The sequence below is a fragment of the Schistocerca piceifrons genome, chromosome 1, assembly GCF_021461385.2.
Source record: "Schistocerca piceifrons isolate TAMUIC-IGC-003096 chromosome 1, iqSchPice1.1, whole genome shotgun sequence".
In the NCBI taxonomy this organism is placed as follows: domain Eukaryota; kingdom Metazoa; phylum Arthropoda; class Insecta; order Orthoptera; family Acrididae; genus Schistocerca; species Schistocerca piceifrons.
Genome location: NC_060138.1, coordinates 745,514,281 through 746,489,455, shown reverse-complemented (window position 1 = coordinate 746,489,455; position 975,175 = coordinate 745,514,281). Strand labels below are relative to the sequence as shown.

General features: G+C 42.8%; 1 protein-coding gene and 1 non-coding gene across 8 annotated transcripts; both read right to left on the bottom strand.

Moving 5' to 3' along the window:
- Positions 1 to 1,562: 1,562 nt before the first annotated feature.
- LOC124711768 (ankyrin repeat domain-containing protein SOWAHA) lies at positions 1,563 to 626,354 on the bottom strand. Of its 7 annotated transcripts, none has more exons than XR_007005524.1 (17): positions 626,181 to 626,354; positions 604,344 to 604,405; positions 599,942 to 600,367; positions 594,138 to 594,260; positions 484,322 to 484,360; positions 480,921 to 481,019; positions 224,403 to 224,414; positions 220,264 to 220,269; positions 56,153 to 56,242; positions 52,851 to 52,856; positions 48,314 to 48,386; positions 46,062 to 46,154; positions 43,256 to 43,280; positions 35,782 to 35,808; positions 35,025 to 35,167; positions 12,220 to 12,238; positions 2,369 to 2,494 (listed from the first exon to the last, which is right to left on the bottom strand). XR_007005524.1 is itself a non-coding variant. In XM_047241997.1 (16 exons), exons 1-15 carry the CDS (start codon positions 626,305 to 626,307, stop codon positions 12,230 to 12,232), a joined length of 1,344 nt encoding a protein of 447 aa, XP_047097953.1. In that variant the 5' UTR covers positions 626,308 to 626,354; the 3' UTR covers positions 2,359 to 2,494; positions 12,220 to 12,229. The 7 variants fall into 7 exon arrangements, 4 of the variants coding, with proteins under 4 accessions (XP_047097941.1, XP_047097948.1, XP_047097953.1 ...); XR_007005523.1 differs by having other exon boundaries at positions 2,380 to 2,494; positions 12,220 to 12,247; XM_047241997.1 differs by lacking the exon at positions 43,256 to 43,280 and having other exon boundaries at positions 2,359 to 2,494; positions 12,220 to 12,247.
- Trnas-cga lies at positions 515,364 to 515,436 on the bottom strand. Its single transcript has one exon. It is a non-coding gene; the product is annotated as a tRNA-Ser (tRNA).
- Positions 626,355 to 975,175: the final 348,821 nt, after the last annotated feature.

Below are 975,175 nucleotides of genomic sequence, written 5' to 3'. Positions count from 1 at the left end.
ATTTACAATCAAAAGGTGCAGGAACATTTTTTAAGAAATTAATAGTCAGTAGTGCAAGTCTGCTGGGCAATTACTCAGAAATTACAGTTCAGAAACATAGTTGTAAGAAATTTTAGAATTCTTCATTAATTAACAATGTCATAAAGATTTCTTAATTGAACCTCTTTAACTGCTGATTATTCTCTTAATAATAATTTTTTTTTCCTCCATTGGCCCCATGGCCGGTACGATGTAAAGTATGACATTATTCAGGAATGTTTGTAGTCCAATTTAGCTGCTACAATTTTTATTTAGCTTGTGACATTATTTTCACTCTGAGCTTGTTTCGACTTACTGTCAATATCAAGTGTTGCGTCTAGTTCTTATGAGACACAAAATGTCCTGGAGCTTTCATGTATTGATAGAAATCAATATGTGTGTGTGTCAGCTTGTGAGTCTATTTTTGACATTTGCGTCTGACAGTCGCTGCTCAAGAAAACACCATAGGAGCAGTGACTGTCAGATGCAAATGTCAAAAACAGACTTGTAAACTGACACACTTATACTGGTTTCTATAAACATATAAAAGTTCCAGGATGTTTTGTGCATCACAAGAACTAGACACAACACTTGAAACAAGCTTGTAGTATAAATAACTGAAGTTAAATAAAATTGTTGCAGCTAAAAATATTCCTGAATAATAGGTTTGTATTGCAATGTGCTATAGCTGTGTTTAAATTATTTTATGATGATGCTAGTCAAAATAATTATATAGCATGCCCAGAAAACTAAGATAAGAAAATTACAAGGAAAAAAAAAAAATTAAAAAAAAAGACACCCTACAATGTACATAAGCTAGGAGGGATGCCACCCACAATGTTTATCCTTCTTCAGATCAACTCCATACCACTAGAGGCACTGTTATGTGTCTGTATTTCCCTCTTTTTAACATGGGAGTTGAGATTCTCTTTTCTTATCATTCTGTGGTAGATACCAGGGCATGTAGAAATCGGGGGAAAGGAATTTAGCAGATACAGTAGCCAAGCAGGTACCCACAACACTTACAGGTACACTGTTTACCATCTACCTCTAAGCAGTGTCCTCAGACTTTAAGCAAAGGACCATGCTTCAACGGGATAAAATGTGGTGAAGGTTGAGTAATAAGAAGCTGCAGTCAATGTAACCTGACACTTTCTTTTGGTCAGAAAAGTGATATTAAATGCCCTTAACATACCTCTAATCTGCACTCTGGCTTTTTAACATGGTACCTATTCATGTACTCATGTATGGGAAACCAAAAATCTGCAGCACTTATGATGTATAGACATCTGTACACATTTTACATGAGTGAGTGCACATAGTCTGCCCAAGTGAGAGCAGTCCATAATTGGCTTAGGCCTATTATTTTTTAGGTTACAGCACACAGTCAGTGATGTGATTATCACATTTTATTTGACTTCTCAGTATTCGCAAGGTGTGTTGGAAAGTATGGATTCAGGCAATATTAAATTACAACATTTTAGTCATTTAACTGAAATTTCAGTACATATGTATATTAAAATAAAATTTTGAACTGTAAGTTGTTAAAAAAACTTATTTTATTTAATTCACAATGTTACATTAATTTCTACAGTAAACCATCAGTCATACTCTACACAGTACAATTATTGAGATTCACATGTGTTTACTGCCATCAACTAAATCATTGAGTAATGTACAACATTTCTCACATAAAAATAAATTCTAACTATTAATTACCATGTACGCGAAAAGAACTGAACAGTTTATTTCCTTTTCTATCTTTCCTACATGTTTCTAAAAACTAGAACTGAACGCTGACGAGAAAAAGTTTACTTCAGGACAATATATCACAAAGAAAACAACTTATCGAGACAATTACTTCTAAGACTAAATTATAGCACTGCAGTAAAATGATTTACATTGACATTAAATTGACTTTAATGCTGAATTTAGGACAAAATTCAGGACAATTTTACAAAGAGATGAAGCAAAACTGATAACACAGAAACTATTGTACAAAAGTAAAAATACTGTAGGTTGATAACAGCTTTTATCAAACATACAACATATCTGTAAAAATACAAAAATAATACTCATAATTTTATAATAAATATAAAAAAACTTAAAGGAAAGAAAGCAATACATCAAACTGAACACCACTACATCAATATTATAGAAACTGGTTCCACAATACTAAAATGTTTTAAAAATACTTTGGGACTGGAGCGGCACAAAAACAAGCAAGCCAACACTAGTCAATCTCTCATGGATGAAATTCACAACACATTCATCAAACAGTGCCTTGCCAATTATTGCCAAAGCCACATGCCGTGTCAGAGTCTGAATCCTGCCCTGGCTCACTGTTTGCAGTGCGAGACTGACTTGGAGGTGTACTTGGTGTGCTGTAGCTACCAGTAAAGTCAGCAGCACCGTGTCGAGAGCGACGTTTCTTCAGTGGTGCTGCCTTTGGTGGTGGCATTCGGCGACGGTCAACCTGAAAAATGTTGCAATTTGTTGAGGGTAACCAATGATACAAAAAACTTTATTAAACTAACAACATATCAGTGTTTCATTATGGTGGAATAATTGCTATTTTTCTAAGGAAATTTCTTGTCAATTATTTAATTATACAATTTAGAGACATTAATGATCTGTAACTGAAGGGAATGCAAAAGAACCCATATATTTTCTCATAATACATTACAAAATTTGTGTATGTCCTATCATCATGCAACCACCACCAGCATTATAGAGCACAATGAGTTATTTAAAAGTAATAATTCATCTTCTTAGCAATTCACTGTATTATTTCAATTGACATGTTCTATATTACTGGTAGACTACTTGTACCACATGTAATCAACAGGTGGGGGGAAACAACCTATGGTGTCTGAATGCTACATATATGCCACTGAAGACCATTCATGTGACATCACATAATGCCATAATGCATTTTCTGACAGAAAAAATCAAAGAAGGAAAATGAGATCGTGAACTCTTTCTGAAAGAATGCTCAGAGTTACCTCCACCAAGGTGCATTATTATGAATATTATTGTGAAGTGGAAAACTCATGCAAATACTAAACCCAATCATTTCATGTTAGACCAGAAAAATTAACTGATATTGATCACTCTGAAACACAATTCACAAACAAATTGGCAGACATCTTTATCAGCTACCAGTGGACTTCACAGAAGCTCAAGTACAGAAGTCAGAAGAGAACAGTCCATGAAACCGTGATAAAATTAGATTTTCATGGTTAGGCTGCTGCCCATAAACCACTTTTTCACTGGACTGAATGTGCAGATTTACTTTGAATGGTGTAAATAATGCCATCAGCAATCTATGGCACCAGAGTAGGATTTTTATTGCAGTGATGAGTCTTAGTATATAATGTGACATTCACTTACCTTCAGCAGACTGATATGTGGCACACAGACAAACATAACAGAACATAGTATTAACTAGCTTTTGACCTCTGGCTTTTCTTCTGGCGTAAAGTAAACACTTTCACACACACAACCACGCAGACACCTGAACGCCGACAATCATCCAAACGCACACCACCACAGCAGCAATAAAAAACAGTGTTGCTGCAGTGACAGTAGTGTGCATTTGGGTGTCTGTAGTTATGTACGTGAATGAGTGTACTTTCATCCAGAAGGAAAGTCAGATCTCAAAAGCTAGTTAATAGTGTACTGTTATGTAGGCCACATATCAGTCTGCTAAAGGTGAGTGATTGCCTTTCCTCTATTTTACCTACTGTTCCAGCCTAGAATTCCATTATTGTAATGTGACATTCAGATGGACAAGTTTGAATGTGGTGTGCGAGGTCTGTTCAAAAAATTCCGGAATACTTGTAATTTCGCACCAATGGTATATTGGAGCAAAATGCGGTTGGCATCTCTGCACACTTCTGTGTTTAATGTCTATCAGTTATTGTTCAGTGCTGTAATGAGTAGAACATTGTGTCACACAGTTTGCAAATTTCGAGATGACCAAGTTACAGGAGCAACAAGTCTGCATTAAATTTTGCACGAAACTCAAGAAAACCTTTACAGAGACACACCAAATAATGCAGGAAGCCTACAGTGATGAGTGCTTAAGCCATACTCGCTGTTTTGAATGGTTCACACAGTTTAAATATGGCCAGATGGATGTTAAAAATGACCCTCATTCAGGACGCCCTTCAATGTCTACCAATCATGCTCATGTCAGAAACGTCAACAAAATTGTGCATGCCAATCGAAGACTGGGTGTCCAAGGGGTTGCAGAAAAATGTAGCATTACAGTTGGATCATGTCATGAATTCCTGACACAGCAAGCTGGAATGTATTGTGTTGCCACCCAAGTTCACCCCACAGCTCATGAGTCAAGACCAGAAAGATCTTCACCTTGCAATCTGTGAAGAGTTTTTGGATCGTGCAAATGGGACGATGTTCCTTAAGAGAATCATAACTGGTGATGGCACATGGGTCAACAGTTATGACATTGAGACCAAGGTTAAATCTCCACAATGGTTCGGGAAAGGTTCTCCAAGACCAAAATAAGCTCATCAGGTCAGGTCAAATGTCAAAGCCATGCTGATAGTTTTGTTTGACTTTGAAGGATTAGTTCATCATGACTTCATGCCACATGGACAAACTGTTAATCAATGATACTATCGGGATGTGTTACAACGACTGTGAGAAAATGTGAGAATGGCCTGAAATGAGATGAGACAGTTCATGGTTACTGCATCACAATAACGCACCTGCACATTCATCTTTGTTGGTGCATGACTAATGCACAGAAACGTAATCACTGTGCTGCCTCATAGTCCATATCCTCCAAAATTGGCCCCTGTGGACTTTTTCTTAATTTCCACAATTGAAAACCCCGTTGAAAGGATGAAGATTTACAATGACAGGTAAGATAGAAGAAAATTTGCAGGTGGCACCTCACACGATCCAACAAGAGGTGTACCAAGACTGGTTTTGCAAGTGGAAACGGCATTGGGAGAAGTGTATCAATTGTGGAGGAGAGTATTTTGAAGGAGACCATGCACAGTAAGTTAAAGGTAAGCACAGAAAAATTTTGTGGACAAAGTTCTGGAATTTTTTGAACGGACTCATACGGTTGTTACTGTTTTTACCTGGGAGTGTATGTTGGCAGTGCAACAAGGCGGCAGTAGCTAATGGTGTGAATCTATTCTTCTTGTACAGAATACACCAGTAGCTTTGATGAGTGGTTAAATAAGTACAGGTGTTAATGAAAACATATTACACAATAGCATGCTTTACAACCTTTTTTTTTTATCAGCAATATAATGGTCTTGTCCATATCCATAAAGCAAGAACCACTGCACTGTGAATAAGAAAATTACTGAACTGCCCTGTTCAATGTCATGTGCATTTCACCTTTGAAATATCCTGCAGTTCATCCTATGACACACTTGCACTATTCCATTTCTTCACATTTGGGTGGCGTTACAGTACCATGATTGGCTACATGCTGTAAATAGGAGGAAACATCCATGCACCGCATAACACTTCATGCATCACCAATGATCAGTATTTTGCTCTAAAAAAATACAATAATTTGTAGCAGAATATAAGTTGTAGCATAAAAACCTGGGACTTGGTAAATTGCTTTACCAATTGGATATCTTTTTGTCTCTGGTGCATTCTGTCATTTATAATTAGCTTCACTTTTCTCTTTTGTCTGCCACATCTATTTTGAGGAAATTTCTTTGACAAATCACACATATTTTTTCTCTCTTAAAAATATTTTTGTTTCTTTGCATTTCTCAGATGTTTAAATATTCCAAGTGCACATGTATCCTGTGACACTACTTGTGAGACTTTAGGACTGCTTTAATTTTGTTTCTTGTTCCAGCTGCTTACTGCATTGTTTCATAGTATATTAATGATCTCATTGGAGGGTGCAGACAACCATAATATTTCCAAAGATTATAGCTGAAAGTCATAATCTAATACATGTACTCAAAAGAACTTCACAAGTGCTTGCTGAATAACTTCTAGCATTATAGTTATTTGTTTAAAGCAGATCTTACTTTGACTTCATCAAGCTCTCATAGTTTCTCCATACATTCCTATTCTAGTGATTATGTTGTGTCAAACCACATCATCTGGAGACTGAACATTTGATTCATGTCAACATATTTCCTTTGCAACTTTGCTCCTGATTATTTTGGACTGTACATGCAATAAAAAATGTCTGTATCATGTTGAAAATGTTCTAGCAGTCAAATGTTCATAAGAACATCTTCCAAGAAATACTGCAATATTCCCTGCAGTGCAGTCATATATGTGTTGAACATTATTAGTTCTATAAGAAGCTATCGACTAATAAAAGAGGCACAAAAAAACCTGGCTACATAATGATGCCAATCTGAGGAATCTCTTAAAAGTAATTTTTGATCCAATCTTTAATGAAAAGGCCCAATGAGCAAATAGCAATACTGATTCTGTTTTGCTAATATCTGTTACAAATTTAACAATACTGTGCTATCTATGACTCAAAAAGAATGATACACTCTAAAAGATGATATTTACTTCTATTTGTGGACAATACTGTAACACAATCATCAGCAAAATTCACCCCCAAAATGCATTTAATATCAAAGATTGATAAATCTGCTCTGTAATGATGTTTGCAATGTGCTGGAAAAAGAATATTCCCAGTCACAATCATTTAATATTCAGTACATGTGACTTTTATCAATTCACACCAACTGCTTCAAGTAAATCGATTCTTATTGTAATACATAAGCAGATTTACAAAACATATGACTGACAGGATCAAGTACTAATGTATATAAACTGTAGAAACAGTTCTACATCTACACCTATATTCTACAAACCACAGTGAGGTACATGGCTGAGGCTCCGTCCCCCTGTACCAGTTATTTGGGTTTCTTCCTGTTTCAATCACATGTGGTGCACAAGAAAACTGATTGTTTGAAAGCCTCGGTACATGTAGCAGTTATTCTAATCTTATCCTCACGATCCCTATGTGAGCAATAGGTAGGGGAGTGTAGTACATTCCCAGAATCAACAGTTAAAGCTGGTTCTTGAAACATTGTTGATAGACTTTATCAGGATAGTTTACATCTATCTTCAAGACTCTGCCAGTCCAAATTCTTCAGTATCTCTCTGATGCTCTACCATGGATCAAACAAACCTGTGACTATCCGAACTGCCCTTCTCTGTATACGTTCAGTATTCCCTTTTAGTCATATTTGGTACAGGTCCCACACACTTGAACAATATTCTAGAACCAGTCACACAAGAGATTTGTAAGCAATCTCCTTTGTAGACCAATTGCACTTCCTGAAAAGTCTACCACCTGCTGTACCCACAACTGAGTCTATGTGATCATTCCAATTCATATCCCTACAAAGTGTTACACGCAGATATTTATATGAGTCGGCTGATTTAAACAGTGACTCACTGATGTTATAGGCATAGGATACCATGGGTCTTTTTTTTCTTTCATTTTGTGAAGTACACAATTTTACATTCCTGAACATTTACAGCAAGCTGCCAATCTTTGCACCACTTTGAAATCTTATCGAGATCTGACTGAATATTTATGCAGCTTCTTTCTGACAGTACTTCATTATAGATAATTGCATCATCTGTAAAAAGTCTGAGGTTTTTATTAACATTGTCTGCAAGGTTGTCACATATAACACGAACAGCAAGGGTCTCAACATGCTTCCCTGGGGCACGCCTGAAGTTATTTCTACAGCTGATAATGACTCTCCATCCAAGATAACATGCTGCTTCCTCCCTAATAAGCAGTCCTGAATCCAATCAAAAATTTCACTAGATTCCACATATGATCATACTTTTGATGTGTAGGTGTGGTACTGAATCAAATGGTTCTCAGAAATCAAGAAATACTGCATCTACCTGATTGCCTTGATCCAAAGCTTTTAATATCTCATGTGAGAAAAGTTCAAGTTGAGTTTCACATGATTGATATTTTTGGAATCCATGATGGTTGGCACTGAGGAGGTCATTCTGTTCAAGATACCTCATTATGTTTGAGCTCAAGATTGTAAAACAAATCAAAGTCAAGGATTTTGGATGGTAGTTTCGTAATCACTTGTACTATCCTTCTTGTAGATGGGTGTGACCAGTGGTTTTTTCTGAGAACTGGGCATGGCTTTTTGTTTGAGATATCTGTGGTAGAATATAGTTAGAAAAGGGGCTAACTCAGCTGCAAAGCCAGTATAGAATCTGATAAGGAATCCATCGAGCCTTGGAGCTTTGTTAAATTTTAATGATTTCAGCTGGTTCTCAACACCACTAACACTAATACTCATTTCATTCATCCTTTCATTGGTACAAGGATTAAATTGGGGCAATACTCCTGTGCTTTCCTTTGTAAAGGAACATTTGAAAATGGAGTAAAGCATTTCAGATTTTGCTTTGCTAACCTCAATTGCAGTTCCTGTCTCATTAACTTGGGCACTTGGGTCCAGTTCACAGACAACAATTTTATATTGACTAGTACTGGCATGGAACTAGAAAACCATGATCAGGCATTGTCAAGTCAATATGCAACATACTCCAATGCTTGTCTTGCATTGGTCACTAGGTTTTGGAGGAAATTATACAGGGTGACATAGAAAAATAGAAGTGGTGAAGTAAAGAAATTGCATTCATAGTAACTGAAACCTACAACTTTTCCATTTACGAAACTTTGATGGCATTTATCATTTTAAAAAAAATTATGTCCTTTAGATCGCGTTCTCCTGTATGAATACATTTGTAAAATCTGCTGTCAAAATTTCTCATTGACTGCTGCAACATCTCAGCTGGGATACTATGAATTACGTCCCAAATTCTCTGTTCTAACTCATCCAGGGTTCTTGGTTGAGTTGTATATACTTTGCTCTTGAGGTGGCCCCACAAGAAAAAATCACAAAAGGATAAATATGGCGATCTAGGGGACCAGGGAATGTTACTGAATCATGAGGTCACATTGTTGCCAAACAATTCTCATGCGTATGTCATTGACTGCCGTGCAGTGTGTGATGTCGCTCCGTCCTGTTGAAATCAGGCTTCTTGAACATTCGGAAAGTTGTTCCGTACAGGTGTAATTAAAGTTTGTAACATCTCCACGTAAAGATCAGCATTGACAGTTATTGTGTTTCCCTGTTCACTTGTGAAAAAATACAGTCTAATAATCCCATGTGGTGAAGCGCCACACCATACTGTCACTTTACTATCATGTAAAGGGCGCTCATGAACTTTGTTATGATTTATGTTTGACCAGTAATGGTAGTTCTGTTTATTAACATAACCCGTGAGATGAAAATGTGCTTTATCTGACATCCATAACTTGTTTAGAAATTCATCGTCATTGTTCATTTTTGTTATCATTTGTTGACAGAATCCTAATCATAACCGGTAATTGTTGACCTTCAATTGCTGCACCATCTGTAGTTTGTATGGATGAAATTTTAAATCAAGATGAAGAATTCTGCAAACACTCTCCCGGGACATTCCAACCACTGCTGCTTGCTTACGAATTGAATGCCATGTGTTCCATAAGACTGACCCACATACAACATCAATGTCCGCTGGACAACGCACATTTCTTGCTCGTCCTGTTCATTTCTTCTTAAGGGTAGATCCAGTCTCTTGAAAGTTTTTTTAATCCAACATTTTATCATCTGTTTCAACAGAATGGCATCATGATGTCCTAAATTAAAACATCGAAACTCCCTCTGTGCCGCTACCAAACTATCATTGTTTTTATAAAATGTTTTTGTGGCTAATGCATGCTGTTGTCTGTTACACAGATCCATGATTACTGAAATTGTGGACAGTTTACTCACTAACTGTCATGAAACTGCAGTGCTGCAACCTGCCCATAGCTGCCACTACTCATTTCAAATATTCCCGTTATTCTGTGTCACCCAGATGTAAATCAGCCAACGATATTAAATATATCTACAAAATTGTTGGAAGATTAAATGCATTTTGGTGTTCAAACTAGTTTAATATTCTTCCAACATCAACGAAAAATTCCAGCTGTTATAATAATAGAACACAGTTTTCTTACAAATGACAATAATGCACTATGAAAACTCCCAGGAAAGAAAAGTGAAGAGGTTCATCTTCAGTTTCTTATGGCTGGAACTATCCCTACACTAAAATATATATTTTAAATATGAAGTTGTCTATTATGTTTAGTGTCTAAATGCTTTCATCACCAGAATCTTGCTGTTATAATTTCATTATTGCTCTTGCTTCAAGGCATTTGCAAGAACAAAGTATTTAATTTCTGGTGGACTGATGGAGTAGTGTGATACAGCTGGATATCTGGTAAAGTCAGCTGTAAGTCTGCACATAATAGCTACGAATTGATGGATGATAGTATCTTGTTATTATCCTCAAAGGCATTGAAAATACTTACGATTACTATTGTCTCAAAAGACAACAAGCAGATGACCATACAAGTTCAAAAATGATAAGAAGAGTCAAACGACATGCCTTTTCATAAATGCACCATTGCTTTCTTATGAACATAGGTGTTAAGGAATTCACTGGAATACTTGCAGCAGGTCAGCAGAGCCAACAAACATCTTTCTAAAGAAGGGCATCAACATCATTTTTCATAACAGCAGACAGTGCACAGTCAACAGTATTAAAACTATTTTCTGTTATTTCCGTAGTGAAGTATTGGCTCATTTAATTACAGTTACGGCCAGTCCATATACAGTTCTATTTGCTTTCAGGACTGAAGAAATGCTTAAAGAGTAATAATAATACAACACTTTAATCTTATATCTTTCCCCCATGTTTTGTCCGACTGCTCCTATAAAGTAGGAGTGAGTGTTCATCGTAGTTGAGGGTATCATCTGGAGTGCCCCAGGGAAGTGTGGTAGGTCCTCTGTTGTTTTCTATCTACATAAATGATCTTTTGGATAGGGTGGATAGCAATGTGTGGCTGTTTACTGATGATTCTGTGGTGTACGGGAAGGTGTCGCCATTGAATGACTTTAGGAGGATACAAGATGGCTTGGACAGGATTTGTGATTGGGGTAAAGAATGGCAGCTAACTCTAAATATAGATAAATGTAAACTAATGCAGATGAATAGGAAAAAGAATCCCGTAATCTTTGAATACTCCATTAGTGACACAGTCACGTCGATTAAATATTTGGACATAACATTGCAGAGCGATATGAAGTGGGATAAGCACATAATGGCAGTTGTGGGGAAGGCGGATGGTCGTCTTCGGTTCATTGGTAGAATTTTGGGAAGATGTGGTTCATCTGTAAAGGAGAGCACTTATGGAATGCTGGTGCGACCTATTCTTGAGTACTGCTCGAGTGTTTGGGATCCCTATCAGGTCGGATTGAGGGAGGACATAGAAGCAATTCAGAGGCAGGCTGCTAGATTTGTTACTGGTAAGTTTGATCATCACGTGAGTGTTATGGGAATGCTTCAGGAACTCAGGTGGGAGTCTCTGGAGAAAAGGAGGCATTCTTTTCATGAATCGCTACTGAGGAAATTTAGAGAACCAGCATTTGAGACTGACTGCAGTAGAATTTTACTGCCGCCAACTTACATTTCGTGGAAAGACCACAAAGATAAGATAAGAGAGATTAGGGCTCGTACAGAGGCATATAAGCAGTCATTTTTCCCTCATTTTGTTTGGGAGTGGAACAGGGAGAGAAGATGCTAGTTGTGGTACGAGGTACCCTCCGCCACGCACCATATGGTGGATTGCGGAGTATGTATGTAGATGTAGTAAGATAACAACACAATACTTCAACACTATACATGTGTATGTCATAAGTTTATTTTTGACATCTATTAAATATGAGCACAGCACTAATAACCCACAACATGTAGAGATGTGAGAACAATAATGAACCACACTACTGATATTAAACACACCAGCAATAATAAATAATCACCAGTCACTCAAAAAAATAAAACATAATGCTACTGTAATATTAATCATACTAACAGTAATAGATAATCATTCAACTTAATTATGGTTCACATCCACTATTTATTCTAAACAATACTAACTTGCCTCATTCTTTAGTTTAAACAATCTCAAAGTCCATTTTTCCTGAAACAATAATCTTTAAGCAGCCACAAACAGCAAAAGTAGGAACAAATTTACTCATGCACAAACTGCTAAGAACAACATGCTATGAAAAATCGTACTTATTGACAGACCTGTCTTCCTTCAGCACCTCTTGGAGATCCATAAGAGGAAAAAAAAAAAAGAATGTATTAGACTGAATGTTAAAATGTTAGACCCCCAACAACTTTATTACAACACAAATTTATAATTAAAATGGTCACAGTACGGTTGTAGGTTGGCTTGCAGCAGGTTTGTTCACATAATGAGCTCCTGGTGACACTGACAATTCACACTGTGTGAAAATATTGCATAATATACCTTATACGGCATGTAGATAAGGTACAATAGTAGGGCTCTTTGGTACACTATAGCTAGTGCAAATTACATCATGTCCACAGTGATCCTAACTTGTTCTCACAGCAAATCTTTACATTTATGTGTAGCTGCTTATGCAAAAGTGTTTTATGATGCCATCACTACACAAGACATGTGCTCTAATCTCACTACATAATATGAGTTACACCTCATGTCAGTAACTTGTAACCAGTATGAGTCAGTAGCTTGTGACCAGTATGATTTATTCCAGATTTCCACACAGAACTGTCAGTGTCTGTCATACAGCACAAGATATATTCATTACACACACACAAATATGTATACATGAAACATCATTAATATTTAAGATCCTCTTTAGGGCACATTTTGAATTATTCTATTGCATAAAATGATTTTTTTCCGAGTCATTTTCATATGGTGTACGTGAACCACCCAGAGACATGCCATCTGCCTGTGCTGGCAATATGTTAAATACTTGTTAACCCATATATGTTATTGTGTCAGTTAGTTTCATGTTTGGTGGATCATTTGTGTGCTTAATCATAATGATGTGAAATGAGTTATTTTGCATTCACATCACACATTCATATGTAAATACACACATTACAAAATTACAAATTCTGCTATGGAATAGAAGGAGTTGACAAAGAGAAACTTTTTCAGTTTGTTTTCAAATTTAACTGTGCTGTCTTCCAAACATTATATATTGAATATAATAGAAAGAAACATTCGACATGGGAAAAATATACTAAAAAAGATGCTGTGACTTACCAAACGAGAAAGCGCTGGTAGATAGACACAATAAAAAACACACACACAAATTTCAAGCTTTCGCAACCCACGGATGCTTCATCAGGAAAGAGGGAAGGAGATGGAAAGACGAAAGGATGTGGGTTTTAAGGGAGAGGGTAAGGACTCATTCCAATCCCGGGAGCGGAATGACTTACCTTAAGGGGAAAAAGGGACAGGTATGCGCGCGTGCACGCACGCGCATGCACGCACGCACGCACACACACACACGCACACACGCGCACACACACACGCACACACACACACGCACGCGCACACACACACGCACACACACACGCACACACACACACACACACACACACACACACACACACACACAGAGACATATGTAAAGGCCTTTACATATGTCTGCTTGTTTCTGTATATGTGCGGACGGATATGTGCGTGTGTTTGAGTGTATACCTGTCCCTTTTTCCCCCTAAGGTAAGTCTTTCCGCTCCCGGGATTGGAATGACTCCTTACCCTCTCCCTTAAAACCCACATCCTTTCATCTTTCCCTCTCCTTCCCTCTTTCCTGATGAAGCAACTGTGGGTTGCAAAAGCTTGAAATTTGTGTGTGTATTTGTGTGTTTTTTATTGTGTCTATCTACCAGCGCTTTCTCGTTTGGTAAGTCACAGCATCTTTTTTAAACATTATATATTATTAGATAAATGATCAAAACATTTGGTGGCAGCATTGTGTGACCCTTTTGTACTAAAGACAATCTTAATGTGGAGTAATTAATTGTACAATGTTAACTTTCATAGATGGAAAAGTCACAATTAATAAAATGTTCCAGGCTATTATGCTATGGTCAAATGGATTTCACATCCAAACCCAATATTTTGTCCTCATCTGCAGAGGACATTTGCAAGGAGGGTTGTAACTTTTTAAGTGTCCGAGTTACGTCCTGGCTCACTACAGACTGCAGCAAGATTCCGATTATGCTTGCTTCCATGCGATGTCACATGAAAAACCGGAACATGGCGGTTATCTATGAGCTCACCCCCCAGAAGATACAAGATTGTCTAAAATTGACCAATGATGCTCGCAAACTGCAGTAATTTATAGGATTCTGTCTAGTTGCGGGGAGGTGTACGTGGGTGCTACAAAAAAGAAGGATCAAAAAATGACAAAGTGCACAAGGGCAACTACAGAAGGAGGGCTGACAGATCAGCTGTTGCAGAACATATTTTGCAGCCTGGAGACCACCACATTCATATTTATAGGAGTCAAGTACTGGCAACCACAACTGGATACCATGAAAGGCTATACAGAGAGGCCACAGACACTGTAAAACACTCCAGAAACACTAACAGGATGGAGTAAGGTGTGAAATTGAATGACATCTGAATTATGGTGCTGAAGAAGGTGCATACCAATCATCCATCATGGGGTGATGAAACAAAAGATGACAGCAATGGCCAACTGTGCTCGAGTATTCAAAACATGTGACATCACACAACTGCATGGAAGCATGCATAAACGACATTTTGCTGCAGTCGGTAGTGAACCAGGGTGTGAATCAGACATTCAAAGAAGCTACAATCCTCCTTGAAAATATACTCCGTAGACTGGGACTGAATGTTGGGTTTAAATGTGAAATCTATTCAAACATTGTATAATAGCCCAAAACATTTCATTACTTGTGGTGTAATTAATGATTTTTTTTTCTTCTGGTATTGTTATTACATACATCATTTTCTTTTTGAACTATAGCGGATTATTTAAAACAAACTTCATGAGAGCACAAATATACTGTGCAGTAGTGGTCAAAATCTGTAACTCTTTCAACATATATTACAAGGTGGCCATAGGTGAGCACCACATATTATTCTTACAGCACATATTTGAGCAATGAACACTTTCCTTCTCAATTTTGACTCACACCAGAACATTATCAAATCACTGATTTCAAGAACCTGCAGAGTCCACTTTTGCTGAAAATTGAGTTACAGGCAGAAATCCATACTCTGCAAGTAGCTGCTCCAGACTGTGCACAAAAACAACCACAGTCATTGAAACTTCCTGGCAGATTAAAACTGTGTCAGACTGAGATTCGAACTCGGGACCTTTGCCTTTCGCAGGCAAGTGCTCTACCAACTGAGCTACCCAAGCACGACTCACGCCCCATCCTCACAGCTTTACTTCTGCCAGTACCTCGTCTCCTACCTTCCAAACTTTACAGAAGCTCTCCTGTGAACCTTGCTGAACTAGCACTCCTGAAAGAAAGGATATTGCAGAGACATGGTTTAGCCACAGCCTGGGGGATGTTTCCAGAATGAGAGCACTTACCTGCGAAAGGCAAAGGTCCCGAGTTCGAGTCTCGGTCCAGCACACAGTTTTAATCTGCCAGGAAGTTTCATATCAGCGCACACTCCACTGCAGAGTGAAAATCTCATTCTGGAAACATCCTCTGGGCTGTGGCTAAGCCACATCTTGGCAATATCCTTTCTTTCACGGTGCTACTTCTGCATGATTCGAAGGAGAGCTTCTGTAAAGTTTGGAAGGTAGGTGATGAGGTACTGGCAGAAGTAAAGCTGTGATGACGGGGCATGAGTCGTGCTTGGGTAGCTCAGTTGGTAGAGCACTTGCCCGCGAGAGGCAAAGGTCCCGAGTTCAAGTCTCGGTCTGGTACACAGTTTTAATCAGCCAGGAAGTTTCATATCAGCGCACACTCCGCTGCAGAGTGAAAATCTCATTCTGGAACCATAGTCATTGTTTCCTGCCATGAAAACAGATGTAGGAAGTTTGAATTGGGCACAGAAACGCCCCAAGTCTGGGACTTCGGTTATTTGTCTTCTCAACTATTGGCACTACAGTAACGTGTGGTACAACTGCACAGAACAAACTGGTATTATTGAGATTGATATTCTTATGAAAATGGACAAAGAGGTTTATACCAACAGTTATGCAAAGAAAAGAGTGAAACATTCATCAGAATACTGAAAAAATATTATGAAGAAAGCTAAAATTCATGGAGAGGAACATGTGTACTATAGAGGCAAAGCAGTTCTGAAAAATATGACAGGAGAAGACTGCAAGAGTCAAAGAGGCTGTCTGAGTATCTTTGCAGAAAACAACAGAACTCTTGCTTTTAACACATTTTCTGAACACGGAATGGAAGACTGACCAGGACCTTTTCCTACAAGGACTGACCAACAGGCGACCGGTCTACCTGACAGGAGGCCCTAGCCACACAGCATTTCATTTCAGTATTTATGCAGTATCTGATGAGAGAGAGAAATGGATTTGTGAACTGTTATGTAATTGGCAGAGACCGAAATATGGAAGGGGTTTATCTAAGAGTGTTAATCCCATGCCACACGAGGAAATTGTCAACATTTCAGATCACATTAGACCATTTTCCATCAAAGTCATTATGGCAACCACACTACCTTCACTGCAAGCTATCTGGAAAAAAAAGAAAGAAAGAAAAGAAACACCATTTTTTATTGGTAAGCATCCTAACCTGCCAGTGAAACATGAGTACTATAATAAGGTTTTTGTGAAAACTTTTAACTTGCTTTTGGAAGATCTAAAGGACACTTTCTGCTGCTGTAAAAAGTTGAAGTTAATCATTAAGTCAAAACACTTAGCGAGCTCACAAAGCGAGCAGCAGTACTGTAGACAATTGTCCATATCAAAAGATCTACGAACTTTTATGATGCTATACAGAATGAGAATAGACAATCAGAAACTGATCCTGGGACTACTGCTTTATATTTTGATCACAAGCTAAATGTTCAACTTCCTCACATCCCTGTGCAAGAACTGTTCTACTTGTGCCAGTTGATTATTTCAGTTTTTTCATACATAATCTACAAAGAAGATCATCTGTTTTTTTTTTTATCTCCATCATGAAGCGAATGTGAAAAAGGACCCTGTGAAGTCTGTACTTTTCTATTAAGCTACGAAAATGTAGTCTCAGATGTGGAAAAATTACTTATGTTTAGCAGTAACTGCCCAGGACAGAACAAACACAGCATAATGATTCACCTGCAGTTAGCTCTCTTGGAGTTAAACTGGTTTTAAATGATAGAACATTTTTACCCTATCCTCAGTCACTCATTAGTATCATGTGATGGGATATTTGGGGTAATAAAAAGAGCTTCAAGAAAGTAGAGAGAATGTACACAATCCAATAATTAATAGAGCTTACAGTAACAGAAAACTGTAATTTCATTGTACACTTGGTGGATGGAAACAGCAGACTTTAGGAAGTGGTGGCCACCAATTCGTAAGATGACTTGCTTTTCTATTGTGACAGTGGGACAAGATATTCCAAGGGGTGACAAACAACACACCACTAAATATTTCAAACTTTCATCATTACCATTATAAATCATCAATACAAGGAGTTGTGGAAGCAATGGAAATCATTAATGGGCTTCAGACCGACAACTTCACCTGGAAACTTGGTCACAGGAAGAAATCACAACTGCCAGATGAAAAGTGATACAATAAAAAATGTGTATGGTTTGTTCCTGACAAGGAAAGTGTATCATCCTTCTGAAATGAAATACTAACTTGGCCTACTGCAGATGTGCAAGAAACGTAGATAGGCCTACTGTACTGTAGATATTGAATACTATTTTGTTCTATTGTATGTTTCTCCTTCTGTGAACAGTATTAATTTGTGAACACAATCAAACATGTTGTATTGCAGTGCTGCGAGAAACAAGAATAGTGTACTGTTTTCAAAATGAAATTAACTAATTTGTTTTTGTACTTCTTAAATTTTTTATCAAAATAGCATGGATTGCAAAAACAACTTAAATCCACAGCCTGAAAATATCTTTTACGCTACAAACAGCATAGCAGGTTGATGTGAAATATTAACAATAAACTTGTTCAGTGCAACTTAATCTTCAGTTTAAGTTTCACCTTGTTCTAACTATTCGTGTAGTAATTGTATAATTATATAAATTTAGTAATTATGTAGTTTTTTTTACATTTCTTAGAATTATGACAATGTGACTTTGGTTGTTTTTGCAATCAGAGACAAAGTGCAAATGTGCATGGACTAAGTTGTTTGAGGAGTTCCAAAATGTGTCTTTTCCAGTTTAAATTGTCATCAAAATAGGGACACCTAAAAGTTAACGTAGTTATTATTCCCTCACCATGTGTTACACTTTGCACTGGAGTAGCACCTCCAGATGTGCAGAAGTGAACATGTTTTGTCTTTTTGAATTTTAGAGGGACAGTATGCAGAAAACCATGCAATAATACTTTTAAGACAGTTATTAATGATCCCTTCTGTTGTCCTTTAAATACTCCCACTCTCATCATGAATTGATCACCGGGATTGATGGCATTCACAATAACAGCACTCAATTCCATGATTGGGATACTGTAGTGAATCTAGTGTACCACCTCAGTCTATGAACTAGCTAAAGATGTACTCGTGATGATGGCCTTCACCTGATGAGCTTCATGCTGCTCACTGCCTACCATCTGCTGATGGAGAAACTGTATGTTTGGAATGATTTCAATAGTTGCATCATCAGCAAAAACAACTAATTCTGCTTGATGATCTTAGCTGGAAGGTTGTTTACAAGCATGAGAAACAACAGTGGGGCTATACTGAGCTTTGTGGAACCCTATAAGTGATTTATCTCCAGTCAGAAGAATCTCCCCTGCTTACATTAGTTGAATTATTAGGTATAATTTTCTTTTTTTACTTATTGTTCAATGGTTCCATAAACCACAGTTTATCCAGGAGAATGTGGTGATCCACACAGTCAGATACCTTACACAGGCCACAAAAATATCAATTGGCAGTATTCTGCTATATAGTGCTTGTTGAATTTGGTGAGTGAATGTGTAAATAGCAATCTGACATGAGTAATTCTTTTGAAATCCAAACTGTGATTTACTTAGGATCTTAATGTTCGTCAGATGGGATACTACTATTAAAAAATATATATATATATATATTTATCAAAAATTTTGGAAAATGATGTCAGTAGTGAAATGGGTCAGTAGTTATTGATATCTTTCGTATCACATTCCTTATTCAGGGGTTTAACAATGCCATACTTCAGTCTCTCTGGAAAAATTCCCTGAGTTAGCGATGTAATACATATTTCAGAAAAGACGGTGCTTATTATATAGTAACAAGTCTTGCATTCTGTCGGAAACACCATCAGTTCCAGATGAGCTTTTATTTTTCAGAGAATATGTAATTAATTTCAGAAGAAGAAGTGGGTGTGACATCCTTACGACAGAAGTTTGTGGAAGTTGCTTATTCAAAATACTTATTTGAATTTTCTCCTGAAATGTTTGTCCCATAATTTTCTACAACATTTAAGAAGTGATTATTAAACATATCTGCCATCTGTGACCAATCATTTACTGCCTTTCTATTTAAATTGATAGAGATGTTATTCTGTTCTGCAAGTTGTTACGCTGCGCTGCGTCTCATTTTACTAAATTCCATACAGCATTAAATCTGTTGTTGCAATTACTGATTTCTGACATAAAGTGCTTGTTCCATGTTTTTCTAATAACATTTATTAGTAATTTTGAATAGATTTGGAGTGCGCAATTACTGCTGATTTTCTGTAAATACTGTATTACTAGCTTTCTATTTGTTTACTAACAAAATGGAAGTGATTAGCAGAAGGCAACATATGGCAATTTAAAACATCATTGTTGAGTCTGCTAGTTGGAAAGGAAGCAAAACTAAAAACTGTCCCTTTGTAGAAAAGATCTGGCTTGAAGATAAAATTCAGAATATCGTAATAGATTGTAGCATCACAATGAAAAAGTATGAATTAATTTTTAATTATTTTAATTAAAGAGGCATTAAAAAATAATTTTCTAAGCTACATTTGGATTCTTTGTGGCAATGTAATGGCAGGGTGACAATTATTGAACTATATGAAAACTCATCAATTAGTTACCTACTATGGTATGCAAACGCTTTATTCAACATGTAATCATCACTACAGATACTCGGATCTGGTTATGACATGTTCGATATGCCTGCCATCATTGGATGTGGCACAGGTGATCAGCAACATTCTGCATGACCCACTGAAGTGCCAGAACACCGATACTGTTGATTGTTGATAACCTCCTGAATGGCTGTTTTCAGCAATGGTTGTGTGGTTATTGCTATACACATTTTCTTTAATATAGCCCCACAAAAAGGAGCCGCATATGTTCTGAATCTGAGAATATGGCAGCCAATGCCCATGCCAGTGGCCTCTGGGTACCACAGAGCCAGAATGCAGTCCCCAAAGTGCTCCTCCAGACATCACTCTTCTTCTTTGATGGGGTCGAGCTCCATCTTACTCAAACCACATCTTATCGAAACCAGGGATGCTTTTCATAATGAGGATGAAATCATCTTCCAAAATCTTCATGTACTGTTCAGTAGTCACCATGCTATTCAGGAATATTGCACTGATTTTTCCATGACCGGATATTGCACCTGTTAAGGGTGAAGGGACTTCTCGATCGCAAAATGCAGAGTCTCACTTCCACACATGTGCCAATTTTGCTTATTGATGAACCCATCCACATGAAAGTGGGCTTTGTTGCTAAACCAAACCATGCATGCGCGCACTAATTCCCATCACGTCCCATGGCCAACCGTGTGGTTCGAACGTCCAAACACAAACTGTTCAGAAGTTATGACGATTTTATTTCACATAGTTCAATAATTGTCATCCTGTATAGATATATTGTGAAGTTTGTGTTTTTATTATTAGTATATTACCATAAAGTACAAGCACGTGTTTTCAGTGATTTATTTGTCAATCATCCCTGCTGTCCCTCTTCTCTTACTTTTCCTTTTATGAATCCCGATGATGGTAATTTTCTATTTCAGTGGATAGTCACATTTGATGGAAGTATTATTCTCAGAGATTGAGACTTGGTATTAATCTATGAGAGTGATGATTTAATGATTAATATAGTTGGACAGATAAAAACTCTACTCACCAAGTGATGGCAGTAGCGAAAACATATAAAAGTTGTGGAAATGTGCAAGTTTTTGGAGCAGTGGCTTCTTCTTCTGACAGGATGGTTGAAGGAGAAGGAAGAGTGATAAAGGACATGGACTGGCTAGGTTTAGCATATGGGGAGAGTTACAGAAAAGTTGCCCTGGACTCTGAGTCAGGGTTGGTTATCATACGGGTTGTGAAGGAATGATCGATTGTTGAGGACTGTACCAGACAAGATTTGAAAACTTGTGGAGTGGTCCTAAGTTGTTTTTTGGAGGAATCAGCATTACCAGGTTTGGATATGATGGCCTGGGAAATCTGCTTTTTAACTAAGCTGGTGGGTAATTACATCCAGTGAAGGCTGAGGTGAGAATGGTTGTGTATTGCTATAAAGAGTTTGCATCTGAACAAATATGTCTGCTCTGAATGTCACAGCTGTATGGGAGGGAACATTTGACATCAAGAGGATGGCAACTGTCAAAATGTAAGTACAACAAGTACTGTTTGTTAGTAGATTTAACACGAACAGAACTGTATAGCCGACCCCCAGTAAGGATGAGGTCAACATCAAGGAAAGTGGCTTGGTATTTGAGGTAGGACCAGGTGAAATTTAATTAGGAGGATGTATTTAAGAGATTTGTTCATAAGTGTAAAGTTGGTTAAGGTGAGCAGGAATAACAATCATAGGTTTGGAATCAGGTGGGCACTGGTTGAAGTAATGATCTGCAGCAGACAGACCACGTACATGGGTAATGTTGTTACAGAGGGAAGACGTCTGATATACAATGTCATTACAGCCCTTTACTTTTTTCCTACATCCCTTGAAAAGAAAAAAGGTAGATTAGAATTCAATGTCCCATTAATGATGAGATCACTTAGAAAAGGCACACAAGCTCACGTTGACAAACAACAGAAAAGGAAATTATTTGTGTCCTTTGCAAAGGAAATATCCTATATTGCAGTATACGGATGGAAATTTGAGTCCTATTTATCCTCAATGTGAGTCCACTGTCCTAACCCACTGAACATCTCATTCAGTGCATTCACTGAGGCACCTTCCATGTGTTTAAAGGGAGAATCTGGACAAATACAAACTAGTAGTAAAGCACTATTTGTTGCGTGTAAGATACTACTACACACCAGTATCAGTTCGTAGGAAAAATGACCTCTATACTATTTCTACAGCTTCTCAGTTATCATAATTGCTTTCACCCACAATGCAAAAGAACAGCATGACCAAGAGTACATAAGCCAAAAGTTAAATATGTAAGAGTATCTTTCACAAATTGTCCCATGAAACATGTGAGGAGGGCAGGTAGTTTGCACAGCAAGTTTGCAAATGGAATGTTTCTGTATGAAGCATACTCTTCTGATTATGAGCAACAAATCAATATTTCACATAAAAAACAATAAACAATAATAATGTTTACATCTGACACTCAAAAAATTGACATGAAATGTTTCAGTGTGAATGACAGTTTCCCAAATTGGATATCCTAATGAAAAGTTGGGGGAGTTGCTTCACACTGAAGTAAGTGTGTTTGTAATCTTGGTATGTTAGACCTAAGTTCTTTTCTTGACTGAAGACAAAACAGAGAACTTTGTTTACTCTATGTGATGGCACAGGTGGGAACAGGATTTCCTAAATGACATATTCCCAAACAACATGACAGGTCTTGTCTAATGTGGACTCCATGTTCACTGAGTCTGATATCCTTTAGAAAAACAGACAATGTTTTGCAAATGTTAAATATGTATGAGCATTAAACATACATTCTAATCTCTTTCTCTCCACCTCTCTCTGCCTTTCTCCTAATCTCCACTCTCTCTGTCCACCTCCTTCTCCTCCCTGTATCTCTCCATCTCCTCCTTTCCCCTCTCCATTTCCATTTCTTCCCACCATCCTACTCCGTCCATCTCTTCTTTCCACTCTCTCTGGCCTTCAGTCTTGTGTATTGTTACTGCCAATGAAAACTTGATTGGGAAATGAAATTACTTAAAATGAGTGGTAAAATCTATTGGAATCATTGGTATAAGGAATATGAGAGACCTCTCCTCCTGCTGAATCTGTGAAGTGAGCGATGTAGCCCTATAATTAGCACACTGGACTCACATTTGGGAGGGCGATGGTTCAAATCTGTGTCCAGCTATCCTGATTTAGGTTTCCTGTGATTTTCCTAAATTGTTCCTGGCAAATACCAGGATGTTTCCTTTGAAAGTGCATGGTCATTTCCTCATTTCCTTCCCCATTTTTCATTCTTTATTCTTGAAACATTCAGAGATTGTGCTCTAATAACTATGTTGTTGACATGACATTAAACCTTAAACTTCCTTGCTTGCTTGGATTTGTGAGAATATTAGATTCAATGACAGTATTTTGTGTAATTTTAATCTGCAAACCAGTACGATTACCAAGTTTCAAATGATTCAGATTCCATAGTAGTATGCCAAATGTAACTCAATAAGCATTAATACAGAATGAAATTTTCACTCTGCAGTGGAGTGTGTGCTGATATGAAACTTCCTGTAGAGCACATGCCTGCATAAAGCAAAGGTCCCAAGTTCGACTTTCAGTCCACCAAACAGTTTTAAACTGCCAGAAAGTTTCAGCATTATTACAACTTCCCTGTTTTCTGTCAACACTGACTGCAAGGAAGAAAACAAAACAGCGCATATTTGTGTATACAATGTTTGTTAAAAATTATACACAACTTAAAATTGACTATGAGAAAGAAAACAAAACTGCACATTTTCACAGCACAGTGTTTTCTTTTTTGCAGTCAATTTTAAAAGAAAAACTTACATTGTTGTATAAGCAAGAATATAAACTATGTCTGCCTGCCTGAATTTTTATTACAGAACTGTGTAAAAATCAGAAGTAATTTGGCCAAGAATGTCACAATTTTTGATAACGATACATACAACCTATGTCTGTCCAAATGTTTCACAGAGTATCATGAGAAATATTGAATTAAATCAGTGAAGAACTTTATGTGACTTTTGCTAGCAACATTACTTCTTTATAAATTATTATAGATACATCAGATTGGTGCACATGTTCGTAGCAATTTTGTTTTGCATGCTGGTATTCTGGTTGCTATGGGTTTATTTATCAATTCTCATTTTTTATTTGTAGTTCACCGCTGCTTGCATATTATCATTTTGCATCTGGAGATAGTGAGTGGAGCTGTGGATGCTAGTAAATGGAGTGCCAAGTGGAGAAATTGGAACATTTACAACATATTCTTCTGTTTGAATTCAATAGAGGGCTGACAGCAACAGAGGAAGCCAGAAACATTTGCGCTATGTATGGGGAAGGTTCAAAAATCAACTGTATGGGCACCAAATGCTATAAGCCAAAATCACAAAAATCAGCAAGTGGCCATATGTGCATCTCTGCTGGCTTGTCATCAATTGGGTTATGAACAACACTGACATTTCCTATCCTGTATCATTACTGGTGACAAGAACTGATGTCTTTATGCTAACAAAAGGAAAAGAAAGGAATGGTTGAGCTCAAACAAAGCAACAACTCCCTGTACAATGACCTGCATGCATCCACTAAAGATAATCTTATGCATCCGGTGGAACAGCGACAATGTGGTGTATTACAAGTTGCTTCACCGAGATATAACCGTTGCTGCCAACGCTTATTGTCAGCAATTGAGATGTCTCACAATCACAATGCAAGAACAACAACCAGGAAGAGTGCATGAAATGATGCTACTTCATGATAATGTCTTCCAACATTCTGCTAGACTGACAAAAACACAATGTATAGGAGTTGGGTTGGGAAGTCATTCCAGACCCATCTTATTTACATGATATTGTGCCCTCAGATTTTCAACTTTTCTGCTCTCTATTGAACAATCTTCATGGAACTGCCATTCCAGATGAAAATGTGTTCCAATCATGGCTTGAAGAGGTCTTTGTCTCAAAACCAGGTGATTTCTACAATTGTTGAATCTAAAATTTACCCCAGTGCGGGCAGACTGTTGTAAATAGTGAAGAACAATATATTATTTATGAATAAAGTCTCTGTTATGTATATCTGTTGTGTTTATCCCAGTACTTATATTCCTTTATATTAAAAAAAGTTGCAACCTGTCTGTCAAAATGTTAATTAGGGTATTGCAGAAAAATATGAATTAATGGTAACAACTTTAAATGATGACTTGTCTTTGTATAGTAGTATAGAATACCAGCTGACCTGCCTCATTTGACAGAAAATATTGTTCATGTATCATTTATCAAACAGTGGAAAGTATGGGTTGCAATATCAACAGTGTTATGAAAAGGGTAGATTGTTACTCATTGTAAAGATGACATGTTGAGTTACAGGCAGGCACAACAAAAAGGTTGTTACATACTGAGCTTTCAGCCAAAACCTTTACATTTACATAAGCAGGCATACCTCACACACACATGACCACTATCTCCAATCACTGCAGCCAAAATGCATCTGTCACACTGAACAAAAACGGCAGTCTGGAGTGGTGCACGGAAAGGGGAGGAATAACAGTGTATGGATGTGAGAGACAAGAGTGCTGTCTGCCGGAGCCTGTGGGGACTAGATGGCAGCAGTAAGAGACTGCTGGACGCAACATTGGGAGGCTGTCAGGGAAAGAAGAGGGGGATGGGGGGAGAAAGGGGAAGTGAAAAAGGAGAGCAGCAGAGAGGGGGAAAAGACCAGCGTGTGCATTGGCAAAGAGTGGCACACAGTAAGTCAGTTGGGAGGAGGTGATATGGCAGAGAGGATGGAATCTGTTGGACAGAGGGTGTGGGATATCACAGGTTGAGGCCAGGATAATTTTGGGAGCGACGATGTGTTGTATGGATAGCCCCAGTCTGCGCATTTCAGAACAACTGGTGGTGGAGGGGAGGATCCACATGTCCTGGGTTGTGAAGCAGCCACTGAAATCAAGCATGTTACATTCAGCTGCATGTTGTGCCACACAGTGTGGTCCACTGTTCTCGGTCAGTCTGGCTGTGGCCATTCATTGTGGTGGACAGATGGTTGATAATCATACTAATATAAAAAGATGTGCACTGATTTCAGCAGAGCTGGTATATCATGGTCCCTTTCACAGGTCACATGGCCTTTGATACGGTAAGATCCACCAGTGACGGGACTGGAATAGGAATTGCTGGGTGGGTGGATTGTGCAGGTCTTACACTTCCAACTTCCACAGGAATATGATCCTTGTGGCATGAGGTTGGGATTGGGAGTGGGACAGGGATAGATTAGGATGTCGCGGAGTTTCTTGGGATTTGTGGTAGGATTGCTTGTGTGTGGGAATATGGCATGGGAAATCTGTTCGTAGACTAAGTCTTGTGATTGTGAGACCCTTAGTGTACTAAGTAAGTGAGTTCTTATCACTGCAGATACAGTTTGGATGGATTTTTTGGTGTGGAAGGGAGGGTAGCTGTCAAATTGGTTGTGCTATTGATGGTTGGTAGTTTAATATGGACAGAGGTGTGGATGGAGCCATCAGAGAGGAGGACATAGACATCTAGGAAGGTGGCATGCTGGGCTGAGGAGGACCACATGAAGCAGATGGGAGAGGTGTTGTGGCTGTGAAGGAATGAGGTGGTGTCTTGGCCCTGAGTCCATGTCACACTTCCGGAAAATAGTGTAAATTTTAAGATGTTTGATTCAAAGCTTTTGCACTACTAGTTTGTTTGCATACACCAGTGTATAGGTACTCTTATTTATCACTAATTTACTTGACTTATTCTACCCAAAGTATTATTTTTATATTGGTTGAATGTAGAATAGTTAGTTCTGGAGTGTGGTAAGATGGGTGCTGCAGTTTTTTCCATTGGGGTAACTATAGTGGCATGGGAATTGGGAAAGTAAATGAGTGTCTTCAGTGGTTTTTAGGACACATGGTAGAGAAAGGAAGATAGTGAAACATGAGGGAAAAATTGCTGCCCTGCAGGCTGGATTAGCCAAGGCTAGGAAAGATCTGGACAGGTTAAGGGGGGAGAAGGGTATAGACACACGTGAAGTGGCAACAAGTAGCTGAAGGAGCTGACTTACAACTACATCTGACACCTTTGTGGTGAATGTGCAAAATAAGTTTGACCTGTTACTTCAGTTAAGAATTAATGACCTTCAGTCACATGTAGGTGTAGACAGGGCACAACAAACATTCAGCAATAAACTGAAAAGTAAGACAGCAGGGAAGTTAGTGAAGAGAAAGAAAGTTTTGCTGTTAGGTAGTTCTCATGTTAGAGGTGTAAGCCACCTTTCGCAGGATGAACTATGATCAGAATACTGGGTCACCATTTTTTTAAAACCTGGTGATAATCTGCAGCACGATTTAGGATCATTTTGCAAAGACTTCACCAGAGGAGACACCATGGTTATAGTAGATTGGCTGAATGCTAGTATCGACAGAGATACTGTATTTACTCGAATCTACGCCACACTTTTTGGTTTTTGTAATCCAAAAAACTGCCTGCGGCTTAGAATCGAGTGCAAAGTAAGCGGAAGTTCTGAAAAATGTTGGTAGGTGCCGTCACAACTAACTTCTGCCGTCGAATATATGTAGCGCTACAAAGGCATGCTTTGCAGGCACAAAGATAAATACTGGTGCCAAAACCTCTGTGTCAGTAAATAAATTTAAAAGGTGGAAGACGAGCTTTTTTCTCAGCCCCGAGTTTCAACCACTGCACTTTCATACAATATCCAACGAAGTAAATACAAATTCTGTATTGTTCATCTTCGAATGTAGCAACATTTCAATGTACTACGAAAATCCGACTGGCAAGACTGTTTGGGATGTTGGTCAATATGGCCAACTCTACGTTCTGATTTTTTTCCTAACTGTGAGAACAGATGGTTGCTAATAGGAACTTTTATGAATTATGAATCACATGCAGTATTGTCTTCACCATAAGAATAATACAAATATAAACATTTTGCCATGTATTCTTTCGAGTTTGCTACTATCTCATTTAAATCCTGTGTGCCTAATAAACTACAAAACTAGAATGAGACAACAGCAAACGAGGAAAAATATACATATCATGTCATGTTTATATTTGTATTATTCTTAGGCCTAATAGTGATACAGTCAGAAATGAAGCACGGCAATTGACTAGATTTTTAAATCTAAGATGACTAATTTCTGTGCAGAATGTAATGTACAGAGGCGTCTGCAAGATTTTCAAATGGAGAAAAGTTTTCGCTAAACTCTCGTTCAGAACATCATCTATTATACGCAGTCTGTTATTTGGTTCTTGTTGATCACTATCGAAGAAAGCAGCAGTGTAAGTGACAACAAATAACAGTCTCTTGCCGTAGTTTCACTAATGAGATGGCTCCTCTTTCTTTTTTTTTAAATTGTAAGCGGAGGTAGCGTGCACAAAAACAAGCCATGCCATGAGCAGCAACAGGCCGTAAACACTCATTATCAGAATGCGACAAACAACTAATGACACAGTACAGTAACACATTTTCAGCTTAGAGTGACGTGAACACCTATAACAAAGAGAACGGCACTTATCACATCAAAGAAAAATAAGCAATCAATTCAAACCAGACGAAGCATGTGGAAAAGGAAGGGTACCCGTATAAATACGGACGGAGCACCTGACGCATAGCAATGGCTACCTGGTAAAGCTTAACTGCTAAGCTTGTGACTCGAACCAAACTACTGTAGCTGTATCGTCATTCATTCGACCTAAATTGTGTCTCATATTACAATGGAGCAACTTTGTTTCGATCTGGAGGTGCGGCCTAAGACTTTTTTTCCCCCTCGAATTTCGAGTCTCAAATTTCAGGTGGGGCTCAGATTTGGGAAATTTTTTTTCCTTGATTTCGAGTCTCATTTTTCAGTTGCGGCTTAGATTCGAGTGAATACGGTAGTGGGTAAAGTATATAGTGTGGCCTGGTAAAGACTGTATCAGCTTTTAGAAACACCAACATACAGTTTGTACCTGTTCTGAGATGCCATGACTGACCTCATTTGTACTCTTTGGTCTGGACAGTTAATCTGCATTTGAAATAGCTGCTTATGTCAGGTGCAGGGCCACATATTGGTGTGGTTCCTGTTGGGTCTGTCAGAAGATAGTATTATACTAGGCATGGCCTCCACCTCAACAGGAAAGAGAAGGGTAAGCTGGCTGGGCTAATAATAGCAGAAAATTTGAAATGGGTGGCACTGTCCCCAAGTCGTAAAATACCAGTGGTTACAGGTGCCAGAGAAGCACCTTTTTTAGGGTACAGACAACAGAAAGAATGAGAGGTTAGGCTTGAAAAAACCTTCAATTTGAGAAAGAAACCAAATAGTATAATCTGGCTTATTGCATCAGCACAAACAGCTTTTGGTTAAAGATTTTCAGCGATCAGTAGAAACTTTATTTCTACACATTTTACCTGTCAGTGTAAAATGCCAGCTATCTTTATTGCAACAAAATACTTGAGAGCTAAGAATTAAAATTAATGAACTACTTATAAGCATCGATAAATTAGAATCATAAAACCCAGGTGGACATAATCTGCCTGTCTGAACATCACATGATCATGATCAGTGTTGTGTTACAGGATTTAGGTTAGAATCGTGGTTTTTCAGATCAGAAATGGAGAAAGGAGTTACCAAATTAATTAGGAATTTTCATAAATTTAAAAACAGAGACATTCATAAGTTTTTCCTAGATCAGTATACAAAAGGAAGTGCGATTGAACTTGAATTTCATAATAAATCCTTCACAATAGTATGTGTACACTGAGCACTTGCAGATAACTTCAATCTATTCATAAATCACCTTGAAGTTATACTGGCCTATTTAACAACAAACAATCAAGAAATTTTAATGTAGATTTTCTTTAAAAAATCTACCAGTAAGAAATTGTTACAGTCAGTAACACTATCAATCAGCTAAACTCCTACTGTAAACTTTCCAACTAGGGTAGCTAATTGCTCACATAAACAAGTATCGATAATATCTTTAGAGAAAGGTCTAACAAACTAAGCTGTATTACAAAACCAACAGTTGATGGCTTCTCAGACCATGAACTGCAGTTCATTTTATTAAATGTTAATACTGAACATTTATATAAAATCTACTGATGTAAATTCACAAGGGCAGTTAGTAAAGCAAAAATTGATAATTTTAGGAGACGCCTCAAAGACATGAACTGGAGTGATGTATGCAGTACTCATTGCATGAATTAAAAATACAACACTTATTATTGAAGTCCTTGCCTCATTTGAATGCAGTTTACCGTAGCCCAATACCAAACCTGATCAAAGCAAAATCTGGAAGAGGCCATGGATTACTCAAGGAATAAAGGTATCTTGTAAAACAGAAAGGAAACTGTATCTGTCTGTCATAAACAGCTCTGATGTTGATGCTGTAGATCATTACAAGACATACTGCAAAATATTAAAGGTAGAAATATGGACATCAAAGCAAATGCATTACCAGAAAAAGATAGTCACATCATATAACAAAGTAAAGACAATGAGGGATATAGTGAAGGAGCAAACTGGTACAATCAAGCATGAAGAGGAGCAGATAGCATTTCAAGTAAATGATACATTGTTAACAGATGTGTGCAGTGTTGCAAAACTTTGTAACAAGAATTTCATAACTGTTACTGAAAAGACGTTGTCAGGTCCAGTAGATACTGCCTTTGAAAATCTCAGACCAGTCATCACAAATAACTTCAGTAATATGACATGACCTTCACTACACCTGTAAAAGTAATGTCAACCTTAAAATCTTTAAAATAAAAAATTCAGTAGTTATGATGAAATATCAACAAAGTTAAGAATGAGATTTTCACTCTGCACATAGGAGATGAGATACTGGCAGAAGTAAAGCTGTGAGACCGGGCGTGAGTCGTGCTTCGGTAGCTCAGATGGTAGAGCACTTGCCCGCGAAAGGCAAAGGTCCCGAGTTCGAGTCTCAGTCGGGCACACAGTTTTAATCTGCCAGGAAGTTTTTAACAAAGTTAAGGCTTGTGAATTTAGTAACATATTCCATTATCTGTGTAATCAGTCATTTATCATTGCAACATTTTTCAAATGGATGAAATGTCTGGAGTAAAGCTGTTGTTTAGGAAAGGAGATAAGGAAATATGTTTAAATTTCCATCTAATTTCATATTTGCTAGCATTCTCAAAAATTTTAGAAAAGCTGATGTACAGTAGGCTTCTTAACCATCTTACAAGAAATATTAGGTAAGATAAGGGAAAGGCACAACCATTCAATTACAGCAGACTTATGTGTGGAGCATAGAAACATATAATGGAAACAAAATTCACACCAGCTTTCGAGCTTTTGCTCGTTTTCTATTAAAAGTACACACAATCACACACACACAACCACCTAAATGTACACGACCACAGCTGCAGTGAGACTGCTGATTATTGATTACTGAGTGCAGCTGCCTGGGCAGGTGGAGGTGGGAGGGCATAGGGAAGGGCACATGAGGTAAGGAGGGGTCAGTGCGATAAAGTGAGGCAGGTCTTTGGACAGATGACTCAGTGAGTGTGCAACAAGATAAAAGGATTTCAGGGGGTAGAGCATAAAACAGATAGAGAGAGGGAAAAAAGGAGGGGGAGGTAAGGGAAAGATTGAAGAAAAGGAAAGGAAGGTGTAGATGAAGAGCAAGACAGAGGTGGGAGAGAGAAAGGGAGAGGGGTATAAAGTATAAAAGGAAAGGGGGGGGGGGGGGAGAGAGAGAGAGAGAGAGAGAGAGAGAGAGAGAGAGAGAGAGAGAGAGAGAGAGAGATTTGGGAGGAGGCAGAGTGGTGGAAGAAAGCAGTTCACATTCTCAATGGGGAAGAAATGTTATGTACTGACAAGGTAAGGTGACACAGTGGGAAATAGGCTAGTGGAGATTTGGGCAAAGGGGATTGTGACAGTACAGAATTTGCTGGAGAGATGACTCCCACTTGCGTAATTTAGGAAAACTTGAGGCAGAAGAGAGTATCCAAACTGTCCACATAGTGAAGCATCTGCTGAAGTCATTTGTGGTGTAGTGTGCAGCATGTTCAGCATCTGGATGGTCAAGCCTGTGGTTTACTACAGTTTGACTGTCACCGTTCATGCAAGTAGACAGTTGGTTAACTGTCAAGCCAACGTAGAATGCCGTGCAATAACTCTACCCTAGTTCATATCTGCTTTCACACTTGGCCTTGCCTTTTACTGTGGGGAAATGTCTATGACTGAACTGTGATAGGAGGCAGTGGGTGAATGTATGGAATAGGTCTGGCACCTGGATCGACTACAAGTTAATGAACCATGGGGTGCAGGGCTGCAATATGGATGAACAATGGTATGCTGTAGGTTGGGTGAGTGGCAGAAGACTATAGTTTCGGTGATGTGGATATAATTTTTTCTCCCTCTCTCACCCTCCCCCCAACCCCCCCCCTCCATAACTCTTTTATGCTCTACCCTCTGAACTCCCCACATCTCGTCGTGTAGCTGCTGAATCATCTGTCAAAAGATTTGCCTCATGCTATGCCAGTTCCTTGTCTCGCATGTCATTCCCTACCCCCTCCTGACTTATATCACTTCAGGCAACTGCTTTCCATAATCGATAATCAATAATCAGTCTTGCTGCAGCAGTAGGGGTGTACATTTTGGAGTCTATGTAGTGGTGTTTGTGATGTGTGTACTTTTACTAGAAAAAGAGCAAGAACTCGAAAACTAGGGTGACTTCTGTTTTCTGTTATGTTTCTCTATGAACCACGCATCAGCCCACTACAGCCAAGTGGTTGCCTTTCCATTATTTTACATATTATTCCAACCAGGAATATTCATTATTATATGACATCAAATAAATGCTGCAAATGTCACAGTTTGGATATCTAAAGGATTCTGATGAAGGTTACCTACAAATACAGTGAGAATGTACTTAATTCATTATACAATAAATAGGCTACTTGTGTATTTTGCAATCTGTCAAAGGCATCTGGCTGTGTAAATAACAAATTAAAATATTATACTGTAACAGGATATGCTGCAAAATGGTTCAAACTTATATCTGTGACAGGAAACAAAATGTGTCATTAAAAAAGGACATGGACTCATCTATCGGGCATCATCTAACTGAGAACTGTTAAAAGTTTGTTTGCAGATGACACAAAAATTTCAATAAATAGCAAATCAAGTATAATCTTAGAAAGATCAGTTAATGAAATTTTTATGGACATAGATAAATTGTTCCTAGTCAATACATCATCATTAAAACCCGAAGAAAAAAACTGACTACAAGAAATTTATAGCTTGTAAGAAGTCTTTCATCTGCATATATCTGAAATATGATGACTAACAGACAGAAGAAGTTGACAGAATTAAATTCTTGGGATTACAGATTGATAATAAATTCAAAATGAGATTTGCTATTTGGGAAGCAAAATAACTGATGATGGTTGAAGTAGGGATGGTATAAAATGTAGACTGGCAATGACAAGAAAAGCATTTCTGAGTATTAGAAATTTGTTAACATTAAGTATAGATTTAAGTGTCAGGAAGACCTTCCTCAAAGTATTTGTATGGTGAGCAGTCATGGTGGTGGTGGTGGTTAGTGTTTAACGTCCCGTCGACAACGAGGTCATGAGAGACGGAGCGCAAGCTCGGGTTAGAGAAGGATTGGGAAGGAAATCGGCCGTGCCCTTTCAAAGGAACCATCCCGGCATTTGCCTGAAATGATTTAGGGAAATCACGGAAAACCTAAATCAGGATGGCCGGAGACGGGAGAGCAGCCATGTATGGAAGTGAAACATGGATGATGAACAGTTCAGACAAGAAGAGAATAGAAGCTATTGAAATGTGGTGCTACAGAAGAATGCTTAAGATTAGATGGGTAGATCAAGTAACTAATGAGGAGGTACTGAACAGAATTGGGGAAAAGAGAAATTTGTGATAAAATCTGACCAGAAGGGATTGGTTGGTAGAACACATTCTGAGGCATCAAGGGATCACAAATCACCAATTTAGTACTGGAGGGAAGTGTGTGGGATAAAAATCATAAGGGAAACCAAGAGACGAATAAGGTAAGTAGTTACTCAGAGATGAAGAGGCTTGCACAGGATAGAGTAGAGCTGAACAAAACCAGTCTTTGGAATGAAGACCACAACAACAACAATAAATTCAAATGGGAGGAGAAAACCACAGAACTGCTGATCTCTATTTGCAATGCGAATGTTGTGAGACACAAGTGATATAAAAATAAAAAAGCTAGTTAGCCGTACTTACTTTTATTTCAAAACATCACAGGAGATTATTTTTTTGGTTAACTCATCTAGGCAAGCTAAAGTTTTCTGTGTCCACAAATGTCTAACAAGAATTATTCAAGGTGTGAACTGAAGAACATCCTGCAAAAGCCTGTTTAGGGAACTAGGGATACTAACGGCTGTTTCCTATATATTTATTACTTACTGAAATTTGTCATTAAAAATAAATCTCTTTTTCTAACCAGCACTGAGTTCGTGGAATAAGTAATAGAAATAAGAATAGTCCTCTCAAAGATATATAGTCACAATACCTGTAAATGGCTTGCATGTAGCCGTATTAATATATTTCTCTTTCTCTCTCTCTCTCTCTCTCTCTCTCTCTCTCTCTCTCTCTCTCTCTCTGACACACACACACACACACACACACACACACACACACACACACACACACACACACACACCGAGGTACAAATGTACTTATGTAAGTACACGTGTGTGCACACATGTGTGATGTTATCTCTATCCTTATGTTATAAGATGAATGGTTGCCTTTACTGTTTCTACAGTTTGATGTGAAGAATTAGTACACTCAATTATACAATACTAAATTTCTCTTACCTGCTGTATATTATCGGCTGAGCCCCAAGTTTTATGTATTTTGTCACTGTTTATTCCTACACCTAAGAAGTTGCTGAATGCTTCAGTTGTTTTCTTCACTCTCACATTCAGTGAACCAATTCTCAAGAATCCTAAGTCCTTTTCTGCAATAAATTTAGAGACATCTGTAGTGAAATATTTGTGAACTCTGACTACTTTATACTAAGTTCCGTCTCTAACAATTTCGTTACCAACTGAAAATTAAACCCTTACCTTCCTTCCTTCCACTATGTCAACAGTATTAACTGAAACACTGAAAAAGATGCAATTTCAAATCACATAAATGTAACCCCTCCCCCTCTCTTCTTTTCCCCCCACCACTCCAAGTTTCACTACTGACTGGGACTCTTACATAATTTTTTTGCATTTATTAACATAGAAAACAAGTTACCCAGTATGGCTGTATCCAATTTCTACAGGATGACTTACTTAAAATAACAGGCAGTTTCACTATTATATAATGCTCCCAAATATAATTATGTCACCACCTTATCATTCATCTTCTGCTAGTCACAATTAAATGTGGCCATGTTCTACTGGCATAATGGCATTAGCTATGGAAGATAATATGAAGCAAGAAAAACTAATTTGTGCAAACACTTTCATGCAAGATATGGAAGGAAGATAAAGGTTAAATTTCCTGTTGTTAACAAGATCATCAGAGGCAGAATGCAAATGAACATAACACGGATAAAAAAGTGAAATGAAAGATACCTACCTGCCTGTTTTTTCCTTGCTTTGATTTCTGCAACAAGAAAAAAGAAAGTTATTTCATGATCAGGACATTACGGTTAGCTAAAATTTGATTAAAAATGGAAAATGCCACCCACCTCAAGAAACAACATGACATCCATGCTTAGGTCACACAAGCTACTACACACAAACATGCCCTATTTAAGTGCAAAAATTGCTGTTAGTAGATTTAAAACACAGATAAACACACCAGTGAACTTATTTGAAAATTCCATTCTATAATCCCATGCAGAAAGTAGTTTTGCAGTTCATATACAGTTGATATTTATGCTGCATGCACCAACATACAATATAAAAACAGAGGGACTGCAAAACACAAAGGATACTGCATTCTTTTAACTACTGCTATCTTCCTCGAATAGATTAAAAAAATATTATTTCAAACCTTTAAATCTGATTCATTATGAAGCATGTTTGTACCAATTAAAAAAAATTAAAAACCTACGAATTTAATCTATACATTTTTATGTTGTGTTTAAAAATAAATTAGAAGTTAACCTTATAGTTGAAGAAAATTATAGCAAATTCCAACTGTTACATCTTTAGAAAACTTTTTAAAAATTAAAACTAAACTCAACTAACAAGTTAAGTTTCATCCTGATCCAGAAATGAACAACAAAGAGAGTATTCTGAGCTTCATCAAAAGGCTGAAAAATGTTTTTATAGTTTGATGGTGAACAAGACTACCAGCAATACAGCTGCCATCCTGTTGAATTTTGTGAATGACAAACTTACTCATATGAATGAACACAGTGGAGAAATGGTTATTAAAATGCACCATTTAAGATGTAGCTTTTGAAGGCTGACACAGTGATCGTATGAAGTTCTGAGTAATAAGTCTATGACTGTCAAGTAATGAGCTAGGCTTATGTTAAGAAATGAGAGAGATAAGGAGGATTCTCAGCTGCATATGCAGTAGCTCACTGAACAGGTCATTTTTACAGAGAGACTGAAATATGCTATTGTTAAACCATGGCTTAAGAAAGGGGATAGGTCTGATGCTAACAACTACCACCCAATCTCACTTCTGACAGCTTTATCCATAATACTTGAAAAAGTAATGTATTCAAGAGAAGCTAACTAACAAAATGTCAATTTGGTTTTAAAAAATGCTATACACGCTTTCACTGATCAAATATTCAATGCTCTGAATAACCGAACATCACCCACTAGGATTTTTTGTGATCTCTCAAAGGCTGGGTGTATCATGAAATTGTTCTAGATAAACTTAAGTATTGTGGTATGAGTAGGACAGTGCACAAACAGTTTAACCTATATTTAGCTAGAAGAATGCAGAAGGTTGAAATTAAGACTACAGATAGTCTGTAAAAATGTGCAGAGTCCTTTAACTGTGGAGGTGGTATCAAGAATGGCGTCCCTCAGGGTTCAGTACTGGGTCCCTTAGTGTTCTCAATATATATTAATGACTTTCCACTCAATACTCATAAAGATGCGAAGCTAGTTCTTTTTGCTGATGATTCAAGTATAGTCAGCACACCCAGCAAACATGATTTAGTTATGGAAATTGTAAATAATGTCTTTCAGAAAATTGTTAAGTGGTTCTCTGCAAGTGGATTCTCACTAAATTTTGAGAAAATGCAGTACATGCAGTTATGTACAGTAAATGGCATAAAACCGTTGACATATACTGACTTTGAACAGAAGTATGTTGCTAAGGCAGAATATTCAAAATTTCTGGGTGCATTGGTGAGACATTGAATTGGAAGAAACACATTGATGATCTGCTGAAATATTTAGGTTCAGTCACTTACGCTGTTGGCGCTATAGCAAATTCTGATAATAAACGTATCAGTAAACTAGCCTACTATGCCTACTTTCATTCACTGCTTTTATATATCTTTATATTTGGGCTAATTCATCATTAAGAGAAAACATATTCATTGCATCAAAGCATGTAAACAGAATAATAGCTGGAGCCCACTCAAAGTCATCTTGCGGTCATTTATTTAAGGAACTCAGGATATTCATAGTACCCTCCACAATACATACATTCATTTATAAAATTTGTTATTAATAACCCATCCGAATTCAAAAATAACAGCAAAGTGCATAGCTACAACACTACAAGAAAGGATGATTTCTGGGTTAAATCTGAATTTGGCGCAAAAAGGTGTGAATTACGCCGCCACAAAAATCTTTGGTCATCTTCCAAATAGAACTAAAAGTCTGACAGTTAGTCGACAAGCATTTAAAAACAAATTAAAAAAAATTCTGAATGATAACTCCTTCTACTCAGTAGATGAATTTTTTGATATGAAGTAGTAATTTAAAATAATAGTAATAATAATAATTATGATATACACTAGGGGAAAAAATTGTATTATGTAAAGAAAACTTTTGTTAAGTTGACATGTTCCACACCATTATGAAATATTGTATTCATGAGCTATGGAAGAAGTATTAATATAATGCAATGAGACCAGACAACAAAGATGTTATTGAATAACTGTACGAGAGGACCAAACTGCTGCATGCTGAGAAATGACTGTTTCATGTATTACATGAAGAGACTGGTACAGGATGGAGCCATCCTCGCTTCCATAGACATTGGTTTGGTACACAAACATGAAGTGGCTATGGCTAAGACAAAGTTGGTTAGGGTGACAATGAATAAGTTTTTGGTAAATTTTAGGAGGGCAGTGGTTTGATGTCAACCATATTGTCTCTTTGTTATTTACATATAATCTTAAGTGATGTTCTTTTGTTGCAATTAAGCTAAATGTATATGCATAAAGGTAATCATTCTTCTGGTCAGTGTCTTTGAATGAAATAGGAAAAAGAGTAATGGGAGGGTTTAAAATAATACCAGTGCCTGTTACTATATATGCTATATGCAATACACATGCTTGCATATGAATATCAACATGTAGACCTACACAGCTATTATTTTAATAAAAATACAGAATGGTTTCATAAATGATTTTTTTAATTTTTATTTTTTATTTTTTGCAAGACGCCTGGTGAACATTATACACTCCTGGAAATTGAAATAAGAACACCGTGAATTCATTGTCCCAGGAAGGGGAAACTTTATTGACACATTCCTGGGGTCAGATACATCACATGATCACACTGACAGAACCACAGGCACATAGACACAGGCAACAGAGCATGCACAATGTCGGCACTAGTACAGTGTATATCCACCTTTCGCAGCAATGCAGGCTGCTATTCTCCCATGGAGACGATCGTAGGGATGCTGGATGTAGTCCTGTGGAACGGCTTGCCATGCCATTTCCACCTGGCGCCTCAGTTGGACCAGCGTTCGTGCTGGACGTGCAGACCGCGTGAGACGACGCTTCATCCAGTCCCAAACATGCTCAATGGGGGACAGATCCGGAGATCTTGCTGGCCAGGGTAGTTGACTTACACCTTCTAGAGCACGTTGGGTGGCACGGGATACATGCAGACGTGCATTGTCCTGTTGGAACAGCAAGTTCCCTTGCCGGTCTAGGAATGGTAGAATGATGGGTTCGATGACGGTTTGGATGTACCGTGCACTATTCAGTGTCCCCTCGACGATCACCAGTGGTGTACGGCCAGTGTAGGAGATTGCTCCCCACACCATGATGCCGGTTGTTGGCCCTGTGTGCCTCGGTCGTATGCAGTCCTGATTGTGGCGCTCACCTGCACGGCGCCAAACACGCATACGACCATCATTGGCACCAAGGCAGAAGCGACTCTCATTGCTGAAGACGACACGTCTCCATTCGTCCCTCCATTCACGCCTGTCGCGACACCACTGGAGGCGGGCTGCACGATGTTGGGGCGTGAGCGGAAGACGGCCTAACGGTGTGCGGGACCGTAGCCCAGCTTCATGGAGACGGTTGCGAATGGTCCTCGCCGATACCCCAGGAGCAACAGTGTCCCTAATTTGCTGGGAAGTGGCGGTGCGGTCCCCTACGGCACTGCGTAGGATCCTACGGTCTTGGCGTGCATCCGTGCGTCGCTGCGGTCCGGTCCCAGGTCGACGGGTACGTGCACCTTCCGCCGACCACTGGCGGCAACATCGATGTACTGTGGAGACCTCACGCCCCACGTGTTGAGCAATTCGGCGGTACGTCCACCCGGCCTCCCGCATGCCCACTATACGTCCTCGCTCAAAGTCCGTCAACTGCACATACGGTTCACGTCCACGCTGTCGCGGCATGCTACCAGTGTTAAAGACTGCGATGGAGCTCCGTATGCCGCGGCAAACTGGCTGACACTGACGGCGGCGGTGCACAAATGCTGCGCAGCTAGCGCCATTCGACGGCCAACACCGCGGTTCCTGGTGTGTCTGCTGTGCCGTGCGTGTGATCATTGCTTGTACAGCCCTCTCGCAGTGTCCGGAGCAAGTATGGTGGGTCTGACACACCGGTGTCAATGTGTTCTTTTTTCCATTTCCAGGAGTGTATATAGTACTATAGCGTGAGAAAATTCCTGAAACTGCATATATATATCTCTCTATGTAAAAGTCTGTCATAGCTTGGAATACAATGAGCCAACAGCAGCTGGTGTAACTTAAGGGGCTCCAGAAAGGCTCAAAATCATGAAAAGTTCAATTTTTACTTTTTTGCGTTTTCTGAATCTGCAGACTATTACCTTTTAATAGATATATAATTTATTCAATTCCGAAGACTACAACTGTTTTTAAATTTTTTTTGAAATGTGTTCTACATGGGCGTGACCCACTGTGGCGCTGTTAAACTGCTGTCAAATGGTGTTATTATTAACGTCTGTGTTCATCAGGTACATTTTAGTGATGTGAGATAAAGTATGTGTTGTGGCTAGCCTGTGATGGTTCAATATATATCGCTGGTGTGATTGTCGATTGTTTCATGTTTATTTATTCTGTCATTATCTCGAAAATATTCGTAGTTAATTCTGTTTCTTGAGTCTCTGTTTTGTTGAAGTATAATAATGAGTAAAAGCAAAGTTATTAGAAATCCTCTGAAGGCTTTTAAGAAAAGGAGAAATGTTGGAAAGCCAAAGGTATGTGTTATTACTGTAAACAATAAAGACGATAACCAAGTGAGTGAACCTAACCTCTCAAGTAAACCTGCCCATAGCAGTCAAAGTGGGAAAGAAAATACTTCACAGAAGAAGCTTGGTTCAATGAGTGAAAACTATGAATGTTTTATGGGTGAATCGGATGTGAATGAAATATTTGATATGTCGGTTCTCAAAGGAATTTTTTCAAACTGTGTAAGATGTATTCATTGTAGTGAAGTTGGTCTGGAACTCTCCATAATAAAGCACGTAGGACTTGCTAGTGAAATCCAACTGAAATGTGATAAGTGTTCATACATGACCACCTTTTGGAACAGTGTTGCAGTAACTGCAACTGAAGAAAATGGTAGCAAAATCTACGAACACAACATTAGATTTGTTTATTCCTTGCGTTCAGTTGGTATGGGTGGTACTGCAGGTGCAATTTTCTGTGGCATCATGAATCTTCCAAATCCCCCAACCAAGTTTACGACCTATAATAAATTAATAGGGTCTAAAGTAGAAGATGTCTGTATAGAATCTATGAAGAACTCTGTGGAAGAGGCAGTAATGGAAAATAATGGTAACAGAGATTTGACTGCAGCGTTCGATGGTACTTGGCATAAACGGGGACACGCATCTCTTCATGGTGTAGTGTCTGCCACCAGTATGTATACAGGGAAAGTTTTAGATGTAGCAGTAATATCAAAGTATTGTAGATGTCCACAAAAATATAAAGGTACACATGAAAATAATTGCAAAGCTAACTATAGTGGCAGTAGTGGAGGAATGGAAGTGGCTGGTGTTGCCAGTATATTCCAGCGTTCTGAGGCGTGTGATGAAGTGTGATATGTTAATTACCTTGGTGACGGTGATTCTAAAAGTTTCAAACACGTTCAAGGACTGAAGCCCTATGGTGATGATGATGGACTGCAGAAATTTGAGTGTATTGGACACGTACAGAAGCGAATGGGAACAAGACTTCGGCGACTGAAAGCTTCGTACAAAAAACAAAAACTCAGTGATGGTAAAGGGTTGGATGGGAAGGGAAGGTTAACTGACAGTGTAATTGACAAAATACAGAACTATTATGGAATGGCTATTAGGCAAAATACACAAAGTGTCGACGAAATGAAGAAGGCTGTTTGGGCTCTTTTTTTTCATACTTCTTCAACCGATGAAAATCCCCAACATAGCTTGTGTCCCAAAGAAGAAGACAGTTGGTGTAAATACAACAAAGGATTGCTAACTGGTGAAGTGTACACTCATAAGCATAGTCTGCCTCATGCAATAATGGAGGTGATAAAACCTATTTTCAGAGACTTAGCAGCACCTGAACTGTTGAAAAAGTGTATTCACGGAAAAACTCAAAACCCCAATGAAAGTGTAAATAGTGTTATATGGTCGAGAATCCCCAAGACTGTATTTGTTGGAATAGAAACACTTCACTTTGGTGTGTATGATGCTGTTGCGACTTTCAATGATGGCAACATTGTAAGGTGCAAGGTATTTAGAAATATGGGAATGAAGATAGGTTCTAATATGGTACGAGCGATGCTTGCTTTAGACAAGGAACGCCTTCGGGCTGCAGACAGGGCTGTAAAGAGTCTAGAAATACAAGCAAGAGTAAACAGGAGGAGGAACAAGAGGAAGCTGGAGGAGGAGTTTGCAGAGGATGAAGATAATCCATCCTATGGACCTGGAATGCACTAAAAAGTTAATCCAATCTTTGTCGCTCGATTCCCAAAACTTTTATTTTCTCATACTAACTACATGTTTTCTAAGGATCTTCCAAACATATTCGTTTCAAACTTTCAGTAAATGTTACACAGTACCTTCTGCATAATTTAACACAGAATTTTTCCAAAAAACTGTATATTTTTGAATATATAAATAAAAAAATTGCAAAAAAATGTTGTGAATTTTCATTACAATTGAAAAAAAAATCATCTTTAATAACTGAACTAAAATTTTGTAAAATCCCTGTGTTAAGTTGTAGCCCATATTCCAATAAATAATCTGTAAAAAGTTCAACTTCCTACCTCAAATACTTTGTGAGGAAAGATGTAATTTATAAGCGTTATTTTAACATTGCAAGTATAGGGCGTTCCGGAGACCCTCAAATGTTACTGCAAATTGGAACTTTTAAATACAGTTGAAAGCAACAGTGTAAGATCATAAAAGACATCAGGTTTTGAGAAAGTACTTCATGTGTTCAACAACCATACATATTTTCCTTTATGTGATCTAAAGCTACATTTAAAATGGTTACCAATTTTTATCCCTTTACCACTCTAATACATTATTAATAAGGTTTGTTAAACATGCCATATTTACAAATAAACATTAGAGAATTATGGAATAATAATTCATGACCTTTGTGCACAAAATCCCACTACAAACACTTACAGAAGAACCGACAACCTTAAGACAAGCAAACTACTTGCCTCATTGTAGCAGCAGCCTTGATTCCTACAACAAAAGAAAAGTGTATAATGTTTGAAAAGTGAGTTGTGATATATCATGCAGCTCCAACGAAAACAGAGTCAAGCAAGTATTAATCAGAATTCATTACATTAAAGAACTACAAGTAAACTGAAAAAGTAGCATAAGTAAAACTGTTCAAGGTAAACATTATTGAACTACAGAAAGCACTACAACAAGAAATGGAAACAATGTGTTTGGAGTAAGGAAGCAGATTGAAGGTTACAGTCTTTTGAAGCAGGTATACCTTGCATTATTTAGTGTATAAAATAAAACATCTGTGTCAAATTAGTTCAACATTATTACACAGGTTTGTGGTAAGTCTAATGGAACATTCTAAAAGCATCATTCTACTTCTTATAAATATAATTTAACCATGCTGCTAAGGATATGTACATTTGTAGGAAACTATAAACATTAAGAATACCTCATTAATTGGAATGCAACTTGGAATAGTTAACACCTGAAACTACACAAAACTACATCCAAAGCAATTACAAAACACTGACTGATCAATGAATTACACATTACCATTACAATTTAATGGGTTAATCAAACTGTGCTAATTATTTTGTATCAAAAATGTTCAATTCTAAGATTTTGTAATAAGATATGGGCTGTACATGAACGACAGTAAAGATACAGAAAAATCACTATTCACTCTCTTCAGTTGAAAACATACAGTACCATACATTTGTTAACTGTACAAGATATCACATAGTTTACATCTATGTAGCATCCGTTTTACAAAATATCCCACAAACATCAAAGCTAGATGTTTTTACATCTACTGAAAACTATCTCATTGGTTACAAAACTTCCTTATAATGCAAAGTATCCCCAAAACAATGCTTAAAATAGACTAGCAGCCTTTTGTAAGTGATATATATACACTTTTTAAAGACTCTGATCTCAAAGCTGGGATTGTGTTTTTCACCATTTTCCTGTATCTGAGTCATATACTAACATTTCAAATCAAGAATCGTCAACACCTACAGGAAAGGCGAAACATACAGAAGCGTGGTTAACTAGGAAACAACTGCTCAGGTCCAGATTCACTCATACAAATCTTCTAAGTGTGTAACTTTATGAGAGTATCAGACTGCTTGTATAGAAAAGTATCTAATCAACAGTGTACATAACAAATTTACAAATGTTTCAGGCAGGTAGTATGTAGCTTTCTATTTAACTAAAATGTAAATGTAAAAATTCCTCAATGATTTTACAGAAGCAGGACATAATTTACTCTTGTAAGTAAATATATGGCTTTTTTGTCAAGGAACAAAGTATCTGACAACATACTTAATTATATGTAAGAAGAAAATAACTGACTGTCCATTCACTAATTGAGGCATTCTCCGGAACAACCACTTAACATCAATCCAAATCAGTCAGTAACTTTTAAATATATCATATCGTATATTTTAAAACACAATATTTCATCTACACTTGACTTGAATTTAGTCCACATTGAGAGTTTGAAATGAATAAAGAAACTATTTCAAACTGTTGGTGCTCTGTATCTTGATCTCAGGATCTTTCAGTTAAGTCGTTGGTCCAGAGTTGGTCCAGCGAACACCTCAATTGCTGTAACAATTAACTATTGGTCATTGTATGGCATATTCTTTACTGCTAAAGAACAAAACAGGCCTTTATGCCCTTACCCGCCATTCCATCTGCCCCATGCCCAATTTCAGTTTAGGTGAATTTACGTACACTGCAATTAGTGTAAAAAGCACTCAGCAGCAAGAGACTAATATGCTTATTGCTCTGTCTGATCTTGCTATAAAGATACACACTTTAAATATACATATAATAATTTTCATTGTTTTATGTTAGTTCTAATAGTGGTTTTTTATGCAGTACTTTGTATGAAATTGAGATTTCCTATTATTTACCTATGAAAAACCACTTAAATCCCATATTTTCAAACAGCACATGACTTTAAGAGGCAGTTTGTATGAACATGATGTTATTTTCTTCAACTTCATTATTCTTCCTTGAACAACTCATCAGAAATACGATCAAGAGAGAGTTTGTACTTTATCAGTTAACACGAATATTGCAAGGAACTAGCAAGAGTATCTTGAAGGAACTGTCCTGCTTTTGATCTGAAAAAAAAGTAGAAAAATCAAGGTGCCAAGGTGTTAATTTAATCTTTATGCCTTTCACCATTTCCCTTGGACACATTTACTGTAATGTAACAATTTTTCACCAGATGGTTTTTCACGAGACCAGCAACTATCCATTCTAAGCATTGTTCTCGACAAAACCAAGCACAATCAATCAATTTTTTGCTACAAATGAGGCTTTATAAAGAAACTAGTTAAAAAACTGCAAAGGAAGTATTAACTGAAATACAGCTGAAGAAACAGTATTAATGATACACTACTGCACATATTGAAGATAAAGTACGTGGAAGCTTACTAAAAAGAAGCTAGTTTTAATATATACTACATTAGTATTCCTCTGCAGAAACATGAAAAGCTTTTACATTGTTGTTAATTGTGTTAAGTTGAAATGTCATTTCTGATTTGCAAAACAAGCTGACCAATATCACACCAGTCCTCACATGCCTATCAGCTGAGAAATGCAGATGTTACTTGTTAGACGATTGCAGTCTGTGTGATCTATAAGCAGGAGAGTTACGCTTAAAAAGAGTGGTTTGGAGTGAGAGCCGAGAACGCCTTGTGGAAGCAAAGCGGAGTCCTAGTCCCTGGTCAGATTCTTCAGGGTTCGCATTACCAGGAGCCTGAGGCAAATACTCACTGCGGAATGTGTCAGCTGACACACTTGTGTCCTGGCTTGCCTGATACTGGCGAGCTTTTCGCCCACTGTAGTCACGTAGATTCTGGTCAGCACCTGGGTAATATGTGCAAGATTAAAAATCTGGTCATTTACACACTAGATACTATCATGACAATATTTATCATATAACTGTGGCTTTTGTTGTTTCTGTACACCTTGTTCTATACAACTTTGTGGGGTGACTGCGTATGGAATTTAGCTTCATTATTTCAGCATTCACAATTAATTCATTATGTACTTATGACAACAATAATTAACAATAAATTCTTTAGAGCATAAATATTAATATTCATTTCATGGAATGATTCTGTGGGGCAACTGCCAGAGGTATTTTCCTGCTAAGGAAACGAGCAATTATTTTGATTAAAGTAGAGACTCGAACATTATGCACAAGTCTCTCCAAAGAGCTTAGAATTTATACATTCATTCTCAAATATATTAATGGAACACTCATCAAAGCTGAAAATCAGTCTGATGTGTCTTCACTTTAAACTCAGTGGTTTTGAAGCAAAAGTCTTCAAGGAATACGCTCTCAGACTTAAGAAACTGGGAATCTTCGTGTACTCAAAAGTTAAATGAAAGTGCGTATTATCCATTCCTTCTATGAGTGCATCATACTTGGTTCTGTAGATTCAGGAAATGTATAGAATTGTTCTGGTTCAGAGGTACCAATGTACCTTCAAAAAAAGCAGAAGCAGATGATTAATGCTCTTAGATAATAACTAATGTACTAGTGCAAGTTTTTAAGTAAGTATTATTAGTATACAAACTGCAGTGGAACAGTACAACTGAAACTGTTCCAATGAAGTGGAATTTCTTCATCTCATAAAAGATGCCACACTAACAGAAAATGCAGAATGAAAAAATCAAATAAAAATGAGGAAAGACAACCACTCACTTGTAGCAGTCTGACATGGATCGTATTGCCACACATGGTAGAACAGACATATTACTAGCTTGTACAATCACAAAGACACAGGAAAGCATTCACCTGTTGCAGATGCTACTGTAGTTGGGTAGCTGTGTGACAGAGTGTACTTAACATAGAAAGAGACTGGCAGCCCAGAAGCTAGTAATGCGTGTCTATGTTGTTACATGTAACTATGCACTACAACATCAAGACTGGTTTACCAGTGAATCGCCTTTCAGTAAAACTTTCTGTGCAGCCTTATGCCAAAGAGGGACTCATCACTGAAGACAATTCTTCTCCAGTTAATGAGATTTCAGGCTGAAGATGTGTCTGGAAACAGCCCAGACAGCGGTGGCATACCAACATAAGTGTCACCTGCCATATGGCCTGACAACCGGGAGTGATGGTGCGGGATGCCATTTCATTTCTTTTGGTTGTCATCCACAGCACCCTTACAGCAAATCAGTACATCGACAATATTCTACAACTCATTTTGTTGCCCATTAAGACAAGTCATCCTAGGCTTAAATTTCATAAGACAATGCCTGTACACACATGAAGAGAGTTTCTACTGCTTGTCTTCATGCTTGCCAAACCCTGCCTTGGCCAACACGGTCACTGCACCTTTCCCCGATTGAGAATGTTTGGTGTAGAGGAGGGCCCTCCAACTCTCTCACAACATCCCTCAGGAGAACATCCAACAATTCTATCAGTAAATGCTATACTGAATAACTGCTTGCATAAGGGCAGCAGTGGACCAACGCATTACTGACCTGCTCAATTTGTGAAGCTCTCTCTCTTGAATAAATCACCCAATTTTCTGAAATTATAATGATTTGTTTGTCTTTACATGCACATAATATCTAATGATTTCTGCCCCATTTGGATAGTTCCTTCATGGTGCTTTTTTTTTGTCTTAGAGTGTATAATAGCATTGTACGAGTAGGAACTCAAGTACTGTACAATGACTACTTCAGCACGACAGAACTGGCTGGAAAAAGAATGAATGCTTATAGTGTGTCTGCATTATGACATTTAGTTGTTTCAACTGAACACCAGTCACATTACTAACAGTGATCATCTGTGAAACTATTAATTGTAGGCAACTAAAAATAGGTAATAAATTTGGACCCAATTTTCTTCTCTGCCCAGGCCTTTTCTCAAGTGACACTAATCAGTTACACTGGAGCCAAATTTAACACTTTCTCAGTTCAACTACAGTAATTATAAAACCGCACATGAAACAATTTTTTGGTGCAAAAATAAAACCCACAAAAAGCTAACTACTAGAGCACAAACTTACCATAAGCATTGACCAGAAGGTTTGCTATTTCTTCATAACCAAACTGTGTTGCTAGGTGTAGAGGAGTGTAGCCCTGCATGTACAAACACATTAAAATTTCAGTTGTATTACATTTACTTAACAGAAGTTACAGAAAACATAAACCCTTATAAGTTATTAACTGAAAAGGAATTCATGCTCAGTTTACCAAAAGATAAGTGCTACTTTCATCGTGCACTTACGCTATATGCACATCATCAGGCACTAAAATTAATTTTCAGGCATGTCAACAGGAAAAGACTAACAAAATATTTAGATACTAGACTATTATTCGTTAGTTTATGTTTGTGCACATGTCAACAATGTCACATCACAGCATGCAAAAGGTAGGTAGGCTGGAGTCTGATGTGTCGTCAACCTCCATTACATCATTGAAGGGCCACTAGTGTAGTTAGACAAGCAGGGCAAGGGAACTGGGTGTGACCTAAAATTTGTCTCAAGCGATTCAGGAAAATTGCGGACTCAGCGTTGTCATGGGAGGGGGTAGGAGGTTTAAATGCTGCTCCTGTGAAATATAAATCAAACAGCTCAATTATGGCACGATCTCACTTCATCCCCGACGATTATTTTGCACAATGGTAGCACAACGACCTCTTACAAAGTGGTGTGTTAATTCTTCCCTTGAGTCTAGATAAGGTTTGGCTTGCAAATTTCACAAATTCCCTAATAAAACACTTTTTACGGTTAGCTTTTATACACTATCTGATTGAAAGTATACAGAAACCTATATGTAATGCAGAACTGACCACTACATGTCACAAGAGGCAGATCTACCAGTATACAAGGAGGTGGGGAGTATTGTGTTGACAGTAGAGAAGCAGCAACAGCTGAAGGGTCTGGGCTACAATTGTTGAGCAGCTCCTCAGACACTTTAGGTGGTGTAGAGAGCGACACCACTGAGCTGTGAATGACTGGATATGAGTGATTCGGAGTGATGAGTCTCTCTCTGTCCTGTGGAAATCCAATGGAATGAAAGGGTTTTGCGGATGCCTGGAGAACGTTACCTGCTATCCTGTGGAATGCCAACGTAAGTACAGAAGAGGTAATTTTCCTGGTCAGGGCGTGGTCCCCCCTTTTTGTGCACTAGAAAACACCATGTGCAGAAGGATACGAACACATTTTGCACCATTGTGTGCTACATACAGTGGACGCTCTGCATCGCGGTGTAGTTTGCTGTCCGGGTTTCGAGAGGGTGCGTTTCTGGATGAGGTATCGAATATATTGCGTTCCCCTACTTATACCTCCCAAGGAGATCACGAATGTAAAATTAGAGAGATTCGAGCGCGCACGGAGGCTTTCCGGCAGTCTTTCTTCCCGCGAACCATACGCGACTGGAACAGGAAAGAGAGGTAATGACACTGGCATGTAAAAAGTGCCCTCCGCCACACACCGTTGGGTGGCTTGCGGAGTATAAATGTAGATGTACCGGGTGATCAGAAAGTCAGTATAAATTTGAAAACTCAATAAACCACGGAATAATGTAGATAGAGAGGTAAAAATTGACACACGCCTAGAATGACATGGGGTTTTATTGGAACCACCCCATATTGCTAGAATCGTGAAAGATCTCTTGCGCGCATCGTTTGGTGATGACCGTGTGCTCAGCTGCCACTTTCGTCATGCTTGGCCTCCCAGGTCCCCAGACCTCAGTCCGTGCAATTATTTGCTTTGGGTTTACCTGAAGTCGCAAGTGTATCGTGATCGACCGACATCTCTAGGGATGCTGAAAGCCAACATCCGACGCCAATGCCTCACCATAACTCCGGACATGCTTTACAGTGCTGTTCACAACATTATTCCTCGACTACAGCTATTGTTGAGGAATGATGGTGGACATACTGAGCATTTCCTGTAAAGAACATCATCTTTGCTTTGTCTTACTTTCTTATGCTAAATATTGCTATTCTGATCAGATGAAGCGCCATCTGTTGGACATTTTTGAACTTTTGTATTTTTTTGGTTCTCATAAAACCCCATGTCATTCCAAGCATGTGTGTCTATTTGTACCTCTCTATCTACAGTATTCCGTGATTTAGTCAGTTTTAAAATTTATACTGACTTTTTGATCACCTGGTAGATGTAGACGAACAGTTTGAGGACAATACCTGTTTGTATTAGTATGACAATGCACTTTCCATCATTAAGAAAGACCTTGAGGCAATTGTTTGTGGACAATACCATTTCTGAAACACACTGCCCATCCCTACCTGACCCAAATGGTCCTCTTTGGGACGAGTTAGAATGTTGACTTCACTCCAGACCGCAGTGTCCAACATCACTAACTTCTCTGTTTTCGGCTCCTGCGGAATGATGGGTTGCCAGTCTTCCAGAGACATTCAACGCCTTATTTGAAAGTGTCCCCAGCCGGTTTCAAGCCGTCATATAAGGCGAACGGGCGGCATAGCTGATATTAATGTCCACTAATACGAGGGCTATCCACAAAGTACATTACGTTTTGTAATTAAAAATAAATGAAGTATTGGAAATTTTTTTTATTATATACAGATGAAAGCCACACTTCAATACTACGTTTCTACATAGTTGCCATTTAAATTAAGGCACTTATCGTAGTGATGGACGAGCTTGGAAATTCCTTCGTCGTAAAATTCGGCCGCCTGCGCCTTCAACCACGTGGTTACCTCTTCTTGAAGCTGTGCGTCGTCATCAAAACGCTGCATAGCCGACCACTTCTTCATTGCTGAGAATAAGTGGAAGTCGTTCGGTGCCAGGTCGGGACTGTACGGCGGATGAGGAAACAACTCCCACTTAAAAGATTCGAGAACTTCACGAGTGGCATTTGCCGTGTGGGCCCGGGAGTTGTGAATCAGCAACATCTTTGAGCCCAACTTTCCCCTGCGCTTGTTTTGTATTGCTCTTCTGAGGTTGTGCAGAGTTTGGCAATACCTTTGAGAGTTTATTGTAGTGCCTCTTTCCAGGAAATCCACAAAAATCGTATTTCTACCGGGTTACTGATTAACCACGTGGTTGAAGGCGCAGGCGGCCGAATTTTACGACGAAGGAATTTCCAAGCTCGTCCATCGCTACGATAAGTGCCTTAATTCAAATGGCAACTACGTAGAAAAGTAGTATTTAAATGTGGCTTTCATCTGTATATAATAAAAAAAATTCCAATACTTTATTTATTTTTAATTCCAATACGTAATGTACTTTGTGGATAGCCCTCGTAAGTGCCCGGATACTTCTGACCAGGCATTGTACACGTAACTTTTTGCCAGGGCAGAAATTGAGCAAGATCATTTTTCCTACGGCGAAAGACTGAACTTTGGACTGTCGTTGTGTCTGGAAACTGCGAGGCTTCCCGCTAGGGAGACGAGGCACATATGGCGGCTGTCCCTATGTCCGCACAGCTCCTCACTTCCTGGGAACAGCCCTGCGCCACAGGAGGGCAGGGTTTCATTTTAAAAGATACACGATTCGCTGCAGTGCGGCCGGTGCCGAATCGCACATGTCGCCCTTAATAAAACGCGGAACAGTCGACCGGCGACAAGGCGGATCGGAACGGGAGGGTTTAGAAATACTGCCAGAAAACGTGACGGCAGCCGCGGGGGCCACCGGTAATCGAAGAGATACAGGGGAGAAGGCGTATGTACGGCGATATTGCTGTTTTTGTACTGCACGATGAGTCAAGGAGAGTGAAGGCGGTAATTGTATCAGACGGAGGGCATGGACTAATGGCGACAGCGGGCATGACAAAAATTCCCTGGGTAACCACCTTGCACGTCACAGGCGGCAAGTTGTTTATCACTGCTCTTTACTCGGTGTTCAGCGTTGACGATGTAAGGCATTATAAATCACATAGCAAAGAGGATTTATATATCGCGTATTATACTGTTATATGAAGTGTTAAAGCAAGCAAAGCATAACAGTTTACACACGAAAGAGAGGAGGAGGAGGAGTGTAATGTTTAATGTCCCGTCGCAACCAGGTCATTAGAGACAGAGCAATAGCTCGGATTAGGGAAGGAAATCGGTCGTGACCTTTCAAAGGCATCATCCCGGCATTTGCCTGGAACGATTTAGGGAAATCACGGAAAACCTAAATCAGGATGGCTGGAGAGGGGTTTGAACCGTCGTCCTCCCGAATGCGAGTCCACTGTGCTGACCACTGCGCCACGTCGCTCGTTAGGAAAGACAACTTGCTTGTATAAGGCGCTAAATATGCATACTCCTTAACCAAAACAGTGAAATACTGAGTATATGAAATATGTGATAGCAGAAAATCAAATCTGCATTTAACTTGGGTCCTGCAGAGACAAACTGTTTAAACTATTTGGCGTAGCCTGCAGCTGTCATTTTTTAATTATTTATTGTACTACTGTACGCTGCTCCCAACCATTTTCATATTTAATTCAACTAAATCACCAGCGCATCATCAAATGCATGCAAAATTTCTTGGAGAGTTGAAATCGCTACCAGGTGAAATACAAGCCACAGCTGCATTAAAAATATCATAAAATGTGAGACTGAATTGCACTTACCCCATTCTGCCGTTTGAGTAAGCCGGACCGACGAGACGTGCGGCAGAAAATAAGGATATATATTAGTAAAATATCTTTCTCTCATTAATCCATTTGCATATTAACATACATTTTTCACAAGCATGCATAATCGCAGATGATGTCCGCACAAAAAATAATACTTATTTGAATGAACAAAATCTGACAAGCAAAGGATGTAGAAAATTGTATAACGAACTAATTTAACAGAGTAACAATTTTTTCTTAATGCAGAGATCTGGGATGTAAGCGAAACTGTTTAACTTTCGTTTTTTTTTTGTTTACACGGTGACGCTAACGTTTCTTGTGCAGCAATAACGCTTTAAAAATTTGCAGCTACTGTACAGACATACTACATACGGTTCATAAAATCAATCTAAGGCTTCAAAACAAAATGACTTTCGTTTTTTCTTAATGCATCCCTCAATGCAGGCCGATGCAGTGAAACCCGTTTCTAGTATTAAGCAGTAGCGCATACTGGGACGCAGGTGAGGAAGGGCAGGCCAGCGCAGCAAACAAGTACTTCGCGACACAATGTGTGCGCTAGTGCGCTTATTGGAAGGCAGTTACCATTGTCGTGCCCAGTCCGCGAGGACACGTGATCTGTAAGCAGCCCTGGTCAGCTGCGAGGCGCTCGCGCAGTAAACTATGTCCCGGACACTGCGCTGCGAAGGCTGAAGCAAGGCACTGTGCTGCCCTGCCCTGTGCCTATTTGCGCTGCTGCATTCACGGCCGTTAGTCACAAAAACCTGCCCTGCTCTGCCCTTCGTTGCCTGCGTCCCGATGTGCGCCTCGCCTGTGCAAAACGTTATGACCACGCCACCGCCGCCCCCCCCCCTTCCCCCCTTTCCGTCACAGATAAAGCTGTGCTGGTGGCCTTACCGGCATGTAACGCCCTAAGTAAAGAGCTTGTCTAAAAGCGATTCGCTGACAAAAGCGACTGTGGAGCTCGATTTCTCGAAAACGCTTTAGAAGTTCGACTCCTGGGGCCGAGAATCTCGGAAACGGTGTAGCTGGTCGGCTGTTTACGTACTAGTGTCGTGAGGATCAATGGAAAGTGTTTGAAGGATGATAAAAGCTTGAGTAGGCGACAAGTTGTTGGCCGTCACCCCTCTATTACAGAACATGCGAAGTGTAAGTCGGCTGCTTGCCTGCTCTGTAAAGCACGATAGGCAGCAATCTATAAGAAGACTGACGACAGTCTACATTGCTGGTACAGGCAGAGGTGCTTCGGAGCACATCATTCAGCGCATATTTGTTGAATTTGGTGCTCCACAGCATGTGTTTCCATTTTGGCCCAACTATTTCGCCAATTACGACTTCGTGGATCATCGATATTCGACCACAGATCAGTGGAAACTTGTCACCTGGTCGAGTGAATCACATGTTTTGTATGGTCCTGTCCAAATACGCCTTCATCCACGTGAACTGCTGCTCGAAGCATGTACCGCGCCACGGACGGAAGCCGGTGGGGCCAGTATTATCCGATCAAGGACATCCACCTGCGTTTTCATGGGGCCTGCGTTACTTACCGAAGGCACCATGGCAGCTGTGGACTGCATCTTGAACACTACTGCAGAACACCTGCAGCCCTTCATTCTTGATGTCACCACAGATGACGATGTCATCTTCCAGTAAGATAACTGACCATGTTGCAAGGCCACAACTGTTCAAATGGTTCAAATGGCTCTCAGCACTATGGGACTCAACTTCTAAGGTCATCAGTCTCCTAGAACTTAGAACTACTTAAACCGAACTAACCTAAGGACATCACACACATCCATGCCCGACGCAAGATTTGAACCTGCGACCGTAGCGGTCGCGCGGTTCCAGACTGTAGCGCCTTTAACCGCTTGACCACCCCGGCCGGCGCCACAACTGTGCTGTAGTTATTAGAGAAGCACGATAGTGAACTATCGTAGATGTCTTGACCAATAAATTCGCATGATTTAAACACAATAGACGAGATCTGGGACGCTAGCGGGTGCCAGCTCCAAGCCCAAAAACCACGGAAACGTAATTATGGAAACTGTGTTACCTGTGCGTGGACATCTGGTGCCGCACACCTCCAGAAATCAACCAACGACTTGTCGAATCCATGCAACGCAGAATCAATGCTGTATTGTGTTTCAGAGGTGTCAAGCAGGTGGTCAAAATGTTTTGGCTTGTCAGCCTATTTTGGGACACTTCGAATGGGCAGAAAGCTCAAAATGCTGACGTTATAGCCTATTTATACTGCTACAATGGCCGCCCTTGAATTTCTTTATGACCTAGCACTAGATGGGGCTATTCACGTGTACCATTACTACCATTTTACAGTTCGTCATTTGTTATTGCTCAAACACTGCCAGCTCAGAAACTGATCGAGTAGTTTGTGTGCAGTGAGCGTTTAAGAAACGCGATGGAAATATTGGAAATTCCACGTAAAGGATTTCGTTGTTTGATGTACGATTTTCGTAAAGGCCTAACTCAACAACAGTGTCTCGATTCGTTTCGTGGCAGGCTCTGAGCACTATGGGACTTAACATCTGAGGTCATCTGTCCCCTAGAACTTTGAACTACTTAAACCTAACTAACCTAAGGACATCACACACGTCCATGCCCGAGGTAGGATTCGAACCTGCGACCGTAGCAGTAACGCGGTTCCGGACTGAAGCGCCTAGAACCGCTCGGCCACACCGGCCGGCGATTCGCTTCGTTCCGTTAGTGGTAATCCATGAGTCAGCTTCAGAAAAGACTGTTTAAAAGTTAGTTTGCGGAGTAAAGTGGGGCTGAGAACAGTTAATGCTGAATGGTACACAATAATGTGTTGGGCACAAGTCATCGATAAAACCATCATTCATTGACAATGCACTTCAAATAATTGATTATTTGACGAATAACAGCACAGAATTAACATTTCATTGCCCGTATTCACCTGATTCGTCGCCTAACGATTTGTTTTTTCCTCGCTTGTGACAAATAAGAGTGAGTGTGCAGGGATCACTTCGCGACGCGGCTGGATGACGCATTATCTTACTCTGTGGAATACTTTTGTGGTCCAGATTTCCCAACACGCTCACACAATTTTGATGTTCCCACTGTAATGTTTTTAGACAGTGACATCTGTGCTTATACATTACAATAAATGACGGAGAAAATTCAATAAATGCCCGGGCCAGACTGGTTATCGCCACCTGAACAACAGTGCCTGACAACAGTAGTTAACGAACAGTCCAGCACGTTGAGGCGCGTCTGCGACACATGACACACAAATGTTAGCATTGTGTCGTAAGATAACTTACGGATCTGGCGTTGACGTCGGCGTGGTAAGTACCGGCCATCATCTTGACGATGTGCGCGTTTCCGTGCTTGGCGCCCCAGTGCAGTGCCGTCTGTAACAAGCATATAAGTCACCTCTTAGAGAAAAGAAACTTCAATATCAATATCAATATCTCTCTCTCTCTCTCTCTCTCTCTCTCTCTCTCTCTCTCTCTCCTCTTTACCTTGCATTACCAAATGAAATATTCCCTGATATCTCAGGATCGTATACATTTTTTTTACTAGCTGCATCACTGTACACGGAAACGGGGAGTCCAGAGTTGGCAGCCGCTGCTGGTGGACAAATGTCGGTGATGTGCCATCCCAATGCGCTCAAACTGTCGTCGGAGTAGATAACACTGCAGTGGCTATGAATCAAACTAAGGGAAATGGCCCTTTCGATACGAAACTCTTTTGTGTAAATTTAGAGAACACATATTCGCAAAACAGGAGAATAAGATAAGAGAGACTATCGAGCGTACAGACGCATACACAGGGTGCTCAATTTATCTAAAGATATTGTGTAAAAGGTATGCGATGTATGCGCTGCCTGCAACAGGCAAGACTTAGGAGAGTCTCTGACCAGAGAGCAGTATGTGGTTAGTTGTTGCTTGTCGCTAGTCGGCATTAGTCTTCAGCAGTCGACAGTAGTCTGCGTGCGTCTTCAGTAGTCGGCGCGTGTTGGCAGTCTGCTCTGGTCGGGACTCTCGAGGATGAGTATTATTGTAGAAGGTAAAGAAGCAGCCTTGCGCATATCTAGTAATGTATGTTAACTGTCATCCAATTTCTTTTAAAAAATGCCCCAATAATAATTTTTATAATATAAAGTAATTTTTTTAAAAAGAAATTGGATGACAGTTAACATACATTACTAGATATGCGCAAGGCTGCTTCTTTACCTTCTACAATAATACTCATCCTCGAGAGTCCCGACCAGAGCAGACTGCCGACACGCGCCGACTACTGAAGACTCACGCAGACTACTGTCGACTACTGAAGACTGCTGAAGACTAATGCCGACTAGCGACAAGCAATAACTAACTACATACTGCTCTCTGGTCAGAGACTCTCCTAAGTCTTGCCTGTTGCAGGCAGCGCATACATCGCATACCTCTTACAATTGAAATATCTCGAAAACTACACATCGGATCCAAAAATTAAAATAGTTAAAATTTGTTCCTCTCGGAGAGACATCTAATACCAAACACGAGTTCCCACCCCTGTGTGTGTGTGTGTGTGTGTGTGTGTGTGTGTGTGTGTGTGTGTGTGTGTGTGTGGTGGGGAGGGGCAACTTTGAAATCGTAAATGGAAGCCCCCAACTTTTTAATGAAGATACGGATTCTACGGAAAATTGCATAAATTTGGCCTGAAACTTTTTTTTTCGTTTCGCGACATATGGTGCTGTAAGTGGAAAAATCAAAATGGGTAGAAAATCGTATGTTTCACAGTGCTATCCAATGACACTTGAACTAATCCCCCACCTCCACGCTGCGAGGAGAGAACGGGCAATTATTTCATAACTATTAATGGGAAACCCTATTCTCAACTTTGTATCCCACGACAAAAGGAAAGGTGCACTGCGATAAGAAAAAGATTCAATCAACACTAAGTCAAAAACTACGTATAGCGTTTCCCACAAACAACGACGTGGACGTACAAGTTTTCGGTTCGCTTTGAGATGATTTACTAATGTGAGTGGCCTCGCCTCTCTCATATCGGAGTGTTTTTTTGTTTCATTTTTTGTTTTTTGTTTTTCGCAATCAGGGTAAGTGTTCAAAAGTTTGATCTTGAACTTCAATACGCTTATTGATCCTTTCTTCAAATGACTGGGCAACCGTCATACTGAAATCACATAATCTGCCGAATGTCCCAGGCACCCTCAAGTATTTTTGGTAGTTCAAGAGTTTCGATATATAATGCTATTTAAAGTGCTTCAATAAAATAAGGACCAATGAGTTTTTTCCCTGTGGTTCCACACCAAACGTTAACGGATCAAGGCCGCTGATGTTCTACTTGTTGTAACCAGTGAGGATTTCCTGAACTGTTGCTACCACCATAATCCGTGAATGTAGACTCAGGTCATTAGCATAGAAATTTGGAGCAGTGCCCATTCACAAAACACTACTCGATTATGAAAATCATCAACATCAAGTTCCTGATGCTGTGAAATGTTATATGGATAATATAACGATGAAATGTACTGACAACACCACCTAGGGGAAACTCTGGAATAGCGCTGTAATTGCAGAGTGCTTACCTGTGGGTTTTATGAGCAGTTGCTAGTACAGCTATTTCATTACCTTCTCCCGTAACATTCTTTCCTTGTTCACTCGACTCAGAGGTAGGCCGGTTCGAATCCTGGTGGTGGATGAAATTTTCACTGCTAGTATTTGGCCTTCAAGGGGAGGAGAGATGGTGGCGTAAAGTTTCTGATCACCGGTTTTTGCGCCAGTGTCTTGTTGATGGCGATTCGTCTGTCGGATGGGGCCGTTAAGCTCGGTGGTCCCATTGTTACTTTTCGAGAGGAACAGGCTATGTGCCACCTTGTTTCATCCCCTCCCTTCTCTCATCATCTCCAACACGAACATGGCATTACACTCCACACTCACCAGTTACAGTCACCTACACTTTAACAGATACACTTCGGCACACAGCTCTCATACTTCGCGGAGGAAAGGTGCCTGCGGACGTGGAGGATAGGTAAAAGCTTTACAATTCAGGCAGCTGAACCTGCCCTTCGAGGTCTCCTAGCGATTCAAGCCATACGACTTTAACGTCGAAAATGGGGTTTCCCATTAAAAGTTGTGAAATAATTGCCTATCCAACCCTCATAGCGTGGAAGGGGAAGGGTGTTAATTCTTGTCATTGGATAGCACTTTGAAACATACGATTTTCTACCAATTTTGATTTTTCCGATTATAGCACTATCAGTCTTTTCGATTACATCGCTATCTGTCACAAAACGAAAAAAAAATTCTATTCAAGCTTATCTATTTTTTCCTTATAATCCGAATCTGCAATAAAAAAAATGGAGGTTCTCATTCAAGATTTTAAACACACACACACACACACACACACACACACACACACACGTACACGCGGGTGGGCTGGGGGTTCGAGTTTGGTGTCACAGTATGTGTACCCCCCTCCCCCCCCCCATTACAAATTGTTTGAATCTGATGTGTGATGTGTAGTTTTCGAGATATTTCAATACCTTCAGATAAATAGAGCAGCCTGTATTTTTCCCCTCACCGAACGCGAACGCAATAGGAAAGAACATACAGACTCAGGCAGTGTACAGGGTGATTCAATTGCCCCTACAGCTGTCGTTTTATGCAGCCCGCAATATTATAGCTGGCTTCCATAAACCACGACCGAGATTTTCATATTCTCTCACTCGTTACCCGCAACTATTAATCTTATAGAAAAAAAAAACGAACAGAATACTTTTGTAGGAAATCTAATGCAGTTAAATTTTCTACTGGGATATGTTTTCGTTAGCGGTCGTAGTTTTCGAGGTATTAAAAAAAAGTACAAAAGTAACTTTCAGTGAGTGGCCCGGCTTAGTCTAGCACTTACAAATTAAGAAACTGGGGTTTGTGTAAATTTTACAATTTTGTGAATTTAACAGCACAAAATAATCAGTCACATCGTTGTATTCGTCAGGCCTTCTACGAAACTTCTGTGCTTGTACGATTAAGATCGGAACGTATTGTCAACATCATTAGTTTTAGCGCAACGTTTACAAAAGTCTTTTTCGATCATTAACCTCAAGGGCACGTGTAGATTAATAATAGCGAAGTAGCCGACTATACTGGTGCCGCACTATCCCAATATATATAGACCAAAAGAGGTCGAATATCGAGAATATTTCGTGTAATCGGGAACTTTGGTACAGTGATAGGTAGAAATCATGATTGGTGAGGAACGAAAGTGAGCGGTGAAGGTGCATTTGAACGTAATTTCTGTAAGTATTTCTTCAACAATTCGAAAACCATGGCCTCCAACTAAAACGTATCCCAGTACAAAATTTAACTAAAATAAATTTCCTACAAAAAGGGCCCTACTCATTTTTCTGTTGGACTAACAGTTTGCGCGTAACAAGCGAGAGAATATAAAATTCTCGCGAGTCGTTTTTGAAGGCCACATATAACATTGCGGGCTGCATAACACGACATCGATAGGGACAGCCGAAACCTCCTGTATATGCATGTGTAGAAAGTTGTTACGCAAACTTCGTATACATTACAGTGACAGAGACTAGAATCTAGGAATCAATGTGTATATCTTTTCTAAGACCGTAACAGTTACTTATGTACCGTAAAATCAAGGATATCGAGAATTGTAGGTCACGATTTGCACGATTTGAATTGGCTATTTAGTGAATCATAATGTCCCACTAATAGTGCGCTGACACGTGTCGTCATCACAGCTATATGTTGGTCGTGTTACACAAGGTAAGTTGTTAGAGCTAACTGCACGCGTCCACAGCTGCAGTATCTCATAACAGACTCCCCTTCGGAGCAGCGGCCGCATGTGCTGCAACAGAGTGGAGGAGCAGCTTTTCATTTTAAAGCGGGGCGCGACGATTTTATTGCAAGGGTTCGCGTCAATTCGTAGCGCGCGACTGTCGTATCACTTTACAGCTGCCAGCCTAGTCTCCCCGTCCCGTCAGCGTCAGCCATCGGCCGATTATGAGTGAGACACGTGACGCGCGCGCAGCCCCCGGGGAGTACGGTGCCAAGTGGCGCGCGATCCACGCCCCACACTACAGGGACGGCTGAAAGGCGGCCAGCCTACTCGCAGGGGAACGGCCGTGCTAGATCACACTGAATATGCCACAAGGTTGTTCGGAATAACAAGGCAAGCATACACCCAAAGGATCACTGATTTTGTTCATCTTTCACACGGCTGTGGTACATACTTAGATGCGACTAACGTCGTTCTAGAACAACGGGCTTTTCAAGCGTGTTAGAGAAAGAGAAGCCTATTAACTACCATACGAGAGCTCCAGCCGTCGAGTATCGCGTTACCGCCACTGGCTAATGCGGCATGCTAGAAGTCTGTCAGTACTGCGTTCGATCTACGTCTTTTTCTCCTTCTAACCTTCCACCAGATACCTGTATCGCTACACCTAATTACCTCTCTTCACGAAGGAATAGTAATAATGGTGGAACGGTGGCCTTATGGGTCACTTAAGCCACAACTGTTATAAAACTTTTGTCGTTTTGAAATAAGGTGTAACTGCAAAAAACCTGTGCCTCAACATTTCCTTTTAGTGTAAATCACGGTTTGTTTCAATCCGACCCGTGGAAGAAATTCGTGCGAGAAAGAGCAAGCAGTTCGCGTTATAAAACCGCACGTGACCCAGGACGCATTTCCGGATATCTCCACCGACACTCGGCTCGCCTCGGGTTTGCAGCTCGTGACGCACACAAATGGAAGTTCTGATACTCTGTGCACGCTGAAAGCCATTTCACCGCGGGTCACGCTCATCTCGTAAGACTTTAAGCAAACGTGACGTCATTTTGATGTCAAACGCTATATTAGCAACTGCAGGAATTGCTATCCACTTTGTGACAAGGAAGTATATAAATATTATTGCTCCTCATTTACTTGCAGCAATTTGAGCGGTCTTCTTAGGTTCCTGTCTAACCACACGCTCGGTAATAAACAGCAAAATATTTGTGAGAAGGAAGAATATGAATTGTAGGTATTGCTGCTTGTTTCAGTCGCAGCAATTAAAGCTGTCGTCTGAGGTTCCTGCCTAACCACAAACACAGGACTCGCGGAATATTTATTTCCTCCTCCGTTCGCTAAACAGTCGGAAACGTAAATAACACCGAATACTGCAGAGAATAGTTTTATTACATTCATAAGAAAGTCCTCGAATGAATTAACAACGCTAAAAAGAAAAAAAAAATGTAGTGGGATGCCAACCTACATCCTTCGACTACGTAAATCACGAAATTATTCACTACGCTAACGCTTGGTCATGTGATTTTAATCTCCTGTCTTGGTTATTACATTATCTCTCGGAGGCCAATATCACTGAATCGTTATTGACTGGCATTTAGCAGTAACGGTGACGTGTTTGCGTTGTATTTACAATGCGTCGTTGCTCTGAAATGGCGTACTGCAAGTTATGATACATAACATCTAAATGTGCCAGAATGGATCATGCGTGTGATGTCAAAATGCCGTCACGTTTACCGAAAGTCTTGAGAGATGAATGTTACCCTTTCGCCACTGCTGGATTTCAACAACAAAGAGAAACACGTTTCCAGACTGACGCGCTGTTGTGGCCCACGTGCTCATGTGCGCGGGAAGAGGTGTAGGAATCAGTGATGACAACACAAACACGTTGTTTACTGCTTACTGCCTGTGTCTGTGTTACGCAATGATACATCGCAAACGTTAGTAGTAGGGCACAATGGTACGAATATTACCCAACACTCGCGATATTTACCGATTTGGCAGAAGGGACCATAACTTGGTGAACAAACTAGTTATGTGTCGTCAGTTCCCCCGTATAATTTCCCATAATAACATTTTAACATGCCTGGCATCCCATCTTCTAAAGGGATAGCGTTCATATCAGTGTGTTACCCCATAAACAAGAAAAGATTTTCCAAGACTTAATATTCGAGCTGTTAAGAAAAGTGTCGGGTAGTATGGGCCGTACAACGATATTTAACTTTTTAAATAAAAAAGGTGTTTTTGAGTTTCACAAACATATGAGGCGCTGAGAACCACGAGTGTCTGAAGCACATCGATTTTAAGGTTGTAGCGTTTCTGTATGCTCGTAACGTCTGTTGATCCTATTGCGAACCAGCTTCATCTATAAGTATAGTCTCACAATATACATAAACATTCGCGCAAAGCAGTCTCACCGATTTTTCGGATATTCATTTCCATAAGGGCTCAACGCAAAAAACACAACTTCGTTGCTCTGCGATGCTCTGCTCCATTGTTATCTAGGTCAACATAATTTAGTGCTTACACCATGTACGTAGCAGTAATGCTTCGTAATCAGAGGTGTATCCGTAGTTTTATCTGAACTTTAAGCCCCAGAATGTGTTTAATGAAGATGTTTTGTGAATTAACATTAATAATAAATACAGTCATGAATAGTAATTAATATTTCGTAACATAAAGTGGGTCAATTATTTTTTCCTAAGAAGTGTGGGATGTTGAGACTAGTTTAAAAAACAATTCAGACCTATAGGACTGGTGGTTAGTTATAAAATTGCTTTTCACAAACGTCTCTTTTTCTCAAAACTTTGTTTCTTTGTTTTGGGTGCCTCGTATTAATCTGTTTATACATCAAAAGTTGGTTAAAGATCCTTTCAACTATTGGATCCGACACAACGAATTAAACTTGTGGACTGAGGTTTTATGTAAGACAGTTCAGGGTGCTTCTTCATGAAACATTTATAGACGCCTTTATCTGCCAATTTCTTTTCTCTCTTAAATCTGTGAGGCAGTTTTAAATTTTCTGCCAAATCGTAGGCCAACTTTTGAAACTCAATCACAGCAAACGGCATTAACTTGGAATCTAAATCTATCATGTGTGCTACAAGAATTTCTTCGTAATTTTCTCCAAACCTTGGTTTGAGAAACTCCATACGAGGTGTCATAGATGTCTAACTAATTTTAATCTCCTCTGTGGTGTATTTCTGGAACAATGAAACTATCGGCGGAAGACCTTTCCTTAATTTCGACTTCCAAAATATCTGAAATCGCTAGATTCGTTGTAGTCTCGGATCACTTCCCTCGAACCTCAGCGCCAGGTTGCTTCTTCAACCTCGGCATTGCGCCCTAAAACAAAAGGTTACTTGCATGGTCCATACCACCCTACTTTAGTAGGACCCATGCTACACAGCAGACACTTCCATTAAAACACGGCGGAAACAGAAACCCGTTTGAGTGAATACGATTTCATTATTACGATACAGACTACTTAAATATTAATACTACTATGATAATATTACTACTTACCTTTAAAAGTATAAACTGATGCTAAAAATTACACCGTTTACCGACTTCGACACTCAGAAATTAGTAAAATTTTCTTGTGACACAAACTCAACAGCTACATCAGTCAAATTCTAGCAATTGGCAAAGTGATGTCTGTGCATGCGTCCCCTACATTGCGGCAAACTCGAGAAATACTACATGGGGCATTCTACTCGCCAGCCCATACAGATGCTGTTCCCTTAATAATCATAATAATTCTGGCACAATCGTGGCGAGGAATAATTAAGATATGATAAAAAATGAATAGTGATGCAGTGATCATTTATTTAGTATACATTCCTGTACCGGCTTTGTAAAAAGTAAACGTACATGAATATATAGACAGACAAATGTTCATTGCATCACGATTCGTTGTTATACCTAGCCACGAACGTACCACTACTACCATCATTGTTATTGTTGATCCATTTCCAAGAAATGTGATTCTTTGTAGCGATACACGTGTGTGGTGAAAGATTAGAAAAAGCGAAAAACACGACATGACTCAAATTCTGTGCGGGCAGCCTCTAAGTCCGTCGTGTTAATGTCGCTGCTTGTCGGGTTCCCGTCCTCGAGCGGTTTTCAACACACTCTTAAGACTTTGAAGCTCGGGTTCTCGAAATATTTTTAGAAGTGCATTGTACCAGAGCAACGTCCGCTACATCAGAGACTGTACTACAAAAGTGCGAAACATATGTTGGATGCATGCTTCCCTTGTGAATAAGAAGTTCACAAGTCTATTCCAAACTGCCAGAAATTAGAGGCCGGGAAAACGAAGCGGCTTCGGTGGTGCGTCTCGTCGAACCAGCTGCAAACAGACCGTGGCTTTCTGCTACGAGGCGAGACTAACGACCACAGGCGCCTGCTCTCATTCGCGCCATGCCTCACTGTTGTTTTCATGTCTCAAATCGTGCCAACGAAAGGCGTGCGAGATGACAATCGCAACGGAGAGATTAATTAACTGTTTCAATTTGTGTGTGTTGTAAACAACGCCAAATATATTACCTCCAGCGTAATCGCTTACTTACAGTCCTTAAAACATAATTTCGCTATTATTCATTCTTCTTCCTTCCTACACAATTTAAGAAGCAGTTTTCTTTTTGTAGGAGTAATATTATCACAAATTACGGAAAATTTAGACAACAGTCGTTTAGAAGTGTCGAAACAGAAAGGGTAAAACCAAGAAGAATTATCCTCCGTCCCCGTTATACGGTCAGTTTTAGTCTTGACGGATTCAAGTAAACACATAGTCAGTAGAAACGGATTTATGCAGCACCTAACTTGTTGAGTTGCTCGACATCGAAACTGGAAATGACACAGTAGTGGAAGAAGTGAGGGAATTCTTATTTCTATTTAGCAAGGTCATACAGCGTGGTCGAAGAAAAGAGGATATCAGAAGTAGACTGCCACGGACAGAAAAAGGTATCTTCAATACAGGAGGTCTAGTGGTATCAGATGTTGAAATAGAACATAAAAGCACGTTCCTGTGTATGTAAGGGTGAAGCACAGCACTGTACGGTAAGTGAAACTGGGAGCATTGGAAATCCGAAGAACAAGAAACCGGAAGCTTTCACATGTGGTACAATCGAAGAATGACAAAAACTAGGTGGACTGATAAACTACCAAATGAAGAAGTTCTTGAAAGAATATGGAGAAAAAGAAGTCTGGAAAACACCAGAAGAAGCGACAGGTTAGTGGGACACCTGCTACGGCTTTCAGGCACTGTTAAACCAGGCGCTGGAAGGAGCAGTGGAACGGAAACATAGCAAGGGCCACACCAAGAATAAAATATGATAAACGGATTACTGTGGATATTGGGTGTAATAGTTACGTACAGATTAAAATATTAGCACAGATGGAGAGCAGCATCAAACCAGTCGAAAAGACTGATGAAAAAACAAAGTACTGTGAGATCGGCTCGTGGGTACACGTAACATTGGTGATAAATCATAATGTAACACCGGAAAGACAGAGACGAAACAAATCTGTCAATATGCACAGGATCTGGAAAAAAATGAAGGTAACACAAATCGTACATACATTACACGCTTAACACGGTGTAGGAAAAGCGTTGGCATTAAAAACACTTTCCAATAGTCTCGGAATCGATAAATGCAGGTCCTGTATGGTTTTGAAGAGAATCGTATACCATCCTTCCCGCAAAACAGTGGCAAGATCAGGTGCAGACGACGGAGGTGGCTAGCGATCAAGCATCCTTCGTCTCCAAAGTGAACCACAAAGTCTCAATACTATTCAGAATATGTGACTAGGAGGGCCAGGGAGATGTGACGATTCATCTTCGCGCTCACCGAACCAGTCGTGGAATGAGGAATGGGGACCCTATCGTCTTGGAATACAGCGTTACCACTGGGGGACAAACGTTATACCATGGGATTGACCTGATAACCAACATGGTCCCATAATATTTGTCAGTAAACTGACCTTGAAGAGTAACCATGGGGCCCAAGGAATACGACGATATGGCTGCCAAATCATCGCCGAACCCCTATCGTGGTTCACTCTTTGAATGTAAACTCGGTCAGACATTGGAAATAGTAAAACAAGACACACCCGACCAAATGACATTGCCACTGCTTCATAGTTTGTAATACGAAAAACTGTTACCTTTTATTTATACATCAATCTAAGGAAAAGATCACTTCGGCTCAAATGCAATGGGAAAATTTGCTGAGGATATGTACCGTTTTCCCACTGTCACTCAGCACCCCAAGTGCTTCTACGCAGTACGTATCCATTATCAATTCGGTCGTTATTGATATTGTGCAATTGCTAGGAGAGTGTGCACTTCATCAAAACGTTTTTTCTGGTGCATGCACTGAAACACGCACATAGACGCATCAGAAAGTATGTTACAAGTGTCGTCTCACGGTATGGCAACTGCGCAACAAGAATGGAATATTGTCAGAATACTGTACATGTGTCGGGTTTTACTGTAGACGTAACTACCGATGACTAGTGCAAAACAGAGCGCGACTGAAATGGCGCGACTAGGGGCAACATACTGCAAGCTGAAGTACACGGGACAGAACAATTCTTGTAGGGGAAAACGTCTAAATTGCACACAGATTGACCTTCAAAATCTGTCGATGTATTGACAATATGCAATGTCACGTCTAGCTGTAGTGAAATGATGGCAACGATTTGATCAAGAAAGGAAGGAAGGAATAGTGGGTTTAATGTCCCGTCGACATCGAGGTTATGGGAGACGGAGCACAAGCTCGGATTATGTCAAGGATGGGAAAGAAAGTCGGCCGTGTCCTTTCAAAGGAACCATCCCGACATTTGCCTGGAGCGATTTAGGAAAATCACGGAAAACCTACCTCTGGATGGCCTAACAATCTAATCAACGCCGCACAGACGTGCGTGATGCTTATCGGCAAGTCCAGATCTTACACCGATTTACATCTTCTCGGCAAGGAAGGAACGTCGGAGGGGGGGGGGGGGGGTGGGAGGAGGGGGGGGGGGTGGAAGAGATACTTTCCAGTGCTGAGGACGTTCGCACAGCGGTTCTCGAATGTCACCGTCACCGAGGAGCAGATTTCTACCGTCTAGAGGAATCGAACGATTGGCAGAACGTTACGACCGTCGTTAACAGAGACTTGGTCACTGTTGGAAAATAGTGTTATATGTCTCTATGTCACCCTGTAGCAGCTTAGTGGGCACTCAATCAAAGTTACTTGGCGTACCATAATACTGCGTAATTTCTTTTCGATGTTGCCTCATAATCCATCATGTACTCGGTAAAATTTTAGCAGTCGCCCCAAAACCTAGAACATACATATGTTAGACTGAAATTGACAAGTGCAACTACTACTATCAACAATAAAATTTCCGCTATCGTAAGGTGAATATCATACTTTCAGAGAAACATGCGAAATATGGGATGGCAGTTGGCGATGAGAAACGCTGAATGATTACGTTAGATGGTCCCACGTTAATCATTACCTACGAAAACGTTACATGTTCCGAGAAGAAACCGTATGCCATACATTACGTAATAATATCGCACTGAAAACCAAAGCCGCGTTTTTTACGAAAGAAAATTGCAACAAATCGCATTTAGCTCATATACTGCCCGCAAGAGGCGCTACGTCTACGACTATTTGAAACTAATTTACAGATCATCTGGAAGAGGCCCTGCCACAGGCGATGTTTATAGTTGGCAACTTTCCACTACGTCCGGACTATACGAAGTTTAGCTCACTTTGTAAGGTTTCTACGTAATTTACATATATGAAAAATACTGAATGTTCGTTTTCAAAAGCTTTCCCCTCGTGTAACGTTTCCTTAAGACATTATATTTAACTGCTGAACAATACTGAGTGTTGGTTGGACCTGTATTGCGCTTGTGAACAGTGTCGTGAAACGAAACTTTAATCATCGTGAAATGTTCAATTTGAAATAATGAAAATGAACCTAATTAAATTAAAAAAAACTGTGTACCCATTGGAAATGAACCTAATTAAATTAAAAAAAACTGTGTACGCATTGGAAACTATTAAACTCAAACTCAATACTGAAGTAATTTGTTAAGTTACGAAACATGAGGTTCAATGTCTGACTTGAAATATCCACATAAAATACTTCTCAACAGTAAAGAAAGATTATTGCCAAAGGAGACTGTACAACATGACTAACAATTACGAAATTCTATCACTACAAAAAAATTACATACATTTAAATCAACTGCGTTATTTGTGAAACTATGAAAACAAAGAGATGAAATTAAAATTAATCATGAATATTATTAGTTATCTAAGGGACAAAGATTTCCTTCAGTTAGCAGTTCTGACAAACTTAATTTCCATTCTTGAGGGTGCAATGATTACCTTGAAATATTCCTTCAAAAATCTTCTCCACCCATACAATCAATAAAATGTCTTTAGAAACAAGTTTTCATTTCCATAATAAAGTATTCCAGATAATTTCTCCCATAATCACACATACCAGCTCTCCTCCTCAGCTGTTCACCACTATGACCCTAGTAAGGATGCCTTAGCGCTGCATAACTCATTAGCGATAAAGGATACCACAGATAACGTTAAATACAGAGACGAGCATCTTACCCTCTACCCGCGCAACGCGCTCATGGGTGAAGCTGAACTATTTACAATGGCAGAAAACATATGAAAACCTTACAGCATGTTGTTGTTGTGGTCTTCAGTCCTGAGAATGGTTTGATGCAGCTCTCCATGCTACTCTATCCTGTGCAAGCTGCCGTGCGGTTAAAGGCGCTGCAGTCTGGAACCGCAAGACCGCTACGGTCGCAGGTTCGAATCCTGCCTCGGGCATGGATGTTTGTGATGTCCTTAGGTTAGTTAGGTTTAACTAGTTCTAAGTTCTAGGGGACTAATGACCTCAGCAGTTGACTCCCATAGTGCTCACAAGGGAACCTCCCCATCGCATCCCCCCCCCCCCCCTCAGATTTAGTTATAAGTTGGCACAGTGGATAGGGCTTCAAAAACTGAACACAGATCAATCGAGAAAACAGGAAGAAGTTGTGTGGAACTATGGAAAAATAAGCAAAATATACTACCTGAGTAGTCCATGTACAACATAGGTAACATCAAGGAGACCTTGAGCTCAGGAGCGCCGTGGTCCCGTGGTTAGCGTGAGCAGCTGCGGAACGATAAGTCCTTAGTTCAAGTCTTCCCTCGAGTGAGAAATTTTTTTTCTTTATTTTCGCAAAGTTATGATCTGTCAGTTTGATCATTGACGTCTCTGTTCACTGTAATAAGTTTAGTGTCTGTGTTTTGCGACCGCACCGCAAAACCGTGCGATTAGTAGACGAAAGGACGTGCCTCTCCAATGGGAACTGAAAACATTTGATCGCAAGGTCATAGGTCAACCGATTTCTCCACAGGAAAACACGTCTGATATATTCTATACGACACTGGTGACGGCTTGTGCGTCACATGACAGGAATATGTTGTCGACCCACGTAACTTGTACACTTGGCGAATGGGTAAAAAGATTCGTCTACCTTGCCCGATTTAGGTTTTCTTGTGGATGTGATAATCATTCCCAAAAAAGTGATGAAAACATAAGAGTTTGTGACATAAACTGAAAATAAAAAATTAAATTTTTCACTCGAGAGAAACCTTGAACCAAGGACCTCTCGCTCCGCAGCTGCTCACGCTAACCACAGGACCACGGCACTGCTGAGCTGATATTGTCCTTAATGTTGCAGATCTTCCACATGGACTACTCAGTTTGTATATTTTGCGTATTTTTTCATAGTTCCACACAACTTCTTCCTGTTTTCTCGATTGATCTGTGTTCAGTTTTTCAAGGCCTATCCACTGTGCCAACTTAAAACTAAATCTGAAGGGGGTGCGATGGGGAGGTTCCCTTGTCAGAGCCATTTGAACCTGTGCAAGCTTCATCATCTCCCAGTACTTACTGCAACCTACATCCTTCTGAATCTGCTTAGTGTATTCATCTCTTGGTCTCCCTCTACGATTTTTACCCTCCACGCTGCCCTCCAATGCTAAATTTGTGATCCCTTGATGCCTCAGAAAATGTCCTACCACGCGATCCCTTCTTCTTGTCAAGTTGTGCCACAAACGTCTCTTCTCCCAAATTCTATTCAATACCGCCTCATTAGTTATGTGATCTACCCATCTAATCTTCAGCATTCTTCTGTAGCACCACATTTCGAAAGCTTCTATTCTCTTCTTGTCCAAACTGGTTATCGACCATGTTTCACTTCCATACATGGCTACACTCCATACAAATACTTTCAGAAACGACTTCCTGACACTTAAATCTATACTCGATGTTAACAAATTTCTCTTCTTCAGAAACGCTTTCCTTGCCATTGCCAGTCTACATTTTATATCCTCTCTACTTCGACCATCATCAGTTATTTTGCTCCCCAAATAGCAATACTCATTTACAACTTTAAGGGTCTCATTTCCTACTCTAATTCCCTCAGCATCACCCGACTTAATTCGACTACATTCCATTATCCTCGTTTTGCTTTTGTTGATGTTCATCTTATATCTTCCTTTCAAGACACTGTCCATTCCGTTCAACTGCTCAACCAAGTCCTTTGCTGTCTCTGACAGAATTACAATGTCATCGGCGAACCTCAAAGTTTATTTCTTCTTACAGCGTACTCAGTAAAATTGTCAGCAGCCGTGTAGATGACAACAAATCACAAAAGTAACGGTGGTCAGATTCCATCCCCACGCATTACATTAAGCATCCGTCTTTATCAGTAGGAGTGAGATGTGTTCCCCACTGCAGCAGAGGCAAGTGATGAAAACATTCTCCCCGACTTTCTTCGTTTGTGTACAAATGTCAGAGGCCATGTGGTGCGTGCGAAGACTTAGCCAGCAGACAGATTCCTTTTCGGAATTAGTGAGCCAGTCATGCGAGGCAGCAAGGAGTCTCGGGGCGGACATAAGCCGCGTGCGTGGGACAGCGCCGGGGCGCGCTGCCCGCGGCGGGACACGGCCGCTCATTAGGGATGAGCCCAGGCCGCGGCTAGACGGCTCTTTAATTACCGCGACATTCGGTTCGTTACGCGGCCGCCGGGCTAATTATCGCGGGACTCCCCTTTCTGCCCGTGACCTCGCGCGCCGAGCCGACCGCGACATTCGGGCCGCACTCGCGAATTACACGCCGAACCCTTTCAGGGCGCGTCCGCAGCTGCCGCGAATATTTCGCACGAGAACGAAGACGTCGAAACGAAACGAGACTCTGATACACACCCGCATAACGACGCTCACCGGCACAACGGTCGGAGGCCTGTGTCAGCATCGCCGCATTTTGGCACGTGCGCGAAAATGGTGCGGTTTGAAGAAAGGGAAACAGGTAGCTGAATGGAGTAGTTCGTGTTCCTAAGAATTTTTTTCTTTTTTTTGCGAGGTGCGGGGATACGAAGGCAAGTAGAATATTTCATGGCCCGGTACAAACATGGCCTTAAATGAAACTTTATTTTTCCAATCGTGGCACACGTTGCAGAATTACATAAATCAGTTATCAACTACACCATCATCATCATCGTCATTTAAGACTGATTATGCCTTTCAGCGTTCAGTCTGGAGCATAGTCCCCCTTATAAAATTCCTCCATGATCCCCTATTCAGTGCTAACATTCGTGCCTCTTCTGATGTTAGGCCTATTACTTCAAAATCATTCTCAACCGAATCCAGGTACCTTCTCTTTGGTCTACCCCGACTCCTCCTGCTGAACCCACGAGTCTCTTGGTAACCTTGGTTCTCCCATGCATGTAATATGACCCCACCATCTAAGCCTATTCCCCTGACTGCTACATCTATAGAGTTCATTCCCAGTTTTTCTTTGATTTCCTCATTGTGGACACCCTCCTGCCATTGTTCCCATCTACTAGTACCTGCAATCATCCTAGCTACTTTCATATCCGTAACCTCAACCTTGTTGATAAGGTAACCTGAATCCACCCAGCTTTCGCTCCCATACAACAAAGATGGTCGAAAGATTGAACGGCGCACAGATCACTTAGTCTTGGTACTGACATCCTTCTTGCAGAAGAGGGTAGATCGTAGCTGAGCGCTCACTGCATTAGCCTTGCTACACCTCGCTTCCAGTTCTTTCACTATGTTGCCATCCTGTGAGAATATGCATCCTAAGTACTTGAAACCGTCCACCTGTTCTAACTTTGTTCCTCCTATTTGGCACTCAATCCGTTTATCTCTCTTTCCCACTGACATTACTTTCGTTTTGGAGATGCTAATCTTCATACCATAGTCCTTACATTTCTGATCTAGCTCTGAAATATTACTTTGCAAACTTTCAATCGAATCTGTCATCACAACTAAGACTGCTTATTTTGTGTTCACATATCTTAATCTCACCCAGCCAGTCTATTGTTTTCAACATATGATCCATAAATAATATGACAGGTTGCAGCCTTGTCTTACCCTTGAAACTACTCTGAACCATGAACTCAATTTAGCGTCAACTCTAACTGCTGCCTGACTATCTATGTAAAGACCTTTAATTGCTTGCAAAACTTTGCCTCCTATTCCATAATTTTGTAGAACAGGCAATAACTTCCTCCTAGGAACCCGGTCATATGCGTTTTCTAGATCTATAAAGCATAGATACAATTCCCTGTTCCACTCGTAACACTTCTCCATTATTTGCCGTAAGCTAAAGATCTGGTCCTGACAACCTCTAAGAGGCCTAAACCCACACTGATTTTCATCCAATTTGTCCTCAACTGATACTCGCACTTTCATTTCAACAATACCTGAGAAGATTTTATCCACAACGCTGATTAAAGAGATACCTCTATAGTTGTTACAATCTTTTCTGTTTCCATGGTTCAAATGGCTCTGAGCACTATGGGACTCAACTGCTGAGGTCATTAGTCCCCTAGAACTTAGAACTAGTTAAACCTAACTAACCTAAGGACATCACAAACATCCATGCCCGAGGCAGGATTCGAACCTGCGACCGTAGCGGTCTTGCGGTTCCAGACTGCAGCGCCTTTAACCGCACGGCCACTTCGGCCGGCTTTTCTGTTTCCATGTTTGAAGGTTAGTGTGATTACTGCTTTCGTCCAGTCTGATGGAACCTGTCCCGACTCCCACGCCATTTCAAGTATCCTGTGAAAGCCATTACATTCACGGAAAAAAATCGGAACACCAAAAAGGGGTTGTGCAACATGAAAGAAAGTTGGCAGGCGTGATTACATCTGAAAGATGACGTATACTCAAATTTCGTGACAGTTGCAACATCGCACTAAGTTTTAAGGAAGTCGTATAATACGGCTACGAGAAACTGGATGTTCTGTCAGCCGTATTGCATGAAGACTTGGCTGGAATGTAGCCACTGCACACGACTGCTGGCAGTGGCCGTCACGATAATGTACAGCCGCAAGAAGACAAGGAAGGCTCCGGACGGCCTCGTGGCTCTACCGACGGGGAGACCGTCCAGGTCTGGCGCCTCCTGCACCAGCAATTTGAGCAGCAGTTGGCACCACAGTGACACAATGAACTGTTACAAATCGGTTACTTCAAGGATGGTTCTGCCTCGATGCCGGTGGTGGCCGTGTGTTGGTTACAAGGAGGCCAGTTGAAGACCTGCACCCAACCTGTCTACATACTGGACATACACCTGGTGCTATGCTCTGAGGTGCGATTTCGTATGAAGCAGAAGCACTTTCGTAGTTACCCCACGCACCCTGACTGCAAATTTGTACGTCAGTCTGGTGATTCGACGGGTTGTGCCGCCATTCATGAAAAACATTCCAGGGGTGTTTGCCAACAAGATAACAGTCGCCCGCCTAACGCTGTTGTAATCCAACATGCTATCAGGAGTGTCGACATGTTTCCTTGATCTGCTCGATCACTGGATCTGTTTCCAATCGAGCACATGTGGGACATCCCCGAAAGATAACTCCAGCGTCATCGACAAACAGTACTAACCGTCGCTGTATTGACCGATCAAATGCTACGGGTATGGAACTCCATCCCACAAACTGACATCCGGCACCTGTACAACACAACACACTGAATGCACGTTTGCATGCTTGAATTCAAGACTCTGTCGGTTACACAGGTTATTAATGCACCAGCACTTCACATTTGCAATGGTTTATCTCTCGCTTACATTAACCTGTGATCTAGCAATGTTAATCACTAAAATATGTTATCTAGAAAAATCTATTCCCGAAATTTCATTAACCCATATTAATTATTTTTTGGTGCTGCGATTTTTTTTCCGACAATGTAGATCTGAAGAACAGCTTCGTAAAAGTACTCCAGTTGTCTGTGTTCAATTGAAAATAATAAATAGGAATATGGTGCTGCCATAAAATTCTTTGCTTTTACCAATTTATTCTCGACTTAATCTCATAAGAGTTTAGTGGACGTTTGTAAAATGTCTCCATCTGTAAGCATTTTCTTTTTTTGTATGCAAGGAAGATTACCATTTAAGGTCTCGTCGACGAGAAGGAGCACGAACTCGGATAGGGAAAGGATGGGATAGGATAGGAAATTGCCCATGTCCTACCGAAGGAGCCTTCCTGGCATTCGCCATAAGCGAAACGAAAGAAAACCATATTCCATATGGCCAGACGGGCATTTGAACCCGAATAGGAGTCTAGTATTTTACTACTCCGCGACCTCGCTCGGAACTTTTCTTAAAGCTGATTCGCGGGGGTATTTTGCTTCTCGAGTAGAAAGTGGTTGGGGAGGGGATTTCACATGAATAGAAGTAGAGCTGAATCTGATCAAGGAAGATATTTCAAAGTCTTAGTATTCAAATTTCCTTCTCCTTTTGCTTCAGCCAAACATTTCCACCGCTGAAACATCCTAACAGAGTAAAACTGTTTGCCTGTCCAAGAGTCGGGACCTTTGACCTTCGCGGGCAAGTGCACTACCAACTGAGCTACCCAATCACGACTCGCGACCCGTCCGCCAGTACCTCTTGTCCTATTTTGGGTACCTCAGTTGGTAGAGCACTTGCTCGTGAAAGGTAAAGGTTCCAGGTTCGATTCCTGGTCTGACACGCAGTTTTAATTTGCCACGCAGTTTCATGTTAGCGCACGTTCCGCTGCACGATGAGTAATTCATTCTGGTTCAAAAATGTTCAAATGTGTGTGAATTCCTGAGGGACCAAGCTGCTGAGGTCATCGGTCCTTAGACTTACACATTACTTAAACTAACTTATCCTAAGAACAACACACACACGCATGCCCGAGGGAAGACTCGAACCTTCGGCGGGAGGAGCCGCGCAGTCCGTTGCATGACGCCTCAAACCGCGCGGCCGCTCCGCGCGGCTTCGTTCTGGTTTTCCATTGTTAATCATCTCTCAATACAAGCTCCAAATTTTTATCTATGACTTTCAGGATTTAAAGGCTTTCTAGCGGCTACCTGAGCATTTTAAAAAGCTACCAATACGTTCATTACGAAAAGACACATTGATTCGAAACACAAATCAAGTGGTCGTTCGATGATTCCACACAGCACTTAGCTTTAATCATCTATTCGAATCGCTACAAAAGATGCTTCTGACTGGGCAGCATGCATGATGGGAGAAGCATCTAATTGACACTTTTCCCCTCCCTGCATCACATTTGATCTGAAGCCGCTGTTAGTTTTCTTCGTATAACTGTTTATCCTAGATAAAATCACTGAGACGGGAGGAAGAATCTCAGGCACTGTGACAGCAAAGCTTTGCAATCTCGTCTTTAGGATTAACGTCGGGCAGCGAAGCTACCGACAATCGTTCGTGTAACGCATTTATGTAAGTGAAAATGAAGGCGTTAATTAGTTACTGATTCACATTTCGTTCACTTCATTTCATGTATTGATAACGATATGTCTTGCCGCTTCCATTCTGCATTTCCCCTGCTACATACATGAACATGAAACCTCGTCAAGACTTACGTACTTTATTTGGAAAATAAGGCACATTATAAGATACTTTTGCAGATAGGGTCGCCATTAGGTACTGCTCTTTTTTTGCGGGAAACTGATCAGTTACTAGACGCTGTGGAAGCAAAGTTATGGAAGGTGGAAGTAAATACTATGTTCATAATATTAGCACGCGATTAGTGCTACAGAACCTCTTCATTTTTTCTACAGCCGTTTGATGCAATCTAGGAGCATTTAGTTTACTTTTTCAGTGTCTGTGAAGCAACGTAATCTAGACGCACAACCACAGAGAACACCATAAGAACACTGGTAAATTTCCTTTAACGAAAGCAATTTCTTTCAATTTGTCATATGACATCAACTACTTTATCGACTGGAAACAACAGTATGCAAGAGCATACAGGACAAGGATCACTTCACATGATTATAAATTACTCGTCTGTTATCAGAAGTAACGAAGGAACGCATTCGTTCATTGCCAATGACAACAAAAACCACAGTAAACTCAGTATCTGAGACCGCTTGAAACTGAGCAACGTCAAATAAACAATACGTAGGGAACAAGGAAATAGCTTTCGTGAAGAAGAAACAGCTCCGCAAAACACTGATAATCAACAACCACAAAAATCTGATACAAACATAGTACCACAATTTTGCAATTTTATTAATGTTAAAGTGGTCTTTAGTGGAAAGGGACGCACGCGAGCACACACTTACACGCATGCGCGCGCGCGCGCACACACGCACACACACACACACACACATTTCGAATAATGAAGGAGATTTTTTGACGAAGTACTCCTTGGGATGTTACATCGGTGTTCTTTTCGACAACCTACGCTCCTGAGAATGTATTAGGCAGCCATCCGGGAAAATGTATATAAATATTTTTAAAAAGTCAAGTAAGGTGTAAAAAATGAGACCGCTCTCTTGGCCTCTTCAGTTGACGGGCTATTAAGCAATGGATTCAAAACATTTGATGACGATTTGCTAAGAAGTATAAACCGGTGATGATACTATTTGTGCCCCCGAAGCTGGGAAGTGCAACAAAAGAATTCCGTTGTCACGGTGTCCCCTTTAGTCAGCATGCCTAATCTGGGTGACTTGTGACTCATCCCTCGTCAGTTTCTTTGGCTTTCTGGTACTCAACTATATCTACGTGAAATTTATTTTCTTTTTTAATTCAGTTAAATTCGTGGTTGCTGATTGGGTGCAGCACGGTTGAACGACGAATACAGTCAGGAACTAGTTAATCATAGACAGTTGTTCAATGCTCTCGATGGATATTTTATATTCTGAAGAAATGGTGGTTGTTTTTGTTATTGTTGTTGTGATAACGAGCGCAAGACAGCACGGTCAGCAATGAATCATTTCCACAACTGCTAAACAGAAGTAATTCACATGGGAGCGCACAAAGAATATCTACTCGAGTAGCAACGCGCAGTTACGTGGCAAATGAGAGATTGGTAATAAAATATTAGTAATTATATATCGATTTACTAAATTTACTGTCACTTGCGCCACTCCCACACCACACAGTTTTAAATGGCTGTTCCCATTGAGAAGACAGCACATTATTACAATATGAAACGAATTTTCTCGCGATAGAGTCCTTGCACTTCTCACCCCATCGGACTCGAACAACAACTCGAGCTTCAGATCGCTTCCTCTGTCGCCATAGTCAAGAGCAACCGACTGTCATGCCCAACTATAGCTGACTAACATACGTCATCGTGGCCTCACGCGTAAGTCAAGGAATCGTGTTAGATATTATATAGCGCCACTCGTTTTCATGCACCACCGAAATTTCAGCAACTGTTCCGGTTCAGAAAAGTTATATTGTTATTTTTACTATATTTTATGGTTTCATAGTCATGATTAGCATGTGTTCTTGGTTTTAAAATGGTGTATTGAAATGTCTATTCAAATTAAACTCGCCTTGGGAAGAGAGATTCCGCCTTCCTTCCCATTTCGTAGCAAGCACGGACATAACGAGAAGAACTGCAACACCACAAGATGTGAAACTCGCCTTGTTTGTGCTTTGTCGCATGGTAATGTGTCGGTAAAGAGCTTGCCTTATTTTTTATTCCTTGCTCTTGAGTCCGTTGAAAGTTGCCGTGTTTGTTTCCAAGTTCGTCCACCAATCTCTCCAGCGTCTCTCCAACTCTGTAGTCGAAACGTTCTCTAGTAACCAGAATGAATAGGAAGAGTAATATTAATGTTCGAGTCTCACCTAATTATTTATCAGAGACGAACATTCGTTTATGTCTTCCTACAATACAACTTTTACTATAGAGTTGTCATACGTAATATTCGCAGTTATAAGTTCCCTTCGTCTTTATAAGAACAAGAACAAAATCGGAGTCATTAACATTATACTCAATAACAGAGATAACAAAAATCAGAGAAAATGCACTGTTAATGTTCGCTTTTCTTATGCGGGAAGTAACGTCTTCGGTTCCTATACCCAGCACAGTATCTGACACAGTTATTTCCGCAATAAAATGTGATATTACAAGGTGTCGTACATTCTGATCTCAACAACCTTTTTGATAACTAAAAACCAGTTGGTCGTTGCTAGGTATATAACTTTTCTTGCATCAACAGAAAATTGTGCTTTTGTGAAGTCTTCGAAAGAAATTGTTGATTTATTAAAAATTCTGTATTTAATGTTCCGTTGGTGATATTTAAAATGTTCTGAAATTGTGCGTACTTATTCTGGTAGAATGCAGTTACTCAGAAGGAAAATTAGAAGTTGCAAGGATCCTAATATTGTCATTATATATGTATAAACGAATTATCAGTTACGATGAGCAGGACTATAAGATTATTCACTGACGACCCTGTTGTGTACAGGAAAGACTGTGACAAAATTTCCTGCTGGTGTGATGAATGACGAAAATGTGAAATGATGCATATAAAAAAGGGCAGGGGCCATATAGTATCTGATTTACAAGATTAGTGTGAACATCTTGACCACATCACATCGTATAACTCATCGTATAAGAAGCGGCACGAATGGGGTGATTACGTAAAATCAGTATTAAGGAACTCGAAAATTGGAAGGATTGTCCGAAAATGCAAGGCAGTAAAGGAAATCAATGAGAAATTTGGAAAGTGGATTAAAGTTGAGGGATATGAAGCAAAAACTTTGAGGTTTGTTCATGACACTGTACTTCTGTCAGAGGGGTCAAAGGACTTGGAAGGACAGTTGAACGGAATGGCTAAGCCTTTAAAACAGTTCTTAACATGAATGTCGACATAAGCAAAATAAGTTAGATAGAATGAAGTCAAGTCGAATCAAATCAGGCGATGCTGAGAGAGTTAGATTATGAAATGAGGTACTAAAAGTACTATGGGACTTAACATCTAAGGTCATCAGTCCCCTAGAACTTAGAACTACTTAAACCTAACGAACCTAAGGACACCACACACATCCATGCCCGAGGCAGGATTCGAACCTGCGACCGTAGCGGGCGCGCCGTTCCAGACTGTAGCGCCTAGAACCGCTCGGCCACTCCGGCCGGCCACTCGAAGAGTGATTAGACAATATTTTGAACTGGAACCCAAGTTCGGAAACGTACCGTTTCCGTGCTACAGCCCTTTGAAAACATGTTTGTTACGTCGGTATGCAACAAGGTAGTCATGGTGGGTGGTCCTTACGTCGGATGGGCTGATATCATTTGACGTCTGTTTTACCTCTCTGACCTGGTTCGAACCTCATTCATGTATAAGTGAGTGTTACAGCAAGATGGTTGAGTACACTTTTGCAGAATAAACCGACATGATCCTTCTGTATGGTGAAGCTCAAGGTAATGGAAGAGGTACTAGTCGCCTTTATCAAGATCTTTTCTTCACAGTTACGAAACGGGTTCGAGAAACGGGTACCTCCACCGTCACCAGGGGTGACTGTGGTGCTGCAAGGAGACGCCGAACACCGCAAGTGGAAGAGGCCGTACTGAATCACGTTGAAGAGAACCCGTCAACGAGTACACGAGCAATTCCTTTGGATATTAATGGGTTGAATTGTAAAACAAGTGGCGCGCTGCGTCACGCCTAATAAATCACTTATAAAAATGGTCGCGTTACCAACCCAGGCATGGATTCCATTTTAAAGTACTATCTATTCATTCCCTTCTACAAGCCCCAAAAGATTGTAACGAGGATTTCCGAACACTCTGCATGAAGTGTAACCTTGTTCAGGTGCAAAACGTGGACGATAAACTATTCAGACAAGAACGAAATAAGAAGGTTTTAAATGTGATGCTACAAAGAGATGCTAAAGATTAAATGAGTACATCGCAACCTGATGAAGAGGTAGTGAACCGAATCGGAGGAAAAAAGAAATTATGGCACAACGTGACTAAAAGAATGGTTCTGATAATAGGGCACTCTGGAAGCATCAAGGAATCGTCACTCTGGTAATGAAGAAAACTGTGGGGCGTAGAAATTGTATAGCAAGATGGCTCAAATGGCTCTGAGCACTATGGGACTTAACATCGGAGGTCATCAGTCCCCTAGAACTTAGAACTACTTAAACCTAACTAACCTAAGGACTTCACACACATCCAAGCCCGAGGCAGGATTCGAACCTGCGACCGTAGCAGTCGCGCGGTTCTGGACTGAAGCGCCTAGAACCGCTCGGCCAACGCGGCCGGCGTAGAGCACGACCAAGGGTTGAACACAGTATGCAAATGGGTGTAGGCTGCAGTAATTACGCAAACATGAAATCGCGCGTACACAAAAAAACTGACGAGACGATCTGCAACGATCACGTATCAAGACTGAAGGCAACAACAACAACAACAACACCGTCATAGTCGAAGAGGACGGCGCGATCATTACGTTGCCGCCATTAAATATCTCGCATAGGGATAGTGAGAATAAAAAGGGAAGTACTGAAAAGCGTACAGAAGCATGCAGACATTCGGTTTTCCGTTCCTCAAAACGGAAATGGAACAGGAAAGAAAACTGATAATAGTAGTCCGAAGGGGTTATTCTAGAAGTCGGTCAAGGAAGGCTGGGCTAATGGGAGGGAGGGGATTGGGAGGAATGGAATATGGCTTAACAACAGGGGAGTTGGGGTCTTCTACCGACAAATTGGTAAAATTTGGTGTTGCTTAAAGTAGTTTTTCATAACTGTTTTGGAGGTCAGGGTAAAAAATGTGTATTAATAAATAAAAAGACGCCTATTTTAAGTTAAATAATATTTATTGGTTTAGGTAGTACGCTATTTGCCGCTCTTATTCTTTTGTTAAAATGTGTTTGTAATACATTGCAACGTATATTGCTACATAATTATTTAAAAAAATGATTGAACCTGTTGGGAGTAATATATTCGCTGATTTCTGAAGTCATTTTATCCAGCGTAATATGATACTCCATGGGGGGGGGGGGGGGGGCTATAGCCCCCATAGCACCCCCCCCCCCCCTTGGTAGTGCGTCACGCACTGTACGTTGAGCTGCACGGTTTATACATAGTTGTAGACGTAGGTAATCGGCCAGCTACCACTGAAAATTTATTGGCAGAGACAGCAGCATTAGCTGAGCTGATCCAGAACAGAGGGAGGTTGGAGCTCCAAATCTCCATTTTATTGGCACAAACAATACCGATTGGGGGGGGGGGGGGGGCGATACCTGGTGCGGGAGGCCGGCGAGAGGACGAGAAGGCGGCGATGCCGGTCCACTAACCGTGTTTCCCCTTTTTCGCAGCGACAGCGCACGTCAGCAACACGCACAGTCGATTAACAAAAACGTGGAGCGAATTTTGTTTAGGCGTCGCGCGCCGGGATCGGCCGTGCCTCCGACTCGGCCCTAAACATTTCAGGGCGCGCGCGGCCGGAGAGCGCGTGCCGCTGTTCGCCTTATAAATATGCATGGCGGGCTGGCAGCGCGCGTGACGGCCGCCGCCGCCCGCGGGACTGCTAAATGACCGTCACACACCCTGTCAAAAAGTCAGGCCCTCCGCCGGCGCGGTAATGGAAAACACACACGAGCGCGCGCCGGCCTCCGCTCGGACAGGCACCGGCGCCGGGCCCCTCCCCCACACACACACGTCAGCTGCAAATTAAGGCCCGAATATGCATGGTACTCTTAATGGAATGTTGCCGGAGGGTTTATCCCCGCCATCGAGCTATGATTTTGTCAAACGCTCCCGTATAGAAAATTTACGCGAATGAATGGAAAATTCGGGTACGAGAGTTTCCGTGTGTATCTGCGCGCTTTGACGAGTTATCGTGTCCTATCGGAGCGTCTCCTCTGAAAGCGGTACTGTTTGCCACTGAAAAGGTGAAAAATGTGCACCCTGTTTACCTCGAAAAATTATTCATCTCTTTCTCGCGGTATACTAGCGACCGTAGTTGGTTATGGCTCTCGGACTATGGCTGTTGGCTGTGGTGCGGGTGTGGAGTGCAGATCTGTGTTGCTCGGGTGCATTTTGTATAACACAAATTGACGCTTTGAAAGGTGTCCATACACGTATCTGCGAGCTTGTCGAAACAAGCATGATCAAGCGTTTTGTAAAATCCCCCCCCCCCCCCCCGTACGAAGTCCAAGTGTTCTTGTGCAAACATCAGTTTATTCTTCGAACATGTGGGTCTTGGACGAAGACGACTTGCCCGATTTGGTCAGTTTTGCCTCCGTGACGCTGGAAGAAGAGAAAAAAAAAAGTGAAAGAGGAGACATGATATGTGTGTGTGTGTGTGTGTGTGTGTGTGTGTGTGTGTGTGTGTGTGTGTGTGTGGGGAGGGGGGGGGGTGGCTAATGCGACGAAAATAAATACAGAATAATACCTCAAACTCCTATTACTCGCATCTTCGATGAGAGAAGCTATAACACCACACGGAAGGCCGACAGCAATGTTAGACTTAACGCGTGCTAATGGGTAGGCTTACATGGAGACTTCTAGCACGCATCTGTTCTTGAGTTTTGAATTATGTACTTGTCTTCCTGCCCAAGCTTAATAAATACCTTCCTTTTACCGTGATGCAGTTCTTTCTAGGAGAATTTGTCTTTTAACAATAATATGTTTGTCTACGATAGACTAAACTGCTTTGTATTGGTTTAAAAGTATAAAATATGCAACATCCTTATTTACATTATTGTAATAGGCTTTCGATTTAATGCTGTTGAAACAAGGCTAGCTTACGTATACTCACATTTCCATGTGTTTGTTAATAATTTGCTACGAGTTACTCAGTATTGTACTTTTACACAGATTGCCTCACAATTGACATTCTAAAAAGTTTTCGATGGCGTTGATTCACTGTCACGCAACACTTTTTAAAGAGTGAACCGACACTTCATGGTGTATTATTGTTTCTCTTTTGTACTATCCAGATTTCGGCTTTTATGCCGTTATCAAGCACAATGTTAAAAGTTAAGGACTTTTACTTCTTAAAGACATTTATTGGCCGTGTTTACATGCTTTGGACTGCCTTAACAGATGTGACTAAATAATGGTCTAACAACTTCTCGCATTGTGCTTGATAATGGCACGAAAGCCGAAATCTGGATAGTACAAAAGATAAATATAAGAATACCGATATGCACACTCAAGCATATTTACCTCGGTACGCTTGTACAAGTTTGCACGACTGAAAATCGATCCAAGCTTTAAGCCCTTTGAAAACCCGAAATATTTACGTAAAATTGGCCTACAGTTGGTCAAATATGTTTGCAAGGAGTGCATCCCATGCATTCTTGTCAAGTTTGCAGTTACATGTGTGGCCTCTTTAGATTGTCTACTGGTCGGAGAAGACGTAAAGTAAATTAAATACTTGAGGTTCGACAGTATTATCTCCATCATAAAGTGTATTATGGATATACCAGTAATTCCTCCTCCTCCCCCTCCCATTCTTCATATCAACTACGTAAGGGAGAATAAGCTTAGAAAAGGTCCAAATTATGTTTAACGTTTTTTGAAAGTTGCTAAGTGCTCTCATTATGAAACATTGAATGATTATTTTCTGGTAGTCTTGGCACTTTGCGCTCCGTTTTATGAAAAGCTAGTTTTCCATGCACCTCCGGCCGGCCGAAGTGGCCGTGCGGTTCTAGGCGCTGCAGTCTGGAACCGGGAGACCGCTACGGTCGCAGGTTCAAATCCTGCCTCGGGCATGGATGTGTGTGATGTCCTTAGGTTAGTTAGGTTTAAGTAGTTCTAAGGCTAGGGGACTAATGACCTCAGAAGTTGAGTCCCATAGTGCTCAGAACCATGCACCTCCGGGTTTATGAGTAATATCTCCTGAATTATGTGTCGCGCAATGATAGAATTTGACAAGTGGATACTGTCCACGAAATGTGTTGCGAATAGAGTTAGTAGTAAAGAAGTGCTAAATTAAAACGTCATGTCTGATGCTTAAGTGTTGCTGCATGGACAGCAAAAACATAGTAAGCGATAAACTTTTTTTCCTTGCATTATTTTGTGGCATGTGTCGTCGAGAAAAAGTTTCGTAGATATTTGAAGTTGTGTGTAAAGTTTGTTGTATGTTGCTAAGTGGTCTCATTCTCAAATACTGGATGAATAAAATCCGGGCAATTTGTGTGTCAAATTACGCTGCATCAAGACATATACACATGCAGTTTCTAAGTGTCTTACAATGTTAAATTTTTAAAATAAGAAAACATCTCTTAATGTGTAGATTTTGAGACCATTTTAAATTTTTAACTTCGGTCAATAATTGCATGAAGCATTGAAAATCAGATTTTTATTGCTCCCTGGAAGCTGTTAGATAGGCAACCTGCAATTGTGCCCCGGGTTAATCGTTTAATAATGTAGACGTCAAGAGAGACTCGACCCCTCAGCCACCGGATGCCTTCTTCCCATATATCACGCAGACTCCAAATCGTTAAAATTGAAGCAGCCATTGGTTTCTTGCACTATCTGGTAGGACGTGTTACAGATCTGGAATAATTACAGTGAATCAGAAGAAAATAACAAGCCACCAACGGAGCCATCGGTACAACTGACGACGTCCAGATGCAATGTCGAATTCATGAGTCCTTGGTGCTAGAGGAAAACAGCAGCTTAGGGAGACTTCTGTCTAAGGGGAACTGTAAGATGTGCAAAATTTAACTTCCTGAATACAGAAGCTTCAGTCTTCCACTATACACCCACATTATAATGTGTGACCTACTAATGCGTGTACAGCAAAGAAGGATATGACGTTCTCCTAGAGGAAGGGAACAGCCAGATACTACTACAAGAACAAACAGAACGAAGGGAAGTATGGCCAGTAAGCTTATCTTCGTATCAGGAGCCGAGTTGTCGTCTGATCAGAAGTAGAGTTTGGAAGAATGGATTACCGGTCATACAGGTGGTGAAATGGCTAATACTGGTGACCTACGTTTGGATCCAAGAGGTTCCTGAAGGCAGTGAGAAAAGGAAACTAGACACAGAGAAGCTCATTCTTCAACAACGTGCGTGTGGTTCTGTGAGGACAGGAGTCTCTTCCACTACAGGCATGACCAATGCACGACGAAAGTATGTCTCTGTTATCTTGGTACAATACTGATTCTCTACGATGCGACCTGCTGCAAATACGTGCAGAGGCTTTACTACTCTGATCATGACAACGCGCCCACACTCTCAGTTCTCATAGTAGCTGTCATGTGAAAGCACGTTTTAGAGGTGGTAACGCGATCGTTCTCTGCGAAGCAGCTCCACTCCAGATCAAACATTGCGACGAATGGACATCATCTCGGTGGAAAACCGTTGGTTCCATTCAATATATCACCACAATATACCAATAACTTCAGACACATACACCACCAACTTGCAGTGATGGACGCAAAAAGGTAATGTTTCCAGTAACTGTCAAGCAGTATGAAAAAAGTAAAAGAATTTATATTTTCTCGATGACGGTAATTCGACTTATAACAACAGATAATTGTTGTTCTTTTATGGAAAAATATTACGAAACACAAACCACGTGGTATCCTGGAAAATATACGAGAATGTTTTATTGTTACAGTTGTTAGTAACATTATCTTATAAGCTTCTAAAAATAATTCGTACTGTGACTACTGTAAATGTAACAAACGGAAAGGCATTTGTTGCATACGTTTGCAAAATTCGACTCTGCGTCGCGCCGGATTAGCCGAGCGGTCTAGGGCGCTGCTGTCATGGACTGTGCGGCTGGTCCCGGCGGAGGTTCGAGTCCTCCCTCGGGCATGGTTGTGTGTGTTTGTCCTTAGGATAATTCAGGTTAAGTAGTGTCTAAGCTTAGGGACTGATGACCTTAGCAGTTAAGTCCCATAAGATTTCACACACATTACAACATTAGACTCTGCGTCACATCTCTACGGCTACGACCAGGATCCCTAAAAGAAGATTTTTCATGTTTATCGGAAAATAAACGAAAAAGAATTGAAAGACGCTAAATCTGGGGGACTGTAAAATTAAACAACTGGATTACATCGACGTGGCCCCGTGCCCACGAATATTTCGAGGAGATGTCAGATGTCTCGAAGGAACGGCCACCGAATGTTAACTGGCAGCGCTTCTGAGGGTCCGTGCTTCACCTATTATGTGCTGCAAAAGAAGTTGATGGTCCAAGCGAGTTAATATTTTGCATCTGTTCCCAGTTTTCAGTAAGCGCCGTTTAAGACTGTAATGGGAATATATTAGTTAAAGCGCACATCGCAGAATAAACATTCAATGTGTCTCTTACAGGTATAAGGAGGAGGTTAACGAGACAATGCAGGGAACTCATGCAGTTTAATCAAGACTTTAAGACGTTCCTGAGGAGGCTGACAGGCCTACGTTGCTGCTTCTAAACTAGGTATACTCCCTTTTGTACACAACTAGATAGTTATTACTGGACGTGGTAGATCTCGAACATAAATTCTGGATCAGGTGACACATAGGGCAAGCTTTATGTCGCAACAAGAAAAAAATCTTTGTTTGCTGGATTAAATAAATAAATACATATATGTTATTTCACTTGGATAAGTGGCGTGGCAGTAGAAGTAAGAATGTATACTAGCGGCAGAAATTCATGTAAAGCGTATTGAAACACTGATAATATAGATTTCTTTTTTTTTTTCACTGTGCTCTTCCATTTGCATTCGATAGGGCTGAAGTCCTGATTCGATGTTGCTCTAATGCGAATACAACGTTCGGAAGCAGCAGTTTCAGTAAGACGAATGAGAATGTTCACTGTGGATACTGGAAATGGCAGATCTCGATTTAAAATTCTAAAAATTCTGTATCAGATGACTCGTAGCGAAAGCTTTGTGACGCAACAAAGCAATAAATCTCTGAATGGTGGTATTACGTCAGTAAAAAATCGCCTGCAAGAATTTACCTTAACTGTCCATCGTCAATATGATACTTTCACACATGGTATCTACAGAAAAGAAAGACGTCTGCAAATGACTCCGTTTCCCTATTACTCGTGGCAAAATACTACAATTAACGCCATATACAAGGCACTTATCGTCGTACAATGCACTGCGAAGCATTGCCTAACTGCCCCAGGAATTATGACAAACAACTTACGGTAGGAAACAACGGAGACGCGGCCTTCTGCGTTCCCTCCGTAAAAGGGAAGGAAGGTTAGAACTTAACGTCGAGTTGATGTTGAAGCCAGAAGAGGCGGAACTCTAGCTCAGCTAGGGAAGCAAGCAGTCTTAACCTGCCTGACGAATCATCCCAACATTCGCTTGAACTGACCACAGAAAACCTACACCTGGAAGGCCAGATGCGAATTTGAACACCTCTCCTTCCGAACATGAGTCCAGTCCATCAACCACTGAGCCGTCACACTCAGTAATTACCCTTTAGTGTCACGTCCGCGTCTTTTACTCTTGCAGTAGTTCTGGTTTTCTTCGATTTCTTTTGCTAACTATCGCTTAACTTACGACTCGAAGGTGAAGTGTTCATTAAATACGCAGAAAATGATGTAAACTGTACAATGGTAAGTCACACAAATTGTAAACAAGATTTTTTTTACAGACATATCAACAACGTGGAGCTGGTATAAGGAGCCACAGACAGACAATCGTTTTCCGAGGCTTATCCCCGAACACAAACGTTTCCTTCTATAGGGAAGACTCAGTCGCAACAAGCGGATGCGGCAACTGCGTCAAGAGCGGACCGACCACGTCACAAACAAAGGTTTATTACAGGGAGAAATCACGATTCTAGGCGCAGCACGAGAAGTAATTAGTGTAGGAAAGAAGCCACAATGGGGTTTAGCAATTAAGAAGCCAGAAGCGCCTATAGGCGGCGGGAGAGGAATACAGTATGAGCGGCGATGGTCCGGAGGCTGGCGGGGCGCGGCCACGCGGCGGGCACGTGGCGCGCGCCACACACCACAATGGGCGCGGCTGCCGCATCCGCCACAGCCCGCCTCAACAAGCGCCGCCGGTTTCTTTCTTTCTGCACAGTGTGTAGTAAATACACGACGTGTTCTGCCAAACATATCGCCCTATTATTTCGCCAACAATTTGTGGTTCTTATAAAGGATTCATCTACAACTACGTCTACAGCACATACATACTCCGAAAGCCACTGTACGGGGCGTGGTGGAGAGTACCTTGTACAACTACTAGTCATTCCCGTTCTTGCTCCTCTCGCACACAGAGCGAGGGAAAAACGACTGTTTATATGCCTCCATACTAGTCCTAATTTCCCGTATCTTCGTGGTTCTTGCGCGAATTGTACATTGACGGCAGTAGACTCATTCTACAGGCAGCTTCAAATGTCGCTTTTCCAAATTTTCTCAACAGTGTTTCGCGAAAAGAACGTCGTCTTCTTTCCACGGAGTCCCATTTGAGTTCACGAAGCATCTCCTTACTACTTGCGTGGTGATCGAGCCTACAGGAACAAATCTAGCAGCACGCCTGTGCGTTGCTTCGATGTCTCATTTTAACCGACCCGATGTGGAACCCAGACACTCGAACAGTACTCAAGAATGGATCGCACTGATATTCTACGTGCGGTATCCTTTACAGATGAGCTTCGTCTTCCTAAAGCTCTCCCAGTAAAACGAAGCCGACCATTCGCTTTCTCTACTACAGTCCTTACGTACTCGTTCATTTCCATTTGCTCTGCAACGTTACGCCTAGATATTTAACCGACGTGAATGTGTCAAGCAGCACACTACTAATACTGTATTCGAAAATTACGAGACTGTTTTTCCTACTCATCTGCATTAACTTACATTTTTCTACGTTTACAACAAGCTGCCATTCATCGTGCCAATTAGAAACTTCGTCTTGTATCCTTCTACAGTCACTCAACGACCACGTTTCCCCGTAACCCACAGCGTCATCAGCAAACAGGCACAGACTGGTGCTCGACCTGTCCGTCAGATCATTTATGTATATGAAGAACAACAGCGATCCTATCCGTGGGGTACTCCTGAAGATATTCTTGTGTCTGATGAACACTCGCCGTCGAGTACAGTGTACTGGGTTCCACTATTTAACAAGTCTTCGAAACACTCTCATATCTGGGAACCTATTCCTTACACTCGTACCTTCGTTAACAGTCTGCAATGTGGCACCGTGTCAAACGCTTTCACGAAATCTAGGAATATGAAATTTGCCTGCTGTCCTTCAGCCGTGGTTCGCAGGATATGTGAGAAAAGGGCACGCTGAGTTTCGCATGAGCGATATCCACGCCGATATGTCGCTAGAATCCCTTCCGTCTCGAGGAAATTTATTATATTCGAACTGAGAAAATGTTAAAGAATTCTGCAGCAAACCGATTTAAAGGCTATAGATGTGTAATTTTTTTCTCTACACCAGGGGTGGCTATTAGCCGGCCGAGGTGGCCGAGCGGTTCTAGGCGCTACAGATTGGAACCGCGCGACCGCTTCGGTCGCAGGTTCGAATCCTGCCTCAGGCATGGATGTGGGCGATGTCCTTAGGTTAGTTAGGTTTAAGTAGTTCTCAGTTCTAGGGGACTGATGACCTCAGAAGTTAAGTCCCATAGTACTCAGATCCATTTGAACCATTTTTGGTGGCTATTACTATGTCCTCCATACGGGAGTCTGGAGTCAAACGATGGAATGTCTGTATGAACCTTCTGCGTCAATAATTTTTTAAACGCAGGATTCAAAACTTCAGCTTTCCTTTTGCTGCCTTCTGTTGTCACCCCAGACTGGTCAACAGGAGACTAGGTAGAAACCTCCACCCACCTGGTGATTTGACACAGGGCCAGAATTTTCTAGAGTTCTCGACATCTTTCGCTAAGGCATCAGAGTGGAAGTTGCTGTACGCTTCGCGTCTCGATCGTTTTATAGACGCACAAATTTCTACTAACTATTGCCTCATCATATGTGCGGCCTTTTTTGAACCGAGAATGCAACCGTATCTGCTTTCTCGGCAATTTCTGAATTTTGTTGTTAATCACTTTCTCGGCATAAACTTATCCAGGACCCGATTTTCAATCCGTTTAAACTTTGTCCGTAATTCCTCTGTGTCCATCATACCAGAACTAAATGTTGTCCATTAATTTTTAAGTGTGGCGCCAACAAGTGCTTGCCCACTCTTTCTAGAAGAAAAACTCTCTTAGCCTTTTTGATGGATTTACTAAATTAAACAACCATCGTCACTATGATGCCATCATCAGCACCGTCGATACGGTTAGGCCAGTTTCAAGTTTACAAGGTCTAAAATATTTCCATTACGTGTGGGCTGCTGAACTACCTGCATAAGACCGTTTTCGTAAAATGCGTTTAAAACTAGTTCACACGACTGCCCGTCCATACCACCTGCAATGAATCCAAAAACGTCCCAGTCTATACTCGATAGGTTAGGTTCGGAATACTACTGCATGATGTGGGTATTTTCGTGCTGCTGAGTGTAGACTCTCTTTGAATGATCACGTTGGAATAGGGTGACTGGTAAAAACTTGCGATGATAAACTTGAGTTCATCTGGACCTGTTACATGCGTCCTATAAATTCACAGTCAGAATAAATTTCGACCTCGATAGGCACAAGGTTTCGATGAGCACAAGTAAGTACGGAGGTGGCATAACTGTTACAAAAGAAGACATAAATCCGGTAGAATCCATGAGAAAACATACCAACTAACGAGGCTAAGTTTAATACCGAATAAGACAATAAATTTTCGCTCATCTCATATATGCGTCCAGCGTAAATACTCTACATTTGGATATCATAATTATGACATTGTTTATTGCTGCGATTTTTTATTTTAAGCACGTTCTGTTAATAATTCTACTGTATGTACATTAAGAGATTAGCATTAGAGAATCCGGTAATTCTTACATGAGAGCGAGCAAAAACATTTCTTTTAGGTCATATTTACAATTTGTCAACGAAAAACTTCAGAGTTAAGGCTAAGCAAGTCCAAGCACCTAAATAATTTCGTAAGTTTTCAAATGCGTTTTCTAAGCTTATAAAGTACTGTCTGTGCGCCATCTATGCCGATTATTGACGACTTTTATTTGATAGTTTCCTGCAAGTTATCAAATTTTTTTCCGCAATAAAAAACGACGTTACAGAGTCTAAAATTTCTCGCTAGTGCGTATTATAACACAATTTTTCATCTACGGCATAGTTTCGAAGCCAAAGAATTGTGAACTACAGATATTTGAGACAAGAGAGGAAGGTTTTCTATGATAAATCGTTTGAGTTCGGTTAGTCACACGTACTTGCCAGTGTTGTTCTACAGCACCCTTGTTTACCGGACAAGTGTGCTTTGATAGCACAGGCAGCTGTGTTTGTGTCGCTGGGGATGTTTACAGTAAGGCTCCACGCTGTCTGCCGCCCACGCGATTGTGGACGTGGACTCTGAACCGAAGGCTATCTGGCTGGCACTTCTCTTAATCTACCAACTCCCCGGTCGCCTCTTGTCGCGCCTATTACCAGTTACGTAGCCAGAGACACGACTTTTTTTCTTTTAAACAGGTTAACACGAATTTTTGGTAGAGTGACTGGTTTCATTTCCTACACTTGGGCATTCAATATTGCCTGAAAAGTGAAGGGCATTCTACTTCCATACATAGCTTTTGCGGTGTTGAAATAAAATCTCCCGTGAAAGCAATCAAGATGTGCCAGTTACGTCATGTTTTTGGCGCATTATTCCATTAGTGGAGGTTGGTTGGTTGGTTGATTGATTGATTTGGGGGAAGCGACGAGACAGCGAGGTCATCGGTCCCATCAGATTAGGGAAAGAAGGGGAAGGAAGTCCGCAGTGCCCTTTCAAAGAAACCATTCCGGTATTTGCCGGAGCGATTTAAGGAAATCACGGAAATCAGAATGTCGGGGCGCAGGTTTGAACAGTCATCGACCCGAATGCAAAGTCCATTGTGCTAACCACTGAGCCATCTCGCTCGGTATCAAGTGGATTTCGCATCTACGTCTTGCTTTGTCAAAACAAAACTTGCGGGTCGCAGAAGAAATTTTTTCTGTTACGATACACATTAAAAATTGCGAAAACGAAACGAAATATAAAATTTTCTCTGCATTTTTGTAACGAAATTAAATGGAGTGAGAATACTTGACCCGAAAAAATTTGTGCTAACGATGATTCGTCTATTACATTTCTTCTGCCCACATCTTCCTGCAACAAGAATTTTTTTTTCTGGAGCTTTTTCTGACTTCCAGCTTGTATAATTTACCTAGTTAACATATCTGGTAGGTCAGGCGGAAATTGGGACGAAATGTAGATAACTCATCGACAGACCAATACATGTTTGACATTGCGTCAATGGTCGGGGGTGATCTGAAGGTTACTCTTGAAGAATCAAGTTTGCCAAGATTGCTTGCAATTATTTTTATTGCCATTAACAGTTTCGACCGGTCTGTGTACGCTGGGACATCAGCACAACATGCTGCAAGTTTTAATTGTGGTATTTCATTTGTGACATGCTGGTGTTCCCTGCCACTTTTTATTACAATTTGACGCAACATCACCATGTGACTTTCAGCGTTGTAAAAATCGTAAAAAGTATGGACATCTAATAATGTTACAAGATCCGATGTGACAACATAGATCTGTCGAAACCGGTAATAATAAAAATAATTACTAGCGATCTTAGCAAACTTGAATCTTCAAGGAATATATTACCGTAAGGAATTAGAAGTTCCTTTTATGAAGCAAATGAATCTGAAACTATATGAAATAAAGCAGAAATTAGGTGAAGAGGTGTTCTCACCGCATGAATCGATGAGCACAGGAAGATCAGAAATAATATTTCTCGACTCAGGATGGGCATTTGGGTTCTGAACGACTAACCTAAATGAGACAAGCAGACGTCCGTTTTAATGCTTGTAACCAATTTTCATTAAAGGACTTGTCGCTTCGCCTTCATCCTTCATTTCTTCTCGTTTTTTCCCTCTTTGGGTGGATAACAAAAGAGTCTATAAATACGAATTCTGCAACAAACTTTTTTCCTCATTTTATGAATTTCTTTCTGCTTTCAGTATTCTAGCGATTATTCCGTAAATCATTCGGATTTGGATGCTGTCACCATTCTTATAACAACCGTAATGATTATGCTTATTCTGGTACAACAAGAACAATGACCGCCATGGAATGTTGCGAGAGAACAACAAAACCATTTGAGGGTAAGGCTCTGAGTTTGTAAAAATCGTATTTGTAAGAAGGGGTCACGTTTCCACGGCAATATACACGCAACAGGGTTCACATTTCGCCGTGTTCAAGTGTACATATCGGATGTCTACAGTTACAAACGGTATGATCCCATTAATACAAATGACAATCTGAAAGTGGATGCGGCGATGTTTATCTCATTCCTAACATAATATTGGCGTTACAAGGAGTGTCTTCAGTCCAGAAATACACAGAAACGAAACTACTGTAAGTTGACAGATGAACTTTTTGTCTCTTCTTTTCGAAGCGTTTTTGTCCCACAGGCAGTGAAGTTATTACAGTAGGACAGCTATCTATCTTCCTTCGACCGAAAAAGGAGAAGAAATTGCCTATCGCTTTGTTGAAGGAAACGCACTGAGCGGTTTAGAACTTCCACAAGAAATTCAATGGAGGTCTCTGGCCTTTAATCTTGTAGACGTTTTCCAACAAATGCGGCATAAAACGCACTTTCCACGTCTTCATGTAATACACAGGAATGAAAACGGTGGCAATAATCTGTTAATAAATCATTCACATGCATTCGAGATTACGTTACTGCAATCATTCGTCCTCGACAGTATTTACAAATTTTATTTACAAGAAAACAAATAAATTCCAAAGAAAGTTAATTGGGCAATGGCCAACCCTTGTGATTTTGAACGAAGCTTGAAGAACGTGCGCATTACTAAAAGAAAAGAAAAACCGTTTCGGGAGGAGTGGAGTACAGCGTCGGGCGCACTAGTCACATGCAGAGTTTCCGGTACCGTGTTGGTTCTGAATAAAAACCAGTCACCAGTATAATGACACTTTTCAGGAAGACGTTATAAGGATCTACGTCCCCGGCGATACTTACTGTTGTCGCACATACAAAATAATAATCGATAACATGTTGGTTTTTACAATGTATTATTGACTCCAGATTGTACCTCAGTAACACGTGAATCACCCTAGGGATAAGGAGGGACTCAGTGCTACATAGCATTCCAAGTAAAGCCTCCAATATTCTAAAAATAGTACAAGATATCGAGAGTTCGAAATAACATTTTCTGCTTGTGATAGCAGGCAAATAAGCAAGTATATTATCAGTAGGGGAATTATTTATAATTCTTATAGCTGAACGATACACATTTTTTACGTAAAAATATTTTACTTTCTTAGGAGCTATTTTCTTCAGAGATCTTGAAGAGAGACCAGTAATGACATAATGCTTGTTACTGTTTGCAGCGAATCTTTTCGCAATAAAAGCGCAGGAATAAGTTAAACTTGAAGGCACAGAATACTAGGAAGTGCAGTTTCCCCTCTATTTCCCCCTAATCATTACAGAACGAGACGGAAAACGCACTGAAGTAGCAGACCTGATCTTCACATTTTGTGTGCATTTAACAAAAAAATTTAAATTCAAATATTTACAAGCTTTATGCCACTTTAACGAATAGCTTCCATTTTTCTTTGAACTTCATTAGAAAAGAAATTCATGGCGGTGAAACTTATGAAGCCATTGTAAAGCAACACACAGCACTGATAATGGAAAAACAAATTAAGCCTGTCTGTGAATAAAGTTTCCTTAAAAAAAGAATAAACTGTTTGATGGATCTTCTTCGCCTATAAAACTGATTAAAGAACTACGGCACCGTTGAGGTTACCGAGGCCTGATCGAACCGAGTACAATGAGTAGCAGAAATGAAAATAGCGATTAACTAAACATCTACATCGAGGACGACGAGGTAAACAAAGTGAAGGAATTTCGGTACCTTGGAAGCAACGTAACACATAGTGGACGAAGCAAGAAAAAGCAGACTAGCACAGGCAAAGAGGGCATTCCTGGTCAACAAAAGGCTTCTATTATCAAAGATTCGCCTTAATTTGTGAAATAAATGTATGGGAAAGAACCTTTGGAAGTGAATCAAGATTATGGGGTAACTGGAAGAGAATCGAAGTGTCTGAAACGACGCGCTACACGAGTATGTTGAAAATTAGATAGACTGGTAGGATAAGATGTGAGGTGGTTCTCCCAAGGATTGCGGAGGAGAGGGGCATATTAAAACCGCTGGCAAGAAGATAGAAGATGATAGGACATGTACTAAGGTAGCAATGGATAACTTGCACTTGTATTAGAGAAAGCTAGGTGAAGACTGAGAATGGAATATATACCAACAGATAGTTGTGAAAGTTGAGCGTAAGTGCTACTATGAGAAGGAGAGGTTGGCACAGGAGAGGAAGTCGAGACGGGCCGTATCAAATCAGTCAGAAGACTGATGATCCAAAAATTCATCATGAGAGAACAGCTTCGGAAGTTATTCTTCCTCCTACATTGGCTTATACAGGCATAACCGTAACAGGAACTCGGGAGAGGGGTTGACGAGTGGAAGTGGCCTGGCGGGAACAGATGGCGCCAGCTATACTCCGAAGCAGTAGCGAACTGTCCGGAGGCGTCCCGGCGGCGGCGGCGGCGGCGGCGGCGAACGGCCCGCGGCCTATCAGCGCCGCCGGAGCCTCCAAGACGCCGTAATGGCCCGACAAGGCATTTACATGCTCGGACACGGAAACTGTATTTAGGCTAACGCGGTACAGACGCGTCGCAGCCCTGTGCAACGTGCACCTGTCCGTCCCTAATGTGAATTACGGCAGCCAGCCTAATGCGTTTCGCGGGACTGTTGTTAACTGCGGAAAACTGTTGAGCCGCCCGCTAAGTGGCCAGCTCCCGGGTTCTGCCTTCGCTGCGCTACTGAAGGCTACACAGTCGCCCGCACTCGCGATGAGGCCTGCCAACCGACTGGACACAGGGCGCATCCGGCGCCGGTGATCACCTTCTGAAAAGTGCTAACACGTGCAAGTGCACTGGCGCTTCACGAGACTCGATGTTCATTCGATTCCATCCCACAGGCAACGTCACGATAACCAGCACTGCGTATATACAGGGATGAACGATAACTCACCTGAAAAAATTTCGGAGCGGACAAACTGCATTTATTTTGATCTCTTTCGCCTATTTATGTGTGAAACTGTGTTGCACTCAAAACATCTGCCAAACAGCGCAAATGTCGGCGGTGTGCGCTGCGTATCATGTCTGAAAACAAGCTTGTCCATTTCACTTGCGGTAAGTGCTGCTGGCAGCAGTAAGGCTCACTTCACTCTTTGCCCTCGAGTTCGCGTTCATTACTGCTGGGTACCGTCTCTGGTTTGTTTCGTCCAGCAGTGTTAGCTGTGCGTTAACAGTGATACACAGCACGGTGGATAGTTTTATTGACGAAACAGCTGACCGTGAATGTGTTCGGTGAATGCAGTGGATCCTTTACACCAAAATATTCAGAGAGGATTCTCGAACAACCTCCGAAATTTCGTCAAGTGATTTCGATTTCACTCTGTACAAACGATACAACAGTGGATCTCTTATAGCAAGCGATGGTACAATAGTTTCCTTGGCGCAATATAGATTCGATGGATTTTAGTACACCTTGCTCTTATTGGTTTCATACATTGTACTTAGAATGGAACATTTTTCTCTTCCTTTATATTGAGAATCATTTCACCTAGACTGTTATGTCGGGACCAAAAATTTAACGCACTATCTTAATCAAGGTACAATTCGCAAGTTTTTACATATAAAATGCTTTTCCTCCTGTAAATATGCATTTAGGTGCCAGAGGAATAAATATACATTCAAGAGGAAGATCGACGGCAGAGAATAGATCCTTTCCGCCAATATTCTGCATTAACATCACAGTCTCTCGGCAATAGTTCACAGAATGGAAACAGCTCTCTCTGTTGATGGTGCTCTATCTGTCGGATGCGGACGTTACCGCGGCAACTTCATTGAACCTTATGGACAGTAGTAGACTACCTATTGGAACGCCATTTCATCCATCTCCCACGATTACTTCTCATGCACTGGAAGCACTTAGTAGAATCGCTACGCTTGACCTATCGATGCCTGAAAACAAGACCTTTCTGTTTTAGTTGTCCACTCAATTAACTCATCGTTAAAGTGGGTTATAATAAGAACGAGAACTCCTTGTAAAAGGGAAGTTACGCCATCATAAACTACGCTACATCTGCATCTGGGCTACAAGACTTTGCTGATGCTCTCACCCGTTTCATCAAATCCGGAGATAAATATTGAAATAAAGTTACAGGCGAGTCTTTTATTGTAGGGGTTTCTGCTGTGCAGGGTGTTTGGAAATTCCCGTTACACACTTCTGGTACTTGTAGAGGGGAGTGAGTAGATAATATTTTGTACTGGAATCCATTTCCGTACTACAGCTATTTGAAAACATGTTGGTAACGCGACCACTTTTACAAGTAATTGATAGCTGTTACCCACAACACCAGTTGTTTCACATTTCCACTCATTAATAGCCAAAGGAATTGCTCGTGTACTCGTTGATGGGTTGTGTTCAACGTGATGCAGTACGGCTTCCTCCATTTCGGATGCGCGGCGTCTCTTTGGAGAACCACAGTCATGACTGCTGGCGGTGAACAACCCTTTCTCGGAGCCGTTGGATAGGTGTGGCGAAAAGGGCATGCGATGGAGTAGGAAGTTGTGTAGAACGACCTTGATACAGGCGACGAGCAGCGCGAGGGACTTTAGTTTATGATACGTATCTATACAAGATAGTCAGAAACAGTCTGAAAAGCTTGAAATAGAGTCGCAGGACAGGTTTTGAGACATAACTGTTCAGGAAAAAATTCGACACGTCGCACCCTTTCCGAATCATTAGCATCGTAGCTAATGCCAGTTGAATTGAACTGTAGCTGGCACAAAAATGCTAAAGTTTTTTATTACAGTCAACTGCGAGCGTTCCTTGTATAGCATTTGCATCTCTGTCTGTGACAACTTCATTAGAATTCAAGCAACTTTAGTTTCCCTTATAAATATATTCCGTTGCCTTATGTGAGAGGAGTGGATGTGAGAACTTTCCTTGATTGAATGTTCGCATTCTGTTTTACCACTGTATCGTGCTTTTCGCCACGTCGTCACTAAACGATCATCCACATTGACGCACGTGACGCAATGCTCGCTTGTGTCCATCTCGGGTAGAACAATACGTTGTCAGTACACAGTGAAATATTTGTAAGCATCACGAAAAACATCAAAACAGTAGAAATGAAAAATCGAGAATATTAAGAAGTTGATTGCACTTCGGAATAGGTACAATGGGACATTGCAATTTCACTTCCAAAAAAGCAGATAAGGTAATGCTGAAAACAAAAATTTCTGAGCCACCTGAGGCTGATAGTTGCACTAACAACAAAAGACGGAGACATGTAAACTAAACAAAGCCGGTTTGTAACTGCACCGAAACACATTTAAGTAAATAATGAAAGTAATTGGTTTTTCATAATAGTGGGTATTGCGCGCACTGGCTTCCAGTGATCCGGAAAACCGGGGAAAATGGAATATGGTCCTGTTCATGCGCTACTGTCGTATCGCTACATTCAACCGAAATGGATGGCAGAACAGAAAACTGGAGACATACTTGAAAATCAGTGAGGAAAAGTGTGTGAACTTAGCAACACAGTAAACTAGTGACGCGCAGGAAGTAGGAAACAGCTCAGGCTGTGCCTTTGTTACGGGCACACACAGACAGTTCAGTTGCGAAGAGCGCAACGGACAAGTTGGTGTCTAGGAGAGGTGGACGGTTAGTGGCTGGCAGTGGAAACCGGTCGCGGACAGAAGGAGCGTGCACCTGGTACGGCTGCCACCTGCTGGGAACTACCCCGCCAAACCGCTCACAGCTCTCTTTACTGATCTCAAAACACATTTATGGACGGTCGTGGCCGAATGAAGCCGAAGAATTCGTAATTAATCTAGAAACTCTCTCTCAACTTTAAATGAAGCTTAAAACCAAAAACCCCTACGTTAGCTCATTACAATTAGCCCGCGGCTGACCTATCAAACACCTATCTCAACATATGCAGTGACTGTCCAACGCACTCATGATAGTATTTTAACGCAGACTATCGATTGATGTTTGAGCTCACTTACTCGGACAGACTGAGTCAGGTTCCACTGTAGAAATTAATAAGTAAGGACAAAATTGGCCCAATACATCTTCACCCAGAAACCTCGGCAGAACTGAAAATGAGCACAAAAGATTTAGCCCATGCTCAGCAGAAAATCAAGGATGATGATCCATGGCCTTTCTGATAATGTTTCGATATGACGGTCGTTTAAATACTAAATATCGCAGCTAGCAGGCGCAACGATGTTGCCCGATTGATATGTTGTCCGTTCTTCACTTGAAAATTATATCCTGCTGTTCGGGCATGTTTCGAATAGTTTGACAATGATATCTTACGAGTGTATATTACGTCGCAACAAAACGCTGAAAACTCTTTTCGGGCCTATTACCGAGTTGCCAAACTACAGAATAAAAAATTTCGCCATGGTGGATCTACTACTTGTTTCTGTGGCAAGATACTGTTCCAAATACAACAGCATTGCCGTAATCTGACGTGAGAAACGTCACGATCATCAGTAGTCTACGACGGGCATAAGTCGTCGTTTCTTTATTTTGTGTTGTTAAGTGTTGATGAGTAATGATTAAGTGTAGGAAATGGTTTACCAGCCATTATTTGCGAAAAAAGGTGTGTGAAAACTGGTAACCAAACCCTAGCTGACTAATGTGTCAGACTTAACTGTTGTTCTGCTAACAGAGATAATACAATAATACAAATTACGAGTAGCATGACAACTGCATATATTTAGTAAAAAGTTCCTTACGGTGATTACGCAGTTAAATCATGTAATCGTATTATTAGATGAACATTACGAAATATTGTCACTGGGTTACGGCAGAGAACATCACGTACGAGGCAAGTCCAGTTACAGTGAACTGAAAAATCACATGTACATAAAATACCACAGTGTACACAGTAAATAACTTACAAGAAATGTGTCTTTTGTTGTAATACAGATACCGCTGATGATGGACAACGCCCGAAACTAGTCTGGTGAAATAAAATACTACCACATAGCAGCTTTTGTCGAACAATTAATTAATAAGATGATATATTTACAATTTCTACAAGCTGCAGAGTACCAAACGTGGAAGACATTCTGGCTAAATTTCCTATCTCGGAGAGAAGTGTCCAAAGAGTAACACCTGAAGCGTAAGTGCTCATTTACTCGGATTTTTATGATAAGTCCTACTACATGTACTTAATTATTCGTGAGGTTACTCTTGTAGCAGTTTACTTAATACACAAAGTTCACTCGGCTTTTATATGACAAGACGCCACAAAAGTGTACCTACATCCATAATTTCTCTATCCTATCAGAACATTCATTTACCACCTATTTCACCTCTAGCAACGTTCGTTGATGTGAAAGATGGCGAGTTGCCATGTTAAATGTACGTCCTCCAACAACTGGCTGAGTGAGTTCAAGGGTGGGAGGAAGGTAACGGCATACCACCTCCATAGGACAAGGCCTACTAAAGCTCTGTCGTGTTCAAACTAACCTTCAGAATTATGACAGCTTTAACTTTTTCAGCCCAACATTATTGTTTGTAAGATTTTACATACCACGATCGATTGTACTCCGGTTTTGTGTTGCTTCTCTCCTTCGTCATTCATTTGTTTGTGTTTCTATGTATTATTACAATCATAAACAGAAAAGAAAGAGAGAGAGAGAGAGAGAGAGAGAGAGAGAGAGAGAGAGAGGAAGGGGGGGGGGGGGGGGGTGAGGAAAAAGAAAGCGAAAGCACCAACCGGAGCGATGCACTTGTCGCTTTCTCAAACACAAACAGCCACGGAAGCCAACCATTTCGTTACTACACCCGAGTACTTCTGGAGCGTATCGGTTTATTCCCGAGAATACTTACACGACACATGATGAAGCATTAATGTTAGTTTGTTTTAACGGTCGTGTAAAGCGGAAGCTAAGCAGCGCTTTGGGAATACAAAGACTTGCACGCGGGTCGACGTGAGAATAGGGAATGAGCGCCTGTACGATAGGGATCTGGCGGGAGCGGTACGGCTATTACAGTTTTACGCCGGGGACGGCAGAGCGTAATTGGCGGCCGATATCTGGAGAGAGGGCCGATTACCGGCAGCTGAGGCGCCTCGCTGCGGGACCAGCTGCCCGCCCTGCCACCTGCGGGTACGCGGTGTGTGTGTGTGTGTGTGTGTGTGTGTGTGTGTGTGTGTGTGTGTGTCGGTATCTCCCCTGTCTTGGATCGACATGCGCCTAGAACTATTCTATTCGAACTGTATGGAACTCACATACACAGCAACAGCTGCTACGTGAACTGCAGCTATTTTACGACCAGGTTCGAACTTTTCAACCTTCTTCAGGCACATCATCACTACACCGTACGCAAGTTCACATTATGGTTTCCAAATAAGTTTATCAAGTCAGTCTGTGTCAAATATCCCGTAAAACCTCATTTGAACAAAATCTTCACGTTAGATGAATGGCATGAACTGTTCAAAGGAATTTGAGTAGTTTATGTCCTTCATTAAGGATAGTGCTTTTTTCCTTCAAGTGGAATTGTAAGCAATTTTTGAGAGAGACTGAATTGATAAACATGTTCGGAACTCATAATGTGAACATGTGTATACTGAGGTACTGTTCTTGCACCTGAAGATGGTCTGAAAGACCGAAACGTTCTAAAATAAAAGCAGTTCACCTAGCATTTGTGGATATGTGTTTTGTACACAAGAGTTTATCAGCTTTGAAGCACTACCTAGCAAAGCCCACCCGACAAGCCGCGCGGTCTAACGCGCTGTTTCCCTAGCGGGAAGGCGTGCCGGTCCCCGGTACGAATCCGTCCAGCGGATTAGTGTCGACGTCCGGTGTGCCGGCCAGCCTGTGGATGGTTTTTAAGGCGGTTTTCCATCTGTCTCGGCGAGTGCGGGCTGGTTCCCATTACTCCGATGACCATGCAGCTCGTTAGAATGAAATTACAATGAAATGAATACCCCTAGCTGCATACGAGTGTAAGTCAATGGGGACAGTTGAAATTGTGTGCCCCGACCGGGACTCGAACCTGGGATCTCCTGCTTACATGGCAAATGCCCTATCCATCTGAGCCACCGAGGACACAGAGGATAGTGCGACTACAGGGACTTATCTCTGGTACGCCTCCCGTGAGACCCACATTCCCAACTTATTGTCCCGCACTATATTCATGGTGCCCTTGCTCATTATACTCATTAGTCGCGGCTTTCTGCCGATTCCGTAAGAGTTCGGGCACTGTTTGTGTATCCGCACAGAAGAAGATGGTCAAATGGCCGGTGAGCCTTATATATATATATATATATATATATATATATATATATATATATATAAAGATGGTATCTGTTCTTTCGGACGTGGGGGGGGGGGGTTTTCACTGGGGGCCTTTGGCACAATAACCCTGGGTTCGGTGTGGGGCAGCGATGGGGTGGGTGGACTGCTGTAGCCTGCTGTGGGGTTGTGAACCACTGAGGGCTGCACCGGGACGAAGCGTCTCCGTCGTTTCTAGGTCGCAAGTTCAATACAAAACACACACACTACCTAGCAAAAAGAAAAAAATCGAGATTCTGATAGTATCCGTAAGGTCGGGCCTGGTGGTCTAGCAGTAAAGCACGTGCTAGCAAACTGAGAAGTCGCTAGATCGATTTTCGGGCGGACCACGGATTTTTCGATCATGACTTTAATCTGGCCTTCAGCTGCTAACAATGTGACAATCACCAGAAACGGCACGTGATTCGCATCACACATTAAACTGTAGGTCCCCTTCCCCGATTGGATAAATGGGATAGATTAGGGACACGGAATTCGCCGAAGTGGCGTCCAATTGAATGACTTGCGCCAGGCCATTGTGTCACACGAAATGATTATTATTGTCATTATCCATCTTACTGACTGGAGGCAGCAGGTGTGAAGTTAATCGTTATAATTATTCAGCATACAGCACACAAATACAAAGAATGTTACCAACAGGTATGCGTTTCGGGAGTACAGCTGCTATCATCGGGTTGTCTGCGTTTAACCTTCAACACACATTTTCAAACCCCTGTGTACGACGGGTTATATGCAGACAGCCAGATGATGGGAAGCTGACTCCTGAACGCGAGGGCATGGATTACATCTCTTATATTCGTGTGTTGTATGTTGGTGGCTTCAACGGTTGACAACCGTGATCATTTATAGTGCGGACACTTTAACGTGGCAGTTTTAGGTGGGGATATTTTGAACTACGTTTCTGTAGGACACAGGTTGAGGTCGGGCTCTGCACTACCTCAGTTACGACACCGCTGACCTTAACAAGGAATTGCGGGATAACCATTACCGAATGCTTTATGAACTCTACTCTGTTTTGTGTTGTAAGTTCTTCGATTTACCCACTTTTTATACTGAACTGAGTGAAGGGGCTAATTTGGATCATCAGTAGGTGTAAGACTCCCATGGCAACAGAAAATATCACAGGTACAGACTGCCAGCCCAGCGCATGGGATGCGGGGCTTTTTCCCCCGTATTGCTCCTGTCCCTGCGGAGATATTAATTAATTCTCCTTTTTTTTTGACGCTCACTGCCGACTACCACATTAAGGTGTACGCACTTGAATACTACAAGCTGTTTCGCGGCAAAGGCCTCAACATGCTTCTAGACTTTAGGGGCATCCAGTAAAGTGGGCTACTGCATACCTCTCACGGCAAACGTTAAGACACTGTTCTGGCGAATCGCGGACACTGTTTCACTTGTAATGTACACTGATCAGCCAGAATATTATGACCACCTACCTAATATCCGGTATGTACACCTTTGGCGCGGATAACAGCGGCGGTGCCTCGTGGCATGGAAGCAACGAGGCCTTGGTAGGACACTGAAGGGAACTGGCACCGCATCTGCACACACAAGTCAACCAATTCCCGTAAATTCCGGGGAGGAGGGCGATGAGCTCTGACGCCACGTTGAGTCACACACCAGATATGTTCTATCGGGTTCAGATGTGGCCAGCACATCAACTGGAACTCGCCACTGTGTTCCTCGAACTATTCCATCACACACCTGGCCTTGTGACACGGCACATTATCTTGCTGAAAAGTGCCACTGCCGTCGGGAAACATGATCGTCGTGAAGAGGTGTACGCGATATGCAACCAGTGTAAGATACTTCTTGCCCGTGACGGTGCCTTGCACGAGCTCCATTGGACCCATGGATGCCTATGTGAATGTCCCCCAGAGCGTAACGGAGCCGCAACCAGCCCGTCTCCGTCCCACGGTACAGGTGTCAAGGAACTGTTCCCCTGGAAGGCAACGGATTCGCGCCCTGCCATTGGCATGATGAAGAAGGTATCGGGATTCACCAGACCACGCAACGCTCTGCCACTGCGCCAACGTCCATTCACATGCCCATTTCAGTCGAAGTTGCCAATGTCGTGGCGTTAACACTGCCACATGTAAGGGTCCGCGACTGCGAAGGTCCATTGTTACGAGTGTTCTGTGCCCCGTGTGTTCAGACACACATGCACTCTGTGCAGCAGTAAAGTCTGATGTTAGTTCTGCCTGTGTTCGCCGCCTGTCTTGTTTTACCAGTCTGCCCAGCCTACGACGTCCAACATCTATAATGAGGGGTGGCTGCCCAACCCGACGACGTCTGGACGTGGTTTCACCTTGGTTTCGGCACTTGCTGCAGACACTCACCACAGCACTTTCCGAACAACCCGGTAAGTCGTGCAGTTTCCGAAATGCTCGTGCCGAGCCTCCGGGCCATCACAATCTGCCCTCGGTCAGACTCAGACGGATCAAGCGCCGTCCCCATTTTACACACGGACAGCACTCTCACTGATACTACATGCACATGTGTCTGATTAGCAACCATTCCTCGCCAATGTGATGCTGCTACCACCTGGACGGCTTTATATCAATAGTAGGCCGGGGACCATAATGTTCTGGCTGATTAGTGGATATTCAGCGACACTCCGTCGTGAGGTCGGCTAATAGCAATGTTGAAGAATCCGTGACTGCGGTGTTGTCACCGCTTTTTTACTGTGTAGCTAAAGAAACAAATGTAAATTAGATAAAAAGTTAGCAGTCAACTGATATCCAAGTCTTACTTCACCTCTCGAACAAACTAAGGAATAACATTGAAGCGTTACAATGCAGTCCTATTACAATAGTAAGAAGATTGAGTTTAACGTCCCGTCGACATCGAGATCATCATCAAAGACGGAGCACAATCTACGATTGTGTCAATGATGGGGAAGGAGATCGGCCGTGCTCTTTCGAGGGAACCATTCCGACATTTGCCTAGAGCGATTTAAGGAAATCACGGAGAACCTAAATCTCGATGACCGGACGCGGGTTTGAACCGTAGTCCTCTCGAATGGGAGTCCAGTGTGCTAATCGCTGAGCCACCTCGCTCGGTTATTACAGCAGTGTAGTAACGTTGCGCTATTTACAGGAATCTTTTTATCAACGCACAGAAAAGAACACTCAATTCCTTTCTCTGGTTGCGAGAACGAGACTTTACTACTCTTCTATGTTTAAATTAGCATCCCCAATTAAACGCATAAAATATTTTCACAAAGCCGATGTATGTTCATCGGAACGCCGTGTGATAAAACAATGCATATTGCTATTGCGTCACGTGACTGTGGATACACAATTTATTTTGGCAATGGACATACCGAAAGTATACAGCACTCCAGCCTGCTGGCATCGGGACACACATAAATAAGAACGACTGCGGAAATAGCTTCGTAACTTGCCTGTCCTCACCAGCAGGATGCAAGCGCGACGGTTTATTTTGTACGAGTTGGTTTACTCCTATTTGGTATGATAAGTGTCGCTATTTTTCTGTTTTCTACCCCTATTATATCTCCTACTACAGCAGTAAATTTTGTTTCATTTTACAGCGTATCTTACGGTGGTCGCAATCTGAAACTAGCCACAACGAACATACCAACGATCCGAATTGAACATTAGCAGAAAACAGACGCACTACGCTGTAGGATGAAATAGTATGGTGCAAGCTAAAGATCAATGAATAAAATAAAATTTGTAAAGAACATATGAAGGGCTAACTGTCTCAATGAAGTATAAAACCAAGGAGAATTTGCAACTGATTGTACATCAGATCTAGTAACTTGTTATTGCCGTGACTACGGCTTTGCAACTTAAAACCTTCTCCTTCGATTTACTCCGGGTAGAGAAATAGGGCATTAAAAGTTTTGAGAAGTACGATTTGAGATATTTGTCTAATTTGCAGTAACTGCGCAGTGCATTCGTACATGTCCCCTTCCAAAATTACGAACATCAATAAGGGTTAGCGCGCTCGTGAATGTGTTAAATAATTTGGCAATGAGAAAATGTCATTCAGAGACGTTTACAATGTAGACGGAGAAGCGAATGCCTTCCACGACAGATCACTGGCGGTGTCAAGACAAGCTCCTTGTCACTATTTCAATAAAATTATTTATCAAAATAATGTCCACGTAATATTCCACTAAAATAATAAGTAGTAGTATCGGTGCGCAAAAAAAAAAAAAATTAAAAAAAAAAACGTTCAAATGGGTCTGAGCACTATGGGACTTAACGTCTGAGGTTATCAGTCCCCTAGACTTAGAACTACTTAAACTTAACTAACCTAAGAACATCACACACATCCATGCCCGAGGCAGGATTCGAACGTGCGACCGTAGCAGCAGCGCGGTTCCGGACTGAAGCGCCTAGAACCGCTCGGCCACAACGGCTGGCTTACAATTACGACCTAATAAAAAACATAATTTAACAGAAGATGCGTAATTTGTGTCATTTATATCTCACAGTACTGCTCCCAGTTTCCGAACTGTTAAACTAATGTCTTCGATTTAAAACGATGTGTGGGCTGCTCAGAGGTGTATCTGATATGTGTATCCTCTCTGACAGTAGGGAAAGTACTTATGAAACAAGAGCAGAACATTAAAATAGGGTGTGTGTGGGGGGGGGGGGGGGGGGGTTCTCGTGTCCCCTTCAGCCCCATATCTAAGTAAACAATCGAAACAAAATTTAATTGTTATGCATATGATTTCCTCCATCCGCTCAGTCACAGCAGCATATGGAATTGATGTTAGAGACGTAACCGCGATGCCTTAGTTGTCTAATGATCGCACTTTAATAATTGTCACCTGTTTCACCAGCCTGGAAATGGAACTTTCCACTAGCGCCTAAGTGTTTATAATTACGACGTATAACTGCTCATAAGCAATGTTGTTTCTGCTCGTCAATGTCTACCCACCAATACTCGTGTCGCACGTATATACATTTTGGGTACTCAGCCAGAAAGGGAACGAACACCATCATCATTCATTAATTCATACTGGAGGCGCAACCGGTTAACGACGTAAACGATGCAGCGACGAGCTGCATAAGAGGCTAGGAAGCCGGCGGGAGCGCGGGTTCGAATCCCGCCCTTATCTGCGCCCAGCATCTGACCGGAGCTGCTATCTGGCGGTCGCATCTAGGCATCTTAATTGATATTCACGATTATTCCGGAGCGGCTGGCAAACATAGCGACGCTGCCGTATAAACAAGTCAATTGGCCGCGAGCTGGGACGGCTACTGTGCACGCAGACTACTGCAGCGTTATCAGATGGGAACCGGCGCTACGATAGGACGGGACGGGACGGGATGGGATGCGGCGCGATACGATAGGAGACGATACGATACGAAACGAGGCGATAGCATCTGGGGGCCGCGACAGCACAATTACTGTCCTCGGCAGCCGGCGAACGGCCGTGCCCCGCGGCTGCCGAACGCTAATTTGGACGGCCGCGTCTCGTGCCTGCCTACCTGCGAGCTCACCCACCCGCATTTCATTACGGCCAACCTCCCATTTTGTACTGTATTATCTTCTCAGCTGCCCTCGTCCACGGATACGTAAAACCTCGGCTCTTTAACACTGCCAAGTACGGCGGCATTAATGAACACTTCACGCGCTAGTCGACTACCGTGTTAACTGTACCATTCTACTGATACGATTACCAAATTTGCCAGACTGAATATTGTGTGAAGTGTAATCAGGGTTTTTGACTTCATCGTCCGTAGAAGACATCACGAGTCATCTGGCCTCGGCTGGTCACGGCGGAGGTTCGAGTCCTCCCTCGGGCATGGGTGTGTATGTTTGTCCTTAGGATAATTTAGGTTAAATAGTGTGTAAGCTTAGAGACTGATGACCTTAGTAGTTAAATCCCATACGATTTACACAACATTTTTTTTCATCTTGCCTCCGTCCCGCTCTACGAGATATCATTGACTTGTAATTTCCTACAAGTAGCGTAATTCTGTTCGACTTCGAAATCAGTAGGTCGATATTTATCAAACTGTACAACTGTCCAACAATGAGTATAGCCACCAAGTGACTATTTTTAGAAAAGGAACAAATCTAACCATCGCATTTCTATTAGCATACAGCTAGCAGAGTTGACACGTGTAGTAGAGAAGACGCACTTTCCGTTTTCATAGTCGCCGCTATCCGGCTGCACAAGTCTGTCAGTAGCGAGTTAGCAGCTGTAGTGGCAGGCGTACTGCAAATTGTGAACTTATACGCAAGTCTTAGAAGCGAATTTTCTCACCGACTGGCTGAGCTAAATGTCTCTCAAATTTCACAAACATAGCGCAGTCAATACATATTACCAAATTTACACGCGCGCGCTTTGGTGTGTGTGTGTGTGTGTGTGTGTGTGTGTGTGTGTGTGTGTGTGTGTTCAAATGGCTCTGAGCACTATGGAACTTGATTGCTGAGGTCATCAGTCCCCTAGAACTTAGAACTACTTAAACCTAACTAACCTAAGGACATCACACACATCCATGCCCGAGGCAGGATTCGAACCTGCGACCGCAGCGGTCGCGCGGTTCCAGACTGTAGCGCCTAGAACCGCTCGGCCACCCCGGCCGGCTGTGTGTGTGTGTGTGTGTGTGTGTGTGTGTGTGTGTGTGTGTGTGTGTGAGAGAGAGAGAGAGAGAGTGTTTTCCACATCTCCTCCTAAACCAGAGGACCGATTTCAACCAAAATCGTACACATATCCCTTACTGTCATGCAACAATCACTGCAGGGGTAAGAACTAACAACCTATCGTAGGTAAGGAGATACGACATCATAAACAATGAGATGAGTGAAAACTACCGCACTGTGCATCACTTTTAAATTTATTACTTCTTTGCTACTGACTCTATTCGCACTTATTTCGTTCATCCATATATGTCGATGAACTTACCTACACAAATATATCATTGTACGACACATAGTTCAAGAGATATGACGTCGTAAACACTGATTTACATGGAAAAACTACGCAACATATATGAAGTTTTAATACATTTATTCTTGACTACTACGACACTCCTACAGTCGAGTTAACTTCAGGAAATCCCTGACACCTGGCAGCGCTTCTGTCAGTTTTAAGTTGTGAAGTACAAATGGCTGTAGGTGAAAACATTCGCCGTCTTTAGAGCAATGAAGAGGCGTGTCATAGGAATGTTTACAAAATCGAGTTGCAGACACGCGAAGCAGCTACGACCACCGTACATAAACTGTCCGAGTTATTACACTGCAAACGAGTCTCTTTTTTCGTTTCTATTAGAAAATTGCTAAAATGAGAACTGGAGCAATACCGGTTTTGTCAGCTAGTATTGTTACATGATGCGTGCGCAAAGGAATTAACGAAAGACCGAATGACGCACGCGATAGATAGGTTAATGGTACTGGCGTGCGGAGTGTTTAATGCTGGTCATCCATTTCTACACTGGAATGGCAATGTGAGTCTTCTTCACAACTGCTTTAAGAAAGTTGCCGCATGAAAGCAGTAGGAGAGAAGACGTAAACCTAGAATGGGTACCAATTTATTGTGCGGCTATTTAGTGCTTATAGTGTAGTACAGTTTGTCTAAATCATCTGTGCTATGCTTGCGGGGTATATACATCATGCCGAACACCTATAATCAGATAACAAATCGAGCATCTTGGAGTGAAATTGGTTTGAGAAATGCGGCTAGCGCTGTAATGACACGGAGGAATTCAATGAAGACGAATGTGTACAATGTCTGGAACCTTTCTCTCAAACTCGATCTACGGCGGACTGATTACAATGTGTAGTGTGTAAATGTTGGTTGCATGAAGACTTTAATTTACAACATTGTGTGTGCCCTTTGTGGAAAATGTGAAAAGAAAAAACAGGAAAAATTACTGTTAAACAAAAGTAGAATAAGACTTCCTGTCTTGTAATTTCTTTGTTTGCTTAGTTACCTATACATGAGCAATTTCATTCTATTTTCACGTTTGTGCAGTTACGACATGCGATAATAATAATTGCTATTCTGATTCCTTCATTGTTTCCACTGGTTTGAAAAGCTTCTTAGGCCAGTTGCAAACCAACAGACTAGACTTGTCTTTATAAGTAAACGGAGCAATTCCAAAATACAATCACGTGGCATCTCTCGCACCCATGTTGCGTCATTTTATCTACCCTAGGAGGAGAATTACAAAATATGGTCTTGTTAGATACTGTTTAAAATCACAATTTCGTTTATACAGGGTGTCCCAGCTACCTTGTCCACCCAAAATATCTCTGGAACAATAACAGCTATTGGAAAACGACTTTCACCGATATCAATCTACGGCTGGGGCCCATGAATGTACATATTTGGAAACATTCTGAAACGAAAGCATATGTGTTTTTTAACACAAACTTATGTTTTTTTTTAAATGGACCTCCTATATTTTTTCTTCAGCAATCCATAGCATGACAAAGCACATACACAATGGCGTTGATTGCATCGCAATATTCCCATTATATCCAGAGATATTGAGACGCGAAGTTGACGCTTGAAACACCCGACATGCGCTGCTAGCGCACGTCCTGAGGCTCAGGCGTGAACCCTATGCTGCCTGTAATCGCGATGTGATTGACATGTGTAATCACACCTCCATACTTATCACGAGGTCCGAAACGAATAATACGGTCTGCTGCCATCAACTCTCATAAGCACATAATGGTTTCCCTCTTGCACGTTTTACGTATCTACGTACACAATATGAACCAGTACCGATCGGTGTACACCCGTCAGGTTGTCTTATTTATCCTGCACACCCAAAATAAGGTTTATCTAACGCGTTATATGACCCATTGTGCCTGTCGCGCAGGGCCTGGCTCTACCTAGCCAAGTGTCCAACGTAGTTCCCACTACTGCCACAGTTACCACTTCGCCTTGTTTATGATTTGCGACCCATGCAAACTCCTGTACCCCACCACCCTCCGAGCATCCCATCTGTTGTTGCTTTGGCGTGCAGTACACCGCTTGCCAGTGTAGTCGTGCATCAGAGTAATCTAGTGACGGCACGGAGGTAGTACACATTGTGAATAAACGTTGTGTTGTGGAACTTATACTGTACAGTATAATGTACACACATGAAGATATGGTAGAAATGCTGCTGATCTATGGAGAATGTACGTTGACGGGAAATACGTTATGAGATTGCTTGTTTGTTGATAGTACTGTTAGCGAACATTATGATTATTAAGTTAATATGTCTGTTTCCTACCCTACTCTACATACCTGTACTGTACCCTGTTGTAGGTGGACGAAATGCTGTTCAGGCAGAACGACTGTACAGAAGACGATTCCCTGACAAGCCATCGCCTTCGCGCCGGATGTTTGGTCGTCTCACATCTCGTCTACGTGAAACGGGAAGCTTAAATCCAAGACCTCGACATCGTCCTAGAACACGCACAGATGAACGTGCTGAAGTTGCTGTGCACGCTACCATAGCTGTGAATCCTCAAATCAGCACACGTCAAATTGAACGTGAAGTTGGTGTGTCGAAATCAAGTGCACAGCGTATTCTTAAACGTCATAAATTTCATCCTTACCATGTTCATTTACACCAGGATCTTCATGGAAATGACTTCCGCAATAGGGTAACATTTTGTCGATGGGCTCAGCAAAAACTTCTGACTAATCCAAATTTTTTTTCAGATGTTCTCTTTGCCGACGAGGCATCATTATCCAACAAAGGAATTGTCAATATGAGGAATATGCATTATTGGTCCGCAGACAATCCAAAATGGCTCCGTCAGGTAGATCATCAACGACCGTGGAAAGTTAATGTTTGGTGTGGGATTATTGGAGATACCATTATCGGACCTTTCTTTATAAATGGCATCGAAAATGGTAGACAATACTCCAGATTTATACGACACAATCTTCCTGTTCTTTTGGACACCGTACCTCTGAACCGGAGAATGGTCATGTGGTATCAGGATGACGGATGCCCTGCACATAACGCCTTACGAGCACGACGACTTCTGAACCGTAAGTTCCCTGGTAGGTGGATTGGACGAGGTGGCCCAGTTAGGTGGCCTGCCCGATCTCCGGACCTTACACCGCTGGATTATTTTCTTTGGGGAGCAGTGAAGGATGCTGTTTACCAACACGAACCAACAGCACCAGAGGACATGAAGCAACGCATTACTGATGCTTGTACAGCCATCAAAGAGGAAACAGTAGCACGAAGTAGGGCATCCTTCATCCGCAGAGTGGCCCTATGTATGCAAGCCAATGGGCATCACTTTGAGCATGAGATGTGAACGCTATGTTTAGTATGTAGTGCTGGTATCACAGTGGAAGTTTCTACAAAGGGCCATTTTACCCAGTGAAGTTAAGAAACATTTGTTTGCAACAATGTCATTTAACGCATTAGATAAACATAACATTGATAATTATGTGATAATAAAACTAATTGGTTAAACATGTTTACATTCATCTTCTATGTCCTACCTGAACTTCCCAAATCAAAACATTTTTACCTAAACAACGGTAAAACTTTTAGTCCACTTGCTCCTTTCACTAAAACCATCAACATGAATTTTGCTATTACGAGTGAATGATTAACTGTCACTTGCGCTAGATCTACAGTAAAGTTTTAACGTTGAACGGCATTACCTTTTTAGTAACGGATTAACGATAAGCGAAGTTAACTTTGTGACTAACGTTGCGGTACACAGATATGTTACAGAATCGCATCACCCCTAGCCAATGGGATAAGTACCTGCTGGAATGTACGACGTTAATGCAGGATGGCAGCAGACCGTATTATTCGTTTCGGACCTCTTGATAAGTGTGGAAGTGTGATTACACATGTCAATCACATCGCGATTACGGGCAGCATGGGGTTCATGACTGAGCCTCAGGACGTGCGCTAGCAGCGCATGTCGGGTGTTTCAAGCGTCAACTTCGCGTCTTAATATCTCGGGATATAATGGGAATATTGCGATGAAATCAACTCCATTGTGTATCTGCTTTGTCATGCTATGGATTGCTGAAGAAAAAATATAGGAGGTCCATTTAAAAAAACATAAGTTTGTGTTAAAAAACACATATGCTTTCGTTTCAGAATGTTTCCATATATGTACATTCATGGGCCCCAGCCGTACATTGATACCGGTGAAAGTCGTTTTGCAATAGCTGTTATTGTTCCAGAGATATTTTGGGTGGACATGATAGCTGGGACACCCTGTTTATTCGCAGAAGCGGTCTTTTTCACAAAGACGAGAAATATGTGTCAAACATCTGGAAAGAATTTATACTTTTATGTATGCACTTGTACGGGGTTAACATAACGTTTCCGCTTTACCCTACATCTTATACAAATTTCACTGCTACGTAGAATTTTTATTCTTTTTCTTATTTCTTTCGCGCTCTGCATTAGAAGAGCGACTGCATATACGCATCTGTGTAAGCTCTTATTTCTTTAATTTTAAAGCGAAATTTATTACGCGGAATAAATGTGTGAGGAACTTAATTAACTTTCCCCTCTCGTAAATTTATGAATAAGGATTCCAGTGTTGCAGAATATTACCCATGTAGCGCGTTCCACTGCAATTTGTTGAGCATTTAAGCAACATATTCGCTTTAACTGAATAATCAGGAAGCTCTTTCGAGAACCATCTCATTCCCTTAATCCAGTTTGATGAACGTTCAGGACTGAAAGGAAATACTTAGGCATTATTAAAGGAAAAAAAAAGTTTCGTCGCCACTGCCAGACTACCTCTGATATCTTCCTGGCTGCAGCCAACCCGTGTAATTTCGCTTTCTGGGTAGGAGTTTCCCTTCTTCACTTCTTCTACTGCCGCGCTTTGATGTGAAGCGAGTTTTACTCTTCTGTCTATTCCTTTCAAAAGATCTTCGAACTCTTCCATAGCTCCGGCCCGGAGGGCTATGTCGTCTGCAAATTTTACTTCTGTTTCTCTTCCGAAATGCTCTTTCACTTACTTCATTGCTTCTTCGACGTACAAGTGAAGCAACAGTAGTGTTAAACTACAAACCTGTCTTACAGTCTTCTTGACACCAACTTGTCTTTCTTGACCTTTCACTTTTACTACTCCAACTCTGTTTTTGTAGATGCAGAACATTCCGTCTGCCTCTGTACTTTTGCTCTGATGTTCTAGAGATTTTGAACACCTTACTCCAACTTGTCGGAGGCTGTTCTAAGTCAACCAGTGCTAGGGAAGGATATGATTTTTTTTCCTCGTTCTGCCTTCTATTACGGAGCGAATTACAGAATTTGCTTTCTGAAGCCAATCTCGTCTTTGTCCAGTAAGTCGTCAACTTTCCTCTTATTCTTCTGGTTATTATTCTGGTCAGCAATTTAGAAACGTGGTTTGTCACACTAATCGCTTGATAGTTTTCGCAAATGCCCGTTTGGAAACGTTATGCTAATGATTTTCTGGGGAGATGACGGCAATCTACACATTCCACAGTTTTTTTTTTCCTTTCTTTTAAGCGTGCAAGGCTGATGAGAGCAATACTCGAGAATCGGTAAAACTGGCGTTCTGTATGTCCACGAGTACGTTGATATCGAATTTAATCGTATGTATGATGCAGCGTAATGTTCACTTTCCATAATTTGTCATTTTACCTGTAACTACGTGAATGACACATTCATTGCTTTACGAAATATGCGATGTATGAGAGTTTTTAGTAAGTTCCATGTCTTCCATGTCATTCGTTTCCTCATGCTACCTGCTCTCGTTTCTTTCCGCTGTGTCTGCACTAAACAGTCAATGCTAAAACATTCATTATCGTGGCGTAAGAAAAAATGCAATGTTTCTACTTTGCTATCGTGCTGTCACGCTACGATTAATAGACAAAGAAGGAAACAGTGAAAGCATAGAGGTATAATGCAGATAAAAGATGTAGTTTAACAGGTTCTGCCAAATCCTTACAGTCACGCAGGGACAAATAAACAATGGGGCGAAAAACAGATTAAAAGTAACGCACGTATCGAGGTTATAATCAGGTGACTCATCTACGCTCGGAATATTCCGAAACGTTGAGAGTCTATTTTGTTTTCTTCACGTGCGTGAGCTGTGAGGTCTTGTCATATGACCCACAATGTCTTGCCATATTATTACTAATTACAGATATAGCAATTTCACGACAGCTTTTCCAATGGGGACTATAGTGATTTCTACGTTTGCATTATCGCTCTTACAGAGACAATTTGTGTGCGTTGATGACCAAGAACATGCACCTTGACGTAGGTCTCTCGGAAGGAAGGTTGGTTTAACGTCCCGTCGAAGCCCAGATCATTAGATACGGAGGACACATTCGATTGGCGAAGGATGGGGAAAGGGTAAGTATAGTAACAGAGCAACAAACTGTCGAGAAGTTTCACATGAAACTACTGAAACCTATCTTTTACAAAAAGAAGTGTACGGCAAAAACTGTATATCACGTACGAGAGTTCCTGAGTGATTCAAGCGTTTCCAAGGTGGCCGAGAAGACGCTGAAGGCGGCTAACGCCCGGGACGCCCTACAACATCAAAAACGGATGAAAATATCGAAAAAGTAGGTAATCTGATTAGACTTGACCATCGGTCGAGTATTAGATCGATTGTAGAAACTGTAGGAACTGACAAAGAATGTTTAAGGCAAATTTTATGTAACCAATGTAGTACGAGAAAAATTTGTGCGAACCTTGTGCCGAAAATACACACGGTCGAACAGAAAGAAGCCCATGAAAATGTTTATACTGACACTCTCAATACAATGAAAATGTTTCTAATTTCTTGGGTAGAATGAAAACACGTGGAGAATCTTGTTTCTTTCACTTATCAACCAGAAATTAAAGCGTCGATCCATGCATTGGAAGGGCTCCACCTCAAAGAGAGCGAAAAAAGCTCGGATGAGGAAATCAAGATACAAAGCCATGATGATTTTTTTTCGATACTCGTGGAATTGTGTATTGTCACTGGGTTGCTAAAGGTTAATTTTTAATCAACATTACTAGCTTGATGTTCTTGCCCGACTCCGTGAGAAAATAATAATAAAAACTACGAGAATTGTGAAAAAACAGATCATGGCTTCATGGGTTCTGCACCAAGAAAACGCACCGTCTCGTACCGCACTGTCTGTTAGGAAGTTTCTATCGAAGTACAGCACCCCAGTGTTAGACCGCCCTGCTTTTCTGACCTAGCACCATATGACTTTTATCTACTCTTCAAGGTCGAATCTACATTAAGAAGAACAAAATTTCAGTCCGCTGAAGCAGTGAAAGAAAAAAACCGTACGCATCATCAAGGAGATTACAGAGCAATACTTGCCATCAACAGAAAATTCGCACAGAGCGTTGCAGGGATAAAGGAGGGAAGTATATTGAAAACAATAACAACTAATTATATACACTATGTGATCAAAAGTATCCGGACACCTGGTTGCAAATGACTTACAAGTTCGAGGCGCCCTCATCGGTCATGGAATTAATATGGTGTTGGCCCACCCTTAGCCTTAATGACAGCTTCCACTCTCACAGGCATACGTTCAATTACTCGGTGCAGACCAGCCCATTACAGGGATGTTATTGTCGTGTAACCACTCCGCCACTGGCCGTGCATTATCAACAGGTGCTCGATCGTGTTGAAAGATGCAACCGCCATTCCTGAATTGGTCTTCAACAGTGGGAAGCAAGAAGGTGCTTAAAACATCAATGTAGGCCTATGCTGTGATAGAGCCACGCAAAACAATAAGGGGTGAAATCACCCTCCATGAAAAACACGACCACACCGTAACACCACCACCTCCGAATTTTACTCTTGGCACTACACACACTGGCAGATGACTGACGTTCACCGGGCATTCGCCATATCCACACCCTGCCATCGGATCGCCACATTGTGTTCCCTGATTCGTCACTCCAGACAACGTTTCTCCACTGTTCAAAGGTCCAATGTTTACGCTCCTTACACCAAGCGAGGCGTCGATTGGCATTTGCCGGCATGATGTGTGGCTTATGAGCAGCCGCTCGACCATGAAATCCGTTTCTTCACCTCCCACCTAACTGTCATAGTACTTGCAGTGGATCCTGATGCAATTTGGAATTCCTGTGTGATGGTCTGGATAGATGTTTGCCTATTACACATTACGACCCTCTTCAATCGTCGGCGGTCTCTGTCAGTCAACAGACGAGGTCGGCCTTTACGCTTTTGTGCTGTACGTGTCCCTTCACGTTTCCACTTCACTATCACATCGGAAACAGTGGACGTAGGGATATTGAAGAGCGTGGAAATCTGGCTTACAGACGTGTGACACATGTGACACTCAATCACCTGCCCACGCTCGAAATCCGTGAGTTCCGCGGAGCGCCCCATTCTGTTCTCTCACGATGTCTAATGACTATTGAGGTTCGCTGATATGGAATACCTGGCAGTAGGATGGTAGCACAATGCACCTAATATGAAAAACGTATGTTTCTGGGGTTGTTCGTATACTTTTGATCAGTTAATGTATATTTATTAAATAGAATGTTTAACACGACAGTCCCAGTATTTTATAGCAACGCCTCGCATTGTGCCACGATCTAAAAAATATGGGCGTGAAGAGAAAGAAATGAACGACTGATATTTACTGGATGAATCGAAGTGAAATATTGTTCACCCGTATAAACGGCACTAGCTCACTGTATTCCGTTCCTATAACAAAAACTAGTTTTCCATACTGGTACCACTGAAACGGCTACTTTCAATCCGGCGATAAATGTAATTAAATACCTACGAAGTAGATCGTCTGCGATTAGATAAGCAGGTGTGTGCCACCGGATAGTACTCCACAAGAGATTCCAAAATAACAGCCCGGAAGGTGGGCTGGGGCGCATATGTTGAGTAGGCCGCCCCTCCGTTAAGACAGCCGGTAGACGTTCGTCTGCCGGGTCACAGAATAACAGGAGCAGACGGCGCGTAAGCAGGTAGCGGCCGCAGCATTACAACGTGTAATCCCGCCGCAGGCCCTTCACAATGCCTCCGTCGGTCAAGATACCGGACTCAGCTCCGTGACACTGCTCTCCAGGGATTTATTTAAGCCCATGGCCTAAAATATGCCTCTTTTTCATTGGTACCGCTACGCCCCTCAAATGGGCAACTAAGCCTTCATCAACGACACACGAAACTGTTGCTCCTTCTCTCGGCTGAGAGTGCACGAGAAACTTCTCTAAAATACTTGTGATACATGGGTGTAGGAAGGAACTGTAAATAGCGCCTATGTGTCCTAGACTTAAGGTCAATAAACAAATTCTGAGCTCCCACTCCCGCCACAAATCCAACTTTCGGATTTCATAATATGATGAATTAATTAAATTGACTGCAGTCCATTCCAGTAGTTTAGTCCCAGGGTTCAACTGCGTTAGGCATTGTGTTATATGTACAAAGTAATAAGTCAAAGCCGGCCGGGGTAGCCGAGCGGTTCTAGGCGCTACAGTCTGGAACCGCGCGACCGCTACGGTCGCAGGTTCGAATCCTGCCTCGGGCATAGATGTGTGTGATGTCCTTAGGTTAGTTAGGTTGAAGTAGTTTTAAGTTCTGGGGGACTGATCACCTCAGAAGTTACGTCCCATAGTGCTCAGAGCCATTTGAAACATTTTTTAATAAGTCAAAACATGTCTCCAAAGAATTAAAATTTTTACGTCAGAACAATTCAAAATCAGATTTCACAATGTCAGCAACCACTGGCTATGTTTTTTGAGCTTTAGCAACGTAAGTTCGGTAAGGAATCCGTAAACTAAAATACTGAGGGTCTCTGATGACCCACCTCAATGTTAACTCCGTCAGAACTGTCAGTCACGTCTCTTACAATATAAGCCCTGCGTCTCCCTACCATTTTAAGTGAAGTGAGGTCACGAAGTATAAATATGTACTTCATTGTGGAGTAAGCTGCATAATGACTATCAACATTTCAATTTATATTAGTTGTAGCATAGAAAGTTCGTCCTTTTTATGTTAAATTAATCGTAATGTACGTTACTGTGATAGCAACAACATTTGTGTCAACTATTCCTCCCACAACTCGTTCTGCTATCTTAGCAAAATAAAAATAAATGTAATTTTTTACGAACTTTAAAACCAGTGTGAAATCATGTGTGAAACGTATTAGCGTAAAAAAATTTTTGCACTGATTTTAAAAATTGGTCTTAGATTTTGTGAGGTCGTAATACTTTCGAAGTTATGGAGAATTTAATATTATGATTAATATTTTATCGACATCAACTCAACTGACACGTCTAGATTACAGCTGTACATGTAAAACATGATATTTTGATCTCTAGCATCAGCTGTGTCAACATTACTTTTGCTAACAGTCGTTTCAATACTGTGTCACAAGTCTTTCGTTAATACATGACACAATTTCGGAATATTCCTCAATTCATCGCAGCAGAATATGGGGTCATAAATTTAACTGCTTTCAACATTCGAAGTTTGGACTTCTTACACGAATCCTAAAATACAGTATCAGGCGGATAGTATGTATCTACAGAATCAGCAAGCAAACAGAAATGTTGTGCTACTGTTATGAACATATCTTATGAATTTAAAAATGAATTTTACGTAATATCAATGTAGGTCAAGGAAAAAGAGTCTGTTGCAACTTGTCGCATTCGAATTTCCTTTAATACTCGATAGGCGACTACGAAATCGTATCACAACTTTAAAACCAGGCGTTATCTTACATAGCATATAAGATTTACTCCCAAAATAACCAGTGTGATCTTGATAAATTATCAGCTTGATGCACAGATTAGGGACTAATATGAAAGGTATAGATATCTAAGAATATTGACGTCAGTATATATAAAAACCAGCTGTGTTGCTGTGGCTCTGTCTGGTGAAATGAAAGAGAAAGAAAAGCGAACACACTAGTTTCTACCATGTATGGGGATTGGGAACACTTCGAATCTCCTTCTGCCCCTGTATCTGTCCGTCTCCTTCTCCCCCCCGCCCCCCGGTCCCTCTTTATCCATCTCCTCTTCCTTCCCCCTCTCTTTGCTCACCTTTTCCTTCCCTTCATCTCTCTCTCCATCTCCTCCACAGCCCGTATCTCTCCCCCTCTCTCTTTCCATAACCTCCTTCCCCCTTTCTATGCTAGTCTTCTCACCCCTTTCTCTCTCCTTTCCCTCCTTCCCCCTCTCCTCTCTCATATATACATTCACTGTACCAGACAGGTATCCCAGTATCTGAGTAACGCATTTCCTCAATAGTGGATTGGTCATGGCGGACCCATTAATTGGTCTGTCAGATCACACGACCTAACCCCATCAGACTTGTTTATGGCGCTAGTTAAAGGGGTATGTGTACGCTACGAAGGTGGGTACATGTGAAAAACTGGCTCGCATCACCGACGCTGTTGCCCGGATTAAACCCCGCTGCGACGATGTTCGATGTGCAACACACCATACCCTCCAACGCACTAACATGTGCACTGAGATGAGTGGGGGAGGGGGTGGCTTCTTGAACGAATATAATAGGATGGATCAGTCATCTGTCCACCACAACGTCTCCACAGCATTTCAGTAAGTTATGTTCACATTTGTCTTCATATTCATTCATGGATGTGTGTAGTCTTCAAGCCGTTCCAGTTGCGTAACGACAGAAACTCGCACACACGTTCAGATAACTTTTTCGGTTTCATGGCCTATATAAATATTAAAAATATATAGCCGATTTCCATCCGAACGTTCATTACAATGTTGTGTAAATATTTGAAGTAAATTGATGAAGAAGTTTCAATTTTTTGCTAATAATGCTTCTCGTTTACACATTAGGTACATAAAACATGTACATATTCCACGGCATTGTTGTGTAAAACTTTCAAAGCAATTGTTGAAGAACTTCTGTAGATATATGATTCTGAAGAAAGGAACATTTACAGTTTTATTTATATAAAGGATGTAGTAACATGTTTGGGTTACATTATTTATGAGTAACAACTGGAACCGGTCATGTTACACAGTTACATGGAAGTGAAAATGAAGTGGCATATGAAATTTAACGATAGCTTAGGCTTGCTTGTCGGCCCAGCAGCTAACGACAATTGTTGAAAGTGGAAAATGAAAGAGCAAAAGTGAGTAACCACTGTCGGAAAATCTTGGTATTTCCTTCTAAATCAGAATTTCTCCGCCTGAATAGGACAGCAGTATTGCTTTCTACGTCAAATACAAGGGGCAGTCAAATTAAAACGAGACAGACGGATAAAAAGGGAGTTAACTGTTTATTATCCGAAAAGTAATCTCCACAACTGTCGATAAATTTATCCCACTATGAGAGAAGATGATCAATGCCTTCACGGAAAAATGTTTGCGGTACCCTACTAAATCATAATTGTACCCAGGCGTGCATATCTTCAAAACTGATGGCGCTAACCTTGAAAAAGGGGTTTCGTTTCCTCTGTGATATCTAACGGTGGCTGAAAGATTTAAGGGTGTCACGGTCTCTGCGGTCCCTAGAATTCTGCTGGGAGACTCCATGGGCGAATCCTGCACTCAGGAAGATGTTTTACACCGCACCGTAAAGGGCTCGAAGGTTGCAGAATTCTGGAAGGAAAAGTCTTCTCCCGGGCCAGAAAATAAAAAAGTAACATTACATTTTAATATTACATACTATTAATGCATTTTGAAACATATTTATACGAACTGCAAGATTCTTGCACTCGTGTTCTTGGCTATGAAGTCATGAGTCAGTCTCAAAAATGTGCAAGGGAACTGTGTGTGGCACCTGCCACTACTTTTGCTTGCTAGAAACGTCGTTTGGGGGTGGGGGTGGGGGGTCCGTCGCATGCACACCTTTCCGTCGCCCGCCCTTTCTTCTCATTTCGCGCGGCGCCAGGTCCTGGAGACCACACGCAGGTGGACAGAGACCTCGCGGGCTGTTAGGCATAAATCAGGCAACATTCGGGCGCCATCTCGCCTCCACAAACAACCCACAAGCGAGCTGATTATAATCTAACCGCATAGTGTCAAACCACCTAATCTCAATCAACGGACACACCAACAAATTTGTTTGAAACTGGTGTTGTTCTACCTCTTTGTTCCCTCAACCTACATAAAAATGTATTGTCAAAATATTACGGTTGAATTAAAACAAATGCTACACTCGCAACTTCTTTTCTTTCTTTTAGTGTTCAACCCTGAGGTTGGTTTGCAGCAGAGCGCCATTCCTCTCTTCTGTCTGCCTTCCTCTTCATTTCCACGTATGTGTTACATCCAAGGTCATTCATGATCTGTTGCATGTATGATACCCTTGGTCGCCCCCGCCGATTCCTTCCCTCAATAGCTCCTTCTGCTATTGTTCCAATGATGTTGTTGTGTCGTAGGATGTGCCCTACAAGTTCCCGTAACTAGTTCAAGGAAAGTAGTTGGCAGAGGATGGGTGCCACAGTTCGACATCTCCTGAGACATCGTGTTAAGTGAGTGACCTATTATAAATATATAGACAAACGTACCCTTATGAAGTACACAGGAAATAAAGGTGTAGTCTATTATTATCCCTTTCTGTTAGCCCGCATCTCGTGGTCGTGCGGTAGCGTTCTCGCTGCCCACGCCCGGGTTCTCGGGTTCGATTCCGGCGGGGTCTAGGATTTTTTCTGCCTCGTGATGGCTGGGTGTTGTGTGCTGTCCTTAGGTTAGTTAGGTTTAAGTAGTTCTAAGTTCTAGGGGACTGATGACCATAGATGTTAAGTCCCATAGTGCTCAGAGCCATTTGAACCATTTGAACCTTTCTGTTAGTTTGCAGCTATGTGCATGTTAAACTGCATCGTTTACTGCAATATGTCCATAATACGGTAGAAAGGAAAGCTGGATAAAAGAAATTAAGATCACTGTTAACGTCCCATTGACGACGAAGTCACTACATACAAATGTTTAAGGTTAACTTAAACAAGAGCGGGAAAGGAGATTAATCATGTCCTAATCAAAGAAACCACGCCAACATTCTCCTTAATAAGTGTAACGAACTAAGAAAAACCCAAATGTCCTGACGGGTGATTTGAATCTGAATTCTCTCGAATTCGTTGACCATTGTGCTACATCATTTGGTCCTTCAAGAGGCTGCCTTGGGTTCTTACAAGAGGGCGTGCTGAAAGGTAAGGCCTCCGATTTTTTTATTCTGTTCTCAATATCGATTGAGTTACGTGGGCCGGCCGGTGTGGCCTTGCGGTTCTAGGCTCTTCAGTCTGAAACCGTGTGACCGCTACGGCCGCAGGTTCGAATCCTGCTTCGGGCATGGATGTGTGTGGTGTCCTTAGGTTACTTAGGTTTAAGTAGTTCTAAGTTCTAGGGGACTGATGACCACAGATGTTAAGTCCCATAGTGCTCAGAGCCATTTCAACCATTTGAGTTACGTGTTATGCATATTGCTCGGTTGACTTTCCCGCTTCGCTAAAGCAAGTTGCAACTTATGCCGCTAGAGGGCTCCTCATTGCAGCGTGCGACATGGCAAAGAAGGAAGAAGGACGGAAGATTGGGATTAACGTCCCGTAGACATCGAGGTTATTAGAGATGGAGCCACAAGCACGAATTGTCTCGAGGACTGCGAAGGAAATCGGCCGTGCCCTTTCACAAGAACCATCCCGGAATGGTAAAGCTAAATTTGGATGGCCTGAAGCGGATCTGAACCATCATCCTCCCGAATTCGAGTCCGGTGGGTAACATGGCGGTGTGTGACTTAATTATTTTGGTGTACTGCGAGAACCTCAGAAAGTCGAAAGCACGAATTCGGAAGAGTTCTTCCACAAGTGGAACACCATCTCCTTCGGCATGACTATGCCAGACCACACACGAGCGCTGTGACACCTGCAGGATTTCGCCACTCGTCCGACCGACTAAATCATTGGATATTAATGCCGCAGAAAACGTCTGACTATTCGCAACAGTGGATGAAACGTAGCAACGTACGAACCCGCAAACTGGTAGGTCTATGGGATTTAATGATCACATCAATAAGTAGCTTCAGCTGGATATGATGTACTGTACATGAATACTCTTGTGGACTTACTTCCTCGCCGAATTGAGGCCATCGTTAGGACAATAGACGGCGTGACACTTCGAGGTGATTAACGTTTTTGTTTGGTGTGCTTATTAGTGAGTAGTATTTAAGCTGAATGTTCTGTTCATTTCTTTCCTGTGGACAAATATAGGACACGACAAGCACACAAATATCCCTGCTTACAAGGGAACCTCCCAATCACACCCCCCTCAGTTTTAGTTATAAGTTGGCACAGTGGATAGGCCTAGAAAAACTGACACAGATCAATCGAGAAAACAGGAAGAAGTTGTGTGGAACTATGAAAAAAATAAGCAAAATACGCAAACTGAGTAGTCCATGCACAAGATAGGGAACAACAAGGAGAGCATGAGCTCAGGAGTGCCGTGGTCCCGTGGTTAGCGTGAGCTTGATTCAAGTCTTCCCTCGAGTGAAATTTTTTATTTTCAATTATCAAAGTTCAGGCACTCACACATAATCAACTTCGCTCTCCAAAATTCCAGGACATGTTCAGATTTGCTTGGACATATGCAGGATTTGACGGTCTACACATGGAAAAATTTGAAAACGTTAAAAACATATGTTTTGACAGGGCACAGGGAAAACTGTGCGACTGTGAAACTGTTGCCTTCATTTGTTGCAGTTTATGTGACAAACTCTTATGTTTTCATCACTTTTTTGGGAGTGATTATCACATCCACAAGAAAACCTAAATCGGGCAAGGCAGAAGAATCTTTTTACCCATTCGCCAAGTGTGGGTTCACAAGATATTCCTGTCATGTGACGCACATGCCGTCACCAGTGTCGTATAGAATATATCAGACGTGTTTTCCTGTGGAGGAATCGGTTGACCTATGACCTTGCGATCGAATGTTTTCGGTTCCCATTGGAGAGGCACGTCCTTTCGTCTACTAATCGCACCGTTTTGCGGTGCGGTCGCAAAACAGACACTAAACTTATTACAGTGAACAGAGACGTCAATGAAGGAACGGACAGATCATAACTTTGCGAAAACAAAGAAAGTAAACTTTTCAGTCGAGGGAAGACTTGAACCAAGGACTTCTCATTCCGCAGCTGCTCACGCTAACCACGGGACCACGGTGCTCCTGAGCTCTCACTCTCCTTGATGTTGCCTATCTTTCACATCGACTACTCAGTTTGTATATTTTGCTTATTTTTTTCATAGTTCCACACAACTTCTTCCTCTTTTCTCGATTGATCTGTGTTCAGTTTTTCAAGGCCTATGCACTGTGCCAACTTATAACTAAATCTGAGGGGAGTGCGATGGGGAGATTCCCTTGTTAGAAACTAAGCTAAGGGCAACTGAGTTAACGAATTTCTGAATCTGAACACCATACACTGGCAGTCAGCAATTCACTGATGTTTGGAGCTTCTACTTGGCCTGCATGTAACGCGATACCCGGCCCCAGAAGCGAGCGGGGTCACTGGGCAGACGGTGGAACAGTCACGAGTCATTTCTGGGGAGGGCAGACGGCGGTGGCGCCAGCGCCGCTTTGAGCGGAGCCGCCGCGCCGCGGGTTTATGGCGGGGCCCCGGAGAACACGGGCCGAGGTTCGCGCGGCGCCCAAAAAGACGAGGCGGCGCGGGCCCACCCCTCGGGTGACACAATTAACCGCTCGGCTGCGCCGCGGCCCGCCCTACCTGCGCGCCTTTTTGTGGCGGCTTCCCATGCGAGGGGCGCGGTTACCTTGACGCGCGTTAAATAATGGACACCTGCCGGCCGCGACTCGATACAGCGCTCCGACCACTCGCCGATTCATCGCCGGGGGACGGCCGCGCTCCCTCATCACTTGTGCAAGCGACACAACTCTTAGAGAGTGGCACCCCGTTATTTTTTTCTGAGGACAGCTACCTTTGATGCCAAATAGAAAACGCCCAGCAAATTGACGCGATACTGATGCGTCCGGTCGGTGGTTCAGGAAGTGAGCGCGTCCAAAATCATCGCTTTTGGTAAATGTCGCGGGAGACTACGTCAGTTTTCAAAATATTGTGGGTAATAATGAACCTATTAAAGACAAGACTATTTTGTTCAGCCACGCATTTGGAATGTGTCACCAAAGTTAATTGTTCAATTTATTATCCTCTATGAACAACTGTTCCTATTTGTATATAGCTATTTAATTAATTTTATCTTACGTAAATAATCTTGCACCGTACTTACATTAAAATAATTCCTCTTGTTTTATTCCTGCACCTAACATTAACATTTTTCATCTCTGGAAATGGAGACACTCTGTGCACCACATACTTTTCTTTGTGCCTAATGATGGCGAACAGTCGAAAACCTGTTTGTGAAATAAATAATAAATATTGTAGAATATTACACCACTGTTGTGTGTGTTTTCATTCATACTGATAACTAACTTCTCTAAATATTTGAAAAGAATTGTTCCATGGCTAGCATTCATGGTGTACAAAGAAGTCCCTCATTTTTTCAACTAGTTTCCTTTCAGGTCAAGACACTTATATCCACCGATTTTCTAGGATTAGGTTACATATTTGTGTTTTGTGTAATCCAACTACGTCTGCAAAACACCAATCTACGAGAACAGTAAAATCATTACGGTGCACAACGTTTTCCAATTGTAAGTTTCCAGACAGAATTCGATGAGTTGACTATCGCGTATGTAGAACAGAATGAACATTTTATTAATTCCTACTTCAAATCTCTCAGTTATCTACAAGGCCTAGGCACATGTATGGGCGCTGTTTACTTTTCTATCAAGGCAATCCGTGCCTTTCGTCATATATTTGTTTCGTAACAACAACTTGTGCAATACTCCAAAGTTATTGTTTTAACTCTGCAAGTTAATAAATGAGGAGAATACCTATTGCATCCCAGGAAACACCGCTGGCCAAAATCTTTCCAACAGATCAAACAGAATGGGTTATTTTTGTGTCGGGGCTGTCGGTAACGGCTGCAAAAATTCAAAATGTCTGAAGGTGAAAGACAACTAGATCTGTACTTCGAAAGCAACATTCCGACAGAGGCGCGTCTGGTCACAGGAAAATAATGAAGCCACATTTTATATTTTGAGAAGAGGGCTGAAGCAAACTTATTTGGGGACTTGTCTGGCGCTAATATGGTACATAATCGCACACAGAACTTTGGCCCTACACTGACAATCTGTTCGATCTGCAGTACTTAAATTACCTGGCCAATGGGTGAAATGATCCGTTCACCAACCAGCGGCCACATAAGAATGCGGAGTGGGATTGGGGTGCAGGCACAGGGCACAGATGTTGCTGGGGGTACAAAGTGACACGGGGCAGAGGTACCAAATCAAAGAATAATTTCGAGTTTCACGTTAATATGATTAGTTTCACAATTAAAATCCAATCCGACAAAAGCAAGAAACGCTCAAGCAAGCAAGAGTTTGTCTCTACTCCATTCCGAAACATACAAAAGGGAGCTATTAGACGAGTAATCAGTGCACAGGAAATGCGGACGTTCACAGAGAGAACACAGCCAATAGTTAGGTAAACAATCCAACGTAAACAATCCAGCGTGCTACCCGACGGAAAGATGCGTACGTCACGTGCTGTCGCATTATTTAGCAGGGAAACAGGTTAGCTGGACCTGAAGACGTACAATAAGCTGTTGCGTACAAAATTTACTATTCTTCATATGATAATCAGCTTTGTTGCTCACCAATCAGACTTTAAAGAAAAATTCTACGTGCAATATCAACATGTTAACTCAAGACAAATAAATTGGTTCCAACCATAACTCGTTTACTTTTATAAAACTTCGCCTTCCCAAGTCTACGTATTTTTGGGTTACGGTTTCTGATTCGCTGTAAGGGTAAATGTAAATCAGACGAAAACATATTGCAGAGCAATCGTAACGGGTAGACGCCATACCCACACGTACGGAGAAACACCAAAGGTAACTCGTCATGCGGCTGTAATCGATCGTTCCTCTCTTTATTCGACATTTCGCATCAGACGAAATCTGTGAATTATCATCAGAAAAAGGGTAAAACACATTCTGGTAGCAAAAATCGCCCACAACTCGCCACTTTGCTGAAAAGTTAGAAACTTCTCGAATTGCATGGGATTCCACATTTTGTGATGTACGTTACTTCACACCTTTCACGCAGATGTTCTTTTCCGACTCCGTCTGAAACATCAGTTTTCTGAAGTGCGGTATTCCCACTGTAAGTTTATCTTATTTTCTTCACTGTTGTCTCGACTTTGTTCACGAAACCAAAATGCTTCATTTCTAGACATATATCTAAGGTATACTATTTTGTTCCCCATTGACTGCTTTCTATAACAAATTTATTCTCGTACCCTGCATGTTCTTCCTAATGTCTTTGTAAGTTTTTCCTCTTGTTCGTGCGCGATAGCTATAGATTTCTTTATTCTGCACGATGAATCGTTGACTATCATACCATACAAGTGAGAGTAGAATATATTCTTTCAGTACATAAACGACGCTAGTGTAAACCGCTGTCATTAATTAATGACTTCCAATTCGTTAACAGCATGCAAATTTTCTTGCACGCATTATTTTTAGTAACAAAGCTAACGCGGAATATACCCCGAATTGTTTAGTTTTCTCTCCCAAATTTGTTTTACCATTTGCGTATTTTCAATGCGTTTCCTGTTGAATACCTTACAAAACTGCAAAATCATGACAACAGATTAGTGATTAATAGCTGAGTGTATGTGAAACTGAAACGAATGAACTTAAATTCCAAGGGAAGGAAAAGAAAACAAGATATTCTTCACAAGAAGCTCACGTTGCTCCAGTGAATCACAGCACTTGGCTGACCACTGAGCCCGTCAAGCACATATCCTAGGGGTGGGTGGTGTGCTCGTGAGTAATGCGTTTCGTGTGTTTCGCCCTGCATTCCCACGGCTTTCGGTTGAGGACGTGTTTCCGGCGCGTAAGGTTTTGTTTCAAACCGCTTCTGAAAAGACGAATCAGAATGCGTCCTACAAACGAGTTTCAACCGACTGACTTGTCCAAAATACCAGGAAGTATATATTTACCGCACGTCAAACTAAATACTATTCCGAAACGGATATCTCGACAACGTGCACTAATCCACATATTTAACCCACAAATGAACTTCTCGTATTACACGGAAGTAAGAAAATTGATCTTTAGTTACTACAACCCCTTTGTCACTTTACCCGACCACTTTTCAGTACTGCAGTCTCAACAAGAAGCCGAAAACAGCACGTCATGAACAGATGCCGAAAGTGACCACACACTTCATCAATTCAACTATGTTGTATAAGCACAGAAGCATACTATTCCTGTGTTAGGATAAATCTTTTATGGCACTTTCAATCCAGGAGAATGACGTCGAGTTAACGGCAGCATTAAAATTGATATAAAGGACATTAACAATCATTGTAGGTTTTTCTTTCAACTGACTGGATAGTGCCTGCAGAAAACAATGTAGAATATTTTGATTCACGGTGGTGGGAAAAAAATGAATAAAAATCCTAAGATGGAGGCGAAACTTAACTAAAACTAGTTTGCGCTCAACGTAAGTTCTTTGCAGTCAAGGAGATCTCAAATCCATTCATTGGATAGTTAACAGCTAATAAACTGGGAATTCCTTACAACATGCGAGTGCAGGTAGATTTGCTTTGTTTTTGCAGACGACACAGTCATATGGTAGGAATAAGATACGAATAAACAACTTGATTGAGAGTGAGAGCCTGAATGGTACAACCATGGACAGCATAAAGCAAGATTATAACATACCACCACCAACCACTGTAGAACACCGGGGAAAAGGCGGAGAACTTTAAATATCAGCAACAATTTTGAGAATAGAGGAATCAGGATAAATGAAAGGCTAAACGCAAGGAAGAGGAAGAACAGAACCGCCTGGTGCATGGCCTGAAATATCTACAGTGAATAAAGCAATGAATTAACGGACAATGATCAGACACAACAAAGTAAGAGTGACCAATCTAAGCCGCTGATATGATGAGAGATTTCAGAAACACTAAAGAAATAGGACAAAAAGAAAAACTCAGAAAGTTGGCGCAAAATGCGTAACAACTGGCGTACTGACCGGATGCTCTCTTCAAATGTGAGTAAATACGTGATAACCAACGGTAGATTTATATTAATTTTGTTTCGGAAATGGGCACAATGCAGTGCATTTGTCAGGGAAGCTGCATAAAACACTTGTGTGAGGTACTATGCAGGACGCGTATGGAGTAAAAGAGAATGTTTCTGTATCTTCGGTCCATACGCGAAGAAATAAAACAGAGTGACAAACATTTCACTGTAAAGTGGCTTATTTATTTGTCCTGTAAGGATTGGGAACTTACGGTCTTCTGTTATAGCCAATCAGTTATTTTAAGTTGCATTCACTGTGGCACACGTGTGCGCTATATAGAGTGAATTAATTAAGCTGTTAACCCCAAATATTTCCAGAACTGTTTAACTCATTGCATTTCTGTTTTCACCGGCACGAATTATATAGACATCCTCACTAAAAGACCTCTTAATATTGCAATATTGATCAGAGATAGAGAGATCATCTTAGTTCTTACAGGAAGAACTACAGCAATTTTTGTTGCTAGTATATTATATCTGCTGCACGTCACGTCCGGTCAAAGCATTGCATAATATATTTAAAACCGCAACATTCTTATCAACCGTTAACAAACACGCCACGATAAATGACTCCTTTCTAACGCCAGATCCTTCAAGGGAAGATCGGTCAGATTAAAAGGGGCATGACTGAGTGGACATATACTCAGGACAGATGTGGATAGAATAGTCAGAAAACTATGGAATATAGGGGGAAGAACGAGAGGAACAAAATGTGTTTCATTAACTGGAGAATTAAGTACGAAGCAGTGAAGAACTGGTGAAATAAATACTATCCAACAGATATATCAGAAGTGGACGGTAGTGATGAAAGAAGAACAGGACAGAGTTTACCACTAGGTGGACAAGGGATACTGCCGACCTACGAGAAACGGCAAAAGAAAAGTAGGGAGAAGATGAAGAGGCTCTGACAGGATAACAGGAGGCGGCCTACTATTCGACAGTCCCATACGGGTCTCTCGGCCGTCTTGAACCATTATTTCAGTGACAAACAGCTACATGATCATGCGGCGAGATAAATTCATAAAATCTTCTAGGACGTAAGAGCCGCGTCAGCTAGTTTCGCCCACGCACTCCTCGGCAATGTCAAATTGAAACTGACCGTATTCTGTCCTATGGTGTCTTCTTCATTTATCAGCATTGCGAGGTGTGTCGACAGTGGCGCTCGGTCCACTGCCAAACGGTACTTTTATCAAACTTCCTGGCAGATTAAAACTGTGTGCCGGACCGAGACTCGAACTCGGGAGCTTTGCCTTTCGCGGGCAAGTGCTTTTGGTAGAGCAAAGGTCCCGAGTTCGAGTCTCGATCCGGCACACAGTTTCAATCTGCCAGGAAGTTTCATATCAGCGCACACTCCGCAGCAGAGTGAAAATCTCATTCTGGTAATTTTATTGCCCCATGTCCGCTTCAGCCACGCGAGTGATGGATAACTTAAGCGCACAGTGTCATAATCTCGACACAATACGACAAGCATTTTGCACCAACTCCTCAAAAGGAAAAATCATATGGACAAAAATTAAGCTTATATTTGATGTAAAGAAATGAAACATTTGAACTGCACAATTCTGCGACGTATTTTGACTGTAGTGCTTAATTTTGCCTATTTTAAAACCTGTGGACGACTTCGTGATCTGACGCAGACTTTTGTGATAAAATATTTATCAGCTGTATTAATGAGAGTGGCTTTATTCCTCCGAGTCGTCAGCGCTGGACAGCGATGCGGCTCACGGAGGAATGCGCCGGCGAGACGGAAACCCCGCCAGTAATTGACAGGGGATAATGGAAATGAGGTGATTAGGGCTGGCCTCGTCGTAATTGGGGGAAAATATGCCGAAGAACTCACGTAAACGAGCAAAGCACCTTATGCAAATATGGATATAATCTCAATTCTCGCTGATGTGCTGCGCATTAAGCAAGCCTTTGTGTAGAATGGCTGGTAGTACGCTTAAATCTCAGGAGTCTACACAAAGTAGCAACGACGAGCACTCTGTAAGATCCTCTATCATACTCACAGCATATGCAACGAATTCCAGATTGCCACTGTCAGTTATTGTACGCATTTCGAGGGACCATCTGGAATTCTGTTAGCGACATATATGTAGTACCCCTCGCAAATGCTACCGTTCTCCAGTAATTCTCCAAGCATAATTTATTTAGCAAACGTGTTCTTTGAATCAGTCAACTATACGATGAAGTTGTCAGTTTGATACATACGGATCACCATCCACCATCTGAAAACCACTGCGTCAAGTACATGGCAAACGCTACACCCAACTGTGGCATTGTTTTGGACTTCTTCCCGTTTCATGCGCCTACGGTGCGCGGGAAGAATGACCGCTTATGCGCATCTGTACGCGCTGTAACTAATCTAAACTTGTCTCCGGGTATATCCTCTGCAGTATGTGGTAAACATTAAATCCATCGCATTCGATCTAAATTCGCCATTCAGGCTGAGGAAAAAAATAAAGAGAATCCTTCGACTACTAAATAGATACTGTCCTGAGTGTTAACGTGCGGATTTTCGACCTCGGTCTGTCTCTCCTTACTCAGTGACGAGTTTAAGAACGATCGAGTGGCAGTGGGCAAACATTTTATAACACTATCTCTTATGCCCTTCAGATGATGAGTATGAATTCTGACAGACAAGGGACAAGACTGAGGCTGTAATTTTACGTATTTACCAAATATTTTCGATTACTGGTGGTCACTTTCAAAGTGGAACCCGTTTGGTTGCACCGCTCAGAATATTTTTAACACACAGTTTTACGCCATGCAGTACATCCGCCGTTTCTTTCATCTGGCGGGGCGTCAGGAAATGTCTATAGTAAACTGCTCGCTCGCTGCCACCAGGTAGATCGATTCTGGTGGAACTTTCGCACCGTAGGGGTACAGTTCACGATCTTTTTTTAAATTTATTTTTTAGCGTTCAGTTACATTAATTCAACTGACTCAAGTAAGTTGTCTCAGGACTTGCTTATATCTGACCTCTGCGTGTAGCATTATCGACCACATCTTATAGTGTTTAATCTAATATGGAAAAATGTTGAGTTGTGTTCCTCGGTAGTGTCTGGTCGCAGCGACGTTCCTATGGCGGCATTCGGGACTGTCAGTAACGTTTCTTGCAGATCTTATTACATGAGGAATTACTGCTGAATATCACTGTAAAATTGGCTAATCGGTGCATCCACTTTTATTCAGCCAGAAAATGATGATAATGTAGAGTGAAGTGTATCATCAGGCCGCAAAACAGCTTAGTCCGAAATAAGTAGTTATCATTCATGTTGGCGCTGCGCTAGAATTACTTTCAATGTTACTGGGAGACAAGATTATTCGAAACCACTTCCTCTGACAGATTGACGCGACTAACATTATGACGAACTCTTAACACAATTTTCTCTAACAGACGGGGTCACTAAGACCCCCACCCCCGCTTTTTATGGAACCTTCATCCACGGCCAGTGCGTAAATGAGTTATAGGTCCTTCGTGGGAACATCTGTCACCTAGACGGCATTTGAACGCGTTCCAAATTCTTAAGTTTCAACAGAGAAGGTGTATCGGGAAGGCGATGTCACTGCTGTCCATATACTCCATTCCATCCTAGCCATCGAGTTCGACAAAGAACATACATTCGTAGCCTAGCGCACCACAAAATTGTCAAGGATGTATTCTATAATGACAACGTTATGCTCAGTACATTAACAGGACATTCCCAGTTTCCTTGACGAGTTTCGCTGATACTAAATATGCATTTCAAAAGGAAATAGCTGGAAATTAAGTCGTTGTAATCTTCACCATAGATAATTGATGGAACTCATCATTTAACAGCCTCGGTGTAGACTCGGTGCGGCTAAATTTGTACGGTTGCTTCTAGGTGTGGGTAACTCAAGCCACTCACCACTGTCACCACTGTCACAGCTGCTTGTACACAGCGGCTCACCTGTGTGTCGCTGGTGCGGATGTGGATGTGATCGATTAGTGCGGGCACATCGACGTTGGGCTTCATTCCTCATGGATGAAGATTTCCTCTGGTGTAAATAAAGTAACGGCTGTGGCCGTTTTACCTGTGTGACTAGTGGCTTCCTGCATCAACGTTACCGCAAGCCCGTGTACTGCGGAGTCGCTGACAATTATCTTGTCTCCAGCCCGTGCATATCAGCTGTAAGGACGACCTTGTCGAATGATTTCTTCCTTTCTTTCCTTCTTTCCTTGCCCTTAAACATTATGTGTGTCTAGTGTTCGTGTCGTGGCGATCAGGTTTACGACAGAAGAAAAAACTGTGTTCATGTCTTTCTGGAAGTTTCAGATTTGCAACGACACGGTCATCAGTGGAACTAAAGCACCTACAGTTCATGAGAAACCAAATGCCAGAGTTTACTGTTACCATCAGAAACACTCGCTCACTGGTGACTCCTCGTGATAGCGACGTCAACCTGAGCAAGCGCACTTGGGTAGAGGGAGCTTTTATTAACACACATTACATAAGCTAAGCATCTAAAGAGTTTCCGTTATCTCGTAGTAGTCGTTCCCTCCTAACGTACACGGTTACCAGAAACCCGCTGAGTCGATGCGCATGACGTTCAGCGTGCCCTAGCGGCGCCCGTTGATTCACGTTCTCGGGCCTTCTTAAATCACCCTTCAATGAAGTAGTGCATGTTATTACTGAACTAGATCCAAATAACATGTCTTAATTCTACAGTAACAGGCTCCTATAACATGTCAATCGAGAAAATTGCACAAATAAATTTCCTAAAAATGAACAGTATGAAAACGTGGATATTTGATAATATAGGTGGATTTTAAAATAAAGTAACACCAGCAAACAAAAAAAACTGTTAATTATTCCATGTATAAAAGCAGATAGCAATAAGAAGTTGCGAACCGACAGGTTCATCTTCAAACGGTTGTTCATATTTATCTCACGTCATATTCACTGATCACATGTCTTCTATTTCCATATTTGGTCAAACTTTCTTGGTATGACAGTGGCTTACAACAAGCACCAATATTAGGAAAAAGATTATCTTATGTGTTGTTTCTAACAGCCGAAATGACAAGGAGGCGGACATTAGTGTTTAACGTCCCGTCGACAACGAAGTCATTAGAGACGGAGCACAAGCTCAGATTAGGGAAAGATGGAGAAGGAAAGGGGCCGTGTCCTTTTGATGCAACCATCCCGGCATTTAGGGAAATCACATAAAGCCTAAATTAGGATGGCCGAATGCGGGTCTGAACCGTCGTCCTCCCGAACGCGGGTCCAATGTGCTAACCACTGCGCTACCCCGCTGAACAACATAAACAAAACTTTATAAGTCAGCAAATGAATTCTTTTGTCCTATTGACATCGAAATAGTTGTGCTGTTTTTGCGGAACTGCTGTCTGATGTTGGGCTGCTTCCTACTGCGCGTAACAACGAGATGGAGTAGACACTTTTCCAACTTCCTTTCTGCAAGAATCCACCTGCACTGTACTATATATTTTTGTTGAACGGTTTTTGTAAACTGGAATCTGAGAATCTACTATAGCTACCGCTATTCTACTGATAACTATTAATACAGTGCAATAAAATGAATACAGTAGTTACCAGTTTCATAGAACACTCTGTACGCTTCACAGCTGTTCTCGCCTTCAGTCCGATGACTCTTTTGATGCAGCTCACCATGCTACGTTGTCCTGTGCAAGTCTCTTCACAGTATATTCATTCCCTGGCCTCCCGCTACAATTGCTACACTCCAAGCCTCCCTCGCCGCGCGGTCTCAGGCGTATTGCCACGATTCTCGCGGCTCCCCCCATCGGAGGTTCGAGTCCTTCCTCGGTCATGGGAGTGTGTGTTGTTCTTAGCGTAAGTTAGTTTAAGTTAGATTAAGTAGTGTGTAAGCCACCCTCCATTACCAAACTAACATTCCTTGAAGACTTAGGATGTCCTACTAAACGCTTCCTTCTTTTAGTCAAATTGTGCCATAAATTTAGTTTTCCCCAAAGTGATTCAGTACCTGCTCATTTGTTATTTTATCTACCCACTTAATCTTCAGCATTCTTCTATAGCACCGTATTACAAACGCTTCCATTCTCTTCTTGTATGAAGTGCTTCTCATCCACATTTCACCTTCGCAAGAGGCTACGCCCTAGATAAATATCTTCAGAAGAAACTTCCTAACATTTAAATTTACATCAGATGTTAACAGATTCCTCTTTTGCGCTATTAGCTCCATATTAATAGTGGCGTTGCAACTTTAATAAAAACATATGTAAGACTCTCTAAACCTTTTACTACTTCCTTGTAACAGTGGAGTTACAGAAGTAGTTACGGGCAATTTTGATTCAGTAGCTCTCGCAATAGAGCATTTGCAATCCCACCGAACAAAGTAAATACGGACGATACATTACACAGATGTTCCCTTAGTCAAACTCACATTGCACGAACGGTGGAAGATCGATGCGTTGCATTATCTTCTTCAAGCAGCTGCAATTGAAGCTCGGATTTTTTAGGAGTTGTTCTGAACGATAGACAGCTGTCACACCAGCGACATAGTAATCGGGAAATGTAAATTCGTGCATAAGCTCTTTTCCTACTTTTGGAGGCCCCCTTCCGTTGTTTGTTCCACACTACCGAGACTCAATCTCTATCCTTCATAGAAAGTCGGTGGATGAGATTCCACGGTGACTAATTTCTTCATCACGATCGTCTCTTAAACCATTTCGTTCTCGCATGGGATTATTACTATTAGTGTAGAGACTGGTAACTTTTACCAAAAAAAGCAATTACCACGTAAACATTAATCATCACATCAGTAATTTTCCTTCGTGGTTTTTATGAGTGTTTAGTTAGTAATATTTTTTTTTCTTTTGCTTATCTCGTCTTTCTTTGCTGGAGGCACTTGATAGACATTTTCAGTTGCTGGATTATAACTTCTTTGTTATTTCTTTGGGGTTGGGGTTGGGTTGTTTGGGGAAGACCAGACAGCGAGGTCATCGGTCTCATCGGATTAGGGAAGGACGGGGAAGGAAGTCGGCCGTGCCCTTTCAGAGGAACCATCCCGGCATTTGGCTGGAGCGATTTAGGGAAATCACGGAAAATCTAAATCAGGATGGCCGGACGCGGGATTGAACCGTCGTCCTCCCGAATGCGAGTCCAGTGTGCTAACCACTGCGCCACCTCGCTCGGTTGTTATTTCTTTTTGGACGAAATATTATTACATAATGAAGACTATAAGCCTTGCAAAAGCTGGTTATACTGAATAGTTCTTTTTTATCGTTTCAAGCTACTGATTGACAATCGATTGAGTCTCCGTTGTTAATGCAACAAAGAAAGATTGCGTTGTTTCTATTTTGCGCTCTATGTCTTAGAAAGTTTATATTCTGCTTTTAAATGATTATATAAACAGTGTGTTTAGTGTCGCATGACCTTGATACGTTTCAAAATCGAGTCACAGCAAGTCGAGTTTACATTTGCTTTTATGTCATAATTTCTGTAGTCTATACGAGTGTGTGCGGCACATAAACAGACTCTCCAAGCAGTTACAATGTCTTTTATTATGACCAACTCAATGCTTAGGGTAGAGTATTACGCTTCACTATAAAAAAGTATAGTATAAATAAGTTACAGTTGCATCTGAAACTGACCACTTAATTCAATGGTATTAGCAGCGTTCATGCTGCCCATTTATTAAACCATGTAACGTGGCTGGTAACGAACTACGAAGAAGGCGAACTGAAGGATATTAACAGATCATTCGAAAATACAACACGGAATAGATCGCACGGACAAACAGTGATTAGTATTTCCCGTGTTTCCCATAGATCTTCCTTTCATTTAGCACCTGTTGTACTCTCGATCACCTTATTTCGGCGTTCCAGTTTGACAAGAGTATGATTATTACATACATGTAGTTGCAGTTCCTCTTGCTTACCACTTCACAAGGGCAATTAAAAACTTTCTTTTTTGTGTCATTTACTTTAAGAAAAAATCGGCTCCTATGATTCGATTGGTAATGTTCAATATGTGTTAAATAATTATGTTTTCAAGACACAGAAGTGTAGACAACGTTGACAGTGATGTAAATAAACTGAATGGATAAAGTTGGATACACACATCGCTAACGCAGTACGCATGTTGAAGCTATCTAAAGTTTCCCCTTTCGCGCTAGCGAGGTAAACCAGTGGTTAAGGCATCTGACTGGCATATATTAGAAATGCCGCTCAAATAAATGTTCTCCCAATCCGATTTAACTTTCCGGCGATACCTCTGAAATGCGGGTGCCAAATTTCGGTATGGTACATTCAATGAACTCTTCCCTACCAGAAACTGATCGCTATCAACAGAGTATTAGACTGTAGCCTTACCTCTTTCCTATATTTTGTTTGTCGGCAGAGATGAAGCTGTTCTTAATAAAATGTCGATACACAGAACAGCAGAGCAGAGGTATCGAAAAACTTTGACTTCAAAATACAAGCTGTGTTCATTCACGCGCGTATCAATGCCCTGGATTAACTACATTGATCGTTATTTTTACAGTTAAAAATTAAATGTACGTGGTGCGTGAATTATCACCTGGGCTGTTGTTTAGGTGGTGCATCATAAACTTTGATACAGTGACACACTGCGGGCCGATGTGGCCGAGCGGTTCTAGGCGCTTCAGTCTGGAACCGCGCGGCCGCTACGGCCGCAGGTTCAAATCCTGCCTCGTGCATGGGTGTTTGTGATGTCGTTATGTGAGTTAGGTTTAAGTAGTTCTAAGTTCTAGGGAACTGATGACCTCAGATGTTAAGTCCCATAGTGCTCAGAGCCATTTGAATAGTGACACACTCTTGTACGGTTTACTTGGGCGGTTACGAGCACTGAAGCAGTTGTACAGACAGGTTGGCAGGTTATTTTTGACAGCAGTTACATTTGCAGCATCACTGAAATACATATACACATAAAAGCGTAAATTTCATTTGGAAGTTCCGTCATTGAAATGTTAGAAAGGTACGCTAACAACTTAAGCTCCGGTGATGCTGTGCTTCGAAATAAACAACAGCGGAGAGTAAGTGCTAATGAGAAGATTATGATGTTGGAGCTAGAGCGCTCAGCGGCTTGATCATCAACGCCCTTATTGCGTATCAACATTTGAATTATAGATCTCGCCGCAAATACTGACACACACACACACACACACACACACACAGCTGCATGGAAAGCTCATATCTTGACCGCAGCTGAAGAATAAACAAATACGGAGCGTCAGACTGAAGCAGCTCGGCCTCCGGCAGGGAGGCGCGCCGGCCGCGGGTCGCCGCCGCCGCCGCCGCCGCCGCCGCCGCCTGGCCCCGCCCCCCGGCCAATAGCGTGGCCGTGTCACTGCGGACGCCGCCTGCCTGTCTCTGCCGGCCGCCGCAAAAACTGCCCGCGCCACGCCGCGCCGCACCGATCACAAGAGCACACGAGTCACCCCCCATATTTCTAGGAAATAGTAGTTTCCCGGTTCGCACTGCACACCTGCTCTTTACGGTAGTCTGTCCATAGCGCAGATCCGACAAGGAGCAGACTAGAGCTGCACTCGCTCTGATCAGTTTTAAGTTTTTTACAGAGCACACAGGATGGCTATCGACCCTTCTCCTTTTAGACCAAAGCAGTTAATACGTCATTAACCCCTTACGAGGGTATCTTCCGCGCGCACTTTTCTGCCTCAGTGGGTAATTTCCGCTAGCGCAATTGCGCTACCTGCCCCTGCTTCTTACTGCATTTTCTAGGCAAGCATTTGGACAGAAATACAAAGTAATCAATACAGGCTGTTCCCGCTATCATTTGGTATTTACTGACATCAAAACAGCTTTACAAAATCAAAACATAACAATGTCCTATTTAAAAATTACTATCTCGTTACCGCACCATTCTTACATTTCGATATATCTGTTAATTATTGAAAAAAAAAAAACACTTTAAATCATATAATTGGTGAAAATTCCTGGCAGATTAAAACTGTGTGCCGGACCGAGACTCGAACTCGGGACTTTGCCTTTCGCGGGCAAGTGCTCTACCAACTGAGCTACCCAAGCACGACTCATGCCCCTTCCTCACAGCTTTAATTCCGCCAGTACCTCGTCTCCTACCTTACAAACTTCACAGAAGCTCTCCTGCAAGGAGACGATTGTGGACACCTCTTCCGTTTGAAAGGTAGGAGACGAGGTACTGGCGGAATTAAAGCTGTCAGGACGGGCCGTGAGTCGTGCTTGGGTAGCTCCATTGGTAGAACACTTGCCCGCGAAAGGCAAAGGTTCCGAGTTTGAGTCTCCGTCCGGCACACAGTTTTAATCTGCCAGGAAGTTTCATCAGCGCACACTCCGCTGTAGAGTGAAAAATTTCATTTTAGAAACTTATAATTGGTAATTCAAAGCAGTGCATTTATGTCCACTAGTGTAAAACATAGAGCAAAACAAAGATCGATCAGGTAAGCTTCATCTGAAAGTGATTTCACAAACCATGAACCTGAGCAGATTTTCATTCATCCACACACTCGGAGCCGACTGAGCGCCTGCAGGAAGCGCAAATATGGCGTTTGCAGTTTATATAGACCGCTTCAGTCTTCTTATCCGACGACTGAGGACACAGGTAACACCTCTTCCGTTTCACTGGACCAAAATTCTGCACTGAAGAACGCGAGGCCTCACTGGGAATTGGGCAACGCAATGACAATCGAACATTTATCTTAGGTTCCTCTGCTCATAGAAAGTATTCTGTTTTGTTGTTTCGCAAACTCGTCAATATCTGATGCATTCAGGTCAGATTATGTATCGTGTTCACTGTTACATTCAGGATCACTTTCGTTGCCAGCTTCAGCATCACTGTCTTCAATAATAGCACCTCGTGTAACCAGTGAGTGAAAAGGGCCTCAAAATCTGGATCTGAAACACCCACTCTATCGTTGTTAGCTATGCCGAGCGATATTTCCGTAATTAATACAAAATACAAAGCGTTTAAAATTACAGAGTTCGTAACGTAAACTGTGTGGTTGGGTCACGTCATACTGCCAGCAACCTATTCTACTTACCAAGACATATTAACAGCAGCTCGCAACAATGACTGATCATTACAAACGCTCATAACGAACTGAACTAAAGCTACTGAGAAGCAGAAGTGCTCAGTACGGAAAATTCCGGCGTCATGCGCATTGAAATGTAGGAGGGGTATCCTCGTACGCCACAAAACCGATTGAGGGTTGAAACATACCTAAAAAAAATTAATACGTCGTTTCTTTCTCAGTCCTAGATGCACTTTTTTCATACATGACTAGTTTCGATCACAGATCTATGTTTCTCTTCAGATCTATGTAACTGTGTCAGCAACCCTCGCGTCCGTATCTAAACCTCACGTCAGAATATGGTATTCTGCGTACATGAAGCACAGCGTGTGAAACCGCCGTAATTAGAACGATAACTCCATGAATGAGACGAGTAACAGCTGATCGCACGGATTTTCCGCACCAAACAACTGCCATCGGCGCATCAGTTAGGGATCATTTGCTCTGAAAACTTAACGTCTGCCCTGGACTACGCTAAGTTGAGCACAGATTGTTGGCGGGCCTATTTTATCAGAGGTTTTCTCTTCTGAATCTTAGTATGGCAAATAACAGTGCCGCGGATGCTGCATCCCTAAAAACACGATTACGGTGGTAGTGCGAATCTTCCTTTCGCAAATGCGCCTAATGTTTGTTTGGAGAAAAATTTTCTCACGCATTTCGAACCAACAATGTTTCAAGAGGGATTATGGCTTTCTCCTGCACTAGATCCTCTTTAAGCTGCTTCACTAGAGTTAAACAACAACTACTGCTAAGACGAAATGCTTTGCAGCCACCATCATTGACACCACTCCACGTCAGACACCAATGGTCAAATGTGAAATCTGTGATACCCCTTAGCCTGTTCTTTCAGCCGCTGGTTTTTTTTTCTGTAGCTTCATCTCGGCAACAAAGACATTCGCGTTGGCTCAAAAATACTGAAGAGTTTAAAGCCACAGTCCGAGAGGCCATTTCTCCGGAAATGATCGCGAATGCAATGAGGAGCTTCCGCGAATTTCTATAGCAATGCAGCACCAATGATGGAAGCCATTTCTCTGATACACTTTTCAAGAAATAAATTTGTGTTCGTCTTCTCGGGAATGACAAAATGTTTGTAAATGTTACCTACACTATCTGATACATAAGTATATGGACACCACTATGTAATGCGGAACTGACCGATAAATAACACGAGAGAAGCGGACCCGCCAATGCACAAGGAGGCAGTGAGTATTGTGTTGTCAACATATAAGCACTAACAGTTGATCGCACGGCAGCATAGTGAATTGGAACATGGTGTAGTCACTGGATGTCACATGAGTGACAAATCCATTAGGCGCATTTCAACCCTTCTAAAGCTGGCCAAGTGCCATCACGTGATTGTGAAGTGGAGAGCGAAGGAAGAACCACAGCTGAACCAAAACAGGGCAGACTTCATGCACTGATAGGAAGTGACCGTCGAGTAATAAGCAGGCTGGTTGTACCAAAATCACAGCTGAAGGACTCACTCAAGAGTCCCAAAGTGCTATCAGTAGTCGAACTAACACAATGAGCGTGCGTATGGAGTTAGAAAGAACAGGGTACAATGATCGAGCAGCTCCCCATAAGCCACATATTTCTGTAGTCAACACTAAGCGACGCTTGAGGTGGTGTAAACACCGGAGCAACTGGAGAGCGGATGACTGGAAACGAGTGATTTGGAGTGATGAACCGTGCTACACCCTGTGGCAATCCGGTGAAAGGGTTTGTGTTTGGCAAATTCTTGGAGAAAGTTACCTGCAATCATGTTCAGTGGCAACAGTGACGTACTGAGTAGATGGTGTTACGGTACGGGGGAGTTATTCATAGTTCGGATGTGGTTCCCTTTTGCGCTTAAGAAATCGCTAAATGCTGAACAATATGAACACATTTTACAGCATTGTACACTGTGTACAGAAGAGGAACTGCTCGGAGATGTATCAGCATGGCAATGATCCCTATCCTAAACCACCATCTAAGAAGCAATGGATGATGGACGATAGCATTTCTGAAATGGATTGGCCTTTGGGAGGAGTTAGAACGTCGACTTCGCAGAGGATCCCAGCGTTCAACATGACTACCTTGTGTAGTTTTAGCTCTTGAGAAAGAACGAGCTGCCAGCTCTCCACAGACATTCAGTCACCTCCTCATTGAAAGCGTCGTCAGCAGAGTTCAAGCCATCATAAAGCCGAAGAGTGGCACACCCCTTATTAATACACGTTAGACGTGGATACTTTTAATCAGATAGTGTACAAGCTACATTGGCGTAAATATACGCAGAAGTTAATAATAACGAAATTAAAATGTACTATTTCCTGTGAGCCACTCCGTATATTTACCTGCGCGGAAGGTGTCATGTTTATGTTTATTACATATTTCCTACAGATAGTTAAATAAAAAGCAATAGAAAGAAGAAGGAATCCCACTGCTAACCTTCGGCCCTGTAAGTTAACTATCAGATCTCTTTTTAGCAAACCGGATCTCTTCTGCAAACCAGATCTCTTCTGCAAACAATGTGTGTGATATCCAGGCGGTATAAAAAAATAAAAACTACGCGGAAAGTAACTGGTTACTTAGGTCTGTACACAGTACTCCGATAATACTTTACGGACTGCATTATCTGCACTCGCAAAACCGAGGCTCTTCTTGATAACACGAGAAGGAGCTAAATCATAATATTCATCCAAATTTAATACTGGTTTACTAGCTTTTGAGAGTGCTGCAAAGAACCAGTTCAGAGGTGAAGTGAGATTGTTAACGCTGCACAGAATGCCATACAGGGCTCGGATATTGAGTATTTCTGAATGCATCAGACAGTAGAAGCCCTCCAATCAATAGGATGGGAATTAACCTTGTTTTGCAAGTCACGTACGGACAGCGACCGTTATCAAAAGACTTTCACAACTATACGAGTTTAGGAAGTTGATTCAAGTCTGACAAGTTTGCCTTATGGACCGTGAATTAACTACATCGTGTAATGGCGAAATTACGAGAGGCGTGAATCGCCTGGACCACGTGGATGAAGAAGTCCTAACTATGAGAGGCACCCACATGCCTTGCTCATACTGTGGCATCAAGCAGTCAGGCCCGCAAGATGAGTGGTCTGCCAAGCGAGTGGATTCATTCTTATTTATCGAGTAACATGAACTCTCGTACTCACAACTACGTTACAAATTATCCTCCTATATGAATAATACGCAACGGAAACACGCATCTGACTATCAATAATTTACAGAACTCTGACTGTTCACTACGCACTGGCAATACCACATTTTCTTTTTTTTTTTTTTTTTTATTTAACGGCTTTTATCAACACGTGGCCATCGCACTGAATATGAGTGGCGCACACATTATAAATTCTGGATATCATGACAACATACAATTCGAAGGAAAAGGCCACCAATCTTTTTCTTTTCACTATCTTATTTATTCCGATAAATTCTCTAGCCTAAACACACAAATTCTATAACCTACAACAACAACACATGAGAAATTCCGCCCAGTGGGCATGGTTTTACATTGGTGAATCTCTATATTATGGTCTCGTAATTATTTAACGCTACAGTGCACTTTCTGGATAGGATGGTGGATCTTTTATTATACCTCACACTTCGACTCTCACAATCATCATAACGAAACTTTCCTCCAGACCGAGCGGTACCGAAGGAACAAGCATAACCCACTAATCTTTTGAAACTACCTTGCTACTCTCCCATGCAAACCACACATACCCAAATTACATGACATACATCACACTACAATATGAAATACAAAACACTAAATAGTCACAACACTATCACTTTCAGCTTTCCCACTTCAATTAATATTTATCCCAGTTTCACACGACACTGCCCCACTTCGTAATTCTACTTTCCTACTATGAACTCTGGAGATATATGCACGTCTTCCTGTGCAATGCAAGCCAAGTGGTGTTGCTGGATAGACGGCCGACTCACCTTGCTTCACTCTCAGAGTTTGAATCTAGCGTCACACGGAATCATATCACGCAAAGTAATATTAAGAACGTATTCTTCACACACGCGAGTCCTCAACTGATACCATGGACGAGTACTTCTCTTTATCTTTTGTCTCATACACAGTTTGAGACTCACACAGTACTCACCACGTGGAAGTACTCGTCTCTAATTTAAAATCTTGCACACGCCATTTCTTAAATATTTCAACTTATGGTACCATGCTATTTCTTAAATATTTCAACTTATTGTACACACGCTAGTAATTCAACTTAAGCACACGGAAGTATTTCAACTTATTGCTACACGTGGTTTCATTGTGACCGTTGGTCATTTCCGAAGACTACTACGATCCCATTAATATTACCTGCCTGACATTTAATTCTCCCCACAAAAGTTCCTGAAATAGAGAAATTATTATTTCAAACTACTCTTAAATATTCCACATGCATACCATGTCTCCACTCTTTTGTCTTTACGGAGCACAACTAAAACAGGTCTTATCAGCACAAGATCCAGCGGCAGAGTGCTGAAACATGGCAGTTCTCTAGGTCATCTCGCACCTATCTCGAGGTGGGGGAAGACCATGCTACCGTATTGGTCAGCCACATTTCAAGCACTCAAAGTTCAGGTAAATTTCATCTCTTTGGTCCCACCAAAGGTGGCCAAAGGATCGACTCAAAGATAATCATATATTCACATTCACTATCTGCGGTTAGCAGACGACCATACATTCATTCATTTCACAGATCTCACCAAACTGGATGTAGGGATTTACTTTGTGGGAGTGCACATGTGATCAATTAAATAAATAAATTGTCATTCTTTCCCACACTGGTATCCGGCTTCGTTGTATTAATTGAAATTGAGTTATTTTACAAAAAAAAGTGTTGTTCTGACAAAAATAATGAAGTATGGTGTACCTATTTTCAATGTCGGGCGGTACTGTACCCTTTCAACTAAACTTCTCTAGCGCCAACTTCACAAAGCATCTTCCCGGGGTTAGTTATTGGTAATGTTCTGGTTCAAAAACTTCACTTTCAAAATCAAACTGAGGTCAAAACGCTAAAAGATGGAGCCTCTACCTGTGTTTACTTCAAAGAAGAAAGTAAAGAGACTGAAAATCTTGACAGTTGGCAACATTTGCCACAGCAAGTCGGTGCGAAGATGTATTCAGTGATCGTAGTGTGTGTGTGTGTGTGTGTGTGTGTGTGTGTGTGTGTGTGTGTGTACGATAAAACAGTGGTTAATTGGTTCCCAATTACTGAAGCTTTGAATCGTTGATGCTATCACAAAGAAAGATGTCACGTTGACCGGTGATTAACCTGTGCACAGGTTCTACTTTTTTTCCGTTCCGGCAGAGTTGAAAGGAGCGATACGGTAACCGTCAACACGGACTCACCAGGCCATCTCTCTTTCCAAGACTTCTGGGGATCGTGATGAAGTCAATTACTATCGTCACCAAGTTCCACAACGGCTTCGCGTCAGTTTAAAATTTGCTGAATTGTCAAAAGAGGATATGGAGCGGGACCTTAGCAGGCTGTGGCTTTAAGGGGTATTAACAGCCAGTGTTGGGAGTGCGAGCCGCGACAGAGAGCATTTTGTTACGGAAGACTGTATTCACATACTAGAGTAATCAGCATTCTGGGTGATAATAGCCGCCAGTTTCATGAAAATTCTTAACTAAGTGCTGATTATGTGATTGCTTCCAGAAACAGATCCATCCTATCCGCCAGCAGAGGATTGTGCAACTGAAGTACTCGGCATGTTTGTGATACTGTCTAATGGAGTCGCAAACCAGAATTCGTGGGTAGTTAACAGTTTCGAACCCAACAGTATAAACTATCGAGGATACAGCCGACAACCGTCGTGGTGACGTCACAGAAGAATGCTTGAGGTTAGTCTACGCAACACGGAGCAAAATCCATTGACCTGCCCGCACAAGTAAGAAGGAACGCTTCTAAGAGCGCATTCGACTAGCTGACGCAGCCATCAGTATCTGATTCTTAGTGGAAACACTAAAATACTAACTGTGTTTCGTTACCATGATGATGCAGATGTGCTATCAAAATATTTTAATCATCATTATAAACTTAAAGTCGCTTTCTTTGGGACCAGAATAAACTCTTGACAACTATGAGCATGTGAATTCTATATAGTTTTCATGTTAGAGTGACAATGCTCCTGCAGTCTTAATGGACAGGTGAAATGGTTCACCTTCACACGAGAAGCTGATGTCCTCGCAGTCCACGAATTGGCCCTCTGAGCAGCAAATATGCACATTATGAACAAGATACGATAATCAGCCCATTTATTGTCTTCTGAGTCACGCAGGCAACAGACTTCTCTCAAAGAATGTGCACTGTAAAATCTCAATTCCAGTGAAACCACGACTGAAGATTGGCAGGGATCGTATTCGCCTTTTAAATAAGACTGTAATAGCAGACAACAATAACAACAACAATTTGTTTGACAATGCGTCAGCTATCATCCACTCATTGACTTTGTGGAAGGTAAGTATATCTAACAAATGGTGTTCACTCTTCTTTTAACAAAACTGTTATCCACGAACGATTTTTCTCGGCAATGCGCCCACGACTGTACTGACACAAATTTAGACGAATCAGTGATCAGATCGATAGAGTACTTAGATGTTTAGATATCGTCAGAAGAGCAGCTTTCGGCCGGGTTAATGTTACCAATGTAGCAAGCAGACCGACTGTGCGTAAACAGAAATGAGCTTTCATAATAAGTTTCTATCGTTCTTGCTTGGGGCATATGTCTAGTTCTTCTAAAAGCTTCTTTCTAAAGACTGCCTATATAGTTTTCATCTTAAAGTCTTCTTGTTTCATATCATCATACAGGATGCACGTTAATAAGACCGATAAACTGGAGGGACGAATTCGTGACTGCAAATGGAGGAACCCTGCGCTAACGAATGACAGTTCCTCTGACCAGGTGCCGTGTGTTCCTCGTTTGTTGCAGGCTGTGTGATCGAAGCAACGTACTGTAAGCAGCAGAATGGTCATGTCGGTAACAGACCTGTGTTTGTGCACGGCCAAGCAGATGGAAATAGCGAGGGGCAGCACAGCTATACCAAATAAATATCCTCTCAGAAACCAACCACATCAAACAACATCTCAAGCCCTTTTTGGGCGTTTGTGTGATCACGAATCCTTTCAGACAGACGAACGTGCAGGGAGGCGGCGGACAGTGCGCACACTAGATTCGGAGAACCAGGTTCTACAGGATATAGAGAAGAACCAGGCAAGTGGCCACTCAACATGAGCACGGTTATGTGTATCCTGTCTGACAATCCCATGGAGGTCACTTTAACATCTGTTGGGACGTAGGTGCGATGCAGCTCTGTACTGTGTTCTGCGATGCTTTAATTTCGTTGCACGCACACCGTCCATTTCCGGACACATGTTCAAAGGACCTTTTTTCCCCAAATTTCAGTCAGGAATCCGTCCCTGCAGTTGTCTGTTCTATTAATTTTCACATTACACATACTTCAAGCGTCACATAATACTTCATATTCAGCAAACTGTCCTTCATAAACGTTACGCATTTCTCATAATTTTCGTATATTCAGACGTAGCCTATATTCCAACGTAGTCTACTTTACCCTACATACCAACGCTAGATAGCGCTCACTTTCCCTTCTCCGGTAGGAAAGATTATCTTGTTTTGGCAATGTATGTTTAATGGTCGACTTACAAAAATGTACTGAGAATTCAACAGAACGTAGCGCAAAATCCGCACACTTGGTACTTCAAACTTCTTTCTGTGCAAAAAGTTGTGAAGGGCATTTTGACAGTGTCATGGTCACAGAGTTTTATTTGCACATTTCGAAGATCATTGATCAATAATTTTATGGCTCAATAATCACCTATTATTTGGTTTAAAGTCACGTGACGAGGCAATTAGTTCACGTTTTTTGTGGCTAACTTTTGTCCTTCGTAAGATGATGGACGTTAAAGAAATCTTATCAGTTACTTTTTAGTGTGATGGCGTTCTTACACACACTTTTTAACCAGTCATTGGGGGGATAAGAGTTTCGCGGTTAATTCTAGGCAGTACGACCTACTTTATGAGTCCCTGGATTGAGTCTTCGCGTTACAACTGTGATGTTGAGTGCGCTTTTATGCGCAGGGCAGAGCATTTCAGGCGTTTATCTTTACGTCTGCCTAATTAAAACGAGTGGCAGTTACCCACTTCAGCGAGGTGCCTTTATTACTGGTTGTCCGCACGCTTGTTTTGTTAGGTTATCTCTTAATGGCGGGCTTGGAGCGGCTGTAAATTATAAGGCCCCTTACGCCCGGTAAAAGGCGAAACCGCAGAACCACCGAGGCAGACCTAACTGCGAAGTGAGACCCTATGCGAAAGTCGTAATTCATTGGTACCCGAGTTTGCTCTGGAATGTATACGTCTATCCGTTTTCATTAATTAGAGACTTCACAATGAATCTGACAACTGTCGCAATCCAATCACAGATGAAAAGAAAGGTGAAAACATCACGGGAAATGAAAAGTACGGAATTAAACAGACAATCTATGAAAATGAAAAAATAGCAAGTCAAAACATAAATAGAACAGAACAAAGTGGATGTATCATAGAAGACAATAGAGCCAATGAGAAATAAATTTCTCTGCACAGGTTCAGATTTAATGTAGGTGTTCAGAATACTTGCGGCTACTGGACATAGTAGCTTCTCGTTGGTTTGGTATGCCTTTGGAATATAGTGCAGACATGTCTTACCACAACAATTTCGGTCCTTTCAGGACGTCTCCTGTTCTCGCTGCGCTGATATACGAAGATACGCAGAGTCGCGTAAGACGCTTGCAGTTGCGGTACTGTTATGCGTATGCTAGAATGGCTGATTTGTTTTGTAAATCCACTTGAGAGCTCTTACGACCGTACTGTCATCCGAAGCACAATGACCATGGATTTCCAACAGAAAAACGACAACCAGCCACGATTCAATAACTCACAAGGGAGGAATTCACGATTCTATAAGTATTTCAGAATTATTAGAGATCTAATGCTTATAAGTGCGAGTTTTAACAAGGTATGATTGCTATATACCATGCTCAATGAACTTACGGTCGAGAAGTCAAAGTTCGATCATTTTGGTGACCATTTAACTACAACAAAATACAAATAAAGTAACAATAAAGCTAACAGTCTTCTCGCACTTGCATGCCAAAGTTACAGAACACGTCCAACAAAACAATCTCACCCGTACAGGGATTACATTCGCATTTCCGTATATGGTGAAACGCCAGCTGAATGGTGACAATGAAAATAAATGCCGGACGACGACTGAAACTCGGATTCCCGCCTTACGGGAGCGGAAGTCTTAACCACTTCGGCTCTCCGAGCACATTCCCTGCAAATACTCAAACTTCCACGTGTCACCGTTTTGTCTACATCCTACACTGGCACAGGTACTGCGAATCCCGTACAGGGCCATATTTTTAGGCGTGAAATACTATAAACAAAGGCAAGAGATTCGCGGTAACTGTGCCAATATAAGATGTAGACAAAACGGCGACACATGGAAGTCTGGGTCTGCACAGGTTGCGTGCTCGGACAGAGGCATCGTTTACAGCGACCACTCGAGTGAAGTGGGAAATCCGAGTTCGAGTCACGGTCCGGTACAAATTTTCATTGTCATCAATCAATAGTGCAGCTGGAGGTATCATATTCGCAAATAATTCTTGTACTTCATTCAGCTGACGATCCTTCGGACACGCAAGTATGTCTGAAGGACATCGCACAGTACGTCGAAACAACATAAGCATTTCAATAGAATAATACAGACTTACCCGTATTGCAACTAAAGAAAAAAAGAAAATTTCCTTTCGTATGAAATGCTAATGAGATAAAACATTGTAATATTTCGTAATTTACATTAGTAAACTTCTTTCATAAAATAGGTCCCCTCCAAGCCAAAGTTCCCTGTGATTTCGGCTTGTGGTACTTGACTAAGGTCACTGAAAATACTTGGCCTTATTGCAGATTACTTTTCCAATTATATAGTATGGTGAAATGCTGGTGTAGCCGAATCAAAACTCTCCCACAGAAACCTCATTTTTAAAATATGAAACTTGTTTCACAATGTTTTTGAAGTTAAATTGTTACTGGAATTGCATAAATAATACACTCGACTTTGAATAATACTCTGCTTTCAAATTACATTCTCAACACACACTTATATTCATTGAGCAATGAACTGCAATCAGAATCAAATCAGCAAAAGCATGCCATGAGAATGCGAATGAGAATTCGAATGTTCAGAGTCTAAATTTTTCGTCACTTATAAATCACTTGTGAAAAAACATTCTCGTCCCGCTATGACGAAGTTTGTATTATGTCTCTACGATTTAGTTTCTCCTTGCTCTTAAATAATCTTTGCCACTGTGCTTGAACATTAACTATACTTCTTCTACGTAACTAAAATCAAAAAACCACGTAAAAAGAAAAGAGGCGCCGTAATCTTTGCTACCCAGAATATTCCAGTCCTTAAAAACAAAGTGAAACAGTTTTTGGCAAATAATTCGTAATCCATCAGCATGAACTGTTACAGAATCAGTATAGTTGGTTTTTAACACGTTTATCACAAAAGAAAGAACGGATATATGCACATGTCGGAAAATTTTCGGTGCCATACACTAAAATAGTCCAAATTACAACATTAAATGCAGTTGATGCCTAGCAGTTACTTGACTCCTCGCTTTTGTCTCTCACGCAAGACGCTTGCTGCGTACAGATAGTAACAGAAGGTTAAGCACATGTGAAAATCTTCACTGGGCAAGCAATTAATTTTCTAAATCTGATCAAAGCTCGAAATAGAGTCTGCGACATTTGCCTCGTCAGTTTGGATAAGAGGATGTTCCTGTAACAGATACAGCGAGAAAATACAATGAAGTGTCAATCTGTGGAAATCTCATTCTATCAAGCACTACCAACTCATATAAAATGTCAGTTCCATGCCGAATTACCTAATTTTGTAACTCAAATGAAAGTTATAAGGGATGTTCAAGCACTCCGTGGTTTTAACCAGGCAATTCCCTTATCTGTTATTTCATCACAAAAGTAAATACTTTCCACAATCAGAAAGCCTCGTTACAAAATTCATTTTCAGAACATTCGAAATGAACAATAATTCTGAAGTTTGGCGGTCACCCTCAAGGAGCTCGGAATTAGAATCTGACCGACGCAATAAAAAGCACCTGTTTCTAGTCCTTAAATCTATAAGTCGTATTCTGTTCTCTGCTTTCGTTGATATGAACACCACTGCCCATACTTATCCACGGCACATATCGCTCAGTTACTTTCACAAACAGTTATATGCAATATCATCATCATTAGGATGCGTTGGTACTTAGAGATTTCCAGAAATTACTTCGGTAAGATCCGTTCGCTTTGATGAACAGTCAGTTAACAGCGGTCTGTCTTCCACAGAAAAGTCTGGTTTCCTGGTGCACTCAATCACTTTAAAGTCTTGGTTAACAAAATGGTATACTATCTGCACCCCATTTCTGTAATGCGTCATGAGAAGTCTGTTCCTTAAATCTGACTAAATTTATTAAATTGCCTGCACGCGAAGATGAGCGAATAACTTACATATAGATGTGCGTCGAAAAATTTACGAGTAGGCATTTCGTGTTCACCATCATTTTTAACCTTCGTTCTGCTATTGGAGGAACTGCTGTAGTTGATCAGGCGTATGCATGATATGGTCTGAAAACTGTGTCGTCTTCTCATGATCTTATTTACCTGTATATGAGAGTCAACCACAAAAAAATTATATTTTTAATAAGGCAGAAGGCAATATTTACGAAGACATTAGAAACCAATCACTTTGTGCTTCCAGAACAGCGCAAACATAAACGAAACCGAGCGACTGCGTGTGTTCACACAGGCCACACGTAGCCCCCGTGACTCGGCATAACACCTGCTGCGTGACAAATTCTCCTGTGACCCTACAAGCCAAACAACCGTGACAAACTGTCGGGCCATGCATGCTAGGACCAAGCGTCGGATCAGCGTCTATCGATATCTGATTGGTATTCCGTTTGGACAAGCTGTCTGCTTGGTTCTCTCCGTTGCGGCAAAGGATGAAAGATTTAAAAAAAAAAACATCGATATATAAAGCAAATAAGGACGCTGGTTAACGTCACGAATACAAAAATTGAGTAAACAACCCACTGAGCTTTTTCCTACACTGTAAGAAGTTGCGCAAGCCATTAAAAAGAAGCATCTAGACAGGTGCTGGGTACCTACATTTAGGACCGTGTTCGCTATGACAGCAGGAAGTGTGAAGCACCAAAGTTGCTTATACTAGATCAACATTACTGACAGTATTTCATAAAAGAATAACTGCATCACACATTTATTTCTTTAGCATTTTTGGTGATTACCACCAATTATACTTGTCATCAAAATGAGTTCCTGCATCTTCAAAAGAGACAGAGGAAAAAGTTTATCATGCCAAAATAAAATATATATATCAGCGGTTTGAATTTACATTCTGTCGTTAAAACCTATTAGCAGTTGCTTCTTGGAATAAGATCAGAGAGAAGGACGTTCCTGCTTGTGAAAAATCCTTTCTTTTCTGTTACCCACTCAACATAATAGCTCATGTCTTTCAACTGATATCAGAGAGAAGGACGTTCCTGCTTGTGAAAAATCCTTTCTTTTGTGTTACCCGCTCAACATAATAGCTCATGCATTTCAACTGATAGAGCACAGTAATCAGTCGTCCTTTTCTTTCAGATTTTTTTAGACAAAACTAGCCTACCTTCATTATAAGGAGTCCTGAACGAACTGTGACAGAAGCCTGCAGAACAAGGGACTGACGTATTAGGCCATGCATTGATACTATGAAATAGTACGTTGATAATGGCTAGGCACTAGCCGAAATCTAGATTTACCTAATAAAACCTGAAAGACGAAAGGACGACTGACTGCTGTACTCTATTATATGAAAGTCATATCACAGACGTTGAGTGCACCCACATTCCTAATGAAAGGTAACCTTGATAAAAGCTCATGTGCTGTATCATCAAGCAATTATGGTCACCACAATTATTTTGTTACCTTACGTGAGTTCTCTAGAATCTTCTATGAATCATCGTCATGATATGTTTATGATGTAGAACGTATTAACAAATTTCCAAAATTAAAACTTTTCTTCGGAAATATGTATACAACCATTCAAGTGAGTGACATTTACTTTCTTCGAAATCTATGCTTTTTCTCTATGGTCAGGAAGAACTTGTCAAAAAGTTTATTGTTAGTATCAAGGGGTATTTAAATTTCACTTCGAATTTTGTATGGCTTATTGACAGAGCAGAGCTATGCTGTGAACAATGATGGTAATTTTTATTCCTAATGTTATTTCCGAAAGCTACTGTGTTTTCTTTTTCCTTCAAAAAAGGTGCGACTAGTTGTCGATGAGATTCTTCGTAAGGAAATAACGAGTCCTATAAAGCAGATGTTAGTATATTTAGGGGCTTCAATATTTCTGTAAATTAGTCTTGGACGTATGCTTCAAATAATTCTTAGCGTAAATATTTGTAGAATCTGTACATACACAACTGCTCCAAGATATTATTTCATGTGAGATTAATGAATGCAAATACAGGATATACACCTTATTGTTTAAGATCGCCAAAATAACTGTTCACTCGAAGAGTAACAGCTGCAGGACATAAGGAGACGTACACTACCTGGTCTCTAATTTGCGTCACACAATTTATTGCCTCGTACAGAACACGTAGAATGACATCATCTAACAGATGATTACTTACGGAATCTGATAAAGCTACACTCTCTCAACTTCCTGTTAGTTAAAAACAAAGTAAATCTCTTAAGAACTAAATTTGCAATGTCATAAAATGGGAGTTTTTCCAAAATACTGTTGTGAATTTCACAAACAAACATCCTGAACAGGTCACACAAAATTAATGGTATTATTATTATTATTATTATTATTATTATTATAGATAACTTAGCTCATTAGAGAAGAGCATGAAGCGTTCTGTCAGGTGAGATATTCTTAAGCGCCACACACTTCTTTCGTCTTCTTACTATACATTTTCTTCCTTTCATCTGGCCAATCTGAAACAGCTTCTTCGCTGGCCGGCTGATCCCGGCGGAGGTTGGAGTCCTCCCTCGGGCATGGGTGTGTGTATTTGTCCTTAGGATAATTTAGGTTAAGTAGTGTGTAAGCTTAGGGACTGATGACCTTAGCAGTTAAGTCCCATAAGATTTCACACACATTTGACACTTTTTCTTCGCTGGTCGTTGAGGCTCAGTTCGAAGCGGGACGCATCACTGAAGACAGTTCTGCTCCAGTCAACGAGATTCCTGGCGAAGACGTGTGTGGAGACGTCCCTGACAGCGGTGGGAAACCAAACTGATTGTCGCCCACCATACGGCCCGAGAAAGAGGAGTGATGGTGTGCGGTGCCACTCCTTTTCATAGCAGGATCCCTTTGGTTGTCATCCGTGGCACCCTTACAGCACAGCGGTACGTCGACGATATTTTTCGCTCTGTTTTGTTGCCCTTCACGGCAACCCATCCTCGGGTTACAATTCAGCAAGATAACGCTCGCCCGCATACAGTGAGTGTTGCTACTGCTTGTCTTCGTGCGTCCCAAACCCTACCATGGCCAGCAAGGTCACCGGATCTCTCCCCAGTTGAAAAGAATTAAGAGCAGCACCCTGCAAACAGCTCGGGATTTTGACGATCTAAGGTGGTAATTGGACAGAATCTGGCGTGATATCCGTCAGAGGACATCTAACAATGCTATCAATCAATGCCAACCCGAATAACTGCTCGCGTAAGACCCAGAGGTGGACCAACGAGTTACTTACTATCTCAATTTGTCAATCTCTTTCTCTTGAATAAATCATCCAAGTTTTCTAAAATCGTAATTATCCCTTTGCTTGCGCATGTACATCACATCTACTGATTTCCGTCTCATTCGGATAATTCCTTAAGTGGTGCAGCATCTTTCAGGTATTTTCTGACTTCGATTATCCACCTCATATTCTTAATGCTTTCTGTGTACTCCAATATCTGTTTAGTCTGTCGGATAACCAGCATGTTCTTGATACCCCAGTAAAATTTCAGTCGACGTTTCTTTATGTCATGTATTATGTTAGCTATCTGTTCGGTCTCTTGTCTGCTCCGCAATCTGTAGACTTATTATTATCATTATCAGGCATTTGACATCCACTCAAAAATAAAGTCCTCCTCTAGAGTTTTCCACGCGTTACGATCATCAGCGTTACGTATCCCTCCTGCTCCTGCACGCTTTTTTAAGTTAATGGTAGTCCTTTAAATTCCTTACTATGTCGCTGCTGTATTGATGAATGACACATTTAATGGAAATGGAACCGGCTCAGCCTTTTGCTTCTGTAGAGGTGCCCAAACTGTAATGGGTACACTGTTCTCATAAAACTGTAAAGAATGATGGGCTGAAATGTCATATTTCGTATCACTTCTACAAGTGTGGTCAAAGAGCCTGTTTGTGATCGAGTATGTCCTCACAGACGAATATATTACCCGTCAAGGCGCTACTATTGTTCGGAAAGTTCACAATTGATACCAAATACCGAAACCACTATTTGCTTCCTCTTTACTTACATATAAAACACTACTGTTCTAATTTTTTCCATAAACGTTCGACAAGTTTCCACAGCACAACTATAAATTGAGATTTCAATTATCTTTGACATAAGTCTCCTTGCAGGCTACAGTGATCTCTTGCAACACGTTCCGATAACGTGTATACATTTCTTCACAAGCGGTTTCATATAGAAATAGTCACATCGAGATATGTATAGAATTCTTACATGTGCCATGGAGAAATTTACACACGACTAACAAATGATTCGATAGATTTAAGAACTTGTTTGCTTCTGATCGAGCAACCGTTCATTTTTTTCATATTAAAACAGTTTTCTATGTTTTAAACACACTATTTTTATGCACTTTTTTGGCTCATCGGTCGTCTGGCAGATCTGATGCGAACTGCCAAGAATCTCTCTCCTGTGCTAGCCTTTCATCTCAGAGTAGCACTTGCACCCAACATTATAAATTACCTATTGGATATATCCCAACTTCCGTCTTCCCCAACAATTTTTGCCCACTGGAATTCCCTCACGTGCCGAGAAAGTTATTCCATGGTGTCTCAAAATATGTCTAATCAACCTGTCAATTCTCTTTGTCAAAGATTTCGACGAGTATTTCCTCCTCGTCGATTCTGTAGAGAACCTCGTGATTCCTTCTCCTATCAATCCACGCAATTTTCAATATCCTTCAACAAGATATCATCTCATACACTTCGATTCTCTTTTTTCTGGTTCATATGCGTAACTATTCCGTATTTCCTCATTGCTTCTGCAATAGCTAACAACTAAACTGAAAACCTTCACATTTAAAATATGGACGAGGGAAAGTCAAACAGTAAAGAGATTTTTGCAATTTCTCGCCGTACGGCTTGGTGATACTGCTAGAATCCAGGGCTGAAGTACTGTCGCCTGCAACGGTTCTATACAACGTGTCACTCTTATTCCCGCGTCAGTCGTCGTATTGTAGAAGACCGTGAAGCACGGCAGCTCCATCGTCGATCTACACCACGGAGGAAATGTGAGGGCAGTGATTCGCTTTTTGTTTGCAGAAGATGTTAAACCTGTCTGGCGAATTTCTTTGTTAAAAAATTTTCTTCCGGCAGAATCAAAAAACCTGTGAAACGTTAGACAAAGTGCGTTGAAATGCAGGGAGGTTATGCAGACAATGTGTGTTTTAACTTTCTATAATTGGAATAAATATACTTTCTTTTAAAAGTCTCTTAGCTTTTCGACTTCTCTTCGTATAAAAACAGGCATATCATTGAGGACGTTAACTGTGTTTTGAATTCTTCGTACATTTAAGAAGACAGGATGATAATTTATTACAGTACTTTAGTGTGCCATGGAAATATATACCCTAAATGTTATTTTTTTTTCGTTTGTATGGATTTTCATTTACCTTTTCTCTCTCATCACTATCAGGTAGAACAAAACAATTGCTGCAAAATACAGATGGGTGCGGAGAACCCCACGGAAGCAACTATTATTTCTTTTACCTTTGCATTCCCAAATTCATGTCAGACTCCTTACATTGCGTAATCTTGTCCTTACACTAGCTAGGCAACACATACGGTGTAAACATTTTGAGTTGATGGGCAAACTTGGTACGGACAAGCATTATGAGAGAAATTGGTAGGAAAGTAGTTGTTAATTGCTAACTTCGTCACTTGCCACTTAATTAGCAGTTTTTGAAAGCTTCATCCACATTCTGCAAGCACATAATTACATTTAGTGAACAAACAGTACACTGTTCTTATCTACGTTTCGTAAGAATTTTACACTGACGTACATGTTAATTACAACTCTGTAAAGACATCAAAAAATGTATAGCAAAAGAGCTTTGTACTGCTCGTTACGCACACTGACAAATCTTCCTACAAACTGGAGTCTGCCGCTGACTTTTAGCTGATGCTGATTGTATCAAGCTCCAAGAAGAGTTGAAGAACAATTACTGAAGTGATGTTGCCGCTGGCATACCCATCATCGTATTTGTCTGAAACAGTTACTCACAAACTGTAGGCATACGATCGCTTATAGCAATGTACCGTCAAGCAATTTGACAAATGTAAAACGACTGGTTCTTCATGGACGTCTGCAAGGAGCGCTTGCGAAGTCTGCTGTTATATTCAAATTGCTACGCGTGGGATAGGATTCTAAGGAAAGGAGATGGTGAGCCGATTGGATCTTACGAGAACTTTTCCCGAAAAGCAACATGAGATCGTCAAGATATATTTCTAATCCCAAGCCATCAACAATGTCATAAGCTGTCACGTGTAAAATATTTCTTATGAAATATGAAACTTCTTTTCCGAAGACTGCTTTGAAGCAGCTCTCCACGCTACTTTATCTTGTGCTAGCCTCACATTCTCCGAATAACTACTGCAACCTACATTCTTTTGAATCTGCTTGTTGTATTCATCTCTTGGTCTCTACAATTTTTAATCCACCCGTCCCGCACACACATTTCCCTCCAGTACTAAATAGCTGATCCTTGATCTTCAGCGTTCTTCTGTAGCACCACATTTCAGAGGCTTCTATTCCATTCTTGTCTAAACTGTTTATCGTCCGTGTACTACTTTCATCCATGGATACACCTCAGAGATATACCTTCAGAAAAGACTTCCTAATAAATCTGTATTCGACGTTAACAAATTTCTTCTTTTCACAAACGCTTTTCTCACCATTGCCAGCTAACATTTCACAATCTCTCTACTTCAGCCATCAGTTATTTTACTGCCCAAACAGCAAAACGCATCTACTACTTTTAGTGTCTCGGTTCCTAATGTAATTCCCTCATCCTCACCTGATTTAATTCGATTACATCCCTTATCCTTGTTTTGTTTTTACTGACGTTCATCTTAGACCCCACTTTCATGATACTATCCAAAAGCTCTTCCAAATTCTTTGCTTCTGTGACGCAATTACAATGTCATCGGCAAACCTCAAAGTTTTTATTTCTTCTACCTGTAGTTTAATCTCTTCTCTAAATTTTCCTTTGGTTTCCTTTACTCCTTGCTCAATACACATTCCCTTCTCAATCACTGCTTCCCTTTCATGCCCTTCGACTCATAATGCTGTCTGGTTTCTGTACAAATTGTCTACCAGTTTTTCCATTCTTCTGTAAAGAATTCGTGTCAGTATTTTGCAACCATGTTTAATAAACAGATTGTTGGGTAACATTCACACGTGTCAGGACCAGCTTTCTTTGGAAAAGGAATTATTACATTCTTCTTGAAGTCTGGGGGTATTTCACTAGACTCATACATCCTGCACACCAGGTGGAATAGTTTTGTCATGACTGGCTCATCCAAGTTTATCACTAGTTCTGATGGAATGTCGTCAGAGGCCTTGTTTCTACTTAGGTTTTTCAGCACTGTCAAATTCTTTCCACTGTATCATATCTCCCATCTCATCTTCGTCAATGTCCTCTTTCCTTTCTAAAGTATTGCCTCCAAGTTCATCTCCCTTGTACAGTCCTCTATATACTCCTTCCACCTTTCAGCTATCCCTTCCTTACTTATTACTAGTTTTCCATCTCATATCTTGATATTTATACAGGTGGTTGGTTCTTTTTTCTCCAAAGATCTCTACAGGCGGCATCTTTTTCCTAGTGATACTTGCTTCTAAATCCTTACATCTGTCCTCTAGCCATTCCTGCTTAGCTATTTTGCATTTCCTATCAGTCTCATTTTTTAGAAGTTTGTATTTCCTTTCACGTTCTTCATTTAGTGCGTTTTTATATTTTCTCTTTTCATCAATTAAATTCAATATCTCTTGTGTTATCCAAGAATTTCTACTAGGCCTGGTCTTTTTACCTGTTTGACTCTCTGCTGCCTTCATTATTTCATCTCACAAAGCTACTCATTCGCCTTCTACTGTATTCCTTTCCTGTTCCAGTGGACCGTTGCCTAACTCTCCCCGAGAAATTTTCTACAATATCTGGTTCTTTCAGTTTATGCAGGTCCGAGCTCCTTAATTTCCTTCCTTTTTACAATTTCTTTATTTTTAATCTATAGTTCTTAATCAATCAATTGGGGTCGGAGTCGACATCTGCCCCTGGAAATGTCTTACAATTTAAAATTTGGTTCCGAAACCTCTGTCTTATCATTATATAATAAATCTGGAATCTTCCGATGTCTCCAGGTCTCTTCCACGTATACAACTTCTTTCATGATTCTTAAACCAGATATTAGAGATGATTAAATTCTGCTGTGTGCAAAACTCTATCAAGTGGCTTGCTCTTTCAGTCCTTTCGCCCGGCCCATATTCACCAACTATTTTTCCTTCTCTTCCCTTTCCTACTGTCGAATTCCAGACGCCCGTCGCAATTAAATTTTCGTCTCTCTTAACTATTTGGAATAATTTATTTTATGTTACCATAGATTTCTTCACTGTCTTCCTCATCTGCGGAGCTAGTTGCCACATAATACAGGGTGTAGCTAAAGTCCGGAAACACTTTCAATTATTTATTGCACAAGAACTAAACACTGTAGAGATGTCATACATATTGCACTTTGAAGAGAAACTATGAAAGTTTTTGTTACAAACATTCGATATGCGAACCATGAGTGATCGGCAGACGTCAATACGGTAATCGAATTCTTGCCATACCCGTCCCAACATGGCATTGTCGACTGGGACGTCCGCTTCTCTTTGCCGGGCGCAAGCAACCCGTCGTAACGAATTTGTTGTGCCAGTGGTAAATGCCTTTCCCTGTTGGTGCCTTCTTCCCGTACTTTGTTCTAAATATCCGTTGAACAGCTGTAGCACACCTGTTTTTGTCGAACACCAACACACAGAAAGCCTGCTCCGCATCTGAACTCACCATGATTGCGACTAGCGCTGACTAACGGCAAATTACCAAACTACGCTACGGCGGTATACACGAAAAAAAAAAAAAAAAAAAAAAAAATGTCAGGGGTTCTCTTCAAAATGACATACGTATGATATCTGTAAAATGTTTGGTTCTTGTTCAAAAAATAACTGAAAGTGTTACCGGACTTATGTAAACTCTGTATTGTACTAATGTGGTGGGTGTTGGCTTCGTGTGTATCTTGGCTACAGTAATGGGTTCACTATGGTGTTCATATTAGCTTATCCGCATTCCCATGTTCTTATTCATTATCACACCTACCTCTGCACTACCCTTACTTGTTTTTGTGTTTATAACCCTACACCCATTTGACAAGAAGTCCTGTTCCTCCAGCCACAGAAATTCACTAATCCCCGCTATATGTAACTTCTATTTTTTTCATTTTCAACATTTTATTCAAAGAGGACTAACAACTTTTTTTAAATATTTCATGAAGCGTTTATTAACAGATCTGTTACAGTTGCAGTACTTGCGTTTGGCAACTCGTTTCGAAACGATTGGTTCATTCTCAAGCCTGACCTATCGAGGGTCTGATCTTAATAGCGAACATCACAGTGGCAATACATGCAATGTATTGCCATGGTGATGATCGTTGTTTAGATCAGGCAGTTTCGGTGCAGCCTCAATAGGTTATGCTTGAGAATGAAACAGGTGGTTCGAAACGGGCCGCCAAACATATGTTCTGCAACTGTGACAGATATTTTTATAATAAACTCTTCATGAAATATCTAGCTTCAACCTATCCAATCCCATTTCTAAATTTTGTAGCCTATTTGCGCGATTAAGGGATCTAACTTCCCTCGGTCCGATCCGTGGAACGCTCGTTTTGTTTCTCCTGGTGATAACATCCTCCAGAACAGTCCGCGCACGGAGATCCAAATGGGGAACTATTTTACCTCCGGATAATTTTACCCAACAGGGTGCCACCTTCTTTTTAACTATACAGTGCAGCTACACGGCCTTGGGAAAAATTACGGCTTGATTTTGTGTACGTTGTATTTCAACTGTTCGCAGTACCAGCACAGCATGGCCATGTTGGTTGAAGTCCTCATCCAGATCGTTGCAAAAAATGGTTCAAATGGCTCTGAGCACTATGGGACTTAACTACTGAGGTCATCAGTCCCCTAGAACTTAGAACTACTTAAATCTAACTAACCTAAGGACATCACACACATCCATGCCCGAGGCAGGATTCGAACCTGCGACCCCAGATCGTTGCCCGTGCACTTAATGAAATGGATGCCGCTTGAACCAAATGTTTGTCAGCCCTCTCAACAGATACCTCTCTGTTGCGGTTGCACTACCGTACGGCTATCTGTTTCGCTGGGCTCGCACGGCACTCCGTCACGGCGAGGTCCATGGGTCATGATTTCACGACCACTACATGAGATGAATCACAACGTGTGACGGTGCGCCTGTGTCAGCCGTCCATAAACGTCTTATAATTCCTGTGGCCTTCGGTCCAAACAGTGGTTTCATGCAGCTCTCCACACTTGTCTATCCTAGACAAGCCTGTTCATTACCGTCCACTACAGCAACCTAAAAACATCCGAACCAGGTCACTGTACTCAAGGCTTAGTTTCGTTACGTTGTAGAAAATATTTCTTTTTTCCCGAGTCAATACCGCTTCGTTAGTTACTCACTTAATCTTTAGCAATCTCCTGTAGCACCACATTTAAAAAGCTTCTATACTCCTCTTGTCTGAACTGCTTTATGGTCCACATTTCACTGTTGTACAAGGCTACACTCCAGAGAAATGGATTCAAAAAAGACTTCCTAACATTACATTTATATTCAATGTTAAGACACTTCTCTTTTTAAGAGATGCATTTCTTGCTATTGGCAGCCAGCATTTTATATTCTCTTTACCTCAGCCGAAGTCATTACTTTGCTATTCAAATAAAAAAACTCATCAAGTACATTTAGTTTGTTTACAAACAACGTCAGGCGTGACCTTCCGATCGGTATAGAACAATCACAACAATAGCAATACACCTGCACGACCTATCGGGATGATACAACACTTTTGTTGATAGATACACACACACACACACACACACACACACACACACACACACACACACACACGCTACGTTATGCGCTATTCTGATTGTGCTTTTGGTGTAGGCACAAAATTACTGTAAGTGCCTACTGTACGGTAATTAATATCTATAAGGTTAATAGTGATTTTATTTAGTAATATCAGATTTTATGGACTTCTAAATTTTTATTATGAAAGGTTTTCTTGTATTTAAAATTAAACACTATTAAGCATGCTCTATGTATTAGCCTCGAATTGTCCGTTTTCATATTTTTTGCTGTGTTTGTTCTTCTCTGTTTCCATGTTTTTATGATACAATTGCATCATCTTATAGGGCGGTGTGCACCTCAAGACTGTCGGTGACAGAGGTTAGCCGCTTGTTTATAAATTCTTTCAGTGACCGTGCAGCACTTGATCCTAACTCTTATGTACTTGTATTAAGCCTGACTGCAACAAACTTGTGTAAATTTTATTGTTTGTGTTGTAGTCTTCTTTTGAAAACCGATTTATTTGCCAAGATCGCTATGTCAACATAGTTACTAATAAATAATTTCGACAGTATGTATTGCCATCTACAAAACAGCTACAACATACAAGCTTTACACCAGTCTGTCGCATGAGGACTATATATTATGCATAACAAAGTCGATGCTTTACAATAACATGGTATGTGTTCTATCATAAAGTATGTACAACTTTGAACATTGATGTAAGCATTGTATGATGTACTTACCACTCCAAATTTTTATGGGTCTGAGGATGGCAATACATATTGCCAAAATTGATAAACCAGTAATTGTGTTTACATAGAGATCTTGGCAAATAAGCTGGTTTTCAACAGAAGACTGCAATACAAAATTACAGAGCGCCTCCTGCACTGACTGATGCTGTCAGGTAACCTTTACCGTTTTGTGAAAAGAGCTCGAGTCACATAAAATGATTTCGTTGTTAAACACTTCAATACTTCTGGTATTGTGGTTGCTGGGAACGGGTATGTCTGAACAGGCAGAGGAATGGGCAGCTGCAGGTCCCATCGCGGGGCGCCGCGGCAAAAAGCAAGCGCCTCGGCTACTGTTGGCTGCACGCGACACCGGTATTAGGCAGGTGTCCTCGCTGTAATTCAATCAGCGACAGCCGGCCCTTCGCTCATTAGCAACTCTGCTTTTTATCATCGGCCTTCCGAAAGAGTTGTTAGTGGGTCTCCGCAGTGGTCATCATACGCCAAGTGGCCGCTCTGGAATACGAAAGCAGCGGAAACACGAGCCTATGTTTTGCGCGACGCTGTTTTTCAGTGTATGCAAACAAACGGCACGAGGCGCATTTCTTTTTCAGCTGCTGAAACAGGAATCCGGGCACATCACTACGCAAGAAACAGACATCTCATCTTTTGAGGGCCAACGTTCTATTACGTTTAAGAAACAGACTATTAATTACTATTAACCACTATTAGAACACAAAAATGAAACGATTATCCCATCTGAGTCAATAGCTGCTCAGAATATAACGGTATTCAAGGATAAAGAAATTAAGTAGTCTAAACGCAGTTTTCTTTCGTCACAAGATAAATCCCACCCTCTTCATAAATCTCACACACTCGCTGCTAGGTGTTGGAAAATTTCTTCATTTCTAGTGCTTCCACTCAGACAATTTTTCGAATAAAAGGGAAGTCCTCATTAACTTTTCACCGCATATACTGCACAACCTGTGGCTCCAAGTCCGGAAACTGACTAGATCACTGATAATTTTGCGCACAGATACAACGTTCTGTAATGTATAAGTCACCTGACTCCAAATAAGAAAATTCGAAATCATGTCTGCTCTCTCCACTCCATTAATGGCTGTTAACTAAAAATTAGCGTTGTACTGTCTATGTAGATTAGTTGTCAACTGTGAACACATAGAACCATACATATCAATAAAATCACGATATGAATTACATCCATTTACCGTGTTTCTGGCTTTGGCAGTGAAAGCTGCTTATTATATTCTCTCCCACTGGTGGATTAAAACTAGGAGCTGCACCAGGAATTGAACCCGGAACATTGCCTTTAAGCATTTACCGACTGAGCTATCTAGCTACGATTCGCGACCCGCGCACGCAGTTTCACTTCTGGCAGTATTTCTTTCTTACTTTCCACCTTCACACAAGGTCGTCTGTTTATCTTGTTGGACTAGGTCTCCTGGAAGAAAAGAGCAGAAATGGCTTAGCCACAAATTGTTTCCAGCATGAATGTCTCATTCCTCAGCTGGGTGTGCACTATTACAGAACGTCATAGCACGTTAAAACTGCGTGCTGGCCGAGAAGAACAATGTAGAGTGCTAGTAACGGTTCGCAAGGTGCTAGGGCGTAACACAACAGCGCACACGCTGCTACAAAATTCATATGAGAACGTAACAAAGACGAAAATTACTATTTAGTTTGAAATCAATACAGCAATTATCAAAACCTTTAACGCTCGGTGTAAGCTACTACACAGCATGAAATATCAACCTCAACTTGTTCAGTTTCATATTTATATGTAATAGGGCTTTCTACTTTTCGAACGACGAATTTGGGGAAAATACTCTTATAATTTGGTTAATACGGTAATACATGCACTTGCCTGCAAATGTTGCAGAGCACTGCGCTTGGCTGGCCCTACTGACCATAATTACTTGGTCGTTATGGATAACAGAAGACATTAGAATGAGATTTTCACTCTGCAGCGGAGTGTGCGCTGTTATGAAACTTCCTGGCAGATTAAAACTGTGTGCCCCACCGAGACTCGAACTCGGGACCTTTGCCTTTCGCGGGCAAGTGCTCTACCAACTGAGCTACCGAAGCACGACTCACGTCCGGTACCCACAGCTTTACTTCTGCCAGTACCTCGTCTCCTACCTTCCAAACTTTACAGAAGCTCTCCCGAGTTCGAGTCTCGGTCGGGCACACAGTTTTAATCTGCCAGGAAGTTTCAACAGAAGACATTGTCTCACAGAAGTATCTGCGCAAACCAACACTCACAGAATATAGAGACAAGCAGATACAGAGAACAGCAAATATAGACACAAGCACAGGTGCTGCAAAATTGCCAAAGAACGCTCAAACAAAGAGGAAGATAGCGTTCAACTCCGCGTCGCCGACAATGTCAACAGAGACGGCGTGTAAGCTCATATTGGATAGGGATGGGACAGAAAATTGCCCACACATTTGGAAACGAACCACTTCGGAATTTCCTTGAAAAGTTTTAGGAAAACAACGGAAAATCCTCATGCTCAGGAGAACTGGCCCTCCAAATGTCAGTCTAATGCCGCAAACACTAGGCCAACTTGCTCTGTTTTGACTGTGGATGTACGACAGGAGATAGTCTCGACTGATGAATTGAGGTACATGCTGGTACGCATGAAAGGAAAAGCAAATAAGACAGGTGAATCTCTCGTGTCATCGAAATACAATTTAGATCAATGGTTGTATTTTTCTGTAAGGATGTTCACCCAAAGTGCACTTACGGTGTAATTTTCCCGAATATATAACGATTTCCGAAGTTCTGGTTAGATTGGAACTTAACAGCACAACTTATATTGCTGGGAGCGAAACAAAATACCAGCTAACTTAATTTACGAAGCATAGGAAATTACGAACGATCGAGTGACTGGCTACCTATTTCCGACTAATGATTTAGTAATCATCATTCATTAAGCAAAGCGTTACCAGCACCAGACAACGGAAAATCCGCCGACACCGTGATCGCACTTTTACCAAAATTTTAGCTAGTATATTGACAAAAAAGAGTCGGCATTGCTCGGCTTTCTAAGGGACTGTTTGTCACTATTATTTCCCACTTCGCTGGAATCAGATTCACCAAAATCAATTTACTCAGTGACAGCGGATGCGCGATTTACTACAGACATGATCTTTCGCTCCGCCAGTAGTCAAAGAGCAGAGCAGCTCATCTGCAGCCTCAGGGTAAACGACGTTTACAAATGTTTTGTGCAGTGAAAAGAACGGATACTGACATGTGTGGACCAATATGGATCTTAGTTTTAAGGCTACCATCAATAACTGAAGATATTCTGTCAGTTCTCAAATCAGTTTCGTTTTCCCCCTCAAAACTCATACCAATTTTCTGGCGGAGCGCAACAGCTAGCCTATAGTAAAATGTTCGTCCACTTCCTCTGAGATGGTCGATCTTGATGGAACGTGTCACGGCGTAAGAGCACCAATACGACACGACACATAGTTCCTCAATAATGTGCGCACTGTGGTGTTTTCTTTATGTGCAAGTAGTTTGCCTGAAATGCTTTGGCAAAACCGCAAAAAAAGTATATCACGATCTTGTAGCTTCCGCTGTGATGGACGGAGTGTGTGTGTGTGTGTGGGGGCGGGGGGGGGGGGGGGTGGCGTCAGCTGGTAATATTTTCATGGCAATTATTACTTTCTACAGAATTTGTCAATCTGACTTGATTACACCAAAATATAACCAAATTAAGGTTAGAGACAAATCACCTGCATGATACTTTAGTTGGACCGGTCCGGCTGATGTGTTTTCATACCTGTTCAGAGTGGATGAGCTGCACATGTTCAGAGGATACAATTACGAATATACTGCACATGAATTCCAGCATTATGAGCCTGAAAATCAGCCTTGTGATTTCGAAACACAGCATGGAGCCATACGAGAAACTGCACAGACGTATTATGTGTTATTAAATTAATAAAAATTTACTTTCTAGAAAACAAATTTTTAGATGTAGTTTCTCAGAATGTCGACGTAGCTGCAACACAGCATTCCGATTCCCGACAGATACGGACACGCACCGAGCGATTCCGAGGAAAAGCTGGATTATTTTAAAGAGATTTGTGGTCCATGAGAAGCATTTTGACAAGAAGAAATTAATAAGAACTGACACTTTTAAAGATTTGTAAGTAAACGAGGAGTCGCACCAACGAGCGCGACGAAAATTACGTCAACGTGCGATTCCATAACCCCTCCCCTCATCTACATCATCATTCAAGGAAACTGAGTAAATCTACGTCTGGGAAAGCTCCAAATGAAAGAAGGCTGCGGGAGGAAAACCTTAGTAAGAGAATTAAAGAACAGTTTGAAGGAATAGCTTTAGTGACATTTGTGAAAATGTAAGTAGCATTGTAGATGACAAGTTGTAGCTTCATGTAATAAATTATTTGTAATTTTCTACAAGTTATCAGTGGAAGGAATTCCAAAAATTCAAACTAGTGTAAGACTTGCAGTAATAAATTTACTGATATTTTACGCCGTTCAGTTGAAATTAAATCAAACGTATAAATAAGAGACAGCCTAATGAAAACGAGACAGATGGGAAAAAATGAGTAAACTCTTTATTATTTCAAAAGTAATAGCCACATCTGTTAACACATTTACCCCAATGTGAGACAATGCGATCAATGCCTTCACGAAAAATGTTTGCGATTGCCTACGGAACCATGACAGTACCCAGGCGTACACCTCTTCATCTGAAGGCTGCCCACTTGTTGACAAGGTTGCTTGGACTGTGCTGTAGGGAAGCCCCTACACATCCTCCGTACAGTCCCTACCTATCCGCACGCGATTTCCATATTTTTGCAGCCCTGTAGAAACACACACAGCCGGCCGGGCGGTTCTAGGCGCTACAGTTTGGAACCGCGCGACCGCTACGATCGCAGGTTCTAATCCTGCCTCGGGCATGGATGTGTGTGATGTCCTTAGGATAGTTAGGTTTAAGTAGTTCTAAGTTCTAGGGAACTGATGACCTTAGAAGTTAAGTCCCATAGCGCTCAGAGCCATTTGAACCATTTTGAAACACGCTCATGGCCGTCTATTTTCCTTCGGGTGAAGAGGTGCACGCCTCATACAACAGCGGTTCAGTAAGCAACAGCACACATTTTTCCATGACGGCGCTGACCACCTTGTCTGACTATTTATGAAATAATGAAAGGTTTACTTACTTTTTACCATCTGTCTCGTTTTCATTTGACTTCACCTCGTACTTTGTTGTCATTTATCTGATAGTAGTTTTATCTCTTGGTTTGCTGATTAGGCACTGTGGTGATAAACAAGCGTAAAATGAAGGGCATACCGGTTTTTAAAAAAAATGACCGTGCACAAAACTAAGTTATTCACAGGGAAGTTGTGTTCACATTGTACATTTTTTCCTACTTTCCATAATTTTTTAGATTTCTCTTCGAGTAATTCCTTCTGGATGTAGAGATTATAGGGATTAATCTGTCGAAGTACTTTATCAGAAATGTTTTATTAGTCAAACCGGACATTTTACAACGTCTTACTGTTTACGCTGAGATAACTAATAATGAAATTCGTGCGATTGCACAGTAACATTAAAAAAACACATTTAATACACGATAAGACGTTGCCACCATCTTTTACTTTTGTTAGGATGGAAAAACTGTTTTTAATGTGTTAGGTATGCGCGTATCGTTCATGCTGCTCTGTACTTTACAGTTGGCAAGAATTTTTATTTTCGTGCATTACAATTTTATTCATTTGTAACATCCATTCTTAGCCATTTAAACGGGAATAGTATTGCTAATTTGATCCTGAGCACATATGTTCATTGTAGCATTACGCTTATGTGTGTAACTACAACACATCCTACCACATATTTGCCTAATATTCCGTTTTCGAGTTTCATAATTATCGCCACTTGCTAAAATTGCATTTGTAGCTACTTACATACGAAAGTATCAGTGATCAGTTCTTGAGTCCATTTGTTAAACGTACAACTGCATGAGTCAGAGAGTAAAGCAGTTTTGTTTTTAACGATCCACGAGACGCCGGCTATGAAAGTTGGGCCATCTTTCTGGCAGCTGCACGATGTCATCACACTGAAGGCTCCGGCTTGTGTAGCGTAGGCAATGGACAGGAGGCGGACAAAAACATGGGAGCAATGCGAGAAATGCTGCTTGAATATAAATGCAGATGCTAGCCAAGCCTGCTGGCGGCGCTGTTGTACGTAACTAAGAAAGGCAGCTGTGCAACGTCCTCAGTACGTTGCCAGTGGCAGTCGTGTCAGAACGGTGTTATGTGTGGTAATGTCGCTGCAAAGTGAATCCCAACGTGGGCATATTGTTCCTGCTGCGTGGGTGCGTGGTGCGTGCTTGCGCAACCAAGGGAGCCGAAGGGTTCGATGTGTCAGCAGGCACCATATCGAAGATTTATATCGCAAACATGAAAGGCCGAGATACGTCATCCGCTGAACTGAGTTCCATAATCAGGGAGTTGTAGGGCGACCTATAATTCCAAAGCCAGTTATCTGTGATGCAAATGCCCGTAACTGGAAAACGTTGTACCGAAGCCATAAAACCTGGACTGCGGAGCAGTAGAAGAAAGTCATTTGGTCGAATGAGTATTGTTTCACACTGTTTCCAAATTCTGTCCGAGTTTAAGTCCCAAGAGTGAAACAAGGCGGTGGTTAAGTGATGATTTGGACAGCCGCAGCGTGGTATTCCACGGGCCCCTTGGTTACCCTGCAAGCCGGTCGCGGGTGCCGAGTGGTTCTAGGCGCTTCAGTCGGGAACCGAGCTGCTGTTACGGTCGCAGGTTCGAATCCTGCCTCGGGCATGGATGTGTGTGATGTCCTTAGGTTGGTTAGATTTAAGTAGTTCTAATTCTAGGGAACTGATGACCTCAGATGTTAAGTCCCATAGTGCTTAGAGCTATTTGAACCATTTATCCTGCAAGTTCGCACTACTGCCAAGGATTATGTGACCATTCTGGCTGGTCAGGTCCACCCCACGGTAAAATCTTTGGCTGACTCTGAGCACTTGGGACTCAACTGCTGAGGTCATTAGTCCCCTAGAACTTAGAACTACTTAAACCTAACTAACCTAAGGACATCACACACATCCATGCCCGAGGCAGGATTCGAACCTGCGACCGTAGCGGTCGCGCGGTTCCAGACTGTAGCGCCAGAACCGCTCGGCCACCAGCGGCCGGCGGTAAAATCTTTGTTTCCCAGCTGTGGAGCAGTGTTTCAGGACGCCAGGGCCCACAGAGAGGTGTGCGTGATCGCTACCCTCCTCCATCACAATGGTTCAAATGGCTCTGAGCACTATGGGACTTAACATCTGAGATCATCAGTCCCCTAGAACTTAGAACTACTTAAACCAAACTAACATAAGGACATCACACACATCCATGCCCGCGGCAGGATTCGAACCTGCGACCGTAGCAGTCGCACGGTTCCAGACTGTAGCGCCTAGAACCGCTCGGCCACACCGGCCGGTCCTCCTCCATCACCGCCACCTGAACGTGTCACTTTTTTGCAAGAATAATGGTATAAGATTCTCCTGACAACCATTCTGAGACGCCTGGAAGTTGTTTTGAATGCCAACGAGTTACCTACACTGTATTAGGCATGGTAATGTGTAGCGCTTTTGGTGTTTCCATGCTCTTCTCCAGCGGTTGTACAATCTTTTTTCCCGCGAACTATACGTGAATTTAAGAGGATGGTGAAGAGGAGGTGAGGTGTGGGGGAGGAGGTTGACAATTTTGGTACACACCGTATCCCCTGCAACACACCATACGATGGCTTGCAGAGTGTAAATGTAAACTTAGAGAGTAGAAAAAACTACGAGAGAGAAAAAGTGGCAATCTAGGTACGTCTGATTTGTACCGTGACATTTAAGCCCACGACCGCCTGTTTACGTGTCTTCTGACGTTTCAGCTACCTGTACAATTTATGAGCACAGGACAGTATGGTTAGATAAAAGGCGAGCTGCGGGAAGGGCGGTCGTGACAATAAATCGCTATCCTTAGCTCTGCCGACTGCCTCTGCTGACTGATCCAACGACAGCGAGGTTGGACGAGTTACGGTGCATCTCGCGTCTATGTGCGTCGTCGTAAAGCTTACGGGAGATGTCGTGAGCTACATGATACCTACTATTATTACAGTGATTATTAGCGATTCCATTGTCTTTAATTCTGACAAGGTACGTCTGATAATTCGAAATTAAAAAGTGTAGTTAGAAGTATCTGTCATATACACTCCTCTAATCATACAAAGCTACCTACGCACATGCTGTAACTGGAAGGAGGTAGAAATGGTGGAGAAACACGTACTACGGTGAAGCTTAAATATTCACTGAACCTGCCAAAACCAGTAAACAAAAGGTTTTGCAGATAGACGTGGAACGTCACGCAGCAGAGGTAACAGGATGGCCCAGCGGACTGGGGACGCGAAGTGCATCAACCCTGCCAGGCCTCCTGGAGTATTGCGCTCTACTGCAGATTCTAGCAAGCCGGCCGGGCCAGGCCGCGAGACACGGACTGGGCGTGCTAGGGCCGACACAACACATCACTATAGCCACCACAAATTGCCGCTGCCAGAATACTGAAGATAGGTGTAACGTACTACTTAGTATTTGGTATTCCCTATTCAGTTGGTCATCACTGTGAGTAATATCTCTGTTCTCCTCCTGAGGCAGGACAGATGGTGCTGAAAGCAGTACGATACTTTGCATTGCTACCAGAGATATATTCAGGAGCGTCCACAAAATCAGTAATTACTATAGTCGTTCGTAGGTGATAGAAGTGTGCTGCTGGCGATTAAAAATGCAACACCGTGAAAGGCAGCACGCAACAAACGTCAAACTACCACGGAGTGCACTACATGCTTGGGTAAGCAAATCATTAGTACGAGGGCTGATCAACAAAGATTGATTTTTCCTGTAGCTTCCGTGATAGTCTCCTGTGTACACCGTGAATTACACTCGTGTCAGTAGGTTGGTAGTAATGCTCTGTTTTGTAGTCGCTCTTTGCATTTCGCAGAGACGCGAGTGGGGCTGTATGACGCAATAAAATTCTGCGTTCGTTTAAATCATACAGCCACTGAAACTTAGGAAGCGTGCGGTGAAGGTGCAGGTGCATTACCTTGTGTAACCAAGTTTAAGTGGTTCAAAGACTTCAAGGAGGCCGACTTGTATATGTTAAGCAAGGGGGTTTGACGTTTCGGCTTCTGCTGTGACTGAAGTCAACATCAACACATCTGCTGTAACTTTCCTGGGGATAGGCGGACAACATTTCTTTAGCTCAGTGAGGTGCTGAGAATTTCATATGGCAGTGTCTTTATGATTATGCATGATCATCTCCATACGACCAGTGTTTGTGCCCGTTGGGTGCCACGTCTGCTGACTCCCGAACAAAAAGCTGTGCGAATGGAGACAAGCCCTGAGTTGTTACGTCTATCTGCAGATAGAGGGAATGTGTTTCTCGAATCGACTATCACCGGTGATGAGTCATATCTGCTTCATTACGATCATGAAAGAAATAGAGCCAGCAAAGAGCGGAAATCGCCAGATTCTCCAACACCAAAAAATCGAAACTTCTTCCACCTGCAGGGAAAGTGATGGTGATAACAGTTTTCTTATTCTCGTGGAACAACTTAACAGCAAGCATTCCCCTTGACACTACTGTTACAGCTGCATATTACAAGTCAGTATTGGTTAATCTGAGGAAGCGCACTGCAAGGAAACGACCAGAACTTTCCCGGAATGGCAGGGGACTTCATCATGTAATGCGTTGTCTCACGTCGCAAACCAAGTCACGTAGTTTATGACTCAATTCAACATTACCTGTGTACCGCATAACCTTATAGCCCCTGTCTTGCACCCTGTCATTCCTTTTTATTCCCATCACTAAAAGAAAAGGTTTAGGGCATTCTGTTTGAAAACTCTGAAGCAGTGCTCAAGAAAAATCAGGCGATTCTCAACGACCTGACAAAGAATGGACTGCACAATGTGCTCGAGGACTATCAGAGAAGCTACGAAAAGTCCAACTAGGAAGGGGTTATTTTGAAAAAGATCTTACAAACATTGCTAAGGAGTAATAAACATCAGTGAAAAAATTAGGCTCAGTCTTTGTTGCTCAGGCCTCGCACAACGGCACAAAGTAGATAGCATTAACATCACCTATAACATTCTGTGCACAGCAGCAGGTCTCTCGTTCAGTAATTGCGTCTGAATGTTAGTTCCTTGTGAGAAAATCATGTTACGCCTCGTGCAAAATGGAGAAACGTCTACCACTGTGTGTCGGAGTTCGACAACGGCACAATCATGGCCTTTAGAGATACTGGTTTATCATTCCGCCATGTTACTGCTCGCGTTGATCGAGATCCCACTACTGTCACGCGAATACGGAATCGATGGGGTCAGGAGAGTGAACCTCAACACCATGTAGGATTTCATGGGCCCCAAGCGACCAGCGCCCGAGAGGGCAAACACATGGTTAGCTCGGCCGTACAGGATCGTAGAGCCACGTCACTTACCTTGGGTCAGGCTTGTTTGTAGCAAGGCTTATCTCCACATGGGCCGTGCGCCTTATGGGATAGAGGAGGAGGAGGAGGAGGAGGAGGAGATGGTGGTGGTGGTTGTGGTGGTGGTAAGTGTTTGATGCACCAACGACATCATTAGAGACGGGGCAAAAATTCAAATTGGGGAAAGAAATCGCCTGTGCCCTTTCAAAGAATCAATGAGCCAACCCGGCATTTGCTTGAAACGATTTGGGAGAATCACTGAAAACCTAAATCGCGATGTGCGGACGCAGATTTGAAGCGTCATCCTCCCGAATGCGAGTCCAGTGTACTAACCACTGCGCCACCTCGCTCGCCACGTATGGGGTAGAATGGACTCTCAAATACGATACCACAGTTGCGGTTTCCCTTGATGCGACACCAGAGATACGTGCGCCAACAGTGATGCCCCTTTTTTTACGAGTCTCAGTTCTACAAAGAGCATCGCGATGGACAAATCCGTGCGTGGGGGATCGAAAGAGAAAAAAATGTTTAGACTAGATTACTGTCTACAAGACGCGATTGTACGAAGAAGCATTGAGTTCACAATGTGATCACCCTTGGTTTTATAGCCAATAATTTGGACAGCAGCCTTACATTTATGACGTGTTAAGCTCACTGGCTGTGCCACATCTTCGAGTTCTCCAAGATACTATCTTCCAATAATCTAATGCAAGACAACGGTGTCCTGTCCTTCCTCGATACGGAGGGTGTTCGGCTGTTGCGCTGACCGGTACCTACTCCAAAACTCTTACCAACGAAAACATATAACCACGGGTTGCCGACAGACTAAGACGCCACCACTTACCAGCTGTCACAATTGATGACCTATGGCATAGAGCTGAAGAAGAGTGGAATGACATACTTAGAACTGTCGCCCGACCTGAGTTCGACTCGATGTGCAGCCTGGTTAGAGCCACCGTTGCTGCCTGACATCGCATCTTGTACATCTTTAAAATCTAGTACAAATTTAATCACGCATCTTCCTTCGGACAATAAGTAGAAGTTGGGTATTTGCTACCCTTTCTGGCCAGCAGTGTTCACATCATTTGCAAACGAACGACAAAGCGCTCATTTGGGTATTCTCAGTGCGTGGCGACGGCAGAAGAGCCAGCAGGTGTATCAGGCAGGCAGGCAGGCAGGGCCCACGTGCGTCGTGGCGACGTGAGCGCCCAGCACGCGGCGTCGTTGCCTCCGGGACACGCGCCTCACGCACGCGCGCCTGCACCGCGCACGCCCGCCGTTGTTTCGCCTCTGCCGCCGGCCGCCCACAATCGTCATCGCAATTAGCCCATTAGCAGACAATACGCGCCAGAAATTCGTATGCCGAGTCATGCCCCCGCTGGCGCCTCTCAAAGTCCGGTGGCCAGCATCCAAAACGTGCTCTGTCCGCCGAAATTTCCGCGGATAGTGTTCGGCAAGGACAGCCTGCCCCTGGGACAATGGGCCTTCTGGCGGCCGCTGACCCAACTGTTCCTGCTGAAGCCCCTCCTTGCATGTCGAGCAGCTCGCGAACAAAAGCTGTTTTCCGCTCGTATCCGTGCTAGGAGAATTTAGGTTTTCAGCTTCCTGTCAACAGTCGAATCATCTGAGTGGTGTCGATGGCAAAGAAGAGAGAGGGGAGAGGGGAGAAAGAAAGAGGGGCTTAACGTCCCATCACAGACGACGTCATTTAGAGACTGAGCAGAAGCTCGGAGTGGGGAAGCAAATCGACTGAAAACCATAGAAAACTTAAAACATTATGGACGAAACCGACCACCTTCATCTTTCCCACTGCCACACTTCGCTCAGAAGAGAGAGAGAGAGAGATTGAAAACATATCCACAAACGCTTTAGCCAAATTAAGAAAGAAATCGTTCTTTGGACACTGCAGCCCAGAGACAGTTAGGATAAAATGTCGCAAGCCACCGCCTCCCAGACGAGCTGCGACCATGGATAAAACTGGCAGTTGCCACCGTACATCATCATAGATCATAGAATTTGGCAGGAAATCAGCTGGGACATTTGTCGTGTTACAAAACGTAGCCACATTGACCATTTGTAAATAATATTTGGAGATATACTGCATACAGTGCTGTATCAAACAATTCTGTAAGTTATTTACGTTCTTCAGAATGAAAGATTACTTCCGTGTAACTAATTTATAAACACCCTATTACCATAAAATGGGACGAATTGTGCTTAGGCGTCACCTATTGTAGCGAAGGAAGAGACCGAATAATGTATCTCTAATAAATGTACCACTCTGTACACTTTTTAATTTGCCCTAATATGTGCAAAAAGTACACGCGAACAAGTGTACAATACCGAAAAACGTGGCAAGTGTCAATGCCGGGTGTCCCAGGAGGAATGGACAATATTCAGGGCTATGATAGGAACAATCATTAAAAAAAAAGACCCTGCTAAACAAGGGCTCTAAATTGCATACCTTGGGACCTATGAGCGCTTCTCCATCTTCGCTACAGTGAAACCCATGTCTTCTACTGAAAAAGTGCTCATAGCTCTTGAGGTATGCACTTTAGAGCCCGTGTTGACTGCACATTTTTTGCTTCTTTTAGTCCATACTATCTTCTCCGAAAATATGGAAAGCAAAGAGCTGCAGTAGAAGATATTTGTTTCATAGTATCGACGATGAAGAAGTGCTCACAGCTCTTAAAGTATGCAATTTAAAGAGCTCATGTTAAATAAACTTTTTGCTTCGAATGATCGTTCCTGCATGGCCCTGAATATTGACCATTCCTCCTCGGACACACTAAATATTCTAGCGCAAAGTGGAACGAAATAACAGTGTCCTGAAAGGGGCGAAATTGTAAAAGTGAGTCATTAAGGAAATGTGAGCGATGTATAGCAGCACTGACTATGTACCGATACTGTTAATACCACATCTATGGCTTTTCTTTCCTAGAATCCGTATTTTCTGCACTGAACACAAGGAAAAACACTATACCGCTTCTACATTTTTCGAAACTATGTCGTAGGTAATGGGTTTTACTTAATATCGTATGACCGAGCGAGGTGGCGCAGTGGTTAGACACTGGACTCGCAATCGGGAGGACGACGGTTTAATCCCGCGTCCGGCCATCCTGATTTAGGTTTTCTGTGATTTCCCTAAATCGCTCCAGGCAAATGCCGAGATGGTTCCTTTCAAAGGGCACGGCCGACTTCCTTCCCCGTCCCTCTTTAACCCGATGAGACCGATGACCTCGCTGTCTGGTCTCCTTCCCCAAAACCACCACCACCACCTTAATATCGTATGATACCTGAGAGTTGAAAACTAACTTCCTTTTCTGTACTGACTTCAAGTTATTTAACTCTACATCTGCGCTAGTCCTCAGAAGTCGACCGTCGCAGTTCCGATACAATTTTCTACATAACGACAAGTTTCTACCAAGAAACCATTCTGCTCTCGCCTGCGCTTCCTACACTTCTCAGCGGAAATAGAAAGCTACGTAATAAATAATATAAATTTGTCTGTTCCTTAGAGTCTTACGATGCAGCAAGGTAAGTAGGTTGAAGTCCGCTGTGGCAACAGAGGAAGAGTGATTTCTTGTATACTGTCACTGTAGTGTTCCCAAATGTGAAACACATTCACTTCAGTTCATTCGTCACATTAAGTTGGCTGCTGCAATCTCAAACACATGTGCATCACCCAGTTTTATTAGCCCGATAAAGGTCATGAAGTATTAATAATATTCGATAGATTCAGCTGCGTCTTCGGAAGTCAGAATTTAATATCCCTTTTGCTTAGGCTGGTGGTTGCGGGTTGTAGCGTGGGATTGAAAATGCTAATGAACAGGATTCAATCCACGTTGATCTTGGGATATTCTTATTCCTTTGCATCTATAAGAAATAGTCTACATTTGTACCGTGGTCCGCCCGCCAATTTTAACTGTAGGTCTCCCTATAACTCTGAGTGGGCTGGTTATCATACTGGAGGATGGCATGTAGTTCATAGCAAATTTTGGGTGATGATAGTTTTGTTTTAGAACACTTAACGGTTCTCACACCAAACAACAATTAAATCTTTAAGTTATATCCACTGCTATGTGGGCATATTCATAAGACCTCCAGTTACTGATTCAGCTCAGCGCTAAAGGAGAAAGCCTATGCAGGAGTTCTTGCGTAATGAGTATTGAAAATTAGAAAAATATAAAACGGCTGCGTGAACTGAACTTAATGCTGTTGACGTGCTACTTAATGAAAGCTTCGTCACGTGATTAACACCAGAAGCATCAAGGCATCGTTGGTGTCACATGCTATGAAATACTGAACTTTAAGTTAGTTCTTTGTTCTGATCAACTATGACATTTTCTATCACAATGTAACTATACACATTTCTGTCTTAGAATGTATCAACTGATCCTCGAATATTCTAGTCATCGCAGTATATAATCTTAGCGAACAAACTGAATACTGTTCCCTTCAGTTTTTTTCTGATTCGTGTTTTCGAGTGTATCACTTAAAACTATTGTATTATAAACTTGGTTCAAACAAAATATGAAATCACCAAAGAGTAGCATCTTTCTCGGCAGAACTCAACGTCTATTCCATTATCACGCAAATTACCGGCGGCCTGCCGGTGTGGCCGAGCGGTTCTAGGCGCTACAATCTGGAACCGCGCGACCGCTACGGTCGCAGGTTCGAATCCTGCCTCGGGCATGGATGTGTGTGATGTCCTTAGGGTAGTTAGGTTTAAGTAGTTCTAAGTTCTAGGGGACATATGACCACAGCAGTTAAGTCCCATAGTGCTCAGAGCCACTTGAACCATTTGAAATTACCGGTATTCGTCGCGTTAAGTTTAATGCGCGTTGTTCCCCTGTGATGTCCCAGATTTAGCAAAAGTGTAAACAACCTTCAAAAATCATCATTTTCTTCGTTTAATTTGGACGAAAATAGAACGTACAGACCAAATTTCAAATATGTAGTACTATTACGCTACAACAAAATTTTTACGGTGTTCCAATATCCCGATAATTCAAATTTAAAACAGTAACTAGCGTAATAATCATTAGAATTTACGATCATTCCCTTAGTGGATCGACTCCAATTCTAGTTAGGCGTCGACACGTTGAAATGCAACGAGGAAGTGGGCGCAGTAACATCCAGTAATTATAGGAGGAGCTCAGTTTCCTGTTTCTATGTCTGCAAAAGAGTCCAAAACTAGGGTTGCTGACAAGTTTCCCCAACTTATAGAAATTTAGTTGTGAATGATTTCAGCACTTGCCCAGATGTGGGGATTGGAATGCAGTTGGAACATGTACGCAATCTGGTGGTCGTTAGTACTTTTCGACAGTTTATTACCTGTCTACGTTCTCATTAATTTATTCTGCTGTGGTTCTTATACGACCGAGACAGAAATTTTAGTTCACGCGAGCACTAACAAATGGTGTTTTTTTTTTTGTAAAAAATCAACATTTCGTTGCAACGGTCACTGGACAAACTCTTGTTCAGACTTAAGTGGAGGAAAAACTGACGAGGGCGTGCTGATGATTACATACCGCGACAGAGTGAAGACGGGAAAAATAGATCAGGGCTCATAGAGTGGGTTTTGAAACCAGTTCCCTCGTCTTCAAATTGCTTCATCCTGTTAAGATAGACGGTGACTAAGTACCTCACGCTATTCGCAATGTACACCAAGCTATAGTGCACGGTAATCCGAGATGTATGATTTGTAGCGATAAACGGAGCACGCCGTCAATTCTATCTTTCTTGTAGACGGACAGGATTTGTTCTTTACTACAGTCGTGGAGTGTATAACCGTAACTGTAACAAATGGGAGCTCCTTGTCCGTAACTGCGGTGTGAACACGCGAATTGCAACAACGCACAAAAACTAGACATTTATTGATAGCCCTTCATGCAACATCGTAACAGCTAAAGTGCACGTTACGAGTTGGCGTGAGGGCGCCGAGAGACACGCACAGGAAATGCTACGCCGGAGCAGTCGTCGGAGAAACAGCCATTCTGGACCGATAATTGCTGTAGCACGGGGACTCGAAATGCGATACACGGCAACACCTGTAGATGCGCGCCCGATACGCCGCAGCTGGTCGCTGGCAAAAAGCAGTCGCGTCGCGCCCGGCCGCTCCGTTACGTCGGCGTCTATTACGCAGAGAACGGTAATAACGGAGCGATAACGCAGACTCGGCATTACGACGAAATATAAATTGCGCGCACGAAACCGGAGGCAGTAATAAGGGCGATTTCATCGAGCTGCGCGACGCACGAGCTAACCGCGGCCCGCGATAAGGCTGGTGTGCGCCCGCATCAACATACAATGGGAAACGACGTTAAAGAGGCTGTCGGTCAGCCGTGAATCATAGCGCGGCACCAACAGCCTCGCAGTAATAAAAGCGTCTCGCCATACAAGCTATACGTGCATTCGAGGCCCACAACATATTCAGAGTCTTTGTTGCATCACAATGAGGAGTAAAGCTTTCCTCCGACAATATGGTCAATGTGGTCGTTGCGATTAGTTTAGGGATGAGCAAAAAATAGCGGTATATCAAAATACCGCCATCATCTAATGATAACATCGATATGTACTGCCGGTATATAAGTTACTGATATATCGATTAATCGATGAGCAACTAAAATGATATTTTTCTTATTTTTCCTCTTTTTCTTGACTCACAGGCACTACAGTTCTCATCGGCAGATTTCTTGCCCATGCCAGCTACTACCAATCTCTGCAATCTAACAGTAAATTCACTGAAGCGCCAAAGAAACTGGTACAGACATGCGATTCCAAATACAGAGATATGTAAACATGTAGAATACGGCGCTGCGGTCGGTAATGCCTATATACGACAAATTTCTGGCGCAGTTCTTACATCGGTTACTGCTGCTACCATGGCAGATTATCAGGACTTAAGAGAGTTTGAACGTGGTGTCAGAGTAGGCGTACGAGCGATAGAAGGCACCATCTCCGAGGTAGCGATGAATTGGGGATATTTCTGTACGACCATTTCACGAGTGTACCGTGAATATCAGGAATCCGGTAAAACATCAAGTCTCCGACATCGCTGCGGCCGGGAAAAGACCCTGCAAGTACGCGACCTACGACGACTGAAGAGAATCGTTCAACGTGACAAGTGCAGCCCTTCCGCAAATTACCAACACTTAGCTCCGACATTATGCACTCACGACGACACAGAACTTTGTTCTGACAACGGCTGGCGGTTGCAACGTATTGAGGACATTGCACAAGTGCCGTCTGTGGTCAAATACAACAGCGCAACCTCATCTGCATTTATCTCCAAGCATGCATTTCTCGCGTTGTATATCCATATGTTTGTCCTAATCCTGTAAGCAGAAAGCGTGAGCGCATGACGGTGTATATCTGCCCGCGTATACACGCATACAGACGGACAAGGACAGGAGCGCACGCGCGTACACACACACACACACACACACACACACACACACACAGAGCCGCAAGCGCGCGTAGGGAAGGGAGAGAAAGAAAATATTACTCACATACTGCATCCCATAAAGTCGCCGTAGTTGCACACAGCAGCATCCCGTGAAATCGCCAACACCGCAAGAAAGGGAGCGCAGTCGGTTGTTTCCCAGGGTATCAGGAAGCCAACATGAAACAAAATAAAGGAAAACATCCGTGAGAAGTCATAGCACTGGAAAAACTGTGACTTACTTATAGGAATAATAAGTAAACGGTTCCGAGTTGCAATTGTAATTTACATACATCAGTCTTGGAACAGTCGTCTCACACAACACATTTTCATCAAGTACCCTCAAACTGAAGCCGTTTTCTATGCATAGTTTTTCACACAGTAACCCGCCAGGTTAGCCAAGAGCGCTAATGCGCTGCTTCCTGGACTCGGGTAGACGCGCCGGCCCCGGACTGAATCCGCCCGGCGGATTAACGATGCCGGTCGGTGTGCCGGCCAGCCTGGATGTGGTTTTTAGGCGGTTTTCCACATCCCGCTAGGTGAATACCGGGCTGGTCCCCATGTCCCGCCTCAATTACACGAGTCGCAGACACTTGAAAAACGTTTGCGCTGTTCCATGGTTTACACTAGACGCAGACAGCTAGGGTATACTACTTCCGCCCCAAGGGGTACGGGGTGGCGACAGGAAGGGCATCCGACCACCCCTTAAATTAACCTTGCCAAATTCAATAGTAACCATGCCGACCCTGCGTAGATGCGGGGCAAGGGCACAAGCAAAAGTATTTATCACACAGTAATGTCTCAGTGAAGGTATCTCGTATAAAAAATACGTTGAAGACACGAGCGACAATCACTCTTTAAACTGATCATTTCTCAACGATATGTCAGTATTGTCGGTGATAGTTCTGGTAGATTATTGACACGAATTTTGGACAGGCAATATTTAGTAATTGGATAAGGCTTGGATACTACTACATAGCGTATACAAATATGATCCCTGATACCCTCCAATAGAAACAATACATTATTCGGCAAAGTCCACGTTTTAAGTACAAGTACTCATGAAAGAATATTCGTGTAACTTGGATGTAACCTAACTTCACACAGGCCACTACAGTAGTTCTAAAGATTGGCTTTACACCCTTTGACAAAGTGAAATTTCAGTACAGACGACTGTCCACCATCCAGTCAGGCAAAAACACATGCAAATAAGATGACAATGATCGAAGACCCTTTCTTTCATTGCAGATTCACGCCATGCCCGAGCTCTTACGGGAGTCGGGGATTGCAACTAAGGGGTTCACTGGTAGGTGACGCTACGCCAGTAGTGTGTAACAGGCCGGGAAATTGCGTCGGAATGGGAGTGTGCCCGGATGACCGAGGGAGTTAATGCGATAGCTCCCGTTAAGCGGGAAATCCAGGTTCTCCAGCACAAAGCGGGAGCGAGCGAGGGTGGAGAGGGAGGGAGAGAGAGAGACTTTAAACACGTCATGTAGCGAAGTGTTTGCAGTGATTTAACACTTTGTAACAAATATTTACCGCGCATATAATGTGTGTGTGTTTTTGTTTTGACGCTCATTTTTTGTCTTGAGTCGCCGTCTTTTCTTCTACATTTTACCTATTATGTCTTCCTTTAGCATCATTCATCAAGATACGATCTCTCATTGAGTAAATTGTGAGCCTCTTATAAGCTAATTTCCTTTTCAAAAAATAGCAAAAAAGTACTGACATTTCCATCTAACACATAAATTTTAAGGTATCATGAATCAATCGCCAGTTTTGTAGCTTTTTGTAATATGACATAGCTCCTATCCTTTCATTTGGTAGAAAACAATCAAAAGATGCTCTGAAGTAACAGAAGCTGGTACAGCAGCACTATGCACAAAGTAGTGATGTTGTTTTGTGTGATTCAAAGTAGCCTCTCTTCACTAGTGCAGTTATATATCTTATACAACTAATGCAGTGTTTAAAAAGTTCAACCAGAGAGTACAATTTCTGTGCCAGTGTTCACGAAACTACAGGTGATGTAAATCTCTGCAATTTTCCTCAGCGACAGACACAACAACATAACAACATTACGCTGCAGATAACTTTTTGTCAGTAGCCTTAAGGAATACCGGATACGTAGCTTTAAAATACACTGATGGTGCGGCAAGCGTCGTATCTCGATTCCAGACTTCTTTCCCGAAACATTCCTTCCCGCAGTGGATACACCGGTTCCCTTGAGATCACCGAAGTTGAGCGCTGCCAGGCGTGGCCGACACTTGGATGGGCCACCATCCAGGCCGCCATGTGCTGTTGCCATTTTCGGGGTGCATTCAGACTCGTGATGCGAATTGAGGAGCTACTCGACCGAGTAGTAGCGGCTTCGGTCAAGAATACCATCATAACGGGCGGGAGAGCGGTGTACTGACCCCACGCCCCTCCTATCCGCGTCCTCCACTGCGGATGACGCGGCGGTCGGATGTTCCCGATGGACCACTTGTGGCCTGTAGACGGAGTGTTTTTTTTCCGAAACATTGCTTGTTGTCGCAGAATGTGTAATGCTACTGTTCTCTTGGGAATTAGTAGTTGCACAACTTACAGCTACGCGACATCTAAAGATGATCGTGATCTTTGAGGATGGTTGCGTAATTAGCTACACCTAGAGTGAGTTACACACGGAAAGAAGTTCATAGAAAATGTCACGAAAACATCTCACGTATTATAACGCAACTTCCATTGCCTTGTGTCGTAACAGCATTCATAGCATGTTTGTTCCACGGCGTTAAGCGAAGAACACGCCGTCGTTCATTCGCCCTATACAACACGCGCTGAACCGGAGAAGGATAACCATTCCCAATCACAGCTAATCCAGGCTCGATACTTCCTTGCAAACTTAAATACCTTCTGTCGATTCACTATCATGAACGTCTATTCAGGTACCGCCCGCCCGCTGCGAAACCTCATATGTAGCGGAGTCCGCCGAACTACTTGTTATTTGGATGGTGAGGTGTTCAGCTGTTGAGTGTCGGTTGGCATTCACTCGCTATTGTAGTTGACTGTCAGTACCAACATCAACGGCATTTGAGGCTCCGTGAGTCCACGGAGAGTGTTCGCAGTAGTGCAGTTAGTCCACTCACACAGAGGCACGGCGAGAGATCGAAAGCTTGACTGGATCAAAAGTACTGCACCTCTTTGCTCGAAAGCCGATGATTACTATATTTTGCAACTTCGATATCTCCTTTTACACACGTTACCACTGAGGAAGACACGTACAGACAGCCAACCAGCCAACGCAAACATCTGCCCATCCAATGCACATCTCCAGGAAACGTATGCGATGCCGTAGCCGTCATATCGAAGAAGTGGTCATAGTAACATGAATGGACATTGTGGTCGTGGATTTCTTGTGTAGGCACTCGATAATGATCCTTCACCCAACAGGTAGCCTATTTCTGTCGTACTGAGTTACCATCTACAGTTCTTCAAGAAACAGCACTTTAGAACCGCCGGAAATGTACAGATATAAGAACTTCTCGTTCGCCGCTGATGGAGAGAAACTGAAACATTTCGCTCGTGTACTGGACGGGGCGGCTACGGCCGCCGGCAGGCGCCCGCATAGGAGGCTCGCGACGCTGGCAGTGGCAGGTAATGAAGGATGATGGTATCGGGAAGGGGACGGTTCTCCGGGGGTGGAGGTCGGTCGTCACTACTCGTCACCGCCGCACGCTAATTCATTCAAATTTATAACGCCAGCCGACTTCCTGCGCTCGGCCCTGGCAAAAACAAACGGTGGTCATTATCGGAGAGGTCCGTGGCGGCTAATGCCGAACGGTGGACCCGGCCGTGCCGCCACCTACTACCCTCCACAGTCCCTGCATGAGCAGTGTAGACTGCAGACACGGCGTTTTCGTGTGCTCTCACCAGACTGATCTACGACACTGGCATTTGCGAATACATCGATGCCCGTTGTACAGTCGCGTGCCCATTAATTTAGGTTGAACCCGACAGTACCATTACAGTGAATGGGAAAGGTGCCGTCTACAAGTCGACTGAAATATTCCACTATGTTCCTTAATCTGATATCAAATGACACATAATGGACTTTTTTTATTTTGAAAAGACTCCACATATCGCAGAGCTCTCTTAGGATCGACCAAAATTAAAAATATCTGTCTGGCTAAAAAAAACCAAAACTGTTTGCCGAAGCGGAACACGAACCAGGAACGTTGCATTTTGCAGACAACGCTCTTGCCAGCTGAGCTATCTAGGGAACGACTCACGGACCGGATAAACAGCTCAAGTTCTGGCAGTATGTTTTTGCTTGTCCCCAACTTCACAGTACCTCTCCTGTATCTCTTGCTGCATTAGCTCTCCCGGAAGAAAGGATATCGCGGAGATGGTGGTGGTTAGTGTTTAACGCCCCGTCGACAGCGAGGTCATTAGAGACGGAGCGCAAGCTCGGGTTAGGGAAGGATTGGGAAGGAGATCGGCCGTGCCCTTTCAAAGGAACCATCTCGGCATTTGCCTGAAACGATTTAGGGAAATCACGGAAAACCTAAATCAGGATGGCTGGAGACGGGATTGAACCGTCGTCCTCCCGAATGCGAGCCCAGTGTGCTAACCACTGCGCCACTTCGCTCGGTATCGCGGAGAAATGGGTTATTTACAGCCCAGTAGTTGTTTACAGAATTAATGTTTCGCAGTACATCGGAATGTGCTCTGTTTTGAAACTCGCTCGCTGATTAAGACAGATTCCAGACCGGAACTCGAGCCTGAGACCATGCCTTTGGACGGGAATGCTCTCCAATTTACTCCGCCATCTGGTAAGGAATCGGCCTCTACTCAATATTAGGCCAATTCCGAAACAACTATAAACGGCACTATATGCAAATGTACATTCCGTAAGATTTTTAATACAATTAATAGACTACAACGGCGCAACAGTTTCCAAATTAGAATTACATTAATACCTTCAGCTGCCAACGGGCGTTGATATTTATCAACGGGGACAGGTGAAAATGTGTGCCCAGACCGTGACTCGAACCCGGGATGTCCTGCTTACATGGAAGACGCTCTATCTATCTGAGCCACCGAGGATACAGAGGACAGCGCGACTGCAGGGAATATCTCGCGCACGCCTCCCGCGAGACCCACATTCTCACCTTGTAAGTCCACACATTACATTCGTAGTGTCCCAAGCAACACATTCATTACTCGTAGAAGACATTCTTACCAAGTCCCGTAAGAGTTCGGGGAATATGTGTACATCCGCACAGAAGGAGGAGGTCATGGCCGGTGTTGCCAGATCTATATACAGACACCATATCCATATAAGCAACAGTTTTCACGTCCTTTCATGTAAACTGACATACTGAGAAAACAGCTGCATTTTTCAATAAGACGGCTCGTCTAAGGATTTTTTTCCATTCTGCATTTGGACTACCAAGGCCCGCCTTCTAATAAGTTTTGTGCGCGCCGTAGTGCTCCACTCAGTCCACTTTAAGCCTGAACCAACGGCCCCTCAGCACGCCGCTCTCATGCTGAGCTGCTGACGCCATGGGTTCCACAGCCCACCCTGCACCACGAGGAGGTGGGGCCTCGTGGATATCTTTTCTCCTCTTTGTTTGTGTAAATGGGATCTGTATTGTACTTATAAAACTATCATACATCATACTGGAAATAGGAAATTATAAAAAAAAATGATTTAAGAAAAATCATAAAAGAGGATCGATAGATTGAATAGTACAGGTCCCTTCACATGCGTTGCCCAGGGAGGAGGTCACGGAAAGTGATCTCGAGCCCCACATCTCAGTGCAGTGCCTCCCGAGGATACGTATTAAGGAATGTTGATCTGAGAGTCTACTTAACTTTAGGTCAGCACTTTACAGGCTCACAGTGGTGCCCAGTACAATAATTGGTTACACTATGTTATACATTCTACATCGTATCTGCATACTCTGTGATTATTGATAAGAGGCCGCGGTGGCCGAGCGGTTCTAGGCGCTTCATTCCGGTACCGCGCGACTGCTACGGTCGCAAGTTCGAATCCTGCCTCGGGCATGGATGTGTGTGATGTCCTTACGTTAGTTAGGTTTAAATAGTTCTAAGTTCTAGGGGACTGATGGCCTCCGATGTTAAGTCCCATAGTGCTCTGAACCATTTGAACCACAAGAGTGTACTTTTATTCTAACTTACACTATCTGTTAAAAAAAAAAAACTACGTTATTATAACAACAGGTTTAACGTCGCGCCTGGTATAATAACGGACGACGATTATATGATGTGTCTTAGGTCTGATCTATGTTTCGTGTTCCTATGTCTGGGTTTTTACGTGTTCTTCTTCGTGTGTTCTGTCTTCTGTGTCGGTGTTGGAGGAGTCCGTAATACTGGAGTCCTCATCTGAGCTAACCCAACCATCTCTCTGACGTCTGCTACGACGCCAGTACGGTCTCACTTGTTTCTAACTGGTGTGTTCCGTCTCGGAGATGTATTGTCCCCATTTGTGTGAGCCCCTGAGTGGGTACGTACTGTTCCTGTTGTGATTACTGTTATTTTTCACCGTGCGTGTGAGTACCGCTCACAGTACAGCACAACGTGTTCAGGGAAGCCATGTTTAAGCAATGGCAGATATCGTCCGCAAAAACCGAGAAAGCGCCGTAGGTGCGCTGGATATCGGCTATGCCCAGTCAGGATATGAACCTTCCCTGATATATGGGAAAAATTGCAGAGCCTACTGTCTTTGTCATTTTGGTCCTACTCCTGCTGCCAGACTTCCAACCCCCAAGTGTTTAGCTGTTTGTGTTCGATGTCTCCCGCAGTTATTTCCCTGATCTTATCATGTCTTCCCTCTTAAGTCAGTAGTACGTGGCCCGATACCTGATCCTTATATCGATCGGGAAGGCCCCAACACCACACAAATCGCCTCTGTTGAGGTAGTGCGGAAAGCTACCGACAGTATCGGGACTCTGGAGTACACTCCTTTGTCCCCGCCTCACTGCTGCCCTCCTGGTCATCAGAGCAAGCATACACTCCTGGAAATTGAAATAAGAACACCGTGAATTCATTGTCCCAGGAAGGGGAAACTTTATTGACACATTCCTGGGGTCAGATACATCACATGATCACACTGACAGAACCACAGGCACATAGACACAGGCAACAGAGCATGCACAATGTTGGCACTAGTACAGTGTATATCCACCTTTCGCAGCAATGCAGGCTGCTATTCTCCCATGGAGACGATCGTAGAGATGCTGGATGTAGTCCTGTGGAACGGCTTGCCATGCCATTTCCACCTGGCGCCTCAGTTGGACCAGCGTTCGTGCTGGACGTGCAGACCGCGTGAGACGACGCTTCATTCAGTCCCAAACATGCTCAATGGGGGACAGATCCGGAGATCTTGCTGGCCAGGGTAGTTGACTTACACCTTCTAGAGCACGTTGGGTGGCACGGGATACATGCGGACGTGCATTGTCCTGTTGGAACAGCAAGTTCCCTTGCCGGTCTAGGAATGGTAGAACGATGGGTTCGATGACGGTTTGGATGTACCGTGCACTATTCAGTGTCCCCTCGACGATCACCAGTGGTGTACGGCCAGTGTAGGAGATCGCTCCCCACACCATGATGCCGAGTGTTGGCCCTGTGTGCCTCGGTCGTATGCAGTCCTGATTGTGGCGCTCACCTGCACGGCGCCAAACACGCATACGACCATCATTGGCACCAAGGCAGAAGCGACTCTCATCGCTGAAGACGACACGTCTCCATTCGTCCCTCCATTCACGCCTGTCGCGACACCACTGGAGGCGGGCTGCACGATGTTGGGGCGTGAGCGGAAGACGGCCTAACGGTGTGCGGGACCGTAGCACAGCTTCATGGAGACGGTTGCGAATGGTCCTCGCCGATACCCCAGGAGCAACAGTGTCCCTAATTTGCTGGGAAGTGGCGGTGCGGTCCCCTACGGCACTGCGTAGAATCCTACGGTGTTGGCGTGCATCCGTGCGTCGCTGCGGTCCGGTCCCAGGTCGACGGGCACGTGCACCTTCCGCCGACCACTGGCGACAACATCGATGTACTGTGGAGACCTCACGCCCCACGTGTTGAGCAATTCGGCGGTACGTCCACCCGGCCTCCCGCATGCCCACTATACGCCCTCGCTCAAAGTCCGTCAACTGCACATACGGTTCACGTCCACGCTGTCGCGGCATGCTACCAGTGTTAAAGACTGCGATGGAGCTCCGTATGCCACGGCAAACTGGCTGACACTGACGGCGGCGGTGCACAAATGCTGCGCAGCTAGCGCCATTCGACGGCCAACACCGCGGTTCCTGGTGTGTCCGCTGTGCCGTGCGTGTGATCATTGCTTGTACAGCCCTCTCGCAGTGTCCAGAGCAAGTATGGTGGGTCTGACACACCGGTGTCAATGTGTTCTTTTTTCCATTTGCAGGAGTGTATGTACCCATTCACTTGTTGCGAAACTGACGCCCAATTCACAGAGTGCAGTGGTATGCTCTGATGTCTTGTGCAGTGTTAATGCGTGCAAGTCCGTAGAGTATTTTATCTGCTTTATCAACTGTTATGTGTACGTGGCGTGCACACTAATCTGAGGATTAGTCTTTCATCCGCGAGGTCTACCCCGTGGTCTACGGGTAGCGTCTTTGACTTGTACTCAAAACATCACTGTTCCTGAATTCGAATCTAACCACTGCTTAAATTTTCAATAAAAAACAGCAGCAATGGCCGCCAAATATTTCCAGCATAGGAAGCGACGCTCGTTCTGCCAACATCATTGTCAAAACGTTCGGAGGAGCGGATGAAGGTTAAGGGAATCTCTTGCCCTTTGGGCGGGAAACTGCCCCTAAAAGTCAGAAGAATCAGTAATGGTCAAATGGATGAGGATGCAGGAGGCAATGGAAACCACTGCATCCAAGGCGCTTAAGGTACATCCACAGAGCATGTGGCCTTTAACTGAAAAAGGGAAATGATGATCTCTCCCTTGGCAAAAGATTCCAGATTAGTCCCCCCTTAGGACCTCCGGGAGGCGACCCCTAAGAGGAAAAGAGACTCTACGAGTCGGCGTGTGGAATGTCAGACGTTGGAAGGTGGTAGGGGAGCTAAAAATGCAAAACGGGGAACGATACAGTCGTGGTCAGTGAAGCGATAATCAAAGAAGATTTCTGGTCAGAATAATATGGAATAATATCAACAGCAGCAGAAAACGTATAACAGAAGTAGGATCCACTATGAATAGGAGGGCAGGGCAGAGCGTGAGTTACTGTGATAGGGTTGTGCTCATCTGAGTCGACAGTAAACGAACGCCGACAGCAATAGTTCAGGTATACATGCTGACGTCGCAACCAGCTAATGACGAGATAGGGAAGGTATATGTGGATAATGAACAGGTAATTCAATATGTAAAGACAGATGGAAATCTAATCGTCATTGGCGATTGGAATGCGGTGGTAGGGGAAGGAGTAGAAGAAAGGATTACGGGAGAATATGGTCTTCTTGGTAGGAATGACAGGGGAGAAAGAAAAATTGAGTTCCGCAATATATTTCAGCTAGTAACAGCGTATACTGTTCCAAGCATGACAAGAGTGCACCCGGAAAAGGCCCGGAGACAATGGAAAATTCCACCCGGATTACATCATCGTCAGACACGTATTCCGAAACCAGATATTGGATTTTAAGGTGTACCCAGGTGCAGATATACACTCAGATCACAATATAGTACTGATGAAAAGTACACCGAAGTTTAACAGAAACGCCTGAAAGAATCAATGGTGAAGGAAGTGGCATTCTATAGTACTGAGGAATTATGAGACGCGTTTGAAGTTGGATGAAGACGTGGATACTCTGATAAGGAAAATAACAGTACGCAATTCAGTTGAAGAGGAGTGGAATCTCTAAAAAGAGCAATAACAGATGATGGACAGACAAACATAAGTACAAGGAAGATAAAGAAACCTTGGGTAACAGGAGAAATACTTCAAAGACGAAAGAATAAAAATGTTCCCAGAAAGACAAGAATACAGAAATATAAATCACTTAATAATGAAATAAATCGGAAGTACTGGGAAGCCAAGGCGAAAGGACTGTAGAAAAAGTATGAATAAGTCGCAAAAGAAAAGTTCGTCGGAAGGACTTATCATCACACAGAAAGTCAAAACAAGTTTCGGTGAAATTAACAGCAAGGGTAGCAACATTACGACTGCAATGAGAATCTCACTCTTAAGTGCAGAGGACAGAGGGACAGGTCGTAATTTCTAAAATCATTGGGGGAAGTGGCAACCAAACGACTACTCAAGCTGAAGTCTAAGGTATGAGACAGGGGACATACCATCATAATTTCGGAAAAATATCGTTCACACAACGGGAGGACGCAGGCAGCAAGGGCAATTAAATGCGTGAGCTATCGCACAGTCAGCATTAACAGCTCATGCATCCAAGTTGCTGACAAGAATAACGCATTGAAGAATGGAAAGGCCATGGTCTTTGGCGGGGCAGGATGCAAGCTCGGTTTGCGAAGACTTTTTATGGAGGGCGGGGGCGGCGGCAACTCCTCGCTGTCGCTGTGTAAGGAGTTGACTCATTAGATGTGAGATAAAGACACAAGGGAAGATTATATATGGAATGACTCGATGAATGTTTCACCAATACACTTGCATACAGCAGGAGCCCGACATTAATTCAGCCGTGTCCTCGTTTAGAAACAGGCTGAGGTATCTGTGTAGTAATTTATCGTAATTTTTTAATAATGATTTTCGTTATGATACCATTTTATAAAGATGACAAGTCAAGTTCTGGTGGAGGCAGAACAACGGCAAAGAGAAAGAATTCTTTTCAGCAGAAAAACATAGGATGAGAAATTGCCAGCACTTCGATTTTCAGGTCACACATCCAAACAATGTGGCTGTGGACTAGCTTCGTGAGTATAATACACTGCAATGCACAACTGCACTGCAGCTTCCTGTGTGCTTCGCTGAAATGTGAATGTGTGTTGGGTAGTGAACTACTACACCATAAATGCCCGCATATTCACAGTTACATTGAACCTCAAAAGCAACGCTGTGATAACCGACACCCATCAAGGCTGTACGGCACACCTACATTACGAATAACAATTTTACATTACATGTTCATGTCAACGTCAATGTCATTATAAACGAGTAACCAGGAAGCGATAATTGGGGAAGGCATCAGTCTTATTAATGGAGTCACCCCGATATTCACAGAGAGATTTAGGGAAACGTATGTATACAATAAATCAGAATAATCGGACGGGGATAGTAACTTTGTTCTTAGAGAATCGACGGCATGGAAACAGCTAATCATCATAGTTCACAGAGACTTAATGAAATGGAAAATTCATGCAAAAAAAAGAATAGCTTGTAAAAGCGTTACATTACTTACTCTTAAAAAAGCTGGCAGAGACCCAATGACATGAAAAATTCATAAGAAAAGACGAGTAGCTTCTAAAAAAGCTAGATTACTTACTCTCAAAAATGCATTAAAAACAAGAAAAAGGAACCACCAAGAGCCTAATTGCAGTAACGTGGTTACCACCGAGTTTGGGAAAGTACATGAAGCCCAGTAGATTTTCTCACCTAGCGCAGCCGCAGGAAGTATGAAGAAGAGCAGCTCTTTAGTGACTGTTAGCTCGCTTAGAAAGTTAACAGTCAAGTCAGCGCAACGACGAGAGCTATGTCCAACTTCTTTCTTCACCTGGCCATAGAGAAGCTGAATGCTGCGTTTCATTATCCGCATTCGGTACAACTGCAAAACAACACGAACGCCGCCACGCATAACAAATTTGTACGAGTGGTCGCCAAGCGAAGTTTTCAACGTATAAAGGGTGCATTCCACAGAACCATTTCCACTACTGCAAAGAATACGAGGTAATCTACTTTTACATTCTCTGAGAGTCCCGACGGTGCTGTTGTGTTTGATTTATGCAAGGAAACGAGAATAAAGTGTTATGTGGGAGCACGTAATGCACAAATTAAGAAAAAAAACACATTTTATTTATGGTGGTCCATATTATTAACACGCTGTCTCGTGTGTACATTTCTGCAACACTATATAAATTTGAAGCAGAAAATATTATGCAGCGACTGAAAGAAACTGCCTTACAAACGAGTGAAATTTAATTGTATTTGTTGCGAAAATCTGAAAACTGAATGTTGGCTTAAAATACATCTTTCGATCCTGACTATATAAAACCGATTTTATGCTTACATTTAATCTATCACTGAGGAGGCGGAAAAACGAACCAGAGATTTGTTTCAAACCGGGAAAGAATTGTGTATGAAAATGAGTAAATCATGTATACGGACGCTCGATCCACGCAACGGCAACAACGACAACAAGGAAAATAAAGCAAGAAACTCCAGTGAAAGTGACAAGTTGTAAGGGCAACTGGGAAGAAAGTCGAAGGAAAAATTTATACAATGCGATGTGCAGTTAGAAAAAGAATCTTAGGCAAAGAGTGAAGGCTTATAACAAGCAAATACAGCAACGTTACTTGAATCTAAAAAGAAAATTTCAAGAACGTAGCAACAGAAATAAGTAACACCGAAACAATTTTCAAAAGCAAGGAATCGACGAGTGAAGCTTAAATTTAAATCGAAACGTTCTCATTCATTAAGCTCTGTACCTGGCGCAGTATTAGACGTAAAAATCATTAGTTGCAGGGAATAGAGCAAGTAAAGTGTCACATATAACTGTGGAATAGTTCTGTTTATAGAAATTTCTACAATAATCGTGTTCTACATCTTTGTGCATTCTCTGAGATCCACTGTGAAGTGCGTGGCGAAGTGTACTTGTTGCGTGTTGCATCTTACAGTTCCTTCCCGTTCTGATCATGGATTGAGCATGAGAAAAATGACCGCTAGTGTGACACTTTCCTAATGTTATATGTGTATGTTTCGTTCAAATGGGTACTCTCGAACTCAGTACCTTCGTACAACTCTCTACCTCTACGATATGCCTGTCCGACGCGGACAGTTTAAGCCAAGAACTTGCAAATTTGATGGTTGTTTTGGTTGTTTTTAAGGAAACTGGATACTCTGAGAATTAGAATCGTCGGGCTATGACGTTTGGACCATCCCCGGAGGTGCACGAAGGGAGCGTAGGTCGGTGGCCTTTATTCCTCATGCTGGAGGCATATCGTTTACGACTGGAAGAATTTTAAGAATTTTTAACATTAAGAATGTATTCCGTCCATCTTCCAAGATTAGGGCAACTACTCGGCTCTGTGAAATACGATTTGGGGCTTAGGAAGCCTGGCATATATAAAATTCCTTGTCAACATGGGAAGGCTGATATCGGCGATTCATTTCGCACAGCTAAGGACAGGCGCGTTGAACATCGCGGTACCAGAACACTGCTTAAACGAGGGATACGGGATGAAATCTGACGAAACTGTAGTAGTTGCCAACACTTCCGGTTTTTGGAACAGTGTTTATAAAGAGGCAATTGAAATTAGGTTGGCGGGTAAATTGATTAATAGAGAAAATGGGTTTCCTCGTAACGGGACGTGGAACTATGGACTACTCCGTATCAAAACTGAACGTTCTTCGATGCAACCGTTCCGAGTGTTCGAAACTAGTCTCTGAGTGCGATATATCGTTGCCGCAGTATTCTACAAAGGGCGGCGCCAACTGTCCAGTCTTGGAGGGCAGCAACTGCGATGGGCGGCGCACGCGCCGTGTACGGTACGGAGGCCTATATAGGACGTCGATTTGCAGCCTTGGCATCAGTTCTCAGCGGGACTCAGCAGCAGAAGGCGCGTTCTCTCTTCTTTGCATGACATCCACGTTCACACACGATCTGACGGCATGGAATTTTTACCTTTGGGGGTTCATAAAGGTCAAGTGCATGTGCCTCCGCAGCCAACTGATCTACCCTACTTTAGAAAAATTACTCCAGACACGCTAATCAAGGTTTGGGAAGAACTCGCCTATCGACTCGATATGTGAAGAGTGGTGCTTACATTGAACACTTGTAAGAAAAACTGAATTGTTCTTTCATTTTATGTATTATTTATAATTATAAGTTGAATGTAATAAATGCTACAAAGTCTTAAAGCCCGTATCTTCATTTTAAAACACCCTGTACGTATCTTTAGTACTGTATACCAGAGCTGAAACACTATCAAAGCAACAGGTGGAAGATGGTGGCTCTATACTGAAGAAGAAAAAGTGTAATTCCTACGCTGCAGCGGTTCTGGCAATGTTTTGCAGGATGTAGGAGAACTGCAATCTTTTATTCGCGAATATCTTGATCGCATTTGGTGGATTTATTACAATCATTCATCCACGGAATGAGATCAAAACATTTCAGAATAAATGATTGTATTTCAAATAGATCGTGTGTGCCTGTTTCACAACGTCAAATTTAAATGAAGCAGTACTTTTCCTAACGGTTATCTTGAAGGACACAAAACAGTAACCGATGAACTGACAAACATAGCACCCGTCTGAACCCAATGGATTGAAAATACCTGAGAATAGATGTAGACTGCAAAAGATAAAAGTTTCTCTTTCGGGCGAAGCACCATTCACTTTGTCACGAAGGTTATTTGATAATGAAAAATCCAAGGAAATCGAAAAACATAAAGTTTTTAGTTCAAAAACACAGTCTTAGACATCAGGCCAAGAAATTTCCTCCTTATCGCCGTACAGGCAACAGAGGCGGACTGGAACGAACACCTGTGTGCACGTAGAAAAGTGGGTAGTTTTTTCTTATATAGCAGCCAGTGTAGTGTTCCTTGTGCGTTTCGAGATACAGAGGCAGCTGCATCTACCTGCCACTTCCGCAACGATCAACATGTGAACATTCACCCGTAGAAATTTGCACACAGCGGGCCGTATCATATACGGCATCACGACTGATGGTACCCTGCCGGTAAGTAACGTAAAGATATTAAAGATTAGCCGCACACCTTAAAAGGATCGAGACGCACCAAAATGGCATCCGCTAACATCCGGATTAAAGATAATGCACCTGAGAAATGATGTCCTCATAAGGCGCGACACAATTACCTCCTGCAATAACAGTGTCTGTGCATGTATTTTCAGAAGCAGGTGCTCGCTTATCAGGTGACCACAAAAGCAGATCGTGTAATTTAGCGAGAAATTCCGGATGCGTGTTCGTGGGTAATGTTCACGCGGCCCGTATTGCATACGTATGAAGCAGGGGGAGATACGGCAGCACGTGGGTGTTCCACAAGCGCATGCGCCAAGTAGAAGGCATCTCTACAGCTCACGTTTGCTTCGACAACGCTTTGCTCTAGTGCGAAAGAAGGCCACACGCTGACGCAAAGTCGAAATTTTGTCTGAACGGTGGCGCAAAGTTTACTTTCGCGGAGAGAAACGTGCCGTTTGAATAACACACGAATTGTCCTCTTATGAATTTTGAAGCTCATTACTTTAGATTTAGTGGTCACTTAATGATTGGTTACGTAAGTGTCAACATTCTCAATCTGCTGTCACCCAGTGATGTTTCGGTATGGCTGTATCATCATCACTTTTTCTTTTATTGTTCTAACAACAAAGTGATGTTGCGAAACCAACGAAACACGCGTAAGTGGAGAAATGAACATTGTGTTGCTCAAGGTGGTGACTTCAGAGTACTTTGACCATAAGAATTACATTAAAAATTAGTGGAAGGAGAGTAGAAGGAGCTATTTGCTTATTCTGAGTCACATATTCCTGCAAATGCAGAATTACAAATCAATATTTTTGCGTCAACTACAAGAATCCATGAATCTTTCGACGTTTGTAACAGTAGCCAATATTTTATGGATTGCCACTTTTCACTTCATTAAAAAATTAACTGCAGTATCAAAATGACAAAGCGCACGCCGATTCATCTAATATTGTGATTTCATAGGGTATGTCTCACCCGCGGTTGGTTTGCGATTTCACGTAGATACATGCTTCGGTGGTTCTTCAACTTTGTCCCGTCAACTTAATTCATCTATGAAAATTTAGAAGGAATTTCTACAGTTCCGTAAATATGACTCCAAATTTATAGAATGTAACTAACGCATTTTAAATGAAGTACGGGCTTACTGTGTAGGTGCTTGTGGGCAAACTGAAATAGAAAATGAAATGCGTAATACATACACTACCCCTCACCTTTAACGTCGCCATCAACATTTATACTGGTAACTGTTCTCATCCAGTAAGCCGCTGAGGATTGTTCGGAATATAACCATACTGAAGAAGAGTCTCTATCCTACTTTCTCATTTCCACGTAAAATCTCTTTTCACTGCTGGGATTCCCAAAAGTCAGTCTCTTTACAAATTAAAACTAACCGTAGCTTTGGAGTTTAATATTACATAATTACGTACTGATATATCAGAGGAGGCGACACGTAATAATTATTATGATGCCTTATAGTTTTTTTTCTTTTTTTCAAGTTATATATATATTATATATTTCTCATATATATACATATGATATATATATATATATATAATATATTTCAAGTTATATATATCTGCTAACCTGCAGGATCATCCTCTTAGGCCTACAAACAAGCGAGAATGTAATAGCTCTGTTGAGAATTAATACCGAGATTCGTTTATGGTAGTCTGCAAATGTCATTCCGTTGAGTGTGATTAAAATAAACGAATGAGTTTTATCTCTTGTAATATCTCTCATGTGCTGTTGAAGTGTAACTCCAGTGAAAGCATTCTAATCAATGGGTTTTGGTATCCAATGCAGAGCCTCCATATCCGCTGATGCAGATGAAAGGCATTTTAGGAGGTACGTCTAATCTGAAATGCTAAGGTACATACACAAGTATTACACTGAACACTAATGTATGGTCTGAGAAGCAGCTGTCTTCACTCTCCCTCCAATTACATCACTCATTGTGGCTAATCGAGATCGACAGGTGCGCGCATCCATCATAACCAGTCGCCTTAAAGTAATGACTATTCTGTCAAAACCGGTTTAACCCGAGTCGCGCTCAGTGAACAGCTTCCCAATAAAGAAACTTGCCAACAAAGAATTGAAAATCGAGCCAAAGATATTCATCATTGTAGCTGATAAGTGCATCTCGAAGATTAAAAAAGTGTAGAACTACTATAGCGTGAAATATCCGCACGTGACTGATAGGTCGAAGTCGCTTTCTCCATGTATGGGCCGACTGAGAGAAATAAATTTATAATGTATTATGGGTATAACACATTTACACGTACCCTTCGGAAGACAGTTATCCAACTTTAATTAATCGATGGAAAGTGTGAAACAACTAGTGCACGAAAGCACTGTAGCTTAGCTTAGTATTCATCTAGATTACGTGCAATTCAGCTCCCCACTCTACTGTTCAAAGTTGAACGTTTCGCAGAAAGTCCTTTAGATATATTCGAGAACGTCAGGACGATGACGATGATTACGACGACGAATTTAGGGTGCTCGAAGGCATGGTTATCGGCGGCATTGTCAAACATGAATGTTCAAATTTAGTGAAAAGCACAGAGTCTTCATTTAAAAGCAATTTTCCTGTGAAAATGTTGCACAGACACGTAACAGCATTATAGGGAACGTCTCGCCGCGTCAAAACTTGAGTACCCTCGTGACACCCTGCACCAACACCGACACCAACACCTATTCTATTGCTGTCACAGGTTGGCGTCGCTCCACGGCGCGATTCTATGGGAAAGGAAGGTAACAAGACTATCTGTATTTGGGAGGGAAGTGTAAACATGTGTTCATCATCAGTTTTATTAAGGAGCAGACGGTTAACGTTACATAAAGAAAAACACCGGTTGCCGACGAAGTAAGAATAAGATCTATTATTTAAATTCTTGGTATTACGTCCGTATGACCCTCATATTTTAAAAAGTAATAAATAAAGTTTACAGTAAAAGGTGAAGCTAGGAAGAAGTGAAAGACAAAATAATACCACAGAGTAACGAGAGTGGCTGATCACATGATTAAAAATGGATAAGAATTTTTTGAACACTGTCCTCAGGCAGATACATCGATTAATTAAATTATACTGAAGTTCTTTCACTAACACAGTCTAGATCGCATGTAAGCTGCATATATTTCATTTGGTGACCGGTGTCAGTTCCTTCAGAAGTTGTTGTGGTCTTCAGTCCTGAGACTGGTTTGATGCAGCTCTCCATGATACTCTATCCTGTGCAAGCTTCTTCATCTCCCAGTACCTACTGCAACATAAATCCTTCTGAATCTGCTTAGTGTATTCATCTCTTGGTCTCCCTCTACGATTTCTACCCTCCACGCTGCCCTCCAATGCTAAATTTGTGATCCCTTGATGCCTCAAAACATGTCCTACCAACCGGTCCCTTCTTTTTGTCAAGTTGTGCCACAAACTCCTCTTCTCCCCAATTCTATTCAATACCTCCTCATTAGTTATGTGATCTACCCATCTAATCTTCAGCATTCTTCTGTAGCACCACATTTCGAAAGCTTCTATTCTCTTCTTGTACAAACTATTTATCATCCGTGTTTCACTTCCATACATGGCTACACTCCATACAAATACTTTCAGAAACGACTTCCTGAAACTTAAATCTATACTCGATGTTAACAAATTTCTCTTCTTTAGAAACGCTTTCCTTGCCATTCCAGTCTACATTTTATATCCTCTCTACTTCGACCATCATCAGTTATTTTGCTCCCCAAATAGCAAAACTCTTTTACTACTTTAAGCGTCTCATTTCCTAATCTAATCCCCTCAGCATCACCTGATTTAATTCGACTACATTCCATTATCCTCGTTTTGCTTTTGTTGATGCCTTCAGAAGTAAAATAACATATATAGCATGCAGAAGCCATTTATTTTCTCTTATTTTCTTCTATGGTTGTATTCATTCCTCGACTACTTACAAAACGTAATAATCTTGTTTACAGACTAAAAAAATGGTCTGATGATTGTCTTATAAGAGACGGAAACCGGTCACCAAATAAATACGAGGGAGAGTCATATGAAAACCTTACATATCTTTTTAAATATTATTTATTGTGCAAAAGTGGTACAAAGCTGTATCACTTTTCAACATAATCTCCCCCACGCTTAATGCAAGTCCTCCAGCGCTTACAAAGTGCATAAACTCCTTTAGAAAAAAATTCTTTTGGTAGTCCGCGCAACCACTCATGCACCGCGTGGCGTACCTCTTCATCAGAACGGAACTTCTTTCCTCCCAGAGCGTCTTTGAGTGGTCCAAACATATGGAAGTCACTTGGGGCAAGATCTGGTGAGTATGGTGGATGAGGAAGACACTCAAAATGCAGGTCTGTGATTGTTGCAACTTTTGTACGGGCAGTGTGGGCCCTGGCATTGTCATGTTGCAAAAGGATACCTGCTAACAGCAATCCCCGTCGCTTTGATTTGATTGCAGGCCGTAGATGATTTTTTTTAGGAGATCTGTGTATGTTGCACTGGTGACAGTGGTCCCTCTAGACATGGAATGCTTCAAAATGACGCCTTTTTCGTCCCAAAAGAGAGTCAGTATAACCTTCCCTGCTGATGGTACTGCTCGAAACTTCTTTGGTTTTGGTGATGAGGAATGGTGCCATTCCTTGCTCGCTCGCTTCGTTTCCAGTTGGTGGAAGTGAACCCAGGTTTCGTCCCAAGTAACGATTCTTGCAAGGAAGCCATCACCTTCTCGTTCAAAGCGCCAAAGAAGTTCTTCACAAGCATCAACACGTCGTTCTCTCATTTCAGGAGTCAGGTGCCGTGGCACCCAACTTGCAGACACTTTGTGAACCTGGAGCGTATCATGCACAATGTGGTGTGACTAATCTGTAAACATGCTGCAATGTCATTTAGTGTCACTCGGCGGTTTTCCTTCACTATGTCTTCAACTGCTGCAATGTTCTGTGGAGTCACAACTCGTTGTGCCTGACCTGGACGAGAAGCATCTTCCACTGAAGTCACACCATTTGCGAACTTCCTACTCCATTCGTAGACTTGCTGCTGTGACAAACATACATCACCGTGCTGAACCTTCATTCGTCGATGAATTTCGTATAGGTTTCACACCTTCGCTACGCAAAAACCGAATAACAGAACGCTGCGCTACGGTCGCAGGTTCGAATCCTGCTTCGGGCATGGATGTGTGTGATGTCCTTAGATTAGTTAGGTTTAAGTAGTTCTAAGTTCTAGGGGACTGATGACCTCAGCTGTTAAGTCCCATAGTGCTCAGAGCCATTTGAACCATTTTTTTGAACACAACGCTGTTCTTCCCTGGTGCAAGTCGCAAGTGGGGCGGCCATCTTTACACTGATACTGAGACGGTATGTGTGCATCTGCACTATGCTGCCACCTACAGACCATTCTGCACGCTGTTTGTGGAACGCTTACCAACTTACAGGATAACGGTGCGAAATATCTATTTGTTATTACAAATTTAAGGTTTTCAGTTGACTCACCCACGTAAATAAATAAAGGCGACACACCAAGAAGGAATAACCCGAATGGGACAGAAATCGGTAGGCGTGATGTACGTGTACAGACAAACAAATGATTAACAAAATGGCTCTGAGCACTATGGGACTTAACATCTGTGGTCATCAGTCCCCTAGAACTTAGAACTACTTAAACCTAACTAACCTAAGGACATCACACACATCCATGCCCGAGGCAGGATTCGAACCTGCGATCGCAGCAGTCGCGCGGTTCCGGACTGAGCGCCTAGAACCGCTAGACCACCACGGCCGGCAATGATTAACATTTCAGAAAAATCGAATGATTTATTCAAGAGAAAGAGCTTCAAGCATCGAGTAAGTCAATAATGCGTGGCTCCACCTGTGGTTCTTGTGCAATCCGTTATTCGGCTTGGCACTGACTGATAGGGTTCCTGGCTGTCCTCCTGAGGCATATCGTGCCAAATTCTATCCTACTGGCGCTTTAGATCGTCACAAGCGCGAGTTAGTTGGAGGGTCCTGCCAATAATGCTCCAATCGTTCTCAAATGGGGACACATCTGGCGAACTTGCTGGCCAAGGTAAGGTTTGGCAAGCACGAAGACAAGCAGCAGAAACTCTGGCGGTGTGCGGGTGGGCATTGTCTTGCTGGAATGTAAGTCCAGGATGGCTAGCCATGAAGAGCAACGAAACGAGGCGTAGAATATCGTCGACGTACCACTGAGCTGTAAGGGTGCTGCGGATGACAACCAAAAGTGTGCTGCTATTAAAAGCAATGGCAGCACAGACCGCCACTCCTGGTTATCGGGCCGTATCGTGGGCGGCAGTCAGGTTGGTATTCCATCGCTACCTGGGGTGTCTCCTGATACGTTTTCGCTGGTGATCAGGGCTAATCACTGAAGAGAGTTCTACTCCAGTCAATGAGATTCCAGCCCGAAGACGTGTGTGGTGATGGCCGGGAGAGTGGAAATAAATTTCAAATGATTGAAGGGAGTGCTGGTAAATCGAAGATAGTCAAATTTATCACAGTTCTTTGATACAGTTACTGGAGAGGACTGATCTAAATCGAAAGATAGCACACGTTGTCAGCATTATAGCTCCCGCTGAAACAGAGAAATTTCTTAATCATTGCTCAGATTTAGGTCCTGGTTTGAATCCTTCTAGCCACTACACACGGTGTCATCAGTTATGCCCGATATATACACAGAATAGACACTGTGAGCACAGAACTTTAAAATTTCTGGAAATCACTCGCATAAACAACATATTCAAGAGAACAAATATGAGTACCAAGCAGAAATGACAGTACCTGAGATAGGATTGAGCCTCGTGGGACGAGCTTAAGATGGTGCAGATTCGGAAGTGCAAGGAAATATGTGTACTTGACGATCGCAAAGAAGTCTGTTAATGCCAAGCTTTCTGTAATGTCACGCATCTAATTTAATTCGCGAAGTGTGTTCTGTAAAAGAAACAGAAAGGGGAAGGTGAAATGGGCCTAACTGTAGTAGCCGGCAGAGAATCAATGTTCATCTGTATGTCGATCTCAGATTCCGGCGTAGTGACCTGGCGTCCCATGCAAGAAACCATGTCGGAGCAGAAAGTATATCACTGACAAGGCGGCTCCAAACGACATAAAGAATAACAAGGCTCCAGGAATCAGTTTTAGGCTGCGTATAACGCTTTTTATGAGGTCGGACCATAAATTCACATACTGACATACCCTAATAACCATTTCCCTGTGATTTTATTAGGGCCTAATGGCCTCATAAATCTAAAGCCCGCCGTCGCAGACAGGGATTAAAAAGGCTGCCGAAGAGCCCCACAAAGGGCGCTTCCGTTTTTGCGGATTGGGTGACGGATTCCCGGGCTCTGTCGGACACGCGACGCGCGTGCGCAACGACGGCTGTCCGCGACGCAAAACAAGTGCGGCGGCGGTGACTGCAGGCGGCTACTATTAGCTCGTCCCACGGCGGCACACATTTTTTGGTGCGACCGCCCACAGACTATTCTCATCATTACTACCCTTGCGATGTCTACTCATTGGAACGCTCGTACGTCGCAACATGCAAAACGATATACCCGTGCCGCATTACCGACTGATAGCCGCATTGTATGCAAGCTTGAATAGTGGCTGCATTGACAAAGATGTAAACACAGTAACAGAAGATGCCCCAAAATTTAACTTACAATGTAAGGTTGATTGATGATATCTCGGAGTCGTCGGTATTAAGTAAACCTAAATGGATTGTTAAAGACAGTGTTCAAGTAAACAAACGAATTTCTTGTTGGTCACTTCCATTTTCTACTCAACAGCCAAAGAATTACCAGTGGAAAAATGCTCCTATCGGAGCACAAAAAAGGCAAATACGCTCCTGTTGAAAAGACTGACTGAAAAGTGGGGCACCAGCTGCTTCACTCACCTTCTTCAGTATCTTTAAAAAATTTCTTAAAAATTTTGGCATGTGAACATATTCGCGCTATTTTTAACATGCACCTCACCCCTTACTCGCAAAAGCTCCCCTGTCTGTAACCTGCTCAAACCCACCAGTCGACCGCTGTTACGTCTCTCATACCCACCACTCTCACTAACCCTTTCTCACTCACTCATTCAGCCCAACTCACTGTCATTATCTCTTTAGGGTCTCTCTACCTGTCACAGTCTACTGTATCACACCCACAGTCTCCTTCCTCCATCACTACTACTACTACTACTACTACTACTACTACTGTCTCATTTCACTGTCACTCTATCCCTCTTGATCCTCTTACTGTTACTATCTCAGTCATTGCTTCCCACTGCTACTGTCTCTTCTCACTGTCACTATCTCTTCTTCTTCGTTGTCATTGTCACATATTCTATCGCTCATTATCACTAGCTCTCGCCCACTTCCACTTTTCCTTCTATTTCTCTCCCACTGCTACTGTCTCCTTCACTCTTTTCCTAGCACTGTTCTGTCACTGTCAAGTATGTTCCACTGCTATTGTGGCTCTTTCTATACCACAACGGCTGTCTAATAACTTCCAGCATTTATTACTTTTCTGTTTCCTTCCCACTGTCACTGTCTCCTCCTTTCTCGGTATAAAAAGGTACGAATATGTTCACACGTCAAAATTTTTGGGAAAATTTTTCAAAGTGCCGAGGAAGGTACAAATAGGCAACTGATACCCCACTTTCAGTCAGAGTCTTTTAAACTGGAGCATATTCCTCTTTTTGTGCTCCAATAGGAACATTTTTCCCGCTGGTTTTCTTCTTTTCCCTGCAACGACAAAGCATGCCACTCATATTATAAGAACTTAGAGGTCAGTAAAATTTTGACAGTTTATTTGTTTGAAATAGAAATAACACAAAGCTAATTTTACAACTCAGATCAGATTTAATGTGCAGAAAAATATTACATCTGCTCCAGTACTACAACATGGGGTTCCTACAACCCTTCTGATGATAATGGAGACACTTTAAATCATATTTCTCCGTGCTACACCACTTTATAAACGACGTTTTCGCCAAACACTGGATATTACGCGCGCTACTTACGTGTACAACTAGGGTAACTTTGAACCTCCGTAACTCGGAAACAAATGAAGATATCAAGAACATTTTCAAGGTCACACGAGATCCGGATCTCGAATGTATCGTAAAAATTATGGTCATGCGCATACTGTCTTGGCACACGAGACTAGTTTTTGGTACTGAAAAACGAAGTTTTTGAGGTTTTTCTCGACAGCGGATAAGGATTTTTTTGAAAACGGGAAGATGGCATTTCTAGATAAATGCCTTGAGAGTATACCCTTAAAATTTAAGCAATTTTCTGCCGTTAGTTATTTAGATATCCGCTGCTGACAGCGAAAACAGGATGAAAAAGCTTTTTTCGCATTTTCTCAGGAGCCGCCCATGAACCAAATGGTGTCTACGTAAGTCCCTCTACGCGCACTGTAGACCACATCTGTTGCAAACAGAACCAACTGATTTCCTCCATTTGCCTCGGCTGGTGGAAGTGTGTAATACTCAAATCGTGACCCTGTACTGTAGGATGGGTACAGTAAGGTGGTCCCTCTGTTGGGTATGCAAATCGTCCTTAGCCCAAGGGCTATTCAACCCTAGGTATAAGCCCCGGAAAAATCCCGTTTCTATGTTCGGCGGTTTGGAACATATTTGTAGCGCATGCTGTTGCACTGGTAGCGATGTAGCAGTGCAATAGAGCCTGATAGTATTGAGGGGTAATTACAAAATAATAACGATCCGACAATAATAATGCTATTGACTTCCTTGCTATTACCCTGCAGTTGCGCTTGCACTGTTGTCAACTATTTGCAAACCATATTATTTCACTGTGTATAAATGAAATGGTATATTAATTCACTTTTGCTGAAATGATAGACTGTGAAAACGAGATTTCATTACAGAGGTAAGAATGGAGTGGTTATCTTTTCTCCCTTTATATTCTTAAAATTACCTCCTTAAATAACAAACACAAATAGATAATTTGTCAATCAGTATATATTTAATACCTTTTTTTTTCTTTTGTGATTAACAACATGCTTTAATTTCTTCCTCCTTGAACTGTACTTGTGCCTGCCACGTGGCTTAGTTATGATGCTCCAACCTTTGGTGGCGAGTTTGTGAAATTGAACTGATTAGTGAGCAAATCAGCTCTCGTACTTGTCTATTAGAAAAAGTGAACTCTTCTCCGCTGTTACAGAAATTCCGATACAATGCCGCCAACTTTCAAAAAATAAAATATCGAGCCCATTTTATTTACGGACTTTATCGTGCAGTAACTAAAGCACTAACTATAGAAAGAAAGGAAAGGTAAGAACTAAAGCTCCTTTTGTGTGACTTTATTACAAAGAGAAAACTCAAAACGTTTTACAAAGTGTACTGAAATTTTGACTTGAGAAAAAAGAAAACTACAATAAATGACTTTAAATTGAAAACTAGCTAATCATCGTCTACTGTTGATAATCAGAAGAAGAAAGGAAAGAAATGAAGCTTAGAACTAGTCAGTGAACGGTCACAGAAGAGCTAATAGAAGAAAAAAAGGATACAGTGAAAAATTAACTTTATTCACTGTGTTTAGGCGATTTCGCCTAATAATTGTCTCGTTTGAGACAATAAATGAAATAATACTTCAGTTCCGTATTAACGGAAATTCCCAAAAGTGCTCCGTGGCTTCGATATACTTCAACAATTCATTAACCATATACGACAATGGGAAAAAAACTCAACGTGCTAACAATCAAGGACAATACACCTTCCTACTTTGTCTATTGCGAATGCAGCGGTTTATCAATGGAAAATATTGAACGTCATATGTCATTTCTGCTGCAATTATGTTTTAATATAAATCTGATATTATCGGAAATTATTAATATTTTTTAATTTATTAGACTTTGCTGTTTCCTATTTTATCTGGAGACTTATCAACTTTCTGCAGTTAGGCATCTGCATGTCGAAGCATGTAATCATCTTCATCTTCATGTCAATCTGGTGTTTGTTGCATGCTACCTTGAGGGTGTTGAAGTTTTAATGGCTAGAGTACTGTATCAATGAGGAAGGGCAAGGTACTACGCAGAGCAAAGTGCTACCACCATTCGTGATATTTGTCGAGGGAAGGTAAAGACGATTAGTGTTTAATTTCCCAAAGACTGTGAAGTCATCAGAGACGGAATGCATGCTCGGACTGGGGAAGAACAGGGGGAGAAATCAGCCGTGCCCCTCGCAAGGAACTATTCCAGCATTCACCTTCAGCGATTTAGGAATCATGGAAAACAGAAGTCTGGATGACCCGAGTGGGAATCCCGTCTACCGCCATACACCCCCTCCCCCCCCCCCCCCCCCCCCGGTGTACATTTCTCGATTAAAGACAGGAGATCGTGCGCAATCTTAGAGAAGGATACGATTCTGCTGCACTGGCTACCATTGCAAGGGATTCAAATGCCTCTTAAATAAGTTACAACTGAGATGTACGAATATAGTGTGAATGAAAGGTCACATACCTCAAAAGCAATCAGATTATGAAACACGTTTTATTTCATCGCCTTACACACAGTGTTCATAAGATATGCTCAAAATGGGTGCCCTGATCTGTAACGCATGCACGTACTCATTAACCATGTCTGAAGACACTTTTCAGACATGCTGACGCTGATGTTGAGCTCCGTTATGTTAATCTTTAGTTCTGCAGCCTGTTTTATAGACTTATCATTTAAGGTGGCTTCGCAGCAAGGGGTCTGAAGACGCTGAATCGGGAGAATGTGGGTGACATAATCCTTTAAGGATGGTTTGATCACCACACAAGCCGCTTAAGAAATTAATTCTTTCATTCAGTGTGTCGCTAGTAGTACCATACTTCTGCACCGACAATACAGGGGCGTAAAGTTTATCTGCCTCAAGAAGCGAAGTAAACGATACAATGATGTCTTGTTGCACAACACATTTGAATGTAGTTTCAAAGGAAACATGGCCCACTACTCGATGACGTGGCCTGGCACACCACACTCCAGTTCTCTGACAGTGTAAGTTGTTTTCTTGAAAATTCTTGTGTTTCGTGTATACATTAACGTGAAACCATACTTCATCAGTGAGGCAGACACGGCCATTTCTACAATTCCAAGAATGTCAACAAAAGGCTGAAACCACTTACAATATGCTAGTTCTTTTCTTTATCTGGAGCTTTAAATTCCCCAACACTACCGACATGATACGATTATGGATGAAACTTGAACTTCTGCACCCTTTCTGAGCAATATCATACGAAACCTGAAATTAGACAGATGGTATCTCCGAACTGTTTGATGGTGAACACAGCACTACAGCCCTCACCTGAGCCTGTTTAACATCCATCAAAATGGCCGGTCTCCTGGTTCTCTTCTTGGCTGCATCCACATTCCCGAAATGCGAGATTGATCCTATTCTATATATATATCCCATGATTGACGTCTACAACACTTGCATACGAACGACTGGCAGAATACTGTTCAAAAATAAAAACTCATTGCTCTTGGGAAAACGACATGTTTACCAAGCTATGAACTTGGTTCAAATGACTCTGAGCACTATGGGACTTACTTCTGAGGTCATCAGTCCCCTAGAACTTAGAACTACTTAAATCTAACTAACATAAGGGCATCACACACATCCATGCCCGAGGCAGGATTCGAACCTGCGGCCGTAGCGGTCAAGCTATGAACTGTGCGATGCTACAAATGTTATGTGACCTGCACCCATTGCGCAGGCGTTATCGTTTATTGTCGATAATACCTGTGGCACTGTTTTGAGTTGGCTGACTGAACAAATGCAATGCAACTCTTATTTATAGACACATTTATTTTCAAGTGTACGACTTTTTGATCGCATTTGATCGTATTTCGGACAATCATTTTGAGTGTGGCTACACAGACGAAACAGCACATTGATGAATGTAAAATAAATCCATATTTTAATCCATTCAGTGACGCCAGTGAGATAAAATGTTATCATTTAAACCGATTGCTGTGGCTGTGGACCTGTTGCACCCAAGAAATGGAATCTCAGAACTATTGACACTGTATACTATCACATTATAAATGTGCAGTATTTCAATTACACTAACATTTCCACAACATGCTACGCTTTCTAGATTTAAGACGTTGTTTTCCATCAAGGTTTCCACACGCTGTAAAAAATGTTAAGACCATTGTTATGAAGTACGTATTAAAATCAAGAACAACAAATATCCACTAATCATCATGAAACTTTCTACATGCAACACAAATAAATAAAAATAATTTAAAAAACCTTGAAATACAAAGCTTCATCTACTTACGCCCTGTGGTAGATGAGATGTCCGGAAGCAGCAGCACAGCACATAGAAAAAGAAAGAAAGCATTAAATATTTTCTCAATAGCAATTTCAACGTATATAAGAACAGCGCAGTGAAAAAAAAAGAAGGCTGGTGTAACTGAGGAATTTTGCTAGGTAGGTGCACTATTTTAGTATGTCTATTTTACGCCCCACTTACATTACTGTCTAGAAATACAACTTTAAAAAATCAAGGGAGTAAAATTCGGGCAGTATGAAAGGGATTTCTCAGTGCAATAAAAAATATAGATTACATAAAATTATGAATGCTGACATTATCGACGAATTGAACAGATACAGATTTATCTATGTGCTGCTGTTGTCGCGTGTGGTAAAACGTGACCTGTCTTTCATCGCATTTTGTGTATCCAAATGCAAAGATTAATAACAAAATTGTCTGAAAACAGTCAGATTGTGCTATGAGAGTCATATCTAGGTCCAATGAGCATAATGCACAATGTAGGAAAGGAGAACAAAATCTGCTGATTGGTACTATATCTTAACAATGGTGGCAATAATGGAGCTGGGCAGGTTCTAGCACAGTCTGCATTGCTTCAAGATATCTCATGTAGTCAGCACGCACTGTTGACAGATTTTTTCCCCTCCCCTTCTGACATAACTGCTACGATTCATAGTCTAACAGCACTACTTTCATGTCACTAAATTGTGGATTTTCAAACATTAGCACTGCATTAAACTCTCGATCTGACACCAAGCCTTTAACAACATGTTGACTGTCATTTGCATTCAGGTTGTACATTACAGATTAGATCAGATCAGATGCATTTTTCGTTCCATTAGATCCACAGTAAGAAGATCCTACAGGATGCAGAACATGTCAGAAAAACATCAATACACAATAAATATTTAAAAAAAATAAAAAATAATGCTAATGTACCTTTCATGGATCCCAAGTTCGATGGTCCTCATGGATGTGGAATAAGTCAAAAAAAACTCTTACACATATAAGGTAATAAATAACTTGTCACAAAACATGTAAATGTTCAATATACTGAAATGGCTACGGTAATTCTTAGGCTATTGTAGTCACAAATTATCAAATACAAAATTCATGTGACAACGCTTATTTACAATGACTCCAATACTGCACTGAATTTGTACAGAATTCATATTATACTAGTACTCATATTATTTGATATTGTTAGTAATGTACACACAGCAGTCGGTTCTACTAGGAAATTCATGAATGATGGGGAAGGAGTTTGCCACCAATAAATCCTGCAGACTTCTATTAAACTGATTTTTATTTGTAATTAAACCTTCTGCGCCTGCCTCAAGTTACTGAAACTGTGCGTTCCCGAAAAATTAACACCTTTCTGGACCAAAGAAAGTGACTTTAAATTTTTGTGGGGATAAAAGAATAACACTACATTCGTAGGTGCACTATGCAATGCTACAGATTCGATGAATGGTGCAGATGTTGGTAATAGTGAAAACTCAAAGCCTGGAAGCAGTTTTTCGTGCCACTTGAGGTTTGCTCCAAAGAATCAGGTGCACTATGCTGGTGGCTCAATGATTTATAAAGATGTTGGATCTGGAAACAATTCTGTGTCCTGCTCTGATATACCAGGCACTGCTGTGTGGAGTCAGTCTGTGTGCTGCGTCGATTTCTTCCACAAATGCGTGTGTTTCGACTGAAAACATTTTGCAAAAAGGATGTTTTATTTATTTGGCAGGCATCAAATACATAAAATCATTTTCAGAAGGGGTTTTGAGGAAAGCTCGTGCTCCAGGAGCTATCATACAAGTGGACGGTGTAAGTTATTTACTGCTTGAAAATATTTATGTTTCTTGATGAATTTGTATTATGACCATAAGAAGTGAATGCAATTTGTGCTAACTCTATTTCCCGTATCATGGTATGTCGAAGCATGATTCTGCACCCCTTCTGGAGGCAAAACGCTGTGTTTCGACATCGTTCATGGTGCCTGTGTCTCCTGTTCTCTCGCTGTTACCGTATCTGATCCTAATAAGTCTTCTGAATAAAAAACGAAAATAGATAACACACAGAATCGTCAGGCAAAAGCATCAGACAAAAGTATTAAAGAAGTTAAAGTAGAAATCGATCATACCCCAAAAATCATCAGTAATGCGATTGAACACTTTCTTTCTAATTAAATTAGAATATCTTTTACCACCTATGATTTGAATGGCAAACTTCTTAAAACCAATCTTTCTTAGTGGCACGAAAATGAAGATTTCGTTAACAGTAGTTATTAAACTGACACTTATAAAAGATCAGGTTACCTTCCATTCAGAAGGCTGTTGCACTAAGCGACTGTTATATTGACTTGTAAATAATAGATTTCAGCTATCAGTCGTCCTTTTTAAATTTTATTGGCAGATCTAGATTTCGGCTAGAAATGAGCCATTCTCAATGCTAAGAATACAAGAGGTGCATAGTTAGATGATGTCATAAAAAGTTGCAATTAATGGCTTAACTCATATGGTTTATATATTACATATAATTTTCATTTTTGATCAATGCATATAATGCCTGTCGGTCGGGCTTCATACACAGTTCATTGAATACTACTGTTTGCGAAAGGCGGGCTGTGTGGAGAACATATCGGTTGGTTACATGCCGCCATCTATGTGAACTACCTCAAGGGAAGTAAATCGCTTCAAATTTAATTACATTAAATGAAACATAAGTAAAATTCTTAAATTATCGTCCGACTAATTTCATATTTAGCATCAAGTAATAAAATTTCCATGTTCACTCCTTGTGAATCCGTTATTATTAAAACATTTAAATTACGTCAGGTGGGTAAAACTCTTTAAATTTTTTCAAACATTTTTTTAGAATTTATAAAACACTAGACGACACGTGCTGTATACATCTATTAGTTGATATGGCTTAAACATATTTTTTTTATATTATATCTCCGTTTATTAAAACATCATATTTACTAAATAGTTCATAGATGGCGCCAAACATCAGTCAGATGCATGGTTATTACAATTTGGCTATTCTGATATAGATACAGAGTGTGCTAACCTCAATAGCGGAACAGCCAATTGTAATAACCATGCATCTGACTGATGTTTGGCGTCGTCTATGAACTATTTAGTAAATATGAAATCTAGATCTGCAAATAAAATTTAAAAAGGACGACTGATAGCTAAAATCTATTATTTACAAGTCACTTGTAAAAGATCTGGCTGAGAGAATCGTCAAGCTCACGAAAAACTACAGTAAATAGTTAACAATAAACAACCAAACGAATAAATATGTACTTCAGTTTGTATTTGGGTACTGCAGGGCATAAAAATACATTTTTATCAATGAAAAATAAGTTTTACAAGGAAATGAAATTTTATCGTGATATTTGCCTTAGAAACACTGTGCGTGGGTGCGTTAAAAAGTAATGCCTCCGAAATTTTTATGTGAAAACTCGTAAAGTTTTTTTTTAACATAAAACGTTACTGACATTCTACGTGTTTATTCTTCATATCTACGTATGTATTTCTGAACGTAGTTACGCTGGCGACGAACACATTTCTCCCAACGAGAGATCGGTTTGCTGATAGTGTCACTGTAGGATATTTGACTTGGCTGATGGAGCCACAACTTCGCCTCTGCTTGCACCGTTTCATCACCACCAAAGTGAAGTCCTCGGCCGGCCGGGGTGGCCGAGCGGTTCTAGGCGCTTCAGCCCGGAACCGTGCGACTGCTACGGTCGCAGATTCGAATCTGCCTCGGGCATGGATGTGTGTAATGACCTTAGGTTAGTTAGGTTTAAGTAGTTCTAAGTGTAGGGGGGACTGATGACCTCAGATGTTAAGTCCAATTGTGCTCAGAGCCATTTGAAGTCCTCGAAGGTGTCATTTACGTATTGGAAAGAGATGAAAATCGGACGGGACCAGTCAGGACTGTATGGAGGATGATCGATGACGGTGAAGCGAAGCCGTCGATTTTTTGCAGATGTCAAGAGCGCTCGGTGTGTGGTCCGGCACAGTCGTTCCGAAGGAGAGGGCGTTGGGTGTGAAGATGAATTCTTTGAATCGAAACTCGATTGCAGCACGCGGTTTCTCATGAACCGACGTAGTTACGATGCAAACCGCCTTGTAACAGAGCTGCAAATTTGCGGACATGAACAATAACAGTGTAGACTAACATTTGTTTTACTTTAGGGAGTTTTTACGGATAAAGTTTCGTGCGATCACTTTTCAGCACGCCCTCGTATATAGTGGCTTGACAGATTGATTTATTAAATGTAATACGGTAACACTAAATAATGAAGTATAAGTAGCTACTCAGGTAATTAAAAGCAACAGACTTTGAATAGAAAATAAAACTAAGATTATTACGCACATACTTGCTTTTTTCGGCCCAGGGGCACACCTTTACCCTTTTTCTACGGAGCCCAAATTACAGATGAATCATTATTTTGTACAATGGAACCACAATAGGTTTCAGCAAAAAGAAAAAATGAGACTCGAAAAATAATTTGCTAAAACCGATTATATTTGCATGTAATGTAGCCTTATGCAGAAATGATACGTGGGCGACGTACATAACAGACAAAAAGATAACAGAACTTTTGAAATGTGACGCTCTAGAAGAACGTCGAAGATAAGATGGATAGATTCAATAACTAACGAATAGATTCTGCGTCGAAATGGAAAAGAGATAAGTTTATCACACATCTTGAGGATAGACGGTAATCAGTTGACAGCACATGCTCTGAGCTATCAAAAAATAATAAACTTGGTAACTGAAGGAAATGTGGTGAAGGGGGGAGTGAGTAAAAAACTGTAGGGAGAGTCACGTACGATGCAGCAGTCACGGAGTTCGGAAAGTACATGCAAAAGATAGACGAGTGCGGGGAACCGCATGAATCGTCTCCGGATTGATGTGTACAGTAACAGCCTTTGCAAGATGGCGGACATTTGGGGCAACAATCATCGTTTTACAGACATCTTTGCAGCTGAAATGAATTGGGCCGTCTCATCGTGTGTAGCACAGTGGAGCCAGACTACGAAGTAAGACACGTCGGAGATGACTTGGCTGTAACTATAAATGCGCTAGCTCGGGGCTACTTAGATGAGGATGTCAAACTGTAAATGGAGAAATGCCAAGGAAACTGCAATCCAAAGCGAGTGCGAAATCTGGACGAGAGCGAAAATCCGGGACGGCAGCAGCCGCGTTAACTCCGGGGCGCGGCAGGCACATTATTAGCTGGCGAGGAGGTGCAGGAGAACAGGCAGAGGCAGAGCGGAGGCGTCTGGGCAGAGCAAACAGCTGCGGGACGGCACTGTTCAGGTCTTAATCAAGGGCCGGGGGCTAATGGCGAGAGGCATTATAAGGCGGCTACACGGGAAGGGTGTGTCCGCGCCACGTCATTACGGCGGCGCGCAAGACCGCGCGTCCTCCGCAAACACCGCGCCGCGCCGAGCCGGGCTGCGGGCGTTCCTCTCCGATCCGGTCCGTCGTCTGCGACGCTGCCGCAGGGCGCTTCTCCAGCTTCCCAAACCTACTACACCACATACAAAGTATCTCATTTGCGTATTGCGCTAACTTTTTCTTTAAGAGTTTTACGTCCCGCAGAGAGACCGGTCATCATAAGACTCACTCGGTGGAAACAGTACTGTTCGTAGGAGAGGCGTTCAACAAGTAATGCAATGTTTCTTTTCTTTCTCAAAGGAGGTTGGTTTTATCAGGATTCCAACATGCTGTAATATTCCCCAATCTTTTGGTTACGAACCCTATTTTTCAAAATAATTTACGCTCAAGGCAACTGGGAGAGGGGTCTGTACGTCCGCATGGCACCGCTCCACTGACCTACGAACACCTTCCCGCGGAGTGCACCCTGCGCCGGGTCAAACAGATGTGATCGGACGGTGCGATATCGGGGCTAATAGGGTGGATGAGTAAGAACAGAACAACGAAGTTTTGTCAGCTCCTCTCGGTTGCGCAGACTTGTGCCAGGCCTTGCACTGTCATGGAGAAGGAGAAGTTCGTTTGCAATATGGTGGCGACGAGCACGTTTAAGTCCAACATTGCAGCAGTCACAGGTGTGAGCGGCCAGCCTGCACAAGGGAGAAGATCGGACAGGTTTGCGCGTCCTTGTTGCGATGACGACTCGGACGGGTTTGCGCTTCCTTGTTGCTAAGATGACGCACGCCTCGCCAAACGACTCACCGCGCTTTTGTTCACACCCGAAGACTTTCTGCAAGCGCCTATGAGTATATACGATGCTCTGGTTTTCCGCCAAAAGAAATTAAATCACAATTCTCCGCTTGCAACGCACCTCCGTTACAGACGCCACTTTGAAGACTACTTACAGTGCTGCCTCCAATCGGAACATCGTGCAACTACAGGGGCTGAAGCGCGAATATTCCACAATTATACGCAACGAATTCCACATTTTCTCAACCGAAAGTGGCCGAGAAAAAAAAGTGTTGTATTTCTTATTGAACGGCCCTCTTGTGTACAGCACGCCGATTACAACTTTTACCTCAGGAACACACGAAGCCGGCCGAAGTGGCCGAGCGGTTCTAGGCGCTACAGTCTGGAAAAGCGCGACCGCTACGGTCGCAGGTTCGAATCCTGCCTCGGGCATGGATGTGTCTGATGTCCTTAGGTTAGTTAGGTTTAAGTAGTCCTAAGTTCTAGGGGACTGATGACCTCAGAAGTTAAGTCACATAGTGCTGAGAGCCATTTGAACATATGAAAATAGAAAGGAGAAAGGTTTCATGGTCTTCAGTTTCTATGTGGAATATGACCATTTTCTTTTTTCCATCATCTTGTTGTTGTTGTTGTTGTGGTCTTCAGTCCTGAGACTGGTTTGATGCAGCCCTCCATGCTGCTCTATCCTGTGCAAGATGCTTCATCTCCCAGTACGTACTGCAGCCTACATCCTTCTGAATCTGCTTATTGTATTCATCTCTTGGCCTCCCCAATTCTATTCAATACCTCCTCATTAGTTATATCATCTACCCATCTAATCTTCAGCATTCTTCTGTATCACCACATTTCGAAAGCTTCTATTCTCTTCTTGTCCAAACTATTTATCGTTCATGTTTTACTTCCATACATGGCTACACTCCATACAAATACTTTCAGAAACAACTTCCTGACACTTAAATCTATGCTCGATGTTAACAAATTTCTCTTCTTCAGAAATGCTTTCCTTGCCATTGCCAGTCTACATTTTACATCCTCTCTACTTCGACCATCATCAGTTATTATGCTCCATAAATAGCAAAACTCCTTTACTACTTTAAGTGTCTCATTTCCTAATCTACTTCCCTCAGCATCACCCGAGTTAACGCGACTACATTCCATTATCCTCGTTTTGCTTTTGTTGATGTTCATCTTATATCCTCCTTTCAAGATACTGTCCATTCCGTTGAACTGCTCTTCCAAGTCCTTTGCTGTCTCTGACAGAATTAAAATGTCATCGGCGAACCTCAAAGTTTTTATTTCTTCTCCATGGATTTTAATACCTACTCCGAACTTTTCTTTTGTTTCCTTTACTGCTTGCCCAATATACAGATTGAATAGCATCGGGGAGAGGCTACAACCCTGTCTCACTCCCTTCCCAACCACTGCTTCCCTTTCATACCCCTGGACTCTAATAACTGCCATCTGGTTTCTGTACAAATTGTAAATAGCCTTTCGCTCCCTATGTTTTACACCTGCCACCTTCAGAATTTGAAAGAGAGTATTCCAGTCAACATTGTCAAAAGCTTTCTCTAGGTCTACAAATGCTAGAAACGTAGGTTTGCCTTTTCTTAATCTAGCTTCTAAGATAAGCCGTAGGGTCAGTATTGCCTCACCTGTTCCAACATTTCTAAGCAATCCAAACTGATCTTCCCCGAGGTCGGCTTCTACCAGTTTTTCCATTCGTCTGTGAAGAATTCGCGTTAGTATTTTGCAGCCGTGACTTATTAAACTGATAGTTCGGTAATTTTCACATCTGTCAACACCTGCTCTCTTTTGGGATTGGAATTATCATACATTTTGCTCACCAGATGATAGAGTTTTGTCCGGACTGGCTCTCCCAAGGCTGTCAGTAGTTCTAATGGAATGTTGTCTACTCCCGGAGCCTTGTTTCGACTCAGGTCTTTCGGTGCTCTGTCAAACTCTTCACGCAATATCGTATCTCCCACTTCATCTTAATCTACATCCTCTTCCATTTCCATAATATTGCCCTCAAGTACATCGCCCTTGTATAGACCCTCTATATACTCCTTCCACCTTTCTGCTTTTCCTTCTTTGGTTAGAACTGGGTTTCCATCTAAGCTCTTGATATTCATGCAAGTGGTTCTCTTTTCTTCAAAGGTCTCTTTAATTTTCCTGTAGGCAGTATCTATCTTACCCCTAGTGAGATAAGCCTCTACATCCTTACATTTGTCCTATAGCCATCCCTGCTTAGCCATTTTACCATCATCTTAAGCAACGTAGATTCTGACAGTACACATATCACTGACCACGACCTACGTCTATATCATTATTCCGCAATTGACATTTACGTACTTGGCACGGTTCATCGAACCTCCTTCACACTGGTTCTTTACCGTTCCACTCTCGAACAACGCGGGAAGAATGTGGAAGCTCTGATTTCTCTTATTTTAACACGATGATATTTCTCCGTAAGTAAGCGAGCGTCAACAAAATGATCTCACTCTCGGAGGAGGAATTTGCTGACTGAATTTTCGTGAAAAGATCTCCTCGAGAAAAAAAAAGATGCCTTTATTTTAACGATTGCAGTCCCAACTCACGCATCCTATCCGTGACACTCTCGCTATTTCGCGATAATACAAAACCAGCTGCCGTTCTTGGAACTTTTTTGATGTTCTCCATCAATCCTATCTGGTAAGAACCGCATAACGCGCAGCAATACTCCAGAAGAGAACGGACAAACGTAGTGTAGGCAGTTTCTCTAGTAGATCTGTTGCATCTAAGTTTTCTGCCAATAAAACGCAATCACTGGCTCGCCTTTCTCACAATATTTTGAACGTGATCTTTCCAATTTCAGTTGTTCATAATTGTGATATTAAGTATCTATTTGCAATGACGCCTTTAGATTTCTGTGATTTATCGTGTAACCGAAATTTAACGGATACCAAAAATCATGTGGATGACAATACAAGTTGTACTGTTTACAGTCAAATGCCATATCTACCGATTTGGTAACACTCTATCAAATATTACTCAAATTTGGTTTCTAATATGTCTCCGTTTCTTGCAGCAAAGAATCCATACATACATTTTAGCATTCACCTGTCCACATGTCAACCATTTTCTTTTTGAAATAAAAGAAAGTTACTTTGGCGAAAATGTACCTCCTGCTGACTACCGAAAACACTAAGAGTAATCTAGGATTTAAAAATGTCAAATGTCTTCCGTAAAGATTAATGAAGACCATATTTCTTTCAGAAGTTCAGTACCTACTATTGTCGACGTATATACATCAGATCTCCATAAAATCTGAATAGGGATGTTATAAAAATGTATGATTATTGTGGGGAAAAGTTCTAAACTGAACAATGATCAACAGTAAATTCTCGCAGAAAATGGCCCAAATGCAATGTTATGTGAATTGTTGCGGCCAATTTGACCAAGGCTCCGGAGGTATGATGATGCCGATCGGGTAGGAAGATCATAGATCTCCCTGATGTTAAATCCTATTTGCAAGCTCTTATGAACTATAATATTCAGAGTATAGTGGTCGAAATATTACGGGTCAAAAAGTTTATGGTGACAGACGGGAAAAATTAGATAAAGTTACACGTGAATCCGATATTGATTTGTTATTATTGGCTAGTGTGTCGCAATTGTATGGTGAATCAACAAAATGTCTGTGTGATCCATAAACAGGTAGAACTATCTTTCCCCCCGTAATGTCGCATCTCACGTGTGTTACGCTTCGATGACAAGTCATGAAAGGGCACGAAGAGCAAATGACAAGTTAGCACCTGTAAAGAGTTCTGTGGGAAAATGGAAATGCCGTGTGGCCAGGGCCTCCCGTCGGGTAGACCGTTCGCCTGGTGCAGGTCTTTCGAGTTGCGCCACTTCGGTGACTTGCGTGTCGATGGGGATGAAATGATGATGATGATAAGTACAAAACAACACTCAATCCCTGAGCGCAGAAAATCTCCGACCCACCCGGGAATCGAACCCGGGCCGTTAGGTATGAAATTCCGTCGCGCTGAGCACTCAGCTACCAGGGGAGGACTTCTGTGGGAAAATGGGTGGGAAAACTATCGAAACTATATAATAATGGTGCAAATGTTACTGCAGATGAGCAAATAGAAAGTAAAACTTAAAATTTTAACGCTTTTTAATGATTTGTGAATACTGTGCCCTTAAATACCAATTAGTCATTATGCCCCGAAAGAGCATATATGCGCAGCTTTCTTAACGAAAGGAGTAGGATTAAAACAGAGGATAAACTTCCCAAAAACTTTGCCCAGAACCGGGAGATTGAAAACATTTTTAACTTATTTCTGAAATAAATGTGTCCGGAGACAAAAATATGAAGGCCTAGTTTGCGCTTGAGTATTTGTCTGTGTACGTAACAGAAAAAAATCGGTGACTTGCTCAACGTGTATCGTGTACCTAGCAACCGTGCAACGAATTAGTGAAATGGCGAAAAGATCTATTCGTTAGAGAAGAATTCAACTTCAGGTTTTAAAAAATGAGTTTACGACACCCGGAGCTTTACATTTACTAGACGATGAGGTGCTTTCCACCAGTTTTGAGAGCAGGTCTTTACTGAAGAGTCACAAAGTGAGAGATTTTCATGTGTACTGTGTATGTACCACAGGTACTAACTAAAACAATGCCCACGCTATTAAGTTCGTTACTGCACGAGATAATAAAGATTGATGAAGACAAATAATTTCGGAGGATAATAATACTGCGGACAATACTTTTGTAATCATCAACAGTAGCGGGACTCAGATTCTAAACCGCGCACGAAACAATAAAAAATGAAAGTTATAGATTGTACTGCAATAGTGTTTTGAACTTAAAATGTTTTACATGTGAAATATACACGAGGCGAAAAAGGAAAACACATACAACGTACACAGTGAAAGAATGAACCTCCCGTGAATAACGTAAAGCATAATACACTTGCCCGATTTCTCTTTTCTCTAACAGTTCTGGAGCCAAAGCTAACATATTAAAATTAAAAAATTCGGAGACATTACTTTTCAGCATGCCCTCGTATTAACGGTTATGAGGATTGCTTTAGAAATAATGAACAGTTTACTTACTTCTTTTTGCAACTGTTCTGTTTTCATTTGGCTGGCACTTATACAAATTAGGAAACGAGATTTCTAAAATTTACCGCTAGTAGACGTATAGAAAATTAAATGTAGTGTAATAAATTACGTGGGTGACTAGTTTCGAACACCAAGTTCATTTTTAAAGCCAGGCCTTTTAAACCTGATACTTTCCTGACTTCATGTTGGAAATACGTAGCAAATGTAGTGTACTCATTTTTCTTAGAATTTCCGTCCTGCAAATCAAGTACCATGAACACCAATCTGCAGTTCAAGATAGGTCTTTATAATCAATTTTGTAATTTACAGCTATAATAAATAAAATCTCAAAAGTGGTACAATTTGACATAACATCTATGGCCAAGCATACGCAAACATAACGGCACAGGCGAGCCCCTGTTTATCAGACCCATTACTGGATATCCAGCTGGATTGGAGTACACTGCCGAATAACTGGCACCACACAGGGAAGCCGTACCGTACACTGCATGCAAACAAGCTCCACACATCCCCCACACAGTGAGATGATCTATGGCCGATCTCCCACTACTGTATAACGATCTTGATTGTTCCAGGAATGCAGCAGCAGCAACAACTGGGACACATCGCCATCGCTTGTCATGGTAATGATGCATTATACCTATACTAACAAATCCAACCTTGCATGAACTATCGCAGCTAGTAAGCCACTACTGCTCTTACTACCCATCCCACTGTCGCAGAGGTTTTTTTCCCACGGCACGAGCCATGGCACTTTTTTTCCTCTGCTCTTCAAATCGCTACCCTCACTCGCGTTTCGTCCACTATATATCACCTGATGGACCGTGTTAATGCGTAGCCTTACCCAGACGCACGGACAACGTCACAGCCCAGCATCCTGTGATCCACATACTAGACAACTAACATGTTTACGGAGGTGACAGTAGAACTTTTGGTTTGGTCACCACGTTGGTGCGGGCGTGGAGGGGCCCCATCTCTCTTTTAACAATTTAGCCACCTCTACTATAAGATACTTTAGTTTGACTCACAGCTGGCGAGCACGTTGTTTGTATCGCATTAGCACTCACCATCGTTGGATCCTGAAACAAAAGAGAAACGTATTAGTAAACATCTCTGAATAAAAGAAGCATATGAATTTTCTAAAACAGTACATTTCTACTCATGTACTTAGATTTCACTCTAAAATATACTTCAGAATTAATCACAAATCAGATCATGCCAAAACACACACACACACACACACACACACACACACACACACACACACAGAGAGAGAGAGAGAGAGAGAGAGAGAGAGAGAGAGAGAGAGAGCTGCAATTCCTTGAAGAGAGAAGCATGAGAGGAAGCGTAGCGCTACATTACAGCATGCACCCACGGGGACATGCAATAAGAGAATATGAGAGAACAGACGGGTATGGGGGCTGAAGGTATATAACCAAGGCACTGATAACTCGACAGTAGAGTCGGATAATCATGCAATGTCATCCGTACAAGACGTGACAGGCAAAGATGATGAGGAATTAAGGGTAAGGAGGAGGACATCAATGAAGAATCTAGTTAACTACTGTAACTAGTGCAGCATGGATTCTAAACACGACATAAACTGGACATAAATTAAGCTCCTTCGCTATGGGCAATGTTGAGATACCATTATTCCTGTTGACAATAAACTCAACTAAATCACAACGATGCATGGGCCGTTTTGACCATAAAAATAACATAGCTAATTGTAAGTATAAAAAACAGTTCAACACTGATACTGAAGACCGAAATCTGGGAAAAGTATTATGCCCTACATAAACCTGACGGTATGAGAAAATAATCGGAAAATGTATATCTTCAAACGTAGTTAGGGATAAACATACCAACAATAAATGTTTTATCAAATAAAGTCTGCGGTGTTCTAATGGTTTACTGGGGGAATACCTTTCATTAATTAAATCATTTCGGGAAAAAACAACGATAATGAAATCTTTTAATGTCAGTTAAGTTTTTGAGAACAACAATTAGATTTGGATCAATATATTTAAGGGGGGGGTAGTGCTTGATGTAGGCGAAATATGAATCCTTGCTAAACAACACAAAACATACCCAGGAGCTCTCTGTACCGCCACACGAGTATGTACCGTTACGTAATTGGAATATATTGGAATATCCGGTATATTATGAAATACACAACGAGGAAGAGAAAACGGAACAAACAGCTACCCAACATCTGCTATTCGTATGCAACGATTTAGGAAAATAGAAAAAACGACACTAGAATCATCACAGGTTACAGATACTGGCAACAGCGTGTCGGGTCATAAAAGACTGTGAAAATATTGAAGTCACTGTGTAATGGTGAACAGGGTGAAGGCGAGAATAACTTAAAGATGCTCATGTATTGGTGCACTTCTGTTTTACAGTGAGTACAATTTTTATAATACAAACAACCAAGGTAACTGTCCATTATGATTCTTCGTTTAAACAAACTGGAGCCAAAGCTAAACATACTGTCAAATAGGACAGTGGAAGCAAATCATCGATCAAGCGGAGTACAAAACTAGGGTACAGTTTTCCTTCTCACAGCGCAGATGAGCGTTAGTGATACGGCAAGGCATAGCATAGCATCTCTCTCAAAGAAAACTGCGAGCCTTACAAGAGTAGAATTAATTTCACATCCCTTGGAAATCCGGCGACAATCGTGAACAGGATCGTAGTCGGCCTGGACACTATAATTATGGGCCATAGTAGGCGCTGTTTTACAGCCGACGGCTTGTCCCGAGCGCCAGATGAGCAAACACTTGTTTTGAATCATTAAGTGCAGCCGCGAGTGCCGAGCGTTAAGGCTGCGCCCATATTACCACTTGGCCACTCACCGAGCCTCCAGACATCGCGCCTACTGTGACGTATGTAGAGTTCGAAAGACGTCTAGCTTCAGCAAGTGATCATCTTCTGTACTCCTATCTGGTTCAGATTAACGGACGCTAACACAAAGATTCAGAAGTGCTATACGGCGCACACTTTTAACTATTCTGAAACAGATCACTCCAAACAACACTTCTCGAGTCATTTCTAGACATATTAAAGAACTGTACAGCACTTTCCGTGGCATGTTCTAAACTCTAGTATGTATGTACGTCCCGACGATGTTAAATTGTTATAGACGTCTTTGCCGCAAGATATATGAAACATACCTTAAAATACAAAAACTATAGTAAGCACTCGGATAGAAGAATTTCAGAAACTCAAGAGTAGCTGCATTTTTGTAGAAGAAAAACTGGGATTTTAGAGCACTAATTACCTGATCACATACATGAACTGTCTGACGTTCAGTTGTACTCGCAATGCGTCGGCGGGATAGTCACAGTTACTTTAGGTACCTTCACTAAATGAACGTGATGGGAATAGATTTGAAACAGGAATACGGAAGCATCCATGTTTTGCACAGCCACTCACGGAGCTAAGAGCTAGCTTGTTTGAAACCAAAACAAGAGGCAACGAATCAAAAACGATGTTGCGTTTTGTTACCTGTATCGTGCTGAATCGGTCAACAAGAAAGAAGATCGTTAAAAAAAAATTTCGATTCGTCCATGTAGTGAAGAAGAACGCTCGCTGCAGTCGTTCACATTGTCTATCTGATGCAACATGCAAGCGATTCGACTACGCAATGTAATTACCTCACTGTAGGCCATGAAACGTTCTACTGGTGTTCATTAGCATAATTATCTTCATTAAACTGTTTTCATAACAATCGCTAGCATCGGTTTTAACTATGGGACAAGATTAATCAGTGCCAAATCCAGAGGAGATGGCTTGTGCCTTGGTGCTGTCTGATAGCATTCAGAGAATTTCTGATTAGCCTCCTGCACCAAAAGATACATGGACATGCCAAGAGTTAATACACAAATTCAGATATGTTTGTTTCCACAGCAACAGCAACATTCATTGTTACTTAAGACAAAAAAATCCATGCCCGAGCCTTCGAAGAAACTATTCAACAGTTACCTATTAGCTCCACAGTCTAACACAGAGCTGAAAAAGCATCAGCCTCACTCCTCGTCCAACAACCGGTCCACCAAACCTCACACCTGTTATCTATTGAGTCCAGAGTAGCTCCCGAAAGTCTTTCAACATCGGCCTTTCTGACAATAAGAACCTTGTATACGCAGTATTTGCTCGCAAAATTCTTCGAAGTGACTGATAATGTTAATGCTTACAGTTAAATCACCTTCAGAATATCTGCGGGTGTCTCACACAATTGTTCACATATGTATAAGAGGTAGTCAAACGAAAACGAGACAGATGGAAAAAAAAGAGTAAGTAAACTGTTTGTTATTTCAAAAGTAGTCGCCCTAACTGTTAATACATTTATCACACTGTGAGACAAGACAGGTTCAAATGGTTCAAATGGCTCTGAGCACTATGCGACTTAACTTCGGAGGTCATCAGTCGCCTAGAACTTAGAACTAATTAAACCTAACTAACTTAAGGACAACACACACATCCATGCCCGAGGCAGGATTCGAACCGGCGACCGTAGCGGTCGCTCGGCTCCGGACTGTAGCGCCCAGAACCGCACGGCCACTCCGGCCGGCAGACAAGACAGGAAATTCCTTCATTGGAAAAATGTTTGTGTGTTGCCTCGGAATCATGATTGAACCCACGACTATGGAAATTTTTGAAAACATAGCCAGCGATCTTAAAAGTAGTTAAAATTTGAAACGGTCTTGATCGCAATCTTGTTAAAATATTTTTTTATTGGAGTGAGTGGCCGGTTTCGACTCTATGAAAGAGTTATCTTCAGACTCCAGAGCGGTGGATGGACACTGCTAAATGAGTTACACGAGCGTCGAGGGTTGACGGAACTCATCTAGCAATGTCCATCCACCGCTCTGGAGTCTGAAAATGACTCTTTCATATAGTCGAAACCGGTTACTCACTCCAATAAAAATAAATATTTTAACAAGATTGCGATCAAAAGTGTTTTAAATTTTAATTTTAATTGTACCCAAGCATGCACCTTTTCGTCCGAGAGAAATAGACGGCCACCAATGTCTTCCATCAAGACACCAAGAACATGGTAATCGGATGGGACGAGATCGGGACTGTATGAAGGATGTTCAACGACTTTCCAGCGGAACTTATGCATTGCAGTCGAAACAACCTTGGCAATATCTGAGCGGGCAACACTGTTCCGTAGGGCATCGCAAACATGTTTCCATGAAAGTTTGTCCCTTTTGTCTCCTAGCAGGATAAATGTATTAACAGATACGGTGAATACTTTTGAAATAATAAATAGTTGATTACTTTTTTCGATACTGATCACTTTTAAAATAGACTTTGAGTCGGAAATCAGATGATTGTGTGAGATATATATCTATTTTGTCTGCTTCCTACAGCCAATTAAAATAAAGATGACTTCGCCCATCATTAATTTCATCCATGTCACAACGGTCAGAAAAGCTTTCCATGTCACAAACATTTAGGATAGGATAGAAACTTGCGTAAAAGCGTTCAACGTGAGTCAGTTACTTTCCTGAAATTAGTTACACTCTGACTTAAGGGAAATCCACCTTCTGCTTAAGGCTACCAGTAAAGGAACAATCCTCGCCTGGGAGTGGGGCTGCCCTGTCCCACTGACCTGACACGAAATGACACCCACCCTGCAGTCATCCACGTGCCGGACTTGTGTGTGAAAAATGAGTTCTCGAATTACAAACTGGTAATCAAGCACGGGTTATACACTACTACTGCTGCCGGAGACTGCAAATACATCTAACCAAAATTTTACTGGTGACCACTCGAGATGAGTTTTACCAAATTTGTGTCTGCTTAACGTCGCTCATACTCGGCCAGATCAGGCGTTTACACCGACGGCACTGAGCCCCAGACTGCGATGTGTAACGTGAGGCTGCACACAATATTTTATAACAGCGATTATACGAGGAACATAATTTGAATGTGTGCTCAGATTTAACAAGCTTGTCCCGAACGTCGAATTATGTCAAATTTGATCAGAAAGTCTGAGAGACTGCTTCCTCCGGAGGAGCGGCGGCGGGCCGCTGCAGAGGCGGCGCGGGAGGCGGGGTGACCGATAATTTAGGCCTATTAAAAGGGGGCGTCGGGGGCCGGGGCGCTCCCGAGGTGCAATAAGCCGGCATGCCTGTGGCTTCCTGTCTTCGCTGCAATTACCGTCCTGGCCATTACACAGGAAGCGGCCGCCGAGCCGAGGCCGAGGCCCATTACGCCCTGCCGGGCCGGGCCGGGCCGGGCATGCCCTCCGCCGGTCAAGGACTCACCTGCCGGGCCAAAGTGCTCCCAGCCAGCCACTTACCTGCCGCAGACTGCGTGACAAACGTTCTGACCCCGTAATTCAATCACACAGATTTACCTGAACCGCCTCTGGCCATCTCGGGCGCTCTCAGCGTAGTCGGACATATGGGGCATTCAGTGCACAACGCTACCAAGTCACAACGAGAAAATTCAGCAAAAACTTAACACCATCATAAAATGTTTGAATTACACAAAGTATTTTGTATGAAGTATTCTCATACTGAAGAAGGGCAAAGGGCAAATGTAAGTGCTATTACATGCTACCTTGAACAGAAATGTAAAATTTGGAACTTGATTCTTTGGCACGGAGTGTATAGTACTTGTATCTTCCTCTTTATTCTAGTCTTCAGATTTTATTAACAAGACAGTTTAGAAAATACATTCCTTGAATATATAATTACAGTCCCTGTCTGTACTTGTAACAAATATTTCCAAACAGCAAGTTATACAATTTAGATTCAAAGAAAAATGTCTTTCAGCTCCTTGCCCATGAAAAGCTGAGAAAGCAGTCGTAGCAATGTCACACGGTAGGTTCTTGGAAAAATGGTGACGCACAGGTGAAATGAGTAGCAGTAAATCCTCCACGTCCTTTTTCTTCTCTTTTGTTATTGGTCCACGTTCGGCATAAAAATGGCCCTGGCGGATGTTACGAAAATATGTCATGGGATAGCCAGCGTTCTTTCGTAAGTCATCTTCGTCGAACTACACATCAAGATTCAGTATCTGCTTATCCATAATGTAAACATCTCATAGTGAGCCAGTTGATGCAATAATGCTCAACCATTTTTTCCTGCTCGTTACTTAATTCACCAAGTTTCCGGTGGATATGAAGTCCGCGAATTTTATTTTTGTGCCTTCAGATCTGGTGTACTTTCCGTTGCTTGTCTCGCGATACTTCCTAAACACTTTCTCCACTAAAGCGAAATCACTACTGCTAGGTAAGTAAGAATGTCCTTTAGCAATAATTTAAGTTCAATGGCTGAGAATTCATGCTCGGCTCTTGACGTAACTCCACGAAAGACAATAACATTTTAAAGTTCCTGTTTTCGCCAGTGCAAGGCTATGAATGTAAGTTTATTTTATTATGTGTAGAGGTTTCATACCCTTACAGATTTCGCTCCAGTACTTAAGAAATATTTGAAGCTAACGTCTTCAGGATTTCTGGAATCAGCTCTTTTCTGAAACCTCACAAACGGACCTGACTGACCAACACACAGAAGGTACATGTTTTGCCGACTGTAATCACTAGACTTCTAGAAGGGATAAAATAATTATGTTGTCTCTTCACTCATAATCATCAGTCCGCTTCAATTAGAGCTCACACACCGACAAAACAAAGTATACAAACTGTGACAGTGGACATGTTCCCTTTGTGCTCTGAACAAAACACTGATTACCTCCGTGCTCAAAAGTGCTCCCAATGCTGCAGCAGTTATTTTCAGTATCTGGACATGAATCTTTTATGCTTTGAAAGCAGCTTCACAGATAGTACTTAAAAAGTAAACAAAGGCTAAGACTGCATGTCAAAAGGCTGAAGATAAACTACCTTCTCATCACTTAGTAACACTAGGAGTATATCCATGGGGGAAAAAAGGGTTATGAGGGGGTGGGTGTGAGGGGAAGGGAGTGGGCGTCATGGCACAATTCACATTAATATTTTTACATACATAAATATCCAAATTTCTCAGTTAACTTGCGGAGAGTAGAGTACAATGAAAAGACTGGGAAGCTGAAAAGGCAACACCCATAGTCAAGAAAGGAAATAGGAGCAACCGCTATTTACGACCCGTATCATTCACGTCGATTTGCAGTAGGATTTTGGAACATATACTGTGTTCTAACATTATGAATTATCTCGAGGATAACGACTTACTGGCAAGTAGTCAACACGGATTTAGAAAATCACAACTAGCTCTTCATTCGCACGAAGTAATTTGTGCTATCGACAGCGGACCTCAAACTGATTCCATATTACTAGATACAAGAAGGCTTTTGACACAGTCCCTCACAATTGATTTTTCACCAAATTGTGTGCCTGTGCATTGTGGTCTCAGTTGGGCGACTGGATTGGTGATTTCCTGTCAGAAAGGTCATACTCTTCGTAATAACTGACGGAAAGTCATAGAGTAAAAAGAAAGTGATGTCTGGTGTTCGCCATGGAAGTGGTACAGGCCTTCAGCTGTTTCTGATCTACATAAATGATATAAGAGCACTCGTAAGATTGTTCGGAGATAACAATATACTAAAGTAATCAGGAGACCAAAACTAATTTTGAAATGACTTAGACACGATATCTGTATGGGGCGAAGAGTGGCAATTGACTGTGAATAAGGAAAAGTACGAAGTCATCCACAATGGAACAAAAAGAAATCCGTTAAATTTCGGTTACACAATAAATCACATAAATCCTAAGGCAGTCAACTCAATTAAATAACTAGGAATTACAATTACGAACAAATTAAATTTGTAACGCTCACTTAGGTAATGCTGACTGCGTTTTATTGCCAGAACACTTAAAAGAAGCAACAGTTCTACTTAAGAGACTGCCTACACTACGCTTGCCTATATTCTTCTGGAGTACTGCTGCACGGTGTCGGATCCGTATCAGAGTGGATTGAAGGACGACATCGAAAACGTTCAAAGAAGGGCAGGTTCTTTTATGTTACCGTGAAATAGGGGATAGCGTGTCACGGATATCATAAGCTAGATGGGGTGTCAATCATTAAAACAAAGGCGTTTTTCGTTGCAACGAGATATTTTCACCAAATTTCAACCACCAAGTTTTTCATCTGAATGCGAAAATATTTTATTGACACCAACCTACATACTACGAAACGATCGTCACAATAAAATAAAAGAAATTAGAGATTTCGCACTGATTTAGTTGTTCGTCTTCTCCGCACGCTGTTGGAGAGTGGAAATGCAGAGAGATAGATTGAAGGTGCTACGATGAACTCTTTGCCAAGCATTTAACTGTTAATTGCACAGTAGTGATATAGATGAAAGAGAGTCTCCAAAATTCACGCAATCGTAGAAATAATGAGCTACGTTTAACACAGGACTGTTTTCAGTTGGTAGCGTGGACGGCGTGCCCACGCGGAACTGACCGCCCGCAGACGGCGCTCCCGCTAGAAAGAGGCGCACAGCCACAGACCGGCCGTGCCTGCCGACAGCAACAAACGCGGTACGGATCGTCCGTCCACATGCAGACCCGCTGAACCACATGAAGACGAGTAACGCAACAGAGAAGGGAAGATCCTCTACTAAGAAAATACTTGCAGCAACACTGCCTTCCCGAACGGAGGCGAAAACGACTTTTTTCTTATCTTTCACTCCATTTCCAGGTGAGATTGCGGGCCGGGGTGGGCCGAAGTATTTTTCAGCCAGTTTCAGTTAATGCTGTTATGGCACTGTTTATTCCGAATCTTGGTTTCTTGTTTGGTTACGACACTGTATGTAATATTCATACTTAAATCCTTGCAGAAATACCTCCGCTCGGATTATTTGTCTTCGTCAAGGCATTTTTTGTCCTGTTGCTCTGTGTGGTCTGGTTGATTCGCTAATAATTCCTGTTGTCATGGAGACATTAACTTTTCCATGTTAGCTAATGAAATAATGTCAGTACTTTTTTATGCTGGATTGTTACGTGTTCCAGTTACTGTAGTTGAATTATGAAGAATCTCGTTTATTTCTTCACTCTTTACGAGTAATTAGCGGAATATATCTGGTGTAGCTTCGAGAACGACCTCAGGGGCGTGTATATGTACGTGAAGTATGGATAGCTGAAGTTCGTAAGTACGTGCTGAAGGGCATATTTCATGGGTTCAGAGTAGTTTTTAAACGTTTACACCATATCAAGTGCCTTGCTCTTTGAGTCAATACTGTATTTTCTTTGTACTGAGACTTGCGTGAACTGAGGCAGTAGCAAAGTCATACGCTTCATCTTTCACAGCAGGAGACCTAACATACTGAAGAAAACAGTGTCCCATTCATTTACAAGCTCGCATGGCGACTGCCCCTTCACAATCGTATAGCTATCTGAAATACTGATAATGGTGAGTGCACAACACGATTTTCTTTTTTGTAAATTATGACATAATAGTGGCGAGAGAATCCTTTTCAAATGCTGTATTTCTCATCACTGCAATTTCTATGTACGTTATAGAGAGTCAGAAGGAAATCCTAGATCGCCGCCTGTGTAACACAATGTGGCCTCGAAAGTTCCTGGCTGTGTCACAGTTGTCCAATTCTGTAATTACCAATACAAAATAGCGACCCGCAGATTGTGAAAGTACGCCAGGAACAAAGCAACAAGTCATCAGGTTATCTTCCATTCAGAAGGCTGTTGCACGCAGCGACTGTTATATTGACTTTTAAATAATAGATTTCAGCTATCAGTCGTCCTTTTGAAATCCAGACCAATTGTGTGGTTGGACTGAAGAGTTCCTAGATAACAGAACGCAGCATGTCATTCTCAATGGAGAGAAGTCTTCCGAAGTGAGAGTGATTTCAGGTGTGCCGCTGGGGAGTGTCATAGGACCGTTGCTATTCACAATATACACAAATGACGTTGTGGATGACATCGGAAGTTCACTGAGGCTTTTTGCAGATGATGCTGTGGTGTATCGAGAGGTTGTAACAATGGAAAATTGTACTGAAAAGCAGGAGGATCTGCAGCGAATTGACGCATGGTGCAGGGAATGGCAATTGAATCTCAATGTAGACAAGTGTAATGTGCTGCGAATACATAGAAAGATAAATCCCTTATCATTTAGCTACAAAATAGCAGGTCAGCAACTGGAAGCAGTAAATTCCATAAATTATCTGGGAGTACGCATTAGGAGTGATTTAAAATGGAATGATCATATAAAGTTGATCGTCGGTAAAGCAGATGCCAGACTGAGATTCGTTGGAAGAATCCTAAGGAAATGCAATCCGAAAACAACGGAAGTAGGTTACAGTACGCTTGTTCGCCCACTGCTTGAATACTGCTCAGCAGTGTGGGATCCGTACCAGATAGGGTTGATAGAAGAGAGAGAGAAGATCCAACGGCGAGCAGCGCGCTTCATTACAGGATCATTTAGTAATCGCGAAAGCGTTACGGAGATGACAAACTCCAGTGGAAGACTCTGCAGGAGAGACGCTCAGTAGCTCGGTATGGGCTTTTGTTAAAGTTTCGAGAACATACCTTCACCGAAGAGTCAAGCAGTATATTGCTCCCTCCTACGTATATCTCGCGAAGAGACCGTGAGGATAAAATCAGAGAGATTAGAGCCCACACAGAAGCATACCGACAATCCTTCTTTCCACGAACAATACGAGACTGGAATAGAAGTGAGAACCGATAGAGGTACCCAGGGTACCCTCCGCCACACACCGTCAGGTGGCTTGCGGAGTACGGATGTAGATGTAGATTTTATTGGCAGATCTAGATTTCAGCTAGAAACTAGTCATTATCAATGCACTATTATTTTTGATCAATGCATGTAATGCCTGTTGGTCGGGCTTCATCCACAGTTCACTGATCAAAAATGATAGTGCATTGAGAATGGCTAGCTTCTAGCTGATATCTAGATCTGCCAATAAAATTTCAAAAGGGCGACTGATAGCTGAAATCTCTTTTTACAAAAGCAACAAGTATCCTGGCGATGGAAGCACGCTACGTTGAGTACCTGGACGAAATTAAGCCTGAGAATTTCGAAACCTCTCATAAAGCACGATGACCTGTATATGTACTAACAATGGGATATCACCTTCAACCACCTATCCCGAATATTTTAAATATTTCATTTAGACAACAAAGTTGTTAAATTCGTTGAAATACTTCTTTGTAAAAATGGTGAAGAGCCATGAATTCCAAGGAAGCATCCTGGTAAAATATGACAACGTAAAACAGTACCGTCGGACATGAATCAAAGTAGAACACTTCCTTAATTCGAGGAGGAGGGGGGGGGGGGGGGGGGGGGAGGCGGCGATTAGTGTTTAACGTCCCGTCGAAAACAAGGTCATTGGAAACGGAGCAGAAGCTCGGATTAGGGAAGGAAATTGGTCGTGACATTTCAAAGGAACCACCCCGGTATTTGCCTGAAGCGATTTAGGTAAATCACGGAAAACCTAAATCAGGATGGCCGGACGCTAGTTTGAAACGTCGTCCTCCCGAATGTGAGTGCAGTTTGCTAACCACTGCGTCACCTCGCTAGGTTCTTAATTCGAGTCCATTGCCTGCACCCAGGTGCTAGAAGCAATTCAGCTCCTTGTACGGCTTACACATCAGTAGAGAGTATAATATATTGGCGCCCAACAGCCCTAATTACAGCATTGAGCAAGAAGTCAATTTCGTAACCTCTTGCTTAGGTGGGCATGTATGATCAAGCCAGAAAGATTCTAATCCCATCCTTATATCTGCCTGTAAGCATGATCATCACTTGTTATTTTAATGATTAAGACGGCTCCGTTGCAACATAACTACGTAAAATAATTGTTATGATCTAAATTGATTCAGAGTAGCAGCCGAACATCCTGCCCCCCCCCCCCCCTTGCAAATCAGCCCGATATTAGACAACATGATTATGAGAGGTAGCATTTTCATTGATCGAGGGAGGAATTCTGATTCAGACTTCACCAACATGGCATCTCTGTCTGACAGCTCTCCAACTGAATATAAAAAAGTTTTTCAACGCATACTCAGACACTACATTCCTCTTTTTTACTTTGGTTATGCGATGGCGCGACTTGAAGCTTGTCAGAAAGAGCAAAGAAGCATTTCAAAACTAAAAGAAGTACTTCTGAAAGTAAGCATCGGAGGTTAAGCGTGCTATTAAAGTGTAAAGCAATGGTAAACGGCTTTCAGTAGCCCGGTTTTGACCAGGTCGTCTTGATTCATTGCATTATTCTTTCTTATGGAGGACATACACAAGTACAAAAGAGCGAAGTATTCAATGCTTCGCCTGCCTGAGTAGGCAAATAGCTCTTCCTGTTTACATCCGAAGCCCACCGCAGCGGCGTGCGGCGTGCTGGCATCAGCAGGCTCGCACTTCGCTCGACCGAGCTGTTGGCCTGGAGGTACAGAGCGAATAAAGCGTGAGACGTAGCCTAGAATGATACGCGTCCATGGGTTACCAGATTAGAGGAACGACAAAAAGAGAAAGTAGAAAAATCTGTGTGTTAAGTAATAGACAGAGTATTTAAAGTTTCATGTCTCCTTTTCACCGTGCCATTTCATCCAAAAACACACAAAATAAAATGTTATTTGCACTTCAATGTCTCACTGTTACTTTGAGCCTATACCTACTTGAACTTCTTCAGTATCCAAAGGACCATCTCTGAATTCAACGGACAGAACAACGCCCACCTATTTCGTTCAATTCTGTAAGTGCGCCTTCGTGATGGTTATTTTGGAACTACGGTGACACTATGGCGCTCCAGAAGAATTTAATGTGTTCGAATGTATGCAGCCAATTCAGTACCGATCGGCAGGACAGGAGAGGCGACGATTACCATCAATACTGTACGAAACCGTCAATCTAACTATAACCTCTGAGCTGTGTCTCACAGCGTGACAGACAAATTGTACATTTCGTCGGAAGGTTGCGAACGCAAAAGCTGCAGAAAGGGGTGTAACGGCATTCGTATTCAACCTGGCTACAAAAAATTTGGTTCATCTGTTCTTCACGGGTATTTCATCTGGCTTTACTAACAAAAGCTGCACAATTTCGGCTGTGGACTGACCGCAGACACAGTTATAATATACTATGGAAACCGGCAACAGCAGATTCTGATACCACAATCTGAATGCCCCTTCTCTGTTCCATTCGCGAATGGTGAGTGGAAGGACAATTGTCGGGAAACCTCCGTACTGGTTGCAACTTCTCGGACTTTGTCGTTTTGGTCATTTCACGAGTAGTACATGGGGAGAGGAAAACATGTTGGCCAAATCTTTCGGAACGTACTCACTCGGAATTTTGATCGAAAACCTCTCCGTGATGCACAAAACTTCTCTTGTAGCTCCTGCCAGTGTTTTATAAGGGGCGTTCAAAACGAAACGAGCCGGAGTCTGGAATGCGCAAATAGGTGACAGGAGGGCGTATGTAACGAGGTGTGGCTCCGACCAGAGCGTGCAAGTTCACAGCCCGTCACGTGACCATACAGAGCTAGCAGCAGCATGCATCAATCGTCCAACGCATTGCAAAGACCTTCTGTTCGTTTTCTGACAGCAGAAGGAGTAGGAGGAACGGACATTCATCGACAAATGTCACAAGTGTACGGCGAACACTGCATGTCCCTTGCAAGGGTCATGGCGTGGCACAAGCGCTTCAGAGAAGGGCGGGTGTCGTTAGCCGATGATGCACAGTCTGGAGCACCGCACTGCATTACGATGACATCGTCCAGTTGGTGGATGCACTCATTACCCAGAACAGCCGAGTGACGGTGAAAGCCACAGACGCCGTGGTCGGATTGAGTGTAAGAAGTGTTCACACCATCATGACGGTACGACTGCACATGCGCCAAGTGTGTGCCCAATGTGTGCCCCACAGTCTTCAACCACAACAGAAAGCGTGTCGAATGGCCCACCGTCTTGCTCATCTGCAGCGCTACGCTCGGGAAGGGAATGCGTTCCTGGCACGAGTGGTGGCTGTAGATGAGTGATGGTGTCATCACTTCGACCCAGAATCAAAACGACAACCCAGTAGAAGCATCCAGAGTCACCACCACTAAAAAAAGCCAAGGCCATCAACACGAGTGCAGGAAAGGTTATGCTGACGTTCTTCTTTGAGCAAGATGGCCCCATTCTGACTTCCTGCAGCACGGGACAACAATGAATGCCCAGCATTACTCGCAAACCTTGACCACCCTTCGCCAAGCGATCACATCAAAACGATCAGGCAATATTACCCGTGGAGTCATTCTGCTCCACGACAATGCAAAGCCTCATACGACCAACAGAGTCGCGGCACTCCTGCAAAAACTCAAATGGGAGGTTCTCGGCCACCCTCCACACAGTCCGGGCCTCTCTCCCTGTGATTACGCCATTTTTGGTCCCCTTGAAAAAGCTCTGTGGGGCAAACGATTCACCTCGGACGACGACGTCCAGTTGTACGTGCGGAACTGGTTAACATCGCACCCCGGTAATTTTATGAGACAGCCATTCATCGCCTTGTGTCGCAGTGGGACAAGTGTCTCATCAGCCAGGGTCAATACTTCTAACATACAAGTACTGGCTTCTGTAATTACGCCTCCGGCCTGTTTCTTTTTGAACGCCCCTTATATGAGCCACGTATATTGTGCTTGAATTACATTTCCCTAACAGTCTTCCAATGAATCTAGGCCCATCATTTGCTTCTAACGCTACTTGTTTTCTGCGGGAATTCTACTTTACGTCGCTTTAGGTGAAGAAGACTCGTCGGTATTTCAGGAGAGTTACTGTTTCCAGAATTTGTCATAAATTGTGGATTTCTTTTCCTCTGTATGTACAATACGTTACATTTATCTATGTTCAGGGTCAACTGCCAGAGCCTGTATCATTTATCAGTCCTCTGCAGTCATTCTCCAAACCGATGCAGTATTCTGGCGTTGCTACTTTCTTATAGTCAACTGCATCACCTGCAATCGGTCTCTAAGAGGTTCCGACGCTTTTTACTACATCATTTATACACACTGTAAACAGTAATAGTCCTAGACACTTCCTTGGAGTATTCCTTGACACCTTTCGGCTTTGTTCCATTAAGAGCGACGTCCTGAGTTCTGTTTGCAGCAAAGTCCTGAATCCAGTAAAAAAATGTAGTCCGATACTAGGTTACTTCGTATTTTTCTCACTAATCGGCAGTGTGGGACGATATCAAATGGCATTCTGAAGTCAAGGAACAGACCAACCTTGGCGCCGTTTTCTATAGCGCTGTGGATCCCATGGAGGCACAGAGTGAGCTGAGTTCCGCAAGATCTCTGTTTGCGGAATCCTTGCTGATTTTTATGGATGACATTTTTTAGTCTCCAAAAATGTCATAATTTTTAGCATAAAACGCGTTCCATAATTTATAACAGATTGACGTCAACGATATACGTCTATAAGTATGTTTATTTGTCCTATTACCGTTCCTGAAATCGTGGCTCACTTGCGCTTCTTTCCAGTCGCTAAGTACCGTTCGTTGCTACAGCGACCTCCGATAAACTACTGCTAGAAGGGGCGCAAGTTCTTTCGCATAATCTCTGCAGAATCTTACAAGGTATGCCACCTAGTCCAGATGCCTCCTCGATTGTAGCTGCTTTTCTGTTTGGCAATCACCTACCTCAATTCCACCATTTCGTCGCTCGTGCGGTGACTAAAAGGAAGAGCCTTATTACGATCTTCCGCGGTGAATCTGTTTGTAAGAGAATTCAGTATTTCGGCTCTCTCTCTGTCATCTTCCGTTCCGGTGCCACTACGGTGATAGAGCCACGCTTGAGCTTATTTTTCTTCGGTGCCACAAGCGTACCAGAGCACAGAGTTCTGCGATACGCTGGCGATAAAAAAAGATACGCCGCGGAGGTCAGCGAATGAAACAAATGAGTGCGAGCGACAGGCAGGCAGGCGCAGGCCGCGGCGAGCGTCGTCTGGTCAGGACTACAAATTGGCTCAAGGTCCCGCTCCGGGACGGACGTCGCGGCAGCGGCAGCGACACCGGCTAACTAACACACCAAGGGAAACGGACAAATTTATTCAGGCTCGCTTCTTATTTATACTGGCCAGTGCCCAAAAAACTGGTTATCATTAATATATGGGCGGCGGGCCGGGGAGCGCGCGATGCTATCAGCGCGGCCGGATTTATTGTGGAGGCCGGCAGCGGCGGCGGCGGCGGCGCGCGGTCGGAGCGGCCTCTCCGTGCCGTGCCAAGTCGCGCAGGCAGATTCCTGGCCCGCGGCAGCCGCCGCCGCCGCACAATGGCTCACTCAGAGCCGCGGGCGCGGGACAACAGCCGTGACGTCACTCACGGGCACGCAGGCGCTGCCCCGCCGCCGGCACGCAACTCGTCTGCGTGAATGCCGCTGTCCTACAGATCTCTATCAAATGCGATGCCGAAATGCAACTACGTTTGCCGGCCTAATATCGTCAGACTTCATACTGTCCTGATACAGAATTTGGGATGCACCGCTGAGAATTTTTCCGCCTCTACGATGTATGGTAAAGTATGCTCTATAACTTGTTGTATACGAATATTAGTGATTTTTATCGTGCCACCTATTTAATATAAAACTAGGGTTAAAGGTGACCACTCACCAAAAAGCAGAAGTGCTGAGTTGTCGATAGGTGCACACAAAAGAAAGCAAAATTGCTAGCTTTCGGTGTTATCCTTTGACGAGCTAGATAAAATACCGAGTCTACCCAACAGCATGTAAGATGGATGGGGGTGTGTGTGTGTGTGTGTGTGTGTGTGTGTGTGTGTGTGTGTGTGTGTGTGTGTGTGTGTGTACGCAACCGACGATGTATCTTGCTCTAGCTCGTCAAACGATAACTCCGGAAACTAGCAAGTTTTCTTTGTTTTGCAAGTCCGTATCGAAATTCAAAGATTCTGCTTTTTGGAGAGTGGTCTCCTCTCATCCTGGAGTACGAGGGCTGGTCGGAAAGTAAGGGAAGATCGAATAAAAGTCTCTCGGGGTACATACCGCGTCAATTCAGGATAAAACTCCAAGCTTTCGACCACTACCTGCTTGGTCGTCGTCTGGGCTAAAACTGACTGTCGTGAACTGGCGAGGCTCCCACTTTTATATGCAAAGAACGGCTTCTGATTGGCTGGAATACGTCGTAGCAACAGCGATATGGCGCGTAGTGAAGTGGTGCCCTCTACTTCCATAGATGTAGTTTCTATCCCGCGTTGCTTGCAGCGCCATCCCTTGAATCAGGAGGTAAAGTGTCGGAAGTTTTCCTCTGCGATTTTTCTTTATCCAACGCACTCTTCCAGGTGTTGCTAAGTGTATCTGTTAAATTTACTATCGCTAAGTCTAATTTCGACCGCTTCCCGGCTCACAGAGTCCCAGTAATTCGATGCGTCGGCTATTACTCTCGTTTCTTCAAATAAAATCTTATGCTTGTTAAGCAGGCTATGGTCAGCCACAGCTGATTTTTCCAAATACCTGTATTTCAGGTGGCGCTGGTGCTGGATGCAACGGTCGGCAACGGTTCTTACAAACTGGCCCACGTAATTCTTGCCGAGAGAGACTTTTATTCAAGAAATACGCCGCGAAAGACTTCCAACCAAGGGAAGATCGGTCGCGAAATGGAAACCACACTGAAAATCCGATGAAGCTTTGCACAGATGTGTTGGGCAGTCTCTCTAGTATGCCCGTAGACAGCGTCACTCGCTCTTCTCACTTCTGAGCTTAGAATAACCGCGTAGAGATACGTAGAAAATAGTGTCTCCCGCCAAGTATGACTGACTGCCGGGAGATTTCATGCAACGCCACATAAGGTAACTGTCATGCACTCCCTTCTCCATAGCAATTCTCGGTCGCAAACTGCAGGAGCAACGAGGACGCTCCTGCAGCGTTTTGATGGCAGGTGTTTTGATCATCCACTATGCAGCCCAGACTTGGTTCCCTCCGATTTTCATCTCTACTCACATGGAACGCTGGCTACGGAGGCAACGTTTTGGCACAGACAACGAACTGCAGACCAGCACAGAGAATTGTCTGGAAGCACAAGCGACTCCCTTTTATGACGATGGTATTGGAAAATTGGTACAACGCTACGACGGCGGCTATGTAGTGACGTAGCTGGAAGGTGTAGCTAACTGTTGCAAACTGAAGGTTTCCCAAATTTCACTGTGGTTTCCATTTCGCAACTGATCGTTTCTTACTTTCCGAGTAGTCCTCGTATTTACATTCTACACGAACTTTTCTAAAACAAGATTAATATAAAACTGAGAAGTGTTTGTCTTGTGTTTTCTTTCTTGCATGATCGACGAAGAGATTGGGCAGGAGCTGACGGCTGCTCTTCGCGCGGCGGGAAAATTTTTACAACATCGAATTAAACCTCCACCGGGTCGACGACCATTTACCGCAAGAAGCTCAAAATGTTCAAATGTGTTCGAAATCTTATGGGACTTAACTGCTAAGGTCATCAGTCCCTAAGCTTACACACTACTAAACCTAAATTATCCGAAGGACAAACACACACACCCATGCCCGAGGGAGGACTCGAACCTCCGCCGGGACCAGCCGCACAGTCCATGACTGTAGCGCCTTAGACCGCTCGGCTAATCCCGCGCGGCCCGCAAGAAGCAACCTGAACCCGTGAACAACCTTCCGCGACTATTATTATTAATAATAATAATCATAATGATAAAACAAAACGAATTTTAAAAAGTTGTAATGTTCGTGTTAACGTGATCAGTCACACTCTATTCAAGACGTTTAGTCACGTATATGTGTTTTTACTTAAAGTTTTCTGAAGACGTGGCACTGTGGTTGATACTTCGCTGTTAATAGCTCAACTTGAAGTTATCTGCAGTTGAAAAGCAATAACTATGTTTACGTATTTAATAATTCAAACACGAAGATTCTGTCCTCACGTGACCCTATTATATCGCATATTCCAAATTTCTGGAGAAGAACGAGATGGACTGTTGTAAGACTAGTACAATAACGGTGGTAATTCTGCTGTATCATTTCAAAAATCTCCTGTGTTCCAGACATCGACAGGATGATCATAAAAATTATTTTCCTTCATTTCACTTATTTTTTGCCCATACATTCTACTGTCGCGCATAAAAACGCCACGAGATGCAGCAGAAATCAATAAATTAGGTACTGTGTTAGCCAAACCTCTAAATACGCATAATTAGTTAAATCACGTGTCGTAAACGATGCAGACTGCTCTTGAACTACGTTGGCATCGTTTGCTCATACATGCCACAACTAGCACATATTACATATGAATAAAGCATGCACTTATTAAACATAAACTGATATTAAAGAGCCGGCCGCGGTGGTCTAGTGGTTCTAGGCGCGCAGTCCGGAACCGCGCGACTGCTACGGTCGCAGGTTCGAATCCTGCCTCGGGCATGGATGTGTGTGATGTCCTTAGGTTAGTTAGGTTTAAGTAGTTCTAAGTTCTAGGGGACTGATGACCTCAGATGTTAAGTCCCATAGTGCTCAGAGCCATTTGAACCATTTTTTGATATTAAAGTGTGGAATGGCATCTACACCTCAATCTGAAACGCAATACATTTTTACATGTTATCTGCTACTAGCATTTATTGCCAATCAATGTGACAGACATACGCACCGCAAATGCGACAGTATACTTCCTTCAGCAAGATATTAAATATCGAGTTTTCAGGAAAATTATCTGCTACGTGAGGTCTATTTTGACGACACAGATACGTGTTCACGGTGACAAATTTCGGGAATCGTATTGCAAATGCTTGTCAGTTTCATGCAATAACTACACAGTAAACATACAAAGCGCACTTAATATTTCTGAAACACTGAAATTCCTGTTACCATTTGCAGCACAAAAAAAAAAAGCCGCGAGTATTACTGTAAAATGCGCAACATAAGTCAAGGAAGCAGTTTATTCTGATTATGTACGCCTTTTCTTAACAAGTAGGCCTATTGCAATATTCTGCTAATCTGACAATTCCCTGTTTCAGATGGTGTTAAAGCCAATGACATCTATGCACCCAAACTGCGTGAAAATGTAATCACATACGAGTTCTAGTATAATATATTTGTCCAATGAATCACCTTTTCTCATCTGCATTTCTTCTTGGTGTAGCAATTTTTATGGCCAGTAATGTAGCTTCACGAACAGAAACGAGGTCCACAATGTATTTTCCTAACTGCCTCGTAAGTTAAATGTGTTCAAAATCCATTTGAGAATCGCAGTGTTTTAGTATACATTCTCGTATTGGAGTTGGTACGGCCTTAAATTCCTTCGACATGTGAACTGATTGATCAAACCAGTTATAGTGGGGCATAAAATCTAACATGGACCTCGAAATACAGTGCGACGTGGCAGTTTTCACGTTAACAAATATTTACCAGAAGCGCGAGAGCGAGAAGTGTCTGAAAAAAAAAAAAAAAAAAAAAAAAAAAATTCCATCGACTGACTGAAGACTCGCTTTTCAAGCGCCTGTATCAGAGGTAGGCAACCATGAAATAGTACCGGCATAAAGGAAAAGTATCACGCTGCGGAAAAGATATGGCTAACGGAAGTAGTTTTACTGTCGTAGACAAATTTCACTATAGTTCGATTAAATTTACTTAATAGTTGACTTTTATCACTTGGCGCTACATTGTTGCCGCATCGGCTGCTGGCTACCGCGCGGATACAGGCTACATAGAAACGTGGCGGATCACTTCATAAATGCCGTTAATGTGTAACGCGGGGCAAAGTGGCCGCCGTGAGGTATGCCGAAAATGCGAAGTACTCTGCCGACAGCTGATTTTGAGCGACCAGTGACTGAACTGAGGCAGACGACGCGTTTTGTAGCTCTCGATTTAAACTCATGTCCTAACCTAACCATAACCTCGTCATGTGGAATGTGTCCGATAAAACGGCGTTTAACAAACTGCGGTAGAACTAAAACGACGATCGCTTTGTTCACGGTGATTAGAGCTAACCTCTACGAGCAAACTCAAGACAGAAAAAAATCGGTTTCAGCGAACGGTAATTTTTCGCTGCCGTTGGTTTCCTCACACTGGCTACACGAGCTGCCGTGAGCAGCCCTTGTTGGCACTTAGTTGTGTATTACAGAAACCACAGGAAGATCACAAATAAAGAAAGAATGATAGGAAGAAAAGTAAGCGCAAATAAAAAAGTCAACAGGATGATGAAAATGATGCAGCAAAGAATTAGAAATAAATTCTTCTATACGTCTGGTTTATAAGCTAACCATTACGCTATGCCGCTGCGCTTCTTTACGGTGATATATTTACGATTGTGGTGACCCAGTCGCAAGGATCCTTCAAAATTTCAGCTTCATGTAATGTCGCGCGAAGCTTATCTACTGTAAGTCGATCTCCGTAATTTTGGTAACTGTATACGTGACGCTGAATCGCGTCTTGTGCGGAAGTAATAGGTCGTGATTGGTTAGCCCCACGTATGAAACGCGCGCGCGCGCGCTTGTTTGTGCGTGTGCGTGTGTGTGTGTGTGTGTGTGTGTGCGCGCGCGGGCGCGCGCGGGCGCGCGCGGTCGCGCGCGCGTTTTTTGGTGTGATTATCATGTGTGATAAAATACGAAAGAAAAGTGGTAGACCCATTGGAGGAAACCAACTCCAATGCGTGAAATGTCAACCATAGAGTAATTTTAAGCGGACTATAGTACTGTGCGGCTGCTCCCGGCGGAGGTTCGAGTCCTCCCTCGGGCATGGGTGTGTTTGTCCTTAGGATAATTTACGTTAAATAGTGTGTAAGCTTAGGGACTGATGACCTTAGCAGCTAAGTCCCATAAGATTTCACACACATTTGAATTTTTTGGACTACAGTAATTACAAGTGCTTATGTACAACTTCATGTCACGCCGACCCATGTTGATACTAGAATCACTGCCGTGTCTCTATTTGTACATCCGAGGTTACAAGGGTACAGGTGAGGCTCTTATGAAAGAAAAAGAAATATGTGCATAGGTTGTTGTCTGAAACCCATCACAGCTCGCGTTAGTTCTTAATATTGCTCTTGTGATATCTGCAACCCACAATAACGATAATTCTCTCTTTGTAACTGAAATAAACGAGTAGCAACACACTAAAATTACAATTACGGAGCGATTACGAATTTACCGAAGGAATTACAAAGCGCAGTATGTTGTAGGGGGTCAGACCCCTGAACATGAAGTGTGAAATCGTCCTCGAGCGGAGTATCGGGAATACTGTGGGCTGTGCATCATGCAGTAATTGTCTGGAGCGCTCGCCGACGGGCCTTATAAATCCGTGGTGCCGAGCCGGCCACTTATTGAAACGCAATTTACAGGTGGGCGGCAGATGTACTGCCGGGTGGCCCATTCGGCGGACCGCGCCGCTCGGAAGAAGGGCCCCGCTTGTCACGTTTCCATTAGCCGGCTGCCGTACCAGTTATATATAGGGGAGTGTATCGCGCGGGAATTGCTCAGCCGGGACGCGGCGCACAGTTGGCGGGACTGATGTATGTACGCTCGGTAGTCAGTCCGCGGCCGGTAATTACACGGACGCAAACTACTGCGCACCCACTGCTGCCAACCCACCGCTGACGTCGATTGAAAAACAGATTTACGGACTTTGCGGGCAAGGGCCAGGGCCGTGTCGCGCTGCTCGCCGGCGCTGACGGCCGCGAAATTGCCTCCGCAACGCCCTTCGCGCAGCGCGTTGTCCGAGGGGCGTTCCGCACTCCGCAGCTGTCCGCGCAACCGTAAACACCGCCACACTGCCCGGTACCGTGCGCCGCCGCGGCTCTCCTGAAACAGTCTGCCAAAGATACACATACCTTCTCCTTAGCGCACATCAGTCTAGAGACACGCAAAAAATATCAGATTCTCTCTCTTCCCTATCCGCACTGCGAATCGCGGGCACTCTGAGACCCAGCAATTGGAATACTGCAAATGTGTTACCAAATAACGCAGATTTGCAATACTTTCAACTACATCTACATGTATACTCCGCAAGCACCTTACGGAGTGTGACAGAGGGTGCTTCTGATTCCACTATCGTCCCCCAGCCCTGCTCAATTAGCGAATGGCACATTAGAACGGTAGTAGCCACGGGAGACGTCCAAGTGTTGTTAGTTCGAAACACAACAAAGGGAAAGTTCGAGACAAGAGTTGTTGGTCGCCTGTGCGGGACAACGGTCAGACCTTGTAGGGTGGTTACATAAAATGTCAGAGGCTCTAAGAGCATCGTGGACCAGAGGCGCTAGGTTAGCGATGGTTACGTTTAGCTTTAACACTGTAAGAGTGTTATAATTGGAGACAAGGAGCGAGGGTAAGGGAGGGATAGAGGGAGCAAGTCTTTGGAAGGGACACCATATGGCATGAAGAGCCTATACCATGCCTAAACATGATATAAGACAGACGCCTCTTTGCCTCCATCTAGCTTCCTAAGAAGAGTGCACAATTACAGCCAATGAGATGGTGAGGGTCTTCGAGAACACGACATGGCACGGACTAGTGGGGGAGAAGATAAAACTGAATAAAACTCGGAAGCACGACGCTCCGAGAGGTCTACTGCAGTCAGATTAGGGAGTTGGTAGTTTTATCAACAGAGGCAGCTGAAGACAGTAGCCAGGCAGGGGTAAGCACAGTTATCTGCAGTAGCTGCAGCGCAGCTGATGGAATCCTAGTCGCTCAGTTAGGGATTTCAGCGAGTCGTGTCGTGGGTGTGGGCTCAGTTAGTACTGACAGCTCCATTTTACACTGACGGAACGCTGCTAGTTAATAACCGTCTCTGAGTAACGACTTGGTCTCTTCGTGTGTGGAATTAGAGCAAGTATATCAGGAGTTGACACTTTTTTCTGAATAAAGCCAGAAGTTGTAAGACACAGTGTTTCTCATTTCAGTACTTTTTCGAAGTCTTAGCTTTAATAAAAAGGGAATTTTAACTACATAGACACGTCAAAACTCCCTCCCACTTTGGCCAAACGACTATTTCCTTCTTTCCGAGCCCTGTCGCTCAATCCCAAGCAACGCTCACGTCTGGAACGCGACAGAACGACTGCTGATAAACCTCCGCGAGAGATATGATGATGATGATGTTTAGTTTTTGGGGCGCTCAACTGCGCGGTTATCAGCACCCGTACAAATTCCCAACCTTTTCTCAGCTCAATCTCGCCACTTTCATGAATAATGATGAAATGATGAGGACAACACAAACACCCAGACATCTTGAGGCACGTGAAAATCCTTGACCCCGCACTGAATCGAACCCGGCGCGAGAGATATGTGCAAGGAAGTAATACGTTGCCCGATTCTTCTTGAAACGTGCGCTCTCGGAATTGCCGCAGTAACTCCCTCCGTGATAATTCATGGCTTTCTTGCACAGCCTGCCTCTGGCGTCTGTTGAGCGTCTCCAAAACGCTTTCGCGTTTACTAATCGAGCTCGTGAAGAATTGTGCAGCTCATTGTTGTATCTTGTCTATCTCCTCCATTAATTTAACCTCGCAAGAGCTCCAGACAGATAAGCAATAATCAAGAATCGGCCGACCAAGTGTCTTCTAAGCCTCTTCTTTAGTGAATGCATTACATTTCCTAAGATTATTCGAACAAGCCACAGTCTCGCATCTGATGCTCCTGCAGTCTGATATGGTCATTACATTTCAAGTCACTCCGCACGATTACTCCGAGGTATCTTGCGGTTTTTACTATTTCCAATAGTTTATCGTCAATAGCGTGTCCGAGCATATGCTGTCGTCCAACCATCGCGGCACAATAACAGAGTTGGCAACGCACACCAAAACCACAGACATTAGTGACGTCTCGCTGCAATGCGAAAAGACGACAGGGAGGCGCTCTTGGGGACGCGGCCTCCCTCTCAGTACCGCAACGCCATCACGCAGGGATCGATGTAGAGCCAAGCATGGACTCTCTCTGCACCAGTTCGTGACATCCGATGAAGCGGTCAACATCATCTAGTTAGGACACCAGTTCCATTCAAGTCTCCGATGGAGCTATACCTTTGTAAATGTTGAACCTGTACATCAAGAAGAAGAGTTTCTAACTGTGTCCTCAAGTGACGCTTTATTGTTCAAAGACAGTTGTAAATATTCAACACCTTTCTGTTGCCATAGATTAAATAAATACTTGTATCATTCAAGTAAAATAGTGAACTGATGTTTCATATGTTGCAGTTCCGATTAGCCATCTCGCAGAGAAATCAAAGAACCCATAGTTATAACCTGACCGGTTATTGCAGTTTCATCTAGTCATAACAGAACAGTAATGGGTCTCTTCGCCCATTTTTTTGCGATAGTGACATTTAACGGTTATAAAATACTTCATCGATACTTCGAGGGGTACTGTGAAATACATGTGTTGATGTTCCACAATAACATCTACATCATACTCCGCAAGCCACTAATGGTGTGGCGGAGGGTACTTTCGGTACCACTATCTGATCGCTACAACCCTTTTCACTCGCAAATGTAAGGCATAACCATCGAGTGAACGAGGACGCCATGCTACTGGATCTCATCAACCGATGAACTCTCGTTAATCGTTTGTGTTCAGTACTGTTGTACGATGCATAGAAAATGTGGTGGTGGCGACTGAACCATCTAAAAACAGTTTTTATTTCACACCCATGGACAATGTGTACACGTTACAGGAGCGTGTTTCCAATGCATGTGATGAAATCCGCGGGCACTTTTCATGCGCTCGAGATTGTTTAAGGAGGAGGGCTGAAAGATGTGTAAGAACAAATGATAATCACACAGAACACCTCCTGCAATGTTAACAGACAAATGAATCCAAACGACAGAATGAATCCTCACCTCAAGCATTTGTTGCCAGGCGTAAGTTTAAGAAACGTTTTCCAGTTTTCACCACTACTAAAGCCTGTAAGATACGAGTACACATAGAAAGGGAAGAGTACATACGAATGCGCAGGAGCGCAAGTCTAAGTTCCGTACAAGTGTTCGAACTCGGAGGATCTTGTCATCTGCGAAGTGGAGAGATGAGTCCAGCTGGAAAACGCCATGCCTACCGTTAGGTCCGGAACGGGCCGCTAGCCTGCTGCCTGAGCCTGATGTTATCGCGAACCGCCGCAAATTTACTGCGCCGCATCAGAGCCGCGCTGGGTAAGGCGGCGTCGGCCACAATCCCGAGGTCCTTAAGCGGAGCTCGGAAACAGTTACGCAAGTCACTCTCTGAAAAGAATGCTTCGCAGATTAGGGACGCAGAGGGCAACCTAGTCTTAGGAAGGGGGCCTTTAAAAACTGCATTGATTCAAGAACAAAGCGTTATTGTCGAACTTTAACTGCAGCCTTACATGGAACACGAGTTCGTCGCCAACACTACCATTTCCTTAAAGCGCTGTAAGTTGAAAAGGTAAAGCTGTCCACCCGCCCCCCCTCCCCCCCCCCCCACACACACACACAGATCAGACACCAAAAGGCAAAGGCGACAAATGAGATACTAAATGCAGCTGCGATGTAAACACTAGAAAGAAATGGTGTAGCACAACTAGAAAAAGGAGAGAGAAAGGTACTAAGAAAAGTACTGGGCCCTAAAATTTTGTAAGAGATGGATGCGAAAACTTGCAAAAGAACTGTATCGGAACACGAGGGCCGTATGGACCGAATCAGGACAAAAAGGGACTGAAAACTGTAAGATTTACAGGACGTTTAAACAGAATGAATATAGATGACGAGAAAAAAGCATCGGTAACAACGTGGAGCAGGTGGGTTTTAAATTCCGGAAGGCTTGGTCTGAATTGGGCTGAAGGTGGAAGGAAAAAATTTGGAAATTTGTGGTAAGTTGTTACGAATCCAAACTGCTCAGGTCATCGATCCCTAGGCTTACACATTACTTAATCTAACTTAAACTAACTTACGCTGAGAACAACACACACACCCATTCCCGAGGGAGGACTCGAAACTCCGACTGCGGGAGCAGCGCGAACCGTGACAAAGCGCCCCAGACCGCGAGGCTACACCGCGAGGCAAGGTGGAACGGAAGGAAGATTGGAGAAACAAGTACATACACATCGACCAACAGGCCAGAGATCGACGACACATATGGATAGGAGAAGTATGGAGAATCACAACTGGAGCAGACAAGATAAGAGGATACAGTGAATCTCGGAAAGAGAGTGTTAGAGAAGAGAAAGGATGAAGTGGTTCTGGGAGGAGTAGAAGAAAATGCAATCCAGGAGGAAGTTACCCGTGGTCCTACAGCGCCCATAATAGAAGAACAAGGAAGCTATCATCAACCTGACGTTTTGTTTGAACGAGACAGTATTTTACTAGGCGTAGTCTTATTGTAGGTGATACGACGTTGCCATCCTCCGAGATTTGAACTGATTTACAGAGCCATTTACAGGGGGGACTACAATTTAACGAGGACTCCGAATCACCATGGAACTCGGTGTTCTTCATGTTGACAAACATTACCAGGGGTGGAAGAATAAATAAGGGCTGAATAGGTACCTAAACCAGGAACTTTGGGTCTGTAGCCTGGCGCTTAACCACTGAGGTTCAGATTCAGAAAACCTGGCGATGTGGTGCGATCATTAACACGGCGAGGAGTCAGACTTCGATCATTCGGGGTTTGGTATTATCATTTCTTTCTCGTAAATCAATACAGCCGAATGCTGTAATGGTACCCTAAACAAAAGGTGCAGTCATTATTGCAGATCATACTTGCAGTTAGGAATGAAGGATGAAAGATTAGTCGTTACGGGGATAGAGCTAAAGCATGGATTTAACTACGATAGGAAAGGAAAGTTATGAGTCGTTTTCGATGGACCATCTCTGCATTTGCCTAAATCTATTAGGAGGAAACCACGGAAAACCTAAATCGGTATGGCCGGACTCAGTAGGGCCCCTACCGAACATCAGTCCAGTCACTCACCCACTGCGCCGCCGATGCGACATTAAGATCTGAACAGTCGGTAGATGGCCTTCGAACGTGGCTTCAATGCACCTGTCTCGTTGTTTTTCGGTCTCTGCGCTGGTGCGAGAAAGAAGTAATCGAGTTGTCTCAGCGCTGTGTTAAGTAAAAGTTCTCATATTTGGGACTCACAAGTTTTTCATTCTACTACCGAGCTACGTTCTAATTTCCTTCTCCCGATGCGACGGGGACTTGCACTCTAAAACTCGGCTCTTCGGAGAGGAAGTCAAGTCGAAGAAATAACGGCCGCCGCAGCCACGCCGTCATTGTTATATGTTGTTGGAGAGAAAAGGTAAATTTCCAAGTCTCACACTACAACCACAAGATTAACATTTATTTAATGTTTTAGAACGCATCTACGCAAGTGCGTTTCTGGGCAGAAAATTTTTGGTGTGGCTTCCCGTTAATTCATGCATAAACCTTTCTTCCCAACCATTATAACGGCCACACGTTGCTGCACGAAAACGTGCCTTCTTGATGTCACAGGATGTCAAGCCTTTTTCCCTGGTTTGCCAGATCACCAGACTTGCCACCGATCGAAAATGTGTGGGAATTGGTGAAACAACGGGTGCAGTGTTTAATATTTTTTGTGGTATTCAAAAAATTTAAAAACCTCTCTCACATCGGCCTGATTTAGCTTCACTGATCAGGACAGTAAAAACATGCGTATGTTAAGGTAATTTTCATTCACAAAGCAGGCTTATCACATTCACACAGTTCAATACTGTTCTATCCTGATTAAACTGAGCTTAACTTAAATTCCATAAGGCAGTGAAGCAATTTCGAAGTCTCGGTGCGACGAAAATTGTCAGTCGATCTCCTGAAAACATTTGTAATAATTATTAACTTTCGGTGATCACATGGGTAAGACCGGAGATCTGCTGGCAAGACCGTGTTAGCCTATTTATTTGAAGTAACTGGATATCTCGAGCATACAAAACGGCACGTTCGTCCAGTGTAAATCAGACGTTCCCCAGTGATCCCGTGCAACACAGCGTAGTAAGCAGACACTGTCAATAATAATCAGTTAAATAATACGCGAACACACTTACTTTAGTTCATGTATTAAATTCCTTCTCATACAGAATCTCATCAAGATGGCGACTAGCTCAACAATACATACATATACATCCTCCTTCTTTCACGGCTAATCGGCAAGAACTCCCTCATCCTTTTCATAAGAGAAAACATAGATAGCAGAGAAGCTATTCCATGGAGTAAATGGACGCTCCAAGGAATAATAGGGCTTGAAACTACTTTGCACTGATAATCATCGTATATTAAAGTTTAGGAATCGGTAAGATAAGAAGAGATATTTCGAGATATGTACTGAGTTATATAATTTATAAAATTTCTGAAAATATCGCGGAGAGACCGCAGCAAGAGACATTACAAGTGGTGCGACCCAATTCCCACCACCAAATATGAATTTTGGAATCAGGTAAATGCAAGATGGATGGCAATACATAGGACGCCTAATATGCGTCGATGCCATCATGCGGATCCTGTACCTACTAGGTAACAGGACGCAAGCCGAACCGAGGCGACTGAAATGCTAATCATTTCTGCAGAACATACGAACGTACATTTCCTGTGAATATGAACGTCATATCTCTAGTCGTTCAAGGCGTTCTGTTTTTACTGAATATGAGTGTATTTCATAATTTTAAGCTTGACATAAATCTATGTGTGTAAATGTCATATTTTTCGTCTTAATTAGCGCGGAAGGTAGGATGCAGACTAGAAAGGAAGGTTAGGTACCGTACTGTTGTCGTCGAAGTCATTAGGGATTGAGCAAAAACTCTAAATGGAAAAGGAAGTGGACGGAAAGCGGTCGGAATCTTTGACAGGAACAGTCGTGGAATTCGCCTTAGCGATTAAGGGAACACTCAGAAAATCTAAATCTGGATGATCGCAATGGGATTTGTACCACGGTCCTACAGAATATAAGTCCAGTGTCTTATCACTACCACCTCGGTCGGTTACACTCATTTATTTGCACATAAACATAATCTTAAAATTACCAGTATACCATAAATGTATAGAGTGCACAATGGTGTATATCCTGTGATCTTCAGTCCGAAGACTGGTCTGATGCAGCACTCCAGGCTGCCCTATCCTGTGCGAACCTCTTCATCTCCGAATAACTACGGCAACCTACATCGTTCTGAATCTGCTTACTGTATTCGTCTCTTGGTCTCCCACTACTATTTTTACCCCTCACACTTCCCTCCAATATTGGTGATCCCTTGATGTCTCAGAATGAGCCCTACCAACTGATCCCTTCTTTTGGTCAAGTTGTGCCAAATTTCTTTTCTGGCCAATTTCAATCATTACTCGCTGATTAGTTACGTGATCGACCCATCTAATCTTCAGCATTCTTCTATAGCACCGTGTTTCGAAAGCTTCTATTCACTTCTTGTGTAAACTGTCTGTCGTCGATGTTCCACTTCCATACATGGCTACACTCCAGAGAAGTACCAGCAGAAAAGACTTCCAAACACTTAAATCTATCTTCGACGTTAGCAAATTTCTCTTCTTCAGAAATACTTGTCTTGTTATTGCGTCTATATTATATATACTCTCTACTCCGACCATCATCAATTATTTTTCTGCCCAAATACCAAAACTTATCGACTACTTTAAGTGTTCGCGTTTCCTGATTTAATTCGACTACATTCTATTCTTGTTTTGCTTTTGTTGGTTCAAAAATGGTTCAAATGGCTCTGAGCACTATGGGACTTAACATCTGTGGTCATCAGTCCCCTAGAACTTAGAACTACTTAAACCTAACTAACCTAAGGACATCACACACATCCATGCCCGAGGCAGGATTCGAACCTGCGACCGTAGCGGTTGCGCGGTTACGGACTGTAGCGCCTAGAACCCCTTGGCCACTCCGGCCGGCGCTTTTGTTGGTGTTCATCTTATATCCTCCTTTCAAGATAAAGTCTATTCCGTTCAATTGCTCTTCCAAGTCCTTTGCTGACTCTGACCGAATTACAGTTTATGACACTGCCTATGGGCAAACCTTAAAGTTTTTATTCCTCCCCCCCCTCCCCCGAACTTTAATTCCTACTCTAAACATTTCTTTGGTTGCCTTTACTGCTCGTTCAGTGTACACATTGAATAACATTGGGGTAGGCTATAACCTTGTCTTAATCCCTTTCCAAACACTGCCTCCTTTTCATGCCCTTAGACTCTTGTAACTGGCGTCTGGTACCCGTACAAGTTGTAAATAGCTTTTCTCTCCCTCTATTTTACTCCTGCTATCTTCAGAACTTCATAGAAAGTATTTCATTCAACATCGGGAAATGCTTTCTATAAATCTACAAATACTATAAAAGTAAGTTTGCCTTTCCTTAACCAGCTTCTAACAAGGAAACCTCCCCATCGCACCCCCCTCAGATTTAGTTATAAGTTGACCCAGTGGATAGGCCTTGAAAAACTGAACACAGATCAATCGAGAAAACAGGAAGAAGTTGTGTGGAACTATGAAAAAAAATAAGCAAAATATACAAACTGAGTAGTCCATGTGCATGACATGCAACATCAATGAGGACGTGAGCTCAGGAGCGTCGTGCTCCCGTGGTTAACGTAAGGAGCTGCGGAACGAGAGGTCCTTGGTTCAAGTCCTTCCCTCGAGTGAAAAATTTAATTTCCTTATTTTCGCAAAGTTATGATCTGTCCGTTCGTTCATTGACGTCTCTGTTCACTGTAATAAGTTTAGTGTCTGTGTTTTGCGAACGCACCGCAAAACCGTGCGATTAGTAGACGAAAGCACGTGTCTCTCCAATGGGAACCGAAAACATTTGATCGCAAGGTCATAGGTCAACCGATTCCCCCAGAGGAAAACACGTCTGATATATTCTATACGACACTGGTGACGGCATGTGCGTCACATGACAGGAATATGTTGTCGACCCACACTTGGCGAATGGGTAAAAAGATTCTTCTGCCTTGCCCGATTTAGGTTTTCTTGTGGCTGTGATAATCACTCCCAAAAAAGTGATGAAAACATAAGAGTTTGTCACATAAAGTGCAACAAATGAATGCAACAGTTTCACAGTCGCACAGTTTTCCCTGTGCTCTGTCAAAACATATGTTTTCAACGTTTTCATACAACGTCCCCATACTACGGCGCAGTTTCCTCGCATCGGACGGACAGATAATAATTGTCTGAAAATAAAAAATTAAACTTTTAACTCGAGGGAGACTTGAACCCAGGACCTCTCGTTCCGCAGCTCCTCACGCTAACCAGGGGACCACAACGCTCCTGGTCTTGCATGCTCCTTGATGTTGCCTATCTTGCACATGGACTACTCAGTTTGCATATTTTGCTTATTTTTTTCATAGTTCCACGCAACTTCTCCCTGTTTTCTCGATTGATCTGTGTTCAGTTTTTCAAGGCCTATCCTTATAACTAACTCTGAGGGGGGTGCGATGGGGAGGTTCCCTTGTACGGTAAGTCGTAAAGTCAGCATTTTCCTACATTTGTCGCGGAATGCAAACTGATTTTCCCCGAGGTCTGCTTCTACCAGTTTTTCCATTGTTCTGTAAGGAATTCGTGTTTGTATTTTGTAACCAAGACTTATTAAACTGACAGTTCGGTAATTTTCACACCGGTCAGTTACTGCTTTCTTTGGGATTGGAAGTGTGACTCTTAAGAGCTAATTAAATACTCAGTTGCGATTCGTGCGTCCTCGCATTTATGGAGCCGCCTAGTCCAGTAGGTACGAGTGGCGCGTTGTGCCTAAGCACCCTGCTCGCAGGAGTAATGGCGACGGAGACGGGAGCGGGGTGTGGGGGGTGGCGTGATTCACAGCCTCGTGGGATGACAATTAAACCCGCCATTAAGTGCGGAATTAGTGGCGGGGGCGGGTACAGGCTTTTTGTGGGCGGCTCGGCCGGAGGCGCGCCCGACCCGCTAATGGTAGCCGCCGCCCGCAGGTAGCGAGAGTTCGTCTTGGGGAGCCATTCTCAGGTGTCGTGGCTTCGTCCATCTAAAGTGAGAGGGGAGCTAGCCGAACGTCTTATCATTTGCAAGACTCATCCGTAATTCCAACTGTCCTCGTATGCAGAGGGGGACGAGGAAGGAAGAGAGAGAAAGAAAGAAAGAAAGAGTCTGGTTTCCCAAAGTGACAGCCCTAACTGAAATGATACATTGGACAAGTTGGTGATGTTGCCAAGATTTCTAACTCGTATTTGGAAGTAAAGGTGTGTAAATTATAGTCCACGGAACCTGATTCAGGTGCTTGCACTTTTCCCATCAAATTAGTCATTCCAATACAGCCTCGTCTCTTCTCCCTCCCACCTCTCCCCTAAACGAAAGGATATATACTGTGCGAACACTCTGTCCCTGACACACTCAACGTGTTGCTGTTGGGGCCCGAAAGTACCAAGTGCATGCCAACAGGAAACCGAGCATACTGAAGAAAGGAAAATTAAGATTTCAGATTCTGTCGACGGCGTGGTCATCACAAAGAAGAGAGGCACACGGAGAAAGAAATTGTCGGTGGTTGTTAGAAAGGAACCACCCTACTATTTGCTTAAAGTGATTTAGGAAAATCACGGAAAATCTGAATTTAGATTACCGGACAGGGATTTTAACACTGCGAATTCTGGGCTACCGCGCTACCTCGCACAGTGTGTTTAAAGTTACCGGCGTAGTGAACTATTAGAGTGAATGTAACAGCTGCAAGAATGCTTCTAAGTCACAGGGGTTTTCTCACATAGCTTAGACTTGAATCATACAAGACAAGATTTGTTGATTCTAGCGCATCAGTTACTGCGTATCTCATTGGTAACGCTGTCTCCATTGGCATAAGTTAGTTTAAGGGACCGATGACCTCAGCAGTTTGGTCCCCTAGGAATTGACACACACACACACACACACACACACACACACACACACACACACACACACACACAAACACAGTGTGTGAGGAGTATTCCTGCGACGACGCACTGCAAGTTTCAACGTACTCCAAGCATGCTGAATCAGTTTCATGTCAGCAGATACCGCAGGCCATTCCATTGAGTTGATTTCTGCATCTTCGAGAAATGTGTTCATGGGATGGACGTTGTGTGATCGTGCATTATCATTTTGAGAGACGAACTAATCACCGGACTGTTGACAGTATGACTGGGCAATGATTCTGAAAATCCTGTCCCGATAGTGACCAACCCTCTGTTTACCCTCGACAGCGATGAGAGGCGCCTGACATTTTTACAAGAAAATGCTAACAAAGTTATCAATCATATAGCAACTGGGGACGAGACTTGGATGAACCATGTCAACTGTGAAGCAAAAAGGCAATCGATGTAAAGGAGACACACAAATTCTACCAAGAAACCAAGGAAGTGTTTGCAAACGCTGTCAACAAGAAAGATTATGGCTGCTGTGCTTTGCGACTCAAAGGGAGTGATTCTCACTGATTTCCTTGAACGTGGCACAACAGTTAACTCGGAGAAATATTGTCAAACATCGACAAAGTGAAGGCGAGCGATACAAAACAAACGTCGGGAAAAACTTAGCGGAAAAATTTTGCGTTTTCACAACGCGCATCCACACACGGCCAATCGTAACCGAGAGTTCCTACGAGGATTTGGATGGTCGATGTTTTCTCATCCACTATACAACATGGATATGGCATTTGGCGACGAGCGACCAACATCTTTTTCCAGTAATGATGACATGGCTCGCTACACAACGCTTTGATACTGCCGCCAAACTGCATGCTGGTATAAACGAATGGGTGAAATCGTAGGCGGTAGAGTTCTACAGAGACGGTACTGAAGAACTTGTGCCATGGTATGGTAAGTGTCTCGGTTTGAACGGGGATTCTGTACAAAAATAGCTTCAGAGCGTAACTTTAAATCGTACATAATAAAATATGGTTTTTCCATATTTTTAATTTCAAAACTTCTGTTACTATCTGAATAGCCACCTTATGTTGCCGTTCGAAAACAATAAACTTCCAGAAAATTATTCACCTTGATAATTTCATGTGACATACAAACAAAAGTGAATAAAATGATACTTCTGAAGGTTAACGCAAATTGTATGCCACAGCGACATATGGATTTTTATTTTTATTGCAAACAATACACATCACACTTTATATCTTTGAAAACTGTTGTAATTCATATGTGGCATAATAACGTCTCTGGTCATGAGATGGCCTCAAAAAGCATGCGCAGCGGCAGTGATAGGGAGAATCAATAAAGCTGTCGTGTTAGCTTCATATAGTAGCAGTTCTTGTTAGCATTTCATACAGCCGAGTTCGTGGTTTATATGTTATTGTGACACAGTGTTGTAAAGCAATGGATTTCTTCCGGACAGACTGCTCTTATTACTAAAATGGAAACCAATATTGATCTTGAATAAGCAAGGGTTTCTTTTCAAGATAATGAAAACCACACAAGAAGTTGTTAGTTTTAACGCCAAAGACAAACGCGGACCATTATTAAGACGACGACAACAGAAAGATCTTCCCTGGACATCCGTGCCGAAGAGAAGTTATTTCATTTAACTGTTGTATGTACTCTCATCAAAACATTTAAATCGAAGTGCAAAATTAACTATTTTGCTTTATAAATGCCGTAAATGATATATCGTCCACGCCAGGCATGGTGGGCAACCTTTGGTGACACGCGAGCCTGATTCACACACTTACTAAAGTTCGGGGGCAGCCTCTCACCAGAAAACAGTGATGCTCCTAGCGCATAAACTCAGAATGTAATGCATTCATGCCGAGATGAATGGCATCCCTTTCCCGCCACTCGACTTCAACATCTGCCTCAAATAGCTGATTTCACATTCACCGTTTCTGCCGCGAGGCAGATTGGGCCGGATGCGGGCTGCGTGATGTACCTCCTGTGATTTACGCTATGGGAACATCTGAAACTAATTGTATCTGGCGGGTCGCTTGAATTTGCGCGCACACTGGCCTGATTGGCAAACTTCAATGCTAATTAACTCGGAAAGGTCGCAACGCGCCGAATTTTTCCTCAACAATTATTTCTCTGCACAATTTACCATGCAACATCTACGCAGGCTTTTCAGACTGTTTCGTGACCACTCTGATTTTTTTTAATATAACAATATGGAAAGGGTTCATTTCCAGGGCGAGGGTGAGCTGCTGTTCACACGTCTCACAATACCGGCTGAACGCTCTAATGACGCCGCTGTGGTGTATGCCAGTTCTGTTGGGAATTTCCCATGGTGACGTAGCTCCTCCTATAAAGCGTCAATGAGTGTGCGGTCTAATCTTGAAATGGACCACGGAGGTGCATTGACAGACTGAACAGTATACACAAACTGCAATGTCCCGTTCACGATTGGACACTCAGCGTGCTCTACTATACTGCAACGACAATGAAGGTTTAGCTTCAGCTCCATTACACAACTTACAGGCTTACCAAGTTCTTAGCGTATCGAAGAAAATGATTCCGGAAGAAATAGACTACAAACTGCACAAATCATGAAGAGTAGTGCAAATTTTTGTGAGACGTTTATTTAATGAAAATACGGCATCTTGAGTGTTTCCATCTGTTTATTTCTAGATACACATTTCAATGAACGGAATTATCGTAACGAATTTAAAAAAGCGGCTGACGGTATATATGTCACAATCCTAGGACGTTGACAGGCAGTAAAAGCAGCTGAAAAGAAGAATGGTGGCAACCATTGGTGTGCGTCACGTAAAATACGTGAATATACCATCCTTTGTTCCTGCCCTGGGTCTGACGAAACCCTGGCACACACTGTTCATTTATAATAGAAGCGGACCCCCTCATGTCGACGTTCTCATTTGTGAGGAGTACAGCAGCCATTTGTTCCCGCAGCGAGCAGGGCCGGGTCGCGACGCGGGATGAGATACGGCACGTCTACGGGGACACACAAAGACGGCTAATTACCCAGCATCTCTGCAGATTACATCGACGCTGGAATAATTAACATAGGGTAAACGCTCTATTACAGTAAATTACTTCTAGAAACTCCGACCAAGCCGCGATGCCATTGCTGAAGCTTCGGTAGGCGCATGCGCAGCGGTCGCAGGTACGTTTCCTTTGTTAAGAAAAAATAGAAACAGCGCGTCGCTAAGTATCGTTAGCTGAAAACTCCGGAACGCGCTCTTCAAATGGAAATTGTGCTTTGCTAGAAAGAAGATGTGCTCGTAATAAATGTAATACGTCACACTTTAGACTATATTATGAGGAAAAGCGGCGAGGTCTTCTTTACAGAAAAATCGCGGCCGTTTTAACGCAGCTCTTTGGACGGATCCCTCTACTAGTAAAGGAAGGCTGTCACTAGCAAGAAGATTGATATAACGAATACTCAACATATCTTTGCATCTCCGACTCGGAAACCAGCTCACCCGGTCAATCACAGAAGTGCCACAGTTGAATGCGGAATCTGGATCTCAAAACAACTTAACTTTTTTTTCCACGCACACGAAACACTTGACACACGCAAGAGTTTCGCTACCTGAAATAAATGGGTACGGTCAACGTTGCAGGAGTTGAAGGCGGCATTTAATAGTAAGAGCTTTTCTGTCTGCCTATGCTAAGATTAGGATCGCTCTCATAAGCATCACCTCTCCTTGAGCTCAAATTGCGTGCTATACCGATTAGTTAACTCCTGCAGGGATCAACCAGAATTTTGTACCACCCACCTAAAGCGTGCTTGTCCATAATTCGTACGCTATATTAAAAACAAGGACTATAATTAATTGAGGCATTGATTCAAATGTTCCGGGGTTTTTAGACTGAGGCAGATGGCCACTTACGTCCACAGACATCACGTCCCTCAATAGATTACGATGAAAGGTAATGAGCCAAAAATGGCTCATAAATGAGTTTTGTCATATATCTTGACCCAAAAGCATTTGACAGGAAATTTAGAAAAAATGTGACTATGTACCGGCGTGATAATAGTACCATGCAGTGAACAAACCTTCCAACCCAACATGAAGGTCTGTGTGATTATGAACAAAGGGGACTGAAGGTATAATATCACAACTGAAGGAAAGCCATTAGAACAGGTTCGTAAACTGAAGTCCTTTGTCTATATCACAAACGGGAATGAGCAACGAAATGGACTGCGAAGTTGTAGAACGTTGCACCTTGTTCGTCTGAAGTAATTTAACAAAACCACGGAGAAGATTGCGAGTCGGAGGCTCGGATGTCGTTCTTGCCTAATACGACCCACTGTTCTGATCAACGAGCCAGGTAGATGGGGTACTGTTTACGAAAATATACGTTATGTACATCCCTAACCTGTTCGATAGGATTAACATCTTGCGAATTTCGCAGACAGTATATCAAGTGGATTTCACCTTGTATTCCAGTTCAAAACAACATGATTCTGACAGTGTGGCCGAAACACACATCGTGCTAGAAACCTCCTCATCATTCATAAAGGATGCTGTAACTATAGTAATCGGACATTCGCCGCTCAATAAAGAACAAACACTAACCTAAAAATGTTTATCTCAAAGGAAAAGCGAAGAAACAGATTTAGCATGCATTATCACGTCTATGGTAGTGCGTAATTGTTATGTCTTCACGCCAGCTTCTGAGCCCCAGCAAGGGATACTCATTTCTGGTCCACATAAAGTAAGTTCATGCAAAGTTGAACGACATATTGTACATACTAAGGGCGAAGGGCGACGGAAACGAAGTTTCACTCTCTGGCATAACTGGTTCTGCAACGCCTAGCAGAACTGAAAGACGGGTACATTTTCTGTAAACTGCTTGATATTCAGAAAGATCAAAGTTATTTGACAGTCTAACATATGGTGTTACACAGTGGAACATATATGGACTGTTGCCGGCCAGTGTGGCCAAGCGGTTCTAGGCGCTACAGTTTGGAACCGCACGACTGCTGCGGTCGCAGGTTCAAATCCTGCCTCGGGCATGGATGTGTGTGATGTCCTTACGTTAGTTAGGTTTAAGTAGTTCTAAGTTCTAGGGGACTGATGACCTCAGCAGTTAAGTCCCATAGTGCTCAGAGACATTTGAACCATATATGGACTGTTCTCATGGAGAATCGTCAAACACATTTCAGAATTATTTAGCTGCTGCTGTCTTGGGACTGCCACTTTACAAACAACTTCGTCATCTGTCGAAGTCGATGTTTTTGAAGGTGGAAACGGGGTGTGGATGTCTGTTGGGCGATGAAAACTGCAAAGCGACTAGAGAACAGGATGTCACCAAACTCTCAGGAACAATACTGCAGTGTAGCAGTTACACCTCATGGTGGTAATACATCACAGAAATATATCAAATGCTGTGCAGAAAGTGACTTTTATCTCATGTTGGCAACACTGACAGCATAGCAGATATGTCATATTAAACTGTCTGGTGGAAAATCCTGACGGAAGTCAGGTATGACGCACTTTACTCCTAATTCTTCAACTCTATGTAACACTGCAGTCAGTAAAAATGTTTACGTTCTCAGAATAATTTATTTCCTTATCTGTAACTGATAACTAACGAAAGTGGCTTTCAACATATATTGCTGGATTACTGCAATTCTTGACGGTAGTTGCACCAGTAACATCTTTACAGAATCCATGCTTATCACAATTCTCAACGAGTATCAATACGAAGTTTCTTTTAACAAATACATAATCTGGAGAAACAGTGTTCTGACAACGAAAAATTACACTACCGCCACAAATTTCAATAAAAAACTATTCAGATAAGCTTCGTCAGGACCAAAACGTCAGAATTAAACACTGTTTTCTGGATTACAAACCGTAATTCTTGAAGCGATACTTAAAGGTGTTATGCATATCAAATAACCAGGTGGGTCTTAACCTAAGAAGTTAGTCTTCAGCGTAATTTAGCCGGACAAGCCGTGAACGCACTTATTTACCGAACAAATTCGATTAATGCCAGAAATGGAGTAAGCAATGCTTACACTAATAAACACAAAACGTAATAGCAGGCCAATTATCTGGAACAATGTTTCAAGTTTAAACGTCCTGTGCCCGCTGCGATTACGGACCCTTCCACTTAACATGCCAACTCGTTTCGGAATGTGAATAACTGTTTTATAAGGTACTTTTTTCAGTCACTTAGAAAACACAGTACTGCTAATTGCAGACACCCAAAAAACAACGCTGTTATCGTTATTCGTGATTTAGAATGCGTAATAATTATCACAAACGCTAAATAAGCAATAAAGGGCAATCTACATACGATGCTACTGAATAACGATCATCAACCTTTTTCGCCGATATAAACTGCAAAGAAAGCCCAGAAATGAAATGCGCAGAATGATGACACAAGTTGCAAGTAGGGTCCAACGACAAATGGTCAATAATGTAGGCTACTCGAGATTATTAAATGCTATAGGAAACGCAATAAAATTTAGATTCACTGACTGTGAATTATAAAGACCATCTCGTGAATGGTGTCTTTAGATAGCAGAAGAAGTATCTTAAAATTCGAAAAATCTCCACTAGCACAGCAGAAAAGTACATAACCCGATGCTGTTATGCGTTAAAAAGCCTTCTTTGTCTCCTTGGGAAACGGGCAACGCACGTATACAACATGATGTTACTGAGAAAACATAAGTGGTGCAACTGTCATTATGAAGAAATCAGAATCCTGCGCCAAGTCATAAATGTCATCTGGACATCTGACTGTGTCTTATAGGTCGGAGTCTTCCTTCCAGTGACGACTGTGAATACTGAAACGCCATCAAGAAAAATCATAAATGAATTACGGTTACTATACATCTGATCTGTAGCGATACAAATAATCATTAAACTAGGCACAGTATTTTAAAAAAAATCTCATGCCGAAAATCAGAACTTTATTAAGTGGCCTCTCGTACAGGTCAAGCTTCAGAGATAGTGGTAGAATAACGTATCGACTATGTCTTTAAGAAATAGACTGCCGTATACCTTCCATTCGATTCCAAAATTTCAGGTGTTGCAAATGTGGCATGAGCGAGACGGTGACTGATTCTAATAAAATGGTGACACCTCAGGTGAATAGATAGGACGGAGTAGAAGCGATATTTGTAGTGCAGAGAGAGGCCTTAACACACTGGTGTGCAAAACTTGAGAACGAACGTAGCTTTCGCATGATCTATCACGGCCAAGTAATATAGCTCGATTAAGCTTGCCCCATACATAGAAAGAACTGCTACAGAGAAGGACAGAAATAACACATATACGAAGGTCGTCGACCATTGTGTTGTCGATGGTGAGAGGTAATGTCTGAAACTTTGTATTCTCACCATAGTCTTGACACCGAGCGAGGTGGCGCATGGTTAGCACACTGGACTCGCATTCGGGAGGACGACGGTTCAATCCCGCGTCCGGCCATGCTGATTTAGGTTTTCCGTGATTTCCCTAAATCGCTCCAGGCAAATTCCGGGATGGTTCCTCTGAATGGGCACGGCCGACTTCCTTCCCCGTTCTTCCCTAATCCTATGAGACCAATGACCTCAATGTTTGGTCTCTTCCTCCAACCAACCATAGTTTCGACACTGTGGATCTAGAAATATTGAATCCCCTAACAATTTCCGAAATCAAATGTGCCACGCGTCTAGCTCCAAGTACCATTCCGCGTCCATAGTCCGTTAATGGCTGTCGTGTGCCCCTAACCGCTCCTTCTGTAAATGTGCGTATCGCTAGCCCATGACTTTTGTCTCCTCAGTGTGTTGGGCTGGTCAGTACAGTCGTTCAGTTTCCAGGGTAAAGCACATACCACACACGATTTTCCAATATAAATCGGACATTATTTCTTCAAGGAAGATTGCCGATATGTTGGATACCGATACTGGAGTCAGTGACACCAGGTCAAGAATGGCCGCGCTCGTGATGAATAGGGTGAGGATAAGAAAGGCCCGGAGTGAGCGGCGGCGTTGGGGGCCATGACGGATCCCGGGCAAGTGCTCGGCATTAATACCGGGCCGGCGCTGGGCGGGCAGGCGCGCCTTTTTCAACGTCGCGCCCTATCCGCGCTATCGGGTTTCTTGGCAGCCTAACACTCCGGGAGGCTAATTTCTCTCGGCGGCCCGCCTGACGGGGCAAAGTGGCGCGCGGCGAGCGCCGTCTGCGGCCGCTCATTTGTCACATGGACAAACACAACCGCACCAATGCGCCGGCGTCACTACACGCGCAACGCCAGGAAAAGCTTTCGCTGGCACAAGCTAGTTTTCCCATCCTCTTTGTGTTACATACTCGCCAGGAGAATACGGTAAGTGTCATATACCGAATTCCCAGAAACTTCGTTCAGTGGAAGATGAGTTAAAATAAGTGAAGACGTGTTTCTGCTTATCCGTAGATACTCTATCGTTTCTGAGAAAACGACCGTCCAAGTTCCCGACGTAATTTAGATGCACTTTGCCGCCCAATTAGCTTATCACAACTGGTGGCACTTTGACTAGCATCACGTATTCTCAGTTTTGTGTCCTGTGTTCGCATCCCGATCGCTGTTTCTATTTATTTATTTATTTTTATTTATCTACCCATGCCCGTAGAAGGTTGCTACATGCACTTCCTTATCTAGTTGGGGGATACAAGGGCATTACAATAATTGCAAAATTACAACTTGGTTTCACAATAACTGTCTCTAAATTATCATATTTTTATATTTTATTCCTACATAAATTCTTATTTCTTACATTTTATTCTTATGTCTAGATGTCTTTCCTTGGTTGATACCGATCGTAGAAACATTCAAAACACGGGAATTCCGAACAGCACGAGCATCGCGCGAAGGCAGCTTTGTCAAAGCGGCATTTCTTCGTATGACTCTCATTCGACAAGAAACGTCGCTAACATAGCTGATATGAAATGAAATGATCGTGTGACGCTGATGGCCGGGAAGCCCTGTCCGGGGAAGTTCGGCCGCCGGGTTACAAGTTCTAACAACCCTACCACAAAAAAGGTCAGAATTTAATAACGATTGTGATGTTGCTCACGCTGCTAAATACTGCATTTTCGGGCAACAACAGTCATATTATGTGGCAGGTGTCATTAGAGCACAGTTAATAAAGTCATTTCATGTAATAATCAAAAAACTAGGCACTCATCTTTTTGTGTTTCCCACGCTGGTCTCGTCGTAAAATCATGGCTCAATCGTTGAAAATCTAGGTGGTTATGATTCAAAGCTCGGCTGCAAAGAGGCTTAGGTTTTATTCTGATATATTCAAAAGTTCTGTAGATGCGCTTCTCAAACCATTCTTGGAGATTAAACCTTTCAAAGTTAGCACAATGGTGATGTAAAAAAATAATCAGCACTCCGAATTTAAGTTACACTTCCTTTTAACTGCTTTTATTGCAATATCACGTATCACACAAAACATCACTTCACAATACAAAACATACTTGAAAACATCTTCCTCACATTTTATAAGCCAACTATAATATGCGTCTTTCCAACATGACGTCCAAGACTTGACCTTTTCAAGGTCCGACTCTCTAACAACTCAACACCTGAACAACTAACTAACAATCGCTTACGCGCCCAAAAATCAGAGTTACAAGTACGTCAAAGATCATAGTGACAAAAGAAAGAATACACATAAGAATAATATCATTGCAATATAAACATATCGATGTATCACAAATGAAATCAAATCTGAATATTGTCTCAGAAATATGTTAACTACTTTACAGAAACACAGTAAAATATTACTGGAATCGAGAGGTTCAGGTGAGGTACCATAATGGTTACGTAATTCAAGTACCATTACAAAGTCTTACTTCAGGTGACACCACACTGGGCGACTTACGCGTCGGTGATGATGAGATGATGATGATGATGATGATGATGATGATGACAACACAACCCGGCCGGAAATCGAACCCGGGCCCGCTGCATGGTAGGCAAACACTTTACCCCTCAGCTAAGCATGCAGGCAACATAGCTGAAAATTTCATGCGTTGGCAATAATTACCCTGCAAATCACGCGTAACGGATCACTTTTCCGAAAATTGGCGCTTGCAACGGATCATGAATCAAGATACAGTACAGGAATTTCATCGAAAACAATTTCAAATAATTTTTCCATTAATTTACTGTTTTCAATTTTTTAATTCGTTTGTCAGACAAACAATTAGTAGACAAACAAGAGCAAAGTTATTTCACAATGTACTGGAAAACATTCGTGTAGTTATCATCTACAGGCATGGGTAGACAAATAAAAAGAAACCAAAACTAAAGGTAATAATGGGATTTCCAAAGTGTGACGCCACGACGCTAGCCACTGTACAACTGCTTCGGATGCATTACTTGCTCCCTAAAATGTACTCTAAGTACCCCAGTAACTTAAACCGTAGTATTCTCCGAAACGGCGCAGTATCATCGGATAAGACGAGATACGTGTTCGCTTATTCTGACGCCTCTTCCACTGAGCGACGTTTCTCGGAAATCTGATTACGGCACTTGCGTGTTTTCCTGGTCAGTTGCATGTGGACACCAGTGTCAACTTTTGTGCATAGTGTTGCAAACACACATCTCAGGCTTGCTGGCATCAGAAGATATATGAACACCATGTGTACAAAATTTGCAGCCGACTAACAGAAGTAAGACCCTCAGGGGTATTTAATTTTTAAAAAAGTAATAATAATAACAATAATAATAATAATAATAATAATATATAATTTCACTCCAGAAACTGTTTCTCACATATTGCTTTTTGTGCGTTTCATAACTACGGAAATGAAGCATTATTGACAGCATGAGATTTATAAAAAAATTGGTGAGTATCTTGATGAACATAAACGCTTAGCTCAGACAACAGCGGTCACTCCTCAAAAACTGACAAACGTCGAATGTAATTACGTATGTAAGCTTACAACGGATCCACTACAGCAGAGGAAAGGAAGGTTGGATAAATAAACGTTTGACTTCAATCCACTGGACAACCATACAGAAGAGACACTCATGACATTAATCGTATTAACAAAGGAAAATTACAGAAAAACACAAAGCAAGACTACCGGACGCAGATTAGCACCCTGCTCTTCCGCGCACTTCGCTTAATAATAGCACCGAGCAATATGACACTGAGCTCATATACGGGAGGACAACATTGTGCGGCCATTTCGATTTAGCTTTACTGTGGTTTCCCAAAACCGCTTAATGCGAATGCCAGGCTAGTTCCTTTGAAAAAGATGTTGCTGTTGAACGTTATGGGAAGTGGTGTGATTCGAGAAGAATGTGTGAACTGTTTGCCGCTGATTCCCTATTAGCTGGATCATTAACCTCACCTGCCAATCAGCTGTTCCCTCGACCGTGTTGGCATCCTGCTTCTTCATGTCTAGCAGAGTTGTCGATAGCTAAGTAAAATAGCTTATTGAATAAGGGCAACAGAGGAATGCTGGAAACCAGTAGAGAGATAGGTTTGGTATATAAATTACATATATTCGCACAACAAAACACGTGAAATGAGAGGTAGCTTATTACCAGCTATTAAAATATCGGTTAATTTTTGCCAGGAGAGTGCACAGGGTTGCGGTAGTGACTTCTCCAGGCCTCATGAATGTCAGAGAAAAGCCTCTGACTTACAACACAGTCAATTTCCTTACTCATATTTCGTCATTCCGAACTTGTGATCAATCTCTAATCATCTCGTTGTCGATATGACGTTAAACGCTAATCATCTTGTTTTTTTTTTCAGTGAGGTTATCTAATTACGTTATCGGTGAACTAACAATATGTAAATAAAACCGCGTCAGGTAAGTGAAAATAATAGGAAATAACTGTAACGAGTTAACAGTAAGCAGATATTAGCTGCCAGATATACAGTTAGTATCCACTCCTTGTGAAAACTGGTGAGGTAGAGCACTAGTTAAAATAATAAACTCTTATTCGGAAAGCAGCGTGATTCAGTTCCCCGTTGTTGAGGTTTTCTGTTGTTTCCCTGTATCCGACCAGGTCAGTTCCGCGTTGGTTCCATTGAATATGTTATTTCCCCTTATTTGAACCAAAGGCGCTCAGATTCAAATGTTCTCGACGTCGATGGAACTTTCTTTTTATTAGTGAATGGCAACGCTTGCAAAATCGTAATTATTTATGTCTCTGCATTCGGCAGGTCAAGTGTGTATATTACCAACAGCAAAAATACACCCATAATCCAACATGGTATTACAGTAATCATCTTCAGGTTGAACCTCTTCTGTCCGTGTTTGCTTACAAATGTATTTGTTTATGGAAGCATCCACCTTAAGCAAAACACAATTTTATCTTTCCTTCTGTTTCTCAGATATGCTTGCTGAAGTTTTAGCATCATCAGTGGGCTTTTATTTCTTTTCTATTAAACAGGAAAGATGCTCTTTACTACTTTTGCACATTTACAATTTAGTTTTTAAGATAGTATTCACAAATTTAAAAAAACAGACATAGTTTTGTATATGTACCTTGTTATCAGAGACTGACCACACAGTGGTTAGCAGGCAATGTTACACTTTTCAAAGAAGTGTAGAAAACACTACCTTTCATATAAAAACTTCACCGTAATTTGAAATATCTTTAGAGCTACTTTTCAGAATCGACTAGCTTAGGTTTCGACAGAATCTATATATAAATAGGCGAATAGCTTCTTACAACTGGTTCCTAAGCAATCGACGTCGTACGTCAGCACCTGCCAAATGTGCTAGTTCGAATTATGATACGAGTGGCCCGCCCGGTTGGCCGAGCGGTCTAACGCACGCCTTTCCGGAGCGGGAAGGAGCGCCTGGTCCACGGCATAAATCCGCCTGGCGGACTTGTGTCGAGGTCCGGTGAGCCGGCCAGTCTGTGGATGGTTTTTAGGCGGTCTTCCATCTGCCTCGGCGAATGCGGGTTGGTTATCCTTATTCCACCTCAGCTACACTATGTCGGCGATTGCTGCGCAAAAAAGTTCTCCACGTACGCGTGCACCACCATTACTCTACCACGCAAACATAGGGGCACATTCATCTGGTGTGAGACGTTCCCTTGGGGAGGGGGGAGGGGGGCGAACCGCACAATAACTCTGTGTGCGGTGTAGGGCGGCGGAGGTTTGAAGTAGACTGCGGTAGTCGTCATGGGGTTGTGGACCACTGCGGCTGCGGCAGGGACGGAGCCTCTCTGTCGTTTCTAGGTCCCTGGTTAACATACATCATACGGGTAGATGACTCAGTACCGCATTATGGCATTCGCACACACGCACACACATGTGGCTGCTTACGGGAGGGTACGGAAAATAACACGTTCCGCAATGGATCTTGGTTGGTTGGTGGATTTGGGGGAGGGGACCAAACAGCGAGGTCATCGGTCCCATAGGACAAGGGAAGGATGGGGAAGAAAGTCGGCCGTTCCCTTTCAAAGGAACCATCCCGGCATTTGGCTGAAGCGAATTAGGGAAATCACGGAAAACCTAATGGAATGTGAGTCCAGTGTGCTAATCACAGCGCCACCTCGCTCGGTGCAATGGATGTAATAAGACAGACAGACACGAGCGTGACGCAAATAGGCATGAGTTAAAGAATGAGAAGTTTATTTTTCATAGAGAGAACATGAATTACTGCGTCGTCTGAACTTCGCAAAGAAAAAATGCTTCTACTGCCACTGAAATAAAATCGAGAAACCTTACTGCAAGTGCAGCACTCTATTGACAGAAGAAGGGACAAAAAGATATTTGTGTCACACTGGAAAACAGTGTCGTAAAGTGGCTTGTTTAGAAAAACAGGACAACCCCCCCTCTCCCCCTCCCGTCACACACACACACACACACACACACACACACACACACACACACACACACGTATGCGTACAAACTCGCCAGAGAGAACGTTGGTAGGTAAGGTACACGGACAAGGAAGTGTGTTATAAATGGGGCCTGTGGCGGCTAAAGCATCTCCAGCTGAAATACGACGAGACAGACTACAACGCAGCTGCAGACACGAATGATAAGAGGCATTCAGACTGTTTTAAGTGCGTCACGTTCAACATGCGTAGCTGATTAAAATGAGCACTGGTGACATCACGTAATTAAAACGACGACGCTCTGCACTTTCGCTAACACGAGTCACAAGCAGTCGACGTCGAGCACGTGAGGGCTGCCTTGTTATCAATCCCCCTCATTACACAGAAAATAATTATGTTCACGTAGCCGCCGGAAGCGTCTGTTAACAATCTTAACCGCACACTGTGAGGATAAACAGCTCGCTGATTCTTTCTGAAGATTATCCGCTTTCCTAGCTACAGGTATTTTTTGGTTATTCAATGGAAAAACACGATAGATTTTTCCTGTCGTTTACTCACCCTACCCCACCACTTTATCTCCAACATCTTCTAGCTGCCTGCTTGCCCAGCCACAGGCCCAAGCTTTCTTCTTTGTTCTTGCAATTACAGATTTGTATGAATAAGGGAGATACCATAATCTTACCTCATCTCTTGCACTTTCACAGTATAGCTTTTTTTTTTACACATAATAAAGATTGTTGCACACGATCTGACCGAAACTGTTTACTGCTTGGACATTACAGTTATATTTAGGAGATTCCGACCTCAAATATCGGTCTGCTCATTCTGCTAGATTACAAATATTTTTCATGATCGCTTCAATATTGTCGACTTCTTCCAACTTACTGTCCTTATACACGCTGATTCACGAAGATACGCATATATTTTAATACGTTATTCTACAAGTAAAAGTAAAGAAAAAAGTTCATATAAGCACAGGTCCGCAAATGTTTAGTTATGGAATTGTGGCTAACAAAAGATTTTGCCTGAAATTTAGCAACTTCGCTAATATGAAGCCATTGCAAAACTGTACGAGGTTAAAATAAAGCACGATTTCCATTTATTTCGTTGTTATTGGTCAGGTAAATCTAATAAAACATGTCCCAGACGTGTATCTGCAGTAGTTTTTCAGAACATCCAGAGAAGCGAAGGTTATTACACAAGTAAATTTGTCTACTTTCCATTAAGAATGTAGAAACGTTTATGTCATTGCTGGCAACCGTCCTCTATAACTTCTGTTGAAAACATTGTACAATTGTCTGGAATTCACAAAACAAATTGGGCCAAATAGTTAATAAACTAAAAAAAATTACGAAATTACATCTTTCCTTCTCTGGATGTTGTGAAAAACTACTAAAGATATACGTCTGGGACATGTTTTATTAGATCCACCAGACCAATAACCACAAAATAAACAGAAATCATGCTTTACTTTAACCTCATACAGTTTTGCGATGGTTTCATATTAGCGAAGTTGCTAAATTTCAGGCAAAATCTTTTATTGGCCATAACTCCGTAACTAAACATTTGCGGTCCTATGTTTGTATGAACTTTTTTCTTTAGTTTTACTTGTAGACTAACATATTAAAATATTTGCACATCTTCGTGAATCACCTGTATAGTTACCCCCACTCCTCTTTTAAATGTGCCATGCAGGAGCTACTTAAGAAGATTTTTTTTTTAGAGGAAAGACGAACGAACGCGATAAAAAATATTCCGAGCATCCATCCGTTGACTGTTTCCGTTGTAAAAAACTTCTGTCATCATCACTTCCAATCAGGACTTATCACAGAGTTCAATAATCATGCACTGACTCGCAAGTACCAACAAAGTGTGGTCCAACAGTTGAGATATCAAGAGAGTCTCATTTACCATAGCGAATCTCTCTACTGCTATCTCTGTCCGTCTTGAGTCTGGAATCCGAATCACTACACGATTTTTTTTTTTTTTTTTTTTTTTTGCATGCGAAAAGTTTGAGAGTCTAGACGTTTGCTAGCTGCTAGTAGGGCCCTTGGATGGAACACACATCGGATTCAGAACTTTCAAATCACCTACCCACTCCGTCATCAAACTGCACGGACCTGAAGTAAGGTATGCCAAATGAATGGCATTTTAGAAGACTTTGAAATATGGTGTTAAAGGAGTTTGTTGAAAATCAGATAGAGTGTATGGGTAAGGACTGAAGACGTCCAGCAACGAGCAAACGAGAAAAAAATGTCTAATAAGGAACATTATGAAACTGCGACAGGGAATAGTTGACCACCCATTACGACTAACTCGTACCCCTTTTGGGGTAGAGGGCGGGGGTGATAACGTGGAGAAATAAGACGGTAAGAGGAGATGGATAGACAAAGACGTGTTAGAAGGAGGTGGGCAGAGAGAGGGGAGGAGGAGATGTATAGAGAGGGGGGGAGTGATGATGTACAGGGAGGGAGGGAGGAGAGGATGAACAGAGAGGGGGGAAGTGGTGATGGACAGAGAAAGACGGAGGAGGGGATGCACAGAGAGGGGGGGGGGCAAGTGGTGATGAACAGAGAGAGGCGGACAAAGAGATGGATAGAGAGAGAGTGGGGAGGAGTAGATGGACAAAGAGAGGGGAGTAGGGGATGGGCTTGGAGAAGGTTAGGAGGGTGGAGGAGATGTGCAGAGAGAGAGGGGGAGGGGGAGATGTATAGAGAGGGGGAGGAGGTGATGGACAGTGAGGAAGGAGGAGGAGATGGACTAGTAGAAGACTGGAATATATACATAGACAACGCCTATTACCCAGCTAGTATTGTTAATAATCAGCCATCCTCGTTAGCTGCTACGTCAGTTTTTACCGTGTAGATAATAATAACTATTACAATTATTATGTTTCTTCTGTTTTCATGCGAACATGTTTTCATCTATTACTGTTAGGCATGTACCGTGTATTACGGCACGTTAAATTCCTATCCACTAAGAGGAGCGTGGCCAGAGGTTATTTGTCTCTAATCACCGAAAGATCGCCCCATGCCCGGCAGTATGATGTCAGCGGCGCCACCCTCGAGTTGCTAGGAGCCGTGGCCGGGGACGACACTTAGTCAGTCAGTCGATCCGTGGAGAGCAACGAGGAAGGACGACAAGGAAGCAACAGAGACGGGTGTGAGCATCCGAAGAGAGATTTTAGTTCGCGTGGGCAGCAGGACAGCCTGGTGGAGTCCGTACCTAAACTAGCAACAGACGGAGCTTTTTATCAACGGGCGGACATCGGTTCCTGTTCCGGGTGGCAGCACGGTGACTGGTGTCTTGGCTCCAGACGAGGCCGTGCTGACGACACCCAAGTGGATGCTACCCGCGTTGTGTGGTCTTGAGTGGCGCCACGCAGCAAGAGTCGTGCGTGGTACTTGAAGAAAATATCGGCTGTGCAGTTACTTGCATTCTGGCTGTGATTTACCTTCAAGTGTGCTAGCTGTTCCAGGGCTCAGTGTTTGCGTGTTACAAAAATTCTAACGGCATGGCTGCTCCAAGGTGTGTTGGTTGTAACATGTTTCAGCTGAAGAGGATTTACGTGAATTAGACCGTGGGGGCGTTAGCTACGGTTGACGCTACTAACTACTTGGGCTGCCGATATCGGTTCCGATCATATGTCGGGAGCTAGGGTCTTTGGTCGAGGCTTGTGTTGTTGGTTTTTGGTGGGCTCTCGTACTGACAGTTAGCTGGAGGCACGTGGCTGGCAAGTTGTTGACTTCGGGGGACTCCTGCTGTCCGGTACGCGCATCGAGAAGCCGCGAGTGGTTAGATCGGTAGGAAGCGAGCTTTGCCGGCTGGATTACGGATTGACGGCGGCAAGTTACGGGTAGAGCAGCGGACGCCGCGTGCAACCTGGTCAGAAAGTTTCCGGCCAAATCTGCAAAATTAAATTTTACGGCACCTGGAAGATCACCTGTACGAATTGAGTGCAATAACACCCCTGCTTGGAATCCTGGAAGTCACGGCTCTTTCACACCGGAGTGCAGTTACGTATCGCTTTTTATTGGTACTTGTTATCGTAAGGCCACGTCTGTGTTAATGTGGAATCAGGCCTGTCATTTTAACGCGCCTCCGTGTCTTTGTGTGGATGGTCATCGGTCAGTATACTAGTAATAATTTGTTGTTCCAGGCTATATTCCGTGCAATGTAGAGCATTCTCTGTTGTAAACTGAACTGATGAAATTGAAACAACGTAGTCTGTGTCGAAGGCAAGGCACTTTTTATAGATGAGTATGTCCCAGTGATTGCATTTTCAGGCGCTGATATTTCACCTTGTTAATTTTCAAGTAATTTTAAGGAGTGCTAAGCTTGTAACTTGTATGTGTGGTCACTTCCGGAATAAGTTAATAGTGCACACTTCCTAGACATTCTCGTTTGTAGCCGTATTTGGGCGGATTACTATTCCCTTATGACGCGTGTTGGCAGGGTAGTTTCGGCAGCGGACGTCTCGTTCCTGTCTCCTGGGCCCGGAGCAGAGACGCGTTTTCTTTCTGCTGCGGCGACACCTCCATCGCCGCACGACGTCTAGCTTGGCCTGCTATCTGGCGCCTCCACCAGCCTCCTCGTGTTGGCTCAAGTTAAGTAAATTTCAGCGTGTTATACGTGCCACGGCGGAGTGTCACCAGTCAATTTCGGAACTCTAGCTGTATGCAATATTGTAAATACAGCACGCACGTAAGCTTTCAAGCGTGTTCTGCAAGTCCGAAGTTCCTTGTCACTATACTTGCTCTTTAACTACTTGTTTAAACCTTGCTCTCTTGTTGCTAGTTTTCGAGAATGTTAAGTTTTAATGCTCTTTACTTTTTTTATCCACAGTCATTAGTTAACACCATTCATTCTAAAACTTGCCTGCTTGTTGCCTGTTGGCGGTGATAGCCGTCTGATGTAATTTGCCACCCTTCCTCGTATTCCGGGGGACTGTATATATATTTAATGGTCAGTGTTAATGTTTCTGCAGGTGCGTACCAGCGGGGAATCAAATTTAAATTGCATGTCTTCGCAGTTTCTCTTGTATTTTGGGGGACTGTATATTTGAGTGTCATTGTTAATGTTTCTGCTGGCATGTATCGGTCGGGAATCACATTTAGAGGCCGGCCGAGGTGACCGAGCAGTTCTAGGCGCTCCAGTCTGGAACCGCGCGACCGCTGGTTCAACAGTTTGACCAGTAAAATGAATTACAAATGACTGCCACTCAAGGTTAACAATTCCCAAGCATGATTAACACCTTAAACAAATATACAACGCCCACCCAAAATATAGAAAAGATAACAAGTCACACTGATTGCGGCTGTTGGAAAGCCCTTAACAATTTATAAACCTTAATAATCACTTAAGCAATAAAATACAAGATCCCCATAATATAAGAAAAGCTGGGAAGGGATACAATTTACATGTGATGGTTCAAATGGCTCTGAGCACTATGGGACTTCACTGCTGTGGTCATCAGTCCCCTAGAACCTGGAACTACTTAAACCTAACTAAACTAAGGACATCACACACATCCATGCCCGAGGCAGGATTCGAACCTGCGACCTTAGCGGTCGCGCGGCTCAAGACTGTAGCGCCTAGAACCGCTCGGCCACTCTGGCCGGCTGAAATGTATGTTTTTTGCCATAAACATCTAGTAATACCATGTGCGTCATAACCTAAATAAATACTAAATCAAACAGATAACGATTATAGAAATACAGTTCATTGAGAACTTCTATTTTGTGGTCAACTAGTGCCTATGCAAGAGCCAATTTGCCTACTAAAAGAATATTAAATACAAAAGTGATGAATTACTATGTTTCCAGAACGAGATTTTCACTCTGCAGCGGAGTGTGCGCTGATATGAAACTTCCTGGCAGATTAAAACTGTGTGCCGGACCGAGACTCGAACTCGCGACCTTTGCCTTTCGCGGGCAAGTGCTCTACCAACTGAGCTACCCAAGCACGACTCTCGCCCCGTCCTCACAGCTTCACTTCTGCCAGTTCCTCGTCTCCTACCTTCCAAACTTTCCAGAAGCTCTCCTGCGAACCTTGCAGAACTAGCACTCCTGAAAGAAAGGATATTGCGGAGACATGGTTTAGCCACAGCCTAGGGGATGTTTCCGGAATGAGATTTTCACTCTGCAGAGTGCAAACTCTACAGAACCTCCCTGCGAAGAGGAGAGCTTCTGTAAAGTTTGGAAGGTAGGAGACGAGGAAATGGCAGAAGTGAAGCTGTGAGGACGGGGCGAGGGTCGTGCTTGGGTAGCTCAGTTGGTAGAGCACTTGCCCACGAAAGGCAAAGGTCCCGAGTTCTAGTCTCGGTCCGGCACATAGTTTTAATCTGCCAGGAAGTTTCAATTGCTATGTTGTATGAGGAAATAAAAAGAGAACCTAACTGTCTCATAACAAAAGTATGTGTAGTTAAACAATTATTATTTTCATTTTAAAGACTATTGATGATACCCACCATGTTTCGCTAAAAACGAAAAAAGGTTCAGTTTCAATAGACGTGTGTGTATTCTTATCTACACGATGAACAAATATTATGACCTTCGGTGCAGCAAAAGTATAGTTGAAGAAGTGGTGGAAGGAAAGAATCACATTCATACACGTTGGTATGAGTATATCAGCAGATCGTGATGTGTGCAGTTATGCTGAAATGAAGAGGACTGCTGCCAAACGACACGAATGAAGAACTGTATCAAACCAATTTCACAGAGTTGATTACCGAAACGACGGCAGTGCATCGGGAGGTAAATCCTGAAAGCGCCTTGTGCTGTTTATTGCTAGAAGAGGTGGGTGTCGTGGCCAGCGGTATCGCCGGGGCGACTGACGAATCAGCTGGAAGCGCATCGCTGGCGGAACGAGAGCGCCCGGCTGGGGCTGGACAGTGCAGGGCGGCGGGGCTGGTCGCTGGCCCGGGGGCTCGCCGCGGACAGAGACGTAATGAGGCGGTGCGGGCCCAAATAAATAACCGGACAATCTGCGAGCGCATCTGGCGCCGTAAATCCGCCAGCGGCCGGCGCTGCGCTGCGCGGAGCGGTGCTGACCAGCGTTCAGGACAGGACGGGCCGGGCCCGGCCTGGCCTAGCGGCGCGGATTGAAACGTCGGCACGGGCCGAGGCTGCCGCCTAGCGGCCAGCCCGCCCCTGAGCTCCCGCCGAATTCACAAGTCTGCCATATTTGGGCGTGAGTTCCGATTAGACGCACATCGACGGCTTCAGAGACACGCACTGCTTCAGCACCAACGTTCAGGCGCTCAGCAGGATCGCCAGATCATAAAGGAACAACCTCAACTCTATATAAAACATTGTGATTCCCGACCTTTCTGATATCATTATCGCTGAACGACATTATATGTCGGCTATTATCACCTCAGTGTGACTTAGCGGCCCCTACCTACGGCTTTTATGCAACTTGCAGCACTTTAACACACCACGAGCAATATTTCAATATTCTCTACCTCGCTACGTGCAAGCTATTAGTCCTACAGAAAAAATGAACAGGACATTTTTGCAGGAAATTTAATGTAGTTAAATTTTTTACTGCGATACGTTTCCGCTAGATGCCGCAGTTTTCGAATTATTCAAGAAAAACGAACGAAAGGGACCCTCAAACGCGATCTTCTCTGATAACTCTAAAACCCATGCCAGCATAAAATTTAACTACAATAAGTTCCCTATAAAGGATCCTGTTCGTTTTCTCTGTAGGATTAATAGTCTGGGCGTAGCGAGGGAGACAATATGAAAATCTCTCGTGTGGTTTTGAAGACCAGATACAGAATTGCCGTTTGCATAAAACCGATACATAGATATATACCAATCTTTTGAAATAAAAGGCGATAAATAATGTTTAGTTAACTTTCAAACAAATAAAATTCACTTGGTGCTTTATTAAAAACAAGTCTTGAGTTAATGAGACGGTCGGTTTGTACTCATTTGCAGCAAGCTGCTTAACATTACGTTTTGCCTCGTCCAATGTACATCGGTCGAGGTAATAATTGATATTCACTAGTACCTTTCTTCAAAATAACGCCACTTCTGTTGAACAAAAATTTACTTGCAGAATGCAGTCGTCGTGGATTTCAGGAAACTGTAGTTGATTCGACTTTCACGATCTGGAAATACGTTTTTCCGTCAGTGAAAACAGCTTTAGAAGCCACCTATTTGTTTTTCGATTTCCCACGTCAGTGCTCATCGCGAATATTGATGACAAGCGCCGATTCACTTCATCTGTGGATGGACGGATTTTTTAGCTTGCGTCGAGTACACTGTCATTTTTGAGCACACTGACACGTCCTCAGCTTTAGCAAATGAATGGTTAAAGCTCAACTTCGAAGATAACTGTCTACTTTACATTGTTCTATTAAAGTGTTCACCATACTTCCTTGCAAGCGGAGCATATTTGACATTTTGGCTTGGTCGCTAAGCGTATAACTAACTGGTGAAACAAAGAGTGATAAACGAGGGGATTACTCGATCGATCGATTGGAGACATCGCGCCTGGTAGACATGTGCTTCGTTGCGTTAAGCTGCATTCATTTCTAAAAGCTCGCGGGTTTCAAATAACGCTGTTTACACATTCATTTCTCAAGCTGCGGCTTTAATTTTGGGCGATAACAACTCATGTAGAGTGATTCAATCGTAAACCACCACTCTTTGTTTTTACCCTTCATACTGGGAACAACTAATCTACAAAAAGTATCAAGAGTTCGAACGAATACATGTTCTCTTCCACAAAGGTGCAAACGTTGCACGCAGAAGGCCTGTGATATTTCTACATATACCATGCACTCCCACATCACCGTTCTTCACCCTCTGCAGTGGACTCGTTCGTGAGAGTTTTAGGACAGTGGAAGTTCACCCCAGTCTCTTATATATCCTCTCCGGCAACTATCCTTCGATTTATTCAGCCTTTAAAAAACGCTATACTCCCCGTCAAATGGTAAAATTCTTTGTCCCTCCCGAGTATTCACGAACACCGCCCAAGTAGAAAGTATTGCCTCACAACTTCCCGTTTAACGCGCAACGTATATTAAAAATCAACGTATCCTCTCATCAGTATTTACATTCTAAAAAACAATTAATACTTGAAACACTTTCTTGCTCTAAACCTCCAGCTTCGTCGTGTTTGTCAGTGTGTGCATCACGACTTCTTTCGAATTGTATGTGACATGTAAAGGACGCATGTACCATTCTCCGAGTAGTTTTTTAGCTTGTCAAACCACAGAACATGAAGTTCATTACCTTGTTCTAGTACAGCATACGGTTTATGAGAGTTATTTACTGAGCAAATCTTCAATAAACTACGTGTTCAACATATGTTGGACACCCCTAGTATTTTAGAAATAGTTCAACGTAGGCTATCGAAATAAGGTATACACGACAAGAGATGTATTTTGTTGCGTTGTCAGTGTTGTCCACATTTTTTAACTACCGTAATACTGAAGAAACAATGGTTCCCTTTAACTTTCGTTAACAGCGTTCGAAAGCTTCTTAAGAAAACTCAGCTCACGTGCCGTAATATAAAAATACTTAATCGTTCAGTGAAATTATTCTCTAAAAGACGCGTGAGATAAATGCTAAATCTTCTATAACAGATGACCACAGCTGCCTAAGTACAATTTCTATTTGTTGCCTTATGGAATTTACCACATGCACGTTGGGAAGACACGAATGCCACACTAGTCTCTTGCCACTATCTCGGTGCTTATATAACCGCGTCTGAGTCGCGCCACGTTGCATACACGCTGCAGCAGCGCCACCAAACGCAAGCTTTTCGATCGCCTCGTACACATTAACAGTAAGTAAGACTCCAGACTAATGTTATCTAACTTACAACAAAAACTTCTCTTTATGTCAAATCTTATGTGTGTATAAATTACAGAAAATACTGACTTCCTGTTATGGAGTGCTTCGGTTATACGAGGGACGTTCCATTAATAAAGCAAGACTTTTTTCTCGGCTGATTTTGGTTGACAGAATGTGGAATTTGTTGGGAGACATAGTGGAATATTCCCGCTGCAGCCCCTATAGTTCCATGAAGTTCCGATCCGGTGGGGAAGCTATACGTAGACTTCAAAATGGCGTCGATAACAGGGGCGCGTTCCAAGCAAGTCATAGAGTTTCTTTTGGCGGAAAACCAGACCATACTAAATATTCATAGGCGCTTGCATTATGTCTACGGGGACCTGGCAGTGAACGAAAACACGGTCTGTCGTCGTGGGAGGCGTGTGTCATCATCTTAAGAAGGCCGCGCAAACCTGTGCAATCTCCACCGTTCCGGCCAGCCGCATACTGCTGTAACTCCTGCAGTGTTGGAACTTGCGGACACACCCATTCGACGTGCTCAACTGATCACAATCAAACACTTTGATGCACAACTGGACATTTCTGCTGGTAGTAGTGCTGGCACACTCGCCCATCACATCGGGTACTAAAAATTGTGTGCCCCCTGGGATCCACCCTATAGCCGGGATCTCGCACATTCCGACTTCCATCTGTTTGGTTCAACGACGGTTCTAGGCGCTGCAGTCTGGAACCGCGTGACCGCTACGGATGGATGTGTGTGTTGTCCTTAGGTTAGTCAGGTTTAAGTAGTTCTACGTTCTAGGGGACTGATGACCTCAGAAGTTAAGTCCCATAGTGCTCAGAGCCATTTTTGGTTCAACGAAGGACGCACTCCATGGAAGCAATACGTGGATGATGGGTAAGTTATTGATGCAGCAAGACCTGACAAGTAGAGTGATACCACGGCGGCAAGTAGGCCCCTCCCAGTAATGTGGCAGAAGGCCGTGGCATTGAACTGAGATTATGTTGAAAAATGGGGTTTGGAATATGGTGTATTGGAATCCAGAATGAAACCAACCTGCTTTCAGAAAAAAAGTGATGCATTTTACTTATGACCCTCGTAGTTTTCCTACTATAACTTCATACTGTTGTTGTTTCAGTCCCGTGCAGTCAGTGGAAAAACATTGCCAGGCGACATCTAAAGCTACATCTCTGTCCCCTTCCTGGATGCAAGCCGTCACCACAATACCCTGTCAGTGAAAACAAAAATATGAACCGTTACCGGGCAGCTTCCAAAGTGAATCAATAACGCTCGTTACACAGTCACCCAACACTTAGGAAAAAATAAGATGATTTCAAGTTAACGACAGAATACAAAGGAGCAGTAAATGAAAAAGTAATTCTAGGAACTTTAAAATATCTCAGTATGTACTACTAAGCTCCTACAGCAGGGAGTAGCCAGTACTTTGGCAACAGCCCGTGACTGATGTAAGAACACCGACTCAACAAGGTGTCGACGAGCTCACCCGCGCTAGGAAACTGTACAAAATACGTGGCGGGCGCCAACAGACACCGTGTGTGCTCCCGCCGACGCCAACAGCTCGCCCGCAGCCTGTAAACAACGCAGCGAACACTGTGTCCGAGCGCGGCGGAGACCTCAAAATGGAACACGCCGCCTCGTGTTACGGGGAGAAGGCCGCGCTGCGGACGTGTTCGCGCACAGTCTTGGCGCACCTGCTCGTAAATATCCTGGCCCGACAAGAGCATGTGTAGGCAAAGACTAATTCTACAGCTTGTAGCGTCAGCTTATGAGCGAATACCGGCGGAAATGCAGCGCTCAGTCTCTGTCGCGCGCACTCGGCCCGGCTTGTCACGCGGCCCGCTTCTGAAATAGACGCAAGAACGCGCCACAAAAATGCCGACATCACACGCGCGGCGAATCCAAAATATCATCACGCGAAGGGTGAAGGGCGGAAGAAATTTATTTCCAGAAGCAGCTCGAGTAAATTATGGCTCAAATCGATCAGTTTCTCTTGCCTATTGTTGTGTCCCGATAAACTAGGAGAGACAGTCACTGTTACGAACAGGGATCCAGATCTGAATATAAGGATTTCCGACGGCGGGATTAACGTAGGAAACAACAGGAAAAAAGAACTATTTCAGTGCCAGAAACCTCCCCAAAGCCACAACGGGAATTTCAATACTGCTAGTCTGTGCTGGAAATTAAATAACAGACCTAGTTGTAGCCAAATAATGTCCAGTCTGAATGTTGATTTTTATAGAAAAAGGACCTGACTAGGAGCAGGTGTAAGGACGAACGGGCGAAAGCTTATTCTCCGGGAAAACAGTTTTGTTTCGTTGCACTATCAACTCCCTGTTTAAGGCAGTATCATAGATCAAAGCAATTCCCTTTCTGCCTCTAATACTACAGGTATCATACGCATAAGTTCAACAATACAACACGCAAGTTAAGCAGGAAGCTGTTATTTTTGTGGTTCTTAGGTATTTCGCAACCTATATCTTGTCTCACTCGTGGTCAAGGTTTCAGTAAAATTGCGAAGGTAAGTTGGTCCGCAAACCGAAGAAAGGCAGCAGCACAGCTTCTCCAAGAGGACCAAGATTAGCAGAACTCTGTGACAATCAAATCGTATTTCAGGTTCACGACTATTTCACTTTCTCACGGATAACGAGTTCTTCGACTAACTGTAGGATTGTTGTGGATATTAAAGAAATTCCTAAGTATTGCGTATTCACAAAAACAAGTTCGAGACAGGAGCGTTTCCCTAGAAAACAACTACAGTAATAATAAACAATCGATAGATGATATCAACAGCCAACGCAGGCCAAGTCTAATTTCGATGTTTTAGGATGCTATCACAATGAAGTCACTCCGTGTTTATAACAACAGAACTATATCTACTGTGTTCAACGATGACAGTAATCGGTGCATATTGATATAACAGTGTTAACAACATGTTGGAGTTTCCAGGATGAAATTTTCACTCCACGGCGGAATGTGCGCTGATACAAAGCTTCCTGCAGGTTAAAACTGTGTGCCCAACCGAGACTCGAATTCGATACCTTTGCCTTTCGCGGGCAAGTGCTCTACAGACTGAGCAATCCAAGCACGACTCAGACCTTTACTTCCGCCAAGACCACGTCTTCACCTTCCAAACTTCACAGACGTTCTTCTGCGAAACTTGGAAGACTAGCACTCCTGGAGCAAAGGATATTAAGGAGACACGGCTTAGCCACAGCCTGGGGGATGTTTCTAGAATGAAATTTTCACTCAGCAGCGGACAGCGCGCTGATATGTAACTTCCTGGCAGATTAAAACTATGTTCTCAGTCGGCGGAGCACTTGCCCGCGAAAGGCAAAGGTTCGGAGTTCGAGTCTCGGTACAGCACACAGCTTTAATCTCCCAGGAAATTTCAACATGTTGGAGTACCTTCACTGTGATGTCATATACAAAAGGAACCAACCAATTCGCAGAGACTCTTTTCTGGTGTGCTGACGTTGTATCAAAAGTGCTTACATAACAACCGAAACTCTGATGATGTTGCTGGACCTTCGAAATGTACATCGGCGTAGCACAAAACGCTATGACCAGACAGCAAACGGATGTTATTATTAAGTTTCTCCACTCATTTCACTTTTTGGTTTTAGCAAGAAGAGGCTCTATGGCTATCGTGAAAGTTCTTTGCCCATCGAATCTACGAATTCGCAACAGAAAGCTCCGGTTTTGTGTCTCGAAAAGTCCAGGTACGAAGGGGGCTATGTGCGTAGAGAATAATGCTGTTTCAGACCTGTATCCTATAGCAAAATCAACCTTCCACTATGTGGAAGCAACAACGTGACATACGATGAATACACGCACGCATTCTTGTCGTCACGGCAGTGAACTCAGACGGCAATGATGCGTAGGAGAATAGTAGTAGTAAACTACGAAAGAAGCAGCCCCAAGAATGCAACACGATCATTTAGCAGAAACAGGCTGCTGGAACAAAGTACACAGAAGTGGAGCTGCGCGGAGCGGCGGCCCAGCTAAGAGCTGCAATCCGTCGCAGCTGGCCGGAGCGACAGACACATACCACAGGTCGCGGGCGACCGGCCTCCAGACTTAGGGAGGCCGGCCCGCGAGTGCCTTCACTTGTTACCCATTGTCCGCCATCAATAAGGGAAGACGCCGCAGCCAAAACACGGCGCGGGGACCACCGGCGCCGACGTCTGGGCCTCGCGCCGCCCCCACAGCTGGCGGGCGGCGTCTGACTCGCTCTGCAGCTCTGAGCTCTGTCCCGGCTCCCACGCGACATGCTTTTCTTACTGCCAGCTGATGTTCGAACTATCTAGCACGTACAAAAGCTTTCCTGAGTCACAGAACGATCTACATCCAATAACGACAATGCTGCCCTAGTGAATAACCAGAAGCTTTCCTGCTTACTCTTAACTGTCCTAAGGATAGACCCTGCACTATCTGATTAATGCAGCAACGATGATGTCATATTACCATCAAACTGATCTTTCTCCTGAAATACAGTTTCATGTAATACATGTAGGTTAAGATTTTTGTTTTCATTACCAGTCCAGCATTCCATTACTTCCATTACATCAGCTTATTCTGAAATATTTAATGCTATGGAAGTTGCACCTTTGAAACTAAAGACGGTTCGGTCAGAAACATTAATTCCAATTTTTACGTAACGTCGGAGTTTTCTGTCAGCAGATATCACACGGAGGACCACAGTAAACAGTACATTACTGTGCCAACTATACATTCTTATATATGTTTAAAGTTTCGTTACTATCTGATGAGGTTAGATAGTTGCAGTTTGTGCTTTAAAATAATTACAGCTTGCTTTGAGACCTACTACAGTAATCAAAATTTCACTGATACACAAAATCCGAAATCACTTACGCCAGAGCAGACGTAATCACGGACATACACGATAAAACCTGTAAAATCAAGTGTTCATGAAACTACACTGAAAATAAAATAATCTTTCTCATAGTTAAAATCAAACATTGGAAAATCCAGGATGGAATGTGACAGTATTACGAAAAGGATAGTTGCTACTCACCATATAGCGGAGATGCTGAGTCGCAGGTAGGCACAACAAAGAGTCTGTCAGGAAGTAAAATTTCGGCCAACAAGGCCTTCATTGAAAATAAACCACACACACACACACACACACACACACACACACACACACACACACAAAACCACAGTTTGTTAACAGCCTCTTCATTACAGTGAAGTCTAGCCTCAGCAGACAGAGACTGTGGTAGTGGTAGTGGTAGTGTGTGTGTGTGTGTGTGTGTGTGTGTGTGTGTGTGAGAGAGAGAGAGAGAGAGAGAGAGAGAGAGAGAGTGTGTTGCGTTTGTGTGTGTGTGTGTGTGTGTGTGTGTGAGAGAGAGAGAGAGAGTGTGTTGCGTTTGTGTGTGTGTGTGTGTGTGTGTGTGTGTGTGAGGGGGAGGGAGGGGGGGAGAGGGAGAGAGGGAGAGAGAGGGAGGGGGAGGGAGGGAGGGAGAGAGAGAGAGAGAGAGAGAGAGAGAGAGAGAGAGTTGCGTTTGTGTGTGTTATCTATTTCCGTCGAAGGCCTTGTTGGCCGGAAGCTTACTTTCGGACAGTTTTTTTGTTGTGCCTATCAGCGACTCACCATCTTCGCTACATGGTGAGTAGCAACGATCCTTTTCTTACAATTTATTATGTTAATTGGGATAAAAAGATAAATAACTAGGTAAAAATGAATCCTTGACTCCTTATTCTATATAAAATGCCTGCCTGCTCAAATCAATAGCAACTAAAGGAACTGTCGACGAAGAACTTTCAGCAATAAAGTTCGACAGTAACAAATGGAAACGCAATTTACATAACTGACACAAATAATCAGAATACATCAATTTTGATTAGACAGATAGCATGTTTGCTGATGTGTTTGTAGGAATTAAAGGCCAAGTTGATATTATCAAACATCCAGAATACAACCCTTTATTCTATACAAGATACTTCAATCTAAGGAACAAAATGTTAGAAATTATCACATCGGAGTCATCAAATTACTTACATCACAGCATAGCACGGACCACAGAGACAAACTGCACCTTTTTCGCGCATGTACTACGTGACCCGCATGCGAAGATGATGGTGAAGAAAATGAATTATGTATCTTAAATTTCTCAGAACAATGAAAAGTAACCGATAGCGACTACCAACTTTTATTCTAATTTCCATAAAATCGTTAATTTTTAAGCGTTCTTTCTAAATTCATACACGTGTCTTTAAGCAATCGGGAACTACTAACAGTAGAATCCGGACCTTGTAACGGGACATCCTCCTCCAGCATTACTTTTCCTCAACAGTGGTTGTAGATCCCAGTAACATTTTTCGAATTTTGGACAGGTCAATATTATCTCAGCTGCTTTTCTGAAAACTTTCATATAATTTTATACACAGTATGTTATATTTCAAGATAAAATTTATGAAACGGGATTACTTTATTTTGGATGTTATGATCAATAAGTACTAGATCTGAATGTGCAATTAAAATTAATTTCTAGAAACATTTGAAATTACGAATTATTTGGCACACTTAAAATTTCTATTTTTAATTACGCAATCTAGTTCTGTTTACTATGATTATCTCCGGATTCATTTATGAAATAATATCCAAACTAAGAGAAATTCATTTGTCAAAAAAATTGTAAACCCTTGGGAATATTGTTATTTCCGCTGAGTGAGACAGTAATATGCATGCCTCTTGTGTGATCGGACGTGTATTTGTATTTTGTGCGAACAATGCCATTTCGGCACTGTTAGTGTGAAAAATCAAAAGACACTATGATATACTAAAATGTGAGAAAGCATTTTAACGTAACAACAAAAATTATGCAACAACAGTCTTAAAATTTATTTAGATCAATTCAACCATAAGGACATAAAATATGAGAATTTCAGCTTCACGAGTAAATAGATAAGATGATCTAGAGTCAACTCTATGCGAAAAGATAAGCGAACTAGAAAGTTTACTGTAATCTTCGCTCCTTTCAAACCTTCACAAAAGACTAATGTGGACAGTAGCTGGAAGTAGGAAGGAGGGGAAAGATTACAACCTCCATCTTCGCTAATATGTAGCCTACTGAAATATTACGATCATTCAGGTACTGAAACATGTTATGGCTAGGAATTGCATCAATAAAAATATAAAATACATAATATTACTTAAGAAAAGCAGAAGTGGAGCATGCAACACGTTCCTCAGCTATCTGTTTTATGAGTACCTGTTGTCGGCTACATTTATGCGTCACTGTACCGAAAGTGAGGTAGCTACGAAGAATCCGGTGGTGGTGGTGGTTGTGGTGGTGCCTAGAGACACAAGCCAAGGGTAGCGACAGCTGGCCGGGGGCGGGGCGGTCGTGCTATATTTACGGGCGCGGAGAGCGTCATCCATCGCGCCACTTCACAACAAACAAGGCGGGAGAACACCGGCTCTGACTGGCCATCGCCTTTTAGCGACCCACACATTTAAGTTGTTTGCGTGATGACTGTCTTCCCCAGGGCAGCGGAAAAAAAACTGCTGAAGCCAAGCTGACTAATTTAGCAGGGGCTGAAATGAAAGCAGATGTCCCAGATATGCGACCTGTATTAGCGCTGGTAGAGAGAACCTCGGCCACAAATAATAATAACAACAATAATAATAATTTTAAGGTAATATGTCAATAACATACACTTAGTCAATGCGGAAAGACGTAACATTCTTTCTGCTGTACAACTGTTGGTCCCAGTCAATGATAAAAACTGGAAAGATATCTGTCCCACCTAGTAACAAGCTCTGAGTCAGAAGAAGTATTATAGAACACATATTAGCGCTACACTCTTTTCGTACGGTGATCATGCCATATGAGACAGCATTAAAAGCTCCGCTGCTTGCTCCACTATCGAAAATTACAGGACAGAAAATCACAAACTATAAGCTCTCAGTACGCCACACTTTCGCTTCATCCATTAGATCAAAAAATTTGAGAGCAGCCTTCTTCTACACGACAGTAAAACATTTCCTTTTCATTTATTTTGTACATCTTTCTCTGTTTTACACAATAATTCTTTTACGTTGCACTCCAGTACGCCTTCGCAGACAAGCATGTTGCGATGACACTTTCTATCACTACTCCATAATGTTCTAATGCTCTACGGCCCTAAAAACAAACCTCTAACAACAGAGAAATAAACAGTTGTCCGCTTTAAGAAGTCGTGAAGACTCGGCTAGCACATGACAATGCGATCACTCAGTCGATGCTGAAAACACGTAGGAGTGTGATGAAAATACCTGGAAATAACAATGCGTGTAGATACGACGTGGGAAGATTTCACATTCTCAATTGTGCATGAAACAGATGGTAGACTTCGAATCTTGCTTCACGTAAAAGTGTAAATTACATCTTCAATTTTTTGGTCCTGTCCTCCTCAGTTGCGCGTAATACTACGGTATGTTGATGATTTTCACTTATGGACCGTCTGACAGCAACTGAATAAAACACAATTTTAGTGCCATACGCGTTTCGCCTTTATTTTCTGCAAGGCATCATCAGTGGCCTGTAATATGTACATATGTTAGCTATTTTATTTACATTTTTTGTCACTGTGCCTATAGGTTATAAACAGTTCTGGTGGTTGGTATTTCCTATTAAGTAGTAATGTTTTGAACTGTACTTACAGGTTGCGTAGACAGTTTCTTACATATTATGCTCCTGTTGCATTTTTGGTCTTGTTCTTCTTCCTATGAGCGCCAATTTGCTGTTTTTTCTGCATTCCACAGCACTATGCACTGAACGCTTTTTTTAATGCAATGTTTTGGTTTCTGTTGCCGACTGTCAAATGTTTTTGCCAAAGATCGAATATTACTGCCAAACTTATGAGTGTAACTATCGAAGTATCAGTGGTCTGTTCGTGTATGCATTTGTGTGTGCGGTCCAAAACACACACACACATACACAGGACATAAACAAAAATAAATAATTAAATACAATAAAATAAAATAAAATAATATGACACCAAAAAACACACACACACACACACACACACACAAGCGCACACACAAATGCATACACGAACAGACCACTGATACTTCGATAGTTACACTCATAAGTTTGGCAGTAATATTCGATCTTTGGCAAAAACATTTGACAGTCGGCAACAGAAACCAAAACATTGCATTAAAAAAAGCGTTCAGTGCATAGTGCTGTGGAATGCAGAAAAAACAGCAAATTGGCGCTCATAGGAAGAAGAACAAGACCAAAAATGCAACAGGAGCATAATATGTAAGAAACTGTCTACGCAACCTGTAAGTACAGTTCAAAACATTACTACTTAATAGGAAATACCAACCACCAGAACTGTTTATAACCTATAGGCACAGTGACAAAAAATGTAAATAAAATAGCTAACATATGTACATATTACAGGCCACTGATGATGCCTTGCAGAAAATAAAGGCGAAACGCGTATGGCACTAAAATTGTGTTTTATTCAGTTGCTGTCAGACGGTCCATAAGTGAAAATCATCAACATACCGTAGTAAATTACATGTTCCAGTATCTAAACTGCTAGTCTTAAGGAAGATGCGTGGTGTCTCACGAAAGCAGATTTATAAAATTTACCCAATTCGATCCAGTACCGCCTCATTAGTTATTCGATCTACTCATCTAAGCTTCAGCGTTCTTCTTAATACCACCATTTAAAAGTTTTTACTGTCGGAACTGCGTATCTTTCATATTTCGCTTCCGTACAATGCAACATTCCAGACAAAAGCTTCAGAAATGAATTCCAAAGACTTAAATTTACGTTAGATTTTAACAAATTACTCATTTTCAGAAATGTTTTTCTCGCTGTTTATAGTTTGCTTTTAATCTCTTCTTTATTTCATCAAAATTCATCTTCTACTTTTAGCATGCCGTTTCGTAATATCACTTCCACTGCATCTCCTGATTTAATTCGCCTACAGTCCATTACCTTTCTTTTGCTTTTGTTGATATTCATGTTACAACCTGTTCTGAAGACATAATCCACTCCTTTCAACCGATCTTCAAGCTCTTTCGCTGTTCTTACCAGAAAAGGTTTTTCATCGGTAAACGTCAAAGGTTTAATTTCTTCTCTCTGGCCTTTAATTCCCTTCCCAAATTTCTCTCTAGTTTTCTTTACAGTTTGTTCAGTGTACTGATGGATTAACAGAGGGGATATAGGTTACAACAGGCTACAACCTTGTCCCCTAACACCTTTTCTCAACTATTACTTACCTTTCAGGTCCTCCGACTCTTGTAACTGCAGTTCGTTTCTTTACAACCTGTACTTACGCCTGTTACTCTGAAAATTACAGAGAGTGTATGGATTATTCATGTTCAATTTACCTATATAAATAAAAATGTAAATGTTCGTTTGTTCAAAACCATGTATATCCCGAAGTTCTTGACCAATTGCTTTCAAATTTTGACACAACGTTGAATTCTAAAGTGAGCGTGTTTTAGGTACCGAATTCATTAATGAAAGTATATTTATCCCTACGTAGGTGGGCTCCAACAAAATATTTTCACATTCTGTGGAGAAATGTGGTGACTAAAATTGTATGAGAAGGTCCTGCCGTAGCGAAAACCGCCGTTGTTTTAATGACTGCCAACCCAATTCGTTTATTATATCTATCGGTGGCACACTCTGCAATAGTCTGGGGTAATAGAAAACTACTTGCCCTTCTTTGAGCTTTTACGATGTCCTCCGTCAATTCACCTTGATGTCGATTCCATACCGCACAGGAATACTCCAGGAGAGGGAAGACAACCGTAGCGTAAGCAGTCCTTTTAGTGGAACTGTTACATTTTCTAATGTCTCGCCAATAAATCGCAGTCTAAAGATTGCTTTCCTCACATCATTATCTACGTGATCGTTCCGATTTAAGTTATTCGTAACTGTAATTCCCAAGTATTTAGTTGAGTTTACAGCCTTTAGATTTGCGTGATGTATCGTATAACTGAAACATAGCGGATTCTTCTTACATTTTGCAGTTGCTCTCGCTAACCACGGGACCACGACGCTCCTGAGCTCACATTATCCTTGATGTTGCTTATCTTGCGCATGGACTACTCAGTTTGTATATTTTGCTTATTTTTTTCATAGTTCCACAAAACTTCTTTCTGTTTTCTCGATTGATCTGTATTCAGTTTTTCAAGGCCTATCCACTGTGCCAACTTATAACTAAATCTGAGGGGGGTGCGATGGGGAGGTTCCCTTGTTAGTGCTCACTTGGATGACCTCACACTTTTTATTATTTAGGGTCAATGAAGAGATGGACATTCGGGTGGGAGGAAATGGACTAGGAAACTGGAAGGAGGATATGGACAAAGAGAGGGGGACAGGAGGGGGGGGGAGAGAGAGAGAGAGAGAGAGAGAGAGAGAGAGAGAGAGCGAGATGGGGGAGGGGAAGATGGACAGAGAAAGGAGGGAGCCGGACGGAGTGGCCGAGCGGTTCTAGGCGCTACAGTCTGGAACCGCGCGACCGCTACGTTCGCAGGTTCGAATCCTGCCTCGGGCATGGATGTGTGTGATGTCCTTAGGTTAGTTACGTTTTAGTAGTTCTAAGTTTTAAGGGGACAGATGACCTCAGAAGTTAAGTCCCATAGTTCTCAGTGCCATTTGAGCCATTTGAAAGGAGGGAGGAAATTATGGACTGAGAGAGGGGGAAGGAGGAACAGATGAACAAAGAGATGGACAGAGACAAGGGAGAGAAGGAGATTAGGACATATATCGAAATCCCACACATATTAGAAACGTGTGCTTTCTCTTTTCTTCCTTGCCATTTAAGCATACTGAGGCGCAACAAAGAGTAGCCGGATACAGCTAGTATTTAATAAAATAAAAATTAATGAAACAGGGCTCATATTTTTGATTAACCCAGTACTACGCATTAATTTTGGAAATAACCTACCGATAGCAGCTGAGAGTGAGGGTCCGTTATGGACGGCGAGTTTGGCGAAGGTTGCGGCGCAGCTGGCAAAGCAGTGGAGAGCGTCGGGTAGCCGGACGGGCAGAGGCGGCCGCGACGGGCAGACATACGCGGGGCCGGCTGCTGCTTTACGAGCCACAACTACCGCCGGATTAAAATGAAATAACGCGCCGACGCTTATCTCGGCGCCGACATTCGGCCGCGGGACACCAATCACGCCGCGAGCATTCCGGCCGCGTGTGCCCCGGGAGGCGCGAGGGCCACGAATTAATGCAGCGCGCGCGCAGATAAACAAGAATGCCCCGGGTGCCGGGTCGCGCCGCGTCCTCGGGGTTGGAAACTAACAAATCACTCGTGCTGATGACAACGGGGAAAAATGAAAAAGATTGCCGGCAGTGCCGCCCCGTTTATCATATCCCGGTGGACGGGGAGAGGAAGAAAAACGAGCCAAAGTGTTGACCGGCGTAACCTTTACAGGGGGTAAGAGACTTGGCACTTGTTTTGTATAAAAAGCAGATAGGAATCGCGGCGCACGTGCGTAATTCAATGAAGGGGACGGGGCGCGGGCCTGAGACGCCACGCCGAGCCTGCGGCCTGCGCCGGCCGAGCCGCCGCCGCAGCGCTGTGTGACGTTGCGCTCGCCGCACAGTAGCCGCCGCCGCTTGTAGCGCGGCGTAATTTTCTCCCGCGATCGGCGCGTCCCTGCCTCGGCCGCGTTCCTCTCGCACATTCTCGCACGATCGCTATCTTCTGGGCCCGCCGCGGCGTCTCACACCGAAACGCCGGTTCGTGATGAAGCGAGCCATTATCCGGCTGCAAACCGTTTAAGTCGAACGCGTCCGCACAACCCGTATTACAGGGTTCGGTACCGGCTCATTACACAGAAGCGACTATACGTAATTCTAACTACGTCCGCTCACAGCGCAGCCGGAGCGGCTTCCGTCACTACGCGTACAAATTGCCACTTTCTTTCTCAATCGTGTCAGTTTGTTGTAAAAGCTATTTTCTTATCGTGGAAGAGAATAGAAGTGGTTAGCCAGGTGGGACGTGATACTCCCATCCTCCCATCCCGACTATAAGGCTCACGTGATAGCGTGAACACTGCAGGGGGATGCGTACGTCATCTCTCATAGAGTCATTTTTAATTTCGTCCCTCTTTATCCTGTACTGCTACTACTACTACTACCACTACTACTACTACTACTACTACTACTACGTGATCAGGCCCAGTGGGGCGCACACATTTACAAGTTTCTTCCTCCACTGTATTCTGTCCATTGCCCCTATCCGCCATCCGTTGACATCTATTGACACTTGGTTTAAATCTTCATGGAGTCCATCCCTCCAACGCTTCTTGGGTCTCCCTGGCGGTTTCTTTCCTGTAGGTGTGAAATCCAGGAGCTTCCGAGGCCATCTGTGATCCTCCATCCGGGCCACATGGCCGGCCCACTGCATTCGTTTGGCTGACAGTTCCTGCTATGTTGGGCTGCTGGTATAGTTCCTCGAGCTCTTGGTTGTATCTGATCCTCCATTTCCCTGTATCTGCATCCAGAACCGGACCGAAGATCTTCCGAAGCACTCTTCTCTCAAAAACAAGGAGCTTATTGGAAGTCCTGTTTCCGGATACTCCATGTCTCACAGCCATATAGAACAACCGGCTGGATCAGGGTTTTGTACAGTCGCATCTTGAACTGTTTGGAGAGATATCTGGACCGATCTTTATCCTGTACAGGGTGCGCAAATTTTTCATGCACCTTAAAACAGGCAATCCCAACTTACACCATCTGCAACTGGGGTTTAATGGTATGACTTGGGTTTCCTATATCGAAGCGTATGAGGTATTTTTCGGACCGGTTTTCTTTTGCCCATCCTGTCTGTAAGAATGTAACTGAACTTTCATTTTTTTTAAGTAAAAATATTTCACGTAGTTGTTTTGAACACCTTCAGTGTTTCTGTATGTCTTCTATGTTTCATCTGTGTCAATTTGTTCTTTTGTGAACACTACTGGACTAAAACGTATCAAGTAAGTTATCACTTAACTGTAGAACATTGCAGTGATTGCAAACAATCTTCCTGCTACGACCTTCTCTGTTGATTGCACTTTACAGACATTAACACTTAAATTTTATCGTTGTAACTACAACGCATTGTGTGCCTTGCTTCTTTACGAGAAGCGCGCGCCGCCCACCATTAAGACTCTCTTTCTTTTCGTCTTTGTTTTTCCTTCCAGACCATGGTCGTTAGTCAATGTAAGTTAAAGACTCCCTGAGAAAAACACTCAGTGTCATACCAGCTTCACCGACGATTCGAATAAACTGGCACGAGAACAAGCTAGATTCCACCATCTTGAGCGTTTTCTATGTTAAATAAACGGGGAATTCCGAAATAATCCTACCTATTCCAACAAATGATCCTCTATTCTGTCTTTATCTTGGGCATTTTGCTATCCTTATAAACGTATCTAACATTCATTTTACATTTTTCTCTGTTCTGGATAATTAGTTCTCAAGACGATTCACCAGTCAAGATCGACCAACTGTCATAAACTATCAAATGCAATCAAAACATTTGTGAATATAAGAGTAGCTCCCTTCAGTTGAAAAACGTGTTTCGGTGGCACGAACGGTGTACCACACTTTCCGGACAAAAAGTGACAGGTTCTATCATGTAAAACTGTTTGATACTGGTGACATTTTCCTGAGACGTAATGCTTTTACCCATTTGAATACACAGGGGTTACCTGCCTCGCTGCTCCGTCTAGTGGACGGACGTTGATAAGCCTCACTATTAACATCAGGACTTGGAAGACAACTGGTTCGTAACTCGCTGTAGGATATCAGGCGAAGGTGCGAGTGAGTGATCACATGACAGATATATCAGTAAGAGGTCTGAAGGCAGACGGAAGAACGTTTGCTCACTATTCTGTGATTAGTTTAGCAGGTGTTAATTATGTATGTATGTATGTATGTACAATCAATAATATTTATTGAATGGAAATCACTTACAGCTGGGAAGACATCAAGCTTTTATCATCTGTTCCAACCGTGGGAGGCATGTTGCAATTTGTGCCAGTTAGCTTACCAAATAAAACAGAATTCACTATTTACAGCAGAAAACCGTACAGCACATATCATAGAAACTCAGGCATTACCTAGTCAGCATACCTCAACGTTCCGAAACTTCAATTCTTCGACGACAGCAGTTCCACATAATTATCGTGGCCGCATACAAAATACACTGATGTTTGTAAAAGCCCCGTAATTGGCGAGACCATTCTTTCTCTCTCTTAAATCGGGATAGGCCCTTCTGTACCTCTTGGATGACGTAGGACCCCGTACACTTCTTTTCTTAAGGTGTGGCGTGAAAAATCATATAACTTCCTAAGATCTGGAAAATTTCTTCCTCATTCGTCTTGCAAGCAATTCTCAGTGACCTGTGTCTCCGTGACTATTCTCGCGTCGCATTGGCTGTTACATGTTAGCTCTGATTAGACAACCCGCTTCTTGTCTTCTCCGAGCAAACGCTACACGCAGCTGACTGACACTGAGTGAGAAGAAGAAATTCAAATTCATTTATACACTGCCGAAAAAAAGTACATCTTTCTAGAGGTTTCTAATTCACTTGAGATTTATTGTTGCAATAGTGCATATGGCATAAATGAAATGAATACATTTACAGATCATAGCACAAGCCGTTCTGATGTACTAGGTATCGACGCATGCTGAAACACTCATTTTAGTTCGTTGTGTAGCCTCCACGGGCGGCAATGCAGGCAGTGACTAACATACAGTCAATCGTACAGACGGCAAATACTGTCCTGGGATACGTTATTCCACGCCTGCTCGACCTGTTCACATAGTTCTGTGAGAGCTGTTGGATGGTGAGGTGCAGGAGTCACTTCTTGTCCCATCGTGTCCCACCCCTGGTCGATTGGAGACAAGTCCGGAGATCGTGGAGGCCAAAGGACATTATGCACGCCTTGCAGAGTACATTGAGTTTCACGGGCAGTGTGTGGGCGAGCAGTATCCTGTTGGTACAACACATCACCCTCCTATTGCAAGAATGGCAAAAGAACGGATCTAACACAATTCTGCACGTACCGAGTGCTGGTTGTCGTCCCTTCCACAAACACCAAAGCGGAAAGAGAGTTGTAGCTTATCGCACCCCAGACATTAAAGCCTGGAATGGAGCCATTACATCTTGGGCGGATGTGCTCACCGGGTCTATATCGTACGCGCAAACTAACATCACTTGCGCGCAGGCAGATTCTGCTTTCATCGCTGAAGACCACGGCGCGCCATTCCATCTTCCAAGTGATCCTCTGACGGCATCAGTCGAGCCGTGCGCGTCGATGCGGTGGCATGAGTGGAAGACGGGCCAGAGGTGTGCGTGCCCCTAGTCCCACGCCTAATAACCAGTTTGTAACAGTTCTACATCTACATACATACTCCGCAATCCACCATACGGTGCGTGGCGGAGGGTACCTCGTACCACAACTAGCATCTGCTCTCCCTGTTCCACTCCCAAACAGAACGAGGGAAAGATAACTGCCTACATGCCTCTGTACGAGTCCTAATCTCTCTTAGCTTTGTGGTCTTTCCGCGAAATGTAAGTTGGCGGCAGTAAAATTGTACTGCAGTCAGCCTCAAATGCTGGTTCTCTAAATTTCCTCAGTAGCGATTCACGAAAAGAACGCCTCCTTACCTCTAGAGACTCCCGCCCGAGTTCCTGAAGCATTTTCGTAACACTCGCGTGATGATCAAACCTACCAGTAACAAATGTAGCACTCCTCCCTCAATCGTCCTGATAGGGTCTCGTTGATACGTCTAGGCTCACGATCCCTCTTATCTGTGCTCTGGTGTCTGTACATTCTGCCACTGCTGCCCTTACAATACGATGATCCCGGCGGGCGTCTGTGCTGCGTGAACGTGCAGAACCTCGTCTACGGGTGAGAGAATGTTCATGCAACCACTGATACCACCATCGCCGACCTGCTGACACAGCACGCCGAACTTGTATGGTAATTTCCGAGAGGACCATCCCGCTTCTAGGAAGGCCTCAATTCGACCCCTTTCAAACTCGCTCAGCTGGCTGTAGGAAACACGAGTGCGTTTCGGTGGCATTGATGCCAGCTTGCTTCACACGTTTTCACCATACTGAGCCTTCTGGCCGTGAACTTTCTATTACATGGTAGACACAGATGGCGCTCAAGGTAGATCTACGCTATCTGTTGGCGAACGACACTGAAACTCTTATACGAGGTTTGTCCGGAAAATACGTATAAAAGTTGAATAATAACTTTATTTTACAATTATTCAGGTATTACAATATGGTATCCTTCAAAGTACACGCCCTGAGACGTGATACACTTCTGCCAACGCCGTTTCCACTGTTGATAACATTGCCGAACGTCTTGAGTTGTGATGTTGTTCAGTTGCCGTGTCGTTTCCGCCTTGATGGCTTCCACATCTCCCAAGTGCCGCCCCCGAAACACCATTTTGCATTTCGGTATGATGATGAAGAAGTCACACGGGGCTAAATCGGGTGAATAAGGCGGGTGGTCTGTCACGGTGATTGAGCTTCGGGCCAAAAACTCGCGCACAACGAGCGACGTGTGAGCGGGCGCATTGTCGTGATGAAGGATCCACCTGCCCCCTTTTGCCAACTCCGGTCAAACTCGGGCCACACGATCTCTGAGACGTGTCAGAACTTCAACGTAAAAATTTCCGTTCACTCTCTGGCCGGGAGTGACAAATTCCTTGTGAACAATGCCCCTAGAATCAAAGAAAACCATCAACATTGTATTCACATTGGACCTTGATTTTCGCGACTTTTTTGATCGGTTCTCCTGCTGGTTTCCATTCCTTGCTTTGAGATTTGAGCTCCACATCGAATTCGTAAAACCAGGACTCGTCTCCAGTGATGACTCAGTTGAGAAAGTCCCCTCGTTCCTCTGCTTTCCAACCAATCCTCACAGCACTCAACCCACTTTGCTTTCTGTTCTGGCGCCCAGAGCTTCGGTACGATTTTCGCACACAGTTTCTTCATTTCAAGTTTTTGTGTCAGGATTTCGTGAACGATTGTTTTGGGGATTGACAGCTCGTCAGCAATCATTCTGACTGTCAAGCTACGGTCTTTAAGAACACAAGCCCGAATTCGTTCAACATTTGCATCGGAACTCGATGTCGACGGGCGTCCTGGGCGAGGGTCATCGTTCACTTCTTCACAGCCATCCCGGAACCTTTTTAACCGCTTGTTCACGGTTGGTTCCTTCAGAGAATTGTCTCCGTAAACCTGTTTCAAACACTCAAAAATCTCACGGCCATTCTTGCCTAGCTTTGCAAGAAACTTGATGTTGACGCGCTGTTCCTCAATCAGAGAGAGCTCCATGCCGACGGCAGGTGAAAAAGGGTAACTGTCAACAAACGCCGGCACACTCCCACCTTCACGCAGATTGCTCTGACTCGAACTGAGCGTTGATGGGATTGATTACAGCAGTAGTCCCACCTGGCGGTGACTGCAACTTGTAACATAAAGACATTATTCAACTTTTATACGTATTTTCCGGACAAACCTCGTATACGTCTAATATCCCCCACGTGGCATTTTCCGTCATCGGATCGAAATCGACGTTGTCTTTCGAGGTCTACTAATTTTTTTTTTCCCAGCATTGTATTTTCCATGAGACGCATTAATATATGGCTATATAGCTATATAGTGGGAGGCAGCAGGGCGGCAGCTAGTTAGCCGGGTAAGGCTTAGGCGCGGGCATATATCTGGCGTACGTCCGAAGAACAGGCGGGGCTGGCGGTGTTTGGCGGCGAGGCGAGCCCACCTACACAATGCGGGCACGGCGCGTCGCAGCGCGGCCAAGGAGGCGGGCGCGCGCCCAGCCGGGCCGGCCAGCGCCGCGCAGCGCTGGTGTCGATGCGGTGAAATACGGCGGCCCGGCACACGAACAATGCCGGCCCATTCATCACCGCGGCCAACACGCGCGCCGCAGCACAGCGCCCAGCCGAGCCGAGCCGAGCGGCCGGCCTAACGAAGCTGCGGAACGCCGGACCAGTAATTACCGCCCAGAGCCGAAGCGGCAGCGGCTGCCGATGGCCGGCCGAGCCCCCCGCTACCGGGCTTCACGGCCACCGCGCTGCTGCTCATAACCGCTGCCTGCTCTTACAATACTCTGACCGACCGTGCGGCCGGTCTTGCAGATAACGGTGCGATGATGTTCTGTACGATCACATACACTGAGACGACAAAAATCATGGGCTAGCGACATGCAAATATGCGGATGACGGTAGTATCGCTACACAAGATATAATAGGGCAGTATATTGGCGGAGGTATTATTTTTACTCAGGTGATTCAAGTGAAAGGTTTCCGACATCATTATGGCCCCACGAGGGGTATTAACAAACTTTGAACACGGAATGGTAGTTGGAGCTAGACGCATGGTACGTCCCATTTCGGAAGTCGTTGGGAACTCAATATTCCGAGATCCACAGCGTCAAGGGTGTGTCGAAAATAGTAAATTTCAAGCACTACCTCTCACCACGGACAAAACAGTGGACGAACAGCCTTCTCTTAACGATCGAGGGTAACGGCGTTTGCGTAGGGTTATCAGTGCTAAGAGACAAGCGACACTGCATGAAATAACCGCAGATATCAAGGTAAATGTAAATGTCGTGTGACTAGGGCCTCCCGTCGGGTACACCGTTCGCTGGGTGCAAGTCTTTCGATTTGACGCCACTTCGGCGACTGGCGCGTCGTTGGGGAGGAAATGATGATGGTTAGGACAACACAACACCCAGTCCCTGAGCGGAAAAAATCTCCGACCCAGCCGGGAATCGAACCCGGGCCCTAGGATTGACATTCTGTCGCGCTGACCACTCAGCTAAAGAGGGCGGACCATATCAAGGTGGAATGTAGGACAAACGTATCATCAGGAATGTGTACAGAAATCTGGCGTTAATGGGCTTTGGAAGCAGACAACCGAAGCGAGTGCCTTTGCCAACAGCAGGACAACGCCTGCAGCGCCTCCCTTGGGCTAGTGACAGAATCGGTTGGAGCCTAGGCGACTGGAAAACCGAGTCCCGATTTCAGTTGGTTACGGCTGATGGTAGGTTTCGAGTGTGACGCAGACTCCATGAAGTCGTGAGGTCAGGTTGTCAAAAGGCTCTGAGCAAGCTGGTGGTGGCTCTATAGTGGAGTGGGCTGTGTTTACATGGAATGGGCTGGGTCCTCTGGTCCAACTGAAGCGATCACTGACTGGAGATGCGTATGTCGGATACTTGCAGACCATGTGCAGCCGTTCATGGACTTCATGTTTCCAAACAACGATGGAATTTTTATGGATGACAAAGCGCCACGTCACCAGCCCACAGTTGTTTCTCGAATGGTTTGAAGAGTATTCTCAACAATTTTAGTGAATCATTTGACCACCCAGATCGACCGACATGGGACGTAATCGAGAGACCAAATGGCTCTGAGCACTATGGGACTTATCATCTGAGGTCATTCAGTCCCCTAGAACATATAACTACTTAAAACTAACCAACCTAATGACATCACACACATTCTCTCCCGAGGCAGGATTCGAACCTGCGACCGTAGCAGTCCCACGGTTCCGGACTGAAGCGCCTAGAACTGCTCGGCCACCGCGGCCGATTACCGTATTCGTAAAACACCTTACTTTTTAGCAGCTCTGTATAAGGAGAATGGGCTGCGGTGTTACGTTTAGGCTTGAATTGTACCAAGCAGATACAGCGTTCCATCGTCTTCATGTCATACTTAAAATGATCAAGATCAGCTGATATTTTCGACAAAAAGAAAAATGTAAACGTAAACTCGGTCCACAGGTACTGACGGCCTGATCCCTATCGACCATCCGCCATATCGTCCTCCACCAATGGCTTCACTGGAAGCCGTATGAAGGGACGTGGAATCAGCACGTGGCTCACTACTACTCCATCCAGCAACTCGACAACTGGCATCATCAGGCAGAGTTCACCACCAGGAAAAGTTCCTGTCAGTACCAATAATCCAACCCGGGTCCTCCACACGACAGTCAGCTGCGCTGATCACTCAGCTACAGAGGCAGACAACGAAAGTATATAAATGTAAATTAGTACACAAAAACTCTTACGCCAAAAATAAATATTCATAAGAACCAAAAGAACTGTTCCCTCCAGTCTGAAGATAAGCTTCAACACCTTCCATGAATATGGGCCCACTTGTGGTAATACTATATGTCTTTATCTTCACGAACTATTCCAGTCACGTGGTGTGCACTCGGGTGCGTTTCAGAACCACCTGTTCTTTCTATCTTAAACAGTATACTTATCAAACCGCTCCATAAAATGTAATCCAATGAGATCTGATTCGGAGACCTTCGAATCCACTGTCATCGTTCCACCTTCACCAACACAACTAGTGCGAAAAACTGTGACGTCTCAATTGTGTGGTAGAACGTCTTGCATGAGCCACGCATTTACTCTTTCAGCTATATCGACGTCTCGGAACTATTTTGGAAACTTATGATATGGGAGCTTTAGACAGTTTGAGCTTTATAACGCATGTAAAATGGCAGGAGGTCATGATAAATTCTGACCGACAGTACGGCATCAAATATTTACGGTAAAATGTACACGCGAGTCAGATTAACTTTAAGCGTGTGTTTTTTTTTCGACTAGGTATGAGGCATGTGCGGATTTTAAAAGCCAACGCGAGAAAAATGCGCTATGTCAGTGAATAGGACATTTTTCAGGAACCTATTACCAACAACATGGTTTTTCGAATCAAGAGTTCAGAGACAATAATATTACTCATAAAAATTTCGTCAATCGTTTAATATCGGGTTGTTCTCGGTAGAGAATGCTTCGTCTATACGATTACCCAGTATTTATTTGGGGTGAGAGTAGTTTCATCCCCATCCTGCCATACAGATGTAGGTGCTCGTGGATTCTCTGAACCACTGAAGCTGAACACCAGGGTGTTTCCCCTGAGAGGATGCGACCGATTTGCGTCCCCATTCTGGCGTTCCATACCTTAGGAGATAATACGGATTAGACGCAGGGGCATGAGACTATCAAAAAACTTTTGCAGATTTGGTGAGTCCCGCATAACTTTTGTTCACAACGATTTTCCTTTAACACGAGTTATTCTTAAAATACACTGACGTAAGTATTGGACACACAACTTCTTTATTTCCAAATACTCTCACAATGTAAATCTCTAAAATAAGAATGTTATTTTATTACAGAGCCGTTTAACACTTTATGTGGAACTTAAAGTGAATTTCTATATACTCTACCAACAGACCGTTAGCTCGGATTCTATAGCAAATGAGATGGAACTTTCTAAACACGTGTCGTCTCACGCTAAGACCGTTGCGCAAGTGGTACACTGTCAGAAGAGAGTACATACTCCGAAATTCCTGCAAACATAGTTCTGCTGCGGTATGGACAGCACGTGAATTACAGTATGGGAGAGCAATGGCGCCGCAACCAGAAACTCACTCCACGACCCAGGTTCACGGGATAGTAAGACTCTTGCGAGAAAACAGCTTAACTGCACACCGATTCACCGTGAACTTCTGGCGGTGTACAGGCCAATATTTGACCGACGCCGCACAGACGCGGATGATGGTGATTGAGAAAGATGGTCATAGACATCCACATACAGGATTCTCGAATGGCTCCATTACAAAAGAGCTGAACTGTACGATCTTTACGTTCTTGGCACATGAATAATGAGACTTAGTGAACGAAAATACGTATACGCAAGCTAGGAAACTCACATTATCGTGCAAAGTGTCAATTTCCTTACCTCTATCATGAAGAATATAGAAATGTTATTCCATGAAACGACAGCGAGACACGGTGATTCCAGACAGGGCTGGACAACAGCGTATATTCTATATGGTCCGACCGGTAGCAACGGCCTGCGCCCCTATCGTTCCTTCATTAACCTTAGGGGTTCAAAAGAGTAAAAAATAAAAAATATGACTATCAATATTCTCACAGCTGGTCGTTAATTTGAGGACGATTAATGGTAATTCTCTTATGTCAACATTATGACCCGAGCCGTACAAAAGGCGAAGGATCAATTATTGTGCCGGGGACGCCATTGTATTTTCGTAATTAAAGTGTACCGCCAAGAGGAAGTCATTACAGCTCTCGATTTTGTTCTGAATGCAAGAGGCTACATACAGAAAAGCAAGCAGTGCGTTGACCTGAAGGAATGTAACCAAATAGATCACCACTTTGCCAACCAACACAAGTGACTACAGCTGTCATTTGTGATTCGTTTTTCAAGCCTATTTTTTGTGTCACGCAAGCTACAAATCACTTACCTGACACTATTTGTGTTGTTTTAATCCCAAAATGACCGGGTTGTTCTCTTCGGAATTGAATACCTATGCGAGCTTTTTTTCTCTATTGCAACGAGGACCCCATACAAAGAATTCAGTTTTTCTTCTCATCACAACCACGCGAAAAGGAGATCTTAAGGCTACCTCAGACAATGCAGGACCAAGAAAAAGAGATAAAGCCGAAAACTGATATTCTTACAAACTAAAATCTAGCTTTTCATCACAATTTCACTGTTTCGCTAAATCATTTTGCAGTGCATGTAAATGAACTCATGCCTTAAGAAGACAAGGTGGTTTTGTTCTGTTTCTCTGTGACCTTAATTCCGAGTTCAGTTTTGTGAAATACTCTCAAAGTTCTCTTCGCCCCCTTTTTTCTCTGACGATACTTATATTGTGGTATCTACAGAATACTGCATACAACAGCCACAAAAAACGTAAACACGCTACAAAATGAAATTTGGTCCCTGTGGTGAAGTTTTCTAGCGCAGATACAGTGTCCGAAAAAAAAGAAAGAAAAAAAGGGCAAAGTCTCAGAAGACACCATTAACAAATAGTGGGCTGCCTGCAGCATTGCGCGTCATCCCGCACCACTGATCGGAAACACGGGCAGCCGGACTCGGGAACTGCCTCCCATGCGTGGGCTGTCAACACACAACACAAACGGAAAGGTTTGGAATGGTGCCATGACCGGGAAGAATGGACAGCTCATGAATGGCATCACAACGTGTTCAGCGATGAATCATGGTTTTGCACTACGGCCAACGTCAGTGAGTATGCCGGCGAGCCGGCCAGAGTGGCCGAGCGGTTCTAGGCGCTTTAGTCTGGAACCGCTCGACCGCTACGGTCGCAGGTTCAAATCCTGCCTCGGGCATGGATGTCTGTGATGTCCTTAGGTTGGTTAGGTTTAAGTAGTTCTAAGTTCTAGGGGACTGATGACCTCAGATGTTAAGTCCCATAGCGCTCAGAGCCATTTTATGCCGGCGACCTATGGAGAGATCCAGACTTACAGGGTGATTCAAAAAGAATACCACAACTTTAAAAATGTGTATTTAATGAAAGAAACATAATATAACCTTCTGTTATACATCATTACAAAGAGTATTTAAAAAGGTTTTTTTTTTCACTCAAAAACATGTTCAGAGATGTTCAATATGGCCCCCTCCAGACACTCGAGCAATATCAACTCGATACTCCAACTCGTTCCACACTCTCTGTAGCATATCAGGCGTAACAGTTTGGATAGCTGCTGTTATTTCTCGTTTCAAATCATCAATGGTGGCTGGGAGAGGTGGCCGAAACACCATATCCTTAACATACCCCCATAAGAAAAAATCGCAGGGGTAAGATCAGGGCTTCTTGGAGGCCAGTGATGAAGTGCTCTGTCACGGGCTGCCTGGCGGCCGATCCATCGCCTCGGGTAGTTGACGTTCAGGTAGTTACGGACAGATAAGTTGATTGTGGAATTTGCAGCTCTCTGCTAGCTCTGCGAGTCGATTTTCCTGGGCTGCGAACAAATGCTTGCTGGATGCGTGCTACATTTTCATCACTCGTTCTCGGCCGTCCAGAACTTTTCCCTTTGCACAAACACCCATTCTCTGTAAACTGTTTATACCAACGTTTAATACACCACCTATCAGGAGGTTTAACACCATACTTCGTTCGAAATGCACGCTGAACAACTGTCGTCGATTCACTTCTGCCGTACTCAATAACACAAAAAGCTTTCTGTTGAGCGGTCGCCATCTTAGCATCAACTAACGCTGACGCCTAGTCAACAGCGCCTCAAGCGAACAAATGTATAACTAAATGAAACTTTATAGCTCCCTTAATTCGCCGACAGATAGTGCTTAGCTCTGCCTTTTGTCGTTGCAGAGTTTTAAATTCCTAAAGTTGTGGTATTCTTTTTGAATCACCCTGTATAATACTTTGGTGAGGCACAGCGATCTTATTCCTGGCGTCGTGGTACGAGAAGCCATCGGGCATAACTTCAGGTTACGACTTGTAGCAACTGAGTGTACTCTGACGGCACAATGATATGTCAGGGACATCCAGCGTCCTCAAGTGTTACCTACCATGCGGAAGTATCGTGGTGCCATATTTGAACAGAAAATATATGGTAAGTGTGTCTATTAACTGTCTGCGTGACGTTGAGATACTCCCTTGCCCTGCAAGATCCTCAGACCTCTTCCTTGTTGGTGGGAGCAGCTCGGTCGTCGACTCCATCCCAGTTGCAGAATCCAGGACGTCGAGGACGAGTTACAACTGTTGTGAATCCATTTGCCTCATGAGGAGATACAACGCCTTTATGACACCCTTCCCATCCGATTCAGCGAATGCTTCCAGGCCAGAGTGGGTATTTCGTCATACAGATAAGTGGACTAATACTGCCTAAGTTCTTTGGAAATATAACTCGATTTTGTAATCACTGTAATACCATCACATAACCTCTCCACCGGTGAAGTTTCATTGCATTTCGTCCGCCGTTTCAGACTGCTTCACTTTTTTTGCAGGCAGTGTATTACTGAAAACTGCATAGCCAAACAGAATGGCTGGATGACACCAAAGTCAAAGGATGCCCTAACCGAGGTTGGAGAGAGACAGAATACAAGTACGTCCAGCAACACGCTCTATTGATCACCTTGCCGATGGGGCAGTGTGTATACGCGCGGTGACATCTTGAATGACACACGTCGACGGTGCAGTGGTTGACAAGTGACCCAGTTACATACGGTAAAAAGAAGAATACCAATCAGTCCATCTTGTATGTCCATTCTGCATAAATATGGAGAGTCAATACTAATACAATCCTCGTATGCATACGCACAGACCATGAATTCATTGTTTTCCTACTGTCGATCTGAGGGTTCACGGATGTAACAGAAGAAGCATCATGTTTTCAACTTGTAATTATTTCGGCGTCTCGTTATCGTCGAAAAAATGTAGAAATGACAGGATCTACGATTACATTCGTACAGTCTGTATGAAGAATCATTCAGCTTATCATTAACAGTGTTTTAAAATGCTAACTTTAAAATCTCTTGTGTTGACTAAGCGCGCTTCCTAATCCTTGTAACGGGGACAACAGTTACTTGCACGCAGCAGTGCAGCAATCGCCTACGGTCCAGCGCGCTGCCTGCAGTGGAAATGCGGTTCGCGTCCGATTTTCGCGGCCGGTGGTCGCGCAGGTGTGGGTGTTTTAATTAGCGGCTGGTCGGCTGGCGGCGTTCGATGGATGGTCCCGCGCCCTACCAGTAAGTTAGGCTAATTAGCAGACGACCGCCCGCCACCGCGGACCACCGGTAGCGGACCTCGCTCGTTCCGGACGCAAAGTGAGCCGAGGTCGTGCCATCAACTCACTGCGCTACGTCCAAATTACACCGCTGCCCATTAAATGTGCAACGACATCGAGGTAGCATGCAACAAACGTCAAATTGGCAAGAAGTGTACTACATGCTTGGATAAGCAAATGATTAAAATTTCAGCTCTACCAAACAAAGTGCATTGGAGTAACGCTATCTACAGTCTACGTATTAGGAAGATTTACAGTGCTAATTGACTATGTTATACGAACTACGTATAGTAAAGAGACTCGCCTATCAGTACTGTGGTTAACAGCTGCGTGAAGTTGTTCCTTGCGTTGGTTGGGTTCCCTATCACGAGAATATGTTATCGATGCGTTCAAATGGCAATACTCAACGCCGTGCAGATCGTACAGCCACTCACGTACCTTGAATCAATAAAGTGGCTTGCTTACAGCAAGACAAATATGCATACACACGTCGGCAGCATCACGGACTGTATGCAGGCCGACCATTGGTAAGGCTTCCATTGCCGCTTGCAGCACAGGCAGGCAGGCAGGCAGGCAGGCAGGAATCACAATCTGGTGCCTGCTTTTTCTATAGTTTCATGTGGCCGTTCCACTTTATATCACTACGGACGCATACCGCTGCATATTTTACGATTGTGACTTTTCTGTGATTGATAACCTAAGGTACAATAAATCATTAACAACTCTTTCGTCAACTTATGCACAATATGCCACCTATGTTTGTCGGTCAACTGCCAATACCTACACCAAACTTCGATCTTCTTAAGACTTTCTGTATTTCGCTCTCATGTTGTGGTGTTGCGGCTCTACTGAATACAGTATTACCACCTCGTCGAACTTTCGACGTACTTTGTCTGGTCATTTATTTATTTTACAGTATGTCAGGATAGTTCTACCAAACATGTCACTGCTAATTTCCTTTCCTATTCATCCACATCCGTCTCTAACGATCCAATGTTAAAATCTAACCTACCTACCTTCCTTCATTTTTTATTGTACCTCATATATAATTTGGGATTGTAAGGCACCATTTACACAAAGTATTTACATGTGCAAATGGATCATTTCAACGAGACAGAATCCTTTCCGTAATGGGAATTACTTGGGACGATATTTTCTTTCATATTTTCGGTCTTATAAGTTTACAGAAATGTAAGAGCTTTTTCGTGAAGAAAGAAAACAAAACAATAATATAAAAATTGAATTATTGACGCACAAAGCACTGAGCCCGACATTCCGAGATGTCAAAAGTCTACAAATACGTTCTGGAAATCGTATAGAACTATTACGGCTCATCATCAAAGATAAATTCACTTCAAAAGAAAAGATGAGGCAATTTCCGCATGACTCCAGGAAAAATGATCCTAAAATACGTAACATTTAACGCTTCACTGTATTAAAAATTTCTATCATTTCAGATATACACATCTCACAGCATCACATGTATATGCGTGTAGTTCGAAAGCAACGACGTAGTGGCAACAAAATTACAACATTGTTTTTAACTAGCAACTTAGTAATACCCACAGCTATGCAGTGGAGCTCGATTCAGAGGTAGTCGATTCGAACCCTAGTCGTAACGGAATTTTTGTAGCTGGTATTTGGCCGGGAAGGGAACAGAGGTGGTGCCGTATTACTACTGATCAAAAACCTCTGCTTTAATGTCCTGGGTTAAATTCCAAACCTGTTCGCGGTCTCGCGGAGTGAGGGCATGTACCACTGTCGATGATGGTAATCCTTTCGCCAGATGAGGACTGCAAGCTAAGAGGTCCTCTTGACGTTAGACAAATGATGTAAGCTAAGTGGCTGCATCGAGTTTCATCCTCTCAACACTCTTGACACACAAGAAAATAAAAAACAATCCTAATCTGTCCATACGCTCGTCACAGTCTTCCACGCGACACAGATACACATTTGACACAGAGTAAGACGTTAGAGGAAGGCAGTGGCAGACAAATTCCACTCGCGCATTGCACAGGAAGCCAATGACTCACAATATTACGCAATTACAAATGGCAAAATTTAGGGACTGAAATCTTTTTGTATCTTTATTCATCAGCCTTTTGGATGGCTGGAGATCCGCCTCCCAAACGATTTAACTATATGTTGCATACATTTCCCCCCCCCCCCCGCCCCAAAAAAAAAAGTTTCAAATGGCTATGAACACTATGGGACTTAACATCTGCGGTCATCAGTCCCCTAGCACTTAGAACCACTTAAACCTAACTAACCTAAGGACATCACACATATCCATGCCCGAGGCAGGATTCGATCCTGCGACCGTAGCGGCAGCGCGGTTCCAGACTGTAGCGCCTAGAACCGCTAGGCCACACCAGCCGGCTGCATACATTCCAATCTATGTCTCCTACACACAGTGTTTACCCTCTACGACTCCCTCTAACACCATGGCTGTTATTCCCTAAAGTTTTTCCTATCGCCCTGTCATTTCTTCTAGTTAGTGTGTTCATATATTCCCTCCTACGCCGATTCTGTGGCCAATCTCATTTCTCAACTTATCAATTCGCTTGATTTTCAGCTTCTTTTTGTAACACCACATTTTAAAAACGATTATCGTCTGTCACAACGAAAATGTGCAGCATTAACTTATGACGGCTCAGTTTCAAGAAAATGTTATTGCTTAAGTGGACTTCAAAACCCCGTGTTCATTACTTCGGTCCTGAAATACTGACGATCGAATAAGGAAATCTCGTGACCAAATCAGTTAGAAGAGTGACTCGGGCACTGGTGTACAAGTGTTGTGCACCTGCAACCGAGCAGCCGGCGATTTTTGCAGAAGCGGACCGGCGGTCGCCGGGGGCGCAGTAACTCTTGTGCGCGGCTGCCGGCTATCGGCGGCCATCGAGCGCCTTGTTAGTAACATGCAAATTCCCGGCCGGGTCCCGGCTGCGAGCGCTGCCCGCCCGGCCGCAGTCCCTTCCCGTTCCATCTGGCTGATTTGTAAGGGCTCTCATCCGTGGCCGGCGACCGAGATTGAGCAATTAGAAGGACATGGCGACCGCTGTCGCGGAGCGGATCGCCCCCGGTCCCAGGCAGTTCCGCCGTCACCGTCCTCGGCAGTCGCGCCAGTGGGGTCTCCGCCATCGGACGACCTAATTATGCCCTACGAAAGCCACCACTGGGTCTACCGTACACTAACGCTATGTTATAATGGCATCTTTATCCAAAAGATTCCAACAAGCAATGCACTCTAGAATAGTCTCACATGCAAGGAGGAACTATTTACTTAGCGTATCAAACTCTGGATTCCAGAAGGGTTGCTCGACGAAAAATGTCATTAATAAATTCATTGGTCAAATATCAGAAGCTGTAATCTCCCCCCCCGCCCCCTCCTTCCTAATTCCATCTATTGTCCGCATTAGTCTTTATTGAAGATTTGAGAGGAGCGAAGATTACAGTAAACTTTCTAGTTTACTTAGCTCGTCATGTAGAGTTGGCTCCAGTTCTTCTTGTCTAGGGGTCCGGTTTTTGACGTTGAAAAAGTCACGTTTTAGGTCCTCGCGGTTGAATTGATCTAAATAAATTTGAAGGTTGTTACTGCAAAACTTTTGTTTTTACGTAAATATATTTTTTCACATTTTAGTATATCATACAGTCTTTCGATTTTTCACGTTAACAAATCCGCCCGGTCTGAGGCGTCTTGTCACAGCCCGCGCGGCTCCCCCCGCCAGCGGATCAAAGTCCGCCCTTGGGCGCGCGCATGCGTGTGTGTGTGTGTGTGTGTGTGTGTGTGTGTGCGTGTGTGTGTGTGTGTGTGTGTGTGTGTGTGTGTGTGTGCGTGCGTGTGTGCGTGTGTGCGCGTGTGTGTGTCGTCCTTAGCGTAAGCTAGTTTACGTTAGATTAAGTAGCGTGTAAGCTTAGGGACTGATAACCTTAGTAGTTTGGTCCCATAAAACCGCTACGGTCGCACGTTCGAATCCTGCCTCGGGCATGGATGTGTGTGATGTCCTTAGGTTAGTTAGGTTTAAGTAGTTCTAAGTTCTAGGGGCTGATGACCGCAGCAGTTAAGTCCATAGTGCTCAGAGCCATTTTTGAAAACCTTACCACAAATTTCCAAAACATTAACAAAGCCGAAATTACATTGTTCGCACAAAATACAGAAATACGTCAGATCACGTCAGAGGCATGGTTATGACTCTCACACTCTGCGGAAATACCATATTCCAAAGGGTTTACAGTTTTTTTTAACAAATGAATTTCTACTAGTTTCTGTTTCGTTATTGTTCACATGTGTGTGAAATCTTATGGGACTTAACTGCTAACGTCATCAGTCCCTAAGCTTACACACTACTTAACCTAAATTATCCTAAGGACAAACACACACACCCATGCCCGAAGGACGATTCGAACCTCCGCCGGGAGCAGCCGCACAGTCCATGACTGCAGCGCCTGAGACCGCTCGGCTAATCCCGCGCGGCCTGTTTCGTTATTACTTTCGATTATTATCTCAGAAATGAATCCGGAAATAAACATAGTAACCAGTACAGTATTGCATAATTAATAATATAAATTTTAAGTGTGCCAACAGTTCGTAATTTTGCATGTTTCTAAAAAAAATTTTTTTAAACTGTACATTCAGAACTAGTACTTATCAACTATAACATCGAGACTAAAACATTTTATTAAGTAATTCATTTTCATAAATTTTAGCTTGAAATATAACATACTGTCTATAAAATTATATGAAAGTTTTCATAAAAGCAAGTCAGATAATACTGACCTGTCCAAAATCCGAAAAATAATACTGGCATCGACAACTACTGTTGAGGAAAGTAATACTACAGGACGATGTCCCGTTACAAAGCCTTAAATATTATAATATCACCAGTTGGTATTTTTGCGATTTTTCCAAGGCATTTGATTACGTATACAATAAAAAAACGTAAGTTTTATGGAACTGATGGCTTCCACACAACTGGCTTGAATCATACTTAACAAACAGAATGCAAAAAGTTGTACTCAATGATTTAAACATTGCTGGAAGGGAAGAAATTTTTTGTCATTGTGGAGAAACAACAAAGGGAGTACCACAGGGTTCCGTTTTGGGTCTCCTATTTCTTTTGTATGCACACGACCTTCCACTTAATATTCAACAGGCAGAATTGGTACTTTTTGCACACGATACTGGTGCTACAATATACCCCATTTGAGAGAAAGCAACAGAAGATAATGTTAATGTTGTTTTACAAAAAATAAAAATGGATTCTCCATAAATTTTGAAGAAGCACTATACTCATTACTGTACAACAGTCACACCAGCATCTGATGTAGCACATGAGCAGAAATCAGAAAACAGGGTAGAATGTTTAAGTTTCTGGGTGTACATACTGAGCTACTCAAACAATTAATCTCACATACTTTTCCTCTTCGTGTAAGTGCTAGTCTTGGAAACAAACGAATCAACCTCCTGACATATTTTGCGTATTTCCACTCATTAATGTCTTACGTAATAATTTTCTGGGGTAAATCATCAATTAGAAAGCAAGTATTGATTTGAGGCCATATTCACCATCAATCGACCGTGAGAGTTTCAAAAATATGAAAAGATTTTGCAAATACTGCAACCAGTCACAAAATTTGTTGAGTACTTACATTATTTAATTAGCAACATATTTCGAAGTTAGACTTCACCATCAGGCTGCAGTGGTAGTACAACAAATATTTTACCGAATGAACAGAGATATTAAAGTATTTCTGTAGTTTCTCTAATCAGGTTATCCTTCTCCTCCTCCAAAGGATGACAACACATGCCACGAATTATAAACAAAAAAACTTTAATATCTACGTGCACTTGTGTTAAACGTATTTGTACTGCCACTATAGCTTGATGACGCCTCCCTTCCAAACATATTGCTAATTAAATAATTTAAGTAGGCGAAAAATTTTCTGACTGGTAGTGGCATTTGTAAAGTCTCTTCAGGGTACTGACTGCAAGAAAGCGAGCAGTAAGAATAACATGTGGAATCTACCAGAGAACGTCATTTAGGCATCTCTTCAAGGAGTTAAGAATTTTAACTACACCATCAAAATACATATATTTTCGCTGATTAACTTTGTCATAAATAATCCATCCATATCTACAACGCTAGAGGAAAGAATGACATCTAGTCCTCATTATTAAAGCTGTCCGTCGCCCAGAAGAGAGTTTAATATGGAGCAAACAAAAATTTTTGGTCATTTGCCCAATACCGAAAAATGTCTGACTGGCAGCAAAGCAAGTTTCAAATCAAACACAAAATCATTTCAGTGAGGCTACTCCTATTCCATGGACGAATTTTTATTTAAAAACCGGTAGCCTGTAAAAAACCCTAATATTTAAGTGAAGTTGCATGAGAAGGACTTACATTAATGTCCAATCATAACGTGTAGGCTTTATATTAATGATTCATTAATGTTAACACTAATAACGTATACATATCGTTCCACATCATGTAGATAAAAGAATCGTTCAAATGATAGATGGAACGTTTAACTAACTAAGAACACACGCTAAAATTAAGCTTTTGAAATCAACCTGTACAACGTTTTAATAAAAGAAATAAATATTTAGAAATATCTTTCACACAAAATCTTTTTTCCGTTACGTGGTGGCTGTATTGATATTATTATTTGTACATTCGTACATTACAAAGGAACCAAAATTTTTAGTACTCACAAGAACACTCTTTTGTCTTTATGTTGTTTCAGTAGACCAAAACTTTTAGTCTTTTTTTGTACCTGAATAATTCTACAAATCATTTTTTTCGCGAACGAATACAACGAAATGACATAAGACACGCTGCATTTTTGTGCGGCGAATGGTTGAATTATATAATTATATTTGTTTTGACAGGAATAAACGAAAAATTGATACAATAACCAATTAGTTGCCGCAAGAAGCGGAAAAAAATCAGTGTGTGCTAGGTCTTAACGCAACTGTTGCTTAACACAGGCCAGTCCGAGTCTCCTCGTAACTTCCGCCCCCTCCCCATTTTAGTGCCCTATAATCCTTTCTCTTAGTCTTCCTGCTCCTCCTCTAGGACACGTGACCCGTCTGCCACACCCTGGTAAACCCACTGGCGAAGAACGACTGTCTTTAAGGCTCTGCACACGCCCTAATTTATCTGATTTTATTGTAGTGTTATTTTGTGAGACGTATGTGGGGAGTTCATCTTGCATGCCACTTTTTGAACCACACACTAATGGAAGTTTGACACTTAACCTCTCCGTGAGGCTGTAGTAGCGTCAAGGAATAGAGTTCGATGCCCGTCACTGAGACGTTCTCGCATTTCCTAACCGAGTCCGTGATGATATTTGCAACTAAAATATTTTCTATTCCATCTATGAAACCTACATCATAATAAGGGTTACGGCCTCTTGAGCGTCAATCATGAATCCGCTAATCGAAGTTTCGTACGTTACCTCTTTCACCGGTGAATCACATAGTCTTAGGATTCTTCCGGTGAATCGCAGGCGGACATTTATATTATATATTTTTCGGTTGTGACTCCAATGATGTAACAGTAAAACAATAATGACTCTTTCGATAATAGGTTACTAGGTTTGTCTGTGTTGATGTCGCAGGTTCGAATCCTGCCTCGGGCATGGATGTGTGTAATGTCCTTAGGTTAGTACGGTTTAAGTAGTTCTAAGTTCTAGGGGACTGATGACCTCAGAATTCCCATAGTGCTCAGAGCCATTTGAAACTTTTTTTTATGTCAACAGCTATACGGTATAGTCTTTCCCAAACCGCTGAGGTTCTACAGTCCTGCCAGTATTTCACTACAGTTTTCTGGCGTTCAAACTTCCGTATGTGGAACATCATCGTTAATGAAACAGCGTCATGGACTACCACCGTTATAAACCTGGTCAATTTTAAATTATGAAGAGCAACGGTCACATAAGGCTTCTTTCTGTAACGTCCAAAGCTATAGTAACATATATTTCTACCCGCTTCCTAACTGTTCAAAGACTGTGCTATGTCTTATTTGTTAAGAAGTTTTCAGTCCAACCACAAATATAGTACGATAGTCGACAAGCTCATCTTGTTCACCAGACAACTGTGCTGAATTGCGTCGAACAGCTTCAGGACACTAAAAACACGGCGTCAACCTGGATGCTACTATCTATTACCCTCGTGGCTCTTATGGATGAACAAGGTGACCTGAGTTTCGCAAGATCGATATTTATGGAATATACAGAAATAAATTTTGACACAGGTGATTTTCGGCGTCTACAAGTAATAATAACAATAATCATCATCATCATTTAAGACTGATTATGCCTTTCAGCGTTCAGTCTAGAGCATAGTCCCCCTTATAAAATTCCTCCATGATCTCCTATTCAGTGCTAACATCGATACCTCTTTTGATGTTCGGCCTATTACTTCAAAATCATTCTTAACCGAATACAGGTACCTTCTCGTTGGGCTACCCCGACTCCTCCTACCCTCTACTGCTGAACCCATGAGTCTCTTAGGTAACCTTGCTTCTCCCATGCGTGTAACTTCGGCCTGACTGCTACATCTATAGAGTTCATTCCCAGCTTTTCTTTGATTTCCTCACTGTGGACACCCTCCTGCCATTGCTCCCATCTACTAGTACCTGCAATCATCCTAGCTACTTTCATATCCGTAACCTCAATCTTACTGATAAGGTAACCTGAATCCACACAGCTTTCGCTCCCATACAACAAAGTTGGTCGAAAGATTCAACAGTGCACAGATAACTTAGTCTTGGCACTAACTTCCTTCTTGTAGAAGAGGGTAGATCGTAGCTGAGCGCTCACTGCATTAGCTTTGCTACACCTCGCTTCCAGTTCTTTGACTATGTTGCCATCCTGTGAGAATATGCATCCTAAGTACTTGAAACCGTCCACCTGTTCTAACTTTGTTCCTCCTATTTGGCACTCAATCCGTTTATATCTCTTTCCCACTGACATTACTTTCGTTTTGGAGATGCTAATCTTCATACCATAGTCCTTACATTTCTGATCTAGCTCTGAAATATTACTTTGCAAACTTTCAATCGAATCTGTCATCACAACTAAGACTGCTTATTTTGTGTTCACATATCTTAATCTCACCCAGCCAGTCTATTGTTTTCAACATATGATCCATAAATAATATGACAGGTTGCAGCCTTGTCTTACCCCTGAAACTACTCTGAACCATGAACTCAATTTACCGTCAACTCTAACTGCTGCCTGACTATCTATGTAAAGACCTTTAATTGCTTGCAAAAGTTTGCCTCCTATTCCATAATCTCGTAGAACAGACAATAACTTCCTCCTAGGAACCCGGTCATATGCCTTTTCTAGATCTATAAAGCATAGATACAATTCCCTGTTGCACTCGTAACACTTCTCCATTATTTGCCGTAAGCTAAAGATCTGGTCCTGCCAACCTCTAAGAGGCCTAAACCCACACTGATTTTCATCCAATTTGTCCTCAACTGATGCTCGCACTTTCCTTTCAACAATACCTGAGAAGATTTTACCCACAACGCTGATTAAAGAGATACCTCTGTAGTTGTTACAATCTTTTCTGTTTCCATGTTTAAAGATTGGTGTGATTACTGCTTTCGTCCAGTCTAATGGAACCTGTCCCGACTCCAACGCCATTTCAATTATCCTGTGTAGCCATTTAAGACCTGACACTCCACTGTATTTGATGAGTTCCGACTTAATTTCATCCACCCCAGCCGCTTTATTGCACTGCAATATATTGACCATTTTTCCACTTCCTCAAATGTGATCCTATTTCCATCATCATTCCTATCCCATTGTACACCGAAATCTGAAACTTTACTGATCGTATTTTCACCTACATTGATCAACTCTTCAAAATATTCCCTCCATCTGCCGAAGGCATCAACAGGATTCACCAGTAGTTTTCCTGACCTGTCCAAGTAATAATAAGAGAGCATAAAATGTGTTGCATAATTTGACAAGAAATTGACGTGGTTGATGTTTAACACCACCAGGCGAAAACGTGTTTTGGGCTACAAAAACAAGTATCAGTTGCGAAAGAAAGCTTTTATCTGCAAAAAAAAACCTCCATCAAAAATCATTAAGCAATAATAACTGTTGATCGCGATTTTTCGATAAGCCTTTGTCGTCTTTTCAACGTTACGATGACACTTATAGAAAACTAATGCTAACTCTTATGCCGCAAAAACAACAAAAATTAACTTTTTGAAAAGTGATAAAGGTCGCAGCAGACTGGACACTAGCAATAATCGAGAGTTTACTGAGAGGGAAAAGAAAAAAATCCAACTATACGTCGAAAATGACAAAAACAGTAAGTGAATGGGCGATGGTCAAATACCAGTGTATGGAGATAGATAGATAGAGATAGAGATAGAGAGAGAGAGAGAGAGAGAGAGAGAGAGAGAAGGAGAAGAAGAAGAAGAGGTTATCGCACAGCGAAGGGGCCTAAAGATACAGCGGATCCCATCCAAGAAATATGTGACGGCAACATTTGTGGCCCTCAGACAATGATGAGATCCGGCAGGCAGTTTCATTCGATTTTACTATGATTTAACAGTGCTAGAAAGTTGGATTCGACGAGAGGGCAGGAAAGCATTTACATACCTGCCAGCACGACATGCGGTGGAAAGCGAAATCCAGCATATGTGCACGTACAAATTTCAGAAATTTAAAGAATATGTGGTTTAGTAAGGATGTATCCCATAAACGGAGCACATCTGAATGGAGAGACTGAGCCGATCTTAGGTGGATCTCAGAGAGTCCTCGCGCTAGAAAGGAAACATTTTTCCATTTATACTAAAGGTAATCAGTTTTGTAATTGATTTACGAGTACTATTCAGCACTGGCCGAAACAGGAACACTAAGAATGCCCACAGCAGCAAAGGAAAACAATATAAATCACGAACTAAAACAAATATCTAAGGACAATGGAAGCATAGCATCAGGGACGAGTTTTATCGGGTTCTCGAACAATCTAATTTGGGAATGTTAGCAACAAATCTGTCCACCTCGTAGGAGGAGCGTCATTCATTCACATAAATAGCGATAACGCGGGCGCAAAGGGCCAGCCGCTGTATTTCATAACGAGGGACGCGCCGTCTAATTCCGGCCGTCGCAGCTACCGATACCATCGCCTGTTAAAATTTATACAACGCCTCCCCATAGCTGCTCTCACGCCATGCAGCTCTGGCGAGAGACGAATAGGAAGGCTGTGATGCAGCCGCCACGGAGGAAACGTTCCCTTTTGATCCAAAGGGAAATCGAATCCACCAGTATCCATTGGATTGCACTTTAGATACAGTGTTCTAACAAGATATTTTTTGCGAACAGCCGGAGACGTTTTGTTGCAAACAATCGCACAATACTTCAAATTTCTTGAAATTTTGTGCAGAAGTTTCTCTCTGTCTCCGCTTTCCCTCCCCTGTGTCACGAATATACCGAAGTGCTGCCCCCCAAAAAGCACGCTCAGATTTCAGAGTTTGTACAGTAGCAGGTCGTTGAGGTACAGCATTCTTAGTTACAGTAGTTTAACTTAGAACTGGTACTCTAATGACGATACCCCACAGTCCCAGCTCAGCCTATTGCTAGGAGTTCACTCTCCTCTGTAGTACAAGTATTCCTTCCAAATATGTAAAATTAATTTTGTTTCTGTGACTTATGGTCAGTTTTAAGGAGTTCCAGAAAACCAGCACAGATCGAAACGTTCTTCTTTGTCTAGTACAACCTGTGCGACAAGGGAGTCTGTATTATTTGGGAATTAAGTGTGTAATATCGCTTCCTGCATCTGACAAAAGGTATTTATGCTGTAAGTTCATGCTTCCCCAGCATATAATATTACGAAGGCGATCTCGTCTGTACGACAGTGAGTCTAGTGGCACAATATTTAAGGCAGAAGATCGCGTATTCCGCAACAGGTGCTCTAAGGCCAAACGGATAAAGAATACCTGGTCAACGTCACGATCGCCTCTGGTTTATACTGTTTCTCGTCGGTAGAAGGAGATAAAGGACATACCGGGTGTCTTTCCTCACTCTTCCAGCGCATTTACTTTTGGTGTTTGGGCAGATGTTTGCTGTATCGGTCTTGAACGTGTCGGCTAAAACAAATACTGCTCATCACACGTGTCATGCGTTTGTTTCACGTTCATGCAAAATATTTTAAAATGGAAATATTATGTGTCCATTCGATAGAGCGCTCCAGATTAGTCTAGTGCGATATTCGTTTTACCTATATTTATTTACAGGAACGGTAGAACACGAGTAACGGGTACTCCAGCAGCGACTGAGCAGCGCTTCTACATGGCGATAATAGTCAGCGCGGGCCAGGGAGATGCTGTCACTGCTGGAGTATTCGCTATTCCTCGTGTTTCCTGTTAATACATATCTTTCGCTACCGCCTTTATCTCGCATTGTGCGCAGGGTCGGCAGGGTTAGGTACGGAATTGGCATGGTTAATTGTTAGGGTGGCTGGATACCCTTCCTGCCGCCACCCCATACCCCCCGGGACGGAATTAGTGTACCCCAGCTGTCTGCGTCCAGTGTAAATCGGGAAATAGTGCCAATGTGTTACAAATGACTGCGCGTCGTGTAACTGAAGCGCGACGTGGGGACCAGCCCGGTATTCACCTATGAGGATGTGGAAAACCGCCTAAAAACCACATCCAGGCTGGCCGTCGTCGGTGATCCACCAGGCGGATTCGATCCGGGGCCGGCGCGCCTACCCGAGTCCAGGAAGCAGCGCGTTAGCGCTCTCGGTTATCCTGGCGGGTTCCTGTTAATACATATCGCTACCACGAATATCGCGCTAGACTAATGTGCGTTCGCTCTGTCGAATGGGTACGTAAAATTTCTATTTAAAAATAATTTTGTTTGTAACTGGAGACAAACCGACGCTTTCCGTCGTCGCACGAAAGACGTGATGAGCAGCATTTGTTTGGGCTGACTCTAGCTGCACGTTACGAAAACAAAATGGCAAATATCTGCCAAAACACCAGAGAAGACGCGCCTGACGACTCTTAGAGACATCCTGTATAAATGAGAAGTTACAACCTGAAACTCATATTTCATCGTTTACATTAAATAGCATTCAGCTCCTGTTAAACACAGTGACATAGCTCGGTGGCCGAGTTGGTAAAGTGAAAGACCCAGGTGAAAGCTTCCGATGATTCAAGAATTTTTTCTGTCCTTATCGTTTCTTCCGCCCTCTATTATGATGTGTTGAAGCGAAAATTGTCCAGTTCCAAAGTTGCTTAGAGCTCATTTAAACTATAGTAACCCCACAAAATGAATGAAGTACGTCAATTTAAATCGTCGGGCAAGGGCAAACACCTTCCACTAGGATCATGCCTATTAAAGCGCTGTACTGTGTTTATTTAGCGATGAATCTCATATTAACTTGATAAGCAAACCAATAATAACGCCCGCTGTATAACTAACCCCATTCAAGGATTATCGTAAGGTGCCCAACACATTTACGTGGATCACTCCAAAACAAATGCACACTATTTTTGTAAAAATGCAGTTTTCATTCTGCATGTGTGAAAGTTTTACAGTGTGTAGATACATCTTTCCCGCTTGTTTTGAAACTCAGTTCAACCTGTTCCCGTGAGTGGCGCCGTCACAGAATGTCTTAAAGATGGCTTGACGTTCGTCAGAAGCAAGGTGCTGTCATAGAATTCCTGTGCTGTGAAAACGAGACAGTGGGAAACATCCAAAAGAGGTTGAAAAACGTGTATGGAGATGCTGCTGTCGATCGCAGTACAGTTAGTCGGTGGACAAGCAGGTTACGTGATGAAAGTGGGCACGGCAATATTGAGGATTGTCCTCGCAGCAGCAGCTCCAGACAATGTGCAAGGAGTTGACGAATTGGTGACTGCTGACAGGCGCGTCACAGTGAACGAATTGTCACACTACATTGGGATAGAGGAAGTGTTTGCAGAATACTGAAAGTGTTGGCGTTAAAAAGGGTTTGTGGCAGGTGGGTTCGCAGGATATTGAGTGTCTCACAAAGAAACAAGAAAAACGTTATGCAGCAAACTTTTGGAGCAGTACGAGAATGGTGGAGATGAATTTCTTGAAAGAATTGTGACAGGTGGTGAAACATGGCTCCATCATTTTTCACCAGAGACGAAGAGGCAATCAATGGAGTGGCATCATGCAAATTCAGCCAAGAAAAAAAAATTCAAAACCACACGTTCTGCTGGAAAAGTTATGGTTACGGTGTTTTTCGATTCCGAAGGACTCTTGCTTGTGGACATCATGCCAAGTGGAACCACCATAAATTCTGATGCGTATGTGACGACACCTAAGAAACTTCAAGCTCGACTGAGTCGTGTTCGACAACATCCGCAAAAGCAGGATGTCTTGCTGTTGCACGACAATGCACGGCCACATATCAGTCAAAAAAACCATGGAAACGATCACAAAACTCTCAGATGGACAACACTGAAATACCCGCCTTACGGTCCTGACCTGGCCCCATGTGACTATCATCTCTTTGGGAAACTGAAAGACTCTCTTCGTGGAAGAGTGTGGGATCCGTACCAGATCGGGTTGACGAAGGAGATAGAGAAGATCCAAAGAAGAGCGGCGCGTTTCGTCAAAGGGTTATTTGGTAACCGTGATAGCGTAACGGAGATGTTTAACAAACTCAAGTGGCAGACTCTGCAAGAGAGGCGCTCTGCATCGCGGTGTAGCTTGCTCGCCAGGTTTCGAGAGGGTGCGTTTCTGGATGAGGTATCGAATATATTGCTTCCCCCTACTCATACCTCCCGAGGAGATCACGAATGTAAAATTAGAGAGATTAGAGCGCGCACGGAGGCTTTCAGACAGTCGTTCTTCCCGCGAACCATACGCGACTGGAACAGGAAAGGGAGATAATGACAGTGGCACGTAAAGTGCCCTCCGCCACACACCGTTGGGTGGCTTGCGGAGTGTAAATGTAGATGTAGAAGATGATGACTCCCTTGTGCACGCTACCAAACAGTGGCTCCAACAGGTTGGTTCAGAATTTTACCGTGCGGGTATACAGGCGCCGGTTCCAAGATGGCGTAAGGCAGTTGAGAGGGATGGAGATTATGTGGAGAAACGAAAATATTGTTCCTAAAGGACGTATCTACACACTGTAAAACTTTCAGACATGTAGAATAAAAGATGGATTTAAAAAGAAAAGATAGTGTGTATTTCTTTTGGAGTGACCCTCGTATAAACGATAACATGTTTTTAGTGTACTCTTATCTTTAAAGAGCAACAACATTGCAAAGAAGACGGTTTTTCCGGTAGTTGACACCCAGCTGCGAACTATCTAACTTCTAAGCTACCGTTGCAAGAACTTCGTAAAGGCAATCGGTTCTTTCAGACCTCTATCCAATGCAGACACAGAGCGGCCCGTCGAGTAGCAAAACAATACGGCAGAACCGACCCACGGAAAGCCGTAAATCGCAGAGTATAAAATTGTTCCCCGGCACCGGCTGGAATGTCGACATATTTACTGTTAAGTGAAACACGTAAATCGTACCGCCTCATTTCCCGCGGGATATGAATCGCGAAAGGAAAACGAAAAGCCGGACAAGCCATTACACAAAGGGGAAATATCTGGGCGGCCATCGCGCGCATTACGAGCACGGTAACTGCGGCGACATTACCGCCACGCGCGCCCCTCTAAATCAGGCGGTCCCGCCACGAGAGTCGCGGCGGATACGGCGGTCTCACTTATCCTCTATCTGAGCGGACGTCTGAATTAAGAAACGTTAGCAGAGCGACCGCGCCTTTTTTTTTCTTTTTCCTCGTCTTTCCTTTCCTTTCCCTCTCTTCTCCGCGGCGTGTATTTATCGTCGGCTGCGTGTGTTTGTTTCCGGGGCGTGACGGGAGTTTATACGCGCTAGCAGGTACCGGGCGCGCGGCCGTCATTAAATCTACGTGAGGAATACGGCGGGGCGCGAGGCGCTGAATGAGCCCGCGCTCCCGTGTAATTCGTGGGCTTAAGGGGCCCGCGGGCGGTGCGCCTAGATTTATGGCCTGCGCGGCAAGCCGCAGCCACGCCAGAGCAGAGCTGCACTGCGCTCGGTGCTGCCGGAAGACCGACGAAAGCACTAAGCTCTTCGCCCTAACTGTGGCAAAAATGTTTACATGTGTATCCAAACTCTCACATCCCCTCCCCCTTTTCCTGTTTCCCCCACCCTCTTATAGTGCTGGTGATTCTGCTTCTGCATCTACATTTATACTCCGCAAGCCACCCAACGGTGTGTGGCGGAGGGCACCTTACGTGCCACTGTCATTACCTCCCTTTTCTGTTCCAGTCACGTATGGTTCGCGGGAAGAACGACTGTCGGAAAGCCTCCGTGCGCGCTCGAATCTCTCTAATTTTACATTCGTGATCTCCTCGGGAGGTATAAGTAGGGGGAAGCAATATATTCGATACCTCATCGAGAAACGCACCCTCTCGAAACCTGGCGAGCAAGCTACACCGCGATGCAGAGCGCCTCTCTTGCAGAGTCTGCCACTTGAGTTTGCTAAACATCTCCGTAACGCTATCACGGTTACCAAATAACCCTGTGACGAAACGCGCCGCTCTTCTTTGGATCTTCTCTATCTCCTCCGTCAACCCGATCTGGTACGCATCCCACACTGATGAGCAATACTCAAGTGGACTCTCCCAATGAATCTCAACCTGGTACCCGCCTTACCAACAATTAATTTTATATGATCATTCCACTTCAAATCGTTCCGTACGCATACTCCCAGATATTTTACATAAGTAACTGCTACCAGTGTTTGTTCCGCTATCATATAATCATACAATAAAGGATCCTTCTTTTTATGTATTCGCAATACATTACATTTGTCTATGTTAAGGGTCAGTTGCCACTCCCTGCACCAAGTGCCTATCTGCTGCAGATCTTCCTGCATTTCGCTACAATTTTCTAATTCTGCAACTTCTCTGTATACTACAGCATCATCCGCAAAAAGCTGCATGGAACTTCCGACACTATGTACTAGGTCATTCATATATATTGTGAAAAGCAATGGTCCTATAACACTCCCCTGTGGCACGCCAGAGGTTACTTTAACGTCTGTAGACGTCTCTCCATTGATAACAACATGCTGTGTTCTGTTTGCTAAAAACTCTTCAATCCAGCCACACAGCTGGTCTGATATTCCGTAGGCTCTTACTTTGTTTATCAGGCGACAGTGCGGAACTGTATCGAAGGCCTTCCGGAAGTCAAGGAAAACAGCATCTAGCTGGGAGCCTGTATCTAATATTTTCTGATGATTCGTCTTCGTTTCTCTATTCCATCCGTGTCTCGTCGTGATTCTCAATCCAAAGACTGCATTGACGCAGCTCTCCGCACTCTTGTCCAGTGGTCGTCAGACTTCTTTGTTCAAGAGCCAATAATGACTTCGTGAGATACTATCTCGAGCCAAGTACGTGCCAATCTTATTATAAAATGGTAACCTGCATGAAGTAGTATGTTATCAGTAAACCCTTTATTCTTTAAAGAATGGATTTCCCATGTAGAAAACAGTTTCAAATGTCTGATTGCTTTAGAAATGAGTTAATGTGTTAAATACATGACGACATGCATGTAAGAGACAAGATGTTTAGACAAGGTCTGAAATCATGTTTAAAGTTTTTTCGGAGTCCCTAGGCGGTTGTATTATGAAATGTTGGATGTCTATAGGCTAGGCAACTTGCGCTACATTTCAAACAACAAGTTTTTCGTGCATCTCAGTGTTTATGACGTCATATCTCCTGACCAGTGCGTCTTAGTCACATTATTTTCCAGGTAGATTCAGTGATTTACGTGGATTCTGCCTGCTAACTGCGACGTTAATATAGTTGGCAATAAAGAGACACGCGATGTCTGACAAGCCGGCCGAAGTGGCCGTGCGGTTAAAGGCGCTGCAGTCTGGAACCGCAAGACCGCTACGGTCGCAGGTTCGAATCCTGCCTCGGGCATGGATGTTTGTGATGTCCTTAGGTTAGTTAGGTTTAACTAGTTCTAAGTTCTAGGGGACTAATGACCTCAGAAGTTGAGTCCCATAGTGCTCAGAGCCATTTTTTTGATGTCTGACACTGAAGTTTTACAGCAAGAACAACGAAAATGTATTAAGCGATGAACGTTATTTCCTTTCATCATCTTTTTTTCCTTTTTTTTTTTTTTGGCGGGCGGGGAGGGGGGGGGGTTACCGAGAAACGTTTATCATTCTCAAATACTGGACGAATGAAGTCCAGGTATTTGTGCGCCATCACTTACGCTGCCTCAAGATAAACATACAGTTTCTAACTGCAATACTTGCCTTAGTACGTTAAAACTTTAATAGCACATTATGACAGCATTTAAAATTTTTAAATTCAGTTGATAATATTTCTGTTGCCACCCGGAAGCCTTTACATAATAATAACTGCTACCGGATCCCGGGAGACTCGCTAAGCAACACAGATGAACCTGCAGTAAGCTAGCCATGGTATCGGCGCGGTAAGTTGGCTGCCGTCCCCTAAGTACTGATCGCTACCTGTCGATAACATTCGGAATACTTGTGTTGACTGGGGCCTGTTTCAGACTGCTGCCAACCTCAGCGATTTAATACTTGTGGCACTATATTTGCGTAGTGAGGTGTTGTCTGTTTTACTGCATGGGTACGTGACATCGGTTAATCACAGCATAGCGCGTCCACGAATCCATTGTACTTCCGTGTCAAAGTTTACACCACAGCAACTGATCTGTACGAGTCACTTCGGGTGACCAAAAAAATTCTACCTCCATATTCGCTAATCCAGTAGTGGCCACGCTGTTTAGCCTACTGTCCCCGAGGTAAGTGGCCAACATTACTTAGCTCACGGTCGAATTCACCAACGTCAATTAAAATTAAGCGTATCATAAAATCATGCTGTCTCTGTAAGTATTTTTCTTTGTAACTGAATAGGAAATCTACGTTCTTAAGAAGGTCTAAACGTCAGTTGAAGTTTTTGCATTCAGCTGTTAGTTGCTAGATGGGTATTATTGTAAAATATGGCTGAGAACCGTGGTCCGCACAAATACCAGATTCGGCCCGCAGTTTGGCGATGAATCCTCTAGTATATGGTGCATACTCTCTGACCCGTAGAACACCAGTTCTGTTTTTCCTAATGACTACGTCCTCCTCAGTACTCCCGCCCGGAGATTTGAATACGGAACTGTTTTACCACTAGATTATTTCACCCAAGAGGATGATATCCTTATTACACCATAAAGGACAACTGCATGTCTTCTAGAAATATAGCGGCTATGTTTTTCCCTTGCTTTCAGCCCTTCAAAGCATCAAGATAGGAAGGCCATGCTGACTAATATTATATATCAAGATCAATCATCCAAATCGGTGCCAGCTCAACTACTGGAAATATTGCTAGCCTTCTTGAGTAACCAAAAGTCCTCTCCATAGTTACCTCTCCGAGGCTCAAATGCCTCTGAGCACCATGGGACTTAACAGCTGAGGTCATCAGTCCCATAGGACTCAGAACTACTTAAACCTGCGACGTAGCAGTCGCGTGGTTCCGGACTGAAGCGCCTAGAGCCGCTCGGCCACCTCGGCCGGCTCTCTCCGAGGCGGATCCACCTATTGTAGTGCTGTATGTATCGCTGAGGCCTTTTCTTTTCTGTTGCATGGTGGCCGCAAGCTTTATTGTCGTCCGCCTCGGCAGGTGCGCTGCCATCTCCTCCACTACCAGAGTTGTGTACCTTACGGGTTAGCGGGTTTGTGCTAGAAATGTTTTATATCCTTGTTCGTTATTTTATGTGGATATATTAAAGGCTGCACTATGTATCAATAATGTATCGTACTTCAAGTCAATAAACAACTGCTTTAATTTACATGTAGAACGATAATGTGTAACAACAGCCCACGATTCTCTGTACAGAAACATAAATGTACTCTTTAAAGGCAGCCCGGCAAATGCATATGGCAATTAATGTTACTGTGTGTACACAAACTTTTGAATTCACTGTTTTACTCCAGTAAAAAGTGTTATGTTAATGTGTTGGGTATTAGCTCACAATGGGTGAAATTATCGTACCTAATCAGAAGATTGGCGTACGAAGGCAACTTAACCAAATGAAAAACGGAATTTCTGTCGACAATTGAAACTTTTTTCGTGAACAAATAATACGAATAATAATAATTCGCTAATGGTGACGGTTTTTAGAAAGAAAGAAAACTGGTAGAAACGGATTGCATATCGACGTAAACTAAACACGAACATATCCAGGAAATAGAAAGAAATCAACAACAAGATACACGCTGATACGTTTCGCACGCGTATCTGAAGCTATGTTGTTTTCAGTTCCTGGCGGGCACGGAATGAACTGGCACCAGGTATGTCGGTTCAGGCAAACAGAGGCCCATTTATATAATATGTAATACTGATAATGATCTTCCACTCTTTTTGACGCGTTTTATCCTTTTCGAAAGTCGTATTATTTAGCTGAAAAATGCTTTCCTTCCCATGGAAGAATATCAGCGCAGACTTTGAACGAGAAAGGGGGTGGGAACCTCAGTTTTTTCATGGCAAACTACGAAAAAGTTTTTATATTTCACGACGAAATGCTCTGGGTGCACTTGGTACTAGAGGGTATCCACTGTATGTTCTAGTTTTCTTCAAACCGATACACCTCTCTGGCAGAGCAGAATGTAAGTTCGGTGTGTGAAGTGGTTGGTTCAAATGGCTTTGTGCACTATGGGACTCAACATCTTAGGTCATAAGTCCCCTAGAACTTAGAACTACTTAAACCTAACTAACCTAAGGACATCACACACACCCATGCCCGAAGCAGGATTCGAACCTGCGACCGTAGCAGTCCCGCGGGTGCGGACTGCGGCGCCAGAACCGCACGGCCACCGCGGCCGGCTGAAGTGGTTGGTGTTCGTTTTTCTTTTTTTTTTGTTTTTGTTGAAAAGGAGGAGAGAGCGTGCGGGACTACTATAGTCTCTCGTCCATCGCTGGGTACGCCATTGCCAGCGTTTATGGGTGGCTGTGATCCCTTAAGGTTTTTTTTTTTTTTTAGCGTAATTGATTGTAACACAAAAGTATTCTTGAAGCGTTAAGTTAATTATCCGAAGGAAGTCATCTGTCTATGAGGACGATTCTGGTTCGTCTTATGAATTAAAACCAAGCTCATCGCAATAGGCTGCAGAGAAATCCAGTTTCAGTATCGAAAAGTAGTTTTAAGTCATTCCTGTCGAAACATCACCATGAAACAAAAGAAGACGTCAGCCATTTGCATCGCAAATCCCTGCGCAGCAGTTACCGCTAGATTCGTGTTGAGTCGGCCGCTGTGGCCGAGCGGTTCTAGGCGTTTCAGTCCGGAACCGCGCGACTGCTACGGTCGCAGGTTCGAATCCTGCCTCGTGCATGAATGTGTGTGAAGTCCTTAGGTTACGTAGGTTTAAGTAGTTCTAAGCTCCTGGGGACTGGTGACCTCAGATGTTAAGTCTCATAGTGCTCAGAGCCATTTTCGATTCGTGGGATAGCCCAGTGCCAATTACTGCAAGGCTTATTGTAATAACGAGCTCTACAACCGGGGTACGCCAGTTGGCATTCAAGAACCGTCGTAATGCGACAATTACCTCTGACATTAACGGTTTCCACTCAAATACGTCGCTTTCTTGCCGACCGCTTACGGACAGACAGTCGGGAAGACAGATATACACACATACAGCCCCTCGATTCAACTATTTCGCCAGAACACTCCACGTAAACTGGTGGTGAGCTGCGCGCCGTGGGAGTGGCTGCAGGAGCGCAGTGGTGTGGGAAAGGGTGCTGAACAGCTGAGGCAGCAGAGCCCAGAGCTCGGGCTGGCTCTGTGGGCCGCGCGGCGCCGCTGTCCGCCGCCAGAGATTTAAACGGCCAGCCACTCCCGCTCGTTACGCCGCTGTCCGCGCGCTTATTTACTTATTATTATCGGCCCAAAGCGGCTCCCGAACAATAACATTCAATTTATTTTCTTTTACCTGTCTGCTCGGCCCGGTGCCGTTAACCAGCCAATTCTCTCGGCAGCAATTTGTATTCCTGTGACGCCCCTGCTACTGCCAGCTAGGTCCAAGCTCCAGTGCCGCTGTGCACCGCCTCGCCATGTCCGTGTCCCGTGATTGTCCACCGCGCAACGGATCTCTGCAGCCACTTCCTATCGCCGTACACACAGTGGTTATTACGGATAAAAGGGTGCTGCCCATAGGGCGACATTCGTTTCAGTTTTGTGTGTCTTGCTGACGTCAAAGGTGATCAGTCAACAGTCACTCACTTTCCAATCCCGAAAGAACGTACCTGTGTCTCTAGACACATGAAACTCTACTTCTTCGTATTTGTTAATTTTGCCTCTATGCGCCCAATATTATCGTTCAATACAAGACGATATTGCCCGTTCGTTTTCAACCCAGTATCGAGTTAGTTCAAGTTAACGAATAACTTCAACTACGTAGTATGTATCTCAGCTCAATGCACAGCATTACATAGCGTTCCTCTACCACCAATCCGCCGTGCAGCCCATCGACGGGCCCAGGATCTTCTTCGCGATTTTCTCCGCTCCTCTTCGATAACCGTTAAAAGAGTTGGCGCAGCTCTGTTACGCGCGACCACTTTCGCACAAAAACCGTATGGTTTGCGAGCACGTTAACCAGCACGATCCGTGTGCCAACAATCTTCGATAGTCAGTAAATCTTGAATTTCAGCGTCACGAGCCATCAGTCCTGTACACGACCAGAAGAGTAACATTTGATGGAAGACGCGAATGTGGTCAAGTAAATGGGTATAATGCGTACCAAAAAAACATTCGATGAACGTGATGTTAACAAAAGATACCCCTCTGTTTAAAAATTCTTCCAGTTTTTTAATGTACCCCGTACTGTATGCTACTCTGTACGTCTTGATGCAACCGACCGCAATCTCTAGAAAGTTTTCTTGGTTCAAATGGCTCGGAGCACTATGGCACTTAACTTCTGAGGTCATCAGTCCCCTAGACTCTAAACTACTTATACCTAACTAACCTAAGGACATCACACACATCCATGCCCGAGACAGGATTCGAACCTGCGACCGTAGCAGTAGCGCGGTTCCGGAATGAAGCGCCTAGAACCGCTCGGCCACAGCGGCCGGAAAAGTTTTCTTGCTGAACCACTGTTAAAGGCTGGATGGGCCAGTTCTTATGCGACTCAGTTAACTTCGTTGGATGCGCACGGCAATCGTTATCATACAGGAGGAAACGCGCCCATTACAAAATTGTTGCTCTAGAGTTCAAGCATTTGCTGCTGCAGCAGCAGCGATGGAGGAATGGACAGACGTTTCTATTCCATCTGGGGTGCAATGGGGAAAAGCGAAATGCTGATGACGCTGAAATTCAAGATTTACTGACTATTGAAGACTGTAGGCTTACCACTACGTAGCACGACTCATTACGGATGCTGCATTAAAGTTACATACTACACTGTCATAAACTAATAGGAAAATGAAATGAACGAGGAAGACGAAAAGATTGCTGAGTGGAGATGTCTATCGGATTGTAATGTCACCAAGATTAATTGCAGCATAACATATATAACATCTACTGATAACAAATACGAAGAGACACCAAAACAAAGAATTACTCATTCAGACATCTTTTATTTCACAAAGAAGTTAGGAAACTATCTGTTAAAGTAGAATCCATCGGACCTAAAGCACTTGTTTCAGCCTTTTATACATTAATGGGAAACAGTTCTGAAAGTCATTCGAAGTTTTGCCAGTGTTTCTGTTTGACCTTTGCTCTATTCTAAATGCACTTGCCTTACAGGTGTCTGTCCCAGTCCACCTGAGGAGCCCGTGGAGAACGAATTTATGCTTGACTACTCACCTTCAGTTTTGAAAAAATAATGACGGTTCTCATCTGCATTTGCTTCATTCAATTCTGGCGACGAAACAAATGTTCCATTAATCCAACTGTTGGTTGATGCTTGGGCTATACCGATTCGGTTCCTGATGCTGATTTTCCTAATAGGAAATTAAAGTTTGGTGTTTGCACAGCGTTCTGTCATATCTGCAACATTGTTTACGGAACACGTACTCCGACCCCATCTGTCGCTTCCTCACGAATGATGGTTGACCAACCGGAAATTGGTACGCACTGGAGGCACCTAGCAAGCGAATTCGTTACTTTCGTCTCTCTCGTGCATGGATGACATTACTCACAAGTCCAGTTTTTCACTCATTTTCATTTCCTAGATAGGAGAACTCTTTCATTTTTTCCACTACTGCATTGTTCCCAATTTTTATCTTGAGCAAATCATTACTGTCCTTTCTACTACTCTACATCACATTTGTCTTTGCTTACTTTATTTCTAACCCATTGAGTACCAATCTTATTTCGAAAACAATGCATGGTCATTTTAAGTAACGTCTTAGAAGTTACAATACGAAAAGTACATTTCCCGCCGTTTCGTTTTGCAAGGGGTCGGGGGGGGGGGGGGGGGGGGTGGTGGGTGGTAGATTGTATAGGATTATCCGTAACTACCTCCTGGATTGCCGAAGACGACTGCGCAAAACCTAAAAGAAATACTCAAAGCACACAAACATCAACGGACATTGCATCTCTCCAAGTTTGTAAGTCACAATACAGGTTCTCAAAATATGGGCTTCGTCTGTGATGTGGCAAGTGCCAATTCCTGGTTGCAAGTCTTTGACGCGATGTGTACGGGAAGGCTCGATGGCAGTCCGCTTTGGGGATCTAGTAACTGGGTTGCCTATCTGCAGGTGAGGATTGCCGGCCGCAGTGGTCTAGCGGTTCTAGACGCTCAGTCCGGAACCGCACGACTGCTACGGTCGCAGGTTCGAATCCTGCCTCGGGCATGGATGTGTGTGATGTCCTTAGGTTAGTTAGGTTTAAGTAGTTCTAAGTTCTAGGGGACTGATGACCACAGATGTTTAGTCCCATAGTGCTCAGAGCCATTTTTTTGCAGGTGAGGATTATTTCGATGTGAAAATAGGGCGACGAGGGTTAACAATGAAATTTGAGGACAGCACAACGTACATGTGTAAGTTATAATTATAACAATTCTGCTGACCGTTAGTAGGCTTCCCTTTACCAGTGGAACATGGCAGTGACATGCAACAAATTCCAACTGGTTCACTGAACCTATCGTGGGCCACCTACGTCCCGCTGGCAGTCAAAGGGGTAAGCGGTATTCTGTGTTGAACATGTCTGTCCATTTCTTACATCCGACCATCGCTAATGTGTGTAAATCGAATGATTTGCGGTCCATTATTATTAGAACAACTGTCGATTCCTAAGTCCACCGTTCTCGGTGATGACGCGGTATTCTTCATTGCTGCGCCTTCGAAACAATGAGAGAAAGGTGATGGAAAACAGGCACTGCCCCTTTCCGCTAGCGGCGCACACAGTACGTGATCCCAGTGTGGTGGCTCGCGGATCCAGCAGCTGTGAGTGCCGGCCAGGACTTACGGCGAGTACCGGCCCATACGGGCACGGGGATCTGCGCTAATTAGAAGGCGGGCTCGGCTAATAATGAGCGGCTGGAACACGGGGGCGCGCACAATTAAGATGGGCCGCGCAGACGAGGTTATTTCTGCGGCAGCAGCAGCAGCAGCAGCAGCAGTGGGCCTATCGCCGCTTGTATCGCTGCCGGGATTCCGCGAGGCCTTTTTTGAGCAAAAATTGTCTGTCGGCAGCCGGGGCCGCAACAAAGGCGGCGAGAGGACGGGGCGATGCTTATCTCGCTCGCGATCCCTAGACGGGGCTAAGGGCGAGTGGCCGGCAGTCGACAGTCTCGTCGCCGAGCCTGCTGGCAGCAGCTGCAAATACGCACCAAGCAGCGCAGCTGATCGTTATACATCAAGTGAAACTATTCAGAGTCATCACAAAATGATTAAAACGCTGTAAGGTATTAAAATGCAAACAATTACATACTCTCGCAGTCTCATAAAATTAAGAAGTATACACAGGATGATTCAGATGTCCCTACCTATGTGTTTTATGCAACACTTTTTCAACGTCACGCGCCAAATTTTCATATTCTCTTGCTCGCTTCACGCAATCTATTAGTCCTACAGAAAAAATGGAAAGGACATTTACGTAGGAAATTTAATCTGATTAAATGTTGCACTTGGGTACATTGCCGGTGCAGACCACTGGTTTCGAATCATTCAAGAAAAACGCATTTGAAGGTCACTTTAGTATGTTCTTCTTGAATAATTCCGAAACTATTGCCTCTGGCGAAAACGTATTTAACTAAATTAAATTTCCTATAAAATAGTCCAATTCCTTTTTTTAAAATTTTTTTAGTGAGCGAGAGAATACGAAAATCTTGCGCATGGTATTTGAATGTATTGAGGGCTGCGTAAAACACACGTGCAGGGGCAGATGTATCATCCTATATAAATAGTCAATGTCAAAGAAATAGGGTACTGCCTTGCAAGCTGGTAGACGAATGAAGTGGGTGAAATAATTAGGTATAGTAAGATAAACCACTTACGGCAGTGTACAAAGAAAAGCTTATTATGACGAAGTCTAGCCACCAGCTGTAGGTAACACGTCGCTTTGTTTCCTATTAGCTTCGACTGCTAAATACAATCTCTACGTGCTTTAAAGGGATGCAGTAAATGCATTAGTGCAGGGGGCACTGACACCGAAATTTTGTTTGTCACAACCAGAGATGTACTTAGAAGGCGTCCAGGTAGGCTTGTTAAGCATGTTTCTGCATGGTTTGAAGCAGGCTAGCCGAACAGTGGAATCTGAAGTTGAAAAATATACTGTTCGAAACACAACCAATCACTGTATATATACACAGCCCGTCCATAAAGCTCAGAGAGTAAAAAATTCATTCTTGGCATATAAGCAACGTTAGCGCAGTAACTATGGTAGCAGATTCAACAAACAACAGATGTGCAGTCGGCCAGTCAGTTGTGAGTACGCAGTTTTAAGCAGTGGACGTGCGGCAGTTTTATGTCAACGTTGTTGTGTCACAGATCACAAAGGAGCAACAAAAAATTGTTCAAATGGCTCTGAGCACTATGGGACTTAACTTCTGAGGTCATCAGTCCCTAGAACTTAGAACTACTTAAACCTAACCTAAGGACATCACACACATCCATGCCCGAGGTAAGATTCGAACCTGCGACCGTAGCGGTCGCGCGGTTCCAGACTGTACCGCCTAGAACCGCTCGGCCACATTGGCCGGCAAAAGAGCAACACCTCTTCATAAGACATTCCTATAACCGCCATATGAGCACACACGCAGTGCTAACCTTGTACTGTATTGTATGTTAACCGGAGGCCTAGAAACGACGATTAGACTCCGTCTCCGCCGCAGCCGCAGTGGTCCACAACCCCACGTCGACTACCGCAGTCCACTTCACCCCTCCGCCGCCCCACACCGAACCACTCTTTCAGGGTTACTGTGCGGTTCGGCCCCGGTGGAGAGCCCCCCCCCCCCCCCCCCCCCCCCTCTCCTGGAATGTCTCTCACACCAGACGAGTGTAACCCCTATGTTTTCGTGGTAGAATAATGGCGGTGTACGCGTACATGGAGAACTTGTTTGCGAAGCAATCGACGACATAGTGTAGCTGAGGCGGAATAAAGGGAACCAGCCCGCATTCGCCGAGGCAGATGGAAAACCTCCTGAAAACCATCCACAGACAGGCCGGCTCACCGGACCTCGACACAAGTCCGCCAGGCGGATTTATGCCGTGGACCAGGCGCTCCTTCCCAATTCGGAAAGCCGTGCGTTAGACCACACGCGTAACCCAACCGGGCGGGCTGGTACTAACCTTAATCTCAGGAAAAAAATTCCTATGGCATTCTATTGCTGTTTCTATAGCCAACATGGAGTGATTTAAGGAAAGAACTAAAATACAAGACGATACTGCTAGATGAAGACTAGAATTAGCGGGCTTCTGTTAGCTTAATAGACGAAACAATACGCATATTTGACCGCTACTGACTGATTATGAATATTATTTTACAGTTTCGTATACCCTTCGACTACTGTTTCTTGTAATACTTAACCGATGGAACATTTAGTCAGAAAATAGTTAAACGAAAGTACGTTACTAAGAAACTTCACCTACATTACACGGAAATTCGGTAGCATTTTTTTCTGTTGGAAATGGACGGTATTTTAGTGACAGGACAGCTAATAGGAATGAGGGGCAAATACATAACATGGAAGTATTATTACGGAAGTCTTTTAATCAGAAATTATTCACAGTCCTCTTCAAGGGCGGTAGAAAGACTTTCTGCAACACAGAGACAACGGGAATAAACTTTTTGAAAGAGGCACATATGGAGCAGATGGAGGCGTGAAGTCGGCTACCAGAAATGGCGACTCCGTCTTTAGTTGAAACGCCAGTGAAATACCATCGAATCAGTTCATAAAGCACTAATGACGATCTCAGAAATAACATAAAACTAACCATCATATATCTCTATCGAACCCATTTCATGATGGCGAACGCTCTCAAAAACCAAGAAGGGACAATCAATCGAACGCTCACCCCCTCCTCCCCTTCGTTTCGCCGGCTACTGGATTTAGACGCAATGGGGCAGCAATTAACGTAATGTCTGTGAACGCCCAGGAGGATCTTAAGGTTACTGATGAACATAAGCCTTTCATTGCCTACTCGTCTACGAAACACAAGATAAACCATTGCACTGCACAAACACTGATCACTACAAGACAGATTCCACTGCAGGACACGCCGGGTGGAGACATGGAACCCTCAGACTAGAGCCTTACGTGACGTCCGGTAAAATCTTACCAAATCTCAATGAAAATTGAAAATCTTGCGTCAACTTACTTCAGAGAATGTATACTATGTATATTATTGTAACGGACAACCTTTATGGGCTTTCTGAACTGAACTGAAATGATTGACACGTGCGCATGTCTGGGATTACCCGACTTCAAACAAGTGCCGCACAAGTGTCACATTTCTTTCCGGCAATTGCCCGCCGCGCTGGTCGAAATCACTGCGTGTAAGTCAATGAGCCAGCTGTGATACTCTGCAATACATATAAAGCCTATTTTATTGTGTTCAACACGAATTTGTATCAGAGCTTTTACAAGGCATATGTTAACCGGCATGCTGAAAATTCGAAACACACATGTGACGAAGAAGTCAATCGTTAATGGTAGGAAGTTAAGCTGAAGTTCACCGACAAGAAATATCTAAGCGGTCATATAAATAAAGGGAACGAAAAACTACGTATCACAGGGTTCAAAGGTAGGTGGAAACAACGTTTTCTTTCAAACTTCCTGGCAGATTAAAACTGTGTGCCGGACCGAGACTCGAACTCGGGACCTTTGCCTGTCGCGGGCAAGTGCTCTACCAAGTGAGCTACCCAAGCACGACTCACGCCCCGTCCTCACAGCTTCACTTCTGCTGAGTTCGAGTCTCGGTCCGGCACGCAGTTTTAATCTGCCAGGAAGTTTCATAATAGCGCACACTCCGCTACAGAGTGAAAATCTCATTCTGAAATGTTTTCTTTCATTTGCACAGTAAGAAGAGGTTCACGGTATTTAATGTTTACAAGATAACACGGAAGAGTCCATATTTAGGGATTGGTCGAAATGGTTAATACCATTTTGGTGGAGTCTTTTTGTCTGTCTGTCTTTGTGTCTCAGTACTACTCAGGGCACGCATGTTCAAAATAGTGTTTTTAACGACGTGTTAAAAAAACTATTCAATACACTTCCTAAATAAAACATGGTTCTATTAAAGTGTTTTAGCCAATGTTTGAAACGAATTTTTACCCAATTAAGGGTACCAAATCTCACCAGTGGGAGAGAAGGAGTCCAAGTTTTAATGGAAACCACTCACCTAATTCCCTAACCTAGGGCATTAATGCTGGTTTTTCACGTTGTCACTAAGAATCGCTGACGTATGAGAGAGACTCGCTGATGGCAGTTCACATCGCGGCGCAACTTTAACCAGCAATATTGGACCTCTGCTGCTCAGGCTACAGGTTATCCTTTTGCTGGCATTTACGCGCATTTCTCTGGAAATCTTCGTGGCCAGTGCTCCGTCAGAATGCTTCGCAGACGTTGCGGGAGTTTCCACGGCCTCCGAATCCCGCGAGGCGGCGTGACAAGGCCGCGCGGCACGGCCTTATTTATGCGCGTTGTTAGCGCCGCGGGTCGCCGCAGGAGCCCGTCACAAGTCCGGGAGGAATCCGAGCGGCTCCGCGTGGCGCCCACAATGGCCGTGTCGCGAAAAATACCGGCGTCGGCGCCCGCGCCCGCGGGCACTCCCACGCGGCGCCCATAACTCGCCCCGGCCTGGGCCCGGCCGGGCTCGGCTCGCCCGGCGTCGCACATTCATTAGCATGAGCATCGGCGCGCTGACTCGCCGCCATTAATTAACCTAATGACGGCCGGGACAGCGGCGCGTCGCCAAATTCCGAACCGGGTCCGGGGCGCTACAATGAGAGCAAAGCGGCCGGGCCCGCCGACAGAGAAATACTGGCCGGTCGGCGAGCCGCTGCGAGGAGGGGTCCGACTCCTCTGCGAAACGAGGAGTAATACGCCGAAGGCAACGCTCTAAATTGTGTAGTACCAGCATTGAGGATAAGCAGTCTGTTGAATGGCAGCGTTGAGTCACTCTACGAACATAATTCGTGTCAAATATACAAATTCTAATTCTCCCTTTGTCAGTTGGTGTTAACATTCTCTGTGTACGATAAAAGCAAGGAAATTTTTCCTTCTTATTGTGCCGGTCATGATAATCGCTTACTGAATACAACTCAGTCGGGTGTGTGACTGTGTCACGCTGCAAATGGAACTACTACAGTTTCTGCCAATTGGAGACATGGACTTTAATTGATCTGGCTCAACCATCAGTACTGAGAACATCAGCACTTGCTCTGTGTGTTTCTGCAGCAGACTATGCAGCGCCAGTATGGGAAGCATCTGCACATGCTAAACAGGTTGATGTAAGTGTACATGAGACAATGCGAATTGTTACAGGCTGTCTCAGACCCACACCAACGGGTAATTTGTACCTACTTGCTGGAATTGCCCCATCCAAGATCAGAAGGCAGGTGGCAGCAGACGCTGAGAGAACAAAGATAGAAACAGATTCTTGACACCCACTGAATGGGCACGTCACTCAGGCTCGGAGGCTTAAGTCTAGAAATAGCTTTATTGCAAGAACCAAGATCCTTGACGGTTCACAGGAAGATAATAGAGTTCGTAAATGGGAGAATGAACAAACCGCACTGTAGATAATACCAAAAGAGCAAATGGCACCTGGAAACAAACTTCCTTATACAGTGTGGAGAGCACTAAATAGGCTGAGCGCTGGTGTACCCAGATGCAAAACTAATCTGTGCAAGTGGGGACTGCTGACTAACGATGATGACGTTCTTTGCGGATGCGGAGAGGCACAAGACGAGGAAAATCTGCTCATGTGCCGACTACTGCCGGAGCCCTGCAGTTTTAGTGACCTGCTACAAACCAACGACAAAGCCGTAGCGGTGGCTACCTATTGGAAAAATAAAATTTCATCTGCACACGGAAAAGTAAAGTTGGAGACAGCCTTAAAGCAGGATGAATCTCTGCGAAGGCCGGTAGCTGTCGCCGTCCTCCCTGGCAGTGACGGACGTCTACCGGCCGACTGGGCTTGCGAAGGTGTTCCAGTGCCATAAGTAGTACAGCAGAGTGTCGATTATCTTAAACAATTCGGGGCTGGGGGTGAACAGACAACTAATTTTCCTCGAAAATTAGTTATTATACATGACATAGCAGCAATCTACAAACACTGTGTTGTTGTTGGGGTCTTCACTCCGAAGACTGGTTTGATGCAGTTATCCACGCTACTCTATCCGGTGCAAGCCTCATTATCTCCGAATAACTACTGCAACTTACATCCTTCTGACTTTGCTTTCTGTATTCATCTCTCGGTCTCCCTCTATGATATTTACCCTCCACACTTTCCTCCAGTACTACGTGGGCGATCCCTTAATGTCTCAGAGTGTGTTCTATCAACCGATCCCTTCTTCTAGTCAGATTGTGTCACAAACGTCTTTTCTCCTCAGTTCTATTCAGTACTTCCTCATTAGTTACGTGATCTACCTATTAATCTTCGGCATTCCGCTACAGCACCAAATTTCAAAAGTTTCTATTATCTTATTTTCTAAACTCTTTATCGTCCATGTTTCACGTCACTCCGTATAAATACCTTCAGAAAAGACTTCCTAACACTTAAATCTATATTCCATGTTAACAAATTTCTCTTCTTCAGAGACGCTTCTCTTGTTGTTGCCAGTCTACGTTTTATATCCTCTCTACTTCGGCCATCACCAGTTATTCTGCTGCGCAAATAACAGAACTCATGTACTGTCCTAAGTGTCTCGTTTTCTAATCTAATTCACTAAGTATCACCTGATTTAATTCGACTACATTCCATTATCCTTGCCTTGTTTTGCTGATGTTCATCATGTATCCTGCTTACAAGACATTGTCAATTCCGTTGAACTGCTCTGCTGCTTTGCTGCCTCTGACAAAATTACAATGTCATCGGCAAGACAAGTTTTTATTTCTTATTCCTGAACTTCAATTCCTACTCCAAATTTTTCTTTGGTTTCTTTTACTGCTTGCTCTATGTACTGATTGAATAACTTTCGGGATAGGCTACAATCCTGTCTTACTCCCTTCGCAATCATTGCTTCCTTTTAGTGACCATCGACTCTTATAACTGCCGTCTGGTTTCTGTACAAGTGGTAAGCAGCTTTCCGCTCCCTGTATTTTACCCCTGTTAACTTGATAATGTCAAAGAGAGTATTTCAGTCAACTTTGTCAAAAGCTTTCTATCAGTCTACAAACGCTATATAAACGTAGGTTTGCATCTCTTAACCTATGTTCTAAGAAAAGCCATAATGTCAGTATTGCCTCGCGTGTGCGTATATTTCTCCGGCACTCAAACAGATCCCACCAAGGTCGCCTTCTACCCATTTTTCCATTCTTTATAAAGAATTATTGTTATTATTTTGCAACCATGACTTATTAAACACAGAGTTCGGTAATATTCACACACGTCAGCGCCTGCTTTCTTTGAAATTGGAATTATTACACTCTTCTTGAAATCTGGGGACAATTCGCCTATTTATACGCAAAACTGTATATATTCTCTATTGCACATCTTACAAACACATTACTTTTATAAAGTGACACATTACAGTTTATGGAAGAGACATCAAAACTTTCTTATGCTTCAAAACTGAGATATTTAATTTGTCACTACATTTCGCACTTGTTCTAAAGATAGCAATCGCACAGCACCATATTCTTCTTGTTGATGTAACTCCTTCATAGTCCTCTCAATGTAGAGAAAAGTTTCGTTACTGGACAATACATTTTCAGCACGGTTCTAGTTACTGGACTCACTCTCCTTGTCGCAAAGGCCTTGGAAGCTGACGACAATAATTTGATCGTCCCTATTACCTGCAAGTTCGCGTCATTAAAGAGAGTCGTCAATCTTCCTTCAAATTCTGAAGATTCTTTGATCAGCCAAGTAAGCTTTTATACACAATGACTATTCCGTGGCCCTATGGGTGCAGTGAGAGACTCGTAAAATGGACCAACTTTATTCCAAGATTTTTCCAGTGTAGTGTCCTTGATTGCGATCAAAGCTTCTGACGCATCATTCGTCTTAATTTAGGTGTACACTTCCTGAATTTTTTATGTTAACCCCCGGTTTTCTATGATTCACAATATCAATTCCGAGGACGAGATTAGCGTGTAATTTAAATATACACACGGTAAATGTAATTACTGTGTTACACATAGTGAAGGTCTCGCAAAGCGTCAAAGTCGTAACTAGTGTGCTAAGGATTAAAGATCTTGTAGTTCCTATCGCACTCATATGTTTATTACCTCTTCAGCCCTGAGATAACTAGCAAACGGTTATTCCAGAAGCTCCAGTGGCTTCTCCTTTATTACTGCCGATTGGTGCGCAGTTGAGATACGGAGATAAGGAGAAGTGTATTTCCTTCATCTAAACCAGATCTAGAATTTTTTATGCTATATTGAAATGGCTGTAGTTACATTATCATTGGCAGAGTATAGATGCATCGTTTTTCTCATTTGCGGTACTTTTCGAGCTTGTTTATATGTGGTTTATAAAGAAAAAAAGAGAAGGAAATTAAGAAGTTGTCTTCCGCCACATTACGCGTTTACGAGTGTTTAAACATTCCATAACACGTCTGAAATCAAGTTTCGCGTAAGCTTTACAATATGACTGAGCTAACTACTTGACACAACCAGATCAGGAGAAGCTATGGCGTCAGACTTATTTGCCGAAACAAAGGCTGCATTACCGACTGCATTCACCAATGATGACGCTTGAGTTCCAAAATGGCGCTTACAAGAACGTTCGTAGAGCAAAAACAGAGTTAATGGTACATCGTCGATAACCTAGCTTGAAGTCCTAGCCTTCCCGCGTTTAGCTGTCTACTGTGTTCTACATAACGTGTAGGAGGAGCAGATACAAATATTGCAATGCTGCCTTCGACGGACGATTCATTTAATAAACTGAGTTTATTGAAGAACTGTAAGGGGCGGGGGAAACTTGAAAATCACTGCTAAGACAAAATACTTGTACAAGAATTAAGCATATTCTGTCTACCATCCTTTTTACTATTACCCAACTTTGGCAAAGTTGATTGGAATACATTCTTTGCAACTCTGAAAGCATCGGGGCTAAAATATACGAAGGGAAAGGTTATCTACAACTTGTAGAGAAATCTGACTGCAGTTGTAAGAATCGAAGGACATAAAACTGAGCCAATTGCTGAGAATGAGGGCGAGACGTTGGTGTAAGCCTATCCTGCCATGATGTTATTCATTCTATACATTGAGCAAGCTGTGAATGGCACAAAGAAATAATTGAGATGTTGTTGGTGTTGTTGTGGTCTTCAGTCCTGAGACTGGTTTGATGCAGCTCTCCATGCTACTCTATCCTGTGCAGGGGATTAAAATTTAAGGAGAAGAAACTAAAGCTCTGACTTTTGTCGATGACATTCTAATCCCGGGGTAAAGACAGCACAGGATCTGGAAGATCAGTTGAACGGACTGATGGTGTCTTCAGAAGTTATAAGATGAATATCATCAAAAGTACAACAAGGGTAATGGAATGTAGTCGAATTAAATCAGGGAAGCTGAGGAAATTAGGTTAGGAATGGAGATATTAAAAGAAGTAGACAAGTTTTGTTATTTGTTCCGCAAAGTAACTGACGACGACTGAAGTAGTAACTAAATACAATGCAGGCTGTCAATAGAAATGGTTCAAATGGCTCTGAGCAATATGGGACTTAACTTTTGAGGTCAGCAGTCCCCTAGAACTTAGAACTACTTAAACCTAACTAACCTAAGGACATCACACACATCCATGCCCGAGGCAGGATTAGAACCTGCGACCGTAGCGGTCACGTGGTTCCAGACTGAAGCGCCTAGAACCGCTCGGCCACACTGGCCGGCCTGTTAATAGAAAGAAAACCATTTATGAAAAAGAGAAATTTGTTAACATCAAATATAAATTAAAATGTTTGAAAGTCTTTATAAAGGTATTTGTCTTGAGTGTATCATTGAACGGAAATGAAACGTGCCCAGTAAACGGCTGAGATAGGAAGAGTTCATAAGCTTTTGAAATGTGGTGCTGTAGACCAATTTTGAAGATCAGATGGATACATCAGGTAACTAATGACGAGATACGGAATCGATTGTGGAGAAAATTTATGGCGCGGCTTGTAAAAGAGGGGGTTCGGTTGATGGGACACGTGATAAGGCAGCAAAGAACCGTCATTGGGTAACAGAAGGAAATGAGGGGCCAGGGGTGGGGGAGGAGGTGATAAAAATTGTAGGGGAAACCAAAGCTTGAACTGCTTCAAATGGATGTAGACTGCAGTAGTCTTGCAGGGATCATGAGCCATGATAGGATACACTAGTGTACAGAGATGCACCAAACTAATCGTCGGACTGAAGACGACAACAACAGCGTCAGACCAAGAGGAAACGTCCAAAATTACCAGGAGGACACGTCTGCGGCCGCGAGTCGTGAAGGGCGCGACATAAATCTTCTGGTCCCACGTGAAGCCCTCCCGGTAAACAGCAGCGCGCCACTGCCGGCATACCGGCCTCTCTGTCCGCCCTGACAGGTTGGACTATTATGCAAAAAGTACAAATTTGGGAGGACGCGAGGGCCTTTTATTACTCGCCGTCGACGAATTGCATTGTTGCGGCTAATTGAGGTCGCGTTCCTGTCGGCGGGCGGAGAGGCGGCTGTCCGCCTCCTGGCAGCCACAAATCAAACGAGGGTCAGTCGGCGCCGTCTCCGCTGCCGCCCACCGCCCGCGAGCGATGGGAGCGAGACCGGGGGACCGCGCGCCGTGATACCGCCCACCAGCGGCGGAGCGTGTCAACCTTCACCGTCATCCCAGATTCAGTCCTGGCGTGTCTCGTGATCGAGGCAGAAGGCCGACTGCCCAGAGACTCTTCATTATCAGCGGAGGTAGCTGCTATTCATGCACTGAACTCTCTGAAGACTCTCGTATCAAAACAACGACCCATTTGATTATTTAGACGCTCTGTACATACAGCATAAATAATGTAGTAATAACTCACGGTCGCCGTAAGAAAGGAAAAATACACTGAGGAGCCAAAACATTACGACCACCAGCATAACAGCATGTTTGTCCGTTTTTGGAACGAAATACATCACTGATTCAGTGTATCAGGGATCAGACAGTTTGTTGGTAGGTTTGTGGAGGTATGTGACATTAGGTATCTGCTCACAGGTCATGTAATTCGAGTAAATAACAGGTGCTGATTTTCATACTCCGCGAACGGCGCCCGATAGCGACCCAGATGGGTTCCACTGGATTTACGTCAGGCGAATTTGGTCGCCGAGGCATCAATATCAGTTCACTATAATGCTCCTCAAGCCACCGTAAGGTTCTGCTTCCGAGACATAGACCATCATACGGCAGAAAGATGATATCGTCGTCGGTGAAGACAGCAAGCATGAAAGGATGCAGTAATTCGTAGTTGTCAGCGTGTCTTCGACTAGCACCATACGTCCCATGCAAGCGCAGGAGAATGTCTCTCACAGCATAATACTGCTCCCACCAGCCTGCGTTCGTGGCGTACTGCAAGTTTCGAGGCGCCCTTCACCTCGATGTCAGCATTTGTGGGTCTGACCGTCGACCTAGTGTAACAAAAATGCGATTTACCCGAAGAGCCACTGATCGACGGTCGAATCCCGATCATCTCGTGCCTACTGCAATCGTAATTGACGATGTCGTTGGGTCAACATGTGAACACGTACGGGTGGTGTGCTGCGGAGCTCCATGTTCAACAACGTATGATTAACGGAGTGGTTCAAATGGCTCTGGGCACTGTGGGACTTAACATTTGAGGTCATCAATCCCCTAGAACTTAGAACTACTTAAACCTAACTAACCTAAGGACATCACACACATCCATGCCCGAGGCAGGATTCGAACCTGCGACCGTAGCGGTAGCGGGGTTCCGCACTGAAGCACCTAGAACCGCTAGGCCACATCGGCCGGCGATTAACGGTGTGCTTCGGATCACTTGTGCGTGCACCAGCGTTGTGCTCTCTCGGCATAGATGCCACAGATCACCATCTATCCTACTTTACAGAGCAGACAAGTCTCCGAAGCCCACGTTCTGTGAAGAGTAGGGGACATCCAACCATTTAGCGCCTTGTTTCACTGTCCTCCTATTTCTTTCCGTATATGTTCGCGACAGTAACACGTGAACATTCGACCAGCTTCGCCGTTTCAGAAATACTAATTCAAGGGCTCTGCGTAATAATAATCTGGCCATTGTGAAAGTCCCTTATCTCAATGGATTTCCCCATTTGCGGCCCATATATTCGCTAGGGTGATCCCCCGTCCGTGTCTGCTCCGCTTACATACTTCTGTTACCGCGTCACGTGCCCTTAACGCCACCGGGCGGCATCCGTCATCGTGGTGGGCTTATCAGTGTATATGATAGACTGAATTGGGTTCACAGATGGAAGAAGTGCATAATAATAAATGAATGACGTTGAAAGAGATGGGAACAGAAGTAACGACGGTGGGAGCTTGGCGTCTCACCACTGATATGAGTAACTTTTTAGAAGAAAAGTGTTCCGAATTTCGGTTTGATCTTCTGAATTCAGAATTATTTATAGTTCACAACAATGCAACAGTATTACTTTCGATAGTTTCACTGCATATTCCATTCATTTCTACAATCTTGGCGATACTGAGCTGGTAAGAGCTGTCACAGGTGTATGTACACTGATGAGTCAAACTGTTTGCAGCCACACTTATGTCTTGCCCACCAAAGTCGTATGATATGAACCCGCAAGAACACGTCTAGTATGTTATAGGTTGACACCTCCACGTGTACAAATCCTGGGAATTGCACAATTTGAGCATATGCATCTCATGCCACATACCTCTGAAATTCTATCAAGGACTTGTTGAAGCCATGAGTTCCAAAGTTGGTCCAACACACTATTGAGAAGACGTTAATAGTGTTTTGTCTCATCATTGTACCATATGCTACAGGAGAAAGAAAGAGAAAAAGAAATGACAGTTCAGCAATCTGTTATACACAGAGTAGAAAGCAATGTGAATGTGTTTATGTCTGCAATCTCCTCCTAAGCCCCTGTATCGATTGCAACCAAATTTGACACAGAAACAGCAGGTCTCAAAAGTATCAGCACTGTGGGGTTTATACCCTCCTAGCTCCAATAGGAGCAAAGATAGGGCAAACATGTGTTTTTCCTGCCACTGGTGTATAGGTTGCTCTGCATGACAGGCACGTTGTGTGGGAACTATCAGCCCACCAGAACCCCTGCTTTCTAGGGTAGCCTACATATTGCAGGCAAGAAATGATTTTCTGGACCATGGAGGCTGCCCTGCATGACAGATGTGAGTAGAATCAGCCCGCTTTACTGAACTGTACTGCAGGGGCTCCAAGTGCTGATGAGTATAGCTGGGGGTAGGTTGAGATGGATAGGGGGAAAGGTGGGATGCATTGAGTGAGGAGGAGGAGGAGGAAGAAATGGACAGAAAGGGCGGAAGAGGGTTAGATAGATGAGGCAGGTGGACAATGTAGATGGGTGGTGAGCAGGTGAAAAAGGAAGAGGAGGAAATGAAGGTGGAAAGAGAGAGGGGAGGAGGGTATGGTCAGAGGGAGAGGAAGGGAAGATATGATCAGGGAGAGGGTGGAGGAAATGGACACAGAGAAAGGGGGTGGAGATGGACAGAGTGGGGAGAAGGAAATAGACAGACAAAGGAGGATGAGGTGGACAGACGGAAGGAGGGACAAAGATAGAGGGAGGAAGAGGTGTGTTCAATACATGTGTTGAAAACATACGCGATTTGATCCACGAGAAAAAGGCAAATAGTATTCCTATAGGAGACTTTCTTCAATTTCCAAAATAGTACCTAAAGCTAAAGTGTAAACGAATCTTTTTCTTAAAATTTCATTTCTCCACAGGTGTGAAAAGAAATGACGTGCAATGTAGTGAGTCAGCTGATCAACATATTTCTGTATGCATATCTTGTACAAACTGTCGACATGTAAGAAAATATCGTAATCAATCGCAATGCAAAGATAAGTCCAATACCGAAATATGCAAATTCTTGGGTTTTCTTATTATTTGATTTAATTATTTATTTTTGTTTCCTTCTGATCCTAAAAGTTTTGCATTTCATAGTTACATTTGACGGTATTTATTGTTGGAAATACTCCATTACTCTGTTATAATAAAAGACTGTGTTGTGTAGTTTTGCTCTCGAGGCTTTTAACTGTGCGCAATCCGACATTATTGTTATTATACCTTATTTATGATAGTCAATCCAGTAAGCAGCGCAGTTCACTTCAGAGTAGCGCTGGTGAGCTGTGCTGTCGGATTTTCTGTAATACGTTCCAGGGAGTTGAGAAGTGCACCAAAATGCGTCACAGATCGCGACGAAAACGCAGATGGGAAACTAGAGATTGTAAATACGGCAATGAGGTAGTTATAAGTATGTGAGTAGAATGTGCCACAACAGTTAAATGTGGTAACATTTTTCGTCCTCGAAACAACTAAGTTTGTTGAAGGAACTACTGGGCCTGCGTGCTGAAAATTCGGTGCAATTTGTTTTTTAGTTTACTCCTTTACTTAGAGTTACATACAGAGAAGAACGTAAGAGTTAGTCTCAAAATGTAGAATGTGAATAAAAGACTTTTTTTAGGCTGTGGTTTCCACGGGCGGTAGACTCCTACGACATGGCTCGACTTAAACGAAGCGTTTTTCCTTAACACTTATAGTCCATGCGGTGTATCGTATCCGCCAAAAAGTTTTACGGGGGTTCATCCGAATCGTCGGTGTTGTATCTCAAATTTTCAATTTGTTAACTCTGCCCATATATAAATTGCGTAAAGAAAGGATGATTAGTGTTTAATGTGCATTCGATGGATGATCATTCGAGACGAAAAACAAACTCGGAATAGCAAATTATAGAAAATTAGTGATAGATATGTCAATGCCGCAGAATCAAAACTTTACGCAAGTTGCTCAACGAGACTAGCCCAGCAAACGAGCGGGATTTTCGAGACAAGAAAGTGAACAACCGCCGCATACTGCTGGGAAACTGAAACGCTAAAATAGTGGAATCTCTTAGGCACCGGTAATATCACTTTCTGTTTTAGTACATGTTTAAACGATATTTAAAGCGGTAACGATACCGTGAAGCCTCGCCTAGCTCCGAAAGCAGGAAGTGCTTACTACTACAGTCGTACGACTTTTAGACTTTAAAAGGGAAGTCTGAAATGACACTGGACACAACGAGGGTCGGGCGTAAACGTAAACTGCGATGTGGCGCAGTGGTTGACGTGACTTGAGAGTACGGAGACAGCCTTTCCGTTCTTCTCGTACTATGCAAATCAATTAGCCTACTTGAGACAGACGCAGAAAGAGATGTTCACCGGCAGCCTGCGCTGAGCGGCCACCCACGGCGCGTGCCTCGCGGAGGCGGAGGCGCCGGCGCCGTCCCCACCTGCTTAGCATAATGACGCCGGTCGCCGCTCGGCTAGGCAAGCGTTTTTGTGCCCGAGGCTTCTCTACGAGCGCGCACAGCCGCCGCAAAAACACACCGCCGGAGACGGGTCAATCGGCCATAGCCGGCAGGTGCCGTCTGTTAAGACAGTGCCGCGACACGGATATGTCGCGCCCTCCGCCACCACTGGCCTACCATCGCGCGTCCAGTCCTTTTCATCATCTCGTTACTTTCTTCGCAATCTAACTCTAGTACTAAATTTCCTCATAGATGATTACGCTCACTGTATGAAGAAGACAAAGGCTACCGACATAACTATAGGTAAAGATACACCCTTTCTTCGCTGCCGCCTTTCACAGCCAATACTCAAATGATAGCTGTCTGAGTGGGCCTGATACCATCTTGGCGGGACTGGAACGAGTAAAAATCTCCGCCCCTATTCCGGATTGATCGCGGGACCTCCACGAGTCTAGTGCCCTACCCGCTACGTCACCACGGCGACATCTGTAGAAATAGCTTTCATGAATACGGCAACAAAAAGTGAAAAAAAAGACATCAAATCTCGTTGCTGATGTACTAGCAATAATTACCACGAATACCGTTGAAACGAGACACTCCCTGGAGAAAAAAATGGTTCAAGTGGCTCTGAGCCCTGTGGGACTTAACAGCTGAGGTCATCAGTCCCCTAGAACTTAGAACTACTTAAACCTAACTAACCTAAGGACATCACACACATCCATGCCCGAGGCAGGATTTGAACCTGCGACCGTAGCGGTCACGCGGTTCCAGAAGACTGTAGCGCCTAGAACCGCTCAGCCACCACGGCCCGATACTCCCTGGAGAAGCTTCTTCAGTTCGCTGTCTGAAATGGCCTTACGAGAAAAGACAGTACACGTACTGCCGGCCGGAGTGGCCGAGCGGTTCTAGGCGCTACAGACTGGAACCGCGAGACCGCTGCGGTAGCAGGTTCGAATCCTGCCTCGGGCATGGATGTGTGTGATGTCCTTGGGTTAGTTAGGTTTAAGTAGTTCTAAGTTCTAGAGGACTGATGACCTTAGAAGTTAAGTTCCATAGTGCTCAGAGCCAGTACACGTACTCCAGACAAGCACACCTGGGATCCCCCACGACAAAATATTGGAACGTCGTTACCGGAAACATTGGAAATGACAAAGAGAGCAATAAAACTCTTGCAGAAAAATTGTACTGTATACAGATTATTCAGTCATATGGAATGTATATGACAAGAAAGCCTTTTTGTTTCTTGGTGTTTTGCCGATGGAAAGAACATAAAATGATCGTTCAGGCGTGCTTCTGGGCCAGAATTACCTGTTATTTCGACTTTTCGGCTGATAATGGTACAATCATCTTCAAGATGATCGGATGACTGAATTAAAACCACCCGACGCAAAGGCGTATTGTGGAGTAAGGAGGTTTCAATTCAATGACCGACTCATCTTGAAGAAAGCTGTGCTGTTTATTAGCCGAAATACCAGAAGAAGAAATAATTCTGCCTCGGATGCATGCTCGAAAAACAACGGAATAAAAAAGATTCTTCCGCAACGCCAATCTACGTCAATAACAAAGCTGGTTTTCCCAGAAGCTCCTTGCTACCGAGACATCACAACTAACCACGAATCTCAATGTCATCGAGCTACTGGAACGACCGATATTGCGGAAAATATTCGAATGCAAGATTCAAGACGGTATCTGGATTTGCAAAAGTTCAGGAGAATTGTATTCCCTCACGGAAATACTTAGTTCCATTGTTCTGAAAAGACGTCTCAAATTTATTGGAAATGAAGCACGAGTGGACGGCCCACCACTACCTAAGGAAACCTTCAACATCTTTAATGGATGCGAAAAACCGAAGTTCGATGGCCAGCAGACATCCAGAAGGAGCTTAAGGGGGTTACGGATGATAGTCTCTTACCAGTTTACACTCTAATGCTCAGAAACTAAAAAGCACATGAACGCCAGGACGAGGATAGATCCATAGTAAGAGGTGCATTCAAGTTCTAAGGCCTCCGATTTTTTTTCTCCGTACTGGAAAGAGATAGAAACATGCACATTGTTTTAAAATGAGGCCGCGTTCATTGTCAATACGTCCCAGAGATGGCAGCACCGTACGGCAGATGGAATTTTTCCGCCAGCGGCGAGAATGAGAACTGTTTTAAATGCTTAAAATGGCGACGTTTTCCTTACTTGAACAGCGTGCAATCATTCGTTTTCTGAATTTGCGTGGTGTGAAACCAATTGAAATTCATCGACAGTTGAAGGAGACATGTGGTGATGGAGTTATGGATGTGTCGAAAGTGCGTACGTGGGTGCGACGGTTTAATGAAGGCAGAACATCATGTGACAACAAACCGAAACAACCTAGGGCTCGCACAAGCCGGTCTGACGACATGATCGAGAAAGTGGAGAGAATTGTTTTGGGGGATCGCCGAACGACTGTTGAACAGATCACCTCCAGATTTGGCATTTCTGTGGGTTCTCTGCACACAATCCTGCATGACGACCTGAAAATGCGAAAAGTGTCATCCAGGTGGGTGCCATGAATGCTGACAGACGACCACATGGCTGCCCGTGTGGCATGTTGCCAAGCAATGTTGACGCGCAACGACAGCATGAATGGGACTTTCTTTTTGTCGGTTGTGACAATGGATGAGACGTGGATGCCATTTTTCAATCCAGAAACAAAGCGCCAGTCAGCTCAATGGAAGCACACAGATTCACCGCCACCAAAAAAATTTCAGGTAACCGCCAGAGCTGAAACAATGATGGTGTCCATGTTCTGGGACAGCAAGGGCGTAATCCTTACCCATTGCGTTCCAAAGGGCTTTACGGTAACAGGTGCATCCTACGAAAATGTTTTGAAGAACAAATTCCTTCCTGTGCTGCAACAAAAACGTCCGGGAAGGGCTGAGCATATGTTGTTTCACCAAGACAACGCATCCGCACATCGAGCTAACGTTACGCAACAGTTTCTTCGTGATAACAACTTTGAAGTGATTCCTCATGCTTCGTACTCACCTGACCTGGCTCCTAGTGACTTTTGGCTTTTTCCAACAATGAAAGACACTCTCCGTTGCCTCACATTCACCAGCTGTGCTGCTATTGCCTCAGCGATTTTCCAGTGGTCAAAACAGACTCCTAAAAGAAGCCTTCGCCGCTGCCATGGAATCATGGCGTCAGCGTTGTGAAAAATGTGTGCGTCTGCAGGGCGATTATGTCGAGAAGTAACGCCAGTTTTATCGATTTCGGGTGAGTAGTTAATTAGAAAAAAAAAAAAGCGGAGGCCTTAGAACTTGAATGCACCTCGTAATACGGTGAAGGAGTCTCCGGATGATAAGAACAAGAACACTACAGTTGAATACTAGTTCTACGTGCTCTTAAAAGGGCTAAATGAAATAAAAACACCACCGTATCACGGATGCCATGTAAGAGTTCCGATTCGCAATGTGCCCCAACGAGATCATTTTAGAGGGTCAGCAAACTCGAGTCTGACAAGGATATCGGTCGTTTCTTTTTCAAAGCAACCACCCCGACTAACACATAAATCTGAATAACTCAAAGTGAATTTGAATCTGTCTCCAGAAGTGACTCATACCTTGCTTGGTTTGCTCCAAAAATTCACGAAATTGTAGCATAGACAATCCCTGATAACAGTTTACTTTTCTATATCTTTGCACGAACACCAGTATAAAACAGATTAACAATCGTTATTCTAATAAGTTAAACACTCGTTACTCCGAACGAGGGATTCTTGTTTGAAATCCAGTTCATTGCAGCGGAAAATACTTTACAGTGTGATATATTTATTTCACTTCTATGATCTAATCTTTCAGTGTTACCCAAATTTATAGTATATTTTGTAAATATCGATACATAACACAACTGCGATTGTTAGACGAAAATCAGTTACGTACGCATTTTACGCAAAGCGTTGCGTAAGTATAATTTATCAATATATCGTTGAGATTCAGAATAACATGCTGTTTTGCTTCTCACATATTAATACTTTGACGGCGAGCACTGGAACACGACAGCGCCTCCAGTACTAATGAATTAATGACAAGTAGGCAGAGTGAGTTAAAAATTGTGACTGGTGTATTATTCAAAGAGTGAGTGTCCGTCGGTATCACAGAAACCCACAAACTGGGAGTCAATGCGGAGCACTCGGTACCCCGATTTCCGTAACATGAGACTGTAATCACTGAGAAGTGTTTAACGAAGAACAGCGTCTAGACCTGAGGAAAAATTGTTTTCGAAACACTGAACGTGAGTGAAACATAGGACTGACCCATCATTCTAACCGAAACAGATTAAATGCGACGCTGAAGCATTATTTGCATGAATGGAGTAAAGTGAAGAAAGCGCAGAGAGACAGAAAAGTAGCTCGATGGAGATACACGAATTACTGAATCCTTCGTGAGACCGTGGAAGGTAAACATCGTTTTCGTTCCAAAAATAACAATAGCTTCTCGGTTTCTGAAAGCCCCGAGATGTCTTGTTTGGTTTAATCAGAAAGAAACAATTGAATGACGTTACCGATGGGATAAGACTGTACACGTGGTCTGTCTTGCACAGGACATTTAGAGCAACGCTAAAAGAAAGTCATTGCTAGGGTCTGGAAGGGCACACAGAAATAAGGAGTAGTAGCGTTTACGCTGTTCTGAGGTAAGGTCATACACATACCTGAATGCCAAAAGATTAATTTATAAACTCCACGAACAGGGTCCCAGAACATGTAGTAGTAGAAATATTTGAACGGCAGGGAAGACAGTAGTACTACCACAGAATTCAAAAATATACAGATGGTCAGAAACAGTCCGAAGAGATTGTAAGCGTGTTTCAGGACAGGCTGCACCGAGAAAAAACTGTCACGGAAAAAATTCGTTAAGTTGCACCGTTTTCGAGATAATTAGCGTTGAAGTTAGCCCATCTGGCCGTTGCTACCACAAATTCTAGTGGCTTACGAGAGGCAGTGCCGCTATACGTGTTCTTCGTTTGGTTTCACACAACAGAACAAGCAAGCGATACAAAAACTGGAACTGGTACGGTACTAAGAATCGAACACAAGCCAAAGTGTGAGCAGTATCGTGCGCTATCAGTTACGGTATGAGAACAACTGACACTAATTTTATCGGGCGAGCCGCCTGAATTTGGCGCTCGCAACGGCCTGATTGGCTAACTTCAATGCTAATTTAATCGGAAATGGCGCAACATACCAAATCTTTTTCCTTAACAATTTTTTGTCAGCGTCACCTAGCTTGCAACAGCCGCACAAGCTTTTCAGACTGTTTCTGACCACCCTGTATCCGCTACGAATTACGTATCTGTCATGGATATCTACTTGTTGTGGTCTTCCGTCCGAAGACTGGTTTGATACAGCTCTTCACGCTAATCTCTTCCTCTCTGCACAACTACTGCAACGTACATTCCTTATATACATATATCCTCAGATGAGTTAATGATAAACGACGTGTAATGAACAGAAGTGGAGCACGGTAGAAGAAGTGTTGTTAAATTGTAATGACAGTAGTGCTTGTAGTGCTACATTATTTACTAACGCCACTGAGTAGTGACAAGAACATCACTTGGCCTCGACAACACTAAAAAATAAATAAATAAAAGAAATAAATTCAAAATAAAAAAATGTAATATATTCTGGTTTTTCAGTCTCATTTAAAAGTCGTTGAACTGTCAGAAAAATAATATATGAATCTTTCGAACTACACTTGTAGAGGATGATGGCGTAATACGTGTAACACACATTGAGTATGGACCTAGAGCACTATGTAAGGAGGTGGCCCCACGAATAATCGATCAAACTCTGTTTAATTAATCGGCAGAATTTCGCAGACTCTGCACAACTCCAGGAGAATACGGTAAGCTAGTAAAAAGAAACGCTTCCTAATTTTCATTTTGAGCACGCAGTTACTGCAGCCGCCATTGTGCAGAAAATTGGCTGCAGTGTTTCCGCAAGACGGAAATGCATAATCATACACGACAAGCAGCTTTTCAGTAACCGACTCCTGTAGTCGTGCCCCAGCAGTCGTCTACTCACGAGTAGGAGAACAATCAAAACGCCGACCGAGCCGGGCAGCAGACACAGGAGGTTGGCATGAAATACGCGGCGGCGGACAGGAAACCGGCGTGTAGCAGAGATGGAAATCCCATAAGGTGATTGTGTGGCGGAAGCTGCGCTTCGGGAGGTCGGGCCGGCCGGCGCTGACGCCGGCGGACAGCGGGCACGCGCCGCGCTACACGGCGCACGCGACCCAGACACCCATTAGCATTGGAGAGAGTGCGTAATACAGCCGCCACACAATACGGCGCGCGCATTGGGATGCGGAGGAAGCCGTGCCATTGTGTGTCGCCGCCAGCATCCGCACTTCGCGGAACGCCCAGCTTCCCTGCTGCGCGGCCACCTTCCGGCAGCGCCGAGGAGCTCGTGTGGGAGCCGCAGCTCGCACCTTTACAGGTTTCCCTCGCATCGGTTATTCGTATTAGGGCCGGTACTGTGTCGCATAACTACATTTCACATTGTTGTCGCCTCGTTGTCTAGCGGTTAGCGAGGCTACCTCCAGATCGCGGGGTCCCGGGTTCATTTCCAGACCGAGTACATTTTCTTCGCTCGGGGACTGGGTGTTGTCATAATTACTTCATCTCGTCTTTATTTCAAGGACGTGCAATTCGCCGGAGTGGCGTCAAACAGGAGGACTTGCACCGTGCGGCCCATCAACCCCTCAGAAAGGGTCTCCTGTGCACTAGGGTCTATCCTGTGCAAGCTTCTTCATCTCCCAGTACTTACGGCAACCTACATCCTTCTGAATCTGCATAGTGTATTCATCTCTTGGTCTCCCTCTACGATTTTTACCCTCCACGTTGCCCTCCAGTACTAAATTGGTGATCCCTCGATGTCTCAGAACATGTCCTACCAACCGATTCCTTCTTCTGGTCAAGTTGTGCCACAAACTCCCCTTCTCCCCAATTCTATTCAATACCTCCTCATTAGTTACGTGATCTACCCATCTAATCTTCAGCATTCTTCTGTAGCACCACATTTCGAAAGCTTCTGTTCTCTTCTTGTCCAAACTATTTATCGTCCATGTTTCACTTCCATATATGGATACACTCCATACAAATACTTTCAGAAACGACTTCCTGACTCTTAAATCTATACTCGATGTTAACAAATTTCTCTTCTTCAGAAACGCTGTCCTTGCCATTGCCAGTCTACATTCCACATCCTCTCTACTTCGACCATCATCAGTTATTTTGCTCCCCAAATAGCAAATCTCATTTACTACTTTAAGTGTCTCACTTCCTAATCTAATTTCATCAGCATCACCCGACTTAATTTGACTACATTCCATTATCCTTGTTTTACTTTTGTTGATGTTCATCTTATACCCTCCTTTCAAGACACTGTCCATTCCGTTCAACTGCTCTTTCAAGTCCTTTGCTGTCTCTGACAGAATTACAATGTCATCGGCGAACCTCAACATTTTTATTTCTTCTCCATGGATTTTAATACGTACTCCGAACTTTTCTTTTGTTCCCTCTACTGCTTGCTCAATATACAGATTGAATAGCATCGGGGAGAGGCTACAACCCTATCTTACACCTTTCCCTACCACTGCTTCCCTTTCATGTCCATCGACTCTTATAACTGCCATCTGGTTTCTGTACAAATTGTAAATAGCCTTTCGCTCCCTGTATTTTACCCCTGCCACCTTCAGAATTTGAAAGAGAGTATTCCAGTTAACATTGTCAAAAGCTTTCTCTAAGTCTACAAATGCTAGAAACGTAGGTTTGCCTTTCCCTAATCTTTCTTCCAAGTTAAGTCGTAGAGTCAGTATTGCCTCATGTGTTCCAACATTTCTACGGAATCCAAACTGATCTTCCCCGAGGTCGCCTTCTACCAGTTTTTCCATTCGCCTGTAAAGAATACGCGTTAGTATTTTGCAGCTGTGACTCATTAAACTGAGAGTCCGGTAATTTTCACGTCTGTCAACATCTGCTTTCTTTGGGATTGGAATTATTATATTCTTCTTGCAGTCTGACGGAATTTCGCCTGTCTCATACATCTTGCTCACCAGATGGTAGAGAGTTGTCAGGATTGGCTCTCCCAAGGCTGTCAGTAGTTCTAATGGAATGTTGTTTACTCCGGGGTCCTTGTTTCGACTTAGATCTTTCAGTGCTCTGTCAAACTCTTCACGCAGCATCATATCTCCATTTCATCTTCATCTACATCCTCCTCCATTTCCATAATATTGTCCTCAAGTACATCGCCCCTGTATAGACCCTCTATATACTCCTTCCACCTTTCTGCTTTCCCTTCTTTGCTTAGAACTGGGTTTCCATCTGAGGATATTCATACAAGTGGCTCACTTTTCTCCAAAGTTCTCTTTAATTTTTCTGTAGGCAGTATCTATCTTACCCCTCGTGAGATAAGCCTCTACATCCTTACATTTGTCCTCTAGCCATCCTTGCTTAGCCATTTTGCACATCCTGTCGATCTCAATTTTGAGACGTTTGTATTCCTTTTTGCCTGCTTCACTTACTGCATTTTTGTATTTTCTCCTTTCATCAATTAAATTCAGTATCTCTTCTGTTATCCAAGGATTTCTACTAGCCCTCGTCTTTTTACCTATTTGATCCTCTGCTGCCTTCATTATTTCATTCCTCAAAGCTACCCATTCTTCTTCTACTGTATTTCTTTCCCCCATTCCTGTCAATCATTCCCTAATGCTCTCCCAGAAACTCTCTACAACCTCTGGTTCTGTCGGTTTAAACAGGTCCCATCTCCTTAAATTCCCACCTTTTTGCAGTTTCTTCAGTTTTAATCTACAGTTCTTTTAATCTACAGTTCACAACCAATAGATTGTGGTCAGAGTCCACATCTGCCCCTGGAAATGTCTTACAATTTAAAATCTGCTTCCTAAATCTCTGTCTTACCATTATATAATCTATCTGAAACCTTCTAGTATCTCCAGGGTTCTTCCATGTATACAACAACGTCATACCATGATTTAATTTTGCTATGTTGCTAACAACAGCGGCACCAGTTGTGCTGGTGTGGTCTCTTAGTGACGTTGGTTCTAAGCCGAATAATGTATAAGCAGGTATTGTTATGGTTTACGATTGTTGAGACTGAATTGGAAGATCATATTTACGAATGCACAGTTCCTTTATAGCTATATATACGGCACAGGGACCTGAATAAATATACCAATTTCCTGACCTTGTAGCTCAGTGGGTATCACGTTGTAAATCTAAAGAATAAGGGTTGAATTCTTAGTCGGCCCAAGGACTGTTTCTGTCACTTGTCGCTTCTTTCGCCTCTGGTAGTGATCTGTGTATCTAAAAAAACGCTGAGAAACACCGTGGTTAAGAGTCTGCATTACTGTCTGGATAAATCAGTTCGAGCAGGCCGCTGTGGCCGAGCGGTTCTAGACGCTTCAGTCCGGAACCACGCGGCTGCTGCGGTCGCAGGTTCGAATCCTGCCTCGGGCATGGATGTGTGTGATGTCCTTAGGTTAGTTTGGTTTAAGTAGTTCTAAGTCTAGGGGACTGATGACCTCAGCAGTTAAGTCCCATAGTGCTTAGAGCCATTTGAAATCAGTTCGAAGGCGGGGTAAAGCAAGGCCATATCACCATCAACTGGACCACAGCTGGTGAAGCACTGCCAACCTTCGCGTTTAAGATGGCTTTACCTTAACACTCAGGTTCAACACAGCTCTTCCGTACCGTCGCTTTTCCTAGACACCATCATGATGGAGTTAACAGATTTGCAAAAAGGAATAACGTCGGTGTCCGCTTAGTGCATCCCTGGCAACAGTTACAAAGGCAATAAGGTGTTAATGTATTTAGTGTGGTGGCACCATTGACACTTGACGAGAAAACCTGGAATGCTGATCAGCAGAACATCCTACTACTACAATATCACGGAGTCGCAACTGAAGACAGTTAAATCATAGGAATGCACATGTGTAACATATTGCTGGGATATAACTGCGTGATCACAAACGCCCATTCGTAGGTAAATCAGGCGACAGACTTCAGTTCACTGTTACAAAACTGGGAAACGCAATCTGTTACAAAAGATTTCTTGCAAAACACCCTTGCGAGCAAACTTAGAATATTTCTCAAATGAGTGCCACAACTGCCAAATGAGACTGACATGGAAAGTTGAGCAAATAAAAAGAAGAATAGGAGGAGTAGTTTAGTCCAGTGTTGAACGTCCCGTCGACAACGAGGTCATTAGAGACGGAGCACAAGCTCGGATTAGGGAAGGATGGAGAAGGAAAGCGACGGTGCAGTTTCGAAGGAACCATCCCGACATTTGCCTTAAGCGATTTACGGAAATCACAGGAAACCAAAATCAGGATGGCCGGACTCGGGTTTGAACCATCGGCCTCCCGAACGCGAGTCCAGTGTGCTACCCATTGCGGTACCTCGCTCGGTGGGTATAAAAAGAAAGACAGTGTGAATGGTCACAGGTTTGTTTGAATCACGTGGGAGAGAGTCACGAAAATTCTGAAAAACCTGAACTGGTGAACGCTTGAAGAAAGACGCAATTATCTTGTGAAAGTTTCAAGAAAGAGTATTAACTGACGAATCTAAGTATACGGATACTTAGTGCAGTCAAATGAAAACGAGGCAGATGGGAAAAGTAAATAAACGGTTTATTATTTAAAAAGTAATCGCCATAACTGTTCCTACATTTAACTCACTGTGGTACAAAATGGTCAGTGCCTTCAATGAAAAAAGATTCCGGTTGCCTATGAACTTTGGTTGTACCCAGGCGCGCACCTCTTCATCCAAAGCAAATCGATGATCACGGGTCTCTCCAGGACTCCAGAACTATGGAAACCGCATAGGGAGATATTGAGACTGTATGGAGAAAGTGTAAGGGCTTCGCAGCGAAACTTCTCCATGGTACTCGAAACAGCATTGGAAACATCTGGGCCTACTCACATTGTACATAGAGTCCCGATTCCGCCCCACGCAATGCCCGTAGCTTTGGACCCCAAAAGAAAGACATTCGTGGTCGACGATTTGCTTTGGACAAAGAGATGCACGCCTGGGTACAACCATAGTTCATAGGCAACCGGAAACTTTTTTCATTGAAGGCACTGACCATCTTGTCTCTAAGCGGGATTAATGTATTAACATTTATGGCGATTACGTTTGCAATAATAAACAGTTTACTTATTGTTTTTCACCTGTCTCATCATAATGTGACAGCCCTTTATACCACAGCCTCCCGGTAGCGCTCCAGTAGGGACTTCAGGGTGGTTTGTAGAGTATGAAAGTAGATGTAGAATTGTGGAGTCAATTTTTACCCGGTTCCTCACAGTAAGGCACGTTTACATGTGGAGTAGAGCAGCGGAAGCGTACATTTCAAACGTCAACTGTGACCCGACTTAACCCCACGCTTCAGCCCTGACAGTGCCTCTCCGCTACTTCCAGATTTTACAGAAACTTTCCCGAATATCCTGCTGGACAGCTAAGTGGATAAGAGCATTGCTGGCGAAAGACAAAGTTCCAGGTCGAGTCCCTGTCCAGCAATACAGTCTCAATCTGTCAGGAAGTTGCAGTCCCATCCCGTTTTCAAGTATATCCTGGTCTTAATGTCACACTGAAAGGAAAATGTAGCGGGTAACTGTTGCGGAAGCCTGTGTAATCGGTGATGCAGGCATTGTTTCACCAGAGGATAGCCCCTTCCAGGCTGATGATGGCTTTGTTCATGGGGACTAGGAATATTCAAGATTGGATTGACGAGGACAATAGAAGGATAATAATTATTCATAGGTCTCCTCAATCTCCGCTCATCATACTAGGATGTTCTGGACTGCTTTGCAAGACAACTGAGGGGGGAAAAAAGGTTCAAATGGCTCTAACCACTATGCGACTTAACTTCTGAGGTCATCAGTCCCCTAGAACTTAGAACTACGTAAACCTAATTAACCTAAGGACATCACACACATCCATGACCGAGGCAGGATGCCAACCTGCGACCGTAGCGGTCGCGCGATTCCAGACTGTAGCGCCTAGAACCGCTCGGCCATTCGGGCCGGCCAACTGAGGACACTTCGGCTTTTTCAGCATTTGTCACTGAATTGCAACAGTTTGTGAGCAGAGCCGTCAAAGACCATTTAGGAGATATTATGTGAATTACTTTATCATAGACAACTATAGGGAAATGTGATTCTTCAAGAACAGTTAGATAAGTAGGCGCATTGCCTTGTTAAAGAACTTCTGCTGGGTTTAATTTTATTTATTTATAGATTTTTGATCAGCACAATCATTATTCGAACGAGATAAGCTATGGCCAAAAGCACATGATCCTGATCAGCGGCCTTATTAAACATCATAGCACCTCTTAAATTATATAGAATTTCCAAACAAAAAGAGAGGCGATGAGGTCAGAAACATTTGTAAAACTTCTTACATTGCCTAGAATTTCAAATCTCTATTCATGATTTCGTGAGGAACTGCAAGAAGAGTGGGGAAGGCAGTCATACGGTACGAACGGCATCGCTTGTATTGATATTCGGTACATTACAACGTATACTTGGCTTCAAAGGCCTCTCAGAATAAAGCCTTTGCTTTGAGATGGTCTCCACAGCTTTGAGAAATTTTATGAAAGGCAGTCTTACTCCACCAAAAAGCTGTTATTAATTCCTACCGTATTCCGAAACAAGTTCCGACATGACTGTAATGATGCTGTAAACTTTTACGTTGATTCGCGCATACAACAGTATCACGTGTCGCGCCACTTCACAGACGACTGCATAACCAGGCTAGACGTGCATCACCGGTTAAAACTGAGTCATCAAAATGCACTAAGAGCATAGATCTTAAAAGAAATTTCTTGAACGTAAATTAATATCAGTTTATGTTCGAGAGAGTTTTTCAAATGACGCCAGCCATGCTAAAACTAGTCGCAGAATACAATATGAATTACTAGCAGCTTTTTGGTGGCGTAAAATACTTTAAAACAACCTCACAGAATCATTATAGTATTTATTAATTTTCTTTGCGTAAGTTTTACACGCCTTTTGAATAAAATCGTGTAGTACTAAATCCCTTGGTTAATTTGCAAAGATTATTCGGCCTTGTATTCAATATGGAGCGACTCCCTGACAGTATCATCGACGCAAATTACTATTTTCCCATTTCCTAAGCAATAGGCTGCTGAATAAAAAACTAATATGCGTTTTGATAATGGAAACAAACCTACAAAATACAGAATTTTGGAACGCGGAATACTGTCTGACTACAGTTCAGTTGTGACACACGGAACAATGCCCAATAAAGTATGCTTCCCACAATTATCAGCCTAGCGTCAGCTGCACTAGATCTGGAGCATAGTAATGCAGCTGGTAGAGTTCCGAAGATGCATTTTATTTGCTGTTTTTAAGGTGAGATGAGCGATTACGGAGATAGCAACGAAAAAACACACAATCAAGGTACAAAGCGTCGGCATTGTTTAATAGCCAAACTGTTTTTTCTAATATGATATCCTTAATAAAAAAAAGAAAAGACACCGGTGATAAAATGAACCCGCTGTTTTCCACTCGGTTTGCTAATTTACTGCAACTTCAGTGCAATAAAGTACACGCAAAAAGCTACAGCCTCCTTTGTTGGGGACGCTTGGTACATTGCGACGCTCGATAATGAAATGACCAATAAAACTTTACGACCCATCGTTGTCTGAGGATTCGTATACCATATCTTAAATACCAAAGAGTCGTCTGGTTTTATCGCGTCAGCCAGCGGAGGATTGCTGTACAGAGCCGTAAAGTGATGTGTGGCCTGGGTAATGGAGTTGCTGTCATGCTGCGGGTACACGAATCACACGTCGAGACACTGTAAGTGGGACATTAACGTGTCGTTCACAACCATAAGCATATGCGCATTCGCCTTTGGCAGTCATGAGCAGAAAGCGCCTGAGTACGCCGTAATGCCAGATGAAAGTTTCCACGGGAGTACGAAAATAAAACTCGTAAGTGCGCAGTGAAATGAACCTCCGCGACAGATTACATATGTACACCGAGGTATTCGACTGAAGAAAACACTCAACTAACTGACAACGGACATGGACCCACTAAGTGATCTGTCACCATCTTCCCCCTCATGGTCTCATACGTATACGAAAACTACTTGTAGCTGACGTCTCCACGGGATAAAATATGGAGATGATGTAGGCAGCGAAATACGTTACGAATATATAGAGCAAAACATTAGTTCATGGAAAAAATTCAGTTCAGTGTATAAATTCATCGATGAGTGAAACCAGTACTCAGTAGCATTCACCTGCGGAGAAGTCTGCAGTAGTACTCGTCCAAGTTCATTGTTAGCCCAAGAGATGACCTACAAATAGGTTAGACGACACTTGCATCAAATGATGGCCATGTTTTCCACGTCTCGTTTGACAGGTGTTGTAAATTCTTCGGAGCAACTCGCAAACCAGAACTATCTTTCTAAAGCGAATTTCATTGCATAGTGAAGGAAGGCATATCTAGTATAGGGAATATAATTACCGTACTTTTTATCGCTCGTATGTAAAGTGATCATCCAGGTCCTCATTAGAAGGCACGTTAATGAATTGAAATGTTTCATGTTTCAACGGAATAAAGACTATTAGAGGAAATGGTAATTCTTAAGCATCCCAGTGCAGAAAAATGTAATTACTGAATGATTAATTGGTTAGCAGAAGCCAGTTTCATTATGATATTATAATGCCTACTATACTAACCCATCAACAGTTTTTTACCGTGAATGGTTTTTTATATTCTGACTTCTTATGTTTAACGCATTTGAAGGTTTGTTTTTAGGCAGGTTTTAACAATTTAAATTTGATGGAGATCACTGAACTCATACACACCTTGTATCTTAGCACTCATTTTACCACCATCCTTGCACCTAATTTAACAACAATAATGTTACTGTTTACCTAATTTACTGTTTTCCGCATATGTAATTCAGCTGTGCAACCGCTTTTCGTAGGTACTTTAGTTAACCAATGCCATCTAACCCCCAGCGCTTGTTACTTCGGTTGTATAATCTCTTTACGGCCATATGTTTGTGTGGCCAACAGCGACGTATGACGAATCCCATGTTCTCGACCGCATTATATACCGATGAGCCGAAGTAATATGACCACCTGCTTAATAGTTTGTTTGTCCGTCTTTGGAACGAAATTCATCACCGATTCTGCGTGTAAGGGATTCGACAGTTTGTTGGCAGGTTTGAGGAGATATGTGGCATTAGATGTCTACGCGAAGGTCATGTAATTCGCGTAAATAGCGGGCCGCTCATCGGCGGACGCCGTGACGCCGCCCGATAGCGACCCAGATGGGTTCCATAGGATTTACCTCAGGCGAATTTCGTCGCCGAGACATCAGTGTGAGTTCACTATAATTCTGTTCAAACCACTGTAGCACGGTTCTGGTTCCGAGACACGGGCCATTACACAGCTGAAAGATGACATCGCCTTCGGGGAAGACATCAAGCTTGAAGAGATGCAGGTGGTTCACAGCTGTCACTGTGTCTTCGGTTACTACCACAGGTCCCATGCAAACGCAGGAGAATGTTTTCCATAGCTTAATACAGCTCCCACCAACCTGCGTCCGCGGCGCGTTATGCGTTTCGAGCCGGCGTTGACCACGATAACGGCATTTGTGGAGAAGACCGTCGACCTAGTGTAGCAAAAATGTGATTCACCCAAAGAGCCGACATGTTTCCATTGATCGACGGTCGAATCCAGATGGTTCCGTGTCCACTGCAATCATAACTGACGATGTCGTTGGGTCAACATGTGAACACGTAGGGGTGGTCTGGTGCTGAGCTCCATGTTCAACAATGTACTATTAACGGTGTGCTCCGAAACACTTGTGCGTGCACCAGCATTGTGCTCTTTCGGCATAGATGCCACAGATCACCATCTATCCTACTTGACAGAGCAGGCAAGCCTCCGAATTCCAAATTCTGTGACGAGTTGTGGACATCCAACTAATTAGCGCCTAGTGGTAGTTTCATTATCCCTCTACCCTTTCAGTGGATGTTCGCGACTGTAGCACGTGAACATTCGACCAGCTTTGCCGTTTTCAAGATACTCGTTCATAGCTCTGCATAATAATAACCTGCCCTTTTTCAAAGTCCGCTTATCTCAATGGATATCCTCATCTGCACCACATATATTCACAACAGTGAGCCCACGTCCGTGTCTGCTCCGCTTTTGTGACCGCGTCACGTGCCCGCAGGGCCACCAGGCAGCACTAAACGCCGTGGTGGGCAATGGTCATGCAGTTTTTGCTTATCAGTGTATTTACATTTCATCCGGTGTACGCAACGCAACGCTCCATGCTGTGTACGCCGGAATGCGGTTCGCTCCGTATTATGTAAGCTCTTTTAAATATTTTTCTCGGTTTGTTATAGTTATTCTTTCCTGTTGATACTGTAGTTATACTTGGCATTTTACACCTGGTTTTAGTGTACCTATGCCTTACAATGTCATTTTACATCTCTACGTTAATCTAAAGATGCACCACAAGGGCGAAATGTATTAGTGGCAATAAATAGATAAAAATACTATGCTTCCAAAACTGTCTTATTTCACGGACTGGCAAATGTCATTCTGAGTTTTACTTCACGAGTTGACTGGGACATTTGTACTTTATTGTGCGAGTTCATTTCTCTAAGGTCATCTATGAGAAAAGTCTTCTATGGGTGTATTTAGGAGTTCACTTCCTGTCTCAGTGATTAGTGTATCAAAAACACACAGAGGTCTCGTGTTGGATTTCTGCTGCAGCATTCCCTTAGTGAAAGGTCTCTGATGTGGTCCTCTCTCACTTATAAGAAGCTATATGAAGGTAAAATAGCTGTTTCTGCTAAGAAAGAAGGCATTAAAATTGGGAAGTGCGGTGTGCTAATAACGTGCCATCCTATTAACGTTGAAAAGCACGACCTAGGCTTCTACTACATTACAAAAGAATTGTGTGAAAGTTCTTTTTATAAAAGAAGTTTATAAAACTTTTGACTATATACTGGTGTTTTTTATGGTAAAAAAGTTGGACCGTTTCCAAAGCTTTAATAGAAAATTTCTAACATATTTCACAGTGTAATACGGGGGATTGGGCCTAGAATGACGATGCAGTCGGGCGGCATCATACAGTCCGTCACCAAAGGAAAGACGATGAAGTTTTACACCCTGCCGACGGCACAGTTATTACGACGGAGCACATTTTCGGATCTTCCCAGGCATTCGGTTTAGGAAAACAATGAAAACTCTACATCTAAACGGCGGGACGTAAACAGTACCTCGGTCTTCCGTGGTGCGAGTCCAGCGGTCCACCTAGCTCAGGGGTTAGTTGAAACAGTATCCCCACAAGAATTGGGCCTTTGAATTCAGTGTACCATGGTCGCGCTACGAGATGTACGCTGTCAGAGAGGCGAGGGGCACGGCGAAACGAAACTGCCGTCCGCGCTGCGCATAACCTACAGTGAAGTCCTAGCGGCAATCATCAGGCATCTCATTGTTAGTGTGGCAGGTGACACAATGTTGGCGGTTGAGGCTGCAATGGCTCGCGTAGACCTGCATGCCTAAAAGCTGCTGCGGTTTACTCTGGCGCGCATACAACGAGAGACAAAAATCATGGGATACCTCTTAATATCGTGTCGGACTTCCTTTTTTCCCGGCGTAGTGCAGCAACTCGACGTATCATGGACACAACAAATCGTTGGAGTCCCATGCAGAAATACTAAGCCATGCTGCCTCTACAGCCGTCCATAATTGCGAGATTGTTGCCAGTGCAGCATTTTGTGCACGAGAGGTTTCATGTCAGGCGATCTGGGTGGCCAACTCATTCGCTCGAAGTGTCCAGAATGTTCTTCAAACCAGTTGCGAGCAACTGAGGCCAGGTAAAAGGCGCATTTCATCCAGAAAAATTCTATCGTTTTTTGGGAACATGAAGTTCATGAATGGCTGTAAATGGTCTCCAAGTATCCGATCATCATCACTTACGGTCAATGGTCGGTTCAGTTGGACCAGAGCAGCCAGTACATTTCATGTACACACAAGTCCACGGAGCCACCATCAGCTTGCACGGTGTCTTGCTGACAACTTGGGTCCATGGCTTCGTTGCGTCTGCGCCGCACTCGAACCCTACCATCAGCTCTTAACAACTGTAATAGGGATTCCTCTGACCAGGCCACGGTTTTTCAGACGTCTAGGATCCAACCGATATGGTCCCGAGTGCAGGAGAGGCGCTGCGGGCAATGTCGTGGTGTTAGCAAAGGCATTCACGTCGGTCGTCTGCTACTATAACCCATCAAGGCCACATTTAGCCGCACTTTTCTCACGGATACCCTCGTCGTACGTCCCACATTGATCTCTGCGATTATTTCATGCAGTGCTGCTTGCCTGTTAGCGCTGACAATTCTAAGCAAACTCAGCTGCTCTCGGTAGTTAAGTGAAGGCCGACGACCACTGCGTTGTCCGTGGTGAGAAATAATGCTTAAAATTCGGTATCGTCGGCACACTCTTGACACTGTGAACCGCGGAATACTGAATTGTCTAACGATTTCCGAAATGGAATATCTCATGCGTCTAGCTCCAACTACCTTTCCGCGTTCAAGGTCTGTTAGTTTCCATAGTGTGGCCTTAATCAGGTCGGAAACCTTTGCACATGAATCACCTGTGAACAAATGACAGCTCCGCCAATGTACTGCCCTTTTATGCGTTGAGTACCGCCATCTGTATATGTTGCTATCCCATGACTTTTGCCACCTCAGTGTATATTGAACACGAGCTTCTTTCCCTATCTTTAACAGAGCACTGTATTATGAGGCGTTAGGCGAGACTGCAGTGAGAACTACGTTGATGGTTATCAAGTCTCCGCAGCCGTATTAGCAGGTGCAGCCTCCGCTGACATGTGAGTGACGGGACAAAACGCACGACCAGGCAGCGCGTAGCAGACGGCCTGCACCAACAGCCGCGCCTCCACCCTTCAGCTGGAGGTGGTGGTACTGTCGTCACGGCAACCTGCCAGAGCTACTGTTGGTAATAAGAGGAACTCAAGTTGTCCTCACCAGGCGTCGATTGCCTCTAGCGCGTTTTACTCAACAATACTTATGCCAAGGGCATTACATGCCAAGAGTTTATCTCGTTCCATAGGAATCCAGTTGTTCGTAATTCTCAAGTGCACAAGATACGATTTCAAAGAAGCCTACAGGAAGGCCTTTAAATAAATGCTGTGAAATACGTCAAAAGTAACTTTGTGGCGTGTCTGCTTTCTAACAAGCGACATTCACTCCTTTATTATACGCCGGTCCGGAAGTCAAGCACTGCAGCCTATTACGAGAGACAACATTCGAGAAACGCTTTTCATGAGGAGGTCTAAAGACACTGATTCATAAAAAAGCCTCTTAGTTACGTTTCAATTCAAGTTAGTTAGGTAGAACTTTTTCTTTCTCAAGTTAGTTAGGTAGAACTTTTTCTTTCTTTCACACAGTTCTTCTGTTAACAATGAAGTAGCGATTTCCCTCACACTTAAGTGCATACTAACCATTTAAAAAAAGCGATAATAAACAGTTACTAACGATAATAAACAGTTACTAAAATCTACTCGTAATTCCAGCCGCACCAAATGGATAATTTTCCGTGAGCTGTCGCGCCAGTGCTCATCGGCCACTGTCATATCACAACTGACTGCCGGTTCTGAAGCGGTGGAATCCTTAGAGAGTTGTTTCCCGTACGCCCTTATTTCCTTGCAACATCCTCGCATAGCCGAGCTGCCTTCTGTGGTGTCGCTGATGCTCAGTCCGTCGTCACAGAAGGCAATGGATTGAGCACCAGTGACGTCACAGCTGGCGAAATTGCTATATCAAAATGAGGCTATAGACGGGAAGCTACACAGATACCGACTCAAAAATCAAACTTAGAAATATGACAGAAGATAGCCCAAATAAGAACCTAAAATAACAAAGGTAATTGTTAGAAACTTCAGCCGAGAGTTAATGGGTATTTAACCCATATTAGCTCCAGAGAAAGGAAAAAGCATCAGACAGTTAATTCTGATTTAGGCTCAGTAATGGACAAGATATGTGAAGGAAAAAATTATCTATCGGATTCTTTTCGTTCTGAACAACTTAGTAGTACAAACTGGAACAATATGATCGAAATTGTGAGCAGAGTGGCAGCAAAGCGGCGAATTAGTTACAGTATCACGGAACGCTAATAAGAAGTAAGGGAAGTGATAAGAGATACGCTAGGTTAGAACCAGATAGTTTCAGAGTTCATTCCCACTGTCGTTTAACTAGTGTATTCAACAGAAAACGAATCAACTGAAACAAATGCATACACACACGCTTCATCTCTGATATCATTTATCAGTGTAAGAAGCGACCCAGTGCTTCCACAAATTCTTGCCTTCCATGCGAGATGTTCTTACCAGTTGTACTAGCTAGACACCATTCGCCTCCCGAATCAAAGCTTGAATCTACATCTATTCCACGTCCCAAACTCCGCAAATAAGTCTCTTACACACACTGCTGGACTAGCATCCCTCTCCCGCGACTGATTGAGCTAGGGAAAAAAAAGGCAGTTAAGTTTAAAGACACGTCGATCACGGGATCATTCGACACGCTAGGTTTGGTGAAGAGTGAGGCATGGAATCGGCGATATACTTTCCCGTATGCCTTCATTCAACTTATCCCTTTCAGTACCAGTGGTGTCCGCCTGAAACCAACATTTCATTAATTTTTTTACAATGCCACTCAGTGCCTCTATCATAAAACAACCGACGGTGTTGCAAAACAGAAAAAAATCAGGTTGAGCTAATTTTACCAACGTAGTGCAATGTAGCAATCAAAGCGTTCAAAGTAACAGTCGACCCAGAGACGTGTTCCGTAATTGTAGGATACTGCGACATGTATTTTTTCTTCAGATCAAGAGATCATTGACAGTGGAAGTAAGTATATATATATAACATAACTGTAGCGTAAATCTGAGTCGGTAGTACTGTTGTTATGAGTGGTTCCTAAAGGAAACCACTGGGGCGGTGTGTAGTATCGATACAAAATTTATTAAATTTTAGACCCAATTTTGCGCTTTATTTAGGACCGTAGTTGCTTTAGGCGTTATGAGTTCATGTAAGTTTTGAGAGATGGAATTGTGTATGAGAAAAATACGAATTTGTTTTCAAATGTATGACATGAGATGATGGATGGCTGAAAATTTTATGTTCCATTGGTTCCAAAGTGGAACCATTTCCTCGGAACATTTGATTGTTTACTTTTTGCCGATTTCTCCTTGTATTGTTTGAAAGTAAAACCATTTCCTCAGAACATTTGATTGTTTACCTTTCGCCAATTCCTCCTTGTATTTGTTGCTTATTATGCTAGTAATTGTTAATTTTGTGAAAATTTTTGAAGAAATTAAATAATTTTAACTAATAACGCTGCTGCAACAGTATTTTATTCAGCTGTTCTTATGGCTATGAGCTCATTTATCACCGTGATCATATTCAAGCTACCTGAAAAACATATAAGACGTTAGTACATAATTTTTATACGTTTTCTTTAGTTATAAATCCCATTATAATTTTAATGCTACAATACGGAAGTACTTACGTCCTTAGCACATCGTTATTCTTGGTGGTGACGAAATTTATCATATGTTAATTAGCTGATCCGAGTTTTATTAATCTACAGTGACTGAGCACTATTTTTGAGATATTTGATTCGTTTTTAAATTGAGAGCTGCTCTTGATAGCTTGGTAAGGATGTACTATGGTTACCTCACTGGTTTATTAGTCTATGGAATTCACAGACATACACTGTTCGACTGGCAATGCCGTGTACAGTATCGCTGAAGTCACTGAATTTACAATTGCAGTAGAGCGGGGAGCACAAAGGACGCATAAACAGCTGTTTATTTACTGAAATGGCGATAAAGTGATATAACTACGTTACTTTTAGAGTTTTGACACAAGGTTAAATACGAACATTGTGTTTGGCCGTAATTTTTCGTACAGCATACGGAAGATGCAAGGAAGGGACCTGATCTCAATGCAAGCATAACTAGAAAGCTCTTACGTATTTTTTCTTTTGTACTGTGTCTAAATCTAAGTAATTACATTGCAGTTTGTCTGATCTGATATACCGACAGTGCTTAAAAAGTTCATGCATACTTGAAGGAATTGAATAACCTCTAGTATTAACAGACACAGCTTAATGACGTGTTTTTAACAAGTTTTGATGAACTTCGGGTTTTCTTCGAATATGTGGTATGGTCGTTATGAAAGTGCTCGTATAAGGAGAACGTGCTATTTGTATTGATAATAAGTGCCTTTATTTATTTGAGTGTTCTTACGAAAACTAGTCTGCTTTAAGCACGTGTACATGTAATTTGTTATTCTCATGGCACGATTATACAATGTATGAGTTTAACTCAATTATTATGCGAATTTTTCTGAACTCCTGACCTTGTTTAGACCACCTCGTAAAGCTTACGCCATTTCGTTTCAGAAAATCTTTGTAGTAACATACACAAACTTCCTGACGCCGTTACTGTTGCTATTGCTATATTATTGTACTGTTAACTGGTGGTATTAGCACACAGATCCGTAGATTAATAAACCAGAGGTGTAACCATAGTACATCGTTACCAGTCCGTCACTAGGCGCTGTCAATTTTAGATACCAGTCAAACATCTCAAAAATTGTCCTCAGCAACTGCAGATTAATAAAACTCCATTATTTTATTAACATACAATAAATTTCGATGGCGCCAGCTAAGGACGTAAGTACTCCCAAACTGTAACATAAGAATTATAATGTAATTTATAACAAATGAAAACGTACAAAAATTATGTACAAACATCTTACATGTTTTTCAGATGACTTGAAAATGACCACGCTGCAGAAATGAGCTCATAGCCATACGAACAGCTCAATAAAATACTATTATGGCAGCATTATTGGTTATAATTATTTGATGTCTTTACAAGAGATTTACAGTGCTGCACGCCAACAAGAAATAACAAAAATATTGAAAAATTTTAAAACTGTATTTCTTTCGTCTTGTTAGGGTTTGTAGAGTTAAGCGAGTAAGGGAAATCATTGAGAACTTACATAAGGATGGCCGGACATGCATTTGAAAATCCGCCATCCTGAATATGAGTCCAATGTCTTTCTACTGCGCCAGTTTGCTCGGTGATACAACTACGTCGAATAACATGGCGTGGATGGATTTTAGTGATCTCTGACGTAGATGAGGAATAATTTAGCTGTAGACTACAATAAGCTACGGTAGGTTTACCGCACTTACACACAGAGGTGAGGAAAGTCAAGGGATAGTGAAATGTACATATACAGATGGCGGTAGTATCGTGTAAGCAAGTTATAAAAGGACAGTGCATTGACGGAGATGTCATTTGCATTCCAGTGATTCATGCGAAATGGTTTCCGACGGGATTCAAAAAATGGTTCAAATGGCTCTGAGCACTATTGGACTTAACTGCTGAGGTCATCAGTCCCCTAGAACTTAGTACTTAAACCTCACTAACCTAAGGACATCATACACATCCATGCCCTTGGCAGGATTCAAACCTGCGACCGTAGGACGGGATTCAAGAGACTGTAAGTGCGAAATGGTAGGTGGAGCTAGACGCAGGGGATATTCCATTTCGGAAATCGTTAGCGAATTCAAAACTACAAGATCCACAGTATCAAAGAGTGCGCTGAGAATACCAAATTTCAGGCAACACTGCATGAAGTAACCGCAGAAATCAATGTGGGGCGTAGGACGAACATCTCTTTTAGAACAGTGCCGTGAAATTTGACGTAAACGAATTACGGCAGCAGACGACCGACGCGAGTACCTTTCGTAACAGCACGACATCGTCTGGAGCGCCTCTCCTGGGCTCGTCGGCATAGCGGTTGGACCCTAGAGGACAGAAAAACCGTGGCCTGGTCAGATGAGTTCCGACTACAGTTGGTGAGGGCTAATGGTAGGGTTCGAGTTTGGCGCAGACCCCAGCAAGCCACGGACCCAAGTTGTCAACAAGGCACTGTGCAAGCTGTTAGTGGCTTCGTAATGGTGTGGTCGTGTTTACATGGAATGGACTGGGCCTCCTTGTACAACTGAACCGATCATTGACAAAGAGACTATCTGCAGCCATTCACGGATTTGATGCTCCCAAACACCGATGGGATTTTTATGGATGACAAGGCGCCATTTCAGTAGGTCACAACTGGTTTGAGGAACATTCCGGACAGTTCGAGTGAATGGTTTGGCCACCCAGATCGTCCAGCACGAATAATTTTGGACATTTATGGGACTTAATCGAGGGGGGCAGTTCGTCCACAAAATACTGCACCGGCAACACTTTGGCAATTATGGACGGCTATAGAGGCACCACGGCTCAGTTATTCTGCAGAGGACTTCCAATTACTTGCTAGGTCCGTGCCACGTCCAGTTGCTGTACCAGCCGGGCTACAATATAGCAGGTCAGCAACTGGAAGCAGTTAATTCCATTAACTATCTGGGAGTACGCATTAGGAGTGATTTAAAATGGAATGATCATATAAAGTTGATCGTCGGTAAAGCAGATGCCAGACTGAGATTCATTGGAAGAATCCTAAGGAAATGCAATCCGAAAACAAAGGAAGTAGGTTACAGAACACTTGTTCGCCCACTGCTTGAATACTGCTCACTGGCGTGGGATCCGTACCAGATAGGGTTGATAGAAGAGATAGAGAAGATCCAACGGAGAGCAGCGCGCTTCGTTACAGGATCATTTAGTCATCGCGAAAGCGTTACGGAGATGACAGATAAACTCCAGTGTAAGACTCTGCAGGAGAGACGCTCAGTAGCTCGGTACGAGCTTTTGTTGAAGTTTCGAAAATATACCTTCATCGAGGAGTCAAGCAGTATATTGCTCCCTCCTACGCGTATCTCGAGAAGAGACCATGAGGATAAAATCAGAGAGATTAGAGCCCACAAAGAGGCATACCGACAATCCTTCTTTCCACGAACAATACGAGACTGGAAGAGATAGAGGTACCCAAGGCACCCTCCGCCACACACCGTCAGGTGGCTTGCGGAGTATGGATGTAGATGGACACGATATTGGGGTATGCCACGACCTTTGTCGTCTCAGCGTAAATTTGCATGGCTGGACGGGGATCTGAACGTCTGTCATCCCGAATACGAGTTCAGTTTCTTTCAACTGCGTCCGTTTCCTCGTTGATTCAGCTGGCTTGAATAATATGGCATGGCTGCATTTTAGCGACATCTGATGTACATGAAATGTAATTTAGTTGTAGACTACCTAATCTGCGGTAGGTTTACCGCGCTTATATAGCGGACGGTTTGTGTGGGTCGAGAGGTGTTGAACCACAGAGGTATTCACTGTGTTTCGATCACTGATAACTAAGACCCCGAATATATCGTCTACAGTGGCTCGCTCTTTTCATCGGCAACAAATGACGCTCCCCCCTAATCGCCAACGCTGGCCCGTAAAATCGTGTTCTTATTAAACAAAACGACAACGGGAGCCGCTGGCAGCGAAGCAGCAGTGACAAGAAGAGCTAACTGAGAGGCAGGGTCTGCGGCAGGCGTCGCGCTGGGCAATGACGGGCGGCCGTTAGGGTGTCGCCGGGGCGACAGCACAAACGGACGCGCCGTGACGCGAGCCGGCCCAGACGGCGCGCGGTATTTTTACATGCCCCCGGCGCTGACACCAATTAATTGCGGCGGCGCACAGGTGACGGCGCGGCTGAAACTATCGCCGGCGATAATCTGAGAGGCGGCGGCGGAAGGCCGGCTATTTGTGTCAGGTGGTGGGAGGCGTGAGGGGGCAGCAGGCAGCGGCTCGTCTTTAAATGAAGCCTCAAAGGGTTTCCGCCACCCCACGCGCCGCCGCCACTAAACTGTGCGAGTCGCCGTAATGGCGTTTCAATGTTGAGCCCGGTGTTTTACAGCACCCTCTCAACTTGAGAAAACCGACGCAGTGAAATATACAGCGCCGAGGCGCGGGCGGCACTCCGGCACTGCCGCCGCACCGCAGTAAAAACTGTTTGACTAACGCCCCCCTAAACGGACAGGATAAGCACCTCAAAGGTATTAAAACTACAAATAACGGCTCTCTCCCATTTAGTCAGGTGGATATTCACTTCTGTAACAATCCCTCAGACAACATAAATAAGCACTCCGGCTACCGAAAAGGGAAGCAACATCGTGTGAGACATATACGCTGAGAACAGACGAGGTATCTACACAGTGATAAGATATATTGGTAGATCTGCCCTACGCGTTGAATAGCCCTTTAATGGAAAGTCCACGCAGCATTTCAAACATATCACCACAAATGGATCTCGGATGCAGCCTTCTGAAAAGCACCAAATATTTTTATTTTCCTTTTAACCCAGCCACGTCTCTGCCACTACGTCCCTTCACTACTGCATAGCGTTTTATTTCTGCGGGCAAAAAACTCAGAGGTTTGATCTTTTTCCAATATTACGTTGTATCTACAACTAGAATTTGTGTCCACTGTTAATGTGACTATGTAATTTCATGTGAATTGATTACGATATAACAACATGACAGTACCTTATCTGCGATGTTCCGCGACTTTTTACCTTTTAGTGATTATTTGCGATAGTGCCAGTAGTCACTACATAATAACTTCGTGCCACATAATAATTCCTTGGAGTAATGTTTGATATAATTTATGATCCCACTGTTACCACATCCTTTATAAGTCAAGTTATGTCCTTCTGTTATTTGGTAACTAAACGAACGAGAAAAAAACAGCGACATATGCAAAAACGTTATTGCTCATCGTGTTGTTTCTGTTCATTGTGGAGAGAAGGAGGGAGGGAGGGATGGAGGGAGGGAGGGAGGGAGGGAGGGGGGGGAGAGAGAAAGAGGGGGGGAGGGAGGGAGGGAGAAAGATGGGAGAATGGAACAAAGTGGGAAGAAAGTAGGAAGGGAGGTAAAAGAAGACGTGAAGAGGCCGCTAGGGCGGATGGGGTCGAGGGGGGAGGATGGCAAGAAAGCAGTAATTTTATATAGTGGAGGATGTTGGAACATTAGCTTTTATTTATGGACGTGTTCGTGAGTTGTTTATCAAGTGTGTCAAACAGTGTTTTGTTATGTCGGGCTGTAACATCATTCAGTGTCCTTTTGTCAAGTAGTATGGCTTTTTGGTTGCATAAATTTTCCTTTACTGTTTGTACGCGGTACAGCCTATTGTTTCTTCGAGGACCTTCAGATCAGATTCAACATTATTTGACGGTGTCTTTCCTGCGTGATCCGCGTAAGTGAAGTGTGCACTATCACTTTTTAACGCTCTGGGGTGTTTACAGTACCCAGTTTTAAAGTTTCTGTATGCTTGGCTCGAGCATACACACTGGCTTCAATTACAAGTTAAAAGATAGTTGCCAGGATTGTTGAAATTATCTTGGGAAATGTTGTTTATCTTCGGACGTTTTCTGTTGCATGTTTTTTTGTGCTACAAACTATCTGCTTCTTCTTGTAACATCAATCACACTCAGGCGGCGTTACTATTATAATTTAGTATGAACCAAGCTTTGTTTCTGTTACAGTATTCTTGTCCTAGTCCATCTTGTATGTTTGTTGCACGCTGGTATTCCTGGCCCTTTATTGTGACTTATTTCGTCCTTTTCTTATTTGTTTTTTATGTTTTTTTATTTTGCTGTCTGTTTAATTATTGTGCTGTACCATTTTCTCAAGTTGTGCAGCGTATTGTGTTTACTTTGTCGAAGGAATTTCTGTTAAGTCGGCACATCACCTATAAAAATTATTGCTAGGATCATAGCGTCATTATCAACGATCGCAGAAGAATACAAAGATCCACTTACGTTTTCCAATCACAGAGTAAGTACGAACTTGTTCAAGATATGTGTGACTAATGCATTTTTTTTTTAATTCAGGTCATTACTGTTCCCGCCGATTTGAAGCAGCCACCCGGATCTTCATTTCTTTTAAGTCTTTCATCTTCACGTACCAACCAATCATTGTTATTTACAGTCAATTCCCGTAGTCTGATTTTAAAATGTATATTTCTCCCTCCACTTCTACTGCTAGTAGCTAGTTGACGATTAGTATATGTCGCAGAAGATATCTAAATAACTTAAAAATCCTGCTGCAGGCTTTACAAATACTTCTTTCCTCGCCCCTACTCTGTGAGACCTCTTAATTGTTAACAATTTTCTGTAGCTTCATATTTTGAAGACTTAAGATTATTTCCCCTCAACGTTTCTCGTGGTTCACCTTTCACTCTGCTGCCCCTCCCCCCCTTACCCTCTCTTTCTCGTGTGTGTGTGTGTGTGTGTGTGTGTGTGTGTTGTGTGTGTGTGTGTGTTCTGCAGAGCTCGGAACCACAGCTGCCACAAGCAGTAACAATAAATGCAGAAGATGAAGGAAGCCTCGGTAGTACACCTGAAGTGATGACACTGTCCGAATATTCTACAGAATTCTATGAAAGTAATCTGAATAAGAAACGCGTGCAAAAATAATTTTAGGAGACTCCATTCTTACGTCCTAGGTTCACCACGTTTCGGGGAATTTCCACGGAAGGAAGGCTATGTAGTTGTTTATGACCACGCTGGAGGACCACCAGAGACACGCGTATCACGTTTACGCCATCTTCCTATAAAGTATGTCATAAGGCAACAGAATATTTCGGTTTGCGGACGCTCATATAATTCCGAAGGATGCAAACTAAATTTAAAGCGGTGCTTTAGACGGAAAAGCTGTTGGTGGGACACATCGCCGTTTATTTAAGTTCTAATATTATCGTCACCGCATAAAGTTAGCTGGCGAGAAAAAGGAGCGGTAGAGATTATAAAAGAGGTGGGGAGAAATGCAATTAATTAAAGCAAGCGAAGCGGCGGCAATTCAACGCATCCTCAGCAGGCGTTGAGTTATGTAAAATAATATCATACGGAGCAATACCTCACGGCAGCCAGTGTGAAAGCTGATACTCTGGGACATAATTAATGTTTAACTCAGCGACTGTCGGTGCGCTTCTCCCCAGTAATAAAGTAGCGAGCCGAGCGGGAGGAAAAAGCCCAAGACGAAGAGCATCAAACGTCTCATTAGAGGCGGCAGTAAGTTACACCACGGTCCGCCGCAATAAACCACTCAGCCGCGGCACCCCAAACACTGAATGATAAAAGTTGTTTACAGTCGCCGCCGCCCGCGCCTGCACCCACAAAAAGGAGAGAAAAGGAGCGCCGGCCCGTGACGACCTGGCAGCCGGCTGCCGCGCTGCGATGCGCTTCATTTCGATACTCTGCGCCGACCGTGATTGACGACTTCACACACAAGAGAGCTGTCTCCAAAGGGCCAACAACGGCGACGGAGACCGCCGTCTGCTGCACAGGCAGCTACGAAAGGCGCAGTCTGTCTACTCTGTCCCCTCAGCTGCGAAATGACTTCCTGATTAACGGAATGAGATTCAAACTGTGGTGCCTCGATACTAATCACGCGAACAATCGCATCTCTCAAAAGTCTGTTCGTAGTAGGAAACGAAATATTTATACCGATGCACAACACGCTCTACCTCACCAAGAATGGAGCGAGCATTTCTTTCAGAAGGCCCTTGTCTCTGCAGCCACAGCCACCTCTCTTCAGCAGACCTATCCCTCGCCATATAAGAACTTCATCACATCTCACAATCATACGCTGACCAGCCAGAACATTATGACCACCTGCCTAATAGCCGGTATGTCCACCTTTGGCATGTAAGTAATGAGACCTTGGTAGGTCGCTGAAGTCTGCACACCCAAGTCAACTAATTCCCACAAATCACTGCGAGAGGTCGATGAGCTCTGACGCCACGTTCAAACACATCCCACGTGTGTTCAATCGGGTTCAGATCTGGTGACCTGGGGATCAGCACATCAATTGGAGCTCGCCACTGTCTTCCTCGAACCACTCAACCACACTCCTGGTAATGTAACATGGCGCATTACCTTGTTTATCACTGCCACTCCAGTCGGGAAACATGATCCGTCATGAAGGGGTGTACGTGGTCTGCAACCACTGCACGACACTTCTTCGCCCTCACGACACGAACTCCGTTGGACTCGTGGATGCCCACGCGAATATTCCCCAGAAGCACAATGGAACCGCGACAACTTGTCTCCGTCCGCAAGTAGAGGTGTCAAGGTGCTGTTCCCCTGGAAGACGACGGATTCGCGCACTCCCAACGGCATAATGAAGAAGGTATCGAGATTCATAAGACCGTGCAACGCTCTGCCACCGAACGTCCAGTGCCGATGGTCACGTGCCCATTTCAGTCGTAGTTGCCGATTTCGTGGCGTAACATTGGCACATGCGTGGGTCGTCAGCTGCGGAGGCTCATCATTAGGAATGTTCGGTGCACTGTCTGTCCACACACACTTTTACTCTGCCCAGCATTTAACTCTGATGTTAGTTTCAACACAGTTGCCCGCCTGTCATGTTTTACCAGTCTACCCAGCCTACGATGTCCGACATCTGTAATGAGGGTTGGCCCCACAGTCCCACGGCATCTGGACGTGGTCTCACCTTGGTTTTGCCAAGTGCTGAAGATTCTCGCCACAGAACACCTCAAACACCCGACAAATCGTGCAGTTTCCGAAACGCTCGCGCCGAGCCTCCGGGCCATCAAAATCTCGGTCAAACTCAGACAGATTACGCGCCTTCCTCATTCTACACACAGGCAGCACGCCCACTGATACTACATCACCGTGCGAGTGTCTGACTAACAGTCATTCCTCCGCCAGGTGACGCTGCTATCGCCTGGACGGGCTTATATCGATAGTGTGTCGGTGTTCATAATGTTCTGGCTGATCAGCGTAGGGTACCTCATCATGCCATATCTCGGTCGTCTCCCCGTTTCCTTCCGAACGATATTGCCTTCGAGAATACTGAACATGATATTCTTTTACAAAATAAAGTGTCTTATGAGTTTTGCTCTGCGTTTGCCTGTAACTTTCAGTTGTTCGTTCTTCTCTCCTATTTCTTGTACAATCTTCTCATTCGCTCTCTGTGAGTTCAGCTAGTGCTTGTAATTCTCCTCCATAACATTTCCACAGTTTTCTTTTATTGGTGTGAATGCTGGTGTGCTTGTTAAGTGCAATGTAGTTCTAATTTGGAAGGCACTCGTGGGCACTGCTATTCTTCTCTTGGTTTCGGTGAGACATCTACTATTTTCCTCCACACTGCTACCGAGATAGCAAAATTCGGATACTTCCTCAAGTTGTTCACTACCTATTTTTATGTCAGTCTTACTTCCATCTATTTCCCTGTTTGTAATCCCAACCTGTGTCCTCTCGGAGTTTAGTTCTGGTTTTAGTTTTTATCTCTTGATTTAAGACCCTAAACATTCTGTTTCGTTCCCTCTCTTGCACTGCTAATGCATACCATTAATTTTGATTCCACTGTCTTCTCTTTCATTGTTGTTATTGCCTTCTCGACGAACATATTAAATAAATGAGGTGACAGAAGAAACGATTGTTTCATTCCCGTTCTGATTTTTGCTTCTTTTTCTTTCCATTAATATCCAGTTCTGCACTTTGATTTTTGTATGTACTCAAAATGAATCGCTTGTTCTTCTTGTCGAGACCTGCTTAAAATTTAACTCTCTCTCCTTCTTGAAGCCTTTGTACCGCTTCAACGCGGTGTCGGCCGTGTTACTATGGGTTTGGCAGTGTTAGCTGCTGAGGGTGGCCGGATGCCCTTCCTGTCGCCACCCCGAAGTGCCCGGGACGTAAGTAGTGCACCCCAGATGTCTGCGTCGAGTGTAAGCCATGAGATATTGCGAACGTCTGCAAATGTCCGCGAGTCGTGTAACTAGGGTGGAACGTGGGGACCAGCCCGGTATTCACCAACGGGATGTGGAAAACCCCCTAAAAACGACATCCAGGCTGGCCGGCATACCGACCCTCGTCGTTAATCCGCCAGGCGGATTCGATCCGGGGCCGGCGCGCCTACCCGAGTCCAGGAAGCAGCGCGTTAGCGCTCTCGGCTACCCTGGCGGGTTCTTTCGAAAATTTAACATAGTCCCGAATGCGAGGCTAAGTTGATCACTGGCTTCAGATGGGAGAAAGGAACAGGGGAAGCAGTATCAGCGCTACATCAAATGTTAGAAAGAAAAAGTAAACAAAAAACTACAGTCACCATTTATTGACCTAGAACAGGCGTTTGATATTTGAAGGAAACAAGCGCACCAGATAAACAATTCGTCGCCACCAGATGAGTCATCCTAATGCAGTGCGACAGCGCCTCTAGCTCCTTTGATAACAGCCTCAACACAGAAATCGAGTAGTGGTACTCATAAAAGTGGGTTTCATTTTAACACGACATACACAACGAAACTATACTGTGAGAAAATTACGCCAGTAATTCACCCACCTGCCTCATTAACCCACACATTCTTGCTCCTCTTATTATTAGTATCTTGCCGAGTAAGTGGCTACGTGTGCGACTTACAAGGAAACGATTCCAGATTAGACTCTCGGAAAATAATACTAAAAATTTTTCAGTGTTTAACGTGCATTTAACCTAAGGCAATGTTTCGCGTAAATGAAATATCTCGAGCTGCAACGTGGATGGAATTTTAAGTTTTAATATATTGTGCCTCCAGTAACAGACCGGATGTGATCGTTTGCATATCGGAAAATCCACTGTACTTCTCATATTAACGAGATCAATTTAACCTTGACTACTTCACTTTCATTTACAGCCTTTTCAAGGGCTATGACTTCATTCGTTCATTTTTAGACAGTGTTAAAATTTCCAGCGAACTGATTCGTGTGACGAACAGAAAATACACCTACGCTAGTTGTTACTTTTGGACATTTGGACATTGTCTTTGATAATGGGCTAAGAATAGCAATCAGAATAAACTTGAATTTGTATCACTGCTGTCGTATACCGATGTGTACATATACATGTCTGCATCTACATGATCACTCTGAAATTCACAGTTAAGATCTGGCAGTGGGTTCATCGAACCACCTTCAAGCTATTTCCCTACTGTTGCACTCTCGAACAGCGCGCGTGAAAAACGAACATTTACGTGGTTCCGTGCGAGCTCTGATTTATTTTATTATGAAAATCATTTCTCCCTATGTAGGTGGGCGCCGACAAATATTTTCACACGCTGAGGAGAAAGTTGATGATTGAAATTTCGTGAGAAGATCCTGCCGCTAGGAAAAACGACTTTTTTAATGATCGCCACCTCAACTCGTTTCATATCCGTGGCACTCTCTACCGACCTGCATTTTTTCGAATTTATTCGACGACCTCCATCAATCTTATATGATGCGCATTCCACACAGCACACTAATACTCGAGAAGAGGGTGAACTACTGCCAATAAACCGCAGTTTTTGGTTTGCTTTCCCCACAACATTATCGACGTGATCGTTCCAGTTTAAGGTATTCGTAATTGTAATGCTGAAGTATTTAGCTGAATTTACAGGCTTCATATTTGTCATTTATCATGAACCCGAAATTTAGTGGATTTTTTTAGTACCCATGTGGATGATTTCACACTTTCCATTATTTAGAGTCGACTGCTACTTTTCGCACCATACATATATTTGTCTAAATGGATTTGCAAATGGTTTTTAACAGCTGAGGGCCTATAACACTTCCCTGGGGAACACCATATATTATTTCTGTTTTACTCGATGAGTTGCTGTCAGTTACTACGAACTGCGACCTTTCTGACAGGATGTCACAAATCCAGTCGCAGAACAGAGACGATATTCCGTGGGCACGCAATTTGATTAGATGTCGCTTGTGAGGAACGGTGTCAACAGCTTTCTGGAAATCTAAAAATATGGAATCAATGTGACATGTTTTGTCGATAGCACCCATTACTTCGCGAGAATAAAGAGCTAGTCTGTTTCATAAGAACTTTGTTTTCAGTATCTATGTTGGATATTTGTCAATAAATTGTGTTCTTCGATGTAATTGTGTGTGTGTGAAATCTTATGGGACTTAACTGCTAAGGTCATCAGTCTTACACACACTTACACACTACTTAACCTAAATTATCTTATGGACACACACACACACACACACACACACACACACACACACACACACACACACACATGCCCGAGGGAGGATTCGAACCTCCGACGGGAGCAGCCGCACAGTTCATGACTGCAGCGCCTTAGTCCGCTCGGCTAATCCCGCGCGGCTTAGATGTAATTCATAATGTTCAACACAACATATGTTCCAAAATCCTACTGTGAATCGTTAGTGACATGGATATGTAATTGAGTGGATTACTCCCATTTCCTTTGTTGGATACTGGTGTGAGTGCGCAACTTTCCACTCTTTAGGTATGGATCATTTGACGGGTGGGCAGTTGTATATGATTGCCAAGCACGGAGCTATTGTATCAGTATATTCTGAAACGAATCTGACTGGTATACAATCTGGACAGCAGGCCTTGCCTTTATTAAGTGGAGCTTAGGGTTGATAACAACTGGAACAAGGGAACTGTGCGAAAAGTCCTTTCCCGTAATTACGACTCGGCAGTCCTCCAGAGCACAGGTCGCATTTCATTTTCTAATTGTGGAGGCGGAGTTTATGAATGAAACAATGAACATCACCGGGGGCAGATACACAACTGGGGAATGGTATGGAGTGTTGTGGGGGTGGTGGCGGGAAGCGTCAAGCAGGCATCCGCGCTGCCGGGCAGGTGTCGAGAAGTGCCGGCGCGTTACCGATGCGGCGACGTTACACGGCAGCCGGAGATGCTATCGCTGGCGGAGATTTCGTTTGGGAACACGTGTTACGGCGTGCCGCGTGTGGCGGGGCATACGGCCGCTTGATCATCGAACACAAGCGCGCTGTGTGCGCCGCACGTGGGCCGGTGGTACGGCTCGAACAGCAGTAGCGGGACCGACCCTGCTGGCCGCTGGCTGCCGTCTCAACACGCGACAGCTACCCCGAGTGCCAGCGCTCAACTCGCTTTACCGTTCCGTGTTTACTCTTTTCTTCATTTTAATCTATTACACTGGCAAATACCATACTCTGTATTGCCTGTAAAACATACGAGGGACGTTCAATAACTAGCACAACAAACTTTTTTTCTGAAAGCAGGCTGGTTTAATTCAGGATTCTTCTTCTTCTTCTTCTTCTTCTTCTTCTTCTTGCGTTACGGCCTCTGTAGGACCACCGGTAGCGCCTTCGTGAACTGCATTTTCCTCTTCTTCTCCCAGAACCACTTCATGCTTTCTCTTCTTCTCTCCCGCTCTTCTTCTTAGATCTTCAGTCTCCGTTTCTCCAGTCCGCTCCACTGGTGACACACTAATGTTTTCCTGTATTCTCCTCTGTCATTGATCTCCGGCATATTGGTCGGTGTGTATTTGTTCCTCCAATTTTCCTTTCCTTCGACCTCGATCCCCAATTCCAACCAGTCCTTCCGAAGTTCAACAACCCACTTGGTTCCTGTCTTCCCCCTTGTCCTTCCTGTTGGTTCCCACACTCTGTCATTCTGTCCATACTCATCCTAACTACATGTCCAGCAAACCTTGTCCTTTTGAGTCTGATTTCCCCGGATATTGTTTTCATGTTCCGGTACAATTCTTCCCTAGGTCTTTGCATCCACCTCTCTCTACCTCTTTTAGGAACTAGAATTTTTCTCTCTTCTTTCTCTAGTTGTTTTGCCCCACTTTTTCCTAGTGTCATCGTCTCAGCAGCATATAATACTGCGTTCCTCACCGCTGCCTTGTAGTGGCCTATCTTTGACTCTGTGGATATATTCTTTTCATTGTATATCTATCTCGTCATACACAAGGCTGACCCCATCTTCTTTATCCTCTCTGTTATTCCCTCCTTGTTCCTGTTGCTCCCTGTTATAAATTCTCCCAGGTATTTAAATTTGTCCACCATTTGCACAGTGCCTTCCGGTGTTTCCCAGTATGCAGTGGTATTTAATGTCTTTGTCTGGTTATAGGCGATCCTCAGTCCCACCTTTCTGGTTACCTTACTTGAGTTGTCGAGTAGTGTCTTTGCTTCTTCTTCCGTCGCGCTTAATATTGCTATGTCGTCTGCAAAGGCTAGGCAGTCCACTTGAGCCGTGTTGGACAACACACATGGGTCTTTGTCTGTCTTGGCGTCAGAGTCCCAGTTTGAACACAATCTCCGCTCAATGGACGGCCTTACGCCACCTTACTGGGAGGACCAATATGTTCGTGTAGCACTGCTCTACTGGTTGACGTCAGAGCCAACGTCTTGCTGCATCAACAATTTCATCATCCACGTACTGCTTCCCGCGGAGTGCGTCATTCACTGGGCCAAAGTGATGGAAGTCGGAAGGCGCGAGATCCGGGCTGTAGGATGGATGAGGAAGAACAGGCCAATGATGATTCGTGAGCTCTTCTCGGGTGAGTTGACTTGTATGAGGCCTTACGCTGTCATGAAGAAGGAGTAGTTCCTTTATATTTTTGTGGCGACGAACACGCTGAAATCGTTTCTTCAATTTCCCGAGGGTAGCACAATACACTTCACAGTTATCGTTGCACTATGGGGAAGGGCATCAAACAATCGCCATGACTTAACCGGCTCAGGATATAGTTATGAATTTTTTTCTTCGGAGGAGAGGTGGTGTGACGCCACTCCATGGGCAACCATTTCATAGCCAGTGACGATGTTCGACAAAAATTGTTACTATCAACCTCGTAACGCGCAAGCTATTAGGCACAGATGGTCCGTCGGTACTCACTATGATCTTCTGTTCGCCAGCTAGAACCCAGCGGGCACACAACTTTTGAGTACCCCAACTGGTGGATGAATGTGTCAGCACTACCAACAGAGACGTCCAGTCCAGGAGTGAGGTGCTTGACTGTGATCCTTCGACCACCTCGAATGACAGTGCCTGCACGTTTCAACACCGCAGTAGTCAAAGCCGTGTACGGCCGGTCGGCACGCGGTAGGTTGGACACGTTTGCGGGACCTTGTTGCGTTGTTGACACACGCCTCGCCCAATAACTCATAGTGCTTTTGTTCTCTGCCAGGTCTCTGTAGACATTCTGCAAGCGCCTATGAATATCTACGTTGCTCTGTTTTTCCGCCAAAAGAAACTCAATGAGAGCTCTCTGTCTGGAGCGCACCTCCGTTTTATAGGGACGGAAGCAAGAATATTCCACAAATACAGAACGGGAGGAACGCTTCAAACCCGCATCCAGGCCTTTCTGATTTAGATTTAGCGTAATTTCCCTAAATCGCTTACGGAAAATGCCGGGATGGCTCCTTCGAGGAGGAGGAGGAAGACGTCCCGTCGACAACGACGTCATTAGAGACGGAGCACACGCTCGGATTAAGGGAAGGATGGAGAAGGAAAGTGATCGTGGCCTTTCAAAGCAACCATCTCGGCATTTGCCTTAAGCGATAAAGGGACATCACGGAGAACCTAACTGAGGATGGCCGGACACGAGTTTGAACCGTCGTCCTTCCGAATGCGAGTCCAGTGTGCTAACCACTGCACTATGACGCTCGGAGTGGTCCCTTCGAAAGGGCACGGCCGCTTTCCTTCTCCAGCCTTCCCTAATCCGAGCTAGTGCTCCGTCTCTAACGACTTTTTCGTTGACGGGACATTAAGAAGGATCCTTTATTGTATGATTATATGATAGCGGAACAAACACTGGTAGCAGTTACTTCTGTAAAATATTTGGTAGTATGCGTGCGGAACGATTTGAAGTGGAATGATCATATAAAATTAATTGTTGGTAAGGCGGGTACCAGGTTGAGATTCATTGGGAGAGTGCTTAGAAAATGTAGTCCATCAACAAAGGAGGTGGCTTACAAAACACTCGTTCGACCTATACTTGAGTATTGCTCATCAGTGTGGGATCCGTACCAGATCGGTCTGACGGAGGAGATAGAGAAGATCCAAAGAAGAGGGGCGCGTTTCGTCACAGGGTTATTTGGTAACCGTGATAGCGTTATGGAGATGTTTAATAAACTCAAGTGGCAGACTCTGCAAGAGAGGCGCTCTGCATCGCGGTGTAGCTTGCTGTCCAGGTTTCGAGAGGGTGCGTTTCTGGATGAGGTATCGAATATATTGCTTCCCCCTACTTATACCTCCCGAGGAGATCACGAATGTAAAATTAGAGAGATTCGAGCGCGCACGGAGGCTTTCAGACAGTCGTTCTTCCCGCGAACCATACGCGACTGGAACAGGAAAGGGAGGTAATGACAGTGGCACGTAAAGTGCCCTCCGCCACACACCGTTGGGTGGCTTGCGGAGTATCAATGTAGATGTAGATGTAGACGTAGACGTACGATAACAAATTCCGCATTTTCTCAACCGAAATTGGCCGAAAAAAAGGGTTGCATTACATATTGAACGCTCCTGGTAGCATCTGTCTTCTCGTCGCATCAGATTTAACTTACAACTCTCGCTTTCTGCAACTGTTGCCATCGTCATATTGAGGTGCAACTGGTTGTCAAGACTGCAATTTTGGTCATTTTATAATTAGTAGTCCGTCCAAAACTGGTGGGCCTATGTGATCGTAATGCCATGGAGAAACGCAGGAATTCGTATAGGCAGCAAGAGATCATGCAATATGTTACGAAGGGTGGCGAGTGTTCCATAGATACGAAAGTAACATCGGGTGTGCCACAAAGAAGCGTAACAGGACCTCTAATGTAAACGTAAACAGATTTATTACACAGTGCAGGCGGCACTATAAGATTGTTTGATGACGATGATATCGCGTATGGTAAAGTAGTGTTGTTGGACGACCGTAAGGATTGTAGACAGACTTGGACAAAATTTTCATTTGCTATAATGAATGGCAGCTCTCATAAAATGTGGATAAATGCAAGATAACGCACATAACGGTGGGAAAGAACCTGATAGTATCTGGTTAAAAGGTCAATGGTGAACATTTTGAGGACTTCACAGCGTTAGAGTATTTATGAGTAATACGAAGAAGTTATATGAAATAATACTGTCACGTGACATAGTCATCAATGGAGGAACGTAAAGGAGAATCTCTGGAAAGACGACGCAGTTGTGGCGAAACGTTGTTGGGAAAGTTTAGATAACCTGTATTTGAAGAAGACCGTGACCAGTTTGCTGCATCGATCGTATACCACGCGCGGGGATTATGAAAATAGATTGGTGCGCGTAAGGATAAACATAAAGTCATTAACATTCACTTTCCCCTCGTTCGAAACGCGAATCGGATTGGAATGGGAACTGTGGTATCGACTGTGTCTTTGTCGATCGCACACGGCGCGCCGCTAACATCTTTATTGAAGAAGATACATTTAAACAGACCAACTGCGAGTTCTCTTCAGGGCTCGCCATTTTCCAATGGGAGGCGCTACGTGTGCCACCAGAGGAAGCCGTCTTCGTTTCTAGTCACTGCATGCAGTGCACCCTTGGCCTGTCTTCTAGGAAGCCGTACATCGGGCCCCGCCCAGTCTTCCAAGACTTGCACTGGGACCACTCACCACTCGCACGACACTATTGACATTCAGCGATAGGAACTGTTATTGTACAGGCAATTCAGTGTGTGATTGTGTAAGTACCAATGTGCAACGGAGAACCAAGAAATCTATGTTGCGTATATTTTTAATTACTTTGGTCACAATGTAAATATATATGCTCATGGTTTACACATTTAATAAATGCCTTGACTACCCTTAGTTAAAAATAGCACCACTTACCAACTATGGACGCAACAAAAATCGATAGTATTGGTACGATGTACTCACCGCCATGCACTGTCAAGTGATTTGCGGAGTTTATATGCAAGTATTCTGATTATGAAACCTTAACAGCGCTCACATGCTTTCACTGGAAAGGCTAACGACTACTAGCATTTAGGTATAGCCTCTGCGTGGTTTTTGCACATCACGAATGTTGTAGAGCTGTCAGTTACGAGTTGTTTTTTTTCTTTTATCACTTTGGGTAACCACGGAAACTCGAACCTAATACATTAATTGACTTCACACGGTCTCAATGCAATGTCAGTTTCTGAAACAAGCCTACATCCTTTTCGAGTGGTGTGTTATGCGAAATAGAAGAGTAAAAATTACCTAGTCCCAAAGATAACTATATCAGTCAGTACACATTGCGATGGGTCCATAATCAGAGATAGCATATTGCCACTTCGTTGTCATGAGCAAGTCACTGTGTGTGTGTGTGTGTGTGTGTGTGTGTGTGTGTGTGAGTCCGCGCGAGCAAGCAAAGCTGTACCTGGAGTCAATCTTCCACACCTACGTCACTGCATTCCAGAGTGCCCTCCAGCCACATCCGGCAGGAATCAAAGAACCCGTGCGTCTAGCCATAGGAACCAGCTTTCCCACCTGTTGCTTCGCCTTCATCGGCTCAGTTTCTCCTTCCTCCGCGTGAGCAAAGGTAAATCAGGCACTCAACCAACGTACGACGTGATCCTTTTAGAGTGCCACAAAATATTTATAAGATGGTTTTTCAATAGTGGCCCGAAGACGAGGTTGTAATTGAGTTTTGTTGGAGGACATCTCTCGGAAACTTGGCAATGAACATGCGAAACGACTAATCATTTTCCAACGCCTAAGAAAGAAAATTGCAGCCCCACGCATCTGAAATAATCAAACAGCAACATTGATAAATATGTAAGATGGATAATACACGCCACATATGGTAGCTCTCTGTAGTTGACTCCACCGTCTTACACGTCTATCCCTTAAGCAGCACATTGTGCTTCTCTACATTTGTCGCGGTGCTTCCGGCCACGTACGTAAAGGTGTTACATCGCAGTGAAGCTCTCCCGCTGCATTTGGAGATATTTGAGTAGTTCTAGACAAAATGTTCTGCAATCGTATGAAAAGTGTTTCGTTCGTGCCAGTTACACTTTTAAGTATTCGCGTGACGCAAATGTTGATTCTGTGTATGGAAATGGTTGAAACACGTAAGATTTGTGAAGAACTTGCTGTTAGACGTACTGTGTGTCCAGGAGATTAAAAAAAGAGCTTCACCGATGGAAAAGACACATATAGAGTATATGAAGACGCTAAAGCGTCTTGGCCAATAGATACAAGTCAGTGATAACATGCAAACCAGACACATGTCAATGTAAGCTGTAGAAACATTTCTGGCATTCGCGGGACAATGACTGTTCTGAGATAAACTGAGAGGAGCATCACTGCACAGAGATGGAAAACAAAGAAAGTGGTGAGGGACTGAAAACAGGAGATCTTTATCTACGTTACTAAATGGTTAACCGGGCTCATGGTTCTTGGTACAAGGTATCACTTGCAGGTTGCCTATCTAAAGGTTTTCAGGGGCAACAAAAATTTGAATTTCTGTATTTCATATAATTACTGACGGAATTAAAACATTTACAATGCTGTCTACTCATTAAGAGGTATACTACTATGTTAAAGGTTTAACGGAGTAAGACAAGTATTCCATACAGAAACTGACAGCTTCACTTACCGCGAGCAAATTATCCGGGCTATATTCATCCCATATTGGAGAATGTGAGCAACAAACTTTACATACAATTTCAAAGCTTTACGAAACATTTTCTAGGTGACACGTCCCACAAAATGGTGAAAGAAAAAGTAAAAATTATCGTTTACTATATTTTTGGTCTTGACAGTCACTCCAGACATGACATTTTGTTCTTTACTACTGACTCTATTCGTAACACTTTTGTACGCAGTAATCACATATATCACCGAATGTAACTCTACAATTATATCATCGTACGACACACAGTTCAGAAGATATTACTTCATGAACATTGAGATGCATCAAAAACTAGCTCTTGTTTAAAACGGAGCGCACATTACCCACACTATACTCTTCCAGTATCTGATAATCACAGCACTTAGTGACTTCCAACGAACTTTAAACATAACTTTAAAAACCTTTTCTAAACTTTTCCCCACTTACAACCTTTACGTCAAATACAGGGTGTCCACAATGAGACTTCAACATTTTAATATCCTACATCTTTCTCATTTCAGATGGTGGACCTGTGAATCCTGAAGGGGCAGACAGAGCAAGTTTGTGGTGTGAAAATTTGATACGGCAAGTGGCCGTAGTGGAGGTGCAGTCAATTGTTTCAGCAAAATGGAGGACATGAAGGAGCGTGCACAAGTGGTCTGCTGGTATGCAGAGAGAAAATCGGCGACCCAAGTGCAAAGAAACATTCGTCGAGTTTACAACAAAGCGCCCCCGTCGTTCAAGACTATAAAGAAGTGGTGTGATCAGTGTTTGGTTACTGGGAGTGTTGCGAAAGGGCATGGTGGTGGTAAGCCTGGGATCAGCGACCATCTTGTGGAACAAGTGCGGCGGTCATTCGAAAAAAGTCCACAGAAGTCAGTGCAACAGGCAGCACGAAAACTTCGTATGAAACGTTCCGTTCAACAGTGCACAAAGTGCTTCATCAGCGATTATGTTTGTACGCATATAAAGTGCAGGTTGTGCAAGAAATCAAGCCTGATGATCGACCAAAGCGAGAAGAATTTGCATGTGTCATGTTAGATCGCATTGCCGCGGACGATACATTTCTGTCACGCGTGATGTTTACTGACGAGGCAACCTTTCACGTGTCAGGGGCTGTCAATCGTCACAATGTGCGTATCTGGAGGTCCGAAAATCCACATGCACCTAGGGAACATATGCGCGACAGTCCGAAAGTTAATGTGTGGTGTAGTTTGATGATAAACCGCATTGTTGAGCCGTTTTTCTTTCAGGAGCCGACTGTGGATGGTGCCATCTACCTGGGCATGTTGGAGGAATTTGCCGTGCCACAGATAAGAGGCCTGCAGCCAAATGTGATGTTTCAACAGGACGGTGCACCACCCCATTGGAGCCTTGATGTCCGAAAATTTTTAAATGACTCTTTCCCGCAACGATGGATTGGCCGTGGAGGTCCAATTCCTTGGCTGCCAAGTTCGCCCGACATAACCCCCCTCGATTTTTTCTTGTGGGGTTATGTGAAAGACCGGGTATACGCTACAGCAGTAAAGGACCTGATGAAACAGCGCATAAGAATTGTCATCAACTCTGTCGCAAAACAGATGCAACGCAACACATGGCATGAAATCGATTATAGACTTGATATTCTTCGCGCTACCCGTGGCGCCCATGTTCAAGTGTACTGAACCGTCCACCTGTGTATGAAAACTTGAGTCGCTGTATGATTTCCCTGTATTTGTTCGTCAATAAATTGTGTTTCCTCTCAGATTTTATGAGTTCAAATGTTGGAGTCTCATTGTGGACACCCTGTATTAAACACAAAAAATGGATCTGAGCACTATGGGACTTAACTTCTAAGGTCATCAGTCCCCTAGAACTTAGAACTACTTAAACCTAACTAAACTAAGGACATCACACACATCCATGCCCGAAGCAGAATTCAAACCTACGACGTAGCGGTCGCGCGGTTCCAGACTGTAGCGCCTAGAACCGCTCGGCCACCCAGGCCGGCATATTAAACACACCAATTCATCTCCGGAAATCAGAAGTCTGAAGCTATTTTATATGCGATAGTTCGATTCTTTAAGGAATCGGGGGTTTAGTGGTGCGAGGCTAAACTATGTTAGCTTAGGAGAATGTTCAACAGACGCTGATAGAAGATAACGTTCTGTTACAGACAAACAAAGCATATGAACAGAGTAGTTACTTCAATCGAGCAGCCGTAAAAGCCTGTATATAAATCACTATAAAAAGGAACTGCGCATCACACTTAAAATGCTCTGGAGATCTCGCGAACCCTGACGACGAACCAAAAAAAACAACTTCCGAAATATCCACGCTGTGGCACCAAAGCAACAGAACTGGGACGAGGCGGCAGAGCACCTGACACCTGGCGATAACCATTCATTCCCAGGGCAATTTGGGATACATTTGGCGGTTCTGGAACTGTGTGCCTGACACAACGTGGATGATGATGATTATTAGTGTTTTAGGGCGCACAACAGCGAGGGTATCAGCGCCCGCACAACGTGGAGGGAGACTTACACAGCGGCAGACCAGGACAGGGGGAGCACACGCTGGCCGCGACCCGGCGAAGCAGACGCCCGGCGCCGGCATTTGCATTTAAGTGTTCTGAATTACACAAAAGCGGCACGCGAGGAACTTATACCTGTGCTCAAACAAAGGACCGGCGGGCACGCTCTCCTGGAATGCCGCGAGTAAAAGTATTTAGGTGGCTTTTTTGCATTTATATCAGATCTTATCTCAGTCGTTTTAGCTCCTTTTTCCGAATTCCCAAGGACGAAACACGACTTGCGGCAGACGCCTGGGAATCGGGAAGCTAACGCGAATTTAGTAACGCCGCCTCATTATCAATAAATCTTCAGTGAACAAAGCTGAACCATTAATCTGAAGAGAGTGAGATAGTTTTCTCTCTCTCTCTCTCTCTCTCTCTCTCTCTCTCTCTCTCTCTCTCTGTGTGTGTGTGTGTGTGTGTGTGTGTGTGTGTGTGTGAGAGAGAGAGAGAGAGAGAGAGAGAGAGAGAGAGAGAGAGAGAGAGAGAGAAGGGGCCAAGCTTGAACAAGGAGACGGAGAAAGGCCGTGTAGACTGAATTAGCAGTCATAATTTTAATTACGGATACGATTTATTTTATTTAAATACTCACATAACAGACTGTGCACACAAACAGAAAATTAACGTACTTTCGAAAACTTTGATGTAATTCTGAAATTTACGCTATTTAAACACATTTGGGATCGAAATTACTGGTCTCAGTATCTCATTTGGCAATCCAGAGGGAAGGAGTTGACGTCCTACACACTGCCTTTGTTTCTATGTACAGATTTTGGAAACAATTACTCGCAGAAAAATGATGGACTTCATTTCCTGTATCATATCTTTCTGTCCTTCACTGCTTTTGCTCTGCTACTGGAATCATACTAGAGGGAAAGAGCTGTTACTGTTGTTATAATTACGAGGTAAAGTAATGTTACTGTTCATTTTTCTCCATAATAACGTAGGAAATGTAAAAAGGACTTTATTGTTTTCCACTGAATCGTTTAAATCGCCGGTGTACTTCATGAATAGCTTTTCAAACAGAAGAACCCATGAAGTAACTTTCACTAAGCAATATTTAAAATTAGTGTAGCATTGTAATTGTGAACAACCACGATCACAATGATAAGTATTTGGAGACGATGCAAGAAAATAACCTAAAGAATTTTAATCGTCGCCCACTAGAGATACTTAAATAATTATGAAACACCAGGGACATTTGGTAGTCCATGGGTACAAATTTTTCATGGAAAACGATAATATTTACTGAGAGTCTCACATGACAAGCAATTAAAAAAACTATTAAATATCTTGGAAAGTGACCAACTTTATTATTTTGCTGAGCGCTTGAACAGCTGTAAGAATTAATACCGTGGCACAACATCGGCCCGGAAGTTCGGCATGCTCTGAATAGAAGGTATGCGGGGGTGCGGGAGAACAATCAATTACTACTGAAAGTATTTACTATAAACTCCATTTAGAAACAAAGACGATTTATTTGTGTGATTCCCCTTTAGCATTCTAACAGAGTACACAATATGTTTACATCCCACAAGTTCGCAACTGTTACAACTGAAGTTGATAGTGAAATGTGTAAAGGAACCACAAATGGATACATGTTTTAGAAATGTGTAACGTCCAAACACAGAAACGGCCGTTCGAGGGTAACTGATAAAGAAATGGCTATGGTAGAATCTGGAGAGTAGGGCACGTAGTTCGCTTTGTAGTTCCACTACGTTTTCAAGAAATGACCGATGAGGCTCGATCGAGGGATGGTGTGTTTCGGGGTGGCCCGTGGTTTTGTACTTGGTAATTAAAAGACTTAAAAAGAAAGCGAGATAGTGCTGTCAGTTCTTCTTAACATATTCTCCGTTACTGTTGCAACCCCGTCAGCGATACTATGTCTTAACATAAGATTTATTATCCACTTTTGTGGCATATGTGCGGTCCTTTACGAAGCCTCACAAGAAGAAAAGCAGCTGCGCAATGTTGCGGAAATATTGGCGGCCAACCACTGAGGCTTCCGCTTCCTATCCAGCGATTGGGAAATCGAGGAACTAGCGAACCGCCTTTGACTTATGCGGCGGAGCTCCATCTTGTTGGAAGATGATGATGATGGGTTGGAAGCCTTGTTTGTATCGAAAGGTATACAAACTGCTTCAACATGTCCAAATACACTGATCTGTTCACTGTATTGTCTGCAAAGAAGAACAGTCCAACAATCCTGTCGTGCATTAGCCCACACGAGACGTTCAGTTTAGCGCTATCACGAACGTGTTCAGTGATAGCATGCGGATGTTGCGAGTCCCAAACACGGTCATTATGCCGATTAACCGTCCCATATACACAAAAGGCTGCCTCATCTCAAAATAAACATCTTTCCAGGTAGCTGGCATTCATGTCAATGTGCTGCAGCATATACGTAGCATATTATTGTCGGGATGGTGGTTGTCGTTCGGTACCCGATGTTGCAGAATTTGCACTTCGTAAGCATACAAACGAAGACGCTAGTGTACTACACTATGCAATGTTGCTCGGAGTACGTGAAGTTGTCTAGATTCCTGTGGAACAGACGTACGTCGGCTGATATCCTCGACGTGTACCGCCATAACGTTTCAAAAGACTTCCAGATCCTACAAGCTTACGATACCATTCCTTAATTGTTTTTCACATCGGGTGAATCACACCCTTACCACCGTAGATAATGTGTTTGCACAGTAATCGGCTACTTTGTATTGCAAACAACATTACTGCTTGCGCGCGCTTCTGTGGAGTCGCCATTTTCAATTCATGAAATCATGCTGCTCTCTGGCGACAGTTGTTGGCAGTCTGACGTGGAAATATAAATTATTTGACACGCTGCAGCATAAAGTTCAATCTGATTATCACGTCTACTGTAGGTATTTTTTTCCTGGGTCTTTCAAACTCGTAAGGCTCGAATGGGATGCTCTGTATTGTTTTTAGCATTCCACGAAATCTGTACGGTGTCTTGACACAGATACCTCATATACATTTATGACTTTTGCCAACGATACAGCACTTAAGTAGTTATGGGCAATTGGAAAATAGTTCGGGGTGATCACAGATTAAAAGATCACCACAAGATCTCAGTTGCCTACATTCGTGATCAAAGAGTAATATCGCCGCCTCTAAGACTGAAGGCTCCTTTTTCGTCTTCCACTTCCGATGTGGGAGTGGACTTTAAATCATCGATGCTGCTCTTACCCACACACAGACTGAATTAAAAATTACAAATGAGTAATATTACATATACGTTCAAGAAAGCTTAGATATAAACAAACTGGCATATGATCTTGTGGAGAATGATCACAGGCTTATAGGTGGCTCATTGAGCGAGAAATATACTGCTGGCCAGTAAATCTGCAACATAACGAATGGGGCATGCAACATAAATCAGAATGTACTACACGCTTGGATCTACATCTACATGGTTACTCCGCAATTCACACTTAATGCCTGGCAGAGGGTTCATCGAACCATTTTCATACGACTTCTCTACCATTCCACTCATGAATGGCGCGTGTGAAAAAGGAACACCTAAATCTTTCAGTTCGAGCTCTGATTTATTTTATTATGACGACCATTTCTCCCTACGTAGGTGGGTGGCAACAAACTATTTTCGCATTCGGAAGATAAAGCTCGTGATTGAAATTTCGTAGATAGATCTCGCCGCAAAGAAAACCGCCTTTGTTTCAGTGACTGCCACCCCAACTCGCGTATCGTATCAGTGACACTCTCACCCCTATTGCACGATAACAGGAAACGAGTTGCCCTTCTTTGCACTTTTTAGATGTCCTTCGTCAATCCTACCTGGTAAGGATCTCACACCGCGCAGCAATATTCCAGTAGAGGACGGACAAGTGTAATATAGGCTGTCTCTTTAGCGGGTCTGTCACATCTTCTAAGTATTCCGCAAACAAAGCGCAGTCTTTGTTTCGCCTTCCCCACAATATTATCTATGTGGTCTTCCCAATTTAAGTTGCTCGTAATTGTAATTCCTAGGTATTTAGTCGAATTTACAGCCTCATATGATTAGCAATTCAGCACAATCGCACAAAGTAGGTCGGAGGATCAATAATCCGTATATAAGAAAAGACTAGGCAGCGGGTTTCTCATTCATAAATCGCATATGAATGTTGGTTATTTATGAAAAGATGGTGTTATGCTCCGAGCAAAAAGTAGAAATGCCAACCAGGACGTGTCAGAATTTGACAGCGGGAGGACGGTGCACTGCGCTCGCAACCGTGACTGCCACTTTGACGAAGCAGCACAGAGACGCGCACCTACAGTAGTGAGTGCACCCAGTGCCAACACCGGCTGCGGGCGCGACACTATTTCGTCTTTCAACATGAGACGCAGTTCTCTGTACAGCACTGTACCACCCATGTACATGGTGGACATATAGGTATGTCGAGGATCCGAGGAGACCGAACGTTGCCTGATGGACGTACATGCGTGATGGTACGGGGTGCCATTGATTACACGAGACGACCACCGGTTGCTTGTTCGCATATGTGTTAGATTTACGTTGAATTAAGGCTGGTAACTGAACCATATCTTCGAGGTTTCCGGGACGTTAGTTTTCAATAAGATAACCAAGACCGCATAACTTGGCTGCTCTGTCCTGACGAACCTCAGTACAGAGGCTGCTCGAGTGTTGCACTGTCCTGTACGATTTTCACATCTCTCAAGTACCGAGAGACTGACACGCCACCTGTCGCCGGGCGCTACGACTGATGAACTCAGGCATGGGACTGAAGCAGCATGGAATGAGGTACCCGTATGTCAGCCAAGAACAGTTTGACTCGATGCCCAACCGGGACAGAGCCAGTGTAACTCCAAAATGTGGCACTTTTGTACTAAATTTCGGGCTCTCTACACACTCAAAAACATCTACAACCTTAATCACGTATTCTTTCTGTTATACTGTATAGGCACACTAAGTAAAAGTTTGTACACGGTTTAAGCAGCAACCGTAGCATGAAATCTTCTTAAGGAAATAATAAACAGCGAATAAGTTGCAAAATGTATGGTTTATTTATAACCCATGACCATGGTTTCAACTTTTATAAAAACATCTGCAGAACGAAATAGCGACAACCTACACAGGTTAACCATGAAAACATGTTAGGATAAAAATAATACCTTGTTATGAACACAAAAAAATTATTCGAACTTAACTGGGTTAAATATTGTGTGGCGGTACGTTAAAATATATACGAAAGGAATCAGTAAAATATAAAATTTCTCCTCCATAATAACTGTACTGAACAACAAAATCAGCTTTGACATTTTCCGTAAATCTACTTTAGAAGATAACATAATCCCAGCTCATTCATGTCATCTAAAAAACCACAAAACCATTTTTTCTCACTCTGCAATGTATCGTGCAGTGCGCACCTCTTTAGAACAACGTTGTGTTTAAAAAGAAATATCCTCAATTTAATCCATTTCAGTTAACAATGGATATGACCCAGTTGGTTGATCATACTGTGAAGCAAAAAACAGCTATTAAGTGTTCAACTTCAGGGAACAGTAGCTAGAAGACGGGAAGTGACAGTAATAAGTTTATATTTCTATACCATTTCTAGGAAATGTATCGCTCATGATAAATGGCCTGTTAAGCAAGAGATATGGCTGCAGCGTTACCTTCTCTGTGAACAACAGTCTAAACCACAAATTATTTCCAATCACAGCACAAGAAGATCGGTTCACTAACTGTGGTGTTTATAAAAGTTTGCGCAAAGAAGATAAAGGTTACAGGCTCGACCTGCTCGAAAAATTAGAAGGTTTTAAACATTTTGCTCAAAAAGATGGATCCATATTAAATGAACAGATGCAGCTTGAAAACAGAAATTAACTGGATAGTTTCAGACAGCTACTTTCGTTAACGTTAACAGAGAAGTGGCTCGATCTTACATACGACTATCGAATGTGTCATTTTCCTGGTCTGTTAATGCTAGGGGTACCTGTGTTCTTCTTCGATATGATGTAAATGTATTTCTAAACGTTTTGATGTTCACAATTTGTCAGATATGTTATATTTGTTAGTTATACACGTATTTACCTTCCCCCCCCCCCCTTCCCCGCGCCTGCGCCACCCCTTTCTCACGTAATTTGTTTTTATCACAATGACCTTTTCCAGGTGGTAACTTATTACTTGTTGCCGTTTTTATCACAATCATCTTTTCTAGATGGTAACTTATTACTCGTTGCCATTTCGTTAAATTTAAATACGCGCATAGCTGACGCCTTTCAGCAATATTTTAACGTCCCTGTACCACAACATGTAACCCAGTAAGCTTGGAATAATTTTTCGTATTCGTAACGAGGTATTATTGTATCTCATGTATTCACGGTTAATATATGCAGGTTATCACTATTTGCTTCTTAAGAAGACTTTTTATAAACGTTGGAACCACGGTCAAGGGAGTTTAAATAAATCTTCAAATTTCGCAACTGATTGGCTGTTTATTATATCTTCGAGAAGTAAAAGTTCGTTGTTTGTTGTCTTTTCCGCCGTCGCAATTTTAATGGCCGTCATTGTACGCACACGTTTAAGATAGCCGGCATAAACAACCCTACGCTGGCTGTATGGTAGTGAAGAGAAAGTCATAAGAGACCATACGTAATGGCAGCTTAGTAGACTTATAAATACTTACAATACATGGGGAAAAAAAGATCTTCAGCGTTACACTTATGCCAAAAGATAAGCTCCGGAGAAGACACTGTCCAGCCGCCACAGGACTCGGGAGCCAGAGGTGGGAACGCGGGGCGTGACGACGGATGGGGCGTGCGGATGTGTGCAGCGCCTGATTTCACGTGGCGGCTGTCACCCGACTCCCCGTGTAGCGCCGGTAGCTGGCACAGCCACTTCCTGCACCCCCGGGAGATTTATGCCGAGGGGGCCGAGGCGCCAAGGACAGGGTCGAATTCGGCTGACAAACACAAACACCGTGCCGGTGGAACTCTGGGCGCCTCCCCACATGTAACAGACGCCATTACCAGACTTCTGACGGGTCCTCTTGCGCCTCCTTTCGCTCTCACTCTCACTAATCCCCGGACGGGTGACAAAAAGCCCACAGCCACGCCGTGTCTCCCTCTAGCAGAAGCTCGGCGACGAGGCTTGAACCTGGCCGGAATTATCATCAAATGCGGCGGGCAGAGCGCGCTTGTCCCACAAATACGGGCACTGTTAGCTTTTACGAGCTACCGCAAGAGGGGCCGCTTTTTCCGTGCTGTCGCCGCCCAAACGAATGGTCACAAAACGACTCTCCCGCGGCAACATTTTATTATGCAGCGTCCATGCCGAAGCGGCATCGCTCCATAAACTATTTCTCAACATTCTTGGCGTGAGTTACACAAATGTTTGGAAAGCTGCGCTGCCACAGATATGCATCTCTTGTAAACTTTTTGCCAGTCGGTATTTCTTCTTTATTAATGATAAATCGGGCGATCCAAATCGGATTTCGGATAACAGTGTACGTAATTCAGTATTAGCAGTAAGTACCGCGCACAGGTTCATAACTTGTCTTGTGACTTTGTAATGATAATAGGATTACAGAGTAACAAATAATAAACTATGGAATAAACTACAGAATGAAACCAATAAACTTTCAGCTTATCCGAAGGGCGTAGCAGTAGAGCAACAGTGAGTTATAGCGGTATTCAGGGCGTTACACCACAAAGGTAAGTTTGCTTTCAGAATATGAAATTAAAAATGCAAAGCATTAGGAACTATTAAAACTGCATATTGATTACGATTTCATGAAGCCTCTTTTGATGACTTAGACTCATTACCATTTACGTATCTACGAAATTCTATCTATCCTGTGAGAAGAGTCTCATAGGCACATCATGTGTTTCCAACGCTCGCAGTACAAACAGCGCTGAATAATTACATAAGAGAGAGAGAGAGAGAGAGAGAGAGAGAGAGAGAGACGGCGGCGGAGGCGGCGAAAAGAGGGACTCTATATACAGTGTCCAGCCAGATGGCTAGATGGTTCAGTAGTTTAAAGACAGTATACCTCAAATTCCCTTCCAGTGATTCTGATTTAAATGTTCAACAGGTTCTCCAAATATCTTCGGGCGAATATCTAAATTGTTCCTTAAACAAGCCTAAACTGTTTTCCTTCGTGAGTCTGTTCTCTGACTCTACTAATGACCTAGTCATAGGCGGCACCTAAAATTCTTCCTTCCTCCCCCCGAAACGCTATGAAGAAGCACCACAGGTTTAGAATGTCCACGGTACTTCTGTACCAATTAGCCACGTATATTTTATTGACTGCAAGGGTAATTAATATATACGTATACAACTGTTAAAAAGAACATGACATATAAATTATAAAGATTAACTGTTCACTAAAGTTCGAATTTTTAATATCCAACAACGATTTCGTTAGTGCAATCCGTGTAAATAAGAACTTGGTGGAAAAGATATTCACCAAATAAAAATCACCTAACAGCTATGTGTTTTCAAAAGTTGACATTTTATTTGCACGACCACTTTTGGCGTCTTATTAATGCCATCTTCTGGCCCCTAAGTACTCCATATACAGAGAATCAGACACATCGATGAACGTATACCTCAATTTCGTGAACTTTTTGCATTAGGGGCTCCGATTATCCATGCATCGACGTATCTGATTCTCTAGACATGGAGTGCATAGGGTCCTGAAGATGGCGTTAATGAGATGCCGGAAATGGTTGTGTAAATAAACCAACTTCTGAATGCATAAGGCTGTTCGCTGATTTTTCTTTGGTAGTTATGTGACTGGCTGCTGTCCCGTATCCACGATGGACCAGCACAGATTGGTGGAAACGAGGTCTGGCAGAAAGGTATAAGGTTGTACTAAATGATAATAATTCCAATAACACAATGCAGATAACAAAACACGTCAGCGTAACGAAAAGCCTCTCCGCTGCCATAAAAGAATTTCCAATATTAGAGTATAGGAGTTATTTCGACAAATATTAAAAGCAAAGATACGACTTACACTAGAAGAGAGATTAAAAACGGCAATTTGCTAAGATTTATTGCACATGGATGAGAGCTGTATGATGACCGATTAATTTTAAATGGAAGCAAAAAAAAAGCTGACAAACTAAAATCAGTTGAGCATCCCATATGGAAATGACGAAAACTCACTGCGTGAAGTTAATGTCGCATCCATCGGAGATTTCATTTTGGAAGACTTATGTGATACTTTTGTTTCAGGTGAAGTAGTAATGTAAATCCTAGGTATCTGATGTAGAATCCCGGAAGAGTTCTCTGAAGCTTCGATGACGCCGAATGGGCGAATCAGAACGGACCTCAGCTTAAAGGGATTACAGCCTGTTACTGCCAGGTTACCTATCAGAAAATGAAGCTATAAGAAGGAAGTCGGTCGGAGCATATACTAACTCTTCCCTCAGCACAAACATTTAGGAGCAACTGGCCGACTCTTTAAAGTGAAAACCTACGTTTAATGGCGCACTCAGCAGTCATTTTTATGACGGTGCGAACGGCTGAGCAGAAAGCAGGCTGCTCAGGTCGAGCGGCACATAAATTAGACGGGCCAGTTGTTGCTATAAACGTCGTGGAGCCCGGACTGCCCAGCAGAGGATATCTTTGGAGGTAACGACAGCAGGAGACCCACCAAACACTAACTGCTCTACCGCCTGACATGAGCGCCATCAGTATGATAAATATAAGCTAGCAGTAAACTGCGGCAGCAAATAGGGTGACGGCTGCAGTGTTCGTACCACGCTGTCTCTCTTGTAACGCACACTAACATGCATTAGTCACCCTCCGACTTCATTTTCACATTTTCTGCTATTCTTGACTAGTTAATACACTGCTTTCTAATAAACTTTCGGACACTATACAACTGTGAATAAATCTTTCTAACATCTCTTTGACAACTTAGTCATTAGATAGGAAACATTAGCTCGGGCCTACAGATGTCAAATAAGTAATTATATGGTTTAAAACAAGTGAAAGTTAATCAATATTGAGAGAGTACTTTCGTTGCAGTGATAAATAATGGGAGATAGTCAAAAAGCTGTCCTTAATATTGACGTAGCGAATAGCTGATGTAAATTAGGAGAAGCGATGATACATTCTTAGCGGCATGAAACAAAGCGGTTGTCCAGCAGATCAGGACCAGATTCAAACCAACTGACCAACTGAAGCAAATACACCGCTGGCCACTGAAACTGCAACACATGGAAGCAAAGCAAATAATGTAATTTTATTTATTGTGCAGGCACAGTAGCCGGCCGGAGTGGCCGAGCAGTTCTAGGCGCTACAGTCTGGAACCGCGCGACCGCTACGGTCGCAGGTTCGAATCCTGCCTCGGGCATGGATGTTTGTGATGTCCTTAGGTTAAAATGGCTCTGAGCACTATGGTACTCAACATCTGTGGTCATCAGTCCCCTAGAACTTAGAACTACTTAAACCTAACTAACCTAAGGACAGCACACACATCCATGCCCGAGGCAGGATTCGAACATGCGACCGTAGCAGTCTCGCAGCTCCGGACTGAGCGCCTAGAACCGCTAGACCACCGCGGCTGGCCTGTCCTTAGGTTGGTTAGGTTTAACTAGTTCTAAGTTCTAGGGGACTAATGACCTCAGCAGTTGAGTCCCATAGTACTCAGAGCCATTTGAACCATTTAGTAGGAAGAATACAAGATCAAATTACTAGGTGGTTTACCTGTATACAAGGTACAGAATTCAGTACACAAAGCCGCCACATCTGGCATCAGCAATAAGTCTAATCCGGTTGGGCGTGGAATCGAACTGAGTTTGGATGACAGATACGGGTACGTCATAATTCCAAACTACTTCAACTTCATGGGGTACTTCAGTAGTCGCAGAATCTGACGAGTGGTGGCGTGACAGCCTTTCGGCCACCAATGATCAAATGTTTTTAACAAGTCAGAGTTCTGGAGAATGTGCTGGCCCAGGCAACAGTGGAACACTCTCTGATCGAGGTACTTCACAACAGCAATGAAAACATGGACTCTTGCGTCAGCTTTGAAGAGTGCAAGTACTCTCGGAGGTGTGTATGGTGGTGGTGGTGGTGGTGGTGGGGGTGTATGGTAGTGGTGGTGGTGGTGACAGGCCGGAGGGGCCAGAGGAAACGCTGCTGACAATAAAGAATGCTTTATTCAGTTTCGGCCCACGCTTTTTCGTGGTTCAGTGAGAGGCAGACGGGCGTTGACGTATGGTGGCGGTTTCCGTTCTGGTGAGAGGATGCTGCATAAGTGCCCTGCAATGCTGACGGTAGGCCTCTATAGACCACGGCCATGACGTCAGCGATGGCTCCTGGAGCGGCCCCTCAGCTCCGCACGCGTTCGCAGCGCCGGTGTGCTGACACTGCTGTGCAGGGGATTCGACCTGCTGCCCTGTGGCAGGAGTCGGAAGGCGGCTGGTGCTGCGGTAGTAAATCCAGTGGCGAACTGGTTGGAGGTGGCAGCATGGGCGGACGGCATGTTGACGGTGCTGCGGCACTAAGTCCTTTGAGGAACTCAATGCTGGTGGCGACAGGCGCAGCCCCATCTCGAACACATGACTGTTGCTGGCATGCCTTATTGACTCGGTGTGCGGCGTGGTCCAGCGTTGTAGCGCTGTTGGACTCCAGTGAAAGGAATGCCTCTTCCTCAAAATTCAAATATGTTTATTTCGCCCCAAGCACATTTGTTTCACTAAAACCTGTCACCCAGTCAAGTCGCCCGTAATAAGAGACTTGCCACGGTGTTGTGACACAGACCCGGCTGCTACAGTTATTACCACTCTGCAGTGCAGTTTTCTACTGAGTGCGGCTAGCCTCGATTCGCAATCCCCTTTCGCGCATGATATTCCAGCCCACATGTCGCCACACTGCAACTAACTAGGCAGTGGCTGCTAATGCGATAATTCACTGCAACTTTCTCATCCCTTCGTATTAGTTTTGCTAAAAGACTGTGTAGCGACACTACATCTCGTTTAGATATAAAATCATAGAATCCTCGAAAACAAGGCAAAGCCATCGGCCGTAACACGTTAGGAATGTCACATCTGTTGTCCAAATTACACGCTGTGTTATAAAGAGGTGATCATTTTGTGTACCCAATGACACTTCATATCATCACACTATGTGTTTTCCTCTGGGTAATGAAGCTCGTAAAGAAAAACTCCAAACATATCCACAAAAAAAGGAAGGCCTTCTTAGTTCGCTCAATGAGCGAGCACGAAAAATCTGCAGGAACAGTGGTGTGTTTGTGTTGGACGCTTAATAAACACCAGAAGCTATTTGCAGACTCTGAGATAGTAAAAAAATATATGTTGAAAATGGCCGTGGTACTTGCTGATGAGAAAAAGATGTTGTTGCCGAAACTGAAGGTATTTCATTGTCGGCAAGAAGTAATACAAAATGAACCAAAATTTTGGCTACTTACAATAAATAAAAGTAGTTTGCTCGAACCTCTACAAAAGGCGCCATGCTACACCACAACACTAGATGAATCATGCGACGTTGTTGATGATGAAAAAATGTCCATTTTCGTGCGATTTTTTGATATTGAAAGTAAAGAATTTAGGGAAGAATTGCTATAAACATTGCCACTGAGAGGCAAGACTCACGAAGAAGATTTATTCAAGACTTTTGATGATTTCATGACAAAATCAAATATTAATTATGATAAAATGGTGTCTCTTTCAACTGACGGGTGCTCCAGCGATGATCGGCAAAGAAAAAGGACTAGTAAAGAGATCAAGGATAGAATGCTTGGCTACTATTATAACAGCGCATAATTCACCAGGCAGCACCTTGTGGAAAACTTAGTGTGACTCATACAAGTAATGGACGAGCTGATCCAGTTGATTAATTTTATGAGGTCTCGTTCTGCTCTTCAGCTCAGATAGTTCAAAGAGTTTTTTCTGAGTGTGATTTGGCGCATTCTAATTTACTGCAGTACAACAATGTTCGTAGGCTAAACAAAGGTCAAGCGATTGAACGTTTTTGGAAAGTAAAAGAAGAAGTAACTTTCTTCTTAGAAAACTTGGATTCACAAGAAGCAAGAAACCATTTGGAGTTACTAGCGAACGAATGCAGTATCCTAGCTGTGGCTTTCTTGAAAGACATTCTGAAACATTTAAATGAGCTCAGTACCGAGCTACAAGGAAATGAAAATTAATATGCTATGTGATACAAAGCGTATCTTCTTCCGTCAAAAGACATTACAAGTCAAGACTTTTTTCACTCTCCAACAATTTTTTAATTTTAAAATAATCCTGAAACAGACATTTCAGTGTTCTCAAATTTTATATCAAATCTTAAGAAGGAATCTGCAGCAATATTCCAAGACTTTTCAGAGACGGAGAAGCTGTCGCGATTCTTAAAATCGCTTTTCTAAGTTTGTCCAAAGGAAGAATGGACGGATGGGACTGCAAAGTTGTTCTGCCTTTCAAAGACTTTACTCCAAATGGAGGTAATACACCTGCAGGAACGCATTTCCTTGCAAACGTATAAAACTGCAACCGCTGAAGAATTTTGGAGTAAACATTTCCCAGAAAAATACGAAAATTGCAATAAATTAGCCGTATACCTGGATACTATGCTTGGCATCAAATATATTTGTGAACTTTTACTTTTTTAAATTAAAAGAAGTATCGCTCAAGATTAACAGCCACCCATCTTGAAGACGCTATTCACATACGCTGTTCCCCATGTGAACAAGTAACTGACTCGAGACCGAAAACGTAATTTCTCCCATTGATTTTTTAATACAAATATGCCTATCTATTGTACTTAATATTTTGTGAGTGAAAATTAAAATAAGGAATAGGGCTGAAGATACGTTTTTTCTGGATTTTTAAATAAAATGTGCCTATCTGTTGTATTTCACATTTTTTTGTGAGTGAAATCACGCGTCTTATGGATCACCGGCGAACAGTGCGAAGACAAGCCCCGGGGATGTTAATCTTCGACAAAATACGTTAACACTATATGTAATGCAGATATGAGATACATTAATACAAGAAACGCATATGGACAGAATACGCATAAATCTCTGCACACTGTTCTACTCAGCTAGAGAGGAAACTGATTCTTAGTCATGCTGTACGGCAGTTACAGTGTTCTTTCGCGAAAGCCAACTTCACCCACTACGTGCGCTGCTCGCTTTTCGGTTTACAAACAAACCATACATCCCCATCTTTTTCTGTTCATTTCTCTTAAGTAAGTAGAGAAAATAACTTAACTGGGCTCGTGTTAATATATTGGCTTTATTTTCAGTTCCTTAAATGAGCACCTTTTGCAAGTACGATTTAATGTAATGCACGTTCCTGTAAACAATGGCTGAGAAGTGTTCAATTTGTAAGGGTGTGATGTTGTCAGTGACCATGGTAGTATTGGTGGGACAGCGATTAGATTGGTAAATGTTGCACATTCCTCCTGTCTATCTTTGCCTGCATACTGTAAAGCGGTATAACTGTGTTGTTGTCACTTCATGGTGAATGAATAAATGAATGAGCAGATAGTTACTGCCCTTCTCTCGCCATTAATTGTGATACTGTTAGTCTGCATAAATCTCTTCCGTTCACGAATTACTAGAACTTTGCGAGTGGGGTGCACTGGGTGGAGCCAGTTACTACACATTCACACAATATCTTCAAAAATGAGTGCGAATATGTATGATGGAAAGGCACTGTTCATGTTCAAGTCTAGAACAGTAATCTGCTGTAGTGCATTGCTTGACATATGTTGAAACATCTCACGTTCTATAACACCTAAGCGATCTTTTTCTTTACAAAAGGATGCAGTTTAAGCCTCTGGGCCTCTTCGGATGTTGGAGAAGCGAAGGTTGGGGTGATGCATATGTTACTCACCACGCTGTGAAAAGTATTATAGATGGTGATGTGGAGGTAATGAAATACGCACTGACAGCATGTTACACTTGCGACAGGCTCTTCAGTGAGGTAGACAATTGACAACTCTAGATGCTCAGCTTTTTCACTTAATATCACACTTAACTAACTGCAAATAGGTACTCACTTAATGAACTGAAAATAAGTCCACTATATAAACACGAGCCTCTTAAGTTATTTTGTCTATTCACATAAGAGAACTGGACTAAAATGCTGGGGATGTATAGTCTCTCCGTAGTGTGGGAAATTGCCTGTCTTGGAATAAAACCCCAGCTGTTGTACAAGGTGACTAAGAATCAATTTCCCCTCTAGCAATGTAAACAGTGTGAAGAGATTTGTGTATATTGGTGACCTTCTAGCGTTACTAGTAACTCATATCTGGCTTCGATGTAGTGTTAATGCGTTTTGTTGGAAATAAACTTCCTCCGGGCACGTCAACGCACTATGTTGCCAGTGATTCATAAGAAGCGCTGCACAGGATCGGTATATAACTTTGTTAAACACCCCGTAGTTGCTTCTTGTGACGTAGTGGGGTAGATAGAGCGCGGAACCAGCAGTGCTTGACCACAATCTGGCGACTTAGCTTCCCTCGCTCTTCCACCCTCCAACCGCCTCGTCCACCACTCTCTTACACCACCAGAAAGCAATTTATACGGTAACGCGGCTGTATAGCACTAAGATGTCGTACATGCATCAAATATTTGTTCATAACCCACTCCGTTTGACAGTAAACATTAATATTCCACCATAAAACATTTTTTTAATAATCTACGATTTTTGCATCCCTTGCAACGCGGAAACTACTAGTCCCAGAAAAAAACTAGCCAGACCTTTTTTCTTGAGGAAATTTACCGTCATTTAATTTTGTACTGAGAAAGATTTTCGCTAAAATCCGCAGATTTCGAGTTATTCGGGCGAAATGTAATAAAGTGACATTTATCGACACGCCACCGGTGAGGAGTTTTCGTGTGTTGTTCGGGACACTCCCTCCTAGCACTACGCAAAAATTTGGGACAACACGATTTTTTTTCTAATAGCCCCATTTTGGTTTTCGTTGTCTGGGTTAAGTACAAATATGATATGAACGAAATTTCCACTTCTGTATCGTTGTCTAAGCAACACCATCCGCAATCTGAGAATGGACACACAGTGTCCTCAAACCTTTTGAAAGTGAACACAGCATCACACCCTGATGTCAGCTAGTTAGCGTCCATCAAATTGGCCCGTCTCCCGATTTTCTTCTTGTGTGCAACAGACCAGCATTCCCGGAAATCTCGTTACTGATGAATTGTTCGGTACAGCTGCAACTACACAAGGCGGTCCATTGATAGTGACCGGGCCAAATATCTCACGAAATAAGCATCAAACGAAAAAACTACGAAGAACGAAACTCGTCTAGCTTGAAGGGGGAAACCGGATGGCGCTATGGTTGGCTCGCTAGATGGCGATGCCACAGGTCAAACGGATATCAACTGCGTTTCTTTTTTAAATAGGAACACCATTTTTATTACATATTCGTGTAGTAAGTAAAGAAATATAAATGTTTTGGTTGGACCACTTTTTTCGCTTTGTGATAGATGGCGCTGTAATAGTCACAAACGTATAAGTACGTGGTACAACGTAACATTCCGCCATTGCGGACGGTATTTGCTTCGTGATACATTACCCGTGTTAAAATGGACCGTTTACCAATTGCGGAAAAGGTCGATATCGTGTTGATGTATGGCTATTGTGATCAATATGCCTAACGGGCGTGTGCTATGTATGCTGCTCGGTATCCTGGACGACATCATCCAAATGTCCGGAACGTTCGCCGGATAGTTACGTTATTTAAGGAAACAGGAAGTGTTCCGCCACATGTGAAATGTCAACTATGACCTGCAACAAATGATGATGCCCAAGTAGGCGTTTTAGCTGCTCTCGCGGCTAATCCGCACATCAGTAGCAGACAAATTGCGCGGGAATTGGGAATCTCAAAAACGTCGGCGTTGAGAATGCTACATCAACATCGATTGCACCTGTACCCATTTTATCGACAGCAATATAAACGGTGCAATGTATGCTGATTTCCTAAGTAATGCTCTACCGATGTTACTACAAGATGTTTCACTGCAAGACAGAATGGCGATGTACTTCCACCATGATGGATGTCCGGCACATAGCTGGCGTGCGGTTGAAGCGGTATTGAATAGCATATTTCATGACAGGTGGATTGGTCGTCGAAGCACCATACCATGGCCCGCACGTTCACCGGATCTGACGTCTTTCTGTGGGGAAAGTTGAAGGATATTTGATATCGTGATACACCGACAACGTCTGACAACATGGGTCAGCGCATTGTCAATACACGTGCGAACATTACGGAAGGCGAACTACTCGCTGTTGAGAGGAATGTAGTTACACGTATTACGAAATGCATTGAGGTTGACGGACATCATTTTGAGCATTTATTGCATTAATGAGGTATTTACAGGTAATCACGCTGTAACAGCATGCGTTCTCAGAAATGATAAGTTCACAAAGGTACATGTATCACATTGGAACAACCGAAATACAATGTTCAAACGTACCTAAGTTCTGTATTTTAATTTAAAAAACCTACCTGTTACCAACTGTTCGTCTAAAATTGTGAGCCATATGTTTGTGATTATTACAACGCCATCTATCACAAAGCGAAAAAAGTGGTTCAACTAAAACATTCATTTTTTTTACGTACTAAACGAATATGTAATAAAAAATGGGGGTTCGCATTTTAAAAAAACGCAGTTGATTTCCGTTTGACCTATGGCAGCGCCATCTAGCGGGCCAACCATAGCGCCATCTGGTTTCCCCCTTCAAGCTAGACAATGTTCGTTCTTTGTAGTTTTTTCGTTTGACGCTTATTTCGTGAGATATTTGGCCCGGTCACGATCAATGGACCACCCTGAATATTGCCCAAGAAATGCGCGTATAACACGTGCAAAATTCTATAGAACCACGAAAGGTCGTTGCTATTAGAAAAGCGACATGTTTACGAAGCAAAGAAGTGTTCGATAATGTAGACGTCACTTGACATGTACCCGTTACAAATACGTCTTCGTTTGTTACGGTAATATACCTGCCATTCCACCACGAGTTGGCAGATCGACTGAATGCAATGCAACTCTTACATACTGACACCTCCATTTTCAGGTGCGCGACGTTTAGATCGTGCCAACACGTACTGCAAGCGATGCAGCTCTTTTTCTCCCGGCAGCTAAGCCTTCCTTCTAAGTATTCGCGAGTAACGAGTCACTATGGAGGGAGAATTGCGACATCCCTCCATATTTTCCGAGTACTGTGATGTGCGGCTCTCCGATGGGCTTGGAGGAGGCAGGTGTAGCGATACTCGCGTCGAGCAGTGCAACGGCAGAGATCGGCTAGGGAACGCACTGGCGGCCAGGGCGGGCACGCGCCGGCCTCGGCAGCTTTTCGCGCGGCGTCGCTATCGCTCACCGCTGTGTAAACGCGGCGCTCCGGCGCGGCGCGGCACAGCGGCGGCGGCTGCAGCGGCGGAGGCGTCTGGCGCGCACATGTGGCCCGGCCGGGCTGGCACGATTTATCCCCGCGGCTGGCAGCCGGCTGCGGTGTTTTGTAGCGCGAGACGGATAGCCGCCCGGCTACGCCCACGCCGGCGGGGCGCCACCCCGCATCCTGCCGCTGCCACAGCTGCGACCCGCCCCCAGGCGCCTCCACCCGTCACACACTTATGTCTCGCTCGTCAAAACCACTCGCCCCATTCAGCTTCGTGCCACTTGTGAGGAGACTGCATGCACACACGCATTCTGATTTATAAACACGGTCCAGTCCCATTGCTGTAACCCCCACCTAGGATCGAAGTCAAAGTGCAATAACCACTCACAGACAGTAGGTGGCAACACTAGTAATAGACGGTATATAATGCGTGTCGGGGGGACGCGGAAAACAGCAAGTTTCACCACCCCCGACTTCTCTCCGAGATTAACACCATCAACCAAGAAGTCCATCACCACCTACACTCCACTGCAGTGGTAGGAAATGGCCTTCTGGGTAAACCCTACGTTTCCGATAGACCTGGGCTATCCAACGCCCAGTCCAGAAGCAATGAGACCGCGCTCACGGAAAACAGTGCAGTCTTCGTCGTAATGCGTCAACGGAGCGATTTATCTGACGCAAAAAACGGCATGGTCATTGGCTTTCGGGTCAACGGTGGAAGCATTTCTGAAACGGCTAAGATAAACTGTCGGCGTGTCGCTGTTGTTAAAGTATACCACGCATGACAAAACTGCGCTATCCAAAACCGGCGCCAAGCTAACTCTGGTGCACCACGGACCATACATCACAGACATGAAATACAGCTGCAGAGATGTGTACGGGGGAATATACGTCCAACTGCCGAGCAACTGACGGCCCAGATGAGCCAAGGGGCTACCAATCCTGTCTCCTCAACGGCCGTTCACTGAACGCTGCTGCGTACGGGCCTCCGCAGCCGGAGCCTGGTTCATACACCCATGCTGACTGCTGTTCATAGGACACGAAGGCTGGAATTTGCACGTCAATACCGCAACTGGATCTCCACTGACTGGTGACAGGTGGCCTTTTCAGATTGATCGCGTTTTATGCTCCATCGGACTGTGTGTACGTTGTGAAACATCTGAAAGCAAACAAGCTGGAACAGTTACAGTCTGTGGAACGTTTCGTGGCATTTCCTGGGTAATGTTATTCCGGAACGCACAATCGGTCAACACGAGAATGCATCTATCCTTGGGGACCATGTTCACACCTACAGGCAGTTTGATTTTCCTCAGCACGATGGCATCTACCAGCAGGACAGTGCAACATGTCGCACAGCTCGCTGTGTACGTGCGTGGTTCAATGAGCACCAGGATGAGTTTACCGTACTCCCCTGGCCACCTACTCCCTGGATTTAAACCCAATCGAGACTCTGTGGGACCACTTCGCTCGGGCTGTTCGCGCCATGGATCCTCAACCGAGAAACCGAGCGCGGCTAGCCATAGCACTGGAGTCGGTATGGCTCTACGTCCCTGTAGGTATCTTCTGGAACCTCACTGATACTGTTCCTGCATGTCCATCAGCAGTCCGCGTTGAAAAAGGTGGTTATTCAGACTTTTGACAGGTGGTCGCATTAATGTGACAGGACAGTGTCTATATTCGTTTACTTATTTTTTTCACGCCACTGATAGTCAATATCGATCTATAAGCCAGTGGAAGAAAACGTGAACCTCTTTTGAGCGCGATACGACGCTCGAACGTTTAACCTGCGTGTTTGAGTCAGTATGCGAAGGTCATTGACCGTCCGGAGTGGCTCTGCGATTCTAGGCGCTACAGTCCGGAGCCGAGCGACCGCTACGGTCGCAGGCTAGAATCCTGCCTCGGGCATGGATGTATGTGATGTCCTTAGGTTAGTTAGGTTTAATTAGTTCTAAGTTCTAGGCGACTGATGACCTCAGAAGTTAAGTCGCATAGTGCTCAGAGCCATTTGAACCATGTTTTTCGAAGTTCATTGGCGTGGTCGAAGAGGGTGCACGTATTATGCATAACGCAGCATTCACGGATGTGATAGCGGTTTGTAGAGGATTTTGTTGAAGATACAAGTGTGTAAAACAATAACGACGCGGGGAGAAAGGACGAAAATGTATTCATTTACCGTGATTAAACACAGGGTATCTCAGGAGGAATGTTGAGTAGTCAGGGATATGATGGCGCCAGTCATTCATACTTGAAGAGCTATGAGAACTACTACATATTTGATACTATGGAACAAATCTCAAGCTTTTTGCTTTCCACATTATGACAGACTACCAATAAAAGAAAAAAAAGGTCCAGTAAACATGGTCTTTGAAGTGGATACCTTAACAGCGATTAGCACTACATCTTTGCTGCCGTGAAACATCTCTTTTATTGAAACAGTGCTCTTAGCTCTTTAGATATGCATTTTACAGCCCCATGTTTGCTGGACTTTCTTGCTTCGAATTATCGTTCCTGTTATATCCCTGACTACTAACCATTCCTCCTGGAAGTTTAAGAAAAGTTCGTCCAACAATAGTGGCACATAGTAGACTGTTGCGTACGATGAGATTACCGTAGTCTACCTTGGAACAATAACCACTCTTTTTTACGTTAAGCATGTTTCAACCTTTGCGAACAGAACCTTTTATGAACGATATTCCGGTTTAACCGACACGACGAAAAGAAATAAATCTGAGTGATGAAAAGGCAACACGATAGATAATTATAGGTAACAGACAGTAGCACAGTCAGAGCTATAATTAGTCAGTTATAAACTCAACATTAATGAAAGAATATCTTATAATACGACGAGTGACAAATGAACGACAGACCAGGTATGACAGTACAACATGATACGGGAGAGACGCCGATGCCTTATACACTCGGGAAATTTCATTTTCTCGTGTTGCAGATTACTGTAGATACACTGGCGTTCACCGTGAAAACTCACAAATCAGCAATAATCTGCGTAAAAATAATGGAACTAATACGAAAGCCAAAAATTTCGTCAAAACGGACTACTGCACATTATTGCCACAGGTGCACCATCAGGGACATAACGTGTCTGCAATATATGTACGTGCGTTTGATAGTAGAACGACAGTTGATGCTCCGAGAGTGGGAAACACATGTGGGGTAGTTTTAGCGTGAGGTGTCATGTACCCAACGAAATACGATGTAAAGCCATTGGCAGTCTCGATGTAAAGCCATTGGCAGACTGAAGACACGTTAGTCACACGTAAGATAATAAATGGGAAACTGTTCACCGTTCCGTCGTTCGTAGACTTGCATCAACTTACAAAAACAATTTCGGCATTCAGAAAACCTGGCTAAGAACAGTCAGGACCGCAACCATCGAAGATGTCTTATTTCCAACTGTACCATGGAATGTATAAGATCACAACCACGAACCAATTACGACTTGCTGCAGCCAAAGGATGGGAAGCGGAAGGGGTAATACCGATCACTGATGGTCTACATCAGGGGTCGCCAAACTACGGCTCGCCGACTGTGCTTCATAAAACGTATGGAATACGACACATTGTCAAACAATTTAAATTTCAATATTATTTTTAGAACAAAAGGAGATCTTAAATACATGAAGGTGACATGTGCGTGTAGCGAATAGTTACACGTAAACCACTCAACTTGTGACATAAATAGAAGCGTTTTCAGTACGCGTGCGAACTTTTTTACAAACAGTAAATGCAGATGAACGGAGAAGGGTTGGCTTGAGAGTTGTGTTCCAATTTAGTTTGCTAAATCTAAGTAGAAATATCTCCATGTATTTCCAGGTGGAAATATCACAAACAGGTGATGCTGAAGGAATTAGATTAGGGAGCGAGACACTAAAGTAGATGAGTTTTTGCTATTTGGCGCAGCAAAATAATTGATTGATGGCCGAAGTAGAGAGGATATAAAACGTACACTGGCAATGGCAAGAAAAGCATTTCAGAAGAGGAGAAATTTACTAACGTCGATTATAGATTTAAGTGTTAGGAAGTCTTTTCTGAAAGTATTTGTCTAGAATGTAGTCATGCGGCAGGCCGGGGTGGCCGAGCGGTTCTAGGCGCTACAGTCTGGAACCGCGCGACCGCTGCGGTCGCAGGTTCGAATCCTGCCTCGGGCATGGATGTGTGTGATGTCCTTAGGTTAGTTATGTTTAAGTAGTTCTAAGTTCTAGGGGACTGATGACCTCAGAAGTTAAGTCCCATAGTGCTCAGAGCCATTTTAACCATTTTGTAGTCATGCACGGAAGTGAACATGGACGACACGCAATTTAAGCGAACAAACAAAACAAAAAAGAACAGAAGCTTTAGAAATGTTGTGCTACAGAAGAGTGCTGAAGATTAGACGGATAGATCACTTAACTTATGACGAGATTCTGAACAGAACTGGGGAGACAAGACATTTGTGGCACAACTTGGCCAAAAGAAGGGATTGGTTGACAGGACACATTCTAAGACATCAACGGATCACAAGTTTAATATTTAAGGGCACTGTGGGGGTAAAACTCATAGAGGGAGACCAAGAGATGAATACAGTAAGCACATTCAAAAGGACGTAGGCTGCAGTAGTTATACGAAGATAATGAGGCTTGCATAGGACAAAGTAACATGTGAGCTGCATCAAATCTGTCTTCGGGCTGAAGGCCACAACAACAGGTATAACATCCACGAAGCATATATATACGTAATATGTCTCGAGTTCATTCCGACGACACTGCACGAACACTGTCTACTTGGCGACTGCCTTCAATAGCAAATCTATCACCAAATGGCCACATCGGTCTCCCGATCTGAAACCCATACGACAAGTTTGTTTTGCTTTAGGTGGCGTGTTCCTGTTCAGTTTTCCGCAGCTTTGGAAGGACGATGGCATTAGTTTTCTAAGAAACGAGCTTTAAAATATCGGGCTGCGCGTAGGTGCTATTAAGGTAATCACACTCAGTATTACTTCTTACATGAATTGTACCAAACTAGTACATCAATTTTGTATATTTAAAAAGTGAATAAAGTTCTAAGTCACCTTATTTTCCGGAAATTCTCTCTTCATTAGTTTTATATGGTGTGATACCTATTACACTTTGCATACGAATAATAGGCCTACATTCGACATAGAAGTTTTACGAGAGAGCTATTTTTGTGATTTCTCCTTGCACAGTGTACGGTTCAAATGGCTCTGAGCACTATGGGACTTAACATCTGAGGTCATCAGTCCCCTAGGCTTAGAATTATTGAAACCTAACTAACCTAAGGACATCACACACACCCATGCCCGAGGCAGGATTCGAACCTGCGACCGTAGCAGCAGCGCGTTTCCGGGCTGAAGCGCCTAGAACCGCTCGGTCACAGCGGCCAGCTAAAACAGTGTAAAAATTTCTATTAGTAAAGGAACATTTCTAAGATGGGTGGCGGCCGAAATTCAATATTGCAGCTCAAACGATAAATAATCTAAGCTACCAATGAGCCGGCTAAATCTGCACTGCAGCGGACGCTCTTTTACTTACCCTAACATTTATTTTCATTTCCATAAAACTATCTTTACCCTTCGATGTTTTAATTCCTAGTGTTACATACCTCCGAAGACTTGATTTGTTCAGAGATATGTTGGAAGTGGTAACAATTATGTATATTCTCCTATAATGCTGTATAAACTATGTGATCAAAGAATCCGATGACCTATTCGAAAGAAACATATATTACAGGCCACTGAAGACGGTTGACAAATAAAAATAAGGGAAACGAGTAACTCAAGAAACAAACTGCGTTTCATTAAGTTGCATAGACGGAACAATCTCCATGACTGTGTCAATGAGGTGTCTCACTGTCTCTGGAGAATGGCAGCCCACCCTATCCTTCAAGGGCAGCAACCTGATACGGTAGTAAATGAAGGATGCTGAGGTCTGGAGCGAAGTCGACTTTCCAACTCATGCCAAAGGTGTTTTCCATTGGGTTAAGATCGGGAATCTGGGAGAGTCAGTCCATTTCAGGGATGTTAATGTCTGCAAATCACTGCCTATCAGATGTTGCTTTATGACAAGGTGTGTTGCCTTGATGCTACGATCATCGCCTCCGAACTGTTCCTCAGCTGTAACCTGTACAAAGTGCTGTAAAATGTTTTCATATACCTCTGCATTCGGCAATTCATTAACTGCGGTAAGAGTACCACGTCCTAAGATAAATACACCATATCGCCTCCCCCGCACTTCACTGATGCCACCATACACGATGGCTGATAACATTCTCCAGGCATTCTCCATAAGCAAACCATTCCGCAACATTGCCACACTGCATAGCGTTATTCATCACTCCAAATCATTCGTGTCCAGTCATCCACCGCCTGGTGGCGTCGCTCTTTACACCATCTAAAGTGTCGCTTAGAATGACTACAGAAATGTGTGGCTTTTGAGGGCCACTCGGACATTGTACCCCATTCTTTTTAACTACCTATGCACAATCACAGTGCTATGTAGACTGCTGGAAGCACTTTGGAACGTACGAGTGATTCCTCCCGTTGGTTTCATACGATATTTTACTACCAGCCTACGCAAAGCTCGACGAGCCCCGCCCATCGGTACATGTGGTCGGCCTGGACTTGGCCTAGCTGTAGCTGTTCCTTTGCGTTTCCACTGCATAATCACGTGACTAACTGTCGACTTGGGTACTTTAGAAGGGTTGAAACGCCCCTAATTGATCTGTTAGGCAGGTGACATCCGATAATTAGTCCACTTGCGAAGTGACTGAGCTCTCCTGACGGACCATTCGGCTATTACTGCTTCTCTGCTGACAACGCAATATTCCGTGTCTCCTTTTTTTTACTAGGAGATGCGCCCCTCGTGATATCTAGTGGTCAATATTGGATTACACAGATCTGTCCGGCTACTTTTGACCAAACAGTGTGTATTACACAATAATTTTGCAAAATACAACTAAGAGTGGATTATAACTCCCGCAGATACGCGTTTCTGGCGAGCTGACACAGCAACGTGGGTCCACATGCGACTACTGAAGCCTTGACTATGAAGCTGTGGCCTCAACTTGTCCATTTCCACAATGAAAACACTATAGGTGGATTTTATTACTATGTTTTCCATGTATTTGTTCCGGTTTTGTCAAGGATAGTCACTATGGCTGGTACGAAATATGAGGTAAATGGTCCAAAGAGATCAACCAAGCCTGGATATAGGTTTGAATGGAAGTAATTGTTTCCTACAGTGCCCCATACTGTGACCAAGGAAAAGTACGGTAGTGTTGCTATGGCGACGGTCTGTGGCCGCAGGCCGGGACTGTACCGCCGCGCTGCGGCAGCCGCGGCCGCCGGTGGCAGATAAGGCGGGGCTCTCCCGCTGCGCGGACGCGCATTCCTCGGTCCGCCGCTGGGGCTCTGCTCACCTATGCGACTGCGACGCCCGCCCGACCCCAAGTCACAGGCCCACCGTCTGCAAGGCGGAACCGGCAGCGTGTTCAGTACTCCCAGGCTGCCCGCACATCGCGTAGCACCTGCTGATCATCCTTTGTACTCACACTCGCTAGCCACCCCACTATCTCCATCTTACATATATTACACTTAATTCTTCTTTTTCTTATTCTTATTATTTCAAGTACTACAAGCGGTTAAAGGCGCTACAGTCTGGAACCGCGTGACCGCTACGGTCGCAGGTTCGAATCCTGCCTCGGGCATGGATGTGTGTGATGTCCTAAGGTTAGTTAGATTTAAGTGTAGTTCTAAGTTCTAAAGGGCTGATGACCTTAGAAGTTAAGTCCCATAGTGCTCAGAGCCATTTTGAACTGGTGCTTTTCCTTCTTCCATTCTGTTCAGCACCGAGAGCCATCTTCCTTTACTTAAAAATATTCCCTTCTCTCCATACATCGTTATTTTTAGATGTACCCAATCTCGTCCCGCATTTCGCGAATCTCCGGCATCTCACATCAGATCCCTCCGTCTTACTACTATATTTAGTATTCTTCGCTCCTGTCTGTGTGGCGTAGAGCAAAACTGGCACAGCCATTACATTCTAAAATGACATTCGTGTACTTTCCACATTTTCCAAGATAATATTCATCGGTTTATTTCACATATAGCCCATTACTTGTTCAGTTTGAGATTAGTATCAAACCAATGTCGCAAGTTACACCAGAGACAAGGTACTGGAAGTGAGACACTTGTTCAGTAGGTGTCTTATATGTTAGTTTTCTTAGTTCACAGCGAAAAAAGAGAACTGTGTTCCATCAGTGCTAACAGCAGAAGAGCGTTGGATGTAGGTCTCCGATGAACACCTGGGACATGACAAGAGGCTCAAAAAGAGTAGCCCCACCACTATGCTACTGTACAAGACGATCTCATGTGAGTTACGCATTGCACATAAATATAAAAGTAGCCTTTCAGTAATCCATAAGTAGGTGTGGATTTCACGAAGGCAATTACATTAGACCCTACCATATTCCTTAGCCGCTTTACTGGAGACGAAGAAAAGAAAAGGAAGAAAGATTAGAATTTAACGTCGACTTATCGCTGTGCGGTTAAGAGTGCACCTGATGACAACCAATGGGGTCCTGCTATGAAAAGAAATGGCATCCCAGACCATCACTCCTGATTGTCGGCCAGTATGGCGAACGAAAGTCGTGTTGGTATGCCACCGCTGTCTGGGGTAGCACCAGACACTTCTTCGGGCTGAAACCTCATTGACTGGAGTAACATTGTCTTCAGTGATGAGTCTCACTTCGAACTGAGCCCCAATGACCAGCAAAGACGTATCTGGAGACGCCCCGGTTAGCGGTGCAATACCAACCTAGCTGCCGCCCGCCATACGGCCCGATAACCGCCCATGCCATTTCTTTCTACAGTCGGGCCTCTTTGGTTGTCATCCGCGGCACCGCTACAACATAACAGTACGTCGACGATATTCTACGCCCCGTTTTGTTGCCTTTCATGGCAGGCCATCCTAGGTTTACATTTCACCAGCCGACCGCATACGGCGAGAGTTTCCACTGTTTGTACCTTGGCAAGATACGTCGCCGGATGTCTCCCCAAATGAGAAAGTATGGAGCATTATGGGCAGGGTCCTCCAACAATCTAGAGATTCTCATGATCTAACGCACCAACTGGACAGACTTTGGCACGGTATCCCTTCATGAGGACATCCAAAAACTTTGTCAATACCAAGCCGAATAACTGGTTCAGAAAGGGGCAGACCAACGCGTTAGACTTGCCCAATATGTGCAGCTCTTTCTCTCGAATAAACTATTCGTATTTTCTGAAGTTATAATCATTTGTTTATCTTTACATATACATCACATCTTTATATCAATTTCGGATAATTCCCTCGTGATGCGTAGTTCTTTTTTTACGATTGTATATATACGAATAAAATGGGCGACGGCCGGGACGGAATCTGAAATTCCTGTAGTAAATGATATATAGGTGGATAATTCCATCGTCTTTGTGGATGGTCAAAATTTGTGTCCGCAGTAAGGAAAGCAAGAAGGGAGGCAGAAAATGAAATTATCTTACTCTTGGCGGATAATACGTTACGTGCCCGGCCGGGATTGTAACCCGCGAGCATGCTTTCTAGGGGCACCGATCTTTTTACTAATCACAAACTCACGCACGCGTCAGGGACGGAAACACGGTTAACTTTCCCAATGGTTCCTCTCTGTTACTTCCAAACTTTACACATGCTTTTCGGCGACGCTGTAGGTTAGCGATGACAGACGACGTGTACTGTGCAAACAGTAAAATATGTTCCTATTAAATTATAACCATACCGCTGAATTCACATTTAAATGTCCGCTGTATCATTTGGACAAGAAGCTGAAAATAAAGTAACTGTGGCCTTATCGAATGACCATGCCATCCGTCTGAAGTGACTTACGAAAACTACAGAGTACCTAAATCAGACAGGAGGAACAGTGATTTTTCCCAAATATCACACAAAAAATACAATATCGTTAGGATAACATCTAAATCCGAACAACAGAGATAAATCTCGCGTAATACCGAAGTACTGGAAAAATAGTCAATATTCATATTTCATGGCAGCCACAGTGTTCATTTTCTGGCAGTGACAATAGTAAAATGAATGGGTAACCTAATAATAAAATCTGTCTTTTCAGTAGCATTTTTATTCGTCCATGTACATTCCAAATCATAGCTTCATCATCAGCGCTTCAGTTGTTACACACTATAAGGCCCTTCACTGTCATGTTAACAGGCAAGAATTCCGGGTCTGAGGGATTTATATTGCGCTCTTAATTGAAATTTGCGATTTATATATGTAAGGTACAAATTTTAGCAAAAATCTACAGGTATTCTATAATTCTGTACCCGCCCCACCACAACTGCGCAAATTGCAATTAATACAGTATTATTCCCACAGATACGAGTTTCTGGCGTGTTGCCACTACGATGAAGGTCCATTCATAAACACTGGAGCCTCGAGAATGAAGCCGGGACTACGAAAAGTACATTGGTTGTACTGTATCATGTACGGTTATTTTACAAATTTTACGAATGTTTACGAATTGTGCGTAACGTAAGGGATTACGCGCTCAAGTGACGGGTCGGCCTGATACAAACAGTGAGCTAGCGATAATACGACGAGACAGACGTTCATCAGAGCAATGAATTCTCAGCCAGGATAATTATTCATTTGAATTAACTGAAATATGGGGACTGAGCTACTAAATTTTAATCAGGATGGTGTCAAACTTTGTAACAGAAAGACGTGTACTGAATTTCGGGAGATTTAAGTGCATTATCGGGCGCGGTTAGAAAAGAATTGTTAATTTGATGGAACTGCGAAGTCTTAGTCAACATGGAGTCAAGTGTATGCTGTTTATTGGTAATTAAAGGAAGACTGGAATTATATTCAATCAAAAAAAAAAGGTTCGTTAAAGTAATTATTTTGCCATTTCACCTTATTGTACTAGATTGTGTGACTTTATAGCAGGAACAGTTGGGTGTATGCTTTGGTTAGGCGGAAGAGCCTGCAAATAATTACGCGGTCTGAAGTTAAATGTTGAGTTTGAAAGTTTGTAGAAGTTTTCTGCTGATTCACCTTCGCCGCAACCAAATGCCTACACAGCAGTTCGTCATTGCACCACGATGATCTGCGCAGTCTCATGTTTGCCGCATGAATAATTATCACGAAAATAAATAATAGAACATTAAAGAATTAACGACGGTTATGACTGATGTACCAGAAATAAGTGAGTGTCGGTTTGTCTGCATGAAAGTGTGACGATCAAATTACTTATTAAGATTGATGATTTCTTGGCGATCAAACCTTGGAAGTGAATTAATCACTGGTGTGTAGCGAGTGATTGGATCTATACAGTTTACATTAAACTTCTCAAGTTTACTTATTTTGTTGATACACACTGATCAGCCAGAACATTACGACCACCTACCTTATAGTCGGTATGTCCACCTTTGGCACGGATAACAGCGGCGAGGCGTCGTGGCATGGAAGCAAATAAGTCACCTAATTCCCGTTGAGTACGGGGAGTGGGGCGATGAGCTCTGACGCCATGTTCAAACATATCCCGGATGTGGCCAGCACATCAACTGGAACTCTCACTGTCTTCCTCGAACCACTCCATCACACGCGTGGCACTGTGACATGGCGCATTATATTGTTGGAATGTGCCACTGCCGTCGGGAAATTGATCATCATGAAGGTGTGTACGTGGTCTGCAACCAATGTACGATGCTTGGTGGCCATCAAGGTGCCCACGTGATGATGATGTTTGGTTTGTGGGGAGCTCAACTGCTCGGTCATCAGCGCCCGTACAAAGTCCCAATTTTTACACAGTCCAGTTTGCCACTGTCACAAATGATGGTGAGGAGGAGGAAATGATGAGTACAACACAAACACCCAGTTCCCGTACAGAGAAGATCCATAACCGGGTCGGGGATCAAACCCCGGACCCTGTGTCAATGGGCAGCAACGCTAGCCAGAATGCCCGCGTGAATGTTCCCCAGAGATTAATGGCGCCGCCACCAGCTTGTGTTCATCCCGCAGTACACGCGTCAAGGAGCTGTTGTCCTGGAAGTCGACGGATTCGCACCCTCCCATCTGAGTGATGAAGAAGGTAGCGGGATTCATCAGACCATGCAACACTCTGCCACTGCGACCGGTGCCTATGGACACTTGCCCATTTCAGTAGTAGTTGCCGATGTTGGGGTGTTAACATTGACACATACATGGGTCGTTGGTTGCGGACGCCCGACGTTAGGAGTGTTCGGTGCACTGTGTGTCCAAACAAACTTGTACTCTGCCCAGCGTTAAAGTCTGATGTTAGTTCCGCCATAGTTCGGCGCCCGTCCTGTTCTACCAGTCTGCCCAGCCTACGACGTCCGACATCTGTAATGAGAAGTGGCGGCCGCCCAACCCCACGACGTCTGGACGTGGCTTCACCCTGGTTTTGTCACATGTTGAAGATATTCACCACTGTACTTCTCCAACACCCGACAAGTCGTGCTGTTTCCGAAATGATCGCGCCAAGCTTCAGGATCATCACAATCTGCTCTCAGTCAAACTCAGATAGATCGCGCGCCTTCCCTATTCTACACACGGACAGCACGCTCACTGATACTACAAGCACTGTGCCTGTGTCTGACTAGCAGCTGTTGTTCGTCAGGTGGTGCTATCGCCTGGACGGGTTTATATCGATAGCAGGTTGGTGGCCACAATGTTCTGGAACATCATTGCTTTAACAGTCATGATAGCAAATAACGACGACATTCTGACATTTAATTTGTGGAGAAATTTTAAAGTATCAATTTAGATCAAGCGGATTTTGAAGAAGTTGTGACTGTACTCTGTGAGTATGTGGACAGGACTTACAAACGTTGTGGATAGGACATACAAACGTTGTGGTAGGGCATAAAAACATATCCAATACCTACAACATAATTATTCGAGATAATTCTTCACCAGAGTGTATGTCCGATTACAGTAAGACGATCACAATTATACGGTGACATAGTAATTGTACATCGGTACACACCACAGTGGTACACACCAACACACAGACAAGAAACTAAGAACTTCATACTAATAACAGTAAGGACAATACATGAAGAAGTAAAACCGCTATTGAAAAGGCAGTAACCGGACTTTATTATTAGGTTTTCCAATATTCATACTATTGTACTACTGGCTAATCAAGACTGCTGTATGTGCCGTGCATGTCCTTCCTTCGTATCTGATCAGTATCACAGACCACGGACCGTATGAGGTCGATACGACGCGATCTGCGTTGTCTATTTTGGCCGGAGTGTGCTCGTACCGATAAATTTTTTTAATGGAACGCGCGGATACACTAGGTGAGAAGTTTATCCGTTTGCACGTAAACAAGGCGAGCAGTGGATGCGCCGCGGCTGCTGGCGGATTACAGTGGGCGGCTGGGGCCACGGCGGCGCACTCATCGCCGGCCGGGGATTTATGCGTATTTACCATAATTAAATCAGCGAGTGAGCGGCGCGCGGGGGTGGGCACACGGTCGGCCAGCTGAATTAAACCGTAGATCAAGGGGTGGGGGAGGGCGGAGCGCGCGCGGCCCGCCGCCGCTCATGAATAACTCGTCACACGCTTCGTCTGCGCCCGACAACTGCCATAGATCGGCACCCGCGCAGCACCACACCGAGTGCGCCGGTGCCGGCACGCCCCGCCTATTATTTCAGTGCCTGCCGCAGTGGAAACATTGTTATGTAACGCGAGCGCACGGCGCATCGACTCCACGAGGACGCCGCCAAAGAGGTCTCGACAAGGCTTTTTCAACCTGGAGGACGCTCTGTATCAGGATACGCACTTTGGAAAACAGCGGGACCCAAGTAGGGAAATCCGCATACTATAGTGAGGCTTCTGCGGAGAGTAGACCACCTGTACCATTATCCGCGGCCATTACTTGTGATGAGTCTATATTGCGCATCACCAAGGCTTATTGTGCAACAATTCTTCTTTCGCCTCTCCACCCCCCGCCCCCCCACCCATAACTTTTTCCGTTCGACTCATGTACAGTCTCCTCTTGATGCCTGCCCTTTAATCTGCTCGAGCACTACCGAGTGAATTGGCGCAGTGCTTACGGGACCGTGCTCGTAATCAAGAGGGGCAGATTTCAAATCCACCCATATTTACCCTGTGGTGACAGAAGTCATGGGATAACTATATGCGCGTATACAAATGGCGGTAGTATCGCGTACACAAGGTAGAACAGGGCAGACTGGCGGATCTGTCATTTGTACTCAGCTGATTCGTATGAAATGATTATGGCCGCACAACGGGAATTCAAAAAATGGTTCAAATGGCTCTGAGCACTACGGAACTTAACTTCTGAGGTCATCAGTCCCCTAGAACTTAGAACTACTTAAACCTAACCAACCTAAGGACATCACACACATCCATGCCCGAGGCAGGATTCGAACCTGTGACCATAGCGGTCTCGCGGTTCCAGACTGTAGCGCCTAGAACCGCTCGGCCACACCGGCCGGCACAACGGGAATTAACAGGCTTTAAACGCGGAACTGTACTTGGGGCTAGATGCATGGGACATTCCATTTCGAAAATCGTTAAGGAATTCAATATTGCGAGATACACGACAAATGCGTTTGCGCAGGCTTGTCAGTGCTAACAGACAAGAAATACCGTGTCAAATAAGCGCAGAACTCCAAGTAGAACGTACGACGAACGTATCCGGTAGGACAGTGCGGCTAAATTTGGTGTTAACGGGCTATGGTAGCAGACGATGGACGAAAGTGCCTTCGCTAATAGCACATCATCTGCAGCACCTCTCCTGGGCTCGTGACCATAGACGACTGAAAACCGTGGCCTGATCAGATGAGTCCCGATTTCAGTTGGTAAGCGCTGGTGGCATGGTTCGAGTGTGGCGCAGGCCTCACAAAGCCATGGACCCAAGTTGTCAACAACGCACTGTGCTAGCTGATGGTGACCCCTTAATGGTGTGGGCTGCGTTTACATGGAGCAGACTGGATCCCCTGGATGCAGCCCTTCATGGACTTCAACAACAATGTCACGTCATTGTGTCACAAATTGTTCGCGATTTGTTTAAAGAACATCCTGGACAATTTAAGCGAATGATTTGGCCACCCAGATCTCCCGACTTGAATCCCATCAAACATTTATGGGACATAATCGAGAGACAGGTCTGTTAGTGCACAAAATCCTGCACCAGCAACACTTTCGCAATTAGGAACGACTAAACCGGCAGCATGCCTCAACACTTCTGCAAGGGACTTTGAACCACTTGCTGATTCCATGCCACGTCGAGTTGCTGCACTACGCCGGACAAAAGGAGATCCGACACGACATTAAGAGGAATCCCATGACCTTCGTCACCTCAAGGTAGTGTTTCCACGATTTCCGATCATCACTTACGGCAAATGTGGAATAGTGGTTTTGAAAAGAACAATACCAATATCTTTTCCCTACTTATGTTTTCCGAGCTTCCGATGCTTGTCTAATGTCCTCGTAATCGAAGGCGCAGTAAACCCTAACACCCCATATTCCTGATTCAGCATGACGACGTACGTACTTATAGCCCTAGGTCGCGTGTGATTTATTCAGAGTTCAGCGTCGGGGTTCGGATTCACAAGGCAAGTTCCTCGAGTTTCCGAATTAAGTTAACGTCTCATGTGGAACACCAATGTTCTATGTAAGTACGAGGTCTTCAACTTCGCTTCCGCCGTTTTTTCTCAAAGTACAAGGTTTTACCGTGAAAAAATCTTACAGAAATTTACGATTCAAAGTATCGGGCATCTATGACCACTACTTTCTCCCCTGTTTCGGGCAGCATACGAATACCGCGGCGTAAGATACGGGTGCCTTTTGAGGAGATCCAAGAATCGATCCAAATTTGCACTTGCTCATTTGACCGGAAGGGCTGGTCAACCAGGCCGTGTACCACTGATCGAAAAAGGAGGTGGTCAAACGGAGCAGTGTGTGGAGAACGCTGTGCGTGGTGTAGGACTTCCAATTTCTACGTTTACAAGTATGTTTTGGCGGGTTTTTGCGAAATGAGGTCGAGCACTGTCATGCTGCAAAATCACCTTATCATGTCTATCATTGTATTGCGGCCATCTGTGTTTCAGTGCTCGGATCAAGTAGATCAACCGCTTTGGTGACGGTTTGCGTCGCTTTCAGTAGCTTCGAAAAGCTTCTCACCACAGGTCTTACCCAGCATTTTATGAGCCTCACGCGTTGATTTCTTCATGTTAAAGCACAAAATTAAAAACTTCCCATAAATAACAATAATTGGGCTCGTACGTTTACATATTCAATAGAGATTAGCTTCATGGTTCAATCACAAACCGACTAATATTTTGTTGGCAATACGTTCACAAGCGCTTAAGCTTATTCTATTACACTTACGACCTACCGCCTTGGGCAATTCCAGCAGGACAATGCGGCACCCCACACGTCCAGAACTGCTACAGAGTGGCTCCAGGAACATTATTGAGCATATCTGGGCTACCTTGCAACGTGCTGTTCCGAAAACATCTCCACCCCCTCGTATTCTTACGGATTTATGGACAGACCTGGAGGATTCATGGTGTCAATTCCCTCCAGCTCGACTTCAGACATTAGTCGAGTCCTTGCCACGTCGTGTTGCGGCACTTCTGTGTGCTCACGGCGGGCCTACACGCTATTAGGCAGATGTAGCAGTTTCTTTGGCTCTTCAGTGTACATAGGGGTCTATTGTTACCGGGTTCAGAAAACGTTTTCATACAAAGTTAATGATTCCTCTATTTGATATTATTAATGTTACGGCTTTGGATGTATTGTCTGATTCTAAAATATGAAATCTTCTTATTGTCTATTTTCTATATTGCTTTTACTGTATATGCCTTACATATTTGCATGTTCCGGAACAGTTTACCAGAAGTCCTGTACGGTAAGGTTTAATGGGCTCAAAAGTGGATGAGGGAGGCCGGTTGCTTATTGTAGCGTGCATTAAAGCACGTTTTTTGTAAACTTATCTTGGTGCCGTTGGAACACGGGATGTGTTTGTATGTATTTGTGATTGAAACCTCACGGCGATAAATACATGTTACAGCGGCTCTTGGTGGTTTCGTCATGCCGGAGATTCTATCTTTCTGTGCAGCACTGGCCTCAAAGTATTTTTTTTTATATATGTGGATTTGGCCCTTCCACTCCCAATTCTACGCTCTGTAGTCTTTCATGTATGATTACACGTGGATATCACTGGAGTCCTTCCGAATGCGAGTGCAGAGTGAGTGTTGCCACTGCGCCATATCCCCCAGTCTCGTCCTTCGTCTGGAAGATGGTTGTCGGCACGTGCATTAACGCTATTTCTTCCTCACTTACTCCCAGTCACCAACAAGCTGTTATCAACCGGAAGATTCTTTTGAACACCACGTGCTTTACTAGGTATGATTCTATTGGAGATGGTGTGCAGTTTACTTCCTTCCACCTCTAAACTTACTTATCCCCTTATCCACTGGGTTGCTGAAAGACTTACATTTTATCGTGGACCGCGTCACGAGGTAACTCAGTATTCTTCGTATTCACGAACACTGACAGAGGTGAAAGGAGTAATAACTTACACATACAAATCCGGGGATCGAAGCTCGGACCTTTGGAGTCAAAGAACGACATTACGAAACCACCAAGGGCCGTTGTATCGTGTATTTATTTACCGATAACCAGTTTCGGTCAATCGCCCGTCTTCAAGTCGCCTACACCTTAACAGACAATAGCATCATGTCAAAATGCTTGTAATTGAGGTGAACTACTGTGCATAGCAGATACGCACGAAGGTTAAAGGAAAAATTCCTTGGCATCAAATACATAATTGTTAGCACTTGCAGCATCAAACTAAAATATTTAAAAATACGATAAGAGTAAAGACATTAAAAATAAAGCGTACATATGTATAGATGTCAACGATACAAATCTAACATTACCTGTGACTTACACTTAATTTGTCTGACAAGTCCTATTTCTTATACATTTCTGTTAACACATAGGTGTCTTGAGCGAAACTGGTTATCAATAAATAAATAAATAAACAGATAAATACACTTTACAGCAGATTTTGTACTTTCATTATGCCGCTCTCTAATTCCAATGCGATGTGCAACACTGTTTAAAGGGAAAAAAACCTTTGGATTCGTAGGTTTGGCATTTAACCACTTCTATGGAAACGCTACTATGAGGGTAAACTGCACAAATACAACAGACAGTCACAAGATTAAGGTACACATTTGACACATTACACTGAAGAAAGGAGATGTAAAAGCCCAGCGATTCAGTGTGACCGTTTAACAACCATAAAAAAAGACGCTAGATACAGTTCCGCACTGCCACCTAATGAACAAAATACGAGGGTAAGGAACATCAAACCAAATGTGCAACTTGACTGAAGAGTTTCTAGCAAACAGGACACTGCATGCCATTCACAACGCAGAAAAGTCTTCAGACGTAAATGTAACGTCGGGTGTATCCCAAGAGAGTGTTATAGGACCATTATTTTTCATAATATATAAGTCACCAAGTAGATAATGCCGGAAATGCCATGAGGCTTTTCGTGGATGATGCTGTTATATACAGAGAAGTCTCAACTCTAGGAAATTGTAGTGAAATGCAGCAAGACCTAAAGATCTTCGACGCTTGGAATGACAGTTGATCCTCAATATAAACAAATGTATCGTACTGCGAATACATAGACAGCAATACCCACTACTGCATGATAACAGGATTGCACAACAATCACTGTAAGCAGTCACTTCCATAAAATGTCTAGGAATATGCGTTCGAGCAACCTGAAGCTGAAGGACCACATGAAATTAACCGCGAGTACGGTAGATGCCAGACAGACTCATCGGAATAATCCTCACGAAATGTAGGTCATTCACGAAGGAAGTAGCCGGCCGAGGTGGCCGAGCGGTTCTAGGCGCTACAGTCTGGAACCGCGCGACCACTACGGTCGCAGGTTCGAATCCTGCCTCGGGCATGGATGTGTGTGATGTCCTTAGGTTAGTTAGGTTTACGTAGTTCCAAGTTCTAGGGGACTGATGACCTCCGAAGTTAAGTCCCATAGTGCTCAGAGACATTTGAACAAAGGAAGTAGGTAACAAAACACTCGTTTCACCGATATTGCTCGTCACTCTTGGGACCCGTACCTGACACGACTGATTAAGGAAACAAAGAAAATCGGAAGAGCTGCAGCACGTTTCGTTAAAGGTTCACTTAGTAAGCGCGAAAGTATTATGGAGATGCTCAGCCTACTCCAGTGGCAGACGGTGCAAGAGAGGCGTTTTGATCACGAGGTGATCTACTCTGAAAAGTTTTTAGAGCGTACGTTCCTAAATGAGTCAACCAATATATTTCTTCCTCCTACGTATATCTACATCTACATCTATACTCCGCGAGCCACCTTACGGTGTGTGGCGGAGGGTACTTATTGTACCACTATCTGATCCCCCCTTCCCTGTTCCATTCACGAATTGTGCGTGGGAAGAACGACTGCTTGTAAGTCTCCGTATTTGCTCTAATTTCTCGTATATTTTCGTTGTGATCATTACGCGAGATATATGTGGGCGGTAGTAATATGTTGCCCATCTCTTCCCGGAATGTGCTCTCTCGTAATTTCGATAATAAACCTCTCCGTATTGCGTAACGCCTTTCTTGAAGTGTCCGCCACTGGAGCTTGTTCAGCATCTCCGTAACGCTCTCGCGCTGACTAAATGTCCCCATGACGAATCGCGCTGCTTTTGGCTGGATCATGTCTATCTCTCCTATTAATCCAACCTGGTAAGGGTCCCATACTGATGAGCAATACTCAAGAATCGGACGAACAAGCGTTTTGTAAGCTACTTCTTTCGTCGATGAGTCACATTTTCTTAGAATTCTTCCTATGAATCTCAACCTGGCGCCTGCTTTTCCCACTATTTGTTTTATGTGATCATTCCACTTCAGATCGCTCCGGATAGTAACTCCTAAGTATTTTACGGTCGTTACCGCTTCCAATGATTTACCACCTATGGCATAATCGTACTGGAATGGATTTCTGCCCCTATGTATGCGCATTATATTACATTTATCTACGTTTAGGGAAAGCTGCCAGTTGTCGCACCATGCATTAATCCTCTGCAGGTCCTCCTGGAGTACGTACGAGTCTTCTGATGTTGCTACTTTCTTGTAGACAACCGTGTCATCCGCAAATAGCCTCACGGAGCTACCGATGTTGTCAACTAAGTCATTTATGTATATTGTAAACAATAAAGGTCCTATCACGCTTCCCTGCGGTACTCCCGAAATTACCTCTACATCTGCAGATTTTGAACCGTTAAGAATGACATGTTGTGTTCTTTCTTCTAGGAAATCCTGAATCCAATCACAAACCTCGTCCGATATTCCGTAAGCTCGTATTTTTTTCACTAAACGTAAGTGCGGAACCGTATCAAATGCCTTCCTGAAGTCCAGGAATACGGCATCAATCTGCTCGCCAGTGTCTACGGCACTGTGAATTTCTTGGGCAAATAGGGCGAGCTGAGTTTCACATGATCTCTGTTTGCGGAATCCATGTTGGTTATGATGAAGGAGATTTGTATTATCTAAGAACGTCATAATACGAGAACACAAAACATGTTCCATTATTCTACAACAGATTGACGTAAGCGAAATAGGCCTATAATTATTCGCATCTGATTTATGACCCTTCTTGAAAATGGGAACGACCTGCGCTTTCTTCCAGTCGCTAGGTACTTTACGTTCTTCCAGCGATCTACGATAAATTGCTGATAGAAAGGGGGCAAGTTCTTTAGCATAATCACTGTAGAATCTTAAGGGTATCTCGTCTGGTCCGGATGCTTTTCCGCTACTAAGTGATAGCAGTTGTTTTTCAATTCCGATATCGTTTATTTCAATATTTTCCATTTTGGCGTCCGTGCGACGGCTGAAGTCAGGGACCGTGTTACGATTTTCCGCAGTGAAACAGTTTCGGAACACTGAATTCAGTATTTCTGCCTTTCTTCGGTCGTCCTCTGTTTCGGTGCCATCGTGGTCAACGAGTGACTGAATAGGGGATTTAGATCCGCTTACCGATTTTACACATGACCAAAACTTTTTAGGGTTCTTGTTTAGATTGTTTGCCAATGTTTTATGTTCGAATTCGTTGAATGCTTCTCTCATTGCTCTCTTTACGCTCTTTTTCGCTTCGTTCAGCTTTTCCTTATCAGCTATGATTCGACTTCTCTTAAACCTATGATGAAGCTTTCTTTGTTTCCGTAGTACCTTTCGTACATGATTGTTATACCACGGTGGATCTTTCCCCTCGCTTTGGACCTTAGTCGGTACGAACTTATCTAAGGCGTACTGGACGATGTTTCTGAATTTTTTCCATTTTTGTTCCACATCCTCTTCCTCAGAAATGAACGTTTGATGGTGGTCACTCAGATATTCTGCGATTTGTGCCCTATCACTCTTGTTAAGCAAATATATTTTCCTTCCTTTCTTGGCATTTCTTATTACACTTGTAGTCATTAATGCAACCACTGACTTATGGTCACTGATACCCTCTTCTACATTCACGGAGTCGAAAAGTTCCGGTCTATTTGTTGCTATGAGGTCTAAAACGTTAGCTTCACGAGTTGGTTCTCTAACTATCTGCTCGAAGTAATTCTCGGACAAGGCAGTCAGGATAATGTCACAAGAGTCTCTGTCCCTGGCTCCAGTTCTGATTGTGTGACTATCCCATTCTATACCTGGTAGATTGAAGTCTCCCCCTATTACAATAGTATGATCACGAAACTTCTTCACGACGTTCTGCAGGTTCTCTCTGAGGAGCTCAACTACTACGGTTGCTGATGCAGGTGGTCTATAGAAGCATCCGACTATCATATCTGACCCACCTTTGATACTTAACTTAACCCAGATTATTTCACATTCGCATTCGCTAATAACTTCACTGGATATTATTGAATTCTTTACTGCTATAAATACTCCTCCACCATTGGCGTTTATCCTATCCTTGCGGTATATATTCCATTCTGTGTCTAGGATTTCGTTACTGTTCACTTCCGGTTTTAACCAACTTTCCGTTCCTAATACTATATGCGCACTATTTCCTTCAATAAGAGATACTAATTCAGGAACCTTGCCCTGGATACTCCTGCAGTTTACCAATATTACGTTAACTTTTCCTGTTTTTGGTCTCTGAGGACGGACGTTCTTTATCAACGATGATAATGTCCTCTCCGGTAAGCCGTCAGGTATTTTATCGTTTCGCCCAAGGGGGGGTTCCTCTAACCTAAAAAACCCCCGTGTGCACGCCACACGTACTCTGCTACCCTAGTAGCTGCTTCCGGTGTGTAGTGCACGCCTGACCTGTCTAGGGGGGCCCTACAGTTCTCCACCCAATAACGGAGGTCGATGAATTTGCAACCATTATAGTCGCAGAGTCGTCTGAGCCTCTGGTTTAGACCCTCCACACGGCTCCAAACCAGAGGACCGCGATCGACTCTGGGCACTATGCTGCAGATATTAAGCTCAGCTTGCACTCCGCGTGCGATGCTGGTTGTCTTCACCAAATCAGCCAGCCGCCGGAAGGAACCAAGGATGGCCTCAGAACCCAAGCGGCAGGCGTCATTCGTTCCGACATGTGCTACTATCAGCAGCCGGTCACACCCAGTGCGTTCAATAGCTGCCGGAAGGGCCTCCTCCACATTACGGACGAGACCCCCCGGCAAGCACACCGAGTGCACACTGGCATTCTTCCCCGACCTACCCGCTATTTTCCTGAGGGGCTCCATAACTTGCCTAACGTTGGAGCTCCCTATAACTAATAGGCCCGCCCTCTGTGACTGTCGGGACCTTGCCGGAGAATCGGCCACTGGCCCAACAGGCGAGGCATCCTGTGGTGGCTCGGAAACGATGTCATCACCACTAGGAAGCACCCCGTACCTGTTGGAAAGGGGTAAGGCAGCTGCCACGCGGCCAGATCCCACCTTCGCCTTTCGGCCAGGCACGCGCGAGCCCACCACAGTCCGCCATTCACCCTGGAGTGATGGCTGACCGGTAAGATGCTCACTGCCGGAAGACGCAGCGACATCAGGGGTTCCATGTAATTCCAAGGCCACCGAAGTAGGCATAGGTCTCACCACAGTTGCCCCAACGCCACTACGAGCCGACGCCTGCGCCTCGAGCTCGATGAGCCTAACAGACAAAGCCTCCACCTGCCCCCGAAGAGTGGCCAATTCTCCTTGCGTCCGCTCACAACAACCACAGTCCCTACACATGACTATGTTTACCCTACTCTATACGGTGACAAATTCCCAAGATAATCTTCTGATGAGCTACTCTGATAATCAAGAAACACTCACTGAAATACGAGACGCGAAAACTACGCTAGGTTTTCCCAGAAAAACTATTTAAAAGCTAAGCGCAGCAAATAAGTACAAAAACGCTTTATAAAAACAGTACTCGCTGCTGCTGGTGCTCTCGCTCTGGCTGTCACAAGACAACTGCTGATTCAAGTGACTAGTGGCTAACGGCCGCGAAACAAACAAAAGACGGTTTTAGGGCGCTTTCTGTTCTAAACGATCAAGAAAACACTAAGAAACCTAACACGAAAACTACGTAAAGTTTTATCAAGAACTGTTAGTTACTATGCAGAGCAGATAAACACAGATAGAATCCCTTCCTTAGTGGAAGGTCGTAAACAAAATGCAAAATAAACGCTTTATACAAACAGTACTCGCTGCTGCTGGTGCTCTCGCTCTGGCTGTCACAAGACAACTCGGCAAGAGGCCATGAAGATAAAATCAGAGAGATTCGGGCCCAAACAGAGACTGACTAGCAATGCCCCTTCCCGTGAACCATTCGTGACTGGGACAAGGAAAGGGGGAAGTGACACTGGTACACACAGTACCCTCTGCCCAGACAGATGTAAAATTAAAAACTGATTCGCATCATCTCGAAATATGAACTAGGCAGGATCCCACGTGAACTGCCGACACTTTGAAACTGGTACCCATTCTGTGTACGAAATTCACATGAAATATTTGATGATCAGTCGCAACCGATGACAGCTGGGACACACTTATAAAGGAAATTCCATTAGCACAGACGACGGCTGTAATGGAATTGTAGGAGTCTGCATTTAGCCATTGTTTGCCCGTGATCTTCGAGTGGACAATGTCTACGCGTCAACAGATAGTTGCGATCAAATATGTATTGATGGCTGTTACCTTCATCAGGTTTACGGCATTTAGTTTTTGTAACAGGTCTACCGCAGAGGAACTGCATGTCTTTCACAGTGCGATGGTAACCTTTCCGACGGGAGCAGGACATCGCGTTGTTTTATTTTGATTCGTGTGAGGGAATCGCCTGCGTATCTTACACGAAATGTTGAGAAACCGTGTATGGAACAGCAAGTGTCGAGTGAGCTGACAAAAGGACGCGAAGACAGGACAGCTGTAGCGGCGATCTGGTGCTCTGCGTGCTGGCGGGGGTAAAAAGTGAAAGTCAGCGGGGCGGGGTAAGTAATGGCGCACGTGGCATCAGATGCAGCCGATAGCCGGGGGCTGCTTGCGCGCTGGAATTAATTTGAAACATTTGTGGAACACCTCATAGCCGAGCCATAATTACACCTGCCAAGAAATACCCGATACCCATCAGTGAATAATTGAGTTTCTAATAAGGAATAAACACTTGTTCCTGGAATTAAATGATGGCCAAGCTCATTAGCGTTACATGTTACGTATGTTATTCTTTTAACAAGCTGAAAGGCAGAAGTTATAAATTACAAAATACATTCATCTATGACACAGTTATAATTGCGGATTCGCAGGCGGACGCAGTACTGTATTACCAGTGACAAAATCTATATAACAATTTACAAATATAATGGAAAATGCAATTCTGCACTGCAAGTAAGTTCATAAAGATAGAAGAACGGTATACTAGAGGACAGTGTGTTGTAATTAGCAGATCTTGTTTCATGCGAAAAAGAAAACAGATTTTAAACAGATAAAGTTTCTTAAAGCAGCTGTGCACAGCTAACGGATGAACGAAGTCGGAAGCAGAATGCGACGAAATATTTTCATTAACGTGACCATGACGGTGCGAGTAATTTCCCGGTAGTGCGCTCGTTCAGCCAAGGGTACATCACCAATGTTAAGTATTTCAATGAAAGTAACATCATTCAAATCTGTCCGTATACCGTCTTTGAGAAAGATACCTGAGGCAAAAGTGATATCATAACACTATGCGCCGTTGTTCACGTGTAACTACTCACTGTCACTAAATGGCCAAGGAGGAGTTACACTGCGGAAACACATTAGCCACAACACTCACCTACTCCGTGGACGAGCTTATCACACATAGAAATCCGTGTACGCATCCCAGACGAGAGGAAGGAAGGAAGTCAAATCCTACCTTTTTTCTTTAAAGGATGAAAATATGATGGTTGCCACAAATCGAATTGATCAGTACGGTAATCAGCGCTAGAAGAAGAAAACATACACTTACAATGCAAGTAACACTTAGCAGCAACAAAATTTCGCGATGAAGACGATGCGGAAAAATAAGCAACCAAAACATGATTTTTAAGCGTTTTGTAAAATCTTTGACAAAAAAAAAAAATACTCTGAGACGACCTTTAAATTAACACTGCGGAAAACCTACTATCGTTACTTGTATGTGGATAAATAGCACTTATTTTCTCGTTATGGCTCGTCCGATATTAATTTTACCAAACAACGTTTAAAAAACTGCAAATTACGAGGATAGTGCACTGGAATAGAAGGAGGTGTCTGTTGTACGGAAATCCTATGAAGGTCGCCATTTGGGGCAATCGTAATGGTTCGCAAAAGAAATTCAGTTAACAACAACAAAATAAAAAGTTTTCATAATCAGAAGATATAAAAGAAGCCTAAAATCTCTTACGTGTAAAAAGTGAAAACCTGTTGTTAAACCGATATGAAGAAACAGCCGCAAGAAGAGAGAGAGAACTACTGTGAGATCAGCACTTCAGTTTTCAAAATAAGTCACGTTCATGTTCTACAAAGAACCGCGAAGCATGTTAACAAAAAAGCCGCGGTGTTTACAAGGTTTTAACAGCGCTTTCTTGAAGTAGCACACGTTCGTGATTACTCGAAGGATGCAGAAGTTGGCTTTGTTTAAATACCAATATTGCCTCGTTATTATTAGAGTCATCAGTGAAAAGGAAAGCAGCAGCACACCACGAGAATTACAGAGTTTTGCGGTATGTATCCAACTTGATACTACTTCATCTCTAAGAATGTTGTAATGATTGACCGAATTGTTATCTGAGGTACTGTTAAGGCTCTCGCTAACATCATGTAAGGGTTATCCATCCTAATATATTTTCGTGACAAAGTGCACAGTTTCTCTCTACATTCCATATCGTGTATTCATTCTGGAAACAGTCCCATAAGCTGTGAATAAGCTGGAATAACTTTTCTTCCTAAGTGCTAGACCGGCAAGATATGCATGTGAAGTTTCGAAGGTAGGAGAAATAGTACTGGCTGAAGTAAAGCTGTGAGAGCGATTCATTCAGTTTACCACGTATTTCCAAGATCGGAGCACGCAGCAAGTCGCTCATTCTAAATCTCAAGAACAATCTCTTATCCTGTCAAACAGTTAACACAAACACACAATTAATTATTTAATTCTGGAATGAGCTAAGCTGAGAGTACCCCCTGACAGAATAATAATCAAGTGCAGTACAACAAAGAGGGATATGAAGTTTCAACCCATTTATTTTTCCTTTAATTATTTGTGAGTAATAGGTAGCCAGTTAGGAAAACATCGATAGCTATTAACTGAATGCGTGATAAATGAGGATATAAATAAAAGGCGGCTTGCGTGTTGCTTCTGTAAGGCACATATGTCAGAAGTAGCCCAGACAAAACCGCTGCTGCTACTTAGTCGCAATTCCATATGAACAGTACAACTACGGCTTCCTGGTGCAAACAGCCCCATACGTGTGACAATGTGCTTCACAAACCACGGATCTCAGCTCTCCTCTCGATAGAGATGGACATTTAGACAAGCCTGCACATACGAAGGCATCGCTAACTACGACTTGCCCCTTACACCCGAAGCTGACTACGGAGCAATTTAATAGTCATTTTTCACGAGCAATTTAATACTCATTTTTCAAGTTAGACACCAAGTGTATCTGCGGACTCGTTGACTAGCTTACAATGATATCCTGTAGAATGATACGTAGTAGAAATTAATCGTAACATAGAGAACAACAGAAACAATGCACGTTATCAAGTTTCCTCCATCGTTTTACAATGGTTCCTGCATGTTTGCGACGGGCCTGTTGAGGAAACCTAAGAAATTAGTAAACAGTTCTATAGCTTCGCAACATATATTAGAGGATCATAAAATCTGGGTTCTAAGGCAGAAGGGGAGTAAAATTTAACTTGTTTACTACTGTTTTGATGTTTTTTTTTTCCTTTCTGCAACGAAGACTAGTTAAATTTCCTTTGACGTCTACATAATAAAGAGCATAGCTCCAGTGCGCCTAGATAAGGATGGAGCGTAAAACTAGCGGTTCCCTTGTTGAATGAACCACGGAACATTAGTCTACACAGATTTAATGAAATAATGGATTCGTATAGAACGATAAGAATGAGATTCGAACTGCTCTCTTTACAAATATGAATCCAACGTCCTTTATGTCAGATGCCTACGCAGAACGAAACACTGATACAATGCGATGAGTGCAACATAACCACGTAGAAGAAAATGTGAATAACAAAGCGACTTCTGGTCGAGGACGACAGGTACAAACATGCAGCACATTACTGAATGAGAAGTTCCTCTGTCCATGCAAGAATGTGCATGCTAACGAATTACAGAGGAGAAACACGCCGTGTTTGGTGAATTCATTACGATTTCCACATCCAAAAATGATAGCTCCAACCCAATCATCCAATCATTGAAAACCAATACTGGGCAATGACCTTCACAGGCAACAATCAATAACAAATTTTCTTTTGAATGAGTACGAAAGTGTCAACGTCTGGCCGGGATTAAAATATTGCCCGAAATTCGATAAGACTTGTGAAATCCAAGTACATTTCCCGAATGACAACAAACCTACTGTGATTTACTGTAAAGGACATCATCAACGTAATCGGAACGTTGATTCTCAGGTATGGCACAGGAAAAGCGTATACTATTATGGCTGACAGCTTCAGCTTAACTCAAGAGTTCGGCCCCTTTACTCGGTGGGTTCCTGTGAAAGGTGCATATGAGATTGGTTCCTCTCTGGAATGGAGAAAATGTCCACAACCCAGTCCATAGAGCAGGAAAGAGTTCAAACGTCGTAACTGCGTGATAATGAATCAAATACATGAGACCGTTTAAGAGGGCTAGTGGCATTCATCTAGCAAGGAATGCATCAGTGTGACAGCCTAGGTACGCACTACAACGTGTCACTCTCCAAATAAGTAAAATGTGTATTCGAACTACTTTCCACACTCTATGCAATCACAGGATATACGTGATACTTCTCAAAGTGTGAAGCTTTTAGTTTACTTGCCAGTCAAAACAATGAAAAAATAAAAACTGCGTCAGAATAAAATGGTGCTTTGCAGGGACCATTATCATGTTTTCCATCAGTAACACAAGCGCTTTATTCATAGATATAAGGAGGAACTATATCCGTATCGAAACAAGAGATGTTTACATATTTACGAATTTTAACGTGATAATTCTCTTACGTTACGGTACAACCATAGATATGTTTATCTAACAGACAGCAGAATTGTTTTATGATATCCGCAAATAAAAATAAAAAACAGTAAACCTATGTAATTACCACGTTGAACTAATAGCACCCAATCAACCGCCTAGATAAATACTTTCTTGCGTTGGTAATATCTACAAAACCGACGCAAATGCTGCAGAGGATTTAAGTTAATGTTGTACTCGAATTCGTGAGCCTTATTCAATTCTCCCGCACATTTACGTTTTCTGTGGACTTTATAAAATCACTTCACGCAAATCCCTAACTGATATCTTGAACAAAGTACACGTAATTATTTCCTCAACCCTTTTGAGTTAGTACTTCGATTCTAATGACTTCGACAAGAGAAATTTTGATCTTGATTCATTCCTTGGTATCTGCTCTGCCCGTTGGCCTGCAAATGTAACTCGGCAGAATTCGAGACTGCATAGTGCCTGGAACGTAAACATGATGTTATTTCGCTTAGCCGAGTACCGAATAGTGAAGGCGAGGATATGATGTATCACCCATGATACATAAAACTGGGGATATTGTACCAGAATTAAGTGAGATACAGTTTTATTAATGACGAAAGCTGAATTCGTAAACGTTGTTCTTGACAGCGGTTGCACGTTACGTTTTCCACAATGCTGAGAAGTGAAAGAATAGGAAACATTTCGTTCATTTATTTCAAAACACCGATTTTTATTTTCTAGACGAAATTCATAGATACAAACATATCAAGCAACGAAACTTCCTGGCAGATTAAAACTGTGTGCCGGACCGAGACTCTAACTCGGGACCTTTGCCTTTCGCGGGTAAGTGCTCTGGTTCTCTGCCCGCGAAAGGCAAAGGTCCCGAGTTCGAGTCTCGGTCCGCCACACAGTTTTAATCTGCCAGGAAGTTTCATATCAGCGCACACTCCGCTGCAGAGTGAAAATCTCATTCTGGATATCAAGCAACATTTAGAAAGCAAAATTTAAGGCCTTTTTGGTTTATCTCTAACTCTTGTTTTCTAAATGCAAAACAACATAACAAAACTGCATTTTTCTCCTTGAATGCACAAGGGCTATTTGGAAAGTAAGGTCCGATCGGTCGCGAAATCGAAACCACTGTGAAAATCAAAAATGTTTTATTTGCGTCAGATTGCTACACCTTTTCGCTACATAGTCGCCATACAGACTTACTAGTTGCCTGTGTCAAAGTGCTATCTTCATAGTCACCGGTCCATGTGAGCAGAGATAAAACTCAGGTGGAGCCATTTAAGAGCTCGAGCATCTTCATTTCCCCTCCAGAATGCGGCCGAGACTTATCGTGAAGAAGGAAACGCTGACTTATGTGGGCTGCGTGACATCAGACGAAATCTCTCACAAGGCTCTATAATATTTTCTAAGCATGTTTACGTGCTCACTGTGCGCTCAGAACTAAAATGTGTGACGTGACGCGATTGACGGATGTACTAGAGACTCTGATCAACCCATCTGTGCAAAGTTTGATCCGATTTCCATTTCGCGCCGGATGGGATTTTACTTTCCGAATAGCCCTAGTAGCTGACATTTTCGCTGTTCATAAGGGAATTTTAATGAAAATTGTTTAATCTATTTATGTTGTTCATTTATGCGTAACGTGTATGCGCATCGAGAATAAGTTAACTTCCGACGTTAGCAGGCTCTCAAAGTCAACGTCAACACTTCCTTCCCGAGAAATCTTGACACTGACATTGACGTTCCGTTGACGGTCAGTGTGTATGCCGCCATTTCAAATACATTGTGGAATGTTTCGACGTTCCGTTCCGCAACATCCAATGAGGATCGCTCTCTACTTGGCGCTACTTCTTTTCTGTTGACAAGCGTGGCGCTAATGAAAGTGAAAATAGGCGACCGCATAACGCAGCGTGGCGCCACTGTTTACCGCCAATACGTCGGCGTGCCATCCGCGTCGGGCTCATTAGGCTAATTTACAACAACAAGACGACGGGCAGCCTGGGCTGGGCTCACTTTTTGTGAGAGGGCGATGCGTCATGAGAGCCGGGAGGCTGCCGGCGGCACGGGCGCCTCAAATTAGCGCCGTGGCTAGCTCAGCCACACTCAGAGCTACCTGGTGTCACTGTGCCGCCGTCATCTCGCTACATTATGTGAGCTCGTAACCATATCGGCTCGACCCTAGATCACTGGAAATCCATGGCCTGATCAAAAATGGTTCAAATGGCTCTGAGCACTATGGGACTGAGGTCATCAGTCCCCTAGAAGTCATCAGTCCCCTAGAACTACTTAAACCTAACTAACCTAAGGACATCACACACATCCATGCCCGAGGCAGGATACGAACCTGCGACCGTAGCGGTCGTGCGGTTCCAGACTGTAGCGCCTAGAACCGCTCGGCCACTCCGGCCAGCTGTCTGATCAGTGAGTCCCGATTTCAGTTGGTAAGAGCTGATGGTAGCGTTCGAGTGTGACGCAAATCCTACGAAGTACTGGACCCAAGCTGTCAGCAAGGCATTATGCAAGCTGACGGTGGCCCCATAATGGTGTGGGCTGTGCTTACATGGAATAACCTGGGTCCTCTGGTCCAAATGAAGCGATCACTGACTGGAAATGGTTATGTTCGGTTACCTGAAGGCCATTTGCAGCCATTCATGTGTTTCATGTTTCCAAACAACTATGTATTTATCACCGAGGCACAACTGTTCGCGATTAGTTTAAAGAATATTCTACACAGTCCGAGGACTGATTTGGCCATCGCCCGCCATGAGTCGCATCGAACATTTATGGGACATACTCGAGAGGTCAGTTCGTGAACAAAACTCTGCACCGGCAACAGTTTCGCAATTATGGACGGCTGCAGAGGGCGGATGGCTGAATATTTCTGCAGGGGGGTTTCCATGTCTTGTTGAGTGCATACCATGTCGAGTTGCTGCACTGCGCCACGCAAAAGGGCGTCCGACGAGATTTAGGACATGTTCCATTACTTTTGTCATCTCAGTTTATTTGAACAGAAATAAATAGTATGTAGGCAGTAGTTGAAAGCGTCATACAGTACAACAGTTTACCATGTTATCGGCTTGAAAGCTGTAGCCATGGTATTCGATTCAGTAGAAACAACAGCGCAAAGCCAATACATTTTGTATTTCTATCTCGGTAGTTTCGATACTTTTATCCAGTGTTTCTCTCTTGACAGCTGTGTTGAATTGTGCTGGAGCACGAACGTGGACTTGACCATTGTTATTATATACGTGTCAAACTAAATTTCACGAAAATAGTGTCACGTGTGGTGATATTGTTTACAATTTTGTCTTGATATTCCCAATGGCTCCGTTTTTTAAGAAGGAAGATGGCAATCTGTAAGTTATCTCACTTCATTTTACTGTCACAAACTGCATAAACAAATGTTACAAACAGTAAATGGTATTATTGTATCAACCCATATTTCCGTACTATCAATTACGATCCTTGTACACAAAATAAAATACTTCATCTTCCCTACCGTTCATGTTAACATCTGGAAACCTCAGTCAGACCCCGAAAAGAAGACAAGGAGGCCACCTTCAAGATAACAAGTAAAGTAAAAATTTGTATTTTAGAAAAGCGAACATGCCGTTCAATGACACTTCCATCAGAATAACGACGAAGGTCCGTTTAGCGGACGTGTCAATGTACAGACCTTACTGTACTGGTGTGTTACACTACACTGCCGAAACCTCGTAGTACACAAAATAAGAAAAAAATGGGTAAAAACAAACAGCCACCGGAGAAACGTAATTTCTTTCAAGACGTTTATCACGGCTGTGGATGCTTTTGAACTGAACTTTGTGCGTCGTCAGGCTGTCATGAGCAATGACCCTCGGAGTGATCCTCACTGGCAGCTGGTCGTGGGGCGCTCGATTGGCCGTTGCGTGTTGGCTCCAGTGTGCGAGCAATGCACACCAATTACGTATATTTATTAGGAAACTTATTTATTGCTCATTAAACATGGAAAGTTTTCTTGTAACACGTGTGTGCCCTATTAGGTGAGTGGTCACAGCGTCTGACTGCTATGCAGTGAGCCCGAGTTCGAGCGCATCGGAGATTTTCTCAGCTTGGGGACTGTGTGTTGTGCTGTCATCATCATCATCATCATCATCATCATCATCATCATCATCGTCATCATTTCGTCGTCATAGACATGCAAATCGTCCCGCAAACTGAAAAGAATTCCAACGCGGCACCCGAACTTACGCAGGTGGGGACTCCTGCCCATCAATGCCATACGATCATTTGCAACATACACTATGTGAACAAAAGTATCCGGACACCTTGCTGAAAATGACTTAAAATTTCGTGGTGTCCTCCATCGGTAATGCTGGAATTCAGTATGGTGTTGGCCAACCCTTAGCCTTGATGACAGATTCCAGTCTCGCAGGCATACTTTCAATCAGGCGCTGGAAGGTTTCTTGGGGAATGGCAGCCCATTGTTTACAAGCAGTGCTCCAATGAGGAGAAGTATCGATGTCGGTCGGTGGGGCCTGGCACGAAGTCGGCGTTCTAAAACATCCCAAAGGTGTTCTATAGGATTCAGGTCAGGACTCGGTGCAGGCCAGTCCATTACAGGGATGTTATAGTCGTGTAACCACTCCGCCACAGGCCGTGCATTATGAACAGGTGCTCAATCAAGTTGAAAGATGCAATCGCCATCCCCGAATTGCTCTTCAACAATGGGTAGCAAGAAGGTGCTTAAAACATCAACGTAGGCCTGTGCTCTGATAGTTCGACGCAGAACAACAAGGGGTGCAAGCCTCCTCCACGAAAAACGCGACCGCACCATAACACCAACGCCTCAGAATTTTACTGTTGGCACTACACACGCTGGCAGATGACGTTCACCGGGCATTCGCCATATCCACTTGCCATCGGATCGCCACATTGTGTTCCGTGATTCGTCACTCCACACCACTGTGCGATTTGCAGGGGGGGATGGGGGGGATTTCCCCCTCTCTGCATCAGACCATCCCCTCCTCTGGTTTTAGTTTATGCATCCCAACCTGGGATGTTTATTTCCCACGCACTGGAGTAAAACTTTACATATAATTTAAATTTGTGGAGCCGAACACTGAAAGTTTTTAATACAGTCTTACTATTAATGTGTTTGCTTATTAATTTTGAAAAAGTGTTATCTAGTAGTTTTGTTGTTGTCTTCAGTCCAGAGACTGATTTGATGCAGCTCTCCATGCATGTAGCAGTTAAGCATTTCAAAACGTTAGAACTAAATCATCATTATCATGTTGTCATTGTTGCTTTCATCTAAGGTGCATCATGCGTTTACTTGCGAGCTTGTATCACGATGGACGAAAGTACAACGGTTTCCAATAAAACTTGTTTAATAATATATATAAGTTTGTCCTTTGAGGGAGTTGCTTGCGATTATTTTTTTTGACAATGTTGAATTACAAAGTGGGACAGGAGAATGCATTTTCAGCACACTGTTAGCAGCTCTTCAAAAGTATGGCATTACAAATGATGAACTAAAAAACCACCTTGTAGGTATCGCAACAGATGGTGGCTCAACAATGCTTGCACCTTACAAAGGCGTAGCCGCTCTACTGCGTAGCCATTTACATAAGGATTTAACTGTCGTTCATTGCATGAACCACAAAATGAAATTAGCTGTCCACGATGTTATGAATGATGTAGCAGATGTATACCATATACAGGTGTTTTTTTTTTTAGATTCCTTATATTCTGTGTTTTCTCGAAGTCCCAAAAATCAGAGACTACTACAAAGTGTTTCACAAGAATTATCCTTGCAGCTATTAAAACTAGGCCGTATTCTTCGCGTACGTTGGGTTGCTTCCTCATTTAATGCTTTTCGAGCTTTTCTTGAAAGTCCAGTTCTCTTGTCCATCTTTTTGAAAAACTGAGACATGATGGTTCCTTATCAACTCAGGAGAGATCTAAATTTGTTCGGTTTACTAAAACATCTCACAAAGTGGCTTTTCTGATAGTGCATACGCGTGAATGGTGAGTTTCGGCATTAACATCTATTTATAAATGACTGTTTAACCATGGGTAACGCCACGGTCCAAGCTAGTAACATATATAATTATACTAACCCCCTAAGACATCCCCCCCCCCCCCTACTGGTAAAAGCACAAATCGCACACTGCTCCACACAACGTTTTTACACTGTTCAATCATCCAATGTTTACGCTCCTCATACCTAGCGAGGCGTCGTTTGGCATACACCGGCGTGATGTGTGGCTTATGGGCAGCCGTTCGACCATGAAATCCAAGTTCTCTCACCTCCCGCCTAACTGTCGTAGAACTTGCAGTGGATCCTGATGCAGTTTGGAATTCCTGTGTGATGGTCTGGATAGATGTCTGCCTATTACAAAATACGACCCTCTTCAACTGTCGGCGGTCTCTGTCAGTCAGCATACGAACGGCATGTAGGCTTTTGTGCTCAACGTGTCCCTTCACGTTTCCACTTCCCTATCGTATTGGAAACACTGGACCTAGGGATGTTTAGGAATGTGGAAATCTGGCGTACTGACAGACGTTCGAAGTCCGTGAGTTCCGCGGAGCGCCCCGTTCTGCTCTCTTACTATTTCTAATGACTACTGAGGTTGCTGGTATGGAGTACCTGGCAGTAGCATGCAGTACAATGCATCTACTATGAAAAAAGTATGTTTTTGGGGGTGTCCGGACACCTTTCATCACATAGTGTACGTAGATTATCTTGGGTGTGGATTATAGATCGCTGTGTGCACACGGCTTTGTGATTATGGTTTTATTATTTTAACCAACGCCAACTTTATGCATAAAATAACTGGTGTCCTTTGTGAAATTTCGAAAACTTCCCTTAATAGTCTACCTAAGTCTGAATGCGCGACTCATGAATAGTAGCAATTCATTTCGGACAGCAATATGATGTCAAGAACCGAAATCTCACTTGTAACTGCAATGGGAAAAAAAACTTGGGCGTGAAGGTGCGAGATTAGTACATTTTACAGAGCTCTGAGATCTTTTCCGATTTTTGCTAACATCCAACTGCGACCCCACAGAGACTGCAGTCTCAGTACAAATGATGCCAGTATCGTGGACACAATGAAAGGTTTCAACGTAACCTTAAGAATGATTTTTCACAAACGCTGTTGTAACAAAACATGGCAAGAGGATCGCTGTTGAAGTTTTCATTGTGAAGGGTAAGCAACCCCGGGTTGAATTGTAAGCTGCTCCAGAAGCAAGCAAGAAGCACGGTGGTAGCGGTGCGCTGAGCTCCTGGGAACTTGGAGCGGGAGACGAGGGCGCCTGCAGGCGAGCCCAAGTTGCGAAGTGTTGGCAGTAAAGCGGGCCCCAGGCATCCGGGCTGGCGGTGGGTCGCGGCGGGGGAGAATTTGTCGGCGCGGGGCGCTGCCTGCTGCCTCCCCGCGGCTTGTTAGTCAGGGGCGGCCATCAGTCAGACCGGGGTCGCATACCTGCCGGCGCGCTGGCGCCAGTAACGAAGCAGCCCAGCCGCTTCCTGCGCCCGCGGGGCGTGGGCGCCTCGTTAGCAAACCTGCGCCTTCAGGCTCCCCTCCCAAACCTACGCCAACAACATACAAATATTTTATTATTACAGATGCATCTGGTCGCCATTGGTTTTTACTTCGGCTTTCATTAATGGAGAAATAATCTCAACGTTGACTATTTTTTTAAAAATAAAATACAGTCCTCACACACTGATGTGGCAAAAGTCATGGGATATCTCTTAATGTCGTGTCGAACCTTCTTTTACCCGGCACAGTACAGCAACTCGACGTGGTATGCACTCAACAAGTAGCTGGAAGTCCCCTCCAGAAATATTTACCCATGCTGCCTATATAGCCGTCCATAATTGCGAAAGTGTTGCCGTGCACGGCATTGTACACGAAACGACCACTCGATTATGTCCCATAAATGTTCGATAGAATTCATGTCAGCCACTGCGTTTTCCGTGGTGAGAGGAAACATTTTTGACACTGTGGGTTTCGAAATATTGAATTCCATAACGATTTCCGAAATGAAATGTCACATAGAGTCTAGCTCTAACTATCATTCTCCGTTTAAAATCTGTTCACTCTCGTCGTGTGGCCATGATCACGTCGGAAATCTTTTCACATGAACCACCTGAGTAGAAATGCCAGCTCCGCCAATGCACTGCCCTTTTATACCTTGTGCACACGAAACTACCGCCATCTGTAAATATGCATATCGCTATCTCAAGATGATTGTCACGTCAGTGTACGTCCGGTAGAAATGTTTAGAAAATACGTATAGTATTTTTGTCGACTAACAAGGGTGGAGATGCCACTGAAGAATGCAGAAGATTAGATGCATAGATCCGATAACTAATGAAGAGGAACTGATCGAATCGGAGAACAAAGATATTTCCGGAAAAACCTGATTAAATAAAGAGAGAAATTGACATAAGACATCCAGAGGCATCAAGGAATAGTTAATTGCGGGGAAGTGTCGGGGGAGGGGAACGGGGACGGGAGAGAGAAGATATAAAAGGTGACCAATGATTACCTTCTGCAAACAGATTCAAGTGGATGAAAGGTGCAGCAATTATGCAGAGATCAGCAGAGTCTCGCAGGGTATAGTGTCATGAAAAAATGCATCGAACAAATCTACGGACTGAATACAATACCAAAAGGAAAAATACGGTCTGTCGAAAGCGATTGATGAGAAAATCGGAGAGTTAACAGGGGTGGGGATGAATCACGTCATAACGTTTAGAAAGAAACGTAAAGTGATTCCGAGAAGCCTCGCAATTGTTCATGTACGTCTACGTTCCGCAAGACTATTTACGGTGTTCGCCGGAGGGTAGTTCTAGTAGCTCTATATTTTGCCGCCCTCATCGTTATGCAAGGTGACTCCGTGATAATGTTACAAAGTTTCAGGGATGATGGTGAAGCGGAAATGTATCAATTTGAGATGGGTCCCTGGTCCGGAAACTAGCAGATCGAAAGTTATACGGGAAAACCGTTCTGATAGTGGAATACATGTGGTACTGTTGCTACGATCGAAGGATATGTAGCTTTCAGAGGTGGTTGTATGGAGAAAAACAAGAAAAAGCTGTAAGTACTTATTCAGTGTACGGGATGTTTCACAGTAGCGAAGATGAACAAGTGGTCGGTAGCTCTTCAGGTATATATTTTAGAGCCCATGTTTACTCGACATATCTTCTTGGTATGGTCTATACTACCAACCCTCAAAGTTGCCTAGTCTACAATGTTAGCATGAATAGTACCGTACACGTATTCTACTGTCAGAGGTATCAGAACGATTCTCGCTTACATCTTCTGACTCGGTAGTTTCTGGGTCCCTTACCTCAAATTCATACTCGCCCATCATACCTGAAAGTTTGTAATATCATCACAGAAACATCCTGTATTTGCGAGTTGTGCGTGAGAACAATTATCGCGGTGAAACTCCATCTGACCTGTAATTTCTCTGGTAGTTTCGTCGTGGTCAAATCACGATACATATTTAAGATGAACTAATATGTTGTCCCACTGTTGATGGAACGTACACTCTTGAAATTCGAATACTATACCTGTCCATGATGTCCAATGCACTTCTGGTATTGTCTGCGCAGAATTTTATTGAGCATATCTGTTTAGCGTGATGAAGTGGCCCGCTCTGCTTTGGATCTTCTGTATCTCTTTCATTAATCTAACCTCGTAACTATCCCAGACTGACGAACAATATCCAAGAATTGATCGAACAAGTGTTTTGTAAGCCGCATGCTTCATAGATGAATTAAATTTCCTTAATGTTATACATGTGAATTTTAGCCTGGCTTCTATTTTTCCTACAATCTGTTTCATGTGATGATTCTACTTTACATCCCTCCGTATGATTACTGCTGAATATATTACGGCAATTACTGTTTCAGTGAATTCTCGTCAATGGTGTAATCAAACAGCAGTTGATCTTTCCGCCTATTTATGCGCAGCACGTTGCATTTATTCACGTACCTGGTTAACCGTCGAGTAACTGCATTTCTGTAGCTCCTCTGCAGGTCTTCACGTAATTCGACACCGTCTTCTCGCGTTACCGTCATCCTATAGGCAATAACATCCTCCGCGAATGGGTTCCGAGAGCCTATAAAGTTATCCACTAGATCATTAATATACACTGTAAACAGAAATGGCTTTGCAACACTCCGTTGGGGTACTCCAGAAATTACCTTTATACCCATTGATTTTGTTCCATTAAGAACGATGTGCTGAGTTCTGACAGGAAGAACTGAAACCAATCAGAAACCTGGTCCAATGCCCAGGCAGCTCGTATTTTGTTCACTAAGGCACATTTCATGACAATGTAACTTGAAGCTGGCCTGTCACTCACGCTCTATCCCGGCCCGTTATATTTTATAGCTGTACTAGCATAAACTGTCGTTTCTTTACCTGTTGCTAAACAGGCTCGATAATTAGAGTTATTCGACGGTGTATTTAAGAGCGCTACGTAAACACTGCACTGGTACGTTAATGAGTCTCTTTTCCAATTAAAAGTGTGAGAAGCATTGAACACATGGCGACGTCAAGGGCTCTGGCCTGCCTTACCTCGCAACAGACAGCTGCTCGCTGTTTTGTCCCGCCATTAACGCCTATCTACGTTTCGCGTCGCCTTCCGCTGTAAATTAGTCTTATTTTCGCTGCATCACCGTCATGTAGGGAACTTGGTACTGCCTTTGTTCGTAGTCGCATGGCGAGTACGTGTTGAACATTATCGTTGCTGTCATCTACGCCATGATACCTACCAATTACAGTTCTCACCGTCCGGCACTCCCGTCTAAGAATTAAATAAGCTTTTAGGTCTCAGTATCTTTTAATCGATACGTAATTAGGGGATATGAAAGCATCCGGGTAGAAATAGTGCCTGTTCCGTTGTGGTGTCTTAACGCCTTTTACGCAACACACGCACCGCTACGCTGCGCTATTATTGTCATCATGGCCCATAACATTATCTTTGGGCTTGGTATTATTCTGGCTGTAAGCAACGCTCTGGCCGCCGCCGTCGTTTCTCTGAAATCTTGATGGACGTGTCCTGGATCTGCACGCCCGCTCCCAGCTCGAGAAGCCCATTAACGGGAGAGTGTGATGACGACCGCCGACCATTACACAGCTGCCGGCGCGAAATCGGAGATATCTTCATTCGATAACTTGCTCGGAGTAAATTAAGACGGGAATCTCATTCTGTTTGCTTTAGAAAGAATTTCATTACCTGTAACAGTATTAACGTGCGAAGGTGCATAGGTTTTTGATGTTGCTGAGCAACAGTCATACAATAATTTTTAAATGAACACACCGCCATTTGACTATTTTCTTTATTTAATTACGACTTACGAGTTCGGCCTTTTATGCAATTTCCAAATGATTGAAAATGGCATATCTACACGTTCTGTGTGGCAATATACTGAAGCTAGCGTCCATCCGAGTCGAGTGAACTAAAAAGTCTACGTGACAGCTACCGGTTAGTACTGATTATTCGCCCTTGGAAGCGAGGAAATATAGACTGCCAGAAGTGCTATACCAAGCTCACTTGAAAATGGCATAAAAGGACGAGACCTAGGTTCTGACTAAATAAAGAACAATACAGTCAAATGGTGGTGTGCTCATTTAAAAAGACGCATAGGTTTATCAGACCCAATAAGTGAAGGCAGCAAACTAACCACGCGCTTCCAAAACTATTTCGCTTATGCTACCATAAAATAGTCTGAGAGACAGACACTGGACTACTTTCATTATAGTATTGCTGATTCACCGGGTTATTCTTTCTCTTAAAAACAATGCATACTATAAAGCTGAAATCGCATCGAATTGTAGTACACAAACATTGTCAATGAATTCAGTGTCACCCCTGCGCATTTGTAGAGATGCACATACATTTCCGCTATCGAAAGAAGTCTGCCTGCTGTCCAGTACACAAACTATCTTAGTTTACACATAAATTTATAGCTTTCAGCGTAGACAACTTTCTTGTAAAACCCAAACTAATACATTAGATATATATATATATATATATATATATGATCGCGTTACCAGATGACGCAGATAGAGCTGGAACTAGTGAGGTTTTGAGTCAGTCCGTCAGACATGCTCGGATAGTGCAGTTGCCGCGACAGAAAAGTTGTCGCTCGTCCCAAACTTTCAAGACGTAGATCTGAACCCAGTTCTTTTCGAATACAAGCTCCGTGTGTTAAGAACTACTCCATTAGGCTCCCGTTATTTCAATAGATCAAATAGTGTACACGTTACATGTTCATCATTTCATCGTCTGATAGAATTTTCAATGCTTCAGACAGGCTACGAAGATTCGGTAATGGGTTCCCCATTAGATGAATGACACCACAAGATATGGCTCCTGGAAGGTCTGCCCCCCCTTCCTTCCCCCCCCCCCCCCCTATTACCGGGACAAATACTTTTCGCTTTTATATCTTCACGTTCTTTGTGGCAACATGCTGAAGCTAGCGTCCATCCGAGCCGAGTAAAGTCTTGGTGACAGCTCCTGATTGGTATTTATTACACGTCCTTGGAAGCGAGGAAATGTAGATTGCGCGGAAGTACTACACCAAGCTGCACGAGATTCACTGAAATTGTAGGAAGAACGAAGGAAGGAAGAGTGGGTTTGGAAATTAGTGGTAAGTTCCTATGGGACATTCGTCCTCCCGATGAGAGTCCAGTGTGCTAACCGCTGCGCACATCGCTCGGTGAAAATGAAGGAGTAGGGAGCCTAGAATGAAAGAAAGCAGCAAAATTTTACCTCCGCACAACATTCAAAAGTAGCGCCGTTGACGGAAAAGACGTATTAAACATTTTCGGATTTCCGCAGGCAGTTCACAATAATCACGAAAGGAAAGAACTGCACAGTTTTACACAGAGCAGGCATACTGCTTGAGGAAAACACAGTAACATCCTACTAATTTTTTATCATATATTTCAGCCTCAAGTCACATAAACGGATCATTACCGGTTTAGATTTATAACAAAGTCATCATCTAATGGTTTGAGTACGTTATATAGTATGATTTGGCAACATTGTACCATTTGTGTGACGTGAGGCTAAAGAACACTACTTACAAAATTGCGTAAATCTCTAAAAATTATTGAGTTTTGAGTAGAAGCTCTCCTAAAACTTGCAACGATTCAAATTTTTATGCTTATTATGATTTCCATTTTCTACTGTGATCTGTTAAGCAGTCTCATCAAAACAACCCGAAGAGAACATTGTTGTTGCAGGTGACATCAAATGGCGCGTAAAAAAAATTAAGGTTATCCCTGCGACATTGCAATTCTGCCAGAAACGCAAAGTACCTGTAAGATGAGTTGAACGGAATGCATAGCGTCTTAAAAATGTGTTATATGAAACTTCCTGGAAGATTCAAACTGTATGTCATACAGTGAATCAAAAAAGACTCACGGCCCTCTTTACTTCCGCCTAGATCTCATCTTCTACCTCCCAAATTTCACAAAGTTCTCCCGCATATCTTGCGGGACTAGCACTCCTAGGAGAAAAGATACTGCGGGGAAATGGCAGAGCCTTAGCCTACGGCATTCCTTACAGAATGAATATCAACAAACGTTAACACAAGGACAAGGAATGAAGTCGAATTAAATCACGAAAAACGGAGAGAATTACAGTAGGAAATGAGACGTTAAAAGTGGTAGATTTGTTTTGCTACTTGGGCACCGAAGTAACTGACAATATCCGAAGTAAATAGGTTATAAAATAATTGCAACAGAAGAAAATAATGAAATTAAATTTACATTGTACATTAAGTGCTAGGGATTCGTTTTCGAAGGAATACACTCTTGTTTCACTTCCGTCAGACACTGTTCACACAAGGAAATGGCTCTGAGCACTATGGGACTTAACTTCTGAGGTCATCAGTCCCTGTCAGAGAATAGAAGCTGTTAAAATGTGGTGCTATAGAAGAAGACGGAGGATCAGATTGGTAGACCAGCTGCAGACATGAAAAGAGTGCAGACCATACAAAACAGATGCTTCAGGACTGCTACGGATGCTAGGCGGTACCAACAAAACACACACACACACACACACACACAAATCACAACATCCTAAAAATTCCAGCAATCATTCAAGCAAAATCTATCAAATTCCTGCACCAAACCTCGGACTCTGACCATCCACTCATCAGAAATATAGCCTTCAACGCATCAGACCCCGGAACAAACTTCAAACTTCCCAGTAATGATTACAACCAGAATCTTTCATATACCATAAGGAAATACATCCCCCCCCCCACACACACACACACAATCAACTGAACTCACACCTTCACGACATATACAACACACAATTCCGCTACCATATCACCAGACAGAACGCAGAGAACACCAGTTTCGATCATTCGATCATACGGGTTTCAAACCAATCAGGCCGCGCTCCTACTCCTCCTCGATAGGCCTCGAATCTAATGAAGAGGTACTGAATCCAACAACGGAGAGAAAACATTTATGGTACAACCTGCCTAAAAGAACGGATCGGTCGATCGGACACATCCTGAGACATTAAGGAATTGTCAATTTGGTAATGGAGGGAAATCAAGGCGGTAAAAATTGTTGAGGAAGACCAATGCTTGACTACAGAAGCAGATTGAAATGGGATTTAGTTTGCAGTAATTATGGAGAGATGAGGAGGTTTGCACAGGTTGGACTAGCGTGGAGAGCTGAAGATAAAAACAAAAAAAAATCTAAAATTTTATGGGCAACGCCGCGGTACAAGAAGGTGCAAGGAGGGGTTTATTATACTGGCGCAAGGGCTGGCCCAGACGCAGTGTGACTCGCTCACACAGGTACGGAGGAAGCAGTGGGCGCTGAGGCAGTCCGGAGGCGTGCGCTATGGCGACGGCAGGAGTCAGCAGGCGGCGCGGCGAGGCTGGGACGGGGACGGACCACCCACGCTCGGGGCTGCGGCCCGCGGACAATGGTGGCGGTTGGGCGGGCGCCGGCGGGCGGCGGGCGACGTGCGCGGGTGCGCGCGTGCCCGACAGCCGGGCCCAATTAAAGGGGCCTTTAATTTGTTGCTCCATTCAGGCAACGCAATGTTAATTAGTTGCTACAAACTTAGAGGGGGCGAGCACTCTCTCCGTGACTCTCCGGCCCTGCTCGTGCGAATCGTGCTCTGTCGCGGGGGTAGAGTCCGTGAATTTTCTACCTCGTACCGCAAAGTTACGTACTAAACGCGGCCTGGGGCATCGACTGCCTGGTACACAACGGTGCACCAAGCGAATACTCAACTGCGCACGGAGATGACGCACGATAATTGTACGTCAAATACAAGGCTAAAACAGGAAACACTGGGGCAGCACACTGACACTTACCAGCACCGATGAATTCAATCTCCCAGGTTTCCGCGGCGCGGTTGATTAATGGTGTGCCTCCGAGGGTCCTGCCCAGTTGTTCCCATTTCATGCACCATATTTCGACTACCAAGGCAGCCATCTGGTTCCCGTGCTACTAGTTCCATGTGTACTAGCTGCTTGGACTCCAACCGGACTGTAGACTACTGTTGGTCTCGAGCCGCTATTTACGGCCGAGTTCGATTCCCTTACACTGGCCTAATGTCCGGAAAGATGAGTAGACTCCTACGGAGACACGCCAGCAACTGGATTTCACTCCGTTCGACTAAGATAAAAAAGTCTCCTTTGTAATGTTAATGACGATCTAGGCTCCGAAAGCCGGATGTGTACCGCGTTCAATGCGAATTCGGCATGTCGTGGAGCAGACTGTCAGGCCAGTCGCACAGAGATGCAAGGAACATAGGCAACGCACTTGACTAAAACGACCAAGTAAATCAGCTGTCCCTGAACACTGTCTCGAATATAGTCATGAAGTGAAATACGATGAGACCACTATCGTGGGGGCGACACCAGGTTTCTGGGACAACATAATTACGGAATCTATCGAAATAAAGATGCCAGAAAACCTGATAGACAGGGACAGAGTTTTCAATTTAATTAATCCTTGGGATCTGTCATACAATTCACTAAAATCTCCCCGGCCATCACATCTACTTCAGTTGGAAAGCGCTAAGAGAATTTGCGTTTCACGGAATATCACTGCGATCTCTGAGAAACAAACAAGCATCAAAGGTCGCAGTGTATGTTGGGAACCGAATTCGGCCATAAATAGTGGCGCGAAACTAATAATAATTCACAGTCTGGTTGTAGACCTGACCCGCCAGGGTAGCCGAGAGCGCTAACGCGCTGCTTCCTGGACTCGGGTAGGCGCGCCGGCCCCGGATCGAATCCGTCCGGCGGATTAACGACGAGGGTCGATGTGTCGGCGAGCCTGGATGTGGTTTTTAGGCGGTTTTACACATCCCGCTAGGTGAATGTCGCGTTAGTCCCCAGTTCCACGGCTCGCAGACACCTGAACACTTTCGCACTATTTCATGGATTACACTCGACGCAGACAGTTGGGGTACCCTAGTTCCGTCCCGAGGGGTACGGGGTGGCGGCAGGAAGAGCATCCGGCCACCCCTTAAACATTAACATGCCAAATCCGATTAACGATGGCTGACCCTGCGGGACAAGGCTCAAGCGATAGATAGAATAGTCTGGTTGTAGATCTAGCGACGAACACATATAACAGCAGAACTAGCAGCACCTGAAGAAGAAAGCTGTGTTGGTCGTCGAAATATCCTGCATAAAATGGAAACAACAACGTCAGAGGACCCGGAAACACATCATTAAACTGTCGATTTATTTATTTCCTCTACTTTTTGCGCCTTGAGCACGATCTACCAAAAGTGCGGCGATTTAAAGGTTTCGGAAACGCAGAAACCGTAAGATACGACTTCTGTGAATTTACTGCTATGCACATCACATCACCTAGTCTTGCACGTTCAGTAATCCACTTCAGAATCCGATAGCGCGATGACTACGATATATACAACAGAAAAGCGAATAGTTTTATGTCTATTCCTACCCCCCCCCCCCCCCCCCACACACACACACACACAATTCCCCTCCCTTATCACATCTCTTTCTTGTAACTAGTGCTGTCGATAGTTTTAAGCCAGAGGCAACAAAAAGTTTCCCGACAAATCCAAAGCTCCTGGGATGTCTACTGCTTACAGTAGAATAAATGGGCTGCGTGATGCTGAAACGCTCTACAGGCAATTCTTTTGACACATGGTCGTATAGCTTTGACTGTAGACAATCGGGGCCTTACTGTAATAGGCATATACACTATCCTTACATAGACAAAGGGGGTGTTCTGTTCAACCTCACTATACAGGAGTACTTACATAAATTTAAAGAAATTTGTCACTTAGTCAAGGAATGTGTCTAAGATATGCAATACACGCCCACAATGGCACAGCGTAAGTGCAGGACGAAAGGACATTACAGCGGGGAGTGAAATTGGGGATAATTATCAGAGATGAATATCCGTCTACGTAGGAAAACATGATAGTAATAGTGGTAGCAGAAACGAAGTGTGGCCGAAACAATAGGATGCTGGGCGGTATAGGGATGCTTCACTGTAAGTGGCCACAAGTCAACCCAGAGCACACTATCTCTTGTAGAAGCGGAAAGTACTGGACTACAACAAGTCAGTCTAGCAGCTCCTAGACAAAAATGCTGGTGTAGTGTCCAAAAATGCTTGGGAGGCGCATCGTCTTACAAATCAATCCGCTTCCACTGCACTACAGGAGCAACGGCGCCGCTGACGTACTGGTCTGTGTCGGCAAGGCATCCGACGAACTGGTGTGACGCGGGTCATCAAACAGTCACCGTCAATACCGGACACTGCAACACTCGTAAGGAACAGGGAAATGTGACTGCATCCCAGTGAGCACAGTAGAAAAATGCGCAGAGATAGGTTATCCACATGAAAGTGGACGAAGAATCCAGTTCCTTTCACTATGTCCACTGCTGCGCAAACGGAGTCTGCATTGTAACTACGGACTGGGATTCGCTGACTAAGTGTGAGGAAGCTCTGATAGATAACTGTTAAACTGTGTTTAACCATCTTGACAATAGCAGGAATAATAATGGTGGAGGTAGACGTAGACGTCACCCTTGTCGTCATCATTGTTGTATTAGCTGTAGCAGTAGTTGCAGTAGTAGTAACCGTAGCGATCATGAGTGGTACTATTAGCAACAGTAGTAAAGTTTTGCTTTATCTTTCATTGTATGGTGGTTATTATTTAACCCAACAACAAAGTACAGTTACGACTGTGGACATAAAATAAGGCTAACTGCACACTATCACAAAATATCGCTATAATATGTAACAAAATAAGTAAATAAACAAATAGTTACATCGAGAATCGAAGAGTATTCGCTCTACAACTTTAATATATCACAGGCATTCTCTCTCCGACATATGAACCTCCATTGAACATTTCATCAACTAAATATCAGAATACGGTCGAGACAAATAGAGAGATACACATCTGAAAACTTTCAAGACTTTCCATTGAATTTGGGTCTACTGCTGCAGGATATTCTACAACAAACAAATTAAAAGTGCAGTTGCGGGTGGGATAATCATTAAAACAAAATGTGTGTCCGTTGTTTAGAATCTGTCCGTACTAGTAATATTATGATCTCGAACAGAAACGCAGAAGAGAACAGTTTGCTTATAAGTAAGTTATTATGTCAAATGACTTGTTAGTTAGTATCCATCAGAATTTCAAAGCAGCCCCATGCTCAGCGAATGAGCGTAGGGGAATAGATGCAGTAATCCTGCTGCGCTGTTCTAGGCAAGGACCTAGTGGAGATGGTTGGCCATTGCTTTCCTACGACTTGTAATGAAGTGTGTATTTGTGTCCTGTGGGTGGCTGATGAGAGTCTACTATTCTAAGAGAGCCCCAAGGGGGAGATGAGCCTGTGCAGAAGTTTGGAGCTCAATTCAGGGCACTGGCGCAAAGGCTGGACGTAGGAACTTCGCGCACTATCTCTTCTTTCCTTGTCGGCCAAGAAGTTGTAGCGAAAATTTTCCATCACCAGGATCTGAACCGGTTTGCCTCCGAGTCTAGCTCTACCGTACAGATGTGCGTGTTAGCGACCTCGGCTATGGAGACGAGTCAGGGTCTATCAGTAGCAGCTAAACTAAATCACTGAAAATTGTCTCCCAATACCGTATGCTCTTCACGAACATGCACGTCACATGTAAGATTCACAGAATTATTTACATGTTCATTTCAGTACCTGCCAATCCCATAGAAATCAGGAATCTATTACGTGTTGGCTGTAAAGACGCCGGAGCCTAATAAAAACCTGTTTTTCCAGGCATCGAAGGTTCATTAAGTTACAACGTTAGTGACTCCTGCGCAATAGCGGAAAAATAATATTCCAATCTCAGTAGCCGACGATCTTTTATGTGCTCTGGTGTCTGTCAAACATAAATTGGAAAAACACCATCACTCGAATAATCGCCAAGAAATGATTTCTCTAACAGAGCACCGTTTAAACGAATGATTCACGAGATAAAGACCAGTACAGCTCGAGGAGGTTGTGGAAGGATTCGTGACAATGGAGATCACACCCTTTCAGAAAAGTGAGATTAGGGATTCTTAGGAACTCCTTTTTTAATGGTTTACCAGCACAACTGACAGTTACGGGGATTTATCCGCCTCTGAGTTTAATACGAACAACGTCGATGACAACACACAGTTTTATCTCACGCAAATTAAAATACGGAAAAATTTTGTAAGAAGTAAATTCTACGTTCAGTGCAATACGCACTTCTGAATGATATACCTACATCAAGCACTTCTGTTAATGCTGGTACACCAAAAATATTGTCTTCCGCATGTTACTGTGAGCGATTTGTAGCACTATTTTTCAGTGGCCATAGACATATTTTATTAACAGTGCTTCATTGTTCATAAAAATCTGTTCCAGAGAAAAAAACTTTTCTATATAGACGTAGAAAAGCTCTCACTACCTAATTAACGGTTAATAGTTGCGTAATGACGGCAAACCAACACAGAGAATGCAATGCTAAATGTGGGTCTGGTTTGTTGTTGTCACCATGTGACACATCTGTCAGTGTGGTGTACTTTCTACACACAGGGTGGTGTGTGCGTCCGTTGTGCGACATGGCACAGAGACGACAATTTCGGGTTGGGAATAGAGATGACAGAGCATTACAAAGCATTTATCGGTCTGCTGGATTCCGAAGGTGATTTAATTGTGCACGCATTTAGAAAGACTAAATCACGTCATTACATCTTATTCCTTCGTGTGCTGCTTTCCAACCGGTAAACATCCAACTTCTTTTTCATATCGTCATGTAGGAGGAGTCAAATGAAAACGGAAAACGCGCCACAAAGCGACCATGGTAAGTTTTCACGCGCGTTAATACATTTATCTCACAGAGAAACGAGACGATCAGTTCTTGCTTCGTAAAATGCGTTCGGCAGCTGACGGATCCACAACCGCGTCCACACTTGAACTTCCTTGTTCGACAGAAACCTACGTACACGCATGTCTACCTTCAGATCGACAAAGGCGTGAAAACCATACGGTGAAAGATTCTGGCTGCACGGAAAATGTCGCAGTGTTTCCCACACAAATGGCTTCGTCCGATTGGTGATGTGGAGGGGGCTTTATCGTGCATCATGACCTTACGTGGTGCCACCGTTTCGAATCCGATGGTAAACGGCAAATCCAACAGTGCAAACGTCCCACATCTCCCTCGCCGAATAAATCCAAAGCTGTTCACACAATTTCTGGTAAGGTTACGATGACCTTCCCCTTCGACTGCAGGGACTCTCAGATAGCCCAGTTCCTCGAGCATGGAACCGCAATCAATGCCCAACGTTATGAAGAACCTTTGCAGAAACTACGATGCGCCATAAAATCGAATCGCCCGGGAATGCTGTCGGACGGAAGTATCCCGTTCTGCGACAACGCCCGCCCCCACACTGCCAATCGGACGAAGGCTACGCTTCAGTGATTTGGTTGGGGAACAACTGCAACATTCTCCGTACAGCCCGAATCTCTCAACGTGTGATTTTCACATCTTTGGTGACCTGAGGGGGGGCGGGGGGGAAATATACATGGACGTCGGTATCAGTCGGAAGAGGAAGTGCACGAGTGGGTGCGGTTGAAGCCCCGTCAGCGGCCGACCGCATTGCACGAAACAGCAACTCATCATCTCATTTCTCAGTGAGACACACTGAAGCGCCAAAGAAACTGAAATAGGCAAGCGCATTCAAATACAGAGATACGAGAACACGCAAAATACGGCGCTGAGATTGGCAACTGCTGCTAGAAAGGCAAGTCATCAGGGTTTAAGTGAGTTTAAACGTGGCGTTATAGTCGGCACACTTGCGATGGTACACAGCAACTCCGAGGTAGCGAAGAAGTGGGGATTTTCTCGTACGACAATTTCACGAATGTAAGTGAATAGCAGGAATTCGGTAAAACATCAAATCTCCGGCAGTAATGCGGCCGGAAAAAGATAATGCAAGAACGGGACCAACGACGACTGAAGATAATCGTTCAACGTGACAGAAGTGCAATCCTTCCACAAATGGCTGCAGATTTCAATGCCGAGCCATCAACAAGAGTCAGCGTGCGAACTATTCAACGAAACATCATCGATATATAGGCTTTCAGAGTCGAAGGCCCACTCGTGTATCCATGATGACTGCACGACACAAAGCTTTACGCCTCGCCTGGGACCGTCAACACCGACATTGGATTGTTGATGACTGGAAACATGTTGCCTTGTGGGACGAGTCCCGAGGCTTTGTACTGGTGTTGGGCGTGTGCAGTTGGAATTATATTGGGCCACTGATACGTCTAGATACAACTCTGACAGGTGACACGTACATAAGCATTCTGTCTGATCATCTGCATCCATTCAGGTCCACTGTGCATTCCGATGGGACTTGCCAATTTCAGCAGGGCAATACGACAGCCCAATCGTCCGGAATTGCTACAAACTGGTTCCAGGAATACTCTTCCGAGTTTAAACACTTCCGCTGGCCATCAAACTCTCCAGACATGAACATTATTGAGCATATCTGGGATGCCTTGCAACGTGTTGTTCAGAAGAGATATCGATCCCCTGGTACACTTACGCATTTATAGACAGCCCTGCAGGATTCATGGTGTCAGTTCCCTCCAGCACTACTCCCGACATTAGTCGAGTCCATGGCACGTAGTGTAGCGGCACTACTGAGTACTCGCCGGGGCCCTACATGATATCTAACAGCTGTCCCAGTTTCTTTGACTCTTAACGCGTGTGATGATTACTTTTGAATGGAACCATTACATCGTCCTGTTGTAGCGAGCGTTAGGTTTTCATTTGACTGCCCCTTACAGTTGAAACGAAGTAGCGCAGTTAATGTGATACACAGCATAATATGTGCTTGTAATGATACTATGTGGCGACGTGGATGGCCACATGTCGATAGCTAAACGGCAAAAGTAATAAAGTACAACAATAATAATAATAATAAAAATAATAATAATAATAATAATACTTTTACAATTCACGTCCCTTTGTGTAGATAGAAAGCAAACACAAAATCGATATCCTTTCCTGGAGAAATGAAGAAATTAATAACTATTCTCATTGCCATACCAGGATTAATTAGCTGTTAACAAAAACTAATAAGTTCCGCATTTCGATGGAACAACAGATTACAGCTTGTATCGTATTTGGCTACCATTTCCACTGAGCCAGGGCGATCGTGTACGATGTGTTATTAGACCCTGGAAATTTATTATTGTAAAGAGATTGAATAAACAATAGCACTTAAGTAACACGATAGAAATAAATTACATTAGAGTTAAACAACCTGTTACGCAAGATGACCGTAGCCGATAAACAGATGAAGAAAGCGAGCGGGAGGTAATTCCTTAAGATCGATACCATCTGAGATTAGGGAGAGGAAATAAGAGGACGGAGACGAGTGCGTAACTGGCGTGGGTAAGCTGTGCTGGGCGACGAGTAATTTATCGGAAAGTGCGGAGGGGGAGGGGCGGCGCCGGCCCGGGCCCCGTGGTAATGAGCGAGCCGGCGCGGCCAGCGCAGCACCAGCCGTGCCCGCTGACGGACGGCGTCACCGCCACGCCTGCCGTGCGCGTGACGCCGCAGCCGACGCTGTTGCCGCTGCGAATCTAGGGACACAGGCGCTTCTGGCAACTGAATGACGGTGGGTTACAGCGTAATTTAAACTCAAACCTCACGGGACGGGAGATTGCTCGGGAACAAAGTTTTGACTGACTTTGGTGGTCGCTGGGCGGGGGAAGAGGTGCTACCTATAATGACATAGCAAATGACACAGTAAATCCTAGACAATACAAATAACGACACACACACACACACACACACACACACACACACACACACACACACACAGCGATACATAATTTTTTTTCTGTCTTTCATCTGCTAAATTTTAAATGAGGTACCTCAAGCACATTCTAAGGCAATAAAAACGACGCACCACGATAGATGGGATGTAAATCGGTAAGTGTGATATACATGTACAAACAAATGATCATAATTTCAGAAAAATTGGATGATTTATTGAAGACACATAGCTTCACAAAATGAGTAAGTCAGTAACGCACTGGTCCATCTCCGGCACTTATGCAAAGAGTTATTCGACTTGTCATTGACAGTGTTGTTAAGATGTCCCCCTGAGATACATCGAGCCCGACTCTGTCCAATTGGCACGTCGGATCCTCAAAATTCCAAGCTCGTTGGAGGAGTCTGCCAATAATACACCAAACATTCTCAATTGGGGAGAGATCCGGCAACCTTCTACGGAAATGCTTCAGGAACTCGGGTGGAAGTCTCTGGAGGAAAGGAGGCGTTCTTTTCGTGAATCGCTACTGAGGAAATTTTCGAGAACCAGCATTTGAGGCTGACTGCAGTACAATTTTACTGCCGCCAACTTATATTTCGCGGAAAGACCACAAAGATAAGATAAGAGAGATTAGGGCTCGTACAGTCATTTTTCCCTCGTTCTGTTTGGGAGTGGAACAGGGAGAGAAGATGCTAGTTGTGGTACGAGGTACCCTCCGCCACGCACCGTATGGTGGATTGCGGAGTATGTATGTAGATGTAGATGTAGAACCTTGCTTGGCAAGCACGAAGACAAGCAGTACAAACTCTCGCCGTGTGCAGGTGGGCATTACACTGCTGAAATGTAAGCCCACGATGGCCTGGCAGGAAGGGCAACAAAGAGAGGGTGTAGAATATCGTCGACATACCGCTGTGCTGTAAGGATGCAGTGTGTTACAACCAAAGGCGTTCTGCTATGAACAGCAATGGCACCAGGACCATCGCACTTGGTTGTCGAGCCGTATCACGGGCGACTGTCCAATGCTTCTCCATACACGTCCTCGTTGATCATCGGGGAGCTACTCGAAGTGGAACTCGTCACTGAAGACACGTCTACTCCAGTCAATGATATTCCAAGGCCGAATGTGCTCGACACCACAGCGATCAGGCTTCAAATGGCTCTGAGCACTATGCGACTCAACTTCCGAGGTCATCAGTCCCCTAGAACTTAGAACTAATTAAACCTAACTAACCTAAGGACATCACACACATCCATGCCTGAGGCAGGATTCGAACCTGCGACCGTAGCGGTCGCTTGGCTCCAGACTGTAGCACCTAGAACCGCACGGCCACTCCGGCCGGCACAGCGATCAGGCTTGTAGATGGACAGAACTCAGTCCCCTTTCTGTGAGCCGCCTATTAATGGTGCTTGTGGTCACTGAAGCACCATTCGCACTTCAGATCGATGATAATGATGAATCTGGGACTTTGCGTGTCTTTATGACGATTGCTCGGTCTTCATGTTCTGTCGTCTCTTTAGGTCAACCGCGTCCTTCTTGACGCTGTGTTTTGCCATGGTTCACCCATTATTGTCAACACCGTTGAATAGTGGCACCTATTCAAATATCTGGCTATTCACCGATTACTCAAAACCGGCTTCTTTTAGACCAGCTACACGTCCTCTCCCAAATGCTGACACCTGTGTATATTGTTCACGCGCCTGTCTGTGAGGCACTGTTACTTCCCACTAAGTGGACGGAATGAAATTCACAAAGACTATATGCCCTGGTATTGGCATGTCCCTTGTTTACTATCTTTCTAGCTGCATGATGAAACTGTGCTGCAGCGTCGCACAATCAGCCATCGGTCACCAAACTTAACAATGTTGCATTATCAACTTTGTTGTGGCATTGTACTGCTTTCTCATACATGCGTGTCTTTTCAGGGGTGTACTCGGCCCCGATTTCACTTTTATGGATCGTGATGCGCGACCGTAACAAGCTACGCGGGTGGAGCAGCTCTTGGAACGAGATGATACTCGGCGAAATGACTCTCTTGCCGTTCCCATAACTTACATCCCATCGACCACGTTTGGGATGTGGTGCGGAGCCACGCTGCAACACGTCCACCTGCACCGACGACCATCCAGCAGTTGTCAACCGCACTGGCGAAGGAATGGAACAGTCACCAGAAGAACTGCTTATCAACCTTATGGCCGGAATGGAAGCACATTGTAGAGGAAGCAGTGCCGTCCGTGCTGATCACACACCCTACTAACAACCACGCCTCACACACCATTACGAATCGCTGTGACTGCAGTGTAATTATTCTCTTTGATTAAAAGTGTAATTTCTCTTTTGAGTATTTCTTTCAGTTACCTTTTACACTATCCTGTAGCATTTCTTTATATGCAAGGTCCAAATTTCATCGAATTACGTTACTTGTCAGTGACACGCCATGTGAAAGCTACTTCCGTCTTTAAGTTTTGCACACCAGTGTACTAAAAGGCTATTCCGCTTTTGCATCTTGCCTATGTAATGGTTTCCAGGGCCAACAAGAGTTTTATTTTTAATAGTTTGTGTTCTTATTGACCGAATTTAAAAATTTAAAACGCTCTCATGATTATACAGAGGGGTCAAAAAAAATGTACCCACTGTTTAAAAGTCCATAACTTGCGAACTAATTGACAGAGTTGTCTCATTTTTGGTGAAAGTGTAGCTTAAAGTCCAAGTTAAAGATGTGACTGTAGGTGTTCGAAATGGTCACCATTAACATCCACACACATACGATGCCGCCCAATTGCAGCACGAACTACTGACTGCAACGTGTTCAGTTGGATATTTGCACATGAATGTACGATGGATTCTCGAAGTTCATCCAATGTGCGTGGCTTTTGTCGATAAACGGCGTCCTTTAGTGTTTTGAAGACAGCAAAGCGGAAGTGCTACATCCCACGATTGCTACACGCAATGAACGAGGACGACCCAGATAGTAGAATGGAGTACGGCGAGTGGTTTACCAACATCTAACATCGTGTGCAACGATGAAGAGTTTGCAGAGATGATTGTGTGGTCGGATAAGGCACAGTTCAAACTCAATGGCACAGTAAATCGCCACAATTGCATCAACTGGGCCGCCGAAAATCCGATAGTTCATGTGGACAAAGCCGTGAATTTGCCAGGAGTAAATGTGTGGTGTGGGTTGTCTTATCGGGGCTTGATTGGGCCAATCTTCTTTGACGGCACAGTTACCGGTGAGGTGTACCTTCAGAAGCTTCAGACATACATTTTACCTGCCATCCGAGACTTGTATGGAGACGGAAGAGTTTACTTTCAACAAGATGGTGCCCCAGCCCACTACCAAAATCGTGTTAAGGCGCATCTCGACGAAAATCTACCAGGAAATGGATAGACCGTAGAGGTGCTGTGGAGTGTCCACCACGTTCCCTAGACCTAACTCTTCTGGACTTTTACCTGTGGGGAACACTAAAGGACGTCGTTTATCGACAAAAGCCGCGCACATTGGATGAACTTTGAGAATACATCGTACATTCATGTGCAAATATCCAACTGAACACGTTGCAGTCAGTAGTTCGTGCTGCAGTTGGGCGGCATCGTTTGTGTGTGGATGTTAATGGTGACCATTTCGCACACCTACAGTCATATCTTTAACTTGGACGTTAAGCTACACTTTCACCAAAAATGAGACAACTCCGTAAATTAGTTTGCTAGTTATGGACTTTTAAACAGTGGATACATTTATTTTGGACCCCTCTGTATATAAAACACAGGTTTAACACAGTAAAATAAGTAAGTCAGAAACTGTGTATACGTCTTGAGGCAGTGTAACTTACTCTGTGCGTATACCCAGACTGTATTGGTCCAGTATTTAAGAATGAGAACACTTAGTGACTTGCAACACACTTTACACACAATTTCAGACCTTTTCTAAAAGTTTTCTCAAATGTGTGTGAATTTCTAAGGGACCAAACTTCTGAGGTCATCGGCCCCTTGTCTTACACACTATTTAAACTAACTTATACTAAGAATAATACACGCGCACACACACCCATGCCCGAGGGAGGACTCGAACGCCGGCCGGTGTGGCCGAGCGGTTCTAGGCGCTACAGTCTGGAACCGCGCGACCGCTATGGTCGCTGGTTCGAATCCTGCCTCGGGCATGGATGTGTGTGATGTCCTTAGGTTGGTTAGGTTTAAGTAGTTCTAAGTTCTAGAGAACTGATGACCTCAGTAGTTAAGTCCCATAGTGCTCAGAGCCTTTTGAACCATTTTTGGAGGACTCGAACCTCCGGCGGGAACGTTTTCTCGCTTACATGCTTAACGTCAAATACTCAACACATTATCTCAACTGTAATACGACATCTGAAGTTATTTTACACATGGGAGTTCGATTCTTTGCAGAATCTGGTGCTTGCTGCTATTGAGTATATAGAATCCATCGAAAACAAGAACCCAGAGCTGTGACTGCGGGACCATTGGTACACCTGACACATCATTCTGGAAAACCCAGGTTTATAAATTCTCGATGTCAGAAGGGAGACGGCAGCTTAAAGGCACTCCAGTTTACGAGGCGTTGCCAAACGAGGAGAACTCTGGCTTGTTCAATTAAAGACCTTCAGCCATTTCACTGTCAGCCAAAACAGAGCAAAAGATTGTATTCTTTTCTTATCGTCCAAGTTTCAGTTCTGTACAAGGCTGCATTCCAAACAAATATCTTCAGAAAAAACTTACTAAGATGTAACTTATATTCTACGCATAACAAATTCCACTTTTTCAGAAATGATTTCCTTCCTATAGCCAGTTTGCGTTGTACATCCTCTCTACTTCGACCATCAGCAGTTATATTTTACTGTCCAAAAAACAAAACTCATCTGCTGCCTTTATTTTCTCGTTTCCTAATCTAATCCCCTCAGCATCACCTGAATTAGTTCCATTACACTACATTACTCTGGTTTTATTTTTGTTGCTGCTCATCTCATATGCTTTTTTCAAGAAACTGTCCATTCCGCTCAACTGCTCTTCCAAATCCTTTGTTGTTTTTCACAGAAATACGATGTCATCGGTAAACCGCAAAGTTCCATTTCTGAAAGCTAGTCCTCTTCCAAATTTTCCTTTGGTTTCCTTTGCTGCTTCTCATACATATTTGATAACATCGGCGGTAGGCTACAAAAGCGTCTCACTCCCATCTCAACTACTGCTTACTTTATATGGCCTTCGACTCTTATAACTGCCGTCTGGTTCCTGTACAAGCTGTATACAACCTTTCGCTCCCTGTATTTTATTCCACATATCTTCATAATTTTACATCGTTTATTCCAGTCAATACTGTCAAAAACTTTCCCTACGTTTACAAATGCTGTAAATGGAAGTATGCTTTCTTTAGCTTTAGGTAAGTCGCGGGGTCTGTGTTGTTCTTTCCATTTCTGCTCTCTCACTTTTTGTTGTTAGTAATTTTATTTATTATTAGTATTTGCAACATTGGATGGATAGTAGTTTAAACGGATAAATTAGTAACAGTTACCTTATAGCTAGTTTTTAGAAGGAACACTTGGAGAGAAACAAACATTATCGGGAAGGTACGGAATTAGGTAATACGTGTACACTAGTTAATTTAAGACGCAACAATAAAATGTCTATCATTTTGCACACATTATTTTAAAAGTGGCTCATTACATCACAGCAACGCGTGAATTCCTGTCGCGGAACCGAGGAAGGTTATCGCACGACGCTATGACGCGACAGAGGATGAGAGAAAGTACGTTTCAATAAAGGTGTCATAAGAAACTCCGAAAATAAAAGCAGTTTTAGCTGAAAGAACAAGTGCACAGAGGTAACGGCGACGAAAGGGGACCTCAAAGCAGCTGCAGTACGAGGCTGTGAGGAAGCACGTGGAAGAGGAGCCGCTACCGTGGCTAACGTGAGGGCGCTGCCCGTGGTGTGGTCGCTACCTGTGGACGGCCGCTATTAGCATATTTATTTAATTGGAGAGTGGCTTCTGTCCGCAAGAAGAATGCCCGCGCCGGGCCACGAGGGCGGGGGGCGGCGACGCTCATTTCTCAACGCTTCACCGAGTTCGTCCATCAAAAACCAATTACAGCAGCGCACATGCGCAGGCGGCCGTTCCGGCAGCAGGAAGAGCGGGAGCAAGTGGAAGCGCTGCCGCTGCAGCATCTGTGAAACGAACCCGCTGGGAACAGTTTCCGGAGAAATTCGACTTTTCGTTGCATTTTAATGTCAGTGATAGTCCAGATGGCACCGCGGATGCCTTGGAATTTTCCCGTCTATTTCCATTTCATATAAAAGTGGTAGTTATGAAGCCGCCCGCGTCTTTACATGGGCGTCAAAAGCAATATATTATTAGAGCAAAATTTTGATTATCGGCTTCACACTGCTAGTCATGTGGAATACAGTCACGTGGCGGTAATATTGACTTTTAGCAGTGTTAAGTGCAGTCAAATGCAAAATTGTAACATACGGTAATTGAGAACTTACATATGTAGTTCACCTTGTTGCCATAGAAGAGCCAATGGACACAGGTGGAGCACAGGAAAGATGATGTTCTGGCCTTCAATCCGAAGATTGGTGTGATTAGCTAGTCTATCCTGTGCAAGCCTCTTCATCTCTGCATAACTACCGCAACCTATATCCATTTAAACCTGTTTACTGCATTCAAGCATTGATCTCCTCCCTCTACAATGTTCACCCCCCCCTCACCTCCCCCCCCACACACACACTCTTCCATCGAATACAATACTGATAATCCCTTGAAGCATCTCAGTGTGTCCTTTCAACTGATCACTTCTCTTAATCAAATTGTGCCCTAAATTTCTCTTCTCCCCAGTTCTATTCAGTACTGCCTCATTAATGATTCGATCTATCCATCCGGTTTTCAGCATTCTTCTGCAGCGCCACATTTCAAACGTTTCCACTGTCTGAACTGTTTATCGTTCATGTTTCACTTCCGTACAATGCTATAACCCAGAAAAATACCTTAAGAAAAGATTTCATGACACATATACAAGGTGATTCTTATTACCTTTGGAAAACCCCCGAAGCGACGTGGACGATGCCAAGACAAGTAATTTAATGTAAGACTCATGGGTCCGCAAATGTCAGGAAATACCCTGAAAGTTGATGACAATGGTGAACATGTGAAGTCACCAAATGACGTACCTCGCCGCACTTGCAGTGGTTGGGCTTGTCGATCCTACTCCCACTGGTGGTAGTGGGTGGTGGGTGTGAGGGGGGGGGGGGGCAGTAGTGCCACATGTGCTCAGCTAGGCTGCTCTCTTTTCGTAAATGTAAACCGATTCAACATAGTCTTGCATTACCACTACCATAATCACTGCCGTATCACATCGGATAGTGCAAGAACGAATACAGAGTACCCTACCGGAGCAATGTGTAACACTGCCCTCTACCGGCGAGGATAGGATCGACAAGTCCAACCGCAGCAAGTGTGGTAAAGGACGTCAGCTGGTGACATCACAAGTTCAACATTTGTCATCAATTTTTGGGGTATTTCCCAACATCTGCGGCCCCAGGTGTCTTACACTACTTATCTCAGCGTCATCTACATCGCTTCGGTGGGGGGGGGGGGGGGGAGGAGGAGGGGGGAGGGGGGATTAAAAGTTAATAGGGATCAACCTGCATATATTAGATGTTAACAAATTTCTCTTTGCCAGAAATGCTTTTCTTGCTATTGCAAGTCTGCATTTTATATCCTCTTTACTTCGACCATCACCAATTAATTTTACTGCCGAACTAACAAAACCCATATACTATCATTAGTTTCTCACTTCCTAATCCAATTCCTTCAGCATCATCCGAATGAATTCGATTACATTCCATTTCCCTTGTTTCACTTTAGTTGCTGTTCATCTTATAATCTCCTTTCAAAACACCACCTACTCCGTTCAACTTTCCTACTAAATCTTTTGCTGTCTCTGACAGTATTAAAATGTCATCGTCAAACAAGTTTTTTATTTCTTTTCCATGAACTTTAAATCCTTTTACAAGTTTTTCCTTGGTTTCCTGTAGTGCTTTCTTTACGTACAGATTAAATAACACCGGCGATAGGCTACAACCCTGTCTGACCTCCTTCAGAACTACGGCTTCCCTTTCAAATCCTTCCATATTTGTAACTGGAGTTCGGTTTCTGTACGAGTAGTACATAACAGGAACAATAAACATCGCTAAAGATGCCTAATACGATTAGGTGAAACAAGTTTTGTTAAAAACAGTAATAACACGGTAATTATATTTTTATCCTTTGCAAATTAATTAATAAGAGAAAGTCTATCCGTATTCCAGGAAATACTGATCGTAAGCCATCCAACAGATGAAATCAGTTACGTTTTTTCCGGTGCAGGACCACTGGCTGCACTACTCTGTCTTATGTTGCGTTGCTGGCGTGATGTATTGCAATCACGCTTATTCAAAAGCAACAACTCAAAATAGCAAGTTCACACGGATTCTTTTCGCAGGTATCCAAAAATTTCTGCGCAATTTCCTTTCGCATCTTTTATTGATCAGTACTGAAAAAAAATGTGGTTTCAGTCTTGCAGAAACATTACTCATTTTTTATTCTTATTGTAAAGTGTGCCCTACTCTTTCACTCGATATGTTAGTGGCTTCATACAACGTTAATGGGTCATCGTCCACTAACATACAGCCTACTTTCGCGATTGTTAAATCCATAGTTGCAGTTTTGAGAAGTGTTGAGGTGGAGCATCTACAATATATTTATTTATTTATTTATTGTAAATGCCTGTTACCCGATGTCTTTTAACAGGTCTTACATATGACAGTTTTCATTTGCAACCTTGTTTGTAGTTTTTTGTTCTGCATTGCTTAACGAAGAATAATACACTTTTTAAAAAATAACAATAATCTGAAGCTTAAATATAAATAAAATTTTGTTGTTTTAAGAAGAATGTAAAAAGATGATACGACAGAGAAGAGATTTTTTTAGTGCGATAATCGATTGTGACTGTCAGTAAATACCTGGGAATGGTTTCTTCAAGCTGTTGACTGCCAGTCACAATGAAATAGTTTATAGTTAGTAGCAGAGAAATATTACTGCTAATCCTATGCATTATCATTAGGTACTCACCCATGTACACCACTGAGTGCTTTCTTGGCTGCACTGCCAGCACCTTACACTACATTTACTCTAGTATCTACAATCTGTAACTATTATTTGACTGATGTATACAATTTGTGAGTGCATTTTGGCGTGTTATGTACTTCTAGGTGTCTTATTTAATGTTTTATCTCATCTTCCTCCTGTTCTTCCTCAGTGCCACTGTCCACCCTCTACAGATTGCTGTTACGTTGCATACAGGCAAGTCTGTTATGTCGTGTCCGCAAGTACTCTTCATGTGTTGTTTTTGTAATATTATTTGTTAATGCGTTTAGTTGTGCCTATTGCTCCTCATCCCTTATTGCTGCGTATATATGTATGTCTGTTTCTGTGTAGTCTAAGTGTGGTGCACATCTATTGCTCACGTATTGCCCACAAAAGAAGACAGTGTGTTCTGGGGAACGTTCACGATGTACGCCCACTTCTGTCGCCGCCCATTTCGTAATTCGAAAGTGTTGACAATGAGCGAGCAGACTACTTATAAACCTCCTGAATCTTTGGAGCTCTTCCCGTTCTAAAAATGAATTTAGTTCAAAATGGTTCAAATGGCTCTGAGCACTATGGGACTTAACATCTATGGTCATCAGTCCCCTAGAACTTAGAACTACTTAAACCTAACTAACCTAAAGACATCACACAACACCCAGTCATCACGACGCAGAGAAAATCCCTGACCCCGCCGGGAATCGAACCCGGAGACCCGGGCGTGAATGAATTTAGTGATGGTACACCAGTTTATCTATTGAAATGAAATACACGACTGTTTCAAAAGGTTGTATAAACTACACTATTCCGCAGCTACAGTTGGCACTTCCATTATTGCACAATAAATATTTCCACCTTTCCCTGTAACAATACGCAACTGTGGTCCGGTTGAACCTTTACATACTGACTGTCGGGTCTGACCCGATGTAAGTCGCCCACTCTAAGACAGAAGACGTAAATATGGAATATTAACCAAGTCACCGACCTGTAGCTTCATGGCGGGCAGCTTTTTCCTGCGTGGAAGCATCAAATGATAGAAATGCTGTAATGTTGAAGAGCTAGGCAACAAACCAACATATTGGGAATGGGTACTACTCTACTACGCAAAGTAGCGCGGTTAATGTAGAACACAATTTCTATATTCAAGCCTTACATCACTTGGCTACACTGTTTAGATACTAATACAAAGCTTTTCCAAAAGAAGAAACAGAATTCAAACATTTATTGCTTCCAAACTACAAAAGATAGAAACACAATTCCAACGATCCTGGAAAGAGAAAAGTTCAAATTTAAAGCATTCAATGTGAACACCATGTTATACACGACAAATATCAATTCAATTCAAATACCAATTCAATCAGTTCAATTTCCGATATCACGATATTGCGAGGGGTATTCGGAAAGTAAGGTCCTATTTGGCGCGAAATGGAAAACACTGCGAAAATGTGATGCTCTGCACAGACGTGTTGGACATTGTCTCTAGTATGGCCAACGATCGCGTGACGTCGCTCTTTCCAGATCAGAGCACATAGTGAGCACGTAGAGATGCCTACAACAACAGTGTCTCCCGCCAAGTAGGTGGATCTGGTGAGAGATTTCGCCTCAAGCTATGCAGCCTACACACCATAAATGTCATGCGTTTCTTTCTTCAAGACAATTCTCAGCCGCATTCTGAGGTAGCAATGAAGATGCTCCTACAGTGTTTTCCGTGGGAGATGTTTGATCACCAATAATACAGCCCTTAATTGGCTCCCTCTGAGTTTCATCTCTGCTCACATGAACCGCTAGCTACGAAGTCAACATTCTGGCACATACAACGAGCTGTAGATTAGCGTAGATAATTGGCCGAAATCATAGGCGGCTGCTTTCTGTGCAGAGGGTGCTAGAAGGTTTGTACACCGCTACGACAAAAAAGGGTTCAAATGGCTCTGAGCACTATGGGACTTAACATCTGACTTAACATCTGAAAGTCATCAGCTCCTACAACTTAGAACTACTTAAACCTAACTAACCTAAGAACATCACACACATCCATGCCCGAGGCAGGATTCGAACCTGCGACCGTAGGGATCGCGCGGTTCCGGACTGAAGCGCCTAGAACCGCTCGGCCGCAAAGACCGGCACCGCTACGACAAAGTGTAAGTCGGAGCGGCGAGTATTTACAGAGGTAGCTGGAAGGTGTGGCTAACTGTTGCGAATAAAAATTTTTTTGATTTTCACTGTGGTTTCCAATTCGTGACCACCAGACCTTACTTTCCGAACAGCCCTGGGACCTCTGAGAGCAGGAACACCGGACGACACAGTAGTTTCGTGATTAATCCATGTGGCTCAGTTCACATTTCCAAGTAGGTATTCACCGAACATCAACCACTTCCCACACGAACTGTTTCCAAATAAACACACAAGTGCGCCGCCTGTCTTTTTCCGTTACGACCAGACACAGCCTACACCGTGACGTAATGAAGATGCGCCGCGTGAAGTAATACGTGCGCAGATAGACACAACAAACATTGAGAATGTTACGCTTCTATACTACTATTATTATTATTAATTTTTAACGTAGTTTGTAGTGACAAACTGCTTTGCAGCATAGGCGGAGACCTACAAGATCAGTCACACTGAAATGTATGTCTGTAATTTTGACGCCGTCATGGGTGTATGCAGACGAGTGCATACTACTACACTTCTTTGTGGACGGTGCGTCTCATTTGCAAATCAGTTCTTAGTATGCCCGCTGCCGCGACTGAAAGTAATTGTTTTAGCACTGTGCGGCTGTGGATTACCAGGGGGCGACGCCGGTAGTTTTAAGCAGCGGCAGATCCAACCGAAGCGGTGTGTAGCGGCGGTGGTGGCGGCGGTGGGAATGGGAGCGGGGAATAGGCTACCGCAAGATGGTGGGCGACCCGGGCTCTGCTGGCGGATTGATATTAATTAAGCCCGCTAACCCCAGGGGGGCGGTTTGTTCTCTACTGCCTCAGCTGATTAACCCCGGTGTTGATTTAATCACCAGCTGGGTAATTGGTGTCTCTCCAACTCGGCGCGCGGCGCGGCGCCGCACCGCAGCGCACCGCCGCCTCTTGTTTGCATATTCATCAATTGGTCCGGCCCGCGGCTGGCCCTCCTGGCCGGCGCTGACTCTGGCCGGCAAAACACGGGGGCGGCGCGACCCGCACGGGGCACGGGCGCGGCCCACGCTGCCCGCTCGCCTGCGCCGCAGCCGCCGCCCCACAGCGATCCGAGACACCACGCGACAACAATTACCTCATCCCTCTTTGCACAATAAAGAGAGGAGACGAAAAGAAAACAGAGCCTCACTCCCACCTGCTCACAAAATATGAGTGACTTGCTGTTTCACCGACAAAATCACAAATCTGCAGATATATTTTGGATTAGATCCCCGAATAGCTCTAAATGACGGTCACTTCTATCAAAGTTATCTATACGCGACTGCTACCTTGATCCACAGTCCTTCGGAATCCACATTCACCTGCAGGATGTCAAAACTTAAACGGAAAGATAAAATACGAAATGAGGTTCGAGAGCACGTAGGTCGAAAGTTAATTTGAGCAATTCTAATACTGTGTCGGCATACAGGACCAGCAACTATATTTTATTCTTTACTTACTTCCATCTTACAGTTGCATACGTTGTGGCGAAATAAATAAAAAAAATTAAATTTATTGGTTTTTTGAAAAGAGGAAAAATTATGGACATGGAACTGTAACTTTCGAATTTTTGAAAGGCTCTTATTTTTTTACGGACTGTATTGGCCGGCTTGATTGCGGACAAAGTCAGTGCTGCGTGAAATATGCCTGTATTATAATTTACCATTCCGATTAATTACATTTTGAATTCTACGTCATTGTTGATTTAATCAGAGTTCTCACCTTAGACGTAGAATTAGTCCTTCTGCCACAGTATTAATTCATTAGTCGCCATCGGTTCAAATGGTTCAAATGGCTATGAGCACTATGGGACTTAACTGCGGCGGTCATCAGTCCCCTAGAACTTAGAACTACTTAAACCTAACTAACCTAAGGACATCACACACAACCATGCCCGAGGCAGGATTCGAACCTGCGACCGTAGCGGTCACGCGGTTCCAGACTGCAGCGCCTTTAACCGCACGGCCACACCGGCCGGCGTCGCCATCGGTGTTCTTCTCTTTGTTGACCGTGTGTATCTTCCTGAGTCGGCATCGGTTCACTTCACAAAGACGGTGGAAACCAAGAAATACAATGCTATGTCACTTTAAATAATTCTCGTAAAACTTATATACTTCTCACTATTTTTTATTCACAACACAATAAGACTTGCTGTGCTCGTCGCACAAACCATAATTTCTAACTATATGGCTGCCTTTCCGCACACTCCAAAAATTACGTCCATCCTCCACAAGGCAACAATCGAAAGTGTCCCTTAGCTCCTTCTTGGAGTATGAAACAAAAGAGAATCCAATGTGAACATTACAAAGATTATAATCTACATGCCTCTCAATTTAATGTTTGGCGCAGCCTTTAAGGTATTGTACGTCTCTGCGTCGGAATGTGTCATTATAACGTATTCCTTAACAGTGATTAATTTCGAACGAGTCAGTTCATTTATGAACAATATACTAAGTTCACCTAGTGTATGGACGTCAACTGCGCCAAGAACAGGCAGTTCGAATGTATACTGTACGAACAAAACAAAAGTTATACATTACACTGGATTCATTTTACAATTAAGTGACAGAAACGCAGGTAATAGTTCTAAAAAGAACGGAATCGTTCGAAACTAGCCACCATAAAGGAATTTGTGAGCAACTGTGACAGGAAAGCGAAAGGTAATATAAAGTAAACATTTAAAACAAATACGGATGGGCTAGTTGGACATTTCATACAATATGTAGAATCTTTGAATTTGTACTAAAAGGAGCAGGAGAGGAGAAAAACCTGGGGCAAATATTAGAATATGTAAGAAATACTATCGAAAATCATGGGCGATGAAATAGGAAATGATGAACGACTGCAATCAGTCAAAATACTGACGACTTAAAAAAGACGAATAACTGGATTGATAAGCTGACTATCAAGTCGGACGGAGGCAAGGGCCCCTACTATACACATAGTTAGTATTATTGAACAATAATCATCGTGTTCACAACCGGCTTACTTCAGTTTTATATCGAATAATTAATCGTATGATACGAAGATGGGGCTGGCCACATCATTCGAATTAACATATACTTACACAGATATAAATATTAAGTCCCATGCATTAACTTCTTAGCAAAGAATTTGGTTTAAGAGGAAATGCAATAAATCGCCCGACGCGCGAGAAAAATCTCCAAATAAAAATAAAAAAATGGACGAATACAGAAGAAAAATACCATCTGTGCTCAAAGGAAGATGATATACGAATGAATCCGGAAGCCAAACAGTGAATTAACGTAGTTCAAGAACGATATCACTGAAATGAAACATGGACAACTGTTAGATCGGGCAGTGACCGAGCTCTAAGCACTTGAAATTAATATTGTGCAGCTGAGGAATTGTAAAAATAAAACAGGCAAATAAAACTACGAAATGACGAGGCGTTCAACAGAACAAACGAATAATTATTTGAAAACACTTGGCAGTAGACGGCAAAGATATCTAGTGCACCTGTATGAGCAACTTCATCTAGTTAAACAAGTCAAAAGAAATGGAATAACATACGAGGTTGCAAAACTTCTTCAAAGTGATACAAGTTACTCGCTACATTGGTTGTCGACGCAGAATGAAGCGGACTAGAGGATAGCGTGTCGAAGTGGGAGGGGTAAAGGGGTTAAGTATGAGTGGGCGGGAAGATGGGAGTGTGGAATGGGGTGGGGGGTTGAGCTTCTCAACGCAGGGCTCCGAAGGCTTGACTCCTGCATAATTTGACTTGAACTTCCGTTCTGTGTAGTCGTCCGGCATAGACTCCTCCAAATTCTACTGCAAAAGCCCACTGCTTCACCAGTCTCTAGTGCGCTACAAATGTGTTTAAGCAGTTCCTTACCTATCGCAATTATTAAACTTCCTGGCAGATTAAAACTGTGTGCCGGACCGAGACTCGAACTCGGGACCTTTGCCTTTCGCGGGCAAGTGCTCTATCGCGGTAGAGCACTTGCCGGCGAACGGCAAAGGTCCCGAGCTCGAGTCTCGGTCCGGCACACAGTTTTTAATCTGCCAGGAAGTTTCATATCAACGCACACTCCGCTGCAGAGCGAAAATTTCATTCTGGAAACATACCGTAATTATTATTCGACAAGTAATATTGTTTGCATTTTATTCTACATTTGAGTGCGTTATCTAGGGCTGAAGTTCAGCGAAGTTTATGGCTACACGCAGGCATTAAATCATAATTATTATTTGGCTTCCTTGATAGTTAACAAAACAGATGTAAGATATTACTATGAAAATTTTGTCGCTCTAGACTTTCTACTACCGAAAATACAACAGAATTCCCGTATGGTATAATGTCCCACGTTAAGACTACGACGAATCACCTGGCAGTAGCTGCACTTACAGACAGACCTGTACCGAGGAGAACTTGCGTCTATGGCAGAACTGCCAAAACTACTGCTTCCCTCGAAAACTTATCTTTCTTAAATGTTTTCTACGCAAATTAACAAACTGTAATTAAGAAAGTAGGTTTGATAAACATCTAGCACAGTGAAACCGACCATCCAGTGAGATTTTATACAAGAATTACATGGATTAAATGCTTAGCCAAAGTAGCAAAGAACATTAAGATTTATTATGCAACCCGAGATGTGAGAGTTTCAATATCAGAATAACAACAATATACTGAATACATAATTAAGGCCAGTTTCTTACGACACCAGATGTCTGAGCCATGCAGAGCATATGTTTGTTTATTCTAGAGTTCAATATAGATAAACAAAGTACACCAGTCCATTAGCACAACGACTATAACAACTCCTGTAATATTTTTAATCAGACACAAAAGGCTCATTAGGGAATTCTTTTTGTTTACACAGTAGACGGTATCAGCTGAAACTCACGAGCAGCAAAAGTACTGGCTAGAGGAACGAATGAAGTACATATCCCATCCACCTTTTATGTTTGATTTCTCCACAGTCATGTATCGCTACAGTCCTCAGTCGCAGAAATCGGAAAAAATCCGATTAAAACCAGTAACTATGAATGTGCCTGTGTTTCAGATTATGTTTGTTATATTATCATTTGGTGGCTACTAGTCATTTCACTGAACGATGTATGACAATATTCATCGTTATGTTATTTTGTATTTAATACTGTATAACAAATTTTTGCACACTGAGCTCTGAGTTGTTATAAAATTGGTCCCGGCTTAGACTCCCAGAACATCGTCACCTGAACATAAGCCATGTTAGTGATAGTAGAAACGTGTTCGATGGTAGTCGTTCTTTAGGATGCTATCAGAAGAAAATGCCATTGTGACAACGGCACGCATTTACAGTTGCCTGTCGAGGGAAAGGCTGCTTATTAAAAGCACTAGAACGCCAGGGATAGAAGAACTCACATACCTGTCCTAGTTAATTCTTAAGCCATCTTTCTTTTTCGTTTTTTTTTTTCCTCCGATCAGTTTTGCGCCTCTTCTGTGCTGCGCCATTGGCGGGAGCGTATCTCACCGCGCCTCGTTATGGAGCTGCTTACGTACTACATTTTCCAGCTTCTCCCTCCCTCCCCCCCTCTCTCTCTCTCTCTCTCTCTCTCTCTCTCTCTCTCTGACACACACACACACACACACACACACACACACACACACACACACACAGAAACACTAGGCTACTTACCCTGAGCGACGCGAGGCGCGGGTTTTCCTGTGCTAGCTTGGCCAGCTTCATGTGGTTGCCCTGTGCCGCTGCCACCAGCCACTCGCGCGCCTTTGGTTCCTGGCAACATGACAAATGTTGATAAATCTATCCGAGGACAAACCACATATCAGATGTAGATATTCTTATGGAAACGGAAGTATGCCCATATATTTACGATGACCGCTAGGCAAGTAGGACTGATTAACCAGCAAAGCGTGTTACGACGCAGTTTTCAGAAGTGAAGCAGGACTACTTCCTAACAGCTAAGGTCAGTACAAAATCAACCATCCCTCCATATTTCTTTTAGCAGCCGATATATACAAGGTGTTTACAAATGATTCATCGGATTTTGAGCTCTTCTACATTCAAATCTATAATACCCACTCGAGTGTAAAAAAAAATGGTTCAAATGGCTCTGAGCACTACGGTACTGAACATCTGTGGTCATCAGTCCCCTAGAACTTAGAACTACTTAAACCTAACTAACTTAAAGACAGCACACACATCCATGCCCGAGGCAGGATTCGAACCTGCGACCGTAGCGGTCACGCGGTTCCAGACGGAAGCGCCTAGAACCGCACGGCCACACCGGCCGGCCACACTCGAGTGTACTAATTACCAATGAAGAGAGCATATTTTAGGCCTAATGTTTTGTTCATGTCATTGAACTACTCCGGGAAATAATGAAAGATGAGGAATTTACACGCCGACTCGTGCGCAGTGATGAAGACATGTTCTACACAAATGATCAGAACGTCCGCATAATGGGGCAGGGCAAATCTCAACGTTGCAGTGGAGACTGAAAGATTTGAAAGGTGAATGACTTCTACGCCGTTTCACGTAACAAAGCGTACGGGCCCTAATGTTTTCCTGGGAAAACTGTGACGGGTACAATGTACCCAAACATGTTGGTAGACTGACAGCGGATAACCCAAACTTCATATTTCACCTAGAGGGAACTCCGCCTCATTGGAATGGATTAGTGCGTTGTCATCTGAATGAGGAACTTCCCTACCGGTGGATCGAAAGTTGAGCTCAGAATGATTTCGCACTCTTCAAGTGGCCCCCAAGATTGCCTGCACTTACAGTTTGCGATTTTTCTTTCTATTTTTTGCGAGGGAGGGATACGTGAAAGGCAATGCAGTGTTTACGTACCACCACTGCCGACTACAGTGACTGAGCTCTAGGATCGCTTCACTGCTCTGCAAGCGAATATCGTTAGCAACACGCTCTAGCGCGTACGGGTTGAACGTGACTACCGCGTAGATGTTCGTGGTGTAACACGAGGAGAGCACATGGAACATTTGTAACAGTGCGTAAAAAAATTGAAAATTTACTTTTCTATACAATGTGTCACTATCTGTTTTGAATGTGATACTTTGTGAAATAAATTTACCCGATAACCGTTGAGCCATTTATAAAAACCTTGTACATGTACACTGAATTAACTTTCAGTTTTCCAGCATTCAGTTGTTGGTATGGGAAGAAGTACAAGAAATAAAAAGCATTCTCCACGTAACACTAAGACTTCTTAATGTTTCCCAACACTTACATAAAAGATTTTTACCTACTGTAACCTAAAACAGACGTATGTTTCTGATTAGTAGTACTGGATTGTAATGTAATGTCTTTCATTCCAGCTTCCCGCACCGACGGGTCAGTCGCGGGAAAGCTAAACATCAGAAATATGTAAGAGAACGTGTTTTGGAGTTTCCGCAACGAATTTTCATTTTGGTGTGCTGATCTCAAACTTCCTGGTATATTTTAACAGTATGCTGTAACGAGACGCGACCACGAGACCTTTGCTATTCGCGCGCAAATGCTCTAGTGACTTCCCAAGTCGTCTTCACAGCAATTGCGAAAAGTGAAGGTTCGAGCCCCGGTCCTGCACACTGTTTTAATCTGCCAGAAAGTATCAGTTTTGTTGTTACTGAGCTACACAGTACAGTGCGACATGCGAAACGTTGAGCACCTCATGTTCTAGGAAGACCTTCAGTTAATGAAGATGACAATGATGTCTAATATTCCGGACTGGAAAAGCACTACAGTAATAGCATTAGTACTTCACTAACAACAAAGCAGAAAATACAACGCAGGCTTGTTGGAGAGTCTGGCCCACAGGAATGAGAGACTTGTACTGCCTGAGCAGTAAAACGTTACTTACCTTCCTACTTAGGCGGATTCGAAGATGTGCGTTGGTTTGTAACGATGATGTTGAAGGAACAAAGTTATCTTTTGAGTACACGCATTTTTCGCGAGTGTTGTTCGTCTAATAGATTGATACGGTATTCTGAGCAGAGCGCTTCCACGCGTCCTCACTTTATAAGTGAAACTCTGAATATAGCCCAGGCTGGCGGCAGTAGCAGAGGAGAAGGGACTGCTATATGGGGCATGCCTGGGGCAGACCGCACCAGCCGAGGAATCCCGCAAAGCAGGTTGTTTGGGATCTCGGATGCATAGCGTGCACGAGGATACGCAATGTTCCCGTGAATGCCGAAAGAGAAGTAGAAAAGTCCCTGTATGAAGACAGAGGGTCGTTCCGACTGCAGAAACACGGCCGCCGGAATGAAGTATAAGGGAGTGGACAGGCGATGCAGCCTGAATAGTTAAGTCCCACTGCGGCACCATTGATCCGGAGGATTCCTTCTTTAGATGCTGCCAGTCAACCAACCCGCATCATCGCGGTGTTTCATCGGAACTCATCGCTACGCTTAGTGGGTAAACAGAGCCATCGGTGCGGGAGTTTCCTCTCAGTTTTTCAACAGAGAAGGCAAGGCATCTAAGTTTCAAGGCACTGACATACGCGTAGGTTTTCTTCAAATTGTGCACTAAGAACACAATCGTGATAGCCATCACCGCGAGGGATGATTCATTGATATCTCAATCCATATACGAGTTCACACAAAAATATTTAGCGAAATTAGGGTGACAGTTATCGTTCATTAACGGTACATCGACCACACGATATTTCGCATACCAAAATAACAACGTACACATTTTAATCACAACAGGAGCCTTTCCCCATTATGTTACATAATTTTTATGTGTGGTGGGGCAAGCAACATTATTTTGTTAAAACCATAATCAACTGTTAGAACAAACGCCATGAACAATAGGTACAAATTAATATTTCGAAAAGTTCAGTAGGCAAAGCACAAGGGAAATTAAATTTGAAGTTGCGACGAGTCATAGTCTTAATGTTCTGACTCTTCCACTGCAAAATTATGCTGTTTCTACATCAGCATGACAGCAGTGTTTTCTGAGTATTATTATTCTGGTATAATGCATGTTATAAATTTAGAACCTTACGTGAGTCACACAGTTCTGATACACAGCAGAAAAGAGGATGGAACATCTTTCATTGAAGGACGCTCACTTACCGATGTGAGGGACACGGAGTCCTCGTCTTCTGCTCCACCCTGAAACAGGAGACAATACAATGAGATATCTCGCCAAGATGAATGGACACTATTCCATTGTCGTATCATGATATTAGTGACCACAAGGTAATCCTAAGAAGCGAAGTCTCAAAGAGCGTATAGGATGAAATGATAAATTAACAGAAGCATCTCATGCAGCAAGAAAAAAAAAATCACAATTCTTTCAAGAGCTAGGTCAGAATAACTATTCTAAGCACATAAAATCCCACACCAAGAAGAAAATCATTACAGAAAACAATGTCTCACATTCAAACAATTCACTGAATTCCAAACTGATGGAGTCAATGTGTTACCATTAAAAGCTTTATTTGTAGTATACATTATCAGTATCCTAGTTTCCAGTCCACTTCGATCCCTATTCATAGTTAGTTCGTACATTTTGCTGTTGATCATTAACGGGCTGGTATCCTATTGACTATTGCTCATTTCTTCAACAATCTATGGTGTCTTAAAACAAAGAGCAGAGTGGCGAAGTTGTAGTTCAAATGGTTCAAATGGCTATGAGCACTATGGGACTTAACTGCTGAGGTCATTAGTCCCCTAGAACTTAGAACTAGTTAAACCTAACTAACCTAAGGACATCACAAACATCCATGCCCGAGGCAGGATTCGAACCTGCGACCGTAGCGGTCTTGCGGTTCCAGACTGCAGCGCTTTTAACCGCACGGCCACTTCGGCCGGCGAAGTTGTAGTAAATACAATTTTGTTAGCCGATCTGGGCAACGTAACGACGCTGACCAATTGTGCTAGACGCTGGCTAATTGGACTACATGTCCAGAAATGTATTGCATTCCGTCATGTACATGTAACTGACTTGACCGACAACATTACAAGCTCTCTGCGGATGTTCGTCGATGACATATGTATATACAGGAACGTCAAGTGATTAGACAACTGTTGCGGCATACAGGGTAGCTTACGTTCTGCGAGTGTGTCTTGTCTACTCGGATCTTTATAAAGTTGGACTAAGGGAAGATGTAGGGGAGAAATTTGGGGGGGGGGGGAGATATAGGATTAGTCAAGGATTTAATTATTCAGCGTTCGACACTCAAAGCAATGAGAAACGCAACCTTGCTTTCAAAATTCTGAAAGGTTATGTTCCAATACAAGTGACAGAACATATTACTTTCTCCAACGTACACTTCGCGTACTCTGTAAAGGGTTCTTCTTCCTACGTATCAACCGCAAGTTCAACCTGGTCGCCTGAGGCTGTAGTATCGTGGTTCGGAACCATTTTGCATCCAAATACTTTAAAAAATGACGTAATTTGTTGGTCATTATTCTTCATAGATAGATTTTATCATTTACGAGTAAGAGAATTCAACCTGAGATTGAGCTATTGTACAGTCAATTTTATCTTACATCGTTACAGTCAATACGCAAATATTCTAATACAAAATAATGTGTATCTGATTGGTAATCTTCAGTTAACGTTAAAGGGAAAATTCGTGAGTTCCTTAAACGAACTGTACTAGACAATTTAATAAGGTAAACAAAAGTTTTCTTCAAAGACTGCAACTAAAAAGTTACCGGTTACAGGTATTTGTTTACTTCAATTCGTATCCGTGCGTCGCACTTAGCTCTTACCTGAAATGTTCGCACTAATAGCTGATCAATCTTAGAAACATACACTAAATGCTGTAGCTACTACTATCATTGTCATCACCTACTTCTTGTTGAAATCTAGGGACACAACAGCACTAAAACGATACAGTTGGTCAATGTTACTTAAGAGACTTAATCTTCTTCACTTTGGGGCCTCCAGTTGGTGCAGTGTTATAGGACGATGCTAGAAACTGAAGAGGCAAATGATAAGGGAAATGAAGAAATGTTAAAACAGCGAGGTTAGAGTTAAACGCACCGTCCACGTCGTGGTAATTAGAGACGAGGACAAACTCAGAATGGACGTCTACAGAGAAGGAAAGTGGCCACGACGTTGTTGACAGAACAATGCCAGCTTTCGTCTCAAGCTATTTACAAAAACCATAGGAAACAAAGTCACAATCGCCCGAAAATGTTAAAGTGTTTGTGAGTTCTTAAGGGACCAAACTGCAGAGGTCATCGGTCCCTAGACTTACACACTGCTTAAACTAACTTAAACTAACCTGTGCTAAGAACAACAGACATACCCATGCCAGAGGGTGGACTCGAACCTCCGGCGGGAGAGGCCACGCAGTGACATGGCGCCTTTAACCACACGGCCACAATCGCCAGAAGGGAATTTCAATTTCGCTCTTCTCGAACACGAGTCCAGCCTATTATTTTCTGTGTAATATCTAGTGGCAACTTAGAACAAAACAAGTATGAAGTCTATGGTAAAATCTTTGAAGAATTCACTAGGGAATGGCAGATGGAACATGGGTCAAAGCAAACAAAGCAATCAGAAACAAATATTCTCTTAACATCGCAATGGTGATTGTGGCCTAGGTGAGAAATAGCAAGGGACGACAAGGATTCGACTCGTGTAGATTACACAGATAACTGACGCCGCACGTATGGAAAAGAAAATTTGGTAAAATTTGGGATGGAATGGAAAACTGTTCCAATCATACGGAAGAGAGGACTACAAAAAATCTGCAGTCGGGAAGTAAAATAGGACGTGTTGCAAAAGCTCTAAAATTAAGCACAGCCTTAGATATACTGGTGCTCCTCCTATAACGTGCAGTCCACGAGGTAAACATTCATCTGTAAGCATATCACATCGATCGGGCTGCCTAGTTCTTAGGGAGACGGACATTTCAAACTGAGCGAGTAGGAGCCAACAGTCCCTACGAAAGCGTGTTGCGGGGGAACTATCAGTACCATCATATCTCTGTTAGTAATAGGTAACATATTTTTGTGGAACTTCCTGGCAGATTAAAACTGTGTGCCGGACCGAGACTCGAACTCGGGACCTTTGCCTTTCGCGGGCAAGTGCTCTACCATCTGAGCTACCCAAGCACGACTCACGACCCGTCCTCACAGCTTTACTACCGCCAGCCCCGGACGTGGACGTTGTTACTCAGCCCTTTAAGGTTACTCGTCCAGACCAGAGTACCATCTACAGGCACATCTACATCTACGTGACTACTCTGCAATTCCCACTTTAGCTGGCACCGAACCATTTTCACACTTCTGGAGGAGAAAGATGATGACTGAAATTTCGTAAACACATCTAGCCACAACAAAAAACGCCTTTGTTCTGACGACTGCCACTCCAATTGTCTTATCATATATGTGACATCCTCTCCCCCATCTTGCGATAGTACAAAACGTCCTGGCCGTCTTTGAACTTTTCCGATGGCCTCCGTCAATCCTATCTGGTACGGATCCCATACAGCGCAGCAATATTCCAGAAGAGGGCGGAAAAGCGCAATGTAAGCAGTCTCTTTAGTGAACATGTTGCGTCTTCCAACTCCATTAAAAGCAGTATCTAGCTCCCCACAAAACTATTTATGTGACCGTTCAAACTTACGTAGTTCGTAATTGTTATCCACAGGTTATTTAACTGACTTGACAGCCTTGGTTTGAACGATTTATCGTGTAACCGAAATTTAACAGATTCGTTTTAGAACTCAAGTGGATGACCTCACACGTTTCGTTATTTAGAGTCAATTTCCGCGTTTCACATCACACAGATATCGTGTCTAAGTTACTTTGCAACTGTTGTTGATCTCCTGATGACTTTAATACATGATAAATGACAGCATCGTCTGCAAACAATCTAAGAAGGCTGCTCAGATTGTCTTCTGAATATTTGTATAGGTTAGGAACAGCAGGGAGCCTATAACACTTTCTTGGAGAACCCCAGATACCACTTATTCTTTTACTCGATTACTTTCCGTCAATTACTTCGAACTGTCACCTTTCTGACAGGAAATCACGAATCCAGTCGCACAACGAAGACTATATTCCATAATTACGCAATTTTATTAATAGTCGTTTATGAGGAGCTATGGAATCAACTTGAGACTACCTGCCGACAGCACTCATTACTTCACTTTAATAAATTGCGACATTTTCTGAATCCGTGCTTACGATGTGTCGTTCGATCGTTTTCTTCGAGGTACTGTGTAATGTTCGAACACAGTATATGTTCCAAAATCCTACTGCAAATCGACTACAGTGATATTGGTCTGCCGGCCGTTGTGGACGAGCGGTTCTAGGCCCTTCAGTCCGGAACCGCGCTGCTGCTACGGTCGCAGGTTCGAATCCTGCGTCGAGCATGGATGTGTGTGTGACGTCCTTAGGTTAATAAGGTTTAAGTAGTTCTAAGTCTAGGGGACTGATGACCTCAGATGTTAAGTCCCATAGTGCTTAGAGCCATTTGAACCATTTGATATTGGTCTGGAATTCAGTGGACCGCTCGTATTTCCTTTCTTGAGTACTGGCATGACTAGTGCAACTTTCCAGTTTTCAGACGCGGGTCTTTCGTGGAGCGAGTAGTGAGTAGTTGTATATGGCTGGTATGTATGGAGGTGTTATAGCGACGTCCCACGAAAGGAACATAGCTGCTATACAATCTGGCCCGGCAGACTGATCTTTATTACGTGATTAAAGCTGCTTCGCTGCACCGAGGATATCTACTCCTAAGCTACTCTCATTTGGAGCTTTCTTGATCAGAATTCTTGAATATGTACTTCGGTTTCTTTGGCGAAAGAATTTCGGAAAACCGTGCTGAGTAATTTCGGGTCAAATGGTTCAAATGGCTCTGAGCACTATGGGACTTAACTTCTGAGGTCATTAGTCCCCTAGAACTTAGAACTATGCAAAACTAACTAACCTAAGGACAGCACACACATCCATGTCCGAGGCAGGATTCGAACCTGCGACCGTAGCGGTCGCGCGGTTACAGACTGTAGCGCCTAGAACCGCTCGGAGTAATCTCGGTTTAGTGGCACTGTCATCGGTAACAACACCACTGTTATCGCGCAATTAATTGTGTCTGCATAATATGGAGCTTCCTCCGTCTGATTTGAGCATGGCCCAGCATTCTGGACCGAACGTTAGTGCTGGTCTTTTCTCTTGTTCGTATTTATTTCCTTTGACTTTGACAGGAGCGCATCGCGCATGAAATAAATACAAGAAAATAGTGGCTGGTAGCAGCAAACGCCATTTTCTACGAAACTAAACAAAAGTTATGGTGAATACAAAAAATGAGACAAATGTCGAAGAAAGATTAGAAGTGAAAGCTGCGTTAAAAAGAGAAATATTATTCAATCAGATCAAAGGAACGAGATATCAGAAATGACTTCTTAAGTGTAGTAGCTCACGTGTTTAGGGTTGAAAAGCATGCGCAGGTGATAGAAAACCGCGGTTGTATTAAACGGTGAATGATTCAAGCCTCAATGATTTTGAAGGGCAATATTCCAGTATGAAACTAACCAGGGTGACATTAATACTGCTAAGATAATACGGAGTGTGACTGTGGTCTCAAGTATTGTCAGGCAGAAGTTGTTGTCAAAACAGACTGTGACTTCAGTCACAAAAACCCGAGGCCTACGAGAAAGACAGGCCGCGGCGCGTACGTCACGAAGGTAGTCCCGCGCACGCTCGCTCAAATCAGCAGACAAACTAAGTTTCTACATCTGTTAACTCGTAACTAGGCGTGTCCGTACAAACAAAACCTGAATCTTCTACTGGAATCCGCTATTATGGAATCTTACTGTTATTAGTCCTATAATGATGGGAAGTTCAAGGGTCTACTTATAATTTGTTACGGCTGTACTGGCGTACAATAAAATAAAATCATGCTAAAATGATTATAAGTTTCATAGGGCACCACTTCCAGCATGAAATGAGTACTGTTAAGCAGAAGAGACTAAATCCTATAAACACGGCGTTATATCATTTACATCGAGTATTGGTCTTAAATTATATTTTGCTGTAGTGCTGTTAATCAGTAAGACTTCTTAATAGCAGATTCCAGTGGAAGATGCAATTCTCGTTAGTACTTACACGCCCAGCTGCGAGTTAACAGGTTTAGAAACGCATTTCATCTGCTGAGCTGAGCGAGCGAGCGAGTTCAGGACTCCCTTCGTGACGTACGCGCTGCGGCCTGTCTTTCTCGTGGGCCTCGCAAAAGCCTCTGGTAACGCGGACGTTATATTAATATGTTAAATTTCAACGAACAATGCTGTAAACTATACGAAAAGATCGTAACACGGACTGGTGTCGCACTGTCACAGACCTTATCCTACCCCTTTTACCTCTTCGTGACTTCTTCAGCGCAACTATGTACACTATCTGATCAAAAGTATACGGAGATCCCAATGCAATGCGGCATCGGCCGCTAGATGCCACGAGAGGCGAACCCGTCATTATAAAAGAAAGCGGGGAGTGTTTTGTTATCAGTGTAGAAGCAGTAAATGCAGAAAGAGTCGGTCAGAAGATTCAACATCACCACTAACTGCTCCGGTTTCGGCTCTCGACGAAAAACAGGCTGCCATTCTCAGACATTCAAGCACCTCACCGAAAGTGTCCCCAACGGAGTTCAAGTCGTCATAAAGGCGAAGGGTGAACACATCCCATAACAATGTCCACTACTAGATGTCCGAATACTTTTGACAATTTGCGACGGCCTTTAACAAAAACTGCGACTACTAAATAAACGTTCTAAACTAGGGGCACGAGGAGAAGTATTACAGTGTGCATAGCTCTACTGCAAACCACAACTGACTTGCAATGCAATCACGATAAGAGGTACGGGGAATTCTTCAGTAAGTGGTTGCAATGAACCTGGTGACACAGAATTTCGGTCAGAACTCCCCACGGCTTGGCACTCATTACAGAACGGCGCCGCAGGGAGGTGTACAGTTTGATGGCGCGGTGGCGGCTTTTTGCGGACCGCGGGTCCCTGGTGTCCGCGCAGCCTGCATTTTTCCGCGGGCCGCAGTTTTTGGGGCGGGCCGCGTGGGCGACCCTATCACTGCGGTCGCCGCCTGATAATTACTGACGTGTTAGCCGAGGGCTTCGTTTTATTTTTAATTTTAGCGCGACAAGCTTTTATTACACGTGCTCCCCCCGCTGGGAATATTTTTATACGCCGCGCTCTGCGTGTTTTTATTGGCTAATAGCTGCATCAGTCCCCGAGAAAGACAGATCAGTCCACTGTCACATTGTTAACAACCTTGGATATAAATAAATACAAACGTAAAAACGTGTTACGCTGCAACCAGCTAATAAGGTTACACTGATGGATGGCCTTGATACAGAAAACCTATCGGACAAAATGCGGGTACAGGGACAAGCTCAGGCACACAAATTGAATAATTAAAATTCGTGTTTGCCACAAAGAAAGTCTGCATTGCGTTACTGTGGGAGTTGTTCATAGTCAGAACAAGACACTTTTAATTGAGTAACATCAACATAATTTTTTAAAATTAAAACATACGTGTCCAAAGAAACGCCTGCTGACAAGCGGAATTAGGAGGAGAAAACTACAAAATTAGTTTACGCGAAAAAATATTGGTGGTGGTGGTTAGTGTTTAACGTCCCGTCGACAACGAGGTCATTAGAGACGGAGCGCAAGCTCGGGTTAGGGAAGGATTGGGAAGGAAATCGGCCGTGCCCTTTCAAAGGAACCATCCCGGCATTTGCCTGGAGCGATTTAGGGAAATCACGGAAAACCTAAATCAGGATGGCTGGAGACGGGATTGAACCGTCGTCCTCCCGAATGCGAGTCCAGTGTGCTAACCACTGCGCCACCTCGCTCGGTGCGAAAAAATATTGACCCTGCTCGAGGGCGAATGACGTGACATACATTTCATCCCTCATTTGTTTACAATCTCAAAATACCTTTTAATTGTTGCAAAAGCAGTGCAGCTGCCCACGACAGTTATCAAAATCCCTGCCCTTGGAGGCTACGTGTATTTCTTCGCATATATACTGATATAAATTTTGTAAGTTAGCCCCAATGTGAGAACTCTGACTTTTACGGAATTTATTTAAAGCACATGAAACAACGAAGGATATTTCATTAGTTTTATGCACAACTCTTCTTAGTTTATCAAGTTTGTCTGAACAATTGTTAAAACAGAGATTATTTCTGGTGACAAACCGGTATAAGTGTACAGATAATACAAACGAATGTATATATCTAAGTTCTTCAATAGCAAACAAGAGTTCTGCCCCTGGCGCAGGAGTTCTGCCCCTGGCGCATTCAGTTCTGATGGGAGTGGAAAAAATCGATCGTTTTTGGTGTTCTTTAATTATAATTGTCGACTGTACTCAGTTACGTCATTGTTGTTCAGATATTTGCTTTTTATTTTGAGCCAGTAAGTGACTTTTAGTTCAATTTTCCGTTCGTATTTCTCAATAGTGCAATTACTAAATAATGAACTCTATCCGGATCAAAATGCCGATTCGGTCACTTGCGTGGGAATTTTACAAAAAAACTGACAGATATTGCGGTCTGTAAAATCAGTAAATAGAAAATGTGTTTCTACGGTTCATCTAGTTAAATAATGGATACCTCGAAATGGATGCATTGCCAGTATTTGGCTCATTCGGGAACTTGGCCCCAACCCGTTGATAACAGCAAGTCTTTCTCTTCCGCTTCTGGCGCCACTGTGTGTGCCTATTCCTCTGTCGGCACTGCCACGTTCGCGTATATAGCAGGTACGGCCGATATACAACCCGAATTCACAAAAAGTTATACGACCGAAACAACAGGAGCAAACCACCCCTTCAATTGGCCAAGTACTGTTGCCCCACAGTCGAAAAAAATATCAGCGCGAGCGATGGTTTTTGGTGCTATGAAGGTAAAAGAACTATCTAGTGACCAAATTACAGATAAAGGCAACCTTCTCGTTATACTGTGGCTGTGCATTATCTACCATTTTCTTTGATAATGGCACATTTATGGGACTAGTTTAGGCACTTGAGTATTCTCTGGATCCCAGGAAGACCCCTGACACAAAAACTGTTAAATGATCATGGTCTTGAAATCAGGGAAGTTATCAGCAATAAACAGGCTGAAACCAAATATGTCCCGCTGGACATCCCGGTCAACATAAATGCGCAAGAGTTCTTGACAGCCACAGCACACTTTACTAGACAGTAAAAACTGCAGTCTGCTGTTCTGGGCACTGTGTACGCAGCTGCTCGGTACACTTCCGAAAATACTGACAAGAGTTTAAAACATTTTTTTCTGGACGTGCAACAAGTGTAAATAGTACTGTAGCCACTGGGAAACTGATAGACTACCGAGTTCATCTGCACAGAAACAGGGCACCCCCCACGTCAACTCAACGTTTCTATGAAGACATTGCAATCTTGACTTTTACATACTGCAAGTATGGTTGGGAGCTGTTACACGACTGGATAAAAAGTTATCCTCATGATAAATTCAATGAAGTATTCAGTATCTGCACGGATTGTTCAGTCTCTGAAACTGTGGTTTTTAAAATAATTCAAAGAAAATTTAATGTTTGATCACAGTTATTTTTCACAAAAAATTACTTCCGACTAGTGGCAGTATATGGTTAAAAAAATTTAAGTCACCAAAATTTAAGTCACCAAACAAATAAGAAAAATTGTATCCTATATGTTTTCTGTTCACGTCACGTCAGTATTTACGAAAGAGGATATTATCGGTGACGGGTGCAAACTGGTGGGAAGAGAGGGACGAGAGCGTCTATATATTTAAACTAAAATGGAATTGTTTTTTGTTTAAGTATAAATTTACAATACAGGAACAGCCATTAAACTTTCAAAGCCAATCAAAAATTTATATTAAAAACATCCGTACGAAAAAACCATATTTACGTAAACAAATACATAAATTCTAAATACTTCATTTTTAGAAATATACTTTTTATTTATCTCTTCCTAAAATAAGTTACATTATTTGTCTCTGAAAAGTTGGCAACCTTAGCCATCGCTCATCTCTAACCGAAAAGGCTGTGTCAGTGAAAACACTCCTATCCGAAGACTGAATGAAAAAATTCATATAACTGAAGTAATCGTCAGAGACTTGTCTTAGTCGGTTGTCTCACATTAAGTGAAACAGCTCAAACCAGGAGAGCGAGTGAAAAACATGTATATACAGTTGTCGTGGCCGCCAGAAAAAAACAATCGACTGGCCAATCGGTTGTTAAAACACTCGGTTGTCCCATTACTATTTTACGGTGGTTTTAAAAACTTGACTGCAGCTGCAAATCTCGTTCATTTAACAAATTAGTTCAACGACAGTGCGAAGGGCGCAGCTTTTCAGATACCATACCAGTATATAGTGCTTCGTCTCTAACGGCTTCGACGTCATCAAGACTATCTTCATTTCTCTAGAAATGTCTGTTTAAGCTCCCAGCCACCTCTATTGTATTCTGGCCAGTTTGCAACACCTAAAGGAAAAGTTTCATATTTTACATATTTTAACCTGTGTGTGTGTGTGTGTGTGTGTGTGTGTGTGTGCGCGCGCCCGCGGGATGTTGAACAATACGTGCTTGTAACTTTTAAAGCATTGTGTCAGCTAGTGTGAAATTCAATTTACGCACCGAGAAATTCTGTATTTTACGTGAAATATTTTAGGTATCAAACGCTACACAGTTAATTTAATACAATTCTGACCACTGCGTCTAAAGAAATAGGAATTAAATGGAACGAAAAAATCCCCTTTTGTGTGTCATGAAACCACATAACAAAAAATCAAATTAATAAAAATAACAAGAACGCTAAGCTTTAAGTGCCCTGTGCCGGCGGCGTTCAGGCTATAAAAGTCTAATTCTTTATATAAGCGACAATAGTGAGGCGGGCAGATTTATTTAGTCTTCAATGGTAGTTATTGACAGTGCAGTCACTCCAGCCGTTAATACGGGTGATTTAAGCGTTTTCGCGACAGAGGTCATAAATAATTCTAAATTGTGCGACGCCTGCTGTCCAAAGATTAATGGGGTTTGATCTATGGCTCTCGCATTTGCCATTAAGCTCTTGTACTGGCACCTTTATTTGGCCGCAATTAAAAGCAATTCATGGCTGCCCACCACTTACAAATTAGACGTTGCTCTAAGCTTCATCATCCTGCGCCAATTAAAACAACTGTTAATGCGACCGGCGAGCATTTAAGAACAGCGAACACAAATAATGATGGTACAATGATCCGCTGCTTGTTCTTAACAAATGAGAACAGCACGACCGCATCTCATCAGATGGCGAAGACGATGTGCAGTCAGTTTTGAATTTAGTTGCTAAAGACCTCACACGTGTCAGCGCTTCAAAACATGAAGAAAGAGAGCAAACTTCACAAACATCCTCTGCTTACCGGAAGCCACTTCGTCGACAGTTCAATGAATTGGCGAATGAATGCCGCAGCTACCACCTATTGTACTCGACAGAACGTCAAAGCAAAAAGATTCATATCATGTTTCCGTTTACGGCGTCGGCGCACAGAAAAATGAATCAAGCACTTCGTTTGCGTTCCTCCTCCTTACTGCTTGCTTTCTACGCCAGTCGAAAGTTTATTGACCTGCGTCAATGCAGTTAAACTTTTATCTGTAACTGGTTCCTTTTAGAATTATTCCAGAGTGCTATCAAGATTTCAAAACGCCTTTCCTTTCCCCGGAGCGCGTCATATTTCAGTGTGACGTGAGCATTGTGGCTCAGCAGTGCAGGGCGCCCGCTGTGATGGGACCGTCGTTCGGCAGTAAAGCACGCCTGCCGACCGCTTGGCTGGACAAGCCATTTGTATCGCAGACAGTACACAAAGCACACCACACTGAGCTGCCTGAAGCATCGCCCTGGGGACTGTGTAACTTCTTATTCCGACGGGTGTCCTCTGGAAACGCATAGGCTGGATCAGCTACGCACGCGGGACAAATACTGAAATACGAGAATGTCACTCTTAGCAGCTCTAAACGGTTGCACGTGGATATAAAATGTAGCTTTCAGCCTTTCCTGAGTCGTAATAGATAATCAAGTCCTCAGCAGGGGAGGGATCTATCCATGGACGGCCCTGATGTTGCGGATGGCTAGATAGCATCGTGGCTTGTAGTTAAAAGCTCTGAGGCAGAGGATCCACCCCAAAAGATAATATATTGACTGTCTTTTTTAATTCCGCATTACAGAATTTAAATTATCAGGAAGTGTTTTGAATACTCTTCACACAGATTTGAATACTCAAGTCAACCATTTTTCGAACTGCTGGCATCGAGTTATCTTTTTCAAACAGGTAGTCCGCAGCTCGTGGTCTAGTGGCTAGCTTTGCTGCCTCTGGATCATGGGCTCCTGGGTTCGATTCCCGGCCAGGTTCGTGATTTTCTCTGCCCGGGGACTGGGTGTTTGTGTTATCATTTCATCATCATTTCTGAAAGTGGCTACATTGGACTGTATAAAGATTGTGACTTTGAACGGGCGCTGAAGACCGCGCAGTTGAGCGTCCCACAAACCAATCATCATCATCATCATCATCATCATCATCATCAAGCATGTAGAGGATACATCTTCAATTTCTGTAATCCTGTCGTCCTCGGTTGCTTATAATATTATGGTATGTTGATAATTTTTACTTTGGGACCGTCTAATCACAACTAAACGAAATACAGTTTTTGTGTCATAGGTGTTTCGCCTTTATTCTTTGCAAGACATCTACAATGGCAGATTTTGTGGATGGTAATACACATGTTCTATTTTTGTTCCTTGGTTAACGCTGTTCTTCTTCTTGTAACGGAGTGTTCAGTTCCTAGTGCTGTGAAGTATGAAATAGAAATTTCACGTGGCACTCAAAAGAACAAGATCGACAACAAAGGGGAAAAACACACACACACACACACACACACACACACACACACACACACACACACACACAACGTGCAGATCAACATCCAAGAGATCTGTCACTAGAGATGCCTTGCAAAGAATAACGGAGAAATGCGTACAGAACAAAAATTTTGTTTCATTCAGTTTTGATTAGTGGGTCCCAAAGTAAAATTTATCAACATAACGTAGTACGCATATTAAGGCTGAGCCTTGATATGACGGTTAGGATCGAGTAACAAAAAGTTTGGGGGTGGCTTCAATGGAATACAGCCTTGAAGGGTTTCTAGAAGGGTCTTGAATTAACTTACATATGATATTCACGTTCCACGGCTTACAACGAAGAGAAATTAACAGAGTAGCCGAACCGTAACTTTCGAATTCTCCCTCTTATACTCGGATGCGACATTAAGCTACGTTTAATACCAATATTTTGACAGTATTAAAGATAAGTTTTTGATTTCTGACATTGGTAATTAGATCTACTGTGGTAAAGGCAAGGTAGGTTTGTAAATTTCTCGCTTGACTGCACTAAAATGCGATAGCGAAAGTGTCCCCACCTAGAAAGAGTTTAATGAAAGATTAGACGAAATAATGGAGCGAAAAATGTATCATTACTTTTAATCGCTAACAAGTTTCCTGCTTTCTACTGGCGTTTGCTTCATGAAGTGTGATATATGCAAGCTGCTTTTTGTTATTTGAGTGGTTATTTCCGCAACATGTGAGATAGGTAGGACTGCCCAAAACACGTATTTTGAGGTAGCACTGAAGGGAACAAAAAATCTGTACCCCTCTCAGGCACTGGGGAGTTTGACAACATTCATTCCAGATTCGCATCCTTCCCCGACATGGAAACCACGAGACGCGTCTGGAGCAGACAGAAGACGGGACATGTAGTAAGGGACGCAGTTGGGCGATTTCCATGTCACTGAGTTCCTCATAAAACGTTATAGTTCGGTTCTAAGAACGATTAGGAACGTAAGTCACTGCGATGCTGTTCTCATACTCAGAGGTGACAGTGTTGTCGGATTGGGATTTGAGGAATGGTTAGTGGAAAGATACTTCAATACAACTCGCACACATGGCGTGCAACCTACGTTGTTTCGCATATATTCTATTAAATGCACATCACTGAGTAACACTCTCGGCACTAATTACGCTTGCTAATTACGAATACAAATCTATAAACTCTCCCACTAATGAAGGCAGCTTAATACTTATCAAATAGTTAAACATATTGAAACAAGGTATTCGATAAGTTATGTTACACAAAGGGGAGAGTATGTTTTGTACGATTAATAGTCTTCACCTTTTTATCGACCGAAATAATGAAGTAACTACGAGTCTTTTTGAAACTGAAAATAGTACTTTTAATTACGTCTGATAGCTTATACTTAATCACACAAATAAGAATTAAACAACTTTTCATTTGCAATGACAACCCAAACGCTTTTTTCGCTGGTAGTGTGTGTTGCTTGAAAGACTCGATAAGTCGTAAATGTTTTAGAATGGCTACGCCTAAATATTACGAATCTAAATCGTGACTGTCTTCGGGAACACTTGTGAAAAGCCACATTTATTTCAGTCAACGCAAATTCTTTCTTTCATGTTTATTTTGTGTCCTTTCTACCCATATGATTTTTCATTGTTTCTTCTTAATGCTATAACACATTTATTTCCTTTAGTTACTATCAATGTTGTTTCTTCCGTTTTATCTACTGCGGATAGAAACTTGGTCTGCGCTGGTTCTCAGTAACAGCTATCATTTCTTAGGCATTACAACAGCTTGTAGAAATTTCTATCGTTGACTATGCACCTTCCAACGAAGTACACACACAAAAGTAGTAAAAGAAGTAAGACATCTAACAGCAATTTATGGAAAATATGTCACAATACAAGTAAAATATTTCCAAGTACCATATAAGAAACACAGGGCTGAGAGTGAATTTTCGCTCCTCTGGGCTAATAAAGCCTGTTTTAAAAATGTTTATTCCACTAAAAAGAAACAAGCAATGTGTGATTTTAACAGAATCAAATCAAGGTAGGTTTCTCCGTCGCGACTGCTTCATACTTCACAAATTAAGGCTTATAACGGCACCCCCATTTCTCGAATCTTGACATAAAAGAGTCACTACACGCCCTGTATAATTACCCAAAGCCGTAACCTGACCTCGCAAGGCAAATTTGTTGCAATCTCAATACGATTAAAAACTATAGATGAGGCTGTTTGTATTCTTACATAGAGTATTGCCACAGGTCTAAATTTGGTCTTGCCGATGTAACAGCCGTGAACGAGGCAAGAATACAGCGGAAAATCAACTGAAACTGAAACTTCTCTATAACTTTTTGTAAACTTTCAAACGAAAATTATATAAGTTTAGTCTTCCACTAATGCTTTACTCTTGAGTAAGTTAGCCTATTCTTTCGTCACTTGCTGGTTTTATGTCCATTCCAGGACAGAAAGAAACTAAACGATTACGCAATTGCTATGCGAATCTTGTTGTTGTATGCCCCCCCCCCCCCCCCTGCCTTTGTTTCTCCTTGGATCAGTTCATGTTTACAACTACATTGTAATGCAGACACGACACAGGACATGTACGATCATTTACTATGACAAGGTTTTCGGTACTTTTCAATAGGCAGTGTTGGTACAAAGTTGACTTAACGTACGATAAAGAGGAAAAGCAGTATGTTTTGTGCACAGAGCGGAGGGTTATTTCAAATGATTTTCATGAACCCACCTTGCTCATCTGAACCACTGTTATCTCCTCTTAACACTCTGTTGGCCACTAATCTATAATAGCTGAATGCTTTGTCATCACTGCAACTGCTAAGTAGAGTTTTTCTGTTTTCACGTGTTTCATAATCGTCAAAATTTTGCGTCTCAACGGAATCGACGTTACAATATGGATGACAAAAATAACGAAGACAGTTATTGTTTAACGTCTCGTCATCAATGAAGTCACAGAAGCGCATACGAATTTGGAGGAGAAAGAGAGAGAGAGCGGCCGAGCCTCTTTCTTTTTCAAGGAAAGCGAGTCGGAATTCGTCTCGAGAGATGTCAGGAAATCACACAAAATTTACATCAGAGTTACTACCGAATTCGAGTAAATTATCTCAACGACTGCGGCATCACCCTTAATGGGAGAAATGAACAAACTGTGTGGAAAACCACAAGAAATTCATCTCGGCTATCTAAAGAGAAGAAAAACTATGATAAAAGAAAAAAATATGGGCAAAAGAAATTAAATTTTGGAAAAGAGTGTGGTAAAATCCATACATGAAAGAAACTGGAAAAAGAGGAGGAATATAAATGCGCAACCAGTTAATGTCATCGAGGAACATGACAAAAGCATCATGCCAATACGTCTACTTTTCAACAGTATCTCTGTGCATCATCAGTTATTATGAAACTACACACAGCGGGAACACTTGGAAAGTGCTACGATTTTACACTTAGATTTGTCGCAAAATCACGTGGAAGTCTATTGTTTTAGTATGTTAGTGTAAACTTCAAATTCAACAGCATTCAACACGTGGCCTACAACATTTTTTAATGTGCACTAGTCAGTCCGGTGTTTAAAGAAATTGCCGAGTAATTTAGTTCCAAAAGTTATTGTAGTTACTTAACACCAGTATTCTATCTGATACTGGCAGTAGGATGACGTGATCTTCAGTCCGAAGACTGATTTCAATCGCTATCTACGCTATTATGTACTGTTCAAACCTCTTCATCTCTGCATAACTACCGCAATCTACGTACATTTGAACCTGTATTCACCCCTTGGTCTCCCTCCACTATTTTTATCACCACACTTCCCTCCATTACCAAATTGACGATTACTTCTCTTGCTTCTTCAGGATGTGTGCTACCAACTGATCCCTACTTCTAGTGCAGTTGTACCACAAATATTGCTTTCCCCCGATCTGATAACTACTCATTAATTACTCGACCTACCTATCTAATCTTCAGCAATCTTCTGCAGCACCATATTTCAGAAACTGCTATTCTCCTCTTGTCTCAATTCGTTACCATCCACGTTTTACTACCGTACAAGGCTACACAGCGGAGTGTGTACAAACAATTTACATCTTATAGCAACAGCTTCATCTTATAGCAACAGCTTAACCTCCTAGCAATAGTTACAAGTACGCGGTTCACCTGCGTTAATCATTCGACATCTCGCACCGTCTAAAGCACTTATTTCCGACTATTGGTCCGTTGTCTCAAAATACCCATTTTAAGAACGTCTACAATTTATACACTGCGGAGATAAACAACTTGATAACGCAGTCATAGCAGGGAAGAGGACGTCGAATTGAGCAAATTATTCCATGTAACAAAAGGCCGCAAACGCATCGCTGTTGAGTTACGGCTATAAATTGGAAATGAGCGTGCGAAAGTGTGTCCAATCAAACTAATTTGTTCTAGCTAATAACTTTTATGGTAAAGAGCTCAGTTGCTAATTAAACTGACTCCACGTAATGGTTTCAGCTGAAGAGTCAAAGCAACGCGAACTTTAAATTGTTAGCCACGGCCGATTGAGCTAGACGCGAATTTTCTGTGGTGTTTAGTCAGGTAATGGTTGATTATTAAATGAACTAGCTAAAAGTACCACAATACCACTAACTTGTTAAAATAATTAGCTTTCTTTTAGAAACAGCACTGCAATAAGATAGTGCGGATGTGGTACAGTAAACTGCAATGTTATTAATAATAAAAGGTCACATTTTTTAACTTTTGATAATGTACACAGAGCATGAATGAAACTTTGTTTAAATAAGCGTAGTTGAGCACAGAAACCACAGCATAACGCAGCAACAGCTCAGCCGACAAATCCACGCTGCTAGACACCCAAACACGTTCGCTTACCGAACAAACTTTCGCACGCTCGTAGCTGATTAGGTATCCTGTTTCTGTTTGTAGATCTACAATAGTGTACTTCCGACTTAAACTTATCTTGAAAATTTAACTCGACTATTAGTTCGCTCCTCTGCCTGGACTTTATTTTTAATTTTTTTTCTACGTTCTATAATTTTGATCATTAATTTTTGGGATAACCTGTGGACTATGGACGAAGAAACTGCAGGAATCAAGTGCTGCTAACGAGTTTGAGGATCTTTACAGCGTGTTCTGTTTGTCGGCATGTAACAGGTCACAGTAAAAACATTTAAAATTTCTGCGAAAAAAGGTATACACCAAATTTTGATAATGGCCGAGAATCCTTATATAGGGTGTTCAGAAACAAGGGTATTGCAGTGGAGATCGTACTGAGAAATAATTGTTAGTAAAAAAGTTCCATAAGTTGTACCGTTTCCGAGAGTTAAGTATTGAAGTTAACCAAAAAGGTCTTCGTGTGCGCGAATTCAAGCAGCCTGTCAGAGGCGGTGTCGTAAACCTGTTCTTCGTTTGGTTTCCGCAAATCGAAAAAACATAGCTTTTGCTTACCTACCTCCAATTTATCGCTTCCAAAAATATCTTCCAGGACTGGCATCCTTTAACGGCCCAAACCAGTGGAAGTCTGAGGGGGCTAAGTCAGGGCTGTAGGGTGGATGGGGTAACACTGCCCAATCCTGTCCTCAGACTTGTGTGGGGCCGAGCATTATCGAGTTGCAGCAAAACGTCTCCTGGGTTGCTATCGCGCCGAAGTCGCCGGAAGCGCGTCTTGAGTTTTGTTAGTATCTTGGCATACGCTTCTGAATTAATGGTACCGCCTCTTGGCATCACATCAATGAGAATCACACCTTCACAGTCCCAGAACACAGTATCATGATCTTACCAGCGGAAGCAGTTGCTATGAATTTTTTCTTCAGTGGGGAGTGGTAATGGCGCCATTCCCATCGACTGTCGTTTTGTTTGGGGCTCAAAACGATGAACTCAGGTTTCATCACCTGTCAATATCCCGGACAAGAAGGCCTTCCCCATCAGCTTCAAAACGTTGCAACAAATCAAGACAAATGTTTTTCCTGTGCGATTTGTGACCCACCGTTAGACACCACGGGACCCATCTTGCAAACACTTTTGAATATCGAAGAGTGCGGATAATTGCACTCACACTTCCTTTGCTGACTGACAGATGCAGCGCCATCTGCCGAGTCGTATTGCGTCTGTCCTCGCGAACGACATCAACTCGCTGCAATAAGTCAGTTGTGACAGAAGTGAGATGGTCTCCCCGACCGCTGCAAATCGTGGAGCTCCGCCGAACCGCCTTCTGATGACCTCACCCTCCGTGCCCACTGTACTTCGGTCGACAGCAGATGCTCCATAGACTTTGCAGAAGCGTTTCTGAATATTCCCCACAGTTTCTTTCTCTGCAGTGAGAAATTCAATGACAGCTCGTTGCTTGTAACGTACATCATCTACAGACGCCATCTGAAATTGTCCTGCAGCTACGCTATCTGTCGGAAGTGATGGAAAATTGGAGCGCTAACTCAGGAGTCTTCAAATAATACACTACTGGCCATTAAAATTGCTACACCACGAAGACGACGTGCTACAAACGCGAAATTTAACCGACAGGAAGAAGATGCTTTGATATGCAAACGATTAGCTTTTCAGAGCATTCACACAACGTTGGCGCCGGTGGCGACGCCTACAACGTGCTGACATGAGGAAAGTTTCCAACCGATTTCTCATACACTAACAGCAGATGCCTCATGTAAGGAGGAGAAATGCGTACCATCACGTTTCCGACTTTGATAAAGGTCGGATTGTAGCCTATCGCGATTGCGGTTCATCGTATCGCGACATTTCTGCTCGCGTTGGTCGAGATACAATGACTGGTAGCAGAATATGGAATCGGTGGGTACAGCAGGGTAATGCGCAACGCCGTGCTGGATCCCAACGGCCTCGTACCACTAGCAGTCGAGATGACAGGCATCTTATCCGCATGGCTGTAACGGATCGTGCAGCCACGTCTCGATCCCTGAGTCAACAGATGGGACGTTTGCAAGACAACGACCATCTGCACGAACAGTTCCACGACGTTTGCAGCAGCATGGACTATCAGCTCATAGACCATGGCTGCGGTTACCCTTGACGCTGCATCACAGACAGGAGCGCCTGTGATGGTGTACTCAACGACGACCCTGGGTGCACGAATGGCAAAACGTCATTTTTTCGGATGATTCCAGGTTCTGTTTACATCATCATGATGGTCGCATCCTTGTTTGGCGACATCGCGGTGAACGCACATTGGAAGCGTGTATTCGTCATCGTCATACTGGCGTATCACCCGGCGTGATGGCATGGGGTGCCGCCGTTGGTTACACGTCGCGATCACCTCTTGTTCGCATTGACGGAACTTTGAACAGTGGACGTTACGCTTCAGATGTGTTACGACCCGTGGCCTCTACCCTTCATTCGATTCCTGCGAAACCCCACATTTCAGCAGGCTAATGCACGACTGTATGTTGAGGTCCTGTACGCGCCTTTCTGGGTACAGAAAATGTTCGACTGCTGCCCTGGGCAGCACATTCTCCAGATCTCTCACCAATTGAAAATGTCAGGTCAATGGTGGCCGAGCAACTGGCTCGTCACAATACGCCAGTCACTACCCTTGATGAACTGTGGTATCGTGTTGAAGTTGCATGGGCAGGTGTACACGCAATCCAAGCTCTGTTTGACTCAATGCCCAGGCGTATCAAGGCCGTTATTACGGCCAGAGGTGGTTGTCCTGGGTACTGATTTATCAGGATTATACACCCAAATTGCGCGAAAATGTAATCACATGTCAGTTCTAGTATAATATATTTGTCCAATGAATACCCGTTTCTCATCTGCATTTCTTCTTGGTGTAGCAATTTGAATGGCCAGTATTGCACAAACATAAAAAACAAGAAAAATAAATGCGGTGCATTACTTTCTGGGCAACCCTCGTGCTTCAAAATACATAATGTGTTACTGCACAAAGGTGCCCAATTGGCGAATGCAGACTCGCCGACGAGGGCGGCGGAGACGCAGGCTGGCGGCCGCTGGCCCGCGGCGTGCGCGCGACTGTACGGGCCGAGCCGCGCGGCGCCCCCCGCGGCGAGCCTGACGCCGGCCCGACAGCCGCCCCGGCAGCGCTGGAGGCGCGCCGGAATTGATTTTATAATCATTTCAATAAGCAGTTGTTATTTGCTGCCTCACAATGGAGATGGACAAGCGGCGATAAGCGCCGCCGCAGCCGCAGCCACGGCCGCGGAACAGCCCGGACGACACAGATTAGCGCGCCTCCGCGCCCGCGCCGTCCGACAAATTACACGCCAGCCGCGACAGGCCCGGAAACCAGGGCGACGCGACTCCGCTCCCAGCTACCTGGCCCACCACCGAAACACGCAGCCTGGCTCCTATCGTGTGGAAAATATAAAACCTTTCTTGTGGTTATGAGCTGTAGCTGTAGCTCAAAGATCTGCGGTTTGATTTCCAGTATGTCCTAAGACGATTTTTCTGTCACTTATAACCAAGCTGTGGCGTACCTCGTAGTCCCCGTTAAACTGTAGATAACTGTTTAGTTAAGTCTGCTCTGAGGCCAAGCAGAAAGAATATAGCACGGGGAGCGGGGTTGGGAAGGGGGGGAGGGAAGAGGGGGGCAACCAAATCCAAAGATCTGCGGTTTGATTTCCAGTATGTCCTAAGACGATTTTTCTGTCACTTATAACCAAGCTGTGGCGTAGCTCGTAGTCCCCGTTAAACTGCAGATAACTGTTTAGTTAAGTCTGCTCTGAGGACTAACAGAAAGAATATAGCACGGGGAGCGGGGTTGGGAAGGGGGGGGAAGAGGTGGGCAACCAACATGGTAATGCAGCTACTCCCACGATATGCAAACCACCGTGATCTGCGTGATAGGCGTTACTTCCCACTGCACCAGTTATCAGAGCTCCTTCCCGTTCCATTCACTTATGGAACGCGGGAAGAATGGCTCTTTAAACGCCTCGGTACATCCTGTAATTAATCTAATCTTGTCCTCACAATCCTTACGGAAGCAATACGTAGGGAGTTGTACTATGTTCCTCGATTTATCATTTAAAGCTCGTTCTTGAAACTTTGTAAGCATAGTTTCTCTTCTACATTTCAAGAGCCTGCCACTTCAGTTTCTTCAGCATCTCTGTGACACACTCCCAAGGATCAAACAAACCTGTGAGCATTCGTGATTCCCTTCTATGCATACGTTCAATAACCCCTGTTAGCCTCATACGGTACGTATCCCATACACTTGAGCAATATTCTAACGTTCCTGATGGTATTTTTACTCCTTTGTTACAACTACAACAAAATGAGTGTTTTTCTGACGAGACGCGTTCCGCTTTATTGAAATAAAGCATCATTAGTAGCCTGTAACTAAAGAACTTTATAATTTGATTTGGTTTCTAGGGCGAAAAAACAGTTCGTTAACAAATTGTTTGTTTTCACTTACAGTAACCTCTGTTTGGTTTTTCGCTTACATCAGGAAATGCAGAAATTACCGTAAGGAAAAACCAACAATTTCTGAACGAATTGTTTCTCGATCTACAAAGCAAATCAAATTGTAAATATCTTCAATCACAGACTACTTATGATGCTTTATTTCAATAAAGCGAAACGCGTATGGTGGAAGAAAAAAAAAAAAAAAAAGCATTTAGTTGTAGTTGTAACGACGGAACAAAAATACCCTCAGGAATTGTAAAGCAACTACCGCAATATGGTCACACAAATGAAGAATTTAATATTCTAATGGTTTGCTAACAATCTGTTTCGCAGACTGACTGCACTTCCCTAGTGTTCTGCCGACAAATCGAAGTCTGCCACTTATCTACAACTGTGCCAACGTGAACGTTCTACTTCGTATCCCAAGTAATTGTTTGAGTTGACTCAACCCAATTGTGACTTGTTAATATGTTCATCATAGGATACTACGTTGTTCTCGTTTTGTCAAGTGCTCATTCTTACATTTGTGAACATCTGAAGCAAGTTGCCGATAATCGGACCATTTTGAAACCTTATCAAGATTCGACTGAATATTTGTGCAGACTTTTTCAGGCTCTTTATATTGTATGCGAGCTCATTAACATCAGACATGAACAGCAAGCGATCCAACACAATTCTCTGCCCTGGGGTACACCCGAAGTTACTTCTATGTCTGTCGGTGACTCTCCAGGATAAGAAACCGCCCTCCCTGTCAAGAGATCCTCAGTCCATTAACAAATTTCCCCTGATACCCAATCCCATCATACTTTTCATAATACGCGTAGGCGTGGCACTGAATCAAATGCTTTTCGGAAATTGAGAAATACTGCATATACATGACTGCCTTGAGCAATGGCTTCAAGATCTCATGGGAGAAAACTGCGAGTCTGGTTTCACATGAACCATGCTGGTTCCTGTGGAGGACGTCATTCTGTTCGAAATGCGTCACCCATACTATAACAGGTGCAACCTGTGCTTTTTTTTCAATTACTGGCCGCGGTTTTTTGTTTGACAGATTTACGGTAGGTTGCAGTTAAAAGAGAGACTAATTCAGCTGGAAACTCGGTGTAGAATCTCATAGGGATTCTATCAGCCCCTGAGGTTTTGTTTAGTTTTACCGATTTCAGCTGTTTCTGAGCACCACTGCCACTAATAACTATATCGCTAAGTTGGAGCAATACCTCTGGATTTTCATTTGTATAGGAACATCTGAAAACGAAGCTAATCATTTCTGATTTTGCTTTGCTACCCTCAAATCCAATGCCTGTCACGGCCACGAGTGTATAGACACTTTCATACCACTGATAGCCTTTACGTACATACGAGTAGAATTTCTCTGGGTTTTTGTGAGGCAGATATCGGGGTCAAAAGTGATTCACTCAGTATCTCCCTATCAACAGCCCTATAACTTAATTTACACCTATCCAAGGAAACTCAAGGAAGGGTTAATTAATTCCTCTAGCCGACTTCCTCAACTTGTCCTTCAGGAAGCAAAGCTTCTGCATATGTTTGGACAGACACGTTCTCTGTTCTCTGCGCGTAGTCCTCTGCGTGTCAAAGTTTTCATTCTCATTTTAACTCACTGTTTAATCGGCTTACCCAAATATTTACTTGTTTGTAAGAAAACTGAACAACAAAAATAGACTCTTACATTCCGCTAAGTTGCGGAGTTTGGGTACTGGGCAGGTAAAAGTTGTGGAGTTCGTGTGCGCTGGAATAGGCCACAGCACCTCCAATACGACCTTGGTTGGTAAAGCACAGTAATGTACAAACTAATCTTCGAGACAGATCGCAGATACGCCTTTTATTCTTTGCGGGTCATGCTGCAATTGCAAAAACTTAATATCGATTACGATCAGAGGCATCTGGTGCTGTCTTCGCCACTTACATATAAGTGATTTTTATTATGCTTCAAACGCGCTTGATTTGGTGTTACTGTGTTGTGGCTATGGTTTTGTGTTTTGGCAGACTTCTGATAAATGGTAATGCCTCGGACAGACGGATTTCTCATGGCATTTCCGTATTTGTTGGGGTCTTACCAGGCATTAAATAGCGACTGAGGAATACTTATGTTGTATGCATCATAAACTGCTGGAAATAAGTTTTTCATGATGTGCATAGTTTGTGTGTGTGTGTGTGTGTGTGTGTGTGTGTGTAGAGAGAGAGAGAGAGAGAGAGAGAGAGAGAGAGAGAGAGAGAGAGAGAAATTTATTGGAGAAGCACATAATAGCCACAGACACCTAAATCTGAAGATAAATAATAAAGACAGCTACAATTAGTAAAAATCTGCACTCAACAAAAATTTAAGAGAGTGTTAAGAGTATGGTTTACAAATAAGGCTTATTATTCAGTTGAAGATTACCTTCAAAATAAATTGAATAAATTGGAGGAGGAAAAGAACACTAATTACTAGTAAATAAAGGTATCATAGCTGTGTACTTATTAAAATCAGGAGTGTGATAACATACTTTTTCATCCATGTAAAACGTAAATATACCATGTACAATGTGAAACTGGAAGAAAGTGTGTGTATTTTTGTAATTAATACGCAGATAAATAATGGAAGACAAAATGCATTTCCTCATGTATAATTGTGTAGACATGCAATGACATATACTATAATGCACTGTCACGTCATGAGAATCTTCAAGCTGTAAAAACCTTAAAACTGTATGTATGTAACTAAAAAGTTCGTGTACATTTATAACTTGAGTTGGCGGAGTGAGATGCATGGTAAATATGCTGAAAGTAAAGTAAACAGACATCTAAACGTTCTCCTTCGATCACAGGAAATCAGTGTACTGGAGGTAATAGCAAGCTTTCATTCTCAGTATGGTTCAGCAGAGCGAGGTGGCGTCTCCATTCGTAAACACGACAAAATGGTTGGAAGGTCACTTCAAAGTTAGATCGCGCGCGCATTATCCTTTACGGCAACAAGAGTTGTCAGCAGAAATGGTGTACTGCAGAACGATGACATTCGAACTTTCAGTTACTATCGCCAAATCATAGAAGCGCTGCCTCTTACTCGTCGTCCGCGGTCAACAGCGCCAGCTAATAACCGCCACCTACACACTATCGCCCGTAGGCACTTCGAAGAGAATGCATTAGAACTGCCCGATGCCTTTTGGTGGCAGTCGCGGGCTGGGCTAAGGAACTCCAGGAATGGAAGCTGGGTCAGTGGCGTCGGGTTCACATCATTGACGAGTGCACGATATCTTCGTACGACAGTTTGGAGGCATGAGTAAATGGTGTGGAGCTTTACGTAAACAAATGAATGTAGTGTGCCACACATTCACGCTCCATTATGTTTTCTGTATTATACCTTCACTCACTTCAACGTAGAAGCGACAGAGTGATATATGCCCATCCCAATCCCGCTGAGTACTCACCAGATCGGCAGACATATGACTAAGCACGATTCCCATACCATTATACCCGCATGACGTCTGCTCATCTCCCCAGTCTTGTTCCCTATAGGCAGTGAGCATGTGGTGTGTACAACGTCTGTTGTGTTTACTAGTAACTTGTCTGCAGGAAATACTCTCGGCAGTCGCAGTGATATAGCAGCACAACCATCGCACATCAATCACGTACTTCCGTCAGAAGAACTGCTGTGCCCAGTGGACGTATGACGATCCGGTATTAAACTTACAGCTGGGTATATCCTTTCTAAAGCCTCGCTTCGTGTATGGCTTTTTAATTTCATAGCTATAAATTAAAGGTATTGCGTTTAGTAATGCAACAGAGACAATGTTTTAAACACACACAGCCACGATACGGGTATCCGGTGGGCTATACCAGCGATTATGGAATGTCAACTCGGACCAACAAAATCGCAACCGTATTATGTCTGCTGTTGTATTTGATTTATTACATACTAAGGGAAATACGTAATCAGTAGAGATGTAGAGCATACCACGCAGAAACAGCTCTGGATCACGCCATAACTACAACACTCTTTTTACGTAAAAAAATACTATAAGCTTCGGAACCACAGCGTCTCATGCAAATATCCGCACAGATCAACCCTCCTCCATCCCCTTCACCAATTTCCTTCCCCATGCAAACGTTATTTCGCCTAAAATTCGGTAGTCAGGCCGAGACTAACAGAACCATTCCTCGTATCTTGAAGAGATGGAGAACAAACTATAACCAGTCCTTCAAGAGTAAGATCCACGCTTAATCTGCTCTCCTCTCGAAGAGCCCAGACTAAGCAATAATTTTATGTCGTCATTCAAATTGCAATTAACGGTAAATAGGATGCAATTCGTCGCGCGTAAGACTAATTTCCGCTAAAATAATGCCCATTAGGATTTCGAAAAGTCTGCTGCATACAGACACGAAACTGAATTTCAGGCAACTATGTTCGGCCAACTATGTCATTCAAGAACAACTAAAACGACAAACTACCAGCACACATTTCTCACTAGACGGAAGAAAGAATTCTCTGCACCTGACAGCAGAAAAAGTCTTTTGTCGTTTGGTGGTGCATGCTTGGTTTGTTCCATGTCAGACCACTTTCTCCTTATTGAGCACACCTAAGGCCACGAGACGCTTAGCGTTTGACGTCACACACGTTCGACCCCGGTGTCGTGCAAAAAAGTTGTATCTTCAAAAATTAAATGTTGGGTGTCATGTAATTTTTAAAACGTAACCCCGTATTTTTACTATTTATGACTGATACTGAATGACTCATGGTTTGGTTTAATGGATATTCGGTGTATCGAGAAATAATATATCACCATGGCTTAAAATTCCTCCATGCTGCTATCATTTTATCATAGTCCGTTCAAACTATGTATATTCACTTCCCCCTACTACAAGATCTGCTAACCTACTTTGACTGAATATAACAAAGCACAATGAGGTAAGTCCGGGCAAACGCGGATCTTGAATAGTGCACCTAGTTAATGCCAGTACAATTCCATGGCTTTTGTACTTTAGCGTAAAAGATAAACAGTGTCTGACTTGATGACAAATACGTTCAACGGCTTTTGTATAATACACAACGTACCGTGATCGTTTCCTACCGAAATACACATCTGCGAAGGAAAGAAATTGAAGACAGCATGACGGGGAGGTAAGAGGAAGTAGATGAATATGAGATAGGAGGAATGACACTACGAGAAGAATTTGACAGAGTAGTGAAAGACATCTCTCACAATTATTTTGATCCTTGGAAGAACATACCATGACAAACTACTCCACTTGGTACGCAAGATGTGTAAGACAGGCGAGATATTCTCAGATTTCATGAATAATATAATACATTAGTACTAATTTCAAACGTGGAGGTGCTGATAGGCGTTAAATATTGTGAATCATCAATTTAAAAAGGCATGCATGCACATACGACACGTATTATTTACGGAGAAGTAGCCAAACTTGTAGAAGCCGCAGAAGATGGGTCTGGATTCTGAGGAAATGTCTGAATACACGAGGCAATACCGACCACATGACTTTTCTTCTGAGAGAGATTGAAAAAAGATAAACCTACGTTTCTAGTACATGTAAATTTAAAGAATGCATTTAACAACTTTGAGTGGAACACACTCTTTGAAAGTGTGAAGGTAGCAGAGATAAAGGGTTATCCACAACTCGTACAAAAAACAACTAGAGACATGTACGGCAAGAGCGCAAAAGTTTAGAATGAAGCACGGCAGGATGTAGTCTATTCCCAAGTTATTCAATCTAGAATTGAGGAAACTATGCATGAAACCAAACAGAAATTTAAAAAAGGAATTAAAGTGTTCAGGGAACATAAATTAAAAGTTTAAAGTTTGGCGATGACATTTTAATTTTGTTAGAGATAGCGAAAGATTTCGAAGAAAACTCGAACGAAATGGACAAAAGGGTGGGACAACAAGAAAAAGAAAACAAGAGTAATATAGTGTAATCAAATTGCTTCAGAGGATGATGGGGGAATTTCATTACGAAATGACACTAAAACCAGTGGACGTCTTTTGTTATTTGGCAGTGAAATAAATGATAATAGGGAAGGTGGAGAGGGTATAAAATGCAGATTGACAATAGAGCAAGAAATCGTTTCTGAAAAGAGGAATTTGTTAACATCTACCATCAAATTAAGTGTTAGGAAGTATTTTCTGAAATTATTTTTGTCTGGAGCGTTGCCTTGTACGTAAGTGAAACGTCGGCGATAAATAGTTCAGAGAAGAAATGAATATGAGCTTTTAAATGTGAATACCGAAGTATAGGTAGGTCTAGAGTAACTAGAGAGGAGATATTTATATTACTAAGCGGAACCCAAATCAGCTGCCGTTTGCCTCTCTAACGTCTTCCAGGGGCAACAAAAATTTCATACAAATTGTGACAGAATTTAAAAATTTAAAATGCTCACATAATCTACTCGTTAAGAGGTATAATGTTATGTGAAAGGTTCAACACAATATGGCAAGTATTACAGTAATAATTGTGTAACTGCACAATATACCCAGACTATATTCACTCAATATGTGAGAATGAGAGCAGCTAGTTACAAGCAACAAACTTCGCATATAATTTCGAACACTTATGAAACTTTTTCTCGCTGAGATCACGCGAAAAATGATGAAAGGAAAAAAGTTAATCCGCGACTACACATTCGCTGTTCATGCCTCATCAGGCATGATGTTTTCATTTATTTCTTCATTACTATTAACTGTATTGTCCGCTCCCCGTAGCTGAAGGGTCAGCGTGACGGATTGTCAATCCTCTGGGCCCGGGTTCGATTCCCGGCTGGGTCGGGGAATTTTCTCCGCCCAGGGACTGGGTGTTGTGCTGTCATCATCATCATCCCATCATCCTCATCGACTGCAGGTCGCCGACGTGGCGTCAGATTGAAAGACCGGCACCCGGCGAACGGCCTGCCCGACGGGGGCCCTAGCCATACGATTAAATAAATTAACTTATTTGCAACACATCGTGCAGACTGTTCCCATATATAACACAGAGTGTACCCGTAAAATTATATCACTCTACGACACATGGTTCAAGAGATATGACGTGATAAACATTGAGATGAGTGAAAAACTTGCTTTTGCTTAAATGGAGCGCAAAGTATCCAGACTATGTTTATCCACTGCTTCATAACGACAGCACAACAAACACTTCCAACAACCGTTAACCATAATTTTAAACATTTTCTAAATTTTTTTTCGCTGACATGCTTAATGGAGAATATCTTACACATTGACTGTTTTGTAAAATAATCGGAAGTCTGAAGCTGTTTTTTATACGTGGGTGTTAGATTCTTTCAGGAATCGGGAAGGGGGGGGGGGAAGGGGGAGGGGGAGTTTACTGGTTGACCCGAATTGGGGAGCATAGAAATTTACTGCACAATCCGAGTCAAAGAATAGGATCCGTTGATAGGGCGCATCCCGAGGCTTCTAGGAATTGTGAAACTGGTAGTGGAGGGAAGTATGGGAGGTAAAAATTGTAGAGGGGTAGCAAGGCATGGCTACAGCAAACAGATTGAAATGGATGTAGGTTGCAGTACTTATGGAGAGATGAAGAGATTCGTGGAGGATAGACAAGGGTGGAGACCAGACTGAAGACCACAACAGCACCGCAGTATCGCCGCTTATCCCAGGGAATTACCATCACTGTAGACTGGTGACAAGGCCGGGTGTGGAGCGCGCCGTGGGCTCGCGGGCCGGCAGCGGCAGTGGCAGCGGCAGTGGCAGCAGCAGCAGGACGGCGGCGCGGGGCTGCGGCGGACTCCCGCGGGCGCAGTTTCTGGTTGCGGCCCCGGCTGCGGCGCCGCACCGGCATATCCTCTACCACCGCTCCTGCCCCAGAGGCGGCTACACGCAGCACGTGTTGTGCTAATTGAGATGGCCGTGAATCATGGCCGAGGGCAGCCGTGTTGCGACATGGCCACGCCACACGGCCGACGCCGTTGCCGCCACCCGTCGTCCACAACGGAAGTCACACAGTGTTTATCGATGGCAACCAACGGCGACCACCTGGTATGTTATTCGTCACTGTCTTACCAGGAACCTGCATTTTTTCAACCTCTTTCGAGTTGGCCACAGTAAACGTAGCTGACGTTTCCACTCCAGTTTCCACGTCGAGACGGACTGTACTGAAAATAATATCAACCTTGCGAAGAAACAACCATTCTCCCTCCTCCACCACACTTAAAATACCAAACCCTCAACATAAGATTCGGGGCTGTTGCGAGAGTGTCGAATACGGACACAGAGAGCCATACCGGGTAGCTATAATTAAAGTGCGGCTACTCACAGAGGTACAGTGCGCGCTGTAATTATTGTGTGGCAGCCGCACTTGGTAGATAGTCCAATAAGTTACTGCGGAACCGATTCACACCGGAAAAAATTAGTTTCAATTTTCGTTATCAGGTGCAAATCTGGCGCTATGAATGCAAGAAAGACATAGGTATATATGTTCCCACAGGTAACGGATTAGAAACGGGACGTGAGCAGAAAAAGTTAAACAATTCATAAAGATATAATGTAGGTATTATTATTATTATTATTATTATTATTATTATTATTAAACTTGTGTGCCGGACCGAGACTCGAACTCGGGACCTTTGCCTTTCGTGGGCAAGTGCTCTACCAACTGGGCTACCCAAGCACGACTCACGCCCCGTCCTCACAGCTCTACTTCTGCCAGTACCTCGTCTGCTACCTTCCAAACTTTACAGAAGCTCTCCTGCGAACCTTGCAGAACTAGCACTCCTGAAAGAAAGGATATTGCGGAGACATGGCTTAGCCACAGCCTGGGGGATGTTTCCAGAATGAGATTTTCACTCTGCAGCGGAGTGTGCGCTGATATGAAACTTCCTGGCAGATTAAAACTGTGTGCCCGACCGAGACTCGAACTCGGAACCTTTGCCTTTCGAGGGCAAGTGCTCTACCAACTAAGCTACCCAAGCACGACTCACGCCCCGTCCTCACAGCTCTACTTCTGCCAGTACCTCGTCTCCTACCTTCCAAACTTTACAGAAGCTCTCCTGCGAACCTTGCAGAACTAGCACTCCTGAAAGAAAGGATATTCTTTCTTTGCAGTCACTTGGAGCTTTGCACTGGGCTAGAGATTCACGACTGATGCAAGCCAAGGAGGGGCCAGTGCCGTAGAGTACTCTCTGAAAAATCGAACTGGGATTCCATCCGCATCTGGCGACTTATTGGCTTTCAACTCCTTTCCGTAGAGTACTCTCTGAAAAACCGAACTGGGATTCCATCCGCATCTGGCGACTTATTGGCTTTCAACTCCTTTAGCTCTTTCTCTACGCCAGGGTTCTTATTACTATGTCATCAATACGGGACTCCCCTCGATGGTCAAACGTTAGTACGTTTGTACGATTTTCCTGCATGAACGTGAAATTTAAAACTTCGACTTTCGTTTTGCTATTTTCAACTGCCACACCAGACTGATCAAGAGGTGAGTGGATGAAAGCCTTAGTGTCACTTGGCGATTTTACATAGGACCCAGAATTTTCTCGAATTCTCTCCCAGATCTTTTGCTAAGGTATGACGGTGGTAGTAGTTGAAGGCCTGGCGCACAGATCTTCTCACAGACACACGAATCTCTACTAACTTTTGCTTCTTATCACTTGCACGTTCTCTTTTGAACCGAGACTGCAACAGCCTGCGCTTCCGAATCTCGTTATAAAACCATGGGAGGTCTTTCCGCACTTAATCCACTTACTAGGCCCATAATTCTCTACACCACGACTTACAATCTGCTTCAACTTTGCCCATAATACCTCTACGTCCGCTGGCCGCGGTTGTCTCGCGGTTCTAGGCGCGCAGTCGGGAACCGTGCGACTGCTACGGTCGCAGGTTCGAATCCTGCCTCGGGCATGGATGTGTGTGATGTCCTTAGGTTAGTTAGGTTTAAGTAGTTCTAAGTTCTAGGGGACTGATGACCACAGCTGTTAAGTCCCATAGTGGTCAGAGCCATTTTTTGAACCTCTACGTCCATCTTACTGGAACTAAGTGACGTCAAGTCACTGTATGAGTGAGACGTTAACAACTGCTCCTCTGCTCTTTCTAGCAGAAACACTCTCCCAGCCTTCTTAAATGATTTATTAACTTTCGTAAACGTAGTTGCAATAATGGCATCATGATCGCTATTCCCCGTTTCTATGCTAACGTTGTCTTGTCGATAAGGTCCGGCTTATTTGTAGCTAAAAGGTCAAAGACATTCCCAATGCGTATGGATTGCCGAACTAGCTGCTCAAGGTAGTTTTCAGAAAACGTGTTCAAAAGTACTTCGCATGCTTGTCTGCCTGAAGCCCCTGCAACGAATCCATACACATCCCAGTCTATATTCGGTAGGGTAAAGTTGCTTCCATCTAGTAATGCATGATCTGGGTATTTACGCGCTACTGACCATAGAAATTCTTTGAATGACTCCACAAGTGTCACAGCAGAGTCGTGTGACCGGTAAAAACATCTAACAATTAACTTGGTTCAGCTAGACCTGTTCTACACGACTAGATAACTTCACTGTCACACTCAACCTCAATAGGCACATTATTTTTGTCATCTGCAATAAACACTCCGCCTCCTATGACCTCTATCTGTCTTTCCATGACTCACTAAATATCTTACGGCTTTCCACTTCGGGTTTCAGGAATCACCACGGCATTTGGCTGGAGTGATTTAGGGAAATCATGGAACACCTAAATATGGATGTCGGACGCGGATTTGAACCGTCGTCTCCCCGAATGGGAGGCCGGTGTTCTACCCACAGCAGCACCTCGCTCGTTAATGGAGGAAGGAATGGGATGATGTTGAGGTGGTCGGCGGTGATTTAAATCGTGATCCTGCAGAGTCAGGGAACGAAGATCAGGATTTTTAACATTCCGTCGACGATGAGACCATCAAAGACTGAACCCAAGATAGAAGGGGACAAAAATGAGCAACGGAGTCACTAAGTTCCTTTTTAGCGGAACCTATTTGTCTTCTGTCATTTATGAAAACAACGGAAAACCTAAAAGTAGTAGATCTGAAACCCTCTCTTCCTAAATATAAGTTACGTATTTTAACAAATGCGCTACCTCACCCGGTCACTGGCTTCGAGGGCCGCTGTGCAACGCCCGCAGCGAGTACGGCATGCTGCAAGAGCAAGAAAGTCGAAACTGTCATTTGTGTATGCACCTGGTAGGTACACTGTGATATCTTAAAGCTGTTTGGAAGAACAAGGTATCCGACAGAAACTACTGTAGTGCACGAGTAGCGCGCCTGTGTTAACGTTGGAAAGCTGTTACTACGGTGCGCACTGCCCGTTCTGTCGGCGGGCTACAAGCGCGCTTACTACCGGTTCTCATTTTGCGTTCCTGACTGGGGGACGAGCGAGTTGTAGGGGAGCGGAGATGGCAACCGCTCGAAACTGACTGGCGCTGTTCCTGCAAAAAAATATATTAAAAAAAGCTCTCGCTGCGGCGGACTATGCATTCGGGGTGTTGAGGGGGAGGGCTATCCATTACCGAGCCGCGCCGCTCTCTCTCTCTCTCTCTCTCTCTCTCTCTCTCTCTCTCTCTCTCTCTCTCACACACACACACACACACACACACACACCGGGCGGCCGGCGGCGCGTCCATAAAACACAGCACGTGCCAATTGTGGCCTACATGCACTTCATTAATCCCAGCGGTCATATTTTCAGGCGGCGCTGACGGCAAGCGCACCGCCCTCCCCCGCCTCGTCGCAGCAGCTAGCGGGGAGACTGTGCGAGCGCGCACGCACACACACGCACATGCAAACCCCTGTACGCGCAAGCGCACACGCACACACGCAAGTAAACGCACACGCACACAAAATTGCCCTGCGTACATATACAGCAACCGCTCCATGTACGTTAGCCAATTGCTCAAATTTACACACGCATTCTGAAACGCCCCCGTATCGCTGGCAATTGTCCGCAGCAACACCAGCGCCAGCAGACGTTGAACGGCAACAGACCTAGTGCACACCGCGGAGCAAGCAGCCGACCCAAAGACTGGTGCGCTAGTTTCTAGACGAGGAGCGTGCGTAGTACCTGAGCAACGCCAAGAGAATGACGGCACAAAAGCCGCAATCCGTTACTTGGCAGACGGCAAGTGAACGAAAAGTAACAGGGTTGACTTTATTTTTCAAATACAAAGTAACCAAAATGTTACTGCACAAGGTGAGTGTTACTGATTGTAAAATGGTGGATTGACTGTAAAATGGTTGACTTCAAAATAAAATTACAAACACTACGTAACCACACATAAACTTGAAGTTTTTTGAGTTACTACTCGTTTCGGAAGCTTTGCTCATTATCGGGTAGCCGTTCTGATATTGAGCTTAGGTGCACTGCTACTGGGAAAACAACAATACTGAAATGTCTATAGTCTTATGGATCTTCTTTACGTATTTGTCTCAAGAACACTGAACTTGAACCTGACACGTTCACTATTTACAAACTTTTCCTGGGGCAATGCATCAGAGCTAAACACCAGAATTGCCACCTAATAATGAACAAAGCCCCCGAAAAGTGTCGTAATTGAAAAAATTTAAATTTTGGTGGCTAGTTATGTTTCTATTTATATCTCAAACAAACAGTCTATCAAAACAGGTATAAAACTTGTGTAAATGGTTCACTTTATTTGTCAAACACGAAGACCGAGCAAGAACAGTTTTAATGACTAAAACAATGCTACTGTAGTCAGATGTTACAGTCTGTTTAACCCCTACACTCGTGACAATTTTCTAACGAAATACAAATTTTAATTTATCATTTTTACCTGTGCTCATAACAATAAAAAGTTGACATTATACCAATTATACTATCAACTACAGGAGTCATACCACACAATATCCACCAGTACATCAATGCAATACAGCTACATCCAAACTTATATATACAACTACAGAAGTCTGTAATTATTGACACTTGTTCAATTACCCGAAAGTTCCTAAATGCAATGTAACATATATCGTACAGTTAAAAGGAAGTCACGCTTGATCAAGGTCCGCGTCACCTTCCATTTTTAACCAGTCCGCAAAATAATATAATAATAATAATAATAATTATTACTATTATTATTATTATTATTATTATTATTATTATTATTGCGGGATCGTTCCAGGTCGGATATTGGAATATTTCAGTCCACCATAAACTTGTCTACATCTCCCAGTGGTGTGAAAATTTACCAGGAACCGCACGTGGTTTGGATTCCACGTTCAACCGTAGCGCCCGCTTTCCCCGGTAGAGATACTGGGGTAAGCAAGGGACACGCAAGTTGCCGGAGTGATCTCGAGTTGAAACACTTGCACAAAGCCGCTGAATCACGTGTGTGCGTGTGCGCTTGCGCGTACAGGGGTTTGCATGTGCGTGTGTATGCGCGCGCGCGCGCGCTCGCACAGTCTCTACGCTATAATAATTATTAAAGATCCCAATACCACAACAGATAAATGCAGACTTCGCAAACAACAAATAGAAACAGTAGATCACATCACAAGCGGATGTACAATACTAGCAAATACACAATACCCCAGAAGACATGACAATGTAGCAAAAATAATACATCAGCAGCTTGCCTTACAACATAAACTTATAAAACAACACGTTCCCATATAGAAGTATGCACCACAAAATGTGCTAGAGAATGATGAATACAAATTATACTGGAACAGAACCATTATAACAGATAAAACAACACCACATAACAAACCTGACATCATACTCACCAATAAAAAGAAGAAATTAACACAACTAATCGAAATATCCATACCCAATACAACAAATAAACAGAAGAAAACAGGAGAAAAAATTGAAAAATACATCCAACTTGCTGAGGAAGTCAAGGGCATGTGGCATCAGGATAAAGTTGACATTATACCAATTATACTACCAACTACAGGAGTCATACCACACAATATCCATCAGTACATCAACGCAATACAGCTACACCCAAACTTATATATACAACTACAGAAATCTGTAATTATTGATACATGTTCAATTACCCGAAAGTTCCTAAATGCAATGTAACATATACCGTACAGTTAAAAGGAAGTCACGCTTGATCAAGGTCCGCGTCACTTTCCATTTTTGACCAGACGTAACATCTGACAAAGGAAAGAAATGATGATGATAATAATAATAATAATAATAATAATAATAATAATAATAATAATAATAATAATTCCCGTGGACGCCCGGGAAAAGAATAGGCCTCCGGTATGTTCTGCCAGTCGTAAAAGGCGACGAAAAGAACAAACCACTAATAGGGCTAACCCCCCTTTTAGTGTGATTAGTTGGTTCAGGACAGAACTAAAGAAGCCTCGGACAAGTGCCGTCATGGTCGGGGACGACGCTTGAACCCTATGCCCGCCCACAATGGTAACGACACTGCTAGCCAACTGGAAAATGATTTAAATCCAAATAGAGGTGTTTTGCAGGATATGTTTCCTGCAACCACTCTAGAAGGAAAACAAAGACAGAGGATGAGATGGTCAGATGAAGTTAACCGACACCTCATGTGCTGTTATTACCAAGCAACAAACTTAGGAACCAACACAACTGGATACAGATCCCAAGTATACACAACATTTATTACCAGATACCCAGAATTAAAATTTTTAACAGAACAACGACTAGCTGATCAGATCCGTGTAATAATCAAAAATAACAGGATACCCCAGTCAGAATTAGAAAACATCAAACAACAAGTACAACAAATACTGGAACAAAACAATGTGCAATCAGAAGAAGAAGAAAATACAGTAATAGACTCAAACATCCCAGAGCAAACAAACAAAGAACAGCACACATCAATTAAACAATCAGAGGAAAACTAAATCTTAAGACAGCCACCAGAACAAGGACAAATAGAAAACGAAGTGACACACATGTTAGATATAGAAGAAAAATTTCAGCTGACATATATAGAATACAAAGACACAAATACAGATATTAGACCATTCTTGCATAGACCGCCAAATAACCCACAAGTCGAAACAACAATAACAACTATCAACACAATCATACACAACAAAATAAATGAAAACACAACTATGGAAGAGTTACAACTACTGGTTTATATAGGAGCACTAACTACACTAAATATACACAGTAGGCAGAGATCGGAACCAACCAACACACAGAAGAAACCCACAAAACGAGCATGGCAACACAGGCTACAGATCAGAATAGAAAAACTGAGAAAAGACATCAGACAGCTAACACAATTTATAAGAAACGAAATGTCAGAAAAAAAACGAAAAAGGTTAGGTAAAATCTCACAACAAGAAGTGATAGAGCAATTAGATGAAAAGAAGCAGAAATTACAAGCATTGGCCAAACGACCTAGAAGATACAAAAAAAACTGAAAATAGAAGGAAACAAAACCAAACATTCAACACAAACCAAAAGAAATTTTACCAGACAATAGATAACACATACATTAAAATAGACAATCCACCAAACATAACAGACATGGAACACTTCTGGAGCAACATATGGTCAAACCCGGTACAACATAACGGGCATGCACGGTGGATACAGACTCATACAAGATGATACGACAAATGCCTGAAGTGATAATTTTGCAACATGAAGTCACCCAAGCAATTAATTCTACTCACAATTGGAAAGCCCCTGGAAAAGATAAAATAGCAAATTTCTGGCTAAAGAAATTCACCTCAACACATTCACATCTAACTAAATTATTTAACAGTTACATTGCAGACCCATACACATTCCCTGATACACTTACACATGGAATAACTTATCTGAAACCTAAAGATCAAGCAGACACAGCAAACCCAGCTAAATATCGCCCCATAACATGCCTACCAACAATATACAAAATATTAACTTCAGTCATTACACAGAAATTAATGACACATACAACACAGAACAAAATTATAAATGAAGAACAAAAAGGCTGTTGCAAAGGAGCACGAGGATGTAAAGAGCAACTGATAATAGATGCAGAGGTGACATAACAAGCTAAAACTAAACAGAGGTCGCTACCCTACGCATACATTGATTACCAAAAAGCTTTTGATAGTGTACCCCACTCATGGTTACTACAAATATTGGAAATATACAAAGTAGATCCTAAATTGATACAGTTCCTAAACATAGTAATGAAAAACTGGAAAACCACACTTAATATCCAAAAAAATTCAAATAATATCACATCACAGCCAATACAGATTAAGTGTGAAATATACCAAGGAGACTCATTAAGTCCTTTCTGATTCTGCCTTGCTCTGAACCCACTATCCAACATGCTAAATAATACAAATTATGGATACAATATTACTGGAACATACCCACACAAAATCACACATCTGCTATACATGGATGATCTAAAACTACTGGCAGCAATAAATCAACAACTCAACCAATTACTAAATATAACAGAAGTATTCAGCAATGATATAAATATGGCTTTTGGAACAGACAAATGTAAGAAAAATAGCATAGTCAAGGGAAAACACACTAAACAAGAAGATTACATATTGAATAACCACAGTGACTCCATAGAAGCGATGGAAAAAACAGATGCCTATAAATATCTAGGATACAGACAAAAAATAGGAATAGATAACACAAATATTAAAGAAGAACTAAAAGAAAAATATAGACAAAGACTAACAAAAATACTGAAAACAGAATTGACAGCAAGAAACAAGACAAAAGCTATAAATACTTACGCTATACCAATATTGACCTACTCAATGGAGTAACACAGACCTAGAAGCACTCAATACACTTACACGATCACAATGCCACAAATATAGAATACATCACATACATTCAGCAACTGAATGATTCACATTAAGCAGAAAGGAAGGAGGAAGGAGATTTATCGACATAAAAAAACTACATTATGGACAGGTAGACAATTTAAGAAAATTCTTTCTGGAACGAGCAGAAACTAGCAAAATACACAAAAGCAATCACTCATATAAATACATCGGCTACACCATTGCAATTTCATAACCACTTCTACAACCCTTTAGATCACATAACATCAACAGATACGAAGAAAGGAAATTGGAAAAAGAAAACACTACATGGCAAGCACCCGTATCATCTAACACAGCCACACATTGATCAAGACGCATCCAACACATGGCTAAGAAAAGGCAATATATACAGTGAGACAGAAGGATTCATGATTGCAATACAGGATCAAACAATAAACACCAGATATTACAGCAAGCATATTATTAAAGATCCCAATACCACAACAGATAAATGCAGACTTTGCAAACAACAAATAGAAACAGTAGATCACATCACAAGCAGATGTACAATACTAGCAAATACAGAATACCCCAGAAGACATGACACTGTAGCAAAAATAATACATCAACAGCTTGCCTCACAACATAAACTTATAAAACAACACATTCCCACATACAAGTATGCACCACAAAATGTACTGGAGAATGATGAATACAAATTATACTGGAACAGAACCATTATAACAGATAAAACAACACCACATAACAAACCTGACATCATACTCACCAACAAAAAGAAGAAATTAACACAACTAATCGAAATATCCATACCCAATACAACAAATATACAAAAGAAAACAGGAGAAAAAAATTGAAAAATACATCCAACTGGCTGAGGAAGTCAAGGACATGTGGCATCAGGATAAAGTTGACATTATACCAATTATACTATCAACTACAAGAGTCATACCACACAATATCCACCAGTACATGAATGCAATACAGCTATATCCAAACTTATATATACAACTACAGAAATCTGTAATTATTGATACATGTTCAATTACTCGAAAGTTCCTAAATGCAATATAACATATACCGTACAGTTAAAAGGAAGTCACGCTTGATCAAGGTCCGCGTCACTTTCAATTTTTGACCAGACATAACGTCTGAGAAAAGAAAGAAATAATAATAATAATAATAATAATAATAATAATAATAATAATAATAATAATAATAATAATATTATTTCGTGCGATTCAGCGGCTTTGTGCAAGTGTTTCAACTCGAGATCACTCCGGCAACTTGCGTGTCCCTTGCTTACCCCAGTATCTCTACCGGGGAAAGCGGGCGCTACAGTTGAACGTGGAATCCAAACCACGTGCGGTTCCTGGTAAATTTTCACACCACTGGGAGATGTAGACAAGTTTACGGTGGACTGAAATATTCCAATATCCGACCGGGATTCGATCCCGCAACATTTCAGTTTGCATGTACGCGCATTACTACTGGACTACCAGGTCACTGCAGCAGATACATGTTGCAGGTGGTGTGTGTACACTAGTCCTTGGAGAAGCGACATTGAACGAGAATTACTGGAGCACACAGGAATTACACGAGCCAAAAGGGCCCAAGAACAAATTAGAAGTCTTTGGTCTCCGCGAGGATTTGGAGCCTTGCAGTCTGAACTGCTTCCAGCTGATACACAAGAATGTATAAGGGAGTTTTCATACTGGAAAAAGACTGTGAGGTTCCCTCATGTTTGCTAAGTCCCCACTTGGAGAATTTGGGAGCAACGGAAGGACTTGAAAGTAATGGTCGTGCCTTAAAGGCTGTTTGCGAACACTTCCGATAGTATAGAGGCGTTCTGATTTGTAGAAAGATGTTATCCTCTCCAAACAAGACAATCAGTTTCAGCGTGTAATTGTATTCTTCGAGGATGGATTCGTAACGAAGTCAGTCACGAACGCCTTCCAAGTGCATTAATCGTCCTAGGAAATGCCACTAAACCATCTCTATACCATAACGCAACTTCAACACCTCGTGTTCTATCAAGAATATTTGGTGACTGTTTGTTTCGAAACATTTCAGGGCGAAAACGCAACCCTGTGAAGCCACACGGACTCATCGGAGAAGGCTCCCGTACTGAATATCGGTGTCAGTCTAATATCGACACTGACGGGCAAATTTAAAGTATTCTCCGCCGACGCACAGAAGTTAGTACGCACACAAAATTAAATTAAATGATCGTATGGCAATGATAGCCGGGAGTCCCCATCTGATGAAGTTTGGCCGCCGAACTGCAAGTTAGCAGATGCCGTCCGTCAGCTTAGAAAGCCCCTTCGTAGTAACGTTCGGTTAACCTGTCCACTAGACAAGGAGCTGACTACAACCTGGTTTATTACCGTTTGAGCTGTCGCAATGGTTAATTGCACTTGCATTAGGGAATATGGGACGGACTTTCCAAGCCCCATCATACCATCCAGATTTAGGTTTTCCATGGTTGTCCAGAATCGCTCACGGTACATGGCGAAATAGATCCGCTGGAAACGACCCGGCCTATTTTAGTTAGCATCCTTCCCCCAGTCCGAGTTTGTGCGTCGTCTCTAATGACTACGTCGTAGATGGGATTTTAAACCTTAATTTTCCTTCCTTACACTGTAGTCAAACGCTTGTCTGGTTTTTGTATAAGTTGTAAATAGCCTTTCGCTCCCCGTATTTTATTATATTCAGGATTTCAAAGTGTGTATTCTAATCAACATTCTCAAGTCTTCTATAAATCTAAAAAGCTATATACGAAGATTTGCGTTTCTTGAACCAACTTCTAAGATAAATCTTGGGGTGAGGGTCAATACTGTCTCACGTGTTCCTACTTTTCTTTGGAACCCAACGTGATCTTTGCCGAGGTTGGCTTCCACCAAACTTTCCATCCTTCTGTAAATTGCCCGTTTTAATATTTTGCAACCACGATTCATTAAACTGGCGGTTCGATAATATTCACGCCTGTCAGCGTCTGCCTTCTTTGGAAATGGAATTTATGTGATATTTTGGCGACGCAATGGAGCACACTATTTGATCAAAAGTATTTGAACACCTATCGATGGGCATAAATATGGGGTGTGTTCACGCTTTGCCTTTATGACTGAATGAACTCTGCTTAAATGTTTTCAATTAAATGTCTGAATGTCTGCAAAGGAATGGCGACCGTTTTTGTACACGAGCCGGAACCAAAAGATGGTAGCGTGTTAGACGCTGGGGTCTGAACCAAAGTCGACGAGCTTGCTTATCCCACAGGTAATCCATTGCGTTCAGGTCAGGACATTTGACAGGTCTGCCCATTTCAGGAACACTACTGTTCACAAACCACTGCCTCACATACGCAGCCTTATGAACTGTGCACTGTCATGCTGGTATAAACAATTACCATCTCCGAACTGTCTCTCAAATGTACGCAGTACACAATGATGTTCCTATCCTTCCGCATTTAGCGTTTTCATAAGTGCAATAAGAGGACCACATCCTAACCACGGAAAACAGCCCACTACGGTAACAACTGCACCTCCATACTTCACCGTTGGCACTACACATGATGGCTAGTAACGTTCTCCGGGCATTCGTAAAAACCAACCACTTCCATCTGATTTCCACAGAGTACAGCTTGCGTCATCACTCCAAATCACTCGCTTCCAGTCATCCACTGTCCAGTGGCGTCGCTTTTACACCACCTCAAGTGCTGCGCAGGCTACAGGAGGGTGTGGGTTAAGAGGTGCTACTGTACTCCACTCCTTTTTTAACTCCAAATGCACAGTTACTGTACTGGTAACGCCTTAGAATTGACGAGTGACTCCTTCCGTTGATTTCATGCGACGTCATCATCAATCACAATGCTTGACGGTCCCTATCCAACAGTATACGAGGTTCACCCGGTCTTGGTTTAGCTGTGATTGTTCCTTCGGGTTTACACTCCACAATTAAATTGAGGTGACAAAAATCATGTGATACCTCCTAATATGGTATCGGACCTCCTTTTGTCCGCCAGAGCGCAGCAACTCGACGTGGCGTGGTCTCCACAAATCGTTAGAAGACCTCCGCAGAAATATTGAGCCAAGTTGCCTCTTTATCCGTCCATAATTTCGAAAATGTTGCCTGTGCAGGATTTTGTGCATGAACTGACCTCTGGATAATGTTCCATGAATGTTCTATTGGATTCATGCCGGGCGATCTGGATAGCTAAATCACTCGCTCGAATTGTCCGGAATGTTCTCGAAACCAATCGCGAAGAACTGCAGCCCGGTGGCGCACTGTCATCCATAAAAATTCCATTGTTGTTTGGTCCCCAAATAGCCGAACAGAACCATTTCCAGTCAATAGTCGGTTCTGTTGGACCAGAGGAGTAAGTGCATTCCGTGAAAACACAGCCCAGACCATTATGGAGCCAACACCACTTGCACAGTACCTTGTTGACAAGATGGATCCACAACTTCGTAGGGTCTGTGCCACATTTGCACCCTGCCGTCAGCTCTCACTGACTGAAATCGGGATTCGTCTGAACAGACCATGGTTTTAGGATGCAAACGATATGTTCACGAGCCCGGGGGAGGAACTGCAGGCGATGTCGTGCTTGTTAGCAAAGGCTCTCCCGTCGGTTGTTTGCTGCCAAAGCCCGTTAACACCAAATTTCGCTGCACTGTCCTAGCGGATACGTTCGTCATACGTCCCACATTGATTTCTGAGGTTACTCCACGCAGTGCTGCTTGTCTGTTAGCACTGACAACTCTACACAAACACCGCTGCTTTCGGTCGTTAAGTAAAGGTCGTCGGCCAGTGCGCTGTCTGTGATGGAAGGTAATGCTTCAGATTTGGTATTATCGGCACACTCTTGACACTGTGGATCTCGGAATACTGAATTCACTACCGATTTCCGAAATGGAATGTGTCTTGGATGCAGCTCCAACTACCATTGCATGTTCAAAGCCTGTTAATACCAGGCCGGCCGAAGTGGCCGTGCGGTTCTAGGCGCTGCAGTCTGGAACCGCGAGATCGCTACGGTCGCAGGTTCGAGTCCTGCCTCGGGCATGGATGTGTGTGATGTCCTTAGGTTAGTTAGGTTTAACTAGTTCTAAGTTCTAGGGGACTAATGACCTCAGAAGTTGAGTCCCATAGTGCTCAGAGCCATTTGAACCATTTTGAACCTGTTAATACCTGTCATGCGGCCATAATCACGACTGAAACCTTTTCACATGAATCACCTGAGTACAAATGACAGCTCCGCCAATGTACTGCCCTTTTATACCTTGTGTACCCGATACTACCGCCCTCTGTATATGTGCATGTCGCTATCCCACGATTTTTGTCACCTCAGTGTATATCACTAACAATCGACACGGGCAGATTTTTAGAATGGTTGATATGTCCCTGATTGGTTTGTTACACAGGTTACATCTAATTCCTGTTCTAAGTGAGTGAGCTCTCCCGACTGATCGATTTTGCTGTTACTCCTCCTCTGCTGAGAAGAAAATACTCCCTGCCCCGTTCTTATACTGCCGTGTCTGCCTCTCGTGACACCTAGTGGACAATTCCGTGTTACCACAGGGGTGATAGGGGTGTCAGGATAGTGTATATGACTGCACACACGGAAGGAATCAGGTGACGTCGAAAGGCCCAATATTGGACAAAATTGTAACGTACAGTTACGCAGTTACCTTACGAGCAAGGTCAAAGTCAGTGAATAGAAGGTAAAACAGTGTTGAAGTAGATGTTTTTCCAAGATGTCGGCACACGTACAGATTTTGGTTGTACTGAGTGCATGCGGTCTCGTGCACAGCAAACGGATTCGCCATCGGACGGCACAGCGGGGACATCGCGCCGGGCGCCAGCGTGTGACGGCCGCACGCAGCGGCCGGGTCGCGATGCGCGGCGGCAGATACGCGGCTATCGGCCGGAGCGCGTCCTTCCGCCGCACCCGCGCCCGCGCCCAGCGCTCAGATTGCAGATACGGCTGCCGCAGACTACTTATTAACTCGGGGCTCACGGCCCTATCTGGCGGCATCGCCGCCGCCGGGATTTATGTCCGCGCGCGCACTATGTACCCTTATCTGGGGGCGAGCAAGCCACCGTCCACTACTTGCCATTTCCATACGCCCGTACGCCGGCCAGGCCAGGCTCTCTCCATCTGCCCCTGCGCACTCGCCGTCATACCTTACGATAATTAGCTACCAATACAGAGCTATCGCAATCTCTTAATTGTGGATTCCCTACCCGGCTTACGTCTTTCAATTACGCATCGGAAGTTAATGCGCCGCATAAAAGTTTGTTCATTACCGTGGCAATTACCTCATGGACGTCTAACAAAAATTAGTGAATTATTCCTGTTCAATGGTTTGAACCTGAGGTTTTTGATCAATTTTCAGGCAGCTATTAGAACATCGTTCTTCCCTGAGACTGCAGTTGCAGCAATTACTATGACGAGTCCTCACGCACTGTTAATGAGGAGGAAAGGTTTAGTTCTTAACCCCTCGATCGGCTGTTCCTTGTGCTGTTATCTCTTCCCACTCGTGCAATTAGTCCGTGCCTCGCGGCGGTTTCTTACGGCGCGGCGTAATCTGACACTTTTCGTTGCACTTTGCTCAAATCAAGCGATTGTTGCGATTATAAGCTGTCAACAATTCGAAGCCCTTGGCAGCAGGAACGTGTACTATGAAAATAAGAACATTACAATTGATTTATTTTGACAGTCTCATGATGGATTTTACTCAAGAAGCGAACGCATAGACAATATTTTTCGGGAAAAATGTTCCAAGAATGTCTTTCCTTGAACAATACAATTCAAAATCGGGATTCTGAACTATGCCTTGTAGAAATAACACTGCGAACTATGAATATGAATCTCAATTATTGGATGCTATCGTCCGTGCACATTCGACCGTTGTTTCGGTGTACCCACATGTCAACTTACAAGCTGTTCCGCATATTTGTTCGCCACATCAATCATTATTAACAACCGATCGTCAAAACGAATATCTAAATATCACAATCCAAAGAAAAACAGCCCTCGGTCACTATTGTTAACGAATTAACCGGGTTTGAACACTGTTAGGAGTGTCTTCCTCAGAATTCAAATGTTATAGACCGTTCTTTGATTTGAATTCTCAGGAAGGTACTCCTAGCAGTGTTGAAACCTGGTTAATTCGTTAAAAATAGTGATCGAGGGCTGTTTTTCTTTCAGTTGTAACTATTCACGGTGTCTGAACGCGCAGCCATGTACAAAATTTTGCGATCTAAATATCAAGTGGACGGTGTAAAATTTGTAGAGCCCGCCTAATGTTGCCCAATTATGCACCAGAGTGCCGTTCGTCGAGCACGCAGCGCAGCGCGGCCAGGCAGCCCATACTCAGTTCGTTGAGTACGGTCGAGGGGTTAACCTAGGGCAACGGAGTATTGTCTGATAAGAAAGGACAGTAAAGTTTCAACTATCCCATCTCTGTTAGTCAATTACACAAGAGTGAAATTTTATTTCAAACCAGTGTTAGGAGAACACTTGCCGAGTCTGTTGTATCTTTAGTCCGAAAACTGGCCTGAAGCAGTTTTCCACGCTTGTGTCTCCTGTGCCTGTCTCTTCACCTCTACTTAGTTACTCCACACAAATATTGCTCTTGGGCGCTTCTGGCTCTTTTTTTAGGATGGCGCCTCGACCGGCCGCTTGGTCATTAAACCAGTCCTGCATCTTCCTCTACAATTTTTACTCAACAAACTTCCCTCCATTACCAAACTATTTTTGATGCCTCTGGATGTAGTCTATAAACCTATCCCTTCAGCTGATCAAGTTATGACACGAAGCCGTTTTCACCTCGATCAGATTTAGTACATCTTCATCAGTCACTCGTTTTATTTTCTTGTATTTTATAGCCGACAGATGTGTTTTGAGTTAGCCTTCAGCAGATAAGGCACCAGATAATCGACTAAAGTCTGAAACGCGTAGTGCTGTCTCCGTATAACCAATACAAGTATATGAAAATTGTGAGGCTGGTTGCAGCCATAAACATACAACATTTGCGTCACATGCACGGACAAACAATAGTTGATATGGGTCACAGTGGAAATTGTATAACACTTTAATAGAGTACCTTGGCACTTACAAAACGCGATGAAGCAACGTCAAATACACTGGTGACCAAAAATTGCACGTTAAATTAGTGCACACTTCCAGGGGCAATAACGCAGGGCTGTTTTCCAATGTTCTTCTGGTGAAGGATGTGAAACATTTATACAATCTAATCTGAGTATGTTTTCGCAGGCATATTTTCACACTCATTTAGCAGAGTAGTGGGCTGGTCACCATTAAGGTCGTAAGTCCTTACATCCCTATTCAATGAACAATAATATTACAAACCGAAGTTAAGTCACAAGAAAGGATCTTCAAAGAGTCCTTTCATCACAATTGTCCATTTCTATCGCAGTCCTTCCCGTTCCCGTTATCTGCACCCACGATTTTCTTTCGCAAGAAAACTTGATTGTCACGTAGTTGTGATGGACAACCGAACGTCTGTGCATTGTACATGGTATTAAATCGATGCGGTTATCATGCCATTCAAAGACAAAGCGAGAGAATGAGCATCAGATATAGATGTTCCAATGGGGCAAAACGAGTTTGAAAATAGTCACTGTGCTGAGATAGGTGTCTTGCTGTGCATAAATGTAGATGCTCACGTGAGCCGGATTCCATCGTGGTCTTTTTGAGAAATCTTTTCACTGGTACTGATTTAGAGAGAACAACTAGGTGCCGTTCTGCGTGAGTAGTTCGCTGGCTCCACTCGTTCTCAACGTGCTCATCCACTCTTATTGCGAAGGAAAGGCAATGGAATGGAGTTCACCGCAGAGTTTATTAATTTTTCCAGTATACTGTATTCCCTGGACGAGACGCACCATAAAATTACTCGGCGGTTTAGTCGGAGGCGCCAGATGCAGCCGGCGAAAGCTATTAATAAGCGTAATGGGAGCGGAGCGTTTGGGACGGCGTAGTAATTGCTGGGCAGCTGCCACTGACGCACCTGCGGCGCCGCGATTTCCTTTCCTACAGGTGCTGCTCTCCTCGGGTCGAGGGGCGCTCAGGCTGAGCGACGCTCCAAGAAGAAGGCGCTATCCACGTCGCTACACTGATTTCCATTACCACTACTAATTAACGGTAGTTTGGTGTGGTGAAGACGCAAGCGACTGCACTAGCCTCCGCCTCCTAATCTCGACGCTGTTAACTCCTCGACGCTTCCTTGCCTCGGTGTGCTGTAGGTGAAGCAGATTCCTGCTGTTCATACTTCCTCCACTGATTGAATGGTGTTGACTCACGGTGTGATCCTTTCTTCTTCTTCTTGTCACGTATGTGGTTATTCCCCTCGTGGTGCGTGATACGGTTACTGATGAAGCAGATCCGGCCTCCTGGTGGTCGGTCGCCAGTGCACCTGGTTGCCCAGGTCACTGACGAGTTGGTTTTCCGATTCCCGCGCCGCCGCGTTGAATCTAGTCGCTGAATGCCGCAATCGTTGTTTCAGCATCGGGATTTTGGTGAGGACCTCCGGTGAGGAAGTCGCGAGGCAACTGCAGCGCCAACCGGGGAGTCTTGTTCAGGACCATATGCAGCGTCTTAAGGGACGTGTCGGAAGCATTTCCCCACCCCCCGGCATCGCAACTCCAGCACGATGAGTGCCAAGCACAGCGTGATGCCACAGTGTGAGGTTGGTGTCGTCGTGAGCTTGAGTAACGGGCATACCAAGCTCAACTTGCTTTGCCTCCCACCTCCCGAATGTTTGCAACCAAGTCAGACCCGATCCAAAGTAACGTCAATGTACTTTCCAGTGCGAGAATGGGGTCAGCCATGGGCTATAGATCTGCTGGCAGCTTCTTGCGGGTAAAGACCACCGCCTGGGTCTTGGTTGTGTTAAACTGGAGCCGTCATTTGGTGGCTCTGGCTCTCAGTTCGTTGCAGGCCGAGTGCAGGCGGCGGCACAACAGTTGTTCGTTTATCCCACGCGCGAACAACGTAGTGTCGCCCGCGTGGAGTGAACATCGCGGGAGCTGCGTTATATACGAATGCAAGCCAATAAAGCAAAGGCAATGTTCTTCTCATCCATAATATGACAGCACTGATTCAACATTGTTTTAATCACATTGTTGTTGTTGCGCGTAAGCAGTGTAGGTTCAGTGAAGAACCCTATCCTGGTGACTTCAGAACATTTTATCACGACTGCCTAACTGTTCGCTTGCCAGGGAAGAAATAAGAGAAACGATTTTTTTCCTATTCTCTGAAGTGACTAATATTCCCAGAACGCAGCTGCAGTACGATGATAGCTCTCTTCCTGAACGAAAAATTTATGCGCAGACAAATGTGTTCAAATTTGTGTGGAATTTTATGGGGCTTAACTGCTAAGGTCATCAGTCCCTAAGCTTACACACTACTTAACCTAAATTATCCTAAGGACAAAAACACACATCCATGCCCGAGGAGGACTCGAACCTCCGCCGAGACCAGCCGCACAGTCCATAACTGCAGCGCCCTAGAGCGCTCGCATAATCCCGCGCGGCCGTAGATAATCTCCTGAAGAAGAGCGTTCGGGTAGTTCATCCACTTCGAAAACGGAAAGGGATATGGAGACGGAGAGTTATGCGAACGGTTTGTGAAAATCGTCGTGCCATAACTGATGATACTGCTCATGCTGAATTGGTCCAGCCTTAGCAATCGTACATGAATCTCGATTTATCTCAAAGTTTGCGCTCGTTGGGTTCCATGTCTACTGACAAATACAAACAGGTACATTTGGAAATGTCGCAATCACATTTAAGGCGCTTTGGAGAGAAAGGAGAAGACTTTTTCAGGTGTGTAACAATCGTTGATGAGATGTGGATCCATCATTACGAGCCACGAGAAGCAGCAGAACATGGCGAGGAAGCACCTATCTTCCCCAACAGCGAAAAATTTCAAAAGCGAAGCTTCTACACGAGGGTTAATAACAGTATTTTGGGATACGGAATGTCCATTACCGATTAATTACCAGCCTTGACCTTTAGGTCAAACAGTGGTTACTGACAGCAACAGATATGAAACTCAAAACCGAAATGGGGAACTAAGCATTCAAATGGTGTGACTAGTGCTGATACTCACAGCTGCGAAAACAATCCGGTGTATTCAAAATTTCAGCTTCGAGCTGTTGGAGCACTAACTGTGCAGTCATGACCTAGCTCTAAGTGATCTTCACCTTTTTCGCCCAATGAAGAAACATCTGCATAGTATACGTTTTCGTTGGATATAGCTAACAGCACGATATAGCCTGCAGCGCCATTCCTGGGCTTCTAACCGCATTGGTTGGACTCTATCTGGAAAACCGTCGCCTGATCAAACGAGACCCGATTTCAGTCGGTAAGAGCTGATGGCAGAGTTCGACTGTAGCGCAGATCCCACGAAGCCGTGGAGCCAAGTTGTCAATAAGGCACTCTGCAAGCTGGTGGTGGCTCCATAATGGTATAGGCTGTATCTACATGGAATGGACTGGGTCCTCTGGTCCAACTGAAACGATCACTGACTGGAAATGGTTACCTTTGGCTATTTGGAAACCATTTGCAGCCTTTAATAGAGTTCATGTTCCCAACAACGATAGAATTTTTGTGGATGACGATGAGCCATGTAACCGGGTCATATTTGTTCGCGATTGGTGTAAATGACATTTTGGACAATTCGAGCGAATGATTTGGCCACCCATGAAGCCCATCGAAAATTTACAGGACATATCGAGAGGTCAGTTCGTGCACAAAATCCTGCAGCGGCAACACTTTCGCAATTATGGACGGCTATGGAGGCACATTGCACTATTTATGCAAGGGACTTCCAACGATTTATTGAGTCCCTGCCACGTCGAGTTGCTGGAGTGCGCTGGGAAAAAATGAGCTCCGGCACGATATTAGGAAGTGTCCCTTGACCTTTGTCTCCGCAGTGTACAGTTTACCGAACAGAAACAGCGGTAAGGAAACTCTTGCACATCATCCTCCAAACCATAAAGGGGAAACAACGGTGTCTTATGCAAGCATATTGTCTGTTCATTGTTTGATGAATACTCGAACATCCTGTCGCACCTTCACTGGTCTGCTAAATCACATGAACATAAGCCAACAGAAAATATCAACGACTGGATGAAACTAACAATCAACATCTCCGCAAATGGGTCGCTCGACGCGATATGATAATGAGTGGCATCTGCTGGATACGGCATATGTGACGAAATGGATGGACAACTTTCTCGCCAAAGCGAGGCCGTTATCAAGGGTACAGTGGTGTTACACGTTGTTACCGTCATGGTTCTCGGGCTTGCGTATACTATTGTTCGATTTGCTTGTATTGCTTACATTGCCCAAGTTTTCACGCACAGTACTCGAATGCCCCACTGGATCCAGCAGACGCACCGCTTCAGTCTTTTACATTAAACAGTATTACCTCTCCATATGAGGCACTCGTTTTAAAACATGTCACCATTCAGATATCAGTCCATTAACCAATACAAGACGCGTCAGGGAATGGGGAGGGGAGGACCAGAAAGTTGAGGTTGACAGTGTTCGTCTATATTACATGCATGAATCCGCGTTGCGGTCTCATTCAAACGGTGTAACAACTGCTACAAGATACGTAGTTTTCATCTGTTCTCTTCCGGCCGCGGTGGCCGAGCGGTTCTAGGCGCTTCAGTCCGGAACCGCGCGACTGCTACGGTCGCAGGTTCGTATCCTGCCTCGGGCATCGATGTGTGTGATGTCCTTTGGTTAGTTAGGTTTAAGTAGTTCCAAGTTCTAGGGGCCTGATGACCTGAGATGTTAAGTCCCATAGTGCTCGGAGCCATTTGAACCTTTTTTCATCTGTTCTCTGGAATTCACCATACGGTGAGTGGTAAAGGGTATTTCGTGTACCAGTCGAAACAAACCCTTTTCAGTTCCATGCGCGAGATGAACGATTATTGCTTAATTTCCGTGTGGGGTCAGATCTCTCCCATTTTACGTCCATGGTCTTATCACAAGAGAAACTTATTAGAAAGCAATATATTGGTTGACTCTTGTAGGAGCATACGCTCTCGGAACTGTAACAGTAAACCACCCACACCCTGATGCATAACGCCTCTGTTGCAGTGTCTGCCGCTGGAATTGGCTCAGCATCTCCGTGTGACGCTTCCGTGCTTAATAAATGAGTCTGCAACAGAATGCACTGCTGTTCTCTGGATCTTCTTTACTTCCTCGGTCAATCGTATCTGGTACCCCGCCCCAGACTGACGAGCAATATACAAATAACGATCGAACGAGTTTTTTTTAAGCTACCTCATTCGCGGAGGAGCCTACGATTTCGGAACTTTCTTCCAATGAATGTCAGGCTGGCATCTGCCTCACCTGCGATTAGTTTTATGCAGACACTCCATTTTACACAGCGCCGTACGCACACTCCCAAATATTTAATGGCTGTGACTGTTTCAAGTGATCGGCAATTGTGTACAAAAACAGGAGTGTTCTCTCCCGACATGAGCAAATTCGCCACAATGGAGTCAGTGTGTGTTTCTTTCAGAATTAACTCGGCAAACGACTTAGAAATTGTGTCAAGAAAGGAAACAATAATCACTCAGAAGACGTGGTCCTTCCGCTTAATCAGGCTGCAAAAAACACAAAAACTTTATCTTTGCTGGCCCGCTGGTTTGGAACGATGGAGCTGGCAACCTAAGGAAATGAAGTGGCATCTCCAGGATACGGCTTTTAAAGCGTGGCGGTCCAATTAGGCTGCGACGAGGTAAAGGGCGTCAAGTTGTCCATCTGTGGAGAGGCAGCGGCGGTGCGCGCCAGAAAGCCGCAGAGCCAGGGGCGGCCGCAGAAGACGCGCCGGCGGAGGCTAACGAGGCGGCCGGGCCCGACCCAGCCAGGCCGCGGTGGGCGGCGATGGCTATCTGGCGCGCATTACCGCCGCGTTAATTGGTCGTGCGCCGCCCGCCGTCTGCGCTCCTGGTGGCCCACCAGCGCTGTCTGCACAAGTACCCGCCTGGCTACCTCCTCTGCTAACTAGCGGCCACGGTAAGTCGTAGTCAACGATCGAGCTTCTGCTCCTAAAGCTCGTCCTTTTGTGGTCGTCAGTGACACTTGTACTACCACTACGACGTCTGGAACACTTGGTTAGGAAATGATTTCGGTTCGACTGTCGTTGAAAACTGTGCACACACAACAAACTCCAACGACGATGGCACGAAGATTACTGTTTGACGTCCCTACGAGGGTGAAATTGTTGGGAGACAGAGAAACTTTGGGGGAGGATGGGGGAAAGGAATCGCCAGTGTCCTCTCAGAAGAACAATTCCCCTATTCGCTCTGATTTAGAAAACTCGCGATAAATCTGATTCTATTAGGCCAAAAGGGGTTTTAAACCGTTGTCCTCCCAAATACGAGTGCAGTCTTTCATCACTGCGCCATCTCGCTTTGTCTCAACAATGAAGTACTGTCATTCCGTATAACTTTGATACGTCGGAAATGGGAACACTGTAAAATTCGCCTTGTTAATTACTGCTATGCTAGCAAAAGAATACAAGTGTTCCCAGCGAATAGCCGCCACGTACGTTGGAATCCGCAGTATATTAACAATGTTGTGCAATGGTGTTTATTTAGGAGTTTTTAGTACTGCTTCTTGGTAATGCTCTTAAGCGCACTCCCTTAATAAAATACTTTTGGCAAGAAAGCGGGATCACACAAAAAGGTCAAGGCATACGAGCCCCATACGAACTTCTGACGTTACACTCGTCGATTTGTCCGCCACGCTTCGCGAACGCTTCGCTCCCTGCAGGGCCCGCAGGAAAACGATATGTAACGGATAAGGAACTCACTAATGGTCTTAACTATGTCGTGTGCTATAGAGAGTTTGCGTGTATTTAAACGCGGCAGTCAGTAATTATGAAACTTCTGAAATAGCTACTCGCTCCCCGCCGTAGACGCCTGCTGGCATTTGTAACACCAGCAGTGTCATGTGCTGTGACGCACGCCCACGGCCTGTCTTTCTCGTGAGCCTTGGGTGACAGTAGTACTCTGCCAATGGAAGTTCATTCATAATTAGTAAAGGTTTACAAGAAGTGGCCGTCAATAATACAGGATTATTCTAAATTAGTCACCTGAAAGTAACAGTCAAAAAATTTCGATACCACTGACTCATTATTCCTCGGGCGCTCTTGAAACATCGCACCGTGTTCCAATTTTCAATCCTTTGCCTCCAGAAGTCGCTCCATTCGCTCATTATACGGAGACAGTGCGTGACCGCAGTAACAATGGAGACATAATAGCAGTGCGGACCGTGCTAAGCGATGCTTGTGGTAACAAGAAACGCAATCACTAATATACTGTTGCAAAACGAATGGAGTGTCACAGAGCCCCGCATCAGGCAAAGACTACAAAAGCATGGTATGATTTGTTCGTGGACACAGGTTCTATGGACATCGAGGGAAAGGTCAAGATTGTCCACGGGTAGCAGGCCAGTTGGCAGATACTTGATGTGATGTTCCCAAGTGGTAGTCACATGGTATATTTGTAGAAAGAAACTTCATATTCTGTAAATTTCAGAAATGAGAATAAATTATTTCAAGTAACTAAATCTCCTGCGTTATTTAATGTTACTTTTAGGTAACTGATTGCGAACAACCCTGAATAAGAAACGGGTAGTTACACGCACGCGTGTCCGCCTTTTTCTACTATGATTCACGCAAAGGACATCCGTAAAAATGAACGGATGAAAAACGCCGAGAAACTGCACAAAATGCATTCGTCGAAAGAATAAAATGATATGAAACAGCTAACTTAACGTAAGAGAAAAAAAAATCGAGAATTAACTATGAGAAAGTCTATGTCCCATGCAGAAGAAGTTGTGTTTAGCGACAGTTTTCTGGAATGCAAAAATCATTCTTCTGATTAATTGCCTTGCAAACGGTAAAACAATTTGGAGATCACTACTCAAATATTTGAAACCAACTGTATGAAAAAATGCGCAAGAACTCGCCCGAATTGCAAAATTAATAAAGGATCTCTAATGAGGATAATGGAAGATACACACATCAAAGAAAGTTTTGCATAACCCCGGTTCCCAGAACTCCTGAAGATAGACGTCGACTATGGATATTGTATCACAGAGACAGTCCCTTTGACTGTTCAGAGATGTCACTAAACCTGCCCAAAGATGTACACAACCATGTATGAGCAGCGCCTATTAGACAGAGGTGGCCCGACAGCCGATCCGTTCCAGTGATTCCAACAGGAATGGGGTACACGACTCGTGTTGTCTGTAGTTCAACCATGCCTAGACGGTCAATACCGAGGTTCGATCGTGTCCGCATTGTTACTTTGTGCCAGGAAGGGCTTTCAACAAGGGAAATGTCCAGGCGTCTCTGAGTGAACCAAAGCGATGTTGTTCGCATATGGAGGAGATAGAGAGAGACAGTAACTGTCGGTGACATGTCTCGCTCAGGTCGCCCAAGGGCTACTACTGCAGTGGATGGCGGCTACCTACGGATTGTGACTCGGAGGACCCTGACAGAAACGCCACCATGTTGAATAATGCTTTTCGTGCAGCCACAGAATGTCTTGTTACGACTCAAAATGTACGCAATAGGCTGCAACTCCCAGCGTACATGGCGAGGTCCATCTTTGCAACCACGACACCATGCAGCGCGGTACAGATGGGCCCAACAACATGCCGAATGGATCGCTCAGGATTGGCATCACGTTCTCTTCACCGATGAGTGTCGCATATGCCTTCAACCAGACAATTGCCGGAGACGTGTTTGCAGGCAACCCGGTCAGGTTGAACGCCTTAGACACACTGTCCAGCTAGTGCAGCAAGGTGGAGGTTCCCTGCTTTTTTGGGTAGCTTTATGTGGGGTCGACGTACGCAGCTGGTGGTCATGGAAGGCGCCGTAACGGCTGTACGATACGTGAATGCCATCCTCGGACCGATAGTGCAACCATATCGGCAGAATATTGGCGAGGCATTCGTCTTCATGGGCAACAATTCGCGCCCCCATCGTGCACATCTTGTGAATGACTTCCTTTAGGATAACGACATCGCTCGACTAGAGTGGCCAGCATGTTCTCCAGACATGGACTCTATCAAACATGTCAGGGATAGATTGAAAAGGGCTGTTTAAGGACGACGTGACCCTCCATACACTTTGAGGGATCTATGCTGAATCGCCGTTGAAGATTGGGGCAATCTGGACTAACGTTGCCTTGATGAACTTGTGGATAGTATGCCACGACGAATACAGGCATACATCAATGCAAGAGGACGTGCTACTGGGTATTAGAGGTACCGGTCCGCACAGCAATTTGGACCATCACCTCTGAAGGTCTCGCTGTATGGTGGTACAACATGCGATGTGTGGTTCTCATTAGCAATAAAAACGGCGGAAATGATGTTTATGTTGATCTCTATTCCAATTTTCTCTACAGGTTCCGGAACTCTCGGAACCGAGGTGATGCAAAAACTTTTTTTGGCGTGTGTATTTTGGCAAGAAAAACTGAGTGACATTGTACGCTAATTGTTAGTATGTTCCATGTCGTCTCACTTGATTTCGCTGTGCTACAATTGGACGAGGACGTGGAGGAAAGTGGCTGCTGCGTTTTCAAAGGAACTGTCCAAGCACTTCTTTAAGTGATGTACTCAAATAATGGAAAACCATATTCCGTATAGCCTGGCGGTGGTCTGGACCCCCCACGCGAATTCTGGTCCGGTGGCTTTACCAGTGTGCCACCTCGGCCGTCTCCTTCCAGGTGGAAATGAGTGGAGTGCGCAGCCACTCAAAATCTGTTGAGTGCGGGATGAATGGGAGGCAGGAGCCGCACGTGGCGCACACGCACGCTGACGTCAGAGTGGCCCCGCTCGGCCGCTGCAGGGGAGCGGAGCGGCGGCCGCAGTTGGCGCACAATGCAAGTGTATCATTAGCCATTGTCGCGGCAGGCCCCCGGCCCCGGCCGCTGTTGTTTTCGTGCGGGGCAGAGCGCAGCGGCGCGGTAATTGCACAAACTTGTAAACGCGCCCGCTATGAAAGGTAAAACATGTCCGCCGCCGGCCCCGGGCGTTTCCGCGTGGCCGGGCCACGGCGCTCGCCCGCCCCGAGGAGCTTTTGTTTCGCGGGTCGTGGGAGGGGCACCACGCAAAATATTGGCCGCCTTCCACAGAACACGCTGTTCCCACAGGCCCGCCTCTGGCACACACAGCCCCAGCAGGCGTGCTGCGTGCTGGTTGCCGCGTTTATGGCTCCCGCCCTACTTATTTCTACCTAGCTCAACGCTCTTCATATTCGGGCGTGGAAATGAAATGGGCAGTTCAATTCGCAGTTTGTTACTGGTAAATACGCCAGCTTCGCTCAGTATGGTAACTTTTCCGCTCTCTTACAACATGTAATGAAAATAAAACTCGCTAGTTACAATTCCTATATAATAATAATAATAATATGTAACTTGAGAGTGGAGAGGGGGAAAAGGGAAAGGAAAAGGAGGGTGGTGTGGGGATTACTGATGCATCGGGGCGTTACGCGTAATCAGCGGCGACGAGTGTAAATGTGTACCGGACCGGGATTCGAAACCGGGACCTCCACCGGCTGACTGAAGATCTGCTAGCAGAGCTGGCCACATTCAGTTCCAGGATAAATCAAACGTTATCTTTGTGCAGCGCCTTTCTGAATTTCGACTGCGAGACATCATTAAGCTCTCAGTCAATGATTGTTGCGTTACTATTATTATGTAGTACCACAGATGCAATTTACATAGCCCGCCAGCTCATGGAAAAACAAAGGGAGAAGGTGTATCCCTGCACCCAGCAATCTTCCATTTAGAAAAAGTCTTCATCATGTGCCTCACTATCTGAAACGGTTTCTCTCTGGTATTCTGGTAACCCAGAGACACAGGTTACCTGGGGTGAAGGCATCAACAGCCCAGTGAAATGCCCAGCACGATTATCAGGAATCTTCCCCATGACAGTCGTCATACTTCAGGGATCTCTTTTGTCTTCTTCGCTTTTTATTGTTGACACGGAAATCAACACCAGACCCTTTTCATTGTTGACACGGAAATCAACACCAGACCTACAGAAACAAGTCTCACTGATACTCTTGCAAGCTAATGGTATCATTCTTGCTGCCGCAGTCGCACTAAACCCGCAACAACAAAGTGGAAATAGCATGATCAACATCAGCAACTCAAGATGAAAGACCTAGAGACCACGTACACGTTTGATTACATTACCTTAAGTGGCATCACTCCAGAGAAGGTAGAAAATTTCTGCTATCTGGGATAATGCGTGTAAAGCGACAGTGAGGTAAATGATTACGCCATAGTCCATGCAGACGGAGAGCAATGGCGTAAAGACACTGTGTAAATTCCGTCCGTGATACGTCACAGAAAAATTCTATTCCAACCTAAACCCAAGTGTAACAGACAGTGGTGCGAAGTGCCGATGTTTAAAGTCCTTGTATGTTGTTTACAGTCCTTGTATGTCACGGAAATTCGAAAGCTACGTCTGGGTATGTACTGAAAGAACCACAGGAGGCAGCGATACATTCTGTATATCAGCTCAGTGTGGATAGACGAAGAGCAACGAAACGATGAACAGTACGCTCAATAACGATATGCGTATTATAAACCTACGTACCTAAGGCGCGTTGGAACGAAACGGCCGGCCGCGGTGGCCGTGCGGTTCTGGCGCTGCAGTCCGAGACCGCGGGACTGCTTCGGTCGCAGGTTCGAATCCTGCCTCGGGCATGGATGTGTGTGATGTCCTTAGGTTAGTTAGGTTTAAGTAGTTCTAAGTTCTAGCGGACTTATGACCTAAGATGTTGAGTCCCATAGTGCTCAGAGTCATTTGAACCATTTGGAACGAAACGGCGGAAGTTGAATCGCAAAGTGAATACCATGACCGCAGCACAAGTCTACGAAGAAGAAGAAGAAGAAGAAGAGTTAAGAAAATCATCATTTACGACAAATTTAAAGCTGAGTGTTAGGGTAGGGCCGGACGTCCAATAAATTTTCGCGAGCAGTGATCTTCCGATTGAGCCTTCAACCCGCCCCTGAGTCCTATGTTCCACCAAATTACACAGAGGCTCTTTGGTAATGCTGTGGGATAGCGCCCGCTGCAAAATAGGTTCGGCAGATAACCTGTCGTAATGACAAGTTCAGGAAAACTATACTTCTGATACTAGAGACTACCGAACCTGACTGTGAAATGATTAAGGCATCGACCTGACATTCAGAAGGGGCGGGACGTAAAACCTCCTCCGGCCATCCTGACTTAAGTTTGTCTTGATTTCCTCCACATTACTCCAGGGGAATGCTGAAACAGTTCCATTCAGAAGGTGACAGCTGATTTCCTTCAACAATCTTTGATCAAATGAGGTAATCTTGAAGGACAAGTGTGTTAAGGATATTACGATATAGTTACGATGGGTGGTTTTTGTAAAAGCCAAACATCGATGAACAAAGGACTAATACGACAGTACATCACAATGGTGATGTGTTAGATATCGTCAGTACCCACTGAGGGAAATAAGAAGAAAAGTGAGTCATAAGTTTAATACTTCGGCTTTCCGTTACAGTCTACAAACTCTTTCTTATTAACAGGAGAGCCTATTATTTATATTTAAAATGGCTTTCGAACGATTGCCATTACCTTCTGCGTGGAGTCGGCCATATGTACTTGGAAATAATAGCTTTGTGTAAAAACAATAGTACCGCTTGTTTCTTCTAGCAGCAGTGTCTCAGACGGGGGAATAAAAGGAAGACTGGCGACGGAGCTTTCAGGCGGTAACCTCATACTCGGCAAGCAGTTGTCGGAGACTACACGGGACTTTACTTGGAGTGGCGGCGAATAGTCCTCGACTCGCAGCTCGCGCACGACAAACAAAGACGCGTCAACGGAAGCCGGTTACCCTGGCGACAGAAGGGTCTCAAGGGATTCCCAAGGCTGCACCGGTTGACTGAAGATCTGCTAGCAGAGCTGGCCACATTCAGTTCCAGGATAAATCAAAAGTTATCTTTGTGCAGCACCTAACTTCTAGACCTTACCACAAGAAAACATACCACCCTCTCTTCCTGTCATCCCACTTCAAAGCGAGTAAGCGCATTTGGCAAGACGTCGAATATGTTCCTTAAGGCAGACATTCCAATCATGTGTGTCAAACGAATTTTATTGCCGTAACTTCATTATCTAAGGTTTATGAGGTATGAAGTCAAATGTAGAATGTAGACAGGAATGCCCAGAACCGAAGAATATATTTATCCAATAGAGAATTCCAGTAAAGTATCGATGAACATGTGTCTGGACAATTTAGTTTACACGCTAACCGCAACCCTTAGGCCGCAACATGGAATTTAAAATGAAGAGATCATCACATGTGTGCTCCGGAGTTGAAGGAGAGTTCTACCATTTACTCAGCAATCCAGAACTCGCAATCATCATTAACAACTTTCAATTTCTGGAACATCAAATACACATTTTGAAACTGCAGTAGTAAACAGGGAGGTACAACCAACATCTAGAGTAACTCAAGGTACTTAACGGTTTCCAGTAAGTTCTCTAGAGTATGTCTAGAAATGAAAGAGCGAGGACTGTATCCTACTGGCGAAGGTTGGATACAGGGTGTTTCAAAAATGACCGGTATATTTGAAACGGCAATAAAAACTAAACGAGCAGCGATAGAAATACACCGTTTGTTGCAATATGCTTGGGACAACAGTACATTTTCAGGCAGACAAACTTTCGAAATTACAGTAGTTACAATTTTCAACAACAGATGGCGCTGCGGTCTGGGAAACTCTACAGTACGATATTTTCCACATATCTACCATGCGTAGCAATAATATGGCGTAGTCTCTGAATGAAATTACCCGAAACCTTTGACAACATGTCTGGCGGAATGGCTTCACATGCAGATGAGATGTACTGCTTCAGCTGTTCAATTGTTTCTGGATTCCGGCGGTACACCTGGTCTTTCAAGTGTCCCCACAGAAAGAAGTCACAGGGGTTCATGTCTGGCGAATAGGGAGGCCAATCCACGCCGCCTCCTGTATGTTTCGGATAGCCCAAAGCAATCACACGATCATCGAAATATTCATTCAGGAAATTAAAGACGTCGGCCGTGCGATGTGGCCGGGCACCTTCTTGCATAAACCACGAAGTGTTCGCAGTGTCGTCTAAGGCAGTTTGTACCGCCACAAATTCACGAAGAATGTCCAGATAGCGTGATGCAGTAATCGTTTCGGATCTGAAAAATGGGCCAATGATTCCTTTGGAAGAAATGGCGGCCCAGACCAGTACTTTTTGAGGATGCAGGGACGATGAGACTGCAACATGGGGCTTTTCGGTTCCCCATATGCGCCAGTTCTGTTTATTGACGAAGCCGTCCAGGTAAAAATAAGCTTTGTCAGTAAACCAAATGCTGCCCACATGCATATCGCCGTCATCAATCCTGTGCACTATATCGTTAGCGAATGTCTCTCGTGCAGCAATGGTAGCGGCACTGAGGGGTTGCCGCGTTTGAATTTTGTATGGATAGAGGTGTAAACTCTGGCGCATGAGACGATACGTGGACGTTGGCGTCATTTGGACCGCAGCTGCAACACGGCAAACGGAAACCCGAGGCCGCTGTTGGATCACCTGCTGCACTAGCTGCGCGTTGCCCTCTGTGGTTGCCGTACGCGGTCGCCCTACCTTTCCAGCACGTTCATCCGTCACGTTCTCAGCCGTTGAAATTTTTCACACAGATCCTTTATTGTATCGCTTTTCGGTCCTTTGGTTACATTAAACCTCCGTTGAAAACTTCGTCTTGTTGCAACAACACTGTACTAGGTGGTGGAATTCCAACACCAGAAAAATCCTCTGTTCTAAGGAATAAACCATGTTGTCTACAGCACACTTGCACGTTGTGAACAGCACACGCTTACAGCAGAAAGATGACGTACAGAATGGCGCACCCACAGACTGCGTTGTCTTCTATATCTTTCACATCACTTGCAGCGCCATCTGTTGTTGAAAATTGTAACTACTGTAATTTCGAAAGTTTGTCTGCCTGAAAATGTACTGTTGTCCCAAGCATATTGCAACAAACGGTGTATTTCTATCGCTGCTCGTTTAGGTTTTATTGCCGTTTCAAATATACCGGTCATTTTTGAAACACCCTGTATGTAGACTGGCCTATGGCTTATTTAAGAAAGTATATCAGTGATCGAAACGCTGTGAATATCTCTCAGATCCAGCACCTTCCTGACGTCCCAAAAACCATCCGCCATACAAGCGCGGTAAATCTGCCTCAAATTTGTGTGGTCTACAACTACAAGGAACAGTCAAATGAAAACGATGGGAAGAAAGTAAGTAAACTGCGTATTCCATAATGAAATTTTCTCTCTGCAGCGGAGAGCAAGCTGATATGAAACTTACTTGCAGATTGAAACTGCGTGCCCAGGCTGTGGCTAAGCCAAGTCTCCTAAGCCAAGCCTCCGCAATATCCTTTCTTCCAGGAGTGCTAGTGCTACATGTTTCGCAGAACTTCTATGAAGTTTGGAAGCTAGGAGACGAGGTATTGGCGGTATGAAAGCTGTGAGGTCGGATCGTGAGTCGTGCTCGGGTAGCTCTGTTGGTGGTGCACTTGCCCGCGAAAGACAACGATACGAGTTCAACTCTCGGTCCGCCATACAGTTCTAATCTGACAATAATTTTCAAACTGCATTATTTCAAAAGTAATAATTACAACTGTTAATACACTTATTTCACTCCAAGACATGGAAAAATATATACTGCTGCCTTCGAGACCATGATTGTACGTATGCGTGCAGCTCCTGCCATGAATGTCTTTCCTCAAGGCTCCAAAAATACGCAAATCACGGGCCCTCGTGTTGCCAAGGTTGTTTCCAATACGCTGCAGAAGTTTCGCTGGGAACCCCTTACACATTGCTCTTGCACCCCAGATATCTCTGTCTCTCTCTCTCTCTCTCTCTCTCTCTCTCTCTCTCTCTCTCTCTCTGCGATTTCCAAATGCCACAAATGCCGATGTGACAACGGAAAATAGTAGTTTCCAGTCGAATCCAGGGCTTTCAGCCGCATTGATAAACTAATTTTGTACGTCACAAAATTCTTTTCTGGACTGTTCGACGCCAGTGGATATTCGTCCTAAGTCGGTGAAGGCACATACGGACTCGGGTCCTTTTTGGATTTTGGGACTGAATTCTAATGTAGTTGTGTATCTGTTGAAGACGATGCACATCTGTAGTGTCTCCAAACTACAACCAGAGGTAAACATCGGTGAATCGTACTATATGGTACTGTACGATCGCCGGTTAAAAGAGTATTGAACAACTAACTATGTATGCATATCAAAAGATGAAGAGTTATCTGAGGCAGCTTTGTACATGATGGGTGGCACTTTTTCAAAGAATAAGGTAAAAGGTTTATTTCCTAAGTTTCGGTCAGTTTGTAAAAATATGCATACGAATTTTGTTCTTCAATCCGTTGCCATGAATGAGACGAGGTTCACTAGTTCACAGCAGAAGGTAAATATGAACTAACACAGTGGGTGGGAAGTGGTGGCCTTGCAGGAGAACAGGTGATATCAACTTCATTTAACTTATCCTCTCTTGTTTATCAGATTTAAAAAATGGTTCAAATGGCTCTGAGCACTATGGGACTTAACATCTGAGGTCATCAGTCCCCTAGAACTTAGAACTACTTAAACCTAACTAACCTAAGGACATCACACACATCCATGCCCGAGGCAGGATTCGAACCTGCGACCGTAGCAGTCGCGTGGTTCTGGACTGAAGCGCCTAGAACCGCTCGGCCACCGCGGCCGGCATATCCAGATTTAAGCGAAGTTTCCTTTTATAATATAAAGCATATTCCGGGAGGGTTCTTTTGAGGAGGTCACGCATGATATCCTGTCTCCAATAGTAGCTTGTGCTCCATCTTTAATGCTCTCGACGTTGACAGGACACTGAGCTCAAAACCTTTCTTCTTTCCATTTTTTGATTTCATCTGCTGGGAAGAATAAGGCCACTGTTTTCTTATTTTGGATCACTGGATGAATAATTACGTGAGGAGAGACTTGGATCGTGAAAGTAAAAGAAGTCGTAATTCGTATGGGAACGATTTCGACAGCGTAAATACTAAGGTATGTGATGAAGGAATTGTTGGAACATCCAGACTATTTGCCAGTTATGTCATTCTGGTAAGCACCCGTTCCACAGGTAGAAAGCGTTGTTGGTGTAAAAAGTTTTTAGCCTAACGAAAAGATGACGGCAGCTGTTTACGGGTATTTTCTTCACCTTAAAAATGCGTACTTTACAAATCAATTATGACACTGGAAACACATCCGGCAAAGTGTACTATGAGGAAAAATAGGTGCATTTTTACCTAAAACCATAGTTTTCCAAGGATCCAGAGAAGCTGTTATCCTTGTCCACGTGTAGTGGGAAGAGGTGTCGCATATCTCTTCTGGTAACGGAAATGAGGAAAATCGTTTCCAATAGTAACTGATGTTTACTGTCAATGTTAATAAACGTGACAGAATGTTATTAGAATGTTATGCAAACAATAAAGGACGGACAAATGTTTCATGAATAAAACTGTAATGGGTTATCCTTGAGTTCCTACTTCTTAAGCAAGCAACATGCGCGCCGAGAATGTGTCCGCCTCTGATGAGGGTAACGCTCTGATCAGATCATTCAATAAATATTTCAATAATACGGGGCACTTTCCAGTACTCCTGGCCGATCAAGTCGAAGCAAGTGCTTGTATGACGAATACAAGACTGTATCTCGATTCCTCCTCACACTTCAGCTGAGATACAAAATATCTGTCAGAGGAGTGGCTGTGTTATTCAGTTATGCACTGGTGTGAACGGTTCGTATTGATGCGCCCCGCGGAGACATTAATTCAGACGGGTAACATATGAGCCGGTATTTACCTTGGACGGCGAGCGCTTTATACTAGCTTATGGAAATTAACGCCACTAGTCCAGCAGGTGTCGCGGAGGCGTTTGTCATTTAGCTCGGCTAATAATTTAATGCAGTCGGCGTCGACGGCAGCGGGAGGGAAGGGAAGGGAAGGTGGGAGAGGTATCGCTGTACCAGAAATACCCGCTGCGCCCGCTTCTCGATGGCCTCACATGCAACTAGGCTGCCCGTCGCGATGGGAAAGCGCGCCTTACCTTCTCACAGAACTGTATCCCCCGCAAGTCTCACATTTTTATGGAAAATATGAATCATATGGAATTTCGCGCAACGCTAACATCTTGAAACTACAGAGTATCCCTAATATTGTGAGCTGGAAACTGTTGTACAAAGCTCACCAATAGCTGACGCTTATGTGGACGTCATGCCGAGAAAAGTAGGAAAAAGGTGAGGAAGATTTAGATTTTAGCTCCCGTGGACGAAGAGTAGAAGCTCGCAGGAAACAAACTGGCCATGTCCTTTTTCAAAGAAAATAGCTCGATGTTTGTCTTAAGATATTTAAGGAAGCTACGGAATATCTAATGGCCGGACGGGAATTTGAACCGCCATCCTTCGGAATGCGACTCTGGTGTCTTACCACTGCGCCACCCCACTCGATGGGAAGTAACAGGTGTGGCATTGAAACGGGCTATGTGGAAACCTCCACCAGCAATACAAATTTATTCACAACGATATAAAAGAAATAAAACATGACTTTAAAACGCCAATGACCTGAAAGTGACGCCATGTAGGAGTTCGCCATTTTCATTCACATACATTTCAAGTCTTTTACGGAAGTTAGACTTCACATCTTGCACGACTGGCACTGGAATTCGATTAACTTCCTCCTGAATTTGATTCTTCAGCTCCTGGATGGTGTTTGGTGGGTCACACCGGAAAATCTTAGTTTTCAAATGGCTGAAGGGTCAGGGGCTCTTAAAGGCCAGGAAATGTCCCCGTTGCTGGAGATGAGATGACCAGGAGAGATGTTCTGTAGCGCGTTAATGGAACGCCGCGAGGTATGGCACGTGCCCAGTCTTCTTGGAAGAATATGTTTGCAGTTACAGGAAGATCAGCAAGTTGTAGCACAAGAAAATGAATCATCATGTGAATACAACGTTCTATATTCGCAATAACAGCACAGACACAATCGCCTTAAAAAAGCTCCTTGATTCCAAACAATGATACGCTGCAGCACACTAACACTTTCTGACTGATGACTGAGAAGTGGCGTTTCATCAATCATTTCAGGATTTCCATGTGACCAGTATCTAAAGTTTTGCTGGTTAACAAAGCTTGACACTCAAAAACGGCCACACCGCTCATGTTCAGATTGTCGAACACGCCTGGTTTGTCGTTCATTAATTCCAACGATTTCCGGCAAAACCATATTCTCTTTGGGAGGTAGTCTGCATTCGGTTTTTGCATTACCTGAATTTTATATGGGTGGAATTGCAGTTTCTTGTGCAATATTCGCTGTAAGGCGCGATCCGATACGTCAAGTTGCTGCGCATGTTAGCGCGCAGAACGCGCGAGACTTCGGCTGAAGGCTTCCCCCACTCTTGCAACATTCTCTGGTGCACACATACGTTTCGCACTTCCATCTCTCTTTCGTAGTGTATCATCCGTTTGCTCAAAGTTATGTACCCACACTTTGATAGCATTTGCAGGCGTGACCGGTGCATGACGTGCGACTTTGTAATGAGCACGAAATAGACGCTTCGCGGCCACATAGCTGTCGTTTTTGTAAAACGCCTTCACGACAACATCGCATTGCTCACCAGTCTCAACTGGCAAGGTCAACGGCAAAGATTTGTTGTCCAGGAGGTGCCACTCTCCTTTTTCTGAATACAAACGTAAGATGTTATTTCCAGGGTTGCTATATTAAAATCACGGGTTTCACTACCGCACCTCTTACGTTCTGAAAACTTAAAAGATTACATCATACGATGAAGATTTTTCACGGCTCATATTTACATTCTTGCTGGTTGCTATATTATGTGCTTTAGGTCATGGTGTAAGGAATGTTTCTGTGCCTACCGTTTGGTCTCCCAATGCTACACACATCCTCACAGGCTACACAGATGTAGTTAACTTTCAAACTTAAACAAGCTTTGCAAGCGTAGTCTTATCGTGAGTATAGTACTTGAGAATAGTTCTAAACACAGGAGTAACAGCGTTCTAGAATCGGTTACACCAGTGGGGTAACTTATGTACTTAGCAGTCCACCGCACTTTCCCGCTTTCGTTCGCTTTGCTACTGTTTTTACTTGATAGTTCCATTCTACGTAGCTTCATAACATTAACTCACATTCCAGAAGTTAACAACCAGTTTCGTAATAGGATGCTATAGTTTTCTGTCGTTTTGTTATGGGTAATGTTTTGCATCTATCCACATTTAAACAACAGCTAGCACTCAATGAACCGAGTAGAAATGTTGCCTAAATTCTCACGCGCTGAAAATCATCCAACGACGCCACATTCCTCCTGACACAATGTTACATGTACATTTATATCTGTCCTCCACAAGCCATTTTACTGTGTGTGGCGGAGGGTACTTTGTGTACTTGTGTCACTTCCTCCCTTTCGTATTCCAGTCGCGAATGGTACGAGCGAAGAACAATTGTTGCTAAGAATCTCTCTAATTTTACATTCATGTTTTCTTCGTGAGATATACGTAGAAGGAGGCAATATATTGCTTGACTCTTCTAAGGAAGTACTCTCACGGAATTTTAACAGTAGACTTCCAGCATGAAGCACAACATTTCTCTTGTCGCGCGACTGCTACGGTCGCAGGTTCGAATCCTGCCTCGGGCATGGATGTGTGTGATGTCCTTAGGTTAGTTAGGTTTAAGTAGTTCTAAGTTCTAGGGGACTGATGACCACAGATGTTAAGTCCCATAGTGCTCAGAGCCATTTCTCTTGTAACGTCTGCCAATGGAGTTCGATGTGCAACCCCCTGACTTCTTCGCGGTTACTAAAAATACCTGTCACGAAATGTGCCGCTCTCCTTTGGATCTTCTCAGTTTCCTCTGGCATCAAACCTATCTGCTACGTGTCTCAAAAGAGACGAGCAATATTCAAGTACCGGTCGAACAGTGTTCTAAACCTGCCTGATGAATCATAATATACAGTGTGACAAAGTCCGTTGACATTTGAAAATGCACTAATTCACAGAACAATGTACAAAGAGAGAGAACAAATTACAGAGATGCTTGAAATGACACGAGGTTTTATTGAAACCAAAGCGAGTGCAAAAACTGGCCAGCAGATGGCGCTGGACAGCAGCAAGTCAATAACGCCGCATGATAATTTTGTATAAAATGAGCTGCGGTGAGAAACGGAGTCAGATCATCCCTCGCCTGGTTGGTGAATACCTGCTGGAAGTTAGGTCATTCGTTCACTTTTGCTACTGTTGTTACTTGATAGTTTCCTTGTATATAGCTCCATAAGATGCTGAGCCGCTACGACCGTCATGCTTGGGCTCTCAAGTCCCGAGATCTCAATCCGTGTGATGCCTTACTAGGAACGGTAAAAACAACATTCGACGGTAATTTTTCACCATACCTACTGATATGCTATGCAATGCTGTTCACAACATTGTCCCTCTACTACAAATATTGTTGATGAATGACGGCCGATATGTTGAGCATTTGTTATAAAGAACATCGCAATCAATTGTTACGCTTCCAGGATGAGATTTTCACTCTGCAGCGCAGTTTGCGCTGATATGAAACTTTCTGGCAGATTAAAACTGTGTGCCGGACCGAGACTCGAACTCGGGACCTTTGCCTTCCGCGGGCAAGTGCTCCACCGCTTGAGCTACCCAAGTACGACTCACGCCCCGTCTTCACAGCTTTACTTCTGCCAGTATCTCGTCTCCTACCTTCCAAACTTCACAGAAGCTCTTCTGCGAACCTTGCAGAACTAGCACTCCTGGAAGAAAGGATATTGCGGAGACATAACTTAGCCACAGCCTGGAGGATGTTTCCCGAATGAGATTTTCACTCTGCAGCGGAGTGTGCGCTGATATGAAACTTTCTGGCAGATTAAAACTGTGTGCCGGACCGAGACTCGAACTCGGAACGGTCAAGTGCTCTACCGTCTGAGCACTTGCCCGCGAAAGGCAAAGGTCCCGAGTTCAAGTCTCGGTCCGGCACACAGTTTTTATCTGCCAGAAAGTTTCAATTGTTATGTTAATTATTGCTATTGTCTCATATGAAGCGCGATCAGTTGACCATTTTATGCAATTTTTTGGTTTTAATAAAACCCCACGTATTTTCAAGCATGTGTGCCAAATTTACCTCTCTGCCTACGTTATTCAGTGAAACATACAATTTTCAAACGTTAACGGACTTTTTGGGTCTCACTGTATATTGAGAACATTAGCGGTCCTATTAAGCTATTTGGAACAAACCATATGCTACTTCAGATTGTGTTCAATGTTAGTCATTCCATGTAATGTAGGTACTGGGTTCAAACAAGAAAACATTCTTCGAGCCAGTCACATATTTCGTGAAGGTCATCGTTTTGCTACAAGTCCACAAATTAGTATGATGTCGAAAGCCTTTCGAAACGGTTGGAAAACGTTTTCGAAGATAATATGACGATGAACCATATCCAGGCGTGACTATGCACGTAACTGACTGATCGGCCCTCTAACTGTAATTAACAGTTCACACAGAGATAAATCGCGGCCGTGGCATATGTGGCGTACCGCAGTATCAGGCAGTTCACGAACGCTGGAGCATAATAGCCCTAAAGCAGAGGATGGCCTATCGAGACTGCGGCCGCCCTGGGCACTAATCGGCATGTATCGCTACTGGCCAGCAGACGCGCTGAGTCGGCCCCCTATCAGGAGCGGCAGCGTCTTCCTGCTGGAAGGCCATTACGACACATAAATTGCGTGCCATTACCACCACCTTTCCATCGAGGATATTTTACACTAATTCGAACTATCGATTCGACAGTTTTTAACATGCTTGAATACATTAACAAAATTATATTCCTGTTTTTAACGCACTGGTGTTTCCTGAAACTCACGAACGGAAAATTGTAGCAGTAATAAAATTTGCTCCAAACTCGTAACCTGAGGTGGCTCATCCCGTTCCAGCAAAGAGGCGAAGAAAAAGACCATAGTCTCATAAAATTATCTCGGCTGTTGCGTCTACGGTCTCTGCTCTAGAAAGCTTTCGTCTCAACGCAAGGTATTAGCTCTCCACCTTATTAAGGAAGCACTCATCTTGCACCATCACTGTTTCACACATCATGAACAAGTCGTCACTTTCAAACGAGAGCGTTTTACTAGTTCCGGCATGTTTTCTCAGTGACTTCTGAAGACTTAGTTGCTTATCGAGATTATATACAGAGCGACGAACGTGAATGTCAAAGAAACTGCACCTCTCTTTCTTTATGTGCAATATTCTTGAAGAGGGTTGCCAGTAGTCACTGAAACTAAGAAGTTTGCAGAAAACTAGTATCATTAGAGGTGGACAGTGAAAACGAGCCAAATGGTTCAAATGGCTCTAAGCGCTATGGAACTTAACAGCTGAGGTCATCAGTCCCCTAGACTTAGAATTACTTAAACCTAACTAACCTAAGGACATCACACACATCCATGCCCGAGGCACGAATCGAACCTGCGAACGTAGCAGCAGCGCGGTTCCGGACTGAAGCGCCTAGAACCGCTCAGCCACAGCGGCCGGCGAAAAAGAGCCCATTATTTTACCCGTAATGGTATATTTTTCGTCCAAAGTGCCTGGTGAAAGGTCTAGGTCATTCTTATAGCCGTTTTCCATTGCACAAAAAACAGTCTTTTGCTATATCTGCTCAGATCAATATTACAAGTACAGCCTTAACAAGCCAACTATTGAATATTAAACGTCGCTTCGCCTGAAAAACAATTTTTTCTGCGAGTTTGGCATCCAGGTTGTCGCATAACTTCGAAGCTCCAGTCTATTTTTCTTGTAAAGAAGGAAGGAACTGTCGTTGCTTAATGGACTCGATCTGACCTTACACAGCTTGTAAAGAAAACGACACAGAAAATATGTAATTAACCATACATGGCTCTAAAAAAGACGCAGAGGGAAATGAAATAATTTTGTCCGAATTGTTGTGAATGAACGCACTGAACATTCTAGGGTGTCTACCGTATGCTATCGGTTTATCGTCGTAAAACACAGGATATCCTTAGGGGACAGATATGACAAGCTCTTAGCATTTATATGCGTGTCGTATCATCCAACAGAACTTACGGTGTTTGCCAAAAGAGTGGAGTGGATGACATGTAAGTGAAGACCTCTATACCAGGTGATCTCAAAATGTTCTGTGGTGAAACGGTCAAGAACAAGATTCTTTCGGTAGCATGAGGAGTTGGTTGAGTAATAAGTGGCTACAGAGACACATAAGCTGTCTAACTGGCGTCAAGTAGAAATCCTTCCACCAAGCTGTCAGCCACACGACACACTTTTTAATTTTTAGAGGATACATATATTAAGCAGCACTCTGTCACGAGTCCTCATACAATATTACATATTGTTTGTGTTGTTTTTGACGGTGAGGAAACAGAGGGACGGGAAAGGAAAAAAGCAGTATTGAACTGTCTACATAATCGAAGTGTTATACACGAATATACCACAATTACTGATACTCTCTTGCATGATCTTCATAAACACAAAACATGAATCTCTATTCGCAACAAGAACATTTACTATTCGATATGCGGAGTAGCTCGAAAAATCTGAGGTTCGTAATGTTTCAAACAAATAACACCGATTCTTGACATTTCTTGACCGTCAGCTGCTGAACGCAGGTACACACACGTTCTCCAGCCCTTCTATGGCAACAGACGCAGAATACATGTCCCATGTCGGAGGTAAATTATGATGGAAATGCAACACTGTGACTGCTACCAGCGAAGAGAGATCTGATTCAATCTTCGAGCACAGGGAAGAGCAGGGATGCTGCAGACGACTGTATAATGCAGCGCACCTAGCACCGCTCCGCACGCCTATGCAGTGAGCATCCCCCTTGGCCGAGTCACAGCTGTCACACGAGAGGCACAACAGCTGCAGGAAACTTACTTTAATATAGCGGCGGTGGTCAACTTGCGGCATATCATCTCAATAGTGATGAGAGCGGGGGCCGACCGCGGGGCACTGTAGGCCGATGTGCACCGCCGCCTCCTGGCACACTGTCTGCCGAGTACTGGAATACTAGTTCCCGCAGATAATTTAATTGTGCAGCACAACCACCGCATTCCTAAAGAAATAACCTGTGTCGCCCGGCAACAACCACCTCAAATCACAAAATTCAGTTCTTTGTTCAAGTCCACCACGTTGACAAAGTGGTTTCGGCACTGGTGCAATTGAACCACGGCCTGTATTTTATGATCTGAGGACAGTCATCCTCAGATCATAAAATACAGGCCAACACCGGTTATTTCGTTACAAATAAACTTGACTATGCCGGACAGTTAAATTATTTTCAAAACAATCAATCACTGTGTCTCTCGGCAGCCCATTGGAGCTTGCCTTTTAAGCATCTTGGGACGAAAATATTCACTACGCTGTCGCAACGTACGTCCAGTCGAAACATTATAAAACTCTTTTAACACTCAAATGCAATACGTAAGACAGATGTATCTAGGCTACAACGTCACTAATTACAACAGGACTACGTCACTCGAATGACAATACGGAAATCAAAAAATTCTGCTAATAAATCATCATTATGTGTATCTACTTCGTGTTCCAATAAATCTTAAATCATGGTGAGCAATATACACACTCCATTCCCATTACTTTCTCCGTGTGAAGTGTATCTCCTTGACACTCTTCCATATTCATTTCGTCCAGCCCTTGCATTCAGGTCTCCCAAAATTAGCAATACGTCGTAGTTGTGTACCATACTACGTTCAAGTACTTTAAAGGTTCTATTACTCACACTTCTGCTTCCTTTGTTGTTGCGTCTGCTTTTATTGCCGTTATGTTTCTGAATTTCCCTTTTGCTATCAGTCTGCAGAGTCGTTCGTTTATAGGTCCGAATTCCAAAAGACTTCTCGTAATCCCTTTTGTTGATATAATCTTCTTCCAGACTGACCTGTTGTTCTCCCTGCTACACTATACACCAGAGAAGACTGAGGCACATCTGTCACTGCCCTTGCCCCAATGCTGCACTTAATCTCAAGGATCTTCTCTACAACTTCTTTAATTTTTATATGTTATTTGTCCTTTGACGAAGTAGTGTTCTGCACATCCCATCCACTGCAGAGGCTCTTGTTGTGGTTGTTAGTTACATTTTCCATAGATCATCCAAAGAACTCTTTTATCGAAAGAACGTGGAACGAGTCAGCTAACAGGATATGTACACTATGTGATCAAAAGTATCCGGACACCCCTAGAAACATACGTTTATCAGGTGCATTGTGCTGCCACGTACTCCATATCAGCAACCTCAGTAGTCATTATACATAGTGAGAGAGCAGAATGGGGTGCTCCGCGGAACTCACGGACTTCGAACGTGGTCAGATGATTGGGTGTCACTTGTGTCATACGTCTGTACGCGAGATTTCCACACTCAGAAACATCCCTAGGTCCACTGTTTCCAATGTGATAGTGAAGTGGAAACGTGAAGGGACACGTACAGCACAAAAGCGTACAGGTTGACCTCTTCTGTTGACTGACAGAGACCGCAGACAGTTGAAGATGGTCGTAATGTGAAACAGGCTGATATCTATCCAGACCATCACACACGATATCCAAACTGCATTACAATCCACTGCAAGTACTACGACAGTTAGGCGGGAGGTGAGAAAACTTGGGTTTCACGGCCGAGCGGCTGGTCATAAGCCACACATCACGTCGGCCAATGCCAAACGGCGCCTCGCTTGGGGTAAGGGGCGTAAACATTGAACGATTGAACAGTGGAAAAACGTTGTGTGGAGTGACGAATCACGGTACACAAAGTGGCGATCCGATGGCGCACGCCCGGTGGACGTCATCTGCCAGCGTGTGTAGAGCCAACAGTAAAATTCGGAGGTGGTGGTGTTATGGTGTGGTCATGTTTTTCAAAGAGGGGGCTTGCGCCCCTTTTTGTTTTGCGTGGCACTATCACAGCACCTTCTTGCTTCCCACTGTTGAAGAGCAATTCGGGGATGGCGATTGAACCTTTCAACACGATCGAGCATCTGTTCATAATGCACGGCCTGTGGCGGAGTGGTTACACGACAATAACACCCCTGTAATGGTCTGGCCTGCACAGAGTCCTGACCTGAATCCTATAGGACACCTCTGGGATGTTTTGGAACGCCGACGTCGTGCCAGGCCTCACCGACCGACATCGATACTTCTCCTCAGTGCAGCACTCCTTGAAGAATGGACTGCCATTCCCAAAGAACTCTTCCAGCACCTGATTGAACGTATGCCTGCGAGAGTAGAAGCTGCCATCAAGGCTAAGGGTGGGCCAACACCATACTGAATTCCAGCATTACCGATGGATGGCGCCACGAGCTTGTAAGTCATTTTCAGCCAGGTGTCCGGATACGTTTAGTATACATGATTAGTGTTAACATTAATGAACACATTATCATTTTAGTCCTACTCATGCAACTACAGTTAAAAACAAGGTTTTTTCTTGTACGCCAACAAACACTGGTGATTTTAGAAGGTTGCAGGAGAAAAACTGTGAATGGAAACTCGTGTCCGAAACTGCCGTCCATCGAGGCAACAAAACATCGCACTCATAGGGGACAAGGCCTTTCTACGCAGCAGCTAGTTCCATCGTCTCCACTGGCGATCGTGGAAATTAGTCGACCCCCGAATAACAAACAACATTGAGAGACGTTCCGCCTACGATCCGTCAGCATACAGAGTCACATTTGTTGGCGAAGGGGTGGCCTTGTAGCAGGGGCTGGCGATTACAGCTTCAACGCTCTGTAGCATCGTTGGATGACATTTCAGGACACGGGTTCCTATCTTCTATTTGTTTCTCAAGACGCTCCTACAGCCCTTCGAAATCTATCACGACATTTTTGGGACACCGTGTATACAGACACATAAATATACAGAGCACAGTGGTCGCCTGTGGCCTTGTGAAAGGAACCGTGACATTTGTCTGAAACGATTTAGGAAAACCATGAAAAACGTAAATCACGATGGCTGGACATAGCATGAGCCGCCTCCTCCCAAATCTGAGACCAGTGTCTTGACAAGTGCACCACCTCAGTCAGTTATACTTCACGTACAGTTCTCTTATGTTAGTACACATTTGGAATGAGTTAGCATAAAAAATAATTATACAGTATTCCTTTAATCTTTTGACACTTTTCATTGTACACGACCAGACTCAACTGTAAAACTGAGGACGACTAACACTCTGCCACATCTCTATTACATCTCTATGTCTTCCCTTGCACGTGTCTGAAAAATTTAGTGAGCCAAGATAATGGAAAGAGTAATGTCTGATACTGACGCACAGCCCACTGTTGATCAATGCACCACAGACAGAATGCCAAATCTCTTATCTCCAATCGACGGGATGAGCAATGTCAACAGTGTAGAATGCTTTAAGGGACTCTGTGTGCCTGTCAAATTTTCCTGATGAAAAATTAATTCCAGCATCTAGCAAGATGTAGCCCAGCTACCTCCCCGCAGAGAACCACAGTTCTAACGTGCTTTAGCTATAGCAAGGAGGGTTACAGCAAATTACGTAACACACTGAAATTATGACCAGAACATGCCATTCTGCAGATGAAATCGTAGCAAGTAATGAGTTTGGTGGCGCACTCTTAAGACACTGGACTTGCATGCGGGAAGCAAGCCACGTTCGGTTATACAGATTTAGGTTTCCTGTGATGGAAGGGTTCCCTTAAGAACAACACGGTGGATTTCGTTCCTCCTCCTTCACCAAACCGAGATTTCGTTCCGTCTCTAATGATCTCGTCGTCGACGGGACGTTACACCTTACTCTTCCTTCTTTCACTTCAAGCAACACACTAACAATAATCACCGTAAATCAAAAATAAATGTGCTAAGTTTATGTTAAGTCCACCGCCTCTCGCGCCGGAACACAATTTCAACGTTAAGAGGTTCACGGTAACCCGTGCAGCTGATGAGTACGTCGCCTGTAACACACAGAGCTACCGGCGTGAAGAGCTGCGGGTTATACTGATTACATGTGGAGATGAACAACTCTCGTTCCATTGCACAATGTGTATCTCCAAATGCTCAAGACTACGCAAGAACATAGCGACTGTCTCTGACTGGGCACTATAATACTCTACCGTAGGCGCCCACTTCAGATTAGGAACAGGAACCTGCAAAGCGACCGCCGCAACGTCATACGCAGCAAAAGAGTCTCTGTGGTTAACCACAATCGTTACGACTGTATGAATGTCTTCCGAGACGAAATGGCAGGAGTCATGCGCTTCACTGAATTGTGAACAACGGCTCGCTTTACAGACAATCAATATGATGGTAATATTTTGAACTAGAGGAGGTAGCTGCGCAGAAGGCATTGGAACCGGAGCTACTCATGGAAGTCTCCTACTGAAACTTCCATTTGGTGGGCCATCACAAGGCGTGACCGTCTCACGGAGGAAAATACAATCACATAATTACATCAGAATAACTGTTTTCACTAAGAAATGGGCCCCTAACTCGAAACCATTGTCGATTAAAAAATATCAAGGGAACATACGCAAACGTTTGTGTAATTATTGCATAATTATATGCAATTTTTCAACGAGATCTCACAGTTAAAATAATGAAATAAAATAAATTCTCTACTTCGCACACATATTGCTAAGATACTTTCATAGTAAACGGAACCGCATAGAGCAGATTGAAAAAAAAAGAATCTATCTAAAAAAAGGGTTTCCCAAACTGTGTTACGCGAAACATTTGTATTCCGCGGGAAATGGATAGGTGATCCGCGAAAAACTATTAATAACATGGCGTTTATTTCGATATTTTGACGATATTAATTACTTCCTTAAAATTTTATTATTATTTCTGGGTTATTAGTTATGGTTTAAAATTGAACTAATCACTGAATAAAGCATGTTTTTCTCATTTTTAAAAAATTTATTAACTTTCACAATAAACAAGGTGTCCCATCAAAGTACCAGGATTCTGAAGGTGCTCCGTCAGAGGAAAAGTTAGCGAACCTCTTATCTAGATATTTTTTTAACTGTACCACGATTTTTAAGCTTAATTAAATAGTGCCGTTATAAAAATTAAAAACTGTCCGGATAGGTGGAGAGATAAGTGACTCAGTTCACACTTAATCAGTTATTCGTATGTACACTAAACCTTTCTATACGTGTGCTGATCTTATTCCTGTATTGTATTCACTTCTTAATTGTGTTACTGCATATCTGTATGGAAAAAGTCACGAATACCAAAATGGTGACCCATACAACACCAAAATGAAAATAATAATAATAATAAGTATTATTATTATAATAATAAACATGGAATATAGTATTCATATGGCTGCTCTGCTGCAAATGTTAATGAATATGTTTCAGTTGCGGCAGATGTGGTATATGTATAACATTTTCCAAGTGATGCTTTGCTTTCACGGTTCCTACACCTTCAGCAAGAAGAAGGTAATATTAAGCATTTCGTTCAAAACAGAAACTTAGTTATGGCCTAACAATAGCAAATATTTAGGCATTCGCTTGGAATGGTCTGCTAAAACCGTGGATAACGCAAACCAAGATAGCTGGATATGGTAAACAAGCCTGAAACCTTATTACAGGAATAAATCTTTTACCCTAATTTTCGGTACATTAATAACGTGACCAAGTGACCTGGGATTACTCTTAATGAACAGTACTTTAGTACCTCTCGTTTTATTTCTGGGAGTCACAATAGCCTCAGTACGATTCCTGCAGAGAACATAAAGAGTTTTGTCAACAGAAAACGCTTCAAGTATGAATAGCTGCGATTTGTTGCTAACAGCCTTATTGGTGCCGCCCCCCCCCCCCCCCCCACTGAAAGATGCTATCCTCGCCACGCCATGTTGTCGCTGATATCAGACACCCAGTTTCTATCGGGACTGTTAGCCGCATAGTCGACTATATAGCTGCATGCCGCTTCTCTGCAGACAGAATGAGTCCTGTGGCAAATTTCAATATACCAGCAACCGGGTGTTCGCCTTCTACCATTTCCTCTTACAGCTTGGCACCCTGTCCTTGCCTGCTGCCTGGCAGTAGAACTTCCCTCTATCTAACACTCCTCTTTAGTCCACGTTTTTATGTCCCAAGGAAGGCAGAAAGATTAGAGTTTAATGTCCCTGCGACAGCGCGGTCCGTACAAATGGAGCACAAGCTCGGATTACGAATGTATGGGGAAGGAAATCGACCGTGCCCTATTCAGTAGATCACGACATTTGACTGGTGCGATTTAGTGAAATCGCGGAAAATCTGAATCTGGATGAACGGACGTGGATTGGAACCGTCGGCCTTACGAATGCGAATCCGGTGACATAGAGCGCCACCTCGGTCGATGCACTTAACCAACATATATTAGTACCAGAGCCTCCTCTTCGCTTCGGTGTTCTCCAGAGCTAGATACAGCACTCCATCGAACTGCGAAACTAATGTTGTTGTTGTTTTCAGAACTAAGACTGGTTTGATGTAGCACTCAGCACTTGCCAATTCTGTACAGCTGTCTCATCTCTGCATAATTAATACAACACACGTCCACTTGAGCCTGCTTACCATATTCAAGCCTTTGTCTTCCTCTATAAATGTTACCCCCTCAACTTCCACACTGAAGATTCGTTAATGTTTCAGGACGTGTTTTGTCAACTGAGGCCTTCTTTATGTCAACTTTTGCCATAAACTACTACTCTCTAAAGCTCAATTCGAAACCTCTTCATTAGTTATTCAATCCATATAAATCGACAGCATTATTTTTGTAGCACCACATTTCTAAAGCTTCTATGACCCGTTAGTCTAAACCATTTATCGCCCACGTTTCGCTTCCGTACAAGGCTGCACTCCAGACAAATACTTTCAGAAATGACTTCCTACCTCTTGAATTGGCAATATATGTTGCTAATTTCCTCTTTTTGAGAAATGCTTTTCTTGATATTGCAACTCTGCATTTTATATCCTCTCTACTTCAGCCAAGGGGAGATATTTTGCTGCCCCAGTAGCGAACCTGGTGCACAACGTGCAGTCAGATGAAAACGAGACAGAAGGAAAAAAAGAAATTTATTATTTCAAAAGTGATCGCCATAACTGTTAATACGTTTACCCAAGGCGGTCAGTGCCATCATGGAACAATGCTTGCGGCTGCCTATACGCTGCAGAAGTTTAGCTGGGATGTCCTCACACATCCTCCATACAGTCCCGATCTCTCCCCACGGAATTTCCATATTTTTGTAGCGGTCAAGAAAGATATTAGTGGCCGTCATTTGCTTCGGACAAAGAGGTGCGCGCCTGAGTACAATCATGATCCCACAGGCAACCGCAAAAATTTTTCCATGAAGACATCGACAGTCTTGTCTCAGAGTATGATAAATGTCATAACATTTATGGCGATTACTTTCTAAATAATAAACAGTTGACTTACACTTTTCATCTATCTCGTTCTCATATGACTGCCCCTTATATTACCTATAGTGTCTCACTGTATTATAAAATTCCCTCAACACCACTGAATTTAATTCGGCTACATTTCAGTTGCCTCGTTTTACTTATGTTGTAAGCTCTTAGCAAGATAAATGGTTCAAATGGCTTTGAGCACTTTGGGACTTAACTTCTGAGGTCATCAATCCCACAGAATTTAGAACTACGTAAACCTAACTAACCTAAGGACATGACACACATCCAAGCCAGAGGCAGGATTCGAACCTGCGACCGCAACGATTGCGCGGTTCCAGACTGTAGCGCCTAGAACCGCTCGGCCACTCCGGCCGGCTTTTTCAAGACACTAACCATTCCTCCCCTAACAGAATTAAATAAAAATAGCCTCTGCCGGAGGAAACATGCAGTCTTTCTTTCGCACTCTTCCCTTTGACGTCACGCGAAGGAACATTACTACACGGACCATGAAAGAGTCGACGGGCATGAAAGGGAAGCAGTGGTTGGGAAGGGAGTGAGACAGGGTTGTAGCCTCTCCCCGATGTTATTCAATCTGTATATTGAGCAAGCAGTAAAGGAAACAAAAGAAAAATTCAGTGTAGGTATTAAAATCCATGAAGAAATTAAAACTTTGAGGTTCGCCGATGACATTGTAATTCTATCAGAGACAGCAAAGGACTTGGAAGAGCAGTTGAACGGAATGGTCAGTGTCTTGTTGTCTTGAAAGGAGGGTATAAGACGAACATCAACAAAAGCAAAACGAGGATAATGGAATGTAGTCGAATTAAGTCGGGTGATGCTGAGGGAATTAGATTAGGAAATGAGACACTTAAAGCCGGCCGGAGTGGCCGTGCGGTCCTAGGCGCTGCAGTCTGGAACCGAGCGACCGCTTCGGTCGCAGGTTCGAATCCTGCCTCGGGCATGGATGTATGTGATGTCCTTAGGTTAGTTAGGTTTAATTAGTTCTAAGTTCTAGGCAACTGATGACCTCAGAAGTTAAGTCGCATAGTGCTCAGAGCCATTTTTTGAGACACTTAAAGTAGTAAAGGAGTTTTGCTATTTGGGGAGCAAAATAACTGATGATGGTCGAAGTAGAGAAGATATAAAATGTAGACTGGCAATGGCAAGGAAAGCGTTTCTGAAGAAGAAAAATTTTTTAACATCGAGTATAGATTTTAGTGTCGGGAAGTCGTTTCTGAAAGTATTTGTATGGAGTGTAGCCATGTAAGAAAGTGAAACATGGACGATAAATAGTCTGGACAAGAAGAGAATAGAAGCTTTCGAAATGTGGTGCTACAGAAGAATGCTGAAGATTAGATGGGTAGATTACATAACTAATGCTGAAGTACTGAACAGAATTGGGGAGAAGAGAAATTTGTGGCACAACTTGACAAAAAGAAGGGACCGGTTAGTAGGACATGTTCTGAGGCATCAAGGGATCACAAATGTAGTATTGGAAGGCCGCGTGGAGGGTGGAGGGTAAAAATCGTAGAGGGAGACCAAGAGATGAATACACTAAGCAGATTCAGAAGGCTGTAGGTTGCAGTAAGTACTGGGAGATGAAGAAGCTTGCACAGGATAGGGTAGCATGGAGAGCTGCATCAAACCAGTCTCAGAGCTGAAGACCACAACAACAACAACCATGAAAGCTAATTACCGCAGCACCCATTACTGATTTTTTCCGATCAGAAATGTATAAACAAAATAGTGCGGGTATTCTGAAACACTTATAATGGCTCAGTACAGAAAAGTGCTCCAGCAACCGGGAACTATGCGCCATAAAAAAGAACGCCTCCGCCGGGTATATTTGTGAAGTGCTTTGGTGACGCGATCCAATTTCACTTATAATCTGTGGCGTCGCCGGAGCAGCGGCTGGCGGTCACGGCGCCTCGTAATAAAAGCGGCCGCGTTCTCGCCGATCGCAGCCCATAAAATCAGTGTTGCAGCAAGCAGCGAACGGTGCGCGGTGCGGCGCGGCGCGGCGCGCCGCCGCGCTATTAGGCGCTTTTTCCGTCCTAACCACATCCTCGGAGCGCGGCCGTTTTATAAATCACCGCGGCTGTAATTAACGGAAGCAATGGCCTGTGCCGGTCCGCACCGCACCGCCAGATTACACGGCTGCCGCCCCGCGAGGCGCTGGCCGCCGCCTTCGAGATGGCTCGCCGCGCAGATTGCTCAAACAAGATAGCGCGCCCGGACACTGGGGAATGAGACGTCCCGGTAAGCGACGAAGACGTGAGCGCGGCCAGAGTCATCACGGGTAATAAGGAGGTGGCCATTAAATTCTGTAATTTCAAAATAAAAATAGCCAACGTTTAGAATAATCCTTTTCTTGCCCTCGCCAAGAGGTTCCATTCTTCTTACACCAACAGGCACGGCGCAGGCTTCATTTGTGCGCTTTGCCGCCGCCCTTTATGTGACAAGTTAGAGATGTCGTGGTGAATATTATCAGTGCGCACTTCGTGCTATAGACATTAAAGAATGCGGATACGAAGAGAAGGATAGATGGGGAAAAAAGAGATCGTAGTTTTTTAATCACAATTACAGTCCGGTGACGTACGGTTCCCATTGCGCATGTGAAAATAAGGACACTTATATACAATGTCATTATAAAGTTCACGAAACAGTTTTAAAAAGTCGGCACACATAAATGACTAAACAGAGCGTAACAAATGATGTAGTACCTGAAATAAGATGTCATAAAGTTATTTTTTTTTAACTTGGTTCCGGCAAGTCAGCTTAGAAAACGTCCGACAGCGCTATTATCAACCGTAGTTGCTGATAATGGCGGTGAACCAGGCAGTGAAAGCATATTCTGCGCTAGAATTTGCCCGTTGCCATCGGTTGTGACTGTGCAAAGAGCTTTCAGTGGCGATTTCCACAAGATACAACCGTTTAAAACAGCATAGTGGAGTGGTATAGGAAATTCAAGGAGGATGGTTGGTTGTGTGATGCAAAACGCCAACAGGGCATGTCGGAACAGACAGTGGAGAGTGTTAAGGGAAGTAATGCTGGGAAGTCCATCAAAGTCTATCCATTGAGCAAGCGCAGACACAGCCACCAGTGTGGAAAATCCTTCTTGAGAGACTAACAGTGAAGCCGTACACATTTCACTACATTTCGTCACCACGACGACAAATTCCGCTGGACATGATGCCTTGCTATCTCTGTCCATCAAGGGTAGCGTTTATGTTCCATCTCTACCTCTACCACAGATCATTATATATCCAACATACGATGCAAGTATTCGGTATTATGTATAGAGGAATTATATTGCAGTGCGTATCCACCTCGAAGACCTGCGACACCCCAATCCTGGTACGCTGGGTCAGGTAAGGACAGTACTGGAATACTGATTACATGTGTGCCGTCTGACGAAGATGGATACGCAGAACATTTATAAACACTTAAAAGCTTTAAGAGTTTTTCTTTCAAATACTATCACTGTTGCGTTGTTCTTGGTCATTTATCTGTACCGAACTTTTAAAATATTTCATGAACTTTATAATTACCCTATACATAAGAATACTTATACACATTGCAGTGTATGTTATTAGACGATCTGATGACGCCCACTGGCTATTCGAAACTAGTACATCTAGGAAAGCTTTTGTGGTAGTTATCGCAAGAAAATGAAAACAGATTTTTTTTTTACCAAAAGAAGCGCCGCTCGTCGGGAACAATAACAAGCGCCGAGAGTAACTAATAGAAATGAATCAGCAAAAAAGGATAGTACAAAACAGACGCAGGGGAACAAGAACATGTGCTTCCAATAAAAAGTGCAAAGTCTCAGAAATTATAAATGAAACCTTTACAAAACATAAGCAGGAAGTCTTTTTCGAGAATGACAGAAAGAGACTGACAATTGTAAATGTAATTATATTCATCTCGGTGCTGCCGGGATAGATCCAAGCAAGTTGAAAATGTGGAAATTAGTCAACAGAAATAATCCTCCATTGCATAATGCTGAATTGACAGTAACTCACAGCACTTGGCTCCACTTTAGGCCACAACTGCCGAGACAGCTAATAGAATCCTTGCTTACGTACTGAACTATCACCATGTACGCATCAACGACACAGGAAGCACTGTGAACAAGACAAGTAAACGGGTATTTTACATTCTCTGGGTATCAATTAGACCAGGCTAGTCAACTTTTCTTATCTACCGGCCACTTCTGCATCTCTGTTAGCGGAAAAAGTTTCTAACCGCCCACTGCTTCCTTAGTAAAGATGATTTATAAAGAAGGGTAGTAACTTTACCTTACAAAGTTCATGAAGTAGAGTTATAGCAAGCAAGTTAAATCATATAACAATGACTGTACGAAAACCCAATGGATATGTTTTCAAAAATGCTACTGCCTACCGCCCACCATGACAGCTGGAAAGCCCAATAGTGGGCGGTAGGAACCTGTTTGACTATCACTGAGTTAGCCGGTACCGTGATGGGTGTTATGACTTTGCAGTGTTGAATCGTATGGCAATTTCGTTGCAGTGCTTGAACATGTTGTAGCGCTATGTCACGACTGATGAAACACTGGGAAGCTAGTTTCGACCTGTGACCGGCTTTCCTCTTTGAAATGTCGTCCATCAGCTGCAAAATCAAGACTTTATTATGACTCGCATGGCTTGATACTTGCTGACAAGTTCGAAAACAATCGCCCTTCCATACTGTGCCTCTTTACTAGCTACATTCACAATGACAGGTTTATTTGCATGAAGACGTTCCGCAAAAAAAAAAAAAAAAAAAAAAAAAAAAAAAAAAAAAGGTATTCTGTTTAACTTAAAGACTTATTTTTCTTGCTGCAATACAATATTTATGATCCAACCGCGTTTGACTTTGGTATTACAATCTTCTTCAACGGATTTTTTTTTAGGCAGACGAATAAACTAAAGAAGTCCATTGAAGATGTCCGTAATATAAATATTAAACGCGTCTGGTACATAAATACATATACTCAAGCAGAAAAACTTATTTTCAAGTTAAAGACGAATATTTCATGAATTCATAAAAAAGCTGATTCCTTTCCGAGGACAAAAAAAAATATTTATTCAGGAAAGTACGCCTACTCACTCGTCTGTAGCTTTCATAGCAAAAATTTGAGACGTTCCTTTCGTCCGTACCTCGGAGCTTCCGTATCGTCACGTGAATTCACACTCGCGATAGTAGCCTGTATCCACAGGATCTTGGTGATGTGCTGTGCACGTTAACAAAAGTATGTAACGGGGGTTTAATTCTGAAACGCTGATTCTCTGCTCTGCTACACTACCAAATCAGTTTGAATAATGGTCGCCTTACTCAGTTTTACCCGCAAGATAGGAGTAAACTTCTCACCATTCCTGTCTCAAGAATTAAGAGGTCCTGTAGCAATCTCCACACATTCAGAAGGAATCCAAGATCCGACCACTAGATTGGAAAATTCCCACCGTTAACAATTCAATACTGTGCCACCAACTGGCTACTGGCAACTGCCTCCTGTAATCTCAACAGAGAAACAGGAGAACAGGCAATAGGGAAAAAGTCAGATCAACACACGACACCCAAATTTCCATGCAAACGAATATAATTTAATGACAAATGAAAAACTTGCCAAGTCGGTCTCGCTCACTAAATACAACCGTCCAGTTAGCAGCTTGGCTTCACAAGCTAATTTGAAATCTCTGCTTCTTGTGCTTTTGCACAGACCCTAAACGGAGCCACGCGCCCAAAAATATGAATAGCTCAACCCGAAATCAACAGCCGCGCACGGAAACACACTTTCGGAATCTCTCTATTTCCCATATTAGAGCAAAAAACAACTCGGTTGATCACTACGGATCATCTTCTCCCATCGTCTGAAATACAATATGGAAATACCATCTCCGCCACCGCGGGCACAGAACTTCTACACCCGACGAGGGCTGCCGGCAGACCCCTCAGTTTTGCGAGTTCCGAGCCGCTTCACGAAATTATTTGACATTTAGACCTTCTGGCCAATCAGAATCAGCGCCAAAATGTAGAAATTTTCGTTGGCCATTTCTTGCCTCCACTTACGGCACTTCTGTAAAGTGCTGTTACCTGGAAGGCCTTCACTATGTTGTTCTGCCACGGAGGTTCGAAAACACCTGCCGTCCCGGGGATATTACTCATCCATAAAATCTGTCTAGTAGACTCCGAGCACTGCCCATTTAGAAAGACTAGGAAAAGACCAAGCCATTTTCTGTGGGTTGGAGAGAACTCCCAGCAGAAACCGACCCTGTCGCAGACAATAGCCACAGAAAGAGCACTCAGGTGCGGAATCGAAACGATACGTTTGAATTTGTCGACTTTGTTACGTAATGCTACCTAATTTACTGTTTTATTCACACTTGGCCACATTGCAACTATTTTTCAATTGAAAATCTGAAGAGATAACTAGAAGGGCAAACACTCTGGTCTAATAAAGAAACGTTCAAACAAATTTTCAAGTTTCTAAGTTGCGCCTTTTGAAATATTTTGTGTTCTTAAATACTCAAGTTATAAAAACGTCGGTCAGCGCGCATTGAGCTAAAAGACACTGAGCTGGCAAACTGATAGACACTGGTAAGGAAACAAAACGACAAGATTGTGACTTTTGAGTCGCTCTTGTACACAATTAGCGGCGACAAAGACGACAGCGCCGCCAGGGCTGTGCGGCTGCGTGGTCCACCGTACACATGAGGATGGTAGCTGCTGCTTGTGGATTCGGAGGCAGTGCCGGCGGCGCTTCCTCTCCGCCTCTTACGGGAGGACATCCTGGGCCACGGCCCTCCGGAATGACAAACAGCACCTCCAGGTCGGCGGCTGCAAGAGAGGTTCAAACCAGTGGCGAGATTTTCTTTTCGAGGTTACTCATTTCGATCGCACTGCCGCATTTACTACACAGAAGATGTATGTTTTCATTCACGCCAATCCACTTGATACAGGACCCACCCAATCTGTGTAGCAATGCACAGTAAGATTTCACCAGTATTACGAGACACCTCGCACGAAGATCGTTTCAACTACGTCACTGCAATCATACTATACCTTTTTGAATGTTTAGACGAAGTTAATAAAGAAATTTCACATACATTACAAACGAGCGGAAATGGATGGTTCAAATGGCTCTGAGCACTATGGCACTCAACTGCTGAGGTCATTAGTCCCCTAGAACTTAGAACTAGTTAAACCTAACTAACCTAAGGACATCACAAACATCCATGCCCGAGGCAGGATTCGAACCTGCGACCGTAGCGGTCTTGCGGTTCCAGACTGCAGCGCCTTTAACCGCACGGCCACTTCGGCCGGCCTGGAAATGGATGTAAAAGACGAATAAAGCATTATAAAGTCAGCAAGATACCACCATTCACGTGCGCGGTCGCACGCACACGCACACACACACACGGGTGTAGTAGACCGGAAACGGAAGCGGTCCATCGACAGCGACAGCAGCAAACAATGGAGCTTCGACGCACATTTGGAACGAATTAGTGCCTTCATTAAGTAACCTGCTCAAAAATCGCACCACTGGCTTTCCGTAATGAAACATGGATGCTTCAGAAAATTTCACCCGAGGACTGACAACCTCAATTAAAACCATGGTCCTTCGGATTAGATATATATCGAAGGCAAATGTTTAAATTCAAATATGCCAATACTAAAAACCGGTAATTCTGTGGAAAACTGTATTACCACTAAACATATGGAGACAGAAACTGTCCTTGCTAAACACGATTTCCACTCTGCTACTGCGGAGTTAAGCAACAGCTGGCCGGCTAAATGAATACTAAGTTTCCATGAAATTACAGTATCGCTGGTTGTATAAATTATCGGTGTGGCAAGACGAGCTAATGTATGGGAGATTTCTGAAAGATCGAATTCTGCCATGGTCACGGTCCTCCCAAAGTCTTACTAAACAATCTTACGTATTCACTTGTTTTTCTGCTCCATCTTAATCGTACCTTTTAAACCTTGAGAGATTCGTTATTACACAATAGTTGGCGAGTAGACTTTATAGGTTAATATTACTTCAGCGACTAGAAGAGCATTTGGTGAATACAGCGGGAAAAGCGAGCTTTATTATCCCACCATCATCATGACGACACTTAAGAATATCAGTATGAAACCATCAAATTGGCTTTAACAGTTTTGTTTCCACGAGTGGGTTTTGTTTTCGGCTATTAAGTAGCGTCAGATAGTAAATATCATTAATTAGCCTACAAATGGCAGCACGTCGTACTGAATGAAGTATTATGATATTTCTGCGATGGCCCTTCTTGCTTTCATGAAATTACTAGCAAGAGAAATGTAAAACGTTCATATTTAATACTTTCAATCCTAGTTGATGAGCAAGGATTCTTAAATAACGAAATGGAAACTTTCTTGCTTATCTACGTGTACATTCACCTCGTACAGATATCTCTAAATAAAGCTACAACGAGTAAATTTGTTATATAGGCATATTTATGTTAGTCTCAAACAATTTTCCAGTAAACGACTGATGAATGCAGTTGTTTTATTGTGAAGGGGAAGCGGCGGCTTGGTAACAACGGTATCAAAAACTAATGACAGACTACGTATAGAAGCTCACTGGTATAGCAGATCGGGAGGTCGTCAGAGATGAGGGGAGCTAAGAGTACAAACCTCAGTTGCATACTTCTTCCTGTGATTCATGTGGTGCTGTAAAGTGTTCCGTTGCAATGGATTATCTTTTAATTGTGTGGCTCATCACTCGACACGTGTTTCTCTACTTGACAGCACTTCGGTGGCTTACGTGTCGTATGCCTTCAGTGGAACTGTTTCGTGCAGGTGAGTGATGTCAGTGTAGAGTCGTCTTCCTGTTAAATGACTATGGCGATGTCAACGATAGGTGCTGGCATATGGCTTATTATTGAAGAGCATCAAGGTGAGAAGCCGAGCTTAGATCTGATCACGAACTGATCACGAACCAACAGTACCCCATTACCGTGTTTTGCAAAGAATGGTGACAAACATTTCTCCACCCATTAGCATTCAAAAGGACTTATTTAACTCTAGTGTGCATTAGCGACCACGGCTATGGAGGCGGGTGCTAGGCGCATGGAACAAATCTGTGCCCGGCTGGGCCGGCCGCGGCGGCCGAGCGGTTCTAGGCGCTTCAGTCCGGAACCAGGCGACTGCTACGGTCGCAGGTTCGAATCCTGCCTCGGGCATGGATGTGTGTGATGTCCTTAGGTTAGGTTAGATTTAAGTAGTTCTAAGTTCTAGGGGACTGATGATCTCAGTGTCAGTGCTCAGAGCCATTTTGTGCCCTGCTGCTGCCGCAAAATTGTTCGTACAACGTGAAACTGAGTATTAAGGGGGCATAGGTAGCATACACCGTTTGATGAAAAGTACCCGGACATATGTTAGGGAACATTACTATGGGGTGTGTCTACTCTTCGTCTTTATGACGGCTTAAACTCTGCTGGACACTCTTTCAATGAGTTCGAATCTCTGTGGACGAATAGCAATCCAGTCTTTCTCAAGATCCGAAACCAGAGAAGATAGTGGGACTGTTGAAGGCTGGGGTCAGGAGCGAAGTCGAAGTTCTAACTCATCCAAAAGGCGTTCTATTGTGTACTGATCTGGACTCTGGGCATGCCAGTCCGTTACGCGAACGACATTGCCCACATAACATTGTCTCACAAATGCTTATTTATAACAGCGTGCCCTGTCATACTGATGGTCTCAGAACTGTTCCTCTACAGAAGACAGTACACTAAGCTGAAATATGTTTTCATGTCCTTCCGCATTTGGTGATTTCTCAAGCGCAATAAAGGGATCACACCCCTAACCAGGATGTGGCACAACCTCCCGTGTACTTCACTGTTGGCGCTAAACATGACGGCACTTAAAAGTTCTCCAGGCATTCGCCAAACGCAACCCCTTCCATTGAATTGGCACAGGGCACAGGGTGATTCACCACTTTAAATGACTCGTTTGCAGTCATCCACTGTCCAGTGGCGTCGATCTTTGCACCACCTGAATGAAGCGTCACTTATTACTGAGACTACAGAAGTGTGTGGCTTATGAAGATCCATCCTGTCTCGTTCTTTTTGACTCACTACACACAGTCACTGTGCTAGCTGGACTGCTGGTAGCACCCTGGAACTCACGAATGATTCATTCCGTCGATTTCATGCAATTTTCCACCGCCACCCTCAGAATGCTCGACAGTTTCTGTCCGTCAGTATACGACATCTACCTTGTCTCAATTTGATCTTCCGCGCTTCCACTTCACAATCACGTCACCAACAGTCGAACTGGACAGTTTAAGAACAGTTTAAATGCTCTGATGGACTAGTCCATGTTCGATGCCCTGATCTCCACTGAACGACCCTTTTTCTTCTCTACTAATAACATCGCCCCCCCCCCCCCCCCACCCTGCTTCAATATTCGCGGGTTCGCCTCTCGTGACATCTGGAGGTCTCTTTCTTATTACATAGGGGTGTCCGGATACTTCTGATCATCTAGTGTACATTAATGAACCTGATAAAAATACCCAGTACAAAACTGAGATCTGCCTATTTATAATTGCTGGTATAAAATCGAGCCCCAAATTCAGTAGTGTCTGAAATCTACAACTTCATGCTTACACGTTTTTTTTAGTTCTTTTGTCCAGAGTTGCAGCTCCTCGGCTTCGTATGAGGTAATTTCAATCGCCTCAGTGATACTTATTATTATCCAGTGCAAAATGAAAACATACCGTCCCGCTTCAACATGGCTTTCGTCAGTGTTGCTACTGTACTACTCATCAGAAACGAAGATGCACAGTGTCATCTGAAACTATCAAACCAAATACCCACCTGTTGCTCCTGCCTATCCGTTAATAACTGTCTCGACTGACTGAAAAACTGTACACAAGTAACTGCACATGGGTGGTCAACTACGGTCAACGAGTGTGCCCGTACAGCGAACGTCAGCAGCGCAGGACAGAGTAATGCCGCTGACTCCGCGGCGCAGGGGCGCGGGCCAGTGCCTGGCAGCACCGTTTATTGAGGCCCGGGCTCCGGGCAGGACCCGGCCGGGTGGCGCGGGGCGAGACTTTATTGGTACCGGCCGCAGGGAGGCGGCGCGCCCGCCCAGATAAGCCGTGAGTAATGGCACGGCCGCTCAGAATGTGACCAGTCATTCAGTAATTTCCGTGGCGCGGGCGTACGGGCGCGCCGCGGGTTTTTGTTTGTTTTCCCCTGCTGTGAACACAAATTACTTTACAATCGCGTCGGGGCCCAATCTCCGTGGCCTCATCTCGGCTGCGCGCGGGGTCCGGGTCGTCGCTTAGTCCGCGGCCCAGTCGCTCTCGCCGGAGTACGTCACTCCGGCGAGGAGAGTCGCGCCGTCACCTGTGGCTCAGGCCCCGCGGCCCTCCCAAACTGGCCGCCTACATCAACGCTCACCAACCAAACCACCAAACCATTGCCGTGTTTCAAAGCTAATGTAGTAGTAGTAGTAGTAGTAGTAGTTGCTGTTGTCGTCGTCGTCGTCGTCGTCGTCGTCGTCGTTGTTGGTTGTTGGTTGTTTAGGTGGTGGTGGTGGTGGTGGTGGTCGTCGTCGTCGTCTTCGTCTCCGGTCCGAAAACTGATTTCATGTAGCACTGCACACTCGCCTATCCTGTGCAAGGTTCTTCAGCAAGACGTAACTACTTCATTCTAAATCTATGTCCGCTCTACTACAATCTAAGCTCCCCTTCTATAATTTTCGCCCTCTACGTTTCCCTCGATTAGTAAACCTATGATTCCTCAATGGCTAAGGATATGTGCTATCAACCGATTCCTTCTTTTAATCAAGCTGTGCCATAAATGTCTTGTCTCTCCAATTAGTTACCCGAGCCACTCATCTAATCTTCAGCATTCTTCTGTAGCACAACGTTCCAAAAGCCTCTATTCTTGTATGAGCTGTTTGTCAGCCACATTGTACCTGCTTACAATGCCAACCTACACTCAAGACTTCTAACAATTTTTCAATGTTACCAAATTTTCGATGTTACCAAATTCCTCTTTTACAGAAATTCTTTTCCCGTTATTGCTAGTCTGCTTTTTATATCTTCTTTACTTCGGTCGTCGTCTGTCATTTTGCTGCCCAAATAGCAACACTCATTTACTACTATTGGTGACTCACAGCCTAATGTAACTCCCTCAGCATTGTCTAATTTAATTCGAATATATTTCATTACCATTATTTTACTTTTCATGACGTTCATCTCACAACTTCATTTCGGGAAGCTATCAATTTCGTCGAACTACTGTTCTACGTCCACTGCTGTCACATAATTAAGATATAATCAGCAAACCTCAAAGATCTCATTTCTCCTCCCTGAATTTTAATCCCCTTCCCAGATTTCTCCCTGGTTTTCTTCACAGCTGCTTCTGTGTACAGATGGAATAACACTGGAGACAGACTACAACCCCGTCACTTCCTTCCCAACTCAGTTCCCCTTTCCTGTCCTTTGACTCTTTTATAACTGCTGTTTGGCTCCGGCACAACCTGCAGATAACTCCTTACACACGGTATTTTATAGCTGTTTCATAACGAGAAACACTGGTATTTACCGTTACACAAATAGTTATCAACATTTTTTTTATATTCTTTCCACACGCGTTAACATTAAATTTTCAAACAAATACGAGTTTTTTTGGTAGTGGACAGGGCCTCAGGGCCTCCTAGACAAATATTCGAATAAAAAACATTTATTGTGTCTTAGTGACATAAAATACTATAGGGCGACAGGGCCCCAAATTTAACAGGTAACGTTTGGGTAAAGAAATGCCAGTTCTCTATCACTCAGATCTACAAGTCTTACGTTACTTTCTGCACACACATGTTTCTGCACACACGTGCTAATAAAACTAAGTGTCTCACTGTAACATCCGGGGTTAAAATGAGTCCATTTCATCCAATAGACTGAGCTAATTACAGCGTCAATCCCGTTTCTAAATAAGGCAACAAGTAAGAGCACCACACACCATGTCGAAAAATATTCTGGACTGCAAGTCTACAACTCTGCTGCAAATGCATGGTGTTTGTTATTTTCGTCTTACATAACGGGTGCGAATAACACTGTACAGGAATCATAAGAACAGCTTGAAATCCATTTATCACGCAGCAGAAAGATAAAAAGAAACGACTAAATCTTGAGACAGATGTGAGCAAATCAATAACATGCAATGAACTGAAAATTAAATTTTTCGCTTGTCACAGAATTACTAAGGGTTTTGATGTGTTTCTTGGGTATTGCCTATCAGTTAGTGCCAATTTCTAGAATACCGGGACGCTTGTTGCTTCTACCTAGGGTAGGTTTTCGTGCAAAGGCTCGAAGAAATTTCCTTATTTGCACTACGATGCAAATTGTCGCCCCCTTATAATTTAATAAAAGAGGCGCTGCGTTACTACAGCTACACAATAGCCTCGTTTGTTCGCGTGTTAACGTCACTCTGTCATGTGCCACACCTAAAGTACTGTGAAGAATAGCCGGCCGGAGTGGCCGAGCGGTTCTAGGCGCTTCAGTCTGGAACCGTGCGACCGCCACGGTCGCAGGTTCGAATCCTGCCTCGGGCATGGATGTGTGTGATGTCCTTAGGTTAGTTAGGTTTAAGTAGTTCTAAGTTCTAGGGGACTGATGACCTCAGCAGTTAAGTCCCATAGTGCTCAGAGCCAATTTTTTGTGAAGAATAACTAAATGAATAAAAGTTTGTCAAAAATGTTCAAATGTGTGTGAATTCCTAAGGGACCAAACTGCTGAGGTCATCGGTCCCCAGACTTACACACTACTTAAACCAACTTATGCTAAGAACAACCCACACACACCATGCCCGAGGGGGGGCTCGAACCTCCGGCGGGAGGGGCCGCGCATTCCGTGACATGGCGCCAAAAGTGCTGTCGTTTTCTCTGTTATAATAACAGGGTACGTTAGCATGAGAATACGGGCGACGAATGTCCTATCTGACAAGAATTCTTATATTCCGAATTTGTATAAATAAATATTGATCAGTTCAAAAATATTAAATTAGTAATGTATACATAGAAAAGTTATAATCATTAGAAAATTAATAACTAAGTGATCATTACAGCAATGCTTCACCAATATGAAGACTTTAAAGCACGAGCGTATCCAACCCCCAGTAACACAATCGTCCAGCAACAGAAAACGTCGTTAAGCTCTTCCAAAACATGTTGGTGCTTCTATCTTTTATTGGCAAAAGACGCAAGCCCACAATTCCAGACAATCTGCTGACTCACTTTGTGAAACGCGGTACAATCTTCCGATCAGTACACATCCACGTGTTGAAAGGCCTTCAGGCCGATACAATTAAAACACAGATCACTCGATTAACCCCAGTAGTCAGGTGAAATTAATAAGTGAAATTGAACAACTAATCGCTTAATCTTGACAGCTGTGAAGAAATATGATTTTCAATTTTAACGCTGAGTCACCTATTCGAGTCGGTTATCGCCTCAGGCAGGTCGGTAGACAGGTGATTTTCTCCTAACGGTGGTGTTATGGCACGTAATGGCATGTAAGCTTGGCATCTCTGGACAAAAAGTTTACGACGTATGCCGTTAATTTCCTACTTGCGGACATTTTAATTGTGCCTGCCAATCAGCGGCGCTAGCTCACAGAACGCAGCCGAAGTAATGGATGCACTAATGCGCCCTCGCGAAAACTAGTAATTTTGGTGGAAATTACAAATTCGGCAGCGACCCGCTGCTGTCCGTGAAACACACAAAGGCGCCTCGACAATCCTCTGTCTATATAATTTATTTTCATGTTACGTAGTCTCAGCGCAAGCAGACCACTTAACACCACCATCAGTCGGACAAACTACTACAAGTATTGGGCAAATGGCTAAGTAATTGGCAATGTGTACATTTTACTCGTAGTACGACTGCACTCTATTATTTTTATTTACACTACACGTGATTCGTTTATCTTCTATAATATTGATCGATGATGACTTCTGAGAATATGTACTATTGCACTCCTGCAAATTTCGCTCTTTCGAAAATATGTCATCGTCATCTCATATACAGAGATTAAGCACATGCCAGTTCCGCCTCCAAGAAGTTTATGTCCGTCGCTTCCTTGGTCGACCTACGTCTGTCCCGTTCGGGTTGCAGTTAATTCATAGCAGCGCTATGTTTGCACACTAGAGCACTCTCATACCAGATCGCACATCACCCACTAGTGCCAACCGTCCACATCTACACTCAAGTACGTAACGGTGGGTACTTTTGCTGTGCCATGTTGTCCGCCTCCGAAGCTAAGTCGTCAGCGCGGCTGACTGCCAAGCACGGGTCTCGGGTTCGATTACCGCTACCGTCACGGATTTTCCCTCGGTGGGAGGAGTAGTACGGGATGCACTCAGCCTCGTGAGGCTGAGGAGCTACTTGACCGATTAGTAGCGATTCCAAGGTCAAGAAACGGCCGGGTGAGCGGTGCACGGCTCTCACGCTCCTCCATCCCGCATTCGAAGACGCCATTGGCGGAGAATGACACGGCGGTGAGTATGACCCGATTGGCCCGTCTAGGGACAGAACGCAGTATTTTACCTTACCTTTATACGTCCAGATTCTACATTTGTACAAATTGTGGGAACAATAACTGCTTACACGCATGTGTGCCAGCTGTTATTTGCCCAGTTTTACCCATGCGACTTATACGGGACGATGTAGGGGGATGATGAATATTCAGTTCCCATTCTCGGTGGCATTTTCGAAAATGTCTTCGCAGGCTGCACGGCGTCTTTCTTGGAGAGCCTCACAGTTAATATTGGCTATGAGCACTATGAGATTTAACTGCTGAGGTCATCAGTCCCCTAGATCTTAGAACTACTTAAACTTAACTAACCTAAGGACGTCACACACATTCATGCCCGAGGCAGGATTCGAACCGCTCGGCCACCCCGGCCGGCACAGTTAATATTCTGCAACATTTCAGTTACATTCTCTCGCCAGCTAAATAAACCTGTGACCATTCGCACCGCCTTTCTTTGTATATGCGCTATGTCCGCTGTTACAGTACGACATGATGTGGATACCACAAGGGCCGACTGATAATGCAGTAAAAGTGTTCCTATACAAAACTGCACTTTCCTATTTAGCCTACCAATGAATTGTCACTAGGTTTACATACTATCGAGCAGACAGGGGTGAACAGAAAAATGGAAACGTCAAAAACACAATACACTATCATGCCTAACATGAAAAGAAGCTTCCAATCGTCTCCGACTGGATAAATACACGCATGTATGTACACAAGAACGTTGCATCGTACGTCTGAACAACACAGGCACTGTAGTATCGTATTTATCCGCCAACACCGGGCAAGCGACTTTCAAGTAAAGTGTCTCACCTCTACGGCAATACACATAATGGATGTACAAGTGCAGGTTGTAGTCACATAGTTGACGATATATGGAATTTTCGGCCTGGCCGTGACACGTGCTTGGACAGATTAATAGTAAAGCGACCGTTCGCGACAAGCGGGAGATCCGGGATCGAGTCCTTGTTCGCGAAAAATTTTTATTGTTGTCGTTCCATTATACAGTTGATGGTTGTCCATATTCACAACTGCCAATACATTTTATGTATTGGATACGTACAGGTCCTGTACTGTTTTCAAAGGAATCTTATAACATTCTTTCCGCAAAATAGTGGCAGGTTCAGGTAACGGCGATGGATGTGGACAGCGATCAGCACCCGTCTCTCCAAACTAGACCACAAAGGCTCAACAACATCGAGATCAGGGACTGTGGTGGCTAGGTGGAATGCAACAATCCATCCTTGTGCTCACAAAACCAATCCTAGACGATGCGACCTGTGTGAATAGAGGCCTGTCTTGGAAAACAGCATCACCACTGCGGAACAAACGCTATACCACGGGATGGACGTGATCAGCCAAATCGGTCACATAATACTTGGCAATAATACGATCTTGCAAAGTAATCATAGGGGCCAAGGAATACCACGATATGGCTGCCCAAATGATCATTGGACCGCCGCCATGTGCCACTCTTGCGACGTGAACTCGCCCAGAAGTTGGGAACTGTATGAAACAAGACTTATCTGATCAAATGATATTCCTCCATTGCTCCAGAATCCAGGTTTTATCGCATGGCACCATGTTTTCCCGTTACGGGCATCTGCATCACTAAAGACTGATCTTGGAATTCCACTTCACCGTGGCAATTCCCTACTTATGGACTTTCCTTCACGATGTTTTGGTGCTGACGGGGTTCGCGAGTCTGACATTCAGTTCTGCATGCATCTGTTGTCCTCTAATTTATCGTCACAATATTCTTCAACTGCCGCCTGTCACGATCACTCAACATACTTTTTTGACAGTGTTGCGACTTCGCAGATGATACACGGTGCAGCGCTGTAAATTGCTTTTTTGGAATTCACGTTGGGCGGCACTGTACGTCGAATACAGGGGAGAGTGGGCGTGGTTTATAGTGACCGATGAGAGGTTTGTATTTAATTGTTGTCCAGATGCGATAATGCAGTGGACACGTGAGGAGCATTCATATCGTGTTGAAGTGTATTTCTCAAATTCCCACTCGATCATTGCAGTGCAGTGCAGTGCAGTGCCTTTCGTTTGCGATTTGCAGTACGCCCACGGGGACGTGTTACTGGACGGCAATAAATTTTAAATTTGGTAAATGCATTCAGAACAACAGGGGATGTGTCACCTGTACGAAGAGGACCTGGGAGAAGCGTTACACCACCACAAAATTTCGAACGAGTTAGAGCAGCAGTATTGCAGCATCCGAAAAGCTCATCTCGGAAACACGCACTTGCTCTTGGCATTTTAAGACGTTCTCTACACCGTATTCTTCATAATGAACTCAATTTTCACCCATATAAAATGTGCGTGGTCCAGCAGTTGTCAGTACGGGATTATGTAACACTAAGAACGTCTTGTGAAGACATGCTTGCAACCGTACCCCATGATGCAAATATGTTTTTTTTTTTTTTGATGAGCCACATTTTCACCTCAGTGGGTATGTGAACAAACGGAACATACGGTATTGGAGCGACACGAACCCCAGGAAAATTAACCAGAGACCCCTGCATTCAGACCGTGTCACTGCATTGTGCGCCGTATCACGAGTAGGCATCATTCGCCATTACTTTTTCCAAGAAAACTGTCGAGCTGTATCTGTGAATTCGGATCGTTATTTAACTATGCTGCAAGAGTTTTTCCAGCCGGCTTTCGAGGCAATGAAATTACAGAGTACCTGGTATCAACAAGACGGTGCCACTGCACACACAGCATTAACATGAATTTTTTGAAGCAAACATTTCCTGGAAGGTTTGTCCCTCGGATGGGGGATCTAAACTGGCCCGCACGATCACCAGACTTAGCCCCATGCGATTTCTTCTTTGGGTTTACCTGAAGTCAAAGGTGTATTGCAACTGTCCCAGCGCCCTGAAAGACCTACAGAACAATATCAAGGCTGAAACTGCAAGAATACCAGAATACATGCTTGAATGGGTGCATGAGAATTTCAAAAAACGACAGCAGCAGTGTGTGGATTGTCAAAGTAGACATTTCCCAGATATACTGTTTAAACAGACTCCCATTATTGCCCAATATGAGAAAAATACAAATGGAAGTTCCTAAGCGTTCGTTATTTTTTTATTTCGTTCCCAAATCAGCAATTGACCGCTCTCCAACCTGTACTTCTTCGCTTTCCTTGTACACGGTACAAATCTTCGATACGGTGCCTCTTGGAAACACCAACACCTCGTCTACCTGGTTATGGAAGCACTTACCACGCGAGCATCAACAATTTGCCCACGTTCGAATTCACTTAGCTCCAACATAATGCACTCGCAACTACACAGAATACTGTTCTGACGACGACTGACATTTGCTATACACTGAGGACATTGCAGAGGTACCGTTCGTGAACAAACGCAACAATGCAATTTGCCTGCAACCTGCAGACTTGGCTATCATCTGCATGTATGGTCATGCATGCATTTCTCGAGATGTTCCCATATTTTTGTCCACCCCCCTGTAAGCGATCGCTGTAATTCGTACCTCTACACACTTTACTCCCAAATAATTCAATAACTTCACTGAATCTAGTTGTGACTCATGAATCACATTTCCTGAGGACATCACACACTTACTTTCCACGAAGCGTGAGGATTTGTATTTCTCTACAGTGACAGCTACCTGCATCCCTAAAAATGAGGCAGTACAGGGTGTTATTTGTTGTTTGTTGTGGTCTTCAGTCCTGAGACTGGTTTGATGCAGCTCTCCATGCTACTCTATCCTGTGCAAGCTTTTTCATCTCCCAGTACCTACTGCAACCTACATCCTTCTGAATCTGCTTAGTGTATTCATCTCTTGGTCTCCCTCTACGATTTTTACCCTCCACGCTGCCCTCCAATACTAAATTGGTGATCCCTTGATGCCTCAGAACATGTCCTACCAACCGATCCCTTCTTCTGGTCAAGTTGTGCCACAAACTTCTCTTCTCCCCAATCCTATTCAATACTTCCTCATTAGTTATGTGATCTACCCATCTAATCTTCAGCATTCTTCTGTAGCATCACATTTCGAAAGCTTCTATTCTCTTCTTGTCCAAACTATTTATCGTCCATGTTTCACTTCCATACATGGCTACACTCCATACAAATACTTTCAGAAAGGACTTCCTGACACTTAAATCTATACTCGATGTTAACAAATTTCTCTTCTTCAGAAACGCTTTCCTTGCCATTGCCAGTCTACATTTTATATCCTCTCTACTTCGACCATCATCAGTTATTTTGCTCCCCAAATAGCAAAACTCCTTTACTACTTTAAGTGTCTCATTTCCTAATCTAATTCCCTCAGGATCACCCGACTTAATTAGACTACATTCCATTATCCTCGTTTTGCTTTTGTTGATGTTCATCTTATATCCTCCTTTCAAGACACTGTCCATGCCTTTCAACTGCTCTTCCAAGTCCTTTGCTGTCTCTGACAGAATTACGTCATCGGCGAACCTCAAAGTTTTTATTTCTTCTCCATGAATTTTAATACCTACTCCGAATTTTTCTTTTGTTTCCTTTATTGCTTGCTCAATATACAGATTGAACAACATCGGGGAGAGGCTACAACCCTGTCTTACTCCCTTCCCAACCACTGCTTCCCTTTCATGTCCCTCGACTCTTACAACTGCCATCTGGTTTCTGTACAAATTGTAAATAGCCTTTCGCTCCCTGTATTTTACCCCTGCCACCTTCAGAATTTGAAAGAGAATATTCCAGTTAACATTGTCAAAAGCTTTCTCTAAGTCTACAAATGCTAGAAACGTAGGTTTGCCTTTCCCTAATCTTTCTTCCAAGTTAAGTCGTAGAGTCAGTATTGCCTCATGTGTTCCAACATTTCTACGGAATCCAAACTGATCTTCCCCGAGGTCGCCTTCTACCAGTTTTTCCATTCGCCTGTAAAGAATACGCGTTAGTATTTTGCAGCTGTGACTCATTAAACTGAGAGTCCGGTAATTTTCACGTCTGTCAACATCTGCTTTCTTTGGGATTGGAATTATTATATTCTTCTTGAAGTCTGAGGGTATTTCGCCTGTTTCATATATCTTGCTCACCAGATGGTAGAGTTTTGTCAGGACTGGCTCTCCCAAGGCCGTCAGTAGTTCCAATGGAATGTTGTCTACTCCGGGGGCCTTGTTTCGACTCAGGTCTTTCAGTGCTCTGTCAAACTCTTCACGCAGTATCATATCTCCTACTTCATCTTCATCTACATCCTCTTCCATTTCCATAATATTGTCCTCAAGTACATCGCCCTTGTATAGACCCTCTATATACTCCTTCCACCTTTCTGCTTTCCCTTCTTTGCTTAGAACTGGGTTTCCATCTGAGCTCTTGATATTCATACAAGTCGTTCTCTTATCTCCAAAGGTCTCTTTAATTTTCCTGTAGGCAGTATCTATCTTACCCCTAGTGAGATAGGCCTCTACATCCTTACATTTGTCCTCTAGCCATCCCTGCTTAGCCATTTTGCACTTCCTGTCGATCTCATTTTTGAGACGTTTGTATTCCTTTTTGCCTGCTTCATTTACTGCATTTTTATATTTTCTCCTTTCATCAATTAAATTCAATATTTCTTCTGTTACCCAAGGATTTTGCACAGAGCACAACATAATCATAGCTAACACTTGGTTTAAGAATCATGAAAGAAGGTTGTATACATGGAAGAACCCTGGAGATACTAAAAGGTATCAGATAGATTATATAATGGTAAGACAGAGATTTAGGAACCAGATTTTAAATTGTAAGACATTTCCAGGGGCAGATGTGGACTCTGACCACAATCTATTCGTTATGAACTGTAGATTAAAACTTAAGAAACTGCAAAAAGGTGGGAATTTAAGGAGATGGGACCTGGATAAACTGAAAGAACCAGAGGTTGTACAGAGTTTCAGGGAGAGCATAAGGGAACAATTGACAGGAATGGGGGAAAGAAATACAGTAGAAGAAGAATGGGCAGCTTTGAGGGATGAAGTAGCGAAGGCAGCAGAGGATCAAGTACGTAAAAAGACGAGGGCTAGTAGTACAGGGTACAAAACCGTTAAACTTCTCTTTTTAAATATTGTAGACGCCTCGCACATACTTCGTTCTGTAAGTCGAGATGGCACAAATGAGAACGCCTTCAAACAAAATAAAAAGCATATTCGAACACAATGAATGAAAATGAAGCGTGCACTGACGTTATGTGATCTAACACGGTTATGCCGTAACAGGACTAAAACTGATATTAACACACGTAAGTAAATACACACATTTAAACGTGCATAAAAAGCTTTCAGCAGCTTTGATTAATATAGTGTGGATCCAGTCTAAGTGGCCACGGACGGAAGCGAAGTTTGGTCCTCCGAGGACGATTCCGCACGAGTCTCCAACTTGCTCCAACTATGGCAAACCCGCACCTGCTCCGAACAGCTCTGCTAATCGGGAGCTTGGCAGGAGCCGCCCCAGCCACCGCGACGGTAATCCGCTAAAGCCATACAAATTAGCCTTAACGAGATGTAAGGACGAAGCAGCCGAGCTTTCAGTACGGAATTACTCCCAAAACTGGCATTAAAGGCTTTTATTGCTGCCGGTTCGACGAGCCTCAGCAAGATGGGACAAGAAACGCGAGTACATGCACTCTCGGTTTCATCTCCACGGCTTCTACTGATCACCTCTCATAAGAGCATTCCAAGTTTCTGTGGCAATTTCCGTATTGTGTGTTTTCATTTTCAATACATGCACAGATCTTTAGCAAATCGATATACACAAAAAAAAAAAAATCTGCGTCACACTCGGAGACTTATTTTACCCACTACCGTTTCGATGATTAACCACCATCATCAGGTGGAAGGCGCCTCGTACATTGCTTTTGTTAGTGGAAAGCAAAGGTGATTTTATGCACTAGCATGTGATGCGGACAAGAGGTTATGTTGTGATCTGCAAGAAGAGTACAGTCAGTTCCACAAGAAAGTGTACGCCATAATTTTAAATGTAACGTTCGTAGCGACGTCTCTTGTAGTGGTCTCGAATACGTAATCAATGTGCTTTTGCACAGTGTATAGATAAACAGTATGAGAGTTGAGATTTTTGTTTTGTCCGTTGCAGTTTAAAATGAGTGCAAAATATCTGAAGCGCCACTTATATTTATATATTTAAGAAAAATGTCTTCTAGGTTCCGTTAAGAAAACGGGGGGCTTCAAGAGGATAATAATCCGGAACATCGCAGCCGTCTCTGTACAGCGAGGAAACAAGACAATGGGTTGTCCATGATGGATTGACCTGCAATGTATCCGGATGCAAATTCGATCGAAAATGTCTGGTCGTATATTAAGATGAAGCTTAAAGGAAAGCCAATATATACTTTGAAGCAGCTGTCACATTTCATACTAGGATTATTCAGACAACTGCGGCGCTTTCTGGACGATTTACACATTTACAAAAAAATTTAAAAAAATGGCTCTGAGCACTATGGGACTTAAGTCTCCTAGAACTTAGAACTACTTAAACCTCACTAAACTAAGGGCATCACACACATCTATGACCGAGGCAGGATTCGAACCTTCGACCGTAGCGGTCGCGCGGCTCCAGACTGTAGCGCCTAGAACCGCTCGGCCACTCCGGCCGGCACACATTTACATTTTCCTATTATACGTCACCTCTTGAAACTGTGTTTCACATCCAGTCAATAACGTTGTAACTGTGGACGACATACTGAACGACCACACCTCTCCGGTCATTAGGATCATCACGTCACCAAATCAAAAAATAATTGAGAGGCTATCTTTTTACCTTAGTTTATAGATTACTTCTCCACTGCCGTGACGACACCTATCTAAAATTACAATTTCGATCATTTTAAATCTCGTGTTGAGTTAGCATGCTTGCAGTATTCCTTCCTACAGAATAGCAGCAAGAATAAATAGCTTACGTGTGCTGTTGCCGACTATACAAACAATAGGTACAGTATCAGTATCACTACACGACTAACTCTCCGTAAGCCAATGCGTGTCTCATTTCATAAGTTGCTGGAAATGAGCATTTTGCAGAGTTCAACAAAATCTATTCTGCAAACGTAATGAAAAACGAATGAAGCTAGATGGTTCAAATAGGAAGATGTGTTGAGAAACAAATGAATTTTCTGTTCTGAAAAATGTTTATTTGGTTTTTGATCACACATACGAAACGTTGTTCGTGTAAACCCAAGGCGTAAAAATGCCTTTCTGAGACCGTATTGCATGGTCACAGCTAAAGCCAAGAAGCACTTATCTACGCCACGCCTACGACAAGTAGTTTTATGAGTGCCCGTTAATACTTCCAGAGAATTTATTGTAGTGGTTAATGATGCTGTCTACCTAGTAACTCCACTGAATCAACGGGTAATCATACTTGCCTCGCCTATAATGTTTTTTCCAACGCACATTCACTATTTAAATCATTAACTTTTTACTCTCTGATTACAGGCAATCGAAATGCGTAATTACTTTGTGGAGTAGATATACGAAGTTCATAGAGAATCGTTAATGGTGACGTCAAGTGTAAAACCAAATAAAAAGCTATCCTGTGATGAAATTGTTGCTTTATACATTACAACCTTGGCACCATATTATTAGAGAAAACTTTAGATGATTATAGTCTGTTATCAGATCAAACAAGATGAGTAACGAGTGATGAATCCTTCGAGTTAGAGAGCAACCAGGAGGCGCATTTGCCACAATATTTGTTCCAAGAAAATCCTGCGTTGATTTTATGACCAGATGTCACTGAAAGGATGGCAGAGAAAAGAGCTCCTTATCACGCAGAAGGAGAACGAGGCATAACTTTCAGGAATCAACTTACATGTCTTAACGGGTGTGTGTGTGTGTGTGGGGGGGGGGGGGGGTGGAGGACTATGTCTGAAGAATCAAGAAATATAAACGAACAGTTATAGTAATGACTGTCCTAGAGAATAAGTACTTCAGAAAACTTCATAGGAAAAGTTGAGATAATGAAAGACACTTGGAGTGCGCCTGCGAACAGAAATATTGACAGCAAAAATGCTACCGGTCCTAGGAACTGAGATTAATAACGGTTATCAACTGTCCGCTAAAGTCGTATGGCCGTACTGTAAGTAGGCTACCTAGACGCAAGACTAGACGACTCAATTTGACACAGGTAATCATATCTTACTTTACAAAAACAGAAGCTCAGGTAACAACAAAAACCACAAAACACATCAAATAACGCAATCGCTGACATCTATTGCGGTGTCAGAGGGTACTGGATTACATTATATACGCGGTATGGCGGTTTTCCCCTCTTCCATTACCGAGTTAGAATACTTTGAAATTATCACCGCAGATGCACTAACATTCCGCAAACGATCTTTATCAAAATCCCAATCTTCTGCAAGGGGCTTATTTAAGGAACTAACGCAGCATTCGCCGGAATCACGACGGCAGGGAGGGCCTCGAGCCTCACTCCTACAACATTTGAGTACACTGAAATGACCAATATACGCCTTGGCTTCTCCGAGTCCATACGTGTTGAGATGGGTGCTTGGAAAAGCACCTCCCAAGAAGGGAAGAACTCAGGATCTAATACTGTTGCACAGTACATTTCCAGCTTGCCAGCTAAGTTCAGCATAGCAATTTACCGTCAATTTGCAGACATTACGTTCCACGACGGCTTGTTTTTAGACTAACTCCTTGTAACACATAAGAATTGTTCCTGACAGTGACACCCAATTCCAGTCTCCACAAACTGATGCTGGAACTTCTCATCAATGGTATGTGAAACTTAAAGATCTCACTGTTCGTTGGTGATATATTCCAGCTAGAGTCGCATGACGAATCGTCTGCTGGGGAGAGTGAAGAGATTTTACATCAACATTTATAATCTGGAAATAACTGCGCAGTGCATGACAGATGGTACTTCCCATCGCAGCACGTTACGGTTTCTTCCGTTTCCACTGACGTAGGAAGCGGGGAAGAATAACTGCTTAAATGCCTTTGGCGCTGTCTTGCCTTCATTGTCTCTGCGGGAACGACACGTACACTGTAGTATATTTCTAAATTCGTCACTTATATCTGGCGCTTGAAACTGTGCAAGCACGCTTTCGCAGGGTAGTTTGCGTCTACCTTCAAGTGTCTCTCAGTTCAAGTTTTTACGATCTGTGTGACATTCTCCCAAGCGTCAAACAAACATGTAACAATTCGCGCTGCCCATCTTTGTGCATGTTCGATATTCCCTAAAGTCCTAATAGGTACGGATCCCCAACACTGAAAACGTGAGCAATGTTATAGGATGAATGGAGCGAGTATTTTGTAAATTACCTCCTTTGCAGATTGCACTTTTCCGGTATACTACCAATGATCCTAAGTATGCCACCTGCTTTACCCATGGCTGAACACACGAATTAGTTTTACTTCAGGACTCTATAAATTATTACCCACATATTTGTATGAGTTGACCGATTCCAACTGTGACTCACTGATATTGTCTATCTTCGTGCCACTTTGAAATCATATGAAGACTAGACAGAATATGTGCAGCTATTGTTTTTGCTGTTTTTTAACGTACTTCATTACAAATAAATGCTTCACCAGCGATAAGTTTGAGGTTATTATCATCATTGCCTGTTCAAGTCATTATTATACAACATAAACAGGAATTGTGCCGAAAAACTTCCCTGAGGGTTGAGGATGCTTCTAGCAGCATTTCTCTCTTCACTGTTCCATTCGCGAATGACGTGCGTGCATAACGGCTGTCGATAAACCTCTGCGTTTCTCAGATTTGGATTTCCTTGCAGTGGATATTTCCGGAGACATATGTGGGATGAAGTAATACTGGCAGTCTTCTTGGAACTTACACTCGCGGAATTTCAACAGTAAAACTGTCTATGACACGCAATGGCTATCTTTTAGGGTCTGCCACTAGAGTTTGTTGAGCATCTCTGTAAAGTTCTCGTTCACACAAGTCCACAGTGAAACATGGCGCTCTTCTTTGGATCTCTTCTGTTAACCCAACCTGGTAAGGGTCCGAGGCTGATGAACAATACTTCAGACTCGTTTTTACAAGTGTTTGGGAAGCCATTTAATTCGAGGATGAATTCCATTTCCTCAAGATTCTCCCGTTTTTCCCACGATTAGTTTTATGTGGTCATTCCACCATGGGTTGCTCCGGATGGTTACTCCCAAGTATCTTACGGTTGCCACTGTTTCCAGTTGTTTATCACCAATAATTTAATTAAACATTGTCTTTTATCGGCGTTCTGTGTCAGCTGCCAGTTACTGCACAAATTATCATAGATCCTCCGCGTTTCGCAACACTCATCTTACGAGCAGCACTGTCCGTTAAGAAATTATTCTATGATTTGTACAGAAATCGTAGTATTACACTTTTCTGTGGCACACCAGATATTAGTTTTGTATTTGTAGTCCACTCTCCACAAAGGGCAATGTACTCGTCGTACAAGACAGAGAGCTGAATACCTGGTTAGAATCTCACATACAAACTTACCTCATTTAAGGAACGTCGCTAAGGAATTTTACTGTACCAAAATATTTTAGAAAGTTTACGAACACAGGTCATCTCAATACACATCATCCGCGGAGTACGAGGGTTAGGCTTTGCATGGTTAATGATTTTAGAACCCACGCTGGTTTCCATACAAAGTTTCATTTTGTTCCGCTTACGTCATATTGTTATAACTCTGGATTCCGGTACGTGGTAGAATTCTTACAAACAGAAGTGAGTGATATAGAAAACGTAGTTCCTCAGACAAGTTCTTTTATATTTTATGTAGATGGATGTAACTTGAAATCTTTTCCAATCCAGGCAAACACGTTTCTGCTCAAGGTACCTTTATTATTGTGGTGAATAATGGTGATTTACGAAACCATGGAACATGTCTGAAAAATCGTTTAGATTAACTTTTTATCAACCGCGGTGAAGCGATGATCACCAAGACTTTTTTCAGCGCGATAAAAACGTTGAAATCATAACTTGAGTGATGTGACTTCTGGCTGGATCTTGGAAGAGTGTCCCAATTAGTTACGGGAAGCGTGGGCCTACAAACCATCAGTAACATGGAGAGTAATTGGTGTGCACGCCATCACATGGGGTTTACATTTTAATGGCAACAGTTTAACCAAGAAATACATCCGTGGACACCATGCTGTAATCGACGACAGCAACTTTCGTTGCATTGTAAAAAAATTTTACAAATTGAGTATTAACCATACCGTTTTCCATCGAGATAAATCTCTTACGGGGCAAATTTTCAATAAGACATTCTAGAGAATGAGATATTTTCAATTATTTCAGCTCAATAAATACACGCAAAAAAATGTTACTGCCTCCGGTTCCATACTACGAATTATGCGAATCCATGCGACCTTATTTCTAAAAAGTGTAAGTTTTATTACTTCTAAGCAACATCTCTGCTACTATATTTTCAAAAAAGCGAGCAATTCTCACTCGTCAATATCACAGATATACCACTTTTAAAGCAGATTATTATATTATTACGCAACAATTGTTCATATTAAGATGTTAAGAAACGCAGCTACGAGAAATCGTTGTCAGTGTAGCATTTCTTACAATGACTCATTCCACTGTGTTGTCTCAAGTCCACCACCATTTTCGTCCTACTTACAAATACAGACCACAATCGCTAATTCAGAACGAAGAAGACAGAACGATCCAGTAAACATTATGACGAACGAAGCTTTCAAAACACAGAACAGCATAAAAGCAGAAACCGATAGTGGCTAACAAGCAGGAAGAAGTAATACCGACACCAGTAAGAAACAGGCACTACAACTTTTTACATAGTATAAAAGTATGAAATTAGTGGTACATATTTATTGTTGCAGGGAAGCCATAAAATGAAGCAGACAGCACTGAGTGAAATGGACAGATCAGAAGAAATGACAATCATTCTAATTATTTTCAACAAGACGATAAAAATTAGAGAAAAGAGCTGAAAGTCGTTGTACGTAGACAGTTGAGACAGAGAGAAATCATAGTGTAAATAATAATACGTCTATAGTCCACAAAACTAGTTTTCGTTAGAGCCAACGTAAATTTCGAAACTTCACATACATTAATATGACTGTACAAGATACACGTAATTCAATAGCTAACTCAAGAACACGAGGTATAAAATATCATTTTTAAACTTATTTTTCGAACCGACTATGTACCTGTTAGTCTAACACATTTTTTCACTGTTCTTCTGTTTCTTAAACTGACGTGTCGCATACGTGACTACCTGATCATTAACAATAGGTGAAGAGATGATATATACGTCGCAAAGAGTATGATCTGACCAGCAGATATACATCCTTCGGTTTATTTTTAAAAGTGATCGAACTATAAAAGTTTTCTCCGTTCTCATTGAGCTGCTGTATTATGACTGCAATGCCTTATTTTTCTCTCTTTTGTAATGGGGCTAATTTTGCAGTTAATAATAACAGCGCAAAAGTTACCGAAAACTTAAGTAGGATATTCTGCTTTTAGTCACCACTTTCCCTGTTTTTCCTCAGAGTTCTTGCCGCCGCGAGAATAACCAATTTGATGGAGCCCCATAATTCCTCTAGCACGTTATAATTATTACGAAAACATTATTGTGTGTATAGTTGCAAATTTAAGGAACTGGTGCTACCAGATTTTCCTGTATGTTCTGAGATAAAACAAATGATGTATCACGAGAATGATAAAGGTTTTCACGAAAGACTTCTATTCATCGTCATTTTTGCCGCTCAGAACGCGATTTGGAACATTTACCCTCTAAGAATGGCACTGGACTGTATAGGCTAAATTTGCAATTCGTTTCAGTGATCTTTAGCAACTTACTTGATTTAGGTAACAAAATTAAGCTTAAAAGAAGTATGATAACGCGAAAACTGAGGCCTTCTGTTGAGCGGACGGTTGGACACCACTGGTAAAAAATTACTGTCAAGTTGTCCGGTACACAAATGACTCAGCATTTTCTCGCAAAACCCTAAGTATATGTGAGAAACGTAAACTAAATATGAAGACATACGTGAGCAGCTGGTGCGGAGTATCCACCATATTTAAAACAAAAAAGGGTGTAGAACGTCTGACTACATTATTTTGGAACTTACTATCTTTGGGTGATATTTTTCTGGCTGCAGCTGTTACGCTATAATCACGCTAAATCGGTATTCCTTTGATTCGAGCATAGTTGTTATGGAGTCACAATTTCGCAAGTAACTACTGAAACAGATCTTTTCACATTTCGACTCCAGCCTGGGATGTTTACACAAATCAAACGAAAAACACTGACAACCTCGTAAGTAAAATTTACATCTACATCAATACTCCGCACGCCGTCTGACGATGTGTGGCGGAGAGTACTTCTGGTACCACTATCTGAATTCCCCCTTCCCTGTTCCCTTTGCGAATGATGTTTGAGAAGAATGCATGTTCGGAAACCTCTGGATTATCTCTAATTACTCGAAGCTCGAACAAAAACTAATATTGTAGACATTTTAGACTGTATTATAATTTACGTAATGGATGCCGTTAATACGTTAACTGGCTCACGTCCGCACGGCAGACAGAGCCGTTAGTCGTTTTAGAGAAGAGAATGCAGCACAAGACAAGCGACAGCGACTAGGCCGAGACGGTCACGTGACTACTCGGTCGGCTAACAGGGGAAGGAAGGCAGGCAAGGCAGCGTGAGATGAGAAGCAGGCAGACAGAGGACAGGGCGCGGAAGACGTGCCACCGCCACCGGCGCTCTTTAGCCCGCCACTTACCCGCTCGGGCTTCTTCTTGGCCGGCTGCGCCTGCGCCCTGTGCAGGTCCACCTCGGTGGCCAGCCTGTTGAAAACCTGAGTGCGCTCCTTCACGCTCAGCTGTTCCGGAGGATCGCCAGCGTCCTAGTCCAACAACCACACACGTCTGTAAACTACTTGCTTTTGGGCACCCACGGCGGCATGCAGCAGGGATCGAATGAGAGGAAAATCAACCAAATGGCCGTTTGTGACTGCACTGACAGTCAATCTTGCCACTTCTCAAGAAAGTCAATATCGTGACAGAGACAAAATATACATTTCAGAACGAGTTGTTGAAAACGAAAGCATAATAAAAAACAACTGCATGTGTAAGACAGCAGTCACCAACTTGGACATCGGCGCACAGGTAATCCTCACAGCATGCGACGAGACCTATTACATCGTTAAAGAAAGGAAGAAAACCAGCTATGCATTAAACGCAGATTAGCCAACGAAGCCAAAGTTATTTGTATCATGCGATTATTAGGCAAATTTTATTTGTATAAGAACACACAGGATTCACATTCAGCATTCCTCAGTGTTATAAGAAGCACAAACACGTTTTCGGTCAACCGAGACTTCGGACAAAATATTCTGTAGTAAATACCTACCGTCCACACATTCTCCACGTAATTCTCTCTGATGGCAAAACCTAACAAGACAGTTAACTCCCAATTACCCAATTATACGTGTGGATACAAGAAGCTCTAGTAAGACTAAATCGTTTAAGCAACTGCAGTCCCAATTTATCAAGTAACCTTATGAATAATTGTGCTTACTAGTGGACAGGAAACCGCAGAACAAGTTTTTCTGAACCGCCTCAAAAAGGAGAAAAACGAATTTTGTCCCAAATCGTTGGTTTCAACTACCACACAAAGAAATAATCTTGGTACGACAACTGCATGGAATTTACCATATTCCTCTTTCAACAGGTCGTGTCACTGGATACCAGCTAATGAAACTTCGTGGTATGTACAGAAGATCACTCCTAAGCGTCATCAGGCCCGTTTTGTCTGGTGTTTTGACAGATATCTGCAATTTCGTATTTCCATTGTGTAGCTGTAGTCAACCCTAACCCCCCAGAGTAGCCGAGAGCGCTAACGCGGTGCTTCCTGGACTCGGGTAGGCGCGCCGGCCCCGAAACGAATCCGCCCGGCGGATTAACGACGACGGCAGAGGTGTGCCGGCCAGCCTGGATGTGGTTTTTAGGCGGTTTTCCACGTCCTCCTAGGTGAATACCGGGCCGGTCCCCACGTACCACCTCAGTTACACGACTCGCAGACATTTGAAACACATTCACACTCTTTCACGATTTACACTAGACGCAGACAGCTGGGGTACACTAATTCCGTCCCGGGGGGGGGGGGGGGGTATGGGGTGGCGGCAGGAAGGTCATCCGGCCACCCCTTAAAATTAACCATGCCAATTCCGTACTTAACCCTGCCAACCCTGCGCACAATGTGGGATAAAGGCGGTAGCAAAAGAAAGAAAGAAAGCTGTAGTCAACCCTACTGCTCATCGCGCCTTCCATGTGACGTCCAGTGACTACGGAAAGTATTGATTTGTGTCAAGCTACAACAAAAATAATAATAATAATAATAATATTTTTAAAGCGGAATTTTACGTGTCCATTCGATAAAGCGGTCCCAAATTAATCTAGTGCGATATTCATTCCATCGACATGTATTAACAAGGACAGGAAACCACGTTGAATAACCAGTACCCCAGCAGCGACAGCACCGTCCTGGCCCGCGCTGACTGCTATTGCTATTGCCGTGCAGCACAGCTGCTCATTCGCTGCTGGTGACTACCGATTACATTTTGTGTTTTACTGTTCCCGTTATAATATATATCGATAAAACGAATAGCGAAATAGACTAATTTGGTACCGCTCTATCAATGGGCACGTAAAACCGCTTTAAAAATAATTTGGTGGTAGCTGGATACAAACAGATGCTTTTCGTCGACAATGGGCGTCTTATGAAAGACGCGACAACTATTTCTTTGGACTGACTGCAGCTACACAATGCAAAAACGAAATTGCAGATATCTGCCGAAACACCAGAGAAAATGCGCCTCACGATTCTTACAAGGGACACCCATTATACATTACGACTAGTATGCAAACGGTACCTCGATTACGTTTATTTCGCTCTCCTCTTTTCTGTTTCATCAGTTAACGATACCGAACTTTCAAATAAACGAGGCAGTACTCATTCACACATGTCATATGTAATGCTTATATTTCAGAAAATATCTCTGTCGTAGAATACTTCCAGTTCAGAACTGCGAGCACTTCGAGTTAAAAGAAACCATACGCTGACACTGAAACACAGTTCGCCAAACTGTATGGTTAACAAATTACTTCCATTAATAAAAGAGTATCCCCTGACTATCACATTCAATGAAGCTTACGAATTTCGAACATCACGGCTTCACGTGGAACGGACGCAAAGATATTACATCAAATTTTGATACTCATCTACCTGGAGTCTTTCTAGCCAAAAGCTGTACGTCTTCTACCTTCTCGTCGCAAAATAAATTTTAATTGCATCAAGACGTGGATATATCGGCTTCCAAATCCGGACTTTTTTCATCGCAGGTAGGACTTTAAATTTTTTCCGTGCAAAATACATTAGGCAAAGCAGCAACATTTTCAATAAATATCCGAAACATTGTATGTACCAAATTAAGTGGTAACAATTTTCATTTGTTTATTTAAAGCATGCTTAATCTGTAGTAATGCCCTCAAATAACGCACTGTGATTTTGTTTAATAACCGTTTTGATTATTCGTTTCTTTATATGAAAAAGAAGGACGTACAGTCCTAGAACCACAAGCTATAACAATTTTTCCTATTAGTTGATGATGAAAACACTGACCTTGTTACATAACATATAAGTTCTGTGTCTGATACGTATGTTTACGCCTTCGCCAAACGTACGTGGTGTTTTAGGAGGAAGTTATGGTTTGATAGTATGGCGAGTACTCAACGGAAATATCACAAAAGAGGTTAGGTCTTCCCTCAATGGTTTCCGACATGCAGCTGTTTGAAACTCACCGTTTGCCACGTTGATCATTTGAATGCGCACTTCACACAAGGGTGGCGACAGTCTCCATATTGCTGAGGATGGTAACTTTCAGAGTCGTTATCAGTTAATGTGATTCTTTTGCCACAGTAAATGGAAGATGTTCATTTAACGACCAAATCTGATGCACTCTCGAAAGGACTAAGTCTCTGCACATTCCTCATGATATAGAGCACAGAACTTCAAGTCAAGCATATTTTTTCGCGAGTCCAGCTGTCTTCACGCAATCCAAGAGCTGAGAAACCTAGTGGTAAAAGAACGTATGACTTTGGTCCTGTGCCAACGTCGCCGATTCCTACCCAACACGAAGGCTACGGTTAGCTGAAGTTCTGTTCTCTATATCATGAGGAATGTGCAGAGACTAAGAAGTTGTAAGAAAATGTAACGCCTACAGCCGTCCTTATGATCTTATTTATCCTGTAGCTACCACTTTCGGCGCTTCAGTGCGCCATCTTCATGCCTTAGTTGATGCTGAAAGGGTTGTCACGATCCACCATACGCTGCATCAGTGGCCAACATAACTGGTTTGCACAGACTACCTGTAACTTTGCTGTCAGCAATCCAACCATCAAGTTGGCAGTTGATGGTTGGAATGCCTACATCACAGTTAAAGAAAGTCTGCGTAAACCAGTTATGTTGGCCACTGATGCAGCGTGTAGTGGATCGTGACAACCTCTTCAGCATCAACTAAGGCCTAAACGTGGCGCATTGAAGCGCCGAAAATATTAGCTACACCATAAATAAGGTCACAAGGACGGCTGTAGGCGTTTCATTTTGTTACAATACTGAACGACTGTGGTCCCCAAGACCTCAGTCAAAAGGATGGACATACAAAAACTTGATGTAGAGAAGTAGCTGAAAAGTATATGGCTAACTATCGCAAATAAAAATTTCTTTATTTTCACAGCGGTTTCCATTTCGCGACCGGTCGGATCTTACTTTCCGAACAGCCCTCGTAGTTAGTTACTACACTACTGGTCATTAAAATTGCTACACCACGAAGATGACGTGCTACAGACGCGGAATTTAACCGACAGGAAAAAGATGCTGTGACATGCAAACGATTAGCTTTTCAGAGCATTCACAAGAGGTTGGCGCCGGTGGCGACACCTACAACGTGCTGACATGAGGAAAGTTTCCAACCGATTTCTCATACACAAACAGCAGTTGACCGGCGTTGCCTGGTGAAACGTTGTGGTGATGCCTCGTGTAAGGAGGAGAAATGCGGACCATCACGTTTCCAATTTTGATAAAGGTCGGATTGCAGCCTATCGCGATTGCGGTTTATCGTATCGCCACATTGCTGCTCGCGTTGGTCGAGATCCAGTGACTGTTAGCAGAATATGGACTCGGTGGGTTTAGGAGGGTAATACGGAACGCCATGCCGGATCCCAACGGCCTCGTGTCACTAGCAGTCTAGATGACAGGCATCTTATCCGCATGGCTGTAACGGATCGTGCAGCCACGTCTCGACCCCTGAGTCAACAGATGTGGACGTTTGCAAGACAACAACCATCTGCACGAACAGTTCGACAACGTATGCAGCAGCATGGACTATCAGCTCGGAGACCATGGCTACGGTTACCCTTGACGCTGCATCACAGACAGGAGCGCCTGCGATGGTGTACCCAACAACGAACCTGGGTGCACGAATGGCAAAACGTCATTTTTTGGGATGAATCCACGTTCTGTTTACAGCATCATGATGGCTGCATCCGTGTTTGGCGACATCGCGGTGAACGCACATTGGAAGCGTGTATTCGTCATCGTCATATTGGCGTATCACCCGGCGTGATGGCATGGAGTGCCGCCGTTGGTTACACGTCGCGGTCACCTCTTGTTCGCATTGACGGCACATTTTGGACAGTGGACGTCACATTTCAGATGTGTTACGGCCCGTGGCTCCACCCTTCATTCGATTCCTGCGAAACCCTACATTTCAGCAGGATAATGGCCGACCGCATGTTGCACATCCTGTACGGGCCTTTCTGGATACAGAAAATGTTCGACTGCTGCCGTGGCCAGCACATTCTCCGGATCTCTCGCCAATCGAAAACGTCTGGTCAATGGTGGCCGAGCAACTGACTCGTCACAATACGCCAGTCACTACTCTTGATGAACTGTGGTATCGTGTTGAAGCTGTATGGGCAGGTGTACCTGTACAAGCCATCCAAGTTCTGTCTGACTCAATGCCCAGGCGTAGCAAGGCCGTTATTACGGCCAGAGGTGGTTGTTCTGGGAACTGATTTCTCAGGATCTATGCACCCAAATTGCGTGAAAATGTAATCACATGTCAGTTCTAGTATAATATATTTGTCCAATGAACACCCGTTTATCATCTGCATTTCTTCTTGGTGTAGCAATTTTAATGGCCAGTAGTATATAAAGAAAAATTACCTCAATGGGAAAGTAAAACAACGATTTGTTGACTCACTAGCATCTGCACCGTTCTCATTGCTGGCAGTCTCAAACAGCTGTACCTCAGAACACATTGGCCACAGATCATATGCTTATGATTTTCTTCCCTTGAGAATGATCCATATATCACGCCTTATGCTGGTTTGCTTCTCAAACGCCGTGCAAGGTACTAGTGATTAGTCTGGTTACTTGGAGTATTCCGGTGACAGTGAACACAATGAAATGTGGTTTCAGGTCTCACTACATTGGATGAGAGCGCAAAATAGGAGGAAGACTCACCTCCTTGCCAGCTGGTTCAGCTCCCGCAGCCTTTGGGCGCTTGGTGACGTCGATGTTCTCCTTGTTCTCGGTTCTGATCCTGTCGCTGCTCTTGCGGCGCGGGGGCACCGGGGGCGTGGGCTCGGGTGCAGCGGGTTCGCCGCCACCCTGTAACTGCGGCGGAGCAGCCGGAGGGGGCGGTTCGCGGTATTGTGGAGACGGCGGCTGGGGGCTGGCGCCCAGCGTCGGGGGAGGCCGGTACGGCGGCGGCTGGCGAGTCGGCGAGACCAGGGACTCGCTGGACACGTACTGCAAGCCGCCCGGACTGCTCACCATCGACTCCACGGACGGAGAAGGCGACGGAGATGGCGAGGGAGAGGCGTAGCCCCCAGGACTCACCGCTCCGGGGATACGGTGTTTCTTCTTCAGGATCAGGTACTTCTCCCCCTGAAAGCGAGATAAGCCTCTCTGCATTCCAAGGGGTCTTCTTCACTGGTCTGGTTTTAACGTGAATATTTATGCTTTGAAAATCTAAAAGGTAATACAGATAAAATTATGGAGTCAAAGGTTATCTGCAACTTATACAAAAACCAGACTGCTGTCAAAGGAGGCGAAAGACGTGGAAGGAAAGCAGTAAATGAAAGGTGGGGTTGTAGCCTAACCCCAATATTATTCAATATGTCCACTGAGCAAGTGGATACAAAAGTGAAAATCAGGAAGAGAATTAAATTTCATGGGAAAAGAATAGGATGACTGTGTTTTGGCTACGATACTGTAATACTGCCAGAGATAGCAAAGAACTTGGAAGGAGAAATGAATAGAATGGGCAGTCTCTTGAAAAGATATTATAAGATGAATATCAAGGAAAGTACAACAAGGGTAATGCAATGTAGTTGAATTAAATAACAAAATACTGAGGAAATTAGATTAAGAAATGAGACACTACAATTATTAGATGAGTTCTGCTATTTGGCCAGAAAAATAAATGCTGACAACCAAAGCAGAGAGAATATAAAATGCAGGCTAAAATCAGCACGAAAAGAATTTCCGAACAAAAAAAAAAAAAAAAAAACATTGTTGACATCCAACAGAAACTTATATGTTACGAAGTCTTTTCTGAAGGTATTTGTCTGGAGTTTAGCCATGTGAGGAAGTAGGCTGTGGATGATGAACAATTCAGACAATAAGACAACAAAAGCTTTTAGGAGGAGAGATTGATAATGAGGTGGTACTGAATCGAAATGTAGAGAAAAGAAATTTCTGTTACAACTTGACTACAAGAAGCCAACAGCTTTATTGCAATGGTAACAACATTTTCAGCCAGATCACCAAAGTTAAGTGCTGTCGGGCTGGGCTAACACTTGGATGGTAGACCATCCGGTCTGCTGAGTGCTGTTGGCAAGCAGGGGGCACACAGCAAACTGATGAGCTACTTCATTGAGCTCTGGCCTCTCTCATAAACTGCCATACGGCCAGGAAGGCAGTGTGCCAGCCATGTGCTACTCCTTATCCATATCCGGTGACACCTGTGGTCTGAGGATGATACAATTGCCTGTCGGTAGCGTTGGGCCTTCGTGGCCTGTTTGGGTGGAGTTTAGTTTAGTTTTGACTACAAGAAGGAATCAGTTGATAGGACACATCCTGGGACTTCAAGGAAATGTCATTTGGTATTGGAGGGGGAGGGGGGGGGGTCAGAGTAAAATTGTAGAGGGAGATCAAGGATTGACAACAGTAAGTCTGTTAAAATGGATGTAGACTGCAGTAGTAAAGTAGACAAGAAGAAATTTGCACAGGACAGTTTAGTGTGGAGGGCTCAGCTACTCCATGTCAGTTCCCAGTCTCAAGATTGAAAGAACAACTTATGCAGTACTTCTTTCATGGGTGGCCACTCCTGCATACTTACAGAGTTCGAGTGACAGGGAACTGGTGTCACCAGATGCCATCACTAGCTAATTTTTTTGTGAAAGTTATACTGACATGAAAGTGTATAAAGCCAATACTTACGAAAGTGAAACACAAACATAATTTTGCAGTCTGTTCAGAACTTGAGCATTTTTCAACAGCCAGTGGAAAGATGCATGTTGAGCATGACGCAGAAGGCACAGAGAAACAAACAAACAAACAAACAAACAAACAGTAAGAGAAAAGATAGGAGTTGAGTGCTGTTATGAAACCGAACTAGAGAAGAGCGGGGCACATACTGTGACGAAATGATGGAAATGGACTAAGAAGATTTTGAGTTGGCTTCCACATGATAAGAGTAGTCTATAAGACATCTTCATGGTTAATGAACTGACAACATAAAGGAACAAACAGGACAAACTTTGCTGCAAAATGATAAAGACATAAGTCTGGTAAAGACCAATATCCAGCAGTGGACGATAAAAAGATGTTGATGATGGTCATATGTTCAAGGTAAATTCTGCTATCAATAGTTAGAAAGTACCTCAGACAAGATCTAGAAAACTATAGTGACTTCCAAAGCCAACAAGTGATATTTCACGAAGGGTGGTAACTGAGAAGTGACTTTTGTAAAGTTCTTCACAACTGTCTAGAGAGGTTCCTTGCTTCAATTGTAATCAAGGAGGTGAAATGGATGGCACATTAGATGTTGCAGATTCACAAAATAAGTCCATACACTTTGGCTTCCACAAGTTTCCAAGGCAGATATTGTGTCCTGGGATGTAAACATGCAAACTGACGGCCTGAAACATGTGGAAAGAGTAGAGACATGAAAATAGCAAAAACCAAAGTGAAAAATAATGCCAACTCTGTGATTTTTTGGTACTGTCTCCCTTCCCAAACAAAAATCTAGTAAATCTGAGGCCAGCAGTTCACAAATACTGGTAACTGCCAGTTACTCAAGGCTGAAATTGAATTTTGACTCTTTTCTTACAGCCAAGGTTCACATATAATCTTCAAATGCCAGTTCATTTCCCACACAAAGAACTATGGCTCTACAGACAAAAATATCCTAATTCCAACACACTTCTTTTTGATAACAGTTTTCGTCAGTGGAGTCACATGTCCCAAAACGTTTTTGCAACAAATCATACCTAAAATGATTTTTTTACTGATCTTCAGCACTCTGTATCATCATATTAAACCATACATTTTTGTTACTAAGTATGATTACTGAAACAACCAAAAATGATACTTCAGCTTTACAAATACACAAAGCAACTATGCATCTACTAGATTTTCATATATCAGCCAGTCACAATGTAGAATATGTGAGGTCACACAAAACTCACTGTTCCCACATACGACTGATGGAAGATATTAAATCACTCTCCAGGAGTAGTAAGATAGCTTCTTACAGAATCACACAAACTTCCAAACAAAACATCAGCTTTCAACTTACTGTTGACCACGGTCTAGGTAAGAGATCAAGCTCCCTCCACAAACTTCATTCACCAAAAAGTAAAAATAATACTGAAATAAACATTTTCAGTCAATAAATAGATTTTTCTTAATTAATAATTAAATTCAAGCAATTAAATAGTATTTTGCAAAACTAGACCTCACACTGGTCAATTGATATCCTATTTGTCAATGTTAGACACTATTTTTGGCTATAAAAATTTGGATAAAAACCCCTGGTGTACTTTATAAGGGGTCTTGCTTTTGCACAGCTCAAATATTTGACCAATCACAATCAATTACTCACCAGTAAATCAGCATTACTGACTACAAAGATACCATTTTTAAGAAATATGAAAGCCAGAGCTTTATGTGCTGGCTTCTCTTTACTTTACTTTCTTCAGATGTTTCTTACCTCATGTTCCACGTGATAAGTGAGAACTTTCATCATATGTACTGACTGTTAAAATAGCTGAGACTGGACCTTACAAAAAACTGATCACTTTCCATGAGACTATAGTGCTTTTCTGACGACTGAGTGTGACTTAAAGTTAGTAATGAAACAAAGAAATTCATCACAAGGTCTATAATTTAAAGAAATACATAAAATTTACAATTTAGTTTAAAATGATACGTGGATCACATGGAAAATTTAAGTATTGAGTTTATAGCAGGTAACACCAGATGTTTCCAAAATTTACATAGTTTGTTCATATAACAATTTACTTGGATAGTAAGCTATGCCTTACAACTGAAGTGTGAAGATTAGTAGACTATAAAGCATTTTCTCTACAAGCCAAAATTTAATAAAATCATATTACATTCCTCTCTTGCAAAAATGCTGCTTTTGCCACCTGACCCATAGCTATAACTGATCATTTTTCTTATTTATGTATCTCTTTGTTGGATTACTTTGGAGTTGCAAGAATGTTGTTTCATTTCTTTATTACTATACTGTCAGGTCCCACTGTCAATTTTGTGACTTAGTAATACCATGTATGTATACCAATGTTGTACAATATATATATCTAGAAATGTTAAACGTTGGGCAACTACTTACATCCTCATTGCGCATAGTGGCAAGGTCATTTACATATTCTTTGAATAAGTTTCGTGCTTCAACTGTAAAGAAAAGAAAGAGGGTGGATGCAAATTAAAAGTGTTAATGCAGTTCATTTTATTTTTTTATGTTAAAAAGTATAACATTTAAGACAATAATTCCACTAAAAGGATGTATTATTTTATCAACTAAAACATTTATATGGCACTGAATTAATACATTTATGTGGCAGTGAACAATGGTGCAAAATAATATAAATTCTCATGAAAGTATACTTACAGCTCTTTGGACAGTATACCCATATATTAGAAAGCTTTTAACAATAGTTTTAAAACAGCTCATCAACAAACTGTTTTCACAACCCAACAACAGTTTTACTATTGTCACAATGACTAACAAGCAAATATCGTACACACTACATTTTACAGTCAAACTAATTATTCCTTAATGTTGACAGAGTGCAGCATCAACCAGCCACAATTAACATTCTGTACCACATAACAGCCACTGTTGTTCAATAACATCATTATTTGATAACAAAAGCATTAGTCGTTACTTTACAGTACAGAAATTATTGAAATACTGTGAGAAACAATAGTTTGTCACACTGTTATTGGACATCATTAAAATCAACAGCAACAAGTACAGTAATTGCTGGAGACATCCAAAGTTTAAACTCTTGAGAACCTGCATATGTTAAGCCCACAAAATTAGCACAGCCACAGTTTTGAAATATTTGTTGGGGGGCAGTCTTCCCTAGAGACTGATGATTGCCAACTAGGGACCATCCACATCAAAATTTAATCATATGACTAAACATTTTCTGATCTCTCTCATATGCCGCTACATGGAAATGTTATTGTGATAGTCATCTCAATCAATAATAATGTCGAAACTGAACCAATCTTTCAGTCTGCAGAAGAGTGAGTCCAATTTGGATCTTCCTGGTCAATTAAAACTGTGTATTGGACTGGGACTCTAACTTGCAAGCTCGTTTTCCGTGTTCTAAGCTCTCACTGAGTTACAACTCACAGATTTACTGACAACAGAACCTGTCTCCTACTTTCTGAGCTTCAGGAACATTTTGCCGTATACCTTACTGAACTAGCAAATTTTAAAAGAGAGTGAAGCTGTGAGCGCTGGTCATGACTCGTCCATGGATAGCTCAGTAAAAGAACTTCACAAAAAAGGCATGGTTCTGGGATCGCATCCTGGTCCATCACACAGCTGTTACGTAATACTGGAGTTCTTTTTCTACATCCATCAATGTATCCAGAACATTAGTAGTCCAAGCAGAATCGAATACAGAACCTTACCATTTTGCTGAAACTCTCTGTAGATAATGGGGCAACATACTAAACATGCTGGCTGGTGAGTCTGAGTGTTGGGGTGTGGGTGAGGGGGATGGGGAGCTTGAAGGTCAGATTTTAAGTTTTCTTGGATATCCTGAAACCCGCGGCTTCTACGGAAAACCTTTCGCAGTTTAAAGTTAAATTACGTTAAGTTTCCTACTAAAACGGTCTGGCTGATTTTTACTCTTGGACTAATAGTCTCCACGTTGTAGGATATAGAAAAATCGGAAATTATTTTAAATAAGTGTTTTAATGGAATAAAATTAATGTTTGCCGCTAAATGAAGAACACACATTTAATATGTGGACCATAACTAAGTGCATTACAGACGTATTAATGGATAAATTACTTTTTGGAGGCGTAAAAGGTTGGAGGAGGAGGGGATAAACGGTAGAAGCGCGAGGAAAAGTAAGTCGCCAGATTGCGTGTCATGCATTTCCCTTCTTCACAGGCAAGGGCGTACCAAGGATCTGAACTGGGGGGGGGGGGGGGGGGGGGGGGTTGCTAGCAGATCCCAAGGGCAGTTGTGCTAGTTGCAGAGTGTATGACATTACTTTGTGTGCTGAAAGAAGTGAACTTCCGAAAAACGCAAATCGCGATTCACACAAAAGTCTAGCGTCCTAAGTTCGAAGAGGACATCAAAGCTTCTCAAATTCAGATTGGCTGCTGAGCATTCACTATCTTTGTTAACAATAGATCATAAAGGTGACTTCATAAAAAGACATTTTCGTCGATTCTAAAATTGTCCAAACACTAAGAGCAACACGCTTCCCCAGTAACAATGTGAATATTTTGTTTCAAAAAAGCGACTGTTCAGTGTACAAATTTTTTTCATAAAGAGGAAACGTTACTACCCAATATATCATTAATTTTTTTTCCTCGCCAGCCTAGAATTTTTTGCGTCTGTAGAGACTTAAAATGTGAATGTACAGACATATCACGTGTCATGTAGGGACTTGGTCGAAAATGTGTTGTCAACACTGCAGTGTTGTCGAATTCAGAGGAAAACCCCGTGTGTTTATTGTGAAACAGTAGTGTGTCTGTTCCCAAGAAAAGTAATGGAGAACGTTAGTTTTCGACAAAGGACAAAAAAATTAGACAGTGAATTTCCTGTTAATTCTGAATTACGAACACGTAAAAGTTGAGACATAAAATCTTAATTACCAATATAGCAAAGTGCCCCGTGTGGGGTTGTTAGTACCCCCATCGGGCGCCTCCCCAGGTGGCGGATAGGGGAATGCCTCCTAGATATAGGTGGTACTGGGGAAATCAAATACCCAGGGCGGACCAAAAACTAACGAAATGTAGCGTCTGAACTCCTACAGGAGCGGCTACAAACAGCGTCTGTTCTCCATGTTAGGAGCGGCTGAACACACACTCTGGAACTTATAATCCCAGTTTTAACCTCGGAATGGCCCAAAAAGCCATCTCCCCCCTGAATTTCAAACAACTATGCATGATGTCAATTTCTCTAGATAGAACTATTCCAGGAGGTAACCAATCCTCCGCCGCTAACAGCAGCGCAATCAGGCCTAAGGATTCTGGAGAGCCTGAAGCACCATGTCGTTCAAGAAATTCAAAATCCTCTAAACTGAAGAAAAACAACGTACATTTCTTTGGAACCCTAAATATTAACTCGCTCTTGAAGCCAGGAAAACTGAAGCAGCTCACCAAAGTCTTGAAGGTATATAAAATCCAAATATGTGCGCTGCAGGAAACCAGATTTACAGATGAAGATTTAATGGATTATGAAGGATGCAGGATATTTAAAGGAAAGAAAGGCTGGAACCCATGTGGAAGAGGCCTTCCCCACCTTGGAACACGCTTCATCGTGAAATCTAACTGGGTAAACTCAATAACCGACTTCCAGTCACCTAATGAACGCTTGTCTTTTCTCACATTCCGCGCCCTAAATAAAACCTATACACTTATTAATTGCCATGCACCCATCAACAATGACAATAAGAAAAACCCTCAGAAAGTAGATACATATTGGGAATCTCTAGACCACGAACTTTCTAAAATCCCAACATCAAATGTGAAAATACTGTTTGGGGACTTCAATGCACAAATAGGCCAAGAAAAAAAAATACAAAAAAAACAGTAGGAAACTACCCGGCTCACAAAAGGACAAACAGAAATGGAGAAAGATTAATAGAACTATGCAAGGGCCATAACTTAAAATTAATGTCTACAAATTTCAAAAAACCTCCTAAGAAACAGAAAACATGGAAATCACCAAACACAAGTATTGGAGAGTTCCAGATAGATCACATAGCCATCACACACTATAATCAAAAAGAAATAATGAATGTGAGAGTTCGGAAAGGGGCAAACATTGTAACTGACCACTACTTATCGACAATCAAATTAAATTTCATACCACAAAGAAAGAAACAAATACAAAACAGGAAAACTCAAAAGATAGACGCAAACATCTTGAAAGAGAAAAGAGAAGAATTCTGTCAAAACATAGTTATATGTTCGGATAAATGGGAAGACATAAAAGAAGGAATGATAAGATCTGCTCAAGAAGTCGCAAAAATGAAAAAGAGAAAGAAACACGAATGGTGGGATGAGATATGTGAGGAAGCAATAGAACAAAGGATGAAGGCATGGAAGAAATGGCACTCAACCAAAAGTGATAAGGACTACCTGGAGTTCAAACAGCAAAGATCTTCTACAGCAAAACTCATTAGATCAGTAATAAGACTATTTGAAAAGAACCAACTTACACAAATGGATAAAGATTTTAAGAGAAACAATAACAGATCCTTTTACAGCACATTCAGACAGAAACTACAAAAATATGTAGCAACAAATCTGTGTTTTAAAGACACCAGTGGAAAACTGGCAATGAATAATGAAGAAAATTGTGAAATATTAGCAAAATATTTTGAACAACTTCTCACCTGTCAGGAACCTATTGAAAAATTACCAGCCAACACCCCAAACACAGTAAACAATAATTCTGAACCCCCATGCCTCATAGAAATCAGAGAAATCATTAAAAACCTGAAGAACAATAAAGCACCAGGGGAAGACATGATAATTGCAGAAATGTGGAAAAGTGTGGATAATACAACTCAAGAAAAACTACTGGGAATAATCAATGAGATTTGGAGAACGGAACGTATACCGGAAGAATGGAAAACTGCATTAATCCACCCCATCTTCAAGAAAGGGGATAAAACCGATGCAAATAACTACAGAGGGATATCTTTACTTCCGGTAACGTATAAAATTCTATCTAAGGCCCTACAAAACAGATTGGAGAAACAACTTGATCAAGAAATTGGTGAATACCAAGCAGGCTTTAGGAAGGGAAGATCTTGTGTGGAGCAAATTTTAAACTTGAAGTTAATTATTAAATATAGACGATTAAGAGGAAAAGACATCTTTATCACGTTTGTTGACTTCAAGAAGGCGTACGACTCCGTTGACAGAACAACCTTGGTTAACATCCTTAGTGAGTTTGGAGCAGACAAGAAAACAGTCGCAATCGTCAAAGAAACACTTACGGATACCTATGCAAAAGTAAAGTTCCGTGGTGAGGTATCCAGACCATTCAAAATCAGAACAGGATTAAGACAAGGAGATGGGTTGTCACCTACCCTATTCAACTGTGTGTTAGAAAAAGTTATTAGAGGGTGGAGGAAGAAAACGACTGAAGAAGGAATACAAAAAATCAGATTAGGAAGAATAAAGGATGGATTAGAAGTAGATTGCCTCGCTTTTGCTGATGACTTAGCGATTCTGGCAGGAAGTTTGGAAGAAGCAGTCAAACAGATCAATATTCTGAATGAAACAGCAGAAAAAGCAGGACTGAAAATCTCCTTTGAAAAGACAGAGTACCTAACCAATGTAAAAGAGGCACCGAACAATATGATTACAAAGTATGGCCAGATAAAGAAGGTTTCTATTTTCAAATATTTAGGGGAAATCATCCAGCCCAATGCTTCAGATAAAGAAGGAAATAAAACAAGAACAAGAAAAATGGAAATGGCATTCCAGCTAACAAAGAATGTGTACAACAAGAAGTCAGTATCAATTAACGCAAAAATAAGGCACTACAACACTGTGATTAAGCCAGAGTGTCTGTATGCATCTGAATGTTTAGCAATGAACACTAACAAGGAAATGGAAGCTATAGCAAAAAAGGAGCGAAAAATCATTAGAAGAGTACTTGGGCTGAGGTTTGAGAATGGGACTTGGAAGCTTAGAAGTAATAGAGAAGTGTATGACAAAATTGAGAAAGTGGGAGATACTATGAGGAAGAGAAGAATAAGCTTTTACGCCCATTTGAAAAGAATGGATGATGAAAGGCTGACAAAGAAAATATTCATGTTTTTTGACAAGAACCCCAGAACCCAAATTACCTGGTTCAAAGAAGTCAAAGCAGACTTAGAGGAGATGGGTATAGGAGAAGATGATATAACCAACAGAGACTTAATGAGAGACAAAATTCAACATTTTGAAGGATTTGAAGTGAAGAAGAGAAGAACTGGAGGAACAGTGTGGACAGAAGACCGAAGGGAGCAGCACAGAGAGAGGATGAAGACATATTGGCAGAAGAGAAAAGAGGAGGAGCGCAATAGGAGAAATGTACATTGAAAAATAGTTGTTCAACGCGGTCCCTAGACGGTCAAAATCGGAATTAAAAAAATAGCAAAGTGCGTTTACAAAGCCAGTCAGCAAAATAGTAACATGATAATGGGCTCTTAACAAGTCTGCTATGTTCTATCTAAAAGGGATAAAACCTTCCAATGACGGGGAAGTAGTTAAAGAAGCAATCAATGAACAGTGCCTCGGAATCTCTGTTCGATGGTCACGAAAATAAATCTGCACTTAGTCTTTCAAAGGACTTCAACTGTCTCACCTAACTGTTGCTAGACGTTTTGAAGAGATTTCTGAAAATTCTGAGCCTCAATTATATCAGAATATGCTATGGTGTGTATTTTTCGCTTCAGTTTGATGAAAGCACTGATATTTCTCATGTTGGAGAGTTGTGTTCATTTATTAGAATGGTCTTTAGAGATTTTACGGTCAAAGAGTAGTTTATTAAAGTGTTGCCACCTCATGAACGTATTAGGGGACAAGACATATTTAACGCTTTCCTGATGTTTGTGAAACGTAGCGACTTCCCGCACTCTAAACGTTTTGTGATAACAACCACTTTCAACGACGGAAAGAATCATGGGTTTCTTGCTGTGAGGTTTGTTTGTTTGTTTGTTTGTTTGGGGGAGGGGGCCAAACAGCGAGGTCATCGGTCCCATCGGATTAGGAAAGGATGGGGAAGAAACTCGGCCGCGCCCTTCCAAAGGAACCATCCCGACCTGGAATGATTTAGGGAAATCACCGAAAACCTAAATCAGGATGGCCGGATGCGGGTTTGAACCGTCGCGTCGTCCTCCCGAATGCAAGTCCAGTGCCTTAACCACTGCGTCCCCTTACTCGGTGGGTTTCTGGCTCTCTGTGCTGTCGATGATTCATTTGCAAAATTTCTTTCTTATCACTGTATTGTCACCCAGGAAGTTATATGTGCCAAGATTCTGAAGTTTGACTATGTCACGAAGCTTGAAACTCGTATAGAAAATTACATCTGAGCATATTCTACAGGCCGGCCAGAGTGGCCGAGCGGTTCTAGGCGCTACAGTCTGGAGCCGCGCGACCGCAGGTTCGAATCCTGCCTCGAACATGGATGTGTGTGTTGTCCTTAGGTTAGTTAGGTTTAAGTAGTTCTAAGTTCTAGGGGACTGATGACCTCAGAAGTTTGTTTGTAGTGCTCAGAGCCATGAACCATATTCTACACGGCACCAAATCTTCTGAATGTATCATATTACGAGAATGGTGACATAATTCTTCATGCTAACGTAAGATGTCTTATTATGGGAAAAACTATGGAACGATTGTGCAATCTTCTCGGTGAGATATGAGATTTTCTGAAATCATCTGGGCAACATTGTCAAGAACTTAACGACATACCATGGTTTCTTGATTTAGGTTTCTTGACAGATATTAAAATTAAGTAGCTACACCTCCAATTGCAAGGGAAAATCGCTACATTTCAGCCGTAAGTACAGCAAATGCTTTTCAGATGAAACTAGTATTATGGATTATACAGGTAAAAAAAACTGTGGAAACCGCAGATATCGGCGAATACGACTATCTATCGCTTGCCAAGCATCTTGAAATACTACTTACAGAATTTCGTGACCCGTTTAGCCAGTGATTATCAGTAACCCATTTGTTTCAGTTGTCATTACTGAACTTGGAGGGAGGTAGGATATGAGAGACCTTCAGGAATTTTTCTGGACTCTGATGGACAGCAATAAAAGTCCCATGATTGTCAGTGTTGCTTTGGAAACTTATTCTTGTTTCGGCTCGACATATATTTGTGAAGTCACGTTTTCATCTATGAGCATAATCAAGAATAAATACAGATTCAGCCTGACAGATTCACATCTATATATGACCCATTAAGAACAGCTTGTTCCAACTACACACCAGATTTTTCTGAACACAGCGAACGTGCAGTGGCAAACCTCAAATTAATTACGTAAGTCGTCGATCTAAGCAATTTTAATTATAGCTGCACACTATTCCGCAGATTTTATTTTCAACAGGCATCTAGCCAAAAAAAAAAAAAAAAAAAAAAAAAACGATAAAACCCAAGTATTCAAATACAATTTGAAAGGCTTCCTAGTGGCACACTCGACTTCTGTATATCAATTTCTCGCAGTAATTCAGACTTTGTTCCTGTATGCGTTATTTATTTATATACTGTACTCTAATTGTTTTCTCATGATTTACTAATTCTTTGGTTTTAAATTTTCTAATCAGCATTCTGTAAACTAAGTTCCGACTCATTCCATGAATAACACAGGGACCGTACCAACTTCCCCACGCCGATTCGGTTCGTATTGACAGGATGTTTACGGCACGACTACGACTTCAACATATGTGAAAAGGAAGACGAAACTCTCAGCCGCTTTCGAGAAAACTGGGTTTGAAAATTTTACGCGAATTTATACATTGTGTGTGGTCGCTAGTACTCGAGAAGTCCGCAGCAGAGCGTGTTAAGCGGTTAGTTTCAAGAGCGAGGGGTACAAAGATCGAATATCCTGTCTGCACTTCTTTTTTCTCCCCAAGTAATTACATGACTGAGAAAACTGTTGTTATTAAATGTTTCATTTATTATTGCCATAATCTTTATCCCCAAAAATGTAGAAAAAATTTCGTAACAGTATTGGAATAAAATGGATGCACAAGAAGTTTCAATGGAATCAGTATAGTTACTTACATTATTTTATCTACGTGTGTGTCAAGTGTAAGGTGTAATTTATGGAGCGCAGCACGAAACAGGGTGATGACAGAAACACAGGAACCAATAATTCCTGCGACGTACTACACCTGTAACAAACGCCGATCTTTTAATGTGCATGGTTTTCTCAATGTGTAATGCAAAACAAACATGGGCTACATTCGTAAGTGGTGCTTGGTCAGCATATAATTTCGCGGCGTACAGCGCATACCTGTTCTTATAATTAGTAGGAATGAAATACAGACCTCGCGCTTATCAAAATCAGCGTTTACACGCTTGGTCGCGGAATCCTTGGTTACTATAACCGTACAAAGTATGTGAGCATGCGTAAAATGTTCAAACCCGATTCTCTCGAAAACGATTGAGAGTTGCGTCTTGCTGCTTACGTATGTTGAAGCCCTAGTCATGGCCTACATAGCCTGTCAATACGAATCAAATTGTCGAGGAGAAGTTCGTACCACCTCCATGTATGTAGCCTTGGCTCGCACAGAATCATATAAAACGACAATAAAATAAAATAAATGGCTTGATCGGCGCACAGGACTTGCATTTGGAAGAAGCGGCATTGAAATCCTCATCGAGTCATTCTGACTTAGGTTTACAATGGATTCTCTACTGGGCCAGTCCTTTGAAAAGAACATCCCCCATTCTCCTTTTCTATCCTTGCCCTGCCCAAGAATGCGATCTGTCACTAATGGCCTCATCACTGATGGCATAAGAAACTCTAATTTTCCTTCCTTCCCGAGGAAGATCCATAGCAACTCAAGAAAAGTTCCCACATAGAATATTCACATCTATTCATGTGAATTCAAAAGCTTCTTGACATGGATTTGTAATCCCTGTATGACTTCATACCTAAGTGTACATTTTCTGCAACATACATCGATCTTCTGCCTTCTCCACAGTCACATTCTCATACCAACTTATTGTTGTTAGGTAAAATATGTATCATACGGAGTTGTCCTTTTCCAACACTATCTCAACTTCTGCTGATCATTTCTGTCACGGTCTCTTCCAATGTCAGTATTTGTAAGACATAAATGTATTGAAAGGAGGATAGCAACCTCCACATTCTGTTACTTATGGCAATCTTATCTCTACAGAGATAGTGAAAGCCCCAATAATCAAAGCTGCATACTCTGATCTTTATTTTCCCCTTCTTCCGTTCTTTACTGCGACTGTCTACAACTCATGTTCCTTCCATACAACAATGTGCTTCGGATGCAGTTTCAGAAACTACTACTTTTACTGAGGAATTGTGCTAGTCTAATCCAAATTAAGTTTCAGCCCACGTTGTTTCGACCACGTCTGGTCTTACTATCTGTTATAACATTTTTTTTCTTTTTCTTTTTTGTTTCTGTTTAACAAGTTGTTACTAACCTATCTAATACTCTGCCGACAGTCTCTCTTGAAAGTCGATGTCAATTAACCTGTACAATCCATTCACCAATTCTTTTCAGTCTTCTACACTTTATATGACAGCTGTATCATAGCACTGAAGTTTCACCAGCGTTTTGTATGTTTGTTTCATTTCTTTCACAGCTTACACTTCGATGGTACGAAATGAAAACTTTGTAACTCCATTTTGTTAAGCAAGCATTTGTATAGCAAAAACGGCTTCTTAAAAAAATAATATACAATGATACATAAAATTGCTACATGTGTAACTATATGGTAGAAGACTAGTTATATACAGGTTAGAGAAACCCATGCACTTTCAAATCTCTATTTGATTATGAAATTTCTGGCTACTGGAAACATGAGTTTTCAGAGACAGATGGAGTTATATGAGTTTTCAGAGACAGATGGAGTTATGAAGTTTTCACTGCCTACCATTGATATAGTGAAGTTCCTTGATATAGTGAAGTTCTATACAAAGCAATTACAATACTTTTTGCCACAATACAAAAATAACAACCACAGTAAAGATGGAAAACTTTAAGATGCAGCATCACACTTAAGTATATCAGGAAATATAAACAGAAATACACACAATCTATGTACTTCTATTTATAAAATATATATCTTTCATTGTCTCTGTGTGGTATGTGAAACCATTAGGAATTCTTAGCAAAAAACTGAGTTAAGCACAGTTCTTAGCCATTAATAAATGAAGCATATGATGTTCACAGCAGCCGGCCGCAGTGGCCGAGTGGTTCTAGGCGCTTCAGTCTCGAACCACGCGACTGCTACGGTCGCAGGTTCGAATCCTGCCTTGGGCATGGATGTGTGTGATGTCCTTAGGTTAGTTAGGTTTAAGTAGTTCTAAGTTCTAGGGGACTGATGACCTCCAATGTTAAGTCCCATAGTGTTCAGAGCCATCTGAACCATTTTGTTCACAGCAAAAGGCTGCATTGGGCATGCTACTTACTAAATATTTCTGAAAACTGTGTACTCAGAATGCATAGCCCAATGAAAAACTCAAAGAACGTTTAGCATAGACTATTAACAAGCCTGGAGAGAGATTGTGAACAGATAAGCTTAGTAACACTGTCCAGTGATCTTCATCACCTACACACCGGATGACACAGTTAGCATTTTTGACAAATATCACTTCAGCATGCTCTATGTTGCCACATCTTAAATACACTGATCACAAATTGGCAGCTTTCACTCTTAATTGATGTAACTGCATAACTGCCTAAGTGCGATGAGTTGGGGTGCTGTTGAATAAAGAATGTGATATTGACTCCCAAATACTCAGATAATCTGAATGGAAACAATTACATCAAGTTGTTTTTAGAGCTTGTGGTACCACGCTTCAGGTGCAAGCAAAAACTAAAATTTTAGCAGGAAAATACCTGGCCACATTTAGGTAGGATTGTGCATGTTTACTTCCCTCACCAACAAGTTTGTCTGACATGTCATTCATCATACATGTTTGAAACATCATTGGTCAGCATCTTGTTTGTCATGATTGTGCAGCAATCACTGTTAATGCTTTGTGGACTTCAATACCAACTTCCTGGCATATCAACGTCCTCTTTGAAATATTAATGTATTAGTGGACTTACTTCAAATTTTTAGTTTCTCTTCAATTTCTTCAAAAGACCATATCTCCAGGACCTTAACCTCTATGCCATCTTACTTCACAACAGGTACCTAGCTTTGTGGCACTGGAAGGGACATTATTGGTGTTTTGATGAAGTCACTAGGGGCAGCAAAAAGCTTATACTGGAGGAGGATGGGGAAGGAAATTGGCTGTTGAGGAACACAAGACTCGTACACCATCTGCTGGTGTCTTATAGAAAGCTGAAAACTGTACGTCCGCCTTCAGCATGTGTGTGACATAACTGTAATGGAATGCTGTGTGTGTGTGTGTATTTTGGAGCTGAGGCTGATGGGAACAAATAATAGGCTTGGTCACTCTCAGGTGGATGAAAAGAGCCTAAACACCATTTTGGTAGAAATAGAAGCTGCAATAAACTCATATAATTCACTCAGGGATAGAGTGACACAGTGATGATACCAGCCCAGTTCCTAAATTATGGCAAACTGGAAACTATTCCATGTGGGTCAGAACCAGCAACTAGGAAGTATCTTGCCAACGAGTTCCAATTAGGACAAAAGGTTAATGAAAACATTTGGTGTGGATGGAAAAAACAAATATCTCCATCTGCTAAGAAGTTACCATGAGGTTAAGGAATATCCCTCAAATAGGAAGTCACCAACTGGAGATGATGTTCTACATCAGGGGAATATCAAACCCCAACACTCGCATAACAGAGCAGTGGTGCAAGAGTTTAGCATGGCAGAGACAACACAAGAAGATGCATCATTCTCTGGCAGCCAGATAGAACAAAGATCTGTTGACCACCTCAGCTCGTCATCCACCTTCAGGTGGACCAGGGTTGAGAGGACATTAGGGAATATGAGACTTTTTCACGATCTGTTGGTTTTTTATAGAAAACTGTAGGATGTGATGCCTTCTGAAGCACAGGTGTGACAAAAAAATGGTAACTGTAATGGATGTTATGGAAAAGCTGCATGTTTGGTGAAGTTATGATGTTGAATTCCTTTAAATAGTAGTAAGTAGCAACACTGGCTGCACATTTTCAAGGAACCCATCCTGACATTTAGCTTGAGCAATTTAGGGAAACTGTGGAAAACCTAAGACTGGAAAGCCGGCCATATACATGTATGAGACTCCTCTATTTTATACATAAACATTTAGCAGATTGTTCACAGAACCACTTTAAGACTGTTACTTGACTGCTCCACTTTCAAATAACATATGGGAAAAATGAATAGCTAGATCTTTCGGTGCAAGCTCTGATTTCTTTTATTTCATAATGATGGGCATGTCTTGATATGTATGTGGGAGTCAACAAAATATTCTTGCACTTGGAGCATAAAGTATGTGACTGAAATTTCATGAAAGACCTTTCCACAGCAAAAAAATGCATTTCTATTAAAGATTTCACCCAAACTCGTTTAACACACCTGTGCCTCTCTGCCCTCTTTTTTTGCAATAATTCAGAATGAGCTGCTCTCCTTTGAACTTCTTGGATCTCCTCCATCAACCCTACAAGGTAAGGATCCCATACCATGCAGCAATACTCCAGGAGATGACACAAAAGTGAGTGTATGCAGTCTCTTCAGTAGCCATAATGATGATACCCAGAACGTCAAGACAGAAAGCATGGATGCAAACTAAGTTGATCTTGTCAAACAGCAAATTTGCCCACAATGTTTTAGAAAAACCATGGGAAACCTCTATCATGGCATACTATATGATTCAGTAGTAAAGAAACAAAAAAAATTGCTGTAGTGCTAGAACAAAAGAGTAGCTAAAAACGATAAAGCATGTAGGTCTATACACAGAACATCATGATAAAACACTATGGCAGTACAGATAAATTGGAAACAATAATGTGTCAAAAAGCACAACAAACTGTGTAGCAATTTGCCCAGTGGTTGAAACAGTGGTATGAACTATGACTACACAAAAAAAGACTGTATGACATTATTGATTGGAAGATCCCATATGGGGTTGTTTGGGCACCTGGTACAAGACCTCTATTTGACAACATTTCAACGACTCACATGTCAATGAAGATGAGATGAAATGCTAAGGAAAACACAGTGCTCCAGTGAAGAAACTCTCTGACCTGACTGGGAATTCAAACTTGAACTCTGTGATTTAGAGGCAGTGATGATAGCCACTTGCCAATGAGCTTCAGGCTAGAGACACTAGGTTGAACCATACAACATACTTTTATCACTTTTGAAAAGAAGTGTCTCAGAAGGTCTACTGCTATTTAAGCCCTGAAGGAAATACAGTAATCTTGGTCACCAATATTATTTTTGCTAACATATCAAGTGTTTCGGGCTATCATCATCATCATCATCATCATCATCATCATCATCATCATCATCAGATTAGTAAAAGCCATATACAGTACTTTGTCACCTGCTACTGCAAGGGGCGTTCAATAAGTAATGAAATACTTTTTTCTTTTTACTCAACTAATTGCGATTGAAAAAATGCAGAGTTTGCTGTGGGATATCATGGAATATTCATCCTTCTACTCCTACAATTTCATGAACGTCTGATAGGTGGCAGCGCTATATATACCCTTCAAAATAGCATCCGTAATGGAAGTGTGTTCCAGACAGAGAGCTGTCATTGAGCTCATTTTGGCAGAAAACCAGAGCATCGCAGATATTCAATGCTGCTTCCAGACTGGCTACGGTGACCTGGCACTGAATAAAAACATGATGAGACATTGGGCAAGCCATCTCTCATAATCACAACAAGATCTCACAAACTTGTCTGATCTCCAGTGCACCAGCCAGCCACACACAGCTGTGACTCCTGCAATGTTGGAACATGTGGACAATCTCATCTGAGGTGACGGGTGGACCACAATCAAACACCTCACTGTGCGCCAGAGAGGAGTTCATAAAACTTCACTGGACTGTTTTTCCTCATATACCATTCAGCCCGAATTTTGCACCTTCCAACTTCCATCTGTTTGGCCCAATTGAGGATGCACTCTACAGGAAGTAGTACTTGGATGACGGGGACGCTATTGATGCAGCAAAACCTTGGGTCTGATGTCGGTCAGTGGAGTGGTACCATGAGGGCACATAGGCCCTCCCAGAAGGGTGACATAAGGCCGTTACATTGAATGGAGATTATGTTAAAAAATAGGATTTTGTAGCCAAAAGAGTCAGGAATAATGTGGTGTATTGGAATCCTGAATACAACCAACCTGTTTTCAGAAAAAAAAAAATGTTGTGCATCACTTACTGAACACACCTCAAACATTCTGGTAGACCATCAGCTCCCAAAATTATGATGCTAAATTAAGCAAACTCAGGAAAGAATTGAGCAGTACTGAATATAAGCTTGAAGGAAAAGAGTTAAAATGGCATTACTATTGTCAAAAGCATGTACCATAGTGAATGGAACAAATTTATTTCCAAACAAACACACAACACATATCATCAACATTTGGGCTGTTGTGCACTATTTTCAACTTTTCTTCAAATATCCACTATCAAACCATTTATTTAGAATTTAGTTCGGTTCAGGCACTCAGCTGTTATTTTGAAATTTAAATTCGCCATACTAGTTATGACCTAAATAAATTTAATGATGGCCGCTTGGAGACGATTTGTATTAAAGTTCTAACATCGATCAGCCACATGACCCACTTGACAAGTTCGCTTTCTTAGGAAATTAAGATCCTCAAAATTTAAACTGTCACAAAACTATGCAAGATGCAGACTGATGTCTATTAGTGTGGCTATTTTTAATAAAATTTCTTAATTATCCTATGTAGCCAAATTGTTGATCCCTATATCATTAACTGAATGCATTCTCATGTCACACACCACATTTCTTTCACACACCGTGACTAGTCAGAGATCCCAAGATACGCAGAGGGGGAGAGAGCGATGGAGGGGGGGAGTGAGACGAACTGTTCATTATTATGGCCCAATTTGAACCACCTCAGGAGTTATTTATTTTTAAGGCAAGATAACAATTGTATCAAAAACAATATCCCTGTCTTCCATTCAATTCAGGAAGAAAATTTATTTACTTGGGTATTACTCCCTTGAAATAACTGGAAGCATACTCCCATCTGTCGATCAATGTTGAAGGTATTCATGTACTACTTGTGGATGTTTAAATTAACTGGGCGTTGGGAGTGCCGCTTCAGACTCAGGAAGCCATGATTTATTGAAAAAAAAGTATGAATTCCTACATACGAGCTAGGAAACTGCACCTCAAAATTTTTAGATATGAATAAAAAATGGTGGCCACTACAAATAATACTGGAAGACCATCAGGCATTCACAGACTAAAAGAAGCAGATTTTGTTAAAAAATGGAGGAAGACGACAAGATTAGTGTTTTATGTCCCGTTGACAATGAGGTCATTAGACACGGAGCACAAGCTTGGATTGGGATAAGGATAGAGAAGGAAAGTGGCTGTGCCCTTTCAAAGGAAACATCCTAGTGTTTGTTTTAAGCGATTTAAGGAAATTGCAGAAAATCTAAATCAGGATGTCCGGACGCAGCTATGAACTGTCGTCCTCCCAAATGCAAATCCAGTGTACTAGCCGCTACAATACTCCACTCCATTTTTGTTAAAAAACATGACTACATTTTGACAAAGCATGTGCAAATGCTTAGAATATTATTACCTTTAAAGAAGATAAAAAGTTTCTGATCAACCAACAGTGGAAAGAACTCAAGGATTTATGCATGGAACTGATTATTAATGAAGGGAGAAGGGCACAAAAGCAACTGAGTGAGGAGAGGCAGCTGGGAGAAGGTGAGTGCAAAGCAAATGTAAAATTCAAAATTTTGACAAATTATTTACTTATAAATTCACAACATACATACATTTGAAAAAAAAAAAAAAAGAAAAATCCACTACTAATTTAATGCTGATATTTTTACTAACATTTTGATTGTTCAACACCCTATTGCTTATAGCATTATCCTCATTTTTTCTCAGACGAACTTGTCAAATTGTTGATATAAAGTACAAGAAATGTTGAATCACTCGAGTTCAAGGAAATTAAAAGAACATCAAGTGATAAGAGTCTCAAAAATTCCATTGCCACAAATAAAAGGCAAGAGGGCTTCAATCAGTAATGACTTCTAAGCTTGCAGCAGCACCAGATACATACTATAGGAGCAACGAAAAGACAGCACTTTACATCCTGATAGCTACCAAGTACTAGGTCAAGGTATTGAAGAATAGGAGTTCTATTTAAAATTCCCAAGAGAAACTCTGCGAGAAAAAGGCTATTTATTTCTATTTTCCTTGCCACTGTGTAGGTCAGAGAGTGATTCTCTGCCACTTCTGCAACCAAAGCACCATACAGGGTTTTCATTTGTGACACTTGTCTCCTGAAATTACACACAACCTAGTTTGTGCTCAAAGGTGCCAAATTAGCAGGTAGCACAAACGGGGAAAAAAAAAGAAAAATAAGAACTCAGAACTACACACAGTTCTTTAATGGTGGAGGTGGAGGTGGTGGTGGTGGTGGTGGTGGTGGTGGGGTGGGGAGGGGGGGGGGGGGGGAGCTACAGAAACAAGATAAGTGAGAATCCCAGGAGCAAGTTTTGCTAAGGCCCAATAAATCTCATTTCAGAACACATACAAAAATCACATTTACGAAGTAATATGAGCTGATAGTTATAGTATGCTGTGCAGAAACCTCTGAGCAAATTCATATAAATCAAAAGGCTTTCTTTAATAGGTATTGTTCTTCAAGTTGAGCCCTCTGGGCATCCCTTAGGGACCAAAATATATTGCAAACTTGTCACTACTATCGCCCTTTTCCCTTGCATTCTCAGTTTCAAAGTTCACAGCCCAGTCAATTTCATGACTATCTCACATTTTCAAACAGAGAACGAATACACTTTTACGTCAAATGGGGCTCAGAGGTATATAAACTGAGTGAGAGAGAGATAGAGACAAGTGGAAGGAGACAGAGTAAAATAAGCATTAAGTCCACATGACTGATAAGAAGCAAGTATATAATGGATTCAGCTAAGGGATGTATCATACAATAGTGTGTTTCCCTGCAGCGGGGATCAATTGAACGACTCTTTGATGATATGCATTCCCTTATGCTGAGACTTGCATGGTGGTTAAATGTGTTATAGATAGTTGAACAAGAAGACATATCAACCAGGTGTACACTAAATCAATTTTTCTTTGGTAAGGTCAATGATATGTTCACAACAATCACACCTTAAACATACGAAACAGAGCTAATGTGTGCAGTCTCTCAGTAACACAATGCTATGCAGACAAGAGGCAGGTGTGGGTAATATATGGAGTACAACAATGTCAATGAAGGAAATGTGATCCTACATAAGAATGCTCTATGACTATGTGATGCACTATGCACAATATCTACTATAGATTTGACAGAACATATGCTGTTCTACCCAAGTGTAAGGAAGGAGAGCCACAAAGCACTCAATCAAAATCCCATTAGCTTTTATTAGTCTTGAAAATCTACATTTTGGCTATAAATACCCATCTTCAGTGCATTTTCATTACAATTCAACAGACTCGCAGCAATTCATGTCATCATATGCTCTTATAGGTGTATAGGCAGAAGTGACTGCTGTGTGCTTCTCCTTCCTTATAGTCTACAGTCGCTGTGCACTATGGTTTCTGATGGAATCAAGTGGTGTCTCTAGCAAGGGACATGTGCCACCACTCTTTCCTCTAATCGAAAAAAATCATCCTTGCAAACCGAACCTGCATCTTGTATAAATATACAGACAGATGTATCAATTCAGTATTAGTTTAAGACAGTCAAAACATTGTACTGATGTCGCAAAACTATTTCACCATTTGCCACTATTCTCTTGTAACTAAAAAAGCCAGATGGCTCTAGGTTCTGGGAAACTCCCGCAGTATTCTATCATCAATATGCATTGTTCTGTTCGTATCATCAACCAATGTCAGCCTGTGAATGTAGTAACTGCTCATGTAATTAATGTAATTGGGTTGCCAGCAACAGTTATTAAATCTCATGTAAGGGTATATTCTCTCAGTTATGGGCAATGTGGGTATTAGTCATGAAGTTGTAGCATTAGCAGGCTACATTTGATGATTAATAAACAAGATTTTTCAGTAGCTTTGGCTTTCATTTTGAAAGAAACTGTGCACTGCTTCCTACACCCCCTTATAATTTCATAAAATTAGTGCAAGTTCCCCTCCCACCTCAAATGAATATACTGGGAACAATCTTGGTTCTAACTCAAAGACAATTTACACCAGGCTGCCATATATTCAGTATGTATATTTTTACTTAAGTTCATCACAAATAACAATACAGTTATCTAAATTAAGTACTTCAAAGGCAGATAATTATGAACTGATTAGTTTCTTTCACAGAGAATCACCATGAAATAAACAAAGAATGATTTCTACACTAATTTTTCTCATTTTCAAACTACTGGCTGTTTGAACTGATACTTCATTACTACACCTAGACACATCAGTTCAAGAAAAATTTGGTTACTGCAAACATTTACCTTTTCCAAATTTTGATGTCATAATTTATTTTAAAAATATGAATCAATATTGTAGAGAAAAGCATCTTAATGACACAGCAAAATGCTCGAGACTGGTGAAAATGTAGATATTTCATGACAGACACTGAAACAACACTGCACCTAATTTCATAATCATCGGTTCAGAAAACATATAAACTGATCAGGAAGAAGAAGAAGAAGAAGAAGAAGAGGGGAATAAAAACCACAAAGAGAATAACTGTCATGGAGGAAACGTACTTCCATGCTATACGAACTGTGGATATAGAACCAACATTATACTTCAGTACAGATGAACTTCAGTTTTATTTTAGTCTCAATAAAGCAACACTTGGAAAGACTATATCACACAAGGAACAAAAGTTCTGGAGACAATCATTCTCAATGACTGTTATGAAAGGGAATCTCAGTGTAAACAACAGTATCAGATCCTTTTCAGTCAGTCAATTTTCCTGAGCAATGTCATTAATTAAACTGTGGCAGAAATTCAGTTTTGAAAATGTGACACAAAAACACTTGAAGCAAACTGTGAGAACTAAGTATGTTAACCACAGCAACATACACAGCTTAAAAGGCAACAGTATTAAGCTCCTGTACAGAATTTCATCTCAGTTGGAAAAATGTTATTTTCATGCTGGTACACATCACTTTAATAAGATATCTGTCTCTCATGAAAACCACATGTGATGTGAAAACAAGGAGTAGTGCAGACAGTGAGATACGATACACAACATTCTTGAAGTGACAGAACAAAACTGTTCTTACTTGCACAACAGGATAGGATCACTAATAGGCAGTGACATATGTAGAAACCATAATTAATCAACAATAATCAGAAAACTAGAAAATGGAATTGAAAAGCCTCAGTTCTGAATGGCTGTGGTTTGCAGGCTACCATTCTTTGCAGCAGTACTAGCACTCGGGGTCTTTACCTCTATCGTTTATTAGGAATCAGCAGCCCCCTTTCTTGTGTGCATACATGTAACTAATAGGTTGAAACTGGAAACTACGAAATACATATTACACAAATTATGCGAATCTGACTGATAACAGTATCATATTTACCACCATTTAAACACTGAGCAAACACCAAATGATCTTGAACAATTATTGAACTGCATTAACAAGTATGTGAGAACATGAAAAGACCTAAAAAAGTAGATCACTATATTTACACGCAACTCCTGCTTTTACTGTTTTCTTGTCACCTGCAAAGTACCACTGCTAATTGTTACCTGGAGCATGGAGCAAAACATAATGTCATATTTTTCATTCCTCTCAGTGTAACATAATAAGATGTTAAAGTGATCTGACAATCCATCAATGAACTAGCTAAACTCTTGCTGTTGTGAGTACAAGAGAAGGAACAGTTCAACTAAATGTACAGAATGTTGCTGGTTTTCCAGTTTATGATTTATAAGAAATATTCACTACTAAAAAATAAATAAATATTGAAAACCAAATAGAATCGATAAACTTTATACTCCACACATATAAAGATTTTGCACTAAAACATGCAACACCACACGACTCTAGACAGTTTATATCAGGCAGACAAAATAAGAACGAATACAGAAAGCTACTTCTATACATTTGTTGGTAATGTATGTTAACGGACATATAAAAAATGATTGTCAGATGAAGTATAGAAATGATAAACACGCAAAAGTCAATGGTAATGAGCAATGCACTTATGGAGGAACGATTTCTCTAGCAGGTCAAAGGGACAAACGGAAAATTATGACATTGTGGACACGATGAAATTGAGACTGAAGAGAATCAAAGAGTAACAATGGACCACAAACAAAAGGATTCAACAACAATCTTTCTTTAACAGGCAAAACACACACTGTAACGTAAGAGAATGTTGTGCTGTAAATTGTGAGGCAGTGAATGTGCATTTGAAAATGGAACTCTACATTCTATACAGCTCCCCTGTGTATTCGCTTGAGGAATGACTAAAACACAATAAAATGCTTTCTCAGAAAGCTCTGCATCCAATTTTATTTGGTTCTTTAGAAATTTGTACCAGAGACGGCAGACAGTAGCCAAACATTGACTTTTTTATACAATGTGTAAAGCTACATATTTTGTAAACTACCTCGAGAATACGTTATAAGAATGAAAATGTATTGCTTTATCAGTTATATTTTGCAGCATTGTCCAGTTTTCAGACGCTTTTGGTAAATATTCATATGAGTGCTATGTAAAGCTTCAAAACAGAAGTGGGAAGCATTTCAGCATCATACGTCAAGCATATTTCACTTTGAAACTGAATTACAGCACACTTTTGTAATACGTTTGGTATTTAATGTTCTTTCGTAGCATTCCGGAATCACCATCAGTGCTTACAATTTCATGGAAACATACTTTAAGCTTTGTTTACTACCACGGAACACGCCCAGTCGGTAACATAACCTTAAACATCGACATTTCTCGCAACAAATTAACTGTGTTTATTTTGTTGTCATGCGGTAATTCGATAATTATCAGGTTCCTGTTCACATATTACCAAATTCTAATATACAATTAGAAGCACTTTCACGAAATATTTGTAAATAAACTATTAAAACAACTGTCACTTTCCTGACACGACACTACATAATGATGTCAACATACCTCTTGTTTCCGGATCGGTCAGAAATGGTTTAAAATATTTTACGAGTTCATGATTTGTTACTTTACCACCATGATCTAGCATAAAACTTTTTATCGCTTCTTTCGAAAGTTCACTTGGCCCTGCCATTTTGCTATCAAAATAATACCAGGAGGTTGCTACAGGTGTAAACAGTTATCGACTCACACTTCCGTCGACAGTTGTAAACATACTATCGACTATCGACCGTTGCCAGATCACAAACGATTCAAACGACATTGAACGCATTAGTTATATTGTACCCGTAACTGTTCATGAAACGCAACATTCGATAGTGAATGGACAAACCAAGAGGTGATCGTATCCTTAATGATAAAATTATTGTTTCTGTACAACAGGACGGTCGATACTTTTCTCGTAGATGCTTTAACTCTGTCTCATTGAATGTTAGCTACAGCGCAAGCTTACGATATTACGATGTTTTATCTTTTACGATAGCAGAATAACGCTCCGCTGGCGCTGAGACAGTTAGACATACAGGGACCTGACATAATGCAACAAAGGAGCTAATTTACATCCCTGACAAATTGAAAACTATGGGACTCGAACCCAGCTATCATTTCTTCGCTATTAGCGCAATCTACTTCGCTATTTTAGGTTAAATCTAACTTTGGCTGCAAATTATTCTGCTACATAAATCTTTGATTACTTAATAAATAGCATAAAAAGTCTGACAGATAGCCAACCAATATTTAAAAATAAATTAGAAAAAATTAGTTATCTTACAAACAAAATTTTTTTAAAAAAACCATTGTATTATGGCAATGTAAAGAAACCTGACACGTTCCACATTATTACGAAGTATAGTATCCATGATATATGGAACAAGTATTAATCTAATCTAATCTCTAGTCTAATCACCTGTGGTCCCTGAGCACGTTCAACTAGCTGATCAATCCTTTCAAGCAACACTTCTGTTTGATTATTGTTTTATTGCCGTGATTTTAACTTATAAAAAATGTAAACTAAATGCCGAGAGCGGTTCACAATTTGGACTCCTTGTTGTGCTATCTGTCAGACAGGGGGAAGCAAATTATTATTTGTGGGGACTTCAATGTAGATTCTCTGAAAGAGGGTAATAGGAAAAATGACCTTGAAGTATTACTCGGTTCTTTCAATTTGACACCCGTTATTGATTTTCCTACTCGGGTGGTAAAGGATAGCAGCTCACTGATAGATAACTTCTTTATAGACCAAGATAAGTTTAACCAGATAAATGCTCAGCCTGTTGAGAATGGTCTTTCTGATCATGGTGTACAGCTAGTTACAATATATGACATAGCTCCATTCAGCAATACTAGACAGTCCTCCAAAGTAGTACGTTCAGTCAACGATTTAACAATTGCAAATTTCAGGGAAAGCCTACAGCAGTTAGACTGGGATGAGGTGTACCGTGAACCTGATGCCAATTTAAAATATAATTTATTTCATGACATTTTTGTAAGTGCATTTGAAAACTGCTTCCCCAAGAAAATAGTTAAATATACTCGTAAGAAACCTTGTAACAAACCATGGCTTACTAAGGGTATAAAAATATCTTGTAACCGGAAAAGGGAAATGTATCTGACAGCAAGAAAGAGTAGTGACCCAGAAACTATCAAAAATTATAAAAACTACTGTGTTATATTAAGAAAAGTTATTAAAAAATCCAGGAGTATGTGTATCATGTCTGAAATCAGCAACTCTGATAATAAAATTAAAACAATTTGGAATATTATTAAAAGAGAAACAGGTCAACCAAGAGCAGAGGAAGACAGTATTACCATCAAATTGAATGAAAACTTTACGAACAAAAAGTCAGAAGTTGAAAATATTTTTAATAATCATTTTCTAAATGTTGTGGATATAGTAGGATCCAGGTGTTCATTAGAAGATGCTAGGCTGTTAATGGAAGAGGCCATACCTATGTAATTTGATACAATTGAAATCTCACCCACTTCTCCCTCTGAAATTAGGAAAATAATAAACTTGCTTAAAAGGAAAAACTCACATGGAATTGATGGCATTTCCAGCAAAATACTAAAAGCTTGTTCTCAACAGATAAGTAAGATTCTCAGCCACCTGTGTAATAGCTCTCTGGAACAGGGCATTTTCCCTGATAGACTGAAATATGCTATTGTTATACCTTTGCATAAAAAGGGGGATAGATCTGATGTCAACAATTACCGTCCAATCTCCCTTCTAACAGCTTTATCCAAAATTTTTGAGAAAGTAATGTATTCAAGAGTAGCTTCACATATCTGTAAAAATGAAGTACTAACAAAATGTCAGTTTGGTTTCCAGAAAGGTTTTTCAACAGAAAATGCCATATATGCTTTCACCAGTCAAATTTTGAATGATCTGAATAACCGAACACCACCCATTGGGATTTTTTGTGATCTCTCAAAGGCTTTTGATTGTATAAATCATGAAATTCTGCTAGACAAGCTCAAGTATTGTGGCATGAGTGGGACAGTGCACAAATGGTTTAATTCGTACCTAACTGGAAGAGTGCAGAAAGTTGAAATAAGTAGTTCTCGTAACATGCAAAGATCAGCACATTCCTCAATCTGGGGAACTATCAAGAATGGGGTTCCACAAGGGTCAGTCTTGGGTCCTTTGTTGTTCTTATTATATATTAATGACTTGCCATTCTATATTCATGAAGGCAAAGTTAGTTCTCTTTGCTGATGATACAAGTATAGTAATCACACCTGAGAAACAAGAATTAACTGATGAAATTGTCAATACTGTCTTTCAGAAAATTACTAAGTGGTTCCTTGTAAACGGACTCTCACTGAATTTTGATAAGACACAGTACATACAGTTCCGTACAGTGAATGGTATGACGCGATTAATAAATATAGACCTTAATCAGAAGCATATAGCTAAGGTAGAATATTCCAAATTTTTAGGTATGTCCATTGATCAGAGATTAAATTGGAAGAAACACATTGATGATCTGCTGAAACGTTTGAGTTCAGCTACTTATGCAATAAGGGTCATTGCAAATTTTGGTGATAAACAGCTTAGTAAATTAGCTTACTACGCCTATTTTCACTCATTGCTTTCATATGGCATCATATTTTGGGGTAATTCATCAGTGAGGAATAAAGTATTTATTGCAGAAAAGCGTGTAATCAGAATAATAGCTGGAGTCCACCCAAGATCATCCTGCAGACATTTATTTAAGGGTCTAGGGATATTCACAGTAGCTTCTCAGTATATATACTCTCTTATGAAATTTGTTATTAACAACCAAACCCAATTCAAAGGTAATAGAAGTGTGCATAACTACAATACTAGGAGAAAGGATGATCTTCACTATTCAAGATTAAATCTAACTTTGGCACAGAAAGGGGTGAATTATACTGGCACTAAAGTCTTTGGTCACTTACCAAATAGTATCAAAAGTCTGACAGATAACCAACAAGTATTTAAGAAGAAATTAAAAGAATTTCTGAATGACAACTCCTTCTACTTCATAGAGGAATTTTTAGATATAAATTAAGAAAAAAAAGAAAAAACAAAACAAAAATATTAAAAAAATAAATAAAAAATAAAGAAAAACACAAAAAACACAAAAAAGTAAAGTTGTTATATTAACTTAAGTATGTTGTTAAATTAACCTAATTATGTCATGTATTGGAAAATTCGACTCGTTCCACATCATTACGAAATATCGTATTCATGATCCATGGAACTAGTATTAATCTAATCTAATCTAATCTAATCTAATCTAATCTAATGGGCGTCAACACCTTGACAACTGCCTCAACAACCGTTGTCTTGTCGTTATATACAACACTTTTTTTACTTGAATACTGCGATAATAACACTTACTTAATGTTTCTTATTTCACCGTTAAGCATCTAAACTCAAAAAAGAGGTTGGGCGTCGGGTAAATAATGACTTGATTAGAAATCCCTTATCATGTAACATGGAACCTTTGTAAGTATTAGGAATTTTAAGGTGAGTTCAGTAAGAGCCTGCTTAGGCCTACACCACTATTTTGGAAGAATAATGGCTACTTGTAAGTACAAATAAAAAAGTTAGAGTTCCGACTCTGTTAGAAACCATCTTTTAAATCATTTTGCTGAAAGAAGAACAACTGGTTACACTATATTTTTTCGTTTGCTTGAGATAGGTTGGGGGGAGGGGGTGCGGGTCTCTTTGCCCCCTCCGGGTATAAGCGCCATTGTACTAGGACATTGGGTAGTCATGTGTATGCTGTCTGATCAAAAGCATCTGGATACCTTCATGTAATGCGGAATTGATCACCAGATGTCACTAGAGGCGGATCTGTCAGGAAGGCAGTAAGGAAACAGTAACAGCAGAATCCGTCGGCCAGGAGAACTCAGCTTCTCATTGGCCACACACTTCTGTAGTCCTTGCTAAGTGACGCTTGAAGTAGTCTAGAGAACTACGCCGCTAGACAGTGGATAACTCGAAACAAGTGATTTGGAGTGATGACCCACACTATGCCCTGTGGCAATCAGACGGAAGTGTTTGGGTTTGGCGAATTCCTGACGAACGTTACCTGCCATCATACGTAGTGCCGGAGGTGGTAGTGTTGCGGCATTTGAGTGTTTTTCGTGGTTAGTGTGTTGCCCCTTACTGCACTTAGGAAAATACTGAGTGCGGAAGAAGATGAATACATTTTGTAGCATTGTGTACTGCATACAGCAGATCACAGTTTGGAGACGACGATTCCTTGTCTCAGCACGACAGTGCACCCTGTCATTAAACACATCTGTGAGACAGTGATATAACACTCCTGAAATGAACTGGCCGACCAGAGCCCCGAACTGAAGCCAATGGAACATCTTTGCGATAAGTTAAATCATCAACTTCGCCCCAGCGTTCCACATCACTCTCTGGTTTTAGCTGTTGAGGGAGGACTACCATTCTTCCACAGAAATTCAGACAACTCGTTGGAAGTGTCCTCAGCATAGTTCAAGCAGTCACTGAACAAACCGTTCATTAATGTCCACTAATTTTGATTAGATAGCGTACTGAGTCTCTACCACGTCATTTGATCAGTAGTCACGTATATCAAGCCACTAATAGATGAAAGCGTTCCAAGAAGCGAAGAAGCGACACATCACAAAATCATAAAATAACATAAGACCACAAACTTGCGTAATATAATGCTGAAACTACTACAGTGTAAATAAGTATGACTCTAACTCAGAATACACTTTCGACAAAAATATATTAACATTGGTGAAGCTCTCACAAAAGTTGCAACGAACACCAAACAAGCAAATTAGAACCCAGCAGCGAAGGAAGTGTATTTTTCGAAAAACAGTCAGAATCAGAAGGGTTCTTCAGTAATTTCTGTGACTGACTGAGATGATATTACCCAGTAGATACTTTAGATTAAAAAGTATAGTACAGGAAAATCAAATGGAAAGTATAAGTGTGTCTTGTTGACAGGGCAAACGGAGGCGAGGTGGCGGTAACAACACAGAAGGTGACGAAAAATTTGGAAATTACGGTCACATTTTACATATTTGATCAGAGGTTAAAATCTTGCTAGGAAAATTGTTTGGTAACATTTTGTGGTAATATTAAACACAGAGAGACCTACAAAACCTCAAGATAATAGTATTACCGATACAAAGGATGTCAACCTTCTTACAACATGGCGACCCATCTGCACGGACATTCAGTACGAATTGTCATAAATAATTTTTAAGTAGCGATTGTAAAGTAGGATGATGCCCCCTACTTTTAGTCTGGTCCATCAGTTCTACTGACAGATAATGCACTAAAGATTATGTGTCTTATACGACCTGTTTGTGGTGCAGTGATAGGACACTCAACTTATATGCGAGACCACCTAGTTTGATATCACTAAATCACTCGAAATCAGTGCTGGGATGTCGCCTTTAGAGAGGCACTACCGATGAAATGTTTTGTGTTTGGAGTTCTTTTAGCTGGCTTCCATGGTGGCTACGGGATTACAATTCTCTTTCTTATCTCTGTCCTATCTCAATACCAAAAGGTATCAGATAGATTATATAATGGTAAGACAGAGATTTAGGAACCAGGTTTTAAATTGTAAGACATTTCGAGGGGCAGATGTGGACTCTGACCACAATCTGTTGGTTATGAACTGTAGATTAAAATTGAAGAAACTGCAAAAAGGTGGGAATTTAAGGAGATGGGACCTGGATAAACTGAAAGAACCAGAGGTTGTACAGTGTTTCAGGGAGAGCATAAGGGAACAACTGACAGGAATGGGGGAAAGAAATACGGTAGAAGAAGAATGAGTAGCTCTGAGGGATGAAATAGTGAAGGCAGCAGAGGACCAAATAAGCAAAAAGACGAGGGCTAGTAGAAACCCTTGGGTAACAGAAGAAATATTGAATTTAATTGATGACAGGAGAAAATATAAAAATGCAGTAAATGAAGCAGGCAAAAAGGAATACAAACGTCTCAAAAATGATATCGACAGGAAGTGCAAAATGGCTAAGTAGGGATGGCTAGAGGACAAACGTAAGGATGTAGAGGCTTATCTCACTAGGGTAAGACAGATACAGCCTACAGGAAAATTAAAGAGACCTTTGGAGAAAGGAGAACCACTTGCATGAATATCAAGAACTTTGATGGAAACCCAGTTCTAAGCAAAGAAGGGTAAGCAGAAAGGTGGAAAGGAGTATATAGAGGGTCTATACAAGGGCGATGTACCTGAGGACAATATTATGGAAATGGAAGAGGATGCAGATGAAAACGAAATGGGAGATATGATACTGCGTGGAGAGTTTGACAGAGCACTGAAAGACCTGAGTCGAAACAAGGCCCCCGGAGTAGACAACATTCCATTGGAACTACTGACGGCCTTGGGAGAGCCAGTCCTGACAAAACTCTACCATCTGGTGAGCAAGATGTATGAGACAGGCGAAATACCCTCAGACTTCAAGAAGAATATAATAATTACAATCCCAAAGAAAGCAGGTGTTGACAGATGTGAAACTTGCCGAACTATCAGTTTAATAAGTCACAGCTGCAAAATACTAACGCGAGTTCTTTACAGACGAGTGGAAAAACTGGTAGAAGCCGACCTCGGGGGAGATCAGTTTGGTTTCCGTAGAAATATGGGAACAAGTGAGGCAATACTGACCCAACGACTTATCTTAGAAGCTAGATTAAGAAAAGGCAAACCTTCGTTTCTAGCATTTGTAGACTTGGAGAAAGCTTTTGACAATGTTGACTGGAATACCCTCTTTCAAATTCTAAAGGTGGCAGGGGTAAAATACAGGGAGCAAAAGGCTATTTACAATTTCTACAGAAAGCAGATGGCAGTTATAAGAGTCGAGGGGGATGAAAGGGAAGCAGTGGTTGGGAAGAGAGTGAGACAGGGTTGTAGCCTCTCCCCAATGTTATTCAATCTGTACATTGAGCAAGCAATAAAGGAAACAAAAGAAAAGTTCGGAGTAGGTATTAAAATCCATGGAGAAGAAATAAAAACTTTCAGGTTCGCTGATGACATTGTAATTCTGTCAGAGACAGCAAAGGACTTGGAAGAGCAGTTGAATGGAATGGACAGTGTCTTGAAAGGAGGATATAAGATGAACATCAACAAAAGCAAAACGAGGATAATGGAATGTAGTCGAATTAAGTCGGGTGACGCTGAGGGAATTAGATTAGGAAATGAGACACTTAAGGTAGTAAAGGAGTTTTGCTATTTGGGGAGCAAAATAACTGATGATGGTCGAAGTAGAGAGGATATAAAATGTAGACTGGCAATGGCAAGGAAAGCGTTTCTGAAGAAGAGAAATTTGTTAACATCGAGTATAGATTTAAGTGTCAGGAAGTCGTTTCTGAAAGTATTTGTATGGAATGTAGCTATGTATGGAAGTGAAACGTGGACGATAAATAGTTTAGACAAGAAGAGAATATAAGCTTTCGAAATGTGGTGCTACAGGAGAATGCAGAAGATTAGATGGGTAGATCACATAACTAATGAGGAGGTATTGAACAGAATTGGGGAGAAGAGGAGCTTGTTGCACAACTTGACTAAAAGAAGGGATCGGTTGGTAGGACATGTTCTGAGACATCGAGGGATCACCAATTTAGTATTGGAGGGCAGCGTGGAGGGTAAAAATTGTAGAGGGAGACGAAGAGATGAATACACTAAGCAGATTCAGAAGGATGTAGGTTGTGGTAGGTACTGGGAGATGAAGAAGCTTGCACAGGATAGAGTAGCATGGAGAGCTGCATCAAACCAGTCTCAGGACTGAAGACCACAACAACAACATCTCAATCGTGTTCAATAGATAACTGTCCCATGATGTATAATTTCAAGCGGCATGTGTTTTCTATGAGCTGCTTGTTGGCACATTTGTTAGAAAGTCACATGACTTACAGGGCAGTCCGTATTTACCTCCATATGGTCAACTATCCAGGGGAGTGCTCGAACATCCTCAGGCTGCAACCGTCTGCTGGATTATCTATAGAGTGGTCTCGGAGTAAAACTTTGTAGATCGTCATGTCTAGAAACAGTGTGTCATTTGTAGTTATTTGTGTCCGCCACAACCCAGAGCTGAATCGACTGACTCTTGCTGTAATTGTTTATCTGGGAAGATGTCCTGAAGTACCAATGGGAGAACTGAAACCTTCATCTACATCTACATCTACATTTATACTCCGCAAGCCACCCAACACTGGCGGAGGGCACTTTACGAGCCACTGTCATTACCTCCCTTTCCTGTTCCAGTCTCGTATGGTTCGCGTGAAGAACGACTGCCGGAAAGCCTCCGTGCGCGCTCGAATCTCTCTAATTTTACATTCGTGATCTCCTCGGGAGGTATAAGAAGGGGAAAGCAATATATTCGATACCTCATCCAGAAACGCACCCTTTCGAAACCTGGACAGCAAGGTATACTGCGATGCAGAGCGCCTCTCTTGCAGAATCTGCCACTTGAGTTTGCTAAACATCTCCGTAAGGCTATCACGCTTACCAAATAACCCAGTGACGAAAAGCGCCGCTCCTCTTTGGATCATCTCTATCTCCTCTGTCAACCCGACTTAGTACGGATCCCCCACTGATGAGCAATATTCAAGTATAGGTCGAACGAGCGTTTTGTAAGCCACCTCCTTTGTTGATGATTTTCTAAGGACTCTCCCAATGAATCTCAAACTGGCACCCGCCTTACCAACAATTACTTTTATATGATCATTCCACTTCTAATCGTTCCGTACGCATACGCCCAGATATTTTACAGTAGAAACTGCTACCAGTGTTTGTTCCGCTATCATATAATCATACAATAAAGGATCCTTCTTTCTATGTATTAGCAATACATTACATTTGTCTATGTCAGTTGCCACTCCCTGAACCAGGTGTCCATCCGCTGCAGATTTTCTTGCATTTCGCTGCAATTTTCTAATGCTGCAACTTCTCTGTATACTACAGTATCATCCGCGAAATGCCGCATGGAACTTCCGGCACTGTCTACTAGATCATTTATATATATTTTGAAAAGCAATTGTCCCATAACATTCCCCTGTGGCACGTCAGAGATTACTTTTGTTGTGACTTGGCAAGACAGCCAAGTCACTCTGAGAGGAAGCCGAAAGGCACGCGCTTAAGCTCACGCAGGCTGGCGTGAGGTCTGGAACAAGGTAAAGTAATTATCCTATAAAGAAAAGAACGTAGTTCTTGGAATACTTAGGTTTAATCCACAATTGGAGAACATCGCTTTCTTTGGGATTGTAATTATTATATTCTTTTTGAAGTCTGAGGGTGTTTCGCCTGTCTCATACATCTTGCTTACCAGATGGTATAGTTTTGTCAGGACTGGCTCTCCCAAGGCTATCAGTAGTTCTAATGGAATGTTGTCTACTCCCGGGGCCTTGTTTCGACTCAGGTCTTTCAGTGCTCTGTCAAACTCTCCACGCAGTATCATATCTCCCATTTCATTTTCATCTGCATGACATTATAACAATATAAACTGGTAATGGCGCCTTGCTAGGTCGTAGCAAATGACGTAGCTGAAGGCTATGCTATCGTCTCGGCAAATGAGAGCGTATTTGTCAATGTAGCATCGCTAGCAAAGTCGGCTGTACAACTGGGGCGAGTGCTCGGAAGTCTCTCTAGACCTGCCGTCTGGTGGCGCTCGGTCTGCAATCACTGACAGTGGCGACACGCGGGTCCGACGTATACTAATGGACCGCGGCCGATTTAAAGGCTACCACCTAGCAAGTGTGGTGTCTGGCGGTGACACCACATCTTTAACGTCAGTAGACGTCTCTCCATTGTTCTTGTTGACGAACAGGTTGGTGATGGAAGGAAATGATCTAGTATTCGATACATCGAATACGACGAGGTACCCAAAAGAAGCCAAACTAATTTTTTTGGTGGACAGAGCTTTTGCAGTACCGCGTTTTGCCGCTAGGAGAGCATACAGCGAACATTCCAGAGTCATTAGACCGAGTGCCGTCTCTGAACAAGGTCAGGACTAGTTTCGGTAGAGTTTATAGTGATAACTGTTTTGTGTGATTGTTGTTTCTTTAATGACTTTTTTTCGTGAGCAGCATGCGGCGGTTAAATACTGCTTTTTTTCTAGGAAAAAATGGAACAGAAACTCTTGAAATCTTAAAAACTGTGTACGAGGGCAATGTTGTGGGGAAAATTCGTTTGAGTAGTTTTCCCGTTTCAAAAATGGTGAAACGTCAATTGATGACGAAGTTCGTTCTGATAATCCTTCCACTGCTGGCACGTGAAAATGTTGAAAACACTCGTGCAGCCATCAACGAAGATCGACGACGACCCACTGAAGAAATTGTGGACCTGTCTGGAGTGACTTGGAATTCAGTGCAGTGAAGCGTAACGGAAGATATGGGAATGAAAAGGGTGCCTGTCAAATTTGTGCCGTAACTGCTGACTGCCGAACAAAAACAAGGTCGCATGGAAGCATGCTGTGCTTTGAAAGAAGAGTCCCGAAATGATCCAAATTTTTCTTAAAAAATTATCACAGGCGACGAAACTTGGTACTACGCTTACGATCCTGAATCAAAGCAACAATCAAGCCAGTGGAAGATTTCAAGTTCGCCTCGCCCCAAGGAAGCTCGTCAGGTGTTTTCGATGTGAGAGGAGTCGTCCATTAAGAGTTTGTTCCAGAGGGTCAGACTGTTAACCAGGCTTTCTACTTGAAAGTTTCGAAAAGAATGCGCAACACTTTGCGGCGGAAGCGGCTCTTTTCGTGGCAGTCGGGTGATTGCTTTTCTCGTCATGAGAATTCCCCTGCCCACGCAGCGCTGTGTATGCAATTCTTCAGCAAAAATGGTATGACTCGTGTTCCTCACCCCTCATACTGACCCGACCTTGCCCGGTGTGACTTTTTTTGTTTCCTAAAATGAAAAGAGACTTGAAAGGAAAGCGCTTTGCCTGTGTTGCTTAGGTGAAGGCAAAAACAGCGGAGGTGCTGTCAAGCATCACAAAAGATGAATTTACGCAATATTATGGAAAATGGAATAAAATATCAGACAAGTTTGTTAGTGCAAGCGGAGAGTACTTCGAAGAGGGTCGAAGGTTTGTCCTTAAAATGTGAATGAGTAAAAAACTCGGTTTCTTTTGGGTACCCCCTCGTATATAACACCGAGGGTGAGAACTACACTACTGGCCATTAAAATTGCTACACCACGAAGATGACGTGCTACAGACGTGATATTTAACCGACAGGAAGAAGATGCTGTGATATGCAAATGATTAGCTTTTCAGAGCATTCACACAGGGTTGGGGCCGGTGGCGACACCTACAACGTAACATGATGAAAGTTTCCAACCCATTTCTCATACACAAACAGCAGTTGACCGGCGTTGCCTGGTGAAATGTTGTTGTGATGCATCGTGTAAGGAGGAGAAATGCGTACCATCACGTTTCCGACTTTGATAAAGGTCGGATTGTAGCCTATCGCGATTGCGGTTTATCGTATAGCGACATTGCTGCTCGCGTTGGTCGAGATCCAATGACTGTTAGCAGAATATGGAATCGAGTGGTTCAGGAGGGTAATACGTAACGCCGTGATGGATCCCAACGCCCTCGTATCACAAGCAGTCGAGATGACAGGCGTCTTATCCGCATGGCTGGAACGTATCGTGCAGCCACGTCTCGATCCCTGAGTCAACAAATGGGGACGTTTGCAAGACAACAACCATCTGCACGAACAGTTCGACGACGTTTGCAGCAGCATGGACTATCAGCTCGGAGACTATGGCTGCGGTTACCCTTGACGCTGCATCACCAGGAGCGCCTGCGATGGTGTACTCAACGACGAACCTGGGTGCACGAATTGCAAAACGTCATTTTTTCGTATGAATCCAGGTTCTGTTTACAGCATCATGATGGTCGCATCCGTGTTTGGCGACATCGCGGTGAACGCACATTTGAAGCGTGTATTCGTCATCAACAAACTGGCGTATCGCCCGGCGTGATGGTAGGGGGTGCCATTGGTTACACGTCTCGGTCACCTCTTGTTAGCATTGACGGCACTTTGAACAGTGGACGTTACAATTCAGATGTGTTACGACCCGTGGTTCTACCCTTCAGTCGATCCCTGCGAAACCTTACACTTCAGCAGGATAATGCACGACCGCATGTTACAGGTTCTGTACGGGCCTTTCTGGACACAGAAAATGTTCGACTGCTGCCCTGGGCATCAAATTCTCCAGATCTCTCACCAACTGAAAACGTCTGGTCAATGGTGGCCGAGAAATTGGCTCGTTACAATACGCCAATACTCTTGATGAATTGTGGTATGGTGTTGAAGCTGCATGAGAAGTTGTACCTGCACACGCCATCCAAGCTCTGTTTGACTCAATGCCCAGGCGTATTTAGGCCGTTATTAGGGCCAGAGGTGGTTATTCTGGGTAGTGATTTCTTAGGATCTATGCACCCAAATTGCTTGAAAATGGCAGAGCGGTTTTAGGCGCTACAGTCAGGAATCGCACGACTGCTACGGTCGCAGGTTCGAATCCTGCCTCGGACATGGATGTGTGTGATGTCCTTAGGTTAGTTAGGTTTAAGTAGTTCTAAGTTCTAGGGGACTGATGACCTCAGAAGTTAAGTACCATAGTGCTCAGAGCCATTTGAACCATTTTTTTGCGTGAAAATGTAATCATATGTCAGATCTAGTATAATATATTTGTCCAATGAATACCCGTTTATCATCTGCATTTCTTCTTGGTGTAGCAATTTTAATGGCCAGTAGTGTATATAGTGTGAACCCGAAATCCACCGATAAAAATTTCGAAAATTGTTCGGTATATTATCTGAGTATTTCTGATATAAGTAACTCGCGGTCTCCGGTAAATCATTGGCCGAGCAATAAGGCAATTATGATTTATTCGGTTTTTTGCCCAATTCACTAATGTTCCTATTAGAATAAGTTCGCAATAGTGAAAATGCCTGTGATGCGCAATTACCAATACGTATAACACAGATCTCTCAGATGCCGTTCCGTGATGTGGTTGCCGGGAGCAGCCCAACGTAGCGTGCAGGGCCGCGCTTGCATTGCATTCAGTGAACCCTCTCACCATTGTGCAGATATTTTCTGTCCAATAAAGACAGGGGTAGTGAATCACACGAAAAACTATTTCTCTGCAACGAGCCGTTGGAGAACACCGGTCCCTCTGACCAGATAATTCGCAAGGGAAGTGCGCGTCATCGAAAGCTCAGAAGCACATGAAAATGTGCTTAGAACATAAACCGGTTATCACAAAAATGTGGTATGAGTCATTCGCATGCAAAATTGCGCTTCATGCCATGAGGGACATTTAAATGCTCTGCTGTTCAGGATCTGAGAGAGGAACTTCTGCAACGCGAAGAAACAAAATACCGGTATATTATATCAAAAACACACCGAAGACAACAAAACACGAGGTCTATTCAGAAAATTCTGTAACATTCATGATTTCGCACCAATGGTGTGTTGGAGTGAAATGCGGTTGGCATCTCTGTACACGTCTGTTTTTAACGTGTAACTGCCGGAAGTTTCATTGTTATATTACTGTTAGTTATTGTTCAGTGCTGTATTGAGTAGAACGTTGTGTCGCGCAATTTGCGAATGTCGATATAGCAGAGTTAGAGGAGCAACGCGTCTGCATTAAATTTTGCGTGGATTCAAGAAAACCTTTACAGAGATAAACCAAATGATGCAGGAAGCCTACGGTGAGGAGTGCTTAAGCCGTACTCGGTGTTACGAATGCTTCATGCTGTTTAAAAATGGCCGGACGGAAGTTAAAATGACGCTCGTTCAGGACACCCTTCGACGTCTACCGATTACACTCATGTCAGGAGTGGCAACGAAATTGTGCGTCCCAATCGAAGACTTAATTCCAAGAGACTTCAGAAGAATGCAACCTTTCAGTCGGATCATGTCATGAAATCCTGACACAGCGTCTTGGAATGGATCGTGTAGCCGCCAAGTTCTTCCCACGGCTCATGAATCCAGACTAACAACGTGTGAAGAGCTTTTGGATCGCGGAAATGAGAACGAGATGTTCCTTAAGCAAATCATAACTGGTGAGAGACGTGGCTCTACGGTTATGATGTTGAGACCAAGTTTCAGTCTTCACAATGGGTCGGGAAAGGTCTTCCGAGACAAGAAAAAAACAAAAAAAAAAAAAAAAAAAATAAACCTCGTCAGGGTAGGTCAAATATTAAAGCCATGTTGATAGTGTTCTTTGACTTAGAAAGGTTAGTTCATCATGAATTCGAGTCACAGGGACAAACTGTTAATCGATGGTACTGTCGGAGTGTGTTGAGACGCCTGCGAGAAAAAGTGCGATGGAAACGGCGTGGAACGTGGCGAGACAACTCATGGCCCCTGCATCACGATAATACACTCGCACATTCATCCCTGTTGTTGCATGGCTATTGCAGAAAAAATCAAGGCACTGAGCTGTCTCTTCCTCCGCACTCTTCAGACCTGGCCCCCGCGGATTTCCGAAGTTGAAAACTAATTTGAAAGGGTGAAGATTTGCATCGATAGACGAGACAAAAGAAAATTCGCAGACGGTTCTCCCGGCGATCCAGCAATAGGCATAACAAGACTGCTTCCGGAAATGGAAACGGCTTTGGCAGTGATGTGTGTATCAGTCGTGGAGAAAAGTATTTCGAAGGAGACCATGCACAATAAGCTAAAAGGAAAGCATAGAAAAATTTTGTGGACGAAGTTTCGGAATTATTTGAACAGACTTCAAATGTGTGTGAAATCATATGGGACTTAACTGCTAAGGTCACCAGTCCCTAAGCCACACTACTTAACCTAAATTATCCTAAGGACAAACACACACACCCATTCCCGAGGGAGGACTCGAACCTGCGCCGGTACCAGCAGCACAGTCCATGACTGTAAGCGCCTTAGACCGCTCGGCTAATCCCGCGCGGCACCGACCTCGTATTGCCGATTTCTGAATGTACACATCTTTAGTAAATATAAGGTCTACATGGGAAAAACTGCAATTAAAATTACATTATCGTTATCATCAATCAATTTTCCGCATCACAGTACACGCCTACGTTACAGTATGGTTGGCAAAAGGCAGGTTATGGCATTGACAAAGCAAAATTCGTCGTTTGAAAACTTACACTACTGGCCATTAAAATTGCTACACCACGAGTATGACGTGCTACAGACGCGAAATTTAACCGACAGGAAGAAGATGCTGTGATATGCAAAAGATTATCTTTTCAGAACATTCACACAAGGTTGGCGCCGGTGGCGACACCTACAACGTGCTGACATGACGAAAGTTTCCAACCAATTTATCATACATAAACAGCAGTTGACCGGCGTTGTCTCGTGAAATGTTGTTGTGATGCCTCGTGTAAGGAGGAGAAGTGCGTACCATCACGTTTCCGACTTTGATAAATGGCGGATTGTAGCCTATCGCGATTGTGGTTTATCGTATCGCGATATTGCTGCTCGCGTTGGTCGAGATCCAATGACTGTTAGCAGAATATGGAATCGGTGGATTCAGGATGGTAATACGGAACGCTGTGCTGGATCCAAACGGCCTCGTATCACTAGCAGTCGAGATGACAGGCATCTTATCCGCATGGTTGTAACTGATAATGCAGTCACGTCTCGATCCCTGAGTCAACAGGTGGGGACGTTTGCAAGACAACAACAATCTGCACGAACAGTTCGACGACGTTTGCAGCAGCATGGACTATCAGCTCGGAGACCATGGCTGCGGTTACCCCTGACGCTGCATCACAGACAGGAGCGGCTGCGATGGTGTACTCAACGACGAACCGGGGTACACGAGTGGCAAAACGTCATATTTTCGTAGGAATCCAGGTTCTGTTTACAGTGTCATGATGGTCGCATCCGTGTTTGGCGACATCGCGGTGAACGCACATTTGAAGCGTGTATTCCTCATCGCCATACTGGCGTATCACCCGGCATGATGGTATGGGATGCCATTGGTTTCACGTCTCGGTCACCTCTTGTTCGCATTGACGGCACTTTGAACAGTGGACGTTACATTTCAGACGTGTTAAGACCCGTGGATCTACCCTTCATTCGATCCCTGCGAAACCTTACATTTCAGCAGGATAATGCACGTCCACATGTTGCTGGTCCTGTACGGGCCTTTCTGGACACAGAAAATGTTCGACTGCTGCCCTGACCAGCATATTCTCCAGATCTCTCACCAACTGAAAACGTCTGGTCAATGGTGGCCGAGCAACTGGCTCGTCACAATACGGTAGTCACTACTCTTGATGAACTATGGTACCGTGTTGAAGCTGCATGGGCAGCTGTACCTGTACACGCCATCCAAGCTCTATTTGACTCAATGCCCAGGCGTATCAAGGCGGTTATTACGGCCAGAGGTGGTTGTTCTAGGTACTGATTTCTCAGGATCTACGCTCCCAAATTGTGTGAAAATGTAATCACATGTCAGTTCTAGTATAATATATTTTTCCAATGAATAACCATTTATCATCTGCATTTCTTCTTGGTGTAGCAATTTTAATGGCCATTAATGTATTAATTGTGGATCTTCGTACTGGACTGCTAGATTGCAGAAGTGATGTTGAATGTGAACGCAATGACTTTAGTCAGATGTGCATAGTGTTCTGTTACACTTTACGTTCTACTTCTACCTCCCATCGTACCAGTTATTAGGGTTTCTTCCTGTTCCGTTCACTCTTGGAGCGCGTGAAGAATGGCTGTTTCAATGCCTCAGTGCGTGCTGTAATTAATCTGTTTTCCTCACGATTGCTACGAGAGCAATAAGTAAAGGATTGTAGTATAATCCTATAATCACCGTTTAAAGCTGGTTCTTGAAATTTTATAAGTAAACTTTTCGGCACAGTTTACGTCTGTCTCTCAAGAGTGTGCCATTTCAGTTCTTTCAGCTCTCCGTCCTCCGTCGACACTCTTCCACAGGTCAAATAAAGCTGTGACCATTCGTACTGATTTTTTCTCTATACCGGTTCCATAAATGTCTCTGCTAGTCCTATTTGGTTCGAGATCCGAACACTTCTGCAGTGCTGTAGGATAGGTCGTACGAATGATTTGCTAGCAATGTCCTTTGTTGACTGTTTGCATTTCCCTAGTGTTCTACCAATGAACCGAAGTGTGCCACCTGCTATACCTACGACTCAGCCTGTGCGATCGTTCCATTTCCTATCCCTATAAGACCCCGGTTTCTGTACCAATTAATCGAGTCCAGCTGTGACTGATTGATATTATAGTCGTAGGATTAGTGTATAAGTAGTGTGTAAGTAGGTTTTTGTGTTGGCAACGCCACGCAGCGCTCACTGACTGTGCTGTGTGAAGTCTGTAGCTGGTTTGAATTGTTGGAATATTTGCTATTGTAGTGTTGGGCAGTTGGATGTGAACAGTGCGTAACGTTGCGCAGTTGGAGGTGAGCCGCCAACAGTGGTGGATGTGGGGAGAGAGATGGCAGAATTTTGAGAGCGGACGACCTGGACGTGTGTCCATCAGAAAGAGTAAATTTGTAATACTGAATATCATGAACTGATATATATATATATAATGACGTTTGAACATTATTAAGGTAAATACATTGTTTGTTCTCTATCAGAATCTTTCATTTGCAAGCTATGCCTATCAGTAGTTAGTACCTTCAGTAGTTAGAATCTTTTATTCAGCTGGCAGTATGGGTGCACGCTGCACTGCAGTAGTTTGAGTAACGAAGATTTTTGTGAGCTAAGTGATTCATGAAAGGTATAGGTTATTTTTAGTCAGGGCCATTCTTTTGTAGGGATTATTAAAAGTCAGACTGCGTTGCGCTAAAAGAATATTGTGTGTCAGTTTAGTGATGATCAGAATAAGTATAGAGAGAAATGTCTGAGTACGTTCAGTTTTGCTCAGCTGTTTGAAAATCAAATAACGTAAGAGGTTTATCAGCACAGCAATTCATTAATTTTGCAAAGGGGATGTTTCAAGTGAAGTGCATAATTTTTCTTTACCGATTTCATTGAAATCCTACACGTGCACTGTGAAGACTGAATAGCTGTGCAACACTGTTAGAAACACTGTTAGAAATAGTTTGTTATTCAGTCAGCGTAACTATTTTAGGTAGGAGGACAAATAGCAACAAGTCACGACGTTGAAATACTTGTATATGTATGTTTTGGTCCTATTATACCGATGTTTTGTTTCTTTACCAAAGTTCCTCTCTTAGACACTGAATTAATGATCTGAACGTCTCTCGCGGTAAGACGCGCAGTTTTGCATGCAAATGGCTCATACTACTGTTCTTAGGATGAGCGATCTATATTCTAAGCACATTTTCGTGCAGCTCAGAGCGTTTGAGGTCACGCACTTCCCTTGTCAGAAAATATCACGGGACAACCTCCGCAATTTTGTCCAGATTCATCCTGTATACAGAGGGCCTACTACCACATCTGCATAGGTATTTGCACTACTTTCACTCCAGAGTATCTAAATGAGATATTATAGATTTTAGCATACACGTTGCTTTGCGTTTCCTAACCACTACGCAACAGTTCTATCCCTAATTAGATTGCTCTCTCTGCTTTAAAACAGAAACTATGTAGTTAGTTGACCGATGTACCGCCACATTTACTACAACGTTCGTAAATGCGGCACTGGTTAATAACATGCCAGAATAAATGCAACACTATGCAGCACGTATTTAAAGAAAAGGATATCTTCAAAGAAAAAGAAAAACACTGCATGAAATCAACGTTTAAAAGACTTTTTAAGTGTAAAGAATGGGCAGAATTTGGCGTTCCGTGGCAGTAGTTTTAAACTGAGTGGCTGTGATGATAATTTTCTTCTAAATTGTAAATAACTTGTCTCGATTTAGCTCATAACGATTGAAAGAACGCATACCTTTGAGAACTGAAAATGAGAATATATTACATGATCATTGTCTGGGAAAAATTATTTAAGTCTTTGTCAGCACTGTTTGTGTCAATATACAGTGTGTCTCAAAATTACTATCCCACTGCAGGGGCCCTTTATTCGAAAATTGTGCATTCGATATTTTCCGGGTAAAAAGCATTATAGGAAAACCGTTTAGGGCGCGTTACAGGGATAACCTTACATTGTCTAGATGTCACTGAAAGGGGGAGGAAACGGACTCAATTATCTAACGCAAGCAGGGGGAAAAATTAGTACCGTTAAGTAGAGCTATGAACACTTTTGTTAATAAATGTCTGTATTTTGCGGTGATATCTAGTAGCGAAGACTGAATTTCTTCATAGCTGCTGCCACTACTTGTGTCCAACAAAACGGTTTACTGTCAAACGTTTCTATAGTGGTTCTTAATGTTCTTAAGTTCATTGTTTCGTAATAACTAGAGTTCTCCGCAGATAAGAAATATGCTATTCGCTGTTCACGCCGGAAAGTCCCTTTTCCGCGCCCACGTGTCTTTTATTCACATCTGCGGACGTTAAAATGTTGTAAACTTGTTTAATTCGTACAGTACACCCGAGAGTGCACGTGGCCTGAATTTTCGTCCGGTGAAGTCAGACCTTGTAATTTATATTCTAATGACTGAGATTGTAGAAGCCAATCATAATCATTTTTTAATGTGACATATTCTGTCAGTCCTTGATATCCTACTTAACTCACAATTTTCCATCGTAACTACTGTAACTGATTTAGAGACGTTTCCTCAACAATGGGAAGTCAAATGAAATAGTGTTGCAAGCTATTGTCGCATCTTGCAGGCTGTTAAATGTTAGTTGTATAGTTCGTTCATCAAATGTATATTAATTTGCCACAATGTTAAATTATATTAACATGCTATGCTTCTCAATGTATATTATCTGATCAAAAGTATTTGGACACCTTGCAGCGGCCATTATTATGGGGTGTGTCTATCTTTCACTTTCATGATGGCTTCAGGTCTGCTGAGGACACTCTCAACGAGCTCTCTGAATGTCTGTGGAGGAATGGCAGCCGATTCTTCCTAAACGGCTGAAACCAGAGAATTGTCCAAATCAATTAAATTCGCCAGCAGCCGTGTTACTGAGATGTTATTTTATTCTATTTTGGCTATCAGTTTCGGCTTTCCACAGTGTCATCTTCACGCCCCATATGCATCTCTCAGAATAAACTCATACCGTTTCACTAGTGCTTCATTCGAAGACTTGATAACAACTTGGTATCAAATCTTCGACTGAAGCACTTGTGAGACGGTTTGAGTTCACGACATCCGGAAATATATGGCACTGTATGACAGTATCGTTTATTTTGAGAGATGCATATAGGGCCTGAAGATGGCATCGTGGAATGCCGAAACTGGTAGTCGAAATAAAATAAAATAAGCCTCAGTCACACGACTGTTGGCTAATTTCATTGATGCTGACAGTTACTTGACCAGCTGATGTTCCCTGTCCATGATGGATCAACAGAAAAACCAGAGAAGGTGGTGATGCCGGACCCAGGGGTGTGGAGGGATTTGACGTTATAATTCGTCGTAAAGGTGTTCCACTGAGTTCAGGTCGGAACTCTGGGCAGGCAAGTCCATTCATGGAACACTGTTGTTCACGAATCACTTTCTCACAGACGCTGCTTATGACGGGGCGCACTGTCAAGTTGATATAATCATCATCTCCGAATTGTTCATCTACTGTGCACAGTATATAATGCTGTAAAATGTATTCATATCCTCTCACATTTAGCTTTCTCTTAAGCACAATAAGGAGACTACACTCAAATACTGTAACGGCCACTTCCTCTGTACTTCACAGCTGGCACTACAGATGATGGTAGGTAACGTTCTCCAGGCATTCGTCAAACCCAAATCCTTCCATCGGATTGCTGCAGGGTATAGCATGATTCATTGTTCCATATCACTCGTTTCTGGTCATCCATATCCAATGGCATCGCTCTTTACACCACGTCAACGTCAATTGTCACTGAGCATTAACCATAGAAATGTCTGATTTAAGAGAAGCTGCTCGATCACTGGTTCACATTCTTAATAACTTCCTACACACACTCATTGCGCTGACTGGACAGATGGTAGCACTTTTGAAATCAGTTGTGATTCTGATTCGCGGCAGCCTGTTGCCAGACTGGCACATCTCATGTACCGATCATAATTTGATTTATAATCATTACTACTTAGTGGTTATAATTAAACCTTCCCTATTTAGCACGTTATAAAGCGGAAACTAATTATCGTACGAGGAGTAAACTTAGTAGCATTAAGGCCAAAGACCAGGGGAAGAGAAATAATGCAGAATCAATTCAATTGTAACACTTTTAATGTGCTGATACGGTATATCATACCATTACATAGCGGTACCATTACTGCTACAAAAGGAGCTCAATATGGCGCCCATCAGTGTCCAGAGCCTGAAAGCGCAGGATTGCATTCTGCACAGCAGAACAAAGCGTGTCCGTAGGTATGCTGGCTACCGCTTTTGATATGCTGCGCTTCAGATCAGCACATGTGTGAATGTCCAGGTAGCCTCACAACCAGAAATCACAGGGAGTGAGATCAGGTGATCGTGCCGGCCAAACATTTGGAAACGATCGGCTGATAATTCGATCGTTTCCAAATGTGTTTCGGAGAAGCAGAGGAACTTCACGAGCGATGTACGATGGGGCCCCATCCCGCTGAGTTCACTGCGTCTCTCTCATGTAGGGTGGGTATGACATACTGGCGAAGCATATCGCAGTAAGCTGGTCAGTGACACTGCACGTCTGTGGTCCTTGAGCGCCAACCTGTTCAAAAAATAATGGCCCAATGATGAACGTAGCCGTGAAGCCACACCACATGGTGTACGTTCACCATACAGACGAACTTCATGCACAGTGACTGCAGGTGAAGATCCCCACACTCGGCAATTCTCTGTGTTCACCTCACCCGTCAGAGAAAAATGAGCTTCGTCTGTCCATAGGATGGTCCAGGGCGAGCCCTCGCCAACTTCAATCATTGCGAGAAAGTAGAGAGCGAAGTCAACACGTCGTTGTGCGTCCTGTGGTGCAAACTGCTGTACGATATGGATCTTGTACGGATACCATTTGAGAATGGTTCGAAGCATCTTCCGTACAGTGGATCACGGGATGTTTAACTGTCCAGACACAGCACGCGCACTGCCTAACGATCGGGAATTGCGCGCAGCGTTGTCTGACATAGCAACAGCGATTTGATCAACCACCTGTGGTGCAATCGGTCGTCGGCCTCTTCCCGGAGCGACGCCCAGTTCTCCAGTTGACTCGAACTTCTTGGTCATGCTCCGCACAGCAGGTGGAGAAAGAGGACCCTTCCGAAATCCTTTCAGCCAGCGATATTCTCGAAGTTCAGCTGCAGCATTACTGTTGTTTTGATAATAGAGCTTTACCAATAATCCCCTGCTCCTTTTGTCCACGCCGGCCCATATGGCCGTGCGGTTCTAGGCGCTTCAGTCTGGAACCGCGCGACCGCCATAGTCGCAGGTTCGAATCCTGCCTCGGGCATGGATGTGTGTGGTGTCCTTAGGTTAGCTAGGTTTAAGTAGTTCTAAGTTCTAGGGGACTGATGACCACCGATGTTAAGTCCCATAATGCTCAGAGCCATTTAAACCATTTTGAACCTTTTGCCCACGTTTATGTTGACTCATCAACAAATGCACTCCGAGTGGTCAGGTGTGTGAGACTGCCAATCATAATGACGCCACCTGGTGGCCATAGTTGGAACTGGACGGTGCGGCTGTGACGCACGGAAATCATGCACCCCATACTTTGGACATAAAGGCTACCAATGCTGGTAATTAGGTTCCGTATTATAACGTGTCAAGTAGGTAAAGTTTAATTATAACCACCCAGTGTATTGACTTAATTCCTGATGGTTAGTAAAATACGATTGCCATGAATAACACCAGTGATTGCCAGAAGAAGCCGTCTACCACTATATTAATTTCTTCTTTTACCAGTCGAGGTTATGCACGTTGATTTCTCTGTAGCTCAGTTGAGTGAGTGTGAGTGTATGATGAGCCAAGCCGGACGGGTCAGGCCAGCGACCCAATGTTAGGGACGACCACACTGAGAGATGCAGCCTGCCTTTTCAGAGGGCAGCGCAAGTCGCAACGACCGCTGAAGGCAGGTACGGATTGTTGACCACGCCACTGTCAGGGCTGCCAAACGCCTTCCAGCTTCCTGCCACTTTCGCATAATGCTTTGCATTTCTTAAATCACTGTGGTAGCTAACATGTTGTGATGAACACCTGCACTAACGGAGAGTTGCAGTTTTTATGAGCAGGGATATCTAGGTAGAACAAACTTCAAAGGAACTTCGTTTTGCGCCTAGACGTTGCCTTCCAGGAATGCTGGGTAGTCAGTGACAAACATCTTGGCATGCCGTGATGAGCAGTTTACCTGCTCTGTGAACAGAAGTTCCTTTCTTTTTAAAGAGGAGAGGGCCAACTCAGTGTTGCCATTTTACGTGAGTTGGATGACGTTTGGCCCGAAAAGTTGTAAGAGGCCTCCTCATTGGCTAACAAACAGCAGAGGAAGGCAAGATGCCAATTTTCGCACACTGGCTAAAACACAGAACTGGTTGAAGAGTGGGAGAATGGCTCAATGTTTTTTATGCACTGCGAGTCTAGGTTAATTGGTTAATATTGCACACGTTCAAATAGAGGGGATTTTGTTGATTTGTTAAGTATAGCATTAGCCAGCACTTTGCAGAGCCATTCTCACCGGCACATGAGAATTGTGCAGATTTAGAACGGAGATTACTTCACTTTGAAAACCGGTAGAACAGACTTCGGTTTGGGTCACGATGAAGGAGATTTCTAGTCGAAAATGAAGCAATTGACTTGGAGACTACATCTGGAGATCTGAGGCAGAGCTGCCGGCCGGAGTGGTCGAGCGGTTCCAGGCGCTACAGTCTGGAACCGCGCGACCGCTACGGTCGCAGATTCGAATCCTGACTCGGGCATGGATGTGTGTGATGTCCATAGTTTAGTCAGGTTTAAGTAGTTCTAAGTTCTAGGGGACTGATGACCTTAGAAGATAAGTCCCATAGTGCTCAGAGACACTTGAACCATTTTTTTAGGCAGAGCTGATATGCTGCAGTTTGTGGCAAATAATGGTGCGCACTATGCTCTAAGCATCTGAGGGCTGAGCATGGTGAGAGATTGCAGCCTAGGTGAGCATGGCATGAGAATTATTGCGTGTCTGTAGGTACGGTGTTAGGATTGGCTTCACTTCAGAATACAATACCTTCGCGAGTAGTTGAAAGCTTGTTTACGACTGAATCGAAAGTACTAGTTGTATGTATAGTTCTTCAGTTCTTCTGATATATTCAGGCACTCACTGGATGGGCACTGTGGAGTTACCTTCCCGTAAGTCATGTACCGATTAAGGTCTTTTTGCAATTACCTGAATCATCCAATCTTTGCCTAAGTTTGTTTGTTATTTCGCATGAGGTACAGTATCGATATATCATGTTTTCTTGAGCCACCATTGTTCTGTTAGTTATCTGTTGCATGACAGATTTTTTAATAAATTACTCATGAATTCATAGAGAGTGATCCAATTATCGAGCAGTCCAACCAATTAAGATCATTCTAATAACCACAGGGGTTTGTCAAAGGCTCCGCCTTAATTTATCAATACGTTCTGCTGATTTCACAAGATTTTTTACAACCACCCTCGGCAATGCTCTACATTTTCTGTCTGTCAGTACATAAGGTCTGCCTGGTCTCGATTTAGCAGTAGTTATTCCATCAAGTTTCCACTTCACAATCACATTACAAACAGTTGATGTGAGTCCTTTTAGAAGAGTAGGAATATTTTTTATAGATTTGTTATGCAGGTGACATCCAGTGAGTAGTCCGCGTTCCAAGTCAGTATTTTCTTCTGACCACCCCACTCTGCTGTTACTGTTTCTCTACTGTCAACACAATACCCTCCCTCCCCCCTCCCCCTCCTATTACATAGGTGCGTCTACATCTCATGACGTCTAGTAGTCATTTCTGCATTTCATAGGTGTGTCGAGATACTTTTGATTAGATAATGCAGTAAGAGTTCCATTGTTTGCTTGTAAACATTTTAAGAGAAACATTGATAGCATCACCGATTTTACACTGCACATTAATTATAACGTATGAGGTACACAAATAGGATCAGACTATGATGGAAAATCCAGAGGATGGAATGTCCTAGTGTCCTGCGGATGGGGTGTCTTCTCGCTATGAGTCTGCTTTCATTAATTACGTAAGTGACCTCTGTTAACGGTAACAAAACAACATAACTCAGACATAAGGCAGCTGTTAACACGCCTGAAGCTGGCAGTATGTGTAACTGTGTGGAGAATCGGAAAGATCGTCAGGTCGCCGTTTTTAACACTTCCAATAGATTTTTTAAAATTTATTTGGTTTTTGGCAACATTGATCATGCAGCCAGCAATAGTTATAACTGTAGAGAGTTAACATAAAACTTCGAGTTAAAGTAAAATGACAGGGTAACGTGCCTACTGTTTCGAGGATGCTGTGCATTCGAGTCAATATACATAACTAAAACAATATTAAACACTATTAACGCTCACTTGTAATGCAGAATTAGACTAAAATCATAGAATTGGCACTGTACTTTAATTTTTAACCACAAAGTAATTAATATTGTTGATGTAAGCAGATGCAACTGCGGATACCAACACGCGTGCAGCCCCCCAATAAAAGCATATGCTAACAAAACAGCATTTTATGTGCTTACGGTAGTCAGAGAATATTGCCAGTATTACCAATAAACAAAGCAGGTTTATACAGAGAGACAGAAAAGTCGTTCACGTCTTCCACGAGTTTTCTGGTGATTGGCAGCACAGGTTCGCAACAGTGGCCATCTGACACGTCAAAAAGCGTCTTAGAGACGAAAGAGGAGCAAAGTTTCTTGTTGCAATGATAACCGCTCCCTATATATTATCTGCATTTATCGTAAATTAAGTCTGTTTTCGAGTTTGCTAACAACTTTGAATGGAAATGAGCGTTTGGCGTCAGTGGCCGGGAGGCCCCTTGCTGGGCAGGTCCGGCCGCCTTGGTGCAGGTCTTATTACATTCGACGCCACACTGGGCGACCCGCGCGCCGCATGGGGATGAAATGATGATGAAGGCGGAACAACAGCCAGTCCCTGAGTGGAGAAAATAACCGATCCAGCCGGGAATCGAACCCGGGCCCGTATGACGGCAATCCGTCACGCTGACCACTCAGCTATCGGGGCGGATCAAACAACTATAACTAACATCGAAATATTTTAGGAAAGTAGTAATTTTTACCACAGGTTTTTATGTTGCCTTAATATAAATCTCGTTTTGTGTACCTGCTTCAGTTCTTATAGGGAATTAGCAACGTTTTAGCTCAACAGATTAAAAGATAATCATCAAGTTTAATTTAATGTTATTTGTTCACTGCCTTGTAATACATTCCACCAGCGAAAATGCAACCTCGCTTTGAATGCTGTTCTCAAAATCGGGATGAGCTGGTTGATGTTCATAAGCAGCTGGAAGTCGCCCTGACTACTGTCAAAAGATTGGTAGCTGCTGCGAATCGGTGCGTTGGAAGAGCTCCTGAGGGTCGTGTACCTGTGATACCCGTACCAGAGGTACCTCAAATGCTATCCTCTCCTGTGGATCCTGTCTCCTGTGCAGAAAGCACAGGATCTGTCATTATCAGTCCACTTGGCTGTGAGCGGCGTGTCAGTGGTAGATCTAAGCGTTCTGTACAGGATGGATGGGGACCAGGGAGGACTCAAGGTGTTGTACCAATCCCACTAACCAACAAGTTTGAAGCACTGTCATTCACTGAAACTGAAAGTGAGCCAGTGGGACTGACTTCACCTGTTTTGGGGAAACCTTTTTTGTCCCGTGTCACAAGGAGGCAAATGCAAAAGGGTAGGGGTCTATTAATCGTCGGTAGTTCAAACGTATGGTGAATGACGGTACCTCTTAAGGAAATGGCAGCTAGGGACAGGAAAGGACACCAGGTGCACTCAGTGTGTCCGCCTGGGGGCCTCATTCAACATGTTGAAGAGGCTATTTCGGGACCCATTGAGGGAACAGGTTGCAACCAACTGCAGATTGTGGTGCACATTGGAACAAATGATGCCTGTCGTCTGGCTCTGAGGTCATTATTGGGTCATTCCGGCGACTGGCAGAGAAGGTTGAGAAAACCAGCCTTGCACGTGGAGTTTCAGCGAAGCTTTCAGTTTGCAGCATTATCCCCAGAACTGATCAGGGCCCTTTGGTTCTGAGGCAAGTGAATACGACTGAATTCATCGTAAGTGAAAAAACGAGGCAATCATAATCGTATCAATAATATACACTACTGGCCATTAAAATTGCTACACCAAGAAGAAGTGCAGATGATAAACGGGTATTTATTGGACAAATATATTACAATAGAACTGACATGTGATAACATTTTCACGCAATTTGGGTGCATACCAGTACCCAGTACCCAAAACAACCACCTCTGGCCGTAATAACGGCCTTGATACGCCTGGCCATTGAGTCAAACAGAGCTTGGATGGCGTCTACAGGCACAGCTGCCCATGCAGCTTCAACACGATACCACAGTTCATCAAGACTAGTGACTGGCGTATTGTGACGAGCCAGTTGCTCGGCCACCATTGACCAGACGTTTTCAATTGGTGAGAGATCTGGAGAATGTGCTGGCCAGGGCAGCAGTCGAAGATTTTCTGTATCCAGGAAGGCCCGTGCAGGACCTGCAACATGCGGTCGTGCATTATCCTGCTGAAATGTAGGGTTTCGCAGAGATCGAATGAAGGGTAGAGCCACGGGTCGTAACACATCTGAAATGTAACGTCCACTGTTCAAAGTGCCGTCAATGCGAACAAGAGGCGAGCGAGACGTGTAACCAATGGCACCCCATACTATCACGCCGGGCGATACGCCAGTATGGCGATGAGGAATACACGCTTCAAATGTGCGTTCACCGCGATGTCGCCAAACACGGATGCGACCATCATGATGCTGTAAACAGAACCTGGATTCATCCGAAAATATGACGTTTTACCATTCGTGCACTCAGGTTCGTCGTTGAGTACACCATCGCAGGCGCTCCTGATGATGCAGCGTCAAGGGTAACCGCAGCCATGGTCTCCGAGCTGATAGTCCACGCTGCTGCATACGTCGTCGAACTGTTCGTGCAGATGGTTGTTGTCTTGCAAACGTCCACATCTGTTGACTCAGGGATCGAGACGTGGCTGCACGATCCATTACAGCCATGCGGATAAAATTCCTGTCATCTCGACTGCTAGTGATACGAGGTCTTTGGGATCCAGCACGGCGTTCCGTATTACCCTCCTAAACCCACCGATTCCATATTCTGCTAACAGTCATTGGATCTCGACCAACGCGAGTAGCAATGTCGCGATACGATAAACCACAATCGCGATAGGCTACAATCCGACCTTTATCAAAGTCGGAAACGTGTTTGTACGCATTTTCCCTCCTTACACGAGGCATCACAACAACGTTTAACCAGGTAACGCCGGTCAACTGCTGTTTGTGTATGAGAAATCGGTTGGAAACTTTCCTCATGTCAGCACGTTGTAGATCTCGCCACCGGTGCCAACCTTGTGTGAATGCTCTGAAAAGCTAATCATTTGCATATCACAGCATCATCTTCCTGTCAGGTAAATTTCGCGTCTGTAGCACGTCATCTTCGTTGTGTAACAATTTTAATGGCCAGTAGTGTACAAATGTGAACTTGTGGATGCTAATGAAATATGCTTACCTTTTAAGTGTCAAAGTAATTTAACTTCAAAAATATATCGAGTAGGTAGCTATTAATCTTTAATTATACTGTATTCGTCTCATGAAATGTAGCTCTTGATGTACGATACATCTTCAGGTTCACAGTATCAGCTACGAAAACAAAAGTAATTTCAGAATCTTGACACCTCTATCATTAATGTCTGCGGACGCCCATAATTTAGTCTGAAGCAGCATGTAGACACATAAAAGTGATGCTGTCTGCGTTGTGTCCACGGATTATCCATTCCTTACAGGAACGACTGCGCTGAAATTATACTTGAACGTAAGCATTACCTCTGTGTCATACACAGAACCGAGGTTGTTCCGAAGTTTTCCAAGATTTTCCATATTTTCCGGATATTAGGGGCTTCTTCAGGCTCATTTCTTGACAACATATTGGAGACTGCTAAGATAAGTTACTACAAGAAATAGAGAATTGAAGAAGAAGACTGTTTCTCACGCCAATATACATCTTTCTAAAAAAAAAAAAAACGAATTACTCATGCGATCTTTACATGTTTATTTCATATCACACACTTAATTTACTGGGTTGAGGCCACTTCGGTCGATCCATGTCTATTCTAGCTATTTAAGATTTGTAGTTCATGAAAACTGTCGATACTGGAATACTGGAATTTACTCGAACAATCTGTCTTATAAATAGGGACCTCTGTAACGAGGCAAGCAGTCGAGCTACGTGTGTGCTCAATAAATGTGCTTTCGGTGTAGAGTATTAGTTCTTATTGTTTTCACGCAAAGCAACATACACGTTTACAGCGACTTACATACTCTGCAAACCACTATGAAATGCATGGCAGAGGGTACGTAGCTTGTACCTCACGTTAGGGTCTCTTCTCATTGCAACTAAGTATGAGGCACGGGGAGAACGACTTATTAAATTCTTCTGTGCGCTCTCAAACCGTAGTCTAATCTTGTCTTCACATTCCTTTTTGGAGCTATACGTAGGAGAAAACGATGTTTTGGAAAGCTATTTCTGCCAAAGTTTGCAGGATACGCAGTTGTAGCTCAGAACTTAATATGAAGTGTGTTACGCAGACCATTCGTAAGTGTCCAAAAATTGTCAAAGAATGTGTCTTTTATCATCGTAGCTCACACAGAAATTAGGGGCAACGACAGAACGAGGCTGCTGCTTCCAGAATTTATGAAAGACACAAATCTAGTTCACAGTTTACGAATTTTGCGCCGCCCTCGAATACATTAAAAACTACGGAATATATCGCTATAAAAACAATCCTTGACATGAATCCTTTACTTTGCTGAATTTGTGACACCTTTGACACCAATCTACCAAGGACGAACGCTGCAGAAATATTTTATCCGACTCGACATCCCACGCTCGTCACACAAAATAGAACGCCTTGTTGGGTGGTGTGCTCATGTCCAGATAAAGCGAAAACACTTCTCACTACGGCAGAGAATCACGTGGACCTTGCGTCCCATCCATCGACGCACTCGGCGCCTTGCATCAGCCGAAAATAGACAATATCGCGACTCCTCGGACCACACTAAGAGTCTCATGGAAACCACTACCCTTTTTTGTGTTGTTTGGCGCACTGCGTACGTGCAGTTTGACACGTCGCAGCGAGCAATGGCCTTTAGCGAGATATCCGACTCCCAAAAGTCCATAGCATGCAATTAATTCCCTTCACAACGTTCGCTCGCAAAATTGGTTTCGATGGAACTGCTTTCACTGATAACATCAATTCCTGTAGAGTTTGTAACCGACTGTCATTGACAAGATCTGACACTCGTCTTGTGTCTCTGTCAGTTATGATCTTTTCGAGGCCATTGTTTTAACCTGTAACCTGGCTACGTGTGGTACACCATTTCTTGACCTGTTGTGTACATAGTTCCGCGTAGTCAGCACGTACACAACTTTCCCAATAGAGCGCGCCCCGCTAAGCACAACAGCGCAGGCGCAGCGCTCGTTCGTCTCCGCATTACGAGATGGCGCTGTCATAGAGACGGACCAAATTCTGCTTCCGCCGATCCGCGTATTCATAAGTAACGCAGCCAATGAGATTGCTGCTAACGTAGAACCTTTTATCCTCGCGGATCACACTCGCGCAGTGATACCTGAACGCTCGAGGTATTGTAACGAGTGTAGAGACCTCCGATTAGTCAGTCTGTATTAGTCTGTAGTCAAGTTTCAGTCTGCACCTAATAAGATTATCGTATTCCTGTACATAGCCATGTAGAGAAATGTATAGACACTTTGTCAAGTATCAGAGATATGTGAGAATAAGATTAACGTTCCAAGGCCAAAGGAACTTCAGCATCCAGAACCAAGTTAAGTTATTTTTACGCTTGTTATTATTTTAATAAATGTCTGTGAAAATTAATCAAGTCCTGTTTAAAGTTGGTCACTGTCAATCTGCTACTCTAAGCGTGCAAGTGGCATTTCTATCATCTGACCTAACGGCAGAAGATAAACACGCCACAATAAGACCACGAGACATATTGCTGACACTCGCCTACTTCGTTAGAGCAACAAGTCAAATAATCTGATGGTGTGTGCACCGAAGGTCTTACAGTACGCACACCACATGGCCACACGTTGGACGGTCCGCACTGATACACAAAGAAATCGGTTATCTTCATTCACGGTGTAAACATGGGTAGGTCAAAACACGATACCTCCTTTTTCTCATTCCGTCACGTCTCCAAGTCGACTCATCTTACTGTGCTGATCCCATACAATCGACTGGAAAACCCACACCACTGCACTGCCATGATTAAAGTCAGCGCTGGAAGGTCACATGACCAGCTAGTACCAGTCCCACACCATCTACAGCTCTTCAAGACAACCAGTGTGCGCTTTTTAAAGGGTTACTAATATCAGGTGATCAAAAAGTCAGTATAAATTTGAAAACTGAATAAACCACGGAATAATGTAGATAGAGAGGTAAAAATCGACACACATGCTTGGAATGACATGGGGTTTTATTAGAACAAAAAAAAAGTATTGCTAGACGCCACTTTCGTCATGCTTGGCCTCCCACGTCCCCAGTCCTCAGTCCGTGCGATTATTGGCTTTGGGGTTACCTGAAGTCGCAAGTGTATCGTGATCGACCGACATCTCTAGCGATGCTGAAAGACAACATCCGACGCCAATGCCTCACCATAACTCCGGACATGCTTTACAGTGCTGTTCATAACATTATTCCTCGACTACAGCTATTGTTGAGGAATGATGGTGGGCATATTGAGCATTTCCTGTAAAGAACATCATCTTTGCTTTGTCTTATTTTGTTATGCTAATTATTGCTATTCTGATCCGATGAAGCGCCATCTGTCGGACATTTTTTGAACTTTTGTATTTTTTTGGTTCTAATAAAACCCCATGTCATACCAAGCATGTGTGTAAATTTGTACCTCTCTATCTATATTATTTCGTGATTTATTCAGTTTTAGTCCGCAGCGTGTGGTCGTGCGGTAGCCTTCTCGCTTCCCACGCCCGGGTTCCCGGGTTCGATTCCCGGCGGGCTCAGGGATTTTCTCTGCCTCGTGATGACTGGGTGTTGTGTGATCTCCCTAGGTTAGTTAGGTTTAAGTAGTTCTGTTCTAGGGGACTGATGACCACAGATGTTGAGTCCCATAGTGCTCAGAGCCATTTGAACCATCTATTCAGTTTTCAAATTTATACTGACTTTTGATCACCTGGTATTTTCTCCAGTAATGTTTGGGTATCTCGCAGTGCAAGGAGCCACTGCACAACCTTGTCTACAGTATGTCGATCCGTAAGAGCCGCCCATTATTCTGCACCAAACGTGCTCGTTACTTTGCGATCGTTGCAGCCATTAAATTGCTAATAACCAGCATGTCCTGGATCCAATCAAATCTTGATACTCCGCCCGCATCCGCCGACACTTACCTCTGATTACTGGAGTCGACAGCAGACTTGTTCCCTCAAGTATTCTGTCGGCGCATAAAAATACTACATGTGTACACAACAAGACATCGACGCTGCCTAGGACGCCGCTTGAGTTAATTTTTGTGTTTCTGCGTTAGTGTGCAAGTTGTCCTGTGAATAGCTACATTTAGGTAGTTATCCGTGCAACTGCATTAACTGCATGCGCGTTACGACGATCCAACCTCCCATCGGCATTTTACCCTCGGAATCACCTTAGTGGGGGAGATGGCACGGTGATACTGGGCTCTCATTCGGGTAGTCGGCGGTTTCACTTCCTGTCCAGCCATCCACATTTAGATTTTCTGTGAATTACTTAAACTACTTAAGGCTAATGCCGTGATGGCTTCTTTGGAGGGGTTCGGCCGAGTTCTTTCCCCCTCCTCCCTCAATCTGAGCTTGTGCTTCGTCTCTAATGACCTCGTCATCGACGGGGCGTTAAACATTAAGTTTGTTCCCCTTGGAATTCCCTGACACTGCTGCTATAGGTATCGTATATTTTTTAAAAAATGAGGAAAGGGACTGCAACAGAATAACGAGAAAATTTCCTGACCCACATTTATTAACTCTCTGACATCGACACCTGTAAAAGGTTCTCTTCGCTAATGAAATCGGGGCAGATAAAAAGAGGCTTTCGATTATGTGAACCATAAAACACGGGATCCGATTTGCATATGTGTAATCTTACTGCCACGACAAGAAAAAGAGACTCATTGACAAATTACACTACAAGACTGAGGCTAAACTTCGAATGGAGGAACATAAAATACGAAAAACTACAAGATTCAGTATTGATCCAAGTTTGTTCTCAACCTACATAAATTTATTGGCGTTAAAGATGTCCAAAATTGTTTATTATTTGCAGAACAAAAGTACCAATCAAGAGCCTAAATTTAACCACATCAAAACATTTTTTGGTTGTTTTCCACGGCTTTTATAAACTGCATAAATTGCATATTTGACACTTTAAACTGTTGCTTAATTTATTCTTTATTGTGCGACCAGCTTTCATCGAAAACCATTATCCACCACAGATTTCTGCTAATAGCAAGAGTTACATATAGCCTATACATTAGAAAATAAAATGTCAAATATATTATATTTATGAATAAGGTTTAGTGAAGCAGATGTAGAAGCAGAATAAAGAATAAATTAAAAAGCTGTTTAAGGTATTACGTGATGTTCTTTCCACAATTAACCATCCCAAGCACAGTCAAATGGTAAGAAAAACATTGTAAATACATTAAAAGTCTTAATCTCACAAAAACTCATAAAAGGCATTTCAAATGGTTGAAAATATCCTGTTGGTACCAGATTTAAAAATTACAGATTCGTTCATTTTTGGGTGGATAACAAGCGAAGCGGTAAGCACATAAACTAGTCTAGAAACGTAGTCCATCATGTCTTCCGTTTGAAATATCTGTTATTATGTTAATTTTAAGACAAAATATGCTAGAGACAACAAACCGAAAGAGGATAAATTATAATTTATTTGTAAAATCGAGGAATAAGCATAATGCGTAAAATTGATAACATCTCTCGTTACCGGTACTTTTTCAGTCGCCATAAAACACTTTCCTTACTTTCCAAAACATTTATTTCGTTGTAGTTTTTGTAGTTAATGATAAAAATCAATTTCACATAAAATGCAATTTACACGACTACAATTAGAGATAAAAATAATTTCCACATACACGTTGTATCCTTGTTTGGAGTTTCGAATAAGTTTGTGCATACTAGTCCAAAATTCTTTACCAGCTGTTTGCAGACATAAAGCGAGAAACTGAGAATGTCTAGAGATTCGAAAATAAATTATTTTTAAAAACAGTCATAATAGTCACCCTCATACATGTCAGCTGTTTATTCACGTTAGCGATATGAAATTCCATATTTTGTTAAAATTACCCGGCTGAGAGGTTGCGTTCGAAGTGCAAAACTGTTCACTAACATTTCGTCATATCAGCGGCGGACATCTTCAGACATAAAAAACTGGCAGTTGTGTATAAAACTTTTTGAGCTGCATAGACAGCACAACAATTCGCCACGTGTTACTGAATGCACTGATTTTCTCCTAAGGGTAACATAATTGTCAATTACAAGTAACCACTGGTGAAAATTCCTCTCATTGTGCAAAGCTGGCTTCCACATTTTCTTTACTTTAAGTTCAAAAATGGTTCAAATGGCTCTGAGCACTATGGGACTTAACATCTGAGGTCATCAGTCCCCTAGAACTCAGAACTGCTTAAACCTAACTAACCTAAAGACATCACACACAACCATGCCCGAGGCAGGATTCGAACCTGCGACCGTTGCGGTCGCGCGGTTCTAGACTGAAGCGCCTAGAACCGCTCGGCCACGGCGGCCGGCTTTGCTTTAAGTCCCTATTCCCTTCAGTTTATATTGTCATGGTGTTTGCACATTTCCATTGGTCCTCTACACAAGCGCGCATGACAAGGCGTTGGCCTCATCTAAAACGCTGATATCATGCTCATGTTGTGTACGCTGTAAAGCATGTTTTCCCACGACTATTTTTCCTGTTTACTCAGTGTGACAATTCACCTTGTGGTCGGCTAAACGAGTGTTATGTGATTTCAATAAGTACTTGGCCACAACGATACAGAATTTTACAATCACTATCTGTCGTCAATGGATTACGTATACACTCCACAGATTTGAGGAATGCATCTATTTGTATGGTGGACATAAAAATCATTTTAACCTCATGCTTTGCCATAAATTATCCAATAGGTTCATCACACTTGTTTATAATGGGGAAGAAACTTTCCTCTTTGGTGGTTGTTGTTACTCATTAGCCATGGGAATGCTTTTTCTTGACCTTAGCGTTCCTCCCAGCTTGTTATTAGAGTAGCCACTATTCTTAAAAGGTGAACGTAAGTAATTGAGCTTTTATTGTGAGTAACATAGTTCGCATTATATTTGCCTTATAGACGTACGTTTTAATGGATGATAATTGAATGTCTTAAGAGATAAGGACCTGTATGTTTCATTTTCTTACATCTTATGGCTTAGATGCCGTAAGAACGTTTTATTAATGATACATGCAGCAAATTAAGCTGATCATGACCCCCTTTCTCCATACTAAAGAGAATATTTGGTTTATTGCTACTGAGATGTAGCAAAGATAAATCCAACTCCCTCTACCACTGATCCATATCATCCACATAACGACATAGCTGATCTGTTGGTTGTTAGACGCTATTGGTTCGTTATCTCAATGAACTCTGCTTATCATCCACTACTGTTTTCAACGTTTCGATCCTAAATCTTTGGACCGCCCCATCTGAATGGAACACGGAACTGCTAAGTGTTAAATTTACTACGTGAAATTTGCTGGTCAACTATAAACATCAGATCCACGTGTTCGGTCTCTCGCTGGCACTGCTGCAGATGAGTAGATGACTTGGTTGCTAAATAGACTGCTCGTGTTAATTTGATTCACTTACAAACAGTCCTACATTGTACTTTCTGGGTATCCACTAGATCTGGTATTTTTCTCTCCGACGCCAAGAGTCTGTGTCACAGGCTGTATTCCACAACTGTTTACAGAGTATGCAGTGTGATTTACACTTCCTGTTAAAGGCTTCTAGTGGTTGTAGAGAGCACTCAGTATATAAGGTTTTAATCAAGGACCCATGTACACAAATGTACCGTTTGGATGTAAAATAAGTTTGAAGATCGGATCGCTTTCAAATTTCCCGCTTCACGATACCGACGCAGTGAAGGTAAAGAGCTCTGACTTGTGTGCTGTACAGGAACCCATGACATGGAAAATGTATCGATTACTCATCGTCAGGTCTGTTCTATGTGACATCCTCATAAAAGTCGATTCTGCGATACCTCTTTGGCGCAACTAAGTCGACCGCTCGTAGTTGAGAACGTACCAGTTCCTCGCCACTGTTGTTGTAGCCTGTGATCAGAAGTATCCGGACATCCCCAAAAACATACCTTTTTCATGTTAGGTGCATTGTGCTGCCACCTACTGCCTGGTACTCCATATCAGCGACCTCAGTAGTCACTAGGCATCGTGAGAGAGCACAATGGGGCGCTTCGTGGAACTCTCGGACTTCGAACGTGGTCGGGTGATTGGGTGTCACTTGTGTCATACGGCTGTACGCGAGATTTTCACAGTCCTAAACTTCTCTAGGTACACTGTTTCTGATGCGATAGTGAAGTGGAAACGTGAAGGAAGGGACACGTACAGCACAAAAGCGTACAGGCCGGCCTCGTCTGTTGACTGACAGTGACAGCCGACAGTTGAAGATCGTCGTAACGTGTAATAGGCAGATATCTATCCAGACCATCACACAGGAAGTCCAAACTGAATCAGGATCCACTGTAAGTACTATGACAGATAGGCGGGAGGTGAGAAAACTTGGATTTCATAGTCGGCCGACTAGTCGTAAGCCACACATCACGCCGGTAAATGCCAAACGACACCTTGCTTGGTGTAAGGACCATAAACATTGGACGACTGAACAGTGGAAAAACGTTGTGTGGAGTGACGAATCACGGTACACAATGTGGCGATCCGATGGCGGAATGTGGATATTGCGAATGCCCAGAGAACGCCATCTGCCAGCGTGTGTAATGCCAACAGTAACATTCGGAGGCGGTGGTGTTATGGTGTGGTCGCATTGTTGTTTGCGTGGCACTATCACAGCACAGGCCTACATTGATGTTTTAAGCACCTTCTTGCTTCCCACTGTTAAAGAGGAATTCAGGGATGGCGATTATATCTTTCAACACGATCGAGCACCTGTTCATAATGCACGGCCTGTGGCGGAGATGTTACACGACAATAACATCCCTGTAATGGACTGGCTTGCACGGAGTCCTGACCTGAATCCTACAGAACACCTTTGAGATGTTTTGGAACGCCGACTTCGCGCCAGGCCTCACCGACCGACATCGATACCTTTCCTCAATTCAGCACTCCGTGACGAATAGGTTGCCGTTCCCCAAGAAACTTTCCAGCACCTGATTGAAGGCATACCTGCGTGAGTGGAAGCTGTCATCAAGGCTAAGGGTGGGCCAAAACTATAGTGAATTCAAGCGTTACCGATGGAGGGCGCCACGAAGTTTTAAGTCATTTTCAGCCAGGTGTCCAGATAGTTTTGATCACATAGTGTATGTGATTCATAATTAGAAAACGATACTGTCTGTGATGCCTTCGTCTCAGTTTTTGATTGTACCGTGAAACGCGAGATTTGAAAGTGATTCCATCTTCAGACTTATTTATATCCAAACGGTGCATTTACTGACATGGATTCCATATTAGACTTCTATCTTCTGAGGTCCATCTACAATGCTTAGAAGCCTATAATAGGAATTGTGAAAGTATCTGTACATGGCAGCTAACGAATAAATATTCTAGCCTCTCATATGGAATAAAAGCCAGTAGTTTTTACATTTCATTAAGTGCACAACTCTAAACATTACTGCATTCGGATGTAGCTGCTATCCATTAAACCAGTAGGATAATTGACAGAGCAGTACTGTAAACTTTATTAGATAACTCTTTCTCATTGACGTATGTGTAAGTATTGGAGCAAGGGGGTTCTGGCCCAAAGTACCATTATCCAAGATGGCGGCAATGACATAATCCAAGATGACAGCTGTCATCCAAGATGGCGGATTTTGGAGGTAAGTTTGAATTTTGGTGGGCCGGCCGAAGTGGCCGTGCGGTTATAGGCACTGCAGTCTGGAACCGCGAGACTGCTACGGTCGCAGGTTCGAATCCTGCCTCGGGCATGGATGTGTGTGATGTCCTTAGGTTAGTTAGGTTTAAGTAGTTCTAAGTTCTAGGGGACTAATGACGTCAGCAGTTGAGTCCCATAGTGCTAAGAGCCATTTGCACCATTTTATTTGAATTTTGGTGGGAAGATAGGTCAATTGGGCTACCTCCACTAGCCTAACACCCCTCCCCTCCCCTACCCCAGAAAAGTGGCAGGAAGTTCACATTCCATCAGGATAACACATCACACCACAGTTAGTGTTACTTACCTAAGAAAATGGTGGGAAAGATAGGTCACTTTGGCCACCTCCACTAACCTAAATCATCTGACCACCACGTCTTCCTAGGAACTGGCGTCGAGTTTGAATTTTGGTGGTAAAGAAAGGTCAGTTGGGCTGTCTCTACTAAACTAAGAAAATGGCAGGAAAGAAAGGACACCTCCTCCAACCTCAGTCACCTGACCACCACTGTGTCCTAGGGATCGGTGGGAAATTTGAATTTTGGTGGTAAAGAAAGGTCATTTGAGCTATCTCTACAAACCTAAGAAAATGATGAAAAAGAAAGGTCACTTGGACTACCTCCACTAACCTAGTCATCCGACCACCACCTCTTCCCAGGCATTGGTGGGAAAAGAACCCAGCCTGTACTGGGCTGCTTGAGAGAGGAAGGAGTGTACTTTATTTATTTTGGGACAATTTATTTAGGGGCTAATTTTGAGAGATAATATATTTATCACGGTGATATAGAACACACACTCTGAAATGCCACACAGCCTACAAACCTGCAAACCACTCGTAAATAATGCAATACATTTATGTCCAGAGAGCCAAACAACTTGTAAATTGTCAAAACAATAATCCATCTAAAAGATCCTGCAAACATCCATGCTAATCATCAAATGTCGAAATAATGCACCAGTCTTTATTTAAGCAATTTGAGGCACTACCACAATCCAGTGTGTTCACCACAATGTCCATAGCCCAACTGACCTAGTACACAGTACCACTACCAGAGTGAGCTGTCGTCTGTTCCATTACATAATCCAAGATGGCGACCATGACTTCAGCTGATGACACAAGTACCATTATCCAAGACAGCGGCAAACAGTGTGTTCACCACATGGTATGGAGTCCAACTGGTCTAGTACACAGTACAGCCACCAGAGGGAACTGTCATCAATTCCGCGACATAATCTAAGATGGTGGGAAACAGTGTGGTCGCCATGAGGTATGAGCCTAGTACACAGTACTGCCACCAGAGGGTGCTGTCATCCATCCTGTGACATAACCCAAAATGGGTTTCTGGAGAGAGTAAGGAAGGAGTGTACTTTATTTATGTTGGAACAATTTATTTAGTGATGGAGTATATTTATTACAGTGATACAGAATAAACACTCTGACATGCTTGGGATCAGGCCACACAGCCTACAGACCTGTAAACTACTTTTTAATAACGCTCTGGAGACAACTCTTAAATTACTGAAATAATTTCATTTCAGACATGCGAACTCCTCCTAAATAATGCTGTAAACTCATGTGCAGATACGAAATCAACTCAAAAACTGCCCAATTAGCACAAAACACAGCCTACAGACCTGCTCGCAAAATAATGCAATCAACGTGTGCAAGCACCATCTGACACCCCCTGTCCACTGGACCGTATGGGAGGCTAGTGGCAACTCCCATAAAGTGACTTGGCCATCAGCTGTCAAACCATGCACAGGTGTCCATTTGGGTCCCATAAGCATGAGGTGGCGACATCCCTTTCATACTTAGTACCAGAGAAATTCTTCTCGAAATATGTGTTCTCCTAGGCACCGTTACTGATGTGACCGGACGGGAGTGAAGAGCTATTTGCAGAGCATGCCAAAGCCATCATGAGACACTGCCAGACGCAAGCCAGTGAGAGACATTGCTCTCACACCGCTGCTGCCTATAGCGACTATGTGAAAGTCGCTTCTATTTTAGAGTGTACAGTCAGAGTTCTCCGAGTGTTATACTAACGTCACAGAACTCCAACATGTGCTTACTCTGATCCCGTATGTGAGATACCTTTGGGCAGCATGCTGTATCATTGCTGATGTGATACTGATGTCACTGAATAGCACAGGGCGCATCGTTCCTAGTGTGACATGTGAGACATGTCTAACAGTGCTTAACTGCCCAGCGTGACTGACAAACAAGGTTCTCAATCTTATACTAATGTCACATGGCTATGTAAAAAATAACACCAAAGTCGACTTCTCAGAAATTGTATAGTGTCCCAGAAATAGTTAACACTGCTTTTCCTGATGTCTCAGCTTGTATGCACGGAAATTCTTGCCCTAGCAGAACCTATTTATGAAAATAGCACAGAATAATATCAAATGCACAGTCTTCCTCGCGGCCCTAATGTGGCACCCCATCCATCATGTCTTACCCTTCCTGCTTTCAACATACACAAACGTTCTAACTGCTATGTAGAAACTCCTATATCCCAGCACAAAGGATGTGAATGAATCGAGCATTATGATTGGCTCTTATTGAATTTACTCTCCGAATTACTGATGCCACAGGTGTGGAAGCACCCTCCATTTTTTTTCTTTCTGCTGACCAGACTTTCAGCGGTTATTTTACATAGATCACGATGGTGCACTGGCAATTAAATCCTACAAACTACCCTACATATTTTCATATATGGAAAGACTCTTATTCAATTACACTGCTCTTCCACTGCAGACAGGAGCTTGAATATTCAAATGTGAAACTGACTGGTGGTTCATCAATATATCACCATGTACCCTACATATCGTCCAATACGGAATGACTCCTACTCAATTACACTGCTATCCCATGGAGAGCAGGAGCTTGAATATTAGAACATGAAACTGATCTCCAACCCATCAATGCATCACCACATTCTGTGTCGATGTAGTAAACATACAATTCCTATCCTGCACCATACAAACTCTGCCCTTTTACATCATTCGTATAAAGTCTGCCCTCTTACATCATTCGCACATATACCACAAAGACAGACAGCACAGTACGTATTGTCGCAGCACTAAATATCTACTGTGAGGTCAGGCGGGCATCCACATCCAACAAGAGGCTGAGCACCCTCAGAGGACCAAAGTCATTCACAAAACTGTTCTACAAATTTGGGTGGCATCCCCTCGGTACAAACGCGTTCTGTTTCTGGTCCAGATCTGCTTGCTTGCTTGATTTTCTACACCCATCTCCAGACTCTGGGATTACAAGGACATACTTATTTTCACATGGTTTGTCATAATATTATACCATTTTCGCGGTACTTCGCGATATCGAGCACACAGCAGTAGCCTAACGATCGCCTGGGGGACATAATTCCGGAGATATAGACTGGACGTTATCTCTCTACAAAACCCGAAACTATAGCGCTCATCCCGTCTGCAAGGACCTTTACATGAGAAAAAGATAGTGGAACCTGATATTCCCACTCTCGAATACCGATGTTGGTGATGTACCAGATTCCAAATCATCCCTACAATTTACAAGGTCAACTAAGGTGTTTGTCATGTCTAGAGAACCAGCAAACATGTCTTCCACATGCTAGATGCACACTCCAGAATCGATCTTCTCTCAACTAAATAAAGTCGCGAAATGTGCAGAAGCAGTCAACCAAACAATTTACATGGGAGGGAATAACGGTACAGTGCAAACACATCTCCATATTCAATCTTCTCAAATTCCACTTGATCACCAAAATCTCTATTTGGTCATCTAGAGGACAACACAGTTAATTCATCTACATTGCTACACTCCAACAGGCCTCTCCATTCTGACAGATCCTTTCATTAATGGGAAACATGAATCATTCCCACCACAGGCCACGCATACACGGAATCATCCTAGAAAACCTGCCACATGCATGTTTTATTGTTATACTTACAGTTATATGTTACGATCACGGTCTCAATTGAATGGCATTCGACAATGAGTGAAGTATCAGTAATACACCCTGCTGATGGCTGTGGCTCTGGAAATAGAAATATCTGTACCATTCTTGTGACTTGACATACTCTTCCCTCTGCTATCTCAGTATTCCACAGTGGTCTCCTTTGCACATGTCGAAACACAGGCACATACTTTATAAACCTGATGCTCAAGGAGAACCTATCACACATCCCCTACTATTACTAATTATAATATTTCGTCAATAACTGATCGCTGGTGATACAAAATAATACTGAGAGAAAATCAACCGTAGGTGTACATATCTCATACGTTTTTCTTGCAAGTGCTTCCACTGTGTCTTAGAAAGAGAGGCGTAATCAGCCAGATGTTAAAAAATCCTATCGCAACAAATTCTGTATGTTACTGTCACAAGCGGTCTTGGTTCTACAAATGTGCACAAGTATCCATGTTGAAAGCTATACTGGCTTTATAAATCCTTACCTCAGAATGAGGTGGTTTTCCAGACAAATACCGAGATGGTGACCTTAGGAATGTGTATTATCAGACCAGTACTCCAGTTGCACATACCCTACAATGCAACCTCAAGATAAGAACGCTGAATTTTGAGGATGATTTGGCTAAGGAACGTGGTATGTAAGCGATATTTGCAACTCCCTTACACCCCAGCTAGATATTTCTATAGTACTTGTAAAGTATTCTGTCTCCATACCATGTCAGAGGTTCTGCAATAGTATAACCCTCAGAGAACTCTAACTTTATACTCGAAAATAGAAGCAATTTTCAACCAGCAGCGGTGTGAATGCAATACCTCATGCTGGCTTGTGTCTGGCAGTGGCTCGTGGTGGCATTGGCGCCTCTGCAAACAGCTCTTCACTCCCGTCCACTCATGTACGCAATGGTGCCTAGGTGAACATGTATTTCAAGAGGAATTTCTCAGGTACTAAGTATGAAAGGGATGTCGCCGCCTCATGCTTGCAGGACCGAATGGACACCCATGCGAGGTTTGACAGCTGATGGCCACATCACTTCGTGGGGGGTACTGCTAGTCTCCCATGCGATCCAGTGGACAGGGGACGGCAGACAGTGCTTGCACGTGTTGATTGCATTGTTTTATGAGCAGGTCTGTAGGCTGTGTTATTCGCTAATTGGGCAGTTTATGAGTTGATATCGTATCTGCACATGAGTGAACTGCATTATTTAGGAGGAGTTCGCATGTCTGTACTGAAATTATTTCAGTAATTTAGAAGTTGTCTGCATAGTGCTATTTAAAAGTAGTTTACAGGTCTGTAGGCTGTGTGGCCTGATCCCAAGCATGTCAGAGTGTGTGTTCTGTATCACTGTAATAAATATACTCCACCCTTAAAAAAATTGTTCCAACATAAATGAAGTACACTCCTTCCTTACTCTCTCCAGAAACCAGTGTAAGCGGAGTCATTTTCCCTTCCAGACAGCCATATTGGGTTACATCACAGGAGGGATGACAGCACCCTCTGGTGGCAGTACTGTGTACTAGACCAGTTGGACTCCGTACAATGTGGTGAACACACTGTTTGCCGCCATTTTCGATAATGGTACTTGTGTCATCAGCTGAAGTCATGGTCGCCATCTTGGATTATGTAATGGAACAGACAACATCTCCCTCTGGTGGTAGTACTGTGTACTAGGTCAGTTGGGCTCTGGACCTTGTGGCAAACACACTGGATTGTGGTAGTGCCTCAAATTGCTTAAATAAAGACTGGTGCATTATTTCGACATTTGATGATTAGCAAGGATGTTTGTAAGGTCTTTTAGATGGATTATTATTTTGACGATTTATGAGTTGTTTGGCTCTCTGGACATAAATGTATTGCAATATTTATGAGTGGTTTGCAGGTCTGCAGGCTGTGTGGCATTTCAGAGCATATGTTCTATATCACTGTGATAAATATACTATCTCTCAAAATCAGCTCCCAAATAAATTGTCCCAAAATAAATAAAGTTCACTCCTTCCTCTCTCCAGCAGCCCAGTGCAGGCTGGGTCCTTTTCCCACCAATGCCTAGGAAGAGGTGGTGGTCGGATGACTTAGGTTAGTGGAGGTGGTCCAAGCGACCTTTCTTTCCCGCCATTTTCTTAGGTTAGTAGAGATAGCCCAAATGACCTATCTTTACCACCAAAATTCAAACTTGGCGCCAGTTCCTAGGACGAGGTGGTGGTTGGATTACTTTGGTTAGTGGAGGTGGCCCAAGTGACCTATCTTTCCCGCCATTTTCTTAGGTTAGTATAGATAGCCCAAATGACCTTTCTTTACCACCAAAATTCAAACTTGGCGCCAGTTCCTAGGACGAGGTGGTGGTTGAATTACTTTGGTTAGTGGAGGTGGCCCAAGTGACCTATCTTTCCCGCCATTTTCTTAGGTTAGTAGAGATAACTGTGGTGTGAGGCATTATCCTTTTGGAATTTGGACTTACTGCCATTTTTCTGGTGGGAGGGGGGTTATGTTAGTGGAGGTAACCCAATTAACCTATCTTACCACCAAAATTCTACCTTCTCTCCAAAATCCACCATCTTGGATGACGTCACGGCCGCCATCTTGGATGACGTCATAGCCGCCATCTTGGATAATGGTACTTTGGGCCAGAACCCCCTTGCTCCAATACTTGTGTAATCAGTGGGAAAACTGCTGCTGTAGTTTGCATTGTCAGCTAACATCTGCACGTAACGTGAGCAAGCTTTTGGAACACCTACAACAACTATATTAGTGCATGAGGATGACACTCTGTCATGGACAACATGCTCTGTTTTACCAATGAAGGAGTCCTTCATCTGTGACAGGAGTAGGAGCCTCACACAAACTTACATGGTTTCCATAACTAAGACAAAATGCAGGAAATAACATTGTTTATTTCTTCTTAGATTAAATATATAAATATATATATATATATATATATATATATATATATATATATATATTACAGTCACATGCATGCACACACACACACACACACACACACACACACACAGACACACACACACACACACACACACAGCTAATAATCAAGAGAGTGCTGCCAGTAACATAACTTCCATCATTTCTCCCTAACCAACCCTATTACCATTCTCTACACTTGATAACTTCCCACAATCCTTCAGTTAACCTAGCAGCTAGGTCAATTGCAGTCAACTATGTGGTTGTGAAATGTAGCTTAGAGGGAACACTGTGCAAAGAAGTTTCAATCAACAAAATCATATAGAAGAGCCAATGTACGAACAAAAGCTGTGAGGGACATGAAAGTAAATTTTGAATCTATATTCATTACTTGTAAATAATATGAATATTAAGTTAACCTACAAGTCTTTATCGCATATACATGGTGCTATAGATATGAGAATGATTTACAAATGAGCAAAGGTGTTCATAATAAAAGAAAACTACATTTTATATTCAGACACAATGTTTTCCTGGCTTGTAGCATGAAACTCTCAAAATACAACTGAATTATAACTTACATTGAGCAATTTATAAGCCTGGCAGGGTATCTTAGGCTGTAAGTTTAAGTGATAAGTACCATTGCAATTTAGATATGCAGTACATTCGCTACTCATTATATTTCAGTTTTACTAGACAATTATAACAATGTTAATTAATTATTACATAACACTAATTAAGTACTTTGTAAAAACTGTACATCGCAAAAACCAAAAAGCTACTTGGCTGCAAAAACTGTTAACCATATGTCTGTCCAATTATTAGTATGGTTACGTTGCATTCAGTATGTGATCAAGTCTTCAGTACATATGCACTGATAGTGTTCACATATAAATCATCAAACAATAATGTGTTGCCAGATACAGCCATTATTTCAGACTAGCAATAGCGATTCGGTATAAAACTGATAACATTCAAGTATGTGGAACAGGCTGGTCAATGAGCAGGCATGGTATCCGGAACATGTAAATTTCATTTTTTTAAAGACATGGTTGCTGGAACACATTATATTCACACCCGATTTATAGATACGTTCGTTATGTGTACATCAATCAACAAAAAATACTTTAATAATATGCACAAAACAAACACTACACAGTATACAACAAATCAGCAGACAGTCAACAACAAATGGTACATAATGACTTACAGCAACAAAGTCACACAGCATGGGCAATATACCAAAGAGACAAGGACTCATCATAGCATACAGAACCAACAACACAGTACAAATCAGAATTGGGAGAAATACCACCAATACTGACAAATACAGCTAGTCTAGTGTATGCCAACTAACTTGCAACTGATCTCAATCTGTATATATGGGTCAAACATGCAGGAATTTCGTAACTAGGTACATTTGCAGATCTCCTGATAACACAGAATCACGACCCAACAATAATTCGAACTGGCTTAAAGATTCTTAAAACTAGGAACAGCCTACACCAAAGATTAACAATAGAAGAAAACTATCACATTTAAAAATCAATAGCCCATGTTATTGTGCTAAATGAATACACATAACTTTGCAATATAACTCACTTTGCCACAATTGAAGAACTATATAAATAACATCCACACCAAAACTCAACATGATTAGCCATCTGAATTAAATTTCCCTCTCCCCCATGCAGCACAACATTCACTCTAGATGCCTCTCCACAACGACCTCTCTCTCTCTCTCTCTCTCTCTCTCTCTCTCTCTGTCTCTCTCTCTCCCTCCCTCTTTCTCTCTGCCTCCTAACCCTGAACACACTCGCACAGACACGCACACACAAACTAAACACCATAACGCCAACAACTCCTCAAATTTGCGCGTCGCACCCACAGCTACCAACATACGACGAAAGAAATGAATATTACACAGCCACAACAACACGCAATGGGAGAATAAACGTTGTGCAAGTTCGAAAAATCGGAGAAAATGCCTGTGGAACGATAAAAGTGGCAGAAATCAGCGTGTTACCACAGCACAAGCACAAACAAAGGAAACAAACATCACTACACCAAAGCCGTAAGTAATAGGCAAAATAACGTGATACATAGTCATTTTCGTTCGGAAATACATAATAAACAGAAATAAAAATTACGTTTTGCCGTTTTGCAGATGACAGGTTGCAGATTGTGTAGTAGACTCACAGCTACCAACATAAACATTCAATAACTTCATGCACAGAATGTAAACTAACGCTTACATCCACCCTTTTTCCAAATAAGCTAAAAAACCAGAAGTATAGACACTTTGTAATAAACAACATAAAGTGCGTCAGCACAATAGCACCTATCTCAACTGTGAACTGAAAAAAAGGAAAATATTTTAGGACAATCACTTCATTCAGAAATGTGTTTGAACCAAAAGTTTTGTTCAAATGGTTCAAATGGCTCTGAGCACTATGTGACTTAACATCTGAGGTCATCAGTCCCCTAGAACTTAGAACTACTGAAACCTAACTAACCTAACGACATCACGCACATCCGTACCCGAGGTAGGATTCGAATATGCGGCTGTAGCGGTCGCGCGTTCCAGACTAAAGCGCCAAGAACCGCTCGGCCACACCGGCCGGCAAAAGTTTTGTCTAAACGTTAATTTGTAATAACAGTTTTACTAAAAGGAAATAAAGTAACCCACTGAAGAAAGCACAAGAAGTACTGAAACATGTCTGCGTAAAACAAAACTCCAAAGATGTCTTGCATAAAACGGAATTCCTCATCCAATTTAATAATATTAGTTTTAACGTGTTTATGAAGTTAGATTAGGCACATTGTGGAGCTCGTGCAGTTTGTTACAGCAAAATGTATAACCTAAAAGTGTCGCTGTGAAACCCTACACATCTCAAAACAATGTGAAGCAAATTGTTTTTCCTTTATTTTCTTTGTAGACCACTGATGATGTCTAAAAGAACTGTTTGAAACATAACTGGTTACAAATTAAAATTCACTTACAAAAAGGAACAAGTAATAGTCGTAGTAGTACACATTGTTAAACTGCCGTACTGATAATGTTACTTAAAATCCGTCATGATTGCAATTTTTTTTTTATATTCATAGGACCGGTTTCGGTCATATGTGACTCAGCATGTGAAGATGGTTCTCCATGAACCGAAACCGGTCATATGAATATAAAAAAATTTGCAATCAAAACGGATTTTAAGTAACATTATAAAATCACTGATTGCTGTTATCTCATAAGACATTATGTCTGTTTTTGCAAAATGCCGTATTATTTCAAATAACTTCCGGGAATTCAGCCAGGTAACACTTTCAGCGACCGCCGATATTTCGGCGGGAGAACACCCCGCCATTTTCAAGGCAAACTGCAACGGACAGGCGACGTACAAGCAAATTTAATACCTCGGTTCTCGGACCCAAGCAGGAAAGATAACACACACACACTGAACACTAGTGCCACCAAAGATGACCAAAGTCAGAGCTATCGATAGTGAGACTATGAATTCGCAGGTGAGGTAGCATTGAGTCTGTCCCTCTGTTTCTTGACAAGGGAGAGAGCCGGATTCCAAACAGAGTTTAAACAGAAACCTCCATCCCTGTTGACAAGGTTGCTCGCTAATTTAATCTCAACTGCCTCCCGAATCACACTGTCCCAATAGCTGGACGTGCATGCCAATATCTCGGTGTTATTATATAACATGGAGTGACCAGTATCCAAGCAATGTTCGGCAATAGCAGATCTATTTGGCTGCTGTAATCGTGTGTGCCGTTTATGCTCAGTACATCTGTCCTCCACGGTCCTGATAGTTTGACCAATATATGCCATGCCGCAGCTACAAGGGACACGATATACACCCGCCTTACGCAGTCCAAGATCATCCTTAACGGAACTCAAAAGTGCTCTAATTTTAGATGGAGGTCGGAAAACACATTTCACATCGTATTTCCGTAAAATACGACCGATCTTATTGGACGTGTTTCCTACGTAAGGCAAGAAGGCTGTAGGCTTAGGTGTTGACTCAGAAATATCATCAATCACCTGATGTACAATTGGTCGATAGCGCAACGCACGTTCAATCTGTCTATCACTGTAACCATTTTGACGAAATGTAACTTCAAGATGGGACAGCTCAGCTGGCAAAGTCTCAGCGTCAGAAACGATATGTGCCCTGTGTACCAAGGTACGAAGTACCCCTTCACGCTGAGCCGAATGGTGACAACTACTAGCTTGTAAGTACAAGTCGGTGTGAGTACGTTTCCTGTAGACTGCATGTCCCAATGATCCATCATCCCTCCTCCTAACCAACACGTCGAGAAAGGGAAGGCAACCATCCTTTTCCACCTCCATCGTAAAACGAATGTTCGGGTGGATCGAGTTCAGATGTTCTAGAAAGACATTCAAATTCTCCCTACCGTGAGGCCAAACAACGAAGGTATCGTCAACATATCTATAGAAACAGGCGGGTTTTAAAGGCGCCGACTCCAATGCACGTTCCTCGAAGTCTTCCATAAACAAATTTGCGATCACAGGAGACAACGGACTACCCATCGCAACTCCATCTGTCTGCTCGTAATACTGGTCATTAAATAAAAAATAAGTGGATGTCAACACATGCCTAAAGAGATTAGTTAAATCAGCACCAAACCTGGCTTCAATTAACCGCAACGAATCAGACAGAGGAACACGAGTGAAGAGAGAGACCACATCGAAACTCACTAAAATATCAGAGTCATTCAGCCTCAGTCCCTCCAAACGACGTAAAAAATCAGCTGAGTTCCTGATATGATGTTCACACCGTCCTACTTGTGGACTCAACAGAGATGCAAGATGCTTGGATACACGATATGTCGGGGCGCCGATGTTACTCACTATAGGACGGAAAGGAACCCCTTCCTTATGAACCTTTGGAAGGCCATATAACCTAGGGGGAACCGCACTATAGGTGTTAAGCCTCTTGATTGTGTCCTGCGACAAACCACTTTTCTTCAGGAGGCTGTTGGTCTTTCTCTCAACACTTTTCGTGGGGTCAGCATCGATTCTGCGATACGTTGAATCAGATAGTAAACGTTGCATCTTTTGTACATAATCATGTTTATTTAAAACAACGGTGGCATTGCCCTTGTCAGCAGGTAAAATAACAATACTGGGATCAACCTTGAGAGAGCGTAAAGCAGCCCTCTCTGCTGCTGTTACATTACTCTTGGGTGGACGAGCCCTAGTCAAAACACGGAATGCCTCCCTCCTAACTTCCTCTGCAGCGTCAGGAGGTAGTTTGCAAACTGCCTGTTCAATTGAACTAATAAAATCAACTACCGGCAAATTCTTCGGAGTGGGTGCAAAATTTAATCCTTTCCCTAGCACGGATAAGGTTGCGTCGTCAAAAGATTTCTCTGTGAGATTTATCACAGAACGTCGAGACATAACATCCGACTCCGCGCGATGAAAACGTTCAAACTTTGCCAAATGCCGGGCAGTAACGGAGTTGTACTCCCAGTCAGCTTGGGTCCATGAGGCACCGTCCAACCAATCCCAAGTGAAATCAGACACTTCAGATGCCACCATTAAATGAAAACGATACAATTCTTTGGAAACAGAATCCAAACGTCGACGAGTAAAACGAATCCTTTCGCGAACAAGAGCCAAGCCAGCACGTTGCTTAATTCGGTTGGCGGCAGGAGAATTAATATGGTGCACAACCTTAGCAAATGTTGGGACATGATTTTCATCACGACACCTCAATAGAAACGACAAAGCACATTGCAGTCTAACTCGACAGCTACGAAGTTTATCCAACTTACGTAAACACCGATACATTTCCTCCCCGTAGAGGTAAACAATGTGAGACCTGAGTTTCTCCTGGCGTATACAACTTTCAAATAACTTCCGGGAATTCAGCCAGGTAACACTTTCAGCGACCGCCGATATTTCGGCGGGAGAACACCCCGCCATTTTCAAGGCAAACTGCAACGGACAGGCGACGTACAAGCAAATTTAATACCTCGGTTCTCGGACCCAAGCAGGAAAGATAACACACACACACTGAACACTAGTGCCACCAAAGATGACCAAAGTCAGAGCTATCGATAGTGAGACTATGAATTCGCAGGTGAGGTAGCATTGAGTCTGTCCCTCTGTTTCTTGACAAGGGAGAGAGCCGGATTCCAAACAGAGTTTAAACAGAAACCTCCATCCCTGTTGACAAGGTTGCTCGCTAATTTAATCTCAACTGCCTCCCGAATCACACTGTCCCAATAGCTGGACGTGCATGCCAATATCTCGGTGTTATTATATAACATGGAGTGACCAGTATCCAAGCAATGTTCGGCAATAGCAGATCTATTTGGCTGCTGTAATCGTGTGTGCCGTTTATGCTCGAGGTAACGATTCTGCACTGATGTTGCTTCAGCAACACCAAACTGATAACCCCATTTCCTATATTTCAAATATATTAGTAAGTTGTAAGATTAATTTTTTGTGTTATTGGGTTTCAACGATTTATTTACACTGAAGAGCCAAAGAAACTGGTACACTCGCCTAATACCGTGTAGGGCCCCCCGCGAGCACGCAGAAGTGCCGCAACACGACGTGGCATGGACTGAGCTAATATGTGAAGTAGTGCTGGAGGGAAGCGACACCACGAATCCTGCAGGGCTGTCCATAAATCCGTAAGAGTACGAATGGGTGGAGATCTCTTCAGAACAACACGTTGCAGGGCATCCTAGAAGTGCTCAATAATATTCATGTCTGGGGAGTTTGGTGGCCTGCGGAAATGTTTAAAATCAGAAGAGTGTTCCTGGAGCCACTCTGTAGCAATTCTGGACGTGTGGGGTGTCGCACTGTCATCTACATCTACATCTACATTGATACTCCGCAAGCCACCCAACGGTGTGTGGCGGAGGGCACTTTACGTGCCACTGTCATTACCTCCCTTTCCTGTTCCAGTCGCGTATGGTTCGCGGGAAGAACGACTGTCTGAAAGCCTCCGTGCGCGCTCTAATCTCTCTAATTTTACATTCGTGATCTCCTCGGGAAGTATAAGTAGGGGGAAGCAATATATTCGATACCTCATCCAGAAACGCACCCTCTCGAAACCTGGCGAGCAAGCTACACCGCGATGCAGAGCGCCTCTCTTGCAGAGTCTGCCACTTGAGTTTATTAAACATCTCCGTAACGCTATCACGGTTACCAAATAACCCAGTGACGAAACGCGCCGCTCTTCTTTGGATCTTCTCTATCTCCTCCGTCAACCCGACCTGGTACGGATCCCACACTGATGAGCAATACTCAAGTATAGGTCGAACGAGTGTTTTGTAAGCCACCTCCTTTGTTGATGGACTACATTTTCTAAGCACTCTCCCAATGAATCTCAACCTGGTACCCGCCTTACCAACAATTAGTTTTATATGATCATTCCACTTCAAATCGTTCCGTACGCATACTCCCAGATATTTTACAGAAGTAACTGCTACCAGTGTTTGTTCCGCTATCATATAATCATACAATAAAGGATCCTTCTTTCTATGTATTCGCAATACATTACATTTGTCTATGTTAAGGGTCAGTTGCCACTCCCTGCACCAAGTGCCTATCCGCTGCAGATCTTCCTGTATTTCGCTACAATTTTCTAATGCAGCAACTTCTCTGTATACTACAGCATCATCCGCGAAAAGCCGCATGGAACTTCCGACACTATCTACTAAGTCATTTATATATATTGTGAAAAGCAATGGTCCCATAACACTCCCCTGTGGCACGCCAGAGGTTACTTTAACGTCTGTAGACGTCTCTCCATTGATAACAACATGCTGTGTTCTGTTTGCTAAAAACTCTTCAATCCAGCCACACAGCTGGTCTGATATTCCGTAGGCTCTTACTTTGTTTATCAGGCGACAGTGCGGAACTGTATCGAACGCCTTCCGGAAGTCAAGAAAAATAGCATCTACCTGGGAGCCTGTATCTAATATTTTCTGGGTCTCATGAACAAATAAGGCGAGTTGGGTCTCACACGATCGCTGGAATTGCACAAGTCCGTCGGAATGCACAACGGACATGAATGTATGCAGGTGACCAGACAGGATGCTTAAGTACGTATCACCTGTCAGAGTCGTATCTAGGCGTATCAGTGGTCCCGTACCACTCCAGCTGCACACGACCCACTCCATTATCTAGCTTTCACCAGCTTGAACAGTCCCCTGCTGACATGCAGGGTACATTGATTCATGAGGTTGTCTCCATATCCGTACACGTTTATCCGCTCGACAGAATTTGAAACGAGATTCGTCCGACCAGGCAACATGTTTCCTGCCATGAACAATCCGACTTGGGTGTGAGACGCACAGGCGAGGCATAAAGCTTTGTGACGTGCAGTCATCAAGGATACACGAGTGGGCCTTGGACTCCGAAAGCTCATATCGATGGTGTTTCGTTGAATGGTTCGCACGCTGACACTCGTTGATGGCCCAGTACTGAAATCTGGAGCAATTTTAGGGAGGGTTACACTTCTGTCACGTTGAACGATTCTCTTTAGTCGTTGGTGGTAGCGTTCTTGCAGGATCTTTTCGTGCCGCAGCGATGTCAGAGACTTGATGTTTTACCGGATTCGTGATATTCACGGTACACTTGTGAAATGATCGTACGGGAAAATCCCCACTTCATCGCTATCTCGGATATGCTCTGTCCCATCGCTTGTGCGCCGACTATAACACCACGTTTAAATTCACTTGAATACTGATAACCTGCCTTTGTAGCAGTAGTAACCGACCCAACAACTGCGCCAGGCACTTGTTGTCTTAAATAGGCGTTGCCTACCGCAGCGCAGCGCCGTTTCCTGACTGTTTACATGTCTCTGTATTTGAATATGCATGCCTATACCAGTTTCTTTGGCGGTTCAATGTATGTTGTGTGAGATGTTTTGTACAATGGTTAAGTTTCAACTAGCAACTTTTTGAGTTATTTTCGTTTGCGATGTTTTCTTGATTAAGGTAAGTGTATGTAAGATCTTCGTTTATAATTTTAACAACCCTGTCAAAGAGCATTGGTCTCTTCGTGCCGATCAAAAAATGGTTAAAATGGCTCTAAGCACTATGAGACTTAACATCTGAGGCCATCAGTCCCCTAGACTTAGAACTATTTAAACCTAACTAATTTAAGGAAGTCACAAACACCCATGCCCGAGGCAGGATTCGAACCTGCGACCGCAGCCACGCCTGAGTCCCTAAACTCGAACAGAATTGCAGAGGCTTTCCAATTGTACTACAATAGCACCTCAACATCGAACGAAACGGGGCATAGTGCCTGAAACGCAGGCGTAGGAGCTTTTAATTGAATGAAACTACATGGTTCCAGAAACCTTTTCAAGCCTCAGACATCTGTGGTGTACATATACCTCTGCAATGCTGTTCAAGTTTAGGGGGAATAGCAGGTGGCTGAGGCGTGAACTTCGACTGAGGAGGGAAGTGTGCTAGGGCAGCCCGTGCCGTTGTACAGAGCCATTGTGCCAGTGCGGCTTAGTGGTTAGCGCATCTCACTAGTGACCACTGACCTGCGTCCGAATGCCGGCCTTGGCACACATTTTCATTCGTCGCTTCACACTGCAGACATACATCTTAGATGTATGAGACTTGCAAGGTCTCTGGAACCATGCAGTTTCATTTGATTTTCTATGGAATTAAGGTCGGGTGATTTTCGGGCCTTTCGATGTACGGTACTGTGCCTGAGTGTTCGTTAAACCAGGAAAGAACACGTGAAACCCTGTGAACGCGATATATGGGAGGATGGGACATTCACAACAACAGCGTCACGCCGCACGGGATTAGCCGAGCGGTCTAGGGCGCTGCAGTCATGGACTGTGTGGCTGGTCCCGACGGAGGTTCGAGTGCTCCCTCGGGCATGGGTGTATGTGTTTGTCCTTGTGGTGTATAAGTTTAGGGACTGATGACCTTAGCAGTTAAGTCCCATAAGATTTCACACACTTTTTTAACAACAGCGTCACGAAAACGAAGAAGGCCAAAATTTGGTCATAGAGAACGTTGATGAACATCACGGTACATGCTCACAGTAACCTGAATAAGCGGGATCAAGTGATGGTATTATAAACACTCCATAAACATAACAGGACCACCTCCACAGCTGCTACCGACACACACCACGGGTTAAAAGCCTGTTTGTGCCGATGGTGGACTCGAGGGTTAGCGTCATTTGAAAAGAGGTTAAATCACGACTGGTGAGATTCCATTGCGGGCCTCCGGTCAGTTATTGTCCAATTTCTGTCTTGTTTGGGACACTGAAGACATGCAGCTTACTGTGCGGCTGTGAGGAAAAGCCGTTTCCAAGGTGCCCGGCACCAAATGGCCACTGCACGTATTCCCCTTCGCAATAATTATTTGTAAACTGACAGCAGCAATTCTGTTAGCGTTGAAACTAACTGGGCACGTCCAAGCGCAAAAGCCCCTTCCTACTTTGCTTGACGACTCCACGTTGACCCATCTTAATACGGTGATTCCATACAGCGAACAGGTACATACACGAAACTTCACCGCCATAACTTATGTCATCGGCAACGAATCACATGATTGCCTGGTACGTACTACACTATCTGGGTCGGTACGAAGACCGGTCGCTGTGGCCGAGCGGTTCTAGGCGCTTCAGTCCAGAAGCACGCGGCTGCTACAGTCGCAGGTTCGAATCCTGCCTCGGGCATGGATGTGTGTGATGTCCTTAGGTTAGTTACATTTACAGCCATTAAAATTGCTACACCACGAAGGTGACGTGCTACGGTCGCGAAATTTAACCGACAGGAAGAAGATGCCGTGATATGCAAATGATAAGCTTTTCAGAGCATTCACACAAGGTTGGCGCCGGTGGCGACACCTACAACGTGCTGACATGAGGAAAGTTTCCAACCGATTTCTCATCCACAAACAGCAGTTGACGGGTGTTGCCTGGTGAAACGTTGTTGGGATGCGGGGATGCCTCGTGTAAGAAAGAGAAATGCGTAGCATCACGTTTCCAACTTCGATAAAGGTCGGATTGTATAGCCTATCGTGATTGCGGTTTATCATATCGCAGCATTGCTGCTTGCCTTGGTCGAGATCCAATGACTGTTAGCAGAATATGGAATCGATGGGTTCAGGAGGGTAATACGGAACGCTGTGCTGGATCCCAACGGCCTCATATCACTAGCAGTCGAGATGACAGGCATCTTATCCGCACGTCTGTAACGGATCGTGCAGCCACGTCTCGATCTCGTCAACAGATGGGGACGTTTGCAAGACAACAACCATCTGCATGAACAGTTCGAAGACGTTTGCCAGAGCATGGACTATCAGTTCGGAGACCATGGCTGCGGTTACCCCTGACGCTGCATCACAGACAGGAGCGGCTGCGATGGTGTACTCAACGACGAACCGGGGTGCACGAGTGGCAAAACGTCATATTTTCGTATGAATCCAGGTTCTGTTTACAGTGTCATGATAGTCGCATCCGTGTTTGGCGACATCGCGGTGAACGCGCATTTCAAGCGTGTATTCCTCATCGCCATACTGGCGTATCACCCGGCATGATGGTATGGGATGCCATTGGTTTCACGTCTCGGTCACCTCTTGTTCGCATTGACGGCACTTTGAACAGTGGACGTTACATTTCAGACGTGTTACGACCCGTGGATCTACCCTTCATTCGATCCCTGCGAAACCTTACATTTCAGCAGGATAATGCACGTCCACATGTTGCTGGTCCTGTGCGGGCCTTTCTGGACACAGAAAATGTTCGACTGCTGCCCTGACCAGCATATTCTCCAGATCTCTCACCAACTGAAAACGTCTGGTCAATGGTGGCCGAGCAACTGGCTCGTCACAATACGGTAGTCACTAGTCTTGATGAACTATGGTATCGTGTTGAAGCTGCATGGGCAGCTGTACCTAACACGCCATCCAAGCTCTGTTTGACTCAATGCCCAGGCGTTTCAAGGCCGTTATTACGGCCAGAGGTGGTTGTTCTGGGTACTGATTTCTCAGGATCTATGGACCCAAATTGCGTGAAAATGTAATCACATGTCTGTTGTAGTATAATATATTTGACGGAAGAATTCCCGTTTATCATCTGCATTTCTTCTTTGTGTAGCAATTTTAATGGCCAGTAGTGTAAGTAGCTCTATGTCTAGGGGACTGATGACCTCAGATGTTAAGTAACATACTGCTTAGAGCCATTTGAACCACTCGGCCACGAGTAGGAATTTAGATTAAGGGGGGAGGCGTGCTTGGGTAGTCTGTACAGTTGTGCACAGCCACTGTGCCAGGGTAGCGTAGTTGTTGGCGCATGAGCCCAGTGCGCAGGAGACCCCGGTTCGAATCCTAGCTTTAGTACAAAATTTCCATGGAAAATACCTGGGACTGTTCGGAACTGCGTGAGAAGCAGAGCATCCTTGCAGTATTATACCTCTACGGAATCTAAACATGAAAGAGTGGCTGCATCAGCTTGGATATACCGTACGTGAAGGAACATGTGGACTCCTTTCCGCGGCGAGTCGCGGCCGTTATCGGTTCTGCACGTGGTGCTACACGATATTAGCGTGACGTCTGACGGTGACTAATTTCTTTGTCCAGCGTGCATATTTTCTGTAGCAAAATGTAACCACGCTCCTTTTGTAAGGCTACAAACACGGCAACCACTTGGATCAATAGTTCTTGCGCTATCATAGACCCGGGCGCATTTCAGTTGCATCTGTGTGGCAGAGCCTGGGACCAGGTGGCCAGCTCAGCCAGGCCGGGCCCCCGCGGCTGGTTGCGCGCGCCTTTGTAGCGGACGCGGCGGCACGGCGGTCTGATTGCGCACAGTAATAGCCGCCGTCATTACGGCTCCGTAATGGTACGCCTAAAGGAGCGGCGCCGCTGCGCGCTCCTCCGCCTTCTGCCACGTACCGGTACCGGCTACTGAAGGCTCCGAATTGCCCCTCGCGTACCCACTTGCTGCTGCTGCTGCTGCTGGAGTCGCGGTTCAGGCGCTCACTTACGAATTGCTCATTGTCGCGGTTCCCTTCTAAAAAAAAAAATGAGGCGGCTTCGATTTGAAGTCTTCAGATAACCCAGATTCCCGAGCGCTACATAAATGTGAGTTTGTTTTTGTAACTTGGCTCGGGTGAACCATCCCACTAAGGTGTCAAATTAAAAATCTCCTGGGAATCAGTGTAAAAATCCTAACTGGGAACCTAAATGAGCATTTGACGGTACCAAAAATCTTCCGCAGCTCCGGAGCTCCTAACGAAACAATTCTATTAAAACTGAAAAGTTCATTGAATAATCGTTCTTCGTAGCTTCAAGAAGCGATTTAAACAAGTGGCCTCGAAAGCCTTAACAGTTTTATAGAGCGATTTAAAATTTGCACATTTCTCAAACTGACTGAAAATGAATCGAGTACTCGTTCATATTAGTTTACTCGGTAAAATAAACCTTCGATCACTGATTTAAAATCATAATCCAAATAGATTAAACATCAATTAATATTAAATGTATACGTGCTCGACAAATATGGAAATACGAAAAATACATTACCACGCCTAATACGGTGTAGCTATCCCATTGCATTTCAAAACAGCTTCCACTCACCTCGTAATTGGTAAATACAGGTCGTATATCCTTTTCAGGGGAATCTTATACCATTCTTCCTACAAAACAGCAGAACCAATAAAAGGCAGCTATCGAGAATCTCAATACTGACCTGCGTGTCCTATCGTAAAGGAATGAACATGACGTTGAAAGCTCAGCTCGTCCAAAACCCAAGAGGATCTGCTTGGCCACTCTAGGCTTATTAGCTCGAAATATCGGGTATACATACCATCTTTAATTCTAAATGGAAGAAATATCAAATGCACTCCCTCAGGTAAGACTCTAGCAGCAGTAATACAGGGTGTCCCACTCAAACCTCCCTGATTTCAAAGACCCAGAAAAAAAACACAGTAGATACGACAATGAAAAATGCACCACATTGTAGAGCATCTCAAAGAATTTATTTATTTATCATCAATACACCTCTACATGTGAACCGTTTGTAGCACGAAGAATATCGAGTATACCGTGTATTCAATTTCTTGCCAAGGTCTTTGTAACATTTCCTCTATTATTGTTGCAATCGCATTAGTGATACGATGTCGCAACGTAGGAATATCGTCCACTTTCGTCGCATACACGTGGTCCTTCTCGAATCCCCACATCAAGAAATCAACCGGCGTAATGTCGAGTGAATGTGGTGGCCAGGGAATGGGTCTTCCGTGTCCGATCCAACGATTGGGAAATTTCCTATCCAGGAACTTGCAAACACCCGCTGACCAATGCGGCGGAGCTCTATCTTGCTGAAAAATGATGTTGGATTGCAAGTCTTTTATCTGAGGGTACACAAACTGCTCCAACATTTCCAGATACTCATACCCATTCACTGTTTGTTCCTCAAAGAAGAACGATCCAACAATCCTGTCGTGCATTAGCCCGCACCAGACGTTTATTTTAGGGCTATCAACAACACGTTCAATGAGAACGTGCGGATTTTGCGAACCCCAACTCCGATCGTTATACCTATTAACCCTTCGTGATAGATGAAAGGTTGCCTCATGAGAATAAACATCTTTCCAGGAAGCTGGCATCCAAATGAATACGCTGCAGCATATCATCAGCAAATTGTTGTCGGCGTGGTTTGTCTTTTGGCGTCAGATGTTGCAGAATATGCACTTTGTAAGCACACATACGAAGACTCTGGTGAACTACACGATGCAATGTTGATCGAGGTACATCAGGTTGCCTAGATGGTTGACGAATTGACTTACGTGGGCTTCTGAGAAACGATTGTCTGATGTCCTCCACTGTCTCTTCTGAAACTCCGTAACGTGTACTGCCAGAATGTTTCAAAACACCTCCTGTTGCCAGAAACTTCCTATACCATTCCTTAATTGCTTTCATATCAGGTGGATCACATTCATACACATGACGATAATTTCTTTGCACAGTAATCGGCGATTTTGTTTCTGCAACCCGCACTACTGCTTGCGCGCGATTCTGTGGAATCGCCATTTTCACTTCTTGCTACCATGCTGCACTCTGTCGATGATACTTGGTACTTCTGACGCGGCAATCTAAATTCTTTGAGATGCTCTACAATGTGGTGCATTTCTCACTGTAGTATCTACTGTGGTTTCTCTCCTGGGTCCTTGAAATCAGGGAGGTTTGAGTGGGATACCCTGTATATGAAAATGAAGTGCAGTATGCACAAAAAGTTTTTCCCTCGAGTCCTGAAAAAAAAGCCTTTACAAATACTTATACTTACAATTACTGATTACAACGATGTTATCTTGCCATGTCTTTCACAGGAAAGTTCACGGCGCGAGGAACTGGGTATGAATGCCTGTGTTCGATATATCTGTTATATCGCATTCCTTAATCATATTTCAGCATCATATGCACTGTTATCTTGGCTGCAAATAAGCACAGAGATTCCCATTCCGTCTGTCCTCTCTACTTTCTTATCAACGAACACTATCCCTCATATCTTTCCTCGACCTTAACCACTTGTCTGAACAACATGGCAGAAACACCCGTGGTTAAAACACGGGACTCACATTCGGTAGGACGACGTTTAAAACATGCGTCCAGCCATCCTAATTTAGGTTTTCCATTATTTTCCTAAATCGCTAAGGGTTAATGCCAAGATGGTTCTTTTGGAAGGACACAGCCGATTTCCTTCCCCATCATTCCCTAACCAGAGCTTATCTCCCCGTCTCTAATGACTTCGCTGTCGACGGGTCGTTATACACTAACCTCCTCCCCCTCCCCCTCCAGAAATACCCATTTCCATCAGAATATAATCTTTTCTGTTCCATTTCATCGTTCAGACACTTTCTTAAAGCCCTCAGTAGCAGGAAGCCGACTCTGGAATAACCTCACTCATTATATTAAGAGGACTGAATAACATCTTCAGCTTCAGAATACAGTTAATCGCGTATCTGCTAAAGCAACGTTATAGCAAGTTAATAGTCTGTATTACTTACATTGTCACTGTAGACACTCAAATTTCTTAGGAAACGATGTAAAAAAGGTTCTGTATGCGTGAAACTCGTGTCCGATGTAAGAGAGGGCCTGATGGCCCTAACCACATCAGGGTAAATAAATAAATATACATTATGTAGTGTTAGCAGTTAGCCAACACTACGAACACTACCTGAGTGAGGAAGCCGATATGCACGCGCTAACCCACGCAGGCTAGAGATAGGTCTGAAACAGGATACGTAATGAATGCTATAAAGAAAAGTACGTAGCTGCTGGAATACATAACTTTAATCCATCATTGTTGTACATCGCTCTCGACGATACAAGTGAGACTCTGTAGATACATGCAATGTTACTAATGGCGCCTTGCTAGGTCGTAGCCATTGACTTAGCTGAAGGCTATTCTAACTATCTGCTCTGCAAATGAGCGAGGCTTCGTCAGTGTGCATCGCTAGCGAAGTCGTCCGTACAACTGGGGCGAGTGCCAGGACGTCTCTCTAGACCTGCCGTGTGGTGGCGCTCGGTCTGCAATTACTGACAGTGACGACACGCGGGTCCGTCGTATACTAGCGGACCGCGGCCGATTTAAAAGCTACCACCTAGCAAGTGTGGTGTCTGGCGGTGACACCACACATTACACAACGGAGGCTACCAATATTTGCGACTTTGTGTTGTATGCCATTCGCGTATTTAGAGAGGAAGAAATGTGCATGTGTCATTATTCATGCCGTAATCTCCCATTGAAACAATTTCTATGCGAGACAAATGATGGTGGCCGTGGAATTGTCTTACTGGCTTCCTCGGATAGTGGTTCTACAAATTTACCTCACGGGATTTCGAGAGAAGAACGTTACCTATTTTCCAAAGACTACCGCTCAAGTTTTGCGACCAACTCTGTTACACTCTTGTATGTGCAACACCGACCTGACACCTTTCTGTATTCTTTCCATCTCCGTTGACATGCCTACTTGATGACTTCAAATTCTACGGCAACACTCTACAACTGGCCGCACTGGCGTTTTGCAGGCGATTTCCTGTGCATATGGTCTGCCCTTTCCCAGATACCCCGAAACAAATCAAATTCTTCTTTCCGTCTTTCATATGGCCCCTTAGTACTACCACTATATATTTAAAGGAAGTAACGTAGCCGGCCGCGGTGACCGAGCGGTTCTAGGCGCTTCAGTCCGGAGCCACGTGACTGCTACGGTCGCAGGTTCGAATCCTGCCTCGGGCATGCATGTGTGTTATGTCCTTAGGTTAGTTAGGTTTAAGTAGTTCTAAGTTCTAGGGGACTGATGACCTCAGATGTTACGTCCGATAGTGCTCAGAGCCATTTGAACCATTTTTGAAGTAACGTACTCTGTATGTTCGCCATTAATCGTGTAACGCAGTACTATCAGCTTTTTGCAGGGTAGTAAGTACTGCATTTATCCATAGTTAAAGAGATCTGCCATTCAGTACTCCAAGTGGAAAATCTATCAAAACTCTCATCGTCTCAGCGAAATAGCCACAACATACAGTGGATAATGACTGGTAAAAGAATGTCTAGATCCATTTCTCGGGATATCTCAGAACTACTTCCTCGCTCGCTGCAAAACTAGCATGACTATCTACGTCGGTGTCCCCCTCAACCCCCCCCCCCCCCCCCCGCCCCTCTCTGTCACAGATTCGGTCCAGGGTACGCTTTTGCCTCCAATCACCTTACATCCGCAAATTTTTTATCAGATAAGCCCTGACTTATTCCTTGGTTGGTTTCCGAATTTCTTCTGCAGTTACGTAACAACGAGATCTTCAGCAGGAGCTCTGTTATACTGTAAATTATCTGGATGTCCTAATATATATCGGAGTCACCTGCAAAATTAGCTGGTCACGAAACAAAAGGAAGCATAATTAATCAGTGACAAGGCACCAAGCGATGGCTGTCTTATATTAAGTGGGTAGCCAACGTACTGAGCTGCCTGAAGCGTACGAAACGCACAGTCCTCGAGAAACGGCAATAAAGGAAAGGAAGGAGGCTTATGACTTAATTTCGACGGACGAATTGTGACAAACTCGGTATTTCGTCCCGGAAGTTCATATTTCGCCTCAGGCTCCCGCGTCCTTTGAGCTGCACGGTTTACACTTCCACTGAAAGTTAGTCGGAATAAGTTTGCCTAATTCGCCGTACTGCGTGGGCGTTTAATTAAATTTCTCTCATATTTGTTTTCACTCTCTTCGGAACGTTGGGCCGAGATTAATTTTTGGTCGGCCGGAAACTTGGCGGCGGGGCGCAGAGGAGCGGCTACGGCAGCAGCAGCAGGCGGCGGCAGCGGCCCCCAGCGGGCCGCAAGTTTTCCGCCGCTCGCTGCTCCGGGGTACAACACGTGTAGCCCCGGGAGCCGCGCTGCTGCTGCTGCTGCTGTAGCAGCTTGTAAGAGGAGCAGCGCCAGTGGCCGCTGGGGACTCGCCAACAAGGCGCGCGCCGGCGTACGCCGCGCAAAAATCTGCCCCCGCGCTCCACGGAGGGACCTCGTGCTTGTAAAACTCTTGCGGTCAGCTCTGCTCCCACTACCGCAACAAGCATCTAAAAAAAATGTTGGCTTTTGGAATGAAAACTTCATAACATCAGCTTTTTTTCCGTTTTTGCAATTTCAGCGCACTCTTAAAACCACCCCTGAGACTCTACGATTTATTAGAATCAGATATGATGGAAATGACCCTTGTCCTGAGTTATTGCAGCTCAAAAATGAGATGGTTTGTAACCTCCCCCTCACTTACCGACCTTAATGACAGTGAAAAATTAAACCGCGTGTACCCAATGGAAATTTGGGAAAAGCAATCGTCACCGAAGTTAATCTGTCGGTAAAGAGGGAGGAAACGGTTACATCTAAATGAAAGGAAAAATGCAAATGAAATTGGTGGAAATTAATTTTGAGAAACGGGTAAAATTAATAAAGAAAGTAAATGTGCGGTCGTCACGTTAACAATTAACTGGCGTTAATTAGATATTTGAGATTTGGGGAAAATTACGGTCGCCAGTCCTATGGACAACCACTATAATAACTGAAAAAGAAAGGTTATTGCACATATAATTAGCACTAAAAGCGTGGCATCTGAAGGTTGACACGTGTTGTGTGAAAACTGAAAGTTTGTCAGAAGTAATAAATTTCGCTACACTCTGACTTAATTTAGCGAAAGAATTAATAAAACCGGAAAATTGAAAGTTAATTTAGTGACTGAAATTAATAGTGAGATTTGTTTCTGAAGCACTACGAAATTCCGTCTTGGGCTACCTCAACAATCATTCCAAAAGCTACTTGAATCTACGCAATTTAGAAAGAAGAGATTTAACTTTGAACTTTAATTAAATGATTCTGGACAATTAACAATAGTAACATTTAGTACGTACCAAGCTGAGCTGCAGTCACAGGTAAGTTAAAATATGCTAACAAAACTCGCGCTCTTAATTTGTGCTTGTGTAATCTAAATATTGTAGCCAGCTATGAATACCTTAACTGAACTTTGAAATTAAAGCAGTGAAAATGAATGATATTACTTTAATGCTGGCATCTGAATTTCAACGACAGTCGGGTTTATTTCGGAAAAGGAAGGGACCCTGCTTGGTAATGCAATTGGGACAATGAGCAACAAAGGTTCATGCTAAGTTGCTGTAATTTTGTGATGCAACAATTTTAAAAGCTGAGATCTGCCATACAGTTCTAAAACTTTACGTGCTTCCAGTCTTCCTTGTTGGTTGATTGAAGGTTTGAAGTCGTCGGTCGAGGAGGTGGCGACAGTCACTCATTGTCGGCCGTCGCTGTTGCAGAAGCTGGATGTTGGCGCGCCCCCTTCTCGACACGGTCACCAGGCGAAACGGGCTCTTGATGTGCGCCAGCTAATGCTTCCCGTCCGCGACACCGTGTCAGAAACTATCATAGCAAGTCGAGCGCAATTACATGTTGCCAAACCCCGAAAGCGCGGCAACTCGCGGGAGCGTCACACAACACACCTGCTCCACCGCCCTACCCCAGCCACTCTCTCTGCTCTGCCCGCGCTCCACGCGGCAAGGTTAACACAACCAAAGATCCTAAACACTTTGGTTCTCCACACGACCTGTCGACGTATTCGTTCGATAGCATAGTTTTCCCTAGGCAAGACCCAGCGTAAAAATACAAATAGTATTTGCAAAACAAACCAATTATACATCGACATAAATGCATAAATATATATACACAAATAGTAAAACAATTACAATATATAAAGAAACAGAAATGTCATATCTTCAGGTGACAAAATAAGGAAAAAATTTATAGTACAATAGATGGAAATAGGAGGATATACATTTCCGGCGTTACAGGTTCTTCAAAAACGACCTTTTGTGAAAACAATTTCTGCCAAAAACAGAATTTGTCGTTTGAGAAGGGCTATTTTTGTGTGAAAGTACATGACAATGCAAACTCATTGTTCACTGTCACCTTCGTAGTACTTGTTGGATTGTTTCAGTATACCCTTTGGCAAATGGCGGTTCAGTGTGATGGTGAGTGTTCATCGGAGGGAGAGTATCATCTGGAGTGCCCCAGGGAAGTGTGGTAGGTCCGCTGTTGTTTTCTATCTACATAAATGATCTTTTGGATAGGGTGGACAGCAATGTGCGGCTGTTTGCTGATGATGCTGAGGTGTACGGGCTCCCTATCAGGTCGGATTGAGGGAGGACATAGAAGCAATTCAGAGGCGGGTTGCTAGATTTGTTACTGGTAGGTTTGATCATCACGCGAGTGTTACGGAAATGCTTCAGGAACTCGGGTGGGAGTCTCTGGAGGAAAGGAGGCGTTCTTTTCGTGAATCGCTACTGAGGAAATTTAGAGAACCAGCATTTGAGGCTGACTGCAGTACAATTTTACTGCCACCAACTTATATTTCGCGGAAAGACCACAAAGATAAGAGAGATTAGAGCTCGTACAGAGGCATATAGGCAGTCATTTTTCCCTCGTTCTGTTTGGGAGTGGAACAGGGAGAGAAGATGCTAGTTGTGGTACGAGGTACCCTCCGCTACGCAACCTATGGTGGATTGCGGAGTAGTATGTAGATGTAGTGTCTGTGATTCTGTAATGAATTCCGAAGACAGTGTTAAATGGCCTAAAAAGCACAAACGTCAACAAACAAAGGAAAATTTGCTAAAGAGGAAGAAGCTTGTGGACAAACAACACATGAAGGAAATATTAATTAGAAGCCCAGCCTTGCATATTCCTCCAGCCAAACTCCATCTAAACGATGAGCCACAGTGGACCATTCTGTATTTTTACATGAAGAAAACATCAGAGCATGACAGTGAGACTGAACACAGGACCTCTGCATTTGTAAGAGTAATACTTAAACAACAGAGCCATGGTGGGTGGACAAAGTATAGTGCATTTACGTAATAAGACAATCATTTACCATTGGAGGTTGGAGCTACTTTTCGTGATAGATATGTAAATAGTGAGTATGATGTTGACGTGTTTTCTTCCAAAGAAGTAAAATGCACCAATAGTTGCAATTAATGTACTAATTCAAGAAACATTTTAAGGAAAAAAACGCAAAAAAATGTTCAAATGTGTGTGAAATCTTAGGGGACTTAACTGGTAAGGCCATCAATCCCTAAGCTTACACACTATTTAACCTGAATTATCCTAAGGAGAAACACACACACCCATGCCCGAGGGAGGACTCGAACCTCCGCCGGGACCAGCCAGACAGTCAAAAAAAACGCACCAGGAAGGAATTATCCGAGTGGGGCGGAAATCAATAGAGGGATATTGAGTTGTGATGTAAATGTACAGGCAAAAAAATGATTGCAATTTCATAAACGTTGGATGATTTATTCAAAAGAAAGAGCTTTACAAATTGAGCAACTCAGTAACACGTTGGTCCTACTCTGGCTCTTATGCAAGCAGTTATTCTGTTTGGCACTGATTGACAGAGTAGTTGGGTGTCCTCCTGAGGGATATCGTGCCAGATTCTGTCCAACTGGCGCGTTAGATCGTCAAAATCACGAACTGGTTGGAGGACTCTGCCAATAATGCTCCAAAAATTCTCAGTTGTGGAGAAATCCGGCGACCTTGCTGGGCAAGGTAGGGTTTAACAAGCAGTAGAATCTCTCGCCATATGTGGGCTGGCACTATCTCGCAGGAATATAAGCCCAGAATGGCTTGCCTCGAAGGTCACGAAACGGGCCGTAGAACGTCGCCGACGAACCGCTGTGCTGTAAGCGTGCGGCGAACGACAACTATAGGGGTCGTGCAATGAAAGGAAATGGCAACCGACATCACCACTCCTGGCCGTCAGATCTTATGGCGACAGTCAGGTTGGTATCCCACCGCTGACTGAGACATCCGCAGAGACGTCTTCACTGATTATTGGGGCTCAGTTCGAAGCGGGACTCATCAATGAAGACAACTGTAGCCCAGTCAGTGAGAGTCCATGCCGAATGTGCCCGACACCACTGTAAACGGGCCTGGTGTCGTACAGAGGTCAATGGTAGTTGGCGCAAGAGGCGTGGTGAGCTCAGTCCCCTTTCTGTGAGCCGCCTGTTAATGGTCCTTGTGGCCACTGAAGGACCATTGGCACCTCGGATCGATTATAATGATGACTCCGGCGTTCTGAATGCGTCTCTGACGATTGCTCGTTTCTCACATTCTGTCGTCTCCCTAGATCAAAAAACGGTTCAAATGGCTCTGAGCACTATGTGACTTAACTTATGAGGTCATCAGTCGCCTAGAACTTAGAACTAATTAAACCTAACTAACCTAAGGACATCACACACATCCATGCCCGAGGCAGGATTCGAACCTGCGATCGTAGCGGTCGCTCGGTTCCAGACTGTAGCGCCTAGAACCGCTCGGCCACTGCGGCCGGCACACATTTACATTTTCCTATTATACGTCACCTTTTGAAACTGTGTCTCACATCCAGTCAATAACGTTGTAACTGTGGACGACATACTGAACGACCACACCTGTCCAGTCATTAACATCATCACATGTCACCAAATCAAAAAATAACTAAGAGGCTATCTTTTTACCTTAGTTTATAGATTACTTCTCCTACTAGAACCGCACGGCCACTCCGGCCGGCTCCCTAGATCAACCGCTTCCTTCTCGAGTGTGTGTTCGGCCATGGTTCACCCATTCCTGCCAACATCGTTGATAAGTGGCATCGCACACATTCAAATGTAGGACGATTCCCCGATTACTCCAACCAGATTCTTTGAGCCCTATAGCACACGTCCTCACTCAATTCCTGTATTGTTCATGTGTCTATCTGCAAGGCATAGTTACCCCCGAATTTATGCGCTGGCATAGATAAGCCTCCTGTTTACTATCCTTGCCAGATGCATGGTGGAACTGTGCCCCAGCCTCACACATTCATCTATCGGCCGGCAGAGTTTACAATTTTGCATTTTCCGTCGATACCTATATGAATATACACTTGTGACAAATTTGCATAACTTCATCGTGGGGCATCGTTTTTTTTCTGCTAGAATGGCTACCGCAGTTTAGGATCAGGACGATACCCTGACAACAGAGACATATATCAGTACCTTCAGCTGTCAAGGGTGTCCATTTCTGCTGGGGCTTGACGCCTGTATGAATGAGGATATTATTTCTGAGCGTTCAGCAGCATGGCGGAGACTACGTCGACGCGTTGCGCGCCGAATGCCACGTTCCGTGTGAAGGCGGCTTCAGACAGAAATTGCTAGAGACCATTGTCGTTCAGCGCCAGCCTTAGCGTGGGACGGTGGCCAAGGCTGGCACGCGCGTAGCGGCAGGAAGCGGTAGTGGCGCAGAGTGGTGACAGCTAATTACGGCGAGAAAAATGGAGAGCGGTCTCGGGCCTCGCCTCGGCTGCTGGGAGGAGAGAGGAGAGCCGGAAGCCGCAGCCAGCTCCAGCCGGCCTCCACAGATAGCATCGCGGCGCCAAGTGCTGCTGCGATCGCTGCCGCGCTGCTCCGACCTGCCGTCGAGCGCCGCGCTGTCTGCCAAACCGGACGGCGACGTTAATAGCCAAATTATGCGACGTCATCTCGCCCTCACTATTTGCTGCTGCGACGGTGACGTCCGGCGCAGCTGGTAGCTGCGGCCAAAACAAGATACACGTACACCTAGCCTAATAGAAGTCCCTCCGTCCGACAATGAGACAGCCTCTCCTTATGTCGCTTACCGAGGTAACAATACCACAAGGGCGTACGCATTTACTCATGTGTAACTCATATTGTAACCTATATGCGTGTCTGCGAATGAGCGGTGGCAGGAGGAGGCTAGGTTCAACGAACGATGAAGAATATCCTCATTTGCACAATAGAAAAAAAAGTCATTTCAAACAAATAAAACATGATGCAGTCACGTAATCACGACATGGATCAAGCGTGATAGACAAATGCATATACAGGTGATTCAGCTACCCCTAACTATGCGTTTTATGCAACCTGTAACACCTTCAAAAGCCAAACGTGTGATTTTCATATTCTCCCACTCACTACATGCAAATTATTAGTCCTACAGAAAAGAAACTTAACGAAGTAAAATTTTGTGCAGGGAAGCCACAGTTCTCCAGTTATTCAAGAAAAATGCATTTGAACGTCACTTTTGTACGTTTTTTTGAACAACTCTAAAAGCGTGACCTCATGTGAAATCGTATCGTAGTACAACATTTAACTACATTACATTTCCTGCAAAAATATCCTGTTCTTTTTTTCTGTAGGACTAACTGTTTGCGTGTAGCAAGCGAGAGAATATGACGATCTCAAGCGTGATTCTTTGTGGCATCACGGGTTGCATAAAACCCATAGATAGGGGCACTCTGTGTCGAACAGCAATCTGTCTACTCAGAAAAAGAAGAACTTTCAAAAGGGATAGTGTAAACTGTGAAAATAGCAATACAGCACAAGAGCACAATAAGGCTCAATGAATAATGAGCAACACGTAGCATGTCAAACAAAGAAAATTCTCTTCACATGGTTTTACAACAAAAGAAAAAGAGACAGCTGATTTTTTATTTCAGTCAAAGTTCCCATTACCGGTGTCAGCCATTACTGACGACCTTCATGTCTCCGAAAAACTGAACAAAAATGACAGATAAATACAAAGAGCCTAGCTACCCTACTATGTGATTAAACGTACCCTGTCAGTCCAAAAAGGTACGCGATAGGAGTAACAAAAAATTGAGAAAGGTTAAGATGGCAGTTTTAAGCCTTCAGATGTTCTACGTGTTCTTCACTCACTTGAGGACAACACACAGAAAGTTCATACAAACAGGAGAAACTATCAGAAAAGTCGTTCTTTGGGATGTTGTTCAACTTACGCGTCACGTTAGCTTGAACATCTGTTACGTCATCACTTCGTTTACTCTGCATGTGAGTATCCCCTCTTTGTTGTTTCGTGGTAGGTTTCTATTAATAACACCAAGTCTCGTCACCTGTGATCGTTTTCTCCAAAAAAGAATAGTCCACATTTTGCCTTTCAATCAAGTCGCTGCGGGCGTTCATGTGTCAGTTTTTTTTTATGGTGTCAAGTGTGCGGGATAAACTTTACACACACTTTTCTTTTCTTCAAAACATTCTGGAGACTGTCTTGAACACTTGATTTGAGGATGTTGCTCTTTTGCGATTTGTGACGACGACTGACTACGGTCGCACGTCCACACCTACAATAGACCGGTGGAACGCGCCTCTGTTTTTAGAGTTGTTAGTTCTAGCTGATGGTATAGCTATTGCGCTGACATCGCTTGTATACCAGGATAAAATCAGTCTAAGAGCTTTTTTGACGGACGGTGTGTACAGTAATTTGAATTATTTATGTATACATGTATAAAAAATATATCTTTTCAGATTATTTACAATGTAACACGTCAACGTCATGTATGATTGCCTCAGTTTTAAAATACCTTTGCCTACTGCATGTTACATGAGGCACATTTATCCAAAAGGATTGACTAAAACAATAAAAATATCCAGTCAGAAAAATGTGGAATCTTAATTTGTTTAAGGTGTTCCTTAAAAATTAAAAATGAAGAAGATTATAAATTTAAAGGTAACGAGTTAAACAGCACAAAATGATCATAAAGTTCCATTATTACATATGTGCTACATTTGCATCGTTGATTCTTGTTGTTGCAGGTGCTGATAAATATGTAAGTGATAGCTATGAGTCCACTTACATACCATGGAGCGCGAGGTCGCAATGAGAAGTGGGCTCACAAACGACGCCATATAGAAAAATCAATGAGAGATACTCAGCGTGATTTCAGTGTAAGATTTCAGAAAACCTTCCCCACCAAAAGCAACAACTTTATGATAGGAGGAAAAGCTCCTTGTAACCGGTTGTGTAAAAGAGAAGCCCCACTCAGGACGACAACCGATCGACTGGAAACGTGTGTGGAGGCTGCAGGATCTTTCGAACGTTCGTAAAAAAACGTTGATTCGTTTTGGGAGTACCATACTGGACGTTACAAAAACATACGAAGAATGATTTGAAGTTAAAGACATTTAAGTCTTGGTTTGTAAATGAACAGAGTGATAATATCATGCTGAAACGTCATCAGCTTTGTGGGCGAATACTTGATGTCTTTATCACTCTTCCTTCAAGGGCTAAAATGTTTTTCTCGGACGAGTGTGCAATATATCGCAGTGCAAAAGCGAGAAACATTTATTTTTGGAGTAAAGTAAACCCAAATTTTTATTAATCACTTGAACAAAACTCACTACATGTCATGAACCGGGCTGCAGTGTCTGCATCCTACTTGGTAGGTCCATTTTTCTTTGATGGTGCTGCGAATTATGTCACCATGTTACGTGATTGGTTTATTCCACGTCTGCGGTGTCGGAGACTGCTTGCTCGTGTATGGTTCCAGCAGGATGGAGCAACAGCCAGTTATGCTACTGCCATTAGAAAATATCTCAGTGAAGTATTTCCTGAAAATGGATTGAACGTGGTTCTGTCCATTTGCCTGCACCTATTGAGTGGCCACTCGAAGTCCTGATCTGTCATCTTACTACGATTCATTATGGGGTTTATTAGACAGAAGGTTGCTGCCATACATTACGAGACAGGTGACGAACTTAGGAGCGCTGTTCGACGTGCACTGGTGGTCATCACTTCAGCAATGTTGTGGAGAATTTCACATCGGACATAGAGCAGAATTATACTCTGTTATGGAAACGATGATGTATGTACAGACATTCTGGAATAAATAAGAAAGAATAGTCACACTACCTGAAAAGTTGTCTTTTACTACGACCACGCATTAATACAATGTGACCATCTTTGAGCATGAATATGTGGACACGCGGTAGGCGGTAATGAGACGGTAGAAACAAACGTTCGGGAATGTGTGAAAACAAAGACCTAGCAACCTTTTTGAACTTGAAAAAATATTTGCAGTCTCAGATAGTATAATTAGTGGAACATTGAAACCATTTTGAATAACGTGAAATACGAAAGATTAAAACGATTATGAAAGTTCTTACGCCATTTTTCTGTTCAAAAACATTTTTTTGCTACGATTAAGAGGCAGCCACCTAGGAAATGTCACCTATGTATGTTTTCCTCCGAGAGATGCAGCTGACCAGTAGATAGTGGTGCAATATATCTACATACTGCTGCCATTTGAATAGCATACAGTATGAAGGTAGCAGGGGTAAAATATAGGAAGAGAAAGGTTACTTTCAACTTGTACAGAAACCAGATGGCAGTTACGCGAGTTGAAGGGCATGCAATGGGAACAGCAGCTGGGAAGGGAGTGAGACGGGGTTGTAGCATATTCCCAATGTTATTCAATCTGTACACCGAGCAAGCAGGAAGAGAAACCAAAGAAAAATTTGGAGGAAGAATCAAATTTCAGAGAGAAGAAATAAAAGCTTTGCTGTTTGCTAGCAATATTCTAACCTGTCAGATATAGAGAATGACTTGAAGAATATTGTAACCTATCAGATATAGCCCCCCCATGAACCATGGACCTTGCCGTTGGTGGGGAGGCTTGCGTGCCTCAGCGATACAGATAGCCGTACCGTAGGTGCAACCACAACGGAGGGGTATCTGTTGAGAGGCCAGACAAACATGTGGTTCCTGAAGAGGGGCAGCAGCCTTTTCAGTAGTTGCAAGGGCAACAGTCTGGATGATTGACTGATCTGGCCTTGTAACAATAACCAAAACGGCCTTGCTGTGCTGGTACTGCGAACGGCTGAAAGCAAGGGGAAACTACAGCCGTAATTTTTCCCGAGGGCATGCAGCTTTACTGTATGATTACATGATGATAGCGTCCTCTTGGGTAAAATATTCCGGAGGTAAAATAGTCCCCCATTCGGATCTCCGGGCGGGGACTACTCAAGAGGATGTCGTTATCAGGAGAAAGAAAACTGGCGTTCTACGGATCGGAGCGTGGAATGTCAGATCCCTTAATCGGGTAGGTAGGTTAGAAAATATAAAAAGGGAAATGGATAGGTTGAAGTTAGATATAGTGGGAATTAGTGAAGTTCGGTGGCAGGAGGAACAAGACTTCTGGTCAGGTGACTACAGGGTTATAAACACAAAATCAAATAGGGGTAATGCAGGAGTAGGTTTAATAATGAATAGGAAAATAGGAATGCGGGTAAGCTACTACAAACAGCATAGTGAACGCATTATTGTGGCCAAGATAGATTGGAAGCCCACACCTACTACAGTAGTACAAGTTTATATGCCAACTAGCTCTGCAGATGACGAAGAAATTGAAGAAATGTAGGATGAAATAAAAGAAATTATTCAGATTGTGAAGGGAGACGAAAATTTAATAGTCATGGGTGACTGGAATTCGAGTGTAGGAAAAGGGAGAGAAGGAAACATAGTAGGTGAATATGGATTGGGGGACAGAAATGAAAGAGGAAGCCGCCTGGTAGAATTTTGCACAGAGCACAACATAATCATAACTAACACTTGGTTTAAGAATCATGAAAGAAGGTTGTATACATGGAAGAACCCTGGAGATACTAAAAGGTATCAGATAGATTATATAATGGTAAGACAGAGATTTAGGAACCAGGTTTTAAATTGTAAGACATTTCCAGGGGCAGATATGGACTCTGACCACAATCTATTGGTTATGACCTGTAGATTAAAACTGAAGAAACTGCAAAAAGGTGGGAATTTAAGGAGATGGGACCTGGATAAACTGAAAGAACCAGAGATTGTACAGAGATTCAGGGAGAGCATAAGGGAGCAATTGACAGGAATGGGGGAAATAAATACAGTAGAAGAAGGATGGGTAGCTTTGAGGGATGAAGTAGTGAAGGCAGCAGAGGATCAAGTAGGTAAAAAGACGAGGGCTAGTAGAAATCCTTGGGTAACAGAAGAAATATTGAATTTAATTGATGAAAGGAGAAAATATAAAAATGCAGTAAGTGAAACAGGCAAAAAGGAATACAAACGTCTCAAAAATGAGATCGACAGGAAGTGCAAAATGGCTAAGCAGGGATGGCTAGAGGACAAATGTAAGGATGTAGAGGCCTATCTCACTAGGGGTAAGATAGATACCGCCTACAGGAAAATTAAAGAGACCTTTGGAGATAAGAGAACGACTTGTATGAATATCAAGAGCTCAGATGGAAACCCAGTTCTAAGCAAAGAAGGGAAAGCAGAAAGGTGGAAGGAGTATATAGAGGGTCTATACAAGGACGATGTACTTGAGGACAATATTATGGAAATGGAAGAGAATGTAGATGAAGATGAAATGGGAGATATGATACTGCGTGAAGAGTTTGACAGAGCACTGAAAGACCTGAGTCGAAACAAGGCCCCCAGAGTAGACAATATTCCATTGGAACTACTGACGGCCGTGGGAGAGCCAGTCCTGACAAAACTCTACCATCTGGTGAGCAAGATGTATGAAACCGGCGAAATACCCTCAGACTTCAAGAAGAATATAATAATTCCAATCCCAAAGAAAGCAGGTGTTGACAGATGTGAAAATTACCGAACTATCAGCTTAATAAGTCACAGCTGCAAAATACTAACACGAATTCTTTACAGACGAATGGAAAAACTAGTAGAAGCCAACCTCGGGGAAGATCAGTTTGGATTCCGTAGAAACACTGGAACACGTGAGGCAATACTGACCTTACGACTTATCTTAGAAGAAAGATTAAGGAAAGGCAAACCTACGTTTCTAGCATTTGTAGACTTAGAGAAAGCTTTTGACAATGTTGACTGGAATACTCTCTTTCATATTCTAAAGGTGGCAGGGGTAAAATACAGGGAGCGAAAGGCTATTTACAATTTGTACAGAAACCAGATGGCAGTTATAAGAGTCGAGGGGCATGAAAGAGAAGCAGTGGTTGGGAAGGGAGTAAGACAGGGTTGTAGCCTCTCCCCGATGTTGTTCAATCTGTATATTGAGCAAGCAGTAAAGAAAACAAAAGAAAAATTCGGAGTAGGTATTAAAATTCATGGAGAAGAAATAAAAACTTTGAGGTTCGCCGATGACATTGTAATTCTGTCAGAGACAGCAAAGAACTTCGAAGAGCAGTTGAATGGAATGGACAGTGTCTTGAAAGGAGGATATAAGATGAACATCAACAAAAGCAAAACAAGGATAATGGAATGTAGTCTAATTAAGTCGGGTGATGCTGAGGGAATTAGATTAGGAAATGAGGCACTTAAAGTACTAAAAGAGTTTTGCTATTTGGGGAGCAAAATAACTGATGATGGTCGAAGTAGAGAGGATATAAAATGTAGGCTGGCAATGGCAAGGAAAGCGTTTCTGAAGAAGAGAAATTTGTTAACATCCAGTTTTGATTTAAGTGTCAGGAAGTCATTTCTGAAAGTATTCGTATGGAGTGTAGCCATGTATGGAAGTGAAACATGGACGATAAATAGTTTGGACAAGAAGAGAATAGAAGCTTTCGAAATGTGGTGCTACAGAAGAATGCTGAAGATTAGATGGGTAGATCACATAACTAATGAGGAAGTATTGAATAGGATTGGGGAGAAGAGAAGTTTGTGGCACAACTTGACCAGAAGAAGGGATCGATTGGTAGGACATGTTCTGAGGCATCAAGGGATCACCAATTTAGTATTGGAGGGCAGTGTGGAGGGTAAAAATCGTAGAGGGAGACCAAGAGATGAATACACTAAGCAGATTCAGAAGGATGTAGGTTGCAGTAGGTACTGGGAGATGAAAAAGCTTGCACAGGATAGAGTAGCATGGAGAGCTGCATCAAACCAGTCTCAGGACTGAAGACCACAACAACAACAACATCAGATATAGAGAATGACTTGAACAGTGGAACTGAATGGAAAGTTTCTTGAAAGCAGGATATAAGATGAGCACCAACACAAGCAAAAAAAAAAAGAGTAATGGAATGTACACGAAATTAATCAGTGTACGACGAGGAAATTGGATTAGCAAATAAGACACTAAGAGTAGTAAATGGGTTTTGCAATTTGGGCAGCAAAATAAGTAAAGATCGTCGAAGTAAAGAGAATATAAAATATGAATTGGCTAAAGAAAGGAAAATATTTCAGTAACACAGGAATTTGTTAACATCGAATGTAAACATCGGGAAGTTTCTTTCTGAAGCTATTTGTGTCGAATGTTGCTTTGTACGGTAACGAAACGCTGATGATAAGCAGTACAGACAAGAAGAGGATAGAATCTCTTAAACGTGCTGTTACAGTAGAATGCTGAAGATTAGGTGGATAGATCATGCACCTAACGAGGAAGTACTGAATAGAATTGGCGAGAAAAGAAATTTGTGATGCAGCTTGACTAAAAGAAGGGATTGCTCGATAGGACACATTCTGAGGCATCAAGTAATCATCAATTTACTGTAGAAGGGGAGTGTTGGGGGTAAAGATTGTAGAGGGAAACCAAGAGATGAATTCAGTGAGCAGGTTGAAACGGTTGCGGTATTTATTTGGGGATGAAGAGGCTTACACAGGAGAGACTAGTGTGGAGAGTTGCAGCAAACCAGTCTCTGGTTAAGAACAACAACAACAACAACAGAAACAACAACATGATATGGCCATCTGCCACTTTCTGTGTTATGTACATCATTTTACTGCATAGAATAGTATGAAGACTTTTTATCAGAGTGTGCTAAATGATTTAAAATGCAAGTAAAATGTAAGAAGATTACTGCTCGTCCAACACACAGATTGTGAATGGTACTGCATTCATTAACAATTCGTAGAGCACCTTCAGGGTAAGTCATTCATCTTTAAAATGGAATTCTCATGCTTCTGCTTGCTTCAGAATACAGCTTAATATGATTTTTGTAACATGTACAAATGCTGGTCCCACAAAACAAATCAACAATTACATACATTTGTGATTATTACTATTATGTAGTATTCTGCCTAATGGCAGGTCTGTGTCTACGTATGGAGAACTTCTGATGGTAATGTTCCTTGTCTTCAGCTTCTCCCTTCAGTCTACTGTATCTCTTTCCATCTTTCGTGTCATCCGAAAGTTGAGTTCTTCTTCTTCTTCCTTGTCCTACCGTTCCTTTAATTTTCCCTTCACTGACTTCGTGTATGAGCCCTTCGTGTCGAAGTATGTTTCCGATCCAGTTGGCCTTACTCTGAAGGATTGTATGCAGATTGTCTCTCTTCTCTCCTACTCTTCTCTGTGCTTTTTTGTATGTCATCCTAAATAATTTTAATTATACATAACATTATGTTCTCCTTTTAGTTCACTAGACTCAGGATATGTCTGTTATTACTCCCAGAAAATTTGAATACACTTCTCAAAGTGGTTTCTGAAATTTAGGGAAAAATGCAACAGAAAATGTAAATATTCAGTAACAGCTTCTGAAGTTTCAGAAGTCTGTAACTCACTTAATATATATATTTTTTATTATTAGTCACTCAGAAGCACCCTGCACCATACTGTATATCATTCTTCTGAAGTTTTTTCTTCTTTCTGGATTCCTTAGTGGCCAAGTGTGCTGCATACTCTGCTTTATCAATGCGAACCTTGTCCATTCATTCAAGTTCTCTGATGCAGTTTGCTCCAGGATTAATTTCCATATGCTGTAGCACTTTCACCCTACCAATGTTGCCCTCATTAAAACCAATAACAGCATCACTGACCCCCCACTTTAGTGTCTTCATTTCAACAAAAACATTTTTTGGTAAGTGAGTCCATATAAGACTATTGAACCACTCATTGGGATTTTGAGTCTTACCCCGCAGACACTTCTTTAGTAATTCAGAATTTGCTAAGTCTCTGTAAATAGGTTTTATGATATCCATGTCTGCTACTCAGATGGAATGTTTATGGCTGTATGAACTGTTTGACTACTGATCATTGTGGTAATTGCACCATGAATCAGGTCCAGGAGGGCAAAGGTGGTGTACTGGTTTGTCATCTGTTGACAGTCTGTGGAAGAATGTAGCCCATACTGCCTGCTTCATTTTCAATAAATCTTCAGTACTATTTTTAATGGCCATCCCATAATACTGCTGTAGTTCATCAATCATTTTGTTTGTCAGCCTGCCTCTTATGGTTTTACCATCATAAATTTTCTTGTCTCTCAAACTTTGTTTCAACTTCCTCAACCTGGTGCCCATACTCTTCTGGGCATGACCATCACATCCCAGTTTTGTGATAATCTTTTCACCATAAGGCTGAACGGCTACTACACTGTTATATGCTTTTGCGTCTCCGTCACCTAAGAACACACACCTCTTTGATTCACAGATTGACTAAAAATTTCAATAGCTGAGAGGCCTCTTATACCACCATTTATTCCTTCATAATTTCTGTCACAGATATGGCCTTCTTCATTCCCTGGTTTACACTTATAACAACGTTTGATTAAAATCTGGAAATCCATTACCTTTCAGTATCCGCACTGTTCGCCGTAGCAACGGAAGTCTTAGAACTGTAGCTGCACTTCTGCTAAGTACGATCAAAAGCTACTGGTATGTCAGTCATACCATAATTTATTTCAACAGCTTCGTTTGCAGCACCCTTCATTGACTCACAAGCAACAGATTCCACAGCAGCTCCAAAAATCCTGCATACTTGTTAATTTTACAAGGTGGGTGTGGCATATTCATCACAACACACAGTGTTTCTGCTGCAATGTGTCCCTTGCCAATAGCTCTCAATCCATAAAACTACCTAACATTTACTTGAAAATAATTATCTTTACACTTATCAGACTCCCAAAATGAATGAGTATATTTACAACTGGCACAATTAATTAATGTTTCCTGGCTAGTCCGTTTGATACCTCACAGTCTTCATGTAAACTAACTGGCTCTCCACATATTTCACAACACACACATTCACCTAACACCTTTGTTAGGATGTGTAAATCTATCAGAATACAACCTAACCTACCAATTACATCGCTTTCATTTTGACAAAACTGTGTCTCACAACTTTTCATTTTAATCTTCGAAGCACTAATGGGTGTTTCTCTAGATACTGCGAGTTTGCCTGTATTTCATTGTCTGTAACATCTCATGCCACATGTTGAACACAATGTTTCCCTTTATTCGAAAATCTATTACCATGAAACACACGTTTCTTAAAAACACTTCGTTTTGTCGTCTACTTTACTTTTTGAGAGATTTACCAACCTATTTGTCACTTTTCCTCAGAAAACGTTAGCACTTTGGCATAAAACACGTGTTTATACTATGAAACGATACAATACTGTTTTTGACAATGCTACCAATACAAACACGTAATTTAACCCTTATAACACAGCAACCCACAGCCTTCTATATAAAAAAATTACCAATTTTATTAGATCTCGAAGTAATTCACCTAAAAATTTTAACATTTTCAACCAGTGTAGATTATGTTTAAAAAATAAAATAAAATTCTTCCCATGTGAGTATATAAGTGATATATATTTCATTTTATTTCAAAAATTGCAAATTTTACAATGATGTAAAAATCCGAAAATGTGAAATTTTTTCCAATCTAACTCCTCTTAAATTACAGAACATTAATTTTAGTAATTCCTATGAAGTTATTCTCAAACAGGTTAGTATACTCTATAAAGGTTTTTAACTCTATTCAGAGCTATGCATCTAACCTCTACATGTGTTTGTACAGACTGTTTTCAAATGGCTCAAATGGCTCTCAGCGCTATTGGACTTAACTTCTAAGGTCATCAGTCCCCTAGAACTTAGAACTACTTAAACCTAACTAACCTAAGGACATCACACACATCCATGCCCGACGCAGGATTCCAACCTGCGACTGTAGTGGTCACGCGGTTCCAGCTGTAGCGCCTAGAACCGCTCGGCCACTTCGGCCGGCATGGACTGTTTTATTTCTGGTCTTAGACTCATACTTTGTACTATTGTTTTGAGGAAAGAGATATAATGATAATGTAAAGAACATAAATGAATATATATGTTATGAAACAGTTGTGAAAAAAACCATGTTTTTTCAGATTGTATTCTGTAGGATAAGCCAGGCCAAATATTGGGTATAACTAACTATTTTATTTTGTATGTTTGAAGGACTTATTTGAAAACTGGTACAAGTCCATTTTTGTTCATTTTGAGATACAGAGTCCTAAAGTTAAATGAGTGCTGAAAAATCTGCACTTGAGATACCACAAATATTCAAGTATGTGGCTTGTTACTAGACTGAACCTTTCTTTCTATTTGTTTGTATCATTAATTTCAGCAGCATTATAGGCACAGAAGTGGAGGTAATGGAGCTGTAAACTATTGAAATAAAATAATTGAACATTGTATATAAACCTGTTAATTCATTTATTGCAAATAATTTTTATTGCAGTTGGAATGTACACTATCTTATTAAATTCACATGTGTAATTGAACTACACAGTCAGATATGCTTCAGGTCAATCGTTTTCTGTAAAACAAAGGATCACATTCTTCTTCTTCTTCATGTTCTAGACCTCTGTCTTCTGTTTGTAGAGCAAGGAAATAATTATGTTTGATAGCTGGAATAAAAGGGAGCAAATCAAGCATATCCTGCTTTTTCTTTTTCAGCACTTTTCTCATGTATGGGTTAAGCTGTGAAACTGCAAAGTGCCATATGCATATGATCTTCCTCTAACACGTTTGGGAGCAAAGTTTAGGATGTGGAAGTCAATGTTATCATTCAGTGTTTCCTTGTAGAGCATTTTGCATGGCTTCTGCCTCTCAAAACGCATCCATTTTATTTTCAGCCAATTACATTGAATATACTCCTCATTTGGTTCTTTCTTACCACTGCATTTTTTAACTGTTTCAGTGCTAAAAAGTTAGAATGCTTGATTTGTATGTATACAAATTTATTTTCTCTGCCTTTTTCCTAATTGTTTCAAAAATATCATCCGGAGAAAACAAAAACTCTTTCATATTTAATTGTTTTTCACTCTGGGCAAAATCCCTGTCGTTTGGCAGGTATGAGTGACCTGGGAGCAGGAACTTTAAATCAATAATGTTGACGCGAAATTGAGGGAACTGTGTCACTTTCATTAGTGTTTGGGCAATGTTTATATTCCTGTTTTGCCTACCACATGTGGCACTTATGCAACTACCTGTTTTTGAGAAGTGACACATTTTTCAATACGTTTCAATGAACAGGTACCAATTTCCTGTGAACTCCTTGATCCAGATGTTTCATCCCAAAAATACATATGGATTTTGCTGTCAGTTAAATTGTGGCATCAAAAATTATACATGTACATGTTTCTTCTGTCATACGATATCGATGTTGTCAGTTTAGGAAATGCAAGTGCTATTTGCAGGTACAAGGTAAACATGAACATCTGGGAATCTGCCTCTGTGTCTGTAGCCATTGCTGTTCTTGCAGCTTCAGCCTTCCTAAGGTGAAGCTCCTTTTCAGTTTGAACCAAAGAGATTCAGTACATAAGTGCATTAGCATGTTATTACAGGTGATTTACATTTCACATTCTGATACTTTCAACGCAACCAGTGCCTGATTTGTAAAAGAAACATGTTCCACTGCTGTGACCTTCTGGGGAGATTTGGAAATTTAGACTTCTGAAAATGTTATTTTAGTTCTATTATACCATACCTGAAAGTATGTGGTTCTGTTTTCTTTTGTCAAAGGTACCACTGCAGGGTACCAGCGTGTACCATCACAACCATTAGGATATTTATCTTAAGGATATTTATCTTTAAAAAGGCTGTTTACATATTTGGAGATGTAGAATGCATCTGAATTTGATCAACTTGTTTTTAAATGCTGTATTCAGAAGCTGAAATGTTTGGTACGGAGCTGCTAAAGACTTACATTATCTCCTATTGACAGGGAAAGAGTTGTTGTGTTTGCAATTCTGGATATCTAAGATCAGTCCTTCATATATATTTCAATAAAATTTCCTTATATTGTGATTTTTTCAGACTAATTATTTAAATTATGTTCCCTATACTTCTAATCTTTTTATAAGAGGAAATTTTTTCTTATGTACTCATCAGTCATCCAGCGATTTATTTACACTTTTACAACACAATTTATTATGCTTTTAATATATTAACCACTAGCAGCCCTTAATGTGAAATATGTATATTATCAGAGTTTTATATTATATCCTGATGAGACTCATAATCCATGATCTACAAGCATTCAGACTACTGATTGTGGTTAACTTTTAGGAGGAATAATTTTCAAATTCCACTTTGATTCCATTAAAAATTACGTATCATTTTTGTTGAAGCCATATGTACCATTTTCTCTTATTATGTCTGTCATTCAAAATCTGTAATTCGTTTTTAATTAATGACAGTAAAAAGTGGGTAACTATGTGACACTTTCTGCAGTTTTTGTAACATCTCCTTATACACATACAAAGTGTGATGTGTAATTTTCACATATATGGAGATTTATAACTGCAATTCATTAATTTATGTAGCAATGAAATTTCTGTGTGTAATGAGGTATTCAGAATATGGAATATTAACCGACACAAAGCCACCCCCAGCTCAGGACAACAGTGTGATGTGAAGTATAAGGTAGAGAAAGAAAAGTTAAATTTATCTGTCACATAGATGGGCTAATCTAGTGTTTGTTTATATTACAAATTTGTCCACTTTTATGAGCTTTGTTTTATCCGCACACAGATGAACATTTCTCAGGAAGTTTGCCAAGCTGGTAAGATTTTCTTAAAATTCAAATAATTATAAGCTGGTACTTACTGAAACAAAATCACAATGAAAAACCTAAACTGTGTTAATTAAAGTAATTAACCAAACTTCTACACACTTACTTATTCAACTATTCAGTGGAACCACATTTAAAAAAGCAGATCAAAACACATTTACCATAGTGCCCTCTAAGCAAAGTATTTAGTTCAAATTGTGGACACTGGTTCAATGGTATGAGAAAAAAGTCATAACATATTTAATACAATATTCAGAGCAACTGTAAGTTATTTTTAAAAACAAAGTTATAACCCAAAATGAAACTTCGTTTTTTACATTAATAAGACTTGTTTTTTAAATTTCAATTGTCGCACTAGTGTCTGCAGGTAACTGTGCTACCACAAAGTTACCCCTGTAATCTACAGAAATAACCTTTTTTAGTTTACAATGCCTGAGGAAAATTTTTGTGAAAGTTAACACTTATACAGAATAGTCTGCACATATATTCTAACTTACTTGTATCAAATTACCTTCAATTAATCAGCTCTTCAAAGTTATTAGCAGTAGCAGTAATTTTCCAATAAATCTTCAAACACATTTTGCAGCATGCAAACAAAATGCCTTATGATCAGTTCAAGTGTAACATTTACCACAGTTGTAGCACAATGTACAAACATGCTACAGCAGACCTGTATGTTCAAGGCTGACTTGAATTACAGTGTTTGGGAATAAAAAGCTACAGTGCTTAGCCACAAAGTAATACCTCAGTCACAAAGTTCCCCGTATTACACCGATCTTTCAGCTAGACACATCTTATTATTAGTTACGGATATTCGATCATCATGTTCTCAGAGACTGTTAATTATACAGAATATGTAGATAAATTTATGATACGTGTGTGTGTGTGTGGCTATAGAAACATAATTGATAATACTGCTATTGGTTTATGTAGTCCTGGTCATAAAACTTATGACATATTATAGAAAATGGCAGAGGACTCAAGATTACCTATACATTAGGAAATTTAAGTTAAAACCTCTGCTTAGTATAATTCATTCATGTATAGAAACTATAAAGAATGTAACAAACACTTTTCATGAATAATCCAAAAGTACTAGTTGGGGCACTGTTAACAGTGAGAATTACTATTAAGTTTCGATGAATAACTCTGTGGGTAACAAAACTTCAGCATGTATATCGACACAAAGCCTTGAAGTTTTTGTTTTGGTATTTGTGTAACATAAATAGCTTAAAAATTTAATTAAATGTTCAAAATGTGTGTGTAAGGTACACACACTATATATAGAAATTATATCAGCAAGAAATAAGAGCACTTAATAAACCTGAGTTAAACTTTTGCAATCCCTTGTTTTCACCGTGTGTGAAACGCAAGTTGCACAGTAGAAACTGGCAACTAAGATTTTACAGTTATTCTCTGTCCAAACTTCTGTCTCATAAACACATCAGAGATGATCTGATGATGAAAATAGGGCCTCTTATACTTTATGAATATAATCAAGTCATGAAACAAACTATTACATCAGCTGTTTATCATATGCACATTAAGAATAGTAAACATTCTAGAAATAATAAAAACTGAAAGAAATAATTGAGATCAACTGTCCAATGATTTAGGCAATAAAAATATAAACGTAAGTTGATTTGCAACGACAATAAATAGAAGTATACTACTTAATTTGCTTTTGTTGAGTCTAAAACTAGTTTTCAGGATTGTAAGACAGTAAAATATAGAGGTAAAAATGGAAGCAAAACAATTATACTTATATTATTCAGAAATACTGCTGAAAATGGAATATATAAAAACTATGGTTCAAAATAAATGTATTTAAAATATGTATATTATATTATTATCAATGTTACAATTGTTATTTATGTTGTATTTAATAGCTGCTACAATAATAATTATACACATTCAATTGAATAAATATTAACTAACAACACTGAAAATTTTTGAAAGTATATTTAATTTTAATACTTTTTATTTCTTTGTGTAATGTTAGTGATGGCCTGGAGGCACATATCTAACAAGTAAAATAAAATAATTGAAAATAATTATGTTCTATTGACAGATGGTTTCACTCTCATGCTTTGTGTACACCAAAACACTTTTTTTATATCAATATGAATCTTTGTCTGAGTTGTGTACATCCACATTATTATATAATGTGTAAGTAGGCTGTTTATGCTTTCTCTATGTAAGTAGGCTGTTTATGTTTTCTTATTGGCAACGTTACGTAGCGCTCAATATGAAAATCACTGGCTGTGCTGTGTGCAGTCTGTGGCTAGTTTGCATTGTTGTCTGCCATTGTAGTGTTGGGCAGCGGCAGCTGGATGTGAACAGCGCGTAGCGTTGCGCAGTTGGAGGTGGGCCGCCAGCAGTGGTGGATGTGGGGAGAGAGATGGCGGAGGTTTGTAATTTGTCATGAACTGATATATATATTATGACTTGTGATGATATCAAGGTAAATACATTGTTCGTTCTCTATTAATATCTTTCATTTGCTAACTATCCCTATCAGTAGTTAGTGCCTTCCATAGTTTGAATCTTTTATTTAGCTGGCAGTAGTGGCGCTCGCTGTATTGCAGTAGCTTGAGCAGCGAAGATTTTTGTGAGGTAAGTGATTTGTGAAAGGTATAGTTAAATGTTAGTCAGGGCCATTGTTTTGTAGGGAATTTTGAAAGTCAGATTGCGTTGCGCTAAAAATATTGTGTGTCAGGTTAAGCACAGTCTCGTGTATAAATTGTTCAAAGGGGATGTTTCATGTGGCGACCCTGATAGGATTTTGTTTCTACAGATTTGCAACGCTAATTCTTGACCTGTGAAGTATTTTTATGTGAGACTGTCACTTTAGCGAAAATTGCTGTCGTAAATATTTCCGTACGAAAGTTAAGTGACCACCTGCACGTAATGCGTCGCGGGCACCCAGCTGTGTCAGACGCCTGGAGAAAAAGTCATTAGCGCGTGCCTTTCAGAGCACAGGAAAAAAAAAAAAAGAAAGGGAAGGCCATTATCCTGGCCATTGTCATTCCTTTAGAGGAAGCATCGCAAAAACGACACGGTCGAACTTGAAAACATATGATTACACTAGCTCTTAATTTACGATATTTACTGAAATGCCTAATAAAATGACAATAAATATTTTTACATCTGCACACCTGATTATGACAAGCGTCTTTCTATGAGAGTTGAGAGAATTTCTACTAACTTACGAAATGTCACATGACTACTGAATGATATTTTTATGCTTTGCTTTTCATAGTTGCTTATTTCATTTGACATCTGTTTTCCAGCTGTGTTGCAGCATTGCTTTTATAAAATAAAATGCATTTGCTAATGTGAACACTTTCTGTCAACAGATCTATTAAATAATTATTTTATGATCCACATTCTTCAAAAAGGGAGCACTTGGAAAGGAAAGAACAATAAGAAGGAACTAGTAACTGCAGTCATAATTTTCTTTTCAAGTAATTGGTAACTTTTTGGTAGAATAACTTCTTGTGGTGCACCACTTTAATTACATAGACATTAAGATGTGAATATACCTTTCCCTTATCTGCATTGTTGTTTTTACTGTAATATTTTTTCTTCTTGAGCTATGTCATGTTTAGATATAAGCTGCTGTTTCCCAGGCATAGTGCTACTGAACTTTAATTTGTGTTACTCTGCTAAGCCAGATTTATTTTTTTTGCTGCACAGTGCCCTATATGAGTTGCAATATTGCAATTGCTTTGGCATTTGTATTTTTGTCATTGATGTTTGTGTTGATTGTTTTGTGCTGCTGCATTGCCTCGTCCCTTAGTTTAGCATCTGAGCTCAGTAGATTTAAGTTAGCTTAAGAGGGGGTAGCCTCTAAGAGAATGAGTTGCGATGAATTGGAAGAAATGCATTGAGAAAACAGGTTTAGGTAGGATTTTCTTGGAAATAAATGTTGAGGTAAGAAATGTGTGAACATATAAATACAGAAAGCATGCTTAGATAGAATTTTTTTTGGTGGAAACAAAGGATGAAATAAGAGGAAAGATATATGAAGTTTTGGGTTGGACTGCAGTACCAAATGTTACACTGAAAACGAACCCTGTCCTTTCCTATTGGTGTTATCCCACTATGTGTTTGTGTACCCTTGAGTATTTGTTTTCTTCCTGTCTCTGTGTACTGTTTCATAGAATTTTTTTCTCTTCTAATACTAAGCTATATTCACTATGAGGAGGAATACTGTTATCCTCAAATATAAGTTGCATTAATAATATGTTATTTTCTTTGTAAAGTTGTTTACAATTCTGTTCTGTTTCAATGTTCATGTGTGAAATTAATGTTTCGAAAACTATTCTCATTATTTTATGTATGTACTTATGTCACTATTTTTGTAACACTCATGTATATGTTTATTTCTATTCTTTTGTAAAGCCTGTACTACAAATGTTATCTGTATTATTATGTTTTTAATGATGTATTTTGTACCTTTGTAATTGTATTCTTATGTTATAAAATTGTAATTGTCACCAGTTCATGACATTATTAACTTGTAAGTTACATTTCACTGCACACGTTTCTGTTGGTCATAGTATATGGACAATATATGAGAAGTAGGGACTGTTAGTGTTTGCACGTGTGTTAATAACTCAGCAAGGGACTGGATAACAGCATTGCTGGTTCTAAGGACAATTTCAAAAACTTTGTGAGTGCACAAGTGGTGGTTTATGGACTTGCTATATTATCCGCAAGACTCTTCAATGGTAATTGTGCACCTGCACAGTCACAACAGATGGCTGCTGGCCATCTCTTCAAGGACTACAGTGGGTCTACATCTTTGATGATCCATCAATACCATTATTTCTACAAGGACTCCAGTGGGTCTGCACCTCTGGTGGCCCACCAATACCATACTCTCTACCAGGACTACAGTGGGTCTACATCTTTGATGATCCATCAATACCATTATTTCTATAAGGACTGCAGTGGGTCTGCACCTCTGGTGGCCCACCAATACCATACTCTCTACCAGGACTACAGTGGGTCCGCTCTGTGATGACTTACCTACCAATATTCATCAAAACTTCGACTGACTCTGCAGTGGGTTTGCTCCATGGTGGCCCATTACCTGTCTGCATGTCGGGTCAGCACTGTCTTTTCGTTGGAAGGTCAACACTACTTCTTCAAGACTGCATGGAAATCCACTACTTCTATGTGCATTTTCTTTTACTGCTTGGACTTTGAGAAAAACTCTGCATTTTCACTGTGATGAATGATCAAGACTGTCTTTATAGACTGTTAGAAAATTTGAGCTTTTGACCAACATAATATCAATAAGTGTGTGCATTTGATTTCTTTGTTATTGTAATTACGATGGTGAAAAATTTTAACAAATATGTATTGGCCACTGCCCAAAAATATTTTGTAAAATTTTTTGTGGGGAGCATGGGGGCTATGTAAGTAGGCTGTTTATGCTTTCTCTATGTAAGTAGGCTGTTTATGTTTTCTTATTGGCAACGTTACGTAGCGCTCAATATGAAAATCACTGGCTGTGCTGTGTGCAGTCTGTGGCTAGTTTGCATTGTTGTCTGCCATTGTAGTGTTGGGCAGCGGCAGCTGGATGTGAACAGCGCGTAGCGTTGCGCAGTTGGAGGTGGGCCGCCAGCAGTGGTGGATGTGGGGAGAGAGATGGCGGAGGTTTGTAATTTGTCATGAACTGATATATATATATTATGACTTGTGATGATATCAAGGTAAATACATTGTTCGTTCTCTATTAATATCTTTCATTTGCTAACTATCCCTATCAGTAGTTAGTGCCTTCCATAGTTTGAATCTTTTATTTAGCTGGCAGTAGTGGCGCTCGCTGTATTGCAGTAGCTTGAGCAGCGAAGATTTTTGTGAGGTAAGTGATTTGTGAAAGGTATAGTTAAATGTTAGTCAGGGCCATTGTTTTGTAGGGAATTTTGAAAGTCAGATTGCGTTGCGCTAAAAATATTGTGTGTCAGGTTAAGCACAGTCTCGTGTATAAATTGTTCAAAGGGGATGTTTCAAATGTACCAAATGGAATGTGGTTCTTGTGGTTGACCTCTTGGGCGCTTAATGTTTGTGAGTTGTACAGGTTCCTTCGTGCAGATTAAATACACTATGTTTCTAAGAGATCAGGACTTTCACTGCTGTTCATTCGAAGGATGCGAGCTACGCTACTGGCCATTAAAATTGCTACACCACGAAGATGACGTGCTACAGACGCGAAATTTTACCGACAGGAAGAAGATGCTGTGATATGCAAATGTTACGTTTCAGAGCATTCACACAAGGCTGGCGACGGTGACGACGCCTACAACGTGCTTCCGATTTCTCATACACAAACAGCAGTTTACCGTCGTTGCCTAGTGAAACGTTATTGTGATGCCTCGTGTAAGGAGGAGAAATGCGTACCATCACGTTTCCGACTTTGATAAAGGTCGGATTGTAGCCTGTCGCGATTGCAGTTTATCGTATCGTGACATTGCTGCTCGCGTAGGTCGAGATCCAATGACTGTTAGCAGAATATGGAATCGGTGGGTACAGGAGGGTAATACGGAACGCCGTGCTGGATCCCAACGGCCTCGTATCTCTAGCAGTCGAGATGACAGGCATCTTATCCACATGGCTGTAACGGATCGTGCAACCACGTCTCGATCCCTGAGTCTACAAATGGGGACGTTTGCAAGACAACAACCATCTGCACGAACAGTTCGACGACATTTGAAGCAGCAGGGACTATCAGCTCGGAGACCATGGCTGCGGTTACCCTTGACGCTGCATCACAGACAGGAGCGCCTGCGATGGTGTACTCAACGACGAACCTGGGTGCACGAATGGCAAAACGTAATTTTTTCAGATGAATCAAGGTTCTGTTTACTGCATCGTGATGGTCGCATCGGTGTTTGGCGACATCGCGGTAAACGCATATTGGAAGCGTGTATTCGTCATCGCCATAATGGTGTATCACTCGGCGTGATGGTATGGGGTGCCATTAGTTACACGTCTCGGTCACCTCTTGTTCGCATTGACAGCACTTTGAACAGTGGACGCTACATTTCAGATGTGTTACGACCCGTGCTTCTACCTTTCATGCGATGCCTGCGAAAGCCTACATTTCGTAAGGATAATGCACGACCGCATGTTGCAGGTCCTGCACGGGCCTTTCTGGATGCAGAAAATGTTCGACTACTGCCCTGGCCAGCACATTCTCCAGATCTCTCACCAACTGAAAACGTGTGGTCAATGGTGGCCGAGCAACTGGCTCGTCACAATACTCCAGTCACTACTCTTGATGAACTGTGGTATCGTGTTGAAGCTGCATGGGTAGCTGTACCTGTACACGCCATCCAAGCTCTGTTTGACTCAATGCCCAGGCGTATGAAGGCCGTTATTATGGCCAGAGGTGGTTGTTCTGGGTACTGGGTACTGGTATGCACCCAAATTGCGTGAAAATGTAATCACATTTGTCCAATGAATACCCGTTTATCATCTGCATTTCTTCTTTGTGTAGCAATTTTAATGGCCAGTAGTGTATAAAGATAATGACGTGTTGGCCCTAATACAGAATTAGATGTTCAAGAAAGTGTTTGCACGAAGTTTTTATCCAATTAATGGGGAATTTGTTTTGGTTCTCCCTAAAGAAAATTATTATTTTTGTTGCTTCATTCTATATGCCAAGGCAAAGTTGATTTTTATTTTGTTTTAATGTATTCTGTTTCATTCTGCTGAAAGCATTTTAATTGTTATTCTCTTGTATGAGCTCTGCTTTCAAGAACTGTATTGGGCTGCCAATTAAATTCTACTTATTTGTTAATGTTCTGTTGTCAAGAAGATTTTTATATATAATAAACTGGTTGTCAAATTAAGCCCACGTTTGCACAGCCCCCAGCCCGAATTCCACTCTACGTAAATCCTACATTACAATGATTAAATTTAGAGGTGGTTTCAAAGTATACGGCGTGCAAAATTTAGTGCTGACTCAATATACATGACATGGTTGCGCAGTAATACATGTCCACACGAAAAATACGTCTCTCCTTCAGGGTACTAGTCACACTGGGACTTTAAGATCCTATTTTACGTTGAGGAAGAACCTTCTGAACCCATGGGTTCCATTTTGCATGACAGTCTTGGGATCCCGAGCAATACGAGCAGCATCGTGGCGGAACGATATACAAAAATTTAAAAAGTCACGAACCTGTCACTGTCGAATTCTGATACATGCCGGTATATGATTCTTCTCAGAAACAAACAGCATTCAAACAGGATTTCTGAATGAGAAACGCGTTGCGTAATCTCTGTTTAAACTACCCTCTTACGGAACATGAAAATGTGCGTGGACGAGGAGCTTGTTATGTCACAGCATGGAATTCCATGTTCCATTACATTGAGAAGCATGAAATGAAAAATCTGGCATGTCGATTGTCTCATGCTGAGGAACGTTGCCAATGAGATGTGGCATCGGTTTTACGCCACAAGCAGAACTTACGAGACCCCGTATTGTATGAAATTAAACTTCGTATTTGGTGTTTTTTTATTATAGATTAAATGGTATGAATATAAGCTGTTTCAAAGCATCAGCACATTGAGGATCTCTCGAAAACATGTCGTTTAAGGTACGATTTGTTACACTAAAATAACACGAAACTACATACTGATAGCTAAAGACTATACGTATTTCATGCTTTTAGTGTTATAACGTGTGTGCTATGAAAGTATTCCATTTCAGTTGTATGGTACAATGATGATCTATCAAAAGCGCGTCGTTTTTGGGACAGTTTGTCATAGTTAAATGTCAAATAATGACATTTGTTGATACAGTGGTCCTCCCTGTCAGCTGACTCTTTCTGCCTTGCAGAGCCTGGCCCTGGGTTCGATTCCCGGGGGGTCGGACATTATCTCCGCTCGGGGACTGTGTTTTGTGTTGTCCTCATCATCATAACTTTCCTGGATGGAAGAGTGGGGGGGGGGGGGGGGCGTCTGGGCTCCTGACCATCAAAATCATACGATCATCTTATTTCATTTGTAGATACAACTGTTAAGTAGTGCGTTCCAGTCACATCGAAGCCGTAGAAAGGTTGAGAGCATCACAAATGTTGAAGGGAAAGGTAGCAGGTTCGCATCTAGCTACTACGAAATCTTTTTTTTTTATCTTTGGTTTTCTAAATCATTCTGGGTCTTTCTTATTAATTTAACAGAAATATGATCTGCAATAGTCGATGTTATGTTTTAAAAATCATGCATCTGCCACAATTTTTGTTGCATAGGACAAGGACTGGAATGTTTCCACTGGGGCCAGAAATCTTAACGTGACTGGCAGTCTACGTCAGAAAGCAAACACAAGTTACACACTGGAAGTTATTGCTGTTATGAAACTGTGAGTTAAATATATATACGAAACTCCCGTATTTATCCTCTACTTGAAGTTTGTAACATGCTAGTAAACATCTTTTCCGATGATTGTGAGCACCTTCGTAAAAACCTCATCTTCCTCCACACGAATAAAATTACTAAAGGAATCCCGATCATGAAACCTACGCGAAGTACGTTACTTCAGATTGATGGTAGTCAATGCAGTGTCGAAAATACGAATATTATACATGCACATACTTATACTAGACACTATACCTCAACTGTATTCAGTTTAAAACCGAAAATGATATGAGATCCAATGGCGTCAACGAATAACTTTTACTAGCATGTTTCTCTGATCGTTGTACAGTATTATGTAGTGTAACTGTTTCAGGAATTAGCTTCTCAAGCCATCGACGAGCCGAGACTGTTCTACGCGATTTTCTCCGCACTTGTTTGAAAATCGCTTACACAGTAAAAAAAAAAAAAAATGTTCAATTGTGTGTCAATTCCTATGGGACCAAACTGCTGAGGTCATCGGTCCCTAGACTGACAAACTACTTAAACTAACTTATGCTGCCGACCGCGGTGGTCTCGTGGTTCTAGGCGCTCAGTCCGGAACCGCGCGACCGCTACGGTCGCAGGTTCGAATCCTGCCTCGGGCATGGATGTGTGTGATGTCCTTAGGTTAGTTAGGTTTAAGTAGTTCTAAGTTCTAGGGGACTGATGACCGCAGATGTTAAGTCCCATAGTGCTCAGAGCCATTTGAACCATTTTTTAACTTATGCTAATAACACACACACCCATGCCCGAGGAAGGACTCGAACTTCCGGCTGGAGGAGCCGCGCACTCCGTGACATGATGCCTTAAACCGCGCGGCCACTCCGCGCGGTAACAGAGTCTACTCAGCTATTTCATGCGGCCCCATTTACGTATAGAAACTGTGTGATTTACACTCCAAAAACAGCAAAGAACTGCCGATGGACAGCGCTGCAGTCGCAAATCACGACGTGGAACATGTTCAGTGAGATGTAGCAGGTCATTCCAGAGCGCGCAGCATCGGCGGCGGAAACCAAGTCTGGCGTGTTTCGCGAGGAGAAACGCGTTCCGTTGAGGCCGGCTTTACACCTAGAATTTAGATGGCGTTACTACTGCCTGCTTGTGCAGCTACACTGAAATGCTAATCATTTGCTTAGACGATCGTGTGGTACTATTCTCGCCAACATTGACATTTGTCACATGCTGTGGCAGTTTAAATGGCTAGCAATTTCAGTGTTTCCAACCTCAATCACTAAAAACGGGACCCTTATAGGATCACTTTATCATCCGTCTGTGTATCCGTTCGACTGTTAAAAACCGTTTTTCTGAGGAACGGGTAGACTTATCAAGTCGACATTTATGTCACTTCCCAAGATCTACGGCCCTTGGCGGTGTAAAAAAACTGAAACTTCTAAGTTAATTCAATCTGTTTATGTCACATGTTTTGATACTTGCAAATTGACTCATCATAACCTATAGGCTACTTCTCGTTGACCCAGAATGATGAAATTTGGCAAGAAGCAAGGTTTCACAGTACAACCAAAGGAAAAATTCCGAAAGTTGTGAATTTGGAATTATAGCACAGGAAAAAAAATTGTCATTTGTTATCAGACTGTCTGTCTGGCTGTCTGTCTGTCCGTTTGTTAAGCCCCAATTTTTCCAGGAACGATACGACGAATTAAGTTGAAATTTATGTCACATGATAAGGTCAATAGTCTCGCGGAGGTTTAAGAAACATAAGCTTCTAAGTCAATACACCCAAAAGATGTGGCGACTTACCTCACATAGTTTGATACTCGCGAACTCACTCATCAAAACGTGTAGCCTACGTGCTGTTGTTCTAGAGTCATGAAATTTGGCAAGAAACAAGGTTTCAGTGTACAAGTAAAGAACAAAATCTGGAAATGTGAATCTGTAAATATATCACACGAAATAAATTTTTTGTCATTTGTTACCTGACCGTCTATCCGTTAGGCTACCTTTTTCTCAGGAACGAGTACCTTATCAAGTTGAAATTTATATCAGATACTCGCAAACTCACCCATCAAAACCTATAGAATACTTCCCATTGACCTAGAACCATGAAATTTGGCAAGAAACGAGGTTACACAGTACAACCTGATACGTGGTACTCACTGGAATTAAGGAAAACGTGGAAGGGAGGACCCATCAATACAACTTTCTTTTCACACAACCTGTTTATTCATCAATACGTAAACTGTGTTTCACAGATAATCGAAACATTTAAACCTAAAATTTTCTTTAACAAAATGAACAAATTTGCAAAATTCTTTTGACCTTAAACCCTTAAGCTGGATAAGCTTTTAATCTTTGCAAAAGAAATCTGAAGTGCTATATTGCAAAACAGCAAACAATGTGAGAATGCTTACAAGACGGCCGGACGTGCAACCCGCCCGTTATCGGGTGTAACATCGGTGTTTACTACCGCAGTGGACACATTCAATGTTACTAAATGCTCTGCTGCAACACATGAAAACTATATAAGCAGCATTGATGACAAGAGTGACTCAATTACTTAGAACAGATGATAACTTTTAATTTGAAATCTGTGTGTCGAAAGGTTCGAGGTTAATATGGGCACCTGTGTCTAACGGTTAAACAGATTAGCAAACAATATGACAATAATAAGGCTTACTTCAAAGGAACCAACCTCTTAATTTCAATCGGCAGCCAAGGTGCGACTGGATTCCAACCCGTCCCTTCTGACAATTTTATGTTGACTAAGGCCCTGGTGACAGTTGGCTGTTAATAATTTCAAAGTTAAACTGATTGTCAATTACGAAGACCGCCCTGAAAGAACGTCTTAAAACATTACTTGAGAACACTTATTACAAGAGAACTCTCTCGGCGGAACCACAAGATCCAGCTAAAATACATCAATAATGACCCGGTCTTTCAAACACACAAACGAACAGCTTAGTACAACAGGTGGTTAAGATTATAGCTAATGACTGAGAAACGCAAATACAATCAAAGAATTGAACCGGTTAACAGCTAAATCTAACCACAAGTCCCTCTTTGTTTAACGGCAACCTGTGCCTTAGTACAATTCTTCCGGCTTTATTTACGACCAAAAGCTGATTAATTAGAACATTAATGATCGGGTACAAACCAGAAAGGAAAGGCCATAGAAAAGCGGGACAAATTTTTAAACTAGAACTGGTGTCTTAGTATTGTCCGCAGCTCGTGGTCGTGCGGTAGCGTTCTCGCTTCCCGCGCCCGGGTTCCTGGGTTCGATTCCCGGCGGGGTCAGGGATTTTCTCTGCCTCGTGATGACTGGGTGTTGTGTGATGTCCTTAGGTTAGTTAGGTTTAAGTAGTTCTAAGTTCCAGGGGACTGATGACCATAGATGTTAAGTCCCATAGTGCTCAGAGCCATTTGAACCATTTGTCTCAGTACAATAATACTGCCTATATTTACGATCAAAGAGCCGACCGAGAAAACTCTGAGGGTAGGGTACAAACCAGAGAGTAATAAGGGGACAGGAAACAAATCACCACGAGGATTACAGAAAGTTACTCCCCTTTATCAGCAAGCAGTTCCATGGACCCACGGTGCGTCGCAGCGGCTACTGAGTGGTGCTGATGAAAGCCAGGTAGAAGAGGCCACGGGCGATCGTCCGACACGAATGTTGCCAACCAACCGACAGGATGTCGGCCTGCTGCTTGTGGTGGACGCTGCCCCCGGTGAAGTACTCCGGTATCTTCACTCTGCGCAGGCCCTCCTTGCGCAGCTAGTGTCTTTGGCCTCTCGGACCTCGTGACCACCCACTGTCGCGACGGTACCGACAACCCGCGAACTTACGTGCCGCTCTCTCGGGCCAGTCAACGGTGTATATATATAGGCAAGCAAAGACCTTCTAAGTACAGCACCCACAGATGCCAACTCTTCGTCATAGATATTGGCAATGGGGCCGCAAGGATAGTCGATACCACACCAGAGCTAGTGGCGCCAGACACAACGGTCTAGTAACTCTACATCTACATTTATACTCCGCAAGCCACCCAACGGTGTGTGGCGGAGGGCACTTCACGTGCCAATCTCATTACCTCCCTTTCCTGTTCCAGTCGCGTATGGTTCGCGGGAAGAACGACTGCCGGAAAGCTTCCGTGCGCGCTTGAATCTCTCTTATTTTACATTCGTGATCTCCTCGGGAGGTTTAAGTAGGGGAACGCACTATATTCGATACATCCAGGAACACACCCTCTCGAAACCTGGACAGCAAGCTACACCGCGATGCAGAACGCCTCTCTTGCAGAGTCCGCCACTTGAGTTTGCTAAACATCTCCGTAAAGCTATCACGCTTACCAAATAACCCTGTGACGAAATGCGCCACTCTTCTTTGGATCTTCTCTGTCAACCCGACCTGGTGCGGATCCCACACTGATGAGCAATACTCAAGTATAGCTCGAACGAGTGTTTTGTAAGCCACCTCCTTTGTTGATGGACTACATTTCCTAAGGACTCTCCCAATGAATCTCAACCTGGCACCCGGCTTACCAACAATTAAATTTATATGAACATTCCACTTCAGATCGTTTCGTACGCATACTCCCAGATATTTTACAGAAGTAACTGCTACCAGTGTTTGTTACGCTATCATGTAATCATGCATGTATTCGCAATACATTACATTTGTCTATGTTAAGGGTCATTTGCCACTCCCTGCACCAAGTGGCTATCCGCTGCAGATCTTCCTGCATTTCACTGCAATTTTCTAATGCTGCAACTTCTCTGTATACTACAGCATCATCCGCGAAAAGCCGCATGGAACTCGATGGCGCCACGGCTCACAAGCAAAGGAAAAAATCAGAAAATCGTCGATTTGTAATTATGTCACAAGAAAAAAGTATTTCGTTTGTCATTTGTTATCTACCTTCAAACTTCAAATTAAAAATTCTCCAATCTCTCGAAATCTCTGGGACCGATATCTTGCGAGTATTAGTGTAGATAAGAAGTAAAGTCCGCGGGATTTTCAATTCCCGGAATTGACGAACGGTGTACATGTTGTTGTTGTTGTTGTGGTCTTCAGTCCCGAGACTGGTTTGATGCAGCTCTCCATGCTACTCTATCCTGTGCAAGCTTTTTCATCTCCCAGTACCTACTGCAACCTACATCCTTCTGAATCTGCTTAGTGTATTCATCTCTTGGTCTCCCTCTACGATTTTTACCCTCCACGCTGCCCTCCAATACTAAATTGGTGATCCCTTGATGCTTTAGAACATGTCCTACCAACCGATCCCTTCTTCTGGTCAAGTTGTGCCACATACTTCTCTTCTCCCCAACCCTATTCAATACTTCCTCATTAGTTATGTGATCTACCCATCTAAGCTTCAGCATTCTTCTGTAGCACCACATTTCGAAAGCTTCTATTCTCTTCTTGTCCAAACTATTTATCGTCCATGTTTCACTTCCATACATGGCTACACTCCATACAAATACTTTCAGAAATGACTTCCTGACACTTAAATCTATACTCGATGTTAACAAATTTCTCTTCTTCAGAAACGCTTTCCTTGCCATTGCCAGTCTACATTTTATATCCTCTCTACTTCGACCATCATCAGTTATTTTGCTCCCCAAATAGCAAAACTCCTTTACTACTTTAAGTGTCTCATTTCCTAATCTAATTCCCTCAGCATCACCCGACTTAATTAGACTACATTCCATTATCCTTGTTTTGCTTTTGTTGATGTTCATCTTATATCCTCCTTTCAAGACACTGTCCATTCCATTCAACTGCTCTTCGAAGTCCTTTGCTGTCTCTGACAGAATTACAATGTCATCGGTGGACCTCAAAGTTTTTATTTCTTCTCCATGAATTTTAATACCTACTCCGAATTTTTCTTTTGTTTCCTTTACTGCTTGCTCAATATACAGATTGAACAACATCGGGGAGAGGCTACAACCCTGTCTTACTCCCTTCCTAACCACTGCTTCCCTTTCAGGTCCCTCGACTCTTATAACTGCCATCTGGTTTCTGTACAAATTGTAAATAGCCTTTCGCTCCCTGTATTTTACCCCTGCCACCTTTACATACATAATTAATTCTATACAGAATCTTTAGTGTGCGAGTCTTACTCGGACTGTGTCGTGTAGAAGTTGATAACGAACCCCGAACCTATGTTATGAAAACTGCGCAAATAGTACAAATTATCTGCTGCTTTTAGTGTCTCATTTCCTAATCTAATGCGAAGAAGAGTTGTATTATAACTGAATCGGCGCCTATCGGTAACTGCACGCGCCGACTGTAAAATGTGGAGGAACTCCTCAAAATGCCAGTCGGCAGCAGCTGTAACGGGGGCGTGAATCCTAATCAGTGTAGGCGCCCCGTTTTGATTCGGTAATCAGTCATGAACTGATAATACATTCGGCGGAACAGCGCGACACCGCCTGCCGGCGCCCCGCGGGACTGTTTAGAATTGAAAATACGGATCAATCAGCGCCGGCCCTGGCGCCGGGGACCGCGAGCAGGGGCGGCCGGCTACCACCGGCTGCGCTGCTGAATATGCAAATCCCGGCGCGGACGTCACTCAGCACGCCGCCCCCGGCTGATTGCGCTGCCAATTCATAAATAACGCTAATTATTACGCAGCCGGCGTCGCCTAATTAAATAAGCAGTTACACCCGTACCCGCTTTTAATAGAAAACCGCCTAATTGCGTAATTTTCCGAGGTAATAGTCCACCCAAAGTGCACCCCTCGTTGCTCCCGCGCTGGCCCGCGGAAACGGCGAGCGTACGTGAGCAATTTGGTGGTAAATGAATAATTAGAGATGGGAGATAGGCGCGGGCGAAGGAGTTGCGTAAATAAATAAACTGCGGAAGGAAGAGTCCGCGACCGGGCTGCGCGTTCGTTTGGCAAACTACGTAATGGCAGACTGCTACTAAATGAGCACCATTAGATGCAATCGGCCTAATGAATTATGGTAAAAATAAATCCGGGTGCCGCGGTAATGACGGGTTGCAGAAAGGGCGGTAAATTGTTTCCTGCCCGGAGAGCGAGTGCCTGTACGGGTCTCGCCTCCGGAATCGATTTTCAGCTCGCTTGTGGGCCAAAAAACGCTCGGTCGCCGGCTGGCTACACGTGCGTGCCGCGCCGCGGGGTCGCCTCTTCGCTGCGTGCAGCGCGTTTCTTTGTAGCAGACTGAGCGATCACTGTCAGGGGTAAAGCCACTATATTGCTACCTCTATCTTCAGCGTAAAAACTGCCCATCATTTCTGTTCGTAGCAACATCCGTGAGGCGAACACACTGGTCTCACAAGGGAAGCATACACCCAAAGGGAACCCGGTAATTTGCTCATCTACCGCACAGTTGTAGTACGAGGGTAATCCCAAAACTAAGGTCTCCTATTTTTTCATAAGTACAGAACTCTGTCTGTGTGACAATTGGTCACATTGTTATGAAGAGTGCTTCTGTAAGTAGGCTGTTTCGGTTTTTATGTTGGTAACACTGCGTAGCGCTCTGTGCAAAAATCACTGACTGTGCTGTGTGCAGTCTGTGGCTGGTTGGCATTGTTGAAATATTCGCTATTGCGGTGTTGGGCAGTAGGGTGTGAACAGCGCCGCGTAGCGTTGCGCAGTTGGAAGTGTGCCGCCAGCAGTTGTGGATGTGGGGCGTGAGATGGCGGAGTTTTGAGAGCGGAAGATCTGGACGTGTGTCCATCAGAGAGAGTAAATTTCTAAGACTGGATGTCATGAACTGATATATATTACGACTTTTGAACACTATTAAGGTAAATACATTGCCAGGAAGTTTCATATTGTTTGTTCTCTATCAAAATCAGTAGTTAATGTCTTCAGTAGTTAGAATCTTTTATTTAGCTGGCAGTAGTGGCGCTCGATGTATTGCAGTAGTTCGAGTAACGAAGATTTCTGTGAGGTAAGTGATTCATGAAAGGTATACGTTATTGTTAGTCAGGGCCATTCTTTTGAGGTATTATTGAAAGTCAGATTGCGTAGCGCTAAAAATGTTGTGTCAGTTTAGTGTTGATCAGAATAAGTAAAGAGAGGACCGTCCGAATACGAACAGTTTTGCTCAGCTGTTTGAAAATAAAATAACGTAAGGGGTTTATCAGCTCAATCATTAATAAATTTTTCAAAGGGGATGTTTCACTTCACGCGCTGTGTGTAAACATGCGCACGCCGCGCTGAGGCGCTCAGTCTTGGCTTGGCAACCGTTGAGAATGGAGCTCCCGTTGAATGTTGACGCCAAGTGCGACTTGCGCGCAGTTATTCGGTTTTTGAACGCAAAGGGCACTGCGCCGATTGAAATCTATCGCCAATTGACGGAAGTGTATGGTTAGTCGTGCATGGATGTCAAAAATGCTCGTAAGTGGTGTAGAGAGCTTGCAGTTGGTCGGGTCGAAATTCAAGACGATCAGAGGAGCGGGAAACCGTCAGTTTCTGAGGAGACACTTTGAAGGTTGAGCAAACCATGCGTGAAGATCGGCGGATCGCCCTGGATGATCTCTGCACGTTGTTTCCTGAGGTTTCCTGAAGCACCGCTCACAGAATTTTAACGGAAACATTGAACTACCGGAAGGTGTGCGCAAAATAGGTGCCATTCATCCTGAGTGAGGACCACATGCGGCAACGAGTTGATGCTTCCCGCGCATTTCTTCACCGCCTTGCAGCTGAACAGCACACACAAATTTCTGGACTCAATTGACACGGGTGACGAAACCTGGGCATATCAATTTTAATTTTAATAATTGAAAGCCTCAGTTGCACTGTTTGCCTAGAATTTACCTAGGTTTCACTTGGGATAACCCAACCTTCTTCAGAATAACAGTAACTACCGTCTTTCCATAGTGGACATCGTCAAGCTAAGACTACAAATCAATAAACTATCGTCAGACTACAAAACTTATCTGGAACTGCCTCGGCCCCACTTCGCGACCGCGATGCTGCAGCCACGAGTGCTGTACTGGAACTCTGACGATAATTTATGGATTTGTAGTTTTAGCTTGACGATGTCCACTATGCAAAGACGGTAGTTATTGTTATTCTGAAGAAGGTTGGGTTACTCCGACTGAAACCTGGGTGAATTCTAGGCAAACAGTGCAACTGAGGCTGTTAATTATTAAAATTAAAATTAATATTTACACAGTTGCTGACAGGGCCGCGAAATGTTGAAGATGTATAAGTACTTACCTCGGCATACCAATTTACACCTGAGACCAAGCAACAATCACGCCAGTGGCGGCATCCTTCTTCGCTAAAGCCGCGGAAATTCAAACAAACAACGTCTGCCGGTAAAGTCATGACAACCGTTTTTTGGGATCGGAAAGGGGTATCGTTGGTCAACTATATGCCCACTGGGACCACAATTAACGCTGTCAGACTCTGAAAAAACTCAAACGGGCAATTCAGAACCGAAGAAGAGGAATGTTGAGCAAGTGTGTACACATTCTCCATGACAACGCTCGCCCACACATCGCTCTGCAAATCGTTGCTCTCCTGCAACAGTTTCAGTGGAACATACTCACCCACCCACCCTATAGTCCTGACTTGGCGCCCAGTGACTATCACCTGTTCCCTAGGTTAAAAGGACATTTGGCCGCAAAGCGATTCAGCTCCGACGACAAGGTGAAAGAACAGCATAGCGGCGAACTGGTATGGCATAGTCATACAAAAACTGCCACAGCGTCTACAAAAATGCATCGACAGAAATGGTGATTATGTCGAAAAATACACTCCTGGAAATGGAAAAAAGAACATATTGACACCGGTGTGTCAGACCCACCATACTTGCTCCGGACACTGCGAGAGGGCTGTACAAGCAATGATCACACGCACGGCACAGCGGACACACCAGGAACCGCGGTTTTGGCCGTCGAATGGCGCTAGCTGCGCAGCATTTGTGCACCGCCGCCGTCAGTGTCAGCCAGTTTGCCGTGGCATACGGAGCTCCATCGCAGTCTTTAACACTGGTAGCATGCCGCGACAGCGTGGACGTGAACCGTATGTGCAGTTGACGGACTTTGAGCGAGGGCGTATAGTGGGCATGCGGGAGGCCGGGTGGACGTACCGCCGAATTGCTCAACACGTGGGGCGTGAGGTCTCCACAGTACATCGATGTTGTCGCCAGTGGTCGGCTGAAGGTGCACGTGCCCGTCGACCTGGGACCGGACCGCAGCGACGCACGGATGCACGCCAAGACCGTAGGATCCTACGCAGTGCCGTAGGGGACCGCACCGCCACTTCCCATCAAATTAGGGACACTGTTGCTCCTGGGGTATCGGCGAGGACCATTCGCAACCGTCTCCATGAAGCTGGGCTACGGTCCCGCACACCGTTAGGCCGTCTTCCGCTCACGCCCCAACATCGTGCAGCCCGCCTCCAGTGGTGTCGCGACAGGCGTGAATGGAGGGACGAATGGAGACGTGTCGTCTTCCGCGATGAGAGTCGCTTCTGCCTTGGTACCAATGATGGTCGTATGCGTGTTTGGCGCCGTGCAGGTGAGCGCCACAATCAGGACTGCATACGACCGAGGCACACAGGGCCAGCACCCGGCATCATGGTGTGGGGAGCGATCTCCTACACTGGCCGTACACCACTGGTGATCGTCGAGGGGACACTGAATAGTGCACGGTACATCCAAACCGTCATCGAACCCATCGTTCTACCATTCCTAGACCGGCAAGGGAACTTGCTGTTCCAACAGGACAATGCACGTCCGCATGTATCCCGTGCCACCCAACGTGCTCTAGAAGGTGTAAGTCAACTACCCTGGCCAGCAAGATCTCCGGATCTGTCCCCCATTGAGCATGTTTGGGACTGGATGAAGCGTCGTCTCACGCGGTCTGCACGTCCAGCACGAACGCTGTTCCAACTGAGGCGCCAGGTGGAAATGGCATGGCAAGCCGTTCCACAGGACTACATCCAGCATCTCTACGATCGTCTCCATGGGAGAATAGCAGCCTGCATTGCTGCGAAAGGTGGATATACACTGTACTAGTGCCGACATTGTGCATGCTCTGTTGCCTGTGTCTATGTGCCTGTGGTTCTGTCAGTGTGATCATGTGATGTATCTGACCCCAGGAATGTGTCAATAAAGTTTCCCCTTCCTGGGACAATGAATTCACGGTGTTCTTATTTCAATTTCCAGGGGTGTAGCTAAATGTTCAAGCTGTAAACTGATGTAAACCATTGAACAAATAAACAGGTCTATGTAATTACAAAAAAATAGGAGACCTTACTTTTGGGATTACGCTCGTACGTACCTAGAAGTTGCTAATGTTGCTATCGTACGAAGCGCTTCTCAAGTGCTTTAGAGAAATCGAGGTCTAAAATTTAAAGCAGCCTTCAGACGGTCAATATTATTGCGCAATGTTTCCGGATGTGCAATTGTATTGAACGCGTCAGGGTTAGATTGAGAAGTTGCCAAATAATATTGAGTTCATCAGAAACTTTTGAAAATATATTGCGCTTTGTGGAAATATTGTATCGTCTGTGGGCAGTATTGACAACATTGTGGCCAGCCTCTCGCGTGCTGAAGTTCCTTGTCTCGATATGTTCAAACTGACCTCAAAATAAATACTTGCCTTAACTGTGGGATATCAGTGCAGATGAGTACAAAAAACAGAGATATTAAGAATGAATCGTATGATTTGTTGCTCACAAAATACAAAGTACGGTACCCTACAGTCCTTCAACCACGACGGAAAATATTTTAGTAAAAAATGTATTTAACTAAAGTTATGTATAAAAGTATGCATACCGATATTTATGTGTATGATTAGCAGGTGTAGAAGTATGACACCGTAATATCCCTATAGATAGTGCTTCCTGTAATGGCTGACGACGAATGTCAACAAGCAGAAGCGCAAGTTCCATACATCGGTATCTGTTTCAAACCCGTAAACATGCCGAGTTTTCTGCCTGCGAACTACGATTTGCGGACAGCATTGGTTTTCTGTTATCATTTGACGGAAATTGCTGCAGAATCGCATCGAATGCTTGTCGAAGCTTTCGGCGAACATGATCTCGGGAAAACACAGTGTTTCGAATGGTTCAAAAAAATTAAAAAATGGTGATTTTTGACATCAGAAACGGCGAGCGCGGGAAACCACTTTAAAAGTTCGAAGACAACGAATTGCAGGCATTATTGGATGAAGATGATACTCAGACTCAACAGGAACTTTCGAAACAGCTGAAAGTGACGCAGAAGGCCGTTCCTCTTCGGTTGAAAGCTATAGGAAAGTTGCAGAAAGTGGGAAAATGGGTTCCGCATGATCTGAATGAAGACAGCAAGCAAATCGAAAGACAACTTTTGAAATGCTGCAAAAGAAAGTCGTTTCTCCACCGAATAGTGACAGGTGATGAAAAATAGATATATTTTGAGAACGCTAAGCGTCGTAAATCACGGGTGAATCCAGGCAAACCATCGACATCCACGCTTTGGAAAGAAGACAATGCTCTGTGTTTGGTGGGATCAGAAGGGTATCATCTATTATGAGCTGCTAAAACCTGGTGAAACCGTTAACACTGATTGCTACCAACAGCAAATGAGCGATTTAAATCGAGCATTATATGAAAAACGAACGGAATATGAAAAAGGCAACACAAAGTCATATTGCTCCTTGATAACGCCCCATCACACACAGCAAAACAACTCAGGGAAACGATCGAGGCGTTTAGTTGGGAAATATTAGGGCATGCTTCTTATTCTCCAGACTTTGCTCCGTCCGATTATCATTTATTAACATCACTGGGACACGCTCTCTCTGAACAACGCTTCAATTTGTATGAAAAAGTACGAAAATAGCTCGCTGATTGGTTCGCTTCAAAAGAAGAACAGTTTTTTTTGGCGTGGCATTCATAGCTTGCTGGAGAGTTGCGAGAAATGTATAAATAGCAATGGAAGTTAGTTGATTAAAATATTGTTTATCAGTTTCAAACAACAAACGTGTAACTATTGCAACCAAATTCCGGTTTCATACTTCTCCACCTGGTACATTACTTACCAGAGTAGAGACCTTTAAAGGACGTATTTCCACATGAGAAGTTTCCATAACTACGTTTCAGACAGTTTGGAGTGGAACTGCACTTGAAATTTCCCGTTTCCGAAAAAATTGCCAGTAGCAATGCATCGAAGCCTAAGAAATAATAGTGTCTCACACTATGGACTTTTGTTTTTTGACGGTGGCAACATGGCCAGCAGCAGCAACTAATCCAATAGGTTGGGGAGAGCGCAAGACACTGAAACTGACATTAAAAATGTTAATGAGTTCTTCAGTTTCGAGATGTGTCAGGTTCGAGATATGCCACGCCACAAGAATTAAATTTTATAGGTCGCATAAAAAGCTTTTATTCCAGAGAATTGATGGTTATCCTCACAGTATTTGTTATAGATAGGTTACAATGATACTTAAAACAGACAAATAAATATAAGTGATGCAGCAGTTATTAAATCCAAATTGTTGTCTCACAGCGATCAGCCATGTAATGCTACATTTGGCTAAACCAGAAGTTTAGAGGAATCACGGGAAATCAGGTTTAGATGTGTGTGAGAATTTTGTAAAGAATGAAAACTCTGTGCTCCAGATTTCAGGGGGGTAAAGGGGACGACTGTTGAAATCGATGGCATAACCAAAAACCTGGGCACGTGCGAGTAGGGCTCGCGCTCTGAGGGTTGCGCACGAACTTAATTATGCAGATACATAACGTCAATAACTTCGTCTGGATCAATGGTCTGGTGCAAGTCTTTCAATTGGACGCCACTTCGACGATTGCGTGTCCCTAATCTACTCCTTGAATCCAACTGGGGAAAGGAGACCTACAGTTTAACATGGAATCCGAACCACTGGCGACTCGTTACATTGTCTAGAGGCGGAGGCTAGTATACAACGAAGACTGTGAAAAACACATACATAGGGTGAAATTTTGTAAGAAAATTTTATATTGAACCAGAGATGGTCAAATGTAGTGTCGATTGTGTAGTAGCGTCGCTGCTCCACAGCGTTCGCTGGTTCAAGGTGTTATGGGTAATGTGTTAGAATAACTTAAGCTAGAGAGATGTATGGAGGACTCTCAAGTATAATGACGTGTTGTATCTCATGCGTGCTGGATATATACTTACTCGTTACGGGCAGTAATGATTTTTTATTTGTCAGGTACCATACTGGAAATAATTAAAGTAAAGAAAGTTGTTCTGTTATCAATGAAATCCGCGTACTCATTAGTGATGGTTGATACAATGTATAGCACTCACATTCAATGATTTTGTAAAGACGATTGTTAATGTATAATCAGATTATTGTGTGTTAATTATAAGCATTATTAATTCTGAAAGACAAATTTTAAAGTTAGTGTCATATTGTTACTTAGCACAAGTCAATACCAGCTCCCAGATCCATGTCGATTTTGATTAACTATTATGCTCAAGAACTTATTGTCTCAGTCACATTTGATTTAATTAAAATGTTTGCTAAGCAACAGCCTTACACAGTAGCTGTATGCTAACTATACAATACAAAGAGAGAGCAGTGCAAAGAGCCTTACCGTTGCCCAGATAAATATAAGAAATTTCATTATTTCAGGAACAGCATTCATTAAGCACAGGAACCATTGTTTTCAAATTCACAATATGTGCACGATGGGGGCTCGAATTGTTGTCCATGAAGACCAATGCCTCGCCAATATGCTGCCGATATGGTTGCACTATCGGTCCGAGGATGGCATTCACGTATCGTACAGCCGTTACGGCGCCTTCCACGAGCACCAGCGGCGTACATCGGCCCCACATAACGCCACCCCAAAACGGCTAAGAACCTCCACCTTGCTGCACTCGCTGGATAGTAACCCTATGTCTAAGACGTTCAGCCTGGCCGGGTTGCCTCCAAACACGTCTCTGACGATTGTCTGTTTGAAGGCATACGCGACACTCATCGGTGAAGAGGAAGCGATGCCAACCCTGAGCGGTCCATTCGGCATGTTGTTGGGTCCATCTGTACCACACTACATGGTGTCGTGGTTGCAAAGATGGACGTCGGGAGTGAAATTGCGCATCATGCAGCCTACTGCGCAGTTTGAATCGTAACATGACGTCCTGGCTGCACAAAAAGCATTATTCAAGATTGTGGCGTTGCGTTAGGGTTCCTCCGACCCATAATCCGTAGGCAGCGGTCATCCACTGCAGTAGTGCAGTAGTAGGCCTTGGGCGGACTGCGCGAGGCGTGTCATCGACAGTTCCTGTCTCTCTGTATCTCCTCTACGTCCGAGCAACATCCCTTTGGTTCACCCCGAGACGCCTAGACACCTCCCTTGCCACTGCGCTTCCTGGCACAAAGTAACAATGCGGACGCGATCGAACCGCGGTATTGACCGTCTAGGCATGGTTGAACTACCGACAACACGAGCCGTGTACCTCCTTTCTGGTGTAATGAGTGCAACTGATCGACTGTCGGACCCACTCCGTCTACTAGGCGCTGCTCATGCATGGTTATTTTCATCTTTGGGCGGGTTTAGTGACATCTCTGAACAGTCAAAGGATACAGTATCCACAGTCAACATCTATCTTTAGGAGTTCAGGGAACTAGGGTGATGCAAAACTTTTTTTGATGTGTGTTCATTTATAAACAGTTCATCTATAGGATTTGATGAGTGAATTTGTGAATATCAGAATATGTGACGTAAATGGCCGTATCTCTTGACTGCATGGGCTTAGAAGGTTAAATTTTTCACATCACCAAAGGACCATGGACATCAGTATGTGACACAAATTTCAGTCTCATACCTCTGCGACTATCGGACAGATAGAAAGACGGGCAACAAAATGATCCTGTAAGGGTTCTCAGGTACGGAACCCTAATGAAAATAATAAATACAACTGATTGGGGATAAAACAGCAAAAGAGAACAAATAACTTTGATTCTCCATAATAATTAACTCAGGCTGGTCGGTACAATATTTTTCCAACTGACCTTTACATCACGTGGATACAGTGAAATGAAATGAAATGTCGTGTGACGAGGGCCTCCCGTCGGGTAGACCGCTCGCCTGGTGCAAGTCTTTCGATTTGGCGCCACTACGGCGACTTGGGCGTCGATGGGGATGAAATGATGATGATTAGGACAACACAACACCCAGTCCCTGAGCAGAGAAAAATCTCCGACCCAGCCGGGAATCGAACCCGGGCCCTTTAGATTGACAGTCTGTTGCACTGACCAATTTTTTTTTTTTTTTTTTTTTTTTTTTTTTTTTTTTTTTTTTTTTTTTTTTAAATCTCATTTTGTTCGTAAGAGTTCGGTGCAATTGTTCATGGCGGACGTCCCATGACGCCCGTTGAAGTTCGTTATTGATCCATTCACTCAGTTTTTTTTATTACAGAGGGTAGCTAACCCTCTGACCAAACACGCTGAGCTACCGTGCCGGCAGCACTCAGCTACCGGGGACGGACACGTGGATACAGTAATGTAGGGTGATTGCCACAATTAAATACACTTGGCTAGTTTTATTTTCAATCGAAACCTTCCTCGCAACTTGTTAGAAGATGCAGCAACTCATTTATCTATCCAATTTCTTTTTAGTTTGTGCATCTAGAGTGAAAGAACTGGCGGGCGATTCGGTGTTTCAAGGGGATGCTCAGGTGTTTTACATTTAGCACTCTTCGGAGATGCTTCTTCCATGATAACTGAGGAAGTCACGGCAACTAAACCTACTGCGCTCGAAAATGGCCATGGGCAAGATTGGACTGTCTGGAAGTCATTCAACCGGCTCCGCTCCAGTGCCACAAGGAGCAGAACTAATCTGTGAATTTGAGGCCTGATCAGAATTCAGACCACTTCTCGCACTGTCACTTACGCCCAGTCTCGTCTGCACAGAGAACTTAGCAAAAGCTACGATCTGTACACTTGAGGTTACCAAGCGCTGGTCTGCAGTTATTTAATAAGCACACTGGGCATGAAGTTACTCACCCCCAGCGGTCAACAGCACACACCGCCTCTAACCTTGATAATAGCCTCAATACGGCAGGAAAGACACATGTATACCATATACAGCAAAAGTCACTCATTGATGAGTAAATCTGGGAGAAATAACAAACTGCGGTATTGCTGACTGCTGAGTTTCATCTCTCATCGAAACAGCCGCAGGCATTCAGCGGGTCAGTCCATGTGCGACTGGGTCCCTGGGTATTCGTCAAACCACGAATGTGTGCCTGCAGCCCCACGAACACGGCTGTTGTCTTCTTGGATGATGGGCGCAGCATGCTTATCACAAAGATGTACAAGAAAAGGCAACATTTGGTCACGGATTGTGTTAAAATAAGTGTGCTGTTCACGTATACGGTAATCTGATGAGTGGGCTCAAGTCACAGTATAAAAAAATAATGAACTACACCTTCCTCTCACCGTTGGGTAAACGCTTTATTGGGCCATCGGTGCACGCGAAGTCTTGCATCATTTGAAAAGAGACAAGATCACGACACTTGAGAGCACAAAAACGTTTCCAACCAGTTACTGTCCAGATTGTGTGCTGTCTGGGCCACTCAAGACGTACAGCTTGATGAGGATGGCTCAAATGTCTCTGAGCACTATGGGACTTAACTGCTGAGGTCATCAGTCCCCTAGAACTTAGAACTACTTAAACCTAACTAACCTAAGGACATCACACACATCTATGCCTGAGGCAGGATTCGAACCTGCGACCTTAGCGGTCGCGCGGTTATAGACTGTAGCGCCTAGAACCGCTCGGCCTTGATGAGGAACTAGACGTCAAATATCCGTCGCATGCGTCTCCCTTCGCAACGTTCGCTCGGAAATTGAATGATATGGACCTACATTCACGGTCAGAGGCAGTTCCTGTCTGTTTTGAAACAGAGTGTCATTGCCAGTTATTGACAGTCGTCGACAGTCCCTGTCGGTACGATCTTCTTACGATTACGGTTCTTACGCCGTGTTAGGTGGCTGAGAGTGGTATCCCATCTCTAGAAGTCACATTAGACATTCCTCGTTGATACACGTCGGTTAGCCTCAGTTGCGGTGTTGTCATGGGCAGTTACAGACTGGCCCTTATTACTATGCTGAGTCCATTCAACCAACGAGCCATACATTCGACTTCACTGCCGTGAGATTGTAAAGGTGGAGGGTCATAGGTCTGCCTGGTACCAGTACCACAGCATCTACAGGTCTCCAAAGCGACTACTGTGCTCTTTTAAGAGTATGACAAATTTTGTGTTGGGTGAGCTTATTTGTAGTGTTTGTATTTAGTTCTTCATTTAACTATTTATTCATGAGTTTTACGACACAGCTCAGTTGTGAAGATGTGGATGGTGTTAGCAAATTAATGACATTTTATAGCTCGTTCGACCTCAGCTTCGGCCTTCAAATACAACGTACCTGTTTCTGTACAACAGAACTATGCTCAATTTAATACTTTCAAATTTACGTGCACAGTATCTGAGCTATGCCGTTTTCAAGAGTATTATAACTGCCAACTCAAATTATCCTTAATTTGGGAAGAAAATGGTTCAGTTTACTGATATTTGATCCTGAAGAGCTAATGTCAAATCAAATAACTGGAGGACTGCACTCCATGAAACTGTATTATGAACGGGCAGATATCAAATATTGACATATTGCATATAGTAACATAATGGATCAAATTAGTACTTCATGGACAAGATTTGAAACTTCCCTTTGAATGTAAAAAAAAGATTGTGCTGGTAAAACTCTTACATTATTTGATTTTCAAACAGCTGAGCAAAACAGAACGTACGCAGACAGTTATCTCTTTACTTATTCTAATCATCACTAAACTGACACACAATATTTTTTGTGCATCGAAATTTGACTTTCAAAAGTCTCTACAAAAGAATCGCCCTGACTAACAATAACCTATACCTTTCATGAATCACTTACCACACAAAAATCTTCGTTACTCTAACTACTGCAATACAGCGAGCGCCAATACTGACAGCTAAATTAAAGATTCTAACTACTGAAGGCACTAACTACTGATAGGCATAGTTACCAAATGAAAGATTTTGATATAGAACAAACAATGTATTTACCTTATTAGTGTTCAAAAGTCATTATATATATATATATATATATATATATATATATATATATATATATATATATATACACACCTGGAAATGGAAAAAAGAACACATTGACACCGGTGTGTCAGACCCACCATACTTGCTCCGGACACTGCGAGAGGGCTGTACAAGCAATGATCACACGCACGGCACAGCGGACACACCACGAACCGCGGTGTTGGCCGTCGAATGGCGCTAGCTGCGCAGCATTTGTGCACCGCCGCCGTCAGTGTCAGCCAGTTTGCCGTGGCATACGGAGCTCCATCGCAGTCTTTAACACTGGTAGCATGCCGCGACAGCGTGGGCGTGAACCGTATGTGCAGTTGACGGACTTTGAGCGAGGGCGTATAGTGGGCATGCGGGAGGCCGGGTGGACGTACCGCCGAATTGCTCAACACGTGGGGCGCGAGGTCTCCACAGTACATCGATGTTGTCGCCAGTGGTCGGCGGGAGGTGCACGTGCCCGTCGACCTGGGACCGGACCGCAGCGACGCACGGATGCACGCCAAGACCGTAGGATCCTACGCAGTGCCGTAGGGGACCGCACCGCCACTTCCCAGCAAATTAGGGACACTGTTGCTCCTGGGGTATCGGCGAGGACCATTCGCAACAGTCTCCATGAAGCTGGGCTACGGTCCCGCACACCGTTAGGCCGTCTTCCGCTCACGCCCCAACATCGTGCAGCCCGCCTCCAGTGGTGTCGCGACAGGCGTGAATGGAGGGACGAATGGAGACGTGTCGTCTTCAGCGATGAGGGTCGCTTCTGCCTTGGTGCCAATGATGGTCGTATGCGTGTTTGGCGCCGTGCAGGTGAGCGCCACAATCAGGACTGCATACGACCGAGGCACAGAGGGCCAACACCCGGCGTCATGGTGTGGGGAGCGATCTCCTACACTGGCCATACACCACTGGTGATCGTCGAGGGGACACTGAATAGTGCACGGTACATCCAAACCGTCATCGAACCCATCGTTCTACCATTCCTAGACCGGCAAGGGAACTTGCTGTTCCAACAGGACAATGCAAGTCCGCATGTATCCCGTGCCACCCAACGTGCTCTAGAAGGTGTAAGTCAACTACCCTGGCCAGCAAGATCTCCGGATCTGTCCCCCATTGAGCATGTTTGGGACTGGATGAAGCGTCGTCTCACGCGGTCTGCACGTCCAGCACGAACGCTGGTCCAACTGAGGCGCCAGGTGGAAATGGCATGGCAAGCCGTTCCACAGGACTACATCCAGCATCTCTACGATCGTCTCCATGGGAGAATAGCAGCCTTCCCCTTCCTGGGACAATGAATTCACGGTGTTCTTATTTCAATTCCCAGGAGTGTATATATATATATATATATATATATATATATATTAGTTCATGACATCCAGTCCTACAAATTTCCTTTTTCTGACGGACACACGTCCAGAACGTCCGCCCATAGTAACCTGCCAAAACTCTGTCATCTCTCTCCCCACATCCACCGCTGCTGGTGGCTCACCTCCAACTGACGAACGCTACGCGCTGTTCACATCCAATTGTCCAAAACTACACTAGCAAATATTCCAACGATGAGTCCAACCAGCCACAGTCTGCACACAGCGCAGTCAGCGATTTTCATACAGAGCACTACGTGGCGTTACCAACATAAAAACCTAAACAGCCTACTTACAGATTAGCATATGGAGACCAAATTTTGAAGAGGGAGCACAACATTTGGCTTGAACGGAGAAATTTTAGCCCGATAAAATGCCACTCATCTGGAATGTTTTGGAGGGACACACTATTACTCTCGTGGTACTCATCATGACTTCGCTTCAGCTACAATTGTGAATCTGTCTACAGTTCCCTCTATTTTCATTAAAGAAGCAGTTACGTTAAAAAGGACGCATTATGCAGCAACAAGTGACTGATTTATTAACAGACTCTGCGTTTCAGGACCACGCTTACCTGATCGGCTGCCGTGTCGTACTCTGCCAATGACGTCATTTGGATGCGACATGGAGAGGCAGGGGTCAACACACCGCTCACCTAGCCGTTGTTGGTTTCCCAGACGTTGGAGCCGTTATGTCTCGTTTGAGTAGATCAGCAACTGACACGAGCCATCCTGCTCCAATCTCCAACCAAGGAAACATCACTGGCTGCAATCGGAATTGAAACTGACTTCTCTGCGTGGAGCCACGCTGAGCACTCTGCTACGAAGAAGGGTGCACATTTTTTTATAATTCAAGAAAAGTAAGTTAACTTACTTTCTGAAACAAAGGGCCTTTAATCAGCGCGAGTTCGGTAAGTGGAGCGTGTAGATCAAGCTGGAGGCAGTTGTGCGATGTTATAGTTATTTTGTAGCACTATTAATTAAGTCCACTTATCAGGTTAAATAAGCAAAATGCTTATTTTAAAACTACCAGCGTGTAAGTGTTGCCTTTTCTTCTAGAGCTTCATGAATATTACGCTGTGGAAATCATCAGTAAACCCATGATGACTGGCTGCACTTGTTGAATAAGTAAATCCTCAGAATAAAAACGGTTCTTGTATGAGGAATTTTTAAGGCCTGACTTTCAGTCTCCACCGTCAGCGCCCACACACAAATCCTATACTTCATTTATCGGTGACTCTGTTGCAACCTCAGTACAAAACGTATAGCTAGGTAGTGATTTTTCCAATAGCTTGCCGATGTCCATATATTATTCTTCAAAAATAACAGCAATTAAAAATAGGATACGTTTGAAAATGTCGCTGTGCAGCTGGGCTACAAACATAAATTCATTTGCCGCTATTACAGTGCCTTTTCCAGTTTCTTTTGATGTATCTTTTGTGACTTTTTACTGTATTCTACCCTTCCACGTCATGTCCGTTATTCATTTCTCCTAAGATCATAATGCATTTGTTGAACCGAATCGTTTAGTTATTTAATACAACTTGTAACGGTGCTTTCAATAATACTATCATCACCTCCTCTATACACCAACTTACGTTTGATGTATATTTTCAAGCGAAAATATTGTTAAACAATTTTAAATTGCGGTGTTTCTTATTTTGTCGTTTTATTGCCTTACATGCTCGCCCCACTGGACAGATACAATTTAACCCGCATGTAGTGTCTCGGTGTAAAATAGCGGTTAAATATAACTGAACAATTGCATTAATCTCATTCCGTAATAACGAACTAATTCAAGAGAGCAGTGGGGTCTGTTGTATCGAGATGTTAACTGCGTATATTCTTACAAAATACTGAGTCTCATATGTGATTTCTGCGAGAATAACTTAAGAATGGATGTCGTCAGTGCCACCGGAGCGCAGCTGACGATAATGGTAACCTCTTCGAGGACTATTAGCCCACGGCGAATGACCTTGCAAAAGTCGTTGGCAGCTCAAAATCAGAACACCGACATTATCTCTGATTACCAACCATTACAAGTTCAGGGGACAAGAAACTTCCTGTTTCGATGTCGTCGCTTCATCATTTAGGAAAACTTGTAACCACACAAAAAAGCTGCATGACTATTACATATTTATGGCTTAATTGTGCCGAGTGATCCTTAGATGGGTAATGAACCGTACGCGGTTACCCGAGCTTCCTCCGCTTCCGGGTCCCTGCGTTCCAAATACGTTTTTCTGTGACGAGAGGCGAGTGTTTTTGCTGCGCCAGTTTCGGTCACTGATCCTTCTCTTGAGTAATTTTATTTTCTCCACAAAGGAAAAGTTACCTTGTTTCTTAACTGTCAGTGATTTACCTGCACGTAATTAGCGCACAATGTGTAATGTGTTTACATCTTCCTGTTGTTAAAGATTTTTGTACCAGCGATGAATATGGCAGTTTCATTATCAGCAAGTAACGAAACATCGTTCTCATAGACGAATCACAAAATATGGACAAAGCAACGGAGTTCCATACTACAGCTAGAGAAAAATGGCTCAGAATACGAGTGCAAAACTTAGGAGAGGTTATGATAAAATCTACTATATCCTTAGGAAAGTTGATTTGGAAGGTACCATAAAAGATGAAAGCAAAATTCTAAGAAAGATACTCGGCCCCAAAAGAACAGAAAATGGATACAGACAACAATCCCGAAAAACAACCGAAAAGCTATCGAATCTCGTGGTATACATCAGATAAAAAAGAAGACTGGAATTTTTTGGGCATATCCACAGCATACTAACATCAAGACTCATTCACAATATTGCGATATTCATAGAACAACTCAAAAACACCCTGAATCCAGCAAGTCGAAAAGGATTTAAGTCCATCAGACATTTTGAACAGAAACTTTTACACACAAAAAATTAGCAAATCGGAAATGCTGTCACAGAATAAACTCAGCGCTAAACCTTGCACAAAGTGGACTGTAGAAAAAAAAAAGTCCACGGAGAGAACATGACAGCTGCCTGGAAACAGCTTTGCGTGATCCGATACAGAGGTAGCCAAGCACAGGGGTGGAAGATTAACAAAAGAACTTCTTTGATGGGTTGCAAGAGATAAGAAAAGACCGAGAGATCACGGAATGTGGTTGACCCGTGGCTCTACACTTCATTCGATCCCTGCGAAACCCTACAGTCCGCAGCTCGTGGTCGTGCGGTAGCGTTCCTCGCTTCCCACGCCCAGGTTCCCGGGTTCGATTCCCGGCGGGGTCAGGGATTTTCTCTGCCTCGTGATGACTGGGTGTTGTGTGATATCCTTAGGTTAGTTAGGTTTAAGTAGTTCCAAGTTCTAGGGGACTGATGACCATAGATGTTAAGTCCCATAGTGCTCAGAGCCATTTGAACCATTTTGAAACCCTACATTTCAGCAGGATAATGCACGACCGCATGTTGCAGGTCCTGTACGAGCCTTTCTGGAGTCAGAAAATGTTCGAATGCTGTCCTGGACAGCACATTCTCCAGATCTCTCACCAATTGAAAATGTCTGGTCGATGGAGGGCGATAAACTGGCTCGTCACAATACGCCAGTCACTAGTCTTGATGAACTATGGTATCGTGTTGAAGCTTCATGGGCAGCTGTACCTGTACACGCCATTCAAGCTCTGTTTGACTCAATGCCCAGGCGTATCAAGGCCGTTATCACGGCCAGAGGTGGTTGTGCTGGGTACTGATATCTCAGGATCTATGCACCCAAATTGCTTGAAATTGTAATCACATGTCGCCGGCCGGTGTGGCCGTGCGTTTCTAGGCGCTTCAGTCTGCAACCGCGTGACCGCTACGGTCACAGGTTTGAATCCTGCCTCGGGCGTGGATGTGTGTGATGTCCTTAGGTTAGTTCGGTTTAAGTAGTTCTATGTTCTAGGGGACTGATGACCACAGATGTTAAGTCCCATAGTGCTCAATGCCATTTGAGCCATTTTTGTAATCACATGTCAGTTCTAGTATAATATATTTGGCCAATGAATACCCGTTTATCATACGTATTTCTTCTTGGTGTAGCAATTTTAATGGCCAGTAGTGTACTTTGCTTACCGCGTGCCATCACCGCTACTAGGTGGTATTCAGAAACACGGCGGGCAGTGTTCATATTGTTTTGTCACATGTGTGTATTTGTAGCCGCCCAGTGAATAAGAGTCGTTATGAAAAATTCGGATCAGATTACATGAGCATCAAGACGCGTTCGCCGTGATCAGTTTTTCCGCTCTTCCTGAACTCCGTTTACTTCTTCTCGCTCTAAGGGCCGATATTCTCGGGTCGTCTAGAGGTGGTTTCGAGAGACGTGTTTTTCGTTGAGAGGGAGTTTTGCGGTCGATGTTCCCGTCCGATTAGTGGCCGAGAGCCACGGAGAGGCAGCTATTAATTAGGGTCGTTACTTAGCGCTGGGGCCGGCCAGCAGCACTGCAGCGGTCCGGGCGGAGGGCAGTGAAGTGCACTCTGCTGCCGAAGAAGGACCACCTCGTCTGCTGGACCTGCTGCACGGTCCAGCGATCGACCAAGGAGAGCTACACCCAGCTGCCGTCCCTGAACGTTGTTCGCCGTCATCGGACACAAATATCTGTGGCCACAAAACTGTCCACACTGTGAACCCGGGGCTGTATGATTCTATAAACAATACATTTATTTTGTCTTCACCACAAATTGATACAGGGTGACCGGTTTAGATTGAGTAGGCAGTCATCTTCAGATCTACAGTAGACAGGGAAAAGCATTATACATAATGTATTATAATTACATACCGTAAGTACTGTATATAAAAATTAACGGAGACAACATCATTAAAGGTGTCTTTGAGAATCTAGGCAAACGTAGTATCAGAACACACTGTGTCACTGAGACTGCTGTATTCCGTGTTGTTTCTTTTAAGACAAATGTGGAAGTTAATCCTATATAGGGCATAAATGCTTGCAAGATTACATAATTATGAGTGTCATATCAAAGAAAATTAAACAGAATATACAGTTCTGACGAGCTCTTTGCAGCCAGCATGACTGTCTTTCTTTTAGCACCCTGCAACTAGAAGTTTTTTTTTTTTTACTTTATTTATTTTTGACTTTGGGATACAAAGACCGTAGAGCCAACAGTAGTTCCAAAAGTGCCGTATTAACATAAACGCAATTTCGACAATAGAACAATAAAAAGAATTCTATATACAACATAAGTTCCTAATGTAAAATAAAAGCACTAAAAGACCAACATCAAACAGGCAGCTGCAGCTACAACAGTGCCAAGTTAACATTAGTGCAGTTTTCAGAACAGAACGACGATAAGAGTGTGAAGTACAAAGTTAAGTTTGTCACATAAAAAAAATTGTCAAAGTGCGATTAGGACTCACACAAAAACCTTCCCGTACAAATTTAATTAAGTATGTATATACTTCATCCATCCTGGGACTCGAGAATCTCAACGATTTTTGTCTGTTACCGATATCGATGCTGGCAAGATATTGGTCTAGGGAATTCCAAGTCCATACCACAACATCTACAGTAGTTTGTCAGACCATTCCGGACGTACAAAAAGAAGCAAGCAGGGTCATCAGTTTATATACGTAGAGAGAGAAGATTTAATAACACATTTTTATTTACTTACTAAAACATGATTAGAAGTTACATTTTATGTTCACAAGTAATAATGTTCAACTATTATGGTGTTGACAGATGATGACTGGTATGTTTAAACGGCAAAAGATACTTTTCATGTGACAAGGGGCCTTAACAGGCGAACAGACACGCAGAGGAATAAAAAAATGACAAATAATATTTATTCGTGTGATATAATTACAAATTAAAAATTTTCTGATATTTTGCTTTACTTGATACTGTCAAACCTTTCTTCTGACCAAATTGCATGATTCTATGTCAAGTGGAAGTATCCTATAGATTTTAATGAGCCAGTTTGCGAGTATCAAAATATGTGACATAAATGGCCGTATCTTTTGAGTGCACTGCCTTAGAAGCTAAAATTTTTACCTCACTAAGGACCATGAGCCTCAGTGTGTTACATAAACTTCAATTTGATACATCATCCTGTTCCTGAGAAAAAAGGGGTCTTAACAGACGGTCAGACAGACAGACAGTTTGATAACAAATGGCAAAAAAATTTCTTTTCGTGTGATATAATTACAAATTAATAATTTTCGGATTTTTTCTTTCGGTTGCAGTGTGAAACCTTGTTTTGTGGCAAAATTCCTGATCCTAGGTCTACGGGAAGTACCCTGCAGGTTTTTATGAGTGTGTTTGCGACTATCAAAGTGTGTTATACAAATGGCAATATCTTTTGATTTCATAGACTTAAAAGTTTCACTTTCTTGCATCACAAAGGTACTGCGGGACACAATATGTGACTTAAATTTTAACTTGATACGTCAATCTGTTCCTGAGAAAAATGGTTTTGAGCAGTCGAACAGACAGACAGACAGACAGATAGACAAAAGGACAACAAAGCGATTCTATGAGGGTGCCGTTTTTAACGACAGAGGCATGGAATCCTAAAAACATAAAATTACTAACCAGGGTTCGAACCGGGCCGGGTCCAGAGGAGAATGACACCCACAACGACTTATAACTGGAAGATGGACAACGGTGTCGTTTACAGTATTCTTAATGCAACATAAAAACAAAAACGTCCCAATTTTCTAACCTTTTTTTGTAAAAGACCGCCTTTGCCGCTGAATACTTGCTACACGGCAATATGACGTGGTTCGGATCCGCCGCCGCTGTCTTGTCCTGATCACAGTAGCTTGCAGTTGTCCTCTGTTGTGATGTTTCGTGGCATGCAGAAAGCCACGAGAGCGCGGTCTCGTTGCCTCTTCAGTGCATTTAAGACAATATGCGTCCGAATCACACTTGTTTCTGTAATACCAGTGCACCACATTTCAACACATAAAGTCAAAATATCTATTCATTAAATCAAATCTTTAAAAAATGTTAAAGTAATAATTCTGACTAAACTCACGTTAAGAAATGCGGTGAGGGGGCTGTGAGGGGACATTGATTTAAACCAATGGGGAAGGTTGAAAGTTTGTGCCAGACCGTGATACGAACTGGGGTTTCCACCTCACTAGGCACATGCACAGACCTCTGCGCCATCCGCACACATTTGTCATTGTAACTGTAGGGACTGCCGTAGCACGACTCCCGTCGGACGCAAATTCTCAACCTTTCTACACACTTCGAATGTAGTGCCCCTTGCCCATTATATTCATTTCACTGATTCCCGCGAGAGTTCGAGCCTGGTGCATCCGCACTGAGGAGATCATTGGCCGTTCTGGCCATAATTACATACATATGTGGTGTATGTTCTTTCAGACATGTCTGAAAGAACAGCAACCACATATATACCCATGTATAAATTGACGTTGTTCGGTTCAAATCTGTTCCGGGGAGTTACTACTTTTAACAGGGTTTTAATAGTAGGTTCTCCGTTAATCATTATATGTAAAAAATGCAAGCATTGTTTGTCTGTGTGTGCCGCTATATCTCCGCAACTCACCACACAGCCCCATGGGGTTTGATGGCATGGTAGCCTTCTATAGCCCATCAAAGAAGAATTGGTTCAAATGGCTCTGAGCACTATCGGGACTTAACTTCTGAGGTCATCAGTCCCCTAGAACTTAGAACTACTTAAACCTAACTAACCTAAGGACATCACACACATCGAGGCCCGAGGCAGGATTCGAACCTGCAACTGTAGCAGCCGCGCGGTTCCAGACTGTAGCGCCTACAGCCGCTCGGCCACTCCGGCCGGCATCAAAGAACAGTGTTTCTGTTTGGAACTACAGGGGTTGGTTTCGAAGATATGGGCGTCGAAAGAGAACATCGCACCAATGGATGTCTTAAATCAAATTGGTGAAGTAGTTGGGAATCGAATGACGAAATAGCCGACACTGGCCAGAATGTTCCTTCTAGAATATATAGTGCGCGGCAGATCCACATTCGAATGCTAACTCGACTCTACTGTGGATCCTGGGAGCCTCCCACGACACATGCACATACACAGTCATACAGAAAACAGGGCAAACGATGTCCAAATGTTGTACAATGCTCGAGAATATTCTAGAATGTTCAAGGCTGTTCAAGATTCATCCGTAATTCTCTCGAACGTTTACGAATATTCTTGAATGTTAACGTATATTTTCGGGTGTTCTAAAGTATTCTCAAATGTTTACGGATACTCCGAATAGTTGTAGATAATGCCGGAGTGATTCAAAAATTTTTGAGTGTTGTTGAATTTTTAGAATGTTCTGGAATGTTCCAGAAAGTTTAAGTATTCTTTAACGTTCTTGAATATTTACGAATGTTCTAGAATGATCTCAAAAGTCTTTGAATGTTCCCGGTGTTCTGTAAAGAAATGAATAAATTAGTGACAGAGCAATTTATTTCAAATTACAGTATTGTTGAATGCTTAAGTGGACTTAAAGGTACTGAAGAGTATTTTTGAACCCTCGTAGGTATTTTTGAACGTGAAATACTAACATTAGTACGATTTTTTTGAACGTTCATTTTACGATGTTTTTAATACATCTGGCATGTAATCAGAAAACAAATGAAAATAAAGCCCCAGGGAAGCGAGCCTTTTAGAGCTAGGTTTTATATAAGTATATACAGTATATATTTGAAACAGTTTACGAACAAAGGTCTTTTGGTCTTCTTTATATCAATTGTAGAGCTAAATATGACTGCCTGATCAATCGAAACCAGTCATCCTTATCAATTTGCAATGCAGACATAAATTTTTTTATTATTAATGTATTAATATAATATGTAGTATTATATATAAGTTATGACCGTATATTCCAAAATCCAAGCCTTAACACAAACAGTGTAATAACTACGGAGGACTGTTGCTTACATTTCAGGAAACACGTACTGTAGATCGGCGGATAAGTCACAAAGCCCAAGTTCTTCGGCGGCATGCTATTTGAATACCTCTCAGGTTGATTTTATTGTTCCTTTCCCTGGTGTCCGTCTCTCTCTCTCTCTCTCTCTCTCTCTCTCACACACACACACACACACACACACAGGTGGGAGTGGGGGGGGGGGAAGAGAGAATGAGAGAGTGAGTGAGAGAGAGAGAGAGAGAGAGAGACAGAGAGAGACAGAGAGATCAGCTGAAGTGCAGGATGGAAGGAGCAATATTGCTGCTATTCAGCAAAAATTAAAAATACAGAGTTGAAAGTATACGCACGAGATGAAATCCTAAGCTGAGTTCTATGAGATAAGAAACAAATTAACAAATTGTGGAAAAAGAAAATTTATTGAGTGATAAATGCGTGTGAATTACATGTGCGTAAAGTTTTTATATTTCGTAACAAACTTTATAGCCGTTGCCTTGAAGTGATGTGCACCATATTGTTTGTGATGTGGCCACGGTGCCTTTTAACGCCGTTCACCGTTCATGACTAGCTGTCGAATGGGATACTTACTGACTACAGGAAGTTGTAGGCATGAAATTTAACAAATTGTAAGCCTGGATGTACGGGAAAAAACGCGGAAGGAATGTACAGAGAAAATTTTACAACAGGCGTAATCACAATTAGAATAAATTTTCCTTCACGATTAGAAACTTACGAAAAACTGCTTCATTCAAGTCACAGAGAGTTTGCCAAGGTTCTCGACGAAGAATGTACTGCGACCACATGGGTTGTAATAGAACGTGCGTGTGGTGTGGATGAGGAAATAAAATGACACTGCACACGAAATATTTACCCACACATTACACAGCACAGACACTTCGATGTGTCCCCGTAAATGTGACTGGACTTACAAGGTTGGCTACGTTTCGTCTATGGGGGTGGCCAACTCACACTCGTCGCAATGCACGCAATGATCCAAAAAGTATTTAATATGAATGCTGGCAGGATCTGTTATGCAATAATGACATAAGCACTCATCTATTTTTTTAAAAAAAGTTTAATTTCAACAAGAACATAGAGAAATCTAAAGCCCACTTTAGAATAAATTATTTTCAGAGACCGACCGAGTTTCTTGAGATCTTGGATGCAGTTGAATAAACCACGATAAACTGCGTGAGTTTTCTTTAGAAAACCGTTAAAGTTCCACAGTATATCAAACTATAAATTCCGCAATGGCTACACACTGAAACCTTATAAGTGCGGCTTGTGTATCGAACAACCCGAGTAGTAATAAGCTCAGCAGATGCCGAAAAATATCAAGGTCCGAAAGTAGGAAGTCTGAATAATTCACACACGCGAACTAGCGGCTGTTTCACCGCCCATCAGATAAAACCTTCTCCTAGCACAGACTAACACAGCCTGACCGCCTTCAACAGGGTCCGAACCCAGCCTCCCTTCCAAGTTGCCGCTGTTCACCAAGAAAACCTCGGTCAAGCACCACTGAAGTCAGTTAAACTACTGAACACGAAAATTGCTGAATTTCTTAATTTTAATCTTTTATACACATATGGCACATAAAATCACACGGAAAAAATGGTGAAATGTGTGTGAAATCTTACGGGTCTTAACTGCTAAGGTCATCAGTCCCTAAAATCACACGGAAATTTTCCTATAAATACTATACAGTTATCAGTTTACTCTTAACTACCACAGTTTATTTATCAGTTTTCTCTTAACTACCACAGTTAATTTATAAACAATAATTTCTGCGGTTTTCTGCCATTTTTGGATTTATGATTATTAATATTCACGAACAATTTATATTACACATTAAATAATTTCCTATATATCAAAAGTTTACGTTACTGCCGCTACTTTTAATGTTTCTCTATTTATTTAATAAGAAAAGCAGCTTTCAATTGTGCGAAATCCACTTTTCGGCCTCACATTTAAGTATGTAAATAATGTCAGTGACTCTACTACCACAGCCCCATACAATTTTTCGAGATGTAACCGTAGACACCTCTTTTGTTGAAATTGGACAATGCAATGCCGAGATATTCACTTTCACAATTCAGGAATTATTTCTAACGTTTAACTTAACAACAACTTAAAACTAAAGCGAATATCGAAGGCACGTCTTCTGTCGCGTATTCGTTCATGTTTTCCGCTGCAAATGAGCCTACTGGTTATTCAGTGACAGGAGGGTTTTCCCGACACGCGATGACTTTAGCGGCTGGTGGAATTCCAGAGACAACCTCATCTTATAGCATAATGTGAAACTGGACCTCCACGTGCTCCTGTCAAGCTGATTTCAGCTATCAAAACGAATATGACCCGATCTTAGCCGCAGCCTTGCGTCCGCGGTGGCGTGTTTGTGATTGAATAAAGTGTCTCTTCCCTTTACAATAGGATGTCGTGTTACAGTACACTTGGCAGAGTTTGAAATGATTACATCGGACTGTGTACAAAAAGATTCATCAGTCAGGGTCGGCCATTTTCCTGTGAAGTGGACACTACGAAGCGTATATACAGTGTGTAGAACACCAATGACACCCGTATCATATACACTGAAAAGACAACGAAACTGGTACACCTACCTAATATCGTGTAGGGTCCCCGTGATCACGCAGAAGTGTAGCAAAACGACGTGGCATGGACTCGATTAATGTCTGAAGTAGTGTTGGAGGGAACTGACGCCATGAATCCTGCAGAGCTGTCCATAAATCCGTAAGACTACGAGAGGGTGGAGGTCTCTTCTTAACAGCACGTTGCAAGGCATCCCAGATATGCTAAATAATGTGCATGTCTGGGCAGTTTAGTGGCCAGCGGAAGGTTTAAACTCAGAAGAGTGTTCCTGAAGCCACTCTGTAGTAATTCTGGACGTGTGGGATGTCGCATTGTTCTGTTGGGATTGCCCAAGTCCGTCAGAATGCACAAAGGACCTGAATGGATGCAGGTGATTAGACAGAATGCTTACGTAGGTGTCACCTGTCAGAGTCTCATCTAGACGCATCAGGGGTCCCATGTTGCCTGGTCGGATGAGTCTCATTTCAAATTGTATCAAGTGTATAGATGTGTATGGGTATGGAGCTGGCCTCATGAGTCCATGGACACTGCACACGCTTCACACCATTACACAGCCTTCACCAGCTTGAACAGTCCCCTGATGACATGCAGGGTCCATGGATTCATGGGTTGCCTCCATACCAGTACACGTCAAATGTGAGGGCGACATGTGTAATGCCACCTTAAGCAGAGACGAATGTACGATAAATGTTGTAAGATGTATCGTGTTGTATTTCTTGTTGAAGCAGGTATAGGTGAAATCTCAGCCGAGTTCGATGGGAACTTATTTGAAACGTTTAAACTTCAAATACATTTGCACTAACAAGGATAATGTTCGAAATTCTGTATCACTCGAACGCGAACTCTGTATCACTCGAACTCGGAACCTTTGCCTTTCGTAGGCAAGTGCTCTACCCACTTTTTTACCTCATTTTGTTCTTTACATTTATTTGAGGCGGACGTTCCATGACACTCATTCAATTTCATCGTTGATACATTCACTCAGTTTTTTTTTATTACAGAGGGCAGGTGACCCTCTGACCGAATATGCTGAGCTACCATGACAGCGTGAGCTACTCAAACATGATTGACGACCTGTCCTCACAGCTTTATCTCCACCACTACCTCATCTCCTAGCTTCCAAAGCGCACAAAACCTCTCCTGCGAAACTTGCAAGACTACCACTCCTGGAAGAAAGGATATGTGGAGACATGGTTTAGCCACAGCACAGAATGAAATTTTCACTCTGCAGCAGACTATGAGCCGATACAAAGAAACCTCCTGCCAGATTAGAACTGTGTGCCGGACCGAGAATCGAACTCGGTGCCTTTGTCATCTGCCGGCAAGTGCTCTACAGCCGGAAATATAGCTGTGAGGACGGGTCGTCAGTCGTACGTGGGTAACTCAGTCCGTAGAGCACTTGCCCGCAAAAGGCAAAGGTCCTGAGTTCGAGTCATTGTCGGGCAAACGGTTCGTTTCAGTGCACACTGAACTGCAGAGTGAAGATTTCATTCTGGAAGAATAATATTTGGTACCGAAGGCAGTGGCGGCTCATAACCACACATTCACAATTATCTTGTATGTGGCTCGTTTGTTAACCATGTTTATTGGAACTATTTCGATCTTATCGCCGTATGCATACCCCTTGTGTGGTCGTGCGGTAGCGTTCTCGCTTCCCACGCCCGGGTTCCCGGGTTCGATTCCCGGCGGGGTCAGGGATTTTCTCTGCCTCGTGATGACTGGGTGTTGTGTGATGTCCTTAGGTTAGTTAGGTTTAAATAGTTGTAAGTTCTAGGGGACTGATGACCATAGATGTTAAGTCCTATAGAGCTCAGAGCCATTTGAAACATTTGAGCCATACCCCTTGTTAGTTTTCGCCATTAATTAAAATACACCACGTGCAGCGTGTTCAGAAAAACAGTGTTAATATCTGTACAGGAAAAAGTATTGGCCAAAACAGGAAGAAAAGTTCCGACAATGATATGTGCAGAAACCAATATCTGTTGAGATATGGGCCAATCTGTCTTCCCACTCCCACCTGTTTGTTACACAGAAGAAGTAGGTATATGCAGTGCAGCATGTAGTTACCATGCATCATGACAAATCATTCAGCGCTTCTTCGCAGAGAATCACGACCTCTTGCGAAAACAAATGGCTTCATTCAAAAAAATGGTTCAAATGGCTCTAAGCTCTATGGGACTTAACGTCTGTGGTCATCAGTCCCCTAGAACTTAGAAGTACTTAAACCTAACTAACCGAAGGACATCACACACATCCATGCCCGCGGCAGGATTCGAACCTGCGACCGTAGCGGTCGCGCGGTTCCAGACTGAAGCGCCTAGAACCGCACGGCCACACCGGTCGGCTAGCTTCATTCAAACTGCATTACATACACTACTGGCCATTAAAATTGCTACACCAAGAAGAAATGCAGATGATAAACGGGTATTTATGGACAAATATTATGCTAGAACTGACATTGTGAGCGACGTGTGGGTGCTATTCTGTCATTCTGCGCAACGGATTAATCTGAGATGTACCCTTTACCCTGTGGCTCCTGCAAGATGCAGTTTCCACCCCCACACTAGTACAGAAGTCAGACAGAGGCCCCTAACGTTCTAAAGAGAAATGCCTGAAAAACTTTCACCAATAAATATCTTCTGGAGTCGTCCGCTGTAAGAAAATGACACAAAAATTCACAACATTTCTTATGTGACTAGTGGGATACTTGGGTACTGGAGTAGTACTAGTTAGTGTAAGAAAAACATGAAACTAACGAAAATTATTATTTATTTTGCAAAAATTCTGAGAAATCACAATGGCACTTTTAGTTATGAACTGAACAAGTTATTTCCGGGTTCTTTTCGGAATGTGAAGTTACCTCTTAAGGACAGGATTCGCTAGTGAAATTTCTATACAAAGTTTAAGATTGTTATTGACTTGGCAGAATGGCTGAGAGCCGCGCCTATTGAACTCCGTTAGAATGTTGCTAGGTACGGTCGAGGCTGTCGCGTGTCAAATGCAGTGAAGTGTACTGTTGTGAAGGAAATATGGGGCTCGCAAGAGCTGTAGCGCACAGTACTGTAAGCTGCAATGACTGCTGTCTGCGCCGCTCGCTGCTGACAAATAAGATAACTCTCGTTCTATCTGGATTGACCTTCGCCAATCAAACTCTCCCTACAACTTGAGGAAGTCAAGGACTCCTATTCGCCCCTAGTCTAACTATTGGCGTGGTACATCGGTCAAATAACCAGTCCACCGTGATGCCACTCAAAAATTAGCTCGCAGATGTATAACTCTAACTCTGTCCATTCACACCGCACAATAAGTGTGGTGGCCAACACAGTGAACAACGCTTAATCACAAGGAAATATAGAGTCACACTCGGATTCGCTCTCGACAGAGGTGTTCTCCCAGTGAAGTACTGAGGAGAGACTTGTTCCTCGCTCTGTGAGTACACATACGAGTGCACACGCTCACGTTATGTGTTCTCCCTCCAAGAGTGACAAAGGAACGGCCCCTCTCCATGCCAGACATGAAGGGGTATATCTTTCGGTCTCTTCCATTACTCCTTCAGCTCAAGGCATCAGGAATATCGTCTGCCAATCAGCATTGCTCTTCTAAAACGGGAGAATGACGTTTCATTTATGGCGACCAATCCGGAAATCTGTAGCATCGGCGTTTGGCATTTGCTGTCTCCCTGTGAAAACCTCTGAAACTGCATGCTATGTTTGTAAAGAATGCATAGGCGGGGCACTCCCACACAATGTAGCGGAATTTGCTTTTAAGCCGAACACGTGGTCATTCTCCCTTTCACTTGGGTAAATGCTGTCTGCTCTACGGGCGGTCGCCGGCCGACGTAGATAGGTGACTCTTCCTCTGAAGGGACCAGCTCCCCGGCGTGCGGTTTGCCTCTCCCGAACTAAAAGCCCCTGCGACCAACGTGTCTTGAATGTGTGTGTGTGTGTATACCAGCCTTGAGTATTTCAATCTCGGTGCGCACTTGCGATTTGCTACTTATTTGTATATCGTTTACATGAATTCATACAACATTGACTTTATCTTATCGAGTTTGGGTTCGAATGAAGCGTCTTGATGTGCGGAATATGATTGTAAGGGCAGAATATGTAAGCAAATAAGGTCAGGAGACCACGACGTCTTACAACATGTGATTACATTTTCACACAATTTGGGTCCATAGATCCTGAGAAATCAGTACCCACAACAACCACCCCTGGCCATAAAAACGGCCTTGATACCCCTGAGCATTGAGTCAAACAGAGCTTGGATGGCGTGTACAGGTACAACTGCCCATGCAGCTTCAACACTATACCAAAGTTCATCAAGAGTAGTGACTGGCATATTGTGACGAGCCAGTTGCTTGGCTACCATTGACCAGACGTTTTCAATTGGTGAGAGATCTCGAGAATGTGCTGGCCAGGGCAGCAGTCGAACATTAACTGTCCGGCCCGTACGGGACATGCAACATGCGGTCGTGCATTATCCTGCTGAAATGTAGGGTTTCGCAGGGATCGAATGAAGGATAGTGCCACGGGTCGTAACACGTCTGAAATGTAACGTCCACTGTTCAAAGTGCCGTCAAGGCGAACAAGAGATGACCGAGACGTGTAACCAATGGCACCCCATACCATCATGCCGGGTGATACACTAGCATGGCGAAGACGAATACACGCTTCCAATGTGCATTCACCGCGATGTCGCCAAACGCGGATGCGACCGTCATGATGCTGTAAACAGAACCTGGATTCATCCGAAAAAATGACGTTTTGCCATTCGTGCACCCAGGTTCGTCGTTGAGTACACCATCGTAGGCGCTCCTGTGTGTGATGCAGCGTCAAGGGTAACCGCAGCCATGTTCTCCGAGCTGATAGTCCATGCCGCTGCAAACGTCGTCGAACTGTTCGTGCAGATGGTTGTTGTCTTGCAAACGTCCCCATTTGTTGACTCAGGGATCGAGACATGGCTGCACGATCCGTTACAGCCATGTAGATAAGATTCCTGTCATCTCGACTGCTAGTGATACGAGGCCGTTGGGATCCAGCACGGCGTTCCGTATTACCATCCTGAACCCACCGATTCCATATTCTGCTAACAGTCATTGGATCTCGACCAACGCGAGCAGCAATGTCGCGATACGATACACCGCAACCGCGATAGGCTACAATCCGACCTTTATCAAAGTCGGAAACGTGATGGTACGCATATCTCCTCCTTACACGAGGCATCACAACAACGTTTCACTAGGCAACGCGGTCAACTGTTGTTTGAGTATGAGAAATCGGTTGGAAACTTTCCTCATGTCAGCACGTTGTAGGTGTCGCCACCGGCGCCAACCTTGTGTGAATGCCCTGAAAAGCTAATCATTTGCATATCACAGCATCTCCTTCCTGTCGGTTAAATTTCGCGTCTGTAGCACGTCATCTTCGTGGTGTAGCAATTTTAATGGCCAGTGGTGTGCATTGATCATACACTCCTGCGACATCTGCCCACTGTCGATGGGGTAGATGTACAGTACACCTATGTCTTTAAAAACCCCCCAAGTGAGAAAGCCAGCAGTTTCAAGTCTGGTGAACGGGTAGGCCATGCTGTCGGACATCCTTGACCAATCAATGGTCCATGAAACGTTGCGGCGAGGTACTGTCCAAATCTGTAGGATCTATCGCACAGAAATCAGCACCTGTTAGTCTTTTTGGTAACGCGTACGGCCCTATGAGTCTGTCACCGACAATTCCTGTCCATACGTTGATACTGATGCGATCCTGACGCCTCACTCTCCGTGACTGCTCGAGGACTGGCATCCATCCACACGTGCATATTGTGGAAATTCACTGTGCCATCTCTTGTGCATCTTGGCTACAGCACCGAATACTACACATTGCTTGTCACAAATAAAACAATCCGTATCTGAACAGGCTCTTGTTTCCAGACGTATTATTACAGAAACTTTTCTTCTAGTTTTCTTCTAGTTTTGACTGCTTTCTGTACGAACACGTGACACCTTTTTTAACCACCCTGCATATGGGGTGATTCAGCTGCTCCTACCGATGGGTTTTATGCAACCCGCTGTGCCTTCAGATATCATGTGCAAGATTCTCATATTCTCCAGCTCACTATGCACAAACTATTAGTCCTACAGAAAAAAACGAAGACAACCTTTTTGTAGGAAATCTAATGCAGTTAAATTCTGTACCGGATACGTTTTCGCTAGAGGCTGTAGTTTTCGAGGCAAAAGTAACTTTCAAACGCATCTCCACTCCCACACTCAGCCTCCACAAGTAAAGATTTCTAGTGTGTTGTTCATGGCACTCATTCCTATCACTGTACAAAAATTTGCGAATGTACGAATTACGGTATTTCCTACATTCGACCTCTTTTAGTATTTATTAACCAGCCTTATTAAACTACTGACTTAGTTGAACACTTAACTATAAAACAGACGTTTGTATAAATTGAATTTTAGCAGCATAAAACAAACAATTACATCGTTTTATTCATTAGGCCTCTTGACCACCAAACTGCTGTACTTTTAAAGGCTAAGTCTGGATCGAAATGTCAACGCAATTAGTTATAGCATGACGTTTATAAAAGTTGTTTTCGATCATTAACCTCACAGGCACATTTAAACTAACAACGTTAAGCAAATATCCGACAGTGAAGGTGGCATAATACTCCAATCAATAGAGACCAAAACAGCTCTAATATCGGGAATGGTTCGTGCGGTCGGAAATTTTTGTACAGTGGTAGGAGGGAGTGCCACGAACAGCACACTAGAAATCATGACTGGTGAGGGATGAGTGTGGGGTAGAGGTACTTGAAGGTCACTTTTTTACGTTTTTCTTGAATAACTCGAAAATCGGGGCCTCCAGCGAAAACGCATCCCAGTGCAAAAATTAACTACACTCATGCTCATAAATTAAGGATAATGCTGGTACATGGTAAAACAACGCTATGGTGGGCGGTTTGCGGATTTAAATCACCTCGGGGTATGACCACGCGGTGCATTTGACCTGTGGTCGTCGTACGGTGGCCCTAAATGGCTCTAAGCACTATGGGACTTAACATCTGAGGTCTTTAGTCCCCTAGAACTTAGAACTACTTAAACCTAACTAACCTATGGACATCACACACAGCCATGCCCGAGGCAGGATTCGAACCTGCGACCGTAGCGGTCGCGCGGCTCCAGACTGAAGCGCCTAGAACCGCTCGGCACACCGGCCGGCGGTAGCCCTAAAAGCAGTCCATATACGCAGAGGTGTGTTGGTGCATGTCAGAGTATGGTGCAGCGAGTAAGTGTGCAGACGTTTTCAGACGCGCTAATGGTGACTGTGTGTTGAAAATGGCTCAAATGACATATATTGATGACGTTATGAGGCGTAGAATACTAGGGCGACTGGAGGCTGGCCAAACACAGTAGGTCGTAGCACATGCCCTCCGTGTGCCACCATGTGTGATCTCAAGAGTATGGTAACGATTCCAGCAGACACGAAACTTGTCCAGGCGCTACAGTACGGGACGTCCACAGTGTACAACACCATAAGAAGACCGATATCTCACCATCAGTGCCCGCAGACGGCCACGGATTACTGCAGGTAGCCTGCTTGGGGCCTTACCGCAGCCACTGGAACAGTTGTCTCCAGACACACAGTCTACAGACGACTGAACATACATGAATTATTCGCCCGGAGACCTGTAAGGTGCATTCCACTGACCCCTTGTCACAGGAGATCCCGTAAAGCCTGGTGTCAAGAACATAGTACACGGTCATTGGAACAGTGGTCCCTGGTTATGTTCACAGACGAGTCCATGTATTGTCTGAACAGTGATTTTCGCCGGGTTTTCATCTGGCATGAACCAGGAACCAGATGCCAACCCCTTAATGTCCTTGAAAGGGACCTGTATGAAGGTCGCAGTTTGATGGTGTCGGGTGGGATTATGATTGCTGCACGTACACCCCTGCATGTCTTTGACAGAGGAATTGTAACGGGTCAGGTGTATCGGGACGTCATTTTGCACCAGTACGTCCGCCTTTTCAGGGTTGCAGTGGGTCCCACCTTCCTCCCGATGGATGATAAAGCATTAACGCATGGCCCCACCGAGCTGCCATCGTGGAGGAGTACCTTGAAACAGAAGATACCAGGCGAATGAAGTGGCCTGTCTGTTCTCCAGATTTAAATCCCATCGAGCACGTCTGGGATGCTCTCGGTCCACGTATCGCTGCACGTCTTCAAATCCCTACGACACTTCAGGAGCTCCGATAGGCACTGGTGCAAGAATGGGAGGCTATACCCCAGCAGCTGCTCGATCACCTGATCCAGAGTATGCCAACCCGTTGTGCGGCCTGTGTACGAGTGCATGGTGATCATATCCCATGTTGATGTCGGGGTACATGCGCAGGAAACAGTGGCGTTTTGTAGAACATGTGTTTCGGGACGGTTTTCTCAACTTACGATCAATACCGTGGACTTACCGATCTGTGTCGTGTGTGTTCCCTATGTGCCTATGCTATTAGCGCCAGTTTTGTGTAGTGCCACGTTGTGTGGCACCACATTCTGCAATTATCGTTAATTTATGAGCACTAGCGTACTGGGTGATCAAAAAGTCAGTATAAATTTGAAAACTGAATAAATCACGGAATAATGTAGATAGATAGGTACAAATTGACACACGTGCTTGGAATAACATGGGGTTTTATTAGAACCAAAAAAATACAAACGCTCAAAAAATGTCCGACAGATGGCGCTTCATCGGATCAGAATAGCAATAATTAGCATAACAAAGTAAGACAAAGTAAAGATGATGTTCTTTACAGGAAATACTCAATACGTCCACCATCATTCCTCAACAATAGGAATAATGTTATGAACAGCACTGTAAAGCATGTCCGGAGCTATGGTGAGGCATTGGCGTCGGATGTCGTCTTTCAGCATCCCTAAAGATGTCGGTCGATCACGATACACTGCGACTTCAGGTAACCCCAAAGCCAATAATCGCACGAACTGAGGTCTGGGGACCTGGGAGGCCAAGCATGACGAAAGTGGTGGCTGAGCACACGATCATCACCAAACGACGCGCGCAAGAGATCTTTCACGCGTCTAGCAATATGGGGTGGAGCGCAATCCTGCATAAACATCGTACGTTCCAGCAGGTGTTTATCAGTCAGGCTGGGGATGATACGATTCTGTAACATATCGGCGTACCTCTCACCCGTCACGGTAGCAGTTACAAAACCAGAATCATGCATTTCCTAGAAGAAAAAAGGCCCGATAACAGTAGATGTGGTAAATCCAACCCATACCGTGACTTTCTCGTCGTGCAATGGATTTTCCATGACAGTTCTAGGATTTTCGGCAGCCCAAATTGTGCAGTTGTGGGCGTTGACAGACCCTCGGAGCGTGAAATGAGATTCGTCGGTCCACAACACGTTACTCAACCAATCGTCATCTTCCGCCATCTTTTGAAACGCCCACACCACAAATGCCCTCCACTTCACTAAAACGCCCGATAACAGTTCATGATGCCGATGGATTTTATACGGATAGCATCGGAGGGTACGCCTTAGTGCCAACCAAATAGCAGTGTTTGGAATGCCGGTGCGACGTGTGACTGCACGAGCGCTGACTTCCCTATGCATAGACGAACCCGCTACAGTCTCCATTTCTTCCTGAACTGTCTCAGCACCATTACGCCTTGTGCTCGGTCGGCCACTACGGGGTCTATCGTCTAAACAAATCGTGGCTTTGAACTTCGAAATCATTCTCGCCACAGCTGCATTTGTCAACGGACCTTTACCCGTTCGAATCCCCTTCCCATGGCAATAGGATCGAATTGCTGAACTAGCACTTTCCCCATTCTGATAATACAGCTTCACAAAAAACGCCTTTTCAGGTAACGTCAACATGCTGCGACTGCTGGTGCATCTGATTCTCTCTCTCATTACAGCTCCTTTTATACACGATTGTCATGTGCAGTCACTGACGTTTTGCTGTCCAGCGCCATCTGACGGACATTTTGTGAACTTTGTTTCTTTTTTTTTTGTTCTAATAAAACCCCATGTCGTTCCAAGCATGCGTGTCAATTTTTACCTCTCTATCTACATTATTCCGTGGTTTATTAAGTTTTCCAATTTATACTGACTTTTTGATCATCCGGTACATTAAATTTCCTACAAAAAAAGTCCTCTTCATTGTTGTTTCTGTAGGACTAACAGCTTGCAAAATGGCTCTGAGCACTATGGGACTCAAAATCTGAGGTCATCAGTACCCTAGAACTTAGAACTACTTAAACCTAACTAACGTAAGGACATCACACACATCCATGCCCGAGGCAGGATTCGAACCTGCGACCGTAGCGGTCACGCGGTTCCAAACTGAAGCGCCTAGAATCGCACGGCCACACAGGTCGGCGACAGCTTGCACGTAGTGAGAAAGTCAACATGAAAATCTCGCACGTGATATTTGGGGATCGCATAAAATCTACTGGTAGGGGCCGCTGAATCACCCTGTATATGGAATCTCGAGATATGGCAAATCCTGAGGTACCCGAATTACGCTCAGTAGGTTGTGCAACGGCTTTTATAATCAGTTTACAACGCTATACCCATAATTTTTCGCCTGACGTTGACAATGAACGCACAAACATTAAAACATTCTCTTCTGGCAGTGCGGCTCGTGGACAGAAGGGCCGTCCGGAAGCTGTGGCTGCCGCTCTCAGCAGAGTGGGCGTGCAAGTGTCTGTCCGGTAGCGGCGACGGCGGCCACCGCGGCTCACTTACACGTCAAAGCTGGCAGACGAGGATGTGCGGGCTCGTGTGTCGCAACACTTGGGGCTGGAAAAGTCCGCGATCCGCCGCCGGGAGCTGGCCGCTGCGTCCACTGCGGAGTGGAGAAGCGTGTCCGCTGATAATGCGACAAGTGCCGCATCTGGCACGCCACGCCAGCCCGCGGCCCACCTTTCTGCAAGGCCCTCGCGTCGCCGCTGCTGCCCTCTGCCTGCGGTGACAGCACGGCCCTCCGTCCTCGGACGTCGTCGACAGCTTACTCCTCCGTGCCGAGGACTACAGAACAAGGAAAAAAAAAATCCACATCTTGAACTCAAAAATGTAATAGCACAACGAGCCTTTCTATGGTATCCACACATCACGTATTTTAGTAAAGACGAGCTCCTTGAGGTTTCCAATTATACTGAAGAAGTGATACAAAGAGTAAGAGCAAACAATGAAACTTTAAAGGTCTATTTGCACTGTTTAGAATATGTCGAGCATATGTACACAGTTGTGATTTTGTGTAGCGTGTTTCTATGATGCAACAAGCAACTGTGAACAGTATGTATATGGACATAGCCTGTTGCACAAGGTGCTTTATGTTTTTAAACATTATAGGGATGACAAACCTCTTGTAATGTGCTATTTCTATCCACTTGACTTCTTGTGTGGGATGGCACCATAAAATGAACATGTTTTACGACAAAAAGATTTTAATACCTGAAGACGACAGCAGTCCATTGAAACAAGCTGTCATAAGTAAAAAATAAAATAAAGATATTTTATGCGATCTTGGATGTTGAATGGTTTTTCAGTAATCGCCGTTCAGCTCTCTCAAAATGAGAAAATTCAAAGTACGAGGGTTCCCCAGAAAGTAATGCACAGCAATTTTTTCTTGAACAGTCTTTATTGAACATAATGAGAACTACACACACGAAGGAATGGTGTTTTATCCCCACATCCTATTTCTCCACTATGGCCTTCCTCCAGCGCGAAACAAGGGCTTGTAGGCCCTGGTGCGGCTGGTCCCGGCGGAGGTTCGAGTCCTCCCGCGGGCATGGGTGTGTGTGTGTTTGTCCTTAGGATAATTTAGGTTAAGTAGTGTGTAAGCTTAGGGACTGATGACCTAAGCAGTTAAGTCCCATAAGATTTCACACACTTTTTTTTGGTAGGTCCTGTAGGTACAAATCCTTGTCCTGGTGGCGGAGCTAGTGCTTCACTGTGTGAATCACCTCCTCATCGCCCTCAAAATACCTTGACATCCTTTAATGGTGAATGACAATATCAGTTCGTGACCTGACAGCTTGTCAGGTGTGGATGGTCTCCCCGACCGCTGCAAATTGTGGAGCCCCGCCTACCCGCCTTTTGATGACCTCACTCTCCGTGCCCAGCGACTAACTGTACTTCGGTCAACAGCAGATGCTCCATAGACTTTGCAGAAGCGTTTCTGAATATTCCCCACAGTTTCTTTCTCTGCAGTGAGAAATTCAATGACGGCACGTTGCTTGTAACATACATCATCTACAGACGCCATTCTGAAACTGTCCTGCAGCTACGCTATCTGTCGGAAGAGACGGAAACTTGGCGCGATCACCCAGGAGACTTCAAATTATACATACGTAACGTTTCACTTTCGTAGCATTGTTTTCAGCTGAGAAAAAGTGCGGTGCATTACTTTCTGGGCATTCCTCGTATATTTGTAATAATCATTTAATACTACATCACCTCGCGGCTCATGAAACTCTTGCTAAACGTGTGTTACCGCTTGAGGACAATACTGTTAATACCGAAAAATTAGAAAACGTAACTGAGGTGGAGGTCGGTTAAGAAGTAGCTGTCACGCCCTGGATAGGCCCTCCACGTCCATGCACGCTATATTATCCCGAGGCAATAGATTCCCTTCCTGCTCCACAGCTCCATGCTATTATCTACCTACGGTACCGACTGTTTAGATAGCTCTCCAACCCTATCCACGGATCAAGACTCATATTGAATCCCTCTTCCTAATATCACGGATCAACCACAATTATTCGAGTTTAGCCCTCACTCTTTCTCTCACTCAGTTCACTACATTCAATAGTCCGCCCCCCGTAGCTGAGTGGATGCCGGCATGGTAACTCAGCGTGTTCGGTCAGAGGGTTAGCTACCCTCTGTATTTAAAAAAAACTGAGTTAATGGGTCAATGACGAACTGAAACGGGTGTCTTGCGACGTCCGCCCCGAGCACATGCAACGAACGAAAACGAACAAAACGAGACTAAAAAAAAAAAAGAAAAAAAAAGTGATCAGCGCAACAGAATGTCAATTCTAAGGTCCCGGGTTCGATTCCCGGCTGGGTCGGAGATTTTCTCCTCTTAGAGACTGGGTGTTGTGTTTTCCTAATCGCCATCATTTCATCCCCATCGACGCGCAAGTCGTCGAAGTGTCGTCAACTTGCACCCGGCGAACGGTCTACCCGACGTGAGGCCCTGGTCACACGACATTTGCATTTACTATATTCAATACTCGCTCTGCCCACTCTGGTAAAAATGGTGTTCCAGACATATCATTACCTATCCCGCCATACCTCTTTTTGTCTTTAACCTAACCACCCCTAATCACCACGAAAAAACTATGTAAACGGCAAACACTCATATCATCATCATCATCAGTACCGGACTTTAAGAAATTTAGTCAGTGTTAATAATCTTATCTATTTCAGTGTAATAATTTCAGCGTATTAATTGTCAAGAAATTCTTTCCTAAAAGATGTCACAAAAATTTAGATTAAAAAAAACATGAACGGTAGAGAATCCTAAACTGTGTACGCCTATTTTCGGAAAGGAGCTAAAAGTTAGAAACAAATATTTATTTTTTTGCTGACATAACCATCTTTCTTCTTGTAGCAGCAACTTAACTCACAAACTGCTGAAAGTGGTTATCATTGCGCTCAAAAAAATGGTGCAAGAGCGGGGTAGCCGGGTGGTCTATGGCGCCTTGTCACGGTCCGTGCGGCTCGCCCCATCGGATGTTCAGGTCGTCCATAGTGTAAGTTAGTTTAAGTAAGATTAAGTAGTGTGCAGGCTTAGACGCCGATGACCTCAGCAGTTTGGTCCCATAAGACCTTACCACAAATTTTCAATTTTTTTGGTGCAAAAATTTTTGCCGGCACACCTCAGACATCTCTGTTTTCTGTTGTGCTGTGAGAGAGACAGCTAGGACCCTAATAACCAGTTCACTCTCAGATTCTTGTGAAGTTTCGTACAACATCGACTTTGTGTAACATCATAGGGTAAGTAACATACGAGTGAGATTCCGCGATTGCGTTCTTAAAGGGGCACGATCTCCTCTTCCAATCCTACGACGAAGGTACCTTTTATTCACAGACGTTAATATCGAAATAGGGTGGTGTACCATTGTGTTGAAACCACGTCCTCTTGCGGGCAACATGAGATATAGTCTACAAAAATTGCGGCAGGACGTCTTGATGGACACCAGGTAACGTGCATCATCCAACTTGAGGATCACCACATACGGTCCATACAAACAGATTTGAATCTCTAACGAGGTATGGTTGTTACGGCAGAAGAAAGCACCATCACGGTTAAAGAGGCATCATTTGTGAGAAAAGTGTACTGTGGGATGTTCGACACTTCAGTGTTGGAACTAATCTCTGCGTTCACTTGGCGCCATTACTTGCGCTCGTTCTTCACTGAAGCGCAAAAGAAACTGGTACAGGCATGCGTATTCAAATATTGAGATATGTAAACAGACAGAATACGGCGTTGCGGACGGCAACGCCTATATAAAACAAGTGTCTGGCGCAGTTGTTAGATCGGTTACAGCTGTTACAATGGCAGGTTATCGAGATTTAACTGAGTTTGAACGAGGTGTTATAGTTGGCGCACGAGCGATGGGACACAGCATCTCCGAGGTAGCGATGAAGCGAAGATTTTCACGTGTGCCCATTTCACGAGTGTACCGTGAATATCAGGAATCCGGCAAAACATCAAATCTCTGACATCGCTGCGGCCAGAAAGAGATCCTGCAAGAACTGGACCAACAACTGAAGAGAATCGTTCGACGTGACAAAAGTGCAAATTGCTGCAGATTTCAGTGCTGGGCTATCAACAAGTGTCAGTCAGCCTGCGAAGCATTCAACTACACATCATCGGTATGGGCTTTCGAAGCCGAAGGCCCACTCGTGAATCCTTGATGACTGGACAACACAAAACTTAAGCCTCACTTGGGCCCGTCAACAACGACATTGGACTGTTGATGACTGGAAACATGTTGCCTGGTCGGACGAATGTCGTTTCAAATCGTTGCTAGCGGATGGACGTGTACGGGTATACAGACAACCTGATGAATCCATGGACCCTGCATGCCAGAAGGGCACTGTTCAAGCTGGTGGAGGCTCCGCAATGGTGTGGGGCGTGTGCAGTTGGAGTGATACGGGATCCCTGATACGTCTACGTACGACTCTGACAGGCGACACGTACATAAGCATCCTGTCTGGTCACCTGCATCCATTCATGTCCATTGTGCATTTCGGTGGACTTGGGCAATTCCGGCAGGACAGTGCGACAACCCAAACGTCCAGAACTGCTACAGAGTGGCTCCAGGAACACTCTACTGCGCTTAAACACTTCCTCTGGCCACCAAACTCCCCAGAAATGAACATTATTGAGCATATCTGGGATGCCATGCAAAATGCTGTTCAGAATAGATTTCCACCCCCTCGTACTCTTACGGATTTATGGACAGCCGTGGAGGATTAATAGTGTCAGTTCCCTCCAGCACTACTCAGACTTTAGTCGAGTCCATGTCGTGTTGCTGCACTTCTGCACTCTCACGGGGGACCTACACGATGTTAGGCAGATGTACCAGTTTCTTTGGCTCTTGAGTGTATCTTTACATTGGTCGCCAAACTTATTTGGTGAATACAACGATTATATAAGGTTAATACCCCATAAACATTGTTTGCGGTGGTATTGGCAACGCGGCCGATGATTAGATAGATAGATAGATATTCAGAGATCACAGATCCTGCAAACCAAGCGCTGCTTCCACAAACTGCCTCCATTCCTTCCTGTTTTGGGCCCAGTTCCTCCAGGTGTCTTCCATTCCCAGGGCTGCTAGGTCCTTCGCCAGGTCGTCCATCCAGCGCTGCCTTGGTCGTTCAATGGGGCGTTTGGTGTTTGGTTTCCCCGCTAGTGCCATCTTCGCCTGTCTTCCATCTGGCATACGGGCTACATGACCCACCCATTGTATTCTTTTGCTCTTTGTCTTTTGCAGGATAGTTGGTTGTCGAATCAGAACGTAGATTTTCTCGTTTTTCCTCCTCCTCCATTTTCCGTTATCTAAAACTGGTCCCCATATCTTCCTCATTACTCTCCTTTCAAATATTAATAATTTTTCCCTTTCTCACTTAGTCATGTTCCATGTTTCTGAACCGTACATTACTGCTGGGCATATCACTGTGTTGTAGATTTCCATCTTAGTGTTCACTGAGATCGATTTAGAGCCGAGCGTCTCTCTGAAGGAATGTATGCATTTCAGTCCCACTGCTATTCTTTCCTTGACGTCCATTTTTATGGTGTTGTCCGTGGTAAACCAAGATCCCAAGTATTTGAACTGGTGTACTCTCTTGAACCTCTTGCCATCTATCTCAAGAAATTCTTCCTGCTCTTGTCTTCTTCCTAATTGCATGAACTCCATTTTGTCTCGATTCACTTTGAGCCCTACCTTCTGTGCATAACTGTCCATTTTCTGGTACATTTCTTTCAACTTGGTCTTTGTTTCACTTAGTAGTATTATGTCATCTGCATATGCGAGACAATTGAAGTTACCGTCCATCTCTCCTCCAGCCCACTCCTGTTGCCTACACTCTTTTATTACTTTCTCTAAGATGACATTGAACAGAACACATGAGAGAGCATCCCCTTGTCTGAGGCCTGTCTCAATCTCGAATGTTTCTGATATGGCACCTCAGAAATGTACTGCTGCCATTCTCACTATCTTCTCAGGGATTCTGAAGTCACGCATTGCATTGTATAGGCTATTCCTGTGGATGCTGTCATATGCACGTTGAAAATCGACGAACAGGCTGTAGATATCTTTATCATATTCCCAGTGTTTTTCAAACAATTGTCTTAGCGCGAAAATGTGATCTATTGTCGATCGGTTTGGTCGAAAGCCAGCTTGGTACTCCTGTATGTTAGTCTCTACGAATGGTTGCAATTTTCTGAGGATAATGATGGACAGCACCTTATACGTTACATTCAACAAGTTGATTCCTCTGTAGTTACCGCATTCCATTTTGCTTCTCTTCTTGTATGTTGGGCATATTATAGCCAGTTTCCATTCTTCTGGCAGTGTCTCCTTCTCTCATATCAACTGGATCAGTTTATATATCTCTAAGTGTAAGCTCTCACCCCCTTGCTTGATTAATTCTGATGTTATTCTGTTCTCCCCTGGGGCTTTGTTGTTTCTGAGTCCTTTGATTGCGATCTTCACGTCTTCTTCACTAACTTCCCATTCTTCTTCATCTTTCCTGTCCTCCGTAGTGTTTGCAGGTAATATCTCATCTTGGTCTGGGCGATTCAACAGTTCTGAGACGTATTCTTTCCATCTTTCTACAGTTCTTTCCTTGTCATTTATCAAGCTGCCGTTCTTATCTCTAATGAAAAATGTTGGGCACTGAAATCCACATTTCCGATTTTTTATGCATTGGAAGAATTGCCTTGCGTTCTTATTTTATTTGTTCCCAAGGTCTCGAACAGACTGTGAACTTCCATACAGATACTGAACATGTGGAAGTAATAGAGCAACGTTTGGTAATAAGAAAAACAGCAGCGACCTCCTAGCGTATTACTCGTCGTGCACCCACGGCGGGCGGCGCTACGCAACACGACGCGGCAATTACGGCGGAGCCCGCTGAACGCTCTGCCGCTTCCTGACCACCGGCCGGTGCTGCGCCGCGCCTTGACGCCAGCGCCACCTGTCCAGCCACCGCCGCCGTCGGCGCTCTTTGTTTCGCAGGGCACTCGCAACAGGTGGCCCGCTTTTCTCGCACGGCACTCTTGTGTGCGCAGTATAGATGCGGTCGTGCGGTGTAGACGCTGCCTTTCAGTTTTATCACATCCAGCGAGCGGCCTCAACCGTCACCCCCTATAGAGGAAAGCCTGCGCGCCCGCTCAGTGACGTCACGCACAGAGTCTGGTGCCGGTGCTCGCAGTCCGTTTGGCCACAGCAATAGACTGTAAAGGGATCCGGACGACGAAAATTTCGTAAAGAATCCCTCGGATACACAAAAGCATGACAACACCAATGTCACACAGGTGTGGTCTATAAAAGCAACTGTGAAACAGAGTAACAGAATAATTCAAAGTAATTCTTAGACTGTGTATCCTGTAGTACTATAAAATACTTAATGGTAGTGCTTTTCATGAGGTAGACACTGTTTTGCTTTTGTATTTCAGCTGCTATCCCCTAGTCGATAGATCAGTTCGTAACTTACATAGAAACTGACAATATAATGAAGTTAATACAGTGCCAGTTATGTGCTACCCATTAGGCCAAACATGAGCACACAACTGCTTTCAAGTACTTCAGTTGTGTATCTATAAGACAGCAGTGTACGCCAATGGCATTTATCTGAAATTCATGACCCAGAAACTAAGAATTTGTAAAATACACAACTTTTTTTTAATAGTTTTTTCATGGTTTCACAATTCCTCCCTTTGCATTTTCTGATAGCCTATTGATCCGTTCATGTAGTAATTCATTTCTCCTTTCTATGGTTTTAAAGCAAAACATTTATTCGTGCATTATAAAGTCAGAAGCTTACTGTAATCACTAATAGTAACATTTCTTGCATTGAACTTCAAATTCCCATCAATAATTTATTAAAAACAAGAGACTGAGACACTGCTTTTACTTAATTTTCTATTTTTGGGTATACCACATTCCTTGTTTTTGAACAGTCAACTTCCTGAAGACTTTTACAGCAGAAAAAAACAGAACTATATACTAGAACCAGAATACATCGAAACTCGTCTGTATCTTATGTGCATGTACTTAATCATAAACAGTAAGTATAAAGATACACTGAGATATTTAACTACTTAAGTATGAATGTGCTTAGGTTATACTGCTTGAACCTGCAGAATATAGAATTCATACAATCTAAACCAGCTAAACTGTAGAATTGCCAGGACAAGAAAACGAAACACTACCGTGCGAGGTGGCGCAGTGGTTAGACACTGGACTCGCATTCGGGAGGACGACGGTTCAATCCCGCGTCCGGCCATCCTGATTTAGGTTTTCCGTGATTTCCCTAAATCGCTCCAGGCAAATGCCGGGATGGTTCCTTTCAAAGGGCACGGCCGACTTCCTTCCCCGTCCTTCCCTAATCCGATGAGACCGATGACCTCGCTGTCTGGTCTCCTTCCCCAAAACAACCAACCAACGAAACACTGTTTTCTTCGGCACTTATGCATTTACGATCTTATATATTAGTCAAAATGTCGCTGACCTTGCACACTGCGTAAGTGCCTATTCTTTGTTAGCACACTTAACGTCTTTTAAGAAATGAACAAAATAAATACTCACTCTTGAACTTGAAGAAGGAGTAAAGTTAACTCTGCGAATACTTGACAACTGTTTCTTCCTCGTTGCTTCTTCCTCTGGAAACATAAACACAGTTACTTTTAGAGCATCGAAACGGCATTTTGCAGGCAACGAAATTTTCACAGGCAAGAAAAACAGATCACCAGTTTAGTGCACAGAAAGTAAACAACCAAATCACATACACTAACGCAGGAACACAATTCACTATAATAGTAAACTAACGCGAAACGCGCCGCACGACTGTTCACAAGCACTGTCTCATAAAACTGTTGAAGACTAGCTAGACTCCATGTGTAGCCATGTTGTGACGTCACGCACTTCGTGGACAGGCTTTCTTTTACACTCCATGAGATCGACCATTTAGTGACTGAGTGAAAAAAGGCATTCTAGCGGCATTTCAATTTAAGTTCAACAGCACTCAGTGCGATAGGCAATTTGGGCAAGGGTACATAGGGACCGAGACTCCGACTCATGGCATAGAACGTTTATTCAGTCAAGAGAAATAAACATCTACATCTATACGCTACAACGTACTTTACGGTGTGTGGCGGAGGCTAGTTCTCCACCACCCCTCTTACGTTATCAAATAGCGAGTGGGAACAATGGCTATCGATAAACTTGCCTGTCCCAGCGCAGAGACCAAGTTACTCAGGAGTCGATATGCGGTCAGTTACTAACAGAACGGTGCGGGATCAGACTTACGTGTCGATCTTCGGCAACGCAGCAACTGCTACTCTTTCTCCTCAACATGCGCCGTCGGAGGTCGACTGAAATGTGTCCTCTCTCTCACGGGAGGCATGTTTTCACCCAGTCTATTGCCCAGATACCGTCGAACGTCCCAGAAAACTATGTAAACCTCCCTCGTTTCACTGCTGTGTTTTCCCTGGTAGCGCCCTCATGTCCGTAAGATATTATCTCCCCGAGATCTCTTTATGAAATGTTCTCTGGACAAAATGTGTTTGCTGATCAAGGCTATAGAGCGGAGGCGACAACCATGTTTAATTATTGTACTATTCTGGTCTTGCTAGGAGTTTAATTTTTGCGAAGAACTGAATATGTTGATTGTACGTATGTGACAAGACTTTCTGACGAGAGGAAGGAATATAAAGAACCACTTGACGGGAATGATAACTGTAGGCAGATTTTATAAATGGGCAGCAATGAATGCTCGAGTGTACAACGAAGCGCAGAGTGTAACGAAAGTACCTACCGGAATAAAACTTTGTGTTCAAGCGAGACTCGAACTCACAACTTTTCCTTTTGGAGACAAAGCTATTTAACCAGGAAAGATTTTCAAGTAAGTGTCACAACCCGTCTCTAAGCTCCAACCTGCAGCTGCCTCTCGCCTCTTCTTGATGTCTCTTTGGACGTTCGTCTGAGCTACCAGCAGTGGTTCTCCAGATATGTTGGAAGACTGGAGAAGTTAGATACCGTCCGCCTTAAGTTGCGATGGGCTGTGAAGTTTTTCGGATGATTCAATACGGAAGAGCGTTGCTCGCGAAGAGCAAAACTGTCGTTCCGAGTCCCGGATAGACATATGGCTTTGTTGTAAGGAACTGCCACTATAAATATAGGAACTCCCACTTCTTTTGACCACAATGCTATAAATGAGAAACTGCTGCCCCATGTGGAGAGAGATGGTTTAGAGATAAAATGTAGTATTCTTAGGCGGCAGGAAGACAGCATTATCACAAAGGAAAAGAAAGTAAATGAAGCTGCGATGGTAAATACGATACTGCAAGAAGAATTTGGCAAACTGCTGAAAGACCCATGAAGAAACAAGGCACCGGGAGAAGACGAGATTCCCTCAGAATTTTTCAGACCGTTAGTGAAACATGTCACGACAAATCTGTCCCACCTGCTATTCAAAATGTGTCAGACAGTCGAAATACCAATACCATCCACACAAATGCCAAGTCGAGAAGTGCGACAACTATCGCACAATCAGCTTAAGAGCTCGTGCTTCCAAGTTGCTTATAAGAATACTATATAGAAGAATGGAAAAGAAAATTGAGGATGTGTTAGATGATGGTCAGTTTGGCTTTAGGAAACGTAAAGGCACCAGAGAGGCAATTCTGACGTTGCGGTTGATAATGGAAGCAAGACTTAAGAAAAATCAAGAGACGTTCATAGGATTTGTTGACCTGGAAAAAGCGTTCATCAGTGTAAAATGGTACAAGATGTCCGAAATTCTGAGAAACATAGGGATAAGCTATAGGGAGAGACGGGTAATATATAACATGTACAAGAGCCAAGAGGAGAGTGGACGACCAAGTGTTCGGATTAAAAAGGGTTTAAGACAGGGAGGTAGTCTTTCGCTCATACTGTTCAGTTTCTAAATCGAGGAATCAATAGTGGAAATAAAAGAAAGATTCAGGAATGGAATTAAAATTCAAGGTGAAAGAATACCAATGATAAGTTTCGCTGATGACATTACCATCCTGAGTGAAAATGAAGAAGAATTACATGAGCTAATGAATCAAATGAACAGTGTAATGGGTATAAAATATGGATTGAGAGAAAATTGAAGAAAAAAAATGGTTCAAATGGCTCTGAGCACTATGGGACTTAACATCTTAGGTCATCAGTCCCCTAGAACTTAGAACTACTTAAACCTAACTAACCTAAGGACTTCACACACATCCATGCCCGATGCAGGATTCGAACCTGCGACCGTAGCAGTCCCGCGGTTCCGGACTGAAGCGCCTAGAACCGCACGGCCAACGCGGCCGGCAAAATTGAAGAAAGACGAAAGTAATGAGAAGTATCCGAAATGAGAACAGCGAGAAACTTAACATCACGTTTGCTGATCACGAAGTAAATGAAGTTAACGAATTCTGCTATCTAGGCAGCAAAATAATCGGTGACAGACGGAGCAAGGAGGACATCAAAAGCAGAAGAGCACCGGTAAAAAGGGCATTCCTTCCCAAGAGAAGTCTACTAGTATCGAACATAGGCCTTAATTTGAGGAAGAAATTTCTGAAAATGTACATTTTGAGCACAGCGTTTTATGGTAGTGAAACAAGGATTTTGAGGAAACCGGAACAGAGGACAATCGAAGTATTTGAAATGTGGTGTTATAGACGAATGCTGAAAATCAGGTGGACTGATAAGGTGAGGAATTACGAGGTACTGCGCAGAATTAGAGAGGAAAGGAATATGTGGAAAACACTGACAAGGAGAAGGAACAGGATGATGGGACATGCCTTAAGACATCAGGGAATGACTTCCATGATACTAGGGGGAGCTGTAGAAGGCAAAAACTGCAGAGGAAGACAGAGATTGGAATACATCCAGCAAATAATTGTCATTGCAAGTGCTATTCTGGAATGAAGAGGTTTGCACAGGAGAGGAATTCGTGGCGGGCCGCATCAAATCAGTCTGACGACTCAGAAAAAATACTGTTCATAGTAACTCTCCCGTCTTCCGGTTTTCTTATTCTTTATTAGACCTACATTATCCCTAGAAATTCTTCCAATCCATCTGTGGCATACAGCAAATCAGTGCTTAACAGTATTAGTTAAAAACAGTGTTGGTTGCAATTTTAGTTTTTTTTTTTTTTGTTTTTCAACGACGCGTTTCGCCTTATTTAGGCATCTTCAGGTTATTTTTTTTATTTTTCAACAACGCGTTTCGTCTAGAAAAGATAACCTGAAGATGCCTAAATAAGGCGAAACGCGTCGTTGAAAAATAAAAGAAATTAAATTGCAACCAAGATTGTTTTTAACCAATACATTATCCCTATTCGATTTATGTTGATAACCCTGTTCTCGCCTGAGCAGAAGCTCTTTTCTTCCTGCATCACTCGTCACAAATTCTCACTGCATCTAATTTCAACCTGTCAGTTTTCCTTCTTAAGTTCTTTAACCTACTTACCAGATTCAGGGATCTAACATCCCAAGCTCCCATTCGCAGCAGAATGCCAGTATTGTGTTTATTTATGACTACTTCTTTCTGAATAATCCCCGCTCAGAGATCCAAAAGGGGGATTAATTACCTCTGGAACATTTTACCCAAGTGGATGAAAACATCATTTAACTATGGAGCTGAGCTGGGTGCCCCGAGGAAGAATAACGGCTGTAGTTTCCCACTGCTTTCAGCCGTTGGCACTACCAGCACAGCAAGGCCATGTAGACTAATGTTACAAATGTAGGTCAGTCAGTCATTCAGATTGTTGCCGCTGCAGCTACTGAAAAACCTCTTCAGGAACCATAGATTGCTCACCACAGATGTTCCTCCGTTGTGGTTGCACTACGGCACGGCTACCTGCATGCCATCTTACTTCGGCAAGGTCCATAACTCACGTAGGAAATAAATGGTTTAAGGTTTAAAATCAGTACATTTTAAAGTTTAGATATGTGATTCTAGGGAAGACGGAAACAGATACCACGACAAATTTTACTATCGCTCTGTGTTGTCGCCCCCTTGAAATAAAAATAAGGCAGTTGGAGTACATCTACATCTACATCTACATTTATACCCCGCAAGCCACCCAACGGTGTGTGGCGGAGGACACTTTACGTGCCACTGTCATTACCTCCCTTTCCTGTTCCAGTCGCGTATGGTTTGCGGGAAGAACGACTGTCTGAAAGCCTCCGTGCGCGCTCGAATCTCTCTAATTTTACATTCGTGATCTCCTCGGGAGGTATAAGTAGGGGGAAGCAATATATTCGATACCTCATCCAGAAACGCACCCTCTCGAAACCTGGCGAGCAAGCTACACCGCGATGCAGAGCGCCTCTCTTGCAGAGTCTGCCACTCGAGTTTATTAAACATCTCCGTAACGCTGTCACGGTTACCAAATAACCCTGTGACGAAACGCGCCGCTCTTCTTTGGATCTTCTCTATCTCCTCCGTCAAACCGATCTGGTACGGATCCCACACTGATGAGCAATACTCAAGTATAGGTCGAACGAGTGTTTTGTAAGCCACCTCCTTTGTTGATGAACTACATTTTCTAAGCACTCTCCCAATGAATCTCAACCTGGTACCCGCCTTACCAACAATTAATTTAATATGATCATTCCACTTCAAATCGTTCCGCACGCATACTCCCAGATATTTTACAGAAGTAACGGCTACCAGTGTTTGTTCCGCTATCGTATAATCATACAATAAAGGATCCTTCTTTCTATGTATTCGCAATACATTATATTTGTCTATGTTAAGGGACAGTTGCCACTCCCTGCACCAAGTGCCTATCCGCTGCAGATCTTCCTGCATTTCGCTACAATTTTCCTTAGTAATGTATTACCACATACCATTCTTGTGTTAGAACTTGCTCATTCAGTTTACTCTGAGAAAATGAAATTATTGAAAAAGGACATCTGGGCAGTATCACATGTTCCCTTTCATCTTTAAGTTCAATGGAAGCGTTCTGATCATGAGATGGTTGATACTCGCATGGTGCTCCGTAATAGTTAACTGTCGTTAAGACAGCACTGTGTTACCAAGTATGACATAATTTTTATGCCACATTTGGAGACGCTGTAGGGAGCTTCAGAAGAAGAAACTCAAACTTCCGATGCGCCAGTCCTGCAGCTGACCGACAACGATGTGAACAAACCAACAGTCGAATAGGAAGCGCTCTATAGTGGACTTTGACTAACTGAGCGTTACATTTTACTAATTCTTATAATATTTATATTGTAAAAGGAAATGATAGTCTAATATATAACAGTCTAATACGAAATTTTAGACAGGATGTGTATGCTCCTCATTTAGCGAAAGACGTTAAAGTAAGTATCTATCGCTTTTTTAACTACCACCAGATATCGATAGTGGATGGATCTTTGTTCTTCTATTCTAGTACATAAAATGCAGCAGACTAATTTCACGTTAGCCAGAATGCATGACTCTCTTGGGCAGCAAATGAGTATATGAATTTTGTTGTGCCTTTATTTTATAATAAAAAATGGCTCTGAGCACTATGGGACTTAACATCTATGGTCATTAGTCCCCTAGAACTTAGAAATACTTAAACCTAACTAACCTAAGGACATCACACAACACCCAGTCATCACGAGGCAGAGAAAATCCCTGACCCCGCCGGGAATCGAACCCGGGAACCCGGGCGTGGGAAGCGAGAACGCCACCGCACGACCACGAGCTGCGGACTATTTTATAATACTAAATGTATTTTGCATAATGACATCTTCAGTTACATAAATATGTAAAAATGGCCGTTGGAGACGGTCGAAATCGGTAATTTAAAAAGATGATAGTGGCTGTGTCGGATAACGAAAGAGCGTTTTAAGAGGACTATATTGCAATAGTAAGTAACCTTTTCAAACTATATGATGTTGTTTGTGCTGGAAAGATAAATACAAATTTCTCGGATTTCTAGACCGCGACGTTTTGAAGCCAGAAGATCATACTAGTGACACTCATCTGCACATTGCACCATTTCGAGGAACTCATCTGGCTGGGAAACAGAGACTTTCCATTAATTTCTTCAAATAATTGTACTTCTCTGTTTTTAATATTATTAGTTGCGCTAATGATGTGTCCCGCACTATCTATTTGACTTATTTATTTTTTATTCTTGAGCCAAACACCTGGAGACTCTTAAGTCATCTGCAAATGAAAGAAGCATGAACAGTCGCTTGTCGTTTGCGCACTCTGTAGTAAGTTTGCCCACACTGACGAGATATTTCGTAACTAGAGTTGCCTACGCATGTTGATCCTTCCGTAAAAGAAGAGAAGGACTCGGACTGTGAATAGGAGGGTTGTCCAATGAGTAAGATTCCTATTTTATTTCTCTGCAAAAACAACTTCCCCGTGACACATGACGGCTGGCGAGACTGGCTGTTACGTGTTGACAACACTCACAGCTGTTTGTGATGAATACCGCAGTGTCTGGCCAGTACGCTGCCTGCAAGCATGGAGTTACCACTATCAAGTGCGTCCGCTTGTGATCTGCTCTCTGTAATTTTTTTTTCACAGCAGTACCACTATCCGCTGAGAGTTAACCTCTTCCTACGGGGACGGCTGTATGAGAATTAAAATGGTTTGGTATTGGCGTGTAATGTCAGCGGAAGAGCACGAAGATGTGCATGACGAGCAGTGCACAGCGAGACCCATTACGGCAACATGTGATGATGCCATTATTGTGAAGGACGATTGACGCGTTACGATTGATAATATCCTAATGCGGCTGAATGCTGGGGTTGCAATTGGACGCTTATCCATCGCAAAGATCCTGACAGACCATCTTCACTAACGCGAACACTGTGCAAGACGGGTGCCACGTTTGCTGAATGATGTCCGCAAGCAGCAACGCTTGGATTCGGCCAGAATGTTTCTGAAAATTAATCAGAGAGAGGGAGACCTGCCCTTCAGACGGCTTGTCACGCGGGATGAGACCTAGTTCCATCATTCGACTCCTGAGACATGACGTCAGGACATGGGTTGGTGAAAACCTGGCGAAAGTGCCCCAAAAAAACAAGGGTCACACGTTCGTTAGGGAAAGTTATGGCAACCATCTTTTGGAACTGTGAGGCGGTTTTGTTCGCTCACTCCCTGCCTTGCATCACCACAATGAATGTTAAGAGTCGCTGTAATGTCTTGAGGAATTGGCGAGCTGCTGTCAAAAGAAAAGACGTGGACTTTTTTTTGTCTCGCAAAGTTATCTTCTTTCGTGACAAAGCTCGGCCTCATACAGCTCGAATGACCGAGACGTGGCTCGGAAGATTCAACTGGGAAGTGTTTCCGCATCTGCCATATTCACCAGATCTTACCCCCAACTCAAAGGTCATCTCGGAGACAAGCACGCCGATATGGTACAACGGTTTGGAGAAACTTGTAACGTTGCTATAAAAAAAAAAATTAAAAAAAAATTCAAATGTGTGAGAGATCTTATGGGACTTAACTGCTAAGGTCATCACTCTCTAAGCTTACACACTACTTAGCCTAAATAATCCTAAGGACAAACACACACACCCATGCCCGAGGGAGGACTTGAACCTCCGCTGGGACCAGCCGCACAGTCCATGACTGCAGTGCCCCAGACCGCTCGGCTAATCCCGCGCGGCACGTTGCTAAAAATGCTTGAGAAAATAAAACCGTGAATGTGTAGAAAAGTAACGGAAGCATTGTAGAATGTCAATGAAATTATTTCAACATTACAAATTGCGTGTGAATTTATTAAATAGGGAAATTTACTTATTGGACGTCTCTGGGTAGTTAGAGTGCCCCTGTATGCGCTGGTCTAGCGACCGGTGCACGATCTGCAGACATTATTCCGCTATTTATAGCTGCCGGACAGACGCGATGGCGGTCCCATGGGAACGCCAGCTCGCTAGAGGCGCCTCCTTCTCCGCTGGAGAGTCAATGCGTGATGCACGGCGGCCAGTTAGCGCAGGTCTTCATTTGTTTTACTCTCGAGAGACCAAGTTTTTTTCCCGAAATGGGAAAGCGGCGTGGCTCGGCGGTCCTTTGCGCGCTTTATCCGCCGCGTACTGATTGCCGGGAATGAAATGTGGCAGGCAGCGGTATAAAGCAAACAGCTCCCGCGGCGGCGTGTTTGCTTATCTCTCGCGACCAAGTCGGAGTGCGCGGCGCGACACGGGGCGGCGGTGGCGGCGGCAGGTAAGTCGGTGTTTGTAGAACACTCTGTCAGGGCGGCGGCAAGCGGCCGCCGGCGCCAGGAAGCGAGTAAATCGCGCCGGAAGCGGAGTGCCTCTCGGCCGGTCATCGGGGGCCGTCCATTAGCCGCCTTCGAGAGATTTCCCGTGTTCGCCTCGCCGCGCCGCCCCCGAGCCGCGCATGTGCAGTTCCGCCGACACGCAACGCTGCGCCCGGCTCGCTGTTTGTCTTGCGTATCGCGTCTTTTGTTGCGCAGTTCGCTTACGACGGCTCCAAACGCGACCGATATTCCGCGGCTCTTTTCCGCTTGTTTCGTCATCCAGGTATAATTAAATTGTTGTGAACTACACTCTGGCCACTTTCATTTCGTACTGTCAATCCAAATGTGCAGAAAATCGGACGTCAGAACATATAGTACTCACGAAAGATCACAATAATTTATTTTAGAGGGTCCTAGAAACTCATGTCTTAACGAGTTGAAATACAGAAAGCTCCCGGTTGTTGGCGTCCTGATTATCTTATTTACCGATTATCGATGCATAGTTCCGTGATTTTTAGGGTTTCGTACCTCAGTCGTCGGTAAAAACGAAATCTTTATGGGATCGATTTGTTGTCCGCCTGCCTGCCTCTCTATTTGTCCCACCGTTAAAAATACTGTTTATCAGGTGCGGGTCGGCCTACCAAGTTGAGATTTATGTCACATACTAAGGTGTACGGTCCCTTTCCGATCTAAAAAAAATTGAAGCTGCTAAGTCACTGCAATCAAAAGATCCGAAGATTTGTGTCACATGTTTTGATACTCGCAAACTCCCTCACTAAAACATACATGGTACTTTTAGTTACCCTATATTCACAAAAATGCGGCAGAAAGCAAGATTTCACAACGTAAGTGAAGGAGATGGTTCAAATGGCTCTGAGCACTATGGGACTTAACATCTGAGGTCATCAGTCCCCTAGAACTTAGAACTACTTAAACCTAACTAACCTAAGGACATCACACACATCCATGCCCGAGGCAGGATTCGAACCTGCGACCGTAGCAGTCGCGCAGTCCCGGACTGAGCGCCTAGAAGTGAAGGAGAAAGTCTGTTAATTGTGAATCTGTAATTATTTCACACGAAACTAAATTCTTTTGTGTTTTGGTATCTGACTGACTGTCTGCCCATCCGTCTGTTAACGCCCCTTTTATTCAGGGACTGGATGACGTAACGAGTTGAAATATATGCACATACTAACAAGGAAAATTCCATATCGCACTTGTAATGTTGATGCATTAAGTTGTTCTCAAAGCGGTGCTGATACTCAAGACAATAAAAGCGGGTTAAATCCTGTGAGCTATCTGGGGAAGTTAACCTTGCATTACTGAGCAACTATTTCACCAGGTATCCAGTCTAGCTTACCAAATTCCCAACCAGACTAACATTAATTATAATATTTTAGTAGTCATCTTACTATAACCGGTGATATATATATATATATATATATATATATATATATATATATATATATATATATATATATATATATATATATATATAAAGACAATTTAAATAAAAAGAAATAAATCAGTTTATATTTGGACATTTATTTTAACATTGATAATTGTTCCGTTAAAATTTCAGCATATTAAACTTGATTCGTAACTAAGCTGGTGCCTTATTTAGGATTGTGAAAATGTGAGTTTGTAATCTTACGGAACACATCAAATATGGAGCCAAGATTGGGAGACTGCATACAACACTGCATTCATAAAATAACACACGAAGAACGTTGAAACATATGCAAGAGGAAATTAACCACAACCAACCGATTCAATTTTCACCCAAAGAAGTTACGTTCGTAGCGCAATCCTGTCCGTCATGAAATTACCACACACTGGTATACTAAATTCATACTAACTCTCTGTGAAATCTTCCCGAAAAGAATAGCTGAGTGCTACTTTGATGCTTACACCACATGCTTCACGTGCTCGACTTGGTTTACACAAAGACTGTAACTCCACAATAATTTTCATAATTAAAATAAATTACATCGAAACACAAATTACAAAAAAAACCTCGAACTGGTTACTACCGTCTTACAATTAACCTGATGGGTCAAACAATTGTATAAACACGTGGTACTAGTCTCACAAAGTACACCCCACGTGGGTTGAACGTAAAGGAAGGTTGCTATATTGAAAAATATTGTCAAGACGAGACGTTATAATCTCACGCACATTCGCATTTAAGATTGATGATCTTAGGTAGAGTTACGGATCATCCACACGTGGTTCCACTTTACTCACAAAGTAGTGACAAAGCAACTACTGGAAGATATCCTGAACTTCACACCCGAATTACACTGCGTTGCAATTTAAGATAACATTAGATATTTTAGATCTAAACCTGAAATAAAGGTCCAGAATGAGATTTTCACTCTGCAGCGGAGTGTGCGCTGATATGAAACTTCCTGGCAGATTAAAACTGTGTGCCCGACCGAGACTCGAACTCGGGACCTTTGCCTTAAGGTCCCGAGTTCGAGTCTCGGTCGGGCACACAGTTTTAACCTGCCAGAAAGTTTTGAAATAAAGGTGATTAAATTTTCAGTTAGGCTGAACTTACGAAATCCATTGTCCTACAGACTTAGCAGAGACGCGCTTAGCCGGAGATCTTACCACTTCAGACGCTCGCCGCGGACAGACTGCCCTGGGCCCCTACCAAGGGTGCTTCCAGATACAAAACGGAAGTGACCAGAGAAGCAGCTTCCTATACCAACATGACAAGGGACGGACAGGACCATACTAGGAATAGAAACCTCTTTGCTTTTAGAAAGCGTAGCAACCTGTTCTGACGTTGGTCCTACTGTTCTCTAGCAGACAGGCTTGTGTGCTACCATGAAGCATGCAACTAGAAATACATTTGCTCATTCATCCTTTCACACAGAAGGGAAGGGGGATGACAGTATCTTATCATATACAGTATATAAAAGAAAGCGGATGGAGGTTCCGTATGAGACTGTGTGGCATGATTTACATATAAACTGTGTTTTAAAGTGTAGTAGAGTGACAGATCGTTCTTGATTATGTATAAAAGTAACACGTTCCACTGCTCAGTCTCCTCCCAGATAGTCAGAAACACCACAGTATATTTAGAAGTGGAATGTATGCCGTAAATGACAACAGTTTTAAAAAATTAGCATGAAAGGAATCCAACAGAAACCTTTCACACTCTCTAAGAATAAGTGGTAAGATGGCCCAGTGAATAGCCCGTCAAAAACTGAACCAGAACGAGCATGAAAACAGGAAAAATGTATATTGAACTGTGACAAAAGAACCAAAATGGAAACCTTGAACGATCCAAACTCAAGAGGTGCAACGCCAAGTAGATTACTAGCACCACGGGATTGTTAAACGCGGGCACGGTAGCTCAGTGTGTTCGGTCAGTATGTTAGCTGCCCCTTGCAATAATAAAAAAAAACTGAGTGAACGGATCAAGAATGAGGTGAACGGGTGTCGTGGGACGCCCAGAACAAATGCAACGAACAGTATGAGATCACACACCCCCCTCCCAAAAAAAGGTCATGGAGTAATTATTTCTTTTTCACAAAACTATGAACTCTATACCTGGCCATTGACGTGTCTGTTCGCTCTTTTTAAATCTGTGTCGTGGTGTAACATACATTTGCAACAGTGAGTTGTAAGGAAGAGACTTCCGGTCGCATGTACCTCCTACTTGTTTTGCATGGGTGCTACATGTTATGACTCTTGCGTCCGTTTTGGAAGTTTTGACTCTTGAATTTCTTTGTTGTAACATAGTTCACACCTACTTATTTGTTGTTTTCATACCTAGCTCTAAGTGACATCTCGCCTGCTCTCACTATTTACCGCATTTACTTGCGACGTTAATGTATTCTTACCACATGACTCATACTGTATAACCACTGTGTAGTATGATAGTTGCCAACTTTATACAAGGAGAATACACACGTCAATGACCGGACGGAGCATTTCATAACTTTGTAAAAAAAAGGAAATAGTAGGGTGAGAGAGATTTGACCACGCGTCTGCCGCTTTGCTGTCCCACAACGTGTACCACATAACCACGACGCCGCAGTTCTTGCAATTCTCTCAGTATTGCACATCTTGAGCTTGGATCGTTCACTGTTTCTATTTTGCTTCTTTTTTCACAATTCAGTACAGTTTCTTCCTGTTCTGATGCTTGATCTGTTCTCAGTTTTTGACGGGGTATCCACTGGGCCATTTTACTACTAACTCTGAAGGGGGGGGGGGGGGGGGGGAGGGAGGGCGGGCTGCCATAGGGAATTTCACTTGTAAGGTCTACGCTTCCTTAAAGATGTAATAAATGTAAACTCCTAAGTTAATGGAATCAAAAGATAGGTAGGTCTTTTATGTCACAGGCCAGTACGACTTTACGGCCGAGCGGAGCGGACGTACTGTGTTTCCACCTGCAGCGCTGTAACGCTCGCCTTGTTAACTTCCCTCGGCTGACACACATTAGTGTCGCCGTAGCGCGACAAGATCATGGCAAATCAATACCTAAAATTAACACTGAGATTTGATTTTAGTAACGACCTTGCAAGACCAAAAGCACTCGATGTCGAGCGCTTTTTACAGGAAGAGGCCAAGATCCCGGCTGCCGACATCGTCGGCATCTACAGGGTGTTTCAAAAAGGACTTTACAAATTTAAAAATTCACATAAATTTATTGAAAGAAGATACAGAGCTGGATTTAGTGAGATTTTGTAGGGAAGCACATCAAGTTTTTTTTTTACCCTAAACTAAAGATGTTGTATGTGGCTTCCTTTGGTTATCCTGCAAACATCCCATCGGAAGTCAATTTCTTCCCGAACTCGCTGCAACACTGCAGGTGTAACTTGCTCAGTGGCGGCGTAAATTCTAGCTCTAAGTTCTATAGAGAAGCCGGCACAGGAGGTGCAAGCACGATATCCTTGATGAATCCCCATAAAAAAAAAATCGAGTGGTGTCAGGTCTGGGCAACGTGGGGGCCAGGCAACTGGCGCATCATGGCCAACCCACTGACCTGGAAAGCGGTCACTGAGAAAATCCCGGGCATCAGCCATGACGTGGGGTGGTGCACCGTCTTGCATGAAGTAAACGTTTCGTTCTTGGTCATCTTCATCGATCTGAGATATCAAAAATTGTTGTAACATATCCAAGTACACTATCCCATTGACGATTCTCTCACGGAAAAAAGGAGCAGTACACTTCGTTCTTACTCAATGCACAAAAAAGTTCAGTTTAGGCTATCACGAACATGTTGCAATGTTGCAATGCCCCAAATCTTACAGTTATGTGTGTTAACCTTGCCACTAAAGTGAAACGTCGACTCGTCAGAAAAGATAATTTTGTACAAGAAATGTTCACCCTCTTGTAATTGATTTAACATATCCACACAGAACTTCTTGCGAGCAATTTTATCAGTGTCTTTTATTGCTTGTACGGTTTGAAATGAAAATGTTTCTCAACACAGGCCAAACAGTCGTATGCGGGATTTGCAGTTCGCAAGATGCAAGTCAGGTCGGTTTCGTAGGACTGTTGACAAAACGTTGTCTCACTCGTTCAACAACGTCGTCAGATGTGCTTGGACGACCTGATAATTTCCCATGTCTTATCGAGCACTCTGTTTCTACAAAACATTTATGCCACTCGATACTGTAGGCGTACTAGGAGGATCCTTAGCGTACTTGGTCCGGAAGTTACGCTGAACTGTTGTCGCCGACTTCAATTCTTCAAAACCAAACACACAACTAGGACGCTCAGGTCCAGTGAAGGAAGCCATCTTTAACGCAACTGCCGGTAGCGCTCCTTACGGTACGATTCAGCACTAGCAAACTACGCGGGAGAAAATTTGATTTTTTTCCCTGCAAATTGACACTACAATCACCTCTGTAGATGCTATGAATTAATTTATATTAATTTTCAAAGTTGTAAAGTCCTTTTTGAAACACCCTCTACTTTTAGATCGTAAGTAACACGGTCTGTGTGAAAATTAGTAACGACGCTACATGTGACAGGTTTCTTCGAGATATGAAACAAGAACTACGCTTCTGTCAGGCAGACGGGAATGTTGCCAGCGTCGGGGTTGCTCATGCCGGTCACGGACCGCGGACTCTACGCATATTCTACACTTCAAACTTCCGGCGGCGGACGTCATGGCGGAGCTCCGCCCCTACGCTGCAGTATGCGAACACGTGGCAGAAAAGTGGACCCAATTTAAGACGTAGCCGGTCCTCAACGGAGTAAGCCAGGTGCACATTGAATATCGACGACACGTACCATTATACATTCAAATGGTAGGCTGCCGGGCCGTAGTTATATGTGACGGTCAGTCTAAAGCGGTTTCCGGATGTGACAAGGATGATCACGTAAGTTCCGAGTGCGTCCAAAGTCGGATCACACAACTTCCACTACAGGACGTAGCACCCCCGCCGACACCGACAATTTTCCCAGTAACATACACGGCGGCGCTCACGACGTCTCCGTCTATCCACGCGCAACAGACAGACGTTGCAATACAGGAACCCCCCTCCGCAGGCCGACACCGGGCCGAGCTGTCAGATTTACCAGTGGCAGAACTCTGTCCAACACCAGAGATACCACTGGACATCTTAGGCACCGTCGTCAAAGGATGACACTCGATACACTGATCTCCCAACGGAAGGCTTTGTGCCGGCGAGGTATGAGTTAATGCTATCGTCCGACACGGAAGGTCACACACACAAACAGAGTTCCTGAATCGGTGAAAAAGACACCCCAGGACCATTCGAAACACGGCAGTTTTCACTCTTAGGAGGAAGAAGAATTGATCCTGCAGGACGCCGACCATGAGGCTGACACCATTGCCACTGACTCCGCCCCTGCAGAACGGACGGCAGTTAAGTCAAAGTGCGTCTGCGGCGAACAGTGATCAACAGGAAGGTTCCAATGTCGGGAGCGCAGCCGCTTGTTCAAATGGTTCAAATGACTCTGAGCACTATCAGACTTAACATCTGAGGTCATCAGTCCCCTAGAACTACTTAAACCTAACTGACCTAAGGACATCACACACATCTATGCCCGCGGTAGGATTCGAACCTGCGACCGTAGCGGTCGCGCGGTTCTAAGCGCTTCCAGACTGAAGCGCTTAGAACCGCTCGACCACAACGGCCGACGCCGCTCGCTCCCTCCCCATCACCCACTACGTCCTTATGGAACATGAACAGACTTCCACGCCCGAGGACGTGGAGACTGAGCATCAGGGGCCCACTGAAGGCTGGACGACACCCGGAGGGCGCAGCTGGTGGCGTGTGACGTCACTCGCGACGTCTAATTCATTCCACCATCACCATGGATAAATCTGCCCAATCACCGGCCCGCCAGGCTTACTGTCAGGCTTCGATGAACATAAAAATGATTAGCTCTCCTAACAAGATGCAACTTCTGATTGGTTGCTTGGTTGGTTAATTTGGGGGGAGGGGACCAAACAGCGACGTCATCGGTCCCATCGGATTAGGGATGGGGAAGGAAGTCGGACGTGCCCTTTCAAAGGAACCATCCGGGAATTTGCCTGAAGCGATTTAGGGAAATCACGAAAAATCGTAATCAGGATGGCCGGACGCGGGTTTGAACCGTCGCCCTCCCGGATACGAGTCTAGAGTGCTAACCACTGCACCACCTCGCTCGGTCGAACTTCTGAGAGAAACAAGACGAGCCACAGGAGTCGTCTATGCATTTCTGCAAGAAGTGCGTATGACCGCACTCCCGAACCTTTATGTCTACGCAATGTACATAGCACCTGGTGGTCCCATAGATACCGGCAGGGCGATTTTACTGAGTGATGGTAACCACACGATTTATAATATTTATGTACCGTCAGGCACCACCAAACGTCGCGTTCGGGCCAGGTTCTACTCTTCTGACATTGCCCCCCTTTTTCTAGGACCGTGCGAACACTGCATCTTCGCAGGAGATTATAACTGCGTCCTTCATTCCAAGGACGAAATCCCTCATTACCCACCCTGTCAAGGGTATGCTGATTCACGACATTCACATGTGCGACATGTGGGAAAGGATTCACGGTGACACCTCTGGACACACGCATTTTACGAGTCATCCGGCGAGCAGACTGGATCGCACACATGTGTTACAAGGTCTTACGCAGGGAGTGGTGACCATCGAACGATGACCTCTGGCATTTTCTGATCACAGTGGATACATCTGCATGATGCAACTCCACCCTGAACAAGTCTGGCATAGTGACTGCCTTTGGAAGTTGAATGTAAGACTCCCCCAGGAACCGGACTGCTGTCGGCAAAGTCGCCACAATGTGGCCCACCTGAGAATGATGTCACTCCAAGTACCACTTGAATCTGGAGTGGTGGTTCCTCTGCGTCGAATCGCCAATCAGCACCCTGGACTTTTACACTGAAGAGCCAAAGAAACTGGTACACATGCCTAATATCGTGTAGGGCCCTCGCGAGCACGCAGAAGTACCACACACGACGTGGTATGAACTTGACTAATGTCTGAAGTAGCGATGGAGGAAACTGACACCATGAATCCTGCAGGCCTGTCCATAAATCCGTTAGAGTACGACGGGGTGGAGCTCTCTTCTGAACAGAATGTTGTATCCCAGATATGCTCAATAATGTTCATGTCTGGGAAGTTTGACGGCCAGCGGAAGTGTTTCAACTCAGAAGAATGTTCCTGAGCCACTCTATAGCAATTATCGACTGTAGGGTGTCGCATTGTCCTGCTGGAATTGCCCAAGTCCGTCTGAATGCACAATGAACATGAATGGATGCAGGCGATCAGACGGGATGCTTACGTATGTATGACCTATCATAGTCGTATCTAGACGTATCAGGGATCCGATATCACTCAAAATGGACACGGTCACACCATTATAGAGCCTCCACCAGCTTGAACAGTACCCTGCTGACATGCAGGGTCCATGAGCTTGTCTCCATAATCGTACACGTCCGTCCGCTCGATGCAATTTGGAACGAGACTCGTTCGACCAGGTAACATGTGTCCAGTCATCAACAGTCCAATGTCGGTGTTAACGAGTCCAGGCGAGGCGTAAAACTTTGTGTCGTGCTGTCTTCAAGGGTATACAAGTGGGCCTTCGGCTCCGAAAGCCAACATCAATAGTGTTTCGTTGAGCAGTTAGCATGCTGAGACCTGTTGATGACCTAGCAATGAAGCGTGCAGCAATTTACGGAAGAGTTGTGCTTGTGTCACGTTGAACGATACTCTTCAGTCGTCGTTGGTCCCGTTCGTGCAGGGTATTTTTCCGGCTACAGAGATTTTGGAGTTTTGATGTTTTACCGGATTCCTGATGTTCACAGTACGCTCCTGAAACGGTCGTACGGGAAAATCCCCACTTTATCGCTACCTCGGTGATGCTGTGTCGCATCGCTCGTGCGTCGACTACAACAACACGTTCAAACTCACTCAAATCTTGATAACCTGCTATTGTAACAGCAGTAACCGATCTAACAACTGCGCCAGACATTTGTTGTCTTTTCTAGGCGTTGCCGACCGAAGTGTCGCGTTCTGCTTGTTTACATATCTCTGTATTTGAATACGCATGCCTATAGCAGTTTCTTTGGCGCTTCAGTGTACTATGCGGCACTCAGGGATCTCGTCGCTCTACTCCTAACGCCGGACAGACAACGAGAACGACGCCGAATAAAGTATCACATAGTATCGTTGACTCCTTGGACAAGATGAAGTCACTAAATATTCAGGATCCGATGGATTACAAGTCCAGTTTTTCTAAACCATCCGTGAGATCTTGATGACCTACTACCCTACAATGTTCCGAGAACTCATGTACCTGGACCGCATAATACCGCTTTCCTTGCTCGAAGAATTACTCATACGAGTATACAAGCCAGGAGGAGAGCAATCCGTCAATGCTATTGGCCACTTACAGTGTTGAACGCCGACTACAAGATCTTCGCCAAGTTTTTTGCAGGCGGCATTAAGAAGTCTTTGCCAATGATTCTCGTCCCATAACGGGATTGCAGGGGGGGAGATACCATACAAATGGCGACTGGCGACTGCAGGGGCTTAATAGCGATCGTCTCTGCATGCTGCCTTCGAGTGGCTATCTCCTTCATCGATTTCAATCGGGCCTTTGATAGAGCACACCGTATCCTCCTCCCACAGGTGATGGACCATACGGGTTTCCCCCAGGCTCATCGACACTCTGTGGCATCTCCTGGCAACAGCCAGCTCTCAGGTCCAATACCCTTCAAGAGGTCTCTACGACAAGGTTGACCCCTTTGTATCTACCTTTAAGCAATCGCGCTCGAGTCAACCACAGGCTGTCTGGCATCATCCTATGGAACATCACCTTCCGGTATAGGGCGTATGCCACTGCTGGTTCGTCCCGCCGATGAAGTCCGCAGCGTACTAAACTGGATCGAGAGACAGGGACAGGCTGCGGGCAGTCTTCTGAACATCAAGTCGGCGGCGCTGAGCATCGGGGTGGTCTCAGGCCGGGAGCGGTCGCCGCCCTCCTGCCAGTTACTGAAGTCAGATATTTGGGAGGCACTTTTACCAAGGGTGCACATGAAATGGCCGCGGCTAACTTTCCACTGTTACTACAGGTTGTACAAGTGATGGCGCGTAAGAACCTTCTCCAGCGAGCAGACCACGCCATGCGTGCAATATGTTTCCGAGAAAAAGTCGACAACACGTGCTCTATGAGGTCGATCATTATAGTCCATCCGTACGAAGTCTGCGGCCACAGCTTCTCGTAACAACTGCACAAGATCTTGTCACGATACCTGACCCAGTTAAACTTTGCCAAGTCACACGTACAATTTCACGAAGAGCTGTTCGAGCGGTCAACGTAATCCTTGCCCACACCGTCAAGGATTGTCCTCGATATCGGTCTTTTTCCACAATGTTTTGGTCCCGAAGTCGTGCTCCACGTTCCTTCCAGATGCGAATCCGTCGAGAATCATTCTCCAGACCAAATCGGGACTAGTCTTTGAAAAGAACGTTGGCCACTGTTCAACCGTCTAAGTGGGACGTTGGCGACTCGACTCTATACCTTCCTTTCTGTGAAGACGCATGAGAGGCACACATACAGCAGGTCTCCGACAGTAAAGGCCACTCTGCCGAAGTCTTCTGTACACCGCTTGCCTCGATTCAATACCTCCAGTGGATGCTGTGAGATCAGATGCCAGTTGCCATGCAGTGCTATGGCAGTGCTGTCGTGCCCTTACAGCCAAATAAAGGCCCTCTCTCTGATGTCACACATTGTCTGCCCTACCCTGGACTTCGGGATACAGTTTTGATCTCTATAAACTGTCACCACATCCGAGAAAGAACTGAACGATTCATATTATGTCATCGGGCCACATCAGATTGCGACTGTCCTGCTCCCATTCTTTCTACGGCTCTCCACCGCAGAGAGTCTGGTAGGCGTCTTCTCTGTGCCGTACGGCACCTTCTGTGATTGTGTACACAGCGATTGTGGATGTCTGAATATCCGGCAGAAACTACCCCGTTCGATGGATGCCCTGAGCTCATCGCTGGCGTGCTTGCCCGTTGACCGGAATGCCATCTTCCGTGTAGAACACGATCATATGGACATCTGTTGACAGTCTGTATGATTGTATCGTGAATTACACACAGACGATGAAATATCGGTTTGTTTCTTTAATTTTGGACACTATTATAGTGTACATTATGACACTCTCACCCTGCCCCTATACGAGGGAGGGCTGGGTCTGGTTAATGTCCGAGTACGGCTAGCTGCTCTTTACTCGAGCAGTATGTGGAAACGATGGACAAGGCAATACGCCTCCCTCACGAAGTGTGACGAGGGCCTCCCGTCGGGTGCAAGTCTTTCGATGTGACGCCACTTCGGCGACTTGCAGATCGATGGGGATGAAATGATGATGATTAGGACAACACAACATCCAGTCCCTGAGCGGAGAAAAATCTCCGACCCAGCCGTGAATCGAACCCGGGCCCTTTGGATTGACATCTGTCGCGCTGACCACTCAGCTACCGGGGGCGGACCCTCACGAAGTGACTGCTGGAGATCCAACGCCGGTCTCTTGTCTCGTCGGTGGCGCGGCGCAGGTAGCGACACAGCTCTCCCTGTATCGACATTCCTTCTGGAATAAAGCCATGTGGCCTCGGATTTTCCCACAATGCTCTCACCGAAGGCGAAAGATCTTTACACCACCCTTCTGCGGGCAGTTCCGCGTAACGTGGTAGAAACCAAGTACCCCACTGTTAATTGGCCACGAGTGCGGCAAAACGATACACTACCACTTTCTGCCACCCACAATGCGTTGACATGGTATCAAGTCACCAGCAAAAAGTATGCAACGAGACACCTGCACCATGCTCCCTATTTTGCCCCAACTGTCGCCTCCCGGACACCGATGAACATCGCTTCACGTGCGTGTCGCCGTCGTGTCGTGACTGACACAGCATATCTTAGCTTTTTGTCCGGATGACTATTGATTACCCTCGCTATCATATGTGTTTCAAGGAAATGACATTTGACTACATCTTTGGCTCAGGCGAGAAAATGGAGCTTGATTACTGGTGGTACTTCTGAAACGCTCACAACGTTTTAAAACGCACATTGCGATACCGAAGCCTTGTGGAAATTATTTACTCAGTTTTTTTGTAAACCACCCCACCCCCACCACCACACAGCTAGTTGGGGAGTGCCAAGCTCAGCGTCACATATTGCGCAGAATGACCTGAACTGCAAACCGTGCGAAAGGAAACTGATTAGCTGCATTCTGTTGTAGATATTTTAGGCGGCGTTATTGGAAACAGAAAACGCCAGTGACAGCCGACAAGAAACCTCCAGCTGCACCACTGCTTGAAGTAAGAGTCTTTCAGCGTTTGTGCTGAAGTAGCGCAAGCAATATATGAAGCTATTTTAGTTTATGATTTGAATTATATTTTTACTGTAACATTCTGTTTTGTAGCATTTTCATTTATACACATTTCCTAATTATAATCATGTAATTAAAATAAATAAATAAATAAAACAAAACACAGTATAGACCTGTGGAGCCTGTCACCCTTGGAGAATTTCTGGGAACAGTTAGGGTCTACGCCTGAAGAGGAATAGCACATTTCTTTTTTTACGTTAGGGTCAAAGTGGCGGTGCCTAGTAGTAGTAGTAGTATGGTATTCTGCCTTACGGCAGGCTTGTCATGGGATAAGCCTCTTCCACTTTTGTCTCCTGATAGCCAGTCTTTTCATTTCTGAATATTTGCCTCCTTTGATATTGTCCAGCGTTTGATATCTTCTTTTTCCTCTTCCCCTTTTTCCCTCCACCATTCCTTCTATTCCCTCCTTCAATAAACAGTCCCTCCTTAATCAATGTCCAATCCAGTTACGTTTTCTCTTTCTGATGACTTTCAGCATGTTTCTTTCTTCTCCAACTCTTCTTAATACTTCTTCATTCCTTACTCAGTCTTCCCATTTCACTTTTTCCATTCTTCTCCATACCCATATCTCTAGTGCCTCCAATCTTCTTTCATCTTCCTTCCTCAATGTCCAGGTCTCCGCACCATACAGTGCAACGCTCCAGATGTAACATTTGGCAAGTCTTTTCCTCAGATCTTTGTTTAGCGGTCCTCAAAGTAATTTCTGTTTCCTATTGTTTCCTGTTGCCTAGTAGGAGTAAATTTTATTTTTGTTTCTTTTATTTCTGGAGATTAAACTTAGTTAGAGAAGGAGACAGGTCCACAGTCTAGTAATAATAATAATAATAATAATAATAATAACAAGGGTAGTCTTTGACAAAAAAGGGGGTTAGTGTCTTAGATAAAAAGAAATCAAAAAGGAAAAAAGGTCAGCTTCTTTGATTAGTGAACAAAACGTCCCTGGTCCTGGGTTCGAACCCTACCACTGTATAAAATTTGAATAAGAATCATCAGCAATGGCGGTCAAAGCCTTACGACGTAAGAAGTAATGGCATTGTCAAGGAGGGCGAAGGAGCAAACAGGGTTTCAGGGCACTCTCTTGCCCATGGGGCATGCACTTGAAGGCGAGAGAATCAGCAATGATCAACGGCATGAGGTTCCAGAAGACATTAGAAACCACTGCACCAAAAACACATAATTTGTACCCACAGGTCATGTGGTATGTAATTGAAAAAGTATCTCGATCACCTCTCTATAGGCAAAAGATTCTGGACTAGCCCCCTTTCGGATCTCTGGAAGGGGACTGCCAAGGGAAATGACCAAGAGAAAAACATTGAATAACCAACGAAAACATAATGTTATACCAGTCGGGCGTGGAATGTCAGAAGTTTGACGTGGTAGGGAAGCTATAAAATCTGAAAAGGGAAATGCTAAGGCTCAGTCTAGATACAGTGAGGATTAGTGGAGTGAAATGGAAAGAAGACGAGGATTTCTGGTCAGATGAGTATAGGGTAATGTCAACAGCAGCAGAATATGGTACAGCGGGAGTAGGATTCGTTATGAATAGGAAGGTAGGGCAGAGAGTGAGATATTGTGAACAGTTTCGGGATAGCGTTATTCTCATCAGAATCGACAGCAGACCAACACCGACAACAATAGTTGAGGAACACATGCTGATGTCACAAGCTGAAGACTAAGATATAGAGAAAATATGTATAAGAATGTTGAACGAGTAATTCAGTACTTAAAGCAAGATGAAAATCTAATAGTCATGGGGAGATTCGAATGCGGTTGTAGGGGATGCAACAGAAGAAAGGGTTACGGGAGAATTTGGGCTTGGTAATATAAATAAGAGTGGAAAAAGACTAATTGAAGTCTGTAATAAATTTCAGCTAGTAACAGCGAATATTCTATTCAAGAATCACAAGAGGAGGAGGTATATTTGGAAAAGGCCGGGTTTTAACGGGAAGATTTCAATTAGACTACATTATGGTCAGAAAGAGATTCCGAAATCAGACACTAGATTGTAAGGCGTAACCAGGAGCGGATATAGACTCAGATCACGATGTGATAGTGATGAATAGTAGGGTGAAGTTAAAGAGATTAGTCAGGAAGAATCAATACACAAAGAAGTGGGATACAGAAGTACTAAGGAATGACGAGGTACGCTTGAAGTTCTCCAAGGCTGTAGATAGAGCAATAAGGAATAGCTCAATAGGTAGTACAGTTACCGAGGAATGGACATCTCTAAAAAGGGCAATCATGAAAGTTTGAAAGAAAAACGCATGTACAAAGAAGGTAACTGCGAAGAAACTGTGGGTAACAGAAGAAATACTTCAGTTGATCGAAGAAAGTACGAATCCAAAAATGTCCAGGGAATTTCAGGAATACAGAAATAGAAGTCACTGAGGAACAAAATTATATGAAGTGCAGTGAAACTAAGACGAAATGGCTGCATGAAAAATGTGAAGAAATCGAAAAAGAAATGGCTGTCTGAAGGACTGACTCAGCATATAGGAAAGTCAAAACAACCTTCGGTGAAATTACAAGCAAGGGGGGTAACATTAAAAGTGCAACGAGAATTCCACTGTTAAATGCAGAGCAGGGAGCAGATAGGTGGAAAGAGTACATTGAAGGCATCTATGAAGGGGAAGATTTGGCTGATGTCGTAGGGGAAGAAACAGGAGCCTATTTAGAGGAGATAGGGGATCCAGTATTAGAATCAGAATTTAAAAGAGTTTTGGAAGACTTAAGATCACATAAGGCAGAAGGGGTAGATGACATTCCAGCAGAATTTCTAAAATCATTGGGGGAAGCGGCAACAAAACGACTATTCACATTGGTGTATAGAATGTATGAGTCTGGTGACATACCATCTGACTTTCGGAAAAATATCATCCACAGAATTCCGTAGACTGCAAGAGCTGACAAGTGCGAGAATTATCGCACAATCCGCTTAACAGCTCATGCATCCAAGTTGCTGACAAGAATAGTACATTGAAGAATGAAAAAGAAAACTGAGGATGTGTTAGATGACGATCAGTTTGGCTTTAGAAATGGTAAAGGCAACAGAGAGGTAGATCTGACGTTGTAGTTGATAATGGAAACAAGACTAAAGAAAAATCAAGACATGTTCATAGGATTTGTCGACCTGGGAAAGGCGTTCAGCAATGTAAAATGGTGCAAGATGTTCGAAATTCTGAGAAAAATAGGGGTAAGCTATAGAGAAACGTGGGATGTATAGAATATGTACAAGAACCAAGAGGGAAGAATGAGAGTGGAAGACCAAGAACGAAGTGCTCAGATTAAGAAGGGTGTAAGACAGGAATGTAATCTTTAGTCTCTACTGTTCAATCTATACGTCGAAGAAGCAATGACGGAAATAAAAGAAACGTTCAAGAGTGGAATTAAAATTCAAGGTGCAAGGATAATAGTGATAAGATTCGCTGATCACATTGCTATCTTCAACGAAAGTGAAGAACTATAGGACCTGCTGAATGAAATGAACAGTCTAATGAGTGCAAAATATGGATTAAAAGTAAATATAAGAAATGCGAGAGTAACGAGAAGTAGCAGAAATGTTAGATAAACATGAACGTTTATTTATCTAACAGTCGTCAGATGATGTCTGAAGTGATGGTTGTATCAAAAATCTACAGATACCAGCCTTTGAATGCCGGACCCTATTTTGACAAGAACCGAAGTTGGAATCTTCCTAACACGTCGGTCAGAGGGCCTGAAAATGGCGTAACATATCGCCGAAACACGGCTGAAAGCAAGGGGAAACTACAGCCGTAATTTTTCCCGAGGGCATGCAGCTTTACTGTATGATTACATGATGATGGCGTCCTCTTGGGTAAAATATTCCGGAGGTAAAATAGTCCCCCATTCGGATCTCCGGGCGGGGACTACTCAAGAGGATGTCGTTATCAGGAGAAAGAAAACTGGCGTTCTACGGATCGGAGCGTGGAATGTCAGATCCCTTAATCGGGCAGGTAGGTTAGAAAATTTAAAAAGGGAAATGGATAGGTTGAAGTTAGATATAGTGGGAATTAGTGAAGTTCGGTGGCAGGAGGAACAAGACTTCTGGTCAGGTGACTACAGGGTTATAAACACAAAATCAAATAGGGGGAATGCAGGAGTAGGTTTAATAATGAATAGGAAAATAGGAAAGCGGGTAAGCTACTACAAACAGCATAGTGAACGCATTATTGTGGCCAAGATAGATACGAAGCCCACACCTACTACAGTAGTACAAGTTTATATGCCAACTAGCTCTGCAGATGACGAAGAAATTGAAGAAATGTATGATGAAATAAAAGAAATTATTCAGATTGTGAAGGGAGACGAAAATTTAATAGTCATGGGTGACTGGAATTCGAGTGTAGGAAAAGGGAGAGAAGGAAACATAGTAGGTGAATATGGATTGGGGGACAGAAATGAAAGAGGAAGCCGCCTTGTAGAATTTTGCACAGAGCACAACATAATCATAACTAACACTTGGTTTAAGAATCATGAAAGAAGGTTGTATACATGGAAGAACCCTGGAGATACTAAAAGGTATCAGATAGATTATATAATGGTAAGACAGAGATTTAGGAACCAGGTTTTAAATTGTAAGACATTTCCAGGGGCAGATGTGGACTCTGACCACAATCTATTGGTTATGACCTGTAGATTAAAACTGAAGAAACTGCAAAAAGGTGGTAATTTAAGGAGATGGGACCTGGACAAACTGAAAGAACCAGAGGTTGTACAGAGATTCAGGGAGAGCATAAGGGAGCAATTGACAGGAATGGGGGAAATAAATACAGTAGAAGAAGAATGGGTAGCTTTGAGGGATGAAATAGTGAAGGCAGCAGAGGATCAAATAGGTAAAAAGAAGAGGGCTAGTAGAAACCCTTGGGTAACAGAAGAAATATTGAATTTAATTGATGAAAGGAGAAAATATAAAAATGCAGTAAGTGAAACAGGCAAAAAGGAATACAAACGTATCAAAAATGAGATCGACAGGAAGTGCAAAATGGCTAAGCAGGGATGGCTAGAGGACAAATGTAAGGATGTAGAGGCCTATCTCACTAGGGGTAAGATAGATACCGCCTATAGGAAAATTAAAGAGACCTTTGGAGATAAGAGAACGACTGGTATGAATATCAAGAGCTCAGATGGAAACCCAGTTCTAAGCAAAGAAGGGAAAGCAGAAAGGTGGAAGGAGTATATAGAGGGTCTATACAAGGGCGATGTACTTGAGGACAATATTATGTAAATGGAAGAGGATGTAGATGAAGATGAAATGGGAGATACGATACTGCGTGAAGAGTTTGACAGAGCACTGAAAGACCTGAGTCGAAACAAGGCCCCCGGAGTAGACAATATTCCATTGGAACTACTGACGGCCGTGGGAGAGCCAGTCCTGACAAAACTCTACCATCTGGTGAGCAAGATGTATGAAACAGGCGAAATACCCTCAGACTTCAAGAAGAATATAATAATTCCAATCCCAAAGAAAGCAGGTGTTGACAGATGTGAAAATTACCGAACTATCAGCTTAATAAGTCACAGCTGCAAAATACTAACACGAATTCTTTACAGACGAATGGAAAAACTAGTAGAAGCCAACCTCGGGGAAGATCAGTTTGGATTCCGTAGAAACACTGGAACACGTGAGGCAATACTGACCTTACGACTTATCTTAGAAGAAAGATTAAGGAAAGGCAAACCTACGTTTCTAGCATTTGTAGACTTAGAGAAAGCTTTTGACAATGTTGACTGGAATACTCTCTTTCAAATTCTGAAGGTGGCAGGGGTAAAACACAGGGAGCGAAAGGCTATTTACAATTTGTACAGAAACCAGATGGCAGTTATAAGAGTCGAGGGACATGAAAGGGAAGCAGTGGTTGGGAAGGGAGTAAGACAAGGTTGTAGCCTCTCCCCGATGTTGTTCAATCTGTATATTGAGCAAGCAGTAAAGGAAACAAAAGAAAAATTCGGGGTAGGTATCAAAATTCATGGAGAAGAAATAAAAACTTTGAGGTTCACCGATGACATTGTAATTCTGTCAGAGACAGCAAAGGACTTGGAAGAGCAGTTGAATGGAATGGACAGTGTCTTGAAAGGAGGATATAAGATGAACATCAACAAAAGCAAAACAAGGATAGTGGAATGTAGTCTAATTAAGTCGGGTGATGCTGAGGGAATTAGATTAGGAAATGAGGCACTTAAAGTAGTAAAGGAGTTTTGCTATTTGGGGAGCAACATAACTGATGATGGTCGAAGTAGAGAGGATATAAAATGTAGGCTGGCAATGGCAAGGAAAGCGTTTCTGAAGAAGAGAAATTTGTTAACATCCAGTATTGATTTAAGTGTCAGGAAGTCATTTCTGAAAGTATACGTATGGAGTGTAGCCATGTATGGAAGTGAAACATGGACGATAAATAGTTTGGACAAGAAGAGAATAGAAGCTTTCGAAATGTGGTGCTACAGAAGAATGCTGAAGATTAGATGGGTAGATCACATAACTAATGAGGAAGTACTGAATAGGATTGGGGAGAAGAGAAGTTTGTGGCACAACTTGACCAGAAGAAGGGATCGGTTGGTAGGACATGTTCTGAGGCATCAAGGGATCACCAATTTAGTATTGGAGGGCAGCGTGGAGGGTAAAAATCGTAGAGGGAGACCAAGAGATGAATACACTAAGCAGATTCAGAAGGATGTAGGTTGCAGTAGGTACTGGGAGATGAAAAAGCTTGCACAGGATAGAGTGGCATGGAGAGCTGCATCAAACCAGTCTCATGACTGAAGACCACAACAACAACAACAACAACATCGCCGAAACTGACAGCCAAATAAAATAACAGTTTGGAAATTTAGATGGCTGAAAAATGTTTGATTTGACATTTTGCACAGCCTAATGTCCGGCTGGAGGGCAGTGTAGTACCGAGTGCAGCAGTCGGGGGCGCCTTTCCTTGTGTAGCGGACCACCTTTGGAGATAACGATCTACCACTTGCAAAAAGTGTGAGCTACAGGAAACAAAGTGTAGCCCCGTGGGCAAGTAGTAAATTCATAGATGTGACAATAACATTGTTATCTACTTAATCGTCCATCTGAATTTCGATTATCATAATTGTCACAGTTTTCATTGTTGAATTTTATGTTGCTTTTATGGATGTGTTTGTGAATAAATTTGAATATTTAACAAAACAGTATTTATGATTGGCACCTTCACTTGCATTAAGTTAGATGCAATCAACCAGTGTTCAGACAGATACTCTCAATCACATTAAATCATGTGCAAATAATTATTATTGTTCCAGTCAATCCATACTTAGGGCTGTGATTTCGCGTTATCCACATAGCTATGCGCACAATTAAAATTTAAAGGGTACATCATAAAGATGTGTCACGCCCACTTAACTACAAGGAAATTTCACAATTTCTCCTTCCCTTTCTCCTGCTTTATTTTCGGCATTTTTATGTTTTCTTCTTTCTTTAGTTACAGTCAATATCTCCAGTGTCATTCATGAATGTCTACCAGGATTGTCTCTTTACCTCTGTGAGTGTCTGCTGCCTGCCTCATTTTCATCTCTCAAAGACAGTCATTCGTCTTTTGTGTTTTGACCTCGTCCGTTTCAGTCCACTGTTGCCTAATATTACATCTGAAACACTCAGTAGCCTCTGCATCCTCCAGTATATTCAAATCCCATTCCATTCATTTCCTGCCTGTTCGCAGTTTCTTAAGATTAATTTGCAGTTTGTAACGAACATCTTACAGTTTAAAATCTAGTTGAGAAATCTCTGTCTTACCATTATATAATCGATCCGAAACCTTCCAATGTCCGCAGGTCTCTGTTACATATACGACCTTCTTTACTGATTCTCAAACCAAATTTTAGTGATGATTACATTATGCTGTGTGAAAAATACTACCAAGTGACTTCCTTATTTTATACTTCTCTCCCTGTCCATGTTCTCCTACTACTTTTTCTTCTCATACTTTTCCTACCATTGAATTCCAGTCAACCACCATAATTACATTTCCATCTCAAACTATCTGAATGACTGCCTTTATCTAATCATACAGTCTTTCGAGCTCTTCGTCATCTGCGTATCTATCTGGCATATAAACTTTAATTACTGTGGCTATGATAATGCTTTCACTATCTGTTGATAGTATCTTACCTGCATTCCTATATTCTTATTCTTCATTAGACCTACTCCTACTCTACACATATTTGATTTTGTGTTGATAATCCTGCGCTCATCTGACTAGAACTCCTATTTTTCCTGCCACTGCGTACATTAATTCCCACTGTGTATGGTTCTCTGGCGCCCCTCTCAGCTTGACGTCCCCAAGTGGCCACTTGTGTCGCTTCGGCCTTAAACGGACTCTGACTGTAACCGCCATTCTCTGTAAAAGGCTTGCATATTTATCATTAAATTTGGCCCAGCAATGTCGTACTGAGATATAGTATGTGGAGTTGTCTGAAAGAGAGGTAGAACTTAAGACCCTAAGACCTCAGTGATGTAGCGCTGCTGTTCATATTGATCTTATTACTTGGGATGGAAAGTCGCATGACGCCTCAAACCATCACAGTGTCTGCCAGGTACGCTCTTCAGAAATGCAGGCTAATCATTGAAGGGTTAACAAGTAGAAGATATTGCAGTGGGACGGATGAAAAAAAAATCTATGTTCTGCCACAGATCATGCCAGCGACACCGCTTATATGGCTGTTGCAGTCTGAGACGTTTGTATTCCCGAACAGTGGCACACGAGACACCGGCACCACCCGCAGCAGAAGGCGGCGAACCGTCGATATACGCTGAAGCGCCAAAGAAACTGCTATAGGCACGCGTATTCGAATACAGAGCTATGTAAACAGGCAGAATACGCCGCTGTGTTCGGCAACGTCTATATAAGACAACAAGTGTCTGGCGCAGTTGTTAGATCAGTTACTGCTGTTACAACGGCAGGTTATCAAGATTTAAGTGAGTTTGAACATGGCGCTATAGTCGGCGCACGAGCGATGGCACACAGCATCTCCGAGGTAGCGATGAAGTGCGGATTTTCCCGTATGACCATTTCACGATTGTACCGTGAATATCAGGAATCCGGTGAAACATCAAATCTCCGACATTGCCGCGGCCGGAGAAAGATCCTGCAAGGACGGGACCAACAATGGCTGAAGAGAATAGTTCAACGTGACAGAAGTGCAACCCTTCCGCAAACTGCCGCAGATTTCAACTCTAGGCCTTCAACAAGTGTCAGCGTGCGAACCATTCAACGAAACATCATCGATATGGGCTTTCGGAGCCGAAGGCCCTCTCATGTACCCTTGATGACTGCACGACACAAAACTTTCCGCCTCGCCTGGGCCCGTCAACACCAACATTGGACTGTTGATGACTGGAAACATGTTGTCTGGTCCGACGGGTCTCGTTTCAAATTGTATCGAGCGGATGACATATACGGGTATGGAGACAGCCTCATGAACCCATGGACCCCGCATTCCAGTAGGGAAGCGTTCAAGCTGGTGGAGGCTCTGTAATGGTGTGGGGCGTGTCCAATTGGAGTAATATGGGACGCGTGATACGTCTAGATACGCTTCTGGCAGGTGACACGTACGTAAGCATCCTGCAGTTCCAGTAGGACAACGTCACACCCCAGACGTCCAGAATTGCTACAGAGTGGCTCCAGGAACACTCTTCTACGTTTAAACACTTCGGCTGGCCACCAAACTCCCCAGATGTGAACAATATTGAGCGTATCTGGGATGCCTTGCAACTTGCTGTGCAGAAGCGATCTCCACCCTTCGTCCTCTTACAGATTTATGGACAGCCCTGCAGGATTCAGTTCCCTCCGGCACTACTGCAGCTATTAGTTGTGTCCATGCTAAGTCGTGTTGTGGCACTTCTGCCTGCTTGCGGGGGCCCTACATGATATTAGGCAGGTGTGCCAGTTTCTTTGGCTTTTCAGTGCAGGTAGATGTGTTTCTGTTAGAGCGCCCCGAAATCGCAACAATACTTTGCCGTAATCCGTAAGTTCCCTTTCGGCCCTGAGGACAAAATGGCAGGTACTTTGTTTTATGATCGCATTTCGTGATCCTCGACCATTCGTCGCTGAGCAAGGTCCTCTTAGTATCACCGTTACACGCAAGCGTCACAACTTTAACACCATGCTAAAAGCGTGCCCACTGCGAACCGAAACGACACTGCATGACAGACCAGTTTTCTGGAAACCCATCATTGTTTCAGTAGAACTCACTCACTTGTTGAGCCATTTGACGCCGACGAGGCATATTAACAGTTAGATGATTTGTCTTTGTCACTTCGTTACGGCTTTTAGGTGATCGATTGTGATCTAACACGGATCTTCCTGGGCACAGAAGAGCGCGCTGTTGGGACTAAGTGTATCCTTTTCCAGAATAATTTCAGACCACAAAATCAATTCTCAATTCTAACCATCCTTTCAGCTATCATCTAACTTAGCTCTTCAGTTCTAAATTGGGGTTCCAGACCACCATTTTCCTGCATAACTGCAACACCACCCGCAATCTACCATCCACCTCAGGTCTCTTGACCCGTACCAGTACTCATCCCACACCTTTTCTCGTAACAATTCATCCTCAGTCCCATCTGTACTTCGCCTAGGATATGTTGAGTTCACAGCTCTATTATCATTACAAGTTTCAAGACCACGGACATTACTGTATCATCTACACTAGGATCATCATTTGTATTCCTTTAAATGTATTTGTATTTAATGAATTGTTCTTTCAGAGGCTTAAGAGTGGCAGTTCTCGCATATAACAGGTAAATAAATAAATGACGCAACGCATACGTTTCCCCTTCTCTTTCTTTCTTGCATATTGCTAGTGCATCGTTCAATGTGTCCTTTGGGCTTGGTATAATGTGGGTCATTCTTTAAGGGTACTGCAATTTGTTCAGATCAGTGTATTCAGCATTCTAAAATTGAACGAATAAAGTCATAAGATTTTGGCTGGCATCTGTAGATTCCATGACTTAGTCATTTGCAAAATTTATTGTTGTGACTCCAGAGTGTCAGATTAGACGATAATGCTCGATGATAAGCAATCAGATAAAAAATATTCTGGTTTTTGCACTACAGTCCACAATAAAATTAAAAGTAGATCATTCCAACTAGGTAACACTAAACAGCCATGCTTAATGTTTTTTGTGACTGGTTTTAATGTGTTTTTAGGTAGTTGGCTCAATCTCCGAGATCAAACAGGCATCTCAATGCCATCCACAGTTTTACTAACACTGTTAACGTATGACATAGGTATGAATAGATGTACTGGAGATTGTGTTTGAAATTTTTATGGCAATGGCTGTTGTTACATGGCCTTCGCTTTTCGTTGTAACAAGAGTAACTTACTCATACACCAGTACAACGATCTTGAGAAAGGGCGCTGATGACCACGCCATCTAACACACAACAATTTTAAATTCAGCCTTCGATCCAGTAAAGAAGGGTAGATAAGAAGTACTTTGAAATTGAAAACTACCCGAAGGTATTCAGATAAGTCGAAGAAATCTGAAGTCACGTATACTGGACTATGAACTGGACGGCGATCTTTTGACCTATTGCACTTCACTATGGTGAAAACACTAGCTGAAGCAATTGTAAAAATTTTAGTATTATGAAATCCTTTCTATTTTGTATATTTTGTGAATTTTATTCATTATGTCAGTTGAACTCTTCTACTTAGGTCACCAGAGACAGGCAACTAGAACTTGAATGAAGATAGGAATGTCGAAGAATTGTGTTGCAAGCGCGGCATTGATCTCACCTAGTCAACAACGTTCGAGATACAAACAGATAATCATGTTTGCAGCCCTTCACCGTAATGGACATCCGTTATTGGCACAGCATCGATACGAGAGACGCTATCAGTGAGGAGACAATCGATATGTAGGCGCTAAGGGAGAACCCATCTGGCGGAAAGAACGATAACTGGTAATAGGACTTGCTGTGCCGCATATGGCAATTAACGTCACTGTAAGCTCAGCCTACATTACGACATACAAACTGAACAGTCAGGCAGGAATATATGTTAGTCTACGGCGAAAGGCTGATTTGGCACCTCTGGGTAAATACTCTAATAAATATTTCGGAACTTATGCATTCTTCTTTTAACGCCACCAGGCGCGCCGCTTTAGTTTACTGCTGTGCATTTTCTTATTTTTCATGGAGTTATTTCGTCTGGTAGGGGAGGCGAGAAAAATAGTTTAAACCAATCTCTCTTGGCCACATATATTCTCATTCAGAAATTATAGGCACTAATTTCCTGTGGCTATTCAGTGGAGGATAAAGGTCAAAAATAGATCATGGAGAAGATTTTGAATATTAATCCACTAGTTATTAACCTTAAAGGTCCAAATTTTACAAACAATATATTAAGTGAAATATCACTCCGTACTGTTGGTGTGAAAATTTTTCGTTTACCTATTTTCTCTCTAAATATATGTTTTCAGGCTTCGGACTTCGTAGTCGGTAGATGAGTTTATAACTTGAAACGTATTACTTCGCTGATTAAAATCAGACATGTGAATACCCAATAAACTTGTACACGAACTGAAAGCGATTGTTTTCGTGTAATGCTACGTGTTGTAACAACCACCCAACCGACGTGCCTTCATACAATCAAAAAGTTGGCGAACTGCGGGTAGGACTCGGGCTCTGAAGGTTCCATACAAACTTAATGATGAACACAGGCAGTTCATCCATCCTGGAATCGAAAATCTCAACGATTACCCAGTTATCGACATTGATACTGGCAAGATATTGGTCTCAGCAATACAAAGGATTTCCAGGAATATTTTAAGTTTGAAGTCGGATAGCAAATGACAAAAGAAATATTTTTTCGTGTGATCTCATTAGAAATTAACAGTTTTATGATTTTTTGCTTTCCTGTGAAACCTTGATTCCTGCCAAATTTCATGATTCTAGGTCAACGGGAACTACTCTATAGATTTCGATGAGTGAATTTGAGGATGTCAAAATATGCAACATAAATAGCTGTGACTTCTGATTACACTGTCTTAGAAGCTTAACTTTTTACACCGCCAACGGACTCTGGACCTTGGTATGTGACATAAATTTCAACGTAATTAAATTTCAACTCAGTTCATCTAACCGTCCCTGAGAGAAAGTGTTCTTAACAGATGGAGGGACAGCCAGACAACTGGATAACAATTGCCAATTTTTTTCGTGTGACGTTAATAGAAATTAACAACTTTCGGATTTTCCCCTTTACTTGTACTGTGAAACCTTGATTCTTGCCAAATTTCATAATTCTAGGTTAACGGAAATTTCCCTACACGTTTTGTTGAGTGAGTTTGCAAGTATAAAATGGTTTACACAAATAGCCATATCTTTTAGTTGCACTGACTCTGAAGCTTCAGTATTTTACACCGCAAGTGAACGTAGACTTTAGTGTGTGACATAAATTTCAACTTGATATGTGTACTCGTTTCTGAGAAAAAAGAGTTTTTAACAATGGGACAGGCGGGCAGGCAAGGCAGACAGACAGACGGGCAACAAAGTGCTTCTATGTGTTCTGTTTTTACCGACTGATGTACGGAACTCGAAAAATGATCAGGTCAGATTAGATTACATCCATTATTCGTTCTGTACGCCTAGAGTGAGGAGATACTCGATGGAAGATCCTTAGGAGAAAAACAGATAAATATTTAGTAAAGAACTGTTATGCTAATGTCTCTTCCTCAGAGAATGGGATAATGCTCTAAGATATGAAAAAACTAAAAAAAGGTACACTTTTGAGTACATACTAACTCAAAACCATATCCCAAGTGTCTGAATGCGTACTTACTCAAGATATTCCAGTGCTTTGTCAAGAATGTATAAAACGGAGAAAGTTTGCAAGACTTATTACACAAAGCTCATTAGTGCACTGAAACTGTGTGGTATACAGGTGTTACATAGCTCCCAGTTATGGGACGTAGATTTATAATACGTACAGTGTGATCATAAAGTTACTTTACAAATTTAAAAAAAATGTTCGTGGACATATGAAAAGACAGATACGTGAAATTTATTCCAAAATGAGACATTGCATGTTTCAGTGGATAACTGTCTACAAAGGCACCATTAGTTGCACCAAGCACATCAAGACTGCACTCAGTTTTTTGCCATGTTCCCTGTAGTAGACCCTCTTCAGTGGTGGTAATGGTATCAGTAATTCTTTGCTTGTGATCAGAGATGTAACTTACTTTCATTCCATAACGATATCTTTAAGACAATCCCACAGAAAGGAGCGGGGAGCGCTATCTGGTGAACGAGGTGCCCAGGGAAGTGGGTCCCCCTTCCCACCTACGGGTCTGGAAGAAATGTTTAATTTAGGAACTAAAGAATATGCAGAACTTTACGTAAAATGATGCTTGTTGAAGGTCATGTAGATATAATACCATTTATTCCGCCAAGAGGTCCAGGTAATCATTTACAGTTATTTATTACCTCTCTGAAGTTCCCTAGTGACATGTGTGTTTTCTTATCCCTGTATTCCGACACTGTGTGTATAAAGGTTCTCTGAAAGATGAAAGACTGCCTCATTAATGAAAAAGTCTATTGAAGAACGTTTCATTTGCAAATATTTATTCTAAGCATGTTAATGTAAATTATTTTCTTACACCTATAACTGTTGCATTTTGCAAGTGCACAATCACAAACTTTGGTGTAGTTCTGTGTGAACTACTGAACGTGGTAACTGTAACCGTCTGCCGTAGTACGGATAAACTTTCTATGAGAATGATGTAAGGCTTCTCTTACACGATCGATACGTTGCTCAAATGTTTTTAGTTTTCCACTTCTCCCTTTATCGAACACTGTCCCTGACGTCGTACATTTTTGTGCCATGCAGGAATTCATGGACGTGTCGATGGATCCCTTTCATACAACTTCTGAAGTTTCACTACGTCTCAGGTCAGATTTCGTTCAATAAACAATTATTCGCACTGTGCCTTCTCTTAAGTAGTAGCCACTTTGTAAGGAGTTCGTTTCACAGTATCTCATTCGTCAACAGCGTACATGAAAAACACGAATGCAATGTGACTAAAAACTTTGATAACCAGTGAGTGCATAACATAAATCTGGAGAAGATAGCTCATAAAATGTCTACGTAATAATTTCTTGAAATTGTAAAGAAATTTTACGAGCACCTTGGATGTAATGGATAAAAGCCGATTGACTGTCTACATTTCTGTCTTTTATATCCTATATGTATTTCGGAGCGAAAGCTGCATCAGGGTTTCCAAGATTCGTTTGTGGCTTTCTGTGATGTGCTAGCAAAGCAGTTATCCCTGTGGGGAGGTTGTATTGTTAAATAAGCGGAATAATATATATGAGCTCTTGTGAAAGAAAGATTACTTACAGCTCTATAAAATATCTGGTATTTTGGGAATCTGCTTCACTGTTAGTCCATGGTGAAATGCCTTTACGTTGTTTGAATTTCGTTATAAACCTATAGTCACAACGAAGTGATGCATGAAAACATTTGTTTCATGGGCTGTTTAGTACAGCATTAAATGAAAATATTTCTCTTCTATAGACAGACTGGAGAAATAGGATTACCGTTGACAGAATAGAACTGCGTTAACGTATATAATGCCACTGAAGTCATTTGCAAGTACTGGTACTAGTGAAAGACCTTCGCTACACTACTCGTACAAGTAGCTGCAATAAGAGTGTCACCTGGTCTTAAAGTGATCTGTCCTTCTGCATCTCTCGTTCTACCAGCCTCCTCCTTGACGATATTGCACACTGCGTTAATTAAATAATTCTGCTGCAGCAGTAAATGCTGTCAAGTGTCTGAAAGAAATGTTTCTCGAAATGAAAGCTATCGTGATGTGCCACACATTAATGAAAGACGCTTATTAAAAATTAATTCTGGCCGTGTGATGAAATTTGTAGTTTGCAACTGTAGTTTCGGACTGCCATTTCGGCAAAGCGTGACCAGAGACCACGAACTGAAGGAATAAGAAATTACAATAACCGCAAGGAAAATTTTGAATCAGAACCAAATCTATTTCACTTTTTCAAAATAACATCCACAATACTCAGTCCATTTTAGACTTCGACACTGTTTTCCTCAGTGTCCCCTGGAAGTTACCTGCAGGCGCTCTTTAGAAAATTATTGTCCTTCCAGTACAGAATTCACTTTTTGAAACAAATTAAGCTATTCGCATCTTCATCAGGAATGTGAGAAGGAGGACCAAGGATACACAGGTGTTATTGCACTAAACTCATTCGACTGACAGCTTTCACCAATCAACACAGATTTCAGCACTCGCCATGTGGTGAAGAAATCAATCACCGTTTCTCCACAGATGCACCCTCATGTTGAAACATGCTCTGAACTATTAAGACTTGGTTCGAACGTCGCACTAATAATGTCAGATTTCATAACCTGTACTTAGCGACATGCACCGCTTTCATATTATTAGGGATTTCCTTAGACGAGTTCACACCTGCTGGTTACTCAGAAGATCCGGTTTTTCTAAAAAAAGAACCTTGCTCACTTTGATTATCTAACGCAGGATCATGTGAATTACAGACACATAGAGACCAAAGACCGCTCTTCATTATGTGTGTTATTTTTCAGTTAGAAATTTTTTCAGATGCACTCTGAATTGTGTGGCCGAGCGGTTCTAGGCGCTACAGCCTGGAACCGCGTGACCGCTACGGTCGCAGGTTCGAATCCTACCTCGGGCATGGATGTGTGTGATGTCCTTAGGTTAGTTAGGTTTAAGTAGTTCTAAGTTCTAGGGGACTGATGACCTCAGAAGTTAAGTCCCATAGTGCTCAGAGCCATTTGAACCATTTGAACTCTGAATTGTGAGTCTTATCTTGAAGTGCTTAGCACCAGTATTTTATTATTCTTCATACACAGCATTTCTCATTCGTACTACTCTTGTACATATGCAAACTGTTTAGAAGATAGTATTATTAAGACTAAATATTGTTGTCACCTCGAAATGTTCACACCATTTTTAGGAGCAGTTGTACACACATTACTTTTGCTTCAAGTGTATATGACAGCATGATAGTGGGTTTATTGTAGGATTGATAAAGATTTTGCATCTCTCTGGACACAGTATTCGATTAATTGTTGACTATGCAGAGGATCTTATACCTCTTCCAGGGACAGTAAGTCGCGTGTCAATGGAACAACGCCACGCTCTAAAGGCATTCAGGGAAGGCACAGGCCTTACCAGTCTTTAGGAACGTTCGCTGAACAGACGCTCGGAACTACACACTTATCTCATTGACGTCAATTGCTTGTAGAATTACGGAACATACACGGCCCAGTCACGTCAATGTGACTGCCTCCTATGTTTGACGTCAAAGTGCAATAACCACTCACAGACGGCAGGTGGCAGAACTAGCAGTGGAGGGTATATAAAGCGTGTAAGGGAGACGCGGAAAACTCTGCAGTCTTCGTCGTAAAGCGGAATGTTTTATCTGGCGTCCAAAAGGGCGTGGTCATTGGTTTTCGGGCCAACGATGGAAGCATTTCCTAACCGACTAAGTCTGTAAACTGTTCGAGTGTCGCCGTGGTTAAAGGATATTGTGCACGGCAGAAAGGGGCTATCCAAAACCGGCACGGAGGTAACTTGGTGCACTATGGGCCATAGATGAAAGGGGTTGAACAACGGCTGCAGAGATGTGTACGGGCAAACAGACGTGCAACTGTTGGTCAACTGCCCGTCCAGATGAACCAAGCGGCTGCCAACGGCGTCTCCCTGTCCCTCCGTATGGGCCTCCGCAGCGGGCGCCTAGTTCATGCACCCGTGCTGACTGCTGTCCATCGGCGACGAGTACCGGAAATTGTACGCCAGTGCAGCACTGGGCGGCCACTGAATGGCGACAGGTGGCCTTTTCAGATGAGTCATTTTTTATGTTCCATCGGAGTGCTCTGTCGGAATGCAACAACACCCTGCAACAATTATTGGAAGGGTCCAAACCGGAGGAGGGAGCGTTATGGCCTGGAGAATGTTTTCGTGATATTCCCTGGGTGACCTCGTTACTCTAGAGGGCACAGTGGGTCAACAGTGGGACAACACAAGTATGCGTGAGCCGTGTGTGGCTCCTGTTGGTGACGTTGGTAGGCTGGCATCGTGTAATAGGGATAGTGGCGTCTCGTTTTCTTCTTGTGTTTACTGGCGCCACTAAATTTGCTAGCGCTGTCTGTCCGCAAGTGGCAGCAGCAGCGTTTATCTATATCTAGTACCGTGGTACTATCTTTGGAAGGACGTCAAGTGTTTTCCAGGTCGGGTGTGTCAGTAGTTCGGTTGGGACGGAGGAACAGTGAGGTTCGACAGTGCGCGGACATGCTGGGACTGCTGGTGGCACGCAGGCACTGCCAGATCGAGGAGTTGTAGTTGCGGGGGCGACAATCTCACTCTCCACCGGACCCAGGACGTTTGAGTTGAGTGAACATTGACCCAGTAGTGAAACCTCCACTATTTTGTGATCACGCCGTTTGTTTGCGTGTTGCTGCTCACTGGGTAGCTGAGACGAAGAGCTACAAGTGTAGTGTTTTGGAGTTGGCGAAATTAATTAGCCGTCCTCCACCTTTTATTATTAATCATCGAATTCCTTGTGTTTATTGATGAAGTTCAACCAGCGGTATTTTTCTCCCTAGTGGCCGCTAACGTCCCAGTTGCCTCCCCTGGAGGTTAGCGTATTTTCGCGGCAGTTCCTCACTTTGCTGCTGTTGTCCAGTAAGGCGTGTAGCTCGACAGCCTCCTTGACTGTGGTTCGGATATTTGTTTCTTTTGGACTACTTTGGTCATATTGGGTCCTTCTGCTTCTGTATGTTCTAAACACCGGATTCAGAACACGCAGTGCTGTCAGCCGGTTCCGCTTACGCAGGTTATTCCAGCGTTGTGTTGGTTATCAGACGTTAGGTAGATGTTGCAAGAGTGTTGGCCGGCGTTTAAACTGTCACTAGTTCGAGTTTCCATACAACTCTTGGCTGCCTGTCTCATCGTTTACGAAGTTGAGCGACTTTCCCAGATCGATCCTTGTAGCACCGTCTGAGGCCAACTTCTGTCTTGATTTGATCAGATTATCATGATTGTCAGTACGGCCTTCAGCCGTGAATGCAACTTGTCTTAAGAATTTTTAATTAGATATTGTCTCTTAATATGATTGTTCTTTTTTATAACATTTTAGTAAGAATTCGCTATATAGGCCTTCAGCTGTCAAATTTTTATGAGTAATTACTATTGGGGCCTTCAGCCGACAAATAATTTTAATATCTGGTCAATAAGGTCTTCAGCCATGAGTGCAAATTGTTAATAATTTTTTATTAGACATTGTGTCTTAACAGTCAAATTTGATAATTGTTCTTTATTGTCAACCTCTTTTGCAACTGGTTCCAAATAAAGTGTACGTGATTTTTTTAAAAAAATAAATAAATAAAACAAAAAACCGAGCAACCAACGGTAACTGAGGAAGGCCCAGTCCCTACCAAATTCTGCCTTTCCCTAAGTCCAATGCTCCAATGGGTTTATGCTTGGGGTGTATGTTGAGCCCTACTTGTACGAGTAGGTCGTTTTTCCTCTGCGTGATGGCTTCTACCAGCTGGAAAATGCAATGTGTCACACAGCGCGCACTGAATGTGTGTTGTTCGAAGAGAACCAGTATGAGTTTACCGAACTCGCATGGCCACCAAACTGGCAGAATTTAAAACCAATCGAGAATCTGTGGGACCACCTCGATCGGTCTGTTCGCGCTACGGATCCTCAACCGAGAAACCGAGCGCATTTCATCGCCGCAGTGGAGTGGGTGCGATTCCGTATCCCTGTCGGCGCCTTCCAGAACAACACGGACTCTCTTCCTGCATGTCTCTCACCGACCCATGCAGTAAAAGGTGGTTATTCAGGCATTTGTCAGCTGGGGACATTAACGTGAATAGGCAGTGTATATTGTGCGTGTATTTTGTGCCCGTGTGTGATGATTACTTTTTTAACACCGAACAGCTACTCTACAGAAATCAACGCAGAAAATGAATCGTAGAAACGTTTACGTTACGTAACTCAGTACGCTCTGTACGTTCACGACTTTTAGACTTTGTAGACAACAGAATACAAATTGAGGGTGTGTTACTTGATTTCCAGAAAGCCAACAAAACAGTTTCTCCCCGTGACTTAGAAAACAAAAATAGTACCCATGGCACATGAAAGTGAACAGAAGAGTTTTTAGAAAATACAACTCACTATACCGTCCTTGATAGGGAAACATTATCAGAAGCGAGGTAACATCGGGCGTAGTTCAAGTTAGTGAGTTCGGGCTATTAATGTTCAGGACATACAGGGTGACAGTTATTGAACTACATGAAAAAATTTGAATTAATTACAAACTACGGTTAGGTTATGACATGTGTGATATGCCTGCCGTCCTTGGCGCAGACGAATAGCGAAATTCTGCATGACCCGCTGGAGTGTCGGAACATCGATGCTGTCGACGGCTTCCTGGATGGCTTTGTCAGCTCAATAATGGTTTTGGGGTTACTGCTGAACACTTTGTCTTTAATATAGCACCACAAAAAGGAGTCGCATGTGTTCAGAGAATACGGCGGCCAATCGAGGCCCATGCCAGTGGCCTCTGAGTACCCCAGAGCCAGAATGCGGTCCCCAAAGTGCTCCTTCAGGACATCAAACACTCTCCTGCTAAGATGGGATCGAGCTCCGTCTTGCATGAACCACATCTTGTCGAAATTAGAGTCACTTTGGATATTGGAGATCTTCCAAAACCTTCACGTACCATTCGGTAGTCACCGTGCCGTTAAGGAATATCGCACCTATTATTCCGTGACTGGACATTACACACCACACAATCACTCGTTGAGGGTGAACAGACTTGTCGATCGCAAAAAGCGGATTCTCAGCCTCCCAGGTGCGCCAATTTTGCTTATTGACGAACCCATCCCAGTGAAAGTGAGCTTCGTCGTTAAACCAAACCATACTAAGCGTACTAATTCCCATCATGCCCCGCGCCCAAACGTTCAGAAGTTATGACGATTTTATTTCATATAGTTCAATAATTGTCACCCTGCATACAATGCACCAGCGAGATGACGACTGTAGATCAATAAGGTTGCTCACACACGACGCTATTACGTCCGAGGAGGTCGCGATAATAGAAAATTCTTACGGAATTCAGGAAGACTTGAAGATTATCAGCGTTTGTTGTAAAGACCGACAGCTGATCTTCAACTCGTATGAAAACATCCCACATCACTTGATTACAGGATAGGTAATCAGTCTCTGAGATGAGAGGCAACCTTCAAGAATCTAGGAATGTCTCTACGGAGAGATTAAAGCCATAACGATCATATAAATCTAACTGTGGGGGGGGGGGGGGGGGGGCGGCCGTTGTTGGCCGAGCGGTTCTAGGCGCTTCAGTCTGGAACCACGCGACCGTTACGGTCGCAGGTTCGGATCCTGCCTCGGGCATGGATGTGTGTGATGTCCTTAGGTTAGTTAGATTTAAGTAGTTCTAAGTTATAGGGGACTGATGACCTCAGATGTTAAGTCCCATAGTGCTCAGATCCATTTGACCTATTTGTGCTGTGGGGAATTTAGGAAACAGACTGAGCTAAATCGTAAATAACACAGGGAAATGCATTCATGAAAGACGTTGTCCGTTCGCCCAATACTTAAAGTTATTCGTCGGTGTATGACACTGATCACGTTGGATCAACAGTGCAGATAGAGAAGACTCGGAGAAGAACTCTTTCTTCGTTAAGCGAGTGCATGTGATTTGTAGGGATGCCCAACGAAGTGTGGTAGGAGACGCTACAAGAAAATTCGTTGTGCATCGCGAAGATCAATTATGAAACTTCCGTGAGGTCGCTTTCCAGTATGAATGTGATTCTGTCGACATAAATCTTGTAAAAGGACTACAATAGTATGTTTAGACAAGTTTGTGCTTGTACAAGGAGGTACCGACAATCATTCTACCACGACATAAATACTCCACAATCCAGTGTGCTATGCATAGTGGAGCGGACTTTGTACCGTTGCTAGTCTTATTCTTTTCTATTCCAGTGGCAAATGGATGAACTGTATGCTTCTGCACGAGTCCTGATATATCTCATCATCGTTACGAACCTTACTCGAAATGAACACTGAAGGCAAGTAGCACCGTTCTGGAGTCTCTGGCAAATGATGGTCCTCTAAATTTCTTCATCTGCGCTTCTTCTCTCCATTCATTTCTATCTAAGCTAATGAATCATCTCCATAACTGTCTCGTACTGATCGAGCCGACCGGCTCAAATCTAGACTCGTGCCTCCGAATTGCTTCTATGTCTTCCCTTATTCCGACTTGGCGGGGTTCCCAACATTAGAACAGTACTCAAGAGAAGTTCACATTTGCGTTCTGTACGCAATTTCTTTTACATGTGCGCCACATTCTCGCAGAACTCTCGCAGTATATCAGATTGGGCATTCGTCTTCTCTACAGCTGACCTGACGCGTTCTTTCCACTTCATATCATTTCGCAAAGTTACATCCAAATATTAAATTTGTTTGATAAGACTGAGTATAACAGCATACCATTAAGTCTACGATCGAACAATACAAGAGTGTTTCTTATACCCGTCCGCATCAACTTGCTATTCATCAAACCGAACAGATATTCTGTCTCAGCGCAGCAGGATTGGCTACGGTGTTCCAGACTTCACGCGGGCCCTGTATGTGTGCCGCGGCTTGTCTGCCTCGGCTTCAATAAAATGGTTCAAATGGCTCTGAGCACTATGGGACTTAACATCTGAGGTCATCAGTCCCTAGAGCTACTTAAGCCTAATTAACCTAAGGACACCACACACATCCAGGACCGAGGCAGGATTCGAACCTGCGACCGTAGCAGCAGCGCGGTTCCAGACTGAAGCGCCTAGAACCGCTCGGCCACAACGACCGGCGCCTCGGCTTCGCTCGGTCATTCTCAGAAGTACCCGGTAGAGCAAGAAATTTCATATAGCACTTCGGCGCGGAGTTTTTCGATCGGCACAACTTTCTTCAGTACAGCAGGATCGTGGTGTCAGAAATATTTACGTTCGTGGCAAAAAGGAAGTTTCCAGACACAGTGACTGTTGGCAAATAGCGAGGCAGTCTAGCGATCTGTCGTCATAAGCTTTTAAAATGATTGGGAATGGCAGAAGAAAAAGATTAGAAGTCTGAGTATACAGGGTGAGTCACGAACTATTGCTACCTACAATAACTCCGGAAGTATGATAGTAGGTGAAAATTTTGTGGGACACATGTTGCATGGGACAACGGGTGATCGTCTCAGAGATATGCAGATCAACTTTGTTTTCTTAAATGAGATGTTCTAGTTTGGTACTTATTTTCTGATAGCGGCTATCGAGACGAATCTGATGATATGTAAAGTAAGGTTCAAAATGTTCAAATGTGTGTGAAATCTTATGGGACTTAAATGCTAAGGTCATCAGTCCCTAAGGTTACACACTACTTAACCTAAATTATCCTAAGGACAAACACACACACCCATGCCCGAGGGAGGACTCGAACCTCCGCCGGGACCAGCCGCACAGTCCATAACTGCAGCGCCTAAGACCGCTCGGCTAATCCCACGCGGCTAAAGTAAGGTCTTTCAAGGTCAATGTCCATTTAGACAAGGTGTTCGAACTAATGACCATTGGTATCAATGCAGTGCTGCAATCTTCTTATCATGGATTGGCTGGTATTCCTTATCACTTCGGCACTTATCGAAGCATACGCTCTGACAATGCTCTCTCGTATATCGTGCAAATAGTAAATATTCGCCGAATACGGGGTACGTGCCATTGACATGTATACACCATTCGACGGTTTCACATTACAACACTAATAGGAACGGTAAGACTAGTATCGTCGAATCAAGCGAATGTGAATGATGTATTCCTTCGAAGAACAAGTCGATATGCTTCTCATTTACGGAGAATGCCAACGAAATTCAGGGAGAGCTAGAGGCTTATACGCTGAAAGATATCCTCAACGTACTCACCCTACACGTCGTACATTTAAATATGTGTATGATAAATTCAGAACGCATCGGGAACGTATCCGGCAAAGGAAAGTTACTAACGAGGAAACGGAAATTGGTACTCTTGCTACTGTCGTACGAGATCCTTGTGTTAGTTCGCGTCAAATCGCATGGGAATCTGGCATGAGCCAGAGTAGTGATGTTCATGTTCAGCATCGCCATAATTATCATCTTTACCATATCAGTCTCCACCAAGGATTAACTGGTACGGATTGTATGCGCCGCATTGAATTCTGCCGATGGGCTCAACTTCAGATTCAGAGGAATGACACATTTATTAATTTGATTCACGAGCCATGGAAATGTTAATTTGCATGACTTACATTATTGGACAACTGAAAATCCATGTTGGCTGTGGCAAGTTGCACACCAAAAACCGTGATCGGTGAATGTATGGTGTGTGATTCTGGAGGACAGAATTATAGGCCCCTATTTCTTAGAAGGAAATCTTAATGGCAAGAAGTACACCACATTCCTGCAAGAAACATTAGGTCTGTTATTGGAAGAAATATCTTTAGGAACAAGGAACAGAATGTGGTATCAACACGGCGGGTGTCTGGCACATTTTTCGCTGACGGTTAGAAATGAATTGCACAGACAATTCCCAAGTCGTTGTATTGGACACGGAGGAGATATATCGTGGCCGGCTCTTTCGCCAGACTTGACGCCTCTGGATTTTTTCTTGTGGGGATTCGTAAAAGACGTTGTTTATAAAGATGTTCCAACTACACCTGAAGATATGCGAGAGAGAATTGTCAGAGCATGTGCTTCGGTAATACCACTCAATCCATGACAAGAAGATTGCAATACTGCATTGATACCAATGGTCATCAATTCGAACACCTTATGTAAATGGACGTGAGCTTCGTTGACCTTCAAAGACCTCACTGTTACACATCACTGGATACGTCTCGATAGCCGCTATCAGAAAATAAGTACCAAACTATAGCATCCCATTAAAAAAAAAGTTGACCTTCATATCTCTAAAGCAACCCCACCTAGCAACATAAAACCAACGTCATATTGTGGCCCCCGTTGTCCCATGCAACTTTTGTCCCACAAACTTTTCAGCTCTTATCATACTTTCTGAGTTATTCTCGGTGGCAATAGTTAGTGACTCACCCTGTATATTAAAGAGACGCAGAACCGACGGATACCGCAGATTTACTGTGGAACAACGTTACATCACAACGCAGAAAGAGTTTAATGTTTTAGTTGACGATGAAACAGCCAAAAATTACAACAACCGACAGACGGGATTCACTGTTGTGTACATCACGAAGCACTTTGTGCTATATTTGCAGGCGTGGAGCAGGTGATGAAATTGGTGGTACGAATATTAAATTTTCTCAAATCACATGCACTTTTAAAATGTCAGCTGCAACAGTTTTTGGTGAAACCACACGAAGAGTGTGGAGACCTTACATACCACAGCAAAGGACGTTTGTTAAGTTAAGTGGCATGCCTGGAATGGTTTTTCGATTTAAACCCGCTATTGTTGAATTTATAAATGTGTTTAAGTAGACCTGACTGCACACTGCCCACAGTAAGACACTGCAAGGTGACAAATTATTTCTGATTTGATGGATATGCATTTACGAAGAAAATCACCGAGGCAAAAAGCAGTGTCCATTTCGCTAATCTCACTGATGTTAAAGAATACACGAGTTCTGGAGAATTCATTGTGACCTTAAAAGAATTACAAGGATAGTTTCCTAAACGTTTCGAGGACTCTGGCAATTATACATCTGTTTTCGACCTGATTACAAAACCATTTGCCATTTCAATTGAAAGTGCACCTGTGCATGTACAGACAGAACGGATTGATCTGCAGTGTAATTCCTGTTTAAAATACAAATTCTTTTACGTTAAAACTGTGGCGTTGGGGAAGTGTGGGCCGAGCGAGATAGCTGTGGCACTTCTGCTATAGCATGCCTCGTGTGCCGAAATATTGGTCGACCCTTCTCTATAATCACTCAACGACGGCACTTACCTGCGCACAGTAACGTCTTCAGCAAACAGGCTCAAACGCCTGCCCACCCTACCTGAAAGGTTGTTTACGTTCAGGTAGAAGAGGAGCTGTAGCATATCTCTGGGCGCCCCTTATGTTTCTTTTATCTCCGACGAACACTTGTCTGGCAAAATGCACGAAGTTAAGTTCCTGAATAAGGATGGAGCGAGTCGCCAATATTAGAGTCTAAACCACGTGCTCGGACCTCTGTTGACATTCTACAATGTGGTAGAGTGTCGAATAATTACAAAATTCAAGGAATATACAGGGTGGTCAGAAACCGTCTGAAAAGCTTGTAAGGATGTTGGAGGGTAGACTATGTCGAGGATTAACTGTTAAGAAAAGAATACGAAACCTTGCGACCCCCCCCCCCCCCCCGATTTAATAACATTGAAGTTGCTGCTTGTACAATTCAAGCACCTACACGCACTTAATATCAGGTAATTCACAGACACCTGCGCGTCGGTGAATTACCACTTTATCAAATGCTCATTACCAGTTAAAATTTGCTCTTTTCACAAGTGATTAATTTAAGCTAGGTGAACAAAAGCTACAACTGTTCGGTTTGAGAAAACCAAACGAAGAACACGCTTGACGAACTGTCTCTGGCAGGCTGCTTGAATTTAAGCGCACAACGGCCTGATTGGCTAACTTCAATGTTAATTAAATGAGGAACGGCGCAAAGTATCTAGTTTTTTTCTTAACAATTATTTCTCAACACAGCCTACCCTGCTACACCCTTATAAGCTTTTCCGACTGTTCCTGACCACGAGCAGAATCTACCTGCTGACTTGCATGCATGGTTTACTGGAGCTGTGTTTCGCATGAGCGATGATTTCTAAATCCACGCTGGTTTTCGAACATATCATTTCCTGGCCGCGCCTTTGTACTCGTTCCGTTCCATGTTATGTACACTAGAGCCAGCTCCCAAAATACGCGGGACAGGGGCTTTTGATCGACCTGGAAAGGATGGACCAGTATTTTCATATTCCTTTTGAATGGCGTGCGGTCGAAGCTGAGGAGTCTGGCTTATGAGCCAGTGAATTTTCCGTGACGGCTGTTGTTATACAACACGCGTTGGATAGAAACTGCCGAAAGTGTCGCAGGGAGCATCACTTTACGAAGTAATGGTATTAGCGGGAGAAGGAAATGATAGCTGAAATGACTGCATTCGGCTTCTGAAGCTGACAGGCAGAAATGTCGTGGAAATTGTGAAAATGAGAGCCCTCGAGGAGTATATGGAAAGTTACGAGCCGTCCAGCACGGAAGCGAAGTATTTCTGCAGTCAGGAGTGGGTGCTGACCCTTCGTGATCAACCCAGTTCTTTATTGCAGCATGGGAAACCGAGAGAATCCGAAAGTGGTTCCCCGTGCGTGGGAGGAGATTTCTCATTGGGTCATTCCGATTTTCTAGGCGAGTGTTGCCGTCTATTGAGTGTGCAAACGCGCAATAGACAGAGGCCTCAAATTAGGTTGTGGAGCCAAGTAGGTAGCAGGACGCTTGATTTTATGAACGAGGTGAATTTGACGAGGTTTCCAGAATGAGATCTTAATTCTGCAGCGGAGTGTGCGCTGATATGGAACTTCCTGGCAGATTAAAACTATGTGCCGGACCGAGACTCGAACTCGAGACCTTTGCCTTTCGCGGGCAAGTGCTCCATTAACTGAGCTACCCAGGCACGACTCACGCCCCGTCCTCACAGCTTTACTTCCGCCAGAATTTCGTCTCCTACCTTCCAAACTTTACAGAAGCTCTCCTGCGGACCCTGCAGAACTAGCACTCCTGAAAGAAAGGATATTGCGGAGACATGGCTTAGCCACAGCCTGGGGGATGTTTCCAGAATGAGATTTTCACTCTACAGCGGAGTGTGCGCTGATATGAAACTTCCTTTCTTTCAGGTGTGCTAGTTCTGCAGGGTTCGCAGGAGAGCTTCTGTGAAGTTTGGAAGGTAGGAGACAAGATACTGGCAGAAGTAAAGGTGTGAGGACGGGGCGTGAGTCGTGCCTGGGTAGCTCAGTTAATGGAGCACTTGCCCGCGAAAGGCAAAGGTCCCGAGTTCGAGTCTCGGTCCGGCACACAGTTTTAATCTGTCAGAAAGTTTGACGAGGTTTAATTGAACCTAATAAATTGAGTTTGTTTTCATGGAAATTTGAGTTGGATGTTTTTGAATGACTATTTCCTGATTGACTTTGAGTTGTGTTCCTCTTTTCTTGTTGTGAAGTTGGTCGGTGGAAGTCTCTAGGAGACAGTGAGAGGCAGTGTATGAACTGTTGGCAATGTACTTACTCCATTCCAGTGGTTAGATAGTGGATTTCTTCTGAATTTGCCTGGATTGCTACAGATATTGTAACTGTTGACTTCGGTGCAGTGAAAAGTTTAATGCTATCTCATGGGTCAAATCGAGACTGGCTATGCTTTGTGAAACTGACTAGATATTTGTGGCTGTGTAGAGAACTAATCCGAATCAGCCAATACACGTATCCCATTAAATCTTCCGCACACCACTAATGCGTGGATTCTGGCAGTGGCCACGAATGAGACTTTGTATGACGCCACGGAAGCTTCTAGGACGGTCGAGACAAATGTTTCAATTTATGGACAGAAGAATTTCTCTCTATAGAGAGATTATATCGTTCGAGTTTAGAATTTGGCCATGGATCTTGAAGCAGACCGCCGTTAAGAATGTTGGTTTACAGTTCTGCGTATCCTTCCTAGTTTCTTCTTAAGCCTGGTTTACACCGGAGCGAAGACAAGCAAACGGGCGTCAGTGGACGAGAATTCCCTCTCGTGTAAGCGGATGACGAGCACGAACCAACTGCATTCGGTCCTGTTGGGTTTGCAATCGCTAGTGTTCGCTCGTATTTAGCTGTTTATCGGTCTTTTAGCGAACCATAAAACGAAGTTCGCGTCCTCTGCGGTTAGGCGCTAGCAGTACATGAAACTTTCGACTTCTAATAATTTCCGGGTATGCAGCCGGACCCCGTCGGCATTCTGCCACGATATTTCGGCCCAGAGACGTCCGGCCATTAGCAGGTGAGTACACAACTACTGAAGAGCCCAGGTGCAATCGTGGCAGAATGTCGACGGGATCCGGCTGCACGCCCGGAAATTATTAGAAGAAGAAATACGCTGCGAAAATTTCAGAAGTCACAAACTTTCGACTGCCTGTCTTGTCTACTTTTGTCGCTGACATGAGTTTCGTGAGCAATGGAGTGACCTAAAGAGACCGTAATATCGTTGATAGAAGAAGATAGATACAGTAGGTGCTTTTGGAATCCAAGAGATTCACAGCACATATGCCGAAGGAATCAGATACGGTTGGCAGAAAATTGCTGAGGTACTCACTATTTACATCAGGCGGGAACGGTGTCAGTAGGCACGAATTTCGATTTCCTTTTTATTAAAAAGGAGAAGCGCAGTTAATTTCCTTGAAAGTGAACAAGTGTAAATGTGTATCTACACTCCTGGAAATGGAGAAAAGAACACATTGACACCGGTGTGTCAGACCCACCATACTTGCTCCGGACACTGCGAGAGGGCTGTACAAGCAATGATCACACGCACGGCACAGCGGACACACCAGGAACCGCGGTGTTGGCCGTCGAATGGCGCTAGCTGCGCAGCATTTGTGCACCGCCGCCGTCAGTGTCAGCCAGTTTGCCGTGGCATACGGAGCTCCATCGCAGTCTTTAACACTGGTAGCATGCCGCGACAGCGTGGACGTGAACCGTATGTGCAGTTGACGGACTTTGAGCGAGGGCGTATAGTGGGCATGCGGGAGGCCGGGTGGACGTACCGCCGAATTGCTCAACACGTGGGGCGTGAGGTCTCCACAGTACATCGATGTTGTCGCCAGTGGTCGGCGGAAGGTGCACGTGCCCGTCGACCTGGGACCGGACCGCAGCGACGCACGGATGCACGCCAAGACCGTAGGATCCTACGCAGTGCCGTAGGGGACCGCACCGCCACTTCCCAGCAAATTAGGGACACTGTTGCTCCTGGGGTATCGGCGAGGACCATTCGCAACCGTCTCCATGAAGCTGGGCTACGGTCCCGCACACCGTTAGGCCGTCTTCCGCTCACGCCCCAACATCGTGCAGCCCGCCTCCAGTGGTGTCGCGACAGGCGTGAATGGAGGGACGAATGGAGACGTGTCGTCTTCAGCGATGAGAGTCGCTTCTGCCTTGGTGCCAATGATGGTCGTATGCGTGTTTGGCGCCGTGCAGGTGAGGGCTACAATCAGGACTGCATACGACCGAGGCACACAGGGCCAACACCCGGCATCATGGTGTGGGGAGCGATCTCCTACACTGGCCGTACACCACTGGTGATCGTCGAGGGGACACTGAATAGTGCACAGTACATCCAAACCGTCATCGAACCCATCGTTCTACCATTCCTAGACCGGCAAGGGAACTTGCTGTTCCAACAGGACAATGCACGTCCGCATCTATCCCGTGCCACCCAACGTGCTCTAGAAGGTGTAAGTCAACTACCCTGGCCAGCAAGATCTCCGGATCTGTTCCCCATTGAGTATGTTTGGGACTGGATGAAGCGTCGTCTCACGCGGTCTGCACGTCCAACTGAGGCGCCAGGTGGAAATGGCATGGCAAGCCGTTCCACAGGACTACATCCAGCATCTCTACGATCGTCTCCATGGGAGAATAGCAGCCTGCATTGATGCGAAAGGTGGATATACACTGTACTAGTGCCGACATTGTGCATGCTCTGTTGCCTGTGTCTATGTGCCTGTGGTTCTGTCAGTGTGATCATGTGATGTATCTGACCCCAGGAATGTGTCAATAAAGTTTCCCCTTCCTGGGACAATGAATTCACGGTGTTCTTATTTCAATTTCCAGGAGTGTATTATGCCGATTAAAATTAAAAATACAGGAAACTCCTGATCATTCTCCTTGTTCACATTCATACTAGCTGTAATTACAAGTATATGTGTGATATATCACTTTTATATTAGAGATTTTTGATAATAAATAGAAATGGTTTAGATGGGTTCACGCAATATCTGTGTGATAGGTCGTAACTATATTTAAGACTTCCCTAGTAATATTTTATTGACATTGTCTTCGTCACACGAATTTTAATAAAAAAAAACCTTGTAGTGTCTCGCATATGTTACTACAGACATCAGAAACTGTCTGAGGTGTAACAGCTAGTATACTGAAATGCAAGACGATCACTAACTAAATGTCTCCAGTTGCTAATAACTTGAATGTATTGATTTAAGTGTCAGGAAGTCATTTCTGAAAGTATTCGTATGGAGTGTAGCCATGTATGGAAGGGAAACATGGACGATAAATAGTTTGGACAAGAAGAGAATAGAAGCTTTCGAAATGTGGTGCTACAGAAGAATGCTGAAGATTAGATGGGTAGATCACGTAACTAATGAGGAAGTATTGAATAGGATTGGGGAGAAGAGAAGTTTGTGGCACAACTTGACCAGAAGAAGGGATCGGTTGGTAGGACATGTTCTGAGGCATCAAGGGATCACCAATTTAGTATTGGAGGGCAGCGTGGAGGGTAAAAATCGTAGAGGGAGACCAAGAGATGAATACACTAAGCAGATTCAGAAGGATGTAGGTTGCAGTAGGTACTGGGAGATGAAAAAGCTTGCACAGGATAGAGTAGCATGGAGAGCTGCATCAAACCAGTCTTAGGACTGAAGACCACAACAACAACAACAAATTGTAGTCTTTCTTCCGGTGTGTGGTCGTTGGTAATTAGCGTTCTGCTGTATTGAGAAGCCAACTAAAAGCGATAACCGATGTATCTCTAACGTTTTGGAATAATGATAAGGAAAAATGAGTGCACTACCTCCAAGCATTTCACACTTACCTACAAATTCAGACACCTGTCCGTTCCCCACTCAAATTAATCATCTCTGAATATTAAAGTTTTGCATCGTGGCTCTAACTATGCACTGAGGTGAGAAAAGTCATGGGACACCTCCAACAATCGTTTCGGATCTCCTTTCGTCAGGCGTTGTTCAGCAACTCGAAGTGGCATAAACTCAACAAGTCGTTGGAAGTCCCCTGTAGAAATATTGAACCTTACTGCCGCTATAGCCGTCCATAATTGCGAGAGTGCTGCCAGTGCATGGTGTTGTACACGTACTGATCCCTCGATTACGTCCCATAGATGTTCGATGAGGTTCATGTCGAGCAATGTGGGCGGTCCAATCCTTCGCTCGAATTGTGTAGAATGTTCTTCAAATCAATTGCGAAAAATTGTGACATGACATCCTTGTTTGGGAAAATGTAGGCCATGAATGGCTGCAAATGGTCTCCAAAGAGCCGAACGTAACAATTTGCAGTCAATGAACGGTTCAGTCGAACCACAGGACCCCGTCCATTCAGTGTAAACAAAGCCCCATACCATTATGGATCCACCACCAGCTTGCACAGTGCTTTGTTGGCAACGTGAGGTCTGCGCCACAGTTGAACCTTACCATGAACTCCTACAAACTGAAATATGGACACATCTGATCAGGACATGGTTTTCCAGTCGTCTAGGGTCCAACTGATATGGTCACGAGCCCGGGAGAGGCGCTGCAGGTGATGTCATGCTGGTAGCAAAGTCACTCGCATCGATCGTGTGCTATCCGAGGCCAGGAACGCCAAATTTCTCAAATAAAATAGAAAAAAATATGTTCAGTTGTGTGTGAATTCCTAAAGGACCAAACTGCTGAGATCACAGGTAACACACACCCATGCCCGAGGGAGGACTCGAACCTCCGGTAGGAGGGGCTGAGCAATCCTTGACATGGCGCCTCTAACCACGCGGCCAAAATTTCTCCGCACTGTCCTAAAGGATCGTTTGTTGTACGATCCCCATTGATTTCTGCGGCTATTTCACGCAGTGTAACGTGCGTGTTAGCACCGACAACTCTACGCAAGCACTGCGTCGATAACTGAGGAGGTCGGCCACTGCGTTGTCCACATTGAGAGGTATTGCCTGAAATTTGTTTGGTATTCTCGCCACGTTCTTGACACTACGGATCCCGGAATATTGAATTCTCAAACGATTTCCGAAATGAGATGTCCCATACATCTGGCTCCAATTACTACTCCGCCTTCACGGTCTATTAAGTTCTGTTATGCAGCAATAATCTCGTCGGAAACATTTCACATGAATCACCTGTATACGAATGACAGTTGCGCCAGTGCACTGCCCTGTTATACCTTGTGTACGTGACACTACCGCCTTCTTTATATGTGTCTTATCGCTATACCATGACTTCTGTGACCTCAATGTGAAGCATTGTATCTTGTGTGCCGATTATTAGTGTCAAAAAACAGTAACATGGCGATGACAGCCTTCGTTATCTGGTGTTCTCCTTCAAACCCTCTGCAGTAAGAAAGGAAAATTAGGGTTTAACGTCCCATGGACATGTAGGTCATTAGAGACGAAGCACAGAATCTTTTAAGGATGGATAAAAAAATCGGTCGTTTCCTTTCAAAGAAAATGTTCCGGCATTCGTCTCGAGCGATTTAGGGAAATCATGGAACACTTAATTCTGAAAGGCCGGACGCTAAGTGGAACCGTCGTCCTGCCGAGTGCGAGTTCATTGTGTTAACCACTGCTCCACCTGGGTCGGTGTAAATGCTTGTTCTCTGATATAAGCGAATGTTTTTCAAGAATGGCGTATTTTCTGCGATTGTCGTTCGCTACACTTTATACCAGGATTGTCTACGCGAATAATACGCAGTCGCTTGGCAGTAGTCCCTCTGCTAGAGACTGGCCACAAATTCAAGCCAAGAAAGGGACCGATGTAGCAGAGTACTGTCAGTAGCTCTGAACCGGAACTGCACCAGATTATGACGTCTTATTCATACCGTCAAGAGCCAAAGAAACTGGTACACCTGCCTAATAACGTGTAGGGCCCCCGCGAGCAGGCAGAAGTGCTGCAACACGACGTGGTATGGACTCGACTAACGTCTGAAGTAGTGCTGGAGGTAACTGACACCATGAATGTTGCAGGACTGCCCAGAAATCCGTAAGAGTGCGAGGGGACGGAGCTCTCTTCTGAACAGCACGTTGCAAGACTTCCCAGATATGCTCAATAATTTTCGTATCCGTGGTGTTTGGTGGCCAGCGGAAGTGTTTAAACTTAGGAGAGTGTTCCCGGAGCCGCTATGTAACAGTTCTGGACGTGTGGGTTATCGCATTGTCCTGCTGGAACTGCCCAAGTCCGCTGAATACACAATGGCCACGAATGGATGCAGGTGATCAGAGAGGATGCTTACGTACGGATCACCCGTCAGAATCGTACCTAGACGTATCAGGGGTCCCGTATCACTCCAACTGGACACGCCCCACACCATTACAGAGCCTCAACCGGCTTGAACAGTCCCCTCCTGATATGCAGGGTCCATGAAGTTGTCTCCATACCCGTAAACTTCCATCCAGTCCATACAATTTGAAATGAGACTCGTCCGACCAGGCAACATGTTTCCAGTCATTGACAGCCCAATGTCGGTATTAACTGGCCCAGGCGAGGCGTAAGGCTTTGTGTCGTACAATCATCAAGGGTACTCGAGTGAGCCATCGGCTCCGGAAGCCCATATCGATGATTCGTTGAATGGTTCGCACACTGACTCTTGTTGATGACCCATCATTGATATCTGCAGCAATTTTTGGGAAGGGTTGCACTTCTGTCACGTCGAACGATTCTCTTCAGTCGTCGTTGGTCCCATTCTTGCAGGATCTTCTTCCAGCCGCAGGGGTGTCGGAGATTTGATGTTTCACCGGATTCCTGATATTAACGGTTGTTGTTGTGGTCTTCAGCCCAGAGACTGGTTTGATGCATCTCTCCATGCTACTCTATCCTGTGCAAGCCTCTTCATCTCCCAGTACCTTCTCAATCTGTTTAGTGTATTCATCTCTTGGTCTCCCTCTACGATTTTTACCCTCCACGCTGCCCTCCAATACTAAATTGGTGATCCCTTGATGTCTCAGAATATGTCCTACCAACCGATCCCTTCTTCTAGTCAAGTTGTGCCACAAATTTCTGTTCTCTCCAATTCTGTTCAATACCTCCTCATTAGTTATGTGATCTACCCATATAACCATCAGCATTCTTCTGTAGCACCACATTTCGAAAGCTTCTCTTTTTGTCTAAACTATTTACGTCCATGTTTCACTTCCATACATGGCTACACTCCATACAAATACTTTCAGAAACGACTTCCTGACACTTAAATCTATACTCGACTTTAACAAATTTATCTTCTTCAGAAAAGCTTTCCTTGCCATTGCCAGTCCACATTTTATATCTTCTCTACTTCGACCATCATCAGTTATTTTGCTCCCCAAATAGCAAAACTCATTTACTACTTTAAATGTCTCATTTCCTAATCTAATTCCCTCAGCATCACCTGATTTAATTCGACTACATTCCATTACCCTCGTTTTGCTTTTGTTGATGTTCGCCTTATATCCTCCTTTCAAGACACTGTCCATTCCATTCAACAGCTCTTCCAGGTCCTTTGCTGTCTTTGACAGAATTACAATGTCATCGGCAAACCTCAAAGTTTTAATTTCTTCTCCATGGATTTTAATTCCTACTCCGAACTTTTCTTTTGTTTCCTTTACTTCTTGCTCGATATACAGATTGAATAACATCGGGGAGAGGCTACAACCCTGTCTCACTCCCTTCCCAACCACTGCTTCCCTTTCATGCCCCTGGACTCTTATAACTACCATCCGGTTTCTGTACAAATTGTAAATAGCCTTTCGCTCCCTGTATTTTACCTCTGCCACCTTCAGTGAAATGACTGTACTGGAGAATCTCCACTTCACCGCTACATCGGAGATGCTGTGTCCTGTCGCTCGTGCGCTTTGTCCTCACGCTCAAACTGACTTAAATCTTGATAACCTGTCATTGTAGCAGGTGTAACCGACCTAACAACTGCGACGGACACTTGTTGCCTTATATAAGCGTTGCCGACCGTAGCGCCGCATTCTGCCTGTTTACATTATTTCAATACGCATGCCTATACCAGTTTCTTTGGCGCTTCAGTGTGTTTTTACACTGGTTCATTTGTTTTTCATCTTCTTCCATATATCACCTGCATCATCATCATCGTTGAAGACTGATTATACCTTCCAGCGTTCAGTCTGGAGCACAGTACCCCTTATAAAATTCCTCCATGATCCCCTATTCAGTGCTAACATTGGTGCCTCTTCTGATGTTAAGCGTATTACTTCAAAAACATTCTTAATCGAATCCAGGTACCTTCTCCTTGATCTACCCCGACTCCTCCTACCCTCTACTGCTTAACACACGAGTCTCGTAGTTAACCTTGCTTCTCCCATGCGTGTAACATGACCCCACCATCTAAACCTGTTCGCCCTGACTGCTACATCTATAGAGTTCATTCCCAGTTTTCCTTTGATTTCCTCATTGTGGTGACCCTCCTGCCATTGTTCCCATCTACTATTACCTGCAATCATCCTAGCTACTTTCATATCCGTAACTTCAACCTTGTTGATAAGGTAACCTGAATCCACCCAGCTTTCGCTCCCATACAACAAAGTTTTTCGAAAGATTGAACGGTGCACAGATAACTTAGTTTTGGTACTGACTTCCTTCTTGCAGAAGAGAGCAGATCGTAGCTGAGCGCTCACTGCGTTAGCTTTGCTACACCTCACTTCCAGTGCTTGAAACCGTCCATCTATTCTAACTTTGTTCCTCCTATTTGCCACTCAGTCCGTTTATATCTCTTTCCCACTGCCATTACTTTCGTTTTGGAGATGATAATCTTCATACCATAGTCCTTACATTTCTGATCTAGCTCTGAAATATTACTTTGCAAACCTTCCATCGAATCTGCCATCACAACTAAGTCATCCGCACATGCGAGACTGCTTATTTTGTATTCACATATCTTAATCTCACCCAGCCAGTTTATTGTTTTCAACATATGATCCATAAATAGTATGAACAACAGTGGAGACAGGTTGCAGCCTTGTCTTACCCCTGAAACTACTCTGAACCATGAACTCAATTTACCGTCAACTCTACCTGCTGCCTGACTGTCTGTGTAAAGACCTTTAATTGCTTGCAAAAGTTTGCGTCCTATTCCATAATCTTGTAGAACAGACAATAACTTCCTCCTAGGAAACCGGTCATATGCCTTTTCTAGATCTATAAAGCATAGATACAATTCCCTGTTCCACTCGTAACACTTCTCCATTATTTGCCGTAAACTAAAGATCTGGTCCTGACAACCTCTAAGAGGCCTAAACCCACACTGATTTTCATCCAATTTGTCCTCAACTAATACTCGCACTTTCCTTTCAACAATATCTGAGAAGATTTTACCCACAACGCTGATTAAAGAGATACCTCTGTAGTTGTTACAATCTTTTCTGTTTCCATGTTTAAAGGTTGGTGTGATTACTGCTTTCGTCCAGTCTGATGGAACCTGTCCCGACTCCCACGCCATTTCAATTATCCTGTGTAGCCATCTGCAGTACAAAAGAAAAGTAAGGGGGCGAAATGATTGTCTTAGACAACGCACCGCTTGCCACACATGGTTTTACGGTGCGGCAGAGTGGCTACGGACGAAACAAAAGTGCCGTTTGTCGCTAGGTGTTTCTCGTCCCCCCAGGCAGCAGCTCGACCCGCCGGCGCGGAGTGCGTGTCAGCCGGCGGAGGGTCCGGCCGCCGCCGCCGCCCACCCCAGCACTCGGCGCGTCCCCGCGGGCCACGGCGCTGCGCCGGCCGGCCTCTGTTAATTTAGCGGTTGACAGGTCGCCGCCCCTGCCAGCGCCGCCATTACAGGGTCAGCCGGCATCGCCAGGGGAGCGACGGCGGCGGCGCCCCGCGGGACCGTGCGTCGCGGCGCCGTCAGCCGTAATGCACCGCGCAATACCGCGGGGGGTGCGTCCCGATCGCGTCGCAACAGCGCAGCAGCCTTCGCAGCCGGTTCGAACCTGAGAAAGGAGGTAATTCTAGCCACCAGAAGTGGAGTCGCGAGGGAAAGAAAAAACGTCGAGGCATTTACACTACTGGCTATTAAAATTGCTACACCACGAAGATGACGTGCTACAGATGCGAAATTTAGCCGACAGGAAGAAGATGCTGTGATATGGAAATGATTAGCTTTTCAGACCATTCACACAAGGTTGGCGCCGGTGGCGACACCTACAACGTGCTGACATGAGGAAAGTTTCCAACCCATTTCTCATACACAAACAGCAGTTGACCGGCGATGCCTGGTGAAAAGTTGTTGTGATGCCTTGTGTAAGGAGGAGAATGCGTACCATCACGTTTCCGACTTTGATAAAAATCGGATTGTAGCCTATCGCGATTGCGGTTTATCATATCGCCACATTGCTGCTCGCGTTGGTCCAGATCCAATGACTGTTAGCAGAATATGGAATCGGTTGTTTAAGGAGGGTAATACGGAACGCCGTGCTGGATCCCAACGGCCTCGTATCACTAGCAGTCGAGATGACAGGCATCTTATCCGCATGGCTGTAACGGACCGTGCAGCCACGTCTCGATCCCTGAGCCAGCAGATGGGGACGTTTGCAAGACAACAACCATCTGCACGAACGGTTCGACGACGTTTGCAGCAGCATGGACTATCAGCTCGGAGACCATGGCTGAGGTTACCCTTGACGCTGCATCACAGACAGGGGCGCCTGCGACGCTGTACTCAACGGCGAACCTGGGTGCACGAATGGCAAAACGTCATTTTTTCGGATAAATCCAGGTTCTGTTTACAGCATCATGATGGTCGCATCCGTGTTTGGCGACATCGCGTTGAACGCACATCGGAAGCGTGTATCCCTCATCGCCATATTGGCGTATCACCCGGCGTGATGGTATGGGGCGCCATTGGTTACACGTCTCGGCCACCTCTTGTTCGCATTGACGGCACTTTGAACAGTGGACGTTACATTTCAGTTGTGTTACGACCCATGGCTCTACCATTCATTCGATCCCTGTGAATCCCTACATTTCAGCAGGATAATGCAGGACGCAATGTTGCAGTTCCTGTACGGGCCTTTAAGGATACAGCACAAATCCCATAATACTGTTATAAACACCACTGAAATTGAATTCTATGACGAAGAACATAAATAAAACGCGGAGAGACAACTCGGCACCAGAAATATTAAGGAGTTAGTACCAACCACTAAAAATGCTATAGATGTCACCAAGTTAGACAACAGTACTAAAATTACTGTAGCAGAAAAAGTTGAAAACCTGCCTGAGAAAGAAATCACGAGAGATACACAACGATCATTAATGAAAACAGAATAGTCCACACTCTAAATACGAAACTGAAAGACCATAAAGCAATTGCCACGAAGGCAGAAAAAGGAAACTTTTAAGTTATTCTATATGAAAATGCATATGTCTAGAAAACTCTAATGTTTTTTGACGAAAATATCATACAGTCACAAGAAGGAACTTAGCAGCAAGTTCTAAGCTTAACTTAAGGTGCTCCTCAAAAATATTAACTTTCTCCTTACCGAAAAAGAAAATCAGCAGTCTATATCCATGAAACCAAGAGCTCCTCAACTACGATCTCAATTAAAAGTTCACAAAAAAGATGACTCCATAACACCAATCTCAAACTCAATAAATTACCCTCCATATAAAATTCTACAGAATCTCACAGAGATCCAACAGGATAACTTCACGTTAAAAAATAACTGTTCAATAAAAATAGCCTCTCATTTGCCAATGACCTGAAATACAAACACAATAGTAGTAAATGCCAAATAATCTCTCTTGATGTAACGGATCTGTGTATTAACATATCCATTCATGAAGCTATTGCTGTTATTAAACAGAACGTATAAAGTACAAGAAACTCTCCCCTGCAGAAATCACATAAGTCATTAACCAAGTGGAACTGGTATTGAAATATAATTACCCCTCTTTCAATGTCAAAATCTACAAACGAACAAATTCGCTAGCTATGGGTACAAGGATGTCAGGAACTGTAGCTGAATTATTCCTCAGCCAAAATAGATCAAACAGCCACAGCTTCCACATCACATTCAAAGAACACATCAACGCATTCTGATACAACACTCCACAAATCTGCGTTAGCCTCCCCATATGAAAGATACAGGGCATCTATTCGGCAGTGTACAAAACAACTTTAAGGTACTACACATACCGAGTAAAGTGTACAAGATGCTTCTGGAAGAAGAACTAGAAACCCACATCCACATAAATAAACTTGATGAAAATCAACTCAATGACAATAATGAAAGAGACTCGATCAACTTTTTCCTAAGCTTTATCGAAGAACTTAAAGTATTTCCATAATTTACCATTTCAGTGCACAGGAATTTACTTGAGCTCTTCCATTCATTTCCCAAAGTTCATAGTACATTTATATACAAGCAGTTAAATACAATATTTGAAAGCTGCACCTGTTCATGTTCTGTTGCAGCCCATCATTATTTGTAAAATACAAGAAGAAGAAGTTATTTATGTATACATAACTCTCTAATATTATAATTAAATTGTGCACAAGTCCATATTCTGTTGCAACACGTTCATATTTTTTAAATTAAATGATAAACATATTTATATATGTATCCATTTAATACAATAATTGAATTATGATGTATGATAACGAACAGTCAAGTCCCAGCAGTTTCACTTTTCAATTATCTTAGTACTCAATGTAAGCAAGAATCTGATACGTGTAACACCTTTGAAGCGAGTGCGTAAACATAATTTACACATTGTTGTAGTTTACATACTGCTCTAGTTCCCTTGCAAGTACACTTTGCTCTCACAAATTCATATTTTTTTAATTTTAACCATGTATTTTCTGAAAACACAGTTTTATCACCAGCAAAAGACGCAGCATACTTACAAAAAAATGGTTCAAATGGCTCTGAGCACTATGGGACTTAACATCTGAGGTCATCAGTCCCCTAGAACTTAGAACTACTTAAACCTAACTAACCTAAGGACATCACACACATCCATGCCCGAGGCAGGATTCGAACCTGCGACCGTAGCAGTTGCGCGGCTCCGGACTGAGCGCCTAGAACCGCGAGACCACCGCGGCCGGCAGCATACTTACACTTCGTCTGTTGCTGTGGGAAGGTGTCTGTCTCTTGACTAACACCACCTATGTAACCAAACGATTGTCCACCATCGAAAATCATAGTGGCAAAAGAAATATGCGACTGACGGAGAAAATTGTTTTATTTACAAAATATCAACAGTCGTAGCCTTCACGATGCCATCCTTAATAACGAAATGTTAATACTACTGCCTTTATTCAAACTTTCATTTACGGTTTTACTCCACAGTGTGTGTTACAGGATGCGCAGTACAACATATTCATCAGCCTCTAATCTTTTGTGTTCGATTCACCGATGATGGCCGAGAAGAAACTTTTGCTGTATATAGGATGCATCATCTACCTACAACATCCGCAAAAGCACTGTTAATTCTGATGTGACAGGAAAGTAATTCAGACAAAAGTTACTTAGTTACAAAAGTTCTGTCTGATGATGCTGGCAGAAATCCTTTGAATGACATATTCTAAGACATACTATGCTCGCTAAAAGGTTTTATTTAATCTGGCTGTATGATATTTTTTGCATCAGAATAGCAGACCTGTTTGAGAAAAATTCAGTAATGTAATCATTTTGTATGTGTCACAAGAAATAATGGAGTAAAAAATGCGATATCGGGATTTTTGCGGTATTGTGACAAAAAATAAAAACATCTACAGGCGTCCTTATGATTTTATTTTATTTTGTCGCTACCAGTTTCGACGCTTCATTGCGTCATCTTCAGGCTGTTTTGATGCGGTACAGGTTGATACGATCCCCATGCAACCCGTACCGCATCAAAACAGCCTGAAGATGACGCAGTGAATCGTCGAAACTAGTAGCGACAAAATAAAATCATAGGGACGGCTGTAGGTGTTTTTATTTGTTGTCGCGATAGTAAACGGCCGTCGTCCCAGAGACGTCCTGCTAAAAGGATGGACATACAAAAGTTTTGCGGTATTATTGGAGCTGTTTAACTGGCACGCTGGCCGGAATTTTCCGCCACTCTCGACTGAAGCTAGCGGCGTCAGGGCAAGCGATACAAGGTGTTTCGCAACACTCGACGAAAAGTGGAGTAAATTTCAGGAAGATGCGTCATTCAAACGCCACGAAAATAGCACTAACAACCCCACATCCAATGTACTTTTACTTATCAGATCTACAAAATAGTTATATCACTAAATTCGTCTCACAGTATCTGCTTTTCTGGGAAAATAAGATCGTATGCAGAAAATGCAAGTGAACGTTGTATTTTGGGACAAATTATTCAATAGACTGTTTGGTAGCGTAAGCAAGTATGGCTTTTGGAACCAAAGAACGTTAGTCTGACCCATTTTATTGGCAGATCAAATTTAATGTAGATGTTGCAGATGCCAGAAATTCAGCGCAAGCTTAACAACCAATGAAATTCAGTTTAAGAGAAGCCTAAAGGATTTGTTGGAGGCCAACTCCTTCTACTCCATTGATGAATTTCTCAGTAGAGCCAACTGATTTGTTTGTATAACTTCTGCACAATTTCAGTGCAGTAATGTGTTCATTGTAAATAAGTATTATAGTAGTTGCATTACACGTTTATTACCTTATACATAAAATAAAAAAACTTTTTTATTTTAAATTCAGTGCATTAGTATTTGTAAAATGATTCTTTCATATAGTGTTCATTAAAAAAAATGACGATCATTCCACTTGGGACCTGTGGAATGGTACATTAGCTTATTTGTTTGAGTTGTAAATGTTTGTCATGTATTATTGTGTTTCTGACATGTTCTACAACCTGGAGGATCTCCTACTACGGATCAATTGGAATAAAATAAATCTAATCTAATCTAATCTAATCCAGAGTTTGGTGGGGCACGCTGTAAATTCCACACACCTTTTCGAGGAGACCACACGACAATAGGATTTTTGTATTTATGGTACGATAATTCGAAACTCAAACAGCGTTAATCAGTATATATTTGATGAATTTTCTATTTGAACGACATATGTATTATAAATGAACGAAAAAAGACCAGAACGAGGTTCGTAGAAGCATTTACCACTCCAGCTCGCTGCCGGTTTATTTTTCATCTCTACTTATTTTACGCTTCACGGAAATACTCGTAGAATGTTCATCTTTGGTTACAAATTTGCATCAGCGAAGAGTCGAACGCATGCTGCCCACGTGGTAGCCAAGCATTCTCCCACGGTCATGCAGCCCATCGAAAGATGGGAACTTTGAGTGAAACAAGAACGCCAGAAAAATTTAGATGTTTTTCTCGAGAAGTTTTGAGAGTTGCAATGAGATGCTTCGGATGATTGATACCCGCTTACATACATGCGAAAAACTGCAAAAATCCGATTGTTGTGTGGTCTTCTTGTCAGGCTAAACGAGCATATATTTGGTGGTCGCGGTTAGCTAGTTATTTTCTGGTTCACACAAAACTGTCTGTCGTGGACACTGTGATCTAAAGAGCCATTCTAGCTTGTGCAGGAGAGAACTTGGAGTGATGACAGAACGCTCTGTTTCTCCGCCTCCGCAGAGAACTTGATCTTGTCATACATGTAGCTGAAGAGTTGGAGAAAGTACGCTAGTGTCTCTAGAACACGCCGACATGAGATAACAAAGTGGACGTATGGACGGACCGCCTCGCTGTGCGTTCCCCCGGAGCTCGTGTTTCGCGCCCTGTGCGGACTCCCGGCTGCGGGCAGCAGAAGGCTGCGGCCGCCGCAAAAACCCGCCGTACTAACCACAGCCGGCGGAGCCCCAGTTGCCACCTCATTGAGCAGCTGTCCTCTCATCTTGAATTATAAGTAACAACCAGTATCGTTTGCCCGTGCCAAGAGCCATTCTAGGGCTGCGACCGACGAGTGGACTTCACTTTCACTGAGTGCGCGGACTTGAGCTGTCAGCCGTTTTTATAACACTGTAGTGCACACCACAGTTTGCTAAGGATGTGTGTACCCTTTTCCGCAATTTTGCCATTGAAATATACGAGGGTAGGTCAAACGAAAACCTTAAATTTCTAATAACAAATCGAAATTTCGTGGCGTTATCCTGTAAGTTGGTAAGCGTGCTACAAACAGCGTGCAGAATGGCCTATAGGTGGCAGCATAGTGCAGATGCACACATACCGTCGCAGTATCAATATAAAGATGGCCGACCCACTTGCGACTTGCACCAGGGAAGAACAGCGTTCTGTTACTCGGTTTTTGCGTACTGAAGGTGTGAAAACTACTGAAATTCATCAACGAATGAAGGTTCGGTACGGTGATGCATGTTTGTCACAACAGCAAGTCTACGAATGGAGTAGGAAGTTCGCAAATGGTGTGAATGTAGGAAAGTCATCGAAAAGGAAGAAAGTTTTGTTGTTAGGCAGTTCTCATGCCAGAGGTGTAGGCCAACTTCTGCGGGAGGAATTAGGACCAGAATACCAGATCACAAATTTTTTCAAACCAAGTGCTAGTCTGGATCAGGTGACAGAGGATTTAGGTTCACTCTGTAAAGGATTTACCAGGGAAGACACCTTGGTTATTGTGGGAGGGCCAGGGAACAGCATTGACAGAGATCCTGGGTACAGTATAGAGTGTGACCTGGTAAAGATTGCGTCGGCATCGAGACACACCAATGTTGAATTTGTATCTGTCCTGAGACGCCATGACCGGCCTCATTTGAACTCTTCTGTTGGGTGAGTTAATTTGGAGTTGGAACGGCTGCTTGGGTCGGGTGCGGGGGCTCATATTGGTGTGGTTCCTGTTGATTATCTCAGTAGATGGGACTATACCAGGCACGGCCTGCATCTCAACAGGAAAGGGAAGGGGAAACTGGCTGGGGTAACAGCAGGAAATTTAAGGGGGGGAGGCACTGCCATGAATGGTAAAATACCAGTGATTACAGGTGTTGGAGCAGCACCTTTTTTAGGATAGGTAAGACAGAAAGATGTCAAGTTCTACGAGAGGTCAGGACTGAAACAAATCTTCAGTTTAGGAAAGAAATTAAACAGCACAATTCTAGCACATTTGATCACCAATCACAGCTGTCAATTATAAATTTTCACCAATCACCAGAAATTTTATCTCCACCAAGTTGTATCTCAGTCCTAGGTAATTGCATTGATGAATTAAAGTCACCCAACCCAGTTGACATAATCTGCCTCTCTGAACACCATGTGACCACTGGTATAGGAACTAGGCCTAAGCACAATGAGAAACTCAGACAGGAGAGTACTGCAAATGTTAGAATAAGGAAAGGTTCTCATAAAAGTATAATTAAAAATATTGTAAGTATATTTCATCAAAATATTGGGAGTTTAAAGAATAAAGTAGATGAGCTTCTGGTTTGTTTAGAAGATTTAGAAGCTGAGAATGAAATAGATATACTATGCCTGTCTGAGCATCACATTACATTGTTACTGATATGGATAAGGTAAATGTAAGTGGATATAAGCTCTCTGCACATGTAATGAGAGAAAATATGGAGAAAGGAGGAGTTGCCATATATGTCAAAAGTTATCATTGTGCAAAAAGTATAGAAACAAAAAAGTTTTGTGTAGAGAAACATATAGAAGCATGTGCCTGTGAGCTTAAATTAAATAAAGGCACATTTATAATTGTAACTGTATAAGAGTCCCCATCAGGAAATTTTCATCTATTTCTGAAAAATTTGGACTCCTTGTTGTGCTATCTGTCAGACAGGGGGAAGCAAATTATTATTTGTGGGGACTTCAATGTAGATTCTCTGAAAGAGGGTAATAGGAAAAATGACCTTGAAGTATTACTCGATTCTTTCAATTTGACACCCGTTATTGATTTTCCTACTCGGGTGGTAAAGGATAGCAGCTCACTGATAGATAATTTCTTTATAGACCAAGATAAGTTTAACCAGATAAATGCTCAGCCTGTTGAGAATGGTCTTTCTGATCATGGTGCACAGCTAGTTACAATATATGACATAGCTCCATTCAGCAAAACTAAACAGTCCTCCAAAGTAGTACGTTCAGTCAACGATTTAACAATTGCAAATTTCAGGGAAAGCCTACAGCAGTTAGACTGGGATGAGGTGTACCGTGAACCTGATGCCAATTTAAAATATAATTTATTTCATGACATTTTTGTAAATGCATTTGAAAACTGCTTCCCCAAGAAAATAGTTAAATATACTCGTAAGAAACCTTGTAACAAACCATGGCTTACTAAGGGTATAAAAATATCTTGTAACCAGAAAAGGGAAATGTATCTGACAGCAAGAAAGAGTAGTGACCCAGAAACTATCAAAAATTATAAAAACTACTGTGTTATATTAAGAAAAGTTATTAAAAAATCCAGGAGTATGTGTATCATGTCTGAAATCAGCAATTCTGATAATAAAATTAAAACAATTTGGAATATTATTAAAAGAGAAACAGGTCAACCAAGAGCAGAGGAAGACAGTATTACCATCAAATTGAATGAAAACTTTACAAACAAAAAGTCAGAAGTTGAAAATATTTTTAATATCATTTTCTAAATGTTGTGGATATAGTAGGATCCAGGTGTTCATTAGAAGATGCTAGGCTGTTAATGGAAGAGGCCATACCTATGCAATTTGATACAATTGAAATCTCACCCACTTCTCCCTCTGAAATTAGGAAAATAATAAACTTGCTTAAAAGCAAAAACTCACATGGAATTGATGGCATTTCCAGCAAAATACTAAAAGCTTGTTCTCAACAGATAAGTAAGATTCTCAGCCACCTGTGTAATAGCTCTCTGGAACAGGGCATTTTCCCTGATAGACTGAAATATGCTATTGTTATACCTTTGCATAAAAAGGGGGATAGATCTGATGTCAACAATTACCGTCCAATCTCCCTTCTAACAGCTTTATCCAAAATTTTTGAGAAAGTAATGTATTCAAGAGTAGCTTCACATATCTGTAAAAATGAAGTACTAACAAAATGTCAGTTTGGTTTCCAGAAAGGTTTTTCAACAGAAAATGCCATATATGCTTTCACCAGTCAAATTTTGAATGATCTGAATAACCGAACACCACCCATTGGCATTTTTTGTGATCTCTCGAAGGCTTTTGATTTGTGTAAATCATGAAATTCTGCTAGACAAGCTCAAGTATTGTGGCATGAGTGGGACAGTGCACAAATGGTTTAATTCGTACCTAACTGGAAGAGTACAGAAAGTTGAAATAAGTACTTCTCGTAACATGCAAAGATCAGCACATTCCTCAATCTGGGGAACTATCAAGAATGGGGTTCCACAAGGGTCAGTCTTGGGTCCTTTGTTGTTCTTATTATATATTAATGACGTGCCATTCTGTATTCATGAAGAGGCAAAGTTAGTTCTCTTTGCTGATGATACAAGTATAGTAATCACACCTGACAAACAAGAATTAATTGATGAAATTGTCAATACTGTCTTTCAGAAAATTACTAAGTGGTTCCTTGTAAACGGACTCTCACTGAATTTTGATAAGACACAGTACATACAGTTCCATACAGGGAATGGTATGACGCCATTAATAAATATAGACCTTAATCAGAAGCATATAGCTAAGGTAGAATATTCCAAATTTTTAGGTGTGTCCATTGATGAGAGATTAAATTGGAAGAAACACATTGATGATCTGCTGAAACGTTTGAGTTCAGCTACCTATGCAATAAGGGTCATTGCAAATTTTGGTGATAAACATCTTAGTAAATTAGCTTACTACGCCTATTTTCACTCATTGCTTTCACATGGCATCATATTTTGGGGGAATTCATCACTGAGGAATAAAGTATTTATTACAGAAAAGCGTGTAATCAGAATAATAGCTGGAGTCCACCCAAGATCATCCTGCAGACATTTATTTAAGGATCTAGTGATATTCACAGTAGCTTCTCAGTATATATACTCTCTTATGAAATTTGTTATTAACAACCAAACCCAATTCAAAAGTAATAGCAGTGTGCATAACTACAATACTAGGAGAAAGGATGATCTTCACTATTCAAGATTAAATCTAACTTTGGCACAGAAAGGGGTGAATTATACTGGCACTAAAGTCTTTGGTCACTTACCAAATAGTATCAAAAGTCTGACAGATAACCAACAAGTATTTAAGAAGAAATTAAAAGAATTTCTGAATTTTAGATATAAATTAAGAAAAAAAAGAAAAAAAAAACATTTAAAAAATAAAAAAATAAAAATAAAGAAAAACAAAAAACACAAAAAAATAAAGTTGTTATATTAACTTAAGTATGTTGTTAAATTAATCTAGTTATGTCATGTATTAGAAAATTCGACTCGTTCCACATCATTACGAAATATCGTATTCATGATCCATGGAACTAGTATTAATCTAATCTAATCTAATCTAATCTGACTTCAGTGGAAGATGCTCCTCGTCCACATCAGGCACAACGAGTTGTGACTCCATAGAACACTGCAGCACTTGAAGCCATAGTGAAGGAAAACCGCCGAGTGACACTGAATGACATTGCAGCACGTTTACAGAATAGTCATGGGTCAGCACACCACACTGCACATGATGCGCTCCAGTTTCGCAAAGTGTCCGCAAGATGGGTGCCACGGCAGCTGACTCCTGAAAGAAGAGAACGACGTGTTGATGCTTGTGAAGAACTTCTTCAGCCCTTTGAACGAGAAGGTGATGGCTTCCTTGCAAGAATCGTTACTGGACGAAACCTGGGTTCACTCCCACCAACCGGAAACGAAGAGAGAGAGAGCAAGGAATGGCGCCATTCCTCATCACCTAAAACAAAGAAGTTTCGAACAGAACCATCAGTAGGTAAGGTTATGCTGACTCTCTTTTGGGACGAAAAAGGCGTCATTTTGGAGCATTACATGCGTAGAGGGACCACTGTCACCAGTGCATCATACACAGATTTCCTAAAAAATCATCTGCGGCCTGCAATCAAATCAAAGCGACGTGGATTGCTGTCAGCAGGTGTCCATTTGCAACATGACAATGCAAGGACCCACACTGCCCGTACAACAGTTTCAACAATCACAGACCTGCATTTTGAGTGTCTTTCTCATCCACCATACTCACCAGACCTTGCCCCAATGATTTCCATATGTTTGGACCACTGAAAGACGCAATGGGAGGAAAGAAGTTCCATTCTGATGAAGAGGTACGCCACACGGTGCATGAGTGGTTGCGCGGACTACCAAAAGAATTTTTTTCTAAAGCAGTTTATACACTTTGTAAGCGCTAGAGGAGTTGCATTGAGCGTGGAGGAGATCATGTTGAAAAGTGATGCAGCTTTGTATCACTTCTGCACAATAAATTATATTTAAAAAATATTTAAGGTTTTAATTTGACTTACCCTCATACCTTTTCGAAAGCAGATATAATTACTAAATATGCAGATTTTAGAGTAATTCGAATTATTCTGTTTTAATTCCTTAACAGAGACAACTACAAGGACTGAGATTTGTACAACACTATTGCACCCCATCGTTCTTTGAATAACTAACAACTAATTTTGTTTGATATTCACTTTCTTGTTGTCAAAAGATGTAATGGAGATATATGGAACGCTTTTAATATGTGTAGCCACCGAACTGCATTAAAAATAAAAATAAGACTGTTACATGAATTTTATTGTGGCGAGACATATCTTTAACGTCTTTTATGGTCTGGAATCCACGTTAAACTGTAACCTGACCACCACGCTCCTCCCATTGCGGGCCGAGAGAGTCAATTCAAATGTCGGAGAAAGTCAAGCACATGCACTGTATGCTAGAAACATTCCTGGTAATGGACTACATTGTTCAAACTAACCTACAGCTTGAAAGCAGCTTTACATTTTTTTACCTCTGTTACTTATGCCAGTAACAGTGCAATAAGCAAACTTTAGTCCCGAAATTGACACGGAGAATGCGATCCACTTTTCACAACACTTTCCTATCGATAGGGCCCAGAAACTCACTTACAATATCACGAGGCAAATGAAAAAACACCAGGAAGTGCGCTCTTACGCTGTGACACGTTTCATCAGAATCGATCAACACAGTAGTTTACTTCCGACCTTTTGCTACGCCTCACTGGAAAGCGAAAACAGCAGAGCTTCTTCGCAGCCTCGCGGGAAACGATATACAGAAATAATTTGCGCTGTGGAAACGCCGATTAAGCACGTGATGTTTCCATATTTTTGTGCGCCTTACATATTTCCGAAAAGAAACGAAGTACAAAAATCCAATTGATCAGGGATACAACCATGTCAGGGGCTCTCACAATGGGCAGGGACGCATAATCCGTAAAGATCAACGAACGCCAATGTCAACACAAAGGTAGTTTTTTCTTAATAGCACATGTATGTTTTTTCTACAGAAGTGAACAGTGGAGGTACAATAGTGATGGTAGAATTGGCTTCGCTGTTCTACTCATACATTCTGAAATATGATGGCAACGGTGCCTCGGTTTCTGCCGTAAAACGCAGGGCAAGTGTTGCTTGCACTGTCCTGCAGCTTCCTGTAAACGGACCACTGTCAGCAAGCACTGTCCACTTTACCAACGTCTCCAGGTCAGGCCTGCTGAGTTTTGGCTGAAAAGAGTCGAGATTTTCAACTGAACCCCCCCTCCCTCCCAACCCCTTGCTCACATGAGTAGGGAATTAAAAGTGAAAAGAAAGTTTTTAGATTTAATAACAAATAATCAATGTTTGTTACTCGTTGCTAATGACGGAAACTTATCACTTTACGCCAAGATGACATGTTTTTTTTCAGGAAATAAAGATAATCTTCAAAACAAAATGTATCCTCAGAACAATATTTGCAAGTACTGTGATTCAAAAGCATCCGGAAAGATAATATAAGCTAAGCTACTGTTGCAAACTACCCTAAAAGGACAAATAAATTTTACAGATGGTGAAATAATAGAACAAGTTAATTATTTTACAAATTTACGCTGTGACTGCACTGACATAATGGAAGTGAGCTGAGTTGTTTCAGATATGAAATGAGGAGAGCAATTAGAATGCATTATGTCCACTCAATTTGCACAAATTTAAGTACATTTGCTTCCACACGCTATTATCTAAATTCTGTGTGCCCGAATTTCTGTGTTCAGAAAAATTCTGTGTTTATAAAAGACTTATCTCAATCGTTGCACAAATTGATCAACAAATATTATGTCTTATAAAGTTTCGAAGATAAACAGCAGTCACAGTTTGAAAATACCTGCGAATGTATAATCAATTATATAAGACACAAAACATATAAACAGTTGAAAATGAAACGGTAGCAATAAAGCAGAGACAGTTTCAGGTGAAGAGTTAGTTATTTTGTTGTTTATTCATCCACAGATCATTATATCTCATCTTAACTGAAAAACGCAACTTCTTCAAAATTAATTAATTCATGCATATAGAGACACTGTGTTATATCATATCATTGGACATCATATTGTAGTAAAATAAACAGCATGTGCACACACACACACACACACACACACACACACACACACACACACACGCTTTTGGCTGGCAGTAAGTTCTTGACGTAACTGCTGTCTTTCTAGTCAAGTCTTCATGTGGCCTCCTAGGCCATTCTGAAAAAGTGCATCACGATAGTGAACGAAATGTTGAGCTCAGGAGACTGGAAAGAGATTATAATTTTCCGTCACATTTCAAGGGCATTTGGTTTTACAGTAAGGAGCATTAAAATATGGCGTTTAATGCAGAATGAAAGTTGTTACTTATTAAATAACATAATTTTTTTTACCATTTCCTTCTCTGTGCTCTCGAAATAATCTGTGACTTTGTAATATGAATTATTTAAGAGGTATGTCTTAAGTGACTATAAATATTTGGATTTTATTGGTGTCATTAATCTCACTGGTAAATTTATTATGTAACTAGTGTTTTCTCCACAGCTTTGTATGCATATGCATTCGGCACTCTCCTCCTCCTCTTCCCATATCTGCCCATCTCTTCCTCACCTCCCCTATGTCTATCTCCTCTCCATCCCCCTCTCTGCCCACTTCCTCCTCCTTCCCCCTCTCGCTCGACTGTCCCTTCCTCCCCATTTCACTGCCTGTCTCTCATCTCTCTTCTCTCTGTCCACCTTCTCCTCCCGCTATCTTATTCCATTTCCTCTTCCCTCCTTTTTCTGTCGATTTACTCCTCCTGCCCCCTCTCTCTGTCCATCTCCCATTCCACATCTCTGTCCATCTCCTCCTTCCCCTCTCTTTGTCCATCTTCTCCTCTCCATTCTTCTGCCTATCTCCTCTTTCCCCCTCTCTCTATACCCATCTCCTCCTCCCCCACCCCTCTGTCTATCTCCTCCTGCCCCCATCTCCCCCTCCATCTCCTCCTGCAGCCCCCTACTATCCATCTCCCCCTTCCCACCTCTCTCTGTTCATCTTCTCTTCCCCACTTCCACCTAAGCATCTCTTCCTGCACTCTAATCTCTCTCTGTTCATCTTCTCCTGCTCGCTTCTCCCTGTCCCTTCCCTCCTTAACCCATTTCTCCCTATCCATCTTCTCCTACCCTGCAGTCTGTCCAGCTCACCCACACTTATGGCCCTTACAAAACAGGTCGGTGAAGCATGGTGATACTACTCCCACAGCACACAAGTCTTTCAAACCTGTCTACACATAAGGGGCTGAAAAGCTGTTTTTTGTCTCTAATGGGTATGCTCAGAAGCAAATCTGGTTGATAAAACTAACCGAAACTACATACCTGTCGTGCAGGGTAGCTTACTCGTTGGGGGCTGGAAAACCATTTCTTGTCCCTTGCGAACACGTAGCCCTTCCAAGTAAGTGAATAAAGCAGGTCGATACTACTCCCACACAGCGCACCCGTCCTGCAGAGCTATCTACAAGCCATGGGCTAAAAACCGCTTGTTTGCCCTGTCTCTGCTCCTATGGGAGCTCGTAGGGTTTTTTTAACCTGTAAGTATATCATATTTTAGTTGATCCAGTTGCCAACAGAGAGGTGATGGACATACATAAACACATGCTGTTTCAAGGAGTGTATACATTATTTTGGGACCCCACACACACACATACATATATATATATATATATATATATATATATATATATATATATATATATATATATATATTCCTTAAAACTAAATATCTCTTTAATTAAAGGACACAGAAGTGCAGCACAATGTTTGTGGTGTACTTTAAGGTCCAAGAAATGTAGTAAATATTCAAAATGGACTCCTTCCGCCGCAATACACCGTCGACAAAAACTTACAACAGAGCGACATGCCAACTGTTTGGTTCTTAGTGTAATAGCATCACAGGCTTGCTCAATTTGCTCTTTAAGATCACCCAGTGTCCGTGGTCTTGCAGTGTAAACTGTTTTCTTGAGAGTATTCCATAGATAGAAGCCTAGAGGACTTAAATCAGGAGATTCAGCTGGAAACTTCACACTCCCTCTCCGTCCTATCTGTTTGGCAGGGAACGTACGACTGAGAAGTGCCATCACATCAGTTTGAAAGTGGGGTGGCTCCCCATCCTGTTGAAGGTAATAATTTTCAGTTTCTAAAACGTCTTTAAGGTCAGGTATTATCATATGCAACAATTCTATGTAAGAGCCACCTGTGACAACGTCTTCAATAAATATGGACCGATTAACCCTCTATAAGACTGACCACCCCAGACTGATACTCCTGTTACATTAACATGCCCATACTCGGTTATGCGTGGATTCTTACTGACACAGTACACGCACTTATGGCGTTTAACTGTTCCGTTAAGTTTAAAGGTCGATTCATTACACCAAAGAATTATATCTTGGAAACGTTGCTCTCCTTCACATCTGTTAAAGATCCACTCACAAAATTTACTTGACTATCGGGATCATCCTCGTTATGAGCTTGGAAAAATCTTGAACTTAAGACTTAAATTTCTGATCCTGCACAGTTCTATGAAGAATGATTTCGCAGATCCCAGTCCCACTAGAGCATTACCTCACAGATTTCTTCGAGGATTGTGTGTACGCCTGGTTCACTGCATTGTCCCTTACACTCTTTCTTCCGCAATGTCCCTTCTTCATATCCTGCACAGTTCCTTCGACGTCAAACTTATCTCAGGTTCTTGTAACTGTTACCCTTGTTGGTGGTGATGTTCCAAATTCAACCCTCAAACGACGTCGTACCTCAATCAAAAAAATGGCTCTGAGCACTATGGGACTTAACTTCTGAGGTCATCAGAACTTAGAACTATTTAAACCTAACTAACCTTAGGACATCACACACACCCATGCGCCAGGCAGGATTCGAACCTGCGACCGTAGCACTCGCGCGGTTCCAGACTGTAGCGCCTAGAACCGCTCGGTCACACCGTCCGGCGTACCTCAATCATATTGTCTGCTTTCCAGTGACAGTTTACCACCCATTTCCGTTACTCCAACGACTGTGGCATTTTTGTTTACAGTCCTGAAACAAAAGAAAGCTTTGTTATGATTTTCGCCGCCTTCTCAATTATTACCCGCAAAAATTATATTTCTGTCACCTTCAGTTAAACACCCTATATATATATATATATATATATATATATATATATATATACTCACTGCCCATCACCTTCTCACCACCCGATTTGTCAGTGTCCTCCTCCCCACTCCTGAATACCGCAGCTGTGTTTGTGTGATAGTACTCCACCCCAGCCATCCTTGTGTCCCAAACTCCACCAACTATTGTCAGAAATCAATATAGATATGAAATGCAAACACAACAGATGGTATGTAAGGACATATTAATTCATGATAGTACTCTTATATATAATATTAAGTGTACTGTTCCCAGATGCCATGATGTACAAATTGCTGGATGAGCTCACTCTGCTACATGGCATGTGCAGCAGGCCATGCACAAAAAAGGATGTCGTAAGGTTGATGCCACATACCTCCATGGTTTGCCACTGTGCTTTATTTATTGCGATGGCAAACGCCAATTGTATGGGGATCTACAGTCTATGAAATGGTTCCTGGATTTGCAATGGAATTAGGGGTTGCGAGTTACATGTAGCGATTCACTGACATCCCTACCTGTTATGATGGTTGCTTCTGTCACATTAGGCAACGGATTCATGAAACACAGTTGTATTCCGTTGCATAGGTTTGTGCACAGGGGCACACTTGGCCTATTGGTGTGTACTTTCAGCTTGGCAAGTTGCACCTGCGACAGTCATGTGTGTTGCAGTGGAGAAGTTACGAAGGATGTTCAGATCCAATGTCAGGACGTGGCAACGCCATTCAGCCACGTCGCACAGATACTATGTTGTTGTTGCGAAACAAACAATGAATGTAGCATTTGTATGTAATGGGGTGCAAACACGTAGGTATTTCACTTTGGATGAGTACAGTGATACATACCTGCGCTAACTGGCGCACATCTGGCGAACTAACGACATGTGTCACAATGCAGTTGTGTAATTGCAATACATGTAGTGTGCTTGCTGAGATGTACCGATGGTCATCACCTTGGAAATTACAGATTGTTTGTGGAAGTATGGGCATGTGCCGGGGGGAGGGGGGCAGACGATACAGCCATGTATGGTAGGTTGCGTACACGATTGCACATAAGAAGCCTAATGTCTTGGCTACCCTGCAGTCGAGTCGATAGCGAAGGTCAATACTATTCTCGCACATCACACCTGTCGTGCGAGCACAGCCTATACATCAGGGACTTAACGATGTCACATGTCTGTATCTCGGTAAATATTAGAGCTAGAGCATTATTAACCAATGGCCCTCCACCATGTGGGTCCTCCCGTGGCAAGGAGTTTGTGTGCCAAATTGGTCCATTTTGGTCCACGGGCATGAGAGGAGTGGGAAACGCCGTTGTTTACTCTTGGTAAATGTAAGCTTATTCTGGCTATCGTTCCATGACATGAATGTTGCTGTTTGTGATATAATTGATGATGTTCATCTGAGACACGAAACCGTTTGTGTATGAAAGTAATTTATGTTGATCGACAAGAGAGACGAACTCAAAGGCAGCGATACCGGTACACTGATCATGGAAAGCCGTAAATGTAAAAGTTAAGACTAGAGGAGTAATGGGAATGAGAGCCGTACAAGAAGGTCTAGTGAATGACTACCTATATATATATATATATATATATATATATATAAAAACAACTCTACGACCTAAGAGGGCAGAGATAGAGGTACTCGAGGTACCCTCCGCCACACACCGTCAGGTGGCTTGCGGAGTATGGATGTAGATGTAGAGTCGTAAGCCGACCCATGCGAGGTCCTCTTCTTCTGTGCACGTCGTATGCCCACAGTGCTGTCTCAACTGCCTTCGTCTCTTGCCGGTAACTGTACGGAGTGCAGGGGCCGCTGACTCATCCGGTCAATCGCCGTTATTAATCGGGAGAGACCGCAAGCGGCGCTGCGTGATGGGACCGACAGCCGGAAAAAAGCGCGCCGGCCACGCCGGGGTTCGACGCCCTGACCACCACCCGGCGTGTCGGCTAATGGCCCGGCAAGCCGCCGCCGCTGCGCCTCTCGGGTCGCTCGCTATTGTCTCTCGCGGAGCGCTCACCGTGACGCCAGATTCACGACGTCGTAGCCTTTTGTCCCAACATAACTGTAACCATAACCGAGTTTACGTAAGCCAATATACGTCGGCGAGAGGATGAGTTGTAACCTGGCGAGGAAATAGCGCTGATATTAAGGTGGTTCAGATTCTTTCCATTTTGAGGTCACTTCCTTCTCATCTGCTGTCTGTTCTCCCCCCCCCCCCCCCCCCAAGTATGATGTATAATTTTCTCTTCTCTTTTTTCTCTTGTCAGACCACTTAACACCGATTTTTGTATGATCATCCCTCTGACAGGAGGTCTCTGGGACGACGGCTGTTTACTATTGTGAAAAATGGTTCAAATGGCTCTGAACACTATGGGACTTAACATCTGAGGTCATCAGTCCCCTAGAACTTAGAACTACTTAAACCTAACTAACCTAAGGACATCACGCACATCCATGCCCGAGGCAGGATTCGAACCTGCGACCGTAGCGGTCGTGCGGTTCCAGACTGAAGCGCCTAGAACCGCTCGGCCACTCCGGCCGGCTTAAACTACTGTGAGAAAATAAAAACGCCTACTGCCTTCCTTATGATTTTATTGACTTTGTTGCAACCAGTTTCGGCGCTTCATTGCGCCATCTCCAGGCCTGTATGCATAAAACAGTAAAGATAGCGTTATCAACTTATCAGTCAACTTGCCATTATTTTGATAGGTCATGTTCCTTCTCTTTACTTGTTTATGAGGTACTGTTTCCTTTATACATTTATCACCTTCTACAGTTATTTCGTCTTTCTGTAGGTTATTTCAGCTTTGTGCAGATAACATATGTCCGACAGGCCAATAAAAATCACAGAATAGTTATTTAAAGGAGTTATTAGTAAATAATATAATTGTACAATATACTGAGTGGAAATTCGTTATGGTATACTTTAGGTATGCGACAGCAGCCGTATCTGTTCATTCTATCAAATGCTTGCTGTAAATTGTCCTAGTTATTCATTCTGTTTTTAATCTGTTTTTGTGTTGCTTGATTGATAAGTTGATAATGATATCGCTACTGTTTTATGCATACAGGCCTGAAGATGGCCCGTGAAGCGTCGAAACTGGTTGCAACAAAATAAATAAAATGATAAGGACGGCTGTGGGCGTTTTTATTTTCTCATAACTTAACACCTGTTCTCTCGCTGTTACTGTTTTGGAATACTTCTAAATCGAACACTTTATTTCCGAAAATATCTCTTTCTACTTCCATGTAGTCTGTTTCTAAATATTTTGTAACTCTTCGGATTCGTCTCCTAGTCAGTTTCTTTTCGATAGATACTAGAAAGTATGTTTTGTTAGCCTATTGTTATTCATCATGTATAAAAACCCTAAAATATGAGTCGTTTTATCCTACTGTTTCTGCTATTGTTTCCATATTTTGACATATTTATTTCTGCATCTTAATGGTCAAGTTTTTGCGCTTTTTATTGGATGTAAAAGTTTTTCTTTTGATTCTTCTCTCCAACACTTCTTATTTCTGTAATTTATAATTTAATGCTAGGCATTCACTCGCATAGAGGCATTCTGGTTTCACTTCGTGTTGTAATAGTTTATTTTTGCAGTTCTTGAGATGCATTTTTATTGTAAATATGTTTTGTTTTTTCCATTTTACCGTTCCATATTGTGTTCTCCGACAGTCCATAGTGTTTCGTGAGGGGATTAGTAAACGAGAAAAGTGGAGATGGAAGTTTTAATGCTTGTGATGTTCTACATAGTCCTCCCCCACTTGAATACAGCACACAGAGCGCCTATACAGCCATGTGGAACAGTCAGAATAGTTCTTCTTTGGGATATTGTTCAACTCGCGCTTCACATTGGCTTGAATGAAGTAATATCGTCATAGCGTTGACTCTTCATGTGACTTTCAGAATTTTGTCGTTTTGTGATAGGTTCGTACTGATAACACCATGTTTCGTCATCCGTGATGATTTTTTCCAGAAAAGAACTGTCCACGTTTGCTTTTCAGTCAGGTCACTGCAGGCGTCGTTTGGCAGTCATGGTGTGCGGAACAAACTTTGCATATTCATTTATCTTCTTCACAGCATGATGGAGAATGTCTTGAACATTTTATTCAGAGGTGTTGCTCCACTGCGACTTGTGACATGACAGGTTGACACTACGGCCGCACTTCCACTACCTAAAACTGGCTGCTACCAACTGGCTGCTCGAATGCATATCTGTTATTTACATTTGTTAGTTCAAGCGGCGACCGTTGTTACCACGACCATTTGGACCTTTCGTTTATGGCAGATTTTTCTAACCCATTTCCTTGAATTATGTTTCCTAGATGAACTTTTCGAACTTTTCTGTTTGACCAACGTCAGGCTACAAAAAAGTTGGTACATTGCTTACGTTAGTAATAATCTTTGCAAAATTCTTAAACCTGCTCTACTAGCTCTCTGTTCCAAGAGACTATCTTGTATTTCTACATCTGCTAGAAATTCAGATAGTACAGCAAAATCATCTGCAAATGCTAGGCATTTTACTTAACACACTGTTTCTTCCTTCTCAGTTTTATTTCTTATACTTTTTTTATTACTGCGATGGTTATATATAGTGTGAAACCGTAAGTCAACTGTCAACATCACATACTGGATAGTTTAGTTTATATGGCTATTTGAAGTAGTCGTTGCCTATGTTTCGTTTAAACAGATAAGTTGAAGTATCGTACTGTTATAAAATTCATCGTTTTCGGCCGTTTGTTACCAATGGTAACCTATTCCAGTAAAATACTGTGAAGGCTTACGAATGTCTTACTCCTTCATGTCTAACAGTTAGTAAATGGGCGCTTAAATTCGAACATACTCGTACTGTGGTTGAAATTGATCCATGCGGAAGATTACTTCTCAAGCCACTGTAAGATGTGCGGCGGAGTGTACGTACTGCAGCGTTAGCCCTCTCTGCACCCCCTCTTCCCCCGGACACACACACACACACACACACACACACACACACACACACACACATCTTCCCTTCTGTCCTGTTAATTCGTGTCTGGAAAGCGGGTGTAGAATCAGCACCTACAGTAGTAGTATAGTTTTGTGTACACTTTAGTTACTGAGACAAAATATTGTTTCGTATTAAATTTTATGTAAGATCGGCAGTGTTATCACCTAGGACGGTGGTAAACCGTGCCCTCTTCCAAGTGGGCTGGAACAGACATCTGCCCTTTTCTTAGGGGTCGCCAAGTGCCGAGAATTGTAATATCCGTTTAGAAACATCAAATGTGTAAAAACAATTCACTCCAGCCAACAAGTACAATTTACCTAGTGATTCGAAGAGTAGTTTGGCTGTTCATAGTTTCTAGATAACTGAACTTTTTGTAGTAGAAGAAGTGTTAAAAGTTCGCGCTAGACCGAATTTCACTGATTTTGACGTCGCGGTCATTTTGCGAGCTACATATTGGAGGAACTGGTACAGATTTGACTCATTTTCAAACGTGGGCTATTAGAATTTTTGAGTAAAGCTTTCTGCGTCTTTGTAGTGAATTCCATAGTAAATTTGTTGCGCTCTTATTTAAATCCTTTATACGTCTTCCATAAATCCGCCTTGTTAAGGATCCGAGACCGACGAAAATACTGTAGATTTTGATGAACAAGGACTCTTGTGAGCGACCACGTTTGTGCGTGCGTTACACTTGCTTAGGACTCTTCCAGCAGTCTAGGACTGGCATTTGCCTTTCCCGCTGTTAAATTTAATTAGCACTCGCTCCGGACAGAAACTCGCAGGTAGTTGGAGGCTTGTGACTGACAACAGTGGCTTACCATCGATAGAGAAGTCAGACGATGTTGGGTCCTTTCGTCTATATACGCAACTTACATTACATATATTTATGTTGAGGACCAGCTGTCAGTCTTTACCCCAAGCACTGATCATTTGCAAGTATCTCCGCATTTCGTACACTCTAAACGGAACTACAAAGGAAACGCACGAGACGGTACTCGACAGCCGACTTTTAACGACATTAGAAGTAGCTGGCATTATAGGCATATGCGAAGCAAGAATATGGTTCATTTGACACGAAGAATTGACTATGATGACATTTTTGTTGTAATTGATGCCGCATTTGTCGAATAGTGACATTAGGTTGATCAGAAAGATGATTTCCTACCAACGTTTGGACTGTTTTAAAAATTATACAACTTAAGTCCACACGCCAAAGTTGGGAGTCCAATGAAAAGGCTTTGGAGACCGATGTAGTCACTTGGAAGACGTTGGGAAAAAATTTATTGGACTAAAAGGGATGAAATTAGAAAAAGTAGTACATTTTTTAAACTAAAAATCCATGATTTTTCACTGGCAGGCAGAGAACTTCTCACTCTGCAGTCGTGCTGTGTGGTCCCTGAATGCATCCGAATATTTTCAGTTAATATTGTTTAGGGAAACCTTTAAGTACGATGTAAATGGTGAACCTCGCCGCGAATAAGCTAGAAACCGGAGGAAGAGAATCAACTTTATAGTTTCAAACTATTATCTTTAAATACTCATTTTAAAGTAAAGATATTTTGTCGGAGTGGTGAGGTATCGGTTCGAATATATTATTACAAAGCTTCCTGGCGCTAATGAGTTTATCAAGGGTTCAGAGAAAAAAACAAAATTTTTAGTGTAATTAATGTGCTTAAAATATTTTATAATATTGCAATGAGAATAAAATACCTCTTCACACTTTCAATTTCAGTTCAACGTCATTTTTCATTAGTGAAAATGGAGAAGTTCATCATATTTAAATTAGAAATTGCAGTCGTGTTCAGTGTTTTCGATTTACTGTAGTATATATCCAAAATGATTTCCGCCCTGTCGTGTGCACACTAACTGTTCTTTCTCTTGTACTTTGTGTACACCGAAGTGCGTCTCTCGAATTCGGTCCGTCATTTCTTTTCTCGATGCAAGCCATATTTGACATACTGTTCCTAGATATGTCCATACTTTCTTAAAAAAAAGGTAAGTCATAAGATAGTGGTGGCAAAGCCACTGGTTATCCTCTTCCCTGTCATTGACAATAGCACTCACATTCGTACTTACACATACAAACACACGCACATACACAAATTTTTAATCTTTGTGTGAGACAGCTGACAACATTCTCCCAGAAACAAAATTATCTCCGGTCCCTCTACTACGACAAAAGGTTTTTGGGGCGATCTCTCTTGGTTACAAGGCGAATGGCGGATTTGGCTCATAAATGTTCCGAATTGGGGGTGTGAGTAAGAAATGAATAAAATGAAAAACAGGGAGAGTGTGGCTTTGATGAAATAACTTGATCAATCGCGTTGTTATTGGAATATCTTCGAGCACTTTGTCAGAAAGTTTGCACAAATTCTGTGTAGCACTTGCGAAAGTTTCCTCCTAACTACAACATTAAAAATGAATTTTTAAGCACAACCGCTGCCCAGCTTTTTTCCTTTCTAAAGCCTTGTTGAACTGCTGAGAGCCAAGGAGGAATTCAGATAATATCCTCGAATTAGCGCAATATACCGGATAGCAGACAAAAACTATTCAGCTACAGAACCTCTATTACACGGTACTAGTTAGAAATTTTGAAGATTTTTCATTCCTCTTTATACGCCAGCAGACTCCAGGCAAATTGCTGTTCATTATTTACTTCCTCCTTACAGGTTTACTTAAAAGGCATTTTACCAGAAAAAGCTGGCACATACCATTTTGGAGGAAAAGGGGATCGCGTTATAGGTCTGAAAGAAACTCTACTGACTCACTGACACTTTTATTCGAATCTTTTAATGGTTACTTTGTTGTCACATCGTGGATTATTTTGTGCTCCGCATCTTGAAGGACGTTAATGGCAAGCAGATGCCGCAGTATTCAGTTTCTAGTTAAGTATGAAAAATTTATGAGACGTCTAATTCAGTATACGATCTACGGACTTGTTTGATGATGATGATGATGATTTTTGGTTTGTGGGGCGCTCAACTGCGCGGTCATCAGCGCCCGTACAAAGTCCCAATTTTTTACGCAGTCCAATTTTTACACAGTACAATCTAGCCACTGTCACGAATAATGATGATGAGGATGAAATGATTAGGACAACACAAACACCCAGTCCCCAGGAAGCGAAAATCCCCAACCTGGCCGGGAATCGAACCCGGGACCCCGTAATTCAGATGCAGCAACGCTACCCACTAGACCACGAGCTGCGGAGTACGGAGTTGTTTAACTTTGGCGACAATGTAATTTAATATACAGATCGTACCTTCTGCTTCCATTCTGCTATGTCATTTATTGTAGTACTCTGCGATTGTAAATGCCATAACAGTGTCATAAATTAAATAGAAAATTTATAAGAACCTGGATGGAATCTGCGTGTAAAATTGATAACTGTTGGACTGGTACGGCAGAAATCCTAGTACGTAAGCGCGTGTACTTCTACTTTTGCAACAGTCGAAGGATGCGAAATGCCTAGGACCCTCGTCAGAACGCAGCAGAAAGCGAAATGGTGCATAACTGCCAATCATTAGAATTGTAAATAAAAAGCCCTTTTTCCACTAGTGTATGTTTTCTTCTTCTTTCTTCGTTATGCCCACTTCAAAAGAGCGTTTGAACTTATCAGTATGTTATGACACCTTCTTTTTCTCCTCCTCTTCGCAAAAATCTCTTGATGAATTGGCTATGTTGCTTCATGCGTTCCTCTGTCCGCTGTTCCTTTTTTTCTTTTTCTTTTTCTTTTTTTTTTTCTCTGCGCATGTGTGTTTTGGAACTAGGATACCAAAGACTTTGTGTTCTCTGATGGTGTCTCCTGTGGCATTCGTATCTCGCAAGTCCCGCTGAACTTCTTCCATCCAAGTAATTTTCCTTTCTTTAATTTATTATATAAAGTAATTTTTTCATTATTCTAGTGTTGTTCAGCCTGTAGATGTGACCATAGAACTCCAAGCGTCTTCTAGTATTTAACCAGTGAACTTGTCTAATGGTATGTGTAGGTCGCAGTTTTTATTTTAATCCATATGCCATTTTTATTAGTGGGACATACATTTTTCTTAGAATTTTTCGCTCTTCCTTTGCAGTTTCATCAATTTTTGAATGGCCTCCTAAAAGATGTAGTTTCTGAGGCATATAGTGCTTCAGGCAAGACAACTATCTTTTAATGCAGAAGTTTTGCATTACGGGATATCCCTTGGTTATTGCAGTGGTTCCATATTTTACTGTATGCTTCCTGGAGTTTGGTGGCGCTTTCTAAATTGGGTTTACTGTGAAGTCCGGATGATAGTATGATTTCTCTGAGATATCTAAAAGACGACATATGAAATTATCCCATAATTCGTTTGTAGTGGGGATCTTCTAACATTTTCATGTAAATTTTCCGTTAAATGAGTCTTCTCTTTTGATATTTCAAGGCCTGTCTTTGATGCTGTCTCGTATAATACCTCTAAGACGTACTTAGTTTTCTCACTAATCGTAGTGAAGATAGCTAGATTGTCAGCGAAAGCTAGGCGCTTTACTTTGATTCTATGTCGCACGGTCCCGATGTTTATACCCTAGATTCTTCCCCCATTCTTTGATGATTTTGTCGAACACGACGTTGAACAGCAGCGGGGAGAGACTATCTCTTTGTCGCTCTTCTGTATGTACTCCAAAAGCATCAGAAATTTTCCCCCAGCCGACCGTTGTGGCAGAGCGGTTTTAGGCGCTTCAGTCTGGAGCCGTACGACCACTACGGTCGCAGGTTCGAATCCTGCCTCGAGCATGGATGTGTATGATGTCCTTAGGTTAGTTAGGTTTAAGTAGTTCTACGTTCTAGGGGACTGATGACCTCAGAGGCATTTGAACCATTTGAGCATTTTCCCCAGAAATTTAACTTGAGATGTTGTGGCGGTGAGAGCCTGGCATATTTCCTTTCTAGTCTTCCTGTCTACCGTGAGCTCGTCTAAAAAGTCCAAAACAGTTTTTCTGTCAACAGAGTCATACGCCTTCTTGTTATCCACGATGGTACCATACATGTTGGTACTTCGATGCATCCCTAATCATTTCTTCAAACATCAAATCTGCTCAGCACACGACCTATCTTCCTAAAGCCTGTTTGATGTTCACCAATTAAATAACCTACTTGCTGTTTAAGAAAGCTTTGGATAAAACTTTGTATATAACTGGGAGAAGAGGTGGGCGTCTCATGTACTATGTTTAACATTTCTGCAGTTATGCCGTCCTCTCCCTGCGCTTTGTTATTTCTGAGTGATTGAATTGTCTCTCTTGTTCCTGGAATTGTTAAGGAATGACAGTCCGGCTTTGGTGCAGGTTCTTCAAAATATAATATTTCCGCTGGAGGATCATGAAGGCAATCAGCAAGGCTCATGCCGTTTCCTTTATTCTTCGTCTCTACCATTCACATTAATTTGCGAAAACAAAATATTCGTAGTTTGTACCTAGTCCTCACGAAATGTATTGTAGAAATGTCGGATGTTATTTTTCTGAAAATCCTGATCTACTTCTACGAGCCTGCTTTTGTAGTAGGAGTCTGCTTTTGTAATAGGCACATTTTTCGCGGCGAATTGTTTCTGAGGTTGCTTTTCCTCTCTTTAGGAAGGACTCCCATCTCTCAACTATTTTGATGTCCGTTGCAGTAGTTCTCTCTTTTGATTCACTCATCGACGGCTTCATAGCAGATCTTGTTCCTCCATCTGTATTTACATTTCCTGAGTGATTGCTCCAATTTATGGCTGATGTTTCTAATGTGTTGCGGAGGTCTGGGCTCTCCTTGGACTCTTACAACTGGACGTAAGTCCGGGGCCTAAAGCAGATGCGTTTGTTCCATCCTGGCAATTTTACAAGCTGAAAGTATAAGTGGAGGTGATTTTAGGATGAGATCACAAAATTACAACCCGACTGTTAAGATCGAGAACGGCTTCTAGACGTTATCTGTCTACGTCGTGTTTGGTCCGGTCCGTCGGCAAGCCTGTGAGGACACTCCTATCCGCCACCTAGGATGCGCCACGTCGGAGTATCACTTCTCCCCCTGCAACGACACCGTAACAGGTCCGTGGGTATGTTTTCTTCAAATTTTTACTTCTTTTTCATTTACATGTGAGATTAAGCGCTCCTGGTGTCCAGATTATTACTCTTCTGTTCCGTTCATTTGTTTTAGCTTTAATTATATCTAAAATGTGAACCTACATTTAACCATTTGCTAAATTCCGTGTTACTAAAGCGGATCTGTTTTGTTATCTTGAGTGGGCGGCCTTATTTCTCTTGGTTGGACACCTAACAAAAGAAATAATTTAGTAGTTATTGCACGGCTGTAAATAATAACTTACGAGTTTTGCCAATCTTCAGAAGAACTAGAAACGACAGTTTTCCGAACAAACTTTTATAAATGATAAAAGTAGGACGGAATAGCAAATATTGTTACGTGACAGAGTGTACCGTTAGGAGAGGTACTGCTGATCGTTTCCCCGCTAACCATTTTGTGTGATTTAGGTGACAAGAATAGTGCAGACATTTTTAACATTTTCTTCTAGCTCTGAGATTAGTTTGCCTGTTCACGATCGCACAAAGCAAGACGTTTCTTTACTTCTGAAATAGATTGTTCATATTCTGCTTTAACAAATTTATTTGTATATAATTGAGAACTGGTATGCTTCATTGTTACCATTAACAACACACGATTGTTACAATAATATTCAGTATTTTCTGTAGGACAATTTTCTTGCTTTCCTGGATTCCATTTCGTACAATACTTAACAGTACGTAGATGAGATTTTTCAAAAGGTTTCCACACCCTGCTTTTTATAATGACCCGATAAATGACATGCCGAAGACATTCCACATACGGGTTAACGTGTGTAGGCCATGTAAAGATACTTGGCGAATTAAATTTATGAGAACAGTGGATACGTAAGGTGAGAAATGGGAATCAATTTAGAAGCAAAAGTAACAGAACTCTTATTATAGATTGCACCAACATACTAACATTAGCGTTTTCGTTACAGAAAACAGCATAATAGATATTATATATCAGTAATTCATCAACTTCAACAATTCGTATGGTTTTACATTAGAATTTTATTCTTGAAAATCGCTGGGCAACGTACGGCAACCATTGACCGTTATTCCGTGTGAAAACTCCGCAGCGAAACTTCGGGCTATGAGTGATCCACGTTAAGGTCTTGATTACCTCAAAAGATAACAAATATTTGTTCATGAGACGCAATTACGGCTTCGCTGAGCACACGTATCGTAACGCAAGTAATCGAATTTATTGCTTTCTAGTGTTCAAAATTCTTAACGAAACTGACCAAACTAAATTATTTTAAAAATGAAATTATTAAATAAACAAACAGAATTATTTGTTAGTTTTTTAAACGAAAAAGGGTGAAAATTGTTTGCATCTTTTGGACAGAACGATGAAATTATTAATTTTATTCCGTGCGTGTAGAGATTTATGCCGCTTATGTTTACAAATAACTATATGTATTGCTTGTGGCATTAACAAACAATGATGCCATAAAATTAACATTGAAAACTAAATGTGTAACGAGAAACACAAGAATTTATAAAATTAAAAGTGCACCAATGAACCTCGCAACCACATTCAGCGATACTGTGAATATCTGTGCCCTCTTTCTATAGTATTTCGTACTGTTAATTCCATTTCTTAAGTTGTGTATCACGTTTGGTACTCACCTTCCCAACACAATTTGTGGTAGTTTTTTATTGCAGCTACAAAGTATATTCGCACGTGCGCCATTGTCTTTTCATGTTCTGTTATAGACACTTATTAAAGATATTTCTAAGCGGAGACTGTATTTTTTATGGGCTTTGTATCTCAATTTTTGGTTCTTTCTTACACTAAGGCAGCAATATAGCATCAATAGGGACTCAGGTCATTTCAATAATGATGATATAGCCGTTACTTGTAAGCTAATACCGCGTAAACAAAAATATACTGCTGCGTAGTCACTTACCGTTGCAGTACCGATGTAAGCTGTTGGGTTCAGATACCGGAAAGCCACGATTAACGGTACCTCGCACTGAGAGCCGATATACCATGCGTGGGTCATTGTATAAATAGAAACGTACAAGCTTGTCATTTGCGGACAACGCAATCAGAGGATACTAAAAGCTCTGCCTTCCTCACATTAGGTTTCAGAAAGTAGTTGATATTTCAGATGTGATACATGATACACTTCCTAAAGAACTTCGTACAGAACATATAACCAATACAGTTATGCACTTCGAACGACTTTATTCGTTTGTAAAACACGACCATTTTCAAATGATTCATGTACCTAGTAGCAGATGTGAAATAAACATTAGAAAGCTCACTGTCGAGTTACCAAAGTCTTCATTATAGGCGACGCAGTCGCTCTGAATGAAAACATAAGTCTAACAACAGTAAGAAAAACCAGTGTCATATGTAACAACTACCACGATAGAAGTTATTTGCATGTCTAGTAAATAAACGGCAAATAAAACCTTAAATCACAGATAAACTATTTTTTAATTAATGCGTCGTTAAGGAACTCGTGATTTAATTTTTCGAGCGCGAATTACAATTCTTTATTCTTGTTGGCGACAACAAACAAAACAACCTTTTGCTCCGTTGGTTATAATGAAGCCTTTTTTAACTGAAATTATTTACTTAAATTTTATGTCCTGGTCATAATTTTTAAAGTACCAAGCTATGTCTTCTGGCTGTTATGAACCAATAGTTCACCTGAAAACACAAAATACAGGGCTTTGAAAATTAGTTGGAGTACAAGCTGGAAAATATTAAATCGAAACGCTTTATTGTGCTGTAGTCCAAGAACTACTCAGAGATTGTATTTGCCGGCTATTAAAAATCTACAGAAGAGTGGTTCAGGGCATGTTCTTCAGCATTATTGTGGCCACGATAGATATGAAGACCACGCCTACTACAATAGTACAAGTTTATATGCCAACTAGCTCTGCAGATGACGAAGAAATTGAAGAAATGTATGATGAAATAAAAGAAATTATTCAGATTGTGAAGGGAGGCGAAAATTTATTAGTCATGGGTGACTGGAATTCGGCAGTAGGAAAAGGGAGAGAAGGAAACGTAGTAGGTGAATATGGATTGGTGGTAAGAAATGAAAGAGGAAACCGCCTGGTAGAATTTTGCACAGAGCACAAATTAATCATAGCTAACACTTGGTTCAAGAACCATAAAAGAAGGTTGTATACATGGAAGAAGCCTGGAGATACTAAAAGGTATCAGATAGATTATATAACGCTAAGACAGAGATTTAGGAAACAGGTTTTAAATTGTAAGACATTTCCAGGGGCAGATGTGGATTCTGACCACAATCTATTGGTTATGACCTGTAGATTAAAACTGAAGAAACTGCAAAAAGGTGGAAATTTAAGGAGATGGGACCTGGATAAACTGACTAAACCAGGGGTTGTACAGAGTTTCAGGGAGAGCATAAGGGAACAATTGACAGGAATGAGGGAAAGAAATACAGTTGAAGAAGAATGGGTAGCTTTGAGGGATGAAGTAGTGAAGGCAGCAGTGGATCAAGTAGCTAAAAAGACGAGGGCTAGTAGAAATCCTTGAGTGACAGAAGAAATATTGAATTTAACTGATGAAAGGAGATAATATAAAAATGCAGTAAATGAAGCAGGCAAAAAGGAATACAAACGTCTCAAAAATGAGATCGACAGGAAGTGCAAAATAGCTAAGCAGGGATGGCTAGAGGACAAATGTAAGGATGTAGAGGCCTATCTCACTAGGGGTAAGATAGATACCGCCTACAGGAAAATTAAAGAGACCTTTGGAGATAAGAGAACGACTTGTATGAATATCAAGAGCTCAGATGGAAATCCAGTTCTAAGCAAAGAAGGGAAAGCAGAAAGGTGGAAGGAGTATATAGAGGGTCTATACAAGGGCGATGTACTTGAGGACAATATTATGGAAATGGAAGAGGATGTAGATGAAGATGAAATGGGAGATATGATACTGCGTGAAGAGTTTGACAGAGCACTGAAAGACCTTAGTCGAAACAAGGCCCCCGGAGTAGACAACATTCCATTGGAACATTCCTTGGGAGAGCCAGTCCTGACAAAACTCTACCATCTGGTGAGCAAGATGTATGAAACAGGCGAAATACCCTCAGACTTCAAGAAGAATATAATAATTCCAATCCCAAAGAAAGCAGGTGTTGACAGATGTGAAAATTACCGGACTATCAGTTTGATAAGTCACGGCTGCAAAATACTAACACGAATTCTTTACAGACGAATGGAGAAACTAGTAGAAGCCAACCTCGGGGAAGATCAGTTTGGATTCCGTAGAAACACTGGAGCACGTGAGGCAATACTGACCTTACGACTTATCTTAGAAGAAAGATTAAGGAAAGGCAAACCTACGTTTCTAGCATTTGTAGACTTAGAGAAAGCTTTTGACAATGTTGACTGGAATACTCTCTTTCAAATTCTGAAGGTGGCAGGGGTAAAATACAGGGAGCGAAAGGCTATTTACAATTTGTACAGAAACCAGATGGCAGTTATAAGAGCCGAGGGACATGAAAGGGAAGCAGTGGTTGGGAAGGGAGACAGGGTTGTAGCCTTTCCCCGATGTTATTCAATCTGTATATTGAGCAAGCAGTAAAGGAAACGAAAGAAAAATTCGGAGTAGGTATTAAAATCCATGGAGAAGAAATAAAAACTTTGAGGTTCGCCGATGACATTGTAATTCTGTCAGAGACAGCAAAGGACTTGGAAGAGCAGTTGAATGGAATGGATAGTGTCTTGAAAGGAGGGTATAAGATGAACATCAACAAAAGCAAAACGTGGATAATGGAATGTAGTCGAATTAAGTCGGGTGATGCTGAGGGAATTAGATTAGGAAATGAGACACTTAAAGTAGTAAAGGAATTTTGCTATTTGGGGAGCAAAATAACTGATGATGGTCGAAGTAGAGAGGATATAAAATGTAGACTGGCAATGGCAAGGAAAGCGTTTCTGAAGAAGAAAAATTTATTAATATCGAGTATTGATTTAAGTGTCAGGAAGTCATTTCTGAAAGTATTTGTATGGAGTGTAGCCATGTATGGAAGTGAAACATGGACAATAAATAGTTTAGGCAAGAAGAGAATAGAAGCTTAGGAAATGTGGTGCTACAGAAAAATGCTGAAGATTAGATGGGTAGATCACATAACTAATGAGGAGGTATTGAATAGGATTGGGGAGAAGAGAAGTTTGTGGCACAACTTGACTAGAAGAAGGGATCGGTTGGTAAGACATGTGTTGAGGCATCAAGGGATCACCAATTTAGTATTGGAGGGCAGCGTGGAGGGTAAAAATCGTAGAGGGAGACCAAGAGATGAATACACTAAGCAGATTCAGAAGGATGTAGGTTGCAGTAGGTACTGGGAGATGAAGAAGCTGGCACAGGATAGAGTAGCATGGAGAGCTGCATCAAACCAGTGTCGGGACTGAAGACCACAACAACAACAAGAATTTAATCGTAGTTATACACGCAGAGAATTAACCGAATTGTTTAACAAGAACTCAAAATGTTATGCTGACTAGTTACAACTAGATTGTTTGTACAATATAGGCAGCTGATGAGGAATATCCGGTACTGAGATGATATCTGAATGAGACACACTGAAGGACATAATAACTGGTTGACCCACAGCTGTTTAACAATTAGAGAACTGGATTTTTACCCTCAGGATTTTCACTGATTATTCTGAACGTAGCCAGAGTTTCAGATCTGTATGCAAACCATTTAATAATTTTCTTTAAACATAAAAATTCATGTTAAGTAATGTGCATTTCAGTGCAGAACTCCATGGAATCTTTTCTTCAAACGAACAGTAAAACAGATATTCTGCCACGCGTTATGTGGCACATCAGGGGGAAAGATTTCAAAGAAGGCGCCGGGGTAAAAGACAGCTCTGAATGTGACGTTCGGTTGTAATAAGATGCAAATATCACAAGCACTAAAACTTCGGATCGATTCTTGTGGCTGCTTGGTTCTTCTAATTAGTAAGCCGACTGCACATATAAGCAGAAGGTCGAGATTCCAGTATTTGTGAGACACAAATTTAAAATTTTCGATAGTTCCCACAAGATGTAATAATCGACTAGTTTGCAACTCGCGCCACTGCATGATCGTTGATGTCCGTAGTAACGATCAAGAATGATATACGATCAATTCATTTCACTTACTGTGGTAATAATGAGCGGTCTATCTTCAGTTTTGAGCGCAAATGATGACAACAATTCTTGGCTGGCGCATTATATGTGGCCTTTGTTTGCCACCGACGGCTGACGAGCGTCAAGGTTGTTGAGAACTCAAAGGTATTTGTATGCTATAACAGTTACTCCACTAGCAATGATGAATCTGGGAATTCCTTTGCCCTGTTCCGCTAATGGCACTGTGGTGTTTACTGAGCGAAACGAGTGTGTTTCACTGGCAAGGTATTTGCACTTTCTCGTCTGCTTCTGATCGTTCTGGAGGTTATGCAAGGAAGCAGTCTGGATGATGTAGAAGTACTGGGGAATACAATACAGATGGGCACCATTGTAGATTCTGCCCTTTCTGTTTTCCAGTTATAACCGCGTGGAATGACGAGGATGTGTCACAGGCTGTATGCTACATTCTCCGAATGACAATTTCTCTCACAAAAGAGCGTAATTAGGAAACAAGAAAGAATGCAGAGTGACTCATGACGAAAGGTAGATGCTTTGACGGGTGACAGTATTAGTGATTCTGAATAAAAACTTTCTTATGGATATATGCTCCATTCCGAAAGGTTTCACTTTTTTACGTTTTTCTTGTGTGACTCGAAAACCTCACCCTCTAGCGAAAACGAGTCGCAGTATAAAATTAAACTACATTACATTTCATATGAAAAAGGTCCTATTAATTTTTTTCTCAAGGAATAACATTACGCGCGAAGAGAGCTCGAAAACATTGAAAATCTCGCGCAACGCGCATATGCTAGAACTTAGGTAACTTTTTAGGCCAATTTGAGGAAGTTTTCCCACTTGACAGACCACAAGTGTCCTGTATCAAATACTTCGTTTCAGCTTTTTCTACACTGCTGTGTTACATTTTAAACAATCACAATGTTTTAATAATACAGAAAATAGCAATGTGTATTGTTTCCTATTTCATAAACCATTCGGAATATGGCATGTGTCCATACGACGTTTCTTCTTCAGAACTTTTAATATTATCACCCCTCAACTATGTACCTTTCCTTCCGACTCACCCTGTTTAGTGAATATTACCATTTTTCACTTGCACGTAAACCGCAGCTAAGTTATAAATAATTATGTTTTGAAAGTATTCAGCCGTGAAAGAACACAATACTCTTGTTTGCTCAACCATGCCTGTTTCAGTTAAGTTTCAAGATTGTCAGATGAGTAATGCAGCTAGTCTCCCAAATTTAATAGTTTCATTACTCTACTTAACCGTTCTTTTGCTAGGAAGAAACGTTCTTATCCACTTCTTAATGTAGTCACGGCACGGACAATCCATTTCAAATTACTCAGACGGCATTCAGGATATTGTAAAACAGTTATGTATTTTGAAAGATATTTGTTTTCCGGCACATTCGCAACATTTTCAAAACGAAATTAATAGTTTCGGCCGCCACTGTCTATCTTCATTTTATAAGACAAATACCGTGGTTCACTCAAACCACTGAGGAAACAATATTGGCGGTCAGGTTTCCTCAGTGATTTGAATGTATCACGAGATCTGTCTTACGATCTGAAGATAGCCATCGACGGCCAAAATCAACAATTTCTGTATTTTGATTGTGCCAGAAGATACATTATTTTCGAAAGCCCCATCTAGGTTTGTTCGGCCGCTTGGTGCAAGTCTTTCTATTTGACACCACTTCGCCGACTAGCGCGATCTTGTCATGAAGATGAGATGAAATGATTATCAGAACGTAAACACCTAGACCTTACAGACCATAGAAAGTGTAAATGTGTCAGTTTCAAATGTGCTGACAATAGACCTTTAATTTTACTTTGAGATATTAGGGGCGAACCAACGGTTTGCGTTTGAGGGTGTTGCTGCAGCGTATGTGGAACATCACGCGACTTCGATACGGGTATATATGCACCGACATGGAGGCAAGGGACTAGTGTAGGATTCGTGTCACTCCAATGTGCATGAGGCACAGTAAAAGTGGAAACGTGAACTGTGGAGACGATATAACCAAATGCGTCCAAACAGGACCAATGTGCTGTTTTCCTTATCTTGGCTGCCGAAGGAGAAACACCGCTGGGCTTTCATCGGAGAATGAAGAACGTGTTTGGAACAGGATGCTTGTCGAAAGCGACTGGTGTGGAATGGTGTGCGAAGGGGTGTTGCTTCTTCATGACAACACGCGTCCCCAAATCGCAAATGCCGTAACACAGAAGCTACGCGCATTCAAGTGAGAGACACTAGAGCATCCGCTCTTTAGCCCTGGTCTCTCGGCATGCGATTATCACGTCTTCAATCCCTTAAAAAGTGCCTTGAAGGTTCGACGATTCCTGTCGGACGTGGATGTGCAGCAGACAGTTACGGAGTTCATAGAATGAAATTTTCGCTCTACAGCGGAATGTGCGCTGATATGAAACTTCGAAACTTCCTGGCAGATTAAAACTGTGTGCCGGACCGAGACTTGAACTCGGGACCTTTGCCTTTCGCGTGCAAGTGCTCTACCAACTTTTTCTTTTTTTTCTTTTTTTAATCTCATTTTGTTCGTTGTATCTGCTCAGTTCGTCGTTGATCCATTAACTCAATTTTTTATTATTATTATTATTACAGAGGGTGGCTAACCCTCTGACCCAACACACTGAGTTACCGTGCCGGCGACAACTGAGCTACCCAAGCACGACTCACTACCCGTCCTAACAGCTTTAATTCAACGAGTACCTCGTCTCCTACCTTCCAAACTTCACAGAAGCTCTCCTGCGAAGATACTGGCGGAATTAAAGCTGTGAGGAGGGGGCGTGAGTCGTGCTTGGGTAGCTCAGTTGGTAGTGCACTTGCCCGCGAAAGGCAAAGGTCCCGAGTTCGAGTCTCGGTCCGGCACACAGTTTTAATCTGCCAGGAAGTTTCAGTCACGGAATTCTTCGGACAGCGGGACACGGTGTTTTACCAAAGAATCGTTTTGATCGTCCCTTATAATTAGTTTGTCTGTCGCGTTGAATGCGATATTGGTGACGTCTTTCTTACTGCGTAAATCAGACATTCGGCAGCTGCATTAGCCCAGGGCTTCTAAAACTCTGCAGTAGGCGTTCGTATATTTGTTTCGAAGTTGTTTCTCAGCGTACATAGAAAAATGTGTATATATTCGTATGATGGTAAATCAGTTGATGCCGTTCCATGATTCTATACGAAATATGTCGCTAACTAACAGGAGAATACTAAAATAAAATAATGATTCTGAGTTCTATCTGTTATGCCACTGGGTTTTCATCATAGCTTAGAATGAGCCCAGTCGTAATCGGAATTTCTTTCTCAGAGCGCTACTTCTACATATGGCTCAAAACGTAGTTGTTGTAATATTGGATTTGGTGACGAGTATATTGTCGCAGCTTTTTGCAATCCTAGTAAGGTGTCTAATTAGCAAATCGTGCAATTGAAACTAAACTGGTCTTCTTAATAACGACGAATTAACTTGTGAGAAGAGTCAGATAATGTAAAGTTTTAAAAGCTTTGTTCAAGCATCTATAAATAACTGTTGCCATAAATTTGAAGTTGTGAGAGTTGTTCCCACTCAGGGCTTCGCCGTCCTTTTTTGCATAGGAAATCCTTCAACTGTAAAAACCTTATCTGGAATTGTGAAAATCAGTCTCAAGCGTGAAGTCTAGTGACCCGTTTTATTTATGTATTTATTTTTTTAAATACGTAACGCTGTGCTGTCTGTGATAATAATATTTATTCTGCTACCGGTTTCGGTCTTAAACCATCTTCAACGGCCCGAAATTTATCGTAGGTTTATCACATGTCATGAATGCTTTGACATACGCTTCTACTGAAAACCATAATTGCCAATCAAACTGAAAAATGTAGCAGGATTACAATACGATGGTTCAGTATCACAGGCTGCGACAGACTGACATGGTAGATTTAGAGACATACGCGCAAACCACTTACTGCTCCGTAAAACAATGAGTTTTGTAAGCATAAAGGAATTACACCTATCGTGCGACTTAAACGGCTTCTGAGGCTGTCATTATTCCGGTATCGTAATATCTCAGTTTGAAACACGTGTTTGGAGAGATTAAGTGCCGTTTGGTTTTACAACACGTGGAGAGCTAATTTAATAAAAGAAACTGCAAGTGGGGATCAGAACGACGGGAAACGGTACACTCCTTCTGTGGGGACACTAACGGTAATCACGCTAGTAAAAAGTGCGGCAAAGAAACGGTAAGGTAAAAACTGCCTCTCTTAGGTACAAAGGAATTTCTGTACTCCAACGAAGCGTATAAATCGATCTTTTTATTCTATAGTTAAAGTTCTTTCATACGAGCTGCTCCGTCGTGTTCGTGGCTAATAAACATACGGCTGAACTTCTTATCTGGAACTGGCTGTGGTCACGAGAGCCGGGACATGCAAGTTACCTCCTTTCATGGATAACAGAACTCAAGTTGGTCGCTGTCTAATATACACTATCAAAACCAATTTTTAGTGCCAACTTCAGCAGTTTTTTTATCGGAAGAGACGTCATGGGAGCACGACGTGACTGGTGCACAGGTAAACTTAGTTTCTTCGCTTTCATTTTTGGTTACGAGTAACAAAGCGCAGTTTCTTCCTATAAGAGCACTAATAAGTTTTTGTAAGCTTGAAACCCTTGTATTCATTTAAGAAATTTTAGACGATGAAACGTATTATCAAACAAGTACACCAAGTTGACACTTTTGCATCAAAATCTAAGAGAATGATTGCACTTATAGTAGAGTAAGAAAATGGAATAGAACAGTTGCAACACGGCCGACTTCATAAGGCTATAAAAGCCAAACGTAACATGTAGCAACACATGTTTTCGCGTACTAATAAACGATTTTATCACAAATCAGAGTGAATTTACATCACACACTATTCTCTTGTGAGTACTCTAACAGATTACCGTAGCAATTAAATAGAAACGTACAGGCATTGTTCTATTTCACGGGAACAGTACAGAAGAGGTGAAGACGGCCAAACGGGCTGCGAGATTCTAGCACGGTGGGAACGTCGATCTGCAATAAACCCAAGCTTTAGACAAGGGAAACGTACTTTGGAAACAGAAAGTGATGTTCTCAGCGCATTCTGGCACGTGGATGTGTAGAAATAAAATTAAAAAAGAAAACCTTCCTACTTATCGTCTCAGAAATTTCACTTTGAACTGCGTGTCGCGAATAACCATTAAAGAGAGCATTGGGCACGTAGTTATGCTTATCTGTATTTTCACTTCTCTGTTATTAAAGTTAACAAACAGGCATAGCGCTCAACAAAACCATTGTTATTATGCTTATCTGTATTTTCACTTCTCTGTTATTAAAGTTAAGAAACAGGCATAGCGCGCAACAAAACCATTGTTATAGGTCGAAAAATAACTGTAGTTTCTTGATAAAGAAAACCACAGTTTTTCACTGCCACATCTAGGAATGTTTTACTTTTGTTATTATACTGTAACTGAAACCATCTCATAATAAGACTGTGAAAGAATGAGGAGCTTGTCTTGACATAAGGAATGATATAAAGATTTGTGTAATTTCTTTGACCAGTGTACTACTAAGAGTAAACTTTCTGTCTCGCTGTCCGCCTGCTTATCTGGGTGGTAACGTGATCGCCTACCATGGAAGCGGGCACAGGTTCGATTACCGGCCGCGTTGGAGATTTTCTCCGCTCAGGAACTGGGTGTTGTTTTGTCCTCATCATCATTTCATCCTCATCAACGGCGTGCTGTTCCCCCAATGTGTCGTTGAATGAAATAAGACTTGCACTTGGCAGCCGAACATACCCGAATAGGCGCCTCCCGGTCAATGATACCATACGCTCATTTCCATTTCTTTTTACTGTCTCGCTAGACAATGTATCGTTTTAAAATACTTTTTCATAGACAGACTGTTGATAACCTCTCAGAAACATAGCTCCCTCACGTGTCGATTGATAATTCCTGCCATGCCAGGACTGCCTGTCCCACACCTGAAAATAAAGGGGTAGAAACAACCTTTCAGTTTCTGTGCGACAAGTGTCGTTTCCAACCTTCATCGCTGAATAAAATCTTTTGGCTAAGTCGCGCGTTCCGTTCAAGGATCTTCAGTATAATTAAAATCGAAACTTCCTTTGGAATGCATTTACATTTGACTTTCTCTCGCCAATGTATCGTTGGCTCTTCATCAAAGTGTCAGTAAGGAGCAATTACCTCAGGACGTTTGTCTCCCTCTCCGATCAGTTGTGGTACTTGTATCATATAAACAGCTGCTAAAACTGGCTTTTTTTCATGTTGAGAGATGGGGAATTCATGGTGCCTATTTGATGCACTCTGCGCAGTCATATCAGTCACGCAGATAGTCTGGGAAATGTATCTTACAAACAATCCAACACATGTTATTACACTGTAACTGAAAGAATCTCATAATAAGACTGTGAAAGAATGAGAAGCTTGTCTTGACATAAGGAATGATATAAGATTTGTGTAATTTCTTTGACAAGTTCATAAAATAAAATAAATTTCTACAATATATACGGCTGTTGATAAATTATTGCATCAAGAAATTCAACACATGTGTTAGAAGCTTTTAGTGTAACTGATACCTGATTACAGAACATTTCCGCCTGTTGCTTCAGTATGTTGTGACCAGAGAATATTTTAGTTAAATGTCAGAGTGTAAGTGGAATAGCTTTCTACAAAACTTCTCTGCAGGCGTGCATTTGTGTACATGAGGAGCCAACCAGGCGGTCAGGATGTCTGCTACAAATAACGCTCTGGACACAGCTGGAAGCGAGTTCTCATTTGAAGATAGGCCAAGACACCAGCACGTGGCTGTCACTTGTCAAAATACCAATAAGGCAAGGGTAGAGACCATGCTCTTGACAGGAAAGACCCAACTACTATTCTCGGCTGTTAGATGGAAATTACGGTGATCACGTACAGTGTGAATATTCCAGACAGACAATGAAGCAGGTCGTGTGCAACCAGATCTGAATGGAAAAGAGCCCTTAATAAGAGTATATAAGGTATCAGATCAGTAGTAGAGTACTTAGTAGAGAAGAGCAATAAGGCAGCAGAATGGCAAAGTACCGAAGAAGTGTCCAGGAGGAGCCAGCAATATAGGTTGACAGCAACTGCTACTGACGGAGCAATAGGACTACATCCACAAGAAGACAGTATTACTCACGCCGCACAAGTACAACTGATGGAAAATTAGCAATTTTACAGATGGGTTATGTATATTTCACTGACCCGTGGTGAACAGAAACAGCCTATCTTGGTCTCAATTAGCAGTGTAGCGGATTTCATTCGCTATTAGGAACAAGTAGCTGTATAGTACGCGCTCCTGTGCATTAGGCAAAGCATCCATTGATTAACATTTAGGCCAAGTGACCATTCTTTCTGTAGATGGCAGAACAAGTTGCAACGATTGCACTTGTCTCTGAGCGAGGCATCTCAGGCAGAGCATTTAGTAGTGACCAGAACAAGAAGTCAGGTGGCTCTTGTCTCTTGACAGTGGGGAGCCCTTGTGTAATAACTGAAAGAGGTTTTGAGAGTAAAAATTTGATTTCAAGTGTGACTTATGTATATATGTTAAAGGATTGTTGGTCAGACACATCACATATAAATAGTCTAATGGTGGATGAAACTGTTAAAAAGTTCATATTATTTTGCTACTTAGGCAGATCACGGTCTCTATCAAAGATCCTTCTCTGTTACCAATACCAACCCTAAACAACCAACCAACTCTCTCCCTCGACTGTTATAAAGGTTAGTTATGGGGAACACAACGGAACATTATTGTCGTTAACTCCTGGTCGCGCCATGCATGCCACACCATCTCTATGTTACTAGCTTGGACCAGGGCTGGGGCGCGACGTAAAGTATTGATGTGCACTGTGTGTGTGTGTGTGTGTGTGTGTGTGTGTGTGTGTGTGTCAAAATAGTTGACGGAAACATAAGGGAAAATCTACCACTTGTGTTGCTGGGCAGTACTGCCAGAAGAAGAAGAAGCCCATACGAGTAGCAGCATCCAAAAACCGGAAGACTGGAAGAGTTCACCAGATTGAGACCCATAAAAGTAGCAGTGTCCAAGAAATGGACAACTGGAAAAGCCAAGCAGATTGAAGAAGCCAGACGGCGTCAAGATATAAGAACAGCCAAGGCAGCTCGTCGAATTATGAGAGTATAATGTCTCTTGTGATTGTGTAAAATGACGTCCGTCAGCAGTGATAAGAGTAGTATGCGTTAAGGAACCGCTAGTATTACTTTGGTGAACATTTGAGGGCAACAGAAGGAAACTGCAGGGGTTTATTGAGATTGTGAAAGTCGCCTTTGAGATAATTTCTGCGAGGGCAAAAAATTATTGTTTCCATATGCAAAATCAAAAATTACGAGAGATGCAAGAGCCAATTTGATAGTCACAGATAACAGGAGTCAGATAGTCAGAGATAATACTTCGTACATCCAACTGATATACGATGTAAAAAATGTATTCCGATAAATAGACGATTGACTTATGCAGAATGTTCAAACCAGACATCACTCAGGATAATCACTAGCGTGATAGGATGTGCATATTTCATTCAGAGACTGGGGAATGATAGAATACAGGCCATCGCGTGCAATACAGGCCAGAACATTAGTTAAAGTTAAAGCTCCTTATCTCTTCCTACCACCAGATCTAAATAAGCAAAGGGGCCCCACTCCCTCTCAACTCCTTTATAAGGATTATTAATTAGAGGAAACACAACTGAACAATATTGTCGTTAACGTCCTGACTGCGTCAAACAATCTCTACAGAGGTGCAAGTCATTTGGGTTAAATACCATCTTTTGCGACTATAATGAAAGTATTATTAAGACCAAACGCGTTTCGCATCTTCAGTGGTCAGTGTAACAATATGTTTTTTCTTACACTTTTGTTCGCTAGAACCATGAATAGTTCTCATGCTTTTCTTTTTTACTACAAACAGTATTCATTATTTTCGTTATTGACTTCTTCGTCGCTGTCATTATTCTTCCTGTTCTTCTACACATATGAGGTAGATTTTAGCAAATAGCGCTTTCAGTAACACCAAATATATTCATGTTTTTGTGTTGTGAAGAAGCACTGTCATCTCGCCGTTTACTGTACTTCGTTTTGCTATTGCAGGATGCGTTCGACTTTTGTTTGTTTTGGTAGTAACGGGTGCGTCTGCTATTGTTCTGTGTGTGTGTGTGTGTGTGTGTGTGTGTGTGTGTGTGTTGATATATTTCGACAAGTGCAACAGAAGACTCGCCGCTGCTACCAAAATAAACGAAAGAAGAACGCATCCCACAATAGCAAGACACAGTACACGAAATGGGGAGGAGACAGTGGCTCTCCACAACACAAAAACGTGAATATATTTAGTGTTTACAGGAAGTGCTGTGTGCTAAAACCTACGCCATACGTGTAGAAGAACAGGCAGGATGATGTGAGCAACAAAAAGCCATGAGTAACGATAATGATTAATACCGTTTATAGTAGTAAGTAAAAGCAAGAGAACTCTTCATGATCCTAGCAAACAGAATTGTAAGGAAAAAAACCGTATTGTTACAGTGACCATTGAAGATACTTTAAAATAATGCGAAACGCGTTTGGTCTCAATAATACTTTCATTACAGTGGAAAAATACGCTTTAACCTACATAACTCGCATAACTGCGACTGCAGAAAAAAAGAGACCGTAAAACAAAGAAGACAAGATTTCTATATAGCTATCTTGCACCTGTACCGGGACGCGACAACTATCTTCTTTCGCATTTTGTTCGCGGATATTCCATTCATTTATCTCCAGTAAAATTTCCTCAAGAGCGTATAGAGGACTTTTTAACACTAAACATGGTACTCCAGAAATGATGCGGCAAACTTCGTATGGTTGTGTAGGGTGTCTTCAGGAACAAATCGAGGACACGAACCCACGCACGGAAACGTGATCCATCGTTTCTACAGGGCGTTGAAGCTATATTCCGGAGCCTGCCAGGAAGCCACCCCTGCGCCTGCAAACGTGATTTTGTGCCCTGACGGATCATAGGCGGAATGTCTCACCGTGTTGTTTGCTATTCAGTGATCGCTATTGATTGCCACGATCGCCATTGGAGAAGATGGAACTTGCAGCTGCGTAGAAAGGCCTTGTCTCCTACGAATGCGATGCTCTGTTGCCTAGGTGGGCGACTGAGTCAGACACGGATTTCCATCCGAACTTTATTTTTCTCTCGTCTACCGAAAAACATTATATGTTTTGGAGGGCTACAGGGGAAAATTAATGGCTGGTGGAGACCCCCGTTATAGGCTGAGGTAACAGCATCGCATTCATAGGAGACAAGGACTTTCCAAGCAGCTGCAAGCTCCATCTTCTCCAATGGCGATCGTAGCAATCAGCTGTGATCACTCAACACTGTGAGGCGTCCCGTCTAGGGGCCGTTATCATACAAAGTCACTTTCGCTACTGAAGGCGCAGGTTCCTGTGCGTACAACTTCGAAGCTCTGTAGCGTCAATGGATGACTTTTCCGAGCACAGGTTCCTATTCTGAATTTGTTCCTTAAGACACTCTACACAGCCCCTCAAAGTCTGTCGCAACATTTCTGGGACACCCTTTACATCTCAGCTGTACACATTGCGGAAAGAACAGCATCTTTCTCGCTTATCAATCTAACAATGTTACCACTACATTGTCAGTTGTCTTGTAATTTTTTGTGAGTAAAACCTTCTAGATCGCTTAGTAAAACTTCTTTATAATTACGTCGTTTCGGCTACTGCCATCGTCAGAGGTCTGCAGTTAAGATTAAAGGAAAGTACACATAGAGACAGCCGTATTTTAACAACGATAAGCTAACAAAAGGTAATAAATTGAAAGGTGAAACATTATTTTAAAGACGCACTCACACAAAAGCTTAGAATTTATAAAAGAAGGTTCTGTCACTACTACAAAGTGTGGCTAATCGGGGGTCAGCTAGCAGCTTGGTTCAAAAAATTTACGAAGTTGTTAAGTTTTACTCGACAGGAGATGCTAACGTTAGAAGTGATGGCTTCAAATTTGTATTTAATTTTGTTAAGATTTTTTTCTCGTTTCGTACCGGTTTTTTCACGTTTTTCCCGTTGGAGACTGGGTGTTTGTGTTGTCCTCATCATTTCATCATCATCCAGGAAAGTGGCGAAATTGGACTGAGCAAATATTGGATAATTGTACGGGCGCTGATAACCACGCAGTTGAGCGCCCCACAAACCAAACATCATCATCATCATCTTTCCCGTTGGTGCGCGCCGAACGGCCTGCCTCGGGGAGGTAGTTGCTGTTGCTTCCGCAAAATGGAACTGCCTTCCAAAATATTTTAATTTAATAATTACGTTGTTTTATTCTCTATAATATATTTTCTAACTTTACAAATTTTAATGTATTGTTTGACTACGTTCTAATTCGCAGGTTGCAGATATTTGTTTATCAGAAAGGTGTAATTATAACTACCACTTTTATAATCGTTGCATAATGTTTATGAAAAAAGTATATTAATACAAAAGTTCACCTTGCTTCTATATAGCTATTAGCATATAGCAGATTTAATGAATGCTTGTTGTTAGTCTGGAGAACTTCACACGGGCTAATTGGCGCCACCTGAATAGCTAATTTGGCAACTATGGAAGTATACACCTTTCAGTCGTGTTTTATAATTTGACTTGGAATGTGTATGTATTTAAAAGGCGACCTGTCTTTTAATTATTAGAAAGAGACAAAAAATATGTAAATCATAAAATCAAAAGGCAACATCCTCCATACTAGCACCACCTGTGAACTGAAACTTACACCTTTGTAAAATATTTAAACCAAGCTGTTAGATGACGCCCCGATTAGGCATAGTTTTTAATACTGATGCAGAACCTTCGTTTACAAGTTCTAATCTTTTTGGTGGGTGTACTCTTAAAATATTTTTAACCTTATAATTAATTATTCTTCGTTAGTTTGTTGTTTTATAACAAATGCCTGTCACTATGTCTTTTCCTCATATCTTACCTTCAGACATCTGATGACGGCACTAGCCGAAACGTCGTGATAACTAAATATGGCATTTCATAAGCGATCTAGGCTTTTTTCACAAAATATTCACAATGATCCCGTAAACATACAGAAAATTCCTTTCTTCTTCTTTTTAATTAGCGTTTCTCCCTCCTAGCAGTAGGATCCGGTGAGCGGATTCTTGTCTCCATTTTGTTTGATCGTGCACTATGTCTGGAGAAGATTTACAGCCTTCAGGTCGTTGTGCAGAGATTGCAGAATCGACATACTTAAATTTTGTGACTATTGGTAGATCCTCTCCGTCAATGCCGATGGTCCCAACTTCTCACGGATCTGATGTCATGTACGCAGTTTTCTTTTTGTTGAGCCGCAGGCCATATCGAGTGAGTCGGTCATTCCACTCTCGTGTTTAGTGCTGGAGATCAAACTTGTTCTCCGCTGCAAACTTGACATCTTCAGCATACAGATGCGTCCATGGTAGTGGTTTGTACAAATGATAGTGACCATCACAAGAATAAACAGCAGCAGTGATAAGGCCGAGCCTTGGTGGACTCCTACTGTGATGTGAAAGTCATTTGACGCTCCTGCAGCCGCTTGGACACCGCTGCTCTGTTCTACATACAGAAGCCGCACCCAATCGACAAGGTATTCCAGAATGCTGTGGTCTCGAAGCGCTGACCAGTTTAGATCGTGTGGTATACGACCGAAAGCCAGTTCCAGATCTAGAAAAGCAAGGTGCAGTGGCTTCTTCTTTTCCCCGTATTTTTCAACCAGCAGCCGCGGAGCATGGAATGCGTCAGTTGAGCCACAATTTTTCACAAATTCTGCTTGGTTCCTAGTGATGTGAGCTATTTCGAATATTCTTTTGTCGAGAATACTTTCAAGGATTTTTATCGTGTGACTAGTAATCTGATCGGGCGGTAATTAGAACACTCAACTGGGCTTCCTTTCTTTTTGAAGACTGGTAAAATGATGCTCCGCTGCCAATGTGTTGGTATTCTACCATCTTTGATGACCTGGTTCTAAAGATCCGTTAGCCTACCTGCCTCATTCCATTGTTGAGAAGACAGTAACTCTGCTGGTAGGTCATCGGGACGAGTGGCTTTCTCTCTCTTCATCTCCTTCAGAGCAGCCTGCACTTCAACAATGTTCATTTTCTTGACTGATCCTTCAACAGCTGACATGGTTGGTGTTGGTGGATGGGGAAATTCCTCGGTAGAAATCCTCTCAAAGTTGTTCCTCCAGCGATCTCATGCTTTCTTTCTGTCGACGAGCAGTTCACCCGTTTCGTCGTTGACGCTGTGTTTTTCGTTTTCCGATTTTTTGACTTGACTAGTCGAGAAATGTCAAGTTCTCAAAATGGTTCAAATGGCTCTGAACACTATGGAACTTAACATCTGAGGTCATCAGTCCCCTAGAACTTAGAATTACTGAAACCTAACGAACCTAAGGACTTCACACACACCCATGACCGAGGAAAGATTCGAACCTGCGACCGTAGCAGTCGCGCGGTTAAGGACTGAAGCGCCTAGAACCGCTCGGTCACAGCGGCCGGCGTCAAGTTCTCCTTGGCGTGTATCTAGTTTCTTGTAGAGATCAGAATACTTGTCTGCATTTGTGACTGTAATGACAATAGGAAATTCTTTTCCTGTATCAATAAGTCTTGTGATAGGATAAGAGGATCAAACGTTGAATAAATAAATAAATTAATAATTGTAGAAACCACTTACATGATCTGCTTCCGTTAATGATGAAGTCCTTACAGACGGAACGCAAGCTAAAGCTGTGGAAGGATATCGACCGTAGCTCTCAGAGGAACCAACCCAGCATCATTTGCCTTGAAAGACTATGAAAAACTAAATCAAGATCGCTGGATGGATTTTAGAGCCGCCCTGCTACAAAATACGAGTTTAGTGTTTTAGCACTGCGCCGTCTCGCGGGACTGATCGTTTGGGCAAAAATATTATTATAATAGTTGTTTGTGCGACCAAAGACTGTTCTTGGGTAAAAAAGGTGGCTGACTTGAAGATTTAGATACTAAAGTCGTAAATATTCTGAGTTAATTTTCCTTGCCAGCCAGTTTGTTTATCCATGGGTGGTTGAGACTTCTGTCCATGATTTGTATTTTGCTCCTGCATAGTGGCGATAAACTCACATATCCAAAAAAATATTTAGTTAGTAACTAAAATATATTTATACCGAGATTGAGAAAGATCACAAGCTATTGCTTGTGAATATCAATGACCCTCCCCCCTCCTCCGGGATCCCACAGTACCCAAACCTTCTTGTATCCTACTAACGTGGGTTATGGTAAGTATGTATTCATAGCTAATTTCCCACATCTACGACGCCGTTACCTAACGGTGTTCTTTTAAATGGATTCGCTCTGTTCAAGTACTCCTATGTGTGCGACAGTCCTCTAATCGCCACACTCTTTCTTTTCCACTTAACTGTTCGATCCGTTTGCACATCCTGTGTAGTTCGTGGGGCCTTCTTGCGTTGCCATTCCACGATGGATTTCAGCAGATCTCTGAGACCACCCTTATCGCACTAAAGCTCTTTGTACATCAATAGCATGATCTGTATTCGGGGCGCCGTGTTCACTGTGTTATGGCTACATCGCTAGAAAGGCTGAGGTTTTGTCTGATTACATTTAAGCTCTCCATTAGTTTCAGAGTGTAGATGTTGCTTAGCACGCATGGAAGTTATGTATCTCTTACTACAATCTATTGAGCACGTTGGAAATGTTCTCTCGCTGGGTGAGAAAATATGTAAGAAATTTTCATGCTCTCCTCTGATCCATCTCTGTGCCTTCAGTACTCCGATACAATACAAGAGTATAAACAGGTGGGAAATACAAAAAAAATTGCTTTAAAACGGTTTCTGTTAGCGATGTATTATATAGATAAGTAAAGCGTGCATTCCAAGATATTTGGTAGTACAAAGGTTAGCAACAAGCCACTTCATCGAGTGATACTTTTCCGTAACACTTTTGGGATTTTACAACAATGATCTCAGCGCACTACTCCTCTACGTAGGGTGTCGCAGGAGGAATGATCAATATTCCAGTTTGTGGCAGGAACGATCATTTGAAGGAAAAAACGTCATGTGGAGATTTGTCCTATTTCGAATCGTTTCCGAGATAGAACACATTTAATGTCCTTTGTTATTTACGCTACGCTGTACCATTTCAACAATGAATTACATGGTCAGAAGAAAAATGGGAACGGGGAAGAATACCTGAGTCACCTACTGTGGTGCAAACACTGGTAAACACTCTAAAATCAGGAATTCGACTAGTCGGGGAATGCAGACGGTATTGTCGAGAGCAGAAGCCGTTAACATACACGAAATCTGGATATTCTTCACTTTAGCATTTTAGACAGCGCGCGTACAACAAAAACAGTTACCCATTGCTTCTCTCTGATAGACTCTCAATCTGTCGCACTGCTTCACTCACAACATACCAGGGACAACTGCGCGTTCAACGGGGTAGTTTAATGGGAGAAGGACATCCCAAAAGGAGGTTGAGAGCAACGAGGTAGGTCGTTCAACAATGAAACATCAAAGAAGTTTAGTGGATAACTTACACACGTGCGCGCCGCTAGGGAAAAAAAAGTGAATCAAATGTGTTCTACCCTTCAATTTTAGTTTTGTCATCTTCGTACTTAGTGTTCAGTTAAATTATTATACTTTCGTTTTTGAAGTAGTATTTGAATAAACAATGCTTTTGTTTTTGTTTGTCACATGCGAACCAGTTCTTAATATTCAGGGTAATTTTTTCCACCGTGTACAAACTCTATGGATTGATCGATGAGAGGATGCGGAACAAAAAAGATCTAAAGAACTTATGTCCGGAAATGCGTATTTTCCAGGCTAGAGACCATTTATTAAATCATAAATTGTTACAGAGACTTCAACCTAATTCGCGCTGTACAATGCATCCACAGTTACAGTATGTACTGAAAATGGTTTCCAATTGCCACAGCGCTTGCCTCCACTTGCCGCAGCATGTTCTGTCTCCCACGTTCACATCGGCCAGGTTGCATCCAAACGGTGTCAAAGACTGCATGATTACGCTGCTCCATTTTCTCTACATCTGGAATGGACTCTGCATACAGATACTTTTGAGATGCCCCATAACCAGAAATCGCAAGGATGGAGATCCGGTGAACGACCAGGCCATGCAACTGGACGCCCTCGTCCGATCCATGGACAGGGGTTGAGATGCGTCCGGACGTTAACGGCGAAGTCGGCTGGAGCACCATCATGTAGCAGCCACATAACCCTTTGAATCATCAATGGAACTTCTTCCAGCAAGAAACGCCGATAGTTCTGGACTGTTACGCGAACTGGAGGAAGGCTGGTCCCAAAATACGGTCGCCAATTATCCTGGCCCACATAATCTGGCATTCCGTCTGCACCTATGCTGATGATTCGCTGTCACCATACCATGGGGGTTCTGTATACTATCCCACGGATGACAGTTGTGAAAGTTGAAAATACCACTTCATGTAACGGTGTCCTCATCTGTGAATAGGATGGATGACACAAATCATGGTTGCTTGCTGAAGAAATTAGGGACAAAACTGCTCCCGATGTGGGACGTTTGTCGCTAGTAGGCCCTGCTGACGGTGTAAGTGACAAGGATATTAAAAGTTATCATGGAGAATGTTCCACACGGTGACAAGGGTAGTAACAATTATCATGGAGAATGTACCACACGGTCGTCTGACTTACCCTGTACTAGAAGGCTAACTGTCTGGTATTGACGCGGTCGCCTTTCACAGTGTTAATCTCGTTTTCCTCCAAGTCTGGTGTCCGAAAATTTCGAGTACATCCTTCATGATTTCCTGCTTCCTGAAACACTGTTGCAAACGTTGAATACCGCGTTTGTTGTCGGTTGGGATAGGTCTGATACAACCTTGCTGCCCGCTGCCCGTTGCCATTTGCCTTTCCGTTAGTAAACACTGTCGGCAAGCTCTCGATTGGAATATGGAACAACTGTGTACAACGCTGTATCACATCCACTACAATGTGAGCCAGCAAGAGAAGTGAATCGGGCACAACATTACCAATTACTGTGGCAGTGGGGTAGGGGGGGGGGGGCGTTAGTACATATGAGAAACAGTACCAACCTCTAGGAGGAAACCATGCATACCGTAATTGTGGATGCGTGGTTGCGTCGTGCAGCGCGTATTAGCCTGCAGTCTCTGTAACAATTAAAGATTGAATAAATGATCTCTAGCATGGAAACCATGCATTTCCGGACTTAAGTTCATTAGACCTTTATTGTTCCGTATCCTCTCATCAGTCAATCCTTAGTGTTTGTACAGGGTGAAAAAATAACCCTGTATTTATTTTTTGTCGCAATATAAAATTATAATGTTCCATGCAACAAGCTCTTTTTCATTTACATACACTTGAACACAAATATAATAAAAACCTATAAATTTATAATAAACTGCTTAGAGATTAACATATGTAGCACTCGATGTACATAATCTTTGACATAACTGAACACATATTGACGGCCGGCCACGGTGGTCTCGCGGTTCTAGGCGCGCAGTCCGGAACCGTGCGACTGCTACGGTCGCAGGTTCGAATCTTGCCTCGGGCATGGATGTGTGTGATGTCCTTAGGGTAGTTAGGTTTAAGTAGTTCGAAGTTCTAGGGGACTGATGACCACAGCAGTTGAGTCCCATAGTGCTCAGAGCCATTTGAACCATTTTGAACACATATTGACAGACGTCAACAACTGTGAACATCTGTACCATATTTTAGCGGAATTCCTTATCATTAAAATGACACTCTTGTATGGAGCCGTGTTAGTGTAGCTGTGAAATGTTTCGAACTGTAGTTTGCCTGGTGAATAAATAACTGTGTAAAATAACCAGAATCACCAGATTCAGTTGCAATACACATAAATTGAAATGACATCGGGACAAAAATGGAATGTCTAGAATAGGCGTTCGTAGAGATCAATGATCCTAAAGAGAAAAAATGCACGTATTTTCACGCCCTGTTCTCAAAATACAGTATCTTTCACAACAACGCAACACACCTATTATTTTGGTGTAAAATGAATTTAGAAATAAACGTTGAATCTATAGTCGACAACAGTAGGAGATGGCGTTACACCTGCTCTTCTTGAGTAAGGTCGAGGAGGCCACCTAATTTGACACGTCCATCCCACGGGCAGATGGCTTTGAACAATAACCAGTGTCCCCTCTCCACAATAATGTGGTTGATTGGATGGAAGGGGGGAGGGGAGATTGGATGAGGGAAGTCGTCTGATACATCCCACCACCCTTCCTACGCTTTCTCTTGCATGTTTTTTTGTCTTTCTTTACCTATGTTCGTGGCACACATTGGGTTAATCCATAAGCATAAGAAGCAGTGTTCCTCCACACCTCGCAAATGATTCAGAAGTGACGCCTTCAAATCGTTTTAAACTGGTATATCAATATTTATTTATTATTTACAACTAGTTTCAATCACAGATCATCGTCAGGTCGACTAAGTAGCAACAGCATGGCACGGATGGGCAGTTTGCTGACATCAGACATACAACTGAGATTTAAGAGAGCATGTGTTGACCTCAATGCCTCCAAAATCACTTCAATTCTTTGATATAGGATTCACCAACAAGATTAGTATTACAGGCAATCCGATGGCCACCCAAAACTATTTCTTACATCAACGGGCTGTAGTATTTTGTGAGTCATGGAGTTCAGTAGGGGCGGGGGGGGGGGGGGGGGGGGGGCTCTTCCATCTCGATTGTATGTCTGATGCCAACGCTGCCTCTCTGCTACATTATAATGCAGTGTCGACCAGGTAATGATCTACGATTAAAACTAGTCATAAAAAATCTGGTGTAGCAACTTTTGATGGTTTGAAGATGTAATTTCCGAATCGCAGAAATAGTAATCACATTTTGTATATATCAAGATAAAAGATGGGAAAACGTTTATATCTCAGTAAACTAATCACTTAATTGTGACAAACAGAGTAAGTAACACAGAGGTGATAAACGGTTACATCTCAAAATTCATGTAGAAATTGTTATGAATACACTTTAAAAGAAGAATACAAAATTTGTAGAGTGACATGCATACGATTTAAATAACCCATTGGGAATAAAATAGAACTCCGACTTGTATAAAAAATTATGATGTTGCCTTTTTATTTCCATATATAGGACGTATTTTCACAGAGTTAGTCCAACGTTCGAACGCGATAATGACACTGCTTCTAGCCAGTCCAACATCTAGCTGCGTAGAGATATGTGGGCATAGAGATCAGTCCGACATGTTTGTTGTTGTCTTCCATTCTTTCAAGATGTGCCAGTTATTGACGTTGTCCTTGGATCTTCTGATGCCTGTTTGCAACCCGCTGAGCGGTGCTCATGGGGAAGTCTCTCTCCAAAGTATACACGTTGTAGATGGTAGTGAAGCTGTAGCCCTGTAGTTCGCCCTTGTCTTTTGTTACATCTGCGTTATGGGGCGCTGTATAGTGTAAAAAATTGTGAATTCTAATCGATGTGGCGAATGATAAAGTCAACGTAGGCTGAGTGCTATCAGTTTGTGTGGTTGGTGGTGTAACGGGACAGCCTCCTCTAGCATTACCTTTCTTCAACAGTAGTTGTCGATACCAGTATTGGCCGAGCGGTTCTAGGCGCTACAGTCTGGAGCCGTGCGACCGCTACGGTGGCAGGTTCGAATCCTGCCTCGGGCGTGGATGTGGGTGATGTCCTTAGGTTAGTTAGGGTTAAGTAGTTCTAAGTTCTAGGGGACTGATGACCTCAGAAGTTAAGTCCCATAGTGCTCAGAGCCATTTGAACGATTTTTGATACCAGTATTGTTTATCAAATTTTGGACAGGTCAGTACTATCTCAGTTGTTTTTCTGAAAACTTTCATATAATTTTATACACAGTATGTTATATTTCAAGCTAAAATTTATGAAAAAGAATAACTTTATATATTTCTTTAGTTTCGATGTTATAAATGATAAGTACTTGTTCTGAATGTATAGTTTTTTTTTTAATTTACGAATTTGAAATTACGAATTATTGGTATACTTAAGATTTGTATTATTACTTACGAAATCCCGAGTTGTTTACTACGTTTATTTTTTGATTCATTTCTGTAATAATAATCGAAATTGAAGCTAGTAAAAATTCATTTGTTAAGAAAAATTGTAAACTCTTTGGAATATGGTTATTTCCGCAGAGTATGGGAGTCGTAAGCATTCCTCTGATATGATCGGACGTAATTTTCTATTTTTGTGGGAACAATGTTGTGAGAAAATATACTGACGTAAACAAATTCTGCAACAACAATCTTAAAATGAATTTAGTGCAGTCCAACCGCGCAAACCTTGTGCAGAAGCGGGGACTAATTTTAATTTAACTCTGCGACAATATGAAGCCCTAGTATGTGTGTAGTTGTTTTTACTTTTAGGTGTGCAAAGTACAGTCGATGACTTGCTCAACATATGTAGTGTATCTACGTCATTTCCGTGGCTATGTAGGTGTCTGTCAGGTATCATACAGTAGCTGATAAAAAAGTAAAACACGCAGAAGTCATGATAGAGTATCAATGTTACCTAGTACACCTACACACCATGATCGAGTACATGAATAGTTAAGAGTGCCAAACCCCACGCGTATGTGAGTGAAGTTAGCTGTATCAAAACTCAACGTGATGCAGACACACCCTTAAGATTCATTCTAGAATAAATGTACTCAAGGGAGTTATTAGCGCTAAGGAGGGTCGCGGCGGTAGCAGTGAATCTTAAGATGCGGTATACGCTTTGAAAAATGTTACATATGACCAGGGGTAAACTACCTACTCGAATCAAAGACATGATTTCTCTTTAGTTTATTATAAAAAGTAATGAGAATGTACAAGCATTCATTGTAATGAATACACGAAAACAGCAGTAGATAGAATATTAACTATAAAAGGTAGGTAAGTGAATTATCGGTTGGCGACCTGTAATACGTCACAGCTGTTTTGCCATGTTTTTTTGGACTTTTGGACAGCCGAGAGATGTTTATTAACTGAATCTATTTTCCTTATCATCGTCCGGACGTCCATCTCCTGCGAGGCAGAATTAAACTGCACAACAGGCGGATGGCAGAATAACGCTAGCCGAGGTGACTTTCCCCATGACAAATTGATGGTAGCTTCTACCTGCCGATCCCCCAGCTACCAGCTGTGCGAAGGACACGCTTCCTTGGGCATCGACGGGAAAGAGGTGGCTGTTTCGGCTTCCCACTCTTGCGACTCACCTGTGCCGTATTCTCAGCGCATCACAGTACTAAAGCTCACCCAGAAAAGCAATCGAAGTGGGCACATCCAACTTAAATTAAAGAATGTTAAAAAGGGGGCCATTAAATTAGGTGCATAAAACCACTGCAGTCGCATTAATCCAAATCAAAATTTGTGCTATCAGATCGGGTCTAGCTCAGCTCACATACTGTCGAATTATTTATCAAACATCAATGGAAATGGAAAATGAGCGTGTGGCGACATTGACCGGTAGGCCCCTTACGGGGCAGGTCTTATTACATTCGACGCCACATTGGGGGACCTGCGCTCCGGATGGGAATGAAATGATGACGAAGACAAACACAACACCCAGCCCCTGAGCGGAGAAAATCCCCGACCCAGCCGGGAATCGAACCCGGGCCCCTGAGGATGGCAGTCCGTCACGCTGACCATTCAGGCCGGCCGTTATGGCCGAGCGTTTCTAGCCGCTTCAGCCGGAACCGCGCGAGTGCTACGGTCGCAGGTTCGAATCCTGCCTCGGGCATGGATGTGTATGATGTCCTTAGGTTAGTTAGGTTTAAGTAGTTCTAAGTTCTAGGGGACTGATGACCTGAGATGTTAAGTCCCATAGTGCTCAGAGCCATTTGAACCATTTTTGACCATTCAGTTATCGGGGCGGACATCAAACATCAATGAAAAGAGACGAACCGAACGGGTTGCCACGTCTCAAGAGTTGCAATTGTCTTTGACAGGTAGAACGGCCACAAGAGTGCATTACAGCTGCTCATGCTTAGTGTTGTTACCAGGCCTGGTAGGGCATATAAGGGGCATGAACAGCTTTAGAAGTTATCACTTTAAAGGAGACGAAAATGCTGTGTTCGCGTGTGAGACCACACTATCAGCACCTGACACAGGTGAAAGGGGCTTCATTGTGTGTCTCCATTTGGCCAGCTGGTCTCATCGTACAACATCGAAATTTGTGGGCCATTCGAATGCGACAGTGGCCAGATGTTGGACAACATGGGAACCTGAGGGCAAGCACAAACTTCGTTAGGGTTCCAGTAGACGAGGCATCAACACCACAAGGGAAGATGGCCGTTCTGTGCACCAGGCACACCTTAACTCCTTCAAATCTGCACCTGCCATCCAAGAACAAGTAGTGAATTCCCTGCAACATCCTGTGTCATCCCGCAGACTAGCAGCAAGTGAAGTAGGGAAATACCGTCCCACGCATAGGCAGGCTACCGGTAACACCACAACACAGACGACTGCGTTTGGCGTGGTGCCAGGACCGGGAGGCATGGACTCCTGATGAATGGCGTCCCATCGTGTACAGCGATGAATCGCTGTCCTGCACTATGCAGGGTGACTCGTTGGCGAGTATAGTGGGGACCTAGGGGAAATGTCCCATCTATTCTTCTAATATTTCGGGGAAGCACTGAAATGTTACCTGTGGCATCATGGTGTGGGGAGTCATTGGGTGCGACTTCAGGTGACTAGTGGTAGTGAGTGAGGGAGCTCTGAAGGCACGAAGGTGTTTCAAAAACATCCTGAGTCCTCATGTGTTACTTCTCATCCGACAGTTTCGTGGTGTCATTTTTCAAAAGGCACGTGTCTCTATGATCTGTCTCCGTGATGTTCAGCTACTCCTGTGGCCAGCAAGATCCCCAGATCTGCCTCTGATAGAACGTGTGTGGTAGCAGCTCAGATATTAACTCCATCCCAATACCAGGATCAATTTCAACAGTACTGGGTCAGCATGCCTAAGGAGATGACGCAATGGCTTTATGACACCATTCGCAACATCAGCGCATACATTCAGAGAAAAAGGGGTGCAACGTCATCCTACACGTGAGCTCACACTGCCAAGTTCTTAATAAATTAGACTCGGTTTTGTAATCACTCAAATACCGTGACGCATACTCTCAGTTCGTGAAGTTTCATTTCGATTCCTCCTTACCTATCGGGTTCTTGACTTCTTTGGCAGACAGTGTACATCGTGTTGGAAATTTGATTGTTGGAGTCAATTTACTCTCTGGTCGCAGCAGGCATCTGTGTGATTTTTTCTAATATTTCGAAATTAGTTGCTTTCCCGACGATGACAATGTTCGATATTGTCGAAAGCTCGAGTTTTTCACGAAAAATTAACAAATGGTTCAAATAGCTCTGAGCAGTATGGGACTTAACATCTGAGGTCATCAGTCCCCTAGACTTACAGCTACTTAAACCTAACAAATCCGACATCACACACATCCATGCTCGAGGCAGGATTCGAACCTGCAACCGTTGCAGCAGCGCGGTTCCAGACTGAACAGCTTAGAACCGCTCGGCCACAGCGGCTGTCAAAAATTAACAAGGGGACCGAGAATATTTAATAGAACAAAACCGTCGCGAAAGACCGGTTCTCAGCAGTACGAATAAGTGACGAAGAAGAAAGCGAGGAGAGGAAAGGAAAGGAAGAACAAAATGAAGTTGTGTAACGGTTCGCTCCATGTCTGAATAATCGGATATGCCCCTTCTGTGTATTACACTGTCCACGCCAAGCGGAAGTTGTCCATAAAAGAGCCGGCACGCTTTTCCGAGTCGGCAGGAGCCAACGGGGAGGAAGTGATCTCCCTGCTGCGGGCACGCACTCGAGAGCGTCGAACCCTGAAGACGCGCGGTCCGGCTCGGTGCGGTCCGTGGGAAATGACATTTGTTTGGACGTGCGCGTGCAGATAGCGGCCATTATATTTTCATCGCGGCAGCCGATACGCATCGCGGGCCCAGAGCCCAGCTCGGGGCCGGGCCGCTAATGAAGATGGCAGCCGGCGCGGTCCTAATGAGGCGCCATAAATACGCAAATGGCGGGCCGAGTTTCTCCGTTTTACGGTCAAACTGCGCATTGTATGCAGATGAGGGGGTCGCCCGCGTACCTGTTGCGGCGCGCTTCCTCCGCAGCCCGCCAGCCCCAGTCAGCGGGCTCGATAAATTTGGACACCAGCCTCGACAGCGGCGGCACTTTGTCATTGGCGGCCCGTCCGCTCGCTCTCGCAGAATTCCCTACTTTGTTTTGGGTCTCGCGCCCCCGTCGGCAGCAGTTGTGACGCGGCAAAGTGGTTTCATACGTATTCCTGAGGGACAGGTTTGTATCCTTAATTTTAAACGCCGCAGGAAGGAGTCTCAAATAAGTGACTGTCTCGAAGGCTTTTCGAGTAATAGAATTTAGTAAGCAGACCTGAATGACGAGTGCTCATCACTGGCAAACGTAACTTGAGGAGTACCCCAAGGTAGTGAGTGCTGTACGAGGGGCGTTCAATAAGCAGGGGCAGGAAAAAATGGTCAAAATCGGTGTTATTTTTGGCCATTTACACTAAGTATTTTTTGCCCATTTCGATGTTATATTTTCCTTTCCCTTTTTATTTCTTCCGATTTTTCTGTAATTATTTTTCAATTTCAGTGAATTTCTTCTATTTTGGTGTTAATTTTTTCCCGTTTCGCTGTTATTTTTTTCCATTTCGTTGTTATTTTCTTCGCATTTTGGTGTAATTACTTTCCAATTTCGCTGTTATGTTTTCCCCATTTGGGTTTCACTTTTTTCCAATTTCGGTGTTATTTTATTTCCAATCTTGGTGCTATCTTTTTACCAAATTCGATGCTACTTTTTTTCCAAATTTGGTGCTGGTTTTTTACCAAAGTCACACACACACTCACTGGTCATTCCGGACTCGAGTGTCCATTACCGCAGCAACGTATTTTCACCATCTGTCCCTGTCTTGGGTTATTTCCTTCCATTTACCTTCAATACCTAGGCTCCTCAAATCAGCATTCACATTGTCCTCCCATGTACGCCTCGGTCTCCCCACAGGACGTTTTCCCTCAAAGTGCCCTACCAGTACTCTGCGCGCTGCCCTGCCCTCATCCATTCGAGCTACGTGACCCGCCCAACGCAGCCTACGTGATTTAATAATACTGATTATGCCAGGGCTTGAATAGAGTTCGTTACGCAGTTTTCGCCACTCTCCGCTAATGCCATCCCTTTTTGCTCCGAAAATTTTCCTCAAAATTTTGTTTTCAAATACGCGAAACGGCTTTTCATTTTGCACAGTGAGAGACCAAGTCTCACACCCATACAGCATAACTGGTAGAATAATAGTTCTGTATATTCTAATCTTTAAATTCCTAGACAATATCCGTGATGAAAGTGATCTATTCAGTGAGAAGTAGCACACATTTCCCGCCCGTAATCTCTTCTTCATTTCGGATTCAATCTCATTTCTAAAAGTGATGTCCATGCCTAGATACTTAAATGTGTTCACTTTTTCAAACTGCAGGTCTCCAACTCTCAACATTTCGTGATCTACTGCTGTTGGCATTCTAGTAGTAACCAGGTATTTAGTTTTGTCTTGACTTATCCTTAGACCTACATCTTCACTAGCCTTGATTAACGCATTCGCATTTGCTGTTACAGATTCTTTCCTATCGCTAATGATGTTTAGATCATCTGCATACCCTAATATCTTAATATTTCCATTTAACTCCACACCCTCTGAATTATCTGCTGCCATTCGTATAATATATTCTAGGACTAAATGAAAAAGTAGCGGAGACAGGGCATCTCCCTGCTTAAGTCCGTTCTCTATTACAAATCCTTCTGACTCCACTTTCCCACGCATACTCTACCTTTTGTGTTTTTCAAACTCGCTTCTATAAGTCTAACATACTTTATCAAAATCAGTATTTTTTTTGCCAAATTCGGTATTAGTTTTTCGCCAATTTCGATTATTTTTGGCAATTTTGGTTTTATGTTTTGCTAATTTCGGTGTTATTCTTTGCCAACTTCGCTGTTACTTTTCTGCCACATTCGGTGTATCTTTTGCCAGATTGAGTGTTTTTTGCTAATGCCGCTGTATTTTGCCTAATTAGATGTTTTCTGCCAATTTCTGTGCTGTTTTAGACTCACATCATAGTTCGTTACGCGGGAAATGAACTGTCACTTTAATATTGTACATGAACCTCAGTCTCGAGGAAAAAGAGAAGGCCTAATGGAATTTCAGCATTCAGTAACTGCCATTTAAGGATATTGGTACATTATCGTCCTGGTATTTATAACATTTTTCCTACGGTAAACGACAAATTTCACGATATTTCCTCAAAATTGTCATTTTCACTTTATTTTGTTAAAAACTGCCAATTTCACGCTATTTTTCGCATCGAAGGGGACATGCATACTCCGGAAGCCACCTGACGGTGTGTGGCGAAGGGTACCTAGAGTACCTCTATCGGTTCTCCCTTCTATTCCAATCCCGTGTTGTTCGTGGAAAGAAAGATTGTCGGTATGTCTCTGTATGGGCTATATTCTCTCTGATTTTATCCTCATGGTCTCTTCGCGAGATATACGAAGGAGGCAGCAATATACTGCTTGACTCCTCGGTGAAGGTATGTTCTCGAAACTTCAGCAAAAGCCCGTAGCGAGCTACTGAGCGACTCTTTTGTACAGTCTTCCATTGGAGTTTATCTATCATCTCCGTAACGCTTTCGCAATTACTAAATGATCCTGTAACGAAGCGCGCTGCTCTCCGTTGGATCTTCTCTATCTCTTCTATCAACCCTATTTGGTTCGGGTCTCATACCGGTGAGCAGTATTCAAGCAGTGGGCGAACAAGTGTACTGTAACCTACTTCCTTTGTTTTCGGACTGCATTTCCTTAGGATTATTCCAGTGAATCTCAGTCTGGCATCTGCTTTACCGACGATTGATTTTATATGGTCATTCCATTTGAAATCACTCCTATTGCTTACTGCCAGATAATTTATGGAATTAACTGCTTCCAGTTGCTGACCTGCTATATTGTAGCTAAATGATAAAGGATCTTTCTTTCTATGTATTCACAGCACATTACACTTGTCTACATTGGTTACGCGAAATTCTCGTGTCCCTGTCAATAAATAATGTCACTTTTTTTCTGAAAGCAGGTTGATTTTATTTAGGATTCCAATATACAATATTATTCCTAACTTTTCGGGCTAAAAAAACGGATTTTTCAATGTTATGACTCTACCACATCTTACTGGGATGACCCGTACACATGCACAGTACCACTCCACTGGTCGAAGTCGGAGCCAATGTCTTGCTAGTTCCGTAACCTCCCCATCAGCCACGTACTGCTTCGCGCGCAGTGCATCCTTCACTCGGCCAAACATATGGAAGCTCTTTATGATCTTCTGTTAAGCGGCAAGGTACCAACCGGCTATGCACCTTTGAATACCCCTACTGGTGTACACGTGTGTCAGCACTGCCAGCAGAGACGTCCAGTGGAGCAGCGAGGTGTCTCATTGTGATCCGTCGATCACCTCGAATGAAAGTGTCCGCGAGTTTCAACATTGCAGTACTCACAGCTGTGTCCGTCCGACCGACACGCGGAAGATCAGACAGGTTTCCGTGATCTTGTTGCGATGACGACAGGCACCTTGTTCAAAGATTCACCGTGCTTTTGTTCACTGCCAGGTCTCTGTAGACATTCTGCTAGCGCCTATGAATACCTGCGATGCTGTGATTATCCGCCAAAAGAAATTCAATGTCAGCTCTGTGCTTGGAACGTACCTCCGTTACAAACGCCATTTTGAAAGCTACGTATAGCGCCACCACCTTTCGGAATTTCATGAAACTGTAGCAGGTGAAGCGGAAATATTCTGCTATGTCCCACAACAAACTGAGCAGGTTTTCAACCGAAATTGGCCGGGAAAAAATGCGTTGCGTTACTTGTTTAACACCCCTCATAGGACACTTTCTCCATGTACACAAACCGTCTGTCGGATAGTTTGGATGGCAATATGAGACTATTTGCTGATGATGCTGTTGTGTTTGGAGATGTGTTGCCGTTGAGTAACTTCAGGGAATTTGGGATTAGCAAAATTTCCGCACCATTGACGACAACTGGCTTTAACTGTGGATAACTGTAAGTTGAAATATGTAGCTCGTTATCTCAGTGTTGGAGTGCCAGACTACAGATCCACAGATTTGTGGTTTGATCCCCGGTCAGCCACAGGATTTTAACGAGTCACTTATTACTTCTTTCATCTATGACAGTGTTTGTTGATGTGAAAAATGACGAGTTTCACCGTGGTTCAGGCTCCAAGCTATACCGCAAGTCCCCTTATAAATAGCTGCGTAAGTCAGTTCAGAGAGCGGGAAAGGACAGAAGGACTATGATGCTTTATTAATTTATTTACTACCAGAGTACCCGGCGTTGCCTGGATATGTATTTATTCCAGTTTTCTAGTAGTCCGTCTGTTCTTTCAGTCCCTCTCTCTCTCTCCATCTCCTCCTCTCACCCTATCTCCTCCACCCCCCCCCCCCCTCTCTCTCTGTCAGTCCATCTCCTCTTCTCCCAATCAATTCTTTTCCAAATGATAACTAACCAAATTTGTATGAAATCGTTCCATGGACTTAGGATGAACTTTTTACCAGTGGTTTTGCCCACGTACGTGCATGTGAAATATATTTCGCATATACGACACAAATTTTTCATATATTTCACACGTATTTGTAGACATATATCATCTATATCTGTAGTGAATTTCGCCCTGCATTTTCATTTTAAGCCAGCTCAATGTTTATGGCTCCCGGATTATTTGTTGTACAATGATATATTTTTTGAGGTGTATTAAGCGCCATGTGCGGATACTGTGCGGGAACTGTCTTGCTAATAGATTAAGGGGCACAAAAGTAATAAATTTAAATGTCATGCATGGTGTGGAAGTTTTTCAGTCATCTCAGTCTTTATTAGGCTATAGCTCCTGAGCTATGTATCTTACAATGATTTAATTTTGGTGCTACATTCTGTGGTGTTTGTGAATCCTGTCTGCAAAATGTGTCGCGAATACAGTTAGTAGCAAAGAAGTAATAAATTAAAACGTCACGCTTCAAGAGTCAGTTTTAGCGCAGAACAGCAAAATGCAGTAAGCGATAAGCTTTCTTCCTTCAATTATTTTGTGATGGTTGTCAGCGATGAAGAGTTTTGTAAAGGTTTGAAATTATGTTTAAGGTTTGTTGTAAGCCACTAAGTGCTTTCTTTCTCAAATACTGAATGAATTAAAGTATGGGTATTCGCGAGTCGGTGTGGTGCACTTTTTCTTCACACCATCCCTTTGATAAGTAGGTGTTTCTTACCCCCCAAAGCTATTCTTTCCAGATAATAAGTGATTTGTCTACCGAGTTTGGTTGCAATCGGTCCACTGCTGTAGGAAGAGATCTGGAATATTCATACATACATACATGCATATATTTTTGTAATATGTATGGATTTACTTAATCGTGTGAGAGACATACATTATACAGGGTATCAGAAATACTAACAAAGCTAACGCAAACATAGAAAGCATTATCATTTGTACTAACAGTTAATGTCATCGACTAATTGTATGCTACACAAATACATATTAAATATGGTGTAACCGGTATGCAACTAATTCACATGCTTCCCTGGTGGCGTGAATCATGTTCTGGGGAGACTTGCAGACAAGCAGATGCTTCATTGCCTGTTCGTCAGAACATTCACATAATGTAGAGTCGCAGGTAATTCCTTGTTTTCTCATGTAGGTCTTCCTTCAACCAGCTCTAGAGCACAGTATGTCAGTGTCTTCCATACTGACCAACTTTGCTTATGAACTTAAAGAGAGACTTTCAGAAGGCATCATCCATCTTGCAAGGAGGCCATGAATTTATTCTAAAGTGCGAAGATGGTTCATTGAGGGTTTCTGTCATATGAAAGAAGCTCTTTCTTGATTCGAGCCTTTGGGTTTCCAGTTGATGACAATATAAAGTATGAGGCCTCAAACTCAGTGCCTTTGATTTCTCCAGTTTGGATGTGCACACGCGGCGAATATCTGGAAGTGGAATACCTGCTACACAGTAAACTTTTAGTGCGAAGTTCAAATCAGCCTTCGGGTTAATTACAACATTACCTTTTTTAAATGTGAGTAAAGATGATGACAGGAGAAATATTCTTGTAATATTCGAGTACAGTATTAAGGATTCTCTGATTCACTCAAATATCTATGTATAACATTGTAAAACGATATAGACTTCAAAGAGCACTTAACGTCAGTTGTGGCGAAGACGAATAGTCGACTAATACTTACTGGAAGAGTCCTTGGAAAGTGCAGCGCACCTATAAAGCGATCAATTCTTGAGAACTGTTCACGTGTATGGGATTACCAACATGTTGGATTAAAGGAAGACCTCGAAGAGGAGTGCTACTAGATTCGTTACTAGATCCGTGAGCTTACATGAGAATCTTTAGGGGAAGATGACGATAATTTTGCTAATTTCTGTTGAGAAATTTCAGTGAACCAACACTTGAGACAGACTGTAGAAGCGTTTTAATGAGTGTAATGTTCATATCGTGTAAGGAAAGTAAGATCAAAATAAGTGAGATTAAGGCTCATGCAATCATGTAGTTTTTTCCTCGCCCCGTTTGAGGGTGGAACAAGAAAGGGAATGCCCAGCAATGGTACAAAGTACGCTTCGTCATGCATGACACCGTAGTCTGCAGAGAGTGTATACAGTTGTCGAGTCAAAGATGCCGTCATAAAGAGAAATACGCCGTCGGTGAAAACGGCTCTACACTGACTCCTACGGATATCTGCCCTTCATTCGATTTTCGTTGATAAACCAGCTGGACATTACTTGTGAATAATCATAGCTTACAAAATTCTTATCGGCTGATGAATGACAGTAGACCAATCCAAGTGCAGACGCACCTGAAGCAGATCGCGTACATACAAAACTCAAAATTAATTTAGGGGAGATATAGCTGAAAATATAACGATACAGTCTCGTAACAGTTCGCTATCCATGCTATCAACTGGTTTTCTTGAAGAAACGTAAGACACTCGCTAGTCGTCGATCAGTTGCAAAGTGTAAGCAGACCAGGGGTCGCTGAGCGGAGGGTGGAAAGCCGTCTTTGACAGATAGCAGTCGGGACAATAAAACTCGTCTGATATCAGATTATTAATTTCGAACTTGCTCGTTACTGCGACACGGAAATGTTTCAGACGACCTCATGTTAGGGTTGGAAAGTTCGTGCAAAAGTGAAGGAACGACTGCGTTGCACTGGGACAAAAATGACAGGCAGAAGTTCGAAACACTCAGTTTGGTCTTATGAAATTGTTTCTTTGCGGAATGTCGTAATAAGGTTCCTCCTTTCATCATCCTACAAACGACAAAATGACAGATTTGAGAAGTTAGTGATAGCTGAAAAGTTTCCCTCTTACAATTTATAGAATGAATGAAAGGCCTGGGTTATTACTGTTACGAAAACTTTTCCCAATATGTCACGACAAATAAAAATACAGATTATTATGCAACTCCGTGACGGGCGAGACAAACGTTCAAAGATGGAAAATCCGAACTGAAAATACACATAAATGAAATTAATGATTATTATCAAAAGATATTAATCACTTGTTCACGTAGTTATCAGGTTTTTCGCCTATTAATATCAAGCTCCTGAAGAGGCTACCGACGACATCGTTCGAAGGAAATTGATCTAGCAACGTAACATTATTCTTACGTAAAAAAATATACGTAAGGAATGAAAAACACACAGCACAAAAGCATACAAGCCGACGTCGTCTGTTGACTGTCAGAGACAGCCGACACTTGAAGAGGGTCGTATGTGTAACAGACAGACATCTATCCAGACCATCACACAGGGATTTCAAACTAAATCAGGATCCATTGCAAGTACTATGACAGTTAGGCGGGAGTTGAGAAAACTTGGATTTCATGGTCGAGCGGCTGCTCATAAGATGCACATCACGCTCGTAAATGCCAAACGACACCTCGTTGCTGAACGGAGAGTAAACAATGGACGACTGAACAGTGGAAAAACGTTGTGTAGAGTGACGAATCGCGGTACACGATGTGGCGATCCGATGGCAGGGTGTGGTATGGCGAATACCCGGTGAACGTCATCTACCAGCTTATGTAATGCCAACAGCAAAATTCGAAGGCGGTGGTATTATGGTGCGTTCATCTTTTTCATGGAGGGGGCTTGCACCCCTTGTTGTTTCGCGTGGCACTATTAGAGCACAAGCCTACACTGATGTTCTAAGCACCTTCTGGCTTCCCACTGTCGAAGAGCAATTCGGAGATGGCGATTGCATCTTCCAACACGATTGAGTACCTGTTCATAATGCTCGGCCTGTGGCGGAGTGGTTGCACGACAATAACTTCCCTGTAATGGACTGGCCTGCAGAGAGTCCTCACCTGAATCCTATAGAACACCTTTGGGATATTTTGGAACGCCGACTTCGTGCCAGGCCTCGCCGACCGACATCGATACCTCTCCTCACTGCAGGAGTCCGTGAAGAATGGGCTGCTATTCCCCAAGAAAGCTTCCAGCACCTGACTGAACGTATGCCGGCGAGAGTGGAAGCTGTCATCAAGACTAAGGGTGGGCCAATACCATACTGAATTCCAGCATTACCGATGGAGGACGCCACGAACTTATGTCATTTTCAGCCAGGTGTCTGGATACTTTTGATCACATAGTGTATAATGTTACATCGCGGAATAGAAAATCAACTATAATCGCTCAAAAGAAGAAAGGCACATTGTCCCCATGAGACACTACTACAGTTCTATGCAGATTATGCGATCGAACTTGCTCAGGTTCCAGTAGCGGTTTTGTTGTAGGTCACTGGAGCAACGGAGGGCTCGAAAAAAAGCACACAAGTTTCCCGTTTTGGAGCATGGTCGACTGACAGTTTTGTGTAATTATGGGCCTAAATTGCTGACGTCAATCTGTAACAGTTTACAGAAGATGATTTACGGTCGTGTATATGATTATTTTGGAGAATGATAATCTACTCTTTGGAGTGAATACGGACTCCGCAGAGATTTTATGAATCTCAGCTCGGTTTGTGCCTTCATGGGTCCACGAGACCGTATACAACGACTTACAGGATGATGCAGTTTTTTCGACTTCCGAAAGTCATGCAAGACAGCTGCACACTGTCGCCTAACAAACAAAATACGAGCTTATAGAGGATCGCACCAGCTTTGTAACGGGATTCGGAACTTCTTAGAAGGTAGAATTCAACGTGTTGTTCTTATGGGGTCGAAATCGTCAGATGTAAAAGTAACCTCAGGAGGAACCCAAGGGAGTGTTATGGGAGTACTACTGTTCGCCATATATAGTAATAGAGCGCGTCACGAAGGAATAGCGTGTTTTCATAGTGAAAAAGCTTGCTTTAGTTCTACAATATTACTTTTATTGTTAACCGGCTATCGGCTTACAAAGCCATCTTCAGCCATTTACTGAGTGTTATCACCAAAGTGGTGATAATAACAAAAGCAAACTGGTGCTTTTCATTTATTATAATGTTGTTCTACCAAGAACCGACGGAAGATTCTGTTAACATGAAAAGCTTGTTACTAATGTGTTGAATGTTGCCCAGGGAGTATTTGCGAACTCGGTGGAATGTTTGGTCAGCGTGATATCCTGAGTATGTCGACTGTGATGAGACTAACTGCTAAGTTTGAGAAAACCGGTTCGGTTCAGGGCATTAAACCCTCATGACGTCCTTGCTTTAGTTGTTGTGCGGAAAAAAAATCACCATCGTGAATGATAATGTTGATGTAAGTCCGGTGAAATCTATTCGCCGACGTTCACAGAGGTTGGGTATTCACAGAACCAGCATGCAACCAATTCTGAAAGAAGATCTACACCTTTGGGGTTGTAGACTCCTACTAACACCAGAACTTAATGCAAACGATCACAAAAAGCGCTGACCTCTTGCTCATTGGGTACTTACGAAACAAAGAGCAATCCCAGTTTCATTAAGAAAGTAATGGTCACTGATAGGCGGACTTTCGGGTTGAATGGCTTCACGACTAAGCAAAATTGCAGGATCTGAGGCGTAGAAAATCCTCGAGCAATTATGGACAAGCCATTACATCCACAATCAGTAAATGTCTGGTGTGGTATTTGGGCTGAGGACGTGACTTGAGCCGTACTTCTACGAAGAAGAATCCCTTCTACTTCTGCGAAGACGGCGCAGGAAATGCGCTGACAGCGGACGGCGAACGCTACAGCAAAATGTTAAGAGCGTTTCTGTGTTCTGAAATGGATCGTATGGATGTTGAAGAGCTTTTGTTTCAACAAGATGGCGCAGCCCCTTACACATCGATTGCAACAATCGAGCGAGGTGGCGCATTGGTTCCCTCAGTGAGCTCGCATTCGGTAGATGACGCTCTGAATTCGCGCCTGGCCGACCAGATTTAGGATTCCCGTGGTTTCTTTAAATCCCTTCAGAAAAATGTTGGAATGATTCCTCTAGATACCGCGTTCGGCCATCCAGATTTAGATTTCTGTGATAGTTCCTTTGAAATGGGAGAGTGGATTTCGTCGCCCATCCTTGAACTAGTAAGAGTTTGTGCTCCGTCTTCGTTCGATTGCAGCAATGGACTCATTACGAGACCGGTTCTCTGGACTGGTGATTTCTCATAACGGTGATGTGAACTGACCGTCCAGAACTTGTCATTTGACGCCATGTGATTTCTTTCTGTTGGGTATTTGAAACGTCGTGTGCACACCGACAAACAACGATCATTTCCAGAGTTCAAGGCTGAGATTTAGCGTGCAATTTCTTAACTAGATAAGTGCAATTACACCGAAAAGTTATGGAAAATTTCAACGAAGGACGAGAGCGTGTCTATAGGGTCGTGTGGGCGCTGAGTAAAATCATACAAGCCAAAATTAACGACGCACCACGAAGGAGTTATGCACATTGGTCACAACTTGATAATCATACAGGTATCGAAGGAAAATGCAAACTTACGAACTTCGGTGGACGATGGATGAATGCAATTTCACTGCACAGCTGGCAAGGGTAGTAAACAGGGGACATCTGTGCAAATTTCATTTCTTGTATTCAGTTGCACACTAACTACACCTTAGAGAAAGGAGCGTGAACAGTATACGCAGATGTCACCATTTGAGAGAGGACGTGTAGTTGGGCTCAATCAAGCCGGTTGGAATAACTGGCGAATTGCTCAACATTGGGAGTGTCGCCACTATTCGACGATGTTGGCAGGAATTGGTGAACCATGGCCGAACACAGTATCACGAAGGAAGCGGTCGACCTAGAGAACGACAAAACATGAGGACTGAGCAGTAGTCAGAGAGGCACTAGGAGCCCCAGATTCATCATTATCATCGATCTGACGTGCAACTGGTGCTTCAGTGACCGTTAATAGGCGACTCACAGTAAGTGGGCTGAGCGCACGGTGTCCCTCGCCCAGACTACCATTGACATCTGTGCACCAACACGACCGTTTGCAGTGGTATTGGGCACATTCGACCTGGAATATGACTGACTGGAGTAAAATTGTCTTCAGCGATGAATCCCGCTTCGAACTGAGCCCTGATAACTAGCGAAGACGTTCTAGACAGCGGTGGGATACCAGCTTGACTGTCATCCGACATACGACCCGACAGCCAGAAATGATTCTCTGGGGTGCCAATTCTTTTCATAGCAGGACCCCTTTGGCTGTCATTCACGGCACCCTTACAGCATAGCTGTGCGTCAACTATATTCTACGCCTCGTTTTGTTACCCCTCATGACAAGCCATCCTGTGAAAATGCCCTCTTCTTGTCTTCGTGCTTGTCAAACCCTACCTTGGTCATGAAGGTCACCGGATCTCTTAAAAATGTTCAAACGTGTGTGAAATCTTATGGGACTTAACTGCTAAGGTCATCAGTCCCTAAGCTTACACACTACTTAACCTAAATTATCCTAAAGACAAACACACACACCCATTCCCGAGGGAGGACTCGAACCTCCGCCGGGACCAGCCGCACAGTCCATGACTACAGCGCCTTAGACCGCTCGGCTAATCCCGCGCGGCTCACCGGATCTCTCCCCACTGAGAACGTTTGGAGCATTATGGGCGAGGTCCTCCAACCAACTCGGGGTTTTTGACGATCTAAGACACCAATTGGACTGAATTTGGGACGATATCTGTCAGGGCATCCAACAACTCTATCAATCAATGCGGAGCCGAATAACTGCTTGCATAAGGACCATAGGTCAACCATCGTCTTACCTTGTGAATCTCTTTCTCTTGAATAAATCATCCAACTGCTCTGAAACTGTAATCATTTGTTAGGCAGTACATGTATATCGCATCTACCGATGTCCGTCCCATTCGGAAAGTTCCTTCGTGATGCGTCCTTTTTTTGTCTTACAGTGTATTTTATACATAATCGCAGGCAGCGTACATGGAAATAATATGTAAATTACTTACTCTCTCTCTATATATAAGGCAATGTACTCACTGACTGGCTGTCTGGATGACTGACTCATCATAGCCCATCTAAAACCGCTAAGGATAGAAACTTGAAACTTGGAGAATGTGTGTATCTTAGACTGTAGGTGTCGTTTAAGAAAGAATTTTTCGAAATTCCAACCATAAGAGGGTGAAATAGGGGATGAAGAATTAAAAAAAAGTCACCATTAAGGCAATTTTGAAACTAGATCTACGAAAACTGGTATTTGGTTTCTCGGTCAGAAGTAAAAGAAACCGTGTTTCAGCGCTTTTGAAAATTGAACCCCTATGGGGGTGGAATAAGTGATGAGATTTTTTATTAAAATATTTTATTATGAAAGCATTTTCAAAGGTAACTCTACGAAACTTTAAATTTGGCTTCCAAGAAATAAAAAAATTATGTGTTTCATTGTTTTTTGAAATTAACCCCTGTGGAGGTGAAACAGGGGATGAAAGTTTCTTTGGAAATATTTCATTGTGTAAGCATTTTTGAAGCTAAATCTATAGTTGGCTTCTCTGTTAGAAATAAAACATACGAATGTCACTATTTTTGGAAATTCAACCCTTAAGAGTGTGAAATAGGAGATGAAACCTTCTAAGAAAATGCGAGAGCATTTTTAAAGATAAATCTTTGAAAATTAGTGTTTGGCTTCTTGGTTAGAGATGAAAAACTACGTGTTCCGTTGTTTCTGGAAATTTATCCCCTAAGGAGACGAAATAGGGTCAGACTGGAATGAAATTTTCACTCTGCAGCGGAGTGTGCGCTGATTTTGACACTTTCTGGCAGATTAAATCTGTGTGCCAGACCGAGACTCGAAATCGGGACCTTTGCCTTTCGCGGACAAGTGCTCTACCACCGAGCTACCCAAGCACGACTCACCACCCGTGCTCACAATTTTACTTCCGCGAAAGACAAAAGTCCCGAGTTCGAGTCTCGGTCCGGCACACAGTTTCAATCTGCCAGGAATATTCAGGGTCAGACTGATTCACTGATTCATCATAGCCCAGGCCAAACAGCTATTTTTTGAAACTTTTGGAAAGTATGTCGCTATTAAGGAATGTCGAAGCGAGAACCACGAAAACTAGCATTTGGTTTCTCAGTCAGAAAATAACAAATACTTGTTTCAGCATTTTTGGAAATTCAACCACTAAGGGCGTGACTGGAAGTTTCTTTGAAATAAAATATTTACTAAAGAACTACTAAAGAATTTTTAAGGTACAGCTATGGCAATTGGTGTTTGACTTCTCGGTTAGAAATAAGAAAAATACGTGTTTCAGTGTTTCTAGAAATGCAGTCCTTAAGGGAGTACAATAGGGGATGAAAATTTTTAAGAAAATATTTCGTTACATTAAAAAAAAATTAAAGCTAAAATTATGAAAATTAGTATTTCATTTCTCGGTCAGATATAAAGAAATATCTATAAAGGGATGAAATTTGCAATGAAACTATCTCCACAAGAACGCAAAATGCATTATTAACAAAAACTTGGGACTCTAGCTACCAGAATCGCTATTTGTTCAGAAGTAAATTCGGAAAAGGCTATGCTTATATGGCCTTAATTAGCGTGAAAAGCTTAGAAGTTGCCTAACTTGTGAACAACGAAAAAAATTTGATTAAATACAAACAAAAAAATCTTTCCCTGCCATACAGTCTACGCGAGCGACGGCGCTAAGCTAGTTCCACCAAAACTTCGTATGTTATTATGCACTCAAAACTTGCGTCCCTTATTGGACATCCTCTATTTGTAGTAGATAATATCGGAAGCTCCGTTAATTTGTTGACGAACGACGCAGCTGTTGGCAGTTAAGTTGCAATGGCAGAAGGCGGTGTAACAAAAGAGGGAACACCTGATAGAGGACCAACAGTTGACCCTGAACGTAAATAAAAGTAGCGCATTGCGAAACTCACTATTGTTCGATTGCACTACTGGTGAAGAAAGTAGGAAACAATAACTACTGTAAGCCGGCCGGTGTGGCCGTGCGGTTAAAGGCGCTTCAGTCTGGAACCGCGTGACCGCTACGGTCGCAGGTTCGAATCCAGCCTCGGGCATGGATGTGTGTGATGTCCTTAGGTTAGTTAGGTTTAATTAGTTCTAAGTTCTAGGCGACTGATGACCTCAGAAGTTAAGTCGCATAGTGCTCAGAGCCATTTGAACCATTTTTTGAATAACAACTGTAAAATATTAGGAGTAAAGATCCGAAACGATCTAAAGTAGGACGACCGTATGAGACTACTTGTAGGAAAAGCAGACTGCACGTTGAGGTGCATTGGAAAAAGACTAAAGAAATGTAACTTATTCTCGAAAGAAGATGATCGTTCGATTGACCGATTATTGAGTATTGCTCGGCAATCTGGGATCCTTAACGGGTGCGATTGGTGGACGGTTGGTATTGTAAGCGGAGATGTATATCAAACTCTATGGTAGACGCTACAAGAGAGACGTTCTGCATCGCCGATAGGTTTACTTTTGAAATTCCGAAAGCGTACGTTCCAAGAAGAATAAGGCAATATAAGTATTACATCCTCCCTCTTACGAGATCCCATGAAGCGACTAAGTCGAGCAAATAAGAGAAGTTTGCGCTGTCACGAAGGCTGCCCACGGACGAGTCGCGAATCGGATGGAGAAGTAAGTAAATTTAAGAAGAACGAAAAGTATCCTCTACCACACGCTGTAAGGGTGGCTTGCGGAGCATGGCTGTAGATGTGGCGATGTGTTACCTCTTATTAGGTCACACTGATTCCGAGAACGTCATTACTTTGTGAGCTTAAAGTACTCATGTCGGTTGAACTATATTTTTAGATATATCCTTGGCGACATTGCTTCTCTGGAATTAGGTTGTAATCTAAGGCGTATTTTGGTGACAAAAGTTTCGTGTGCTACTGTGGGTGACATCCTCAAAGGTAATGGAGATGTAGGTAGATGATTCTCGAACGTAAAATACTTCAGAAACTGAATCAATGTGCACTGCAGTTACACAGCTAGTTGAAACTGCCCAGCTGTTTATTCGAGACGGTGCAACGGTAGAGGAGTGACGTAAGGTGACCGTTGCCAAACACCACAGCGTCGCGACGATGTAGGTTACGGAATTTTTAAGATAAAAAATTTGGCGCTGTTTGTTGTCATTTAGTACTGAGACCCACAATTTCACTAACTTTAGACGTTCTCCTCTTCTATTAAAGTTATTTCTGTGGTTCTGGATGTATGTGGTCTCTACATATGCTAAAATAGTAATAAAAGAGTTGGTAATACTTTGGTACCGAAGAATGGAGTTTGACTGCCTGCTGGGCCCAGTGCATGTTACGCTACTGCCTATTCATCGCTGTTGCTCGGACGGCTACCGATATTTTCTTATGTAATCCGGGTGTTAATGCTTCTTTTAGTAATTCTGTGTACACTTGACCGTATCTGTAAGAACTTTTGTCTGCTCCTTTCATGGCTAGTGGGGAGCAGAGTTCCTTTGGAGTATTCAAATTTTCACACACCTTTCTTTTCGGTTTAAAGCGTATGTCAGCATCATGCCTTCTTAGCACTTTTCAGATGTTATCTGTAACTATATTTTACGAGTGGGATAAAAACTTTCCCCGTGCCTGTTTAGTTTTTCGGCAGAAACTCCATATGTTCGCTGATTTAGCGCCGTGTAAGTTCCTCAACATACACCATATAGTCTTCGAGATCTTCGGGAGCAGTCGGATGGCTTACCGATTCGACCGTTACGACATGTTGACTAAAAGACTCAGAATTATGGGATAACTGAGCGAGCACAGTGTGCAATGATTCGCTTTGTAAAGAAGCTATCATTGGAGAATTAACTACTTTCATTTCTGTTGTCTCTAAGCAGGTCTCCCGCCGTAGGACAGCACAGAAGTATGCCTTGCACCACGATGTAATTCCCAGAACCGAGGCTAGCTACTTTTGTAATCAGTAATTGTTGACTAAGACTTTACGACCGCTGCGTATACAAACAGAGGAAGGATCTTGGTCACCGCTTCGTTCCTCGCAGTAGAGGGCAGACTGGTGCCCGACAGGGACACGCACTTGAGAGCACGAGGCAGTTCGGTGCAGAGGCCACCGCCAGAATTTTTAAGGTACCTTTGCAGAATAGCGTTGGCACTTGGACCTAGTAACTGATCCCTGCAGAGGAGAGTTTGCATCTCAGCTTTCACAAATATCCACGACAATACTTTTTCTGTGAGCCATCAGGAGAATACCGTTTTGACCTGTGGAAGAAAACCTTTTCACTTCGGCTACTATGATGGGTCGGTGCAACTTGGTGTCATCCGCCCAGGCGTTCCCAAAATTCTTGCCTTTTCTTCTTTGAGGGGCTCATTGGCTCCCATGCCGGTGTTTCCGTGTGAACTGAGAAGCGATGTTTTGATTTTCGTGCTGACTGTGACGCCGGGGCTTGTCCCAGAGGGTGCGAGTTCGATATCGCGATAGAGAAAGGATTGGGCGAAGGAGATCTGCCTGTGTGTTGGAGGGAGACGTATGGGGCATTAAAAATTTGTGCTTGGTGTAATAGATCATTCACAGCCTGCCACTTATGGACTGTACTTTTTGAAGCAGCTCCACATGGGGCGCATGGATCTGGAAGATACTTAACAGAACGGAGTAGGAGATCTGCGCTCTGGAGGGTGTGAAGAGAGGAAGAAAATCGTGATTAGACTACTGGAGAGGAGTCGTAGTCAGAATGTCAGAACTGTAAGTGTTATATGGCAGCTTCAGGGCTCGGGGTTAGGTGCAAGACAACTCAGGTCGACTGACCGAGAGCCTTGGTTTACGAAGCATTGGAATTCTGTATCCGGTTTGGAGACACTGCTCTGGACCCAGCATCGAGCAGTAAAGAATGGGGTACGTCGGCTGAGTCACCATTGTGGCGAGCTGTTCACCGCATTGCAAACTCTCGACGGTACATGTTAAGCATTACGTTTCTCCGGCTCGATAGGAATATTGGAAGTGAACTGCTCATCATATACATTCGCCCCTGCAAACTGCAGCAGTCGTACTTCAGGATATATATAGTACATCATCAAGCGTTTTGCCATTCACAACGTCTGTCAATACAGTGAATTATAGTCGATTGCGTTATCCACATTCCAAGCAGGAACCTTTGTATGGGACTTCATTCAATCTCGACTTTGTCAATGATACTGCAACAATTCTCATGTTCTATCTAAATATGTGTTAGTTGCTGATTCATCATATTTCACTCCTGTGTCTTTACAATGTGATCATAAGTCTGTGAAATCAAACTCAACATCTTTAATTTTAGTAGAAATCGGAGCTTATTACAATGTTTAAAGCAATTTATATGGGAGATTGTGGAATTAGTGGAGAATCTACAATGTTGCATCTACTTCAACTTCACCACTAAGACCAAAATGTTAATTGGTTACAGTCCTATCTCCACTGCAAGTAGTTTTACAGGGGTGTTTCTGAAAGATGACTCTGTCACATAGAGAACTACCTGAGAGATTGAAATAAGGAGAGGTAGCCCACATTACCAAAGTTAAATCACTCCACAGACGTTTTGTAATGACTGCAAAATACATAGGCGGCACACAAAGTGCTTTGTTACATTGATAGTTGAAGTTAATACATGAAAAATTCCATAAGACTCAAATCAATTAATGTGATGTCACAAGATTGCAAAAATCTGCACTGTAAAAGAAAGTGTAAGTTAATTTCCGCATATATACATATTCATCAAATTAATCCCAAAAATTCTAATACTAGACTTACATTTTAGACATTTTAGAAGTTAGGCCCAATAATTCGATTTTATAAAACTAACCTGACCATGCTAATAACTGCAGAAAAGTAGATAATATACGTGTTAGCTTTTACTACACTAACCAGGCGAACAAATAGACTGAATACGGTTAATTAGGCCTACTCTTTAATGCAACACAAGAGCCCTAATCAGCATAGGATCATTATTGAGATTAATTAGGCAAATCAGAGGTGGGCCCCTAGACATTAATCTACTTTCAACATTTTAGAATTTGTTGACATATCAAATGTGGAAAATAATTAATTTACGACTGTTGCGTTTGTTAACCGTGGACCGATCTACTGGTGGCTGTAAGAAATTATGGTACAAAGATCAAACATTGCTCTATTTACAGTGCAGCCATCGGCTGATGACAGTAAGCACTCGCTCTCTTTAGTGCAGACATCTGCTGGTGACAGAGTCAAGCGGGATGTGAAACGCGACTTACTTTCGTTTCGTGTTTTTAGGGTTTCGGAAGTAGAGTTTAAGATAAAACTCACTTTCAAATAAAATGAATTCCTAATTCGTTACTTACATTTTACAAGCGAATGTTCGTTTTTTAATCGCTTGTAGAGAAATGTGCTGTCTACTCATTCCAGTATTCCATTGTGACTGGTTGTTGTTGTTGTGGTCTTCAGTCGAGAGAGACCTGTGGAAGACTTTCCGCGTCCTCTTATTCCTCAAACCCAACAAACCCCCTTCCGTCACCTCTTCGTATCGTCCCATCTGCCTTACCTCTGTCTTCAGTAAGGTCTTCGAATCCATCATCTCCCACCGTATCCATCAGCACCTTAATCAACACCACCTCCTCCCCCTTTCTCAGTGTGGCTTCTAACCCTCCTTCGCCGTTGAAGACCAACTCCTTAACCTTATTCACCTTCTCTCCCTCCAGCTTAACTCCCATTGCTCTGCCATTTTTGTTCCCCTCGACCTCCAAAATGCCTATGACCATGTATGGCATCCCGGTCTCCTCTTTAAACTCCAAACCTACGCCCTGCATATCAATTTTGTCTACCGTTCTTCCTATGTCACCCTCGACAACACCAACTCTCGTATCTTTTAACACACTACTGGCGTCCCCAGGGCTCTGTCCTCTCCCCTCTCCTTTATCTCATGTATACGCCTGATACGCCCAAGCCACCCCCACCTGTCCACCTTCTCCAGTATGCTGATGACACTGCCTTCCTGGGACTCTATCCCACCCTTAACGGTCCCAATGCACCCCTCAAACCCACCTTAACCAGTTCACCACTTGGTGTAACCAGTGGTTCTTCCATCTCAACCCCTCCAAAACCCAGGCAATCATAGGCCACACCACCCACTCCTTCTGTCTCCATGATTTCTACCTCACCCCGTTCCATCCACCTCACCCCCACCCTGAGATACCTTGGCTTCACCCTTGACCGTCATCTCACTTGAACCCCTAACCTCCTGACAATCCAGCAGAAAGCCCATTCCTGCCTCTGTCTCCTGAAACTCCTGTCTGGCCAGACATGGGGATTGCAACCTTCCACTAACCTCCACACCTACAAATCCATCATCTGTTCTATCCTCTGTTATGCCAGCATTGCCCGGATCTCTGCACCCACCCACTTTTACAAGTCCCTCCAAATCCTCGAACGCGATTCGTTCCACATTTCTTTCCATATCCCACTTACTTCCCCCCCCCCCCCCACGACTTCTGTATGAACTCATCCCCTTCCCCCAGCTCCTCCTTTTCCTCCAAATCTCCACATCTTTTACACTGTCCATAGGCTTGATCACCCCACCCCCTCGTTTCCTCCTTCCTCTCCACCCCCCGCCCATTGCCGCACCGCTATCGCTGTATCACTCCCTCTTTCCACCTCCACACCCTCCATCTCCTTCAGCAAGGCAATTTCCAGCGCCTCCCCCTCCTGGATGATGAACTTCACTGTGACATATACCCTTTCTTCCAACTATAACCTGGCCTTGTTCGCCCCCCCTCCCCAGGGCTCCCTTTTTCCTCTCCCCTCCTTCTCTCATAGCGGATTTTCCTCCTTCCCCTCCCCCCCCCCCACCATGAGAACCTGCACCCCATCCTCTCCTCTCTCCCTCCCACATCCCTCCCTCTCTGGCCCTCTTCAGAGCGCCCCCCGACCATCTCCCCCCTCTCTTCCCCTCCCTCCATTCTTACCTTCTCCCTCATCTCCTTGCACCTGGAAGATCCTCTGTTTTGATCATCATCAGTGTGCCACGTCAGTATTGTGTTTGGTGTGTTCTTCTGTGCATCGAGAGGTGTGATTTTAATTGTGTGCTGGCCTTGTTCTTAGTGTTACTGTCAGTGATTGTTATGTGCTACGCCATCTGTCGATACTTTTATGCTCTGGTCATACTGCACGTTGTATTCTTTTAATTGTCCCAGTGTGTGGTTTTTTGTGTGCGCTACTTTTTTACGGTTTTTATCTCCATTTTACAGTCACCCCTTTTTGTCTATTGTCCTCCATAATGTTCCTTCCCATTTTTATGTCTATGTATACCATGTTTTCTCCTTTATGTTATTTTTAAATATCTTCTATTGTATGTTCTATGTCTTTCGGCTGAAGAGCAGCGCTGATGCCAGCCCACTCCGATGGGGAGTTGAAATACAACAAAGAAAAAAAAAACAGTCGAGAGACTGGTTTGATGCAGCTCTCCATGCTACTCTATCCTCTGCAAGCTGCTTCGTCTCCAACTACCTACTGCAACCTACATCCTCCTGAATCTGGTTAGCGTATTCATCTCTTGGGTCCCACTACGATTTTTACCCTCCAACGTGCCCTCCAATATGATCCCTTGATACCTCAAAACATGTCCTACCACCCGATCCCTTCTTCTAGTCAAGTTGTGCCACAAATTTCTCTTCTCCCCAATTCTATTCAGTACCTCCTCATTAGTTACATGATCTACCCATCTAATCTTCAGCATTATTCTGCAGCACCACATTTCGAAAGCTGCTATTTTCTTCTTGTCTAAACTATTTATTGTCCATGTTTAGCTTCCATTCATGGCTAAACTCCATACAGATACTTTCAGAAAATATTTTCTGACACTTAAATCTATACTCGATGTTAAAAAAGTTCTCTTCTTAAGAAACACATTCCTTATCATTGCCATTCTACATTTTATATCCTCTCTACTTCGACTATCATCAGTTATTTTGCTCACCAAATACCAAAAATCATTTACTACCTTAAGTGTCTCACTTCGTAAATTAGTTCCCTCAGTATCACCTGATTTAATTCGATTACATTCCGTTATCCTCGCTTAGCTTTTGTTGATGTTCGTCCTATATCCTCCTTTCAAGACCCTCTCCATTCCGTTCAGCTGTTCTTCCAGGTCCTTTACTGCCTCTGACAGAATTACACTGTCATCAGCAAACCTCAAAGCTTTTTCTTTTGTTTGCTTTATTGCTTGCTCAATTATTGAATAACGTCGAGGATAGGATACAGCCCTGTCTTATTCCCTTCGCAACCACTGCTCCCCTTTCGTTGTCCCTCGACTGTTAAAACTACCATCTAGTATCCGTACAAATTGTAAATTGCCTTTCGCTCCCTGTATTTGACCCGTGCCACCTTCAGAATTTGAGAGAGAATATTCCAGTCAACATTGTAAAAAGCTTTCTCCAAGTCTACAAATGCTATAAACGTAGGTTTGCCTTTTCTTAATCTATCATCTAAGATAAGTCGTAAGGTCAGTATTGTCTCACGTGTTCCATCATTTCTACGGAATGCAAACTTATCTTCTGCGAGGTCAGCTTCTACCAGTTTTTCATTCGCCTGCAAAGAATTCGTGTTAGTATTTTGCAGACGTGACTTATTAAACTGATAGTTCGGTAATTTTCACACCTGTCAGCACCTGCTTTCGTTGGGATTGTAATTATTATACTCTTCTTGAAGTCGGAGGGTCTTTCGCGTGTCTCATACATCGTGCTAACCAGATGATAGAGTTTTGTCATGGATGGATCTCCCAAGGCTATCAGTAGTTCTAATAGAATGTTGCCTACTCCCGGGGCCTTGTTCCGACTTAGATCTTTCAGTGCTCTATCAAATTCTCACGCAGTATCATACATCCTCTTCCATTTCAATAATATTGCCCTCAAGTACATCGCCATTGTATAGACCCTCTATATACTCCTTCCACCTTTCTGCGTTCCCTTCTTTGCTTAGAACTGGTTTTCCATCTGAGTTCTTGATATTCATACAATCGTTTCTCTTTTCTCCAAAGGTCTCTTTAATTTTCCTGTAGGCAATATCTATCTTACCTCTAGTGATATATGCCTCTACATCCTTACATTTGTCCTCTAGCTAACCCTGCTTAGCCATCTAGCACTTCCTGTTGGTCTCATTTTTGAGACGTTTGTATTCCTTTTTGCCTTCTTCATTCACTGCATTTTTATATGTGCTCCTTTCATCAATTAAATTCAATATCTCTTCTGTTACCCAAGGATTTTTACTAGCCCTCGTCTTTTTACTTACTTGATCCTCTGCTGCCTTCACTATTTCATCTCTCAAATCTATCCATTTTCTTCTATTGTATTTCTTTCCCCTGTTCTTGTCAAACGTGCCCTAATGCTCTCTCTGAAACACTCTACAACCTCTGGTTCTTTCAGTTTATCCTGATCACATCTCCTTAAATTACCACCTTTTTGCAGTTTGTTGTTAGTAGTTTGCAGTGTGAATGGCATACGGCTTCAAACGAAATTTACCAATGTGGCTGGTGAGCTAGTACTTAAATGAATTTTTGGGAGTTCAGATTCTTTATCGTATTTGGTCACCGAGAAGAGGTGTGTGGACACTTGGGGGTGTGGGGTTTTATCCTTGCCTCCTCCGTTCCCCTGGCATTTGGTCAGATGCAAAGACACTGATGTCATGATTATCGGAATCCTTGGAGATAAGAAAGTGCCGATGCTCATATCCTCAGTCAAATATTTCTGCATTTAAATCGTTCTCAAGCACCATTTTAGGGGATGACAGAGGTAATGCATCATGCTATTCATTAGAAACGATAGCAGCGTTGCTACTGATTGCCAATATTTTGTTATCAGTCTGCAATCAAAAGGCTCCCTAAAAGTTTTGTAGATTGTAGTTTTCCTGTATTATTGCTTATAAAAATGACAGCAACGTGGAAATAGCCATTTCCATATTGCAGCAATATCTAAAGACGTAAAGTGTGTACTTAATTTGTGCATTTGAATTATTGGAACTATGGCTTACGAAAATAAAATCTGTAACCAACCACACCACCACAAACGCATGTACAACACAATTGTCTCATTAGGAAATAATAAATATGGTGCTTCTATTATTATGGCTCTAATGGCTCTGAGCACTATGGGACTTAGCATCTGTGGTCATCAGTCCCCTAGAACTTAGAACTACTTAAACCTAACTAACCTAAGGACATTACGCACATCCATGCCCGAGGCAGGATTGGAACCTACGACCGTAGCGGTCACGCGGTTCCAGGCTGAAGCCCCTAGAACCGCCATGCCACACCGGCCGGCTTCTATTATTAGTTATCACGTTAAGTGCAGATGGACATGTAATGCTTATTAACTCACGACCAAAGACTGAAACAGTGAGAGAAGTGACATTTCCAAAGGCAATAAAACCACTTACCGTACATTGTGAGACGTTTCACACTTTGCAAATTAAATATTGCTGCATCTTCGTTGTCTGTATAAATCATTAAAATGCACGATTATCGTTAACATAAGCAAGATGTCTGTGAAAAATTCGATTTCACGCATCATACAAGCACAACGACGCATATTTGATATATTTGCAGCCATTCTGTTTAAGCTTTGGTTGTTAGAAGCCGATACGGGTGAGGACATGATATTAAGCGTAAGTTTCAGCTGAGGCAGCAGCATCACGGTTTGTTACAATCTCTAACGTCAAATATATATGTGTGTATGTGTGTGTGTGTGTGTGTGTGTGTGTGTGTGTGTGTGTGTGTGTGTGGATGTGGAAGTTGCGTGTTCTAAAATTTAGTGGGTCACAACCGGATTTGACGTTAGAGATTGTAACAAACCGTGATGCTGCTGCCTCAGCTGAAACTTACGCTTAATATCATTTCCTCCTCCGTATCGGCTTCTAACAACCAAAGCTTAAACAGAATGGCTGCAAATATATCAAATATTACCTCAACATTGCAGTGAGACAGCATGAGAGTGCCGGTATCGTACCACACGGGGAACAGAGACGAAATAATATGATGGCAGAAGCAATTGCAGTACGGAATTACCAATAATGGTCGAAGTGACGAAATTATGTTCCATAACAGAATAGTTGAAAAAAAGATACAAGTCATTGTGTAGGTACGTAAACAGTCATGCATTAAACACGCAATCCATTTTGCAGGGGTCCCCAGCCCGGTAATGCCGCATTCTTCAAACAGGGAAGCCGCAAGAAGTTTTCTGTAGTCACACGTCAGGTTACTTTATAAAATCTATAAGGCGGTTACTAATAATGCTGCTCACTTCGGGGCTTGCGAGTTGACAATACGATATATTATATAAGATTTATTCTACAACTGGAGGCGACCCACATTAAACAGTCAACCTTAACTGTCTTATCATATAGCATAACCCTAGTTGTCACGGTATATGTGAGATGTTAACTCGAAGCGAACATTACGGTCCACCAAGGAAAAACGTTCTACAACAGCCGAAGCAGGCTGGTTCCGTTAATAAAGATTTATAAAGGTGTTACACGAAGCAGAACAGTATGTGAATCCCAATGACAGAGTACCAGATCGTGACGTATGGACTGTGCAGCTAATGGTATTGTGGAGAAAAATATTACCCCCCTGTTTTAACATGGCACTTCTATCGGAGTAAGAGTAACTAGCTTATTACAGCTGTATGCAGATACAATGTACACTGAAGAGCCAAAGAAACTGACACATCTGCGTAATATCGTGTAGGGTCCCCGCGAGCACGCAGAAGTACCACAACACGACGTGGAATGGATTCGACTAATGTCTGACGTAGTGCTGGAGGGAATTGACACCATTAACCCTGCAGGGCTGTCCATAAATCCGTAAGAGTACGAAGGGGTAGAGATCTCTTCTGAACAGCACGTTGCAAGGCATCCCAGATATGCTCAATAATGTTCATGTTTGGGGAGTTTGGTGGCCAGCGGAAGTGTTTAAACTTAGAAGAGTGTTCCTGGGGCTACTCTGTAGCAATTCTGAATATGTGGGGTGTCGCATTGTCCTGCTGCAATTGCCCAATACCGTCGGAATGCACAGTGGATATGAATGGGAGCAGGTGATCAGACAGGACACTTGCGCACACGTCACCTGTCAGAGTCGTATCTAGACGTACCAGGGGTCCCTTATCACTCCAAATTCACACGCCCCACACCATTACAGAGCCTCCACCAACTTGAACAGTCCCCATGTAGACATGCAGGATCCATGGATTCATGAGGTTGTCTCCTTATCCGTACACGTCCACCCGCTCGATACAGTTTGAAACGAGACTCGTCCGACCAGGCAACATGTTTCCAGTTATCAACAGTCCAGTGTCGGTGTTGACGGGCCCAAGCGAGACGTAAAGCTTTGTTCCATGCAGTCATCAAGGGTACACGAGTGAGCATTCGGCTCCGAAAGCCCATATCGATGATGGTTCGTTGAATGGTTCGAATGCTGAGACTTGTTGATGGCCCAGCAGTGAAATCTTCAGCAGTTTGCGGAAAAGTTGCACATATGTCACGTTGAACGATTCTCTTCAGTCGTCGTTGGTCCCGTTCTTGCAGGATCTGTTTTTGGATGCAGCGATGTCGGAGATTTGATGTTTTACCAGATTCCTGATATCCACGGTACATTCGTGAAATGGTCGTACGGGAAAATCCCCATTTCATCCCTACCGCGGAGATGCTGTGTCCCATCGCTCGTGCGCCGACTATAACACAACATTAAAAACTGCCATTGTAGCAGTAGTAAGCGATCTAACAAGTGCGCCAGACGCTTCTTGTCTTATATAGGGCGTCGCCGACAGCAGCACCTTCTTCTGCCTGTTTGCACATCTCTGTATTTGAATACACATGCTTATACCAGTTTCTTTGGCACTTCATTGTAGTTACTGATCTTCCTGTACTACAGTAGACAAACTGCAGAAACGTTGGTAAACAACACACTGCGACTGTTCTGTAAGTTATTCGTTAGTTGATACCAAATGGAAACAATGGCACTGAGTAGACTGGAGCACATCGTAAATACTGTTAGATGGTTTCTGATACACTTAAGGAATCTTGCACAGGGTTATAGCACACGATCCATTCTGTTCCAAGCTACAAGATTCTATTGTACCCTTTATTTGGAATCTGAATGCAGTGGTATTCTATCCCAGTACATGCAAGCTGCAAGTAATGTTCCGGTGATAATCACTTAACAAACATCTCCCGACTTTAAAACTAATGGAATACCAGTTTGCAACGTAATTTAGAAGCGTTCCATAGCAGCTAGCTCTCAAACTCCAATGGTGAGCCTCGCTGTATACAGAAAAAAATGGCAGCTTCTGTGTGGTGCTCCGCAGTTTATATACTGGAGTAATGAGCCCCTAAGCACTGTTAGTGTCTCACGTATACGAAAAAAGAAAAACCGGAAATGTGGGCCCTCGAAGCCATATAGACACTCGCTGCGCTGTCAGCTTCCTAGTTTCAGCTGCTTTTCAAGGCCATACAGCTACCTACATCCCACACACGTACATCATCGTAAATTGGAGACTTCACAGGATTTTTGGCAGGCAGCAAATAAGAAAGCATAATATATTTTCAAATTTTATTAATCCTTGCTTGCAGATTCACGCACGGAAAACAACTCTTTCTTACTTTTATTTAGAGTAGTTTTAATAATATCCAGCTTAATTTTTAACTTATAACTTAAATCTGCATTGGATTCTTCGATTTCTTTCTCCAACCAGTAATCTGAAAGGTATGAAGAAGGCGTGTTCTCGAATATATCAAATTTTTCTTGTCGACAATCTCTTTTATGGCTTTGACAATTAGCTCTCTTCCTTCCAGAATTTCTTATAAGCGATAGCATTCAGGGATTTTAATTTTACCTCTTATCCCTGCATAATACTACTGTTGGAACACTCCACGTCTTCTTAGGTGTATGTTATTAGCGATGCTGTTGCATATTTCTTACAGAATTTCCCCATAGAGCTTTATATTTATGACTTTTGCAAATGAACGGTCATTAACTGTTGTTATTCCGTCGGTTTTAAGCTTTGCAGACGGTTGTTCTGTTACTAGATGCACTGTATCCAGTCCAGCACATTCAGATACAACGTAACCGTTCTTTTTTAAGCAGATCTGGGTGGGAATGGAGCTTAATAAACAGATTCTTCGAGTGCTCCTTAATGTAGTAAACACGTCAGGCCTCCAATATATGGCCACTTAACAGTCCTATTAACAGTAAATGCAAATACTTATATTCCCCAATAGTAGCCATACACTGTCTTTAAAGCAATTTGTAAGCCTTGCCTGCATATCATCAATAGCTCTTTCTTTTTCCAATTGCAATTTATATTCTTCCTTTACGGCAGTTGTCTTCAGCCCATACTCCAGTTTTCGTTTTTTGGCTTCTATCCCATTTCCAATTCTCCTTTTCTTTCGCACAACTCAGTAACTGCAGTTAAAGACGTAATTTCTATAATGAGATACGGTTTAAATCTGTGTGACACATTTACTGTTTTTCTTATGACTTATGAGATAACATTGTAGGTATCAGTCCTAATTCGGTGATATCTATAGCTGACGGTATTGTGGAGAACGAAGTCTTGAACTGAGAGAAACACGTTCTCCTGTTTTAATATCACTTCACTGTAATACCTATGTTGTCTTTTATGGAGTCAGTGTTAAGAATCTCCACGCAGTTTACAAATAGATGATTAAAAGTATATGCAGGAAGAGTATAAGTTATACGTAAACTTTTATCTGTCTTGAGTGTCAGGAAGGGTTATTTGTACACCAGTCAGTTTTCGTGTTTTCATATTACAATAATAAACAAACTGCAGAACGTTGTTAAACAACACACAGCAGCTGTTCTACAAGTTGTACGTTAGCTGACATCACTTGGACGTGACTGGCAGAGTATAGAGGAGCACACTGTAAAACTGTTTGTTAGAGTTTAAAACATTTAAACAGTCTCGCACAGGGTAAAATAAACGATCCATTCTGTAGCTGTAAATGAAGTGCCACACGCCCTGTTGGCAACTCCCGACGATGACAGCAGTGGAAATCATCGGAAGCTTGACCTTACATACAAATCTGACGCGGCGAAAAATCAGTGATGCATTTATGCAATCAGTAATGTGTATTGTGTAGTCCATTATCTTTCTCCAAATATAGCTTTTTTTCATTTTACTGATCATCCATTTCTTAAACCAGTGCGTCTTATACGTCTTCTGGAGTCTTTTCTTTGCTCCTGACGCCTGTACACGTTTCTTGTCTCACGCCATGTTTGGATAGCTATAAAAATGTCTCGGGATGACCACAATTTGCAGTTTACCAAGCGTTCCCGTCCTACTATCACGACTGTGTAGAAGCGTAGTTCATGAGAGAGTAAACAGAACTAAGCATCTTTTCTTTGTACAAGATAATGTTTCCCACCTAAAGTTTTAATTTTCCACACCAATCTTTTATTACTTTTGTAAATCTCCTTTTTCTCCCTCCTTGGATTATCTGTATTTTGCGAAATGTTTTCACAGTTATCCCAAATACTTAAATTTTCAAGCTTCTTTCACTCTCCGTCATTTCTGATGTCCAGAGAACTGCTGTCCACTTTTCTCTATTCCACATTACAGAGAGAACGACGACATGTCAAGCTCAAGTTTTTGTTGCGAAAAATTTTGCATCTCTGTTTCTTGAAAGCAAATTCTGTTTTTGTCGAGAACTCACTTCCGAGAAAATACATGCTGCATTCAAAAGATGGCTTGCACTCTAGGTTGCCTATTTCGACCTGAGGCGCCTGAGTCGGAAAAATGACTTTATGCCGATTCTTCTTTTGAATTATACTAGTAGAAGTTCAGAGATAACAAGATCTATATACACGACGCGGTCATCCGGCTGGATCGACTGTTTTTTGGAATTGCACTATATATTCCCAGTGGAAGATGTATAATGCATTTGCTGGCTGTAGTGTACTTATTCAAGCGGAGATAGACGTGTCAATTTGATCCAGCAGTTTCTAAAGATTTACACCGCAAATTTATTCGTATCGTAAAACAATTTTTAAGACAGGTTTAGTAGTATTTAGTTTAAATTTTTGTCTCCGGGACAATGATTAACTTGAATGTCACACGATTATTCATTTTTTCTTGTTTTCTTCTTCTTTTTATCTTCCCAAAATCTCTTTATTCGTTGGCTGTGTTCCTATTTCCTTTACTCTGTCCATATTTTGCCTGTTTTCTTCGTTTCTTTTACTTCATATTTTGTGTTTAGAATTTTATTTCTGAATTTATCTGTTTCATTTATCATTTAAATAATGATCCCTGCTTGTTTTCCTTGAAACCAATTTTTTTATTGAACCGTTTACTACACCAAAAATCCTCTTAGTGAGTATGTTGTTGTTCATTCTACGCATGTGTCCCCAGAATGTAAATCGGCATTTTCTGATCATGTCTTTGACTCTGTCTGTATGTTTATATAACTTTTTGATTGGTCTCTCCATCCATATACCATCTCTGTGTACCGCTCCAAAAATTTTTCTGTGGCTTTCACCTTCTATTGGTTCTGTCTGTGTGATGCCTGACGCTCCGATTTTGGTGATTTCTGATGCGTAGAGTGCTTCTGTCAGCACAACTGTACTGTAGCGCTTGAGTTAAGCCTATCTTGAAATATTTCTTTTATTGTAGTGCGTCCCAGGCAGTTTGTACACTTTCTGAAGTTTTTAGGTTCTTTGTATGTTGGACGCCTTGTTTGATCCTCCTTTTTGTATATATTCCCCAAGGTATTTGAATTTTTCGTCTCTGTTAACCGTTCCTAATTCTGTGTACATGGTTTGGGAGTTGTTGTTCTTTATTTGCAAGAATTACGTTTTCTCTTACGATATGTGTATACCTGTTATCGCAGAGACTTCATGTAAGTATTCCAGTGCTTCTTGTCTATTGTTGCTAAGTATTGCCACGTCATCTACAAATGCTAGGCATTTGCAGATCGTCTTGTTTGCACACGTTCTTCCTACCTTAATTCCTTTTAGGTTTTCTTCCCAGTGTCTGATAATTTTGTCCAAGATAATGTTGAATAAAAACGGTGAGTGACCATCTCCTTTTCGGACCCCTGTATGTATCTCGAATGGGTCTGAATTTCTCCCATAAATTTTATTTTGGATGTGGTATCTGCAAGTGTCTGCGGTATGAGTGTCCTAGTTTTTCTGTATATTGCATATTGTTCTAATGTGTCAAAGAGACTCTGCCTGTCTATGGAGTCGTAGGCCTTCTTGAAGTTCACGAATGTGACTGCAGTGTTGTTCGCCTGTCTGACCTTCAGGAGCGTTCGTAGGTTCCAAATCTGTTCTTAACAGACCTTCCTTCATGAAGCCGGCGTGGTATTCACCTATCTTTGTATCAGCTTGTGGTTTAGTCAATTGAGCAATGCCTTGGAGAGAATTATGTGGGTGACCGGTAACAATGAGATACTTGCGTAGTTATTAAGGTCTGCCTTGTCGCCCTTTTTGTGGAGTGGATGAATAAACGCACATTTCCATTCCCTTTTAAGTTTCTCTGTATTCTATACTTCTGTAAGAATTTCATGGATTTTCTTCGTGATTTTTTGGCCTTTGAGTCCGCTCCTCGGGTTCTGTTGCTTGTTTTACAATCTCTTCTGTCTCTGTTACTGAAGGTGCCACTGAATCTTGGTTTCGTACTGTTTTCGTGAAGTGTAGGTTTTTCTTTAGGCAATTGAGAAGTTTATCAAAATAATTTTTAAAAATTTTTGCAGTATTCTTTAGCATTTGTTTCAAGAGATCCTTTTGTTCTTTTGAAGCAAATATTTGGAAGCTGATTAACTTTTACATTTTCCCTGAAAATTCTATATAAATTTCTCGTAATATATCTCTTGAAGTCTTCCTCGATCTCATTTAGACTATTTTTGTCGTATGACCTTTTCACTCCCCCAATATATTTCGAGGATTGTTTCTGAACTTTTTGGAAATCTTGCCATGTCTCTTTTGTTGTGTTTCTTCTAAACTTCTTCCAGGCCTGGATTCTTTCTAAGGCCTGATCACAAGTTGTGTTTCATTACCTACGTTTTCGCTTCCTAGGAGGTTGACCCCAACGCTCTGCATTCTGAATTGTTTTCGAGAGGTTTGTTCAATTTTCTGTAGCCAGACTTATTGTTTCGAAAGATTTATTCTGTCATGAGGTCGCCTAGAAGATACTGCATAAGCCTGAAAACACTGTGACACTTACATAAAGATTATTCGTAAACAGACTTCAGATCTGAAAAAGGAAGGCGTGCCGCCTGGAAGCTGAGACTTCACTTTATTCAACGACTTGTTTCGACAGCATTCTAATTATCTGGTCAAACGTGACTGAGTCTATATGGAAAAATTTCCTTCAGTTATTAAAGTTATTGTGTAATAGCAGAACCAAGAAAGGTTGTCTGATACACTGAGGTCTCGAAGAATGCACTGTAACAACATTCATTCAGCTTATATGTACACACCGAATCGAAGTTGTTATAGACCTTTCCATACGAGAACTAAGAATTTAACAGATACCTGTGGATTTAAGTCACCCTCATAACTTTCGCCAAGAAATGCAAGTAGTTCACGAAATAATGTCCATGTAAATGCCTCCATATGATTAATCGGCAGTGGCATAAAATCTAGCTCATAGGAGAGAGCTACTATTGGCCTTTTAAATTCCGCACTCGTTGTTACTACTTGCTCCTGTTGGGGTTGACTGCCGGTACCGTGATTTGTGGTTACAGTTTGCGCAGAGTGGTTGTTCACACGACGGGAAAGCAGTTGCGCACAGGGCGTCCCAGTCTTCATAGCGCCCTCCGTCTCAACTTCGTGTCATGGCGCTACGGTATATTCTTGGCTTCACCCTGAACTCTCGTGACGCACAGATACAGAATTGACTAGGATGCGAATGACTTTTTTTTTAGAAAAAATGTATTTCCCTACAGTCACTTTCTTGGTAATAACTACGTTAGCCACTGTCATGTTAAAAATCTGTAAATACGGAAATCGCACCGATCCTCAAAAAATATAATATAGAAATAAATATAGTACAATATAAGTGTAATAAATACAATATAGACGTTTATCTTTACAGAAGGCTTTAGAAGGATTATCGACAGTTGTGCATTCGCTAGTAATCTATGAAGTTAATAGTGTGATCTCCCGGAGCACCAATCTCCTTACAATTTATGTGTTGTGCCAAAGTTGAAGGCCAGACTAGAAAGAAGTGCTAATCCAGCCAGTGACAGTGTCGTTAGCCAGCCTATTCCATTAATCTATGGGCTTCAGGAATGTGGGCGAGTGTCACCTCACTAGCGCCAAGTCATAGGGCAGTTTTAATACGATAGCTGTAGCATGTATGATTCAGCGATAGAACCGTGGATCAGTTGACGAGTCTACAGCTACGTGATTACTCTGCAACTTACAGTTAAGTGCGTGGCAGAGGGTTCATCGAACCACTTTCAACCTATTTCTCTACCGTTTCACTGTTGAACAGCGCGCGAAGCAGTCTCTTTAGTAGCCTTGTTGCATTTTCTAATTGTTCTGACAATAAATCACTGTCGCAGGGAGGAGGGAGTTTTTCGATTGAGCGTGGCTTCCAGAGCAATGAAGTTCGTGAAATGATAAGGTATTGCATTTTGCACAGACAGTAATGACATGGTCTAGAATACATACATCTGACAAGGTACGGAATCTATGACTTTTTCCAGCAATGAATGCAACAGCTTCAACGAACTCTTGGAAAGCGTGTAGTTCTTACACTGTGAGAATTCGGCATATATATATATATATATATATATATATATATATATATATATATATATATATGCCCTATTGGAGTCTTTGCCCTTATGCACGCCAAGTGGATAGAGAAATCCGCCAAAAATTGTTCCTGAATTGTGGTAACGGCACTTGAATCGCATTCGGAAGAAGTTATATTCAAATTCCCTTAACCTACATTTAGGTTTTCCGTAGTTTCCCTAAATTACTAAGGTCAAATACCGGACAGTTCTTTTGGAAAGGTTGTGGCCAATTTCTCGTTCGATCCTTCTCCAATTGTCGTGCGCCTCTTATGACGTCGCCGTCCACAATGTGTAGCATCCTAATGTTCCTTCCTTCCATGGTCTCAGTTCCCCGTCCGTCTGATACATCTCACAGTAATCACTCGCCAGCGTCACCAACTACACAACGGAGTATGACTCTGTTAATTTACAGAACAGAATATTTGCATTTAAATTCAGCAATTCTCAGTACGGTATGTGTCCGGCCCCGGTAGCTGAGTGATCAGCGCGACAGAATGTCAATCCTAAGGGCCCGGGTTCGATTCCCGGCTGGGTCGGAGATTTTCTCCACTCAGGGACTGGGTGTTGTGTTGTCCTACTCATTATCATTTCATTCCTATCGACGCACATGTCGCCGAAGTGGCGTCAAATCGAAAGACTTGCACCCGGCGAACGGTCTACCCAACGGGAGGCCCTAGACACACGACATTATTAGTACGGTATGTGGCCGAGGGTTTATTATGTCACAAAATAATCCCGCCCCGACTCCTCCGTCGAGCCCACTTAATTCTGAAACTGTACATAGCAAGATGGATTGTCGATATTACTGCTCATAATACATCTGTTTTTTACAGTCATGGCCATCAGGCGAGATGTATTCTGGAGGAAGCAGTATGTTTCTGCGTTCATAGGATAATCCGTTCTATGAATTGCAAGAAAAAGCCTGTATGCGATGCCCAACGCGTTTTTTGTAGCGTCTCCAATTGCAATGTGTTAATCGTTTATATGAGATCACGCGATATCTAAAGAGCCCTTGATTAGTAAGGTGGGATGGATACATAGATAGATAGACAGATAGAGAGAGAGAGAGAGAGAGAGAGAGAGAGAGAGAGAGAGAGGACATAGTGCGATTACGATGATTTTGATGAAACTATAGGCTTTAGAGCATATCATTCCATGTAATTTTTAATTATGATTAGACCTGCTAAGGCAGTTTCCTTGCTGGGAGGATTGGTAAGCGGTGCACTCAGCCTCGTGACGCCAACTAAGGAGCTATGTATCCGAAAACGGTTTGGGAAGTCAGCAAAATGGCCGGGATAGTGATGTGCTGACCACATTCCCCTCCATACCGATCCGCATAACGCCTCAAAACCGAGGATGATATGGCAGCCGGTCGACATCTCTTTGGCCTTCACGGCCTAGACGAGGAGCTCGTTTTACAGTACAGTATGGCACACGAGATATGTCAGGTATAATTCTCCAAAACTAATGCTGGAATGTAAAATGAATGGAGCTGTTTAAAGTTAATTGTGATTTTAGTAGATATTCACAACGGTCACAGTCAAGCCTAACCTAAAATGATGGCATTTAAAAATATAAAAGTAACGCAAGAAATTATTCACAGAATGTTTACAAAGAAATACAATGCTGTATACTTAGACATTGCTGTCATTTGTCAACTTCACAGCAAAACAGACAGGCAATATATAAAAACTGATTTTCTTTCCCATTCTCCAATGTTTTCACTAAATTAGTCACCAGCTGCATAATAAATCTGGGTTTTCATTAATCGAAGAAACAAACTACCTTTAGAAATGGATACAGCACAATGGACCCAATGAAAATTGTGAACGAAATTACAGAATGCAGCAATGGGTATGGTTTACCGATTTATCAGGAATTATAGATACAAAACTTTCGATTTAGTTTCAACAATCTGAAATATCAACTCGTGACAAACAAGGCAATGAGTTAAGTAACGTTAGCACACTGAATAATCTACAGAGGGTGGACAAGAATATGGAAACAGCACAAACATTATTACCATGTCTAATACGTTGTAGCCGGCCGATGTGGCCGAGCGGTTCTAGGCTCTTCAGTCTGGAACAGCGCGACCGCTACGGTCGCAGGTTCGAATCCTGCCTCGGGCATGGATGTGTGTGATGTCCTTAGGTTAGTTAGGTTTAAGTAGTTCTAAGTTCTAGGGGACTGATGACCTCAGCAGTTAAGTCCCATAGTGCTCAGAGCCATTTGAACCATCTAATACGTTGTAGAAAAGCTTTTGGCAATCAAAATACCTTCCACTCATCTCGGAATGAATAAATACAGGTCTTGCATGATTTTCAAGGGAATCTCATACCATTCTTCCTGGAAAATAGTAGCAAGTTCAGGTATCGATGATGCAGGTGGAGAGTGATGACACACCCTTCTCTCCGAAGTAGACCACATAGGCTCAATAATATTGTGATATGATGACTATGATGACCAGGGAAGATGCGACAAATCATCTTCGTGACCAGCCCTGTCGTCTTGGAACACCCATTGGGAATGAAAGTTGTACCTTGTGATGGGCCTGATCAGCCAAAATCGTCACATAATCTTTAGCAGTAACGGGATCTAGCTGACTAGATGGGTCTAAGGAATGCCACGATACAGCTGCCCAAATCATCACCGAAGCCCCTCCGTGTTTCACTCGTGGGATGTAAACTCTGCCAGAAGTTGGAAATTGTATGGAACAAGACTCATCCGACCAAATAAATTTTTTCATTGCTCCGTAGTCCGGGTTTTATCCCTTCGGCATCACATTTTTCTGCTACGGGTAGTTGCATCACTGATGAACGGTTTTGTAATTCCAGATCCCCTGCAGTCCTCTGCTCCTGGGGATCCCCTCTCATTTGTTTTGGTGCTAACATGGTTCGTGAGTGCGGCATTCAGTTCTGCAATGACTTTTACAGCAGTCGTCCTCGTATCTTCCGTCCCAATCCTCCTGAATGACTGCCTGTGACGATCATTTCAACACACACTTTTATCCGCGTTGTGACTTAGCGGTTTATGTTTTTCCCCTTTCCCAGTATGCAGTATAAATCCTCGATGCGGTGCCTCTTGAAACATGAAACATTTCGGCTAACTTGGTTACAGAAGTGTGCAGCATATGAATAACAACAATGTCCCCAAGTTCGGATTCTTTTAGCTACGACATAATGCACTCACAACTACAGAGAACACTATTCTGTCCACGATTGATTCAAATGATTCAAATGGCTCTAAGCGCTAAGGGGCTTAACATCTGAGGTTATCAGTCCCCTAGACTTAGAACTACTTAAACCTAACTAACCTAAGGACATCACACACATCCATGCCCGAGGCAGGATTCGAACCTGCAACAATAGCAGCAGCACGGTTCCGGACTGAAGCGCCTAGAACCGCACGGCCACAGCGGATGGCTCCACGATTGACACTTGCAACGTATTAAGGACATTACATTGTTGCCGTTCGTGATCAAATACGACATCGCAACCTGCAAGCTTCGCTAGCAGCTGCATTTATGTTCAAGGTTGCATCTCTCACGGGTTTCCATATTTTTGTCTAGCCCTTATGTGTGACAATATTTACTTCCTGGGGGTAATAGGAGATCCAAAACAGACAGAAAATTGAGGCAAGTAAATTCCATATCATGGAAACTATTCTCAGCAAATATCTTGCAGGAAAAAATTATACACCCATTGTAATTCACTCATGATTTATTGTTGCAATAGTGCATAAGGAGTACATGAAATGATTACTTTTACAGATCAGTATTACAAGCTGTTCTGAGATACCAGGTATCGACACATGCTGAAACACTCATAATAGCATGGGATGTAGCCTCCGAGGGCGGCAATGCAAATGCTGACTCTGGCATCGAATCGATCGTGCAGATGGAGAATACTGTCCTGGAATACATTTTGCCAAGCTTGCTTGACCTTTATACGCAGTTTTGTAAGAGTTGTTGGTTAACGAGTCGTACGAGTCACTTCTCGTCCTATCATATCCCACACGGGCTCGGTTGGAGTTAAGTTCGGAGCTCGTGCTGACCGGGGAAGTTGTTGCACGTCTTTCAGAGCACGTTGAGTTTCACGGGCAGTGTGTGGGCGAGCATTTTCCTGTGGGGCAACATATCACCTTCTCATTGCAAGAACGGCAAAAAGAACGGGTCTAACAACATTCTGAACGTACCGAGCGCTGGTAGCGTCCCCTCCAAAAACGCCAAAGGTGAACGAGAGTTGTAGCTCATCGCATCCCAGACCATAAGGACTCAGGTGGGGCCATTGTGTCTCGAACAAATGCACTCTACGAGACAGCGCTCACCAGGCCTACGTGGTACGCGTAAACGACCATCATTTGCGTTCAGGCAGAATCTGCTTTCATCGCTTAAGACCACGACGCGCCATTCCATCTTCCAAGTGATCCTCTGACGGCACCAGTCGAACCGTGCACGTCGATGCTGTGGTATGAATGGAAGACGGGCTAGAGGTGTGCGTGTCCCTAGTCCCACTGCTAACAAATGAGTCGCAAGTGGTGACGTAACCCCTTATCTGTTCTGTGATAACTGTTCGATATGTAACTGCTGCCCTTACAGTACGAACTTTCCGGCCGGCGTCTGTGCTGCGTGGACGTCCAGAACCTCGTCTACAGGTGGGAGAATGTTCACGTGACCACTGATACCAACATCTTTCCACAAGTGACGCAGCACATGCAACTTGTTTGGCAGTTCTCCGAAAGGACCATTCCGCCACAATTTAACCCCTTTCTAACTCGCTTAGTTGGCTGTTTGTACCACACTGTCTGTGATCATTCCCTATTAAAGGGTAGACACGGATAATGCTCTGGTAGCTACGCCATTACGCTATCTGTTGGCTGACTACACTGGAACGATTATCAATGCACCTACTATCCCCAAGATGGCATATAATATCATTGGATGAAAATTGATGTCGTATTGACAAGTGTACTAATTATTTTACGGCAGTGTATAACGAGACTAAAATAATATGTATCCTGCATAGCGAAAAGAAAATTGTACAAATTAACAACGAATTTCTTGAACGAGTTGAGGAGTTGTAGTTAGGACGTCCGAAAGCAGTGACTGGAGAGAGAACTAAAGACATAAACAGAATAGTGGCCTGAAGTGTTTTTGGTAAAGAAAACGGGAAACACAAAGCTAAGCTTCCTATATGTACGAAAAATGAACGTTTACAATCAGTATGCGTCTCCAGTTTTGGCTAGTGGCAGTTATGCATGCTCTTTTAACGAAGAAACTACTGAAAAACTGACTGTTGCTCGGCAATGGAGAGACGCATTTCGAGAATTAGTAGGAGAGGCAAGAATGAAGACAAATGGATCACAGAAAAGATGAAGATGTAATTATGAAGACGAAGGTAGTGAAATGGAGTTGGGTAAGATACGTCGGTAGTCGGTGCGCCAAGGGAGCACTTACCAGTTCCACATACTGGCCCTGATGGGCCGTTCTGTACCGACTGACCGCCGTGTCATCCTCAGTAATGGCTTCATTTGATTGCGCTATGGAGAGCATGGGGTCAGCACACAGCTCTCTCGGGCGTTGTCAATTTCCTAGACCGTGGATCCGCCACTGTAACACTTATATCGATTAGAAGTAGGTTTATATTATGCAACTGTGTAGCTGCAATTATGGAGTGTGTATTCTGTGTTAGTTAAGGTCACTGACTTGTGACAGGAAATTTAGAGTTTTGTAATATAATATATACGAAAAAAGCAAAATGACTTTTTTAAAAATCATGAATTTTTATAATATGTGTATGTTTATAAGAAAGACATTGTTTATTGGATTCTGGTTCATGCTTAGGGCACTTGTGAAATGTAAAAGATCTAGTGAAGTCCCTCCACTTCGGAAGTGGCATGCCGCGATGTAAAAGGTGGGTTTGGCGGTCGAACTGGGCGGCTCCTTGGAGGTTACAGTATGCAGTAAGTGGCCAGCCGTAGCACAGTATACTTCGACGGTGCCAAGACAGACAATTGGAAGCTGCTTTGCAAGGAATTTTGCTTTGGATATGGATCTGGTTATTACATGGTATTCCCGGAAAAATAGGAATCTTGAAAATTCGACGCTAAGAAGAGATTCGAACCTCAAGAGCCGTGAATACAGTTAGCGGCCATGTCGCTTGCCTCCAAAACTTCGCCACTGCTTCACTAACTTCATACAACCAGATATGTATATGGGCATGGACCACTTAATTTGTGTGAGTGGTTTTAATAATAATCCAAATGCCATAAATCTGCGTTCGGAAACATATCTTTTATCCTGATCATGAACCTATGCAAGGTTCTCTCCTAAGTGTTAGTAAAACCTAGTATCCTGTTTCAAATGAACTATTGTTGCTTTCAGGTGTTCTAATGTTGTTTCGCTTTGTTTATCAAATGTGAAAGGAATAGCAAAAGTTAAAGCTAAAAACACAAAAGTGAAGTCAGAGAGGATTTTGCTAAAGTACTCTCAGTTTATTGCAAAGTGTAGTTTTGCAAGAATACAGTGCCAGATTGTGTAAATGTTATTGTCTAAAGTACCTGTTTAACAGGTGGTAAAAAGGAGACAAATAAGTTATGCTTGTTTTAAAATTAGTGGTGTCTTGATTCCTATCATGAATGATTCCTTTTTTTTTTAAGTTAATGGAGCTTAGAGTCGAATATTTTGCCTTGCAGAGTAGATTATAAACTATTCCAAGTGAAGTTAAGGAGTGAATTAGTCTTTTCTACTGAAATAATCATAGAGCTTGACTAATGGCATTACACTACTTTATGGGTCCCTGTCACATTCTTCACATATTAGAAACACAACTGGACTATTACTGCTGCTAAGGAGTATTAACAGTGTTATGATGATATTAATTATCTTTATTTGTGGTTTTACACGTCAGTTAAGATAGATATACCTCATGTCCAAATTTAGTCCGGCACTTCATGCAGTAACATTTCAGTATTGGTTTAAGTAAAGATCTTGAGTGTAACTGTTATTAGTATGAGTTTAGTGCAAATTTGCTTTCCGTAATTACTAGAGTGTGCGTTATTGATAACTGCTGCTACATATAGCTCAGACTACCCTATGTCAGTTCGTACCCTGTGCGCTATTCAGAGGGAAATATTAATGAAAGTAAGTTTAATAACTATTATCTAATTTTCTTAAACATATATTTCCAAATTAATGTACCCAATTGGGCTGGTGACGTTCATTTTTTTCATTCACATATGAATTTTATCACTTTCATTCACTTCCAAGGTTAAAGTCTGTTTAGTTTTTCTGTTAATTTCACCATATTCAAAATTGTAGTCCAATACCTTTATCCATTAGACATAAGCACGGTCAAAATTCAAAATCCTCTTAGAGGGTAACATTAACTTGTTTCACGGCAGGTTAGTGTTATATTACGTTTCACTCAAGTAGCTCCTCGGTCGAAATCCCGGTCCAATAATCTCACCAAAGAAATATCCTTGAAAGCGCCAGGAATTGAACCCTGCTTCCCCACACAACAGTCGGACACCCTGACTACTTATCTGCGGAAGCAGACTAAGAAGTTCTTTGCTGAATACCAAAGCTAAGAAGACAGTATATCACAAGGTGGGTAGATGGCATGAGAAAACAATCAGAAAAATGGCTCTGAGCACTATGCGACTTAACTTCTGAGGTCATCAGTCGCCTAGAACTTAGAACTAATTAAACCTAACTAAGCTAAGGACATCACACACATCCATGCCCGAGGCAGGATTCTAACCTGCGACCGTAGCGGTCGCTCGGCTCCAGACTGTAGCGCCTAGAACCGCACGGCCACTCCGGCCGGCAAACAATCAGAACCCGCATAGATATTTATAATTGTAATGCACTGAGAAGTCTGCAGGAGGTGCTACATCATCATTATTATTATCATTATTATCTGTTTCTCAATTAAAGATCTGCTGCCTGTTGTTATATAGCACGTTGTACATTTTGTGATTTACATGTTATATCATACAAATTCAGTTTGATTACTAGTACATTTTTTTGAGAATTTTATAAAAGAATAAAATAAAAAACAGCAAATAAAAAATATAAGGAAGTACAAATGTGTATGCGCAATTTTGTTAAAACTTGTTGCCAGCTTAGCTAATGATAATAAGTAAGATATATAATTGGTTGTGGGTGTATTTTAAATTAAAATTAAAATCGAATTTAGTAGAAGAAACAAGAGATGGCAATTTGACTTAGATACGATGTGACAGTTCTTCGCTTTGTATTTCCTATGCGTATGGTTACCTCTGTTCCATATTTTGTGTTGACGGGGGAAATTTTTTTGGAAATTTGTGGTGAAGTCTTATGGGACCAAACTGCTGAGGTCATCGGTCCCTAAGCCTACACATTATTTAATACAACTAACTTACGCTATGGACAACACACACGCGCGTGCTCGGGGGAGGACTCGAACCTCGGGCGTTGGGAGCCGCACGGACTGTGACTAGGCGCCGAGACCGCGCGGCTACCCCGCGCGGCGACTGGAGAAATATTTAGTTAATAATGAACTGATTAATTATACTGCAATATGTTTCCGAACTTAAGGTAACAGTGGAGATTGGAAGCTGATTTAATATGTCACAGTCAGCTGCATCTGGTTCGAGGGCTCGGTAAAACTTCGAGCTAGTCGCACGTGATGCAGCGGAAGAAGAAGTTTGTCACATCTTCAGATCGTGTCACATGCTGTGAAATGGTATAACAACCAACTATACAGAGAGTTACAGTTTCAGATTGATTCGATTTAGTGCTGGAGAACGTTAGCTTATTTTTGCTATGTTTGTATGTGTATCCCGTTTTCACTTCCTGTGTGTGATATAGCATCCGAGTCAGTGTTTATGTTTGTATATGAGTCATGTACTAGGTACTGTTGATTTGTCAGATGTGGAGTCTGTCTTGTACTGGCGTATGGTCTCTCGAGTGCATGTATTGCTCGCTACACTTGGTCAGCCATCTTGTTTACGGAGTTCCAGTCATCTCGTCTGAGTGTTAACTGTCTTATGCCCTGGTTCCCTAAACTCGGTCTTATGCATCCGTGCCCTAGGGCATCGCAGATGAGCATTGTGTGTTCAGTTGTGCCATTCTCACCACAGGTACAAATGTGAGTCTGTTTAAGGCCAAACCCGTGGCGATGCACGGGATACGGGCCGTCGCCAGTGAGTAAGTGCACCATGCCGCGTGTTGGCTTTATGTACTCGTACTTCAAATTCATCTGCTCTCGGATACTTGGGAAGAAAGAGAGGTCCGTTTTCCCTTATGAGTTGTGTCCCATTCTGTCTGCTATGTATCAATTTTTCACTTGTTTAATTTCCGTTTGACGGTTATGTCTGGTCCGGTTATTTCTCTTATTTTGTCGCGTATTCCCCTCTTCAGACAGTGGGCCGCTGCTCTGTGCCGAATTGTAATATCTATAGGTAAAACTTCCAGTGCTTCAGTCGAGGTCGTGACGAAAGCTCCGAAATTCTGAGTAGAACACCCATCTGGCCGCGCCTCACAATGGTTTTATGAGTACCCAAGCATAATCGACGTGCCCAAGACTAGCCGCAAAACAAGTTATTGACTCAAAGAGTACTGTGTGATATGTCCTCAGTGTCTGCAGTGGTAGTCTGTATCGTACAGTGTTCAGTTTTGCAAGTTTGTGCATGAGTTTCGCCGCTTTGTCAACTTTTAGTCTGGCATGTTCGTTAAAGTGTAAATGTTTGGCAGTATAAATGCCGAGGTATCTTGTAATAACTTTCCTTTTTATAGATATATCGTTGAACTTCATAACTGGATATCTTTACAGTGTGCCTCTTAGAAGTAGGTAAACCGATTTGTTGCTACTGTGAATTTGTTGTTCGTGCACCATTCACCGACGAACGCGAGGAGCCACGTGGTTTTACTCTCTAATTCGGACCTCGAGGTTGCAGATACCACGACTATAAGGTCATCGGCGTACGCAAACACCCCGTTTGCTTTGTTGTTGTCTTCTAGTGCATTCAGTAGTGGTTCAGTGGCTATGACCCAGAAAATCGGTCCGCATATGGATCCTTGCGGACAACCCTGGTAACACTGTTCATAGCCTTTTGGCGACTGGTCTTCCATTCCACGGTCCTGCTTTTACAATAATCTCTAAGGCTATTGCATGGAGCCAGTGGAATACTCATCTCTCTAAGACTTGCAAATAGCGCCGGCCACAAAAGTTGCCGGAAGCACCAACTATGTCAGTTAGCATTGCTACTATGTATTTGTCATACGTTGTGCGAGTCATTTCTATGGCCCTGTTTACTGCGTCGTCGATGGATTTATGTGGTCGAAAACCAGACTGCTCTGAGCTAAGGCCGAAGAGCTATCGGCGCGACTAAGTGTGTCGTACAACAGTTTCTCCTGTACCTTTCCCAAGACGTTAATGAGGCATATTGGTCTGTCCTCCGCTTTCTTGATTATAACTGCATTTACCGTCTTCCATACATTCGGTATTCGTCCTTCTAGTAGACTATCATTCAGCATTCGAGTGAGGTGGCGCAGTCGTTAACACACTGGACTCGCATTAGCGAGGACGACGGTTCAAGCCCATATCTGGCCATCCAGTTTTAGGCATTCCGTGATTTTCTTAAATCGATCCAGGAAAATACCTTTGAAATGGCACTACCGATTTTCTTCCTCATCCTTGACACAATCCTAGCTTGTGCTCCGTCTCTAATGACTCGGTGTCGACGGGACGTTACACCTAATCTTACTTCCTTCCAGTAAGTCTGTCAGGTATGGCACGATAAGGAGAGCAGCTTGTTTGACGGTTTCTGGGTGGATGCTATCAGGCACTGGAGCCTCTTTGTTCTTTATTTTTAGTATTGCCAGCGCAACTTCCTCGCAGGCAAAGAATTGGTGAGACCTCTGTTTTCGTATTTGTCATAAAATAGTCTGCGAAGGGCGGTGTGAAGTTGGTTGGCCTGAGTGTTGTCATCGTCATGAAGTAGTTTTGTTGAGGAGCTGCTGGAGGAGAGGACGTAAACGATCCAGGAGAGGACGTAAACGAGGGGATGTATATTATGATGATGATAACGATGTTAAAGGCCAGTGGTCTGTTTTGAACTGATCTTCTGCAAGTCTGCTTGCATTTCATGATAACATTCTAAATGCGAGTACTTCCTGTACAACAGAGACCCTCATACATTTGGATCTGTTAAAAATAGTTTACTAACGACAGCAATCACAGGTGAAGTAATCCATGTTTCTGTAATAAACGCCGGCCGATATTGCCGAGCGGTTCTAGGCGCTTCAGTCTGAAACCGCGCGACCGCTACGGTCGCAGGTTCGAATCCTGCCTCGGGCATGGATGTGTGTGATGTCCTTAGATTAGTTAGGTTTAAGTAGTTCTAAGTTCTAGGGGACTCACGACCTCAGATGTTAAGTCCCATAGTGCTCAGAGCCATTTGAACCATTTTGTAATAAACCGCTGTATATGAACTTTAACAGGAACACAACTGGTTTCGTGATTTCAGATCACATCTTCAGGTATACATCTAAACGATAGGAAACACACAATTGTCATTATGATAAAAGTGATACCTATCCTAACAATCGATGCTACACCAGTAGCGTCGTATTTTTCACAAAATACCTTCTCCCTGTTTACAAGTCTTTGATCAAAATTTTGTGGGATAATGAACGCTGGCTTTATCTTTTTTGTCCTCAACTTTTTGTCTACTTTCTGCGAAATCGTGTGAAAGTACGGTATCCTACGGTCACCAATGAACTCGTCTTCCTCTTCGTCCACTTTCCATAGTGTGATTTTATTTCCATTTGATCTCCATCTACTCCCAGCGAATTCTTTTTTACGCAGTATGCCGTTATTAATATTCATTATATCACTGGAATCGTATCCATTGACATGTGCAGTATGCTGAATACACTGAAATTCTCGACCATGTGCCTCCTTAGACACGGGTACACTGTGAAGGCGATACAACGTTGATCTAAAAGCTGCCAATCTTGTGCTCAAAGGGGTGATTAGAATTGCGGTCTATGATAGTATCCGTCATTGTGGTGTAGTGCTGTGATTTTGTTGACAAAATGAATGCTACACATGAAAAGATGCAATTTACCATGGAACACAGTATGACAGGATGGTTAGCTTACATAGATCTAAAAATTTCCGTACTAGGTACAAGGATTGAATATAACATTTTCAGAAAGGCTAAAATGACGGATATTGCCATACAACGTACTTCTAATCAGCCCTTTTCGTACGAGATGGCAGGTTTTAGATCAACGTTGTATCACCTTCACAGTGTATCCTTCTCCAAGGAGTACATGATCGAGAATGTCAGTGTATTCTGTATGTTGTACATATCAGTGGATATGATTCCACTGACATAATGAATATTAATAATGGTATACTGAGTAAAAAGGAAATCGCTACCAATAGGCAGAGGTGAAATGGTACTGAAATCACACTACGAAGGGTGGACAAAGGGGAAGACGAGTTCATTGGTTACCAGAGCATACCATACTTTGGCGCAATTTCACAAAAAGTAGGCAAAATTTTAAGGACGAAAAAGATAAAACCAGCGTTCTTTATCCCACAGAATCTTGGCCAAAGGCTTGTAAATAGAGAGAAGGTAGCCTGTGAAAGATACGACAATGACCCCATACTCTGAAGGTAGAGTATTAGGATAGATATCAGTTTTTATCATAATGACGATTGTATGTTTCCTATCTTCTAGATGTATACCAGAAGAAGACCGTATTGGTTTCAGGGTTCATACAAAATCCTGCAAAATTAGCGTAGCACTTAAGGAAAGGATTTTACTGTACTGATACCAGTCTCCTGTATGTACTCTCAGACCATTCAGTTTTTAGAGCTATTATTGACTTGAACTGTTTGCAAGTATAGCTTTGGTGCTCTAAAATTTTAATCAGTGTTCCCTTTTTGTCCAGAAGAAAAGTAAAACATGTATGAGGGAAACGTTCTGTAGCTCCCAGGGGGACATCAGCCAGCATGACTGGTTTTCAAGAAACGAAGATATAAAGATCAGTACGTCATTGTTTAAATAGCACACTGTATTTTTTTTTGGTAATCTACTTCCTCTCCTTATGACATGTTAAAACACGTATCACAATGTGCAGCTCATTAATGTGACGCTGTTAAGAACGTAAAACTAAGTGACTTTCCTCTACTAGCACACGGTTCAGGTACCTGGGGTAACGTAACTCGTCCGCTTGCTGTAATTGGCAGTTACCAGGCGCCGTGTCTTCTTCTGCCTTGTGGCGTCAAGCGGATACGATATGGGCGACGTGTGGTCAGCACAGAGCTCTCCAGGCCGTTTTGCAGGGTTTCCAGACCGTGGAGCCACTGCAACTCGGTCAAGTGGCTCCTCAATTGGCAAGACGAGGCTTGCGCATCCCGTAGCAGTCCTTCCACCAAAGAAAAATACTAGGGAGTACCAGGAATCGAACCCGGGTCCCCGCACGGCAGCCATCTACGCTGCTCACTCAGTTATAGAGGCAGACGTAAGTTAGCAGAGCAATAATTACAATAATGTTTTCTTATTTAGTATTACGGGTACTAGTAGTGCGTACTGTAGTGTTTATGAGAGATATGCAGCTTTTCTACTTTTCTCTTCGTCGGTGAGACAGGTGTTTACGGATTTCTTGTTTGCCCCTACAGAGGAATTATTCGAACTCCTCAATCCTACCCACCACATTCTCGTCAGGAATATTGGAGGATGCATCTGGGAAAGTTCGGACGCCAGCAGAAGAACAACAGCGCATTATGAGCATCACAATGGGTGTGTAGAGAAAATAAGGCTGGAATGTGTAGAAATAAATTTAAAGAAATAGACTTATATTCTCAAGAGTGTCCATTCCTTAGTTCACAGTCCAGGTTAAACGTAAGTGCCGCTACACCCGGCTGGCCAAGTCACCTTAAAGGTCACGGGAAAGCTGTAGTGCCGTGCCTGGCAAAGAATTGCATTTGTACCTGTGATACTTCGAAGTGTAGCGCAGCGAAATGAAAGTTGCTTGGCCATCCATGACGATGTGTAACTTACTTTTTGAAGTCCCCACGTAACTACCTGCCTCCCTCAAAATCATTTGTGCCAATTCACTACTCTGATGGAGGGAATAAAGGTATATTAGACAGCATTCCTTTTCCAGCAGCATTCTCCTTTTTCCGTGATAACAGTATGACTTAACATGAAACATATAGTTTTCAGACTGTGGAAGCAGGAAAGAGCCATCTTCAATGTAATAGACGTATACACATTGCTCATACGATAGCTTTTGATAAGATTACAACTTTCCTTCTTCTTATTTCTTTTTCGTCTTTACCTCCCACAGACTTTGCCATTACATCATCGCCATATACATCTTTTCATACAACTCACTGAATATGAAGGGCTTATTTCAATAGTGGTACAAGTCCATTTTTGTTCATTCTGAGATACAGAGTCCTAAAGTTAAAAGAGCGCTGAAAAATCTGCAGTTGAGATACCATAAATATTCCAGTATATATACTTGAATATTTCTGGTATCTCAACTGCACATTTTTCAGTGCTCTCTTAACTTTAGGACCCTGTATCTCAGAATGAACAAAAATGGACTTATACCACTACTGAAAGAAGCCCTTCAGATGTAACTATAATATCCTGTGTTTCTTGGTGTAACTGAAGAACCACATGTCTATGGAAAGCTGCAGTCGTTTAATCCAGTTACAGAGCGTCTCTAAATGAACCTGGTGGGTGTACCTATTTGCAGCTAGAGGAAACTTAATCATCAAGATAAAGTGTTCAGTAAGGGCACGTGTCGTGACAGGAAAATCTCTAACCGCAGGCTTGGAGCTGATGCATTACAGGAATGAGGGTTTTTTATTAAGTAATTTAGTCGGTCCTCCTTTAATTCTTGTTGAGTACCAACACGACAATTAAAGATAAGTAGCTCATAAATCAAAAGTATTATATGTGCCAATTCGTGCGCGTCCATCCTGTATTATCTCCTCCTTCGAGATATTGATTTCTCGTTTATTGCAGCCATTGAGGTGTTTCAAAAAGGTAATAAGTAACTGAACATGAAATGTATAAGTACGAATGAAACCTGAGTAAAAGCATAAGCCGGCCGGAGTGGCCAAGCGGTTCTAGGCGCTACAGTCTGGAACCGCGCAACCGCTGCGGTCGCAGGTTCGAATCCTGCCCCGGGCATGGATGTGTGTAATATCCTTAGGTTAGTTAGGTTTAAGTAGTTCTAAGTTCTAGGGGACTGATGACCTGAGAAGTTAAGTCCCATAGTGCTCAGAGCCATTTGAACCATTTAAAAGCATAAAAGGTTCATGCGCGTATCAGTTCAGTTATACAACGTTATCAATAAATTAAGGTGCCTTGGAGATACGAGAAACAACACTAAGCATGGCGATAATGATTGCTCTAACATGTGGTCTGGTAACTTTCTGATACGTGGCACAATGATACAGGTAAGAGGGGCGTTAGAAAACTGACCACAGGCTGTGGGTGTCACTTATTGTGTTATATGTCCCTACGCTGGTGGCATGCAGAACACAAATAAGGAGAGTGATGATCTCACACGTCAGTACAGGGTACGCCACTGTAAGTCCAGCATGTATGGTGGAAACGCCGTTAACAGTCTAACAAGTGCACTCTGGAGGCCTTAAATGAGGCTGTTTCACTTCCTTTAATCATATACATATAAGTTTCTAGTTAGGTTTTTTTCTCTCTCTCTGTGTATATGCCAGAAATAGAAATCGATTACTGCCGTGCTAAGATCTTTGACATCACAAAAAATTATCCACAATAAGAGTCTGTCTCACGTGCTGTGAGTACTAGAGTAGCTTGCCATTTGGTGTGGTGCATCCTATCCGCAAAAATCCGGCTTTAAGTAAGTTGGCCACTCTAGATACGCTGCGTCCCAAATAATGTTGCAGTTATTAGTCCAGCCATGTTTAATCTGGCGATATCATCCGCAACGTCGAACCCTGGTCATGTGCACCACAAAAAATATGCACAAACCTTTGCAGTTTGTCATACCTATGGACTTCAGCCGCACAAGGTCTGTAGAAAATTCATAGGGTGTCGTAAGTGATCATAAGGTAACGCCATCCAGGCTATTGGTATCACTCTGTCGGTCCTCGTCGCAATGCTGACTGGGTTGTAACATTGCCCATCTATGGATATCACGTGCCCCTGGAACATCATCCTCCAGGATGAAATGTGGCTCATTCTTGAGCGTTACGTAAGTTAATAGTCCTAAGGTCATTCGAAATGGGAACCATTCGATTTATTTGAGAAGAATGCATGTAGACATATTAATATGCAGTCCTAGACTGTCTTCATGTCGCCACACATAATGAACAGGGTGTACAAGGAATGAGCTTTCTTAAAACAACAACAATGTAATTGCTCTCACTCGCGCTGTTGTTGTCCTATTCTCCAGATTCGACTCCTTCCGACCAGATCTTTTTACTCACCTTGAAGAAATTATGCGGTTAGTGAGGTCCAAATCATATGAAGTGGGTATCCAACCCGTATCTGTTGAAACATAGGCGTACGGCTTTTTTTTGATGAATTCGAGAAATCGTATTTTTTCCATTCAAATAAATGTTAAAAGTAAAGGGAAATGATTGAGGTAATACGAATTAATTGGATTTTAATAAGCACAAAAACAAAAAGGATAGGCTAACAGACTTTTAAGTTTCCATTCGTTTCTCTTCAGCCACTACCGGAAATTTTTCGTTGTGTGATGTATTGCATTGCCAGTTTGAAACCAACCCCATCCTGACCAAGGATGGCGAGTTGATGTAACAGACTTGTAGTGTGATACTGATAACGAAGTAGTCACTGAACGCGTTTCCTGTGGCTGATGGTCCAAGAAAATGCTACGCACATGTTTCTCATATTGAAACTGGACCAGCACCATCACCCTGGTTACTTGCAATACTGATTTCACTGTTACTGTTCTTTCTTGATTCTCGTCTCGTCAGTCTAGCAGTTGGATAGGGCTCCTTGACCCCTTCAAATTTTTCGTACGTTGTGTACCCATCTTCCATTAGGTTATCATCCCGGTCTTTTCTTATTCCTTATAATCTAGTAAAGAACTTCACTGTCCAACGAACTATGCATTTGCCTACATAATATGGACACCTTCATTTCACATTCAATACAGCTGCAGTTACGCCCTTTCACGCAAGTTTGTTATCCGATAATTTTATTTATTTCTGTGCTTCTCCTAGTAATTCCCCTTGAAAATACAACTTCGTTCACAAAAAGTATTCCATGTCATTTTTAATGTCTTGTTTGTTCTTCACACTTCCACTTGGATAACTTTCTTAAATAATGTTTTCGAAGACAGATCGCGAGGCCTTGGCAAGCTCTGGATACATTTCAGCATACATACGCACCGCTGCTCAAACAGTCTGGCGGCAATCCACGGTAAACAAACGATATTCATATTTTTGATCGTCACATACCTTACGGAAGTCTGAATGCGTTCATGGGAGACGGTTTTGAGAGTTCTATTCTTGAGGGCTGAACTGTGGTTTTCGGAGTTGTTATGTTGTTATTGTTAGGGTCAGATTTCACAAACGTTACGTCGTCTTAGAAGGCTCTTCGCAATACCACACAAAAAAATTATAGTTTCAGTAAAAAAGGAAAGTCGGTGTCACAATTCGGCAGCTATAACCGTTAATAATTACTTGCGAATTTTTTTAATGTGGCGTGAGCGATCCGTACCGAATCTGAATGACAACAGATATTAAGAACGTTCCGTTGATCCGTAGCGTATTCGTTTCAACACCGTGGGAAGATTACACATTAGGAGGCACTACACGAAACGCCCTGTTAATTACATTCAGCGTTTTATGTTCCTCGCTTCAGTGAGGATGACAAGAATGTATTTCTTCTCGGAACGTGGACACTGTACAATGATGAGAATGAGAAGGCTATCGAAGTGTGAGTAAATTTATGATTACATTTTTCTCTCGATTTGAACGATGAGACAGGAGAATGATGCCAGTTCCCGGTGCTTTTGTGGTGCGTAGTTTATTATCCTCTGTAGCTGAACGTTTGGTTGTTGCTCCACAAAACGGCAATAGTATTAACATATTTATGCATATTAGTTTTTCAGTTACCGTCTCAGTTGAAACATAAACTTCTCATGGAGAAACAAATGTTCTTTGCAGAATTTCGTTCCCGATAATGCTGTGTGAGAAGGTGGCTGTAGATTCTGATTGAAGTCCTAGCGGGCTATGGGTGCCAAAATCTTGAAAATATTGGTATAGGTTTAAATCTTGATTTGTTACTTAGTAATTATTCTTTCATTTACGATCTTGAAATAACTTCCAACTGATTCGTTGAACCTTTATTGCATAACCAAGTCGAGATATGCGATATAATAGGAGATATCAATCACATTAAAACGATCTGCAGATGTTTTCCGAAAACATACATAAATCCAATACTGACATTCCCTATTTCGAGGTCCCCCTTAAGTAGTTCGTGTGGCGTTGGAAGTTCCATTGCCGTACCTGCTGTGGTGTAAAGTTGTCTGCTGGCGAACTCCAACCGCCGGACACCGCCCAAGGAGTACCTGAATTAATACAGCGCAAAGCAAATATTTGCACCATGCATAATATTATGTGTATAAAATAATGCACCTGCGTATTACTTAAAATCGTAATCTTTAACGAAACATTAATTACGAACACGTTTATTCACTGATGAATGACGAGCGAGTCATCTCAGCATAGTCCATTACCACTCTATGGATGTCTGCTTTCGTACCATAAGCTAATACCGATAAAGATTAGATCGAAGGTCAAAAGATTAAATGAAAATTCTTTCAGACAACTGGGCCTATGAAAATACTTTGTACAGACCCAGGACTGTCCCCAACATTTGTGGAAAGTAACGGAATTTTAAAACTCTAAACCCTTAATAATGCTGACGTGTCAAGAAGGCAGTATTAGTAAATTAGGTGACAAATGCTGTTCCTGGTTTTTAAAAACTCACACATTTGTTTATTAAAAAGAAAAAAATAAGAACTCATAGCGAGATTAATAATGACATCAGCAAATGTTTAATATTAAAATCAATTAGAAATGCATCTTGAAGGAACAATGTGAGCGACAGAAAAAAGTACGCACAATACAGAATATTTAAACACGAATTTGGGAAACAGAGAGTTAATGTATTAGTAGTAGAAGATTCGTTGAAACATCATTGTTAAGCGCAGAGGAAACATCAGGCAGATAATAATGAAACCCAACATGAGAAATGAATGAGAAATGAAAAACCGGAAAAAGGAAAGACAAGAAATTTAGGTGGAATTAAAGTGGATTTTCCTTATGTGCTAATCGGACCCAATAACGGCAAGGTAACTGAAACCCCTGTATGAAAAAAAGAGGCCCAGCAGAATTGCTCACTTATTCCATGGAGAAAGATCACCTTCACGTAACTAGTTATAGCATATCTCCGTTGCCAAACTGCTGACTAAGATATGAAATAACAATTAGAAAAGATTCTATAAGATAATCACTATAATTGCACAAAAAGTGAATGTGCTTGGGCAACAATCACATTGTACCAATCACAGGTCCCAGAAAAATGGGGCAGTGCTTGTAGTAAATTTTTGAATATGCAAAAAATTTTTAACTTAAATACTGTACTTCAAATGTAGAGGAAGGAAGATGGACTAAACATCTTCATTTTACACCTATCAAGGAAGTAAGGTTACGAATTTGAAAAATGAAGTGGCGTAAATGTTTTCCGACAAAGAAGCAACACGTAGGTTCATCTCATATGCTTCCACTACGCCGTGAACAAAGGGTAGAAAATTGTGCAGAATAAGACATATAAGCTAAAGGAAGCAGAGAACTGACAAACTTTAAGTCTGTGTACAAAAAATTGTGGGCTTCTGTTAAACCGAGTTCGAACCAATGACAACAGCAAATCAAATAAAAAAAATGATTTTATTGTAGACAACAAATACTTATGTAATTAAATCTATTAATAGTTTACCAGGATTTTTCCTCTACTGTCATAAACTACAATTACAGAGCACGTAGTAAAGAGCGTTTGCTCTTTGATTTAATGTTGCATGATTTCAGTTGTAATGCAGTTAAGTAACTATACTTACATGCGAGCTTTCTCTGTATCCGTCATCTGCAATTAAACTACTTGGGAAAGACCTAGAGGAATGTAAAGTCGTGATGAAACGGCTTTGCAGTGACTGAGAATAGATTTCTCTTGCGAGTCTTGAACGCAGTCAGGGGAATTCCAGATATTTCTCCGCAAAAATTCCACGACCGATCCCAATCCCCTTCCTTCTCAAAGCTGCGCTGTTCTTCGATTCAAATACCTCGCTGTCGACTCTGTAATATGACCTTTAATAGAAACGTTGTGACATGATCTGTCCGTTGCATTTACAGACAATATGCCAAACCCAGTTTACTATCAGCTGCTGATGTAAGTTTATATTCTATTCCGAAAGTATTTACATCGATTGTCTTTCCATAAACTCAAAACTATTCCTCTGTTTTCTCTTTCTTAGTGTCTATATGTTAATGACTGCTAGTATTCGTAAAAGTGATAACACGTTGCTTGTAGTAAAAACATTATCCTATTCAACATAAGTGCTCGAAAATACTACTAGGGAATTAGGAATTTTTTCTCTACATCCGCCGTAGTAATAACACAACGGTATTTCAGATTAACTCAGTTTTATCAAGAACTGTAAATAACAACGTCGTTCTAAGAATGTCTGTTAGCGAATGGAACAGACAGGGCGTTTAGTAAGAAATCTTTGCGTGAACGGTTAAGAAGAAAAGGCGTAGAATTTATGAGAAACCCTAACGTAGAAACAGATATGTGATGAATTCAGAAATCACAAAAAAGTAGTATAAATATATAAAAATACTCTATTAGTTAGAAAGTTAAATTTCAAGTATTGATTGAATGCAGGAACACTTAAAATGAAGAAGAAGAAAAAAAACACATTCACGGAAAGGATTCCATCTTCGATAAGAACTTTATTTGATAGTAAACAAGAACATAGAAAATTTCTGGAAACAACTTTCGCTTTTCTGGGGCATCAGAAGTAAACTTAAGCCATAAAGGTATCAGAAAGATAGGGGCTGGATATTTCTGAAACATGGTGCATTCCAAATTTTTAGAATCACTCGACTGACGAAATAAAAATACAAATATTTCTGACTGAACCAAAGAGCAAATTAAGTAAACAAACTAAAACCTTATTGAAGGAGACAGTACAAGCAGTTAACAAAACAAAGCATTCAGTAATGATTATTTGAAAGGTTTGATAAGAACGTCGATGGAAGGAAAAAAGAATGTTTTTTACGCAGAGCGTTTTGCCCGTTGCATGTTACGGTACGCACAGACGAATAGACAAGCATGTGGCAGGCAGAAATGAAAATCTACGTCAAAATAGATAAAAGACTACAAGCATATTCAGCGTGTACTAACAAGAAAGATCTATATTTAAATTGTCATATGGTTCTACTACAAAATATACGTTTGATGCACTGAACACAGCTCAGGTAAGCAATTTTCAACACTTCATTCACTTGAAGATACACAAAAAATTGCTAGTTTTTTGTAATTTATTTTGATATGTTGCTCCAAGAAGACGTAGTTATTTAGCACACTAATCCTGCTGCACTCGAAACACAGTCGATGTGCGCGTATTAACTATGTAACTATTAATGCAGTTCAACTGTCGAGAGCCAGAAATGAGTCATAGAGTAGAAATGAGTTCGCTAGCTACATGCCTTGTGAGGGTACAGAATTTTTGTGGAATTAAATGCGGGATTTTCCCCCACGAGTCAAAGGTGCGTAGTTTTCCGTAGCTGTCTGAGTACACCTCACCCGTCACATTTTTTTCTGGTATTACCTCTTCCCTAGCATTTGGGATTTCGCAGAGGCTCTCTCAGGAATCCTGCAGCGCTGTTGGTGTGTATGTATATGGGAACTGAGCACTAACCATTAACTGCTGTCACATTGTGTGAGCGAGTTGCCGATGGAAATCTATTAGAGCTTTGACTGCAAAATAAGTAGCCATTCTTTTACCTTGATTATATTGTACAGTGGATAAAAATGAAATCCATGTACTTGTATAATGCAAACAATAAAAACGTTGGTGGAAATTTAGACTTTCCCGGCCTATACTGTTGATCAATAGTTCTCAGGTTCCCAGCTGAGTGGCAATGTTGAGAAACCACAAGGTTTCGACGAGTGCTATACTTACTACATTCCTGTGAAGAGTTGAGATATTATTAACATCCCCATATTTATATCTGTATTTATGACTCAACACTGTCCGCCCCCGGCAGCTGAGTGGTCAGCGCGACAGAATGTCAATCCTAAGGGTTCGGGTTCGATTTCCGGCTGGGTTGGAGATTTTCTCCGCTCACGGACTGGGTGTCATTTCATCCCCATCGACGCGCAAGTTGCCGAAGTGACGTCAAATCGAAAGACTTGCACCCGGCGAACGGTCTACCCGACAGGAGGCCCTAGTCACACGACATTTACATCTCAACATTTTGCAAAAAGATGATAAATGTCGCCACATTCCAGTAGTGCTGCCAAGATGGAAACCCGAGACCTGGTTATCAGTTCAAAAGTCTGATAAAAATCTGGCTGTCAGTGGAACAACTGAGGAAAGCATTGAAAAGGTAAGCTTTAAATCGAAACCCACGCTCTTCCGTTCATCTTACGGCTGGTGAAAGCTTGAAGCAAGCAAGGAGTCGAAATACCTATCAACACTGATGTAACGGGAAATGAGCACTTGTCAAAATGGGTAATGAGGAAGACAGGTCACAAGAACTGGTCTAAATCAACTATTCGCCTGATATGTGTATAAGTTAGCGAAACTACGGTGTACCTAAAGTCGGGTGGTCTGGCTGGTACCGGAACCGTACTATTGACTGGCTCATGGTCTAATTGTCCAGGGTTCGATCCCCAGTATGTCCCAGGTTTTTTTTACTATCATGTCTGTGACCTCTGGCAGTGATTTGTATACCGGAATGCGAAAAATGCTGAGCCACGCTTTGGTTCAAATGCCATGTTAAATTGGAGATTCCCTTATAATTGACTAGCTAAGTCCATTCAAAGGTGTGTGTAAGGCAATTCCATACCACCTCCAATATGATCATGCCTAGTAAAGCTCTGGGAGCTGATGGCAACTTTATGTTTTTCCTCACCACCGCGAGTTCACAACCATAACCAGCGCGTCATGTTTGTCAGTATTTGAACAATTGTAGGCTGCAGAGGACTGTGATCCAATTTGGGCTGTAAGCCTCTGGTATAAACTGCTGCCCCCGGTAGCTAAGTGGTCAGCGCGACAGACTGTTAATCCAAAGGACCCGGGTTCGATTCACGGCTGGGTCGGAGATTTTCTCCCCTCAGGGACTGGGTGTTGTGTTGTCCTAATCATCATCATTTCATCCCCATCGACGCGCAAGTCGCCGAAGTGGCGTCAAATCGAAAGACTTGCACCAGGCGAGTGGTCTACGCGATGGGAGGCCCTCGTCACACGCCATTATTATTATTATTATCTGCTTCATTTCACGTTGCTGCAAACGAATGCTGACAAGCACAATGAAAGATTATCTTAGAGAATAACGTAAATCGGCAGCGAAGCCCCCTGTTTTTGAATACTATAGCTGACAACAGATTAATGACTTGGCTCACAACAAACGCAAAAGAAAAAAAAATTGTTCTTTGTCATCTTTTCGTATTTTTATGTTTCATATTTAGAGTCCTATCAATATTTTTCTGTCCGGTCCCGATACGAGCTTACGATGCGTAAAGAAAGCCAGATATGTAGAGAGCACAACACCGACTGAAGGGCGATAATGGGAAGAAGAAAGTCCAGGTACAATGCAAGATGGAAATCCAATAAGGAAAACGGCATGATTGATGGATGCTCAGGCAAGAGAGTATACTAGACCAGATCATGGCTGCCTGCCCAGCCCCGTTGCTGTGAGCGATTTGGATCGCGTGACATACCGTGCACGCCGGAGGTGGCGACGCTCGACCGTGAGCTGTAGCGATTCTGAGCCGTGGTGTAGCCATCGTTGGAGGGGGTATTGAAAACTACTGTCTGTGAAACGCCGGGAGTCTGAACAACACAAAAGCACGATTGTATGAGCGCAAGACCTTTTAATAGCAGAAGTTGCAGAAAATCGCCTTGTCCACTCATTACGAAAGAAAGTGTTTTTCACGAATTCGGTTTCTAATAACGTTACGGTAGCGAGCGGCGTGTAGTACTCCTCGGCGTCATTCTCGAAACAGCGCCGAAAGATAATTGCAATTCTGGGACGGCGGTCGCGGCTAATTTGCCCCTTACCAAAGGAGCTGCTAGCTGAATGGGCCGGCTAAATTAGTTTGGGGACCGCGAGGTGGCCGGGGCGGCGCAGCGCCTAGTCGCGGGCTGCGGCGCCGGCCGGCTCAAAGCCGCGGGCCCTGCTCATCAGCCCGGCTCGCCGCAGGAAACTGGCCGGCGGCGTAAATCAAGGCGCGGTGGGCGGCGCCGAGGTTTTTAATTGCGGCGGGTCGGCAGCCGGCGGCGCTCGCAGAGCCCGCCTCCGCGCCAGTCGCCAGCCGCCAGCGCGCCGTACATCACCGCCTGATTTACTGGCGACAGGCCGAGATCCGGATCGCCAATCGGCCGGCGGCGCGGGCGAAAATCACGCAATCAGACTGGCGATTGTTATTGGCCGGCCGGCCGGTGCCGGGACACGCCCAGCCGCGGCCGCATTGTTAGACGCCATGCTGGATGCTGCGCCGCTGGAAGACGCGAGCAGAGGAAGCGACGGAATGAGCGGGGCGGAGGGGGAGGAGGAGGAGGAGGAGGAGGCGCCGGCCGCTGCGACCGAGCCGGTGACAGCCGCGGAGCAGCCGCGGCGGAAGACGGCAGCGCGGGCTGCTCCGCCGGCGGAACCGCGTGGGCCTCTCACCTACGAGGGGCGTTCAATAACTAATGCAATACATTTATTTCTGAAAGCAGGTTGGTTTTATTCAGGACTCCAATAAATCATATGATTCCCCACTCTTTTGGCCACAAAACCGTATTTTTAACATAATCTCCGTTCAGTGCCGCGGCCTTGCGCCACCTTACTGACGGGGCCTGTATGTTCGCATGTCTACTGGTCGACGTCGGAGGCAATGCCTTGCTGCAGCAATAACCTCCGCATCATCCACGTACTGCTTCCAGCGGAGTGATCTTTCATTGGGTCCAACAGATGGAAGTCGGAAGCTGAGACATCAAGGTTGTAGGATGGACGAGGAAGAACAATATAATGAAATTTTGTGATCCTCTAGGGGGCGCGGAGTCGTGTGAGGCCTTGCCTTTGGAGAAGAAATTCGCTTGCATTTTTGTGGCGAAGAACATGCTTGAAGACATTTCTTCAATTTCCTCAGGGTAGCACAATGCACTCTATAGTTCATCGTTTTACTTTGAGGGAGGACATCCGAATCCCAGAAGGCAGTCGCCATGACTTTACCGGCTGACGGTGCGGTTTTGAACTTTTGCTTCGAACGAAATACGGTGTTGTGCCCTTCCATGGATTGACGTTTCGTTTCCGGTCCGAAGTGTTGAGACCATGTTCCATCATCTGTGACGATGTTCGACACTAAATTGTCACAATCGACGTCGTAACGCATTTCCGCATAGATGGTCTTTCCCTGTTCTTTATGGTGTTCTGTTGGGCGACGAGGAACCCAGTGGGTATACGCCTCTGACAACCCCAACTGATGGACGAGTGTGTCAGCAGTACCAACAGAGACGTCCAGTTTTGCAGCGAGGTGTTTGTTTGGGATCCGTCTATCGCTTCGAATGAGAGTGTCCGCACGTACGAATATTGCAGGAGTCACGGCTTTGTGCGGCCGGCTGGCACGTGAGAGATCGGACTGGTTTGCGCGACTTTGTTGCAATGATGACAACGGCTTGCTCAACTACTCACCGTGCTTTTGCTCATTGCCAAGTCTCCCTAGGTATTCTGCAATGCCTATGAATATCCGTGATACTCTGGTTTTTGGCAAAAGAAACTTAGTGACAGCTCTCTGCTTGGAGCGCAGTTCCATTACAGACACCATATCGAAGGCTGTGTATAGCGCCACTACCTATCGGAACTTAATGAAACTACAGGGACTGAAGAGGGATTCCACGATGCCCCAAACCAAATTCCGTGTTTTTTTCAACCGCAGTTGCTAGAGAAAAGAAAGTAATGTGCTCCAGGACTTCTTGAACGCTCCTGCTATATTACAAAAACGCTAAGCCGGGGCACAGTTCCATTTGCAGGTTTACTGTCTAATGCCTCTTAAGGGCAACAAAAAGTTAGTTTCAATACTTCATACACTTACTGACCGAATCAAAAAATTTGAAATGGTCTCACAAATCTGCTCTTCCAGAACTACAGCCTTTTGTTAAAGGTCAAGTGATAGAGTTAGAAACCAATCTGCTGGAAAAAAAAGATGAAACACCCCCTACGACAAGGTCATTTCATTAACAAGTGAGATGACAGAGAGTTCATCATTGTAGGAGCATGTTGTTGTTGTGGTCTTCAGTCCTGCGACTGGTTTGATGCAGCTCTCCACGCTACTCTATCCTGTGCAAGCTTCTTCATCTCCCAGTACGCACTGCAGCCTACATCCTTCTGAATCTGCTTAGTGTATTCATCTCTTGGTCTCCCTCTACGATTTTTACCCTAAACGCTGCCCTCCAATACTAAATTGGTGATCCCTTGATGCCTCAGAACATGTCCTACCAACCGATCCCTTCTTCTAGTCAAGTTGTGCCACAAACTCCTCTTCTCCCCTATTCTATTCAATACCTCCTCATTAGTTATGTGATCTACCCATCTAATCTTCAGCATTCTTCTGTAGCACCACATTTCGAAAGCTTCTATTCTCTTCTTGTTCAAACTATTTATCGTCCATGTTTCACTTCCATACATGGCTACATTCCATACAAATTCTTTCAGAAACGACTTCCTGACACTTAAAGCTATAGTCGATGTTAACAAATTTCTCTTCTTCAGAAACGCTTTCCTTGCCATTGCCAGTCTACATTTTATATCCTCTCTACTTCGACCATCATCAGTTATTTTGCTCCCAAATAACAAAACTCCTTTACTACTTTAAGTGTCTCTTTTCCTAATCTAATTCCCTCAGCATCACCCGACTTAATTCGACTACATTCCATTATCCTCGTTTTGCTTTTGTTGATGTTCATCTTATATCCTCCTTTCAAGACACTGTCCATTCCGTTCAACTGCTCTTCCAAGTCCTTTGCTGTCTGTGACAATTACAATGTCATCGGCGAACCTTAAAGTTTTTATTTCTTCTCCTTGGATTTTAATACCTACTCCGAATTTTTCTTTTGTTTCCTTTACTGCTTGCTCAATATACAGATTGAACAACGTCGGGGAGAGGCTACAACCCTGTCTCACTCCCTTCCCAACCAATGCCTCCCTTTCATGCCCCTCGACTTTTATAACTGCCATCTGGTTTCTGTACAAATTGTAAATAGCCTTTCGCTCCCTGTATTTTACCCCTGCGACCTTCAGAATTTGAAAGAGAGTATTCCAGTCAACATTGTCAAAAGCTCACTCTAAGTTTACAAATGCTAGAAACGTAGGTTTGCCTTTTCTTAATCTAGCTTCTAAAATAAGTCTTAGGGTCAGTATTGCCTCACGTGTTCCCATATTTCTACGGAATCCAAACTGATCTTCCCCAAGGTCGGCTTCTACCAGTTTTTCCATTCGTCTGTAAAGAATTCGCGTTAGTATTTTGCAGCCGTGACTCATTAAACTGATAGTTCGTGTAGGAGAATACGATAGCAAATTCAGACCAAATGAAACCCTCAGCTGCTGACAGGTGTTGTTGATATACCTCGATGAGGACAGCTGAAAATGTGTGCCCCGACCGGGACTCGAACTCGGGATCTCCTGCTTACATGGCAGACGCTCTACCCATTTTTTTTTTTTTTCGTTGTTGATCGTCGTGTTTGGTCGTTGCGGACGTCACATGACAGCCTTGAGTTCGTTTCTTGATTTTTCTACTCCGTTTATTTTTTTTTTATTACTGAGGACAACCAGCTCTCTGACCGAACACGCTGGGCTACCGTGCCAGCATTTTTTTTGGTCGATATTGGTCGTTGCATTTGTTCGGTGCGGATGTCAACTGTCCACAATCTACATACGTAATGTACCTAATAGAAATTTGCTCGTCCACTCATTACTTGCGCACACTAAGGGGGTTCGAGTCCCGGTCGGGGAACACATTTTCAGCTGCTCCCATCGAGGTATATCAACACCTGTCGGCAGCTGAGGGTTTCAATTAGTTATCCTTTATTCTAGAGAAGCTGCACCGTCATAAATGGTATCTGTTCTTTCGAGAACATTTACTATCTTCATATATATAGTTAAAGACTACCCAGCCATTGACCTTCGTCTGTGCGAATGCGCACAGATTGCCCGAACTCTTACGGGAATCGTCACCTTAGTGTACGCGAGTAATGAGTGGACGAGCAAATTTCTGTTAGGTACATTACATATGTAGATTGTGGACAGTTGGGAATGTGGGTCTCACGGGAAGCGTGCAAGGGATAAGTCCCTGCAGTCGCGCTATTCATCTGTGTCCTCAGTGGCTCAGATGGATAGACCGTCTGCCATGTAAGCAGGAGATCCCGGGTTCGAGGCCCGGTCGGGGCACACATTTTCAACTGTCCCCATCGAGGTATATCAACACCTGTCGGCAGCTGAGGATTTCAATTAATTATCATGTACTCCAGAGACGCTGCACGGTGATCAATGGTATCTGTTCTTTCGAGAACAGTTACTATCTTCATATATACAAATGTAACATACATGTCACAGTAAGAGGTGCCCAGACCGTCGTGTCAGTACAAATGTACTCACTCTACGGCGACGCAGGCGTGTATTCTCCCATACAAACCATCGTAAAGGTGTCGAATGGCATGCTGCAAGAGGATGTCTCGAACATCTTCTGCCTTTTGTTGCAATTCGGGAGTGGCTCTTGCAGGCCCTGCAGAACAAGTGAGTTTCCGCTTCATCATGTCGCATATTTGTCAAACTGTCGCTAGATCGTGTGATCTTGCTTGTCAGGGCAGTCACTGTACACCACAAAGAGCACGTAATATGGCAGCAGCAATATGTGGACGTGCATTGCCCTGCTGAAAACTCACATAACCTTCCTGTCGAAGAAATGGCAGTATCACGAGTATAACAGCCTGTAAACTGTAGCCGGCACGGGTTGCTATACTCTGCAGAAACACCAAATGTGACCTCGAGTTGTAACTGATGGTCGCTCGGCCCATCAAGCCTGTGTGTCTTGGGCGAATGCACTCCAGAATAGGCGTCTCACCGGGTCTTGGCCATACACGTGTACGTCCATCACGCGCGTACAGACTCATCACTGTAGAGAACAGAGCACCATTCCATTCTCTAGTCATCTCTTTGACCGCACCGGCGTTGCAATGCTTGACTGTGTCGTGGTATCAGTTGTAGTCTAGACAGAGGCATACGTGATCTTAATCATGCTGCAAGCAGACAGTTCCAAATGGTGTCTGATGACACAGGAGATGCAACATATGGCCGGATTGATCTTCGTCCGTGGATGATATTCGGTCAGCCATCCCTGCTCGCACAGTGCGTCGATCTGGACTTGCGTCTACTACGTGAACGTCCAGAACCTTGTCTGCAGATGTGGGAATGTTCCACAGCCCACTATTGAATGCAGCAGCACACCAACGATGCAGTGTGCCCAACGTGCGCAGCAAACTGGCGATAAGTCCTCCCAGCTTCCCACTGGCCCCAATGCGACCCCGCCCAAATATCTCAAGCTGTTGAAAAGAGAACGTACTCGTCGGTGGGACGTTGTGTGTGGTTGCAGCCCTGATGCCGGCTACGAGCGCTTTTCGATTGCTGTGAGATTAGTAATTTAGCTAGTAATTTAATTGTTTTTGCTGTATATTCTATAGTATTTACGTGCATTAGTGTCAGATAGACATGATAAATTGAAGGTTTCAGTTTTTATTTGCGTCTGAATAGGAAAAGCGAAGTTTCTGTTTAGGACAGTTTCGCTTGTACGCAAACGTTTGCTTACATTCTTAACTGACGTTAAATCCGCGGGATTATCAATTAAGTCAGTGTACAGTACTCAGTATTTACGATTATGAGTGTCAGTTAGAGTGGATACATTGAAGGTAGCAGTTTTTATACGTTTTATTAGGTAATTTTTCGCGTGTACGTAAACGTTTGTTCATATAAATACGAGTGTTAAACAGTTTAAGTTAGTGTACAATACTCAGTATTCACGTTTATTAGTGTCATTTAGACTCGATACATTGAAGGTAGGAGTTTTTATACGTTTTATTCTGAAAAGTGATACCGACAGTGAATTCTAACCTCACTTGTATACGTTTGACTAGCGCAAACTGCGAGCGTTAACAGTTACGCAAATGTAAACTACATGATAAATTAGTGGTACCCTACGATAACTGAGTAAATCAGTGTTATAATACAACTTCTGAGTCCTTCTTACATACGGTTTAGTTAGCAGAAAGCCAAAACTTACCTCGCCATCTGCTTAAATTCCTTAGCTTGTTGTGAACTTTAGTGATCGTGTACTGTAAGCCCATCGGTTCCCATAAAATAGAGTTCGTGTTTGTGCTTTACATTCTGAACTCTTATTGTTAGCTAAAGGTTTTGTTTTGTACCTGCAAAAAATGGTTCAAATGGCTCTGAGCACTATGGGACTCAACTGCTGAGGTCATTAGTCCCCTAGAACTTAGAACTAGTTAAACCTAACTAACCTAAGGACATCACACACATCCATGCCCGAGGCAGGATTCGAACCTGCGACCGTAGCGGTCTCGCGGTTCCAGACTGCAGCGCCAGAACCGCGCGGCCACTTCGGCCGGCTTTTGTACCTGCATCTGTCAGTGTACAATACTCAGTATTTACGTTTATTAGTGTCACTTAGACTCGATACATACAAGGTAGCAGTTTCATAGTTTTATTAGGTCATTTTCGCGTGTACGTAAACGTTTCTTTACATGATAAATACGAGGGATAAGCAGTAGGTGTAGCTTACCCTAGGTTACTGTTCAATTCATTAACAATATTCACTAGATAGCCCCTAGCAGACTGCTGTAGGTCACTGTTTTTCTTTTCTTTGGTATTCTCTGGACAGCTCCTAGCAGGAAAAAAAGTACCAGATCTAGCTTCTACTAAACATATTTATTGTTTTTCACCGTTGAGTGTCCTTTCTGCCAACTAGAGTGTAGCTGTTAACCCTGTGTGGCTGTAGGTTTCCTTAAGTTTCTTATAGTTCAAATGGTTCAAATGGCTCTGAGGACTATGCGACTTAACTTCTGAGGCCATCAGTCACCTAGAACTTAGAACTAATTAAACCTAACTAACCTAAGGACATCACACACATCCATGCCCGAGGCAGGATTCGAACCTGCGACCGTAGCGGTCGCTCGGCTCCAGACTGCAGCGCCCAGAACCGCACGGCCATTTCTTATAGTAAACCACAAATTAGCTAGATGGATAGGAACTGTGCCTGTTGTGTGCGGATGCCAGAGGAGTTGGTCACAGTCCAAACGCAGCTGGAAGCCTTGTTGGCCACAGTCATCGGGCTCCAGAGTGCCACATTGAGTGCATTGGAGATGGGTTGCCTGAGGCAGCCTCTGCTGTACTAGATGTGCAGGGAGGAACTTCAATGCTGTCACTGAGTTGACCTCAGGTGCGACTGAGCCGACGGGCCCACTCTCACCTCAATGTGGGTGGCGGACTGTGTCGAGGTCTCGAGCCTCAAGGCGAAGGTTGCATGGGGGACGCAGGCTCCTGCCAAATCCCATGCACTTTGCTAATTTGCTAATAGGTTCAGTGTGCTGTCTGATGCTAGGAGGGGGCGGGGGGGCTGAGCCGGATCAGAATGCACCTTCTGCCAGGATAGTGGCCGCTCCTTCAGCTAGGTCCGGATAGGCATGTGGGATGATAGTTATTGAGAGTTCCAATGTTAGGCGGGTCATAGAGCTTCTCAGGAACATAGATGCTAGGGAGGGGAAGAAGTCCAACGTTCGCTCGGTGTGCTTGCCAGGGGACTTAGTCCGGGATGTGGAAGAGGCTCTTCCGGCGGCTATCGAGAGTGCGGGGTGCAGCGAGCTGCAGATTGTTGCACATGTCGGCACCAACGATGCCAATCTTGGTCTGAATTTAAAGGTCCACCATGTGCTAGACAAGATTGTGCCTAGCAAAAATATAGGGGAGGGAGAGGATCCACCTTGGTACAACAAACATTTTAGGAAGTTGCTGAGAAAACAGAGAATTTTGCACAGTCGTTTTAAACGTAGTCACTGACCTGCTGACAAATGCGAAATGAAGGCAGCTGTCAAAAGGTCAATGAGAGATTCTTTTAACGCATTTGAAAGCAATATTTTAGCTTCAGATTCTAAAAGAAGCCCCAAAAAATTTTGGCGGTACGTAAAATCTATGAACGCTACAAATAATTCAATACCTTCTCTTGCTGACAGTACGGGTAATGTGACTGATGATTATAAACAGAAGGCCGAAATTCTAAACCTAGCTTTCAAAAACTCGTTTACGGTAGAGGACTGCAGCACCATTCCACCTTTCCATTATCGAACAAACGCAAGGATAGCTGACATAGTGTTTAGTGTGTCTGGGATTGTAAAACAGTTAAGATCCTTAGACGCCAGGAAGGCATCTGGCCCAGACCGTATCCCCGTAAGACTTTATGGTGACTATGCTACAAATATAGTACCATTCTTATCCATCATCTATCAGAGATCACTGAAACAGTGGGAAGTTCCACGGGACTAGAAGAAGGCCCAGGTCATAGTAATCTATAAAAAGGGTAGAAAATCGGATGCACGTAATTACCGGCCAATTTCACTGACATCGCTTTGTTGTAGAATCATGGAACATATTTTGTTTTCAGACATAATGACCCTCCTAGACTCTGAGAAGCTCATCTGCAGAAACCACCACGGTTTTAGGAAACAGCAGTCTTGTGAGAGACAGTTGGCCCTCTTTGTGCATGATATACAACAGGCTCTAGATACCGGCTCCCAGTTGATGCCTACTTCCCGACTTTCGAAAGGCGTTCGACTCAGTTCCGCACTGTCGCTTGCTCCAAAAAGTGCGCGCTTACGAAGACATATGCGGTTGTATAGAAAGTTTTCTAACAGACAGAGAACACTCTGTCGTCCTGAATGGGGAGACTTCAACAGAAGCAAGCGTAACATCAGGTTTGCTCCCGGGCAGCGTAATAGGTACACTGCTTTCTACGATTTACATAAACAGTCTGGTTGATGGTGTTGACAGCAGCGTTAGACTGTTTGCCGGTGATGCTGTCTACGGGAAAGTAGTATCACACGAAAGTTGTGAACAAATCAATGAGGATTTGCAGAAAATAAATGTGTGGTTTAATGAGTGGCAATTATCTCTCAATATTAGTAAGTGTAACCTACTGCGTATAACAAAGCGAAAATCCCCATTAATGTAAGAGTACAAAATAAATACCCAGTCTTTGGAAGCGGTAACATCCGTCAAGTATATGGGTGTGACTTTTCGAAATGATCTCAAATGAAACAATCAGATTACACAAGTAACGGGTAAGGCGAATTCTAGATTCCGATTTATTGGTAGAATCCTGAAGCGATGCAGTCCTTCAACAAAGGAAATAGCTTACAATACGTTAGTTCGTCCAGTCTTAGAGTATTGTTCGTCTGTATGGGACCCTTACCAGTTCGGTCTGATTCAAGAGATTGTGAATGTCCAAAGAAGAGCGGCAAGATTCGTGACTGGTACATTTAGCCATAGAGAGAGTGGGACACACTTTCAGATAGATGACGCGCTAAACAGAAGGGGCTGCTCTCTAAATTCCAAAATCCGATCTTCGCTGAGGATGTAGAGCATATATTATTACCACCAACTTTCGTATCGCGCAATGATCACCATTCAAAGATAAGGGAAATTAGAGCTCGTACTGAGACGTTCTGACAGTCGTTTTCCCTCCCGCGATCCGCGAGTGGAACAGAGAGGGGGCAATAATGACTTTGGCGGGAATAGTGCCCTCCGCCACACACTGCTTGGTGGCTAGCGGAGTATATATGTAGATGCAGACGCGGTTGTACCTTAGAATGAATGCTGCAGACACTGTTTACCTCTAAACTCAGTACAGTTAAAGCCCGCAGAATTAAAACACAGGGTACAGAGACTAGCCTCCTGAGCGCCTTCTCATCGCTGATGACTCTGACAAATAAATCACCAACATATTAACCCCTCAGTATGCACGTATTATTGCCTCCTGCTGCTGAACACAGCCGTTGAGAGTGTTGCATCTTTTTTTTTTTCAGCAACGTATGTATATGTTTTGAGGCACCATAACTCACAGCGCGCTGAATTACCCATACTACATACATTAAGTATTTGGGAATTACAGCACTTAACGACTTCCAACAACCTTTACGGATAGTTCCAAACTTTTATGAAACTTTTCTTCCTTGACACACATCCGCGTCCCCCGTCCCAACCCACAAAATGATGAAAGAAAAAAAGTTAACTGCGTGCTACATCTTTCGCTGTTCATGTAGTAGAACTTCAGTGTTCAGGCATGATATTTTAATTTATTACTTCTGTACTAACACCTCTATTCCCAACATATTTTTCAGACAGTATCCACATAAACCACTAAATATGTCTGTAAAAGTATATCATTGTTCGACAGTCAGTTCAGGAGATACGACGTCTCAGACATGGGAGTTCGGCTCTCCAAACAATCGGGGCTGGGCCTTACTGGTTACGATTAACTACTTCTGTGTTTCTTCCGCCATTGCAAAGGCATAGTTATTATTATTATTATTATTTGCTTATGGATCCTATTCGATAACGTGGTGCTTTTACATTCATTTTCCTGATCTTCTGCACACATCTCATTCTGCTTCCATGGGCTATATTTCTTCCTTCAGTTCACTTGGTTTCTTGTTTTTGTGGTACCTCATTCCCTGGCTCTGCTAGCCAACGGTTTACCGTCCAACGGAAAAAATCCTGTCTACTAGTTTCACCGCTTCTACCTCGGATTTGTGGAGTTCATTTTCAACTTGTTGGATCCGTGGTGTGTTCCTATATGTGTCATACTGTCGTGTGTAAGCCTCATTGTCGGGGGACTGAAAACGCCCAGAAAATTTAATTTTCGTTCTCTAATGTCTGGTGCCAGCTTCGATAGTTTCTTTGTTGGTTTATGGGATTTCAGTCTTTATGTCCTTCGTTTCTCTGGACCATGAACTTTCCTCATAATCCTTCGCTCTTCCTTCACGATCTGTGTAGATGGCCTTCTATATTGATAATTAAAATTTCGGTCACGTGCAGAGAATCCCGTTTCGTCACCGTGTTGTAATGTCTAACTTTTGTTTGTAAGATATGAACCTTCTGTTGTAGATGTCACGCATTCTTCCGTGTGCTCTCTTGAGTTTCTGAAAAACCGTAGTTCTTTACATAGCATCATAACATGTTTCTGAGTCTACGAGGAAGTTATGCGATGATAAGGCGTTGCTAGGCCGAAAGGAAGGACGCAGCAGTATGTCCCGGTTGTGGCGTCATCGACTGACGTGCAAGTTTCTTCAGGCGTGCCCCAGCGAAATGAGCTGCGCGCTTATTGTTCAGGCAATGAGTCGTCAGATATTATTAACACTAACCTCAGACTTAAAATAAAGTATACTTCAAAAAAATTCATCCGCCTTTTCAAGACTGTATCTTCTGCATGAATGAAGATATAAACTTGAGATAAATTTTAACTTACGCACAGGACTACACAGATCTATTTTGAAAAGGAACATTTCTGCAAGAATGTATCTTTTGCATGTAAGCGTGCGGAAACTTCTGAGCGCGGTAGTTTAGAAGGTAGAGCGACATACCACGGCCCTGGAGGTCCTTGGTTCAAATGGCTCTGAGCACTATGGGACTCAACTGCTGTGGTCAGCAGTCCCCTAGAACTTAGAACTACTTAAACCTAACTAACCTAAGGACAGCACACACATCCATGCCCGAGGTAGGATTCGAACCTGCGACCGCAGCAGTCGCACGGTTCCGGACTGCGCGCCTAGAACCGCGAGACCACCGCGGCCGGCTGTCCTTGGTTCAATCTCGGTTAAGGATGGAGAGTTTTTCTTGTTCCAGCCCCTCCAGGCCGGGCCCACGTTCACTCAACCTGGCATCAAATGAATACCGGGGTGTTTCCCGGGTAAAAGGTGGCTGGGGCGAAGGACCCGCCCCCTCCCGCTCCTAGTGCCGCAACTAAGAAAGGCTGCACTGTACCTAAGTCAAGACAATAACCCGGTAACAGGGCACCACAGATTACCAGACTGCATCAAAATTTTGGATAATTTTTAGAATTACGTTTAAAATCAGTGCCTTTTTTATGTTTCAGAAATGCTCAATATGTATTCCCCTGGTCGTGCGGCAACACGCACTCGCTAGTCAAACTCGTCCCATACGTTTGCCAGCATGTATCACGCTATTGTATTCATAGTTGTTACGGTGCTGGACTGTGCGGCTGGTCCCGGCGGAGGTTCGAGTCCTCCCTCGGGCACTGGCGTGTGTGTTTGTCCTTAGGATAATTTAGGTTAAGTAGTGTGTAAGCTTAGGGCCTGATGACCTTCGTAGTTAAGTCCCATAAGATTTCACACACATTTGAACAGTTTTTTTGTTACGGTGCACCGTTACGGTTCACTCAAAAATGTTGTCGTACGATCAAGCACTATTGAGGTCAACGGTGCATGATAGATACGTGCGTCCCTTATCGCCAAAACACGGTAGAAGCAATTCTTTGTCGACAAACGATTTCTTACAGCAGGTGCTGCCAGCGCAATGGCCCTTCGTCCCGTTGAAAAATGAAATTATCGACATGTCTCGACTCGACGTGCACTGGATAATGAATTAGCTAGCTGCACGAGGGAACGACCTATCAGCAAGCACAGGAATCGCTAACACACACCTGGTGCCAACTTAAACTTTTACTGTCGGTGCGTTAAGTTAAAATTCACCCCAACGTTCTATATTCATTCGCATATAAGACGTACTTCGAAATCTTTGTGAACCATCCTGAACAGTGAAGTACGTTTGATTTGCGCTGCTGGTGTTCATAAACGGTAGTAGGTAGTTACACAAGAAACGACTATTCTTCGTATGGTGATAACTTAGCCACTTACTTGGCTCTGAGCACTATGGGACTCAACTGCTGAGGTCATTAGTCCCCTAGAACTTAGAACTAGTTAAACCTAACTAACCTAAGGACATCACACACATCCATTCCCGAGGCAGGATTCGAACCTGCGACCGTAGCGGTCTCGCGGTTCCAGACTGCAGCGCCAGAACCGCGCGGCCACTTCGGCCGGCTAGCCACTTACTTCTAAACAACCTAGTTCGCCTTGGAAAGGTCTTCCAATTTGCTCTGCAGTTATGCTGTTCTGCATGCAAACTACATGCTTAGCCTGGCAGGCTTTGGTAGGTTTTAACTACTAAAGTAATATCAGCATCTTATCAGAATATTTACTCGGATTACATGAGCTTTACCTATTACTTAGCAAGGGATTATTAACCTGCAGTTAGCGTAGACATGGTGCTAAACAGTGTAAAACGTATCTAAAAGCCTTAACAGCGTAGACTCCCAACAACATAGAGTTCAGAAAACTTTATAGTCCGAGCTACCACAGCCACGACAAATTACGTTGAGAAATAAAATCGCTTCAACTGTAAAATCCTTTTGTTCTAGGTACTACCGGTTTCACAGCAGTTACAGCTGCATCTTCCGTTGCAATCTGTACATAAGTGGTTATATAGAAAAATGTGTAATCCCATATACATGGTGGTCCATTGATCGTGACCGGGTCAAATATCTCACGAAACAAGCGTCAAACGAAAAAACTACAAAGGACGAAACTTGTCTAGCTTGAAGGAGGAAACCAGATGGCCCTATGGTTGGCCCGCTAGATGGCGCTGTCATAGGGTATCAACTGCCTTTTTTTTAAATAGGAACCCCAATTTTTTATTACATTTTCGTGTAGTACGTAAATAAATATGAATGTTTTAGTTGGACCACATTTTTCGCTTTGTGATAGATGGCGCTGTAATAGTCACAAACATATGGCTCACAATTATAGAGCCTGCCATTGTGGCCGAGCGGTTCTAGGCGCTACAGTCTGGAACCGCGCGACCGCTATGGTCGCAGGTTCGAATCCTGCCTCAGGCATGGATGTGTGTGATGTCCTTAGGTTAGTTAGGTTTAAATAGTTCTAAGTTCTAGGGGACTGATGACCTCAGAAGTTAAGTCTCATAGTGCTCAGAGCCATTTGAACCATTTTTGAACAATTTTAGACGAACAATTGGTAACAGGTAGGTTTTTTAAATTAAAATACAGAACGTAGGTACGTTTGAACATTTTATTTCGGTTGTTCCAATGTGATACATGTACCTTTGTGAACTTATCGTTTCTGAGGACAGATGCTGTTACTGCGTGATTACCTGTAAATATCACATTAATGCAATAAGTGCTCAAAATGATGTCCATCAACCTCAGTGCATTTGGCAATACGTGTAATGACATTCTTCTCAACAGCGAGTAGCTTGCCTTCCGTAATGTTCGCACATGCGTTGACAATGCGCTGACGCATGTTGTCAGGCGTTGTCGGTGGATCACGATAGAAAATATCCTTCAACGTTCCCCACAGAAAGAAATCCGGGGACGTCAGATCCGATGAACGTGCGGGCCATAGTATGGTGCTTCGACGACCAATCCACCTGTCATGAAATATTACAGCGCCATCTGTCACAAAGCGAAAAAAGTGGTCCAAAATGGGGGTTCCTATTTAAAAAAAAAACGCAGTTGATATCCGTTTGACCTATGGCAGTGCCATCTAGCGGACCAACCATAGCGCCATCTGGTTTCCCCCTTCAATCTAGACGAGTTTCGTTCTTTGTAGTTTTCTCGTTTGATGCTTATTTCGTGAGATATTTGGCTCGGTCACTATCAATGGACCACCCTGTATAAACCAATCGCCCCCTTGTTACGGTACCATGTTTGATTTTAGGTTTTAATGGGAGCCAGTATACGGTATTCCATTTTCCTTGACATTCTGCTGTTATGACGTTTAAAAGTTGTCAGCCAATGGACTGTGTGTCATAGTGTGTGTTCACCTCTACATGGTGACGTCCGATTTCACAGGAGCGTTCTCCACCATATCTTATTACTTTTAGGGCATACATCTTTTTCTGGATAATCTCTTCCATGCGACTGACTATGACCGCTTGGTCTCCCTATACTTTGTTATGTATATAATGACTTGACGCCAGTGATTATACTTTTCATAGCGGTTTCATCTTAGCGTGGGATTATGTATTCTTCTACATAATTCTTCTTCCACCTATTCTCGGATTTGCACCTGAAGATGCAGCTATAAGTGCAATGAAACCGATAGAGCTTAAGAATAAAATGATTTTAGAGCTGAAACGATTGTATTTCTCAACAAAGTGTTCGCCAAACAGTAATGAAATTAGACCCATCAACGAACATATTTCTTAATATTTGTTAATATATCAGCTAACGAAATAGATTTTCTTAAGTATTACTACTGCTCGGATCCGTGCATGTTTGTCGAGCCGGCCGGAGTGGCCGAGCGGTTCTAGGCGCTTCAGTCTGGAACCGCGCGACCGCTACGGTCGCAGGTTCGAATGCTGCCTCGGGCATGGATGTGTGTGATGTCCTTACGTTAGTCAGGTTTAAGTAGTTCTAAGTTCTAGGGGACTGATGACCTAAGTCCCATAGTACTCTGAACCATTTGAACCATGTTTGTCGACTTCGAAAATCTGCTGCCAATAACATTAGTATTGAGAAAAAGTATTGAGAAAAAGTATTGACTTTAAAGTATCGTTTGGACTTAACTACCAGTTAAGTTGGAGGAGGATTAGGATGACGTAATCTGTGTCGTTGTCGAGCTCTGTAAAATGATGTAAGTAAAGTCCGAAAAACCTAGATCAGTATGAGCGTACGGGTCCTCCAGAATCAGCCCGAAGTCTTAACCAGCGTACTGATCTGTTAGTAAGCGGCTAGGAGTGGTAAAAAGAGGTACAAAAATAATTATTGGCTATAGGAAAAGAATGGGAATCTCTGGAATTTAGTGTCCTGGCTTGCAGTTAGAGGATCTAAAACTACTTTTGTCCCGTCATTTATTCGTAGATGTCACCGTTCTGTTGACAAAAACACCATTACATTTTGAATTTTCAGTATAGTCTCAAATATAGAATCACGTAACTATAACATAGGTATGTTCAGTATGTGGTATTTTCATGGAATACAAAGATGTTATTAAAATCGTACTGTTTAACACACGGTCCAGTTACATTAATGTGAGCACCGCTGAAGTTAGACGCCAACGTGCACTAACGTTTCACTGGCGGCTGGGGCCAGCACTAGCAGTGGAGGGTATATAAATCGTGTATGTGTGTGTGTGTGTGTGTGTGTGTGTGTGTGTGTGTGTGTGTGTGTGTGTGTGGGAGGGGGGGAGGGGATGGGAGGGGGGAGGGCAGAGGGATCACGTTTTATGCTCCATCGGACTGACGGCTGGTGGCGAGTGCGCCGTGAAACATCTGAAAACAACATGCAGTGTGTTTTTCCTCGGCACGATACCGTTTATCAGCAGAATAATACAACGTGTCGCACAGCTCGTAGTGTACGCGTTGTTCGAAGAGCACTAGGATGACCTTACCGTACCCCCCCCCCCCCCCCCCCCCCGGCTATCAAACCCCCCGCCCCGGATTTAAATCCAATCGAAAATCTGTACACCTCGACAGGGCTTCACGCGGCGTGGATCCTCAGTCGATAAACATAGAGCAGCTGCCAACGGACTGCGTCACCATCTCTATCTGTACCTTCCGGAACCTCATTAACACTCTTCCTGCCCGTCTCGAAGTGGTCCAAGCTGCTAGAGGTGGTTATTCAGGCATTTGACAGGTGGTCACGTTAATGTGATAGGACAGTGGAAACAGTTCAGAAACTGTACGTGACGCCTAAAATGGAGTCTAACTGAGCAGACCTGTTGACCAATGTGTAAAAAACTTTGAATTCCCATTCAGATGGACTGAAAAGCCGGGAACATTAAGTTGTCATCTTGAGAGACAGCGCTACTACATGTTTGTGGCACTCATATTTTGACGCGGAATCTCTGAAATTCCACTTTCTTTCCATTTGCTTCAGCAATGAGCAGATTTACTTTTCTCCAATTACAGTGGGTAATACTCTTCCACCATATCGCTTTCGATGAGTATAGTACGTGACTGTCGCCTTAACAGAATAGATGAACTGTTCCTGCCGGCCGCGGTGGTCTAGCGGTTCTAGGCGCTCAGTCCGGAACCGCGGGACTGCTACGATCGCAGGTTCGAATCCTGCCTCGGGCATGGATGTGTGTGATGTTCTTAGGTTAGTTAGGTTTAACTAGTTCTCAGTTCTAGGGGACTGATGACCACAGATGTTAAGTCCCATAGTGCTCAGAGCCATTTGAACCATTTTGAACTGTTCCTATTCCAACTACATTTGAAGAAAATTAAGTTTAACGATTTCGCTTTGAAGCAATAATCACTACTAGGGAAATTTTGATTCTTAGGTTTACCCAAACATCAATTTCTTCAATTTTTGCAGCAGAAGCAGCAAGCTTGTGAAGAAATAGTATTCTAAACGAGTCTCTCTACTGGTGACGCACAACGAAAATTTACAGGCTATTGTGATGGTCAGTTTCAGAGGAATATTTATACCTATTGACGAAGTGAGGACGAATTTAAAAAAAATTGATTGAGTCTCTTCTTGTTACAAAAATTAAAATATTTTGAGTACGTGTTTGAGACACTGCGGCTTTGATAATATCACACACAGTAGTAGTCGCCTACGAGGTCATTTCACTGTGTGTACACAGATCATAAATTCATAGTGGAGGATCCGCCATCCATTTCACCCACTGAGTCGCTGAAAAAGGTGAAAAAATACAGGAAATTCATTTTCTGACCGAACATCCAAACGTTACCCTTAGAGCCACCGAAAATGTGTGTACCGAGTAGAAATAAGAGTAAATGTCGAGTGAGGAAATTAATTTTCTTCTTTATTTTGTTTATTTATTTAACCTCATATGGCTAGGGTCATCAGGACAGGGTTTCACAGACACAGTACCTTCCTTACATCATAGTTTCCTAAGAAATAACTTTTAAGTATGACGTACCGAATTCAAATGATTTAAGTGTCTGAAGTGGATATGCGAATAAATAATACTCACTATGAATTAATAAAGGTAATACTGGCAGTACTTGTACTACTGGTGCCACTGCCACTAATAGTGATAATATTATGATAACAATGACAATAATAACAATTATGACAGTGACAGATATAAAGAGAATTTATAAGTGTACAAGATAAACGTTTTCTGAGATAGCGAGATCCGGGGAAATTAAATATAAGGAGGCTACACCAGCTAAAAATGCTGCTAAATGAGGAAGATGTGGTTGGGAGGAAGGAAGTACATGGGTAACGAGTGCCTACAGGGGCAATGGAAATCTTTATTGTTGGGTTAGTGTATTAAGGTGCCAAGGACATGAAACCAGAAGAAAAAATTTTAAAATGAGATTTTTAATTTGTAGAATTACGAACTGTGAGAAGTAAGATGAGATAACGGGGCGTGCTAGCTGCACCATAAAATGGTGGTCATGGGTTTGAAGCCAGATTCAAGAATGGCAGTCAGTTTTTGATGTGCGATTAGTGTGTATGTGTTGGAATAGTAAATGCAAAGTATGTAAATCAAACATAATAAACAAATGTAAGTATGAAAATTGTATTCAGACATGGCTACGTAGCACCAATAATATGATGGTTTAAGTGTTAAAAACTCAAAAGCAAAATTTAGAAATAAGGTAATATAAAAGGATAATGGGTGTACCAGATAACTGTCTCATTGACGTAAGACTTGTCAGAGTCAGTTAAGGAGACATGTGATTTCTAATAGTTTACTATAAATTCGTTTCTGTTGGTCGCAGTATAAAGAAACAGTTAGCTTCTCGGTTTCGGTTGTTCAACAACAACCTACAGAACTATAAAGTACCACAAGGCACTGTCACTAAGAGAAATCACACTGGTGAAAGTTCAAGATAAAACAAATTATTTTTTTAATTTAATAATAAATACAGAATAACGCACCGTAGCTCCTAATGCAGCTGGTGTCATTAAGCAAATTGAGACATAACCAATAAGGATGCACTGCAAACAGAAAATTGTCAAGGCGCTTAATATGTGGCCACCTCGAAGATAAACTAAGTTCCTGGATAGCAGAACGAAGCATGTCATTCTCAATGGAGAGAAGTCTTCCGAAGTAAGAGTGATTTCAGCTGTGCCGCAGGGGAGTGTCGTAGGACCATTGCTATTCACAATATACATAAATGACCTTGTGGATAACGTCGGAAGTTCACTGAGGCTTTTTGCGGATGATGCTGTGGTATATCGAGAGGTTGCATGTAACAATGGAAAACTGTACTGAAATGCAGGAGGATCTGCAGCGAATTGACGCATGGTGCAGGGAATGGCAATTGAATCTCAATGTAGACAAGTGGAATGTGCTGCGAATACATAGAAAGGAAGATTCTTTGTCATTTAGCTACAATATAGCAGGTCAGCAACTGGAAGCAGTTAATTCCATAAATTATCTGGGAGTAGGCATTAGGAGTGATTTAAAATGGAATGATCATATAAAGTTGATCGTCGGTAAAGCAGATGCCAGACTGAGATTCATTGGAAGAATCCTAAGGAAATGCAATCCGAAAACAAAGGAAGTAGGTTACAGTACACTTGTTCTCCCACTGCTTGAATATTGCTCACCAGTGTGGGATCCGTACCAGATAGGGTAGATAGAAGAGATAGAGAAGATCCAGTGGAGAGCAGCGCGCTTCGTTACAGGATCATTTAGTAATCGCGAAAGCGTTACGGAGATGATACATAAACTCCAGTGGTAGACTCTGCAGGAGAGACGCTCAGTAGCTCGATACGGGCTTTTGTTGAAGTTTCGAGAACATACCTTCACCGAGGAGTCAAGCAGTATATTGCTCCCTCCTACGTATATCTCGCGAAGAGACCATGAGGATAAAATCAGAGAGATTAGAGCCCACACAGAGGCATACCGACAATCCTTCTTTCCACGAACAATACGAGACTGGAACAGAAGAGAGAACCGATAGAGGTACTCAATGTACCCTCCGCCACACACCGTGAGGTGGCTTGCGGAGTATGGATGTAGCTGTATAACTAACATAATGGAGTACAATGGCAGGAGCGCAGCAGTTGAATTAGAAATAAGATACATCCGAATATTTATACCGAAAACGTAAATTTAGGAGCGAAGGAATAATTCGTAAATATGTCTTAGCTGCTCAGAGATAGTGAATCGATGAAACGAGTTGTTGAGGGCAAAATCAAGTACTAACGTTGAGATCTGTGCAAGAAATGCCCGAGACGAAGTAATCTACCGTCACTAATTGACTGAAGCACTTCATTTCGTCTGTTTTGTCTGATTAGGGAGATTCTTTCCGCGCGATGATGCTGATCGATTGCCCGTTACGCTAAGCCTAGCGGCGTCCGGCGACACATTACCAATTAATTAAGTCTCCGTCCCGGAAACGTCATAATACTTAAACCCTGGACGGCGTGGCGTAATTAATTTGCGGACGGGCCGCTGGCCGGTCGGGCGGTGCGGCGCGGCGCGTTCCATTAGAGTAATAAAACTATTGCGGCGGCCGGCAGGAGCGCCGTAATTACCGGCGAGCCCCGCGGGACCCCGCACGCTCCCGCAGGACGCCGGCTGTCGGGGGCAGCGCCGCCTCGCTTCACGTGTCTCCAGATGACCGCCAGCGGCGCGTCCCTGCACGGCTGCCCCGCTAGCCTTCCGACATACTCCTCCCTAACGGAGTTTTACCCCCTGTCAACGTCACTCAGTCATAAAGGTTTGGATGAATATCGCGGTGCTCAGCAGGTCAGCTCCTGTACCGAATGGTACGCTTTAGTTTTCATACGGCTTGTGAATAAACTTTTCGCTCTCTGATTTGTTATTGCTCACGTAACAACTAACATGTTGATAAATGGATGAGATTAATATGTTGCTACGAAAAGAGCCCTGAAATACTTTTTAGGGATGCTGTGCTGTGACTTTCTTTTGATAATTAATTTTCAACAGAACAAAATATCTACTTCTACATCTACATCTACATGGATACTCTGCAAATCACATTTAAGTGCCTGGCAGAGGGTTCATCGAACCACCTTCACAATTCTTTATTATTCCAATCTCGTATAGCGCGCGGGAAGAATGAACACCTATATCTTTCCGTACGAGCTCTGATTTTCCTTATTTTATTGTGATGATCGTTCCTCCATATGTAGGTCGGTTCAACAAAATATTTTCGCATTCGGAGGAGAGTTTCGTGAGAAGATTCCGTCGCAACGAAAAACGCCTTTCTCTTAATGATTTCCGGCCCAAATCCTGTATCATTTCTGTGACACCTATATTTCGCGATAATACAAAACGTGCTGCCTTTCTTTGAACTTTTTCGATGTACTCCGTCAGTCCTATCTGGTAAGGATCCCACACGGCGCAGCAGTATTCTAAAAAGAGGACGGACAAGCGTAGTGTGGGCAGTCTCCTTAGTAGGTCTGTTACATTTTCTGAGTGTCCTGCCAATAAAAGGCACTCTTTGGTTAGCCTTCCCCACAACATTTTCTATGTGTTCCTTCCTGTTTCAGTTGTTCGTAATTGTAATACCTAGGTATTTAGTTGAATTTACGGCTTTTAGATTAAACTGATTTATCGTGTAACCGAAGTTCAACGACTTCCTTTTAGCACTCATGTGGATAACCTCACACTTTTCGTTATTTAGAGGCAACTGCCAATTTCGCACCATTCAGATATCTTTTCTAAATCATTTTGCAGTTTGTTTTGATTTTCTGATGACTTTATTAGTCGATAAACGACAGCGTCATCTGCAAACAACCGAAACGGCTGCTCAGATTGTCTCCAAAATAGTTTATATATATAAGGATCACCAGAGGGCCTATGGGGAACCCGTGCGGTTCTAGGCGCTTCAGTTCGGTCGCAGGTTCGAAACCTGCCTCGTGCATGGATGTATGTGATGTCCTTAGGTTAGTTAGGTTTAAGTAGTTCTAAGTTCTAGGGGACTGATGACCACAGATGTTAAGTCCCATAGTGCTCAGAGCCATTTGAACCTATGGGGAACGCCATAAATCACTTATGTTTTACTCGGTGACTTTCCGTCAGTTACTACGAACTGTGACCTCTCTAACAGGAAATCACAAAACCAGTCACATAACTGAGGCGATATTCCATAAGCACGCAATTTCACTATGGGCCGCTTGTGTGGTACAGTGCCAAAAGCCTTCCGGAAATCCAGAAATACGGAATCGATCTGGAATCCCTTGTCAATAGCACTCTACACTTCATGTGAATAAAGAGCTCGTTGTGTTTCACAGGAACGATGTTTTCTAAACTCATGTTGACTGTGTGTCAATGGACCGTTTTCTTCGAGGTAATTCATAATGTTCGAACACAATATATGTTCTAAAATCCTGCTGAATATCGTCGTTAACGATATGGGCCTATAATTTAGTGGATTACTCCCACTGCCTTTCTTGAATATTGGTGTGACCTGTGCATCTTTGCAGTCTTTGGGTACGGATCTTTCGGCGAGCGAGCGGTTGTATATGATTGTTAAGTATGGAGCTAATGCATCAGCATACTCCGAATGGAACCTAACTGGTATACAGTCTGGACCAGAAGACTTACTTTTATTAAGTGATTTAAGTTGCTTCATTATTCTGAGGGAATTTACTTCCACGTTACTCATGTTGGCAGCTGTTCTCGATTCGAATTCTAGAATAATTACTTCGTCTTCTTTTGTGAAGGCATTTCGGAAGGCTGTGTTTAGTAATTCTGCTTTGGCAGCACTGTCTTCGATAGTATCTCCATTGTTATCGCGCAGAGAAGCCATTGATTGTTTCTTGCCGCTTACATACTTCACATACGACCAGAATCTCTTTGGATTTTTTGCCAGGTTTCGAGACAAAGTTTCGTTGTGGAACTGTTATAGGCATCTCGCATTGAAGTCCGCGCTTAATTTCGAGCTTCTGTAAAAGATCGCCAATCTTGGGGCTTTTGCGTCTGTTTAAATTTGGCATGTTTGTTTCGTTGTTTCTGCAACAGAGGTCAGCACCGATTTCCGTCCAATTCGGATAATTCTTTCGTGGTGCGACGTTTTATTGATCTTAGAATGTCACACGAAGATGTTTCTTCATGAACATAATAACCTCAGAAGGGTGCAAGGCATAAACGAAATAGAAATTTCTCGAATCTAAGTAGAAAAAATGAAACCAGTAACACGATAAGACAATGCAGCACTACTGAAAAATATATGAAGCAAAAGTGAAAGAGAAGGAACTGAAGTTAGAATATGATGCTAGTTGATCAGTTAAAAAATTATTTTAAAAACGAACGAACAAGAAGGACACTACGCTTGGTACACGGAACGGAGGTACTATCTGCTGTAAACTTTGTGTGTGCCAAACCTGCCTAATAAATAGGATTGAATCGGCGACAATGGTGTCGTACACAGAATTTAAAATAGTAACTATATGTAATTTGATCTCCAGGTTGCAATAACGTTTTTTACTGTTTTATTAGCTATGTGGGCTACCAATTTTCTCCATTTCCCAATTTTATAAGGGCACTCTGCGAATAAACTCAGTTACATTTCGTATACTGTCTTAATATTTATCACCATTATCAGCATAATGTTAATCATCCACTTATCATCTACAGCTAGACAAAAGGGTTTTATACATTAATAACTTCTGCTTTTTCCCATCCAAGTTTTTCAGACATGTTTCTCTATGACATTTTACGTTAGATCGATTTCTAGATCTTTTATCGTCACCGAGGAATCCAAATCAGAATCTTCGTAGATCATCTCCCATCATTTAGTGTTGCTGCATGCCCCAGCCGATCTCCGTTTCATTCCCGTAGTAGTGGATATTACGTCCCAAACTCGTGTGTTCTCTTTTTGAAGAAAATTTCCGCCATTTGACTCGAGATTATTCACACGATCATCATTTCGGCTTTATACACACTCTCAAGTGCAATTTTAACTGAATATCAGTAATTTTATTTTAGTGCGTGGGAAACGAAGAATATCCCGCCCGCCGCATGGCTTGGCAAGCAGGTGATGAGTTTTACTATGTGTGGGACCATAGTCATGTATAAGTTGTTTTATTACCTTCAGTTGTCCTACATATACAAATTGGTCAACTATTTCTGTAATTTCATCATTAATCTTTAGAATTTTCATATCAGCATACTGACTGTACATAACTGTTTTCGTACTGTAATTAATCTAAAGGCTGACTATCCTATTTGCTCCATTCGGTTTCTCCTATGCTTTGCTGAAGTTCTTCCAGCCTGCAGCAGCCACAAAAATGGCATTTCTAAATCAAAGGTGATTCAGATAAGATTAATTTATGAGCATTTCTTCTTTAATCCAATTAATGGAGTTGAATGTGTCTGTCAAGGCTGCAGAAAAAATGTGGTCAGCTCGTCTAACTCCTTTCTCAATTCAGAACTTTTACTCTCTTGATGCAATCGAATAGAAATTGAATAAGGAAAATGTATATATTCTTCAAAAAAAGTCGGTAGGTGCTATTCCTTGGTTCTCAAGTGCTGCCAGTACATGTTTTAATACGACAGAGTCAAACGTTTTCTCGAAGTCCTTGAACAGTGATAAGTGATGTCTATTCCTTCATTGAGAAAGTGTAGATAATCCATTCTGCTATACACTCTTCGAAAGGCAGCGTGTTCTTTTCCGTTATTCAAATTGTACTTTGTGTATTTATAAGCCAAGCCATTCATCTACTTAGTAAAAAAATAAATAAAATAAATCAGTCTCTGTGATCCATTACTCATATTTGAGCAGACAACAACGTTTTTACACCAGTTCTTTCCCCGGTGCTGTGTCTAACACTGCCTTAAACGTAAGATCTTTCTCAGTTTGGCTGGTGACACGTTTGACTATCGATAGTGATGTCTCTCAGTGGCACCTGTCCAGGTCCTCACGTGGCTTTCCGATAGGGAAAGCGAGTGGCCACGTTCTGGTTACAGAGTTGTTGGTTTCTGACACGCAGCAGCAGGCAGACGTACATAAGAAGAGCAGAGCTGTATTAGCCCGATATCCGTCTACATTGTTACAGTATTTGCGGCTGATAGACTTTCCAGTCCGAGGCATAGTTTCAGGTAACCTTCCTTGAATTACAATGGCTTTCCGAATGATTGTGATCACTAATATTATACTATATTACATTATTTTTCTAAAAAATATACATGGTGAATCACTAACTATTGCCACCAAGAATAACCCTGAAAGTTTGATAGGACCTGAAAAGTTTGTGGGACAACGGGGGCCATAATATGACGTTGGTTTTTTGTTGCTAGGTGGGGTCGCTTCGGAGACAGAAGGTCAACTTTGTTTTTTTAAATGGGATGCTATAGTTTGGTACTTATTATCTGATGGCGGCTTTCGAGACGAATCCAATGATATGTAGCAGTAAGGTCTTTGAAGATCAACGAAGATCACAAAGCTGGCATGAACGTCCATTTACAGAAGGTGTTCGACCTGATGACCATTGATATCAATGCAGTACTGCAGTCTTCTTATCATGAATTGAGTGATATTTCTTATCACTTCGGCACTTATCGAAGCACATGCAATGACAATTCTCTCCCGCATATCTTCAAGTGTAGTTGGAACGTCTTTATAAACAATGTCTTTTACGAATCCCCATAAGAAAAAATCCATAGGCGTCAAGTCTGGCGAACGAGCTGGCCACTACACATCTCCTCTGCGTCCAATACAACGATTTAGGGATTGTCTTTGCAACTCATTTCTAGCCATCAGCGAAAAATGTACCGGACACCCATCGTGTTGATACCACGTTCTGTTCCTTGTTCCTAAAGGTATTTCTTCCAATAACAGACCTAACGTTTCTTGCAGGAATGTGGTGTACTTCCTACCATTAAGATTTCGTTCGATGAAATAAGGGCCTATAATTCTGTCCTCCAGAATCCCACATCATACATTCACCGACCACGGTTTTTGGTGTGCAACTTGCCGCAGCCATCATGCATTTTCAGTTGCCCAGTAATGCATGATGTGTAGATTAACATTTCCATGGTTCGTCAGTAAATAAAAGCAAATTATGAAATGTGTCACCCCTCTGAATCTGAAGTTGAGCACATCGGCAGAATTCAATGTGACGTATATAATCCGTACTAGTTATACATATGTTTTTGGATGGGATACGCATTTACTAAAATACAGTTTTGTTTTTTGTCCCAGACATGTTTCACTGCAGTTGCAGCATCATCAGTGGTTTTTTTATTTTATTGCTTCTTACCACGTGGTGTGGTTTTCTTGCTGTATTACATTTCTACAGTGTCTGTTTTTCTTTGCAGTTTGTCATGTTTTCTTTTTTCCTCATCTTCTTCACTGTCAAGTTCTGTGTATTGAGTTGTCACTGTCACTGTGACACTATACAGAACTTGACAGTGAAGAAGATCAGGAAAAAAGAAAACATGACAAACTGCAAAGAAAAACAAACATTGCAAAAACGTAATACAGCAGGGAAACCACACCATGTGGTAAGAAGCAATAAAATAAAAAACCCACTGATGATGTTGCAACTGCAGTGAAACATGTCTGGGACAAAAAACAAAATTGTGTTTTGCTAAAGGTGGCCCCCACCCAAAAACTTATGTATTGTTAAAGCAAACACAAACAAACCTCAAGATGATTACCGTACCAGCTAATTCTTGGTGGAGACTGATACGGTAAGGAAGATATTTATGGCAATGCAGAACACGAACTACACTACTCATGCTAGATTCCCTTGCGATTTGATCTCGAACCACAGTGGCAAGAGTACCAATTTCCTTTTCCTCGTTAGTAACTTTCCTTTGCCGGATATGTTTCCGATTCGCTAAAGATCCAATTGTTCTCAATTTATCATAACATATTTAAATGTACGAAATGTAGGGCGGGTACGTTGAGGATACCTTTCAGCGTAAAAGTCTCTAGCTCTCATTGAATTTCGTTGGCATTCTCCGTAAATGAGAAGCATATCGACTTGTTCTTCGAAGGACTATATCATTCACATTCGCTTGATTCGAAGAAACTAGTCTTACCGTTTCTATTAGTGTTGTTTTGCCAAACAATCGAATGGTGTTTACACGTGAATGGCACGCTAGATGGATACGCCGTATTCGGCGGATATTTACTATTTCAGAATTGTATGTGATATTCTTTTGTCTAAATTCCATTGCTAATATCCAGCCGCATGTTCCTATATCTTGGACATGGGACATTTCTCATCCATGTTTTCTAAACACATGGTTGCATTACTTTGCTCTGGCATCATCTCACTTTGTGACCACATTCGACTGAGAAGAGTGCAAATTATTGGAATTTGGATTACTAATTCGTATTTCTTGACGGTTACATGATTTTCTACGTTTTTCGTAGTTGATTTGCAGCTGCACTTGGGACCCATGTCCCTTATACTTTCGTAAATTTGCCATTCTGATTTCTCTCTATAGGTTTTTTGTGCTTCTTATTTTCGTTCTGGCATGATTATGGAGTCGGTATTAGATGTGATTTTATGATACGCAACAGTCCTCTTTGGCTCTGAGCACTATGGGACTTCACTTCTGAGGTCATCAGTCTCCTGGAACTTAGAACTAATTAAACCTAACTAACCTACGGACATCACACACATCCATGCCCGTGGCAGGATTCGAACATGCGACCGTAGCGTTCGCGCGGTTCCAGACTGAAGCGCCTAGAACCGCTCGGCCACTCCGGCTGGCCAACAGTCCTCTTTCATACCGGTCTAGACGTCCTTATTTCCGCATCAAATGGTATGTAATTGAACGTTTTTTAAAATTATATTAGCCTTCAGTTGTGACTATCAGGCGCTTTGCTGCCACTCCCTGTTTATGAAACAGGTTATGTACAAACGACACTTCCTGGCTGATTAAAACTGTGTGCCGGACCGAGACTCGAACTCGGGACCTTTCCCTTTCGCGGGCAAGTGTTTCTGTGAAGTTTGGAAGGTAGGAGACGAGGGACTGGCAGAATTCAAGCTGTAAGGACGGGTCGTGAGTCGTGCTTGGGTAGCTCAGATGAAAGAGCACTTGCCCGCGAAAGGCAAAGGTCCCGAGTTCGAGTCTTGGTCCGGCACACAGTTTTAATCCGCCAGGAAGTCTCATATCAGCGTACACTCCATTGCAGAGTGAAAAATCTCATTCAGGTTATGTACATTTGTACCAGTGGTCAGAGCGACTCTGACAATATAATAATCATAAAAGTAAATTCAGACTGCCACATTTTTTCATTCAGAGAACAGCTATGATCTCAATCTCCCTACCTCCAGGGCATTCCCGTTATTGCAAACTCTTTGTTTTCCTTACGTTGCGTGTCGTGTTTTCATCACCACGTAAGTCGTTTTAAAGCGTAGCAGCGTCACTATGGATATGTGAGCGGTAAAGAAGAGTTAGATCATTCCAGAAGTAAGTGACTTTTTTGGATCTCTTCTTTGAGTGTGTTTACAGGTACGACGCCGATTTCGTAAGCGTAACCATCTTAAGAACTATGAGGCTTCCCGACACCTCATAGTATACGGCTTCTAAGACGCTGAGAACCGCGTATTGTTACAGTGTCGTGGTAGGGCGTAGTTGGGCAGTGTTTGCGACTGATGTGCACGGCCCGCAGCGCGGCTCGGCGCCTGGCGGCTCCGTTAGGTCCTCTGCTGGAGCACTCCAGAGGGCGCTGCTCTGCCACCGCGTGGGCGCCGTCCCTGGGGCAGTGGCTGTTTGCACGCCCCGGCCTCGTCTACACGTCCCAGCGGCTACGCCACCCTTCACTACTTCGCAGTTTTTGACAACAAACAACTCTGCTTTCCAATAGCCTTTTAGCATATTCGTACAACTGAGACAGAGGGCGTGGTATTGACAGTTCTCACGTCGGAGGCCAGACTTTTGTGTGACACTTCTTCGACTCACGATGTTTCCCCATACGTCACGTTGCTGCCTCACCGACAATTTTGGCTTTCTTACAGTAGTGACATAACTGAACTCAGCGGAAATAGCCGGTTGCCTAGTTTGTCAGGCTATAGGCCTCTCTGCATTGATCTTACCCGATCTTAAAGTCAGTGCCGCTAACGCAAGAGCTTGGTCCTCAGATACGTAGTTGGAATTCTCGAGATAGAAGAAGTTTTCATCAACGGTGTTACAATTTATAATCCTCAGACTGCGAGCCAGATTTCTGAGCCAGATGTCAAACTTCTCCGTGACACATCATGTAATGAGGGCGTGAGATCCTATAGGGTGTTCATAAATGAATATCGGGGTTTTAACGCTTTATAATATTTATTACATTAAACTTACAGCTATAAA

Excerpts from the sequence above, each read along its gene's own strand:
- LOC124711768 (XM_047241985.1), bottom strand. The coding sequence starts at position 626,307 with ATGGCAGGGCCAAGTGAACTTTCGAAAGAAGCGATAAAAAGTTTTATG. Across the intron at positions 481,020-484,321 it reads ACTCCGTGTCCCTCACATCG|GAACCAAAGGCGCGCGAGTG; the intron begins GTAAGTGAGCGT and ends TCATGTTGCCAG. Across the intron at positions 2,495-35,024 it reads CAGCCGATAATATACAGCAG|GTTGACCGTCGCCGAATGCC; the intron begins GTAAGAGAAATT and ends AACATTTTTCAG.